The following is a 1,153,433-nucleotide window of genomic DNA, read 5'->3' as shown; positions in this document are numbered from 1 at the left end:
ACAATTAATACGATTCCTTGGTTGCAAGAGTCGTCTTTCCTCTCCGCAGGACGAACTTTAGCGGGCAGAGGGCTGGATGGCAGGAGTCTGAAGCTTTGCCAGGCTTGTGTGCCGCCCATGGCACTGGGGGTAATGATGTTTTTGGGAAGCATGCCGGGTGGACATAGATGGGGTCAACTGAGGTCTCCCGGGGGGGGCGTTTTACTTGGGATCAGTTTCTATGGGGATTGCAGACGATGGACTGTTATACAACACTTCATATGAATGTCAGGTGGCTTCTCTTAAGGAAACAGTTGATAAAGTTGTTCCTAAGCAGGCATAATGTAATAGACCATAATCTCCTACAGACACTTTCTCCATATTGTGACCTGTGATTAATGAGGCTGTGCTTCGATTGGCTGAGCCATAAAAACATTGTCGACATGCACCTTTAAGTCACCGATGTAATTAATGTAACCTTTTACTTTGCTCGATCCTGTCTGACTGGGCCATTAGTAATGATAGGTATTGTAGGTGTTTTTTTTTTTCTTTTGGACTTGTGTCCTCTGTAGTTTTTCTTTTTTTGTCCTCCTACAGGCCGAACCCTTTCTGTCATTGTCTCAGTAAGATAGAATTCAGGGATTGCTTTGTTTATACGTTCAGTGTTTGTTTTGGGGAATTTATGTTAGTTGCATTTCAAATGTTTGTCTCGGAGAATTTGTGTCAGTTACGTTTCAAATCTTTGTTTTTCTTTTAACCAGCCAACAAATATAATTTTCACCTAAAAAAAATGCTTTCTCAGTGTTTTCATTATATTCCATGTATCTGTATTCTGTCAGCGAGATTCACTCTGTTTACAATGGAAATAGTATCTAGATGGATCATAATTAAAATGGCGTGATAAAGACAGGATGGTTTGACAGATTTGTGTTATTCGCAGATGTATACGATTATTTTGTCAAACAGTGAATTTGATGTGTTTGTTAAAGATAACAACATGAAGTTCAATTTATATTAATTTGGTTCGAGAAGAGTTTCCCTGAAGCCAGTAACTCTTTTGATCCTGTCGGAGCAGCTAGCTAATTTCTCTGTATTTCTCCAATGCTTTTTGCCTGAGGCTGCTCCAGTAGGTGCCTCCGGGTCCTGAACCCGTACGACTCTGTGCAGTTCTGCACTGTAAGGTGAAGCCCAATGCTACCCAGTTCCTAGTGATTCTCCTTCATGCCAGGTAACTGATTCAGATGTAGGCCTCAGGGTGTGTGATAATTGACTAGAGACTTTAAGCTGTAGTACAGGTGTGGCTAGGGCTTACCTGCAGGGGGCAGTATTGGACAACAGTACTGAATATTACCTCTTAAACAAGTCACAGAAATCTTAGATGTGATAACATATGCAAAATGACATTAATATTCAACAATTAAAACACATTTTCAGAACATAAAGAGGAAAAACTTGCATGCTTTGCCCTGAAACATAATCTCTACAGGACCATTGGGAAGGTTAATATGTTCCATTTTCATTTTAATTTGGGAAATTGAATTCAATTTTTGTGACTATGGACTTAACGCTTTTAAGAAAGGTAATAGCTGCTCCCTTAGAGGATAATCCTGTATTCATTCAAAAATCAGTGTAATTCTGTTTTCTTCTTAAACAGACTCCTGTTTTTTTTTTTCTTTCATTGACTGGAGCCCTATAATTCTGCTGGGTCCAGAATTTGTAATCTCTCCACTTTAATCCTGAACGCAAAATACTTCGTTAAATGACATTCTGCAGTGTTGCAGACCCTGCTCTAAAAAGAAAATGCTGTGAACGTGGATGAAGATATTTAATTTACAACAGACATTTACATTTTAGAATGACAGATTCATAGGAATGTTAGCATAAGTTACCTTGGCAGGGTTCCCCAGTTGCGGTCCTGGAAGGCCAGTCTGCAACACAATTTTCAGATTTTTCTCTCAAACACTGGATTCAGCTCACCAGCTGACCAGGGCCAGATTTAGCAGGTGTGTTTGAGCAGGGAAATCTGTAGACTCTTGCAGATCAGCCCTCCAGGACCACAATTGAGGAGCCCTGCATTAAATTCTAATCAGAATTTTTGTAATCTTGTACTTAAAACTATGTAGCTATTTAAGCTGCATTCTATTCAATATTTTATAGATTTTGTAAAATATTTGAACTATCAATTTGGGATTACTGGTCTTCTAAAATAAGTGTGCTTGAGAATACAGATTTAAGATTGGAACATTTTTGTTAAACTGGTGTGATGTGTTAAGAGCTCAGTAACTTCAGGAATGATGGTAGTTCAGTGAAACATGCAGGTCTGTCTGAATGTATGTTATTACTGAACACCGCAATGGAGGTGAAAATACCCCAGCTCGTCCAGTAGGGGGCAGCAAAGAGCAAGTAATGCTCTTTCTCTGATTATCAAACCAGGATCTGCTCTAGATAATACACCACAGGACAAGGCGTCCTGTGTGACACGACAGCACCTTCTGTTTCTGCCCCCTGAACATCTCCTTTCATCTGCCTATTTCCCATCTTCTCCTTTTTCTGGTGCCCTATCCTGCTGCTTCTCCCCTGTCTCCCCCGGGCAAGCCCTCTCCCCACAGAAACGCAAACTGTTACCTGCCGCAGGAGAGCCTGTCCTTGTATGGAAACATCAAAGTCCATGAGTTGGCCGCTGAGATCTTGCAGTCTATATAAAATGCTGGTGCCCAATCCGGGCAGCCTTTGCAGGATAAAGACCTACACTTTTGACTTTTTGTTCTCCTGGTGACGGCAGTGCGACTCCAAACATTCGTTCTGTGTTTATTTTCTTCTTCTCCAAAGTGGAAAATCCCTGCTCGGACCCCTGGCAGCGGGTTCAGTTGGCAGAGTGTCTCATGGTCTGACGTCAGCAGTGTAACACCTAGTAAGCACACTGTGGTTTTATTAGGGGAACACTGGGGTTCAGGGAAAACACACAATATACTATAAAAGTGGACAGCATTTAAAAGAGCAATGAATAATACCTTCAGTGATTTATCTCGCATGTAAAGTTTTATAATTCTCTCAGCAGTCACGGAAAAGCGCGCCGATTGCTTTTAATATTTCATTTTCACTCTGGCTGTTTATGTCCCTTCAATAGCAACAGGGAAGAAAGGTTTTTGTTGCATTAAGTGGAAGGAAATTTACTGAGAGAGAACCAGATCATGAGTCACCCTCTGTTTTGTAAACTGTTCTGGTTAATGATACCTTAAGCTTGAAGTCTTTTGTTGCCTGAAATTTTTTTATTTGATTAGTTATTGTACTTTTACTGTGATGTAAAGGGGACAGGTGTTTAAGAGGCTGACCTTAAGGAAATTACACGCAGATATCTAAACAGACTAATCCAGGGTGAAGATGCATCATTGCTGATGACAATGTTCCGTCTGTGATTGAGCTATTCAATCCAGTTAAATAATGTATGAGGGTTAGGGTATGTATGGGACAAATGTCTGGCCTTCGGTAAACTTCCAAAAGGAGCTTCTGCAAGGATAGGTTGTCATTGGACTGTGGATTTTCCTGTTTATCACGTAAAACTGGTTTCAGATGGCCCCCCACTCAGGACACTGACTACTAACTCCAGATGTCGGCTGAGGATATTCATTCTTCCGAAATCTGCTCGGCACTTCGCTGTCCCCCCCAAGCACCGCCGAGGCGTCGCCGAGGGTCAGGTGACCTGTTGGAGCTCAGCGCTGCTTATGGTGTGATTGCGACAGCTTCCACATGCGGACGCAAGTCCTGCTGCCAATAGGAGTAGAATCAGGATCGTAGCAAAAGGCGGCGCATATTAGCAAATGCAAACCTGACAACCTGGGACAGGACTGTCATCAGCCACCCCTCCCCCACCACTTAAGGATATTTCCTAGCAGGTTTTGGACGTAAAGCCAGAGAGAAATGAAATGAAGTTTTATTTGTCATTTATACAAGTTTGAGGTTAGGATCGGGTTAGTCGTCACATTTCCCATCATGCTCTCCTGTGGGACACGTACACACAAAAGCAAAGCTTGGGGCCCGAGCAGACGATCAGCTGTTCATCTGGCACCCCTACAATATCCGATCATCCAGAGAATTTCTTTCCTGGGAGTGGAGGGCCCAACAGAGATGTGACTATTCTGCCGAGGACAGGATTTGAACTGAATTTGCCAAGCCACACATCATCCCCTACAGAAGTTTGTCTGAGGAGCTACGAGATCGTCTGGTCATCCATTGAACCGCTATTCCTACACATGCACACTACATACATGCATTTTTCTTTTTTTTTTCCCCCCTCCCGTCTGCCCGACCACAGAAGCCTTCTCAGCATGCTAGTCACACCCCGGTTATATAAACCCAGCGGCGTATCTGTGGCCTGACCCCTATTGACGCGGCTGAAATGAATAGTCCACACAGGCCTTGGCCAGCCTTTCACCGCATCAAAGGGCCTTGTTGTTCTTCTGTGGAGTGGGAGAGGGGGGCATTAGGGCAGCCCCCACAGCTGTTTTAATGCCGAGGGGGGAGAAAGCGAACGGACTCCAAGCGCAGCGCACATCTGCGGCCACGTTTAAGCTGGGGGGAGCCCATGGAGGGTACTGTCAGTGATTGGGGGCCACTTTTGTAAGTACGGCTGGAAGGGATTTGTCTCTTAAGGGAGGGTGTGGGGACTTTCTTTGAAGCTTGATTGGTAAAATCGTCAGAATTTGCTCCAGCATGTTACCCTTTCGCTCTGTAGTGTAAATTCTGAATTTCAGTTCAACTCCTGCAATATGTTCATTGTTAACCGGGGGTGAATTCCCAGTCGTGTCAGACTGGAGGGGGCCTTAACAGAATGCAGTGCCAGACCAGGACACGCATTCACACACACACACACCCACAGGAGGATTTATCTCTCGTTATCTGCAGGATAATGGTGCTTGACATCACATCCGGCATAAAGCAAGTCGACCCACGTATTCGGAGTAGAGCAGGGGGGAGGGGGGATTTCTGTCGATATCAGAACTGTCAAGGATAACACATTTAAAAGCAGCTTTTTTATCTCTAAATGACAAAATAAGCACTGTATGTTAATGTTTTTTCCACAAAATTCCAGAAACCATTGGTAAGTTTTATTAAAAGGGGAACACTAGGAAAATGCTAGGAAATGTTACGAGAAACCTAATGTTCTGTTCGAAAACATGTTCAGACTCAGAATTTCAGAATTTCAATTCACTATTATACAAGCAAAACACGTATGTACTGTACACATGATGTATTAATGTATAATGTATTACATTTGCTGTAGTTACTATTGCAATAATATATAATATAATATTTTATAACTTATTTTATAACTTAAGCAGTTAACATAACAATCAGTGCTAAGTAAAAAAAAAAATTTCAAGTTATTTTCTAATCTATTGGTTGCCTAGTTACTTTAGCCACCTCATTAAGTATAAATCAGTTGTAACTGCATTAGGGTTGTGTATTAACACATTTCTTTAACAAGTAAATTCTAGGCTATGGTACTAATGATGCTTATCCGTACTTTGAAACCACTCCATGTTACAAAACCTCTCCATGTTTCCTTCATTTTCAGTGACTTTTTGGCTTTATCCTTAATTTAAATAGCCCATTGCGTGCAAAACATAATTAGTATTTCTTGGAATATTTCTACGTTTACTTAGAGCTGCTTAAATAGAAGGTTACCTAAGTACCAAGGAGTTGAACCGAAGAGCATTGGCGTTGATGCCAAGATCTCTAAATTAAAGCACAATGAAATTAATCTACACAATGAAATCTCTACTAGGCGAAGGCTTACGAAGAAGTCGATGGAGCATTCACAACTGCAATAGTACAAATTAGACTAGGCATGATTGAATGGCATGAGTTTTATTACTTGAGAATTACGTTCTTGGTTTTTTGAGTGTCATTTGTTCCATAATTTGATTATGAGGACTATAGGTTCTTGTCTGATTGCTGTTCCTCGCCCAGAAGAGGTAATCAGGAAGTGGATGGAGGCCCTTGTTTTCAGTTGGCAGGGTTTACGTTTGTGCTGGCACTGCCCAGCCGCGCGCCAGTCAGGGTGCAGCCGAGATGCTCTGCTCTCCGATGGAAGTCCACGCTGCCTAATTGAGTCGCACTGTGCGGATGAGATTTACAGCGCATCATACAGTTTCTCCACCAGCTTCGAGCAGCTGTTTCGGATCACGCCCCCATTCTGGAAAAGCCCGTTCTGGAGTCAGAGTAGAGGGCAGAGCAGACGACACCCAGGGGGACGGTGTTCCCTCGTCTTCGCATTCGCGCTGTGAAATATGCCTGCCATTACTCTGGCAGACACCTTTCGAGCGGTGATGGTGCTGTAAACGGCAGTTCTTCAAGGCCCGGTCCTCCCTGTTTGGCTCACCTCATGAAATCAGGGGGGGGGTCACCAGAGGCCGTTTGTCATCCGTGAGTCTGGGGAGCGCGTAATTCATCCGTCTCTGCTGGCTCCGGTGACTGCTTATAAGAGCACAAAATGATTTTACACCCTTTTAATTACGCCTTATATCTCCAGAAGGGCATCCCGGCCAAGGCTGCGTTGTCATATTTCATACCTCATTTTAAGCTACACGCCTTCTCCATCATTATAGCTCGTTCTATAAAAATTGATGGCCATCTATTAATACTTAAGGTGTAACTAAGCCCTGCCACTGGCCTAACTTCATTTAAGTGGGATTATATGTAGTTTTAAGTGTCTGAGTGTACATATAATCACCATGGCCCTATATTGTAAAGTCTGCATGGATGATAGATGGACGGATGTATTGTTTCCCAGAGCTGATCGAGTAAAATAAGGGCTTGCTACTACATTCACACCAGGAGAGAAGGAGAAGGAACCAGATTTACATCTTCAGTGTGACATTTGATGGTTCCCACATGGTGCATAAGCCGAAATGTGAGGTTCGGGAGGCAGCCTCCAACCCCCCAGCCCCCCCACAAGGAGTGGATCTTATTCTCCAAGCCGGTGAAACACCACGAGTCGCCCTCAAGCACCGGCAGAGGGGCCGCGATGCTGAGACCCCGGCTTCTGCTGCCATAAATAACCCGTACTAAGTTAATTTTCCCATAAACACCCCGCACAGGGTGACTGGGTTCAGCCCCCACCACATAAATCACCACATGTGCCATCTACTAGGCCGTCACCCTCTGTGAGGTCATGTGACACGGGTCTCCATAAAGGGACTCGATTTGGATCGATAGATGGAAAGCGGGGCTGTTTTATTTATGGAGGCTGTGATTTTTATGATGTGACAATACTCAAGTTCAAAAGCTGAACGCAAATCAAAGAGGAATCATTCTAAGAAGCGGAGCAGATGTGACTAGTTATGTTTTAACACCACTTTCTGTTTTATTAATATATAAATAACCATTTGTAGCATTGCTGTCCGCAGTGAGGTTTTACATTTTAGTTCCAATAGTTCCAAGAGTGCATGCGGTGTTTTTTTAACTGTTAATTTTGTATTTCTATTTATTAATCTGTCGTCATCTTTAATGAAGTCCATGTGTGGGGCACACTGGAAAAAAGCCAAACGAGGACCTAGACGTAAGGATAATGCAGTGTGGGATCTCTCTCGCTGGCCGAAAGAAGTGAGGCCTAACATTTTGACTGGCATTTCTCGTTAAGATTTGTCTTTAACACCCGGATCTGATTTAACGAAACGTAAAGGCTCTGAGCAAGGCGCTTAATGTAAGTATCTTCCGGCATTTTGATAAGAAATGATCATGTCTAACTCCTGCATCTCTATAGCTGAGTATAAAGAATTAATAATATGGATTGTGCCTTATCTCATCCAGAAAGATATTTATGTTGTCTGTAGCCACCAACAGAAACTACAGGACAAGTATCTCTGAAGAAAGATTCTGTTATTGGGCTAAAAATGACAGGTCTAGTGTTTATCCTAAGTGAGTGCTGACTCTGTCGGGCAGTGTTTCCCAACCCAGTCCCCGGGGACCCACAGACAGTCCAGGTTTAAATGGGAACTTTCTGGCAGGGAGCTGGGAAGGAGCAAAAATGTGGACCGGCTGTAGGTCCCCGAAGACCGGATTGGAAAACGCTGCTCTACAGGGGTCTCTGACCCCTCCTTTACTTTTGTGGCGTGGAGTTTGGCGACTCCAATGGTTCTGATTGTCCGTGAAAGAGTTCCATGTCCGTAAAAGGGTTCCACCCCACTGAAGTTGCCTGATATCTCTAAACAACTTACCAGATGCATTCAGAAAAGTGTCCTACAGGCACACAGTTTTGAGAGTTAGACCATAGTTAATTTGTGATGCTGTCTTCACTCATTTCCAAGGTGTTAGTTCTCATTTTACCTGAAACTCACCTGTCATACTTACTAACAATGACTACTGCTTAATATTCTGCTTTCTTCTTGAAAATAGTGAGGGTTTGTCATTGAATTCGCAATACTGGGTACATTTGCACTATATGAAGTCATTTTATTGATGCATCATTCATTATATAAATCGTTTTATCCACAGCAACCTACATGGTTTACAGCGATACACTTTACCCATTTATAGAGCTGGAGTACACTGAAGCAGTTCTGGTTAGGTGCCTTGGTCTGGATCACATGTGTAGAGGAACCGCCTGCAACTCGACGCCAAGTCACGGGCCTCTCTCACCATGCAACTGGGGCCCATCGTCCTCGTAAACACTTGTGAAGTAGTGTGTTTCAATTATAAACGGCATATCAATCGCTGTAATATAGAAGTAGGGAGAATTACACATTGATGTCATTTGTTTGACAGGTGCTGAGGTCTTTCCTGGCTCACTGGTTTTGGCTCTTCACCAGAAGACCCCCCCGCTAATATGTGCTACATAATATAAAATCAAACGACAGGCGGCAATGAAGTGATGCTTCACAGTTTAAGCTGAGTATGACAAAGGGGGCAGAGCGAATACAAACAGAAGTGAAAGAAAAATTTGACTGAACCGTCCAAAGGTGGCAAAGTTTGGATAATTTCCCACGTAGATCTCGAAGGACGTACTCATAGGTGCGCCTGAAAGTAACTAGAGTGACTTTAAAGTGAACATCTCTCAGTGAGGACCTCCAATGGTTGCCCACTACAGAGTGGGGCAAAAGGGGCCTTGTCTCCAGCTTAAAGCTGATTGGCCCCCTCCCCTTTCACTCACCGATTCAAAACACTCACTGATTCAAAAAAGGCTAATGATAAGGTTGGCCTCTTTTATGCTCCCCACTTTAAAAATCCTAGAATTGCCCCTGTGCTGCTCCACTGTCCATTCACTCCCCCCCTCAAACTGTTTATGGGACGCCTGTTTCTCATCTGAGTGCCTTAGGAACGTCTGGGAACCGCTCTATCATCACGGAAATGTTCACAGCAGCCGGTGGTCCAACACAGAGGAGGTGTCCAGCCTTCCTCTTTGTGAAATCCCCAGTGTCATCCCCCCCCCCCCACCCCAGTCATGAAAGTCTGACTTTTATACTAAATCCCACATCCGGCTCCACTCTCAAACTGTACACAGTGCCTTTTGGGTTAACACTACCTTCATGTGACGACAAAGTAATGAAATGCAGAGCAGGAATGGTAAAAGAAAAAAAAATTAATCAATCTACATTCAACTAAAGTTCAATTAATGTGGCAACGATTTAACGAGAAACGAGAGTGTGCAATAGTGCAAATTCTTAAGTCGATGTTTCAAACGTGTCGTCTTTGGGCTGATGTTCGTTCGTCCCCCAGGGGGCAACTTCACGATGCATGACGACTCCTCACACCACGAGGCACCTGGTCCCAAAGCTAGGAAAATGCAGCAGAACCCAGCATTAAGAAGCTGCCTGTTCTCTAAGCCCCTGAAACATCGCTCTCTCTTTCCCAACGTTACACTCCCTGCGTGTCAAGTTTGGCGAAATTAAACCTCTGTTCTGTGGTTCTCTTATCATGTTTGGTGTCAAAATTGCATTTATAAAACTACTGAAGTGCCACAATGTTTATGAATTTAGAAGAGGAACAATATAACAAGCATTCCTCTCATATCCCAAGAACCCCATGACTCTTAAAGATTCCCCAAAGAGTGATGCCTGTTTCTCTAAAGTGAGTCTGTTTCTTCTCGCCTGTCATGCACATCCAGTCTGTTCTTTGTGCCAAATTAACAAGTCAAAATATTATATTACTCTGGCCTCAGTGGGCACTGGCCACAAACACGGAAAAAAAAAAAAGCAATCACAGTCAATCTGTTTGTGTCACAGACTCAGAGGATGTTGTTTTATGAAGTGCTACACATACTCTTTGGTTTGTGGGAGAAGATAATTACATTTCTGCACTGAGCTTTAATATCCAGTGGGTTCTTCTGGCTTGGCTGTTTTAAAGTGGTGAGACTTCAGTTCTTTCCTAATCAGCTTTTAATGACCCCCCAAGTGAACAACAGACCTCATTTAATCAACTAAATCCTTCGGTTATATAGTAAAGGCTAACAGACAGGCATATGCTTCTATGACACTTCCAAGTGCGGTGGGGAATTCCGTTCTCAAGTCGAGATGTGCAGCTATAATTGAACCATATATGGTTTAATCACCACAGTAAATTGACTATTGCGCTAATTAGCTGGCTGGTGAAATCTAACATATTGGCCACACATGATGGCTTACCTTCACTCTCCGCCCCATTCGATCCTTCCACTTCTGTGCAATCGAACCTTCGATAAGCAATAACCTACACAGCAACGACAAAACAGTGAACGTAACAGCATGAATACAGGCACACACTCCCTCCTTAAGGCAAACATCACTCACTACAGGGGCATCGTGAGACCTGTTGTAGGGGGGCTTAAACAAAATGTTTTTTAACCCCCTACCAAATAAATGTGTGTATTGGCTTAAGTCATGAATAGCTTTTTATACTACATATAAGTTTGCCATTGCCCCCCATTAACGACTCAGGCCCCTTATCCATTCATCTATAACTATACTCCTGACTCAATAGTAGGCCTACTTACATTTATTTACTTAGTAAAGACTTTAATCCAAAGCGACGTACAATTAAGACGTGACATCAATCTGTTGATCAAGGGATTTGAAACGTCTTACCCCCCCCCCAAAGCCGATGCCCGCCCCTGAAGCCTGCGGCCAGCCATACCTGGACTGCTCCTCGCTCTCGTAGCCCATGATCATGTACTCCTCGTTGAGGATGAGGGGGGGACACAGGCATCCTGAGTTGTAGTACAGCGTCACCGTGTCTCGGGGGATGTGGACGAGGGATGACTTCAGAATATCTCTGACCTCCACGATAGCGCTGACATCGTGATTCCGAGTTCGTATTTCCTTGACTCTTGCTCGAATTACTGGGTGAAAACAGAACACAATAAGTGAACTTGCAATAACGTAGCTTATGTGAAAATGATAAAAGATGTTTTTCTTCAGCTGAAGATCAAAGTTTTTTGGTCAAGCACTTAACTATCGCATACTAAATGCGTTACTTAAAATTGCACAGGATGCCTCCCGACCAGGAACTTGCACGTTTATTTTCTTTAACTACTGTTATTCTTACTGCCTATCTTTTCTTCGTTACTGGTCTTGAACGAAAAACTCACCATAATTATAATTGTTCTTCGTGTATGTCTTGTAAGTTAGTTTTACTCCCTTGCATTTGCATCGATCTACGGCAGACAGAGCAAAAGATTAGTAGGAATAAAAACAGAACAGTTCAATACTACCTGCAGATCGCCAACATTGTGGAGAACAAGCGTAAGATTTGTCAAGAAGTATCACTTTTTAGCACGGATGTGCGTTTTCACTCTTTATCTCAAACTGTCATCATAAAATTCACGTTTAAACCGAGATGCATCGTGTACATTTCTGTTGCAGCGGTTTATTTTTCTATATAACGTTAAAGGCAGCAAATTCAATATTACAATGTTTTCAGCTGCCATTCTGAAAATCCATTGGAGTTCCAACTGACTTTTACATATAGACCTTTCTGTATTTAAAATTTCTAAAAGGGCTGCGAGCAATCCCGTAAGTACATATCGCCTTCAAAAGTATTTCCACCTACGAATCTACTTAACCCACAAAAACTACCAGTGTTTTCGTATTCTACTAATTTTCCAAAAAATGTCTTGGTTTATTAGAAGAATTCATGAGCATGCATTCATATTGTTAAATAACACAAGGAAACACTGAAACAGGCGAGTCATAAAAGGTGATGCATTAAATATTTATTATCATTATTATTATTAGTAGTAGTTGTACTATTTTTGGCTGTGAATTACCGAACATAAAAACCAACAATAAAATAGTTACCAGGCCCTTCCACTTGCACTATCGCCTCCGGAGCGATGCAGACCCCGCGGTCATACACGGGCAGTTCGTCGCACGCCAGGCTCTCCGGCCATGTGTGGTTGTACTGTTTCAAGACCGGCTCACAGCCAGACTTGGCCCGCTCGCACACCGACTTGCACGGCTTTATGGGCTCCTGCTGGAACTCAGGAGTGCAGATGGGACCGTACATGGCGCAGAGATAAAACAGTAGAACCGGACTACACCTGGTCCCAAGCAGCCCCTCGAACTGCTCGATGGCCAGCATCGCGTTTGCCTGGGTGCTGTGGTGGAGGTGGTTGGGCATCTTGGTCATGTTCCAAGGCATCGACTTGCACATTGGGATCCGGACGAGCTCGCACGCCGCTGCCGCGGCTCGGGGTATCCCATCAAGGCACAAGAGAACCAGGAAACTAATATACATTTGATACGAGAACATCTTAAGCAACAAAAAAAGCTGAAAATTAACTTGTCGTCTCTGTTAAAGAAGTTTGCAGGAATAAGTGTGAACTGATCCCCAGAATGTCCGATAAAAAACTAGTCTTTTTTTTTAAACTTTCCAAAATTGTTTATCTAAACATAATTACACTTGCCTAATGCATCACTGGAAACGAGCTGCGTTTCACCCCTCAGATTCTGTAATCAAAAATCGCATTGAAGGCATCCGGTAAAGGCAAAGATCTGCTACTGCTGTCCTAAGCGCCTTACTCCTAAAGTCCATACCGCTTCATTATTCTGCATGTACGCGGGGGTAGCGCTGCTTCTTGCTCAATGAATTCACTTCTCCGGAGCGGCTCCTTTTCAGCTTGCAAATCTCTTCCACCAAGTCCGACCCTCCCCACCCCCCTCCTTCATCGCCCGTTTGCCTTAAAAGCTCATGTCGACTTCTGGGTGAAACTAGATTGCATCTTTCCCACTGCATTTGTATGTAACGTTTAATTGTAACAATCCACGTTGGATTTTTTTAAATACCGAGTTAAAGTGCAGCCTAATCATGTTCAAGTTTAATGCAAAATTCTGTTTAAACTAGAACCCCCAGGCTTTCAGAAATAAGGACAATGCCAGCACAGATAACAGCAGTCACATAAGCATCCAATTAGTCTCGACACAATGACCTTTAGGAGTGTGTAAACTCGGTAAAAGGCCAAGCACTCGAATTGTCACTGAGCAGAGATAAACACTGAGTTAAGTGACATCCGCAGGGTGTGTTTTGATAACTGTCGAGTGAGGGACAAAGGAAGCAGTGCTGATATTAAAGTAGGAGGTGAAATGACAAAGATCGAATGACCAAATTACTTTCTTGCTCAAGGGACAGTGAACTGTCCTGAGAATTCATTCCCGGGGTTCATAATGAATTTCCACATTAGCACCTGAGATGATAACGAGCATCTTGCAAGTATGTACTTCAGGAAAACTAAACGTATGAAGGACAAAATTGCTGGTTTTTACAACAGCACCTATTAACCAATTCCTCAAAGCTGAACTTTAAGCTGGAAATCTGTTGTTGAATATTAATAGTCATTATATTATTTAGGGGGAGGCATGGTGGTGCAGTGGTTAGCACTGTTGCCTCACACCTCTGAGACCCAGGTTCGAGTCTCCGCCTGGGTCACATGTGTGTGGAGTTTGCATGTTCTCCCCATGTCATCGTGGGGTTTCCTCCAGGTACTCCGGTTTCCCCCTATAGTCCAAAAACATGCTGAGGCTAATTGGACTTGCTAAATTGCCCGTAAGAATGCATGTGAGAGTGAATGGTGTGTGAGTGTGCCCTGCGATGGGCTGGCCCCCCATCCTGGGTTGTTCCCTGCCTCGTGCCCATTGCTTCCGGGATAGGCTCCAGACCCCCCGCGACCCAGTAGGATAAGCGGTTTGGAAAATGGATGGATATATTATTTAGGATCTGTATTGCATTGCAGGCCCTGTAAAACCATCAAAAAGAAAATAAAGAAGCCAACTACCTTTCTGTTTGATCATAGGACCTTGCAGGTTATGTCATTACAGGCAGGATCAATGCGGGGAAAAAACGACTGTGGGACCGGAATCGAGGGCTTGCAGTGTGTCGTATCCCAGACGGACACAGCAACAAACAAAAACACTCACATGAGACCTATCAAAAAAGATGTCTGCATGATTATAACCTAATGTTTATTTATGTTATGGAAGATACACTGTAATTTCCAAAATTTTAAAACATATAAAAAGTGGTTAAGGAGAACAGTTTATAAACATTCAATAAATATGCAAGAATGTTTATCATACCATACGGATGGATACATTGGCGTGTTGGGGCCCACGCAGCATCATGAAAGTTAGTTAAAAAATTATACTATGCTTTGTACAAACACCACCATCTGTTGCTTCTATTATGTAGTTACCAACAGCTCTGTTCAGTTTCAAACGAAATGGGAGATGTAGTGTCAATAATTTGGCAAACATTTCAAAAGAATAGTGTAAAAATGCAAGTCCACAGAAAAACAAAATAATGCACATTGTAAACCACACAGATGAAATCTAGAACAGCCATCTAAAAAGAACCACAGCGAATCGAAAGCATTTGTCAATAAACAAGCGTTTGTCAATAAACAAGCGTTTGTCAATAAATGAGTGTTCTGCATTATTGAAGATACTTAAAATATCACACCTTCTCATTATAAGTGTTTCTATTTAAATCTTTGACATCTGAAACATAAACTTCTCAAAAATTAAAAGTAATAGTATCACTAGTTTTCATAAACCAAGCTTGTGTGTTACTATGACAGTTATAAGGGGGGAATAAGGTCATTAAGACAATTTCATGGAGGAGAGGGGGAAAAAAAACAGGGGAAAAAATAGAGTTGATATCACAAAGTTTTTGTACTTTTCACTCCAGCAAGATTGTAGATCTTTCCAGTAAGACCCCCTCCCACCCCTCCTTTACGCCGACGAGCTGACACTCTGCTTGTACACTGCATGGTAGGCGTTCCTCAGCAGCACGTAGGGGAAGCAGGATTCCAGCAGGTCCATGGTGAGGAACGGCGATTCCTGCACGATCTGGGGACAGGAGGGACACGGCCGTCAGCGACAGCGATCTCCCCAACACGTAACCCGCCAGCACCCCAGGAGCAGCGACATGCGCGACTCACCCCACGGGTCAAGGCGTTTGCTCTAGCGTGCGCTTCACAAACTTGATGATTCAGTGTAACAGAATTTTAAGCCAGCACTGCGGTAACTTCCCTGTTACGCCACACCGCGTACGGAAAACTAAAATCTGGAAATTATTTGTGGAAAGAGTACCATGGCGACATCATTGCATAATCCACATACCACTTTACTCTTAAGTAAAGAAATGGAGGTAATTCAATGAAACCTGATCCCCAGTTATCAAGCAATGAGAACAACACTATCTCACTGCCAGTGGTATCTGCAGTTCCTCATTCATTTTATTTTTCTTTACTTAGCAAATGCTTTTATCCAAAGTGACAAACGCGTATGAAAGCATGGTCAGCTAATCCTTGGAGCAGTTGCGGTTAAGGCTCTTGCTCAATGGCCCAAAGGCGAAATCACTCTGCTGTCCGTGGGATTTGAACCAACCAACTGATGACTGGCAGAGTCCTAACCCACAGAAGCACACACTGCCCCTTAGTTCATAACCATGGTCTGCCAGTAAGTCTCTCCCACAGGTTTGTGCAGAGACTGGTAGGAATACAGAGTTCCACCTGCAGTTTCTCATTCTTCAAAATTTCAGTGTGTACTTTGGCCTCAGAACCGACAGTTATGATGTTGCGAGGTAATTTCCCTGGTTGAATTATAACAGTCAATTCAGAACACATTATAATAATAGGTTATTTTTCGCCAAGACACATTGCCTTTCTGGGTTACAGAAGTATCACATTTCGCTTTTGTATGAGAGGAAAAGTAAAATATCCCACAATGTTAGATCCTCCTTTGGAGTCCTGTTCTTGTTTTTTTTGCTCTGCGGCTCTTAATGCGAAAGCGCTCACCATGTCCAGGAGCAGGTAGACCGATTCCCGGTTCCGTGTCGTTATTTTATCCGTTTCCTGGCCGATCTTCAGCAGGCTGGAAGAGGCAAGCTGTGGCACACAAAGAGGGTTATGTCATGGCAGTTGTGAAATAAACGGTCATTTGGGGGGGGGGGGGGGGGGGGAAATCGCAAAAGCTGCTCTTTACTCTCTGTCTCTGTTAAAGGGCAAAAGATCCACCGGGAAGAAAAGCTTATAAGAATATGCTGTATTTACAAGCAAACTTATAAGGCAGGAACAACTTGCACTTGTTCAATTCCCATCAGAAACGACGTCGCACTTCAACACGCATGCAGTAATGTTTCAAAGTAGACTTTGTAAACAGGGGGAATTTCTGGCCACTGTTAAAATAATTGCACTGAAAATAGGATACACATGGCTCCATTGAAGCAGAAAAGATCTGTCGTCCAGGAAAACAAATTTCAGATACAAAGCATGAGTAACTAAGAGGACTTACAGAGAATTAAAGTTAATCAATCACAGTCAAGAAAATAAATAAAACAAAAAATTAAAAATCACATAAATAAATCATCCCCCCCCAGAACTGTAATAAATAAAAGACTTAATGAATACTAAAACTCTGGAGAATAAAAACATTATTATTTGAAAAATAAATAAAACCCAGCGATGACTGTTCTTCTGTGAATTGTATAAATGAACAACCGAGTAAGCTCGCGTCTAAGCGGAAAATGCACTTACGGCCAGGAATTCTTTCAGCCGGTCCTCAATGCTGCCCTTGTGGATGGTGAACAGGGCTGCAGCTATCTGGTTTATTGCTTTGGCCAGACAATGAATGTTGTTGCAATGTCCTTAAAGGAAGAACGTGGTTAGTGCATCCCGGATGGGCCGCACACGCAAAATCCCACCTGGATGCTTAACATAACTAACCACCACCCACTATATACACACAGTACATTGCATATATATTTATATTCTACGGTGTCCTGTCTCTAGAGCCTTAGCGCATTAACTTGAGCTGGCTACATGTTGTTTTGACAGGACGAAAGCAACTCTGGTTACCTTCAATGGCGGGACTGTACTGCGACATGACGTTGCTCGCCAGTGTTGGCAGGGAGACGGCCACAAAGACCATCAACAGGCAGGCGATCTTGTACTCTTCCTCAGGGCTGATGTTCTCTGCAAGGCAGGGGTGAGACGGGAGCGGAGGGACACTCAGACGATTGGTAGTGCCTGCCCAGCCGGCCAGTCAGGAGAGCCAAGGTAAACGGTGCTAATTAACTTCAATTCGCATTAACAGGATGACATTTGGGAACGATTCAAATAAGGCGAGCTTGGGTTACCGGGGGTTTAATAATAGTGCCTATTTTGATACTAAACACTGGGGGTTTATGTTGAGAGGTGGTGGGGGGGGAGGCATAACAAAAATGTCCACCTGTGCTAGAAAGTGGGCCGCAGAGCCCCAAAGGCTCCGCGAGCCTGACGGAGTGGTGGTGGAGCTGTAGCCTCGAACCCTCACCCCTCAGGGTCCTACATGCCGCGGACTCCCAGGGGACTTTGCTGCCATGTGTATATGCGTGTGTGGGGCCGTGGTTGCATTTTGGGTACAGACGGCAGACCTTCCGCCGGATAGGTACTACTACAAACCAGATCACCATTCTGATTTTTAGGACATTCTGCTACACTGTGGAGCTCCTTTCTCTCTCTCACACACAAACACACACACACAGGTTTGCAATTTTATCATTGTGGGGACTCTCTTTTCATTTCTTTGGGGAAAACTCTAATCTAAATATGACACCCATAATCCCTCCCCAGCTCCAACCATAATCACAAATAAGCAAACAAAGTATTTCAGCATTTTTAGTTTTTGATTGCATACACAGATCTTGTGGGGACCTGAAAAATGATCCCCACAACATCAAAATAGCAGGTTTTTATCACATTTTGAGGGACATTTGGCTCGCACACACACACACACACACACACACACACACACACACACACAAGGTGCAGAAACTGGAATTCCATTTGCATGTCCCCCTCATTCCCACAGGAAGTGAAGGCTGCAGCGATGGGGGCAGCGGAGAGCCAAGATGATCAACTAACACCCTTCCCCAGTTTAAACCAGCCCCCCCCACACCCCAGTCTTTCCACGTAACACCTGGGTCCACTAGTTTGGAATTTAACATGGAAAAAGCATGTGCAATTTCCAGCCTTGGCACCCAGACCCGGCAACTAATATTTGCATTTTATGCAATCTTGTACGGCAATTAGAAATAAGGTAGGGGGCGGGGGGCGGGGGGCAGGGGGCAGGGGGATTTCACAGAACAAGGTGTTCCCATTGAGCTGCAGCCCTTTCCATCATGCCGTGCCGGGATCTTCCCTGGGGGGCGTGCTGTGCAATGATGTCACACGTGTATCACACGTGACACATGCCGGTTGCGGTTGCCTCACCGGCCTTTTGTGAGGACAGCGCCACGACCAATGCTGGGTCGATCTCACAGGGCAGGCCCGCGGCAGAGGACAGCTCGTACACGTTCATCGCCACCTGGAGAAAGCCACGCAGAATCAGCCGATCAGTTATACAGGACGGCTCGACTCTTCCAAATGGATAATTAAATGCCAGCCAGAATGAGCGAATCAGGGCTGCCCGGCTGGTCTTACTTTCATATCAGTTTCTCTGGGAATGTGGTCCTTGAAATCCTCTACGGAGCTCACAAGGAAAGGAATGTGACAGGACAGCACCTGAGAGAGCGGAGGACCAAACACACCCTTAGAGGTACCTTCATCACAGCCTGCAGCATCCTACCCGCGACTAAAAAACAGATGAAAACACAGAGGGTATATTTACAGAAAATAGCATGAGGGTTAAAGGGGAAGTAAGCTCACATCTCTGAGTGCCTCCTGAGCCAGGGATCGGAATGACAGGATGACGCCGATGATGGTCATCCTCTTCAGCACGCTGTCGACTGCTAACGTACCAAAGGGGGAGGAAAAACGCATTGAGATTCACAGCAACTGGACCATGACCTTCAGGTTGTCCTCCAATGGGAAACAGGAAAACCTGAAAAAGCCTACAGGAACCACCTTTTGAAACCTAGGAATCTTTTGGAACGGGCTGCAGTAGAAAAACAAACGGCCCGTATTTGGTTAACATAATAAAAGGCTCTTGCCGGCTATGCTTTATTAAAAAGTGGATGTAAACAGGGGATATTTTAACAGCTCCTCCATGCAGATGCAGCCCAAACTGGGAAGGTCACCACGTGGGGCTCACAGGTGAGCTTCTTGAAGAGCGCTGCCATCTGGTCTGGTTTGTCAAAGCTGGTCCTCATCTGGGTCAGCACCTCCACGTTCTCGACTACCAGTTTCTGTGGGGGGAGAGACGGAGACTCATGAGCACCACGCCAGACCCAGAACATCTCCAAATACAGGACACCGGCTCCTCTATCCAGTCTGCATTGTGACTGGCCAGTGAGGACAGTTATGGCTCAAAAATGGCACCAGCCATTGGACAGAAACCCTTTCTCCTTGAATTCAAGCCTTGAACGCTGTACTCCTACAGTTAAATTTCAGCCTCCTGATGATCTTTCAACCAAATTCTCATTTTCAGTCACATATAATTTCACCCCCCTGCCTCACCAAATTGTTTTCAGATGAGATACTGCAAGTATGCAAGTGCCAAACTTTCCCTCCCTTAAACGCAGATGCACATTTGTGCTGATGACCCCCGCATTTTAATAGAGATCGTTGTCAAACAGAAATTCTCTCTTCCTGTTACTGATGCAGATCAACTTGTACAATTTACACCACGGAGAAAAACTATTCATTTTCTACCCTCTGTGTGTGTGACTCTGAGTGCCATTTTTCAGTCATTTTTCCTGTCATTTCTGATGCGTCATCAACAGCTCGTACCGCCTCACTGGCCAGATAATTTCATTAGTCGCTGCATTTCGGCTCAACTGTGAAAACTGCTGAAAAAGTACAACAATTAAAATCCTATCTTATAAACTGCAAGCGTCTCTCTAAAGCCTCATTTACGGGGCTTCCAAGTGGATCAGTGTGTGAAGAAAATGGACTTGGTGTTCTGGCACTAGTAACCCGACCCGGACTGGCTCTGGGGAACACCTTGTTAAAAAAAATTTTTTAAAAATGAACAAACACCATTTCAGTTCCAAAGAGGTTTCCATGACAAAGCTGCATTTCTGCCAACACCTTAAGACTTAAAGCTTCAGAGAAGAACAAGGAGAGTGCCAACATATGGGATATGGCTGCTTGTGGCGCCCCCTTCGGGCCTTGAGGTCCTCACTCAAAAGTGATTCTAGAATTTGCTACGGTGTGCATAAGAGAGGTCATTATTCATAGAGAAGGGCCAGTGTTAACATTGGCCAGCTATGTTTTGAATTGGTGCGTGATAGAGTGGGCACTCAAAGTGCCAATCAGTTAGTCAACATCTCACCTTGAGCTCAGCCACCTGGGAGGAGATGTGCCACATGAGACTCTCACTAAGGAACTTCATTCCGTATGGTCCCAGGAGCTCGGACAGTGAGCGCATCTCTGCGGAGGGATCGAAGGGGAGAGCTTCAGGTCGGCCGCGGGTGCCGGGAGACCACAGCCTCCGAACACTCGCACGGACTCAGCGTCCTCACCAGAGATGTCAGAATACTCTTCAGCATTGAATGTCAGCTCGTTCTCGGTGGGCAAGTTCACGAAGGCCTTCATTGCCGGGAAATAGGCGATGTGCCCATTGCTGACTTGGCGCAGCAGCGTTTCCAGGTACCTGTGGACAGAGGTATGTATTAGGCTTGGGTGCGGCCTTGCCGCCCGCTTCCCGGCACAGCGTGCCTGAGGCCACGCACCAGTTGGTGTAGAGGCTGGTGATGGTGGGCTCGCCATGGCTGTCCAGATGCTGCGTCTGCTGCAGCAGCACGTTGTTGAAGACCCTCGTGATGTCGATCTGCACGTAGTTCTCAATGGACTGCAGCACAGTCATGTAGGCGCGCACGCTGGTCAGCAGCTCCGAGGGCTTGGCAATCTCCTGTGTGGTCTGGTTGTACATCGTCATTCCAACGATGGACCTGTGAGGGGGTGGGGTGAAGAGAAAGTGGAATGGCTCTCTGCGCAAGACAGAAGGGTGATTCTAGAAATTTTAAGGTAGGTGGCATAAGAGGCGCCAACATTATTATTAGCCAATGACACTCGTTGAATCGTTGAGTGACAGGGGAGAGGGCCAATCAGATTTCTGCTGGGGTCAGTGCCCCTGTGGCACCGCCCCTGTACTATTCAGAGCTTCACAGACAGGGGGGCGCTGGTTACCTTCACGGCTGAAAGCATCACTCACGTTACTTTGAAGCGTACCTGCAACCATCTTCTTTGTACATCTATACAGCAAATCATACTACCTTTGCCTTCTTTGGTCAGTTCAGTACAGGAAGACACAGCAGAGTCAAAATGCCTTGCTGAGCCTTCCCACAAATCCACCCCCGATCCCCAGGGACAGGCTAGTGAGGGGCACGGGCCGTGAAGGCTGCCAACGGGGCCCACAACTGTGCGTAAGGGCAGCGGGCAGGATTCCCAGCCCGGGGGCAGGCCATGAAGGAGCTAAGGAGCCCACGTCCTTGTGCCTGGAGCCCCGCATAGGAAAATACCTCTCAGCACCAGGCCCGTCTACTCCACCGGACCACAGGCTGAAACTACGAACCAAGGTTATCGTGTGATTCAAACTGTCAGGAGCACAATTAAGTTTATAGAGCTTTAGCCATTTGACCGACAGCCCCGGTTATGCAAGCACAACATGGAAAGGAAAAAACAAAAGACTCCTTGTGAAGATCGCTAACAGACTCATATACAGACAGTAAACAGGCCGTATGGAAAAACAAATAAGCAACTAACTTTGGCTAAACTCTGCTAAATGTGCAATTATTTATTTATCTTTCCTATATTTTTATCAAAAAAATATGCAGAAATCTCAAATCAGTGCATAATAAACAGAAGCCGTCTCTTCAGGCTTTATTTCTCCCAGTGTGGGAACTCACTTGGTGAAGCGGATCTCCAGGTGTGAGGTCAGGTACTCGCGGGGGGTGAAGGTGTGCTCCCACACCACCATGTTGGGCACGTAGTTGATGGAGAAGCAGAGCTCCGACAGCGCCGTGTGCAGCTTGTCCAGGCTGTGGAGAGGCATTCAAAGCTCACTTCCTGTATGGTGGAAGCACGTTAGCCGCAGATGGCTCTGCCTGTGGGGTGCCGTCCCCTGGGGTGGGGTCGTATTGTCCCCGTGTGGTATTAGAACGGCCTGGGTGTGAGTGGATGTGGGCTGCACTGCTCAGGCCTGCTCCCCAGCTTGGCCCCACTGCGCTAACCTGAGTCGACCCCTTGGCGCTTACTTGGTGACCAGCAGCCTGTTTTTCCGCATGCTCTCCACGCCCGGCTTCTCCCTCTCCGGCTCGCCCTTCTTCCCAGTCTGCTTTTTCGACTTCTTGTTCACTGCCTGACTGATGGTTTTGGCACAATGTTTTGGCAGGAGCTGCGAAGTAGAAGAAAAGAAATATACATATGAAATACAATTAGAAACCTATAAAGCAGCCAGAACAAAAGTGACAGTCTGACCTAGGTATTTATTTAGGGAGTTTATTACCGAAGATGAACAATCACATACAGCCAACTCTCAACAACAGTCTCTCAAACTTCCTCTTTATATCCTAAAAAAGCCCTAATCCCAGTGAAGTTCTTATCCTAACCATTCCGCCAACCCCCCCGCCCCATGGCCCTCACCCCTCACCTGGTCACTCAGAGTGCACTGCTCTGTGCAGATGTCCGTGATGAGGTTGCGTGCCTGCTTGGCCATCTCATCCAGGAACATGTTACATAGGGATAGGCTGCGGTCGCCGATGTGGTGCCTCTGAGGGGAGACAGGGGGAGCCAGTGAGTCAGCAACCAAGGTGGGTGGGGAGGCACAGTGCTAAATACTGAACTCCCCTGATGTGGTGCAGCTGAGGGGAAAGAGAGGGACACAATGGGCCAGGATTTCACTAGGGGGTGGGGGGTGGAGCTATTAGCTGGAGATATGAGTCAGTGACCTAAAGACTGCTACGGTCACAATGCTAAACACTGCCCCACCCTCCCCTTTAATGCTTTAATGACAAGGGTTTTATCCATCCATCCATTTTCCAAACCGCTTATCCTACTAGGTCGCGGGGGGTCCGGAGCCTATCCCGGAAGCAATGGGCACGAGGCAGGGAACAACCCAGGACGGGGGGGGCAGCCCATCGCAGGGCACACTCACACACCATTCACTCACACATGCACTCCTACGGGCAATTTAGCAACTCCAATCAGCCTCAGCATGTCTTTGGACTGTGGGGGGAAACCGGAGTACCCTGGGGAAACCCCACGACAACACGGGGTGAACATGCAAACTCCGCACACATGTGACCCAGGCGGAGACTCAAACCCGGGTCCCAGAGGTGTGAGATAACAGTGCTAACCACTGCACCACCATCCCGCCCCGACAAGGGTTTTATTTCCACTGATATTCCTCTGTTCATAAGGATCATTTTCTGTGAAATCATCATACCTCTAGCTGTATTACTTTTTACACTGTTATCTGTACATATAAATACTACTATATGTAGTATTATATTATCCCTCTCTCATATATATCGGTATATATATAAAAAAAACTGACACACAATATTCCAAGGAGGACAAACAGAAAAATATGAATCCAATTTAAGTCACGATTTTAGTCATGACTGTGTTTCTATACAACTTCTGAAAAATATTAAAAAACATGATGGCTCAGAATAACCCCAATAAATATTTATTTATGCTGAGGACGCTGTGACACCACAGTAAGTGGGATGCAATGTCGGTGTCAGGAAACGCCCCAGCCTCCTCCGAACACCCGGCCGGGCTCCGCCGTAAAAGCACGGGGTCCTGCCGTTACTATAAGCCACTCTCGGAGAATCCTTTTTTTTTCTACTGGGGTTGGAAATATTTCTGGAAACTTCTAGTCCTTTTCCAACATAAATAAAGTTTGCAGCTGTCTAAAGCTGAATGCAGTGGACATAGGAAGAGGCAGATTTCGGGAACATGCTGAGAGAGGGAGTTTCATGTTTAAATAAGGGAAATCCAAGCCTTCTGCAGCTCTATAAATCTCTTTTATTCAACTAAGTGCTATCAGATAGGGTCTTTGTGAGAAGCTCTCCTTTGCCTGGCCCACAATGGAACAGTTCATTGTGCTACTTGTTCGCTCTGTTCATTACCCGTTTGGGAGCGTAAACACAGGCTGTTTACGAGACTAAATGGACGTTGGAGGTTTTTCCGGAACACACACTTAGTGATCGCGACGGGCTCGCTTCACGCCCGGGAACAGCAATCCGCTGTACAGAGGGATTTCACGTCCCTGCAGACCTAGTGTTTGGGTCAGTTCTGCGCTCTGTAAATCGAGCCGTTCAGCTTTTTCCTTTTTGCGTCTGGTTACGGGTTCTCTGCTGTACGCGGTCCCTTACGATTATCCCAGTCGCGCTCTGCTCTGTCACCCATCTTACCGTACCTGTGAGAAATGCGGGTAAAGGAGGAGGGGCCTTGCCCCCGCCATTCCCGATACAGCATGTCGGAATGCTGCAATTAAGTTTCCGAGTGCCTCAAATCACCCCACATGACACCACATCAAAACAGGGGCTTGTAAGACAAAGCTTGGTCCACCCCCATCGGAATGGCAAAACTACACACACACACCCTCAGTGATTTCACAGTGATTTTTTGGTGACATTCTCAATGAGTGAGTTCTGCCATTGGTCAGTGAAGCCATGTGATCACCATGCCCCGCCCCGTAGGGCCACCCCCTCACCTCCTCCGGACACAGCTCGTGGGTGCAGCTCATGAAGTGTGTGCACAGCAGGGGGAAGGAAATGGAGTAACGGGACTGGGAGGGCAGCTCCAGGCACTGCTGGAACATCTTCTCAAACGCTCGGCTGTAGAAGCTGCCCAGACAGAGAGGCAGAGAGGGCCGGTCAGTCACCAAGATCTGAGGCACCGTGAACCTCTGATATTGCAGCTATTTTCAAATAAAAATATCAATTTCCTACAGAAACAGAAACAGTTAACTTCAAAAGACTCAGGAGAAGCCAAACCATAACTTGATAATATCCAGAGAGCTGCAGAGCAGAGGGAACTTAAGGTAAAGACCTGACATGAAGGGCGCCCTGCCAGCCTTCGTGTGGGGCTTATGGGTTACCGGGATGACGGAGGGAGAGCCCCTACCAGAATATGGATAGGTCGGATGTCTCCACAAGCATTTCCACGAGGGAGTCCACCATCTTTGTGTGAAAAATGATAGTGTTCATCATCTTGCCCAGCTCCTTGTGATCGGCCAGTCCCAGCGAGGCCTTGGACACACTTGTGTAGGCCTACGGAGGGGAAGATGCGCTTTGTTAGGGCATCGGCTGCTCAAACAGGCGGCGGCCACTGGAGTTCCATGCTCTAGATGTGCATTCTTACGCGGCACCCCTGTCTTTTGTGGCTCCTGTTTTCACCGGAAAGGGGGGGGGGGGGGGGGTTACCAGAATAAATCAGACCAATTTGAAATCTGACCCCAGCGTAGGACAAGCCCTGGTTTCTTGCTTCACAAAATCATTAGCATCTAAAGGAGATTTCTGGGAAATGTTCACATTAATCTGATACCGCGGGTGCTAGAAACAGCCAAGCAAAACACAGGCTTCTGTGCTTCGGATGGAGACGGCAGGCAGGACCCCTTCTCTCCCGTTTCACTTTATGGAACGACATGGCGGGTGCCTGCTGCAACCTCACCCCGCCGTCTGGGACCATGACGGCCACGCGGATTATTGGTGTCGCTTGAGGTACCCGCTACATGCAGTAGATGACTAGCGGGGACAAATGACCTTCCTTAAACTTATTCTACAATCCACGTTTGGCATCATAGTCAGAAACAGTGAATTAGTAAGACAGCAAATTCTGATCCCTTCGCTGGGGTGGGGGGGGGGGGGGGGTATGGGGTGGGGGGGGGGCGCTGTCACAGAAACCGAGCAGGCTGGTAAAGGTCAGGCCTTAAACACTCCTCTGCAGACTAAAGCCTCAGTGATACTTGCCAACTTTCTACAGAATCTCTCTATTATGAGAAACCCGGTGTGGGAAAGCATAAAACAGGCGTTCATTATTCCTGTCAAGGCTGGGGCGTTTCGGGATAAGTCAATAGGCCTGACTGACTGGCACAGGTTACGGGTTAAGATAACATTAACCAGGGCTGCCACCCTGAGCTATGTGCTACACGGGTCTTTGCAGGCGTGGGCGTGCTGGACGGCGAGGTGCCAGCGGAGTGATCACCCCGCGTCCTTACAGAGCTAAACGTGGAGCGATGTCCAGGAGCACAAAGGCGGAGGAGGGTGGGGGTCGGCGGGGTGTCGCTCTCTTATCTGCCCGGCCCTGTTTTTACAGCCCTCTAGATGGCTGAGGGATGCGGGTGGAGGAAAAGGGGGGGGGGGTCCGCGGGCTTGGAAAGTCAGATTTGAGAAAACAGTTATTCAGCTTCTTGGAAACCTCCGAGAGTGAGAAGGCTCCCGGACGATCCCAGCTGGGCCCACGCAGGATCAAACAGAACACCAGGCCCAGCTCTGACAGCACGCATCGGGTCAGGGAGTCCTCTGGGCCCTGGCGACCACAGCAGGCACTGACAGGGGCCAAGGGCCATAAGTACCGAACCACGCTTGAAAATAATACCCCGTTCGACAGGCTGGGTTCTGATTCAGCTGGCCCGGGATGAAAAGCACATGCCATTCTGAAACAGCCAGAGCTTCAGAGAAGATTATTTATTGTCACTGATTTCAAAATAATTTCAGTGAGGGGAACCTATTCCACAGTCTATCCTCTCCAACAATAATTCATATTCCAAGTACAGGAAATTGCCCCCCAGCTCCACCCCCCCCAAGGCCTGGTTTGAAATGGTACATGCATGCAGAAAACAGGGCTCCGCTTCACTAGCATATATTCCACATAAGAGACAGGATGAGAATTCAATCCTGGAACTGTTGCTTAGCGACAACGTCAGGGAGACGAGGCTGGAACCCGCCACCCACGCAGCCTGGAGGCTCTGTGCTCCCCGCCTTACCTGCAGCCTGAACCAGTCCAGTCTCATGCCTCTGAAGTCAAACACATCCCCGTCTTCCACTGTGAGCCAGAGAGGGAGAGACCATCGCTCAGGGTGGGGGGCGACCGCTTACCCCGTAACCTCCCCCCAGATCTTCACAGACTAACATCAGCACCTTGTTATCCTACTTATATGTCATTGTATATTGCTTATACATTGTGTATACTGCTTGTATGCTGTACATATTGGATGCTATAGTATAATGCATGTAGACTGTATATATTATATGTATATTGTATATAATTGTTCACTGTTCTGTTACATGACATGTATTGTTCTTCATTGTTATGTGTTGTTTATGTCTGCAGGGGGGCATGCAAGCAAGCATTTCATTGTACTTCCACTTCTACAAATGACAATAAAAGCTTCTGAATACTTTCAGTCCCTGAATAGGGGAATTTCCCAGCTATCCTGGAATGACCCCAGGTCACATGAGAGTGCGTATATCAGTCTGCTGAGGGAGGGCTGATCACCTTGCTTGACGCTGAGGGATGTCATGGTGTTCACAAAGGAGGACATGATGATGGACTCATCCTCGGGGCACACAGAGAGGTTCTGAAACAAGAGCGGTGAGGGTGGAATAACGCACTTCTGTGGCAACATCCAGCCCGGGAAGAGACCGTCCTGCACAGTAAGCGGCAGCCTCGCCTGCTGCAACCCACGCAGCCAGGCACTGAGGAAACTCTTGGCTTCCCTCTAGTGGTGAAACTCCAGACTTGAATGTATCCAGAATAGTGAAACACCCCCTATAAACTCACTCCTGCCTTTAGGAAACCTCTAGTTTGAAATGGAATGTAAAAAAACACCGCGGGGGATGCGTGGGGAGAGGCGCGCAGTCCCAGGTTCACCTGCACGAGCTCGTTGAGCACCACTGCGTCAAAGCCAGACAGGTACTGCACGTAGTAGCGCTGCATGACAGGACCGTACTTCCGCACGTGGGCCCTCAGTTCCTCCATGTAGAAGATAAGCTCCGCGATGTGCCTGGGGGGACAGGAGGCTGCCAGTGCTGACCGGGACACTCATGCAACTGCATGCCCAGACATTCCCATTGGCTGTCAAGACGCCGTGTGAGTCCGACAGCACTCCCCCCCCCCCCCCCCGAAACCAAGGTCACTCTTACTTGTCGATAAAGTCGTCTGTGCTCTTCTTCTGGATGTTGTCGGCGTGCCGGAGCAGCCAGATGATCTCGTCCCGGGCGAAGGAGAGGGCCATGAACACAAACAGTGCCTGTGTGAAGAACGGACGGCTCAGCCAATGGGGGAAGGACGTCTCAGCCAATGGGGGGACAGAGGTTAGACAGAGGGGATTTCAGAGCTCATAGGTACTGGAATGGGTCGGTACCTTTGGGCCGAGCAGGCCTGGCTGGTCGGCGAGCACGGTGGCCAGCTCCTTGAGGGCGGAGCGGAGGAACTTGCGCCTTTCTCTGTGCAAAGAGCCCCTGTGGTGGGTGGAAGCAGAGTGTTAAACAGGGGAGCTTGCCAGAAAAGCAATACACTCTGAGGGAGGTGGTGTGTGTCCGCATGCATACTCACGCGTGTGACAGCGCTGCTTCCTTGCACTCCCGAATGTCATTTATACGTTTGTTATAGCTGAAGGGGAATAGAACATTTCAACATGTAACGAGCAGGTTTGGCTGCCTGGTGCATTTAAACATGCTGCATCACTGCTGTGCATCTGCATAAAAGAGAAATGCGTGCAGCAGAGTTTGCGTACCCTCGGATGTTGACAAACAGGTCCTCCGCCGCCTTGTGGATGTGGAAGACCTCGTCCCGGAAGAGGCAGAGGCAGGAGCTGCTCTGAAGGGAGAGCTTCCAGAGGCTCAGGGCGGCTGGGTCGCTGTTCAGGACACTGTGGCAGAGGATGAACCCGACTACAGAGGAGGGGGAGAGAGAGAAAGGAAGAGAGAGAGAGAGATGAGCAGTGCAGGGAAACAGGAAAGACAAATGATTGTTCTGGTTTCAAAGAAGATCAATCTGTCCCCCAGCTGGTGAAGGGTCTGGTTTTAAGTCTTCGACAGGAAAGGAACTCAACCTCCAATCAGAACTTACACACAATCCACTTCTCCATGGTGTCCAGGGACAGGTATTCACAGGGCATCTGAAACAAAGAGACAAAGGGGTTTACCGTGGCTGACTCAGGCCAGAGCATGGCTAAGGTGGCCCGGGGAGGGTGCGGGGCCTCACCGTGTCCGACTGGGCGGGGTTCAACATGGTGCTGGGGGCGCTGATCAAGCTGAGCAGCTGGGCGTTCCTCCACTGGTCGGCAGACAGGTTCCGCCGCGGGTACACCATCTGCAGGGAGATGAGGGCATCCGACAGGGACTGTGGAAGCAGGGGTGGGGGTCGCGTTAGAAGCCATCTCATCACAGGAACTCGCATCAAACAGCAGCAGGCTGGGGGGGGTCACCTTTCCGTGGGGGACAAACTCTTCTGTCATCTTCTTCAGAGGATTCTCATAGTCCACAATCATGTTTCCGAGTCTGGGATACTCCCGGTCGCTAATTAGGGCAATTAAGAATAATATAAATGGGTGAACATGAGGATGAGTTCAGCAGAGAAAAGATCAGCCACAAAAAAAGCCCTTCACTGACAGGTGATAATACATATCAAACATATAAACATGGAACAAGCAATGACCGGTGATCATAAATATTTAAAGTTTGTTTACGTGAACAAATCAACTTTCACAAATTTAAATTTTAACCTGGCGCCATGGGTCATCTCGTGCGCGTAGTTGTAGAGCCCGATAATGGCTTTGCGTTCCTCGATGCGCGACAGCAGTATCATCAGTGTAGTGTACGTCACCACGAGGTCAAGGTAGTTCTTTGTAAGGTCAAAGTTCACAGTCTGCAGAAGGTAAACACGAAGTGGGAAGTGTTGTCAGCCTTTGGCACACAGCATGCTGGGAAAGGCACCATCAGAAAGGCTGTGAAGGACTTACTATGTCAAAGAAGACTTGGCAGGCATCAATAGTGTTCAGCAGTTCGCAGACATGGTCCTGGAGGAAGCAGCGGAGATCAGGTCAGCATGATGATGCGGGGGGGGCGGGGGGGATTGAGGGTTACCGCATCCGACAGCAATGTCAGCAAAACTCAAGAACCTCACCCAGTTCCCTTGCACTAGCAGTCCATGATTTATTGGTTTTTATATATATACATATATGGTTTATTTTTATAATAAAATGTGCATCCATGTTTCTCTTCACAAAGAGAAGACCGAGTACTTGACACAGTTTATTTTGTTAAAGCACCTGAAAAATATAATTCAACTGAATTTTGGAGACTAAAAAGCTATGGGGGTATGGATAGAGAATATAGCAGTTTGAAAGATTTTGGTCAGGAAAACCTTACTATTAAAATGCATAAAATCTACCCTGCAGATTTCTAAAAAAAAAAGACTGAAATAAATGTTTACAAAGCATTAATAAAACAAAGCTCCTCTACTTACGAACGAGTTACGTTCCGATCGGCCGTTCGTAAATTGAAATGTTCGTAAGTCATTATTCAACATCATTTTAAGGGTATACGCAGGTACAAAGAACTAGGATGCTGGGAGTTCGCACACTACGCCGCTGCGCGGTGCATTGCTGCACCCACCACACTATGAAACACCTCGGGCGAACTCCCAGGCTGACAGGTGGTTGAGTCCCACCCTCGGGAAGTGCCCATCTGTCTGCCGCAGCCAAGTGTTACATGGCCGTTCCATCAGGCTTGGCCTGATCCAGCGGTTTGGGTCCTCAGCAATGAGGATCCTGCGAGCCGGATCACCTTCAGGGAACCGCCCCACATGGCCATAGTGCTGTAACTCACTCTCCCTCACAGTACAGGTAATGTGCCTCCTTCAGGACTCCCCGAGCAATCGCTTGTTCAACACAAAGTAAAACCAGCAGTACCCAAGGATTCTCTGAATGGACAGAGTACCAAAGGAATACAATCTTCATCTCAGCTCACTGGACAGCGTCCATGTCTCACAGCCAGACAGCAAGACAGGGAGCACCAGGACTCTAAAGACTTGTATTTCCATTCTCTTAAAAAGATAACAAGAGCACCACACACCCCTCTCCAGCGACCTCATGACCCCCCATGTACTCTCCCAGTCAGTCTACTGACTTCATAGGAAGAGTCACCAGAGACATGAATGTCACTGCCGAGGAAAGTGAATCCTTCAACGCGGTCAACACTCTCTCTGCAGACAGACACACTCCTGATGGCTGTGCCCAAGAAGTCATTAAAGGCCTGGATCTTGGTTTTTATCCAGGACACTCAGAAGCCCACACACTCAAACTCCTCGCTCGGTCTCTCGAGAGCCCTGATCAGAGCCTCCATTGATTCTGCGAAGATCACAGCACCAAAGTCAAGATCGATGAATCTTTCTCCACCAACAGATGCGTCACAGCCACTGGACCTCATGACTCTGCCCAATGCCTAATCCATGCAAACACTGAACAGAGTAGCAGCAAGCACACACCCCAGAAGTTGACTTTTTGAATTGTAATTCAATATACAGTACACTGTATAAGCAGTGGAGGAAGGATGTCTTACCTTAAACTCCATTACATCGACAAAAGTGAAGTAATACAAAGCGAGATTCTTAAGGATCTCTGACTTTTCTTTTTGTAGCTGAGCGAGCTGTTGCTGTGGAAAGAAAGTGGCAGCGGTTAGACAGGCGGAACATCAGGAGCTCACTGCCATGGCAACTCATGTCAAAGTCTTCAGCAAGGGTTCACGTTGCACTCTGTCCATAGGCTTTTCATTTTATGTCTTTCTAAACACTCCCAGACTGAATTAGTTGTTCCCAAATCCTGTTTACCCTGTGCAACTATCCTGATGCAGAGTAAAGTTAGGTTAGACCAGGCCACTTGGTCTGTACATATTGGGGTCTTCTCCCCAAGCCAAAATGGCTGACACCTCCCCATCTCTGACAGGCGCATGAGCCAGGTGACAATGCCCATTAGGGGGTCCGTGTGACCAATTTCCAGAGAAACCCATCAACATTCACATAGCATGGAGAGCCCGTTTTATACACTTTGCATTATTTGTAGACTCTTAAAAGCCATCTTCATAAAACGTGGCATTTATGCACCTCCGTGCCTGTGTTGACAGCTACTAAATTTAATCGGGTCAAGGGAGGGTCTCTCACGGATTTTCCCCACAATGACCATTACATACCGGGAAGGGTATCAAACATGGAGCTGGGCACATAAAATGGCAAAAGGCTGAAAATCCCTCACTGTCTGCACAGCCCCACTAAAGCAAAAGTGCTTCAGCCTCAAGTAAAAGACGTTTTACAAACCAAAACACCTAAAAGGAGGGAGGTACTTGATAAACCTGAGAACCCTGCTTCCACTTTTGACAGACACACTTTTGATAACACTTTGACAATTTCTTGCATAATTCTACAAACTACACCAGAACAAATGTGCACTGCTGAAAGTTAAGCTGATGAGAACCAGCCTTTTGGTTTGGAAATGTTTTGCAATGACAAATATAGATACCACAGGGCATTACCTTGACTTGCAACAGATGATTCAGCTGTGACAGACTGTTGCTCTCTGACAGCAAACGCTCAGACTATAGGCTATAATTTAGAGTCACCAATACACTTAAATTTCATGTGTTTCAAACCCACAACCCTGAAGTGATGAGTCATGAAGACGACATATTATGGTATATACCGCATAAATGTCAGTAATGTCATTTTTGAATTTTGTCAAAAAAAATTCTAAAAAGCTGTTATGCAAATACATCTAAAGACTTATTACATTCAAGTCAGTGCATATTTGCTCTGGAAGACAGTTAGTTGATATAGTATTGTTAGAAAAATCTCAATATCAAGCACAAAGCCAAAAAATTTATTTAAAATTGTTCTGCATTAAACATTCTGATAAAAAACCAAGCTGTAACAAAGCTCTTAAGTTAAATCAGAACACTTCAAAAAGTTAATAGGTCACTAATTAGAGGAATTTATTAGTATGATGGATATTTTGTTTTTAGAAATTTCATTTCCGTCTAGTGTTATTCAGCTTATAGTCAGGATGGCTTGAGCAGTTAATTTAAGAAATGGTTCTGATGTAACATTGTTAAGTTTCTAAAAATCTGCGTGATATTTAGCTATTGAAAATCAATTTTCATTCTATTCAAAGAAAAATAGCAAGATTGGAATTATTTAACAAAAAGAGGGTTACATTTAAAATCCCTCTAAACATTCTTTCAATTTTGTAAAAATCAAAATATTCAGCAGAGATGGTGGACAGAAATGTCTGATTAGCCAGAACCTTGATGTCTGAATTCCTTGTACATGCTATTTTTCACTGAAAGGTACTGCTGTACATAGCTGTGTTCCTTGAATTACGAGTAATGTTGAGATGAGATGCTCAATATGATGATGTAATGACCAAACATGTCACCAAGCAACACAGGACTGAGGGAATCTAAGAAGGACATCACAATCTAAACAGATCGCATCCAAAACTTCATGTCTATTTCACCAATTTTTAATTTTCATCAAAAAAGGGATGGCCTCTTTCATAATGATTATACATGATTTACATAAGTATTTCACGTGATTATGGAAGTACCAAACTGTGTTTTGTTCTGCTTTGTGATTCTTAGATTCCTCTGCATGGTCCTTGAAGATGAGTTACAAAACAGCTTATGTGAGAAAAATGAAAAAGATAACTACTACAGAAAGAAGGATTGGTACTTAAAGCAAACTGGCACTCTGGGGAGCCCAAACTTACCAAAAAGAATATTCCAGAAAAAGCCAAGATAAGCATGCAAAATAAAACAGATTGGGGGAAAAAAAAAACAAATACAAAAAGAAATAATAAAAAAAACAACAAAATAAGACAGTTAAACATGATACAGAACAAAGTCATTCCAAACGGCACCTCTACCACAAACACAAGGACCAAAAAGGGAACGTTAGGAAAAAAAAAAATTAAATTTTTAAGCATTTCAACAAAAACATTTCAAGAGATAAAGAATGCGACCAGAACTGCTGACAGACCAAAATACACTTGACAATTACAGCACAGTGGAATCATGAGGATGCATGACATTAAATTAAAAAGAATAATGACAACTGTAAATGGATGTTCCGTTTGTAAAATACTTTGGATCAAAACTCCCATCTGTTTCCTATTTGCAATCCCGTTGCACTGTCCCGCCGATAGAGGGCATATGGATTTTTACACGGACATTGCTTTTAGGTGCATAGTGTCATAAAAGGCAAGGTATTGTGACAGGTGGCTGCAGTCAGCAGGAATGTATTGGGGCCGCCCACGTACCAAAGGCCCGCCCACATTCCAAAGGTACACGCTTTAACCGTGGGGACCACACAATGTCTACATTCCTGTAACTGCTCCCTTTACTAAACAAAAATAAAATCTCCAGAATTCACTGGTCTATCAAAGAAACACTGAAGGCTAGAATGAAACTGCACCAGATCAAAAGACACTTAAAATGAAAGACGTATTAACATTTAGACATTTTGTTTTCATGTGTTTAAAGCGTTGTATTTACATAGATTTCATGCAGATTATTATTCTGCATCCCCAAGTACCCAAAATGCAGAACAAATTGCTTTGTGCCTGTTAGAAAAGATGAATTCAAATTCAAATAACTTTATTTGTCCCCGAGGGGCAATTATCTGTAATTATACGCATTTAGCTTTTTTGACCCTCCTGGCTTGCCGTGCTAGGCATATTGGAGGGAAATAAAAGGCCTGAAGGGCAGTAGCTATCTGATTGGCTGGTGTTCTCGTCGCTCTGCGGGGCAGAGGGCCTGACGCCCTGGGAGGAGGAGGGAGCAGGCGTGAACAGCATAGGGTGTGTTTGGCCCAGCAGAGTGTGCCAGGGCAGGCCACCATTAGTCACCGTGATCTGCGAGAGTCTCACAAGCACACACACTCTCCAAAAAAACAAGTCTCTGTCCACCTCACACTGGGGCTTTCACTGCTAGTCCAGAAGGTGCTAGTCTTACTACACATTCCATTTCAAGGCTCCGCAATAACAACAGTAAGCATTATTATGTATTATTCTTCATAGCACATGCTTATAAATGAATACATTTAGGCTGACTGCTAAAACAAGGACTGAGCTGAACAAAATCAACTGGCAATTAAATGATCATCTTTATATAACCCATACTCAGATTTATTATTATCCGCAACATTGTAAGAGATGTCACTTACGTTGTTGTTGCGCGTTTCCACGGCAGGGAATTTCCGGACGATAAACTTCACAGCCGACTCCAGGTTTTTGTCGATCAGGTAGGAGGGTTTAGCTTTGGGGTCCCCGCACGCCTGGGAGAGAAAGGCACAGACAGAACACAAACGGGCTAAAAATGCTACAGCCAACAAGGCATGGTGTGCAAAAGAAGCTGCATGATGGACAGTATATAGGCAGAGAGCAAAACACAGAGCTATCTGTTTGTTTTTGGTGAACAGGTGACGTGATGAGCAGACAGTGTGGGGAGTTTGTCACAGCTGAAAAATGCAATGAGAGTCAGGGAGAGTCAGAGAGAAAGTCAAGAGCCAGGGAGTCAAAGAGTCAAGGAGAGATAAAGTCAGGGAGTCAGTGAAAGAGTCGAGGAAAGAGACAGTCAGATAGACAGCTCCACAGGTGCTGCATGGGAAGTTTCCAGTTAGTGCCACTCAGCAAGGCATGAAAACACACTCACTCCTACAGGAAGAATAAGTGTATGGTTTTGGAAATTTTTTTAGTGTCTTTTAGGATGGATTTCTTTGGAGTGGTGGATGTCTGACAGAGGAGCCGGAAATAGTAAGCAGATATGCGTTTGAGGCACAGCATTGTGGTCAGGTGACTGACATGATGTGCATGCACTTACAATATTTAATCCTGAAAAACTCAAAGCAGAGAGATAAAGGAACAGGGATTAATAATACTAATACTACTACTACTAATACTAATACTAATACTACTACTATTACTACTACTACTAATAATAATAACAATAAAAGTTCAGAATAAAAACAAGAGGGTTTCAAGACCTACTGTGTTATTTTCATCATATTGCTGTGGGTGGAAAAATATTCTTAAAATTAAAAAATAAATAAATAAATAAACAAATCATGGAAAAAATTACAAATACACAGCCTTGATGCCCAGCTGGCCCAGTCCAATCCTTCACATTAATGAGGCCAGTGTGAAAATGAGTGCCATCACAGGCCCAACAGGCCTTACCCTGCCGAACAACCCGTCAAATCGTCAGGCAGGTTATACATTACTTCTTCACAATCCCCTGGGTCACCGTCATTTTCTTTCACGTGTTTTTGGCTAAGGAGGCACTAGAAATCTATCAGAACTTCATTGCTGCCGGCTTTTAAAACCCTGAATATTTCAAATAAATGACTTGGGGGTCTGAAAATCTCTGAATTTTATATTCTCCTCTGAACTCTCAACGAAAATGCTAAGAAACCAGCCTTAAAACGCAGAAAATTATCAATACTAAAAAAAGAGGAAATGTGCCAGTAAAACAATCAGATGTCACGTTATCTCATTTATTTAAACAAATATAACGCAAACTCAATCCTGAACGTTCAAGGGAAGCTCAGTATGGTTTTAACAACACAAACATACAGGGGAAACAAAGAAGCCAATACAAAAATAATAAACTCATAGCAAAAATAAACAAACAAGTCTCCATTTATTAAGAGATATGATGACAGTAAGGGAGCCGCCCCCACTATTTTATATTTTGACACTCTTTTTGGACGGCCCGATGTCTAATCTCTTGCGACAGTGTTGTGGATTACACACAGGGAGGCCATGGAGCATGATGCTGGTCAGAGAGCGGGCGGGCAGGCAGGGGTGGGGGGCAGGGAGAGGGAGGATTGAGGTTTAGGGAAGGTGAAAACTGTGCAAACCTTCCAAACTTGTCCTTGCTGGGGGAGGCATTGCAACAGAAAAAGAGAAAATTACACATGAACACAGGTTGCCAATGTCTATCATGCAGTACCAGTTTAAAGACAGTTAGCTTGGGAAACTAATGCTACAGCTGCTGTTCTTTTCTTGCATTTGAACAAATATATATTTTGTTCCACATTTCTCTGCAGATGGAAGCCATGTATCAGCTGTCATGTTGATTCATATTTATGCTGCCTTGTTCCACCAGCTAATGCACACGCACACACACACACACACACACACACACACACACACACACACACACACACACACACACACACACACACACACACAGACCTCAAGGGACAGGGTGAAATTTAGATATTTTTTTTGCATAAAAATCTACATTCAAGAGGGTCAAAGGGTGTACAATTAGTAAGGAAAACAGGATCAACAGCAACAACAAACAACTACAACGACAACGGCAGCATGCAAGTAAGGTGAAGGAACTCAATACAGTCATTTCAATCAAGGCTGGTGCATTTGTTTATAAACCTAAGAAGAGAAAGTTTTAAAAATAATTAACAAAAAAGAAAAACAGTCAGAAACATGCATACATCAATTCTACCTTAAACCTAAGGGATCGGAAATAAGACAAAGCTTTATGAAATCCACACTGCCAACAAATAATCGACCAACCAAACAAGCAAGTAAACGAAACATATGATACAGAATAGGCACAGAAGTTTTTATGTTCCAGATCAGGTCACCGCCACAAGACCCCCTGCGTTTTCTTGGACTTTATATTGAAAAACACGTTACAAGCATCAAGCTTTTAAAATGCCATTAAAGCATTTACGACTCACCTACAACAAACCCCAACCCGGCTCATAAATCAATTCTACACACGGTGGTCTTAGAGCTGACAACTGTATGAAATCACTTGGATTTAACGGCTTGTGTCAATACAAGAAATTTTTAGAACAATATCAGCTTAAGCACATCATACAACAAAGGACTACAACAGATTATACGATCTCCTCTACCCCTGGCTAAACTGTAGCAGTGGCATAGAAGGCAGCTAATTCCTAACAAACAATCATTTATCCTCAAGAAAGTCTACAATATATTTTACGTTCATTCTTCCAGATTGGGTGGGGTAACTAAAAAATGATAAGCTATTTGTGCTATACATGGAAAATTACGAATGACCTCGTAGGCTTATTTCCCCAAGTTGCAGCCTAAATCAAAATCCTGCGTGAACATGGCTGCTGGTTCTGAAACTCGTTAGTGCTATGACTGACCTTTACTGCTCCACGGTGCGACAGGAAGGCCACAGAACAGGAAGAAGATACTATACGGCTGATAGGGTCACTCTGACGGATGCCACCCTATCGGGGACAAGGCTGCTGGTCCCATTTCCTCTCAGACACACACTGGAGGAATGGATGGGCCTTCTGCTGGGCTTTAAGCAGAGCTCAGAGAAGCTGAACCACAAACCCTCTGGTCCCAAAGACTAGGAAGGACAGTGTAGAACTGACTGCCTTTAGTCCAGCTTTAAACGCTTCATCTTCCCATCTGAGCTTAAAATTTACTACAAGTGCGGATGAATCCAACCAGAACTGGGTTGCTCTGATCCTCCCTGACCAATTACCCCTTATCCTTACACACAAGATAAGAAAGAACATCCTGCATCTCTCCACTGAGCCTTCTCCAAAGACCTGACAGGAAGTTTCTGGGGTCTTTTTTTCCAGCTGAAAAAAAAAGAATCACCCTTTCCACAAATCAATTCATCCCTCACAAAGATTTTAAATAAAGGAATTAACTGCAGTAAGTGACAAAACTCAAATACTAGAAAAGATCACCCTCATACTATTCTGACATCAACACAAAAATAAAACTAGCCATTTGATTTCTCAAAATGTAACTCTGAAGAACAATGACATTAAAATTTAAATGTGATCAAACAATGCCATCTGTTTTGTACAGTTCTCTGCAAAGAACAAATATTCTGAAGTGCATCGAATGCTTTAATTATCCAAGAGTTGCTGCATAGTCAGATCCAAAGGTATCCAAAGACACTCTCATACACTGTCTGCACTGTTCTAAAATGAAATTTGGGTCCCTGTTACTTGGACACCAAATGATAAATATTTAAGACGAGGCTAAATACTTACCACACCACCAAATCTAATAAGATGATTTGCTTGCTTATATTCATTATTTTGACTATGAAGCTAATGTTTCAATTGCATTTCAACAAATATATATTTGCTCCACATTTCTCTGCAGATGAGTTTCACTATTTCAATTATTGTATCTTTTCAAGATTATTATAGTATATGTATAAATATCGGTTTAAAGTTTATCTAGTTCATTTATCCACACATCCATTAATATTATTTTCATTACAAATTTTTTTGCTTCATTATCGTCATTTTCTGAGTTAGCAACTTTTTTCCAGATGTCAGTTGTATTGCATTTCAGAGGCAGGCTATTTGCATAACCAATCGAAAAAGAAAGCATTTCAAGTCCCACCCCAAAGTCCCAAATTGTCAAAAAAATACCCCACTGGCACTTTTGGTACTGGAACTATTGGATTGGCTCTTTTAGTTGCCCTAACTGAATGGTCAACTGAGCATTTCCTTTCTGTTGTCAGAAGTTGATATGCTGGTCCTGGATTGATCATATGTTTTGCACAGTAATATTTTTTGCTTCCTTTTGCAGTTTATTGAGTGCAGTAAACATTTTAATTTGAGAGAAAAAAAATTGTTACAGAAAATGCAATACAGAACGTGATCTCAATTCTAAGCCAAAAAAAATTTGATTTACATTTTTTACTGAATTGTGCAGCCCTAAATGTAACTGTTACATGATTTCTTACTATTATTACTTAAGCATAACAATTCATAGATCTTGTTCATTTTATTTGTTCATAGCCCTTAATGCAGCTTAATAAACCCAGATTTTCAGAGTATCTATGTTGGTATTTGGGTCTGTGCCTGCCAGTTGCCTAGCAACAGAGTCTGCCAGTCACTGCAACACAAGTTTACACATTCCAGTTGATAGAACATCCATAAGATACTCACATTTTTAAAAATGGAACAGAACAGAGACATCATCGAATGAGCCACAAAGCATGCACAAGTGGGCCATCATGGATATGGTGTATGAAAACAAACAAGTATCATAATACTTGTAATATAATGGATAACACTGCTTATAAGTCTTCAATGTTTCCCTAAATGACAACAACCCCAGCCAGGATGACCACAAGAACAGGGCAGTGTGACCCCCTGCGCCCATGATCAAAATGGTGCCAGTTCAAATCCCCAGGCAAAAAAGGTTTCTCAGGTAAACCTTTGAGCAAGGACCTTAACCTCATAGGCTCCTGGGACTGGCTAACCATGCTTATCTAATCCTCATCTGTACGTTACTTTGGGCAAAGGCATCTGTATAAATAATCCTAAAACATTAAAAGTGAGGCCCAATGTTCCAGAGTGGGAATTAGAAAACACTATGAATGCATCCCTTCCCAGCAGCCTTAGGAAATATTTGTTTACCCAAGTACTGACAACAGCCAGCACTGCCATCTCAGTTCCGCAAATTCAAGGAACAAACTGATATTCATTTCAAACAGTCAATATCCAAAGGGACTTACATTTTTACAGTTAGGAATTTCACTAGATAAAATCAGAGAAACTTTTCTTCTCAAAAGGTACAAGAGCATGACTCATCGTTAGACTGACAGCCACCATGATTCAAATCCAAGTCCTTACATGATCACTAAACCATCCTCCTACCCATGTTATGACATCTGAGTAAAAATGCTTTTGGTTATAATATACAACCAGTGCCAAATAATATGATGGCACAATCACTGCAGTGTTTTTTTAAATCACAGTGGTACAGCGTAATACAGACAACCCAAAACCATTCAGCAGATTTAGACTAAACGAGAACAGAAAAAAAAAATGACAACAAAAGCACAAACAGAAAGTCTTTGTGACAAGGGTCCTTGGAGGCCAGATCTACTTGGTTAACAAATTTCTTTTGGAACTTGACACTTACTTTAGCAAATGGTGATTAAGGATTATCCCAACTACTGCTGCTCTGTGTCAAGCAACATGGCGGCTCAAAATACTTCACCACTGCACAACACTATTATTCACAATGCCAAAAGGAAAGGGTAAGTGCCAAATTCAATCACAAGCAGCTCTCTCACACTGTTCAGCTTCTTTATACACACAACTCTGCCAGGACATAAAAAGATTCCCAGGAAATATAACATCTTATTTTTATGCAAGGCATCCATTTCCTACTCCATCTGGCCTCTCGGCTTAACTCTACATTTCAGTACCCAAGAACATGGACAGCTCCAACTGAATTAATTACAAATAATAATAACAACAATAAAACAAGAAGTATTTTGTAAAACTTAGAAAACACTCTCAGTCTCATTTCTTTGCATAATGCCATTAATGCCTCAATTTTGTTCCTATGACTGTATTCGTGACATAGCATCTTTAAGAGAAGAAAATTCCCGATTTTTTTTTCTTTAATCTACTCTTGACATCTGCACATGAGAATGACAAAAACGGTTAATCACTGTCCGACTGAACTGCATACATAACCTATTTCCCCCACCAACTAAACAGTGTCAATTTATCCCAAACAATCATACCATCATATCAAATACAGTGCTAAATTACTCAGGTAACTTTTAAATCACCACGGCACCAATCATTAAGTTGTGCTATAGCTATTTCCTTATGCAGACCCCCTAAATATGTCCAAAGCAGATATAAAGACTCATGTCCCGAGTTAAGCGAATTAATATTATATTTATTTCACTGTAGTTACTTCATTTTTGCAGATAAACTTAAATGAATTTGGATAAATAATACGAACAGCTATGGCACCCAAAATAAAGACGACTGTTTCAGTTCCTATCACTGCAGCTGTTAATCTTCATCGACGAAGATCATTCTCATACGCGTAACTAATATGGCATTCATCGCGAATAAAGGTCAGTAAAAGAAGGAATCGTGCAACACATGTTAAGTATTGCATTGAAACACATCCCAAAAAGCGTGATGATTAGCTGGTGTCGCTGCCCGATGCATCAACATGCCTTCTAGGGCCTCGACTGCATTCCTGTCCATTCATATACGCCGCAGTCATGTTTCACTGCTATTGCTGCTAAACCCAAAGCAAACATACAGCAAAACATCGAATTTAAAACAGGCCTTTTGTTTTGGGAAAACGGTCTGCGCCGCACTCATACCTTACCTTCTTGATGTTATAGATGCGAGTCAGCATCCCGATTCCTCTATCATTTAAGATGGTCAGTTTCTCCGCCAGCTTCTGCTGGCTCGGCTGCAGCACACCCTTCGACATGCCGCCTTTCACGTTCGCGTCACGAAACGGTAGAATTACCCTTCGGTGTAGTGTTTATGGTGAAAATAAGGTAGCCCGGGCGTTTTTACTGTTAGAAATCACCCATATTACGGGTAAACAGGCGAGTGAAGAGCGGACCACCCTCCGGCCGTCTCCCTGTTTTCTATAGGTGTTGCCCTCATCCTCAGAACGAGGCTGTTTCCTGCGACACCCGCGCGTCACGTGGCTTGTCACGTGACGCGTGCTGCCGCCATTTCCGCCTTTGTGGTTCGCTTTGGTAATGAGTCATAATTTTGGGGCGTGAGGTGGCGTTGCTTTGTACTGAAACACTACGGCATGAGGACTATGGATTTATTTGAGAATTTATTGTTTCGTTTTCTGTAGCAATGCGGTGCTTTATGTTGCATGAGCTATGCTTTCAACATAACGTAAACCAGAGACTGTTCTACTGATTTAGCGTCGGATTATTTACCTACTGCGCATGTGCATATAGACGTTTCCGCGTTACACGGTTGTTAATTGCGTCACGTTCGGCCCAGCTGTCAGTGGCAGCTGGTCGGTGTACGGACGACAAAATATATTACTCGGCGTAACTAGTGTTGTTTGTCTGATCGCTTTTACAAAGACTTTACATCATTCAAATACAAGAAAATAAAATTTCTACACAGCAAACACGGTTTACCAGATAGTTTAGCTAGCTGTTTTTGCATTCCAAATGTCCTAATGCAGATGTTGTATTCCAAACCACTAGGTGGCAATATTTTCATTAGATAGCAATAAAAATATGATAGTTGATTTACCAATATTGTAATCCTTAATACTTAAGCAGTCTACTTTCAATAATTGGCTATTTGGATTTTTTGGGGCACCTCTCCTTTCTTTCGTTGTTAAACATCCATATATACGCGATGCAGTCTCTTGCAAATGAAATTAAAACATTTTCTAAGACCGCCCTGAGAAAACAGTGCACTCAGGTGACAACCTTAGGCGGAAAGAGACTAATCGAAACGCGGCAGGGTTCCAATTTGTGTGTCGTTGAAGATAGCGAGCAGCCAGAGGGAGCGTATGGTTACGTTGAAGATAATAGTTTGGATCTCCAAGTTGGAGTCATCAAGCCTTACCTGCTCCTTGGTGAGTTAGAAGAATGGATGAATAAATAAGATTAGATGTTTTGCAGTACTCAAGTAAAAATGAATAACCACATTTCAACAGCAGTTAGTCTTGTTCACAAGTTAACTAAGTTAACTATTATTATATAAAACAGAAGTTGAAAGAATGGTTGTTGATGTCATATAATTTATGCATGTCCTGTTTCTGTAGCTTCACAGGATGTTGCACATGATTTAGACACTTTGAAAGAATTGAAGGTGAGTTAAGTAAACTACATATTTCTGATACAGTAACTAGATTTAATATTTATATAATTAGTGTTTTTTTTCTTGAATTAATGATTTTCTTCCCATTTTAGGTTTCACACATTTTGAATGTCGGATATGGTGTTGAAAACATTTTCCCTGATCTGTTTGTATATAAAACATTAAATATATTGGACCTGCCAGAGACTGACATCACTTCATATTTCCACGAGACCTCACAGTTTATAGACCAAGTTAAAGCAGAGGTAAAGTGCACGCCTTGTCTGCCCATGTATTGGTTCCCCTTTCGGTTATGTACGTAGTTATATATTTATTTTGAATTACATCCCTGTAAAGAATCCCTTCCGCACTTTGAAACAATTGTGTTTCATCTTTGTCCATTGCACATATACCATATTTTAATTCATTCATTTTTTATTTATACATATTTCCTTGCTATTCTGTTTTTCGGGATGCTTTGTGTACTGTGCACTCTTTAATTAGCACTATGATAATTTGTTTGCACTATGTGTGCTGCCACTGCACTTTGTGTGTTTTACGTTACATGTATGTTTGTCTGTGCTCTGTGTACCTCGCAGCTGCATGCACAATATTTGTTAAATATATTTTTATCTTGTCTACTTAGGTTTAGAGTTTATATTTTTATAGTGTATTTTTGTATTTATGTATGTAAATTCTGTGGGCCTTTTGTTCTGTGTGCTCCGTAAAACTGGAGCCACGTCGTCTCGTCTCTCTGTGTACTTGTATATAGCGGAGATGACAATAAAGTTCACATTGACTTGACAAGAACTTCTCCCTGGGGCCATTGAAGTTCATAAAGATCTCGTCGTTTCCATTCCTATCCTGTCTGTTGGTCTGTTAAAAACAGCACAGAAACAGCACATCCTAAGGTCTGCGGTAAAGTCTGAATGAAGACATTTCACAATATATTGATATAAATAAATGACTTTGCCTGGCACTGGTGTCAGCAGCCCTGCTGCTTTACTGCATAGCTCCACGAAATGGAAATATGAACAATAGGACATTTATTGTGATTCGTAATCAAGTTTCATAAGCTTTTGTAAAATCAGCGCTGACAGTCTCATTCAAGGAATGATATTGATTTTCTGATTGTTTCACATGAGATGTAAATGTTATTTTCTCTAAATAAATTAGTAAAAAGTGGCTGTAATAAATAGGTGTGTGTGCCCTTCGGTTTTTTTTTATTTTAGCCTTTATAATCATTGCCTTGTGTTTTCCTGCCCGCAGGAAGGAGTGGTGCTCATCCACTGCAACGCAGGAGTGTCCCGCTCAGCTGCCATAGTAATCGGGTACCTGATGTCCAGAGAGGGACTGGCGTTCGATGCTGCTTTCGCCCTGGTGAAGGCAGCCAGGCCTGCCATTCGTCCGAACCTGGGTTTCTATGAGCAGCTGAAAGACTACAGGCCATGAGGGGGTGTGGCTGCTGGCTGTGCCACTGGAAATTGGAAAAAAAATGTAAAAAGAAGACATCATGAGTGCTGCTTTTTTCTATTGACACATTTTTAGATTTCAATGATGCACTGAATTTAAATTTATGTCTCAAAACATGTTTTCCTTTTATTCAATTTATAGATTGTATTCAGTTTATATAAAAGACAGGTGAATCAAAGATGATCTCCTTTATTGCAGGTATAGACTAGTTTAAAATGCTCGTTCCCAGTTAATAAACTGTTTTTTTTCTCTTCTTGTGAGGAGCTATGACAGAAAATTTGATGAATGAGGAGAAGCAAGATGGAAAGTGAGGCATTGGGGTTTCTGCTTCGATTTCTCTACTACAGCTAGTAGAATATATAAGCAGTCTTGCCAAACAGAAACTATGAAGATACTATAGTGTATATGTGTACATATTGACTGAATACAAACTTTTCTGCAGTCTTCATTAGAAATGGCAACATTTCTTAAAGGCATTGTCTTAAAGGCACACAGAATTAGCTAAATATAAAACTGTTTTGTATACTTTGTGCAACAGTTACGCTTTGAATGGAGTTCTTCCATGTTGGCACCTTTGCATAAACCCACTGTTTGCGCTGCCCTTATGGGTATTGACAAATTTATTAATGTTACAAAATTCTTTCAATAGAGAACTGGCATTACCTTCACACTGCTTATCGGATTGTTGGTGGCCACTCTGATCAACCTCCTTTAGCGGGATGAGGTGATCTAGGCAAGGTCTTGGTGGTGCTATATTTATTAATGATGAATTTGACAATGTTCCAGTCACACCTTACAGTCAAACACATGGAAGCTAATTAACCTCTTCTGTCCCCTGTTAAGCGGTGGGTCATACTTCTTAGGGGTTGTTGTTGAGATTAAAAAATATTTTTTAATTAAAATGTTTTGTCCATTTTTATTTTGTTTCCTTTTCACTTTGACATTAATATTGGTTGTGATTTGTACACAAAGGCTGGAATAATCTGTCACTGTCAAACTGTAAATCCAGCAAAGGTTACTAAATTTAAAATGGTTTATGCAGACATAATAGCACAATGGTACACATCAGTAGGACAATGCTCTCATTGTATTCCATCCATCCATCCATTTTCCAAACCGCTTATCCTACTGGGTCGCGGGTCTCATTGTATTTTAATATTTTTGTTGCATTGTATTTTATAGTGGCATTGTGAGTTTAGGCTGGCACGTGCCTACCCAATATTTTGTAAAAAATGTATTGTATAGATGAATTATTCAGTCAACCTATAACGTGCCTATGTTGACTGTGAATTACGCATTGTTAAACTTACAGTAAACTTGCAATCAGGGTAATCTGGCCAATGATTGAGTTTCCTCCGTCAGATAGCGTCTCTTAATCCCCATCCCTTTTCATTCTGATTTTCTACCGAAAACTCTACGCATCATTAACGAGTTGTCGCATCGCGACATTCACGCAGCTGAATTGTTTCTATCTGGCTGTCCCACAGACATCGCTACATTAGCCTAGAACTGTCATAATATTTCACACACATGTCTGCTTTGGTAGATACGTAATCAATGTGCTAGCACATACTGTGAAGCTTCGTTATGAATTTACGTTAATGTTAGCTAGCTAATGTTAGACAGCAAGTAGAACGCAGACCGACTCAGCTCATAGTTTTGCCTGTAGAAATGACAGTGTTCTTCAGTATTTGCTAGCTAGCCACAAACATCAACACAGCACAGCCTTTTTCATCTCCATGTCACGTTTTTTGAACACAACTAGCAAACTATTTCCCGACTGACATTAACTAGCTGGTCATCTCGCTAAATGTAGTGGTTGTAATTTGCTGGCCATATCTGAATATATTATAATTACATTCAATTTTAAGAAGTCTAACATCTGTGTATGCGTATTTTTATGTCTCGAGTGTGGTTTTGAAATTATGCCTACCCCAAATTTGGTTTGCACAATGCCCTTGGTTTTCTATAGGTCTACATTGCATTTTTACTGCTCCCATTAATATTTGTGTAATCAATACTGTTTTAATTTTTCCACTTCTTTTCAGTCAGTTAAAGTTCTCAATTTAATGTTGTTAAACTTTTTTTTAAGTGTTCACAGTAATGTAATCCTTACCTAACTGGTGCAGGAAAACTACCTCTAAAGCAGCACTGCAAATTAAGAATGTGTCTTCGTAGGGAATACGATAATCGTTGATACTTTAATATTTGTTAATAACACCCAAAGACCTAATTGAGGGGAAAAAAATCTTGGTCAAACAGGCAGTTTGTTGAACCTACCATGATGTCATGTTTTAACATTAATGTCCTACAGAGGGCGCCAAACTTTTGTTAGGTGCACACTGCACGTGCACTTAGAGTTTTCTCTATCCATCCATCCATCCATCCATCCATTTTCCAAAGAGCTTATCCTACTGGGTCGTGGGGGGTCCGGAGCCTATCCCGGAAGCAATGGGCACGAGGCCAGGATGGGGGGTCAGCCCATCGCAGGGCACACTCACACCCCATTCACTATGGCGTGCCTACGGGCAATTTAGCAACTCCAATTAGCCTCAGCATGTTTTTGGACTGTGGGGGGAAACCGGAGTACCCAGAGGAAACCCCACGACGACATGGGGAGAACATGCAAACTCCACACACATGTGACCCAGGCAGAGACTCAAACCCAGGTCCCAGAGGTGTGAGGCAACAGTGCTAACCACTGCACCACCATGCCGCCCCCCCAATGTGTAATATTTTATAAAACTTCCTGTGCATGTGAAAAGGAAAATTAATATCTAGAATGCGTATGACCTTCCTGGGTTTGCCAAGGAAAGCTAAAAATGCACAACTGTCCCGTGAATGAAATGCTAATCACAGCAGGCGCAGATCCCGATTCTGAAATAATAGTGTCGCCTTATCTATGGGAAGCATCGGAGTTGCAGACTTACTTGCAAGTTATTGGACGATGACAACAGTGTTTTGGGGCTGAAGGGAGAATTGCCGGCTCAGATGCAGATGCCAGTGTCATCGGACGGGTAGATACATCGTATTCATCCCATAATTTAAGAGAGATAGAAGACAAGGTTTTCACCTTGGTTGTTTTCTGTGTCTTCGCAAAAAGCTGCGACTCCCATGTGCGCTTGTGTCACCGTTTTCTGAATGGGTTCCCTCTCGTCCACACTCAGCAGAAGAAAAACAGCGACTGTTTCGGTCAAAGAAGTGGAGTCTGCGAATACGATTGAGCTGGACGCAAAGGAAAGTCAGGCTGCGGTCATTAATAGTGCGCTTTACGAGGTCAGCAGGGAGCTTCAAGGGGAACCTGTCATCAGCGGAGAAGGCAAGTGGTGAGACAATTCTCTGCAGCTTATCACTGCGATATTTGGTTTCGGTTATTTGGTTTAATGTTATCTGGGTAGGTACATAATAAACCACCGGCCGTCAATCATTCATTTTAACACTATCAGTGTTATTTTGTATATTCTACGAAGAAATAGCACATCAATGTGGCATGAATTAGGGCATATTGGATCAGCTTATGATCCATTTATAACGTCTTGAAACACTATTGCAACTTCATTTCCATTAAATGAATGAATATGCTCCTTGACATTACTGAACATGCCACATGTTATTTATTCGCAATCTTGTAATAGGTCATAAATGACGGTGCTTTGCCGATTTGTTTTAATTAGGATATAGTGCAGTTTTCCTTAAATGAAATTCTTTCCAGCCTTGACAGTTGTAACTTGCCATATCCCGAATAAAGTACGCCTTTTCTTGAAGGAGTCGAAAAGCTTCTGGGTTTGTTGAATAAGTTTAATTAATTAGCGCCAATAATGCCATTTATGTGACTCTGTGATTCGCATTAGGTGGCCTAGGGTACTTTCGTAATTATGGTAGCTCTGAATCATCAGATGAAAAGGTTAAATCGGTCATATAAAAAGACTGTGCAAAGAAGAACATTACATGCAAACCGCAACTCCAGTGTTAAAGAGCAGATCAATTAGGGTCCAAAGGGTCCTTTATTTCAGTTTATTATTGTACTGGGGATCGTCTGACTTTGGTTATATTATAAAATGTCCAAGTTTTGGAGTTTATCAACCGCGCGAATTTGATTTGGGTTGTGGAAGTTGTTATGTAACAGTTTTCTTGACAAAAGTTGTGAGGATGGTGCAAATACAGAAGTATAAGCCATAAATGAAACGTGACCAGATAGTTTTCCAGTTTGCAGTACTTCTCATACTGTTTGACTTTCTGTTGGTAAAATAACTGGTGTTCTTCTTCTTGTGGTGTTAGGATTTCCAGTGCATGATTAGTGAAGTGAAGTGGGTAATCCCTTAAGCATCAGTCCTCTGTTTTCTTGGGTACGTCCATCCCATGGGGTGGGATGTTATTAGTGAAAGCTAAAGCATTGTATTTATGGACAGACGGCTCTCCTTAACTGTGTTGCAATGACAAATTATATACTACGTACTGGTAATTAAGAATCAACTCTATTGCATTCCGAATGACAGCACGCTTCTACGGAGGTGCACGCAGGTGCAAATTTTCTGCTCCACATCACAATATGCACCGGAAAATTTATATTCTCATGCATTTTACTAAAGTCTGTGTCACGAGATGCGAGACGAAGGACTCCAAGGCAGGCGTTTGCGAACAAAATGGGGTTTATTGGACTGAACGGGAGCAGGGTAACAAGCGAGAATACGAGGGGTCAAAATGAGAAAGCGAATACGGCCATGGGCAGACAGGATGGGCGACGTCAAGGACCGGACTGAGGCTGACGAGACAAACGGGTACTTAAATACGTGGACTGGCGAGGGGTAACAATCAACAGGCGTGGCTCATGTGGGCCACGTTAGGGAGGAGACTGGATGGTCAGGCGGACATGACAGGCAGGACGTAACTGTTTGACTTATAGTAAGGCTGGCTATGTGAAGACATGAGCGTGGTATTTTTATAGAAGTCTTTGTCATGGCAACCTCTTTCGACATTATTTAAATATCATTATTGTGGTGCAATACTCATGATTTGCACAGCATGCATTATAATGATTAGGTCTTGATATTTTTCAAGCATGCTGAGCACACTGGTTGAAGTAGGCAGAACAAAGCCATGGAATTCATTACACATCCTCTCCTGGCAGTGGGCTGTGGGTTTTGCTTTGCAGAATGACCCTTAATCTATCCCCTTTTGCATTATTTGTTGTTCTGGTTTTGTTGCTGTTGCCAGTTTTTTTTTTTTTTTTGGATGGCTGCAGGGAAAGCAATTAAAGATTTGTGTTATAGCCAAATGAGCCATAATTAAGTGGAATCATTTTAGCCTCTTCATTTCACAATCAGTCTGAAGAGCTACTGGGCATTGAGCAAAGAGGACCTCCAATGAGGTCAATCTGAGCAGTATTTTTCCAGGGTAACCCCGTCAAATAAAAATATCTTCAGGATTTAAAAAAATCATAAATGTGTTTAAATGCTGTTGTGTGTGCACACATTCTTATGTAGGCCTAGATCTTATTGAGTAACCTTTGTAAATGATTGGCAGACCCCACCATAGAATAAACGTAAATCAGCTGTCTGTTTGCAAAGGCATATTTTTAAATAAATAATTCTTATTCAGGTTTACCTTGAAACTTTATCTTCTTGGCTTCTGTGTTGCAGTTGTTTCTCTTCAGTTTGGTAATTGCAACATTAATGCACTCTATAGTTTACAGACTGTCATTAAGCCTTTCACGAGCCTCGATGGCTTTTCATGGCTAGTTTCACGCTCCTATGAAATGCCTCTGCAAGCAGAGGACGATTTTTCTCATCGTGGCGCACAACGAGGCCTGTGGATGCTGCCCAAGTCACGGCAGAAAATCTCCGTAAAAACCCATAAAGATTGCAAACGAGCGTGCATAATCACAATGGCAAAAAGAACAGGCATATCCATAAATACGTTAAGAAGAGGTCTTTCCAGCAACAAACAAAATGAGCGTTATTTTCCTATAACATTGGCCAACCGTTACATAAAATAACGTAACATTTGCTTTTTCACGACTATCGATCTCATGACCATATCAGATAAACTGGATAGTCGGAAGTACAGTTTGCTGTAACACCTTATATAGATGTGGGACTTTGAATGTCTGTTTTTAGCAATCATACTGGATTGTTGAATGTCTTATCCCATGTTTATTTGAATCAGATAAATGTTTGGAAAGAATCAAGTCACATGTCTTCTGTGTTTGAAAAGGGATCCCTGCTGTAGATTATTTTGGGGATGTGGGAGGGAGCCGGTATTACCAAGCAATAAGCAGACAGCGGTAGAATGTTGTTAGGCTACTCTGAGAAAATGACACGGCTCAGGGTCACCTGACACCTCGCCCAGACGCTGTTTCTCCATTTCCCTATTTGAGCATGTTTTTGTCTAATGACGCAAGTTTCTGCTCTAATTTTGAAAGCGGTGTTGCAGTAGGCATGGTCTAAAGAGCCGTGTTCCATTACGTCCCGGGTAGTCCCTTTCCACTGTAGACAGGCATATCCAAAGGGCCAGGTGTAAAGTTACAATAATGGATGGTTCATTCTTACCTAGCTGGCTCTTTGAGAACATAGATTCGAAAGACAGCAGTTAACTGGTCCAGATCTGGTTATTTTAAGATGCTATGCTTTGTTACTGTAATGTGGGGTGGAGGTTTTTGAATGTTAATATTGACAAAGTTTATTTTAGCATACACATAAAATAGGTTATATTAATTAAAAAGGCACTTGAATTTTTATCTCTCTCACCTGGAAGAGAAGCACTTAATTTACTCCTTAAATAATAAGTAGTAAATATTTTAATTGATTAAACAACCCCGATTTGAAACATATCTGCAGATAAAACAAACTATTCATAAAAACACATTGAAGTTGGTGTTTACAGCTCGACCAGCAGAGGGCTCTCTTTCACCGTATAAATTGCATGCTTTTCGTTTATCTGGAATGAGCAATGCAAGAGGTACTCGGTGTGATCTCGCAGATTATTATCCACAGTTAACAAGCGTTACTAAACTAAATCATTATTTTAGACTCGTATCCTAGACATGCTCCTTTGTGTGTGTGTGTGTGTGTGTGTGTGTGTTTAAGAGAGGCCAAAGCGCCTATCCGTTGTGAGCGTAATGAAGGTGTCCACCTTCAACAACAGCCGGGGCCTAATGATTTAGCGGTAACCTGATATCGATGATGTTAATAGTGAGATGACGTAAGCCCTTCTGGCAGAATTAAGCTTTTGGCCTTAATTTGATGGTCTTATCATGTATGCATGTTAAAAAAAATGCGTTTTTGAAATTGTATGATCTTTCATATTGCTCAAACATGAATCAATGTATTTAGTAGTTTTAAAAATTATTAATAAAGCAATTTTATTAGTTATGTTACACAGAGACATCCCACCTCTCCCGAAAATTCCTGGAGTCTCCCGCTAATTGACAGGAGCTGCGTTTCCATTTACTTTTAATGGGAAGCATCAAAAGCCATCTCGAAAAGTCGCTAAGTGTCGCTAGATGACGGCATGCGCTAATTAGCATATCTGTGGTGTCATTGTGAGAACCCCCCACCCCCGGTCCAGATGCTATTCTGGGGTACATGGTTTTTTTTGTCAGCATTTTAAAATCTGTTTTGGCGCTCCAGATAAAAATAGTTCCACTGTATTACCGTAATAAAGCCCAGGGCCCCTCCCCCACACCTTCCTGAAATTAATACGCCTAAGATAGGATATATTTCTTTATATATTAAAAAAAGGCAAGCAAAGCAAATTTGTTTTTCTGCTTCTAGCAAAACAAGTTCATGTTTCTCTTTTTAATACATGTTGATCAGCTATGAATTCACTGTTGAGTGACATACAATTACCCCATTACTCACGACGAGTATTTCAATTTGTACCGTCACCACTTCAGAATGTAAATATCCATTCATCCATCCAGTAGAAATTTGCAGGGACCAGTAAATGTGACATCCATTAAAAATACATAATAGAGTCTGCACTTAAACCACACCTTGGTTACAAACACAGAAGCCTAATTATCATTGCAGATTTTGTAAAGAACGGTTGTTTGTTTGTTTGTTTAGTTTTCTGTTCTGTAATTTATGCAGCTATATTTGATCTCTAATAAACATGTACCTTTTTGAATCCCATAAATATCGATAGCGACCGACTCCTTGTCTCAGGTGAATCGTGAGAAGTTGAACCACCTGGAATGGAAGTAGTGTGTGAAATTAACATCTGGGCTGGTCTGCAATCGCACTGGGGTCATTTTACGATAAAATGATGAAACAGGCCGTAAGTCTTTTTTGTTCCTCCTGCTCACACTCCGTTTACGCACTGAGGGCAGAGCCGGCGTCCGTGTGCATGCGGGATTAAATTTGGAGACTGCGCTGGATTAAAATGAACGTGTGATGCCCTCACTGGCAATGAACCACATAAGTAGAGTGGAGGCAAGGACAGTCTGGGTCTCAGCCAAGTCGAATGTCATTAGGCCATTTATGAGTGGTCAAGTGAAGGAAATGAGGCTTAATTTAGGCCCCTGCTTAAACCTGACTGCTTTTGTTATTTATTTACAGCCATTGGTCCCCAGCTGAGGATCCTAGGATGGGCAAGGTGAGCCCAGGGCAGCATTATTTACGGAGTTCTTTCTCAACCTGATGACCCCTAGATGGTCTAGGTTTTTGCTCCCTCCCAGTTCCTGGCCAGACAGTCCAAAATCACTGATTTGCAGCATTCTCAGAGGCTGCTGACTTAACACCCCCCCCCCCCCACAGTACAGGGTGAAGCTGGTTAGTAAAGTTAGGGGAGGGGGGCGTGAAAGGTGAAGTTTGCCCAGGGCTCCACATGAGCTTCGATACCAGGCGATACCAAATGTTTTTGTTTTTTCAAATTTTAGCCATAAGATCAGTCGGCCAAAAAATGTTTCAAATGACTGAAGTCTTGCTCATGTTCAGGTTCAACGAGAAAAACAACACATTTCTCATTTACGGTTCCTTGTGCATTTAAACCTTATGGTGATTTCTGTTGATTATGGGGACTCAGGTTATAATGTAATATACTGCTGTTACAGTTTGCACGTTGCCCACTGATTTCCCTTACGCATGTAGTCAGTAAAAAAAGTTTCTTTTCACTGCAGAATTTCATTTCACTTCCACAAGTTATGAATAGTTTATGAAATCCACTATAGTTTCATAAACGATTGATGTTTCACTATTACATAATTTGGGGGTTCTGAAGAATGTTTAATGTCTTCTTTTCAGTTTACGATATTTAAAGTTCTGTTAATAAATTCAGTGCTGATTCAGAACTGGTGTCGTTTGTTCCGTTTGTCTTTTAGAAGATCCACCTGGGTAGCATGATAGCATGTGTCTAACACCAACATTAATACAGTGTCATCAAAAAGTGATTATTTAGCCTGCATGCTCACAAAATGAAGCATCTCCCTTTTTCTATGGTAGTGTTCCCCAATCTGGTCCCAGTAGGGAGCTGGGAGGGAGTAAAAACATGGACTGTCTGTGGGTCGTCAAGGACCGGACTTGGAAATACTGCTCTGTGGCATGCTGTAAGAACGTTGGGTGCCTCGATCGTGGTCAGCGACCCAGAACGTTTCTGTTTCCTCTGTGAGTGAAGACCAAGCTGCCCCCGGGGAAGTTGAATGGTACTCCACCTCTCTTGTCCCTTTTTGCTGTTGTAGGGAATAAAATAATTAATTTAGTGACAAATTGCTGAATAGTTCTAATTCTGGGGCTGGTGTTTAGCATGTGCTGTAAAGGAGTGTCATTGAACGATGGGGCCCATGATTGAACAAAGAATCAATTATCTTTTCAATTAGGCAGCTATTTCTGTGCAGGGGGAGGCAAGAAATCATTTCTTAATGTGGCTGATAATTAATTCAAGACTTACATTACCTTTGATACACTTTGCGAGTATGAAAGGCGAAAAAGGGATGAAACAATAATTATTTTGCAAGCCTAAGAAAGTCTGTAGATCATAGGTATCAAGCATACCTAATCTGTTTGTGTTTTTTAATAAGTGGGTCTGATGAATTGCTAGGAGGCAGCATTTTCAACCGGCATTTCAACAAATAATACTGCCTCTGCATTGCCTGTCTAAAAAGTGTTTATGATGATGAGGGCAGCACGGTGGCACAGTGGTTAGTACTGTTTCCTTACCCCTCGGGAGACCTGGGTTTCTAGTCATCGAGCGGTTTCCTCTGGGTTCCTTCCACAGTCCAAAAGCATGCTGACAAAGGGGGGTACAGAAATGGATGGATGGTTTTTGACGATAGTGTTCATTGTTTTGAGGTTCTACTGTTTGTTGTGGTTTTTCTCTAAAGCCTCCCTTCAGCATTGACATTATCTTCTTGCTACCAAAGCAAGGTTATAATATTTATTTGATGTGTAGCATTGATGAGAATCGCAGAGTTTCTGCACAAGAACCACAGAATTACAAACAGGGGTGGGGCATCATGAAATGTCCATGGTATGATAGCTATTAGTAGCAATAACAAATGCAGTAGAACCTTGGACCTCGAACGCCTCTTAACTCGAGCAACAAGGACATTGAATGGGTGTTTCAATTTTTTTTCCATTTGTGCATCACCTGAAATCATGGAACTCGACCATTCCTGCTAATACTGTACTTGTACGGGTTGAGACACGTTCAATTCTGACCTCGAAGAGGTCGGTTGAGAAAAATCTAGCCGCAACTCCACCGGAAATTCGGAACACGACAAAACAAAACAGACCTGCTAAAACTTGTATTGATAGAGAGGCGTCTCCCCGTCCAAACAATAACCCCTCCATCCCTCCTCCTCTCCACCTGCCACTTCCAGTCTGCCATCAGCTCATCTCAATACAGGTAAAATGCTCATAAAATCATTCATCTCATGTTCATTGCTTTTGTATGTGTGATTTTTCATGTGTCTTCATTTTATATTGATTGGTAATGTTTTCTATCATTAGTTAAGTAGGTAGATTAGTTTAATTAGGCAATCATTTGGTGGCCTGGAACAGATTAAATTCATTTACATTATTTCTTATGGGAAAATTCGACTTAGACCTTGATGAAATCGTGACTCGACTAGCCTTCTGGAATGAATTAAGTTAATATTCTAAGGTACCACACTGTCTTTATGGGTCTTTCCATACAGATATGGGAAAAAGAATTTATAATACTTCATTCTTGCAAGCTGGTTGGTAGCGTGTCAGTTTTTTGTTATTGTTGAATGGTTTTTCAAATTATAAATCACATAACTGCAACTTCTGAGTTCAAAGTAATACTTGGGTTCACACAGCATTGTGTTGTGCTCTATGTCACGGGAATGATTCCACTAAAGTAATTTTACAGCTTGCTTCCCGTCATTAATATTAATATACAGTGGGAGGATGTCCACACAGGTAACTCAGAATTTATTCGTTGGTTATGAGAGATTTCACCGACTTGACAAATTTTTTTCCAGACGGCCTTCTTCATTTTTTGAGGAAACAAAGTTGAGTGAATTCATTTCGCTGGAGGATATGCATCATTTGAGACGCAGCATCCAGTGTCTAGACAGACAACCACCAGCTATTATAGGACGGAGACTGCAGGATCTGTGTCAGTTAGTCATTGTCGAATGCTACATTCTCGTCAGACTTACAAACAAGTCGTAATAATACTATCTCATCAACAGTATGACTTAAAACTGTTATTTTGTCATTTAATACGTCCACATTTTTCATGTCATTCAAATTCTTGTGCGTCAAAGCAAAGGTAGAACAGCGACGAGATTATAGCCTTTAATAATTAATTGATGAGGATTACGATAAAGTTGCATGCATAACAGTGAGTTTTTCCTACTTCATTGACGCCCATGTTTACCAATGGCTAGCCTGCTAGTTTCCATCATTCCTCTTTCCAGTTCTATTTTGGCAATGACTTGCAATGCCGGGTATGACTACTCACTGTGGCTTGTGCTCTATTCAGTAAGGGATAATCTTCTCACCGTGGCAACAATTCAAGAAGAATATACTCTGATAAATGAGGCTGCTTTGTTCCATCCAATGCTATGGAGCGACATAGTAAAAATATTAAATATTGATGTTGAAAAGAAATGCTAATTGGCTAATTAAAAATTTCTGCATCAAGAGCGAGAAGGATGTCAGATGACAGTTACATCTGAATTTCCGTCAACGTCGAGGAAAAACGTCACACAAACAGGCCGTCCCTGATCGCATGATTGGTCATTATTCCAACTCTCTCTCGCAAAGCTCCAAGAGTCCAAATGCGTTTGGTTTTCAGAAGTTGTGTAGATTTTGGCTTTTTGATATGTGTTTGGGAAATGACAACACATTGCGAATAAGAAGCTTTTATCCTTTATCAGCATCCTGTGATAAAGGGTCATAAAGGGAATGCTCAGGCTAGCTTTAGCGTAGAGATGCTGTAGGGGAACTCTGGGGAGAGACAGGTAAATATCAGCCATTTCACCTGGGAGGTTAACAGTATCTCCAAGGACCTCATAAGCCAGGGAACATAATATTTGCAGGTTGAACTTAAATGAGGAGGAGATGGATTTGGTGAAAGGTCTGTGATTAAGTGCAGTTTAATTAACCACCTAGAGATTCTCACCAGAGGCTGAAAACAAGACAAGGACCATTAGAAAGTGTGCAGCTCCCAGTGTTAATAATTTCAATGCTGTTGTGGCCTGATTATGATTTTTTAAAGGCTTGTGTAAATAGTGTGTTTGTTCATCGCTGGGCTGCAAGGGGGGGCGTCATTCATAGAGTTCATGGAGGTTCTATCTTCATTAAGACCTTCCACGACCTTGAGTGTCCTTCTACTAAACTCCCCGGCCCTTGCAGGCAGAACACAAGCCAGAGATGTGCTTCTAGTCATCAGGAAGCTCTTCTTCAGACTTCAGGGTAGCCTTTTGGCTGTGAGGGAAATCTCAGATTGTTTCGGAGGAAAAGGTGTGGGGCATGCCAGAGAAATCTCAGTCAGTGGACAAAAAAGGAAAAATACAGTACAGGATTGCGGAAGACAAGCATCGGGAGCAGTCTCCATCTGGTGAGTGGAATGTGGATCACCTTGTTGACTTGAGCGTATGAGCCTCCATGTTTCCGTGGCAGCATGAGGACCAAACGGCTGAGTGGGGTGGGGGAGGGGGAATCATGCAGCATATGCTGTTCCCACTGAAGGTACTTCTGGGGGCAGTGGGGCCGTCCCGCAGTGTGTGTGTGTGTAGGAGAAGGAGCATTAGAGAGGGAAGAGTACCTCCCCCTCCCTCATCGGGTCCCGTTTAGCCGCGGTTGTCTGAAAGTGAACAAGTCGGCGGACAGGAGCTCTTGTGAGTCCTCCCTGCCTGTAGAGGGCATATGTGGGCTGCTTGTGAACACCATGGGCAGATCGAAGCCAAGGGACGCCATGGACCCCTTAGTACTTACATGGTCACCCCAGTTGCCATCTCTCATCAAAATATAAAAATGAAATCAAGAGCATTTAATTCTGTAAACCAGAGCTGCCCAACTCGTCGATTAGTCGACTGCAGCAAGTCGACTGGATTGCGAGATGATTGATGGATAACGATGGATAATGCTCACGATCGGTGAAAGATACCAAGGGGGACCTCTATTTGAGCCAGTACGACGTCCTGTACACAGATGTATGTTTCTGCCGTTGGACTCTCATTTGTACAGCTTTATTGTTATGTGAGGATGGCACACTTCAGAGTCAATCGTTATCTTTGAGTGTAGTAAAGTTCCATTAATTCAGCAACCTTTCCGCTCCATTTATATTTTGGGAGGACATGTGGCTTTGTGTTCAACATTTTGGTATATTGCATGATTTTTCGGTCGATCTCTTAAGAATATTGCCAAAGGTGCTCAGGAGGGTAATCCTCTCACCTTCTCTGTCCCATTAGATAACATTGCACAGTCAGGTGCTCTGTAAATAGTTGTATATAATGCAGCAACTGAGGATCTGCAGAAGCATATTGCTGTAGGACAGGGAAATGATATTGACTTCTTTAAAAGCCAAATAAAAGGTTTTTCTAGGATGTTTGTGAGGTATGTGAAAAGCAGTGCTGTACGGTTCTTTCCCTGATCGTAAGCCTGAAGACTTTAACCAGCTATAATGGTACATAGCAAGGTGTACAGGTGCAGAAAGTCTTCAAATGATGTCAGATGCTTAATAGTTGACTATTTCTTTGGTTTCTCTCCTCCATTGTCTTCAGAAGTTCCTCTTGCTTTCTTCCCTTTTTCATGCAACATGTTATATGAATGTAATAATGGATCCACGGTCTTTTTAAGTGCCTTGTGGCAAATCTCGTGAAAGGCACTATATAAAAATAAATTGGACTGAAAATGGATGGATGGATGGATGAGCTTTAGGTACCCAGTGGAGATCTTTCTGTACAGAGCTGCATGCAGCTTCCTGTTAATTGCCATAAGCACCCCGAGGACCTGTACGAGACACAAGACACCCTCTCGCACCCTCTCCTCCCCAGGAGCGCCCTGGGTGATGTATCGATCGCGGAGTCGGAAAGCGCCTCCTGCTCTCCTCTGGTTCATCTGGCCCTGGGTGTTGGGATTTACAGCGGCTGAGGCGAGGCACGACCGTAGCTAAGTTAATGGGCAGGCAGAGAGGCTGGCGTTCACAGGCAGCGTCTGGGTGTTACTATAACAACGTCCTTTCTGCGGTATGCGCATTAACATTTCTTTGCTTCATGTCAAACTGCGCTGTTTCATAGCACACCATCAGCCAGCACTCGTCAGAGCTTTTAATAGTGTTTATGCTCCATTTTCCCCGCTGTTTCCTTGACTTCACCTTGACATCACACGCTATTTACATACCGCGCGCTGGTGCCGTGTCACGATGCATGCGCCTTTTTATTGCTCACTGTAAGGACCACGTTAACTTTGCCTTAAGGTGCCCCTAATGACTCCTTCTGCATTCATTTCCTCACGTCTCCTGTCCATCAACGGGCCACGCGGCGGGTGACCGTCCTTTTATTTCTCCATAGCAACGGGAGGAATGTAGACGAGCGCGTTCTCGCAAAGCGTGCTTCGGCCGCGATCAAATCCAATTCCCCACCAATGACTCGCCTCGGCTCGCCCAGCCTTGCGCACCACGCATGTTCTGCTGCTCCACCATTCGATCAAAGACGATACACTTTTCCCCTCTGTTTATTAATCACTACTACTTTAAACCTCAGCACCTTTTGTCCTATTAGTATGCTATTGTGTATGGTATGGACATTGTACATTGCTTGTTTATTGTACATATATATAATATGTATACTATATATTGCTTCCATATTGTGTGTATATATATATATATATATATATATTGCATGTAATTGTTTACTATTGTTATTCACTATTGTCATTTTTATCATTGTATGTTATTTAAGTCTGACGGGAAGCAAGCAAGCATGTATTTCATTGGGTCTCAGAAGGTCTCAGTGTGGAATTCGTGTCCAGGCTGCTTTCCGGGCTGCTGACGTGGTGCTTGGCAGGCGTGATATTCTTCTTTATTGCGGCTTTATCACTTCGAGTGACCAACTGCATCCCTGCTTGGTGTTAGGGATTTGGGGGGGGGGGGAGGTATGCGCGAATGTCCGGGGTGTCATGAGGTAACAGATAAAGTCTTGCTGAGGTACATATGGGTATTTGAGAGCGAAATAAGGAGAGAGAGAGAGAGAGAGCGAGGGAGGGAGCAGTGTTTCCCCTAGGTTTACAGCGTTTGTGGGGGGGCACCGACAGGATTCATGGTGTTCATGTGTTTCTTTTAATGACAGCAGTCAATATAACAACTGAGCTAAACATCAGAACATTTCTTTTTATGACAATTACCCACAAAGTGTGCAGCTTTCACCACCCTGGGAGCGTTTAAAAACACAGATATTTTTGTCTGCTTTTCAGGTGCTTTACGCGACATATTTTCCGACGCGCGTCTCTGTTCACTGGTGGGATCGCGCTCTATTTAGTTTATTTAATAAAAGGACAATGTGTAGACCTGTTCTATAGGAAAAGTAACCTTAAATGACTTCTGTTGTGATCTGACGCTATATAGAAAATAAAATAAAATAAAATCATCTTGACCTTCAAGGGGGGGCGGGAGGTGCCGTTGGGGGGGCAGGGCGGGGCGCCCCCCTAATATGATGGTACGGGAAAAACTGGAGGGAGGGAGCTAACGGCCGGTACTAGTGAAGATTGCCATTTACGTTTCCTCATTATCAGTCTGTAGTGTGCAACTGTGAGTCACTGCTGTGTTCCTTATTGTGGGTGGACAGAGGTTAGTGTATATATGAGGTTATTTGGCTCCCACAGACATTTCCAGCTCTTTGGAGATTACCGCTCACATTAGCTGGGAGCAAAGCCATTACTTACAGCCCCAAATGTGCTACATGCAGCCGTCATCCAGATAACCACTGGATAGTCACACTGCCCGTGTCCACATGCACCGCATTTTATAAAGAGGCACGGTGTCAAAAACGAAAATAGCCTTGTGTCAGTATTTATGGGATGTTAAAAGGAGGCTAAACGTCTTTGATTCAAAATGTCAGAATGACAAATGGAAAAATCAAGCAGCTACTCGGTGTCCACTGTGTTCTCTGTGGTTTTTCTTTCGGAAATCGCCATGGGAACGAGTTGCAGTCCGCTTTGGCGAAGGGTCCGGTTGGCCAACGCGCGCGGCCCGACGCCGGTGCTTGTGGCTCTGTTTCAGCTCCCAGTCTTTATTTCCTGAGGGCGTGGGGCTCTCGGCAGCTGTCCATTTTGCCTTCAGACCTTGAGGGAGTGATTTCATCTCTCTGACCTCTGCCGGAATTCCATAGCCAGGCACAGGAGACGGGAAGTAGAATTATAATAGAGGCAAGCATCGGCACATCTGCTCCCACCTCCAGCCCCCCGCCCCATCCTCTCAGGGTGGGACTAAGCTCCAGATCGCCTGATCCACTCCTCCACTTTCCATTCCCAGTGTGGCAGAGGGGATTATACTTTTAACTAATGAAAGCTTGTTCGCCTTGTAATGGAGAGGGGGTGAATGACAGCCCACATTAGGGCTTGTACGCTCATGGCTATGTCATCCCCGTTACGACCGAATTGCTGTGATTGGCTGTGCCTGGCGACGCAGTCACAAGATCATGCTGCCGGTCTGTCCCTTCGCCCGCTTACGAAATCGCCCGGGCGACCTGCCGAACTGTATTCATCAGCATGCTTACTGAAGTATAAAATTGTGAATCTATGAGAAGACAGGAGAGGTCTTTGTGGTCGCAGGGGCAGCGGCGTGCGTGACTGATTCTCGTTTCCGTTTTTTAACCGTGGCATTGTGTTCAGTCCTTCAAAGGGAGGAAACCGATCGTATACTTTTAGACATATTTACTAACATTTATGTAAATCTAAACACAGTGTTAGAGCTGACTGGACACTTACAGTTTGTTGGTGATCTTGGTTCTGTAGGAAACAATGAGTAGCTGACTGAAGATTTTTTTATATATATATATATATATATATATATATATATATATATATATATATATATATTAGCTGCTGTAGCCCCTGTGGGCAGAGTGGTGGTTCTGAGGCAAGGGATCTGTGCCGCCAGTCCTTAGGTGGCTAGGGATCTATGGGGGTAACAAAGTGATTCTGCTCCATTGGATCCTTCAGCAAGGCCCTTAACCTGCAATTACCTTGTCCTGGGTATGACGTTAACCTGCATCCAGCCCTGCAAGCAGGTCCTCCAACTTTCAGGGAAAATTTGGGGGTTGGTGGCAGGATTGGCACTCCAGCCCCTGGAAAAAAAAACCTCACACTGGTCCATTCAAACTAGTGTGGTGCTGAGGTATCACTTGCCACACGGCTGCTCTCGGGTTCTCGTCCCTGAGGTGGTTAGTCATATGGTGGGTACAGCAATGCACTGTATCAGCATGCGCTCCTTACCTCATCCTCCTCCTCCTCCTCCTGTAGACCATTGTGCTATGTACAATGCAAAGGTTGTGGGTTTAAAACCCAGTGTGCACACATAAATTGTAACCTTTCCCTCTTCTGTCAGATGAATGAGTAAATGCGTATTATATTAAATCATGGATTGTCCAGTAGAGGATTGCCTGGAGTCTATCACAATAAGAACAGGAAATGATGCCCTTGGATTGCTTGTCATTGCAAGCAATACAAACATACACCTTAGACATCAATGGCAGGAAGACACCCTTTCACCTAACTAAATGTTCTTGACGTACCTAGAATGGGAGGTACCATGATCGTCAAGAACATGTGGTTAGGTGAAAGGGTGTCTTCCTGTCATTGGTGTCTCAGGTGCTTTCATGCTGACTGCTGTGAATCCCCCACATGCGGGAATCTCCACTGCATATTTTTTTCGACTGAGTTCGGGTCGCGGTCTTTCCTGGAGGCAGGGGTTCAAATTGTAATGCTACAGTGCCGCCCAGTGAGCCAATATGGCATCCATGCTATACACAAGCCTTGATAAGATGGTCGCATCAAACATAAACATCTTGACTGAACACAAAATGTAATTTGATGGCCCTGATAGGGTCAATACCTTACTACTGGTTTTTGTTACTCTTCCAAATCCGCTACCTCAGACTATCCATCCATCCATCCATCCATCCATCCATCCATCCATTCTCGGAAGGCACTTGTCCCATTCAAGGTCAAGAGGGGTCCAGAGCCTATGGGTACAAGGCAGGGAATAACCCATCAGAGGGAACTCTTACAGGCAATTTGGGAACTCCAATTAACCTCCTTATGTTTTTGGACCGTGGAAGGAAAGCAGAACACCCAGACGAAACCCCATAACAACATGGGGAGAGCATGCAAACTCCACACCCAGGGAACAGATTCAAACCCTTGTCTCAGAGGTGTGCGGCAACAGTGCTAACTGCCGCACTACTATGCGGTCTTATCTTATATTATAGATGCATGAGTCCCAGAGACATTATAGCTATGAGGAAGCTATTTAATTCCACATTTCAACATCATTGGCAGGAAATGACCAAAACTCCAGAATTATAGGCTGCTACAATAATGCATTCTAATTCTGTGAGCTTCATCAGACTGCCATATTTCAACTGAATTACAGGAAGGAGTCCAAAAAAGGAAGCCATTAATGGCAGTATTTTTAAACATCTGTTCCAGAAATTTATTAATTGCCTGCTGAGGTACATTTGTAAAACAAAAAAAAAAAAAAAACGAGATTTTTACATGTTCTGGGGATTTTTTTTTTTGATCTTGCGCCATGCAGAGCTGCATTCAGCATATGGGACGAGCCAAGCCAAAACTCTGATAGGTCTTAAAATGTAGCTTAAAAACAAGTGAATAGAAACAGAAGTAGCATATTGGCAGTTATTTTAACTTTTTCAGTGCTCATAGTCCCTAGTGCTTGGGAGGTGAGGGGGCCTAATGGGGTTTCTGTAGGTACTCTGGGTTCCTGTTACAGGCCAAATGTTGTGTTCAGAGAAATTAAAGAGCAAATTTCCAAAGCTCACTCAGTCCCACAGGATGTGTTTTGAGAAAAATTCTATGGATAAAAGTATTGCGACGCCTAGCCATTACAGCTACAAGAACTTGTATAAATCCACAGGCATCAATATGGAGCCCCCCCCCCCCCTTTACAGCTATAACAACTTTCCACAAGATTTTGGAGTGTGTCTGTGGGATTTTTTGCCCATTCAGAAGAGCATTTGTGAGGTCAGGCACTGGAGTTAGACGTGAAGGCCTGGCTTGCAACATCCGTTCTAGTTAATCCCATAGGTGTTTGATGGGGTTGAGGTCAGGGCTCTGGGTGGCCTAATCAAGTTCTTCCACACCAAACCTCTTCAACCATGTTATTATGGACTTTGCTTTGTGCACTGGTGCACAGTCATGTTGGAACAGAAAAGGGCTTTCCCCAAACTGTTCCCATAAAGTTGGAAGCATAGAATAGTCCGAAATATCATTAAGAATTCCCTTCACTGGAAGTAAGGAGCCTAGATCAACCCCTGAAAATGAACCCCATACCATTATCCTGCACAGTGCAGTCAGACAGGTAACTATCTCCTGGTATCTGCCAAACACAGACTCGTCCATCAGAGTGCCAGACAGAGAAGCGTGATTCGTCACTCCACAGAACATTTTTTCCACTGCTCCAGAGTCCAGTGGCAGTGTGCTTCACACCACTCCTTCTGATGCTTGGCATTGCACTTGGTGATGTGGTCTGCCATGTCATGGCTGAGTTTCTGTTGTTTCTAAATGCTTCCACTTTGCCATAACACCACTTACAGTTGGCCGTGGAACATCTAGCAGGGAAGAAATTTCACAAACGGACATATTGCAAAGGTGGCATCCTATGACAGCACCACGCTCGAATTCACTGAGCTATTCAGAATGACCCATTCATTCACAAATGTTTGTAAACCTGACTGCATGGCAAGATTGATTGTATACACGTGTGACAGTGAGTCTGAATGAAACACCTGAATTCAATGATTAAGAGGTGTGTCCCAATTCATTTATCCATATAGTGTATGATGGGGATGACTTGTTAGTCTCATCTTCCATTTTGGCAATTTGCTGTTCAGCAGATATCTCTAATTTTCCCAATGTGTCTGTGTGTGCCGTGTGATGGACTGGCCTCCCGTCACACGTGCCCTTAGCTTCCTGGGATAGACTTCAGGCTCCCTGTGCACCCTGGTAATCAGTTATCAAAGGTACATGGACTGATAGACAGACACAAATGAGATGCAATCACATGGTGTGCAGCGTAGGTTCGAGGTGACTCCACCCATCTCATGTGTGCAGGTGACCCCCCGTCATCATCATGCCCCTCCGCCGAGCAGCACGCCCCCTGGCTGTCGATGGTGAAAACACACCATGGCCAGATGAGCACGGGAGCAATACGAGACCGGAATCAGACGGGGAAAGAAAACATCAAGGACCCGAGGATCAGGTGAGGATGCCTGGTAGGTCTTCCTACTGTGATCCAATCTCAGCTTCCCCACAATAACCACAAACAGCTTACATCATTATTGTCCATGTTAGCCATCTTCCAGTATGTTTAAACACATTGTACATGTGTGTTTATAGAGCTGTTTATTAAGCGATCCCGCTTCAGTTGTACATTGCAATCAGTTCAGTCATCTCTAGCAAGTGCTTTGGTATTGCGTCTGCTGCTATCCATCCATCCATTTTCCAAACAGCTTATCCTACTGGGTCACGGGGGGTCCGGAGCCTATCCCGGAAGCAATGGGGGAAGGGAGGCAGGGAACAACCCAGGATGGGGGGCCAGCCCATCACAGGGCACACTCATACATCATTCACTATGGCGTGCCTACGGGCAATTTAGCAACTCCAATTAGCCTCAGCATGTTTTTGGACTGTGGGGGGGGAAACTGGAGTACCCGGAGGAAACCCCACGAGAACATGCAAACTCCACACACATGTGACCCAGGCAGAGACTCGAACCCAGGTCCCAGAGGTGTGAGGCGACAGTGCTAACCACTGCACCACCATGCCGCTCCTGTATCTGCTGCTAGCTAAACTTAAAACTTCTAGTCAATTTTCCTTTTGTACCCAAGAGTGCATTAGAGATAATGGGACCAGCGATTGTGACTGCAAATAACATTTGGCTAGTCGCTGTGACATAGCTGCGGACAGCTGGCTAGCTGGGTGCGAGCTGCCATCGCATTTTGAGTAATCTTGGACAAAGGCACGCCTTAAGCAAGTCCGCAATAAACACCATAAAACCGATAAAGTAGAAGCTCCGTCAAGCCACATGAAGCTCTTCTAAATGATTTCTATGCAGTGCTCAGCTACCGAACTCAGCCATTCAAGAAACCCTCTTGTCATATAATTATATACAATGCAGGCGTGTGGCCTGAGTAGTATCTATCATTAACCTCTGTTTAACGTGAGTTAGTCAATATGGAGCAGTGAGGTTGAGGGAGAGGATGTCCATGACTGAATTTTGGAGAAAGGGAACCTCTTTAAAGGCACTGCCTCATCACACATATACCTGTAACGGCGGCCATTTGTCAGCCGCAACGGATACATGCTTGGATCTATCGGCATCATTTGAAATGAAATTTGACAGGTAGCCATAGCAACATCCCACTCTACTCGACTGCTCGCTTGAGATGCAGAGGACAGTCCCTGTAATTTGCAGGGAAGCAGCAAACGGACAGCCAGCACATGACCACAGAAATGTTTCCAAAAGTCATGGCGGGTGGGGGGCCAAGGATGCTGTTGACATAAACGATTTGCAGCAGTTGATATTTGCAAGTCTGTGGATTTCTCAGGATTTTTCCTTCGCTTTTTTGAAAGGTGCAATTATTGAGTCAGACTGGGCCGATATATGCCTTTTCTCAGGTGGAAGATGAATCAGCATAGTTCCTTTCAAAACAAGGATGAAAAACTGCAGTACAGTTTGAAGGACCAAGTACTGGGCTCCTTTGTGCCCAAGTCAAAACATGACTGCATATCTTTGCTGTTTATGACATGCAGTTATAGGCGAAAACCCCTCCCATGTTTCACAAAGACGAACACGAACTTAGACACTGTGTTTTTATTTGAGCTTATATTTCCACATGTGAATATACGTCACTGTGATGGTCTAACATCCTCCCCAGGCTGTTCTCCAGCCTTGTGCCCTGTGCTACTTAGGATAGGCTCCAGGGCCCCCTGCAACCCGGACCAGGATAAGCAGATAGATGGATGAATAGATGGATGTCATTGCATACCCTGAAAAGTTTTACCTGGTTTCATTTTCAATCTGTTTAATGTGATCCTTCCTTCGCATAACAAGTTGAAGGAAAATACAAACTACTTCCAGTTTAAGTGGTGCTTCCCATGCAGCCCCCAGTTTGGTCACTCATGTACCATGTACCCATGCCTTGTTTATATCATTCCCTCCCGCCCCTTCATCCCCCATTAACACACTTTTTATTAGCGTTGGCCTCAATCCAATTAGCTGTAAAGTAAGGTGTAACTCGCATCACCTGCTGTGGGGATCCCGTCTCCGTCGGTTACGGTGCATGTCAACAGCACGGTCCCTCAGCTAATTAAGATGCTAATCGCACATTGCATGCTCTGCGTCTGTCAGTACAGAACCGCGATGAATCCCCATTGCGACCCTCCCCCCTTTCCTATGATTGGATAACTTGAAGAATAAATCACAGACACATAGGAAAGAAAAACACTATAACAGATTTCACTGTATTTAGCTAACAAAAATGGAAAGCATAAAATTTTCAACATGTATCTTCAGAAACGTTTTGATATTCCTGTGAATGTCTAGGAGTCTCCATTGACTGGCATCCACCTGAGGGGCATTTATCAGGTGTCTTATGACCCCCCCCCCCCAGCTACAGGGTAGCCTATGGCCTGGAGTGTGAAAAGCAGCTCAATCCATCCATCCATTTTCCAAACTGCTTATCCTACTGGGTCACGGGGGGTCTGGAGCCTATCCCGGAAGCAATGGGCACGAGGCAGGGAACAACCCAGGAAGGGGGGCCAGCCCATCACAGGGCACACCTATGGGCAATTTAGCAACTCCAATTAGCCTCAGCATATTTTTGGACTGTGGGGGGGAAACCGGAGTACCCGGAGGAAACCCCACGACGACATGGGGAGAACATGCAAACTCCGCACACATGTGACCCAGGTGGAGACTCGAACCCGGGTCCCAGAGGTGTGAGGCAACAGTGCTAACCACTGCACCACCATGCCGCCCCAGCAGCTCACTCAGTACTCCTAAAACAGCTAATTTTCTATTAGCACAAAACTGCGTAGCTATAGCTTGTTGAGGCCATCGTTGTTCTCGAAGCTGGCGTCTTTGCACGGCATTGTGTGAAAAGGGTGAACCTTCGCCGGAGTAATTCCGTCACAGCTGGGGGTGTGTCCTAGTGCCGCTCACACTACCGAGGTCAAAAGCAGGTCAGCGCTAACGAAGGCTGGGGAAAGAATATGTGAAACTGCCTGGCTTTTAGATTCATGATTTAAATCCTGTGAAAGTGACTAATGTCCTGTGGTATTGAAGTGGTCCCTAGTTAAAGCTTGCTTAGAAGCAAATGTCAATGACACCTTTTCATGGAAGGCCCACACAGATGCACAGTCAAACAACTTGGGGGGAGGGGAATCCTGTGATCTTTTCAAAGCTGCATTTGAAATGTGGGGATTATTTTGCTGCTAAAAACCTACAGGTTATCCTCCCCTAGATCTGCCCTTGGCAGGGCTTTCAATGATCTGTTTTGTGACAAACCTCTTTCGTCTAGAATGGACCCAGTGAGGTTTCGCCTGGAAAATCCATCTAGGTCCGGCTGTCACATGTGGTTATGTGGCCATTTACCTGGGGGCAGTCCCACTGGGGCACAATCAATAAGACTTAAAATGAAGGGAGTACCTTTTCTGTCTTGCACAGGATTTCCAATTTCCAGTCTGCCGAGCTCTTGATGGGGTCCCAAACCTATATGCAAACAGCTGAGGAGAACCAGATCGCTTGATTGTTTGTTTTCTGGTTTGTTCTGTCCAATCGAAAACAAAAACATGCCGTTTAACATTGCAGTCTCTAGCTTGGTCGTTCGACCTGCATTGTTTTTCTGTTTCATCTGTGCTCGGGCGGGGGGGGGGGGGGGGGGGACAGGTGGATGAATGTTTGCTACCATAGTTTTGACTGCGATTGTGGTCATGGAACTTCTTGCACTGCTTTTCCGTGTAGAATCAGACGCTTGCGTTGCGTGTCGGGCCTTAATGTCAGCTCCGTCGTCACGCGGGAATGTTTATGTGATTAAGGCAGAGGACTCGCAATGCCTGACCTTTCAGGGCCTTTAACAATCTTTAACATACGTCAAGGGCTGTTCGCTATCCTCCGTTTGGGTGCTCAAGTTGTACTGATCCATTCCGCCTTCAGTCCTGCCTGTCCTCCCGTGGGCAACAGGTTCATGCCATGTGGGGGGGGGGGGGGGGGGGGGGGGGGACTTCCCTCTCACCCAAGGGTGGAGTCGCCATGCTGCTACTTCCCATATCCATGTTCGGACATACAACCTCTCTGTCTCTCGTGTTCCTGCGGCAGCTGAAATTTGATTCCGAAGTTATTGCTTAGGACAAGGTCAGGTTTCAATATAAAGCTCTATATAATTTAAATAGGTCCAGCCTGATTTGGCTCGTTCTGTGATTGTTGCAAAGGCTCTTCCAAAGCTGTTCCTTAAATCTGCAGCTCAGAGTCAGGTTAATTGGCCAAGCGTCTTCACACACAGAGAGAATTTGTCTCTCCTTGCCACCAATGGCACTCATATGTACACAGGTAAGAGAAGAAAAAAATATGTATATCCATTTCTGTAATGTAAAAGAGACTCTTTGCTGTTGAGCAACCCAACACGGCAGCAGACTAATCTCAGAATGATTCGGCTGTGCTGGACTTCAGTTTTGCTCATCATACATCCATGAAGGCCATAGAGCAAGCAGTCATCCCTGCTAACTCAGCTTAAGGAAGCAGGACACTGGTTTTGGATTCCCAGTTTGTGAGGTGGCTGGAATGAAGGTGTTAATATTAATGTGACTTGGCTGGACGCATAAATGTTTTTTCTAATAATGTCAAACATGCTCTGCATTTGAAAAAGTCAAGAACGTAAATAAATATTGTTCAGCTTGTTCTTTAATTTTCTTTTAATCAGCACCGCCCTCTCAGTCGAATGCTAGTAGGCTGATGGCAGCAAGGAACTGGGATTGCATTCAGGAGCCTGAATACAAATGAAGAGTTTATTACTGCCGACCCTCCTGCCATCACGGAAGAGCAGAGGTGAAGGCCAAGAGAGCCCGATAAGGAGAACAAGGCCCTTCCATTTGCTGGCTGTAACGCTCAGGATGTTAACGGCCTTGTGTTGCACGCTCTGATTCAGTAGCCAATTAATTAAGATGAAATATTCAGCGTACGGAAGGCCGGAAAACAGCTGCGTTGTGTCTGTTGAGCATCTCCAGGGACGTGCAGTAGGAGATCAGCGCACTTTCGTTTTAACCTCTTTCATTCTGGATTTTTGTATCCGGTCTGTGTTGGAAGAACATTTTCTGTTCCTTTTGAAACCAAGGGAATGCTTTCAGGAGGATAAACCTCCTCAGGGTTTTCATCTCTTAAAGAATGGACTGTGAATTAGTGCGCTTTTCTGTTCAGAGGTGCATTCAAAGACCATAGTGAAAAGCAAAGGCTCTTGGAACACTTCAAGGCTGAAGTCAAAGTATCCTTTAAGCTTCCTTTGAATCATTACACTGCGCACAATTCGAAAGGGCTTGATTTTGAACAAATTAAATTATCTCTAATAATTACTGCAGACAGGTAATCAAAACCTGGCTCCTTCTGCAATGAAATGCAGTAGTCTGTGACATTTTAATTGATAGCCTTCAAATCCCTTTTGGTTCTGTTTCAGAACGTATTTTTTTTTAAGTTGAAAAAGACTCAGCCAGCCGAGATCTTTCATGAACACCTCTGGAAAATGGAGAATGAAGAACATCTACACCTTTTTGTGGCTGAGTTCTGTACCATTTACTATTTAAATTGAATCAAGCACACCAGAAATGTGACCTGATGCTATCTCACACAAAAAGAAAAGCATTTTGTCAATAACTAAAATATAGTCGTCTTGAGACAATATCTAAGACGAATGAGGGTTTTGGGAGGCAATAATCTTTCATAAAGGGCTATCACATTTAGCCTTGCAGGAAAATCACACCATTGAAATGGTAATGACACCCATCTTGTGTATGGGTTGAATGTGGGAGTCAGTGATTAACCATTCAGCTATTCTATCTGAACGTCTTTGTTGCAAAGCCAGGGTGGTGAGACATTGTGCAGCTGATTAAATTACTCCATTAAAGGATCATTTGATATTTCAATATATTTCACCATCAGGGATTTTGAAAAAAAAATAAATAAATAAAAAAATAAAAAAAATAAAACAAAGCATGTTTCGAATGGTGCATTATAGTGATTCCATTTATTATTACACATTTATAATTAAATATCTATTGTTGTTATTAATTTGTTATTGTAACCTTAACACCTGAACACAAACACTTATAATGTTTTGTTTGAAATACATTTGGCCTTTGGTTTAATCATCAGAGTCAGAGATCTGGAGTTCAGTTCAGTGTAAATTCTACAGCAACACAAGGGGATCGTGCCCGTTTTCTCAGTGATAGCAGGAGACGAGTGTTAACAATGTTTTTAAGGTGTAGTAATTCCCAGAGCATGTATATTATTGTTCTGCCTCCAAACATACATAAAATATGATTGTGTTTGCTAATTATGTATTTAATGATGAATGCTGAATAATTTATAATGAATACAGGTTTTTTGTACTTAGCATAAGAAAATAGTACTGGATTCATGTAGGTCATGGACCGACAGGTGGGAGACAGTATCTTAGTATAATGAGTCACGGTTTTCTCACTGGACTGGTGGATATAAGATTGCTTCAAAAAACCCAACAAGACGAAAAATGAAATTCATTCCATAAATGCCTCGCCTTTCAAGCAAAGTTCATAAATATTTTGCTTCTCATATTTGATGTCAGCGGGCATGACCTTACATTACTGGCGTACAAGAGTGATAAAAACGAGTGTTTAGAGGCACGAACGATGGGCCATGTCACCTTGGTCTGTGGTTGGTGTTTTCTTATTTTGCTCTGTAACTCTGTTTGCTTACATGCAACATCTGTGAGTCAGAGACTTCTCTGTGAACTCTGTGATGTCTAGGATGCAGTAAAGTTTGCCAATTCAGAATTCCACATCATTCTTCAGTATAGGTTCACCTCTTTCAGGACAAAAAAAAAATCTGTTTTCTTGTCATGCCAGTTGGCTCTGATGCTGGATAGCCTTTGAGAATAGCAGAATTGTAAAAATAAGAAAAACAAAGACTGTTTATAATTTTTGAGCCTCTTTCACATTGCACAGTTGCACAGACTAATACTGCTTTTTTTTACTTATCTTGTCCAGACACTGAGGCACTCGCAAACACATACAGTCTCACACTCACACACGCAGACTGGCACACACATGCTTGGCCAACAACTTCAAACACTCATGTAGTCTCACGCACAGTCACATTGGCCCCCAGTCACACTGATCTGTACACACTCTCTCACACACACTCTTTTCCCGATGCAACGCTCAAAAAGACAGACAATTCTCCTCATCTGGGAAAAAAAAACCTGCCGCAGATAAGTCTGACGCTCTGACTGCTTACAGCTATGCTGAGAACAGAAAGTGCACTGGGTTTTTACAGCCCGTGCTCACCATGAACGCAACAAAATTACATAATCTAACAATGCAATATTGTCAAGCGTTTAAGTTTAAGCGCCTGCAGTCGCGATCGCACCCGCTGCTCGTGGGACTCGGACAGAGGGCTGGCGTTTCTGGAGGCAGCACGCGGACGACGCTCGCGCCACATCCATTCGCGTGACAGGGAATGGCGCGTCGCCATGGCGACATCCCTTATCAATAACCGCTGTTGAAGAAAAGAAAACGATGACTTTATTTACAGACAAGGTCTAAATTCCGCATTTATCCCGACGGAACAGCACCACGGCGCTGCCCTATTCTCACGCATCTCAACAGTGCCTCCCCGAAGGGAAGTGGAAAGAATAGGACCCCCCGGCACTGTAAGGGGCTATAATTTGAAAACTTGATGGTATAATTTTACGTGTCTTTCAGCCATTGTTGTTGTCGCTGGTGCTGCTAATAACAGACTGCCGCTAAATAGGTTTGGCAAGTGCTCTCGAAAAAGGCATCATTCTGTGTATTAGTATCACATGAGCCTGAAATGCCACCGGAGCGCCATGTTTGAAGACGGTGAGGAGAGTCGGGGCTGGAAAACAAGCGGTTTACCGCGGTAATTCGATGGAGGAAATCTACTTCCTCACAGCGGCTCCTTAATTCCCTAATGATTAAGTCGCGGCCCTCTAACTAGTTGTAATTTGACAGAAGACAGGCCAACAGGAAAAATTAGAGTTTAGTTAGTTACAAATATTGTCTGGGGACACAGGGACATGATGGAGATGACAAAATTACTGTATTTCCTGCTTGCTGTGGCCCTGTGCGATTTCGCTGGGTCTGGTAAATGCATGTTTTAGCTGACAAATACATGCTTTGTTCTGAAGCCATTTGGTCTTTATGCAAGACATTTAAAGAAAAGAAGAGGTGCTTTCCTTTTTTTAGCAGTATTCTTAATGCTTGCTTACCCATCAACCCTCTTCCAACCACAGTCATGAAGTTTGTCTTATCTGTGCTGAATTTGGCAGACACCTGGGATTACGAATGATGGTCCTGTCTCCCAGCTGCACCATGAGCTATTGGGACTCCAGGTCTTCCCCACAAAGGTGTCACGGCACTGTCTGATGTGTGCCTAAGTTGTCCATGCATGTTCTATCCGTGACGCAGGCCTTAGGACTAGCATGCCCCCCCCCAGGTCGAAGTTAATGGGCATGCCTGCCAGACTTGACCACCTCTGAGCATGTGGGACCTGCGGGGATACAGCCTTCATAGTTTTACTTTCCGGTGTCACCTTTGGACCGGAGATGTTGAAATGCCTTTTCCCTTCTGATACCTCCTGCCTCCCCACACATTGGCTCTGGTGATTGTTCTGCAAACTGACTTCCCATGCCAGCCTTCAGCCACATTCCATGGACCGGAAGCACCTCTGACCGACGGTGAACTCTGAAAGTGCAGAGGAGTGCGCACGAGAGGGCTGCGTGGGTGTGTGATTGTGGGTGGGTTTTTTTTCTTTTCCTGTGGCCGACGGGTGCTCTGTGCCCACCTACATGGCGCTATAAAAACTACCTGCATATGTGGTCAGGGGCTGATCACGCAGACACAACTGGAGTGTTACAGATTTTTGTGCATACTGAGTACTCCTACTAGTGCAATGGAAAGCGAGTGAGCGAAAGAGAGAGAGAGCGAGAGTGAGAGAGAGAGACAGAGAGCGAGCGAGAGAGAGACAGCGAGAGATTTGACCACCTGACAGCAGAAAAGCAGCCAGCCCCTTTGTGAGCTGCCGTGCCTGCTGGAGAGCGTCTCTCCGCCGCGACACGCGGATGCACGCAGATCGCCGCAGCCGGGAGACACACGGAACGCCCCGACCCGTCACGATGCGCTGAGCACGCAGCCACGCAGCCCGATCGCGGATGCCGTCTTCTGATAGTCATCGTCACTGCGCCGTAGGACATTAACCATGGAATCTCTCGCCGGTGACACAGATGGTCTGGAGAGCGACTCGTTAAAGTACCCGAAAACTGAACAGACAGAGAAAATGTGGATGCGTCTGAGAGGAATGTGAGTACTCCTTCTACCTCCTGTTTGACCGGGATGTCCCGTAGCGTCCTGGTTCAAATGCTGAACCAGGTTCTGGTATCGAAATGTTGGGGAAAGGTGTACATTTAATGGACCGATGTTACCAGCGACAGGGCAAACTTACTGAAGTTGACTAAGGACAGAGAGTTTATTTCTAGTTTGGTTTGTATTTAGATGAATGACGACTGACATTTCAGTCTGTTGACTGATCGCATCCACAAGCTTGCTACATTCCAGCATGGGTCTCTCGGTCTGTGTGTTTACAGGATATTCCATACCTTAAGACCTGCACGAAGCATGGAGTTAGAAGGGCTGATCATACTTAGTGTCATACTCCAGTTGTACTTATAATTGTTTCAGTTTTCTGAATACAAAAAGCCTTGTCTGGACCTGGAAGGCACGACCCTCCAGTCAGCCCTGCAATCATGTTCTTCCTGGGTACACCCACACTCTTCATTTTTTTTTCTTCTTTCACAAGTGCCGGCCACCTGTTAGTTTACGGTGAAAGCATCCCACCAGTACCTCTCTGAGTCTGAGTCAGAGGAATCAAACGATGAAAGGAATTCCAGTTTGATCCAGCCCAGTGTTACAGAATGTGAATCTACTTCTCGGCTGGTACTGCCAACATGCGCTGTAAACATCACTGGGGGGGGGGGTTCATCATTGTACTTTTGTTGGTATGGTGACAGAAGCTCTAGCGTAATCATCTCCTCAGTAACAAAACAATAGCAGGGCTCTCACAGTGGGGATGAAGGTGTGTGTGTGTGTGTGTTTGCGTGTGTGTGTATTAGGCTTATATTACATTGTGGCGACCAAATGTTCCCCTCTATGTGATAAAAACCTGTTATTTTGATATTCTGGGGACTGTTTTTCAGGTCCCCACAAAGATGTGTGAATGCGATCAAAAAAGCAAAAACGCCAAAAGTCTCGTATTTCATTTGGTTAAGGTTAGGCTGGGTAGGGGTTAAGGTCGTCATGTTGGGATTAGAGTTTTCCCAATACAAATGAATGGAGAGTCTCCACAAAGATATAATTACAAACCTGTGTGTGTGCGTGCATGCGGGTGTGTGTCCCTGTGGGGGGTAAGAGATTCGGGATGATCAAATAGTGCTTTTGGGGATTGTTTCCCTGCTGCTGGAACGTAGAGTTTTGTCACTCCCCTGTTTTGTTGCTGCTCACGGAGTCTGCGCTATATATAAGCACAGGCTTATTCATTAACTAATTATATCTGGATATTGAACAATGACCCAGCTGACAATAGTCGCACACGCCCACAGAGCCAGCGGGGGGCAATCTGATGGCATGGCACATTTCACGACCAAGCGCACGGAATTCTGTCACTTTCCTGCGCATAAGTGCGCCACTCCTGCAACCATTCTTTGGGGGGGCGGCTGTGTTTTTGTTCATATTTCAAGGTTAAGTAGGGGGGTAGTCATTCCAAGCTATCCCCTCCCGAGCATCAACCCGGCCACCAAGTGAGGGGGTGCCAGGCGACCGTTGCCATGGAGCAGCACGGTAAGGAGAGGGCCCTGTTCATCATGCCAGCACAGTCCTGGCCTGTGCTATCACAGGAGCCTCTGGTCGACGATGAGTCAAGGACCAGGACAAGCCAAGAAGCAGATGTTCTGAGAATCTTTTTCTTCCACGCAGCGTTGAAGTAATATCAGCGAGATATTGTGTCTGGACTGGTGACAGCATTTCCCAGACACCCTCAGTCTCATGCTAAGTGTGGAACATCACTCGGAGTGCAGACTTCGTTTGTTTTTCTTACTACTCCATGGCTCAGGCTGACCTTTTTCTCATTCACCTCAAGGCTGTCCTCAACTCAAGATGCCGAAGAGATTTTCGCCAACGATTCCAGCGCTGGCAGATCCACCGTTTCCGAAGGAACTTTCAGCAATTTTCCCCAAGTGCAGATACAGACGCTTTGACTTGACAAAAAAAATTTTGGATGTGCGCCTATATTTTGTATACGGCACTCGGTCAGATGGTTTTCAGGGCCGGTGAGGTTCTGGACGTGATGTCGCTGCTTCCGCATTGGGCTGCAGGTGAAGCTAAAGCTGACAAAGCCAGGCCAGACAGAAGCCCTCACGGTAGGGCTCCAGCTGGCTCTCACCCATTTGCTTTGATTCTAGAAGGATCGGGACACCATCCACTGGTAATCACAGACCAGGAAGCTCAGGGCTTGATGTTCTTCTGCCTTTCCAACAGAATTTATTTAAAAATTTTAATGCGAGCTACCTACGGTCAGTGTAATGGGATCATGCTAATTAATTATTCATTGCTCTGACATGGTCTGAATGAGTGCGATCGTCATTTGTGTTGCCCCATCTGCTTTTTCGGGCATATGTCAGTCTTTCTCAGATTTTTACTGCTGCCTGTCATAGCACTAGCACTACTGTACCATGTTTTAGGTTTTTTTTTTTCTTTTTCAACAAAGCGATGTGACAAGCTGCTAATGACGTCCATCTAATGAAAACCCATTTTCTTTTTCAGGCAGAAGTACAAAAACGCTTCGCAAAGGTAAGCCACCGGTCTGTTAATTATGCTTGTCTAGATTTTATTGAGAGCAATGTAAAAAAATAATAAGAGCAGGGGATGATTAAGAAGATAAACCTAAGTCATCCAGTGGCTTTTCAATGGACAAATATCGACACCTGGTTATTGTCGACATAATCAGTCTAGCCATCTTGAATATCGGTCTGTTTTACATCATGTTTTGAAATACAAATGGACTGCGATACAAGTTATTCATGTAATTAATCTAGGCAGGATAACATCGAGTGTTTAGCTTTATAAATGGTAAAAACACAAACCACTGTCATCTGCTGATACTCTGATAATCACCTGCTGATTAGTGATTTCAGCTTTTTGGAAATATAACACTGCAGCTCCTGTGAAAAAGGCTGTGGGTCTTTTTTGAAATGATTTAATGTAAACAATTGTATTCAGAGCTCATTACTTAGTTTCGCTTTAATGTTAAAATGCTCACCAGCTTCCGCAAGTCTGTTGTTCATCTCCTTCGAGTGACTAAAACGTGACATCTTGGCTGAACTCGTGTTTTAATGATAGATGTTTGTGCGATTATGTTGCCTGTGTTGCCTGGGAGACTCACTTGAGTAAGGTTATTGCAAGTAAAGTGACAGCCTCACTCTCTCGGGATGTAGTCAGTCTAGGTAAATCAGTTCAGCACTTTCCGTCTCCCCTGGTACAGGTGTACCACCTGTTTTTTTCCGGAAGCTTCCTCTTTCCCCCCAGCAATATGGATGCCCAGCTGTTTTGTCAAATCAACCTGGTACAGAAGTCTGTGTAGGAGTGCAGTGAAGTGCTCCATGTACACCACAACCATCCGCACCCAACGATGCTGGCAATTTGCCCTGCAAGAGACCTGCATTTATGCAGTAAGAGTCAGAGGTGTTTTTGCAGTGACGCCCCCGGCATTAATGGGAGCCTCACCACTGTCAGTCATCCTGTTTCAAGAACCTTGTAGGGCTCGTAATGACACTCTGCATAAAACCTTCCTTCCCGCGTGAAGCTGCGTCTCTCGGCCTGGTCAGGGGGACCCTCTGATGATGCTGTGTCCGCTGTCTCAGGGTAATGTTCCTAACAGTCACGGGTTACTGAGTGGTGTTCCATGTGACCTTGCTTTGTGTCACACGAGGTGTACTGGGGGAGACCTCCTGTTACAGTAATTAGCAACCCCTCCTCGCCCCCAGCCCTGGTGTCTTCAGAACTAACAGGAAAAGATGTCTGGCCTTGAGTAATCGGTCAAACAGTTTTCACACATTGGAGCAGGGACTCGTGCATGTTGCGTGGGATGCACACCGAGGCAGAACGTTTATGATTATTCATATATATTACTCTGTGGTCGCATATTTTGCTGGGCTGGGTGATTTTTTTGCACATATCTGAATGTGACCATTCATTCAGCTCTTTTGATTCTTTTAACGATATTCGTTTTTCATCTAACCATGCATCTTTCCATAACTGCTTATCCAGAAATGGGTTACTCCCAAACTCAAGTCTAGGTATTACTTTTCCATCCATCCATCCATCCATCCATCCATCCATCCATCCATCCATCCATCCATCCATCCATCCATCCTTCTGTCTAGTGGGCTGGAATTCCATTCAGGGTGTTAATGGATCAGCTCCAGGCTCTCCGTCACCCTGTATTGAATTGACAAATGAATAAATATTCCTCACTTTTCCACATCAGAGTCAGAGGTCACGTGTATAGTTAAAGACTCAGCCTCAGCCTATATTTTCTGGCAGAAAAAAAATCTACCCATTCATCTTCAGACAGCCTGTCCTGGGTCCGGGTCTCAGTGAAGAAAAAATACACTACTGAAAATAGACAAGTAAAATACATGGTAATACAAATTTCTAATGGTCAAAGCCAGTATGGTCTAGGATAGACCATGATAATTCTGACCAATGGTGTGTTCTGCGGCATCATGTCACCAATGTGCATTTTTTAGGTCGGATCCACTAAAGGATCGACTGTCGGTCAGCAGCTTTGTAAACTAAATCCAGGCTTGAGTGACATATTCGTTGGCTGACGGCACTTGAAACCTATGGTGAAGCAGGATCTGTAACTGGACTAATGTGTTCCTGGGGCATGGAGGGTGGTGGATGGGCTGGTCAGCCCAGTCAGTGGCAGTCTGCTGTTAATGACAGCCTTCCTTTCATTATCACATTTTGAAGTCATGAAGCCAAATTTTGAGGTGTATCATTTGATGCTACACTAACGAAAGCTTTAAATTGAAGTCAGATGGGTGCTATTCTAATGAAGCCTGTTGTTCATTGGATGAGCTTCCGTGTGATGGCCCTAAGTTTATAGCAGATGGGGTGTAATTTTCAATTGAATTACATTCTTTGTTATGGTCATTATTAAAATCACATTATTTCTGATATTGGTAATATTTCGGAGGGGCTACTCATAATGCTTCGGGAAATGTAATAAGGATGTATCATTTCCACTAGGGGCCCCCATTTACCGCTCAACCGAACCCAGCACAGCAAAGTGCAGCTGCTCGTGACCATGCTGTCGACGCCGGAGATCAAAATACATGATTTCCCGCAAAACAAAATCAGCTTAATTGTTCATTTCCCAGCACAGATTTAGAAAACAGGTTTTTTTTTTTTTTTTTTTTTTTGCTTTCTAAGTTTGCTGTAGGAACGTCTCGTACAGAAAGTATAGAGCCATTTGTTTGGATTGCAGAGAAGTTTAAAACAAACTTATATTCCAGATACATATTACTTAACTGATGAGCTGCTGTCATCTCCTCTACTTTTCTCTCCATTCTTTTTAAAATTAAAATCATATTCTCCCATAACAGTTGTGCTATATTTTCTGTGAAAATATATTAGACATTACTTACATAATCTTTGGTAAATTCATGTATTTATTGGCTCTTTATATTGTCTATGTTTTACTCAATTACTAGTTACTAGTGGGTGGCATGCTGATCTCATACCATTAGGCTTGTGGGTTTGAATCTTGCCTCTTGTGTGGAGTTTGCATGCTCCCCCTGAGTCATGCAGGTTTTCTCTTAAGTACTCCAGTTCCCTCCCGTAGTCAAAAATTGATGCAGTTAAGTGAATTGGAGTTTCTAAATTGCCAGCAGTATGTGAGTGTGTGCCCTGCGCCGGCCCGTCTGCGCCTTGCAATGCTCTCTTACCTCACAGTGACTGTGAAGGGGATAAGTCATTTTAAAGAAGGGGGAGGGTTACTTGATGGTTGGTTGGTTGGTTGGTGGGTCAGTGGTGGTTAATACGTTTTGTACAACGTTGGAGTTCATCAAGTTGTAAATTTGAATGTACTGTTCAGTTTTGTGTATTTTTTTTATGTTGCCCGCCTTTGTTTCTCAGTTCTGCTGGGAAGATTCTTTTCTTCCAGACTATGATGAGGCTTCCTTTAGCTGAACTGTACCCCCAAGCCCCCTGTTGTAGCCGGCTCTCACCATGCCCCTTTACCCTACGCTCAGTACAGTCAGTGTTCTCGTAATCCCCTCGTAAAATGTCAGAATCGAGGGGAAATCACTCTCATAAGTGTGCTGAGCTGGCCAACGGAAAAAATGAACTGAATGAATGCCTTCCTGATCACTGTTTATGTGTCAGATGTCTCATGAACGTGGAGGATTTTTTAAAGGATACTGATGTTGATATCGTTCTTCATCTTTTTTTACAGCCTGAATAAGTTCTCTAAAGGAAGAATAATTCCTTATCAATTTATTGATCAGATCTTATTTAGCCAGAAAGAGCACATTCTGTGGGGGTGATGTGCTTTCGTGGGTTAGGGTGCTGTGCCTGTGATTGGAAGGTCACCGGTTCAAATCTCAGGATCAGGTAGAGTGGTTACACTATTGGATCCCTGAGTAAGGGCCTTAACCCCCAATTGTTCCAGGCATTATCTGAACTTGCTTTCGCATAAAAGTATGTTTTTTTTTTTTTTTTTTTTTTAATAAAAGCTGCTAAAAAATGATGCTCTTGGCTCAAATGGCCGACCATGCTTGAGGTTGCTGTCTACCAGTCGGGGACCGGGAGTTTCCCAAAAGTATAAAGCGGCTGGCTTTGCCCTGCCCCCCACACCCCAGCCAGGTGTCTGACAGCCAGGCTGATATCTTTCCTGGCTGCCATCTTAGCTACTTTTGCAGACCTGTCAGACACCTTGTGAGTTCCAATTCCCAGCAGTCAGAGAGGTGCCAGTTCTCCGATTGGCTGTAGCTCCTGTGCTTGGGGCCATGTGACCTGTAGGTCACTGGGGTGGAGAGCGCATTGTTGCAGGGCACGCCGGTCTCCCGCACGACCACAACAACTGGTGCTCCACTTATGCACATACCTTCCTGGTGGACGAAATGGACTTCGTCAGTCAACGTGTCTCTTACATCAGGGGCGTCCAGTGATGAGTAACAGGCGCCTGCAGACGTGTCGTCTGGGGCTTCTCGGGGTGGGGGGGTGGGGGGGGGGGGGGGTCACTGATGGAGCAGCTTTAAAGTGCCTTCAGGGTGAAGTGATGATTTGTGAATCAGACACCTTTTAAGGATTAAGCCAAATGTTACCTGTCTGTATTATATATTATGGGGTGTATAATATACTGTAGGTTAATTTTTAGGACTAGGAATAAAATATGGTGAAATTTTCCACATTAATTTTAACAAGGATATTACAGGACAGGTGAGTAAGGAGAGAATTCCGAGAAGAAGGAGAGATCTCTACTTGAGGAACTGAGCTTGGGAAGGAGTATAGTTTTCTGAGGTCTGTTGTTACAGTTAACACTTAAAAAAAAAGCAGGTTTCTGAGCCTATTGTGGGAGGGATTATCGCGTGTTGTTGATCATTGGCTGTTTGAACCCTGTTGTGATAGGTTGCCTCATCCTTCCTATTGGGTTAAAGCAGACAGTGATTGACAGTGCACAGTGATCTCGCCCACGATATATTTCAAGAAGCATTTGTCCCATTTGCAGTTAGAGCTACATAACATTAGATTACTTCAAGCAGGTAACTCTCTATGCTGCAACACGTTGAGAAATAAATGAAAACGGTCTATGAATAGCTTTTCTTGACTTTTTCTAGAACCATGTAGCATGTCACTCATGGTGCCGGGTCTTTGACGTTCCTGTGATTTAGACGCGAGTAAGCAGGGCTCATAGTCAGCAGCTAGTCTCTTTCAGCTGACTACTGACATTCTGCTTCAAATGGAGCTGTGTATAAATCAGCCCTTGTGTAGCTGCTGTGTTCACGTCCTTCACTGGCAGGTACCCTGTCCCTGACCCCTTTATACAGGCTTGCACCGTGGCCTGGCAGCTGGTTGAGATAAGGGCTTTTGTGTATGGGGAATTCATTCTAACCAGCGGTAATTTTTCTTGTATAGTCTTAAGCAATTAAGCACATTTTTTAAATGCAGCTGTAGAGAAATATAATTACCCTAACGTGCGGCGAACATTTGAATAATGGGTTGACTTGCAAAGAATCAAAGATTCTCATAACCATTTTTATGCCCGAACGACTGAGATGCAGACCCGTAAATATTTGGCGCGTTGTCCTCGTGCTGTTGTATAAGGTGAACTTGCATAAGTACATGGTGTCCCAATAGAGTCGATTTGGAAAAGGTTAGTTGGGTGGGGTAATTTATACACAGCTCCATTTGAAGCAGAATGTCAGTTTGAAGTCACGTGTAGACAGCGTGTTATGTGACTGTTAGAGAGTGAGGTCCAGTATGTGACTGTTAGAGAGTGAGGTCCAGTATGTGACAGTTAGAGAGTGAGGTCCAGTATGTGACTGTTAGAGAGTGAGGTCCAGTATGTGACTGTTAGAAAGTGAGGTCCAGTATGTGACTGTTAGAGAGTGAGGTCCAGAATTATGGCCCGTTTGTTTCCACAGAGCTTCATAGTAATGTTTTCGTTTGCCAGTTTCTTTCACCTGCTGCACTTTTCCTCACATGCAGATAAGCAGTTGTGGCTCCCGCCGTGAGGGTAGCCGATAAAATGTGGCAGCCAGCGGCAGAGCGGACGCCAGCTCCTAAGTGCTGTACCGCGGAGGCGACACGCAGGTGGAGCGCAGAGTGCCTGCCCTACTGGAGGGGGCTTCCAAAGACCCGGGGTACATGTACACAATTAGGACCTCATTTAGCTGTCTGACGCAAGTCTCGAATGTAATGTTAAAACAGTATTCTATTGTTTTTGACTCCTGCATGGAATCTTACTGTTGGCAGTGCTTCATTAGAGCAGTCCACGATGTTGACAGCTTTAGTGAAATGGATTGTATTTTCTGTGATGAACTGCAATTAATTATCTTTAAAGCCGTAATGGCCTTTGCTTGCCGGCACTCTTAAATGGTTCATTTCATTTCACTGCTTCACTATACGTTTTGTGATGGTAGGTGAGGCCCCTGTTTTTTTCATCAGATTAAGCTGCGAAACAAAATTCTTTGTTATCTTGGTGGAAAATTAAAGTGCCACAGTTCAATTAATAAGTTCCACTCTCCAAACTGTAATTTCCAGTCCATTAAATGAATTTGTAGAACAATGAAATGTATTTAAAAAAAAAACTTTCTGTTTAGATTTTTTTTTTATTATTATCCATAAAAACAATCCCAGAATGAGGCAACTGATAAACTTGCAGAGCTAGATTTCATATTTGGAAAAGTGGGAGCGTGGCTGGTCGGCTGCGATCGATTTATACCAGTCATTCATGGGTGCGATTGATCTTTATTTTAGCTGCTGCTGCCTCACCGGCCAGGTTATGGTAGGGCGTGAACTAGTGATTGGACAGGGACTCGGGGGGGGGGGGGGGGCATTAAATGCAAGCACAACATGATCTGTGCGCTTGGCTGCCATTCAGGGATGTGCTTCTCTTGTCATGCATTCGTTTCTCTGTCGCAGGCCGACATGTGAGCTCCTTACGCCATCGCACATGAGCATAAGGCTCACAGCGATTATACTGTACCGCTAGACGGAAAAACGCATCACGCGGGGGGGGGGGGGGGGGGACGCCGCCATCCCATCCGAGCACTCTGTCATTATGGACGGTCAAATGCGCCGTTGGTCGGGGAGTTTCTCGTTCCTGTTTTCTGTGACATCGGCGTGACACGGAGGAGCTAAATGTGGCCGTCACAGCGCTTCCTGCCGCCGCTGTCACCGAGAGGAAGAACAGCACCTTTGGATACGTCAGGAGGGATTTCGACATGAAACATAACATCTGCATTGGCCTGCACGGCTCGGCGACAGAGCCCACTTCGTGAGCACCGGATAGTGAACGTGTGGAAAGCTAATTGTGCCCCCCCACTTTGCCTCCCCGGGCCATGGGCCCACATGATACTGATTTGCCGTGTGACATGGCAAAGCGTGCAGTCACTCCAGCCAAAGGATTTCACTCTGACCATTTTTGGGCTGGACTTTTTCACATTAGTCCGTTCCTGGACACTTTTTTACCCAAGTTTTTGCCGCTATCGGTTACTGCAACACGTAAAGGTTTCTGTTGACAGAGTGATTTCATATCTATTTTGTCCTAACTGCTTATCCAGAAGAGTTCAGAGAGAATCTGGAGCGCATTCCAGGAAGCACATGATAAAAGGCAGGGGACACCCTAGGTGCAGAGTCAGCCCAGGCAGGGGATACCCTAGGTGCAGAGTCAGCCCAGGCAGGGGACACCCTGGGTGCAGAGTCAGCCCAGGCAGGGGACACCCTGGGTGCAGAGTCAGCCCAGGCAGGGGACACCCTGGGTGCAGAGTCAGCCCAGGCAGGGGACACCCTGGGTGCAGAGTCAGCCCAGGCAGGGGACACCCAGTCAGTCCATTTTTGCTATCTTCTAGCTTCCGACAAACATGCACCAGGTATTTGGTGTTCAGAATTGTTTGGTTTGTTCTTGCTTCTTTGGTTCAAACGTGCTGGGAGCTGGGAGGGAGGAATAATGTGGAGGGTTTCTGGGGATTTGGCTGAGAAACATCTGTCTAGCATATATTCTGTTTTTATAACTGTGTGTTAAATACTATATTGTACAAACAGGGATTTCATCGTTTCCTGTCCAACAGGGACAATTTTGCCTCTAGCTTCTGACCTTATGCTGTGCCTGGATCTCCTGGTACCCTGATGTAGGCCGGGACAGCGGGTCACTCAGCCCCCCCATAAGAGTGTGACTCACCAGAGCGGGTTTCGGCAGCTCCGCCTTATTGGATAAGGCACAGGTTTGTTAGGGAGCAAGTCGTTTGTAACAGCTAATCCCCCCGCCCAGTTTCCGACAAACACCGGTCCGTTTATGATCCTGGCTTCATTTCCTCCGCTTTGTCAGCACACAAGCACCCGACCACTGACATGGTGCTATTAGTGTGATTTGTCATGGAAACCGTTGTTTTGGTAAAAGTGCACGGCATAATAAACAAAGTGGAAAGGCACGGTGGGCCACACTTGCAGATGATCCCCACCCCGGGGTGAGGCACGGAGCAACAGCTCACTAAATCCATCTCCCCAAATCCGTTCATAACAAAGAAAGAGGGCTTGCAGGCTGAAGCTAAACCATCCCAGAGTTCCCATTTTTCCAAACTCCGTTGTTTGTTTATAAAACACGGAACCACAAAGGCAGAATTCAGAGGCGAAGTTTGCAGGTTGGAGTTGCCCTAAATGAGCAGTTTGTGTGTGAGTGCGATAACAGCAGCTAGGGGAGGGGTATGCTGGTGCTTTACAAAAAAACACTGGAAAAATACATGGTAAAACAATTATAATGGCATCCAAATATAACCCTGGATTCCATGCGACACAGCCAATACCAATACAGGACTGGCACGGGCCCACCGCCAAGCCCCAGTTGGGTATGACGGTGTCTGTGCTGAAGGCCCCTAGAGCACCGCTACACCGGCACGCTATCCTGCTCTCACCCCCCTCCCCCCGCCCTGATCGCAGACCCCATTTTTTGTGACTATCAGGGATCAAGGCTTTTTGCAGATTACACAATAGAACGAAATGTAGTAGCTGCCTCCTTAATGACATAAATAATTTACATGCATAGAATTTTCATACTTACATATTTACATAAATGACAATAAACTACAATGATAGTATAAAGATAATACTAAAAACTGAATATGGCATATACTTCATGTGTGTATTACATTGAATTGTCAGTAAATAACTAAGCCTGCAACACCTTGCCATATATATATAGGGTTTGGCACGGTCGATGTAAAGTGGTGTAGTATTAGTGCAAATTTCAGGAAGAAGAAGAAAATCTCTAAGAAAGAGTGATGGGCAGCAGTAACAGTAAGAGGACGGAGGGCAAATACTCACTCTATCCAGCCGGGTTGTGTTGGGTGGGCTGACCACGCCTCCCTCTACAGGTGAACAGCAGGTTCTGTGTTGTGGCTTTCTCCAAGATGGTGACAGCTTCTCCACTGCTAGATTAATTAGTTCATGACTGTTCCTTTGCTGTAAATGAAATTATGCTTTATACATGTTCATTTGAATGCTTATCTTCACATATCCCATCTTGCTGTCCTCTGAGACACACACACACGGTGAAGATTGGGGTTCGGGTTCGGGGTCAGTTGGTGTGCAGCCCCCTTAGAGCAGTCGGTGGGTTAAGGGTGGCATCAACCAGCTGGTCCTGTGACTTAAACCGGTGACCCTCTGCTCGCAGGCACAGAATCCTAATTCACTGAACCACATAGTTCCTCCTACCTATATATTATATTTCTCTGGTTAATCTGATCCCAAATAAGTCTGCCCAATATTACTCATGTTTCTATTGTGTCGTGGGAGTGATTGTGGTCATGAGAACAAACTGACCCTTGAACATCTAAATCCTATTTACTGTTAAATGCATGTATCGTCCTCCCACCAAGAATAACACCCAGCCTCCAGTCTGATCCTACTGAGACTGAGAGGCAGTCTCTTTGACGCCTGACAGTGTGTGTGTTGTTACTACTGCTCTCTCCCCGTTGTCTCCTTACACTTCTGTTTGACACCTCCAGTTTGCTAATTAGCTGATTAGTGAGCATTTAAAACGCAGCCCCTTCTTAGGTGTGAACCGACCCTAGCGGCTTTCAAAGCCAGCACAAAGTCTCCCCTGTTACAGAATCTCATGTTCGGAGCTTGCGTAAGTTAATAGGTTGCAGTCGCCAGTGCATACTTTCCATCCCTTGATATGGAGAGAACACAATTGGGCAAACTGTTTAGTTTTGGACCCAAACTGAGGAGATGCATAGGGAAGGTTTACTGGACCTGTATTGCTTTTGTAGGCCCTTTGCATCTGATCACTCGACGAGTACCTCTCCTCACAAACTTTCCCACCCAATGGATTGATTCCTTGCATCCATCCTCCTCTGAAAGGATGACACCCACCACAGCCGCTCGTCACGCACTTTGGGCACACCGTTCTCCGGGCCGTCAGTTTGAATAGCCCTGGTTGTGACTGAAAGATTTCCCATTCCTGTCCAGAGATGCCCAGCTGGTTGTCCTTCTAGTGAAGGTTTCTTCCACAACGTGCATCTAATACCAGGCTGCAGAAATAGGTAGAAGTATGTAACTGTGAGCTGCTTTGATTGCATTACCCCTCTAAGCAAGCCAGCGAAGCCCATCTGACATCTGCTTATGCTCACTTGTTTATGGCCGTTACAGTATAGAGCTTCAGCCTGCTTCTATAACCGTTCCCTGTGTCGGAAGTTATCGTCTTTAGATTGTGTGGAATTTAGCGTAATAAATGTACGACCTTGCAGAGGGAACAGTTCCTTGTGTATATGAGCTGAACTACGAGTGTGTTTTGCCATCTGCTCAGCCTCACATGGCGCTGTAACATTTTATATTAGTTTCATATAAGACACACGAGAGGGTGTGTTTTTAGGGCTCCACGCTCATTTCTTATGGGGCACAGGGAAGCCAGGGTTGGTGTCTGTCCTTTCTAACAGGTACTGGCCGGTCCAACACGAGGTACTGACGTGTGTATCTGCCCTCCGCCCCGGTGTGTCCCCCGAGGGCCCAACGAGGGCGGCAGGGGCCTTCCCAGCTCCGGGAGTAAATGGGAGCCAGATTGGAAAATAATTCCCACCTCCTAGCACGGGGCCAGCCCCGTGTGACCAGCCCAGATCATCATCTTTAACTTACTGAACAGGGGGGGGGGAAGGTGCCCCTGCTGGAAGCGGTTGGGGCCATCAGAGAAACTCACAGCGTCCTCCCTGAGCTGAGGTCGGAGATAAGAATGCTCCAGGGCACTCGGTATTCCCCATTCAGGGAGGGGGCCAGCGGGGGTGGGGCTCTCACGGCTTCAGTACGCGCGCGGGTTTGAGCTCGCTCTCAGCAGAGGGTCCCACACGGGGAGAGGGTGAGAACCCCCACCCCCCACCCCACTTGGCTGCCGTCGCACCCTTCTCTGATGTGGTTCCCGCGGCCTCCCTCACTGAGCGGTCAGAAAGGGAGGCTGGCGTCAGGCTCGCCGCACTCTCTGGCGTGAGAATCGGCCAGGGACAGGCAGCCCGGGGCCCAGCGGGCGGCAGTGCCGACTCTCAATGGACGACAGTGTCACTTTCAAGAGGAAATTTCTCCACAGACCCATCTTCAGGTACCGTGGAAGGCAGCGGGTGGGGAGCGTGGGCACTCCGACTCCTACCTGCTGATTCTTATTCTTTCCCTCCTACTCACTCTGTGGGAGTATGTATGCACATGTGTGCGCGAGCACGTGTGTTACCTAGAAGCATGAGGCACGGCGGTCTGACGTCGCGGCTGCATACATCGCTGTCGGCTTCAACTTTAATTAAAATGCACCTTTTCAAACCGTGACTGTAATTAGCCGGAATTCTCCCACGGCCGTCCTGCTGTGCTCGTTCTGACCCAGTGTACGCCTGGAAGGGGCCGCAGCGGCCCAGACTGCAGCAAACGCTCTCATTTGTTATGGCTCGGCGGCCGTTATACGCGGAACTTTGTGTTATGGTTCAGCGCCCGGCTGCATTATCTCGAGCAGGTTGTTAATAGCCCTCTCGCATGTAAAACAGTGCTCTTTTAACCGGGGCCAGCTGTGTAGCAGGTACGGCTGCATGCATATCCAGGGGCTGCTTGCATTAAACACTATCTGAGGTCTACACTTGTTGACAAACCGAGAGAGGTTTCTTTCTCCACAAAAACATTAGTTCCTGTTGCACTCCTTCGCTCTCTCTTTCTCTCTCTCCCAGTAACTACTGGGATTTGTGGCTCTTGTATCTGGCGTCCGGGTTGTGTTTCATGTGTGTTTTTCTGGAAAGTGGACTCCAGCGTCCAAGTATGTGTTTGTGTGTGTGCGTGTCTGTGTGTGTGTGTGTGTGTGTGTGTGTGTGGGGTGGGGGGGTTGCTTGATCTGTCCTGGAGGATTTGAAGGGTGTCCACACCCAGGCTGATGCTGATGGGAAGACTTGCATGGGAATAGCAGTTTCTGGCATAGCACCCAGGTCTATCTTCTGTTTATAGCTTCATGACATCCAGGGCTGCACTTAAATTCCCAGCGGACGCGCAGGATGACATCTGCAGTGGATCACAGCTTTGCGATAAACAAGCCCAGTGTTTAGTGTGGGACCTGGAACAGGCTCGGGGGGTTAGGCCAAGGCATCAGGGCACCCCTAGTTAGACTCTCCACAGCAGCCTGGGCTGTCTCTCAGCCTGTGATTACATTCAACATTCCAGAACATTGGTGATGTGGTTTTGCAAGGTTATTCACATCACAACAAGGCAGGGGGATATATACTGTTCGGCAAATTACCAGATGATACTTCATGAAGCAACCCTGAGCTCAATGCCTCCACGCAGTTGCATCTGAATGGCAGAAGCTCCAGCAGGCTTGTAGGAGAAGGTCCACCGGGTCGTTGGGAGGACCAGTGAGGGGACCTTTGTGTTCCTCTTTTAGTGAAAAACAAATAGAAGCAAGTCTGGATGGCTGCTATCATCGCTGATCCCAGTGCTGAAACTGACACGCAAGAAACACTCGCCTGACCCAGATGTGTAACACAGAGCAGCTGTGTGATTGTTTTACTTGGTCCTTCCATGCAGTCAGCTTTGAGCCGGCTGCCAGCATGTGCCGCGGTTACTCGTTTGCTGAGATGCTTGGCCATGTCCTGCGTATGTCTGTACCAGCAAGGCACTAACTGGGGCTTCTGCTAGAAATAAAGGAGTCCCTTACCGTGAAAAGGTTTTTGTGGTATTGGCTCTGGCTCTCATATAATACAATGGGCCATCTGCATGATATTAAGTCACAATTGAAAGATTTATAGAAGCCCCACAATGACATATTTTGTTTTATTATGTTAATGTTGTTTAAAATGTACGGAGCCCCTCTGGTAACATAGTCGAAAAAATATATATATTGCGTAGCCAAGAGACAATTAAGTGGTGACCACGTCTTTCTTAAAGCGTTTTTCTGGGATGTTGTACGTTGGTGTAATGCACTTGTCGATAACTTACTTGTTACCGCTGCCTTACTCGTAATGCACTTACATGATAAAGCCTTTAGGAAGTTAGCATGGGCCTTCTCACAATTATGTTATCAATTAAAATTTTTTTACAATTTCTTTATAATTTTATTATAAATTTAATAATTTTATAAAATTATACGTACTTTTATCCACTCTCGAAGTTGCCTATGTCTTTCTAGGCATTTGCAAATATCCTAGCCACGCGTTATTAATTCGTGGCCATGCGATATTTTTTTTTCTCCTGTGTCACCAGAGGGGCACCGTAAAAATGTACCTTGTTTTGAAAAAGTTCATAGTTTGAAAGTTTAGTTTAGATCTTAGAGCGATGCTCTGTTTAAGTTGTATAGTTGTCCAACTGAGATCTAACCCTTTAGAGCATATTGCTGGGGTCGGGCATCAGTGGTTATTGGAAGCATAAAGCTGGAGCCACAAGGGTGTTGGCATAAGTACTAGAATTGAGGAAATTTTCTGCAGAGGGACCATGCTGGTGACAAGCGTCTTAGATTTTCTCTGTCTTAGTGTCTGCCGAAGGGAACTGCATCTGTACGTGGCTGGCTGTTATAAAATGGGTGATAGAGGAAGAGGTGGTGTGCAGGTGGCATGCTGTAAACAGGAGGACATTTTGAGTTTTTATGCTTTATGATTAGGTTTAGTGTTACAGGGTGCAATCAGAAATAAAGGTCTTTCAAAACATAAAAATCTTTGCGAGAACAGAATTGTCATAAGAGAGACCCATAAGCTTTCAGATTTTATTTGCATGAGTCGAAGTGCGGCTCTCTCTCTCGTACGGCTGTTTGGCTTTGGGTCGTGTGGCTTAGGTTGCCGTGTCTTGGATTTTCGTTTAGTACAAATGGGCATGTGTGAAACGATGACTTGGTTGCAGCAGCACCGTCACACACCTCCGGCAGTTTCGGCACCTGTGCTTCGTGACCCCCGCATATGGTGCACCGTCACAGCACCCGCAGCGGCCCCCTCTCCCGCCCACGCCTCGCCCTCGAATGGGTTGTCTTCTCTGTGCCATTATGAAATAAGCCGCAGCTGTGAGGGGAAACATGGATCCGCTGGCTTGCGGCCGCCATCCCCGTAAAAAGGCGGCCCCAACAACGAAGCGTAAAGTCGCCGGGAGACAAACCCCGTGATGGCTTTGTTTACCTCAGACAGCCGCCCATCCGCTTTTCATTTCGTGATCATCGGCACTGCAGCCGTGCCTCTCAGTCTGACTTTCTGCCTGCCCCAAATGCCCAAATTTTAAAAGCAGGTTGGAGCACTTAAACTTACATTTTTCTGGGAAACCAGATGATGAAAACCTTAATTATATTTCTTGCTATATTCCACATTGTGTTTTGTTATTGTATTTAGACTGTCTGCCGTGCCAGAATGTTCAGGCTCATGAAAGAATGAGAATGAAAGAATGAGCATAGAGAGTTTAAAAGGCTAAAGAATGCCAGAAAGTTACTAGGGCTGTACTGTCTGAAGTATCCCATATTTTGTCTCGGGAGCAACTTTCTGAAATCTTGATATAGGTTAGAAAGAAAGGTAGAGACAGTATGTGGTCTGTATACAGAGATTTTTATCTAATGATTTCCATCCTTACTGACTGGACAATTTTCTGTAAGAAGGTTTCACTTTTTCACATGAAATTCTCTTGTCTTTTCTTTTTGTACTAACATAAAATTCACATTTGGTGTTGAGCATATTGTTTCATTCTTTCGTACGGGAGAAAATCTGGGAGCGACCCCTAGCCACCAACAATGGCTAAACGGAGACGTGTGTTTACGAGCTGTCTCGCTCCTAATCACACATTCCCACCAGGATTTCTCCCACACAGTCGTGAGACATCCCTTTAGGAAGCACCACAAGTCTGAGAACAGAATCAAGATGGACGCCAGCAGCACAGAAGTGAAGTGTATAAATATCGAGGGAATGAACGAAACAGACACTTCCTGAGGAAGCTTCTCATGAAGTACATGTTTAAGCTGTCGAGCTCCTTTCGCTCTGGTGTAATGGTGATGGTTCATTGTGTGTCTTAGACCCACCTGTGTCCTGGTTAACAGGTGTGCTGCAGAGGGGTTGTGGGATGGAGCCGGGAGGAGGGGCAATGCCGATTTAGGCGAATTAATCATGGTTCTTATCACTTTCATGCTCTCCCTCCAGCCCTACCCTGGTTAGACAGATGAAATGCACTACGTGCACAATGGCAACACCAAACTGACAGCGCTCCGAGGAGAAGCTCACAGTATGTCAACGTGGCCAAAGGGCACAGGCCGTCTCTAGGCGATTGTGAGGGGTTCACTGCTGATCTCTACCCCATAATGTCCTCACATGCTGTACAGTATCAACGAGGTGAAATGCACCATCTTTGAGCCTGGACAGCATTAGATCTGCATCAGTGATCTTCTCTAAAGTTCTGCGTGTGAGGTGGAACGAGCAGGTTTAGAACAAGTATGGAGCAAACCTTTATGGATAGTCGTTAATGGTTCGTGAGCTGAAGGCTATGAATTAGGGTGACATTGGGAAAATCTGCGACATGCAACATGAATGATGGGTAATGGAGTGGTGAATATGGGTGTAGAAGGAGGGAGGTGTGTGTTTTTTGAACCATAGTTCTTGCAGGCCTGTTCGTCCAAACCTGTGAGAAAATCTGTCACTCTGTCTGGTTGAGAGCTGGTGGCTGTCAGAGAGATGTACCTCCCCCCAAAGCCATGGAGCCTGGAATCTTCTAAACAGTCCGCTAAACTCTCATTTTGACCCAGGGGAGTGGAGAACCCCTGCAGCAGAGTCCCTGTCCTGGCAGGGGTGTTGATCCTGTTCAGGGCTGTTCTTGACCGTTGAGCATCTCAGGTCAAGAAGACTAGTCATGGGACTGGATAACCATCCTGTCAGTCCAGTTTAAGGACTTGCCTAGATGTTGAGTCGAATGGAGCTTGTAAACAGCGCCAGATTGATGATTCATTTAAAGAGCAAATCTCCCGCCTTAATGAGCTTTGCTAGGGCCGCGGTCCATCCCAGATTCCACTCGCCCTCTGAGTGAACTGCTGGAATCACATGCGGCAGTTTATTTGGAAAACCTGCATGGAGCGGTTAATTCCGGGTAGCCAACCTGTGTAATTACATGTTAATCATGTCCCCTACTCACCATATTGGGAGAATTATTTGCGAAAACTTCTTTGATCCGCATGTGTTCCGAACTTTTGTTTGACTGATTGGAGTTTTTTTTTCTTTTCCTGCTGCTTTCCAAAGAAGCAGCCGGCGGTTGTTTTCCATACTAAAAAAGGATGTGTCCGCGCGGTTTTCCAGATGAAGGGCATTCCATGCTTTCATCTGTGGGACGCTGCGAGCGGGTCAGCAGCGGCAGTCTTCCGGGTGCCCCCTTTGGGGTCAGTCTGTGGGGGGATGCCTGAAACCCTTGGCAGTTTCTCCGTTGGCCAGTATGCCTAGCTATGCACCACAGGGAATCAAGTAAGGTGCTTGACTGGTGCTCAGTCTGAAGATGGAAAAGGAACCAAGGACGCATGAGAAAAATACCCACTGTCTGTCTGGCTGCGTTGATGCTACATGGTTGTGCCTCAAACTGTATCTACTGTAGAGTTAGATATTAGGGGATGTTGGCTGGCCTTCTTATGTGTTTGAGGTCTTGGAGGCCCTATTCTCTTGGAGAGTCTTATTCTCTGCTATCTAGTCTGTGTGGCTCATTTCTCTGCCTTTGGTGCCTGATGTTGAAGAAATGTGCCCATTATTTCTGCCCATCTTCAATAACTGCTATTCCAGCAGAGGGTTGTGGTTAATCTGGAAGCACTGGGCAGGGGACACCCTGGAAGGGATGCCAGCCCATGGCAGGGCACACACTCACACACACGCACACGCCCTCAGATTAAGGGCGATTCAGAGATGCCAGCTGCTATTGCAACTGTGTGGTTTGGACTGAAGGAGGAAAACAGGGTAGCGGGAACGAACTTGCGTGACACAGGGAGAACACGCAGATTGTATCTTTCCTTTAATTGTACGGGAAAAGTGAAATTGGCATAAGGGTGACTGTTGCAAAGCAGCAGTGATACACTACATCTGACTGTATGTGCAGTCGGGGTCCTGCAGAGTGTACCGGGCAGTGTCTGGGAGCAGCTGATCTTGCTGCATTAACAAGCCCCCGCAAATGTTAAACACAAGCCCCCTCCCACCCACGCTGTACATATACAGAGGAGTGCGGAGCGGTTCCTTAAGCCAATGTGCCTTGCTTGGGAAGATGGCCCGCAAAACTACATTCACACCCTGAAATCAGGTGCGTTTTCAAAGGATTAACCTTAATACATACAGCAGTATTTCAATTAAAACGGTATGTTAAATATATAGTCAGTTTGTCAGTTCTTATAATCATTTTTGCTGCAGAGAATAAACAATGGAAAGCAGCTTTCAGGCACCACATTTTGTTCCCCTATGAAGGTCCAGAAAGTGCCCCCCTTTCTGGCTGAAAGGAAACACTGACATATTTCATCACAGTACTGAGGGTGTGGCATGGAGTCTTTGCACAGGATGGAGGGTTGCCACAGTCCAGGTTGTGAGTTGGCAATCACCCCTGAAACGTAGGGGGCGCTGTGGCCAAGGCCGAGAGAGATGAAGTGGGGCGAGAGGCAGCATGTGGGTGCAGTTTGGTCCAAGGAAGAGGCCGGATGCCAGTTCTCCCCTAGCCAGCTGGGTCCTTATCAGAACCGGGCCGCTCACTCTACCACTCTCCCTCCCCTGTGACTCCCATCTCAACAAGCAGCTGATAAAAGCCGGCTCTCACGGGTCGGCGCAGGTCACCGTTATAAAACGCGGGCGGCGCTTCTGACCTTCTATCCCGAACAATTATGGTGCTGATTCATTCTGCGGTGGATATAAAAAACCAAGGGCCCATTTTCATAACCGCTGCCCTTCATCTCTGAGGGGATGCACACCCGGTGCTCGTAACGCCCCCCCATATGCACTCCTGGCCCAGATGCTCGGACAGCAGGGGCCTCTCCTCTCTGCCCTCCCGCCAGACTCTTTGCTGTCTTAACGTGTTAAGGGTCATGTAGCGTCATGCACCACCTGGAGGAATGACATACCGCAGACCCCTGCCCACCCCCTCTTACCACCCGCCCCCCCCTTTCCGGTAGGGGGCCTCTCCAAGGCACTGCCATCTGTGCCCCTCTGACAGGCCACTGTCATCTTCATCATTGCCCTTTTTTTGATGCATTCTCCAAGGTGTCAGCATCTGTCCTCTCGCTAAGCCCATCCTTTCTCAGCGGACTGTGCCAGCATCTTGTCTCCGGCATCCCGTCTCCAGCCTCTCATTCGGTTGTGGCTGAAATCCATTCGCGTTAAAGCGGATGGGTCTGCTCTGGGCGTCTTTTTCCAGCTGAGTTTGGAAGGGAGGGGGACCCCTGGCAGAGTGGCATCAATCAGCTCGTGCTGATGCACCACATTCTCGGGCCTGTTACTTCTTCTCTTTTCTCTCAGGGAATTTGATGACTTGCTTTCTGCCTCCTTCCTTCATGGCAGATATTGAGCCCAACCACCAGCCCCCCACCCCGCTTCTTGCCGCCGACAGTTTGAGTTTAGGCGTAAGTGTTATCAGCGAGCAACACGTTACAGCACACGGTGTGACATGCTGTGGCATTTATATTTGGAAGTGCGTTGCTATGTTACCGGCCGTTACCACGAAGCCGTTTGGAGCGTTAGCTTGTAATCTCAAGCCGGTAGCACTCTCTGTGCTCTGGCGCCTCACGTCTGATCTTAATGCAACTTTCTCGAATGTTTAGAAAGTTGTTTTGGACCTTTGAAGGAACTCAGTTGGTTTACAATCGGCTGGTGTGCCACTGTGATTTGCCAGCTGTGACTGGGGGCCCTGACACGGAGGATGAGCTGCGTTTGTTCTGTAGAAAGAGGGAGGGAATAATGGTCGGGATTTCTGCTCGAGGTGCTCATAGAGTGCGACTTTGTGTCTGTCAAGTGCCCATGATTACTGATCACCAGCGGTGAGTGTCGTTTTTACCCCAGCCACCGTCACTAAGATCTCTCTGACAGCGTTTATTCACTGTGTAATAGGAGAGGATGGAGTGGGTGGTGTATGTGAATTGGACAGGGTGAACTCCATCTCCTGAGGTTTAAATCAGCCACCTGTTCAAGATGCTTACAAAGCTGCTATTCCCATGCTGTCTCCTGCCTCCTATTCCGCAAGCTAAATCTACTGTCTTTCATTTGTGGATTTCTCCCCTAAATAATTTTGAAATAGATACTGTGCCCTTAGTGTCTGCTGTTTCTAAATGTGATATCGTAATGATGATGGTTTTTTTGAGTGAGCGTGATGTATGATAGGATTAGGATGGATTCATTGTATTCCATGACCTGATTGTTGTGACCTAAATATCTCGCGAGTATTTGTTTTTGTATTTAATCTTCAGTCCCAGACGTTTGACCTAAATACTGTTGTATGTAGAATACACTCTTCCATTCAGAGTTGCAGGGAATTTTACAGAACTGCAGTGTTTTGCAGAAGTGTATGGCTGTTACAGTTGCTGATGCTATGATGTTGGGCTAGTTATTTTTCTATTTAAACTGCAATGTGCATAAACATTTTTTTTCCGCTTAGAAGGTAGGAATGTGGCAACCATCTTCATACCCACCACAGGGGGCAGGATCACCTCTTTGCTGTGTGTTCTTGCAGGTTGAGGTGTCTGGTGAAGCAGCTAGAGAGGGGTGAGGTCAACGTGGTGGACCTGAAGAAGAACATTGAGTATGCAGCCTCTGTTTTGGAAGCAGTGTACATCGATGAGACCAGGTGAGTCTTCATGAATCTGCACTTAACTAGATATCTGTTGTCCATAAAGGTGAGTTAGCATGATTGTACTTAACTGGACGTACAGCGATGAGACCAGGTGAGTCACCATGACTCAGCTAGATGTACATGGATGACACTAGGGGAGTCAGTGTAACTGTACTTAACTAGATAATCGTCTAGGGCTGTCACTATTGATTATACCAATAATTGAGTAATCTACCGATTTAATCTGACGATTCATCGAGTAATCGTTTATAATTTATGATATAATCAACATACAATGCAATCAATGTACACTCAGTCATCCATAAGGAAAATTTAGACACTCTAATTAACTTAAGTTGCATGTTTTTGGACAGTGAAAGGAAACAAGAGGATCTACGGAAAAAGCTCGTACACACGTGGTGAACATGCAGACACTACCGACACAACGTAGCGATGCGCGGCAGCGGTAGCACTACCCACTGTGCCGCCCTAACAGATTTTCACAATGTGCGATGTTAATATCGACGTGATATTTCATGCGCATGCAATTGTTATGTTACAAGGGTTGCAATACTCTGCTGCTTTCAAACCTTCAATAAGTAGCACTAAAACATTTTTACTTAGTCACAGGAAAGCAAACTTTTTCAACATCATCTAGTATACGTAAAAAAAAGGTCTAAAGTTTACTGCCGCTGCTTTTGCATGAGCTCTGCATGAGCTCTTCTAGTCCTTGCTGTTGGACTCACTTAGATATTGTGGCGCTTTTATGAGAAATTAAACAAAAATTAGTGAATAGGGGGAAAGCGAACAAGAACTGGTCACGAAATGACTTTTCTCTTCCGTTGTATGGAAATATTTTGTATTCCACAGAGATTTGATATTGAGCAGAAGCAAGTAATTTGTCGGCTCTGCTTTGTGCCTGCTGGCGTAACGCACGGCGCCATGCACCAACGTATCTGCCAGACTTTTTTGTTAGATAATAAATTCTGTTGGGGTATATAGTTCATTTTCAAAAACGTAAAATATTGCAATGTGTCGGTCAGCCCTAACATACAATGCGTTCACAAAAATAATTAATATTATATGGTTATGTACTGTATTATGCAAGATGATGGCTAAGCGACAGGGCTAGCCTTCATTTTAGCAGCGATTATTTTGATATACTGGAAGTGTATAAAGTAAATTAAGCAAAATAATTTAAGTCATAGTGATGACAAATGCAGGCCATGCTACTCCAGGAAGCTAGGTGGAACATATCTATGTTTAACCTCACATTACTGGTTGAGTCCCTCAAACCTGATGGTCTTCTTTTAACATGTATGTACATTGCAGTCCTGCTGTGGTGATGTTTAAGTTCTGCTTTGCGATACTGACGGATGACTGCATTTTCATTGACTTTTAATTTGAAGCGCTTCCACATAAATGATGCTTTTGCGCTTTATCTGGACTCCACCATAATGTCGAGTAATCAAGTAGGAAAACACTGAATCGATGCTTTTTAATAATGGAGTAATTGAGTTTATACTGAGTAATCGCTACAGCTCCATAATCGTCTATGAGATCAGAATGGCTCTGTACTTAACTGGATGTACATTAGTGAGATCAGGTCAGCCAGTGTAACTGTACTTAACTGGATGTACATCAATGAGACATTACATGGTACTCATCTGGATTCTCAGCATACATTGGTTAGGCCAGATGAGGTTGGCATGACTCAGTACTTATGTGGGTGCTCAAAAAGAAGAGAACAAAAGCCCAAAGATTTGACAGTTACATAAGCGTGAAGCATTACGACTAATGTACAGTATTTTTACACATACATGTCTTTACAGTGATGTGGCTTAAAGGCCTGCTTGGCCTCTGGAGCCACTGCACACGTTGCCTTTATTATTCATTTCCCAGATTATTTCATCATTGCATTCCAGGATGTCTGTGCACTTTGCCTCACAGAGCACACAAAATTGCAGCCCTCCTTTGCACGACTGCACCATAGGTACAGTGGTGGCAGGCAGAGGGTAGATTCCGGCGTTGAGTTTTACACTTCAGTGCCCAGCTGACATGATCAGTCAGGAAAATCCCAACAAGTGGCGGCCGCAGTCTGTTTCTCAGATAAGATTGCACTTTCTTCCTGCTGTCCAGAACTGATTGAGAAAAAAGCTAGCATTTGGGCATTTTTACAGTCTTCTTTTTTATTTAATGGCTTTTGATGTGATTTAATTGATTTAATGATTTGCATGTGGCACTATGTACTTTTTTTCTCACCTTGCAAATGAATTGCATTTAATTTAGCAAAGATAACGATAACGCTATTTCGTAAATGGAAAAGGAAAGGGCATTTAGATGATGCTAGTTCTGAGACAGAACAGCGATGATTTAGCACCGTGGATAATTACTCGAGCAGCTACTCCCGGGGACTCAGCAGCCTGATGGAAGGCGTTTTAATGACGCTGATGTTTGCCAGCGCCCCAGATGCCTGAGGGCACGGCACTGGCAGCCTCCTTTAGCACTGTGCTCCTCTGAGGCCGTACCAGCATGGTTTGCCTACCAGTTACACCGCTACCCTGTGCTGGGCTGGAAGTCATACTGTCAGTTCTGACTTGGACGCGCCACATGTATCTTCTTACGTCTGCAGCTGGAAAATGACTTGGGTTTACGTTTTCTTTTCAAACACATGTGACTTCTTGGCAGGACATCCTGTCGGCTTGCGGAAGTGACCAGTATCCGCTGCTTGTTTCAGAACATCAGTGCACAAAAAGGTTTTATATTTAGTGTTAATATATGTGTTTATTTGTGGTAGTAGTAGAGGAAGTTGTAATTGTGTGCTGAAATGTTCTAGAATTGATTTTGTTTACAAGTATTAAATGACTGGTGTTTGTCCAGCTCATAAAATTTGCAGAAGCGATTTTCTCTAACCTGAGGCATGTAAATATTTCTCATTACTGAATGCAGTGCAGCAGCAGCAGCTTTTATGAAGGTCTTGTCTTGCTTTATACTTGCTTCAGCACATGGGGAGGCCCAGGCCTTCAATTAGGATCTAAACTGGGCCATAATCCCGTGATTGGAGGGGAGTATTCAAAAGGGAGCCACTGGATTGTGTTTCAGAGCATGGAGGTACACCACCCATTTCCACGGGTGCAGTGACATTCAGAGGGAGTGTGAGCATTCAGCAGTGCGTTTGATATCCTGCAGGAGGCTCCTGGACTCAGAGGATGAGCTCAGTGACATCCAGGCCGACTCGGTGCCCCTGGAGGTACGCGATTGGCTGGCCTCCACCTTCACCAGAAAGATGGGCGTCGTCCGTCGGAGACCCGAGGAGAAGCCCCGGTTCCGCAGCATCGTCCACGCCGTGCAAGCAGGAATCTTTGTGGAGAGGTACCGTCATCCGTCAGCAGGGCATTTCATTGGATGGAGCGATGCACGGAATTAGTGCCATAACTCACCAGACGACAATCCTTTAATTTGTACTAATGAAAATATCCATTGATTAGATTTTCAGATATTTTTATCTTTCTGAACATAATTTACCTTGAATAATTATATATTTAATAAATAATCAATAATTTATAAATAGTATCCTGGGAGATGCACTTTTTTTTTGATATACGCCTTTTTGCAAACATGAGGCTGACTGTGCTGCTATTGTATTCCTCAAAGTCCTTTCCTTTCATTTAGTACTTATTAAGACAAAGGGAGCCAATAACCTGTTGTCATAGCAACTGCAGCAGCCAAGCATTGTCACCTGTTGCCTATAAGGATTGGAATCTGAATATATTTTGAATCAGAACAACATAAAATCCATGCAAGAACGCACACATTTCTGATTTTACAGTTGGCTACTTCATCTTATGATAGATAGTCACATCACAGTAATTATAATTGACATTTATTTTCCATAAAGAGCTCTGATTAAAGAATACAGTCATTTTAAGCTAATTTGTTCCCTAAAGCTATGGATGGCAGTGGATTTTGATATATGATTTTGCTCAACAAAATAAATAATTTAATCGAAGATTTCTGAAGCTGTCAGAAAACAAAGAAATCCATTTTTTTTGTTATACTAAATAAGAAATAAAAATGTGATAAACGTATTACAGTTGCTCCTCAACTTAAGATGGGATTGCGTTCCGATGAACTTATCATAAGTCGAATATGATATGATATGACACACTTGGGCATTTAGCAGAATAAAACATGATACGTTGTTAAACACTGTATCAGATGTTTATGCTCAGGATGGCTACAGAGATCGGAAATGGATGCTGCCGTCACCTGGCATCAGTAAAAAATATCGTACGGCATATCACTAGCCCGGGAACAGATTTCAAAATTCAAATTCTAATGACTGCTGAATGTGCATCACTGACGCACCATCGTAAAGTTGAAATATCATAAATCGAAACGTTGTCATTGTCAACCCATCTGTAAAAGGAACCGCAGAATTTCACCCGGCTGGGCGGGCAGGGAGCCCACATGTACTCTGCTGATGGACATGAACTCTCCTTGACAGATACTGGAAAGTGGTGGAAGGACTTGGCTGCACACGTAGCGTGTCACACCTTGCTGTGATGACGTTCTTAAAACCCGTGATACAGTCATTGCCATTCCTGGCTGAGTGCCTAAAGCAGCTCCCATCTCCTGTATTCTGAAAGCTTCTCTGCTTTGGAGCAAACTTTACCCTGCATAGCTGTACCAGTCCTCCCGGTGTTTTTGGGAGGATAAGCAAAGGCCCCCACTCTTTGTCAGTTTGCCTAAAGGATCTGATTGCGAACCTGGATGCTTGAGTTGACTCCCAGTCCTCCTGAGCACTCCCAGTCTCTCTCCAGTCCTCCCAGTCTCACCCGCAAATAGCAAAGCTAATATGGACCGTCCTGTTTATTGTTTTCTTCACATTTCTTAATCTCTAATTTCTAATGTGCACAGATCTTAACTGCACACTGAAGACGGTTGCAAACTGTATGTATATTTTACAGTAATATGATACTCATGCACTTGCCTAAAAATGTTTTTTTTTTATTATTATAACAACACCATAATATGATCCCTCAGTTTATATGATGTAAATTTGTCACGACATTTTAATCCAAGTGGTTTATGTCTCCAGGATGTACAGAAGGACATCTAACATGGCTGGCTTAACATATCCTCCTGCGGTGATTGCTGCTTTGAAGGTATTGTCATGGCTCAAGTCCTTCAAAAAAATAGTCAAATATGGGTAACCAGTAATCAGCGCTTGGTCGCCAATAGCATTTATATTAAAGATCTGAAGCCGTGGCATTAACTGACAATCAGGCTCTGTTTTGGTTCTCCGTGCTGCACTGATGTCTCAGTGAACAGAGATGGAATGTTTCACTGCAGGATGTAGACAAGTGGTCCTTTGATGTCTTCACCCTCCATGAAGCCAGCAGCGAACACGCTTTGAAGTTCCTGGTCTACGACCTCCTCACCAGATATGACCTGATCAACCGCTTCAGGGTCAGCCTCCTAACAGCGAGTTCCGATGACAAGGGGGGCGCTCTATATTAAGTAGTGCATTCCCTGTTTTCTTTACTGTAACCGTAAAAAATCAGACCGTTTACAGATGCTGTCAAGAGTTGATGGCTGTCCAATTTGCAGGGCTGCAGTTCGCCACTGTTATGACGTATTTTACAAGTGCATGATGTTGAGCACTATAATTTAGAGAACTATGCCCTAGGTCCACCTTTCAGAGTGAATTCCATAGACACTTGTCCCCTTACCCCTGTTTCACTGTAACCACCTCTCTTACTCCCCCTGCTGGCCATGCTGACAATAGCCTGGGCAGACTAATAGTGCCGTAGGTGCTCATGGGTTTCACAGTCCGTTGTCTCTGTGCTGCCTATGCAGATACCCGTTTCTGCCCTCGTCTCCTTCGTGGAGGCTCTGGAGGTGGGCTACAGCAAACACAGGAACCCTTACCACAACCTGACTCACGCTGCCGATGTCACCCAGACAGCGCACTACCTGATGCTTCACACCGGCCTCATGGTGAATCCACCAGGACCCTGCTTGGAGTCGGGCCTTGCTGCCTGCTTTTCTTTTCTTTACAGAATTTTCTAGAAATCCTGTATGAAAACATATGGATCCAGCTTATCTTAATTACAATGAAAACAAGGAGCGATGACATCAACATCATTAACATCAAGGTGTTATCTACTAGGAAATAGTAGTAATCATCTATAAAGGCTGTACCCTTCTAAAATGTCCATAAGTGGATACAAGTGAAAAATGGCGTGAAATTAAGTTTTATAAACTGAACCCAAGTGTCACGCACACAGTGAACTTCCTGCCTTTTCCTGTCATCTTCAGCACTGGCTCACCGAACTGGAAATATTAGCCATGGTTTTTGCAGCTGCTATCCATGACTTTGAACACACCGGAACCACAAATAACTTTCACATCCAGACCAGGTGAGTAGCAGCCTGTTGCCGTTTGACGTCAGCGTTCGTGTGTAAGCCTCGCACTTGGCTCTTCTAGCTTTTTCTAGGCACGTTAATCACAGGCACTGAAGTGACTTCGTCATGGCAGTAATTTACACGTTCTCTAATCTCGCCGACCTCCTAGCCCGCGTTGTCATCGTGGCCTCTCCTTTTTCTCTTGGTTATTGCATGTCTCTTATTTACCGTACGCAAGGCAAGGCCCAACACGCACACCTATACAATTAATCTGCACCTGTTTCGGAGACAATAGCGCACAGCGATCGTCTTTCAAACATTGCCTGTGTAGTTTTGCGTTTGACTGGGTGCAGGAGTATAATGTTAGAAAATTCAGCAGGGAAGTCAAAAGGATTGGCAGTTGCTGTGGGGAATACAAATAGCCAAATTAACACGCTCATTATTCCTCGGGCTGTGCTTCGGTATTAAACTGTACCACAGACACTTTGGCATCAGAGCCCAGCGTTATTTGAGATGGAAAATGACAGCTTTGCGTCCTGGTTTTTTTGTCTCTCTCCTCTGCTGGTCTTTTTTTTTAATCCCAACACCTTTTCCATCTGTTAAAGCAAATAGAAGAGCTTCCATTTGATAATTCAGTTGTAAACGAGCGGATGGCACTTTAAGCTCCAGGAAGAACCTGCCTGTTGGACCCTTGGGTTGGTAATTAACATGGGTTGTTTCAGTAATAACACCCCACTGCATATAATTAATAATAATCATAATAATAATCCTAATTAATAGGTAAACTGGGGCAGTTGTGGCTGCTGTGATGGATCTATATAAAGCCCTCTGAAGACATACAAAAGCTGGGAGCAGATCTCACAAGCGCCTCAAAGGCACATCAGAAAAATCAATCAGCGCCACTTACAGCTTCTGGATACCAATCCGTTGATGTCACTGTTTGCCGGTTCAGAGCTGTAACCGAGGTCCGGCTTGTTGCTCTCAGATCCGAGGTGGCCATTCTCTACAACGACCGCTCGGTGCTGGAGAACCACCACGTCAGCGCCGCCTACCGGCTCATGCAGGAGGACGAGATGAACATCTTGGTGAACCTGAGCAAAGATGACTGGAGGTAAGCGTGGACTTCAGCGGTCTTCCTCAGGGTCCTGCTAGTCTACGGCAGTGGATGCAGGGCCCTACAACAGCGATATTGCAGGTGACCCCCGAAAATACTGGGCTTTATATCAAACGTGCATCTGTGAATTGCGTTTAGGGAAATCTCTGTATGTGTTCTTCAGGGAGCTGCGGACCCTGGTCATCGAGATGGTCATGAGTACGGACATGTCCTGCCACTTCCAGCAGATCAAGACCATGAGGAGTTCCCTACAGCAGCCCGAGGGGTGAGTGGGTGACAAGTGACCCCCCATCTGCCTGTGCCCACCCCCTGGCACGGGTGCTGGTGACACTGCATTTGCGTGTGTGTGTGCGTGTGCCGGCTGATGTGCTGTTGTCTGTGGTTGACAGAGTAGACAAGGCTAAAGCGCTATCTCTGATGCTGCATGCAGCCGACATCAGCCACCCCGCCAAGGCCTGGGAACTGCACTTTCGCTGGACCCAAGCCCTGATGGAGGAGTTCTTCAGACAGGTACGTGCCCTTTTGTGGCCTGCCGGACCACGGGAATGTTACTGTAAACAGGAAGACATGCTGCTAAACTGTGAGAAACCGTGGACTGACTAAGCACTTGTAGACAGTGGTAAAAGACAGCAGGTCATTCTCTTGAAGTAGAGCATTGCACTAACGATGTAAAGGTTATGGGTTCAAATTCCATGGAGCAGACACAAAAAGCAACTCTTCTCTCTACTGTATGTCGCTTTGGATAAAAGCATCAGATAAGTAAATGTCACACAAGGGTCATGACAAAAGCTAGTCAGGAGATCAGGCAGCTAGCAATAGCCCACTTATGTCGCAGAAGGTTTTTTTCTGGTCTACCTTTCTGGGAAGTACTTTCATTTCAATTTAAACATAAATTTGCATAAATATGTAAAGTATAAAATTATGAGTGCGGGTAACTTTGGAAGCAGGCGTCTATTACGCAGCTAAAATCAGGTGTTTTTTCCCCTTCTTTGAATCTTAATAGGTTGAGTCACCAAACATTTCATGGTATCTGCCTGATCCTGTTTGTTGGTCTGCTTGCAGGGTGATAAGGAGGCAGAGCTGGGCTTGCCCTTCTCGCCTCTGTGTGATCGCAAGGCCACCATGATCGCACAGTCACAGATAGGTGAAGCTCTTTATTAACCATTGTCTCTGTTTCTATGGTGCCAAATTAGGATTTGGATCTTAGAGAGATGGGAAAACACCAGAGTGCCCTCTTGTGGTAGATTAAAGCCAGTGAGCGGTTTAATCCGAAAGACCTTCAGATAATAATGTCTAAGGATTCTGTCTTGCAGACTCTGTTTATGTAATATTTGTTTTGTGTTTATCATCGTTCGTGAATGCGTTTTATTTTTTTAGGGTTCATTGACTTCATTGTTGAACCAACCTTCTCTGTCCTGATCGACTCGACTGAGAAAATTATTACTCCTCTTATAGAGGAAGCTTTAAGAACAGCGGACTCTGGAGTCCAGAGGTCCAGGTTTGTTGCACCGAGGTCTTGCTGGGAAGGCTTCTAGAGTCCACCCACATGTACGGAACGGCTAGTCTTCTCACTTCACATCAACCTGAAATTACATGTAAAATGGTCACAGGTAACCAGGACACTTATTAACACGAAAACAAGTCGCTGTGTCACCAGAGGCAGGTACACGCCAGGAGTTCCCAGCATTCTCTGGGGTTGACTGGGCATGCGGCTTCACGCATCCTCTTCCCGGTTACAGCCTGAGCGGTGGGAGCATGGGGACAGTGGTGGAGTCCGTGCAGAGGCACAGCGACCGGGGCTCATCTGCTGATCAAGGAGCTTCCACAGACTACTCCCTGGCTGGCATCGACCTGAAGCATGTGCGCCACATGCTGGCCAGTGTCATCCAGCAAAACAAGGAGTGCTGGAAGGAGCTGGCTGTGCAAGGTGCCAGTATAGCAGTCCAGGTCCAGAATGTTCCTGGATGTATGATTTACCTGCTTCTTGTAAACATTACACTGTTCAGCAGTAAGAACACCCAGGCTGATGCCTGTGTTATGCTGCCTTGTGAGCAGAGCTGGCCAATAAGGAGAGGGAGATGTCCTCTGGCAGAAAAGGCCCAGCGGGGGACGAGAAGGTCGAGGCCACTGACGGGACAGATGCAGCGTCGTCACAGAACCGGCCGCAGGTGGACGGCGAGGCAGAGCCCAACGCAAACGAACTGAGCAATGCAAACTCCCAGAGCTCCCTGGAGCAGGAGCCGCCTTCACCGCCAGCAGAGGGCGATCTCGGGTCACCAGAGGCCGACTCGGACGCGCAGGCGCCCGACTCCGAGCAGCCGCCGTGGAACGGCGACGGAGGTTTGTGACGAGTGCGCGTGCGGAGGAGCGTTTGCTCGGCGCTGTACCACGGCCTGAGTGAGCAACGCATCTCATTGGGGTTAAACCTGGTTGTCATGGTGACCGACGGGTGACATCTCTCCGCAGGGGAGAACCCAGAGCCATGCCAGGAGGACCCGGACGGCCCCTGATGCCCACCGCCACATCTTTGCTTCCCAGATATAGTTTTTTCTGTTTTTGTACATTGGTTTTATTTTCAGTCTTTAATGTATTGTTATTTATTAAAGACGGGGTCCCTGCCCCCCCTCGCCACACTATATCTTGTTGCCTTTCTCCGCACATGCCAGGCAAACTCCAGATTACAGTGCAGCTCTGCAGAAGCACGACCAGGTTCTCCAGATGACTTTTCTTTTCAGTTCTCCAGTCGTTATTAGAGAACCACGGAAGGAAAGCAGGGAACTTAACGCATCCTTAATGTTCAGAAGCCCCTTTGTGTTCTTCATTTATAGGTTTATATAAAGATATTCTGTTTATATTTATATTCAGTTGAAAATGAGCTCACCTGCCTTTTAACTTGGAGCCCTACCTGTGGATTAGGCTAAATGTATTTTTTTTCTTTATGGACCCATACAGTTGCATAGGTTTCATCAGTTATCTTTATAACTGGATATAAATTCACCGAGCTTTGTGTGTGGAAATGTGCGACAGTTATGCTGTCAGAGTAATGTTAGTACTGTAGTGCTCATGACATGCATTAGCATACCGAGCTTATGTGCGATACGGGCTGTGTAATATCACATTGTTAGTCACAAAGGCTTGATGTTAATCAAATGCCGGCGTGTCCTGAGCATGAGCAGGTAGCTGTTAAGCTCGCGCCAGACAGCCCTTTACCATTTAGCGGGCAAGACACAAGATGACATTAGCAGCACCAGCCCTCGGAAAGGCCCAGAGAAGATGACATATTACGTCTGCTGCCTCGCAAGCAGACAGCAACCCCACCACGGCCCCGTAAGCAGCCTGTACACAGCCCTCCCGTGGTTCACGAGAAACTGAGCAGGGCTTCCAAACAGCCACCATTTGTCAGAGGACCGAATGCGGAGAAACACAGTGGCAGTCAAACTTCCAGCCACCAGTGACTAAACCAAGACAGAGTGTTAGTGAAACGTTTCTAAGTATGACTTTGTCATGAATATTTTTTGTCTGTTAAGTTGTATTTGCCAAATCTATAGGGAGAAGACAGATTTGCTGAGTCTTTTTGTTTACTCACCAGGGAAATCAGTGACAGTCTGGCACTCCTTCTCCCACAGATCTTCCTGGTCCTCCCACAGTGTTCCACCTGTTGCGGGGGGGGGGGCATAGTTGTTCTGTCATGCCCTCATTAGTGTTGGGTGAGAAGATACTCTCGACCTCCTTTGTTTCTGTTCAGACTTTGCTCCAGAAAGGTTTAAAAGTCTTTATTCATGAAGAAGGCCTGAGTGTAAGGCACATAGTCCAGCAGGGTGCCCCCCTCCCCCACCGCCCACTGGCTGCTGCAGCACTCTGATGCCCAGAGCAGAGTGTAGGACTGGCGGAGAGCGTGCGCTCACCCTCTCTCTCCCTCTGCACACCCACTAATGCTTGCTTTCTCCCCTGTGCACTCACAGCCTGTCCCCTGTGCACTCACAGCCTGTCCCCTGTGCACTCACAGCCTGTCCCCTGAGCACTCACAGCCTGTCCCCTGTGCACTCACAGCCTGTCCCCTGTGCACTCACAGCCTGTCCCCTGTGCACTCACAGCCTGTCCCCTGAGCTGACTCACTGACCTCCACAGAAGGCAGGGTCAGATGCTGAAGTGATGATGTGAAGACAGGGTCCAATGGCACACAATTTTGTTTCTGACTCTCCGGTAGTATCCAATAACTTAGATATAGTACTATCTACTTCCATTAAATATTGTTGCCCTTTTGGTATATATGGCCAGTAAGCAATACGGTCCACTTCCTATTGGCATATAGTACTATTAAAGAGTGCTATTCACTTCCCATTGATATCTAGTAAGAATAAACATTACTGTCCACTTCCCACGTGTCCACTGCCTGTAAACTGTACTATTCATTTCCCATTGGCATATAGTGCCATAAGAGTTCTCTCCACTTACCATTGGTATCTAGTAAGAATAAACATTACTGACCACTTCCCATGGATGTCCACTGTCTGTTAACAGTACTGTTCACTTTCTGTTAGTATCCAGGACCAGTACAGTACTGATCACTTCCTTTTGGGAACTATTGCCATTAAATAATACTTTCCCACTTCCCACTGGCATCTATTGCAATGTTATCTATCCCCTCTTATTATTTACTATTATGAACCAGTGTCATCTGCTATCTAGGCATCTCTGTTATGCCAGTATCCACTAGCATTAAAGGGAAACCTTGTTATATACCAGTCAGACACCGTTAACCTCGACTGCGCACACCATTTTCTGTATATTAATCGTGTATATAGAATTCACTGTCAGGATGTTATAAATAATCTGACAGCTTCTCCATCCCGGTAAGTGGAATATATTGAAATGTTCAATTCACTGAATTTTTTTAATGAATGTTTATTCACTTTGACACATTATACAGGTGGATTATATGCTTTAACAAGGCCAAACTTAGACAAACCATTGGAAATTATACAAGTATTCTTTATCTAAAAAGACCATTATGAAAATCACCATGCCATCTCCCATCAAAACAAACCATAGATAAAAATCTAATTTTATATAATAAATACCAACACGGCATATAGCGAGAAAACTATTGCTGAACTGTGGGTAAGAATGGAGGCGGCGATGGCGGCTTATGGTGTGAGATGCATGTTGGTGGGTGAAGGACAGCTGCAGGCCAGAGGAAAGCTCCTCAGGGTACTCTGGCTATCGAGAGATGGACGATGGACTGGACAGCGTTCCCTGCTGGAACGCCGATGCTGACGAATCTCCTATAAGACACCGTAAATACAATAACGAAGACGAACATCATACACAATAATGTCATACAAACCAGAAAAAGAGAAGAACGCAAAGCAATGCTATAAATAATCATCAGGGACTGCCTCTGCAGAATATCACCTGAAATCAGCCATTCAGGGAGTAATATTTACATCATATGCTTGCAATGGCTAGACAGGAAGGTCTGTGTTCAGAAGAAATGTCGAGGATTAAAACACTGAAGAAGTTACCGCCCTCAAGATACCATGGAGACATATTGTTCATGACATAAAGAGGTCTGGCTCGCAGACATCAGATCGCTGTTCTGTGCCGCTACACCTGCGGCCATAGTTCTCTCATACGGGTGTCAGGTGGCCAGGCTTGTTTTGTTGGCCACTTTTTCTCCCCTCTTGTGTTTAAACAGACACCTGGCAAGCACTTCAGTTCCCGTATCCTGAAGGAATTCATTCTAGGTTTATGTTAACTTGTCAAACTTAACGGAGGATCAGATCAACCTGACTCAAGAATCTCAAACTGCATATTTTTCTTCATCACTCTTTCTTTGAGCACAGCACACAGGTATACAGGGAATGCACTTCACATGAACAGCAATTTCAAGCTCATAATGAAAATTCACTGATGATCCCTACTTTATGGTGAAGAATAACAGTACATGGAACTTACCCCCTGTGGAGCTGCTTTCCATGCTCTCCTCCGCACTATGAAGTGAACTTGTGTAGCCCTCATTCCCATTGTTCTGCGGGCTGCTGTAATTGGTCCATTGGCCAATATTGGGGCAATACTGCTCCGTGATTGGACTCGAGGGTTCCATGCCTTCACTTGGCCCTGCCTCCACGTCTTCCTTCTTCTGAAGGTGCTGCTCCATGACCAGCTGCAGCTCTACACGTAGCCAAAAAAGGGCAGACATGTCACCGCGATGCAGGAGAGGCCTTCTACGACATCCAATAAAATGCACAAGCTGAAGCACTCGATTTAATTATCTAGCTTTTCTAAGGATTTAAGTACTTCCTCTACTTGAGTGTCTCCTAAGAGCATAAAAACGGGAGGAAAAAAAAGACGACACACAAGAACAGGCCATTCAGACAGTAGCGGAATATTTAAGATGTCTCAGTATCATTTTATTTAGTACAGATCTGAATGAGTTTGACTGCCCTTCTCCTCCCTGGCATTGGCAGTTTGTACAGTAACTATAGGGACAAGCATGAGAGATATTCTGTTCATGACCTGGCCTAATACTATAATGATATGGTTCCACCCCCTGATCTGTAAGTGAATGGCATTGTGGGAAATGACATAGAATGGAGTGGAGGCACTTTAGGTTAGCTAGACTGGAGCAGGATGCTGAGTGCCCTTGCTAGTGGTCATTAAGACTGCTTGTCTGTATGTCTGGATGGAGGAATACATCTCCACCACCGCCCCCCCACAGTCCTCCTTTCCACCAGTGAGGAAAGAGATCTGTAAATTTCATGTCTGTTCCACCCTCCATGAGTCAGCAATGAATTTCTGAAACACTCCCTAAATGCCCCCCTAACGTTTTCGAGATGCTGCTGATGCTTCTCTGCACTGTGTGCAGGCGTCAGGTTGGAGGCCTCTAAATACCCTCGCAGGTCTCTTGCTAAGTCAGTAATTAATTCCTCCAATTATATTCTGGTCTTGCGGCTCTTCGGGTGTCAGCTGACTGAAAAACTGGCTGGCTTTGTAAAACCACAAAGCTGCAATCATACCTAATGCACATGGCGAAAAAAAATGTGCAAATTAGTCTCTTTTTTTCCCCTGAGTGCCTGCATGCAATTCTCTCCAGCGTGTGAATGACTGTGTGTTTAAGCGTCTTCATTTATGTGTGGCTGCGCGAGTCTGTGCTGGTCACCGTCTGCGTGTGTGCGTGCTCCGCAGAGTCCACTCAGAACAGATGAGCGATCCGTGTGTCACGTGACTAATAGCCCCTCTCACACACAGAGCTCCTTGCCACAGCACAGCTGCAAACACCAATCATGCAGCTCCCCAAAGCCCAGGCCTCTATTTACCCTAATGGAGCCATTATACCTACAGCAGAAAAAAATGTCATCATCAGCGAGAGAACATCTCCCGCATTTACTTTCACTCTACAATCACTCAAGCCCTGCATAGTATTGCTGCCCATGGTCAGAATATTGCGAACGTCATTTCGTGTCACGTGACCTGATAATGACCAATAGCATCCACAGCACACCTTGTGCACTTAATATATCTTACTTCCACGCCTGCCTGGGTTATGCTCCGCTAACTCCACGATCTGCTGGATTTGGGCTTGAAACCAGATCGCACACACAGTCTCACTTCCTGTCCTCATCTCTTCTCATGGTCAGCCACCCACACACACGATGGGTCCACAGTTTGGCAACTTCTTCTCCCATCTATCCTAAAGGCATTTATATTTACAGCAACCATCAGGTTTAATCAGTCAAACTCGTGCGGTTGTGTGGGGGGTGGTGCATGGCTCGGTGGGGTAGGACGCTGTGCCTGTGATCAGCAGGCCGCCCATTCAAATCCCAGGTTCAGTAGAGTTACTTCACCATTGGACCTTGAACAAGGTCCTTAGCTTGCAATTCCTCTAGGGTCTGTCTGACCCCGGCTTTCTCACAAACATTCATAACTCTGGATCAAAGCATCTGCCAAACAAATGAAATGTAAATTCTTGTGTGAGTTGACACTTAAAATTCATGAAGTGTCATTCACACAGACATTAGACTGTTTCTCACTGTTATATTGGTTAAATGCTGATGCGACTCTCAGTGTGTGAAGCCAGCGCTGTTTCTCACTCCGTGTTTAGTTCATTCCTGTTTAAAATTAAATCGCAGATTTTTATAAACACATTTTCTTTTGCATTTATTTTCTTTCATGGCTGAGTGGTGGCAAAGTAAACAGGGAAACAGAAGAAACATGTGGAGGAGCTGGTTGGGGAGAGGGTGTGTAACAGTACCTCTCATGGTGGGCGGGGCGTAGCCCCTCAGATCCACCTGTGGAGGGGCTGGCTCTGCATCCGGGGCCTGGAACGCACAACATGGAAAGTGACGACATGAGGGCGATCCGGTTACCGTGGCGCTATTTCAGGCGCAGGATCCATCCAGGCAATCGATGATAACCGTATCAGACCTGGCCCCCATGCAAAACATCTCAAGGAAATGACGCGACCGGGACGTTTAAGTGGTGTCTGGAAAAATGGAAAGTGAGTGATTGGCTTTCATAGGCCGGATCTCTGACATAAAAAGGTGCACTTTTCTCAGTTTAGGATGGTTCACTTCAAAGGAAAGATGCACAATATCTTCTGCAAACCCGATTAGAGCCTGTGTCTCTCTAATGCATAGAGGTGTCCAAATCCCATCCGTCTCAGCGTAAAACCAATCATCCAAGGTCAAGCGTGTGACCCACCTCTCCTGGATTGCTCGTCGTCCGCTTGTCATCAGCTTCTGGAAGAAAGCAGATGTGAGGCAGAGGTCTATAGGCAGATTTATGCGTTACGATTCCTGCAGTTCAATGAGGATTCGCTCAAAGACATGCCACCAAAAATGACCACTGCAAGCTTTCTGGGGATCAGAGGTTAGGCTGATATCTTACAACAGCACTGGTCACAGCACACAGGAAAAAAAAAAAACACGTCTTTCAACATAAAATCCCTGTATACCCTATGGTCCAACAGCAGTGTCCATTTGGTATGTCTAGGCTCTGTGTCACTGTGCCCTACCTTACCCCAGTTTTTGGCGGATTCGCAAAGCTTAACCATTCCTCCTCATCAACACAGTATTATTTGCAATTGATGTCTCAGCAGGCAATTAATCATTTCCTCAAAAAAAAAAACAACAGACACAAACGAGATGTCAAAAAAAATTACTGAATGCCCCCCCTCACCCCCCCCAATCGATTACAGGCTCTCAGGGGAATTAAAGGTGGCAGCCCAAAGTCCCTCTAATCATAATCAGTCAACTGAAGCCAGCCCTCCGTCTGCAGAGAGATTGCAGGTGTGCAGACGCTCCTGGATAATTTAACGTATAATGGACCTTTCATATGCTGCCAACGGAGAGAAATCTGAAGAGGAGGCTCTGCTGTGGTGAAACGTTGCGTGGGCAGACTGCAAAAATGGCACCGAATTCGTCCCTTTATGTTAACTTCAGCAATGACAGACATAAAGTACCAAGAAGTAGAAGCAGGGCCCATGAAACACGAGCCGGCACTGAATCGTGTTTCTCCCCGTATGAAGCAATTAGGCCGTGATACTCATGCAGGTTTGCCCCCTTCATGACTACGGCAGTTAACCTTTTCATAGGAAAGGATCTACTATTTTATTGTACTGAATGAAATATTAATAGCATACATCTTTGCGGCCACATGGACACGTTCCTTTCTGGAGATCAGGAACCGTGTATGTGCACTTAGCAGTAAAATTCTTAATACTGTGAGGTATTCAAGAGATATAAAGTATATCTAAAGTACACTAGTACTAGAAGCACTTTGGCAAAGAATTATATGGAGTGAAAAGAATATATATTTACCTTTAGGGGTTAACTGAGTTTTGTAGAAGCAGATAATAAGGAGAGCGCAAAGTACTTCTTCACGTACTGCAAGGCTGACAGACCAGAAGGGGGCGTTGTTGCTTAATTGTGGAACAGCTGGCTATTAAGCATGGTGCAGATTTATATAGTGCATGTATAAGCAAGAGAGATAAGGCAGTATCTGAAAAATGCCTTTTAACTAAACACCAGACAGTGGAAACACCTTTGCAAAAGCAGTCCACTCACCATGATTAGACCCTCATGCAATATAACTAAAGGCTGGTAGTCAATAGTGTGAGTTACATCCACACAGGAGAGCAGAATCTAATCAGTTCAAATAGAGAACCTGGACGTTTTCCTGAGACATAAGGGACAGCCCAGCAGGGTCTGCATGCTGCTGAGCTGGCCTTCTCCTGGCTTCCTAATTACAGTCCAGATGATTTGTGTTTGAAGCAAATGGGCCAATATGGAGTTTTCGACGGAAGGAGTACCTAGCAGAAAAAGCCAACGCACCTCCAGGAACAGAGATAATGCTGTGATTTCTTTTTTTTTTAATTGGGGGGCATGAGAAGGGGCATAATTCATATAAAGGGGGCAAATTCATCATCATATTTTTTGAATCGGTGAGTGACAGGGGAGGAGCAACTTCGGGGGTCAATCCATTTTCAGCAGGATCCCCTGTGTCCTTCCCCCCTGTACATGCCCCAGACCAGGAGGACACTGATCCCGAACAAATCATACCCCAGACCCATGTGACTTCGTCTCAGCAGTAGGCTGCTGGCGGTCCTGCTAAAGTGTAGCAGTGTGAGCAGATGTGGGCCTCTGGGCACCGGCAGACACAAGGGGAGAGGCTGCTAGGCCGGTGCAGGTCACAGATGGAGAAAGTGCTTAATTAGCCCCGCCCACCCAGAGACACACCAGCATGATGTTACACTTAGGCAGAGGCATGGGTCTGGAAGTAAGCAGGCAGGCCAGGGTTCTGCTCAGCCAGGCCCGGGTTCCGCTCAGCCAGGCCCAGATTCTGCTCAGCCAGGCCCAGATTCTGCTCAGCCAGGCCCAGATTCTGCTCAGGGACTGTGTGTGTTTTTGTCCCGCACTTGTTACGTCCAGAGTTCGTGCAGGGTGACCTTATTTCGTTTCTATTCAATCCCAGACCATGAGCCAGTTTATCTCCCAGACCGTCGCTATCTGCCTCAGAGTCCATAAAAGCCTTTTCAACTTCAACTGAGCAACTCAGATCAATTAAGATACCACCCCCCCCCCCCACAGCCGTCAAAGACTGGCCTAAAACACTGTGTAATGAACAAAAAATATTGACAAATGAACTTTAAACTTCAAAACTTGAACATTTCAATTTTATCGGTAAACATATCATAAAAGCAATGAGGAGATTGAAAAACAAATGCCAATTAGCTCTCAGTATCAAATCTCTTCTGATGTTCATATGAAAGAAAGATGTCTGATCAGTGTATTGTGTGGATACTGTCATGTGTAACCTTATTCCCCCATGGGGTGTGTAGGTCCTCCCCCCCCCCCCCCCAACACACGCAGTCATGTAATCATATCTTTTTGGGGGCCGCTCATTCTTTTCTATGGGGAAAATGCTAATGCTAACTATGACAACCTTAACCCCCACCCACCCCTAACCATAACCATAAGGAACCAAACAAAATACAGGAGTTTTTGCATTTTTAGTTTTTTCATTGCAGTCACAGATTTATTTATAAAATAGAGTTTTTCCGTACGGGCTCAAGGAAACTGGTCCCTATAAGGTAAAATAACGGGTATTCATTAAGTTGTGGAGACATTTGGTCCCCACAAGGTGAAGTATACCTGGACCAGACACGCACACAGGTTATATCTTTGTGGGTACTGTCCATTATTTCCTATGGGGAAAACTCTAATCCCAGCATGACCCCCACCCAGCCCTAACCTTAACCATAAGTAACAAAACAAAGTTCAAGGCTTTTGCTGTTTTTAGTTTTTTGATTGCAGTCACAGATCTTTGTGGGGACTTGAAAAGTGATCCCCACAATAGAAAAATAAGTTTTTATTTCCCCACAATGTAATATAAACATAATACACACACACACACACACACACACAGTCTCATACTCTGCTCCCCCATCCTTAAAGCCTATGAGCACTGGAGGGGTCATTATGTGGCCCAGTTTCCAACCCTCCAAGGGGGTGTCACTAGTGGACTACTTCCCATTAGCATCACCAATCCCCCCCCCCCCCCCCCGGGAACCAGCTGTCTGAACATGCCCAAACGACCCAGATTCTGCCCCTCTCTTAAAGTGACAGTGGCGTCTCGATGGCCAGCAGCTACACCCGGCCGACCCCCACTGCTGGGTTTATGCATCGCCATGGCAGCTCCCCTTTTCACTGGGTTCTGAAGGTGTCTAAATCTCAGCTTTTCACAAATCCATCTGTTAACGAACAAAACGGAGCTAGCGAAGATGTGACTGCCGCACTGCATTATGGGTCATATACAGCAGCCCAGCTCCCGCAATGGAGATATACTCAATCCAAGTCACAACATTAACTCACACGCTGTCACAGCTTAATTGGGGTGCAATATTTACTTGCTTCCCCATCTTTGGGGGGTGACTTGTGACTCAGTGGGATAAGATGCTGTGCCCGTAATCGGAAGGTCTTGCTATTGGGCCACTGAGGAAGGCCCTTAATGCCCAGTAACTCTAGGGACTATCCATCTCTGCTTTCTCAAAAATATGTGTAACTTCAGATAGAAGTGCCTGCCAGATAAATGCAATTTTGATATATCAGGTTATAAACTGTGTCCAGCCCCCCCCATTCACAGTCCTGTATTTTGCCCTAAAAGTACTGTGGAAACCCTCCCCCTAACACTCACTGTCTGTATGTTGCCCTGTGGTCTTGTGGGGATGTTATTTCATACATATATCCGTATATGGATGCTACGACAATAAAGCTGTCTTGACTTAACTTGAAATCTGAACACGGATAAAAGGAAAGAAAAATCTGCTTGCATCTCAACTGAAAATTAAAATGTTTGTGTGGGTGAAAATGGCATATTTAACCCAGCGAAGGCCTCAGACACGCCCACACACAGACCCTGGCTGGCTGTCAGCGCGCCGGCAAAAGTTGTGGTAAATACTTCCAGTGTAAACAAACCAGCTTCCCGCAGCCCCTCCCCCTCCCTGGGTGGAGCTGACGACCCCCCGCGCCCCCCACCGCCATATGGCTCACCTGCTGCTGAAGGGTCGCTGTAAATGACCAGAGTGGCTGGTGTAGGTCTTCTCCTCCTGATCTGTTTGGGGGGGGGGGGAGAGAGAGGTAAACGTAGGCTGGGGAACGATGCATGCAGATCTCCAGACGACTTGCTTACGATGGATGCGGCTTGCGTGTCTAAGGCCAGGCTACGCGGGCATCCTTTTATATCTATTTCCGTACACTGAAATGAAACAGTAAGCAATCCGGACTACAGGACAATTTATGTTTTTAACTCGGATCAATGACCACTTAGGCCTCGGGAGTGGGTGCGCGCCAGAACGCATTACCTCATTTCCGAAGACGTGCCGTAATCAGCAGGGAGCGTGAGGCCAGCTCTCTGGCACAGAGCTAAATGTACGTGTACCACCAAGCCCAACGCTGACGGTACTGACAGGGAGACCAAAGAGTGTTCCGCACTGAAACCCAGAGCACCATCCAAGTGCTCTTCCACTAAAGACTCAGTCACGGACAGTCAGCCCTCAAACAGTTCTTACTTCAAATGCAATTTCATTTTTTTGTTAATTAGTCTTCAGCTAAGTTGTAGCGAAACTTGCAAACCCGACGTGCATTTCTACGCCAAGGGGAATGTCGTGAAAAAAGGTGACAGCAGAGGTGAGCAAACAGGGCTCAAACATGGGTAATTAGAGGCAAAACACCAAGTAGTAGCTAATAATATTTACCCAGGCTCTGCATCTGCTATGAATTCCTTGCGCTCAATTCCCCAGTGTGACATCTCACATAAAACGTGTCTCGCAAAAATAACCCCAGGAGAAAAGTGTTTTCTTAAACAGGAAAAAAAAAGAAAGATATTTGATCATGCTTTCGAAAGTGGAGAAAGTCTACAGGTCTCAACATCCTCATTAAGCCCCCATTTTTAAGAGGTGGCGGGGAGGGGGGGGTGCAATTAGGAGCCTTTTTACTTACATGTTCTGCAGCTTGTGGGTCTAGGTGGTTCTGTAGAGGCGGAACCGCAAACTGGATCTTCTTGGGACTGTTGGGTTCCATGGTCCGAGCAGGAAGACAGTGGGAGAGAGAAAGACAGGGAAAGAGAGAACGAGAGAGAGAGTGGATGAGAGAGAGGGAGAGAAGAAAGAGGACAGGGTGGGAGGGAGGGCGAGGGAGCTGTGTGGATGGTACAACAGCATGGAGAAATATAAGCGCAACATAGCCGGGGAATCGCCCTGCGAGACCTGAGGTCGACCCCCCTCATCTGCAGCCTGCCCCGACGTGCCTCAACATGGGGCCCAGCCCCACTGCAGCCCCCCCCCCCCCAACTCAACCCAGCCCAGACACCCTCGGAATGTTCCGCAAGCCGACCATGGGCTCCTGGTTCCCAGAGTGGCAATGAACCTCCGCTCCAGGTTTGATTAGCAGCCTGCTGGAAAAGTGCATCAGAAGCTCCCAGTGGGACCTACCGATACGCCTTGCATTATGGATGAGGCCGCCCTGGGAAAGCTTTCCGTGTTGTTTCTGTGTATGGCGGCTCTCTCGGATGCCTGCTTCCACTCAGCCCGTGGCCCAATTTGACCCCCCCACCCCCACCCCACCTGCTACCGCAGGCATGAACTTGCTGCAAGCGCCATAAAATAATAGCCGTGGATTCTTCCGGCACGATGCCTGTATCTTAGCGCACTGCTACGACACGAGCTGGAAACTATGAGCGATATCCGAGTTATCTATCCGGGTTTCTATTTTAGTGATTACGGGGATGAGCTGCATTGGGTCTTAAGGCTCTTTCTGACGTCAATTTACTACTGTAAGCCTCATTAAAAATAAAAATCATTACTGCGGGTTAATTTCCAGGGACAGGAGGGACTATTATTGGCAACGGTAATAAGAAAGGAATTTGTGGCTTGTCGTCCTTTACGAATTTAAGCAGGAAACGTCCAGATGTTTCCCTTTCGGCAACACAGGGGCCTGTTCCGCCCAAAGCAAGTGGCAGTTGCTGTCTTCTTATAAAAGCTCGTAACGTAATTACAGTCCATCGGGGGTGGGGTTAGGGGGATGAGCTGCTGAAGTGTCAGAGAAGACCATTTCCGCCAGCTTTCGTTGTCTTAAGCTAAGTGCATTTAGACAGAGTGCTGAGATGAAGCAGCTCTTACTCCAGGGAGGCCAGTGGGGGCCTGAGGTTCCTGCAGAAAGGCTCTGGTTCGCATGCTATATCATCGAGCCTGGCCACAGCCAATCCAATTTAATTGTCAGTTCAATCCCTTTTTGGGGCCCCTTACTCTAACACTCACACACTCAACAGGCTGATCAGGTGTGAGGCACCCCCTGGTGGCCATTGGGCCCTAAGCAGCCGCTTAGTTTGCTTCTGCCATAGGCTGACCTGCAGTTGTTACAACTCCAAATTAAACGGGAGGCCACCAAGTCGCACTGCACGGACTGCCCCTTCCCCACCTAACACTTCTTAAATTGTGAAAATCAGCACTCTGAAAGCTGACAAAGCCACCGGTAGAGTGTCTTTTAAAAAGATTAAAAGCATATACACCACCCCAGAAGGAATTATTCAGGTCTCATGGCAGGAGCCACTCTCTATGGCAGGGTTCTTCCAATTTGGACCTCGATTCCAAATTCAGGCCTTGTTTTCAGTTCTCCCAGGCAGTTGTTTAATAATTACTGATTCTGATTGGCCAGAGGCTTCACACCAGGCTCACAGGCGAAGGAAGGCTGGAAAACCAGCAGTGCTTGGACCTCGAGAACCGTGATTTGAATAATAGGGCTATATGGCATCATCCAGGTTTCCTGTCACCTGACCAAAGACAGGCAGGCTGATTGGCTTGATGTGGCCATATAAACAGGGAAGCAAATGCATATGTTAAGAGCCAACACTCATCTCACACCTCCAACGTCGGGGGCTCCTGCCTCCAGTGTGTGTGGAGTTTCCATGTTCTGTGTTGTTAGGCAAATAGCCGTCTCTAACATGGCCATCGTGCGTTCTTGTGTGCATGAGTACTTGTGTCTGTAGATGTCTGCCCTGTAATGGACCGACAACCTATTCAGGGAGTCCACCACCTTTTAAGCTTCCTAAGCTTCCTGGGAACCCTGAACAGGATCAGCAGTTGGGGGGGGGGGGGGGGGATGAAATACAAATATATAATCCTTCATAACTGCTTATGAAGTACATCACCGGGAACACATGTAAATACATACAAATATGTAAGCATGCAAAAGCTGCAGAACAGATAAGCGAATTCACACACGCAACACCCCTGAACTAAAAATAAATCTAAAAAATATACATAGCAATTCAATGAATTGGTATTACCTAATAATAAGTTAATGACAGATTAGAGTTGTCAACAAGTACTGCACAGGGTGAAATGGAACAATTTATACAATTTAAATTATAAAAAAAATAAAAATAAATAAACACTGAATTCTACCCTATATAAGCCACCAGACTCAGTTCACTTTCCTGGAATACACACTGGAATGAAAATTATGTGAACTGTGCAAAGTAATCAAAATACAGAACTAGACATATTTCAAACAAACATAGAAGATCCCGGAAAGAATCCTTTTTTTTTTTAATCTAACTAAAAGCAAACTCACTAAAAACGGCACAAGTAAAAGCCAACGCATGCAGAGCAGAAAGGGAACTGGCTTCTGACTCGCCCACAGACTCCTCTAAAAGAGTGTTGCCATGGTAATGAAGTGCTAGATTGAACAGCGTTAAAATAGGCTGTGGTGTGAAATCAGAGCATTATTTCCTGACTGTGACGGATCTGCGGGGTTCCGACCTTTTACGTGCGCATCTTCAAATCCCCCCTTCGACTCCCGCAAGGAGCGAAGGGTAAATGAAACACAAAAGTACTTCTATGTATTCAAAATAAATAAATCTTTATTAATGTTCTGCTTTAGACATCTTCCCTTGAACATCCCAAGAGGTAAAAGGTAAACAAACATTCTTGTGAACGTCACCCCCACTGACATTTCATTCATGAAGTCATTAGTACTGGAATTTGAAAGTAGAAAAATCAGTGGAAATGTGGTTTTCTTTTTGCATGCAGAGAGCAGGTGACCCTAACCCTCATATGATGGCATCCCCACAAACACAAAAACTCATACATACACATACAAAGCACGTGTTACGGAGAACTAACCCATTAGGCAAATACAGGTTGCCTGTTACCAGGAAGATGAGCTAGAGAAGATCCTCCCTCCTAACACAGATCAACAAGTGCAGTACCTCCATTATCTGACTGCCATCATATCTCAATCCCACGTACATTTATTATACAAACATTTTAGTGATATTACTGCTGCTGCACATACATGAGCTGAAAGACGTGTGATTTAACGTGGTTTTACGAAGTTTGCAGGCGGGCTGCAAGGACAGAACCCGGACAACAGCAGATGTTTTTGTGAGGTGAGAAAAGGTCAAAGCTCTTCAACCAACCTAAACCTCAACCCACAGCACTTGCTTTATTGCACATCTGCCTGAACACCTGTATTAGAAGAAGTGGCGTTAGCACTGGAACAGGGCAGTTATAAGTAGCTGAGCACACAGTAGCATTAGTGTCTCCTTGGAAACGTAGATGCAGCCACCCGAACTGCGTGGGTTGGCCAGACGCTCTCAGTGTTTCTCTACCAGTGTTCTGAGCGTTCCGCTCTTCTGGGGTATTTCTCATCTTCACCTGCAGGGGGGGGGAAGCACGGGAGTCTCCGTCAAACCCAGAAGCCGGGCAAACTGATCCGCGGTACATTTTTAGTGGCACCTCAACCACGCTGGAGGTATTCAACCACAGACCAAAGCACCAGGGGTGTATTACTGCGGTGGGGCCACTGGCTCCAGCTGAAAAGCTGATTGGCCCCCAGAGTGCCCGGGACACTCACCGATTCAAAGCATATCATTGGCTAATGACAAGGCCAGCCCTTCCGTATAAATTACAGCCCTTTTCATGATCTCCACAATAATAAATCCCAGGAAAAAAAAACCAGAAAAACACTCAGTTCTTTGGAAAGCTGAAAGGAGAAGAGGGCCTAGTGTTCTCAGGTGCTAATAAAGGATGGGATGTACAGAAAAGATGATGTAAACACCCCCACCCCACTCTGCCCTTTGCCTTTACAGACAGACACTGCAGCTCCTGCAAGGCAGAGATCCCAAAATGCATGACACCATGACAAGAAAGCATAGGAATGATTCTCTCATTCTCTCTCTCTCTCATTCTCTCTCTGACACGCAAACCATGCAAATTAAGATTGCTTACAATACTAGCTCCCTTGTTGCCAGGGGCTACCTCCTCGGCGAAACTGCAGACAGGAGTTCAGTCAGAATCTGCTGTCGGACTTCCTCTGCGATGCTTTCTCTGACCTGGGGCGAAGGGGATGCGAGCCAGCAAGTTCAGAATGGGCATGTTAAATTGTATCGCGTCTTAGGCCTTTGGGACATCCATCCAGCAAAAGATTTATGGCCAGAGAGAGTTACGTCCACTGCAGACGGGCCCAACACCTCCCCCCTCACCTGCTGCAGGAGCTGTTGCAGCTGCGGGCTGTTTGCAGATTCCGCTCCACCTCTTTCCCCAGCAGGGGCCGACGCCAGCCTGGGGTCGGATTGATCTGGCTGTTTGGCATCCAAGGAGGGGGTCACGTCTGGCCGGGGCGGAGGGGCGGGTGTGATGCAGACCGATGCCCGGTACACCCTCTCCCTGGGTGGGCCGGAAGACTCAAGAGACTGGAAACGGTGATCCCAGGCGGGGCCACCGGATGGGGCGGATTGGCACGGGCTGGTGGAGCGGCTAGAGGCGTCAGAGTGGCTGACACCGTGCCGGCCCCCGTAGCCGAGCTGCTCCCTTGTGACCTCGGACCCCTGCGGATACGGAGGACCTAATGTAAGCGGGAAGTACTGGACGGATTCCCGAAGTGGCCTGTGTTCCTTACACTCACCACTCCGGTCACGGTCAGGGAAGAGATGCTGGACAAGCTGTCCATTCTGTGACCCTGAAATGCAACGAAATGGAAATGAAAAGATAACTGAACGGACACGAGGCTTTATTTGCCATTCCTACAAATAGGAATACAGGTACATTGTTTCTTTTCGCATATCCCATCCTTCGGAAAATAAAACACACAATTGTTAGGGGTCTAAGCCCAGGGTCAGCCATTCATTCGCCGTCCTTGAAGAATTTCTGGAGAGGGGGGGTTAAGGGCCTTGCTCAAGGGGCCAACAGAATGCAACTATTCTGTCGCAGGCGGGCCTTGAGCTGGCGACCTTCCGATCACAGGCATTCAAGGCACAAGCACAAACACTGAATCAGCTCGATTTATCAGGCTTCAAGGTTTTTTCAAAAGCAATTCAAACATCTATACACCTCTAAATGCTGGAGATTGTTTGCATGTGCAGTTGCAGAAACTGACCATTGGGTGGCGGTAGAGGCCCATGATGTCAGAGCAACGCAGCTGCTCTTCCAGGGAGAGCAGACGATCCTCCAGCTGCAGCTCTAGCTCCTGCAGCTCCTGACGGACTGCGCTGCGCAGCTGCTGCAGCTGCATTTCCTCCTGCCTGAAAGCAAGGATAGAGTTGTCAGTCTGCAATGTGCGGCACAAATCTGAGGGAGACGTGACGAGAAAAACGCAAAACACTGAGGACATTCACCAGCAGCGTCTGCCACCACTCAAATCACGCATTTGCATGGGGTCCCTGGGTTACATCGCGGACTGTACAGGAGGAGGCGTGTCTGGTATTGCGGTGGTTGGATGTTGCCAGTTGTGTTTTTTCAGGTTGCGAGGGGGAAACCAGAACTGGGATCGACCAATCCAGTGGGATTCGGTTTGACAAGGTGGGCGGGGCTTCCCATATATGGCCGACTAAGCCATACGCTCAGAGGCGACAAGCTTCCCGCGCTGTCCTCCTTGCATCCTCCGCTGTCTTTCGAACCTGCATTCCCTGACCCAGTAAAATCCCACTGTGGTTACACACCTATCACGTTGAAGTCTCTTCTGTAATTTGTGAATGCTTTGTTGCTCCCAGTGGTTGTGGAGGAAAGTTTAGATGAGCGCGTACCTACACCCACCCGTAGGAAGCCTCTGTTAATCACGGCAGGTGAGAATGCGAGTGCCGACCCCTGTAGGCTGTAGGTTAGCTTACGGGTGCATAGAGGGAAGTAGTGCTGGTTTTGTTTCTCTCATTCCTTTAGCACCATCCAACCTCCCGTCTTTAGTGCTTGAAATCATGATCTTCACCGGGATAGTAGCTACGTCTCATTCCGTAATAAAACTCCCCATACGTGATCTCTGAGTCTCTCTGTGTGCTATCCGGGGGTCACGGCACAACTTACAGGAGAGCTTACCTCACTCATACTGCCTGTTCACCCCTGACCTAGACTAGATGGATACAACACCCTGGTCTGGGAGGCCTCTGTTGGCCACAAACAGTCACTGTCAAGTGACTTTTTGAGTCCCTGAAACACTAAAACCTACATTCTACCATTGGATTTGAACACACAACCTGTGTGTTGTTAGCACTATGATTTATTTCAGTGTTAGGCAGCACTAATCCTGGAATGGCGGTAGCAGGATGTCATTTTTGTCTGGTTTCTAATGAACCACACCTGATCTCAGGCTACCTGATAGTAACTGATCAGGTAGGACAGAAAACCAGCCGGATACGGCACTGCAGGATCAGGGTCACCTAACCCTGCTTCGCTTGTTGAGCTATAGGAGTTATGGTAGACAACAGAGCAAATTGGGTTAAATGCCTTACGCAAGGGCCCAACATAGAAATTATTCTGCTGCTCGAGGGTTTTGTTCCAGCGACCTTCTGATCACAGGCATAGCAGCCTAACTCGCTGAGCCACATACTTCCCCTAAACCCATCCTTGAGAACGGTCTGGACTTGTGACGTGGAATAAAATGCTCTGCGCAGTGCACATCAAGCTGAATGTCATAATCCTTTCAGGAAAAGGGGGACCGATAACAGAAAGAGCCAGACCTACCTCTCTTCCTCGCTCAGGTCCTGGTAGACAGAGCACTGCTGTCGCACCAGGGCGAGTTCAAGGTTCATCATCTGTGCACGGTAGGTATTGAGGCTCCTCCGGATTCCCTGCATTTCTTGGAGGGTGGCCTGCGGAGGGAGTGGGAATGGGGGGGCGGGAGGGAAATTCAGAGCTCCGGCCCCGATCAAGATGACCACGCTCCATTGCAAAGCTTCCCTAAGCAAATGAGGTGAAGGAACCCACCTCACAGAGCGGGGGGAGCGGACATCTGGGTGCCAGGGGCGGGAGAGGGCATGCTGCTGCGGGACAGCGGCGAGCACTGGGCAGAGAGAGCCGCAGAGATTAAACAGGCACAGCTACCAGCAGATGGGCTTACATAAGGACTCCAAACCCTCAGGGCTTTAAAACAGAGCATACAGAAACTGCAAGAGACCACAGCCTTCCTCGGGGTGGGGGGGGGCGCAGGACAATAATATGGCCTGGGTGGCATCATGTCAATGCTTCTTCATGTTCAAGTAGGTTATGAAGAACCATTTGCTTACAAAAAATTGTGGCCAGATGCAGTACGAGCAGAGGAATGCAAATCAGGGAGGAAAAAAACATTCAAATGACAAAACTATTTATGGATGGCTTCCTAGAGGAATAAGCATGTCAGATCTGCGTCTGTTGGCTTTTGAGGTCAGTTAATAAGGAAATCCAGGTGCAGGAACACCCGCGAATACTGCCACGCAGGGAAACTCCCAGTGCTGTAGTGTCGGGTTCATACCTGGTCCAGGTTCCGCACTGTACTCCTGATGTCATGCAGAACCCGTCGCAGCTGCATCTCGGTGCTGGAGGGGGTGTGGCTTGGCATGGGGGGTGCGGCCATGTGGCCACCGGGGAAGGGATGGCAGCAGTGGGCAGAGCCGGGTGGGTTGAAATGGTCATAATAAGGAACACTGTGAGGCGCGCTATAGGGGGCTCTGTGGTAATCATTGTGTAGGGTACTGTGGGACCTGTAGTGAGGGATGCCGCTGGGACCATGGAGGTCATCGCCTCTATAGAGGTTACTGCAGGAGATGCCACTGGGGGCAGTATAACAGCCATGAGACCAGCCATAGGGGCTGAAGGTTCGGTGGAGGTTGGGCACGCTGCAGGCGCTCCAGAGCTGGGAGTGATCAGCCAGGGGCCGCTGAGGCCAATCAGGCGGCATGCTGTGCAGGGAACAGGAGGAGGCCCTCAGGTGGGGGGACATTCGGGGCAGGTGGGATGGCATCCTGCCAAGGTGCTCGTCTGTCTGCTGAGGCCTGGCATTAGGAGAGGAGTTTACCATGGAGGCTGAGGATGTCGTCTCCCACTTCACATCCCCTCCATCCGTGACAGACACTGCCGCCTCCTCCTCCTCCTCCTCCTCAAACTCCTCCTCGGGTGTGTAGCGGTAAGAAAAGGTAGGAGGGTTAAACCGTTTCAAGCCCCCAGGTTGAATCTGGATTTTGATGGTGGAGACCACGCAAGCTGGGCTGAGCAGGGAGGTGGGCAAGGAGCGGGACCTCCTCAGGGGGAACCTCTGCTGGCCGACTAGTCTTCCCCCTGTCGTTAATGTGGCCTTGTACACGGAAGAGGCCTTCTGATGGGTATCTCCATCGGCCAAAGGCGGGGGACCATCCACCATGGAATCTGCAATCGAGGGGCCGTGTTCAGTTGCAGAGATGGGTCCAATAGAAGAACCAGGTTCAGCAGCAGGCACATGTTCAGTGTTAGGCACACCGACAGACTCAGTGGTAAGAATACCAATTGGGTCTTCTGCCAAGCCTCTCTCAACACCAGTAGGTACACCAGTTGGCTCAGCAATAGTCGTACTGATAATCTCTCTTGTAGGTCCATAGGTGGACTCAGCAGTAGTCCCAATCTCAGCAGTCGACGCACTGATTGGCTCAGCAGTAGGCCCAGTCTCAGCGGTGGACACACCAGTTGGCTCAGCGGGAGGCCCATTCTCAGCGGTAGGTTTAGATAGCACCGGGAAACCGCTGGGTACTTCCTCTCCACCTCCAGGCTCAATCCGCATTCCCATGTTACTAGAGTCCACACCAGTCACAACTGTCAACAGCTCTGAGCCCTGCAAGAACTTCTCAAAGACCGGGTGATCCAGAGGAATACTGGGCTCAAAAGAACTTGACTTAACAGTGTTCTCGCTGTCACAGCTGTCTGAGCTCTCCTGAACCTGCACAGAACCACAACAGATTACAGAAATGTGTTGAAACAAGATGTAATGTCACAACCCTCCGTGCCAAGCTGCCTACCTATGTCTCTAAATGACAAAGGCAGCATTTTCCTCAGTTCTCTGTAAACCTGGCAACCTTCCAGGCTTGAAATTTATAGCATGGTGTCAGTAGCTTGATTGAATGAGAACTGTATTAATTACAAGCCAAAATTTGAAACCACATGCAAAATATCATCTCTTTTAAAGGAGCTTCACCCACATATATCTATATTAAACAGTAAGAACAAACTACCCCTTGGCATTCAAACCAAAACCAAAACCTTACAAGCTACAAACCTGTACATTAAAACTACATTTAGAAGCAAAACTAGTGGAGCATTCAATGCGAGAACTGGGTTCAGTGGTGCAACTGGACTAAAAGGGAAGAAGATATGGGCTCGGCAGCAGAAAGTATCTCTGGGAAAGGTCCGGACTCTCAGAAGCCACATCCATGAGTGAAAATGAGCTTGTCGGCAGGTTTGTGATGGGTCCTACAGGACACCTCCTCACCCACAGGGGGCAGTATCGCTCACCTTTAGAAAGCTAATGCTGCCATCTGGGGAGGGGTCATCTGCGAAGCCGCTACTGTCTGATTGCTGGCTGGCCATCCTCAGCGGGTGCTCTGTTGGGGGTGGGGGGGGGGGGCAGTTGTTACATGAACTGTACAGAATGTAAAGGCTAACTCTTTAAAATGGCAATTATCCAAAAACACTGATGACTAGCACAACATTTCAGTGCTGACACATTGGTTTTACACAATCAGAGGGCGAGTCCGGTTCATTTATCATAGAATTTTGAATGTTCTTGATCTTAAATAGCAATAATGGACATTCAAAGCATCCCTAGTGTGTTGACATTGAAAGACCATTTTGTAACACCAGAAGTTCCTTAATTAATACACTAAATGCCATCTCTTGTCCGTTACACTCACCAAATCCAATCCGTCGTGTCCCAGAAGAGGGGTCTCCTTCAATACTTTGTACCTTAAATCAGAAGCAGAAAGGAAGCAACTGAACTGTTGCACAACACACAGAAGAGCTAATGACAGGGGAACAAACAGATCCCTCAGAGCAATTATTCAGCCTATTTTTAGATTTGTGTCTAAATATATACCAAAACCGTCTTTCCCAAAACATAAACATTTTGATGGAAAAAAGGAAAGACCAGCAGGTCCGGGATATTCTCCCACTGTGAGAGCATGGGAAACAGCTATTGTGTGAGGTCACGCAGTACTGTGTCAGTGAGTGTCAACTGATGTCATGCAAGGCCAAGATGGCCACTAGACTGCACTACGGTGGGGATGGTGGACACACTACCTCCTCCATCTCAAACGAGTCCTTTGGCTGTGTGAGGAGATGGGCGACGAGGGGGTTGACCCGCTGGCCAGAAGGTTCCTTGTCTGGGATGGTGGTCGCTGATGCTTTTCCTTCTTCTCTCCACAGGGTGCCCTCCCTGCTCAAACTTCCCTGTGGAGTGAAATGCGTCTCTTTGGACTCTAAGTTTCCGTTGGCAAGGTTGGCGTCACCCCGAACTGGACCCACGTTGGTCTCCTCGGCCACCGTGGCCAACCAAGGGGACTCTTTCTTCCTGAAAGCTTTTTGTTGCTTCAGCTCGTTCTTCTCCTCTGCCTCAGCATGAGACACGTCTCCCTTATCACCTTGTTCAGACGAGGTGAGGGCCAAGTCACCCAATCCCAGGTTCAGAAGGTTATGCTTGGTGAGGGTCTTCTTTATAATCTTGGCGACATTCCTGGCCTGGCTGCTCTTCTTCTCAGTAGAGACGTCAGCAGGCTCAGCCTCAATGGTGCCGATCATCTGCACCGGCTGGCCCGACACTTGGGAGTAGAGGGAGTTGAATGCGTTGGCCACAGTAGTTAGCACCTCAATCTGCCGAAAACGACCTGCGTCGGGAGGCAAAGAGGCAAGTCCTATTAACTTATGACCAGAAATAGTCAAGCTATCAGGAGAACTGGATGTTCCCGTTCTTTCTATACAACTTCTGGCTGGGTCCATTTTCCGGTGGAAGCCGATATCAGTAAGAGCAGCAAATTTAACCTCATGATCCAGGAGCCAACACAAACATATACACTGAAAAACAAGATATAATCTCAGCAACGTTGTCTTTCTGATCTATTTAAGACAACAAAGCTTCTGTCTATAATAAAAAACATTAAGGATGGGACAGAGAGAGAGACACTCAGTGCCGTTTTGGCCAAGCAGGCTTAGGAAACCTTGAGGACTAATGCCCAGAGTATTAATAACATGATGGCCCCAAAGTGTACACTAATGCACCAGACCTGCTTTCTAAGTCTGTTTACATAAGTGGTCCTGTATATAATCTTATGAAGCCATGCAGTTCTGCAAGATGTCCAATCATGCCACCCTGCTCAAATGGGGGTGGGCTACGGAGATGATCAGTTCCAGTTCTCGGGTGACAGTGGAGAAGCCTTAAAAAGCCCAGAGAAGTGAGGCTGAACAGACCCGCATACCTGAGGAAGTATGGTGGGGACTGGTTTGACAAACTGGAGAGATGTGCTGCCAGTGCCATCCCACCGTAAACACAGCCGTTCGGCCACATTCCTCCCGAAAACGTTCTACTCCACCCCCGCTCACCGACATGTGCCCGCTTGCCATCTCGATCTCGCCCAGCACAGCCGTAACGTTTTTCTCAAAAACCAAAGCAGAAGTCTGGCTGCAATCCAGGCCACCAGCCGAAGCCAACGTATGCTCAGAAACCAACTTGCAGCCTGCAACCCTTCTTGATTGCTCATCAGATGGGGGCAGGGGAACAAAAGGCCTCCTTGTGAGACTCCTTCCACTTACTCTGAAGTGAACCCACTTGTTTCACAACTACCCTTTAGCTAACCAATGCACGGTGGAAGGCCAGGGATGCAGACTATAAATTTCCCATAATGCAACAAAACAAGACAGCTACCAGACCAAAAGTGTATCTTCTCAGATACAACTTCCTTCCTCTGGGTGCAATATCAACTTTCACGCTGCCTCTTTCCAAAGTTTGCATGCAAACTGATACACTCTTGGGGCAAAGTGGGCGTACTTGTAAGGGCAGAGTTGGGATTCTCCAGCTCCATGCGCTGGAGCTGCGCGGCCAGGTAGACCTTGATGTCGATGCCCCGAGCCGAGGATGACCCATTGAAGAACCGGGACGGGATTTTAGTGGAGATGTCTGGCTCTTCAGTTCCAAATCCCAGGTTGTACAGGGTTTCTTCTGGGTCCTCTTCGCACAAGTCAAGCAACTCAGAGACACTAAAAAATATAATAAAATAGCGTGAGGGGAAATACAGGAAATGGGATGACAGTGAGGACAAGAGAATTAATATGTTGAGGAACCATTTTGGTATACTGTGGATGAGGTTTCATTCACCAGTAGGACTAAATCAACATTACCATAAGGCTTCCTAGATTTTCATGATAACTAGTGAGCTCTCTTTACGTGAAAAATCATGGAAATCAAGAAGATCCTAGCCTATCTGCGCAGGCGTATGACAAGTTCACCTGGATACAGTGGCACTGCTCCTCCCAGAGCCAGAGGAAGTGATGCTCAGACCCCGATGTAGGAAAGACCTCTTCTGTTCTTTGGCCGCATCAAAGTTACTGGAGAAAGCCAAGGGTTGTGAGGAAAGGTGAAGAATACAGAGGTGAGGTATGAAGGGTACTAGTAGGATTGCCAGGAGGTCAACTTACCTTGACAATTCACCTTTAGTTCCGCTATGCTGGAGAAGGTTTGCTGAGGAGAAGACGAGAAGGGTTAGATCACGAGGAAGGAATCCTGCTAAAAAGATCTGTTTGTATACACAACTTGAACCCCTGGCCCAGTCATATTCATGCAACGGACCATCAGTAAAGACCGGTTTTATCATCCCAAAGATCTGAACCCTGGATATCTCCAAGAATGCGAATTGCCTATGCAGAAGATGCTCCTAAAGGAAGGAACTTCCCTTGAAAATGGCACCAGCCCAACCAGTTATGGTGGCTTTCCATGTTCAACAGCCTATTTAGGAACAGCAGGTCCCACTGCTGAGGGGATTGAGAAGGCCTGTTGGAGCTTGCTGGAGGCTTAGCAAGGAGTAAGAAGGAAGGGCAAAGGGAACTTGCGGGGGGGGGGGGGGGGGGGGGGGGTTACTGGTCTGCATGATCTCACCTTTACAGCTGTACAGGGTGATGAAGAATCGCACCCTTATGCAAGGACATAACTTGCACAACGGCTTGAACATGCAAGGTGAACATGCAGGTCTCCACCCATTTAGGGGGAAACATCATCACTGCAAGGGTTATATTCAAAGACTCAAAGCAGAGAGAGCGATGCAGTCAAAATACTCCAAAATCAAAGAAGAAAAAAATTTCATGTCCCAAAAGAGACGGAACTAAATGCAAGAGCTGATAATGTGACACCAGCCCCCACCCAGCTGCCTCTGGCTAGGAGACGACGACGCGAGGCGGCACCAGCTAGAGGCTCTGCCAGGCCTGACACTCACCTTCGGCTCCCAGGGACAAGTCGTCTTCAAAGCTGCATCCGTTCTTCAGCGTTCCTACCACACAGAGACATTCAGCACTTTACATTAAACAGGTTACCTTTGTTTAAAATATACCAGTACAATATTCCAACGTTTGGACACATCAAGCCACCTACAAGAGAGAGTAATAGAGTGTTGTATCAGATGACCTGGCCACCTGATCTGGAGAAGTTTGACCAGAAAGTGAAGGAAAAGCTACCTAAGAGTGCTCTGCATATAAATGGGACCTCCTTCTGGATAGCTGGAAAATATCCCAGAAAGCCACCTCATCAAACTAGCGCAGAGGATAAATTAGAGTCAGCCAGCCCTGGGAGCAACTGGGGAGGGGGTTGGGGAGTCCCAACCCACAGATTTGCCGGTCCCCCAAATAAAATACCTTTCATATAAATTTTTCGTTCTGTGCATAATTCGATATACAATAGTGTTTATAATTATTCTAAACAAATATATCTAGTACCAATAAATCTTTCTATGGGTAGGTGTGTCCAAGCTTTTAATTGGTACCGTAAGCGCTGGAGAACTCAATTCAGAAAGCATCTCAAAAGTTCTTATAGGACAAACATGGAGACAAACACAGTAACATCGCTCCTAATCTGAACCTGTGTTCAAAAATACCCATGAACACATAAGCCAAGGGAGAAGCTTCTGATAAAATGTGGCTGATCAGCAAGGGCATAGGTTAAGTTTCAACATTGGTAGCAATCAATTCAGCCCTGAACCCCCCTGAAAACCCCTAAAAACGCACGGTACTCACACAATAATGGTACAGACATGTCGCTACTGGCCGTATCCCATTCTATGCTCTTGCTTGCCAAATACTTTCCAGTATCTGACAGCTCAGTGACTAGACTACAACCAAAAAGAACGAATGAAAAAGATAAACGTAACTGAGAACAATTCCTCACTCTGAAGAAGTAAAGGGACTTCAAATAAATGCTTTTATTGTGACTCAGTCACTCCTGCCAGCGAAAAGATAAGAAAATGAGATGGCAGCCCTTCCTAGGGAAGTGATCTGTCTGACCGCCAGTGCATCAGTTCCTAAAAATTGCAGTGGCATGCAGCTACGTGCTGTGCAGAAATTGCAAGGTACAACGGGGTGTGTTGCGCCAGAATTCGCGTGCAGGCAGAACTCCTACGCACACAAGCGCGGCCCCAAGTACAAGTCTGAGGTCATCATCCTAGCGGGAGTTCTAATGAAAGGGGAGCCGGGTCCCAGCAGTGCCCACACCCCCACGGGCGGCGTGATCAACTCTTGATAGCATTCAGTCATTCACATGTCGTCCTGTGTTTTTTTGTTTTTTTTCCTCCAAGGTTTAGTGGGGGAGGGGGGTATTTGGTGGCTGTGCTCACCCCTGGTTGGCAACCCTTGTTCATCCAGCGAAGCTCCCTGAGGTGTCCTATGGTGTGGAAGAGATGTCAGAATGTAAATTGTGTGAACCACTAGGCATGCGTTGTTACATCCTAAAACAAATACACACAACCCCGATCACTCTGTGTACCTTCGCCGCGTTCTGGCTACGCAATCAAACACATGCCTCTCCGTAGCCTTTTCTTGGGGGGTGACTCTCAGATAAAGAGCCACTTAGCCTTGTTCCTGACAGTAAAGTCACCTAAGAACTGGACAAACACCAGTAACTTACAGGAAATGTTCTGAGCCAAACAAAACATGCGTAACAAATTAAACAGACAAACAAAACAACCTTTGCTGAAGCTGCCACATTTTTTTTTTGGTTTTCTGTTCCTGCTTCTAAGAAAAGCACAAAGCTTCAGTTTAAGAAGGAAACAAACAGTCACTTCCAGGGTGCCAAAATCCGGGTTCCCGGCTTGGAAAGGGGGTAAAGGCAGGCCCCCTATGCTGAGGACAGAGACAATAGCAGCACTAATTGAAAAACACCGGCGGTCACTGCAAATAATGGCTGTGGAGGACTGGCGGAGTTCCAGCACCACAAAGCCCAGCAGCCGGACCCGCCTGGGAGTACTGGCCGTGTGGACCCTGAGGCCGCAAGGCGCCGACTCGCGGAGAGTGAGAATGGGCCCAGGGTGGGTCTGCGGACAGCCTCCCGAGTCCCCATTCAGACTTCCTGGGAATGCATCGGGAAATTTAAGGAGCTGTAGCAGAGGACACAGATCACACTCTGCATACCTGCATTCCTTCAGCCAGCTTGCTATCTTGCTCGGTACGCGTCCTACAAAAACGGAATTACACATTTCAGCAAAGTATCCGTGGAATGTGCATCTTTAAACATATGGCATTCTCCGAGCAAAAAGGACTATGCCGTTACAGAGCATATGAGCCCAGTCCAAAACAGTCATTAGCCAAATTATCCCATCATTCCACACTTACTTCCTCTGATACGTCACCCTAAATGAGACCCAAGCCCCAAGGAGAGTCCCATCCCACTAGAGCAGGATCCTCTGATGGTTCACGTTTGTGCTCCCTCCCAACTCCCAGGTAACTGGGGGAGCGCAAAAACGTGGACCGTCTGGAGGTCCCCAAAGACCAGTTTCAGAAACACTCCTCTAGAGTTCCCGACACCACCCCTCTCACCAGCAGAAAGCCAAGAAGGGTACCTGGGTCTTCAGCAATGGAGGGCTTCTCCTCCATAGGCTCTGCAAGAGGCTCCCGCTCCACGTTCCTGTCCTGACACTCAGGGGCCTGCCAGGACTCTCGGCTCTGCGCCCAGGCCCTCCTCTTGACGGTAGCGTCCCTCCAGGAGCATGCGTAGTCGTCCTGGCTACACTCTCTCTCCATGCCGACTGCTAGGATGAGCGAAATTCACCTGGGGGGGGGGGGGGGGGGGAGAGACTCAGTTTCACATGGCTGGTACCTGTCCAACACTTCCACTCAGCGACTGGTTTATATCACAAGTAACAGCAGTCATAACAGTGCTCGCTTAGGACGGGAACGAAAGGAAAGGTGTCTCGAATTAATGAATGACCTTAGATGACCCACAACCACAGTAAAAATAACTATCTTAAGCTGCAGAGAAGGCGAAGCCAAACTCTAAACAGAAGCAGGAACGCTTCAATCAATAGAGCCAACCACGGCCCCAGAGGCCCGACTCCAGACACACAATAACTGGATCACGTTACACCAACGCGTGGAGAGCAGTTCAACTCTAGCTTACATGTTAAGCGCTAAGAATTCACAAATTGCTGGCTAAAGCTGACAGCAGATGCAGGAATCCTCAGGAACGGACCCGAACAACGGGACAGAAATCCCGTTACGCAAAACGTTTGCTGAAAAATACAGCAGGCAGCTCTCGCCACTCCCGAAGGATTCCTCAAAACCAGCGGGAGCAGTTTTCCTGGGCAATGGAAGCCATACAGAAGAACTATGGCAAAGACTGACAGCATGATAAAAGTTTGAAAACAAGTAGAACAGGAAATGTCTGTTTAGGGCAAAGATTACTTGCTGTTGCAAAGTCATTTCCTGTTTTGTGTTAGAATTTCACAGGAAAAAAAAACTGGATATTCCATAAAGCGGGATGGATTTATCAGCACAAATGCCTGATCTCTGAAGTCCAGATGAATTAGTCTGAGCTGCTGGCTACTTAGAAAGTAGGAACTGTGCAGAGACGGCAAGGAAAAGGCAAAATATTCACAGAGAAGATGGTACCACAATTTTGTCTGGAAATAAACTGTAGAACATACAGCTCAGGCCTAAAGCATCAGCTCTGCACTTGAGACTTTCAGCTACACAATTAGAGCTGGACAATACTGAAAAGTGTCATTTTTTTTTTACTGCAATTAGCCTTAATGGTTTACAAATCCCCACGTGAAACGTTCTGCTACTTTAACTTTAAATAAACTTTCATTGCTCCTCTCTATTGTCTCCTGTCTTCTCCCAAGTGTTCTGCAGAAGATCAGGTTTTTTTTTAGTAGCGTAGCTTTATGAATCCCCATGGGGAAATTTTTTCGCTTTTGCCCATCTTGCCCTCCATATAAGCTTGGGGTTCACAGCAGGGGTAGGCCGATCCATATTTAAATAACATTTAATTAAGTAATTAAGTAAATATAGATGAAAAAATGGTTGCCAAAAAATCTTTAGACTAGCCCCACAATTTATCCCACCGGTAACAGTTTCATTTACACATTGTTGCGATATCAGCCGCTCATCCATTACAAGCTGCAGCAAGCACATAAAATGGCCCAAACTAGTGACTCCCAGATCATCCGTTGCTTTTTACATATTACTAACGTCGTCACGCACAACTGCGTGCGCTTTGTTTAGTGGAATCTTCCACTAAACGCTACTCCCACCTCTCAAAAGTTTGTTTTTTCAAAGACTGCAAATCACTGTGCTACTAGTTGCTGTTAAAAAGTATAAAATACTTCCAGTTCGTCACCCTCCTATCTGATGTTCTTACGCTCCTCGTACTGCGAAGGATTTGCACATGACGTCACAGTAGGTGGAAGTCACTGCGCTCACCCGCCGAGTAGCAAAAAACAGTAGCAGCCTTAGCGTTCAGCGAATGATATGTAACGATTCTGTCAAGGCTGGGCTCAAACTGGTGACCTTCCAATCACAGGCACAGAGGCGTAGCCCTCTCAGCTACACTCTAGCTATTTATTTTCTCAAGAAGCAAACTCAAGACAACTGTCGATGTAATTGTTTCCAAAACAATTGTAAGTCACAATAGGACAATGGCATGCAGGTTGTTAAACAAATACCCTGCCCACATGCAAAGACCTCACAGCAAGATTCCTAGAAAGTAAGTGTCTAGGAAGAAGGGGGTCATTCTATAAGATGCTGGAGGCCAAAAGACCTGCTCTCATTTTCCAAGCAGCACAAGCATAGAAATATCGGCCCCATCTGCTAGGCTTCTTATTCATCACAGCCTCAAGCCAAAGGGGAGAGCCACAACGGCGGTGCCGCGTGCTAACAGGAGAGCCACAACGGCGGTGCCGCGTGCTAACAGGAGAGCCACAACGGCGGTGCCGCGTGCTAACAGGAGAGCCACAACGGCGGTGCCGCGTGCTAACAGGAGAGCCACAACGGCGGTGCCGCGTGCTAACAGGAGAGCCACAACGGCGGTGCCGCGTGCTAACAGGAGAGCCAATAGTCTCCAGGCTTAAACGGCATGGGAAGGAGCTGGCGCGACAGAGGCCAAAGCTAACGTCTCTGCAGCCCACCGAACATTCAACATGCCAGACGGCTCACCTCGCCCAGAGGTGCCGGCATTGTTTGGCTTGGACGTCCATAAATTAACAGAGTTATGAGTGACCAGCATTTCAGACCCAAAGGACAAAAAAAAAAAAAAAAACTAAGTGAAGACGAACTGCTGCTGCCAATCCTCTTTGGTCAAACCGAGCGGACAAGGGGATGGCTCACAGCAGAGTGTGGAGGTGGTGCAGGGAAGGAACAGAAGGTAACGCACAGAAAGGGTGTGCTGATCAACGCTCACCTCCGTGATAAAGTCTGAACACATGCCGGAGTCACTGCTGGCGTGCGAGGCTTGCCCTCTAATGCAAATATGATTGCAAACAGGGGAGTGCCAGGACCTTCTGAAACAGCTTCCTGATTTTCCAATCAGACCAGTCTTCAGCCTTTCCAGAGCACCAATGGTTGGTATGGGGGCAAAAGGAGAATTCCCGCTTCACTAGGTTCTCAGTTTAAACATTATTATTTTTTTAAAAATCGGATGACCGTCATGCAACAGTAAGCTTTTGTCCACCCCCCCCCCCACGTCTGATCATGGCTTAATGCTTCCAGTACAATTCCTATGGTCTGCCTAATCCGATCCTTTGGGACCCACAGACAGTCCACATTTTTGCTCCCTCCCAGTTCCCATTAGGGAGCAAAAATGTTGACTTTCTGGCAGGGAGCTCAGAGGGACAAAAAACATGGACCGACTCTCAGTCTCCGAGCATTGGATTGGGAAACAAGTTTTATTTGGCATTACTAATGTCCAGTGTACGCAAAAATAAGTGAGGCAAATGAAATAATTAAGCTTGGACTGTGGGTATTACTCACACTTGCTAACCAGCCCTTTAAGAAAACTTGAAAGCACTTGCTGAGAAAATACAGTGCTTGACAGCTCCAAATGCTGCAACAAGATATTCATAAAAAACACATTTTAAATAGAAAGTCTATTTTTAAAGCCCTGGCCCTCGGCTCTTCCTGTGACCCCTTTTCTACACAGCCGAGGCCGCTCCAGTTCCCACATTTCCTGCCAAGTCTTACGGACCGAGTTCCATCCCAGCATCCAAACCATCCAGCTTAACCTGCTGACCCAAAACAAAGCTCCGGTCACAGCAAACAGAGCGTAATAAACAAGCAGGAACCATCTCAAAAACTCGCTGCTGGGGCGGAGAGCACATCCTTCTTCACACCCCCTAACAAAAGGGGACCGGATTTCCAGGGTGCTCCTGAGCTAGAACAAGACCCTACCAGGAACCAAGGCGGAACCGAGGAGACTGGAGTGATGACGTCTTTGCAGAGTTCCTGTGCTGTGGTGTGGCTTGCTCATCATCCACCTCTTCAGACCTTCTCTAAACTCTGAGCATGTTGAACCTCCAAAAACCTTGGAAGATAGAGACCTTCTTGCATGCATGATCTTTTTGGCCTCATAAGCATAACTTCAGGCTCTTATTAAATCATGTCAGCAAGTTGACTTTGGACAGCAAAAGGCCACCAATTCTATTAATCTATTTATTCATTCTTGTAAACTCATGCTAGCCTGACTGTACCACTGAATGTGATCATTATGAATATATCTACCATCACAATGAGGAAACCTTTTTGATCCACCTTTTAAGGCTCCTGTGCCAGGCAACACTACTTCTAAGACCTTCTCACCAGTGTTTAACACTAAGACAGGAAATGAAACTAAACTTTACTTAGTTTGGAATTAAGTGCTTCGCGAGCCAGACTCAAACCTACAGCCATCACCTAATAGCATTAGAGTGGTATGACACACTGCTTACAATAAAGGCACTTCTGACCACGCTTCTAGTCAACCAAAGCAAGAGGCCATTTCGTTTCCACTTTCAAAGTTTAACTGCAGTATGTGACTAAACTAATAAAGGAGTGACAGATCCAATCCCATATTCTCTCTGGGAGCCACTCGGCTCAAGAATCCCAGGCGGGCAGGAAGTCAATGTCTTACCCGTCTCGGACCTCGGACACCCTCGTGGAGGCACACGAATCCGTTCACGGTGTCAACAAGGAACACACTCTTACTCAGAAGCAGACGAATCACGCCTACAGAACTGGGCCAAGCTGACAGCCCCACAGACCACAGGCAGCAATTACCAGGAACGCGGTGGACGGACTGGGCCCAGCCATTCCCTATGTCACACGTTACCTTAAAGCCACTCCCACTTCTGCTTGACTGTACACCGAGGGCTGGGCTCTGGCTAAAGGCGTGCTTTGGTATCTCTGCATTTAGCTATACGGCTCCAGTTCTGATAACGCCGTACTTCGCTGCCTCGTTAAGGCACCGGCAGCTCCCATTTGAATATCTGCCTACCTCCTTTTGTATCCCAGCTCCACGGCACATTTTGTATTCTGTGCGGTGCGTTTATTAAAGCGGAGGGAGTCTGAGATCAAGGTGATGGGGGGGAGGGGGGGGGGTTTCCTGTGGTTCAAGGACAAGTCAGGTTTTTTTTTTTTTTTTTAAAGTCAAACAGGCAAAGTAAACTGAAGTGGTAGAATAAATAAGATAAGCAGAAACTGTGAAAATAATTTGCAGTACCGTGGACTTAAATCAGCAGCAACAACAACAAAACACCCAGAAATAGCAACATATGTAAATTAAGTATATATATACACACACACACGCACGCACTATATGTACACACAAACATATGTAGGTGTAATATCCATAACATTCTTGCTAAGTGAGTCACTCCAAAGAACATGTTTGGGCCACATCTCAGATCAATGACTTATTTTGAAGCAGATTTTGTGCCTCTTGTTCAAAACTGTGGGATTGTTCTACAACTAAGAGAAACCAACTGTCAATCCAAAAATAGATGGAAAAAAAACATAACATACACATATATAAATACACAGACACACACGGCCATTTTCTGCTATTCCTAAGTCGACATATAAAGGCACAAGACACAGTGTACCAGATTCCAGCTATCGTAAAAACGTTAAGAAATCATTAGCCTGGGTAAGGTCCACGTTACGCTGACTTGTGTCGGATCTGAATGCAGCAAGGCTACAGAGGAAATTCAGACTTAACATCAAAAGGCCACAGATTAACCCAATACGGCGGTGTATGTGTGACAAAGGAACAAGACTCAGTTCAGCGAGGAAGTACAGCTTTAAGTACTTCTTCATTCATTTCACTTAGCAGTGTTATGCCAAATGTTTGGTTTTATGATACGTTTCCATGTTAAATGTGACATATATATTAAAGCCTTGCAGTTCTGGGTATTTACTAAAGCGAAAGAAGGTGTCTTTGATGGTGAAACAACTGCCCCCTCCAGAGCAAAAAGACTATGATTATAGCTCCTTAACCGCTCGGAATTCAAACTGCAACATGAATCATAAAAGCTCACAAGAGAAGAACCTCAGTAACCTTCTGCGGGCCACACATCTCCAGCATGTTAAGGCAATGCACGTTATGCATGCTGAGCACGGGTCGTTAACAGAGTGACGACGCGATGGTGGTTTTTAGAGAGCGCTACATCGTGAAACAAGCTGTAAACCCTGCAATGGGTGTGAGGGCTGTGCATGTCCTGAGCTTAAAATCTGCATATGGAGATAGACGACGGGAAATAAGTTAAATTAGTTTCCCTTTGGTCCAAGTCACTTCAGTTGCACTTTTTTTGTTACGTAAAACTGCCACGGAAATCTGCAGAATAAGACTGAAAGACGAACTGTGTAGAATCCAAGAAAAGCTTTTGAGCACCCTAAAATCCAGGGATCTCTTTTCCCTGCTGACACTAACATGAATCATTCAACGACTTCTGCAGCTAATGGATTACCTGGCACACTGGACTGAATTTTTGCGGCCGCCAGTCAATCATATTATCCCACAGAAATGCATGGAAATGGCACTAGCCAACAAAACGGGTACGCGTGTAAGGGTTCATCTGTGATTATGACACTCTGCTTGCTACGTAAGCACGCCTCTTGCGCAATGCTGGACAAACAACTAGTCTCCACAGTTATGAGATGGGGATCCTGCGTGACCGCGTGAAAAGACACGGCAGACGTCATCGCGTGGTCCACAAAGGCGCGTGCGACTTCTCGCAAACTCCGTCATAGTTTTAGGACTTCGGGTGCAACCGCAAAAGCTTGTCAAGTCCAGGTGACTGAGTTTTCGCGAGTAATTCACAAGAAACAGAAAAAAAGTTTCACAATCCTTTTAGAAGCGCAGAAACATGGGAACAAAATTAGAATTCCGCCATTGATGTGCGCATTTCTGCCTAAACCATCCCATAAACACGTGAAGGAGATTTAAAGCTTATGTATTCTTCGCTTCTGTATCGGAGTCGTCTTACACCCGTCGCACCTGCTCTTCAGGAAGGTGTGAGCCAGTACAACTCAAATACCTGAAAAATGCCTAAAACCTTTACATTTTCTGCAGTGTCCCCATGCGCCATTATGCCACGGAAAATGCATAGGTCCCTTAACTTTCCTATATATAGTAGTGTTAGTACTATTTTAGGAATCTATTGCATGAATTACTTGCAAAGACAAGATCGGTCTTGAGGAATGCAATATTACCGGACAACAAACATTTTGTTACACATGCAGCCACGGACAATAAAAAGCAAAAAAATCAAACCACCTGGAAAAAAGACATGCCGCCAAGTTTTCAAAACTCACTTCTGGAATACATCAAACTAAAACAAGAAAATCACATTGGCTGAACCCTTCTACACCACCACAAACGGGTCATTTTCATCGGAGGTATAGAGAGTAATTAGTAATATGTATAGCAAATAATGGGGGAGTAACGATACTGAAGGAGAAAGGATGGAAAACTCGGAACACCTTGGGAAAATAATCAATTTCTATGTAGGTGGCTTCTGGATATGCTGTAACGTAAATTAAAAAAAGTGAAACAAAGTTATAATGACTTTTCTTTAAAGTTGAGAAAAAAACGTATTTAATCCCACCGAATCTCACTAACAAAACCTCAAACTTCAACTGCAGTATTCCCAGTCTCTGTGATTAATTTACTCACTAATGTCCCAAAAATTACAGAACCAGCCAAAGTTGAAATACTGTGTTAATTTGGCCTTTATGCACTTCGCCGCGGTTTCCCTTTCCTTAAAGCGGGGCTATTACGGATACCCCTCCAAGCAGGAGCATGTACTGATCTCCAGCTTCCTGGACGTTCCCTGTTTTTTATCGCTACCGGACTTCTTCGTATGACGCATTACTGCCTTCACTTTGAAAACTGTTTAATCTTAACTTTGTAACAGAAATGTAACGATACCGCAGACGCGAGAGAGCAGAGACTCACGCAACCGGGGCAAGAAATCACAACCGCTTGACTGCAAGCAATGACGTTAAGTGCTGTTAAACTGCACAGCTCTTCTTAAAAGCAATAGTATGTGACAACTTGCGAACAGCACCGTGTCCACGGCAGCGATGCCAGCTCTTACGCATCCGCACGACGCCAGGGTTTTTTTCCCCCTTTGACTTACGTGATTTTCACCATGCTAACGAACAGATCCGGGAGGCTTTTCGGAGACTTTTGCCGGGGCGACTCCACACCGTAGGCGACGTCAGGCCAACTTCTGAAAACAGCTGCGCTTCCGCTTCCGTGTGGGATACAAAAGTAACGCGAAAAAAGAGGGCGAGTCTCTGCGAAAAGTCTCAGAAAAGCGGGACCGTGCACTGGAACCGGGATAACACGTCATTATAGAAAAGAGCAGAGATACGGTTCGGCCACTATAATAGAGAAGATTTGATAGCAGACCTAGTAATATATTACTGTCTATAATAATACGTGCACATATAATAAACGTTATTTAATGTAACTAAAGACATTTATTCAGAAATGTACTCGACATTAGTTGCATTCAGATCTTTTTCACCCGGCAGATATAACTTATATGAGTGTTAACAGCATCATAGTTATGGATTACTTTTCAGCCATAATATATAGGTCTACATATATGCAAAAGCACTGTTTTATTAACTTCACTCTGCGCTAGTTTCTGTTTATATCCGCGATATCAGTAGGACTCTTTCGGTGAGTTTTTTTTCAGCAAAAGAAATCTTCACTCCACCCAGAAATGCGTCATGTTAAATGTAAACAGATATAATAATATCCGCAAAGGCAAAATACAATTAGCATCATTACATTTATTGGCATCTTAAAACTGTAATATTGTGAACAATTTTTGCAAACTAATCCACGCACAATGATTTCGAGTAATATGAAAATTAAAATGCATTTGGCAACAGAGTTGCATCATATTTGTAAATTTGCGGTACATTATACGTGTATCATAACTGATCCTTATGGAAATTCGGTTATAGTATATGCATGCTTGAAGCGGCCTACAGTGTAATGTTTCCGGACTGCCTGTCCTGTTTGAAGTGTGATGGGCAAAATGGCAACTGCGCTGTGGCTCCACGTGTTTGACACAGCATCTGTTCTTTTAGTTTATTAATAAAGGAATACCTATGTATTCCACGATGAATTTCCACGATGAGATCTGCTAGGTGTTTTACCACTGCATGGTTGATATTATATTAGGCATACCACGTGTGCTTGGTACACCCACACAATGCAAATTTACTTAATGCAAATTAGATTCAAGTATAACTTTGCTACCTATAGCTGTATCTACAGCTTTAACACGAATATTCCAGAGTAAAATTCCACCGTTCTTCGGTATGCTACGACTCCTTCTAACCACTGCAAAGCCAGGCCAGCACACCTCTCGTTCATTCTTACTCCCCCAATCCAAAAAGACACGGTTCCTTTCCTTGCCCAGTTTGTTCTTTGGAATTCACATTGTCCTCTTGACTGTAAATGTAATACACCACAGGCTAAAACAGCATGGCACATTATCGATTTAACATTTTTAAACCCTGCCGATGATTATATGATAGTGAAGTCGATTTATGTTCTTTGTGGTATTTTTACAATACCTTTAGATCGTGTCACCACGGTGAAATTTATATGTCCCGCGAAGACCGTGTTGTTAAAGTGAGGCCTGATTCGTTAATGTGGGTCCAGTTTTACCCAAATGACCTTATTGTTTAACTAAGGAAATTCTATTAAACATACTACCAGCAACAAAACTCTTGATGGTTTGTTATTAAATCCTCTCTTGGTATTGCCCCCTGAATAAAAATAAAATCAACATAGTTTTAACAAAATGGCACAAAGGAATTTGAATAAAAGCTGGTGTAATGTTAAGTATTTCCCACTAGAGGACAGCATACAATTTCCCAACGTGTGGAATTGATTAATGCTTTGCTAGTTTCTAGAAATCTTCCCGCTGTAAGCAAGCGCATCCAAATGTTTGCCTTAATTACCAATCAATTTAGTTTGATATCGGGAAAATTGTAGTACTGAATACTGACATTTTGTCTCTTATAATTTTGCCTGTCTTAAGTAGGATTCATTAAAGAATATGAGGAAACAACGAAATGGAAATACAATGTAAAAATAAGTTCGCTATCCCTTTTTTGTTAACTTGGTGGCGGTATATTGCTTGTTCATAAAAGTTGCGGTCCGTTTGCTGTCTTTCTCTACGTCTCAGTGGGATTTTAATTAAAATTCATAGTTCGCCATGAAAACAGATGGGGTGGTAGATTGTGTTACATGGAACATAATATTTATTTTGCCATTTTCCCCGAGGACAGTTAACATTATGATATATGGATGGATGCCATCTTTATGGAGAATATGAAATACAGAAATGTACGATGCTCTCGTCCTCCTATTGTTAACATGTTTACATAATGCTAAAATAATTTTATGTGCCCTACGCATTTAATTCTTAACGGACAAAATACCTTTTAAAAGGTTTTGTTTATAATTTGTTGGTATAGCCTGCAGTGTTATGATACGTATTTGAATTAGTAAGTAGAAACTTTTTTCTTTTCATATTAGTTAGAGTTGTAACTAAAGTAAACCTATAGTTGTTGTATTTTTAAAATAATATGTTATGGGATTTCCTGTTTTAAAAAAATCATATTATTATGAAAAGTAAAAATGATGAATTTTCAAATTTAAAAGATCTCGACCTAAATGTGTTATTCGCTGCGTTGCTGTATACTTTTAATGCAAAGATTCATCAGCCATGAAATCTGATGATAATGAAATATTATTTGAAGATATGATCAACTGAACAGAGCAAAGTTATATATAGTTGAAGCTGCCGTCAGAAATAGCCTAATCTACTGAGTTTTAAATTTTAAGTAATTTTAATGTTTGTTAGCTTAATATGAGTCAGGGAAAACTTTATTAATTATGACGAACAAGTGTATGTATTAAAATAGATCGAGCCGAACTATTGTATAAGGTGGATTTCTTTCTCCAGGTTATTAAAATATGCCAGTGTATTGTAGAATAGAAGATTTGCAAGCCTATGTACTTTTTTTATACTTCGTGTAATAATACAAGATTTCGATAGAAGAAATTCAAGCACATCCACGAGGTGGCGCTTTTATCCAGGAAAGAAAGCAAATTCATACAATTTTCCATCGACCTCTGAGAGAAACCTGCAAGTACATTTTCACTGACGTCTTAGCAATTTATTAAATAATAAAATATTCTACAGCAGTCTTTTTCAACTATAGCATTGCGAATTTTAGAACGTAGCTCATTTTGTATTAACTTACAGATGAATAAGCCCAATACCGTCTCTTGCACTAATTGCTTTAATTAAACTTTCAGTAGTCATAACCTACGCTATGGTTCATGTAACACACATGCATACTCATATATCAATATGTATCATATATAAGTATGCCCCGCGCGCGCGCTCTCTCTCCCTCTCTCTCTCTCTCTCTCTCTCTCTCTCTCTCTCTCTCTCACACACACACACACACACACACACACAAACCTGTACTTACTGTACTTATATCTTTATGGGGACCATCCATTTATCCATCCATGGGTATAATCCTAATCATAAATATGACACCCATAACCCCTACACAGCTGTAACCTTAACCATAAGTAACCAGACAAAATAGAAAACTTTTGGCATTTGTAGTTTTTTTTTATGGCAGTCACAGATATTTATAAAATTGAATTTCCCCATGTGGGGACCGAAAAAACGGTTCCCACAACGTCTGGTTTTTATCACATTGTGGGGACACTTGGTCCCCACAATGTAATGTACATCTGATCCCCCACCTACACACACACACATAAACCCACGCGCGCGCATACACACATATTCAGCAGTCCGTAAATTCAGCAGGTGGCTTTACCTGCGATTCAAAGCCGTTATTGCTAAATCTTTCTTTTAATATGAAAACCATATTCATTCCTCAACCACACTTGGGTCATGAGCCAAAATATTGTCTGTTCCTCTATACTGGTATGATTTATTAGGCGAAAACACCATACAACTAATCAGCAGAGTAACTAATTAATACAAATCTGCATTTTTGCATAAGCAATTAGTGCGATGGGAGAACAGTGAAATGGGAAGCTGAATTCGTTTAATCTAACTCCCTATTGAAGCGGAAAGGCATTGGGGTGATGCACCGGTCTCCTGTTTGGGGAAAATGACTTGATTAGGTGGAGGAAAATGAAAGGTCAGATCATCAATATTTAAATCGCATTGCCACTGCTGGGGGAAAAAAACATATTCAGTGCAAAACATGTACAGCACGAGCCAGAGTCTACATCTTTGCTGTAAGTCCTTTAAAATGTATTAGAATTAGTATTATACTTATATTACACTATGGAATAATTCATTTTCCTATTGAAGTTAAATCTCTGCACATCACTTTCATTTTTATAATCTTCATACCTTATTGAACATCTATCGTTCACCCTTCGTATTATTCACCCTCCTGGTTACTGATAATGAATCTTATCACTGAATAATTGCAGTGATTTTGAGCAATATAATAATTAATAGCAATTCAGTCATTTTAGTATTTGTTCATTTAAAACGTTACTGTTTTCAGTCCGTATCAAGTGCTTGTGGATATACTTTTTATAAGTAAGATGCATTCGTGAGAGACAAGATTTCCATTTTAACTTGATAACTTGGACAATTATTAAAATAAGGTACTGAAACTAATTAAGTTATTAGAATAATGGATAACGTGGCTCATTCGGCATCCTAGTAGCACTAGATTATTTTTTATTTGTTTTCATGAGTTATTTCATTGGATCTCCGTTAGTGTGCATTTACCGTTAAAGCCTGTGGATTTGTACGACACCAAAAGCTGGACTGATGTGAAACTCTTGAAGCACGAGAAATAATGTATAGTGATGTGAGATAATGAAAGGAAAGAAGCCAAAATAATACGCGTGTGTGTGTGTATATCGTCATCGGTATATGTTGTCATATGTGTATGTATGTATGTATTTTCCTCAAGATCCCTGCTGCTGTCGAGAGTAGCTGTCGGTGGTGCTGAACTGATCCCTTCTTTTCGATCACTTTAAACGCCACGGCGGCCGTGGATTGCGCGGTAACCATGAGCTGGCGCAAGGCAAACATTCCAAATCAGCGCTTTGCTGATGGAAGGGGGTTTGATCAACAAAACTTGTCGTTTTATGAGAAAGATTAACTGCCCTTCCCCAGAGCTAGGAGGCGCCGAATTTCTGTGACCACTTCACAGTTACCTGGTTTTCAACCTGCGGACATGCACCCTGCGCGTTTGACTCAGACCATTACCAGATGTTAAATATAGACTTATCAGAGCTGAGTAAACATGAGGAAGGCAACACTTTTCAAGCTTGAGCAAACGTATATAAAGACTCTTGCTATTTCTCGTAAAACACCAGGCATCAAAATTCTGTAGTGAATATGTTTAAAATATGTTATTGTCTACTTTATTTAACCAGAATTTCATCTCTGGAATGAAATATAAAGCTATATAATAAGGCAAGAAAATGCATAATTACAAATAAAAATAACAATTGTTTGGCAGGCATCATTTACTATAATTAAGATATTACAGCATTCCCAAGAGATATCGAACGGTCGGGTTTTGTGTTAGGGAGAAACGCAATACATTTATTAATCTGATCCCGTTAAGATATAACGTGGTTGATGAATTTTGGCCAGTTATACCGCCTTTGACAGAAGATGGATGCGACTATTGACATGTCTTTCAGCAGATTAAATAAAGGTAAAATTATGTTCATGATAAAATTTCATTATAAGCAAAGACAATCGCTGTGTTAGTAACCCACCGCCAGCACAACTGTTCCCCCGTTATGGGCCGAAATCAATTAAGTTTTTTTTTTCTTATTGTCTTGGGTTTTCCCATTTATCCTGCTGGCCGTTTAACGGTCACCCCGTCATTTTTCTTAGGGATTATATCAAACTGAATGTAAAACAGTGGATTCTGAACGCTGGACGAGGCCAGCGAGCCGTGAAACAGGCTTTTGTTTGTGCGCGTGCAGCTCGCGTGCCGACCCCCAGTCTCAAAAGAAGAGACTCATTACTGGGGGCTCAGTCCAGACTACACAACCACTGTCTTCAATCAATAGCACGCGCAATTAGAAAGATTACCAGAGATAAGCACTGGACTTTTTCAAATAAGCTTAAACCCACGCTTAGTGTCGTCTGACCCAGTAGCCTTGTGCAAGTTATTTTAGGATGCGGTCTAGGCCTATTTCGTAAATAGCATCAACGTTAAAATCCTACTTAAAGTCATCTTGATAATCATAATCGCCGTTATTTTGTTGGTGTTATTTTTATTGATTAAATTGTGTATGCATGCATGGTTATACTCGGGTAAATAAAATTAACTTGATTAAGTCCACTCTCTGTGTTTACTAGTTACTGTGTAATCTCATAGGTTTCATACTCAATCATACACAAGTTGTTAACAAATCTGGTAGTGTAAATTTGAGCCCGTACATGGAAACTGTACGCATGTAACGTGTAGCCAATGCACATAAACCCGCACGTGTGTTCAATGGGATGAGTCCTACAGTATGTTTTTGTTATAGAAGAAAATATGTGTGTGAAAGGGTTAACTCATCCTGCGGGTACAAACAGGTCCGCAGAGTCTCTAACTGGCGACAGATGGCCACTTTCTTTTGGCCACAAAGGGATGGAATAGAGAGCTCTGTTGAATACAAATGGAAGTTGTCACGTGACGCTTGGGGCCGTTTGCCTGACGTAGTTGACCATATGGCGCGTGCCGAAGAAAAAGGTGGAGCTTCCTGACAGTCGTTGGTGCGAGGATATTAACAGCGGCTAGAGGTATACATGCTCATCTCTCAGCATCAGCAGCACCGCTATATAACCTGCGCATCCGTACAGCAGCCTGTCATAACAGACTTCGCAGGACCTCTAACACACCTGGAAGGGCATGCAACTCACATAAAAAGACATTCTGCAGGAGAAAGGTATTTTTCAACTTAAAGGTCGACTTGCCTACAGTACTGCTATATTTGTTGTGTATTTAATAATTCCCACAAAAAACGGGAAGCAGAGTTCTGTGCCTTATTAATGAATTAATCATGATGCTCTTTTTAATTACTGCTAATGTATTTTATTTGAATATCATGTAATTAAAGTACAGGTAGATTACTGTGTACTAAACACAACGTGTCGTCCATAAGTGTGTAATAAATGATAACAGAATATGCTACCTGTTACAGTATCGGGGGAACCATTGAGAATTCAATTGTTGCACCAAATTGCTAAGGCACTGGTTATTGTTTTAAAGTAGTAATACTTCATAGGAATTTCAGGCATTATTATTATTATTATTATTATTATTATTATTATTATATTTGTTGTTGTTATTTCATGTTTACTGTATAAACGAAATTTCAGCTTAATTTCAAACAAGCGCAAACACAATCGCTTTTATTCTTGATTAACAAAATACGTAATATCCGAAACTTATATGTATATATGTATAAGTATATATCAATTAGAAACCGCGAAATCACAATTTTGCGGTTTTTAATGATTGTAGGTTTTATAAATTATGTTAACATGCACCTTCGCTTTACCATAAAGTTGGCTTTCTTTCAGTCATTCGGGTTTCATACGTTTGATAGATGTAGTACACAGAAGTTCTGCAGAGCTTGATCTGCTTATACCTTGATCACAGTTACATAACGGTAGGCTGTTGTAAAAGCTAAGTAGATAATAATCCATACACAGGATTATATTTGTTTGGTTCTTCAAAACAAAACTGGAATTCAGATTAATTATATTATTATTTTTCAATGTAAAAAAATAAGAAAAGCTTTGTGCTGACTAAATGTGCAGGCAGTATTACCTTCATGGTTAATTTTGCTATCTTTCTGACAGCGTGCGAGAATGACCAAGTCATACACAGAGGGGAGCATGATGCCGGAGTCCCAGAGTGCTTCAAACTGGACTGATGAATGTCTTAGTTCCCAAGATGAGCTCGATATGGAAAAGAAGAATGGGGACCACGAGGAGATAGACAAGGATGCTGATGTAGATGATGTAGATGGCCTCAACCGACTCGAAGATGATGACGACGAGGAGGAAGATGAGGAGGAAGATGGCGACGATCAGAAACCCAAGAGACGCGGGCCGAAGAAGAAGAAAATGACAAAAGCTCGCCTCCAGAGGTTTAAAATTAGACGCATGAAGGCGAACGCGCGGGAGAGGAACCGCATGCACGGGCTAAACGATGCGCTCGAGAGTTTGCGTAAAGTTGTTCCGTGTTACTCGAAAACTCAGAAGCTCTCAAAAATAGAGACATTAAGGCTGGCTAAAAATTATATATGGGCTCTTTCTGAGATTCTACGTTCGGGTAAAAGTCCAGATTTGATGTCCTTTGTGCAGGCCCTATGCAAAGGATTATCACAGCCAACCACTAATTTGGTAGCAGGTTGTCTCCAGCTGAACCCCAGAACTTTTCTTCCAGAGCAGAGTCAGGACATACCCCCTCATATGCAAACACCCAGTGCTTCCTTTGCTACTCATCCCTATTCTTATCAAACCCCTGGTCTTCCCAGCCCGCCATATGGTACAATGGACAGCTCCCACATTTTTCATGTCAAGCCGCATTCCTACGGGAGCGCACTGGAGCCGTTTTTCGAATCTGTACTAACAGACTGCACTAGTCCCTCATTCGACGGACCTCTGAGCCCCCCTTTAAGTGTGAACGGGAACTTTTCATTCAAGCACGAGCCGTCTGCAGAGTTCGAAAAGAACTACGCCTTCACCATGCATTACCCAGCGGCGGGTCTGGCGGGACCGCAGGCTCACCCGTCCCTTTACGCGAGCTCCGCACAGCGCTGCGAGATACCGATGGAAAACATCATGTCATATGACGGACATTCTCACCATGACAGAGTCATGAACGCGCAGCTGAATGCTATATTCCACGACTAACGAATACAGTGACACACTGTTAAAGACTGTCTGAAAGCATTTACGCATTTGAATTTCACTGATGCAAAAGTGCAAATATTACATGCTTAAACTTATGTACGTATTTATTATCGTTACTGCCTTTTGGTGAGGTTGGAATGAACACTCCTGTTCGCCTTATGTATTATACTCTATAGCGCTTCTATATGACGGTCACAATGGGAAATCAAAGTGGCCGTATTACGAATGTTATAATAATATCATCCATGTAACAAAATCACAAGCAATAATTTGGAAACTATGCAATTTTTAAACAGATAATGGGCCAATCGAGAAAATTAACAAAGATATATATTTTTTTCAACTACATTTTACTACTAGTCTATTCCATACTGAATTATTTTGCTGTGATTTTGTACAGAATTCTTAATTAACTTTTATAAGGTCAAGTTCCTATTTTATCCCATGCAACTCCATCAATGTTTTATAAAATAATAGAGGTGTGTCTTGTTTATACAAAACAGTAATGATGGTAGTAATAATGCTATGATTTAACCAGCGGGAAAGTGCTCAGTTATATGTTAAGTTGCCTTGGCACTTTTTTACTGTAAAATCAAGCAAGGTTGCAAAAGGTTGCACAAATCATCTAATTTTCTTTAAATTTCTGTTTTCCTTAAGAATCAAAAAATAATTATATGGTTGGACACTAAGACGCTTCCTAGAAGTTATAAAGGGCGTCATCTTTTCTGGGTGATTCCCTATGTACAGAAAAAAACGCTTGACTATCACTTGAAGTTTAGTTCCCCCATTTTTAGCTGTACAAATTAGACAGTGATCACAGCTATACCCCTCTCTATTCTGAAAAGAAATCCCTGGACTTGAATAAGAAACGTAATATAGCGCAATAGATATTGCATGTACAAATGCGGTTCAGAATAAGTGCTGTTTGAGGTGTAATGCCGGTTCAACTTAATAAAATTTGTATTGTATTTTTGTTTGTTAACTTGTACAATATGATGTAATGCCACATCGCATTGAGGCTTACAACGCATTTCTTATCTATTTAAATTGCAGATAGTGTTGAATATTTGGTCAAAAGTTACATTTCTCCTTCGATGTGATTTCTTAGTGTACGTAATTCCTATGGGATTATTGTTTTTATTTTGATAGCTCATAAAAGGCGCGAATTATTATTTGTAGAATAAAGTCCATAATTACATTTTTTCCACTTACGTGTGAATTTGTTATGGATATATTTTGAAGTTCACAATACATGAAATTATAATCTGAAAAAAACACACAAACGCCAGTGCGCACACTGGACAAAGTACATGATATATTAATTGTTACTTCATGTTCCAAAATCGTGTTCCCAATTGTTGATAAATATTGACAGGTGGTTCAGCATTCAGAACGAACACCGTAGTTTATTTATTCAACTTAAACAGACATTCATATATATTTCTTTGGTCTTTGTGCACAGTAAAACTATTTCTTATGTCACTAATAAACCTGCAAAAACGAACAAGCATGTTTGCTTGTGTTTGACTGTTTATTTGGCTATTTATTACTGAATTTGAGGTCAATAAAACTCAAGATAATTCAACCCATGGCCTACTAGTTGGAAGGAAAAAAATCAATATAAGTAAGCACTATGTAGTATATCCTGCTTATAAATTTAAAGGGAATGCATGCTTCTCTGTATTTGGTACTGACACAGTAGGGCTTAATGACGTCCTTGAACAAAATTCATGGGGATCGACTTGGCGACCCCTCGCTTGTTTCAACCTGTGCCTTTCAGGCACACTGGCTCTCAGCGCTGCTTACTTTCACCTACTGCCTTGATTGCATCCACCGTGTACGCTGAAGATAGATGCGAATTAAGTATCCTGAGAATATGCACTTGGCATCATTTGTTCCCCCCTCGGCAGTACTTTAAATCATATTTGCATATTCCGCTTTCCCTCACATAGTCCTAAAGCCACGATAATAGGGCATGCTTCCCATCAATAATTCAACTCTTAAAACAAGACTTTTGTATACTTATTTCATCCGTGTTATTTTCCCTTTTTATCTATATACTGCAAAATGAGCAACAATGAGACCGAAGAACGAATACCATTAGGAAGCGATTCTCCGAATGACGTAATAAATCAAGAAATAAAATGTACTTGTCAACCACTGACACCGATTTCAATAATACGGAAAGGGATTAACGTGACACATGAACTGTTTAAATAGGACAGTTGCGTATATGAGCTAAGGTAACCAGAGAGTGCATACGCCTCTAACGTAAATTTATGTTTATAAATAGCTCAAGGACAAAATAAACGGCTATTCTCAACGCCATGGATTGCTGTAGACAGTCGAGGGGCATCCGCATGCCACCATCTTTTATGCAAAGCGAGGGAGGCACAGATGTTACTTCTGCAGGGGAGATTTTAATTTATGAAAATTATCTTGTTTATGCATGAACACTCACTGCATAGCACAGTACTTCCATCAGATGGGAAAATACCATAGAGTCAACACCAATATCTGGAACATATTCTGCTGATTTATGCTCCTTAAAACACCCCAGAACACACATTTTTTCCGTCAAACGTATTTTGACCCTCGCATTATTTAATAACAATTTGCATTTTCGTACCACGAATCCATTAGTAACTATATCGTCCCGATCACAAAATACCAAACTTATCACTTATTCACCATATTCCCATATATGCTCCATACTTGCTCCATATATCAGTTTCGATTTTTAACATCCGTGAATGGCAATTTTCGTATTTACTTCGATGCACTCAATGCTCGGGTTTTGATACGAAACTTAGAATTTCAGGCGAAAAATATATTTATGTGACTGGAGTGAAGGACAGGTGTCCCGCTGTAAACTCCACTGCATAAAGTACAGTATGGTTACGCTCTAACGCCTCATTCAAGAGCTGTCCATGGTGCTAAAAGTATCATCACACCGTGTAAATATAGGCCTGTCAAGGCACAAATCCATGCAGCATCTATTGATACCGCAATAACAAACAACAAAACAAGGTTGATTACACTATGTATACAGTTGAGTCTAAAAATATCAACACTACTCACACTGCATTTAGGTCCCTTACTCACAGAATTACTTGAGCGCTTTCATAAGTTTATCCCATACGTACTAAGATATGAACGTAATCCCTAAAAAAAGCCAGACATTTAAACGGGAGTTTAAAATAGCGTTCAAATGAATAGCATATTTATCGGAAATTTGTTTCTCAGTTCTTTCTCTTTATTATTGACTAATTTTAGATAATTATAATCATATTTACGAGACAAATTATATTTTTCACTTTAATTTTTTAAGTAACTACATAGCATTCACCCATACTTCACCCATGCACAGCCAATATAGTTTAAACACTTCAGTATATTTACTTTTACTATTCGGTGTAACACGTTTATTATGGCGCTGCCGTTACCATTTTGTGGCACTTTGCTCTACACTTGCCGAAAACATTTAATCTTAGATATTCAATAACGGGTTATTAGGTGCGTGGTAAGCAGGCAGTTGCTATGCGCGTAACCGGAACGGTCGGACGTTTTCGCGGGGACGCGCGTTGCTGTAAGACGCTCAGGGTAGGCCGAAGAGGAAGTTCCGCAGCAGAACTATACGGGAGCGGGGAATGACGGGGACGCGCTGACCTGATAATTAATGCGACAACACTGATTGCCGGGAAGAAATTTGCTTGCTACAAATTTTTCTGAATCATGTTTGAGTCCCCTCGAAAATCTGCAAATCGACATGCGTGGTCGGAAAGTCAGGAGGAGTTACGAGAAACGCAACCGGTGTCTCCTTTGAGAACAGGCAGTCGTGGAAGGAAGAAAAAGAGAAAACAGCACAAGCAGCATCAACAACATCCACAACGCCAGCAACGATCGAATCGTTCCATGTCCATTCCTCGGCTGCGCACCGGGAAGCCCTCGGCGCCGATCTTGGGAAAAGGCGCTGCGTTTAACGCCGAAGACGCGATAGTAAAAGGGATATTTGAAATAGAAAAAAAGAGTTGCGACGTAGTGCTGACGGCGACGAGGGTAATATGGACTCCGATCGAGCCGGAGACCCCTACAGGTGGGTTGCGGAGTTTCCGTCGTTTCCATGACAACGTTCTAGCGTGCGTTGGACCTACTCCGATGGCGTAGCGGTGACACCGAAATAGCAGAGCGCCCCAATTTTTTTGACGTTGACACCGCAAGGTGCGGTCTAAATGTGTGAAATAAAAAACCCTGTCATTTAACATGCAATAAACTCTTTCAGCTCTAGCATTTTCTATGGATTGAAGGGAACGGTGAAGTAAATGCAGGTCACTAAACACATACAAACAACAGTGTGCATTCGTGTTGTGTTAAAAAAATAAGCACGGACTAAGAATATATAGCTGTATGATTCAGTTGTAATTAAAATAACAGAGTTATACTGTAAGCAATATAAATAATTGCATAATGAAGCTGAATATATACACACATAATATATGTATATACACAAACTGTCCCAAAATATTCCTCCAAGCCCAGTTCTCCCCCTGCCATCATGTTATGTAAGATAGTGATTGCTTTATTTAAATATTTGCACAAGAAGCTTACTTACACACTAACCTCATATTAAATGGATGTGCGTACGGTTCCCCAAGATTGCAATGGGTTCACTAAGGCTGAAAAATGATTGGGGATACTTATATATTATTGTGTTATGGAGGGCAGGTGTAGTTTTCTGCTTGCTCAGTGCTAGATTTTGGGAATGAAGTCAGCGAAGAGAGCAGGTTGTACTGATCGCATTGCCACTAGCGGCTTGACACCCAGCTGCTATGGCCTTTATTGCACAAATATTGTTACACCACATATTGCATTCTTTTTCTTTTTTTTCGGGTAGCGGGAATTTATAAAATGCTCATGTATGGGAACAATGTGCCACTTATTCAGTCAGCCCCTCCAAGTTGGGGACAATGGCCGTGGTGAGTGGGCTGAATCTGGGCCTTTGTGTGGGTTGACTGCGTTTTGAGGAGATTGTCAACTGATACAGGGCAATGAAATGGGAGTCAGTTGTCACTGCTTGCAAGTAGCCCCTGAGACAGCATGTGAAATGAGCCCCCTGGGAGGACTGGAGCTGGGCGGCAGACTGGGACAGATGCTCAGGTTGAGTGGGAGATCTCCGGGGGTCTTACAGGTAGCGCTTCATAAAATTATTTACTTTAATGTCACCATCACATGCTGATAAATTAACTGCATGTGATTGAACTATTTGCATATAAAAACAGAAGCAGGTTTCGCAAGGTAGACCTGCAAAATTCCATTATATTGTAATTTATAAGAACGTCACGCATTGAGAAACACAGGTGGAGAAAGGGGTACCTTCTTGTGTCAAGAATACGTATAATATTTAGGGGTTATTAATGAACCATTTCTGTGATTTACAGACTCAGTGTAGCTGATGTTGCAGCAGCAGTACTTCAATTTAGTGGCTGTCTTTTTCCATCACTTTCTGCTGAACCTTTGAAGCGGCTTCTTTCACTATTGCATGTTGATAGCATACATTGTTTTCTGAAGTCTTCCATTTGTTTTTGATATTGAAAGACTCGTTGAAGTAGTAAATAAATATTAAGAGGCATCAATAATAATTATAAGGAAAATCCGATATCTAGAACGGAATGAGGGCCTGTTTTGGTTTTCCTGGACCACTGGCCTCTCACCCCGTATCACCCCCCCCGGAAATAAAATAGTTGTTCATTCTGAGTAATAAGGGTTATTTATTTTTTTTTTTTTGGCAACTTAGTTTTTACACTGGTGGAAGGATGATCATTTTAAAGCTTCAACATCTCTGGCTATTTTAATTGGAGTCTGAGTGCCTTTTAAGCACTGGGGCACTTTCCAGATTCCGTAAATGGGTCTGGTTAGTCTTGCGGCATATTGTGCCGGAACACAAGCCCTTTTAACATATAACTTGATTTGTGGGAAAAAAAAGCGGCTTACGTGTGTGGTGTGAAACAGAACCCCAAAAGACAAGAAATGAACCATATTGCCAAAAGTCTTGTGTAACAGATGTGCTGAAAAGAGACACCAGCCAACTGTTGTGGCCACCTAAAGTACGGCATCTGTCAGACTTGTGGACAGTTAGCAGAATGTCCAGGCCAATGACACTCAGAAAGATGATCAGGGATCACCGTGTGCTATCACACACACCGGCAACGTTAATATGTGAAGGAAGAAAATCAGGCAATATCATAAGAGCTGACATCGATGAATTTTGCAGGCTCGTAAAGTCTCCAAAAATTAATCGAGCGTTTTATTTTTACAGCAATGCATGTGTTGTCACAAAATGCAGACAAGATTAAATTCTATGCATTTTTAAGTTTTAATTCGTATTTGGAACGTGGATTGAGTTATTTTGCTGTTATCCAGATGCAGGGTTTGCTATATGCCATCAATAAACCATCATCATTACAGTATGATAAACTGGGGCAAAACCTCACATAAAAATACATTGAGCGTTATGGTTTATGGCATATTCTCACAGTCGCGGAGGGTGACTGACTCGTGTCCGACAATCTGTAGCTGAAGTGCATCGCGTGCTTGTGGATGCTGGCATTTATTGTTCTGTGTTTTCTCGATTCCCCGTAGCAGAGGCGCTGCGTGCCCCGTACGCGGGTGTATTTTGCTTAAGCTTTATGGACAGTGTTTTTGTGGGAGAGTAAGCCAATGCCATTAACTCAGCACTCTCATTACAAAGAAAGCATCCATCTAGTGCCCCCGTGGTCTTTACCAAATGCTGTCACGAAACTGCCAAAACATGACAGGGAGGCGTGGATTCACCACGGCTCCCAGTTTGACGGCTCTAAGGCCCCTCTTCCGCTTGGGGAAGGCTTATCCTGGTCATGTCGTCTGTCCTTCGTGTTTAGTGAAAGCTACAGTGACCCTCGTGACTTGTACAGTTTGTGTTAAGTGGGCTGGTTAAATTATGACCTTGAAATAAAGAATCGGTTCTTTAGAGGCTATAGAAAATGTTGATTCAAGTGGAATTATATTTAATATCAATGTAATTATCTAATAAAATAATGTCAAGTAGCCCCATCCTTTGTTGTTCGCTGCCTTGCGCCTGTAGCCACCGGAATAAGCGACTCTGGATGGGATAAGTGGTTTCAGTAAATGGATGGATGGATCATGTCAAGTATCACTGCATTTACTATGAATAAAATATTAATATTTTATATATATATATTAAGAGTACAATTGTGTTTATATTTAAAAACCGGAATGAATGTGGTTGCATTGTTTTTTTTTCCTATCCCAAGGGACAATAGCAGTGTCATCTTTCTAAGCTAATTTGAGAAGATTAGGTGCAAGTAGTAAGTGTTAAAGCAAACTTTTGTGTGTGATGCCTGTATTGTAGGAGGCGTTGTGTTTTTGTGACCCGTGTCCCAAACCTGCAGCTAGCTCTGTGTGCGGGTAGAGGACCTGATTAAATTCGAATGCTTCTTCTGGCGTGTATGGAAGAGCCGGCAGATTAGTCATGCTTCCGCTTGGGCTTTCTGTCAGCTGCCGGTTGCTTCCTGTGCTCTTCAGCAGCCGATTTTAACTCGATCGCGAACGGATCAATCTTGGATCAAGAGCGCGGCGCAGACTTTCAGCAGCAGCCCTCTCTTGCTGAATGCCAGTCTGTGGTACTTTTCACAGATTAGTAAATGACTGGAGAAAAGTGGGATGTTTGGAATGGAAATTTCCCAAGGCGAAATCAAAATCATGCTCTTACAGCAGTGTACGAAGATTTAAAACGTATTATAACATCAACGATATCGCAAAATAAACCCATTATAGCAATATCACAAGAAGGGGAAATTTGGATCTTTTAACAGTTACAGATATTTAGCTTGTATTTCAAAGGCTCTGCAAACCCAGACAGTTTTGTCAATTCAGGTTGACTCACGCAAAGCTCATATAACAACTGGACACGCAGAATGAAAAAAACTGAGCCGATTATTGTTTAATCCGCCTGCAAATCTTTGCAGACTATAAATAGAGATTATCATGTATTTTGTTGAAAGAGCCCGTCAGCACTGTGCTACGTGTAACTGCGGTGGTTATATAAATCACTGGGATCTTTATGTAATAATTTTACAATGAATTGCATTTATAAAATGATCCTGTCACATGACGTTTGGCCTAAAGCTGCATGACTAAATTGTTTTTGAATTGTTCATGATCACAAATTCATACTAAGATTTCGCTTTTCCACGTATCAAGATTTTTTTTCTGTGCTTCCCTCTGGAAATTCATGCACATTTTCTTATATAAGTTAACCAGGCAGCAGTTTGTCCGTATGTTTTCAGGAAACGTATTTTATGATCGTGACCTTTCGCTGCTAACACGCATGTTCCTCTTGCTGTTTTATCCATGAATACGGTACACACGGGTCTAGCGGACCTAGTGCAAGCAACTTGACTGAATTTCATTTAGCCCATTCAGTCACTCAAAATGAAACGCTGGCTTTTAGGTGAACTGCTGATGTGCATTTGACAAGTGCGGCGTCTGTATCGATGAGTCTGATGGCCTTCATAAGGTATTTTAATGGAAGAACATCCTTCCTGCAGTTTTGAGGGGTTTGCCAGTTTAATGAGGCCACCTTTCTCCTCATCTACGCCACTGGTCAGACTCGGATTTCAGGAACTAATTGCACTGCGGATGTTATTTGATCTTGTTTTTCTTTTTTCTGCCCAGTGAGCACAGAAAGTGAAAAAAAAAATTCAGTCACCCTGTCTCCTGTAATCTGCTAAGGACTCAAACATGGATGTTATCTGTGAATCTCAGTCACAGGCTGCCACTGTTGTGAGCAATTTAATTTTCTCTTTTATTTATTTGGTGTAGTAAATATGTGTAGGCAGCTACATACTACCACATGTTGCCAAGATATGTGGCAAAATATGTTTAATGCATAATAAAACTGCTCAGATGAAATTAAACGTGTAATTAAATCTTAATATGCATCTCTCACCTGCACGTGATTATTTAACTTTTAAAAAATATTTTTATTTTATGGATTAGCACGTGATTTAGAGATGGGGCTCAAGGCAACAGATGCTATGCAGCGTGATGGCCGGCTATCTGTAGCGGTAGCTATTCCTGGGGAATCACTGGCTTTATTGCCATCAATAACCACTCATTATGTCGGAACACGTAACGTTGTCCCCGCAACACCTGAGACTGTGCGTTGAGACCCGCCAGGGCAGGTGCGCGCCCGTAATTAAAACACCCCAAGCGACAAATGCCGCTCATGGGGAGGAGGCAGTTCCACCTTTGGACGACGGGCTGCTCGGCCCCTCAAAGACGCTCTATGCGTTTAATTACCGTGGCGACAGCGGAGGCCCCGGATCAGGGATTTAAGTCGGAAAACCGTGCTTGCTTCACAGTTGCCCCGACAGTAAAAAGTTAATTAGCCCGGCAGCATGGTGTGACTGGACCTCGCTAGTGCTCCGACGCCCAATCTCCCCCCCCCACCAAATCATAAAGTTGGATAAACAATGTTAAATTCACGACTTAACGGAAAAGGACCGACGGCCGTCAAAGGCCACCACCTATCCGGTTTGCTTCCCGCGGCCTAGTAAACAGCAATATAAAAATGTAAATATTGGATTGCGGCGTGTCAGTCACATGGGCCTCGGCAGGCACAGGTGGAAAATATGGTCTTCGGCATCATACTGAGAACCACATGGCCACACACAACATGGGGCAAAGAGCAGTACACTCAGCTGGCAAAGGGCTTTTGTGCTTGGACAGTTTTCAATATACAGTATTAGTTTCATCTTCAAGAGCACTGTATGTGTCTACCACAGGCACAGATGGGATGAAACAAAGAGGACTTTAACCCTTACAAAAACCCTGCCTGCCTGCCTTCAATAAGGCAGATATTTGGTCAGCAAAAATGCCTGCATTCGCGATGGACGTGTAGCAGTTTGGGCTGAGCTACTGGAACTGTACATAGGGATTTTTTTTTGTTTAATCCTTACAAAGTTCAGAATGATTTGCTTGTTTTTGTTGAGGATCATGATTTCTTTGCCCGCCTCCGTATCGACTGCGGGGTCATGCTGTGTATTTTCGACTCCTCCCCCGATAGAGATGAGGTTTGAAATTGATGCGCTTTGTCCATTCATTAATTGCATGATGATATGAGGGCGCCCCCCACGTCTCCTGCAAGCCGGAGTGATGCTGGGAGGAAGCTTGTATCCATCTGGAAGCAATAAACTTTTCTAGAAGACTGCACAGTTTTATTTAATCTCGGGACTTCTCACTGTGCACCAAATGAGAGCTGTTCCCATCGTGTCATTTTAAATCAGCCTCATTTTTCGCCAGGGAACGACATCAGCCAGGCTGGGGAGGGAAGATGCTTGTGTCAAAGCAACCGCGCTCTCTCTTTTCGGCTGCAGATGCCAGGAGGTGATGGCGTTTAAGCCCTTTAAATAAATTCTGCATAAATAGGGCTTTTCTATTCCGAATGAACCATAAATCAACTGGGTGATTTGCGAAGTGCAGAACCTGGCTGTGGACGTTTGCTTACAGCGCACACTAAAGTATGCTACACCCACACTACGTTGGAAACCTGAAATTATGCATAAAAAATCTATAAGCATACTCTAAATTATATTGGGCCATTTCATCAACATCTGTTGCAATACGTAGGCCAAGATACAGCAGTGAACATGAATATGTCAAGTACAGTTTGGTAGGGCATAGAATGTGCTTTGAGTAACGATGAGCAGAGTAAGGGAGAAGTAAATGAAAAAGACAGGTGTGGTTAGACCCCGCATGTCGTCGGATGGGACAGTTGAGGCTGTTGTATCTGCGACAGCTTTGACCCGAGACATATGGACCAGCTTGCGTACAAATGGGACCAGTTTGCCCAGAGCCTCATACTGGGCGGTCTCTGGGATTGGGTTTCCACATCTCGCTCATCCAGAGAGCCCACGGCACCCTATGCACCAGAAAGCCAAGGAAAGCGAGGGGGGAGGGGGAGGACGTATCGGCGCTGACGTGGCTACAAGAGGCGAACCGAGCTGCCTGCACACCTGCCTGTTTTGCACGGCCAAAAAGGGCCCTCCGGCCTGGCCGGTACGAAAAGCGTTGCTTCCAAGCCCACCGCAATGCATATAATGGTGAAATAGCCGAGCGACCGGAAAGTCCACTCCATCTCCCTCACCGAAAGCTGCCGTCTTGCGAGCGTAAAGCGGCATCGTGATTGATATCCATGTGAGGCGCTAGCAGACGTGGGGATTTAGCAGAAGCACGCTAACGAACGGCTCCAGGAAACATTCGCTAGAAGCAGGGTCCCTGAAGCACATGAAAATGAATCAAATTATGCTTCAAATGAAATCAAATTAAACCTCTGTCTTCACAGGCTGCAGAAACTTACTGAAGGAGCGGATGCCAATAAACTGACGGATTCCGCTCTGCCTGCCAGAATTTATGCCTGATTAAAAGATTATGTAGCATAAATGGCAGTTGTGCCAGAGCTAATGATATTCTGGGAGGTGATACCTTCCATCTTTATGGAAACAAATATTTTTCAGAAGTTGGCACGCATCTTCACACTTAAATTTGTTGAATGTGATTGAAAGGGGCATGTTTTGGTAATGAGCATATTGGTACCACCATAATACATCCAAAAGGATTTTTCACGGGGGATGTTTTCCTCATTAAGTTTATATTTTATTGAATTTACTCCTTTACTTTGAATAGAACAATGGGGTAGGGGAGTGTAATATTGAATTGAGCTCCCCCCTGTAGCCATGTTACAAAGTACAGTAATTGGAGTTATTAAGGATCGCCATATGTCTCGCTATAGTAACCATTGTTTTAATGTACAGTCCCATTAAAAAGGTTCAAAAAATGCCTAAGGACCATAAGACACAAATCCAGCCCTTTGTCAAACAATAGCGGTTAATATTAAGTCCTCCACGAGAAAAAAACTGATTTAAAGTGTGAGGCTAAGTGGATGATTATCGATATTAAACCATCGATCAGGTAGGAGGGGATCTGTAGTGTGGAATCTGGAGAACATTCTGCATTCATTAGCTAGGGCAGAAGAAAGGCGAGAATTAGAAAGAATTGCAGAAAATAATTAACATTAAAACGGCAAGATAAACACTCGGTTATATGATTAGCATAATGTAAGGTATTAGTGGTAACACTCCTTCCATGATTGCTCAGTAGCGCAACGTAGTAAACAGGATAAGAGAAAACCTTTTGTGGCAAAACCTGGAAAATAAAAACAAGATTGCACCGAGATTATACTGTGGTGGAGCAATTAAATTTGAATTTGTATGCTGCAAATAGTTAATTAAATGCAATAATTGGATTAAACAAATTATAGACAAAGCACTACGAAGTGGCAACGATAGTGAATGCACCTGTTTGCATGATGAACAACAATAATAAGGATGATTCAGGAGGTGACTCTGTAGCACCAGTTCAGTGCTGGTTCATTACTGACTCTAATTCTGCTCAGCGTGGGGTGTGTCGAAATCAGATCTTACTCCCCTTTATTGGGGGGACGAGCTCATAAATTAGGTCCAAGTACTAAACACCATGCACGCAGTTCGGGGAGAGCAAAGCCAGCTCCTGTAATACCCCGAAATTCAGGAAAAGGGCGTGAAAGGCCCCGCGCCCTGACGGCAGCACGTCTGTAACTCTGGACATGTGCAGAAACTGCGAACACAATTAGCGTCAAGCAGATAAAACCTGCTCTAATCCTGTTTACGGTCCACGTCAGGCAGATGTGCCAAGATTGATTCAGACAGGATCCCGGCTTACTGTAGTGCCAGAGGGGAGGGGGAGCAACCCTAACCCCCCCTCCCCTCCAAGAGTGTTGTCCCCGCTCCCCCGTAGACTGTGCATGTCGGCGTGGGGCGGCTCACGCGCTCGTCCCTACCGACGGAAAAAGCTTCATCCGGGGAGATTACCTTTATTCCCTGTAATTAAATTGACTCTTTTTTTGTGTAGACCACGATAGGAAGGGACCACACCGTTAAATAAATAGCTTGATATCCAGGAGTACAGCTAAACCCAGAGCATGAACAGATGGTGTCGGGTATCTTGCTCAGTCATGTGAAAAGACAGTTAATGTTCTGAAACATAGCGATGTGGCCAGGATACGCCTAATGAAGGGTGGGGATATGGGGGGGGGTTATATGAGGGGAAAATTAGGGAGAGTGGAGAAGAGCACCCCTGATGGGAAGGTACTGCATACAGTGGAGTTTACGGAACATGATATCAGTAGAATGAATGGGTCCTAGAACTAGTGCCTGAGGCACACCTAGTGAATAGTGTGGGTCTGCAGGGAAACGTGGGCTCAAAGGGAGGATCCTGTATGAAGACATGCTTGGAAATGAGACACTGCAGGCAGGATGTTCCTAATTGAGCCGTGGCTGGGGCTGGCATGTGCTCCTTATGAACAGGGAGACATTTAAAGGAGATGGCATTTTCATCTGGAGTCTGCACCATAATCAACCCAATCCAGGGTCTCCCTGCAAACTGAGATCAGTCCAGCAAGCTACATGGTGACGGCCATCTAAGAAATCAGATTTTTAAAACAGATCGTATTTAACTTGTAGCTTTTTTCTTTGTACTTAATAGGCTCCGTGCAGTAACTTTGCTATCTTTAGCAAGCAGCCCCCTTAATACAGCCTCTTCTGTCCTCCTGACGGCAGAGTTATTTCTTGTCATGGGTAATTCCCAGTCCCCTGTCGTCTCCGGTTAAGACTGTGACTATTAATGCTTCCATTTTTTGAACTTAATGGTTAAAACTTTATTCCAAATGGTCATCTCAGGTAACTTACGCACAGCAGGTGGAAGGAACATATGAAAATAGAACGAGAGATATTTGGGGGCCATAGGCAAAATTGCTAGTGGGGGGTCTTGGGGAGTGGGGGCTCATAGTAAGTCTGCAAATCAGTCCCCCCACCCCAGGACTGGCTGTGCCTCTGATTGAGATACCTGTTGTATATCTGTTCAGCGCATGGATTAGGCCTCTCCCTGTCACTTTCGATTATGGTTGACAAAGTGTTCAGGACTTTTGCATTTTTTATTCCGCTGCCCTTACTGTGTCTTTGCTCTTTGGATGCCTTTATTCCTGCTGCGTGGCTCAGTGGGATGGGGCACTGTGCCAGTGAACGGAATGTTGCCAGTTCAAAACCCAGTCAGCGTGATTTGGGCCCCTGTGCAAGGCCCTTAACCCCCAGTTGCTCCAGGGACTGGCTGACCGTGGTTTTTAAAAAAAAAGTATGTTGCTGTGGGTAAAAGCAACTAATAGGTAGATTGCAATTCTTTTGGGGAAACATGTCTGCTAAATCAGTGAATTTACTGTAGGAAAGATGTGAGAGGATGTCAGGCAGCCGTGAGACGCCTGATTGACATAATGTACGATATGCACACAGAGTCTCTGAAAAGCAGAGTCTCTCATTGGCTGCCTTGTGTTTTTCGCAGGGGAGTCAGGCTCGTGGAGGCGGGAGGAGCATGTAGAGCTGCGGAATGTGTTTGCCGTGAAGGTCAAACGGCGCCGCTCGGTGGGCCAGCAGTGGGGAGGCACCCTGCTGGGCCTCACACTCTTCTGCTGCGTCAGGAAGGGGGCCAAGCTGAAGGAGCGGCCCATGCACCTGAACAACCTCAGCGCTGACCACTGCGAGCTCTGGTTCAGGCACCTGAAGGACCTTTTGAGTGGTAAGAACCTCACCAGAAGGTGGCGCCTATGGGGTGGGGTGGGGGGATACACCTCTTAGTGATGCATGAGCTCCATGTTACATGAAACGACAGGCCCTCCTAAAATGCAGAATATGTCTGGATTATGCCAAACAAATTACATACACAGTGATGAGCATGTAGGAAGAACAGGCAACTGGGGGAAATGGGACTGATTTGTATTGGACCAGGAACTGAGTAATCACCATCACTGAATACCATTTCTGTGTCAATCAGTATATAAACCGCTGTGTTAATCTGTATACCAGTCACTGTATTAATTAATCTACCAGTCACTGTATCAACCTGAACACCAGTCATTATACTAATCAGTGTATCAGTCACAATACTAATTACTGCACCAGTCACTGCACTATTCATTGCACTAGTCACTGCATTTCTCAGTGCACCAGTCACTAATCTGTCAGTCTCTGCATTAATCAGTGTACCCATTACTGCACTAATCAGTGCACCAGTCACTGTACTAATCAGTGCACTAGCTACTGCACTAATCAAAGTAAGTCACTGCATTGTGCAGTGTACCAGTCACTGTATTGTCTGCCAGTTTCTGCATTAATCAGAGTACTAGTCAGTGCTCTACTCAGTCTACTAGTCTCTGCCCCAGTCCCCCCCACTGCGTCTCTGCTTATTGACGTTCTGACTGTGAACCAAAGGGGCGTCTGTCAGTTTATAAAAGCAGCTGTGGGGGCAGGGAGGGTGGGCATTTTCCCCGGCAGTGCACTGGCAGAGTGTGCGACACTGGGGGCTGTGATGGGCAGCATACGGCCTGCTGTGTCCTCCGGGCCGGCCCAGCGTGGTGCCCCCATCGTGGGGCGGGGCCATCGGCCACAGGGGTGCGGCGGGAGCGCATCCAGGGAACAGGCTGCTCCCGGACGCCCCCCTGCCGTTTGTAATTATCTGTCCCCCTTGTGCCGTTGTGGATGCCAGGATGAGCGGGACATTGGGGGATGAGCGGGACTCAGGGCCGCGCCTGATTACCCAGCCGTTCTCCCAGAGTTCCCAGTTTTCAGGTTTTGGTGGGGGTGGGCAGGGCTCATTCATGTTGCTGTCGGAAACCACTGCCCGGGAAGACATTTTTAAAATTACAGAAGGTCTTACGCTGTCAGCAGATAGATGGAACATTCTCAATCATGGTAAAACAGGGTGAGCGCCTGACCGCATTAGCCAGGGCCTGTAATCTCCACTAATCCCTGTGTCAAGACATGGCGGCACTTCCTACAGACCCCGCCTCCCTCCGGGGTAATCTGGAAATAGCCGTAAAACCCGCCTGCGAGCGCGGCGTACCCGGTGACACGGCATGTGATGCTTAGCGTAGGAACGGAAAAAGGTGAGGGGGGTGGAATTAGGGATGGGACCCCCGCTGCAGGAACGAGCAGGCATAACCTGTTGGATGATGGGATATTTGCGATGATGTCTTCTTATAATCCTGGGCCCACTCAAGTAACAAAGGCACCTAATCCTCCAGATTGGACACACAGAGACTGCTGGTGATGTCACCCTCTGAGTTTGACACACTCGTCACCTGCACACTGGTATCAGGCACGATCCCCCACACACACACACACACACACATACACTAACACACACAAACCACCACCCCCATGTTTCAGTGTTGCTCTGCACTGAGGGCTCAGTGGGGTCAATCCATGGGACCCCGTATCTTCTCCCTAGCTGGGTTAAATTTTAGGAGATACCCTTCTTCACGCTGGTCTGCACAACTTCAGTGTCTGCATGGGTTCATTAGCATAATTAAGATAACCTGCCTTCAGGGCATATGAAGGACAAGTTGCAGAGTGATTTTATATAATATTGGGACAATGCATTTAATTTTTACTAAAACAATTAGATACTGACTAGTTATTCTATATTTAAGAGTTAGATCACTAGTCCTTATATTCACCTTGTCTGTTATTAATATTCTCTAATTTTATTTGCTATTTATTCAGTAGCGTTAAAGTTGTGGCTATTGACTACTAAAAATGGCTGCCAAGGGTAACTATTTACGAGTGCTCATTTTTCATGTTCCTTACGCATCGTTCTGTGCTTCTGTCGATGAAAAGCAGCCCCCTGAGTGTGCTCCCAAACTCCCCAGAAAAGAAGAAGAGATTATGAAAGTTCGGGAAGCAGATTGATGACGGCAGTTTACCTCCGCGTGTGCGCGATGGCGTGAACCCCCGTCTGCTCCCCGTTCGGCTGCCATCATAATTATCTGGCCATTTTCTTGAAACAATCAGGCGCCGATTAACAAAGACATGCTGCTATCTTGCACTACATTAGTTTCCCACATTAGGCGACCTGGGAAATGCGTAGCCGTCGCATGTCAGCGCGCATGAATGGCCACCGAAATTATACCTTGATCGGGCAGCAACAATGGTAAATAAAGGATGTGGTCCCCTTTGTTTGGGTGGGAGGATCACGTCTGTTGTTTTATGTGCTGTTAAGTCGGCGGGACCGGCTCTGAGTCCCGCGGAGGGGTGGCGGGGGGCTAGGGGGGGAGCGCCCTCACCTGTCCCAGCTTCCCGGTGGACCCTAACCCGCAATTCCCAGGGACCCCTCAAATGGGGGCTCACAATGGAGGGTGGACTGGGGCTGACACCCAGCACAAAAGGTACGCGGCCTGCGCAAAGAATGCCCCAGCTTCTCCTCTTTAAAAATGGATTCCAGTTGCGCCGGTGTTGAAAAATCGCCCTGACAGGGCATGAGATGGGCCCTGACACATGAGCCGCCGGCCACAGCCCGGCTCAGCGCGGGCCGGGCAGATTAAACTAGGCCAGGCCAGGCCGGACGGCAGCCCGAACGTGCGTGGATCACGGCCCATACAATAGTACCACCTGTACAATGCACGACTTTCTTCTGATAGCCTCACGTGGGCGCCGTGTTGCACCACCCCCTCCCCAGCAAGCCAGACCTAAACCCCCCTTTCAGAGATTACCAGGCCCGTTTCTGTAGGGCGGGTCGATCGGCAGCCCACGTCTTATTACCACGGTGAAATAATGTGCCTTGGTGCACTTGTCAAACCGCGTGGTCACACCTTGCGTCAATCCGGACCTCATTGTTGCCGTGGCAAAGGCCTGCGGAGCAGCGAAGAAAGGGGGCCGGGTGGGAGTCGCAGAGCTGACCTCACACAGCACACCGACCGTCCACTGGCCATTGTCTCTGGCCTGATTTCATATGTGCATCGGATTAAGGCTCCTCATAACGCAGAATTCAGGTTCCATAAATTACGTCTGAGTTGTTTAACTTGGCAAAAATAAGGCTTCACAATAGTTAGTACAGAAATATTTTAACTGTGTTTATACATATAAAGCATAGCATGTGTGTGTGTGCCTGACGTTTCTTTCCTGTACACGCCTCACACCATCTTATTTTATATACGTCATTACCCACAGGTCTGTAAATCATTAACCTCATTTAGCGGCAGGTACACACGCACATACTCCGAACTGGTGTGACAGAAATTACTTTTGTCGCTCGCGGGGCCGCCTGTGACCCCCTCTTGGCTGTCCCTGCGAAATGTTTCTCTGGCCAGCCCGATGGGGGGGCTCCCCCTCCCTGCCACCCCGTCCCCTGCTGTGAAGAGGCCTTCGAGAAACCAGAGACACAGTACAGATGTGTGTCGGCTAAGGAGACACACACACACATACATGCGCTCACACACACACACGCACACACACACACACACTGATGGCTCACTCGCCTAAATGCATCTGGTGGACAGAAGCCTCACTGTCTGAAAAGGTTAAGAAACTGAAATTTGTACCTTAACACCGTTGATTCTGTAAAGGACATTACTTTTCTACGTTAGTGCCTCTGTTTTGTGCCAGTGCAAAGTAAATAGAGCTCAAGACTGTTATTTGAGGGGGGGGGGGCAGCCGTCTGTTCCAGGACCTCCCTGTGGAGGGGGCGGCAGATGCGGCCCTGAGCGACAGAGATGGCGCGGCGGTATCACTTTCAGCGAGGGGTGAGCATCACATTCTGCGCGTACTCCCCAGGGGAGGCAATGGGCGGGGGTGGGAGCGTGGGGGGGTGTATATACGAGCCTCCTCCCCACTGCTACCCCACCCGCGAGCTGTGTGAAACCCCCTGGTTGGATATGCCCGTCTGTCAGGGCGTCGACGGGTAGCTTGTGACCCTGGAAGACGTTCTATGCCATCAGAAGGTCAAAGGTCACGATCAGAGGACCCCTGCAGGCGTCTAATCAGCAGGCACTTGTCACCCGGAGCCAAAGATTTCAATCTCAATCTTCGAAGGAAAATGTGTGATACATAAAAAATGCCAAAACTGGACAGTGAATCTTCAACCTTAAACTGCATCTCATTTGAATGAAACTGGGATTCGCTTCGCTTTACCGGCTAAATCCTTGTGTTAATTCTGACTGTTGTAGCAGAGACCGCAGATCTAAGCACAATAACTTTATTTAGCGGAACAAGATGGTATTTAGCGTCAACGGCTTTGCCTTGCTTGAAAAAAAAGCCGGTATGAATATTTAAAAACAGGGGCTTTTAATCTTAATATCATCCTCTGTGAATTAATTGGGAATGATACATGCTCACATAGTCCAAATAATTTATCTTGGAGGGTTCCAAGCTGATCCTACCTGGTGATCCCCCTGCTTGAAGGGACAAATCTGGAGAAGGCCTGGACACCCCTGCTGCTAATCCACGCTAATGCCAATTCCTGACACGCCGCCAAGCACCCCAGTTTGGCAAGGGATCTGAGGAAATGCCCGGGTGCGGGAGGACACGCGCCCAGGAGAGGCCCGCCGGAGGAGGGGGGAGGGGGCGGGACGGGGGGGGGTTCCAGCAGAGACCACGGGTCCATCCTCCCGCACGCCCGTAAATCCGTCCCCCGGCCCGACCGCGATGGATCCGGGCCCCCGGGGTTGGAGGGGGTTTTGGGGAAGGGGGGGGGGGGTCCTGACCTTTCCCACACTCGAGCCCCCCGGCCTGGGTCTCAGAGGGGGGGTACGCTCACTCCAGAGGAACCGAGCGGACTGGGGGACATTCATGGAAAAGGCGAGACATCTGTTCACGCGGATTAGCGTGGGCAGCGGCGTGCTTCTGACGGCCTGCATGCGCTTTGTCCGGGAAGCCGGCCGGGCCTGGAGCCGAGGACGGCTCCATCACTGTCGCTGCGATCCGAGGCCAGCTTGCCGGCATCATAGGAGTCAAGTAGGCTCCTCAAACACTGATAAACAGCAACTCGGGGTTACCCACAAGCAAAGGGCCTTTCCCTGCGATCCAGTCCGGAATCGAAGGCTGCTAGACGGATGGATAAGCTAGCATTTTCTTAGCGGGGGCTTGGGGGATGAGGATGCTTTTTATATTAATAACTTTTAAAGCACATTTTTATTATGGTTTCCCAATTACATTTCCCAACCGATCATTAGGTTACCAGCAATAGGACAACGTCGTCGGGGGGCGTCGGCCAATAATGGAGCGATTATTCCCGGGCGGTCAGGGTAATATGTGCCCGATAATGCAACCAGTGGCCCCCTGAGGCACGTCCTGCCCCCGCCCCCTCCTCGCCGGAGTATGTGCCGCAGGCCACATGAGTCCTTGCCGCAGTCTTATACTCTCCAGGGCCTCCTCCCCTCCCCCAAGGGCTGGCCACGCACAGATGTATTTACAGCGCTGCGCGGCATTAGGGCAAAGCAACTCTCCTCTGGGGGGTGAAACACGACCGCGGCAATGAGTCACCCCGAGACGGGCCGTCCTGGAAAGAGAAACACTAACCAAGGACAGCCTGCGGCCCGCATACCCCTCCCCATGTGGCCCGACCAGCCTTCCCCAAATTACACATATTAATCCTGGTGGCCGACACCCACGGATCGGCGACGTGAACCCTGGCTTTGGTGGGCCTCCTGTGGGCAGACGTGGCAGATGGCACCCACTCTGGATTCCGGGCCGCCAAACGTGGGGTTCGGCAAGACGTGGGCCAAGCGGGGTCAGGCGTTTCGATTCCGCAACGGGGAAAGGTGCGCTTATCTAAAGGCCGTGGGAAAAAACGGCAGCGATGGCAGCCTTCGTCGCCGGTCGGCGTGGACGCGGTGTCACCCCCCCCCCGTATAACCGACTCCCTCCAATGCAGTCGATGTAGCCTCCTTCCTGGTCCTTCACAGCAAAGAAAACCACATGTTCTATTTGGAGGCTGCGGGAAACCAGCCGACCGCAAACGATGTCCGAGGAAATCGGAGCCGCCCTACTCGGTGTCCCCTTTCAGGGCTGCGGCCGGGACCCTGTCGGGGGGCCTGCAGGAGCCGTCCTCCCGGGCCACTGCGGGATTATGTGCCATAGTAACGCCCGGCTTCCAGCCAGCACCCATGTTTATCATTGTAAATTTCCTCTCTGCCGCCTCACCGCCATGGCAACACACACCGTTCCGGAGTGAGTCCACTTCCTCCTATAATCGGCTAAGCGAAATAAGGCTGATTAGCAGACAATACGGATTTATTCCAGTTTAATTTATGCAAAAGTTTATTGTGGGGAATGGCATCCGACGTGGCTCTCTCAGTTGTCTGAGATCAGAGGCAACCTTCATTTAGGACTTTTCGCCTTGTAATGTTGGCCGCTATGAATATTCATGATCATTCACGGCTGGCAGCGGGTCACACTGAGGCGAGTGACGGGCCACTTGTGGAGGAAAAGCGCTGGTTCTTGGTCACTGTTTGATGGGCTTTAGACAAAGAGCTTGCCTGCTCCTTTTGTGTCCCCCTTGCTGTACAGGCCCACTGAGGCCCTGCCAAAGAATGGCGTCTTGTTTAGAAGCCACTGCGGGTGTTGGGTGTTTGTGTTGGCTGGGGGGGAGGGCGTCACTTAGTTAAATAGGCTTGCACACGACCGTGGGCTGGATAGTTCAGGGGCTCCACCCCCAGGTCATTTGCCCCCAGCATCGTGCGAACTTTGACCCCGTGCTCGTGGCCCCCAGTGGCCCTATCTAGGGCTGATGGCTTGCTTTTGGGGCCAAGGTTGTGATTTGGAAGTGGGACGATGGGGAGGATGCTGGCACACGGCGTGACGTCCCTTGATCCCAAACACCGGCGAGATTCGGGGCCCAAAATCAGAGCCGATTAGGGGCCGTGTGGCACTCAGTGCAGGGCCTTGGCAGCAGTTCAGCTCCCGTGAATGGGGTGCAGACTCGTGGCCCCTTGCACAGGGGAAATAGAGCCCCTCACTCTCACATCTGCAGCTATTTTACCGCTCATGAGACATTAACTTAATTACAAGCAGGATGAGGCATCATGGCAGCGGCTCAGGGGACCGCTCTGCTCCGAGTCCCAGCCAGGGGGAGCCACAGCGGGGTCCTAAACGTGACATTAATATCACATTTTAAATCTTTGTTTTTATTTCGACTCCCAGGTTTCCAGGACAGGCCCAAGTCCTTGCTGGTGTTTGTGAATCCCGCTAGCCATCGAAAAGAGGCCTACCAGACCTACCGAGATGAGGTGGCCCCCCTGTTCAAGCTAGCAGACATCAAGACTGATGTCACGGGTAAGTAGTGTGGGGTGTATTTTCCAGTGTTGGACATTTCTGGTCCTGAAACTAGAAATCCAGACCAAGATTTTGTTTCTACCAACCAATAAACCACAGAGGACTCACCTGGTTGATAGGAATGAAATCTTGGTCTGAATTTGTAGCTTCTGGACCAGAAATGCCCAACAGTGGTATTTTCTAGTCTATATGGTACCTTGTCCACCTCACTCCTTTTTCCAACGGGTACGTCACCAACGGTAACTCAGCACCAAGTAGCCCGGACTTCCAGCAGCTCAGCCTGATGAAAATCTGCTTCAGGCCCCTACAACTGACCACAGACAATGCAGAAGCCTTAGTTTGGGGAGAAGGCAAACTTCCGAAAGCTGGGAAGGTTCAAATCCCCCTCCCCCGCAAAGGGTGATATTATGGGTAGGAGGGTGGTGGTTCTTTTAGAGTTCTCTTCGCTGTGAAACCCAACCTGCGGGGAGGGGTAACACCCATCTGTCCCAACAGAGTGTGGAACCGCGCCCCCCCCCCCCCCCCCTCCACAGCGGACAGACCCTAAGTCTGGGAAGGAGATCCCACAATCTGGGCGCTAATGAACTCCGCTACCTGATTCCAGAAGGCATCTGAGCAGTAATCGAATCTGCCTTCTGATGATGTGCTCCAAGCCTCGCCGGATAAGTGGCTGAGGTGGATCCATTAAGAGGCACTTCGCCTAATAGAAATTAAAGATCTCATTTGGAGACCTGGCTTCACCAAATGGCATTAGGGCCACTGAGATGTTTTCCATTTGTTCTTCATTTAGCTCCTTTGAACTATGGGCTGATAGCAGCATAACATCAATGGATTATTATAACTAATCAATCACCGGAGATATAATTATAGCTCACAACAATTAACTACTTTAATTCATGGCTATTTGGCTGTTTAGGAAATTGTCCGCAGAGGAATTATGAGGATAATTTGGGCAAAATAAGCAGGTAAAGGTGCAGGTGCCTGTTATGCTAAGATTTTACTGCTGGTTGAGAATTCCAGAGGATATTGATAATTAATCAGACACACTTTTATCAGCGCTATTAATAATGGGCCAAAATCACCATCCCAAAACCTTAACTGAAAAAACAGTAACAACAGTATGAACATTATTTTGCAGTTATTATCTTAACCGTTTCCACACCTGAAACTACCACTTCAAAAGTGAAGTTAGTGTTTGGATGGTTATTTGCGGTCACTCCTGGTCATTGCGAAGGTCATTATCTACTAAACACTCCCCCTCCTGGTCGCAGTAATGTAGTGCATGCCATGAGGTCACCGGTTGTCATCATCAACTTCCTGGTTTAGGATTGGGGGGGTCGTCTGCTGCCGTGTTTCTGTAGAGTGTTTGCAGAGACTCTCTAGCTACATGCGTGATTATTGAAAATGCATGTGTTTTGATTAAATGTATCATAGTGTGTAGAATACTGAACAGGCATGATAACAGGAGTAAAGAGACCTGTTCCAGGAAGGAAGGGAGAAATTAAGGAGAACGCCAATAAACTTTTAATTAATAGATGAAGCTGCCTTTACTATGTTGACTGTCCCAAAACTAAACAAGATTAGAGCACCTTGGTGCAACCCTATTGGCTGAAAAATGAAGGCGCAATAAGGCAGTTCAGTTAGATATGAAGCCATTTAAAACCCAGCTGATCTTTCGTTTGTTTTGGTATATATGACAGATTGACACCACAAATTCAAATAATTGAGAGAAAAGGATGAAGAAATGATGATTTCGGACTTAAAGCACCGCGTCATGATTGGATTTTTTGGTGCAGCTCCTCGCGAAGTTTCAGCAATGCGTCATACCCGTCGGCTGCGGGGAATGGGAACGGCAGACAGGCAGGCGCATAAAATCCTGCGGGCCGCAGGAAATGATGCACATACTTCCACTGCAGGCGTCACGTCAGTCATGGCGAATCTTTGATGGTTGCGGGCAGCTGAAACCCCCCCCCCCCCCCCCCAAACCCCCACTCCGGCAGAGGTGCCTGAAAAAAATACGTGCCACGGTGTGCCCTGCCATCTGCGGCATGCCAGCCCCCTCATCCCACGCCCCTCTCCTACCCACACGCCCACCCTCCCCCATCCGTCCTCACTGGCATTCCCTCCACCCCGAAAGGCTGCCGTCGTGGAGATGCAGAGTGACAGATCCCAGCCCTCTGGAGGCTCTCCTGTGTGCCCACCCCCCCTTTCGCACACCTCCCTCCACGTCCTACCCCCCCCCCCCCCCTTCTTCCTCCACCTCCCGCCTTCAGTCACGTTGGGTCCCTTGTCTCAGTGCGAGACCCTGTTGACATTGTTTTGCATAAGTAGAGTCCAGCTTGAGGCCCAGGCTGTGAGTCTCCCCCCCCCACCCCCCATCCCCACTTAAAAATGCAAGCCGCACATCGGAGCGTGAGCCCAGCATTATGGCTACGCGCGCCGATGGGGCCATATGCCATTATAGCTATTTGCTAAGCGCTAGTTAAAGGCGCTAAAGGCTCTTGTTTCCAGCCTTTGCCTCATTGTGCTTTGACTTCTCTTTCTCTTTCTCCTCCGCCCCCCCAGTCACCAAGAGGAGAGGCCACGCCCTCGCCATCCTGCGGGAAGGCCAGCTGGATGCCTACGACGGGTACGTCCCGCACACGGCACATGCGGGTACCGGCGGCGGCCGCCACGGTGCCCCACGAAGGACGTGGTCGCCATGTCTCGGCATCAGGTCACTGCGTTGCCGGGCTTCTCTCTGTGCCATTCGTCGAGCAGAGGGGTAGCACTGCTTTTGCGGAGGCGCTGTAAAGAGGGAGGCGGGCCATTCCTGCCCCAGCACGGCCGCTTTCTCGCCCTAAGGTGGCATTTAGCAGTAATAAATAAAGCAGTGGTGAGATTTGAGAGTGAGCGATAATGCTTTGATTACGATACGGTGCCCCGTGGCCCCGCCCGGCCCCCGCTGACGGGTGCCTAGCCGGCGTGCCCGCGGCAGGTGGTCCTTTAATTACCTATTTTGGAAGCGGTGATGAAGTGCCTGCATGCGGCAGGCTGCTGGCACTGGGCCGTCACGCCGCCCTGCCGCATTCAAGTCACAGTCAGCTGCCCTTAAATATTTCCGGGCCCCGCATAGTGCCACGTCGTGCCGCGATGCAAAGACCGCGTCTAACTGCGAGCCCGGCCCCCTCCACCCCCCGGACACACACCTACTGAAGGAGGGGTCGGGCTGCCAGTGCAGGGCCTGGGAACACTGCTGTGGTCTTTGATTAAAAAAGTGGAGTGGCAGTTTGAGGACAGGCCCACGTGAAGGGCACCGAGGCAGCCGAGGTGAACACGTGAGGATGGGTGCTATGGGGGAGCCATTCAGGAAAGAATGTTCCGGAACTCAAACGGCAACACGAGTGGGGTCGTGCCACTGGACGTACTCCAGCACTCGGATTGGCGGTGACATCATTGACCGGGTCACGGTGGTTCATGTTGACCATACCAGCCACATTGGAGCGTTCAGGTAGCTGTGGCCTGACACGTTCCACATGACCGTCGGAGCTGCAGTCAGCATGAGCCCAAACACAATCACCTGCTATGAGTGAAAAGTGGATTTTTCAAGTAAAAAATGTCTGTGGGAGAATTAATGGAAAATGACCGGAACCTGAGGAATCACCATTTCCAGTTAAGCATAATCCTTTTTTTTCAAATCTAATAAATGGATAAGTGGCATTTTCCTAACTTCAGAATAATTAATATTGACAATAGCCTAAGATGCCAGTATGAAATATTTTTACATTTTTTCTGTAAGACTTTTTCTTATCTTTTTCCAAATATTATAATTTTATGTAAAATCCAAATAATTTTTGAAATATGTGTGAGGTGTAATACATTATTTAATGAAATGGAATTACTGTAATTAGTGTCTAGCTTTTAATATTCTAATTTAAACATTAATGAAATATCTGTAAAATTTGGAAGGAAAAAAAACATACAACATTTTTGACCTACTTTTAGGTATTAGTTTATTCATTTGTACAGAACTACTTTCAAAATATATTTCAAAGAAAATTATAGCTGGTATGTTTCAGCCAACCAAATACCTAGATTTGTGTCACGTGATAGCTTAAAGCCAACCAAATACCTAGATTTGTGTCACGTGATAGCTTAAAAGAGCAGCATTACAATCAAACCAGTACTAAAAACACAACATTGAAGTGGCATCTTATTAGCCGTGATTTAAAACCAAAGCTTCTGTATTTTGCAAAATTAATCTAGCAAAATTTAGTTTTAAAATGAATCCTCTGGTATCTCTCTTACATATTAGATTTTTTTTTTGACATGTTAAAAACACGTATGTGTATGTATATGTGTAAATCCTCTGTTGCCAGGTGGGGACTGAAACCGATTCCTGGCAGTCTGGCCCGAAGCAGAGCGACATGCCACGCAAACACACCCTAAGCCTCTGTAGGCAGTGCTGGTGTCGCGAAGGGCATTAGCCACCCTGCATGAATCCGAGGATCTGTAACATGTTCATTTTACTGTAAAATAAACCCACGGATCTGCTGAGGTCGTTTCATTGATGACAAAGCAGTTGGAAATGGAGGCTTGCTTTCACAACGAGGACATCATTATTTTTGATGTAATCTGTTATAATATTACCATTCAGTGCTCTCCTTAATCTGTCCCATAATTAGACATGCAACCTGTAAGACCAAATAAAAATTATTTTCACCATATAAGAAAACCACTTGAAGTCCCTGATATTCATAGAGTTTTTCCTTTAAATGTTCAACTTCACTTTATCGACGGAGGAGCAGAGTGAGAACATTAGCAGAAATTTCAAACTCTTTTACAGGATCAGACAGGCAGCCAGGTTTAGCTGACACCAGCTTCCTGAATTTGAGGCCGAAAGTGCCAATGTCACGTTTTTCATTAATAAATCGTAATTCTCAATAATTATCAATTGTCTCCTATAATGTCACTTTTCATGTAGACATCCACTTTCTCAGTTGCGGGGTGTTTGACACGGTCCGCCTCGTCAGGAAGGGCCCCGGCGCTATGCTAGCAATTATCCCACTCGCACATTAATGTTAATTATTCGCACTTCGAATTAAGGACTCTTATTTATTCATGATTTTTACAGCCTTTCCGCTTCCTGGTGATAGATGGGAAGTAGTGGGTGTTTTATGGCGCCAGCTCTGGTTAGTGGGATGTACTGCGCGTGTGTGAGGATGAAGGTTGGGCTCAGGGGGATAAGGGAAGCAGAGGGGGAGGGGTCACCAGATCAGCTGATACTGGAACCCGGAGCAGAGCCCACTGAGGTTATGGCCTAATCCCTTGCCCACCCCATTCTACACCCATGCCACACTGAGCTGTGATTGGACCTGCCCAGCTCGGCATGTCGGACGCATGCGGTGAATTCGATTTCCGTCGTGTTTAAATTTGCCGCAGGTTTGGATGCGGAAACCCAGCTGCCCCATATCACAGAAAACATTAAAATAAATGTATCCATTCAGCTGCTGATAATGGACCCAAATTACGCCACAATTAATACACGTGCATCTTGTATATTGACGCCATGAACTAATTGGTTTGAAATATTAATGAAATGTAAGAAGTGGCTTCCACAGAATTACATTAAGTGTCATCTGAAATGCATTAACCACATATTTTCATCTCAACAAAATTCCAAAATCCCGTAACAAATAGAAGCTGGGGAAGCAAAACTAATCTAACGGTGAAATAGGTTAGTTATTGTTAAACCCATTTATAAAATGGAATAATCAGCTTTTCTGCACAGTGCTAATTTACCCTTAATAAGCTTAAACCAGATTAGTAGCAACCGGTTTTTCTGCAGAGATCTGCCATTTTTTTCCCCATTAATGATGTATGTCTTTTAATGAAACTTTTCACATAATAATTTCTTGTTAACACATGGAACGCGTGGTATTTATATATACATAACGTTCTAACAGTGAGGTCTAACAGCATGGTCATATTTCGTATGCGTTTATAAATGGTGACTGGGGTTTATTATATCGGCAAGAATTTTAACAGTTTTTTTTTTTTTTTACTGGAGCAATCCAGGTTACCCGCTTGAAGGTACAACAGATGGGCCCCCGCTGGGATTTGACCTAGCAGACTTTGGGATTGTGAGACTGTGTCCTCAACTCTGCCTTAAATTTTCTTTTCATCATTATTTTTCTTAAACTGATGTAAACATGTCACCCCAATGGCTAAAATGTTAATATTCATATTTATTTCAGTCTTCGTGTGTTATCTCTATTATCTGTGTGTGACTGGCAGGATTGTGACTGCAAGGCGCATGTGAAAGTGAGCTAACCTGAGTCCTCATGCATGTGGTAGATAGCAACCTCCTGTGTGCCTCAGGGCCCATTGGCCTGTCCGTGTGCCCGTGCGTGTGAACGTGAGCGTGAACTAGCCACCGGGTGCGTGTGGCAGTGCGGGCGAGCTCCCGGCGGCAGCCCTGCCTTACGCATGCCCCGGCCTTTCCCGCAGCGTGGTGTGTGTCGGGGGGGACGGCTCAGTCACCGAGGTGGCCCACGCGCTGCTGCTCCGGGCCCAGATGGACGCTGGGAGGGACACAGACTCCATCTTCACGCCTGTCCGAGCAGCACTTCCTCTGGGCGTAATACCAGCAGGTGAGGAGGGATCGCTGCTGACTCACTCGCTCCTCTGCAGCTGTCCCTCAGCCTCCCTCCAGGCTGGCGGGCCACTCTAAGGCCCCTCACCCTGAGCACGAGGACGGCGGCGGGGGCGGCTCGCTCACTCGTCCGGGGCGAGAGGGGAAATCGGTGCGTCGGCGCAAAAGATCCCGCATTGCTGCGACGCGGCATTACCAGCGGCCGTCTCCCCTACGCGCGCGTGGGATGAGCACGAGCCACATCACGGCGCATGACGTCATACCTACCGAAAGCGACCACGTGGTTGCCCCAGCAACAATGATGGAGTGTATTATTATCAAATTCACTTAATTGCAGCCAGGCGGGAGTCAATTGTCAGTTTGCAAAAGGAACTAATTACTGACAAGCCGACCTCAAAGAAAAGCGCCATTCCACTTAATCTCACCCCTTCACGCAAATGCGGTTAACGTTCTGTTTGCGTGTGGTTATGCGGCTCCACTCGCCAGGGCAGATACCGGCCAGGCGCCTGTAAGCGCCGTGAGTTACCACCCCGGACGGCGAGCGGCAGGAGCGGGGCGAGGAGAAGGGGGTCAGGACACAGGAGTGACGGTGCTGTTTTGGGCCTCAGGCCTGACCTTCACTTGTCATTCCAGGGACCGAAAAATGGAGTGTGGCTGTTAGGGGCGGTGGACGCCTTCCAACTTCACACTCGCCGCAAATTGGCCGCTCCGAGGTCACCGTTTCTCTTCATTATCATGCGCTCCCCAGGGAGTGTTTGTAAACAGTTTCCTGTCACAAACAGGAAGGATAGGCGTGCACCCCGCCCGCTCCTCTAAGGGATAGATTCGGGATAGTGCGTTTGGGTCAGCCAATAGCTGGGTGCACTGCACTGCTTAGGGCGTTTTAGAGATTTTTTTGTCAGGGTGGGGTGTACCATGGTGTTTCCTGCATTTTACCTGCTTAACAGGGCTTAAAGATTAAAATTTACACAAAATTTAAATTGGTATCTGAAAAGCTGGCTATAATATATAGACACAATAAAAAATGATCTGTTAATGCTATGTTTAATGTTTAGCTTTCTTTTTCCTTTTATATTTGCTTGATCACAGATTTGTTATTTTAGTTATTTCTTAAAACAGTTTTTAATGCACACAAAATAAAACCAATTTAAAAATATAGAATTACATAAAAATAAATGTGATGAAAGCCACTTGGGATGAACACGCCAGATGAATTTGGCAACCCGTGGAGGAAATTATAAAGGGCTTTTTCTGGGCACAGACTGCTGTTAGGTATATAGAGCCACTAAATTCTTAATTAATTTGCCAGGTTTAACGCATTTCACAGGGACTGTTAATTTCTTTGATATTTCAGGCAAAGAACCAAAATGTTGGTGCAGTTTTCACGTAACTCAGATATGCTTGACTACCAAGTCATTGCCTCACATTTATCTGCCTAGATGTGGGAGACATTAACAGCCTCATGCATATTCATGCCGTCTGCTTAATTAAGTTAATTGTTCTGCAGAAGTGCTTGCACTTCCAAGGACGTTTTTCCCCCCTCTCATTTTCAGTTTTTTTTTTATCTGCCCACCCCCCCCCCCCGAAACACACACACACACACACACACACAGAAATGCACAAATTTCTGTATGTTAGCTAATCGTCATCAGTCATGCTTTACAGGGGTTGGTCCCTGGTTTCGGCACTGCTGGCATGGTGGGCGGGGGGCGGTGGGCATTCTTGTCGGGAATGCCAAACCAGGAGCAATGGCGGTAAACAATGGGTCCATGCATCCTCAGATGCAAGCATGGCAAAACCCTTCCATAAGGATCTGGTGCCTGCTGAACCCGGGGCTGTGTTAACACACACACACACAGGCAAAAAAATATACTTTGTTTGATGCCATTGTTCTCCCTTACTGGGGTAAAGGTGTAGTTCCACATTTTGGTATTAGATTTAGGTTTTACCACAATGCAGCCTTCTAAGCATATGTAATGCACTGTGAGAAAACATCATTTAATTATTAATTAACCAAAATCAATAAAAGCCTGCTTATCATAGTCATGTTTATGACAACTGGAGTATGTACAGGAAAAGGCCGAATTTGTATCGCATCGGGTAGAAAACTGTGCCCTTAAGATGGGTTACCCGCCTCCCCACCACCCAGCACCCGAGCCAACCGCACCCCCTCACCGGGGCGTCTGCCACTCGCTGACCCCTCGCCTTGGCCCACTGACCCCTTTTACTCATTTACAGACATTTGCTTTTTTAGACGCTGTTAATCTGAGTAAACAAATGGAGGAGATAACAGTGGGAGAGGGGAGGTTTCCTCGGCCGGCGAGAGCAGGACGCTCTCCGCTGTTTGTCTCCATTAGTACTCAGGACAAACACGCACACCTGTTCCCGCCTCGCCCAGCCAGGCTCCTGCAAGCCCCGTAATTGGCGCCAGACGATAATAAGTTAAACGGATGCCTTTTGAAACAAAGCCTGCCTCCATCCTGTGTTTACTCTCACTCTGCTTATTGAGTTTGCAGGTTTTTGCATTTTCTTGCGCATCTGAAGATTTTGGATTTTCCGGTTTCCCGACCTGGCGCGAGGAAGCGGTGATGTAGACCTCAGACGAATGGAGATGCTGATATTCCGGCGCATTATAGCAGATCGCGGCACACACCCCCCCCTCCCCCCCGGGCTCGCACTGTGTGATCTCTCTGCCACTGTCTTTCCAGGCTCCACCGACATCCTTGCCTGCTCCGTCCACGGAATAAGCCATCCAGTCACTGCTGCGATGCACATCATCATGGGTAAATCCCCCATCTCTCCTTCGTCGACTCCCAGCATAGCTGACTCTCCCCTACTGGAGCACCCACGTTACATATAGGAGCCTAAAGGAACTAAATGTTTAATGAAGCAAAAAAACACATAAACCGTATTAATATGTAAATTTGGTACCATTTACATTTGAATCCACTGAGTTAGGTTCAAGGGCAGTGACTGTCGCTGGTGATTCCCACACTGAGCATTCAGCTTGTGCTAGGTGCGGCCCGGTGCTCATTAGGACCCTGTTTGTATCATTGTAAAGTGCTTAGAGCTGAGGCCGTCTCACAACTGCTGGATGTGGTAACTAGTCCCTAGGAGCCAAAGGCACTCCCTGGGGAGCAGGGTTTAAAGGCTGAGAATGGGTTTCATCCCTCATAAAGATATAGGCAGTTTTTGTGGCTTTTCTTGTTTCCTAGTGTATTCCCTTTCTCGGGGGTAGGCTATATTTACAGAGTTGTATTTACAGTGTTACATTTGCAGTGTTATATTTACATTTTATGCACAATTACATTATGCATGTGGTCTGTGCCCTGGGTCTGGGTGCTCAGATGATGTGAATGGTAAGTGGTGACTGATCTGGTTTACACATTGTTTTGACTTTAAGGTGTCTCCTGGGTTCAGAGTGACAGACAGGCAGATTTGTCTGGTGCCAGGGGATAAACTGAAGTGATGAGACAGATATTGCTTTAGAACAAGGTGCCGGAATATCACTTGTACCACGCAAGCGTCCAATTGACCCTGGAAGTTTGTCTTGTGAACCTTCGCTTCTTGTTTTCTTTCGGCTTCACCTTCCTAGACATGGCTGGACTCCAGTCATTAGCCTCATATTGACGTTCTTTTTCAGGAGAGAGGTGCTCTTTATTAAATGCTATGTCTTAAGATTTTTTGCCATATGGTCTATATGCCATATGGTTTATAGCCTTTAAATAGGAATGAGTTTTATGGCTGGTGTTTGTCTAGACCAGTTAACCAGACTAATGACGGGTGGCTATATTGTCTTGCCTGTGTGGTTAGAATTGAAATCAGAGATTCTAGACCAGGGGTCTCCAACTCCGGTCCTGGAGAGCTACTATCCAGCAGGTTTCCTATCATACCTGGCTTCTAATGAGTCGCACCTGCTCTCACGCAAATACCCGGAACAGTTGTTGTGGACTGCAGTTAGAGACCCCTGTTCTAGACATTATGAGGAGATCTGTAGACCACTGGATTATGGGGAAATCTATGGATCGTACGGCTGTGAGGAAATCTGTGTGACCAGTCAGTTGTGAGGAGATATGTGAGACCATTCGGCTATGAAGAGATCTGTGAGACCATTCGGCTATGAGGAGATCTGTGAGACCATTCGGCTATGAGGAGATCTGTGAGTCCATTCCTCTATGAGGAGATCTGTGAGTCCATTCCTCTATGAGGAGATCTGTGAGACCATTCCGCTACAAGGAGATCTGTGAGACCATTCCACTATGAGGAGATCTGTGAGTCCATTCCACTATGAGGAGATCTGTGAGACCATTCCGCTACGAGGAGATCTGTGAAACCATTCGGCTATGAAGAGATCTGTGAGACCATTCGGCTATGAGGAGATCTGTGAGTCCATTCCTCTATGAGGAGATCTGTGAGACCATTCCGCTACGAGGAGATTTGTGAAACCATTCCTCTATGAGGAGATCTGTGAGTCCATTCCGCTACGAGGAGATGTGTGAGACCATTTTGCTTTGAAGAGATTTGCACAGCACAAACATCTACACGTCTGAGTGCACACACATCTAACAAAGTGACTAACTGAATAATAGGATAAGGGCAGGCACTTAAATACATATAGATGACAGGGCTAACGAGGGGCAGGTGTGAACGATAACCAAATCAACCAGTCAGGACAACACTGAGAGGTAACACTAGGAAAGATTAGGAACCAGGGGCGGAGCTAAGGGTGGGGCAGGCAGGGTCACAGCTCCTGGCCCTCCCCTGGATCATAGAGGCCCCTTCCATATACTAAATACACACAAAGTTATACTTATATAATTTCTCCCAAGCTCTTGACAGCTAAATTATACTACTTACCCTTTAACTGTGACTTGCGATTATATATATATCTGTCATTTTTGGTATACATTTTTATTATGGTGGGTGTATGGTGTAATTTCTTTTTTAAAAATCAGTTTTTCAAATCATAATAATGTTTTAAAGTCAAACTAAGCTGTTCCTTTTGTATTTAATGGTTTTTTATTTGAGGAATTTGCAAAAACCTGCAGCGCATGATGGGTAGGACCTGAAGGCTGCCTAACGTCCTCATCCATCTGACGACATACATCAAGACTAGGAAGGTTCATGTCTGGTTGCGTTTGTTGGTCCAGAAAGTAATTCAACATGTTTAAAAGTAAAAGTCGGGCACAAAAGAGGAAGGAAAAGAAAAATCAAAACTTTGAGCAAGTTCTGTTCTAATAGGCTATTATATGCCGCAGGCCTTCCTTTTGTTTGCAATTTCGCCATGTAGGCTACGTTCTTAGAAACTGCTTTTTGTTGGATATAGCCTGATTATATGCCGCATGCCTTCCGTTTGTTTGCAATTTTGCCATGTAGGCCACGTTCTTAAGAACTGATTTTTGTTGGATATAGCCAGATTATGTGCCGTAGGCCTTTTAATTTGTTTGTTTGCAATTTCGCCAGTTAGACTACCTTCTTTAAACTGCGTTTTGTTAGACTACATATTTCGGAATATCTTTTTGTAGTCTTTGTAAATATGTATATAGTTTAGCCTAACCCAGCCACTTAAGGGAGCAAGCCAGCTCAACTAGGTGCCGGTCCCAAGCCCGGATTAATGGGGAGGATTGGCATCAAGAAAGACTGTATCCTCACTCCATCACTGATGTCAAAATGTGGGAAATATGTGGCTGTGTAAATAAATGCATTAAAGCAGGTTAATGATTCTGTGCTGTCAAAATTGTATAAAAAGTTAGGCTGCGTGACATTTGAATGGGCTATACCCGGATGCATGGACGCATTATGAGAATGAGATAGACGCCGCGTGCACACTAGCACACTAATTAACCTATACCCTGTTCACTTAGACAATACACTGTCATTTCTGCAACAGAAATGGATGAGATGGGCAGGCAGCTGGAGGTGGAATTTTTGTCCTTGGTAAAACTCTGAGGGTCTCCACACTCGTAACAACGTTGTTTTCTAGGCAGAGCCACACAAATCTCCTCCTGTATGAAAAGGCGTAGAAAACGCAATTTAGCCAATAAAACTTTACAGTTCTTGTGAGGGACAGTCAAATTCTCTCGTTAAGTTTTTTCGTTCCTGCACCCACACTTTAAAACTCGTTTCAGCGCCACCACATATATGTATGCGTGTGTGCGTGTGTGTGTGCTTGTGTGCGCGCGGGGAGGGAGGGGAACGGAAGTGTTTTGCCCCGGGGCCTTGTGTGCAGTTGTTCCGGCACTGCCAGGAACATAGGTATGAGAACAGAATTAAACCAGGCATGGGCAGAGTTACGCAAAAACAAGGACACAACGCAAAGGCAGACATAAAAAATACAAAACACTATGGATAAAATAAAATCCAATAAATTAAACAAAAGGTGCGGCAGGCCTCAGGCCAGCCTCACACCCATGACTGGAAGGGTGTCAGCTTCTAAGCCACTCACTCAAGCCATAGAGATATGCAGTGGCTCAGGGAGCAGAGAAACACATTAGGGACTTAGGGCTACAAGTCAGAGGAGGGAACAGGATGGCCAGTGACATTTGGCCAAACGAGGACAAAATAGATGAGACAGAGCCAGACAGGCACCGACCCTGACCGTGAGACTATTTGGTTTCAGTTATGAGAAGTTATGAGGAGATCTGTGAGACCATTTGGTTATCAGGATATCTGTGAGACCATTCCGTTATGAGATTGGTGAGACCATTCATCTATGAGATCTGTGAGACAATTTGGTTATCAGTATATCTGTGAGACCATTCCACTATGAGGAGATTGGTGAGACCATTCATCTTTAAGATCTGTGAGACCATTTAATTATGAGGAGATCTGTGAGACCATTTGGTTATCAGGAGATCTGTGAGACAATTCAGTTATCAGGAGATTTGTGAGGCTATTTGGCCATGAAGTGATCTGTGAGACCTTTTGATTGTGAGATCTGTGAGACCATTCTGCTATAAGGAGATTTGTGAGACCAAATGGAAAGCTGGCTGTGAGCTCAGTGTGGTGCTCTATAGATTCTTTCTTTCCTCACAAAGGCATGTCCTAGGAACTACAATGAAACTATTAACATCCATCTAATGTTACAAACTCACTGTGTGTGAAACAGAGCAGCCACTTTTCTGCAGATATGAATAATGTATCCAAAACCAGTGTCCTTTGTCTAAACTAGCTCTCACATTCCTCAAAAAAAAAACAACACTTGTACACAAATCACCTAACAAAAAAGGGATTGCGCATCAATTCACGAGGGCCAATCTAGGAGTTGTTAATTAGTAATTGGAAAACTTAAGGCATGTGAAAAAGGCCAACTGGCGGGAGATTGAGGCCCCGATGAATAATTCATGAGTTGCAATAACCCAAATATGGGAGAGACAGAAGGAGGTTAGCAGTGCGCTGGGATAACAGACCTGTCTCAGCACAATGAGTGCCAATACTGCCACAATACTGTGTCACTCGCTGTGGACTGCTTCCCCGGTCTATTGAAAATAGTTCAGTAGATGTTTAATTAATGTCCAATAGCCCCAAACGGATCATATGGCGCGGTCCTCCCCTCTTCTTGGCGAGGCAGAGCATTTGGCAGATCATTACATGCTAAATCAATTGTCTACGTGGTGTTGATTGCGACAGCGTCGTTTTCTGAAGCCCGTCGTCGCTGCCGTTCGCTCCGAGGGCGGACCTCACGCTGATGCTCCATGGCAGGTCATCGGCAAGCCGTGGACGTGAGCAGCTTCAGCTCGCAGGGACGGCTCATCCGCTTCGGCTTCTCCTCCATGTTCGGCTTTGGGGGACGGACGATGGCCCTGGCCGAGAAGCACCGCTGGATGCCGCCCAGCCAGCGCCTGGAATTTGCTGTAATCAGAACACTGGCCAACCTTAAGTAAGCTTGGATGCATAAAACCCTCATAAGAGCAGACAGAACAGCTCTGCTGTGTCTGATACCTCAGGCTTCAGGCCTGTGAAAGCTACTCTCAAGGCTGGGCTGAGTTTCCATTCAGACATCCACAGGGAAAGGCCTCACCTCCATTCGTCCTCTCTGATGTGCCCATCTCCCGTTCCCTCCACCCGCTCATGCCTGGACTCCGTTTGCAGGCCGGAGGATTGCGAGTTGTCCTTCCTGTCTGTGAAGCAGGACCAAGAGACCACAAAGGAACAGAAAGGGTAGGTGACAAAGAGACGCCTTCCAGTTGGCACAATCCGGGGACTAGTCTCAGTCCAGGTTCAATGGTGATGCACAGAAATACAAACATCTCTGCCTGTTTAATTGGCCATTGGAAAGACACCAAAAGGAGTAAGATGAAAAGGGTGGCTCAAGGGTGGCTCAATACAACTATACAAATTCTTTTATATATTTGCAATATGTTTATATATTTATTTTAGTGAGGTCTAGCATTAACACACAAAGAAATTCAAATGTCTTTTGTGTGAGATGAATGTAGAAATCCTGGAATTTTCATCACTATAACAGACGAGTCTTTCTGACAAAAGAATCTTCTTAGCAGACGTGACTCTTCAAGGAACATAGGCGAGCAAGATGTCGGTGAGCACAGCCGGCTTTACGTAGATACTTATAAAAATACTTGTGGTCTAGTATTTGCTGCTTGCTGATGGTCTGTGTTACTGAACCCCCACTGGTGTTTGGCACAGAGGACGGTGAATCATGGGTGACCATACAGGGCCTCTTTCTCAACATCAGCATCATGGCCATTCCTTGTTTGTGCTCCATGGCCCCCCAAGGGCTGGCGCCCAACACCAGGTCAGTGGATTCTTAAACAGGTAAGACGTGGAGTCCAAAGCCTTCGGCACCAGGTCAGTGGGTTTCAAGTACACTAGGTCAATGGGTGTCTGGTCAGATGGGTTGATGCTTAATCTCCAGCACCAGGTCAGTATGGCCTACACCCGTGACGCCAGATTAGATCTCGTATTAGGCTGGCGCTCTACCCTTGACACACTGACCTGGCTGTTCTGGGCGATCAGAATGAGGAGTGAATCCAGGGGATGGAATCAGCGGCTGGAGCAGATCACCAAGGTCATGGCATGCGACTGAACCAATCAGCACATAATTACTCCGATTAAATTGAGCGGCAAGGCAGATTTAAGATTAGGGCATCTGTCCGTAGTTTCTCTGGGGTGACACCAGGAGCCGACCATTATCTTTAAATGTGCAGAGTAGACAGGCCATTAGGACATTGCTAGGGCATAAATCAGTCAGCAGAGCAGCTGACGGAAAAAACAGCATTCAGGTGAGGAGCACTGAGGTCTTACAGCAGCCCACTAAATAGCTTGGGCTGCAGTGTGACGTAGTGAGTCGTGTTAAAAAAACATTCCGTTTGTGCAGCTGAACATTAGCTACCATAATGCTATTTTAGTTTCCTGCCCTAGTTTCATCTGCACAATCTGGTCTAATTTCAGAGGTTCCTGTATAATGAATGTCCTTTCTGTCATTTCCAGAAGACAATCTTAATTATCAGTCGGCAAGGTTTACGTCTGTTTCGGAATTCTGGTGTCCTCGATGTTTGCGCCCTTGTAATGCTAATGACCCATTAAACGCCACGGGAGTCTGATACTGTACCTGTCTACCACCTGTCTCAGGCTGGACAATGGCAGCATGGCCGTGATTGCAGTGCGAAACGCTTCCAGGTCAGAGTTCATCAAGCATCTTAAGAGATATGGCAACTTAAATAATCAGGTGAGCCCCCCCCCCCCCCCGCCCCCCCCCCGTTCAGGTGGAGCAGCTCCTGACGGCCGGGGGCTTTTTCTCAGCAAAGGAAATCCTGCCAGCGCAAATGGAGTCCGCAACCTTCCCCGCTTAAATGGAATTAGCATACTGTCAAGTCAAATTAGTCACCGATTGTCAGATTTCAGTAAAACACTTTTCAGACTAATAGAGATTAGCCTGATTCAGGGGCAGCCTGTCTCCTCTGTCTCAGAATACATGTCAGCTCTGTTTGTTAACCTACATTCTACATGCACACATATATGCCTGTGTTTATAATAATATGTGTGTATACATACTCTCTGTGAGTGACATTCCCATTCACAAATGCTTAAAGTTTGGTTATAAAGTTCTTAAATACTCTTTTCATCATTTTTAAATGTTCACTTCATCTGAGTATGTCACGTCAGTTAAAATAAGTCTTAAAAACTTAAAATACATAAAAAGTCTTTAAATTAAACAATGGATCCAGGTAAATGTGGTAACCAGTGATGCTTGGTTTTTAATGACTCATCTGCACTAGCAGTTAATTGTATTTGGGTGGGCAGTCTGTGTGAAAGGTTATTAAGACGAGTGGTTTGTTGTCAGGAGTTGGCAGAGCCCCTGTGGCGTGGGTCCACTCTCAGTCATTTTTGTGAAGGGTAAAGCCTCGCTTAAGCTGGCTGCTTGTCAGCGCCCCCTTGTGGACCAAGAATAACTAACAGATGAGCACCAGGTCTCTGCTACAGTGAATCACGAAGGAAAAAATAGACCTGTGTCCATCTGGAGTAATATGGATGGCTACTGGAATGAAAACAGGAAGTAATGAACACGTGAGATTACTAAAAAAAAACTGTCTGAGAACGGAATTGCAGATCCTTTCACTGTAAGGTCTCATTATTCAGGCACCTCATCGTCAATCATTAGCCTAATTAAACTTCACACCTCCGTCTTCAAAGCAGCTCTAATTTTATGAATTTTTTTTTCATGATGATCAATTATATGGGGCTTATCAGCATCTGTATATGTGTCATCTCTGAGCCTGCGAGATGTCCTTCAGAGCTAAGCGGGCATCACTGCGCCAGCTGACTGACTGCCTTTTATGGATTCGACTTTGAGAATCTCTCCCCACCCCTCACCCCCCCCCCCGCCCTGCAACAGTTCGGCTTCCCCTTCGTGGAAACCCACACGGCCCATGCTGTGAGGCTCCGGCCTCGCTCGCGGGGCGACTGGGCCGAGGATGTCCCTGAGAAAGCGGCTGATTTCGACTCTAAGAACGTACCCATCATCTCCTCCGAAGTGTCCTACCCCTGGAACATCGATGGAGACCTGTTGGAGGTTCCTGGCGAGCTCCTCATCAGGTGCTCTTTTCCCCTCCAAAGGGCCCACTCAAGGTCCCTTCTGATAGATCCATTTGAACTGCCTGAAAAGCACCATGTGCTGCGATGTGACAGGTTCTCATGATTTGCTGCTATGTCCTTTGCTACATAAATGTTATATAGTATCACATACAAGGAATCTCTGCACTGACGACCTCATTGCTGCAACCTTCTGTTTATTTTACCATTATCATTTTAATGAATTGTATTTAGCAGTTGCTTTTATCCAAAGAAACATACAAGTTTGGGGAAGCCGAGACAGTCAGACACTGGAGTGTGTGTATGTTTGTGTGGGGGGCTGGGGTGGGGGGGTTTAAAGGCCTTGCACAAGGACCCAGCAGTGAATTTGACCTTGGGACTTGAACCAGCAACCTTCCACTCAGTAGCACAGCGTCCTAACCTACCAACCCACACACCACCTACTTAGTGCTTGTCTCTTCTTAAGCACTTAGCTTACTCTTTTCTTTGGTACACAACATACAGTAGAGGTAGGCAACCCTGATCCCGGAGTGCCGATACCCAGCAGGTTTTCCATCCTACCGGGTCTCAGAAGAACCAAATCTCAGGCAGATAATAACTCATCAGGTAGGAAAGAAAATCTGCTGGATTCCGGGATCCCAGAATCACGATTGCCTACGTTGAACTAGAGTTTTACTCATTTGCATAGCTTTTGCTAATTAACTTTTGCTAATCTGTTCGCGGACCCGTCTTGGCCCTGGATCCTCATACAACGCAGTGGTCGCACACCAGTCCGCTCAGCTGATGCGAGCTGTGCCTTTCCTCAGGGTGCATCCCCACCTCATCATGCTCTTCGGGGAGAACACAGAGGAGGTCGACGACTGCCCGGCTAAGTGTGGCTGCATCTAAACGTGACCCAGTTCCTCTTCAGGTTTTCACACTCAACACACTGTACTTTGGGTTGAAAAAAATCACAGGAAATGACACAATTCAGTGTAATTCACAAAAACATTCTCTTTATATAGATGATTTTTTTTTCTGTATGAAATCCAAATTACAGTCTGTTTTGTACATTCCAGTGTAGAATATTTAAATTAAACCAAAGCAATTATGATAACAAGAAAATGCAAGATGTTTTTTTTTACATATAGGTCAGACTTTAAATTTATATTTCATGCCTTTCTTAGAAAAAAAAACATTTTGGAATGTATTTTTTCTTGTACGCTTATTGTAAGTTATTACTTGCATATGTATACCTTTTCACTCCCTGAGTGGCAGTATATGGATTTATTTTTTAAAGCTTTTCTAATGTTTAGTGTCATTAGAACAAAGCTTTAAACATATTAGTTGTATGATACAGCAACGGAGTGTCTTGCATTCATCCAGCTGTTCTAATCAACTTTTGCAGTAAACACTAATTTTGTGATATTCTACGTAGAGGTTTTCACTTTGGGGCTCAGAAAATACAAAAAAAAAAAAACACACAAAATTTCATCTTCATAACAGTCCTAACAGAAACAGTCAGACCTTTGTGGGCTGCCGGCAGGACGAGGGTATCTGCAGAGTGGTGTGATACTGTTGAGTGTGACAAATTAAAGGAGCAACAGTGTAGGCGCTGCCCCCTGGTGGACTGGATGGCAGGCAGCCACACATAAGGCTACAAAGTCACCTTGATTAGCGAAAAAAACAAACAAAAAACACCATACAGTAGTGGCACACTTCGAATTTCAATGCACTGCTTCAAGCAAAAAGATTGCAGTCTAATCTGCCACTGTTTCTGTGTACATGAAAAAAAAATGTAGGTATCCTGAGTCAAATTGTCAGTAAACACTTCATTGACTGTGCAGATTGTTTTCCTGGAATTATATAAAAACACTTTTACATCAATAAATGAATACAAGGGAGATGAATGACCTGACCTTTACAGCACCATATTAACTGGGTTTTAGGGCATTTGAAATACTACATGATAAGAGCTACAAGTCAGAACAAAGTTATTGAACTGGTCCTTAAAAAGTATTGCACCTCTATATACATAGCTCCATCTATTCATCGCTCTTAGGCACTTCTCCAGTACAGGGTCACGGTGGTCCTGCAGCCTGTCCCAGCAGCATGTGGGATATCCTGGGTAAAATATCAGTCCGCTGCAGGCTGAACACTCATATGCATAACAATATATATGTATATGGTATTTCACAAATATTTACATGTGAATATGTAAAAACAGGGATGTACTCGCTTTTGCATTCAGAATCAAAAGCGTCGACGATGCATTTTCTGTGGCGAGAACGGCATGCCGTCATTGGTCAACGCGCCCCCCCCTCACCAGCAAGTGTGTTATCATCTTGCATGGTAATGTCTGACCACTCCAAGGTGTGGTAGGCCTAATGGCAAGGTAAAGTGCACTCCACGCATCCCCCCAGTATAGAAAACTTGACTTTCGACGGGGTGCGGTCCATTCCGCAGGACGGAGAGAGGAGGGTGGTCGATCTGGAGTCCGTGTCTTTGATCAGCGGGTACAGTGCAGGGCAAAGTTTGCACGAGGCTTTGGATGGTTTTCGTTTGCGATTCAGAAACATGCAGCTGTACCTGGATTCCCCTTCACTTTATTCTTTGACCACTTCCGTTTCCGTTTGCTGCTTTTGAGCCCGACATCTTCCCATTTAATAAACTTCTGAACTCTTCTGTACAAAGTCCCAGCTCTCCCTTTCAAATGCCTCTTGCTTCTCTTTGTACTCTCTCCTGAAGAATCCAGCCTGTAAATGAGAGATTATCAGGCTGCTGTTTCCATCTATCCTTTCATTCACCATACCTGCTTGTTCTATGCAGGGTCACTGGGGTCCGGAGTCTACCCTGGAAGCTAAGGGCACATGGCACGAAATGACCCAGGATGGGATGCCAACCGATTGCAGAGTTAACTGTTCGCTTAATTAAAAAAAAATCATTACAAAAACCCAAAATCAATCTTTTCTTTTTCTGAGTAAAAAGTATGAGTTAATCATCTACAGTTAAACTTAATCCCTGACTGCACTTATATGCATTCTTGCTGTGTTTGATCCACAAACTACTTTGTCAGTAGACCATGACAACTTCTTCAATAGCATTTTCAAGTGAGTTATTTGCAATGGGCAATCGTATATTTCACGAGTATCCTCCTGTGTTGGTCTGGCAAGAAAACCACTGGAGATGACTTTAAGTAGAGCTGCTATTATATTAGGCAGGTTACGGTAACCCACCTTCCACATGACGTATATGAGCACAGCCAAAATGAGGAGCCCAGCTGTCAGGCTTGAGGCAATGATGAACATGGACAGGTCCTCACGTGGTCTCTGGCTGTAATGGGCTTCCAACACAATCTAGATAGAGAGAGATTGTGTTTAGAAGATGCCTCTCTGGATCTTTTCAAATGAAATGTGTTTGCAGTTACCACTAATTGCAAGGCTGATTCTTCTTAGAGTGCCAAGTCCTCCTAGATACAGGCAGAGGCACCAGAGACCCAGCCCCAACAGTTGGGCAATGGACAGGTGTGTAGGATGACCCCATGTTGCAATAAGCCAGGCCACCTGGCCTTAATCCCGCCCGCTTGTTTGCTATGTAACGGGTCCCCTTTAAACCGGAGGATGCTGACTTGCCTTGGTGAAGGCAGTCTGAGTCAGGAACACTGCGTAGGGACTCTCAGGCCAGGCTACGGCAGTGCTCTCCAGCTGCATTATTCCATGTCTGCCCTGTTTAAAAAAAAAAGAAAGACATTTAAGCCATGTTTAAGCCATGTTTAAGCCATGTTTAAGCCATGTTTAAGCCATGTTTAAGGCATGTTTAAGGCATGTTATATGCTCAAGCAGCCTCGGAATGGGGCGGCCACCTCACCGGGGACACCTGGAGCACGTCGGGATTGAGCTCCACCTCCATCTGAATGGTCACGTCTTTCCCCACGTCGAGGTCTCCAAGCTCGCACACAACTTGGAGACACAGGTGGTCGGGTTTCATGCAGTACTGCGGCAGGAGAGAAATGATGCCATTCAGATCTCCCCAGTCCCAGGGAAACCAGCTCGCTAGCTTAACACGGCCGATCGCCTTCTGCTGGTACCATTTGTCGTTTCGTTATTTTCGAGAAGAAAAACACCAGCTCCTCCAGTACGTTCGGCTGGGGTACATCACAGGTGAGGGCACTTCCATTATCTGTGTCCCCAATGTAACACCATCCAACAGACGTCTAGGATAGACAAGGTGAAGACCCCATCATCATTATGAAAAGAATAAAAGTATTAAACTCACATATATGGCAAGTTTAGCGTGATGAATGTCAATGTTCATACCTGTAAATCCACAATATTGAGCAATCGGTAGTTATACGGCGCTAAATTTTTGGGTATATCAATCTGAACTCTGGCCCCTACAGCTTTGCTGGGACCAACGCTGATAACCTACAAACAGAGATGGGTATACCAAATCAGGGTTCCACTTTCGAAATGACAAAAACATGAGAATTCAGTACATCCATGATGAATGGCAATGCATTCACAATCAGACTGTTTTGCATGACTTTGATTAGACAAGCAGAGGGAAAGGATATCACACAATGGGTTACAACAATTCCATCCACCCATCTACATCACATACCCCTTAAAAAACAAGTAGAATTGTTACCTTGTATGTGTAGTTGAACTTCTTTGTAGAACAGTCGATTCTCTCTGGGCCACCAAACACAAAGCTTGGCTGGGAGACAATGCTACATGCAATGGAAAAGGGAAAGTGAAACTCTTGACTAGTAACTACACCAACACTACACTGCATCGCCCTTACATACACAATTTCTATTATTTTTTCACTGTTTTGCCATATCCGAACATATCATTTTTGGTTCTAACACTTCTTACGGGCTTAACTATGACAAACCATTAGCTTTTCTGCCAATGCTTTCTGCCAAGATTTGGTCTTTGTAGTTAGTACATTCAGAAGTTTTGTGAAGTTATTGGTTATACTATATTTCCAAGTATTGAGCATCTCTGGAGGAACTGTGCGATAAGATCTTTCACCATAGTTTCATAGGGATGTCAACTGCCCAAGCGATTATGGTTTTTGCCATTTGGCTCAAGACAAGCAATTTTTCATATACATAAATATTTTGCAGCATTGGCTGTAGAGTGTGCTATATCAAAAAACCAAATGCCGTGCTATGCGGAAGAACACCAACAAAGGGAAGGAATGGAAAAACTGAAGAGGATAGGAAAAGAGGAAACTCACCCATGGATGTTTAGGTCAACACCATATCTGAGCGGTAATGTCACGGTGGCAGTGTTATCATATAGAAGGTCTTCATTTTCAACGTTATCCCTGGCAAAGATGAACAACGGGTCAAATAAAACAAGCAACTCTGAACAATATTGACTGGAGAACTTGAGCAGAATTGACTCAAAATGTACTACAAAATAATGAAGGACAGAGATGTACGTCAGTATGACAGAATGAGCCAAGCTTTCTATTCATTTGCTGCTGTCCTTCACTGAAAATGACCTATATACAACATTCCCTACAAACCTCAAACAAATGGCCCATCATCAGATCTTTAAGAGAAATCACTTCCTCTATATTTCAGGGGAAAGGAAAGCTTTCAATCTACTTTGATTGCTATTTATCCATGCACTTAATTACAAACTTGAAAAAAGGCATTTATCTTAAAAAAATATGTGTTTATGGTCCTGGAGCAGCGTCCTACTAGAGGACACCTGGAAATCTTGTCTCTAATTACTTGGCTTGCTGTTCTGTTTACTAGCTCTTCTAACTGCAAACAGAACACAGGGCACTTATCTCCCCGTTCCTCGCTAACACGTGTCCATTTGCTTGCCGGTTTGTTTAAAAGGCAATTTAGGGGACTGAGTGGTAGCAAAAGGCCTCCCATTAACGCTGTCGCCTGTAGATTCTCTGCCGTATTACTGGGACAACCTCACACCTGACCGATTTGCCAGTAAAGGCTTTCATCTCTCGCTGGGGAGCTTACTCACCGAGTCGCAGTTACAGTGATGTTGAGGTCACCGGCACTGCTACTCTGGTTGACGTCCAGCAGAAAGCTGATGTTGAGCTAAGGGGAAAAAAGGTGCACAGCGGCTGTTGATTTTCTGCATTTTCTGCCACTTTGCCGGGATGTGTCACTATTTCCTCCTTTCGTCGCTAATATTAGACATTGCGCCAACGCAGAGCCGTCAAGATATGCCTGCCCAGGGTAGCCTTTCTGGTGTGAAATTTCAGAGGATGGAAACAATGCTGAGAAACACGTCAATCGAAAACAGGAAGGCTAACAAGCGGCGCGACAGAGGTGAGACCAAGGCACAATGTTCTTCGGGGGGCCTCCTGGTCGTCATTGTTTAAGTGCCGCGTACCTTAGCCAAGGAGTTCAGGAACGAGTTTCCCACGCTGCAGTCCACAGTGCCCTTGTCGTCCTCCAGGCTCTCACAGCTCACATGTTTCTCCTCCTAAAGATCACACGGGCATAACTGTTACCGAAGCCAACCTACCCAGTGACATGTTTTGGGCTTCAGGGCAGGGGTAATTCTAGGATTTTTTATTGTGAAGGCATAATAGGGACTATAATTCATACAGAGTGGTCAACCTTATCATTATCCAATGATATGTTTTGAATCTGTGAGTGACAGGGAAGTGGGCACTCCCGGGCCAATCAGTTTTTAGCTGAGGCTAGTTCTTCATGTGGCCCCGCCCCTGTTTCCGGACAGTTCCACTTTATATCAAGGAGCTGGCCACACATGAACCACATGTGAATTCAGCTGGGATGGTGCTGGGCCTTACCGCTTCCAGAACTTTGATGAAGTAAAGGTTGCTGGGTAACCTTAGGTGAAGCATTGGCAGAAAGGCATCGTCTCCTAGGTTGGCCAGTGTCGCATTTAGCATGATGGTCTTTCCAGTCCCCAGCGCGAAGTACGGCATGTTTTGGTGGGAGCTGCACAAGAATAATGGCGTGAAGCTTTCATTCAGACAACGACCTGACCAAAAAAATGAGAAAATCTCCCAAAGCTATAAAGATTGTCCATTGATGTCAAATTATTCTGGTTAAAACAGCTCTTAGGTCTGCAAAGACCTGTGTGGAAATAGCAGAGAATAACCCCGGTGAGGACAAGTAATGTCTGTGGTTCTCTGGCACGACATTAATCACCCGACACCTTCGGGAGGGCGGCTGGCAAAGAGATAAGCGGCAGAGCCTGCACCGTCAGCCTTTCGGGCTGCCTCCGTGCTCCCCAGTACGAGATAAGGCAGCGCAGAAATCAAGAAGCAACCGTGGACAAAGAAAACGTTCCTGGCAACCGGAGGCCCAGAGAATGCTCTTGTTGGACCCCCACGTGCTGTAATTCCTTAGTTCCTGAGGAAGAAAGCTTCCCTACATCTGTGTTCCTGACCCCGGGGCACCAGGTGCACATCTGGGCCCATGACCAGAGAACTACACTGCTGCTTTTCTCACGCTTGCAAAGCACAAACACACACACAGACACACACACACACACACACACACACAGACACACACACACACACAATTTTTCCTGGTAAGGAATTAGCTGAGCTGCTGAAAAATAACATTAAAAATAGCATGTAAACTATAAATAAAGTATCAACATTCTTATTAGCAGCCTTACCATAAGGTAGAATGCCAGAAAACCAGAATAACAATAATATTAAGGCCTACATATCATTGCATATTGAGTATGTTCCAGAGCAGGGGCTCACAACCAGAGCAGGTGGTCTGCAGAAACCTATAATCATCCGCCAAAAATTCTCAAGCCCCACCCCTCCATTCTTAAGCCATTCCACTTGTATGATCACACATTAGTGTTATGGGGGGGGGGGGTCACAAGCTCTGGTCTGTTTTAATTCGGGAGCGGTCCCTGGTTTTAAGATGAGTTGAAATTCCAGTTTTAGCAGGCACAACAAACTTCACAACTGGTATATTACCCAAGGTAAGGTGGGTACATTATTTGAAGATGGGAATGCATGGAAAAGGCAAAGCTCACAATAGGCCCAGAGGCTTAACGGCTTCTGACTATGTTACGATCCAAACACTGCTCAGGATGTCCCACCTTCCCAAAGAAGTTGATGTCCCACCTATGCGGACAGAACCTGAACGTGAACGGAGAACCAACACTCACTGAGGCAGCACCAGCCTGGCCGAAACCTGCAGGTTGGTCGAACAGTTGACCCAAGCGCAGTAACGGGCAAATTCAGTCTGTGGGCAGAAACAACACTGAACACCGATACCCAACCTATTGGGCGTTATATTGTTGAATTTAACAGTGAACCTTTACTTTCAATGGTCAGTCAAATTCTTTACTTTCAATGTGTAAACATGCTTACAGCAGCAATAATATAAGTTGTATTGGAGATCCACCTTGTTGCTTACTGTCAGGGCAGCGATTTGAGAAGGTCCAACAGAAATGCACTTTGTTGGTGATTCTATGAGCAGCGACATGAGAAGGTCCAACAGAAACGTACCTTGTTCCTGACTTGGTTGTGCTCCTTTCCCCGCTGCTGCAGTACCGGCTTCAGGTATGGAAGAGTCGTGACTCTTTCCCTAGGAACACTGTGCTTTCCCAACTCGTACTTCAACTCAAAATAGATGGGTGTGAAGATGTCCCTGACGTCTCTCTACGTAAAGGGAAATAAAGAAAAGATGAGTGTGGAAGGGGATTTGACCTATGTGTAAACTGAGATCCACAAACATATCCCCCACCCCGCCCCCCCCCAGCCCCACTGGATGTCCATTTTGGTACCAACGGCAGGCCCATTTCGGAGGTGCTCTTACAATTAATGGCACCCAGTTCTACAGACGGCTAAAAGAAGCCCGTTTCACGGCGTCGACTGGCTGCTGTGGCCGGGTCGATTCTCCCGGGCCTGACTTGGACAGCAGACCGCGCCATGACCCGTGCTCCGGAACAATGTTACAGTGTCCCACTAAGAGAGCTGGACCCCAGCCACCGTCCCAGCATCCTGGGGGCCACGCAACCACCCCCACACCACTACCCTCCGGTGGCTGCTGCCCGTGTCTGGACTCGGGTCGTGGTTTTAGCCGCTCAAAGTCAAAGCCAGGCAGCCTGCCCTTCACGTTCCTCGCAGAGGGAAAAGACGGCGGCGGTGACCCTGGGCCGAGCCCCACGACGGCTCGGAGCGGCGGATCACGTGATGCCACAGATGGCGTAGATAAACAATGGAGTCTGATGAGCCGTAGAGATTCCCAAGAAAGGTGACTGGGAATAACTTTTTGCTTTTTATTTACATTTCACGCAACAACAACAAAAGAAAACACAGCTGTATCAACATATACGTTACAGGTTCCACTGAAAATAAAAAGAGACCCAAGAACCAGCTTTAAGATGAAGACTTTTATTTTCTATTAACTTTTAGTTAATTTCAATATTATCTGCTCTTTTTAATTGACGTAGGGGACTGCATTTCTGTTCATTTATAATTTTATATTCTTATACTTGGATTTTAAATTGTTTTACTTCTGTTTGTAAAGCACTGTGGGTGATCTCAGCATGTGGAAACCTACATATATAACCTTGCCTTGCCTGTCGTTACGAAGGCTGGTACGCTACACTGCTTAATGCTCAGGGAGCCAGACCACATTGTACGTTGGGATGCTAAGAGCGCCGATCCTGTTGATCTCCTGACCTATTTAGTAACTTGATCTACTCTAAAAACATAAATACAGGAACTAGCTAAGACACCTAAGGGTTACATTCCCAGGACCCCTAAGTATCTCAGCTTGAAAGTATGCAGCAATGTTCCCCAAACCGGTCCTCGGGGTCCCAGAGATAGTCCATGTTTTCGCTCCCTGCCAGTTCCCTACCATACAGTCCACATTTTTGCTCCCTTTCAGCTCCCGAAGACCGGATTGGGAAACTCTGGTATGCAAGCTACGTATGGATCTTCTTATACATGCTGTGAGCCCCAATGCAAGAGCTCCCCAGCTGCAACAAATCATAGGCAATGCTCACCCATTTCCGCAGCCAAAGTTCTCACTCAGGCTCAGCGAAATCCAACTGCATTCAGCTTGCACTGCAATACCCTCACTTCCTTGATTCTTGAAAGTACTACTGTATCTTGTGTGACTATTATGACACTATTGTATTTGTATTTAGCCACTTTGTAGCATTTCTCACTATACATATGTTTTATGTGCACATGAAATGAAGCCACTACTCAATTTTGTGGTGACCATATGTGCTTAATGACATTAATTCCTTGACCAGGCTTGGAAAGAGGGAGGATGGATTTTTTTTTTTAAATATAGAGAAACCTGTCACATGTTTTATATGTAATCTGAAGCTGTGACGCCCGCTCCGTCCGCTCCTCGTGTGTGCCACGCCCCCTAATTACCCACGTGTGATTTCCTGATCGTGCCCAGTCGTGTCTTGTTTCCTGCTGCCTTGTTCCATGTATTTAAGTTCCTGTTTTGTACTAACCCGTGGTCTGTCATTGATGTTAGTCGGCGTGCCATGTTCCCGAGTCCTCGTCCTGCTAATAAATCCCCGTTTGCCCTGATTCTGCCTGCTCGCGTGCTTCCTGCCCGCTCGCCCCGTCCGTGCGCCTCACCCGCAGACGCCGAGCGTGACAGAATGACAGACCACAAAAAGAAGCAGAGAGGGAGGAAGAGGCTCCCACAAGAGCCGATCTATCTCGGCGCCTGCTCGCTCTCCAGGCTTTGGCTTCCGGCGGAGGACGAGAGGGAGGTACCCGCCCTACCTCCAGCCCGGAGGCTGACCACTCGCGACCCCGATCCCGCGTGGAAGTACTGGCTCTCTAGTGAGGACGAGGACGAGGAGCCCTTCCTCTACCCGGAGCCGGAAGCCTTTCTTCCGCCGTCCGTTTTCACGGACATCGCGCCGCCTCCCGCAACCGCCAGGCGCCAGCGAGGGAGACGGAGGAGACCGGCGACCGCCAGTACGGAGGACCTCCCTCCGTTGCTGCCTGCGCAGCCGCCTTCGTTGCCGCCGCTGCCTGCGCAGCCGCCTTCGTTGCCGCCGCTGCCTGCGCAGCCGCCTTCGTTGCCGCCGCTGCCTGCGCAGCCGCCTTCGTTGCCGCCGCTGCCGGCGGACCCCGCTCCCGTGCAGCCGCCATTGCCGGCGGACCCCGCTCCCGTGCAGCCGCCATTGCCGGCGGACCCCGCTCCCGTGCAGCCGCCTTTGCCGGCGGACCCCGCTCCCGTGCAGCCGCCATTGCCGGCGGACCCCGCTCCCGTGCAGCCGGCTGCGCAGCCGCCTTCGCTGCCTGCACAGCCCCCACTGCAGCACCCTGCAGCTCCCGGGCCGGCGCCCCCACTGCAGCACCCTGCAGCTCCCGGGCCGGCGCCCCCACTGCAGCACCCTGCAGCTCCAGGGCAGGCGCCCCCTGACCGTGCTGTTCCTGCAGAGGCGCCCCCTCTGCAGCCGCCTGCTGCAGCTCCCGGGCAGGCGCCCCCACTGCAGCCAGCTCCTGTTCCTGACCGCGCTCCTGTTCCTGCAGAGGCGCCCCCTCTGCAGCCGCCTGCTGCAGCTCCCGGGCAGGCGCCCCCACTGCAGCCACATGCTGCAGCTCCCGGGCAGGCGCCCCCTCTGCAGCCGCCTGCTGCAGCTCCCGGGCAGGCGCCCCCTCTGCAGCCGCCTGCTGCAGCTCCCGGGCAGGCGCTCCCACTGCAGCCAGCTCCTGTTCCTGACCGTGCTCCTGTTCCTGACCGTGCTCCTGTTCCTGACCGTGCTCCTGTTCCTGACTGCGCTCCTGTTCCTGCAGAGGCGCCCCCTCTGCAGCCGCCTGCTGCAGCTCCCGGGCAGGCGCCCCCTCTGCAGCCGCCTGCTGCAGCTCCCGGGCAGGCGCCCCCACTGCAGCCGCCTGCTGCAGCTCCCGGGCAGGCGCCCCCACTGCAGCCGCCTGCTGCAGCTCCCGGGCAGGCGCCCCCACTGCAGCCGCCTGCTGCAGCTCCCGGGCAGGCGCCCCCACTGCAGCCGCCTGCTGCAGCTCCCGGGCAGGTGCCCCCACTGCAGCCAGCTCCTGTTCCTGACCGCGCTCCTGTTCCTGCAGAGGCGCCCCCTCCGCCTGCTGCAGCTCCAGTGGCGCCCCCTCCGCCTGCTGCAGCTCCAGTGGCGCCCCCTCCGCCTGCTGCAGCTCCAGTGGCGCCCCCTCCGCCTGCTGCAGCTCCAGTGGCGCCCCCTCTCCCTGCTGCAGCTCCAAGTCCTGTCGCCCTAGTCCCTGAGGTGGTCCCAGAGGACTCCATCGTGGCTCCTCCCTCTTCAGAGGTGGAGGAGCTTGAATGGGACCCCTCGGGGACCGCACTAGTGACTCCTTCACCCTCACCCCGGTGACATCGACCCCGACCGGGGGTCGGTATGTCTGTGTCCCGCAGAGGGAGGGGACACAGACGTCGGACTGGGGTCCCTCCCGCCCTGCCCCCTGGCTCGCCCTCCCTCGCCTGCGCTCTGGCTCGGTTGGCGCCTGCGGGTCCTGGCCCTCCGGGTCGGCTGTCGCCTGCGGGTTCCCCTCCAGTACCTCGTCGCCCCGCCTCGCTCCCCCCTCCGGTGCCTGGTCGGCCGCCTGCGGGCTCCCCGACGGCGGCTCCTCGGTTGCCTGCGGGGCCCCTACCTCCGGCCCTCCACCGGACGTCGCCGCCTGCTGCGGCTCCCCCCTCCTCCGGGCCTTCGCCGTGGGCCCCTCCTGCTCCCTCGTCCCCTTCCCCGGTGCTCCCTCCTGCTCCCTCCCTGGCCCCTCCGCGGGTCCCTCGCCCTGCCTCCTCGGCCCCTCCGAGGTCCCCTCCGGCTCCGGCCTCCCGGCCGCCTGCGGCCCCTCCGGCTGCCTCCCGTCGCCCGCTGGGGCTCCCTCGGGCTCCCCTTCCTTCCTCCTCCTTCTCTCCCTTCTTTCCTGTCTCTGTCCCGCCTGTCTTTGTTCCTCCTCCTGCCTTTGTCCCGCCGTCCTCTGTTCCTGGTCCCTTTGTTCCGCCCCGCTCTGTTCCTGGTTTCCCGTCGTTCCCTCCCGTCACTCCCGCTCCTTTTGTTCCGCCTGTTCCCTCTGTTTCTCCCTTCCTGGTCTGTCTGTCGGCCTTTCCTGTCTTGTGTGGTGTCCTGTCCTGGCTCCTGCCTCTTTGTCTGTTTTGCCTGTCCGTCTTGTTCCCTGTTCCCCGTTGATTTTTTTGCTCTTGTCTTTCAGGTTCTGCCTCGTCCCGTCCGTCGCCCCCTTCCTGGGCGCGCCCGGTGTAGCGCGCCTTTGGGGGGGGGTTCTGTGACGCCCGCTCCGTCCGCTCCTCGTGTGTGCCACGCCCCCTAATTACCCACGTGCGATTTCCTGATCGTGCCCAGTCGTGTCTTGTTTCCTGCTGCCTTGTTCCATGTATTTAAGTTCCTGTTTTGTACTAACCCGTGGTCTGTCATTGATGTTAGTCGGCGTGCCATGTTCCCGAGTCCTCGTCCTCGTCCTGCTAATAAATCCCCGTTTGCCCTGATTCTGCCTGCTCGCGTGCTTCCTGCCCGCTCGCCCCGTCCGTGCGCCTCACCCGCAGAGGCCGAGCGTGACAGAAGCGTTTGCAGTTCAAATATTACATGACATGCTTATCTGCTTGAGTTTCCATTGGCTATAGAGAAAACCATGTAAAAGAATATATTAAAAGGCCAAACAGAAGGCACACTATAGTACTCCATAAATCACCCTGTCTAGGTGACCACAGAGATGAACCAACCTGTCACACCTGGGCTTTGCTTGCATCAGCCAGCAGGGGACAGAGCAGGCTGCTACTCGCTCATGACACTCGGCATGGAAAGCATCTCCACTATGATGACAACCTGTCCTCATTCAGAAGTACTACGTGGCAAGTCCAGCAGGGGGCCCAGTGGTCGAGGGCGAAGCTAACACCCACTAGCCAGTGAGCTGGCTTGCCACAGGTGTGTACAAGAGGTAAAAACAAATGAAAGTGAGAAAGAAGGACAGAAGGGGATGTAAAAGTGGAAGTGGAGAAGAAAGAGTGAAAGAACGAAAAGGAAGTAGTTTCAAAGTTGTGTGGTTCCCCATTCAATTTTCTGCTGTCCCATCAAACGTTTGTCCCCTAATTCGCTCCCCTTCTCTGCAAATTCTCCCCCCACATCTGCTGCGCAATTACATTCATTACTCTAATTACCCATTAATTATTCAAGTTCTAAAAATACATGAAATGCACAGGCCCCTGGTAGGAATTGCCTTTGACATATAATCACACTTGTTTATAGCTGTCGTCTCCATCACCGACTATTAATAACCACGATTCGCAGACGCGATCCATTAATTACCCTCTACAATGGGAGAGACAGATCAGATGGCCCTGATTATTACGAGCGGCTGGGGACAGTCCAGGGAGGTTACCACCAAACACCTGGAACAGTGACTCAGAAACACAAACCATCAATTACGATCTGGTCCAGATGATTCGCGCTTAGATGGAACGATCTCCCACCCAGAATCTCGTGCAGACTATTTTTCTCCTGGCCGACTTGCGAACAGGAGAGATCCTCCATCTGGATCTCTCCATCAGAAGACCGGCCAGCTCTCCAGGTAGCTCTGGAACCGGCATACTCACCCTCATGTAGGCCGTGTGGGTGACGCAGGACACATGGTTGAGCCGAGCGAGGACCTTCCCAGTGGTGGTATTGGAGGTTCCATTTTCCAGGAAGTAGAAGCGGTTGGGGAATCCTTCCCTGTGCTTGACATCCGCAGTCAAGTTATACAGCATTCCTGCCCAGAGAGCAACAGACAACATGACATCGCTCAGATTTAAGCAGAGGCACATTAACAATGTCTGAGGCTCCTAGGCTATTTGAGCAAGTTTGGGGCTATTCATTGACTGTCGAATAAAATGTTATTGAACAAGGAAGCCCCTGGTATTCAGCCCGGGTAAGCCTGTGCATTAAAACACCCCTGTCTTTCCGGTAACTTCCCACTCAATGCAGCCATAGTCTGCTGACAGGCTAATGCTGACAACATTCATGTAACAGCGAGTGTGTTTATGTAATCAAACAGGATTTCAGACACCCTCCGTGCTAAATGAACACTGCCAATGTTTCTGCGTACGCTCTACATCTTCATCTGCCAGTCTGTATCATAAACGCAATTAGATGCAAATAATTATTTGTCAACGCAACCCTGCATAGAAAAAAAGATGAATGGATGGATGGATGGATAATTATTTGCTGGCTGGAAGATCATGCAGGAAAAATTCACGGAACAAACACAGCAGATCATCAGTTTTCCACCGTCTCACAGGGTGGTGCAATTCAAAGGCTCAAAAACTAAACAATCACAGTCTCTCCACTGCCAGGGGGTGCATATCTATATTTTAAATGTATCTGATGCATTCAGAATACAAATCCTGAATGATGGAACCGCAAAAAAGCCTAAAATGAGCAAGAACATGCACATCAAATCTCTTTATTAGAGCTACAGTAACAGCACACAAAAAAAGCTACTAAAAAAGTCAGTAAAAATTCCTTTTTAGAGAAGGCAGAAGTAACGCAGGGCCATGCTGTTTAAAATGCCAGTTTTGCTACATCTGAATCATACTTTTTTTTCCTGTTATACTTTTTAACCTAATAGTTTTACAGGTTATACTGTACTGTAATAGGAAGCTTACGGCCTGGGTCCTACTTGCTTGTATGTCACATGAGTATCTGCTGAATAAGTAAATGTGAAAATAAAATGTAAATATAAATGAGTTCACACACGCATAATATGGGAAACAGAAACCACAAACGACCGCGCCCCAGACCCTGTAATGGGTTTCTTTCTCAAGTGAGGATCTTGTGGAGAGTTTCAAACCTGACATGGGCAAGCATTTAGCAGAAACGCGGCGGCCGCACGCCGGCGGCTACCGAGTGTGTCAGGGCGGGACCCACCTATGCTGCCAGGAATTTGTTTGCCCTGCACCCTGAAGCAGACTGTGATGTTGGAGCACACTGCTAGCTGGCCATGGTCGTGGCACAGCGGCACGCTGCGGTTGATGCTTGGGGGAAGCAACACCAAGGCCTCCACGATCACCACAGGTCGCGTCCTGCAGGGCAGAGTAGGTGTGGGGTTCGAGACAAGGCTGGAGGTCAGACATTACAAGTGCACTGAAAAACTAGCCGTAGCAACGTAATACATCTCAGTTCTGCTTTAAGGAGACCGTCAGCCAACCCCCCCCCCCCCCCACCGCACCATTTAATTGACTTATCACAGTCTGACCCCCTGCCACCTACACACACACAAAGTGAGAATAATACAATCCTCCCACTTTCTGACACAATGCTAATTCTAAATAACAAATTTGCCCATCAGGGGTGATCCTATGAATTGTTTTTAAGCTGGAAGCCATAAGAGGGGCTTCAAAACATACAGAGGGGCAAGCCCCATCGTTAGCCAATGATATGTTTCGAATCGGTGAATGATAGGAGAAGGGGCACTCTGGAGGCCAATCAGCTTTCAGATGGGATCAAAGGCCCTGTGGCCCCACCCCTGTTGTTCATTCTGGCCAACATCTGAACCTGGTTGGGAATCCTGAGAGGACAGGTACTACGAATAAATGATCTGCGACGAACAGTGAATTAATGAGCGGGATAGTGGCGTAACCCAGGGTAACTCACACCTGCCGGCCCAGTGCAAACGCTTACCTCAGCACCACAGCTGAGTCAGACAGGAAGGACCCCACGGCAACATCTGTGGTCGGGGGAAGAAAAGGATGTCACTCAGGGGTCTGCATAGACCCCAGAGCCCGGCCCCTATTTACAACTGCCTTTTTGTGAATATAAGGACTGGTGACTAATTGTCTCGCAGACATCGGCTTCTGCTCAACCCCCAGCAAGCCTAATTCCCACACGCTGCTCTTTCAAAAAGTCCTGATGGTGCCGAAACCATCATTTTAATCTGCTGTGATATTAACATTAAAATCTAATTAGGGGGCTTTATTTTATCTTATTTGGCCGCTTAAAGTACACATATCCCACAGCCAGAAAGCCATCATTACAGCAGCTTCTCCCCTGAAATCATTTTAAACTCCACTCAGCAACATTCTTGACACTTCAGGCATAAGTAATTTCAATGGCTGTGTTTCCTTTGCAAATGCTTATTCAAACAGCTTAAAGCGAAATCATTACAATTAAACAGTGACTGTGTTACTCGAGTAGATTACGCAGATCTATCACGCAAGAAAGCACTGCCACAATTTAATCTTGTAGATTAAAAAAAAATCAACCTGCCTGAATAAGACCCCCCCACCCCAATCCCTGCCCCACCAAGGATCAACTGCTCCCCACCCCACCACTACCACCATGAACCAATTAAATCTATCCGGACAGCCCCGGTGACGTTAGAAATACCTGGGTAGCCATTGTTGTCGATGTCAACGCCCCCGGAAACAGACTGGCCAAACATGCTGAAGTGAGCCCCCAGGACAGCTCCAGTAATTTTCTAGAAACATGAGCAACAACAGCAACAACATAAAACAAAACTCTTGCAACCAATAATACATCAAAGGTTTCACTTCTGCTTTCCAGCCTCCCAGTAACAAACAAGTAGTGCTTGTGAAAAATGTGACTCTTGGGTCATTCTGCACTTATAACGCATCTCAGGGCTCTATATGCAGAATCAATTCTGTGGCCGGACCACAGATATCGTGGAGATAATCGACTTGTTTTATTGACACATAAAGAGCCCAGATAAAGGGGAACTGCAGACAGACAAAGGGATCAGATGCTCATTGGGGACTTTGTCTTATTTTCTTCCATCAGGATGTTTCGCCGGTGGTCAAGACAACGGGACAATTGTCAGAGGATGGAGAGGAAGATGGTTGTGACTCAAGATGCCAGCCCCGCCCTCCTCAGGAGGTCCCAGTGTGCTGAGCACAAATACCAGCTGTGAACGCACTTGGGAGTACGCCTCGGAGATTCCACTCTTCCTGCCATTGTAGATATAAATAGCCCCACGCAGCTCATCCTCCTGCGGTGCTCCGATGGCCACGTCTGCAAAGCATTTATATATTTTTTTTAAAAATGTCCTCAGACTCCCCCTGCCCAGCGCAAACGCCTGTGCACCGGTCCGAAATGCTGACAGTCACACAAGGCACACCCGTAAAAAACCACCGATGACGCCCGTGTGACTGACACACATAGACGGGGCTCTTAGTTCCATGATATTTCATGCAGCAAGCGTGTGGGAACGTGTTGAAGCCCAATTAAAATAAACAGCAGAAGAAACTCCATCATAAGCGACTGGATTCATTTACCTGGGAAACCATCGTCATCGATGTCTCCTAAGTTGGTGATGGTTTCCCCAAAGCGAGAGGCATATGAGTCACTTCCTGTTAGCAGAAACTCTGCCTCCTTCATCTTCGCCTGGAAAAAATCCAAAGACAAACTCAAGGGAGACGTGGGACAGACTGCCCATATACGGCAGATATAAATGACGTGCTTCTATAACTGCACTTCCGGGAGGTAATGCTTCAGCTGCAGTCCTCATTTCACTAAGGACAGCAGACTATGAGAATGAACATGCAGTGATTCAGACAAACTCACTGTAACCAAAACCCCCTAAGATGTAAGATCCATGTTTACAGTATAGAATTATTTTACGTTATTCTGAATTGGACACAATAAACCTGGTACATAAGCAGACTTTTTGACCAGAAGCCAAAAAAACTGTAACAGAAACAGTAAATGTTACCCAGCACCTTAAATAAGACATTTGAAAGTGAGATATTTCACACATAAAACAGAACATGGTGCCCCGGAGGTATGGTACACATTTGACCTAGACGACATTAATATCAACGTTGTATATTATGCATATGCAATTGGCACATTACAAGGACCACAATAGTCAGCAGGGCGAAACGATCCATAAGTTGGGTTAAAACATTTTCACTCAGTCATAGGAAACAAAACTTAGCGAGCTTTAAAATTTGGTAATGATGGTTCCTTTTCATGCGCACTCCAAGCCAGTCGTAATCATTTTCGTCTTTGCTGTTGGACTCACTCATAGACGGGTGTGCCATGTTTATGAGGAATTCAACAAAATGAGTGAGAAGAAAAGTGAACGGGAATTGGTCATCAAAAGACATTAATCTTCCACTGTAGGGTAATTTGAAGATTTTGGATTCCATAGAGGTGTTACTGAACCTAAGAAAATGATCTGTAGGTACTGCTTTGTGTCTCATGGCCATTCGGGGCAACATCACCAACTTATATGACAGACTAATTTGGTAGATAATAAGTTCAATTTGGCTATAGTTTATTTTAGGTACATTTTCAACTCTTTTTTAAATTATTTATCGCAAGGTTGCAAATATTGCAATCTGAAGTTTTTCCAATATCATGCATTCCAACTATATACCACTAAAATTTATCTTGAAAAGCAAAAAAGAAATAAGAAATAAAGAACCGAAATTAAGTCAGTTATTGAAAGTCTTATCAGACCATTCCAGACCTGCCACTGAGTACTGCAGCATGGAGATCTGGCAATCAACAATAGTTTTTGCGGAGTAACGGCAATTCTCAGACTCAGGGGTTGGGTTTAGGTCAGGGGTGGGCAGTCTAATGCAGAATGTCCTGTTGGGTATGTGGGTTTTCACTGCAACTCCCTAATTAGATTAATAATTAGAGGACCGATTGGTTGAAGAGTACTCATACCTGAGCTTGAACAGTTGACCTAAAGGTTACCCCAGAAACCTGCATACACACCGGCGCTTTGTGGATAAGATTGCTCATCCCTGGTTTAGAGACATCATTGCTTTACCAGCAGGCATCTAACTGGGGTTTATAGCAATGGGCCTGCCTGAAGCCTACTCACGTCAACTGCATTGCTGACTCAGTAGATGTGCTACAACGAGCTGTCCGGAAAATTAGTCAAATGTCGAAGGTCACGACCATAAGAGGAAACAGGCGTCCAGCCAACTCGTTTCCTGAAATCAGGAATTTTGCCATATAAGGTACAATGCTGGAAAACCAGCAGTCGGGACAGATGTTTACTTACAGCGCCCTGGTTTATGTAGACGTACACCCTCCCTTCCTCCCTGATGGTGCTGAACATCGGCGCCCCCACCAGAAGGTCCGAGAGTCCATCTGAATTCAGGTCAACCGCACACACGCTGGCGCCAAAATAGGAGCCCAGCTGGGAAACAGGGGACACAGTGTCCTCTCACGGTTAACGAGAAACAAAGAAGGGCCATCACCCAGTCAGATGAGGACTTTGCAGTAACCATGGCCCTCACCTTATGGCCGGTCATCTCGAAGAGAATCTTCAGCAGGTTGGACTCCACCTGGAATATGTAAGCCTGAAATGGAGAGATTCACGCGAGCATCATATTTTGGAGCAGGTCGGCCAGTACGCCCAAAATACCAATTGGCACTGCCAGTTGCACACTATAGATATTTTTGATTATGGTTTAATGTTTATTGTTTAATGTCTAATGTGTCACAGAATTGAAGGCAACTATGCATTTTTGTTCTGAGGAATCACCCAAAACATAAACATCTGACCATTACTTCAAATAATGAATTGATGTTGAATTGATGTCAGATCAACTAATCTGTCAATGCCATTTCCTTAATGGTAAAAATAATAAAAATTAAGGTTACTAGCATCCCGTTTGGGATGTACCCCTGTTGTGTGTCTTGTTCAGCCTGTGTTGGGTGACTCTATCCAGGGTAAGTGGTTCGAAGATGGATGGATAGATGGATGGAAAACCAAATGCACAAATACTGAACAAACACACACCTTTCCATTCACAGAAAAAGCACCAGGATAGAACTGGAGCACTTCCAGACTGTGGCACTGCACCACCAAGGACCAGATTGATGACTTATTGCAACTAATCTTTCAATTAGCATTTTTAATGAGGTGGAATTAAGTGGCAAAATAGCGGATCGCATGGATCCTGAAATTAGAAGACAAGACGCCAAGATAAAGACTCCGGAGTCAAATATAAGGAGCCAAAAGAGCTGAAAAGAAAATGCCTTTGGCAAGCATTCTACTTCATAGGTGTTGCTAGGAAACATCTCCTCTAAGTCTGGATTTATCTCATGACACAAGGATTCATTTTCTACATGACTTTACATTGAAACTCATCCATCCACCTTACGTGGTGCCCAGCGACGGTTCAATACAAGAGCCACAAACCATACTGCCAAACACATTGTTGTTGTTGAAACACATCATCTCGGGAAGGATTATCTCAAAAGACACTTCACTATTTCTTATAGACATATTTGTGCTAAACAAATGCCATACTCACCTATTAAAGTTTTTACTTTACTTTGCTGTCTCTGATTACAGACAATGCATAAAACCAGTTAACCCAGAAACTCAGCACGGCCTCTGCCTTCCCTTCCTTTGGATGTCTAAGCAAGAATGATGGTAAGTTGGATGCGGAGTTAACGCTTACTTTACCGGTCTGCTCGTGCTGTGGAGCCCCGGCCGCGATCTCGATGGTACTGGGGTTAGTGAAGTGGCCAGCACCCACGGAGTAACCTGTTGGGGGGGGGGGGGGGGGGGGGGGGGGATGAAATGAGTGCCTCATTTGAGTCAGAAAAAAAAAAGAGTCCTCACATGCTTGCATATCGTCCTGCGATCTGCTTTGCACTTCCTGCAGAAAGTGTCGGAGCACTACACTTGTTACAACGTGGTGCTCTCGAAATGCAGTTTTGAACTGCAAGGGGCTGAAAATGGTCTGCGAGGGATCCCCTTGCAAAAACATTTTTTTTTTAATCTAGAAAGCGCAGCCTGCATGCAGGCCTTTAACTGCAGCGATCAGATAAAGAAGTGGCATGCAGGAACACGCACCTGATACACGACTTCCTGTATATACACGCTTGGCAGCGGCATGTGGCACTTCCCCAACACAAGATCACAAAACCCGCAAGGCTGAGCAGTGTTTCGGAACGGCCCTCTTTGCAATATGTGTTCAGTCAAGCTTGTTCTATACTCAGCATCACCCCTTATTTTTAACCCATCCAACAAAAATAAAAAGGCACACTGTAACGCTAAGGTAAGTGCCTAGGATATTTGGTCAAACCAACGGCAACTTCTTCAACAGTGGGGATCACAATGCACTTTACCTAAGTAGCTTCCATGGAGAACGACGCCATCATCATCCAAGTACGCTGACATGATCTGGCTTGACATGTTATAGACTAAAACGGAGCCGGTCCAGTAAAATGATCCCGGCGCTCCCATTACGATTAAGTCCTGTTGGGAACAAAGAAAATGTTAGCACTGCTCTTGCCGAGTAGTAAATATATAAGAGGTAAGGAGCATACAGTGATACAGTGTGTCCCTGCGTCCCCACACCCACCAAACGACAAACCACCTCAGGGATGAGAACCCGAGTGCAGCCCTGCGTCCCTCCACCCACCAGACGAAGAACCACCTCAGGGATGAGAACCCGAGTTCAGCCCTGCGTCCCCACACCCACCAGATGAAGAACCACCTCAGGGATGAGAACCCGAGTGCAGCCCAGTGTCCCCACACCCACCAGACGAAGAACCACCTCAGGGATGAGAACCCGAGTGCAGCCCTGCGTCCCTCCACCCACCAGACGAAGAACCACCTCAGGGATGAGAACCCGAGTGCAGCCCTACATCCCCACACCCACCAGACGAAGAACCACCTCAGGGATGAGAACCAGAGTGCAGCCCTGCGTCCCCACACCCACCAGACGAAGAACCACCTCAGGGATGAGAACCCAAGTGTAGCCCTACATCCCCACACCCACCACACGAAGAACCACCTCAGGGATGAGAACCCGAGTGCAGCCCTGTGGTTGGTGATACCTCAGCACCACACTAGTTTGAATAGAATGGAACAGCGTGAAGTTTTTCTGGTGGCTGGAGTGACAATCCTGCCACCAACCCCCAAATCTTCCCTGAAAGTTGGAGGACCTGCTTGCAGGGCTGGATGTAGGTTGACATCATACCCAGGATGAAGCAATTGCAGGTTAAGAGCTTTGCTCAAGGGCCCAATGGAGTTGAATCACTCCAGGCACTCACAGGATTTGAACCAGCAACCTTCCAGTTGCTGGTACAGATCCCTACCCTCCGCCATCATGCCTCGCCCGTAAAAGGAGACCAAAGGAGTAAGAACGAGCATATAAGAGAGGGAAACTGGTTAGGTACCTCAGTCATAAAATTTGATATTCCAACTTGACAGGATCCGTAATGTTTGCCGAATTCCCGTTGGTGGTCTAAAAAAAATATATATAAAATTAAAAAAAAACAGTGGGTGACAAATATTACAAAACAGACGAGAGGTCTTGTTAACTCCACAGTGGGACCTTTGTCCTCGCTCACACTAACATTATCAGCATATCGCTGATTTTGGCCTTGTTGATTTAATCATTAAAGTTCTGACCTTCACCTGACCTTTGTGAAAACTTTTTTTTTTTTATCTACGGAGGTTGAAAATAATCTTCCAGAACATGCACAATAATTAAGCATGCACTATAACTTTTTATAGAAATCGATAGTATAGTTTCATGTCATCCAAAGAATTCAGCAATTTGTCCCTTACAATAAAAGAATTAAAAGTGTTGAAGGAATTCATAATATGAGTATAAACTTTTCATTGTATGTAATAAAAACAGATAATACATATTTCTGTTTATATATCATAGTCAAGTATGCAAGTGTGGAGATATTAACCTCTCAAAATACAATAAATAATGTAATCCATCATACCATTGTAGCAGGGAATTAACTGAACATATTTCCCCAAATCAGCATCCAGTTTGTAGCAAACACCGTGTGGTAGCTTGTTGTGATTCTCTTTTTTGGTGTAGAAGACATTTTTCCAACGATGTCCACATGCCTTTATAAAAAAGAAAAGAATGGGACAAAATCTGGATGAATGAATGAATGAATGAATGACACATTATTGTAATCTTATTCATATTCAGGTGCTTGGATGATGAACCCTGAGTTGCCACGCTTCTACAAGACAAGAAATATACAGAAATATCGCACACATATTTCCTCCTAGCACTTTATCATTTATACAACTGAATAGTTTAGATCTTAGATCTGACCTCACTGCCTTTGAGGGGTTATGAGCGCGTTTCCTTAAGCGCAACACAACCATCACTTATGTAGCTTGAGTAAATCAGGTGATACACAGTACATGACCTTAAGAAAAATTAAATATCCTACAACACAAGGTTGCAGAGGAAATCCAACCTTGCGCTACAGGCAGTTTTCATAATAAATGGTATTTACAAAAATGCTGTTTTTGAACTAATCATGAAAAGCTCTTCTTGCTGGAGAGATATATCTGACGGTGTGTGAATCACCCAGCTGAACATACCAAAATGTTTCCACTGCTCTGCTGTCTCGACAAACTCACGCCAAGCCACTGGTTGTCATTTTCCGGAGAGCAAGTCTTCCCACAGTTACTGACATCTGCAACATTGTCCAAAATCCGACCATGTCATGCACGGGACCAGCACACGCACAATAAAGAGAATAAGCCCCAGACTTGGCCAAGCCCTCATCTGCTTCAGTAACCCCAGTGAATCCTCAGTGGTTCCTCTGAGGGATTGTTGGGAAGTGAGGGGAAAATCCTTCACACATTCCTTCACAAATTTCCTGGCTGGCTCTTGCCACTAGCTGCTGAATATTATACATTATTTCATTATTTAAATGAGGCACCCAAGACCCAAAACATACAATATGAAAGGTGGGAACGCCTTTGAACTTTTAATATATCTTAGCTGCTTATACTGAACGTTAATGCTGCATTCAAAATCCGGTGTCTTGCCACCAATCAATACACATTTGCGGCTTTTTCTTCCAACAACTACACGTAATTAACGAGCTAGGTCACGCATATTTCCAAAAATAATAATCTGAACTCAACATTCAAATATAACGGCGACACAGTTCAGCAAAACACATAAGGTTAAGTCAAGAAACGTGGGGCTATTTCATCAGTTTGAATCTTTTTAAAAAGTCCAGAATTGTTTTCACTGACATATAATTACGACTGCAATGCTAAATAATACATCATTCCATAAACCTGACCAGCTTATCTGACTTAATGGAGTCCTGTTGTACATGTGAGAGTACAGTCACGCTTATCATAATATGATATTCGATATGAGAAAAGTCAGTGACACCAACCTAGGTATATCTGTTCACAGGTCTTCTCTGGGATTTTGCATTTGTAAATAGCGCCAGGATTGCTGGCTTGCTGATGAAACTTGGACGCAGCAACAGGAGCTCCCGCTATCACCCTAGAACAAGCAAAATTAAAATGAAGATCATCTAAGAAGACATTATAGCATGGGACACAAAAGAGTTCATTAATCGCCCCTCTCGTGGTTTTACTTCCATGGCCAGGCAATTGAATACTAAATGTTACTGATGTAAATGTGCTTTTCTGAAGCTGTCTCTAAATAAGCGCTTTGTGCTTCTGCAGATGGCAAATTAGTATGCCCAACATTTCAAGGCAATCTTCAAACTAACCCATGTGATTCAGTCGTCTGCTACAAACCAACGTTAAAAACAACTGCAGCGCTATTATGGACACATGTAGGTAAGTTTCGTACAGAGAATTTTATACTTACCATTTTCCATTGGCATTCTCGTGAAGCAGCACGGAATATCCAAAAAATGATCCGTTTGGACCAGAGATGGATAAGTAATTTTCTACATCCAAATTGTATGCGTCGGTGTAGTTCGGTACACAGCATAGGTATATGAAGGTTACATTCAGCACATTGATGCGTCGCAAAAGTTTCCCCGCCGTGTTTCGCTTCATTTCTATGAAATTAAAAGAAAAAAAATAAGGACGTTTTGAAAAACAATGAAGTAGATGAATGTGAGGTGTCCAACCACACCGGAAAGGATTGAAATTACAAACTTTCTCCGCTTTCCGCGTAACTTCTGGCAAGTTTAGCTGCAGAGCGGCGTAACTCCTGTTGCGCCTGTGGATGCTGCCAAGTCCCCAACTGACTGACTTCGGAGACCCATCAGGGGGAGCCTCTGCCTCCAGCGCGGTGCCACCCCTGCGCACTGCTCATTCTTACAATGTAAATACAGAAATACGTTATTCATGCAGAGTTGCCAACTTTGGTCAGCTGGCTGGACTGAGATTGTCTGCTTACACATTTACATGCATGTAAGTTTTATTACCTTGTAAATAGCCTGTAGGGTTTTACAAACTACCCCAACGCTTTTGATACAACTAATTTTAGGTTTATAATGGAATAATATAATTTGCCATAAGATCATGAGAATGTCAAAGTCTGAGTGTCATGCCAGATGTGTAAGAGTTGGCAACGCAGTACACAGGCCCACGTTCCCTCTTACTCTGTCTCACATGCATACACAGACAAGTACTTATCTTTGTGGGGTCCGCCCATTCAATTCTATGGGAAAAACCCTAATCCGAACAATGACAACCTTAACCCCTACCCAGCCCTAACCTTAAGTAGCCAGGCGAAATACAAGTCAATTTAGTTTTTTTTGCAGGCGGAGACTCGAACCCGGGTCCCAGAGGTGTGAGGCAACAGTGCACCACCATGCTGCCCCCATATATATATATATATATATATATTTTTTTTTTTTTCTTTTATTCCTCTATTGATTAAAATAACACCAAATCAGAATCCAGTTTGTAGCAAACACAATGTAAATCCACAGTGCTCTACTAAACAAACATAACTTGGTTACTTGACTACGATATATAAACACAAATATGTATTTTCTGTTAGTTCTGTTCTTCTGTAGTATAATGATAGTAGCTTAAGGATAGTATGTTCTAAGTATATCATGCTCACTACGCTTGATTCATGAACACCATTAATCTTCACGAACAGCAACCGTGGGGTCATGAAGTGCCTTCGTGTAATAAACCGAAAGTTAATGGCGTCGGATTACCTGCCGAGTGAGCTGCGAGTTATTTAATGCTTGTTATGTTTGTGCTAATCATTTCCTTAAGTGTGTGGTATTTTCATAGAGTAAATAATCAGGCGTCTAGCAGGAGAAAGATGTGATTCTCACGCTCTGTTTTTCTTTTCAGAAAAAGTGAACATCTCTTGGACTGAGTACTACTAGTAGATATCTGATACCTGACACAAGAGGAAGACAACCCAGTCTTTGGCCAGATCAATAGTTCATTGAGGCTGCTTAAGATAATAACAATAATCAAACAAATATACAGTAACAGTCATTCATTTATGCTACCATCAGATGTGCATAGAATTCATGCTAAACAGAACCAAATACCCCTTGTTGTTACCATTGAAGTTTTAAAGTGCAGTGCTGATGTTTGTACTTTCCACTCTGGGATTATTCATACGCCGCACACGTGTTTCCCTTTTAGGGTGCTGCTCCTCGGATGTGTGGAGGGCATTCTGCGAGGCTAGAGTCATGGGCCAGATGTCACGCTGCGACTCTGAGACCCTGCAGCTTACATGTGCTGTTACAGTATCCTGGACAATTTGAGGAAGTGACCAAAAAAGGCTTGTTGAATATGTACTGGGTTCCTTCTTTAGTGAACATGAAAGAGAGGATAGTTCGAAGAACTGCTGCGATGGTCTGTAACAGGCAGTGGTGGCCTAATGGTTAGGGATGCGTGCTTGTAATTGAAAGATTGCTAGTTTGAATCCCCGATCACTGGAGGCACTGCTCCCTGGGTGCTGAATTAGCTGCCCCCTGCTCTGTCCCCTGGGTGTCACGTATGGGTTAAATCAGATGCTTTTTCTTGTGGTATGTCAACACTGATCACCTAATTCTAACGGAGCAGCACCCGGGGCTCACCCTGGGACGTGGGACGCGTCTGAGGGACCGCAGATAGTGTCTGCAAAACGAGCAGAAAATTAAATCCTGGTTTTTCAGCTCTGCATGATCCCCCCTGCATTTATTGCATAAGTGCATTCTTTCTTCACAAATGCGTAGGTAGAGGTGTCAGCATTTGGTACTGGTAAGTATTTACAGAACGCATGAAGATACATGCATTTGCAGGAAATATATTAGGAATAATATAAATATACTAGGAAATGGGCTGCAAAGGTCACATGATTCACCATAACTATTCAGACTGATGACTACAGATCGGCATAGACTGACATGGTGAAACAGATAAGAATATATATATATATATATATATATATATATATGGACTGCAAGGGACAAAACATACTTTGCGAGAGCTACATGTAATTTTAGTCACAGCTACACTTCAGTGACGGTTAAAAATAATACACACATGACACTGCAATTAATTATTCTCTGGTCACGATTTCTGCCACTAAAAACCACAGGAGAAAATGAGTGACTCCTCCAATGGCCTTATTTCCGTGAATGCAGAAGGCCAGACAAACCAGGCCTATTCAACAACTGCCTGCCCCTCCTCTTCCCTCCATCTGTGGCCTCAATATGCAGCCCCTACAGTGATGTTGGACATAATTAATGGTTAATGGAGAGAGTTAAAAAAAAAGAGAGAAGAGAAAGCCCTTTAAGTCCTGGATCGGGCTGCTGATTCATGGCTTTTTAATCGGATGACACTGGTTCCCATGAGCCTCCTCCCAAAGACCTTCCCTGTCATGATATCCCAAACACAGCACTTTCTCCTTGCCTTGACCTGCCATGGAGTTCACGGTTTTCCTGTGATCTCCAGGTCTTCTTCATCCTGTTCGGCCACTTTCATTGACTTATCACGGGTATTATTACATTTATCTCTCATTTGGATATTCTAATAACTGGGAATATGAGAGGCAGCTCCATAAATGCCAGTTACACTATAGTACAGCTGATCCTGTTTTTTAACAAGAGTGTTGTTTTTAGAACAAAAGAATAAAAGTGAAAATTGCTAAAATAATGAAAAAATAAGCTAGCGTTCAAGCATTGCATATACAATCCATAATTGTGGTTTCGAAATAACATTTCCCTTTTTGCCAGGAAAAGACTACCCTCTACGCCTCATTCAGAGAGTAAACATTAAGAGGATCTGGCATAAATGCAAAACAGAAGGAATATGTTCAAACCCCAGCCCTCTGCCAAAACCCACATAAAAAATCGGCACAATCGGAATTTCTCACAAGCAGGTTTAGGTCCAAGAGCCCGGAGCTTCAGTTAAAGTGGGACACCGACAGGCTCCGTGTTTCATCCCACTTTATTCCCAGCATTTTTTAAAGGCATCATAAAAATATACCCCCTCTGGTGTCAGAGCGGAGAGGGCGCCCTCCAGCAGGGGGACATAGAATGGCTTGGAAATGTCGTAAATTTGAAATTGGGGGTCCAGCTGGGGGTGGAGTGTAATCAGATAATCATGTTTCTGAGGATAATACGAGGCAATTAGATTAACCTCTTACCTCTGTGTGCTATCGGATGTGCCCCCCCCCCCCCCCCTGCCCCGGTGGGCTGCCCTTCCCCCTCCTACTGCCCAGCTGAAGTGTTAATCGCTTACATATTAGAGTGGGTAAATTACAGGCTATTCTCCGTATAGAGCTTCATTCACCCAAATAAGGGAGTCTCCCATGGTGACGTTAGATAAGCACCCCCCCACCCCCACCCGGCTTTCGATGGCCAGGTTCCCTCGTGCCCAGCCGCTGCCAATGCCAAATGAAGCAGCTCCGCGTCTCCAAGCTTCAAGAGCAGCAAAAGTGATCATTGATGAAACGGCCATTGCCTTAAAGAAATGTAAAAAATTTGGAAAGGCAGCCGTGCCGAATTCCGGACGTTTGATTCGAACCACATGTGGTGACGGCCAGAAGTTTATTTTAAGGAAGATGACCCCCACCACACACACACACACACACACACACACACCCCTGCATCATGGTTAATGACTCCTGGGGAAAAAAATGGGAAATAAAACATGGATGATTTTAAATATATAAAAGCTGGCAGAAGTATCTGGACTTGCTTTATATGGGCGGGCGTGCTCATGTGTGCCGGAGCCAGGTCCTCCCTCTCAGAGGACCCTGTTGTCAGTAGCTTCTGAATGCTAATTGCACCCAGGGCCTCATCCCAAGGCCAAACCCAGCTGTGGCTTGGCTGTGGTGACCCATCAGCTGCCCCATAGGGTGCCTGCTCTAAATCTTCCTGGGGTAGGAGGTGTCATTCCAGCCCGACTGGCAGGGGCGAGCTTACCGCACTCCTGTTTTGGAACAGACATCCCCATATACTTTGATAATGAGCTAAATCCCATCTGGGGCCCAGATCGATTATTATTATTTTATTATTTTTGGCGTGTAAAAGGATACAAAGAAGCAAATGTAATAAAACAGGTGAAGCACAAAGGATATAACTAGATCTATGCTATATTTTTGCCGGAGGTGAGAATCGCGTCATTGGAAGATCATCTTTTGACGAGAGGCAGGTAGCTACATCAAAACGCACAAAAATTCTCAGCCTAAGCAGCCCGACACCACCAACGGACACGGAAGGAGACGGAAAACAAGAGAAATGGTGGAATATAAAGCAAAGTTGAATGCAAGAGGTACGGTGAAGGTGAAGATTTGCTCCAGGCTTGTTTTCCTGGATTTGGCGCGTGGCAGAAGCGGCACCCCCCACGGCAGAGTCGCACCGGCGCCGATGACATTACGTTGATCTCATTTCCACACCCGGCGGAAGCTTGGCGCGGCTTCTGGCTGCATCGCTGACATCTTCATCGTGGGGGCCACAGCGTAGGGCCACACAGACATCCTCCCCTTGTTTGAGAGCAGGAGTCTGCTTGCCCTTTTTCCGGAAGGTTTCCGGGCCCCCATCAGGGATTCTGGCGACACAATGGCGGTGGGGGTGTGCATTAGCCAGAGGAGCTCAGCTGCAGTAAAGTTTGGCACCGATGGGCCACCATACACCTGCACCATCTTGTGCAATTTAATTGGCATTCAGCGCCTTGATAAATGGATTGGCTTGATGGGACAATATACTTGACATATGCAGGACTCTCCTGAGAAATAGGATTCATCTTTTGTACTTCACACGTCGACAAGCCGCAGATACCAATGCAGGCCCCTCCAACAGCTGTGTCCCCACTAGGGATGACCCTCCTCCCCCCATTCCCTCCCACCAATCAGATCGCTGCCAGATACGCAGCAATGCTCCATGACTCCACAGCCCAGGGAGGCATGGAGATCAGATTCAGCACCATGTTCTCGTCATAAGCCCTCATAAATCCACATTATTGCTGCATAATACTACTCCAGATAGTGTGCTGCTCTACATAACTTTATTTCTGTTCTTTGGACAAGCTTACAGAAGGATTTCTGAAAAGCACAAGTATTGTACAAGTTGCTTCAGTTGTGGACTAATATTTCATTCTGTTGTTCATTGTAAATTTTTTAATGAATAGTTTTATTAATCTGGTGCTCTTTATATGAAGACAAATGAGCAGGATAAACACCAAGACGGACCTTGATGCCACTGCTGCATTTTGAATAACAATAAGCACAGATCAGCACATTTGCATATTCAGCGAATGTGAATCCGGTCACATCTGTGAGCGTGAGGCATCGCGGCAGTTTCAGAGCCACATCTCAGGGTCACTGTGATAATCACAGTCCCTGATGTAGGATAAACCAGGCATTATAATAAATTATATAAACCCGTGCGTGCCTGTGTGTGTGTGTTTGCGTTCCAATTCATTACAAACAACCTAAACTGTGTAAATCTTTCACAAATGGGACCGATTAATGGGCCGGCATTTTCTCGTCACACCATCGTGTAAATTAAAGAGATTCCAGAGGTTTATAGTCACGGGAGACATTTGGTCAGTCTCAGCGTGAGGTCTTTGAACGTCTTTGGGGTTGAAAGGTGATGGCTGGCTTTTGGCCTGCGGGGCATTCCGGAACAGCCTTCGTGAGCGACGTGTGAATAGCTGAGTACCGGGGCAGCCTAGGAAGTGTCGACATGTGGCTACAGAGACAACACTCTGCGATGGCGCCCCGGCCACGGTGTCCTGGCGAGGGGTAAATGAACGTGGGGCCCCAGATATCTTCCATTTGAGAGGCTCATGTGTAAAAAACAAACAACCCAGACAGGAAAGAGGGAGGGGGAGAGAGAGAAAGGGGGAAGAAATCAGTGGGAGAAAAGTCAGAGGGAAACAGTGTGTGACAGGTTCTAATTACTGCGTCAAAACAACATATGGAAGCTTCACTGTCCATTTCATCCCTCAAAGTCCATCAAGTTGCATCCCTTCAGTTCGGCCGGCTTTCTGTGAGGCGTCTGGGGGTCTGTGCTCGTTACAGTGTGTGGTAGTGCTGTGGGGGGTGGCTGATGGAATTTTTTACTCCAGCGTCAGTTACATCTTGTTAATTCTTCAGCAGGATTTCCTCCCAAAGTAGTACATAGCAAGCAAGAACAACACACAAGGGTCCATATTTATTTGTTAGAACGGCTTGTATTTATATGAATGTATACAGCTGACATCCAGGTAAGATGAAATTAGTTGTACTCATATTATATAACAAAGCACCACACCGCACATTTGCACAAAATCAAACACTGTTTTGTATGTTATTTATATTGGATTTATTGTGTTGTGTTGTGGATGTTATACATTAATCTATTGTATTTGTATTTATGCGTAGCACCATAAGGGACCCAAGGGAAATGGTATATCAATCCTGTATGTACATGAGTAGCTTTCAGTACATGGGGGAGCGTTTTTCCATCCCACTGTGTACTTGTATACAGATGGGACGACAATAAGGTTCACTTGACTTGACCACAGTTTTAGGACTTTTATTTTGTTTTACAAGGGACATAAATTGATTTATTTGCAGAATTCTCAATAATGTTAACTGAACAAGGCACAAACCCCATCTTCATGACTTTAACCTCACGCTGCACCTCCCCTCATCCCCCCCCAAATCACCCCTTCTGGCCACAGAAGCATTGTCAGCTAATGAATCAGAAAAGACACCGGTTAACAGATGTCCTTATTAACACGTGCAGCATCTCCAGCCAGGCATAGGAATGCATTCCATAACGAGGGGCAGGAAAGAGGAAGTGAAACACCAACACGCATAGAGGAAGTGGGAAGGAGCGTAATAACGGAGAGGACCGAGCCCGGGCCACGCCCGGCTTCCGGAACCATCAAGCGGTAGCATCTGAGACAGTCGGAGTTCAGCGATTTGATGTGGGGGCACCGGGGGTCAAGGGAGGATAAGAGGAGGATCATGAGGGACAAAAGAGATGGCAAAGTCAAGTGTCCCAATCACTACGTGAAGTCAGGGAAGAGTAATGTTTTTCAACAGAGGAAATAGGCAAGTCTGCTGTTAAAAAATGTGGAAAAAACATTTGTACTAACTAGTATCTGTCAATGCCCATGTGGCGCCCTGAACAACTTCAGTACCCAGTTTCACTTAGTCTCGGACAGTGCTCTTCTCCATGGGTGACACCCTAGGCAGCCACTTGTGCCGCCAGTTGGGTTGACTGGCACTGGTACCAATAGCAAAGACTGAAAGCTGAACTGATTAGAGCACTTTGGCACATGGTAGTGATGCAAAGTTTATGGGGACGTGGGAAGCCTTTCAATGCGGGGGGGTTCCCAATGTTTTTCATGCAAAGGCCCCTTAAGAGACTGAGGACCCCCACATATGACACACATGGCACATGACCTGTTAGCAGTTTGGTGCATGTAATACGAGGCACTTCATACAAATCAAACAGACATTTTACCATGCTAACAAAAGTATAGACTGCTCACCACAAAAACTAATAAAGCAATAACTGAAAGTATTGAGACTCCATACCTCAGAAGACAGCAGAAGGCTTTCACGTCACTGTCTGGGTTTAAAGGGACATGCTTTGATATTATTTACAAATTTCAAAAATGTCCTGACCTGCTGTCCTGCCCTGAATTTCTTTGCAGAATAAAATCTCCTCAACGAACTTTGCATCTCCACAAAATCTGACATAGATAATTAGCTCTGCTGTGTTAGTTTACACCCGTGCTCTCGTGTAACTGCAACGCAAACCAAGAGCTGTTTCTTGCCTGTTACAGTAACTGGTCTGTTACATCCACAGCACGGGCAGAACTACTGTATAGGCACTGCAGCCAGTGCAGCCGCACTGGGATCCGCAGAAACGAGGGGCCCCACGAGGGACAATGGGCTCCTTTGCATGGAGGATCAGGAAGCTATTTGTCTATTAGCTTAAATTACAGAAGCACGTTACATTACATTATAAGCCGCCAGAAACCAAACGGTATAAATGCCCTTAACCTGCCTGACAAATCTGTCTTGCTCATAGTGTCCAAACCTCATTTTTCCTTTTTACGACAAGGATATAAAAGTTCCCATTGCATACCTTATGGATATTTCACCAAGACACAAGGTAATAACATTTAACCGCTAAGGGTCAGATGCTTTGTTGGTCGTCCCTCAAATGTCTGATTTCAGTTTTATATAAAACATTTAAAAACATTGCTATGCAAGGAGCACCCCCCCCCCCCCAAAAAAAAGAGAATTGTGCACTAGAAGCTTAGGCCAGTTGTCTGACAGTAAGGGCAGCTTCCTCACCAAGCAGGTCTCCCCCACTGTCTGTGTTATCTTTGCCAGGCCAATGCGATTCGACAGCAAAAGAAAACACCTCAAATGTCCTATAGGAAAGCAACGCTTGCTATCCAAAAGTGCTCTGTTGTATCGCAGTACTGCTTATTAATAGGCATATTTGACAAGCACTCTAACAAAACAACATGATGATACAAATACAAAGTGTAGCTGACAATCGTGTTAGTATTTATAGCAAATTTTTTTAAATAATAAAACCAAGATTTCCTTTCAGTTTTTCCCATTTTACCGCAGGTCCCCTGTCATATCGCTGCGGAACCCCGGGGGGCCGTAGACTCCAGGTTGGGAATCACTGATTTAAGGTAACGGAGAGTGAGTGTGACAGGATCCACACAGCGTCAACGATAAACAACAAAGGGGACTCCGATCTGTCCATTTGCTGTTAGAGGGCTCATATAGGGCTGGTGTTGGGACCTCAGCCTGGGTCATGGGGAGGCAAAACCAAGCTGAGAGCACCCAGTAATTTAATCTGTTATCTCAGAGTAGGTGAGCTGAATTATTGCAGAAATTCGGTCAACCATCGCTTCCCCCTGTCGCTGTCCTCACCCCGGATCTCTGACGGCAGCCGGTCCGATTCATGCAAACATTTTGTTTTTTGTTTAAATCCTGAAGAACAGCTTGAGTCTATTGATGTGTTTCTGTCACGGAATCCGTGTTATGAAATATTCCTTCTGCTCCATTTAAATGCCGCCGCAGAGGTTGCATCACTGGAAAAGATTCCCCCAATCAAACATCAGACTTGTTGTTAAGACAAATCGCTGTCCTTCACAGGGAATGCGCTGCTGGCCCCTATCTGAGACCAGCTCGGGTCTGAGCGAAGCCACCTGCCTACTGATGCCTGGAGTTGAGTAAAGCCAGAGCATAGCTGGCCCGCTTCCACCAGGCTATAGCAGGGTAGAGGTCCTGGATGACTGGTGCATAAATACCTCGAATGGATGAACTGGTCAAATGCATTAAGGTCTTATGGTCTCATAAAGGTTACTCCAATTACACACCACTTACACGCATTAAAAGCACATAACTCTTTTTAATATGGCTAATTCTGCTCCGATTTGTAGAAAGACTACTTTTGACTGCTCGTTCACAGAAGAAGGCCTGCATTGTGTGACTACCAGGGGTGGGGTGGATTTTTAACCAAAATCTCTGTTATTTCCTTGCTGAAAATCTTCATTCTTAATAAGCATGCACTGCCTATATAATGTAAAAAAAATCCCTTGTGTATAAAAATGTATGACTACATTTATAATACATTACAATGCATTCATAAATATAACACTGTGCATCCATAATTCATTATAAACATATTTATAAAAAGGCACAACACAGTATTGGCATGTTTATTATGCATTATGAATGCTTTATGAAGGTCTCATCTATAATACACTATAGATACCTTCATAATGCAGTACAAAGCATCCTAAATTCTTATACCGACTATTATAATGCATTATCAAGGTATCTATAGTGTGTTATAGACGACAGCTTCAAGTAAAGTGTTACCAAAAATTCTTGCTAAATCACACTGTTGTCCAACAGACTCTTGGCTGAGTCAGTCTGAAGCACAAAACTCTTTTTTTAAAGAGTTTTAGTATAATTTTCCATTGTCTAATATCTATCTGGCAGGCAGATGTTGTTAGATCATATTTTATCTGATGAACACCTAAAAATGTGCTGATGAAGAGCGTGCAGTTTCCTGCATAACCCTCCATGTCTTCCCATGAATACTTGCTCTTCCTGTGGGCGTATAAGATGAGCCCGGCTGAACAGAGCATCCACCCATGTTGCTACGTGTGGAAAAAAAATTGCATGATATATCTTTATTTAACGTTTCTTCTGCAGCCGGTCCCCTCAGCTTAAATGACTCATTGATATTCTGGGGATTTTACGAATACAGCAGGACCAGAAGGAGCAAAGTCCCTGTCTCCCAAGGACAGGGCAGCCGGACTCTCCGGGGACGATACTTCTGCGCTGATAAAACATTCACCTTACATTACATTTATCATATCTGGAAGGGGGGCTCGCCCTCGGCGGACTATCCGCTTGGAGAACGCCCAAAATATTTCCGCTGGAGTTTCACACAAGGCCCCTATAACAAAAGCACTGCGCGGTTTCACCCCACTGTTGGCTTCCTGATTCGAGATTAAAATACAAGCTGCTGTTCCTACAGTTTCTGAGCCATAAATCCTGCAGGCTTGAATAACGCCAGAACACGTAGAAAGGAAACATAGATAAATACAGAGCAGTTTTTTTTATGACACTTGCCATTATAGCATATGAGAAACCTTTAGAAGAAGACTCCTTTGTAGCTAGAAATGGCATAGAAATTAATATCACTGCGCTGTTAAAAAGCACTGACAATTCCCTTTGCGTTTATTTCTGTGCAGAAAATTTACACATGCAGTGTGGTGGATTTGATTCCTGCCTGGGCTTGGTGTGGGTGGAGTCTGAGCGGGTTTCCTTTGAGTACTTCGGTATCCTGTCCCGGCTGTTCCCTGCCTCCTGAGCTGTGTAAATCGCTGCGAGCTCACCCTGACCCTAGAGTGGGCATTAAGTTGTGCTGATACTAAGTGTATTTATATTAGCAGAAAAGCGGTACAACTAACTGGGAACTAAAACCACCATCTTTTAACCACCATTCAAACCAGCTTAGCGACTGACCCGGTAACAGCTAAGCTGCTTTATTCAGCCTTAATAGAAAAAAAAAATCTACATTCTAGTGTTGGAGTCTTGACACATTTCCGTTTTCACATGGCAGAGCCTTCAGAAGAAGTAAGAAAGTAGGATTTACACCACAACTGCCCAGCCCTGCTCCAGGAGATGTACCACCCCGCAGAGCTTAGGTACACCTTTAATTTAACATACCTGATACAGATAAGTACTGGAGCCAGCTATGTTGAAGCTAAAGTGGCTCTAATACTGAGGAGCTACTGAAGGGCCTGATTACCTGTATCAGGTGTGTTATATTCCGGCTGCACCTAAGCCATGCAGAGGGGTAGATATCCGGGAGCAGGGCTGGGCAGCCCTGATTTACGTTATCTACAGTGAAGAACATAATTTTGAAGTCACACAGATGATCACACAAGACGCAACGCATTTGAGTGTCCTCCTCTGGAATGTTACGCCCGGTAAAGCAGACATTAATACTCCAGACAGGCAGCACCTGAAGCACAGCTGTTAAGTACAATTCGCTAATGAACACAACAGCAAAGACCACACCCTCTCACACCTCCTGCTGATTAATTTCAGCCCAGTGCACAAGGAATCGACACCGCGATCTCGGCCCGACAAGTCTTCCATAATTTATTTCAGAGGAGCGCAGTTCAAAATCGCTAAAGCATTATTCATTCGAGTGTTCATTAATTATGCAAATTAGTTGCAATTAACTAATCTGTTCCTAAGACGCCATTTGCATGTTAATGAATTATATGTCGGAGACATTAGTTAATAGGCTAGATTTGTGCATTAAAAGCAGAATGTGTGGGTGCACAGCCGGAAACTGATGATAAGTGAAAATATGTGCTTGGAAGTTATGCTGAAATTATTTGCAAAATGGGCATTTCAAATGCAAACTGCTGTCACTACAACCAGCCTAAGTGCTACAGTATTTTCAGCCTAACCCAAACCCTCCCAGAATATATTTTCTCAATAGGACACCGTACTATTAATTTGTTTTTAATATTTATACAATAGACTCATTTGTTCAAGGCAGCACACAATTGAGAAAGTAGGGTCACATGGTCCCTGTAGCCATTGGGGTTAAGGGTTTTGCTCAAGGGTCTAAAACTCAGTCGCTTTGCTAACCACAGGATTTGAACCAATGACCTTTCTGATCACGAGGCCTAACCCACAACGCTGCACAATACCCTGATATACTAGCCATGTAGCAGAGAATCTCACTTGTGAAATCCGTGGCCTGATAAATATAGCAACATCATTTATCAATATCATTTATAATTTCTTACAATATCCGCCCATATAATCATTCACAATTTCCTTCAGTTACACACAGAAAAAAATGAATATAATATCCTTTAGGCAATTTTGAGTGCTGTTGTTCTTTAAGAAGCTTCTGCAGATATGCGTCATTATCGTTCAGCGTTTGTGACCAGAGATTGCAAAGGAAGGAGTCCATCCATCGCTCCATCCGTCATCCATAACCTCCTTTTCCGGGCTGGGTCACCGTGAGCCTGGAACCTGTCCCAGGAAGCACATGGACACAGTGCAGGGACGCTTCGGACAGCAGACCATTCCATCACAGCTAATTGAATGAATTACGTATTTTAATTACATCATCGTAGAAATAACAGGGCTTCCCTTGCGTAGACCGTTCTTCTATGACCACCATAACGGGATACTGCCAGGGTGCAACACATAAATAAAAGACAAATACAGAGACAAATCATCTTAACCGATAGGAGACCAATAAAGCATTGCAGGCATCAATTTCGAAACATGGCCCAAGGTGGCAGGAAAATCCTCCACTTATACACACTGTATATGAAAAATGGCGAAAGATGACAAGCGAACCTTTAATCGTTGGAGTCCCGCAGCACCGGGCACGCTGACGACAGCCATGCCTTATCAGTAAACTCCATCTCGCCGGAGGACGCGCGACAGACCCCCTACCCCTGCTAATCTTATCACACACAGGAAACAAAGGAGATAGCCGGCCAGTGTTTCGGAGACTGGCTCGGCTCCAGCCCCCCTGAAGGTGATGGGTGGCTGGTCTTCACTCTCCCCCCCCCAGTCTCTTCCTTACCGGCCACCCCCTGTGTCTCCAGCGTGAGCCGACAGCTACGAAACGGAGACCAGCTGCGACAGGGTGGGGAGGGGGCGGTTGGCCGTGTAAGGTTTCCAGGATGTGAGAGATTCCCGACAGGAAGCGGGGGGGAAGCGCAGGACACAGCTGGGACCTCTGCAGAAAGGCGGACTGGCGCGACCACACAGGGGCGGCTAAAAGATGGCCCCCGCAGGACAGGAAGGTGTTTGATAGCGGTCTGGCACCACGGTGCAAGGACAAGGCCTCTCCATCTCAATCTCCCGACGGACTCGACGTGAAGGAAGCGGCTCTGCTTCAGGAGCAGGAGTTCACGACTCTGACGGTCTGTGGACGGGCCGAGATACAAGGTGGTCGGCAGCATTAATTGTTATAATTAAGACACGAGGTGCGTTGATCGGGGACGGGCGCCACGAAAAGGAGTACCGTCCCCCTGACCTACAAACCGCTCCTGTGCCCGAGCATGGCGAGGAGGAAGGTGCCTAATTGTGCTCTCGGCTCCCCTCAAGAAGCGGCTGCAATTAGCATGCCTCACGCCGAAGCAGTGCCAGCGATTTGGACGCCATCCAAATTGGGAGCCGTTAATGAAAAAGCAGAGCTGGGGAAGGGCAGCCTGACACGGGGAAAAAAAAAAACAAAAAAAACGCGAACTTCTTTGGGGCAAATGCGTTTGTGGGGGCTGGCTCGGTTTAAACGTGCACGATCAATTCCATGTGGAGCCAGAAGTCAGTAGATGAGCCGTGGGGATGGGGGTTTGGGGCTAAACTAAACAGATTTTAAGCCAGAAGGGCTTTTCTGTTAAAGTTTAATGAAAGCACACACATGAAGGGTACGGACGCAGACGCAGCGGCGAGAGACGCCGCTCGCGAAAAACAAATTAAAAACCTTTGTGTCAGATTAATTCCTGTTTGCTCCGTCGACTGCGTTTTTGCATACGCAATGAATAATTTGATTATGTTTGTGTAAATCAGTACGCCGCTCAGGATTTTCGGCGCAGCTGAATCACCCCGAATCGTCTCTGGTTGCGTTTTTTTAAATACTCCATCGTCATTATTATCCTTTAGCTCAGCGCAAACAAATCTATAACCGGCTTGTAATAGATTAATGCCATAAATGGAATTAGGCCCAAATAGCCAGTAATTCTTGATAATTTTGTCTCCCCATCCAGCACAAAATAACACATTATGACATCATCTGCATTTTTGCTTCCCTTTGACAATGATCTCAACAGCTGAGAATTTTAATGATGAGAATTTAGCAGAATTATTGTCTTCGATGAGCACGGACCTGGGGACAGAAGCTGCTTAATTTTTCATTGAAGACAAAGTACCATGCATGTGTGTGGTGGGGGGGGAGGCTGGGGGGTGCCTAAACACTTGACACTTTCATCCAAACTTATTAAAAATGCCTCCCCTTTAAAGGTACTGACTGCCCCTTCAATGTATGTGTCAAAGTCTTTGAGCACTTGCTCCTCAAAAAGTCTGCAAAATTTGAAATGAATCTCATTCTCCCTCATAGAAAGCTGAGCTGATGGGTTAGAGGTTGGAAGCTCAGTGCACTCTTTGAACCTGGGGATGGGGGAGTGGGTGGGGGGAAGAAACCCCCCCCCCCCCAGAATCACACGCTATGAAATCTCACTGACAGAGCGGCTTGCTAATGAAATGCTGTAAACATAACCAACGGCCCCTCCAATTTCCGCACCTCCCAATTAACACTCCCCAGTATGTAGCCCCGCATTGCCAGTAAACCAAGGAGGAAAAACAGGAGTCCTGATCCCCCCCAATGGCAAATAATTGAGTAACTAAGAGAATCTGATTGCTCTACAGTGAGATATGCAGTAGGTGTGTGAAGTAATGCTTCACTCGATCACCGAAAATGCCTGCAAAGATAATTAAATTGCCTTCCAGTGGATGACTGTTCATTAAGACTTCACTCTTTCCTCCGTGAGAAGCTGCCCCTCATCAGAAACATGCGATGACATCTTGCAGTTGGGGGGAGGGGGCAGAAGGCAATCAGCTGCTATGAAGATCACACACACCTGACAGTAGAGTCCGCTACTCGTGAGGGCCTGAACCCAATGCAAGTTGGCACCGGGTCAGAGCGTCATGGCTGACCGACCTGGAAATGTCTCCGCAAGGAGAACCATGAGCGGTGCCCTCCTTAACCTCTCCTAGGTCCTTATGATGACAGGGACACCGGCTGTTCACAGCAGAGCTTCTCGACAGGACAGGCTGACTGAAGAGGAATGAGGACATTTATAGGGCAAGGTGGCCAATAGGGGATTCGGCTCGTGGGATTTGTCAGCCAGTGTCACATGACTATGTAATCAAGTTTCTCTGTGGCATACAGCTGAAAATGTATCCCCAGCCACAATAAAACAAAAACTATAAAAATATTCTCCCCATGCCAGCCTTTAAAGACTGACTGGGGGGTTTAATGCTCTTAATTTGTCTCTCTTTACATATGCACGAAACTTCAGGAAAATACATTTTTGTTCACTGACATATTTACCTTCATTGTGTCTTGAAAAACCAATTCCCACACTATATTTGGGGGACCCAGAGCATGTGACTAACTCATGAATGTGAGCTGTGGGCGTTTGCCAGGTTAGACCGTACACCCAATTTCACACACAGCTAAGAATGTGAGGCCTGAGATTATACCTTAAAGGTGGTTTTCACCACCTGACGAGAACCATCAGTTGATTCACACCTTCGTCTAAAAAAAAAAAAAACAACAATGTTAAAACAATTTATAGGCAAAGTGTTTATATCGCTTGATCCCAAAATAGTTGCTTTTAACTGTTAAAAAAATACACTGTAGAAAAAAACATATTTGCCTTTATGAAATAATCTAGCTTCAAAACTGAATACATGATTAGCTCATTTGCTGCACTGATAAATGCAGTTAAACAGAAGCTTATTTAGAGATATGATTAAATTATTTAAGGCAAATAAATTAATTTTAAAAACACACGCTAATTAAAAATCGCTGAATTAAATGCTGTCACAGTTGCAGTCTTTTCCATTCTGACGTCACTGTCATCTCGGTCTTTGGAGTCAGTCAAAGTACATATGTTAATACGTCACCTTCTTCTGTTGTCACCATAAAAACATACACAACCATCTACAGTGTCTCCCCCTCCCAAATCGATTGTAGATGCCAGTAGCTGGTACTGCAGAACTCTGTGCTGTTAGTGTATTCAGCTATTTATCACTTATTCTATAGTGGATTCTATATGAGTCTAACAGCCATTGTCTAAGGTCAGTCTGACCACCTACGACAGATGTTCACTCACTGCAATATCACCTTCTGTTAATTTTCCCTCTTTTCTTACCACTTCCTCCATTAAATCTGAATCTGCCTGTCAACAGCTCTCTCCACCACCCTGTTACGGTGTCAGACAGCGCAGAGACACGGCTGTGAACACAATTCTCGAACCCTGTCAGGATTTTAAGCTGCCTGAGCACGCGACACGGAGGGCTCGACAATTTCAAACGGAGATGTTTAGCAGATGAGGAAGTGGTTGAAGGATAGAGGCCAAACATCTCAACGTAGGGTTCAATCTCCCTGGTAGCTTCCTGTTTTGCAATGACAGAGCTACACCACTTACAAAATAAAGTAATTTTACAGGGAAATTCAAACTTTCGTAGAGTTTTTTCCAGTCTGATGCATGGCGTTTTGGGTAATAATCAGGTAGAAAAAAATGTGACCTGTTGAAAATCTGCACATTTTCGAGATGAACCTCAGATATTAGGTATTCCATCCATCCATCCACTTTCCAAACCGCTTATCCTACTGGGTCGCGGGGGGTCCGGAGCCTATCCCGGAAGCAATGGGCACGAGGCAGGGAACAAACCAGGATGGGGGGTCAGCCCATCGCAGATATTAGATATTATATTCTGGAATTGCATAAGCGATTCTATCTTAGTTACACTATAGAAACAAACTTCTCCCATGATTTAAACTGTGACAAAGATCGTTGCTGGGGTTCTGTTTTAGTGACAACCTGTTGGAAGCACATCCAACCACAGTGAGAGGTTCCCACTCCAGTAAGATCCTCCATTTCCCAGCCACTTTAACAGCACTGGTACGACAACATGACAACCCCACCAGTTGCTCAGTAGAGGACCAGAAAGGAGCAAGGTAAAATTTAGGCAGGGGGCAGCTTTTAAGATCCCCTGCAACTTCCGAGGTATAAGATCCAGTTGGTCTGCAATATATGCCGTCACAGTTTCTGAGTTATGATTCTGCAATTTTTTTGTGAGCATTTAGTCCCTTTGGACTGTGAGTAGGAGGTCTGTTAGATTCTTTGAGGCCTGATGTTATGATATGTGAGTTTTCAAAGCAATATTCCACCTTTGTAGCTACTCGTACTTATAATTGTGATCTAGTTGCTTCACAGATAAAATTCCATTTCTTATGGTGTTTCCATCTTTTTGTTCACCCTCTCTATGGAAATCATCAGTATTTTTCTGTTTCTAAAGTAAACACCCACCGGGAGCCTTCATGGTCATCGTCCACCAACCCTTAAAATTAAAACATATAAACATTTTTGGATAAACAATTGATTTATAATAAGGTACTATAGTTGTATAAACAGAATTCCCAAGACACAAATGTAGCTATTGTTTGCAAAATTCTCCTTAAATTCTCTAAAGAGTGGTACAAACGGGAGTCTCTGTTTTGCTTTCAGGTCATCATCTCCTTTCCTCAAGTTAAACGGAACAAAGAACTAGAACAGTAATGGGAGTGGCGGTTTCTGGAAGTTTCTGACAGGTCAATCTTCAGTCGTATTGAAACCCTGAGGTCAGCATATAAACTGTCCGAAACCTTTAGCAATTATCCATCCATCCATCCATCGCTATAGCACTTATCCAGTCCAGGATTGCGGAAAGCCTGGAGCCTATCCCAGGAAGCACATTGCACAAGAGGCCGGATTATCCCAATAAGGGATGTCAGTGCATTGCTGGGCACACACACACACACATTCACACACAATCACACATAGCAGAAATTAGGGGAACCCAGAGGAAACCCACCTAAACACACAGAGGACCCTCAGCCAGGGAGGTGTTAGACGACTGCCCGTTGAGACCCCGCTGTATGTGTAAGGCTCGGTGGGTTAAGCCTCTGTATATGTAATCAGGAGGGTGTGGGTTCGAGCCTTGGACTTGGAAAAATAGTCATCATTCCATTGGATATTTGAGCACGGCCCTTAATATCACCCCCCCCCCCCCAAATGCTTGAGGGGTGACAATTATGCTTGGACCCCAAGCTTTATTTGCAGCACTGTGTGTATGTGTGTGTGTGTGTGTGTGTAACAAAAGAGAACAAATGTGATATGCAAAAAGAAGTACTTGCGCAAATTACATATAAAGGATCATTTTATCTAGTGAAGTCACTTTATTGTCATTTTACACACATGAATCAAAACTGAAGATTAAACAGCTAAAACGAGAACAGCTGAGGATAAAACACTGGACAAGAAATACTGGGAGGGACAGATAAAAAAAATAAAAGACAAAGAAAACATGGCAACTGACGCAGTGCAAGTAATACAAGCAAACAGGGCTGCAGAACAATGCAGACAGACAGTAGACTGAGCAAATAAGTGAAACACCGTAGTGCAAATGTGCATTATGTCATCGTTTGTGAAGCAGGTCACACTCCTCTGTCAGTGGAGGACGTACATGCACTGCTTCTTGGCCTGGGAGGTGACGCTGCTGGTCCACGTGAGGTCATCTGATATATGTAGTCCAAGGAACTTGGCGCCTTTCACCATTTACACTGTGCAGCCATTGATGGTCAGCGGAGCGTGTGCTATATTGGACTTCCTGCAGTCTATGATGATGGCCATCTCCACATTCAAGGCCAGCTTGTTATCTGCACACCACACGGCTATTTATTTAGTCTTTGAGTTGACTGGCTCCTGGGCTTATTATATACTACTGTTTGAACTGCCCCACACGACCCCCAGACAGTCCCAAGTTGATGTGGCTCTTGACTGAGTCATTCTCCTAAGGATACAACCACTCTGAGTCCTTTGTTGCACCCTCCAGAGGCTAGACATTACAGCAGCCATTATCTAAGCCGGGACGAGTGTCGTAAAACAGACAAAACACCCGAAGGAAGAAAACAGAGTCAACTCTTCAAAAGTCAGGAGAATTATTATAACACCTCTACAGCAAGCTAAAATGCATTTTGAACGAGGTTTTTCCACAAGTATGCACACAATCAGACATACAAAGAGTTATTTCGACTGATTCAGTAGAACAGCAGAAGGGCAGTTGCTCTGATGGCTGGGGCCTGATTATGTGCATTTGTCGTGACACTCGAGCCTCCTGAGGCACCACCAGCGGAATGAAGACCGGCCTCCTGCTTATCCAGCAGCATGTTTACTCTGGCTCAGCTTTATTGTAACAAACATTTATGTCTTTCCTGAAACAGCCTTTGAAAAATACTAGAACGATACACAGGCAGTTGCTCATTTTTGACAGGGAATTTCAATCTGACGAGGTCACATATGTCAACATTAAATAAGTGCATTGTTCCTCAATAAATTCTAACTGTAGCAGGCTCAACCAAGCATAGTTTGCCAACACATGGTAAAAGTATAATCATTTAAAACAACCCTAACAGAAGTTCTAGGAAATTCACACAAAAGGCTTCACAGCACATGGTCTGCATTTGTCTCTTGTACCCTTGGAATTACCAAAACATACGTATCAGCATCAATAATACCAGTTAAACTATTGTTTGTGTGTGTTTGTAGGGGGGAGAGGGGGGAGACGAATGAGAGTCTGATCTCCACATTTTCATTGAAGGCTGAGCAAAGACGAATTAACTCTCCAGTTCCGTAACCCTTAGAAGGAGGGTCAAGCCAACCACAGCCCCCATGGAAATAAGCCAGCTGGCTCCAAGGATTGCTTATGTGATGAAATGAAAGAGTATCATGAGGTTGTAGATGGATCCCATAGGATGGATCAGTGGTGTGAAGTTCTCAGTAAAAAGAATGTTGTTGACATTAGACATCATCACGTGAATTCCCAACAACAGAGCCAAACTCATTGCTACAGACACTTTCTGAGTCTTACCACAAACCAATTACATCAATTAAATAATTAATGTATCAATATCAAATAATGTTCTAAGATGTGTTGGCCCCCTATCCTGGGTTGTTCCTGACCGTGTGCCCTCTACTTCTGGGACTGGCTCCTGATCTCAGCTACCCTGCATAGGACAAGCAGGTATATAAAATGGATGGATGGATGGATATTAAATAATAACATCAATCAGTTTATTTTATTCAACTATAATGTTAGTAAGGTGTCATGTTAATCAGTGCTGGTTGATCATATATGGGTTTAGATCCAAAATATCCAATACTAGAAAATCACTTTTACAAACCCCTTGGGTTTCTCATTGGTAGATGGTTATCAAGAGTCTTGTTATTTAGCCTGCAATATTTCATAATCAGATATTTCAATGAATAATCATTGCCTCCCTAGTAAATATTTAATTAAAGTTTATGAGTTTAAGAATGATTATAGTTATCATTCGCATATTGAGAATCTGTTCGCATATTTATTCATCAATTTACCCTCAGCAACAGTCAAGTAGCAGAGCATTAAAGACTAAATGAAATTTAATATTAGAGACGATAACAGCTGACGAAAAATAACGAAAAAGGTCCCAAATTCCCACAGCAACATTCAAAAAAAGGAAGGACGTTATATCTGCTGGCTGTAACGAGGCGCAAAATCTCAGCACGGTGGCTGTGGCTGAAGGAGATGACCCAGGTAGCTAAAAATGGGCAGGAGCTGTCAATATGAAACGGCTGTTTACTTCAAAGTGGGTAAGGTGATGCTGCCAGTTGACCTTGTTTACTGTTCGAAAGGAACCACTGTCAGTCTTGGTAGAGCTGTGAACTTTGACATTTTCATGCTAATGCTAATCAGACACAAGAAGGCAATCAGAATGGAACGGTCATAATGATTATGAAAAAATACGGCTAAACTAGGCCTAAAGTCGTTTATTTCCAGGAACACAAAACACCAAAATGTTACTTAAATTGTTATTATGCTAATATATGTCTTAAAGATTCACTATACTTTTTCTGTTTTATAAAATCTAAAGGGTTCTTCTTTACCACAAAGACCAGCGCAAGACCAAAGTACATACCTTCTTCTACAAGAAAACTGTAGTCTCATTAATATTCTTCCAGCACCTTCTCCCTTGAACTCACCTTGACTCTGAGACACAGAAACAACAAGTCCCGCCTCTACGTGTGGTATTATCTTTGATATTAATTATGCATGTCAACAGATCTACTTTGGGGTCTTTATTAAGTTCATGCATATGAACACATGTATGGGAGTAACAGGAACAGCTTTAACACAGTCTTCAGAGGCCAGAGAACAAACTGATTATCTAGACAAATGCCCCATCACCTGTGCATGATGCTAACATATTTTCTACAGCATCTATCCATCCTGCTGCCCTCAATCTTCAGCCTTTAGGCCTAGACTCAGACTCTGCTTGTGGGAAGGCTTTCAGCAGCCTCGGTTCCAACCACAGATGTTATCGTTTGAGGAAAGGCTTTCAAGTGTGTCAATCTGCAGTTTTTCTGTTCATCATGGAGCCCATCAGTAAGATGAGGGGAGGGGCTAGTGTTCCCTGATACAGAAAGGTCATGCAATAAGCCCTTTTATTCACCAGTCCTCAGCTATTAATGCCACAAAACAGCCTCCTGTTTTCTCTTCCAGACCTAACCACATACCTGGCCCATATGTCCTGTTTTTTAAACTCAGCGCCTATACTGTTTACCCTGCCTCCCCCCATGCCCCCCCCCCCCTCCAAAGAAGCTGTGTGTTCGGTTCCCCATGCATCCCCCGTGTCACATTGAGCTGCTTGCCACCCCCACCAAAGCATATTGGACACCAGCTAAACATCCAAAATGGGACAAAGGCACTTCAAAATAAATTAGCTATGTGTTGTCTCTCTTTACCTCATAAGTAACGGTAGCTAGCAGATGTAAAACAAATTGACATCACCCGGATTTCTTTGCATACTATTCATCCAGCCAAGCGTACTGCAAGAGTTTTAAAGCAAAGAGTTACTAGTATCCAATGGATAAGTAAACAGTTGAGATAACAATCTCAAGCATGTCTGGCTTATCTCTTGCCAAGGCTGCTATGCAAGTTCCAACGTCGTCTTGAATACAACGAGAGGAAACCTTTTGTTCTAGAATGTAGCGTGAGGAGAAACAATTATGCGGAAACCCAGTACACCAGGGTAAGGCAGACGTCTCCTTCTGTTTGGTTTGATTTTTGTTTTTGGTTTGTATTCATTTCCTTTAAAGAGTGAAGAAAGATGAAATGCAGGCTGAGGACAAGGTTCACCACATTGTTACCCAAGAGACACTGAAATCCAAGGGGATGTGGACACTAACTACTGGTCCGTATGCCTACATTTTATATCACTGTTCTGTGGTGTCTCTGAGGTCAGTGCTCTGCACAAATCTCACGTCAGACTGGCAGATGTTAGAGGAACGGGCAAGGCTGGCGGCATTGTCTCAATCCCAAGCGAACAGCAAAATGAACTTCTCCAAACAGCTGTTCCATCCAAAGTTGAAAAATTGTGAGGATGTCAGAGGTAGATGCAGGGCTACTGCCACCCCCACAGCAGAAACAGGAGGCTTCCTGTTTAATTATAGCGGGAAGTGGGGGCATCCTGTGTGAGTAAACTGAAAGCTTCTTATCAAGGCCTTAAGACATTATAGAGACTACTGCTACTTGATGTGAGTGGTGAGGCTGGCCTTGTAATGAGTTAGAAATCATTCTCTTGGTTGAGGGCCTGAATTTGTCACCAAATGATTGGTGGATTTTGTTTTGGGAAGGTCCAGGCTGATTTTATTTATTTTTTTTTTAAAAACCACTTCAGAAAAAAAAGTTGAATAGTATATTCGTTATGCTTATCTGACTGTTTTTCAATTAGCTCACAATTTTGCTACAATGTAACACAAGGTCACATAGATAAAAACCCTTTATATGCAAGGTATAACCTCTAATGCAGTGTTTCCCAACCCAGTCCTCGGGGAACCTTGGACAGTCCACATTTCCGCTTCCTTTCAACTCTTAGCCAATAAGGAACACCGAATACCTGGTACAGGTGCACTGGAAGCTGAGAGGAAGCAAAAACATGGACTGTCCAGGGTTCCCTGAGGACTGGGTTGGGAAACACTGCTCAGATGAGTGGCCCTCTGAATGACAGCAGCTAAAAATTCCACTGCATTTCACAGTGTGCCTGATCTCCCCAGCTGTGCCTCTCTCAGGAAGAAAAGTCTCAGCATCTGGATTCACCCTTTATTCTGGAGCAGTGTTTCTCAATCTGGTCCTCAGGAACCCATAATGTTTTTTCTCCCTCCCAGCTCCCAGTAGGGAGCAAAAATGTGGGCTGTCTGGCAGGGAGCTTGGAGGGAGCAAAAACATGGACCGACTGTGGGTCCCCGAGGACCGGATTGGGAAACACTGATCTGGAGGATGTTGGAGCCGGTGACCCTTGATCTTCTGCAGAAGAATACAGACCATGCTATCCCAGCACAGCAAAAACAGGAGCCACTCAAAGTTCTCCGCATGCCCGCCACTGGCAAATGCTTTGGTTACTGGCCCGTGTTCCTCAGGAAAGGAGACGCAGCTCAGTGTCCCCCCACAAAAGTTTGCTGGGATACAATAAGGGGCGCCACACTTTGGAACGCCCTCTACTCTCAGTTACTTGGGTTATGGGGTTAACCAGACCAGGATGTGAACAGCAGACAGCCTGAAGACATACTCAGGAGTACTGCGCTACACAAAAACATTCAGCACACCTTAGTACATTCAGAAAAGGGCTGAAATGACAAGCGTCTCAGGATATGTGAACAATTTTGTATAGACTGTTAGCTTCGTGTTCTCAGAAAATGCTATGCTTAAACATATGCAAAGAATTTAAAGATGACCCTTCAAACAAGCCCACATACTAAATAAGGTTCCTTGTTTGTCCATCCACCCATTTTCCAAACCGCTTACCCTTCTGGGTCGCGGGGGGTCTGGAACCTATCCCAGAAGCAATGGGCACGAGGCAGGGAACAACCCAGGATGGGGGGCCAGCCCATCGCAGGGCACACACTCACACCATTTCACTCTCACACATGCATACCTATGCAACTCCAGTCATGCAAACTCAGCATGTTTTTGGACTGCGGGGGGAAACCAGAGTACCCGCAGGAAACCCCACGATGACATGGGGAAAACATGTAAACTCCACACACATGTGACCCAGGTGGAGACTCGAACCCGGGTCCCAGAGGTGAGAGGCAACAGTGCCAACCACTGCACCACCATGGCGCCCCTCCTTACTTAGAATTTCTCCTATTCAGTGATCTTTCAAGACCATGGAAAGAGACAATGGGCCACAAACTTGTGAGGACTGTTACGAAAACCACAGCAGGAAGTTGTAGTGCTATTTCGAACATGTGACACTGCCAAACACAGGGGAATAAACCTTAACTGTGAGAAACCCCAGTGAGAAGCACCTATGTCTGCCCTACCAAGATCTTTATCAGACTAGCTATAAGCAGAAGTCGATGGCACCAGTAGGCCAGAAGCAAACAAAATCAATCCAAAGCCATTTGTAACAGGACACTCTCAGTCCCATAAATGACAGCACCGTTATTACAGGGCAAAAGTGCCCATGAACACAGCAAACATCTTACATCACTGGCCTTGGTTCTAGTACCAGCTTTTATCAATTAATCTTTAACAAACTGTGACTCCTGTTTCCACTGCTTTGCACCTTTCCTTACCCTGAAAGAGGGAAGTTTGATGTGCATTTACATCATACATAAAGTACATTTCCCTCCATTGACCCTAAAAGTCAAACACGAGAAAGATTCATATTGTTGTCAAATACTGTACTTCAGTAACCTACCAATTTAAATATAAAGGTGTTGTAATGGGAAGTGTGAAATATGACCAGTATGAACACGTGTTACTGGTGATATCAGCAGCCATTTCAAAGAACATCCTGATAAATCATGTCATCAAAAATGGCTTAAAATTGTGGCCTGAGGGTCCAAAGTCAAATTAGGTGTATAAAAAAAACCTCAAAAAAAGATTAGATGGTCTTCATTGCAGATAGGGATTTTAAGCTATATCCGAAACACTATTTCAGCTTAATAAAATTGTATTCGGTATAGCGCATTTTCACAACATTGCATTGTCTCAAAGGACTTTACATTATTCCTGCCACTACCATGCAAAAATCAGAAATCAGCTAAAACTATTTTCATGTTCTGCACCACATCCATTGGCACTGGTGATGTAAAGATGCAGGGGCACACGTCTGTGATGAGTATACGCTGTGGTGTGTTTTATTAGAAGCAGGCATTCCCCTAAACGAGTCAATAAAAGTTAACAGATGGTGACCCCTCTGCCCCCCCCGATCCTCTCTAACTCCAGCCCCGTCCTTGGGTTGGATCCTGCCATTTCCAGCATTCCCAGCCCATCTCGGAGAGGCAGCCTAACAACATGACCCTACCAAAGGATACTGGGTCACGGTCATGCTCGCTGCACACAGTGGGGGGGGGGGGGGGGGGGGGGGGGGGGGGGGGGGTCCGAGGCCCAGATCCTCAATCACTTCCCGGTTTGACACACACACAAGGACATAAACATCCTGACGCAATATCTCCCCTCGTAATCACGCCCGGTTCTTTTGCTGTAATAGCTGCAATGCTGTTTCTGCTGCCACACCACAGAAAGGTCACCTTCAGAGTTGCCCATAAGATGCCCCCTTGACCTTTGGCTTCCACAAAGAAGCAAAATGCTAAGAGCCTTGGTTAGCCTCTGCACCCTAAGCACATCCTTCTGCTCTGGCAGTGCCTTCGTAAGTGTTTTTCTTGCAGTGTCAGACTTCCAATCTCACCATGCCGCTCCCCGGACACCCACGCTGTGCTCACGCCCTCATTGACAGTAAGAAGGGAAAGACTGCTGGCAGCTCAATAGAGGAACCATGATGGTTTAGGTCATCATATAGATACAGCACAGTGCAGTATAAAATCAATTTATTTAGTTGACGCTGTCATCCAAAGCAAATGACAGTCCAGGACTACAATTAATGTGTGCTTCTTGGGATCTGAACCCATAACCTTTGCATTGCTAGCACAATGCTCTACTTGATCCCCAGACAGAACCAAGCCCATACTGCAGTTCATTTGGACAGTAAATGTAACAACTTTTGCATTTAAAAAGGATTGCAAATTCTGGATTTTTAAGTTATGCAGTATAATTACATCCTTAAAATACATTTTAAACTCAGTAGAATTAATGAATCTTATCTCATTCAACCTACATTTCATTCTGCAATGATTTATATAGGTTAAGTAACTTGCTAGTGCACTGCAATATGGCTTCACATAAGAATTAAACTGACCTCATTAAAGTCGCCGGTCAGTATCTTTGACAGCAGGCCTCCCATCAATCCCCCAGCAATAGACTGCCAACATGCGGGACTACATGCGGGGACTACATGCGGGACTACATGCGGGACTACATCTGTATGTCGCAGTGCTGGTTGAGGCCCATGTTGAGGCAAACTTCCCTGTCAGTGCCCCCATCCCCCAATCTGAGACAAAGTGAAATCCGCTTGCTAGTCGGTGCCCCCTCAGAAGATGGCACCCTAGGCAGCTGACTATATCGCCTCATAGGTTGACCGGCATCTGCATAACATCTTCTTCATTCATAAAAGGACCAATTATGATGTCTAACTGCGCATTTCTTGTTATAGGTATGTTTTAGTGCCGGTGCAAAGCGAGGTCAGCCAGTGCCTTGGTAAGGGTGGTTTCCAGATCCTCCTGAAGGCACAGCCTGGATGAGGAACTGTGATCTAGCATTAGAGGCTCCGCCCAAAGCTGCATAACAGAGGACAGCGGAAGCAGCTTCTCTATGCGTGAAAAAGGGACCAAGACGCTGCCAGGCTGCCCCAGCACCGGCACCAGCACCAGCACCGGCACCGGCACCGGCACCAGCACCGGCACCGGCACCGGCACCGGCACCGGCACCGGCACCAGCACCAGCACCAGCACCAGCACAGCTCTCTTCCTCAGCTGTAGCTTCACTTTGTTTTGATGACAATCACATCCACGCATTGTTCATGGTGCACAGAGCCAGTTCCAGGCACAATTTTGCAGTGAGTCCCCTGTTTCACAATGCGGAGAATTGAGCAAGGGAAGTACAGGATGTTAGGGTTAGGATGCAGTGCTGTGCCTGTGATCAGAAGGTCATCGGTTCAAATCCCAGAGTCAGCAGAGTGATGTCACCGTTGAATCCTTGCGCAAGGCCCTTATCCTCAGAATATACCAGAGACTGGCTGACCCAGCTTTCTCTATAAATGGTCTTCGCTTTGGATAAATAAAATCTGTGGGACCGCTGTCTGAATTCCAGATCTTTCCAGGAAAGCAAATGGGTGCACTGACCGATCAGGGACATGGTTTACAGCTTGTGCTTTGCGCTTATAGATTTTTTCAGTAGCTGCTTCCCACGTCTGTCCTTTGACTGTTAGCTGAGGTGATGCCCCTGCTTGCTTGGCGCCAGCTGAGACGGGGAGAGGAGGGCAGCCCTGAATGAGAGTCGCATTAGGCCCCACCCCCGGCCGTGTGCAGCCTCCCCACCAACAGCTGGAGGCCGTAATCCCCCCCATCCCCCCGGCCACACATGAACTCCCATCATGGTCATCTGCTGGCTGAACAAAAGCCTGATGTTACTCATCAGAAAGGGGGGGGGGGGGGTGGAAGAGGGCAGTGAGACAGCCTGACCGAATAAAAACATCCCCCCCCCAGCTAATTTCTTTCTCTGATATCACATCTAGAGTGCAATGGACATCCTCCGTCCGTCAGTGCAGAAATGGTGCTCAATCAGCTTCTTGGACTCCCATTGCGCCCCCCCCCCCCCCCCCCCCCCCGCCTGGACTCCAGACATATATGATCAAAAGGCCATAGCCAGCGAGGTATGGTTCCAGCCCATGTTTGGGGACAGCCCCAGCCTTTCTGTGGGGGTCAGGGGACTGACCCGTGGTGAAGGACAGCTGGATTCCCTTGAGGTGAACAGGCACATAGACATCGCGCGCAGATCTCCAGCCATTACTGCCGTGAAAAGGAGCTCTTAACTAGCTGTGAAGAGACTTAGAGAGATTTAAGGGCACAAGACCAGAGGCCGCTGTTTATGCTGTAAATGATCTTAAAAGCAGTCACGCCGCATGCACTGAGAGCATCTGGTCTGAGATTTCCAGCAGTATTTCATGCTAATTTGACTTGCAGTCTAATAGTGGCAGAATACCATTGCCATTTACAGCAAAAGTGGAGTATTCTTTTTTTTACCGTAACCGTGGCAGTTCCCAAATGTTTGTGCATATTAGAATCCAACCAATGACAAAATAAGGTCTGAAATTCATCTCCAAAAAATGTCAAAATGTTAAAAAAAAATCTATGCCAAAAAAGGAGAGTCAAGCAGTTACATTTTCACAATCTTGCGCCTTTTCTGGTCCACTCCGGATCGCTATGTTTCACAACAACAACAAAAAATAGAAATTAACGGATCAAGGCGTAACCAAGAGACATTTGTCCGAATGACTTACGTGACTTCCTCGAGATCATTCTTTACATCTACATTTCCTGTTACTGTCCTTTGAACTCATCACTGTTACTCGAATCAGATGAATGGCAGGAACAACTGTATATTTTCAGAGGCAAGAGAGAAAATATTCTGAGCACTACTGTGTCCCTCTGTGTACAGCATCTTCAACATGTAATGGCAGTCACAGTTTCTAAGAAAGCAATATCATGTGTACGAAGTACAATGAAACTCTAACCTGAAATTCTGACTTGCCTACTTTCATAAGCAACACAATCCCAGTTTTTATAAATCTTGTTATAAAATTTGCAGAGAGTGGGGTTTACGTTTTGCTAGAATATTTGTATTGTTATAGGAAACTAAACTTAGCAAGCTGTGCAATTTTAATGACGACTGCTTTTAGGATTATCTGGTATACAACCGGGGGCAGCATGGTGGTGCAGTGGTTAGCACTGTTGCCTCACACTTCTGGGACGTGGGTTTGAGTCTTTGCCTGGGTTATATGTCGGTGGAGTTTGCACTTTTTCATGTCATCGTGGGTTTTCTCTGGGTTCCCCCCACACAGTTGTGCATATGTGAGTGATTGGTGTGTGACTGTGCCCAGTAATGGGCTGGCCCCCCATTCTGGGTTGTTCCCTGCCTTGTGCCCATAGCTTCCAGGATAGGCTCTGGACCCCCCATGACCCAGAAGGATAAGCGGTTTGGAAAATGGATGGATGGATTGTATACGACATATTTATCATTAGTTTAAAGTTTACCGCTGCTACTGTTGCATGAGCTTTGCATACGCTCTTCAAGCCATTCCTAATCATGTTCATCCTTGCTGTTTAAATCCCTCATAAACAGACGTGTTTGTGGGAAACTGATTTATTTTAAACTATTTTTTTCTTTATAATATATGGAGTGGTGGCTCTAAGGTTATTAATATAGACCAGCAACTAGAAGGCTACTGGTTCAAATTCCATGAATGCCCAGAGTGATTCTTGCCTTCAGCAAGACCCTTAGCCTCTAACTGCTTCATCCTGGGTATGATGTTAATGTACATCCAGCCCTATAAGGAGGTCCTCTAACTTACTGGGGAAAACTTGGGGGTTGGTGGCAGGATTGGCACTCCAGCCATCGGAAAAAAAAGTCACACTGGTCCATTTGGACTTGTGTGGTGCTGAGGCATCACCCGCCACGTGGCTGCACTCAGGTTCTCGGCCCTGAGGTGGTTTGTCATGTGGTGGGTGTGCCAAAGCTCTGTAATCAGTGCATAGTCCTCACCTCTTTCTTTATAACTACTGCAATACTTATTGCAGAAATAGATATCTTCCAGTGTCATGCAGCCTAATTACAAAATACTAACTACTACGAGATATCTAACAACATCCAATGCAATATGCAACATAGGGAAGTAAAGTGACATGTGGCAGAGCAAAGTACGATGTGGAGCAGCGGTTGGAATGTAGAGAGTGCTGCACCAGTATTAAAAAATTAGCAGCTTGATCGCTGTGGATGCAGTGAGTGTACATCATTTCATATCACAATCTCATACAAAACCAGTGGGACCAAAAAGGAGTTTTCTCGCACTGCCCCCTTGTGGACCTCCAAATAGACGTAAACTGCGTGTGTAAGTACAGTAACAAGTACAGTGCTTGTGTTGCGTATACGTCGCATTCCATGCGTGTTATGTACGCGTCGCCTCACATACGAGTCGCCTCCTGTGAAGTATATCGTGGCCCTAAGTGTCAGTTTTCAAACCATTCAACGCGTCACTCAAAGATTTCAATAGCTTTGAGTTTTGGACCAATGTCCAGCTGAACGGTGAATTTTGGCAGAAGGTCTCCCTTTTGCTTTCTGTTATCTCACGCCATACTCCGGTGCCGATACTTTGCATAGTTCCTATGGTAAGGAGATATTTGAAGTTTTTAGGCCAAAAACCGCAGTATGAAAGAAGAAAGAAGACTTGAATTTCCTTTATCTTTCCCTTGACTGGTCGGCATTCCATCCCCCCCCCCCCCCCCATGATAATGAATTCCTGTAGGTCCATGATAAAGATAAGCCCAGCAGTAGCATAATCTACCAGTGGAGGAGTCCTCAGCTGGACTGGTTCTCCTAACCTTTACCCCCATGGAGATCAGGCTCATATTCATGGCAGGGGGCAGGAAGACCTTGACATAGAGGATACCTGGAGAAAAAAACCAACAGTGTGGCATTTAACAAGGCTGGGGAACGGGGTTTGTGTGGAAGACGGTTTTGGAATCAAAAGTGTTAAACACAGAGTCAGTTCATTTTCAAACAGGCGTAAGATCTGACCTTAAACTTCAGCCGGTAGCATTAAAAAAAACCAAATCTTGAGAAATGGTGAAACAACATTTAATTTTCCTGACCGTTGTCCCTGCTTAGTACCAGTGGGACAAAAATAAAACAATGCAAGTTTACCTACTCAGCAAGCACAATATCGCATAAAAGAATAACAACTAATGTGTGATCCCCGTGAGACGCTGAAATAAAGACAACATTAATCAAAGCTCAGATGCATAAGCTGTCTCCCCATCGATAGCTACCTAGCTTAGCCACCTGTTTGGGAGCTCTGGTGTAACGTGTCAGCGTTGTTCAGGTTGAAGGTGCAGAGTATCCCACTTTATTAAACTGTTAACGTGCGACTGGACATGAGGTAGATGAGTCAGCTAAAACAGGCCGGATTTCAAACAGCCCCACAGATATAAAGAGGCCTAATTCAAAACAGTTGCTTGTGAGCCGGTACTGAAGTGCAATTCATCAATGGTGTGTGGGTGGAAAGCAGCAGTGCCGGGTGGAGTGGGGTAGTGGTGGTGGTGTCGGGGGGGGGGGGGGGGGGGGGGGGGGGGGGGGGGGTGCCTTTCTAGGGATTGGGGAGCCTTAGTGCTAATTGGTCCTGCTGAAAAGGCAGCTGGAGTATCACCACTGTGACAAGGCACTTGGTCGTCATTAAGTGCTGAACCAGGGCACACAGGTACATCTGCCTCCTTTGGTTCCCACGTACCATAAACGCACCGGAGGAGACAGTCGGTATATTTATTCCACCCCTTTATGCCCCTCCTGCTGTTTCACACTGTCCTGTATTTTGCACTTTAAATACTGTGAAAACCCTCCCCCCTTGTCACTTGCTATTTGTATGTTGCACTCTGGTCCTGTGGGAATGTTATTTCATGCCACTGTACACCTGTTTATTATGGCTGCCACGACAATACAACCATCTTGAATTGACTTGACTTGACTTGACAGGAGACTTCTCCTTGTGTATACAGCTCTGAAAAAAAATTAAGAGACCACAGCACAATTTTTGTTTCACTCATTTCTCGATATATGGGCGCTCATATATTTTTTTCTTGCAAACTGCAGCCTTTTTCTTCTCTGTTTCTCATTCATGAAGGGCTTCTTCCTTGCTTTATGTGACTTCAGTCCTGCTTCTAGGAGTCTGATAAGAACTGTCCAAGCAGTGTACATGACACCTGCACTGAACGTTTCCCATTTCTTTTGAAGGTCACTTGATGTCATTCAATGATTCATGAGAAACTGTCAGATAAGTTGACGGCCAACTCTGACAGTAGGAAGTCGCTTCTGCTCTCTACCCGGCTGGTTTTCGGTCATTCCCAGTGTCTTCCGTTTTACCTTGTTCTTGTGTACTGCGGCCTTACAAATTCTGAGCCTGGAAGCGACCTGCCTTGTAGCCTCCTGCCAACAGAAGCAGGATTAAACCAGGAACTAAAAATGCAAATAAAAAAATAATATAGTGTTCTCTTAATATTTTCCACAGCTGTATTTACTGAGTATTAAAAGAGACTCGTTAAATCTTTTGCAGAGCATATCAGGCTAAAAATGATAGAAAAAAACAGTTTGTAACAGATTGTTCGCTGTCAACAAAGACAGAAAATACTGTTTGTAACAGTTTATAAACTGACAACCAAGACAGGAAAAGGTGGTAACACAGGCATCGCTACTGTCCTCAGTATATGATATGAGCTCCATGCACAGGTATATTAGCAGTGCATCTTAATCTCATACTCTTTACCTATGACAGCCTGGGCTATCCTGGCCCACTCTTCCTGTAGTGCCTGTTTCAACATCTGTCTGTTAGTGGGACGTGGTTCCCCAGAGGCTATGTGTCGGCCTAGAACATCCTATAGCTGTTCAGTAGGATTCAGGTCCGGTGAGTGTGGTACTCAAGGCACTGCTCACTGCTGTTCTGCTATGGTTGTTCTTGTGTTGCTCCCTGCCTTCAGCCTGTCAGTTTCCTGGTTTGTTTTTTCTTGTGTTCTTTTAATTTAAATAAAGTTCCATTTTTGTGTGCCACAACATGGGCCATCCAACCATCACCCTGTTCATCCATCCATCCATCCATCCATCCATTTTCCAAACCGCTTATCCTATTGGGTCGCGGGGGGTCCGGAGCCTATCCCGGAAGCAATGGGCATGAGGCAGGGAACAACCCAGGATGGGGGGCCAGCCCATCGCAGGGCACACTCACACACCATTCACTCTCACACATGCACACCTATGGGCAATTTAGCAGGTCCAATTAGCCTCAGCATGTTTTTGAACTGTGGGGGGGGAAACCGGAGTACCTGGAGGAAACCCCACGACGACATGGGGAGAACATGCAAACTCTGCACACATGTGACCCAGGCGGAGACTCGAACTCGGGTCCCAGAGGTGTGAGGCAACAGTGCTAACCAATGCACCACCATGCCGCCCCCACCCTGTTCATAACACAGTATATTTATGCTTAAGCCTTAATTTGAGCTACATGGATGCTGTATATAATCACACACCCTTGTGTTGTTTCACACTAAACAATCTGCAACAAACAAACAACGGCCCCCAACATCTAATTAGATGTAACTTATATTCGTAATGATTCCCTTCTGATTAAAAGCAGATATTAATCTTTATAATTAAAAAAAATATTATTGTTTTTTAAATTTGTATATTGCTCTTATGAATACTCAGTTGCTAATTCCGAGTCAGTTGCTAATTCTGACAGAAACAGATTACGGGCCTCATCTTAAAAGCCAGAATTCTTGAGCGGTTTTCGGTCAGGTTTCCTCGGCTCTGCTACCTCGTGAAACATAAACTACACCACAGGTGCAAATGAACAGAGAAAAGGGTATGAAAATGACATTCCAAACCGTTTGTGGATATGAATCATTAGATACCTCACACCTATTACATTAACATGTAAAGTTCTGAAAAACATGGCCTTCTTCGCACTTTCATGATTGGTTATAATATTCATCACCGTGAGGTGTTAGTTAAAATATTCTTACAGAACTCAGCTAAGTAACACCAGCTAAAAATAGCTGATCTGATGGACTACAGTCATTTGGAATTTTATGAAGGTAATTAAAATACATTTATTCGGCTATATGCTGAGATACAGTCATTTCATTGGATATTTTATTATTGGCAGCGGTCTGCTGCTCACAGTCGAAGAAACAGGCCCACAAAAAAGTGGAGCTAACACAGCACAAGTTACATCGTGTACAATATAAAGTAACACTTCCTGTACCTGGCAATGATGGAACCAAGGCACTTCCAAGAATGTCACTCTTGAAAAACGCTGGATGATAACATCCATCCATCCATTTTCCAAACCGCTTATCCTACTGGGTCGCGGAGGGTCCGGAGCCTATCCCGGAAGCAATGGGCACAAGGCAGGGAACAACCCAGGATGGGGGGCCAGCCCATCACAGGGCACACTCACACACCATTCACTCACACACCTATGGGCAACTTAAGAGGTCCAATTAGCCTCAGCATGTTTTTGGACTGTGGGGGGAAACCGGAGTACCTGGAGGAAACCCCACGACGACATGGGGAGAACATGCAAACTCCGCACACATGTGACCCAGTCGGAGACTCAAACCCGGGTCCCAGAGGCGTGAGGCAACAGTGCTAACCACTTATTGTACTGTTCTTTTAAGTGGGATATTTTACCGAACAAAAGACATTTCACGGTAAACAATAGCAGACCAAGTGTAAAGACTACTAAAGCATGCGACTCCATAGGCATGCGCAGGAACTGACATTTGTACTGCGCAACGCCTTTCTTTGTTATTTCATTTTTTCAGTTGGTTTAGTGTAAATTTTTAATAGAACAGTGTATTACTTATTGCATTATTATGAATTTTTAATGTTTATACTGACATTTACAATTGTGCCAGTTACTTGAGCGCGCAGGTTATTTGAAAGGTGAATACAAGAGCTTTCACTGTACATTTTTCCACTGAATTTCACATGTAATATGAAAGTGAATAGGAAACAAATTATGAGAACCCAGTGGCGACAGGATCGGACACAGCAGGGACAGGAGGGCCCTGGCCTTGTTTAACGACGGGGGAAATTGGGGAAGTTTTCCCAGACCCAGGCAGAAAGGACGTTCCGACACACCAAATCCCAAGCCAAGGAGGTGTGGGAGTGGCACTGGAGACAGGGCCTAGTCACCGATCTCGGAGAGGAAGTGTGAGCCTTGTTCTGAGAGATGCTCACTGCGGCTGGACCTCTCAAAGATGTGTTCTCCACATGCAGGGCGGCTACTGGCAGATAACCACACTGGTGCTACTCTCCCGAGTACAACCAGTGCTAAAAATGGCTTCAACAGCTCAGTTCCTTTCAATGTTATTAACAAAACTTATGTCAGCCCACTAGTTCCAATCACCTGGTTATTTATGACAGCTCCATCCATCCATTTTCTGTACCTAGTTGCTCTACTTAGGGGCACAGGGGGGTCTAAAGCCTACACCAGAAGCAATGGGTGCAAGGCAGGGGACAATCACAGTGCCAAGCCATTATAGGGCAAACTCACACACCAATGGGCAATTTAGTAACTACAACTCATCTTAGCATGTTTTTGGATAGGGGGGAGGAGGTTAACTATAGTACCCAGAAGAAACCCCACACTGACAGAGAGAGAACATGCAAACTCTACACACAGAGCCAGGGTGGAGACCAGAACCCAAAACCCAAGGCTGTGTGTGTGGCAACAGAGCTAAGCACTAGACCACTGTACGACCCAGCCGACCGCTCATGCTACCAAATTACAGTTAAGAGCTCAACCTATCTTCTACAGCAGAGCAGAATGAAGACACAACGACACTGTAGAACAGCCTAATACAGATAAGCTATTAACCATAGATGATAAGAAGAAGAAAACCGTTGAGAGTACGCTGAATTTCCCAGCTTCTGCTCCTTATCTTAGAGTGCATTTATCAGAAACGTATCCCCACGCTAAAACATGACATTTTCAAGACACAGTGGTACTGATCAAGCTCCAACAGATAATCAAAGTTACCGCCTACACATGTTACACGGAAGAAAACTGCATATTTTAGTTCCTATCATACCGTCACTCATGGGGTTCCTATTTAGATTCGTGGAAAGAAAAGAGCAACATTTGTACTGCGCTCATTTTTGTTGCACTGTAGTACACCCGGTGTTAAGCATCCAGAACCACTTCTTCTGGGCTTCGCTGGATATGCCGTCTTCCCCACAAAACCTTCAAATGTTTAATTCAATTTAAATGTCAATATGTCTTAGGACATTGCCTTGGGGAACTCAAAAGCTGTCACATGGCTGTCGTGCTTGACTACACAGTAAAACACAGATATGACTTCCTCATTATCTCTGTATGAATAAACAATGTAATCCAGCCTGGATTCCACGCTGACTTTTTGCCCTAGAACACAAATAAATGCATTGAAGGCATATGCAGTGCAGACAGGGCTTTGGGAAGTGGCTTCCCTTATGCCTCATCATACATTCGCACATGCAAGGATTTCCTTGTTTCTGCTGCTCAGAACAGATGTCACCCATTATACAAGCAAACATATCCAGCATTCCAAGTGTCCCCTCGTGTGCCGTCTTGTTTTTTCTCTCATCGTACCATAATGACCTGTAGAGAAGGGAGTTTATTTATGAAACAGTGACACATCCAATAATTTCCTGTGATGAACAGGAAAATATCGGCGTTTGACATTCCTGTACATTGAAAACATTAGGATCCCTCGTATTTCCAACAGTCAGATTTTTTTCCAAAGTCTCCATTGCTGTTTGTTTTGTACCTTTTAGTTTACATAATTTGGAAAGCACATTTCGTTTATCTGTCTGACTGAACCCACCCATCTGAAGGGGGAAAGGATTTAAAGGCTTAGTTTGTGTCGGCCTGAACAAAGCTGAAAAACCTGCAGAATGACTAAACTATGAGAGAAAATATCCGGACTATTGTTCTCTCAGCACAGTTATTCGGTTCTGCTTGTTCAGACTGCCCTTGTGTGGGGGAGGGGTGCAGCATGCAGGATTTCTGGGAGCCTACGATGTCACCACTGTGGTGCAGCTGGCCCATGTGACCCCTGACTCCTGGGACTTCCTGTTGTGTTCAGCTTTGGCCACAGGAGGCAGAGCGCTGAAGAGCGACACGAGCCCCCCTAAGCCACAGACTGAATGCCAATCTGCAGAAAGGCTGGCAGCCTCATACCAAACCCACAAAACTATCCTTCAAAGAATCTGTTTCCATATCACCCTGTTTTTCAAATTTAATTTCCTGTACATCATCCAATTTCGCTTATGCTACTTTTAATTTTAATGACCATGTACAATCAAAATGGTGCATAAAGGCAAAAGATTTTTAACAGAGAAATGTTAAAAGCATCTTTCTATATTGTAACAGAAATATTTTATGAAGCAGATAATACAAGCACATCTATACAGATTAAGTCAATAAAATGATTTAAAATTCATTTCAAAGATTTAAAAATTAGCTGTTGAATTAGCTTTGGATGCAAGACCTAGGCAAGTCCTGTTTTTGTGCAGCTGATGAGGAGCAGTATTTACCGAGGCTGTTGTCACAGGGGTGAGTTTTCAGTTCTGTTCTAATCACTGAGGCTGAATCGTTGCAGCGTTTAGCAGCTCTCCATATCATCTGACAACCACTATTCCTCCTTGCCAATGTGCTTGGTTCACATATGCTGACATCATTTTTGGGACTGTTCCCCTTTGACACGTTAAATGATTTCACAATTGCTGTGTTAGATGCACCTGTAATTCACATGCCAACATTTTTTGCCCTTTTTGTTACTCCATTACACAGCACTATATACACACAGTATATAAACACACACAAACACATATAGTCTATAAATCAAACTTCCAAGTGGTTGGACAGTTTTTCCTAGCTTCTGTCAATAATACTGGGCTTATATGTTGACTACAAGGACTTACTGTACCTGCTCCATTTTGTATACAAGGCATATATAGGTGTGGAAGATGCTATCCTATACCTGCTTCTCAGAGCCTAATCACACCTGGGCAAATCAAGCAGCATCGCAAAGACTCCCTTGAGTCTTCAGTGCATTTGACACCTCCCCCCAGCCTTTCCTGCCGGACAAAAGCTCAAAGTGATGCAGGTAGAGGATGCCATGGTTGTCATGATCACACCAACCAGCCACAGACAGCTGCAACTGCATACATGATGTGGCAACGTCAGGGTCCCCCATGGGGCAGTACTCTTACCATTCATGTGTACTCTGCACCACAGAATTCAAACAGTACTCTGGATCATGCCGTCTTCAAAATATCTCTGATCACTCCACGATTGTGGTATGTAAGAGTGAAGGAAGAGAAGAGGAGTACAGAAGTCTAGAGTTTAGTTAGGTGACATGAGAAGAATCGCCTGTGGCTGTTAGAAAAATAAGGTAGCTTGTGGTGGACTTTAAACAGAACAAGAAGCCACTGACTGCTGTCATCATCCAAGAGGAGGATGTGGAAATTATACGATGCTATAAGTAACTTGGCATCTATATCAATGAGAAGCTATCCTGCCACAATACAGAGAGAGTCTGCAAGGAGGTGCAGAGCAGGCAGATTTTCTTGAAGAGACTTTGGTGTGTGCGGCAAACTGCTAAATATGTTTCACCATTCTGTCAAATGTTTTTTTGCTGCTGTTTAATGGGGTGGGGGGGGGGGCATGGCCTAGCAGGGTTGGGAACAAGTCATTCCTTGGTGAATCCAAGTCAAGTCTTGAGTCATTTGCCCTCAAGTCCAAGTCGAGTCCAAGTCTTTCAATCATTTTTGTTGTCAAGCTACAAATCACCAAATCTTTGACATGAGTCCAAGACGATTTATGAGTCATGTAACTTAAGTCTCTACCTGTGTCCATTTTTTTACCTTTAGTTATTAAAATTTGCTGCAGCAAAAACCCGCCACGGTACATTGTAGGATACATTCTTTATAGGCAGAGATAGGTTGAAAAGAGTGTGTCCATTCACGGTTGTCCTCACACAGTTTCTACAACTGTGTATATGCAGGGAGTAATTCATCTTTTCGACAAACTAACTCAGAAGACTTTGCATTCCGCTGATTAAAGATGCAGGCAGCGGAGACTTAATATATACTGAAATTATAAAGCTAATGTTATGGTATCCAGAGGGGGGCTATAGGCTCAAGTCTTCTCGAGTCATAGGGTCTAAGTTAGGTCCAAGTCTCAAGCCATTTGCCCCAAGTCCACGCTGAGTCCAAGTATTTCTGTCTGTTTTGCAGGGTCGAGTAAAAAGTCATCAAATTTGTGACTTGAGTCCATGTTGAGTCATGAGTCAGTGACTCGAATCTCCACCTCTGGGGTCTAGTTAGCTGAACCAAGTTCTGAGGAAAGCTAAGCTCTGTCTTATGACACAGAGCACTAGTACAGTATAAGAACATTTCCAGCCACAAGCTCATCTCCCCAAGATGGACATCTGAGAGCTTCACAAGCTTCTTTGCACCTATTTGCTATTTGTTTGCATGATGGTTCTAATCTTCCTGTGCCTAGATCCACCCTGCATGGAGGACATGAGGAGACTGTCTTTTGGCGCCTTTCCACTTTCACCAGGAACCGCGCTGTATCCGACCCCTTCTGCGAAATGACTGTATTCCATTGCAAAGTATGCAAGCCGTAGCCGACTTGTACCCCTACTGACACAGGTCAGCTAAGCAGGGCCCAAAGCCTGACCAAACCAAGCTGGTTGCGTCACCACCATCTGATTGGTTGAAAGCACAGAGATACCAGCCATCTGTGTTGATATGCATGGATTATCTGAAGGACAATATGGCAAATTCTGTATATTATTAATTATTTAAACCCATCAACGCCTTTACCAAGCCAACACTGAATGACAGTAGAAAAACGCCATCTTTATGGCTCCACCTACACCATATTTTGCATCATCCATGTTTCTACCTAACTTATACTATACACTTTCGGGTTATTTACATGTTATTAATTTATTTCTTTAAGGATGTGGGGGCATTTCTTTGCCTGGACAAAGCTACTTGACAACGAAAATCCCCCGCTGAGGAATCAATAAAGCTTTAACTTATTTATTTGATAGATATAAACTCTAGGTAATACAGCTGTCCAAATTATTTACCCTCCCCCCACACAAGACGCCTACTCTTCACCCACCATCTACTCTTCACCCAAAGTGACCACCATCTTCTGGCCTGAGCCTTCTCTGCCATCGGACACTGGAGATGGCTCCAGCCCAGATTTGTCTGCCTTTCATGCTTTTCATAATCTTTCATGTCTTCCTTTGGTTCACAGATACACAGTAGGGGGTGTATGTGTCTCTCTGCCTGTGATCAGAAGGTTGCAGGTTTGACTCCGGGTCTTAGCAGAGTAGCCATATCTCCCTTGAGCAAAGTCCTCAACCAGCTGCCCCCCCCCCAAAAAAAAATAAACAACACTAGGACACCAGTGTATGTGTACATGCTTTAAAGTAGGGCAAGATGCGATATGGAAAAACTAGACTTGTGCAAAAGGCAAATAAAGCTGAATTTCACACAGAATTTCCATATTTAACAAGCCCTGTTTCATAGTTAACAAGGTCTTTGACAAGAGTGATTTTCTTTTTAACATCTTAGCATACAACAGAAAATGACTAAATTAGGGCATATGGGGTAGGGAGGAGGCACATTTAAATTGCTAAAGATCAGAGTGTCTCTGTACCTTCAGTAGCCCCCCCACCCAAAAAAAAACACACGGTGCCATGGTTTGCACCTCATGTTGCCTTGACTGTTTCTGTTCAGGGACTCTGGCACTTCTACAGAAAACGCTGGAAAGCGACGCTTGGCTTTCTTATCACTTTATTTTCACGGGGAGGTGTCGAGGTTCCCGCCGCTACTTTGACATGGCTTTGCCATTAGCTCCGAGTCGGCACCGGGTGAAATCCAGCTGGAGGTGGTAATTAATGTACTGGTGCAGTTATTTATACTGTAATGTGGGGAGACGTGTTATTCGTCATTTATTGCACCCGGTTTGCCATTATGACAGACAGGAGCAGCACGACGCATTTCCATAAAAGGATTCCAATGGAAGACTCAATGCTTTTGTTAATTACTGGAAGGAACGTGTTACGAATGTGATTAATTCAGCTTTCTGCCTCCCCACTCCCAAGGGGTTAGCATTGAGTAGTGAGCTCAATATTGCATGCCTGTTTCTTAATTACTAGGCAAAGTTAATAGAATTATGTGCCTGCCTTAGATTGTCCTTTGTCCATCTGAGATAAAACAGTGAAAAAGCAGATGCAGGAGTGGTTTCACCAGCTGAAACATGGCCTCTGTTGATTGTCACTCCAAATTATCAGCTGTTTCTTGACATATGTGGGAGTTTCAGGGCAATTTTCATGTCAAGGTGAATGATTGCATGGTGACGGTCCACCTGATACGGACAGGCATAGCTACGTGTTTGATATTTTCCAGATGTTTGTTTATTTGGGCACAACCAACAAAAGTGGAGTTCTAAAATATTTTTGATTTGATACCTCTAGCACGATAGCTGCATGTGCACGCATGTCTATTTTAACCTAGTGCAGAGGTCTTGACAAGCAGACCTTTTACAGGTTTGTTCAGTTTTGTTAGTGTTATTCTCGTGCTTTTGTTTTGCAAAATCTTGTGTGCAGGTGTGTAGGGTGTGTAGGGTGTGGTACCCCCTCACACCGATGATACATCTGACCCAACCACATGGCCACAGTTCACACATCACAAGGCTGACATATTTCAGACAATGACTCAATTAAGAAGAGAAAACCCGATTCGAACAATTTCAGGAACCAGACTCACAAGATTATTGACACAGAGCAGTTGTAGAGTGTCAATCGACGCACAACAGCATTGGATATACATAGTCTTCAAAGACGCATCCCACCCTAGGTACTGCTTATTCTAAGTTTCAGCATCAGGCAATCAATCAGTACATTTACATGCACACTAAGAAAATCGAATTATTGTCTTAGTCTGACTGAAACCGGATTTTTGAAGTATATGTAAACATGCTAGTCCGACTGCAATCGTACTAAAGCGAATTTCTAATAGTTGGAATAAGACACCCAGATAATGTGAATGGGAGTTGATTTACTCCTGCATTTATATGTTCAGTTGGACTCAAACTGGCCTGGACACTCAGTGCATGATCCGCAGTTTCCCCCCCGGTTGTGACCCGGAAGTCACAGAAGAAGCCGGTACACAGAACAAGCTTGGAGCATAGCAGAGGATGTACAGCACAAACGACATGTACAGCGCTGTAAAGCTGTCCAATTCACCGCTCAACTAAAGGTCGCTTTTCCACCGCACCAGGTACCATACTTCTGGTACTTCAAGAAGGTACCAAAAGTATGGTACTTAAAGGTGCTGGTTTTCCACTAGTGTTATAGCTGGTGCCGAACATTTTCATTTTTTCATAGTTAACAAAACTTAGTAAGCATTGCAATTTTAACAATTGTTTCTTTTTAAGATTATCTTGTCTATGTTAACAGAAGCGGTTTAAAGTTTACTGCGACTGCTATTGCATGAGATCTGCATACACTTTCAGATGATTTTCATGCTTGCAGTTTTCGTACGCTTTTATACAGGTATGGTTAAAAACTCTCCACGTCACTACAATCGTATTTTGAGTGTAATTAATTTGCTAATCTCTGTGTATGACTACCAAGACATTATTATATTTGTTATAGCTGTCAGTAAAAGATACTTTGACCTTTAGACTTTTATTTTTTTATAGATGTGTACATTTAGTGCCCTTGTCTATGCATATTGTATATGCTGTGCTGCTGACTGGAGTGTGGCTGAATGACATTAAGGCACTCAATTTTTATCTTAGGGTGTATTCACACCTTTAGTCCAGTTTGAACAAACTCTGGTTTCGTTTCTCTCTTGGTGCAATGCATTTACGTAGGTGTGAACACAGTAATTGCACTCGGGCACACACCAAAATAACCACCTCAAGACCCTTGAGAGGAAGTGGCCAACCTTGGAGTGATTCGTATATGGTGGGAATGTGATCCAAACTCAATCTGACCAAGTTAGCATGTTGTACATGCTCAAGATTAGCTCCCTTTTCCTGCTCAGTTGTCAGCTGTTGCTCCACGTTAACCTGCATAGAAATATGCAATCGTGCATTTTGTTTTGCATGGATTTTTCCTAAAAAGAAAACACCTGACGTTAACAAACTCAGCAACAGATCTGGACCAGAGTAAACGAACTATAGGTTTGAAAATGCCCTAAGTTGTAGACAACTTTTAAAAGTGATATCTAAAGGTTTCTACAGAGGGCAGCGGAGACTGGGAAACTGAAATCTTTAAGCTCAAGAGCTGCACAACATTTCCGGACATATAAAGTCTTCAAGAAGGTGCTGGCTAGCTTCTTAAAAAAATGCTTGAGTGGAGAACAGTGCAGTCTTCGTGAAACTACAATCTCAGAGTGCTGCCTCGAGTCATTGCCAGAGCAAAGTGGGAATGAGTGGTCTTGTGATGAAATATACATTGACTATGAAAGTCATATGGAGAGAATCAGGGGTACATTAACCCCTTCATAGGAGAAAGGCTGGTCCTTAGTCTCTTTCATTTCCCCACCTTGGGTTAAAGCATGCCATTTATCAGACAAAAATACAGAGAAGCTGACAGAGCAAGGGCAGCCTTATCAACAAAATGTTCGATTTATAACAAAAAAGTAGGCCTTTATGTCATGAAGCAGGAAGAGCTGTTTCTTCCAGTACCCACAGTCATTCCTGTGTTCAGTTCTTATTTCACCGTAATTGCGGTGACATCATTTTGGTTACTCAGCTCCATGCATGCATAGCTTATGCACTAACTCTGCACTGCCCTTGTGCTATAAGAGTAGATAAACGCCTTATAGGAGAGACGGAGGCGCTGCAAGACCCAAAGCCCTTCCTCTTTAGATGCAGCCCAAGAGCTCAGTTCAGCTATTTCCTGTCAAACACTGGTCAGGGACACCAGCTCTAGTATGCGACGGCACAAGAGGCACAAACACTTTTTTCTTCTGAATATCGAGTGCTGCTTCTTAATAGACACAGAGCCTCCTTTTAATTGCCGTCTGACTCAATTTCCTCAGCGAGGTCAGACCATTTTAATGCTATTTAAGAGACTTGGTCCTCTGTCCTTTTTTTAAAAAAAAAAAAAAAAACATTTTGCTCACTATTTATAACTCATGGGTCAATGTAGTTGCAGCAGATCCTTCACTTTCATTATGTTCATTTATTACCACACCATGTCATATTAGGTTTTACACTGTAATCCTATAATCCATGGCAACGATTCGCACGTCTTTCAGTGGTATGTCATTAATTATAAATTCGATGTTTCACCTCAGACCACATGATTCAACTAATTATGAGCCTGAAACGTAGATTTAGGTTGACAGTAGAGTAGAACAAACCAATGAAGTAGAGTTGGGGCGGGGTCTTAAAGTTAGGGAGCCAATAAACTGCCACCTTTCACACCTGAATTGAATTCAAAGACCCAGATATTTCAGAAAAGAACTTTGCAATATGACACAAACCAATACGAGTTGATGATGGCAGCAACAGCATTTGGTTTATAGCATTTAGTTCTCATTTTTTCTTAGTAGGTGGGTTTTTTTGAGCAGTGACACAGGAATGACCCTCTAACCCAGTTGTTCCACCCTTTTGGCCAGGAGACCTATCCTGGCTTCAGTCAAAGCGGGGGTTTGTGAGAGAGCGGGATTGGCGAGTCAGAAGCGTCTGCTGGTTGTCAAAGTGCAGTCATAGGGCAGAGTTTGTTTTTTTCCTCATATATACACAAACTGTCCTCTTTGGCACTTAAATGTGGATGATTCGGAGTTACTAAACTCAGAGGCTGTCGAAACAGTTTACGTTCTTCAAATATCCAGTGCAAATAAAGCACTTAATGACCCGGCCGACAGATCAGTCACATCACTGGCGGGCCCCTGAGGGTGGCCCTTAACCCCGACTCCTCCAGGAACGCTGAATGTTGGCTGACCCCCCCCCCCCCTCGACTGCAGGGTTTTCGTCACTGGTATGTCTACAAAATAAATAAATGGGCTGCAATATTTCAGCCCCAGATGCATTTACAGAGCTATTTCCACACACTTGTCCCATTTCCAGGTGGGGGGGGCGGGGTGCACTTTCATCGGCAGCTTGTTGGATGGCAGTGGCAGGACAAGGTCAGTCCTGGCGTTGGTCAGGATCTGTGGAGACATGCACTGGACGAGAGATGAAAAAGGCCACTTGTATTATTGCTGCAGACTAATTTCTGAGTTTTATTCTTCCTAAATGCCAATTCCTGTCATTAGAGAGGATTTGAGTGAAAACATGACAGACTGGTGACTGGATCTGAGAACACGATTTTAGGCCAATTTAAAAGGACCCTTGCTTATTTGGGTTGAACGGTGAAGCTGAGAATCATACCAATTCTGGGTTTGGGGGCCTTGATTTGTACCATGGACTTTGTGCGTTTGTATCTTCTCCTCCATTTGACGGATTTTCATCCAGCAGTCCAATAACATGCAGTTGTTGAGTATCTAAATCGCCCCTAATGCATATGAATATCTGGCAACCCGTACAGGCTGCCCTTCTTTCTGCCTCTGCGTACTGGACGATTGATCATAGACACAATCATTTCCAGCACTCTCTGCACTACAGAATTCAGTTTCATGCTGCTAGATAATGTTGCTTGCGGGTTGGGTTTGCGTCACGCTATTAACATGAGGGAAACCCCACAGGGTTCACTTAAAGGCCGCTTCCTAAAAGGTTTAATCAGTTAAACCCATCTGTGCTCTAAGGACAGACAGAGCTGACTCACTAAGTAAGGCTGGGTCCCGATCAGGAAGAGATACGAGGCGGTCGTCTTTCTTTTCCCCAAGCCCAAACGATCGCGACGTTTGCTTTGAAGTGACGGAGACCAAGTTAGCACAAGCGCTTAAGCAGTGGAGGCTTAGCGAGGAAGCGGAGACCAAGAGGCTGGCGGGACGCCCAGCACAAGGAGGCTGCCGCATGTTTAAAACAGGACCGTTTACAGTTTTATCTTTCAAGTGATGCGTGGATAGCAGAAGCAATCTTTTTCCCATTTGCTGGAATGTGGGAGCGGCTGCTCCTACACTCACACTCACACACACAGCACATATATTTCTATCATTGTGGGGACTCTCCATTCGTTTCTAGGGCATAACCCTAACCCTAACTATGATGACCCTAACACCCACGCAGCCCTAACCTTAACCATAAGTAACCAAACAAAATATAAGACTTTTGGCTATTTTGATAGCATTCAGTTTTTTATAAAATTGAGATTTATATTGTGGGGACCGGAAAAATGCAACAAGATTTACCATATTGTGGGGAGAATTGGTGACCACATTGTGGTAAATACAGCCACACGTACGCGCACACACACACACACACACACACACACACACACTCCTTGCTCGCTCCCGCTTGCACTGGATGCATTGTTCACTGCAGGAGGGAAGCGGAAATGCTTCTCTGTGCCGCTGTGGTCTCCCACGGGCAAGAACCAGGGACCAGGCCCCGGCCTGGAAAGATGCATGGGGGGGGTATGTGAGATTTCCAATTGGCGTCTCACATGAACACACTAGCATGCATGGGTGCATGCATGCCAAAATATAAGGGTATTGATGAAAACTTTGTGAGAGTATAGGGGGGAGGAAAATGGTATAACCCACCCCTGCCCCGCCTTCCCAGGAGTGGAATAGTCTCAATTTTAGTTTCCCAGCCCTAACAAAGACACATTAATAAAAATTTCCCCAGTATTTTTCATTTAATATTGCTTTTTAATTATCCTCCTTTCTAAGCTTCACTTCAAGCCCTTTCATTGCAGAAAATAAATACGCTATAATTACACATGACTTGGCTGCTGTAGATCTACTACAGAATGACTGACCTCTTTTGTGTAGATGAATTTTCAGTGATTGGACAAGTGGAGACTGAATCCTGGGATATGACCACTGTGACTTATAAAGAACGCTTTGTTTTTAAAAAAAAAAAAAAACCCTCAAACGTTAGCACCATTCATTGAATGGTCAAAGCAAAATACGCATTTAAAATTCAAAGTATAATTAGGCCTGAGCATCAAAATGCCAGTTCTTTTCCTGGTCAGATTTCTTTTTAGATTTCAAAAAAGTCAATATATAACAACCCGCCAAACATGCGGTGATTGTTATCAAGGATTAAACATTGACCCAAGAGACAACAGGAACCATATTTTGTGTTTTGGTGGCAGATACACTCTCTAGAAAATTCCATGCAGCGTGCCATGCGCTTGGTGACGCCAAGGTTTCATCAAAAGACCATTTATGGATGGACCTCCTGCATGACGTATTTATGCAGGCTGGTCTGAATCTCCTTCACACCATTGGACAACACAGACCAATCCACACCAGGGGGCGGGGCTTCAGCAACGACCCACCAGGTTTCTCCACGGTGCCGGCTGCCAGCCATAGGCTCTCCGCTCACCGGCATGGCCACTGCAGAGAGCGACAGTGTGAGGACTGGGTGGAGCCACGGGGACTCATGAATATGCATGAGGATGTATCAGCCGTCACCTGCCTCTTGGCAGGAGAGGATTTGCTGCAGACAGCTGAGGTCCAGCACAGAATCAGAAAGAGCCAATAGACCGGCATTAATGGCATCGATAATCCTAGCAACAATAGGTGTCAGTGTCTGGCCGCACACGGGCCGTACGAACCCTTCGCCTCGGATAAACAGCCTTTCCTGCGCGGACAAACATCTCCCTCCCACGGCTTCCTGGTCACACAATGTATGCCAGTGTTTTTAATTCCACAAGCAGATCCCTTTAATTACACCTACTCTCCCTTTAACGACCAAATTTGGATACGAGAGCAAATCATTTGAAGCCATTTCTTCAAACAAACTGATTTTCCGATATGATGGTTTTATCTTGCTTCATTGTCATCTGGCTTTCTTTCATTCTTTCTTTGTCTTGCCTTTTCCGCCCCGATTCATGCGTTATTCTCTACAAATGATGCAATAATGTGTTACAACACACCCATAAAACGTGCCTTGGGGTAACTTTTGTGAAAAGCACTACATAAATATATATTGGATCGAAAAATTAACAGTTTGATTTGAAGTGTTAACTTGGAGGCATAATGAGGGTTTGAATAAACCGGCGGTTTAGAGGAAACACCAGTTCGTGCTGCAGAGGTTTATAAACTGGGCACAGTTGAAACAGGAAGAGACCGAATGGAGTAAAGGGACTATTTTGTTCATTCAAACCAGAACCGGCGCCTCTGTAAAACAAACCAGAAGATAATCCACCATGAGCTTTCAGAGGGGGACATCCTGAGGTCACTGAGGTTACCAGGAGGACCAGGAAATCTCCTACTTACAGCGATAGATGAGGAAGGGAGGAATGTCTGACCCAGAGCCAGACACTCCCCGTCTCCTCACCTCCCAGGGTTGTGGAGACGACTCGCCTCCTTCCTCGTTTGGGAGCGCAATTTGACGGTAAGATAATTAGGGGAGTCAGTCTGTCTGCCTGTTTGTTTGATGTGCAGATGAACCCTCTTAAGCTTCTTTTTCTTTTTTAAACAAAAGACTCTTTGTTCAACGCTCCCCAAGTCCACCAGCAACTAATTCAAACCATATACTCCCGCCCCCCCCAAATAAAAGCAATCGGAGTCACAGTGGGGCCGCTCTTCCCAACACGCCCAATGTTACAGTGCCGAGAGTCATTGCTTGGTTAACCGGCGCCGCTTGCTTACATAGATCACACACAGACACGTGAGCGGGGGCCTTCAAAGGACCCCGTTTAGTACAAACTTTTGTCCTCCCCTGAGCGATCACAGAGATTATCAGCAATAATCAGGCCCGGGCAGCCGGTCCGGCACGAGACCCGTGCCACGCTCGCAATAAGACCAAAACGCGCTCCAAAACGCAGCCCCTGTGTTTCTAGGGAGGGGCACACACCCGGGGCACAAATGTCATTAACGGCCTCGTGCTGCCAACGCCGGCCGCGACATAATTAGAGGCGATGCTGCAGTCGAGCAGAATCACCGCTGGCTGCAACCTCTGCCAAGAGCGGCGGAAATCCAGTCGGACGAGCGCAAATCCAATGTCTCCCCCCCCCAACCCCCACCACCTCAGCATGCGGCCCTTCTGTTGGGGAGGCTGCAGCGTGAATGGGGAGAGGGGCGGGCCTCGGGCCGGGCCATCCAGATGGCGCAGGGACGCGGCCGCGGGCGAGCCTGGTGGACAGGCTCCACGGCAAGGCGGCCGAAAAGCGCGGTAAAACGAGCAGGCGTGTGCCGGAGGAACGCGGGCGGCCCAGACAAGAGGCTCCCGACCAACTCACACTTAGGAGATGCCCGCCAAGTGCGGGAACAGGGAGCCTTTCCGGAATGAGTCATCGCTCCACATTTGTATGTGCATCAACAAAACATGCGACCAGCAGTACCTCTCGGGGGACACATGTCATGTCCAGCATCTCCCATTTCATAGGTGATTTAATGGAAACGGGGCACATAGGCGAGCGCCGAACCTCCTCCTGGCCTGAGGCCTAACAAAAAATCGTACTTGTTTTGAAAAGCTTGGCTCAGGGTGTAAACAGTCTACCCAAGATCCTCGTTTGCATGCTGACAGGGCAGATCTACACAAAGCATTGCATCTCGCTTAAGGTAAGTGCTCAAAATTAGTCGCCAAGCCCTATAATGAAGTGCTGGCCCCCCAGGAGCAATGCACACACCCCCCCCCCCACATACACTATATAAGTGAGAGACTTAAGAACGATAATCCAAGCAGCTGCCGTGCAGTGCAGAAGAATTTCATGTCAGTGCCCAACCGCTAACCTGCCATCACAATAAGATCCCAGAGGAAGAGCTTATTGGGTCATGAGCAGCCGTGCAGAGACAAAGCTGGACCCGTTTTTTTTTTTTTTTTTTTTTTTAAACTCAGTGCCTCCGACAAGAATACGACTGCAGCGCCATCTATTGTTCAAAAAAGCATACTGCTATCAGATATAAAAGGGAGGAAAAATTTACAACTTGCTTTGAAGCTGCAATAGGACAGGAAACATAAAATGGCACAAAAGAACAAGAAACTATTTATGAATAAACTTTGTATATTTTAAACTGGATAAAACGCAATTTATTTTATATCCAGTTCAATGACAAAAAAAAAAAAACAGAAAACAAGCATTGCCCTTAGAGAGTTAGAGCTGAATGCTGAATGGCGCACGGCAGACGGAGAGGTGCCGTTATTGAGAATCAAAGGCAGCAGGCGCCATCGTGGGGCCTCCCCCCGCTATTCAGGCTTGTGCCGCTCAAGGGCCATCACCGCGCCTGCCGAGGACAATCCACGGCTCACTTCATCTGAATGAAGCCATTGAGGCCTCCACTTAGAGCGACGGTGGCACCACGGGGAGCCGGGCGGCTCAGGCCTGCAGCGTGACACTGAGGAACACTTAAACCCGCCCCAGGGTCTTTGCCAAGAGACGACCGCTTAATTACAAGCCGTCATTCCCAAATAATAAAAAAAAAAAAAACAGCATCTCACACAACATAAAAAAAAATTCAATCAAACGTAAAAGGTCAGTGCGGCTATTATTTAAAAAATAAAAAGCTTTCGAACTCTCCATCAATGGGTCCCACGCATGCACAACCTCCGAGCTCCGGGCAAACACTGGGCCTTTGAACCAGAAGGATGCGAAAAACAGGGCAAGTGCATTAGCGCGAGGGAGCATTTCAAGGACCGCGAGACACGGACACGTTCCGACAAAACCGTCCCCAACGACGGCAGGAGGGAGAAGCGGGAAAAGGTTGAGGCGAGAATTGCGACCGACGCTGGAAAATGGCTGGGAAAACAGGTCCTTCGTTTTGGGCGCGTAACTCTCAGCTGCCTTCCAACAAGATGGGAATGTGCGCTGGAATGTAATTTTTCACTCTAACAGATCGTTCAGTAGTTCCCCTGTCAACATTAATCACAGGCTATATTATGAGCTCTCGGTAGGGGAACTTGCTGCGCGAGAGCAGAGGCTCGAGTCCAGGGGAGCGGCCTGCTTTTCGCTTGGCTCCCGCCCCATCGTACGGAGGAGCGAGTGCCCATTACTCATAGGCTTCTGTGGGCTTTTCTGACACGTGGGTCTCCTCATGCCTGCCTACGCGTCCCACCACCAGCTACAGAAGAGGTCTGACGCCAGCACTCCCAAATCCCAGGCTCTGCGTGGGACGCCCAACCCATCTCGACCTCACCACGGTGCAGAAAATTCTACGAGCTAAGCACTCTCTGCACCCAAGAACCCACACATCACACCTGAATTATCAAATGCGGCTGATACCCCCGAAAAAAAACTGCAGTCCTCGGGTTCTGAAAAGCAGCTGCAACCAACAATCGATCGTTTCGGACAATTATTGCCCACAGGAAATGAAATGATCACTTTCAATTCCAAATAAGTTGGGGGTAGAATCCTCAACGACTGTTGAATTCTAGTTTTTCTGGCATTAAAGTCCATCAATTGTAAACTAGGTAAACAAAGCTGCTGAATGAAGGCCCCAAAACTTGTACCAGACACAGCAAAGGCTCTTTTTATTCCACTCATGGTTCTGGACTGTGCATAAACAGGTTGTCACCCTTCACCAGCAGGCTGGAATAACTTTAGAGCCGTAATTTAAGTGACCAGGGGACACACCAAAAACGCAAGTTGACGATTCCCAAAAATACACTACACACACTGTTACCGTGGCAATAAAACGATAGGACATCATCTCGCATCTGATTGGCTCCCCTTCCAACAAAGACGTCAAGCTGTTAGTGCCAGGCTGACATTCCTTCCTGAATGTGTAGCACTAGAGTGGCATCTATGGATAACAGGGGAAACAGCAGCTTCTTCAAAGAGAAGGAAATTTAAAAAAAAAAAAAAAAAAAACACAAATGAAAGAATTAGAGAGAGAGATGATGATCAGAGATAGATGATTGCTTAGTACCGCTTTTTCAGTCTGGAAAAGACACTAGATTGGGGCTCTACTTTAATTTGAGGCACATTAGTAAGGTCAGGATCAATTAAAAAAAAAAAAAAAAACTAATCAAGAATTCAATAGGGTCGTTATTTGCCATTTGCCCCTCTGCAAGTACATTATAACCAAGAGTCGCATTAGTCCAACAGCAAGCGGTAATAAAAGGATAAAAGTAATCAATGGCAGAAACCCCAGAGAGGACGCTGCAGATGGCCCTTCAAGCTGGATGTCTGGTCTGAATCTAGATGGCAATTACTCTGGTGTACAGCCTGCTGTATCACGGAGTACTTTAAGTAAGGTACTACAAGAAAGTCAATTACCAGTGCGATTAAACACCTCAGCTAATCCAGCCCGTATGTAAATACACCACTTTGCTAATCTCTCCCCCACACCAACGACACCATGTGACACAAACGTAATCCAACATATGGCCGCAACTCACTCACAAAAAAAAAACAAAGACTCTGTTCATATGTATGTAAAAAGTAATGAAATCCACTACTCAAGGGATATGTAGCACAGAAGCAATGTTAATAAAAGGATTCCATTACACCATTTGACAGAACCAAACCCGGAGAGCATTTGTGATTATTAATGGTGCTAAAAGCTCCCTCGAGGAGCAAGGCCTGGAAAGTCACATGGAGAGCCCCAGTAACAGAGAGCGAAGGCTCTCAGTCTCGCAGTGGGCTACGTCTGAAAAGCAGGCCGCCTCAAGGCTCGGCGGAATCCTTCACGGGGAGCTGCATGCCCGCGAGACCTCTCTCCGCGTCGACGGCATCTCCGTCTGCAACGCTGGCCTCACGAGCAGCTCCGGAGCGTGGCAGGTGAAGGACACCTGTCCTAATAAAAGGCAGTCACTGCATGTTTTGGTGCGCGTGGAATGAGAGGATTAGAACAGCTTGAAGATGCGAGCAAGCAAGGAAGAGCTGCCATCACTTTTGGAGGAAAAAAACCCCGGAAGTTTGAGTCTTGGAGGTTTTTATCTCAGAACTCCTCAGTACAGCAAACTTGTATATAGATAAAATATATATGTGCGTGTGTGTGTGTATATATATAAAAATGACTCGAGACGATATAGTTCCACACACGGCTCAGCGGAAGCTAAATGTTTTGAGGCAGCACATGAGTACAGAGACAGGTAGAACAGAAACTAAACTGCAGATGTCTGGATCTGAAACACAAAACCTTCGAGACCGTAAATAACCACTGATGTTTAAAAACTGAAAGCGGATCATTATTTTTCTAGGTCATTAAGCATAGACTTTGAGGCAATACAAGTATTTAGCAAGATGACTGACTGCAAGACACACCCTAGACTGTGTCATCTGGTCATTTAAGCACATTAACTATCCCTCTACAACGAATCATTAAAAGTTTACCTGCTACAGCTTTTCAAAGGGGAAGAAGAGATGATGTGCTATGATAATATGCTGATATGTTAATGCAACATTTGTTCCGGTCACGGTGTTCCTCATTTCGGCGCTGGGTGCATGTCCTGCCACCAGGTGGCAGCATGAATTCTCCAAACAAAAGGTCCCATTTCATTCAAATTTCAATCCGTCTGAAGAATTCTAATGCAATGTAAGAAATCAGACAGAGGTGACGATGACATTTGACAGTGAGCATGCGGACAGGCTTGGAGAAAAGACACATGACTCAGACTCATCTGTTGGGTTAATTTTGGGGGGCAGGGGCACCATCATTTCAGGCCATCTGAAAATGAAAGTTACTAAAACACAGCGCATGCCCCCCCCCCCCCACCTGATCCTGGTCTCAGGACGCGACCTGTTGAGTCGACACAGCACACGTGTCACCTTGGGGAACAAGTTTATTGTGTTTGGTGATGTTACAGTGACGGTTCACCTTCGCTGAACTACAAAAGGTTCGATGAAATCTCTTCGTTACAAACTGACAAAGGTAAAACAGAGTTCACAATAGCATGTACCACACAACTGGAAATGGATCTGGGTTTCATATAAATGACATAATTCCTAATCATCTACAGCTAGTTTTTTTTTTTTTGTGTTTTTTTTTTATTTTCTCCTTAACTTCATACAGATAATGGATTAGGCTAAAATGCACCATAATATTTGGTTGACTTTAGGAACAGTTTCCCTTATTACATCACAAAATACATTTTTATATCCCAAAAGAAGCAAGACTTGCAAGTAGGCATTTAAACATAACTAAATCTACAGCTACAAAATTCTACTCGAGTAGCATTTACCTGCGAGGCGCTCCCGTCTCAGTCTTCATGAGGTAAAAGCACAGAGCAGAACCAGTATAACATGTACACAGAAGTCCGTATTGTAAAGGCTATAAAGATTTGCTGCACGCGGTGAAGTCGCCTCCAGGCTCTTCACGCGAGGGGCCGGCTGTTGGCGGGGCCCCTGGGGGCCTATGTGGCGTATCGTTTGGTCCACTGCCGAGCTATCCTGTCATGCTCCGCTCTGTTGGTCAGGTACTGTGTGGCTATGCTACCCACCAGGGGGTCCGCTGGAGAAGGCGGGGACAATAATGAAACGTGAGTGTGAGAGGGGGGGGAAGGGGGGGTCCTCAGAGCATCATATTCAAGACCTCTAGTCCAGTGTTTCTCCGGGACCGTCCCACCCCCCAGATCTGTCCACGTTTTTGCTCTCTCTACCAATTCCCTGGGAGCTGGGGGGGAGCAGAAATGCGGACCCACTGGGGGTTCCCGAGGACTGGTCTGAGGAACACGGCTCTAATCAACCCCTCACTTCAATTCAATAACAACCCAAGGAACCCAGCTGTATTTGGTACTTTACTGTCAGCCGTTACTTCAAGACAGACATTAAAGATATGGATACTCGATAGGCAGACTCCGGTCCACATCCGGAAAGAAATACTGCACCAGGAACAAAAATGTTTTCTGCAGCCTCATTCTGAACAGCACCCCCCCCCCCCCCACCCACCACCACCACCAACACCACCACCACCAAATTTCATTGGGGGCGGTGGCTGACAGAATTTGGTCATCCAGGGAAAAATAATTGGGAAGCCGTGCATTAATAGGATGCTGACGGAGTCACGCATGTTTTCATACATTTCGGAGCTAAAACATTCAGCTGCACCATGAACCCCCATATCTAAGCTTCGTTTGGCCGTTCACTCCAGGTAACACTGGCCTCTTTTGGCAAAAGCAAAGCAGTGTCCGACAGCCCTAGTCCAAAAACAATCACGACTGCATCTAAGTATGCACGCATACATTTAAATCTGCATTGGAAAACATCCTGCTTTCCCCACAGACCGAGTCGCGCCGACCTTAACGCCCGCATTGGGCTTCCCAAATTAATAGCGAGCATGAATACAGAAATTCTGCAAAGGTAAATACAAGAGGAGCGTAAGCCAGAGGACATGTGAGAGCCAGCCATTAGGCAGACAAGCATTTCCTGTTATTTACTTGGGAAGGCCCATTAGCTTGGTTAAAGCACTGCTGCTGCTCTTCCTCCCTCTCGTCCCCAATAAACTCTGCCAGTTATTGGCTGCTATCTGTTACCACTCAAGGTGATTGATAGGTGTTAGACCCTACCCACTTACCAGGATTGCAGTCTGTCAGGAGGGAACAGATGGACAGCAGGACCTTGGAGATGGTGAGGGCGGGGCTCCAATTGTCCTTCAGGATGTCCAGGCAGATGACGCCCTGACTGTTGATGTTGCAGTGATAGATCCTGGTGCGGAACGTGACCTGCGGGCGAAATGTGTCACTGGGGATCGACTCGCCAGCCTGAGAAACCCAGCGGAAAGGCTACGTCCGCTAACCACTCCGCAACACAAATACACCCCCGCTCAGACACACCGATACAAAGGGCACTTTTCTTCACAAGCTTACAAATTTGTACCTGTCCAAATCGCTTGTTTATGTTCAAACATGTAAAGTATTTATAAATGATTCCTTTAGCCTTGAAACAACAACAACAGAGCTGGCAGTAAAAATGGGGACTTGGAGACATTGGAGTCGGTAATAACTCGCCAGTTTATCATTGCACAGAAGAGTCAATAACAGGCTAAGGTGGCTAAGTCAACACGCCCCGCTATCTTCTCTCCAGGCCGGCGCGGCCATTGTGCAGCCCCGAGGAAACAATTAGCATAGCGAACAAAACACGAGCTGCCAACAGCTTTGCGCCACGGGGGACAACAACAGCAGGGTCAGAGGTCACCGAGGTCAGGGAGAAGATAGCGCACGGGGACAGACACCAACGCTGTGAGCACGCAGGCCATTGTGTCCCTGAGGCCGGACAGCAAACAGCCCGGCTCTGATGGTCATGTGACGAGGCGGGCGTGGGGAGGCGCGTACAATAGTTTAATTATGCTGAAAGCATGAGCATGCAGAGCTGGGGCTGCATGGGTGGGGTCAGAACCCATCTGGCTCAGCTCAAGCTCCGCCCCCCACCCTGCTTTCAGGTCCAGGCATAACGGGAGGGGGCACCCCGTCCCAACCCCCACAGCTCCGGGCCTCCAGACCACAGAAGCGGCCGTCCTGCCAATCCATAACAGCATGGCACATCATAAAATGCAGCCTTGTCACTTTGTATGGAAGATTCTTGGTGTTAACCGTCCTGCTCCCACCGCACCTGCCGCTAAACGAGTAGGAGACCCCAAATAATATCTTCTGGATTAGTCCAATGGTGACATTCAATAATAATAATAATAATAATAATAATAAAAAAACAAACAAAAACAGAGGCCAGCTTTTTCTTCATCAACTGAATAAATATATACTTTAAAGATGACAGCGGCGGGTGGCATGGTGACGGGAGGGGACCAGTGGGGAGCAGAGGGGTGGGGGCGTGCGTCTGTCCAGATGGAACAGGCCGCTGAGATTCTAATTAAGCGGGAACAACGCACCCGGCACTTCCCCTTATTGTCAGAGCCGTAAACACGCCCGGCATCGTTAACGGTCCCGGCTGCACATTCCGCTAATTGCTTTCCTCTGCCGTTCGATCGGTTAAGCTGTCCACGCAAGGGGGCTGGTTAGGGCCGAGCACCGCAGTGCGGTCTGTGGCATCCACCAGGGGTGCCAGTGAGTCTCATGCCTCTTCACTGGATTAAAGGGCTCATCTTTGACATGACACCACAGAATTGTTCAGTTAATTCTGTCGATTTCTGTCATGTTTTCCCTCATCCCGGCCGCTAGCACAGGGGACGCACCAAGTGTGTCGCTTTGGGGATGGGGCGGGGGGGGGGGGGGGGGGTCATACCTTTGGTGGTTTGAAGGGGTAGTCTGAAGAGAAGGTGATGTCCAGGAAGAAGACGCCGCCCTCGTACACAGAGCCGGGGGGGCCCAGGATAGTGGACCTCCATTCATAAATGTTGTCTCCTTTGGGCCCAGCACTGCAGACACAGAAGCAGAAATGCCACAAGAGCTTGTCACATGACCGCAGCCTACGGCATATATATTGGGGTGGGTACACAGAGGCACTAACACCTAGCTGAAAGCCGATTGGTGGCCGGAGTGCCCCCTCAGATAACTCATATCACTGGCTAATGATAAGATTGGCCCCTCTTATGCCCCCACCACCACCACCACAAACTATCCTAGAAATTGTCCCTGGCTGTGGCCCAGGGTGCCACTCCTCCACCCTGCAGATGGCTGGGATCCCCATCCAGCAAACCTGCCCAGGGATCTCGCCAATTTCCCAGCAATAAAGCTATCATCAGCCGGCAAAGGGGAGTTTGGCCCAGCTGCTGCCTTGCCTGTACTTGGGGAAGGACAAACATCAACAGAGTCACGATCTCGGAAAGCCACGGCCGGGGTAAGCTTTAGCTGGAGGAATGCCGAAACAACGCGGAACGGGAAAGGCCTGGTGGGTAAACGACTGAAACTCTAGCTCACTCCCAGTAAACGCAACTTCTCAGACTACGTAAAGGTCATTTGCTCGCTCAGGACCTCCCCACCCCCATCTTTCCTGAATGACTCCGATGTTGCCGAGGCGACCGCAGATTGCATTTTTCCGCCACCCGGCAGCCATGACAGACAGGGAGGCTGGCGATCCCACACGCCGCCGCGAGCTGGCGTCTGTCCGCCACGTCCAGATCATGGTAATCATGAGATTAAGACTCTGCCTCTGCGGCTCATCAGACACCAGAGGGGGCCCCCCCCTTCCGAAGCCAGCATCCACAGAAGATCTTCCTCCTGCAGACTCTAAGGCAGCCTTTTTAAATATGTGCATAAGAAAATCTCTGTCTTCCTTTCTAACGACAATTTGCTCATAGCTTCATTATGGGAAGGATAACAAAAATAAAAGGCCACAAATGGGCGATAAAACTTGCAGAACTGCGGAATAATGGCTTTTGAAAGATCGCTCCTAGCTAACTGCAGAGCAGTGGCGGCTATTCTGCACGTGGCAAAAACTTTTATATGCCGTGAAATGCAGTCGCTTCCCCAGCACAGTATCCCCGCATCAGGGGCATCCTTTTCGTTGAACCGCCGCCAGCAGCGTGACTAAACAGAGATTCACAAGTTTGTATATCCCGCCTTATCGTGCCGCTCAGCTCTCGTTCAAAGACCGGTAGCTATATTCCGATAAACATTTTCTGCAATAAATCATGTGTGGGAGACAAAAGAAAAAGTACTTCAAGCTCCAGGTAAACGGGAGACGACTTCCCACCTACACGCGTCGCACCAAAATGCCAGCATGGACACTCAGGCCCAGCCGCCTCTCGTCCCACAGAGCTTAATAAAGAACACAAAATGGTGCATTTTAGAGACACGGAATGCTAACTCGAGGTACACCCCAGTTTTATAATATATCCAAGCTGGAGACCTGGGGGTTTTGGGGACCGGGCAGGACTGTCTTTAAATCGCTGTTTTAAAAAGCTGAAGAGATGGAGACTGTTATAAATCTCTCAGCGCTGACTCTGGGGCTGGACACAGGCTACCGGGGCAGGATGCACAGCTCAGCGTTTCTTTTGGAATAGGTATACAGAGCTTGCCGGGCATCTTGTCAAAAGGAAGGGAGCTCCCACCGGCCTCACTGACTGGGGGTCGGGGGGGGGGGTTCTCAACTCAAACCCTCCCAGTTCTGCAACTCCCACACATCCCCATGCACACTCAGCCAATCGGTGGCCCTCCAAGACCACATGGAGCAACACTGCCTACCCAAAACGTGCCCCCACCACCAACAAAAACACCCCTTTCTTCCAACAAATGAGGCAACCAAGTCAAGGAAACAAAATGGCTTCCCATAAACACCATCAAAACGCCGCCCACTTCCACATGCAATTACATCATTCCTTCTGACGAGCATACTGACTGGGTCTTTTTAAGATGCATATTTTTCTGCTATCCCTGTAAAACTTTTCACCGAAATGGACATAAGTAGAAACCAAATTCTGTCACATGGTGCTTTTTCCCAGCCTGGCACAAAAATGTAACACCAAAAGAGGTTATTTCATTTGCTGTAGTATCACAAATGAATTAATGAGCTTTCTTGCATTGCAATATATCTCACAAAGCAGCGCGACATACTAACAAACAGCAGCTGAAATCCCAGAACCCCGGGCCAGTAGGAGTGGGCTGAGCCATAGGATCACTGGTGTTTACAGTGAGTGTGCACATCGCGCACACGGCTGTGAGGTTTAAGTCACTGCTGTGCGTGTTGGGAATGCGCGTGCGTGTATGCGTCAGCGAGAGAGACCGACATCGCTGCTATCAATACGTTGCCAGAGCAGCTGACGGCTTCCGCCGTTCAGCCGCATCAAATTTCGCATACAAACACACCTCAATTCAGGAAAATTCTGCCTCACAGCCGACCAATTCTTCCGTTAAAATGGAGATAAACGCACACCCGCAGTCCCTCACAAGCTCTCAAGGCAAAGGACATAAAACATTCCCAGCGCTGCCTCATCAAATGCGAGTCGGACAAATTATGCTCGTCAGAATGATCATTTTCCAACCGACACAAACAGTACCATAATAGCTATTTCTTATATACAGTGCTCCTTTGAACAACAACAATGTCCGTTAATTACCCAGAAAAGTTTTTAAATTCTCCTCCATCTCTCTTCTTGGTTTTCTTCCTCTGCTGGATGGCATCCAGACATTTGCGCTTAATCAAACAAAATAAAATTAGATCACAGTAGTGCAGCGGTCCACACTGGGAGCGTCTGCTTCTGGGAGCCATTTCTCCAGGAACAAAATTAAAAGGCTTGGGGGGCAACTGGGAACATACCAGAGGAAGGCATAGCTTTAATTCATTAACTTGCTTATTTACTCATGCTAATCTCACCTTCCTTAGATGCTACATTTTTGCTCCCTCTCTGCACACCTAAACCGAACAATCGCGAACACCTAATACCAGGTAGAAATGTGTTGGGAAAAATTTGGACTGTCTGAGGATCCATGAGAACTGGGCAAAGGCCCTCAAGGAAAATGTTAAGGAAGTATCATTTACACGCTTGTCCTGTTATTCCAGTTCGCAGCAGAAACAGGAACGCGTGCTGCTGAAATTCCTCTCTGGCTCCTGCACGTGAAGGGATGGGCTACCTGCCACGTTATTAGCCAACACCTGGCCAGCTGTCCTCCGCTTCCGCCAGAGCTTGGGGGGGGGGGGGGGGGAGGGGGGGGGTAGTTAGCACTAAACTGTGCTCTGAAATTACACACAAAAACAGTTTTAGCCTCCAGAACCCTGACCGGGCCAAGATGTTACTTGGTCTTCGACACCCAGAAATCATGTCTGGCGTCACTGGTCGACCAAAACGAAGTGAGAGCGTATAAGTGAACGTTTAGGTGGACTCGTCAGGACCGGAGAAACTCACTGCTGTACACAAAAGGAGACTTCCAAGGATGGGGGCCGTTACAGCTGCACTTCAATAAAAACCATTACCATTCCCCAGAAAACAAGCCATGGGAGACTCTTAAAGGAATGGAGGACCAGAATAAATAATAAAATAAATAACCTGGAATAAATCAGACTGAAAAGTAAGCGCTACGCAGCATTTGCACTATATTCTTCAGTGGAATATGAAGGACGTAACACTTTTGAGTGCTGTGAAATTCCTAGTATTAAAGACTGTTCAGAATCATATTTTCATAAAGTGGGCAGAATTATGCCCTGCGAGGGGGGGGGGGGGGGGTTGACCTTGGACCCCCAGAGGTTTTTTTTTCTTCCATCTTTGGGGGTTCTTTGTTTCCTCTCTTCCTTCCCCTGTTTTTTGTATTACTCTCTCTTAACAATGTTGTAATGTATCACAACACACCCACGTAAAGCACCTTGGGGTGACTTGGGGTGAAAGGCGCTATATAAAATATTGAAATGAATTGAAGTTGAATTGAATAAAAAATGTTTTTTGCATTCACTTGAAAATGTTAGTTTTATTTTTTCACATAAAAATGGAACCATGATGGGTTGGTCCCCCGTTCTTGGGTTGTTCCTTGTGCCTGTGGATGAGCAGTTACAGAAAATATATAGATGGATGGATGGAACCTCAATCTGCAATGCACAGCACACTGTGGACCTCACTGAAGTAACAGTGCAGGCTGGAGATCCTTCAGTCTCCCAGCCCCCTAAGCTGTAAATTAAAGACAAGGTAGAAACCATCATTACTGCATGCCCTGATAAATTAGTAAAAGCACAGATGTTTAAAACCCCCCTTTAACTGGATTCAGTCTTACTCAGCCCAAAAAAATCTATTATTCGTTATCTATGAATGCATTATCTATTATACATGACATTAGCGCGCGCTCTGAATTTACCGAATAAATCTTTGATTCGGGGAAAAGACGCGCTCCAGAATCCCCAAAGGCGAACGCCGATATGGCTCCACTATCGATTTCCCGTCCTTTTTCATAAAACAGCTTCAATCACCAATTCATGCTTAAGCATGTCCCCCGACAGCATAAACTACGGATCGATGTATCAAAGTTTGCGTGGTCTGCTTTGTTAAAGATAATTAGTTATCAGATAATATACCGCCAGGCGCTGGGATATCCTACCGGTGCTTCGCGATCCGCGGTCCCCTTATTCCAGAGGAGAAGCCGGGCCGCTGCTCCCGCCAGCCGCGTCTTTTACGAGCCCTTTCACATCCCCTTGTAAACGTTATTACATCCCACCCGAGAAATAATGGCAGTGCAACGACACATCGCATGAATTAACACTTAATTCCACCCCCAGCGCCAGCCCTCTTAACTGCTTGTGTTTTAAAAACCCATCAAGGTATTTTCCAGCTACAAACCAGCAAATCCTAAAAACTATGCAAATTTTACTCTGAATATTATTCCCGTCTTCGATGCCTGCACGTAAGCTTTAATTATTCATGCGTTACTAATGTGTGGGCGTATAAGAGACACAGTCAAACACGCTAAAATGCACGGGGAAATTCAAAACGGCTCTGCTATACATTTGTGCATTATGCAAATGTCCGAGTTGCTGGGTTTGTGTGCCCAGTTTGTTTTCCACGGATTAGATTCAACAGATTTGAATAAGAGGCATTACATTAAGAGTTAAATAAACACCCCACACGGCATCCTTTGGAGCAGACCCAAAAACCTGAAACAGCGGACCTGATGTTACCCTAAGGTGCTGGTGTAGATTCAGTCTGTACCTTGGCTTAGCACACCTCTGTGTGCGGACAGAGGGGCATTTCTATACGTAGAGACGCCGCGATCAATGGGAATTATTCATGCAAAGCAAGCATTTTCAGGCCTGTTCAACAGGGGCCTGAAAAACAGTTTAAAAACCTCCCAGCCCCGTCTGCCAGGCCAGTTTTGTAGAGGCGCGCCTGCCTCCGTGAGCGCCTTCGACCCGTCCCGGCGCCCGCCTCCGTGAGCGCCTTTGACCCTCCCCGGCGCCCGCCTCCGTGAGCGCCTTTGACCCTCCCCGGCGCCCGCCTCCGTGAGCGCCTTTGACCCACCCCGGCGCCCGCCTCCGTGAGCGCCTTTGACCCTCCCCGGCGCCCGCCTCCGTGAGCGCCTTTGACCCGCCCCGGCGCCCGCCTCCGTGAGCGCCTTTGACCCTCCCCGGCGCCCGCCTCCGTGAGCGCCTTTGACCCGCCCCGGCGCCCGCCTCCGTGAGCGCCTTTGACCCTCCCCGGCGCCCGCCTCCGTGAGCGCCTTTGACCCTCCCCGGCGCCCGCCTCCGTGAGCGCCTTTGACCCTCCCCGGCGCCCGCCTCCGTGAGCGCCTTTGACCCGCCCCGGCGCCCGCCTCCGTGAGCGCCTTTGACCCTCCCCGGCGCCCGCCTCCGTGAGCGCCTTTGCCCCCCCCCGGCGCCCGCCTCCGTGAGCGCCTTTGCCCCCCCCCGGCGCCCGCCTCCGTGAGCGTCTTTGACCCGCCCCGGCGCCCGCCTCCGTGAGCGTCTTTGACCCGCCCCGGCGCCCGCCTCCGTGAGCGCCTTTGACCCTCCCCGGCGCCCGCCTCCGTGAGCGCCTTTGACCCTCCCCGGCGCCCGCCTCCGTGAGCGTCTTTGACCCACCCCGGCGCCCGCCTCCGTGAGCGTCTTTGACCCATCCCGGCTCCCGCCTCCGTGAGCGCGTTTGACCCGCCCCGGCGCCCGCCTCCGTGAGCGTCTTTGACCCACCCCGGCGCCCGCCTCCGTGAGCGCGTTTGACCCGCCCCGGCGCCCGCCTCCGTGAGCGCCTCTGACCCACCCCGGCGCCCGCCTCCGTGAGCGCCTTTGACCCGCCCCCGGCGCCCGCTTCCGTGAGCGCCTCTGACCCACCCCGGCGCCCGCCTCCGTGAGCGCCTTTGACCCACCCCAGCGCCTGCCTCCGTGAGCGCCTTTGACCCTCCCCGGCGCCCGCCTCCGTGAGCGCCTTTGACCCTCCCCGGCGCCCGCCTCCGTGAGCGCCTTTGACCCTCCCCGGCGCCCGCCTCCGTGAGCGCCTTTGACCCTCCCCGGCGCCCGCCTCCGTGAGCGCCTTTGACCCATCCCGGCGCCCGCCTCCGTGAGCGCCTTTAACCCATCCCCGTCACTTAACTCTTGGGTGCATGCCGCTCTCATACAAATCAATCATTAAAGCAAGTGCATTGAAAGGCTGTGTATCATAAGGATCCGGCCCAGTAGTTACAGCGCTGAGCGGCTCAGAGGAGACCGGCCACAGAAGTCCTCTACATACATCACACTTGTAAATCAAACGGATTTTGTTTATTCCGATATACATAACATTTCAGCGCAGCGATCCTCCAGCCGAAACTGGGGGGCGCGACTAAAGCCAAGTATAATAATAATGTTCTCTGTTACCAAACAAATGGGAAATGACAGACTTCAAATGAGGCATTTCCTAAGAGGTGCCGCAGAATCCCTTTCAATGACTCGCAGTGGTTTGAAGCATCCACTGGTATGGAAAGAATTCCTTGTGGGTTCCAGTTCAGCTCTTTATCATCACTCTCACAGGAGTCATGGATCAGTATTGCTGAGATATTATCAAAGGGAAGAAATCAGTCTTTACATTGACTTTATAGATACGAGCGTGGTTTATATATCACGACACCCGGAAAGTGAAGAACATGCAGAAAACAGTAACGGGAGCATGGAACCTAAAGCACCCCCCTACCTACCTAACTGAGCCCGCACGCACGCACACACATACACACACACACACACACCAAAAAATACATATTATACCAAATCAAGCCATTTCATTAGCATTTGAAAATCGAAACAGCGGTAGTGAGGCTCTGGGGGTGAAGGGCAGAAAAACCGTGAAGATATTCACTAACCGTAAACAATGCAGTATGAGCTCACCCCCGTAACGGGGGGGTGGACCAGACCACCACAGAGGAGCCGTGTCATCTACTGGCCTGAGCCACAGGGCAGCACTTCTGGTGTCACTGGCCTACCAGCCCCCAGGGAGGGGGGAAATAAAGCAAGAAAACATTTGACACAAAAGCACAGAGTAATATTCCCCCGTACTCCCCTTCCCCCCAATAAAAGGGTTACACCACTTCAGTCAACTGGCAAGAAACCAGCCTATGAATCAGACCTCATGGGTATCAAAAGTCCACTCCGCAGTGGGTCCGAAATCAGGGTCTGAGGTAGCGTGCTGCCCTCCCCGTGCTGATTTATACTGCAAAGCTTACAGTAAGACGCAGCGTGAAGCAAAAGAAAAAAAAAAAAAAAAAAAACCTTTTCACTCTGCCCTCAATGGGTAAGGCCTCAGCACTCTGTATAAACCCCACCTGTGGTTTGTGGTACGTGCAGGCCAGGCCGAGGGAAAAAGGTGGCAGAGGAAGCGTTTGTGTGCTACATCGCGACATCAGGCTTCACCACAACCACTCAGAATACTGTTTTGCACCACTAACGGAATCATCATCTCAATATGATGCCAGGAAAACCACACTGACCTTCATGTTTAATAAATATAGCTTTTTAAACGGTAAGAGCAGGCATGGCACCCGGCCAGCGACCCCCGTGATGGGGTCAGGTGCAGCCATCCCGCTGGTCTGACCGCGGCCCGCTCGCATCACAAGCGTTCGCCGGATCGTTAGCTAGTGACGTGCTTACGACGTCGGGTCAGGCTACGATCACGTCAACACCCCCCCCCCCCCAACCACATAGCCAGGAAACAAGCTAATGCCCAATGCCATGGAGTTCCAGCGATAACAGCTCCTCACTTTTTTGTAACACTAATAAAGTAATAAAATACAAAATAAAAACATTAAGAGAGTCAGATCTGTGATGCTGCAGTCTGATATGCAAATAAAAACAAAAAAACAAGCCCACTCTCGACCCACCCACGAAGCTGCACTCTGCCCTTTCACATTACACCCGGAAAATCCCACCACGGGTTGACCTGCCATGGCTACACCGCATGCACCTTCACCACAATCTGTCTCTTGCAGCCATCGCTGGGACGACGGGTTTTAAAAAAAAAAAAAAAAAAAAAAAAAAAAAAAAAAAAGGGGGGGGGGGGGGGGGGGGGGTAGGGTCTATAAATACCCCGCGGGCGTTTGAACCAGGTGCCCCTGCTCATCAGTGGGGCTAAAAGGTCCCCTATATATTAACACACCGGTGTGTTGAGGGCAGTTATAGTGTGTCTGTACCGCAAAACCAGCTTCGACGTCAATATTGGATAAATAGTCATACTGCGTAATGGACACGCACACACAGACACACAGGATGAACCACATGTGCTTTCAGTTAGGTTATTCCCCTCAGTGAATTAACTACTTAGTGAGGAATCAAGCCCCGCCCCCAGCCACCCACTCAGCTACAACGTGAACCCTGGGCAGTTCTAGGGACATGTGTGACACAGTAAAGCTCTGAGAGTACACCTCAGCCTGGCGGAGATGTGAGGATTCACGGCAAGCACTTCAGCTACAACGAAATCCTGAAGGCGTCAAGTTAGGCAGGTGAATTTACATAATGAAAAGCAAAACAATCGCTGGTTAAATCAAATCAGGCACGATTCGCTCCGCTTTGACTGCTGGCTGCCGTGACGCAAGGACCTTCGCAGTGGTTTTCGCTGTGAGGTTGCGGTTTTTGAAACTGATCGAGGCAAGCAAACCGGTGAGGCCTTACAGTCAAAACGGCACAAAAGAAAAAGATTTAAAAAATCACACCATACAGTCAAAATGAAGCCCTTCCCCAGATATGATCCGGCAGTTACACCCTTCATAAAGCTACCAATTGGTTCCACAGCATTTTGGCTGAATGTGACCCTTTCAGTTCCGGTGAACAACCGTCCCCCCCCCCCCCCCACCAACTCTCCAATGGCCACTACCCCCACGGAGGACAGACTCCAATGTCACATTCATGGCTTTTCCAGGGGGGCTGTCCAGAGAGGGGCCAGCAAACGTGACTCAGTCACCCACAGACCCTCCGAGAACAGCCCATAGGAAAACAAATAAGAACCTCACACATGCAGGGGGGCAGGACACAAAACCAGAACTGCGTGGGGCACCTACAGCTGGTTCTTCCACAAGAAATAAGGAAAGAAGCCGGATATCTCTAACAGATATATTTTTTTTAACTTTAATATGAAACATAAATCACAACACGAAAGTCTTTTACAAGGCCCTGGAAGGGAAAAGGAATGGCTTTGTTACTTCGAAGTAGCTAAATATGAGATGACACACTCCAGCATAACAAACTGGGTGCTGGAAAAGAAAGAGGGGAGGGGGGCATGTTTCCATAGAGTAGGCCCCAGGAGAGCCTGAGGAATCCGCAGATAACATCGCAGGTGAGAAGTGAATCACTGTCTAATTATTGCCATCACGTTCGACGGGCTGCTTTGCCGAGACTTGTTGCTATGGGATCTGTCAAGACATTTATCCCGGGACTGTGATGTGGTAGACATCCGTAAAAGAGGCCTTTCACAGGCCCCGCCATCTGAATGGAAAAGAAAGTTTCCCCAAGCCAGCGCTCGGCAGTCTGGGGCGGACAGGAAACAGACGGATCGGAGGGAGCGGCTCCAATGACGGGAGAAGATCACTGCACGTTTTTAAACGCTTTTCCATGGACACATTTAGTCAATATTCAATTCTCATAGCAAGGTGAGGTTTTGTCTCCTAGGCTAGGTGTGCATCCTGTGAAAAATTCACAAACCGTTAAAATTTGTCAAACAGTGGGGGGGGGGAGTGTCAGTCGGAGGTGCCACATTTCATTTCAAGTTTAACGTTTCCTTTTCAGATGCGACCAGAATCTACAATGGTCAGGGGTCATGCAACATTGATCATTTTGGGAAATTAACCAATGCCACTGGCCCAGGGCTTCAGAAACCCTGCTCTGGGCTGAGACACACTATGGATCCCTGGTCACCTCTGCTGTCAAAATCCCCATTTAAAAACCCTACAGCAACCAGAAACCAGCAGCCAAATGAACAGAGAATACGACAACCCCAGCCCACGTGATGGGGACCATCAACAGCTGAAATTAAAGGCAGGCCTTTAACGCAGGAGAATTGAATTATGCCTAATTCAAGGAGGCCTGAATTTCAGGCGACTTTCGCTCTTTACATCCTGCTGGTTGGGGCCTCCTAAACAGTGCAATGGAGAGAGCCCTATACTCCGGAAGTACGGCCCGTCGGAAGGGTAATGGTCATCCTGATACATCAGTCAGAAAGGAAAGGGAGAAAAAAAAGGAATCCCGAAATGTAGACTGATATTTTGAGCATGCTGATTTGTTGGATATGTGTTTGACTGACCGCCCATGTGACAGGAAGTGATGCTGAGATAAGAGGACAGGTACCTGGGGGGACTTTCTAGGAACCAGACGGTCTCCATCCTGTGACAGTGTTTGAGACCCTTCCTGTCGTCACATTTGTATATTGAGGCGTATAATAGAAGTTTTTTCAATACTGCCAGCCACAATAGGCCAACGAACTGTGATAGGAAGTGTGGTCCCTGTAGAAAGCTAGCAGGGCCTTGCTCCTTTGTCTAATTCAAGGTTTTACCGTGGTAAACTGGTACTCAACTGGGTACCCACTTGCCAAAATCTCAAAGCAGGGGTGGGAACATCAGCATCCATTGAGAGCAGCACATAAAAGGTAGGAGATTTTATAAAGTGTTGTTTAAAAAGATGGCATCCAAACCAATTCAGTGGAAACCACAGAAGTACCTGCAGTTATTGCGGGAGTGCCAGAGCTTACAAGTGAACTGGTTCAAGTCTTGACTTAAAGACCCAAAGGGGGATGAAAGGAAAACAGTTCAAAAGAAAATGGCTCCATTGCACAACCAGGCCCAATTCATCGCGAAATGAGGAAACATTTACAGGCACACAGGCTGATTAGGCTGGGCCATTATCAGAGCAAAATGAGCAAACTGGAGCGTTTCGGTAATGAAATTTCATGACAAACAAGGCAGAACGAGACGGATGCCGTCAGCGATAGCCCTGCAGCCCCCAAAACCACAAGCGCAGCTCCATCACACTGGATCAGCCAGCTGATCCGCATGTGGCACATACCGACATTTACAGTCAGTCCTCCAGCTGCCATTTGTGTCCAAACAGACGCACGATGTCACAGGAGCATGGCGGGAACAGCAGGAACGCCAGCAGCTGCAGTAGGCCCAATCGGTCAGCACCCCTCACATCCCACCGACACGCCTCATCTGAGACAGTAGCTCCCAAAACTTGTCGGGGGAAATGCTGGAGTCCCTGCCATCCCGCGGCGCAGTGTAATACTCGCTACGAATCAGCACCAGCTGTTATCATCCAAGTGTCCTACGGATATTGGGGCCTGAATTTCAATGCTCCACCATGCCCGTGGACCATAACTCTGGCAGTTTCTTCACGCCGGCTTACATAGCGCCAGAATTTCCCATGCGAGTGCGTCAGCGTGCAGTCTCCCTTCGATCAGCTAGTGCTCGGCAAGATTCCCTGGCATTCAGCACAGTGCAGCACTGCGTGTGTTAGACGGTAAGGACGGAAGCTCGACCCACAAACTTGACAAGGACCGCTGGAGAAAAAAAAAGGCATGCTTCTGAAAGAGTACCTCCCTCAGGAAAAAAAAAACAACTAATCCTTAAGAATGAACTACAAATACATAATAAAAACACATAACGTGGACATAAATGACTGATAAGACGACTGAGGCACACAAGTCACTCAAGAAAGCCCAACTGTCAATGAGGTATGAGCTGCCTGCCTCACGACCATCGTGAGGTTCACCAGAAGGTGTCAGCGTTGGCGTTAATTGGGCGCTCAAAAGCCCCCCCTCCCCCCATGACACGGCGCGTAAAACAAAGCGACAGGCAGAGCCTGCTGGGGGAGCCGGGTCGGCTCAAATCGAGGGCACGCTGGCGACAATCTGCCGACGAGACTGGTAGGATGCTTAAAGGAACAACAAGCCAGCCAGCCCATTCAGGTCCCACTAAACCTACGGCAGCCATGACTCCTGTCTCAGGTGGCTGATGGAGGGAGCCGCACAAGCCGTCTAAATAAAGGCCCATCGAAACACAGCAAAAAATCACCAACGCACATCCTTGGAAGGCAGATACCACTGCATACTACTGGACACACACATCGGGCTCAGATTTGGGATGCATTATACGAGCTGAATTATATGCCCTTCTGTTATTATTATTATTTATTATTATTGACTGAAATACGTGCTGCAATTTCAAGTGGGAACTCCTGATTCCTGCATGACAGAATACCACAAAAATGAGACTGGAAAAAACATCCATATACCTACATTTATGTTTAACATCCAATAACGAGTAGCATTAACTAGCAGTTTTCCAACCCAGAATTTTCTTTCCCGTTTAGACGCCATACCGGGAGGGCAGCCTTCCTAGCGGCTGTAAGGCTCAGGGAGGCCGGCACCTGCCCAACGCATGACAGAATAAAACCTTGTTCAGATTTCCCCACCGGTCCTCGGCCCCAGAGCCCAGAGGCAGAAGCAAAGTCACGGGGGCCACTGCCACACGCTGGGGAACGGGAACCGTCACTATTAAATAACATCCCTCCCCCACTGCTGCACTCGCACACAGACACACACAAACATGCACACATACACAGATAAATGCCAGCCAAGGCCCACGTCACACTCAGACCGGAGAAGGAGACCGCTGGGACGCAAGGTCGCGGCCCGGTCCGGTCCGACTACAGAGCCTCACAGGCATCTCACGCGGGTCCCATTACAGAACGACTGGAAAATAAACAGTACTCATCTAGTAGGGGAGTCATACCCGACAGGGAGGGGGTGTGACAGAGAGGGAGAGAACGGGGGGGGGAGAGAAAGAACGAGAGAGAGAGATGGGAAGAGAGGGAGGGGCGAAGAGAGAAACAGGGAGAGAGAGAAAGGGAGAGAAAGAGTAAGAGAGAGAAAAAGAGACTTAACCTCCTCTCCCTCCGGTGGGGGTGGGGGGATCACTAAGAAAAGCCAAATAGTGGAGTGCTTGTGTTCTGTTCCCACACCCTTCAGAAATAAACGGACAGCAGGGCCTCCCCTCCCCCGCCGGCTGCAGGAGCCAGACGCAGGGGCCTGGCACGGATTTCCGGAGACTTCCTGGAAGGTCAAACTTTAATCTGCAACACGATCCTGCACACCTGGGACGGGCCGGCCTTAATTAACGAGCAAATTAATGAATCAGAGAGACGGCCAGGCCTCCCTCACAGTGGCTGCGGGAAAACACGGCATGTTAATCACCCACCCCAGCCACGCGCACCCCCCCTCCCCCAACACTGTCGCATGCGGGACCCCCTGACATCAATAACGGGGACGAGCCAGGGACACTTCAATAAGTTAACAAAGCGCATCATATAATCTCTACCTGACTGGCGATCGATAACTTCCTGGCAGTACTAGTCTGGGAAAGCCGCTCGGCGTGCCAGGGGCCCCCCTAGATGGCTGAAGTACAGACATGCCTAGATAGAGACACGTCCGTGTGACAAACAGATGAGAGCTAAAGGCTACAGGTGTCAAGAGCAGAGCCTTGTGGTAAAAGATGTCACTGCCCTGTATAATATATATACACAAATACACATACACACACACACACACTCCTCACAGAAGAAGCCGGCTCCTGGCTGAATCCCACAGAGCAGGGCAGATCTCTTGGGAAAGGGGGGGAGGTAATACCCTCCCACCTCGACACATGAACATCGCGATCCCTCCGGCGCCAAAACACTAAATTGCTGATCATGGTCACAAAGACGCCTGACTCACCATTGTACCAGGTCACAGAAATAACCTGACCAAGCAATGAAGACTGCAGGCTTTTCGGGTCTCCCACAGGCCGGTTCTCTAGGCCAGCGTTTCCTAATCCAGTCCTCGGGGACCCACAGACAGTCCATGTTTTTGCTCCCTCCCAGGTGCTGTGGAATGTCTGGCAGGGAGCAAAAACCTTGGGGCCCAGCAGACGGTCCACGACGGGACTGTGAAACACTGCTCTACGGATACGACTGGGGACCACCCCCACCCCCACCCCCACACACACCTCTTCCTGCATGACGGCAGCGCTGCTTTAACGGCCCGCAATAAGCCAGGCGTAAAACTGCTGCACTTCTGTATGTAGGCCAGCGATTTACTGCGAAAACAATCCGACAGGAAGACATAAAAGCTAATTCACTCACATTCTTATTTACGGCAGGAAATCGCCATTGTTACTATGCACAGCAAAAAAATATTATGCATAATAATATAATAATGCATACATATATAAATGGATTACTGCATGCTCCACTTCAGACAAGATAACATATTTGTCAATGTATTTCACTTAAATCCAGTAATTTATGCTTTGTATTTAGTGCTTAATATACATTTGCTTTTTCCCCCCTTTTTTTTTTAATTCATTCACATCTGAAATCATTTCGAGGTAATTTGCCAAACGGCACGAACATCGGGGTCCTCCTCGTGTGCCGAGAGGATGCTCTCACAATCCAGGAGATGCTCTGCTAATATTTGCTGTTAACGGCCACATTTCCTGCGGGTGGGAAAATGTTCGGCCATCAGGAGGTTCCTCAAGACCTGGAAGAGCAGGCAGGCTCCCAGGAAGGGAGCAGCCGGCTTATTAATAGACGCGCGGGTTCTAGTGACGGGGTTCCGTTAGCTACTTTTATTAATATGGTCCTAAGAGCAGACATCTGCAGAAGAAATTAAAATGCAGGCAATAAAAATAACCCTGGTCGAGCGAAATCAACACGGCAGGCATTCTGAGCTGACGTGCGGGAATCAGGCTGCACTGAGGCGCTGCATGTGTCCCGGATTAGATGGGAAGATTTTCCCAGTCCTGCGTGGGAATTCAGTACATGCTTCAGTTCCAGGGCTCTTCCCCTCACCGTCCCCTGGGCCTAAACGCTTTCAGACCACTCTGATGAGAGTGCTAATATCTGTTCAAAAACCTTGTATTATTTATCTATAAAGCCTGGGGCGATTCTAGAATTTTTTTTTTTAAGGTGTAAAGCATAAGAGGGGACCTAATGCATACAGAGGGGTCAACCTTTTTGAGTGACAGGGGAGAGGGCATTCTCAGGGCCAATCAGCTTTCAGCTGGGGTGTGTGCCCCTGTGGCCCACTATATAAAGCCCCACAGCACAAAGACCAAGCACCTCCCCCTATGCCCCAACTAAATAATCAAACACAAAAAAAATTTCACCCTCCACTCGGAGCCTGGGGTTTAAATCTGGCCCTTGGGGAGAGGGGGGTGCATGCAGGGTTCACCACGAGGCACATCGGCAAGGTAGGCATGGAGACACCCGCAAGGCAAAACTCGAAAAGGTGCAAGAATGGGCGGCGCTAATGCCAGCCAAGCACACACTACACAGAGCCACAGCAAACCAGACCAGGGGTATCGTGCCGATACGACCGGCCCAATCAACCTGTGAATGCCTCTGGGTAAATAATGGAGCGCTCCTTTAATTATGCAATCCTGGGGCGCGCAGGCACACACACACACACACACACACACACACACACACAAAAAGAACGCAGCCGTAAAATTACACAAACCACAAGCCAGAAAAGGCACCCAGAGTGCCTAAACCGCGAGTTACCATGCTCATGACAGACATTCTGTTCACCCGGCTCTGCAATTCAGAGAACTCATGCTGCGACTCGCAGCAAATGAGGACGCCAGCCTGCATTACAGGTCCCAGTAGGATTTCGGCCCCACCTCCGAAACCCGGACGTCGCACCCCAGAATGGGACCGGGTCCCACGCAGCTCCTGGATACCCGTCATACTCGCCTCATCCAGCCCTTTCTCATCTCTGGCTACCCCGTGAGGCGCTACACAGACGACAAGGGGCCCGGCTATTTCAGGCCACGGACGGCAATGCCGTCGTCTGGAGCAACACGTGACGAGCGATGGTTTCCAGTGGCAACCACAGCTTAGCTAACCTCTAAAGGGATAAAACCCAAAACACCAGGCAGAGTGACACCCGATGTTTGGTCAGCGGCTCCTCCCTAAATTGTAACCTGCGGCGGTAAACGGAGCCAAAGAAAATCTCGCTTCAGAAACCGTGACGACCAGGCGGTGGCATGCATTACTCTGACAGGCAGCCTGGAGTCGTCAGCCGACACGTGAGATGCAGATTCTTGTTTCATTTTCTCTCCAAAAAAACAAAAAAGAAACAAGCAAAAAAAAAATAAAATCTGCTAGAGCATGTGTTCAAGCAGAATTAAGAAAATCAGACATTACAGCTCAGAAAAACGATACAAAGAAACTAAAGGAACTGGGACACAATATGGGTTCGTGCAGGGCCTGAGGGGGTGGGTGGGGGGAAGGGGGAGGTGGTCGCACAGAGCTGTAATCGCAGACACAGCGGCCCCCCTGTTTGAAGATGTCAAGGGTTAATGAGCACGGAGTTACAGTCAAACGCCTGGAGAAAGGAGAGCAATTACACAACGAGGAGCGTATCTGACGAGCGCCGTGGTCCGGCATCGGACGCCCGCACAGCCGCTGTCAGGCCGTCGCCGAGTGTGCGCCTCGCATTTGTGGATTTCACAGGTTTAAAAGGCACTGGGGGCCTGACTTGGCTGTCGAAACAGGAGCCCCCTTTGCCTAGGAGACAGGCCCGACCCGAGCCCGGTGGGCACAGCGGGTTTGTTTAACAGGAAATAATTAATGTGAACTGCAGGACGGAGCGACTAAGAATGCAGGCCTTGCAGGCCTGCCAGCCGTGGGTCAGGAAAACCAAACAGAAACCACATGTGCTGGGCCTCACTGATAAATCTCAACTTTAGAAAAAGGGCAAAAAAAACATTTCAGGCTAGATGCACTGAAAACCAAATGCTATAAGTGTGTTCCTGCACAAACAAATAAATTACAAAAGTTACAGGCTACAGATTATTATAGGAAAATAAACTTAAAAAAAAAATTAAAAATCCAACAGCAGTACGTTCATAGGCCTTGCTGCACTTGGCTTACAAATGACATAGTCAAGTACGCCGAAAAAAAATTACCAAATTAGCAAACGTATAAATCTTTCGCATCTGCATCACCAGCGACACGCTAATTAAGACACGTGGGCAGATATCTGGCCACAGTACATCCATCCATCCATCCATTTTCCAAACCGCTTATCCTATTGGGTCGCGGGGGGTCCGGAGCCTATCCCGGAATCAATGGGCACGAGGCAGGGAACAACCCAGGATGGGGGGCCAGCCCATCGCAGGGCACACTCACACACCATTCACTCACACATGCACACCTATGGGCAATTCAGCAACTCCAATTAGCCTCAGCATGTTTTTGGACTGTGGGGGGAAACCGGAGTACCCGGAGGAAACCCCACGACGACACGGGGAGAACATGCAAACTCCGCACACATGTGACCCAGGCGGAGACTCGAACCCGGGTCCCAGAGGTGTGAGGCGACAGTGCTAACCACTGCACCACCATGCCGCCCCCGGCCACAGTACAGTTCTCCTAAATTAATCATGCTGTGAAAAGTAGCTTGGAAGTCCAGCCGAGGTCCGGTGAGATGACACTTTCAGCATTCTGACATACTGCAGCAAACCATCCAATATTTAAAGAAAAATCCCCCCCCCCATTTATGTGCCAAGACCTCCCAAATCCCTCTAGCAAAAATCAAATTAACTAGCAATGACAATGACTTTCATTTTATTAAAATATAGAGACCTCACAAAATAAGGGATTACTACAAATGTCGCTGCTTCTATCATGCACGGATTTTAAATTTGAAGGTATTCTGTCACAATGGATATTCAATGAGAGCTTCAAGTTGGCAATTAAATGCAGATATTAAATTAAAAAACTAACAGCTCTCACAATCATCTTTTACGGAGCCAGACCGTGCAAGATCAAACCGTAAACATGCCTATTACAATAACTTTTAAAAATGTATTTAGCAAAGACACACAAAGTGACATTTTCAGTAAGCAAGATCAGACACTCCTCAAAGCAGTTGGGAGTTAGAGGCGCGTCTCAGGGGCCCAATAGTGACATCATTCTGCTAAGTCTGGGATTTGAACTGGCAACCATCTGATCACAGATTCACCATCCCAACCCACTGAGCCACACACCATCCCCAATAGGTTACTACTAGACCAGCAGAAGTAGTACCAACAGTAAGTAAAAGCCAAAAAGAAAATAACTCCCCAAAAAGATCACTCAAATCTATTGAATTTCTTTTTAAATATAATAAATATACATATACAGAGCTGAGACTTAACACTTGGCTCAGAGGCAGCCAGTGCTGTAAAGCATCTGTTGCACCGTTCAGAAACAACTCGCCGCCTAAAGCGCGGCAAACACAAATTATCCAAACACCAACAGTCAGCAGCACCCGGGATCTCCAGAGCCTAATGCTGACGAGCGCTTCCCCACACCGCCTCGCGCAAAACATAAACTGCGCTTTAGAAGTGCAAGAACACCCTTCTGCAAGAGCAGGTGCATCAGCCGTGGATAAAGATCTTGCAGTCAAATCAGGCTAGTGGTGAGTGTAAGCAGAGGAAAGGGGGGGGGGGGGAGGGGGAGGGCTCTTCCATACCTGCAGTTGGGTGGAGGATCCAGAGTAATTTCAGCTAGCTCCTTCTGAATTCTGCCAAGGGAAAGGGGAGGAAAAAAAAACTGGAGTGAGAATTTCAAGCGGCGAGGAAATACACTGCCCTCTACCACCACAGTGATAAATGCAGGGCTGCCTCTCCCCCCTCACTTCAGCTAACATGGCTGCTGCCTCTTTGTTCTCAGAGGCATAACCCGAATCCCAGAACAGGAAAACTTTGCAGCCCTCATTTCTCCCCTCCTCCTCGCTCGACCGAGCTGCCGTCCGGCACGGCGCACAGCCGGCTGCCCTGAGCACCCACCCTGGCCCTCTTCTCAGGGTTCCAGTCACTTCTACCACAGGAGATTTTCTTTTAAAGCTTATATGCAAATGAGGCACAGGCGGGGGGGGGGTAGCCCAGGCATATTTGACAAGAGCTTTAAACTGGAGCTCTAGAGGTCTTCCTAGAGCATCGTCTGAGCTGCACAGGCTTGTTTCTCACCACTTTTTTCGACTGAAGATTTTAGGGCAGATCTGCCGATTGTGTATTTTAAACCTGCCATATATCAGACGCGTTGTGCGCCAATGAATTACTTTTTAAAACACGGACCTTCCCTCTAATCCAGCCAAAAATGCTCTTCTTGTCCCCAATTTCTCTTTCAGGTTTGCAAAACCTAAGACAGCCACTAAATTCCCAAAGATTCTGGATTTTTTTTTTGTTACTGAACCCATTGTAGATTTAGCTATAAAAATGTGTGACTGCTAAAATCTGTTAGGTTCTAATAACAACTTAAGACACAGTTCTGTGTTTGAATCTGTAATTAAAAGGTCTTACAGGAGTTCATTTCCTCAACAACAGATTTTGCACTGTGTGGACATACTGACACTTACCAATCATAAATTCATCCATACTCATGGAATCACCTATTGCCATGTCTAATGTAGTCTTAAATATATGCAACAGGAACATGAAGAAACAATTGCTTAATATGTAACAAAAAAAGTATATAATAATAATAACAAAACACTAACAATTATTTTTGGACATATACATATGACACAACGACCTTCAGCAGTAAACTAGTAGCAAATGAATACAAGGCTCCAGTTAAAGTGATACACATATACACACTAAAGAAAAAAATCATGTGTTGATCTCAACATCTCACATTGATGGCATGGTGTTTTCAGTTTACGCGTTCAGTCTCTCTCCCTGAACCGAACAACCCGCGCTCACGTGAGAAGCGTTTACCTTTTAGCACTTGTGGACAGTTTAGCAGTGGTTTTGCTGGACAGCTTCGTGTTCTTTTTCTGTTGCTGAGTGGCGGAGGGCGGCTTTCGCTCTTCGTGCTCCTCGGGTTCGGGTGCCGGCGGGTCCCGCTGATCTGCGTCCGAACTGCCGCTGCTGGTGCTCGGACTTTCGTCGTCCGATCGTTGCCTGTCGCTCGACATGATCCTCCTTGAAGAACAAATAGCAGAACGTTTTGGGGTGTCACCGCATTGCACTTATACTAGAACAACTTCTTAAATCTCCGCGCACGGATGATCGCCGAAAGACTTAACTGCAATATCGGGCAAACAGCTGTTTTGTTGCAACTATTTAATACAGACAGCCTAGATGTGCTTGTTTGATGCCAAAGCTGTCCGCCACCGGCAGATCCGACGAACGGGGGTCTTTAGACAGTCATTGATGAAACTTAATTATGCATTAATGCGAGCGGGAGTTGCATGTGTGTGTTTGCTGGATTGAATGCGAATCGAAACTCCGAGGATCTACAGCAGGACAAAAGGAAGGATCAGAGCCACCCGACACCCGCCGAGGTAAAGGTAAGGCACCAGGCACCCCCGATGTATCCGTATTTTTGCCCAAACTGTTGTCATTCAGAAGGACGCGCGATGCACATGCTCGCCTCGGATTTTAATCCAACACTTGACCAGCAGTCCGCAAGCGTCAACAAGCTGCCCGGCGATCAATAAATAATTCAAGCCTTATATTATCGTCTGGCTTAAAAAAAATCAACACTCGGTATACCTTCTGCAAATATTTGGCCGGAGACAGAAGCTCTGTGCGAATTTGCATCGCTGACATGAAGTGCCTTGCAGAAAAACAGCTAGCTAGCCTGCTAATTCTCTCCCCAATCATGCTGTTGTTAGCTGACCAGATATAGTATGAGTTTTTTTAAGCGCCAGCTAAGCTATGAAAAGCTCGGCGTTATCAGAATACGGCGTAGAGGAAATAAAAGAAATAAATAAATAACCACGAGGCTATTTACATGGCCAGCAGTGCACAGATATTGGTGAGATCCGAGAGCTGCAAGGAAAGCATAATTTGCACCTTCTCTCACAGTGAGGAGGAGGAGGAGGGGGGTGTATCTTAAAACCATTTATATTTCGCTCACTTTAAAGAAGAGGACGAGGCACCACCGACGGACGAGGGGACGTGCGCGCGACCGGAGCGGAGTTTTTAAGGGAAAAAGCGCGAGCCGAGGCGCCGCTTTAAAGCCTTTTGTAGGTTTGTTATGGTGGGAGGCACTCCAGTATCAGCATGGTGTACGAACTGATGCGTGAAGTCAGTTTCCAGCTCCCCCCTTCTTTAGCGACAGCCGCTAAAAAAACGGCGAGAACGAACGACGTTTTACCCCCCGCCCCAGCCCGGGCTCTCCCCGTTCCCGAAAGCTTCGCTTTTACCTTCAACGCGGTCCCGCGCGGATCCTGGGGCGGTCGGGAGTGTTTAAAAACCCGTCGGAAATGAAGCTTGGAGGACGACAGGCTCCGGCCGAGCTGTGAACATTGGAGAATCGGAAGGAGGAAAAAAAAGAAAAAAAGAGAGAGAGAAAGAGCCACAGTTACGAGCTGCCGCCGGCAGGTGGCGCTGAGTGGCGAACGAGTCTCGGGACATAGAGCCGCGAGGCATGGGAGTGGCTTTTCCAGCTCCCTCCCTCCTTGGGGCAGTGCAATGGGCAAGGCGACGAGCTGCCGTCGTGCACTAGAAAGAGTTTGTCGAGAGACATTCTGAGTGCTCGGGACCTCTCCAAATGGTATGCTGATCGGTGGCTTTCAAAGCCAGAGGAGCGACAGAAGTCTGCGGAGTGGAGGAAAAAAAAGTTTTGCTTGAACAGCTGAAGAGAAGTGCATCGGATGACTTGCTTCTGGGCGCACATGGGCAAAGCAAACGCTTGAATGTGATCGATCATTGAAATAATGGGAGCTTTAAAAGCGCATCAAATACCAATTTGTTTCGCGTGTCACATTTTTTTTGTTGGAGATATGGGAGTTGGACAGTGTTGCAATACAAGAACCAAACTAACTAAAGGATGCGAAAAGAAGATAAATGTTTCTCACCAATTTTAAGCTTATGTAAAAGATTTTTAAACTCCGCTCTGGGGTTTTGCCGATTGGGCTCCTGAAAAAAATCGAGGCACCTTTTCGTTTTAAGGGTCGGATGTGTGCAGTAAATGTGGCATCAAATATAATTTTACGGACGAAATTAATGGGATCATCTAATGTGAGATAGTCTCTGGCTTTTCGGATATGCCAGACATCAAATGCAATGTCAGGAGCCTCCAGTACTGGACGAAACATTCTGCCATCAAGTACATTATTTAAAACTGTTGTCTGCAAAATCATTGCAAATAGGATAAACGAGTTTGGTCTCGACCTTAATATCGATTCTAAGAGTTTTTAAATAATAGTTATCCTTGTAAGAATAAGCAATTAATGATTTTCATTTATTAAATTAGCCATTAAAAACAACCAGTGTCCGTTTTTTAAATGGTTCTTGGACTACCCGTATTTGTTCTGCTGATCTGTTATATAATAGTCCAGCTCCTTTATGAAATTATGCTGGAATGGACCTTTTCCCTTGCATTCTTGAGCTGTCAGGATAATTTTATTTTACTGTGTGTGTGTTTGTGTGCGTGTAAATTTGCTTTACAATCCTACAAATGTCAAGTGTCCTCTTAAAATGTCAAGTATTAAATATTCCTATAGGTCTCGCACTATCAAGCAATAACCTCCTTCATTTCATTACGCATTCCTTCCCTGTAGCTTGGTAGCAAATGATAATAGCCACACTGCCCCTCCCCAAAGGCCATTAAGGGTATATTAAATGCTTTTATTTCATACAATAACAGTAATGTAGAAGTTAGGCTCTGGGCACACATTGTCTACTGTACTAGTATCCCCTACTTGATTTTTATTTTTTTCTTGGTGTGGGAATCTGACAGCTTATCTTACGTTTGCTTTTATTTATGTAGTAAGTTGCCTATGTCGAAAGCAACATGCAAGTGAGGAAAGCTTGGGGAGAGCCAGCGTCCTGGGAGCAGATGGGGTTCGGGGCCTTGCTCAAGGGCTGCACTTTGATGTGATTACTCTGCTGGTCACAGGATTGAAACCTGCGATCATCCAGACATGGCTAGAGATTTTTAACCCGCGGAGCCACTCAGCGCACCTGGAAAAGGCCTTAGCAGTTACGGTTTGTTGTCTCCTACTCTGGAAACTTGAGCATCATCCACTTCGGAGAGCTGGGGGCTCTTGCCTGAATCGGGAAGCCTGGAGTGCCTGAAGGAACCCCTGGTGCAGAGCCTTAATCACTAGACGCTTCCATGAGGACGCAACTGAAGACCTTTACCCCCACCCCCCATCTGAGTTTGAGACCCAGTCAACTGAGAATCCCTGATCCTCTTTTATATTGTAGGCAGGGTGCTTTGTTTTATGTACCGCAATTAAGAGGATGGGGATGTGTCTTGCACTTAAAGTGCATGCTTAGCGAGGTTTGCTCCAACACGTCAGTGAGCAGAGTATCATTAACTCTGACAAGCAAAGCTGACCTTCAGCGCCAAGGCCTGGACTAAACAGGGCGTTTATAATTCCTGGCATGGCGTGGGGATATCGCTGCGGTTATTCAATAGGCTGCATTGGGGAGGTCAGATTGGAGATACTGTAGTGCTGGAAAATCGCCTCCTGAAGAACACCGTCCTTGAACACGGAGATGGGCGCCTGAATACACTTTGCTCCAGTTCACAGCTTTCATCTGGCATCAGTGCTGAAATTGCCGCCCCCCGCCCCTCCTCCCCACCAGCGAACTGCAGAGAGTCTTGTGCAGTGCAGGAGATCGAATGCAATTTGTGACTTGGGACGAAGAGAGGAGGGTATAGTGCGGAGCGCTTTCTCACCTCACGGAGGGAAGGTTGAAACATGCCCAGGGCCCCTCTCACTTTGCCCAGGGCCCCTCTCACTTTGCCCAGGGCCCCTCTCACTTTGCCCAGGGGTGACCCTCACCGTATCCTACTGAAAGACGCACCACGCTTTCCATTTAACTGACAAAGTTTCGGATTGGGCTTGCAGTGCCATGAAGTGTGCTAGCTTTCGCACTGGTCCATAAAACGGAGCAAATCTGTTCTGCGTTAACGGGGCGAATTCCTTTTACTGGCAGGTTGGGTCGGAACGACACAGATGCAGGGAATTTGAAAGATGTTAATGTTAATGTGCCTCTGCTACTTTTTAAAATAAATGCATAAGCCTAGGGTGTGTTGATAGTGGAGATGGTGGGAATCATGGATTGTAAGTGGGTTACACTAAACCCAAATATACTGAGTAAAAAAAAAACATTGTACTCACTCCTTTGATTAGATTATAAATTTGTAGGAGGGCATCCTTTAAAGATGTGTTTAATCTACAGAAATAAGGTTGATTTCCCACTGTTTCCCGCTGAACACATGCTGGAGTTGACAGTGTCCCTACCTTGAAATTGTTTGCCAGCTCAGTGAAGATAACAGGTGATGAGATTAGGAGCGTGACCACTGCTAGCATAACTTCCCCCATCCCAGTTTTGCTGTAATTTGCTCGACTGCCTTGTTGATTTTACCCCAACCTTTGTTTACCCATAGTGTTACAAGGAATGGGAACTTTTATAAATTCTTCTGCTCACTTCTCTGTGACGGACAATTTGAATGCTTTCATAGCAACATTCTAGCAGTTCCTGTTAATTTGTTTACGTACAGGACACGCAAACTTAACATGACAACCAAAACTTAACATTTGCATACGTATACATCAGGGTGTTTATTAAGGAAACGGGTCCAACAGCAAGGTTGTCCTGGGATTTCGAGCTGCGGGTCCAATTCCTTCACTACAATCCCAACCTGCATGCTCGACTCCCTTTGTTTACAAGTGGATCTGGCCATTTAAATGGCTGCCACTGACTTCAGCCTCTTGAACCGTGTGTGCGAAGGGTCCTGGCAGATAAGCGTAACGTCACAGACTCTGCCGTGGAGCAGCGTCAGTCGCCTCTTGGCAAATCGGATTTGTTTGCTGGCTGCTCCAGTGCTTGTCTGAGGCTGTACATTCCGGCTGGTGGGGGGTGGGGGGTACCAGTTCAGGTGTGATGACACCAGAATGACAGGGAAATGTGCATTTCCCATCAGGTGTCATAAGAATGATGTATATGATCTCCATTCGCCCCATGGTGTGAGAGGGACTCCAAGGAGATAGATGAAGTGCTTCAGCAGACAGGCAGCGACTAGAGGAGGCATCTTACCTTAGCTAAACTTCAGGGTTTCAAGAGGAGAAGCGAATCAACAAGTTATCTCATCCAAGGTGTTTTTTTACTGATTGTTTGCCTCTTCAGAGAGGCCGTGGGTTTGGCAAGGACAATTTTCCTGCCTAGTTACACTTTCATAGGGTGTCAGAAAATAAACAAACACCTGAACCCAAACACTGTTTAGACAGTCGCATCCATTCTGAATTGGAGCAATTATCTGTTAATGCGGCTGACATTTAGATTTAAACACAAGAATATTTCTCTGTAACTAAGAAGGCTTGCGAGGAACATCAGGAGGAATTTTGAGCCCCATTTAAACCTTGAGTTTGGACTTTTAATGCAATTCCCGATATCGATTAAAAAAATAGCAAATTAAATTCAGCGGCTTTAACTTGTACCTCTAGTCATACATAGGGTTCACAGCTGTAGGGGTGATTGTGTTTAATTACACCAGCTGTTAAAATAGAGAGCACATTAATGTCTGATGAATTAAATGTGTGACTTAGGAGCAAAATGCAGTGCAGCTAAGTGCAGTTAAATGAAGTCGTTAGGAATCATTACCCTAGATGACACAACGATGCACCGTAGGAGGAATGACTGCTCTCTGTGTCAAGGCCGTCTTGTGGACATCGCCTGCAGGGTGATGAGACATCATCAGTTAAATATACCACACGTTAGTCACGGGCAAATAGTCATCTGCGTGGCTGGTCATGTGACACGAGTGGTGGCACGTGATCATGTGATGCGAGCGTGTTAGATGGTTTTATTGATTTGTTTTTCTTCTTCATGATGGCAAAGGGAAACTTTTCAGATTACTTACGATATCGACCCCCATTTCAACCCCACATGATGTCTGTCAGAAAAGTCCTGGGCCTCATCGTGTAGCCAGACAAAAGAAAACCACAACAGACAAAGAGCTTCCTGTCCCATCTCAGCGGACATGAGCGGGGATCGGGGGAGCGCCCGAGTCTTGCTGTTCATCCACGTCTCCCTAACATCTCGGAGAAACAATTCGCATATTGTCTTTGAAAAGCGTGAGCAGGAGCGAATACAAATGTTGAAATTGCCAGTGCCGGGGATGGTGACGTGATCAAATATTAATGAACTCGCTAATTAGCCCATTGGCGTATAGCAGCGGAAAGGGTCATTAATATTTCATGATACAGCTGGAGATAGAGCTCCTTCCCCCCACAGAGCTTTACAGATACTTTATAAACCCGCCCTCTGCCTTGTCACATATCGAATGTGTTCATTATTGTACCTGTTAGCTGTTTTGCTTGTCATTTAGGCTTTAACATCCAAGATGTCAAACTGTAGCTGGCCTTAAAATTAAATATAGTCTGTCTGTCTATCTAACTATCTAAAATACTACAGCTCCCGCGTCTTACGTGGTTTTTGTATCACATAATGGTTTCCTGGCTATAGAAATGCAATGCTGGGTTGTGAATCTCAGTGGTGGAACAGAAGCCTATAATTGCAGGATCTATTGCACCTTGCCGTTCTGCCCACACCTGCACCTGACAGGTCAGGAATTAGAGCTGCCTCAGGGTGCGGTGCATGCTGGGAGGCGCATGGCCTGCTTTTCCTTGTGCCCACACGCAATCTGGAGCAACGCTTACCTCACACACGACTCTTCTCCTGGGGAACGTTTCAAGCTGCTGAGTAGCGTGATTATCGCCGGTCCTCCAGGGTGGGGGGACCTTTCGGAAGGTGTCCCTGGAGCTCCAGCTGTGTCACAGCCGACACGATTTATCTGAAGTTCCTGTTCGGTGATTTCATCTTAATTATTTGTGAAGTGAGGCATTGTGTGTGGCTCACGGGCGTGATAAATACAAATGCATTTTAAAGGCATGCATTTTAATCGGTTAGCTGAAATTTACCACTATTGTTTTACATTTAACAAAATATCAGGTTCCGGCCACCACTGATAGAGACTTATGCACTGTTATGGATGCTTGTAATGTATTTTAATATGCAAAGTATAACTTTGGGATGCCTTTAATGAAACGTTGCATTGAATAAAATTGTCAGTCCAGAGCAAATATTTTCCTTTGAACTCTGTGAAGGTGGAATACAGTCAAACCCATAATTAATGTCTTGTTTCCCTGATGTTCTCTTAGGCAGCCCTTTGAATGGCTTGCCCTCGTGAATGGTGATTACTGATTACTTATTTCAATTAGCATTCCTGGAGAACTGCCAAAAAAAATGAATGAAAAGGAAAAGCCTTCTTTGACTGGCAGTATGCCTCTTAAAAATGAGCCTACTGTGTTTCTCGTGAGATGTGAGCGAAGTCTGTGGGCATAGCTTTCCCGCATCCGTTTTCACGCTTCCCTCTTTGTCTTGACTGTGGCCCTATAGAACAATACGCACTCCTAGTGTGTGGGATGGCCATTTGGATTGATCTGGCTCCTCTGTGACATCCTGCAGATGTGGACGAGTGCATTTTTGCAGCAGCTAGCCAGAGACACGGCTCGGGAGTCCACGAGGGAGCAAGGGCAATTCTGTTTTTTTTTTTTTAAAGGTGGAGGGCAGGAGAGGGGCTGTGATTCGTACAGAGGGAACGGACCGGATGTACCTGTTGGAGGTCTTGGATACCTATGGCTGGTGGAGCGTTGAGTGCGGTGAAGCATTACTGCCCAATTCAGAAGAACAAGCAGGGATGTTCTGGACACTCTGGGCGGAGCTGAGATGCTCAGCACGTCATACGATTACGCACTTGAGTGGCATCGAGCGGCCACACAGCCAGAGCGTCGGCAGTGGATGGTGAACAGGAAGGCCATCTTCCAGACCGCTGCTCTTCTCACCCATCGCTGCTCCTGCCATTATCATTCCCTGAGCTACCGGTGAGATGAGACGAGCCCCAGATCGAAGACAGCCGCCCCTCCTGAGGCTCTTTCCCTCTGGCTCCTTCCCTCTCTTTGCCTAGATCGTCAATGTAGAACATCTTGTTCCCGCTGACAGACTCGTGGCGTGGAGTGAACGGTGCTTTTCGCGGCCGCTTGTGTCCGTTTAACCATCAGCCAGCAATCCGACGGCAGAAGAACTCTGTGAGACAAGGCTGCCAGATAGCCAGACAGGCGGGATTGCGTCAGGAACAGCGCCTAGAAGAGAGTGTCCTCATAAATCCCGCGGGTAACCCGGTGCTCGGCTCTGAGAGCGAGGTCGGAGAAACTCCTCTCGTATAGATGCTGATGTATGACTATGGTTCTCTGTAACGGAGGACGAGAGATGCCATGGCGTGAGAGCATGGCAACGCAGCCTATCACCCAGCAGGCCTGCGGGTAGAAGGAGAAGCAGCCCTGGGGGCACCAGGAGAGGAAACGGGTGGTTTTAACCGAAGGAGAGCACATATATCACACGGATGTCAAATGCTTGTCACTGGGTTCAGTGATAGATGGCAGGAATAGCAAGTATCCTGGACGCAAGGTTGTCGTAACTATGAGAGAATGGTGTCCTGAGATCTGTAGCGACAACAATCTATGTGTCATCGTTACCATGTGGGGGTGGGGAGGGGAACTTTGTGTAAGAGTCCATGCAGAGACCCTTTGTGTTTGTCCACCCTGATTGCTCCAGTCTGGCCTGCTGCTGCACAGCAAATATCTTCATTGCCGATGAGTATGGAAGCCTATGTGGGGAAAAAAAGACTTCACAAGAATCGATTCATGATTCCCGCTTTATTCCTGTTGACAATGCAACGCTTTTGTGTTCTAAAATAATTATTTTGCATGTAATTACCTTCGCAATCAGTTTGGGAAGCCCTATGCTGTTTCACCATGATGTTTGTGTACATGAGAGAGGGAGGGAGAGAAAAAAAACAGCTGTAGAGAGGGAGGTGAAAGAGGGGCTTTGTTGTCTTTGGAGTGTCAAGGGATATTACTTCCAGTTTCTGATACCGGAGCCTGCGGCACTGAAAGGGATTATGGGATACACAATAGGAGTGGATTGTATGTATCATCTCTGCTTCCTGTTTTGATCCTTTTTTTTGTCCCTCCTTTGTGTTTTAGGTCTGTCCTGCGCAACTTATCATATCTAACGCAACACGAATAACAGTCGCGTGCGCCGCCAAAGGATGTCTTTCCGGAAAAGTCAGTTAAACAAGGCAAACAGTCATCTTAAGGAAGTCGCCTCTCTATGTTACCCGTCTTTCACTCCTTTCTGTTGCATTCCAGATGCGCGCATTTAAAGGAGACGGACATGAAAAGAGCGATTTCCTTTAGCCGGTATTACAGAGCTCAGCCGCTGGCACCTGACACGTCTCGTTCAGCTGTTGTTGTCCACAAGAGGATGAGACGACTTGATGATATAACGCACGTTTGGTGGTACTTGCTGGGTATGATTTTTCCAAACATTTTCCTGCTGAATTAGCACTTCTGTCCCGTGAATTATTCAGAACACGTTTTGCTTACAGCTTCTAACACAGGCTGATCAGCAGTGGCTGATCTTTAATAGAACCTGAGCCCCCCCCCCCCCCCCCCCCCAACAACCAATGGATGTTGATCTCCTTCTTTTCCCATTTCTTGTATACTGAGGTCTCTTTCGTCTTGTCGGCGTTATGCAGCATGCTGAGTACTCTGCCAGTGCCACACGGTTATCTGGGAGACCACTAAAGCAGTAAATTTAACAATCCCACCAAAAAGAAACAAGCTTGTGTATCTGTTGAACCCTCAGGGAACTCGGCAAGACCAGCACGGCCGGATGCTCTCTGTCGATTTTGCATACAAGCAGTCTTGTCAGCTGGACTTTTTAACCTCGGAGATGTGTACCTGGCTGGTGCTCTTAAATCCCCCCCCCCACTCAGCTGACCTCCAGCAGCTATAACCAGAGAGGGACCTCGAGGAGGCTGAGCTGCTTGTAGCTGTTTGAGGACATCCGATAGTGGGCCTGAGTGCGAAGTTTCACAGGGTGCACTGTGCCTTTGTGTCCACTGTCATCAATGGGAGTGTGTAACCTGAGCAATGCCACTTGACTCTCTGTGGCATTTTAAAGTAGAACAACTGCACTTTCAGTTTGATTCATGGCGCAAAAAAAAGCGAACTAATGCCCACGTGTCTGTAAACCACTGCCACTCTTTATCTGACTTTGGATCACTTCTGCTGAGACAGAATTTCTTCTTTACATCCCATTACACCCCTGTTAGCCACATGGGGTACACCAGCTGGAATTATTCAATTAATCCAAACTTGCATGTTCTGGAAGGTTGCTGGTTCAAATCCCGTGAATGCCCAAAATCTTCAGCAAGGCTCTTAACTTGCAATCGCTTCGTCCTGGGTATCACGTTATTCTGCATCCGGCCCTGTAAGTAGGTCCTCCAACTTAAAGGTTTGGGGACTGGTGACAGGATTGACACTCCAGCCACCAGAAAAAAACTCGCACGGCTCCATTCGGGTTAGTGTGGTGTTGAGGCATCACCTGCCACATGGCTGCACTCAGGTTCTCAACCCTTAGGTTGGTGGGTGCAGCAGCAGACTGTAATCAGTGCATGCTCCGTACCTCTGTCTCTTTGATCCCATACAGTTCTGGGGAACAGTGTGTGGCTTAGCAGGTTAGATCCCTGTGCCTATAATTGGAAGGTCACTGGTTTGAATCGCATGCTCGGCAGAGTACCTACATCCCCGTTGGGTCTATGTGCAAAGTCCTTAACCCCACTGAAAAATGCTTCTGAGGCACCAGATAAACCATTAACCCTGTGCTCGGAATCCAGGTTTCAGTCTCACCTGTATGTATGTGTGGATGTCTTGGAAAGGAGAGTGAGATGGGATTTGTGAGGACTAACACATTCCAATGATCTTGTTCTTGTACAAATGGCAAATAAAACTTCATCTCAACTCATGTTCCCAACAGATGTCAGTGAAGGAGTAGGTTGAGACAAAATCAAATACGACTATGAGTCAAATTGGTCAAATCTAATGGACATTTATTTCTACACATTTTACACTTGAGCAAATGTAAATGCACATTAGTACATACTAGGCCGGCATAAGCGTGAAAGAAATTAAAGATCTGAAAGATGACTAGGCCTGCTACTTCATGTGGTGAATTATATGTTGTTGCTTTCCTCTGCCCCACATCTGTGCCAGATTTCATTTTTAGCTGTTTGTATTTCAAGTTTCAAAATCTATCTAAGTTTATTTAGGGCTCCCATTTGTCAGCCTTAAGGATGTGTGTCACCTTAGGGCCTTATAAATAGTTGATCGAACCGCTCCCTGCAGCCTTGCTCAGGAATTACATAAGGAGACAGAGGTTATATTCAGTCCCCAAAGGCTTAGAGCATATACTCTACGCAAGGTTACCATCTCGCCACAAAACTCTGATTAATATACGCGACGGGACTCATTAAAAAAATCGATGGCTTGAAGTTGTCAAAATCTGTGCCGTAAGTACGAATCAATATTCATATTATATGTTCGGCATGTACACAGATTTGTGCAAAAGTCAAATTACTACAGAAGGGTGCGATCCATTGACGCATAAACGCATCTGATACCTTATGTCATCTGGTCGATGTGTACGGCAAAGCCGATGTTTGTAAAATGGCTATTCTAGCTGCGGTTAAAAACAATGATTGTTGTTTATGTAGATGTTTTTTTCTTCTTCTTCAGGGAAGGTGAGCGTTTTGCCAGTTCTGTGTTATTTATTCTTTTGTGCCGTGTGGAAAATGATTGAAGGAAATTCAACCTTTACAACGGAATCTGTTCTGGTTCATGGAATGTATGATGTTTATCAATGAAGCAGACCTCTCCCTGGGTGAGTAAGCGAAGAAGCATGTGTTCAGGGTGCTTGTCGCCGGCGAGCAGCGATCAGCCTTCCATTGAGCGCTCCGTCACATCTCTCCTTTGGGGATTAAGTAAGATGGCTCAAGTTACCGCCTCCTTGTTTGAACAAACGTTGGCAGGCGACACGCCACGCAAACTCTTTCGAGTCAAGAGGTCCAAGGTTAATTTGATCATTATTCGAGAAGCTGAGATACGGATCTGAAATATGCTATATTTCTGTTTAACTTTGTCAGTGATGTTTGATGCTTTTGTGTTGAATGGAGAATCACGCTCAATTTATTTTGAAATGTGGCCTCTAAGTCAAAATCCAGCACAGGTCGGAATAGTTAGAAATCGCTGTATTTGAGACTTTTTTTTATCCTCAGATTGCACTTTAAATGAACTTTTATTCTGTCATTTAAAGCCCTGCATGGCAATATCTATGGTGTCATGGATATTGCCTTAAAATCACCGTGAAGGAAATTCTTTTGCAGTGGGATTTTTTTCTACAATACAATTTTAAATCGTATTCAAGAAAATGTGACTAAAGGAGGCTTTTTCGGTGTTTGAATGCTTCTTCATTCGGGTGGGGCCGTGGTTAACGTGGTTGCTTCGCACCTCTGGGACCAGGGTTCGAGTCTCTGCTCTGGCTGTGTGTGTGTGTGTGTGTGTGTGTGTGTGTGTGTGTGTGTGTGGAGTTTGCTTGTTCTCCCCATGTCATCATGGGGTTTCCTCCAGGTGCTCTAATTTCTCCCCACAGTCCAAAAGCATGCAGAGGTTAATTAGAGTTACCAAATTACCAATAGGTATGCATGCGTGTCTGATTGGTGTGTGAGTGTGCCCTATGATGGGTTGGCTCCCCAGCCTGGGATATTCCCTACCTTGTGCCTGTAGTTTCTGGGATAGACTCTGGACCCCCGTATAGGAGAAGTGGGAGTGGTGAATGGATGACACAAAAAAATACATTTTTAAATATGTACCCGTAAGATAATGTTATCATGGTACGACTATTATTAAGTATACTTATAATTTGTGATGTAATATTACACCAGAATTGCCACAGTGGGTGGTGCTGTTCAGGGTTGGGTCCATTCTGGAATACATTCATCAATTCCAGTGCAAATCAGGAAATTGAACTGGAGTTGGAATTTAAGTCCCCCAGAAATTTGCATTCAGTTCCAGTTCTGTTCCCCATAGTTTTTTTTTTATGATCCTTACTCCAGTTCCATTTCCTGTTTTGGACTGGAATTGATGAATGCATTCCGGTATGGCCTTTGCATCCTGCCTCTAAGGCTGGGGGTTCCATTTCTGCCTCCTTGATTTCTGGAGTTTGTTTGTTGCCTCCGTTTCACACTAGTTGCCTTCTATAGTTCAACAATGTTCATTCAGCCTAACTGGCAATTGAGCATAGTATGTGAATTTATAGCTTCCCTCCCAGGGTGCACCCCTACCCTGTGCTGCCTGGGATAGGCTCCAGGCTCCCCCTCCATTACCCAGACCAGTATCAGACGTTAGTCCATCAGCCCTAGGATTTAAACCCATGACATAACGAGCACAGACAACTCCCTTAACTGCACCCATGTCCAGCTGTATGGCAGTGACTCACAGGTAAACCTTCTCGATGCAGGCAGTCAGCTGTGGCCCTTCAAAGACATGGCCCTTTATTCCCTGACATAGTTCACTTCATATTGCTCAGTGTTTTCCTTGATGTGAAATTCCACTGGCCACTGCAACTGCAGGAAATAAAATCCTTTATTGGTCGGACGTCTTTGTCTCTGTTTGGCCGCGACTTTTCCCTTTTTTCTTGCAGTGTTCATCAAAAGGCCCCTCATCTGGTTTCCCTGCGCAACATCTAAATTTATCCTTTATTGGCTGTTTGATATTAAATACCGCAGTCTGGTCCTACTTTGAGCTCGTTAGCTAGGTGCTATTTTCTTTAGCTGGCGTGTTGATTTATGGTAGGTTTTGGTTAGTCATAAATAACCCATTTTCGTTTTTTGTTTTTTTTTTACACAAATTAGATTCCACACTGCATGATTGTTTTTTGGGTTAGCAGAATGATGAAATTGGGCTTCATCTTCACTCAGGCTTGATAAAACATTTCCAGGGACCATTCTGTGGATGCTGTACAGACACTTTTGCTGCTAAACTTTGCGCCTGCCATTCATCCTCCAGGTTTCTTAGTTCTTATACAGTTTTAAGAGGTTGCAGTAGAAATATCTTTGCATACATCCAATTTTCCATTGATAAACAGTTTTTTTTCTGCTATATCAGTCTTGCAAGCTCTCCATGGAATTCCACAGCATTTCCTTCCTTCCATCCATCCATCCATCCATTTGGTGTAATTGCTTATCCTGTTTAGGGTCACAGGGGTCCGGAGTCTATCCCAGAGGCTACGGGCGCAAGGCAGCGAACAACCCAGGATGGGGTGCCAACCCATCGCAGTGCACACTCACACACCATGCACTCACACACACTCACACACACATCTATGGGCAATTTCGTAACTCCAGTTAACCTCAGCATGTCTTTGGACTGTGGGGGGAAACTGGAATACCCGAAGGAAATGCTGGAATTCTACAGCATTTCACGTGAGCATTTAATTTTGTAATGGTAACTTTAGTTATATTGCCTGTACTACAGAAAATATGATCATATTAATATAAGCATAAAACCAAAAATCCCCTCTTTTTCTGTGCATATTTAACTTAGTGTGTACAGCATAATGAAAGTAACGTATTACAACCTCATTTCCAAAAACGTTGAGTTACTATGTAAAATGTAAATGAAAACAGATTGCAATAACAACGTTTGGGGACTGAGGAGACCTGTTGCTGGAGTTCTGAAAGTGAAATGTTGTCCCATTCTTGCCTGATATAGGATTTTAACTGCTGAACAGCTTGTGGTCTCCTTAGTCGTATTTTTCGTTTCATGATGTACGTTTTCAATGGGTGGCAGGTCTGGACTACAGGCAGGCCAGTCTTGCACCCGGACTCTTCTATTATGGAGCCATGCTGCTGTAATTTGTGCAGAAGGTGGTTTGGCATTGTCTGGCTGAAATATTCACGGCCTTCTCTGAAAAAGACACTGTCCGGATGTATATCAGCATATATTGCTCCAAAACCTGTATACAGTATATCATTCAGCATCATGGATGCTGGCTTTTGAACTGTCCTTTGATAACAAGCTGAATGGTCCTTTTCCTCTTTAGCCCAGAGAACACGCATCCAAGATTTCCAAAAAGATTTCTAAATTTTGATTCGTCAGACCACAGGACCCCATCCATCCATCCATCCATCCATCCATCCATCATCTTCTGCTTAATCTGAGGTCGGGTCGTGGGGGCAGCAGTCTCAGCAGGGAGGCCCAGACTTCCCTCTCCCCCGCCACTTCATCCAGCTCCTCTAGGGGGATCCCGAGGTGTTCCCAGGCCAGCCGAGAGACATAGTCCCTCCAGCATGTCCTGGGTCTTCCCCGGGGCCTCCTCCCAGTGGGACATGCCCGGAACACCTCACCAGGGAGGCGTCCAGGAGGCATCCTAATCAGATGCCCGAGCCACCTCATGTGGCTCCTCTCAACAGGACAATTTTCTATTTTGGCTCAGCCCAACTTAAATGAGCTACGGCCCAGAGTATTCAGCAGCGTTTCTCAATCATGTGTAGATATGGTTTCATCCTGCATTTGTGGATGTGGCAAACTGTATTCACAGACAACGGTTTTCAGAAGTGTTCCTGAGCCCATGTAGTGATTTCCACTATGCAATCATGTCTGTTTTAATGCGGTGCCACTTGAGAACCTGAAGATCATGACTATCCAATATTTGATCTTCAGCCTTGTTCCTTGTGTACAGAGATTTCTCCAGATTCTCAGAGATTTCTTCTGGATAACTTTTAATGATATGATATGATATGATATGATATGATATAATATGATATGATATGATAGTGAAATTTCCAAATTCTTTGGGGAAAAAATTTTTGGACCATTGAGGAACATTATTCTTCAATGGTTGCACTATTTGCCCACAGTCTTTCACAGAATCTTCATTGCACAAAGACTCTGCCTCTCTGGGGGGGGGACTCTTTTTAGTGACCTGTTGCTAATTAACCTAGTTAGTTGTGAGATATTCAACCAGGTGTTCTGTTTTAGCATTTTCCGGTCTTTTGTTGGCAATGGGTGGATGGATGATTTGTAAATTATTGCATTCTTTTTTTATTTACATTCTACACAGCATCCCAACTTTTTGTACTTGACTGAGGTTTGATTCTGTCAGAGCTTCTCCAGTGGAGATATACGTGTAACATGGCTTGGGGACCTAGAGGTGAGAAGCAATTTATTTCCATGTCTTTTCGTCTTGGGGAAAACTGAGGACAGAGCAGGGCTGGGCCAAATGGGACAAAAATGTAAACATAAAGCACAGGATCTGATTTGATACAAACACAAGTAAACAGATTCACCACTGATATCTTTTGGGGCTGAGTGTGGAGATTATGGGTCTTGGGATTGTTGTCAACACTCTGGTGTCAGGTTACTGGGGCCAAATAAATCAGAAAACTCCAGCGTTCACAAATAGCAGCGAAAGAGGTCTAGGCTGAACGAATACGAACAAAGAGAATGTGTGATTCTTGAGGTTCTTCTTTTGATTCACCACCAAGGAAACAGTTATTTTCTACCCCCATCGGGTATTCTGAGAACAAACCAAAAGTTGTAGCGTGCAGAATCCACCACAAGCTGGATGTGTTGATTCAAGGTTTTTTGAGTGAAACGCTGTAATATTGTGCTTTAGAGTAAACATTTACTGCTGGCTTTAATGTGAAAAAGACACAATGCTGAGGAAAGACGACAAACTGATCGCTGTTTTCAACTTCCATTCCCCACACGGCTTACTGGGGCCTTTGCAAATGCACTGTGTTGAAAAATGCATTCAGTTTAAAATTGGCATCAGCGGCCGCTGTTTTCAGATTGCAGGCCAGGGTGAGCCCCCCCCCCGGCAGAGCTTTCACTCTGCCTGCCTGCCGTCTCCCCCACCCCCATCTGAATGAGATGGATGTCCTTTGGTGTCACACGCCGCTGACTGTAAACGGACCTGCAGGACAGTGTTGTGTGTACGCCAGGCTTGAGCCAAGCCCAAGATCAAAACAGCCCAGTCTGACATGCGGGGAAACCTCAGTGGCTACATGAACCTATTTGACGTTTTGAATAATGTTTTTTTCATACAATTTTCAGTCGCTGGTCGTTTGTGGAGGGCGTGTTTGTTTGATATTCAGAATCTTATCTTTAGTAAATTAATTGAGTAATTATCACCAAATGAGTGCAACTAATTAGTTAATAAATCACTCTTAATCCTATTTGTTGTGGGTAATTGGGAATATTGGGGTACTCCATTAAATGCGGTGTTGTTGTTGTAGAATTTTGGTCCTTATAAAAAGACCAAATTGAAATGTTCTTTCTGTTTTCTGCCTTGTGATAGGAGTTATACACTCCTCTCTCTGAATTTTCATAATTAATTTGAAGTCAAGGGGAAAAAAGGCGGGTAAGACCTAATTATCTAATTTCTTTAGATATATCCTAATTACCCACAAATATGAATGAAAACAGCCTACAGGCTTGTTTTGGCTCTGCAGTACTGCAGTAGCTTTGAGAGGACTCTATTTACTCGCTATTTGATCTGTCTCCTTCTGTCCTCTCTCTGGGGCACTGTAAAAATGATGTAAGACCGCCGCTCCGAATTCCATCTACTGGATGAAAATGTATGGGTTCTGTAGTAAATACTACATCTTCCCAACATTTCAACGTCTTTTGTTCACGAGTGAAAAGACTTCGACGGGCCCGTATGACAGCACAGTATACATTATTAGATTGTGCCGAACGGTTCCTGCAGCTTGTCTTGGCGTGAAACACCCAGACATCCTACCTCTCCCAGAAGTTCCGGGAGTCTCTCGCAAACTGACAGCATCTCCCTGACACCCGCGAATGATGGACAACTTCCCGGAAATTGTCGTTCCGCTATTCAGCAAGAAGTTTTACCACCACAAACCCAGCCAGCAGACACGGAGTGGGACTAATTTTCAGCCTGGAGTTTTATCCCCCAAGATCAGCCTATTCTGTCTTCGTTTTGGGGAAACTTTGATAAATTATGCCACACTTCAAGTCACTATTATCCCGATAAATTTACCGACATTTCAAGAAGAAAACAAATAATAAATATCTTATTGAACAGTTCAAGCTATCTGACTTATTCGGCCCCGTTCAGGCTCTTTGTAACATCCATCATTTGAGAAACTTCCAGTGATTAGCAATAGCGAGGGATTAGCTGAGGCACCTCTGCAACCACACACTGCTTGACTCCGCTGACTCATGTCAAGTGATCAAACTGATTGTGCCACGTATTTACGATTTTCTCTATGTAGAGCAAATGTGGTCTTTTGCACATGAGAAAAGTCGCTGGTTAACATTCAAATTATTTTGTTATTTTGTTGACAAAAGCTAAATTCTGAATTCTCCTGAGTCTCCTGATTGGCCAGTCAGGGCCTGCCAGCTAGCAATAGGCTTGGTAAGTATCTAATCGTACCATCATGCCATCAAGACATTATACCGTGCCATACCGTATTTTGGCAGCATTTCAAAAGGCACTGATATTCCAGCATATTCTGGGAAAATTTGCCCCCAGGGGGGTATTTTATTGAAAATAACGTGGTGCCCGCCCAAGCCTAGCCAGCACCCCCCCCCCCCCCACACACACACACACACACACACACACACCCTGATTATCCCTCTGATGTCAGCATGCCTAAGATAGGATGTCTGTACAAGTACCCCGTGAAATTCTGAGCAATGTTTGCAGACAGTGAAATTCAATAGTAAAACAGACTGAAGAGGCATTGTTTATTATTCTGAATTAATTTCTTTATGCGGTTAAGACTCTCGGTAAACATTGTGAGCGTTTCTCCTAGCACTAGTAGTAACTTTGCTAATACAGATTAGTCTTGTGCTAAATAGCTTGCTTCCAGTTCTTGCGCCTCGTCGTCCAACTTTGACAGTGTGCACGTGATTAACCTTGATAATGTGACACATAATTAGCCTCAGCAATGTGGCTCTTGCACTCATTAGTTGCCTGGGACTGCCTTTAATCTTGTAGCTCCATTCTTTTTTTTGGAAAGATGCTGCTTTTGTTGCTATTAATGATCTGGTTCGGTCAGTATATTCTGGTTTTTAATGGTAATGGGGTCTAGCGCTTTTGTTCGGTGATGTCTTAATTGTTCATTTTAAGTAATAAAATGTTGAAGGATGAAGCCTCTCTTCCATTTATTTCCAATTACCCAAAAATGAGGGATATAAGCTATAAACTTGCAGGAGTGTAATTTTCCAATCGTATTAGTTTCGGAGGTTTGAAGGGACCTAATTTCATTCAGCCTGAATGCTGGAACCAAACCAAGATCTAGAGGACTCAGGTGTTTTGTGAGGGAGAGCCAGCAGTGAGTCCCAGGCACTGTCTGAGCGTCAGCGTGGAGGCTAACTGGGCCTGGGTCCGATGTGGTGAGACTCTGGCCTGTCAAGAGGTGGATTAGCAGGCGAGCTTCCCCAGCGTAGCTCTGGGGAGGAGACAGGAGGCTCCGCAGCCAAGATGGCCGCCCCTGCATTGTTCTCACTGGAACCAGCGCCCGTAAGGGGATTTCCCCTCATTGGCAAGTCAAGTGTCCCCACATTCCATCTGCTGCGGATGGGGCCACTAGGCACAGAGGAACCCCCCCCCCCCCCCACTTATACACACACACACACAAAAATAGAAGCAGAGCAAGGAAACCAGCCACGCGGCTCATTACACTCTATGACGGCATGGAAGATGTGCGATCAACCCTGGCTGGGGGGGGGGGGTAAGCAGGCTGAGAGGTCAAGGGCAGATCCGTGCCCCGACGGCACATCGGGAGATGTAATCACGTGCGGCATGATTGAATGGTGGGTTGCACGCAGACCAGCTGTGGCTACCCCCCCCCGCGCAACATCAGAATGAGGGTGGGGACTCACTGTCAGGCCCAGCGGCGGGTCCATCTTTTAACCGAGGAGTTCATCCATAGGAATGAAGGCGGCAGATCACTAGGCTCCTTTAAATAGCCTTCTGAGGGTAGGAGACCCCGAGATGGATGGAAGAGTTCAGATCATGATCTTTCCCATAATGCCAGGGCCACACCCCTTTCTTTAGTGGTGCGTGTTGTGTGTCATTTTCAGGGTCACGTGGTTACCCATTACGTAGCTAGTTGCTCTGTTTATTCTCCATTAAATTCTTCCGTTAAGCACTAGTTTAAACACCCTTCATGGCTACATGAACATGCAGCTTTGCTATCCTTCATGATGATCGGGATTAAGATTCTAGAACGGCTGAACTGCGAGTCCCCGATGCCACATGCAGATGCTGTGAGGCATATGGTCCCCCCCCTCCCGTCCCGAACACCTTCATTTGCATGTGTGGTGTTTCACATGCCGGCTTTTGCTGAATCCCCTCCACAGCTAAGGAGGCCGCAGCACTCGATTTCCGTTCCCCACCTGGCATGCATGGCACGCGAGCGGAAGTACTGGTATAAAATGGGGAGAAAAACAGATCAATTATCTCTTTAAGTTTCCATAAGGAAACTGCAGTCCCCCAGTGGGTCAGTGGACCCAATGCTCTCAATTACTCTTTGCCTTCTGGAATGTCATGTACGAAAGTATATATTTCAAATTAATCCAGATTTACTCAGGTTTAAAATAACTGGTACCGCCACTGTGCTTGAATGGAAATGACTCGGTGGAAAAGACGAGGAACAGGTTCAGCTGCATGCATAGGAGATGGAAGAGGCAGTATTGTTGAATTATTGTGTATTTGTTGACATGTCTGCTGGATTAGGGTTCCCTGCTGCTGGGCAGCTTTTGGTGGGGGTGGCAAAGCATAGAGAGAAAGCCTTACTCATCTGCTGTGAACACCTGAGCTCTCGGTTATCCGTCTGCTGTGGCCTGCGATTCGTATTCAGGAGCAGTGGATCCACTGGGGAGAGGTACACTCATGAATCACTGATGAAATGTGCTAGGCTGGGGGTTGGGGGGAAACTCCTTGTTCATTTTTTATCTCTCTGCCCATTACCTTTGGAGTGGACAGCTGTATGTGGTGGTCTTTATACTCTAGCAAAATATCGCAGGTCTGCTCTTACTTGGCCTTGAGAGATGGACAGATAGATAGGCAGACAGACAGACGGATACTTTATTAATCCTGAAAGAAAGTACTGGCTTACAGGAGCACAATACAGACATTTAAACAGTAAAAGACAATTGGACAGTAATAGACAGTAAAAATAAATAATAGACAACAGTACACAGTAACAGTGCACAGAATGTCAGGGGAAGTATTGCATGGAATTCCGTGGTAACAGCACAGGAGTGAATAGTATTGGAAAGTGTGTTATACATTGAACAATTCAATGTTCTGTCAGTGTTCCTACTGTAAGTGGATCTGGTTCACTCCTAAGTTGGTTATCGTCCCCTGCTATTGGGTGACTTATTGTGGAGTGTAATGACTGACGGTATGAAGATGCACCTGTGAACGATTCTTGTGAAAGTGCTCCTTTATCCCCACAGCAGCCCGGTGTCCGTCCGTACGTCAGTCAGCCGAACCGCAGCCCCCACTTCGCAGAAAGGTCACTCCTTAATCCTACAAGGAGCTGTCATGCCCCGGCTGCCGGCAAGGAACAGAAGAGCGTAGCACGTTCTTTCTTGTTTTCACTGCACCGCGGTCGGCCTTGAGATTCCTGCGGGAGAGAAGAGATTTAAAAATTTCTTTCTTGTTATGAGAGAAACAAAGCCCAAGTTTTGAAGCTGCTGTACAGTAAGTGAGAAGTGTGATATTGTGTGGGCACTCTCTGTGCCACCGCGCCGCACGGAGAGCTGGCAGCTCTGCTCCACAGTCCATCACGCATGAGCACGCCGCATTCGCGCCCAGGCAACCAACCTGTACACCGCCGCAAAATCATCTTACTGCAAATTGTTCAGTTTACGGACCTATCTCTTTGTTTGAATATTAGTATTGTTCCGAATGTGCTATTTAAGATTTAGGCACGAGCTTACCTGTTTAAACTTGGAGAAATTTGATTGGATAAAAACGAGTCAGGCAAGATGCAGGAAGTAAGTTGATATGAGTTTAGTGAGTTGATATGATTAGAATCCCTTCTGCCTCCGTTCATTGCTGATTATTTGGATGATTCTCCATCCACTTATAGGTGAATCCACAACTCACATGTATACAATATGTAGACTCTCATCAGGTTTCTGCACAGTCTCTCTGAGTTACTCTAACATAATAATTAATATAGTAATATGCCGGAGTGTTTAGTACGGCAAAAATGTCTTAGGCTGTCAAAGAAAATGTGTAGGGCTATTTATCTAGGTAAGTGTGTATTTGCTCAGAAAAAAAAACATTAGATGTGTAAAGCACCTCCGCCATGTTACATTTCACCACCAACTCACTTAATTAATTAATTAAATTAGTGAGCTATGCATTAGCCAGTCAAGGTGGAGTAGATGTCGGGTCAAAAAATATATCCATGTATTGGACAGTTGCTGCAAATACTGGGGTGATTTTAGCAGACGTTTTGGAATGACTAAGCTGACAATCTTTGACATGCATAATAGCACAATATCATAGCTTTACAGCAACATGAAGATCATTTAAACGTCATTTTCTTTGACTGCAAGTACAGTACTGTAGCTCAGTGGAGTAGCAATGCCACAAAGGTCGTGGGTTTAAACCGCATGGCTGGCAGAGCAATCAAATCACTGTTGGGTCTATGAGCATAGCCCTTAACCCCAGCTGTGGGGGTTGTACACTGCCTTTCCCTGCACTCTAACCCTAAAACTCTCGGCTATATATACATGTCTGTGTCTGTCTTGGAGAGCAAGATGAGGCATGTAAAGACTGAAGAATTTCTATGTACCTCTACTCAGACATATCCCAATGGCAAATAAATTTAAATCTTTCTTTTAACTTCAGCGGTTACAGATAACCCGTTGTTGATTGATGAGGTCATGCAGGAGACTCTCAAATCAAATGCCACCCAAGTTTCAGAAGAACTATCCAATTATTGGCAAAGATTAATTAATTCTGCAACACCAACTCTAATGAAATTATGTTTGAAAGGCTATTTTAAAGTGACAGTTACATGTAAATTACATGCGCGTCCTCTGTGATGGAGGTATTTGCGGCGCCAGCCGGCCTGATTTGTACTGCGGTTTTGGCGTCAGTGTCATATGTATTCAATCTGATTAAATATGAACACCCCTTCTGTTTCAGTTCATCCCAGCTTATGTCAAGTAAAGAAACTTCATCGGTATGTATTATGAAATAATAGAAAATCTTAGCATGTATGAGGCAGCAGGCAACATCATGTAGCATCATGCAGCATCCAGCATAAGCCAGATGCCTTAACGCACAATAATGCCTGCCCCCCCCCCCCCCCCCCCCCCATGGCTCGCCATGCATGTTTAATGTCAGCAGATCTGGTTTGCTTGGGCTCCTGGGCCACAGATGTTCTGCTGGAGGTCCTTAAACTCCAGGAATGCATGGTGTGTGTGCCGGGCCTGGGTGCTTTTCTGTGTGACGCTCACCTGGAGAAGCACGGTCAAGCTACCCTCAGCTCTAACCTCCACCTTCAGCTAAAAGACACACAACCCGTGTGTGTTTTGAAAGATGGGTGTCACATGCCACCGCTCACCCCAAATATTTGCCCTCACATCTATCAAAAAGGGTATAAATGCAAGGATGACCTTGTTAAAATTCCCCTATATCGTCAAATATCACAGTACGGAAACCAGAAACTCCCAACAATATTTTATATATGTAAAGCTCTTAATTCAAGCTAGGGGATATTGATGAATTAACAGCTCAAACCAATAGCTCTGGGTGTTTTTCAAAACATCCACTTAAAGGTGCTGTTTCATGATATCTCATCTTTAGAACGTGACTATTGGCAACACTTTCACGCTACATATATCTTAAGAAGATCGACAACAGGATAAAAAAAAAAACCCTCTTCACAAGAGTGTAATACAGAATGTAGGTGTTATCAGGAGAATTTACTCATCTTGAACAAATTCCTGCCTAAAGCCAAAAATGTACATCAATTTATTCAAGCACTTTTCTCCGGAGCTGAAACAACAGACTGAGGCATTAGAAAATCCAGCTTGCCTGAGGAACAATTATAAAGAGCCTGCAGGTGTTAAGAGTTACTGTAGCAGCACCCTCCTCTCGATTTAGCGTAGCCAGTCTTCCACAACTCAGGGTCTGGAGGCACATTATGCTTGCCTTGACTCTAAGCTGCTCCATTTGTAAGGTCAATCAAATTGTTATGGCCAATTCTTGAGTCTGGGCGACAGCTATTGTCAATTTTAAAGAGCTTTTGGCAAGGGGTGTAATACTTGTTTAGGTCTGCTGGGTGCAGCTGAATCGAATCTTTATTTTGTGCCGCATGTAAAAGGCATTATGCTGCAAACAGCTTAAAATGTGGCCCTCGTGTTTCAGTGATTTATAACCAGACAGCCGCCTTTGACTGCAGGTGCCATTTCCGTCCGTTCACGGAAGGATACATCATCCTGGGTCGTTTCAATAATTCAGGTACAGTGTTTCCAAATCTGTTCAGTTATGTGTCGGGGCACACCATTTTCAGGTAATAAAATAGCCATTTTTCCCCCCAGAGGGCTGGGTTTTAGAGTGTTTTTCCATCCAGGATGGGACTAATTCTCCATCCTGCCAGAAGAGCAGATGTACACAGTGGTTTGCTGAAGAAGCCCAACACTGAACTGACAGGCATCATCTTCTGATGCGCCTGGGCGTGGGATGGGGGGCGCGGGGGGGGTGGGTAAGGGACTTGTGCTGCATAAGGGATGGATGTAGCTTTGTCTGATTTATGGAAGGACAGAGTTAAAAGACAGAGCTGTGTGAGTGATTTGGCAGCTGTTCAATTATGAATCCACACATTCATGTTGGGATCTGAGATCCATTTTAACTGGTCGGGTTTTGTTCTTTTCAGAACAGGAATACAAGAAGCAATATTCCCCACTGCATAATTAGAGACTGGGGCAATGGGGGGGACTGTGTTTTAATAGGAAACGCAGATGGGCACGGAATGTCTGATTGCATAACTCCGGGCTCTATTATTCGGGTCTGGAACTACACATTTCAGGAGATCCAGCTCGCAGTGGGTCGGAGCTTGTTTGATGTGCCACTGACTTAAGAAGCGTGGGTGGAGGCATGGCGTCGCGGGGCACGTGACGGGGGCGCCGGATTCCAAATGCCAGCCAAACTATTGACGTGACAGGGGTCGGCGAAGCTCGTACGGCTCCGGGTACGATGTCCCCAGCACGTGTCAATGAGAGAAAGGGACCATTCCATAGACTGCATGAAATATTTATTGATTAGAGGGTGTGAGAGTCTAAAAGCAGTAAACATGGCAAAAAATAAATAAATTGCTGAACCTGGCTTCTATTCCTAAGAAAACTGGCTCAGAGTTGTGAGGCTCCAGGTCTGAAATGTGGCTCCTCAAGATTAGTTTACCAGCCCTAACCTTAGATTAGTTTACCTGGCTTTATAAAGTAGCTTTACGATTTATTAAACTAAATTGACTTGCAAAGAATCCCTGCTGCATCCATTTTTGTGACTGAAGTACAGATAATATAACATCATTAAAAAAAAAACAGTGTAGGCAGGTCCAAGCCTTATTGGTGAGCCTGCAATTTGACATTAATAAGGAAAAGAAAGAGAAAAAACAATAGCATTATCAAACAGCATAATGTTAATTAATGCACCTAAATGCCAGTTTATATTGCTAATCCACTAGCAAACACTCGATTAAAATGTTTTATGCCAAATACCTTCATGTGAAAGATCAGTTGTATAACTAAATTTATGTAACATCCCAACCACAAATAATATCAATAATGCAGTAATATCCCACGCAGCAGTTGTCAGCCTTGATAAATACTTAAAGGTGTAAATTTGCATGACGCTGGCCTGCGTATTGCAGCAGCGCAGCCAAAGCATCCGCATCGTTGTGTATATTAAGGTGATCTACATATGTGTGACCAGTCTGTTCTACTGCACTGCGTGTGCATCTCAGCAACCCCGAAGTCAGGCTGCTAATCTGCACGCATTTACACCTGCTGTCGACAAAGCGGCTCAGACAGAGGAGGGACAGTTTATCAGCAGAGGTTTGTTCATACAGGCTCTTTAGTTCACCGCTGATGGGCCCATCTGCAGACTGGGGGCTGCTTCTATCTACTTGACACGACACCCCCAACCTGATCCAGGGTTGCTAAATTTCGTCAGCTGACTAGAGAGAGATTTCCAGGTCGAGACGAGTCTGCACATGCATTTACATGCATAAATGCATATGTAAGAGTTTTATTCGTTTGTAAATAGTCTGTAGGTTTTGAAAAAGACCACGATGCTTTTGATGTAGCTAATTTTAGGTTTATAAGAAAAACAGATTTGCCATAAGATTTCTTGCAGGAGCACGAGAATTGGCAACCCTGCCTGATCCTACATCAGCAGCACCCAGCTCCAGCCACCTTACCTGGTTTTACAGATGCCAGTCGGTCGGTGGGCGGGGGGGCGGGCAGAGATGACACTATAAATTGCTGAGATGGGGTGGCGAAGGTAAAAGTTGTGAACCAAGGCCTGGGGCGGGGGCGGGGGGAGATAGTAAAATTAATCTGATTTCTAAACAGTGTTAAGGGCTGCTGTGTATGTGGGTTTACAATGCAACTCCCTAATTAGATTACTAATTATAGGACTGATTGGCTGAAGAGTCCTAACACCTGGGTTTGAGCAGCTGACCTAAAGGTTATCCCAAAAACCTGCACACACACCGGCCCTTTGTGGATAAGATTGCCCACCCGCTCTCCCAGAGTAAATACTGTAGACTTTCGTATTTAATTTATTAAGTTGCTAATGTATTAAGTTATTAAGAGTGTACTGCCGTTTCCTGTGACGTACCAGTATCTGCTAGTCGCATGCACTCAACCGCTGTTCTAACGCCTGCAGGGTTCCCACCCCACCCCCCTGGAATATAATAGTCTCTCCTTATCTGCAGAAATTCAACTTCCAGCCAATGGAATCAGTGCTCCATGCGACAAACTCTATTTGTATGGTGACAAGCAGAACCGAAATTCACCTAATATAGGTTTATACTTGAGAGCAGGAGAGAAGCACAACACTGTAGTAATCAGCATGGAGCTTAGATCTACACCCAGTACAACATTTGGAGCACGAAATTAGGGCAAGGCTAGGACGACCCTCTTCAGCGTTGGGTGTTAATGACTCGAAGATGTGCAGCACAATCCTTCCAGCATTCTGCAAAAAATTAGTACAAGGCTCTCAGTGACACAGTTAAGTATTAAAGCGTGGTCAACAAATCATCTGTTACTATCCGCAATATATATGTTACTTAGCCTGTGGTAGGCCTCATTCCAGATTTTTGCAGGGATTAAATTCCTTCAGATAAAAATATTGGCTGAAATGGTCTGTTCCTATCCATGTGAACATATGGCTCCAGGCAGTGACACATTTAGAGAACACCTATTTTTCTGTATTTGGTATATATTTGTACACAGTTAATGCAGCTTAGGAAAAGACCAGTGCTACAGGTGCCTCTCTGGAGAGTTAGCGTTGGAAAACCAGGATGGACAAGCTGTATTCGCCCCTATTGCTAATGCATGTATTCAACTAATGTAAAAGGTGCCTGAGGATCTATGTCCCTGCATCTCCCACTGTATGTAACTGCAGTGTAAAGATTTTGTGGCCAAGGTGGAATCTTTGTGTTGCTGGCATGCAGTTTCACACTGACACTCTAGGGGGCACTCTCCGGAATTTGTCCAATTAATTTGCAGTCCTATTCCGGTGATCAGCATTCTGTCCCACAACCAGAAGCATGGTTGTTTATTGCTTTCGCTGAGGCGGGAAGAAAACAGCTTGGAAACTGCACAAACAACCATTACGGGAGGGGTTGGAACTATTGCATTTACCTTCATGCGGGAGCTCGTTAACCTCTGAGGATAAATAATCTGCTAATTTTCTTCGTCCCTTTCAGTTAGCTCATCATTGGTCCATTTTCACTGCAATTAGGGAAAACGTGATAAAGTGCATTTAATCGCGCCGTTACACCCCGCGACATCCAAGGGATATTAAAACTCCTTCCACCTCGCTAACGTGGGCGTCATGCACACTTTGCTCCATGAGCTGGCAGTTCTTGCCGCAGCAGTTTTCCGGGACGCTTCCTTTTATCTCACGCCCCCGGACCTAATTTTGAACTTTACCTTCCCCCTGACCCTGCTTAAGGTGGACGACTGTGCGGGCACAGCAGAAGCGGCACCTTCTCGTGACTGCCAACGCGCTCCGGCTAAATCTTGCCCTCTCCGGCAGCCGGGGGCTGGGTCGTAATTAAACAGGCTGATTTGCATGGCCACCTGCGGCCTGCCCGGGTACCATATCTGACAGACGACAGCTGCCTTTTATATTAAAGGTGGTCAACATTTTAGCTACACTGATGTGGGCATAATTAGGTCTCTTTTCATCCTGGTGTTAAACTGCTGGTGCAGAGACATTCAGGGCATTTTATTTTTGTATTACACGCATTCCCACTTAGCATTAGCCGCTAATTTTGTTGTTTTAGAAGAGGATATCATTATAATTAATCTCTCTGTTTAATGTAAGGGCTGAATGGCACACTTAAAGATTAGTAACTCTTTCACAAAGGCTTTCCTTTTACGTATATACAGTCTTACCCATGATTTACATTTCAGTGTTTAACTTTCCTCTGCCTTCCTCAAATCCCACTGCTCTCTATTGCTCCAGGGATCGGCTCAGTCAAAATCATTCAAGGGGAAAAACGGGGATTGCGAGCCTGAGAGGTAGAAACAGCGTTCGGTCTGTTCTCGTGTTCTCATGTTACAGTTCAGGGGAAATAATCCAATGCCTTATTGTCCAAATGTATTAAAAGGACACAGAGCAGGGAGTCTTGGATAGAGAGTGCAAGAGCGGAACACAGAGCACAAGTGTGCCGTGCCGTCAAACCATGCGTTTGTGTGGGGCTCCCAAAGTTTGGGGCCCCCTGTTGGCCGCAAATAGTCACTACACTAGGGACCCCAGAAACAACAAACCTGCCCCTGGTTGCTGCCATTGTTTTAACCAGGGACGGATTACGGACCGGGCCAGCGGGGCTGCTGCCCAGGGGCCCTTGGGGTGCAGGGGGCCCGTGGGGCCCCTAGCCCAAAACAATTTGCAACGCTTATCAACAATGTATTTCCGTTTGTCTATTTTAGAGGGCCTACATTCTTTAATCCTCTGCCTACAAGGGCACCTGACCCTATAGGGAGGGCGTTTGGCTGCCAAGGGCCCTTGAATTGTGGTGGTTGTGGTGGTGGTGCTGGTGGTGGGGTGGGGTGGGCCCTCGCGAACATTTTGCCCAGGGGCCCACACAACCCATAATCCGTCCCTGGTTTTAACCCGCTCTCTGTGGCTGATATCTGTACAGAAGGAATCCCCATTCATCTGTGCATATTCTAGCTGCTTCTCCTGCAAGGAATATGATAACCTGTATTTAGAAATTCACACATGACAGATAAAGGGAGGGGATGCATGACGGTGCGATTCCACGGGTGCCATTATTCTTCCACATCTCCTGGGGGGTAATTATGTTCCCTGGCCAAATTGTCATATTTAACAGCTGCGCCGAGGAGAGTAACGTCTGTGAGCACGTTGTCACCCCTTATTAGGGTGGAAGCCTGTCCCTCACGGTGAGGCGCACAAAAGCCAGTACAGCGATCTCTCAGTGGCAGCCCAGATCAATGTAGGGGGGGGGGGCCATCAGCGACATAAATCAGTGTATTTGTTGGCAACTATGGGCAATGGTGTGTATTTATGGTGGATTGGATTGTCTTACGCGCCTCCGAAAATAAACTAGGGAATTTCGACCGGACCGGTGATCAATTCCATCTCATCCTGTTGCGGCTGATTGATTGATGCGGGAGGGGGGGCTATTTTTTGCCCATAGCCTATCTGGTTGTTATTTCTGGTTGCGCGTTTTGGTTTTAGCTCCTGCTTCATGTCGCACTTTCTTTGAAGTGATGCTGCCGTGGAGCTACACGCGAAATGGTTTGGGGATAAACAAAGGAGTGAATCTCGCGGGAAAAACTGGCGCCACAGTTTGCAGTGATTTATTGTTTGTTTCATCATTTGAACGCATCTTTCTGCCTGTTTCATTATAAGTGGATTAAGCGGGCCGTTCTGTTACGAGTCATTAACACTATCATTCAAAACTAATAAAACGATGTCCAGATTACCCTAATGCCTTCTAAATTGAATTTACTGTCATGAAATAAAGCACTGCCACATCTGTTCAGCGTTAGAAGCAAATACATGAAAGTTGTAAAAATCTGTCATATTAATTACAGTGCTCCGCTGTTAGGATGATTTATGAACAGGGCTGCGAAAATAAGAAAGTGCCGTTCGGTGGCTCTCGTGTTCATGCGTAATAAGGTCTTCATTGGGGCAGCTGGGATGGCGCCATTGGGGATTTTCCTCCTCTGCTTTGATGGATATCAGTTCAGGTACCGGCCGGCTCCTGACGTTGTGGTTTTCAGAAATGTATTATATCCCAGTAACACTTAGTTAAAACGGAATTGCTGCCTGTGCATTTCCCGGCCTTATGCCCTGTGTTTCCTGAGATCCAGCCTCACCCCCCCCCCCCCCCCCCCCACCAGAGGGGCACCGGATAAGTGGCTATGGAAGATAGCTGGAAGAACGGGCAGATTATCCAGCGAAAGTTATTGGTGGGTAAGACCGCAGTCTGCTTTGGCTAAGCCACATAATGATGATCACAGTCTAAGCAAACTGCATCAGATCACTTAGTGATTTATTCTGATATTTGTCATGCACATCCGTGACTCTGTGTGCAGAACTACAGACTGCATTATTTTGTCAATAACCATTTTAGTCCAGAAACCAAGCAGAGACAGAGTAGTGAAGAACTACTACCTATTTTTACAAATACCTATTTATTTATCTTTTTTGTGCAATTATTGCCAGCAAATTTGTATATTTTCTTCACAGTTTTGTACTTATTTTCATGCTCGCACACTTACTTAATACCATCTGGATGCATTTAGTTATTTATTTTTATATAGATATAGTTGTGTGTAGCATCGTGTATTGTTTATTCCCATCTTTTGTGTAGCTGTGTACTGTACAGTCTGTAACTACAAACAATTTCCTCTGGGATAATGTAAATACTCTGATTCTTATTCTGAATTGGATCGCATTTACAACTGTAATGCGATTCCAATCTCAAGTCCCTCTTACAAGGTGATTTTGGTATCACTGTCAACTTCATTTTAGCTTAAAGAAAGCAAGAAAACATATCATTTTTAAAGGTGCCACACTATATTTTTAGTTAGTGTTTTGCAAGATTGAGCTCTCAGCAGAAGTTGCAGCTCATTAGCTGTCAGCTGACTGTCGGAAACGCAGTGCTGTTCCTAAATAGCTGCAGTCTGATTTGGACCCGGCGGACTCATGTTTCATCGCTGTCGGGGTTGGGGGTGAGCTGGGCCCAATTGTGCTCCTGTGTTCCCTCAGGTTAGTCAAAGAAGTCGAGATAGAGATACCAGGAGTCCATTAAGTTCTTGTCTGACCTTTTGTTGGCTTGAGTGAGGGTGCAGGTTTTCGAGCTGAAGGTCGTGAGCTCAGCTCTCCATCTGTGGTGAAGGGGGGACAGGAGAGGTGGGGGCAAGGGCATAACTTTGGATTGAGGATTGTAGGGGGTGGAGGTCTACACCCATTTAGGGTTGTATTGGCTGGTTTTGACACCCCCACCCCCACCCCTAAATTACACCCATAGGTGGGGGCAAAGTCGTGAGCATGGCTGTCCTGGTCACATGGTGCTCAGAGATCGGAGAGGTGTCACTGACCCACTAGGCATGGCAAACTTTTCCTGGTCAAATGTGGCCTAATATGAGCAGACAGTAATTGCGGTGCTTGATGGGATTAAGCTAATTTGTTTAACTGACCGCAGCGTGAGAAAGGGCTGCACTGCCTGCACTTTCGCAGCCCACTACTGAGAGCCCATCAGGGGACGCCAGCGGCCGACCTGCATGCCAGGCCGACAGAAGAGCTTCCATTCCTTCAGGTGTGCCTCTCCTGTTTATGCACAATGCCTGGTGGTATGTGGCTCTTCGGATGTTGCCTGTAATCGGAGGGTTGCTAGTTTGAGCCTCAGCCTCCCCTGGATACTCGTGTCTCTGCTGGGCCCTTGAGCAAGACCCTTAATTAACCCCCGAAATGTTTTAGCAGTGAAAGATAAATGGCCTGCCCCAGTATACAGACTCACATGGCGTACCTAAAAATTTTGGGGCCCCTGAATCTACTAGGGTATCAAGGACCTAACGCAGACCCCAAGATTTGCTCATGGGACATGTGAGCAAAAAGCATTGTAATGCACCCACACCAGTGCAAATGGCGCACAAAGCATCCTTTCATTCGAACTGAAACTGTAATCACTCTTAAGTCCCTTAATATTTTATTTCTTCTCCTTCAGGCTCATTAGAACTCACCGGAGCGGCCTGTTCTGAAAGCAAACAGCAGCGATGGAGTTAATTGCCATGGACCTGATCTGGCAGATAAGATTATTCCCATGGGGTTATATGGGGTGGGGGGACAGTGATACACTTTTGCCGTAAAACTTCACCCGGATGACAACACAAATGACACCACGTCCCGTTTAATGAAAGCTTACCTCTGCCTGACGGGCTAGTGCGATTACACAATTAGGAGAAAGTAGGGCAGGTGGTAGGTGGCAAGCTCCACGTACACCACAAAACGAGCGTCTGGAGGAAGGGGGCCAGGCAGCGCGCTCGTCCCCGGCGCACCACGTTTTTCCATGCCGCCGTATACCTGTTTAATCTATTTATACTGCACCTCGGGAGTGGGCCACGAATGCAAGCTGTTCATCGACAGTATCAATCCAATTACCGGCGCAATTGTCACTTTGCTTAACCCCCAATTGATTCCACTGTATCATAGATGACCTTCTCATCACTATTATTTTAATTATCTTAGGGTTAGGCCTGTCCGCTTATCACCCATACTCACACAGATAACCGTTTAGCAGCACTATTGCTAAATATAGATCAGGTGCATTGATAGTGATGTAACACGTCCGATCGGGGCTTGGAATCTTATAGAAATATAGGGGATGAATACGGTTTTGCAGAGATTTCTCTTTAGCACCTCTTAATCTCGACGCGCAGTGACACTAAAAGGTAGCTATAATTAGCCGTTCTCGACAGCTCGCGGTGCCTTCCCTGCGATGTACAGCATGCCTCTTGCGATCGATGCTTGTGTGCGCATATCTCCGTGCGGGAGGGCACGCGTGCATATCTTGACGACGTCGCCAACTGACGCGAGGCAGAAAGAATAACTGGCGCTAATTTGCTTGGGTAATTTGCAGACCGGTTTAAAAATAGCCGAACGACCTTTGTCCGCTGCGGCAGGTTCCATCCGCAGCGGCAGCCTTGCTGTGTAATGTTTCCCTCTCACTCACCGAAGGGCTACCGACGGCATCAAAGTGGCCATAGCGGGCAAGATACAGACATTAATCTCAGCCTCCGGATGGTCTGCAGAACGCCGAGCCTCAGCGCTGTTTAGTTACCAAGCTTAACAAGAGTGGAAATTTCCATTCACAGCATGTTGAGATACAAATCAGAAATAGGATTATTGGCCAAGTATGTTCACACACACAGGAAATATGTCCCTGATTGTCAGTGGCTCTCATACATAATGCAGGTACAGACACAGTTACTGGTTATTGTTGTCTGTTGTTTATTGTAACTGTCAACTAATGTCTAAATGACATTTTACTGTCTAAATGTGTATATTGTGGTACTGTAAACATGCAATTTCCTTCACTGGTGGCAATAGGTCTGAATGAAAGTGATTAAGAGGTGTGTCCCAATACTTTTGTCCGTATAGTCAGTCTATCTGTCTGTCCGTCTATCTATCTGTTTATCTATCTATCTATCTGTCCGTCTGTCCGTCCAGTTAAGAGAAGAGAATTGTCACATACACTCTGGTTCATATATACAACACACATGTGTGGCTGCTACATGTAGAAAAAGTGCAAGAGAGCAGTGCAAGGAATCTTTGCATAAGTCTATTGACAATGTAATAAGTACAATGAGTTATTTACATCTATGCGGCATTGCGTGGTAATGGGGGGTAACTGAGGCAATAGGATCAGGCTCTTCAAGACAGTGATAGGAAGAAAGCTTGTGGGAAGAAACTGTTCTTGTTCCCCTTTGTTCCTGAGTCAATGATTTTTTGAGGAAAAACATTTGTATTCAATATACAGTGTTTATGTACCGGTGAAGTGCAAGTGAAGCCGTGTATAAGTGCTAGCATTCTGTGATCTTTCGGCTGGAGTGGAATCACCTTCTTTCAGATAGCATTTGCTTAAAGAAGGGGCACTCAGCCATCACTTATTTATGCCAATTTCTCAAATCCCAGATTCCCAGTCTCTGCTCGGTCTCTGTGACCAGAGCGGCCTGTGTGCTCGATTTGATACCGTTTCTGTACTTAGCAGGTAGCATTCCACAGAGCTTGTGCTTTATTGATTCTGACTCCATTCACACCGCCAGATCTTCACAGTATAAGTAGGACGGGGGAGGACGCGGGGGGAAGGGGGTCTCCCTGCCGAGGCCAAGAGGAGCACCTGTGTCTCAGCTGAGCTTTCAGTGACCCATTACTTTTTGCAGGTTATCCTGGGATTATCCTTAAATATTAGGCTAATCAGTTAGCAACTACAGATGGCGTCATGCTATGTACGCTGGTCTGATGCTATTGAATTGTAGCTGCCGACATGGCTACAGCTCACACAAAAGATATAACCATAAATTCATCTGCTTCTAATATTAGTGGTCAGGAACGCGATGTACTTTTTCAGCTTGTTCTGATTCACAAAAGTCAGTCGAAATCTCCCCCAACACAAATCCCAGTGTGTTTCCCCTTTCCGGAGGCTAGTAAAAAGCTTAGGTCAACTTTATGTATGCAGATAATCTTTTGAATCATTTGTATGAAAGAAACCTGCATGGATGACATAGACTCCACCTCTCCCCGAGTACCCTGTGTAATTACAGCTGCTATCTGTTGTTGAGATAAATCTGTGCCCTTTATCCACGGTGCATACAAATTAGACCCCATCAGTTGCTTCTTCATTTTCACTTGAAAAGTCTTAATTTCCCCAAGACTGCAGAGCGAGGAGATCCTCCCGTATGGCACCGCAGCCCATCCGCCCGACATCCTCGGTTTAAGGATGCAGATTTGATTACACAACACGTCTAATGGATGTCACCTGAATTATCACCTTGCTCTCATGGTGGAGCACCTGGGCTTTTGGTTGGAGGCTGCGCTCCGTCTACGTGACAAAGATCACGGTGTCTTGGGTTCTGGAACGGCAGAGAAAGGCACGTAATTAAGGGAAGAGGCTCGAGATCTAGACGTGCGTTATAATCACCTGCAAAGTAGGCTACCCGCCCGAGGGCGATTTATCTAGTACCAGCCGCTCCCCGGAGCTTCCGGGCCACTCTGTAGAAATCCTGCAGGTTTGATACGCTGTATTATTATAATTTATTCCCTCCATCGCTCTGCGGCCCAAACCTGTTTCCCGGCGAGGAAGGACACTCAGCAGGGTGCTGGATGTTTGATTATGCTTAAAAAGGGCTAATCTTTTTTTCAGTAGAGCTCTTTCAGTGGTGCTGGAATCTCTCTTATAGCGGAAAGGTGAAAGCCATCGCTCACACACATATGCACACACATGCACACACACACACTCACACACACGTGCAGGGGTGTGCGCCTCCATTTCCTGTCGCCTCCTCAGTGTGGCACTGCGGCCTGGAGGCGTGAGTCTGGCGAGGGCTGTTGAGTAACGGCCACATGGCGTGTGGTAGGGGAGGAAATGAGCTCGGCAGCTGATGCCCAACGCTGCGCTGGAATCAAGGCCGTTGCCGGCAAGGGTTACAAATGCAACGGAACAAAAAAAATCCCATTTTCCCAGCCAGGCAGAGCGCAGCTATTTCCCAAGGCCCGTCGCTGCTCTCAATGCCCACTCAAATCGATTTCTCAGGAAGTTCCCATTCGATTCCTGTTGGTGTGACCTTTGCGGCTTCCCTCCCTCCCTCTGCTTGGCCCGAATGAAGGAGGAGCCCCATCCTTGGTGGAGGTGAAGCCCGCATGCTGGGGTAACCCGAGCTCTGCGGGTCCGGGGACCAGCACTTTATTTGGCAAAGGCACCCTTAGCATATGATGGCATCCCCCCCACCCCCTGCTCACCTACAATATATCAGTCAGAACCACTTGAAGCAACATGAGCCTGCTGTCATCACCACCTGTAAAAATCTACCTTTATCCTTCAGGAAGTTCAGATTGTCCTTCCTGTCACTGAGTGCAAACAGGAAAGATGGCAATAGCAAAGAGAATATAGAAAAGTGCCCACCGATATAAAAAGTGTATTTAGATATGTAATTCTTAAATACTAATTGAAATACATTTTGGATGGTATGTGAGTCAGTAGGTTATGGGTCCACATCCATGTCCAGATGGTTGTATGTTTGAATCCCATGGTTGGTAGAGTAATCATAGCACCATTGGGCTCTTGACCAAGGCCCTCAACTCCACCTGCTCCAGGGATGATGGGTGATCCTAACCCCAAGATTTCTTCACTTGTACATCACTTTGAACAAAAGTGTCAGGTATGTAAATAATGGTAGATGTTGCGGGAGACCAGGAGTAGAATAATTATCTACTGTGCTAAATCAGTTGAGAAGTAAATAGTAAAATAAAAATCACACGCAAGGCACTTGTACCATATTGTGTGCCGTAATTATTTTCTTTTATATTTTCTTCCCACATTTTGGATCATCACAGATCAATAGGAAGTGTTCAAAGGTTTATAGGGCATTAATTAAAGATTCGCCAGATTAGGTCCACAGTGTTGGGTGAAACATTATTGTTTTCTAAGCAAACATTTGACTGATTGTATATTTGTGTATTTAAAGTGATACAAAATCTACTGATAAATTCACCAACTAAAAAGGAGTCTTGTATACAGTCTTGTATTTGAAGAATGGTAATTCCTCTAATCCTATGTATTAGATTTATGTACTGTATTGAGTTCATTGTTATGTTCTTGTATATTGTAACATCATTACTCAGTGATGAATATTGGAGCCAGATTTTTGCTAGCAGATTGTACTTAATGGTGGTTTAAAATGTTTGCTTCAGTGTCACAAAAGATTAGAGTATCGAGATTAATACTACAGTTCTGAAACATAAAGATTAATTTAATTTTCAGGTCACCAACCATCCACTTCCACACAGTTCAGAGTGACAGTGAGCCTGAAACTATCCCAGGAAGCTCGGGGAACGAGACGGGGAATATCCTGGATAGGGTGCCAATCCATCCCAGATGCACACACACCATCATCGGTTTTAAGACACTAATTCACCTACCAAAACGAATCCAGAATATCCAGATTCACAAATCCACACTTGAAGCCACCAGGTCATCAATCGAACCATCAAACTGCATGTGACGTATTGAAATTTAGAAGTCAAATTAAAATATCAGGGGAATTTCATCGGATTGAGTAAATGCAACTCTACGTTGTTGCCAGTAGGTGGCAGTACTGTACTTGGAATGCCGTTCATTAACGATGTTGTCATACAGAAAAGGGCATATCAAAGGCATAACAACAGCATGGAAATTATCCCAGTGCTTACAGTTTTAGTTTAGTGATCATTCCTATATATATGATTGAATTTATATATATATGACTGTCCAGGCGATCTGAGGATGTCCCAGGCATCATATAAGAAAGGGAACGCAGGAAGAAACACACAGGACACAGGAATGTCATGCGAACTCCATACACAGAGAGAGAGAGGGGGGGGGGGTTAATGTATGGGATTTGAATTCGTAATTTGAATACATTTCCATCCATCTACCAATTCTATACCCCCTTGTCCCATGCAGAGTAGAGGTGATCCGAAGCCTGTCCCAGAGGCTACGGATGCAAGGCGGGGGATAACCCATCACAAAAATACATAATCTCGCCTGTTTTTTTCCCCTTCGGAAGACCAGTGTATTTGCTCTGACAGTTGCACATTTTGCGTACCTTTTTCATTGGTTCTGCAGTTCAAATATATTTCCTGCAGTTTTGTTTTGGCAACTGTCAAACATATTTACTCTGGGGTTGATTGACGAGAATAATAAGATGTGGGAGTTGTAACCGCGCAAAACATACAGATGCACCAACTTCCTTACATGAATTTATTCGTTGCATGAATTTATTTGGCAGAGAGGTCAATAAACATGATAACCGCGCTAAACGAAGGACAGATGGTATCAACACGGGCATATAATCCGTAAATCAGAACACTGGTGCGTAGCAAGATGGGGGGGGGGGGGGAAACTTATACAGTTATAAATTTATAATATAATTACAGTCTAGGGTATCAGGATTTTTTGAATGAATTACTAAACGTTATACTCACGTTTCCTTTTTCTTAATTTTTTCCCCAGTCTTTCTTTCATCCTACAGACAGAATTTGTGTTTCTGTTTTGTATTTATTAAAGTTTAGATTATGAGTAGGTTTAATTCTTTGATTTTTTTATATCCGTTTTTGGATGCCTTTAAGGACTGAAATAGGTTTTGATGGGGAAAAAACATAGTCAGGTGTTTTAAAGATAGCAACAGTGAGTCAGTTGTTACTCTGTGATATGTATTGTCACCGCTATGCCCCGAGGATGCCACTTGAGGCAAAAGATTCCTTGTTTCGCACGACGTCGTGACTCTGCGCAGTCGTCCGCAGTTTTTCAGCTCCTCCACTATGTCCTTCAAATGGAGGAGATTTGCTTTTTAGAGTTACACACAGCCTCCAGGGGATACGACTCATTCTATTAGATAATGTGAGCCGGGGAAATTAAAGAATAAATAAATCGTGCCGGGCGACTGCATTAAATGCGTATATGTAATGGCCGGTTGTGCGACCCTCCTGTGAACTGCTAATGAGCCGCGATAGTCTTCCTGCGTGTGGGCAGGAGGAGCATCCTAGGAGATGGCGTGCTGGAGGGCTGAGCCAGCCCCGAAAAGGTGCCAAGGAATAAGGAAGGGAGATCCTCTGCCTAGAGAAGCTGAGTTCTAATCACCGATTCTCTGTGTTGTGGTGGTCCCAGAATAGAAAGGACATTTAATAGATCTACCTGGGAGGGGCGAATAACCTACAATAAATATATGGCTATAATGTTTTCCATTTAAGACTTAATGAGACATGTAATTTAAAGGGTTCCTTGGTAGGAGCAAATAAACAGGGTTACATCCGCCTGTGGTGTGATGCTACGTTTCTGCCTGTATATTTGAAAATTGTTATGGAGTCTAGTACTGTAAAAAAAAAAAAAAAAAAACATGCCGCGTTTTGTTGCTAAAAAAGCCAGCTGCTGAGGGGAATGTCCTTGAAATGACCCAAATTCAGAGCAGCTGCAGCAAATTATTTAATATGTGATTTGAAAACTAGTTTAATTTTAAATAGCAAAAATCGGGAAAAGCCACACAGGCAATTTATATTTATATGTGACTCAAATATGTCTCCTCTGTCATGCATATATCCCCTTCATTCGTTTTTTAGCTATTTGGAGAGCTCTATAACCAGTTTGAAGCTGATGGGCCCTTATTCATAGATGCTATGTGAAGTGAAAGTGGGCCAGAGAGAGAGAGCTAGCCGACGGCCAGGGGGCTGATTGAATTAAAGTTCGCTCTTTGCATAAGTCCGCATCAATTCTATGTTATGCTCGTGTCATCGGGCAGATTATGGTGTCAAACTTACCTACGTGTGGGTATATATTTATATACATATATAGATATATGGGAGAGGGTCTTTGAGGAAAAAAAGAACAAGATCAATCCCAAAATAACTCATTTATGGACCTAAAGAATGGAAAGTTTTGAAGGATGGGCTAACGGGATGGCGGCTGAGTAGCTATGATTTAAGGTGATCCAGATGTTATTAGTAGCCTTGTGTCATTTCATCGGTACTTACCAAAATGTTTTTTAATCACGTCATGCTCTAGTATTATGTTATTTCTACATCGGTACCATAATATGCAAATTGGTGAATTCTACATTGATTTTAAAATTTATTCATGTGGATGAATAAATTCCTTAGGGTGCAGCGGTTAGCACTGTTGCCTCATACCTCTGGGACCAAAGTTTGAGTCTCTGCCAGGGTTGCATGTGTGTGGAGTTTACATGTTCTCCCCATGCCAACGTGGGGTTTCCTCTAGGTGCTCCAGTTTCCCCCACAGTCCAAAAACATACTGAGGCCAGTTAGTTACCAAATTGCACACGTGTGAGTGTACCCTGCAATGGGTTGGCACCCCATCCTGGGTTGTTCCCTGCCTTGTACCCTGCAATGGGTCGGCACCCCATCCTGGGTTGTTCCCTGCCTTGTACCCTGCAATGGGTCGGCACCCCATCCTGGGTTGTTCCCTGCCTTGTACCCTGCAATGGGTCGGCACCCCATCCTGGGTTGTTCCCTGCCTTGTACCCTGCAATGGGTCGGCACCCCATCCTGGGTTGTTCCCTGCCTTGTACCCTGCAATGGGTCGGCACCCCATCCTGGGTTGTTCCCTGCCTTGTACCCTGCAATGGGTCGGCACCCCATCCTGGGTTGTTCCCTGCCTTGTACCCTGTAATTGGTTGGCACAGCATCCTGGGTTGTTCCCTGCTTTGCACCCATAGCCTCTGAATAGGCTGTGCACCCCTGCATCCCTGAAAGGGACAAGCAGTTTCAGGAAATGGACAGATACATTCTTTAGAATGTTTGGATAGGCTGGGTGTACCGTGGTACCAGAATCAAGCAGAATACTTTATCTAACATTTGTTCCAAAGAATGGTCAGAAGTAGACTTCTTGTAGATACCTGTAATAGTTATTTTTTATATCCAGCACATGAGTAGGCCAACATATCACTGGTGCTTTACTGTTGTCTTGCAGGTTCTCCTAGACTTTGCTGCTCAAATGCAACTTTAATGATGTAATCAGTTCCTTTTTGGCAGAGTTCCCCAACAGAAGTGGTTTTGTTCATCATTACTGGCAATCATTGTAGGCCCTGCACCAAGATTTTCATAACATTTCCCAGATTTAGCAGTACTGTTATTCAGCCCAATAGTTACTGGGCATAAATGTCTTTGGAGGTAATCATATGACCTGACAGAAAACTGCTTGCCTCCATGAGAGCTGTTAATTACCATTTAACAGGAAAAGCACAAAATAATTTTTAAGACAGGCAGGATTGGTTCCCGGCGGGCTGATGGGTATGTGTGCTGCCAGAAATGACTGTGCGTTCCAATCCCCTCCCAGCCCCCTATAGCTCAGCACAGGTTATCATGGAATACCCCCCACTGTCTCTTTGGCAATATTCATCATGGGGGACACCTCCACCGCCCTTTACTCAGCAAAATTTACTGTAGTACTGAGGGACTATGGGCGACCTCAAAATATAGAGCTTAATTTTGATACCAGTCTAGCCCTGAAAGCAGGTATTTAAGTCAGAAAGGCTATTGAACAAGTATTAAGACTTTTGTTTGCAATTTTCAACAGCCTAAGATTACAGCTTACAAATACAACTGAAAAGTGACTCCATCTTGGATACTTTCCAATATTATCAGAATAATGATCCGACCATGTATGTGAATTAATTCCACTGCAGGAATTCCCATACTGCATGTGGATTTAAATTAACAAGTTAGTAAGTCAGTATTGGTATCATGGAGTGCATTGACCCTCTTTCCCCCCTGCCTCCCCAGTTGACAGTTTTTACCAACAACCCCCCTTGCCACCCCTGTTTGATGTGGATTCCCTGTGTAGTGTCGAGTGCATGAGAATTTCTTAAAAAACGCATTACAGAAATGATTTTTTGTTTTTATTGGTATAAAGACAGCAATTTGCCATTTAAGTTGCAAACATATCTGCATAATATGTATACAGGCCAGGGTTCCCCAGCTCACCATCACATTTTGCAGATTTCCTTGTTCAAACACATTTTATTCTGCTAATTATTCAGCAGGGAAATCTGCAAATTGTGTTGAGTTGAAAGGTGAAGTTGAAACAGACACAAACTAAAGTAATAAAAACATCACTTTCGACATGACGTTATACGTTGACATTAAAATACTGACATGTTGACACCTAGCGGTCATATTTCGGATTTCCATTTGAAAGTGTTTCCTTGCCCTGTGATTGATGTGTTATATTTTTGGCAAGCTCCGTTAATGGCGTCATACTGCAGCACCAGACACAGACGCAAATACTTTAGTTTTATTGTTCATTATACTTTTATTTATGATGTAGCATCCATAAACCAAAGCTTTAATAAACACAATAAACAGTATTATAATTATTTCTCGCTTATTTTTTATGTTTGTTACTTAGACAAAATTTCTAAAGCAAATTTCTGTCACTGTAGTCGTCACCTAATATATGCATTTTTGTATTGTGTAATGTCTAATCGTGTGTACGTTGTTTCATGTGAATGCCAGTTTTGCCTATAGGCAAAATATACTTTATGCTTTGTCTTATTACGGCGTTCTCTTGATAAGTTTGAACTAATTCCAAAACAGGCGTTTCGTATATTAGGGGTCCTACGGGTATCCGTAGATTTTGTTAGGGAACAGGAAACATGGCGGCCGAATCGAACGAGGTTGGAATCGACACGGGGTTGAATCTCACTTCCAAAGAGGAGGTATATTATATTTTATTTACCCCGAATTTTGAAACGATATATTTGTTTCAGATAATCATTTTAGCACGTCATCTGTAACATCGTTTACGTGTTACAAATATGTTTGCGCGTATCGATGGCCAACGGCCTTACTGGTACAAAGAGTTCGCTTTACTATTCTTAGCATCTTTCACATGGCCTTCGTGTCGCCGCGTAAATATATTAATTGCAACAAATTATCTGAGTATTACTGGAATATTTACAGATTTAAAAATATATTCGAAATCCTCCGCTACCGGCGAGTTAACAAACTTAATTACACTAAATATCAAGTATTTCAGTACGTGGACGTCGTCGAGTTTTTATAACCCCGTGTTTTTGAGTTTTTAAATTTCTACCTGGACATTTATCGTAGACGGGTTTCTCGTATAATTTCCTAAAACGTGAAGAGCAAACGAATGATACGGCATCTACATTTCCGTTTAATTTAATGTGTGTATTAAGGTTTTCTCCTGTTTACGGATTGTCAGCTGCGTATCGCGCACAAATGACGGAATTAAGGCCTTTTCAACAAGTGTCACATCTTGGCATCAGAATAACAGGACACTGGATGCATTAGTTATAACACATATTAACTCAGCAACTTTAACAGTTTCAATGTGTGGTTCATTCCTCCTTTATTTAAAATTTCGGGTAAGGATGTGTTGGGTAATTAGGTTAATGTATCTATCATTCACTGTTCTAAAGCGTTACAAAACGAAAGGACTGTCGCGGAGTGATGACGCCATAAAAATTCTTGCAATGGATTTGCGCTTTTGAATCATTTTTAATTGGAAATGTTTCTGTGTTTTGCCAGCTTTTTGATTAATGAGGATGCATTTGTGAATAATAGTATATTGAAAAAAGGAACTAATTAAATAATCGCGTTAAAATGACTGAAAAATGCCTTTACTTTGCTTTAAAACCAGGGAGGGGTTAGTGTGTGTTTGAGTGTGGGTGTGGGTTTGAGGCAGATATTGGTTACAGATTATCTCTCGGGACCAAAAAAAAAAAAAAAAACATTGTCAATTTCCAGTGGCTTTGAGGCTTGGAAGTGCTCAGTCCACAGCCTGGGTAGCTTTAAATCTGGGATCAGGAGTCCTTTAGAGCCTGCTCCCCAGGGGTATCTAATTTCTGCAAAGGACAGCATACCACTGACTTCCATGCTGAGCCTCATCCATCTCCACTTGGTAGAAATGTGATCTAGTGGGCCTCATGCTTCTAACACACGCAAGAAATGTGTGTTCGCTTTGGGCCAGATTAGCTGATGCAATGAATCCTGGTTTGATTCATATATGACTTAAGGTAAAAGTGAAAGAAGCGCTGTTTTCTAAAACCATGGTACCTTAGTCATGATCTGTGTAATGATCATACATCCATTCACCTTCCAGCGCCTTATTCTAGCAAGGCTCTCAGGTTAATGCTGCAGTTTTTTAAATTATTATTTTCTTGGTGCGTTTTTTCTTGATGTCATTGTATCGCTGCGGAGCAGTTTCTTTTAAATGTAACTATTTCATGATTCATGTTTCTAGGATAAATCATCCAGCATGAAAATACTTTAAGTGAGCACAGTGATCTGCCACTTGGTATGCCACGGCTCATTGACTAGGGCCGGTGTCCCTAGTTATTCTTTCTTGATGACCAAATTCCATCAGTAACAAATCCAAGGTCCATTGGAGGGAGGGTGGGGTTCTCTGAGGATAAAGTTTGCTGATTGGAGGGGTCCCCTGATGATCATGTGTTACGGATTCAATTATACTTCGGTCTACATGTGGACAAGTCTACTGCTTGGTGATCACTGGACATGGGGACCATTTAAGGGCTCTCACCTCTACCATAGCAGGGTGTGGGGTCAGGTCCCTCGAGGGACCCTGTTCTCATGCCCTGTCTTAGGAACCCAAATTGCTCTATCCAGACATACAGATGCATAAATGTTTACAGACCGAAAGCAGAAAGCAGCGGGAGAAGTATGTTACCTGAATAATAAATGTGTGCAGTGAGCTGGCGATGGGGTGTTTTAATTCTCCCCTGTGTCTCCCCCCCCCACCCCACAGTCGCCTGGTTCTGACGCCAGCGTCCGGAACCTGCCCCGGAGGAGTCGCAGCAGAAGCAGCTCTGAGGAGAGACAGGGTGATGGTGGCGCGGGCAAGCAGAGCGGTGAGTTGGCCCCTGCAGCTGGTCCCCCAGGCTGGGCTCTCATCCCCTGGCGATGAATTCCGGGTTCCATGCTGCTCCTTTCATTCTCCTTTGTACCATAGTCCCTCTCCATTCCTTCCCATCCCTGCCGTGCTGCCTAAATCATAATGAAGTCTGAAATCACTTAAGGGAATTGCCTTACTGCAGCTTGTATATATGTATATTTTAAAGTGTGTGTGTGTGTGTGTGTGTGTGTGTGTGTGTGTGTGTGTGTGTGTGTGTGTGTGTGTGTATATATATTATCTCAGTTCCTTATTGGCTCTCCTGAGGACCCTTATACTTGACCTCTTTGAAACGCTCTGCAGCCAGATATGAATTTAAACTTTAAGATTGTAATGAAGAGCGCTATTATTTATTTTACTAGTTTTCCATTTTTGAAAACGGCCCAAGTTTAATTTGTTAAATTGTCTGACGTGCAGGTTGGCTGCCGTAGTTCTGACCGAGAAATCTGATTGGACAAGAGGTGCACTATGAGTGTGGTTGTCAGAGTACAACCGCATTCGGACATCTCATATCAACTGTATCACTCCGCTTTACAGGTGTATCTAAAAACCCTTACATATGCCTCATTTCCACTAACATGGAGCTGGTGCTGGGCTGCTTCTTGCTCGGTGTGTTTTGAGAACCTGCTCGCATTTCCACTGGTTTCAGAAATGGACTTAGGCAGATGTGAGGGTAAACTAAATGTTCATACACATTCAATTTTTTTGGATTTATTTTGTTTTCAATTTTAAGTTTTTATAAGCTGGCTAACCGGGAAAAAAAGTTCAGCGTATGACTCGTGCTCTGTCTCTACTGCCTGTATCCAGTTTTGTCTCCTTAAAGGTTCCCCGTCTGTGTGTGAGTGAGTTTATTCATTATTCTCACTCATGTTACCTCTGTCCTTTTAAGGTTTGCACAATAAAAGTGTCTGCTAATAACTGAACTTTGCTTTCTGCTTCATGGTCTCTTTGCCACTCAGGCGCCGCAATATTTTTTTAGACCTGCAGCATGGTCTTGATTTACAATGCAAAGTTATTGTGCTAACAAGCTGCCTAGTTGTTTCACTGCTGGCACCGGCGATATTGGAGAAACTACCCCAGTTATAGATAGACTGAATTGTCCAGGTGTGCGAATGTTACTAGAACTATTTTTTTTTGCAGAGACCCATAAATGTTTAAATAAAATCTTATTGCCGTTACCTTATAAATGGTATTCAGTGAACTGTTGTATAAAAGCAATAACATACTCAGTCATGTGGTTATACTCCAGTATATAGCTGTGATTATCTTCGGTGTGATTTCCCTTTACACAGTTTATCAATAGTTACTAACGCACAGACATATTGGTAGACTCGGTAGCCTCTTCACAATCACTGAAAGGTCGCTGGGGTGAGGATTGGGAATAGGAAGTTGGGGTGGGGGGCGTGTTTTAGATCTGGGATGCTGGGTCATTGGGTCCAGAGAGACAGAATCTGGACTGTCTAGGTCCTTCTAGATCCGTCCCATTTAATATTTTGGCAGACGTCTTCACATGCTTTGGCTTGATATGACAAATATAAATTAGAATTTATATAAATTTTGTTTGATACAGTGTTTTATTTTAATTGGCTCTTTTGAAGAACTGTTTATCTACAAAGATTGCAATGGTTCTCCAGTCTAGCAAGCTTCCTCTGCATACTAAACCGGCCTCTTCAGTGACTTTAGCCAGGTTGAGCGACATACTCGCTCACATCAGCTGAGCATCTGCAGAGCATTAACCGCTTTGCATTTTTATTCTCAGGCCACTTAATGCGACAGAATTCTGCTGCAGGGGTGGTTCTGAAGTTGCATGCTGACATGCAGTCAACTGGATGTGATTGAGGAGGGAATCTGGGGTAGGAAACACACTGTCACTGACTAAGGCACGATCACACATTTCTTTAAAAATCATAAACTTAATTCATGGCAAATTATTTCTTATGTATTTCTTTTGGCATTACACTCATCTTAATTTTAATATATATTGTAGATTTGTAGATAACACAGTTTTATGTTAAGTTCCGACGTCAAGGTATAGACATTACAAAATGTGGTTTGGAACACTTGCAGAAACATTATGAAAGTACATAGTAAGCGATGGTGCCAGTTTGTTTTGATCCCAGATATCTGATCACCAAAGTCTTGGCTACATGAAGATGAGTAAATGGTGTAGTTGCAGCATTCAGTTGGATAAATAAATAAGAAACTCATGTCACTATTTTTGGTCTCCTTTCACTGAATATGTAGCAACTTTTATGTGTATGCATGAGCCATTCACACCTGGCCACACACCCCCCCCCCCCCCCCCCCCCCATTTTATGGCGGTGATGGGGATGTGTGTGGATCGCGTTTCACCGTTGCACTGTTCATCAAATTACTATGCGAATGCGATTTGAATATGCAGAAATGCGGCTATTTAGAATGTGAATGTGTGTATATAAACTGAAATAGACAAGAACAATACGCTGCATCGCCAATGATGCACTCGACCCCAGAGGGTTAAATAACAGAGGAGTCACTGGGAGTGGGAACCCATCACACAATTAGTTACATCGCCGGTGTGGCAGCGTTTTAGCTTTCCGGTAATCACAAACAAAAAGCAGAGACGAGAAACTGCCTGCAAACATTGTAAAAGACTGATAACATGCACAAATAGCATAATGAACATGCTTCAGCGTGTCCACCAGCACCACAGTGAGCTCAATTCACCACCTCCAGAGCGAAGATTATTAAATGGGCAAGCCACGCTAAAAAGCTGCACATGCAAGCCTTAGTTTATTTAGTAATGCTTTATATTAAGTGCACCTTCATAATGCATTCATAGGACATTCCTAAGGAGCATGCAGGTATACTTTAACATCTTTAATATATATTAATAACAAACATTACGTGATTATGCAGTTATGTTTATACACTGTACATTGTTATTAATGTTTATTACAGCTGTTAAGGGATGTTGGGATGTAAAGGTATATGTGCATGATGTTTATGAATGATTTCTAAATTCTTAATGAATACATTATGAAGGTGTACTGAATGTTTTATGAATGCAATATAAAAGCATTATGAAGGTGCGTTACTGTTTATTTGAAGATTTTTTTTATTTACTTTGATTTGGAATTTTTTTAAACAGTATTTTATTGATGTATTGATGAGTTATTTTATTTATGTTTTGCACAGTTTAGAGAGAGAAAGGAATATTTTTGAAAAAATTTTTCTGTAGCTCATTCTGTTAAAAAATCGTGAGAAAATCGTATCGTGACCTCAGAATCGAGAATTGTATCGAATTGTGACTTGAGTGTATCGTTACATCCCTAGTTAAGATGCTACCTGTGACCAGAAGGTCACCGGTTCAATTCCTGTGGTCAGCAGAGTGATTTTTATTGTTGTGTTCTTGAGTAAGACTCTTAACCCCCAGTTACTCCAAGTACTGACTGGCCCTGCATTCTCAAAATCTATGTTAGATTGTACTGCACCTGAAGCCCTCAGATTCCAACCCGTTCCACCGTTCCGACTGGATGTCTGTCTTGTATCAAAGGGACACTCTGTGGAGCTTTATAGTCCCATCACACTCAGGTGATTCAACCTCCAAAATTGCAGCGTAAGCTTGGTCAGATCCTTCGCTAGAGAGACCTCCTTGTCTTTCCTCCTGCTTGACTAATGTAACGTAACCACTGCCCTTCACTGCTTCCTCGTGGGTCAGCTGGTAAACTTGTCATCGCTGTGGGGGAACTCACTGTCCCGTAGCTCGCTTGGAGATTTTGCTGTGCTCCCTCGCCCTTCCCGCCACTGCTACTCTCATACAGATCTACTTTTAAAAGCCAGGAGTTTTTTTTTTTTTATTCCTGTCTTCCCTTTTCTTTTTCTGTGCTGGTTGTGTCATCGAGGCATAGGACTGGAATAATGTGACCTAAATAAAATGAACTGGGCGGAAGTAAACCTCGGCCTTTCATCTTTGTTACGTAACACTTATTCTGACAAGGAGATGCAGCAGCTTTGGTGACTTGCCGTTATAAAGAGGGTGTGTAAAATTTATCAGGATGAATGGCTTTCTTTATTCCACCTGAGGTGGAGATCATGTTTGTATCTGTAATTAAGACTAATTTACTACTATTTGATGTAACTTCAAGCATTTGAGGTGTCTCTCATTTTTTCTGAGCTATTTATATACCTGCTTGTCTATAGAGGGTCGTGGGGGGCCGACCCTCTGGGGGGAGTCTCCCCTGGAAGCTACGGTAGGGAATAACCCTGGATGGGCCAGCAACCCATCATGTGGCACCAAGGGTTGTACAAGGGGGAATAACCTCCAGAAACCTTCCATTCCATGAGACGTTAAGCTGGGGAAATTTGGAAACGTTCCATGGGAATTAATGGGAATATATGGGAAGTAACGGAAATTACACACTGCCCATTCACACACGTTTGTACCTACGGACAGTTTGGTAACTTCACTTAACCTTAGCATGTTTTTGGATGATGGGGGAGGGGATGGGAGGGGATACCGGAGTACTCAGAGGAAACCACACCATGACTAGAAACTCTGGTCTCCAGAGGCGTGAGGTAACCATACCAGGCACTGTGCCGCTTCACTGAATGTAAAACTATAAATAATTGATTGTTGTTATGGCTCATACACAGTATTCCCAGAAAGTCATGATCCACATAATCTATCATGTCTTAAGGTAATCTGGTTATGCAATAGGCCATTGCAGTGTTGTCCATTAATAAGTTATCCTATCATTCATAAAATCATTCTTATTTAGTCTGAAACTTTATTACCATCAGAACACTGTTCTAAGAGAATTTTTTAAAATTCTTTCTTTGCCGTCATGTCTCTGTAATTTGCTTGTGTTATGTGCATGTGTGTCATATCATTTGCTTGATATATCGCGCAAAATTCCATTCCTCTTATTCGAGCTTTGAAGAACCAGGTCAACGTTAAACAGCTTAGGGATAACATCCACTGTACGGTCACTCATCTTAGAACAGCTGCTGCAGTTTGGAGTCCATTTAGTGCTTAAAGTGTTTTCTCACAGCCGTCGCTTTAGGAGTCCTGCCCATTCTCAGCGTGGTGGGAAACATTGCACTGGCCCCACTGAAGGCCTAACTGCCTGTTCTTTTTCAGCGGGATTCCTGAATTAGCTGCGTAGGGGTGCCTCTGCAAAAACGTGTGCTTATTCTTTTCTGCTCCGGCCTTAACGTTTTTGTCGTGAATGTCTGAGCCAAGGCATAATGGCGTGAAACCAGCCTTCCTGGCCCCCTGTGCAATTTTGTGTGGGAAGTTGGGCATAAACGCTTCACATATTTCGTGCTTAATGTCCCTGCAAAGATTTCTTAAATCGTCTGTTTATTGGGACTGGCAGGGATTTGTATTTATGCCACATTGTCTGTTTTCCATGCAAAGCTGGTATTGCAAGTCGCTACCGGCAGTAGGTGGCCGGTGCTGCTGCAGCACAAAGATGGAGGTTTTGGGCCAGATCGCGGTGACCGTGACACCTTCTTGCACTTCTTGGTCCTGCAGGCGATGTGTGCCCTTGTAGTATTTCACATTCTCCCTCTAGGTCGAACAAATAATCAGTTTCCCTCATGTCTGTTGAGTACAAAAATCCTTCGGGGCACGACTGAAGACTGTGAAGGATGCTAGCAGGGGGTAGCTTTCTTGTGGCTTTACTCCTGCCGGTGACATTTATGTGGCAGTGCCCTTGCTGAGCACAGGCCTCTCGGTAGAGGAAAGCTGGGACGGAAAATGCTACTGCTGCTTATATTGGCTGGTGCTTTCTTTGTGGAACAAGGCCAACGAAACCATGAGTACCGGCTCTTCTTGGGGGGGTGTCTTTCAAACCAAGCTCCCACGGGGCGCTGTGAGCAGCCTCCTGACCCGGCGGAAGCCCTCAGCTTTGTGAGTGGCACTGAGTCGGGCCGAGCCTCCAGATGGTGACCCTCCGTAGACCGCAGTAGGCTCTCATTATTATTTCAGAGAGCCTTGCTACTGAGGATGGAGCCAACGGGGCTTTGTTTAGCATTGACCAAACCTGCCGTCACTCTGAATGTCAGCAAGGGTGGTGGTTTTTTCATCGGAGTTACCCCAACGTCTTTCCGTTCCCAGGCCTGTGTTATGATGTAGGCTGGGCATTTGTGTCGGGGCATGTATTGTGCGGCTTCCTTCAATGGAGTGGAGAATTTGGCGGAGTGGATCAGTTCAACTACGCAAATGAACACGATTCGTTTCTGAGTGCGGTCAATGGCGGCTCCCGGTGGGATTTGTCGTCTGAAAGACACCCTGAGCCGTTAACTGATGTGTTCTGCTGCTCAGGAGAGGAATCGGATGGGCAGAAAAGCCCGGGTGAAGCAAGACCGGACGATGAGGCCGACGCGGGGAGCAGCGGGGGGTCATCCGGGGACTCAGACGACAGCAGCAGCGAGGACAGTGACGCGGGTGGTCCTCGCAGGATGAAGAGCAGAGTGGCCCATATTCGGGTGAGTTTGCTCACCACGCTTTGATTGGCGACTTCCCTCTGATGGAGGTCGTATTGGCATTTGGGTCCATTTTAAAGATCTCCTGTTGGGTGTAGATATTGCTCAGTGGAGTTGCATCTCTTTGTGTTTGGGATGAATGACTCCGTCAGTCGACTTGTGAGTGCTGTCTTCTTATTGACTGCGTTCACATAGCGCCCTGGATCACGCTGACTTGTTTGTGTTCATTTCAGCGGAGCACCGATGATGGCAGCAAGAATAAACACAGGAGTTCGTCCCCAGAGGACAGGTGAGCTTGAATGCCTCCCCACAAACATGCGAGGATGTCCAAGATTCTGATTGTGTTGTTTTTAATGACAGCAAATTCCTAGAAACCTGTAACGTGTTCAAACACCTGTGCCGTCCTGGTGATCACGACTGTGCTGCGTCGTCTCAGGGATGATTCACGACGGTCTCGCTCGAGATCCCGATCCCGAACTCGCCGCAGCCAGGAAAGGGAACGATCCGAGGATCGGGAACGGCGATACCATAGGGGGCGCTATGCACTTGGAAGAAATAGTGACAGGTGAGATGAGCACAATATGAAGGAGACAAGCTTCTTTATCTGCTCGCTGATCCTGGTTACTGATGTAAGCTGCATGTCAGAATTTCAGATTTTTAAAAAGATATATATTTTCACAGTTTCCCTGTTTCAGTAAATAGTGAATCTTTTCTTTGAATTGCAAGTAGAACTTTACCTTTTCCAGTCTTACTGACCACTGTCATCTAATCAAATTGTAATGAAATGCTGACACTTTGGGAATGGATGAGGATGATGTATTTTGTTTAACTCCAACGTTCCTCACGTCGTGCAGAGAGCAGTATCCCAGCAGAGACCGTGACCGTGACCGGTATCGAGAGCGCGACCGGGAGCGCCGCTCCAGCAGGGAGCGGGACCGACGGGAACGATCCAGCCGTGATCGGGATGCTGAGCCCCGGAGGAGGGGCAGGTCTCTGTCCCCGGGCCAGGGTGAAGACCGCCCCGCAGAGGAACCCGCGGTGAAGAAGAAAAAGGAAGAGCTGGATCCTATTCTGACCCGGACGGGTGGGGCATACATTCCCCCCGCCCGTCTCCGCATGATGCAGGCCCAGATCACGGATAAGGCCAGGTGGGGGTGTCTTTCTACTACTGAAACACAGGGGTAGATCGGTAGCCCATCTGTTCAACCCCTGCTTAGAAAGACTTTAAATCATCCCCTGTGACTCTGACTAAATGAAGTAGTCTGAAAATGGATAGATGGGTGATTGCTTATGCAGTGCTTAACAAAAATAGCTAGGAGACATAAAGATGAAGCGCAATTACATGAAAATTGACGTCGCCCTTGAGTCAAGGTGTGTAACCTGAATCGCTCCAATAATACATCTCGCTGAGCGAATTGCTGAAATTTACTTTGAGTTGGACGGAGGCAGTGGCGAACGCTAAACCAATCCCAGTGGTAATGAGGGTCGTAGTAATAAATATGATGGCAAATGGCCTCTCTGAAGCACAGACACTATATCAGCTCGGTAGATTTAACCTGCGCTTACTTGGAAAAATGTCAAATTCAATGTAGGATTTTTTTTTTTTTTGGTGTCTATCCCAGAGTAAGATCTGTATTTGTAATATAAGAAGTGGGAGGAGCAGACATTCAGCAAAATACGAGCAGGCCGAACTCTGCAGGGAATATTGTGACTAATTGCCAGTCACTCCTATTATCATAACCAGAACATAGGTGATTGGCTTCTAGTATCTGCTGCTTTTGCCGTTGGCACACCAGCCCGCAGGGTCTGCAACACCGTTTACTGTCACCTTCTCCCCCAGTTGCCTCCGCCGGGGCCCCCCAGGGGCGGCACGTCGCGCGCCGTAATTGATGCCGGTAATTAGGTGGCGAATGCTCCTCGGAGATCCCGTGGAAGGGCAGCCAAGGGGATGAGATGGAGGGGTCTCCCAGCCACTCTCCCAGAGGCAACGGGGAGCCCAGTCCGCGCACACGCCTGCTGCGCCATCAGCAGAATTTAATCCCACCGTCGGATGGCTTGGGGTGGGGGTGGGGCCTGGCGCCTTTGTCCTTTCAGTGGGTTGGCTGCAAATCATGCCCTTTAAAAACGCTCCTACACTGAGCACCTATTAAAATATAGTGCGGATGTGAAGGAGGAAATTGAAGATTGTTGTTTTATTAACTGAGCATGCAAAAGTTTTTATGACAGCGGGTTTCAGAGGCGACGTCGACCTCATTATGGGTGGCTGTATTGATTTCTGAGGGAAGAAAATGCACTTTTCCCCTCTGAAAAATATCGCCCTCACTCCTTCTGCATTGTAATTAATTGGCCAGGCTGGTAATTAAAAGTCACATCTGGGGAATGTAACCCTCCCCCAAGACTTGGTGTAATATTCCTGTCTGTTTTATAGCCTCGCATACCAAAGAATGAGCTGGGAGGCGCTGAAGAAGTCCATCAATGGTCTCATCAACAAAGTCAACGTGTCCAATATCGGCAACATCATTCACGAGCTGCTGCAGGAGAACATTGTGAGGGGCAGGTAGGTGATCATAGACGGTCTCTTTGGCCATCGTGGTCTTCTTGCTGTCTGCGATGACACTGACCCTTTGTGTCCTGCAGGGGGCTTCTGGCCCGGTCCGTCTTGCAGGCTCAGGGTGCCTCTCCCATCTTCACACATGTGTATGCTGCTCTGGTGGCCATTATCAACTCCAAGTTCCCTCAGATCGGCGAGCTCATCCTGAAAAGGCTAATCCTTAACTTCCGAAAGGGCTATAGGAGAAACGACAAAGTACGTCTATGCGACCCGCACCCCGCTATGACCCCCCCCCCAGGTTCAGCTTGTAATGCTTACTTGTCTCCTCCTCTTCACAGCAACAATGTCTGACGGCATCCAAGTTTGTAGGTCATCTCATCAACCAGAATGTGGTAAGCCTTTTCTGTGCACGCTTAACTCGGTGTCCTGACGGCATGTATGTGTTATGAAACATGTGCGTCCCACGGGGACTGGCTGAAAGTTGCCGAATCATGCTATGACTGCATTCGCGGAGAGTGTTGATGGGAAGGTGGATTCTTTGTACAGGCCCACGAGGTTCTCTGTCTGGAGATGCTGACTCTGCTTCTGGAACGGCCCACGGACGACAGCGTGGAGGTGGCCATCAGCTTCCTGAAGGAGTGTGGCCTCAAGCTGACTGAGGTCTCCCCCAGGGGCATCAATGGTACGTGCCGAGTGCTGGGTTGCCACACCCTACAGCTACCCCCACCCCCACCGGACTAACGATGGCTTCCCCTCTCCCCACCTGCAGCAATTTTCGAACGCCTGCGTAACGTCCTGCACGAGTCGGAGATCGACAAGCGTGTCCAGTACATGATCGAGGTGATGTTCGCCATACGCAAGGACGGCTTCAAGGACCACCCCATCGTCTCGGATGGGCTCGACCTGGTGGAGGAGGAGGACCAGTTCACACACATGCTGCCCTTGGAGGATGAGTACAACCAGGAGGACGTACTGAGTAAGAATCTGGGCCTCAGCGGCCCTGGGGGGGGGGGGGCAATCAAAGTGATGTTGTTAGTGTGATGAATCTGAACATAACAGCGTCATATATTTCACTGTTGAATAAGCTGGTTTGTTTGTAATTCACATCTTAAGAGTTATCAGATTTCGGTTAATATCCATCCATCCGTCTTCTAACTGCACATCCTGAGAGGGATTACATAGGTGTGTGTGTGGGGGCGGGGAGGCTGTGGCTCACCCTGGATGAATGCCAGGCTGTCAAAGTAGTTAATATTGCTGTGTGTGATAATCGCCGCTGAGATAAATTACGGGACTGTAACCGGGGAAAAAAATAGTGCGACATAAAGAAAAACAAATTTACCGGGTGAATATATTAATGATGACATCCAGCCCGTGGTGTTTGCTTGTTCAGGGGAAAAAGCTTCCTGACTCCAGAGATAAATGGTTGTAATTGAAAATCTATATGGGAAAGCCTCGCGAGTGAAAGCAAAGCCATTATTGCATTAAGTTCTCTATGAATACTACCATCCTAATACATGCTGAATGCTTCTTTTATGGGCAATTGCCTCTGATTATGTCTCATTATGTCACGTTTAATTGCTGTGAAATATGTAATTGCTGTCGAACGTTGAGCGACAATGCCCCCATTTTGCAGATGTTTTCAAGATGGATCCCGACTTCCTTGCCAATGAAGAGAAGTACAAAACGATTAAAAAGGGTGAGGTGGTTGATCCATGTTGCTGTTTACGCTTATTTTTTATCTGGTACTTTACTGTCTTTTAATGTTGGTATTATTAGTGATTGTGCTAGGGGTCTGTTTCTTGAGGGGCAGAGTTTTGGCATGTTTGCCCGGCGCTGTTGGCTTAATGCGCTGAAGTAACTTTACAAGTAGCTGCTAAAAATCAATTTAAAAAAAATGCAAGTATCTATACAGAATATTCTCTTTAATTGCATGCCACTGGTTCATACCCAGAAGCAGATCGATCTGCAGAGTGTTTCTCTGTGAGCTGTTTGCCCCCCACAGCATGACGGGTTGACGCCGGTCCTCTTTTTGGGCCACCAGTCCGGCCTAACTCAAGACAATGTCCGTTCCTTCGACAGAGATTCTCGATGAGGGGAGCAGCGAGTCTGGGGACGACGCAGAAGGCAGTGATGATGATGAGGAAGAGGAGGAGGGGGAGGAAGAGGAGGAGGAAGGCGAAGATGGTATGGGTTGTGCTGTGTCAAATGCAGTATTGAACGTTGTCCCACACAACTGTGTTTCAACCGTATGGACAGTACCTGATTTCCTTTGGGTTCGGTTTGGGATCAGTTCGTTTTTTTATGGTGGAATCATGAAGTGCACTGTCGTCTCTCTTTGTTTTCTTTACAGTTTGACACCTTAAACATCTTTAGATTTAATACGCAACCCCTAGGGCTCGTAAAGTCAGTCATTACTGATACCCCGATTTCGTGCCTCATTTAGTAGAAATTAGCTCATGGATATCCGTCTGTTAGTTTGCGTATACCTACCGCCGCAGGCAACATAGCTGAATAATTTGACAGTTGTGCTGAAGTCAGAAAATAGACAATAGGCTTCACTGTGCATCTTGGGTGCCGCCTCTTAGGAGAGAGAGCACCAGGGGACACAGTTGGTGTTCCTCATACACACGTCCAGCAGAGATCATAAATCTGAATCCTGGCCCTCGGTGTCACAGGCTTGCACAGGATTTGCTTGGACCACAAATTTGGACATTTTTTACCTGCCGGTGCTCGAATTGTCCCGGTTTCAGCGAGCGTGGCTGTCAGGTGCTCTCCTGTTCCTGCACGTCCCGCTCATGCGTCGGAAGCCTCCCTGGTTTCCGAGGTCACGAGGTGTCCGCTCTCTTCCGGCTGCTGCGCGGTGAAGCTCTTTTCATCATGTGTGGCTGCCTTTCGTCTCGGCTCTGCCAGGTTGTCCAGGGAGCGGTTTCTGCTCTCCCCTCACGGGCAGGTCGGCGGTATAAAAATAAAACATCAAGGAAGAAGAAAGAAGTTGACCTGTAGTGGAGGAAAATGTGCTGCGTCTGAGCAGCAGCTTGGGTTCTGCCTCAGCGTTGCATATTGACTTCTTGCTCTTCTCAGACAAAGAGAAAGTCACCATCTTCGACAAGACTGAAGTCAACCTGGTGGCCTTTCGACGCACCATCTATCTTGCCATCCAGTCAAGGTCGGTATTTGTGGGCTTCGTGTTTTTGGTTTTGCCTTCGGGGAGATGGGAATGTATTTTTAAACAGTAACTCTAGAATTGGAGCATCTTGAATTTAAGACAAGTTGATGTGAGCCTCCGGGAAGGCTTGGATAAAAGCGGCCAATAAAACCCGCTGAAGGCTCTTAGGGGCCCGGATGGCCGAACTTGGGCACCTTCTGGAAGACGGTCAATCAAATCCACTGATTAATTGGTTTCTGGTCTCAAAACCCCAGTCAAATCAAGGGGAAAATCACACGTTACTTGGGGAGACTTGGGTGTGTTTGTAGCATTTTAGCGTGAGAGGCTAGGACGCCGCAGAAACTGTAGTCTTTTCTTTAGATGGACACGACACTTTTGAGGAGTACCGCTTCCCTCACAGGTGATCCCACGGGGTATTAGGAGAGCAGTCCTCTGTGTCGTGGTTGTGTCTGTGGCTATAGATGTTAAGAGGAAGGAGGTGAGATGTAGATGCGTGTGGGTGTGTCATACCATTTGCAGGGACAGGTCACCCTGTCCCCCATACCGTGGCCTGAAAAGCAGCATGAATGCATGCGGTTGGGTTCGCGTACCTCGTGATGGAGGCTGACTGGAGTGTGCGAACATGGCCACTGGGCTCCCAGAAGGTCACGCTGTGCCTTTCCTATAACTGTGGTGAGGAGTTCACCTTGGCTCCATCCAATTTTTCCCAGAATAAGGTTCCTGGAGAGTAGAGTAAAGTTGGGGTTGGGGTTTGTACCCCATTAGCTCTGTTTCTGTGGCACCTAGAGCCCCGAGGCCCAGGCGGGTTACTCTTTGGAGAGTCGCAGTACTGCTTGTATCTTCTTGGATTCAAGTAGGAAGTTGGTACTGACCTTGAGTAACTGCACTAATTCTGTCGGTTTGCTCGTTATGCCGTGATAGGGTCTGGTTCTTTACCACGCTGAATATTGATGCCAGTTTGAAGAACAGTGGTAATATATCTACAGGAGTCCATAAATATGCCAAAATGTGCCATTTCTGGAGTAGGTTTTGTGTAACGCTGACAGCAGAGAGCCGGATGACAATTCTCCTACCGGCTGCCTGATTTGTTGTTAAAATGTAAAGCAGCGAGGGCCCAGAATGACAGCGCACAGCATAACTGCCGTTAATTGAATGCATAAGAAGGCCTGAGGGAAGTTCCTGGAATGGTGTCGCACACACACACACACACACACACACACACACACACACGCGCGCGGTGTAAGACACACACATACTGGCATTCCTCTGCTGCGAGCTGCCGCCCAGGGAACATGTGGAGAAGCAGCTGGTGCAGAAGCAGATAGGAGTGGAAGCCTGACAAGTGACCCAGCAGGAGGCGATAGCGCTGCGCCGTCCCCGGCGGACTCGCAAGGCCGCCTCCCTGCTTATGGAGGGTACGCCCCTACTCCCACCCCCCCAGCCTAATGAAATTAACTGAACTTTTTTGTCGTTCGGTGCTTCTTGCAGAATCAGGCAAGCGTTGGAAAGTCATAAAGCTGGTGGGCTTGACGGTGCCAGTACTTATCCCTGCGGCAACATGGCTGTAGTTTTAAGGACGTGAAGGGGTCAGCTAAAGATCATGAGTTTGATTTCCAAAAGTAGTCATGCAAGAGCAGGTTATATGCCCTTATTTGCAAAACTGAAATAATCCCTGTAGCTACTAGACATAATTATTAATAGCGTGATCTAAGGCAGATTGATTGAGAGTAATCAGTTTATTCTTGAATTTGTTAGGACTCCTGCTCTTGTTAAATGTTTAAGGTGCTTCGAAAAAGGAGAAGGTTTCATTTTTGGTTGGTCCCTGTGCCAGCGTGCAGCCATTCTGGTGGATGCTTTAGAGTTTCACGCACCTGGAGACTAGCTGCGTATGTATTGGGTTTCTCTGCACTGGGCCACATGAAATATGACTGGGGTTTGGAGACCAGAAACCAGTTAGTCAGCAGTTTTGAGGATGTCAATGGATCTAATACAGTGCAATTCAGGAGATAAGGGTAGCCATCCGCTGTCTTTATTTTTATACATAGTGATTATTATATGACAATTCTGCTGGGATCTGGTGGGTATTAAGCTTTCCTGTGGTTAAGGATGACTTTCTAAAGGAAACCCTGCTTTGTTTGAAGCTGTTGAAGCACTGGTGAGGTTATTTGCTTGTTTTTTCTTCTCAAAACTGCAATGATGTGATAAGAGAGCTGTGTTCAGGCATCTCTGCATCCAAGATTTGTGTGTGCTTTTTTGTTGTGTATATGTGTAAAGTACGACTTGAGGGGCGTGATCTGCACTGTGTTCATTTTTATCCAAAGATTTCCCCCTTGGAAAAACAAGCTGATCTTTAAGTGTTTTTGCGATTATACAGCTATTAATGCATGAGAGGTGCTGGGTTATTTACACAGTGTTCTAAATTATCTAATTATTTGAAATATTAAAAATTTACTTAGTTCTTAATTTGGAAGTACTCTGTTGGTTTTAAGATGGTGTGAATCTGTGTAATGACCGCTAAGATTTAAACTAATCTTAATTTCTGATCGATTGTCTCCTGACTTGCAGTAAGCATTCAGCTGTCTTAAATAATGCTGTTCCTTTCTTTTGTCAACAGCTTGGACTTTGAAGAGTGTGCTCACAAGCTGATAAAGATGGACTTCCCTGAAAGTCAAACGGTGGGTTTGCTTCTAGAAAAGCCGTTGCCTGTTTTATATATAGCCTTTACTTAATTGCGGCTTAGAGCAGCCTATTCAGACCGATGTCTCTAAATGTCTCACTTTGTTCTGTCTTAAACGTGTGTGTCTTGAGTCGGCCTTTGCTCGTGTGTGTGAATGACATCCTTGGCAGTGCAGCCAACCTGCCAGCATAAACAGTCGTAACGAATGTCCCAACTGATGCTCCTAAGGAAAACGAGAGGCTGATGTCAAGGTCTTCGGAAGCCAATCTCCTAGCAGATCATGTACTTGCTGTGGTCTGCCCTACGTTGGCATATGGTCACATTGTGAGGATCACTATGATTAGCCATAAGTAAATTATGCTAAAATGTTTTTACTGTGGTCTACCTTATCCGCCATATTTGGTCTTTTCTTCTTGGGGGTATGAGCTAGGCCTGTACGATGTGTCATGGTAATACTGACATTGCATGTTATGCACATGTACTTGTCATATCGCAAGGACCACGATGATTGACCATCAATAAGTTATGATAAGACGTTTTTACTCTGTCAAGGGAAACAAAACCGATCATGTTTTGCAATTTTAGCAGTTCTTGTATGAGATTATGTAGAATGTGTTCTGTGTGCTTTTTAAAGATGCTTTATGAATGTTGTGATATTTATCGCAAAAAATCCAAACATAGCAACAAGATATTTTTTCCAGTAACCTTCAGCCCTAGTCTGAGTTCATGGTTAACCTGTCGGCCCGCCATTGCGTCATGTGACTGTACGGCGCCACGGGTACGCAGGGTTAGGCCTCCTGCCAGAGTGAAGTGGTAGTTTCCGGTAACCAGGGCTGTCTGTAACCTAGCACTAGTGCTGGCTGTCGTCGGAGGCTCACCAGATGTGATTGAACACAAGCCCTCTAGCACAAGGTCGCATGGAGGGAGTATAATGTGTCGTCTTTAATAGCTATCCCTCTATTCACCTGGTCCGTTCTTCTGCGCAATAAGGCGACAAAACCGGGCCGAGCTTTTAAAAGGTTTTAGATGTCTTTCCACATTCAGCCCTGTTCATGCATACACTGGATCTTATTTCACCTTAACCGTAGGCGCAGTTAATCCCACCCGGTGCTTCATCTTTCATCCATCTGCTTTTGCGGAAGCCAGCTCGGCTGCTTGGTCTTTGATTGTCTTTGCAGTGTCATTTCTGCCATTGACTGCACTCTCCTGCAGGGGGCACTGTCAAATGACCGCCTGTACCCCCCCCCCCCCCGGAAACAAAAATACCCAAAAATCTGATGTAGAGATGTTGTGTGACCACGGATAATGTGTCTCTTGCTTCCTGTAGTGTGCCAAAGCTTGACAACTTTTACTGTCACTACCCCCCAACCCCGATGACATCCTGGTAATGCCACTGCTCCCCACCCCATGAAACTGTTGGACCCGACTGTGTACTTCGTGATGCAGTTCGTCCTGTTTGCGATGGCTGCACTGTAACGCCAATCGATATTCCAGCCTTCTGCATATACCTCTGTCCCAGGCTTTCCCCAAATGGCCGATTTGCATTAATATTTCAGAACATTCCAATAGGAGAGCGAAACACTCAGCTTCTTAGCCCCCGGGCTCATAATGAGCAAGTATGGGGGAGATTCGGCCTCAGCCAGTGGGAGTTCGAGGTGAAATATTGCACAGGCTAATGCTACAAATGCTAAAATGCTCCCGGGCTGCGCTGCGGGTGAGGGCCTATCCTCGCTTGGTAGTAGGGGTGCGAGAGGCTATTGCTCTTGTCAGCCACAGCGGTGTGTGAATGATTTCACCCCACAGCTTTGAATCCCCACTCAGGGCACATCTGTTGCTCCTTACTACCTGTCAGTTCCCATCAATCTGATGAATAGAACGTGCGGTGCTCTTTTCCATGCAGCTTGCCACACCGATTGTGGAAAGTGCATTTCTTTGAAGTGGTACAACTGACACTGAAATAGAATTTTTTTTTTTTTTTTTTTTTTTGAACAAAAACAAAAGATGTTCAATAATACAAAAAACGGTGATCTTGTTTTTGAAAAGCAGATGAAGAAAAGCTGGGTTTTTGGGTAAGTTGTACAGTTTTGCATGAGAGGAGTCCATCAGATCAGCTCTGTTAGTTCAGTCTTGTGTGACGGTCATTGCTTACAGGTAGTTCATGTGTTAAGAGTCCCTGTGCAGTCATCTGGCCTGCCTGTTTTGAGAAGAACCTCACGTCCCCCTGTGAAAGAGGAGTCTCCAGAGTTTCCCCTCTGTCGCCCAGGTCCTTAGTCTCCACCTTGGGTCTGGATCACATTTGTAGGAACGGCCTGCAAAATGCCGGTGCCATCGGCACTTGCTGTCTTGTTGTCCCCCTGCTAGTGCCGGTATCAATTCCTAGCACCCGTGTTGCATTTAGCGCCTGACTCACACCCTGGCCGCACGTCTGGCTCTCAGCGACTCTCCAAACTCACAGAGGTGATTGTGCCGAACTTGGAGTAGATTGAGTTTACGAAGGAGTAATTGGCCTCCTCCCGTCTGCTCAGCCTTGCTGGAGGGTAATGGGATCGCATTATGCTTTGCGATCCGTTTTACAGGGCAGATGGTATGCCCTCTGTAAAACCCGCTCGGGCTGTGAGTTTGACATTACGCGATTCATATAGTCCGGTGGGGTTGATGCTGCTTTTTTCCTGGTGGCTATCAGGACAGAGCTTCCTTCCATGTCCCTCAGATAGGCGTGTGATTGCATCCTACTGTGGGGCCCAGGATGCGAGTTCTACCGGTATGGGTTCGCTGAGTGCCCCGACAGCGTGCCCTGGCAGAAATCCGAATGGAGCGCTCGTGCTGGAAGGGGAATTACAGCACCGGAAAGGCCGCCATTATACGGGTTTAAGGCCCAGTGCTCTGTTGTTCCAGCTGCAGTTGGGGAGCACAGATGGTGCAGTCAGCTGACCGGCGGTGTGTGTCACGAGGGCGGAGTGGTTTGCTCAGAAATTCACAGTGCTCACGAGGAGCTCCTCAGTTATTTCAGCCACTGATGAGGACTTTTGTGATGCCTCACGGCTGTTATAAGATGAAGCTCCTGTGTAACTGATGTTCTGGTGAAACAATACTCCCCCCCCCCCCCACTTCCCCCGATCCCGTTGCTCGTTTGTCAGTATCGGGGGTCTGTTTGCCGGGCTTTAAATTTCATCTCAAGAAGCTTGACAGCTGAACCCATGAGGGACGAAGTCTTCCTGGGGGTTGGTGACCTAAATTATATACGTACCTCCAGTCCTGTTTGCCCGCACTGTAAACTGGGGGGGGGGCTATGATTCACTGGAGCACTCCTGGCATGTAAATGCCTGACTATTGCCTCATTAACGGTGGGGGGAAGGATCCCCAGGAAGCGCCGTTAATGTGTTTAGTGTGTTTTAATTAAAACGTCCTTTTCTCTGCAGTCACTACGGGCAGTAATTGCCTCTAAGATAGTGGCCCTGTCTCATGGTCTCTTCCAGCGGGAGCCTGGAGAGCTCTGTTATCCCGACAGATGTTCCTTGAAGCTGATTTGCGAGTTTAAACGTTCCCATGTCTACAGAAAGTGGCCCACCTCCTCCGGAGTGTGAGCAAACTCCCAGGAGAGTAGGTAGCGCTGGTTTTTGGGGGCCCACTACAGTGCTGTTCGTGCTTATTGCAGGGGGGCTGATCATGGCCATTTGTCCTTGACTTGACACAGGAACATGTTACAAAGGCTTTGTGAGCCTTCCTCCTTGTGGTCAGTGGTGGCTTGATGGTTAGGGAAGCGCACTTGTAATTGAAAGATTGCAGGTTCGAATCCCCGGCCAGCAAGGCACCACTGAGGTACCTGGAGCAAGGTGGTATCCCCAAACACTGCACCCCGGGCGCTGCCCCCTGCTATGTCACATAGTCACATATGGGTTAAATTTTGCTGTTGCGCACTGTGTGCTGTGGTGTATTAGCAATGACCACTGATCTCTAAATTCTAATTCTGTACCCTGCAGCTACTTATACAGCATGGATGAAGGCGGGGAGGACTGATTTACAACCACTCAGTCCTCCAGGCTTTAACCTGAATTTATTCCTTATAATTATGAAGATATACCTTGATTGTCACAAATGCATCAACTTCACTTGCTCCTTTTCAGGCTAATGCATGGTATGTAACTGGGAGCGATTTATTGAGAATGAAAATTTAAAATAATGTGCTAATGCTTAAGGGAGAAAGAGCAAGACTGCTGTGTCAGGCCTTTAGCGTCTGACGGGAAAATCTTGCCGACTGTGGCTATACGTGGCCTCTCTGTGTTTAATGGAAGCGGACTCACGGTCCTTATTCATCCTGCAGAAGGAGTTATGCAACATGATCCTGGACTGCTGCGCCCAGCAGAGGACCTATGAGAAGTTCTTTGGGCTCCTGGCCGGGGTAAGTCTGGCTGAGTACCCCTGTGCAGAGAGCACGAAGGCAACGTTTCCTAATCCGGTCCTCAGGGACCCACACAGTCCACTTTTTTGCTCCTTGTCAGCTCCCAGTAGAGCTGTTAGGGAGCAAAAATGTGGACTGTCCCGCAGGGAGCTCGGAGGGAGCAAAAACGTGGACCGGCTGTGGGTCCCCGAGGACCGGATTGGGAAACACTGCACTAAGGAACAGGGAAAGATAAATGACTGCACTCGAAGGCCATGCTTCCTCTAATTCTGAATCCCTCCAACACAATTTTCAGCGTTTCTGCCTGCTGAAGAAGGAGTATATGGAGAGCTTCGAAGCCATATTCCAGGAGCAGTATGAGACAATTCATCGCCTTGAAACCAATAAGCTTCGAAACGTGGCCCGGATGTTTGCACACCTTCTATACACAGACTCCGTCCCCTGGAGTGTAAGTGCTGCTAACCATGTTTAGTCAAATAATCTTCTTACCAGCTATTATCTTTTCAGTATAAAATGCACCATCTGATAGTTTAATAACATTATTCCTGTCCTGACATGCTCTGAGTGTTATGGGAGTTAAAAATATCGAAATGTAATGGATCTTTTCTAACATGGTTCATTACTGCAATATTCTGAAATAAGTAGAGGAGCAGAAGTTATTGAGGAGCATGTTTACACGTCTGCTTTCTGCTTTGAAGGTGCTCGAGTGCATAAAAATCAGTGAAGACACCACAACTTCCTCAAGCCGAATCTTTGTCAAGATTTTGTTCCAGGAGCTCTGTGCCTACATGGGTCTTCCCAGACTCAACGAACGCCTCAAAGACATGTAAGTTTGCCAAGATTAAACGCTAAAGTATGGCCAGCGTTTTTGTCTTGCGTTTACCACTTATGGCAGCGTTAGAAGTTGGTCTGAGTGGATTTTGGTTTTGCAGGACGTTGCAACCATTCTTCGAAGGCCTGTTCCCTCGAGACAATCCCAGGAACACAAGATTTGCCATCAATTTCTTCACCTCCATCGGCCTGGGTGGTCTTACGTAAGTGTTACACAACCGTTTTTGCTTCGTCTACTCTTGGTGACTCATTGCTTCCTGGAGAAACCTCAAAACGACCTCCTCATGGCCTCCTGCAGGGACGAGCTCCGCGAGCACCTGAAGAACGCCCCCAAAATGATCATGACCCAGGCTCAGGAGGTGGAGTCGTCCGACTCGGACTCGTCCTCTTCCTCCTCGAACTCCTCCTCTTCGGGCAGCAGCAGCGACAGCAGCGACGACTCTAGCGACTCCTCGTCAGAGTCCTCGTCGGACAGCAGCAGCAGTTCAGGTGCCTTTGCTTAATGGCAAGAGTAAAACCCCTTTGCCCTGCAGGGGCACAATCATTATTTATCAGTTCCTTCCCAGCCAAACTCCCATTTTCCCCATACACCAAAGCATACAGAAGGATGCACATTTTCACTGCAAGGGATTTATAAGTTACTTGACCTTGTTTGGCACTACACACTCCCAATATTCTTCGGAATTTCATGCTACCTGTTTGTTTTCACAGATTTTTTTGGACTGTGTTGGGGTTTTTCTGCTGACACTTGTATTAGAAATTCCTAGCTCAGACCTTATCTGTTGACCTGTTTCAACCATCTAAACAATTATTTCAGCCTTCCTTCGCTGAGCAAGGCTATCATCAATCTGGATTTATGTTCCGCTTGCTGGGTTCTGCGCTTGGACTCGCACCTTGCGCATGACCTTGTTTTTTCGGACTGGCTTCCTCCTCGAACACAGTTTTTCTCCATAGCATTTATCACACATGCTTTGAGATTCCTGCTCTTTTAGAAGCTCACATTGAGAGCTCGCCAGTACGTGGTACCTCACAGGTAGCGTGCCGCCTTTCTTCGCAAGTATTCTGTTCTCTGCTCAAACCCATTATTTCCCCCAAAGGAATATCCTCGCTGTCATGTAAATTCCGGATTATGCACTCACGGTCGTCTGTGGCCAAATGTTGCATTATTTCCCAGGGTTAACTTGCCTGCACAGATAGGCTTTGGTTTCTGATGATGAACAAATGGCCACATTTCGAAATGAAGTACATTAGAAAGATTAAAAACCTGACCTTTAGGCACTGGCGTAAGCCGGTGCCTGACCCCCACCTCAGCGTTGTCCCTCCCAGTTCCGGGGTAGCTGGTTTTTCCTGCCTGACAGAGGGGCACTTCTGCATGTTTGATGGGAGAGCAGGAGATGGATGACTTGATTGTCTCAGCCAGTGTGCTTGTCAGAGTAGTGTAGCTTTTCTTTAAAAAGATTTTAAAAAATTTACTACAAAACAGATCAGATTAGATTAGATATCGACTTTGTCCTTGTCTGAGTATTTGTACTTCATGCAAAAAAATGTAGTTTGATGATTTGTGCCTCACACTTATATCATTTTGGGGGGTGGCTCAGCTTAGGATGTTGTACTAGTGACCAGAAGGTTGCTGGTTCAGATCCCCGGGTTGGCAGAGTGATTTCAGCATTGGACCAATGAGCAAGGCCCTTAACCCCCAAAGTATGTGATTTAAAAGAAACCCCCCAGGGTTGCAGGTTTGAATTCCTCCCCCCGATATGTAGAGCTGGCATGTTCCTCTTGTTACATTGGTTTCCTCCCTTCATCCAAAATCATGCAGGGAGGTGAATTAGTGCCCATAGTGCATGAGGGTGTGTGGGTGTATGCCTTCCAATGGGCCCGGCTCCCATCCAGGTTTTCCCTCTTCCTTGTACCCAGAGCTTCCTGGAATAAGCTGCCATTTCCCTGTCTTACTTAGATGTTTGGAAAATGGATGGATGGATGATTTATGGTATATAACTGTCTCCATATCATGCTGGTTCAACAAGAACAACAGGAGATACTTTTGAAGTGCTCAGTCTGACAGGGCAGTAGTGTCTTTGCTATAATTTGTCCAGTAGCATTGAACTCAAAATGCCTTATAAGTTTTGAGCCAGCAGTGAGTTGGATATGCGTGAACGTCATGCGGCTCTTATTTTGATAATGAAAATTATTGAACATTTTCACGGGTGGGGAGGTTGGTTCATTACTGCAATATTCAGTTGCAACCTGCCAACACCCTGCATCCCACACCGGGTCTGAGCCGCAATAAAAAGATGTGCAGCGTCAGTCATTTTTTTTTTATGATTCCTGATAAACCTGCTTTTCACGCTGTGATAGGTGTGCAGGGATTCTGGGCCTGAAATTCAGTGTTGATTTTTGTCCAGATTCAGATGCAAGGCGCAAGAAGAAGGTCCAGAAGAAGAAGGACAAGCACCACAGGCACCCTCCGCTGGAGGAGAGGCCCATCGAGCGGCACCAGAACCGCCCTCGAGACGGATGCAGCGAGGATCAGCACCGTGGCTCTCGCCACCATGGGCGTGACCGGGACGAGGCCCCACCACTGCACCAGCGGGAGCGGAGTGACCTCTCTCGCCGGCCGGACCTGGGCGACGAGGACAAGCGGCGAGAGAGGGACGCCGTGAGAGACGGCTCCCGGGCTGAGCGGCGTGCAGAGACACGCCGGAGCCGGGAGAAGGAGCCAGAGAGTCGATCCGGCAGGCAACGGTCAAAGTCTCGAGACAGGAGCCGGAAGGAGACCGACTCCAGGGACTCGTACAGGAACGGACTGGAGAGGTCGGGCAAGGAAAACCGGCATTCTGACAGACAGCGCGAGTCCAGGAGAAATGATGACCACAGCAGGGACTCCTCTCCCAGGAGGCGAAGATAGATAGTTTAAATTAAATTCCGAGGTGAGGAAAACAAGTAATCACTGTCTGGCATTTTGTAAACAGTCTCTATATCGCCAACTGCTGGGCTAGTGCATCCTGGTATTATTTGATACAAAAGGCCTTTTCTTTTTTAAAAAAAAAAATAAAAAAAAACTTCGCACATCACCTCAAGCCAATTTTTGGTTAAGTCTCACGAAATTTGAAAAGGAAACGTTTATTTTGTGTGTAAAAGGGTAATTTGTGTTTTGTACTAGGAGGGTTCTGACTGGCATACCTATAACGTGACACACATCTTGTTATGAATTGTGGGAAGGGAAAAAGGTTGTTTTTTTTAATACCTATGATGATTCCAGTTTTGTGAAATTACTCCTCAGCTTTCCCAGAATGTATGTTGTTCTGTTTGGACACCCTGAAACGCTGCTACGTTACAGTATGGCTTCCGCTGTTTGTTTGCCAATTCACAAATTATATTTGTTTAACAACGGTGGGGAACTGACACTCTGATCATGCAGTTGGAGACCTTACACGAAAGTCTTGAGGATAAAGTGATTTGTGCTCAGAAAAAAAACAAAAATGGGTCCAGTGTTGAAAATTATGTTTTAAAATTCTTCATTAGCCCCAGCTAATGCCCAGTTTCTATTCAGTGTTTTTCACGGTTACAGATGGTGAAGCTTTCAGCCAGGTGATGGGGTAGGACTGCAATTGGAATTGAATTACTTAGCTTGATGTCTCTGAAAAAGCAGCGTTATTGATTTTTAATGCTTCTCAGCTTTACATGGTTACTTTTGTACAAGTATTTCAGGTACTTGATTTTATGTAACTAAATTTATCACAGAAAAAGGGGTTTAAATATAAAAGCTGTTCAACAGGCTGTTCTTCCAGTTGGGTCATAATTTGTTGGTGTTAAATGAACGAGGGGGATACAGTTGGAGTACTGTACTAGACAGATTACCCTTCAATCACCTGATTCTCACTGGCTTTTTTCTTCTTTTTCATCTCACAACTGGTTAAATTGTAATGTCTTGCTGTAAAATATTATATTGCTTTTTTTTTTGCTCTAGCATCTGTCTCAAGACATCGTGAGAGATCATAGTTTTATATTAACCTGGGTTCATTCAGTGAATTTCTTTGTTACATGTTCACTATTATGTGTGTCATTCTTTCAAGCTTCAAATAAAGATAATGTGTCTTTCAATTGAGTTTCTTTTCATTGCCGACTTAACAGTTGCTTCTTAAGCCAGTGATTTTGACCCATTTTATTTTACAGTCTCTTGTCCTACATGGCATACACTTCAGACTTTACCCCTGTGTGAAAAAAAAGTGAATCAGTTTTACTTTTGATCGGTGTCAGACATTCTGGGACAATGGATCACCGTCTCTATAATTAAGAATGAATTACGGGGGAAAGCAATGTCCACCTGTCGGATTAATGTCTGTCGAGCTCCCAGTCAAACCATGCCGCTTTATTCGTAGCTAATGCAAAAGTCTCATTGCTTTGATATGCTTTGTATCTTTTCCAGAGGAAGTGCTTGGTGTGGTATGCCATGAATTGTGGTTTGACAGTCCTACTTTCAGTTGCCCTGGCTAAAGATACAAGCCTTGTAAATGAGTTTAAAAATAAACCAGCGAGATTACTTAAAACCTCTCCCCAGAGCTGTAATCCTTAGTGGAAGTTGTGTTCCGAAGCTGCCCCTTCCATATCCAGTACTGCATGAATTATAGACTTTGTATTGCTCTGCCAGCCCGTCCCCATTCAGACACCGTGGTGAGAATTGCGCAGATGTTACAGCGGCTCAGTCTGGATGTGTAATTTTCTGTTAGCAGCAGCTAGTCTTGTGAGACCCTGTTATCCGCTTGGCTCTTGTCTGCTGCCAGTCCTGTGTCTTTATTGCGTGTCAGCCTTCGGAGGAAAGCGGTCGGGGCTTTTATGAAGATGCAGACGCTCGGCCTCCAAATCCCAGGATGCCGTGAGTGCATCGGATATCGATCAGATATTCCACCTGGTTAGTGGTTTTAATTTGGGGCTGATATATAAAAACCACCATCTTTCTGTTCCCAAGAGTCACATGAGTAAGCTGGCAGATCTGAGTCACAGAGCAGTCTGTTTATGTATCTCGCGCCACAGGCCGTGCTCTGAGAGAGGATGAGTACTTCACAGTACTGTAGAAGAAAGACGATGTGAGGATTTAGTGGAAATCATAGCTGATTCTAAGGGAGGGTGACTGTTAACATGAGCAGGCAGCAGAGAGTCGAGGTTTGAGTCTTCGTGGCCCTGAGAAATATCACTGCAACACTCGTTTTGAGTGATTTGTCTGAATGTTGCGTCTTGCCCACATCTCTCGGTTCCCAGTGGAAATTTCCCAACAAGCCACAAAAATGAATGTAGTCTCTTTCAAGCTTGTGTTCTTGAAATATTTCAGTGGCACCTTCTCTTCTTATAACCGGTACATGACTTTCTAATGTTGGATGGCATAAAATATATATTTTTCTTACTATTATTATTAATGTTTTAGTGTTAGCACTTCAGCTTCAAGTACATTCCAATAATATACAGTTTGGCTGGTGTCAGTATTAATGCTAATGATATTTCCAAATCAATACAGTATGTTCTAGCTAAAAGACATGGGTGTGTGAGGTAAGTGGTACAGGAAACCAGACGAAAGGCCTAAGGAGCTTGAGTTACAGTTGATTGTTTAAGGGAAATCGCCACCCTTCAGATAATGAGGTGAAGGCCTGTTATTTTAGTGTTTCAGAAACAGAATTTGAAAAATTGCACGAGGCTATCCTTTTCACGGAAGGGAGTGGCAGAGGGGAATCTCGGTTCAGGAATGCTGTACTTTGTCACAGAAAGATCACTTTGTTCTTGTTTGTGGTATGGACATTGTCTGACACACTTGGCCGGACTAAATAAATTTGGCTGGTTTCCTGCTGCGTGCAAGGAGGAAGAAATTGATTCCTGTACCTGTTGCGATATCCTGTTCTCTGTGAAACGTTGAACCAGCTACGTGGATCATGCTGAGTGCATCAAGGACAGAGTGTAAAAGGATAGCTGTCTCAGATAGCTGCTTACCCCCACCCATGGATCTGTAGCTCAGGAGCAGCGCGGATGAAGTGTAGAATGATATTTATTGCTGACTGTAGAGGGACACGTGCTGTGTGCTGGGGGCAACAGACATAACAACAGGGCTCCGTGACTTTGCACCCATAATTATGCTTAAGTTACCAGGCAAAGCACCCCGCCACTGTCCAAATTTAGGAACACTTTCTGCTGGAGAGTGTTCCCTGCATTCACACCCAGCTAAAAAATTGACCCAGATAATGACACTATCTGTCTTAAATATCATTAGCGACATTTTAATTGCACCCTGTACTGCCAGAATCATATTAGCGGTTTTATGTCATATGTATCTTTCTCTCCCGAGAAGAGGTGTCAGTTTTTACAAATTAAAGTACTTTTTTTTGTCAACTATACAACGACTTCCTTTGTTTACCTTGTTAAGGCGACAAACTTAAGTCTGTGTAATTCTAGTACTTTCGTATCCTTTAAGTCGGCTTAAATGTAAAACACGAGGAAACGAATGAGTATAATCAGTATATAGTGTGTTACCACATGGAATTTACTAAAGGGTGGAGTGTGGGTGGCGTTTCACAGCCCTGTATTTAAGCTCTAAAATGAGCTTTAACTGGATTTCCATTACTGCAACATACAATTAGGGGTCCAGACATACTGTAAAAAAGAGACCGGTAAAAATATACATTGCCGCGGCCTGCCGTGAGCACCAGTTCCGATAATATTCATAAAGTGCAGGGGAAAACAATTTCCCTTTTCAAAATTAAATACTTATTGATAAAATGCTGGTCATAAATAATAAATGTAGCTGGCATAAAATGTATTTCAATACGTCATTTGTAAGTAAGACCTTTTCAATAATGACACAAATAAATGCCAAACTAACATAAATCCCTCCTCATGTTCCATACTGTAGATGACCATCTGCTATAAATATCGCATGTCCTTTGGACCTTAATCTGTGCTTCTCCAACCAATGTTTCTGTGTCACCTTGCTTGCTTGGCATCGCAACATAGGACACATGCAATTTAGTAGGAGGAAAGCAAGCGGGAAGATTAAGCACGCTTCAAATCTATGAAAAACTACAACGGAGATTTGTATGGCAACTGCTTTTTCACGGCAATAGAGATAATCCAATCCGAAGTGGCACTGGAGACTGATGCACAATCGGTCCAAATCAAACATCAATTATTCTACGGGGAACCTGCGACTGGGGGCGACGCGCCAGTGTCGCGCGTATAAGGAAAGTAGGACGCGCTTTTGCGCTCAGGTAGCATCGCCCTTTAAGGGCCCGGGATGAGCATGCGTGGAGGAGCGCAGGGCTTAACCAGGACGCAGCACATCATTGTCAAACGTTGCAATAAGGTCTGGCTGCGCGCAGTCCGACTTGCAGCCGGCGAGAGGGGAGCGTGCACAACTTCTTTAGCAATAAACGACGACACAATCGCGGAAGGTAAGGAACGCATCCTGAATGGCGCCTGTGACATTATAACAAATAACGACGGTAAGTCCGTGTTTCGCAACTTGCACGGCTCTGCCAGGGGACTTTTAGGATTGAGATGTTGGAGAGCGGCGCCAAAAACAAACGCCGCACATCATCAGATAAGCTCTGTGCGGTTGATATACAGCAGATTCCCAGGCAAAGTCCACAGTGGACGTACCCCATACTTATTGTCTGTGAATTACAAAGGTGCATGTTTATTAAGGCGACCGTTAGTTTAAAAATGTACTTGTCAACTATCAGCAACCTACATTAGAGATTACTTCAGCGATATAGTACAGTATAATTTGGGATGCTGTATGTATTTCGAGGTATAACCGTTATGTATTTATAAATTGTAAGTAATTTAAAAGTATGATTTTCAGAGTAACATCAAGCCAAAGCGATTTCTTTAAACGCACTTGTTACTTGAAATGTTTTACACAAATGTACTCATCTTCAAGTAAGAATGACATTTCTAAGTTTAACGTTATATTTATATTATTTCATTTAAATTTTTCTGATTTCGGGATTTTTTTGTCTTTTTGAAAACATTAAAGTAAGACGTATAAACTGCGTCTTATTTGGTCTCTCAAGCTCTAGCAAGCTGAAGTGGGAATCCAGACGCACAGTTTGTAATCCTCTTCCGTCCTGTATCAGTCGTTCTACTCTATATATAGATAAATAGAGACAAAGTGACCTGCTGCGGAAAAGACGCGTCTTTATATCGCGGATGCACGAGATTCGTGTTGTCGGTTCGCATAGTTATTTCAGCAATGATCACTGTGTACTTTAAGAGGTACTTCGATATTATGCTTTGATTCTTTAGATAAGACCTTGAAAACGCACAACAGTTCGCCTAAGATTGCACCGTGAATATGTTGACCCATTTAATAGAGCACGGTGAAGTAGTGTTTTGCTCTCCTATCTCATAATAAGAGCGATGTAAAAAAAAAGATAATCCGATATAGACATATTGTAGTACAGATGGCAAATGTCACTTGCTGTTTCAGCGATCTGTCTCAAAACGTTTGTGTCAGATGATATGTAGCCTTGCATGACCTTGTACGATACATACAATGCAATTCCAACGTGTATTGCTGATTTTTACATTTCTGGAATAATATTGTATATGTGGTTTTCAACAAAGAATGGGATATACAGTGGTAATAAAATGACATTACCAATTTCGGCGTGTGTGGGGGTCGTTTTGTTTAAGAAAGAATGGTGAGAAACCTTTAAGTTACTGTTTTTGTCTTTGCGGTGTCAAAGCTTATATATCTGTCTGCCCTAATTGTTCAGCTCACTCAGATGACAGTGACATACCTTCCTCCCTGCCGCAGGTGGCAATAGATTGTACCTTTCAAGTAACTTTTGTCCACACTGTTGGAAAGTGTGCCTGTGTTTAATGATCTTAACTGGACGCCTAAAATTGACTGTTAATTGTATTTGTCCAGAACGCCTTACCTCCTTTCCGTTCTGCCTGACTATGCCTGTGTTCTCTATAAGGGATCTGTTACCTTTTTATGTAGTGCTTTGCGAAAGACCTCTCCTGTAGTGTTTGGTTTAGGAACAGTATGCATTTTTCAAAACCATGACAGCTCAGACTGAATGTTTCAATGGGTAAAGTGGGTTACAGTAGATATTACGAAAGGGAATATATATATATTATGTTCATACATATTCATACTCATGAATGCCATATTTTTCGGTATGTACTTCAATTATAGATGTATGTCTTTGGTTACATCTTTACACACTTGACTTATTGGCTTGATGCAGTTTTCCCAAATTCTACTTGCCAGATTTATTCAGTATGTCAAGTTTCCTGGGACTAGCTTATGCATTTCCAAGTATTTCCAGATTATCAATGGGATTCAAGCCAGGAATTTGATTCTGTCACTCTAAGGCATGCGCATTCTCATTATTCTGTCATTATAGCTTTGCCCTTCTACTTTGGAATGGACATTCCCCTGAAAGCATTTGGACTTCAGACTTTCTGGAAAGGCGACTTACTGCCCCAGCTTTAAGGCTTCGGCAGAGTGAACATTTTCCCTAGAATCTGCCTTTGCTTTTTTTCATTCCATTCTTTCATTCATTTGCAGCATGCTTCGCGGTCATTGTGAAGCACCCTTGTCTTCTAGCATGATGCTGCTGCCATTTCTCCTGACTACGTTGGTCCTATATCTAATATTTCAATTTTAATTTTTGGCCCATCTGACCACCACGCATCTTGCCAGATCGCTCAGATGTTTTGTCGCAAAGTCCACGTGGGTGCCGAAATGGCTGATTCTTAGTGATTGCTTCCTGCTTCTTGCTGCTGTGATGCTGCAGTGATGTGGTTATTTTCCAGTTTTACCTTCGGTGTTGAACTCTGGAGTTATTTCTCTTGTGCTGCACAGCCAATCCTTACCAGTGTCCTTCTTGCCTTTCAATCAGATTGGTTGGGTAGCTTGATCTCAGCAGCAACTGTTGGTACTGGTAGGATTCATGTTCCACTTTTAGTGAATAAATTGTGCCCAGCGGGATATGATAGACTTTGTACAACCTTTTTCTGATCTGTGCTTTTTTATTGACTTTATCCTTGGTTATTCTGTAGACTTTTCTCTACGGTCTTCTTAGTCACTACCAGACCAAGAAATCCCACAAGGGACAGAGGTGTGTGTGTGTCTGTGTGTTCTGAAATTATAGAAATGTTTTTTTTTTATTGGAAACAGGCTGGCCACTCATAGATTATTATTATTGTATTCCCCTGGACAGAGAATACATATGGTTTAGGGATTGGTCCGCTGCCTCTGCCATGAACTGATAGGTCTTTTTCAAACTTTGCAGACACATTGTGACACAAAGTGAATATCTGGAACTTATCATATTTTGAGACAAATCGCACCAAAACTGCATAATCCGCACAATGATAGCAAATAGTAGTGCAGCCTCATACACTTTATTTTGTTAGCCTGATAACTCGAAAACTATCTTTTGGATCTTATTGCTTCACAAGTACATTTATATGAATGAAGATCAGCACTGTATTTCATTTGGAGACAAATTGCATTAAAATTGAAGCCGTAGCCCTAGGTGGCAGCAGAGACAGGAAATTATGGCTGCAGAACGCAGTAACACTAAAAGTGTTTGATGAATCTTTTTCAAACTTCCCTGGAACATGTATAGGCAATGATCTGGGACCTCTTTCATTTTGAGACGAATCACATCAAAACTGAAGTAATACTGCTTAGTGATGGCAAAGGGAGGAGCCCCAACTGGGGAGAGTGTGTAGGGGGCCTAGGGATTGTAGAGGTTGGGGGGTGTGGGGGGAGGAGGGATTAGATGTGGGGGTGGTGATGGGAGCAAACGGGGAATACATTATTGTCATTCTCACAGCATCGAGTTTTGTCAAAGGGACTGAATCATTATGGTAATTTATGGAATAAGTTTTAACGCAGCAACCTGATCATTCTATTTGTTGTAAAAAAAAAAAAAAAAAAAAAACCTTACAATTAATTTTTTATGTTACCAACTTTTCTCTTGTTAAAACTGAAAATGACCTGCCTTTCAGGGGGATTCCAGAATCCACCCAGTGACAATCCACAACAAATCCATTCCTATTTGTTTTATGGCCTTCAGCGGCACTCCATGTGCAGAACCAATATAATTCCATGTTACTAAACGACACTGTTTTTTTCCCACAGTGCATTTTATGGCAGCCTCTTCCAGTGGCTTTCAGGCTGTTTTTTTGTTGTTGTTAACATTGAGGCTGCGCTGGGCTGCTGTGTCTGCTGACAGACGGAGGCTTCAGCAATGTGTGGCAAACTGAATCGCAGAGTGCCTGGCTTCCAGCCAGGGTTCCTGAAAACTTTAAATAAGGCGCTATGGTGTCATGGTGGCTGATTTATTAGGCGTACCATGAACAAAGATCCCTTTTATGAGTCTGTGTGAAAGCGTCTTCATGTTAGATTGAGAAGTAAACATGACGAGATCTGCTGTTCTCTGACATTTCTTTGGTGACAGGTAGGTCTAGAGCATCGTGTTCCTGTTTTTTAAAGCATATTTATTCCTGAATTTCTCAGTGGTCTTGATACACAAATATATTTCTGTGCACTGGCACTGCTGAGATTTTTGCAAATCTAACGCGCTTCACTTTCGCCTGTAAACAGCATTTTGCATGGTGAGTTAATTGTATTGTCCTTTGTGACATTCTCAGCAGAGCTACGGATCGAAAAATAAAGGTTTAATTTGTGAAAGAATGGAGATCAAAGGGGGGCAGCTGTTGGTACCAGTCAGCTGGCACACGGGCAGGGTAGGGAATCTACACACATGGGCCTGTGCACTGCTTTTGGTACATACTGTGCCATCCACATTTTGCCAACGGGTCGATCTCGCTGCCGTGTCTCAGCGCTTATCGCTCCTTTCGTTACTCCACCTGCAGGCTTCCATGGGGCAGGAAAACTCTGCTGCCCGAGGAATCCAAGGTGGGGAGGGGGGGGGGGGGGCACGGGCACTGGTTGGACCAGAGCTATCCTAACACTGCCACAGCCTCGCTCCAGGCAAGTCGCCCCTCCAACGTTGCCGCGACAACAACAGCTACAGAAATAACAAAAGAAAGTTTGTTTTACTGTGTGATACAGTTGTGGTATAGGGGGGGGGGGGCGGTGCGGCTTGTTCTTGCAGCTGGTGTGACATTTGGGTTTTGTGGAATAATAAGCATAGATTGCACATCTGAAAATGTAAAACATAACAGGCCGGAAAGAAGGGGCGGGAAAACTCAATACAACGAACGTAAAATAAATATTTTATGATGTGGTTTTTTTCAGCTGGGGGGAGCAGGTCTGCTCAGGTCTCCACATGTTCCCCGACACTGTGTGTGTGCACCGTGTCATGTGGCTGAATGGGGGGGGGGGGGATTCTAAAGTCCAGAATTATTTTTTATTCTGGCCCATGCGCTGTTTCATAACTGAACTGAAACGTGTTTTCTTGGTGATTTTACCTTTTTATTTTACCCTTTGCCATATGGGTGCAATTTTTTTCTCCTTAAAGGGTTAAACCACATTCATAACGTGATGCCAGGATTCTTACTCAGGTCTGGCGTCCTGCTTCATAATTATATTCATGTTTGGATCCGTATGGAAGAAACCAGATGTGTCTGTTCCAGTCTCATGTAAGTCGCCATATAACCTGTTTATTTCAGACATGGCACAAATCACAACCAAGTCATCTCATGTTTAATGTTTTCCCTAAAATTGTAGTGTTTCATTTTCTGTGCACATAATAATAATAATAATAAATAATGCTAATTGTCATCATCATAATTAGTTAAGACATATTTTGCCAGGAACCAACATCCTGTCACATATAGATACATAATTCAGATTCATAATGGTATCATAGAATGGGTGCAAAGATTGACTCTTTTCTTGAGTCTGGATGTCAGAGTATGTTGTGTTTCTTTCTGTGCATTTGCTCACAATGGGCTATTGGTTTTCACTACGGTCATAGCTGTGAACATATCACATATCCCTTTGTGTCGTGCAGTTAATGCTGAAGCTATTAATTCAATTGTCTAACCACGCTGTTGTCTTTCATGGGCAATTTTCTAGATAATCTTCATAGTAATAGGGGTAACACCACATGTGTGATGCTCTAGGGCCTTATGATGTGCTTTCCCAACGCTCGCCAGTATTGCAGGGAGTCGATCTTTGGTTTTCTTCACGGAGGAGTATTTAATAGATTTCCTCGTCTTAAAATCAGTGAGCAAATTGTTTTTAAAAAAAACTGAAGCAAGACTTTTGCTCTTTAAGGGCTCATTGGTTCCCTGAAGCTTTGCTTCTACATTTAAATTAACCTTTAAATGAAACGTCAACCATTAGCGGAGAGAGACACCATATGCATAGAAGTTTGCAGTATGTCTGTGTGGTCTCCCCGACGATGACGTGTGGTCTCCCCGACGATGACGTGTGGTCTCCCCGACGATGACGCTGGCTTGTTTTCATCATGGGTTGGAAGGACCACAATAAAAACAAGGAGCCGCCAACGCTGCAATGAATTTGTCGGTTGTGGTACTACACCTCAACATTGTTTAATGCAATCCCACATAATAATAATAATAATAATATTAATAAAACAGCACTCTTCTAATACTCTGAGAGTGTGTTTCTGTAATAGGGAATCCAGGGCACATTTCAGATTGGGAAGGTTTGTGCCTACCCACTTAAATGGTCAGTCATGTTGATGGATTAGTAATAAAGAAAATTCTGTGGCAGCAGACCGTTATATTATATGCAATTCACGCAATGGCCAGAGAAAAATTTAAATGGGTCTTTAATATTAAAATAAGCTTTGTGACAATCCCCTTTTCCCATTGTTATAAATTGTCGCTCAACTTCATTGCTCATTGCAGTTCTAGGTGCAAGTTATTCTGGAATATTTCGCAGTTTCCAGGCATAAACATAGTTCTGTCCTCCACTAGAGCTGTCTGCTCAGGTGAGCTAATTAAACTCATTCTGTCAGCGGTGATTTATGGACCTCGAGTTGTTGCTTGAAAGTGATCTATGAGTTGATGTGGGGAAAAGATCGTGTTCACTGCACCTGTATTGTAATTTTTTGCAGGGAGCTGGTTTATTTTCACTTGATCTGATGAGGAAATAAAATCAACATGGCCAATACTCTCATATCAGCATAATTTATGTGCAGGTGTGTATATGCTAGTTTTATACCCTGAGTAATTGCTATCAGTTGCCGGCTGTTTCTGAAATCCTAGTGAAGGTTTGAACGCGCTTATTGGGTTGCTAGCAGGCTCACCAATGGAGGTTTGGACTTAGAAGAACCCTGGTAACCTCCAGCGATTAGATTTACAGTAGCTCGTACATGCTTTTTGCATTTTACCAAATGTCGTAGCTTTCGAATGCTAGCTCACAATGAGCATGTCCATTTTCGTCTAAATGCATGTATCGCCTCGTGCAATTTGCATTTTGATTCTTGAATGTTCTCGGGAGTTGCCAACCAGGGCAAGGTGGGAAACGGGACAGAAATTAATTGCCCCCATGTCTACCCTGTCTCTGCGGAGTTAACAGATGATAGCCGTAGCTATGAAACTAGGATATCGGGAAGGTCAGCTGGTTCCAATAATTAGCCCAAGGACAAGGCAGGAAGGTGGAGAGGATTATGGGTAATGCATCATCCACTGGTTTCTGTTCCTGACGGGACTGGGCCTATTCCTTGGGGAGGGACACAGCAAAGGGAAGCCTGCACCCCTGCTGGAAGATGTTCAGCCTGAAATCCACGTGCTCTTTGAATATTTCATCCCTTCTTCGTTTGGCCGTCGCTCTCCCCTGTGACTTTCACAGCCCAGCGCAGATTGGAATGGAGTGGAGAGAAGGGCCTGACTCTCGTTACCCTGTGAGTTTTCTCAGGCCTCCGTGCTGCGTAGTTCATTCCAGGTCGTTCCCAGCAGCGGGCCCCGTGATTCATCCTTCAGGGCAGCATTAGACACTCTTTGTGCATTTGTTATTTATTTATTTATTGCCGCTTTAATCGAAATGCAAATGCTCGCCCTCCGGGTGACGTGGGATGAGCGCCAGCTGAAACGGTAGCCTGGGCCGTTTCCACATGCCCCCGGATTCAGTTTCACATTCCCGCCTGATTGACGCGGGTTGTGCTGTTTGAACGTGACCATCCGATACGCACTGCAATGTCAACGTGCCAAGGTCGCTGCAAAGTAGAGACGCATGTGTGAGTCTGAGGAACATGGAGGGGGGGGTTATTTTCAAGAGATGCTCTATCAATTTTCCTGCTGCAACAAAAAAGCCTTTATGTAACACAAATTAACGCTGTCTCAAGAAGACCTGGACATGTGGAATGGCAACACCCCAAGATTCCTTTTCTTTGGTTCATTAGAGCAAGGCCAAGTTAAGTGACTGTCACACAACTGCACCAGCTTAAGGTGATTCATGGCAAATGCTGGCAGGAGATACAGTGTAGTGTGGACAAGCTGCCTCAGTAACTGAAGAAATAAATGCAGATTACTGCCACTATTTCAGCTGGTGTTGCGCTGTGATGCCCAACTTTGAGAGCTAAGCAGCTGCTCCTTCTGGCCTAGAAAGAGGCCTTGCTTAAGACCTCACTTGGGGCCCAAACGTGCTGGCTCGGCTGAGAAAGCCAGTCCCAGGAGAAGTGGCAGCTGGTTGGAGAAGGCGGAGCGCTGTATGGGACGTATCCAAAAGCTGTTCCCTCAGTTGGAATATATAAAAATTACAGTATAAGTCTTCAAATTGTTGATCAGATAAGAGGGGAAACAATGGCGAAGGAGACCGGATTCAGACAGACTTTCAAGATCATGTTGCATCAGTCTTGAGATCATATTTCATCAGTGGCAGGAGAGTTATGGCATTCCCAAACTTGTCTTTTTAAGATTCTCTTGAATAAATGAAATCAACTCTTTTTTTTTTCTCAGAGCAGACAGGAGCTCCGCTAATGGTGAATAATTTCTCAGACTGGAATAAATGTCGAGAGACTGGTTGCTCCCCACGTGACATTGTCTTAAAGGGAACCTGAGGCTTATAGCATCTGAAGTGATGACTTCCGTTTATAAGTTCCTTTGGTTACCTGATGTGCTCCCCTCTGCTGAGAGAGTAATTAAACACTTTTCGTCAGTGACCTGTTCCCTCAGCATTTAAGTGGAAAATGCAAGACAGAATCAGCCCCATAAGGGGGCTATTGCACTGCTGGAGATACTCAAAGCAGCACATGATTTCTGAACGCTTTTCTGCTTGACGAGGGAGTACTTGTGCCAGAAATTTCAGATATAGAGATGATGCAGCATTTAGACTCACTGATCGTTCTTAAGCAGTTTTAGAAGCGTATTTAACTCATTCGTGTTCTCCGCAGACATGTGACTTGAACACAGAAACATCATCTGATCCTTGGGTACTTGTTCAGGACAGCATCCATCCATCCATCCATTTTCCAAACCGCTTATCCTATTGGGTCGCGGGGGGTCCGGAGCCTATCCCGGAAGCAATGGGCACGAGGCTGGGAACAACCCAGGATGGGGGGCCAGCCCATCGCAGGGCACACTCACACACCATTCACTCTCAGATGCATTCCTACGGGCAATTTAGCAAGTCCAATTAGCCTCAACATGTTTTTTTTTGGACTGTGGGGGGAAACCGGAGTACCCGGAGGAAACCCCACGACGACATGGGGAGAACATACAAACTCCACACACATGTGACCCAGGCGGAGATTCGAACCCGGGTCCCAGAGGTGTGAGGCAACAGTGCTAACCACTGCACCACCATGCCGTCAGGACAGCATGCTTACTCTTATGGAGTCTCATACAGACGGAGTAATTCCTCTAGTTTGTAGGACAGCCAAGCAAGTACCCATTCTCAAAAGTCAGTCCTGAGAGGCAGCCCGAGATTCAGCTCTGCGGCGAAGTCCTCCTGCGGGTGGAATTACACAGAAACGTGCAAATTACCGACTTGCCCTGCCAGCATCAAACACAAATGAAACTGTTTGTTTTAAGACCGAACCCTGGAACGAGAAGATTTGTAACCACATAGTGAAACAAATCATTTAGCTGGAAATGCACCGGCATGTTTAAGGTCTGTTTAGTGAAGTGATTCACGGTGATCTGTTTTAATTCTTTGTTTAAATGAAAACAAACAGATTTTCGGCAGTGTTAGAAATCTGGAAGTTGTTTTGAATTTTCTATAAATAAACTGAAATGGAAAACACTGGATACCCTGTTTTACAGTTCACATTATCTAAGATTGTTAGTCATTTGCTAGCTAAGTTTAACTGGTTTGTTGACAGTTAAGCTGTTACTAGTTAGTATTAGTCCTGTAGAGTTATGCTTTTAATTAATAAGCATATGTAGGTAGCTAATGTTCAATGTTAATGAACTACTTAACCATATTGTTTAGCTGGGTTGTCACACTTGGGCGGTCATGTGTCTAGTTCTGCTCTAATTAATTACCCACAGTGATGTGTTGGTATTTGGGGGGGGGGGGGGGGGGGGGGTTATGTTTCTTGAGTAACTGCGAATGGCGGAAAAACTTTAAAAACTGTGAAATGGCAGCGAAACAGCTGAACATTTTTTTAAAACTGTGAAATGGCTTGATGAAAATATGAAATGCTACACTGTGATGTAAGAATCCTATTTAGGTTTCCCACGGAAATGGGATTTATGACCCATGAATTGATGATGATGATGATTTCTTTACAGAACAGAAGACAAATGACAGAGATTCACTGACATACACCACACTGCACAGCGTAATGATTATTGACGTGCAGGGAGATCATCACGACTTCTAGTGCCAGTAAATTTGACCCTGCCCTTGGATTCACTATTCGCCAATATTTTTTTTTTTAACTACCTAATGTTGAAAGCAGAAAGAACTGTGTATGCACAGCTCAACCTAATATCCGTCTTATTACATTTTATTGATGTTGTGTGTATGTTTTGTTTGTATCGCATACTTGAAATTCCATTTTAAGAGAACTTGTAGTCTTGTTTGGTGTGCATTTGGTAATTACTAATGCTGTTTCCTTCCTGCATCATGGGATAATGATTTACAATAAAATTCCCACTCTACTTATTATTTACCATTATTTCAGAATATTGGATTTTCATGGACCTGCAATAGTTTTTGCAACGTGGTGTTTTGCGATTCCGTGTCCCTAGGATATTACCCTTGGAACATGCCCCACACCCTGTGCATATTCTGATACCAGTATCTGTAAAATAGGATTGCCCGCAGTTAAGGCTACATTCAGCCATGAAATCTTGCACCTTGCAAACCATGCACTATTGCCATTTTTATCTGGGCATAACAGAACGGAGCCATCAGGAAAATGTCATTAGAAGGCTGCCGGATGAGGTGAAACTGAGTTAAGTGTCTGCTAATCTCTTAAATGTAATTTTAGTTAAAAAATGCAGGCCAGGAAATAACAGCTGCCAGGCGCTGTTGGGGTGATGGATACATGGTTTGTAGGGACATTACTTTGCTTTCTGTACTTATGCTCATGCAACTGCGATGTGGGATAGAAAACACTCCACTGGATCTCAACACCACACAGGAAACTGGGCAAAGCGTACAGCTGCAGTACCACATGTTGCCAGAGAGCTATGAGGGCCCCCTAACAAGTGAGTAGCTTTTATTGTGGGTCTGAACACATGGTATGAATGGATGACTTCTGGCTAAAGAACACTGTACTTAAATGTTTTTCATCTGTTTTTTTTTGTTTGTTTATGGGAAGTTACTCTCCAACAATATATTACTTGACCACCACAGGGAATACGTTTCAGTTTCCCTTTTCCACATTATTCAATTTGTTTTTTTTTTCTGTAAACTCTACTGCACCTCACATTGATATAAAACGTGTTAAGTACAAGTTAATGGAATTCCTTGGCGTTTTACAAGTAGATGTTCCTGTAATGCCACCATTTCCTTTAGAACCTGGACAAAAAATTGTGGTTCTTTTTTTCTCAAAACAGACAGTACCATTTGGAGAAACTGCACAGAGGATTTTAAAAATAAGTGCCGTTGTTTGATTATTTAAGCATCTTCCCTCAAAGAAAAGGGAATTGTCAGTGTAACTGGCTCACCAATCTTGCACATTTCTCATTTCTTGGATGGGCATTCAGGTCTGAAAAATAATTTCATACTGAAGTTGCTGCATTTTCCCATGTGACCCAACCTGACATCTTTCCTCAGGCCTAATAAGAGAATTCTCCCTGAGTTTCTTTATGTTAGCTGCAGTTTGGATGACAGTGCTTTTCACTGTAAAGTGCAGTGTTTGTAAGGTATATGAAAATGCCTATATCTACACTGAATTACAATGCACAGATCCAGTCCACAATTTTGTTTCTACCAACCAGATGAGCAAAATGAATCATAGTCACAGAGTACTCAACTGGTTGGTAGAAACAAAATCTTGGTCTGGATTTGTAGCTTCTACACCTGAAATACTCAACACAGGAAATAGTTATTATAGTTTCTGTATAATCTTACATCTGCTGTTATGTAAACATTGTCAGATATGTTGTTCTGCAGCTTGGTTTCACGCTGCAGGCTTGATGCACATTTGGAACATGGTGCTTAAAGATGATCCGTTCAGTGAGGATGCGAGTCATTTAGATTTAGAATAATCAGATTGCATGGAGGTAGACGTTACAGCACAAAGCACTTCAGAAGTGGGTTAATGTCCCGGCTTTGTCAGCGCCAGCCGTGAAATGATTGGTCCATGACGGATTACTAACGGGAGGATAATTATGAGGTTGCATCCCAGTCCTGAATGCCTAACAGCTGCACGGGGGATTCTTTGATGCACTGTCATGATATTGAAAATGATTTTTCAGCGGGAATGCTTTATTCTAATCTTTCGCCAGATAAAGATAATAAATCGCTGTAGACTTTGTAATCTGTCCAGTCCTTTTGTACACAAATATCTGTTTGCCTCATGTGTCAGTGAGCGACTGACCTGCAGTTATTTGAAATTATTATTCATATCATGAAAAAAATCATACATCGTATTTTTTCATGTTCTCCATGCTGGCCTAACCAAAGGATGTGTATCCATTAGTGACTCCTACAGACTAAACCAGGTAGGTGATAATCGATTTAGTAAGGTTTTTCTTTTTCCTAGATATCCACCATTCATCCTGTTTCACACTGAATGTGTAATGTCTCAGGTATACCGTACATGGTTCCGGAAGGCAGCGCCCAGACTTAAAGCTTATGTTAGGACAGCCAAATGAATCCCCATCACCTTTTCTTAGACTCCTGATTTCATCTGTACCCGAGTCCAGGCTGAAAAGGTTGGCTAGTGTCCTCTTTTTGGTACTTTTTAATGATATGTGATGAATATCTTTCGAAAAACGGACACTTGGGCTCATTTGGTAGGAACTAAATTAAGTGATTCTCCCTCACTGACTAGTCTTCTGCTTTCCATAGGCCATAAGGTAGAGCAGCTTATGTGTCCCCTTCTTAACCCTGACAAGAAATGAAAGATTTGTAACATTAGAGCATTATAACATGAATCATAATCTCTCTCTCTCTCTCGCTCTCTCTCTCTCTCTGATTTCTATATATAGATCAGTGTTTGGGCTGTGTACTCCTGAGGTTGGCTGTCTCCTCCCACTAATCATGCATTCATTCATTATAGTTTCATTAATCTGTAATGATATAATGCCTTGCTCAGGTCTGCCCTGAGCAGGTGGTAGTGTGGCTGGTATACTGACCTCTGCCTTTGTTCACCAGATGGCTGTGTTTCAAAGTCATCTCCTTTGTCCCAAAGAAGGGGTGTTAAGTCCTGGAGCAAACTGTCAGTCATGAGTCCCCTCCTGCATAGACCTGCAGCCTGTGATATAACCCTTTCTTCGCCCATTCATCTCTAGCAGCATCCATTAGCCTGTCGATCTACCTGCTCAGAATCTGATTCAGCAGCTTCCTCCTTCTGTCCTGCTCAAATCCAGTTTGACACTTTTTGTATGCCGTGACTTTCACAAACGCTCATCCCCTGATATATGATTACACAGTGGGCCAAACAAAGTGTCAGCTCAAGGGCAGATGTACAGTGGGAGGGTGACGCAGAGTGGAATTGCCTCGTAAGCAAAAGAAAAGAAGAGGTGGGATGCCTTTCTGTCATTCTCAGTGAAAGCAGCGAACAGCCTTCTTGGAAATACACCCCATGTCTTTGAGCTTGTTTTGTGTCTTGTTCATTCTTGAACTTGAAAGCTAATATGCGGACTATTGTTTGTTTCTCACGGCTGTGGAAATCTGGCCGACCGCAACGGCTGGATGAGATATTCTCAGTTTCGGGTGAAAATGCTTCTGCAAGCCTGGATTGGCCTGCTGGTTGATGTCTCTGTGAGACTCTCGTAGGCATCCTTTGGCATCCTGATGAAATATTTCCCAAGAATTGCTTATTATGTATATTCTGTGTTTTTAAGGGGAGTTGAAGAAAAATGTTGGTCTTGTTCTAGATTACCTTGGGCACACAAAGCTGTAACTTGGTGATTATAATGCTGACTAAGAGAGGGTTGATGTTTTGGTTAAATTTATGGTGCATTTCAAAAGCTGTCTGTTGCACTTTGTCGAGCAGCTGTCATGAGGGCTTAAGTAGGTTGGGTAGTTCTAAAGCTTTGAGGGTAAATTACTGTGTAGACATTTGTTTCTTTTCACTTGACTTACCGTACATAACCCTTCCTTAACCTCTGCTCTCCTGAGTCTGCTTCTGTTCTCCTGCTGCTTTGGTTGCAGTGAACCTTATTTCCCCCCCCCGAGTTTTTCGCTCTAGCGTGTTCTCACTTTGATATTTCTTTTATATGGGTCTGAACATTAAAACAAGCACAAGCGTCTTGCAGTCTGGTTGGTCAATGTAAATAAATAAATTTGTATGCTTCAGAAGAATGAGAAAGTTCCTTGCATCCTGTTCATGCCAGTGTATACAGGACCATGCTTTCTGAAGTGTTCTCCGTGGATGTCAGGGCGGTTCTGCTATTTGTCCGGTTGTACACCAAGCCGCTCAGCTTCCTGCGCCGGTCTGGTAATATCAACCAGAAATCTTGTTTTGGTTTCCATGTACAAGCCAAGCTAAGCATAGGAACTTTTGACAGAATTGCATGTTGTTCCCTGGACTGCCCCTGTCAACAATTAAAAAGGAATAAAAAGATTTTCCAGGGCTGTTTTTTCCAGAATTGTGGAAAGGACCCAAAAATGGGAAATACCAACATCTACACGGTAAAAATAAACAGAAAAAGTATTTGATGATGGCAACATGTTCAACATTAATGACACATGAAGTTACATACACTGACCACCTTATTACATACAGCTATCTAGTACTGGGAACGACCTACTTGTTCCAGAACTGCTTGAAAGGTAAATGAGTTGGGCATTCAAAGAAGCCTTTAGGTTTGCTGGGCTGCTGTTTTTGCACTCTGGCTGTTAGCTTTAATGAGTCTGATGAGTTTAATGAGTTCATCTGCCAATCTCCTTTGACCTGTCTCATTAAAGTGTTTTTGCCCATGGAATTACCATTGATTGGATGTTTTTTTGTTAATTGTACCCTTCTCTCTAAACTCTAGACAGTGTAGTACATGAAAAATCCCAGGAAGGTGGCTGTTTCTAAGTGCTAAATCCACCATGTATGGCCATGTCTGAAAGTACTCAGATCCGGTATGCTAGTCATCCGAATGCCTAGTAGAAGAGTACGTGATCCTCTTGACCCTGGTCTGCCTGCTGTATGTATTCAGTTGCAGCCAGAAGATTCACTGTTTGGAGAAGCAGACTGTTTGCTTTTAGCCGGCCAGTGTACCTAATAAACTGGCCACTGTGTTTATATTCAAATCTATTATTTGTACTCCTGGAAATCCCCAAATGTGCATGTTTGCTTTATTTCCCCATGCCCTGTTTGTTTTTGCAAGGCCTGGACCTACATTGCAGGCAGTGTGCTTCACTAAGACCCTCTACGGGTGTGTCTGATGTCCCATTGAAGGGTCCATCTGGTACCAGCCGTGAGTCATTGCAGGTCGGCACCGCTCCGTGGTCAGACTCTCCACGGTGAGACGTTCTGTCATGGCCCCCCCGGCCAGGACTTCTCTGCTGTCCAGTTGGAAAACACAGTCGTGATTCACTTATGACATCATTAGTCACACCTCGTGTAGCTCTTTGGAATGCCTTACTCCTGCTTGTAGTTTAAACCTCGATAGAGAAAAAAAAGGCCCATTCATTATCTTGTTTTTTGGTGCCCAGTGGGAACATGTAAGTGTTGGTGGAAGTGAGACGATTAATTTAATTCCACTGATGATAACGAAGTTATATGTATCGGCAGTAAAAGCTTAAGTGGTTGTTTAGTTCTGAGCTCACAAAAAAAAAAGAGTTAAACGTGCCTGTAAGCTGGAATTTTAAAGCATCTTTTTTTATCACTGAATAGTAATTGCTTTCCAAAATAAATAAATAACTTGCAGCAAAAAACAAAAGAAAACTTATAACTTCAGGGCAGGCTATTAAGAACAATAGGGGTCTGTTGTAATTAGTTTTTTTTTTCCATTATGATTTCCAACAAACTTAATGTATCATGGGCGATTAAAAGCTTAACGAATCAAATGCACTCAAAATGTTTGCTCAAGCTTTGCGCATTTTCGTCTTGCCGGACAGTCGTCGTGAAACACGAGATCGATGTCGCCGCAAAGGGTTAAGTGAAAAATATTGCAGAATAATTCTTGGCTCGATGCGCTGCGGAAACATCACAGGCTATTAATAGGTACAAAACATCGGCATACCTTTGGCAGGCCGACTTGCCACCTTACACAGACACAGACATCTGCCAGTGGCTCACAGGATGACATTCGCAGGGCTCACTTGACACAGATGTGCGTCGAAGGCAGAGAGCATTATATATGGCGAAGATATTAATAAACAGCCTTCTGTCTTGGCTGTGCTGACAATCCTTGTGCTGCGAAAGCCGAAAATAAATTCACTGCTAATTTCCCCTTCCTGGGGTAGATTTAAGTATGGATTTGGCATTGGGGCCTTATAGGTGTGGCCTGTGGAATCTGCTACTAGAGTCATTTACGTAAGGACCCCGCATGAGGCACATCTTGTTTAAATTCCTTGTCCACCCCCCCCCCGTGACTTTCCCATCTGGACAATTGTAGCAGGGTAGTAAGTAATCTCTCCTCTTTTCAAATATCGGTGGCTCATCTCTCCCCCCATGGTCGGGCTGTGTGGCAGTCGTCTAGCATGTGGTCTGTATTGTAATCTGCTGTCGGATGGTTAAGCGGGAGACGGTTCAGCACTCTGCGGTCTGCCTCTACCTGTCAGTCTCCGTCGCCTGACCTCCCGCATGCCATCGGGGTTTGTCACATCCATGTTTGTCTCCCTGACACTCTCAGATCCCACAGCCTGATTTCTCAGCTTGCTTAAATAAAGCATAACCATATACCATATATGTTTTTCCTTGTCCTCCTACGCGTGAAACTTAGATAGATAAATAGAAAGTGCTGCAGCCACAGCTTTAACCCTGTGTGAGCTGGCTCATACTGTCAGAGGGCATGAATTTACTGCTGATATCCAGGGAGACATAAAAGGGGCGATAATTCATACAGAGGGGCATTGCAATATTAGCCAATGAAATGTTTTGAATTGGTGAGTGACAGGGGAGGGGGAACTCCGGGGGGCAATAAGCTTTTTCCGTTCCCTGTAAATGCCCCTGCTAATATCAGTACTGGCAATGTTGGGTGCTCTTAACACCCTTAGGATCAATGCAAAGGATGTGTTGCTAAAATGTATGAGTGGTTATAGATAGCCTGTGCCCCCTCTGCTGTGACGTGAAGCCTGCCACTGAAGCTTGCTTTTTGCACATCAGCAACTCCTTGGGGCTGCACTCTACCTAAGTGAGAGCTCTATCCGAGGTAGGAACTTGCGAATTGGTCCAATTTGCAGCAGTGCGAATGGGACACCGTTGCCCTAGTTCCATCTCAGTTGCACGCAGAAGCTGTGCGTGCGAATCGCACCATGAACGGGGAGCCTGTCACGACCTCAAAGTGTCATACGTCTCTCGCACTGTTGGGGCTCAAACCATGAATGCGAAAATTCTCTCGTCACATTATGCCGCTAATTGATATAATCAGAGCCTGAATGTATCAGTGTACAGGAGTGATCCCTGACCTGCTCAGAGCATTTGTGGTCAAATCAGTAACGAGAGGAGGAAGGAAGAATTCTTAATGTTAATGGTCATTATGCAGAATGAGAGGAAGAACTCTTAATGTCAGTGGCCATTGTTCAGTATGAACAGTGAAATGATAAGAGGCTTCCGTGCAACTCAAGCTAATTGCAGGCAAATCACGCTGTATTCTCAGCAATCAGTTCTAACCACCTGGATAGTCACATTATGGTTATCACCTAAAGCAGCAAAAATATATATGTTTGGACCTTTCAGATGCATTAAATTAACAATCACTATGTATAATGTCCAGGAGCTCCTTTGGTTCATCGTTATTCTTTTGTCTGAATTATCTTGCATTTTTATTGCTCTGCGGAACCTCGTAAGAGGTGTTATAGATTGTGCTGGACTTCTCGCTTTGAGCAGTTACCCTGTTAACGAGAGTAGAAGCTCAGTTTCAGGTTCGCAGTTGGCAAAGAAAGCTTGAGAAATAGCAGAGCCTAATAGTTTTTGTAGGATTTATATATGCTGGAAAGTGCATATGCTGGAAAGCATGCTTTGTAATATATTTACTGTGTCATAAAACTGAATTCTACTGCCTCTTTTTTTCTCTGCACTATTTCAGCAGTTAACAGCATGGGAGGCAGAAATAATTCTGGGATGTGAAAGAGAGAATGCAATCTGTGCTTTGAGTTTTTTTTTGGCTTCATGGGGCAACAGTGAACTCCGTACAACGTCCCAGGTGTGCCTTTTGAGTGTTAGCATTGTAATCTCATGCTGTCTCTCCATTCATATCATCGCACGGCCTGAAGTTCTCACAGTAGGCAGAATGTGTGTCAAGTTGTATCTGGTCCGTTTAATTAACGCTCGCTCCCTATTATTCAGCATGCCAAGCTCCTGGGAAGGTGACTGCCCACAGAACGGCAAGAATTGGCCCAAAAGTGGCCAATTCGTTGGGTATTGCTGCGACCTAGTTGCTGACAGACGGGATTGTAGAGAGTCTTTTTTTAATCCCTGGAAAACAGAAAAAAAAAAAAATATATATATATATATATGTTTTGAGGCGATTTACCCAAGAGATATGGGTTGTAGTTGTCAGATGTGGCAACATTTTTGTCTCTTAATAGAATCGTGGAGGGTAATGACAGACAGGCTTGCCGACCCTATCTGGAGCATCACTTGGGAGTCGGCGGAGTCGTGCTGATGAGGCCCAGTGGAGTGTGAGAGGGCTTTCAGCAGCAGTCCCTGCTTGATGAGAGCATACGTGGGACTCACACTGGGATCTCTCTTGGCTACCGGTGCGTTCCATTATTACGTGAGAGAAGGGGAACATAGCGTATCTCGGAAGTGCCAGAGGATCATTCTTCATACGGCGCGCTCCGCATTTTGTATCTTTTTTGTAAAGGGGGCAGTCTAGGAATAGATTTTTAGAAGCAAAATATTTTGAGAAATGGTCAGGAGTCATTATTTTATCATGTTTTATTGTGGAAAAAAAAATGAAGCAGAACCTCTGGGGGCACTTTGTAAAGTTTCGTGAGTCTGTCGGCTGGGATTACAGCGTGTGGCTGCCCACAGAGATTACCGAGTTTGTCTTTGAGTGATTACACCGCAGATGGGAACATGAGCCCACGAAACTTGCTTGCTTGACCTCTGCATATAGTGTAATATTTAGCAATTTTCTTTGCGTGGTTATGGAGTGGGAGATAGGAGAGTCTCCAAGGTGCTGAATGCACAACGCAGTTCACCTTTTTGTGTTTGAAAGGCAGAACTTCACCAGGTTTTTTACTTTTGAAGCCACGGATAATGAAACGAGCTACATAGGACTTTGTTTACTTTGGATTATTTAAGGGTTTGGGGTTTTCACAACAGTGGAGGATTGGGATGTTTATGGATTATTACACAACATTTTTTTATGGATTCCTTAATTTTTTTAGTGGACCCACTTGGCAATACCTCTGGGTTTTCATGTTTCTTATAGTTTCAATAACATATACTACATGTAGTCTAAATGTTTTTCCCGTGTGTTTCACAATCACAATAGTAGGGAAATTATACGTTGTAAGGCACATGCACACACATGCACACACATGCACGCACACAGTCACACACTGACAGTGATTTCAACAGTTCACCTGATCAGCCTGTTTTTGGACCTGTGGGTGGAATCTGAAATACTGAGAAGAAACCTACACAAACACCTCAAGACGTGCGAGATCAAGCTGTAGCTGGAGTCAAACCGGCCCCGCCGGCAATGTGGGATGACAGCATGGCAGAAATGCCCTTAACGTAACTGCATCATTCACTGCGTACGCGTCCGAACATTTCTTGTATTCGAGGAGCACCAAATTTTCCATTGAACCCCGTAGCTTGTCATGGCTAGCCAAACTCACACAACAGGCGAGACCAATCAGAATACAGGAGGAAATAAAAGCCTCAGTACAGACTGTGCCACAAAGTGGATTGTGTAATACCCATGGGTACACAGCATGTGAATTTAGCTTGTCAGGAGAGCAACAGATGGGCACAGGAGGTCTACGGGCAGCCCTTTCGCTCGCCTCAGTGAGTTTCCCTTGGAAATGCTCACGCTGCAGGTAGAGATTGACAGATTGCGAGCTTCCTGGAGCTCCGCTGAGGCGCCACGCTCCGACACCTGCTCACTCTCCCAAGGACCGACCACGCTCCCTCGTTCAGAGCCCGCGGAACGCTTCTGCTCTTATCGGGGGAAGGAAGGGGTTGAGGGAGAGCGTTATGCGGCAATATCAGAATGCTTTTCCGAGCCCCGCATGCAGACAGACGAGAAATCCGCTTAGTGAGTGGCGGCATTAAAAGCGAGTGCCGGCGTAGGCTTTAACCTGCGACGAAACTGCAGGCTGGACACGCATTTAAGTCGGTCCGGGCTTCTAATCTGACGTTCTGGTTTTTATTTAAGGTATGAAGAGACCCCTGAGCCCCACCCACCTGCTGGAGAATGGCCGGCTGTGCCTGCCGTTTGGCGCATGCTTGGACCTGGAGGAGGCCGGCGACGGAGCTGCAGCCGGAGCCACTGAACTGCGGCTGACCCAGGAGAAGAAGAAGCTGCTCTTCTCCCTGTGCGAGGTCTGCAACATCCAGCTGAACTCGGCCGCCCAGGCCCAGGTCCACTACAACGGGAAATCCCACCTGAAGAGGGTCAAGCAGCTCAACAACGGCGAGCTGCCCCCAGCGGGCACCCCCGCCAACCCCATCACCTCCTCCAGCAGCTCAGGTAGGTAGCATGATGGCGGGAGAAGCTCGAAAGCTCCTCAAAGGTCTCTCTTTTCAACTCCATTTCCATTTCAGCTCCATTTTTCTTCTATATTATTGTAATGCTTGGCAAACTTTACTCAGAAGTTTAATTCAATCCTCCCTTATAGTGTTATTCATTGTGATGTGACAGGTAATGTATTCTGACTCCTGCACTCACATCCTGTGATCCCTTAAATGTTCCTCCTATAAATTAACAGAGCAGGTAACTCGTAACGCCGCGTGACTCTGCATTTTTAGCAACGATGGTCATTTTTCACTTCCTTCTGTATAAAGTTTATGCTATAAATTGGCATTTATGCAATAAAAAGTGAAGATGCAGCATAGTGTGGAGCTTACTGAGTGAGTGGCTCCGCATTAAATCAGACTGCATTGGTGGACTGTATGTTCTCGTGGACGTTTAGTCATTTGTGCTGGAACTCCTGTATTGAGCGGATGATCTGTTGAGCAGACAGAAATCGGCACTGTTAGGCCATGGAATTGTGGCCATGGAGGAAGAAGCCAAAGTGGACTGAATGGGCACTCGTTGCAGTCATTGTTTCATGCACCATCCTATAGGCCGAATCTTTTGTGATCTCTGATGCTGTCGCTGTGGCATGTGAGAGAATGGGAATTTGTTCATGAATAGGATGACGGTGGCAGATCTGTAGTGCAAAGGAGAATTGTTGTGTCATGCCTTTGTTCTTATTTTGATAAATGCTGGAAATATCGTAAGACGAAAATGCATTTTAGTGCAGTACGCCTAACCTAGAAATATCATAGCCTAGCCTAGCATGCCTGTGAAATCATCGTAATCCGGGGAGCATCTGTGTTGTTTTGTGACACATGGATGTCAATGCTCAGTTGAAATGCAGCATAGTTTTGCCTCCTTCAGATAGAGCATCACTGTGACCTAAGGCCTAGAGGTCAATGGGGCCTTTGGGGGTGACGGTGAAGATGTGAAGCCATTGGGGGCAGGGGGCGGTTCTGCTTCATTGTTAGCCGATAGGCGGATCCAAGTGTTTTGTTTTTTTTCAGTATTGTGTTTGACAGCCATGCCAATGAAGAGCTTTAGCCCATCAGCAGAATGGGAGGTGTGTAAACTCAAATGCAAACATGAACCGTAGGTTTTCTTTATAAATAAATGCAATAGCACAGAGCTGATTTATAATGTCCAGACTTTGTCAGGTATTTTTCTGAAGCAGAACTCTGCGTTTATTTCGGTGCCAGTCTGTGTGAGTGGAGTGCCTGGTGTGTTTACTCTCTTCCCATTATTCGGAGCAGTCTGGACGGGACGTATCTGTTTACTGCGAACAGCGACTGCGTGCGGAGGTAAGTGAGAAGCCTCAGAATATCTGAGTTCTCCCAACATCTCCTTGGCCATGAGTGGAATCAGATTCCTGCCCCACGCCTCGACATCGCGGCGTCCCGCTTGGTATTTCCTTTCAGCTTCTAATCTTTCATTCTCCTAAAGGCAAGGCCGTGTTGTGATTACTTAATGCAGATGTGTCACTCGTTAGTGTTCGGCTCCCTAAATGTTAATTGCGTGCTGGTGCTCGCTGTGGTGTGATCCTGGGGGTGCGTGAATCGTTCGGCTGGTCCTGTGGGAGCACATCAGGCACTAGGTGGCAGTCTTGGCTTTGCGGACGCGAAGCTCCGTCAGTTTTCTTATCGCCGTGAGGAGCTGGCTGAGTTAATCGCGGGTGACCATGATGAACTGCTGTAGCCATGACAAGTGACGAATGCTAACTACAGTTACTGATATTTGCAAAGCACTGTGAAGTGAAAGAGGCTATAGGGTAAAACCCTCATATTAATTATTCCAGTGTTTCTGAAGGGTTTGTTTCAAGAATCTCATCCTGCCTCTGGTCTGTTGCTGTCTGGCAAGTCATTCTAGGAATTGAACAGAATTATACGAGACAATTGGCCAGTAAATGCAGGACAATCCCAGCCTTAGCGTGTTTATTTGCATCACATTGCAAATTAGCCTTAATTAATTGCCAGGGGTTTAAATGACATTTGATATTTGCTTCGGATTTTATTGTAATTGATCCTCCGTCTATATGTTTCTCGCCCCATGTGCTTGCGTCGCCTGTTGTCCCGAGTGCATCATGCGTGATTGATCGCCCTCGCGTTCCTGACCTCTGTGACTGACTCCAGCACACCCAGGTACTGATCTGTAACGGCGTCTCAGCTGGGTCTGTTTATTTTATATAGAACAACTCGTGTATTACGGCAGGAATTATTCAAATGAAGAGATGCAATTTTCCAGACGGGCGCTATGACACTGCAGCCATTTAGGATGCCGGTACGGCCCATCAGCAAGAGCACAGGAAGGACTGACGTGGCATGGGCTTTGCGCAAAGGGCCATCGGAGTAATCTTCGATGCACAGGGGATGATACGTGCCCCTCCCCCCACCCCTTTCTCTCGCCACGCTCCCGGACGGGGCATGGACCTCATCTCGGGAGTCGTTAATGAAAGTGACACCCCGCTATGCTCCATAGCCCGGGCTGTGTGGTTCGCCACCGACAGCCTGGGAGTCTTTGGCGTAGGCAGGTACGCGGTGGTCCTGCCGATGCCTTGCTGTGGGGGGCGCTCTATGAAACATTTGCCTTGCAAATATATTCCTGACTTTTTGTCAGATCGTCAGGTGTCGCGTGTCTGTGGTACTAGAAAGTGGGGCTGCGATTTCTAAGCAAGTACATCAGCGCTGGTTCCGTTTGTTCAGCAGTGAAGTGCTGCTTCTGTTTTCCGGCTCATGTTCGTTACGTTACGAAGGTTGTCGCAGATGCCTTCTGCAGTCCAACACGTGCACGCTGTAGACAAGCAGTTCATGCCTGATGCTCGCCGTGGACGGGGGGGCAGATCGACAGAATTTGCTCCCGTGATGCTCCGTGGCTTGGCAGAGGGTTTGGGCTCCTCATTAAGCGGCTGCGACACAGTGGGGGCTGCTCTTTGCTTTCTGTTTGGCGTTCGGCCTTGGCTGCTCTCACTGGCCCCGGAGCTGTGGACTGTGCGCTCTATGGCAGCCTTACCCGGCTCCGCCTCTCCACCGCCCCCACAACCAGGAAGTTCATCCGCCCGTTGCCCTGCCATAGCCTAAAGAGAGCGATAGCGAGAGCCCGGGAAAAATCAAGCTCTGGATACGGCTATTTCAGGATAGAGTGTACCTGGCCAGGATGGCGCTTTTCACAGTCTCCATCTTTATGCGGACGGGAAGCCTTTCAGACACCCGTAAAGTGAGCACGCCATTCAATTTACGGCTCTGGAGCGAAGGCCTTTGCGTCTTATTTTTTCATTACGTTTGGTGATGGGAAGGATGTAATGGGAATTGAGTGCGGCATAGCAGCCTGTCCAAAGGCATTTCTTTATGTGACATAAATATGCCGCCTTCTGGTTTCCTTTATTGTCATTCATGTTGTCAGCAGTAAAGGCTTCAAACTCCCGGAATTACCATGAAAAATGCAATGCTGGCAGCCTATGACTGGCCTCTGATGGCGGGAAATCGCGAGACGGTGCTTGTGGGTTGGAGAGCGTTTAATGAGATTAAACGCTTTATCAAACGAAGGTCTAACCTTAATTCGCGTCACAGCCATAGGCCTGAAAAACAAGAAACAAACACTTTACAGGCATGTAATATTCTGGGATGAAGAAACTTATCTCTTGAGCATTGATTTCAAGTGCAGTTGTGCATATAGGAACCAGTAAGCCAGATCAAATTGAATTCTTCAGGTCATGCTCAGTATTACAGCTTTTTACACTTGAGATAGCTTGTCATGTGTGAAGAATATTAAAGGGGAAATATTTAAACTTCACTGTTGTTCTTTCAGCAAGCCTATAATGAAAGAAAAGTGTCTCATGACTCTTGAGAAGTAAAGATAGAATGGACAAATGTTGGCTGTACCTTTAGAGATGGTGACTCAATCTAACCTGGATATCCTCCTCTGACATGAGCTGCACAGCGGGAAACCACAGAGGATAAATATTCAGTTTCACTGCGTAAAGGCATTGTCTGGCACTTGGTGGCGGTATAAATTGCCCAGGGAAATAACGTTTGTCATATAACTGGCACAGATCCCCCGGGTGCCCGTTTACCGAGAAGCGCGACTCTGCGCTGTCGCTACTCACTTCATTTGTCACCCCTAATGCCTGGCCTCGTCCATCCGCTGCCCCGTGTCTTCAGCGTCTCCCCGTGAACGTCGGTGCCATCGTGTAGACAGTGCACCCCAGAGCAAGAAGTTGTCAGACCTCAGAAATACTGCGTGCCATTTCACTTGATTATCTTACTGCTAAAAGCTAGGAGAGGCTACATGTTTCCCATGTAGTAGGACTGGGTCAGTATGTGGCTTAACCGCTTCTGTGCCTGTGTTTGGAAGCTTGCTAGCCCCCTTAGTTGGCGAGTGATTTTACAGTTGGGCCTTTGAGTGAGACTCTTAACCCCCTATTGCTCCAGGGACTGACAGACCCTGCTCTTAAAAATTCTGGGTAAAACCATTTGCTAAATATATTAAAATGTGTCACCTCCAGTCACACGACAGTACATGTGTGTGAATCTCTCTCAAACCCAAACATTGGAAACCTACAGAGCCTTCCCTGAAAGGGGCCCCTCGTGGTTCGCACCCACGACTTGTGCGTGACGGGATCTGTCATCGGCAAATGGCGAGAACATGCCCCGCGTGCGCGGGCGAGCAAGCGAGCTCTCCCTCCCCGTAAAGGCGGCCGTCCGCCAGACGTGCGGCTCATTTGTCACGTTGGGAGCGGCGAGTCGAACTGGCTGCCTTTTTTTTCTTTCTTTCTTTTTTTCCCTCTTTTTTTCCCCTCCCCTTTCACATGCGCTCCCGTGGCTGCCTGCCTCTTCTCAGAGTGCCGCCGGTTCTGTGTGAGCTGCAGTGAACAGGGGGCTTCCCGCCCAGATGCGAGCAGCGACCGCTGGAGTTGCTCCGATCTTAAAGAGAGTCATCACAAGGAGGATTACGCTCGGGCAACGACGCACGCTGCCTCTGCCCTTCATACGGCACGCATTCTTGGGCACTCTCTCTACCCCCTCTCTCTCCCGCTCCTCAAAGGACACTAAATCTGACTGGCGTCGCGTGAGTAGAAGCTGGATAGTAAAATGTGGACCAGCTTTCTCAGCAGAGGTGAGAAAAACCGTACTTGACTCATTTCCACTGTGCAGTTTTTCGATCCTCCTGTGTACGGTCCCTGCATGCGGGACAGAGGAGTAATGACACGCTTGATGCACCTGAGGCTCCTAAAATGAATGTCTCTTCTCCTCAGTCAAAGGATTACCTGCAACCGACTTTGATTCTCAGTGTCCGTCTGGCTGAAGCATTTACTACCTGTGCCTGTTCCACTATAAAGATTATTCAGTTTCAGATAGCTGTGTGTCTTCCCAGTCTCTCCTTGCATGTTAAACATTATTATAGTTTTATTTGGGGGAAAAAAATGTTTCATTGAATTTAAATTGAAATATTTACAAACAAGTACAAGTTAAGGTAAAGGTCTCCCTAGCTTAATAAAAGTGTGATGCATGATTTGTGCTGGTGATACATTTTGATACCTCTTTTGCTGCAAGACAAAGCTTTTCTTGCAGCAAGCATGTATATTCTACACTAAGGCTTGTACTCCGGGCGAGCTAACCTGATTTCATTTTCAGCTCTATGTCCAGATTGTGGTGTGGTAAACAGACCAAATTCCCAGTCGGTGCAGCCTTTAGGAAGATCTCGGATCTTTTGGGGGGGGATGTTCTCTCACTGAGCAGGGAGACACACTGGAGGTTTTAGGAGGGTAAACCCTACATGCACCCCCAGCGCTGTAGCGCAATGTTTCACCGTCGCTAATGTGCACTTGCAGACCCATGAGTTGGACCCGAGGGGTGCTGTTCGGTACAGGAAGTGGAGTTAGGGAGGGAGGTATTTTTAGAGGTGGCCGATTTTAGTGAGGGGTGCGGACTTTTGTTTTCCCTTCCCGGCACTGAATTGGGAAGCATCGCAGGCAGATGTCTTACCAGCGCCAAGCAGAAAAAAAATATGCTGCTATTTGTTTTTCCGTGAGTGCCTTCCGAAAAACCAAGAAAAGGACACTGTTTTTAATTGATGCGTTGGTTTCCTCCAGGTGTGGCTGGTCATGGGTTCAGATCCTATACAGTTTGGGGTTTATAGAATTGAGGGTCCGGATGTTCTGAACTCGGCATCTTGTGATACTTGCTTGCTTTGGCTCCATACATAAACAGCATGTCAGAGAAGCTACCGGATCAGAAATATACCATTCCTGGTCATTGCTACTTCCCTGGCCTTATTTTTCTCCACAGAGCTTCTGTTCACAGTCTGTATTTTATTATTTTGCTTATTTCAGTCGTCACCCTGTGAATTTCTGCCAAGAACAAAATCTTTCAGGTTGCTTTTATTCATATTAATGATGTATTGGGGGTTCAAGGTGTCCCTTTGAGATTAAACCTCCAATCGCAGCTTAGAGTGATGGCACTCTGTTACTGCACTGATTCTTTAATATAAGTCAGAAACACTTTTAATTTACTGTCCTTACATAACACTCTGTAAGGGCATTTTCATGGTGTTTTTTCATCTGTGTCTGTACATAGCAGTTCGACATTTCAGGTCATCTAGACTCGCCTTGAAATAAGAACCATCCTTTCGAGCACTACTTTCACCTGGGGCTTGTGTTAATTTTCCTTTTAGAGGTGTCTTTTTCTCTGTTGCTTTCACCAGTGGATGTTCTTGGGGGGCTTTTAGACTACCGGGAATGCAGGAAATGTGGTCTGCGAACATCAACTCTTAGCATCATCTGAAATAGCTTCATAAATGACTGTACATGATGTTTCTCCCCCCCCCCTTATCTTCATGCACGTTGCATAGTCGGATTTCCATTCGCTGTCACAGCTGGATTGCTGGCTTCATTTTCAGGTTCATGGAAAGCCCGTTCACACTGACCTTTCACAGCCAACAATGGACTGCGTTACTCAACAGAATCTAAATGGGTGTATTATGTTATTCAGATGGGATGATGGCGGTCCTTTCAAGGAATTCAATTATAGGTTGAATTGATCCAAATTTAATTTGTACACAGCGATGTGGTAGAATAAGTAGAAATCCCACACAAACAGATGGAGTGCAGATCTACAAAAATAACGCTGTACTGCTGGAGTACAATGAGGTCACAAGACTCTGGTGTATAACTCTTATTATACAAGTGATATCATAGATTGTGTTATTTATGCCTTTCAGATAAAACAGCACAAAAGTAATGTTCAATTTACATAATATATTTGGTTTGTTTTTATGGTAACTGTTGATTAATAAATTCCATCCATCCATCCATTTTTCAAACCGCTTATCCTATTGGGTCCCGGGAGCCTATCCCAGAAGCAATGGGCACGAGGCAGGGAACAACCCAGCATGGGGGGCCAGCCCATCGCAGGGCACTGATTAATAAATTAATTTTCCAAAATGAATTCTGTAATATACTGTCAGTTATCAGCAATAATGATATACAGTGATCCCCCACCTATCGCAGAAGTTATGTTCCAGACCCATCAGTGATAGGTGAAAATCTGCAATGTGGAACGGCAATATAAATAGACAATTTTTCAAATAATTTAAGCCTTAAAATACCCCTTCCACATGTTTTAAAAGCGATAGGAAAAATCTGCGATATAGCGGGGGCGCGATAGCTGAACCGCAATATAGCGGGGGATCACTTCATATATAAAGCTTATTTAACCTCAATTATCTTCTCAGCTTGAATAAAAGCCGTCGTGTGGAGCCCTGAGATTGTGATACCTAGATATGTTGGCTGGATGTTTTTGTGTCTTTGATTTGATAATAATAATAATAATAAAAAAACGCAAATCACAGATGGAACCTTGCAGAGAAGAATCCACTGGTTGTAGAGCAGCAATAGGCTCCAAAAAAGCATGAAATTAATAGGAGTATGATGTGTCAGAGTTAGTGAGGCTTCTGTTCAGCTTCTGATCTCCTTCTTCAAAAGACAGAAAAGTCAATTGCACCCTGTATTTGAAGCCGAGAACAATTCAAGTAACGTTGGCTGTTTGCTTCTTTAAAGGGAATGTTCAGATTTTCTTTTTTAACTTTATTCTTCATAAAAAGCATTAGTCTGCGATCCTTGATCTGATTATGGGCTTTAGCACTTTCAGAGCTGAGAGCTGATTGTGAAGACTTATAGCTCAGTCGAAGTCATAGGTGTGATCTAACATTCCTGTTACTCATCCTCAGGAGCAGCGATTCTGCATATCAGTTCATGCAAATTATGACTGTCGTTCCTTCATGTCCAAATGTATAAAAAGCCCTTATGCTATAACACTTCAGCTGTAAAACCTTTGATTTTTAATTTAATAGGCCATGAACCTATTACTGTCTTAAGACGGTTTTATTTATTGCAATTTCTATTTCTGTGTAAGAATTAATTACGCTGTTTGGGAGTTTACAGTCTCTGGCTGCTGTCTTCTCTAGAAGATAGATGTAGGTCCAGTTTTGGTATCACAGTGTATCATTACTCCGTCTGTGTAGCCAACATTGTTATTTACTGTTATGAGTGTGTGAACTCTGTGACATCAATTTGCTCTGAAAGGCATGGCACAATGTGGCAGATGATAGATATAATAAAAGTTGATCATCAATGACTTCTGTTAACTAACATTTTGTTTTTTTCAATTTTTTCCCCAGTGGAGAATAATATCGGTAGAGTATCTACAGACTGTAATAAGACCTCTTTGTAAGAAGCAAGAATTTTTGATTGGCTGTTTGAATGTTGACGGGTTTGTTGGGGTGACTTTGTGGATTTTCTTCACTTTTCATGAAGATGCATTTAAGATGATAAAAATATTTATCAGTGCTCACTGATTTTTGTATTCCTATCCCTAAGGTTCAGACATCATCTTTACTCTTTACACTGCACATAATTTTTTTGTATAATTGTAGAAAGCTGATTATGGAGGTTTAAAATCCTTATTGGTTCAGTGTTAAAAATATATTCAATGATGCATGAACGGAGACACTTAAAGTGGTTTAAAAACCTTGGATGTTATCACAGAACATATAAGGAAATATCGCATTGATGAACTGAAGCAGAGTCTGTATAGATATTGTTTAGTATTACAGCATACTTCTAATGAATCATCACATGAATAAGCAAGCCTACTAAAGGTTTTTGATTTTACTGTTGCACCTACACTCTTAGCTTTGGGAATGGTCTTCAATGCGCTCTGTCTGGCAAAATATGTTTTCCGAGAGAAGCAGTTCTTTTGTTGTATGCGACCGTAATTTGCCTATTATGTGCTTTCGCTGATTTGCAACGTGACTGTTTGCACGGACGGCGGGCCAAGCTGTTACTTCCAGCCTGCACTTTGCGTGACGTTCCATCTGCCTCAGCTGAGTGCGCAGCATGAGCAAAGCGGAAACAGCCCCAATCAAGAGTTAGATTCTCTCAGAAAATATTATAACATGGATTGAATTACTTTCGCATTATTTCTAACAGAGACTGGAATGATTGGTTCCCCACTTCAGAAGACAACCATTAAAAGTCACTCACCCTGCAAATAAGGTTTAAAAATCAGGGATATGCATGTTATTGTCATAAGTGGGCAAATCACGAAATAGACTTTATGTTGGAATTGTATTAATTCATTCCATCACCATTTATTGTGACACCTAGTCTTGGTAGGATTTAATTGAATGTACAACTGTTTTAGATTGTCAGTCTTAAGCTCTTTGCAATCAGATTTGTTGATTATGGATTGTAGAAGACGTGTTACCATTTTGGCTCTTATCCATCATTCAGCTTTGTATTTAATGCTCTTATGCAAGAAAGGTTGCAGCTCATTTAGCACCCTTGGCCAAAGGTAGTCCAGATATGTTTACGTCACTGGCAGCAAGGAATGCATAAGACCCTAAGCCAAAGAGGATAGGAAGTCCAACCCTCCAAAGCTATTGTGAAGCTGTCATCACTCATTTTTATCTGCCCCGTGGGTGTTACATCAAGTTATTGTGTGAACCAAGCATATTTAGTGTAGTTAGAGCAAGTGTAATCATGTGGGTTTTGTCAACAAAAACATTGAGTCAGGGAACTATTATCATAGTGTTCACCCAGCTTGGTTATTTTTTGTGAGGTATGGTGACCAGCATGTAAATTATCTGCTTCTAATATAAATCGATTTAACGTGGTTCTTATTTGGTCCATTCGTAACATGTTCCGCTCAAATATGAATGGGTGTATTTTGGGAAATTCAAAAATGGGGCTGTAGTTTGTAGATTTTAGAAGAACAATGGATTGTCATGGTGAGTCAGACATGTTTATAGACATGAAAGGGAATTCAGGTAATATTGTTCTGTGTGTCTTCTGTGTGATTGCTATAGAAACCTACGCATATTGGCTTGCCTTGACTGTTGTTATCTGGAATCTGTTTTCTCAAACTATGTAATGCATCATGATCTCATGGCAGGTTATCCCTTCTGGGCATTGAAGTGTTTGGCTTTGCTGTCATTGCTAAACATAAAGTCAAGCTGATGTTTATCCTCTGAGGGTGAGACCACATGGAACAAATGAGAGTTTAAGAACAAGAGAACAGGGGCAAATCGGGTCTGACTGTATTCTATCAAAATATAAACCATCCCTAAGTGCCATAGGCTGTTGGGCTGTTTTTCTTCAGTTCACAATCACTCAACCTGGCTAATTTTACCCCAAACACTGTATAAAATGGAATTTACATTTGTCAACCTTGGGGTGGCACATGACTCAGTGGGTTAGGATGCTGTGGTTGTGATCAGGAGATCGCCGGTTGAGATCCCTTTGTCAGCATAGAAGTTTCACCTTTGATCCCGGGAGCAAACTCCAAATTGCACCAGGGACTGTCTGACCCTGCTTTCTCCAAACAAACAAACAAACAAGCAACCAAACAAACAGACAGACAGACGGACAAATACGTAGAAATTGTAGATTTGTTTGGATAAATAAAATAGCTAAATAAATATACACCTCTGATGCCCCATAATGTTTGATAATGATCTTGGGTCTGTTAACACTTTTAGCAGTTGAGAAGGAGCAGACCATGGTTTATAAAGACCAGCGACCCCGAATGAGATAAGTGGAAGATAGAAGGATGGATGGTTGGTTGGTTGAAGAACTGTGAAGCCTGTTGTGCCATTGCATCCACTCCGGTGTGGCTGTTTGGTCTGAGGGGAGGGGGAGCCAAATTTTAGATTTGGTTTCTGTGCTACTCTGTGGGATGTGGCTCCTGAGTGTCATTTTGGCACCGGGGTAAATTATGGTGCCGAAGCAGATCAAACGGGGCCCCTTGGTGCCGCCTGCCGCCCGGCACAGTCTGTCTTATACTTCTGTCTGAGGCTTCAAAGGTAATTGCATCCAAGGTGTCCCGAGCTTTTCTTGGATTTTGTTGGCAACATCCTTTTTACGCTGACATTTCAAGAAAAAATGTCACATGTTTTATTTAGGCGGAGTTGAGCACATGACATGGTGAAAAAAATATTTTTAATTATGAGATTGCAAATTGTCTGATGTGTGATATCACTTTTTTTTAATTATGGCTGTGCAACATTTGCGCAGAAACTTCTCATTTAGTAATAAATGATATGATATATTTTATCAGCTCTTCTAGGGAATTTTGGTTAATTTAATGTACTATGCTGCTAAAACTCACAGCACAAAATTTGCAAACATATTACACTTAACAGCCCTGGAAAACGAGGAACCCCTCATGTGCTGGTAAGCAAAGTAATGTGTTCCCGGTCTTGTATCTATAGCTTGGTTATTGCTCCCTGAAGGGGGCTGTTTGCTGATTGAATTGCAAACCCATCCAATGCTGACATTTTGCTGGGGGCGCAATAAGGGTTAGATGGAAAATGATTTGAGGGAAATGAAAATGATTACAGTGGTGTTGTGGAGAAATGGCGATCACACGGGGGAACGCTAGCAGTTTTTCCTGTGAGATCAGAAGTCCCGCCGTGTTCCACAGCTCAGCTGTCGAGGCAGGGTCTACATGGGGTCTTCGCCTGATAGGGATCGGGCCCACAGACGGAGTGGGGGCCCCCGGACCCACTGCTGGTCGGTGCTCGCAGCTGCTCTCTTCAGGCAGACTGATAACACATTAAGCCCCTGATTATAGACGGTGAAGCTCTTCCATTAGCTCTTAAGCATGCTTACTTTTTCAGCTATAATGAGCTACTCTGACAACCACAGTGTAAAGCTTTCTTAAAATATTTTACCATTTCCCAAAATTTGCAGGTAATTGTCTGTGGTGCACTGCCACCTGATTAATGGGTTTATTTACACACTATAGCTCAATGTAATCTATTGCAAAAATTATTTGCAAGTCACCCCAAGGTGCTTGACGTGGGTGTGTGGTAATACATTACTGCATCATATATACAGAATAATCCATAAAACAGGGAAAAGGGAAGAGTTGTTTATTTTTAGTATCTATCTTGGGAATAGAGAAATAGAGTAAGTTAAGTCTTTTAGACGCTGAAGGTGAACACTTGTGTTGCATACAACAATTTCACCTTACAAGCTAGCATGAAGCATTGGTCAGTAGGTTAAAGTCTTGGTATTGAGTGTATTGAGTGTGTCATTGTTAAAAAGCATTAACCTCACTCACACACAATGTATAATATCCTGTCACACACTGTGTGGCTGCTTTTATATACTGAACATGACTGTGAATAGTTGACTTTAATCTTGTCTACTGTCACCCGCCCACGCTGTCCCAATGACTAGCATCATCGTTGTGTTGGGCCAGTGTGTTACTCAAGGGGTTTGGACACTGTGTCTGTGTGTAGAAGGTTTAAATAAAGCTTATAACACCCAGTTTCTCCAGGGACCGTCTGACCCCCGCTTCCCCAAAAAAAGCGTCTATGGATAAAAGCGTCTGTCAAATAAGCAGAATGTAAAATGTAGTCATAGGCCAGTTATGTATATGGTGTTTTTGAGCATCAAATTATTCTGAGGTCGGAGAACAGTCGTAATCCTGGGTTCCAATTCTCCGCCTCTCTCAGGCGAGGAGATGGGATGACCCTGCCTCAACTCGACCCACCCACCAAATCTTTTCCTCCTTCTTCAGGGCCGCATGGCAGCCCAAACTATAAAACGTATTGTGTTACAGGGCGGCGTGTAAAGGGAGCCATTGCAGTACTGCGGCAGGATTAAGCAGTTGTGGCTCCCTTGATGCCATCGGCCATCCCAGTCAGCAGGAAGCAAAAGTTCAAATGCTGATGAAAAATACCAAGCCTTCCCCGGGTAATCCGACCGGATGACTACAGTACTTACAATTACAGCTTCTGACCATTGATGGGCGCTCGTTGTAAGACCATTGCGCTGAAGTCTGAAGCCTGAGAGACAGGAGGAACTGCAAGGGATGGAAAGCGGGAGAATTTAGATTGACTGTGATTGAGATTGGACAGATAGTTCCACTCCTCGGTGTGTTTGATCTGATAATGTCTGGAAGAAACCTGTCAGAGGCAACTGTGAGCAATTCCCAGGCTTTAATCTCCCACTGAGGTATGGAGAGTCCTTGCCGTGGAATGTAAATGTATTTAATATCCCATATTAGGCTCTGTTTTGTGGAAGCGAATGGATTCATTATCACCTGGCTGTCGCTTAATGCACTTTGGCAGTGGACACGAGAAGCTTTGATGTAGCTCTCTGTAATTGGCTCCAACTGCAATGGGCAAATAGTGTTTTTTTTTTATTACAAATTCAAATTTTAAGTTTCATTCTGGAAAAAAATACAGAAGACGAATAGGACAGAAATATCCTTGAGAACTAGGAGAAGTTTAGTTGAACAAATTGAACTTTGTTTAAATTAAAAATGCAGTAGGATGGGTGCTGAACCGGTGATGAAATCTTGTATCAGGCCTTGTCTATTTTACTTTTACTAAACAATTGAGAGATATTTTGTCTTTTTTTTTTTTTTTAAATGAGACGAACTGCATAACTTTTTTTATGTCTTTAGGCTCTTGCTCAGACAGGGGTGCTGTAGGGCATTCGTTTTTCCTTTTTAAACAGTTTAACTGCATACAGAAAGCATTCCATCAGTTCAGAACCGTTTTGTCCAGCTTTTGCATGCCGACCTTATTTAAATGTATAAACACATTGATTTACTGTGCCATTTTAGATTGAACTTGTGAAATCTCTGTATATAAATACAGCCGGGTAGCATAGCAGATGGCAGTTTGCCCAGCTGGCAGAAAGCGGTTGATACTATCACCGCTGTAGTGTTTGAGCTGCATTTTTGTGCAGTTCTCAGTCACACTAAAAAACACATTTTCTTTTTTTCCCTGCATGCCAGCTTGCAGTAAATGCTAAACTTGGTAACTGATTAAAAAAAGCAATATGGTAATGAAAGGATTTCATTTTCACACTCTAATAATAACAGCTATGGTGTTTCCGTATAATGGGGGTGATCTCCCAGCTGTACATTAAACGCCAAGGTACATCTAACCTTTCTCGCAGTACACAAGCACCTCACTCCCTGAACCTTTAAAATAATCACTGTACTAATTATCAGTGCATGAGATACTACTAAATGACAGTATCACTGCCCCAAACTTCAGCAGAAGTCTAAGACTGTGTGTTTTCTTTCTTAAAAAGCTTAAAGCTTCAAATGAGCATAGAAACATAGTAATATTCTGAATTGTGGAAATTAATATTCACACAAGAAATCAAAGCATTGCATTGCTATTTCTCTGTAAATGGTTCTTTTTTTAGCATGAATTTCAATTGCATATGTCTGTTTCAAGAAAGAAATGCTAAATAATTGTAACATTTTATTGCCCATGTTACAGCCATGTTTGTTATGTTAATGACTATGTTGTACATGACACTGTACATGAACTAAAGAATGATCCGAACCTGCTTTACTTCTAAAATAATGAAAATGTGTGCCTTATCCTTCTTAAAAACCAAACATTCTTGTTGTGTTGGATAATTGTTTATGGTTTTCTTAATGCACATATTTATGAGTACTTCAAAAGTACAGGTATACCCTTCTCAGTAGACTGTATAAAGCCAGAGCTGCAGGCTGTATCACCACTGTTACTACTGAGGTACTCTTGCTGTCTAAATGCAGAACTGCAGGCTGCATCACCACTGTTACTACTGAGGTACTCTTCCTGACTAAATGCAGAGCTGCAGGCTGCATCACCACTGTTACTACTGAGGTACTCTTCCTGACTAAATGCAGAGCTGCAGGCTGCTTCACCAGAATTACTACTGAGGTATTCTACCTGTATAAAGGTAGAGCTGCAGGCTGCATCACCCATATTAATTCTGAGATACTCCACCTGTATAAAGGCAGAGCTGTAGACTATTACCACTATTACTGCTGAGGTACTCAACCTAGATAATGGCGGAGCTGTAGGCTGCATCACCACTATTACTACTATGCTATTCAACCTATATAACAGCAGAGCTGCAGACTATATCACAGGTATTACTTCTGAGGCTCTATACCTGTGTAAAGGCAGGGCTGCCGACTCCATTACCACTACTACTCCCAAGGTGCTTTGTCAATGCATTTTTCATGCATTGTTCCTTGTACTGTTATGCTACTGTCTGTTTACGCTTCCGACATTATAAGCATAGTACAATGGCTAACAGGCTGAATCTCGCTATGCACATTAATAAATGTAGAACTCCGTTTCTCATATTAATGCCATTGAATATGATGCTACGTTTATTTGTGATTATGTGTTACATGGAGTCCTAAACTGTATTTTTGCTTTGGATAGTCAAACTCTCTGCGTCTTGTAAGGACATCAAGCCACGTATTGATGTTTAAATGGATGCCGTTCCTTCCTCCAGCTTAATCCTGTAGATTCATATTGCTCTTGCTGCATATTTTAAACCTATTGATCCCTCTGACGGGTAACCACATCTGAAAGATGAAATTGATACGACAGTGTGGACCAAACAGGGGCCCCGTTTAATCTCAGTGGCATCCGCAACACCTGGCACGTCGACAGCTAACGCTTCGCGGTAAGCCGGGGAGGGGACAACTGCACGGCGGCCTGGCGGAGCCGCTGTCCACGGCGGCTCTTTAAGAACGAGGGATAAATAAAGCTGTTCGCGACTGGCCAACGAGGGGCGAAGGATTTGTCTGAGTCTTCTGATGTTCACACACAGTTCATTAATCAAGTACAGCTAAGCAAAGGCTAATGTACCACAGAGGAGCAACTTTGGCGCTGTCAGATAGGAAATAGAGAGCTGCTACACAGTGAATAAAATCGGGCGCGTGAGCATATATGAAATGTTGCCAGTTTTACTATCAGCAGTAGACTCATCGGAAAAAAGGTAAGCCGATATGTGTGGCGCTGCAAAGAAACGCAGAGGAGAAGAATCTTTTTAAGGGCGCTTTATTGTAAGTGGAAAGAATTTTGACTATGTGCAATATATTTATAGCTATTCCTTAGCTTTGCATCTTGTCGTAAATAGGGAAAGGTTATAGTGATATTAGTTAGGCAATAGTCGCTGTCTGTTCCGTCCCGTGACTGGGCTCCAGTTCGGTAAGTGGAGAAGGAACAAATCCCCTCCCTCCCCACCTGGCTGAAACATGGTACATGAACTGGCCTCCAGGGGGCATAAATCATGTCAACAGATCAGACGGCAGTGGGGGAGGGGGGCGTACAGCCCATATGATCGTTTCAGGTATTTGGGCACGGATTGATGCACATCCCATTGGAAATGGCGATAGGTTCCACTGCGGTGAAGCTTACTGTGAATTGGATTTCTTTGTATAGTTTTTTAGGGACTGGGACTGGGCAGCCTGCTCTGTGTTGAAAGAAATGTCACCACCAAGGTCTCCCTGGCAGAATATGGCGAAACTTGACGCCAAACACTTTGACAACTGAAAAATAGCTGTGCTTGGATGTTAGATATTAACAGGACAGCCATTGCGAAAAATAATACTGTCACTTCAGTGCAGCAGGAATAGCAGGCCAGGATGTGGTATACAAAGCTTCTGTTCTGACAGTATATTTCATTTGTGTTCGTGTGTTCCTCAGCAGAGTTATGTAACAGGCATCCAAATTAAATGCCTCCTCTACTCAACATAGGGTTAAATCTCCCTGCACATGCCCTTGAAAATTGATCTGCCTTTTATCTCCCATATTCAGTCGCATCCGTTGACATTCATTCTGTTTCCAGGACCAACATTTGGATTCTACTGTTATCGTTATAGCATGGTTATAGCAAGCCGTTCTTTGGATACCTACAACAGAGTACTTGTCTTAATCCATGGAGTATGCAATTCTTTGGAGGCCTAGAATTTGCTGGTCACATGCCAAGAGTAAATCATCAAGTAACATGCCTTTTAACCTTCTATTTCAATGTCCCAAGGGATACTCAACAGCCTGGGGAGGTTTGGCATAGAAAAGGCATAAAACAGATGCATCTATGAGCATCCTACCCACTTTTGGTTATTTTTTGCATTCATGTAAGCACTGCGCCGCTGGACTGTTTGATTAAGAAACGGACTGAGGCTCGACCAGTAGTGTGACATGGTAGCCTCAAACCTCCTGGATTGAGGGTTTGAATCCACTTTGTGTGTGTTGGGTTTGCATGTTCTGTCCAAATATGCTCTCCAGTTAGTGTCACTCAGTTGTCTCAGTAGTTATACTCAGTTGAGTATAAAGAGTCACAGTCGCAGAGTACTCAACTGGCTGATTGAAACAAAATCTTAGCTTGAATTTGGACTTTCTGAACCTGAAATCTCCACCTTTGGTGCTCATGCCCTGCAGTGGACTGGCATCCTGTCCCAGGGGTGCCCCTGACTTATGTCTTATGCTGCCTGGGATAGGTTTCCAGCTCTTACATACAGTGGTATGATGTTACAGATGTACCTTCTTTTCAAAGAATATATGTAAAGGAAAATTTGTCATCAGTGTTCCTGCATGTTGTACTCTGGCCTGTCTTGCTGACCTGGATTAAGTTGGATTTTCAGATCATCGATTCCCCGGCCAGCAGCGCTGTCATCGCTGACAGATCAAGGGAGGTCAGAGATTTGTGCTTCCTGATCCTAAGTCCAGGTGTGACGCTGGTGGAAAGCGATCAGCTTGGATTTTTAATTTGGACTCCTTTCAGTTTGGTTTCTGCATTATGCATCAGAAAGCAGACGGAGAGGCTATTTTTAGAGTCAATTTGGAGTCATTTACGTTTTCTGGGGGGTTTCTCCACAACCCCCTCTCTTCCCTTCACACATGACAAATAAAAAGAACCTCTGCCTTTATACAGGTGGAATATCTCTGCTTCCTCTGTCAGCATGACTCTCTTAGAGAGCATCATCGGGGAGTCAGCAGGGAGTTGCTCAGTCCTAATCTCTGGACCTTACACTGTCCTTACTTTGCTTTTGTATGCACAAAACCATTGTTGTGGGATTTTATTTGATTAACTATTTTGTGATGTGGCATGTTAGTCATTGATTTCTTAAAATGTTGCAGTAATCATTCACTCTATGTCACGAAATACAAAATAATCTGTGTACTATATCACATGTTTACGTTTATTTTTTAGTAGGACGGTTGTCTTAAGACGTTTTTAGGTTGTATTTGTTGATATATCACAATATGAGAAATATTCCTTGACAATATTTCACTTGACCAGATTATTTTGTAGTTGCTCATTCTCGAGTGATATCATATGAATTTATCCTGGGTTGAATTTTGAGTAAACATATCAAATTTTACTGCATTGCATGCTGTTCAAATAACAACACAATAACCTTGTTAAATTCACGTGGTTATCATTGACTGAGCCCCATTGGTCACAGGATAGATCTGCTTTGATCCTGGAGTCTTTGACTGGCCTTATGCTGACCTCAGCAGTACCAGCAAGATCTCCACAGTGTAAGCTTTGCTAGGAGAAATACTGTAATTGTAGGTTTAATTTGGTGTAGTTGATCTTCTGCGACGCAGAGAGTGAGAGATGCTTATTCTGAGGTATGCGCATGAAATCAAAGGATGTAATGAGGAATCAAAACTCTGCTCTGTTTTGGTGATGTTAACAACACAAGAAATTCAGGGAACATTCATCTGCATTTTTTTTTTTTTGGAAAAAAATTATACTTCAGCAACGAATCACCACCAGCACTGTGCTAAATTTAAACATTAATTACATGCCTCCGCTCCAGTCACTGCATAGTTTCATCATTAAAGTTTAATAGCATACTCCTCAACACACTTATTTAAGCTAGTTATGGGTTTTATTGAGGGAGAATTTGCATAATCAGGTTTTATAATGTCTCTGTTTATTTTATCTAACATTAAAGCATACAGTGTTCTTACACTTTTACAACATAACTTGTCTTTGAGAGAATCTCTTTGTTGTCTTTTGTTCTTAGCTCATGACTAAAATCATCTTCACACTAGTTTGTATGTAGTCACACCATGTAGACCGTATGGCAAGGAATGTAAGCACTCATATTAGTGCTTCACATAAAATGTAGACTAATTAGTAGTCTACTTATGAGTAAAATAAGGTTGGTGTGTATTTTGTCGATATCTTTTTCTGGTTTCTTTGGTGCACTTTCTCCTGCAGTGGTGTATGACCCACCTTGACACAGAACACTTGTGTGATGTTGACTTTTTGTGTGATATGCTAAGTATCTGGAAATAAATCTGCCTGACAAATGTGATAAGGCACAAAATTATTATGGTTTGGTTGAATGTTGTTTGTTACGGTAGTGATTATGATGACAGATGTAACTTTCACTTTGTTTGACTTTGAGTCTAATGTGAAAGCTGGAATTGCTCTCAATAGTTTGGTATGATAGGAGAAGGTGCCTTTTTTGAGGACAACACCGTCCCCGCAACATAACATGAGGCATTTTCAAGGTTTGTGTCAGCTATCACAGAAGCATTTACGAACATTTGTGATGCAACTTTTAAAAAGCTTCCTAGATCAGATCATCTCTGAATATTTTGCAATGCCTGCAGGGTACACAATGCCGAAAATAAAATCTTATTAAGTTTAATAAGCCAGTGTATTGGAGGGAAGTCACAAATTCTGTAAACAAAAAATCAAAACAGGAACAAAATGTCTGTCTTCACAGAATTATTAATGGCATGTTACTCCAGGCTAGTGGCATAATATCAGCAAATATTTGTCCATCTTAGACAACCCAGAGCTAGGAGTTTAGAGGGCAGAATTCTGTATAAGGGGTCATTATTTTCGGTAGAAGGTATAGTCTTACTGTTGTTTGTTGATGTTGTGGGAGGCATGCAAAGGAACTTCTTGCTGTTTTTTATTTCCTTGGAAACTACAGAGCCAAAACAAGACGAGCTACTGGTAAAATCAGTTTACGAGACTGACTTGCAGAAAAAACACAACTCATTCTCAGAATACGAACGCTTACAGAGGGAAACATAAGAAGCGTAACATAAAGCCACTTCTTTGTCTGAAACACTAGGACAAACTTAACACATTAAATTCAATAACCATGGCTACAAATGGATTTTTATATATTTTTAGTTACTCTATACAGAAGGATTTCGAAGTCTTGTTTGTATGCTGGTTCTCCATTTTTTTTTTGTGATTTCTGCATATAATGAGCAATTATGCTTAATTGATTCACTTTGAGCAATTTACCAGCATCACGTTCAACTGGCACCAGAAATTCTTGTTGCGTTAAACAGCATTTGCTTCTAATACTATTAACTTTCTTCCTGCTGTGAACCATAGATCAAGTGATGGGACGTTTTTATGTTGTTGTTTTTCGTGTTTTGAAGAGCAAATGCTCCAGCACATTTCACAAGTGAATTCGTTTAATTATTTCACAGATTATTTTCTATTTTTTTCTTTCATATTCCCCTTTTTTCCCCAGTTAATGACTATCAAAGCCAGAGTTCTTGTTAGTTCTTCATGGTTAAAGATCAACTTAGTAACATGCTGTTACTGACAACGAACAACCCAGCTGTGCTCCAAAAATACTGCATAAATAGCTACCCTTTAAGGTACAATCATAAAAATATTATTTGTTCCCTCTGTATATACACACCTTGATAAAAAAAAAAACACCTCTTAACTATGACCAGGAAGGGCGTTTTGTGTCAGTACTGGTGACTGTAAACTTATTCCTCGGAGCTGAGGTTGTTTGAAGGACATGGATTTTGATTTTTATCAGCTTTGACTGTGTCCAGAGAGACAATTTCACACAGAAGTCAGAGAGAGGCACATTGAATCTGAGGCTAATGTCATAGTCGCTGCTTAGGCAGCCGCAGATTGCAGGCGTGATGAAAGAGATTATATTGTGTCTTTCTCAGCTGAGTTTTGCCACCTTGCGGGGTCGGCATCCCGCCGTGTTTACTCTGCGTTCCAGTTCAGCTCCACTTAAAATCAGTCGCATGCCGCTGCTTTTTTGCTCGCCTTGCTGGCCTGATTGGTGGTGGCCGTCTGCCCTCATTGTCCTTGCAGCTGAGAACTCAGGTGTTCCGGCAGCTAGGGGCTGATTGCCTCACTATGTCTTCCCTCCCGGAAGGGCTGTACCCCCCCATTGTGGAGAAACGATTCACTCCCAATCTGTCTATCTCATACACACACAGACACACACACAAACACCCCTAATTCAGTTACCGTCGGGATGTACAGTCTTGATGGCTACAGAATATGGCATTAGGTAAACTTAAGGGTGCTTTATTACTGGGTAAACATGGGCGTGCTGACCTAGATGTACACCCTGCTCTTAGTTTCTCGCTCCCATCCATGCTGCGTACAGGTGGACTGACTCACACCAGTAGAGTTTAGTCTCTGAGTCACTCGTTTACCCAGTAGGAGAGGTAATGACCCTCCCCCGTCAGCTCCCTCCCACATAAGGTTTTCATGCCGCCCCTTTCGTAGGATATGGATACCTCTTTTACAATCGTCATAGTATTTTTTTTACCCGGAATTTTCCTGTTTTAATTGTGTTGCCATCAGTTTATTTCCAAGCTTGTGAAGGGCTTTCTAACAGAATTTAAAAGTGTAACTTGTTTGAGAAACATGCCGTAAAGTTATGCTGTTAAAAGTACATTTTATTCCTAGGCTCACAGCAGCGTATGCAGGGTGATGTGGGGCAGCCACATTGGGACAGGCATTATGTATCAAGCTGAACACAATTTAATTGAATTTGGAATATGAATCAAATCCTCGCATTCCTATTTTTAGAGATGCTGCATGAGCTCTCCTGTGTTTATGGTCAGAAATAACAAATTGTTTTCAGACTGCTGGATTTTCTCTGCTGTGCATTCAAAGACACAAGCTAAACTGCCAACAGTTTAACAAAAATGCTGGTTTCCGATCAAATAATCATGTGTCGGACAGATGTTCCCTGGCAGGGTTTGATGATGTCGCCCTGCTGGATTCTCCTCTCCTCATCATACCCTCAGCATGGGAGATGTAGTAGGCAGTGTGGGCAGTGATGACCTGAGAGGAAGGGCTTTCTCTCTCTAGTCCAAGACCTTTTTCTGAATAGTTATGTGCATAATATAAAAACCTTATGACAGGCAAACTGACTTGGCCACGTATGATGACGGATGTGTCACACTGCCTTTGCTGGAACTGAATCCTTGTTTTGTTGCCCACTTATGCTAATTAAATGTTCCCATGTTGTCAAGGGACTTTTAGGGTGAAGTGGTGCACATTCCTATTTAAATACTATTATCCTTCAAGGTATCACATCTGCGCTTAAATAAAATTTAGTTGTTTATTATATTTTCCCAGAACGGTGGTGGTTGGTAACCATGTAACTGACCACTCATGCCTAACTGGTTTACAGAATACAGCATGTACCCATTTGCCCAATGAAATAACTAACTAAATTTATGGACTCTATCTCGTAATATTTATTTTGACTTTTTATATAGCTGAAGTATATCAGGTTCTGTATAACGTAGTAATATTAACCTTTACACTACAATCAGTTAAGGATTTACGGTTGTATTCAAACTTGTTTTACTTGCAAGTACTTGCAGGTTTTACTGAGAAAATATTGAACGTTATTTAATTTAATTGTGGGGGGGTGCACATACTCTATGACGACATCAACATTTCACCCTTGGTGTCACATGATAATCACAAAACATTTTAAGTCAAAAACATCTGTTCTACAAAATTGTTTTGTATGTTGAGACTGCCTTTACAGTTGGTTGTATTCTTCAGACATTTTTCTATAATAATAATAATAATAACAAATGTTGTAAGTGAAATTGTCAGTGGAAACCTTTGCACTGAATGCGTCCCTCAGACTCCAGATGACTCAAGTCCCAGTACATTTATTGCAACCTGTGCAGACACACACCCTGTGCAGACACACACCCTGTGCAGACACACACCCTGTGCAGACACACAACCTATGCAGACACACACCCTGTGTAGACACACAACCTATGCAGACACACACCCTGTGCAGAAACACAACCTGTGCAGACACACACCCTATGCAGACACACACCCTGTGTAGACACACAACCTGTGCAGACACACACCCTGTGTAGACACGCACCCTGTGTAGTATCTTCATGCAGAGGTCTGATACCTGACAGGGCCTCTCACTTAACTTCGTGCTAGATTCAGGCATTAAATAAGGTTTCAAATACACGGTGAGCTCAAAGGAAAGTCACTGATGAAATGAATGCCGCATGGATGATAAACTGGTATCCTAGGGGCACCGGGTGCGGTTAATCCGAAGCATCTGCAGCCTTTTTGCCATCGGAAATTGTCCCCCTGTCTGTCAACAGAGAAATTTCTTGGAATTAAATGAGTTCTCCTGCAGTTTAATTTTACAAATACCTCTTAAGGCATGGACTTACACTGCTCTATTTTCAACCGTGTGCTTCTACTTAGCTAGTTACCCTAGGAGCCAGAGAAAATATGATGTCATAGTCATGATTTTCTTATTTTGCTGCGGTTTTAGAAGCATAACATCATAGAAACGCCGGACACGACGCTGGCACCGTACCGTGTTTCGGCAAAGTTCCGCAAATAAAACCCAAACGAGTCACCTTTCAGCTTTTCGACTTTCTGCATTCCAGTTCTCTGTTTTTACTGCTCAACATAGCTGTTTTGAGCTTTGTCCTGGGGGGGGGAGTTCCTGTCTTTTCCCTCACTATGTAGCAGGTTCCAGCGCCCCACATTTATGGCTTCCAGCCTCTTGCTACCATAGAAGAGTCTGTCGCTCACCTGAGCCCCAGCACAGGAACAAGCTGCTTTGGTTACATTAAAGCCAGGAGCAGCGGTGGCCAGCAGGTATCCTGCCTTCTTTGCTCCACTGAGCATGAACACTCACCTCACACGCTGTTACCAAGGAGGGGGGTTACGCTGACTAATTGGTTCTATTTGACACGCAGATCTTCTTTATCTCACTGTATTGTTGTGTGGGGAGGGAAATAATACAGTGTCACTCTGCTCACGCCAGCCAATCACGTTGTCCGGTCAGGAGACCTGACGTGACTGACCTGCCATCAGGTTGCGTTTGCAGCATGTCTCCACCCAAAATTATATTAAATCACACAGCTTTATTCCGCGCCACTTGATTTCCTGAATACCCAAAGAAAATTGTATCATGTGACTCTTTCACCGGTGGTTGTAAATTTTGCATCTTCAATTGCTGGGTTTCTCACACATTCATGGTGCCATGAAAATGTAACGATGAAAGTACTTATTGGGAACTTTATGTTGTGATCCACGCCCTGTGAATTGCAATCTGACTTTCTAAAGGAACATAAAAAGGTTTTTCTGGATGGAATCCTACCACACTCATAAAAAGAAAAAGTATTTAAATTACTACATTTCGGGGGCGAATGGGGTCTTTTCCTCAGCCAGTAAATCAAAACATCTCATGTGTATTATCAAATCAGAAAGTGTGATCAAGTTTTTAAACCTGTAATTAGGATTAAAGTAAGGCCAGACTGACTACTAATAACTGCTTCCCAAATTGCATTTCAAAAGGGCATTGTACGTTGTCTATTAGTGTAGAATGAATACGTCAACCCTCTTTCAGCCTCAGTCATTCTTGTCTCTGAATCTGAATCTGAACACTGAATCTGATTCTTGTCACAACTGAAATCCCCTCTCAGAAGAAGCCCAAAAGGACACCTCACCCTCTTAGTGCGCTGTCCCTTTAATATCACCGTCACCCATTGTCAGCGTACTCCAAGGTATGAATCAATAATATTATGTTACATGTAACTGTAATTGTTGATTATTGGACTTGACTCTTCACAGAACTCTCAGCATCAGCACAGTAGCACTGAGTCTATAATCTAATAAGGAAAATTTTTGTGAGTAATAACGAGTGATTCAGAAAAGTTATCAGCAAAGAGCAAGAAGTCGGGTTTCCTATAAGCGCAAAGAACACTTTTAATTTCTCGGCGACCTTTTCGTAGATTCTCATCGAGTGGAGTCTGCAGAATGTTTCGGACTATTAGGCGGAACGGTCTTATAAAGACTTGATTGGGTATGCTGCAGCAGAGGTCCCGCTAACCTTTGATAAAAGAAAAAAAATTCCTGCCGTGCTCTTTTTGATTCGCTGTCGTCTAGCCCATTCTGAGTGGAGAGGTCGTAATGGTCGTGAGGAAACGTAAGTCGAAAGTCAACCTCGCCACGGGACCCTGAAGACCTTCGCCGTGCATAGAAAATGTCACAGCCCCCTGTAATAGCTGGGCGGTGGAGAGGGTTAATATATGAAACTGAGTAAAATACCACTGCAGCTGGTGTCAGTGCAGGTGAGGCACTGGGTTGGTAGCCTGTTAGAAATTCCAGGATAAAGACAGCTGTTGTGCTCAAAAATTTAAACACAGTAGACACCCAGCTGTACTGGGGGGATAGTGAAGTGCGAAATTAGACATTCATATCCCTCTGGCAACCGAGGGGATAAAAAAGCATATCTACTGCTCTTTTTCTCATTGTGCTCAGTCTCTTTGAAAAGGCTATTGCAAAAACTGGGAGAGTCCCAGAGGCGGGGCTGAGGTGCACAATCCAGTGAGATGATAGACACTGTGTGGCGGAGAGGATGTGGTTGGCACTGCATGGATGGGGGAGGCGTGGGGACAGGTAAAGCTGGCCCAGTTTTCATGCTGACTTTCCAGCAGTTTTGGGCTGCCTGGAGGCTGCAGGAGCTCCTGGAGCTGCAAGATGTTTCGGTCGCAAAGGAAGTCTCTGATAAGAGTCACGGCAGAGTTGTGAAAGTGCTTGAGTGTGGTCAGTGTGAAGGGGCTGAACTTCACACAGGATGTTGATCAAACAGGACAAACAGGAGCGACGTGCAGCGGACAGCGCAGCCCTGGCTGTTCCATGTCTGGTTTTTCACCCTACAGTTCTCTTGAACCATACACTGCCTATAATATCTTTGCATTTCTTTTTCAGTAAAAGACAGCAGACTGTTTCTGTCATAAGCTCTGTAGACATATTCTGAAATGGCGTTTCTCATTAAGGGATTTATTTCAAAAGATGTGAAACATGTTATAAAACATGAACCAGGATGTACAATATTTTCTTCACATTGCTTGCAACTACATTATTGTGTATTTTTGCCAGGAGGAGTAATGCCAGTTTATCTCATGAAAACTTTTAGCGTTACTCACAAACCGTGTCCAAGGAGAGGAATTACCATAATTAACGATAATTACCATAATTAACTTCCGGTTGTTCTGTACCTCTTGACGTAATGTCCTTTCATCTGATTCATAATCCATAATCAAGTCTTCACACTTGTAAGTGTGAATACCTACAAGAAAGGGTAAAAACTTTAAGTAGAGGACAGACTCTACTGCTTGCTAATGAGGTATTTTGCTTCACAGTACCCTGTGGGTGGTCACCATAGAGAGGACAGCAGCCCTTAATGAATACGTGTAATGTACCTGTACGACCCACTCCGGGAGGGATGGCAAGCAGAACCATGTGGTACCGGAATAGGAGCAGGGAATAGGGGCTTTATTTCAGTGCAGGAGTGAAGATGTGTTTCACAAAACAGTGTAAAGGAACAAGAAGCGAAGACAGCAGTTTCGGTGTCAACGAAGGGGACATGAAGTAAGCCAAAAAAACTGGGTCTTAGAAAGGACTCTAGCCGAGTTTGAACTCGCCTATCAGGATCTGGGCATGTGTTTTCGGAACCTGGTCGTGTATGATCAGTGATAAGCCACACGTGATGTGAAATGGATTTAATCTTCACCTGAGTTAACCCCCCACCACGGTTTGACAGTATCCAAACCAGAAGTTTCTAGAAATTTTGCCCTGCTTTCAAGTGTCTTTGCTGTCTATGGTTAAACAATTTTAACAATGTAAATGTTTGCTGCAAGGCACTCTTTGTCTTCCTCTCTCTCTCTTTCTATGTATAAAACTCCTTTCCTTCTGCCGTAATATTTCTGTACTATCGAGCTGTACTCAGCATTGTTACCCAGGTAACAAGCATTGCTCTTAATTGGTTTTTCTCCCTGAATTGATGAGGTATTTTAGGAGACATGTGGGTTGAGAAGCAAAAGGTCAACATCTACATCTACATCTCTATCGTTGACTTGTTCTGTTGAATAAAAAAGACCGCTGTGACAATTATTCCCCATTGTTGAACTTGACCTCTTTGGCAATGTGAATCACTACAGCCCCCAATTCGCATAAGCCTTTGTGTTTTCTTAGAAGGGGGTCGATAAAGGTAATCTAGGCAATTTAATTTGAATTTCCCCTCACATACACACACATACACACATATGTGGACTGATCATTCATTAAAGAAATCACTTGAAGGTACACAAGGACTAAAACAAGTGCGCACACACAAATAACCCTCCTTACATGCAAACGTGCCCACACAGGAACCACAGGAGGGTTATGCTCTTTCATCTTAGTTTGCTGAACAATCATAGGCCGTTGTGGAGCCTGGGCCCATACTGTCATCAGAGTTAATGGCTGGCCTTGACCACCATTAAGAAAACCAAGACACAATCCTGATCACAGAGGCAGCCGCGGGGAAGACGAGTTCACAGTGCCCCCTAATAGTCTTCAAGCATTGTTCCCCACACTCTCCACAATTACTTGAAGTACAACACAGAAGAGATGAAAAAGTGGAATGAGGTCAGAAAAAGCCACATTCCCTCCTTTGATTTAGCAGCCTTGAGCGAATCCGGCAGAACTCAGTCTTCCCATTTCAAAAAGCTTTCTTGTTTGTGGTAATCATTTACGCACGCATAGTCATTTATGCACATACATAGTGTATTCAATATATACACAACTGTACATAGTACCTATTGGATACTATTACATGTATGTATGATACCAATAAGTAAAAAGAAGCGTATTAGTAGGGGGGACTAATTTTCGGTACAAATTCTTTCATTGTTCTTGTTTAGTGCAGCTAAATGCCTTTGAATAATTTTATGTTGTATCACGTACTTATAAAATCTGTGTGTATGTGTGTGTGTGTAAATATATATGAAAATACTGTTAAAGTTGTAATGAGAATAGCCTTGTGTAAGTGGTAATAAGTTAATGTTTTTCACTTTTCATTACAAAATAGTTTTTTTTCCCCTTCATTTCATTTTTTTAAATGGCAGTACTTCCTTCGTGATTACTTGCTGTCACTTTAAATGAAATGTACTTCGATGTACAATTTACAAGTTAGTTATTGCCTAATTAAATAAAAACACTGATCGCCCCTTAATTGCCTCTGGGTTGTGTTTTGAAAAGCCTGATGTTCACAAACAGGGCCATGTAACTAACTGAATGTTAGGTACTTGCCTGCGTTTTTCACTGTTTTTCACAGGTGGTTCACTGCTGAGACCATGGCTCATCTGCGTCGACTTGCAGATTCATTTCTGCTTGTATGTAAACAATGTTCTGTATTCCCCGGCTTTTTGTAGAAATCTGCGTGTGATGCCTCCGAATCTTTAATTCAAATTTTTAATTTCGCATCACTGATTTAGTTCACGTGAAATTAATCACTGCAACTCCTGCGCTCTCAGCAGAAATGCTGTAATTTTCCTTGCTTCCATTATGGATCAGGATCTTTGCCTGATTTTCCCTCTGTGCTGTGGTGCATTTTTCAGCTTTGCCGGAGCCAGGATAACAGCAGCGGAGCTGTGATGTTGAACCGCTCAGGCTGTGACAGTGACGATCACTAGGGACGTTGATAGGATCTTAAGACATCAGGAGCTTAGCCCAAAGACCTAATCTGTCCGAGGGTCATCATTTCGAATTCTCTCTCTGTGATCGCAGCACTATGAAGGTTTTTGGAAACGCTGCCCTGGTCTAGAACCTTTGTGGTGTATGGAATTCTCAGACTGAGAGCAGGGTTGTTAAAACAAAAAAGGCAACAAATAAAAATTCACTCAGGGTTCTTTCAGATTCATTCGGGACTTCAGCACCCAATGCCCCAGGCTCCTGATGCATTTGATGATCACTGCCCAATCAGTGCAAGACTTGAGAGGCTGACTTTCACCGTGACAGAGAGGAGAATCTCAAATCTCCTGGGCACAATATTCAGCGGGAGTGTTGCGATGGTCTGTGCGTGTGCTTTATGCATCTGGCATTTTTCTGCATCCTGAGCCTTCAAGGAATTAAACAGGTGGCCCGTTCCTCCAGAAAGCGTTAAATCATTTGGATTGCTGCCGCTCCACATGCATGCATTTACAAAAAAAAAAGAGGGTAAAAGGGGTCTTGCGTGTCGTCTGTATTTCCTGGTTGAACATCTGGTCGTTGTTTTCCTCCAGCTGGTTGGCGGCTCTTGTGGTTGAGATCGTGTGGTCTGGCGTGCATCACTGCATGCGTCTTGATTAACTAGTGCATAGTTCCTTAGTGCCTGCTATCAATCCATCCATCCATCCAGCCATCCATCCACTGTAACCACTTATCCTGATCAGGGATGCGGGGGTGGGGTCTGGAGCCTATAGGCAGCAGCAAAGGCTGGCATACGTCCTGAAACAGGAATGTCAGCCCATTGCAGGGCACAAGCACACACTCTCACACCTGTGTTTGGTGAAAATGCAAAAGTTGGGTCCAGTGTGCAACTGCTGCTGACACCCACAGCAATGCAGGATGGCTCCTGGACGCTGACGTAGATTTTTCTCCGGCTAGTTGTGTCCGAGTGTCAGAAACGTAATATAGGTGTTGTGAGCCTGTGCCTGAATCCTCACAGCCGGGAGAAACGGCCTCGGTCACAACACCCTACCGGACAAAGTGATCCGCATGTCATGTTCACATCCCCATACCGATGAGCTCCTCTGCCAGAAACCTGCCCGCACTGGGCTGTGCCCCTCATCCTAAGTGGGCTGCTTAAGAACGCTGAGAAGAAATCTTCCTCTCTGCGTTAAATGCGCCTGTGTCACTTCTCCCTTCTGCTCTCTCTTGCTGTCTTTGCAGGAAGTTCATGCCATAGCAACACGCTTCCTGCGCTGGTGCGGACACCTCCTCTGATGATGCAGTCCACGCTCGATATAAAACCGTTCATGTCCTTCTCAGTGGATACGAGTTCTCCCGCCGGGCTCTTCCCCAATTTCAACACGGTAAGCTTGCCGTAAGTCATAGCGTAAGCAGCACTAGTGCTTGCCTTTACGGCACCTCCCATCTTGCGCTTGCCGTCAGTGTTTGGCGGTCCGAGTGTGACTTTCAAAGCCCAGATTGTTGCGATGCACAACGACGTTTCAACAGTAGCGGTGTGCAATTGTGTCGTCAACAGGAAATGGAGAACAATACTGCCCTTGCTTCAGGAAGACTACAACGGTATGGTGCTGCAGGCAGAGTTCAGCTCCTAGCTATTAATTTGCAATTAGCAGAGAGTCAATTTAAAAAGTCTGTGCATGTGTGACAGAGATGCTGCTTGCATACTGAGCGAAATGGAGCCCTTGGGCATCGATTCACTGCCCGCACCCATTCCAAAAGCAATGTCCACTTTGACCAGAGAGGAGTAAAAATTGATTTTTGCCTTTCTTTCCCCAAAATGCAGGTGTCATGATATCAGCAGGTAGCGGAGAGATCTGATGAACTTAAACATTCAGAGTAATTGAGGGGCTGGTTTTATTTAACTGTGTGTTGGCTGTACTGCTAGCCTCTCCACAGCCCTCCTAAGGCCTAATGTGACAGTGGAAGTGGAAGTCTCGCCTAAAGACATGGCAGCCTGTCAAAATCAGTCTCTCTCAAATAAGTGTGTTTAGCTCAGCTTCTGTTGTCTCAAGGAACAAAGGAACTGCAGTACTGCTATTGCTGGAAATTAACTGCTGCTCAAAGCTGTAATCACAGTATTGAAAGAGAACTCAATTATATGTAATCTCAGTATAATGATGCCACCAGCTGAAGTATTTCCTACAAATGAAAAAGGTTATCGTTCTTTTAATTTGGTTGCAGTAAGTAATGTGTGTAATTTGCTGACATTCCTGTGGCCCCTTATTTTGAGATTTTATCTTTTTTTCTAAGAAATAAGGATTGACTGTTTTTGATTAAGAAAGTTAGCTATTCATATGCTGACCATGCCACCCTTCATGATGATTGTGCTTCTTCTCCATGGTAACAAGGGCAGCTGTGGATCGAGGCCAGAAAATATCTGGCATCATTAATGTGAATTCATCCCGGGCTTCACAAACCTGACCAATTGCTAACATACCATTATAGCAAAATATCTTTTACTTGTTTCAGAGTTTTAAAGAATCCTTTGATCAAAGAAACTTTTTATTTGAAGTAATACACAGGCCCATACATGACTTATAGCTGTTGTTTGTCAGTGCTAAAAATATCAAAATCAGCAGATCATGTCATCAACTCCTGCTGTCAAAAGTGGTTCACATCTTATACTAAACATAATTTTAAGAAGTGGCGCCCTGATCACTGCCTTGTATTTTTCCTGCTAAGGGGAGACACTTATTTTAAGCAGTCATGTTTTTTTGTGTTTTAGCACATAATCCGTTCTGTGGGCTTTCATTAGCACTGGGGGGATAGATGGAGTGTTGAATCCATCATTACACTCGGATATGTAAACAGACAATGCATTAAACGGTGGACCCTCTCCTCATGTGAAATTCAAGCCAGCTGGTTAAAATATCACTGCTAATCCTTTTAAAGGCAATGAATTGGGTTGCTTTAAAAGCTTTTAAAGATTTATTAGATTATTGAAAGACATCTATCTGGCTTTGATCTTCTGAGACGCAGTTAAAAATATGGAATGGATAAAATTTTCAGGCTGATTCATTGAGTGGGCCGTGGCATAGTTAAAAATCATTGGCACGGTATGGTGTCATTCAGTTCTCTGTGGTTATTCTGCTCTGTACAGTATTGGACACACACACGCACAATGCTGCCCACAGCCCATTAAAATTCCTGCAGACACAAGGAATTGGTTGCGCTTGTTTGAGAACAAATCAGAGTTATCGAAACAGAGGTACTAATTCAGATTCAAAGATAACAGTGTTCTTCGTTGCAAAATCAATGGAGCGACATCCTCGTCTGCATGCATTAGAGCTGTAACGGCATTCTGCGTGGGCATGGTCACAAGAACATGTGTAGGGCATGTGGCTAAGGGTTACACCATTCGGATTTACGGTGCTGTTATCCTGGCTTATGTTCTCAAAACAGAAACCTGGTTTTGCTTGCTTCTAATGGATCCTACTTTAATGGGCTCTTAGATTGGATCCATCTGTGTTCCCAGTTTATCTTTCTTATCTGTTTAAGTTTATTTAATTAATAATAACAACCTGGACACATCTTTGTTTCTGTATGGCATAGTTTTGTCGGTTCTTTTCAAACCTTGACCTAATCGAGAAGAATTCCAGTGCACTTGTGCTTTTGTACCTGTACAAATGGCAAATTAAGTTTCATTTCAACTAACTTGAGATGGGCTGCGTGAGCCATTGCCATGGGTTGTCAGCAGACCTTGAATCCAGCCTCGCTTTTCAGAATGCGTTCCCTTCGAATGCCTGTCATAAGGCAAGTGCGGGACCCTGCCAAAGGACCCAGTGCACCGCAATTCAACTGTTTATTTGTTTCTTTTAGTTTATTTTAACCTGCTCATGTTCTTCTGCTGGCGTTTTGATAGAACTGCGGTCCTAGTTGGCACACTGGGTGGACAGGAAGGTAATATATAAACAGGACTTGATTTCCAATCACTTTTTACATTACACTGAGTCTATAAGGAGAGAGGGATGACATACGGGATCGGAATTGGTTGCTTGGTAATAAGGTGCCTGAAGTCTGTCCTTGTTGTGCTGCTGCTTGTTGCTGAAATGTAATTAACCATGCCTGAGTGATAGCTAAAAGCTAACCTTTAAATGGAATTTCTCCAGCATTCAGGTGATGAATAGCATGGACAGCGGGAAAAAACAGCAGTAAAATACATTTTTTTAACGCAGTCTATATATGGATAGTGTTTAGAAAGGTCAGGAAAAAAGCAAACAGCCAATTAAATGTACGCTAAAGAACATCCAGCAGCTGGTGCCTTTCAGGGCTTCATGCGCTTTCTTTACCTTTCATGTGAGGGTATTTTTATGTAAAAGGATATCGCTGTCCCTGAAATTATATAACGGGGTGCTTTAATTAAAGATTACCAAACGGCTCCTTGCAGAACACCGTGTGTTGTCATGTGGGCAGGCCTGCAGAGGCTCCGCTCTTTGTTTTCATAAATGAGACATGATCTCAAGTGCCTGCCCCTTGGAGCCCACTACGATTATTGGACACCCTTGGGTATCTGCGTGCCGAAACCGTGTACTGCATTAGTGCACACAAAAGGCCATCTGTCAGGTTGAGTTAGTCTTCAGAGCTGTCATACTACTCAAAGGAGCCTTTTTGGGGCAGTCAGGGCGAGTTCGGGAAATACACGCAGTCGGTGGCGCATCAGTGGTTATCCCGAGATTAAAAGTAGCCGTATTACTTAAGGGGAAGCAGAGTGGTGCCCTCTGACTCTTCTGTAATTCACCTTGCCTGTGAGTAATAACATATAAATTCTTAATGGACTGGCTTCTTGATTCTCACCGTGAGCAAAGTGACACCCCAGCGCACTGCCGTTAACAGACGCTCTTCGCACGTTCGGTAGTAATCAGGAGTCAGGGTCTCCGAAGATCAGCTGACAGGCCGGCAGGTGTGTGCGCGTGAGAGGCGAGAGAGAGAGAGAGAGCGAAAAGCAGCAAGAGAGAGAGTAAGAGAGAGAGAGAGAAAGCAAAACAGAAGGAGTAATAGAATGCATGCATTCGCTGTTTAGCAGTGCTGCTGGGTACTTACCGCAGTACGCTCACACCACAGTCCTGAGAGCGGACACTGCTTATCTTCCATACGGTCCACCTCTTGAACTGATATGGAGATCCTACACATGTTCCAGGTACTCGGCTATGATTTTCCAGCCGTCATTCGAACTCCTTTCTTGCTCTTGCCAGTTGATATGTGTCTTTCTGCATCTTTTACATTCAACTTGCTTGCTACATATTTGTCATCGATTTCTGTCAGTCTCTGAGTCGCTACGTAATCAAGCGGCGGTCAGCTGAGCCGCAGTTGCCTGTGGTCGTGTAAGTTTCCTCTGCTCTCACCCGTAATTGCTAAGACGTTCTGCTGCCAAAGTCATATGCGAGACCCCAGGTGCCTAGAAGAAAGCATGAGGTTTGTCTCAGAATGTGATAGATCTACCTACTTGGCGCTGGATTCATTGCGACCTCATCGGCTCTTCATCCAGCACGCCTCCTTATCCTTCACCTTGACACCTCATCCTGAGGGCATGTTTGGAAATAGCTACCGGCATCTTAAAGGGCGTGAAAAACAAAGAGCTCACAGCATCTCTGCTGTATGCTAAAGCAGGAGAAACCCATTCATTATATCCGCACCTGTCTTTGTTTTCATCCATCTGCAGTGTTTATTCTGTGTACCGTGGTTTTGTCCCAAACACAATTATAGTTCCTTTTCTGAAACCCCCAAACTCAGCCAGTATGTATTAGTTTTTCTCTGTGCGGGACTCCAGGATCTCCTCTTCCATGATCACAGGGATGGGCTGGGATACCATTAACCGCCGCTTCTCCTATGTGCTTGTCCTCCAGATGGACCCTGTGCAGAAAGCTGTGATCAACCACACGTTCGGGGTCTCCATCCCTCCAAAGAAAAAGCAAGTTATTTCCTGCAGCATCTGCCAGCTGCGGTTTAATTCAGATGTGAGTATTGGGTGTCTTCTCCTGCGAAACATCTGCCTGTCTGGAGGAATGCGTCGCTGCACGTCAGCGCAAAGTGTACATGTCTCCCTGTATATGTAGGGTTAGGATGACATGGAAAGTGATAAGGCCCATGTCCACAAACATTCAGCCGTGCCACTCGGTCTTATATGCTTTTGCGATATGTGATGGACAGACAGAAATTAGACATGCCTCGTTAGTCTCTTGACAATATTAAGCACATGTTATAATCAAGGTAAGTACCACTAGCTCCTTTTAAGCATCCGGAATGAAATTTCATTTTTTTTTGTGGTTTCTTTGTAGTTATTTTGAAACACTTCATTTGACCACCGAATATGTTAATTTGTATTATGTGTGGCTGGCATTTTAATTGCGTAGTTGATTAATTTCAAGTTTTCCTGCTTAATTAATATTAATGTCCCAACCATTCTCATACAGCTCTCATAGATTAATCTTTAAACTGAAAACGCTGTGGAAGCAACAAGGAGAATATTCACTCAACATCATCTGCCAGGGGACCCATAGGAGAAGCTCTGTCTTTTATTGTTTTTGGGAGATCGGGAATGTGGCACAACTTCCTAATCCACAATGGGCTGAGCCACATGCTTTTTTTACTGCCTTTTTTGCATGACTGAAAGCGAATTCCCGCAACTCTGCCGTCTCCTAGAAGCTGGTTTAAAAGTCGAGAAGTTTTAGAGGTTGAAATCAAGGGCCAGAGAGACAAAGATTAAGGGCATTCGTCTGCCTGTCACTGTTCTGTCTTTGTCTGGAAGTAGGTGCGTAAGTGGGTACGTCTCATTACATAAATCCATGGACGGCGTGTGGAGGGCATATAGGACAGTGTGTATGGCGTCCCTAGGCACAGAACCAGCCTTGAATTTGTTATTCAGCCTTGAAAGAGATCCACTTTATTTTTACTAGGTCTTACATATCAAGATATGTAGGTTTTTTCCCCCCTTATTACTAATCTCCTTCTGCTTTCTCAAATGCCCAAAGCTGGATTTGGTGGCAGATTTTGTGGGTCTTGTTGTCTGGCAGTTTGACACAGGTGTATTCCTTAAATACAACTGCAGTCCGCACAAGCTGGCAGCCAGGAAATTAGCTGTCATGGAGTAAAGAGTGAGCGCCGGCGTAGGTTTAATGCGGTGTCCTCTGCACAGGCGGGCCTTGTAGGGACGGTGTGCTGCATTCGTTCCCCTCTCGCTCACAGCATTGATGAAACCATTACATTTAAAACCGATGCCAATCTGCTGCAGGAACTGGCCTGTTGTGGCTGGAGCTGTCCTATCGAGCTAAGTCTTCCAGTGTGTGAGGGTGGAGGTGGCAGGTATAGCGTGTGTTAGGGCGCTGTGTCTCCAATAGGAAGGTTATGGGTTCAAATGCCGTGGTCAGCAGCGTGATCTTACCATTGCACCCTCAACTCTAATTGCTCCAGACCCTACTTTCCCAGTTGTACATAATTTTGGATAAAAGCATATACTAATCAAATTAATGTACTTGTTTCATAATCCAGTCATCCTTCCAACTGCAGCAGTCTCAACGCTGTGTGCAGCTGGCGGCTTGAAATGCACTCTATATATGCACTTTATATAATCTTTGTCATTATATGAGGGACCTTAGTAATCTTAAACACAATGCCTCAGTAAAACAAGCATCCGGCATTTTTAATTCATTGTCATATTTGCGAAATGGGTTTTTCTTTCTTTTCATTCCCCTTGGAAAATTTATCACACGCTGATGATATATTACTTGTGGAAATGCACTACACAAAAAACCTCATTGATTTAAATGCGTAATTTATTTAAATGCTGAGCACTGAAAAGTTTAAGCACATTTTATATTCTTTCATTTTGAAATGGTAAGAGATATATTTCAGCAGGTCATGAAGCAAAAGAGAGCGGATCTCATTTTCTAGCCTAATGTGCAGTGCTTTTAGACTGTATGATTCTCTTGGAGCAAAGATGTCTATCTTTTCTCCATAATAATCCAGTCTGTTGTTTAACTCAAAGTCAATGATTTTCACTCTTGTTCTGCTCTGTGACCTACCTGTCTGTCTGAGATCCTTCTCATCCATAACCCCTACTGCCCGCCCTTGGCCTTGGTACGTTGTGTTTAAATGGAGATGAAATGCCTAATTGAGTGCCGGAATGAGTCATTGTGCTTGACTTAAGGAGACTCCATTCATGCCTTCTCAGGAAGGGTGAATGTTATTTTTGCAGACTCCAAAGTCTGATTTGGAATAAAACACCAGACATCCAGTTTCCTGTATAATACCTAGTACTTTCTCACCTAATCCACTAAACTCCACAGACCATTAATTCATATAGTAGATCAATTTATTAAACACAGTGTGTTTCCTGTGAGAAAAGCCTTGAAATATGCTGCTTTAGATCTCGTACCTGCTGGGCTGTGTTCCCTTTGAGTGGCATTGTACACCTTCTCAGTGACAGCAGCCTTTGTTGTTGGCATTGTCAAACTGCTGGCATCTTTCCTTTGTGTCTGAGAATAACAAAGCAATTTAATCCCGTTCGTCTTTGTAGAAGGAATTTCCAGTTGGTCACGGGGGGATAAGCAGGTGTCTGGAACCCCTGTCTATTCTTTTCAGTATTTCATTCGAATTTGCTTTGTTTCAAAGTGAAGAACAAATGCCATCAGCACTTTTGTTCTAGTACAGGTGTTCCTGTAAGGAAGGACATGTAACAAATATACTCTGAAGCGCGGCTGTTATCGCAAGACGATACTACCGGAGGTTTCATTACTGACTTGTCCCGCCCCCACCATTCCCTGTTTGACTACAGTCCATTCTTAATGTAATTACGCCAAAACAAACAGACATTTTTAGTCTAGTACTTCTTGTTCTTTAGGCTTACGATAGTGCCATTGTTTGCATAGTGAGATCCTCCCTGGAGTGGTGCAGGAAACATTTACTTAGGTGGGGTGTGCCCACTCTCACCGGAAGTGCTTCTCGTGGCACATGCAAGGCTGATCTGCCTCCCCCAGGTATCTACCAGGGGGGTCTAAACAATGGGAGATGTGCATAGGAACCGCAGCATTTGAGGTTTGCACACAGGTACAATACTGCCACTTTAGCGTGTGCTCTAACGGCTCAGTTCACATTTCTGCATTTCAGCCCACATAATAACAATATAACTTTAGCCACTCCTTTGCTTTTATTCTCAGTGTCTCCCTTATTTATTTGAAAGTTAAAGAATAAGTGATTGAAAATGTAACACATTTAAATGCATGCGCCACTGGAACCTATTTATTTATGCGCCACCCAGTGGTGGAGTGCTAACGCCAGTAGGGCACAGGCTGAAGGAGTACCAGTTCCATATTCTGCTGGGGTTTGCACTACAGGGTCTTTGTTCAAATATTTGTTGACCTTCACAGGACGGCCAACTGTGTGTAAATTTATATTCTGATTTTACTGCGCGCTTGTTAAAATGGTTGGATTGGCGCTAAGTTACAACAAACATTCCAGTCTGATTAGCAGTGACTCATTTCGAGGTTGTGTGCCTCAAATCCTTGCAGAATTGTATTGCTTACACCCAAGAAGTGTTCTTCATATTCACCGTGTAACACACATGCCCATATTTCTAGCAGATTGAAACTTTTTAAGTGTAATAATTATACTGTCAGTCAAACAGGCATGTACCAGACATGCGCCCAAAGTCATTTATCATTTTGACATAGTGTTACTATTTATCATTACGATCTTCACTCTAACAGGAAAATACACTGCAGAGTGCAGGTTTCAAAACTGTGCCTAAGCCTAGCACTTATTTTCAGTATGATTCTGTAAATAAGGAAGCTGATGTTGAACATTCTTGTAGGTATGCAGTAGTCTAGGTTAAATAAATCTTTATTTGCACTTAATAAAATACAGATAACCTTGGTGGGATTCTCACTGATCTGACCTGGTTCATATATGGGACACACCAAGTGTGGTCCTCGAAAAATAGTAGGTTTGGAATTAAATGAAAAGGCCTCAGAGAAGAAGGCAAAATGCTCTTGTTTTAACTGTGGCACATAACTTTAAATATCCTTTTCCTTGAGGGATGTTTCAGCTGAAACATAAATTATTTGTATAGCTTGTGAAGTGTTTGTGTTTGTGTGTACATGGTTGTTTCCCAGAATGCACATAGAGCAAGTTTGCATATGCAGAACCGCAGTATTATAGCCCAGGGGAGTGTGACTTGCCTGACAGGGGTGAACAGATGACACCAAAGTGTCATCTCCACCCCAGCACCTCGGTGTTATGGCTACATTTAGCCGTCCCAGGGACCTGCCAAGTTTACGGTGACACTAAACCACACCAGAGCCCCCAGCCCCGCCGGTAACGTTAATTCCAGGGAGTTATTGAGATCATGGGGGCTCTGATAAAGTGACATTGAAAATCGGTCATTTTCCTCTGACACACTTTATGCCTTTTTGGAGGCGTGATCCACTTTGGGCGGAGAAACAAACAAGGAAGTGAAATATATGGGTCAAAAACTCACCAGCAGCATCCAGCCACCGTGCACTTTGATATCACATGGTCTTCCGGTAGTTGATCTCTCTGAAATAAGAGGTTGCGGAAGGCATGGCTACTGTCCAAAAGCTACAAGCCCTAAATTATGTTTGTGAAATTAAGACTAGATGGCAGATACGAGGGCCCATATTCGATCTGCTTCCTTCATTAAAGTTTCATTATCCTCTTGCCTGCAAGATGTAGTTAACACACAGGATCCTCTGTAGCTTTGCCGAGGGGTTCATACTGTGTCCCTAAAAGAATTTTTCAGGACTTCAGTCGCTTACAGTAAAGGATATTGTCTAGTGATATTGTCTAGCATTTTAGTGTGCGGCATTTGCGATACTATCATTGCTAAGTCATTACGAGATTGAAAGGTAACAAGATATGTCTGTTTGTGTGTGTGTGTGTGGGGGGGGGGGGTGAACAGTGATGTCATTGTTCAGTGTTAACGTTTCCAATTAATTATAATGAGGTATGATTAATTCAGAAGTGAGAGTTTCATTCCAGGGTGCAACGTTCAGTTTCTAGTAGAACGTATCTGTGGAAGATAAAGCTCTGAGACTAAAGGCCACACCTGAACTACAGAATGATGTTGAGGTCTGATTTTCAGGGTCCTACCATGTCTGGATGAAGATGTAAGAACATTTCAGCACTGTGAGGTAACATTATGTAGGAGGCCAGCATTTTCCTTGATTTTTAAATACAATGGCTACATGAATCTGGCATTCATGGTGTATCTGCATGGTTGAAGCCACTGCCGAAAGAGGAATGAATCTGAAGAACTGAATTTTAATAAAAACTAGAATAATGTTTCACAGTCAGCAGAAAAGGTGATCAGATGATCCATCAGTGTGTATATCCATATTACTGTGTACATTCGAATTCATGGATTAAGAAATATAATTTTTTTTTTGTAAATAACATATGCATGTTTAGCTTTGGTAGCTTTGGTAAAAAAATCAAATGGCCTGGCCATTAATTCCTTATATTAAGTCTGCTGTGAGCCCATCATTGGTAGAAACAGACTTGCAGAAATAATGCTGACACTAATATCCATCCAAATATGCAGATAAATAATTGGCATCTACAGGCTTCTAGCTTCAGTCCTGTAAAACTAAACCAATTTAAACTTGATTTTGAACATTATTCTCTGGAGCAATGATAACGAACGCGGCAACAGTAGAAGGCAGGAAGTAGAACCTACGTCATAAAATTAAATGCAATTGCACGGCTTGGAATTCATTGCATCATAGTGCTTTTTGAAAATTATCCAAAAGTTCCAGAATCATGGCTCAGGGAACAAAACAACATCTAACTGTGTGCAACATTTTGATTGAAATGGGTTTGAAAGGCAGCTTTCTTTCAGTGATGAAACTACGGGAATCAAACACTGAAAAGAAAAACTGATAGAAAGGCTTATAGTTTTGGCAGTTGACATTTGTGTTGTATAATTGCTGATTCATCCATGTGATCGGGAAAAAAAAAAAATAAAACGTCTACGCATCTCATCGCCAGTCTGCCAAAGTCATACGCCACTCTGGAAAAGATGCACACATGCCAGTGATTTTAGATTTTAATGCTGAAAAATGCCTGCACTGGTGTTCATGTAGGCTTGAATATAGGACTGTGGTTTCTGTAATGGAATTCACTAAGAATGATCTGTTCAAGTTAGCCCATGTGTAATAGCTGCAGATATTTTTACTTTTGATGGCTATTGCAAATAATGTAAGCAATACTGTGGGACAATAAAAGCTGTGCTGAAATTGTATGCAAGTCTTTCGGTTTGCAAATACTGACAGTCAAAGGTAACATTTTTACGTAATATGCCAAGCTGTAGGAAATAGAGCCTGAAATGTTTTGACTGCCGAACTAAGAATTTCTGTAATTTATCAAATGTAACACATCACCTTCCATGGCTTGATGCAATGAGCACTTGAAAATGAGATGTTGTTTTTTTTTCCTATCACTCTCACGTGGTTTGATGTTTGTTGTCAGTTCTGTCCTGCTGTCTTTGAAACGATAGCTGTTTTGCACACTGCAGGTTACACAAAAAACCATGCAGTAATAGGCACAGATCTTCCCATGCCGCCAGCAAGCAGGCGTTACAGTGAGCTTGGGAGAGAAGCTGTCGTAGAAATGCTGGTCACGTTGAATTCTCCTTACCGGTGCACGGTCACAGACCTGAAAATGAACTCCGAGCCATAAGACTAGTTACTCAGACACTTCAGAACTTCCTCACAATCATCCATGACAAAATATAATGAGCTACTTAAAACAGAAATAGTCAGTTTTGGATATGAGTGCGGACCTGCACAGCCACACAGCCGTCTGTGACTGATAAAAACAGGAAAAACTCACAGCTGGTTTTTGATTTTAGTCGACTCTAGCCTCCTCGTCTGAATGAGTGTGCCCAGTTTGGTTGTGGTCACATGAGTGACAGCGAATGATGGTGACAGTTGTTGGCTTGGTAGCGGCAGAGAAACCGCAGTCCTAGCTTTGTGCTCTCTGTGATGTGCACTGTGGCTGTGTACCGCCAGTGTGTTCACGGTCCACTTCACTTCAGCAAGCGGGCAGTGGACAGTCTCTGCAGTGTCCCTGTCTCCTCGTCCTCTGCTTCTGATAAACAGTAATGCATAACATAAAAAGACCTACATGCACTGTTCTTTCCTTACACCTTACCATTACATTACTTGCATGCTTGAGTTACTATTGTTTTGTTTTTATTTAAAAAGATATATTAACTGTGGAAGTTAATATGTTTCTTTCAATAGAGGCACCTACTGTATGTCGACAGTTTATAAAAGGCAATTGGCTGTCTGATGACGAACATTAGCCTTTATACACTGTCCTTTAGCAGATTACACACCAACAGATGAACACACCCTTAACAACTTCACCGTTTTACATATTATTTACTTAATTTTATTTCTAGTCCAATGCTTTTTTTATATGTAAGTCTTTATTTTGCTTTTCTATAAGGTGCCATATTTCCCAGATTAACTCCTAAACACTGAATTGTGGTATGCAATAGTTGTGATTTGATTTATTATGCACACAAGAGACCTCAATTTAATAAACCAGTAGGACTTCTTACATGCTGAAATTCATTTGGGCAATGAGGAATATTTTTGAATTCATTATAGCATTAGCAATTTCTATTCCCGTGGACACCTAACCATGATTACTTTCAAACAGTATCAGTATTCTCATTTCATTTCCTGTTACAGTGATATCATAACAAACATTCTGTACTTACTATAAAATTGCTTCTGGTCTTCTTCTTTTGGTTTAAAACGTTTAAGCGTGTACTCAGTAGTAACCACTCTAAACACTGCTGCCTCATAATAAATGCTCTATTTTTTTTTTCACATGCAGTTTTATTAAAATGTAAATATTATAACAATATGGACACACGTTTCACATGTTAATATTCCCAAAATTCAAATAGTTTTCCCTGTAGCTGACAGAACATTGCAGAACTTTAGAGCAGACAACTGAATCACGCTCGTCAATCATGTGCAAATATTTGAAGTTCCCCCTCCCATTCCCTTTGAAAACGGTGCCTACTATTAAAAGCTGTGTCTTTTCCTTGAGTGTTTGGGCCACGAGGAGATTCCCTGCTAGAAATGAGCCTGATCGCATAGTTCATTTGTTCTCCTTTGTAGAGCCAGGCCGAGGCACACTACAAAGGCAGCAAACATGCCAAGAAGCTCAAAGCACAGGAGTCTACGAAAAATAAGCAGAAAAATGCTTCTTCCAGGGACAAGGCAAAGACAATCACCAGCTCCGCGGCAGGCACTGCCAACAACCCTGACCAACCAGGTTAATAGCTCCTTTTGTTCTCGTCCACCGTGTCTCCTGTGAGTGATGTGCATGCTCTGAGCTGCTTCTTTATTTATTTTTTCGTTAGTGTCATTGATCTTTGTCACTGGCTTGCGTGCGTGTGTATGTGTGTGCACATCCATGGGCTGCTGCATGCACACACACTCTGTTTTCCTTTGTTACTCCCCTGCTCCTGAATAATGCCTCGGTCCCGCTAGGGGGGATTACTTATTCAAAGGCTCCTGTGAGATGAGAGCATCTTGCTCATTTGGATTTAATGCTCAGGGGTGTTTGAAACCACATCACCATCCTCTTATAGCTCATTCTCGTGAGATGAGGTAAGTGTGCATTGTTCAAGCCCCCTTTCACGGCGCGGCCCGCCTTTCCTCGAGCGTAGGTGAGGGGTTTGGCCTGACATATCTGTAATCAGATCACTCTCGGTGGAATTAAATCCCTTTTGTGTCACCGGCCTGGGTGGTCATTTCAGATTTCAGTCCTACTTGATGTGTGTTAAGGGTTTCTGAAACCCATGACTGTGAGGCATGATGGACGCTCGTGTGTAAGTGGAGAGAGGTACGAGTCGAGCGATAGGGAAGGTCATAGCGACAGTGCTATTCATCTTGGCCACATCTGTATCAGAGCCTCAGCACTTCAAAAAGAATCATTTTCTCTTAAGGTCAGACAGCACGGGATAGTCTCTATGCTGCGTGAACTGTTTCAGCTCCCAGCAACACCATTATTATATAAATATGTATATTGTGAAGTTCTTAATTTTCCCTTACATGATATTTTTCTCTCTGTTTGTCTTTCTATATTACTGAACTAATAATGTTCTTCCCTTACGCATTTCATTTGTGTGTATAATTTTGAGGTCCCAGCTCTGGCGCTTCACTTAAGTAACGCAAAAATTCTTGACCTTCCCCTGCAGAAGGTCAAGAAAAATGTTGAAAATGGTACATACACGCCGTATGTGCATGCTCTTCAAAGCTGAACCCTCTGCCATAGGAGGCACGGGGTCCAGATCCCCCACAGAGTGGTTAACTGATTTCACAACTCTTATCATGCACAAGAAAGTTCCTCAGATGACAGTTCAGCACAACCAAGGGCCTCATTAATATTTGATATCCCCTCGTAGATCACAGAGGATTAATGTCATGGTGATGCACGCCATGCCGCCAGGTGCCCGCTGTGCTCTTCCTGGGTTTATTTAGGCCCAAATGGACGCTTCTAGCACAACATCTGTAATTTTTAGCAAAAAAAAATAAATCCTAGTAGGAGAGGATGAAGTAGAATTTAATTTGTGGTGAGAAACTTGAAAAAGTGAAACTGCTGAAAATTAAATTAAACTTCTCTGCTTTATATAATGGTGCTTTTACTTCTTAAACAGCACTCTCCATTATTCACAAATCCAGCAAGCTCTGTGAATTTACACTGACTGTCCTTCCCAAAACTAGCAACCATGGTATAAGCTCGGATTAATGGATTTGTTTTCGACAGAGTAAGACTGGCCAATGAAAACCAGTTCTTTCTTTTTTTCTGTTCTCAATTTGGTGAACGTTATTGTAGGAAGACGCATGCAAGCGTCAAGAGTCTGAAGCATAAAATTGAAAATATGCAGCTCTGCGGGCACCGTCAGCACCTACAGTGTAAACACAGTCGCTCACGGGAGGCGAGTCAGCTCTCCTGTACTCTCCGTGTCACGCAGCTATCCGGTGGGGTGCCATCAGTAAAAGAACGGGAAATGATTAATTCAGAAGTCAAATGCGGATGAAAAAAAAAAGGAAAAGAAAGGACTGTCTACTGATGCTTATCAGTGCTTAGCGCGCGTTACGCCGGAGAAGCCGATTTTGGCTGGCTATCCACATAGAGTGTGTCATGAACTGCGGATGACATTGCTGAAATCAGCAGTGTTCCCTCTCAGAGGGACGTTGCGATGGTTTGTACAGCGTGCAGATGCAGAGTCACAAGGTGACAGGGTCAGAGTGGGGAAAGGGGGACAGTCGTGCGGTGGAACCACTCTCAGGGACAGAGGGGGTCGGGGAGGAGGTTACGCAAATGGCGTTTAATGAAAAAATGCGTCAGAAGATTTTTGTGCGTATGAGTGTTGCCCGTAATCTACGAAAATACAATTACTGTACTAATTGTCAGCTTGTATCCCCCCTCCCCCAGAAAATAACGAGGCGACCCCCACTGTGCCTAAAGCCGCCACTCTTCCTAAACCTTTTGCCCCCGCTGCTGGCGCGGTCCCGGTGCTCAGCCTCTGCAAGCCTGCGCCGGAGCCTGTGGCTGCCCTCCCCCCTGTCGAGACGCCGGCGCAGACGCCTGCAGCCACCGATGAGTCTGAGGAGGAAAAGGCCAAGAAGCTTCTTTACTGTTCGCTATGCAAAGTGGCCGTCAACTCGCTCTCCCAGCTGGAGGCTCACAACTCAGGTGCTTTTGTCATTCCCCGCGGGGCTTCCCTGTCATTTCTGCAGGGGGCCACTGAAGTCTCTCAACACCGTTTTCACTCAGACTTTTGGATAAAATATCAAATGTAGGTGATACACTTTATAGTGTAACATTTTTACAAATGTAATATATATATAAGTGTAATATCGTCGGCCAATGAAAACCATGTATGTACACAACTTAACGATTGTCCCTTTTATTGTGAATATAGGTAGAACAACCTCATTCTCCTCTGTCCACTGATAATGTTTGACATCTACAGTAACTTACCAATGAAAAGATATTTTATGAAGTAATATAACTAGTATTTATGCTGGTAGTAGTTAACATTTGTTTTCATGATGGTCCTTTGGACAGATTACTAATTTTAACAGCTTAATGCTGTTAGGTAGGTAGCTGGTTAAATAACATCATTGTTAATTGTTAATATAAAACAAGATTTGTTTCTATCGTTAGCACTGACATATTTGGCTATCTGTGGTGTAAGGGTGTCTCATTGCATTGTTTTAGGTTAAGTCTGCACAGTAGCTGATATATCAAGTTGTGAGTGTGTGTGTGTGTGTGTCTCCCATTGCACTGGAATCCCACGGTGCACCCAAGGCTTGTGCCGTGTGCCGTCTGGGATAGGGTCCAGGACCCTGGCCGGGATAAGGGGCTAGGAAATGGATAGATACTTATGAATTAATAAAATAAGGGTAGTAAAAACAACAGTACTAAATTATTTACTCTATATTATTTGCATATACTGTAGTATTAATGGCCATAGCAACCTCAATTTGAAGTACTTAAAAAAAGTGTCTTTGTATATGTGTGCTTTTAACTGGGGATGGCTTTAATGTGTTTCAATGACTCGCAGTGCCATTGCGACAGTGGCTGCACTCCTAATTAAATGTAGGCATCTGCGGATACTTTGTTTTCGTCCCGGAAGGTTCGAAGCACAAGACCATGCTTGAAGCCAGAAACGGAGCCGGCCCCATTAAGGCTTATCCCAGACCGGGCTCCAAGCTGAAGGTCCAGGCTGCTGTGACGAAGGGGTCTGGGCTTCAAAACAAAACGTTCCACTGCGAGATCTGCGATGTCCACGTCAACTCGGAGATTCAGCTTAAGCAGGTGACGCCCGCTACGCTAACGCCGTAGCACATGCCAACCCACAGCACTTGCTTGCTATGTCAGTGGGTTATAACATTATTATGGGTCATAAATGCTTCTCGGAATGAGTGATGGTCTGCTGTCTTTGCAGCACATTTCTAGCAGAAGACACAAAGACAGGGTGGCTGGGAAACCCATAAAGCCCAAGTACAGCCCCTATAACAAGCAGCAACGTAGCACCAACACCTTGGCAGTAAGAATTCTTTTGCTTCACTTCCATGTCTCTCTGCGCCAATATGCCTTAGATTAATGCTCGAACCATCTAATATTTATTTCCTTAGTGGCTTTTTTATATGTGAGGTTGGAGGCTTAAATGAAGTCTTCCTATGAATTTTAACATCATCTGGTCCGACTATTGGATGATTAATCTTTATATAACAGCCTGACTAAATCTAGCTGAACCTATTTCTTGTGACAGTAACCCAGTGGTTTTACATTTCTAGTGAAGAGTGCGTCACATTAAAGAAATGCTATTCTTTTGAAAGTTCAAATGGGTTGATGTCTTTTTAAGGCTCTCAGACAAAAATAAAGTCTCAGTGGCAGCTTTCGAATGTAAACAGTTTTTTCTATTCACGGTTCTTTTGAATATTTACTCATAAACCTGCCCTTCTACCCTCAGGCCAAACTCGCATTCCAAAAAGACCTGGTGAAGCCACTGTCGCCAGCTTTCATTTCGGCCCCGTTCTCCGCCACGACGGTGCCCTCCATCTCCCTGCACCCGCGACCCAACACCTCCCTCTTCCAGGCGGCTGCTCTTCCAGCCTCCTTCCTCCGAGCCGCCCCTGGACCCATTCGACCAGCGGCGGGTTCCATCCTATTTGCTCCTTATTAATCCCTTCACCCACACTAGAGTGGAGGCCGAACCTCCTCAGGCTGAGCGACCATTCCAGAAGGGCCTCTTCAGTGCCGTACGTCATGCAGTGGAGGTCCCAGCTGCACCCAGAGCAACATGGATTCTTCCATGACTTGACAGGACTGGGAGTGCTTCAGACGACAGTGTGTTGATTTAGCTTATTTTCCCTCAACGGTGTTGTCCAAGCGACTGAACCAAATTGGATCGACCGAGGGCTTGTACATGTGATACATTAGGAATGAAGAACATCAAACTGCTTCCTGAATGACTTGAAGTTCCACCGTCTTCCGATTCAATGACAAGTGACAGCTTCACCTACCCATGTAATGTGGTTTGCCACCATCTCATAGGACAGTGTGCAAAATTCAATCACATCATGATGTTGTCAGGGATTGTATAATGCTGTTTGGGCCTAAGTGCTGTTGTGTATTGTTGTAGTTAATGAGCTATATTTCGTTTTATTTATTGCCTACTGATTCTATGTTTTTCTCTGCACAAACACCTCAGAAGAGAACAACTCCCAGATAGCCATAATAAATCATGTCTCAGTAAAAGTATTTTCAGCATATGCTTTTGAAGGAGGTTACAGTTCAAATTCTCAGTGGGTTGGACTGGTAACTGCAGTTAAAGTTAAAGAAAAAAGGTAACATATGGCAATTATCCATTATCTTACCTGCCTGTTTTTTGGCAGGGAATTCATTGGCCTTTCATTACTTTGCAATAGTGTAACAATAGCACGTTACCTTGCAGCCCCACAGCGCAATAATGTACAGATCATTAGATATTTATATTCATTTTAGTGTGTTTAATGTTTACTGTGCAAGTTAAAAGAATTGTATTGTATGGGGGCAGAGATAAAGTGCTTAGATACAGTGATTTGTATTTTTAGAACCTTAAAAACATCCATACTAAGAATTACAAAGAGTCATTCATTTAAATGTAGGATAACTGTTTAGTGTTTAATATGTATGTACAACACAAAAAGACATCTACCTGTAAATGTACCTTTTCAATAAAACCGTAGATTTAAATTGTTTGTTCTCATATTATAAATTGATTTTGTATTATAGAATTCCAAATATATAAGTACAATTCCCACTTTGAAAAGAGTTTATATGAAGCTGATCTCAGTTCAGAAATTAACAGAGCTATATAAAGGTCTACAGCTGACTTGTATTTAGTAGCAAAGCATGCTAATGTAAGAAGAGTAAATTCATATTTTTTTCTGTATGATATGTACAGTATTTATTTTTGGAAAATTTTCTATTTTGCAAAGAGTACCAATACTGTCTTCATTAAACTAGTTTAGAGATAAGTAATTGGAAGGATTGTTTTCTAATAAATGGTTTCATTTATGTCCTTTTTTAAAACCCAATGTTACAATAATTCATTTGTATTGGAAGCATGTACCACTTCAGTCAACTTAAAAAAAAATCTGTATTTCATGAACTTAAACGATGTTCAATTAACATTTAGCCAACAGCACTTTTTGCAGAGGAAAAAAAATGCAAAGGACACTACTCAAGAAAAACGATGTTTACATGCATCAACAAAAGTGATTCATTCACAGTACCTCAATATCGTAATTCCTGCTTTACGGAATTTCTCTGGACATGTTATCTTAGGGGCAGACATGAAAGAGATTTTCCTCAGCTACTAAGGACTTAGAGCAAGTGCTTGTGTCAAATGCTGTAATAAAAGTCACCTATTGACACCTTTGGTAGCATGATCAAAGACAGTATCTTTTGTTGAATTAAACTACCAAAAAAAAAAAAAAAAAATGCCATATCATTGTGGTTCATGGTTCTTTTTCCACAACTAGCCATTCTTTATCATCCAAAATCTGTGTTAACTACATAATTATTATAAGTAAAATGAAGTTTCTCGACATGTCCTTCAATTTCATTTCATAGAAAAATACACAGCTATTGAAGAAGGGTTAGATTTAATGTACCAGTAAATTGTTTTTGATGTTATTCACCTCACCTATCTATGTGTTTGATTTGGTGACATTTCTGTCCCTTCATAAAGGGCAAACGATCTTTACTGTTTATGATTTTGTCTTGTGGCTTATAGCTTAAGCATTTTCTCATTAAATGTTTTAACATCAACGTCTTCTGTTGTCAGAGTTTGGACAGATTCAGGGTTAGACACGTAATATTAAATAAAAAGAAAGATCCTCTGCCCCCCTTGTTGTTCTTGGCGAAAAAATAAGTACTTAATTATGCATTTGTGGTATATCTACATAAACATGTATGAAGCAACAGGAACAGGAGAGGACTGACATAATTGGAAAGCCTGTTCTACACACACTGGAAGAATTGTTTATGTGGAAACTATGTCACTGGCGAAGTATTACAGGTACCCATCAGGGATCCGCCTGGGAGTTCTGTTGGCGTTGTGTGCATCACTGTTGTGGCGGAGCAGGTGACTGTGTTTCGATGTGACGTATAAGAAAGTTCCCCACCACTGTCGTATAAGCTGAATTTGGTAAGGCTGGGGGGTCTTGGGGGGGCGGTGGTGTGGTGGAACCTGGGTTCAAATCTCTGTTGTGTGGAGTTTGCATGTTCTCCCTGTGTTATCATGGGGTTTCCTCTAGGTGCTCTGTCCCCCCCCCCCCCCCCCCCCAGTCCAAAAACAAGCTGTAGCTGACTGGAGTTTCCAAATTGCCCATAGATATGCTTGCGTGAGTGAGTAGTGTGCAAACGTGCCCTGTGATGTGTTGGTGCCCCATCCTGGGTTTTTTTCCCTGCCTTTCACCCATAGCCTCCAGGATAGGCTCTGCCACCCTGAATAGCACATGAGGCTTCAGAAAATGGCTGGATGGATGGCTGGTCCTGCCTGAAATCCCTTAACAGCTGAAATAACGGCTGGTGCTCCCGTTACCGCGCATGCTATTTCAGTGCAGCCATCACAGTAGTCAAGTAGGCGAAGAAACAGAATACAGTAACACATGTCACCCGTCCCATAGAGGCAGCTGAACCCAATCCCGTGTATTTACAATCAGAAGAGGTGTGCTTGCTAAATAAATTCATTTGTTTCGCACCTGTCTGACTGTCTTTTACAAAGACCTATATGATAGAGGGAAGTGAATGTATGTTTAAAAGAGAGTAATCAGTGGATGTTGATTACTAACTGCTTTTTCCATTTATTGGTGCCGTCGCACGAGAGCAGAAAGCACCGCAAAGAAACTGGCGTGTCCTTCTTGAGAAAAATGCTGGAAATCGTACAAGGCACAGGATACCAATTAAAGTAAGCATGCGCACAAATATAAGGACTGGGCAATTCCTCACGATAAACTTTGTGAATTTGCTTTGTTTATTCCAACAGCCCAGCATCCATATACGCTTCTAAAACAATTTGTGAGCCAAAAGAAAACAAGTCAGCATGTCGATGTAGGCATCACAAGCGAAATATGTTTTATGGCTAAACATTATTGTGAATGAAAAATGACGGTATTTACATAAAATGAATATTTAATATGATGTTGTATATTGCAAACTGCACTTCAGATGAATGTTGGTGCCGTCTCGCGGGTTCATTGCGTAAAGGAACAGCCAGAGAGAAAACATTTGTTTAGTTTCTTTTAGTTTGTTCAGCTGCCAGAACATATACACTTTTATACATGAGTCGGTGACTCAGTTCTAGACCTTAAATAGGGACTGCCTGTGACATTTGGATCCTGGGTGAGCTTTTGTGCTCAGCTCCTCGCTGAGGCCAGGCTGGATCACGAATTATATATAGCTCCTGCAGCATTATGCTTCTGAAATATTATCTCACTGCCAGAAATACGAGCATAAGAGAGCTGTAAATCCAAATTATAGACAGGATTAACTGATCTGCCCTATTAATGCCTATGTGAATATTGCTAATGGTTGTTCTGAAGTCACTGAATAGAGCGTTCTAAGAAAAATAGTGGTTTTAATTTCCTGTTACACTATAACAATGTTTATGGGAATACTGTCCCATGCCATCCATAATTTTGTGGGTTGAAAATCTAATAGGAGTACTACCTCACAATTTTGTTGCTCTGTCTCAGTCAAATCTATCCAACAACAGTTAATCTTAGCTCATTGGCCGGCACATACAGATGAATAAGTATCACTTTTAAAAATCACCTTTCACTAAGCCAGTGATACTCCTGTCAGCTCAAGCCCGGACTGAACAACTTGCTCACTTATTCATTGTTTTTTTAACACTCTTCTGAAGCTCTCATGCTATTATTCCTGGTGTTTGGAACCGGCATTTGGTTGTCTGAAAGTTTCTGCTGCAAGGATGTATTTGTAAACAAACTGTAGCTACTTAAGATAATGAGATGTCAAACCTCAAAAGAAAAGCTCTTATCAGACTTTGTGAAGATTTACAGATTAGATTGCTAAAATTATGTTTATATTCAAAACGAGTATCATGAGGCATCTGCATTTTTTCTCCTGGCAGTCTACTTAATAAAAATGTATGTATATGTATACACTCATCAACATCTCATTTTCTCCAGATTTTCTTCAGTTATATCATATTTAAATTTCTTGGTGCATCTTGGTTTTATATTGGCTAGTATTTTTTTTTCTTCATCTATGACTATCTCTGCAGCATTGCCGTGCCCTCAGACAGGCTCAGCACATTTGACTCACTGAGTTCTTGGTAAAATGTCTGGAAGTTGATCACACCAGATTATTTGATTTTAACTTGCCATTTCCAATAAATGTCAGCGCAAGGCCAAGCAATACATGTCTTTTGCAGGTTCCAGTTGTTTTTCACTGAAGTTATTAACCATCAGCAATCCTTAGTGTTCACTTTGCTTATGAGTATTTTAAAATATGCAGTACATGAATCTAGGGTTGAGCTCCTATAATTAATGAATAGCTTAAGCCTCCACACTTGCTGTCCTATCACTGGCAAATTCGACCACAGCAGTTATTAATAACGTTAGTTACTGGCTGGACATAAGCCCTACAGCAGCCTTGCTTGTCTTCACACCTCCCTTCTGCTGCTGTCCATTTGCACTATTATAATGGGTGATGGAAAGGCATCCTGCCCAGGGTGAATGCCAGCCTTGTGCCATCTTCTGGAAGATGCATGGGAAAGACAGAATGTGAAAGTAATCAATCGATTTCACAGTTAATCCAGAAGGTGTATTAAAAATCAGGTTATAGCCTCTTTGCTTCTGTGCTACTGGTGTCATTCTATGACTAAATGTGTAGGCTTTATGTCACCACAACCACCTACAAAAAAAAACGACTGATGCACTGCAAAGGCTGAATCACTGTCCTGCATTTTAACACTCACAGTCAAAATAATCACATGACTCAGCCATGATGTCCGAAATGTAATAAACGGTGTTAGACTCTGAAGCCAGTGTTAAAATCGTCAGGAATGCATAATATCAAATTAATGTGAGGTGTGTAAATCAATAGAAAATATTGTTTATGTATAGGTTCAATGCTTGGCACATACACATCTACACTATAAATCATATTTAAAGGACACATTCTGTCCAGTGTACACATGTTTAAAGAGCTTCTCTCAAATAGAGATTGATAATACTGGTAAACCAACAGACGAGCACAATGCAAGAACAGGTCCTAAATGCACCGCAGCTAAATAGGTGTTTAGTGTTTTGTATGTTGCACGAGCAGACCCATGGGGAAGAGATCTGAAAAGCTGTCCTGCTTAGCTACAGCCAGACACTCGCGTTGTTTAATGCGAAGCTTGTGATAGTCACTCAGCTTTCGGTTGCAAAGCTGTTTTAGGGGTGACAGCCAATAATTGCATATCTGCAGAATGACTGCACAACACCGACAGAATGATGGGCTCAATCAGAATGAAACTTATCTCTACATCCGCTCATTACGGAAATGAGCCTCTGCAGACATGTTCTATAAATGGGTCCAGTGTTGTCTATGTCTATGGTCTACATGTGGTCTTGTTCTAATCTAATGCTGTCTTCTGCCATAATGGTAATTTCATTTCGTGGTGATATATATGGTGATATATATGTCATGTTCATTTGAATAGCTTAAGCCTTGAGGCATTTGAAATTGATACACTGGTATTATTTCTTCTTGTATATTTTAAATAAGACCTAAAAATTAGAGCAAACATCCTTGTGATCACAAGGTAATTTGTTTGTAAAACATACTTATTTATCAGTTATTCATGAATACCTGTTCGTGGTCATGCCTGCCAAAATCACACACTATATCAAGGATAGAATCCATCTACACCCATTTGGCCAGTGTGTGTGTGTGTGTGTGTGTGTGTGTGTGTGTGTGTGTGTGTGTGGCGGGGGGGGGGGGGGGCGCATGGAGGGGAGCAGGAAACACCCCACGGAGAGGACATGCAAACTACGTAAAGACATGCTGACCACTGCGGGTCCGTGTCACCGCTTCTGGGCTGTTAACCTGTCATCGAGATTCTTAAGGAATCATTTACAAACTAGACAAACAGAGACATCTAGTGGTGAATCGCGCGTTTTACATGTGCATATTCCCCCCCCCCCCCCAAAAAAAAAAAAAAAAAACACAAAAAATAAGCGTCCATTTCCATACATAACAAACCGTTTTTCGTTTATAATGTCTAATTAATCACGATTAATCGCTGTCAAATACGAGACAATGCAGAATCAGTCCATCATCTATTGACATTTAAAGGTAACAAATGTTCTTGTTAAAAATATATTGCTCTTGAATGTCATTATGTCAGCTATTATGTAGTTAGTTGTAACTCAAATAGGAGGAATTCTCTTATTTCAAATTTCCCTTAGATCATTACTTCAAGAATACTAATTGCTGGATAAGAGAAATCATTATATAAAAAACAGTATGAAAACTTGCTGGAAATGTAAATTCCTTTTTACTTGCATCTGACATCAGACTTAATTGAGTCAGATTTTCTATGGACTTAAAATATGCAGTATGATATAGTTCCACCACAACTTACCTCATCTTCCCACTGCTTTTCCTGTTGAGGGTGGCGATAGGATTTAATTATTTTTTATGTTAAACAAAAACCCACACAACATCGGTAGAACGTGTAAACTCCACACCCACACGCACGCACACACACACACACAGGTTTCTAATTATGTCTTTGTGGGGACTCTTTATTCAATCTATGGGCAAAACCCTAATCCCAACAATGAGGACCTTAACCCCTACCCAGCCCTACTCTTAACCATAAGTAACCAAACAAAATATGAGACTTTTGGCATTTTTTGTTTTTAACTGCATTCACAGATCTTCATGGATAGCTGAAAAATAGTTCCCACAACGTCAAAATATCAGGTTTTTAATTACATTTTGGGGAACATTTGGTCCCCACAATGTAATGTACTATAAGCATAATCAACACACACACACACACACACATTTGTATTCATATCCTTATAGGGACTCTTAATGAAGTAGATGTGTTCTTCCCTTCATATAATTCATATAATATGTTCAGTTTTCATTTGAGAGGTCAGCCATCCATCGCTCAACCATTTCTCTGATACAGGGGGTCAGTCTTAGGCAGCAAAGGGCATAAAGCACAGTAACACCCTGGATAAGATGCCAGTTCATTGCACCAGTTCAGTTAACTGCATGTTTATTTTAATTGCAGGAAAAAACCAACACAAAACAGTAGTAATATGTATACTTCACATACAGACAGGGCGTGAAATTCAAACCTCCAACCCTGGAGGTGTGGGGTGACCCATTTGCCTCATTAGTATGTCACTTTGGACAAAAGTGAGTGCTAAGTAATAATCCTTTGTTGGCCATTGCGCGCGTACAAGTACAGCCGTGGCCAAAAATTTTGAGAATCACACAAACATTAATCTTCACAAGGTCTGTTGCCTCAGTTTTTATGATGCCAATTTGCAAATCGTACTCCAGAATGTTATAAAGAGTGATCAGATGAATTGCAAATTCCCTCTTTGCCGTGAAAATGACTTAATCCCCAAAAACCCATTTCCACTGCATTTCAGTCCTGCCACAATAGGACCTGCTGACATCATTTCAGTGATTCTCTCGTTAACACAGGTGAGAGAGTTAACGAGGGCAAGGCTGGAGATTCATTCTGTCATGCTGATAGAGTTAGAATAGCAGACTAGATGCTTTAAAAGGTGGATTGTGCCTGAAATCATTGTTCTTTCTTTGTTAACCATGGCTACCTACAAGAAAACATGTGCAGTCACCATTGCTTTGCAAAAAAACAAAAAGGGCTTCACAGGCAATGATATTGTTGTTAGTAAAATTGCACCTAAATCAACCATTTATTGGATCATCAAGAACGAGGAGAAAGGTTCGATTGTTGTGAAGAAGGTTTCAGGGTAACCAAGAAAGCCCAAGAAGCACCAAGACCGTCTGCAAAAGGAACAGGGACTGGGGTAAAGTCATTTTCTCTGATGAATCCTCTTTATGATTGTTTGTGGCATCCGGAAAAAAGATTGTCTGAAGAAGAAAAGATTAGCGCTACCATCAGTCCTGTGTCATGCCAACAGTAAAGCATCCTGAGACCATTCATGTGTGGGGTTGCTTCTCAGCCAAGGGAGTAGGCTCACTCACAACTTTTCCTAAGAACACAGCCATGAATAAAGAATAATACCAAAACATCCCCCGTGAGCAACTTCTCCCAACCATCCAAGAACATTTTGGTGATGAACAATGCCTTTTTTCAGCATGATGGAGCATCGTTCATAAGGCAAAAGTGATGACTAAGTGGCTCGGGGAACAAAACGTGGACATTTTGGGTCCATGGCCAGGAAACTCTCCCGACCTTAATCCCATTGAGAACTTGTGGTCAATCCTCAAGAGGTGGGTGGACAAACAAAAACCCACACATTCTGACAAACTCCAAGCAACGATTATGCAAGAATGGGCTGCCATCAGTCAAGATTCGGCCCAGAAACTGATGTCAGGGCGAACTGCAGAGATCTTGGAAAAAGGACAAGCAAATATTGACTCTTTGCATAAACTTAATATAATTGTCAATAAAAGACTGTGACACTTATGTAATGCTTGGAATTATACTTCAGTTTACCATAGAAACCACTGACAAAAAGATCTACAAACATTGAAACAGCAAACTTTGTGAAAACCAATACTTGTGCCATTCTCAAAACTTTTGGCCATGACTGTACAGGTACCTAAAAATGAATCTCTTCGCCTACCCCATCTTGCTCTTCATAGTTCTGGGGGACAGAGCACATGGTCAGCTATCATGCCTGGAATTGGCGGTTAAGGGCCTTGCTCAAGGGCCCATGATCACGTCACTGTTCAGCCCAGGACAAGGCCCAAACTGGCAACCTTCTTATCATGGGCACAGAGACTTAGCCAGCCGAGTCACTCGCATAAATAAATGAGCATAATGTAATGGTACCATGGTATCCACTGTGCCACCTTCATCTTAGAAGCCAGAGTAGGAAAGAAACATCATTCCAGTTTAATTCTCCAGGCAGGGGTCTAGTGTGCCAAAGCAGATGTTTTGAAAATGCTCTTCTAAGCCTGACTTTGCAATTAGAAAGTTTTCCCCCCTAAATAGCTTGAATGTGTGAAATACAACATTGTTTTATATTTTTGCAGACTCTTCTTTTTTATGATAAAACACCAGGCCTGGATACTTAAAAGTGTAAGTGAAACTGGGTCAAATTCTTTCGGCTTCAAACAGTGAAAAAAAAGTTGTCTTTTAGGTTTTTAGTTTAACTGTTACTTTAATTGTGAATACGCGACTTCATCTTAATTAAAATATTTTGCTTTATAGTGAGGCACACCCGAGATTAACCATTACTAGATAATATTCTGACCGTTGATGTTCATTACAATGATTACAATGATTGCCGCCTAACCAGTAACAGCACATTGTCAAAGTGTTCAGAGCCATCGGAGCTTCCAGCCTTCCCAGCAGCCGCTTGCATTAGTGACTGCTATTCTGCCAGTATTGTCCTTATGGGGAGTGGCTTCGGTCGTGTAGGTCCAACCCACTAAGAAGCAAAACATATGTGATCGTAAAACCTATATGATTATGCGAAATTCCCCGTGCGTTCAACCAAGATGAATGGATATATCATAATATTTGACGGAAATGAGGGCGATCATAAGTGACCTCACGGCAGTCCCTCGAATAGAGTGATCGGTGAAACTGGGACGCAGAAAAGCTGAATGTCACGCCAAGCTGCCATTCACAGAACCATCGCAAGCAGTGAAGTTACCCATAAGAGACGCCAGTACGGATTTTTTTAAGGTAGGTGTGGAAGTGGATCTCATATATCCCGGATCGGACGCTGTTAGACCGGTAGACGGTGGAAACGCAACATCCATTTTCAGGAATATGGGTCACGGTGTCTGCAGTCTGTAACAGTGGGGAAGCGGGCGGTCTCCCATTGGCAGTGTGTTGGTGCTGTGGGGAGAAAAGCTCGTGTTACCGGTCGCCGTAAAATACCATTTCGTAACAAACACCGGTAAGCAGTAAGCAATGCTTCGTTAATGCTTTGTTGCGCTTCGGAGTATTTAGCAAGTTTCTTTTCTTTTCAAAAAGAGCCCGTATTGCTGAGATTCCGCTTAAGAGTAGGCCCGGGAGGAGGGTCTTTCCTTGGGCTTTTGTTTCGTGGCGGCTGCGCCCTAAGCATGGATTCAACTTCGCGTATTTTAGCAAAAAAAAAAAAAATGCTGTATTACAGTATGAAAAGCCCAGTGTTTTGGTGATGGCGGAGAGAGAATTTGTGTAACATATTTAGGTGGTGCTGTGTTAGAGCGTAGATGTGGGAAACCTGAGATTATGAAGCATGTCTCCCTGATGTATGTCCTAGCTAGCTCGCTACATTCGGGCAGCGTATGTTTTTGGGTAGCAACTGTACTGTTTTACAAGAAAGAAACGGTAAGAAGTCCAAATGGGTCATTTAAAAACCAAATATGCCAACGCGACATTAATGTGAAGAACAAGTGGCCTCGGAGAGAGATTTTTCCAGTCTCCGAAGTATTTTGCATATTTTCAAGGTGGTTTTCAGTAGGAGGGTAAGGACGTGCGTTGGTTTAATATTGTGTGGCACCTGATAAAATAAATTACATTGCAGTTTTAAGAAGCAGTTGCGGGAGGCATTGGTCATGTTTATTGTTGGTTGATTGTTTCAGCATTAACTAGTTTGACTAGTTTAGTGCATTGCCTGTAATGTCAAGCAGGATACTTGAGCTCCTTTTTTCCGGTGGTGATCAATTTCTGTAAACACAGATCAAGATTAGCTCTGAAACGAAACAAATTTAACTTATTTTTGTCCTCAAATATAAACCAGCTATAAACCATTTCAGGACCTCAAAGAAACATAAAGTAAGTGTATGTTCATTTTTATGCTTAAAGCATTACAGTGGTCTGATTTTAATGAGTTTTTTTCCACGAGGTTATGGAGTAAGCTGTGCTTTGGTTTTGCCTAGTGAGCTGTCTGAGGACACTTTATTGCAGAAAGGGTATGCTGTAACTCAGAGGGGCTCTGTAATATGCCACTGGAATGTATAGCTAGGCTAATTCAAGCTTGCCGCATTGTAATCTCCTAATGGTCTTCTTTTTGCCTGCTCTGTGTTTGCCAGCCAGTGTTAAGAGATCTGCTTGGACCTAGCTTTTTCGAATCTTTGCTAAATGTACACTTTCTGAAGGGTGTTTGGGCTGCAGTGCAGAGGCTTGTGAGCCCAATCTTCAGACTGATGGCGTCGTTCAGATGGATGATGCTATTCCTATCTTAGATTTAGCCAAGCTATTGATTAATTGGTGACTGTTGGGTTTTCTTCCGTCATTTCCATTTCTCCTTAAGTCTCAGTTTGCTACCTTGCCGACTCTGGATATCGGGAATAATGTTACTTCTTGATAGCTGTTACATGGTAGCCAGAGTTGTTGCCCTTTCTTTTTGGTTAGTATCCGGGCTACGTGATGACAAAGGCAGTCAGACTTTTGTTAACTTAAACCAAGTGATGCATTTTTACTTGCCTCTCCTCTTCAGAACATGGGACGTGAAGAAAAAGCCTGAAGGTGTATTAGCTATCAGACATTTGTGTACAGGTAGGTGACAGTTCTGTAAGACATGAACCCACAACTGTTGGATTATATGAAAGATAATTTATTGTCTTGTGATTTACAGTATATTGCTATTTCTTGTAAGCAGATTTTCATTTCTGAGTTCGAACTGTTAGGCTGAAACAGTATTATTTAGGTAACTCTGCATATGCTGTACTTGTATTTAGAGTTGTGAGAGAAAGAGCTCATGTTTATTAAACAGTGGAACGTTCTTTTTGTCAATAAACAGCCAGGCTTTCTGTAGCTGCTGGTTAGTCCTGCACAGCTGGTATTGTATTCCTCGTTTCAAGGATATTTTTGGGTTGTCTTGTTTTAATGGCCTGCTTCAAATCACACAACAGTATTTTAGTATGATTGAGATCAGGACTCTGTCTTGACCATTTTATATATAGGCTTTTCTTTCAGTTTGAGACACTGTTGATCTACTTGTGTGTTTTGGATCATTGTCATGTTGCACGACGCAACTTACTTAAAGTTTTAGGTCATAGACAGATGCCCTGATGTTTTGCTGTAAAATGTCATTGTACTAGTTTCATGATACAGCTTAATTTGAGTTTCATGAAGATGGAAAGCTGTCTTGGTCATGGAAGCAAAGCAGAATTATACTCCCTAAACCAAGGGTCACCAACCTTTTTGAAATTGAGAGCTACTTCACGGGTACCGAGCCATACGAAGGGCTACCAGTTTGAAACGCCCTCCTAAACTTACCTAAACTCCATGTGTAATAAACATGTTTTAAATGCTTTTTAATAGATATTGTCATTTTCAAATCTATATAAATGCAAAGAAGAATAGCAACAGGGTAAAATTCAATATTATTTGCTCATTGGTGAGTTGTGTTATTTTTAGAACAGGTCCACGGGCAACTCAGGTGGTCCTTGGGGGCATCCTGGTGTCCGCGGGCACCATGTTGGTGACCCCTGCCCTAAACTATACTTCACAGTTTATATGTGCTTTCGGTGTATGGTGTCTTCTCCAAGCATAACTCTGTGTGCATTTATCAAGAAGTTCAACTTGTTCCATTAGTACTGTGGAAAGTTCAGGTAGTCTTCAGAAATCGTATTTTTTTGGATGAACACTTCTCTCGTTCAGGATACCTACTTGTAGAGAGAGAAGCAGTGGTGCTGAATTTCTTCCATCTCTGAATTATCGGCCTGACAACGGACTGAAGGAGGCCCGGGTCTTTAGAAATCCCTTTGTTACCTTTTCCAGGATTATGAGCTTCATCCACTCTTCTTCGTCGGAAATAAGTTTTGATTGGCCTTTATTGTACTTATCAGCTTTACATAAGATAAATAAAAATTATTAATGAAGGTCAGGCCCATGTATTACGATACCTGACCCCAGTGGTCCCCTACTCAAGTGTCAAGCCAAGTTGCCTTTGTCACATCATCCATATACAGTGAACCCAGTACCATGATGCAACACATTGACGGGGATGGTTTTTACAATACAGAGACGGTGGACACAAGGGTTTATATGCACAATGCAGTGTATATGTATGTAAGCAAGAAGTAACATGGCAGCAGTGTGATGGGGTCGGTTCAGCATAACGACTGAAGCTGACCTGCTTTTTTCATCAATGATTTGATTGTGCAAAGACTTGTAAACATTTGACAGTATTAAATATTCTCTGTGTTACTTATTAATTGACTGTCTTTTTAAGCAGACATTCAAACAGAATTCCACGTAATTAAAAGGGTTCACAGCCTTTTTATCACAACTGTGAGTACTGCTGCATGGACAATATTGGAGCATCTTATAGCAGTATTTTCAGGAACATATGTGCTTGTCATTCTGTATGCATTGCCATTTGTGAACTGTTTGTTTAAACTCGTTTTTGTGTTTTTTTTTTTTCTTCTTCATTGTATCACTATTCCGATTACTATCACTTTGGAAGGTGACACTTTTTAAAAGTAAAAATATCGCCCGACAGAAATATTGTTCATATATGATTTTTAAATTGTTTTTACTCTGTTTTTTCTAGGTTGGAATTTGAAACTTAAAATTGACCAGTATGGAAGCTGCAGCTATTCTTCCTATCCTGAAGAAAAGACTGGCATTTTTGTCAGGTAACAGGCGTATCTTCTTGTATTTTGCTGTTTTAAATGTCTGCATCCGCTAATCAGTGGATTGTATTAGCGGTATTGCCTTATTTACGTCATCCTTCAAGTCTTCTTTCGAGAGTATTCTTTTTGAAAAAGATTCACATTAAAGAGGATGGGATCTATTGGTAAGGAGTAGTAGCTGAGAGATAATTAATGTGTACATCTGTGCTCATAATTTAAGTCAAACAACCAAGGTATCTGTTTAATGATCATTTCCTATAAACATTCCCCTTTATTAAGAAAAAGTATAATAAAAAAACTGAGGCTTGTGAGGTTTGTGGTTTTCTAATGAGCTTGTAGGGTCCTTATATAGTAAAAATATGGGAAATTCAATAACAGTGGTGACTTGCTGAAGTTCTGATGTGCAAGATGCAGATACTTAATTTTTCTTATATTTATGGATATTTTAATTATGTTTGGAATACTACAGTGTATGAGAGCTTATCTTAAGTTGTGGAGGCCATTTTTGACCGCAGTACATAATTGATAATTAGGCTTTTTAATCCTCAAAACCACTAAAAACCTGCCAGGTGAGAATAATGACATGTCCATGCATCAGCTTCTTAATATTTCTGATAATTTAACTCTGGAATGAAATTATAATGAGCTTGAGTGAAATATATTAATGCTCAACTCTATGAGACATTGTATATTGCATATTGACATTGTAATTGGTAAAACTTAGCTGCAGCTAGCCATTTCTTTTAATTATGTTAATTTTATTACATTTGGCTTTTGACTGAAGTATTACGATCTGGTGGCATGGCTTGGTTTTAAAAAAAAAGTGTGAAAAAGTGTCAAACTCTTATGCGATTTTAGTCAGGTTAGTTAACATTTTGGCTTTTTAAAGTAGAAAATGATTTGCTTGGCACTTGGAGTGGTTTTTGGGTGGTACTCCATTGCAGAAAGAATTGTCAGTGTAATTTTCATGTTAAAATTAATTGCATACTTAAAAGACAAGTATGTTATTTTATTTAAATGCACTGTTTTGGCACTGTCTTGATGATCCTGCCTCTGCATATCTGTTGAAGGTCACTTGCTTCCTCTCTCCTTAGTAACATTGGTTGTTTAATCTGTGCGTTGATTTTGATAAGCTGTATGTTTTCAGTGATGGCTTCAAATCAAAGCTGTCACTATATATATCTGTTGATTGGTTAATGATTTTTTGGGATGCTAATCATTTATTCCATGTTTAAGTGACCAATATATTGCATTTCCACATATGGGATGTTAAGGTTTAGTTTTATTTTCTTGTGTACAGAATATTGTTTTATGTTTTATGGCCTGAAGTTGCACAGCATTTAAATTACTATGCTATTGGCAAAAGACAGGATGGCAGGATGGAGTGTCTGAATTATTCATTTTCATTAGTCCTGAAAAGAACTGATGACAACAGAAATCATTATTTTTGTTAAAATTGGACCTCAGTGCCGACTTAGTCAGGTTAGTTAACGTTTGGGCTTTTTTTTGGGATATTTCATAGTTATGCACAAACATTTATTGTTGAGTACAACAAACAAGTGACTCAGAAATATAAAAACATGGTTTCATTTAATATTTTTATTTTTTATTGTAGAGATGGTAAACAGTGAGCCATAAAAGTGCTCTTTTCTCATAAAAGCCGATTTGCATTAACAAATGCAGTGCAGGAACTTATTATTTGAAACCTAGTTGGGTTATTTTGGGATTGATAGCTGTTAACATTCAGGCATAGCCCTCATCGCCAATTACTAATGGATGATGTAATAATGCTTCAAACTAAGCCTTCCCAAGCCTCTTGCAGATCTGAGAAAACACTCATTGCTGTGCTGTTTGCTGAGCCCTGATTCTCTGTTTGAGATCATACTCTTGACTTTGCACTTTGAACAAGTTGACCTAGATCTGCCAATGCCCTGTATGGATTTTTTTTTTCCTATTGTATTCCGAAGCTTCAACATTGATGCCTGTTTTGTCATTTCTCTCCATGTTCCTTGATGCAACTGTTGGCACCACGCTGGGTCTCAGGAGGCAAGGACAGACGCAGTGGCCTGATCCTGACCATCCCGCTGTGCTCGGAGCAAACCAGCATGGAGGAGCTGAGCTCTACGCTTGACTACCTGCTTAGCATCCCGAGGTGACTGACGGAAAATGTGACTGAGATCACACAGCCCACTCCAAACCCCTTGGTGTCTTCACACCTAAATATATATGCGGGCATCACACTGGTTCGCTAGCTAGCATTGTGAGCTCCCACCACTGGTATTCAGCGATTGATTCCTGCCCTGGCTGCAGGTGTGTTTGTAGTCCTCAATGTTTTCCCTGTGATTGTGTGTGTTTCCACTGGGTTGTCCCAGTTTCCTCCAGTATCCAAAAAATGGTGAGGTTGATTGTTACCTGCCTGTGTATTACTCTTAATTTGTAATGGTTGTGTGTTCTGTGATGGACTGACTTCCAAAGGCAGCGTATCCTCAGCCTGGTGATTCCTGGGATAGGCTCCAGACTCACCCTGACCCTATAAGGGATAAGTGATTCTATACGTAACATACCTAAGCTTTCGTTACGCAGTGTGTTTCCAGCATCTCCCTAAGCCTCTATGGATTTAATGAGCTTATGTCAAATTAAAGTGATATTCTTTACACTTCTGATTTACTGGTGGAGTCGGTGATCGCCAGTACATGGTACGGTCACGTACGGCTCAGATCCTGGTGGCAGTGGATAAGCGCCGTTAGTGATAATAGTGAATGCTAGTGGTGGATATGAGTAGGCGATGTCCTTCATGGAAGCCCTTATCCCCTGCTGCCATCAGACACCAGCAGTGAGTTCTTCGCCCTTGTCTGAACACAGTACTCATCCTGCACCTCATAATATTATCTGCTCAGCTTTAGAGGTCACGCTCCAAGGCTGTTAGAATGGACCCAGTTTGCTCCCTCTGACATTTAGTAAATTGGTTCCTTTGTGGGGTTGGGGGGCTTTCGGCTAGCTAATGAGCCTAGCATAGCATCACACCCCCCAGGTGTCATCAAAATGGCAACAAATCCCTAGGCTTTTGCTTTTGGGACGGACTCATTGAGAAAAGATAAATGTGTGGCACTGGGAACATTATCTCGTTTCTCTCAGCACGCTTGTATAGTATGACAAAACTCACGATCTCTGCCGTCAGCTCACGAGCATATAAATATGAGCAACAAATCCTTTTTTACTGGAATCAAGCAGTTCTAATTTCTGACTTTGCTGTTGTCCTCTTGCCCCTCCCCCACCTCTAGTGAGAAATGCAAAGCGAGAGGATTCACTGTCATTGTGGATGGAAGGAAGTCGCAGTGGAACATCGTGAAGACTGTTGTCCTGATGTTGCAGGTAGGAACAAAGGAATGCATTAATTCGCGTCATCTTTCTCCCTTGTGCATCTGCTCGCGTTCTAATTGGCAGGATGCGTTTCATTGTGCCCCCAGTGGAGTTTTCCCCTGTGGCCAGTTATATACATGCTGGCTTCATTTTTATCTGGTGCTGTGGTTGCACTAATTAATCATCACAGTTATGAATATTCACTGTGATAACTGGACGCAGCACAGTATATATTAAAAAAAATTAAGGAAAAATACAATGGCATGTATATGTACCAAGGGGACAATGAATCTGGGCTGTAGGACACAAGTAGCATACTTAATATTTACTCTAGGTTGCTTTGAATTTGAATGGAAGATTAGAGACTGTCCCATTTGCAAATTATGTTAAATAATCTTAAATCCTATATGTGTGACTTATTTAGGAAGACCTGCACAATGAGGAGATCAATGTGGATAATCCTTTTAAAAAAATCATTTTCTGCTATAGTAATATTTTGGTATTTTATGACTTAAAATGGGTCATTTTACAATACATTTTTCTTTTTTAACAAGACAAATGGAAACAAGTATCCCAGAGATCAAGTGGCATTTATTGCCATATGATCCATCTGGAAATGCACAATAATCAAATATGGTTATCTTCACTCTTGTGACTGATAAAATACATTCCTACTGTTTTATGATGTATTAATATTTCCTTTTATATATTGTGTCTTGTGACCAAAAGCCTGAAGTACAATCAGTGACCTCTCCTTTAGGCCCATTAACACAGTTAGACCTTTCAGTAAGCTGACTGTTATGCCCTGTCCTCATTTTGGCAGCAAAGATTGCTTGGCAGATATTTTTGCCTTTTATTTGTTGGGCGCCAAAGTACTAAAAAGGGGTAAAGTGCTTATATAAAAAATTGTGTTTGAAATGCTGGTCTCCTGAGTCATCGGGGAATATGTTTCTCCTATCTGGCCTTTACTTTTGATTCTGCATCATAAGTCATTCTGTGAACTCCGAAGAGTGCTGGTGGTATGTACACATCACAGCACAGCCTTAAAAAAACACAAATATTTGCAAGGAAGAAGATGCACATACATCTACAAAAAAAGCCTCATAGTGTACATGGAAATCACATAATATATCTATGGAAATATGTATTTGCATTGAGCAGAAATGTCTATGCGATTACTTTTCTCTGTATTGTGGGGGATTTAGCATTCGCTTCTATTTGTTGTTATGGTTTATTGAAAATGTGATGTTTGTTATTGTATACTGGTGTTTCATAGTTTGTGCACCTTTTGCATTATATTTGTTTGATTGTGTTTGTCTCTAGAATGTCATACCAGCAGAGGTGTCCTTGGTGTGTGTTGTGAAGCCTGATGAATTCTGGGACAAGAAGGTCACCCATTTCTGTTTCTGGAAAGAGAAGGACAGGCTTGGATTTGAGGCATGTATTCAGATTTTACATGCTAATTTTTATCATCATTCTGTCCCATTTCATATTTCCTTCTCTTTAAGACTTTTTGACATCCTATTTAAAAATGCGGGGGAAACCAATACGTCAACCTGTTATAATTGAATTTGAGCTGCTCTCCATGATGGAAAGGGGTGTGAGTGATTTTATTTTATTCTTTTCCTGATGTATTTCTGGTTTGCCTAAATACAAGACAATGATAAATGGTCATGGCTCAAAGGTCCCCCGGTGTGGCTTGCACCCCTAAGCTCTTTCCCCGGTGAGCAGTCAGTGATATTGCGGTTTAGTTAATGACTTTGGGCAGCATGGCCCTCTATTTTAATTTTCAGATTGCAATTGCTGAGCAGTCAGTGCTGACATCTTGACCTTGGCACTCGGTGTCGTGCGGGCCAAGACCGATGTGTTAGAATCCTAAACAAAGAGCTTAATGCGCCCTGTTTTGGTTTTAAGTTCGTGGTGGGCGGTCAGGCTATGTCTGCACAGACCCTACAGCAGAGGAGCCCGTAGCCACTCAGTGAATAAACAATGCACCGTGAGTCATGCTCCGAGCTGAGAGCTATTGTTACAATGGTATGGCACTGAGTGGTGGCCCTTTGGGATCTTTCCATTCACTCTCTAAAGTGGAAGCTGGTTGGGGCTGTTGTCTGAGATAGAGGCAGATGGCAGGAAAAATAATGGCATTTTCATAATTTATGGTAGATGGGGGGGGAAATATACCTTTGTCCATGTCGTTCTCATTATGAAGATCTTTTGGACGTGCGTAGTTCTAAAAACAATGATACAGATGGTCTTATTTAGCCTTTCCACAGATATTTTTTTTTCTAAGGCAGCTCAACATTATTAGCTTTTTTAATTCCTTAGCCCCAAGTATGCTGACTTGTTAATGAGTCACCTTTGTGATTTATTTACTTAAACAGACATGAACTTATGCTTCTTCCTCCAAAAAAATGTGAGCATTACCTTGGATAAGTCAGCTTTGAATGGGCTGTGTGGCCTACATTGGAGCTGGCTCTTTAATAGCTTATACATTATGTAATAACGAAGCGGCAGATAAGCGTATCCCCTCATCTCCTATGTAGCGTATCCTAGATACTCACTGAGGTCCCATTGAGATCTGTAACTGGAACCTGGCCTTTTTAGGCACATGTGTCTGGGCAAAAGACCTATCGATGTTAAATATGCATATGGACTGATCCATTTCCTTTGCCCAGTCTTCCATGATGTCTCCTGGATTTTAGGCCCATTGCTTGAGTTTCTGTCATTTATTCCTTCTATGTCGCCAGGTAAATTTCAACTACCACCCTGATATGTAGGTTAAACAGAAAGGAACAAAACATTGCTATTGTGTTAATCTTGGAGATTTCTTTTTTTCTGCAGTCTGGGATCTCATCTCCTTTCACATTTCTCTTTCTTTGGCTGTTAATTATAAGGTCTAAATTGGTCTGAATTTAATTAATCTTGATGAGAAATCCTCAGAGATTGAAGAAAAATGTGGTATGCTAGGGTGTATCTCTCACACACACACACAGACAGACACACATTCTCTCTTTGTTGGACAGTGGGTTGTAAATTTTTATACACTGGTTGGTAATGTCTCAGAACTTGCTGGGGGATTTGAAAATTGGTGGCCCAAAGCCAATATGGGATAATTATTGAAGTGTGTGGATTTGTAACAAAATGAGCATTCTGTTCTGAAGGTGAAGTCCCCCACATGCCCAGCATGACTAGCTATTTTTAGGGACTGAATTGTTCAGTTAATTCCATAACCATGCTGCTGTCTTTCCGTTGGGCACTTTGTAGTTCCCAGGAAGCATTGCTGTTGTGATAAACTATCTACATTAGTAGAAATCTTCACATTTTTTTTGTTGGTGTGGAATCCTTTGAAGCCATTTTTAAACTGTCATTCTATTGATTTTTGGATTACTGTACTCCCAAAAGCTGCAACAATGTTTCAAGGTACAGATTTAAATAACACTTTTCTCAATTCAGCAGTAATTTCATATAAAGCGATACTAGTATGGAATCGATCATTCTGTTTTTCTTTTACATTTTCTTTGTGTTTAAGGTTTTCCTTTAGTTCTGTATTTTGCTTTCAAAAAGTAGTACTTTTAGATAGTATTGATATTGAAACACATTTGACTGCACATTTAACTAATGTTAGCATTCATAGAAGTTGAGCAGACATCTCTAGCATCACTCATTACCTATATTGTTCCAGAGTTTAATTTTTTTGTTGTTGTTTTTTTTTGGTGACATGTGCGCGGCATGTTGAGTACAATGCAATGCCTGGGCATGCTAATTACGAGTATTTGCCTCCCCCTCCTTCGGATCTCTCTGTGATTTGTACCAGACTTATTTTGCTACAGACCAGTCACACTGTTTCTAGTGTGTTGATTCAGCTGTGCACATCTGCAAGGGCAGCTGTTGACTGGCGTGGCCGTGTCACACCGGGACCGATCGAGTTAGAGCTGGGCGACAGGAAAGCAGTGACTCAGAGCAGTGGGCCACAGAGACTTGGGTAGATCACCATGCCAGCAGCTGCTGTTGTCAGGCCCTAATCATGAGGAATGTGTGAACAGTCAACAAAAGGGCTCATGCCTTTGCCTAGTGTGAACAACCTTTTCTGGGACACAGCTCACCAGAGGTGGTTGCACCAATACTTTGCATGGCTGATGGTTCTCTGCAGTTGACGTTTTATCAATTTTGAATAAATTGGGTATTGTTGCCTTCTTTGAGGCAGCCGTTTACCAGACTCAGCTTCCCAGAAGATTCTGCTGCATTAGCAATCGATAACAAGGCCGTCAGCATATTGTCTTGCACTCAAAACCCAAAAGGCAATTTGGTCTCGTCGCTCTGCTAAATGCGCTTTCGTTTTATTCTGTCAGTATCACTCAGTCTTCATTGTGAAGTCACAGTTAAAGCCACACTGGGGTTTTAATAACATCTTGCGCCTCTCTTTCTTGCAGGTTATTCTTGTGTCTGCCAATAAACTTACACGGTACATTGAGCCTTGTCAGCTGACGGATGAGTTTGGGGGCAGTCTTGTGTACGATCACATGGACTGGCTAAACAAAAGGCTGGTAAGCTTTTGCCACCGTATGGCACAAAGAGCTTTCTCGCACTGAAGCCACTGCAAGCACATACATCGGCCCAACTCTTTAGACCACAGCTGTCATCTTTCAAACTCTTGCAGCCACAGGAACCTTGCTGGCTGTATTGGCGACTTTATTTTTTTGTAGGTCCGGCATTAAAGAGATTTATCCTCATCTTAGGTCTTTGAGAAGTTCACCAAGGAGTCCACATCCCTGCTGGATGAACTTGCGGTCATCAACGAGACTGAGGCAGGGAACCATCCAGACAAAGAAAGGTGCATAGTGTGATAGTATGGGCAGCGGACCTGTGAGGAATTTTTATATTGGGAATGATATTTTAAGAAAACAATTGAAGAAATATTATGAAAATACCTTGAGTCATTGATTTAAGTCCTTCTATTAAAGGGAATCACCCACAGGCATTAACTTTTCCTGTATTGAGAAATGTTTTCATGAATTGTATTAGTCTCATATGTAGATTTTCATTTCATATTTATCTGCTTGACTGAATGTGTTGTTGATACTGTAATGGCAGGAATTTTTAAACAAGCTTCTTTGTTTTCTCACCAGACCCACAGACTGTAGCTTTCTCCCGTCCTTTGACCCAGAAACTGTACTCCAGACTGGTGAGTTTTATCTTCAGTTTTTTGTGGCTCTCATGTATTTTGAGTCAAAGCATATACCAGAAATCCACCTTTTCCTTGTAATGTTTGTGTGCACACACAAGCACTGTTTCGGGCAATTTAATTTCAATGCTACGGTTACACAAATAGAATTGGCTCTGTGGTTGTGGATGGTGGTTGGATGTTCCAGAATAACGTGTCATCAGCTTAGTCCTCCTACCCACAAGCCTTAAGTAAACACACCGTTTTCAGCTTTATTTGTGGGGTAGCCCTAGCCTTCAGTTTTGAAATATTTCAACAGAACTAGTGACAGGAGGCAGAGCTGGGGCAATAATGAGAACGTTGTTTGTAGAAATGGCCTATGTGTCTCCCTTGCAATGCTTCCCACAGATGAAAACAGCGTGTCAGCCACAAATTCCAAATGCCTTGCATAATGAGGCGGTAACAGAGTTTTTCTCACAGTTATACTTGTCCTTTCATCACCGAAAAAGACGAAAAGGCAAATTCGAATAAGGGCCAACTTATTTTTATGAAAAATGATACTTTGATATAAATAAAGGAGGTATAATGTGGGTTAGACATTTTTGGCGCCAGAGATATTGATGTATTGGAATGTATCCTTGTGTGAATAAAGCAGAGAACAAATCGTTCCCCGGGAACTTTATGTTGCTCATAGTCCTGTTGGAAGCTTGGCGATACCAAGTCGAATTAGCTAAAATGACTCATCTCCCCCTCCCTGGTGGTTTTCCTGGTTCTTAGGCTTGTGATCTGTCTTATAGCCAAGATTTCTTCATTTTTTTCTGTGGCTAAAGCTGGATCCCGAGTGACTGACTGTATCAGATTCATAAATGCATTATTCATTATAAATAAAAGTGCGTGACTAGATGTAGCCATGACCAGAGTAAGCATGGTACTGCTGCTTTGAGACTCCTTTGATTGGTTACTGCTCACTCTAGGCCATGAGCTGCTGTCAGAGCTACAGCAGCGCCGCTTCAACGGTTCTGAGGGCGGGACAGCCTGGTCGCCCATGGATGACGAGCTGCTGGCTCAGCCCCAGGTCATGAAACTGCTGGATTCACTGAGGGAGCAGTACACCAAGTACCAGGAGGTGTGTCGTCAGCGCAGCAAGCGCACACAGCTGGAAGAGATCCAGACCAAGGTCATGCAGGTATATGTGACTCTGTAATCGGAAGGTTGGTGGTTCAAATCCCACGGCTGTCAAAGTGATGCTGCTCTTAGGCCCTTGAACAGGGACCATAATCTCTGTTGCTGATTCTGCTCTCTGATCCTTGCTTTTGGATTGTTCTGGCCAAAAATGTCTGCTAAAACGAATAAATATAAAAGTAAAAATGAATGTATGTAGCCCTGACTGCAAGCGGTTGGAGACATATCGAGGGAATCCTATTGAATTGAGACGCCTGAGACGCAATTCAAAAAAGCTGAAAAGCTGAGATGTTTTTCCTTTGAATCCATACATGGTTACTCTTCAGGGAGAAGTGAACCAAGAAATGTCTTTCACAACTAGGGGTGAATTTGCTTCTCCCTCTTGCACCTCTCTCATTCACTTTGTGTTTTATAATGTTTGCCAGTACCCCAAGCTCACTCTCCAACTATTAATCTGTACTTTATATTTTATATTTTGACGGAGTTTTGGCTAACACCAAATGACCTTGGCAGTTTTTTTTTTTTTTTTTCTTGTCATCTTTTTGTGATTAAAAAAATCAAATTATAGTTCTGGGAGTTGTAAAGGTCTGTTTGTGCTATGATAAAACTGTAGTAGTTCTTGTTGCATTCTGGTGTTAAAAGAATCTTTAGATTATGCCTGGTCCCACTGATGCCATGTCAAACCCAGAAAAACAACCTGCGTTGTGCTACTGAAAGTTGTTAATGGCAGAAGAAGGACCAGTTCTGTAGTGAATGTTGTTGCTGTTGCTATGTATCATTCATCACAAGGACAAAATCTAAAAATCAGAATCAAATGTTTGTTACTATGGTAATACAATCTGTGTCTTATAATACTACTGCTGATCTTTCTGTTTTATGATCTATCCCGCCTCCCCCATATGTGCTGCTTATGTGTTTTGAAATGCATATTTTTTGCTCATGTTTGAATGAGTCAGATGTTAATGAAACGAGTTCCCCTTCTTGGCCCTGTGGAAGTTTTCTAGTGTTGGAACTGGTGCAGTAATTAAAGGCACGTTAACGAACGCACCCCTTTGGTGCACAGGTTGTGAATTGGCTGGAGGGCCCTGGCACAGAGCAGCTCCGCGCACAGTGGGGGATCGGCGACTCCACCAGAGCCTCCCAGGCACTGCAGCAAAAGCACGAGGAGATCGAAAGTCAGCACAGTGTAAGCACCTGCCCATCTGCTCCCTCTATAGGCCACGCCCCCTTCCCCGTTCCCCCCGCTGTTCTTAATGAAAGGGAAACTGAGAAGCCCCATTGTCCGTGAGCCGACACCTGATTTGCACATTTTTATGGATTGTCCCAAATCACTTTTTAAAGAAATGTACTTTGAACTGACTATGTTTAATAATTGACCTTTTCAAGTACAGATGACTTGGAAAGCAGGAGGCGTTCAGCTTTATCCAAGGAGTACATTAATCACGCTTGTTAAGGGCAGTCACTTTTGACAGCAGAGAATACTTTAATTAGATCAGTGGAATATTATTAATGTAGTTATTCAGATTGAACACATTTATGCAATTGTCTTTGACCTTTCAAGATCGGGTGTGAATTTGTTTTCCCTTTGCCTCATTAGTCGCTGTAATAATGTATGACCTTCATTAGATTAGCAGAGGTAACATTTCTGCATAGGTGACCACAATTATATGGTCTTTAGATAAAACTGAAACGTTCATTCCTCTTTAACAAACAGTTTGGCGAAATGTGATGTAATACAGTGATAAATGTGAGCATTGTGTCAATGTTTTATTGTTGTGGTGGTGGTGGTCGATTGTTGTGAACAGCTCTGTTAATGCATGACGCTGCCGCCTGGTCATTCCGAATGTCGACGTAATACAGGAGTGGTTTGCTGTCTACGTGGAGCTGAACCAACAGATCGCAGCGCTGCTCAACGCAGGGGATGAGGAGGACCTGGTGGAGCTGAAGGGACTGCAGCAGCAGTTGAGCGACGTCTGCTACAGACAGGCTAGCCAGCTGGAGTTTAGACAGAACGTGCTGCAGTCTGCCCATGATTTCCACAGCACTGCTCAGGATGTACGTCCCACGTTTAATGCCTAATTGTACAGTTGCTAGCCAAGTGTGCTCATAGCTCTGTCAATGGTGATAGCGCTGTTTGCCTCCTGTCAGTTGTCTCAGCAGCTGGACGGGTTGTTGGGGATGCTCTGTGCAGACGTGGCCCCCGCCGATGGAGCTGCTGTGCAGCAGACGTTGAAGCACCTGGAGGAAAAACTAAAAAGCGTTGGTAAGTTGTTTTTATTTTTTTAAATATTGTTTTAGTCCGGCTAAAGGCACCCTTCGTAAAAACTTGGTAGTGCTGAATGAAAGGGACCGTCTTGCAATAAAGCTAAACGGCTGTTTAATGTGATTTCATTTCTGTTTGGATTTCAGAGGGTGCTCTGCAAGTCTTGAGAGAAAAGGGTCAAATCCTTCTTGAGCAGATCTCTAATCAGACATCATGGTCATACGGGAAGGATATCACAGTCAAAAACAAGGAAAGCATAGATCACATACAAAGCGTCATGGAGGACATGCAGCTGCGGAAACAAAGGTTAGTCTGTCATCGTTTTTTATGAATTAAGGGTTCAGGTACGATAAGCCATGCATTATATGTTTTTAAACTCACAGCTGCGGAGACAATGAACCATCTGATGCACAATGGAATGTGTTTAAAAATGTTAATGCTCCTCAAGCCAAGCATTTAATCTGCATGACTGCACGTTTGGCTTATTCGTTTGTACCAAAAGACATTATTTTTCATGCTTATGAGCTGAAAGCACTTTTATCAGTAGAGCTACCATATTGGCCCGAACATAAGACCACCCCCCACTTTTACAGCAACTATTTCTGGAGAAGTTTTTATAATCTTATTTGACGACAACATATAAGTATTGTGGCGAGTGATTGAGTTATTTTAGTAAGGGAGGTAACGGCTCTTTTAAAATGAGTTACCCTCTATTAACAGCCACTTTAGGTTTTATACGAGGAGCAGTAGAGACCGAGAAACCAACAATTTACATGACACTTGTGGTTGCACACGAAACACGCACATTACATATGCATTGTCAAGTCATATACAGATAACATAAACACACAAATAGGCACATTAACTTATACTATTTAAAGGTATGCATGGTGCCAGTAACTGCATAATTAGTCCTGCAGACCAACCATGAGGCGTCACACTGCGTCAGGCAATCGTCGCATATGACATCGATTATGTTTGAAGTATGTGGCCATCGTTAGCCAGTAGCCAAATAATTTACAACATCTACTGTTGTATGTGCATAATGACATTTAAATTCTAGTCCTTGAATATAAGAGAAGACTGGTTTTTTCTTAGATGTTTTGGAAAAAGTTACCATCCTGTATTCGGGCTAATACGGTATTATCTTCTGCCAATGATGTAAAGTTTTCCCTTATTTTAAATTGTAGTCTGTATCTCGAATTTTAAGTAATGTTAGCTATAATAGAAGATTATGATAGCACCTTTTTTTACTATTGTGATTCAGCTGGCTGGTACTACATGTGAAGTTATAGGAAATTGACACCTGTATGTATTTGAGAGTTAAACAGTGCTGTGGTATAAAAAAAAATATAGCTGTACTTTTATAAGATTTAAAAAAAAAATCTGCTTTGTATCAAGATGTGAGGACATGGTGGACGTAAGGAGACTGAAGATGCTCCAGATGGTTCAGCTCTTTAAGTGTGAAGAAGATGCTGCACAGGTTTGACAGCATCACCTGCAAATATAACAGTTTAAAGTTTCTTGGTGCCACACTGTATGTTCGAAAAGATGTTGCATATATATGTTTGTTTTATTTTTTTTCTGCAATCAGGCAGTTGAATGGCTGGGAGAGCTTCTAGATGCTCTCCTGAAAACTCATATCAGACTAGGAGACGATGCACAGGAAACCAAAATATTATTGGAGAAACACAAAAAATTTGTGGATGTTGCACAGGTATGGAATTTTAATGCTTTGTGTATTATGCCAGGTTATTACCACCACTACAGTTTTGTAAGGGTGTGTGTGTGCATGTGCGTGCGTGCGTGCTATGGTTGCGTGTATATTACACTGTGGGGACCAAATATCCAATATGATAACTTATTTTGACTTTGTGGGGATATGATTGCTGGTATTTTTTAAATTAATGTTTTTCCCTGTAGAAAGTCCCCACAAAGACATAAATACAAGTGTGTGTGTGTGTGTGTGTGTACAAGTAGTCTTAACTTTTTTTTTTTTGTCCCAGAGTACATATGACTATGGGAGGCAACTCCTGCAGGCCACTGTGGTCCTATGCCAGTCTTTGCGTTGCACCACACGCTCATCAGGTGACACTCTGCCACGCCTCAATCGCATCTGGAAACAGTTTTCTGTCACATCTGAGGAAAGGGTGCAGCGGTTGGAGATGGCCAACTCCTTCCACATTGCAGCTGAGAAGGTACACTCCTAGTAGTGCTGGTAAATGCATCTGGTAAACAGAGGGAAACAATTAGGTGGCATCTTCTGACTTGCCAATTTCACTCTGCCTCAGCTGGGGGGGGCACCAGCAGTGATGCATGCTTAGAGTGCCACATGGCCTTCAACCAGCACTGGTTAGAGGGCAGGTTGGGGGTCAGGAAATCCGTCCTCACATCACTTTTAACCTGCATTACAAAATTCCTCGAAAGTACTGGGATGCAGTCTTTGTATTGTTGTGTGAACAGACCTTGTATTTAAATGCTGGTTCCTTTTTGTTTCCATTACAAACTTAGATCCTGACAGATTGCGTGGAACAGCCTGAGATTGGTATGGATTTGGAGACATATGAGGAGGTGGAAGCAGTGGGGAAAGCTCTTCTGGACAGACTGACTATACCTGTGGTTTTCCCTGATGGGTAAGAGCTGAGAGACATTCATGCAGGCTAGTCCTTCCCAAGGTGTACTCAAATCAAAGCTTGCCTGCAGACTGTTTGATTTAGATGTGCTCATAATAAAATGATTTGGCGTCACTTACCCCCCTCCCTTCTGTCACCCTCACTAGCAGAAGGTAAACTGTGTTCTCTTGCCACTTATTGGGTGTCCACAGGAGCGAGCAGTACTTCGGAAGCCCCAGTGACATGGCCTCCTCTGCAGAGCACATCCGGGACAAGATAAAGCTGGTGGAGGAAAGGAGGCTTCAGCAGCAGGAGGCAGGGCAACATCTTGATGAGGCTCTTGAGACGGCCTCCCTTGGCAGCTAATGGGGCCTCTGCAGCAGGGGACCTGACTGTTGCAAGTTGGAAAGAGAGAGAGCCCGGTCATTCTAAGGGTATCACCGCATTCCTTCCATCTCTGTTCTGGTCTGTCTTGCCAAGCCATATTAACCTTCTCATGTGGAATTAAGGATTGTGGGCTCTTCCGCGCTTGCATACAGAGCAGTAAGGAAAAGTACTGTTTGCACTGATCTCTTCCTCCCAAAGCTTTACCTGGCCTGTTACTTGTCCTTTGCTGACAGGTGACACAAGCTTCCATGGTGCTACTAAACCTGTAGAATGTATAGAAAGCACCCTCTGTATTTGGTATTCCCCGGTGCTTTAGATTTCTAGGCCTTAGGCAGATTTCCTGTTTGTAGACAGTAAGCATTGTATTTTATAAGTTTTAATTTTTTTTTTTTAAATATATATATCTTTGACGGTTGCTGCAATTTTTGTAGTGTGCCACAGTTCGCAGACCCTGCCTCCTAAAAGCCTTTGATACTGGCATAAACTTACTGTTTTAAGTAAATATGGATTGTATATTATGCAAATACAAGCAGAGTTAACCAGCTTTTAAAGATGTGCAGATTGCTGTTATTCTTGTGTACATCCATGTACAAAATTAAAGGAAAGCTTTGCTAGAAAATGTGGATTAGAACTGTAAAAGCTTTTTAAATTAAAATTATGGGAATTATATTCAGTCTATTCATAATTGTCATTTTAAAGTATACTCCCTTTGCATCTTAAAGCATGCTATTAAAAATTAAATTCTATATTTATTTCCGGTTGTTTTTATTTGTAAATTGATGTGATTTTTAAAAATGTAGTGCCACATACATTTTAAGTTTCCAAAGTTAATTGTGAATTTTATGAAAAACTGGCCCAATACAAATAAATACGCAAACATCTGAACAAACATTTTGAAATTGTTCTTATTTAATATTGTGTAACATTTCGAGTAAAATTTTAACAATGTATGGAGATGTTTAGTAAAGCCAATATGTTGTGATAAATGGAATTTGTCCAAAACTATTTTTTAAAACTGCTGTCTCTTTCTGATAAATGGTTTATTTGCCATTTGTACAAGTACAGGTACATAAAACACTGCTAACAAGTTCCAGAAGGGCTGTACAATTTATTGTGCCTAAGTCACCAACCTACTATATACATAACATACACAAGTGTATAATACAAAATGGTCATGCTGTGTCTCCAGGGGCAAGCCAGGCAAAAATAAACAAAATCCCCAAACACACTACACTTGCCTACCAGGAAGAAAGACAAGAAAACTACAACTACCCTACCTCCCAGGCTACACCAAAAACAACTAAGAAGGTTTACAAACAAAATGGTGCTTACCCCCTTCCAGCAGTGAACAAAAATACAACATTTAGAGTTGTACACTAAACAATCACAGCGGAGAAACGCCATCATAATCATCTCTCCTGCGGGCATACCTTTCTGACCTTTATAATCTCCCAGGACTTTCCACATAAGACCTCTAGGTGTCATAGCACCCCTTGCAGGACAGGAGAACAGAGAGAGGAGGAGACCACAGGCAAGCCTGTAACACCATAGCTTGGGGGTCACATCACAGGGCAAACCAACATGCGGTGCCCTCGAAGATGGGAGTTAAGGATAAAAATGCAAAGGGGAAGTCCATTTACGCAGCTGTTGTGGTCAAGATCATAGGTGGCCTTGTGCCATCAGTGCAGGGTATGAGGCTGGGGTACACTTCAATGGGACATTAGACAATTCCAATATTGTCAGTTTAGAGATCCCAGTATTTTTCGACACTACCACTAGCTTGCCATGTTTGGCTAATCAATACCTCATTGAGTTATGTAACTAATCTAATTAATTTAGCTGATGATAAAATGTAATGAATACATGGAATGGTTGAGGTGCCCTTGAGGAGTTTTTGGAACCAAAGCGGTATTAATCTAGCCAGCCCACAATATCGCAGTAACTTTTTAGAGAAGAAAAGAAATGTTTAGTTTTTGTAGTGTTTCCTGTTAATCTGCACGTACCATAATGTTAAATTGTATATTTTTTTCTGAGCATGTATACACTTACAAAAAGTTAAATAGCTTTAAACATTTTCTTTGACTGCCTAAGACCTTATTAGACAACATTAGAGAAATAAGGTTTTGCCTTTTTTAATCGTTAATTTTTTTCTTAATACATTTCGATTGGTATCCACAAGACAGTCTGTGTTTGGAGATATATTTTGCTTTACGCAATTTCCAAAGAATTGACTCTTCAATTGTCTCTTTTTCGCTCAACCACATGGGGGCAGCGCTACGAAACATTGAGCAGCCTATATCTTTGTGCTTCGAGTGCTTTCTAAAGGCCTTCTGTAATGTAAGTTTTAAAATTAAGAAGACGTAGTTTGTATTTGTATATACACATTAGTCAGAGTTTTTATACGTGTTTTTTACATTTATGTTTTTCACCAGAAATTAAATTTAAACAGTGTAAGGCCGAAAACTGTAATTTTTTTAGTACCTTTCCGAATAGCCACACGCAAACGAGCAGTGCACACACCATAGACAACTACGAGGCACCTAAATAACTTAAACCCACGCAAACTCCTCACTAATTACATATATATTTATTACATATCATGTTACTTAAACCGATTGCATGGATATCTAATTTAAAATGATCTATAGTCCTTAAACACATTTTACATATCATGTTACTCTTAATGTTTCATGCTCTGACTCTTTCGCACGTCAGTACCTCATTACACCAGTGGGGGACGAAAGAAGGCACATGTCGGTTGTGAACGGCAGTATTCAGTAATGAACCGAGCGGTCACATTCACTTCCTCGAATTGTTTGAAAGAGCGCATCGTTCATGAAATATGTTATTACAACACATATGTTCCCCCCGGATTATGACCACCATAGTTTTCTATTAAAGACAATTAAACAGCAAACAGGACAGAGGTTTTAGTTCAGCTTCTTTCTTCAAATAATCCTTAATTAGTATATGTCCATATCCTGGTAGCCAACTAACCACTGTAAACAGTTTTTTTCCCTCAATCGGTAAGTGTGGTGTCATTGTTACACCGTATTCTGCGACCGCCGTGATGTTTTACTCCAGTGTCGCTGCTTCACGTGTTTCACGTGCACGAGTCCTCTGCGCATTTTACGTACTGTAATCATTTTAACTTTTTCATGGAATCAGCGTTTTTTGCTTTCTGTTCCTTCCTCTTATTTGTATTTCTTAGTGTCATCTCGGGAGCTGTAATTGGGAATAGCTCTTCTGTATTTTATTTAAAAATACAATTTCGCAAATTATACAGGTGCCTGTAAAAGTGGGTATTTCTGAGCTGTAAGACATGTATCCGATGTTGCGATTGTTCACGTTTGTTCGCTTTTATTTTATTTTTCATATATATTTTTTTCTAAGTGGGCAAAACAAACAAAGAATATAGCCATGTATGTAAATGTAGATTTCAAATAAATAAATGTTTTTAAATGACTTTCTGATAAACAGTTGTTTAGCCAATTTTGCGATATACGAAACTGTGTACTGTGAACTACATATATACCTCGTATATATAATTTGAAGATAAAAGAAGTGTGAAAAGACATTTTGAATGATGTATTGTTGCTTTTCTGCAAGTCACACTGAGGTCACAAAATCTCACATCAGATGTCAGAAAAAGTCACCCCTGACCTGTACATCCCAGTAATGTATTCTTTCCAGGATTATAATTTCTATTTATGATAAATTACCTGAAGAATTTTAAACTGCTGTGTCACGGTGTTTTCCTGGATTTTTATGGGGTCATGCCATCTGACGGCAGCTTTCAGAAAGTGTGACACCTCTGCCATGACTGTACTACAGAAATGGTCTGTCTTTTCTTGATAACTAAAACTTTTTATCATGGTCTTGGCTTGGTTTTAAGGCTTGAACATTTTTTTAATATTTGTGTGCTTTTAAAATGCTTGTAAAAATAATTTGAAATGTACTACTCATTCCCTGCTCCATCAACATTGCTTGTAAATAAAGTGTGCATTCAATATACGCAAGCATTCCCATGTACTATAGTTTATAATAACTAAAAACGTAATGAAGCAAAAATTATTGCTCAGCATTTCTGACATTTGCTTTATAGCAGAGGACTCACAATTTGGGGTTGCTGCCGTCACATGATCCCATAAAAATAAAAAAAGAATATAATTATGTAAAAATTTATTTCTAGGGTGTACCAATGAGCATCAGCAGAGAGTTCACACTTTCTGATAACTTTTTGATTGTCAGATGAGTGACTGAGCTTATTTGTTCCTTCTCGACCGATAAGACAGTGAGTGTCTTGTCCCATTGTGAACCTCAGGCACTGCCAAATAAAATTATTTTGTTATTCAAAGCTGAACGTGAGATTTTGCTGGGGCACAGCACAGAAATACTGAGGCACATCTAGCGACACCTTTAGTCCCCCATTTCCACAGTTTAAAAACTCCCCCTAAACCCCAAGTGAAAACGGTCACACGCAAGCAATCGGTCACTGAAGCACCAAACTGGAAACGACTGAACAACACATAAGTTCGTTGTCACGTATATCACTTTATTTTGTTGTAAATACACAATGACTGAAAATACATACCAGCAACATTATTAATTTAATGCAAACGCAGAAATTTCACTGGAAACGCACCCTCGACCGTTCAAAGCGTTGCCAAAACTCGCTAGGTGCCTCGCTATGTTTGTACATGTAAGTAAAAGTTTTATCACACTGTAAATAGTCTGCAGAGTTTGCAAACCACCCCAACGCCAATTTTAGGTTTATAATGAAGTAATATAGATTTGCCATAAGATTACTCGCGTGAGCGTGACATGCCGAAAGCGTGACTCTCGCGCCAGATGCGTGAGACTTGGCAACCCCGCATTGGAGGAGCGGATGACCTGTAGCCGCGGCCCTGTGGAAGATCCGCCCATGGGTTTGTTTTAGGATGAATGACTTTAGTAACAATTTTTAAATAAAATAAAAGACGCTATTCTTAGTGGTTGGCGCTGGAGGGGGTGCACCCCCGCGACGCCGACCCTGCATTACAATTAGTTTAATTTCAACTAAGATTTTGTCAGTTATTTCTCTCCGTTTCTTTTGATTTAACGTAAATTAAAAGTCTAATGTAATATTTACATTTTAAAGTTACAAATTAACTTAGCAAATTGGCAGTATTTGGTATATACGTAAATACTAGTGGGCGGGAAAGTTGGCGACGCGCGCCACGACTAGACGACAGCGAGCATGAAATTGTGGCGCTGACTGCTTTATGTGCCTTAATTATAATTTTAAATTATTTTCGTCTAGGTAATGTTTTCGTTAACTTTCAACACATGTTTGAAATGCGTTTCGCTTTTCGGCGGTCCAATGGTATGTTTTCCCGTCTGGGCAGTCTTTAAAAATTACACGTTAATTATATGAAATACATTCGTTATGATTATTTGTGGTTCATTAGGTATAATGTTGACTCCGTGAACGAATCAGTGCCATGACTAATATCTTTATGATTAATTAAAAAACTGAACTAGAAAGAATTAATTGCGTTTGTAGGCTGTACGCCATTCTGCCTTTATTATTACTAGTTCTGTTAATATTGAAGCCAAAATATAAAACTTTGGCTGGTAACAGGAGAAGAAGTAGACGTGTGGAGAAGTTTTATGTCAGTTTTCAAGTGACTTAACATAATTTGTTACTATTGGTTGTCTGTGACACTGTAGACCTACAAGGATATTGGAGGCAACTGGAGAATATAGTTGCCTTTCCTAAAAAATGTATTACTTGGCTTTACTTGGTAGTAAAAGAAACCGTTCATCAGCTGGCAGAAAGCACCCTGGAAAGTGATACAAAAGAGGCCTGGAATTCGAATTCTTAAACCTTTGCTTAACCCAGCTAAGGAGATGCTGGGCTGTGCCTGGGAAAGCAGCAGCCAACATTCAAATGAGAAGTTGAGTGAAACCTGATTAAACAAGGGACGTGAAAACCCAGGCAGTGGTGTTCTGTATTGTAGGGGAAATGCAGGCTTTAGAGTGGTAAGGATATGTTTGAGCTATCAAAATGACTGCAGTGCCAACTGGGGAATTGCATACAGCTGTGGAAATGCAAGGATATTTGAATCTGGTCTTAAAAATACAAAAATAAGATATGTTTATAGGGTAGTTGGTATTTTTTTAAAAGTAGCCATGGAAATTTTATAGGCCTTTTCTAAATGACCATTACTGTGAAAATGAATTTTTTTTCTTTGACAACCCATGCAAAAAGGAAAGAACAAAGCACTTGTGAAGTTATTAATACAAATAATTGGCTCACAGAGACACTTACCTTCATTGGTTTAGTAGCAGTACTACTGTTTCAGTAATGTTACAGTAAATGTTACAGTAAATGTGAAGGAATAAACACAAAGCACAGATATTGGTATGTGACGTCTCGGCAAAAAATGTGAAATAACAGTGTTTCCTTTTAGGGATTTTTTTAGAGCAGCTCACAAAGTCAATGAGATGGCAGTTTTAGAAGAGCATGCAAAAAGTAAGCTATCACTTTTAGGAATGCTTTTAGGTGCTTGAATTTTTAGTAGTATCTGTTTTGAGGCATGTAACAGCCCAAAAGGGATTTGGCTTTGAGGTTGCAGTGATTTTGTCCTATTTATCTATTAATTATTTTTTGAATATTTGTAGCTCTCTAATTTAAGCACAAATAAAACTGGGTAGATAAGCATAGTTTATGAAGCACTGAAGTAATACAATTATTTATCACAGTATATGGGTGTGTCCACTCATATGTTTATAGTTATCACAATGGATTTTAAATTTCTTTTGTTCACACACATATGCTTTATTTTGTGTTAATAAAAAGAATGCTATTTTGAAATATTAATCATTTATTGTGGAAAACCCTGCCTTTAATAAGTTAGATTTTTATGATGTTGCAGAATAATACCTTTGTTGGCTTGTTTCTTCTAGTTTTCATGCCTGTTCAATCAAAGAAGGGAAATGTGAAGAAAATAAGATATTATTCTCATTAAGTGGAACAAAATAAAAGCTTCGCTTGCCTTTAAAGTGCAAAAGAGTCATACTGTTTATGTATCTTTTGGAGTTCAGGAACAACAAGGATGAGAAGAAACATCCATGAACACAAGAATCCCCTTTCAAGGGTAAGTTAATGTGTCTAATGCATCCAAATTAGTGTAAATTGATTTCTTCTCAAACCAGTGTTAAGGTCTTGTCAGATGACTGGTCGATGCAGAAGAATTGTAATCTCAAGAGTAAGCTAGTGACAGGGCTTATTGGCTTTGCTTTTGTAGGTCTTCCTTGCTTAAAAAAAGTTTAATTACTTCTTTAGAGATCGTCTAGTCCTGCGTGAGAATTTTTGTTCTCTCAGCTCTATAGCAACTTGGGTTTTTGTGGCTTTGGCCTCCTTGTTTAAATGAACCAATATGTACACTGCTGTCAGTTATTTAAGTACTGTAATTTGTTAAACGTGTACTACAGTGATACCCAATGTATTATTATTGTGTCCCAATCAACACATATATGACTCCCATCTAACAACTTTTGTTCTTCATTGAATTAATATCTTTCAAGAAAGTAATAAATCATTGTATATTTCTAAACTGTTGCTAATATAATGTTAGTTCTTCTTGTGGAGTTTCACCCAAAATGAAAGGACTCATAATAGGTGTATAAGGGTGGAGAACTAAATGGAAATTCTACCAGTCCTGCATCACATGTGTTATATTTGTGTTGTATAACCTATTATGGTTGGGGAGGGGGCAGGGGGGAAGATAGTATCCATCCATCCATCCATCCATCTTCTGTAACTGATTACCCTATTCAGGGTATGTGGATATTGTAAATGATTGTTTAAATTATGACAATGTGTCTGTTATTTGCATTTTTAGCGGCAGGTAAAATAGAGAAAGTTCCCCCTGTCCTGTCTGTAATTGACTATTCCCACTTTGAGACTTAAAAGCTACCCAGCTTTCTTTTCGCATTAAAGTCTAGTGGTAGGCTAGTGGTTGTTTCACTGCCAAGTGAACTGACGTAAAGTAGTAGAAGAAGAAAATGGTGCAAAAATACAAGAGTAACTTATCTCTAGTGTCTTTGATACTATCTCACTAGAGTCATTGATTCATTTTTAACAGATATGAAGAGAACACAATTTACCGAGCATATGCAAAAATTCAAGATTAACTTTAGCAAAAGAGGGAACAGATAAACTTCTAGAATTTCACCTATCCGTCTGGCTCTGTGATTCCCCTCTTCCCCCAATTGGCAAATATTACAAACTGTACTCCCATGCCCACTGAGATTGATTTTATCACTGGCGCTCTGTGCTTTGACCAGTTTGTTGTTGATGTTTCATCATTTTTAATTCCCTCTCATTTCTTTTTCAGCCTCTAAAACTAGCTCAAATGGCCAATTTAGGGGGACCCTACCCATGTCAGCCTAGGCCCCCCCAGTAAGTTAGTCCACTCCAATTTAAACTTCACCCTTGGGTTTCACCTCTCTCCATGTCTTGTGCTTTCATTGACTGTAGCTCGTTGCAACACTCATCGCTAGTCGTAACACTTTTCACACTACAGGGTTTGGAGTTGCCGACGGGTCCAAATATTTAGCCTGCTAGATATCCAATGCTAAGTTCACACTACACAACTTTCCCAGTCGTCCGATTACTATACCTTTCACACTACACAATTTCTCGTCTTGTAATCAGGAATTTTGAAGTTGACTGCACCCCCCAAGACGTCAACATCTCATCCTTTCTCTCCGCAGTCCTCCATCTCCTCAGATTAAAAACTCCCTTCTAAACTTCAACAGGTGAAAAAAGTCACACGCAAGCAATCAGTCCACTGCACCACCTAACACACAACAATTGACACATGACAACAGGGGGTCACACATTCCAAGATCTTTCATCAGGAGGAGTTGTTGATCAGTCTGTCTCTAAACTACATTTTGTCAGGAAATCACACTTGTGAATAACACAGGGAAATAACAATTATAGTGTCAACGTGGTACAAACTGGTGGTACAAACACTGCAGCCAAATGACACCACACATGATTATAATATCCTTGAACAGTTTTTAAATAAATTGACCATTTTACACCTTTTTAAAATTCTCTCTTGGGTTTCCCCTCATCTCCTGTCTTGCTTGCTGTAGCTTGTTGCTGCACCCATTGCCAGTTGCAACACTGTTCAAGCTGCAGGATTTGGAGTTGCTGACAAGTCTAGATATTTAGTATGCTAGATATTTGAGATGCATCTGTGATACATTGGCAACTCTGTTGGATCGTGTCTTTAAACAGCTCACATATAGCGATTGAGCACCAATTTGCCAGTGCCGATCGAACACCGATTTGCCTTGTTGGCGATCTCCAAAAATTGTCGGTGAGCAGAAGATTTGGGCTAAAATTATGTAACAGGTGTCTACAACGGATTGGTGAATCTGTCCAATCGCTTATTTGAACTCATAGTAACGAAATTTCGATTTGCCTCCGACTTGAGGTTTTTGTTGCTGATCACCAAAAACTTTTTGCAGGCTGAAAATGGGGGCTAAAAGAAATGTCTTAATTTGTTTCATTGTGCATTCCAAACTGAAAATGCTATAACTGTAAGGCACACAACGAATATGTGTACTGTTACATCCCTTGTGTTTTCTTTAAATGTAAACCTGAAATGATCTTTAGCAAAATCTGTTTAACAAATGTAACACATATCGAATGGGCAAACATATATCAATTTAATATCGATTTGGGTGGTCATTGCTGATAACCACCACTATAACTTATATATGCTACTGCAATATTATGGCTTGCTATATTAAGTTATTAACACTATTATTAAAATGATTTTTTAAAATTCAGTTTTCTGACATCTTAACAAAAAATTCTGACAAAATTCTGTGGGAACTAACAATGGTCAATAAAAACATGCTTCAATATAATACATGTAGTGTGAATATTTTTTTTCTCAGCAGTCAGATAATGAGGCTCCTATTTAAGTAGAAATACAATTTTAAGGTAAGAGTGCAAAATGTAAGACTTTTGGAGGATGGCATATGTAACAGTGAAGTTTTCACATAGCTGAGTAATGCACATGCATAACTTAAAATACAAGCCGAAATAATTAAGCTAAAAGGTTTAAAAAAATAGCACTGTTGCCTCACACCTCTGGGACCCGGGTTTGAGTCTCTGACTGGGTCACATGTGTGCGGGGTTTGCATGTTCTCCCCATGTCGTCGTGGGGTTTCCTCCGGGTACTCCGGTTTCCCCCCACAGTCCAAAAACATGCTGAGGCTAATTGGAGTTGCTAAATTGCCCATAGGTGTGCATGGGAGAGTGAATGCTGTGTGAGTGTGCCCTGCGATGGGCTGGCCCCCCCATCCTCAGTTGTTCCCTGCCTTGTCCCCATTGCTTCCGGGATAGGCTCCGGACCCCCCGCCACCCAGTAGGATAAGCGGTTTGGAAAATGGATGGATGGATGGATGGATGGATAGTTTGAAGCAATATTCTTGTTTTTCAATATCATAAATTTAAGGCTGAAAACGGTTATGAATGCAAAATAGGTACCTATGTTAATTAAAATTTATATATAACCCATGACTGGTGTCTTACAACTAATGTGCAGAATATTGGAATTAAAGAAAGAACCCTTTATTTGTGAAGTTTTCAGTTTTCATTACATTTTCTCCTAAGGAAACCACTAATTAGCTCAGTGTATATTTTTCATCTGCAGAAATTGATGCTTAATGTTTTGTAACTCTTGGAATAATAGCCAAGAGGCCTCCTGCAAATGAATGAATAACTTTGGTATCATCTTCTTGCGGAAACCTCTTTTGGTATTTTAATAAAATTACTTTGGGAAAATAGCTCTGACTCATCACTTTTAGTAAAATAGTTGAATATTACATTGAAAGCTACTTACCCTGAATGTGGTCCATGTTAGTGATGTCTTATTAAATAGTTATGGAACTGTCACCATATGTGAACACCATGTATCTAAGAAGTAAAAGGGGGATAAATATGGAAATTTATGAAAAAGACTTGCTTTTCAAAATATTTAGTTATAACATTTCCTTTTGACCCAGTAATCCCAACAGCAAAGGCAGTTTCTACCTAACAATGCTTACCCTCTGTGACGGTGGTGTTTTAATCTCCGTTAAATTCACATATATGGTGAAAGTACAAAACAATATATGAAACTATCAAATGTTTTTAGTTGGGGGGAAGGAAATCAAAAGCACATTCAACTTGCTACACGTTAGACTCTAAAACACGAAATGCAAACTCATAAAGACAGGCTAGTTGGTCTAATGTCATGCGCATGAATCAATATCAAGTGTCAGATGGACAATTTATAATGTGGCGTGGCTATTGGGAACTGGCAGCCAGGACTAATCTCTTGGATGCTTGTTAGAAAAGATTATATTACCCTTAGTTCACCTCTCATAATTGTCAGAGTCACCTTAGTTTTTTGCCTCCTAGGCTGCTTGGTGCAGTTGACATGTCTCTAAAAATCAAGTGTTTTTTCTTATAGCATGTTTTCATATTTTCTGCACTTTGGTGTAGAAAAGTTCCTTTCAAACACTCTTGATAATATGAATTTGTTCTAGGAGTCCCATGATTCCCTTTGCTGCTCCTTGCAGGGTCAGTTTGAGGTTTTGATTGTCGTGTGTCTTATGGTCTGTTTTGGATATCTACACTGATCTGAGTACCGTGAAAATATAAAATTGCATCATGTAGCTAGTTATAGTCTGAGATCAGATGATTTTCTGGACCATGTTAAGTGGGTGAGATTGAAGTGTCTGAAATGAGATATATATTAAAGCATTGCCAGTTTCTTATATCATTGAGTTGGAGCTATGCACATAGTAAGTGCAATAATTATGTTGATTAGAAAAAACGGAAAAATAACACATCTTTTTTTACTGATTTAATAAATTCTGAATTGTCACGTTATTCTTTTTTTTTTTTTTTTAAAGAACATTGCTAATAATAGTATGACCTGTATATTATGTAGTCAGTCAATGAATGGTACAGTACAACATTGAAAACTGGGAATATAGACACCACCCCTACCTTTTTTCCATCTGGAAAGCCAGGTGCTACCAGAGCCAGTGACACAGTGTTTTGTGTCTGTAGCTTGCCAGTACAATTGCATCAGTAGTAGTAAAGACATGATTCATTTGTCATCTTTACAAGGTCCCTGCCTCACTGAAGGTCAATTTCATACAGCAGTCACTATGCTATCTCTACAGGCATCTGAGTGTGTATTACCTGCTTTATATGCCGTGCATGGTAGTTAGCTTTTTTGTGTGTAGTCCTAATCTTCAGTCTAAGTTTGTATGACTTTTAAATGCATGAAACAGCAAATTAGCTTGTCATGGATGTCTTAATCACCAAAATAAATGGTTTGAGTTACTTATAAAATAACTGGAAGCTTGATGAGTAATAAGAAAGAGAAACATGATTAATGTATTTATTTTTAAACGAATGATTAAAGTTAATCACATTGAATGGCATCACATCTAAGGTGTCCCCTGATTCACGCCCTGTACTTCCAGCCTCATCACTGTCCTGTACTAGATAAGCTGTCAGGGAAGACACATGGAAGTTGTATCCTGAGGGATGAGGTCAGGAAGTAAAAATTCCTTATTTATGATACCTGCATATAGCTTTTATTTAGTCTCATTAGGGTTCTTTGCAAACTGTGCCCCCTGGACTGTTACAGCATTGTTTCCCTTTTGAATTATTTTTAGCATGGATGTCCCCGTTTAAATTTAGGTCCCTGGCGATGTTCAATCTTGTCAGCCAGTCTGTATCTGCAGTGCTTCCCTACCATCTGTGATGTGTCAGTCTAGTGCAGTGAAGAGATTCCAAGCATATTATTGAGACTCCGGCAACACAGAATAATTTCAGCATTGTTAAAAACACAAGACAGAGGGTGTCTTGCATTCTAGCAAAACTGTACATATTTGACCAAGAATTATAATACATATTTTTGCTTTTTATTTTGAATTCAAAATGTTTTATACTGCCAGATAAGAAGTGGCTGTGCTTGGTTTCCAGTAGCACATGTCAAGAATTATCATCCTTTGTGAGAAGGGGAAAAGCATATTCTGCTTAATTTACAATTTTATAAAGTAGTGGGAATATTGTTTGTGCTATAACAACAGTTTTTATTTGTGTTTAATAACTATTACTCCACTTTTTAAGTTGTATTAATCCCATATATAATGAAATATATAATGCTTCAACTGTAGAGTTAATCTTTTCTCAGCTAGTATATTGCATTGTTTGTTCATTAGGTTGCATTCTCATGTTCCAGTTTGGGAATCAAGGGCTTGGACATGTGGTGGGACATTAAGACACCTGCTGGAAGCTTGTCAATGTCAATGGGGCCTGAAAACTGCTTTTCTTTCACACCATTGATATTTGTGTTCTGCAGCTTGATAAATGGCCTAATGTGTTTTAATGATCCAATAGAAGCAAAAGTTGATCAAAGTGTGTAAGGCTGTGAGACCCATAGGCCTGAAACAACCTTTCGTTGCCCTGGGAACTGTTATCGATTGCACAAGATAAGACAGAGATAGAGATAGGAAGCCATTATTTCAGTGAATCTTATCTCCAGGTTGAGACTTAAAACTACAGTCAAATTTGCGTGTACTTAAAAATCATTCGCAAATACAAGCCATTTGCCCAGTTCTCTTTATCTCTTTATCTCTACAGTATGTTAAAAAATAAATAACCGATACAATGTAAGTAATGATCCTAAGACAGTGTGTCTTCTGCCAGGTGGTTCTATGGTAGTGGAACCAATACACACACTCCACTGCACAACATTTCCATGCCTTGAATATCTTTGGATTTTAGTTCGTTTGAGTCTTGCCACTGCAATTTATTGCGTCTGGATTCCAGAGTTAAACAAGCTTTACTGTGGAGTTCAGTAAACCCTAAACCATAGAAGGGAAATTGTAATTACTTCTAGGATGATTTGCTGCTGGATGTTTTTTTCTTTTTGGCCATGCGGTTTAGGTGCATTTGTTTAGCTGTTTTTCCTTTATTTATTGTGAACTGGCATCCCATTCAAGGTGTATCCCATGTTTTCTGGGGACAGTTGTAGACTGCAACTGTGCACTGGGTATGTGCTTCTGGGATGGTGGATGGATGTAATATAAAACGAATGTATAATGAAAGAATTACATATTTATTGTTATGTGGATTAGTTAATTTGGCATTAAAACTATGGTTTCTCTTTTTGGAAGATGGGCCACTTCAGCTCATACAAAGCTCTGGGTAAGCAGTTTACATTCGCTGAATAATGCATCCTACCTGATGTGTATATAGTACTGTGAAATGAATTTAGCTTTTTATGAATACTGAATTTGTTTATGAATAAATGAATATTCTCATTTAAATAACATTTACTATGTTTAAATGTCCTACCTTGTGTTTTTTTCCATCTGAATCTTAACTAGTACTTTTATAATGCTTCAGTGATTGTGTATTAATTATTTATCATTTTAATATATCTCTTCAGTAAAATATGTTGCTTCCCTAATGTCACAATATGTTTTTGTCCTGATATTTGCGGTAACTGTACATCACTCCCTGCTGACATAGTAATGTTCAAACAGCCTCTAATGAATATGCATGAGTAAACATACTGATACTGATAAGGAGCAGTTGGTGCTGCTTATCAGGTTCAGTTAATGTCATAGAATGAGAGGGCTCCCTCGTTCTCTCTCTATGGACCTGTGAGCCAAAATTCGCTCTAATTTATACTTTACCTATTTTGCTTATGTCTGTTTAATTCATTGTAAACATTTGAAGTTGACACTTCAAACTTTCTCTTCATTGCTGGAGAAGGCAGTATGGCCATTGCAATATGCAGAGATGTTAAAGTTTTGAAATAAGAGCCACTGACTAATGCTTGGCTAATTTATTAATGAGAGGAGACCGTACCATTTCCTAGTTTACCGACACGACATAGGTGGCAAATCACCCCACCCCCTCCACTTCCTTGCTCATCTGTGTTATTGACAGGTCAGAGGGCGTTAGCAGCAGCTGTCTCTGTAATTGCCCTGCAAGCACAACATGAGGCATTGGGATGTTACTAAAGCCCCAGGATGAAGCCATGGGAGGTCAGCTTTTATATTTGCTGCGTGAAACTCATAGTAACTCGGATCCCACCTTGTACGCTGGTTTTCCTCTCTGCAGCAATCAGAAATTCCCCTTGTTCCCTTCCCGAGGTACAGAGTGGAAGCTTGCTATCAGCTGTTCCAAAATGGGAATTGGTGACACATGAGTCACCAGCTCAATGGCTCTTAGGTGGGCATAGCAAAACTCACTAACCAGAAATGGCTCAGCTGTATAAATCTGTATAACTCTAACCTTATCATGCTCCATCTACTAAAACCATTCCTTGATAGAGTGCCGTTCATCCTGTATTCTTTTGCCCTCTTTCTTATGTACTGTGATGTAATGCAGACCTGAATGTAAAAAATGCACTCATGCCATATTATAGAAAACTTTAAAATTACTATTGCTCCTATTAAAGTATTTATTTAAGTTTTGTCAGTGGAATATCACTACCTGTAACTGTTTATGTCAGTGCTACTCTTTCCTGTTCTAAATTTTGGTTTGATTCAATCAAACCAATTGATAAAATATTTTTGTCAGTGTTTAGTCAAAACGTCCACAAAAGAAAACATTGAAGGGACACAAAAAGAACAAAACTGCCATTAGTCTCTGGCCTCATTTCTGTAATAAGCTAAATCAGATGATGTTATGATGTCTTGAAATGTTCCTTCTTCTCCCCCTGCAGTTACTTTTTTACTTTTTACTAAATCCAAATACTTGGATTTAATATGGTATTGATACCCTTCCTTTCTATACTATGTCGATTTAGTAATGTAATTTAAGTGATGCATACTTGAGCCTCCTTTCCTATTTACTCTGAATGCACATGCTGTGTCAGCTAAGCATTAGAATGAAAAGGATGCATGGTTTTGACTGTGATGGGTTGGTGCCACATACTGTATAATGGTTCTGTTATTTAAGAGAGAGCTACTGTCCAGGATTTTCACACACTGCAGTGTCCAGAGTGTGCAGAGAATGGTGCAAAATCTGCAGTAAGTGTCAGTTCTTTTGAACATATATGTAGCAAAAACACCATTAATAACGTTTAATAAAATTCACCCTGGTTACCAGGGCCAACTCTATCTTTTAAGGCACCCTAAAGCAAAGCTTATTTGGGAGGCCCCCCTACTAAGAAAATTGACAATCATTTCACTTCCTCCACAAGGCAAGTAATTTGGGGGCCCTAGTTGACTGCTTATTCTGCCTATAGCTAGAGCTGGTCTTGCCAGTTACACACACAAAGTCAACCACAGGCTTATAACAAAGTCATCTGCGCCAAGACAAATATATGAGCAGAACCATTTTTGGAAGGTCTCAGCCTCACTTTATCCCAGTCAAACCTGTTTGGAAAACAATCGTGTATACCAAACTGAAAATGATGTAACCAAATGGCACACAATAAATATGTGCACCATTACAATGGATCAGTTGGCAGCAGGTTCAATTAGGATTTATATAGAGTAGAGCAAAATATATCAATGTATATTTTAATATTAATGTTTAGTTGTTTTCCTACATCTTATGCTTTTAGGTCTTTTGTGAGAAGTTTGATATATGATATATGATTCATAATGATTTGTGATGATTTTAGGCCTCGTTCATAGCAGAAGCCAGCAGGGTCTGCTTCCACCTGGGCTACTGCTGTACCATCATACAGTTAATGTTGGTCTCATGGAAGAATGTTTTGCATCCTTTATAAAGTCACTACTTTTTGCTTTGGTGGTTTTTCCCTCATTACGATTATAATTATTTTTCTGGATCAATATGTTGTTTTACTAGGAGTTTTATCTTTCTCATAGTTAGTTTCCCCATCACTATATGAACTTCCATTATCTCTTAAAAGTACGTAAAATACATAAAACATATGCATACTTATAAACATTAATATTGATCCAGATTAATGTCAGGTCAGTTTTTTTAGGCGGCATTGAAATCACTTAATAGAAGCAGGTATTTGTGAAAGGAAAGATTGTTTTGTGAGGAAGATGTCCATTATATGGACAATTAATTTTCAAATGCTGATGACAGTGATGCAAATCTATCATTTGATGAGTTAAAGGATTTTCATTTGCTAACTTTGAATAAACCTCTACAGCTCTTTAGGTGTGTCAGTAGAATAAAATAGTTCTTCCAAGATGTAAGGTGAAGGTTTATTGTCAGGGGAAACTGCTTTTACAAACAATTTGTATATTTGTTTTGATATAAAAGTGCTGGTTTTCTTTTCATAAGTGAAATGGTTCTCCATGTCAGACTCTGGCTTCAGGACATATAAGAGGCATGAGTGACAGGTGTGTGGTTGAATAAAATGGCGGACCAATCCCATGATACCTCAACCCCAGAAAATGACCAATGGGAAGAGAGGATGTAGTGATGATGCTCCATGGTCTAGGGGTATATATGGTAAAACAACAGTGTTAACACTTCTGAGCAGGTGGAGCATTCCCAGCCTTGCCTCGGGTGTAGGGATTGCTAAGCAAAAGCAAAACTACATGGCTGCAATCCTGTGTAGTTTTGTTTTTAGGTAATTTTGAGGCTCAACTGTTCTCACATTGGATTTTCTGAAAACATTTCTGGATAGAGGTTTTGTCTGAAGATAAAAACCTTCCGGGGCCAGTCCCATAGTTTTTTGGCACCCTTGTGAATACAGGTAAGTAACTTTTGCTCCATAAAATTGAGCCAGTGAAATTCTACTTCGATGTGGGACGATCGAGCATATCTTATGAATGACAAATTTGATACGTAAAATCTGAGAAGTACTGTGTAAATAAAATTTTCATATGAATCTTGCATACGGTTAAGGGGAAAATGTTTTGAATGGAGTTAAGCAAAGGACAAAGGGGGAAAGTAAGTTAAATACTTTTAAACAGCAGACATTAACATTGATTGTCATGGATTTAAGTTAATGTATAGAAGAGTGATTTGGGAGTTGCCAAGAATAGCCCCTGATAGCATTCGGTTGGTGTCCCAGCTGGGCTGTGATGTCTTTTTAAGGGAATCGGCAGCAGGCATATCAGTTGCACCACCAGCTATGTGCCACATGGTGACTGTCAATCAAGCATCAGGCAGATTATTTTTGGAGTTAGCCATTTCTGTCACATAGCTTCAGGCCTCTCACATAGCACTTTAATTGAAATACTGAAATGTATAACTTATCTTTCATTTAAATTTGCAAAGTGTTAATAGAAATAACTTTTGCCTCATGCATTGAGATTATAATTTGCCACTTGAATAAAATTAAATGAGAAAGTTTTTGGCTTATGTTGAAAAGGCAAGGTATAATATTTTTTTTAATTTAAAATATGGCCATTCATTTCTTAATAAGAAATTTGTGGCATAAAATGATGTCATGTTTGTACTGACATTTCACACACTAATTGTATGTTTGTATAGGAAAATGTGAAATGCCATTTTGACTGATGTTCTCTGCTTTTTCCAGAACTGACTAGGGTTATTATACTCAATAGTAAATTAATTGATTTTTTTAAATATTTACTTTGTACTGTTAGTAGATTATGATATTTTTTTCCTTAAAATGAGAATGTATGTAACATGTATCAGAAATAGAATGTAAGTTTATGTATCAATATGAATGAACTATTGTTAAATGTGAAGTAATATTTTGGTCTTATGGTCTTCTTCAAGCTAGTGACATGAAAATGTTGAGAATGTACTTATTTCTGAAAATAGTTTCCTCAAGTCCAATTAAACCTTTGCTGTTTTGACTGATTTATTTGGCATATCTATAGTTTTGCACTGTGGGTCTAAATGTCATTAAAGTCCAGTAATTATAACAAATCTTTTTCCATCCACTTGAAATACTTGTCTATTTTCATAGAATAGAGGTTAATGGCTTTCTTTAATTATTTATAGCTGTTTTTTGTGTTGTAACACATTAATATTAAATATGCTGTACAGTATTGCTCTGTTTTGTAATGCTGAATTTCACAGAACTTTTGGTGGCTGAGTATAGATGATAAATGATTCACAATTATAGTTGCTGAGTCGTAGTCTGGTCAGTTTCACTTACTGTTTATTGTGGATTTGAATCTTAATAGTTTTTGGGGGGGTTTGGAGACCTATCATGTAAAAATTTGAGGTAATTAGTACTGAATTTATCATTTTTTGAAGTTGATTTGTATGAGGTTTGTAATGGTTTACTAATAGTTTTAGACATGAGGTGTCACACTTTAATTTTGGTATTTGTCATTGGTTAAAATAAAAATTTTGTACTTGGTTTATACTTGTTGATACTTGTATACATGTTTTTCCTTGACATTAGACTCCATGGTCCCAGTGTCAGGCTAGAGAAGACCAGGTGTTTGGGTGCTAGAGAAGTCATTTTTTTCTTTTTTCTTTTTTTATCTTGACCTATAAATAGCTTTTCTGCTAGTAGATTTTGCCCAGTGATTAGCCAATTCAGAAACAAAGATTGGTTTCTTGAAAATTATTTAACTGAATAGAATGTCAGAATCTGACTAAGATTTTGTATTTTATCCTTTTTCCCCCTGTAGGGTGCCAGTCACCATGTCAACACAAGCACCAACATTTATACAGCCCTTGCAAAGCGTTGTGGCACTTGAGGGTAGTGCTGCAACGTTTGAGGCTCTAATCAGTGGTAAGTGAGCATTTACAGTGTCAAATCTTTGACTATTCATATAAAAGTAACAGATACTAGGGCTATTCATATTTACCTAAATATGCAAAGTACATATATAAAACAAAAAACAATGTTTTTTGAATGTACTATGTGTGAAAAACACGAGCATGATTTTGAAAATATTATTTAATATTAACAGGTGTTCCGGTTCCTGAGGTGAGCTGGTTTCGTGATGGCCAGGTGCTTTCTGCTGCTACTCTGCCCGGCGCACAGATCTCGTTCAGCGATGGCCGCGCTGTTCTGATGATCCCCGCCGTGACAGCGGCACACAGTGGAAGGTTTTCTGTACGAGCCACCAATGGTGCCGGACAAGCCACTAGCACCGCAGAACTACTTGTTACAGGTGAATGAGTGGAATGTTCTATATATTGAATCAACATGCTGTCCTATATCAGTAAATATTATCGAAAAGTTTGAAATGAAGAGTAGTTAATGTTCATTCAGTGATTCAATAGCTTGAGAACAATTAAGAACCGTGGTTGCAAATAGAAGTAGATTAGTTTTAGTATGGTAATTGAAATAGTGCAACATGATCTTAACTTGAAGAACCTTAATTTCATCTTGATTTCTGTAAGATTAATCATATCTAGACATAAAAAATTGTTCCACTAGAAAGAACGACCTTCTATTTGATTGTGTAGACCTTAGAATACTCCATGTAATGAAATGTAATAGATAGCCAACTAGTAAGAATAGCCAAATCAGGCCAAAGTGTTATATACAACTTATGATACATATAATACAAGAATGTGGTATTTAGAAAAAGTATTGATTTACCTCTTTTGTTTTTACAGTGGAAACTGCACCTCCAAACTTCACTCAAAGATTACAGAGTATGACTGTGAGACAAGGAAGCCGAGTAAGATTGGATGTACGCGTTACAGGAATCCCTACACCTGTGGTGAAGTTCTACAGGGAGGGAGCTGAGATTCAGAGCTCTGCTGACTTTCAAATTGTTCAAGAAGGAGACCGTTACAGTTTGTTAATTGCTGAGGCCTTTCCTGAAGATTCTGGAACATACTCCGTCAATGCTACCAATAGTAGTGGGCGTGCTACTTCTACTGCTGAACTGCTGGTTCAAGGTAATATTATTTATTTATGTTTTTATATAACATTTTAATATGAACTCCTAATTCATGTACTTTACTTTTCTCAGTCTATTACATATACTTATTACTCTAATTTATTCAGAATATTTCTGAGATTATTGTATTGTATTGTATACATTATTATGCTTTGTTGTACATTTTCAATATCCAGGTGAAGAGGAAGCAATTCCTGCCAAAAAGTCAAAGACTGTCATTTCGACTGCTCAAATTTCTCAGACTCGACAGACACGAGTAGAGAAGGTAAGCTTTGAAAACTAAAGATTGTCAAACACTGATAAAGAAATTCAGACCCAATACAGTAAAGAATTTTTTTACAGAGAGCTGAAGCTCGTTATCAGGCTTCAACGACCGCTATGATGGAAGTACATGTTGATGAAGGTGCCGTTGCTCAGCAGCTGCTACACAAGGCTCCCCCATCTGTGCCCCCAAAGCCAACTTCCAAGTCCCCAACATCCTCGCTAGTGTCAAAAGTTGCAGGCGCACGTCAACAGTCACCTTCTCCTGTGAGGCATGTCAAAGCACCTACCCCAACTCCTGTTAGGTAAGTCTGGAGTTAGTATTGTCCAGTATCTGAAGTGAACTACTGTTTATCAGCTACTTTTTCTTATTGAAATCTTACTTAGCATACCAGGTAATTTACTTATCTAATTTTTATGCATACATTTCCCTTTAATCTTTCCCAAGTAATCATACTTGATTATCTGTTTCTTTGCATCTGCTTGTTTTCGCAGGTCAGTGTCTCCCTCTACAAGGCTGTCAGTCTCCCCTATCAGACCAGTCAAATCTCCATTGATGACCCGCAAGCAGATTACGGCAGGCTCTGATGTCCTCCCTCCCTGGAAGCAGGGAGATTATGTAGCTGAATCCAGCTATACTAGCATGATTGCCAGTGCCTCACGTGTCCAGACCTCTACCACTCAAGTGCAAATGGAGCAACGGTGGGAAGGCTATGGGGTACAGCAGCAAGTAACTGGGATTGTGGTGAAAGAGGTAAGGAAACCTAGGTGGCCTATTGACATGTCTGGATGTTTGGTTCAAAACATTGAATGAAATGCAGGCTAGTGGTATATCATGACACACCTAATACCTTTTTTTTATGATATCTTTGTTTTTAATCTGTATTTTTATCCAATTACGTATAGACAAAGTTTGAAGCAACTGAAATCAATAAACTCAAGATCATAAAAGATGGAACCAAAGTTAAAAGCACTTTGGGAGAGGCTTCAACCTCTCACACAGAAATAATACTCCAGCTTTTTCTTCACCTACATGTTCTAGACCAACCTGTGACATAATGTGCTGTGCTTCATATCTTTTGGTTTCAAAACCATTTCATATCCTTGAATACATACCATTGAAAATAATCAATACATTTGAAATCCAATAATCAGTATATTTTCTATATTTTTTAGAGTTTATTTTGATACACTTATTCCTACTAGTTCTATCTGGATATATGGTAGGTTAATAAGGTTCTTCAATATATTTTGCGTTACTTAGTGAAATACACCATCTGCTGGTAGGAGAGTTTTAACTGGTCCAACTAGTGCAGAGATATGTAGCATAATATCATGAGCTAAAGTCTTCCAACAGAGGGCACACGGTCTTATTTCCTAACTGTCTGAAATTTTACTTCAATTACATAATCAAAAATGCTTCTTTTTGTTTGGAACCCACTAGTTTAATTCAAATTCAAATGCTACTTTGTTACTATTAACTTGTGTTCTTTCTGAGTTACCATTGTTCTTGTTTTCAGGTAATCATTTCTTTAGGACATTCATATTGCTGATTTAAAATGCTTTCATTGAACTGATTGCAATTTCTTGTTTTTGAGCATGGTGAAATAGACCCTGCTAAAATAATAGCTGTGGCAACCTTGAGGGCTGCTGGTGACCAGGCTAGAGAGAGAGAAACCGTTAGCACTGTGAGAAAGCACACAGTTACAGAAACCTTCACTGCTGTTCAAATACAGACAAATCAAGAGCTGGCAGCTGAAATTGACATACATTATAATATTTGCCTCAGTTTCATCTCTGATCACAGTATCCTGATAGTCATTGACTGAAATATAGATTTCAGTTACCACATTAGTATTTATTTATTACCTTGGCATCATCACTGTGGAACTTTATGTGCATAAATCAAAACTACAGTTAACTCTTGATAAATATGTATGACAGTGGGGTCAATCTGAAGGAGGGGAGACCAACAGGAAATGCAAAGTTTGCTTTTTACATTTTTCTTTTTATTTTAACACTTTCAAGATTCCTTTAAGCCAAGATGGATATATCATAAATACTACTTTTAAAATTCAATTTCTGTCTCACATTATTGTTGCATTAAACAGATTAGCATTCTTTTGCAGTTGAAAAACAATAAATGTGAACACAGCAAATGCATTTCAGGAGAAAGTATTATGATGTTGAGATCAACAGACCAGCAGTCAGGTTTAGTTTGGCATAGTGATAACGATTTATTAGTTAACCCCTCATCTGATAATTGTAGTGTAATTGTATTGTGGTGTACAATGTTTAACCGGTGGATAAGGATAATTACTTACAATCTGTTAACACTGCAGGACTTACTCAGTAAAATACTTTAATTAGAATATTACATTTTATGTTTCTGCACTCTCCATTATGGGTAATGTGTGCTCTGGAATACAAATGTTGTCCTTAGGCTGAAGGTGGAAAAAAGGCAGAGGCAGTGGCCACAGTCCTTGCTGCAGTTGACCTAGCACGCATTCGAAAGCCTGCACAGGCAGAGGAGGGCCACGCAGAAGAGGAGATCTTAGAGCCTGACTTAAAACGGCAGGCTCTGGACACTCAAGCTTCCAAAACGATCACCATGACCATGAAAACCGAAGCGCTACAAATTCCCAGTTCCTCTCAAATTGCTTCCGATGAACATAGGGTTCAGGTTTCACAGGTTAGATATCTTTTTGAAAAACATTGTCTCAACACAGGAATAAGTTTTTGGTTGTCATCCCTCAACCTGTAATCTGTTGGTCACTGTAGATCCAAAGAAGTACAGAAACTACAACAACTCATGTGGACACCTCGCTTGCACCATCTCCAATACCGCATTTCACTGTTTCTAAAGTTACTGTTCCTAAACCTGACCATAGCTGTGAGGTAAGCATGAGGACTATCAGGCAAGCAGCAAAGCCTATTTTAATATCAGAAATACTAAGACAACCATATCAGTTTCTTGCATAGCCCATCCATCCATGTTCCAGCCACTTATTCTAGACAAGGCCACTGGAGATTTGTATAGTTTTAATTAGAATCCATAATCTCAAAACTTCAGAAACCCAAAATTTAATCGATTATCTTCAGAAAAGAAACTCTCTTTTATGTAGTACCAGCAGTCATGTTAAATTGCTTCCTATGCTTCAAAGTGAAAGTGACCAATAGACCCATGTGCTCATCTTATATTTCCACAATTTAGCAGGTGCCATATTGTGACCATTTTTGGGCAATGGAAAAGACCCTTAAGTATAGGTTTCTGCTTGCCTGACAAAAACTTCTTTGTCAGCTAGATGCTCAGTTAACCATTTGCAGTTCCACTGGATTTATTTAACATCATGCTAAGAAGTTGTTACTGTAGTTATCCATGTAAACTTTATTGTATTTACTTATTCATAACTCATTGGTTATATTACTCATACTAACAATCCAATCATCTTCACTTGGTTAAACCTTTTTGAATCCTCTCTAACCTGAATTTTTTTGCTTCTACGAGTTTGAGTTTATTTTGATTTCAGCTGTAATTATCCTTCTTGGTCAGGTATCGATAGCAGGTTCTGCTATTGCTTCACTGCAGAAAGAGCTATCTTCTACTTCTGCTGCTCAAAAGATCATCAGACCTGTCAAGCCTCCTTCTCATAAGATTGTGGAGATGAAAGCAAAGCAAGTGCCAACCCCAACAACTTTTAAAGATACCAGTGAAAGATTTCAAATGCATCTTGGCACTCTCTCACAGACAGAGATAGGCACTTCTTTTACAGGGGGCATGGAGCAGATATATGAACAGTGGGAGAAAAAGGTTTGTGGTGCAGGCTGCTGAATCTAATAATTCACTTTAACATTTTGTGTTTTCTTGTGTTCCTTGGCCTCAGTAACTGCTCCTTCCTCACAGTTCTCCACTCGTTCTTTCCCCTTCTCATGGACCCCAACTGCTTGCAAACAATCCCCCACATCCTGCTTTTACTGTAAATTGTGCTGCCAAATCTGCTTTCATTTCAGGAATTCTTACCCATTCTCCTTCCTTTGTCCTCCATCAGTGTTTCTCTATATCAGTACTTTAAAATTGTATTATTGATTACATATATTGTGTAGAGTTGATAAAAAATTATATATATATTTTACAGGCTGTTGAGGCTGCAGCAGTCCCCACACCAGCAGAAGAGGCTGTGGTTCCTCCTACTCTTGTTGTTGTAAGTATTTTGATACTCTAAATGTCAGCATTTCTTTTTTTATATTAATGAATAAACCAGCAAAATGTATCTCTTTGCCATTCTCAGGGTTTGAAAAATGTAACTGTCACTGAAGGAGAATCTGTGACTTTGGAGTGCCAGATATCAGGTCATCCAACCCCGACAATTATGTGGTTTAGAGAAGACTACAGGCTTGAGAGCTCCATTGATTTCCAAATCACTTATGAGAAAGGATATACCCGTTTGGTTATCCGTGAAGCTTTTGCAGAGGACAGTGGTCGTTTTACTTGCACAGCTACCAATCAGGCTGGAACTGTCAGCACCTCCTGCTACCTACTTGTGAAAGGTAAAAAGTAAACAACTAATCCCATCTTTGTATTTTCATGTAGGTTCATAATTGTTGATGTCACATGTGGTTTTTCTTCCCAGTTTCAGAAGAAATTGAAAGTAGAGAAGAGATAACTGCTATCTCTGCACATATAGAAAGGGCAGAGGAGAAGCAGTACGTAAATTTGCTGTAGAATTCCAGTAATTTGTGTATGAATTTAAGTAAACCAAAATTATAACTAAGGAACATAATAAAATGTAAGTTATGAATTCTTTCCTATAGAATAACCATTGAAGCGAAAGAAGAAATAGAAGTAGCTGGTGCAGAGGCCATGGCACCATTCTTTGTGAAGAAGCCATCAATCCAGAAACTAGTCGAAGGCGGGAGTGTCATCTTTGAGTGTCAGATTGGTGGTAGTCCCAAGCCTCATATTTATTGGAAGAAGGCTGGAGTTCCCCTTACTACTGGATATAGGTATTAAACTGTCAATATTGCCAAAGGTTTAACAATATTAGGTTAGATTAAGCATCTTTTTAACCTATTTGATTCTCACGCCTTAGATACAGAGTGGCCTACAATAAGGATAGTGGAGAATGCAAACTGGAGATCTCCATGACGTTCGCTGATGATGCAGGAGAATACACTATCTTTGCCAGAAATCAACTAGGAGAAGTTTCAGCTTCAGCCAGTTTACTTGAGGAAGGTAAATTATACAAAATGCACCACTTTTTCAGCTTTCTTGTGCAGCTATTTTTTTAAAACCAAAATCATTGTAAACTTAAAGTGTTCTATTGTCCACATAAAAATCACAATATTTTTCAGAGGAATATGAAACCTACATGAAGATGCAGGAAATTACTTTCAAAACTGAAGTGACCACAATGGTGCAAGAACCCAAAATAGCAGATGTCCCTCCTCTAGTTATTAGTGAATATGAGAAGAGGATGGCTCAACAGACCCAAATGATGAAGACTTTTATAACAGAACAGGTGCTGAGTGTTTGTGTGTGATATTGAATATTTTATTATGTTATTATTGAATCAATAGTTAAGAAGCAGTTCTTGAAAATTAATCTATTCCATTTGTAGGAATTCCAGATCACTGCTTTGGAGGAGAGAATAATCCAAGAGATTGAATTTCGCATCATGAGAATTACCTACCAGGAATTAGTGACTGAAGATGGGGAAAAGATGATTATGACTGTGGCTGAACATGAAGCTGTGGAGCCAGGTTTCAGCACGGCAGTGAAAAGCTACAGGATTTTGGAAGGAATGGGGGTCACTTTTCACTGCAAAGTAGGAGGAAATCCACTTCCTAAGGTAACCTGGAATCCTGCCATCTTTCAGCATTTGCTAAACTGTAGTACCCAAATACAGAATGATATTATGATATCATGTTTGTTAATACCCATTTTGTCATGTTTGCTGTAAAATTCCATTCAATTCTGTATTTCCCTTTATTTTCATCTTGAAAGATTGCTTGGTACAAAGACGGCAAACGCATCAAGCATGGTGGACGTTATCAGATGGAGGTTCTGCAGGATGGGAGAGCTAGTCTCCGGATTCCTGTTCTGTTGGCAGAAGATGAAGGTGTCTATACTGCCTTTGCAAGTAACATGAAGGGAAATGCTGTCAGTTCAGGCAAATTATACGTGGAGCCTACAACCACAGCTGGAGCTCAGCCATATTATCCTCAACCAGATGCAATCAGGAGAATAAGGTCAGTTCTAGCTGTATTTCACTAATGTTATTTGCTTTGGAAAGAGTTGGGTTGACTATGGTATGATTGGTCTTAACCACTGATTTCAACTTAGTTAATATTTTTTAGTATGTGGAGTTCCATTTGGGTGCCAAGGTTATATATTTCCATTTTGCTTCTTGTTTGACCTAACTGTATTTTATTGTTGAATTTTCTGATTGGATTTTTGCTTATATAGATATTTATCGATAAATGTGATTTTGTGTTCTCTTAGTTCTACTTCCCCTCGTTCTTTGAGCCGGTCTCCTGGACGTTCTCCTGGTCGCTCTCCCGCACGAAGACTAGATGAGACAGATGAGAGTCAGTTAGAAAGACTGTACAAGCCTGTGTTTGTTGTGAAACCATCCTCTTTCAAATGTTTGGAAGGGCAAACAGCCAGATTTGACCTGAAGGTTGTTGGCAGACCCATGCCTGAGACTTTCTGGTTCCATAATGGTGAGGGACAATCGTAATATGTATAAACCCACACAGTACATGTGTACACATCTGTAAAATAAACTTTGTATATGTAAACATTTTGCATCTGAAAATGTATGTGTGTATTTACAAATGAGTGAATTTAATGTTCATTTTTGCATTTAACTTTATAGGCCAACAAGTAGTCAGTGACTACACCCATAAGATAGTGGTAAAGGAAGACGGAACTCAGTCACTGATTGTTGTCCCAGCTATGCCTCATGACTCTGGAGAGTGGACTGTTGTAGCTCAGAACAGAGCTGGAAAAACATCTGTGTCCATGACTCTGACTGTTGATGGTATGATATGACTTTAAATTATTCTTCAGTGGATTATGTTAAATCCATACATATTTTGGAGCAACAAAATAGAATAGTTTTTTGTCCATTTCCTCTATTGCTGATATGTTGCATTGGATTTCACAGCTAAGGAAAACTTGGTGAGACCTCAGTTTACTGAGAAGCTGAAGAACATTAGTGTTAAAGAAGGAACTTTGGTTGAGTTAGCTGTCAGAGCTATTGGAAATCCTCTTCCTGACATTGTGTGGTTGAAGAACAGTGACATCATTTCCCCACAAAAGCATCCTCATATCAGGTACGTACCAGTGCTTTATTGGACAGTATATCCTGTTTTTCATAGATTTTGTTATACATTCAATTCTGTGTTTTATTGATATTTTGTGTGTGTAAAGCAACTCAATAACCGCACGTATGTTTATTTTATTTTTTTTAATCTCAATTACAGAATTGAAGGCGCTAAGGGGGAAGCTCAGTTTAAGATTTCTTCAGCTACTGGTACTGACAGTGCCTGGTACACAGCTACAGCTATCAACAAGGCTGGAAGAGATACCACTCGTTGCAGAGTCAATGTAGAGGTAGAATTTGCTGAACCAGAGCCAGAGAGGAAGCTCATCATCCCAAAAGGAACATATAAGGCAAAGGAGATTGCAGCTCCAGAGTTGGAGCCCCTGCATCTTCGCTATGGTCAAGAACAGTGGGAAGAAGGTGACCTGTATGATAAGGAGAAACAGCAGAAACCACATTTCAAGAAGAAACTCACATCTGTCAGGCTAAAGCGTTTTGGTCCAGTACATTTTGAATGCAGGCTTACACCTATTGGTGACCCCACAATGGTGGTTGAATGGTTACATGATGGCAAACCCTTGGAGGCTGCAAATAGGCTGCGTATGATTAATGAATTTGGCTATTGTAGTCTTGATTATGAAGTTGCTTACTCACGAGATAGTGGTGTTGTCACCTGCAGGGCAACAAATAAGTTTGGAGTTGACCAGACTTCTGCTACCCTAATTGTGAAGGATGAGAAAGGCCTTGTGGAAGAAACTCAGTTGCCTGAGGGTAGGAAGGGAATGCAAAGGATTGAGGAGATGGAACGCATGGCACATGAAGGTGCCCTTGCAGGAGTGACAGCAGAAGAAGTATTTGAGAAAACTAAGCCTGAGATTGTACTGCTTCCCGAGCCTGTACGGGTCCTAGAAGGTGAAACTGCCAAATTCCGCTGCCGAGTGACTGGTTACCCCACACCTAAGGTCAACTGGTACCTAAATGGACAGCTTATCCGAAAGAGTAAGAGGTTCAGGCTTCGTTATGATGGTATTTATTACCTTGAAATTACTGATACTAAATTTTACGATGCTGGAGAGGTAAAAGTTATAGCAGAGAACCCGGAAGGTGTGATTGAACATTGTGTGAAATTTGAAATCCAGCAGAGAGAGGACTTTAGGTCCATCCTGCGGCGTGCTCCTGAGCTAAAGGCCCCCGAATCTGGCACTTCGCCAGATCGTGGTAGAGTGTCTTTTGAAGTTCAAAAGGTAGACAAACCTGCTGACACAACCCAGCCAAAAGAGATAGTTAAACTGAGAAAGGCTGAACGAGTTGTTCATGAGATATCTTCAGAAGAGTCAGAGGAACTGAGAAGTAAATTTAAACGCCGAACGGAAGAGGGTTACTATGAAGCAATAACTGCTGTAGAGCTCAAGTCTCGAAGGAAAGATGAGTCCTATGAGGACATGCTGAAGAAGAAGAAAGATGAACTTTTACACTGGACCAAAGAAATTACTGAGGAGGAGAAGAAGAAGGAAGAGGAAAGAGGCAAAGTGACTGTTCCAACAATTAAACCAGAGAGAATAGAACTTTCACCCAGCATGGAAGCTCCTAAGATCTTGGAACGCATTCAAAGTCAGACTGTTTCCCAAGCTGATGAAGTTCATTTCCGTGTCAGAGTGGTAGGCAAACCTGACCCAGAATGCCAGTGGTTCAAAAATGGCATTCTTCTAGAGAAGTCAGACCGTATTTACTGGTACTGGCCTGAAGATAACGTGTGTGAACTGGTTATCAGGGATGTCACTGCTGAAGACTCTGCTAGCATAATGGTAAAAGCCTTCAACATTGCTGGAGAAACTTCAAGTCACGCTTTTCTTCTGGTTCAAGGTGAAGTTTTGAATAAGTTGCAATTTGTTTTTTAATGTTTGTACAGATTGCTATTCCCAGAATTAATAGTAAACATTTGCACATTGTTACCAGTTTTAATTTTTTTTTTCCATTTTTTGTTTCAGCTAAGCAAGTTGTTTCCTTTACCCAAAATCTTGAAGATGCCAATGCTAAAGAGAAGGACACCATGGTGACATTTGAGTGTGAAACCAGTGAGCCGTTTGTGAAAGTTAAATGGTTAAAGAATAATATGGAAATTTTCTCTGGTGACAAGTACAGAATGCACTCAGATAGAAAGGTCCACTTCCTTTCTGTACTGATGATCGAAATGAAGGACATTGCAGACTACAGTTGCTGTGTTGTTGAAGATGAACATATCAGAACCACTGCTAAACTCAATGTTGAGGGTCAGTAATCTGTTTTTTTTTATTGTTAGTATATCACTAAATGTATTATTAATATGATAATTATATATTGTTTAGAATAGTGTATTGTTTTTGTTGAATTGCAGGTTGTTCATTAACAATTCTTGTCATTGAAGCTGGAAAATTACATCTCTTAGAAAGAACATTTATTAGAACAGAAAAATAGCATTGTTTTATATGTAGCTCACCACTATTGTAACCATGTTAATGATACCATTTTAATTAGCCAACCATACCATAAAACTATATTAATACAGGTATACACAAATAGTTTATAATAAATTCTGAACTATGTGACCTGATTTAAGTAATGGTGTATGCTAAGTCATAACAGCAATAATTCGTTTATTTGTGCTCAGGTGCCCCACTGGAAATTGTGAAAAATCTAGAGAATATAGAAGTTCCCGAGACTTATTCTGGAGAGTTTGAATGTGAAGTGTCTCGTGAAGATGCTGAGGGTACTTGGTACTTTGAGGATAAAGAGATCACCCCAAGCAACAAATATGCAATCTCTTCTCGCCGTGGACGTCACTCTCTCTCTGTCAGAGATATCAAAAAGGAGGACCAGGGGAAATACAGCTTTGTTGTGGGTGAACTGAAAACTACTGCTTCCTTGAAGATGATATGTGAGTTTTTTTAAATTTCAGTTGATGGAATTTCATTTGCTTGCTGTGCCTTCTGGAGAATGTCATGCAAAGCAATAATATTTTTTATTTGTTTTGCTCATATAGTGTGCGCTGAATTTTTTTTTACATTATTTTTTTGTTTAGTACGGCCTGTGACACTGATGCAAGGTCTGTCAGATGTTACCATCTGTGAAGGTGACATTGCCCAACTGGAACTTAGGTTCTCTCAGGAAAATGTTGAGGGAACTTGGATGAGGAGTGGTCAAGCAATCACAGCCACTGACCGTATTCACATTGTGATTGACAAGCTTGTTCATAAGCTTCTCATTGAAGATGCCCAACGGGGTGATGCTGGGTTGTACTCCTTTGTTGTTCCTGCCCAGAATATCACTACGACTGGAAAACTTACTGTTCAATGTAAGCTTTCAGATTTATTTGATTTATGTTTTGTTTAGGTTTAATGTGTTTTCTGTTTATTTGCAATTAGAATAATGCCAGATTTTAATACTGTTATTTTCTACTACAGCTATTGGTATTGTGATCCCACTGAAGGATGTGACCTCAGTTGAGGGCACTAAAGCTGTTCTTGAGGCTAAAATCTCTGCTGCTGATATTAGTTCCGTGAAGTGGTACCAGAATGATAAACAGTTATCGGCTAGTGAGAGAGTTCAGTTTGTCACCAAAGGATCTAAGCAGCGGCTGGTCTTCAGCCGAACCTTCGCTTCTGATGAAGGACACTATAAGCTTGTTGTTGGCAAAGCTGAATCCAGCTGCAAACTGACAGTTGAAAGTAAGTATTTCTAATCTTGACCTAATATGATTATAAAATATGTCATTCTGTTAACATCAGTGATTGGATTATACTTGACTTTTGACATTCCCTTTTTAAGAAATTGACATCATAAGGCCAATGGAAGACCGGGACTGCACGGAAACTCAGAATGTTACTTTTGAGGTGGAATTGTCACATGCTGGCATTGATCCTGTCTGGGCCTTCAAAAACCAGACTCTCAAATCTGGTCCCCAGTACAAAATGGAGGCCAAGGGCAAGCTCTACACTTTGACTGTCATGAACACCATGAAGGATGAGGAGGGACAGTACACATTTGCCGCTGGTGAAAAGACTTCCGCTGCCACCCTTACTGTTTCAGGTATCTTTTTTTTTGTAATAACGTTTCAATGTTTTAGATGGACATGATAGAATTTTGTCCATTTTTACCTATATGATCTTGATTTTTTTCCGTTTTTCAGTCTGAACAGATCATTTTGCTGTTTTCGTTTTGATATTCATTTATACATGTACGTTAGTCCTATAGCTTTGAAACAAATCTGAAGTCCTCATGCAGTACTTCCTGTTGAATGTGGTACACAGTGTTGTTAGTTATGTTAACCTCATTTAGTAATCCAGATGTATAAGTAGAATTTACTGTTTTATGGCAAAAGCAAAATAAATAGTTTAATAGGATTACATTTAGAAATTAGCATGAAAAGTAGAAATAGAACTGAACAAGTTTTGTGTATGTAGTTGAGTTCTATATTGAATTCAATTTATATGTATATAGCTCCTTTCACACCAGAGAAATATATCATTTAAGCTGATATTAATATCTGCAGTCGCTGTCTGGCTAATAAAAGCAGTTTTTTCATTTTGGAAGGTAGTAGGACTGCTAGTTAGTTAGCAATCACCAGTTTTCTAGGTGGGGTCACATACCAGGGCTAATAAAACAATATAACATTAGTAAAACTTCTAGTTTGAACCACACTATTTTATACAAGATTTTTTAGCATGAGACTGGAAAGCTGTATTTTGAGGAGGCATAATATTACAGACTTTGTTTCACAAAAAGCATCAGCAAATTAACGTGTATAAATTCCAAGCCAACCAACCTCACATCCTACGCTAAAACAAGATGGCACTACACTTGCCTGAAAAATGTAACTTGGACTACTTATTTTTAATCCAGTTTCACCAACAGTGTTATACCTATAAGGATTTTTAGTGTGGGTATGCATTGTGTAAATTATGCCAATTACATCTTGTGTTTCATGTCCCCTTTCACATTTATTTATTTAGTCATCAGCCACTTGCTATGTTTTCAGTTTAATAATATTAAGACCTTATATTATAGGTGGTGCCATTAAAAGACCACTCCAGGATGTGACTGTAGCCGAGTCCCAAACTGCTGAACTGGAGTGTGAGGTGGCCAATCCCAGTGCTGAAGGAAAGTGGCTCAAAGATGGCAATCCTGTAGACTTCAGTGACAATATCAGGAGTGAGGAACGTGGAACCATCAGAAGGCTTGTCATTACCATCTCTAGACCTCAGGACATTGGGGAATATACCTACCAGGTGGCCAGCTCCAAGACTACAGGCAACTTAAGAGTTGAAGGTGACCTAATTTATTTTCAGATGTTATTAAATATTTTGAATATATTCTCCATTTCCTAAAATAAAGATCATTTAATTTAATTCTCTGACTGTATTTTAACATTATATTCACAAGCTGTTAAAATTAAGAAGACACTGAAGAACCAGACTGTAACTGAAACTCAGGAAGCAGTTTTCAGTCTTGAACTTACCCATGAGAATGTGAAGGGTTCTCAATGGATCAAGAATGGTGTGGAGATTACCCCCAGTGATAAATATGAGATCCAAGTAGATGGCATGGTGCACACACTCAAGATCAATAACTGCACAGCACAAGATGAATCTGTTTATGCATTCAAGCTTGGAAAGCTGTCAGCAAATGCCAGATTAAATGTGGAAAGTAAGTATATATATAAATATATGTATATAGTTTGAATACATATACGTTTTGATGTTCCTTAGAATTACTGAGTGCATGTGTATAATATGCTATGTATTTGTACTGAGACATATTTGTCTGTTTTTAGCGATTAAGATTGTGAAGAAACCCAAGGATGTGACATCTCTTCGGAATGCTACAGCTTCCTTTGAGCTAAGTTTGTCCCATGACAACATCCCAGTGAAATGGATGTTCAACAATGCTGAGCTTAAGCCAAGTGAAAACTGCAAGATTCTCTCTGAGAGGAAGGCTCACAAGCTGATCATTCAAAATGTAGACACACACGACGCTGGAGAATACACTGCTATAGTCGGACATTTACAATGCAGTGCATCATTATTTGTGGAATGTAAGATCATATTTGCAGTACTTTATGCCCATTTTACTTCATATCATGTGGTCTTTAATTATGAAATGTGTATATAATATTTTGATTTATTACATGCAAATTTTTTTATCATATTTTCAGCTTTACAAATTACAAAAATGATGAAGAACATTGAGGTACCTGAAACCCAGGTGGCCACATTTGAATGTGAAGTCTCACATTTCAATGTACCATCTACTTGGTTGAAAAATGGAGTTGAGATTGAAATGACTGAGAAGTTCAGGATTGTAGTCCAGGGGAAGCTCCACCAGCTCAAAATAATGAACACCAGTAGAGATGATTCTGCAGAATATACCTTCATCTGTGGAAATGACAGGGTTTCTGCCACTTTGACTGTCAATCGTAAGACTTTTTATGTTTTTAACATCTTTTAATCTGAATTTAAAACATATATTAATTAATGCTAAATGTGACATTTTCTCTTTCATCAGCTATTTTAATCACATCAATGCTGAAAGACCTTAATGCTCAGGAGAAAGACACAATCACTTTTGAAGTGACTGTAAACTATGAAGGAATATCTTACAAATGGCTAAAGAATGGTGTAGAAATTCGTTCTACAGAAAGATGTCAGATTCGTTCTAAACAGCTTACTCACTCTCTGACCATCCGAAATGTACACTTTGGAGATGGTGGAGAATATCAGTTTGTTGCTGGATCTGCAGCGACATCAGCTAATTTATATGTTGATGGTAAGTGTACTGTTCTTCAAATGCTTCATATCTTTCACAGCATCATTTTGTGATTTGCTGGATGGTGAATAATGTTTTTATATTTCAGCTCGCGTTATTCAATTTACGAAACACATAAAAGACATTAAAGTAACTGAGAAGAAGAAGGCTATATTTGAATGCGAAGTCTCTGAACCTAACATACCAGTGATGTGGATGAAAGACGGGCAAGAACTGGAAATATCTGAGAGGTAGATTACTTTCATAATTAAACATCTGTATTTTTTAATGGAATTTATTATATGAACATAATCACTTCTATAAACATGATAACATATTCAGTTTTTCAGTTTTCTTGACGAATTCCATAATAACATAAACTATGTTTATAAATATGGTTATGGAGGAAAATTAATATATGGTGGTTGTCATTATACAAGTATGAACTAGGGTTGTAACGGTACAGTTTTCCTACAGTTCGTTATGCATCATGGTTTTTCAACCACAGTAACGGTACGGATTTGTTATCTTCATTTATACGAAGAAAATAAAAACATATCACCCATTAATTAAACATCTAACTCTATATTTACACTCTCCTTTCAGAAAAGTGGCAGTATGACTAACTAGGCCTACTTTATGTCTCTACTGTATGAAATCAAGGAGAGAAAAATAATTTAAGTTAAGGGTGCTTCATAGCTTTGATAATCTATCGGTTCTTTGTTTTTACTTAAGAATATACGTGAAGCTAAGCATATCGCTGTTAAAAAGCAACCACAAGCAATTGCAGCACAGTAAGTGTAGATTGATAGATAATCAATATTACAAACTTCACAACTCAAGAGCGGCCGAATGTTTTTGATGCAGCAGACCCACATAAAGGGGGCAAAAAGGTATTGTGGTGAGTGGTCGACTCATTTTAATAAAGATGACAGCTCTCTTAAAATCATTCTCTTTATTAATAGCCATTGTTGGTTTAATACTACAAGTGGCACATACAAGAACACCAACAGTTTATATGAAACTCATGGTTACATGCCATCGAAACACACACCATCCACGACAAACATTACACAGATATTTACAATTAACATAAGTACAGGAATATACAAATTCATTTACACCATTTAAAGATAAGTAAGATGTGGTTCAAAGCATACCGGCTGCGGACTAACCCCACAGCATTACAATATGTCAGCCTATTGTCAACAGTGGGTTGTCCAACGTTGTATTGCTGAAACAACTTCGATAATATTTGAAGTATGTGGCTACCATTAGCCAGGCAGCAGATAATTTACACCATCTGCCCTTGTTTATAATGTTTAATAATGATGTTTAAATTCTGGTTCCTGAAAATAAGATGGGCCAAGATTCTCTTAGATGATTTTTTTTGTCTTATATCCGCGCCAGAACGTATAGGAAAATGTCAGGCGGTTCACACGGCACACCAAACAGTTTGATACTGTATACCGTTACACCCCTATTGTAGACAACGGATAGATGGATAGATGCATATTATGGTACAACATACTTCTACAAATTTACCTGCATTTTGCTGTTACAAATGCATTAGACTAATAGATTTGGCTACCTAATCGTTTGTGAAACGGAGTAATGTACAATTGGCTCGGTGCAACTAGATATTTCTGGCAGTTGTGTAACTTGTGGAAATTTTGATCCTTTTGTTTATTGTTGCAATTTGTTTTTCCAGATTCAAGGTTTCCACTGAGAAGTACTTGCATCGTCTTATGATCCAGACCGTCCGTTTATCTGATGCTGGAGAATACTGTGTTGTTGCTGGTTCTAGCACCTCCAAAGCTCATCTTACTGTAGAGGGTCGTGATGTTCGGATCACTGAACCCATGGAGAAAGAAATTACCGTAAATATGTTAAACCTTATACCTTAATTAAGCCAGTAATGAAATATTTGTAGTGTTAATTACATGTACAAATGTTCTTCATTTAATTTTATATTTTTAGGTGGTTGAGAAGCATAGGGCAACCTTAGAGTTTGAAGTCAACGAGGATGACGTTGATGGACGCTGGCTCAGAAATGGAGAGGAGATCAAGTTTTCACCGGAGGACAGGTTTCACTATGTTGCAATTAGGAAAGTTCATCGTTTGACCATTACGGAAACATATCGCAGTGATGCTGGGGAATACACATTTATTGCTGGAAGAAACAGAAGTGTGGTTACGCTTCACATCAGTAGTAAGTAGCATTCTATCAGTTTTCTTGAGTAAAGGATTTAAAAGCAAATTTTGTCATGTGTAAAATATTCATACAAAACTAATTAAGTATATAACGTATATAACTTTTAGTGATATGGTGGGCATTTAACCTAATGTTGCTGGAATATCAAGTTTTCTAAAAATAATTCAATATGGTATAATATATAAGAACACAAAAACAATATGGAAATTTGATAATTAATAGTCTTTCTACCAAGGCTTTGGTAAATTCAGTTTTTTAATTTGGTCCAGAGATTGGCATTTGGGTGTTGATTATTATGGTATAACCACAGAGGTAGATGCTAAGTCGAAATTATGAAATACGAACTATGAAATGTTATACAGTGGAAACTGCTTATAGTAATCATTTCTGTATGAGTGAAATTAATCACTATAAGGGGATGATCATTGTTTTTTTTTTTTGCTATGCCTCAGGCAGATTCCCGTCTAATTGACATTTGTGTATTTAGTACATGAATATATAGTATTAAAATGGACAGCGTTGCTATTTACTTAATCTTATTGATGATTTTATACAGTACAGCTGTTCCAAACACTTTTCAAATTACAGTACTGTACAAATGAAATCACTCAAGTGTGTATAATTCAAATATGCAATAATACAATATAGTACTCTATATAATATTCAGTTCAATTCAGTTTTATTTATACAGCACATTTTCACAATGTTACATTGTCTCAAAGCGCTTATTGTAGTTTCGCTGCTGCATCTTGGTGGCTTGTTTATGGCGATTTATTGTAAGCTTTGATGAGTCTATATTTGTAATTGAGATATAATTACTTTTCTTTTTCCCCATCATGTTTTCTATGTACGCCGCATGAGCCTCAAGTAGCTAGCCAGAAACAGACGTTACCTCAATGCAAAATACGGCAACCAAAGTAAAGTAAAAGAACAAAGAATTACTGCAGTTTAAATTTTTTCTCATATGTTGTCATGTTTAAAAAGACCCAAAAATAAAAGCAGACTACTTGATTACTATAACCAAATTATTTAAATAGTATTTGTACAGGAATGATTCTGTCCCAAGCTTTTTTTTTGTCCCTATATACAGTTGATCACTATAACTATGTTCACTATAAGCAGTCTCCACTGTAATTGCACGATATGAAATTGAAATTATGAGATATTAAGTCATAATTCTGAGATACTAAGTTGAAATTCTGAGATAACCTAGACTAATGACATTGCTTCATTTACACAGCTCACACCTCATATTTGATATTCAGTTTTATGGCTGTAATGTCTATTTAACAAAAGCAGCCATGTACAGACAGCCAAGAACACCGTTCATTCTTACAGTTTGAGTTCTGTGTACTGGACATTAAAAGTCAGTGGTTAAAAACTACCTGGCTTGCTTTTGTTAAAATTATATTACAGCTGGAAAACTGCATATGGAATACGAGGTGCATGCTGTGTATATGAAGCAGGAGTGTAGGTTACATATTAACATTGGGGGTTAGGGGTATTGGGGGGTAATTATGACTTAGTATCATTAGTCATCATTATCTCATAATGATGACTTAGTGTGCGTGGGTGTATATTAGGGATGTAACGATACACTCAACTCACGATTCAATACGATTCACGATTCTGAGCTCACGATACGATTTTCTCGCAGTTTTTTAGCAAAATGAGCTGCAGACAAATTTAATCAAAAATATTGCTATTTATTAATCTTTCTAATCTGTGCAAAACGTGTCCTCTTCTTAACAGTGCAACTGAAATTGAATAAAATACTGTTATAAAAAATCCCAAATCAAAATAAGTAAATAAAAAAAATCTTCAAATAAATAAACTAAAGCTTGCATGTGCAGCTTTTTAGCATGGTTTGCCCTTTTAGTAATCTTCGCTCAGCTCACTGTTTGTGATTACTGGAAAGCTAAAATGCTGCCACACCGATGATATAAGATCGGGCGGTGCATCCATCCATCCATTTTCTGAAACTGCTTAATCCTATCTTGGGAATCAAATTCGCTTGCCATCTCACATTCGGTCAAAACCAAAAACTGACGTCCAACGTCGACGTGAATACGCAGTGACATCTGATTTTGAACTGACTTCGTGAAATCAAATGTAATATTACACCAGTTTTTTTCGATTAAAGTACTGTGAAGTACTCCTAAAGTAGCGATTCATTTTCCACATCAGACGGTTTAAATCGTCATACATGTACATCAATTTTTAATCGAATCACAATTCATCGTTACAGACGTGGACAAATTAGTTGGTACCCTTCCACAAAAAAAAAAACACCACTATCTCTGAAATAACTTCAAAAAAGTTTGACAAAAGTTTGACAAAAGTTTAATGGTTTATTCCATATTTAACACAAATCAGACTTTGCTTTTGATTATTGATTCAGTTGAATATTTTATATAATTACAGTAAACAATGAAAATGGCACGGATAAAATAAGATGGTACCCTTAATTATATATTTTGTGGCGCCACCTTTTGCAGCAATCGCTGCCAACAAATAGTCTCTGTACTTCACAATGAGACGTCTGCATTTGCCAGCAGGTAGTTTGGCCCACTGTTCCTTAGCAAACTGCTTAAGCTGTCTCAGGTTTGAAGGGTGGCGTCTCGACACTGGTATTTTCAGATCGTTTCCATAGATATTCAATAGGATTAAGATCTGAGGTCATGGAGGGCCATTTAGAAATAGTCCAATTTTTTTTTCCTCAGTCATTCTTGAGTGCTTTTAGCTGTATGTTTTGTGTCATTATCTTGTTGGAGGACCCATGACCTGTGCATGAGCCTCAGCTTTCTGACGCTGAGCAGTATGTTTTGCTCTAGAATGCCTTGGTAGTCTTGAGACTTCATTGTGCCCTGCACATGCTAGAGGTTCCCCATGTCATATGTAGTAAAGCAGCCCCAAAACAAAAACGAGCCCCCTCCATTTTTCACAGTAGGTACAGTATGGTGTTTTTTTCTTTTAAAGCTTGATTTTTCCTTCTGTAAACATAGAGCTGATGTGTCGTCTCTTCGGTTCAAAGGACATTGGCCAGAAGCTTTGGGGGTTGTCAACATGCATTTAAATGAATTCCTCTCTGGCATTTTTATGTTTTCTGTCAATAGTGGAGCCCTTCTATGTCTTCTTCCATATAGTCCATTATTGTTCAAAATGCGACGGATATTGCAATCAGAAACTGACACCTTGGCCTTTACAATTCCTCTTCTGTCCATGTCCTGGGAGGTTGGCTACAGTCCCATAACCCATCCATCCATCCATCCATTCTCCAAACCGCTTATCCTATTGGGTCGCGGGGGGTCCGGAGCCTATAGTCCCATAACCTAAACCTTTTTAATAATATTGGCAGCTGTGGTCATAGGAACATGAAGCTGCTTGGAGATGGTCTTATAGACTTTACCTTTAACATGGTTATTTATAATCTTTCTGAGCTCCTCAGATAGCTCTCAGTATGTACCTGAATTATGTACACAAGTGTTAAGGGATTTGCTTCCAGTGAGCAGTCTGACCAGGTTTTATGTTCGTATAGGGGCTACATTTTTAAGAGCACACGGGAACATGCAATAAATTCAAATAGAAGTAATGTTCTTCTGAAAAAATGAACTGTGACTAGTTTATTCAGTTATTATTTTTCTATTATTATCCTTCTTATTTTTAGCCGTGGTATATGTGGAATAAACTACTTAGAGGTATACGGTTATACAGAAATAATCAACTTCATGTTGTTTAGCGTATTACATCAAGTTGTCGTCGATTATTTTTGTATAACTGCACATCTTGACGGTACTGTAGTTTATCCCTTAATATGATTCATTCATATTAAATATTCAATATTTAACATTATAGTAAAGTTTTGGTTGTCCTTATATGTGACTCTTTGACTATTTGTCTGTCCTTCTGGGCAGAAACAATATTCCATTAATATATGAATATTTTCTCTTTGATTCAGTTCCTGAGCCTCCACAGATTATTCAGCATATGGAGCCTCTGTCTGTTGAAGCCGGAAAGCCTGCCCGTTTCTCCGTGGTGGTGACAGGCAACCCTCAGCCACAGGTGTTTTGGTACAAGAACTCTCAGGTACTGTCTTCTGGATTCAAGTGCAAATTCTTGCAAGAAGGCAATGAATACACATTCCTCCTCATTGAGGCCTTCCCAGAGGATGCAGCTGTTTACAATTGTGAGGCCAAAAATGAGTGTGGAGAGGCGACCAGCACTGCTACTCTAAATGTTGAAGGTAGGAGTTTCCATTGCTTGGATGAATTAAAAAAAATACCTTGGATATTTGTGCCAAATAATATGATTTTGTGTTTGTATCTATGCAATTAGTAATAAAATCTAACTCTTCTTTTAGTCCCTGAAGTGATTTCCCCTGATACCGGAGCTCCACTGTCCCCCCCTGTTATCATTTCTCCAATTTACAACACCACTGCCAATGAAGGAGAGTCTGCTCACTTTCAGTGTCGTGTCACTGGAGAAGGTACTTCACTTGTTTCAGTTTACTAGCTTTTCAGAACAGGAATTATAATTATTGGCTACTGTAGCTACTGTGTGTAGTCTAGCATGTAAAGCTCTTTGATTTCTCTTTAGAATTACAGATTACCTGGTACTGCAAAGACAAGGAGATCTCACAATCTGACATCTTCAGAATGTCTCAGTTTGATGATAAGTGTCAGTTGGAGATTACTCGAGTTTTCCTTGAGGATAAGGGAGAGTACAGTTGTGTGGCGAGAAACCCAGCTGGAATGGTATCGTGCTCTGCAGTCTTGTCTGTTGATGGTGAGTTTTTAATTGCTTAAAAGCATGACAAACTCTGTACTGCTCTTGCTGCAGTTTTGATTAGCAAATGGGTTCAAAATTTGTTTTGTGATGCACTTGTCTTGCTTATGATTGCATAATAGCATGTATTGTATGATTCTTTCGAGATTCCATTCAATTTTTTTGAATTTTGAGCAAGCATATCTGAAAACACATGAAAACAAATTCTGAAAATGTATTTATGATACTGCAATGAATCAAAACGTTATTTAAACAGTGACATACTTCCTTCCAGGGCAAAACAAAACTGAGGAGAGTACAGCAAAGTCTGAGTGGCATGCATCAACTTGTGTAAAAATGGAGCCTTTTGTTCAAAAACCCACATTCATTCAGCCTATAGTAAACTGCGTAATACATCATGGGGAAGTTGCCAGATTCCATGCTTGTGTATGTGGAATACCAGCACCACATATCAGCTGGTTCCACAATCAGCAGCTAATAAAACCAACTAAAAATGTTGTCTTTCATTTTGATGAAATGACAAATATTGCCACACTAATTATAGTTGATGCCTTTCTTGAGCATGCTGGGCAATATATTTGCAAAGCAAACAATCATGCTGGAGAGACAGTTTGCAGTGCTACCCTTTATATAACCAATGAAGGTAAAGTTTGTGTTTTTTTCTAAAATAATTTGCATGTATATTAATCTTCTCTTAATTTAATCTTTTGTTTTTGGTACCTTTTATTTTGTTGCCTGTTTTTTTCTAATATTACTAATCTCCTTCCTTGTAAATTTTGTTGATTTTGTAGTTTGTTTATTTAAATCATGTGACTTTGAAGTGTTTCACTTGTACATCTTAATACTTCAGCGGTTATAGTAGGGGCTTGTGTTAATTGCTGACACTGACACTGAAAGCACAGACATGTTGAAAATAATTTCAGTCGGGGAATCCCTTCAGAGCACCCTCACAGTGCCGCAATTTTCATCTCTATAAATGTCCCATTTTGTTGTTTTTGTTTTCACTATTTCTATACTTTTTTTTAGGGATGTATTGAATATATATATATATATTTTAATCATTTACATCAGGATTTTCAATTCTCAGCTTGATAGGTCTTTACAGAGGAATAAACCTTGACTGTAAATAGACTGGGGCCTTCTGAAAAATCAGAAGAGTGTGATACGGTACCATTATTTAAATAGGATTCACCTTCTACTGAATGTCTTTGGAACCCCTGATACATTTAACTCTGCATTTTTATAACATCCCATTTTATAATTCTAACTTGAATATTATTTAAAAGAGGACTTGATTCTGTGTGTTATATTTTTGTTGCAAAGAAAGAATTTTCAAATGGAAAAGCAAGCATCAGATTATTTTTATGTTGTAAGCAAATCATGGAATTTGAATATTTAATTTAAGAACATTGCCTGATTCTTTTTAGTGACAAAAGTGAAAGAAGAGATTGAAGTCAAAATTGAAGAGGAAATCAAAGGTAGGCTTAATCCTCGTTATTTTTACTTGATTAAATGGGCAGAGCTAGTATTTATATGTGTGACAAATTACTCATTTTGTCTTTATTATTGGCATACAGCATGCATGCAATTGTAAAGTGTTGAGTGTACCTTTCTTTTTTAAAAATCTTTGGCCTTGTTCAACATGTATCTGTGTACAGAAAACAACTAATAAGAATTCCATTCAAATATCTTGAAAAAGTGCGATCTGTTGATTTGCATCTGTATATTCTATTACCTGGGGTATTACTTTGAAGAAAAAATGTCGCTGTATCTTTTAAAGTTTCCAGGCTACTGGAAATTATCTTTAAAAGATCCACAAACAGCCGCATCTTTTATTATTTTTTTTTTTTTTGCATTTAAAATTTATTTTCCCTGCAAATATTTCTTAGACTGGCTTGCAGATAGTGGTATGTGATTAATGTTGTTTGCTTTTTTAAATAACATGATAAACTATATTAGTTCGAATAAACGCCTTCTCATACATTTCTACAGTTCATTCATTTATATACATTTTATTCTTCATTGGCAAGAGATGTCTTTCAAATGTCTGAACAACTAACTCCCATTCAAAGGATTAGAAAGGGCGTTTATTCATCTTTCTGCAAGTCAGGTAAGGAATATTTTAGCATATTCTGAATCACAGGAAAATTTTGTGTTCTAAACGCATCAGTTTATTTTGGGAAGATTAATGCTCTCTAAGAAACGTACTCTTTGAAGACATGTCCACGGTTTGAAGAAGGAACAAAAACATCAAGCAATTTTCGTGTCAGAATCTTAAAAAAAGAATCAAGTCTTGCGTTTATTCGAACAAATATGGTGAGTGACACTGTTTTTTCATGGCTTTGAAACTTGTTGCATGTGTTTAATATTTTTATTAATTTTCCATTTTAAATACATGTTTTCATTTTCTTTTTTTCTGAATGAACAATATATTGAGTCATTTTTCTTTTTATTTTACAGAATTATTTTTAAATGAAGGGGTGGTTGAAAACATGAATACAAGAAGACATCCACAAGGAACCTTATCAGGCACAGATGACTCCTTATTCCACAGTCTTAATTCTCCTGATTATTGCTTGAGTCAAACATCATCTGTAAATTTACCTACTGAAAATATTAGGCCATCTTTCACTAAAAAGATTAAATTCCAGTCTGTTTTAGAAGGGGATCCCGCTATATTTAGCTGTGAATTAGTAGCTTGGCCATCCCCAACGGTTCTGTGGTTTCACAATAATAGAACAATTCAGAAAGAGTTTCGCCGTAGGGTACATAATGAAAGCAATATGCATGTTCATACTTCCAGTTTAGTTATTGACAGCATTAAAGAAAAAGATTCTGGCAGTTATAGAGTAATGGCTATTAACACAGAGGGATCTGCAGAGTCAACAGCCTCACTTCTTGTATCATTAAGGGAAGAGCAAGATGCCAATTTTTTAAGTTTCTTGAGACGGTCAGCAAGTACTAATGAAAGCACTGAATCATTGGTTGAGCAAAGGAGAGAGATGAAGTTCAGGGTTGACCTTAGGTGTGTTGGCTCTCCTTTTGATAAAAAGTCAAAGAATTTCAGAGGGCGAACTCAATCTAGGAATACATTAATGCGTACTGTGTATTTCAGAACATCATCTTCCTCTAGAACTCTAGACAAAGCAACACTTGAAACTGCATCTGAGCGAGCACGTTCTCCTGCTCCTATGTTTGAAAAATATGACAGATTTAATGACCGATTCAGTGACATATACTGTGACAGATTTACTGGTCGTGACAGATTCAGTGATAGATTCAGTGATAGGTTCAGCGACAGATTCAGTGACCGGTTTAGTGACACAGAAAGTCTCCATGGAGAGGTAAAAGCCAAGCTTAGTATACTGCAAAAAGCTGTGAAAAGAAAAAAGCGTCTCTCCATCTCCACAATGTCATCATCAGAATTTGACTTAGAATCTGTTGCAAGTGAGTCCAGCTATGCAGAATATGTTGAACGCTTAAAAGTTAAGGGAGGCTTATTGTCTGAAACTCAACAAATTATCAGACCGGGTGATTATGGTGAACATAGCCTTACAAGGACTTCAGCTGAAATCAAACAGAGTGGAGAGATGGAAACACCACGGGTGAGACATACATTTGAACCACAGTCCAGATCTCGAGTCATACAAATGATGAAGGGAGAACTTTTAACTGAGGATATCAAAGTGAAGGATGATGGACAAACATCTGACCTGCAAGAAGTACACCAAGGAGCTGTCAAAAGCAATGAACAAGAAATGAAGGTGGAACATGAATTCCTAGCAGATGATGATCAGGTAGTTTCTCATGAAAATGTGCATATTAAAACTGAAGAACATTTTCATCTGGAGCGTGATAACGAATTAGCTTTGTCTGAGTTTAAGAAACCCAAACTGCCTATTACAACTGTAATGGGTAATGCTGGGGAATTAGAAAGACAGAATGAGGAAATTGTAGTTAAGGAAATCCAAGGATCTAAGTCAATAAAAGAAGGGTTTATGGATGAAGAAGAGAATATCAAAAGTAGGGGACCGTTAGAGTATAAAGCCATTTCAGAGGAAAACATTTATGAGAGAAACTTTAAAAGTGAAATGTCAGGAAGAGGAGATAAATATTTAACTTTACATAAACGGAAATGGCAGCAGGGCATGCAGTTTGAACAAGAAGCTGTAGGTTTGGAGCCTGAATGGACAGAAGAGAAAGATTCACTATATTTGAAATCTGATGGGCACATTTCAAAGAAGGCAACAGATAAAGAATCAGGTGCAGAAATCTGTGAGCCCTCAATTAGAAGATCCTCAAGGTCCAAGACAACAAAAGTTGTGAAAGATATGCCATCAAGACAGGGTGTTTATGAACATCATTTGTCACGAGAGAACCTTTGTGAAAGGGAAATTGAAAGCACACACTTCGTTAGTGAAGAAGAAGCTCTTACTCAACGAATTATGAAATGGCAACAAGATGTTATGATTGAACAGGAAGAAGCTGTTGAACTTGACTCTGATTGGGTTGCTGCAGAATATACACCTCAGCTGACTGAAAATAAAGAGTCCAAAAACAGCATGAAACCTATAAAGCCACATCAAGAATTATTTGAACCAGTTGAAAAAGTAAAAGAAAAGGTAATTTTTGAGCATTTTCCTGAGGACCATGAAGTAGAATTTTCTCAACAGATGACTGGTAATGAAACCATGTTGTGTGAAAATGCAAAAACAGAGAATGTGTTTTTTGTAAGTGAAGATGAGGCTCAATCTCAACGAATGATGAAGTGGCAACAAGACCTTCTGGCAGAACAGGAAGAAGCTGCTGAAATTGAATCTGATTGGATTGTAACAGAACAGTTCCAGTGTAAAACTAAGAAAACAGAGGATTTTGCTGATGAGGAAAAATGGCAAAAATCACCTTTTGTTTGTTCAGAAGTAAAAGAAAGCATCCTATCAAGAGATGCCAAATATGCCTTTTCAGTATCTCAAGAAAGTATTAATAAAAGTAAGAATGAATGTTTATTGCAAGGAGATCAAACTATCACAGACCACACTGGAGAGTGGAATCATAGTAAATTAATTTATAAAGGCGCTTCTCCATTGGAGTGTGATTTAACTGATGATAAGGGCATTACAAGTATAAAGGGAGGAGATGCTGAAATGTCTCATGAACAAGTTAATCTGTCATCTAAAAAGTATGCCCCAGTGTTTGTAAAGCAATTGATTACTTTGGAAGTGAAGAAAGGTGAAATGAGTGAATTTGTATGTCACTTCAAGGGACACCCACAGCTTAATGTAACTTGGTACAAAGATAATTGTCCTCTTCTACGAGATTCAGATTATGATATACACACCAAAGCAACTGAGTCAAAGCTAACGATTTACTATCCTACTATATACCATCAGGGCATTTTTTCATGTGTTGTAGCTAATAAGTATGGAAAAGCAATAAGCTCGGCTGCGCTCATAATAATTGATAGTGAGCAGTCCAAAAAAGATCCAAAATATTCAAAGGAAATTAAAGTAACATCCGAGATGGATAAAGATAGTCTTGAAAGAATGATTGAAGAGGAACTTGAAACATACACAGAATCAAAGTTGGAGAAGTCCATGTTGCAGGTTCCACAAACTGTTTTTCATAGATCAGGCACCTTAGACTCATCTCTTCATTCTTCCCCTGTAGAGATTAGGATTACTGCACCAACACCACTACCAGAATTTAATGAGGATGTCAGGGAATCATTTGTACCCATTGAAAAATGCCCAGGTAACTCAACCAGTGATAGGGTTTTACAAAGCACAAAACACAAATTTACATTTTCTTTTGATGTTTCTGCAGAAGCCCCTCAGGTAATCAGAGAACTAGAGAATATTAGCTGCCCAGAGGGTCAGACGGCCATGCTAGAGTGCATTCTAACGGGAGATCCATGCCCTACAATAACATGGTTTCATGATGATGTATGTTTAAACACTGCTCTCACAAAATACAGATTTGAATCTCAAGACAAATTATACAGACTATACATTAATGACTTCTCATACTTAGATGTAGGGACATATAAATTGGTTGCCAAGAATAAGTTGGGACAGATTGAAAGCATATCTGATGTGTCATTTGACACTTCTGTGGAAAGTACCATTTCACCAATCAACTCACCAGAACTGAGTTCTCAGTGTAATATTTATGACTTATCTCCTGAAGTACATGAAACAACAAAAGGAACCACAAAACTAACTGAAGATAAACAATTAAGAGATTGGCCCCCTGAATCACCTGAAAGTAATTTAATCTCAATTAAGGATATGACTCCATTGCAGAAAACAAATGAGACGCATAAGGGTTATACTGATGAAGAGGCAGCAGTTCAAGCACAAACAGCAAAGGTTCTTTCCAGAACTATTCCTGCCATAACTGGTTGTGGATTGCAGTTTTCAGGTGCAACTGTTAGAGTCTCAGAAATAAAGCAGGCATTTGAGTCATCTGCTTTGCCAGAATTAGGTGTTTCATCTCCAAGAAGTGAATTGTTTGATTCATATTTCCCCAAGGAGAATATTCCCAACGTCATAATTAATCCTGAACAGGCTGACTTAGGATTGTTGCAAAATGTGAAAAAACCTTATGAAAACATTGTGCAACAAGAAAAGGACACAAGCGATATTGTGGAGACTCCTACTGATGGCTTTCATTTTGTTTCGCTGTCATGTGTGAAAGAGGTTCAGCACTCACCCAAGCTTGTTAGACCCGAGGCATTAGTACCTATCTCACTTAAAAATACACAAGAAAGGGAGGATAATGTAATTATGAAATGTGCAGCAGAAGAAAAAATTGGGAAAGGTATTGAGGGAGCATTTGTAAAATTTACTAGTTTTGATCATCCTGAGACAGCTCTAGGCAAGATCTCTGAGCAGTCTTCAGAACTGATTGTCAAGTCAGCATCACCTGAAGTTATAGTAAAACCAAAGCAAAGCTTATCATTTGCAAGCCAAGTGGCACAAGGATATGAGCAAGAATCTGATCCTACAGGTGAATACCCTGTTTCCTTTATTGGTAATGATAAACTGAAAGATATAAAACCTGAACCCACAGACAGATCTGTGCTAGATATTGAAGGACAGGAAGGACAAAAACATGCAGACTTTGAGATAAAGAGTAAAGTTTTGATATCAGGGGTATCAAGTCCAGCTTCTGAAATAGCTGATAGAAATCAAACGTTTTTGTTAACCGATTATCTTGTATCAGAAGGTCCGCAACAGAAACCAGTTTCTAAAGCAGTAGCAGTGGCAAGAAAGAGATTAGACCCTTCTGGTGCTAGTATCCACTCGCTTGAAGTAGAAGAGGTTACCTTCAGTGCTGTATATGACTATTATAATCCACCATCTGAAAGCGGGAGACCATTGTCTCCAGAATCTGAAATGTCTTTTGAAATAGGCAGTACGTTCAGTGATGAAATGGCAGATATTGAACAATACTATACTCCAGTGTCCTCAACAGAGAATGCTCAATTTCCAAAATCGCCTGAATCTTTCCAGACTCCATCTGATACTTCATGGGGTTTTATTACTCCTCAGGAATATCCAGTTTCTCCAGTTGACCTTAAAAATACTGACTCTGGTGAAAAGAATCTTTCACCAGCTAAATTTCTAAGATCCCCTGAGGATGAAGGCATTGAAACAACTCCTCTTACCTTTAGTTTGGATGAAGGTAGTATTATTCCTGAGGGACAAAGTTCACTTGGTCTGGGAACTCTTCAGGAAAAAGTCCAGGGAATTCCTCCAGCATTCCTGAAACCACTTACTAAAAAAAGGGTTTTTGAAGGCGAGGTGTTAATATTTCTTGCTGAGGTTTTTGGGTTGCCTTCTCCAAATGTGAAGTGGTTTCGAAATAAAACCCAACTAGTTGCAGATGAAAGGATTAAAATAAAGAGAGATGGTGACAATATAACTTTAGAAGTTAAAAATGTAACTAAAGCTGATCAAGGAGAGTACATCTGTGAGGCTATTAATTATGTGGGTGAAGCAAAAAGTGTTGCTCTTGTAATGGTTGTATCTCAAGAAGCCAAGTTCATGCCAGCTCCTCCTACTGTTACTCATCAACATGTCATGCAATTTGATGTTGAGGATAATGACTCATCAAGGTCCCCTTCTCCTCAGGAGATCTTACTAGAGGTTGAGCTGGATGAGAATGAAGTAAAAGAATTTGAAAAACAGGTTAAAATTGTAACTATCCCTGAATACACAGCTGATAATAAAGGTATGATTATCTCCTTAGATGTACTACCAAGTATGTATGAGGAGAACACTGTAGATTTTATTTCACAGGAAAATGATGATTTAAAAATAGCTTTTGAAGTTACAGAAATGCCTCCTCGCTTTATAAATCCTATTTGTGATGTGGAGACCCCTGAAAATTGCAATATAATGTTTGAGTGTTCTTTGATGGGAATTCCTTCACCAACAGTGTCATGGTTTAAAGGAGACTGGAAAATCCCTCTTGATAGCAAGAAATATGTTTCTTTTTCTGAAGGCGACAACCATTTTCTCAAGATACTGAAAGTAAACAATCGTGATAGTGGGATATATGCTTGCAGAGCTATAAATGTTGTAGGTGAAACAATTTGTAGAGCCACACTGCTTGTGTTAAGTCCACAAATGTTTACAGGAAAGGCAAGAGGAAGAGAATTGACTGCAGTGTCCCTTGGAAGTGCTAAATTGCAGCCACAAAAATTTGATTTAGTTGTTGGAAATGCATTAGTGGAAGGTGAGCAAGCCTCAGAAATAGAGCTTGAATTTGAGTTTGATCAAGATCCTGATGAATCACAGAAAGCTGTCAGACTTATTGCAATGGCTAACAATGGGATAAGCGAGCAAGGAGAGAAATATGTCAGCATTAACTTAGATGTTTTTGCAGAGCCAGGTAAAGATGATCAGGTAGAATTCAAGGCTAAAACATCAGACTCTTGCAGTTTTCAGTTTCAAATTACTGAAAGTCCCCCAAAGTGTCTAATTCCTTTGGAAAATGTGACTGCAGCTTTGGGAACTCCAGTGTTGCTTCAGTGTTTAGTTAATGGAAAACCACAACCCACAGCAGAGTGGTATAAAGATGGTACACCAATTAAAACAAGCAGGTACATAATACAAGAGAAAGCACCAGGGCACTTTAATTTGATTATAACAAATGTTAACCAAAGTGATGCTGGTGAATTTAAATGCGTTATTCGTAATAAAGCAGGATTTACTGAAACAACTTCTGTATTGAAAATATTTTGATCTTTATAAAATATAAATTTGTTGTATGGAGAATTAAGATTGTGGTACAGAGATTGTGCACACGATTTGGTATATCAACTGCACAAGAAGAAATAGCAGTAGCAGTGAGCCCCTTTCTTCAGTTACTGTAATAGAAAAAGATACGTTGTAACTTCTTTTAACATTTTTCTGTGAACTGAGTAAATTTAGCATACATTAGATATATTAGGGATTCTTTATTTCATGATAAATACTATAGTGACGGAAGAGCAGACTTGTAGATAATGGTGTGAAACTATGGAACTGGACATTTTTAAAAGGGTTTTCATAGACAATGTTTATCCGTATGATTTCTGAAAGTATTAAATATGGCTGGTTGTCTAATATGAGCGTTTATAATTTATGCTTTGTTCTTTGATGAAAATTATTTTGGTATTAAGTATGGCAATATATAATTTCAGACCCCATTGAATACTCATTGTATTCTGCAGTTCTACTTGTAATGGCTATTATGGAGGGAAATTTAACCAAAATTGTATAACAAACTTAAAATTTACTTCAACACTTACCCATTCTGTTTATTTGGAACTACCAGACATTTACCTGCTTTAATTTAACGTCAAAACTTGCTATATAGTTGTAGAATTTTATAAATAAACTTAAAAATTACTCTAATTGAGAATAATGTAAATATCTGATTGTGAATTTGAAATACCGTTTAATTATTACATAAGTAAAATATCTTTGCTTCAGAACGTATTGAGATATGCAAAGAGTGTTTGGTTTTCCTAAGTAATAGAGGCTAGATAGCACATGTATTTTGAAACGTAGAATATTTAAATTAAACCTAGGAAAATACATTGTTTGTACATAAGATTTACAGTGAACATTTTTTGAGTCTGTGATGTTAATATGGATCCCTGAATCAATAAAGGAATGGAAAAATGTCCCTGTCTCTTTCATATTTGATGTATGTTAGATAAATATACCAGTTGCAGTATGGGGCAGGCAGGGTGGTCTGCTTTCCATAGATAGAATAATGAAGACTCCTGCAACAATGACGTAATCCAGAGCAAGGAATTTAGGGGATGTGTCAGTTGTGCATAAGTATCTTGTCATCTTCTTAAAATTTTATGGAGAATATTCCTCATAAAGTCATCCATCCAGTATTATCTTTTTAATGCATGGGTATTTTGAGTAAAATTTTATCTTTATTATTTTTACACAGAATTTTCTAGCTTGACTGTGACTACTGAAGAAGACGGGCAAGAAACCTACAGCACTTCCCATCAGTTAGACAAAACAAAAACACTTGAACTCAAGCCAGAGTCCAAACGATATTCTTACACGTTAGAAAAGAAAAACGAAAGGCCATTTTTTGTGACCCAAATGTCACCTGCAAATGTTAATGTTGGTGAGATGGTCAAGTTCACAGTACAAGTTTCAGGCTTTCCAAAGCCAAAAGTTGAATGGTTTCACAATGGGCTAATGATCACGTCTTCATCGGTTTACAAGCTTTTTGAAGAGAAAGATGAGTATACTTTAATAATCACCCAAGTAAAGGCAGAATATGCAGGCCAGTACTCTTGTACCGCCACCAACAAATTTGGTCAGTCAACATGTACAACGTTTTTGTATGTGAAAGATAAAGAAAAGACTGAAGTTGGACATCGTGTAGAGAAATCTTTTAAAGTAATGGGACGTCCACCTTGGTTCAACATGGCAATAGAGAATGTAAAATGCACTGAGGGAGGCCAAACATATTTTTATTATAAAGTAACTGGCAACCCACGTCCAGAGGTGACATGGTTTAAGGGTAGTTATCAAATTCTTGCCAGTGACCATTGCATAATGCTGAACAACCCAGACGGTTCTGGCTTCTTGAACTTAAAGGATCTACAGGTGGAAGATAGTGGCTTGTATACATGCCAGGCATCAAATCCCTCTGGGTATACCTCTTGCAGTGCAGAACTTGTTGTTACCAAGATTATAACCCACGATGAGGAACACATGCTTTTTCAGAAGAGAGACAAGGTCACCCCCAAAGTTGAAGTGCTGCAATCTCACAAAGAAGAAAAGAGATTAATTGTGGCTTCTAAACCTGTTCCATCTATAATGGCTCCTGTGAGGCAGCTTCATATGGCCTCTGTCACCTCTGAAGTGCAGGAGAATCAAGGTTTCACAGAACAGCAGTCAGATCGCATTCAAAGTCCTGAGGTCATAGAATTAAAAATGGCTCAAGAACAACATTCAAAAATAATGTCAGCAGTTACTGATGAAATTACCACCTTAAGTAGTGTAAGGGCAGAGCTGTTAGGTGACAGAAGAGGAGAACAGATACAGGCAGCTCCTGAGCCAAAACAAGTTGTTAGCAGTCATCAAGTGGAAACCAGGTTACCCATTGTGGATGAAAAATCTGAAATCATTTCAAAGCCAGGGTTTGAACAAAGCTACCGAGTCAAAGAAGGTGTAAAAATATTATATTCTGCTTTAGCCACAGAGAAGCAGGAATTGTCTGAAGCACACTCTACAGAATGGTCCACTTTTGAAACTTCCATTCCGTCTTCGGTTGTAAAAGAAATGTTCAAGCCAGTTCTAGCATCTGTCTCTGAAACTAAGCATTTGTTATCAAAAGAGGACAAATTTGACATGCATAGATTGACAGAAACAAAAGCAGTGCCTTGTAAAGATGCCATTCTTAAGTCAAGTTTGGTATCTGAAGAGAAGCAGATTATCCAGGCCGAGCAAATGAAACAATTACCAGATTTAGAAAAAACACTTACTGTGCAGTCTCAAAAAGAAGAAAGAGAAATCATGCATTTACAAGTTATAAGAGACCAGAGTACATTACCCTCTGATGGCAGAATTATTTGCGAGAAACCAATAGCTGAACAAACAGATATTACAAAACAGCCTATCCTGTTGCATACAGTTACTACTAATGAACAGAATTCAGTTACTTGTGATCTGTCATCACAGTTTTCTTCAAAGGAAATTCAATATTCCATTCAGCCTACAAAAGAATCACTTACTCCTTTTCATCTTCAGTCTGTTCACCCAGAGTGTGCTTTTGCTAAAGAGGAAATACTTACAGTTGAAAAGCCTGAGGAACAAATTGCATTACAGAGACAGGAGAGAGTCCGTAGACAAGCAGTAAGCATTGAAGAGAAAAGGAAGCTAACAGCAGACTATTCTACAAACATAGATGGGTCAGTAACTGGGGTTTGCTCTGTACTTAAAATGGAACCAAAGCCTCAAAATATTCTCCAGGTGATTTCAAAGCCAGTGGAACTGCCTAAGGAGACCCCATTCACCACAGTTGTGAAACAGCAGCGTGCATTAGTTCAAAAAGAGGATCAGTGGGCCTTAATGCACCTAATGACCATAGAAGACAGTCAATCTTTAGAGGAGGGACACACAAATACTTTGAATGTAGTAGAGAAATTTAGCTGTGAAGCAAACGTTGAGCCTTGCATTCCTTTTGAACCAGTTAACATAGAGGAGAAAGCAATCTCAACTGAACGTAGCGTTGCTTTAGAAGCGGCCGAACAAGATTTTGCTGTCAAAATTCAGGAAGGACAGTCAGTTAGAAAATCTGTAATAATGGCAGAAACACAAGAAATAATTGGAGAAGTATCTCAGGAAATAAATAAATCAGAGACAAACAGAGCTTGTAGTACAAAACAGTCTAAGGAAGTGCTTACCGTACATGAGACCCAGGAAAGTACAGCATTACCAAAAGAGCTTACCTTTATTATTCCTACTTCAAAATCATTCAACTTGAACATAAAGCATCAGCTAAAACATGCATTGCAGTCTGCAGTAGCATGTGAAAAGCCATTGCTGTTAGCTGAAGTTGTGAATAGTTTGGAAGTTGTAGAGGTAAAGGAAGTTAAAATGCTCAACGCACCCAAATATGCAATGTTCACATACCTTATCACAACAAGCAGCACACCTTTGGAAATTACTGTTGCATTTGATGGTGATTATCCCCAGGCTGCTGATCTAAGAAATGAGCTTCAATCAACTTTATACTCTATGATCTATCATGATAAATCAACCCTGACCTCTGAAGAACCTGGAATAAAGGAGATAGATAAGCCACTAAGACTGAGGGTCAGCAGCACATCTTCCAAAGAAATGCTGTCTTCTTTGATAGATACTGTTGGATTTTCTGAAATGGTTGACAAATTTTCAGCAGCTAAACTCCAATCTGCTGCACTGAAGGTTGAATCTCATGCTTCTTTTCAAACTGTCAAAGCTGAAGATCTTACTGTGCTTCATAAATCACATGACATCACATCAAAGAGCGAGATGAGAGCTGAATCAAAAGTTGAATGTAAGAAATCTATAGAGATCACAAGGCAGAAAACTGAAGCTTTAACTACAAGAGGCCACCACAAAGATGTTGGGACAGCACGTCATTCCATTGATGTTTCATTGCCAAAAATACCAGTAGATCAATCGAATGTTGTACAAGAATATAGTGCAGAGTTTTTCAAAGACACTGTTGTAGCTGAAGTCCCAGAAAGAATTACAAAAGACGTTCCAGTTATAGAAACATTTCTAGAGGACATTGAAGTAGAGGAGCATAGTATGGTCAGTTTCACTGTGATTGTAACATCTGTTACAAATGTTAACTGGTATTTCAATGGACAGTTGGTTAAACCTGGCAAAGAGTTCAAGTGTTATAAGGACAATGACAATTACACACTAGTAATTGACAAGGTTATCAAGGAGAAGCACCAAGGAGAATATGTCTGTGAAGCTGTGAACAAGGCTGGCAAGAGCTCGACATCATCAAAACTCACAGTATTCTTAAGAGGTTGGATATCAGGGATATAAGCCTGACAATTTTTTTTTATAAAACTAATTATTTCCGGCATTAAATATTAAATACCATTTTATTACTAACTTACATTTCTTGACTCTCCATTTAAAAAATCCAAACTTTGGTTCATTTTTCAAATACTCTTTTTTTATGCTGAAATGGTTTTTCACATGTATAGTAAGTGTGTACAGTGTTGACCTTTCCTCAGTTTTAATCACTAATGATCAATAAGATTTACTCCAGTATCATCCCCATATCTGTGAAAAATAAACATCAGAAATTAATTTTCCACCATTCACTTTATTTTTTTTTCTTGAAAAATCACCGCTTTAAATGCTTCATCTTCCATCTCTTGCATTGTTTTGCATGTTTTTTGGACATCACTTTACCCCATGGATTTCACTGAAAAACTCTGACTGCCTTGATGCTCTCTTCCTTTTAACCTTTCCACCATTTCTTTTCAGTCACTCCCTGGATTACTAGTGTTTGCCATCCTATCATCACTGATCCAGCTGATCACCTCTCCATTAAATGCAATTTAACAGAATCATTGACAATTGTGCTAATTTTGTTTCTTTTTTCTTTTTTCCCTAATCACCACAAATCAGTACCACCTGTTTTTAGGCACAAAATCCAACCTCTGGAGATCAGCGTCGGCAGTCGTGCCAGATTTGAATGTGAGATTGAAGAGGCACCCAATGTAAAATTCAAGTGGTACAAGTCTGGCAGTGAGATGAGAGAGAGTGACAAGTGCAGGATCATCAGCCATCACCTGTCCTCCTCCATGGAGCTTTTGAGTCCAACTAAAGCCGACAGTGGTGAATACACCTGCAAAGCTACAAACAAATATGGCAGTGATAGCTGTTCAGCTTCTCTGAGTGTAGCTGGTAAGTGGAATGAATGGTGTTTTATTTGTTTCCGTGATTGTTATTGAATATGTGTGGTTATTATTATTTACAGGAATATGAATTTGTCTGGCAACCTTTAACAGTGTAGTCATGTAATCTTAACATGTTATGCCCTTGTATTGTATGTAGCCGGTATATTTAACATATATTTTTTTGTAATTTTTGTAGAAGTTTTCCCACCAGTCTTTATTACTAAGCCAGATCCAGTGACTTCATATGTGGGAAAACAAGCAAGAATTCAGTGTGTAGTTACTGGTTCATCTCCAATGAATATTGTTTGGCAAAAAGACAATGTTGCTATCTCTTCGGGAGGAAACTACCAAATTTCTGCTGAGAAGAACCGACACACTCTTGAAATAGTGAAACTTGCTCTCTCTGATCAAGGGACTTACCAATGTAAAGCCTCAAATGTTGTTGGAACTGACATGTGTTGCACAGAACTAAGGGTAATTGACAAGCCTCATTTTGTAAAGACCTTTACATCAACATCAGTAGCTCTGGGGAAGCCATTGCGACTTGAATGTCAGGTAGATGAAGATACTGGAGTGGTCATCACCTGGACTAGGGATGGCAAGAAGCTGCATCACTCCATGGATCTTAAAATTACTTTTGAGGACAAAGTCGCCACTCTTGAAATTTCTAATACGAAGCTTAAAGACAGTGGGAAATACAGCTGTACAGCTGCAAATGATGCGGGCAGTGATAGCTGCTCTTCCACAGTAAGCGTTCAAGGTAAGGCTGAAAGTTAATTTTCTGTGTTTGTGCAGTATTTGTGAAGCAGCAGATCTGCACAACCGGAGAATAACTCTTAAATCTTTGGTGTGTGAAACGTTAGGTATAGTGGTATAGTAATAGAAAATAAATAAATACGGATACTTCTTATGCTGCCTTTTACCATCTTTTATATATATTGATCTGACTGTTTGTCTCTTTTATCACTATTTTTATTTTTGGACACTGGGTCATGATTTCTCAACTGAAAATGACTGCGTATGGCATTATGACCATTTTCTAATACTTCTTGTTAGAATCCCCAACCTTTCTTAAGAGACTGGAACCCAAAATCCTCTGGAAACATGGCATAACGGGGCGAATGCAATGCACTGTTAAAGGCTCGCCAGAGCTACATGTAACATGGTTCATGAATGACAAAGAAATCAGCCCCGGAGAGAAACACAAGATGAGCTTCAAGGATGGCCAAGCAGTCCTAGAGATCTTAGATCTTATTGTGACAGATAGTGGAAATTATACATGTGAAGTGTTAAATGATGCTGGCTGTGAAAGCTGCAGCGCTGTTTTAACTGTAAAAGGTGTGTAGCAATGCTACTCTTAATTCTCATTTTGATTTAAAAGAATCTTTAAATCAAATGTGGATGCAATTGAGTTGTCTTTTTTGTTTCTCAGAACCTCCTTCCTTCAAAAAAGAATTGCAGATGGTAGAAGTAGTTAAGGGATCTACAGCTATATTTGAATGTGAAGTAACTGGCACAGCTCCATTTGAGGTGACCTGGTGCAAAAATAAGAAACCAATTTCTTCTGACAAAAAGCATAACATAATCTCTAATGATTCTAAAGTGATTTTGGAGATTTATTCATTTGAAAGTGCAGATATTGGGGATTATCAGTGCTTTGTATCAAATGATGTTGGTAAAATTTCCTGCAAATCAAGTGGTAAATTAAAAGGTTAGTAAGATTCAGCTATCAAAGATTTTCATGTATGAATATGTGTTTGCATTCTCTATATGCATATTAAGAATTGCTGTTCTTTTATGTCTAGAACCCCCATCATTCTCCAAGAAGATAGAAAATACTTCTGCTATTTTGGGAAATTCTGTTAGACTTCAGGGAACTCTTAAAGGTTCATCTCCAATCACAGTCAAATGGATGAGAGATTCTGAAATTTTAACTGATGATGATCCTAATGTCGTAATTACATTTGAGAATAATGTTGCAGTTCTGGCTATCAAGACTGTAAACATCAACCATAGTGGCAAATACATTTGCCAAGCAGAAAACGATGCTGGCAAACAGCAGTGTGAAGCTACTGTGTCTGTTCAAGGTTTGTTGATATTTTAAAACTTGCAGCGCATTTTATCCACAGTCTTATTATGTCAGGTCTAAAGCTACTTAATTCCATTTTAGAACCAGCAAGAATTGTGGAAAAAACAGAATCCATTAGTGTGACTGCAGGAGAACCAGTAAGTTTAGAGTGTACTCTGTCTGGAAGCCCAGAACTCAAAGTGAAGTGGTTCCGAGACGGAAAGGAGGTGACAGCCAGTCGGAAGTATAAGATGACTTTTAAGGATAACGTGGCCATTTTGAAAATTCTTACGGCAGAAAAAGGAGACAGTTGTGAATACACCTTGGAAGTGGCAAATCGTGTTGGAAAAGACCAGTGCACATGTTCTGTCACTGTCCTGGGTTGGTTCTGGATTTCCTTTGCTTGTTAATATTTCCTTGAATTATTTGGTCATAGATTTGTGGTGATGAGAAGGTACTTAATTTTCTTCTTGTTGAACAGATCGAATTATTCCACCTTCCTTCATAAAAAATCTTAAAAAAACTGATGGGAATGTTGGCACCAATGTCCACATGGAATGCAAGGTTTCTGGATCGCAACCCATCACTATTTCATGGTACAAAGATGAGATTGAAATCAAAGCCAGTGCAAAGTATGAAATGAGTGTCAAGGAAAACACTGCTACTTTGGAAATCTTTGAATTACAACAGACTGACGCTGGATTATATACTTGTCGTGCAACAAATACAGCTGGAAGCAAAGAAAACAGTGGAGCTTTATTTGTTAAAGGTTTGAAAAACCCTCATGCCCTCTTTTTTAGTGTTTAATAATTTTTACAAATCAAAAATAATAAAAAAAACTTTTAAAAGTATTTAAACTACTGTAAATAATAATATTCGATATATTTTTTCTCTTCCAATAAAATTCAGAGCCTCCTGTCTTTATAACAAAACCTGATTCCGAGGAGGTAATTCCAGGATCCACTGTGGTCTTACGCAGTGCTTTTACTGGTACATCCCCTTTTACCATTAAGTGGTTTAAAGGGGAGAAAGAAATGTTTACCGGAGGCTCATGTTTTATCAAGAAAGAGTCAACTTCAAGTTTCATTGAACTCCATTCAGTGAAACCCACTGATTCAGATAATTACACTTGCCTGGTGGTCAATGACGCCGGGAAAGTGACTTGCACCGCCGTCTTATTTGTGAAAGGTGCTTTCTTTCTTTTACCTGGTTTCTGCCTTTGTTGCTCATATTTCTGTCTATGTTGCTCTTGTGTTTTATTTCATATGTTTGTTGTTTATTGCAAAATGTTTTGGCTTTTTATAACTATAATTTTTTATTATTTTTTTAGAACCACCAAAGTTTGTAATGACACCTGAGAGTGCTAAACTGGTAACATGTGGAAGTGCAGTGATCCTCGAATGCAGAGTAATCGGTAGCCCTACCATCAGTATCAAGTGGTTCAAGAATGAGGTTGAAATTAGTTCTGATGACAAATATCAAATGGCCTTCAGTAACTCAGTAGCTACTCTGCAGATTGCTAACTGCTCTATTGATGATAGTGGGGATTACGTTTGTGAAGCATCAAGTGAAGCTGGTAGTGACCGATGCAACAGTGTAATTACAATCAAAGGTCTGTAAAAAATCCCTGAGGATCATTTGAGTAGTTTTTACACTTCACTGATATTCAAAGGAATCATTATGAATATTTTGTCTTTTTTGCTTTAGAACCACCTGCTTTTGTGAAGGCTATTGAATCAAAGGAAATTGTAAAAGGATCTGATGTCATATTGGAAGGAATAATTTCAGGGTCATCTCCATTTGAGTTTGTGTGGTATAGAGAGAGTAAAATTGTGAGAAATGACAAAACACATAAGATCAGCTTACATGATGATACTGTTAGTCTGCATATTTTAAAATGTGAAGTTGGAGATGCTGGAATATATCAGTGCATTGTTACGAATGAAGTAGGGAGGACTTCCTGTGATTGTCAAGTGAGTCTGAAAGGTTAGTATATAACGTTTAGATTTTACATCTTTGGGAAATATTGTTCCTTTCGATCATATTGGACATATATCTATATCATGGTTTTATTTTTCTTGTACTAGAACCTCCATCTTTTATCCAGAAGATAGAGAACGTGAGTTCAGTTGTAGGCCATGAAATCACTATGCAGTGTGTTGTGAAAGGATCTTTACCAATCACTGTTTCGTGGATAAAAGATGATCGTGAGGTGAAAGAAGATGAAAATGTAAAAATTTCGTTTGAGGATCAAACTGGAAAGCTGCATATTACAAATATGCAGCTAAAACATGATGGAAAATACATATGTCTGGCAAAGAATGAAGCTGGAAGTCAGAAATGTTCTGCCTCATTGGTTGTTAAAGGTTTGTTGCGAGTATTATTTACTTAATTATTTTGAGCTTGTATGAGTATAAATTGCCTTTGTGTTGGTTCTTAAAATATTGCATTTTGCCCCTAGAACCAGCTAATATTATCGAAAAGGCCAAATCAGTCAGTGTTACAGCTGGGGATCCAGCCACACTGGAGTGCAGCTTTTCAGGAACTAAAACCCTTAAAGGCCGGTGGTTAAAGGATGGGAGGGAGTTGAAATCAGGGCAAAAATACAAGGTTCACAGCACAGACAAACACTCTACTTTAAAGATTCTCTCTGCTGACAAGAGTGATGGTGGAGAATACATCTTTGAGATCTCCAATGATGTTGGTAGCAGCACTTGTGAAGCTGTGATTACAGTTTTGGGTCAGTTTATTGGAAAATTGGTACAGTTTCTTATATATATTACAAAGCCATAGCTAAGAGATATTTCCTAAAAGCATCTTCCTTTATTTTGTGCAGATCACATAATCAAACCATCTTTTACAAGAAAGCTGAAAGCAGTAGACAGCATTAAGGGGTCATTCGCCCATCTGGAATGCCTTGTTTCTGGTTCCCTTCCAATAACTGTGTCCTGGTACAAAGATAATAGAGAAATTGAGACTGATGACAAGCACAAATGCACATTCTTTGAAAACACAGCATTTCTGGAGATCAGCCGTCTTGATAGTTCTGATACTGGCAGTTACACCTGCATTGCCAAAAACCAAGCTGGAAGTGACCAGAGCTCTGGTGCATTGCTTGTCAAAGGTGTGTAGCAAAGTATTTAATGTATTTGCAGTAATCCTTATGATAACACATTTTGTTCACAGCATGTATGCTGAATGATTATTTGTTAAATAATCTGTTTTGGTTTTGCTCACTATTAGAACCTCCAAGTATTGTCAAAAAGCCTGAGTCAATGGATGTCTTGCCTGGAACAAGAGTGCAGTTCAGTGTATTTTTTAGTGGCACTACCCCACTGACCATCAAGTGGTTTAAAGACAATAAGGAAATTTTATCCAGCTCACATTGTTCTGTTCAGAAGGATAATTGCTCAAGTTTACTGGAACTCTTTTTTGCAAAGACATCAGACTCTGGAGAATACTTTTGTGAAATCAGTAATGATATTGGCTCTGAAGTTTGTAAAGCATCACTCTTCGTAAAAGGTTCATTTTTACTTTATCATATTGTCATTTGTATATTTTAAATGCCTTGTACACTTATTGAAATACTTGTGTGTTGCTTTCAGAGCCTCCAAAATTTATCCGAAAGCCTGAGAGCACCGCTGTGATTAAACTAGGAGAAACTAAGAAATTTGACTGCCAAGTAGTTGGCACTCCTGAAATATATATCACCTGGTTTAGAGATGGAAATGAGATTAGTCCCAGTGAGAAGTTTCAGATGTCCTTCGATAACTCCTTAGCTATCCTGGAGATGTTCAATGCAGATATAAAAGACAGTGGAGTGTATTTCTGTGAGGCACGTAATGAAGCTGGCAGTGAGAGTTGCAGTATGGAGTTGAAAGTGAAAGGTCAGTACATATAGTTTAGATTTCTGCAGTAGTTAGAACATATTTACTGTTAACATGCAGTATACTGTATCTAGTACCCTTTTACATTGTCAATAATATACTTATCATTTATAATATCAATAATGGTTTTAATTATTATTATAATTTTATTACAGAGCCCCCGGCTTTCATAAAGGAATTAACACCTCTTGAATTTGTAATTGGCTATGATGTGTCTCTTACATGCCAAGTGACAGGCACACCTCCATTTGAGGTGACTTGGAAAAAGGATGCTAAAGAAATAATTTCTAACAAAAGACATATAGTTTCACAGAATAATGGTTTTGTGATCTTGGAAATATTCAAATGTGAAGCATTAGATGTTGGTGAATATCAGTGCACTGTGGCAAATGAAGTTGGAAGATGTTCCTGCGCCACTGTGCTGACTATGAAAGGTTAGTAATGGTATTATAGAAAAATAATGGGTTCTTTGTCATTGTTAAGAATATTTAACTTTGTTTTTTCATTACGAAATGTCAGAGCCACCATCATTTGTGGAGAAGATTGAAAATATTGCCATTGTCCTGGGAAAAATAGCTGAATTTCACTGTGTTGTCGTGGGATCACCTCCACTGACCGTCCAGTGGCAAAAAGATGAGGACTGGATTATAGAGGATGCTAATATTGAAAGGAAGTTTGAGGGCAATGTAGCCTCTCTAAGAATTGCAGTCTCAGAGACTAGTTATGGTGGAAGGTACACCTGTCAGGTATCAAATGAAGCGGGACAAGAGAAGAGTTTTGCAACTCTAGTAGTGCAAGGTTTGTGTTTTTATTTTCTTTGAAGAGTTTTAAGCATCTTTAGAAGTCTTCAAATTCTTTACCTTTTATTTTACTGTGTTTTAGAACCACCGCAGATTACAGAAAAGCCAGAGACAGTAAATGTGACGGCTGGCGATCCAGTCAGTTTGGACTGTAAAGTATCTGGCACACCTGAACTGAAAGTCAAGTGGCTGAAAGACAACAAAGAGATTACATCCAGCAGATATCAAAAGCTCAGCTTTGTGAATAATGTCAGTTGTCTTAAGATACAATCGGCACGGATTGAAGATGGAGGCGATTATACATTTGAAGTGACCAATGATTTTGGAGTTTCTAGTTGCAAAGTTACTTTGGTTGTACTAGGTTGGTGCACATTTTTATAGATGGGGATGATTATGTAGTTGAAGTTGAAAAGTCTTATTGTTGTTTTTGTTTTTTTTTTAATCAGAACAACTTATTGCTCCATCATTCCTGAAGCCCTTAAGGGAAATGCAAGAAGTTTTGGGATCTTATGTGAAAATTCTTTGCCGATTTTCTGGTTCACTTCCAATATCTGTGGAATGGCAAAAAGATGGTATTATCATTACTGGTAAAACAAGATACAAGCTTGCTCAAGAAGAAAACACTGTTTCTCTGGAGATAGATCAGCTAGAGAAGGCTGATGGTGGAGAATATATTTGTAAATTAACAAACAAAGCAGGATTCTGTGAATGCCAGGGTTTGCTGATGGTGAAAGGTCAGAGAAAAATAATAATCATCAAAATTCTTCTTTTTCGTTTGAAATTCTGTGGTCACCATCTTAGTATGCTGTTTTCCTTTTCCAATGAATTTTAGAGCCACCAAGCTTCATGTTGAAACCAGAGTCCCAAGCTGTGCTTCCTAACTCTTCTGTGCGTTTTAAAAGTACTCTGAAAGGAACGCCTCCATTTATAGTAAAGTGGTTCAAAGAAGAAACCGAATTGATAACTGGACCTTCATGTTTTACTGGACTGGAAGGCTTGTCCTGCTTCTTGGATCTTTTTGCTGTTCAAGTCTCTCAAAGTGGAATTTATGTTTGTCAAGTTAGCAATGATGCTGGTACAGAAAGATGTACGGTCGAACTAACAGTGAAAGGTTGGGCTCTTCTCTTTTTTCGCTCAGGCATCTTCATATAAACATTACCAATTCTTTTCCATATGTGTCTTTTTGGTTGACTGCTTATTTGGCTCTTTTTTAGCAGCACTAAACATTTCATCAGAAAGCAGTCACATGCATTTCTTCTCATATATTGACTCTTATTATCAGACTCTTGTTGCAGTTCATATTTTTCACAATATTTATCTTTCTAAAATCAATGTTTTGGCTTTGCAGAACCTCCCAAATTTGTGCTGAAACTTCCACCAACAAAGATTGTGAAGCAAGATGAACCAGTGATTCTTGAATGCAAAGTAACTGGCTCTCCCTTACTTCGCATATTCTGGTACAAGAATGAAAATATTATTGCTGCAGGTGGAAACTGCAACATGTCATTTGTAGACTCATTGGCAGTTCTTGAGATTCCCACCACAAAACTTGAGGACAGTGGAGTCTACACATGTGAGGTTCAGAATGATGCTGGGAGTATCAGTTGTAGCACTACACTCACCATTAAAGGTATATAAATCTAATTATCTATGTAAATAATTATCCCTTAGGCGTGGTCCACATGTACATGGGTATTTTAAAAAACTGTGTTTTTCTCCTCTGTTATTAACAAAAAATCTCCCTCCACATAAAAGCACATGCCCAAAACAAAAGGGGGAGATATAACTTTGGCCAACATGGCTTTACCGTTAAGTCAGACGCCTTATTACCAATTCTGCTAGGCTAAAAACAGCTAATGTAAACGGTGAACAATCTGACGTCAAGTAAAGTAGACAAGGGCACACAATCTGATGCTACAAGCCAAAAACTTTGTTTCCCTGTCTACATGTTGACACTGAAAATGGAGTTTCTGAAACTCTTCACTCTGGACTGGGTTTTACAAAAACTCCATTTTCAGTTACAGACCAAGTACCGTTTGCATGTGGACAAAAGGCCAAAATGCATCGAATGTGTTTTAAAATACCCGTGTACGTGTGGACAAGGCCTTAGAAAGAATTTAATATTATTTTTATGAGATGTACAATAATTAGCATTTATCGCTTTGGAAAATATTAATGGATACAAATCATTGAAATATAATTATTTTTCATAATATAGTTGCCATGAAATATGATACAATTCCATCAAATTTCAATTTTATATATAACAACCAAGTATGTTTGTTATTATTATATAATGTTTATTAGTGTATATTAAAGCCATACTTACATGCTGTTTATGCATGCTCTTTGAATGCATCATGAAGGAGCAATTAATATAAAGTGCTGCCTTTTTTTCTAAATAACTCTATGTATTCTTGTTTTTATTTACTCTGTAACTTGTGCTGACTTTTGTTCAGTGTCTAGTGCTTATTTAATAATATAATCTTTTTTTTTTTAGAACCACCATCTTTCCTCAAAGAACCCCAGCCTGTGGATGGTGTGAAGGGCAGGAATGTCAGTCTAGAATGTGAACTTCTTGGCACAGCACCCTTTGAGATAACATGGTATAAAGACAAAAAAACCCTTAAGGACAGTAGAAAGTACAAGTTTGTAAATGAGGGTTGCTCTATTACTCTTCATATTCTGAATCTGGATGCTTTTGATGTTGGTGAATATCAGTGTAAAGCATCAAACAATGTCGGGAGTGCAACATGTACTGGCACAGTTAAGCTTAGAGGTTAGTAATCCTGGATGTTAAACAAAAGGTGTCCATTTTCAGTTTAACATGCTTTTTTTCATTGTCAGGTGTCTAATATTTATTTTCTCTTTTATGTAGAACCACCTGTGTTTGTGAAGAAATTGTCTAATCTCTCAGTCATTTGTGGTGAAGAAGCAATGTTTGCTGCATCTGTCAAAGGTTCCCAACCAATGACTATCTCTTGGGTGCGAGATAAAGATAATGTTTTGAGAGATGGTGAAAACCACAAGATTTCCTTTGAGGACAACCAGATTACTTTGAGAATCTTTAAGACTGATGTTTTGTCTTCTGGCAAATACATTTGCCAGGTTAAAAATGATGCTGGATCAGTGGAGTCAATCGCAAAATTGACTGTTCTAGGTTGGTAAATGCTTAGGGCAGTTGTGATAATGTTTTGAGATTGGGTTTTGATATGTTCCTAATATAAACATGCTTTTTCCCTCTTTACAGAACCAGCTTCAATTCTGGATAAACTAGAGTCATTCAGTGTCACAGCGTGTGACACAGCTATATTGCAATTTACAGTAGCTGGAACACCAGAGCTGAAACCAAAATGGTTTAGGGATGGTGCAGAGTTATCCTCTGGACAAAAATACAAAATTACCTTTTCAAAAATGATTTCCACTCTGAAGATTCTGTCAGCAGAAACTAAAGATACTGGAGAATATACATTTGAAGTTTCAAATGAAGTTGGTAGTGATACTTGCAAAACATATCTTACTGTCCTAGGTCAGTCAACATTCTTCACATATTGTCCTGTTCTTCATTATTGCATTTACTGTAGTGTTCCTTTGACCTCATCTTTACTTAAAATCTTTTTTAACAGATAAAATTTTACCACCCACATTTATACGAAAATTGAATGATACTCGAATGATACTTGGTAAACCTGGTCAGGTGGACTGTAAAGTCTCAGGATCACAACCTTTAACCATTTCTTGGTTTCATGATGGAAAAGAGATAATAAGTGGACCAAACCATGAAGTTACATTCTCTGACAGCACCTGCCTGCTAAACCTACCCAGTCTTAAGCTGTCAGATTCTGGGATGTATTTGTGTAGAGCTGTAAATTCAGCTGGGACCAGTGAGACCAGTGCCTCTTTATTTGTCAGAGGTCAGTAAAAATTTAATTGTAATGTTTTTTGCAGTATTCTACATTTATGCAACATATTTCATCTGTTGGAATTTTACAGAAGAGAGAAAATTTTCTACATTATGAAAATGCTTTCTCTTTTTTTAGAACCTCCCTCATTTATTGAAAAACCACAAAATGTGGAAGTGCTACCTGGCACAAACGTTATTTTTTCAGCCACTGTAAAAGGAAGTGCACCACTAAAACTGAAATGGTTCAGAGGTAGTGCTGAAATTGTATCTGGTAAAGGTTGTGCAATTGCCTTACGGGGTGAAACAGCCACTCTTGAACTGTTTCAAATAGCCAAATCCCATGCTGGAGATTACACATGTCAGGTCAGCAATGATGCTGGCATGGATGATTGCTCTGTTAACCTTTTTGTAAAAGGTTGGTAAACATTATTCTTTTTTCAAATGAAGTTTGTAATGTCTCATTTTGTCTTCGGAAGGTTCAACATTTCCATTCACAATGATCTAATTACTTCTCTTCTTGTTTAATTTAGAACCTGCATATTTTGTGAAGAAACTAAAGGATCTTGCAGTTGAAATAGGAAAAATGTTGTTGCTTGAGTGTGCATATGCTGGAAGCCCGGAAATACAAGTAAAATGGTTTAAGGATGATAACGAGATCTTTTCCTCTTATAAATATAACATTACAACCACAGAGAGCTCCTGCATATTGGAGTGTCTCAACACTGACAAAGATGACAGTGGGAAATATTCCTGTCAAGTTTTTAATGAAGTGGGAAGTGATTCATGTCATGCCCAAGTCTCTATATTAGGTTGGTTCCTTTTTCTTTGATTAAAATAACTACTTTTCTGAAACAATTGAATTTCTGTTAACATCAGTTGTGCATTTTTGCTTCAGAACCCCCTTACTTTATTGAAAAGTTGGAACCAATGGATGTGACTGCAGGAGATACAGTTTGTTTGAAATGTCATATTGGAGGCACACCTGAAATAAAGGTTTCCTGGTTTAAGGCAGATGGAAAACTGCGATCCTCTGCTGCTTGTAAAATAGAGTTTACTAGAGGCATTGCCTCTTTGAAATTAAGTAAAGCTGCCAAAACTGATGCTGATGAATATACATGTAAAGCAGAAAATAGCATTGGATCAGCATCCTCAAGTTGTCGTTTATCAGTACAAGGTGAAACTTCCATAATAAAATCTTTATTTCCTTTTACAATGTATTTTTTACAAATCATGACCAATATAAACTCTGTTTGTTCAATTTTAATTCTATTTCAGATGTTAAAACACCACCTTCTTTTCCCAAGAAAATAATGAGTCTGCAGCAGACTGAAGGCCAGCCTGCTAAATTTGAGTGCCGTATTGCAGGGTCTTCTCCTTTGGAGGTTTCTTGGCTTAAAGATGGTGAACCTTTGAAGGAAAATGATGAATACTCAATGTCTTTTGATGATAATACTGCTGTTCTAACAATATCCAGAGGTGAAATGAAACATTCTGGTGAATATACCTGTGTTGCTACCAATAGTGTTGGAACAGCATCTTGTAGAGCAAAGCTCACACTGCAAGGTTTGTTTAAATTTGAAATGGAACTCTTCAGTAGTCAGATCTCTTCTTTGATGCATATTTACACATGGTTGCTCTTCCAATTAACTTTTAGAGCCAAGATATCCTCCAGTCTTTGATAAAAAGCTGCAGCCTGTGGAAGTTTCTGTGGGAGACAGTGTGGACCTTGAATGTCACATGACGGGATCCTTACCAATTAAAGTGACTTGGTCAAAGGATAATAAAGATATTCGTGCAGCAGGAAATTATAAAATTTCGTGCGTGGATAACACACCACATCTGACAATTTTGAAGGCGGATAAAGCAGATTCTGGCCAGTATTATTGTCATGCTAGCAATGATATTGGGAAGGACACTTGTAGCACTCAAGTTTCTGTAAAAGGTATTTTATACTGGTGCACTCTTTCTGACACGTCATGTGGTTGGATAGCTCTTATTTTTTTAAATTTCATTGTAGTAATGCATTTTCATTTGCCTTTGATGCGTTTCTTCTCAACTTTCCTTGATTTTCTTTTTTTATGTTTTATGCGTGCAATCAGACTTACTTATTTCCTTTCCAGAGCGCAAAACTCCACCGTCATTCACAAAAAAGCCTTCTGAAAGTATCGAGGACTCTGAGGGGAACCTTGTGAAGCTGGAAGGACGTGTGTCTGGATCCCAGCCCATAAGCATTAGCTGGTACAAGGACGGCAGTGAAATCTACAGCTCTGACAGTTATGAAATTTCCTTCAAGAATAACATAGCTCTGCTGAGTGTTAAGAGAGCTCAGCTCTCTGACCGTGGCACTTATACTTGCCAAGCCTCCAATGAAGCTGGCACAGCCTCCTATCAGGTGTCTCTTGCTATAACAGGTAGGGTTGTTTTGTTTTGTACTATGTAATGGAATTCCACTGATTGGTTTTATTTAATTTTGCAATTTTTCCTTATTTCTTACTCAATTCTTTGGTCAATTGTTCTCACCCTCTTTTATCTCCTAATGTTTTTCTTAGAGTGATTTTCTTAGAAATGTATATTAAGGAGTTACCACTCTTCTCTCCCAATATAGAACGTAAGATGTCCCCTGTGTTTGATCAGCCCCTCAAACCATTATCAGTTAATGAGGGTGAGAAGCTGCATCTGAGCTGTCATGTTCGGGGATCGCTACCAATGAATATCCAATGGATGAAGGACAGGAAAGAGATAACATCTTCTGCTAAGACTAGGATTACTTTTGTTGATGGCACAGCTACATTGGAAATAAGCTCTGCATCTAAACCAGATGCTGGTGATTATCTGTGCAAGGCCACCAATGATGCTGGAAGTGAATTCTGCAAGTCCAAAGTGACTGTAAAAGGTACCATATATAATCAGTTCTAAACATTATTTGTAATTTAAATTTTTTCAGAATTTACTTTAAAGTCAATTTCGTTGTATTTGTACAATGATAATAAAGATTCTGATTAAAGAAGGGTGAGAAATAGTAACACTTCCCCTTTTTTATTTAGTATTAATTATAAAACAAATCTCACACATTATATAAATATGGGTACGTAACTCCACATTGACATAACTGCTATCTCTCCTTACTGGGCATTTGGGCAAAGCTATTTTAGAGATGAAACGTAGCTATTTTTTTACGGATGTTACAGTTTTTCTTGTTTTTTGCAAAGAGACGCTTTTCCTCTTCATGATTCTCATCATAAGGAATCAAAAGTTTATGCTTTAAAAATCATCAGTGATATAAAAGGGGAATTATATTTCTTTTGCACTGATATGATGGAAACATACTGTTGTCTTTTCAACAACTGCCAGAGTAATTTGTCATCTCAAAGCAGTAATTCTTTTTCATACTTTCAAGTCAAAAACTTTGTTTCAAAAATGATTTCTTTCTCCTTTCCCTCTCATTTTCCTTCCTGTGGAGGAACTGTTAAAATAAGAAACGTAACCAAGGAAATTAATATTGACATTTTACAGTTTATTGATAGACATACTGATACCTGTATTACTAAACATTTTGCATGTTTACTTGTTTCAAAGCTAGGGAAATGCTGTAAATTCTTTGCTATTTATATTGTGCCACTTATATTCTTAAAGAAATCCAAAAAGACCATCTCGTTTCCATAAATGTAAGCCTTCTTCAAACACAGTAATTTTTTCTGTTTCTCTCCATTAATGTTTTAAAATTGGAATAAGGCTGGAAAGAATTTAAAGAAATATTTTTAGCTATACATGATGGCCCATTGTTCTTCATTATGGATGCTCACTATGGTTATTCAGGATACTGACATCTTCTAATATCCACTTAGCCCAAAAGTTATAAATTATCAATGCAAATGCATTTTGATTAACTAGACTAATGACAAATTTCCCTCAATGGAGCTATGGCATTAGGAGATTTTTAAAAACATATCCACTAGGTTTTTCAGTGCACTGACAGGGTATGAAGAAACCTTTACATACATTCCATCAATGTTTTTGATTTAATCTTATGCAACAAATGGTGAAGTAGGGGCAAGTAGATCTTACAAGGAAAGTCCAACTGCTCTCTACAGCAGGAAACACCATTGCAGGCTTCACTGTGTGCTCTCCAGGTTGGGTTGGGTGCGGGAAGAGCTATTCTGATGTGTATGTCCTTTGTTTAAATGTATCTGCATTTTGATCCTCTGTACTTTATTTTTTTCATTCTAGTCTCTTTATTTGTCTTTTGCATACACATTAAAATTCAACAAAAAATGATGTTTTTATTTAGATAAAGCAGGAGCACCAGCAGCTGTAGAAGCAGCCCCAGCAGCTGCAAAGCCTGTTAAGAAATTGGACAACTTATTCTTCATTGATGAACCCAAGAGTCTTACTGCTTCTGAAAGTAAGGAACTTCTGTGTTTCTAATAAAGATAAACCTACAATTAGCTCTACAATATGGGAATCCAGATTGAGGGTACAATGAAGCTCTCTCTTATTCTCTTTCTTATCATGTCATTATATCCAGAGGGCACAGCAACGTTCTTTGCCAAAGTTGGTGGTGATCCAATTCCTAATGTGAAATGGATGAAAGGTAAGTGGAGGCAGATCACGCATGGTGGTCGCATCACTGTTGAACAAAAAGGACAGGATGCCAAGCTGGAAATCCAAGCATTGACCAAATCAGACTCTGGGCAGTACAGATGTGTTGCATCCAACAAGCATGGAGAAATTGAATGTAGCACAGATTTGAAAGTTGAAGAAAAGAAAGAGACCACACTGCTTGAAGGAGACTTGAGAGCTAAACTGAAGAAGTAAGTGTGCTATAATGATAATTTGTTGCTTTTTCAAAAATCAGGCTATTTCTCCTTTAGAAAAGTTTAGCAAGTTTAAACTGTCGCTCCAGAAATGCACTTGACTAACTCTCCTTTTTAATAGAACTCCATCGAAGCAGAAGAGTCCAAAGGAAACCCAAGAGATTGATATTGTTGAGCTACTGAGAAACGTAGATCCAAAAGAATATGAGAAATATGCCCGCATGTATGGAATTACAGACTTCCGTGGTCTCCTTCAGGCTATTGAGTTTCTAAAGAAGGAGAAAGAACATGAAACTGGAAGAGCGGTGAGAGAATTTTACTGAGTACTGTACTGTATTATTTTGTATTTCCTACTTCCTACAAAATATTGATACAAAGGTACATGAGAGTAAATTTAATTTTAAAATGCTTTTATAAAATATTAACCAGAATTTAAGAGACCTCTTCAAATGGGAATTCTATGAATATTTTTTGGATTCAGGAAGCTGAACTAGAAAGAAGGAAATCAGACGAGGATTTGGAAAAACTGGTGTCGGAGTTGCAAACCAGAATGGAACAGACAGAGGTAAGACAGGCGAAAGTTTTAAAATATATTTCATACAATGTCAGAAAAAAGTGCCAATTTGTACCTTCGAGGGTACAATTACTTGTCTTTGTGGATGTGCCCTAAAGGGCATGTTAACAATACCCAAGCTATAGGCAAATGTAGCTTTTAAGGTACAGAAACAGACTCTGAGGAACATTTTTGTACCATTACATTAATCTTGTTTGTACCTTGGAGAACAAAACTGTACCAGGGCTGTACTCTTTTTTTCTGACCGTGTACAAACAAATTTATTGTGATTAAAGAAATTTATTAATATATATTTGCATGGGGGCGGCATGGTGGTGCAGTGGTTAGCACTGTTGCCTCACACCTCTGGAACCCGGGTTCGAGTCTCCGTCTGGGTCACATGTGTGCGGAGTTTGCATGTTCTCCCCATGTCGTCGTGGGGTTTCCTCTGGGTTTCCCCCCACTGTCCAAAAACATGCTGAGGCTAACTGGAGTTGTTAAATTGCCCGTAGGTGTGCATGTGTGAGTGAATGCTGTGTGAGTGTGCCCTGTGATGGGCTGGCCTCCCATTCTCGGTTGTTCCCTGCCTCGTGCCCATAGCTTCCGGGATAGGCTCCGGACCCCCCGCGACCCAGTAGGATAAGCGGTTTGGAAAATGGATGGATGGATGGATGGGATATTTGCATGGAAGTAATTAGTTGCACACTTTTTTAGGAAATTCTTTAAGCTGCAAAGCTTTTGTGGAAACTGTTGTGGAAGTTTTTATAGTTTTACTATAAATAAATCCTAATGATGTTTGTTATAAACCATCCATTTTCCATCCATCCATCCATTTTCCAAACCGCAAACTCCACACACATGTGATCCAGGCGGAGACTCGAACCTGGGTTCCAGAGGTGTGAGGCAACAGTGCTAACCACTGCACCACCATGCCTCCACCATCCAATTTATTTATTAAAATAAATTTTTATTTTTGTGTGCTGTGTAGTTCTTTATGAAAGGTCATATAAGGTTATGTTTTTTTTGCAGCCTATCACGGTGTTGAAGGACATCACAGACCAAACCACAGTCATAAACAAGGAGGCAGTGTTTGAGTGTGAAATCAAGATCAACTTCCCTGAGATCCGTCTGTCTTGGTATAAAGGAACTCAGAAGCTTGACACCAATGAAAAATATGAAATCAGCATTGTAGGTGACCGTCACTTATTGAAAATCAAGAACTGTCAGTCTACTGATGAGGGAAATTACCGCATTGTGTGTGGCCCACACATTTCCAGTGCCAAATTAGCCGTTGTGGGTAAGTGTCCTCTGTCACTTCTACTTTTTGTAGAATCCATTAATTTATGTATTCCATGAATTTATAACATTTATATAGAACATTAGTTAGATTTCCCTACTCTCTTTTTCCCCAAAGCAGGTGAAGTTGAGGAACACCTGAAACCTGTAACTGGTAAGGAAATACATTTATATTCCAAATATTGAAAAGTGGAGGCTTAGAAATGCTTGCATTACTCCAGAACAGATTGAAAAATTCTAAAGCTGGCAAGATCCAGAGGCAGACACATTATATTTGAAGATTAAAAAATTTGAAGGCATCCTTTGCCTGATATTATTACCATCATTGCAGATGTTTAGGTGAAAGGTTTGTATTCCATAGGCTTTGTATGTCACATAAAGGTGAGCATACTAATACTGTGTTTTAAGGAGTACACTAACCTCTTTTATATGTTATTTCTTTTTTTGCTCTTCTATTCTGCAATTTTTCTTTTTTAATACTCTACATAAATGTATGTGGATCTTTTTTTTTTGAATGCTCTTCTGATCTGTCTTCTCATTTGCTGATGATCAGATTTTTTTACTGGTCAAAATGGCAGTTCGGTTTCTTTTTTCAATTGCATTCTATACATTTTTCATTCTTTTTATATCAAATGAAGTGAATAGATGAAAAATAAGATTTTGGTATAGTCAACAAGGTATCATCCTAATAAAACCCGATTATCTGTTTTAGCTACCAAAATCCATTTCACCAAGCGTATCCAGAACATTGTGGTGAACGAACATCAGTCCGCCACCTTTGAATGTGAAGTCTCCTTTGACAAAGCTATTGTTACGTGGTACAAAGGCACATGGGAACTCAAAGAGAGTCCAAAGTACAGCTTTCGAAGTGAAGGTCGCCGTTACTTTATGACCATCCGCAGCGTTACTTCAGAAGATGAAGGTGTGTTCGGTTAAGTCAGATAGCTATTCGGAATTCCAATAAATATTCTCGATAAACAGTATTCCGATAAACTCAGTCTTCTTCATTGGTAATCTTTTAGGCGTGTATTCTGTGATTGTGAGGTTGGAGCCAAAAGGTGAAGCTAAAAGCACTGCTGAACTTTACCTGTCCAGCAAAGGTCTGTACCAATGTGAGCTGGGCAGTGTTCTGTGTCGTTATATACTGTTACTGGTTCAGATGCTGTGACATAACATTTTACCTCCCTCTTTCACAGACATTGAGGTAGAAAGGGTTTCCTATGGTGAGTATTCTTAGTTCAGATAGGAAACCTCTAAAAGTTAAGATTACATAGTGTTTGAATAAATTCTCTAAAATTACATGTAGACCTTGGGTTTACTCCTTTAGTTAATATAAATTTAACTTCTCTCAGATATCCATGATTCAACTATACAAGTTCCTGAGGTGTCATCTACAGTCACCTCTAAAGGTAAGAATTGGAAATGTAGTTAATGAATTGGCAATAACTCAATGTGAATAAGAAACATAATCTCTACGCTTAGATTTACATTATAATGATTTTATTGATAATATGCAGAAAAACTCACGAGGATGTCTTTTCTATTAAAGTTGAGGCTTCTTTTGATTATTATGAAGAGAAGACAGAAGTTAGAGGTAAACTGATTGAAAAAAACACCCTATAAATAATATTCATTATTAATGGCAGTAATCCATAACAACAATCATCAGTCCAACTATTTATCCATTCATTCATTCATCCATCCATCTTCTAACCACTTATTCTGATCATAATTGTGAGGGGGCATGGAGCCTGTTCCAGATAGTAAAGGACAGAAGACTGTGGTACACCCAACACAAGAACCATCACGTGGCACATACATACACACAATCATACACTGTGAGCAATTTTGAAATGTCAGCCAGCTTAATTGCATGTCTTTGGACAATCTTTTTTTTTGTTCATCTAAGTATCATCTTGGATTTTTAAAACTACTTCTACTAAAATGCTTGCGGTGGTCAACCTAATAATCATCTATTTTTTGAATAACATTTTTTGAATAAAGTTTTTACAAGGACATCAAACAGTTTCAGCTAACTGCTATTTGAGCTCTTTTACATACCTAAAAAAAATGTTCGCTCACCAATATTCCCAAGTCTCTATTTTTGGCTTTTGGTTTTTGATTTGAATGTATTTATCTTGAATTGTTACTTTGCGTTAGAGTTTGAAAGCTGGACAGTTAAAGAAGAAAGAGTAATTCAGGAATTCTCTGCAATTCAAGGTATAATAAAAATGTGTCATCTAAATCAGCTTGTCCTTGTGGTCATATTAACAGTGTCTATTTTTGTCAAAAGTCGTCATTCCCTCATTTATATTGTTACGTTTCATGGTTTATTGTCTTATTGTGTTCTTGTGTGTGTTTTGTCCATTATGTGTAATCCATCATGAAATGTAATTTATTTGGTATGTGTTACATTTTACTTTACATTCCTCAGGTTTTGTTTTCTTTCTCCCTTGTTTGTGAGCTAATTGTTCTGAACAGCATTTTGTATGAATATTTGTCCATAATTCAATGAAAACTGTTATTGTTTTATCAGCACCAAGAATACCTATTGAGGAAACAGTTCCAAGGGCTGAAGTAGGAGAGAGAAAAGAAGCGCCAATCAAAGGTATTGTAGAATAACTGCTTCTGTCAGTCATGGATAATAGCTACATATTTATTCCAAGTTGCTGTCAGCAGCCTCTCATTTAACAGATATTTAACATCTTTGCAAATCTGATATTCTCTTTTTTTCTTTTGTTGAATAAATTTATTGTTTATTGTAAAACTCTGTCTTCTGCTTTGAAATCTGTGCTGCTTTTTCTTTGTGGGTTGTTTTACATGCCAAGAGGCTGATAAAACACTTAATTTAAACAGGCTTGTGCATGGATGCTTACCTTAACATAAGCTTTGTTGCAACTTGTCTAATTAAGCAAATGTTGTTGAAGTTCCTGAGGTTCCAAAGAAACCAGAGCTTGAAACCGCCGTTCCGTCTGTGCCTGAGGTACCCTCAAAAGGTATTTGCATAAATTTCTCTGTCTTATGTCTTTTCACTGTAATGTGATTTTTCTTTAATTATTTTGTTATTTTGTTTGAGATTCTTATTGTGATGCTTCTTTTCAAATGATGTGTCAGTACATGTATAGTTTTTGATTTTAATTTTGTCTAATAAGCCGAAACTTATGTGGAATTATATTTTTAAGTACCTGTAACCAGGGTGCCTGTTCAAGAAGAAATCACTGCAGTAGTTGTTCCTGAACAAAGAGACCGCCTTGAGCCAAAAGGTACATTCATAAATGTTATTTGTTTTTGTCTTATTTTAAATGCCTGTTTTCTGTGATTCTAATGTTCCTGTGTTTATATTCTGTTTGAAATCTTTTTTGTTATTTGTATTGTATTTGCATGTATGTTTTCTTATTGAAGTTCTGATTGAATTTCCACCCTTTCTACTGTCTCTGTCCTGTATATTTTCTAAATATTTAGTGTTCTATGTTACTTCTGTATGATTGCAGTAGTTTGTGAACATTGTAATCAGAAATATCTTTTTATGTATATATTTTACAAACAAAAGAATATGAAGAGGTCAAGAAGCCTGTTCCCCAGGGTGCTGCTATTCCTTCCATTCCTGAAAAAGATCAGGTTACTCCTAAAAAAGGTACATGCTTTTTAATAGTGCTTCTATATTACATATGCTATATTACCTTTGTTGATATGTCTTGTGTTCTCCATATGTTTTATATGGGTCTGTTCTCTGTTTTGGATTCTTGTTTCTTTTGTGTCAGTGATTTTATTTTTTATATTCTCTTCATTCTTTTTGTAATTTAGATTGCTCTTTTGTGACCTATTTATGTCCAAAAAAATGTCAGTGGTGGTCAGTGTTGTATCAGCTTTGTTGTGTTATACAAAATTCAGTCTTCAACTAGTTATGACTGTTGATGTTCTCATGGCTTAAGCTCTTGTCGCAAGGACTTTGCCTTGCTTTGAACTAATAAATGCATATTCTGTTGTCTGAAGATGTACCTGAACCTACATCATATGTGAGTCTTGAACCAAAACCACCTGTAACACCAGAAACTAAAGCCAGACCTCCAGCTCAGGTTGAACCTGAACCAAAGCCTGCACCAGCAGCTCAGGTTGTGCCTGAACCTAAACCTAAACTACCAGTTCAGGTTGAACCAGAACCAAAGCCTGCACCAGCAAAGAAACCTGAGGCCCCCCCTTCCACAGGTATTCACTCGTCTTTTGTATGTACTAAATGTTACATATTTTGTGTGGTAATGTCAGAGGTATTTTATGATACGTTGGTTTGTCTTTGTCTGGCTTCTGAAATATGAGAACCTTCTGTATGGTAGTGTGTCTATTTACTTAAAATTTGATGCCAAAACAACATAAATATTCTCTAAAGTTCCTGATGAAACAAAGAAACCAGAGCAGAAGAAACTGGAGCAACTTAAAGCGGAAGAAGTTGCAAAACCACAGGCAGTTCCATTTGTTCCATTGGTTGCTGCTCCCCAGAAAGGTATTAATTAGGCATTCTCAATAGGATGACTAAATGAAGCTTTGGGCCGGTATTGCTTTACCTGTTGTTACTAACCTTTTTGCTGTTACTAACTTCTTGGAAATTATTTAACACCAAGAATTTAGCTAATACGTAACTATTAGTATCCAATTTCAAAAGCAACAACATCTGCTATGAATATTCCTTAAGTTAAATAAAAACGACATGGCTCCCGTCAGAGGTGCAAAACTTTCAACCCATTTTGCCTACAAACAAGACCCATTGTATCTTCAGTACATTTTGTTTCTTTTCATATCTTTGATACAGAAACTCTTTCCATGTCACATCAGATTTTTTGTCTTTGTGTAGTATTTTTTTTGTTTTGATGTTTAATATTTGTGTTTTGCTTAGGTCGAAGACCGATCTTATTGCTCATATATTTTTGTCTCTTTATATTCATATAATATCTTATTGTGACATACCGCAATAGATACATTTTTAGTGAATGTTTCCAAATCTTTAGGCCATCTGGTGAGTTGTCAAGAGCTGGTCTGGTGCTTACTTAATGCTGAAAGAAAATTATATTGTTAATAAGCATGTTGTGTATTTGCTATTATATTTAAATCATATCTGGATTATAAATGTGTAACATTTCTTGATGATTTTTTCACTGCATTTTTTACTTAACACATGTTGCAGCTTTGTTCTCACTTGCTTTAACATATTTAACGTACAAAATATACTGTAAATTATACAACATGTATTTTATTGCGACTGAAATTGTTCCTTAACCCTTAATTACATTGTGTTGCTGTTGTCCAACGTCCTCTGTAACAGTGTAAAATTTGATGCCTATCCTGTGTGTGTATGTGTGAACTTTCTGTCAGCTCTGTTAGATCTTCTATTGAATCTTTGGTCAATTGCCTGTATTTAAATGTTCTTTAAAGTGCCAGAAACTCCAAAGAAACCAGAAGCAGTTCCTGAAATAATTTCTAAAAAAGAGGAAATTGTTCCGAAGGACGTGCCTCCTCAAAAGACCGAGGTCACTCCAGGAAAAGGTACATAAATTCAATCATTAACAAAGTTTCATTTCATTGAAATCCTTTTGCATGTTTGTTGTTCTTGTATGTAATTGTATTCCAGAAAAGCAATGTGTGAAAATATACTTATATTCAGCTGTTCATGGCACTCGATAGAGTGCTGCTTGCAGTTTTGTAGTCCACTCTGTTGTCTCTGTATGTGTTCAGACATCCGCAAATCTTGGTACAAATCTTTTTTAAAGTTCCAATGGAAGCAAAGAAACCAGAAACACCAAAAGCAGAGACAGCTAAAAAACCGGGTGCTAAGCTTTCTGCACAAAAGGAGGCCATTCCTCAGAAAGGTACAGATTAATCATTAGAATACAAATAAGTTATAACATATGACCTGGAGATTAGTATTGGTTTTTTGCAATCTTGAATTTTATCTTGAATTCTTCTTGTGTTTTACACCCTCTTGTTCATTGTGATGTCTCTGTTGCTAAATGTCATACTAATATCTATAGTGTCTATAGTGTAAAAACTGTGTAAGACATTTAAGATAGATTCATTTAAGGCCTTTGATTCCATTGTTGGTTGCATAGGTGTTCAGTGAGTGCTGACGTTCCATAAATCCAGAAGAAGCACTATTAATCAATTAAAATCAGGCCATCAAGAAGCAATGTATGCATTTAATGTAAAGATGCAACAAAAATATATCTGTTATGCTCGGGTAAACATGTTATAGAATTTCTTAAACATATATTTAATATCTCAGAATGTTTTTTTTTGTAAATATAAGGCCAATTTACACTTGAAAAATCAAAATAGCTAAGCGGGCTACTTATACCCAAAAATATTATACTTGATATGGATGGAAAGTAGATAAAACTGAAGCTAATGCTGAAAATTGAGTTTCATTTTCTGAAACATGCACTGTTTATGGCAGTAGATGTCTTAGGATTCATTAGGACTGGCCTTTATTCCCGCGCAGATCCTTCAGCCTTGGGAATGCAGACATAACATACATAATACTGAGCCATTGCATAATGTTTGCTATACCTTAAAATACACGTTAAGTATATTAAAGCATACAATAATGTTTTGTCTCATGATGTAAATGTAAATCTTTAAAGTGCCTGAAGTAAAGCAGAAAGAAGTCCTTGAGGAGAAGTTACCAGTTGTTGTACCTACAAAGGAGGCTGAGGTCACTTTAACTACAGGTAGGCTTAAGACCATACGGACATTTCAGGAACATCTAATCTAATCTTATTTTGTATTTGACAGAGTGCTGCTTGTATTTGGTTTGTAGTCCAATCTGTTGTCTCTCTGTGTGTTCGAATATCCGCAAATCTTGGTACAAATCTTTTTTAAAGTTCCAATGGAAGCAAAGAAACCAGAATCACCAAAAGCAGAGACAGCTAAAAAACCGGGCATAAAGCCTTCAGCATCAAAGGAGGCCATTCCACAGAAAGGTACAGATTAATCATTATAATACAGATAACATGACCTGGAGATTAGTATTGGTTTAATACTGGTCTTAATTTTTATCTTGAATTCTTAAATTCTTCTTGTCTTGTGATTTGTACCCACTTGTCCTATGTGATGTTCTCTGTTGTTCAATGTCATGCTAAAAGTGTACGTATAGTGTAAAAAATGTGTGATATTTAATATGGTTTTATTTAAGATCTTTGATTCCATTACCAGTAGCACAAGTGTTCTGGGAGTGTTAGCTTTCCACAAATCCAGAAGAAGCACTGACAATCAGTTAAAACTGGACAATCAAAGAGGAATGTGCATATTTAATGTAACAGTTAAAATGTAATGCAGATTTATCTGTTATGCTCAGATAAACATTTATTTATGGACACATACTTAGTATCTCAGCATTTATTATTCTGTAATTTCCATTTTAATTGGAAAATTGAAAAGAGCTAAGATATATATATATATATATATATATCAATGCTGAGCCATGCTAGTCTATGTTTGCTTTACCTTGCTTTACCTTAGATTAAACTACACAACTTTGTCTCATAATGTAAATGTAAATCTTTAAAGTGCCTGAAGTAAAGCAGAAAGAAGTCCTTGAGGAGAAGTTACCAGTTGTTGTACCTACAAAGGAGGCTGAGGTCACTTTAACTGCAGGTAGGCTTAAGACCATACAGACATTTCAGGAACATCTAACTTTGTTTTCTCCTGTTTTATTTCTTTGTTGAATTTATTGTTCATGTATTCTGTATGTCTGTGGTTGATTTTTGTCTTTCAAGTTTTTGTTTAACATTATTCAGCATCCTCACACATATTAAAATATCTTAGGAAATATGACAAATCAAGGAAATTGAAACTATGACTATCTAAAGCAACTTATAACATAGTAAATGTTATACCAGAACATAACCACAAGTTTCATGCATAAAATATTCATTTTATTTCAGTTTTGAAAATATAATAATAATAATAATTTTTATCAAAGACAAAATGAATAATTTATACACAAAATGCATCTATTATATAGAGGATTTTATCCAATTTCTTAAAACTAAAATGTCTGGTTATTTTATGTTAATGTCAAAAGAAAGTATTAGTATTTTTTGCAAGACATAGTTCTTTCTTTAAGCTAAAAATCAAATATTGTTTAAAGAATCTGCAGCTCCAAAAATACCTGGCAAAGTTTTCCCCACTACTTCAAAGACAAAAATAGATGTAGAACCATGAAAAGAAGGACCCTCAGCCACAAAAGATACCATAAAACACCAACAGGCTTGCATTTAATGCCTGTCTGTCTAATCCCTAACTGTATACTTATGGAATATAAAGCTGAATATCCTTATCCTTAAATGTAGAATGTGCTTTGTGTGTTGTGTGCTTTTCAAATTATATGTGTTCCATGTTGATTCTTAAAGTGATGGCACTTCCCAAGAAACCTGAGGTGGCTCCATCTCCTCTGATTCAAAAGTGGGAGGAGATCTCATACGAAATTGAGGAGACCTCTCACACAGAAGAAATGTATCTTCATGAAAGGGTGTATGAGAGCGCCCAGCAATTCTTTGAGGAAAAAGAGATACTTATTGTAGAAGATGTATCACCTGCTCCAAGAGAAGAAATTAGTTTGAAGACAGAAGAAATCCCTAGGCAGAAAGAAACCCTACAAGAAACTGAAGAAACTGTTCCAAAGAAACTGATCCCTTCCAAGAAGGAAGAGTTTACAGCAAAACAAGAAAGAGTCCCAAAAACTGAGGCTGTTCCCGACAAAGGTATTGAAGCATATTTATCTGAAGTTATTAAAAATAACAATAATACACACAAAGATCTTATGCGGCTGATATTCAGTGTTATACTCTTATATAAATTTTCTTGTTCAGTAAAAAGTTCTGTAATATCTTAATCTTAGTAATAACAACTCTGAAGAACTCTTAAACAGACATGTTTCTAATATCTGTGGCCTTACATCATATTTTTGTCAAACTCTATTAAGCATGTTTATTTTACTTCATGTTATTGCTTACTAATTCATCCACTCACTATTCATTTCTACTTATAATATCAATTGCATTATATGTGGAAGTGACAAAGGGTTTTTAAAACTGACTCTACTCTTATTAGTCAAGTTCTCATGAAATAACAAAACAGTTGTTTTGTTCACCTCAACATTTGCAGTTTTTTATGGTTGAGTTTCTTGCAATGAAACACTTGTTATATCTCAGATGTATATTGCATTTTTGAAGTGTCAATAGTTCCTAAGAAGGATAGACAAGCTGGGATTCACAAAACAGAAGCGGCTTTGGTTGTCATGGAGGAAATTTTTCCTGGAAATGCAAGTTCTTCCAAAATGGGGTACAACGCTATTTCAATGGAAGACACATCTTTGAATGGTATTGATCAGGGGAAAGTGTCCCCACAAAAGCATGATACATGCTACCAGTACACTGAAGTGTGTACAACAGATGTATTTCCTAAGGAGATTAATATGCCATCAGCACCAAAATCAGGCCAGGATAGCATCACTGAAATTCAGATGTCAGCTTCTAAAATCAAAGTAACTCCAGTCAACAAACAAGAAGGTTCTTTTCAAGTAGGAACCATTCAAGAAACAACACTGAAAAATGAAATTCCTTCAAAGCAAGTGGAATCTGTTATTGAAACAAAAATTCCTTTAATGGAATTTCAAAATACTAAAAAAGAAGTTATCTTTATTGGACCTCAAGCTAATATTGATATAAGTAAAGACAATATTACGGAAGCTCCTGAAATATCTCTAAGGAAAATAATTCTTTCTAAAAGGGAAGGAACTAAAGAAAAGCAAGAAATGTTATTTCTGACACCAGAGATTACACCTTTGAGAGGTATTTTGCTTTTTTAAAAAATTTGTACATCATACTTCATTTCACGTTTTCTATGAAATCATCACTTCTATTTTAAAATGTTGTTTTTCTTCTTTTTAATTATCTAAAAATCTATCTATATTCTAATTGATGGCAAATAATGTTTTTTTGTTCCGATCCTGCGATATAAATACAAAAATATGCACTTATATCAAAATATTGACTTAATTCTGTCAAAATGACTGTCAGTCAAAAATCTTTCTTCTTTAAAACGGTATTCTGTGTTTGATGCTAAAATTCTTAAATTTGGTAATTGTTGTTTGTCTTTTTCATGTTCAATGTTTGTTCGTTTCAGCTCTATACATTTTGTGTATATATATATATATATATATATATATATATATATATATAGCTTGATAGCTGTGTTTGTCCATGTAATCAGTCGTAATTTGTTGTGATTTCCCCTAAAACTTTTTAGCAGTACTTCATTGTTGTCTTTGTTATTTCTGAAATATATGTTGTATTTTTAAGTGCTGGAAATTCCCCAGGGCACTAAAACAAGTGCTATGATTCAAAAAAAGGAGGAAATCCCACCCTTAATGGAAGGTACTTCTGCCAAAGGACCTACTTCTCTTCAGAGTATGCGGCTAAATAAAGATGAAGAATTTGTCAATGTAAAGGTTTTCTCAGATTCAAGACAGGACAAGAAAGTATCCCCACAAAACGATGACTTATGTCTTCAGAAAAATGAGACCTCAGTGTTTCCTCAGACAGCCATAAAATCCTTGTTGACAGCACAGAAAGAGGGAGGGGAGCATCCAAGAACTGAAGAAGTAATGTACCTCAAGAAAGACATTAGCATTCCATGTGATGGTAAAATGGATATAAAGAAAATGAAAGAAATAATTCCAGGAGTGGCCTTCAAGACAATGTCTTCCGAACAGAAGGAGGGTGTGGAAATTGAAGAAAGGCTTTTTCAGCCATCAGATGTTCCTTTGACAGGTATTATGCACATTCCATTTGAAGTGCTCCACATGAAACTTCATCCCATCATCCCACATTATTATTCATTAAAATGGATGTTATCTCTTTATAAATACTCATCTCATTGCATTTTTAAGCTATATTATCATGCTTATTTTTTTGGACCAACACCATATCTTGCCTTCAGAATCTCTTCATCTTTCGATGCCAGTGGATGTTTCTGTTAAACAGTGTTGCTTGTCCTTTTCTTTCTCCATCCTCAAATCTCAATTAGTATTCCCAAGTGGAACTCAACCAAAAAGTGCATCTTTTCCTGATGTATCCTCTGCGTCAGTGAAAAAAGTTTCTCCTGCAAAAGGTACACTGGAAAGCTGTTTTTTTTGTATCCATCCATTTGGCAATGATAATATAAATTATTATTAATATAGTGTCAATTTAGACTAAAAATGTTAGTTTTATTGTCCGCTCCCATTACACCAATTCTTTTTTTTTTTGGAGGGGGGGGGGGATCTCTATATGTATATTTGTATATAATACAATAATATATGTGTTATATCTGAAATATATGTAATTTTATTCAAGTGACAGAAGTTTTCAAGAAAGGCAAGGTGGCTAATCAAAAATAGGAGGCAGACAGTGATAGAGCTTCTGGACAAAAGGAGGTTTTCAATAGTTCAGTTTTGCCATGTGATTACTTTAGCAGTAAAGGTAATGAAATATGTTTGAATAAGTTACATACAAATAAAGCGTCATCACTGAAATCTGACACGTCCGTCTGGGAAAATGAGATTGCTAGTATGGATATTTTCTCTCAGAAAGTTAAAAGTCAAAAACAAAAATCAGCTAAGGTGCAAATGGTGTAGAGAGTATTTTTAAAACAGGAATTACTCCATTACACGTTTTTATAGAAAGAATTTCATCTACACAATTTCACAATGATTCATTTCAAGAATACATATTACCTAATATAGAAAAAAATTAATTGTGAAAGAACACAGATATGAAATGAAAGAAATCCTTCCGCCGCCTTCTAAACAAGGAAACGATATACATAACTCAGGGACACCAATATTTGAATGTGATGAAGCTACAGCGAAGAAAGATAAGGATAATTTTAATGATATTGGACATAAAAAAGATGCTTTATCAAGTGAAGAAATGCAAAAATCTTTTATTGATACACTTTCACCTCAGGAATTTGTAGCACATTCACAAGAAAATGAATTCATGGCTAAGAACAAGAAAAATGTTCAGTTAGAAACTAAAATTAGTGTGAACATGGAAGACAGTACAAGAGAACAAGATAAACTTCTAAAATATTCTGAAATACAAAAACCGGACAGAACAAAATCTGAAGTTGAAGAATCTAAAGTGGAGAGGCAAGAGTTATCTGGTAAAGAAGATGTGCTTAAATTGATCACACTTAAAAAAGATGATTTACCAAATGAAGAAAATCATAATAGAAGAAAATTATAAATAGAATTTCACCTAGGGAATTGGGAACTCATTCTATGGAAGAGGAACTAGTCACTGAAAAAGAGAAAAGCATTCAAGTAGAAGCTGAATTTAATATTGAGACAGGTTACACCCAAGCAGTACAAGACATCTTTTTAGAGGCCAATGAAATCCACATTAGTTTTGAGGGAATACAAAATATATATATAAAAAAAACAGATAGGTCAACATCTGAGGATGGTGAATCTATAGTGAGTATACCAAATATCTCTGTTAACCAAGATACTTTTAAAGAGATTGCACTTAAAAAAACACACTTTATCTGGCTCAGGAACTAGATATTAATTTCTTTCCTAAAAAGAAAACACTCAGTGGGAAGTTACTCTTAAGGTGCCAAAGGGAGTCAAACACAAAATGGATGAAAGTGTTCTGGAAGCTACTGAAATACTCCATTCTTGGAAACAAGAAGAGAATGTACAACAGCAAGATAAAGCAGTACTGGAACTCAGAGAAGCAATTTCTGTGGAAAAGCAACAGATATCCGTTAAAGGAGACGCCCCTAAAGAAAGTGCCATTAAAAATGGCATTTCACCGAAGAAAAAAATGATCGAACCTGTTTTTAGAAGCACAGCACTTCAAGAGGAAGAACCCATTCAAGACACTGAGCAGTTTTTCCAAAGGTAAACCTCATTTCCTTGAGATGAAACTTTGGAAGGTATTATGGAAGACTCTTTCATTATTTAATAATCCATTTCATTATCTTTTTTGTGTAATTTTGTTTGTCCTCTGACATTAGCAGGACATATATATTAATTTTACATCCTTTATGAACAATGCATCATCTCTTTTTTTTTCTTCCTCATTTATTCTCCTTCATTCTAAATGCTCTTTTTTCGCTTTCTTCCACAAACAATGAAATACCTTCTGAAAGGCACTGGATGACAAATGACGGCTGCTCCTGAAATGGTTATTGTGTCAAAAGTTGCGCCTCCAAAAGGTGTAAGACGGGAGTGACAACCTTGCAATGTGGAATAAAAAAAATCTTTAAAAACCACTTTGCTCGGTGTCTGTGTCAGATGTCTCTCTTTCAGCATGCACCTGAGTGTGTTTTGTATTTTTCTTTTCTTTTTTTGTGTTTTGTAATTTTCTTTTGACATGCTCCACATGTTACTTAAGAACAACTGTAGCTCTGTAACATTACATAATTATTTGGGTGTTTGACTGCTAGACTACACTTACAAGCAAACAAGTCGTTGTTGCATGCTGTGAACAACCTTCAGAACCATAAAAGACATTTATTAAAGAAAGAAAACAGGAAAGTACACTTTTGGCTCATTAGCATTAGTTGGCTTAAAATGATCTTTTCAGAGCTGAAAAAAAACAATAAAAACTCAAACAATTTTCAGCTTTTTCAGCTTTGTCGGTTTGTATCGTACAGTACGTCTCAGTAAATGAAAATTTGGAAAGTCCAGAAATAATTTGGAAAATATTTTTTTTGCTGTTTTTTTTTTAAGACATATCATTGAAAAAAGAGGGCATTCCTGACATGATGTACCAGCAAAAAGATGACATATCTTTAGAGGAAACGGAATTGTATGTTTCTTGTGAGGAAGTTCAGTTTGGACCCACCATGCCCCTAAAAGAAGAAAAAGAATTTCCATTGGAAAAACAAAGTGTTGCTGAAGTGGACACCTTAAAAGAAGCCATTCTTAATGCAAAAACTGTTTCAAAAGAAGCTCCCAAAAAGGAATTTGAAATTATTCCTAAGGAAGATGTATCCACTAAGAATGATATTTCTTGCGTGAAACAAGAACTTGATTTGACTGAATCAGAAACTAAAAATGTGTTAAAGGAAGAAATGATACACGGAATGGAAAAAGACCTTCCAAACTATGGTGAAATAACAAAAGAAATGATTTCTAAAAAGGAATTACCAAAGCATAAAACAATAAGACAAAACACCGATGTCTCACCTAAGAAAGGTATATTGACAGGAGTGTGATGAATTGAAAGAGGTCATCCTGCATTAATTTTATGCTTATCTATTTGCCAGTTTATAGTTTAAACCTTGTACCTTCCGTATAACCAACGTGTTTTATGGTTTACATGTACTATTTTGTGTAATGAAGAATGAATGCTCATGGTCCTGCTTCTCTTTTCAACTAACGGGCTAATTATTTGCATGTCACTGATAGTCTTTTTTAAATATCTTCTGCTGATTTTTAATTCTAAATATCAAATGGTATATTTGAAAGGGTATGAACCAGAAATGAAGACTAGTCCTCGTGCTGTTCCTGTTGCAGTTGCAGAAGTTTTTCCACCAAAAGGTACCGAAAGAATGTGGGGAATCAATAAAAAAAAACTCTTAATAGTCTTTGGATCTGTCTTGTTATACCGTTGTATGTCTGTTCTGTGTAATATTGTTCTGTTTGTATGACTTAATGTTTGTGCCAGTTGTGTGTCTTTGTGAATTGTATAATATTTTTACTACTTCTGCTGGTGTTCTCATCACAACTATATGATGATCTTTGTTCTGCTTAATTACATGAATCTTAATATGGCAGAAGCCCCCAAGAAGACTGAAACAATAACATCCCCAAAGGGCAGAGAAGTGTCACACATGGAGAAGATTTGTCCCACAGAAACTACTTTTGTCTTAACGGATGTACATGACAAAGAAAAGATCTTATTGCTTAAAGATGTTTTATGTAGTGCAAGAGAAGAGTGTATAATGGAGGTGGATATCTCTGAAAAGAAAACATCTTTGCAAAAATATGATCTTTCTTTCCAAGAAGATGAAAAAGTTTCTTCTAAAGAAATTCCCGAGGTGGAAGAAATGGTTCCAGAAGCTAAACATGCTGCCATTAAGAAAGGCGTGAAACCAAAATCGAAGGAGGTACCAGCTCAAAAGGAAGCTACTAAAAAGGTTATCAACAAAGAAATGCCCCCCCATGCTTTGGAAATGGCTCCCAAACAAGTAATATCTGACAAAGAAGAAATTCTTCCCAGTGAAATGATCTTTCAGAAACAACGTATACAAAAAATTAAGAAAACTGATGAAATTAGTCAAGATAAAATATTGATTTCTGATAAAGAAGCAATGGTGCCAGGCCAGAAAACTCTTAGTGCAATGACTGAACCTTCATCTTTAAGAGGTATTTCTACAGAATGTACTATTTTTCATGTGACAGACCAAAGTGTCTGCATTTCTGTGTGTTTGCCCGTACCTGGTTTATGTGTGTACTCGGTATCTTCTTGTCAATTCTCTTTATGCATGTCCAAATGTTCATTTCTGATCCTTTGCTAAATATCTTAAACTGTTCCTCCCAAAAGTGTCAGAACCAGAGAAGAAGATTGTTCCTGAAATAACACCTGTGTCGGTTGCTCCTCCAAAAGGTACAAAAATTACACCAGAGATATATTAAACCTAGGTCTTGTCTGTTTTTAGTTTACTGCATGTTTTTTGGGTCACCTCAGACTGATTGTCTTTTTTCCTAGTGTTTTTTGTTGTCTTTAGCCTAGTTTGATACAATAGACTGTAAATAACATAAATTCTTAATCTTGATTCCATTCTAAGTACCAACAACTGAGAAGAAAGCTGTGTCTGATGTTGCAAAACCTGTCCCTGATCATCTTGCAGAGAAAATTTCTCCACCCAAAGGTATTTTGTCTAATTGTTTGTTTTTTATGTTTGAAGTGTCTTGTGTTGTCAATTTTTATTTGGTCTTGTAAAAGCATTCATCTGTGTCTTGTTGATTAGTCCCCATGTTTGATCTTTTTCTTTATATATTTGATATGGTCTTAGTCTTATATTTAAAATAAGTGAAAGTGCATGATAATAATTCATAAACATCTTCTTGAAGTGCCAGAAGAAGTTAAAAAGGTTCCAGAAAAAACAAAATCTACACCCCAAGAAGTCGAGAAACACTTAAAGGCTGTTCCAGGTATTATAATTACATTAAATAGCACTTATCCATTTCTTCTGGGTTGATGTTTTTCAACATAAATGTGGTAAATCTGTGATCTTCTTGAAGTACCAGAAGAAGTGAAAAAGGTTCCAGAAATTCCAAAACCTACAACACAGCAAGTTGAGAAACAATTAAAGGCAGTTCCAGGTACTTTAATTAAATAAACAGCATTCTGCCATTCCTTCTTGGTTGATGTTGAATAGAAATGTAGTAAATGTACAATCTTCTTGAAGTGCAAGAAGAAGTGAAAAAGGTTCCAGAAAAACGAAAACCTACAATCCAACAAGTCGAAAAAGAATTAAAAGAAGTTCCAGGTACTTTAATTATTGAAATAACATTCTTCCATTCTTTCTTTGCTGATATTTGTGAATATAATTTAGCCTCGTCAGAGGCATCATTTTTGTTTAATGTTTCTTGCTCCCTCTTATTATCAAATCCGCATCTATGCCAATTATCTCTTGTTTAAATCATTCTGTATTTGAAGTTCTAAAGCCAGTGCCAAAAGCTGAAGAAATAATGCCTGTCATCAAGAAAGATACAGAAAAGGTTGCACCCGTAAAAGGTATTTATATCTCAAAGAAGCTTTTATTTTAAATGTCAAAATAGTAGAATTTTTCTCAAGGTTCCTAAGCAAAGCTTATGCTTTATTTAAGTTCCATCAAAGTCGGATGAGCCAAAACCGGTTCCTAAAAAAATGGAAGTGGTTCCCACAGTATCACCAGTTAGAGGTACATCTTTGGGGTGCTGTTTCTTTATATATATATATATATATATATATATATATATATATATATATATATATATATATATATATATATATATATATGTGTGTGTGTGTGTTTGTGTGTGTATGTGTGTAGTTTCCATATCTGCTTCAAAAATGTTTCTTATCTGTTTAGTAAAACATAAAAACGTAAACTCTGAAATTATCTTCTCCTCTGTATTATGGATTAAATATTGGATCACTTTTTCATAAATTTATCACCGTAAGATTATACACCCATCTTCCATAACCTCAGTACTTATGGAACTTTTTCTGTCAGTATAATATTGTTCTTTGTTGCTTAATCAGTTACCTAGATGTGTAGCCTATGCAACTTAAATGTCAATGTATCTTCTTGAATGTGTCAGAACCAGAGAAGATGACTGTACCAGAACTCACCCCTGTTTCAGTTAAAGACATTGCACCTCAAGAAGGTACAACCTTACAATCTTCATAGTAATTTCTCTTAAATTGCTCCTCTTTATTGGTTGTTGTGTGTTTTATATGTTTATTTTGTGGTCGTTAGCTTTACATGTGTTTCAGTAATACATGTTTGTTGTGAAATATGTTTGTTCGTGTCGATTTGTTTCCGTTTTTGATTACTTGAGTTCTTAAAACCCATTTCCTTCTTCATATGAGGTAGGTACATCTATCTATCTATCTATCTATCTATCTATCTATCTATCTATCTATCTATCTATCTATCTATCTATCTATCTATCTATCTATCTATCTATCTATCTATCTATCTATCTATCTATCTATCTATCTATCTATCTATCTATCTATCTATCTATCTATCTAGTCCAACATTACCTATTTTCCCATTCAGTCACACAAACAGGATGCCTATTTCTCATTACTGTCTTATTATTTCGATGTTGTTTCTTTGTATAAGAAAACCATTTTTATTTTTTGGACTAGATGATGAAAAGGGACCTGTTACAGCACCTGGAGCATACCAACAAGGTATGTTAAAAGCTATTTTTCTCTAGATTGCTTACACCTTACACATATTACAGTTTTTCTCTATTGTTTCAACACATTTCATAAAACATACTTTACATTCTCACAACTTTAAGAGCATTACTCAAAACAATTGATGTGTGTAGCACAACACTATGGTTACACTGCAGAACACGTTAGCTCACCCAAAACAATGAACTCATGTCTCAAAAGCAAATGATTCCACAAAAGAATTAGTTAATGCCACTACAATGAAAAGTACATTTAGCATCATTTTAACCATGAAAGTCAAAATGCTTAGATATATTGTCAGTGCAAGTATGCTCTTGAGCTCAACAATTCTGAATGAACGTTGGTTCCCACTTTCTCACTGTCACTGACTGATCATTATTTTTTAGCAAACTGATTGTTATTCTTGCCAAAGCCACCAGCTTCAACATTGCATTACAGCATGTAAAGCTCTCTCATGCACATGTAGCTTCTTCAGATCTCAAGACACTGTACAATAGCAAGCAAAATCACACAGCACTGTGCAGTATAATACCGAAACGGTAATATGACAATACGACAACAAGAAAATGGCAACAAATTCATGACCTGTGGAAACCAAAAACACACAATGCAATGCCACTGCAATGTATGCAATATATTCTTGAATCACTTTGAAAGGTTCTGCTGTGCACACGTGGCATGGAGTAGGAATTACACTAGTTGCATTATAAATGTTGCCATTCGAGAAATGTGTCTAAGCAATCGAGAAAAAACTGTAATATTGTCTTATTTAGTGAAGATTATGGTAATTTATTTGTGTTCCAGTTTTGTCCTGAAGTTTGTTTGTTTACTGTCAACTGTACAATTGCTTTGGACAAAAACATCTGCTAAACAAAGTAAATGTGTCGTGTATTGTTGTCCTTTGTGTATGCTTAATGTTGATGCGAATGTGGCAAAAGTCTGCGACCATTCTGAGAGAGTATGATAGGTGATTTTTTTGTTTGTTATGTCATGTGACTTATGTTTAAATGTGAATCTTTTATTATGTCAGACGCACAAAGTGAATCACCACCATCTCTTAAATCAAAAGGTAAAATTTATATAGAGGAGGAAAAAACTGAAATACTGTCCTTGAAGAAGATAACCAGGATTTCAAAGGGCAAGGAAGAGGAACAAGATGTTGTGACACTTAGAAAAGTGCCCCTGGCTACAGCTGATGAAATCCCTAAGACCTCAACTTTGGCAGAGAAAGAAGCTGCAAAGGAAGTTACATTTACAAAAACTTTCGACATTTCCAAATCTCCCAAAATTGCTGCAAAAATCCCCAGTAGAGAAGCAAAGGAGGTTATTGAAGAAGTACAGATTGAGGAGCTTAAGGAAGCTACCACCATAGATGTCACAATGGTATCAAAGGTATATTTGGCTAAAATTCCTACTGATGAAAAGGAAAAAGGAGAGGTAGGTTTGAAGAAAGCTGTCAAAGTTGCTGAAGGGGAAACACCAAAAGAACCTAGTTTAACTATGAAGAAAGTATCACGACTTCCAACAAAGGATACAGATAAAGAGACTGTGGCCTTAAAACCATTTGAAAAACATGCTAAACCTGAAATAGAGAAGGAGAAAGTCAAAGAAGATGAGCCCTTGGCTTTCAAGAAAACTGAGAAACCACCAAAGGATGATGTAGTCAAAGAACCTATTGCTCCTAAAAAGGCTGAAGCAGTGTTAGTCAAAGAGAAGGAAGTAGATAAGAAGAGGGAACCCTTAGCTATTAAGAAACCACAAAAGGATGAAGCAGTTAAAGAACCAGATGCTGCTCAGAGAGAAAAGGCTGTCAAAGTCGCAAAAGAGGAAACACCAGAAGAACCCAGTTCAACTATGAAGAAAATAACAAGACTTCCAAAGACAGATACAGATAAAGAGAATGTGACCTTGAAACCATTTGAGAAACCTGCTAAACCTGAAAGGAAGAAGGAGAAAGACAAAGAAGATGAGCCCTTGGCATTCAAGAAAACTGAGAAAACACCAAAAGATGATGTAGTCAAGGAACCTATTGTTCCTAAAAAGGCTGAAGCAGTGTTAGTCAAAGACAAGAAAATAGAAATGGACAGGGAACCCTCAGCTGTTAAAAGACCACAAAAAGATGAAGCTGTTAAGGAACCTGTTGCTGCTCCTAAAAAAACTGAAGCAGTGTTAGTCACAAAAAGGGAAAAAGAGGAGAAAGGGGAACCCTTAGCCATCAAAAAACCACAAAAAGAGGATGCAATTAAAGAACCTGTTACAGCACCTAAAAAGGTTGATGCAGTGTTAGAGAAAGAGAGAGAAAAAGAGGGGAGGGAACCTTTAGCCCTCAAGAAACCACTAAAGGATGAAGCTGTTAAAGAACCTGTTGCTGCTCATAAAAAGGCAGAAGCAGTGCTAGTCAAAGAGATGGAAAAAGCGGAGGAAAGGGAACCTTTATTTCTCAAGAGACCACAAAAAGAAGCAATTAAAGAACCTGTTACTGCACCTATAAGGACTGAAGCAGTGTTAGATAAAGAGAGGGAAAACGACGAAGAAAGGGAACCTGTAGCTCTCAAGAGACCAGAAAAGGATGAAATGCTTAAAGAACCATTTGTTGCTCCCAAAAAGACAAAAGAAAAAAATCTACCAGATGAAAAAGAAACGGGAAATGTTGCCCTGGAACCTATTTGTAAAATTCCATTAGAAGAAAAACCAGCTGAAGTTGGTAGACCATCAATTAAAGTGAAAAGACTTCCAACAGATGAACAGAAAAAGGAAGAAATACAGCTGAAGCCATTTTCAAAAGCACCTACACCTGACGTACCAACACAAAAAATTCCTTCAGAATCAGAGGACAAGGAGGCTATAACATTTAAAAAACCAGATAAAGTGGTTAAGGATAAGCTGGTAAAAGAAGTCAGTGCACAAGTAAAGAAAACTGAAGTAATTCCAACACACGACAAAGAACTTGAGAAGATTACGAAGAAAGAAACACCTCCTGCACAAAAAGAGAAACCACTGCCTACAAAGGCTGTTGCTTTGAAGACTGACAAGGTGAGTCCAAAGGATGATGAAAAGACAGTCCCAATGAAGAAGACTGCTCACTTACTCAAGGGACCTGAGGAAGCAAACAAAGAAATATTACTGAAACATGTGGAGGTGTCAAAACCAGGGCTGGAACTGAGAAAGAGTCCTTCACCGAAGGTTGAAAAGCCAGCAACAGTTGAATTGACTCCTGCAGAGAGGAGGTCCAGTGGAGATACCTCTAAAATATTACCAAAAAAAGTGTCTCCTAGGGACTCCATTGATTCAGTTACTCTAAAAGCAATACCAAAGAAAACATCACCACCGGAAGAAAAGATTACTGACAACACTACACTTAAAACTGGCATAGGAAAGATACCACAAAGGAAAGAAGTGTCTCCGGAATCAGTGCAGCTCAGGAAGATTCCTACCAAAAAGGAAGAGGACGTATCTAATGATGAGTCGGAAAAACAGTTGGAGGATGAGGAGGAAAGTTTAGGATGGGAACTTACTCCTCGTGAGAGTTATGGTTCTTCAGAAGATTGGGAGGTAACCTCCCAAGCCTCCGAAGAGGGTGCGTTTGAGACTCCGGGAATGAAGGGTGACAGACGAGGTGAGAGGGTGACTGCTGATCCTCATCACTGACTCCTTCATACCCGTTTTGAAAAAAAATCATCATTTCTTACCATAAATAATTTTATTTCTGTCCATTTCATTATTGTTTTCAAACTTTGTTCGTCTGTCCTCATCATTGTTGCTTGTCATTGTGTTTTGTTTATTTAACAGAGTTAGTATTTTAATCTTACAGTCTAACAGCAATTAAGGTTTTATAACGAGTTCATTGCAGTGATTTGTTATCATTTGTATGCCATATTATATTGTTGCATGATGTTTTTTCTTCCATATTTTGTTACATACTTGTCTCCTCATGGACATCACCATCTTCATATATGTCCAGCAATTTTTGACAAGGATTTAGAAATGTGTTATTTGTTATGGTGGTAAAATTCATTCTAACCTAATACAGATGGGAAACCGAAAGAAGAACCAGGAAAAGGTAGAGGCTTAAAAGGTAAGGCACATAGACTGTGGCGGGTGAGGTGGCTTCAGTGTTTTTGATTTCATCTTACCACATTGGTGTATTTTTAAAGACAAATTGCAGTTCAGTTAAGTAACACTTTAACTGCATATTTATAACGTTGACTCCACATTGCTAAATAAATGGTAATGTAAGCAATTAAAGTGAGTCCTCGGTGAGATTAAATTCACAATAATATGTCCTTATTATAGCAAAACAAACACCATCTCCTGGGGATGCTGATAAGAGAAAAGGTTTAAAACCTGGAACCGGAGGTGAAAAGCCACCGGGTGATGCACCATTTGGATTCCAGCTTAAGGCTGTCCCTTTGAAGTTTGTCAAAGAGCTGAAGGACATTGTGCTACAAGAAGCTGAATCAATTGGCTCCTCCGCTGTATTTGAGTGTCAGGTGTCTCCCTCTACTGCTATTACTTCATGGATGAAGGATGGAAGCAACTTAAGGGAAAGCCCTAAATACAAGTTCACTTCAGATGGCAAGGATCGTAAGCTTGCCATTATTGATGTCCAGTTGTCAGACACTGGTGAATATACTTGTGTTGCTAAGCTGGGAAACAAAGAAAAGACTTCCACAGCCAAGCTCATCGTTGAAGGTATTTAATTTACATTTATCGCAGGTACCTGAAATAGGAATCAAATGTGAAATATACTGTGTAGATGAATCAAGTCCCATTTTTTATCAAGTTTCTGGTTTCCGGCATAATGTTAACGATATGAATATGAACATGTACCTATGTTTATATTTTAACATTTTTAAATATGAGAACTTAACATAAATAGTACTTCTCATAGTATTGCTTTTGATATTTTTTAGTTTTAAAAATAAACCAGTCAGTCATCTACCTATCCTAAATATTTCACTCAATAAATGTGTAATTTTTATTTTTGTTTTACTTCACTGGTTATGATTGTTATGATTAAAGGAGGATAGGAACAACCTTTTTAGCAAAGTTAAAATTGGTATTGTATAGGTCATGACAGTATATAATTTTTGCTTTTTCCATAGAACTCCCTGTCAAATTTACGAAAAACTTAGAAGAGATGTCAGTTCTCAAAGGACAGCCAATGTACTTGACCTGTGAGCTGAGCAAAGAGAGGGATGTAGTCTGGAAGAAAAATGGTATACCTCTTGAACAAATCCCTGGAAAACTGGCAATTAATATCATTGGACTACAGCATGCGATAACCATCCAGAATGCAACAGATGATGATGCTGGTATTTACACATGTGAATGTGAAAACATCAAGACTGAAGCAGATGTTAAAGTCATTGGTATGTACCTATAATCCACTTTATACGTAATGTGTATGCAAAGGTTATTGTTGACGTAGTCCTTCCTTAATCAATTGCTTGTTTGCTTCATAGAAATTGTAAGAGATTGGTTGGTAAAACCACTGAGGGATCAACATGTAAAACCCAAGGCCACTGCCACCTTCAAAGGTGAGCTATTTAAGGATACTCCAAACTGGAAGTGGTTCAAAGGAGATGATGAGATACCCAAGGAGCCCAGTGATAAGACTGAAGTTACAAAGGATGGAAAAAACCTCTTTCTGGTCATTAAGAATGCAGCTCCTGATGATGTTGGGGAGTATGCTGTGGAGGTTGAAGGGCAGAGATATGCAGCTAAGCTAACTCTAGGAGGTACTGTATAATTTGTCATTTTTAAAATGGATTTCTTGATTCTAGTGAACTGTTATGTTATTTTTCTAATTATGCCCTTTTGTTATGTAGAGAGAGAAGCTGAAATATTGAAGCCTATCTCCAGTGTGGAAGTCTATGAAAAAGAAAGTGCTACCTTTGAAACAGAAATTTCTGAGGAAGATGTAACTGGAGAATGGAAACTTAGGGGCCAGGTTTTGACAAGATCTCCTGTACGAATTTTGCAAGTTCTTACTCTTTCCCCAGAGAGAGTGTCTGTGTACATGTACACGTACATATGTTTATATTTTAACATTATGAAATATGAGAACTTAACAGAAATAGTTCTTCTCATAATATTGCTTTTAATATTTTTTTGTTTTAAAAATAAACCAGTCAGTCATCTACCTATTCTAAATATTTCAGTCAATACAAATAAATTTTGTATTTTTGTTTTGCTTCACTGGTTAATGATTTTTATGATTAAAACTTTTTTACATTTCTTCTTTTTGTTAGAATTGTGATATTAAAGTGGAAGGCAAGAAGCGTTTTCTTTCTTTGAAAAATCTCCAAGTTGACCAGTCTGGTGAAGTGTCTTACCAAGCTTTAAATGCCTCCACTGCTGCAATGCTAACAGTAAAAGGTAAGCATAATATTTTAGGTATTGAAAGAGATGAATGTGGATGGTGGATAACCATAATCTGTGTCTTTCAGAAATCGAATTGGACTTTACTGTTCCACTGAAGGATGTTTCTGTACCAGAAAAGAAACAGGCCCAGTTTGAATGTAATATCACAAGGGACATTCCCAAGGTCATATGGATGAGGGGATCTGATATTATCACTCCTGGAAAAAAATATGATATCATTGATGATGGGAAAAAGCACATACTTGTCATCAATGAATGTGAATTTGATGATGAGGGTGAATACACTATTGAAGTCCAGGGCAAAAGATCAACAGCCAAGCTAACAGTAGAAGGTAGGTTGAGATTCTGGTTTGTAAAACTGTAGTTTTCAAGTTCATTGTGTAACAAAAGTAATTTGTTGCTGACACACTGGCATAGTTCAGCAGTTTCAGTAGTATTTGAAGTTTTCCAGTGGCTGTTTCTGATGGAATTTGTCTATAAACAAATTTGTTTCCACTAAAAGGGATTCTACAATTGTGTATTAGGGACATTCTAGGCAAAAATAAATTAAGTAAATAAACAAACAAACAAATATTACTGAGCTGGGTGAGGAGGCTAATATTCCGATATTGATTATTTGTAAAAATTTATTCATGATATTCTGATACTTGTATCGAGTACATTACATCTCTTACCTATGAAATAATATATTACAGGTATAAGGCTGAGGGTTACTACACCTCTGAAGGACCAAACAGTGAAGGAAGGCAAAACAGCTCGGTTTGAGCTTGATCTCAGTCATGAGGATGTGCCAGTTACATGGTACAAAAATGAAATCAAACTGCACATGAGCAGAACTGTGCTTACTCATATTGATGGAAAGAAGCACATATTAGAAATCAAAGAGGCCACTCTAGATGACACCAGCCAAATCAAAGCAGAGGCTAAAGGAGTATCCACAACAGCTAATCTTTTGGTTATAGGTAATTTTTGTACTGATATGTTTCTGTGTTTTGTCTCTGAATATCACAGTACTCATTGTCAGACTCCATCATTATAAATACAGTATGTATTTGAAAATGAATGTCAGTTTATTCACCATTCTCTCTGCAATACACAGAAAGCAACATATTGTAAAGGTATTCTTTGTATTTTCAAAATCTGGCCATTGATCTTTTTTCTCCTATTCCATTTGGTAAACTTTTCCATTGCAGAGGCCGATCCATACTTCATAGTTAAATTGCAAGATTACACTGCAGTTGAAAAGGATGATGTCACATTAGATTGCGAACTGAGTAAAGAAGTGCCTGTAAAATGGTACCATAACGAGACTGAAGTGAAAGCCTCTAAGATGGTTTCTATTAAAGCTGATGGCAAACGGAGAATCCTATCAATCAAAAGAGTAGAACATAAGGATAAAGGAAATTATGTATGTGACTGTGGAACAGATAAAACAATGGCAGAAATTAACATAGAAGGTAAGTATTAAAGAGTTAATTCCATTTGTACCTAAAATTAACAGCCATGTTAATTTAATCTTGATGCCTTAATTTTTCACTTGCAGCTCGTGACATTAAAGTCCTTCGTCCCTTGTATGGTGTGGAGCTCTTTGAAGGAGAGACAGCTCGTTTTGAAGTGGAAATTTCTGAGGATGATATTCATAGCCAGTGGAAATTGAAGGGAGAAACCCTGACCCAGTCTCCTGTATGTACAATACTTTCAGTAGCCTGCTATCAAATTTAAAAATTCCATGTGTAGATTCACAGAAAGAAAAGGAATTTATGTGATTGAATGTATTATTTTTTTCTACAAATATATCAGTGTATTTTCTTGGGTATGACTTACAGGATGTTGAAATTATTGAAGATGGTGCCAAACACATCTTGACATTGTACAACTGCAAAATCCCCCAGTCAGGCGAAGTGTCATTCCAGGCCGCTAATGCCAAGTGTGCAGCTAATCTGAAAGTAAAAGGTACTGCTCTATGGCTACTTAATTGGTTTATTAGTATAATTTAAATATTAAAAAACTGTAATATATAGGTTTACAAATAATTTTGATTTTAATTTAACCTTTTTGTATACATTACAGAACTTCCACTTACCTTCATCACTCCTCTGAGTGATGTTCAAGTGTTAGAGAAGGACGAAGCAAGGTTTGAGTGTGAAGTGTCCAGGGATGCTAAAAGCTTCCGTTGGCTAAAAGGATCCCAGGAGGTGAAAACTGATGAAAAGTTTGAAATTCTCCAAGAGGAAAAGAGGCACATTCTTTTGGTAAAATCTGCAGCCTATGAGGATGAAGCCAAATACATGTTTGAAGCAGAAGATAAGAGAACCACTGCAAAATTAATCATTCAAGGTATGAAAAGTATCTTTCTTTGGAAAGTTATCAAATCAGTGCATTATATTAGAGTCAAGCATGAATGGTACCTTTCAAAATATAGAATATTACGAGTGTTCTCCATTTATTTTTTTTATTGTATTCTTTTAACATATATCTTATGTACATAAGGTACTCAGACATCTTGTTTAACTTCAATTCTTAGGAATTCGGCTTGAGTTCGTCAAGCCCATTAAGGATGTCACGGTGAAAGAACGTGAGACTGCAGAGTTCAGTGTCGAGCTGTCTCATGAGAAGGTGCCAGTCACTTGGTACAAGAATGATGTGCGCCTGCACCCAAGTAAAGTGGTCCATATGTCAGAACATGGAAAAATTCATACCCTGGCCTTTAAGGAAGTTTGCATTGATGACACTTCCCTAATTAAAGCAGAAGCACTAGGAAAATGTTCAGAGGCTATGCTCACTGTCCTTGGTAAGTGTATAATGTGTAAAGAGTTGTTCTAAATATAATGTTTATATTTGCATAGTGGCTGCTTATACATCAGTTGTTTGGAGACCTGTGTGAGTAGGAAGTGTACCTGTACACAGAGTTTTTATCTTCTATTCTCTCTTAGCTAATGATTAGTATTCAAATCCATCCATCCATTTTCCAAACCGCTTATCCTACTGGGTCGCGGGGGGTCCGGAGCCTATCCTGGAAGCTATGGGCACGAAGCAGGGAACAACCCAGGATGGGGGGCCAGCCCCTCACAGGGCACACTCACGCACCATTCACTCACGCATGCACACCTACGGGCAATTTAGTAACTCCAATTAGCCTCAGCATGTTTTTGGACTGTGGGGGGAAACCGGAGTACCCGGAGGAAACCCCACGACGACATGGGGAGAACATGCAAACTCCACACACATGTAACCTGGGTCCCAGAGGTGTGAGGCAACAGTGCTAACCACTGTACCACGTATTCAAATCGCTATATAAAAACTTTCTTCGTTCTTCACAGAGGGAGAGCCGTACTTTATCACCAAACTGCAGGACTATACTGCAGTGGAGAAGGATGAAGTGGTGCTAATGTGTGAAGTGAGCAAGCCGGCTGCTACAGTGAAATGGTTCAAGGATGGCAAGGAAGTCACTCCATCCAAAAATGTGCTAATGAAATCTGATGGCAAGAAGCGTGTACTCATTGTGAGGAAGGCAGAGAAGGGCAACATAGGCGAATATACTTGTGACTGTGGTTCTGACAAGACTTCTGCTAGACTAAATATTGAAGGTTTGTAGTGTTCTTTTCGCATGTCTTAAAATAGAAAATATGCAATATGCATTGTTGAAACACAATAACTTCAATTAATGTTTTTACTGTTCTATAGAGCGTGACATCAAGATCGTCCGTCCCTTGTACAGCGTGGAGGTTACAGAAACTGAATCTGCACGCTTTGAAACAGAAATTTCTGAGGAGGATGTTCATGGTCATTGGAAACTTAAGGGAGAGGCCCTTCATCAGTCTCCCGTAAGGAGCTAGATGTTGTCACTCAGAGTTTCCTTTCCTTTGAATTAACATATATACACGTAAAATGTCCATACACAGGACATGAGAAGTTATAGATGATGTCAGTGATTCATTCCGCTCTTTAAAGAGTCCTCAGTTTTGATTCTAACTATAGTCTTTTTCTGGATCCCTCTCCAAGGACTGTGAGATTAAGGAAGAAGGCACCAAACATGTCCTTATACTGTACAATGTGCTCATGAACCAGGCTGGTGGTGTGGACTTCCAAGCTGCTAATGCTAAATCCAGTGCTCAGCTCAGAGTTAAGGGTAAGAATGATTCATTTTACTTACCATAATGTTAATTACCATAAACATTGTAATGAATTGTAATGAAACTGCTTTCTGGTCATAAAATATGTTTAAGTGTGTGTTGGTATGGTATGTGGTTTGATATCTTTGTGTTCTTGTAGTGTATACTTAATTATACATTTTCATTACATTGACATAATATAAATTCAAATTAATTTCTGATGCAGTTTACTTGGTTGCAAATGTGTATGAAGCGAAGTATTAACATGCAGCAATGAAAGTGTGTAACAGAATACATAAATGTAGACTAAATTTAGCTACCCAATTAAACAAGAAAGCGTAATACTAAAATTACCTTTTTGAAGATTATTTGCATATTAATGTGACCTTCTTTATAAAGCACTCCACTCACACATAGCAGAGATGTAACTTGAATTGACAAACCCAAACATGTAAAGCAACAGTGACAACCACTGAGCCCCCTAAAACCAATTAGATATGGTTGAGTTTCAGAGAGAAAGTGTAGTGAAAGTGTGCACTTCATTTTGGGAATTCGGGAACTAACGGTAGCCTCTTCTCATTGTGAAGCTCGGATGATTAGCCTGCTCCGACCACTCAAGGATGTTACAGTTACTGCTGGGGAGACTGCTACTTTTGACTGTGAACTGTCCTATGAAGGAATTGAAGTTGAATGGTTCCTTGGCAACACAAAATTGGAGTCAAGTGAAAGAGTAAGTTATTATTCGTAAGTTGAAAAATTGGATCATAATGTGGTCAATCAGCTGTATTGCATTAATTTAAATATAACCTAACACAATGGATTTATGGATATCTTTATCAGAACATTTAAAAGTTTTAAAATTAAAAAGAACACAATGAAAAATAATAAGTAATATTTTGCTATTATGTATTATATGTGTATATGTTCTCAGGTTTTGTTTGGTTCAAGTTGCTTTGTCATCTTTATGTAATAACCTGTTAATGTCTTTTTGATATTTTCATCAAGGTATAAAGGTTGCTTGACAGGGCACAAATAATATAATATTATGCTCTTACTTATGTATTAATTAACCACAAATTAAGTCTTAGTTACTTACTGATCCTGTGTTAATTCATAATTGATTAATCATGGTGCATGTTTTATTTCAAGCAGTTATTACAGTATATGTGTAACTGCATCAGTTAAGTCTGTAAACCATTGTGAAATTCTGAAGGAACTACGAAAGTAACAAGTCATGAATAATATAAGTTAAATATTGATCTCATATTTGTTCATCATTAATGAATCATGATGTATCTTTCATTCAAAACAGTTGTTTGTTACTATATCTTTTAGTTCTATAAACCTTAAATGCTGAAAGAAGTACTGAAGGAAGTACTGAAGGAACAAGTAATGTATAACACAAGTGACATACTGAGCTCATGTTTGTTCATTATTAATGAATCTCAGGTACCAACATTTTTGTTCATGATTTGTTCTTCAGTAGTAACTGAGTTATTGCTAAGTATTTGTGCCCTGTCAAGTGAAGTGTTACCAGTATGAAGATGGCAATGATCACTATAGAGATTGGTTTGAATTTTTAGCAAACTGGCAATAATTTTGAAAGATAAAAGAGTACCTGTTGTCTTTCAAACTACGAAAACAACATAATTCTCTATATACTGTAGCATAAAGTCATTATTCAGTTATTCTAATATCAAAAAGGATGATGCAAAAAGATAGGATTTGAGCACAATTGGATATTTCGGTAACATTATTTGAGGCAAGACAATGTAGCAGCACACACTTATTTAATGCATTAATTAATCATTAACTAAGATTAGTTAATCAATTATGATGGTTCATGTATTCCATGCAGGAGCTAAATTAGTTAGATTTAACTAATTGGTTAACTTAACTCGTATAGTTGCTGAATGGAATACACGAACCATCATGATTCATTAATGATGAAGAAGCATGGGGTCAGTATATAACAAACACTTAATTGCTAGTTAATTAATGCATTAAGTAAGCATGTACTAAATTATAGATATTATTTATGTCCCCTAAAGTAGATACCTTGAGAAGGGTACTAAGTAAGTAATTGTCAGAATTCTTCAAGAAAACTTGTACTGTTGTTTTGGTTTACCTAGGTTGTCACACGAGCTGAAGGAAGAGTTCACACAATGACTCTTAGAGATGTAAAGCTGACAGAGGCTGGAGATGTGAAATTGACAGCGAAGGACTTTGTCATCCAGGCTAAACTTACTGTAAATGGTATGGTTCTTGTCCTCTGGTCATATCTTGATATTTTGCTTCTAATTAATAATTTTCCTATAAGAAATCTTGACAAGTTTTGATTAAGTTATTTCCATGGATAAAAGTACAAAATGCTACTATTCTTTGCAAATTGAAATCATATTGTTGTACCTAATTGTATCATCACCACTAGCTGCTTATAATCCATATAAAACATTTTATATACTATTTTATAATTTATTAAATACCAGACACATATATCTTTAAAAGAACTCACTCCTGATTCTTCTGACTTCCTCAAAACAGTTCAGCATAGAAGAGCAACTAATTTTTCTGTTACAGAACCACCAGTTGAATTTACCAAACCTCTGGAAGACCAAACTGTAGAGGAAGAGGCCACTGCCATTATGGAGTGTGAAGTCTCCAGGGAAAAAGCAGAGGTCAGATGGTTCAGAGAAGGACAAGAAATCCACAAAACAAAGAAGTATGACATTGTAACTGATGGGCGAAAGAGAAAGCTCATCATTCAGGGCTGCACACTTGATGATTCTAAGACTTACACCTGTGATGCAAAAGATTTCAAAACATCTGCCTTCCTTAATGTTGAACGTGAGTATTATAGTTACCTAAATACAGATAAAAGAACTAATGCTGCTTTATTGCAAATGATATTAACAAAATATGTCTGTCATGGCAGCTCCACATGTTGAGTTCACTAAGCCACTCCATGATGTTGAGGTGAAAGAGAAGGAAGCAGCCAGGTTTGAATGTGAAGTTTCTCGGGAAAATGCAAAGGTATGCTAAATACTGTAAAGGAGCATGCATAACATGACAAATATTCCATCTGATGTGGGTTTTTCTTTATTCTGTGTGAATTTAGTGTGTCACCACAACATTTAGTTTTTTTCAAATGTGATGTTTTCTTTAATTTTTTCACAAACAGGTGCGATGGTTTAAAGATGGCAGTGAAATAAGAAAAGGCAAGAAGTATGAGATCATTGCCAAGGGTGTCCAGCACATTCTTATTGTCAACAAAGCAGTCTTTGATGATGAGGCTGAATATGAATGTGATGCTAAGACCTCTAAAACTTCTGGAATGCTTACTGTCATTGGTGAGTTTTAATTAATTATACACCTGCACTTCTCATGTCTTCTAAATGGAGTTATATAAAATTTTCCTGTATGAAAAAAAGTCTTATGAAACCAAATGTCTGGTTGTTGATAGTAAAAAATTTTCCGTGTTTAGATTTCAGATGTAGCAATTGACTGCACACTTGCTTCTAACAGATCTTCTCAGACTTGATAATTTTTGGTTATTAACTTTGACAGTGTCTAATCATAAACTACAGTTTGTGTGATAATTTTTTAAAGTTTTTAAGCAGATTCTCAATTTGAGAAGAACATTATCTATCTCATGTAACTTTTCTTGGGTAAGTCTGAAACATAAAAGAATATGACTATTAGCTTCCCTGTCCAAAACTACAATTAGGAAAAAGGGCACATCAATGAAAATACTAGGGATTTATTTAAGAAAGCCACATCGATGTCTTCATGCACAGCATTGGGCTCCGTCAATGACCTTCTGGGTGCTACACCAAGAAACTTGCATTTTTCTTACATGCATTTTTCTCCAGAAGAATGGGTTATTGTAATGGTCTCCTGACTGGACTTCCCAAAAAGTACATCAAACGACTTCAACTCATTCAAAATGCTGCTGCTAGAATCCTAACTAGCATTGCTCCAGTTCTCAGATCCTTACACTGGCTCCCTGTCTCCTAACTAACACCAAGAAGAGAGAGAGTGCATTGCTCCAGTTCTCAGATACATATACTGACTCCCTGTCTCCTAACTAACACCAAGAAGAGAGAGGGCACATTGCTCCAGTTCTCAGATCCATACACTAACTCCATGTCTCCTAACTAACACCAAGAAGAGAGAGAGCGCATTGCTCCAGTTCTCAGATCTCTACACTCTCTCACTGTCTCTTACAGAGTTGATTTTAAAGTATTACTTATGGTCTACAAATCACTGAATTGCTCAGCACCAAATTATATCACTGATTGTTCATATACAGTATTTGAAGAATATAAGCCTGGTAGGTCTCTTAGATCAGTAGTGACAGGTCAGCTAGTGGTGGCCAAACCAAAGCAGGGTGAGATGGTATTTAGTCTTTATGCTGCCAGACGTTGGATCCTCTTTCCAGTGAACATTAAAAATGCCCCAAATGTTACTACTTTTAAGTCCTTGCTGAAAACAGTTTTATTCTCTAACGCCTTCTTGTAATTTACGCGACCAGCACTTTTTCCCTTTTAATTTGTGTTTTTTAATGATTTTTTAAATGTTCTTTTAATTAATTTTTTTTTATTTTCCCATTTTATGTCTATAATTATTTTATGCATTTTATATCTTGTTTTTTTTCTGTAAAGCACTCTGAACAAACTTTGTATATGAGAATGTGCTATATAAATACACTTCACTATATTATTTCACACAAGAATTTAAACTATATGTATTTTTTTTTATTTTTATGATATTTTTTTTCCCCCCAGAGGAAGAAGCTGTGTTTACAAAGAATCTGTCTAATGTAGAGGGCACTGAAACTGACAGCATTAAGATGGTTTGCGAGGTTTCAAAGCCCAATGCAGAAGTCACATGGTACAAAGGTGAACAGGAGCTCCCTGAGGGAGGCAGATATGAACAGATCGTAGACGGCAGAAAGAGGATACTTATTATTCGAGACCTGCGTATGGACGACACCGGAGAGTATAACTGCCGCCTACCTAGCTCACGAACCTCAGCAACACTGAGGATTAATGGTAAGATCCACACAGTAAAGGATGAAATTCTACAATGATTGCCTGTATTCACATGAAATAGATTCACCCACGTAACACCTGGCTGTGGCAGGTAGATGGCCATTTCTGGAGGGTGGACTTTTTCTAAAGCTCATTGCATTCTATAACCCGTTGCATTACATTTTTTCCTGTATTTTTAGAGTATATTTAAGAGTTTATAGTATTATTTAAGAATTAGTATTATAAGAACATAAGAGTGAGATCTGTTTTTACAGAACTGGCTGCAGAGTTTATTTCCAGGCCTAAGAGCCAAGAAGTGGTTGAAGGTGAAAAGGCGGAGTTTGTCTGTTCAGTTTCCAAAGACACATACGAGGTTAAATGGCTTAAGGGTGACAAGGAGCTTGAGGCTGGAGAAAAATATGACATTGTTTGTGATGGGAAGAGAAGGGCACTTATCATTAAGGACTGCCTGCTACAGGATGAGGGACCATACGTTGCTCTTATTGGCACTACAAGGGCTACTGCAGACCTGTTTGTCACTGGTAAGTGCTTTTTTAAGTGTAATTTCTTTGTATTTCCTTTATAATTCCTTCATGAATATTACATTAATAAATAAATAAATCTTCAAAGACCTTATCCTGGCCAAGGTCACAGTGGAGTTGTGTAATCTTAAAAATCTTAAGTAAAACGTGTCCTGTACAGTGCATGATCAATTTTCTTGTCTTTATTTTTGCAGAAAAACTTAGGATTATAATACCTATCAAAGATACTGAAGCAAAGGAAGGTCAAGAAATAGTTTTCAACTGTGAGGCCAATACAGAGACTGCGAAAGCAAAGTGGCTGAAAAACAGTGAAACAATTTTTGAAAGTGGAAAATTTGCCATGTCTCAGAAGGACAATGTGTTTTCTCTGAGAATCAGAGATGCTCAGAAATCCGATGAAGCTAATTATACAATAACATTAACAAATCAGCGTGGTGAACATGCTCAGAGTTCTGCCCAACTCACTGTACAAGGTTGTTATTATTATTATTATTATTATTATCATCATCATCATCTTGCTTGAGACTGGAATTAATTAATCTGTTACTCTAAATTGCAGAGGAGGATCTAAGGATCATTGAGCCCCTTGAGGACTGTGAGACTCAAGAAAAGAGGACAGTTACCTTCTCTTGCAAAGTGAATAAATCAAATGTAACAGTACAATGGATGAAGGCAGGTCAAGGGATCACCTTCAACAAACGCATCTTGTACAAAGTGGATAAACAGAAACACTCTTTGATTATTAAGGAGTGTAGCTTGGCTGATGAAGCTGAATACTCCGTTATTGCTGGTGCTGACAAGTCCACAGCTGAGCTGATTATTAGTGAGGCACCGACTGACTTCCTAACACAGCTCATGGACCAGACTATCACTGAGTTTGAGGATGCTGAATTCTCCTGTGAGCTTTCCAAGGAGAAAGCTGAAGTCAAATGGTACAGGAATGGCCGTGAGATCAGAGAGGGACCCAGGTAAGCCATTAGAAATGTTCTAGGTAAAATAGCGCTGCTAGTGTTTTCTGTGGCGAGGTTATATTTTATGCATATGATCAATAAATGCTTGGTAAATAAATATTTATTATATAAATACTTGGTTTTTTAAGATACTGCTTTGAGAAAGAAGGCAAGACCTGCAGACTGCTTGTCAGGGAGTGTAGACCGGATGACGAGTGTGAATATGCCTGTGGTGTTGATGATAGACGTTCAAGAGCCAGGCTTTTTGTTGAAGGTAAGCCTTTTGCTTTTTGAGTCACATTATTTGTGAAATTTTACAGTTTCTATACAGTATAATTTATGCTTGTTTTTTGCAGAGACTCCTGTTGAAATAATAAGACCACCGATGGATAGCTTTGAGCCCCCTGGTTCAGATGTTATATTTGAAGCTGAGCTCAACAAGGACAGAGTAGAAGTGAAATGGTTAAGAAACAACATGACAATTGTTCAGGGCGACAAGTATCAGATGATGAGTGAAGGCAAGGTTCACAGACTTCAAGTCTGTGAGACCAGACCTCGTGATCAGGGTGAATATAGAATCATTGCAAAGGATAAGGATGCCAAAGCCAAGCTGGAACTAGCAGGTATGCTGAAATTACCATGCTGCTCTCTTTCAACTGTTTAAATGTTTTTTGGTTGATTGGTTCATTTGTGTCTTGTATAGCTGTTCCAAAATTCAAGACTACAGATCAAAGCCTTGTGACTGATGCTGGAAAGCCCTTCACTATGTCCGTTCCCTATGATGCCTATCCTGACGTTGAAGCTGAGTGGTTTTACGAAGATGTCAGTCTTCCCAGCAAAAACATTGACACTTCTACTGACAGAACAGAATACAGGCTGAAGGACCCCAAAAAGTCTGACCAAGGCAGATACAAGATTGTTATTCAGAACAAACATGGAAAGGCAGAGGCTTTCATTAATTTGGAGGTTATTGGTAAGATTCAGCAGTTTTGTCCCCATCCTACCCAAAAAGTATATTACCAATTTGCTAGTGAATACGTAATGATATTACTTGCAAAATACAGTTTATAATATAAAAATGTGCTGAAGGTTTTGGGAACAGAAATGTAACTGAATTACCTGCTTCTAGATGTCCCTGGACCTGTAAAAAATCTTAGCGTTGTGGACACTGCTGATGGTGAGGTTAGCCTTGTCTGGGATGAACCAGAAAGTGATGGTGGGAGCAAGATCATTGCCTACGTAGTAGAGAGACGTGATATTAAACGCAAAACCTGGACTATGGCAACTGACAGTGCAGAGGGACCAGAGTTCTGTGTGACAGGATTGCACAAGGACTCCATGTACCTTTTCCGTGTCTGTGCACGCAATAGAGTGGGAAGTGGACCAAATGTAGAAACGGAGGACCCTGTTCAAGCTAAGAACAAGTTTGGTAAGCATTGCATTTGTGTGTGTGTGTGTGTGTGTGTGTATATATATATATATATATATATATATATATATATATATATATATATATATATATATATATATATATATATATATATATATATATATAAACTGAAATAAACACAATATTTGCTTTTTTTTTGTATTTTTGTAATTCAGATGTTCCTGAGGCACCACAGAATGTTGTGGTTGGAAACGTGAATAAGTTTGGTGCCACTCTCTCCTGGGAGCCTCCTTTGTATGATGGAGGGTCAGAAATTACAGCATATATTATTGAACTTCGTGATAGAACATCTGTTAGATGGGAAGCAGCTTTGGTGACCAAGCCAGAAGACTTGACAGCTGTCCTCAATGATGTTGTGGAGAATAAGGAATATATCTTCCGTGTAAGAGCTGAAAACAAAGCTGGAATTGGAAAGCCAAGCTTTGCTACTGACCCAGTGAAGATCATGGATCCCATTGGTTAGTAAAACTGACAGGTGTAGTATAACTTCTGTGATTGGAGATCAGTATTTATACTGTAGTAATTTTACCTTCTGTATTTGCATTCAGAGAGACCAAGTCCCCCACTGAACTTCATTTATGCTGACCAGACAAGGGATTCCATTCAACTGACATGGGAGACACCTTTAAGTAATGGAGGCAGCACAATCACTGGCTATATTATTGAAAAGTGTGAGGATGGGACAGACAAGTGGCTCAGATGCAATGCCAGGCTTTGCCAGGACCTTAGTTACAAGGTATTTATATTATGTATTATGTATTTATCATTTAGCAGTGTGAAGAATTGAGAAATTATTCTGATTAATACCTGTATACAAGTAAATATGGCATTCATAATGTCATAAATATAATTCTTTCTTTTCATTCATTTCATTTTTTTTTGTTTAGCTGACTGGCCTGAAACATGGACAGAAGTACCATTACAGAGTGTCAGCTGAAAATGCAGCAGGTGTTTCTGACCCAGCTGACCAGATTGGACCTCTCGTGGCCGATGATCCACATGGTACGTAAAAAGCAGTTTTGCTTGGAAGAATGGAAACTACATTTTTGCATATTAAAGCAGTTTAATTGTTTAATTTCATTAACTGGTTAATGTGGATTTTCTTTTCTTCTGGTAGTTGCCCCTACTATGGATCTAAGTGCTTTTAAGGATGGTTTAGAGGTAATCGTCCCTCATCCTCTCAGTATCCGTATCCCAATTACTGGATACCCCTTGCCCACTCCCCACTGGAGTGTGGGAGACAAGGAGTTGGCTGCAGGAGACAGAGTGTCCATGGTCACCAAAAGCACATTTACGGAACTCATCATCACTCCCAGTGTCCGCCCAGATAAGGGCATCTACACTATACATCTTGAAAATGATGCGGCCACTATCTCTGGAGAGATTGACGTGAATGTCATTGGTATGTTAATTCGCAGTCTTAGAACAATAAACTCTTATGTCTTAAGGGCTTAAGAAGAATTTATCATTCTCATTTTTCTTGACTTTTTTAGCATCCCCAAGTGCACCCAGAGACTTCAAAGTTGCTGAAGTGACCAGGCGTCATGTACATTTGATGTGGGAGGCACCAGAGCATGATGGAGGAAGTCCACTAACTGGCTACCAGGTTGAAAAACGTGAAGCATCACGCAAAACATGGGTGAAGGTATGGATGTACAATTTAAAACTTTTGCTTGTAAATAATTTATGGATTACATACATAATAATACACTATAGCAACATTTTATGATCCTGCCAGTTAACCTATTATATTACAATTTCAGATTATCAGTGGTATACAGGATCAGGAATACACCATTACTGATGTTATTGAAGGCAAAGAGTATCTGTTTAGAGTTACTGCCTGTAATAAGTGTGGTCCAGGAGAGCCTGCATACATCGAGGAACCAGTTAATGTCTCCTCCCCAGCTAGTAAGTGGCTGAAATCAGCAAAAACCTAAATTAATCTAATTTAATAAATTGCCTTATATTTGACCACATTCAAATAAATAAAATGCTGTAAAATTTGAGGAACTGTGACATTATAAACTTTAATTTCAGCTGTTCCTGACCCACCTGAGAACCTGAAATGGAGAGATAAGTCTGCAAATGGAATCTTCTTATCTTGGGAGCCTCCTAAATATGATGGTGGCTCTGTAATTAAAGGCTACATTGTTGATAAGTGCCAGCGTGGCACTGACAAGTGGGAACCATGTGGTGATCCCATACCTGAGCTAAAGTAAGTAGAAATAATCTGTAACTGTATGTTTCTTTCAGATTTAGTAGGTAGTGTGATGCAATGAAGAGGCTAATCATTATTTCTTCACAGATTCCAAGTTACTGGCCTCACTGAAGGACAATGGTATGCTTACCGTGTCAGAGCTCTGAACAGACTCGGTGCTAGTCAACCGTGCAGGGCAACAGATGAAATCTTGGCTGTTGATCCAAAAGGTATATTGATTATGACATACAAAATTATATCTTTGTTGTTTTTACAGGAAGCTAATTGTGTTTTCGTTCCATTTCGCAGAGCCCCCCGAGATCATGCTAGATGTAAAGCTGCTTGCTGGCTTGACGGCCAAGGCTGGAACTAAGATTGAGCTACCTGCTGGTGTGCTTGGCAAACCAGAACCCAAAGTCACCTGGACCAAGGCTGATGTTGTTCTGAAGCCAGATGATAGAGTTTCAATTGACACTAAACCTGGCCATTCCACAGTGTCTGTTGCCAAAACTACAAGAGACGACACAGCTACCTACATTATCGAGGCAGTTAATAGCAGTGGTCGTGCTACCGCAACTGTTGATGTTAACATACTTGGTACAGTATTGTTTTCTGATTTTTTTGTGACTTTTTTAAAATTTTCTTTTAAAAAATGATCATAATGTTATGTTTTTAAATGTACCCTACAGATAAACCAGGCCCTCCAGCTGCTTTTGATATCTCTGACATCACCAATGAATCCTGTTTCCTCGCCTGGAATCCTCCTCGAGATGATGGTGGCTCAAAAGTTACTAATTATATAGTTGAGAGACGAGCCACAGACAGTCAGGTCTGGCACAAACTCTCCTCTACAATTAAGCAGACCACATTCAAAGCCTGCAATCTGGTGGCCCTTAAAGAATATGTCTTCAGGGTTTTTGCTGAGAACCAATATGGAATTGGTCCCCCTGCGGAACATGTTCCCGTTGTTGCCAAGTACTCTTTTGGTACCTAATTTCCATTATAATAGCATTTATTTGTTATATTTTAAGCTTTTGTTTTCTTTTCTATTTTGTGTTTTACAATTTTTATTTGTTTTTTGTAGACCCACCTGGTGCTCCAACAAAACTCCAGCCCTCTGATGTTGCCAAGGATGCCTTAACGCTTACATGGAATGAACCTGATGAAGATGGTGGCAGCCCTATTACTGGATACTGGATTGAGAGATTAGATCCAGACAATGACAAGTGGATAAGGTGTAACAAGCTGCCAATTAGAGATACCACATTTAGGTATGAATTTATAAACTGGGTCAAGTAGAATTTTTATGATTACATTCCTTTTCTTCTTCTTCTTCTTCTTTGTTGTTAATAATAATATGTTCATTTGCAGAGCAAAAGGGCTGCCAACAAAGAAGAAGTCCAAGTTCCGTGTTGTGGCTGAAAATCTTGCTGGACTTGGAAAACCAAGCCAGGAAACTGATCCAGTTTTGGTTAAAGATCCAATTGGTAATTCATTAATATTAATTTCAACCAGTGTTAACCTATATTAGATTCACCCATGTTTCTGCAAAAATGGTTATGAAATTTATTGAACTTAATTATGTCCCATTTCAGATCCTCCATGGCCACCTGGAAAACCTACAGTTAAAGATGTTGCTAAAACCTCAGCTTTCCTGCAATGGACTAAGCCTGAGCATGATGGTGGAGCTAAGATAGAATCTTACACCATTGAACTGCTTAAGAGTGGAACTGTTGACTGGGTCCGTGTGGCTGAGGGTGTGACCATGCTTGAGCAGTTCCTTAAGGGTCTGATGGAGAAGCAAGAGTACTCCTTCAGGGTCAGAGCTGTTAATATCGCTGGTGAAAGTGAACCCAGTGATCCCAGTGATCCAGTGCTCTGCAAGGAGAGACTGAGTAAGCCATTTAGCTGCATTATTGTGGAAACCACTGTTGTAACTCCAATAGAAACTAAAACTTAAATAAATAGGAACTTTTATATAAAGGTTTGTAAAACCTGAAGCTTTACAGGTCTTGATTACAAGATGAATGAAACCATGTAAATAAGTATTCATTCATCCATCTTCTAACCTCTTACACTGGTCTGGGTTGTGGGGTGTAAACAATTATGATTTTTTTATGAATTATGTCAAATTTTTCTCTTTACATGGTAGATCCTCCTTCACCTCCACGCTGGCTGAATGTGGTTAATGTTTGCAAGAACTGTGCTGACCTTAAGTGGACAGCACCAGAGCGAGACGGTGGCTCACCCATAACAAACTACATTGTGGAGAAGAGAGACGTGAGGCGCAAGGGCTGGCAGGCAGTTGACACCACTGTAAAAGAAACTAAATACAGTGTAACTCCACTGAATGAAGGCTCGCTGTATGTTTTCCGTGTGGCAGCAGAGAATGCTGTTGGCCAGAGTGATTTCTGTGAACTTGAGGACTCTGTCCTAGCCAAGGATACTTTCAGTAAGATTTTTTTTACTTTGCTTTTCATTGCAAATGCTATTTTGTAGTACAATGGAGTTATTCAAGACTTATTTCTACTTATTTGCTCTAGCTGCTCCTGGACCACCTTATGCTTTAACTGTTATGGAAGTCACAAAGACACATGTTGATCTGAAATGGGAAGCTCCAAAGAATGATGGTGGAAGACCAATTACAAGGTACATTAACTGATATTCACAGATTTATATTAATTTTGAGGGCACAATAAGACGATGTCCAGAAAAATGTTTTTAATTTCTTTTTTTTTTGTCCTGGTAGATATGTCATAGAAAAGAAGGAAAAGCTTGGAACTCGTTGGGTGAGTTCAGGGAAGACATCAGGACCCGATTGCCAATACAGAGTCACAGATGTCATTGAAGGAACTGATGTTCAGTTCCAAGTCTGTGCTGAAAATGAAGCTGGAGTTGGGCACCCAAGTGAACCAACAGATATCATTACAGTTGAAGATCCAACTGGTATGTTGGTACTGGAAATACTGAGTAAGAATCTATCGACATTGTTGTCGTGTTTGACATATTACCATGATATTTTTTCAAAATACCTAGGTCCACCGTCTCCTCCCCTGGAACTGCACGTCACTGATGCCAACAGAAACTACATCTCTATTGCTTGGAAACCACCAGAGAAGAATGGTGGCAGTCCCATTTTGGGCTATCATATTGAGCAGTGTGAAGCAGGAACGGAGAAGTGGATGAGAGTCAATTCACGTCCTGTCAAAGAGCTAAAATATAAAGCAGAAGAAAGTATCATTCCAGAAAAAGAATATATCTTGAGAGTGCGTGCAGTTAATTCTGTTGGAGTCAGTGAACCTTCAGACATATCGGAGAATGTCTTTGCTAAGGATTCTGACTGTACGTATCCTTCAAAAAATTTTATACAGCACAAAATTTTATTACCATTGAACAACACTGTGATATTTTTCTTTTCTTTTTTGGTCTTCAATAGGTAACCCTACTTTGGAGATCCAAACTCAGAATGTTGTAGTGGTGGAAGGAGAAAAACTGACACTCCCCATCCCATACAGAGCTGTACCACAACCTAAGGTTTCGTGGCACAAAGATGGAAAGGAGTTAAAGGCTGATGAAAGACGTATCTTTACTTCTGAATACACTGCTGCTCACTTAGAAATTACAGAATGTTTGCATGCTGATGCTGGTGTGTACACTATTACCCTAGAGAACAAACTTGGTTCAACTACAGGAACAATCATCGTTAAAGTTATTGGTAAGATCTGATATAAAAACTTAATGAAAAAATATGCTAATTATTATCCATTTGCATTCTGTTCAATTTATTTTTCATTTTTTTCACAGGTCTTCCTGGACCATGCAAGGATATTGTTGCCAGTGATGTCACAAAGAATTCCTGCAAAGTCTCATGGGAGCCTCCCGACAGTGATGGCGGCAGTCCTATTCTACACTATGTTCTGCAGCGAAGAGAGGCTGGCAGGCGCACATATGTTGCTGTTATGTCAGGAGAGAACAAGTTGAGCTGGCCTGTTAAAGATCTTATTCCTAATGGAGAGTACTACTTCCGTGTTAAAGCTGTTAACAAGATTGGTGGTGGGGAATTTATTGAGATCCGCAACCCTGTGATTGCAGAGGATCAAAAGCGTAAGTTTTATATGAATCCATAATTAATTTTTCTAAGTTTTAATGTGTCATATACAGTATGTTTATTCTTGACTTGACCCTTTATCTTTCAGAACGGCCGGATCCACCTGTTGATGTTGAAACCCACAATCCTAGTTCTGAGTCTATAACTCTTACATGGAAGCCTCCAATGTATGATGGTGGCTGTAAAATCATGGGCTACATTCTAGAGAAGACAATAAAGGGGTCTGAGAAGTTTGAGAGATGCAATGACTTCCTTGTGCCTGTATTGTCCTACACTGTTAAGAACCTGAAAGAGGGCAAGGAATACCAGTTCCGTGTTCGGGCTGAAAATGCCGCTGGTGTTAGTGATCCTTCTCGCAACACTCCACTGGTCAAGGCTGCTGAATCTACTGGTAAGTAGCCACATGTCCAATATATAACTTTTCAGTAAACGTATCTGAGAAGGTAAATACTTGACATAATATAATCATTTCTAAACACTATGACTGTTTTCAGAACGACCTAAGGTCTTCCTGAGTGGAAGCTTACAGTCTGGTCTAACAGTCAAGAAAGGTGGGCAAATAACATTGGATGCCTACATATCTGGATCTCCATACCCAACTATATCATGGTACTGGAATAATGGATATATTGAACCAGTGGCAATGAAAAAACGGCCTGAGAAAGCAAAAAAGAAAAAAGATACTGATGTCTCTGCTGAACCAGAGGAACCTTCTTACCCTTCCCTGCCTGAACGCCTTTCAATCGACATGAGCAGGAAGGGCGAGTCCTCTGCAGTTGTACATGATTGTGTCAGAAGTGACCATGGGAAGTATATGATCAAGGTAGAGAATGATCATGGAGTTGCTTCTGCATCCTGTGAAGTTAATGTGCTTGGTAAGTGAAGTATTATCTATCTATCTATCTATCTATCTATCTATCTATCTATCTATCTATCTATCTATCTATCTATCTATCTATCTATCTATCTATCTATCTATCTATCTATCTATCTATCTATCTATCTATCTATCTATCTATGTCTGTCCATCTGTCCGTCCGTCCAATTGTATCCTTTCTTTTGTTGGGCTCTGTATTCAGGGCATGTACAATTTTTTTAAAATCCGTGGCAAATGCTTCATGATGTGGAATACTATTTTTATATTGGAATATAACCATTGAAGATCACAATTAAGTCACTCTCTTGGATGCTATTGAATTTTCTTGTCCTAATAATAATTTATTTAATGTATTTTTATTCTTTTGCATTTGTAGATGTACCTGGACCTCCAGTTAACTTTGTTTTTGAGGAAATCAGGAACACATCAGTCCTCTGCAAGTGGGATCCACCTGTAGATGATGGTGGTAGTGAAATCCTGAACTATATCTTAGAGAAAAAAGATAACTCCAAAGCTGAAATTGGATGGGTTACTGTGACTTCAACTCTAAGAGTCTGTAAATACCAAGTGACCAAACTGATTGAAGGAAAGCAGTATATCTTCCGGGTCACAGCTGAAAACAAGTTTGGGCCTGGAGCACCATGTGTGACAGCTCCTCTGGTTGCTAAAAATCCATTTGGTGAGACATTTTAAGCATCCATCCATCCATACATAAATTTTCTACACCCACTTATAGTACTAAAATATTTCAAATAATTATAGATTGAAATGTCATCTAGTTTATATAATTGTCTATTACAGATCCACCTGAAGCCCCTGACAAGCCTGAAATTGAAGACATCACTGCCAACAGCATGCTTGTTACCTGGAAAGAGCCAAAAGACAACGGTAGCCCTATTGTGGGTTACTGGGTCGAGAAACGTGAAATTAACAGCAAACACTGGGCTAGAGTTAACCGAAATCTGATCAACACACTTGAACTGAACGCTGAAGGTCTGATTGAAGGCATGACATATATCTTCAGAGTCTGTGCCGAGAATGCAGCTGGACCTGGGAAGTTTAGCATTCCATCTGATCCCAAAACTGCACAAGAACCTATATGTAAGTTAAAACATACTGTATCTGTTAAAGGACTGTTTTATATTAAAATATGATTTTAATATAGGATATGTAAATATTATTGTAACAACATAGGCCTACTACTACTACTACTTTTACTACTGCTACTAATAATTATAGTAATAATGTAACAACGTGATCATTTTTTTTTTTTTTTTTAAGTGCCACCTGGTCCACCAATTCCAAGGATAGCTGATACTTCTTGCTGTTCCATTGAAGTGGCTTGGGATCCTCCCAAGTACAATGGTGGTGGAGACATCCTTGGGTACCATGTTGACAAGGTCCTAGCAGGATCAAATGATTGGTCGCGTAACACGGAGAGACCATGTAAAAGCCAAGAATTTTCAGTATATGGAGTTAGAGAGGGTGCAAAATACATTGTTCGTGTCATAGCTGTCAATGCTGCAGGTGAAGGCCCCCCTGGCATGACTGAACCTGCTATAGTGAAAGATCCACAAGGTAATTAGTGTTACATTCATAAATAGCATAGATCACATGCTTTTCCAAAACAAAGAAGTTTAATTTATCGTTTACTTTTACAGAACCTCCAGTTGTCGAGCTTGACTTGTCTTTGAAGAATAATGTCCTCATTAGAGCTGGGACAACATTGAGGCTGCCTGCACATATAACTGGCAGACCTCCACCATATGTGAAATGGACAAAGGATGATGGTACACCTAATAAAGACCGTGTTTCAATTGAAAGTGAAGGCAAGGAAAGTGTACTTATAATCAATAATATCACGAGGAAGGATGAAGGCAAGTACCAGGTTATTGCCGCAAACAGCAGTGGAACCAAATCAGCATGGACCAGAGTGGAAGTCTATGGTAATGAAAACCTCCTGGTGTTAATAACATGTCTAAATTTTGTTGTTTACTTTATAATGCTATTTTAAATAACACGCCTTATGAATTTCATCAGATGTTCCTGGCCCTGTGCTTGAATTGAAGCCTGTTGTTATTACAAGAAAATTGGTGATACTAAATTGGTCCGATCCTGAGGATGATGGTGGAAGCGATCTCACTGGATTCGTTACGGAAAGACTGGATAAAAAATCGCAAACATGGAGACAGCCCATAGACACTTTTGCATCTAAATGTGAAATCGGGGGTATCCTTGCAGGAGAAGAATACACATTCCGTGTAATGGCAAAGAACAAACACGGCTGTGGCCCTCCTGTGGAACTAGAGCCTATTCTTGCAGTTGATCCAAAAGGTAATTTGGAGCCATTAGTACTTTAATTGAAGATTGTTGGAGGGAAATATATTTGTGTAATTACTGATTTCTTTATGAATATTAGGTCCACCAACTTCTCCAGAGCGATTCATGTACATTGAAAGGACCAAGTCATCCATTACTCTGAATTGGAAGCCACCCCGTAATGATGGAGGCTGTCCAATTCTTGGCTACTATATTGAAAAGAAAAGGCATGATGAGCCTGCATTTACACCAGCAAATAAAGAACCCTGCAAGGATCTCACTTTTACAGTAGAAAACCTCTTTGAGTTCCACCCATATGAATTTCGCGTGAAGGCATTTAATGAAATTGGTGAAAGTGACCCTTCACTACCATTGACTGCAGTAATTCAAGATGATGAAGGTTTGTCTATTTTGTGGAGTGATGCATGTACAGTAATATTTATGTAAAAATTTGAACAGGTAAATAAAAATGTATTTTTTAAATTATAGTTCCACCAGTTGTGACATTGCTAAAGCGCTTCGTAGCAGATGAAATCATTGTGAAGAGGGGAGAGCTCATAGAAATTCCAGCTGAGGTGACCGGTCTCCCATTACCAAAGATTGAATGGTCAAAGGATGAAGTTGTTATTCCAAAACCAACTAAAACACTTTTAATGGAATCTGAGACAGTTAACAGAATGAAAGCAAATGCCAAGCTTCGCATCCTCGAAACTGTAAGACAAGATAAAGGCTACTACACAATAACAGCTACAAATGCTCTTGGATCTGCTCATCACACAGTCAGAGTTGATGTACTAGGTAGGTTTCATTCATGAAAATAGCTGATTGATTATTATGCAACTGGGACGTTATTGATAGTTATATTATGTTTATGTTCTTCAATCCCACAGACCGCCCAACACCACCTCGCAATGTTGTGATTTCTAACATCAAAGCCGAATCTTGCTATCTTAACTGGGATGCACCAGAAGATGATGGAGGCACTGAGATTACGAACTATATTGTTGAAAGGAAAGATAAAAGCAAAGAGACACCAGAGTGGGAAGCAGTGAATAATTGTGTAATCGACAGGAAAATTGGGGTTAGTATAAACATAGAAAAATTAAATATTATAGATGTTTATTATAGGTTATATTAACAAGTTATATAATGTATTTTAATATCCCACTCATTTTTAATGTGTTAAAGGTGTGGGATCTGGAAACTGATGGCACCTATCAGTTCAGGGTCAAAGCTCAGAGCAAGTATGGTATCAGTGATGCTTGTGAATCAGAAGAAGTTGTCACTAAGGATCCTTTCAGACTCCCTGGTCCACCAGAGAAACCTCAAGTTGCCCAGCACACAAAATCCTCCATGCTGGTTACTTGGGAACCTCCCTTAGATAATGGAGGATCCACTATTACAGGCTACTGGCTTGAAAAGAAAGAGAAACGAGGAGCATACTGGGCTCGAGTAAATAGAGCCCCTATCTCAAAACGTGGTTTGAAAGGCTGGGAATTCAGTGTTCCTCGTCTTATTGAGGGTGTTGAGTATCAGTTCCGTGTAATGGCCTGCAATGCTGGTGGAACTGGACCACCAAGTGAACCATCTGACCCAGCATTAGCTGTTGATCCACTGTGTAAGTGAAATTTACAATCTCATACAGTTCTGTACTATAGCTTTACTAAGAATGCCTATGTATATTCAGTTGTGTTTTTTATGTGAGTGGAGTTTGGTATTTCTGTCTTTCTTGCATAATTAATGAAGTGTGCTTAATATATAAATACGTATTCTGAATTACCACATAGGTGGAAATGTTAAAATATTATTAAATACCAATTATTGCTCTAGACCTTATTATTAAGTTAAACTGAAGAATCATTATTATTATTTGTCTTAATTAGGTACTATATTTGTTTTCAGAATGATATGCTATACCCTTCTGGCTAGAGTGCTAAAAATTATTTACTTAATATATTCCTATGGAAAAATCACACTATTTTGTTGTACATTTGATCTTAACATTTCTTAATTTTGTTCTGTTTCCCAGATCCTCCTGATATGCCTTCAACCCCTGAGGTTGCAGATAAAACCAAGAATAGTGTCACTCTTACCTGGACACCCCCAGAAAAAGATGGTGGCAGTCCTATCAAAGGCTATATCATTGAAAAACAGGATGAGGGTACATCAGAATGGACACGAGTAAATGGGCCAGATGCATTGCATCCAACCACTGAATTCACTGTGCCAAATCTGCCTGAGCTGAAGAGGTACAGATTCAGAATCATTGCTGTCAATGACATTGGTGAATCTGAGCCTAGCCCCAGAACCACAGAAGTTCTGATCAAGGAGCTTCAAGGTAATAACCATGAAATTGTAAAAATGTATCCACATGTACTGGTCACAAGGATACTGATAATGTTTTTTTATTTCCAGAGGAGCCAACTATCTTTGTTGATGTCAATGCGCTTGAATTAATGTCCTGTCGGGCTGGCTCCATTATCAAAATTCCTGCAACATTCAACGGGCGTCCTACTCCAAAGGTTTCATGGGAGTTTGAAGGGGGTGCAAAGACAGAAACGAAAGATCGGCTTCATGTTCTTCCTGTGGATTCAGAGGTACAACCTTTTAGGCCCAGTAACTTTAAATGCCATTAAAATGAAAAGCATGTAAATGTCATGAAAATATCTTAACTGCTACAATAGGAGCAAGTGTCCCAAAAAATTTAAGAACTTATACCCAGTTCCTTTTATCCTTGATGAAGTGGACGTTTTTAACAATGCTCTGTACATTCTGCTTCAAAGACCTCTATAACTCTAGTGTGTGTTGTTGTCAAGTGTGCAAAATTTGTTTATAAATGCACCCATTGGTTGGAAAATGATTTTAATTACTGTTGTATTTTATTGCTATTGTATTTACATAAGACTAATGACTTTTTCCAGGTTCAATCCAGTGAGACATCTTCAACCATTACAATATATGACTGCAAAAGAAATCATTCAGGCAGATACACCATTACAGCCAAAAACAAAGCTGGACAGAAACTTGTTAATGTCAGAGTGAATGTGCTTGGTATGTACTTTTTTTTTCATTAAAATTAAATTTCATAACATTAACCAACATTTATAACAGTATTGTGTAATACTTTTAGATGTACCGGGAGCACCAAAAGAACTCAAAATCACAGACATCACAAGAAGCACATGTAGGATTACATGGAAACTTCCTGATAATGATGGTGGTGAGCGAATCAAGAGTTATTTCATTGAAAAGAAAGCTGTTGGAACCAGTGCTTGGACTAAAGTCAACCCAGCTTGTGCAAGTCAGGCCTTTGTCATCCCTGACCTTCTTGAGGGACAGGAATACCTGTTCCGTGTCAGAGCAGAAAATCGCATTGGCATGGGACCACATACTGAGACCACAGAACCTGTAAAGGCCAGAGATCCAATTTGTAAGTGTTTTTTTTCCATAATTAGAAATGTAACAGCGTAATTTTTGAAATTTAAAAATTTCTTACTGTGTTCTAAATCCTCAGATCCTCCTGATCCTCCCACAAAGCTTAAGATTGACTTTGTGACTAAGAACACTGTAACACTTACATGGGCGCCACCCAAGAATAATGGTGGTGCTCCAGTGAAACACTACATAATTGAGCGTCTCAGCTGGGACACCAGTGGAACAGAAAAGGAGACTTGGAAACAATGCAATAAGCGTGACGTTGAAGAGACCATGTTCCAGGTTGAAGACCTCAATGAAGGCGGAGAGTATGAGTTCCGAGTCAAGGCTGTTAATGAGGCTGGTGCAGGCAGACCTTCTGCTACTGTTGGACCACTTGTTGTGAAAGACCAGACATGTATGTAAAGAATAATATTACTTATTGTCAATAATTGTGTGTTTTATAGTTTTGTTTGAAATCTAATTTCATTATGGATATGACAACGGGTGTGACTTTTTTTTTTAGGTGCTCCTACAATTGAACTCAAAGAGATGTTGGAAGGGGAAGAGGGATCTGATATCTATGTTGTTGCTAAGATTAAGGGTTGTCCATTCCCTACACTGACCTGGCAGAAAGCTCCAATTGATAAAGTAGAAGACAAGACAGATGTTCATTATGATCAGCATGTCAATAAGCTTGTGTCTGATGATCGTTGCACATTGCTGATAAAACAATGCAAAAGAGATGATACTGCTCTATACACAATTGCAGCCTGCAACACTGCGGGCAAGGCTTCCAAGGATATAAAGCTCAATATCTTAGGTACGGGCTTGTATTTTATACATATAATACTTCGATTTACACAAAATAGATTAAATATACTGAAGAATTGCTTAAATTTCATTTTTCAGGGCGGCCTGGGCCTCCTATTGGACCCATTAAGTTTGAGGAAGTATTTGCCGAAAGGATTACTTTATCCTGGAATCCCCCAAAGGATGATGGTGGATCAAAAATTACTAACTATGTTATTGAGAAACGTGAAGACAACCGGAAGTCCTGGGTACATGTTTCCAGTGATCCCAAAGAATGCCTGTACACAGTTCAGAGACTAACAGAAGGCCATGAATATGAATTCCGTATCATGGCTCAGAATAAATATGGAGTTGGGCCACCTCTAAACAGTGAACCTGAGAAAGCCAGAAATCTTTTCAGTAAGTATCATTTTTTTTTAATGCTGTACATGCTGTTTTGAGACACTTCAACTAAACAGTGATACTATTTTTTCCTCAAAAGCTGTTCCTGGTCAATGCGAGAAGCCAACTGTTACAGAGGTGACAGCTGACTCTATGATAGTCAATTGGGAAGAGCCAGAATATGATGGCGGGTCTATGGTCACTGGATATTGGTTGGAACGCAAAGAAACAACGTCTAAACGTTGGACCAGAGTGAACCGTGACCCAATCAGAATCATGCCCCTTGGTGTTTCACACACTGTAACTGGTCTAATTGAAGGATCTGTTTACCAGTTCAGAGTGATTGCTATTAATGCTGCAGGATGTGGACTTCCAAGTGTGCCATCTGATCCAGTCTGTGCCCGAGACCCCATTGGTATGTTCGCAGTCAGTAATTTGTTGATAAGGTTGTTGTTGTAAATGTTAATATTTTAAGTGTAACCTAAAGTACATTATATGCGTTTTTCTTAGCACCACCTGGACCTCCTACTCCAAAAGTAACTGACTGGACAAAATCAACAGTTGATGTGGAATGGATTCCACCACTCAATGATGGTGGATCAAAGATTACTGGATACTTTGTTGAGTACAAAGAGGAGGGCAAAGAAGAATGGGAAAAGGTATGAAACAGCAGCAGAAAACGTTTAAACTGTGATACTTATGTGATTCTTACATGACTTGAATGGGCCGTGTTTGGCTAAGCTGGTTAAGCGTCTGTGCCTGTGTTCAGAAGGTGGTCATTTCCAATCCCATGCTCTGCAGAGTAACGACATCTGTGTTGGCCCCTAAAGCATGTCACGTTATATGTGAAAAGAAGCGTTCCAATGTACGTATACTTGTACAAATGGCAAATAAAGCATCATATCATTTCATATGCATTATTTTTTTCTTCTAGGCTAAGGATAAGGAAATAAGAGGCACTAAATTTGTGGTGTCTGGACTGAAAGAGCTTGGGCTTTACCGATTTAGGGTTAGAGCAGTGAATGCTGCAGGTGTTGGTGAGCCTGGTGATGTTTCAGAAGTGATTGAAGTCAAGGACAGGACAAGTAAGTCCCAAGAACAGGAAAACTTAATTGTATTTTTTCTTAATAGAGATGACATCTCTTTAACTGTTCTTATATCCATACTCAGTTGCCCCCGAGGTAGACCTGGATGCCACAGTGAAGGAGAGGATTGTTGTTCATGCTGGTGGTGTCATACGCATCACAGCATATGTGTCAGGCAAACCAGCTCCACAGATCACCTGGAACAGGGATGATAGTGGTTTACCAGAGGGAGCTGTTGTTGAAACTACAGCTATTAGTTCAGCTTTGGTAATTAAAAACTGTATGCGGAAGCACCAGGGAATTTATACCTTAAGCGCTAAGAATGAAGGAGGCGAAAGACGGAAGGCTGTTATTGTAGAAGTGCTAGGTAAGTAGTTAAATGGTACATAGCATCTGAATTTCTGCAGGTGAAATGAAATAACAGTTCTCTAAACTGGCTTTTACCTAATTTCACAGATGTTCCTGGCCCAGTTGGTGCACCATTCACAGGTGAAAATCTTACAAATGACTCCTGCAAGTTAACATGGTTCTCACCTGAAGATGATGGTGGGTCAGCTATCACCAATTACATCATTGAGAAACGTGAAGCTGATCGCAGAGGCTGGACTGCTGTGTCTTACACTGTAACAAGACATAATGCTGTTGTGCAAGGTCTTCATGATGGAAAGGCCTATTTCTTCAGAATTGCTGCTGAAAATATTATTGGATTGGGTCCATTCATTGAGACAACTAAAGAAGTACTGATAAGGGATCCTATTTGTAAGTAATTAAATTCTTAATAATATAATTATTTTTTATTATCAATGTTTGCACATGTTATATATTTATATGCCTAAACATATTACTATATATTTTCTTATAATTTCTGTAATAATAAATTGCATTTTGATCCATCTAAAACAGCTGTACCTGAGCGACCAGAAGATCTGGAAGTCACAGCCATCAAGAAGGATTCAATCAGTGTGGCTTGGAGACCACCTAAATATGATGGAGGCTCTGAGGTTACAATGTATGTACTTGAGGCCCGTGAGATGGGAAAAGATCAATTCACTCGTCTTACAACTGACAAGCTGATGGATAGAAAATACACCTATGAGGGCCTCAAAGACGGTACCAGCTATGAATTCCGGGTCAGTGCCGTGAATGAAATCGGGCAAGGCAAGCCTTCATTCTGTACTAAACCAGTAACTTGCAAGGATGCGCTTGGTAAGTAATCTCTGTATTACTCATTCATTCATTCATTATATTGCTTAATATTGTAAAATTAGTTGGCAATAATTTAACATAAAAATGTTTACTTTTATTATTAGAACCTCCAAAAGTTGATCTGGATTTCTGCGATAAGCTTATTGTTCGGGTCGGTGAGACTTGTACCCTCCAAGGTCGCTATACAGGAAAGCCATCTCCAACCATTGAATGGTCCAAAAATGAAGAAGAACTAAAAGAAGATGACCATATCCAGTTCAAAAATACTACTACAAGACTGTGCCTGAGTATAACCAATGCTAAGCGTGAACATAGTGGCAAATTCTCTGTAATAGTGAAAAATAGCAGTGGTTCCTGCAAAGGATTTTGCAACGTGATTGTTGTTGGTAAGATATCATTTTTGGAGTCATCATCTTAATTGTTTATAATGAATACTAAATATTGTTTTGTGTTACAATAACCCATGCATTAAATTGCACTTGATGTTGTTTTACTTAGACCGTCCACAGCCACCAGTGGGTCCAGTTCTTTTTGATGAAGTTTACAGGAATCATATGGTCATTTCCTGGAACCCCCCTCTGGATGATGGTGGATCTGCTGTTTCTAACTACATTGTTGAGAAGAGAGACACAAATAGGGATCTCTGGATGCCTGTGACATCATCATGTACAAGGACAACTTGTACTGTTCCAAAACTAATCGAGGGAAGAGACTACATCATACGAATTTGTGCCCAGAATATATATGGCATTAGTGATCCACTTATTTCTAAGGATATGAAAGCCAAAGATATATTCAGTGAGTAGCAGTAAAAAAGGTATTTGATGTTGTAAGTATAGTTGTAAAATTATGCTTCCTATATAAAATGTAACCCTATTGCTTTCAGGAGTTCCTGAGGCTCCAAAGCAACCTGTTGTGAAGGAAGTATACAAAGATTCTGCACTTGTGGCCTGGGAACAACCTCGTGATGGTGGAAAGCCTATCACTAACTATATTTTGGAGAAGAAGGAAACTATGACAAGCAGATGGACACGTGCAGTAAAAGAACGTATATACCCAGAACCTGAATTCTGGGTACCAGATCTTCTTCAGGGATGTGAATATGAGTTCCGTGTGATGGCAGAGAATGAAGTTGGTGTGAGTGACCCTAGTCCTCCGTCCAAACCTGTTTTTGCCAAAGACCCAGTTGGTAAGTTATTTAACAGTACGATTACTATGTTGAAACATCCCTCAAAAGATGACATTTAAGTCTAATAATTGTCATTTTTTGTGTTATAGTGGTACCTGGCCCTCCAGAGGAACTAGAAGCGGCCGATAAAACTAAGGATTCCGTAACATTGACCTGGCAGCGTCCTCGGTTTGACGGCAGGGGAAAAATATTTGGATATCTTGTAGAGTACCAGAAGGCTGGTCAGGAGGACTGGATAAAGGTTAATCAGACTCCTGATTCATGCCAAGAGACAAAGTTTAAGATTGTTGGTCTTTCAGATGGTGAGCTGTACAGATTCAGGGTCATGGCAGTGAATGCAGCTGGTGTTTCTGAACCGGCTGACATCCCTGAACCAGTGAGAGCACAGGACAGACTTGGTAATTTCAGATTTATTTACAATAATTGAAACTGTACTCTGCAATACTTTGACTAGACAAAAAAGCCTATTAACCGCCTGTGACATTACTGTGTATGATGCTTCTTTTTGTAAATGATGCCATCAGTTCTCTCTCTCTCTCTCCCTCCATATCTTTAATGTGCTTTATTTTGGTCATTAACAGAGCCACCTGATCTCTTGATTGATGTTGGTATGCCTCGTGAAATTCGTGCCTTGGCTGGAACTCATGTCACCATTCGTGTTGGAATAAAGGGAATACCATTCCCCAAAGTCACATGGAAAAAGAATGAAGCCGATGTGCCTACAAGAGCTGATATTAAAGTAACTGGTGTTGGAAGTAAACTGGAAATGCGCTATTGCCTGCGTTCTGACTCTGCTGATTACACAATAACTGTGGAAAATCCAGCTGGGTCAAAAACAGCCACATGCAAAGTTCTTGTATTAGGTATGGATGTCATATAATCGGCATCATCCTGCTGTGATTATGTATAGTGCTTACTTTCTTGGTTTGCATGTATTTTCTTGTAATTAATAGCGTATTTTTGACACCCTTTAGATAAACCTGATCCTCCTCAGAATCTGAAAGTGTCTGAGGTTAGAAGTGATTCAGCATATCTTTCCTGGAAGGACCCAGAAGATAACGGAGGAGCTCGTATTTCCAACTTTGTAGTTGAGAAGAAAGACATTGCATCTGCACAGTGGGTGCCTGTGTGCTCTTCATCTAAAAAACGCAGTATTACAATTAAACATTTAATGGAGGGCACTCAATATATGTTCCGTGTTGCTGCTGAAAATCAGTTTGGCAGAAGTGAATATGTTCAAACTACAAAACCCATTAAAGCTATGGATCCTCTATGTAAGTATTAAATTCATTTCTTTTATGCATCTCATTATACATTTTTTTACATTTTACAATTTATTTTATGCTTTATGTTAAAAAGTTTTCCTTTTTTTTAGTCCCTCCTGGTCCTCCAAAGAATTTGCATCATGTGGATGTTGATAAAACTGAAGTTTGGCTTCAGTGGAACTGGCCAGATCGCACAGGTGGTAGTGATATTACTGGTTTCTTAGTTGAGTACCAAGAGGAGGGAGAAAAAGACTGGATTACTTTCAAAACTGTTAGCATTCCTGAATGCCATGTTACTGGACTTGAGGAGGGAAAAACCTACAGATTCCGAGTGAAATCAGAGAATGCAGTAGGTTTGAGCCGCCCTGACACCACAGTACCAGTCCTTTGTCAAGAGAAACTTGGTAAGATGTACTTTTTTCTTTGTACGGAATTATGTCACATATTTTAAACTGCAGATAATGACTTACTTGTGAAATCTAATACAAATTCTATCATTTTCTTTAGTGCCACCTATCGTTGAGGTTGACGTGAAGTTAATTGAAGGTATAATTGTAAAAGCTGGAAGCACAATCAGACTGCCTGCAATAATGAGAGGAATGCCAATCCCCACTGCTAAGTGGGTCATCGATGGCACTGAAATCAAAACTGAACGCAATGTGAAAGTTGACACTGATCACTACTCAACTATACTAACCATTAATGAGTGCACAAGAAATGACACAGGAGTTTATCTTCTTACAGTGTCAAATGCTGCTGGAAGCAAAACTGTTGCTTTGCATGTAACAGTACTTGATGTCCCAGCTCCACCCATTGGCCCAGTCAAAATACTTGAAGTTACTCCAGAGCACATGGTCATTGAGTGGCGCCCCCCAAAAGATGATGGTGGAAGTCCAGTTATGAATTACATTGTTGAAAAAAGAGAATCTAACAAAGAGACATGGGGAGGAGTCAGTTCTGGCAGCACCAGTACAAAAGTTAAAATCCCACGTTTACAGAAGGGCTGTGAATACGTTATGCGCATTCGTGCAGAAAACAAGATCGGCATTGGTGCACCACTTGAAAGTGCACCAACTGTTGCCCAACATAGCTTTGAGCCTCCTGGTCATCCAGGAAAACCAAACACATCGGATGTCACAGAGAATGCTGTAACTGTGAGCTGGACCATGCCACTATTTGATGGCGGTAGTCCAATTAGTGGGTATATAATTGAACGTAGGCACAAGGCAGGAAAATGGATTCGTGTGAACAAGACTCCAACTCAAGATCTCAGATATAGAGTACTTGGACTTTTTGAAGGGAACAGTTATGAATTTAGAGTTTTTGCTGAAAACATAGCTGGCTTCAGTGGACCTTCTCCAGTGTCAGACCCTGTTAAGCCATCTCGTCCAATCACAGTACCTGGTCCTCCAGTAAACCCTAAACTGAAGGATTGGAGCAAATCCTATGCTGACTTAGTTTGGACTAAGCCTACAAGAGATGGAGGTAGCCCAGTCTTAGGATATATTGTTGAATGTCAAACGTCAGGTAGCACTGAATGGACCCGAATAAATATGGATGATCTTATTAAGCAGTGTGCATTTAGAGTACCAGGACTAACTGAAGGCACTGAGTATAGATTCCGAGTTAGAGCGTCAAATATGATTGGTGATGGAGAACCCAGAGAACTCCCTGAATCAGTTGTGGCTCAGGATATTCTTCTTCCACCAGAGATTGATGTTACTTCCCATGACCGAGTAACTGTAAGGGTTGGACACAATATTAATCTTATGGCTTATGTTAAGGCAAGACCTGATCCACAGATTGCCTGGACCCATGATGAGAAGGTTTTAGAAAAAGACAAACGCACAGCAATAAATATCAACTTCCCTCTTGTTCATGTTTTCATCAAAGAAGCAACAAGAGCAGATCATGGAAGTTATATCATAAAAGCAACAAATGATAGTGGTGAAGCACAAGCTACTATAAAAGTGAATGTACTTGACAGGCCTGGACATTGTCGTGATCTGAAGCCTACATATGTAACCAAAGATTCTTGTATGATATCTTGGGAGAACCCAGTGGACAATGGAGGCACTGAGATTACGAATTATATTGTTGAATGTCGTGAACCTAGCCAAAGAGCTTGGACAATGATTTCGTCTGATTGCACTAATCGTCTAGTTAAAGCAAAACTAATGGAACATCATGAATATTTCTTCCGAGTTTGTGCAGAAAATAAATGTGGTCCTGGTCCCACAACTGAGACAAAAACACCAATACTTGCAATTGATCCAATTGAAAAACCAGGTGAACCAGAAAACTTCCATATTACGGACATAGGAAAAAATTTTGTCTTCCTAAAATGGAGAAAACCAGATTATGATGGTGGGAGTCCAAATCTTGGCTACCATCTGGAAAGGAAATCAAAGGATTCTGAGGAATGGGAAAGATTGCATAAGGGTATTATAAAAGAAACATATTTCATGGTTGACAAATGTATTGAAAACCAGATATATCTGTTCAGAGTACAAACTGTAAATGAAGGAGGAGAAAGCAATTGGGTGAAGACAAGTGAAGTTCTTGTTAAAGAAGAAATACAAAAACCAGTACTTGATGTCAAGTTAGCTGGAGTACTTGTTGTAAAGGCTGGTGAGTCAATAAGAATTGAAGCTGGTCTCAGGGGAAAACCACAGCCAGAGGTTAAATGGGTTAAAGACAAAGATACAGGGGATTTCAGCAAAAATCCAAGACTTCATGTTGAAACTGGGGCAGATTACTCCAAGTTCCTCTTAACTAAATCCAAACGCAAAGACTCTGGAAAATATGTAATTACTGCCACAAATTCTGCTGGAAACTTTACTGCATATGCTACTGTAAATGTCCTTGACATACCTGGACCTGTTAGAGATCTAAAAGTATCTGGAATATCAGTAGACAGATGCAGAGTGGTATGGGATCCCCCTGAAGATGATGGTGGCAGTGAGGTTCAAAGTTACATTTTAGAGAAATGTGAGACAAGGAGAATGGTGTGGTCCACTTACTCAGCATCAGTCATAACTAACTATGCCAATGTGACTCGTCTGGTGGAAGGAAATGAATACATCTTCAGAGTACGAGCAGAAAACAAGATGGGAACAGGTCCTGCAGCAGAGACCAAACCCATTATTACCAGAACACAATTCAACAGACCTGGTCCACCAGAGCCACCAGAGGTCACTAAAATTGGAAAAGAGGAAATGACAGTTGTATGGGCTCCTCCTGAAAATGATGGTGGGAAGTCCATTACTGGATACATACTTGAAAGAAAGGAAAAACGAGCTGTCCGCTGGGTTCCAGTAACCAAGAGTCCAATCCCAGAAAGACGTATGAAAGTAACAAACTTGATTCCTAACCATGAATATCAATTCCGTGTCAAGGCTGAAAATGAAGTTGGACTGGGAGATCCTAGCAAACCTTCAAGACCCATTGTAGCTAAGGATCCAATTGGTATGTATATATACTCTGTTATATATATTTTATATGATTACCATTCTAAGAATTTTGCTTTAATGAATGTAATTTCATTTTCAGAGCCTCCTGGTCCTCCTGGCGGTTTGAAGGTGGTTGACAGCACAAAGACCTCAGTCACACTTGGGTGGACAAAGCCAGTTTATGATGGCGGCGCTCCCATAATTGGATATTTTGTTGAAATGAGACTGAAGGGAGAAAGTGAAAATCCAGAAGAAGGCTGGAAGAAGTGCAATGTTGACACACAGCTGGTTCTGACTGAATTTACAATCCCGAATCTGGATGAAAAACAGGAGTATGAATTCCGTGTCTGTGCACAAAACCAGGTTGGCATAGGCCGTCCTGCAACTCTTAAGGATGCTGTGTTTCCTAAAGAGATACTTGGTGAGACATTCACTACTTGAGTTGTAGTCATAATATGGATTTTGTTATATTTATGAATTCTATACAATGTATATGTAATGTATGTATCAAATGCTATTTAACCTTGTTAATGTTTTAATGCATAAATTCTTTTATTATATGTTATTGTTTATGGAAGAGAACATAATAAACGCATCACTATAAGGAGGTTGTGTATTAGAAGAAAGAAAGAAATGATGGTCATGTGAAGGTGTGGGGAAAAAACAGTTTTGAGAATCTTTTTGCTTGTGAAATTAATTATTTTTAAGTTATTGGACAGGACATTTGCTAAAACTTCTAGGCCACCAATTTACCTGGTCATGCTTTATCAATGGACAGAAACCTGTTAAAATTTACATATATACATTTTAATACTCATGCATTAACATATATAGTGTGTTTAAAATAACACCCTGACACTGTGTGAGGAATTATGAACATCTTTAATATTTTGTTGTTTCTTATTTAACAGAGGCACCAGAGATTGATTTGGATGCTAGCCTTAGAAAGGGTCTAACTGTTAGAGCAGGTTGCCCAATCAGACTTTGCGCCACAATTAGAGGAAGACCTTCACCCAGAGTTACCTGGAAAAGAACGGGTGTTGATAATGTTGTGCGAAAAGGTCATGTGGATCAAATTGATACTATGACCTTCCTCGTCATCCCTGAAAGTACACGTGAGGACTCTGGAAAATATTCCTTGACACTTTCCAGCCCTGCTGGGGAGAAAGCAGTCTTTGTGCATGTCAAAGTACTGGGTATGTATTTTTCATTATTAACAGTGTCTTGAAAAGTTATTTTTTTGTCATCTCAACTTAGTTAAAGATAGTTAGAAATGATACTTCTGGAGAAGGTAAATCTAAAATGTAGCGACAGAACCTACAAAGCTTTCTATACAAACTTCAAACCTTACAATGTGTGAGGTTTGTTGTGCTCTGTAAACTACAGTTAACAGTTGATAATCTACTCAAATTTCTCCCTAATAATACAAAACTGTAATTTTCCAAATTTCTTTTTATGTGGGTGTCTGGAGTTTTCACAAAATTTTGAACTTGTGAAAGTAATGTCACACAATGTGGTATTACATTTTAAGTTAAATGATTTTGTTCAAATCTAAATTATGTTAACAGATACACCTGGACCTGTTGGAGGACTTGAAGCTTCTAATGTGACAAAGACATCTTGTCAGCTTTCTTGGTCCCCACCAGAGAATGATGGTGGCAGTCCAATCATAAACTACATTGTAGATAAACGTGAAGTCGACAGAAAGACCTGGGTTAACTTGACCAGTGATTTAAAGAAGACAAGTTTCAAAGTCAGCAGTCTTGCCCCTGGCATTGAATACTATTTCAGAGTTACCGCAGTTAACAAATATGGTATTGGTGAGCCCAAGGATTCTCCAAAATCTTACTTAGCAAAAGATCCCATCAGTAAGTATTGATATATCCAATAGATGTGTCTGCTTGTGTGTTTGGTGGTTTTAATTTTGATTCCCACTCTATATGGACTTTACTTGTTCTCCCTGTTTTGCATAGGCTTCCTAGAGTATTTCCCTCCCACAGTCCAAAAATAGCTTGTGATTGTCTGTGCCCTGTGATGGAATGCTATCTCATACTGAGTGTCCCCCACATTGTGTTCTGTGCTTTCTAATATAGGCTGTGGGCTCAGTGCAACACTGTACTAGAGAAGCAGTTATGGGAAATGAGTGCATAAATGGTCTCTGAGTCTCACTGTATTTTATTTGCTTTCCAGGTGAGCCTGATCCACCTAAAAAGGTTGACATTCTGGAGATCACAAAGAACAGTGCTGTGCTGGGATGGGTAAAACCCCTGAGAGATGGAGGAGCTAAAATCAATGGGTATGTTGTGGATTACCAGGAGGATGGTCAGCCAGAAGACAAATGGACACCATACTCTGTTGTCAAAGATCTAAGCATTGTTGTTGTTGGGCTAAAGGAAGGAAAGAAGTACAAATTTAGAGTTGCAGCTAGGAATCCAGTGGGTTGCAGTTTGCCAAGGGAAGCTGAAGGAATGTATGAGATAAAGGAGCAATTGTGTAAGTAAATGCCTTTTAAAAATATTTGGCAGATCTTCATTTTAGAAATAGAATTGAAGAGTAATGTATTTTTAAAATTTATTCTATATTTAGTGGCACCAAAGATCCTTATGCCTGATGTGGTGACTGCCAAAGCTGGATCAAAACTGAAGGTGGAAGCTGTCTTGTCTGGAAAGCCAACACCGTCTTGTAAATGGAAGCAAGGAAATGAGGATCTTGTTACATCTAAGCGGATATTTGTAGAAAAATATCCGAACAGTTGTGTACTTATTATTAAAGATGCCTCAAGAAAGGACAGTGGCTACTACAGTCTTTCTGCTGAAAACAGCACTGGAAAGGTCAACCAGATACTAAGAGTTATTATAATGGGTGAGTGGAATAATAAAAACATCAATAAAAATAAATGGAAATCACAGTACTGGTGGTAACGACACTTTGTCTGTTTCAGATATTCCTGGTCCCCCAGAGCCACCTTTTGAGATTACTGAGATTGACATAGATGACTGTACTCTTTCTTGGCATACACCAAGAGAGGATGGTGGAAGCAACATCACTAACTATGTGGTTGAGAAATGTGATGTGAGCAGTGGAGACTGGGTCACTGCAGTTACCTCCTGCACCAGTACTTCCTGCAAAGTAGGAAAACTTACAACTGGAAAAGAGTACTGCTTCCGTGTTCGTGCGGAAAACCGCTTTGGCATCTCAGAACCTATTGTGTCTCAGAAGATGATTGCTCAGTATACTTTCGGTGAGATATCAAGCCTTCTTGCAACAATCTCCTTTGCAATGGAAATTTTTCTAAAAAAACATATTTCAAAATGTACTTACCTATATGAAACAATGAGATTTTATGGCTAAAGAAATATTCAGGCCTCTAGCTAGTATTATACATAGATAAACTTATTTGGAAACATACATTATCGTACAAAACATGCTTATATCAACTAAAATATGTCTATTTTCAGATGTACCTAGTGAACCAAGGAATTGTCATGTCAAGAAAGTCCACAAAGACAACATGTTGGTAGCTTGGGAAAGACCAGCAAGTGATGGTGGCAGCCCAATTATTGGTTACTGTATTGAACGTAAAGAGAGAAACAGCCTTCTTTGGGTTAAGGCTAATGAAACAGTTGTTCGTAGTACTGAATACTCATGTTCCGGACTAATAGAAGGATTAGAATATACCTTCAGGGTGTCTGCTCTTAACCTTGCTGGACAAGGCAAACCAAGCAAACAAACAGACTTCATCACAGCAAGAACACCAGTTGGTATGTTATGTTTGCATTACTCATTTTTTACTTTAGTAAGCAGTTGTGTAGTCAATGGAAAATGTAATGTATTTCCGCCTCTACTGTTCTACAACTGTAGATCCACCAGGAAAGCCAGAAGCTATTGATGTTACCAAAAATTCTGTGTCTTTGGTATGGAGTCAGCCAAAGCATGATGGTGGTAGCCGGATTGTTGGATATTATGTTGAAGCTTTGAAGCTTCCTGGCGAGAAATGGGTACGCTGCAATGCAAGCAGCCGAGATGTACCCAGAGAAGAATATATTGCAACAGGACTGGAGGAAGGGTCCCAGTACCAGTTCAGAATAATTGCCAAGACTGCGATAAACCTCAGTTTACCATCTGAACTTTCTGATCCAATTGCTGTGATTGCAGAAAATGGTAAGATTTTCATCTTATAAAAGACATTTAATTTGTTAGTAAAAATGGCATTTAGGGTTGAAACTGTAATGATTAAAATGTATTTGATGAGAGATGTTCAAATTTCTTCTACTGTTATTTCAGTTCCACCAAGAGTAGAAATCGGACTTCATATGAAGAGCCTCATAATAGTAAAAGCTGGAGCCAATGTTTGCTTAGAGGCAGAAGTTTTTGGAAAACCAATGCCAAAGGTTACATGGAAGAAGGATGGTCAGCTGTTGAAACTTGCTGAAGGGATGAAGTTTTCCCAGAAGAGACATCTTTTCCTCCTCGAATTATTCTCAGTAACTAGAAAGGAGTCTGGGGAGTACACTATTGTGGCAGATAATGCAAGTGGCTCAAAATCTGGCAACATTAAGCTAAAGGTTCTGGGTGAGTTTCTTTATACAGTGTGATTTTAAAAAATGTTTATTTTTTATGTAAAATTTTGGTTAACTGTCACATGTTGTTAACAGATTTTTTCAAATATATGGTTCCTCTTTCTAGACAAACCCGGCCCACCAGCATCTGTCAAGATTGTGAATGTGTATGCAGATCGTGTCAAGCTGAAATGGGTTCCACCAATTTCAGATGGAGGATCAGAAATCACAAACTATATTATTGACAAACGTGAAACAAGCAGACCAAACTGGGCTCAGGTCACAGCTAATATAAGTGGCCAGCTCACTGACTGCTCTGTAGAGAAACTGATTGAAGGTCATGAATATCAATTCCGAATCAGTGCTGAGAACAAATATGGAATTGGTGACCCCATTATGACTGATCCTGTTTTTGCCAAGAATCCCTATGGTAATAACTGCCTTATGTTAATTTTTAATTATACTTTTATTAAGTAGCATTTTCAGACTATACTATACATATTCTTAATTGCAGATGTTCCTGGACCTTGTGATCCACCTATTATTACCAATATCACAAAGGACCATATGACGGTTAGTTGGAAAGCACCTGCAGATGATGGGAAATCCACCATTCTTGGGTATATGGTTGAGAAGCGTGAATCCCAAGATGTCAACTGGGCTAAAGTCAACAGAAAGCCAGTGATAGATAGAACCATTAAAGCTGGCAATCTTACTGAGGGGGCTGAATATGAATTCAGAGTTATTGCCTTTAATAAAGCTGGTTTAGGCAAACCCAGTGAACCATCTAAGGCTGCCTATGCACTTGATCCTTTGTGTAAGTATGAAGTTCTAGGTAGCATACAAATTTATAGCTATAGTCAGTCCACTAGATGTCTTATAATTCATGCGTGCTGTTTCACAGATCCCCCTGGACCACCAGCTTTCCCAAAAGTCATTGACACAACTCACAGCTCAGTTACTCTGTCATGGACAAAGCCTGCCTATGACGGTGGTTGTGAAATTTTGGGTTACCTAGTTGAGAATAAGAGGGCAGATGCTGAGGACTGGATGAAGTGCAATATTCCTAAGAACCTCAAGGAGACTAAATTCCTCCTTACTGGACTTATTGATAATACAGAATACGAGTTCCGTGTGACTGCTGTGAACAAGATTGGGTACAGTGAACCAAGCGATATTCCAGGAAAACATTTTGCAAAGGACATATTAAGTATGTTTATTCATTCACTACTTTCCTAACTATCTAATTTTATTTAAATTTATTTATTCATGTACTGTTATTGGTCTACCCGTTAAAATATCTTATTGTTATGCTTATTTTTAGTTGCACCAGAAGCAGAACTTGATGCAGATCTTAGGAAGGCTTTGGTGCTCCGTGCTGGAGTCACAATGAGACTCTATGTACCACTGAGGGGCAGGCCTGCTCCTAAGGTAACCTGGGCTAAAATAAATGCCAACCTTAAAGAGAGACAAGGAATAATGATCAAAACATCAGAGTGGGACACACTGTTATATATTGAGGATGTGAACAGATATGATGCAGGAAAATATACCTTAACATTGGAAAACAGCAGTGGAACCAAGACGTACACGATTGTCGTTAGAGTTCTTGGTAAGTTTTAAGTTTTTCCATCTATATTAATTAGCTACATTATAAACATGACTACATGTGATATTCCTTAGCAATATTTTTTTAAATTTTATATAGATTAATTAATTTTATTAATTTTATGTAGATTCTCCTGGACCACCACTCAACCTTACTGTGAAAGAAACTTCAAAGGACCATGCATCAATTTCATGGGACCCCCCTCAAATTGATGGTGGAAGTGCAGTGAAAAGTTACATTGTTGAAAAGCGGGATGCAGAGAGAAAAGCATGGTCCACGGTAGCCACTGATTGTCCTAAAACATCTTTCAGGATTCCTAATTTGGAGGCAGGGAAAGCCTATTGTTTCAGAGTTTTGGCTGAAAATGAATATGGCATTGGTGAGCCATGCGAAAGTTCAGGTGCTGTTAGAGCCTCTGGTGAGTGGAATTATATTGTATTATATGACATTTTATATTTATGATCACTCAAATCTGTGTATATCTGGGTGATTCCACCGAATCGGTGCATGTTATAAATCTTGAAAACTAAATTTTCATCTTTTTCAACACTGAATCTGATAACACACATAATTAACTATTTAAAACGTGCATTTTCAAGGTTTTTAAGTGGAATTTGGTTGATTTTTTTCTCAATCCTGTTATCATAACCTTACCAAAACCGCCTTCAATTTTTAAGAAATTATTGGTTACATATACATATATATATATATTTTCTCTTTATATGAGTAACAGGACTGATTGTGACAGGAGTGACTTTTTTAATTTAGAATAAAATTAGCAAATTCATGATCCATAGCCACATCATCAAAGCTAATAGTATGATAACACTGAGCATGTTCAAGTAACTTACCAATTTTTAATTTTTTTTATGAATAAATAAAATCTAAGAAAATATTTGGGTAACGGTACTGAATGTTGAGATGAACCACCTCAGACATACTTCAAATATCATCAAAAAAAGAACGTGAGAGAACTTACTTTTGGTTTTCCTATGGTCTTAAGAGAACTGAGATGATGTAATTTTCAGCTGAACACAGCACTTAAGGAATATGGCAAAGTTTTTTAAGAGTGGAAATGTATTATGGACTGAGTGAAAACCTGGTGACACAACTAACGTGTATTTTAGCTAACATGCTATTAATTTACTATTAGGAAAATGTATTTAAAGCATACATGAGACATACTGTCACGCAACAATACAAAAAAAATAATATTTTTGAAGGTTTTTGATCATATTTCATGGTGAAGTGTAGCATTAGTGAGTATGGACAAGTAACAAACTTTGTTTTTCTTTCACACATGTCTATACATATAATGTCCTGAGGACAGAAATAGCACCAGTTCAGCAGAATGGCCTGTGTGTGTGTCTGTGTGTGTGTATTCTATTAGCTCAGTTCTATTCCAAAATGAAAATTGAGCCAATGCAGTAAAACAATGCAGTTACAGAATCATATAAGACTCAAAATGTAAACTATTCTTTTATGCAATTTTCCCAGAAAAACCTGGTCCAGTGACAGAATTGAAGGCTTTACTAATCTCCAAAGATTCATGTACCTTTGGCTGGAAGAAGCCAATTACAGATGGTGGGAGTCACATCACTGCCTATGTGCTTGAAATCATGGAAGGTGAAGATAAGTGGAAAGTGCTAGTGAAATCTAAAAACATGCAGTACAGTGCTAAAGATCTTGAAGAAGGAAAGAGGTATTCCTATAGAGTGAAAGCAGTGAATGAAGCTGGAGAAAGTGCACCAGTGGAATTTACAGTTGTGGCTAAAGACGAAATTGGTAAGCAGATAAGAGTATCTACTCAAGTACTGATCATCATTAAAATATTAGTCCAGTCTTTATTATGAAATGATTTAGACTACTTTTTGTTGATAAATATAGACTGTCTTTGTTGGTACTTAATAGTCATTGGTAATTGGTTAAATCACTAACAAATTTTTCAATTTTATATATTGTTATAGTTCCTCCAGACTGTGACTTAAGAGGTTTGCCAGATATGTGCTATGTCGCAAAGGAGGGAAGCACTGTTCGTCTAAATATTCCCATCATTGGTAAACCTATACCTATTGTCATATGGAAGAAAGGTGAAAATTTAACTTTAACTGACAGCGGCAGAGTCTCTTTTGAGTCAACAGCAGCAAGCACAACTCTACTGATCCATGACTGCCAGCGAAATGATGCAGATAAATATGCCATCACTCTAAAGAACAGTGCTGGAACAAAGGAATCTGTAGTAAACATCAAGGTGGTTGGAAAACCTGGAATACCCACTGGCCCAATCACGTTTGATGAAGTCACAGCAGATGCAATCACGTTGGAATGGGGTCCTCCTGTGGATGACGGTGGAGCTGAAATATCTAATTACATTTTGGAGAAGAGACACTCAACTGCTAACAAATGGGTTACTTGTGCTTCAGCTATACAGAAAACCACTATGAGAGTCACACGGCTGCATGATGGAACAGAATATATCTTTAGAGTTTGTGCAGAAAACAAATATGGAGTTGGTGAATGGCTGAAATCTGATCCTATTGTTGCTAAACATCCATTTGGTAAGTGTAATTTTTTTTTCTTGAACAATTTTTTACTGCATCAAAGAACAGATTTTAAATTACTATAATTTTTGTCTCTAGATGTACCTGATGCACCACTTCCACCAGAAATTACAATAATGCGGCAAGAGTCCGCAATCCTGGTATGGTCTGATCCAAGAAACACAGGAGGCTCTCCTATAACTGGTAATTACATTTCAATTCAATTAATGACTTCAATTTTTGATTTCCAAGTTTAGAAATGTATACTTACGAAAAACATTGGCATATGTTAATCCCATATCCACAGGATATCATGTTGAATTCAAGGACAGGAATAGTTTGATGTGGAAGAGAGCCAGCAAAACAGCTCTGAGAATGAAAGAATGTAGAGTGACTGGCTTAACTGAAGGTCTCGAATATGAATTTAGAGTCATGGCTATAAACATGGCAGGTATTGGAAAACCCAGCAGACCTACGGAGCCTCAGGTTGCACTGGATCCAATAGGTAATTAGCTATATAATTTCTTTTCCGATGTGATTTTATTGTGTTTGAAAATAAAACTTTTTTATGTCTTCTGCCCTTTTTTCTTTTAGATCCACCTGGAAAACCAGATGTGATTAGCATAACAAGAAGTTCAGTTACACTTATGTGGACTGCACCAAAATATGATGGTGGTCACAAACTAACAGGATATATTGTTGAAAAATGTGACGTTCCTGGAAAGGTCTGGATGAAAGCTAACCATGTAAATATTCAGACTTGTGCGTTCACAGTGACAGACTTACAGGAGGGCAGCAAATGTGAATTCAGAATAAGAGCAAAAAATGCAGCAGGAGCAATTAGTCCTCCATCAGAGCAAACCGACATTCTTGTGTGCAAGGATGAATATGGTAAGATGTTCATTATGAAAAAAATATTTTTAAACACAAATATATTTTTGTGTCTTTGAAAATAATATTTCACCATAACTTTTACAGAGCCACCGACTATTACTATTGATCCAGATGTGAAGGACGGTCTCACTGTTAAAGCCGGTGAAACTATTGTAATAAATGCAACAAGCATCCTTGGAAAACCTCCACCAACCTCTGTATGGTCTAAAGGGGGAAGAGAGCTTAAGCCATCAGATGTTTGTCAGATTACAAGCACACCAACGTCATCTACTCTATCAATTAGGTATGCAAGTAGAAAGAACACTGGGGAATATACTATTACTGCAAGTAATCCATTTGGAATCAAAGAAGAACACGTGAAAGTAAAAGTTCTGGATATTCCTGGACCTCCTGGTCCCATTGAAGCCAGTTCCGTGTCTGCTGAAAAAGTCACTTTAACATGGTTGCCGCCAGATGAAGACGGAGGATCTGCAATTAAATCCTACACTCTAGAGAAAAGAGAAACCAGTCGACTACTTTGGACTATGTTAGCTGAAAATGTTATGGATTGCCGCTTTGTTGCAAGCAAATTAATCCAAGGCAATGAATATATCTTCCGTGTGTCGGCTGTGAATCAATATGGCATTGGAGATGCAACTCAATCAGGTCCTGTGAAAATGGTGGATAGTTTTGGTAAGTTTGGCTAAATGGACTATGTATTTCGTCTGCATATCACATGTGTATTGAGAAATTTCTAAATATTTACCTTTTACAAATTTTAGGTCCACCAGGACCACCTTCAAAACCAGAAATTGACAATGTAAGCAAAAGCACTGTGACTATTTCCTGGAAGAGACCAATTAATGATGGCGGAAGTGATATCCTGGGCTACCGTGTTGAAAGAAAAGAAAGAAGAGGTTTGAGATGGGTTAGAGCATCGAAAAAATCTATCTCTGATCTCCGTCACAAAGTACAAGGCCTCAGTGAAGGAGTTGAATATGAATTCAGGGTGACAGCAGAAAACAAGGCTGGCTTTGGAGAACCAAGTGACCCATCTCAGCATGTGATGACCAAGGATATAGCATGTAAGTAAATGTTCTTAAGAGATTCAGTTTACTAAAATGTAGAACATTTTTTTGTAGAACACTTTGACTCAGTGTAACTGTTAACTCCTTGTTAAATTGATCTTTCAGATCCACCAGGACCTCCATCCAATCCAAGAATTGCTGATACAACTAAAACAACTGCGACATTCAAGTGGGGAAAACCACATTATGATGGTGGATTAGATATTATTGGCTATATTGTTGAGCACAAAAAAGAAGGAGACGATGATTGGATTAAAGATACAACAGGCACTGCGCTGAGAATTACTGAATTTGTTGTTGCAAACTTAAAGCCTGGTGTAAAATATAATTTCAGAGTGAGTGCAATTAATGATGAAGGTATTGGAGAGCCAGCCCAAGTGGAAGAACTTGTTGAGATTGTAGACCGTGAAGAAATTCCAGATTTTGAACTTGATGCAGAACTGAGGAGAACTCTAGTTGTTAGGGCAGGAGGCTCCATACGCATTTTTGTGCCTATCAAAGGTCGTCCAACACCTGAGGTCACCTGGAAGAAAGAAGACATACTGCTTAGGGGCCGCGCGCACATTGATACCACAGAGTCATACACTCTTTTAGTTATTCCAGATTGTACAAGAAACGATGCTGGAAAATACATCTTGACTTTAGAAAATGTTGCTGGGACAAAGACTGGATTTGTGAATGTAAGAATTTTGGATTCTCCAGGACCACCTATCAACTTGAAGCCAAGAGAAATTACCAAAGACAGCATTACTCTTCAGTGGGAAATCCCCATTATTGATGGTGGCTCAAAGATTACTAACTACATTATTGAGAAACGGGATGCCACTCGAAAAGCATTTTCAACTATCATCACAAACTGGCAGAAGTGTTCATTTAAAGTTCCAAGTCTGACAGAGAGCTCTGAATATTATTTCAGAGTAGCAGCTGAAAATGCATATGGTATTGGGGAACCAGCTGAAACTTCTGAACCAATCAGAGCGTCTCAAGCGCCCACAGCTCCTGAGAACCTTAATGTCACAGAAATTGGTAAGGATTATGCCACTCTTACATGGACAAAACCAAAACATGATGGTGGCAGTAGAATTACAGGATATGTATTAGAAGCTCAAAAGAAAGGTGCAGAGCAGTGGTCTCATCTGACAACAGTGAAAGCTCTTGACTACACAGCACCGCATTTAAGTGAAAATGAAGAATATGTGTTTCGCATTATGGCTGTTAATGGCTGTGGAAGAAGTGATCCTCGTGAATGCAGACCTGTAGTTATTAAGGAACAAACAACAGTGCCTGCATTTGACCTACGTGGAGTATACCAGAAATTAGTCATTGCCAAAGCAGGTGACAATATAAAAGTGGAAATTCCTGTTTTGGGTCGTCCAAAACCAACAGTATCTTGGAAGAAAGAGGATCAAGATCTTAAACAGACGCAAAGAATAAATACTGAAAATACTACTACTTCAACTATTTTGAATATAAGTGAGTGTAAAAGGAAGGATGGTGGACAGTACTCAATGACAGGAAAGAACATTCTTGGGACAATGACAGAAACCATCACAGTTCAAGTTCATGATATTCCTGGACCTCCTAAAGGGCCAATTAAGTTTGATGAAATTTCATGTGACTATATAACATTCTCATGGGATTCACCAGAGAATGATGGAGGAGTGCCCATTAACAATTATATTGTTGAAATGAGGGAAACCACAGGCACATCATGGGTTGAACTTGCAGCAACGGTAATTCGTACTACATTTAAAGCTGCTCGTCTTACCACAGGAGTTGAGTATCAGTTCCGTGTTAAAGCACAAAATCGATATGGTACTGGACCCTGTATCCTATCTGATCCTGTGATTGCTGCATATCCATTTACAGTGCCTGGCTCACCAGGTATTCCACAAGTTATTGCTTTCACTAAAGACACCATAACTATTACATGGAATGAGCCAAATTCTGATGGTGGTAGTCCTATTTTAGGATATCACATTGAAAGGAAAGAAAAGAACAGTATATTGTGGCAAAAAGTCAGCAAAGCCTTGGTAGTAGGAAATATTTTCAGATCTACAGGACTCACTGATGGAATAGCTTATGAATTCCGTGTTGCTGCTGAAAACATAGCTGGTGTGGGTAAACCAAGTAAGCCTTCAGAAGAAACATTTGCTCTTGATCCTGTGGATCCACCTGGTCAACCAATAGCAATCAACATAACTAGACATGAAGTGACAGTTCAATGGACGAAGCCTGAAGGTGATGGTGGATTCCCTATAACCGGATACACAGTTGAAAAGAAAGACTTACCAAATGGACGCTGGCTTAAGGCAAACTTCAGTAATATTCTTGAGAGAGTATATACTGTAAGTGGACTGAAGGAAGACACATCATATCAATTCCGCATTCTTGCTCGCAATTCAGCTGGTGCTGTAAGTAAGCCATCTAAACCATCAGAAACAATTACTTGCAGAGATGACATTGAGGAGCCAAAACTTTTAGTTGATGCTAAGTTCAGTAATGTCATAGTGATAAAAGCAGGGGAGGTCTTTCAATTAGAAGCTGAAGCTATTGGCCGACCCTTACCATCTATGGTTTGGACAAAAGAAGGAAAGGAACTTGAGGACACAGCAAAAATTGAAATCAAAACAACTGACTTCAGCACAACTTTGATCAATAAAGACTCCTTAAGAAGAGATGGAGGTGCATTCATGTTGACTGCTAGCAACCCTGGAGGATTTGCTAAACATGTTTTTAATGTTAAAGTTCTTGACAGGCCAGGCCCACCTGATGGTCCTCTTGCTGTTACAGATGTCACTGCTGAGAAATGTATTCTGTCATGGTTGCCACCTTCACATGACGGTGGTGCGAAGATTGAACATTACATAATTGAAAAACGTGAAACAAGCAGACTTGCATGGACAAATGTAGCATCAGATTTACAAGTTAACAGATTTAAAGTGACTAAGCTGCTTAAAGGAAATGAGTATATCTTTAGAGTTATGGCTGTTAATAAGTATGGAGTTGGTGAACCCCTTGAATCTGAACCAGTTATGGCAACTAACCCTTATGTGCCCTCTGATCCTCCACAAACTCCAGAAGTAACAACTATCACTAAAGATTCAATGGTCGTTTGCTGGGGGCATCCCGAAAACAATGGTGGAAGCAATATTTCCAATTACATTATTGAAAGGAGAGACAAAACTGGTCTCCGTTGGGTTAAATGCAACAAAAGAACAGTAACTGATCTAAGGTACAAAGTATCTGGACTGACACCAGGACATGAGTATGAATTTAGAATTATTGCTGAGAACGCTGCAGGTTTAAGTGTACCAAGTGCCTGTAGTCCATTTTACAAAGCTTGTGACACCATCTTCCAGCCTGGCCCCCCTGGAAATCCAAGAGTGCTAGACACAACTAAGTCATCAATTACTCTCGCATGGAATAAGCCAGTATATGATGGTGGATCAGACATTACGGGATATATTGTTGAAACTTGCCTTCCAGAGGAAGATGAATGGACAATTGTTACTCCTAAAGAAGGACTAACATTGACATCATTTACAATTACCAACTTAAAAGAAAATCAAGAATACAGAATCAATATTTCAGCCATTAACTGTGAGGGAGTTGGAGAGCCAGCATCTGTTCCTGGATCACCAAAGGCAGAAGACAGGGAGATTCCACCAGAAATTGAGCTTGATGCAGAACTTCGGAAAGTTGTCAACATCAGAGCTTGTGGCACACTAAGACTCTTTGTGCCTATAAGAGGAAGACCTGCTCCTGAAGTGAAATGGTCAAGAGAACATGGAGAACCACTTGAGAGAGCAACTATTGAGAGTACATCATCATTTACATCTGTATTAATTGAAAATGTAAGCAGATATGACAGTGGAAAGTATGTTTTGACAGTGGAAAATGGCTCAGGGAGCAAGACAGCCTTTGTTAATGTGAGAGTACTGGATACCCCTGGAGCACCACAAAACCTCATGATCAAAGAAGTCACCAAAGAATCAGTGTCACTGATCTGGGACCCTCCTTTAATAGATGGAGGCTCTAGGATAAGAAATTACATCATAGAAAAACGTGAATCAACAAGAAAAGCGTACTCAACTGTTAGTACTAGCTGCCACAAAACAAGTTGGAAAATTGACCAGTTGGAGGAAGGAAGAAACTATTTCTTTAGAGTTTTAGCTGAAAATGAATATGGAATTGGTCTTCCAACTGAGACTACTGAGTCAGTCAAAGTTTCTGAAAAGCCCCTTCCACCAGGAAAAGTCACTCTTCAAGATGTCTCAAGCAGTAGTGTGACACTGTCATGGGAGAAACCAGACCATGATGGAGGCAGTAGAATCACAGGGTATATTGTAGAAATGCAACGCAAAGGCAGTGAAAAATGGACTGAGTGCTTGACTGTAAAAGTCAATGAAGCAGTTGTTGCAGGTCTTACACAAGGTGAAGAATACTTGTTCCGTGTATCTGCAATGAACGAGAAAGGAATAAGCGATCCTCGCCAACTTAGTGTTCCTGTTATTGCTAAAGATCTTGTCATTGTTCCAGCATTCAAACTTTTATTCTCCACATTCAGTGTTCTGGCTGGAGATGATTTGAAGGTAGATGTTCCTTATGTTGCTCGTCCCAAAGCAGCTGTCTCCTGGCAAAAAGATGGTGTCACTTTGAAAGAAACTACCAGAGTTAATGCTGAGATCACAGAAGGACATTTGTATCTTGTAATTAAAGAGGCCTGCAGAGATGATGTTGGCCAATACACCATCAAACTTTCAAATACTGCTGGAGAAGCAACAGGTGAAATTAAAATTGTTGTTCTTGATAAGCCAGGCCCACCAACAGGACCGATCAAAATAGATGAAGTCACTGCTGACAGTGTGACTTTGTTATGGGAGCCTCCAGAATATGATGGTGGTTGTTCAATCAACAATTATATTGTAGAAAAGAGAGATACCTCCACTACAAATTGGCAGATTGTGTCAGCAACTGTAGCTAGAACAACAATTAAAGCTGCAAGGTTAAAAACGGGTACTGAATACCAATTCAGAATTGCAGCTGAAAACAGATATGGAAAGAGTTCTGTTCTTGTTTCAGAGTCCGTTGTTGCACAATATCCATTTAACCTTCCTGGCCCTCCAGGAGCACCTTCTGTGCAATCCTCTACTAAGGAAAGCATGGTAGTGGTATGGAATAAACCTTCGGATGATGGTGGAAGTAAGATAATTGGATATCACCTTGAAAGTAAGGAAAGGAACAGTATTCTTTGGGTTAAACAAAACAAGACGCTCATTCAAGACACAAGATTTAAAGTCACTGGTCTTGAAGAGGGTATTGAATATGAATTTAGAGTTTATGCTGAAAATATTGTGGGAATTGGTAAGGTTAGCAAGCAGTCAGAAATACATGTTGCAAGAGATCCATGTGAATGTCCAGGCACTCCTGAAGCGGTTATTGTCACAAGAAATTCCGTTACTCTCAGATGGACAAAGCCAGAATTTCATGGTGGAAGCAAAATCACTGGATATCTTGTTGAGAAAAAAGAGTTGCCTGGTGGCCGTTGGATGAAGGCCAGTTTTACAAATATAATTGATACTGAATTTGTTGTGACAGGCTTAGTTGAGGAACAAAGGTATGAGTTCCGAGTCATTGCAAGAAATGCTGCAGGTGTTTTCAGTAATCCTTCAGAAAGTACTGGTGCAATCACTGCAAAGGATGAAGTTGATCCACCTCGCATTAATATAGATTCAAAATATACTCAAGCAATTGTTGTAAATGCTGGGGAGAACTTCAAGATTGATGCAGATATTTTTGGAAAACCTATACCTACAGTCCATTGGATGAAAGGAAATGAAGAACTAGTAAACACAGCTCGCCTTGAGATAAAAAATACAGACTTCACTACTACATTGAGTGTGAAAGAAGCAATTCGGGTTGACGGAGGCCAGTACACTTTAGTACTGAAAAATGTTGGAGGAGAAAAATCAGTTAATGTTAATGTCAAAGTCTTAGATAGACCTGGGCCACCTGAAGGCCCAATTTCCATTTATGGTGTGGCAAGTGAGAAATGCTTCATTTCTTGGAAACCACCACAGCAAGATGGTGGCAGTGATGTGACTCATTATATTGTTGAAAGGAGAGAAACCAGCAGATTAGTTTGGACTGTTGTTGAATCTAAAGTACAGACTCTTAATCTTAAAATTACAAAACTTTTGGAGGGAAATGAGTATATCTTCCGTGTCATTCCAGTAAACAAATATGGAATTGGTGAACCACTTGAATCAGAACCAGTGATTGCAAAAAATCCATTTGTAACTCCTGATGCACCAACAGCAGTAGAAGTTTCTAATATCACAAAAGATTCAATGGTTGTAACCTGGGAAAGACCTGCTAAGGATGGAGGAAATCCAATTGCAGGATATATAGTTGAAAAACGTGACAAAGAAGGCGTTAGATGGACAAGATGCAATAAGCGCACAGTAAGCGAACTGCGTTTTAGGGTTACTGGACTACTTGAAAGTCGAAGCTATGAATTTAGAGTTTCAGCTGAGAATGCTGCTGGAGTTGGAGCACCAAGCTCCTCATCTGTTTATTATAAGGCCCTAGACCCTATTTTCAAACCAGGTCCTCCAAATAATGCTAAAGTGGCTGATGTTTCACGGACATCAGTTTTCCTTTCCTGGGGGAAACCAATTTATGATGGTGGTTGTGAGATTCAAGGATACATTGTTGAGGCATGTGAGGTACCCTTTGAAGAATGGACAATCTGTACTCCTCCATCAGGAGTCACACAAACACACTTTGAAATTAAAAAACTGCAAGAAAAACATGAATATAAATTCAGAGTTTATGCTATAAACAAAGCAGGTGTTGGTGAACATGCAGATATCTCAGGAACAATTGTTGTAGAGGAAAAGATTGAAGCACCTGATCTTGATCTTGATTCAGAATTAAGAAAAATGATCACCGTTAGAGCAGGAGGATCATTAAGATTATTCATTCCAATTAGAGGACGACCTGTCCCTGAAGTCAGGTGGGAAAAAGCTGATGGTGAGATCAAGGATACAGCTCAAATTGATACAACTAGTAGTTATACATCCCTCGTGATTGAAAATGTTGACAGGTTTGACAGTGGAAAGTATACAGTAACTGCAGAAAATGCTAGTGGAGTTAAGTCTGTCTTTATCAGTGTCAGAGTACTTGACACACCAAGTGAACCCATCAATTTCAGAGTGAAAGAGATCACAAAAAGTTCTGTAACTCTTACATGGGAACCTCCTTTATTGGATGGTGGAGCTAAAATTAAAAATTTTATTGTAGAGAAACGTGAAAGCACAAGAAAGGCCTATTCAACTGTGATCACAGACTGCCATAAAATGTCATGGAAAATTGAATCACTTCAAGAAGGCTGCAATTATTTCTTTAGAGTTCTTGCTGAAAATGAACATGGAATTGGACTTCCTGCAGAAACACCCGAATCTCTGAAAGTTTCTGAAGTCCCCCAGCCTCCGGGTAAAATCACAGTTGTTGATGTAACACGCAGTAGTGTTTCTCTTTCCTGGGAAAAACCTGAGCATGATGGAGGCAGCAGAATTCTTTACTATGTTGTGGAAATGCAAGCTAAGGATGCTGAGAAATGGTCTGTATGTGCTCAAGTTAAAAGCTTGGACACTGTAGTAAGCAATTTAGCCCAGGGAGAGGAATATGTGTTTAGAGTTATTGCGGTCAATGACAAAGGAATGAGTGATCCTAGACTACTTGCTGTTCCAGTACAAGCAAAAGACCTTGTTATTGCTCCAGATGTCAGGTCCCCATCCAGCAGTTACAGTGTACAGGTTGGCTATGATCTCAAAGTTGAAATCCCTATTGCTGGACGTCCCAAACCAAATATTATTTGGACAAAGGATGGCTCACCTCTTAAACAGACTACAAGAGTTAATGTCATTGACACTCTACACCACACAAACCTAAGTATAAAAGAAGCAACAAGAGATGATGATGGCATATACACGATCACAGTTTCCAATGTTCTTGGACAAAAGGAAACTACTTTTGAAATCATTACACTTGACAAACCTGGCCCACCAACTGGACCCATTAGACTTGAAGACATCAGTGCTGAAAGTATCACACTGTCTTGGGAACCACCAAAGTATACTGGCGGCTGCCAGGTTTCAAACTACATTGTGCAAAAGCGGGACACAACCACTACAAACTGGGTAGTTGTGTCTGCTACAGTTGCAAGAACTACTCTTAAAGTAACCAATTTGAAAACTGGAGCAGAATATCAGTTCAGAATATTTGCAGAAAACCGATATGGAAAAAGTTATGCTATAGACTCTGATCCTGTTCTTGCGCAGTACCCATACAAAGAACCAGGTCCTCCGGGAACACCTTTTGTGTCATCAGTCTCAAAGGATCACATGGCTGTGGAGTGGCACAAGCCAATTTCTGATGGCGGTAGTAGTATAATTGGGTACCATTTGGAAAGAAAAGAGAAAAACAGTATCCTTTGGACAAAGATTAACAAAACACTTATTCAGGATACTCGCTTTAAAACAAGTCCTTTGGAAGAGGGTATTGAATATGAGTTCAGAGTCTATGCTGAAAATATTGTTGGAATTGGTAGTTGTAGCAAATTGTCTGAGGGCTGCATTGCACGTGATCCATGTGATCCACCAGGCAACCCAGATGCTGTCTTTGTCAATAGACATTCAGTCAAACTGAAGTGGACAGAGCCAGAATATGATGGAGGCAGTATGATAACTGGTTACATTGTGGAGAAACGAGACCTGCCAGAAGGACGGTGGATGAAAGCCAGTTTTGCAAACATTATTGAAACAGAGTTTACTATTACTGGTTTAACTGAAGACTGCAAATATGACTTTAGAGTTATTGCAAAGAATGCAGCTGGAACCATTAGCAAACCATCAAAGAATACTGGATCAATCATTGCAAAGGATGAAGTTGAATCTCCAACATTTGAAACAGACCCAGAATTCAACCAGGTTATTGTTGTGAATGCAGGAGATACATTTAAACTCCATGCTGATGTACATGGAAAGCCAATCCCAACAGCTCAGTGGTTCAAGGGTGATCAAGAAATGGAAAATACTGCAAGAGCTGAGATCAAGAACACTGACCTTAAAGCAATGATCATTGTTAAAGATGCGATAAGAATTGATGGTGGCCAGTATACCTTGCAGTTAATTAATGTTGCTGGCAGCAAGACAGTACCATTCTATGTCAAAGTATTGGACAGACCTGGACCATCTGAAGGGCCACTTAGTGTTACTGGAGTAACTTCTGAAAAATGCACTCTCGCATGGCTCCCTCCTTGTCATGATGGAGGTAGTAATATTTCTCATTATGTTATTGAGAAGAGAGAAACAAGTCGTCTTGCTTGGACCGTAGTTGCTAGTGACTGCGGAGCTACCATGTTTAAAGTAACTAAGCTTTTAAAAGGGAATGAATATATTTTCCGTGTAATGGCAGTCAACAAGTATGGTGTTGGTGAACCACTAGAATCAGCACCAGTGATAATGAAAAATCCATTTGTCCCTCCTGGGCCGCCACAAGAACTCGAAGTAACTAATATCACAAGGGATTCAATGACTGTGTGCTGGACCAGACCAACAAGCGATGGGGGAAATGAAATTGTTGGGTACATTGTAGAGAAAAGAGACAGAACTGGAGTCAGATGGACAAAATGCAACAAGCGCAGAGTTACAGATCTACGTTTCAGAGTAACGGGCCTGACAGAAGATCATGAATATGAATTTAGATTATCTGCTGAAAATGCAGCAGGAGTTGGTCAACCAAGTCCGCCAACTGTATACTATAAAGCCTGTGATCCAATGTTTAAACCTGGCCCACCAACTAATGCACATCTGGTTCACACCACTAAAAATTCAATTTCAATAGCATGGAACAAACCAATTTATGACGGGGGGAGTGAGATTCAGGGATACGTTGTGGAGATCTGTAAAGCTGAAGAGGAAGAATGGATTGCATGCACACCACCAACTGGCCTGTCCATCAGTACATTTGAAATAACCAAACTTATAGAACATCAAGAATATAAAATTCAAATATGTGCCATCAACAGGATAGGTGTTGGTGAACCAGCAGCTATTCCTGGCATTGTAAAACCTGAAGATAAAATGGAGGCACCAGAAATTGAACTTGACTCTGAACTACGAAAAGGTGTTGTGGTGCGTGCTGGAGGTTCCCTGAGAATCAATATACCTTTCAAAGGTAATCCAATCCCAGAGGTGAGCTGGTCTAAAGATGAAGGAGAGATATCTGAAAAGGCACAAATTGAAAAGGGTTTTGACTTTACTCAGTTATCAATTGACGTATGTGATAGAAATGACGCTGGAAAGTATATATTGAATTTGGAAAACAACAGTGGATCAAAGTCTGCATTTGTGTCTGTTAAAGTACTGGATACACCAGGAGCACCTGTAAATGTTTCAGTGAAGGATATTACAAGGAACGGTGTAACTCTTGCATGGGAACCACCACTCATTGATGGAGGTGCAAAGATTAAGAATTATGTCATTGATAAACGTGAATCAAACAGAATTGGATACTCCAATGTTACTGCTAAGTGCACTAAGACAAGCTTCCGGGTAGGAGATCTCAAAGAAGGAGCAATTTATTACTTTAGAGTTATGGCTGAGAATGAATTTGGTGTTGGTCTGCCTGCTGAAACCCAGGATGCAGTGAAAGCAGCAGAGATCCCACTGCCGGTAGGAAAAGTCACATTAATAGATGTGACTAAAACTAGTGTATCTTTAGCATGGGAGAAACCAGAATACGATGGTGGCAGTAGGATTATAGGCTACTTTATTGAAATGCAGCCAAAAGGAACAGAGGAATGGGTCGTTGCAACCATAACAAAGGCATGTGAAGGCACTGTTACAGGGTTAAGTTCTGGTCAGGAATATTTCTTCCGTATCATAGCCTACAATGATAAAGGAAAGAGTGATCCAAGGCCATTAGCTGCTCCTGTTATTGCCAAAGACATAACTATTGAACCCGGTTTTAAACTAACATTCAATACTTATAGTGTTCAGTCTGGCAATGATCTTAAAATAGAAATTCCAGTGTTTGGACGTCCAACACCAAAGATCGTATGGAAAAAAGACGGACATTCACTCAAGGAGACAACTAGGGTTAATATTTCAAGTACAATGAATTCAACAATTCTTCATATTAAAGAAGCTAATAGAGATGACTCTGGCAAGTACACAGTGATTGCCACGAACAGTGCTGGTGCAACAACAGACGAGCTTGGAATTATTGTTCTTGATAAGCCTGGTCCACCAACTGGACCTATGAAAATTGATGAAGTAAGTGCTAATTTTGTAACCATTTCATGGGAACCGCCAGTTTACATGGGAGGCTGTCAAATAAACAATTACATTGTTGAAAAACGAGACACAACTACAACAAATTGGCAGATTGTGTCAGCAACTGTTGCAAGGACAACTATCAAAATTTGTAAGCTGAAAACAGGTTCAGAATATCAATTTAGAGTTTTTGCTGAAAATAGATATGGAAAGAGCACTTCATTGGATTCACCACCAGTTCTTGTAAAGTACCCTTTCAAGGAACCTGGTCCACCTGGTACCCCATTTGTTTCCTCAGCAACAAAAGATCACATGGTTATTGAATGGAAAGCTCCAATGAACAATGGAGGCAGTGCTATTATTGGTTACCATATTGAACGTAAAGAAAGAAACAGCATTTTGTGGAATAAGTTAAACAAGCTTCTCATTACAGACACTCGATTTAAGACAAATGATCTTGAAGAAGGCATTGAATATGAATACAGAGTATATGCAGAAAACATTGTTGGCACTAGTGCTCCAAGCAAGGTCTCAGAATGTGCTGTTGCCCGTGACCCTTGTGATTCACCTGGCACTCCTGAAGCTATAGTTATCACTAGAAGCCATGTAACCCTTCAGTGGACAATCCCACAATATGATGGTGGTAGTAAAATCACAGGTTATATTGTGGAGAAGAAAAAATTACCTGAAGGTCGCTGGATGAAAGCCAGCTTCACCAACATTATTGACACTGAATTCACATGCACAGGATTAACAGAGGAAGAAAGATATGAGTTTAGGGTAATTGCAAGAAATGCCTCAGGCATTTTAAGTGAACCGTCTGAATCCACTGGACCAATTACTGCTAAAGATGAAATTGAAGCTCCAACAGCTTCAATGGATTCAAAGTTTAAGGATGTTATTGTCGTTAATGCTGGGGAAACCTTTACCATTGATGCTGACATCTTTGGAAAACCTCTTCCGGATATCACATGGTTAAAGGATGGAATAGAAATTGATAAGACAACTCCAAGAATGGAAGTTAAAACCACCATCCAGCGAACAGTACTTACAGTAAAGGACTGCATTAGAGTTGATGGAGGACATTATGTGCTTCATCTCAGCAATGTTGGTGGAACAAAATCAATACCAGTAAATGTGAAGGTTCTTGATAGACCTGGTCCTCCAGATGGCCCACTAAAAGTCACTGGTGTAAGAGCTGAGAAATGCTATTTATCTTGGGGTCATCCTTCACATGATGGTGGTGCTAGTATTTCTCATTATATTATTGAGAAGAGAGAAACTAGTAGGCTGTCTTGGACTGTAGTTGAACCTAAAATCCAAGCTGTTAGTTATAAAGTGACCAAACTTCTGCCAGGAAATGAGTATATTTTCAGAATTATGGCAGTTAACAAATATGGAGTGGGAGAACCCCTTGAATCTGAGCCTGTGGTGGCACGCAATCCATTCAAGCCACCAAGTGCACCCTCCATACCTGAAGCAAGTGCTATAACAAGAGATTCTATGGTTATCACATGGGAGCGGCCAGAAGATAATGGTGGTTCAGAAATTGATAGCTATATTCTTGAAAAACGTGACAAAGAAGGCATCCGATGGACAAAATGCAATAAAAAGAGACTGACTGACTTACGATTTAGAGTTACTGGACTTACAGAAGACCACTACTATGAATTCCGTGTTTCAGCTGAAAATGCTGCTGGCGTAGGACAGCCCAGTAAGGCATCAGAACTTTACAAAGCTTGTGATGCAACATATCCACCTGGTCCACCAAACAATCCTAAAGTAACTGACCACTCAAGCACCACAGTAACCCTTACCTGGAGCAAACCAATCTATGATGGTGGTGCATCCATAATGGGATATATTGTTGAGATGAAAGAAGTTTCTGAGGATGAGTGGACCACATGCACACCACCAACTGGTATACAAACAACACACTATACTGCAAAACACCTGAAGGAAAATGCTGAATACACCTTCAGGGTCTTGGCTGTCAATGTTGAAGGAGTTGGAGAACATGCTGATGTCCCAGGCTCTGTGATTGCAGCTGAAAAACTTGAGGCTCCAGAGATTGAATTAGATGCTGACCTCAGGAAAATAGTCACAGTACGAGCAAGTGGAACACTTCGTTTGTTTGTTACTATCAAGGGAAGACCTGAACCTGAAGTCAAGTGGGAAAAAGCTGATAGTCCATTAGCTGAACGAGCACAAATTGAAGTAACCAGCTCCTATACTATGCTTGTAATTGACAATGTCAACAGATATGATGGTGGAAAATATGTTTTAACTCTGGAAAATAACAGTGGCACAAAATCAGCATTTGTAAATGTTAGAGTACTAGACTCCCCAAGTGAGCCTCTTAACTTTGATATTAAAGATGTCAAGAGAAACTCAGTAACTCTTTCTTGGGAGCCTCCTCTCATTGATGGTGGAGCCAAGATAACAAATTATATTGTAGAGAAACGTGAATCTTCAAGAATGGCCTACACTACTGTTACAAATAACTGTGTCAGGAATTCATTTAGAGTCGATGACTTACGAGAGGGAGGTATTTACTATTTCCGTGTATTAGCTGTCAATGAACATGGTGTTGGTTTGCCAGCAGAAACTAAAGATGCTGTTAAAGTGTCTGAAGCACCTTTGTCACCAGGTAAAGTCACACTTCTGGATGTGACTCGAAAAAGTGTTAGTCTTTCATGGGAAAAACCAGATCATGATGGTGGCAGCAAAATTACTTGTTACATTATCGAGATGCAAACTAAAGGCAGTGAAAAATGGACTGTGTGTGCGACGGTTAAGGCTCTAGAAGCAACTATTGATGGCCTGACTTCAGGTGAAGAATATTTGTTTAGAATTATTGCTGTAAATGATAAGGGAAAGAGTGATCCAAAGCAACTTGGAGCACCTGTGATTGCAAAGGACATTCAAATCGAACCTATTATCAATCTCTTATTCAACACTTACAGTGTGAAAGCTGGAGATGATCTCAAAATAGATGTTCCATTTAGAGGCAGACCTCTACCAGAGGTGTCATGGAAGAAAGACGGCCATCTATTAAAGCAAACAACTAGGGTAAATGTTCAAACATCTAAGACCTCAAGTAAAATTGTTATTAAAGATGCTACCAGAGAGGATTCTGGGATGTATGAAATCACATTAAGTAATGCTATTGGAACCAAATCTGCTGAAATTAGTGTCATTGTCCTTGACAAACCTGGTCCACCAGGGTCAATTAAAATTGATGAAGTTAGTGCTGATAATGTATCATTGTCTTGGGATCCACCAGAATATGATGGTGGTTGCCAAATAAACAATTATGTGGTAGAGAAGAGAGATACTACCACCACTGTATGGCAAATTGTGTCAGCGACAGTTGCCAGGACTTCAATCAAAGTTTCCCACTTGACCCAGGGTTCTGAGTATCAGTTCCGTATTTGTGCAGAGAACCGATATGGAAAAAGCCACTTTGTTGACTCATCATCAGTTATTGCTCAGTATCCCTTTATAGCACCTGGCCCACCTTCTGCTGTTCAAGTTACTGATGCTACTAAAACCCACATGGTTGTTGAATGGAATAGACCAGCCAGTGATGGTGGTAGTTCAATACTTGGATACCACTTAGAATGTAAAGAGCCCAGTAGCATTCTCTGGACAAAGATAAACCGAGGCCTTATTACTGATACACAATTCAAAGTGACCAGCATTGAAGAGGGCTTATCATATGAATTCCGCATCTATGCTGAAAACATTGCTGGAATTGGGAAGTGCAGCAAAGCCTCTGAAGCTGTGGCTGCAAGAGATCCATGTGATCCTCCAGGTCAGCCTACGGTGACAAATATCACTAGAACAACTGTTTCACTGTCTTGGACAAAACCTGAGTATAATGGTGGAGCTATGGTTACTGGTTACATTATTGAACGAAAAGAACTTCCAGATGGACGGTGGCTGAAGTGCAATTTCACCAATGTCCAGGATACATTCTTTGATATTACAGGCCTTACAGAGGATCAGCGATATGATTTCCGTGTCATTGCTAGGAATGCAACTGGATTGTTCAGTAAGCCGTCTGAGAACACAGGCCCTGTCACTGTAAAGGATGATGTTGAGGCACCAACCATCATGATGGATGACAAATTTAGACAATTAGTAGTTGTGAAAGCTGGAGAAGTCCTACAGATCAATGCAGATATAGCTGGTCGTCCTCATCCAGTCATTTCATGGACAAAGGATGGTAAAGAAATAGAGGCTAAAGCTAGGGTTGAGATCTCATCCACAAACTTCAACACTAACATAACTGTCACAGATTGCATCAGAAGAGATTCTGGACAGTATGTGTTAACTTTACAGAATGTTGCTGGTACAAGATCATTAGCAGTAAACTGCAAGGTGCTTGATCGACCAGGACCATCATCAGGGCCTCTGGAAGTTACAGGCCTTACAGCTGAAAAATGTACACTGAGTTGGGGACCACCTCAAGAAAATGGTGGTGCAGAAATTTCCCACTATATTGTGGAAAAGCGTGAAACAAGTCGCCTTACTTGGACAGTGGTACATGGAGAGATGAAAGCTACAACATGCAAAGTTACTAAGCTTCTCAAAGGTAATGAGTACATATTCAGAGTTCTGGGTGTAAATAAATTTGGAGTTGGTGAACCCCTTGAAAGTGATCCTGCTAAGGCTATAGATCCATTCACTGTCCCATCAGCACCCACAAACGTTGAAGTCACTAGTGTAACAGCTGGGGCAATGACAATTTGCTGGGAAAGACCTGCTTCTGATGGAGGTAATGAAATTTGTGGTTATGTTATTGAAAAGCGTGAGAAGACAGGTCTGCGTTGGGTTCGTGTAAATAAAAGGCCAGTGTATGACCTACGAGTTAAGGCTTCCAATCTGCGGGAAGGATGTGAATATGAGTACCGTGTTTACGCAGAAAATGCTGCTGGTTTAAGTCTTCCAAGTAACCCATGTCCATTAACTAAAGCAGAAGACCCACAGTTTTTACCATCCCCACCAGCTAAACCTAAAATAATTGATTCAACAAAGAGCTCCATCACTATTACATGGAACAAGCCACTATTTGACGGTGGAGCACCAATAACTGGATACAGTGTTGAGTACAGGAAAACTGAAGATGAAGACTGGGTTGTGGCTGTCCAAAATACAAGAAACTTTGAATTTACTGTTGTGAGCCTTACATCTGGAGCAGAGTATGTGTTTGCTGTGAAATCAATCAACAAGATTGGTCTGAGTGAACCAAGCCCAGCGTCTGATCCTCAAGTGGCAAAGGACAAAGAAGAGGAACCAGTTTTTGACATTAGTAATGAGATGCGAAAGACACTAATTGTTAAGGATGGTAGCTCATTTACTTTGACTGTGCCATTCAAGGGAAAACCAGTACCTAATGTGACATGGAATAAAGCAGATGTAGATCTCAGAGCACGAGCTTCTATTGATACAAGTGATACTTGCACATCTATAACAGTAGAGCAAGCAACAAGAAATGACTCTGGAAAGTACACTGTGTCACTACAAAATGTTGCTGGGACATCCACTTTGACACTAGTTGTCAAGGTCCTTGACTCTCCAGGACCAGTTGCTCAAATTGTGATCAAAGATGTCACAAAGAACTCTGCAACACTGACATGGGATGCACCAGAAAATGAAGGTGGTGCACCTGTGAAAAAGTACCACGTTGAACTAAGAGAAGCGAGTAAAATGGGATGGACAAAAATCACTGATAAGTGCCACCGCTTGACTTATAAAGTTACAGATTTGCAGGAGGGAGGGGTATACTACTTCAGAGTCGCTGGTGAAAATGAATTTGGAGCTGGTGTTCCATTTGAGACCAAAGATGGAACAAAGATTACAGGTAAGCCTCATAATATTAAAAAGCACTGAAATGTAAGTAAATATTTAATATGTTTTATAAAATAATATATAACATTTCCCTCTTTTATTTCAGAAAAACCAAGTCCACCTTCAAAACTTGGAGTTACTGATGTTACAAAGGACAGTGTCTCATTAGCATGGTGTAAACCAGAGCATGATGGAGGAAGCAGAATCACCAGTTATCTGATTGACGCTCTTGAAAAGGGTCAAGAGAAATGGGTAAAGTGTGGCGTGGTCAAATCCACCCACTATACTGTCTGTGGTCTGAGGGAAAATGCTGAATATTTCTTCAGAGTCCGTGCTGAAAACCATGCTGGTCTCAGTGAAGCCAAAGAAATGATCTTACCAGTACTTGTAAAAGATCAGCTTGGTAAGTTATTGGCAAAATTTGGACACTGATTCTTTATAAGTGTGATATTGAGATAAATATTGATCTTTTTATTTTTGTTGATTCTCTTTTGTAGAATCTCCAGAAATGAATATGAAAGATTTCCCTCACAATGCTGTATATGTTAAAGCGGGATCGAACCTGAAATTTGAGATTCCTCTTACTGGTAAACCTCTGCCAAAGATTTCTATATCAAAAGACAATGTTGTTCTGAAATCAACAATGAGATTTAATTCAGAAGTAACTCCTGAAGGTCTCATTATTTGCCTTCGAGAGAGTATTGCTCATGATGCTGGAAGGTATGACATCACTGCCTCCAACACAAGTGGAACTACCAAGTCTTTTGTTAATATTGTGGTATTGGACAGACCAAGTCCTCCAATTGGTCCAGTGGATATTAGTGATGTTACCGAAAGCAGTGTAAGTTTGAAATGGCTTCCTCCTCTATATGATGGTGGGAGCCCAGTGACTAACTATATTGTATACAAACGTGAGACGACAACTGCCAACTGGACAGAAGTATCATCGGCAGTAGCACGGGGTACTATTAAGATCATGAAGCTGACAACAGGTGAAGAGTTTCAGTTCAGAATCAAGGCAGAAAATCGCTTTGGCATCAGTGATCACCTGGACTCTCCAGCTGTCAGAGTGGAACTGCCGTACAGTAAGTTATCTGCTTCTCTTAATATTAATTTTATATTTCTGTGTTTTTACAATTTTACAGAAAGTATTGGTATTTTTTTCTTCTTCCATATTAGCAATCCCTGGATCCCCATCAACACCATGGGTGACTTCTGTAACAAGAGAGAGCATCACTGTCAATTGGAAAGAGCCTGTCTCAGATGGCGGAAGCCGTGTATTTGGATATCACTTACAGATGAAAGACAAAAACAGCATCTTGTGGCAGAAAGTTAACACAACTGTCATCCGTGCTACACATTTCAAAGTCACAAACATCAACGCTGGCCTGATCTATGAGTTCAAGGTGGCAGCAGAAAATGCAGCTGGCATTGGAGAATCCAGCAAAACTTCAGACGCAGTACTTGCGATTGATGCCTGTGGTAAATATTTTGTTAATAGTTTAAAATTAATTTGATGTTTTGTTGTTTTGAGTTGATTTCTAATGAAATATTTTTGTTTTCCAGAACCTCCTATCAATGTGCGTATTTCTGACATTACAAAGAATTCAATCACCCTTGTCTGGGAAAGGCCTCCCTATGATGGTGGCAGTAAAATCACTGGATACATTATTGAGAGCAAAGAATCACCGAAAGGAAGATGGTCAAAGGCAAATCTAATGAATGTTGCAGACACAAAATTCACTGTGTCTGGTTTGACACAGGATCAGTCCTATGAATTCAGAGTCTTTGCAAAGAATGCAGTTGGTTCTGTAAGCAATCCATCACTAATTGCTGGACCAGTCACATGTGTTGATACATACGGTAAGTGTTATTTATATTCTACATTAATAATTATTAGTTTTTTATTTCTGTTTCTATGAAAAAGTTGTCTTTTTTTGTATTTCAGGTGCCCCTGAGATTGACATACCTCCAGAATATTTGGATGTTGTGAAATACAAGGCAGGAGCAGATGTTCATCTTAAGTTTGGAATTATTGCAAAGCCTCGACCAACAATTGAGTGGTATAAAGATGGAAAGGAACTTAAACCAAGTGCTCAGCTATCAATTGTGAGCAGTATGGATGACTCTAGCATTTTTATCAAGGATGCAAGTCGTGTAAACAGTGGCACTTATGAAATGAAAATCAAGAACTCTTTGGGATCCACATCTGCAACTGTCAGGCTACAGATTTTAGGTGTGCATTTCATATTTCAATGAATTTTTTTTTTTACTGTTAGCCTTTGCTGGATAAGCAGTTTATGACGAATACTTTGAGCAATACAAAAATTGAAAATATGCATTTTTCTCACAATACTGTATTTTTGCAGACAAACCAGGACCTCCAGCTGGAACTATACAATTCAAGACTGTTACAGCAGAGAAGATTACCATAATGTGGGATCCCCCGACAGATGAGGGTGGAGCAATGGTCACCCACTACATTGTAGAAAAACGAGAAACAAGCAGGATTCTGTGGTCTATTGTATCTGAAAAACTGGAAGAATGTATTGTGTCTGTTCAAAACCTGATTAAAGGAAATGAATACATGTTCCGTATCAGAGGTGTTAACAAATACGGAGTTGGAGATCCTTTGGAGTCTGAGCCAGTTATTGCAAGGAATTCATTTGGTAAGAAAGGCAACATTACAGCTGATTTTAAACATGTATTAGAAACACTTTAACTTTTATTTTGAATTTTTCATTTCAGTTCCTCCTGGAAAGCCCACCATGCCTACAGTCTCAATGATTACTAGGTCAACAATGACAGTGGTTTGGGAGAGACCACATGATGATGGTGGTAGTGATATTGATGGTTATTTCCTGGAAAAGCGTGAGAAGAAGAGTCTAAGTTGGTTTAAGGTCATCAAAAATCCCATTCGTGACACAAGACAGAAAGTTACAAATCTTACAGAAGGGAATGAATATCACTACCGTGTCTGCGCAATCAATAAAGCGGGAGCAGGCCCATATTCAAATGTGTCTGATTTTTATAAAGCATCTGATCCAGTTGGTAAATATTGTCATTTTTAATTGCACCTAATAATGCTTATTACTTCTTCAAATTGTGTCACCTTTGATTTCACTCATCATTTTCTCATTGCAGACCCACCAAGTGAACCCACTAAACTTAAAGTGGTTGACTCAACCAAAACATCTATTACCCTTGGATGGGTGAAACCTGTGTATGATGGTGGCAGTGAGATTACAAGCTATATTGTTGAGCAAAGAATGGCTGATGAGCAAGACTGGGTTGTTATTAGCTCCAGGGGTGAAGTGAGAACCACAGAGTATGTTGTGCCTCACCTTAAACCTGGAATCAACTACTTTTTCCGTGTCTCTGCTGTTAACTGTGTCGGATGTGGAAAGCCAATTGAGATGGCCCAGCCTGTTCAAGCTAAGGATATTCTTGGTTTGTATTTTTCTTAACAATATATTTGTTTATTATTATCAATTATTATTATTATTATTATTATTAGTAGTAGTAGTAGTAGTAGTAGTAGTAGTAGTAGCAGATGGATTATAGTATTATTTAACATTATTATTTTAATTTTTACAGAGGAAGCTGACTTTGATATTGATGCTTCAATGACAACCCAATATATGGTCAAGGCAGGAAAGGACCTTGAAGTCAGAATTCCACTGAAAGGAAGACCTGTGCCAAATGTCACCTGGAGAAGGGCAGAGAGGAACATTAGCAGTGATCCCAAGTACAATATTCACAATACAGAATCGTCAACTGTTCTTATAATTCCAAAAGTGTCTCGTGATGACTCTGGCAAATATCATCTTGAGATTGAAAATGGTGTGGGGGAGCCCAAAACAATAACAGTGTCTGTTAAAGTACTTGACACTCCATCTTCTTGCCAGAGACTAGTAGTGAAGAATGTATCTCGTGGGAAAGCAACTTTAAGCTGGGAGCCACCTCTGATTGATGGTGGATCTGCAATCACCAATTATATAATTGAAAAGCGGGATTCTACAAAGAAATCTTATTCTAGTGTGACAACTGAGTGCTCAAACACGACATATAAAATTGAAGGCCTCTCTGAGGAAATTTGCTATTTCTTCCGCGTTTCCGCTGAGAATGAAAATGGAATTGGTGATCCTTGTGAAACAGTAGATCCTGTGAGGGCTACGGAGACACCTGGTCCAGTCAAAAACCTTGTGATAAAGGACACCACAAAAACATCAGTAATACTACAGTGGACAAAACCTGATCATGATGGTGGCAGCCATGTCTCAGATTATGTCATTTCAAACAAAGCAAGGGATGAAAAAGAGTGGACAATAGCGGGCACTTCTAAACGCTGTCAATATGAGGTCACAAACCTGAAAGAGCTTACAGTCATGGATTTCCGAGTCTACTCTAAGAACGAGAAAGGCCAAAGTGACTATTCTCAAGTTGGACCTGTCACAGTGCAAGAAATAATTATACCACCAGAAGCAGACCTTATTGATTACCCCGGGAATGAAGTTAGTGTACGCATTGGACAAACTGTTAACATTGAACTACCATACAAGGGTAAACCAAAACCAGTTACACAATGGTTGAAAGATGATATTCCATTGAAGGAGAGTGAGCAGGTGCGTTTGAGGTTAACAGAAAATAAAGCTGCCCTCACTATTAGAAATGTAAGAAAGGATAATGCAGGGAAGTATACACTTACCCTTGATAACAAAATCAGCAAAAATTCATTCAATATTCAAGTTATTACCCTTGGACCACCTTCTTCCCCTATTGGCCCCATCAAATTTGATGAAATTAAAGCACAGAGCATTATCATCTCCTGGAATGAACCAAATGATGATGGAGGTGGAGAAATAACATGCTATAGTGTGGAGAAACGGGAAACTTCTCAGGCTGCTTGGAAGATGGTTTGCTCAAGTGTAGTTAGGACAACATTTAAGATACCTAACTTGATTAAAGGAACAGAATACCAATTCAGAGTACGTGCAGAAAATAAATATGGAATGAGTGAGGCCCTGACTTCAGAAGCCGTGGTTGCTCAACACCAGTACAAACCACCGGGACCACCAGGAAGACCAGTTGTTTACAATGTCACTAGTGATGGCATGACTATTCAATGGGAAGCACCTGGTTATGATGGTGGTTCACCAATTACTGGATACCACGTGGAGAAGAAGGACAGGAACAGCCTTCTCTGGACCAAAGTTAATTCTACAGCAATATCTGGCAGAGAGTATAGAATTATTGGGCTTATTGAAGGTTTAGAATATCAATTTAAAGTGTTTGCACAAAATAATGCTGGCATGAGTCCTGCTAGTGAAACTAGCAAGCACACCCTGGCAATATCTCCAGTTGGTAAGCATAAATTTGGTTTATTTTTAACTTTTTTTTTTACTTATGTTTAATTGGTTGATGCTTAGTTGTAGAGTTACTAGGGTTAATAATAGTATCTTTCCAATTTAGACCCACCAGGGACTCCTAATTGCATTGATGTGACAAGAGAATCCGTTACACTGAAATGGGATATACCCAAACATGATGGAGGCAGCAGAATTGTGGCATACACTGTTGAGCGGCGCCAGGGACGGGGACGTTGGTTAAGATGTAACTTTGTTGATATCAGTGAATGCCAGTTCACAGTAACAGGACTTGCTGCAGGTGATCGGTATGAATTCAGAGTGATTGCAAGAAATGCAGTTGGCACAGTTAGCCCGCCCTCCCAGTCATCTGGTTATATTATGACCAGAGATGAAAGTGGTAAGCATATACTGTTTTAAAGATTTTATTGTTTTTTACATACTCTCATTAACATAATGCATTCCAGTTTAATTATTAATGTTTATTATTATTTTTTTATCTTAGTTTCTCCAGACATTGAGTTTGGTGCAGAGAAGTGTATTACAGTAAAAGCAGGTGAAAATATTACAATCAATGTAAATATCACTGGAAGTCCTGTACCTCAAGTCACATGGTTTAAGGATGGAAAAGAAATTGACAAGAAGATGATGATTGATGTCACAACAGCCATTGGATCGAGCAAGGTCTTCATCAGAGATTCTGACCGCAATCACCGTGGTGTATACACTGTGGAGGCCAAAAATAGTGCTGGAACTAAGAAAGAGGATATTCTTGTCAGAGTTCAAGGTCTATATTTCTTTCAGATTGTTTTGCATTATTTTTCGTTATCTTAGGATGATTATTTATCTTGTAAATATATTATTTCTTTGTCTAATTCAGATACACCTGGACCACCTGTTGGACCAATCAGGTTCACAAATATTTCAGCAGAGAAAGCAACAATCTGGTGGAACCCACCTGAAAATGATGGCTGTGCTGCCATTACTCAATATAGGATTGAAAAGCGTGAGACATCTCGGATTTCCTGGGCCCTTGTAACAGACCAGTGTGAAGCCTGCTCATTCAATGCCACCAAGCTAATCAAGGGCAATGAGTACCAATTCCGAGTTTCTGCAGTCAATAAGTTTGGAGTTGGTAAACCGATGGACTCTGATGCCATAATAGCGGAGATGCAATTTAGTAAGTTTAAATTTAAATATAATTTCAAAAAATTATATCTTCATGAATTTGGTTTCTGAAACATATTTGTTGTTTCACAGCTGTACCAGATGCTCCTGGCACACCTGATGCAACCCATATCACAGGAAATAGTATTACTCTTTCATGGACCAGACCAAGATCAGATGGAGGAAATGAAATTAAACAATACATTCTGGAAAGACGTGAAAAGAAGAGCATGCGCTGGGTGAGGGTGTCATCAAAGAGACCCATCGCTGAACTTAGATACAGAGTAACAAATCTTACTGAAGGTAATGAATATGAATTCCATGTAATGGCAGAAAATAGTGCTGGAATAGGACCACCAAGTAGTACATCAAGACTTTTCAAATGCAAAGAACCAACAAGTCCACCAAGTGCTCCAACTGTTGTGAAGGTTACAGATTCGACAAAGACATCTGTCAGTTTGGAATGGACAAAACCTGTGTTTGATGGTGGTATGGAGATCATTGGGTACATCATTGAGATGTGTAAGGCTAGTCTAGAAGAATGGCACAGAGTTAATACCTCAACTTGCATTAATACCCATTATACTGTTACTGATTTGGAAGCTGGAGAAGAATATAAATTCCGAGTCTGTGCCGTTAATGGAGCTGGAAAAGGAGAAACCTCTGAAATTCCTAATGCAGTTCAAACAACAGACAGACTTACATCACCAGAAATCGACATTGATGCCAGCTTCAAACAGACCCATATTGTGAAGAATGGAGGAACAGTCACTCTTCATATACCCTTTAAAGGAAAACCTCCTCCTCTTGCCACATGGACAAAAGTAGATGGAGAGATTGGGGTGATGGTTGACATTAATACCACAGAAACATGGAGTACTTTGACTATTGAGAACTGTACCAGATATGATGCTGGAAAGTACACATTATCACTTGAAAATAATAGTGGCCGCAAATCTATTACTTTTACAGTGAAGGTGCTAGATACACCTGGACCACCAGGACCTCTCACATTCAAGGATGTCACAAGAGGAGCTTTGACACTGATGTGGGATGCCCCACTCAATGATGGTGGAGCTCGAATTCAGCATTATGTCATTGAGAAACGTGAAGCTAGTCGTCTTAGCTGGCAGGAAGTTAGTATTAAATGCTCTCGACAAATATTGAGAGTTACCAATCTTGCAATAGGTGTACCATACCTTTTTAGAGTTATGGCAGAAAATCAGTTTGGACTGGGTGAAGCTTATGAAATGTCAGAGGCTATCATTGCCACTGAAGAACCTGCTTCACCTAAACGACTGGATATTATTGATACATCTAATTCTACTGCTACCTTGGCCTGGCTAAAACCTGAACATGATGGTGGGAGTCGCATCACAGGCTATATCATTGAGACAAAAGCTAAGGGCTCTGATCATTGGGTTTTTGGAGGTCAAACTAAATCTCTACACATGGTTATTGAGGGTCTAGTTGAGAACACAGAATATGACTTCCGTGTAAGAGCAAAGAATGATGCAGGCCTCAGTGATCCAAGAGATGCTTTTGCCTCTGTAATAATTAAAGAGCCTCGCATTGAGCCAACTGCAGATCTTAGTGGAATCACCAATCAACTTATCACATGCAAAACTGGAAGTACATTCACTATAGATGTTCCCATTAGTGGAAGACCAGCTCCTAAGGTAACTTGGAAACTTGAAGAAATTAAACTAAAGGAAACCGACAGGATCTTAATTAAGACCACAAAAGAGAGAACATCTTTGACAGTCAAGGACTCCATGAGAGGCGATAGTGGAAAATATTACCTTATTCTTGAAAATATCGCAGGATCCAAAACCTTCACTGTTACCGTTAATGTTGTTGGAAGACCAGGACCACCAGTAGGGCCTGTTGAAGTGTCATCCATATCTTCTGAGTCCTGTGTGTTGACATGGGTTGAACCTGAAGATGATGGTGGAACGGATGTCACCAACTACATTGTGGAAAAGCGTGAGTCTGCGTCTACTACATGGCAGCTTGTGAACTCCAGTGTGAAACGAACTACAGTTAAAGTTACTCATCTTACCAAATACATGGAGTACACATTCCGTGTCTGTGCTGAGAACAGATTTGGTGTGAGCAAATCAATCGAATCTCAAGCTATTGTTGCTGAGCATCCATTTGGTGAGTTTTGAATTTGTTTTGAAATAATTAATGTTTTCAGTTTAGATAAAGTCAAATGACGTGAACATTGATTACTATGGCCCGCTTCTAATTACAGTTCCACCTAGTCCACCATCACGACCAGATGTATTGTCAGTTACTGCAAATGCTATGACTATTTGCTGGGAAGAGCCATATCACGATGGTGGCAGCCAAGTGACTGGGTACTGGATTGAGAAAAAAGAGCGTAATACCATTCTATGGGTGAGGGAGAACAAGATTCCATGCATTGAGCGCCGCTTCAAAGTGTCCTCTCTCATTGAAGGGCTTGAGTATCAATTCAGAGTATATGCAATGAATATTGCTGGATTGAGCAAAGCTAGTGAAGCATCAAGACCAATGCTGGCTTTGAATCCTGTCGGTAAGTTGAAATTCTATTTTGGTGCTGATTTTTAAAATAGCTTTTACTGAAGAACATACTTAATATTGCTAATTCTTTTATCCTTAGATCCCCCCCGTAGACCAGAAGTGACTGATGTGACAAAATCCACGGTATCACTCAAATGGTGTGAACCATTGAATGATGGTGGCAGCAGGATTGTAGGGTACATTGTGGAGCGCAAGCTTTACGGTGATGAGGGAGAGAGTCGTTGGCTGAAATGCAATTACACAACTATCACAGAGACCTACTTCACAGTACCATCCCTGGGAGAGGGAGAAGTCTATGAGTTCCGTGTTATTGCCAAGAATGGAGCTGGAGTGCATAGTATGCCCTCAGAATCAACAGGACCAATCACATGCAAGGATGATTACAGTAAGATTGTTTTCCTTAATTATATAAATTTATCTCTTTAATATCATTTCAATTTTTAATTTTGCTCTCTCTTTCCATCTTTTAGCACCCCCTAGGGCTGAACTTGACAGCAAGCTTATTGGGGAGACTGTGACAATCAGAGCTGGTGCAGACCTTGTTCTTGATGCTGCAGTTGGTGGCAAACCTGAACCGAAAGTTTTTTGGGCTAAGGGAGATAAAGAACTGGAGCATGGTGAAAAGTATTCATTGCAGTACACCAGTACTCGTGCTATGGCTATCATCAAGTCCTGTGACAGAAATGACTCTGGAAAATACATTCTAACAGTCCAAAATGCCAGTGGAATCAAGACTACTGCTGTTCTTGTGAAAGTGCTTGGTCAGTATATATGAAATAATGGTATTTATAGTGTTCATATTGCAAATTTGCTTAATTAATATCTATTTGATTTTATTTCTTTTTCTCCAGATACTCCTGGGCCTTGTGACGATAAGATATTAATCAGTAGAGTAACAGAGGAAAAGTGCACTGTTTCTTGGAAAATGCCCCCCGAAGATGGTGGGGCCCAAGTGACCCATTATATTGTTGAGCGTCGTGAAACTAGTAGACTTAACTGGGTTTTAATGGAGGCTGAGTGCAAGACCCTTTCTTGTGTTGCTACTAGACTGATTAAAAATAATGAGTACATCTTCCGTGTCAGAGGTGTAAATAAGTATGGACCTGGTGTGCCACTTGAATCTGAACCCATTATTGCCAGGAATGCATACAGTAAGTAAAATGTCCATTATCAGAAGATGTTATTATTTCTCACATTGCTTGTAGATTGTAAAACATATTTTATTTATTCATTCACTTTTACAGCAATTCCTTCACCTCCTGGCGCACCACAAATCATTGCTGTAGGGAAGGAGCATGCCATTATTGAATGGCTTAAGCCTGAGAGTGATGGCGGCAGTGAAATTAAAAATTATCTTGTGGACAAACGTGAAAAGAAGAGTGTCAGGTGGACAAGAGTTAACAAAGAGTACACTATATATGACACAAGACTTAAGATTACTGGTCTTCTGGAAGGCAGTGATTATCAATTCCGTGTCACGGCTGTGAATGCTGCTGGTAACAGTCAACCAAGTGAAGCTTCTGACTATGCCTTCTGCAGGGAGCCAACATGTAAGACCATTTTTAAAAACTGTCATTACATTTGAACCATTTCTTTATTTAAATGTACATCATTTAGATTTTCTTTGTTTTTCATCTTATTGTTGACAAATTCTGTGTTGTCTGCTGTTCCAGATACCCCTGCTCCTCCAACAGTTCCTCACGTAACGGATACCACCAAACATAGCATTAGTTTAGTATGGACAAGACCAATGTATGATGGTGGTGCTGATGTAACTGGATATATTGTTGAAGTGCTTGAGGAAGGAACAGAGCAGTGGTATAGGGCTCAACAAGAGCTCTTGAAGACCACGGAGTACACTGCAGCTGGCCTTACAAGCAACAAGAAGTATAGATTTAGAGTTGCTGCAGTTAATGTGAATGGAACTGGTGAATTCAGTGAACCATCCACTGAAATTGAGCCTCTTGAAAGAACTGGTACGTTAAATGATTATTCCAGCCATGGGTGTAGATAGAGAGGAATGGGTAGGAGGGCTTAATCTTTACATGGGGGGGTTTCAATGGCAAACTTATATAGTAATATAAAAACTATTCATGACTTAAGCCAATAAATGCAAATTTACTTGGTTCGTTAAAAACATTTTAGCTAATTTCAGCCTAACAACACCCCTGATTCCAACTAAAGATATATGAAATATTGTACAATATGAAATGATACTGGGAACCATTTTAATTGTATTTTGTTGGTCTGCTATACATTTTTCTAGAAATACCTGACCTTGAACTTGCTGATGACTTGAAGAAGACTGTCTGTGTAAGAGCTGGTGGATCACTTCGCCTGTTTGTTGCTGTGACTGGAAGACCTATACCAATAATTACTTGGAGAAAGCCTGGTGTAGATCTTCAGAGTAGAGGATTTATTGATATAACTGACAGCTATACAACTTTGATAATTGAAAAAGTAAATCGCTATGATGCTGGCAAATACATTATTGAGGCAGAGAACCCATGGGGCAAGAAATCAGCTACTGTTCTTGTGAAGATCTATGGTAAGAATTTACATTCAAGAATTAGTTGTCTGTTACAGAGTAATACTGTATTTTCCGAAAATTAATTGTTGTTCTAAAAAATGTTTTTGTTTCAGATACCCCTGGTCCACCAGGTTCTGTTAAGGTTAAAGATTATACAAAAGAATCTGTTGTTATTACTTGGGACGTCCCAAGTATTGATGGAGGAGCACATGTCAACAACTACATAATTGAGAAACGTGAAGCATCAATGAAGTCTTATCAAACAGTTACATCCAAATGTAATAAGACATTATTCAGAATCACTGGACTGACTGAAGGAACGCTGTACTTTTTCAGAGTCTTGCCAGAAAATATCTATGGTGTTGGTGAGCCTTGTGAAATCAGTGATGCTGTGCTAGTATGTGAGGTTCCAATGGTTCCTCAGAAATTGGAAGTAATGGATGTAACAAAGTCTACCGTTACGCTGGTATGGGACAAACCACTTCATGATGGTGGCAGTAAACTTACTGGCTACATTATTGAAACTTGCAAGTTTGGAACAGACAGATGGATGACTGTCGCTACACTGAAAACAACTGTGTTGGAGCATACCATAAGCTCTCTAAATGAGTCAGAACAGTACCTCTTTAGAATCAGAGCCACTAACAGCCGGGGAATCAGTGAGCCTAGAGAAATTGTATCACCTGTAACTATTCAAGAACAAAAAGGTAATAAAATTATTCAATATAATTTAAATTATTGGTCTTTAAATCATTGTACTTAGTCCCTAAATTTTTATTTATTTTCCAGTTGTACCCAAGATTGATGTGGCAGGAATTCCACAGAAGATTGTCAATGTACCAGCTGGTAAACCAATTGAGCTTCAAATTCCCATATATGGCAGACCTTCACCAGTTTGCTCATGGTTCTTTGGTGGTGCCAAGATAAAGGAACTTGACCGTGTAAAGATTGAAACCACTGCAAAATACACCAAACTAACAGTACGTGAAACCACAATTGATGACACAGGTGACTACACACTTGAGGTCAAAAATGTTGCAGGAATTGCCACTGAGATCATTAAAGTTGTCATTTTGGGTAAGTATCATATTTCACTGGAATTTATTAAAAATGATCTGTGAAAATTTAAGTTAATGTTACTCAACTTTTTGAAACAGACAAACCTGGCATACCAGTTGGACCTTTAAGAATCGAGGAGGTTGATGCCACATCTGTCACTGTCAGCTGGGAACCACCAGAAAAAGATGGAGGTGCTAATATCAGCGGCTACGTGGTTGAACAGCGTGATGCTCATCGTCCAGGATGGCTTCCTGTGTCTGAATCTGTTACCAGACCCACTTTCAAGTTCACTAGACTGACTGAAAGTACTGAATATGTGTTCCGTGTGGCTGCAACAAATCGCTTCGGTATTGGATCATTTTTGCAGTCAGATGTTGTGGAGTGTAAAAGTGCCAAAAGTAAGTAATTTTGCCATTGACTTGGAACAATGTTTTTAACGTAAAACAGAAAACATTTGAAAAACAATTTATTCTGTATCCCTTTTACAGCTATACCAGGACCACCAGGTAGACCTGAGGTATTTGATGTGTCTCGTGATGGAATGACTATTACCTGGCTTCCACCAGAGACAGATGGTGGGTCCCAGGTATCTGGTTATATCATTGAACGCAAAGAGGTTAGATCTGACCGATGGCTGCGCATTAATAAGAACCCAGTAACAATGACAAGATATAGATCCATGGGCCTTATTGAAGGCCTTGAATATGAGCACAGAGTTACAGCCATCAACTCCAGAGGCTCTGGAAAGCCAAGTCCTACCTCCAAATCAGCTGTGGCAATGGATCCGATTGGTATGTTTTTTTTTTTTCTTTTCAAATTATCTTGAATTAATGTCATTTAATTTGATAAATGGATTAAATTGTTGTTTTCATGCACCTAAACAGATCCACCTGGCATACCATTGAATCCAAGAGTTACAGATTCCACTAGAACATCTGTCTCTCTGGCTTGGAATCCCCCAGAAGAAGAAGGTGGTTCTAGTATTACAGGATACCTGATTGAAATGCAGAAGATTGATCAGATTGAATGGACCAAATGCAACACTACACCTACTAAGATTTGTGAATACACCTTGACGCATATGCCCCAGGGAGCTGAATATAGATTCCGTGTTATGGCATGTAATGCTGGTGGACCTGGAGAACCAGCAGAAATACCTGGAGTTGTTAAAGTTACAGAGATGCTTGGTGAGACACATACATATGTGTTTAATGTATGTTTTTTCTTTATTAATAGTGTGTGTCATGTTAAAAATGAGTGTTTTTGTTTTTACTTCAGAATATCCTGATTATGAGCTGGATGTCAAGTACCAAGAAGGTTTGGTTGTCAGACAGGGAGGAGTCATAAGACTGTCTGTTCCCATTAAGGGCAAGCCAATTCCAATATGCAAGTGGACAAAGGAAGGCCGTGATATTTCTCACAGGGCTATGATAGCCACCAGTGAAGAGCTCACTGAGCTTGTCATTAAGGAAGCTCATAGGGATGATACTGGCACCTACGACCTTTTCCTGGAAAATAAATGTGGCAGGAAGGCAGTATATATAAAAGTAAAAGTTATTGGACGACCAGATCCACCTGAAGGTCCACTTGAGTTTGATGATATCCAGACTCGCTCAGTAAGAGTGAGCTGGAGAGCACCTTCTGATGATGGTGGCTCTGATATTCTTGGTTACATTATTCAGAGGCGAGAGGTTCCCAAGGCAGCATGGTACACTGTAGATTCAAGAGTACTTGACACATCTTTAGTTGTCAAAGGACTAAAAGAAAATATTGAGTATCACTTCAGGGTGGCAGCTGAAAACCAGTTTGGCATTAGTAGATCTCTGAAATCAGATGAGTCTGTCACACCAAAGACACCTCTCTGTGAGTATATTTTCAAATTTTATCATTTACATTTTGATTGATGATTTATGTGCTTAATTAATTTGTTTAAAAAAAATTTCTACTACAACAGCTCCACCAGAACCTCCAAGCAACCCACCAGAAATTATGGATGTCACAAAGACTACCGTTGCCTTATCTTGGTCTAGGCCTAAGGATGATGGCGGTTCTCGTATTACTGGATATTATATTGACAGAAAAGAAGTGTCCACTGAGAAATGGGTACGTCACAACAAGACTCATATTACAACTACAATGTACACTCTTACTGGACTCATCCCGAATGCAGAATATCAGTTCCGTGTCATTGCCCAAAATGACATTGGTCAGAGTGAACCAGGACCATCATCTGAATTTGTCATATGCAAGGATCCATTTGGTGAGTAAATTCTTGCATAACAATAAACAATTTACGATATTAGGTGTTATGTATGTGGAACTGACCATGTAATGTGTGTTTGTTTTAATAAAAAAGACAAACCAAGCCAGCCTGGAGAAATTGACATCATTTCCATCACTAAGGACAGTATCACCATTCACTGGCAACGCCCAGAATGTGATGGTGGAAAAGAAATCCTGGGGTACTGGATTGAGTACAGGCAATCTGGTGAAAGTGCCTGGAAGAAATGCAACAAAGAACGCTCAAAGGACAGGCAGTTCACTATGGGTGGTCTCATGGAAGCCACCGAGTATGAGTTCCGAATACTTGCTGAAAATGAAAGTGGAATTAGCAGGCCTCGCAGAACAGCAATGGGAATCAAAACTAAATTGAGTGGTATGCAATTCGTTGTATTATATTGTATTACTTTTATGGATTACAAAAAGAACCATTAAATATATGACAGCTGTACCTGTCTTACTTACCTTTTCTTATGCTTTTTATCAGTTGGGGAGGCACCAAGTCTTAAAGAAGAAATGGAAGATGTTATAACAAAACTTGGACAATCAGGCACACTGAAATGCCAGATCCTTGGTAGACCTCTTCCTGAGATCAAATGGTACAGATTTGGAAAAGAACTCATACAAAGTCGTAAATACAAGATGAGCTCTGATGGACGAAACCATTCACTCAGCATTCTAACTGATGAGCAGGAAGATGAGGGTCTCTACACCTGCAGAGCTATTAATGATGCCGGGGAAATAGAAACCAGTGGCAAGCTCTTTTTGCAGGCTGCCCCTCAGTTCCACCCTGGCTTCCCATTGAAAGAGAAATACTATGCAGGATGTGGTACGAGTTTGCGGTTACATGTTGTGTACATTGGACGTCCTGTGCCGCAGATCATGTGGTTCTATGGCAAGAAACCACTGAAGGCTTCTGAGAATGTCATAATTGAAAACACTGAGAATTATACCCACTTAGTTGTAAGAAATGTGCAGCGGAAAACCAATGCTGGAAAATATAAGGTCCAGATGAGCAACATCTTTGGTACAGTTGATACTGTACTTCGTGTTGAAATTCAAGGTAACACTTCCAAGAAATTAAGAATATAATTGAATATAAGTGTCATCGGTTTAAAATAAATAAAACAATGCATAACTTATGTCCATAATATTTCTTTAAACAAATGTATTCTCCTTATTTTTGCAGATAAACCAGCTGTGCCTGAAGGACCAGTTGTTGTTGATGCGCTGCTGAAGAACTCTGTGATCATTAGCTGGAAACCACCAGCAGATGATGGTGGTGCTATGATTACAAACTACATTGTGGAAAAACGTGAAGCAAAGGAGGGTGAAAAATTTCACCTTGTTTCATCTTCAATCTCAGGAACATCTTGCCGAATTCCAAATCTTATTGAAAGTGCTGGGTATTATTTCCGTGTTTCTGCGCAAAATCAGTATGGGATAAGTGATCCTCTTGAGATTCCATCTGTGGTCATCATTAAGAGTCCATTTGGTAGGTAGCTCAGTCTATTTGGTAGGAACTTTCACATGTATTCCTGTATGTCCATCAATAACCTGGTAAAATGTGTTTTCTACAGAAAAGCCTGGAATTCCCCAACAACCAGTTGTGACAAGAATCACAAAAGACTCCTGTGTTGTATCTTGGAAACCACCTACAAGTGATGGAGGTGCCAAGATCAAGAGTTACTACCTTGAAAAACGTGAGAAGAAACAAAACAAATGGATTGCTGTAACAACAGATGAAATTCTTGAAACTGTCTATACAGTCAAAGGCCTAATAGAAGGTTTTGAATATGAATTTCGTGTCAAATGTGAAAATATTGGAGGGGAAAGTGAATGGAGTGAAGTATCTACACCTATCATTCCAAAATCAGACACACCCATGTCTCCTCCTGGCTTTAAAGAAGAACTAAGAGACATGAGTGTCAAGTATAAAAGTAATGCAACATTTGTATGCAAGGTTACTGGACATCCAAAGCCTGTTGTTAAGTGGTACAAACGTGGAAAAGAAATACTACCAGATGGAAAGAAAATTAAAATACAAGAATTCAAAGGTGGCTACTACCAACTGGTAATCTCTGCTGCTGATGAAGAAGATGCCACTGTCTATCAGATTAGAGCTACAAATCAAGGAGGATCTATTTCAACTACTGTCACACTGGAGGTTGAAGGTGAGTTAGGGTTTATTAGATATATATTTTTAACATTTCTAGAAATTTTACTTTTACATATTATGCTGTAAGTTTTATAATTCCAGTATCAAAATTTTTATTCCCACAGTCATTACACTAACAATTACTTCTTTTTTGTATTAAGTTCCTGCCAAGATTCACCTGCCAAAACATCTTCAAGGCATGGGTGCTGTTCATGCCCTTCGGGGAGATGTGGTTACCATCAAGATTCCATTCAGTGGCAAACCCGAACCTGTCATAACATGGCAGAAAGGACAGGAGGTCATTGATAACACAAAATACCATCAAGTGATTATTACAAGATCATTTACATCACTTGTTTTCCCCAATGGAGTCCAAAGAAAAGATGCTGGTTATTATATTATTTCTGCGAAAAACAGGTTTGGTGCTGATCAACAGACTGTTGAACTTGATGTTGCAGATGTACCTGATCCACCAAAGGGAATAACTGTAAGTAACATATCCAGGGATTCTGTCACTCTAACATGGTCTGCCCCAGCCAGTGATGGTGGAAGCCAAATTACCAGCTATATTCTAGAAAAGTGTCCCAGCACCGGAGATCGTTGGATACGTGTTGCGCAAACCCAAGAAACTCATTACACAGTCATTAATGTGTTTGGCAAGACAGCATACCAGTTCCGTGTGATTGCCGAAAATCAATTTGGGCAGAGCAAGCCATCTGAGCCAACTGCTCCTGTGGTAACTAAGGAGGATAAGTCAATAATTCGAAACTATGATGAAGAAGTTGATGAAACCAGAGAAATCAAAAAGGAAGAGGCACAAATTTCAAGTATAAAAGCTCTTTCTACTATGTATACGATTGCTGAGGAACTTGGTCGTGGACAATTTGGAATTGCTCATCGTTGCGTTGAAATCAGTTCCAAAATGACATATATGGCTAAATTTGTCAAAGCAAAAGGCACAGATCAAGAACTTGTGAGAAAAGAAATTGAAGCACTCAATGTCGCTCGACACAAAAATTTCTTGTATCTTCATGAGTCTTTTGAGAGTCTTCAAGAATTAGTCATCATATATGAGTTTATTTCTGGTGTGGACATATTTGAACGTCTTGGAACACCTAACTTTGATCTCACTGAACGAGAAATTGTCATTTATATCAGGCAAGTTTGTGAAGCTCTTCAGTTCTTGCATAGTCAGAACTATGCACATTTTGACATTAAACCTGATAACATAATATACACAACACGAAAAAGTAGCAACATAAAAATTATTGAGATGGGCCAGGCCAGACTCCTGATACCTGGAGAGAACATCAGAATTCAGTTTACTTCCCCTGAGTATTATGCCCCTGAAGTTCACCAGCATGACATGGTTAGCACTATAACTGACATGTGGTCAGTTGGTGTTTTAGCCTATGTGCTTCTCAGTGGACTTAATCCATTTGCATCTGAAACTACTCAGAAAACAATTGAGAAAATCTGTAATGTTGAGTATACTTTTGAAGAAGAAGCTTTTAAGGAGACCAGTATTGAAGCAATGGACTTTGTGGATCGACTTCTAATTAAAGAATGCAAACATCGCATGACTGCAGCTGAAGCCTTGGAACATCCATGGTTGAAAATGAAAACAGAGCAACTCAGCATTAAAATAATAAAGACTTTGAGACACCGAAGGTACTACCAGACTTTGGTGAAGAAAGATTCAAACTTTGTTGTTTCTGCAGCTCGAATTGCTCAAGGTGGTGCTATCAGAAGTCAGCGAGGTGTTTCCATTGGAAAAGTAAAGATAGCACAACCTGAACAAGGTCTGAGAGCTGGTCAAATCATACATGGTGTTGCTGAAGAAGGGGGACATGTTAAATTTACCTGCCATATTCAGAATTATACCAGCAGCACAGAAGTAACCTGGTACTTTGGAACTAAACAACTAGAGGCAAGTCACAAGTATGAAATCAGCTATGCAAAAGGAGTTGCTACCATTTATGTCAAAGACATAATTAGCACAGATGATGGCACCTACAGGTGTAAAGTTGTGAATGAGTTCGGCGAAGACAATGCCTATGCAGAGCTCTTTGTAGAAGATGTGAGATCATGCCGAGAGTACTTCATTGGGCGTACTATGAAAAAAGTGAAACGCAGAATTGACACAACTCGACTCATCCAGAGACCACCTGAATTTACCTTACCTCTGTACAACCGTACTGCTTACATTGGTGAGGATGTGCGTTTTGGAGTAACTATAACAGTGCATCCAGAGCCCCAGGTTACATGGTTGAAATCTGGACAAAAGATCATACCAGGAGAAGATGACAGGAAGTACACCTTTACAAGTGACAAGGGTCTCTATCAACTTGTGATTCACAATCTTAAGCCTGAGGACGATGCTGAATATACTGTTGTGGCCCAAAACAGATTTGGTGATGACAGTTGCAAGGCACGTCTAACTGTTATACCTCACCCAGTTACCACAGATACAATGAAACCACTGTTCAAACGCTTGCTAGCAAATGTTGAGTGCATTGAAGGCCAGAGCATTCACTTTGAACTCAGAGTGTCTGGAACCCCAACACCTACCTTGAAATGGGAGAAAGATAATTTACCATTAGCTATGGGTACAAAGATAGAAGTTGTACGAGAAGACTTAGAATGTTATGTTCTGCATATCAGAGAAACTCTTCCTGAAGATTCTGGTACCTATAGAGTCACTGCTACAAATTCAGCTGGATCTGTAAGTTGTCAAGCTACACTGAAAGTAGAACGTCTGACTTATACCAAGAGAGAGTATAAGAATGAGGAAGAGAAAGAAAAATATGTTCAGAGACAAATTGGCAAAACTTTGAAACTTGCTCAGTTCCTGTCAAGTACTGAAGCAACTGCACTAAACCCTGTGGCACAAGAGGCACTGAAAGAAGCAGCGAGTCTGTATAAACCAGCAGTTAGCACCAAGAATGTGCAAGGTGAATTTGAAATTGAAGAAGAAAAGAAAATGAAACTGGAAGAAATAAGAGTCCGTATGCCATATGAAATTCCAGAATGCCGTGTTCATGCTCCAACTGCCCTTGACGAAGATATGCGAATCAAACACTTTGTACCTCTCTCTGATATGAAATGGTACAAAAAACTCCGTGACCAGTATGAAATCCCAGAGCGAATGGAGAAATATGTTCATAAGCGACAAAAACGCATTCGTCTCTCCCGGTGGGAGCAATTTTATGTCGTTCCACTTCCAAGAATGACTGATCAATACAAGCCCAGATGGCGTATTCCAATAATTTCACAAGATGACTTGGAAACAGTAAGGCCATCTAGGTATCGTACACCATCACCTGAATCTGAAGCTTCTTACAGACTTAGAAGAAGATCCCTTGGTGACCTCTCTGATGAAGAGCTTCTCCTCCCTGTTGAGGATTACCTTTCAAGGAAGAGAACTGAAGAAGAAACACTTCAACTTGAGGATGAACTGGAGCTTGGCTTCTCTGCATCACCACCTAGTCGTAGTCCTCTACGTTTTGAATTATCTGCACTGCGGCATCCTTCGCCTAGAAAAATGATATATGAAAGGGAAGAAAAAGAAGAGGATCAACAATACCTTCAGTACAAACAGAAGAGAATTGAGAGAGAAGCACGTGTTTCTTCAGTAACAAAGGATACATTGAAAGAAACTGAAAAAATTCGTACTACACCTCCATCCATTTCACAGGTCCTCAGAAGGAGGAGGTCTTTGTCTCCTACATACATTGAACTCATGCGCCCTGTATCTGAACTTATAAGACCACCACGAGCTCGCCCTTCAGCTGAAACAGAGGGTGAAGTTTTAGAAAGGAGATCACCTACTCCTGAAAGAACTCGTCCTCGCTCCCCAAGTCCAGTTTCCACTGAAAGATCATCACGATCATCCTCCAGATTTGAGAGATCTGCAAGATTTGATATCATGTCTAGATATGAAGCAAGAAAGGCAGCTCTGAAATCTGAAAGAAAGTATGAAGTAGTGACTCAGCAACCATTCAGCCTTGACCATGCCCCACGAATAACTGTGAGAATGCGCTCTCATCGGGTACCATATGGACAAAATACCAAATTTACTTTGAATGTTCAGGCTAAGCCAGAAGCTGAAATCAGATGGTTGCACAATGGAGAGCAGATTCAAGAGAGCAGCAAATACCATTTTACCAACATGGGTGGAGTTTTGTCTCTCCAGGTGTGTGACTGCCAAGCAGATGACAGTGGCACCTATCGTGTTGTTTGCACAAACTATAAGGGAGAGGCCTCAGATTATGGCACTTTAGATGTTTCAGGTGGAGAATATTCTACATATTCTTCCCGTCGCAAAGATGAAGAACCTCCAACACCTTTTGTTCCTGAAATTACCAAGACTGATTATTATCATATATCTTCTATCAAGGCAGTTTCCTCTTCTGAAACTCATATGGCAGTGAAAGAAATGACAGCAAAACTGACTGAAACACATGAGACTGTTGAATATGAAAAATCTGAAAAGAAAGTCAAAACAGTGGAAGCCACAAAAGTGGAAGAAGTAAGTCTTCACAAGAAAGTGAAGGATACTGTACCAGCCAGAATACTTACAAAACCACAGTCTTTGACAGTAGCAGAAGGAGAAACTGCTAGGTTTGCATGTGATATTGATGGGCAACCAACACCTACTGTTACCTGGATGCGTGAAGGACGAACAATTGTCTCATCTTATCGTCAGCATATTATTACAACACAGTACAAGTCTACTTTTGAGATTTCTTCAGTTGAGTTATCTGATGAAGGCAGTTACACAGTGGTTGTACAGAACGCTGATGGTAAACAGGAGGCACAATTCAGCCTAACAATTCGCAGGGCAGCACCAAAAGAAAAGACAGTAGCTCCATTACCAAAGGTGAAATCACCAGAGCCTACGGTGAAATCTCCAGAACCCACACGTGCCAAATCCCCAGAACGTCAGATTAAGTCACCAGAACCAATAAAACCACCTTCCAAAGTAAAGTCACCAGAACCCAGAGTGAAATTGGCAGAATCAGTGGGTGTTAAATCCCCAGAACCTTCTATTAAGACACCTGAACCAATAAAATCACCACCGACAGTAAAGTCACCAGAGCCTAGAGTGAAATCTCCATTATTCATACCTCCTAAGTCTCCAGAACCTCGTATCAAGTCACCTGAACCAATTAAATCTCCCAAGAGGGTTATATCACCTGAACCTCAGAGAGTTAAATCCCCACAAGCTCTCAAGTCTTTTCAAAAGGTGAAACCACCAAAGATTCTACATCAACTTAAAGTAGAAGCTGCTGAGGACAAAGTAAAGATGGTTTGTGTAGCTGAAAGCAGCATAAGTGAAGCTATATGGTACAAGGATGGGAAAAGACTGACACAAGGTACTCACTATGATTTCCATACTTCCACTGATGGCACATGCACGCTCAGCATCCATAACATTACTGAAAGGGATCAAGGAGAATATGCATGTGAAGTCATTGCTGAAGGAGAGGTCTCCAGAACATCATTTTCATTTGTTGGTCAAGTTTTTCAAACTATTTACTCAAAAGTCACAACTTTTATAGAAGCACAGCATAAACATGAAATGGGCATCTCAGCGACAAAGGCAACTCAGAAAGAGGCGGTCTTAACTTCTCATACAAAAACGGAGGTGACAGAACAAGTTGTGAAAAAGGAAATTTTTTATGAAGAAGTTCAGGCTTACTCAGAAGTAAAAGCGTCTCTCACTAAGTTGTCTTTGTCTGAGGGTCAGTCTGTTACTCTGAAAGCAAATATTCCTGAAGCATCAAATGTGAGATGGATACTAAATGGAAAAGAACTGGCTAATTCAGCAGATTATAGATATGGTTTCTCTGGAAATGACCATACTTTGACCATCAAGATGATCAGCCAGCACGAGGAAGGAATCATCACATGTGAAGCTACAACTGAACATGGGATTGTTAAGTGTCAGTTTGATACAACTGTCACATCAAAACGTTCAAACGCTCCATCATTCTTAGTACAGCCAAAGTCCCAGAATGTCAATGAAGGGCAGAACGTGATTTTTACATGTGAAATCACAGGAGATCCTAGCCCTGAAATTGAGTGGCTAAAGAACAATGTTCTGGTAAGAAATTATTATTATTGCTATTTCCTTATAGTTCTCAATACAAGAACTACAAATATTAACAAATACAAAACTGCTATTTGTCTTACAGGTATCTTTATCATCTCACCTGAAACTGAGCCGTTCTAAAAATGTATACACATTAGAGATCACAGAAGCTTTAATTACAGACAGTGGGATGTACACAGTAAAAGCAACAAATATGTATGGACAGTGTTCTACTACTGCATCTCTAAATGTCCTTGGTAAGATTTTATGTTCCTATTTTTTTATGTATACAATGACTAGAAGTTTTATTCTCTTAGACTTGGAACTTCTATTGTCATTAGGATTGGACTGGGAATTAATAATGCAAGCATAACTTCCTAACAAGAGTCAATGTTTAGTTCACACTTACAGTATAATATACTGAATACTTTTTAAAATACTTTTAATATAATATTTACAAATACTTATATAAGGTGCAATACATATATTTTATTTTTGACTAGACAGTAGTCATGTCTGCTTGTTACTGATTATCTTACTTTTCATATTTATTAATTGCAAATTTTTTGTGTATTAATGTATTTTTATTGCTTATAGTACATATTAATTTTACTAATGTTTATAAATACATTGCTACATTGGCATTAACATGGGTTGCTCCCCGCCGCGTGCCCATTGCTTCCGGGATAGGCTCTGAACCCCCCACGACCCAGTAGGATAAGTGGTTTGGAAAATGGATGGATGGATGGATGGATGGTAATGCATGTCCCATGCTGTTATAAATAAGCAGTGAAGTACATTTTCAGAACATGTACATCAATGATCTAGCATATGGTTGTGCCAGATTCATCATCATACATTGAATAATAAGGAACACAGCTGCTATTATGTATGTTATGATTACAATTACCAATGCTATTTGACAGTGTATATATAAAGTGCTTGGAGCATGGAAATTCAGGTATTATGTTTTACATATGTTGTAAAACATACCGTTTTTTCTAGAGTTCCCCCTTATTTTTCAGTTGTGCATGACAAGAGTGCATGCTTTGGAATAAAAGTATAAGGTATGACATGATTATATGTATAGTATAAAAGTCTATACTCAGTGGCCACTTTATTTGGTAAACCTAGTTAGTACTGGGTAAAACCCACTTTGCCTCCAAAATCTTTCACACCAATCACAGTAACCTTTAGATACTGTAATATGTGAAAATTCCAGCAGGATAGCTGTTTCTGAGTTGCTGGAACTACCATGGTAAAATTTGCTTAGCTTCTTCTAATGCTTAGTCAAAGGGTACCTGAGTGTCTTTTACCTTTCCGAATATTTTATATAGCGGCACATACGATTTATTGTTTGATGGAACAGGCGAATTGCATTAACATGCAGGTATATCTAATAAATTAGCCACTGAATGTATTGTAAAATAACACTTATCGAGTTACATTTTTTTTGTGTTTATATTCTGAAGGAAACATTGAGGGGAACATTTTCAGATGGATTTATTCTCCATCTAAAACTGGTCTCTTTTGTTCCTTTAATATGCTATATTCTCACAGCTCTGGTTGAAGAACCCACAAAAAAGATAGTCATGGAGAAAAGTGCTACAGCTTCCAGTGTGCACGAAAGTTTCTCTGCCAAGGCAATCCATATGGCTGCCTCTATGCAGGAGGCCTCCTTCAGGAGCTCCAGCATGGCTGAAGCTAAATTTGAAAGCATGTCTGCAACTAGCATGTCCTCCTTGACATCTGAATCAATGATAGCAATGAGCTCCAGCAGTATGATGAAAATGTCAAGTCATTCACATATAGAGGGATCCTCTAAAAGAGCCATTACACAGAGGCTTCAAGGTGAGAGTGGGAAACGTTTCAGTATTACAGGGATTTCACTTATTTTGTTTTGACATCAAAATGGTCTACAGTACTGGGCACTGTTAAATGGAAGTCTTTTTTCACAATAGGATCACCACCAAAAATTGAAGCTCTTCCTGAAGACATCAGCATCGAGAGAGGAAAGGTACTTACTGTAGCTTGTGCTTTCTCTGGAGATCCTGTGCCTGATATTGAATGGACTCGTTTGGGACGGACTCTGCCCTTTACAGAGGAAAGTGACAGGTTCCACATTGAGACCACTGAGGATCTCACCACCCTCATCATCACTAGTGTGAAAGAAAATGATGCTGGAGCTTACACCCTTAAACTATCCAATGAGCTTGGATCTGACAGTGCAACAGTAAACATTAGGATTCGCTCACTGTAAAAAAAAAAATGATATTAAGTGAGAAAATTACTCTTTACTTGATAAAGGCATTGCTAACTGTTCTTGTAAATAGGATTTTTTTTCCTTTTTTTTTTTTTTTTTTTTTTTTTTACCAAACTTGACATTAATTTATGCCACACTAGACTAAAGTCTACAGTTGTTATAAAATTTGCCATATTGGATTATTATCACTAGGATTTTTAAACCATTTTTCTGTGACATGTATATAATGTAAATAGCCGAATTTACCGGTTATGGAATATGTATGAAATGTTATTTATGACATTAACTGAAACAAATAGAACTAAATGTTTATCAGGAGAAAGTTTCGAATGAAACGAATACCCTGAAAAACCTGAAACTAAACTATGTGCCTCAACAATAAGTTGATGTCTTAAGATTGCCTCAACAGGTGGAGAGGCTCCCTGTTGAAGTTTTTGCTAGATTTGAGAGACAATGTCATGCACTGTATAATCATACGTGCAATAGCATTACCATGCTCATATGAATTGTTACATGTGCATAAGACCCTGAGTGCTGTTTGCATTTTACCCTCATGTAAGCTGCACAACTGGGTCTTGTGTTCATACTGACTGTGTCATACCACCATTTCTTATGACATGCTCAAAGTGCGAGCGGCCTGCACTTTCTGAGCTATTTTTAATGTGTTCTCTTTCTGGCAAAGGACTCCTTGAATAGACTTTTGAAAATAACATCACCTGGCCATTATCTGTAAAAGTAGTTCAAGGGCTTCTTTGCAGAAGGAGATCCAGCTCTAGGAGGTTTGCTTGGGTGCATTGTGTGTGTCTGTGTGTATGCTTGTGTTTCTGTGTGTCTGTGTGTTAGCTTTAGAATTTCACCTCGTCGGTAATCAGGGCATTCACCAAGGAAGTGTGCCGCAGCAACATCACCTGCTGTACCAAATGAAAATGAATGCATTACATGTTAGCCCTGCACTTTGATTTTATTGAATTTCATTATGTAGCAATACCTATATATGCAACCTCCATGAGACGTATTAACTGTTGATTTAATAAAGCATGATTTCAGCACCTCAGAACATGTTTGTATTTTTGTCTATTAAATATTATTCTGATTGATATTTTGTGGGTCCCCCTTGTACTGCCAAAACAGCTCTGATCTGTGGAGGCTTGGACTCCACAAGACCTCTGAAGGTGTCCTGTGATATGTGGCAACAAGACATTAGCAGCAGATGTAACAGAACTCCCACACAGAATATTCACCTGGTGCTCTTTTTCAATTTTCCTTCAACAGAATAGTAAAACAATTCAGCAGTGCAGTTGGCAACTCCCAGTTATATAATTATAGCTCCTCCTCCAAAGACAATTGCACCAAGATTAAAATCAGTCAACACTTTCATTGCATATTTCAATGAAGACATGATACCATACCTATTGACAACATGTGATGTGACCTTTCAATATCCCGCAAAAATGAAAGCAGCAGTAATCTCCCAGCCCCTCCAGTATGGCTTTTTGTCCAACAAACCACAGCCCCATTCCATGGCAATTTCCAGGTACATCCCCTGCTTCCTCCTCCATATAGCGAATTGGAGACTTCCTCCTTTCTGTTTGGCCATCCAATACAACACACAGCATGGAGATAAATCTTGTACTGCACTTAACAAAACAACAAATGAATGTTCAAAATGCAGTCAGTTATACAAAGTTAAACAATTATACAAGTTATACAATTATTCATGCTACACCAAAAGTAGCCTCCACCCTGCTAGCAATGATGCAAATTAAAATACAATGGACAACACACATGGGCACTGCACCCTCGTACTAGAGTGCATAGGGTATCTCTATGACAACAGATCATTTAAGTCCTGTAAATAGCAAGATGGGGCCTCCATAGATCAGACTTCTTTGTCTAGTCCATCCCATACCATCATCCCTCCTCCATCCATCTTTAGAGTTGGCACAATGCAGTCAGGCAGGTAACGTTCTCCTGGCATCCACCAAACTCAGACTTGTCCATCAGACTACCAGACAGAGAAGTGTGATTTGTCACTCCACAGAACATGTTTCCAGTGCTCCAGTCCAGTGGTGGCATGCTTTACACCACTCCCATCTGATGCTTGGCATTGCGCTTGTTGATGTGAGGCTGCAATACAGCCGCTCGGCCATGGAAACCCATTCTATGAGGCTCCCCATGCACAATTTGTGCTGGGGTTAATGTCAGAAGAAGCTTGGAGCTCTGCAGTCAACAAAGCGTTGCCAACTCTTACGCACTATGCACCTGAGCACTCTGCCACCCTGCCCAGTTACTTTACATGGTCTGCCACTTCGTGGCTGAGTTTGTGTTGTTCCTAAATGCTTCCACTTTGCAATAACACTACATACATTTGACTGTGAAATATCTAACAGGGAAGGAGCTCACTTGATTAACTTTAAAATGGACTAATTAAATGAGCTCTTCATGATCAGAATGACAAAATCTTTCACAAATGTTTATAAACCTGACTGCAAGGCTAGGTGCTTGATTTTATACACCTGTGTCAATGGGTCTGAATTAGGACTCGGACTTGTTGTATAAACAGTGTTTATATTACCTATTTAACAGATCATGAACCACTTAACAGCTTATCAGGTAAGTATTTAAGGTAAGTAATTATACCAATTTAGATGGTAGACATAGCACTTTATTGATTGATTGATGAAACCCTTTATTGCTGTTGCAATACACCATGTCACTAGTCACAAGTACCAGCAAAAAACTGGAAACTGGCCATCAACCCGACCATGCATATACACAAACATCACATTATAGGGGGTAGACAGGTCAGGAAGACAGGGGCAAACAGAGAGAAGAAAAAGAAACAGAATAACATGAGGAGAGAGGAGGAGAATAAAAAAACAGCCCCCCAGACTGTACTCCAGTAGGGAGGACATTGTAGGAACCGAAAAAACACCTCAGCAACATAAGCACATGGTCACTACACCTTACAACATAAAAAGGCGACTAGCAACAGGAGAGGGAAATGGGGAGGTGGAGGTAGTCCAGCATAGACAGACAGCCATCCGGTCCTGCAGCCATGGAGGCGCAGGACACAGACCCATGATATATCTATGATGTATTGGATTGTTGGCAATGCTTCGAGATGTTTATCTCATCGGCTCAGTGATAAATGACACTGGAGATACACAATCATAGTTCTAGTTCATAGTGCGTGGTCCATCATAGTTCATAGTGCGTGGTCCATGGCTTCCTGAGAGCTGCACACATTGACTTCACTTGTTCATTGTTCCCAGATATTATTAAAAAAATAGTTCTTATTATTCTTAGTTTTATTTTTGCAGGTAAATGTGCCGCTGTCCCTGATACACAAATCCCATATCCAGTAGATGCCTATCCATGACACACTGCTCATTCACAGATTTCTTTTGTCTTTTATTTGCCCATATAAATTTTGACAGGCCAGATAAGATTCTGATTTCTGGCATTCATCCTTATAATTATCATGAGCCTGCACCATATCCTTATGCAATACTATGATTGTTTTGCTTTCAAGTTCAGAACATAGTAACTCATTTTTATATATTATTCCCTGCACCGTTTCTTTTATGTAAGATTAAACATCAGTATTCAGTGTGCATTATATAAAACGAAACAGTCTTTCTTCAGTGCCCATCTGTGATGCTCTGCTGATCATGGGATTCAAACTGCTGAACTTCTGATTACAAGCACAGGGCCACATACTGCCCCTCAATACTGGGTAAGGTAAGGATTACGTACTCATACAGAACGTTGCCGCACTCATCACGCAACAGTCCATCTCAAGAATGTGAACCGAAGTGCAGTGGGTGATACCTCAGCACCACACTAGTTTAAATGGAACAGTATGAAGTTTTTTTCCAGTGGCTGAAGTGCCAGTGGCTTAATGGCCAGTGGTGGCTTAATGGTTAGGGAAGTGCACTTGTAATTGAAAGATTGCAGGTTCAAATCCCCAACCGGCAAGGCACCACTGAAGTACCCTGAGCAAGGTCCCGCCCCCAAGCACTGCTCCCCAGGTGCTGAATTAGCTGCCCCCTGCTATGTCACATTGTCACATATGGGTTAAATGCAAAGAACATATTTCGCTGTTGTGTGTCAACAATGATAATTAATCACTAAATTTACTAACTTAAAAGTCAATCCTGCCACCAACCCCTAAATCTTACATGAAATTTGGAGGACCTGCTTGCAGGGCTGGTTGTTGGTTAATGTCATACCCAAGATGAAGCAATTGTAGTTTAAAGGCCTTGCTCAAGAGGCCAACAGAGTAAAATCACTGTTGGCATTCACAGGATTCAAACCAGCTGGCTTCAATTCCTAGCCTCAGAGCCACTACTCTGCCATACAGTGGGTAAGACAATCCTTTACTCTCAGAACAGCCTGTGCTTTATAGCACAGACGCCACAAGATTTGGGAACATTCCTTAGAAATTCTGGTCTATGCCGACATGATTGCTGCAGATTGTGAGCTGCAGATTTATGATGTGAATTTCCTCTTCCACCACATCCTGAAGGTGCTATATTGGATTCAGTGCTGGTGACTGGTGAGATCATTGAAGTACTTGAAGTACATTGACTATTGTTATGTTAATGGATGACGTGCTTTGTGATTTGGCACATTATCCAGCTGGGAGTAGCCATTTAGAAGATAAATTGTGGGTGAATTGTGGCCGTAAAGAATTTGTTCAGCAATAATTATCAGAGAGGCTGTGGCATTTAAACAATGCTCAGCTGACATTGTCCATCATTACATTACCAACTCCAGCCTGAAATGCTGACAGAAGGTCGGTTGGGTCCATGGATTTTGTTTATTTTCAAAATCTTATCCTAAAATGTAGATCCATTAGATCAGGGGACATTTTTCCAGTCTTCACTCCAGTTGTAGTGACCCTGTTCCTAGTTTAGCCTCAGTTTCCTGTTAACTAACAGGACTCATGGACAAGAAGTTGCCTCTTATCAACAGATAGCTTTCTACTCATCTCTGGCAGAGAACAATGGACTATGATTTGGAGGTGTTGATTCTTGATATATCCACTGCACAGTCAACAGGGAATTATTTGAATCTGCACTGAAATTCACAGTCAAGTGAAGCCAAGATGTTGTCATCACCTGCAAATCACCTTTAGCACTCCAAACGATATACAGGGAGTCCTCGGGTTACAACACGGTTCCGTTCCTACGACAGTGACGTAACCCCAACTTTGCTGTAAGTCGAAACACACCCTTCTTCTGCTCTCTTTACAATGTCTAATTTCACTTCCATTGTGATGGCTTTCCTCTTCACAAATGGAACACTTGCGTTTTGAACAGTCCAAAATGGCATAGGTAAGTGATCTGAGGCACGACAACTCCCTCACTCATATGCAGCATTACTGCGTATTCCCCCTTGCACAACCAAACTAGTTCACCCATGTAGTCCGGAAGTACGACACTAATAGCGTAAGCCGAAACACTAACTTCTCAATTTTTAAAAAGTTTTTATGGGACAGAGCATCGTAAACTTTAAACGTCATATGTCAAGAGGTTGTAACCAGAAGACTCCCTGTTCACATAAAAATAGAAATATAAAAAACGAATGAAAAGCCAACAACCTTTTATGTTTTATTAAATTGCAAAAACGCACAGTGCTTAATAATTCTCCAGTTATGCTTTCTTGTGAAACCCATTGTTTAATTAGTGAAACAGCAAAAATGCCTATCAGTAAATTGGCTGTTTCAATGTGTGATTAATAAATTAATATCATAGACAAGTTTTGGGTATTCCTCATTCTCTTTTTAAAATTATTAAAACAGTAAATATCAAGTGTAAGTTAGTAAACAAAACTGGAACCATTAAATCAATTGGACTTTTGATGTTTAATACAGGTGAAATGGTTGGAGTGTGTCAATATTCACCAGTCAGGGAAGCCTCTCAACTCACCTACAATCACTACTAAGTTACTTCTATAAACTGAATGCTATTTTGAATCCATATTCAGGCTCTCCATAGACTGATAGAGTGGAAATGGCTGCATTTGGTTGTTTGTTTCACTCATTGTCTGCATGTGTATAATATTCAGTGTTTGCCTTATAATAAATATTTCCTCTGTCCAGTAGATGGTGATAATGGTCTGAGTCTGTAGAATGTGCTTACTTCAGGATCACAATTGACATACCCTACATAGTATTTATGTTAATAATCTTTGTTTCATTGTTTAACTGAGAGCTACAATTTCATTTTCTATTTTCCTATTGCAATATAAGACATGCAGTTAGTCTATTCAGCATCTCCAAATTCTCTATAATGTATGATTGTGTGTGTGTACCCTCTGAGAGGACAGCATGGTGTACCCCCGCCTTGTGCCCTTTGCTGTTTGGGATACACTCCAGACCTTCCTCTTACTGCATCCAAGTAAAGTGTTTGGAAGATGGATGGAGAACTTATGTCAATTATAGATTCTAGCAATGAACACACCTTGTTGAAATCTGTCCCTAAGCATCATTTAGCATCAATTGAATGCTGGGCATTATTATTACCCTTGATAATCTGGTCACAGCATCCACTGTCCAACCAGTTACCAAATTGTTGAGAATATGGTACCTATCACATTTCAGTACATAATCAACAATATATTCCAGTGCAAAAATTGTCATTGATAATTTCTTCATCTTGATAATTGTCTAGTTTTACCGTTGATTAAAATTTTTCTTTCTACCTTAAGGTCTTAAAATCTTTATCCACAGTATATATGCATATTATCACATTACATGCATATTATCAGAGGTAGAGAAGATGGCAGATAACTGACAGTGAATTTGTTTATTTTTGGATGCTAACATAGACGATCTAACATAAAATCCACTAAAATGACAATATAAAGCTCAGTATATCTGTAAAGTGGTAAATGGTAAAGTGATGTTAAGTGTAACCAACACTAATTTTATAAGCAATATTTTCCTTCACAGATACTTTATTTCAATTACAAATCATACAAACTAACAACAGAAAGTTTATACAAACTTTATATTATATTAAAATTTTTTTAGAAATATAAATAAGAAACACTTATTACTAGCCATTTGAAGTCACTGAAGTAATTATTCATCAGTTTCTTAATAACATTGTAGAGGTGTATCTGATGATTGTAAGACACTGCTGTTTGTAATTTAAGCTGAAATTCAAACGTAATGTGTCATAGTGTAATTTTAAACAGCTAGTGTGTGTTAAAGAGTTTGATATAAGTAAAACTACAATGACAATGTTACCGCTGAACTATAGTCATATATCAAGCGACTAAGTGACTAAGGCATCCCAAGCCAGATGCCGTTGACACTTCATAAATAGAAGGCTGAAGGGGAACAATAGCTGGAGCTAAAAATACAGCTGATTCTTTGTGCAACCTTCCAAAGAATTTAACATCTATGACAGAGTGGGGAAGAGAGAATATAGGGGCTACAGAAGCTAAACTGCCTCTTAATGTACTTTTAATACAAAGTAAATGCTTTTCACCAAAAAGTACTTTTCTTTTTTAACTGAAATGTGCATTTAATAGTATTTTATAGTTCTACATAATTTTAATCTTTGCTTTTTTCCCCATAACGCTGTACTGGAAAAGCAACTGGAAGACTGATGGATGGATGAATACTTCTTTGTCCTGCCGCAGGTTAACATTTATATTTTTTTGGTTTTACTTTATAATGCTTTAAGAGACGTTGTAAGTATGTCTGGTAAGAATATGATTTCCTTGATGTATGATGTCGCAATGTCCAGTATTAAAAGTAATATTCAAAGTATCCAGTCAGATTGTGGCTGAAACTAACTGAATTCCCTGATAACTAATGCTATTAGTTAAACTGTTAAAGTGTGACTTTAATTTAATGTTAAAATAGTTAAAAGGGACAATGATGAAATGATCTTAACTTTGCATTTACATTTGATTAATTTAGTGAACGGCATTGTCCATCCATGCCATCTTGTCTCGAGAAGTTGCATGACCTTGCAAAATGGAATGTGTCCCGCAACCAGCAATGTATTGTGCCAAAACAGTGACACTATTTACATAAGCTGCATAGTGCGTTACTTGTAAAGCGAGTCAGGTGTTTTTCACAGTTCCACCACATGGCTCAGCTAACTATTAAGTAATGTGACAAGAAACTCTTAAATACCTGTTACTAGAATCAGTGTAAAGGTAAAACTGAATATCGGGTGTCAGGTTTAAGATGGCTATTCTGTCCCAACATCCCCTTGGGGAGGCGACCAATGGAGAAGTCCAGTACAGTGATGATGCTGCTTTGTTACCGAGTATATAAGGTTTGGAACTGTGTTAACATTTCTGAGCAATTGGAGCATCCCCAGCCTTGCCTCAGGTGTAGGGATTGCAAGGGGAAAAGCAAAACTACACAGATATAACTGTGTGGTTTTGTTTTTTGGGTCATTTTGAGGCTAACCCATTCTCACATTGGATTTTTTGAAAAACGTTTCTGGATAAGGAGCTTGTGCCGGAAGATATAAAACTTCTGGGCTCAGTCCCATCATTTCTAGGCTCCGTTGTGACAACAAGTAAGTAACTTTTGCTCCATAAAACTTGGGTGACAAATACTGCAGTTCTCCATTGTGTCTCCATTGTATTTGTGTGTATTTGAATTTATTTTCTAAAATCAGTAAAAAAAAAAACAATCACTGTGACTGGCACAATATAATATCAAATGGGGAAGCTACCTGATGAAACCTTCAGATTAACTGATGAAACATTCTAAACAGATTTTAACATGCTTTGATACAACAATTACTGAACGCAGGTTCTTTTTATCCGTGAAGGTTAGTATACACATAACACAGTACAGACGTATCCAAGTTATTTAAGGACACCAATAATAGCTTCTGATAGCATTAGTTTGATGCATCGACTGGGATGTGATGACTTTTTAAGGGAATCAGTCATGCAGCTATCAGCTGGACCTCTAGCTATGTGCCACATGCTGATTGTCAGTCAGGCTTGGACCACATTATTTTTAGAAACAGACATGCCCCCTCCCAAATAACTCCCATCCCTCAGACAAAGAACATTTTTTACACATGAACAATAGTTTCCATTGGATGTCATTATTCTCTTCAGCACTGGTAGTTTTGCATATATAGCTCTTCATATAGAATATATGAGTCAGTATCAATCACAGTATGAGACCATTTCTTGGTTCTGTTTTTAGTTAAGATCATGGATTGTAGAATTAATTGGTATGGTTCTATTATTCACAGTGATAATGATTTAGCTATTTTTGTGACCGTTAAAAATTACCTTGTGCAATAATATTAAGAATAAACTGGTTAAATTTATTTGATTTTCAATTTGCATTATGTGAAATAATTTAATGTATACATTATTTCTTAATTTCATACCAAACTCATACAGATTTTGATAGTGGTTTCCAGAATTTGATGCAGATGCTATTTGTGGGTTTGATTCAATTCAACAGTTGACATTGTTGTTAACTAGACGCCACCTGCATCTTTTTCTAGAACGGCTGCATGAGAAACCAGTTGTTGAACTCTTTAACAAAATATTATCCAGCATTTATGGCCTCATATGCCAGCATATCAACAAGAAATGCTTTACTCCTGTTTCTTTTTAGCCTCATTGGGGAAACATGGTCACATTTAATAGTTAAACTGCGTTTTAGCTTTTACTGTATGTAGAATAATTACTTGTGCATGAGGAATAATTAATTTATGATTTTATTATGATATTAATGTTATTTTCACATCTTCTTTTTCCCTACATAGAGAACTGTTTGGGTTGACATAGACCAGCAGGTCATTTAAACGAATGACACACGGGTTAAATTTAACTGATGCTACTTGCCAGGAAGGGATTTAGTCCAAATGTTTGCCCTTTTGATGATAATGTCACGTCTGCATTTAGCAGGAGGGAAAATTCATAATGAAAAATATGATTAATGTTAATTGCACATATTTCATATGGGAATTATACATAAAGCTTGGCATTTTAATAAGGTTAAAACTATAACAATTTTTTTTAATTATCAATGCTCATAACCTGCCCCCTGTTGCTGCTTAAATTTAGGTAGGATTAGTATTTTGTATGATAAACCAGTATTTGTATGATATCCCCCGTATTTAGTAAAGTTTTAGATTTCTTGTGTTCAACATAGAAAACTATGGCAAGCTGTTTTTAACGTTATGTAAGTAGGCAGGACAATAGTAGATATCTGCATTGTAATTCTTGCTAGTACAAACTGGCATTTTACATATCTCTAATTCAATTCTTACCAGTACAAATGAGCATTTCAGACATCTGTAATTCAATTCTTACTAGTAGAAATGATGTCACTTTTCCCATTCATTCGTATTGCGGTTTCCATTTGAGAGGACAATTCCATTTTAGATATCTCAAATTCTCATTTGTACTGATAAGAATTTAATTAGAGATACCTGATATTCCAGTTTGTACAAGTAAGAAATGCAATGCGGATATCTAAAATACTGTCTCACTGTCAGGGTCAGCACCTGACTATCCGAGTCTTTCATGTCTCCTCCACATTTGGCCAACAGGTGTCGCTGGACATCCTGTCCTCCCTGTTGTCAGTCTTTAGTGTTTCTTCTGCTTCTCAAATGGCTGCATAGCTCAATGAGCTGAGCATGTGGCACTCTCTAATCTCCTCAGTCCTGTGGTCAAATCCTGCCTTCTCTATATTTGTATTTTGTTCCCTAGCATTTCATTCATCAGTTTTTCTAGTTCCCGTGATTTTGTGGTTTGTTTTCAGTTTGGATTTTTTTGCTTTGCCTTGGTTCTGATTTACCCGCTTTTGTTATTGTCTCTGTGTTCAGATTCCGTTTCCTTGTTTCTTTGGTGGTTCTTAGTTTCCCTGTTTGTTTCTGAGTTTTTTTGAGTTAATTAGTTGCTTCACCTGTTGCCCGTTTTGCCAGCCCTTGTTAATTGTTCCCACCTGTCCTGTGTTATTCTTGGAATCCCTCTGTACTTAAATTCCTGCCGCAGTTCTGTTCCCTGGTGGGTCATCGTTATAGGTCATGTTGAATGCTGTGTTATTTGCACTTTGCCTGCCCACCTGCTCCTTGTTGCCCTGATCCATTTGTAGTTAGTCTTTGTTATATTTTAGTTTTGACCCCTTGTGGTCCGTTTTTGTTTTGCAAGTGTTTCCCCGTGTTTTCAGGTCTGTTAATAAACCCCGTTTGTCCTGTGAGCCACAAGGGTGTTATACACCTTCCTTCCTGCTTGAACCATGCCTCATGCCCATGCCAGAACCTCCCGAGTCCATGACACCCACCAACTTATTTAAGGCTAAAACGGACACTTACATTTGTTAAAGATATCTTAAAGAGAAATTCAACTAGGAGGGTCTAAGCTATAGACATCAAGTGGTTTTTTCCTAGTAAAAATAGTGTTTTTGGTATCTAATTTTTATGACTAATAAAAAATTACAATTATAAATACAAACATAATTAACTAAAAAAAGTAGTGCATCTGGGTAGTGTAAATAACGTTATTATATCAACTGTGAAAACTACAGGTAGGACGAGTCAACAGACTGAAATACTTTACTACATGGTACTATTCACAGATCTTCTCTGTATTGACTCTATTAAAACATCATAAAAACAGGCAACCCCACATTCACAAATTAGTGTGTGTTTGTGAAAATACATACATACCTCGCTTATTCAATTACTAAATACAATATAATGCGCAATTAACTTCAAATCTGGCTGGGATTTGAAAGTCCGCGATCTTTCAAAATAAAAGTCCCAAATGGAATAACGTTGAATTTCTTAACAAACGGTTATTACTGACAAACAACACTTTGCAGCGTTGCCAAGGTCCGGCAAAACTTTCCAGTCCATCATCAGCTTAAATGGGAGCTGAAGCCAGCCCAATATTTGAAATCCCAGTATACTGTATCTCAAAGAAATAAACTAGATTGCATGCTGATCACATTGAAATGTTCGACATTTTAAAACCACTGTTAAACACAACGACGTTGCCAATGTTGGTCAGCTGGACAGAGATTTTCAATTCGAGAAATGTCTGCACACACACATATACACAGACATTTACATGTCTGTAACTGTTTAATTATCTTGTAAATATTCTATAGGGACTGCAAACTACCCCAACGTTTCTGATGTCACTATTTTCAGGTTTATAATGGAATGATATAGATTTGCCGTAAGTGCTTGCGAGTGTCATGCCAGATGCGTGAGAGTTAGCAGCCCTGCTTGCCGTGTTCGTCTCTCTGACTTTCGGTGTCTAGCGATTCAGCATTACTCACGATTAGGAGCGAGTTGCATCCATAAGAAATCATTTATTTTTCTCCTTACAGTGGAACATGAAAGCAGCCAAAAAAACCCCACTCCGCTACCTCCTAATATTCAGAGGTGGACATTTCAGGTCCGGAAAGTAAAAATCCAGACCAGGATTTTGTTTCAACCAACCAGTTGCGCATGAAGATTCACTGTCACAGAGTACGCAGCTGGTTGGTTGAAACAAAAACATGGTCTGGATTTTTACTTTCCGGACCTGAAATTTCCACCTCTGCTAATATTTACCTGCAGTTGTATTTTCAAAATAGCGTTCCATTCCAATATGAAATATAATTACACAAAATCACAAGCACATGCAGGGCCCATTAACACTGGTGAAACTGAAAATAATAATAATATAAGCCAATATCATTTTTCTATGCCAGTGGAACATCTTAATGCTCTAAAGCCACAAAAATAAGTAGCTTGATCCATTTCAACTTGCAGTCGAAGTACACAAGTAAACTTATACACAGCATGCACTTATACACGGCATTTGTGAAACTTGTAGATAATTTGTGAAATTAATCCGGTGGAAGATATGGCATCCTAATGCTAATTTAGCAGAATTATTAGAGCAGCATAAAGTTTGGAGGTATCGTTGAAGTTCGTTTTCAAAAATAATAAAAATAGGTGTTCTATTAATAATACTTACGTTTATGTAGGTAAGCCAGACCAAGGCTAGGACGTTTTGTTAGGTAGGATGATTAAACCAATAGCATATATATTTACTAGACCTAGCTGCTATCACGTGACTGAAAGTGCAACTATTTAAGAAGTAGAAGGAATCGTTAGTACCATGCAGCTTTTGGGTGCAGAAACAGTTGTGGATCCTGGTCCAGTGATATAACCTTCCACATGTTTGTGTGTTTACTGATAATTGTATATTTTTGTATTGACAGTCGTGTGATATTTCCTAGTAAACATACATTTTGCAGTCTTTGGAATTGCGCTGGGTGGTATACTGTTCATCCGATTTACCAATTACGGTGTAGTATGATTTTTTAATATACGTCATACCGTAGTACTGCTGAAAGATAGCTGTGTGTCTAATGTAACAATATTTTTAAACAATGAAATAGGTAACCATGACGCAACTGATGAGCATGTCATATGTGACAGCTTTCGTATTCTTAATTGTTTGTATTTGGGAAATTGCAGTGATATGCAAACATTTTTTGAAGAGGTAATGGATTAGCCACAATATGGCAATTTGGACTGCTAAACGCCTTGTTTTAAAAACATGAATTACAGTACTTCTATTATCATAGAAGTGCCATAATATAATACATGTGTAAAAGAATAAGGAGATAAATGCATTTAATTGTTTTTTTTTAGAGATGCACTGATTGTATCGACAAAATGATCGGTATCAGCTGGTAGAGCAACAATCAGCCGTCTGCCCCTTGTTAAGCATGAGCCGATATTTACCGCCGAAAGTTCCCTTTAAAATGGTGGCCCATACTGCTTTGCACACCCGCGTAAATGTAAGCTATGTGGATTTACTTTGTTAGTGAAAACTATGCTAGAAATGAATTTTTTATAAACATTACTCTGCTAAAATTTCACGAGGAGGACAAACATTTCAACACAACAAATTTGATTGCAAAACTTAAGGCGAGACAGTATTAAGAGTTTCTAAAAAACAAATCCGTTCCAATAAAGACTGCAGTGTCGCCTAATAATGCCAGTCCTTCCGTAATGCAAGCATTGATAGCAAATGAATTATTTGTTATTTTCTGTCAATTATGTCGGAGTTTTGAGTAAAACAGTACCTCAAGTTATATAATGTATTGACTACTCATCAATTAATCATTTAGCATCATTCATTTATATTACGTACATGTACATTTCTTGTCAGCATTTATTACCAAACATCCACGATGATGGTGAGCCTTTGGGTTTAAAAACAAAGTGGGGGGAAGGTTAGACTGTTAGATAGATAAACCCAGTTTTCCTTATAAGGGGCTACTCCACAAAAAAGTTAAGGCAACCAGATAACTTTAAAAGTTTCTGCGAAATATGTTGTAAGGAAACCCGATTACTGCATGGCCATATATAAAAGTCCATGGTTCACTGGACCTCGTCCGTTATAGACAATATTCCGTTATAAGCGAGTCCACCATGACGGGACTTTACTGTATGAAGCAAAAAAAATAGGAATGATAAAATCAGCTAAAAAGGAAGGTTTTGAGTCCTTTTTTAACTTTCAGTAGATTGGGCTGCTCTGAGAGTGTCAGGAAGGGCATTCCCCAGGCCAGGCGCAGCAGCACGGGAGGCCTGACCGCCCATCATGCTGAGTTTATTTCTGGAGGGATGGAGGCGATTTAATCGTGAAGAATAGAGGGGTCGTGTTGTGGTTCGAGTTGTTATCAGTTCTTTTAAGTAAAGAGGAGCATTTCCATAAATGCACTGGTGGGTGAGGAAAGAATAATAAAAAATAAAGTTCAAACTTGGCAAGCATAGAAATAAAAAGAAATTAAATAGTAACAGACTCAGAGGGAGAAGCGGCGAACATGCGACGGCAGCATCCTCTCCACTTCACATGCACACGTGAGACTACTAATTCCACTAACTAAAAATTCATACATTACTGATAACAGATTTATGATTACTGATTTATTCTTTTTTATGGAACTCCATTACTCCATATAACAGTTTGATAAAATCAAAAAATACATTTGAGCAGTATTTGTTTATTTCGCTGTTTCTGTGGCATCCCCCCCCCCCCCCCCCCACAAACGAGTCAGTCAGTTCCCACTTGTACTGCATTCAAAAATGAATGGGACCAGTGGGAATACTCCCGACCACCAGAATTCTCTCCTGAAGAAAATTCTTAGCTAACCCAAACCCTAAAGCTCGCAGTTGCATTTACTTGTCCCTTAATTAAGCGAAAAGGTTTTTCTTAAAATAAGTGTTGTAATATTGTACTCATAAGTCTTGTCTTTTCCCACAGCGGGCCGAACGCAATGTCTACTCAGGCACCAACATTCATACAACCTCTTCAAAGCGTTGTGGCACTTGAGGGTAGTGCTGCAACGTTTGAGGCTCAAATTGGTGGTAAGGAGGCATCCGCATTAACAAAGAAATTTAAATGAATAAAATCGAGAAATTAGAACATATGTATTTAGATTAATGTAGGTTTAATATTTTATATAAATTTAGAAAATGTTTTGTATAAGTGCTATCACTTGTCATTACAATTGACCTGTCATGATAAATGGTATATTAACAGGTGTTCCGGTTCCTGAGGTGAGCTGGTTTCGTGATGGCCAGGTGCTTTCTGCTGCTACTCTGCCCGGCGCGCAGATCTCGTTCAGCGATGGCCGCGCTGTTCTGATGATCCCCGCTGTGACAGCGGCACACAGTGGAAGGTTTTCTGTACGAGCCACCAATGGTGCCGGACAAGCCACTAGCACCGCAGAACTACTTGCTACAGGTGAATGAGTGGAAGATTCTATATATTGAATCAATACGTTGTCCTATATCAGTAAATATTATCGAAAAGTTTGAAATGAAGAGTAGTTAATGTTCATTCAGTGATTCAATAGCTTGAGAACAATTAAGAACCGTGGTTGCAAATAGAAGTAGATTAGTATTAGTATGGTAATATGAAACAGTGCAACGTGATCTTAGCTTGAAGAACCTTAATTTCACCTTGATTTCTGTAAGATTAATCATATCTAGACATAAAAAATTGCTCCACTAGAAAGAACGACCTTCTATTTGATTGTGTAGACCTTAGAATACTCCATGTAATGAAATGTAATAGATAGCCAACTAGTAAGAATAGTCAAATCAGGCCAAAGTGTTATATACAACTTATGATACATATAATACAAGAATGTGGTATTTAGAAAAAGTATTGACTTACCTCTATTGTTTTTACAGTGGAAACTGCACCTCCAAACTTCACTCAAAGATTACAGAGTATGACTGTGAGACAAGGAAGCCGAGTAAGATTGGATGTACGCGTTACAGGAATCCCTACACCTGTGGTGAAGTTCTACAGGGAGGGAGCTGAGATTCAGAGCTCTGCTGACTTTCAAATTGTTCAAGAAGGAGACCGTTACAGTTTGTTAATTGCTGAGGCCTTTCCTGAAGATTCTGGAACATACTCCGTCAATGCTACTAATAGTAGTGGGCGTGCTACTTCTACTGCTGAACTGCTGGTTCAAGGTAATATTTATATTTCTATATGACATGCTAGCATGTTATTTTAGTACCAGTCTTAGTGTGTGCACTGTGTTTTTTTTTTGGCCTGTTATAAATACATAATTCTCTAATTTATTCTAATAATTTACAACGCATTTTACAATGTCCTTCCAATATCTTGTCATCTAGGTGAAGAGGAGGATATTCCCGTGAAGAAGTCAAAGACTGTCACTTCATCTGCTCATATTTCTCAGACTCGTCAGACACGAGTAGAGAAGGTAAGCTTTGAAAACTAAAGATTGAATTCAGACACTGATAAAGAGATACATTACTAATCAGGACTGTTCTTTCACAGAGAGCGAAAGCTTATTATCAGGCTACAGCCACCACTATGATGGAAATGCTTGTGGATGAAGGTGCTGTTGCTCAGCAACTGCTACACAAGGCTCCTCCATCTGTCGCCCCAAAGCCAAGTTCAAAGTCCCCAACATCCTCGCTAGTGTCAAAAGTTGCAGGCGCACGTCAACAGTCACCTTCTCCTGTGAGGCATATTAAAGGACCTACTCCACCTCCTGTCAGGTGAGTCTGGAACAAGTATTGAGCAATATCTTAAAAAAAAAAAAAAAAAAAAAAAAAAACATATGTAGTATTTGTAACGTAATATGGAACAACAGACAATTCGTGTTTTTGTATATTTGTGTACACACGTAGATATAGCCACTTGAATTTTCCCGTTTCCATGATGGGACCTTGGCTGGTCCTTGACTGGTCCATGACAGGTCCCTGCTGGGTCCTGGGTGGGACCTTGACTGTAATGAGATCCCCCACGATGATGAACAAGGGGGCCGGCATGATCCGCCCCTTAATTGTTTGTGTGTAAGGTACTTGCAGTGATTTATCCATCCACCAGGGAGAGCAGTGATTATGAAAGCTGAAGTGACTTACCTGAAATCAGGTATTGTAAATCCACTGCAAAAAATAAAAATCTAAGCAAGTATAATTTTCTTATATTTAGACAAAATTCCAATTTCATTAATAAACTGACTGCACTGCAATAAATGGCCTGTGAAATTTAAGAAATTTTGCCAAGTGACTGATTCAATAAATGACTTTTGGCAATTTGCAGTTTTGTTCCCAAAATGATTTTTAATATTTCAGCAATTCAGAAAAACTGTAAAATACTTCCTTATCTAAAAATCATTTATTCCAAAGTGCTACAAATGCTTTTATTCAGCACAAACTCCAAGCACCAATAATCTGAGATAATTTAAAATGTGATTATTCATTTTTTTTGTTAAAATCTACTTTAAACATACACTTTTCAAAAACCTATTTTCAGTGGTACTGACAAATTGTAAAAAAATCACATTATAAACCTTTCTAGGCAAGACTTTTGAGCTCTGAAGCTTATATACATAGGGGCTGGCTACACAAACATGAAGGGCATTTTTTCAGGCATTCAAAGAATTGTATGAGGTTTGCTTACGAAAGTGTTACAACTTTGAAGTGACTTTGGAGTCACCACACCTTGCATACTGTCAATGGCCCATCAGTCTGGAATGTCTGTCACTGCTCCTCACACCAATCAGTTTGGAAAGGCAGTGTGAATTTGAGTTTTTTTCAATTGCTAAGACAGATACTGCAATACTGAAGTTGCTTTCTCAAAACCCTTCATACAGTCACCACAACATTAGCTTAGGTGGGCTAAACTGTTAATCATTTCGCTCTGCTTTCATACAAAATGCAATCAATGACTAAACGCTTCAAAAGTCATGGATTCCTGTCTCATTCACATTAAATTTTCAGAGGCCATTTTGCACATAAGTTCATACAGTCAGAACTGAAATGTGTCATTTTACTAAATTACTGTCAAGATCCTTTCTAAAATAGATTGTAAAAACCACATAATATAAACAAATGATGTCAATTGACACAAGATCAAACAATGAATGCTGGATGCCAAGATATTTCTCCAGAGCAATGCCAAGGATGGATCATGTATGTGAAGAGACAATACACTGGATACTACCTTGTCTTAGCAATTGAAAAAAACTGTAAGAAAAGACACAATACTAACCTTTTTACAGTTTATAACATGCAACAGATTAAATGTTGATGTATAGAATGTGCAATCACATTAAATTACAGGAAAATACAAAACAATAAATGAATATTAGAACAATAAATTAGTTAGCTATTAGTTGCTGAGCTATTAAGTTCTCAAACGAGCTTGATGGGCCGAATGGCTTCCTCTTGTTTGTAAATTCCTTATGTTATTATGTAAATTGTCACTCCTGATCAGCATGCCAAGCTTCAAAACAGTTCCTGTCTGGTTGAAGGAAGAGATAGAAAGCACATGCTTTGCCTTTCAGAGGTGTTTTTGTATGTACTGTATAATATCATAGCGCTGCATTAGTATGTACCGGCAAGATCGCTAGCCAAGTACCTAGTCCTGTTTGTCTCTGGTGCTGTAAAAACTTTGGCTGTGTCTTCAGTTTACCTTAACTCCAACAAGTTATTCAGCTAAGCAAGAAATCCTGCTTTGTGAAGTACCTCCGATCTCAACCCTATTGAAAATTTGTGGGTCATGCTTAAAAGCCAGGTCTATGCAAGGAACCCAACTAGTTTAAATGAACTACAAATTCTGCAAAGAAGAGTGGTCAAATATTCAGCCAGAATTATGCCAGAGGCTTGCTAATGGCTACCAAAATATTCTGGTTCATACCTGTTGTATATGTGTATGTAAACTCGTGACCACAACTAAAATCTGTTTTTGTAAAGAAAGCGCCATCTCATGGTAACACCCTGCAAGTGAATAAATGGGCGGGTTTAGACGAGAATTTAGGCACACCCCCAGAAGGAGGGGGGTTGTTCCCTCTGGCTGGCTTTTGGCAGACAGCCGGCTTGGAGGGGAAAATTGAGATGGCTTCATCTGTATACACACACACACACACACACACACACACACACACAATAGCCCAGTTTCTAGCACCATCCCCCATGCACACACTATGGTATTCAGTTGGGTATTGGCATTAATAGGCTATATTATGTTAGCATATAGCAGATGCTCTAATACAGCTCTAATAAAATGAGCATTCTTTTCCAAGCATAGTAAGTTCAATTCAAATTAAATGACAGGGGAGGTGTCTATTTTCTTTCTGTTTTTGTTTTGTTCACAACTCACCAGACTACACTTTTTCACAGCAACTACCGACTGTAAATTAAAATGAAACGCAAGCAAAAAATCAAGGTATTCTAACTTATGCATCCTCTTCTCCCAAGTCACCTGGGAAATTAATCTTTTATACATTTAATGTAAGTAATGTTACTTAACATTTATAATATTGCACACATTTTAAATTCCAGGTTAAACAAAAACAGATGAGAAAAAACAGAGCAAGCATTTAGCTAGGTGGGGGCAATGACTTATCTGTCTCTTTGCTCTTATATCTCATTTGCACACGCACACTGTAACCCACTTAAATGTCGCTATTTCACTGTTATGGTGTCGTGTGGAAATGTGAGCAAAATTGTAAAGTCTATCTGTTAATCTATCCCCTGGTGACCTAGTAACATAAGTAGTAACTTTCTGGCACTGCTCCAGTGTGAATGGGAAACTGTAACAGATTATAGTGTCCGAGAAGGGGGCGGGGACAGGATTTCTCCCCCCTTATTCAGTACATTGATATCAGTTGGGAGTACATGGCACCCATTACTTCACTGTTATGGAATACCGCATGACAATGAAAATGTATCTGTCCTGTGTCGTTTTGACCTGATACAGTTTTTATGTGAAAGCCGTCACACACCAGGAGAGACTCACTTCCCACAACAAGCCTATTAAGTTGGCCTTAGTCGCATAGACACTTAGGCTCTGTCTAGTGCAGTTAGTTTGTTTCTCATTTCTTCCAAAATTTCCAAATGAAACATTTAACATACTTCAAATTATTTGTTTGCACTATGTGTGCTGTCTTTGTACCTTGCCTGTTTGGCAGCATACAGTATGTTTGTTTGTCTGTGATGCATTCATCAGAATTTTCCCCTGGGAAATTAAGATTAATAATTTAAATCTGAATCTTATTTAAATTTGAAGTTTAGATTTAGCAAGGTTGGCAGTATTTAAGCCTGGCCATGTCTAGTCTAATTGAATACAATTATGAATTAAATTTGGTTAATTTGTTTTTTGAGAATATATTTACTTTTTCCACATTGGGCCAGTTGTTCTTGGATGACTGTTTTGTTTACTTAGGTTGTCTTTGTCTTGTATTTTTGCTTGAAGATCTGAAACAACTATGTGTGACATATATGCAAAAACAGAAGAAATCAGGAAAATTATTATTTTTTCCCTTGCACTGTATGCAGTAAATTTAAAAAATATACAAATTTTACATCTACGGTACTTTTCTTTAGTAAACATACCTTTGAAAGAAGTTACAATTTATAGGAAAGTTTGCTTGTTTTTACAGGTCAGTGTCTCCCTCTACAAGGCTGTCAGTCTCCCCTATCAGACCAGTCAAATCTCCATTGATGACCCGCAAGCAGATTACGGCAGGCTCTGATGTCCTCCCTCCCTGGAAGCAGGGAGATTATGTAGCTGAATCCAGCTATACTAGCATGATTGCCAGTGCCTCACGTGTCCAGACCTCTACCACTCAAGTGCAAATGGAGCAACGGTGGGAAGGCTATGGGGTACAGCAGCAAGTAACTGGGATTGTAGCGAAAGAGGTAAGGAAACCTAGGTGGCCTATTGACATGTCTGCATGTTTGGATGAATGAAATGCGAACTATTGGATTTTATTATCAAGAAGAATCTTCTTGTTGGCTGTTCACACAACTTCTAGGAATTACGTAAGTTATTTAAGGATGGACCAATCCACATTTTTTCAGTTCCAATCCGATTCCGATACACAACTGCCGAAATGAATACAGATTCCGATACAAGAGCTCTTTTTACTTTATCCATCCATCATTTTCCAAACCGCTTACCCTACTGGGTCGCGGGGGGTCTGGAGCCTATCCCGGAAGCAATGGGCACGAGGCAGGGAACAACCCAGCATGGGGGGCCAGCCCATCCTCTTTTTACTTTAGTATTTCAATTTTACACAGCCGTGGTAAAAAGAATAAGAGACCACTCTATATTTTTAAACAAATCTCCATTTTTAAATTCTGGTTTAACCGTGTTTCTGCTGCCAAAAGGCTACACTGAGCAGCGGGATTCTTCCAGGTTCAAAATGTATTTATTCTTTGCATTGAAGTCTTTATTGGTTTTCTCTGGAAGGTCTGGAACATAACATATATCAGCAAAAATACACCCTTATACCCATACCTGTGCAACAGACATGGCTCTCAAATTAAAATATTAAGTGTACATTATTGGGAGTGGGGATGAGGGAACCTACACAGCACAAACTGTGTTGTTTTCATATGAGTTCAAAATATAACCCATAGTGAAGTTACATCAGTTTCATTTTAATCTTCATTCTATCTAATAAGCATACACTCCTAAGCCGATATTTTCACCATGGCCCCCATCCATTCTTTTACATCTGGGGCTCTAGTTGTTTTCCAGTGCCTCAAAATTATTCGGGATGCAGTGACTAAACCAGTAATAATAACTGAAAATAAATTCTTCGATATATTTGGCATCTGAGATCTGTCCCCCAGAAAACACAGCCCTGGGGACAGAGAAAAATCTGATCCATACCAGCTACTCAGTATCTTTAAAATTTCAACCCAGAAATGCCTGATCAGAGGGAAATCCCATCTACAATGCAAAAAAGTTACGGTCTCCATTCGGCACTTCCAGCACCTGTTATCATTCAACAGCTTTATTCTCTACAGTCGTAATGGTGTATGATAGTACCTATGCAGTATTTTATACTTGCTTCCATCACGAATTTGCCACAACCTGCCAAAACGTTCAGCCCTTTCCCTTGTTCTATATCTATGCCTAAATCTCTCTGCCAGAGCACTGATATATTGGGAGAGGCCTTACTTATAAAATTACTAGTACACTTATAAAAAAGGGAAGTTGTACAGCATTCCTGCTGTTCATCCGAGTATCTAGACAAATCATAATTAACCTCTTTACAGACAGAATTTAGGCAGCTCCTCATCTCTAAATATCTCCAAAAGTTCCCTACTGCTCTTACTACCAAATTATTCAACAAACTTTCCATAAGGCACGGGCACTCCATCATTGTTCACGTCCCTCATAGTACGTATGTCACAGGAATGCCACCCCCTCCAAAACGCTGCTGTTTTCCCGATACAAATTGCAGGATTACGCCATGACGAAGAGTATTTTTGTATTCGGTGTAATAGTTTGTGCATTCTGTGAATTTTGACCAATACTTAACTAGAATTGCCAAGTATTGGATTGGCCGAATTCCCAGAGCCCTGGGAAAGAGCATCGAGGCTTCTAGAAGCAGTCCCATAATGCAGGAAGTAGATACATACCCAAAAACTGAGAAATTGTGCTGCTGTGGTCTCTTAATTTTTCTCACAGCTATATATACACACACACAGACACATACCGCACATGCATACATATACATATATAAAAATATAAATTCATAGATTTTTTATATATATATAATATTATATTATATTAAATTAGTAAATACAAATAATGAAAAATATATGCCAAAATTTTTTTCATTTGCCTACTAGAATCATACATAATGTACTGTTCCAAATTGTTTGTACATCTTGTTTCAAGCATTTTTGAGGCATTTGCAGTTCAACTTGAATATCCATCCATCCATTTTCCAAACCGCTTATCCTACTGGGTCCGGAGCCTATCCTGGAAGCAATGGGCACGAAGCAGGGAACAACCCAGGATGGGGGGCCAGCCCATAGCAGCGCACACTCACACACCATTCACTTACACATGCACACCTACAGGCAATTTAGCAAGTCCAATCAGCCTCAGCATGTTTTTGGACTGTGGGGGGAAACCAGAGTACCTAGAGGAAACCCCACCACGAAATGGGGAGAACATGCAAACTCCGCACACATGTAACCCAGGCAGAGACTCGAACCTGGGTCCCAGAGGTGTGAGGCAACAGTGCTAACCACTGCACCACCATGCTGCCTCAATTTGAATATTTTCCAGAAATATCCAAGAATATTCCAAGATATTCAAATTGAATACACAAGTGGCGAATGCTTAAAATGCTCAACAATGTATCTCCCATTGGCTCCAGCTTTACTTTCACTTTGTTGCAATAGGAGCCCCTCGTGTATCACAAGCTGTACGAGTGCGCGGAACAGCCCAAGCTATCGACTCTCAAATCATCCATTGCTTTTTTTCATATTACTTGCATTGTCTCACATAATTGTATATGCTTTGTTTAGTAGGATCTTCCACTAAATGCTACTTCCACCTCTCAAAACTTAGTTTTTATGGAAAGACTGCAAATCGTTGTGCTACTGGTTATTGTTTAAAGCGTAAAATACTTCTGGATCGTCACCCTCTTTTCTGCTCTTATAGCTTGAATGCTGCAAAAACACATTTAAAATAGGAAAGAGTTTTATGAGATTCTTAATCAATTTCAAGACCTAAACCCGCCAAACCTGCCAAGAGGGACCCTGCCCCGGTCTCAGTAGCTCCCCCAATTTTTTTCTTTCTTATAGTAGCTCTCACTTTAAAAAAAAATGGAAGACCATTGACCTAGATGACTGAATTTTAGCTTTCATTTTCCTATAAAATATTCAGTTTGGAAAACATTGGTTTCAGTCTGGAAAACTGTTCAGCATTGTGTTGTACAATGTTTAACGAGTGTAAGTAGAATTACTTATCAACCTGCTAACACTGCAGCTCTCGCCCAAGATAATTTTATTAGAATATATAATTTTATATTTTCCACACGTCTCAACTGCCATGTGTAACGTGTGCTCTGGAATACAAATGTTCTCCTTAGGCTGAAGGTGGCAAAAAGGCAGAGGCAGTGGCCACAGTCCTTGCTGCAGTTGACCTAGCACGCATTCGAAAGCCTGCACAGGCAGAGGAGGGCCACGCAGAAGAGGAGATCTTAGAGCCTGACTTAAAACGGCAGGCTCTGGACACTCAAGCTTCCAAAACGATCACCATGACCATGAAAACCGAAGCGCTACAAATTCCCAGTTCCTCTCAAATTGCTTCCGATGAACATAGGGTTCAGGTTTCACAGGTTAGATATCTTTTTGAAAAACATTGTCTCAACACAGGAATAAGTTTTTGGTTGTCATCCCTCAACCTGTAATCTGTTGGTCACTGTAGATCCAAAGAAGTACAGAAACTACAACAACTCATGTGGACACCTCGCTTGCACCATCTCCAATACCGCATTTCACTGTTTCTAAAGTTGCTGTTCCTAAACCTGACCATAGCTATGAGGTAAGCATGACGACTATCAGGCAAGCAGTGAAATATTACATGTTAGAAACTCAGATTGATTATCAGAAATTCAAATCTAAAGATAATGGGAAAAAATCCTTTCAAAATCCATTCATCTATCCCTTTTCCAGTTGCACATCATGAACAGGGTCATGGGATTCTTTTGCGAATTGTTAAACTATTTTTTTTACCTTTATGGTAAGTTTAGTAGCCATATAAAACACATGACAAATCCTTTATTCAAAAGGTCATAAACCAAAGATTTTATGCATGTACCATATTTCACTATTAGCAGCCATGTGAACTTGCTTATAAAATAATCAAAGAATAATTGACAAGTATATGAGGCTTGTATATCCGCAACTAATCGAGTGCCATATTGTAGGTACAGGTTCTCAATGAAGCCTCAGGTCTGTTTATTTGGTTGATTGTAAAGTTCAGATTCCTTGGTTTAGTGACAGTTTGTTTTGATTTTATTTATTCTTCTTGATTAGGTTTCGATAGCAGGTTCTGCTATTGCTTCACTGCAGAAAGAGCTATCTTCTACTTCTGCTGCTCAAAAGATCATCAGACCTGTCAAGCCTCCATCTCATAAGATTGTGGAGATGAAAGCAAAGCAAGAGCCAACCCCAACACCTTTTAAAGATACCAGTGAAAGATTTCAAATGCATCTTGGCACTCTCTCACAGACAGAGATAGGCACTTCTTTTACAGGGGGCATGGAGCAGATATATGAACAGTGGGAGAAACAGGTTTGTGGTACAGGTTGTAATCCCCTTTTTGTGAACTCCATGACTGTAAATACCCCCCCCCCCCAATCCTGTTTTTACCTTAATTTTGCTGCACCAGTGTGTGCTTCTCAGGAATTTCTTACCCATTCACCTTTCTTTCTCTTCCATCAATGTTTTTGTGTCAGCCTTAGACACAGTGATTGCTTATACTGTGCATTGTTGACAATAGTATACATCTTTTGTAGGCTGTTGAGGCTTCAACAATTACCATACCTGCACAGGAGGCCATGACTCCTCCTACCCTTGTCGTTGTAAGTATTTTTTATACTATAAATGTCAGCAAAACATAAAAGTCTTTTTTTATATTAATGAACAAACCAGCAAAGTGTATCTCTTTGCCATTCTCAGGGTTTGAAAAATGTAACTGTCACTGAAGGAGAATCTGTGACTTTGGAGTGCCAGATATCAGGTCATCCAACCCCAACAATTATGTGGTTTAGAGAAGACTACAGGCTTGAGAGCTCTGTTGATTTCCAAATCACTTATGAGAATGGATACGCTCGTTTGGTTATCCGTGAAGCTTTTGCAGAGGACAGTGGTCGTTTTACTTGCACAGCTACCAATCAGACTGGGACCATCAGCACCTCCTGCTACCTACTTGTGAAGGGTAAAATGAAGACAAGTATTTTTTTCTTGTTGATGTTGTAACCTAGGTTTATGGTTATTCATGTTGTGTGTGGTTTTCTTTCTCAGTATCAGAAGAAATTGATAGCAAGGATACTTTCCCTGCTGCTCATGTTTCTGTAAATGGAAAGGAGAAACCGTGAGTGACATGTATTTAATAAGACTGTTCTGAGATGCAGCATGGTTGCGGAGTAGTGTTAACAATAAATATAATGCATTGTTACTATAATTATTTGCTCTTAGCTGGCCAGTTGAAGGAAAAGAAGAAATTTTAGAGCTGAGTACCACTGCAGAGGCTGTGGCACCATTCTTTGTAAAGAAACCAATCGTGCAGAAGTTATTGGAAGGTGGGAGTGTCATCTTTGAGTGTCAGATTGGTGGTAGTCCCAAGCCTCATATTTATTGGAAGAAGGCTGGAGTTCCCCTTACTACTGGATATAGGTAATATTCGTATCAGCAGCACTTTAGCAATATTAAATGTATATAATTAATTTATACCTAACAATATTTACATTTACCTTCCTTCAGATACAAAGTGGTCTACAACAAGGAAAGTGGAGAGTGCAAGCTTGAGATCTCCATGGCATTCGCCGACGATGCAGGAGAATACACCATCTTTGCCAGGAATCAGTTAGGAGAGGCTTCAGCATCTACTACATTGCTCGAGGAAGGTCAGTATTACTAAGATATACTACAACATATCCATGCAGTAAGCTCAGATTATAAAAGTATTAAAGTTATTAGCTCTTTTAAGCCAGTTATATTGGGCAACTGTTCATAGTTCTGCAAAATATGTTTCTTAAATTTTGTTGTTGTCCACATAAACACTTTGCATGATCTATTTTCTAGTGGAATATGAAGCCTACATGAAGATGCAGGAAATTGCATTCAAAACCGAAATGACCACAATGGTGCAAGAACCCAAAGTGGCAGATGTCCCTCCAGTGATTATTAGTGAACATGAAAAAGGAGAGATTCTTATGCAGAAGAGGATGGCCCAACAGATGCAAACAATGAAGGCTTTTATAACAGAGCAGGTGCTGAAATAAAAAGTTGCAATTACTGGATATTGATAAGAATATAAGAACATAAGAAAATTACAAATGAGAGGATACCATTTGGCTTGTTTGGGGAGAACTTAACTAATAGCTCAGAGTTAAAATCTCATCTAGCTCTGATTTAAAGGCACCCATGGTTTTAGTTTGCACTATACTATCAGGGAGACTATTCCATACTCTAACTACACGCTGTGTAAAGAAGTGCTTTCCTAAATCCATTTTATAGGAATAAATTAAAAAACAATTGTACTGTTGTAAAACCATTGCACATGTCGTTACAGGAACTCCAAATCTCTGCTTATGAGGAAAGAGTTATTCTTGAGATTGAGTTTTACATTGTTAGAATTAGTTACCAGGAGTTGGTGAATGAAGATGGGGAAGACATTATTATGAATATATCTGAACATGAAGCTGTAGCACCAACCTTCTACACCCCAGTGAAGAGCTACAGGGTTTTGGAGGGAATGGGGGCTACTTTCCACTGCAGAGTAGGAGGAAATCCACTTCCTAAGGTAATTTAAAAATGGACAACTACGTTTGGGTCACTTGTGACTTAACCTTCCTAAAATGCCAAATAAAGAATGAATTAGAAGAGAAGATTAATTCCTTATTTGCTGTCAAGTTGCATTCACCGATGTAAGCTAGTTCATTTCTTTTTCCATCTTAAAGATTGCCTGGTACAAAGATGGCATGCGCATCAAGCATGGTGGCCGATATCAGTTGGAGGTTCTGCAGGATGGGAGAGCTAGTCTCCGAATTCCTGTTCTATTGACAGAAGATGAAGGTGTCTATACTGCCCTTGCGAGTAACATAAAAGGAAATTCTGTCAGTTCAGGCAAATTATACGTAGAGCTTGCAACCACAGCTGGAGCTCAGCCATATTATCCTCAACCAGATGCAATCAGCAGAATCAGGTCAGTTCTATCTCTGTTTTACTGATATTTTATTTAAAAACGGTTGGGTTATTCATACCTTTCAAACCAATTTATTTATATGTATTTCACATTAGTCTTCCTGTTATTGTCCAACTTAATATTTATTTTGCTGTTAAGTACTTGTGAGGATATTTCAATTTATTTACTTTGCCAATGATTTATTGATCACTCTCATTGTGCGTTATCTTAGTTCTACTTCCCCTCGTTCTTTGAGCCGATCTCCTGGACGTTTTTCTGGCCGCTCTCCCACACGAAGACTAGATGAGACAGACGAGAGCCTGTTGGAAAGACTGTACAGGCCTGTGTTTCTTGTGAAGCCCTACTCTTTGAAGTGTTCCGAAGGAGAGACAGCCAGATTTGATGTGAAAGTTGTTGGCAGACCCATGCCTGAGACTTTCTGGTTCCATAATGGTGAGCGACCGTTTAACAGAATTGTCAAACATATATTTATGTAATCAACAGGTAGACCTGAGGCTTCATTGAGAACTTGCGCTAGTTAATATATATTTGTTTATTGTTTTAGGGCAACAAATAATCAATGACTACAACCATAAGATAGCGGTAAAGGAAGATGGAACTCAGTCGTTAATTATTGTCCCAGCTATGCCTCATGACTCTGGAGAGTGGACTGTTGTAGCTCAGAACAGAGCTGGAAAAACATCTGTGTCCATGACTCTGACTGTTGATGGTATGATATGTCTTCTGTTAATTTTTTTATATTAATTATGTAGGGTCCTGGGTGTATAATTTTAAAATTGAAGACAAATTTAGTTGTCATTTCTTTCTCTCTCTCCCCCTCTCTCTCTGTGCTATTTTGCATTGGCTTTTACAGCAAAGGAAAACTTGGTGAAACCTAAATTTATTGAGAAGTTAAAAAACATTAGTGTTAAGGAAGGAACTTTGGTTGAGTTAGCTGTCAGAGCTATTGGAAATCCTCTTCCAGACATTGTCTGGTTGAAAAACAGTGACATTATTTCCCCACAAAAGCATCCTCATATCAGGTAAGTGGCAATGATTTTTGGACAATATTTTCCATACTTCACAGATTATGTTACTGTGGGCCACATTTTTCATGCACTTTTATGGTATGGTGTTTGAACCTTCCTCTTTCCATGTTGTGTGGGTTTCCTCTGCGCTTTCTTACCATAGTCCAAACACATGCACTTAGAGCGTTGTTTCCCCATCCGGTCCTTGGATACCCACAGCTGGTCCATGTTTTTTCTCCCTCCGAGCTCCCTGCCAGACAGTCCACATTTTTGCTCCCTCCCCAGGAGCTGGAAGGGATCAAAAACATAGACTACTATGGGTTTCCAAGGACTGGATTGGGAAGCACTGACTTAGAGGAATTGGTTTTCTAATAGTATGTGACTATGCCCTTTGATGGTTTTGTATGCCAGGTATACTCAGCTATGTTTGATATTCTGTGTGGCATAGGTTCACTGACCAAAATGATTAGTTAGAAGATGGATTTAATCTATATTTAGTGTAGATAAAGCCAATAGTCACTAATATTTTGTGTTACTTAATTTCAATGTTAATTACAGGATTGAGGGCACTAAGAGAGAAGCTCATTTGAAGATTTCTTCAGCTACTGGTACTGACAGTGCCTGGTACACAGCTACAGCTATCAACAAGGCTGGAAGAGATACCACTCGTTGCAGAGTCAATGTAGAGTTAGAATTTCCTGAACCAGAGCCAGAGAGGAAGCTCATCATCCCAAAAGGAACATATAAGGCAAAGGAGATTGCAGCTCCAGAGTTGGAGCCCCTGCATCTTCGCTATGGTCAAGAACAGTGGGAAGAAGGTGACCTGTATGATAAGGAGAAACAGCAGAAACCACATTTCAAGAAGAAAGTCACATCTGTCAGGCTAAAGCGTTTTGGTCCAGTGCATTTCGAATGCAGGTTGACACCTATTGGTGACCCCACAATGGTGGTTGAATGGTTGCATGATGGCAAACCCCTGGAGGCTGCAAATAGGCTGCGTATGATTAATGAATTTGGCTATTGTAGTCTTGATTATGAAGTTGCTTACTCACGAGATAGTGGTGTTGTCACCTGCAGGGCAACAAATAAGTTTGGAGTTGACCAGACTTCTGCTACCCTAATTGTGAAGGATGAGAAAGGCCTTGTGGAAGAAACTCAGTTGCCTGAGGGTAGGAAGGGAATACAAAGAATTGAGGAGATGGAACGCATGGCACATGAAGGTGCCCTTGCAGGAGTGACAGCAGAAGAAGTATTTGAGAAAACTAAACCTGAGATTGTGCTGCTTCCTCAGCCTGTACGGGTCCTAGAAGGTGACACAGCCAGATTCCGCTGCCGAGTGACTGGTTACCCCACACCTAAGGTCAACTGGTACCTAAATGGACAGCTTATCCGAAAGAGTAAGAGGTTCAGGCTTCGTTATGATGGTATTTATTACCTTGAAATTACTGATTGTAAATCTTATGATTCTGGAGAGGTAAAAGTTATAGCAGAAAACCCAGAAAGTGTGACTGAACATTGTGTGAAATTTGAAATCCAGCAGAGAGAGGACTTTAGGTCCATCCTGCGGCGTGCTCCTGAGATAAAGGCTCCCGAATCTGGCATTTCGCCAGATCGTGGTAGAGTGTCTTTTGAAGTTCAAAAAGTAGACAAACCTGCTGACACAACCCAGCCGAAAGAGATAGTTAAACTGAAAAAGGCTGAACGAGTTGTTCATGAGATATCTTCAGAAGAGTCAGAGGAACTGAGAAGTAAATTTAAACGCCGAACGGAAGAGGGTTACTATGAAGCAATAACTGCTGTAGAGCTCAAGTCTCGAAGGAAAGATGAGTCCTATGAGGACATGCTAAGGAAGAAGAAAGAGGAACTTCTACACTGGATCAAAGAAGTTACTGAGGAGGAGAAGAAGATGGAAGAGGAAAGAGGCAAAGTGACTGTTCCAACAATTAAACCAGAGAGAATAGAACTTTCACCCAGCATGGAAGCTCCTAAGATCTTGGAACGAATCCAGAGCCAGTCTGTTTTCCCAACTGATGAAGTTCATTTCCGTGTCAGAGTGGTAGGCAAACCTGACCCAGAATGCCAGTGGTTCAAAAATGGCATTCTTCTAGAGAAGTCAGACCGTATTTACTGGTACTGGCCTGAAGATAATTTATGTGAATTAGTAATCAGAGACATCTCAATTGAAGATTCTGCTAGCATTATGGTCAAAGCTGTCAATGTTGCTGGAGAAGCTTCAAGTCACGCATTTCTGTTGGTTCAAGGTGATTTATTAATTATTTGCAATAGTACTAATAGGTTAAGTTATTTTGTTTGTACAATTTAATACATATGCTATTTTTTCCTGTAATATTTCATTTGTTTCAGTCAAGCAAATAGTTTCCTTTACTCAAGAACTTGACGATGCCAATGCTAAAGAGAAGGACACCATGGTGACATTTGAGTGTGAAACCAGTGAACCTTTTGTAAAAGTTAAATGGTTGAAGAACAATGTTGAGATTTTTTCTGGAGACAAATACAGAATGCACTCAGACAGAAAGGTCCACTTCCTCTCTGTAATGATAATCGAAATGAAGGACATCGCAGACTACAGTTGTTGTCTCGTGGATGATGACCATATCAGAACTACTGCCAGACTTACTGTGGAGGGTAAGTCATCATTATTCTCTCAAGATACACATGAAATGAAATGGTCCTTACCCTGAATAAGTTAACAATTATATTGTAAATGATCTTCCTTTTCTGCTCAGGCGCCCCATTGGTAATACTTGCAGAATTGGAGAATATAGAAGTTCCTGAGACCTACTCTGGAGAGTTTGAGTGTGAAGTGTCTCGTGAAGATGCTGAGGGTACTTGGTACTTTGAGGATAAAGAGATCACCCCAAGCAACAAATATATAATCTCTTTCCGCCGTGGGCGTCACTCTCTTTTTGTCAAAGATGTCAGAAAGGAGGACCAGGGGAAATACAGCTTTCTTGTTGGTGACCTAAAGACAACTGCTTCCTTGAAGATGAAATGTTAGTGTTTATACGGTTATGCATCTAAAATATGATATACGTAGGAGTGCTTGTGCGATCAGGGACTAGTAGAAAATATACTGAATGCATTATACTATTCAGAATGTCAACCAACGTTGGGCATGCAATAGAAATTTCTTTTTTTTTTCCCCGATGTAGTACGCTCAGTGACTCTGGTGCAAGGTCTTGCAGACCTGACCATTTGTGAAGGTGACATAGCCCAAATGGAGGTTAAGTTCTCTCAGGAAAACGTTGAAGGCAAATGGATGAGGAATGGTCAAGCCATCTTGGCCACTGACCGCATACATATGGTGACTGACAAACTCACCCACAGGCTTCTTATTGAAGATGCCCAGGGGAGCGATGCTGGGATCTTCTCCTTTTTTGTTCCAGCTCATTACTTAACAACTTCTGGAAAGTTGACAGTTCAGAGTAAGTGTGGGTGTGTGGTAATGTGTGTGTTTCAGAAATACATTCAGTTGTTTTACCTCTTTGATTTTAAGCATTTGATTTTTTATGTATGTAAACATTTAAACAATTTTTTTTTCCCTTTAGCCATTAGTATTTTGACCCCTCTAAAAGATGTAACCTCGGTTGAGTCCACTAAAGCTGTGCTTGAAGCTAAAATATCATCTGCTGATATCAGTTCAGTGAAGTGGTACCACAATGACAAACTGATGATGCCTAGTGAGAGGGTTCAGTTTGTAGCCAAGGGGTACAAACAACGTTTGGTCTTCGACAGAACCTTTGCCTCTGATGAAGGATGCTACAAGCTTGTTGTTGGAAAAGCTGAGTCCAGTTGCAATATGACGATTGAACGTAAGCATTTTTACAAGTCATGTAGTATACAACATAAAATCTGTTAGTGACATCTCTGGTGAATGTGAATTTTGCACTTGCCATTTTTAAGGGATTCACATTGTAAAGCATATGGAAGACCAAATATGCCCAGAAACCCAGAACGTTACTTTTGAGGTGGAGTTATCTCACCCTGGTATTGATCCAGTATGGAGCTTCAAAAATCAGCCTCTCAGACCTGATGCCAAATACAAGATGGAGGCTAAGGGCAAGCGTTACATTCTGACTGTCATAAACACCATGAAAGATGAGGAGGGGCAGTACACATTTGCCACTGGTGAAACGACTTCTAGCGCAAAACTTAGGGTGTCAGGTATGTCTATCTTTTGTAACCAACATGTAATCATAGATATACCTGAAAGCACTGATGAATGACTCTAGGCACAGTAAATCTTAGACATTTTAGTAAGATGGTAGGTCACTTTCGCTAATAATATTTCAATAATATTTTAAGTATTGGCCTAATAATTTATATTTGTTCATTCTTAGACATTCTTAGTATCTTTGTGCTTTAATATTTGCAAGATTTGTTCCGGGCTGTTTAGGGAAGAGAACATAGGCGTAGGTGGTATAAATGGGAGGGAAGGTTTAGCAAAAATGGTGGTGTGAAATGGAAACAAAAGACAGCCATTATGTCATCAACATGAGGAGAAACACAAGAAAAGAGAAGAATGGAGCATGGAATGTTCTTCAAATGGGTATGGGGGACTGACCAAAAAAGAATTTAAGCTTATTAATGATTAGTTATAGGGCACAGCTGAAATGGATGAATGTTCTTGTCACCTGACTTTAGCTCCTTGTTATCAAACATTGCCTGATATCCATACTTAATTCAAATTAAATAATCATAAAAAAAACCTTTTCAGGTGGTGCAATTAAACGGCCTCTCCAAGATGTCACTGTAGCAGAGTCACAGACTGCTGAGATGGAGTGTGAGGTAGCGAACCCCAGCATTGAGGGGAAATGGTTAAAGGATGGCAAACTTTTACAGTTCAGCAACAACATCAAAAGCAAAGATTTTGGGGCTATTAGGAAGATTATCATCGTTATCAGTAGGCCTCAAGACATTGGGGAATACACTTACCAGGTGGCAAACTCCAAGACAACAGCAAACTTGAAAGTTGAAGGTAACATCATTTATTTTTAGATCAGTTTTATTAAATATTATTTTAATGGATTCTTTTCTACTCCATTATCATTAAATTAAAGATTATGTAAGTGCTCTGACTGTAATTAATATTGTATTCAAAAGCTGTGAAAATTAAGAAGACATTAAAAAACCAGACTGTCATTGAGACCCAAGATGCAGTTTTCAGTCTTGAACTTACACTAGAGCATGTGAAGGGTGCTCAGTGGATCAAGAATGGCGTGGAGATTACCCCCAGTGATAAATTTGAGATCCAAGTAGATGGCATGGTTCACACACTCAAGATCAAGAACTGCATAGCACAAGATGAATCTGTTTATGCGTTCAAGCTTGGAAAGCTGTCAGCAAATGCCAGATTAAATGTGGAAAGTAAGTTGAATATATATACATTATGAGGATCCTTTGAATCATTGTATGCAATATGTGTATTTGTATCATATGTTGCATATCCATCCATCCATACATCCATTTTCCAAGCCGCTTATCCTACTGGGTCGCGGGGGGTCCAGAGCCTATCCCGGAAGCAATGGGCACGAGGCAGGGAACAACCCAGGATGGGGGGCCAGCCCATCACAGGGCACACTCACACACCATTCACACACACATGCACTCCTATGGGCAATTTAGCAACTCCAATTAGCATGTTTTTGGACTGTGGGAGGAATCCGGAGTACCTGGAAGAAACCCCACGACAATGTAGGGAGAACATACAAACTCCACACACATGTGACCCAGGCGGAGACTCGAACCCGAGTCGCAGAGGTGTGAGGCAACAGTGCTAACCACTGTACCACCATATTGCATGTTTTTATTGAAATATTTTTATTCTGTGTTTACAGCAATAAAGATTATGAAGAAACCAAAAGATATGACCTCTGTTCACAATGCTACAGCTTCCTTTGAGCTAAGTCTGTCCCATGACAACATCCCAGTAAAATGGATGTTGAACAATGCTGAGCTTAAGCCAAGTGAAAACTGCAAGATTCTCTCTGAGAGGAAGGCTCACAAGCTGATCATTCAAAATGTGGACACACACGACGCTGGAGAATACACTGCTATAGTCGGACATTTACAATGCAGTGCATCATTATTTGTAGAATGTAAGATCTCTTTCAGAATACTTTGCTTTTTTTTCTCTATCATATGAAGTCTATGTATGAAATGTACAAATACTACCGTTTATATTTATTAAAGTTAAATGTTTTTGTTGTTAATTATATTTCTAGCTTTACAAATTACAAAAACAATGAAGAATGTTGAGGTACCTGAAACCCAAGTGGCCACCTTTGAATGTGAAGTCTCACACTTCAATGTACCATCTACTTGGTTGAAAAATGGAGTTGAGATTGAGATGACTGAGAAGTTCAGGATTGTCGTCCAGGGGAAGCTCCACCAGCTCAAAATAATGAACACCAGTAGAGATGATTCTGCAGAATATACCTTCATCTGTGGAAATGACAGGGTTTCTGCCACTTTGACTGTCAATCGTAAGACTTTTTATGCTTCTGCTCTTTTACTTCATTCAAAACTTCTTTATTAAGGGTGCAAATTGTTAGTGAAACATGCCAAGCTTGCATCTGGTATGACACTCATGCTTTCTTATGGAAAACCTATATTATTCTATTATAAACGTCAATTTAGCTAATCCAAAAGTTTTGGGGTAGTTTGCGAACCCTACAGACTATTTAAAAGCCAGCAAAACTGTGTTACATACATGTAAATGCCTTTTCTTATGTAAGCAGACTTGTTTCGAATTGAAAATCTTTCTCCAGCCAGCTGACCTAAGTTGGCAGCCCTGGGCACACATACTGTGAAAATTGGCAGATTCTTCAGTGGGATTAATTTAATAATGAATTATAAACATGTTGGAAGCTGGTACTTTGAGACCTCTTGTACAGTCGACTAAATCCCTCCTGCACTACAGAAACTGCCTGATCATTCAGTGCAGTCATCTCAATTATTTTAGTCCTCATATCTTTAGCTTGGATACTGCTGACTTTGAATATTGATGAAGTTTAAAAATAACCCACCGGTATTGGCCAAGATTGATACGTTGGACCGATATTTTGATTTTTAATGAATATTGGCTGAAACAATATGTTATCGAACATGTTATGTATCTCTAAGGTAGCTAGGTAGTTAACTACCTCAGGGTCTTGACCAATGCTAGCTTGCAAAAAGTACTACTTTTTGTGCTATAAAACAGAGGCACTTCCCAAAAGCGCCATAGCAGAAAGATCATCTGGTAGACTTTCTTTATGGATATTAATGAACTTTCATGTGTGTGTTTCACTGCTACATACTGCTACTTAGTGATATTTAGTGCGTCCACCTGCAGCATGTAAACGCAACAGCATGTAACCTGGAACTCTACGTATGGTTATTTTACACCCAAGCGTTGATTCTCACGCTACGGATAGATGCCACCTCATCATCACAATGCATCTTTACACCTCTATTATGTACTAATTAATGCTCACTGAACTTTTTCTGTTTCATCAGCTATTTTGATCACATCAATGCTGAAAGACCTTAATGCTCAGGAGAAAGACACAATCACTTTCGAAGTGAATTTGAACTATGAGGGAATTTCTTACAAATGGCTGAAGAATGATGTAGAGATTCGTTCTACAGAAAGATGCCAGATTCGTTCAAAACAGCTTACTCACTCTCTGACCATCCGGAATGTACACTTTGGAGATGGTGGAGAATATAAATTTGTTGCTGGATCTGCATCAACATCAGCTAATTTATATGTTGACGGTAAGTGCACTTCTGATGCTTCGTAATATCTCTGGAGTAATTTGTAAGTTATTTTCTAAATGTTACATACTATGTTTTGTTTCAGCTCGTGTGATTCAGTTTACAAAGTTCATCAAAGATATTAAAATAACTGAAAAGAAGAAAGCTGTATTTGAATGTGAAGTCTCAGAACCTAATGTGCAAGTAATTTGGATGAAAGATGGACTGGAACTGGACAAATCTGAACGGTATGTTGACTTGTTTTTGAGTCTTTGTAATTAGTTTATGTCAGTATATAGATTTAAAATGTGCTGTCAATTACGAGATTGATACCTGCCATGTGATCTTTGTATTATAAATGGTGCACAGTGGTGCACCATTTATATATTATATTTATATATATAAATATATAATGGGAGTTGGTTTTTTATCCTTCAAATAAACAAACAAAACAAAACAATGGCCCTGCCATTGAGGCAACGTTTGAGGTAGTTGTATCAATTTTTTCTTCTTCAGTACATCGTTTACTATATAATATATTCCACCACTTTATTCTCTACACGGTTAATGTCCTTCTTATCACCACTGCAATGTAGTACATGTATACAGTGTTAATTGAATTCATATCATTGGTACTTCTAGAGATGGAATGGTGACTCAATGGGTAGAACTGTTGTGTCGCAACTCTAGGCTTATCAGGCTTCGAGCCCCCCTCCGATGATGTGATCTAGATGGTTGAATTAGTTTCTCCAGATAGATCATAGAGTTCATTTAGGTGTGTCTTTAAGCAGTGGGAAGAAAACCATGCAAACATGAATGGAATGGGCAAACTCCATATACATGGAGCTTGGGTTGAGAATTGATGCTAAAATTGTGAGGCTTCAGTGATAACAAATGAACCACCATGTGTCCCAGCACTTGAAAAATTTGGTTGTATTATTGATTGCAAACCGCATTACTCCATAAATACGTGAATTAATAAACATATATTTATAATCATGCTTGCACATATTTACACTAATGTGAAAAGTCTACAGCCATGTTGCCTTCAGTGCCCCACCGCATACTGTAATCCGTTGGATTCGTGCTGTGTTCATGCCCAGTCGCATGGTGGCTATGGCTCACCAGTCCCAACTCTTTGCTTGATGGTGCTCTCTGTTCTAAAACAGTAAACCATGAGCACCATCTACTGGGGTCAGACAATACAGCAAATGGTTCATAAAACGTCATTTTGGCCATCACTGCTCTTGACTCTCAGAAACCGACAAGTTTCCAGGCTCAGCACATTCGGTTGAAGCTATATGATATAATTTATTAATGATTTGTCATTATTTCGTATTAAAAATGCATATAACTGCATTAATGGTCACTGGATCACTGTTTTTATTTAATTCTTTTTCTTTGGTGAAAGTTACTGAGTTTTGGAATCCCATTCCCATTTCTTGTTTTTTTAGTATTGTTACTGTTCATTTGTATATATCCTAATGTTAAATTGTGTTTTTTTTCCTGAGGAAATATAGGCATACTACCCAGGAAAATGACTTAAACATTTTCTTTGCTTAAGTCTTTTGCACAGCACTGTATATAGTTGTGAAAAATCTTTTACGTGTATTTAGAATACTTGGTCTGCTTCAGAATGTGTTATACATTTTTTTATTTAAAAAATTTTGTTAATTCTTAAATTTTTGCCCCCAGATACAAGGTTTCCAGTGAGAAATATGTGCATCGACTGATAATTCAAAATGTTTGTTTATCTGATGCTGGAGAGTATTGTGTAGTTGCTGGTTCAAGCACTTGCAAAGCTCAACTCACCGTGGAGGGTCGTGATGTCCGGATCACAGAGACAATGGAGAAGGAAATTACTGTAAATATTTATTTGGCATATTTAACACATTATAACATTACAACACATCAAAATTGTAATTTTTCCTTGCTGAAAAATTTCTTGAATATTTTTAGGTTGTTGAGAAACACAAAGCTGCATTTGAGTTTGAAGTGAACGAGGATGATGTTGAAGGATGCTGGCTGAGGAATGGGGTCGAGATCAAGTTTTCTGTTGAAGACAGGTTCAACTATGTTGTTATTAGAAAAGTCCATCGTTTGACCATCTCAGAGACCTGTCACAGTGATGCTGGAGAGTATACATTTATTGCTGGCAGAAACAGAAGTGTGGTTACACTCAATGTCAACAGTGAGTAGTACAGTTTAATCAATGACAGTTTCTTACAGTTTTAAAATGAAAATGTACAAAACAAACATATTTTGCTTTTTTCTCCTCATACTCTGTCATATTCTGTTTTCCATTCAGTTCCCGAACCTCCTCAAATAATTCAGCATATGCAGCCTCTGTGTGTTGAGGCTGGGAAGCCGGCTTGCTTCTCTGTGGTGGTGACAGGAATTCCTCGTCCAAAGATCTTTTGGTACAAGAACTCCCAGGTTCTGTCTCCTGGGTTCAAGTGCAAATTTTTGCAAGATGGTAATGAGTACAAACTCCTCCTCATTGAGGCCTTCCCAGAGGATGCTGCTGTCTACAGGTTTGAGGCCAAAAATGAGTGTGGAGAGGCTACCAGCACGGCTGATCTTATCGTTGAGGGTAAGAGTTGCTGCTACACATATTAATAATTTAAAATGATCATTAAAGTGACCAGAATAAGTTCATATATGTATGCTAATATTTACATTTACATAGTTTTAACACTTTTGCCCAAAATGATGTACAAGTGTGGTGTATTACTTTCATCATAAAACATACAAGCAGTGTAGAAAATAGGTTAACATCTATGAAGAGTGTTTAAGTGGTTTGGGTGGCGTTACAGTAATACGGTTGGGTGGGGTTACGGTAATACGATATACTGCATTTCTCTAAAATAGGCTACCAACCCCACACTGGACAAAATTTACCACTGGAGTTTGTCACTTTAATTAGAGGTTCTCTGTACTGTGTAAAGTTTTTATTGCAATTGCGACTTAAAAATAACACTTTTGCACTTTTCTTTAAACCCTGTGTTTCGGCCCAAGTAATAGATTAATTGATTATAAAAATAATCCTTTTTTTGCAGCACTATTATAAACATACGTGCAGTGATTGGTAATATTGTGATCAGAAAATGTATTTATTGAGTCTGATGATAAATATATCTTTTTAGTCCCTGAAGTGATTTCCCCTGATACTGGATCTCCATTGCCGCCCCCTGTTATCATTTCTCCAATTTGCAACACCTCTGTCAGTGTAGGAGAATCTGCTCAGTTTCAGTGCCGTGTCTCTGGTGAAGGTACTACATTTTTTTACTTAGTGTTTATAAGAAATTGCGATGCCACTTTACAATAAGGCTACCCACATAAAGGGTTCATGAATGCTTTATAATCTGGTTATTAATTAGGTTGTAACACTTTGTAAACTATTAATAGACAATTTATAGCACAATTTTCTTTTTATCAATGAGTTACTACCATTTACAAATGGCAAAAGGGAGCCTTATTGTAAACTGATACCGGAATTACCTATATTAGTTACTACTGCTAAATAACAGGTTAATTGTTTAAGTATTGGAACAGTGTCTTAATTGTCTTTGCTACCTTAGATTTACAGATCATCTGGTACCACAAAGACAGGGAGATCTCACAATCTGACATCTTCAGAATGTCTCAGTTTGATGATAAGTGTCAGTTGGAGATTACTCGAGTTTTCCTTGAGGATAAGGGAGAGTACAGTTGTGTGGCGAGAAACCCAGCTGGAATGGTATCGTGCTCTGCAGTCTTGTCTGTTGATGGTGAGTTTTTAATCATTTAGTTCGAAGCACGATGCTGTATGTTTGGTTTTATTTGCATTGGTTTTTGTGAATCATTTGAATCTTGCAATTAAATTGTATTACTCTGACATTAGGTTTTTTTTTTCTAAATAAAAAAGGCTTTTACATTTTAATATGATAATTCATTCTCATCGTAATCCCACCTGGGAATACTTTTTTATGCCTGCAAGTTTTTTTTAAAATTTCATCATGTTTCATGAAACCTCATGTCACTCACTGCCATAATCAACAGATGGTGAATGTAGGATTTCTTCATTAAACTTCCCTTTCGTATTACTGAAATCAAAGATGAGAAAAACTACACATATTAAAATCCAGTTGCTGGGAATTCATAATGGAAAGGATTTTTTTTGTAAACATGGAAGGCAAGACTTTCACTCACCCTTCAATATGAAAGAAACCAGGAAGCCCTCACACAAAATACGTGGGGAAACTTGTCTAACAAATTATAATATGCAAAAGTTTTAATTATTAATAGAAGGAAATCTGCTAAGAGCAGGGACTGTTGTGCAGAAATGAAAAGTGTTCCCAGAAGCCATTTGTTGATTTATGGAAGGAAGTATTTTAACGAGTCGACAGGTGAAGCATTTTAGGTTACATCTGCTGTTACGGCACTGCTGAGGTGAAGGAGCAACATCCTATAAAGTGGATTTTAACGTTAGACAGGATCACAGACATTTTAAATGTAGAACTCATACCATGGATATTATTTCTGTGTAACACAATAAACATGACACGTCTTTCCCTCATATTTATGTTCATTATGTATAACACAAAGAATATTTTTTTATTAATATATAACACATTTTCAGTTTTCACCAAGTCCCCAGGCTAGGTTGACCGAAATGTAAAATATATGAATCTAGACAGGTTGCTGTCAATCGTTTTGTCAAGACAGCAGAAAAACTATCCAATTCTTCGGCGAAACATCAAGTAAATGCTCCGTGCTGCATTGCAACATATGTGTGTTTTTTTTTAGCAGTCCTGAATATGGGAGAGGAGATAGAACCAAAGGCCACACAAGAAGCCACAGGTAAAATTCATTCGCACTGCATTTTTTATGCACCTAATTTCTTGTAACTGATGGTCCTTTCTGACTTCAGATAGCTCTCAGTTTCTAGGTGACGGAGAATTAGCGTGTACTGTGAAAACAATGATGCAGAGTACTATATATTTCAGAGGTTTCATATTGTAACAATGCAAATGACAGTATTTTAAGATAAAACAGGATGCATTTACTGTGACTGATCTGCCTAAAGTCCATGAATGTTGACCTGTCTAGCTGCTTATCTTGTGCTGTAGCAGGCTACTTTCTCTGCAAAACCAGTGTTCGATGTTGGCTGCCTGCATGTGCAGCTGACATTTTTACTGTCTTTTAATGTGATAAGAAAATGATGGATAAATCAGTAAATCAATAGTAGTTAAAAAAATTCAAACAACTCATGATAATTGGTTGAAGAATACCCTTAAAAGCAGACAACCTTCACTGCACTGTATCTATAGTTGTAATAGATGTAATTATTGAAAAAAAATGTATAATAAGCCACACAGTCTTGATCTGAGTGCAATATATATTTCTAAATTAATTTATTCTTCTGTACAAGTTATTTGTATGATTTATTGTGATCACAATATATACTATTATAAATATGAATTGTGATGTCCTTTGAATGTTGTGTGAAATTCGATTGCATTTAGATATGTATCCTGATGATGTTGTTTTATGATTCTGTAATGAGTGAATTACTCACAAAATAAGTTAATGTCATTTTGGAAAGCGCTTCATTTCAGCACTTATGTGTCTGAATGGATATTTTTAGTAAAACTTAAACATATTATTTTCATTCAGCTTTCTCTAGCTTGACCTTCACAAATGAAGAAAAACAAGAATCCTACAGCAGCAGCCTACATTTAACTGAAAAAACCGAAACACTTGAACTCAAACCAGAGTCCAGATTTGATCCTGTAGAATTAGGAAATAAAAAAGAAAAGCCTGTTTTTGTTACCAGATTTATGCCAACAAATGTTACTGTTGGAGATACGGCTAAGTTTACTGTCACAGTGTCTGCTTTTCCAAAACCTACGGTTCAATGGTTTCACAATGGGCAAATGATCACATCTTCTTCAGTCTATGAATTTGTTCAAGAGAAAGATGAGTACACTTTAATTATCTCTCAGGTAAAGGTGGAACATAAAGGGCAGTACTCTTGTACAGCAATTAACAGTTATGGCCACTCAACTTGTAGTACGTTCCTGCATGTACACATTGAGGAGAGGAGGAAAATACTCCAAAAACCACCTCCTCGTTTTATTTTACCCATTGTAAGTCTTCAGTGCATTGAAGGAGGTGAAGCTCAATTTCAGTATAATGTGACTGGGGAACCACTTATAGAAGTTAAATGGTTTAAAGGCAACTGTCAAATTCAACCTAGTAGTCATTATACAATTCAGAAAAACCCAGATGGTTTTGGATACTTACATCTGCATGGCATTCAGATGGAGGACAGTGGCCTTTATACATGCCAAGCATCTAATCCTTTTGGGGATGCCTCCTGCAGTGCAGAACTGATTGTTAGCCACACAACCCAAACTTACAATGAAGAACACAGCATTTTTCAGACGCAGAAAGGTTACAAAGTATCGATGACCGAAGAAGCCACTGAATCCCGTCTGTATACAGTGAACCTACCAGGGGAAGCCAGAGCCTGCCTGCAATCAGGAGATAAGATGCTTTACACAATTGGTACAGAAGATAAACAGACAGTAATCAGCGAACAGGTAGACGCCTTGCATGAGATGAATGCATCTGCTGCTAATCTTCAAAGAGAGCAGATCACCCGACAAGCTGCCCTGCTTCAGTCACACAAATTGGAAGAGAGAGTGTTTGTGGCTCCCACTCAGCCTCCTTCCTCGACAGTGGCTCCTGTGAGGCAGCTCAACATGCCCACTTTCACCTCTGCAGTGCAGGAGAGCCAAGGATTTATAGAACAACACTATGATCACATTCAAAGCCCTGTCATCATAGAACTAAAGATGGCTCAGGAACAACACACAAATATCATGTCTGCAGTTACTGAAAAAATTACCCCTTTAAATAGCATAGAAGCAGAGCTTATGGGTAATAAAAGAAGAGAACAGATACAGGCAGCTCCTGAGCAAAAACAAGTTGTTAGCAGTCATCAAGTGGAAACCAGGTTACCAATTGTAGATGAGCAATCGGAACTTATTTCAAAGCCAGAGTTTCAACAAAGCTACCGAGTCAAAGAAGGTGTGAAAATACTATATTCTGCTTTGGCGACAGAAAAGCAGAAACTGTCTGAAGCACATTATACAGAGTGGTCTATCTCTGAGGCTTCTACGCAATCCTCGACTGGAAAAGAAATATTCAAGCCAGTTCTAGCATCTGTCTCTGAAACTAAGCATTTGTTATCAAAAGAGGACAAATTTGACATGCATAGACTGACAGAAACAAAAGCAGTGCCTTGTAAAGATGCCATTCTTAAGTCAAGTTTGGTATCTGAAGAGAAGCAGATTCTCCAGGCCGAGCAAATGAAACAGTTACCAGATTTAGAAAAAACACTTACTGTGCAGTCTCAAAAAGAAGAAAGAGAAATCATGCATTTACAAGTTATAAGAGACCAGAGTACATTACCCTCTGATGGCAGAATTATTTGTGAGAAACCAATAGCTGAACAAACAGATATTACAAAACAGCCTATCCTGTTGCATACAGTTACTACTAATGAACAGAATTCAGTTACTTGTGATCTGTCATCACAGTTTTCTTCAAAGGAAATTCAATATTCCATTCAGCCTACAAAAGAATCACTTACTCCTTTTCATCTTCAGTCTGTTCACCCAGAGTGTGCTTTTGCTAAAGAGGAAATACTTACAGTTGAAAAGCCTGAGGAACAAATTGCATTACAGAGACAGGAGAGAGTCCGTGGACAAGCAGTAAGCATTGAAGAGAAAAGGAAGCTAACAGCAGACTATTCTACAAACATAGATGGGTCAGTAACTGGGGTTTGCTCTGTACTTAAAATGGAACCAAAGCCTCAAAATATTCTCCAGGTGATTTCAAAGCCAGTGGAACTGCCTAAGGAGACCCCATTCACCACAGTTGTGAAACAGCAGCGTGCATTAGTTCAGAAAGAGGATCAGTGGGCCTTAATGCACCTAATGACCATAGAAGACAGTCAATCTTTAGAGGAGGGACACACAAATACTTTGAATGTAGTAGAGAAATTTAGCTGTGAAGCAAACGTTGAGCCTTGCATTCCTTTTGAACCAGTTAACATAGAGGAGAAAGCAATCTCAACTGAACGTAGCGTTGCTTTGGAAGCGGCCGAACAAGATTTTGCTGTCAAAATTCAGGAAGGACAGTCAGTTAGAAAATCTGTAATAATGGCAGAAACACAAGAAATAATTGGAGAAGTATCTCAGGAAATAAATAAATCAGAGACAAACAAAGCTTGTAGTACAAAACAGTCTAAGGAAGTGCTTACCGTACATGAGACCCAGGAAAGTACAGCATTACCAAAAGAGCTTACCTTTATTATTCCTACTTCAAAATCATTCAACTTGAACATAAAGCATCAGCTAAAACATGCATTGCAGTCTGCAGTAGCATGTGAAAAGCCATTGCTGTTAGCTGAAGTTGTGAATAGTTTGGAAGTTGTAGAGGTAAAGGAAGTTAAAATGCTCAACGCACCCAAATATGCAATGTTCACATACCTTATCACAACAAGCAGCACACCTTTGGAAATTACTGTTGCATTTGATGGTGATTATCCCCAGACTGCTGATCTAAGAAATGAGCTTCAATCAACTTTATACTCTATGATCTATCATGATAAATCAACCCTGACCTCTGAAGAACCTGAAATAAAGGAGATAGATAAGCCACTAAGACTGAGGGTCAGCAGCATGTCTTCCAAAGAAATGCTGTCTTCTTTGGTAGAAACTGTTAGATTTTCTGAAATGGTTGGGGACATTTCAGCAGCCAAACCCCAGTCTGCTGCACTGAAGACTCAGTCTCATGCCTCTTTTCAAACTGTCAAAGCTCATCAATCCACTGATGTATCACTGGCACAAATACCAGTAGACCAATCAATAGAAAAATATGGAGGGGAGTTTTTGAAACACGCTGTTGTAGCAGAAAGCCCCATAAGAATTACAAAAGACGTTCCAGTTATAGAAACATTTCTAGAGAACATTGAAGTAGAGGAGCATAGTATGGTCAGTTTCACTGTGATTGTAACATCTGTTACAAATGTTAACTGGTATTGCAATGGACAATTGGTTGAATCTGGTAAAGAGTTCAAGTGTTATAAGGACAATGATAATTACACACTAGTAATTGACAAGGTTATCAAGGAGAAGCATCAAGGAGAATATGTCTGTGAAGCTGTGAACAAGGCTGGCAAGAGCTCGACATCATCAAAACTCACAGTATTCTTAAGAGGTTGGATATCAGGGATAAGCCTGACAATTTTTACATTTTTTTCAGTGCAGCATTAAATATTAAAATCCATGTTATTACTAATGACAAAGTTTCTTAAATTTCCATAATTTTAAGATTCAGTCTTGGGGTCCCTTTTCAAGCATCCTTTTTCATGCTGAATTGGTTTTTCTGCATCACATGTATATTGTGTATGCATAATGTTTACTTTGCCTACATGTTAATAACTAATGGTGAATAAGATTTACTGCAGTATCACTGCCATATCTATGTGAAAATAAACTTCAAAATTTAATTTTTAGCCACTCACATTTTTTCCTTGAAAAATCATCACTTTAAACCTTTCATACTGCGTATTGTGCATTGTGTACTGTGCACCGCCACAAACATTGCATGTTTTTGGACATCACATTTTCCCATGGCTTTCACTGAATTGATGCTTTCTTCCATTTAACCTTTCCACCGTTTCTTTTCAGTCACTCCCTGGATTACTAGTGTTTGCCATCCTGTCATCATCGTTCCAGCCGATCATTAAAATGAATGTAACCGAATTATTGCCAGCTGTGCTAATTTGTTTTTCCTTCCCCCTTTCTGCCCAATCGCCCGTCTTCTGCAACACAGTATCACCTGTTTTTCGGCACAAAATCCAACCTCTGGAGATCAGCGTCGGCAGTCGTGCCAGATTTGAATGTGAGATTGAAGAGGCACCCAATGTAAAATTCAAGTGGTACAAGTCTGGCAGTGAGATGAGAGAGAGTGACAAGTGCAGGATCATCAGCCATCACCTGTCCTCCTCCATGGAGCTTTTGAGTCCAACTAAAGCCGACAGTGGTGAATACACCTGCAAAGCTACAAACAAATATGGCAGTGATAGCTGTTCAGCTTCTCTGAGTGTAGCTGGTAAGTGGAATGAATGGTGTTTTATTTGTTTCCGTGATTGTTATTGAATATGAGTGGTTATTATTATTTACAGGAATATGAATTTGTCTGGCAACCTTTAACAGTGTAGTCATGTAGTCTTAACATGTTATGCCCTTGTGTTGTATGTAGCCGGTATATTTAATATATATTTTTTTGTAATTTTTGTAGAAGTTTTCCCACCAGTCTTTATTACTAAGCCAGATCCAGTGACTTCATATGTGGGAAAACAAGCAAGAATCCAGTGTGTAGTTACTGGTTCATCTCCAATGAATATTGTTTGGCAAAAAGACAATGTTGCTATCTCTTCGGGAGGAAACTACCAAATTTCTGCTGAGAAGAACCGACACACTCTTGAAATAGTGAAACTTGCTCTCTCTGATCAAGGGACTTACCAATGTAAAGCCTCAAATGTTGTTGGAACTGACATGTGTTGCACAGAACTAAGGGTAATAGACAAGCCTCATTTTGTAAAGACCTTTACATCAACATCAGTAGCTCTGGGGAAGCCATTGCGACTTGAATGTCAGGTAGATGAAGATACTGGAGTGGTCATCACCTGGACTAGGGATGGCAAGAAGCTGCATCACTCCATGGATCTTAAAATTACTTTTGAGGACAAAGTCGCCACTCTTGAAATTTCTAATACGAAGCTTAAAGACAGTGGGAAATACAGCTGTACAGCTGCAAATGATGCTGGCAGTGATAGCTGCTCTTCCACAGTAAGCGTTCAAGGTAAGACTGAAAGTTAATTTTCTGTGTTTGTGCAGAATTTGTGAAGCAGCAGGTCTGCACAACCGGAGAATAACTCTTAAATCTTTGATGTGTGAAACATTAGAAATAGTGGTATAGTAATAGAAAATAAATATATATGGATGCTTTTTTGGCTGCCTTTAATCATCTTTGAAACATGATGATGAGTCTTTTGGTCTCATCTTTTTTGGAATATCTTTATTTCTTGACACTGGATCATGATTTCTCAACTGAAAATGACTGCGTATGGCATTATGACCATTTTCTAATACTTCTTGTTAGAATCCCCAACCTTTCTTAAGAGACTGGAACCCAAAATCCTCTGGAAACAGGGCATAACGGGGCGAATGCAATGCACTGTTAAAGGCTCGCCAGAGCTACATGTAACATGGTTCATGAATGACAAAGAAATCAGCCCCGGAGAGAAACACAAGATGAGCTTCAAGGATGGCCAAGCAGTCCTAGAGATCTTAGATCTTATTGTGACAGATAGTGGAAATTATACATGTGAAGTGTTAAATGATGCTGGCTGTGAAAGCTGCAGCGCTGTTTTAACTGTAAAAGGTGTGTAGCAATGCTACTCTTAATTCTCATTTTGATTTAAAAGAATCTTTAAATCAAATGTGGATGCAATTGAGTTGTCTTTTTTGTTTCTCAGAACCTCCTTCCTTCAAAAAAGAATTGCAGATGGTAGAAGTAGTTAAGGGAACTACAGCTGTATTTGAATGTGAAGTAACTGGCACAGCTCCATTTGAGGTGACCTGGTGCAAAAATAAGAAACCGATTTCTTCTGACAAAAAGCATAACATAATCTCTAATGATTCTAAAGTGATTTTGGAGATTTATTCATTTGAAAGTGCAGATATTGGGGATTATCAGTGCTTTGTATCAAATGATGTTGGTAAAATCTCCTGCAAATCAAGTGGTAAATTAAAAGGTTAGTAAGATTCAGCTATCAAAGATTTTCATGTATGAATATGTGTTTGCATTCTCTATATGCATATTAAGAATTGCTATTCTTTTATGTCTAGAACCCCCATCATTCTCCAAGAAGATAGAAAATACTTCAGCTATTTTGGGAAATTCTGTTAGACTTCAGGGAACTCTTAAAGGTTCATCTCCAATCACAGTCAAATGGATGAGAGATTCTGAAATTTTAACTGATGATGATCCTAATGTCATAATTACATTTGAGAATAATGTTGCAGTTCTGGCTATCAAAACTGTAAACATCAACCATAGTGGCAAATACATTTGCCAAGCAGAAAACGATGCTGGCAAACAGCAGTGTGAAGCTACTGTGTCTGTTCAAGGTTTGTTGATATTTTAAAACTTGCAGCGCATTTTATCCACAGTCTTATTATGTCAGGTCTAAAGCTACTTAATTCCATTTTAGAACCAGCAAGAATTGTGGAAAAAACAGAATCCATTAGTGTGACTGCAGGGGAACCAGTAAGTTTAGAGTGTACTCTGTCTGGAAGCCCAGAACTCAAAGTGAAGTGGTTCCGAGACGGAAAGGAGGTGACAGCCAGTCGGAAGTATAAGATGACTTTTAAGGATTACGTGGCCATTTTGAAAATTCTTACGGCAGAAAAAGGAGACAGTTGTGAATACACCTTGGAAGTGGCAAATCGTGTTGGAAAAGACCAGTGCACATGTTCTGTCACTGTCCTGGGTTGGTTCTGGATTTCCTTTGCTTGTTAATATTTCCTTGAATTATTTGGTCATAGATTTGTGGTGATGAGAAGGTACTTAATTTTCTTCTTGTTGAACAGATCGAATTATTCCACCTTCCTTCATAAAAAATCTTAAAAAAACTGATGGGAATGTTGGCACCAATGTCCACATGGAATGCAAGGTTTCTGGATCGCAACCCATCACTATTTCATGGTACAAAGATGAGATTGAAATCAAAGCCAGTGCAAAGTATGAAATGAGTGTCAAGGAAAACACTGCTACTTTGGAAATCTTTGAATTACAACAGACTGATGCTGGATTATATACTTGTCGTGCAACAAATACAGCTGGAAGCAAAGAAAACAGTGGAGCTTTATTTGTTAAAGGTTTGAAAAACCCTCATGCCCTCTTTTTTAGCGTTTAATAATTTTTACAAATCAAAAATAATATATATTTTTTTTAAGTATTTAAAAGTATGGAAGTATTTATAGTACTCTATATAATAATAATATTCAATATATTTTTTTCTCTTCCAATAAAAACAGAGCCTCCTGTCTTTATAACGAAACCTGATTCCGAGGAGGTAATTCCAGGATCCACTGTGGTCTTACACAGTGCTTTTACTGGTACATCCCCTTTCACCATTAAGTGGTTTAAAGGGGAGAAAGAAATGTTTACCGGAGGCTCATGTTTTATCAAGAAAGAGTCAACTTCAAGTTTCATTGAACTCCATTCAGTGAAACCCACTGATTCAGATAATTACACTTGCCTGGTGGTCAATGACGCCGGGAAAGTGACTTGCACCGCCGTCTTATTTGTGAAAGGTGCTTTCTTTCTTTTACCTGGTTTCTGCCTTTGTTGCTCGTATTTCTGTCTATGTTGCTCTTGCGTTTTATTTCATATGTTTGTTGTTTATTGCAAAATGTTTTGGCTTTTTATAACTATAATTTTTTATTATTTTTTTAGAACCACCAAAGTTTGTAATGACACCTGAGAGTGCTAAACTGGTAACATGTGGAAGTGCAGTGCTCCTCGAATGCAAAGTAATCGGTAGCCCTACCATCAGTATCAAGTGGTTCAAGAATGAGGTTGAAATTAGTTCTGATGACAAATATCAAATGGCCTTCAGTAACTCAGTAGCTACTCTGCAGATTGCTAACTGCTCTATTGATGATAGTGGGGATTACGTTTGTGAAGCATCAAGTGAAGCTGGTAGTGACCGATGCAACAGTGTAATTACAATCAAAGGTCTGTAAAAAATCCCTGAGGATCATTTTAGTAGTTTTTACACTTCACTGATATTCAAAGGAATCATTATGAATATTTTGTCTTTTTTGCTTTAGAACCACCTGCTTTTGTGAAGGCTATTGAATCAAAGGAAATTGTAAAAGGATCTGATGTCATATTGGAAGGAATAATTTCAGGGTCATCTCCATTTGAGTTTGTGTGGTATAGAGAGAGTAAAATTGTGAGAAATGACAAAACACATAAGATCAGCTTACATGATGATACTGTTAGTCTGCATATTTTAAAATGTGAAGTTGGAGATGCTGGAATATATCAGTGCATTGTTACGAATGAAGTAGGGAGGACTTCCTGTGATTGTCAAGTGAGTCTGAAAGGTTAGTATATGATGTTTAGATTTTACATCTTTGGGAAATATGTTTCTTTTGATCATATTGGACATATATCTATATCATGGTTTTATTTTTCTTGTACTAGAACCTCCATCTTTTATTCAGAAGATAGAGAACGTGAGTTCAGTTGTAGGCCATGAAATGACTATGCAGTGTGTTGTGAAAGGATCTTTACCAATCACTGTTTCGTGGATAAAAGATGATCGTGAGGTGAAAGAGGATGAAAATGTAAAAATTTCGTTTGAGGATCAAACTGGAAAGCTGCATATTACAAATATGCAGCTAAAACATGATGGAAAATACATATGTCTGGCAAAGAATGAAGCTGGAAGTCAGAAATGTTCTGCCTCATTGGTTGTTAAAGGTTTGTTGCGAGTATTATTTACTTAATTATTTTGAGCTTGTATGAGTATAAATTGCCTTTGTGTTGGTTCTTAAAATATTGCATTTTGCCTCTAGAACCAGCTAATATTATCGAAAAGGCCAAGTCAGTCAGTGTTACAGCTGGGGATCCAGCCACACTGGAGTGCAGCTTTTCAGGAACTAAAACCCTTAAAGGCCGGTGGTTAAAGGATGGGAGGGAGTTGAAATCAGGGCAAAAATACAAGGTTCACAACACAGACAAACACTCTACTTTAAAGATTCTCTCTGCTGACAAGAGTGATGGTGGAGAATACATCTTTGAGATCTCCAATGATGTTGGTAGCAGCACTTGTGAAGCTGTGATTACAGTTTTGGGTCAGTTTATTGGAAAATTTGTACAGTTTCTTATATATATATATATATATATATATATATTACAAAGCCATAGCTAAGAGATATTTCCTAAAAGCATCTTCCTTTATTTTGTGCAGATCACATAATCAAACCATCTTTTACAAGAAAGCTGAAAGCAGTAGACAGCATTAAGGGGTCATTCGCCCATCTGGAATGCCTTGTTTCTGGTTCCCTTCCAATAACTGTGTCCTGGTACAAAGATAATAGAGAAATTGAGACTGATGACAAGCACAAATGCACATTCTTTGAAAACACAGCATTTTTGGAGATCAGCCGTCTTGATAGTTCTGATACTGGCAGTTACACCTGCATTGCCAAAAACCAAGCTGGGAGTGACCAGTGCTCTGGTGCATTGCTTGTCAAAGGTGTGTAGCAAAGTATTTAATGTATTTGCAGTAATAACAGATGATAACAGATTTTGTTCACAGCATGTATGCTGAATGATTATTTGTTAAATATTCTGTTTTGGTTTTGCTCACTATTAGAACCTCCAAGTATTATCAAAAAGCCTGAGTCAATGGATGTCTTGCCTGGAACAAGAGTGCAGTTCAGTGTATTTTTTAGTGGCACTACCCCATTGACCATCAAGTGGTTTAAAGACAATAAGGAAATTTTATCCAGCTCACATTGTTCTGTTCAGAAGGATAATTGCTCAAGTTTACTGGAACTCTTTTTTGCAAAGACATCAGACTCCGGAGAATACATTTGTGAAATCAGTAATGATATTGGCTCTGAAGTTTGTAAAGCATCACTCTTCGTAAAAGGTTCATTTTTACTTTATCATATTGTCATTTGTATATTTTAAATGCCTTGTACACTTATTGAAATACTTGTGTGTTGCTTTCAGAGCCTCCAAAATTTATCCGAAAGCCTGAGAGCACCGCTGTGATTAAACTAGGAGAAACTAAAAAATTTGACTGCCAAGTAGTTGGCACTCCTGAAATATATATCACCTGGTTTAGAGATGGAAATGAGATTAGTCCCAGTGAGAAGTTTCAGATGTCCTTCGATAACTCCTTAGCTATCCTGGAGATGTTCAATGCAGATATAAAAGACAGTGGAGTGTATTTCTGTGAGGCACGTAATGAAGCTGGCAGTGAGAGTTGCAGTATGGAGTTGAAAGTGAAAGGTCAGTACATATAGTTTAGATTTCTGCAGTAGTTAGAACATATTTACTGTTAACATGCAGTATACTGTATCTAGTACCCTTTTACATTATCAATAATATACTTATCATTTATAATATCAATAATGGTTTTAATTATTATTATAATTTTATTACAGAGCCCCCAGCTTTCATAAAGGAATTAACACCTCTTGAATTTGTAATTGGCTATGATGTGTCTCTTACATGCCAAGTAACAGGCACACCTCCATTTGAGGTGACTTGGAAAAAGGATGCTAAAGAAATCATTTCTAACAAAAGACATATAGTTTCACAGAATAATGATTTTGTGATCTTGGAAATATTCAAATGTGAAGCATTAGATGTTGGTGAATATCAGTGCACTGTGGCAAATGAAGTTGGAAGATGTTCCTGCGCCACTGTGCTGACTATGAAAGGTTAGTAATGGTATCATAGAAAATAATGGGTTCTTTGTCATTGTTAAAAATATTTAACTTTGTTTTTTCATTACGAAATGTCAGAGCCACCATCATTTGTGGAGAAGATTGAAAATATTGCCATTGTCCTGGGAAAAATAGCTGAATTTCACTGTGTTGTCGTGGGATCACCTCCACTGACCGTCCAGTGGCAAAAAGATGAGGAATGGATTATAGAGGATGCTAATATTGAAAGGAAGTTTGAGGGCAATGTAGCCTCTCTAAGAATTGCAGTCTCAGAGACTAGTTATGGTGGAAGGTACACCTGTCAGGTATCAAATGAAGCGGGACAAGAGAAGAGTTTCGCAACTCTAGTAGTGCAAGGTTTGTGTTTTTATTTTCTTTGAAGAGTTTTAAGCATCTTTAGAAGTCTTCAAATTCTTTACCTTTTATTTTACTGTGTTTTAGAACCACCGCAGATTACAGAAAAGCCAGAGACAGTAAATGTGACGGCTGGCGATCCAGTCAGTTTGGACTGTAAAGTATCTGGCACACCTGAACTGAAAGTCAAGTGGCTGAAAGACAACAAAGAGATTACATCCAGCAGATATCAAAAGCTCAGCTTTGTGAATAATGTCAGTTGTCTTAAGATACAATCGGCACGGATTGAAGATGGAGGCGATTATACATTTGAAGTGACCAATGATTTTGGAGTTTCTAGTTGCAAAGTTACTTTGGTTGTATTAGGTTGGTGCACATTTTTATAGATGGGGATGATTATGTAGTTGAAGTTGAAAAGTCTTATTGTTGTTTTTGTTTTTTTTTAATCAGAACAACTTATTGCTCCATCATTCCTGAAGCCCTTAAGGGAAATGCAAGAGGTTTTGGGATCTTATGTGAAAATTCTTTGCCGATTTTCTGGTTCACTTCCAATATCTGTGGAATGGCAAAAAGATGGTATTATCATTACTGGTAAAACAAGATACAAGCTTGCTCAAGAAGAAAACACTGTTTCTCTGGAGATAGATCAGCTAGAGAAGGCTGATGGTGGAGAATATATTTGTAAATTAACAAACAAAGCAGGCTTCTGTGAATGCCAGGGTTTGCTGATGGTGAAAGGTCAGAGAAAAATAATAATCATCAAAATTCTTCTTTTTCGTTTGAAATTCTGTGGTCACCATCTTAGTATGCTGTTTTCCTTTTCCAATGAATTTTAGAGCCACCAAGCTTCATGTTGAAACCAGAGTCCCAAGCTGTGCTTCCTAACTCTTCTGTGCGTTTTAAAAGTACTCTGAAAGGAACGCCTCCATTTATAGTAAAGTGGTTCAAAGAAGAAACCGAATTGATAACTGGACCTTCATGTTTTACTGGACTGGAAGGCTTGTCCTGCTTCTTGGATCTTTTTGCTGTTCAAGTCTTTCAAAGTGGAATTTATGTTTGTCAAGTTAGCAATGATGCTGGTACAGAAAGATGTACGGTCGAACTAACAGTGAAAGGTTGGGCTCTTCTCTTTTTTCGCTCAGGCATCTTCATATAAACATTACCAATTCTTTTCCATATGTGTCTTTTTGGTTGACTGCTTATTTGGCTCTTTTTTAGCAGCACTAAACATTTCATCAGAAAGCAGTCACATGCATTTCTTCTCATATATTGACTCTTATTATCAGACTCTTGTTGCAGTTCATATTTTTCACAATATTTATCTTTCTAAAATCAATGTTTTGGCTTTGCAGAACCTCCCAAATTTGTGCTGAAACTTCCACCAACAAAGATTGTGAAGCAAGATGAACCAGTGATTCTTGAATGCAAAGTAACTGGCTCTCCCTTACTTCGCATATTCTGGTACAAGAATGAAAATATTATTGCTGCAGGTGGAAACTGCAACATGTCATTTGTAGACTCATTGGCAGTTCTTGAGATTCCCACCACAAAACTTGAGGACAGTGGAGTCTACACATGTGAGGTTCAGAATGATGCTGGGAGTATCAGTTGTAGCACTACACTCACCATTAAAGGTATATAAATCTAATTATCTATGTAATCTAGATTATCCCTTAGGCGTGGTCCACATGTACATGGGTATTTAAAAAAACTGTGTTTTTCTCCTCTGTTATTAACAAAAAATCTCCCTCCACATAAAAGCACATGCCCAAAACAAAAGGGGGAGACATAACTTTGGCCAACATGGCTTTACCGTTAAGTCAGATGCCTTATTACCAATTCTCCTAGGCTAAAAACAGCTAATGTAAACAGCGAACGGTGAACAATCTAACGTCAAGTAAAGTGGACAAGGGCACACAATCTGACGCTACAAGCCAAAAACTCTGTTTTCCCTGTCTACATGTTGACACTGAAAATGGAGTTTCTGAAACTCTTCACTCTGGACTGGGTTTTACAAAAACTCCTTTTTCAGTTACAGACCAAGTACCGTTTGCATGTGGACAAAAGGCCAAAATGCATCGAACGTGTTTTAAAATACCCGTGTACGTGTGGACAAGGCCTTAGAAAGAATTTTATATTATTTTATGAGATGCACAATAATTAGCATTTATCGCTTTGAAAAATATTAATGGATACAAATCATTGAAATATACTTATTTTTCATAATATAGTTGATACAATTCCATCAAATTTCAATTTTATATATAACAACCAAGTATGTTTGTTATTATTATAATATAATGTTTATTAGTGTATATTAAAGCCATACTTACATGCTGTTTATGCATGCTCTTTGAATGCATTATGAAGGAGCAATTAATATAAAGTGCTGTCTTTTTTTCTAAATAACTTTATGTATTCTTGTTTTTATTTACTCTGTAACTTATGCTAACTTTTGTTCAGTGTCTAGTGCTTATTTAATAATATAATCTTTTTTGTTTTAGAACCACCATCTTTCCTCAAAGAACCCCAGCCTGTGGATGGTGTGAAGGGCAGAAATGTCAGTCTAGAATGTGAACTTCTTGGCACAGCACCCTTTGAGATAACATGGTATAAAGACAAAAAAACCCTTAAGGACAGTAGAAAGTACAAGTTTGTAAATGAGGGTTGCTCTGTTACTCTTCATATTCTGAATCTGGATGCTTTTGATGTTGGTGAATATCAGTGTAAAGCATCAAACAATGTTGGGAGTGCAACATGTACTGGCATAGTTAAGCTTAGAGGTTAGTAATCCTGTATGTTAAACAAAAGGTGTCCATTTTCAGTTTAACATGCTTTTTTTCATAGTCAGGTGTCTAATATTTATTTTTCTCTTTTATGTAGAACCACCCGTGTTTGTGAAGAAATTGTCTAATCTCTCAGTCATTTGTGGTGAAGAAGCAATGTTTGCTGCATCTGTCAAAGGTTCCCAACCAATGACTATCTCTTGGGTGCGAGATAAAGATAATGTTTTGAGAGATGGTGAAAACCACAAGATTTCCTTTGAGGACAACCAGATTACTTTGAGAATCTTTAAGACTGATGTTTTGTCTTCTGGCAAATACATTTGCCAGGTTAAAAATGATGCTGGATCAGTGGAGTCAATCGCAAAATTGACTGTTCTAGGTTGGTAAATGCTTAGGGCAGTTGTGATAATCTTTTGAGATTGGGTTTTGATATGTTCCTAATATAAACGTGCTCTTCCCTCTTTACAGAACCGGCTTCAATTCTGGATAAACTAGAGTCATTCAGTGTCACAGCGTGTGACACAGCTATATTGCAATTTACAGTAGCTGGAACACCAGAGCTGAAACCAAAATGGTTTAGGGATGGTGCAGAGTTATCCTCTGGACAAAAATACAAAATTACCTTTTCAAAAATGATTTCCACTCTGAAGATTCTGTCAACAGAAAATCAAGATACTGGAGAATATACATTTGAAGTTTCAAATGAAGTTGGTAGTGATACTTGCAAAACATATCTTACTGTTCTAGGTCAGTCAACATTCTTCACATATTGTCTTGCTCTTCATTATTGCATTTACTGTAGTATTCGTTTGACCTCATCTTTACTTAAAATCTTTTTTAACAGATAAAATATTTCCGCCCACATTTTTACGAAAATTGAATGATACTCGAATGATACTTGGTAAACCTGGTCAGATGGACTGTAAAGTCTCAGGATCACAACCTTTAACCATTTCTTGGTTTCATGATGGAAAAGAGATAATAAGTGGACCAAACCATGAAGTTACATTCTCTGACAGCACCTGCCTGCTAAACCTACCCAATCTTACGCTGTCAGATTCTGGGATGTATTTGTGTAGAGCTGTAAATTCAGCTGGGACCAGTGAGACCAGTGCCTCTTTATTTGTCAGAGGTCAGTAAAAATTTAATTGTAATGTTTTTTGCAGTATTCTACATTTATGCAACATATTTCATCTGTTGAAATTTCACAGAAGAGATAAAATTTTCTACATTATGAAAATGCTTTCTCTTTTTTTAGAACCTCCCTCATTTATTGAAAAACCACAAAATATGGAAGTTCTACCTGGCACAAACGTTATTTTTTCAGCCACTGTAAAAGGAAGTGCACCACTAAAACTGAAATGGTTCAGAGGTGCAGAAATTGTATCTGGTAAAGGTTGTGCAATTGCCTTACGGGGTGAAACAGCCACTCTTGAACTGTTTCAAATAGCCAAATCCCATGCTGGAGATTACACATGTCAGGTCAGCAATGATGCTGGCATGGATGATTGCTCTGTTAACCTTTTTGTAAAAGGTTGGTAAACATCATTCTTTTTTCAAGTGAAGTTTGTAATGTCTCATTTTGTCTTCGGAAGGTTCAACATTTCCATTCACAATGATCTAATTACTTCTCTTCTTGTTTAATTTAGAACCTGCATATTTTGTGAAGAAACTAAAGGATCTTGCAGTTGAAATAGGAAAAATGTTGTTGCTTGAGTGTGCATATGCTGGAAGCCCGGAAATACAAGTAAAATGGTTTAAGGATGATAACGAGATCTTTTCCTCTTATAAATATAACATCACAACCACAGAAAGCTCCTGCATATTGGAGTGTCTCAACACTGACAAAGATGACAGTGGGAAATATTCCTGTCAAGTATTTAATGAAGTGGGAAGTGATTCATGTCATGCCCAAGTCTCTATATTAGGTTGGTTCCTTTTTCTTTTTTTATTAAAATAACTACTTTTCTGAAACAATTGAATTTATGTTAACATCAGTTGTGCATTTTTGCTTCAGAACCCCCTTACTTTATTGAAAAGTTGGAATCAATGGATGTGACTGCAGGAGATACAGTTTGTTTGAAATGTCATATTGGAGGCACACCTGAAATAAAGGTTTCCTGGTTTAAGGCAGATGGAAAACTGCGATCCTCTGCTGCTTGTAAAATAGAGTTTACTAGAGGCATTGCCTCTTTGAAATTAAGTAAAGCTGCCAAAACTGATGCTGATGAATATACATGTAAAGCAGAAAATAGCATTGGATCAGCATCCTCAAGTTGTCGTTTATCAGTACAAGGTGAAACTTCCATAATAAAATCTTTATTTCCTTTTAACAGTTTTACAATGTATTTTTACAAATCATGACCAATATAAATTCTGTTTGTTCAATTTTAATTCTATTTCAGATGTTAAAACACCACCTTCTTTTCCCAAGAAAATAATGAGTCTGCAGCAGACTGAAGGCCAGCCTGCTAAATTTGAGTGCCGTATTGCAGGGTCTTCTCCTTTGGAGGTTTCTTGGCTTAAAGATGGCGAACCTTTGAAGGAAAATGATGAATACTCAATGTCTTTTGATGATAATACTGCTGTTCTAACAATATCCAGAGGTGAAATGAAACATTCTGGTGAATATACCTGTGTTGCTACCAATAGTGTTGGAACAGCATCTTGTAGAGCAAAGCTCACACTGCAAGGTTTGTTTAAATTTGAAATGGAACTCTTCAGTAGTCAGATCTCTTCTTTGATGCATATTTACACATGGTTGCTCTTCCAATTAACTTTTAGAGCCAAGATATCCTCCAGTCTTTGATAAAAAGCTGCAGCCTGTGGAAGTTTCTGTGGGAGACAGTGTGGACCTTGAATGTCACATGACGGGATCTTTACCGATTAAAGTGACTTGGTCAAAGGATAATAAAGATATTCGTTCAGCGGGAAATTATAAAATTTCGTGCGTGGATAATACACCACATCTGACAATTTTGAAGGCAGATAAAGCAGTTTCTGGACAGTACTACTGTCATGCTAGTAATGATATTGGGAAGGATACTTGTAGCACTCAAGTTTCTGTAAAAGGTACATTTCAATAATGACATGTTTTTTGATAGAAAGAAAGTCCTTCTAAAAGTACATTTCAGCTCTTCAATATTATTTTATCATCTTGTTCTTGAATTTTTTTGTTGGTTTTCTTCTTGATTTTCGTATTTGATGTGTTTACAATCAGACTAAATTGTTCTCATTCCAGAATGCAAAATTCCACCATCATTCAAAAGGACACCTTCAGAAAGTATCGAGGACTCTGAGGGGAACCTTGTGAAGTTGGAAGGGCGTGTTTCTGGGTCCCTGCCCATAATCATTAACTGGTACAAGGACGGCAGTGAAATCTACAGCTCTGACAGTTATGAAATTTCCTTCAAGAATAACATAGCTCTGCTGAGTGTTAAGAGAGCTCAGCTCTCTGACCGTGGCACTTATACTTGCCAAGCCTCCAATGAAGCTGGCACAGCCTCCTATCAGGTGTCTCTTGCTATAACAGGTAGGGTTGTTTTGTTTTGTACTATATAATGGAATTCCACTGATTGGTTTTATTTAATTTTGCAATTTTTCCTTATTTCTTACTCAATTCTTTGGTCAATTGTTCTCACCCTCTTTTATCTCCTAATGTTTTTCTTAGAGTGATTTTCCTAGAAATGTATATTAAGGAGTTACCACTCTTCTCTCCCAATATAGAACGTAAGATGTCCCCTGTGTTTGATCAGACCCTCAAACCATTATCAGTTAATGAGGGTGAGAAGCTGCATCTGAGCTGTCATGTTCGGGGATCGCTACCAATGAATATCCAATGGATGAAGGACAGGAAAGAGATAACATCTTCTGCTAAGACTAGGATTACTTTTGTCGATGGCACAGCTACATTGGAAATAAGCTCTGCATCTAAACCAGATGCTGGTGATTATCTGTGCAAGGCCACCAATGATGCTGGAAGTGAATTCTGCAAGTCCAGAGTGGCAGTACAAGGTACTATGTTTCAAAAATTGTAAAAATATTTTAATTTATCCAGTACATGTTTATGGGTGGGCATGGTACTTATTGCATGCACTGTTGTAAATTAATAACAATTGTTTTTTCCCCCTTTTTAAAAATAAAAAATAAAAACTGGAAGTGGCTCCAGCAGCTGTCGATGGAGTCCCATCAGCTGTGGAACAAGTCAAGAAAATTGACAACTTGTTCTTCATTGATGAACCAAAAAGCCTTAGCGTTACTGAAAGTAGGGAACTTGTATTTTGGTATTTGAACTCATACAGTAGTGTTCTGGTAGTCTGAAAGAAATGTTGCTTATAATTACATAAGTAAGTAATATTCTGAACTCAAGTATACTTTCACTGCTTTATTTCTAGAGGACACCGCAACATTCTTTGCCAAGGTTGGTGGTGATCCAATTCCTACCATTAAATGGATGAAAGGCAAGTGGCGGCAGATCAGTCATGGTGGTCGCATCACTGTTGAACAAAAAGGACAGGATGCCAAGCTGGAAATCCAAGCATTGACCAAATCAGACTCTGGGCAGTACAGATGTGTTGCATCCAACAAGCATGGAGAAATTGAATGTAGCACAGAATTGAAAGTTGAAGAAAAGAAAGAGGCTGCGCTGCTTGAAGGAGACTTGAGAGCTAAACTGAAGAAGTAAGTGTGCTATAATGATAATTTGTTTATTTACAAATCAGACTGTTCCTGTCAGGGTCAGTGCCCATCTGTCCCTACCCTTCATGTCTCTTTCCTGCTTGGCCGGCAGGTGTTGCTGGCCATCTTTTTACCTCCTGTCTATGTACCAGACCCTTGTGTGTTTCCCCTACTCCCAAGACCGTCATATAGCTCAAAGTGCTGAGAGTGTAGTACAGAGGCTGTGACCCTGCAGTTGTGAGTTTGAGGATAGTCTCACCTGTTTTGTTTGTTTATTGGCTTTCTGTTTTTCCTAGTGTTTATTAGCCCTTTGGTTTATCCTTATTTTGATACCGATTATACCTGTATTTTAATTTGTCTTATTTATGGTTCTCTGCCCCTTCCTTGGTTATGTTCTGTTTTACTTGTTTCTGGATTTTTCTCCCACCGTCGTATTTCCCTGCATTTCCTTAGTTTCAGGTCTTCTAAGTTCGTTAGTTCTGCGTTAATTAGTGTTAGTTTCTTCACATATATCTTGCTGCCCTGTGCCCTCGTTGATTGGTTATTTTTGATTCACACCTGCCTTTTGTTGGTCCTCGTTATCATTGTATTTAAGTGCCTGCCTTTGTTCGTTTCCGTAGATGGTCATTGTTAGATGTTACTCTGTGTTGCTGTGTGTTTGAGATTCTGCCTGTTTTTATAACCCTATTACCTGTGTTACCCTGTTTCCTTGTTTGGTTACTTCATGATTCTTGTGGTTAGTTTTTGTTGGCTTTTTGACGCCCCTTTTTTGGTCAGTGGATCATCACCTTTTTCCTACCTGTACCATGCCATGCCATAACAGTTCCACTTTTAAAAAAATATATATCACACCAGAACTGCACTATTGCCTCTTTCCTTTTTAACAGAACCCCATCCAAGCAAAAGAGTCCGAAGGAGGAGCAAGACATTGACATTGTTGAGCTACTGAGAAATGTGAATCCAAAAGAATATGAGAAATATGCCCGCATGTATGGAATTACGGACTTCCGTGGTCTCCTTCAGGCTATTGAATATCTGAAAAAGGAGAAGGAATATGAAACTGGAAAACTGGTAATTCATTCAAAATATTTGCAAATTTAGGGAAAATTAAGGCTTTTCATTGAGAATTATGGAAGCCTATTTCTGCCAATGTGATGAAAAAAGTATCCCATAAGTCATTATAATGAGAAACTTTCTTGAAATAATGACTTTGTATCTCAACATAACTAGAGCTGTCCGCATTCAACTTTACATTGAAAGTGGATGAAAATGCAGTCGTGTGGGCAGAAACAGTTGGTGACTCAAATAAGAAATAGTCCGTAGGCTAGAGCGTCCAACTTCACATTGCATTGTGCTTGACCTTTGAGGAATGCAGCCTACAAAGGCCACACATTCGTAGACCGCGTCCTTCAAAGGAGGCAGTCCTTGAATTAGGACATAGCCAAAGGGTGGGTAAAGTGCATATTGAGCGCACTGCACTTAGCCTATTTGAAGGACAGGACACTTTTAGATACTTGTGCTAAGCGCTAGAACACGACCGCCAAGTGTGGTACTGTGCAAGTGTGTACTTAATGGGGGAAATGGGAGGAAGCCAATATTTTCACAGAGCAGAATACGAATGTCTTGCTGTAATTGGGGAATATTCCACAAAGCAGGAATTCCCAATTTTTTAGATAACTTAAACCAAATGTAAAAATAGGAAGAGAGGTACTTCATTACGACAATCCTATCGGACAGTCCTTAAGGGGTTATGTTATCTGGCTAATTATGAAATCCTGCTTTGTCGAATACCCCCCAGTTCTTGTTTGCTTTTCTCCGCTTCACTCTTGTTGTCCCCAATAGTTCCTTTTCGAAAAAAAAGTACCTAGTCTTAAATAGGGTTCCCGAACAGCTTCCGGTAAACTACATTTGGGCCAAGTTCCTGTGGTGTGAATACGACAAAAGTCCCTGGTTCCGGGAAAAAAGTTCTGGCAGTGTGAAAGCGCCTTTATACTAGATAATGTTGAAAAGGAACCAACTTTGAAATTGCAAAGCTTTCTATGTTTGGTTTTCTGTGACTGAGTAAAAACGTTTCAGTGCATTTTATTTGATGGTTTGAACTCAGCAGACTATTGTGATCCTTGTGATGTGAATTGCATGTGCGCTGCATGTGCGTGAATTGCCATGTCGCTATTAAAATTCATATAATGCAGCACAGTGGCACTGGGTAGCACTCCGGCTGCACACCACCATGATACGTCTGTGGAGTTTGCATGTTTATGGGTGCATGCTTTTTAGGCGGATCCTAAGGTTTCCTTCCACTGTTCAAAAACATGCAGCTTAAGTGGCACCTTGGAACGCAAAGTGAATTTATTCCTGTGAGTTGAGATTTGGTCCAGGTCCAAGTTGAATTTCCCCACAAGAAATAATGTATATGAACTTAATCTGTTCCAGACCCCCAAATGATAGGTTTAATTAGGCAATCTACCTATTTCATTAATGATAGAAAACATTACCAATCAATATAAAATGAAGACACATGAAAAATCACACATACAAAAGCAATGAACATGAAATGAATGATTTTATGAGCACTTAACCTGTATTGAGGTGAGCTGATGGCAAACTGGAAGTGGCAGGTGGAGAGGAGGAGGGATGGAGGGGTTAGTGTTTGGACGGGGAGACGCCTCTCTATCAATACAAGTTTTTGCAGGTCTGTTTTGTTTTGTCATGTTCCGAATGTTCGGTCGAGTTGCAGCTAGATTTTTCTCAACAGACCTGTTTAAGGTCTGAATAGGTAGGGTTGAATGTGACTCGATCCATACAAATTTTAGCAAAAAGAGTTGAGTTCCAAGATTTTGGTCGAATAAAAATTTGACAGACCCATTCGATGTCAAGTTGGTCAAGTTATATATTGAAGAGTTATATACATGTATACAGACGCATAAGAAATGAAAAGACCACGGCAAAATTTATGGGTGTGCGTCTGTGAATAATATTTAAATTTACTGCAGCCTTGTTCTTCCCTGTTTCTCCTTCCTTGCATTATGGGACTTCAGTCCTGCTACTAGGAGCCTGATAAAAACTGTGCTAACAGTCCACTTCACACCTTAACTAAATGTTTCTATTGCCTTTGAAGGTCACTTAATGTAATCCTACAATTCATAAGAGACTGTCGGATAAATTCACGGCCATCTCCGGCAGTAGAATTCTGCCCTCTGCCTGGCTAGTTTCTGGTGATTCCCAGTGTCTCCTGCTTCACTTTGTTCTTGTGTATTTGAGGAATAGAATTTAAATGTCATTATACACATGTAACAGTATAGATGGAATAAAGTATCTGCCTCCAGGTTAAAGGTGACTGCAAACCTGAAATGTAGGTGACAGAATAGACATCATTTTAGTAATATGATGTCATATGAGTGGTGATCCCAACACTCTCCATGACTGGCTGACATTATATTGTGCTGCAGGGTTGGTAAGCAGAACTAATGCTGCCTTCCATTTGAACTCATAACTCAGAAATTCCAAGTTCCTACTTGGAAATTTCAACTGGAACACCCCCAGAAGTCAGATTTCCAACTCATAAGATGCCTGCACCATTTATCAACAGAAGATAAGCTGTAGTTTTACACTGTTACAATTACATTTTATCTGCGGCTCATTAAATTAGTCAAACACACAGTATTGTCCAACAGCTATCTGTGAACATGTTGCTGTTGTGTTTTTATGCACAATATACCGTGTGATGTGTTGTTATCAACTGAAATTGCTAATAACTGCTAACAATTAAACCGTTTAAGGGACCCGTTTCAGAAAGCTTAGCTAAATAATTTAATGTAGTGTGGCCTAAATGGAAGTGAATAAAGATAAAATGCATTTAAACTGGTGCAAACTAAATCTGACAAGTTACCCAGCTAAGCAAGTAATCTTGCTTTTTGAACCAGGTCCCTGGTATTGCTAAAGGACTTTCCGACTTACTGTATTGGAACTGTTACTGTTAACTCATGTGACGTCTTGCCCAGCAACGAGCTTTGACCTCTCAGGTAATTGGAACGCAGCATAATTATGCGTTGCACTATGCGTATCTTTAAGTAGTGTAAATTAATATGTATATTCATCTATTTATGTGAATTGTAAATATTGTAACCATGTAAGCATGTAGCCGTGTAAGGATATTGTAAGCATGTAGCCGTGTAAGCATATTGTAAGCATGTAGCCGTGTAAGCATATTGTAAGCATGTAGCCGTGTAAGCATATTGTAAGCATGTAGCTGTGAGTGTCTTGTTAATTGTTGGCATCCCAGTCTGTGCTGCTGCTACTATTAAGCCGATAATAGCTATTAATATGGAGAGTAACTTTCATTTTAAATGATGATCTCCTTCATTAAAATAACAAAACTCATCACAATACGTTTTTTCCCTGTTTTTATGTAGGTCTGCTACATTAACAACATTCTGTGCTCTCTATGATTGTCGATTTTATAATATTGAGTACCCCATGCCCTAAATAATACTGTACGTTTGTTTATTGGAATGTTTGCTGTTTAAATGCACCTATTGTAATGCAATTGCCTGTGGCTGCTTTTTAACATTGATATAGTTATCTTATTATATATTCTATGAAAAAAAGCTATTAGTAGTGTGGAAGAAGGGTGCTGGGGTATGGGGAATTATGGGATTACTGTTTTGTCTTAGACCTTAGGCAAGAAGATGCTGTTGCGTTATCTTAAGTCATTATTTTGAGATAGTAAGTTATTTCAAGACAATTTCTTATTTCAAGATATGGAGTCATGATTTCAAGAACGTTTCATTATAATGACTTGTCGGATATTTGATCACATTGGCAGAAGTGGGCTTCCATAAAGAATAATAAAGTCAATCAACAATAATACAATAATAATACACAGAACAATAATACATTTACATTTGCTCTAGAATTTTTTTGCGATGCCTATTATTTTCTAACGTAGGAATTTGAACGTGGAGAAAGGGAATCATTCGAGGACTTCGCCAAGTTGGTATCTGATTTGCAAAGGAGAATGGAACACACTGAGGTATGAACACGTATAGGGTTAGGGTTAATTTTTCGCTAATTTGTCTACCAATAAGTTATTTTATTTTTGATCTATATTTTCAGCTAGAAAACAAAATCACTTAAAATTTGGTGGCCACAAAACACCAATTTCTGCAGAAATGTACACTGTATCGTAATAAATATAGTGCTGTACAGTAAATGAAAACCTTCTGCCCAGGAAAAAAATAAAAAGCAAGAAAAGAAAATACAATTTATTATAAGACCTTTGAAGAGGATGGAAAAAAATATAGAAAACTTCACAAAATAAAGCTTGAAAAGTTTCATACAGAAATGAACAAATCTAGGTGTGACACCTACACAAAAATATGTCAGTAATTGAAGCACAATGTGCCTCTTTCATATGATACTTCCACCAAGTATTTGCACAGGGATACATTCAAACAAATATTTTAGTTTTAACCTCCAGTATCTCATGTCTTACAAAATCTAAAGTGCAGTATAAAATGTCCTTATTTTTTGTTGATTTATAGACTTTTTTACCTACACTGTGAAGAAACATGCTCACATTATGTTCTATCTTGTTTTTTTCCCAGCCAATTACTTTGTTGATGGATATTGCAGATCAAACAACATTCACAAATAAGGATGCAATGTTTGAGTGTGAGATCAAAATCAATTACCCTGAGATAAGTTTGTCTTGGTATAAAGGAACGCAGAAGCTTGACAGCAATGAAAAATATGAAATCAGTGCTATTGGTGACTGTCATCAACTGAAAATCAAGAACTGTCAGTTTGGAGACCAAGGAAATTATCGTATTGTGTGTGGCCCACACATCTCCAGTGCCAAATTAACAGTTATGGGTAGGTTCTGTTATTTTGTTGAACTTATTAAGGTACATTTTCATATTTGAGTAGTGCTAATAGCATAATTCACATTTCCTTACATTCTCTTTGACCCAAGATGACAGAGTGGTGGAGCATCCAAAACCTGGTAAGTAATGATATTTTTATGCTTTTTTTTACGGGTTACAAATAAATATTGCTTCCAAAGAATATGCACATCTGCTTGTGTGAATCAGATTTACTGGGTCCCTTTTAAAATCCAGTCAATAGTACTATTTGTCAAGGTTCAGTAATGAAACCTTTTGAATTTTATTGTTCACAATTGCTTTAGTTTTGAGCTGTTCATCTGGTACTACAGACTGCTCTCATGTAGCTCAACAGAGTATTGTGTAAACAATGCAATGGCCAGGGGTTCAAATCCAATAAGGAACAGATAAATTGTACCTTTAGTGAGGTATCTTGTGTCTATGGTGGTTTGGTGTGACGTATTCCATTATTTGTGTAAATTATGTTTACTCTAAGCAAACAAACGTAAAAAACACACACAAGGAAATTTTGAATATTGGACACATGGCTCCACCTGATGTGCTCCCAACTTTTATGTTGATATTCATGGAACTTTTAAGTTTATTATCCATGAGTGCCCATTCTGCTATTGAGGTAACATAATGGACGAGGAACAGAGGGAAAAGACCTGGTGTCCTTGCTTGCCACAGAAGACTTGAACTACCATCACCAACTACCCAGAATATTTGCTTCTAATGTGTGATCACATTATATGTGTATCAACAATATTGATGAACTACAGCGATTCTTCCACAGCAAAAAGGACTTTGCACTCTTTTGTTTTTTGTTTCACGGAAACGAGTCTACACACTGCCTACACACTGCCTACACACTGTCTTCAAATACTTGGACTCTATACTCAGTGAATAAAACAATTGTGTATTATATCGGTATATATAGGAATTTACTCTTATCAATACTTTTTCTATCTTATTCTATTAATTTTATCTCTACTTTTTCTATTTTTCTTAATTTATGTTCTGATTTTACTGCGAATGCACATACCAATACTGCAAAAACTAATTCATAATACATTAAGGTGTATCTGGCCAATAGAGTGAATTCTAATTCGGATTTTATGCAATTACAAACTTTGTGGTTCAGAAATGTATGCATATGATAATGAAAATCTGATATGTGTTTTATGTGTTTTTTCGTGTATGTGTGTGTAGCTGACCAGATACATTTCACGAAGCGTATCCAGAACATTGTGGTGAATGAGCGTCATTCTGCCACCTTTGAATGTGAAGTCTCCTTTGACAATGCAGTTGTTACGTGGTACAAAGATACATGGGAACTCAAAGAAAGTCCAAAGTATAGCTTTCGAACTGAAGGTCGTCGGCACTTTATGGTCATCTGCAATGTTAATTCAGAAGATGAAGGTGTGTATAATCCATTTTTAGAAAAGTATTTTATTTATCAAGCTCTAAGACCTGCGATTAAAGTTTATAACACTTTTCTAAATCTTTCAGGCGTGTATTCAGTGATCGCACGCTTGGAACCAAAGGGTGAAGCTAAAAGCACAGCTGAACTTTACTTGTCCAGCAAAGGTCTGTGTCACTAAAGAGGGGGTTAGAAATCCCACTATTCATCAGGTTTGCTTTTGGCCTGCCAAAGTTAAAGATTAATTCCCTTGATTAACATGTTAATTGATGGCAAACTTTAAAAAAAGAATGAGCTGACATAGAATATGACTAATTAATTCTTCATTTTCTAAAATTGATAAAGACCTAAGATTTATTTATCTAAAACTTAACACTATTGCAATACCTAACAGTTTTTAATTCAAAAAAAGATTTGCAAGCAAATGTTCTTCAAAGTTATCGTTGCCTTAATCATGAATCTTGGAACACATTCAATATTACAGTTAGCCCTTGTATATGAAATACTTTTATACTCCCACTATACTATACTCTTTTTCTGGTTCACGCTGTGATATTATATTTTATCCACTTTTTTTAGAATTTGATATAGGAATGATTCCTTGTGGTGAGTATTATTTATTCTATAAGAATTTCAAGTTCACTGCAAACGTTACCTTACAAACTTTTTAATCACCTTTTTATTCTGTAGATGTCCTTGATCCATCAATACAAGTGCCTGATATGCAATCAGATATCTCCCCTGGTGGTAAGAACTGGAGTTTAAATGTACAATTTTAATATTTTAATCTGATGATATCTGTATTTGTGGACAAAGGAGCCAAAACAACATCTACAATAGAATATATATATATATTCTTATTTCCAAATAGAAACAAAAGATGAGACTGTGTCCTACCATTATAAAGAGAAAATCGAAATGCAAGGTAAAGATAATACATTTATCGTCAATTGTAATATTCAGTTCTTCTTATTTTTCATTATTTTTTCGCAAGGACATATTAAAGCAATGTGGGCAGTTACTGTACGTATGAAGTTTTAAAGATAAATTTTGAAAACAAAATCTCAAGCAATATGTATTTTTCATTAATTTCATTATTGTATGCATTTCACATCATCCAGATGTTTTTCTTAGTTTGACATTTTAAACAAAGCTGTGTTTTACTATATACTTTTCCTTGACATTTACATTTACAATCGCTATCATTCTTATATTAGAATTTGAAAGCTGGGCTGTTTATGAAGAAAGAATTATTGAGGAAACAGCAAAAGGTATAGAAAAGTTATTAAATGCAAATATACATACATGAAATACATTAATACACACATTCCCTGTTCTGTGATCTTATTAACATCTTGTGCTTCATTAATGTTTCACTAGTATTCATTTTGTCAAATGAGGCAGTCATGATTTCACTTCTCCATTACCTTCCACAACATAACACTTATGACGTTCTGCACACTTATTCCTCTTCCTTAATCCCCCTCCCACCCTTTTTAAAAGCAGCATCAAAGATAGCCATTACGGAAACAGTTCCAACGGTTGCAATAGAAATGATTGAGGAAGTGCCAAGGAGAGGTATTTATCTACTGTGGCTAATCATGGCTTATATCTATAACCACATATAAGCAACATTTAGTATAATAAATGCAAGACAAAGCAAATATTTATGACAGTTTGTTTAAATAGCCTTTTTAAATTTTGACATTTATTATCAATAGTAACGTTCTGTTCTTATGCAAAGATGCTTAAATTATGCTGTGGTTTTGTAAATTTATAAGTACATGCTTTGGAAGTGGAGTCTGAACCTGAGATAACTGTCCCAGTTATGCTAACTTAATTCCTTTGGAAGCGATATGCAAAGCCCCACTCATGACATAGAGATAAAGATAAAAGTTATATATATTGTGACCACATTTTACTAATTCGTTCCCATGATATATTAAATCATGGGCATGTTTTACTAATCCATTTCCATATTTTACTTAAATTGTGGCCACGTCTTATTGATTAGTTCCCTCATTTTAATGACATTGTGGCCACGTTTTACTAATTCATTCCCTAATTTTTCTTAAATCGTTGTGACCTTTTATTAATTAGTTGTATAATATATAAAAATGTGGGCACGTTTTAGTGCATATACAGCTTATAATGACTTTCATTTAGGCCGCTAGACATCTACACCTGCTGGTATGGACAGATAATTGAGTTTAAGGTTGGAATAGATTTGCCACTCTATCCGTATTTTCTGGGATTATCCTGCCTTGAATCAATATGGGATGCGAATTGTCCGATTTGACATCCCCCGTGAGCGAAGTCCTGTCCTTCTCCTGATTGGATGTGGCAACCTTAGGTTGGAATGAATTAGAAACACAAAATCTTGCATTGCAGGGAATTGTTATTGGTGAGAGGCAGTTATGTAGAATATCGAGAGCGAGGGCACTTTACCGAACTAATTTCTTCTTTTCTTTTTGTTAAATCGTGGGCATGTTTTAGCAACTCGTTTTCTCGTTTTAGTTAAATTGTGGGCACGTTTTACCAATTGGTTCCCGCAATATTTTAAAATGTGGCCATGATATATATAATTTTTATCAATTATGAGTCATGTTATGAGAGAGGCTCCATAGGAATATCACTGTTTTTTTATTTTACTTTATATAATTTCATTTTTTGTGTGTATGGCAGCTCTCATGTCTCTTCTCTTGAATGCATAAACTGGAATGAATGTTGGCCATTTGGGCCAAACTTATAGTGTTTTAACTTTCTGCACCAGTGAATCTTGATTGTCATCTCTGCTGTCGTTTATTTGCTGAACATTATTTAATGTTCAAACATTTATTTTAAAAGAACATGAAGAACTCAAGAAATTTATTCTTTGCCCTACACCAGCTCCTACTACTCATCCTAAAGGTTAGATTTTGTTAATTGTGTCTCTTCCTTTTCCATAGCTACATCTATGTTACTTAACTTTTCATCTTTCTGATTCTTTTTCAATGTAATACTTGTAATGTTGGGGGCGACATGGTGGTGCAGTGGTTAGCACTGTTGCCTCACACCTCTGCGACCCAGGTTTGAGTCTCCGCCTGGGTCACATGCGTGTGGAGTTTGCATGTTCTCCCCATGTCGTCGTGGGGTTTCCTCCGGGTACTCCGGTTTCCCCCCACAGTCCAAAAACATGCTGAGGCTAATTGGAGTTGCTAAATTGCCCGTAGTTGTGCATGCGTGAGTGAATGGTGTGTGAGTGTGCCCTGCGATGGGCTGGCCCCCCCATCCTCGGTTGTTCCCTGCCTCATGCCCTTTGCTTCTGGGATAGGCTCCGGACCCCCTGCGACCCAGTAGGATAAGCTGTTTGGAAAATGGATGGACGGACTTTCAATGTTTTAGACATGTTAAAATGAAGTAGTATATAACCTGTAATGTTTTGTGAATTTTGTTTTTTTTTTTTTGTTGTTTTTTTGATGAAGATGAGCTCACACCTGCAGTCTCCGAGGAAAAACCTGCTATGACACCTGAAGGTCAAGCAAAAACTGTAGCTCCAGCTAAAACTGAACCAAAACCTGCACCAGCAACACAGACTGAACTTGAACCAAAGCCTCCATCAGCAAAACAGGCTGTACCTGCACCAGAGTCTACTCCAGCACCGCAGGCTGTACCTGCACCAGAGTCTACACCAGCACCACAGGCTGTACCTGCACCAGAATCTACTCCAGCACCACAGGCTGTACCTGCACCAGAGTCTACTCCAGCACCGCAGGCTGTACCTGCACCAAAGTCTACACCAGCACCACAGGCTGTACCTGCACCAGAGTCTACACCAGCACCGCAGGCTGTACCTGCACCAGAGTCTACACCAGCACCGCAGGCTGTACCTGCACCAGAGTCTACACCAGCACCGCAGGCTGTACCTGCACCAGAGTCTACAACAGCACCACAGGCTGTACCTGCACCAGAGTCTACACCAGCACCGCAGGCTGTACCTGCACCAAAGTCTACACCAGCACCACAGGCTGTACCTGCACCAAAGTCTACACCAGCACCACAGGCTGTACCTGCACCAAAGTCTACACCAGCACCGCAGGCTGTACCTGCACCTGAGTCAGCACCAGCACCGCAGGCTGTACCTGCACCAAAGTCTACTCCAGCACCGCAGGCTGTACCTGCACCAAAGTCTACACCAGCACCACAGGCTGTACCTGCACCTGAGTCAGCACCAGCACCGCAGGCTGTACCTGCACCAAAGTCTACACTAGCAACACATGCATCCGTGGCAATCCCTTCCACAGGTATTCATTAGTTTTTTGCATATACTATTCTATGTGATAATGTCAGAGGTATTTTATGTAATATGCTGGTTTGTCTTCATCTTGCTCTTTAAGAATAAGCAAACCTTCTACTTGATCGTGTATCTGTCTGTGTTAACTTAATATTTAATGTCAAAATATACATATTCTCTGAAGTTATCGATGAAACAAAGACGCTTGAGCAGAAGAAACCAGAGCAACTTAAAGTGGAACAAGTTGCAAAACAACAGCCAGTTCCTTCTCTTCCCATTGATGCTGCCCCTCAGAAAGGTATAAATTAGATATTTTCAAAACGGTGATAAATCAGGCTTTGGCCCAGTATTACTTTACTTGTTTTACTAACATTTGTGCTCTTACTAACTGCTTGGATATTCTTTAACATCGGCAATTTTTGATAACACTCTTTGATTAAAAAAAAAAAACAAGCAAAAAAAAAACTCAGAAGATCCATTTTATCTTCAACTTTAGTCTCTTTTTATCTTAATATATCTATGATATTTGGTCACTTTCCATGTCATGTCCATGTCCATTTAGTTTATTATTCCACACTGCTTTGATATTTATGCCTCTTGGGTTACCTAATGTATTGTACTTTCATTTTCGCTTGTGTATACTAAACCTTTGACTTAGTTTGATTAGCGGCAGCTGAAATTGTTCAATAACTCTTAAATTTCATGCAGTGTAACATCTTGTGATGCACTTTCTGTACGTGAAATGTTGACGAATTATCTGCTAATTCATCAGTCTCTCCGATCAAATGCCTGTATTTAAATGTTCTTTAAAATGCCAGAATCTCCTGCAACCCTGGAAGCGACTGAAATATCACCTGAAATTATTTCTAAAAAAGAGGAACTTGGTCCAAAGGACATACCTCCTCAAAAGTCAGAAAGCTCTCCAGGAAAAGGTACAAAAGGAAAACTGCTAATTATTCAAGTTACAAGTTTTGCATTTAAGCTATCTGGATTGTTTGCTAAACAAACCTAATTTTAAAATAATAATTTTTGGCTTGTTTGCTGTTATTATACATAATTGTTTTCAGGAAAGCAACATGTCAAAATGTGCTGATTCAAACGTTTTGTTGTAGTCGTGCTTTAGCTCCTCAGAGTGCTGCTTTCATGTAATTAATCCAATTTGTTTTCTATGCATTCAAACATCTTTAAAACTTAATACAAATCTTCTTTAAAGTTCCAATGGAAGCAAAGAAACCAGAAACACCAAAATCAAAGGCAGTTAGAAAACCAGTCGTAACGCCTTCAGCACAAAATGAGGCCATTCCACAGAAAGGTAACAGTTAGAATATGAGTTGGATGATTTTTCTTAATTTTTTTCTTTATTGGTGGGTTATTCTTGTTCTGCATTTGTCCCATGTATCCTGTTTCTCCTGCTAAAGGTGTATCTGTCTAAATGTGTGTGATAAGACTGTATTAATCTTTCAAACTTTACTACTAATAGCAGCAGCTGAACAGTGCATTATGGTATCATAATGTAAATGCATATGTTTTAAGTGCCTGAAGTAAAACAGAAAGAAGTCCTTGAGGAGAAGTTACCAGTTGTTGTACCTACAAAGGAGGCTGAGGTCACTTTAACTGCAGGTAGGCTTAAGACCATACAGACATTTCAGGAACATCTAACTTTGTTTTCTCCTGTTTTATTTCTGTTAAACACTATTCACACTGCAAATTATTTAAGGAAATTGTTTTTTTTTCATGGAAACAAACTTTCCAACTATACATAGCATAATAGTAAAAGACACATTTATGTATATATATCCATAATGCACAACGTGGCCACATTCAGATAAGTTTAATGTATTTTTTTTTCATTTTAAAAAAGAATAACAACAGTACCAAGCAAATTATAATGATGATAGTAACCACAACAGGAACATAATTTAATTATTTTAATGCTTAAGAACTTATTTTACAATGTATATCTTAGATAGAAGACATCATAATTTTTTTCCAAAGTAAAATATTTTGTTATTTAGTTTACTTGAAAATGCATCCTTATTAGTATTTTTGGAAACACAGATTTCTTTATTTGGGCTAAAGATCTGAACCTGCAGCTACAAAAGCACTCACAATGTTTGCCTTCAATATCTGTCCATGTCAATTCCATAAATATAAACTTCTTTTTGAGGTATAAAGGTGAACATGTTATTCTTAAATGTGTGCTGTATATAGCATGCTTTCTCTCTCACATGTGGGTCATGTTACATTTCCATGTTGCTTCTTAAAGTGGTGGAGGTTTCCAAAAAGCTTGAGGTGGCTCCATCTTCTCTGATTCAAAAGTGGGAGGAGATCTCATACGAAATTGAGGAGACCTCTCACACAGAAGAAATGTATCTTCATGAAAGGGTGTATGAGAGCGCCCAGCAATTCTTTGAGGAAAAAGAGATACTTATTGTAGAAGATGTATCACCTGCTCCAAGAGAAGAAATTAGTTTGAAGACAGAAGAAATCCCTAGGCAGAAAGAAACCCTACAAGAAACTGAAGAAACTGTTCCAAAGAAACTGATCCCTTCCAAGAAGGAAGAGTTTACAGCAAAACAAGAAAGAGTCCCAAAAACTGAGGCTGTTCCCGACAAAGGTATTGAAGCAATTTTATCTGAAGTTATTAAAAATAACAATAATACACACAAAGATCTTATGCGGCTGATATTCAGTGTTATACTCTTATATAAATTTTCTTGTTCAGTAAAAAGTTCTGTAATATCTTAATCTTACTAATATGAATAACCTCTTAAACAGAGGTGTAGAAAGGCTTGATTACATTTTTAATATTTGTTGCTTTACATCATCTCTTTCTCAATCTCTATTAAGCCATGTTTATTTTGCGTCATGTTGTTATTTACTAATTCATCCACTTGCTATTCAATTCTACCTATACCTGTTGCATTATACATCGAAGTGTAAACAAAAGTAGGTCAATTTCTTTAATGTCTTGTTAAAAACAATAGGTTTTTAAAACTCACTCTGGTCCTATATGTTAAGCTACTGTGTGAAGTTCTCATGAAACAACAAAAACAAGTGTTTTGTCCTCCTTAATGTTTGCATTTTTTTTTTGTGGTTGACTTTCTTGCAATGACCGTTTGTTATATCTCAGATATATATTGTATTTTTAAGTGACAGTGGTTCCCAAGAAGGAAAAACAAATTGGGGTTCAAAAATTGGAAGCAACTTTGATTGTCTTGGAGGAAACTTTCCCTGGAGACAGTTTTTCAAAAAAAAAAAGTATTTTCCCTATTTCAAGCAAAGACACATTTTTTAATGCAATTTCTCAGGGGAAAGTGTCCCCACAAAAGCATGATAGATACTTCCATGACAGTGAGGTGTGTTTGATAGATGTATTTCCTAAGGCAGAGATTAACAGGTGGCTGACACCTAAAACAGAGCGTAGTGGATTCCCTGAATTTCAAACGACAGCATCTAAAATCTTAGGAACTTCAGTTAGCAAACAAGTTGAAGCCATTGAGGAAATAACATTTAAAAATGAAATTCCATCACATCAAGTGGAATCTCTTGTTGAAGCCAAAATTCCTTTAATGTTGTTTGAAATACCTTCTAAGAACGGAGTAATTTATTTCACACCTGAAGCTGAAACTAATATAAATAAAGAAAACATATGTAAATTGGAAGAACCCTGCATGGAAACTCATGAAATACCTCTGGGGAAAATATTTTCTTCTGAAAAGAAAGGAACTAAACAAGGAACTAAGGAAAAGCAAGAACTTTTATTTACAAAACTAAAAATTACACCTTCAAGAGGTATATATATATATGTATATATTTTAATCTATGATTCTTCATTAGGTTATATATTATCATCAAAAAGTCTTCTGGGAAATTCATTGGTGTCAGATTTAGTTTTCTTCCTCTTTTACAATATACACATCAAATAGTTCACGTGTCAGTGAAAAATCTTCTTCAAACGATTTCCTGGGTTAGTCTACAATAAGCTGCAATTCTTAAATTTCATCCTTGTGGCATCTTTTTTCCTCTCTAACCTTTGTTTGTTTTAACTGTATATATTTTGTATTTGGTGTGTAGCTTTGTTTGTCAATGTCAACGTCTTAATGTGCTGTGATGTCCCCTAAAACATTGTGCAACCAGTATTTCATTGTTCATTTTGTTAAATCTGAAATATATGTTGTATTTTAAGTGCTGGAAGTTCCCTGGGACCCCGACAAATGTGCGATAATTCAGAAACAGGAGGAAATCCCATCTTTAATGGAAGGCACCTCTCCCAAAGGAAGTCTTTCTCTTCAGAGTAGGCAGCTACCTAATGGTGAAGAATTTGTCAATGTAAGGATGTTTTCAGTTTCAAGACAGGAGATTGATATATATCGGAAGAACGTATTCCCACAAAAAACTGACACCTTTCTTCAAGAAAATGAGACATCAGATTCTCACACAGCTGTAGAATCCTTGCTGACAGTGCAAAATTATAAAACTGAAGAAAGTCCGTCTTTGAAAATTGTAGTTCCTTCTAAGGAAGAAGTAATGTACCTCAAGAAAGACATTAGCATTCCATGTGATGGTAAAATGGATATAAAGAAAATGAAAGAAATAATTCCAGGAGTGGCCTTCAAGACAATGTCTTCCGAACAGAAGGAGGGTGTGGAAATTGAAGAAAGGCTTTTTCAGCCATCAGATGTTCCTTTGACAGGTATTATGTACATTCCATTTGAAGTGCAATGAAACTTCATTCCATCATCTCACATTATTATTCATTAAAATGGATGTTATCTCTTTATAAATACTCATCTCATTGCATTTTAAGCTATATTATCATGCTTATTTTTTTGGACCAACACCATATCTTGCCTTCAGAATCTCTTCATCTTTCGATGCCAGTGGATGTTTCTGTTAAACAGTGTTGCTTGTCCTTTTCTTTCTCCATCCTCAAATCTCAATTAGTATTCCCAAGTGGAACTCAACCAAAAATTGGTTCCCAAAGTATCTTCTGTGTCAAGTAAAATGGTACACTAGAAAGCTACTTTATAATTAACGTGTCCGTCCATTTGACATGAGTATTTTTTGTCGGTTGTGCCTTACGCATTATATCTCTTTTATCCAAATGTTTTTTGTGTAAAGACTAAAAATGTTAGTTTTAACATCAGTTTGTAGAATACTGATGCTCTTTTTTGGAGGGGGGGGGGGGTTAGGGTGACTTTTTCCTGACAGTAGTACCCTTTGTTAATTCTGAAATATGTTATTTTTTACGTGCCAGTTATCAAGAAAGGAAAGGCAGTGGTATCTTCTCCTAATCAAAGTAAGGAAGCAGGCACTCAGAAAGCTCCCCCTTCACAAACCTTACGCCTTGAAAAGGTCTTCAGGAGTTCAGATTTGCCATGTGATGACTTTAGCAATAAAGTTTTTTTCTTGATTTCAGAAGATGAAATGTCTTTCAAGAATATATGTTCAGATAAAATATTACTAAAATCTGATGTGTTCCTTTGGGAAAATGATATTGATAGTATGGGTCTGTTCTCTCCGTCACGTAAAACAGTGCAATTGAAGGCTGAAGAAAAAACATCCAAGTCGCAAGATGGTTCTGTTGCAGGACCAGCTGTTAAAGGAGGTTCTTTAAAAAAGAAATTTCATCAAGGAATATCGAATTTGTTTTTTGTGATAGAATTTTGTCTGCCCGATTTGACAATGATTCCATTCAAGAAGACAGATTACCCAAGAATGAAAAAAATACCTTTAGAAAAGAAGACCGATTTGAATGGACAGAAACCATCTTCTAAGCATGACATGGATGTAGAAAAGCTAAATAAGCTGACATCTGAAGCTGAAACAGCTATAGTGAAGACACAAGATATAGTTGTAAAAGATGTTATTAAATCGGTTACACTTAAAAAAGATGGTTTACCTAATGAAGAAATGGTAAAAGTTTTTGTCTACATTCAGTCCAAAGCTGAAATTAATATGGGGATAGGAGATGCAGAGAGGATACAAGACACCCTTCAAGAAGCTAATGAAATCCAACTTAGTTCTGAAGGAGATGAGAATTTGCAAAAATCAGATACAACATCATCTAAAGCCGAAGAAAGTCTTGTGAAGAAGAGAGAGTTATTTGTTAAAGGAGGTACTTTCAGAGAGACTCCTCATGAAAAGGACACTTTATCGGAAAAAGATGTTAAAAAGGCTGCTAATTTAGAGGGAATTCTGGCTCAGGAATTGAAAATTAATTCCAAAGCAGAAGAAATGTCTATTAAGGAAGAAAACACTACTCTTAATGTGCGTAGTGGAGTCACACATAAAATGGATGGAATCAATCAAGGAACCACTATTGTATCTTGTTGTAAACAGAAGGATAGACTAACATTTGAAGAAAAAGAAGCAATTTCTATGCCTAAGCAACAGATATCTGTTGAAGGAGATGCCGGTATAGCAAGTGGTATTAAAAAAGGAATTTCACCAAAGGGAAAAATGATTGCCCTTGTCTTTAGAAGCAATGCACTTCAAAGGAAAACCTCACTTTCTCCTGATGAAATTTTGGAAGGTATTAAGGAAGGCTCTTATACATTATTCACCAAGTCATTTCATTATGTATTTTATTAACACATCCATTATACAATTTTGTCTTGTGACATTTGCATGACTTATTGATTACATCTTTTATGAACATGCATCTTCTCTCTTTTTTCTTCCTTGTTGATTCTTCTTTGTGCCAAATATTGGTATTTTTTTATCCATTCTAAATTTAAATTAATTAATTGGCTTCTGAATGGGACTGGGCCAAAAAAGATGGTGGTTTCTGAAATGTTCACTGAATCCGAGGTTGCTCCTCCAAAAGATTTAAGACGAGAGTGTGCTAAAAACATCCTTGCAATGTAAAAAAAATCTTTTTCTTCATCTACATGCTTTTTAAAATGCACATCATCTGTTTTTCATATACTTAAGAACAACTTACAATAACATTTTATAATTAATAGGTCATTTTAGAGCCAAACTGCACTTACAAACCAAGTTACCATTGTGTTTAGGAGGAACCTTCAAATGTGCAAGATATTTGGCTCTTTGACTCAACATTATATTCACAGAACTGGAAAAAACAGTATGAACTCAAACAGTTTATTAACTTTTTCTCTGCTACAAAAGTTTTACTGGATGAAGTCAGGCATAAATTGGAAGGAGACAAGTAGACTTTCAAAACTATGTTTAAATAATATGAGTAATTTCAATAGAAAGTGGTCATAAAGGATTAGTCAAAATATTGAAAAATGAACCATGGGAAGGTGTAACGACAGGAAAATTATATAATTTGTAATTTAAATCTTCCTTTTACCATCCATATAACCAACATGTGTTTTCATGATTTACCTGAACTGTGAATGAAGAATGAAGAATAATCTGTCTTTTTTCAGTTTTTTTATAACGCTCTTCTTATTATTGATTCTTAATATCAAATGCTATATTTGAAAGGGCGAGAACCAGAGAAGAAGACTCCTCGTGCTGTTCCTGTTTCAGTTACAGAAGTTGTTCCTCTAAAAGGTACACTAAAAGGTAATGTATTTGAGGAAATAATTCTCTTATTGAAATCTTGTTATTGAAAACTTATTCTTTCAGTCTGTCTGGTTATATCATTGTATCTTTTTTCAGTGTTACATTTTTCTATGTTGTCCACCTACATGCATGTTGTAGTTGTGTGAAATGCAATTATGCTTTGACTTATTCTCTTTTCTTATCATTATATGGTGGTCTTTCTTCTGCTTAATTACATGCTATATCTTAAAATGACAGAAACTACTATGAAGACTGAAACAATAATATCTGCAATGGGCAAAGAGGTCACACATGTGGAGAAGATTTGTCCCACAGAAACTACTTTTGTCCTAGCAGAAGTACATGACAAAGAAAAGATCTTATTGCTTAAAGACATTTTACCTGGTTTAAGAGAAGAGTCTACAATAGAAGTGGATGTCCCTGAAAAGAAAACATCTTTGATAAAATATGATCTTTCTTTGCAAGAAGAAGCTACCTCAGATGAAAAGGTTCCTTCTAAAGAAATTCTTGAGACAAAAATTCCCAAGGTGGAAGAAATGGTTCCAGAAGCTAAACATGCTGCCATTAAGAAAGGGGAGAAACCAAAATCAAAGGAGGTACCAGCTCAAAAGGAAGCTACTAAAAAGGTTATCAACAAAGAAATGCCCCCCCATGCTTTGGAAATGGCTCCCAAACAAGTAATATCTGACAAAGAAGAAATTCTTCCCAGTGAAATGATCTTTCAGAAACAACGTATACAAAAAATGAAGGAAACTGATGAAATTAGTCAAGATAAAATATTGATTTCTGATAAAGAGGCAATGGTGCCAGGCCAGAAAACTCTTAGTGCAATGACTGAACCTTCATCTTTAAGAGGTATTTCTAAAAAATGTACTTTGAAAGTGATCATTTAGTCATTAAGTATTGAATTTCTTTTATGTGAGACCATAATCGCTGGATATCTCTTTGTCAGTTCCTACTTGAGCCCTTTGCTAAATGTCTTACAATGTTCTTCTCAAAAGTACCAGAACAAGAAAAGAAGATTGTTCCTGAAATAGCCCCTGAATCAGCTGGTCCTCCAAAAGGTACAGAAATAACACTAGATCTATTTTAAAACTAATATGCTTTATGAAGTATAAGAAGAAGTAGTTTACTGCATGCTTTTTACTTAATCGTGAGTTTATGTCTTTTGTCTTTACCCTGGTTTGATACAATGGTGTGTAAATAATTTATCGAATCATAATCTTTATTCTTATTGAAGTTATTGAATCATAATCTTATTCCAGTGCCAACAGCTGAGAAGAAAGCTGTGTCTTATGTACCAAAACCTGTCCCTGATCATCTTGCAGAGAAAGTTTCTCCACCCAAAGGTATTTTCTGTAATTGGTTGTTTTTATGTTTGAAGTGTCCTGTGTCGTCATACTTCATTTGCTCTTATATAAACGTTCATATATGTCTTGTTGATTGTTCCCTGTGTTTGATCTTTTTTCTTCATGTTTTAATAATCATCTTATATCTCATATTGAGAATAAATTAAAGTGGACATACGTAATAATGGTTAATCATGTTCTTGAAGTGCCAGAAGAAGTGAAAAAGGTTCCAGAAAAAACAGAACCTGCAGCACAAATCAAGAAACAATTAAAGGCAGTTCCAGGTAATTTAATTAAATAAAGCACATTCTGCCATTCCTTCTTGGTTGATGTTTGTGAGTAGAAATGTTGTAAATGTACAATCTTCTTGAAGTGCCAGAAGAAGTTAAAAAGGTTCCAGAAAAACCAAGACCTACAATCCAACAAGTGGAGAAAGAATTAAAGGAAGCTCCAGGTATTTTAATTATTTGCAACAGCATTCTTCCATTCTTTCTTGACTGATGTGTGTAAGTATAAATATACAATTTAGCCTCGTTAGAGGTGTCATGTTTGTTTAAGGTTTCTTGCTTCCTCTTAAGTTAGCATCCATGCCAGTTACTACTTGTTGAAACTTTTAAACATTTTTAAAGATTCAAGTAACCAAAATCCATTCTATCTTTGAAGTTCTAAAGCCAGTGCCAAAAGCTGAAGAAATAATGCCTGTCATCAAGACAGAAACAGAAAAGGTTATATCTGTAAAAGGTATTTTATTTACTCTTTTTTAAATTTGTTTACATATTACAGATTTTTTGTTTTACATATATTGCATACTGGTGCAGTGGTTAGCATTGTTGCCTCACACCTCTGGGACCCAGGTTCGAGTCTCCGCCTGGGTCACATGTGTGTGGAGTTTGCATGTTCTCCCCATGTCGCCGTGGGGTTTCCTCCGGGTACTCTGGTTTCCCCCCCACAGTCCAAAGACATGCTGAGGCTATTTGGACTTGCTAAAATTGCCCGTAGGAGTGCATGTGAGAGTGAATGGTGTGTGAGTGTGCCCTGTGATGGACTGGCCCCCCATCCAGGGTTGTTCCATGCCTCGTGCCCATTGCTTCTGGGATAGGCCCCGTACCCCCCACAACCCAGTATGGTAAGAGGTTTGGAAAATGGATGGATATTTGCATAAGTTAAATATTTTATGACTATTCTATGCAAGCTTATGCTTTCTTTTAGTTCCTTCAGTTTCAAAGATAGAGTTGGATGTTCGAAGACCAGTTTCTAAAAAAGTGGTTCCCTCCGTACATTTCCCTCAGTAAATGTAGACGAATACATTTGACGTACAAATATCACGTTTGTGATACACACATATAGATACATCCTTCTTCCATAGACAATGTAACTCTTTTCTGTGAGTATAAAATATTTTCTTCATTGTCGCTTAATCAGTGTCATCTAGATGTATTGTCCACATGTATACATTGTCAATGTGTCTTCTTGAATGTGTCAGAACCAGACAAGATCACTATACCTGAAGTCACTCCTGTCTCAGTCAAAGATATTGCACCTCCCGAAGGTACATTAAATTCCGCTAAATTTTTCCTGTTAAATACCTTTTCTTTATTGTTTGTTGTTATTTCTATGTGGTTATGTTTTGTGGTTGTTGTGTTTCAGCCCTATATGTTTGTATCAAAATACATCCATGTTTTTGTCATGTTCTGTTTCATTGCATGACCTCTTAAAACCATTTTCTTTGACTGTGTTTGTCTGTCTGCCTTCCTGTTATTCTGTCTGTATTCCTGTCTGTCTGTGCATGAGCCTTTCTAGCTAGCATTTTCACTTTTTTTGTAATCAAATTAGAAATTTAGACCATTACCCATTCTTCCAAGTATGCCTCACAAACAGGATACCCAGTATAATAACTAGGATATATAATTTTTTTGATGGTGGCATTTTTTTTTTTAAGAAATGCATTTTTATTTTTGGCATAGATGATACCAAGGGACCTGTTACAGCACCAGGAGCACATAAAAAAGGTATAGTAAATGCTTCGCTTGTCTAAGCTGTTTAAAACATAAATGACTATAGTATCAATTTTGAACAATATTATTGAATGCTGTTTTGAGTTTCAAGTCTGTCTTTATGCAATGAGTTTGTTTATTGTCTATGGTTGTCCTTGGTGTATGTTTTGTGTTGGTGAAATGTCTGATGATATTCTGAGAACGTGTGAGAGGTGGTGTTTTGTAAGTTATGTCATGTGGTTTATGTTTAAATGTGAATCCTTTGTTATCCCAGACCTACAAATTGAATGACCGTCATTTCTTAAATTAAAAGGTAAAATTTATGTTGAGGAAGAAAAAATGGAACTTCTGTCCTTGAAGAAGATAACCAGGATATCAAAGGGTAAGGAAGAGGAAAAAGAAGTTGTCACACTTAGAAAAGTCCCCCAAGCTCCACCTGATGAAATTCGAAGTACCTCAAGGTGTACCGAAAAAGGCACGGCCTATTCTGAAACTCCAAGGGAAATAACATTTACAAAGAGTTTTGAAGTTAAAGAGGAAACTTCCAAAACTGAAGAAACATCCAAAACTATTGGAAAAATCCACAGTAGAGAAGAAAGGGAGTTTATTGAAGTGGTTCAGATTAAGGAGCTTAGGGAAACTACCACAACAGATGGTATTGTGGAATCAAAGTTACATTTAAATAACGTTCCCACTGATGTAAAAGAACAAGAAGGGTTAGGGCTGAAAAAATCTGTCAAAGTTGTAAAAGAGGAAACACCAGAAGAACCTATGTTAACTATGAAGAAAATATCAAGACTTCCAAAGACAGATACAGATAAAGAGACTGTGACTTTGAAACCATTTGAGAAACCTGCTAAACCTGAAATTGAGAAGGAGAAAGACAAAGAATATGAGCCCTTGGTTTTCAATAGAACTGAGAGACTGCCAAAGGATGATGTAGTCAAGGAGCCTATTTCTTCTAAAAAGGATGAAACTGAGTTAGTCAAAGAGGGGGGAAGGGGGGAGGAAAGGGAACCGTTAGCCCTCAGGAGACCACAAAAGGATGAAGCAGATAAAGAATCTGTTGCTGCTCATAAAAAAGCTGAAGCAGTGTTAGTCAAGGAGAGAGAAAAAGCTTTCAAAGTTATGAAAAAGGAAGCACCAGAAGAACCTAGTTCAACTATGAAGAAAGTAACAAGACTTCCAAAGACGGATATAGATAAAGAGACCGTGACCTTGAAACCATTTGAGAAACCTGCTAAACCTGAAATGGAGAAGGAGAAAGACAAAGAAGACGAGCCCTTGGTTTTCAAGAAAATTGAGAAACCACCAAAGGATGATGTAGTCAAGGAACCTATTGTTCCTAAAAAGACTGAAGCAGTGTTCGTCATAGAGAAGGAAGTAGATAAGGACAGGGAACCCTTAGCTGTTAAGAAACCACAAAAGGATGAAGCAGTTAAAGAACCAGATGCTGCTCAGAGAGAAAAGGCTGTCAAAGATGCAAAAGGGGAAACACCAGAAGAACCCAGTTCAACTATGAAGAAAATAACAAGACTTCCAAAGACGGATATAGATAAAGAGAATGTGACCTTGAAACCATTTGAGAAACCTGCTAAACCTGAAAGGAAGAAGGAGAAAGACAAAGAAGATGAGCCCTTGGCATTCAAGAAAACTGAGAAACCACCAAAGGATGATGTAGTCAAGGAACCTATTGTTCCTAAAAAGACTGAAGCAGTGTTCGTCAAAGAGAAGGAAGTAGATAAGGACAGGGAACCCTTAGCTGTTAAGAAACCACAAAAGGATGAAGCAGTTAAAGAATCAGATGCTGCTCAGAGAGAAAAGGCTGTCAAAGTCGCAAAAGAGGAAACACAAGAAGAACCCAGTTCAACTATGAAGAAAATAACAAGACTTCCAAAGACGGATACAGATAAAGAGACTGTGACCTTAAAACCATTTGACAAACCTTCTAAACCTGAAATAGAGAAGGAGAAAGTCAAAGAAGATGAGCCCTTGGCATTCAAGAAAATTGAGAAAACACCAAAGGATGATGTAGTCAAGGAACCTATTGCTCCTAAAAAGGCTGAAGCAGTGTTAGTCAAAGAGAAGGAAGTAGATAAGAAGAGGGAACCCTTAGCTATTAATAAACCACAAAAGGATGAAGCAGTTAAAGAACCAGATGCTGCTCGGAGAGAAAAGGCTGTCAAAGTTGCAAAAGAGGAAACACCAGAAGAACCCAGTTCAACTATGAAGAAAATAACAAGACTTCCAAAGACAGATACAGATAAAGAGAATGTGACCTTAAAACCATTTGACAAACCTTCTAAACCTGAAAGGAAGAAGGAGAAAGACAAAGAAGATGAGCCCTTGGCTTTCAAGAAAACTGAGAAAACACCAAAGGATGATGTAGTCAAGGAACCTATTGCTCCTAAAAAGACTGAAGCAGTGTTAGTCAAAGAGAAGGAAGTAGATAAGAAGAGGGAACCCTTAGCTGTTACGAAACCACAAAAGGATGAAGCAGTTAAAGAACCAGATGCTGCTCAGAGAGAAAAGGCTGTCAAAGTTGCAAAAGAGGAAACACCAGAAGAACCCAGTTCAACTATGAAGAAAATAACAAGACTTCCAAAGACAGATACAGATAAAGAGAATGTGACCTTGAAACCATTTGAGAAACCTGCTAAACCTGAAAGGAAGAAGGAGAAAGACAAAGAAGATGAGCCCTTGGCATTCAAGAAAATTGAGAAAACACCAAAGGATGATGTAGTCAAGGAACCTATTGCTCCTAAGATGGCTGAAACAGTGTTAGTCAAAGAGAATAAAACAGAAGAGGACAGGGAACCCTCAGCCCTCAAGAGGTCAGAAGAGGATGAGGCAATTAAAGAACATGTTGTTGCTCCTAAAAAGACTGAAACAGTGGTAGTCAATGTGAGGCAACAATCAGTAGAAGTTGCCAAAGAGAAAACACCTGAAAAAGCTAGTTTAAGACGTCCAACAAAGGATACAGATAAAGAAGCCTTTCAATTCAAGGGAACTGAGACACCACCAAAGGATGAAGCAGTTAAAGAACCTGGTGCTGCTCCTAGAAAGACTGAAAAATTTCTGGAAGACGAAAAAGAACAAGAAGAACTTACCCTGGAACCACCTGAAAAACCACCTGAACTTGATAAACTATCAACCAAATTGAAAACACCTTCAATAGATGAACAAGAAAGGGAAAAAGTAGAGCTGAAGCCATTTTCAGAAGCACCTAAAGCTGAAGTACTGAAGGCTGTTCCACTGAAAGCAGATAAAATTAGTGCAAATGATGTTGAAAAGACACTTCCTTTAAAGATGACCACACACTTACCAAAGGAACCTGAGGAAGGAGAACAAAAAATGTCATTCAAACCTGTGGAGGTATCAAAAGTAGGCTTGGAACTGAGAAAGAGTCCTTCACTGAAAGTTGAAAAACCAGTAACAGTTGAACTGACACCTGTAGATCGAATGTCCAGTGTAGATACCCATAAAACATTACCCAAAAAAGTGTCTCCTAAGGACTCCATTGACTCAGTTACTCTAAAAACAATACCAAAGAAAACATCACCACCGGAAGAAAAGACTCCTGAAGATAATCAGCTAAAATTTGGGAAAGGAATGACGCTACAACGGAAAGAACTGTCTCCTCAATTTGTGCAGCTCAGGAAAGTTGCTACCCAAGAAGAGGTGGAAGTTTCCAAAGAAGAGCCTGACAAGCAAGTGGAAGATGAGGGGAACATTTTAGGATCAGAACTCACTCCTTATGAGAGTTATAGTTCTTATGGTTCAGAAGATTGGGAAGTAACTTCCCAAGTGTCTGAAGAGGGTGCGCTTGAGACTCCAGGAATGAAGGGTGACAGACGAGGTGAGAGGATGACCGTGGATCCTCTTTGCTGACACCTTTACACCCTGCATCGAAGACAATAACAATTATCATTTTCTTATCATGAATGATTTCCATTTGTTTTCTTTCATTTTTTATTTTCAAATAAATGTTTGTCTGTCTTCATTGTTGTTCTGTCTATATAACAAAGTTAACATTACCATCTTATCTAACAACAATTAAGGTTTTATAAAAGGTCATTTCAATGATATTTTGTCATTTCTTTGAGTCATTATTGCATGATATTTTTTCCTTATTTTATTTTTATATAATTGTCTTCCTATGTGCACATTACCATCTTCATGTTAAACCTACCATCTTTTGACAAATGTCAAATAGCATTTGACAAATGACATTTGATTTGGAAATGTATTATTTGTTCCAGTAGTAATAATTATTCTAACCTAATACAGATGGAAAACCAAAAGAAGAACCAGGAAAAGGTAGAGGCCTATTAGGTAAGGCAAGGAGAACCCTTTATGTACCTGATTCCAATATACGGCATTTTCCCACTGCCAACAAGAACCGAGCCATACTGAGACCTGACGGTTTTCCATTGTAAATGATCAGTGCAGTACCTGAGCCATACCCGCGCTGACATGGCACTGCTTACTAGCAGGGCAGAAAGCATGACCCAGCCGAGCTGATTGCATCATCATCATCTGATTGGTCAAAATGCAGGGAGATACCGGTGTTCTCTTTTGATATGCATGGATTATCTGAAGAAAAAAATGGCATATTTTTTAATTCTATAATCATCATTAGTAATTATGTTGATGCATTCCCAATAACTCAGTTCTTCAAAATTTCCAGCCACCTACTTAAAGAAGTACTATAGCACAGCTGAACAGAATGGATTGGTAATGCATATTTATATGTACACCGTGTCAACAGTAAATAAACCTCTCTCAAACCTGACAACGTCTTTACCGAACTATTTGCAGTCAAAAACAAAATCCAGCGGGAACCGCGTTGTAACTAGTCTCTCTTCACGGAATGTCTTGGGTATGGCTCAGTTCCTGCATGCCAGTGGAAAACCGCCAATAATCTGTGATTTATTTATTTTTTTAATAAAACACCAGTTGTTTTGCATGGGTTTTACATTTTCTCTCCACTATAACATATTTAAATGAATGCCAGTGGTATTATTGAGTAAATGAAGTTAATAGTGTTTTGTGCTTAATTGGTAGCAAGACAAACACCATCCCCTGGAGATGCTGATAAAAGGAAAGGCATGAAAACTGGCGCCGGGGGTGACAAACCACCAGGAGATGCACCATTTGGATTCCAACTTAAGGCTGTCCCTTTGAAGTTTGTAAATGGGTTGAAAGACATAGTTCTACAAGAAGCTGAGTCGATTGGCTCCTCCGCTGTATTTGAGTGTCAGGTGTCTCCCTCTACTGCTATTACATCATGGATGAAGGATGGAAGCAACTTAAGAGAAAGCCCTAAACACAAGTTCACTTCAGATGGCAAGGATCGTAAGCTTGCCATTATTGATGTCCAGTTGTCAGACACTGGTGAATATACTTGTGTTGCTAAGCTGGGAAACAAAGAGAAGACTTCCACAGCCAAGCTCATCGTTGAAGGTATTTAAATAACCTTAATGTCGGTTATAAAAAAATGAGAGATTGTTTTTCCTACTCCTCTTTGTTGATGATTCTACCTGTTTTGGCTCTTTAGGCTGCAGACTTTATTAAGTAACATAACTCACTCAAGGAAAACTGATTATTATCTGACTTCACTATCTCTGATCTTTTGAATGATGGGTTAAAATATCCCCTGGAATGATACTTTCATAGTTGTTTGAATTTAGGGCTTGATAAATAAAATTTTCTAAGCAACTTTACTGTTGAAACAAATATGTTTAAAGAGAAATATTTATTTCATAAATATGTATTGACAGTGACTGTGGCTGGCTTTTTTTTTTATAGAACTCCCTGTCAAATTTACAAAGAATTTGGAAGAGGAGATGTCAGTTCTCAAAGGACAGTCACTGTATTTAACCTGTGAATTGAACAAGGAAAGGAATGTTGTCTGGAAAAGAAATGGTATACCTCTTCAACCAATTCCAGGAAAATTAGCGATTAATGTCATAGGACTGCAACATGCTATTACAATCCAGAACACAGATAATGATGACGCTGGTATGTACTCATGTGAGTATGAAAATCTCAAGACTCAAGGAGATATTAAAATTATTGGTAAGTATCACCAAAACAGAATGATTTCCTTTTTCATCCTCTCTGAAAACATTTAAATTATCACTTAGTATATACATTATGTTATGTGCTCATTTAATTGCAAAACCATTTTACGTTGCAGAAATAATCAGAGATTGGCTGATGAAACCTTTGCGAGACCAGCATGTAAAACCTAAGGCCACTGCGACCTTCAAATGTGAGCTATTCAAAGACACACCTAACTGGAAGTGGTTCAAAGACGATGACGAGATTCCAAAAGAGCCAACCGATAAAACCGAAGTGAATAAGGATGGAAGGAATATCTCTCTCATGATTAAGAATGCAGCTCCTGATGATGTGGGAGAATATACTATAGAGGTTGAAGGCCGCAGATACCCAGCTAAACTAACTCTTGGAGGTATAGAGATGTTTACTGTGAGCCTTTTGTCTGGACATACAGTACATACTTGTGGAATGTGTATTGAACAGAATAACATTTTTATTTCCACACAACTGAAGCCTGCAAAAAAAATTAGGAAAATAATGATTTATTTAGAAATTGAATTCATTCATTCATGCATGTTTATAGCTCACAAAATTCTGTTTCCACATTGTTCAGAGCGTGAAGCTGAGATCCTAAAACCTATCTCCAGTGTTGAGGTCTATGAGAAGGAAAATGCTACCTTTGAAACTGAAATTTCTGAAGAAGATGTTGCAGGAGAGTGGAAGCTTAAAGGGCAAATTTTGACACGATCGCCTGTAAGAATAAGACTCAGAATTAAAATGAATTATCTGGCTATCACATATATGTGTGTGTGCATGTGTGTGTATGAATACAAATGGACATGCACAACTCATATATAATTTGTTTGTGTTCTTTAGACATGCGATATCAAAATGGAAGGACAGAAAAGGGTTATTACTTTAAAAAATCTTGAAGTTGATCAGTCTGGTGAAGTCTCGTTCCAAGCACTGAATGCCATCACAACTGCAGGACTCACAGTGAAAGGTAAAATACAGGATTTTGTAGTCTTTCACATACAAATGGCCTTGCAGTTTAACTGACATGAATAAATGTGGTCTTTTTCCAGAGATTGAGCTGGACTTCCTTGTACCTCTGAAGGATGTTTCTGTACCAGAAAAGAAACAGGCCCTGTTTGAGTGTACTATCACAAGAGATATTGCCAAGGTCATGTGGATGAGAGAATCTGACATCATAACATCAGGAATAAAGTATGACATTATTGATGATGGAAAGAAGCACATACTGGTCATCAATGAATGTGAATTTGATGATGAGGGTGAATACACTATTGAAGTCTTGGACAAAAAGTCAACAGCCAAGCTAACAGTGGAAGGTCAGTTGAAAGTTTTGTGGTTCATCATGTACTTTGTTCAGATAAACATGTAGATGTATTGTTAAACATCTTACTCCATGTTACAATCCCAGCTCTAGGTCTAGGATTAACATTGTTATTATTTTGGGTTAGGACCAAAAATACCACAAACACCAAAACGTAAGATAAAAATAGAAAGATATGCCTTTATTAACGCGTGTGGCAAGGAAAGTGACACATGCCAAGGGCAAAAACAATATCTAAATGGTGGGAGGCTATAGGTGGCATCAAAGGAAAGAAATAAGCAAAAGGGTCTAAATAACCTACCTATCCATTTAATCCCCAGGAGAACTACTATGTCCTAACCAAAAATACATAGGTTACGCCTGCCGCTAAACTGGTGTGACATTCAGTATTTCTACGTGTGGTTAATGTACTTGCGTGCACATTCTAAACTGAGCCCCACCACCTTAGGAGTCAGGTATCGGTATCTTAGTTACCACCACAAGCAATTCGTCGTTTCGGATAAAAGCCCTCGCACTTAAGCCATCACGGTGCAAGCGTGCACCAATGTCAAGCACAAAGGCATCTATAAATCATACAAACGAGAAAGCATCTGCAGGAGTCAAAAAGGGGAATCAAAACGAGGATCGAGCAAGAACGCCAGACGCCCCTGCTCTGTTCGTTCCGGTCACAACGAAGTCTTTGTCCCAGACGTCATCAATCTAGACCAACGGAATGACCTGTAACCCAAAGAGCAAACCAAAACCACACACACATACCAGATAAACTATGGCACGTAACACTCTATATCACTACTATGGGTTGGCGTCCCAACCTGGGTTGTTGCCTGTCTTGCGCCTGTAACCTCCAGGATAGGCTCCTTAGCCCCCTGTGACCCCTGAATAGGATGGATGAATGGATGGATATGTGGATAGATGAAATATCAGTTTCGTTTATCAATTACAGTTTTGCATATAATGTTGCAAACAAATGACAGAATTTTTGTCACCCCGAATGCCATAAACTACAATAATTACAATAATTTATTGTAATGAAAGTTACAATAATTAACAAAAAAATGAGTAACAAAACTTCAAATTTTTGTTTGACATTAATAACAAAAACAATAATTCATATACAAAAACAATAATAATTCAATTCAACATATTAATAATAATTAATTATTAATTAATAATTTAATTTCTGACAAAAGTAACGTAACGATGTATATCAATATTGAGATTGTTTCAGCTTTGTGGTCATGTAATTAATCATGTGAAACTGATGTAAGCAGGAGGAATTTAGAAGGTTTACCTTGCTAAGAATTTAGCAAGTAGTGAACCTGGTTGTCACACGTTCACTACTGTATGTGCTGATAAACCACAATACAACAATGGTGAAGCCATCGCTATATCGGCCATGTAGTCTGATTAATCGGTCGATTCCAACTGCCATAAAATGCTAAAAATACCGTATTTCTTTTTTCTGGCTCATCAATCGGTCGACCTCTAATATAACTTTTGCAGCTGTAGATATGTTTCCCTGTTTCCATAGAGATAAGCAGCATTTTTATAACTTTTATGTTATAGGTGTGAGGCTCAAGTTCATTACACCCATAAAGGACCAAACAGTGACAGAGGGCAAAACAGCTCGGTTTGAGCTTGAGCTCAGTCATGAGGATGTGCCAGTTACATGGTACAAAAATGAAATCAAATTGCATCCGAGCAGAACTGTGCTTACTCATGTTGATGGAAAGAAGCACATATTAGAAATCAAAGAGGTCACTCTAGATGACACCTGCCAAATCAAAGCAGAGGCTAAAGGAGTATCCACAACAGCTAATCTTTTGGTTATAGGTAAACCTGATTTATTTTTCTGCTGAGAACTTCATATAGAAACATTTTTAGAAATGCTTTGTTAATTTATGTGCAGTGGTACATCGTAAAAATATGCATACGATACATTCCATTTGTTTTCAAAAGCTTGGATTTTTTAAATAGTTTTTTTGTTCATCTATAACCTGTGTATTTCCTGTTACAGAGGCTGATCCATACTTCACAGTTAAATTACAAGATTATACTGCAGTTGAGAAAGATGATGTAACCTTATATTGTGAATTGAGTAAAGATGTACCTGTGAAATGGTACCACGACGATACTGAAATCATTGCCTCTAAAGTGGTCACAATACAGGCTGACGGAATAAAGAGAATCCTGTCAATCAAAAGAGTGGAAAACAAAGATGAGGGAACTTATATGTGTGATTGTGGGACTGATAAGACCATGGCAAATATTAGTGTTGAAGGTGCGCTCACAGAAGGCTTGGTTTTTTTGCCGCTTATAATCTTTTTTTTTTTTTTTAACTAACAAGTTCATAATATATATTTTTCTTTAATAGCTCGTGAAGTTAAGATAGTCCGTCCTTTGTATGGTGCGGAGCTGTTTGATGGAGAGACGGCTCATTTCGAGGTGGAAATCTCTGAAGATGATGTTCCTGCCCAATGGACACTAAATGGCGAAATCCTGGAGCCATGCCCTGTATGGATCGTAAAATCCCCCGGTGTTCTTTGCAGTTTAATTCTATATTTCACTAATAAGATAATAGTGATAATAGTCTTGATATTTTACAAAAATTGATTTTTTTTATCCCTTTCTTTTACTTGTTTTTGTTATGATTTACAGGACATTGAAATTATTCAGGATGGGCCCAAGCATATTTTGACACTGTACAATTGCAAGGTTCCCCAGTCAGGAGAAGTAACATTCCAGGCTGCAAATGCCAAATGCACAGCTAGTCTGAAAGTGAAAGGTACTGGCCTCTGTAATTCATGTGCCTTTTGGTAGTATCAGTAATCAGAACTACTGCTACATACTGATTGAAGTAATCGGAGGAGTGATCTGAGATTCTGTTTTGTGAATTACAGATTTACCACTCACCTTCATCACCCCACTCAGTGATGTACAAATATTTGAGAAGGATGAGGCAATGTTTGACTGTGAAGTGTCTCGGGAAATCAAGAGCTTTCGGTGGCTGAAAGGATCCGTGGAGATTACATCTGATGAGAAGATAGAGATTATTCAGGAAGGAAGAAGGCACATTTGTCTAATTAAATGTGCTGGATATGAGGATGAGGCCAAATACACATTTGAAGCAGAAGACAAGAGAACCACAGGAAAACTGACTATCAAAGGTATATAAAAAAAAAGTTTTATCTCTTCCTCTTATTATTATTATTATTCATCTGTTCTTGTCATTTTGGTACTATTTCTTTAAAAGCTGACCGGCAGGTGTACTTAATTTTCCACTGATATTTCAGGAATTCGACTTGAGTTCGTCAAGCCCATTAAGGATGTCACGGTGAAAGAACGTGAGATTGCAGAGTTCAGTGTCGAGCTGTCTCATGAGAAGGTGCCAGTCACTTGGTACAAGAATGATGTGCGCCTGCGCCCAAGTAAAATGGTCTATATGATAGAAGATGTCACAGTTCACACCCTCATCTTTAGAGAGGTTTCCCTTGATGATACATCTGTGATTAAGTTGGAGGCAATGGGAAAGAGTTCAGAGGCTATGCTTACTGTCCTTGGTAAGAATGTAGAACATATAAAAGCACAAGTCATTCTATTGTAACTTATTCTGAAAATCAAAATGTATTTCTGTGCATTTAGAATTCTCTTATATTACTATCTTAGGTTACCTGTGCCTCATTCAGGATTCAAAGTAAATTAAACTTAGAATATCTCTTCCTTCTTCACAGAGGGAGAGCCGTACTTCATCACCAAGCTGCAGGACTATACAGCAGTGGAGAAGGATGAAGTGGTGCTAATGTGTGAAGTGAGCAAGCCGGCTGCTACAGTGAAATGGTTCAAGGATGGCAAGGAAGTCACTCCGTCCAAAAATGTGCTAATGAAATCTGATGGCAGTAAGCGTGTGCTGATTATTAGGAAAGCACAGAAGGATGACATTGGGGAGTATATGTGTGACTGTGGCTCTGAAAAGACGGCTGCGCAACTTGACATAGAAGGTGCGTTTTCAGCATTTTCCGGTGGTATTCTATGCATTTTGAAAGTTCTGTGTTTCAGTAGACTGAACCCCAGGTCATATTTTCTATTCTTTTGTAGAACGTGAAATTATGGTCATACGTCCCTTGTCCAGCATAGAGGTGACTGAAATGGAATCTGCACGCTTTGAGATCGAAATCTCTGAGGAGGATGTCCATGGCTCCTGGAAGCTCAGAGGAGAGACTCTTCACCAGTCTGCTGTAATATATATAGATAGTGAATTATTCTCTTAATTGTTGTAATAAATTGCATGCTGTATGTGACAAGGAGACAGGAAAGTGTAAGATGTAAAATCAGTCAATTCATTCTCATTTTAACTGTGTAGTTTCTTCATCCCTTCTAAGGATTGTGAAATGAAGGCAGTGAGCACCAGGCATATTCTGATCCTCTACAATGTGCTCAGGAACCAGGCTGGTACAGTAGACTTTCAAGCTGCCAATGCTAAATCCAGTGCTCACCTCAAAGTAAAAGGTGAGTAACATGCACTAAAACACAAAAAAACAGCCATATACAGAAAAATCCGGAAAATTAGCTATATGCAAGTATTTATCAGCGTGAGACAATTCAGCCAACAGCAATTAATATTTAAAAATTCTATGAAAGAAGAATGGAAACTAGCTGCATCTATAAATTCAGCGGTAGATGAATGCATTGTTACCACTCAATTTTCTATTACCAGAATTATTATTATTATTATTATTATTCGGATTTAAGGATGACTAACAATGGCTTTTTCTCACCAAAAAGCTCGGGTGATTGGGCTTTTACGACCACTCAAAGATGTCACAGTGACTGCTGGAGAAACTGCTGCTTTTGACTGTGAACTGTCCTATGACGGAATTGAAGTTGAATGGTTCCTTAAAAACATTAAGCTGGAGTCAAGTGAGAGAGTATGTTAAATCATTGCCATTATTTCTATATTGTTATTGTTGTTATTATTGTTGTCGTTATGTTCTTGTTTATGAAATAATCCGGTTATGTTATGTTATGTTAGTGGTGCATAATGAAAGAGATGCATATATTTCCCCCTTTTCTGTAGCTCCATTTTGGGAAAGTTAATTAATTAAAGGATTTTTACAAACATTCTGATTGCTTCAATACAAGCAATCCAGTTAGTATCAATGTGCTATTAAATGAATATGCCTAATTTACCGCAATAAAAAAGTCAACTTTTTTCAATTTAACACATTTTGTTGAAGTTTGCCTTCATTTATTAATATAATGAATGAATAATTTTTTTTTGTTTCTAGATTTGATCACTTTCATTTTGATCTTTACAGGTTGTCATTCGTATGGAAGGGCGAGTTCACACCCTGATGCTCAGAGACACAGCACTGACAGATGCTGGAGTGGTAGAAATAAGGGCTAAAGACTTTGTCACTCAGGCTCAACTCATTGTGAACGGTATTGACATTTTCCATAATTTCGCTAGTATGTCAGCTTCTTTGCATATACATGAAAAATTAAGATGATAAGCAATATTATGAATGGTCTGATATTTTTAGTTGTGATCAAATATACAAACAGTTTGATTGGCATATAACTAACCAGCCCTAATTAGAAAATGTAATCCCAGATGCCATATGAGTATCCTTTTTTGGCCAAATTTACATTTGACGTTATAGTACATTTATCATCAATCATTATTTATTAATAGCAGATTTCAAATGTACATTTTTTTCTGTTACAGAACCACCAGTTGAATTTACCAAACCTCTGGAAGACCAAACTGTAGAGGAAGAGGCCACTGCCATTATGGAGTGTGAAGTCTCCAGGGAAAAAGCAGAGGTCAGATGGTTCAGAGAAGGACAAGAAATCCACAAAACAAAGAAGTATGACATTGTAACTGATGGGCGAAAGAGAAAGCTCATCATTCAGGGCTGCACACTCGATGATTCTAAGACTTACACCTGTGATGCAAAAGATTTCAAAACATCTGCCTTCCTTAATGTTGAACGTGAGTATTATAGTTACCTAAATACAGATAAAAGAACTAATGCTGATTTATTGCAAATGATATTAACAAAATATGTCTGTCATGGCAGCTCCACATGTTGAGTTCACTAAGCCACTCCATGACGTTGAGGTGAAAGAGAAGGAAGCAGCCAGGTTTGAATGTGAAGTTTCTCGGGAAAATGCAAAGGTATGCTAAATACTGTAAAGGAGCATGCATAACATGGCATATATTCCATCTGATGTGGGTTTTTCTTTATTCTGTGTGAATTTAGTGTGTCACCACAACATTTAGTTTTTTTCAAATGTGATGTTTTCTTTCATTTTTTCAAAAACAGGTGCGATGGTTTAAAGATGGCAGTGAAATAAGAAAAGGCAAGAAGTATGAGATCATTGCCAAGGGTGTCCAGCACATTCTTATTGTCAACAAAGCAGTTTTTGATGATGAGGCTGAATATGAATGTGATGCTAAGACCTCTAAAACTTCTGGAATGCTTACTGTCATTGGTGAGTTTAAATTAATTATACATCTGCACTTCTCATGTCTTCTAAATGGAATTATATAAAATTTTCCTGTATGAAAAAAAGTCTTATGAAACTAAATATCTGGTTATTGATAGTAAAAATGAATTTTTCGTGTTTAGATTTCAGATGTAGCAATTGACTGCACACTTGATTCTAACAGATTTTCTCTAACTTGATGTTTTTTGGTTGTTAACTTTGACAGTGTCTAATCATAAACTACAGTTTGTGTGATAATTTTTAAAAGAAAACTTTTAAGCAGATTCTCAATTTGAGAAATACATTGTCTATCTCATGTAATTTTTCTTGGGTAAGTCTGAAACATAAAAGAATATGACTATTAGTTTCCCTGTCCAAAACTACAATTAGGAAAAAGGGCACATCAATGAAAATGTTAGGGATTTATTTAAGAAAGCCACATCGATGTCTTCATGCACAGCATTGGGCTCCGTCAATGACCTTCTGGGTGCTACACCAAGAGACTTATGCATGCATTTTTCTCCAGGACATCGGGTTATGGTAATGGTCTCCTGACTGGACTTCCCAAAAAGTACATCAAACAACTTCAACTCATTCATAATGCTGCTGCTAGAATCCTAACTAGCATTGCTCCAGTTCTCAGATCCTTACACTGACTCCCTGTCTCCTAAGTAACACCAACACTCTCTCACTGTCTCTTACAGAGTTGATTTTAAAGTAATACTTATGGTCTACAAATCACTGAATTGCTTAGCACCAAATTATATCACTGATTGTTGATATACAGTATTTGAAGAATATGAGCCTGGTAGGTTTCTTAGATCAGTAGTGATGGGTCAGCTAGTGGTGGCCAAACCAAAGCAGGGTGAGATGATATTTAGTCTTTATGCTGCCAGACGTTGGATCCTCTTTCCAGTGAACATTAAAAATGTCCCAAATGTTGCTACTTTTAAGTCCTTGCTGAAAACAGTTTTATTCTCTAATGCCTTCTTGTAATTTATGCGACCAACAATTTTTCCCTTTTAATTTGTGTTTTTTTAATGATTTTTTAAATGTTCTTTTAATGTAAATTTTTTTATTTTCCCATTTTATGTCTTTTATTATTTTATGCATTTTATATCTCTTTTTCTGTAAAGCACTCTGAGCGAACTTCAGAATATATGAGCATGTGCTATATAAATACACTTCACTATATTATTTCACACAAGAATTTACACTATATGTATTTTTTTTAATTTGTATGATATTTTTTTTTTCCCCAGAGGAAGAAGCTGTGTTTACAAAGAATCTGTCTAATGTAGAGGGCACTGAAACTGACAGCATTAAGATGGTCTGCGAGGTTTCAAAGCCCAACGCAGAAGTCACATGGTACAAAGGTGAACAGGAGCTCCCTGAGGGAGGCAGATATGAACAGATCGTAGACGGCAGAAAGAGGATACTTATTATTCGAGACCTGCGTATGGACGACACCGGAGAGTATAACTGCCGCCTACCTAGCTCACGAACCTCAGCAACACTGAGGATTAATGGTAAGATCCACACTGTAAAGGATGAAATTCTACAATGATTGCTTGCTTTCATATGAACCATGAGAATATAATCACAATGAATACAGATGTCATTGTTATGAAGCTAATACTTGTATATATACAAGTAAAATAAAATTTGCCGTGTAATATTCAGAAAGTATTATTTTTTTCTTTCAGAACTGGCTGCTGACTTTATTTCAAGACCACAAAGCCAAGAAGTTGTTGAAGGTGAAAAGGCGGAGTTTGTCTGTTCAGTTTCCAAAGACACATACGAGGTTAAATGGCTTAAGGGTAACAAGGAGCTTGAGGCTGGAGAAAAATATGACATTGTTTGTGATGGGAAGAGAAGGGCACTTATCATTAAGGACTGCCTGCTACAGGATGAGGGACCATACGTTGCCCTTATTGGCACTACAAGGGCTACTGCAGACCTGTTTGTCACTGGTCAGTACTTTTTATTAAGAAAATTATTTTGCTGGTTTTATACACGTATGAATGTATAAATATGCTGTAATATACTATGAAGATTTACATGTTTTTATTGAAAATAAACTGTGCTATACGGCGTTAATCATTTTTCGTCTCGAGTTTTAAATTTATTGTGTTTTTACAGAGAAGCTCAGGATTATAACACCTATAAAAGATACTGAAACAGATGAAGGCCAGGAAATAGTTTTTAATTGTGAGGCAAATACTGAAAGTGCCAAAGCAAAGTGGCTGAAAAACAACGAAACAATTTTTGACAGTGGAAAATTTGCCATGTCTCAGAAGGACAATGTGTTTTCTCTGAGAATCAGAGATGCTCAGAAATCCGATGAAGCTAATTATACAATAACATTAACAAATCAGCGTGGTGAACATGCTCAGAGTTCTGCCCAACTCACTGTACAAGGTTGTTATTATTATTATTATTATTATTATTATTATTATTATTATCATCTTGTTTGAAACTTTGGAATGAATTAATCTGTTAATATTAATTGCAGAGGAGGATCTAAGGATCATTGAGCCCCTTGAGGACTGTGAGACTCAAGAAAAGAGGACAGTTACCTTCTCTTGCAAAGTGAATAAACCAAATGTAACAGTACAATGGATGAAGGCAGGTGAAGAGATCACCTTCAACAAACGCATCTCGTACAGAGTGGATAAAGATAAGCACACGTTAACTATCAAGGAGTGTAGCTTGGCTGATGAAGCTGAATACTCCGTTATTGCTGGTTCTGACAAGTCCACAGCTGAGCTGATTATTAGCGAGGCACCGACTGACTTCCTAACAAAACTCATAGACCAGACTGTCACTGAGTTTGAAGATGCTGAATTCTCCTGTATGCTCACCAAAGAAAAAGGAGAGGTCAAGTGGTACAAGAATGGCCGTGAGATCAAAGAAGGACACAAGTAAGTCTTCACTTCCTGGGAAGCAGTTTTATTGGAAGCAGTTTAGCCAAAAATTGTAATGCCTATCTTTTTATATCTTTCAAGATATTTCTTTGAGAAAGAAGGCGAGATGTGCAAGCTACATATCAAAGAATGTAGACCTGATGACGAGTGTGAATATGCTTGTGGTGTTAATGAAAAGCGTATAAGGGCTAGACTTTTTGTTGAAGGTAAGTGTATTATAAATTTTTTTTTCATTTGTCTGTCTGTGACTTATTTTTCTTGTATGTTTAACTATTGCTTTTTTCCCCAGAGATCCCAGTGGAGATAATCACACCCCCTAAAGATATATTTGAAGCTCCTGGTTCAGATGTTATTTTTGAGGTTGAGCTCAACAAAGACAGATTTGAAGTAAAATGGCTGAGGAACAATATGGTCATTGTCCAGGGTGACAAATACCAAATGATAAGTGAGGGCAGGATTCACAGGCTGCAGGTCTGTGAGATAAGACCGCGTGATCAGGGTGACTATAGAGTCATTGCAAAGGACAAGGACGCCAGAGCCAAACTGGAATTGGCAGGTATGCTGCAGAAAAACAACCATCTGGGTCTTGATCTTTCAAGTAAAATGTCACAGTAAATGTAATTCATGTCTTTGTTTTTATTGCAGCCGTGCCAAAGGTGAAGATCACAGATCAGAACCTTGTGATTGATGCTGGAAAGCCTTTCACCATGATAATCCCCTATGATGCTTATCCCCGTGCTGAAGCAGAGTGGTTTTACAATGGGATTTATCTACCTGAAGAGAATGTTGACACGTATACTGAAAGAACAGAATACAAGTTAAATGAACCAAAGAAGTCTGACCAGGGCAGATACAAAATTATTATTCAGAACAAACATGGAAAGGCAGAGGCTTTCATTAATCTGGAGGTTATTGGTAAGATTCACCAGTATTGTCCCTATACTTCACAAAAAGCAGATGACCAGTTTAATTAGCTAATATGTAATGATATTATTTGTAAAAATTGTTTTCAAAAGTTTAGTTATGTTTTTTCTAGCTACTATATAGAAAAAATTGATAGTAGATAAAATGTCATAAAAATGACAATCATGATCTGTGATTCAATTAACTGTAACTGTGAGTCAAACATTCATAAAAGTATTCAGAACAATTTAATAAAGCCTTTTTGGAGCGGGAATGTTACATATAACCTGAATAACCTGTTTCCAGATGTTCCTGGACCTGTACAAAATCTTGATGTTGTGGACACTGCTGATGGTGAGGTTAGCCTTGCCTGGGATGAGCCAGAATCTGATGGTGGGAGCAAGATCATTGCCTACGTAGTAGAGAGACGTGATATTAAACGCAAAACCTGGACTATGGTCACTGACCGTGCAGAGGACCAAGAGTATTGTGTGACGGGACTGAACAAGGACTCCATGTACCTTTTCCGTGTCTGTGCACGCAATAGAATAGGAAATGGACCAAATGTGGAAACTGAGGACCCTGTGCAAGCTAAGAACAAGTTTGGTAAATATTGCGGACACACACACAGACACACACACACAGTCATGTAATCATTTCTTTTTGGGCATCGCTCATTCATTTCTATGGAAAAAATGCTAACACTAACTATGACAACCTTAGCTCCTACTCATCCCTAACCTTAACCATCCATCCATCCATCCATCCATCCATTTTCCAAACCGCTTATCCTACTGAGTTGCGGGGGGTCCGGAACCTATCCCGGAAGCAATGGGCACGAGGCAGGGAACAACCCAGGATGGGGGGCCAGCCCATCGCAGGGCACACTCACACACCATTCACTCACACATGCACACCTATGGGCAATTTAGCAAGACCAATTAGCCTCAGCATGTTTTTGGACTGTGGGGGGAAACCGGAGTACCTGGAGAAAACCTAACCTTAACCATAAGTAACCAATCCAAATACAAGACTTTTGGCATTTTAACTTTTTTGATTGTATTTTATAAAAGTGAGGTTATCCAAATGGGGACCTCAAAAGATACCCCCAAAAGTAGTGAAATGTCAGGTTATGCTACACTTTTGGGGACAATTTTGTCCTCAAATGTGATCTATTCAACCCCCCCCCCCACACACACACACAATCACACATTTTTTCTTTCATTCTATATCAATGAGTTATAATAAAGTGAAATATATTTTCTATTTGATTTCTATTTTTGTAATTCAGATGTTCCTGAGGCACCGCAGAATGTCAGTGTTAGAAACGTGAATAAGTTTGGTGCCACTCTCTCCTGGGAGCCTCCTTTGTATGATGGAGGGTCAGAAATTACAGCATATATTATTGAACTTCGTGATAGAACATCTGTTAGATGGGAAGCAGCTTTGGTAACCAAGCCAGAAGACTTGACAGCTGTCGTCAATGATGTTGTGGAGAATAAGGAATATATCTTCCGTGTAAGAGCTGAAAACAAAGCTGGAATTGGAAAGCCAAGCTTTGCTACTGACCCAGTGAAGATCATGGATCCCATTGGTTAGTAAAACTGACAGGTGTAGTATAACTTCTGTGATTGGAGATCAGTATTTATACTGTAGTAATTTTACCTTCTGTATTTGCATTCAGAGAGACCAAGTCCCCCACTGAACTTCATTTATGCTGACCAGACAAGGGATTCCATTCAACTGACATGGGAGACACCTTTAAGTAATGGAGGCAGCACAATCACTGGCTATATTATTGAAAAGTGCGAGGATGGGACAGACAAGTGGCTCAGATGCAATGCCAGGCTTTGCCAGGACCTTAGTTACAGGGTATTTATATTATGTATTTATCAATTAGCAGTGTGAAGAATTGAGAAATTATTCTGATTAATACCTGTATACAAATAAATATGGCATTCATAATATCATTTATCATAAATATAATTCTTTCTTTTCATTCATTTCTTTTTTTTTTGTTTAGCTGACTGGCCTGAAACATGGACAGAAGTACCATTACAGAGTGTCAGCTGAAAATGCAGCAGGTGTTTCTGACCCAGCTGACAAGATTGGACCTCTCATGGCCGATGACCCACATGGTACGTAAATAGCAGTTTTGCTTGGAAGAATGGAAACTACATTTTTGCATATTAAAGCAGTTTAATTGTTTAATTTCATTAACTGGTTAATGTGGATTTTCTTTTCTTCTGGTAGTTGCCCCTACTATGGATCTAAGTGCTTTTAAGGATGGTTTAGAGGTAATCGTCCCTCATCCTCTCAGTATCCGTATCCCAATTACTGGATACCCCTTGCCCACTCCCCACTGGAGTGTGGGAGACAAGGAGTTGGCTGCAGGAGACAGAGTGTCCATGGTCACCAAAAGCACATTTACGGAACTCATCATCACTCCCAGTGTCCGCCCAGATAAGGGCATCTACACTATACATCTTGAAAATGATGCGGCCACTATCTCTGGAGAGATTGACGTGAATGTCATTGGTATGTTAATTCGCAGTCTTAGAACAATAAACTCTTATGTCTTAAGGGCTTAAGAAGAATTTATCATTTTTCTTGACTTTTTTAGCATCTCCAAGTGCACCCAGAGACTTCAAAGTTGCAGAAGTGACCAGGCGTCATGTACATTTGATGTGGGAGGCACCAGAGTATGATGGGGGAAGTCCAATAACTGGCTACCAGGTTGAAAAACGTGAAGCATCACGCAAAACATGGGTGAAGGTATGGATGTACAGTTTGAAATGTCTCTGTGCTAACTTGTTTATGCAGTGTTCACATAATACTATACTCAAGGGAATTTTATTATCCTGCTAATCAACCTTTTGTGTTTCTATTATAATTTTAGGTTATCACTGGTATACAGGACCAGGAATACACTATTACTGATGTTACTGAAGGCAAAGATTATCTGTTCAGAGTTACTGCCTGTAATAAGTGTGGTCCAGGAGAGCCTGCATACATCGAGGAACCAGTTAATGTCTCCTCCCCAGCTAGTGAGTGGCTGAAATCAGCAAAAACCTAAATTAATCTAATTTAATAAATTGCCTTATATTTGACCACATTCAAATAAATGCTCTAGAATTTGTGGAACTGTGACATTATAAACTTTAATTCCAGCTGTTCCTGACCCACCTGAGAACCTGAAATGGAGAGATAAGTCTGCAAATGGAATCTTCTTATCTTGGGAGCCTCCTAAATATGATGGAGGCTCGGCAATTAAAGGCTACATTGTTGATAAGTGCCAACGTGGCACTGATAAGTGGGAACCATGTGGTGATCCCATACCTGAGCTAAAGTAAGTAGAAATAATCTGTAACTGTATGTTTCTTTCAGATTTAGTAGGTAGTGTGATGCAATGAAGAGGCTAATCATTATTTCTTCACAGATTCCAAGTTACTGGTCTCACTGAAGGACAATGGTATGCTTACCGTGTCAGAGCTCTGAACAGACTCGGCGCTAGTCAACCTTGCAGGGCAACAGATGAAATTTTGGCTGTTGATCCAAAAGGTATATTGATTATGACATACAAAATTATATCTTTGTTGTTTTTACAGGAAGCTAATTGTGTTTTCGTTCCATTCCGCAGAGCCCCCAGAGATCATGCTAGATGTAAAGCTGCTTGCTGGCTTGACGGCCAAGGCTGGAACTAAGATTGAGCTACCTGCTGGTGTGCTTGGCAAACCAGAACCCAAAGTCACCTGGACCAAGGCTGATGTTGTTCTGAAGCCAGATGATAGAGTTTCAATTGACACTAAACCTGGCCATTCCACAGTGTCTATTGCCAAAACTACAAGAGACGACACAGCTACCTACATTATCGAGGCAGTTAATAGCAGTGGCCGTGCTACCGCAACTGTTGATGTTAATATTCTTGGTACAGTATTGTTTACTGAGATTTCGAGTGGTATGTTATTTCGTTTTTATGTAAATGAAATAATTCTTATACTGTTGTTTTATTGAATGGACAGATAAGCCAGACCCCCCAGCTGCATTTGAAATCTCTGACATCACCAATGAATCCTGCTTCCTTGCCTGGAATCCTCCTCGAGATGATGGTGGCTCAAGAGTTACCAACTATATTGTGGAGAGACGGGCTGCAGACAGTGAGACATGGCACAGACTGTCTTCCACAGTGAAACAGACCACATTCAAAGCCTGCAATCTTATGGCTCAGAAGGAGTATATCTTCAGAGTGTTTGCTGAAAACCAGTACGGTATTGGTCTCCCTGCGGAACACATTCCCGTTGTTGCTAAATACTCCTTTGGTATGTATTTACATTCATTTTTGCTTTTTGGGAAGCATATTGTCCCCATTTTCTTACTGTTTAGCAACTGAATACATCTTGGTTTTGCAGACCCACCCGGTGCCCCAAGTAAATTGGTCCCCTCTGATATTGCTAAGGACTCTTTGACCCTGACATGGTATGAACCTGATGAAGATGGTGGCAGTCCTATCACTGGATATTGGATTGAAAGGTATGATCCAGAAAATGACAAGTGGATAAAGTGCAACAAGATGCCAATTCAGGATACCTCTTACAGGTTAGGATCTAAAATATTTATATATAAATAAAAAGCATATTACATTTTCTGTGCAATGGATGCGAAAACCATTGTTTATGCACAATTGTTCAGGGTTAAAGGACTACCGACAAAGAAGAAATACATTTTTCGGGTCTTAGCTGAAAATCTTGCAGGACTCGGAAAACCAAGCAAAGAGACCGACCAGATTTTGGTCAAGAATCCAATTGGTAAGTTAGAAATGTTTAGACTATTAAGTGGACTATTAGACACAAAGTAATGGTACTGTTGTGAATAAAACTTGTTTGTAATACAAAAAATAGCGTCATATTGTTTTAGTCATTTTGATTGCTTCAACAAGTTCCAGAGGACTGCAGTATAGTTTCTACTGAAGTTGTACTCTCATTTTAGCTGTTTCCTTTATCTACTTTATCTATTTCATTCCAGCCCAGTAACGTTTTGTTGTTTTGACTATGTGACTATGTGAAAAGAATAAACGGAAAACGATTCCAATGTCAGATTGTGTTCTTTCTTATTCTAGATGTTCCATGGGCTCCTGGTAAACCTGTTATCAAGGATGTGGCTAAGACTTCAGCCCTACTGCAGTGGCCCAAACCTGAGCACGACGGTGGGGCCAAGATAGATTCCTATATAATTGAGGTACTTAAAAGTGGAACTGAAGACTGGGTGCGTGTGGCCGAAGATGTCCCCATGACTGAGCACTTTTTGAAGGGTCTGATGGAGAAGGAGGAGTATTCATTTAGAGTTAGAGCTGTGAACTCTGCAGGAGAGAGTGAACCTAGTGAACCCAGTGACACTGTGACCTGCAAGGAGAGACTTTGTAAGTGACTTACCAGTTTTTCAACAAGCACATGGATTTAAATTCTAGAATATGAAAAATATTGACAAATGTTTCTTTGCTCGACAGATCCGCCTTCACCTCCCCGCTGGCTTCAGGTAGTTAATATCACTAAGACAGACGCTGAGTTGAAATGGACAGTTCCGGAGAAGGATGGTGGATCTCCCATTACAAATTATATTGTCGAGAAGCGAGATGTGAGACGGAAGGCCTGGCAGACAGTAGATACCACTGTGAAGGAGACCAAGCACACCGTTACTCCACTAAATGAAGGGTCTCTTTATGTTTTCCGTGTCGCAGCTGAGAATGCGATTGGGCAGAGTGAATACTGTGAACTGGAAGACTCCGTTCTTGCCAAGGATACTTTCAGTGAGTTTGTTTTCTTAAAATTATTTTTGTCAGTATATTGTTTCTGTAAGTAGTTATTAATCGGCACTATACATCGTGCATTCATTCTTCTTCTTCCGTGTAGCTACCCCAGGGCCCCCTTATGCATTAACTGTGGTGGATGTGACTAAAAGACATGTTGACTTGAAGTGGGAAGCTCCAAAGAACGACGGCGGTCGACCGATTACGAAGTACGTTAGGGATGTTTTTTACACAGATACCCAGCCTGTTTTCTTTTTTAAGGAAATATCTTCAGATTTTGTCTTCCTTTCATTCTGGTAGATATGTCATTGAGAAAAAGGAAAAGCTCGGAACTCGTTGGGTAAAGGCTGGAAAGACCCAAGGGCCAGACTGCGCATACCAGGTGACAGATGTTGATGAAGGAAGCGAAGTGCAGTTCCAGGTTCGGGCTGAGAATGAAGCTGGTGTTGGACCACCAAGCGAACCTACGGATGTACTTAGAATTGAAGATCCAATAAGTATGCTGTATTTTTTTAAATCTTCTCTGTATAGTGTAGAATTAAATAGCACAAGTCGGCGTATGATATTTAATATGATATAATAATATTCCTCAGGTCCACCATCGCCCCCACTGGACTTGAATATTACTGATGCTAGCAGACACCATATATCTATAAGCTGGAAGCCACCAGAAAAAAATGGTGGCAGCCCCATCCTTGGTTATCACATTGAGCTGTGTGAAGCGGGCACTGAGAAGTGGATGAGAGTCAGTTCACGGCCAGTGAAAGAGCTAAAATTCAAAGTCATTGAAGGAATAATACCAGAAAAACAGTATGTGATGAGAGTCCGTGCGATAAATGCTATTGGAATCAGTGACCCCTCTGACGTCTCTGAGAGTATCTTTGCCAAGGATCCTGAGTGTAAGCATCTTTATGAATTTTTAAAGCATAGATACTTCTGTTAAATACTCTTAATTAAAAACGTTTGTAAGCAAGTGAGTAAATAAAGGCAAACAAATAAGTAGAAAAATGTATTACATATATATAAATATATTAAATATTCTTAATTTACAAAAAAAAATTTGTTCTTGTTATTGAAGGTGCTCCTACCCTAGATTTAATCACTGAAGACATTATTGCAGTGGAGGGGGATAAGTTACAACTGCCAGTTCCATACAGTGCTGTACCGTTACCCATAGTATCATGGAAAAAAGATGGCACAGACCTCAAAGCTGATGACAGAGTTGCCCTGCACTGTGAACGGTCTGCTGCTCACTTGGATATTTCCAAATGTGTCCGTGCTGATGCTGGAGTGTATTCTATCACTCTGGAAAACAAGCTTGGAACGATAAGTGGAACATTAAACGTTAAAGTCATTGGTATGATTCATAGTATGGTTTCATGTTTTGTATTGATTTTTTCATCGCAAACAATTCCATGCTGCAAATTTTTCGTACTGTAATATGTTGTAAATGGTATAACCATTTTAATCATGTTAAGTTATTCTTGTATTTACTTATTTTGCTCATATTTCGTAATGATTCTTGTAAAAGTTGTCTACAAAATGTGTCCATATAAATTCTTGGTTTTATAATTAGAATTTATGTAAATAATGCATTAGTAAGATCATAGTCTTCAATATAAGGAATGGGTATAATTTACGGTTAATCCTTTAACATTATCTCATTAATCCAACATATTAAAAAGTATTTCTGGATTTGCTACTGCTTTAAAAATAAAACATAATTAGGTTGTTGCTATTACAATTCTTTATTTTATATTTTTATTAATGACTTCTTTGTAACTGATAGGCATTCCTGGCCCTTGTAAAGATATTGCTGCTAGTGAAGTTACTAGTAATTCCTGCAAAGTCACATGGGAGCCCCCAGAGGATGATGGCGGCAGTTCTGTTCTACACTATGTTCTTGAACGGAGGGAAGCTTCCAGGAAAACATACAGGCCTGTCATGTCAGGAGAAAATCTGAGCTGCGTTGTTAAAGATTTGCTTGTTAACGCAGAATATTACTTCCGTGTCCGGGCCGTAAACAAGGTTGGCGGTGGAGAGTATATCGAAAGCCGTAATCCGGTAATTATAGAGGATCAGAAAGGTAAGCATTAAAAATGACTAGTGCATACCACATGTCTTTTGTAAGATGCTGCAGTTTTCTTTTGCTGTTTTTTATAGATTAAAAAAATATTTACAAAAAATAGTTTAAGTGCAAAATGACTTTTATCTTCTGCATTTTTAGATCGTCCAGATCCACCTACCAAAGTAGAGGCCCATACTGTTACTGCCCATTCTGTAACCCTCACTTGGAAACCACCGATATCTGATGGTGGTAGCCCCATTAAAGGTTATATTCTGGAGAAAATCACAAAAGATGGTACTCGATTTGAAAGATGCAATGAAATCCTGGTGCCTGGGTTTTCGTACACTTTGGAAGGCTTGAAAGAGGGAGAAGAATACCAGTTTCGTGTTCGTGCTGAGAATGCTGTTGGAATTAGTGATCCTTCTTCTACTACACCGCTAGTGAAAGCTGCAGACCCTGTTGGTATGTAAAACCAAAAATCATAATAATTCACACACACACGCATATATATATATATATATATATATATATATATATATATATATATATATAGAGAGAGAGAGAGAGAGAGACATTTTTTTTGTTTTTGATTGCGTGACACCTGGCCCTCACAATGTCGGAATAATGGTTTTTATTACATTGTGCGGGGCATTTGGTCCCCACAATGTAATATGAACATAATACACACACACACACACACATTGAAGAACCAAAACATCATAACCACTCCCATGTAATACTGTATGTGAATGTGAATAATACTAACTCATAAAAACAGTGCGAGTCAAGCTCTGGGATATATTAGAGGGTTAGCTAATACTAGGTACTCAATAGTCAGTATGGGGAAGCATAAAAATCTAGGTGACTTTGACAAGGGCCAAATCATAGATAACATTTTTACAATACAGTCAACATTATTCGTTTCACATGTGGGTGGTTATAATATTTTTGGCGTTTCGATGAATATGAATCTATATGTGTGCCTTTTTTTCTCTTTAGAACTCCCCAAGGTTTCTCTCATTGGAAGCCTCACCTTCAGAAAAGGTGAAGAGATTGCTATAGATGCCTGTATCTCTGGGTCTCCATACCCAACTGTGACTTGGTTAAGAAACGATGAAGTCATTAAGCTAGAGACAATAAAGAGACCAGTGAAACCAGCTATGAAAAAGAAGAGTAAGGCTGCTCATTCTGAGCCTGAGGAGCCGTACCATCCACCCCTTAATGAACGGGTTTCTTTTGATCCCAGCAAAAAGGGTGTGGCCATTGTGATGATCCGTGACTGTGTTAGAAGTGACCATGGAGTGTACATGGCTAAGGTCGAGAATGTTCATGGTAGTGCAACAGCAACGTGTGACGTTAATGTCCTTGGTAAGAGGGATTTAATACATTTTTATTTACTTAAATCATTATAACTTCCTTAATTTTGCCTGCACATTTGGTTGCTATAATTTATGCCTGTGACTTTTAGATGTACCAGGACCTCCAGTTAATTTTACTTTTGAAGAAATCAGGAACACTTCTCTCATTTGTAAGTGGGACCCACCTAAAGATGATGGTGGTAGTGAAGTTCTGAACTATATTTTGGAGAAAAAAGACAACACCAAAGACGATGGTGGATGGATTACTGTGACTTCAGCTTGCAAGGAATGTAAATATCCTGTAACGAAATTGATTGAAAGCAAGGAGTACATCTTCCGGGTTTCAGCAGAAAACAAGTTTGGTCCTGGACCTGCATGTTACTCATCACCAGTTATAGCTAAGAATCAATTTGGTAAGATATTTCCGATATGTTTAATAACATTTGTGCTAGATAGTTTTATGTTTTATAATTAAAAATGACCTATGATTTTCAGAACCCCCTGATGCACCCAATATGCCACGAGTGGGAGATGTTACTGAAAACAGCATGTTTGTAAGCTGGAATGAGCCAAAAGACAACGGCAGTCCTGTTTTGGGGTACTGGATCGAGAAGCGAGAAATCAACAGCAAATATTGGACCAGAGTAAATCACGCCCTACTTAATTCATTGAACGTCAGGGTTACTGGTCTGCTCGATGGTATGACCTACATCTTTAGAGTTTGTGCTGAAAACTTAGCTGGACCTGGAAACTTCAGCGTTCCATCTGAACCAAAAGTCGCACAAGATCCTATTTGTAAGTTTTTTTAAGATTTAAATTCATTTTAATAGCATGTGAATCAAAACACTTCAGATCATCTAATCAGAAACACGAAAAAATATTCTCATTTTTCTTAGTGCCACCTGGACCACCTGTTCCAAGGATTGTTGATACTACCTCATCTTCCATTGAACTGACTTGGAAGCCTCCTTTGTACAATGGTGGTGGAGACATTCTTGGGTATCATGTTGAGAAAGTCCTTGCAGGAGAAAAAAACTGGTCCCGCTGTACTGAGAGACTATGCAAAGACTGCAAGTTTACCATTTCTGGACTGACAGAGGGAGCTGATTATATTGTCCGCGTGTTTGCGGTGAATCATGCGGGTGAAGGAGCACCTGGCATGACTCAGCCTGTTATGGTGAAGGAACCACAAGGTAATCAAACTTTTTAGAATACAAAAAATTACAGTTAAGGAAATAAGAATTGCAGGTGGTTAATGTGCTTTTGTTCTCACTGTGACAGAGACTCCATTCGTCGAACTTGACATATCTGTAAAAAATGGTGTTACTATTCGAGCTGGGGAAACTCTGAAGTTACCTGCCCATGTAAGTGGTAGACCTCAACCAGAAGTGAAGTGGACAAAGGATGAAAGTGATCCTGTTGAAGAACATGTTATGATCGAAACTATTGGAAAAAACAGTACTTTAAGTATAAAGAATGCTTTGAGGTCTGACCATGGCATGTACCAGATTACTGGCTCAAACAGCAGTGGAAGCAAATCTGCATTTACTAGAGTTGAAGTCTTGGGTAAGTAGAAAAAAAGAATTAATTTCCAAGAATTATGTTTTTTTTTTCTTTTTTTTTTAATTTTTGCATGTTGTATTGCTTCTGTAAAAGATTTTTTTTCTTTTACATCTCATAGATGTTCCTGGTCCTGTCATTGACTTGAAGACCAATGTAGTCACAAAAAAAGTGATAGCACTAAGCTGGTCAGAACCTGCAGATAATGGTGGAAGTGATATCATTAGCTACATTGTTGAAAGGAGGGATGCAAAGATGCACACATGGAGACAGCCAATTGAGACAGCGATGTGTAAATGTGATATTAGAGGGTTGCTTGATGGAGGGGAATATATGTTCCGTGTTGTAGCGAAAAACAAGTTTGGTTGTGGTGAACCAGTTGATCTGGGCCCTATTCTTGCAATAGATCCAAAAGGTAAGTAAGATTTGACATACTGTATAATGATAAATTGAAGAAACAATTTAATTGTGAAAATACATAAAATGTGTTCATTAAAAATTCAAGGTACCCCAACTGCACCAGAGAGATTTCGTTGTACGGAAAGAACCAAATCCTCAATAACTCTGTCTTGGAAACCACCTCAAAGTGATGGTGGCAGTCCAATTCGAGGATATTATGTAGAAAAGAAGAGAAAAGATGGAAATGAGTTTGAGATTGCCAATCGTCAGATATGTAAGGATCTATTTTTAACACTGGAGAACCTCTCCGAACGTCATATGTATGACTTCCGTGTCAAAGCAGTAAATGATATTGGAGATGGAGAGCCTTCACTTACATTAAGTGCTGTTATTCAAGATGATGAAGGTATTTCTTATTACATTGTACAAATTAATATCAATTGGATATACACATTATTTCCTGTCTGAAAATTACTCACACTTTTTTTTTTTATTGAAGTTAAGCCAACTGTGACACTGTTGAAGTTCTTCAAGAGTGGTACAATCACTGTTAAGAAAGGAGAAGCCATTGAAATTCCTGCAGAAGTGATAGGAATCCCAATGCCCAAGATTGAATGGTCAAGGGATGGAAATGTTATTGAGGAACAAGCAGAACATTTTTTGATTAATACTGAGGTGCTGAGTTATTCAAAAGCACACACAACGCTTAGCATTCCTGAAACTGACCGGAAAGATAGTGGCCTTTACACACTGGCTGCTTCAAATCACCTTGGATCTGCATATCAGAACATCAAGGTAGAGATACTTGGTAAGTGTTACATCTTTAATTCTTCTGTTTATATATTGAACCTATGAAAGATATTATTATTTTTTTTAAATATCCCATGTTTACATTTTAGACCGTCCAATGCCGCCACAGAACATTGTAGTCTCTGATATCACAAATCAAGGATGTTATCTTACTTGGGATGCTCCAGAAGATAATGGAGGTAGTGAACTCACAAATTATATTATTGAGAAAAGGGATGCCAGCAAGAAGAAATCAGATTGGGAGGAGATAACTGATAGTGTGATTGAAAGGCGATATAAGGTAAGCATAATACTAATAATATTTTTTGAGAATTATGCAGAATTATTATGAATTAGAAATATAATAAACATCTTCCCTTTCAAGGTATCAAAACTTGAAACCGATAGGACTTACCAGTTCAGGATCAAAGCAGAGAATAAATATGGAGTTAGTGATGGATGTGAATCAGAGAAAGTCATTGTCAAAGATCTGTATGGCCTTCCTGGTCCACCACAAAACCCAAAGATCGCTGGATGCACTAGGACTTCCATGTTGGTCACATGGGAACCACCTAAGGATAATGGCGGATCCACAATCACGGGTTACTGGCTTGAGAAGAGAGAAAAAGGAGCTGTTTACTGGAATCGTGTGAATCGGGCCCCAATCACAAAACCAGCAATAAAAGGCCTAGAATTGAATGTACACCACCTAAATGAGGGTACTGAATACCAGTTCCGTGTGATGGCATGCAATGCTGCTGGTGTTGGACCTCCAAGTGAACCAACTGAGAGTGCATTTGCAGCTGACCCCAAGTGTATGTAAATTTTTCTGTTTCATTCCCTGTCATGTGTTTTTATTTAACTGGCAGCCCTTCCAGGGTATACCCCATGCGTATGCTACGTATGCTATGGATGCATGGATGGATGGATACATATTTTTTAAAAGATTATACATTTAATTTTTTTTTTTATGCGAGTGTTTTAAAAATACCTTATAATTTTTATTTTCCAGATCCTCCTGGAATGCCATCAAGCCCAGAAGTTGCACACAAAACCGATGATAGTGTCACACTTACTTGGAATCCACCAGATAAGGATGGCGGAAGCCCCATTAAAGGCTACATTATTGAAGTTCAAGATGAAGATTCATTACAATGGAGAAGAGTCAATGAATCAGACAAACCACATCCTAATAATAAATTTACTGTACCTGACCTTCAAAAAATGAAGAAATACAAATTTAGAATTATTGCAGTCAATTCTGAAGGAGAGTCTGAACCAAGCCCTGGAACTGCTAACATTCTTGTTAAAGAGATATTGGGTAATTCTCATAATATGTTCATATTTTTCAAGAAAATATATATTTGAGGTAATTGAACTGATATTTGAATTTCACTTACAGAGGAACCAAGAATCACTTTGGATATCAATGCCAAGGAGTTACTCTCCTGTCGGACTGGTTCCACAATAAAAATCCCTGCAATTATCACAGGATGTCCTACTCCAAATGTTACATGGCAGTATGATGGCAAAGCAACATCTGAAAAGAAGGAGGATCTTCATTTTCTTCCAGTGGAGTCACAGGTGCTGGGCCATCAAAACTTGAATTTAACTTTCAAAAACACTAATCAGTATTTCTAATGCAATTTGCATATTTTCTTTTAGATTCGATCAACTGACACAACATCAACCATCACAATTCCTGACAGTACATTATGCCATTCTGGAATTTATATCATATCAGCTAAAAATAAAGCTGGACAGAAGGCTGTGAAAGTCAGAGTCAATGTACTCGGTAAGCGATACAAAACAAAAAAGAAATTAAGTGCCAGTAGTAGTAGTAATTGTTGTTGTAGTAATAAGAATAATAATAATCATAATAATAACATGCATAAGTTGTGCAAATATTTATGTATATACACATATATTTTTTAGATTTACCAGGACCTCCAAAGGATCTCAAAGTTTCCGATATCACAAGAGGCAGCTGTAGACTTACATGGAAACCTCCTGATAACGAGGGGGGTGAGAGAGTCAAGAGTTACTATATTGAGAAGAAAACTGTTGAAGGAAAGGCTTGGACAAAGGTTAATCCTGCATGTGGCAGCCAGTTATTTATTGTGTGTGACCTTATTGAGGGGCAAGAGTATCTATTTCGTGTGAGGGCAGAAAATAGCCTTGGCTTGGGACCACACACTGAAAGTATTCAGCGGACAAAGGCCAGGGATCCCATACGTAAGTTAATAAACACAGCTGAAGTAAAACGGAATAATTGTAACTAGCAACATTTTAAGCTGGAATGAATTTTAATATCACTTCATCATTCTTCTTCAGACCCTCCAGATCCTCCCATGAAGGTCAAAATTAATCAAGTTACCAAGGACACTGTGACCCTTACATGGAAGCCACCCATTAATGACGGTGGAGCTCCTGTGACACATTACATTGTTGAGCGTCTTTGCTGGGACACCGATATAACACAAAAGGAGTCCTGGAGGCAATGCAATCGACGTGATGTTGAAGAGACGACTTTCAAGATTGAGGATCTTAATGAAGGCGGAGAATATGAATTTCGTGTCAAAGCTGTGAATGAGGCTGGAGCAAGCAGGCCGTCCTCAACTGCTGGGCCAGTCACTCTCAAAGACCAGAAATGTATGTCAATAAGAGGAATATTTCTAATATATTAAACAAGAAAGCATTTTAACTTAACCATTGTATAATTTTATATTAAATGTTTTCTTTAAGGTGCACCTAGTATTGAACTTGACACATTCATGGAAGTCGAACAAGGAACTGACATCAAAATTGTTGCTAAAATCAAGGGTTGCCCATTCCCCACCCTAACATGGCAAAGGGCTCCACCCTACAAAAAGGATGAGAAGACCGATGTAGAGTATGACGAGCACATCAATAAGCTTGTGTCTGATAACACCTGCACACTTCTGATTAAGCAAGGAAAAAGAGCAGACACTGGTATTTACACAATCACAGCTAGCAACAGTGTGGGTAAAGTCTCAAAGGAAATGAGGCTCAATGTATTAGGTAATTTGTCTTTGTTTCGTTTTATTCCTCGTGTTCATATATAAAACCTGAATAATAAGACTTTGGATAATGTTTGAATTACTTGATTTACTCGTTCAGGATGCCCAGGACCACCTTGCCCACCCATCAAGTTTGAAGAAGTCTCCTCAGGGAAGATTACACTGTCTTGGCTTCCTCCTAAAGATGATGGAGGGTCAAAGATTACTAATTATGTCATAGAGAAACGTGTGGCTAACAGGAAGACATGGATACATGTAACCAATGAAGCCAAAGAGCGGGTTTACACAGTGGAGAATCTGATCGAAGGCCATGAATACGTGTTCCGTATCATGGCTCAAAACAAATATGGTATTGGTGATCCTCTTGACAGTGAACCAGAGAAAGCCAGGAATCTTTGCAGTGAGTATATTGAAGTATATTGTGTGTATGTCACTTTGACTTTTTTCTGAGTAATGTGGTTTATATGTATTTTCTCTCTAAAGCTGTTCCTGGTCAGTGTGAAAAACCAACCATTTCAAGTGTAACGCATAACTCCATGACAGTTAACTGGGAAGAGCCGGAACATGATGGTGGAACACCAGTGATTGGTTATTGGCTAGAACGAAAAGAGACAACATCCAAACGCTGGAACAGAGTAACCCGTGACCCAATCAAAGTTATGCCTTTCGGTGTGTCACATAATGTAATTGGTCTCATTGAAGGATCTCAGTACCAGTTCCGTGTCACTGCCATTAATGCAGTAGGATGTGGTCCTCCAAGCTTGCCATCAGATCCTGTTACTGCCACAGACCCAGCAGGTATGTTATATGCTGTTTATGGTAAATAATTTTTCTGCAATGAATGTTTTGAAATTCTGGCATTATGAATAAAATATACAACTCTTTGCATGTGTTTTTTCAGCTCCACCAGATCCTCCTATACCTAAAGTTACTGACTGGACAAAATCAACCGTTGATCTGGAATGGGTTCCACCATTAAAAGATGGTGGCTCAAAGATTATTGGCTACATTGTTGAATACAAAGAGGAAGGTCAAGAAGAATGGGGCAAAGTATGTTTCAAATTATTATTCTCTTGTTAACTTTGTATGTTAAGTACATATATGTGAGTATATACATGAACTATTCAATCAATCAATCTATCTATCTATCTATCTATCTATCTATCTATCTATCATACCTTCTAGGCTAAAGATAAAGAAGTAAGAGGAACCCGACTTGTGGTTGATGGACTAAAAGAACTGGGACATTACAGATTTAGAGTAAGAGCCATAAATGCTGCAGGTGTTAGTCAACCGGGTGAAGTGCCAGAGGTGATTGAACTGAAAGACAGAATAAGTAAGTTGTTGAACGATGCATTGAAAGAGGTAATGATTATGTCCACATCTGGGGGGACTTTTAAAAATATTATCTCTTGGTTTCTCAGTTGCTCCTGAGGTGAACCTGGATGCTACAATGAAAGAGAGGCTGGTTGTTCACGCTGGTGGTGTGATTCGTATCCTGGCCTTTGTTTCTGGAAAGCCGGCACCACAGATTACGTGGAATACAGATGACGGTGCATTACCAGAGGAAGCTGAGATTGAGACGACTGCAATCAGTTCGTCTTTAGTAATCAAGAAATGCACACGGAAACACAAAGGCATTTATACACTCACTGCTAAGAACGACGGAGGTGAAAAAAAGAAGAGCATTGTGGTGGATGTGTTGGGTACGTATTTTGTTAATTATTATTCTGTACAAATTCAGGGGGCTGGGGGGCTGGATATTCTCCCATACAGCACAGGGCACTGAACAAGATGCCAGTTCAGCATAGGGTGTAGACGAGGAAACATTTTGGGCTGTTTATTGATGCTTGTTACCCTGCACAGAAGATACCCATGGAGTCACTTCATGGGGACAGTTCCACACACACACACACACACACACACACAAAGGGGGCAGAATTCAAATCGCCAGCTCTGGAGATATTAGGCAACAAAATTACCTATTGAGTCACAATGCTACCCAATGGTTTAGTGCTATATCAATCCATTTGAAAAATTAGGTGTCTTAAACCTTCTTTTGTATCTATGCCTTAGATATTCCTGGTCCAGTTGGTGTGCCAATCACTGCAGAGAATCTCACTAGTGACTCATGCAAGTTAAACTGGTTCTATCCTGAAGATGATGGTGGTTCAGCTGTTACTAATTTCATAATACAAAAACGTGAAGCTGAACGTAAGGCTTGGACCCCAGTGTCTTGCACTATCACTAGACATGCTGCTGTTGTTCGTGGTCTTGTTGATGGAAAGGCTTATTTCTTCAGAATCGCAGCTGAAAATATGATTGGAATAGGTCCATTTACTGAAACCACTTCAGAAATAACCATCAAGGACCGTTTTAGTGAGTACTTTTCTATACAATGTTTTATCATGCACTAATCCATACTTACATGTAACTTAATTTTTCTTTTGTGTAAATGAGGCTGGTTACGCTGCTGGTCTATTTTACATATTAGATTTATGATCTGATTGTAACTACTCTTATAAACTAGGTGTACCGGACCGCCCTGAAGATCTGGAGGTCACAGCAGTCACAAAGGACTCTATTACTTTGACTTGGAAACCACCTAAGAATGATGGGGGGTCTGAAATTACCCTGTATGTAGTAGAAGCCCGGCCAATTGGCAAGGAAAAGTTTGTCCGACTCACAAAAGAGAAGCTGCTTGGGAGGAAATTCACCTATGATGGTCTTAAGGCGGGTGACACTTATGAATTCCGCATTAGTGCAGTAAATGAAATTGGTCAAGGAAAACCTTCCTTTAGCACCAAACCAATTACTTGCAAGGATGAGCTAGGTAAGGGAAACATCAAGTTCTTATGAGGTACCACATATGAATGTTAACCTTAAAAGTATTTTTTGATTTTGTGTCATCTATTTACTTTCATTTTCAGAACCACCAACAATTGAGCTTGATTTCCGTGACAAGGTCATTATACGTGTTGGCGAATCTTTTGCACTACAAGGTCGCTACACTGGAAAGCCAGCACCTTCTATTACATGGTTCAAGGATGATAAAGAATTGCAAGCTGATGACTATATCAAACTGAAGAACACTCTAACCACAATGTGCTTAGGCATAATGAAGGCTAAGCGTGAACATAGTGGCAGATATTGTGTGCTTGTAGAGAATTGTACAGGTTCACGCAAGGGCATTTGCAATGTAACTGTTGTTGGTGCGTATTTCCCTTTCCTGGTCATGATATTATTTTTTTCTAGACTCCCTTGTAATCATCTCTCTATTCAATATATAATGTTACAGTTTCTATTATTTATTTAACGCTTAATGATTTCAATTTTTAGATCGTCCACTGCCACCAGAGGGACCAGTATTGTTCAAAGAAGTTCACAGAGATTTCATGGTTATTTCCTGGAAGCCCCCTCTTGATGACGGTGGTTCTGAGATTTCTAACTATATTATTGAGAAGAGAGACACAAAGAGGGATCTCTGGGCGACTGTGACATCTGCCTCCACAAAGACAACATGCAAAGTGCTCAAGTTAACCGAAGGAAGGGAGTATATCATGAGAATCTGTGCTGAGAATATGTATGGAATCAGCGATCCACTGGAATCTGAAGAGATGCGAGCCAAAGATCTCTTCAGTAAGTATCATTTAATGAATTCGAACGGCATGGTTATTTTGCAAACATATGTGCGCAGATGTCCTTAAAACAAATTATTTTATGGCGGCTTATAAACTTATCTTCACAGGAGTGCCTGAGGCACCTGAACAACCTGTTGTTAAAGAGGTGTACAAAGACACAGCTCTTGTTAACTGGAGTAGACCTCGCGATGGTGGCAAACCAATTACTAACTACATTTTAGAGAAAAAGGAGACAACATCAAAGAGATGGTCACGTGCTACAAAAGAACCCATATACCCAGACACACAGTTCAGAGTTCAAGATCTTACTGAGGGCTGTGAATATGAATTCCGTGTCATGGCAGAAAATGAAATAGGTGTTGGAGATCCTAGTCCACCATCAAATCCTGTTGTAGCTAAAGATCCAATTGGTAAGTCTCAGTTGTGCCCTTTCATATAATCTTTCAATCTTTAAATTCATTGTGAGGTACAGTATTTGTATACATACACACAAACACACATTTTTGTTTTATTATTCCCAGTACCACCAAGCCCACCTGTGCTCCCAGAAGCTGTAGACAAGACTAAAGAAACCGTGAGTTTAACCTGGCAGCCACCTCGTCATGACGGAAAAGGAAAAATTCTTGGCTATCTAGTAGAACATCAGAAGGTTGGTGAGGAAGAATGGAAAAAAGCAAATGAGACTCCAGAATCATGCCCAGAAACCAAGTTTATAGTAGAGAACCTTGAACATGGAGAAATGTACAGGTTCAGGATTATGGCAGTAAACGCTGCCGGGAAATCTGATCCTGCATATGTTAAGGATCCTGTGAAAGTACACGACAGACTTGGTAATTGGGATTTTATATTAAGCAATAGAAAAATAAATATTTTCTTCACATACTGTATTTTATCATACTTTTTTCAGCTTTAATATAATCATTTATGAATTTTCTTTTCAACAGAGCCCCCAGAGCTTCTACTTGACGCGAACATGGTTCGTGAGCATCTTGCCATGGTAGGGACTGATATCATTCTCAGTGCAGGAATTAAGGGTGTGCCATTCCCCAAAGTCACATGGAAGAAGAATAATGCAGAGGTTCCACCTAGAGCTAACGTGGAGGTTACCGGTATAGGAAGTAAACTACAAATCCATAACTGTCTTCGCTCTGATTGTGGTGATTACACAATTTCTGTGGAAAATCCTGCAGGTTCTAAGGCAGCTACATGCACAGTTCTTGTTTTAGGTAAGAATTTCCGGTAATACTTCACTTGAAGCTGTCATCTATAATGCATTATACAGCCGTGGAAAAAAATAGGAGACCACTCTGTATTTTAAAATAAATTTGCATTCTTAAATCCCAGTTTAATTCCGGTTCTGCTGGAAGAATGCTATGCTGAGCACCAGGGTGCTTCAAGGTTAAAAAATTCTAAGACAGCAGTAGACGAGAATAAGGTGAAGCAGAAGACACTGAGACCAACCAAAAGCCAGACAGGTGAAGGGCAGAAACAACTTTCTAATGCCAGAGATGACTTTTAGCTTATCCGACAGGTTCTCATGAATCACAGGATGGCATCAAATGACCTTTAAAAGGAATAGGAAACATTAAGTGTAGGTGGGAGGTGCACTGCTAGGACACTGTGTAACAGGCTCCTAGAAGCAGTACTGAAGACCCATAAAGGAAGGAAGAAGCCCTTCATTAATGAGAAACAGAGAAGTACTGGGCTGCAGTTTGCAAAAAAAAAACACATTTTTCACAGATGCACACCCATAAATTTAGAAATGTGAGAAAAAAATCGTCCTGTGGTCCCTTAATTTTTTCCACGGCTGTATATTTGTTTGTATAATAATATCCGTAAAGCATCACAGCTATGCCGATTAATATTATGCTGGCTTAAGGCATAGTATTAATTATAATACTTAAACTCCAATGAAGCTCTCATCTATAATACACTATATACACTCACTGACAAAGAAATTAGGTGGTGGAAGTGGTGGAAATATAATTAATCTGCACATGGTGAAATGTAGTGTGACTGTATCGCAATAATTGTAATATTAGATTGAACGGACAAAAGAGTTGGCAGTATGGGCACACTGCTGGTCCCAGGTCATTAGGGTGTGGCACCCCCCGAGCCTGGATACATCCAGCAATACGATGCCGAAGGGAGTCGTACAGCCATTATATCCTCTTCTATGGCAAGTCGGCCCACAGCTGTTGTAACTGGCCCTCGAGATCCTGCAGATTGGTGCTGATTCTGAGTTGAAGTCTGAGCTGATACTACACATGTTCGATTGGGGAAAGATTGGGGGATCGGGCGTCACTGAGTATATATCTTCATATTTATGGGGCCCCGTTTGTAAAGGTAGCAAACATTTTTGTACTTTGCACTAAATGTTGAAAAAGTGGTAAGTACAAAAATGTTTGCTACCTTTACAAATGGCGCCCCATACATATTGCATTATAATGCTCGGTATAAGAATTAAAGGTCTTTTGTACTGCATTATGAAGTTATCAATAGTGGATTATAGATGAGTGCTTCATAAAGCATTCATAATGCATAATGAATATGTCTATGATGTATTATGACTTTTAAATATTTATAGCCATTTTTATGTGTTATGAATGCATTATAATGTGCTATGAATGTGTTCATGGATTGTTATAGATAGACATTAATAGAGAGTGTTTCCAAATTTCCTTGACATTCATAATAAACTTACAGTGTGTATGAATGAACTTCTAATTAGTTCGAATTGTCCTTTTTGAAACACAGACAAGCCTAGTCCACCTCGGAATCTGTCCGTTTCTGAGATTACAAGAGAATCAGCTTACCTTTCTTGGAATGAGCCAGAGGATGATGGAGGTGCTGTTATTTCCAACTACGTGATAGAAAAAAGAGATGTGGCTTCAGATGATTGGGTACCTGTTTGTTCTTCGTGCAAGAAGCCTAGCTTAAAGGCTTTGTACTTGATGGAAGGAAACCAATATATGTTTCGTGTTGCTGCTGAAAATCAATTTGGCAGAAGTGAATACATTTCAACTACCAAACCCATAAAGGCCAGTGATCCCCTCTGTGAGTATTTGTGTAATTTGTTATACTTTTTTAAATATAAAATATAAATTTTTATCCATTTCCATAAAGAGCAATATTTTCCTTTCTATATTTAAGACCCACCTGGTCCACCAAAGAATTTGCATCATGTGGATGCAGATAAAACTGAAGTCTGGCTTCAGTGGAATTTGCCAGATCGCACAGGAGGTAGTGATATTACTGGATACCTAGTAGAATACCAGGAAGAAGAGGAAAAAGACTGGATTACTTTTAAAACTGTCAAAAAGACCGAATGTCACGTGACTGGACTTGAAGAGGGAAAGACCTATAGATTCCGTGTGAAAGCAGAGAATGCTATTGGTCTGAGTCGTCCTGATACAACAATACCTATTCTGTGCCAGGAGAAACTCGGTAAGTCATGTTTTTGTTATCAAATGGAACAAAAAAATTCTCTGGAAAATACAGTATTTCAGGTTTGAGAAAGTATTTCCCTTAATTTTTTATTATTTTTTTTTATTTAGTGGCCCCAACAATAGAAGTCGATGTGAAACTAATTGAAGGAATTGTTGTGAAAGCTGGAAGTACAATCAAGCTTCCTGCAATCATGAAAGGGATTCCTGTTCCAAATCCTAAATGGGTTACTGATGGCAAGGAAATCAAAAGTGAAGGCAATGTGCTGATTGAAACAGATCACTATTCAACTACTGTCACCATTAAGGACTGTAAACGGCAAGACACTGGAGAGTATCTTCTCACAGTTTCCAACCCAGCTGGAAGCAAGACAGTTGCTTTGCACGTGACAGTTATTGATGTCCCAGGTGCACCTACTGGCCCAGTTAACATGCTTGAGGTTACTCCCGATTTCATGGTCATCAACTGGCGTCCTCCCAAGGATGATGGTGGAACCCCTTTGATGAATTATATTGTTGAGAAGAAGGATACTAAGAAGCCATGGGAGCCTTGGGCAGTAGTAAACTCTGGAAGCATCAATACAAAAGCTAAGGTTCCCTATTTGGAGAAAGGCCGTGAATATGTGATACGTATTCGTGCAGAGAACAAAGTTGGAATAGGTGCTGCCCTTGAAAGTTCACCTACTATTGCCAAGCGTATGTTTGACCCACCTAGTGCACCAGGCCAACCAGTTGCTCAAGATATCACAGAAACTGCTGTGACTATTCAGTGGGAAGCCCCTTTATCCGATGGTGGCAGTCCAATCATTGGTTACATTATCGAACGTAGAGAAATGACAGGTAAATGGATTCGTCTGAACAAAACTCCTGTCTTAGATACCAGATACAGAGCATCTGGACTTTTTGAGGGCAATACCTATGAGTTTAGAGTATTTGCAGAAAATATCGCTGGCATAAGTGAACCTTCCCCAGTGTCAGATCCAATTAAAACTACACGTCCTATCACTTGCCCCGGTCCCCCAGTTAATGTCAAACTTAAGGACTGGGGCAAATCTTATGCAGACTTAGTCTGGACTAAGCCTTCAAGAGATGGGGGCAGTCCTATATTAGGTTATATTGTTGAATGCCAGAAATCAGGCAGTGCACAGTGGGATAGAATTAATAAGGACGAACTTATAAAGCCGTGTGCATATAGAGTGCCAGGATTGATTGAAGGCATGGAATACAAGATTCGTGTAAGAGCCTGTAATAAGATTGGAGAAGGAGAACCAAAAGAACTTAGTGAAACAGTTATTGCCAAAGACATCCTTATTCCTCCAGAGGTAATTGTTGACGCTGCTTGCCGTGATCTACTGACAGTCAGAGCAGGGCAGAACATTAACTTAGTTGCTCGTGTTAAAGGAAGACCTGATCCAGAAATTACCTGGACTAAGGATGCAAAAGTCTTAGTCCGAGATAAGCGGACTGAGATGAACAACAATTACCCCCTTGTGGATATGATCATAAAAGAAGCAACTAGAGAAGATTATGGGAAATATGTAATTCTAGCGAAAAACATTAGTGGTCAAGCACAAGCTAGTATTGTAGTTAATGTTCTTGATAAACCTGGGCAATGTCAAAATCTGAAGATAAGTTATGTAACTAAGGATTCGTGTATGGTATCATGGGAGAATCCAGAAGACAATGGAGGCACAGAAATTACAAATTACATTATTCAGTGTCGACAACCAAATCAAAGGGGTTGGACAGTAGTGTCCTCGGATTGCACAAAGCGTCTTGTTAAAGCACCGCTCATGGAAAACTGTGAGTATTTTTTCCGTGTCAGTGCAGAAAATAAATGTGGTCAAGGGCCACCAATTGAAACTAAAGTGGCAATTCTGGCTGTTGATCCAATTGAAAAGCCTGGTGAGCCTGAAAACTTTCATACTGCTGAAATTGGTAAGACATTTGTTTTCCTTAAATGGAAAAAACCAGAGTACACTGGTGGCAGCCACAATCTCGTTTACCATGTTGAAAGGAAGCTAAAAGGAGCTGAAGAATGGGAAAGACTACACAAAGGTGCAATCAAAGAAACATTCTTTATGGTGGATAGGTGCATTGAAAACCAAATATATCAATTCAGAGTACAAACTAAGAATGAAGGAGGAGTGAGTAATTGGGTAACGACTGCTGAAACACCTGTTAAAGAAGAACTGCTTGAACCAGAACTTGTCATTAAATTAGATGGTGTCCTCACCGTTAAAGCTGGAAATTCTATTAAAATTGAAGCAAGCCTTAAAGGAAAGCCCCAACCTGTGGTTAAATGGCTCAAGGAAAGTGATACTGGTGATATTAATAAAAGCCCAAGATGCCATATTGAAACTGGTTCAGATTTTTCAAAGTTACTGATAACATCATCTAGGCGTACTGACAGTGGAAAATATGTAGGCACTGCCACAAACTGTTCAGGAAGCTGTTCTGCTCACGTTATTGTGAATGTGCTTGATAAACCTGGTCCTGTCCGAGACCTGAAGATATCTGATATTTCAGCGGACCGATGTAAATTAATATGGGATCCTCCAGAGGATGATGGAGGTTGTGAGATTCAGAACTACATTCTGGAAAAATGTGAGACGAGGAGAATGGTATGGTCAGTTCACTCTGCAGCTGTGATAAGTAATTCAGCTAATGTGACTCGTCTTGTGGAAGGACAGGAATATATCTTCAGAATACGAGCAGAGAACAAGATGGGAACAGGTCCTGCAGTGGAGAGCCAGGCAATCATTGCCAGAACACAGTTCAATAGACCTTGTCCACCAGATCCACCTGAAGTCACCAAAATTGGAAAGGAAGAAATGACGGTTTTATGGCGTCCTCCAGAAAAAGATGGTGGAAAGCCTGTCAGCGGTTATATTCTTGAAAAAAAGGAACTACATTCCATTAAGTGGGTTCCAGTTACAAAAGATCCTATCCCACAGACATGTATGAATGTTACCAACTTGATCCCTAACCATGAATATCAGTTTCGTGTCAAAGCGCAAAATGAAGTTGGATTGGGAGATCCTAGTAAACCCTCAATATCAGTAACTGCTAGAGATCCAGTTGGTAAGTTTAACTTTCTTGCCATATGATCACATGCAGACATTTTTTGTCTTTCTTCCTTTTAAACTTAAATTTCAACTTAAATTGTCAAAACACGCTTTACCACATCTTTCATGTAAAAAAAAACTTGACCTAAGAAACGGTGTTCATTTTGCAAGTAGGTATTCATACAGAAAAATTGCTTTGATGATGGTTTACTTGCTCATATAGAAACAATTGCATATTTCATCATTTGTATGATGGTTGGCATTTTTTCATTATACATTTTTTGTATTTAATTACTTAGAATTTTTGTTCCTATAAATGAAAAAAATTTCTGTCGGTTTCTTTTGTACTTTCCTAGTTTATATATGAATGACTGTACATCAACATATATTTTTTTAAACATTGCAGGACCTCCTGGACCTCCTGAGGATTTGAAGGTTGCTGACAGCACACAGACATCTATCACACTCCGCTGGCAAAGGCCAGTTTGTGATGGCGGTGCTCCAATCATTGGATATGTAGTTGAGTTTAGAATTAAGGGTGCAAGTAAAAACGTGGATGAAGGCTGGAAAAGATGTAATGTTGCTGCTCGACTGGCAGCGACAGACTTTACTGTCACTAGTCTGGATGAAAAACTGGAGTATGAATTCCGTGTATATTCACAGAACCAGGTTGGCATGAGTCAACCAGCAAATCTCAAAGATGCTGTATCGCCCAAAGAGATCCTAGGTAATCACTGACCTACTATATATCAATTTTGTATATTTTACTGAATGACACAGTAGTTAGCATAGTCGCCTCCCACATTTGGACACCAGTGTTTGAATCAATGCCTCGGCTCTACATCTGTGCATGTTGTCCGCATGTCATCATGGGCTTTACTCCAGGTCCTCCAGTTTCCTGCCACAGTCCAAAAACATGCTAAGGTGAACTGGAGTTGCTAGATTGTCCATAGTCGTTACTGGTGTATGTACGTGCCCTGTGATGGGTCGGCGCCCAGTCCTGGGTTATTTACTGCCTTGCACCCATACTGCAGCTTCTGGGATGAGCACTATAGCAAACGCCAGCATAAAAATGGTTGAATGGTTGGCTGGATCTATTCAGAATTTATAAAGTTAAATTTCTTCATTTTCTTCTTTCTTTTTTTTGTTTTTACAGAGGCACCTGATATTGAATTGGATGCTAATCTGAGAAAGGGTCTTACTGTTCGTGCTGGATGCCCCATAAGATTGTGTGCCACAGTTAGAGGAAGACCAGCACCAAAGGTGACATGGAGGAGAATGGGTATTGACAATGTTGTAAGAAAAGGTCAGGTGGATTTAATAGATACTATGGCATTCCTCGTCATCCCTGAGAGCACACGGGACGATTCGGGAAAATATTCTCTTACTCTAACCAGCTCTGCGGGAGAGAAAGCTGTTTTTGTGAATGTTCAAGTCCTGGGTAAGGATGCCTTCCAATGAAATTATAGTTGCAGATTGATAATACAACACAATGCGAAAATGAAACTCAAAGAAGACTGATTATATTTTCTTTTAAATTAATAGATACCCCTGGACCTGTACAAGTTCTGGAAGCCAATGATATCACAATGGTATCCTGCAGTCTCTCTTGGTCTCCCCCTGAAAATGACGGTGGAAGTGAAATTACTCACTACATAGTAGAAAAACGTGAAATTGACAGAAAGACCTGGGCAACAGTCAACAATGATGTGAAAAAGACAAACCTGAAAATAACAAATCTCATGTCAGGAACAGAATATTATTTCAGAGTGACAGCAGTTAATGAATATGGAGCAGGAGTGCCAAAGATTTCTCCAAAATCCTATCTAGCATCAAATCCCATAAGTAAGTGTATTGATGCTGATTAAAAATGCTGCGCACCAGTGTTGGGGGTAATGAGTTACAAAGTAATGTTTTACCTTAATTATACTAATTTGCTCCATAACGAAATAAAGCAAAGCATTGCAGTTCAATTTTCAGCAGTCACATTTCAGTTAGTGGATTATTAAAATGCCCTTTCCTGCATATTTTCAATAATGCCTTCCCTAAAACAATGAAAATAAAGTAATTAAAGGTCCTTGTATTTTTATGTTGTAAACTGGGAAACTCGTAGTTTTAGAGAATAACTACCGACACTCGTGGGCACTGGTTATGATAAAATTGAAAAGAAATTCATTTTGAATGCACTCTTATTTGTATGGGTTTGACATTGCAGGTAAACCAGACCCACCAATAAAGATTGATGTATTGGAAATCACAAAGAATAGCACGACTCTGGCATGGGTGAAACCACTGAGAGATGGGGGAGCGAAAATTGATGGGTATGTAGTTGATTACATGTTGGTGATTCCACCTCAAGAAATCAAAGATGGACAACTTGTGGTCCAAGAGCAAAATAAACCCGAGGAACAATGGACGCCATATTCTATTGTGAAAGACCTGAGTATTGCTGTTGTTGGACTGAAAGAAAACATGAAATACAAATTCAGAGTGTCAGCAAGAAATATAATGGGTTGCAGTCTACCCACAGAAACCAAAGGAGAAGTTGAGATCAAGGAGCAGATGTGTAAGTTAACATTATTTCACACCTTCATTACATGATTTTTATGTTTTTTCAGTTAAAACATAGCATATACAAACTCTAATCTCTCTTTCTGGTTTTATTTATATATTTATTTAGTGCCACCAAAAATTATTATGATTGATACTGTGACGGCAAAGGCAGGAGAAAAACTCAGGGTGGAAGCTCTTGTTTCTGGAAAACCAACACCGGTCTGTAAATGGAACAGACATGAAGAGGAGGTCATCCCATCTAGTCGTCTAACTGTGCACAAATCTCAGAACAGTTGTGTGCTCATCATCAAAGATGTATCAAGACTGGACAGTGGTCAGTACAGTCTTTCAGCTGAGAACAGTATTGGACAAGTGGAGCAGAGTTTGAAAGTGATCATCAAGGGTAAGTTTCACAAGCAAAATTAATTCCTGTGAATGATTGATTCCTGCAAAAAATGTTTTGAAAGAAATATACACAAAAATAATTGATAAATGTCTTTCAGATATCCCTGGTCCCCCAGAACCACCATTTCTAATCAGTGATATCAATGCTGATACTTGCACACTATCTTGGCAATCACCACTTGAGGATGGTGGTAGTACTATCACTAACTATGTAGTGGAAAAATGTGACATGAGCAGAAATGATTGGGTCATTGCTGTATCATCATGCACTAAGACTACGTGCACAGTAGGGAAGCTTATTCCTGGAAAGGAGTATATATTTCGTGTTCGAGCTGAGAACCGTTTTGGTCTTGGAGAGCCCATTGTTTCGGAGCAGATGATCGCCAAATTCCCCTTTGGTGAGATCCTTTGAAATTAATGTCTATATTGTACATTTTTCGCAATGAAACCTAGTCCTAAATTTCTGCTCTTTTTCAGATTTACCGAGTGAACCTTTGAATTGCCATATCATAAAAGTCAATAAAGACTGCATGTTTGTCGCCTGGGAGAAACCAGCCAATGATGGTGGCAGTCCGATAACTGGATACTACATTGAACGTAAAGAACGGAATAGTCTTCTCTGGGTAAAGGCTAATGACACAGTTGTTCGAACAACTGAATATCCTTGCAGCGGACTTATTGAAGGTTTGGAATATACCTTCAGGGTATCAGCCATTAATCGTGCTGGACAAGGAAAACCAAGCAAAAATACTGAATTTGCCACAGCAAGAACACCAGTTGGTAAGGTTTTCTTATGCTCATTTATCTTGCTTTTCTCATGTAGTAATAATTGCATAAAGTAATACTTGTTCCTTCTTTCCCTCGGTCATTCTCTTACAGATCCACCAAGCAAGCCTGAAGTGCTTGATGTGACTAAGAATTCAGTTACCCTGTTATGGAACAGACCAAAACATGATGGTGGCAGTAAGATCATTGGATATTACATTGAAGCTCTAAAGATTCCTGAAGACAAATGGGTGCGCTACAACATAATCAGCCAAAATTTACCCAAAGAAGAATACACTGTAACAGGACTGGAGGAAGGCAGAAAATACCAGTTCAGAATACTTGCAAAAACTGCAGTGAACATCAGTAGACCATCTGAAATGTCTGATCCAGTTCTAATATCTTCTGAAAGTGGTAAGTCTATTCATGAAAAAGTATGAGCTCAATATGGAATATTTATTGGGAAATTTATATTCAGATAAGAAAATGTTTTTTTTTTCTTTCGTTTGTCTTTTCAGTGCCACCAACTATAGAAATTGGACTTCAAATGAAGGCACTGCAACCGGTTAAAGCTGGGAAAGATGTGTGTCTTGAAGCTCAAGTATTTGGAAAGCCAATGCCAAAAATTACCTGGAAGAGGAATGGAGAGATACTGAAACCTTCTGAAGTCTTGAAGATGTCACAGAAAAGAAATCTGTTCTTCCTAGAGCTATTGTCAGTAACAAGAAATGAGACCGGAGAGTACACTATTTTAGCAGAAAATGCAAGTGGCTCTAAATCAGGTGAAATGAAACTCACAGTATTAGGTAAGTAAAATGTATAGAAAGGAGTATGTGTGAACATTATACATTTGATAAATATATTTCACGTTCCATGCTTATTTCTTTAGATGTACCTGGCCCACCAGTTTCTGTCAAGTTTGGAGATGTGTATGCGGATCACATCAAGCTGAGCTGGGAGCCACCCATTACAGATGGTGGCTCCGCAATTACCAACTACATTGTTGATAAGCGGGAAACATGCAGAGCAAACTGGGCTCAAGTCACATCCAAAATCAGTGCTCAGCAGACTGACTATTCTGTCGAAAAACTGATTGAGGGTCGTGAGTACCAGTTCCGCATTCATGCTGAGAACAAGTACGGTGTGGGTGATCCTATCCTGACAAACCCTATTGTTGCAAAGAACCCATTTGGTAAATTTTTTATGTATTTCTTATTTGTCACAAAAGAAAATTACAGACCTTGTCTCATTAGTTCAAAGACTCACTCAACTTTTTTTTTATTATAGATGTCCCTGGTGCTTGTGATCCTCCGATTATTACTAACATAACGAAGGACCATATGACTATAAGTTGGAAAGAACCTACAAGTGATGGTGGGTCCACTATTCTTGGTTACATGGTTGAAAAGCAGGAAACCAAAGATGTAAAGTGGGATAAAGTCAACAGGAAACCAATAACAGAGAGATCTGTTGAAGCTACTGGTCTTTCCGAAGGAAACGAATATAAATTCAGAGTTATTGCTCTTAATAAAGCTGGCCTTGGCAAACCAAGTGATCCATCCAAAGCCGCTATTGCTCAGGATCCTTTATGTAAGTAAATAAAAGTGTCTGTACCTTTGGAAATGTGAACAAATGCTATAAAATCCAAAATCATTTCCATGCTTACATGTGCTGTTCCACAGATCCTCCTGGACCACCAATCTCACCAAAGGTTGTTGACACAACTAATTGCACTGTCAGTTTATGCTGGACAGAGCCAGCTAATAATGGTGGATGTGAAATATTAGGCTACCTCGTAGAAAGCAAGAGAGCCGATGCTTCCGACTGGACACGGTGCAATGTACCAAGGAACCTTCAAGAGACAAATTACATTGTTACTGGACTTATTGAGAATACTGAATACATGTTTCGTGTCACAGCTGTGAACAAGGTTGGATTTGGTGAACCAAGTGAAGTTCCAGGCAAACATACTGCCAAGGACATTTTAGGTATTTATGCTCATATTTTAGTGTGTCTGTCCAAATATTTGGATCTGTGACATTTATTTCTGTAGTTACAAATTAACTGAATTCAGTTTACTGAAGTGTAGCCCAATTATCAGTGATTAAGAATATTCATCCAATTGTCTTCCACCACTTATTATTTCAGTTCCTCCCGAAGCAGAACTTGATGAAGAGTTAAAGAAAACTGTAGAGTTGCGTGCTGGAACCCCAATGAGGTTATACATTCTACTACGGGGTCGTCCTGTTCCCAAGGCGACATGGGCCAAGATGAATACCAATATTAAAGACAGACCAGGAATTGTGATCAAGACGACAAAATTTGATACTCTTGTTTATATTGAGAAAGTGAACAGATATGATGCAGGAAAATATATTCTGAATCTGGAAAACAGCAGTGGAGTGAAAATGTACACAATTACTGTCAAGGTTTTTGGTAAGTTACTGAATATATTTTTGTTTAAAATTTTGAAGAAGAAGAAAACAATAATTGTAAATAATTTTATCTGTGATACAGATACCCCTGGACCACCACTTAATCTAATGGTAAAGGAAACATCGAAGAATAGTGCTTCACTTCTTTGGGATGCTCCGTTAATCGATGGAGGAAGCCCAGTAAAGAATTACATAATTGAAAAACGTGATGCCGAGCGAAAGTCTTGGTCTACAGTTGCATGTGACTGCACTAAAACATCTTTCCTGATTCAAGACTTGGAACCAGGAAGATCTTATTTTTTCAGAGTATTAGCTGAAAATGAATATGGAGTTGGGGAGCCATGTGAAATTACAGATGCTGTAAGAGCTTCAGGTGTGTGAATAGTATACATTTATTTAGAATATTATTTTAAAAGGTTGGTGTGTATTAATAGTATTTTGTTAATAGGATAATATATATGTTTTTTAGAACAACCAGGACCAGTTTTGGACTTCAAGGCTTTACTGGTAACAAAAGATTCATGTACACTTGCTTGGAAGAAACCGATTAGTGATGGAGGAAGTCGTATAATAGCATATGTGCTGGAAGTGAAAAATGGAAAAGATAATTGGAAGAACCTCATGAAGTCAAAGAATATGCAATACAGTGCCAAAGACCTTATAGAAGGAAAGGAGTATACTTATAGAGTGAGAGCAGTAAATGATGCTGGAGATGGTGTTGCAGAGGAACTTAATGTTCTGGCTAAAGACCATACAGGTAAGATTATTTTGAGAATTGTAAAAAAAAAATAAGGCTTGTGAAAATGACATTTATGTTTCTACTTGGTCCTTTTTGTTTTTTAGTTCCACCTGGATGTGACTTAAGAGATTTGCCAAATTTATGTTATACTGCTAAAGAGGGAAGTACTGTTTGCCTGAAAATACCCATAAGTGGCAAACCTGCTCCTACTGTAACATGGAAAAAAGGTGACGATGTTACTTTAACTGATAGTGGCCGAGTATCTGTTGAATCCACAGCTGTCCACACAACCTTGCTGATCCATGACTGCCAAAGAGGTGATGCCTCAAAATACACAATAACTCTAAGAAATAGTGCTGGCACCAAAGAATCTGCCATATTTCTGAAAGTGGTTGGAAAACCAGGAATACCCACAGGACCAATCAAGTTTGATGAAATCACAGCTGAAGGAATCTCCTTAAAATGGGGTTCGCCAAAGGATGACGGAGGATCAGAAATAACCAATTACATTCTCGAAAAGCGGGATTCAGTAACCAATATGTGGGTTACCTGTTCTTCTGCTGTGCAGACAAACAGTTTAAGAGTAACTGGTCTTCATGAAGGAACTAAATACACATTCAGAGTTTCTGCAGAAAACAAGTATGGAATTGGAGAAAGCCTCAAGTCTGATTCAGTTGTGGCCAAGCATCCATTCAGTAAGTATTTGTTATTTTAGCATGTTAACTCGTTGCTGCAGAATGAGGCTGAAAATGTATCGTGTTTTCACTAGATGTACCGGATGCACCACCACCACCCCAAATCATGAGTGTGCACCATGATTCAGCACAATTGGAATGGTCTGATCCAAGGAAGACTGGAGGTTCCCCTGTTACAGGTAGCTGAACGCTAAGTATTATTTTTTTAAATCTTTCCCGGGATGTCATGTTTCTCATTGTGACATAATACATATTTACATGCTGCCAGGATATCATGTGGAATATAAGGAAAGAAATAGCTTGCTGTGGAAGAGAGCCAACAGTACTCCAGTGAAAATGAAGGAATATAAAGTAACAGAATTAACAGAAGGCCTTGAGTATCAATTCAGGATCATGGCTATAAATATGGCGGGTGTTGGAAAGCCAAGTCTGCCATCAGAGCCAGTGGTTGCCTTAGATCAGATTGGTAAGTTAAGTCCTGCAGTCTAACATATTTTTTCTCCTCAAGGTTTTTTTGTTCAATTTTATTATTATTTTCTTCTTTATTTTGCTTTAGATCCTCCTGGCAAACCAGATGTGGTCAGCATTACACACAGTAGTGTAACACTTCAATGGACTGAACCCAAGTATGATGGTGGACACAAGCTGACAGGCTACATTATTGAAAAACGTGATTTGCCCTCAAAAGTCTGGATGAAGGCCAACAGTACTAATGTTTTGGATTGTGCATTTACCGTAACTGGCCTCCAAGAGGGATGCAAGTTTGAATTTAGAGTAAGAGCTAAGAATGCAGCTGGGGCCATAAGTGCTCCATCAGAGCAGACTGATACAATTGTCTGCAAAGATGAATACGGTAAGGAATGGTTTGTACATATGTAATAGACAATGTTTTATGGAAAAAAAAAATAAAAGATTATAAATGTGCATTATTGTGCCATAATAACAACTTGTAATGTTTTTGACAGAGGCACCAAACATAATTATTGATCCAACGGTGAAAGAGGGACTTACGCTTAGAGCTGGTGATGCAATCGTAATAACTGCAACAAGCATAACCGGAAAACCTCCTCCGACATCCCTGTGGTCTAAAGCAGGGAGAGACCTCAAACCGTCGGACTTATGCCAAATTGAATCTACCCCAACGTCTTCGACGTTATCAAAAAAGTGTGCCACCCGAAAAGATTCTGGAGAATACACTATCTCAGCCAGCAATCCATTTGGTGTTCGAGAGGAAAATGTTAAAGTGACAGTTCTGGATGTTCCAGGTCCACCTGGGCCCCTTATAGCCAGCAATGTTTCTGCTGAGAAGGTTACATTAACATGGTCACCACCTCTTGATGATGGGGGGTCTGCAATTAAATCATACACTCTAGAAAAAAGGGAAACAAGTCGCCTTCTGTGGACCATTTTGGCTGAAAATGTAACAGATTGTCATTTAGTTACCAGCAAACTAATCCAAGGCAATGAGTACATCTTCCGAGTTTCAGCACTAAACCATTATGGCGTTGGAGAATCAACACAGTCCGAGCCAGTGAAAATGGAGGACAGCTTTGGTATGTTGAGAGTCTTTAAAATAGAATAATAATATTGAAATTGTTTTTTATTTCCCCACAAGAGATTGATAATAATGCAATAAATAAAAAATAATGCTGTTAAAATGCTATAGTTCACCTACAGCTAGTGCATTTTAGTCATCCAAAACATGATGGTGGAAGTATAATTACTAATAGAAGACTTTAAGACTGGTAAATTAAGTCCAGTGCCTGTAGTGAATAGTAATTTATACTGTTGTCAAAAATTAATAGCAAAAAGATTTTAAATATCTGAAACTTACATGTGTCACGCCTGGCTCGTCTGATCTTCGTGTGTGTCACGCCCCCGGATTATCCACGTGTGCTTCCCCCGATCATGCCCAGCTGTTTCCTGTTATTTTTGGCTTGTCTTTTGTATTTAGTCCGTGTCTGAGTCCGTCTTCCCCAGTCTTGTCATTGATGTTAGTATGCCTGTTCTGCCCTGTCTCTTCCGTTCCCTAATAAACCTCAAACGCAAAACCTGACAGAACAACATGAATTCAAAGTAAGGAAAATATTTACTTTGGTTAAGTCAGATTGACTTGATATGTAGGTAATCGCTTTGATGTTTTTGTAATTACATACAGTAGCTATCTCATGTCACTAATGGAGCACCTTTTAATGTTATTAAATTTCAATTACAGGTCCGCCTGGTCCTCCATCCAAACCAGACATTAGAAATGTCGATAAAAACTCAGTTACCATTTCTTGGAAGAGACCAGTTGAAGATGGAGGCAGTAACATTTTCGGGTATAATGTTGAAAGAAAAGAAAGAAATGGGATGCGATGGATTCGAGCATCAAAGAAATTGGTATCTGATTTAACTTTTGAAGTTGTTGGGCTCACAGAAGGAAATGAATATGAATTCAGAGTGATTGCAGAAAATAAAGCTGGTTTTGGAGAACCCAGTGAGCCTTCACAACCTGTGATGACTAAGAGTCTAGCATGTGAGTAGCTTCTTTATTACTTGCCATCTTCCATTTGCATATACAAAATATTTATCAATAACACTAGAACCACTAGCGTTTTTTTCGCTTCATTTAACTGCCAGCAAACATTCTATTTCAGCATATAAAACCTTTTGTTTTTGCTAATGCGCCATCGCATTAGCATAACCATTCACTCATCAAGAAAACAATGGGATGTCATCAATATTCACAGCCGCAGAGTTGCTGTCACCCCAAAAAAGCTCTAAAACCCATAATACGGTTGGGTTTTATGTCATATGTTTTTGTGCTCATTAATTTCAGTATGGATTCAATAGATTAATCTTGTGTAATAGTCTTAATCCCACACTGGTAATAAAATAAAAGCCTCACTTTAACATAAATACCAAATGGCTTCAATACCTTAATTGGTATTACAACTGGGTATGGGTGGTCTAATTATTTTGAAAAGTAACACAGGTAATGTTTTCTTATATTCATTTTATATTTCTCAGAGCAACAATGCAAACGGAATTGCAGACCTCTCAACAAAAAACATTCTTTTTGCAATTCATTTAAAATGAAAATGTACATTTTAAAGCCGTTTCACCTGGATTGGTTTGTATAAAAAAAATAACATTACTTAACAGTTGTTAAAAAGTGAAAACTTAGACGAACATGGAATCACCAATAAACAACATATATTTATCCAGCATTTTATAAAATGCAGACTGTGTTTCAAAACTTTTCAGCTTTACAATTTCACAGCTGTACAGCCAATCTGTTAGGCTTTTCGTTAGATTTGTTGCTATTTTGAACACTAGTGGCATGTTAGTGCAAACAAAAGGGCTTCATACATTGAAATATGTCTTGTTTGGTGGTTAAAGGACTTTTACATTCGTTGAGGTATTCTCATGTTAACAGTGGTTAAATAATGATAAATATAGTGCTATATTTATATATTATAGCACTTTAATATATTAATATATACTACTTTTAACCAGTAAACATTTATGTATTGTACTTTTCAGATGTACCTGGGCCTCCATCCAACCCAAGAATTACTGATATAACTAAATCTACAGCTACCTTCAACTGGGGACGGCCAAAATATGATGGTGGACTTGACATCACTGGATATATAGTTGAGCACAAAAGAGAAGAAGAGAATAGCTGGATTAAAGACACAACAGGCAGTTCGCTAAGAATTTCTGAATTTGTTATTTCAAACCTGCAACAAGGAGAAAAGTACAATTTTAGGGTGAGTGCAATGAATGAGATGGGTATTGGAGAACCAGCTCAAATTGAGGAATCTGTTGAAATTGTGGAACGTCAAGAAACTCCTGACTTTGAGCTTGATGCAGAACTGAGGCGGACTCTTGTTGTCAGAGCTGGAGGATCCATACGGATTTTTGTTCCAATCAAAGGGCGCCCAACACCTGAGGTGACTTGGTTGAAAGAAGACATATCCCTTAAGGGTCATGCAAATATTGATACCACTGAATCATATACTCTGCTGGTTATATCCCATTGTACAAAACATGACACTGGAAAATATAACTTAACCCTAGAGAGTGTTGCTGGGAAAAAGTCTGGATATGTAAATGTCAGAGTTTTGGATTCACCAGGTCCTCCCATCAACCTGAGACCTCGGGAGATTACTAATGAAGGTATCACTCTCCAGTGGGAAATGCCTCTCATTGATGGTGGTTCAAAGATAATCAATTATATAATTGAAAAGCGGGAAGCTACACGAAAGGCATATGCAGCTGTAATAACTAACTGTCAGAAATGTTCAGTTAGAGTTCCAAATTTGGCTGAAGGATCGGAATATTTCTTCAGAGTACGTGCTGAAAATGAATTTGGAATTGGGGAGCCTGCTGAAACTTCTGATGCAATTCGGGTGTCTCAAGCGCCTACAGCTCCTGAAAAGGTTAACATTGTAGCCATTACTAGGAATTCTGCAGGTCTGATTTGGACAAAACCGAAACATGATGGTGGAAGTAGAATTACTGGATATGTAATAGAAGCTCAAAAGAAAGGCTCAGAGAATTGGTCTCATGTCACAACAGCGAAGACTCTAGACTATACAGTGAAGAATTTAAATGAAAATGAGGAGTATATATTTCAAGTAATGGCTGTGAACAACTCAGGTAGAAGTGACCCTCGTCAAAGTAGTCCTGTTATTATCAAGGAACAAACAAAAGGACCACAGTTTGATCTACGTGGAATATGTCAAAAACTTGTTATTGCCAAGGCAGGAGATGATATAAAAATTGAGATACCTGTTCTGGGATGTCCACAGCCCACAATTTCCTGGATGAAGGAGGACAAGGCCCTTAATCAAACACAGAGAGTATACATTGAAAATACTCCTATGTCAACTCTCCTTTGTATTACAGAATGTACTAGGAATGACAGTGGACAGTATGCTGTGACAGGAAAAAATATACTTGGCACACTGACAGAAATAATCACTGTTAAAGTACATGACATCCCTGGGCCTCCAAAGGGGCCAATTCATTTTGACAGAATTTCCAATGAAAGTATTACAATATCTTGGGATTCCCCTGAAAATGATGGGGGAGTACCAATTAACAATTATGTTGTTGAATTTCGAGACACAACAAGTACATCATGGTTGGTGTTATCAACAACAATAATCCGTACAGTTTTTAAAGCTGAACGTCTTACCCCTAGAGCTGAGTATCAATTCCGTGTTAAAGCTAAAAACAGATATGGTGTTGGCCCTCCAATAACCTCTGAATCAGTTGTTGCTGCATACCCATTTAAGGTTCCAGGGCCTCCTGGCACTCCACAAGTAATAGGCTTCACTAAAAATACCATGACAATTAGTTGGAATGAACCTGTGAATGATGGTGGAAGTGAAGTAATTGGATACCATATCGAAAGGAAAGAGAGGAATAGTATCTTGTGGCAAAAAGTAAGCAGTGTCCTAATAGTTGGAAACATTTTCAAATCAATAGGGCTAGAAGCTGGAATTGCCTATGAGTTTCGTGTTGCAGCTGAAAATATAGCTGGTGTGGGAAAGCCAAGCAAACCATCAGAGCCGGCTCTTGCCCTTGATCCCGTGGATCCTCCGGGAAAGCCAGTTGCCATTAACATCTCTAAGAATTTTGTGAATATTAAGTGGACAAAGCCTAATTATGATGGTGGATTCAAAATAACTGGCTATACAGTGGAAAAGAAAGACTTACCAAATGGACGCTGGATCAAAGTTAATTATAGTAACATACTGGAGACTACGTTTACTGTTAGTGGGCTGACAGAAGGTGCCTCCTATGAATTCCGCGTTCTTGCCCGAAATTCAGCTGGTGCTGTAAGTAGCCCATCTGAACCATCAGATCCAATTGTCTGTAAAGATGATGTTGAGGAACCAAAGATTAGGGTTGATGCTAGGTATAAAGATGTTTTACTTGTAAAAGCTGGGGAAGTGTTCAAACTTGAGGCTGATATTACAGGTCTCCCATTACCATCTATGATTTGGACTATGGATGGAAAGGAAATAGAAAAAACAACAAAACTAGATATAAAAATGGCTGATTTTTCAACAATATTGATTAACAAAGATTCTACAAGAAGAGATGGAGGCGCATTTACATTAACTGCTAGCAATACTGGTGGATTTGCTAAACATGTCTTTAATGTGAAAGTGCTTGACAGGCCAGGTCCACCAGATGGTCCATTACTTGTTACTTGCGTTACAGCTGAGAACTGTGTGTTGTCTTGGTCGCCACCATCAGATGATGGTGGAGCAAATATTGAATATTACATAATTGAGAAGCGTGAAACCAGCAGGCTTGCCTGGACAAATGTGGCTTCAGACTTACAAGTAAAACAGTTTAAAGTAACAAAGCTATTAAAGGGAAATGAGTATATCTTCAGAGTGATGGCAGTTAATAAGTATGGGATTGGTGAGCCCTTAGAATCTGAGCAAATTATTGCAGAAAATCCATATATGCCTTCCGATCCTCCTCAAAATCCCGAAGTAAGAAATATCACTAAGGACTCAATGGGTATTTATTGGGAAGAGCCAGTGAACAATGGTGGAACTGAAATTTCTAATTACATTATTGAAAGGCGAGATAAGACAATTCTGCACTGGATTAGATGTAACAAGAAGGTTATTACTGATTTAAAATACAAAGTATCAGGACTGACACCAGGGCATGAATATGAATTTAGGATTACTGCAGAAAATGCTGCAGGTTTAAGTTTGCCAAGTGCATCAACTCCATTTTACAAGGCTAGTGACCCTCTTTACAAGCCGGGTCCTCCTGGAAATCCAAGGGTTTTAGATACAACTAACTCATCAATTACTGTCGCATGGAACAAACCAGTTTATGATGGTGGATCTGACATTACAGGATACATTGTTGAGACTTGCCTTCCTCAGGATGATGAATGGACAAATGTTACCCCCAAAGATGATATAGTGACCACATCATTTACAATCACTAACTTAAAAGGAAATCAAGAATATAAAATAAATATTTTTGCCGTTAACTGTGAAGGAATTGGAGAGCAAGCCTCTGTCCCTGGATTACCAAAAACAGAAGAGAGACAGATTCCACCTGATTTCGAACTTGATGCAGAGCTTCGCAAAGTTGTTACCATCAGAGCCTGTGGCACATTGAGATTGTTTGTACCTATAAAAGGAAGACCTGCTCCTGAAGTGAAATGGTCAAGAGAAAATGGAGAGTCAATTGAAAGAGCTACAATTGAAAGTACATCATCGTTCACTTGGCTATTAATTGAAAATGTAAATAGATTTGATAGTGGAAAGTATGTTTTGTCAGTAGAAAATAGTTCGGGGCTAAAGACAGCTTTTGTAAATGTAAGGGTACTGGATACTCCTGGAGCACCACAAAATATCAAGATCGATGAAATAACCAAAGAATCAGTTTCACTCAGTTGGGACCCTCCTATTCTTGATGGTGGTAGTACGATTAAGAACTACATTGTAGAGAAACGTGAATCAACAAGAAAAGCATATGCAACTGTGAATGCTAACTGCCACCAAACAAGATCGACTATTAACAATTTACTTGAAGGATGCAATTATTATTTTAGGGTGTTGGCTGAAAATGAATATGGAGTTGGGCTTCCCATTGAAACTAGAGAATCAGTCAAAGTGTCTGAAAAACCACTTCCTCCAGGTAAAATCACATTGCAAGATGTGACAAAGAATAGTGTTACACTGTCATGGGAAAAGCCAGATCATGATGGAGGAAGCAGAATAATTGCATATGTTGTGGAGCTGCAGAGCAAAGGCAGTGATACCTGGAACCAATGCATGATTGTAAAAGTCACAGAAGCCATTATTACTGGATTAACACAAGGTGAAGAATATATATTTCGAGTATCAGCAAGAAATGAAAAAGGAACAAGCGATCCACGCCAAATTGGTGTACCAGTTATTGTTAAAGATCTTGTAATTACTCCAGCAGTAAAACTGTTGTTCTCCACGTTTAGTGTGCTGGCAGGAGAAGACTTAAAGACAGAGATATCATACGTTTCCCGACCTAAAGCAGCTATGTCTTGGTACAAAGATGGTGTTCCTGTCAAGCAAACCTCAAGAGTTAATTTTGAAATGGCTGACACCCATTTGTATTTAAATATCAAGGAAGTCTGCAGAGATGATGTTGGTCGGTATACTGTCAAACTTTCAAACACTGTGGGTGAAACAACTGCAGAAATTTGTGTTGTTGTTCTCGACAAACCTGGGCCACCAGCTGGTCCAGTAAATGTTGCTGAAGTTACAGCTAATAGTATTACATTGTCTTGGAAACCCCCAGAATATGATGGTGGCTGTACTATTAAGAACTACATTGTAGAAAAGAGAGATGCTTCCACTACAGACTGGCAGGTTGTGGCAACAAATTTACCAAGAACCACAATTAAGGCAGGACGACTGAAAACTGGATCTGAATATCAGTTCAGGATTGCTGCTGAAAACCGATATGGGAAGAGTCCAGTTCTAATGTCAGATACTGTAGTTGCCAACTATCCCTTTAAAATTCCAGGACCCCCCGGAACGCCATATGTCCATGCTGCCACAAAAGATAATATGGATGTAATTTGGAATGAACCTGTAATTGATGGAGGAAGCCAAATATTAGGATACCACATTGAACGCAAAGAAAGAAACAGTATTCTCTGGATAAAGCTAAATAAGACACTTATTCAAGACACGCAGTTCAAAAGCATAGGTCTTGAAGAGGGAATTGAATATGAATACAGAGTTTATGCGGAAAATATTGTGGGAATTGGTAAAGTAAGCAAACTGTCTGAATGTTATGTAGCAAGAGATCCTTGTGATCCTCCAGGAACCCCCGAAGTTGTTACTGTCACAAAAAAATCAGTCTTTCTTAGATGGGCAAAGCCAGAATATGATGGTGGAAGCAAAGTTGCTGGCTATATTGTGGAAAAGAAAGAATTGCCTGAAGGACGCTGGGCAAGAACCAACTTTACTAATGTTACTGAGACTGAGTATGTAGCAACTGGCTTAACAGAGAATCAGCAGTATGAGTTCCGTATCATTGCAAGAAATGCAGCAGGTATCTTCAGTAGTCCCTCACTCAGCACTGGTCCTATAACTGCAAAGGATGAAGTTGAACCACCTAAAATTAGCATAGATCCACGATATACCCAGACTATTATAATAAATTCTGGGGAGAACTTCAAAATTGATGTGGATATTTTTGGAAAACCAATGCCAACAATTAGCTGGATGAAGGGAAAACAAATTCTTTCAAATACTAAACACTGTAAAATAAAAAATACTCAATACAGTACTTGTCTCAGTGTAAAGGAAGCCACATCAAATGATTCAGGCCAGTATAGATTGCTTTTGAAAAATATTGGAGGAGAGAAGTCAGTTCTGGTCACTATCAAAGTGTTAGATAGACCAAGTCCACCCGAGGGTCCTATTTCTGTCAGCAATTTGACAAAAGAGCAATGTTTAATTAGCTGGAAACCTCCAAAGGAAGATGGTGGCGATGAAATATCTCACTACATCATTGAAAAAAGAGAAACCAGTAGATTGGTTTGGACTGTTGTTGAACCTGAAACAAAGGAACTTAATTTGAAAATAACCAAACTTCTGGAAGGAAATGAGTACATCTTTCGTGTTTCAGCAGCAAACAAATATGGAGTTAGTGAGCCATTAGAATCTGAAGCTATTATTGCAAAAAATCAGTTTGTGAGTCCTGATGCTCCTAAGTGTGTGGAAGTTATCAGTATCACAAAAGATTCAATGGTGGTAATTTGGGAAGCACCTGACAATGATGGTGGTAGTTCTATTACAGGATATGTTATTGAAAAGCACGACAAAGAAGGGATAAGATGGACTAAATGCAATAAGCACACAGGAACTGAACTATCCTTTAAAGTTACAGGGCTTTTTGAAGGCCATAGTTATGAATTTAGAGTCTCAGCTGAGAATGATGCTGGAGTTGGAAAACCAAGCTCACCATCTGTTTACTACATGGCTATCGATCCTGTATTCAGACCAGGTCCCCCAAATAGTCCCAAAGTGACTAACATTTCACGGACATCTGTTTTCCTTTCCTGGGAGAAGCCGATTTATGATGGTGGCTGTGATATTCAGGGATATATCATTGAAGCATGTGAAGCAACATCTGAAGAATGGAAAATGTGTACTCTTCCCACAGGCATAAAACAAACACAATACGAAGTCGAAAAACTTAAAGAAAACCAAAGTTATACATTCAGAGTGTTTGCTATTAATAAGGTTGGTGTTGGAGAGCATACAGATTTCCCTGGCATAATCCTTGTTGAAGAAAAGACACAAGAACCAGATCTTGGTCTTGAAATGGAACTCAGGAAAACCATCAATATTAAAGCTGGAGATTCCTTGAGAGTGTTCATACCTATCAGAGGTCGACCAGCTCCTGAAATCAGATGGGAAAAAGTCGATGGCAAAATTAAAGATACAGCTCAGATAGAGATGACAAGTAGTTTTACCTCCCTTGTCATTGATAATGTTAACAGACTGGATAGTGGGAAGTACACTGTTACAGCTGAAAATATTTGTGGTGTCAAGACTGCTATAATCAGTGTCAAAGTACTTGACACACCAAGTGCACCTTTAAACCTTAAAGTAAATGAAATTACTAAGGAGTCTGTAACACTTATGTGGGAACCTCCAGCATTGGATGGTGGTGCAAAAATAAAAAACTATATTATTGAGAAACGCGAAAGCACAAGAAAGGCTTATGCAGCTGTTGTCACCAATTGCCACAGAACTACCTGGAAGATTGAACCACTTCAAGAGGGGTGCAATTATTATTTTAGAGTGCATGCTGAGAATGAATATGGTGTTGGATTACCTGCAGAAACTGTTGATTCTGTAAAAGTATCAGAGGTACCTCAAGCGCCTAAGAAATTTACTGTTGTTGATGTCACATGCAAAAGTGTTTCTCTTGCATGGGAAAAGCCTGATCATGATGGTGGCAGCAAAATTGTACAGTATCTTGTGGAAATGCAAGTCAAAGGCAATGAAAAATGGTCTGGGTGTGCAACTGTGAAAACATTGGACACTGTTGTCACTAATTTAATTCAGGGAGAGGAGTATATGTTCAGAGTTATTGCTATCAATGAAAAAGGAAAAAGTGACCCAACATCTCTTGCTGTCCCAGTGCAGGCTAAGGACCTTGTTATTGATCCAGATGTAAGGCCTGCATATAGCAATTATAGTGTACTAACTGGAAAAGACCTCAAAGTAGAAATACCTATTTCTGGACGTCCAAAACCAAAAATTATTTGGACTAAGGGTGGGTTAGCTCTTAAAGAAACAACAAGAGTTAATGTTATCAATACTGCACACCACACAACTCTTAACATAAAAGAAATAACAAAGGATGATGGTGGGATATATGGAATTACTGCTTCTAATGTTGTTGGGCAGAAAGATGCAACTATACTAATTATTACTCTGGATAAGCCAGACCCACCAGCTGGGCCTGTTAGATTTGATGAGATCAGTTCACAAAGTGTTACAATTTCCTGGGATCCACCAAAGTACTTTGGTGGCTGCCATATTTCAAACTACATCGTGAAAAAACGGGACATAACCACTACTGATTGGGAGAATGTGTCAACGACTGTACCAAGAACCACCTTGAAAGTTACCAGATTAAAGACTGGGGCGGAATATCAGTTTAGAATCATTGCTGAAAATCGGTATGGTAAAAGTCACGCATTGGACTCTGCTTCTGTGACTGTCCAGTATCCTTTCAAAGTACCTGGTCCACCTGGGACTCCATTTGTCTCCTCATTATCAAGGAATCACATGATTGTGGAGTGGCATGAACCAATTACGGATGGAGGTACTAGTATTATAGGCTACCATCTTGAAAGAAAAGAGAGAAATAGCATTTTGTGGACAAAAATTAGTAAGACACTAATTCAAGACACTTATTTTAAAACTAGTCCTCTAGACGAAGGTGTTGTGTATGAGTTCAGAGTTTTTGCTGAGAATGTTGTAGGCATTGGCAGATGCAGTAAAATTTCTGAGGGATATGTAGCATGTGACCCGTGTGACCCTCCTGGAACCCCAGAGGCTATTATTGTGAATAAGAACTCAATCACAATTCAGTGGGCAAAACCAGAGTATGATGGAGGCAGCATAATTACTGGCTACATAGTGGAGAAGCGCGATTTACCAGATGGACGCTGGATGAAGGCTAACTTTACAAATGTAACTGAAACTCAATTTACAGTATCTGGACTAACTGAAGACTCCAAGTATGATTTCAGAGTAATTGCAAAGAATGCTGCTGGTACTATTAGTAAACCATCTTATAACACTGGACCTATCACTGCAAGGGATGAAGTTGAGCCTCCAAGACTTTCACTTGATCCAGAATACAGTCAAGCTGTTGTTGTCAGTGCAGGCGGTACATTTAAGCTTGATGCTGATGTCTATGGAAAGCCCACACCAATGGTCCAGTGGTTCAAGGGTGACAAGGGGATTGAAAATACGCTGAGATGTGAGATCAAAAAAACGGACCTTAGAACAATACTTACTGTTAAAGATGCTATCAAAACAGATAGTGGTCACTATTATTTGCAGGTCACTAATGTAGCTGGCACTAAAATTTTTAAATTTTTTGTAAAAGTATTAGACAGCCCTGGACCTTGTGGAGGGATGCTAAATGTATCTGCTGTGACTTCTGAAACATGTACATTGTCATGGCTTCCTCCAGAACATGATGGAAACAGCAATATTTCTCACTACATCATTGAAAGGAGGGAGACAAGCCGCCTTGCATGGACTGTAGTTGCTAGTAAATGTGATGTCACATCATTTAAAGTAAGCAATCTTCTGGAAGGAAATGAATATATATTTCGTGTTATAGCTGTAAATAGCTATGGTGTTGGTGAACCGCTAGAATCATCACCTGTGATAATCAAGAATCCATTTTTACTTCCTGGATCACCACAAGTTGTAGAAGTAACTAATATAGCAAAAGATTCTATGACTGTTTCCTGGAGTAGCCCAGAATCTGATGGTGGAAGTGAAATTACTGGATACATCATAGAGAAGAAAGATAAGACTGGAATCAGGTGGACAAAATGTAATCGACAAACTATCACAGATTTATCATTCAGAGTGACAGGATTGACCGAAGATCATGAGTATGAGTTTAGAATTTCTGCTGAAAACATGGCAGGACTTGGAGAACCAAGTTTACCAACATCGTACTACAAAGCCTGCAATCCAAAATTCAAGCCTGGTCCACCAACCCATGTCCATTTGACTGACACTACAAAGAACTCAGTTTCATTAGCATGGGGGAAACCAATTTATGATGGTGGATGTGTTATTCAGGGATACATTGTGGAGATCTGCAAAGCTGATGAAGAGGAATGGATAATGTGCACACCAGCAACTGGCCTTCCCTATAATAAACTTGAAATCACAAAGCTTACAGAAAATATAGAATACAAAATTCAGGTTTGTGCTATTAACAAACTAGGTGTTGGTGAACCAGCTGCTATTCCTGGAACTGTTAAAGTGCAGGACAAAATAGAGCCCCCAGGACTTACAATTGACTCTGAACTGAGGAAAGGAATTATAGTGCGTGCAGGAGAGTCAATAAGAATAAATATACCATTCAGAGGAAGACCCACTCCCAAGATTAACTGGACAAAGGATGAAAAAGAATTGACAGATAAGGTCCACATTGAGAAGCGGCTTGATTATACCCAACTCTCAATTGATAAATGTGACAGAAATGACACTGGAAAATACACTTTGAGACTGGAAAATAGCAGTGGCATTATATCAGAACTTTTGTCTGTGAAAGTACTGGATACACCTGGGGCACCAATGAATTTGGCTGTGAAAGATATAAAGAAAGATTCTGTCATTCTCGAATGGGAACCACCGCTTATTGATGGAGGAGCTAAAATAAAACATTTTATTGTTGAAAAGCGTGAATCAACAAGGAGAGTATATGTCAATGTCACTGCAAAGTGTGACAAGACGTTTTATAAAGTAGATAACCTCACTGAAGGAGCCATGTATTACTTTAGAGTTATGGCTGAAAATGAAAATGGAATTAGCCATCCAGTTGAAACAAAAAATCCAGTTAAAGTGTCTGAGGTCCCGCTTTCAGTAGGAAAAGTCATTTTGACAAATGTAACTAAAGTTTCTGCTTCTTTAGCATGGGAAAAACCTGAACATGATGGAGGTAGCAGGATCATAGGCTATCTAATTGAAATGCAGCCAAAAGGATCAGACAAATGGAGTGTAGCAGCATCAACTAAAACATGTGAAGGTACTGCTGAAGGATTAGTATCTGGTCAGGAATACTTCTTTCGTGTTTTAGCATACAATGAGAAAGGAAAGAGCATTCCTATGCTATTAGCTGCTCCAGTTATCGCCAAGGATTTGAGTACTGAACCCATGTTAAAATTAATGTTCAATACCTACAGCATCCGGTCTGGAGATGATCTTGCAATAGAATTACATATTATTGGATGCCCCAAACCTAAAATTCTTTGGAAGAAAGATGGACAATCACTAAAACAGACATCAAGAGTAAGTTTCTTAAACACACCTAATACTACAACCCTTAAAATAAAGGAGGCTAACAAAGATGATTTGGGCAAGTACACAGTTACAGCAACCAATGATGCTGGTGTTGCAACAGAAGAAATTGGGCTCATTATACTTGACAAGCCTGGTCCACCGACAGGACCCATTAAAATCAATGATGTTAGTAATAATTCTGTTACAATATCATGGGAACCTCCAGTGTACACAGGTGGTTGTCAAATAAAAAATTACATTGTTGAAAAACGGGACACAACTACCACAGCCTGGCAAGTTGTGTCAGCAACTGTATCAAGAGCAACTATGAAAATTACTAAACTTGCAACAGGTTCAGAATTCCAGTTTAGAGTTTCTGCAGAAAACAGATATGGAAAGGGTTCTTCATTGGACTCAAAAGCAATTGTTGTACAGTATCCTTACAAGCCCCCAGGACCACCTGGTACTCCCTTTGTCACATCAGTGACAAAGGATGACATGGTTGTTCAATGGAATGAACCAGTTAATGATGGTGGGAGTAGAGTTACTGGCTATCACCTTGAATGTAAAGAAAGAAACAGCATTCTCTGGACTAAATTGAACAAAATATTAATTGTTGATACAATCTTCAAAGTAAACAATCTTGAAAAAGGCTGTGGATATGAATACAGAGTTTTTGCTGAAAATATTGTTGGTATTGGTAGATCAAGTAAGGTTTCTGAATGCTTTGTGGCCCTTGATCCATGTGATCCGCCTGGAACACCCGAGCCAATATTCATCTCAAAAAATCAAGTGACACTTCAATGGACAAAGCCACAATATGATGGTGGCAGCAAAGTGACTGGTTACGTTGTAGAAAAGAAAGATTTACCTGAAGGTCGCTGGATGAAGGCCAGCTTTACAAATATCATTGAGACTGAGTTCACTATAACAGGATTAACAGAAAATGAAAAATTTGAATTTAGAATAATTGCAAAAAATGCAGCTGGTAATTTCAGTGAGCCCTCTGACAGCAGTGGACCGATTACTGTTACAGATGAAATCGAATCCCCGAGAGCATCAATGGATCCAAAATACAAGGATGTCATTTTTGTTAATGCTGGGGAAACTCTTGTTATTGAGGCTGACATCTATGGAAAACCAGCACCTGAAGTTTTATGGAAAAAAGATGGAAATAAAATAGATAAGAGTACTCGAAGAAATGACATAAAGCATGCAATCAAAAACACATCACTCACAGTTAAGGACTGTATTAGAGAGGACAGTGGTAATTATACCCTCACTCTAAGTAATGCTGGTGGAATAAAAACAATACCTATCACAGTTAAGATTCTTGATAGACCTGGACCACCAGAAGGTGTTCTCAAGGTGACTGATGTAACTGCAGATTCATGTCTACTGTCATGGAATGATCCTTTACAAGATGGTGGTGCAAGTGTTATTCATTACATTATTGAGAAAAGGGAAACTAGTAGGTTGTCATGGACTATAGTTGAATCAGATATTCAAGCATTTAGTTATAAAGTGACTAATCTTTTGGCTGGTAATGAATATGTCTTTCGAATTAAGGCAGTTAACAAATATGGAGTAGGTGAGCCACTTGAGTCTGAACCAGTAACAGCCTGCAATCCCTTCAAACCACCCAGTGCACCATCCATACCTGAAATAACTGCTATAACAAAGGATTCTATGGTTATTAAATGGAATCAACCGGAGAATAATGGTGGATCAGAAATTTACGGATACCATCTTGAGAAACGAGACAAAGATGGTGTTAGATGGACAAAATGTAATAGAAGTAAACTCAGTGACTTACATTTCAAAGTAAATGGACTCACTGAAGGACATTTTTATGAGTTTAGAGTCTCTGCTGAAAATGAGGCTGGTGTGGGACAGTTAAGTGAACCATCAATGTTCTATAGGGCATGTAATGCTGCATGTGCACCTGGTCCACCAACGCATCCAAAAGTGACTGACCACACAAGTACAACTGTATCCCTAGCTTGGAGCAAACCTGATGATGATGGTGGTGCATACATTAAGGGATACCTCGTTGAAATGAAGGAGGTTACACGGGGAGAATGGACGATCTGTACACCTTCAACTGGCATACAAGCAACAAAGTTTACTGTAGATAAACTAAAAGAAAACCATGAATACAACTTCCGTATCTGTGCATTTAATGCTGAAGGAGTTGGAGAACATGCTGATATCCATAGCTGTGTTGCTGCTGTTGAAAAGCATGAAGCCCCAGAGATTGAACTTGATGCAGACCTAAGAAAAGTAGTTTCTATACATGCAAGTGGAACACTTCGCCTTTTTGTCACAATTAGAGGAAGACCTGAACCTAAAATCAAATGGGAAAGAGCAGAAGGATTGTTGACTGAACGAGCACAAATTGAAACCACAAGTTCATACACTATGCTTGTAATTGACAATGTAAACAGATTTGACAGTGGCAGATACATCTTAAGTCTTGAAAATGAAAGTGGCACAAAGTCAGCCTTTGTCAATGTCAGAGTACTCGACTCCCCAAGTGAACCTCTTAAATTTGAAATTAAAGATATAATGAGAAATTCAGTAACTATCTCTTGGGAGCCTCCTCTTAGTGATGGAGGAGCTAAGATAACTAATTATATTGTAGAGAAACGTGAATCTTCAAGAATGGCCTACACTACTGTTACAAGTAACTGCACTAGGAATTCATTCAGAGTTGATGAGTTGCAAGAGGGATGTCTTTACTACTTCCGTGTTTTAGCTGTCAATGAACATGGTGTTGGTTTGGCTGCAGAAACTAAAGACCCAGTTAAGATTGCTGAAGTACCTATGCCACCTAGTAAAGTTTCACTGCTTGATGTAACGCGCAACAGTGTAATTCTCTCTTGGAAGAAACCTGATCATGATGGTGGTAGCAAAATTTTATGCTACAATGTAGAAATGCAAACTAAGGGTAGTGAAAAATGGACTGTAAGCACTACTGTTAAGGTGTTGGAAGCAACAATAACTGGTCTCGTGTCAGGTGAAGAGTATTCTTTCCGGGTCATTGCTTTGAATGAGAAGGGAAAGAGCAATCCCAAAGAATTAGGTGTTCCTGTGATTGCAAAGGACATTGAAAATGAACCTACTATTGATTTGATCTTCAACACATACAGTGTGAAAGCTGGAAAGGATCTCGCAATTGAAATTCCATTCAACGGCAGGCCTAAACCCATTGTTTCATGGAAAAAGGATGGTCTTCCTCTAAAGCAGACAACTTCACTAACAATTCTCACTTCTGTAACATCTGCAAAACTTTTATTCAAGGAAGCTACCAGAGAGCATGTTGGAAAATATGACCTCACTATAGCTAATGCCGCTGGCACTAAGACAGCTGAAATTGCTGTCTTTGTCCTTGATAAGCCTGGCCCACCAGCTGCAATTAGAATAGATGATGTGAGTGCTGAAAGTATATCATTATCTTGGGACCCACCTGCGTATGATGGTGGATGTCACATCAGTAACTACATTGTAGAAAAGAGAGATACTAACACAAATGTATGGCAAATTGTGTCATCAACAGTTGCAAGAACATCTATCAAAATATCTCAATTAATTAATGGTTCTGAATACCAGTTCCGTGTTTATGCTGTGAACCGTTATGGAAGGAGCCATTCCATAGATTCTTCAAGTATTACTGCAGAGTATCTATTTAAGCAGCCTGGACCCCCTTCTACACCACAGGTTGCCCAAGCAAGTAAAACTTTTATGCTGGTCAAATGGAATGAACCAGTGAATGATGGTGGTAGTGAAGTCCTTGGATATCACATAGAAGTCAAAGAAAGAAGTAGCATTCTCTGGACAAAGTTAAACAGAAGTCTCATTAGGGATACAGAATTTAGAGTTACTGGCATAGAAGAGGGTTCGTTTTATGAATATCGTGTTTATGCTGAAAATATTGCTGGCATTGGCAAATGCAGTAAAATCTCAGAACCTGTGGCTGCAAGAGATCCATGTGATCCTCCAGGCCAACCTACAGTTACAAATATAACTAGAACATCGGTTTCACTGTCTTGGACAAAACCAGAATATGATGGTGGGGCAAAAGTTACGGGTTACATAATTGAACGCAAGGAAGAGGAACGATGGCTGAGGTGCAATTTCACTAATATCCAGGAAACATACTTTGTTGTTACAGGCCTTACCGAAAACCAGAAATATGATTTTCGGGTTATTGCTAAAAATGCTGCTGGATTATTCAGTGAGCCATCAAATTGCACAGGTCCTGTAACGATTAAAGATGATGTAGAGCCACCACGGATTATGATAGATGCCAAGTTTAAAGAAGTAGTTGCTGTGAAAGCTGGTGAGAACTTGAAAATTACTGCAGATTTTTCTGGGCGCCCTCTCCCAGTTATTTCTTGGGCGAAAGATGGGAAAGAGATTGAGGTTAGAGCTAGAGTTAATATTGTTTCAACAGACGCTTGTACATCAGTTATTATTAAAGACTGCATCAGAAGTGACTCAGGACAGTATGTGTTGACATTACAGAATGTGGCAGGAATTAAATCATTCCCTGTGAACTGCAAGGTGCTTGACAGGCCTGGACCATCAGCAGGGCCATTAGAGGTAACTGATGTAACTGCCGAAAAATGTATGCTGGCCTGGGGGCCACCTCAAGAAAAAGGTGGTTCAGAAATTTCCCACTTCATTGTTCAAAAACGAGAAACAAGCCACCTTGCTTGGACTTTGGTACATGGAGACCTGAAAGCAACTACATGTAGAGTTACTAACCTACAAGAAGGAAATGAATATATCTTTAGAGTTTTAGGTGTGAACAAGTTTGGAATTGGTGAAGCTTTAGAGAGTGATCCGATAAAACCTACAGATCCATTTACTGCCCCATCTCCGCCCACACATGTTAAGATTACAGATGTAAGCAGTGAGGCAATGACAATCTGCTGGGAAAAACCAGTCACAGATGGAGGCAGTGCAGTTTGTAACTATGTTATTGAAAAACGTGAGAAGTCAGGTCTGCATTGGGTTCGTGTGAACAGAGAATGTGTTTGTGACCTCACTTTCCAAGCAACCAAACTACATAAAGGATGCCAGTATGAGTTCCGTGTTTATGCAGAAAATGCTGCTGGTTTAAGTCTCCCAAGTGACCCAAGTCCATTAACTAAGGCAGAGGACCCACAATGTGTGCCATCCCCACCTTCTAAGCCAAAAGTTATTGATTCAACAAAGAATTCTATCACGATAATATGGAACAAGCCACTGAAGGATGGGGGAAGCCCTGTCACTGGATACAATGTGGAATATAAGAAAACAGGAGAAGAAGACTGGATAGTGGCTGCTGAAAATACGAAAAACACTGAATATACTGTTGCTGGACTTACATCTGGAGCAGAATATGTGTTTGTTGTCAAATCTGCAAACAAGATCGGTGTAAGTGACCCTAGCTCACACTCCGTTCCTCAAGTTGCAAAGGAAAGAGTAGAAGAGCCAACTTTTCAAGTTGATAAAGAAATGCAAAGGACATTGCTTGTGAAGCATAGTACTTCATTTACTCTGAAAGTACAATTCAAAGGAAAACCAGTTCCGAGCGTAATGTGGCAAAAAGAAGATGTCAATCTGAAAGAGAGTGCGACCATCTATACAAATGATAATTCTACATCAATCACAGTAGAAAAAGCAACAAGAAATGATTCTGGAAAGTACACTGTAACACTGGAGAACAGTATTGGCACTGCTGCATTGACTCTGGATGTAAAAGTTCTCGATTCCCCTGGGCCTCCTTCAAAACTTGTCATTAAAGAGGTGACTAAAGACTCTGTAATACTGACATGGGATGCTCCAGACAATGATGGAGGTGACCCTGTTAAAAACTACCATGTAGAGAAACATGAAGCAAGCAAAAAGGCATGGGTTAGTGTCACGAACAACTGCCACCATCTAACCTATGAAGTGACAAACCTGCAAGAAGGAGCCTTTTACTACTTCAGAGTCACTGGAGAGAATGAGTTTGGAGTTGGTGTGCCATGTGAGACAAAGGATGGAATTAAAGTTACAGGTAACGTATACATATGTTGTTGTTATTTTCATATCCAGTGTTTGATTTTGGTAATTTATTTTAAATGAGGTTTTGTCACTTTCATTTTTTAAAGAAAAACCCAGCACACCCACAAAGTTTGGAGTCACTGAAGTAACAAAGGATAGTGTTTCACTGGCTTGGAATAAACCAGAGCATGACGGAGGTAGCAGGATAAGCAGTTATGTAATTGATGCTCTTGAAAAAGGACAGAAAAAGTGGGTGAAGTGTGCTGTGGTCAAGACAACCCACTATGTTGTTCAAGGTTTAAGGGAAAATGCTGAATATTTCTTCAGAGTCTGTGCTGAAAATTATGCTGGCCTAAGTGAGCCAAAAGAGTTGATTACACCTGTGATTGTTAAAGATAAACTTGGTGAGTTTTTTCAGTTTACATTTAAGTCAGTTATACAAATGTATTCATTTTACGTCATTATTTTGTTATGATTATGTCTTAAAGATAAGGTATCAATAACCTTTTTATGGTGCTTTTTCTTGTATTTATAGAATCCCCTGAGTTCGACCTAAAGAACTTCCCTCATAATACTGTTTATGTCAGAGCTGGATCAAATCTCACATTTGAAATCCCTCTTACTGGAAAGCCTCTACCAAAGGTTACTATTTCAAAAGATAATGTTGCAATGAAAGTAACAAAGAGATTTAACTTTGAAGTAACTTTTGAAAGTTTAATAGTTAATCTTAAAGAAAGTATTGCAAATGATGCTGGAAGGTACGACATCATTGCATCCAACAAGGGGGGAATTACTAAGACTTTTGTGAATATTTTGGTCCTGGATAGACCTGGTCCTCCAGTTGGACCTGTTGAAATCATTGATGTCTCTGAAGACAGTGTGAGTCTCCAGTGGCTTTCCCCAGTCTATAATGGTGGTAGCCCAGTTACCAACTACGTAATATTGAAACGTGAAACAAGTACTTCTGCTTGGACAGAGGTATCATCTACAGCTGCAAGAAGTGCAATAAATATAACTAAGCTGACCAAAGGGGAGGAGTATCAGTTCAGAATCAAGGCAGAAAATCGCTTTGGCATCAGTGATCATATTGACTCCAAAGCTGTGACAGTCAAACTTCCATACAGTAAGTAAATTATTATTACTATTATAATAATAATTATTCTTATATATTTTTTATTTTGGTAATGTGCTATAAACCTAAGGTATGCTAAATGATAATGTATTGTTTTTCTGATTCGTTTCAATTTTAGAGATTCCTGGGCCTCCTTCAACTCCATGGGTAACAATGGTGTCAAGGGAGAGTCTCACTGTCTGCTGGCATGAACCTGTCTCGGATGGAGGGAACCCTGTTTTTGGATACCATTTACATATGAAAGAGAGAAGCAGCACCGTGTGGCAGAAGGTTAACAAAACACCCATCCATGCCACACAGTTCAGAGTGACAAGCATTTGTCCTGGCTTGATCTACGAGTTCAAGGTTGCAGCAGAAAATGCTGCCGGCATTGGCAAAATCAGCAAGACCTCAGATGAAGTCCTTGCAATTGATGCTTGTGGTATATAATCTATTTTACCTGTGTTCATTTAGTAATTATTTCTTTCATCTGCTGTTGCTGCATTTACATTCTATTCTATTTTTACATGACATTCGTTCTGAATTTCAGAGCCTCCAGCTAATGTGCGCATCTCTGACATAACAAAGAGCTCCATCACTCTTGTCTGGCAGAAGCCTCCATATGATGGTGGAAGCAAAATTACAGGATACATTGTTGAGAGGAGAGATGCTCCAAAAGGCAGATGGACAAAGGCTAACTTCACTAATGTCACTGAGACTAATTTTACAATATCAGGCTTGTCTACTGATGAGCTCTATGAATTCAGAGTCTTTGCAAAGAATTCACTGGGTTCCATAAGCAATCCATCTCTTACTGCAGGACCAGTCAAATGTGTTGATGCACATGGTATGTACCTATTTTAATCCCTTTGTTTATATATATATATATATATATATATATATATATATATATATATATATATATATGTCACGGGAGCGCTCGGGGATCGCGGGCAGAGCGGCGATCGTTCGAGGCGAACGGGCAAGAAGGATGCAGGCAGGCGGAAGTCGGGGATTAACGAGGGTTTAATATACAAACTGGGAGCAGGAGACATGTAACGCCAACTAACATCAATGACAGACAAAGCAAACAGGGGAGACCAGGACTTAAATACACCAGACTGAATGACAGCAAACGGAAACAGCTGGGTACAATTCGGGAAACACACGTGGGTAATCAGGGGGCGTGGCACACACGAGGAGCGGACGAGCCGGGCATGACATATATATATATATATATATATTATGAATAATAATTATTACAGTGTTCTTGTTATGGTTCTTATGTATTCAGGGGCTCCTGAGATTGACCTACCGCCAGAATATTTGGATGTCATCAAATACATGGCTGGAAACATTGTCAAGATTCAAGTTGGAATTATTTCTAAGCCATTACCAGTAATTGAGTGGTATAAGGACGGAAAAGAATTGGTATCAAGTTCTCAGCTCTCAATTGAAACCACAACAGATGCATCTGGAATTGTCATCAAGGATGCCAATCGTCTAGACAGTGGAACCTATGAAATAAAAATAAAAAATGTTGCAGGCTCTACATCAGCTTCAGTCAGAGTACAGATTCTTGGTTTGTATTTGTTTTGTATTTCATTTCATCTCATTTAAAAAATAATAGTATGTATAGTATATTTACTTTATGTAAAAGTATAATTTATAGTAATACTATATTAATGTGATTTATATTTTTTGAAAACATTTGCAAACATGTTTTTATGTTTGTGTATCACCTGATCATTTCTAGAACTTTAAACTTATTATTATTGTTATTTGTCTTTACATTAGATAAACCTGGACCTCCTGGCAGAACCATTCAGTTCAAGACAATCACAGCTGATAAGATCACCTTCACATGGGATCCTCCAGTAGACGAAGGTGGTGCCATAGTTACCCACTATGTTGTTGAAAAACGTGAAACAAGCAGAGTTGCATGGTCAGTAATATCTGAGGAGTTGGAGGAATGCTATATATCAGTTGAAAAACTCATCAGAAACAATGAGTACATCTTTCGTGTCCGAGGTGTCAATAAGTATGGAATTGGTGACCCTCTAGAATCTGAGCCAGTTATTGCTAAAGATGCCTTCGGTAAGTAAAAATAAAGTAAAAAACAAAACAGAATTAGTTCTGTTACCTGACACAACTAACAACACAAGATTATTCTTCTCTTTTTATTTTTTAGTTGCACCGGGACAACCCGCTATGCCATATGCAGCTAGCATTACCAGGTCATCAATGACAGTTGTCTGGGAGAAACCAAGCGTGGATGGTGGCATTGAAATAATTGGATATTTCTTGGAAAAACGAGACAAAAAGTGTTTACGTTGGCAAAAAGTGTTCAAAGACCCTATATGTGCCATGACACAAAAAGTACAGGATCTTACAGAAGGCAAGGAATATCAATATCGTGTCTGTGCACTGAATCAGGCTGGAGAAGGACCATACTCTGATGTATCTGATTTTTACAGAGCTGCTGATCCAATTGGTAAGGATTATGTTGTCCGATAATCCGTGTTAACTTTTGTTTTTAATGTTTTTGTTTAACGTGATATGATAAACAATATTTTATTTTTATAGATCCACCAGATGAACCAACCAAAATTAAAGTCCTTGACTCAACGAAAACATCAATCATACTCGGCTGGGGAAAGCCACAATATAATGGCGGTAGTGAGATCACTAGTTATGTTATTGAAAAGAGATTGGCTGAGGAAAATGAATGGGTCATAATTAGCTCCAAGGGTGAAGTTAGAACAACAGAGTATGTGGTGTCACACTTGAAACCTGGAATTGACTACTTCTTCCGTGTAGCTGCTGTTAACTGTGCTGGACGTGGAAAACCACTTGAGATGACTGAGCCAGTGCAAGCTAAAGATATTCTTGGTATGATTTGCAAAATGTTATTTTGCTATTTTTTTGGTTGTAAAAAAGGGTGAAAATAACCAATACTTTTATTATTTTGAACAGCGGAAGCTGAGGTAGACGTTGATGTTACTATGAGAACTCAATATACAGTGAAAGCTGGGACTGATGTGGAAATCATGGTTCCACTCAAAGGCAGGCCTGCCCCAAGCATCACCTGGAAAATAGGAGACAAGGACATAAGCTGTGATCCAAGATATGACATCCACAACAGTGAATCTTCAACTGTACTTTTCATTCAACAAGTTACTCGCAATGACACAAACAAATATCGTCTTGAATTTGAAAATGGTGTTGGAACGCCGAAGACGGTAACAATATCTGTTAAAGTACTTGCCACTCCATCAGCTTGCCAGAAACTGACAGTAAAAAAGGTCACTCGTGGGAAAGTCACACTCAGTTGGGAGCAACCCCTTCTTCATGGTGGTGCACCAGTTGCTAATTACATAATAGAGAAGAGAGACTCTACAAAGCGGTCATATTCAAGCGTAACTACAAAGTGTCCCAGTACAACATATGATATTGAAGATCTCTCTGAGAAATCACTATATTTCTTCCGTGTGTCAGCAGAGAATGAACATGGAGTAGGTGATCTTTGTGAAACAACAGAACCTGTTAGGGCCACTGAAACACCTGGACCAGTTAAAGATATATTAATGAAAGACTCCACTAAAGCATCAGTAGTTTTACAGTGGAGTAAGCCTGATCATGACGGTGGCAGCATCATATCTGACTATGTAATTGAAAAGAGATTAAAGGATGAAGAAGAATGGACATTTGCTGGTACCAGCAAAATATGTGAATATGAGGTCAAAAATCTTAAAGAATTAGCAGTGATGGAGTTCAGAGTATGCTCCAAGAATGAGAAAGGGCAAAGTGACTTCACTGAATTTGGACCTATCACTGTTAAGGAGTTTATTATTCCACCTGAGGTAGACCTATCAGGTTGCCCAAAAGGAGAAATCCATGTGCGCATTGGACATAATGTACATATTGAGTTACCATACAAAGGTAAACCAAGACCAGGCATGGAGTGGCTAAAGGACAACTTACCCCTGAAAGAAAGTCAACAGGTTCGCTTCAGAAGAACAGCTGACAAAATTACTCTTATGATAAAAAATTTAACAAAGCATAATGCTGGAAAGTATACTCTAGTTCTCGACAACAAAGTGTGTAGGAAGCTCTTCCACATAAAAGTCATTACTCTTGGACCACCTTCAAAGCCTACTGGCCCAGTTCGATTGGATGAAATTAGAGCAGAGAGCATAATAATATCTTGGGATGAACCAAATGATGACGGGGGTGGAGAAATCACTTCCTACACAGTGGAGAAATGTGATATTTCCCAAACTGATTGGAAGATGGCTTGTTCAAATGTAACTGGAACAACATTTAAGATACCCAACTTGATTGCAGGAGTGGCATATCAATTCAGAGTTTGTGCAGAAAATAGATATGGTGTGAGTGAGCCCCTCTTTTCGCAAAATGTGATTGCTAAACACCAGTACAGACCACCAGGTGCCCCAGGAAAGCCAGTTGTTTACAATGTTACAAATGATGGCATGAACATTCGGTGGGATGCACCAGTTTTTGATGGTGGCTCCCCAATAATGGGCTTCCATATTGAAAAGAAAGAGAAGAACAGTATTATGTGGCAGAAAGTAAACCTAACAATAATAAAAGAACAAGATTACAGAATTATTGGCCTCATTGAAGGACTTGAGTATCAATTCAGGGTCTCTGCACAGAATGACTGTGGCATCAGTCGGGTCAGTGAAGCCAGCAAACTCACTATGGCTGCATCTCCAGTCGGTAAGCTGACAGGTTTTCATTCCCTGTTTTTAGTTGTCATAATTTTCCTTTTCTTTCAAGCATTTAATATTCATACCCTTGAAATAATTTGAATTATTATCATTGATCATGCATTATTCCCAACTTCCATACATTTAGATCCACCAGGAACTCCTGACTACAGCGATGTAACAAGTGAATCTGTCACACTGAAGTGGGATGCTCCTAAGCATGATGGAGGCAACAAAATTGTTGCTTATAGTGTTGAGAAACGGCAAGACAAAGATCGTTGGCTGAAATGCAGCTTCATAGATGTTGCTGAGTGCCAGTTTACAGTGACTGGCCTTACATGTGGAGAACGCTATGAGTTTAGAGTGTTTGCCAGAAATGCAATTGGAACAACCAGTCCACCTTCCCAGTCTTCTGGCTATATTGTAGTTAGAGATGAAAGCGGTATGCAAAACATTTTTTGTAAAATATTTTGATATACTTTTATATATTTAACTATTCTGCAAGATGTATAAATAATGGTGATGTCCTATTTTCAGTTGCTCCCAACATTGATATTGGAAAGGAGTATTTTGAGGGTCTCACAGTCAAAGCAGGAGATAATATCAGACTTAAGGTTAATGTCACTGGGCGCCCTGCACCTCATGTCAAGTGGTTTAAGGATGGAAAAGAAATTGGCAGGAGAATGATGATTGAAATCACAACAAGCAATGGGTCAAGCATGCTTTTCATCCGAGATGCTGACCGTAACCATTGTGGAGTGTATAGCGTAGAGGCCAAGAATGCCTCGGGAAGTAAAAAAGAGGATATTCACGTACAAGTCTTAGGTATGTATGTGTGTCAATCAATTCCAACAGCAAGGTATTTGATTTACAAGCTGCAAATATGTAAAAGATATATTGTATATTTTTATATTAATTTCTAATTAATGCAGTTTAGCTATGGGAATAATGTAGAAAAATGTGAATGGATAGTTAGATTTGTGTGTGTGTGTGTGTGTGTGTGTGTGTGTATTTTTTTGTTGTTGGTGGTTTTGGTTAGTTATATTGCATTTGTATAACACCACCTTAAAATGATTTATTTTGTAAATTATTTTTATGTTTAATGTAGATTCACCTGGAGAACCAGCAGGAACTATTGTTTTTACAAATATCTCAGAGGAAAGCGTAACACTCTCATGGAATCCCCCTAAAAATGATGGTTGTTCTGCTATCACTAATTACATTATTGAGAAACGTGAGACGTCAAAGGTTTCTTGGACTCTTGTTGCAGACCATTGTGAAAACTGCTCATATACAGTCTCTAAGTTGATCAAGGGCAATGAATATCAATTTCGGGTTTCTGCAGTCAACAAGTTTGGTGCTAGCAGATCATTGGAATCAGATCCCATCACTATACAAATGCAATTTGGTAAGCTCAAATTAAATATGGAATACAAATTTTAAACCATGTCAAAATCCAGTTAAACCATATTACCTTAATGCTAAATATTTGTTTTCCTACAGCTGTTCCAGAAGCTCCAGGAACCCCTGATCCTACCAGTATCACTGGAGATAGCATAATGCTCGCTTGGACAATACCAAAATATGATGGTGGAAATGAAATAAAGTACTACATTCTTGAAATGCGTGAGAAAAAGAAAATGCATTGGATGAAGGTTTTATCAAAAATACCTATCACTGAGCCATTACACAAAGTAACAAATCTCACTGAAGGCAGTGAATATCAATTCCGTGTATCAGCTGTCAATGATGCTGGGATCGGACCACCTTGCAACACATCAGAATTTATAAGATGTAGTAAGCCAATAAGCACTCCTAGTGCTCCAACTGTCATGAATGTAACTGATTCCTCAAAGACCTCTGTCAGCCTAGAATGGACCAAACCTCTGTTTGATGGTGGTATGGAGATCAGTGGTTATATTATTGAGATGTGTAAAGTAAGCACTGGTGACTGGCGTAAAATAAATGCTGAAAATTGCACCAATACTAAATACACTGCAACTGATTTGGAGCCTGGCGAAGAATATAATTTCCGCGTCTGTGCAGTAAATGGAGCTGGAAGGGGAGAAACTCGTGAAATACTTCAACCAACAAAAGCCCTGGACAGACTTGCATCACCAGAAATAGACATTGATGCCAGCTTCAAACAGACACATATTGTGAAGAAGGGCACCACCATCCGTCTTCATGTAGGATTTAAAGGAAATCCTGCCCCTGTGTCTACATGGAAAAAAGAGGTTGGGGAGTTTAGTGTAATGGCAGATATTAATACTACAGAAAATTGTAGCACCTTAACAATTGACAACTGTAACAAATATGATTCTGGAAAGTACTCTCTTTCTCTTGAAAACAGTAGTGGAAGCAAATCAATTACATTTACAGTGAAGGTGCTGGATACACCTGGACCCCCAGGACCAATTACTTTGAAAGATGTTACAAGAGGAGCTCTGACACTTATGTGGGATGCCCCAATTAATGATGGTGGATCCCGCGTTCTTCATTACATTGTAGAAAAGCGAGAAGCTAGTCGTCGTACCTGGCAACAAGTCAGTAGTAAATGTGTTCCACAACATTTGAGGGTTAGTGATCTCTTAGAAGGTGTGCCGTACTTTTTCAAGGTGCTTGCTGAAAATCAGCATGGATCAGGTGAAGCATATGAAATGCCAGATCCAGTTATTGCCACTGCAGAACCAGCTCCACCTAAACGACTGGAAATTACTGATACAACAGATTCTTCTGCAACTTTGACTTGGTTGAAACCTGAACATGATGGTGGAAGTCGCATTACAGGCTATATCGTTGAAACCAAAATAAAGGGCTCTGACAAATGGGCTATTGGTGGTCACACTAAATCCTTAACCATGGTAGTTGATGGTCTTACGGAAAATGCAGAATATGAATTTCGTGTGAAGGCTAAGAATGATGCAGGCATCAGTGACACACGAGAAGCATTTAGCTCTGTGATTATAAAAGAACCCCGCATTGCACCAACTGCTGATCTTAGTAGCATCACAAATCAGCTCATCACATGTAAGACTGGAGGAACTTTCACCATTGATGTTCCCATTAGTGGTAGACCGACTCCTAGTGTAATTTGGAAACTTGAGGAGATGAGACTGAAAAAAACAGACAGAGTCTCAATAAAGACAGTGAAAAACAGGACCACCTTATCAGTGAAAGACTGTATGAGAGGAGATGGAGGAAAATACTACCTTACCCTCGAAAACATTGCAGGAACTAAGACATTTACTATCACAGTAAATGTCATTGGACGACCTAGTGCACCATGTAGACCAATTGAAGTTTCATCAATCACATCAGAATCCTGTGTACTGTCATGGGAAGAACCTGAAGATAATGGTGGAAGTGATATCACTAACTATATTGTTGAAAAGCGTGAATCTGGCTCAACTGCTTGGCAGCTTGTGAACTCCAGCGTAAAGTATAGAACAATTAAAATCACACATCTTATTAAATACATGGAGTACACGTTCCGTGTCTCTGCTGAAAACAGATTTGGTGTCAGCAAACCTACTGAAACCGAAACTATTGTAGCTGAAAATCCATTTGGTGAGTACGATTTACTTTGATAATGGCTGATGGTTTTTAGTAAGTAAATCGTATAAACTAAATACTGATTGTTAATGCAATGTTAATTGCAGTTCCTCCAAGTGCACCAACACGACCAGAAGTACTCTCTGTTACTGCAAACAGTATAAGCATTCGCTGGGAAGAACCATATCATGATGGTGGCAGTAAGGTTACTGGATACTGGATTGAGAGGAAAGAACGCAACACCATCCTTTGGGTGAGAGACAACAAGGTCCCATGTTTTGAATGCTGCTACAAAGTAAATGATCTTGTTGAAGGTCTTGAATACCAATTCAGAGTATATGCAATGAATGCTTCTGGTCTGAGTAAAGCTAGTGAAGCATCAAGAAGGATGGTGGCTCAGAATCCAGTGGGTAAGTACAAAATTTCTTTGACAAAATATTACCACATGAAATGTCTTGCAAAATAAATTGAATATTTATTCTCTACCTATTGCATATTTAGACCCCCCAGGAAAACCAGAAGCGACTGACCTGACAAAATCAACTGTGTCGATCAAATGGTCTGTGCCACTGAATGATGGTGGCAGAGAAATAGTAGGTTATATTGTGGAACGCAAGCCATACAGTGCTACTGGAGATGGCCGCTGGCTCAAGTGTAACTACACAAACATTACAGACACCAGTTTTACTATAACAGCACTAAGTGAAGGAGAAGTGTATGAGTTTCGAGTTATTGCCAAGAATGCAGATGGAGTCTACAGTTTGCCTTCAGAATCAACGGGGCCAGTGACATGCAAGGCTGAATATCGTAAGATATTCAATTTTATTTTCTATTCATTAATTTAAAATGTCTGTTTAAATAGGAAAGTAACAATGCTTTGTGTTGCTATATATAGAGCCTCCTGTGGCAGAGCTTGACAGTAAACTTCTCAAAGACACTGTCACTATCAGAGCTGGGTCAGACCTTGTTCTTGATGCAGCCATTGGTGGTAAACCTGAACCTAAAGTCTTCTGGGCAAAGGGAGACAAAGATCTGGAGCTTTGTGAAAAGTATACCCTGCAGTATACAAAGAGCCGTGCCATGGCTATCATCAAGTTCTGTGATAGAAATGATTCTGGAAAATACATTCTGACTGTAAAGAATGCCAGTGGAGTCAAGACAGCTGCTGTCAATGTTAAAGTGCTTGGTAAGTATATGCCGACTTAAAACTTTATGTTAAACATGATTTATGAAATGCATTGCATTAATTGTGACACTCACTTGTCAGACACTCCTGGGCCTTGCAAGAAGATTACAATTACAGGAGTGACTGAGCGAAAATGCACAGTTTCCTGGGAAATACCCCTGGAGGATGGTGGAGACCCAATCTCCCACTATATTGTTGAACGACGTGATACCAATAGACTTAACTGGGTAATAGTGGAAGCTGAGTGCAAGACTCTTTCTTGTATTATTACAAATATGATCAAGAACCTTGAATACGTCTTTCGTGTCCGAGGTGTGAACAAGTATGGCCCAGGTGTTCCACTGCAATCTGAATCAATTGTTGCCCGGAACTTGTTCAGTAAGTACAGTTTCTATTCATTTTTTCTCACAGATAAGTTTGGGTGACTTATCATGCTATTTTCTTACAACAGCAATCCCTTTACCTCCTGGAGTACCTGAAATCACTGACGTTGGAAAAGATTTTGCCATTATTCAGTGGTCAAAACCTGAATCTGATGGAGGCAGTGAAATCAGTAACTATCTTGTGGAAAAACGTGAACGAAAAAGTGTGAGGTGGATCAAAGTTAAAGATTTCACAATCACAGACACAAGTTTTAAGATTTATGGTCTTCTAGAGGGCAACATTTACCAGTTCCGTGTTACAGCTGTAAATGCAGCTGGTGAAAGTGAACCCAGTGCAGTTTCACTCTATGCTTCTTGTAGGGAACCAACATGTAAGTGGAAAATTGTTGAATATTGAAAAACATTCTGTTGGCAATAAGCTTTTAAGTCAAACATTCCTAATTATTTTTTTAATCATTATTACAGATACTCCAGCTCCCCCATCTATTCCACGTGTGGTAGATACCACTATAGACAGTATAAGTCTTGTTTGGACAAGACCAGTGCAGGATGGAGGTGCTGATATTCTTGGATACATTTTAGAGGTTCGAGAAGATGGAAGGGAGCAGTGGAGCAAAGTTGATGAAAAACTGATGAGAATCTCAGAATACACTGCAACTGGCCTCGCTTATAACATGAAGTATAGCTTTAGAGTAGCTGCAGTTAATATTAATGGTGTCGGTGAGTTCAGTGATGCTTGTACAGCCAGTGAACCTTTGGAAAGAACTGGTGAGTAAGAAGTCTTTTTTTCTGACAGACTGACATACTTGCTTCATAAATATACTTGCTTCAGTATTTTGTAGATAAAACCAGTTTTGCATAAAATCTGGCATAGCGCACTTCAGTAAATTATCCATTCATTCATCCATTCATTAACTGGAAATGGATGGATGGATGGCTTGATTGATGGATTTCATTTTTGCAAATGTTATGTTAAATATCCAAAGTTTTCATGCATTTTTAGTTAGCTAAAAGCACTTAAAATTGAAAAGGGGAATTTACTGCTATTAGGTGGGATTGCTAGATATATTTAATTAAAATAGTTAATATTACATTAAAGTTATTTGATTTTGAATGCCCAATTACCATTCTCTCAGAAATACCAGATCTTGAGATTGATGATGAATTGAAGAAGACCATCTGTTTGAGAGCTGGTGGTTCCCTTCGCCTTTTTGTAACTGTAACTGGAAGGCCTATCCCTGAAGTCAAATGGAGTAAATCTGGTGTAGATCTCCAGAGCCGAGGATTCATTGAAGTAACCGACACTCATACAACTCTGACAATTAATAAAGTAAATCGATATGATGCTGGCCAATACACCGTCGAGGCTGAGAATCCATCAGGCAAGAAAACAGCAACCATCCTTGTGAAGATTTACGGTATGCATTAAAAACATTAGCGCTTTCCGCCATGTTATTATTTGTTTATTTATGTATATTTTTTGGATGAAGGTGAATCCTAAAAATTATTTTCTTTCATCTAGATACACCGGGACCACCAGGTCCACTTAATATTAAGGATATAACAGACAGTTCTGCTGTCATTACATGGGAAGCCCCAAGTGTTGATGGTGGTGCTCCAGTAAATAATTATATTGTTGAGAGACGAGAAGCATCAATGAGAGCCTACAAGACAGTAACATCTAAGTGCCATAAGACATCATATAAAGTCACTGGACTGTCAGAAGGAATGTTTTATTATTTCAGAGTCTTGCCAGAAAATATTTATGGCATTGGTGAGCCACGTGAAACCAGTGATGTTGTTCTGGCATGTGAGGTGCCAATGGTTCCACAAAAACTTGAAGTTATGGATGTAACAAAATCCACTGTAACACTCGCATGGGACAAACCACTTCATGATGGGGGCAGCAGGCTTACTGGATATGTCATTGAGGCTTGCAGGTTTGGAACGGAGAAATGGATGAAGGTGGCTACTTTAAAAACAACTGATTTTCAGCATACTGTTGTATCACTTAATGAGAATGATCAGTACCTCTTCAGGGTAAGGGCCATAAACTGCAGAGGCATTAGTGAACCAAGAGAGACTGTGACAGCAGTAACTGTCCAGGAACAAAAAGGTACCTTTTTTATCTTTTAGAATTGATTATATGTTATATGTTTATGTACTGATGTCTCATCTAATCTTCTAAAATCTGTTTTGCAGTTTTACCTAAGATTGATCTCTCTGGAATTCCTCAGAAGATTGTCAATGTACTATCTGGAAAATCAGTCGAGCTACATATACCGATTGCTGGGAGTCCTGCTCCAGTTTGTTCATGGTACTTTGGCGATGTAAAGATGAGGGTACGTGACCGGGTCAAAATTGCGACCACAAAAACTTACTCGGAACTGACAGTTCGTGACGCCACAGTTGACGACACAGGCGATTACACCCTTGAAGCGAAGAATGCTGTAGGCACTGTTGCAGAGATCATCAAAGTCATCATTCTTGGTAAGATTCTGATATAACCACAGTCATCACATTTTCAAAAAAAGGTATTTGTAACTAAGTCTTTAAATATTCAAGATGAACAATTTTCCCTAAACCAGCCAAACCTGATGAACCAAGAGGCCCCATTAGCATTGTTGAATGTGATACTACATCGATTACTATAAGCTGGGATCCACCTGAGAGGGATGGAGGTGCCCCAGTTTGTGGCTATGTTGTTGAGCAAAGGGATGCTCATCGCCCAGGATGGTTGCCTGTGTCTGAATCTGTCAGCAGAACTACGTTTAAGTTTAACAGATTAACGGAGGGCAATGAATATGCGTTCCGAGTTGCTGCAACTAATCGCTTTGGAACAGGATCTTTCTTACAATCTGATATTGTGATCTGCAAGAGCAATAAAAGTAAGTTTTTTGAAAGGTTACCAATGTTCAAATTATTTAAGTCTTACCGTGAAAAAAAAAATCTAATTGTACCCATTGCTCCTTTTTATATAGCAATACCTGGGCCACCAGGAAGACCTGAAGTATTTGATGTTTCTCGGGATGGCATGACAATTGCGTGGCACCCACCCGAGGAAGATGGTGGATTTGAAATATCTGGATATATTGTTGAGCGTAAGGAAATTAGGTCTGACAGATGGATACGTGCCAACAAGAATCCAGTGACAAAGACAAGATACAGATCCAGTGGCCTAATTGAAAGCCTTGAATATGAGCACCGAGTTACTGCTATAAATTCTAAAGGCACTGGAAAACCAAGTCTTGTTTCTAAATCAGCAGTTGCATCTGATCCTATTGGTATGTCATCTCGTGACCTTAACTGAATGTTGTCACATATATAAGAATATAGTTTTTTTTCCCTCAAAATTGGTTGTAAAAAATATGTCATGTTGTTTTTTGTTTTTTTTATGTCACAGACCCACCAGACTCACCACAGAATCCAAGAGTCACAGATACTACCACAACATCTGTTTCTCTGGCCTGGAGTCCTCCAGACAATGAGGGTGGTTCCAAAGTTGCCGGCTACTTAATAGAAATGCAGAGGGTCGGAACGTTTCAATGGATAAAATGTAACACGACGCCCTCATTAATCTGTGAATACACACTGACACAAATGCCCCAGGGAGCTGAATTCAAGTTCCGTGTTTCGGCATGCAATGCTGGCGGATCTGGGGAGCCTGCTGAAATCCCAGGAACAGTCAAAATTACAGAAATGCTTGGTAAGTCAGCACACAGCAAAAAAAATGACGTATTATTCAGTAATAAATGCAACATTTTATGTAATCACTGTACCCTTCTTTTCTAGAATCCCCTGATCATGACCTGGAGGCTAAGTACAAGGATGGATTTGTTGTCAGACGAGGTGGAGTCATTAGGTTATCTATTCCCATCAGGGGCAAACCAATACCAACATGCATGTGGACAAAAGAAGGATATGATATTTCTCATAGGGCAATGATTGCTACCAGTGAAGATCTTACTGAGCTTGTAATTAAGGAAGCCCAAAGAAATGACACTGGAGTATATAACCTTGTATTGCAAAACAAATGCGGCAAAAAATTTGTTAGTATCAACGTGAAAGTGATAGGGCCACCAAATCCACCAGAAGGTCCTCTTCAAATTAATGACATTCAGGCTTGCTCTGTCAGACTGACTTGGAAAGCTCCTATAGATGATGGAGGTTCTGATATACATAGCTACATTGTCGAAAGACGAGAGATCCCTAATTTGGCTTGGTACACTGTGGACTCAAAGGTTGTAGATACATCTCTGGTTGTCAAGGGATTGCAAGAGAATGTTGAGTATCACTTCAAGGTGACAGCGGTGAATAAGTTTGGCATTAGTAAATCTCTTAAATCAGAAGAGTCTGTCACACCAAAGACACCTCTCTGTAAGTAAATATTATTTGTACTTACTGTATGTGCTTAAATAACATTTTGTATTTATGTTATATATTAGTTTGTATAATTATTATTTTTTATTTTTTGCCTCAGGTCCACCGGAACCTCCAAGTAACCCTCCAGAAGTTCTGGATGTTACAGACAATTCAGTCTCTCTATTGTGGGGCAGGCCTAAAAATGATGGTGGCTCCTGTGTTACTGCCTATTATGTTGAACGCAGGGAGAGATTCAGTGAAAATTGGGTGCGTCATGACACACAGGTCACAACTAACACATACAAACTCACTGGACTCATTGCTGAGAAGGAATATCAATTCCGTGTGATTGCCAAAAATGATATTGGTGAGAGCTTGCCAGGACCCATATCAGAAGTGGTTTTATGCAAAGATCCCTTTGGTAAGTGAAGAATGAATGAACTCTATCAATATATAGTAAACATGCATGATACAAAATTTAAGTTAACGTTCCTACAATTAATAATTAAATTTTGAGAATATTCACATTGTATGTCATATTGTTATGGTCTCTTGCTTTTCTTTCAAGACAAACCAGGTCAGCCAGGAGAGATTGATACTGTAAATGTGACCAAAGACTGCATTTCTATTCGCTGGGAGCCCCCAAGATATGATGGGGGAAAACAGATCCTTGGCTACTGGGTTGAATACAGAAAATCTGGAGAAAGTACTTGGAAGAAGTGCAACAAAGAAAGATTGAAAGACACAGTGTTCACCGTGACGTGTCTTTTAGAGGCTACGGAATATGAGTTTAGAGTATTTGCTGAAAATGAAGCTGGAATCAGCAGGCCACGCAGAACTACCGTTGGCATAAAAACCAAATTGAGTGGTATGAATTTACAACTTCGACTGTCACGTCCATGAAATTTTAACAGTAACAATTATGTTACTGTTGTAGTTACAGCTTCATTGATATACCAATAAAGCTTAGATATATCATCTATTGCATGACCCTAAAGGTTTCCTCCATTACATAGAGAGGACTGACCATTTGATTCTGCAAGATAATCATAGCTGCTAAGTTTGGAGCTATTTTATCCCTCTCACTTCTCACTCAGAAGCAATACTTTACAACATGCTCTGACTGTACAGAAAGCATACAAATACACCATATGAGCAAAAGTATCTGGGCAGATGAGTTGCTTAATTAGGCCGCACTCATTGCTGACACAAGGTGTATATTTAAGTTCACAGTGACTTCACTTGCAGAATTGGGTAATTCCGGTCCAGAGAGTAAAAAACTGGACCGGGATTTTGTTTCAACCAACTAGTTGAACACTCTGTGACTGTGACTCTTCATCCTCAACCGGTTGGATCAAACACATTCCCGGTCTGGACTTTTACTCTCTGGACTTGAATTACCCAACTCTGTCCTCTTGACACCATTACAGGACTATTGACAGCAAGTTAGTTTGCCACATTTCTGACCTGCTAGAACTGTCCTGGTCAACTTGGTTAATCATTAAAAAATTGGAAACTACCTCTAAACTTCCCAAATTATGTCCTTGAAAAATAATGTGTATAAATGTTTTGTTTTTTCCTTTACTTTTTGTAAATTATACATGTTGGTTAAATATTCAGCAGTTTATATTAAGTATGTGTAATGCATATTTCTACATACAATGTGCATTACAATATACATTTAGCTACATACAATATCTAACCTCTTTTCTAGATTATTTCATGGAAAGTTTATACATCATTAATGATTATTTGCAACATGCTTATTCTGTATGAAAAAAAAAAAAAACTTGCTATCTACCTGACGCATTAGATGCTCAGGAAAAAGATTTCATGAGAGGCATTTTAACTGAAGTGTACAATTATTTCACTAGTAACAAACTTTTTAACGTAACACTGGGTATCATTTTAGTGATTGTGTAGTAGTATGACATTACTTTGTAAGTATTATCATATTCTGTTATTAGTTTGACATATATTCAGGGTAGGGTCTAATTTCATATATCTCATGTGTACTTTTCACAGTCGTACATAAACCAGATATTATGAAAGAAATGGAAGATGCAACGACTAAGCTTGGACAGCCAGGCACACTGAAATGTCAGATCACTGGAAGACCTCTTCCTGTTATCAGGTGGTATAGACATGGAAAAGAATTACTTCAGGGAAAAAAATATGAGATGAACTCCGATGGTCGCAACCACTCACTGACGATAACATCAGATCAACAAGATGATGAAGGAGTTTATACATGCAAAGCTATCAATGAAGCAGGAGAAACTGAAACCAGTGGGAGTCTCATTTTGGAGGCTGCTCCTATGTTTTCTCCTGAATATCCTTTGAAAGAAATTTATCACACGGTGTGTGATGCAAGCCTCCGTCTACATGTTATGTACATTGGTCGCCCCGAGCCAAAGATCACGTGGCTTCACAACAACGTACCTCTGCAGCCAACTGAGAATGTCATCATTGAAAACACAAAACATTATACCCATCTTATCATTAAGAATGCACAGCGCGAGACAAGCGCAGGGAAGTACAAAGTCCGGCTGAGCAACACATTTGGCACAGTTGAAAAACTGCTTCATGTGGAAATCCAAGGTATGAGTTTATTATAAATACCTCTGTAGTCTCAATAGGAATATAACTCTGGGAAAAATTAAGAGACCGTTCCATATGTTTACACACACACACACACACATATACATATTTATTATATGTAATATAAATGAAGTTTAAATCTGCATTTTTAAATCCTGGTTTAATCCTGGTTCTGCTGGAAGAAGGCTACACAACAGGTTGCTTTCAGGCTCGACATTTCTAGCAAAGCAGTACACAAGAACAACTTCAAACCTGCGACACTGAGAACAACCAAAAGCCAGAGGGCACAAGCGACCTTCTAATGGCAGAGATGACCATCAATGTATCTGGCAGTGCCTCAAGTATTGGAGGATGACATCATGATGATGTCCCTTCAAAAAGAATGGGAAACATTCTCAAAGAAGTGGTGTGAAGTGCACTGCTAGGACAAGTTCATAACAGGTTCCTAGCAGCAGGAATCAAGTCCCATAAAGCAAGGCAGAAGCCATTGAAAAAGCCTTGAAAAATGCTTTAAATGCTTTCTAGAAATGCGGTCAATTTTTCCCAGAGCTTTTTGTCTTTACATGTTGGTCCGTGTGTGTGTGTGTAAATATACAGCACAGTTAGGTTAATTGCCCATGGGCTCCTCACAACTTGTACTGGATAGCAAGTTGGACGATAGATATGTATGCATATTTGTATTATTTATATATATTTATTGATTTCATCAGATAAACCAGGTACACCTGAAGGACCAATCATTATTGAAGCCCTGCTAAAGAACTCTGTGATCATTAGCTGGAAACCACCTGCAGATGATGGTGGGGCAATGATTACAAACTACATTGTAGAGAAGTGTGAAGATACCTCTAGTGAAGAGTGGAATCTTGTGTCATCATCAGTCTCTGGAACATCTTGTCGAATTCCATATCTCAATGAAGGTGCCGGATATTACTTTCGTGTTTCTGCTCAAAACCAATATGGAGTGAGTAATCCATTACAGATTCCTTCTGTGGTCATTATTAAAAGTCATTTAGGTAAGTACCTATCATACCACATGGTTATGGGAACTGAGATGTATCTATTACAGTATAAACCCGAGGATAACTGTTTTTGAGGATATTTTTTTTATCATTTGGTTTAACAGAGAAGCCTGGAAATCCCCAAAATCTGGTTGTTAGTGGAGTGACAAAGGATTCTTGTATTGTGTCTTGGACACCACCGCTGAATGATGGAGGTTCTAAAATAAAAAATTATTGCCTGGAAAAATGTGAAAAAGAGAATGAATGGATAGCAGTAACTACAGATGAAATCCATCAAACAGTATACACTGTAAATGGGCTTGTGGAAAACTCGGAATACAAATTCCGTGTTAAATGTGACAGTCTATGGGGAGAAAGTGAATATAGCGAAGTGTCTGCCCTTGTTGTTCCAAAATCAGATGTAGCTATTCACACACCTGCCTTTAAGGAAGAATTAAGAAACATGAGTGTTAAATACAAGAGCAATGCCACTTTTGTTTGCAAGATCAGTGGACAGCCTAAGCCTGTTGTCAAATGGTACAAGCGTGGCAAAGAAATTCAGCCTGATGGACAGAAAATCAAAGTCCAGGAACGCAAAGGTGGTTATTATCAGCTTGTCATATCTGCTGCTGATGAGGAGGATTCCACTGTCTATCAAGTCAGAGCCACAAACCAAGGAGGCTCAATTTCTGCAAATGTTTCACTTGATGTTGAAAGTAAGTAATTCACAAATACATATAGTTTTCTTCCAACATTTTTTTAGTGCTGCAGTAATTGATAAATTTATCTTTCTTTTCTCCATAGTTCCTGCAAAGATTCACTTGCCCAAGCATATACAAAACAAAGAATCTATTCCTGCCCTTCGTGGTGAAGTCATTAGTATCAAGATTCCATTCAGTGGCAAACCTGACCCAGTAATAACATGGCAAAAGGGACAAGACCTCATTGATAGCAATGGGCACTATCAAGTTATCGTAACGCGATCTTTTACTTCACTCATATTCCCCAATGGAGTTGACAGGAAAGATGCCGGTTTCTATGTTGTTTGTGCAAAGAATAGATTTGGCATTGATCAACAGACAGTGGAACTTTATGTTGCAGATGTACCTGATCCACCAAGAGGTCTTAAAGTCAGTGATGTGTCTAGGGATTCTGTCACTCTGAATTGGTGTGCCCCCGCTAATGATGGAGGAAGTAAAGTCACTAACTATATAGTGGAAAAATGCGCCACCACAGCTGAGAGATGGATTCGCGTAGCACAAGCTCGTGACTCTCATTATACAGTTGTTAACCTGTTTGGAAAAACAAGTTACCAATTCCGCGTCATTTCAGAAAATAAATTTGGCCAAAGTGAGCCATCTGAACCAACTGATCCAGTTGTAACAAAAGAGGATAAGTCAAGAGCACTGAGCTATGATGAGGAAGTTGACGACACAGGAGAAGTCATAAAGCGTAAAGCACTACATTCAGAAACTGAAGTTCTGCATAATAAGTATATGATTGCAGAGGAACTAGGACGTGGGCACTTCAGTATTGTTCACCGATGTGTTGAAACCAGTACACAGAAGACATTCATGGCTAAATTTGTCAAAGTAAAAGGTGCAGATCAAGCATTGGTGAAGAAGGAAATTGCTACACTTAATGTAGCTCAACACAAGAATTTCCTGTGTCTTCATGAGTCCTTTGACAGTCCAGAAGAATTAGTCATGATATATGACTTTACCTCAGGAATGGATATATTTGAACGTATTGGGACAGCCAACTTTGAACTTTCAGAACGAGAAATAGTAACGTATGTCAGGCAGTTATGTGAAGCTCTTGAGTTTCTACACAGCAAGAGCTATGGGCACTTTGACATTAAACCTGAAAACATTGTCTACACCAAAAGTAGTAGCTCTAACATCAAGATAATTGAGATGGGACAGGCTCAATACCTTACACCAGGGGAAACCATAAGGATCCAGTTTACTGCCCCAGAATACTGTGCACCTGAAATCCACCGAAATGAAATGGTTAGCACTGTTACCGATATGTGGTCAGTTGGTGTTCTAGTTTACATACTTCTTAGTGGACTTAATCCATTCATAGCAGATACTTATCAGCAAACAATTGAAAATATTTCAAATGCTGAATACATTTTTGATGAAGAGACTCTTAAGATATCCAGTCTTGAAGCATTAGATTTTGTGGACCGTCTTCTGACTAAGGAGTGTAAACATCGGATGACTGCTTCTGAAGCTTTGGAACATCCCTGGCTTCGAAAAAATATAGAAGAATATAATTCTAAAGCTATAAAGACAACAAGACACAAAAGATATTACCAGACCTTAGTGAAAAAGGAATGGAATGTTGTTATTTCAGCAGCTCGTGTTGCTAGAGGCGGTGCCCTAAGAAGTCAAAGAGGGGTCACAGTGAGCAAAGTTAAAGTTGCACCATATGAACATGGCCCACGAGCTGGTCAGATTAAGCATTCTGTTTCTGAAGAAGGCGGGCATGCAAAATTTGTCTGTCACATTGAGAACTATGACAGTAGCACAGAAGTGACTTGGTACTGTGGAGTTAGACAAATTGAGGAAAGTGAGAAATATAAAATTAGTTATGATGAAGGAGTAGCTATCTTATCTATCGAAAATATTAGCAGAGCAGATGATGGGACATATAGGTGCAAAGTTATTAATGAATATGGTGAGGACAGTGCCTATGCAGATCTATTTGTCAAAAGTGCAAGATCTTATTCTGATTTCTTTTTTGCACGTACAGTAAAGAAAGCAAAACGTAGGGTAGATACAGAAAGACTGCTTCAGAGACCCCCTGAATTTACTTTACCGTTATACAATCGTGCCGCTTACGTTGGTGAGGATGTGCGCTTTGCAGTAACAATAACAGTGCATCCGGAGCCTCGGGTTACATGGTTAAAATCTGGGCAAAAGATTTTACCAGGAGATAATGACAGAAAATATACATTTATAAATGACAAAGGTCTGTATCAGCTCATAATTCACAATGTACAAACAGAGGATGATGGTGAATACACAGTTTTAGCCCGCAACAAATTTGGAGATGACAGTTGCAAGGCACGTCTTACTGTATCACCTCGCCCAGCACCATCAGATAATACACTGCGGCCAATGTTCAAGCGCTTGCTAGCAAATGCAGAGTGCAAAGAGGGTCAAAGTATCCGCTTTGAAATGAGAGTGTCAGGGTCACCTTCACTGAAGTGGGAGAAAGATGGAATGCCATTAGCATTTGGGCCACAAGTCGAGGTTATTCATGAAGGGCTTGATTATTATGTTCTACATGTCAGAGATACACTTCCTGAAGATTCTGGTACCTATAGAGTCATTGCTACAAACTCCGCTGGATCTGCAAGTTGTCAAGCCACATTAAAGGTGCATCGTCTCACTCATGTCAAGAAAGAATATGATACTGAAGAACATAAAAAGACATGTGCTGAGGAGAAAAAAATTGAGAAGAAGGTGAGACTGTTGCAAATTCTTTCTGGCAGTGAAGTTATTCCACTTACTTCAGTGGCACAAGAGGCTTTAAGAGAAGCATTAATTATGTATAAACCAGAAATATCAACTAAGAAAGAAAGGATTGAAGCTGTTGATAAAAAGGAAAAAGAAGAAAGAAAGATGAGAGCAGAGGAAAAGAGACTTCATATGCCATATGAAATTCCACAACCTCGTGTCCATGCTCCAACAGCCCTGGAAGAAGATCTGCAAATCAAACATTTTGAGCCTTATTCAGACATGAAATGGTATAAGAAAATCCGAGATCAGTATGAAATGCCTGAAAGAATGGAAAAATCTGTTCAGAAGAGGCTTAAACGCATTAGTTTATCTAAGTGGGAGCAGAACTATGTTGTGCCACTTCCAAGAATCAAGGATCAGTACAAGCCTAAATGGCGCATTCCTAAGTTTTCACAAGATGACTTGGAAACTGTAAGACCAGGAAGATACCGTGCATCATCTCCGGAATCAGAAGTTAACTATAGGCAAAGAAGAAGGTCCCTCTGTAATCTCACAGATGAAGAGTGTCTTCTGCCTATTCAAGACTATTTATCAATGAAAAAAACTGAAGAAGAAAGGCTTCGCTTTGAAGAGGAGCTCCAACTTGGCTTCTCAGGTTCTTCTTTCAGTTCTGTGGACTTTGAATTGTCTTCATTGCATCAATTCCCATCAAAGAAAATGACATCTGAGGAGAAGGAAGTAGAAGATGTTGAAACGTATGATTCATATCATATTCCCTCTAAGTATGAGGCTGGACCAAGCTATATTGATCTGCGCCAACGCCATGATAAGGTGACATATAGACCTCCAAGACAAAACCAAAGAGTGCTTGAAGACAAAGAAGATCAAGAACTTCTTCGTCCAATAGCTTCAATGCAGAGACATTGTGCTTACAACAGTGAGATGAAGCGCATGCAGTTTGACGAGAAAATTCGATTGTCAAGAAAAGAAAAAAGTAAAGTTCATGTTTCACCATTAATTGAAGAAAAAATGGAAAAAACTGAATATACATCTGCTTTGTTACCTCCCCTCTTTACACAACTAAGTAGCAGGTCTTTATTGCCTTCACATAGTGAATTAATGCATCCCTTATCTCGAAATGTAACATCTGGCAGTACACTTCAAGCTAGAGAGGAAGAGAGTGAAACAACAGAAAGGATATCACAGATTTCTGAGAGGACACGCGCCAGTAGTCCGATTTTAAGTGAATTACTATTACCTGAGAAACATACAACAACTGACATAATGGCCACATATGCAGCAAAAAAGGCTGCTCTGAAATCTGAAAGAAAATATGAAGTTGTGACTCAGCAACCTTTCAGCCTTGACCATGCACCACGCATAACTGTCAGAATGCATTCGCATCGTGTGCCTTGTGGCCAGAAAACCAAATTCACTCTAAATGTGCAAGCCAAACCGGAATCTGAAATTAAATGGTATCACAATGGAAAGCAGATTCAAGAGAGCAGCAAATTCCGTTTTATAAACATAAGTGGAGTTCTGTCTCTTGAGATATTTGACTGCCAACAAGAGGACAGTGGCACCTATCGTGTTGTTTGCACAAACTACAAGGGAGAGGCCTCAGATTATGGCACTTTAGATGTTTCTGTAGGTGAATATTCTGCATATTCATCCCATTACAAAGATGAAGAATCTCTCCCAGCTGTCGTTCCTGAAATTACCAAGAGTGATTTTTACCATTTGTCCTCTGTTAAACCAGTTTCGGCATCTGAAACTCATATGGTGTTGAAGGAAACGAAATTAGAGCTGAGTGAAATGCATCCAGTAAGTTCATGTGAAGAATATGCTTCACCTGAAAAGAAAACTACAGCACTAGAGAAAATAACTCCACAAGAGAAAGTGAAAACAATTCTGCCAGCAAGAATACTTAAAAAACCTCAATCATTAACAGTACAAGAGGGACAGTTTGTTGAATTTATTTGCGATGTAGATGGCGATCCATCACCAAGTGTTACCTGGATGCGTGCCAGTCAAGCAATTGTCTCATCTAACCGTTACCACATCATCACATCACAGTACAAGTCAACTTTTGAAATAACGAAAGTACAGTTATCTGATGAAGACAACTACACAGTGGTTGTAGAGAATTCGGATGGGCATGAAGAGGTGGAATTTACACTAACAATTTGTAAGTCAACTGAAGAAGAGAAAATTGCAGTTTCTCCATGCAAGTCACCAGTGTCACCCAGCACCAAAGAGCATGTAGAGTCATCTGCGGACACAAAAACAAGGACTAAATCTTCAGAATCTGAGGTGAAACCTTTAGACATTTCAGATGCTTCATCCCCAGGTTCTTATATCAAGTCACCTGAATTAAAAACAACTACTGAACCATCTTTATCTCCAGTGAAGGTTCAGTTCCCACCAGAAGAAGAATCTCAAGAAGTGCAAAAGCCTCCAAAGATTGTAAATCAGCTTAATGCAAAGGCTTCTGAGGACAAAATAATTATGTATTGTGTTGTTGAAGGTGCTACAGACACAGTAATATGGTACAAAGATGGAATTAAACTGACACAGGATAGGCACTACTATTTCCATACTTCTATGGATGGCCTTTGCAGTCTGAATATCAATGATATTACTGAGAGCGACCAAGGAGAATATACTTGTGAAATTATTTCTGAAGGGGGGGTATCTAGAACATCATTTTCATTTGTTGGCCAAGTGTTTCAAAATATATTGAAAAAAATCTCAACATTTCTGGAGGAAAATAAATGTTTAGTTGAAAAGGAAACAGACATCTCCTTAACAGAGCCAACTTCAGGAAGTCTCACAACCAATACAGAATCACAAATAGAAACTAAGAAAGAGGCTCTTTCAGAGTCTTATATACTGAAGAAGGTGACAGAGCAAATAAAACCAGAGATTTTTCATGAAGCTCAACCTCACACAGAAATTAAAGTAACTCATAGCCAAGTAACAGCGTTTGAAGGTCAGTCGCTTATTCTGAAAACAGAAATCCCTGGAGTATTTTGTGTAAAATGGTTCCTTAATGGAAACGAGCTGGTTAATTCCGAAGATTATAGATATGGGATGTATGAGAATGATCAAACTTTGACCATCAAGAATATCAGTCATCATGAACAGGGAACCATCACATGTGAAGCTAAAACTGAAAGTGGAATTGTAAAATGTCACTTTCATACAACCCTTTCTGCAAAACCTGAAGGACCACCTTCATTTTGTATTCTGCCAAAGTCTCAGAATGTCAAAGAAGGACAAAATGTGATTTTCACATGTGAATTATATGAAGGTTCCCCTGTAGAAATTGAATGGCTTAAGGACAATGTTGAGGTACGTAGCAAACTTTACTGAAAATGCATTTTTGGGGTGAAAAACTTAAAAAAATAACTCATAATGGTTCTTTTTCAGGTATTGCATACATCCAACGTAAAAGAGAGTCATTCTAAAAATATATATACACTAGAAATTAAAGAAGCATCTACTGGAGACAGTGGGAAATATACAATAAAAGCAAAGAATATTCATGGACAATGTTCGGCTACTGCATCGTTAAATGTACTTGGTAAGGTTTTTGCTGATGAATTCATTGACTGTGCTCATAATGACTGAACTCATAGGGTTTGTATAGGGGATAAAATGCCTAAATACAATGTTATGGAAAAGTATTGAGCAGAGTTAGCATGAAATTACTGGCAGTACTTTATTGTAATGGAGACTTAGGATAGGATAACAATTGCAAATGATGGGAGAAAGTTAAAAGAAAAGATGTAGCTGAACTGAGAAAGCAAAGGATGAATAACATTATGTTTCTTAATTAGAACAAATATTCAATAAATGAATTAGTATCAAAATAATAAAGAAATACTATCAGTCCATAATCTGCCATCCGACTGTCTTCCAACTGCTTATCCTGATCAAGATCACAGAAAAACATTATGCTGTACTGTTTATTTTATCCTTGACTAACACAGAACAGACTGAGTGAGTTGGATTTGCATCTACATGTTTTTAGACATGCTACATCATAACAAGAAGATATTCGCAAGTAGACTGACCATCCATTTAAAGTCATTCTTTTGGTTTCACCTGTTTTTTATGTACTTTTACAGTGCTGCCTGAAGAGCCTAATAGAAGTGTACTTTTAGAGAAAGATGAACTGGCTGCTAGTATGCTTGAACGTTTCTCCGCGAAGGAAGTCCACATGGCTGCCTCCATGCAGGAGACCTCCTTCAGAAGCAGTAGCTTAACCGAAATGAAATTTGCAAGTGCGTCTGCATACAGCACACAGTCTTTGACCGCAGAAATAGCATTGAGCTCTTGCAGTATAATGGAAATGTCAAGCCATTTACAATTAGAGGGGTCCTCTAAAGGAACCATTACCCAAGGTAAAATTTATTTTTTACTTTCAGCAACCTATAACCTTCCTACAATACCAGTCTTCTCAAATAAATTTTAAGACTAACTTTCTTTTATCATTGCAACAGGTTTTCCACCAAAAATCAAAACACTTCCTGAAGAGATCTGCATTGAGAAGGGAAAGACTCTTACTGTAGCCTGTGTTTTCTCTGGAGAACCCCTGCCTGAGACTGAGTGGACACGTTCAGGGATTACATTACCCTCTACAGAGGAAAGTGACAGGTTCAGTATTGAGACCACTGAGGATCTCACCACCCTCATCATCACTAGTGTGAAAGAAAGTGATGCTGGAGCCTACACCCTTAAACTATCCAATGAGCTTGGATCTGACAGTGCAACAGTAAATGTCATTATCTGCTAATACACACACACACACACACATGTGAACGTGCACATGTAGGGTATACCTATCCTTATGGGTCCCGCTCATTCACTTCTATGGGAAAAACGCTAACTATGACAACCTTACCCCCCACCCTGCCCTAACCATAACCATAACCAGTAACCAAGCAAAATAACAAGGGTTTTTGCATTTAAAATTTTTTCATAGCAGTCACTGATTTTTATAAAATAGAGTTTTCCCTTATGGGGACCAGGAAACCGGTTCCCATAAGGGAAAAAAATCGGATATTTATCACGTTATGGGGACATTGTGTCCCCATAAGGATAGGTATACCCACTCGCACACAGACACACACACACACACACACACACAGACATAATCATTCAAATATGGGAGTATCCTTAAAATTGACTTAAGCTGTAGTTATTATAAAATGTGCCACACTGAAGAACTGCCAGAATTTTGTGCATCATTTGCAATATGTACATAATGTATATAGCCGGATTTGTCAGTTATGAGAAATGTAAGCAGTGTCAATTAACTGAAACTAATGAAACCAAATGTTGACCAGGAGTTTTGTGTATATGTGTGTGTTTTATATATCTTATATACACACGCATATACATGAAATGCATATCCTGGAAAGCGACAGAACTTTCAATACTAAATAATGTGCCTCAACAATAAGTTGAAGTTATAATTTTGCCTCAACAGGTACAGAGGCTTCCTGTTGACGTTTTTTGCTCAGCTCCTTGACACAATGTTATACATTGTATGACTGCAATATTAGTATGGTTTCTAAGATGAATATAATGTTACATGTGCATAAGACCCTGAGTGCTGTTTGCATTTTACCCTCATGTAAGCTGCACAACTGGGCCTTGTGTTCATACTGACTGTGTCATACCACCATTTCTTATGACATGCTCAAAGTGCGAGCGGCCTGCACTTTGGGAGTTATAGAATATGATTAATATAATTTCGGTCAATGGTCTGTTTCAGTTAATTTACTAAGAACAACATCTGGCCATAAGACTCGTGGAATTAGTGTTTCCTCTTAAAGGACTGTTGGTTAGTTTTATGTGCATGTGTTCTTGTATGTTAGTATTAGTGTTTTAAGTAGCGAAGGCATTAATTAAAGAATTGTGCCACAGCAATGTCATCTGCTGTGTTAAACTCTGAAATTTCAATGATGTCTGTGCTTTGGTTTTATCAAACAGAATGATTAGAAATAGCAGTAATTACCAATGTTTTAGGTTTTAACAATTGTAACTTCAATAAAGCATGATTTCAGCACCTCTGTTATGTTGAGAATGTTGTTCCCTATTTCGAATTTGATTTGAAAGTGTAATGAAGTAATTCATGGTTAACACACTTAACCCATATTAGATCAGATTAAATATTATTTTGCGGCTGTCCGTGGTATACTCATTGTTTAGCCAAATGATTTATTATCAGAATATAACCACTGTGATTATAATGGTGAGACTCACAATTGTTCATTCAATTTTGCAATAACAATAACAGCAATGTCATATTGAACCAGTCTTCTAGCACTGTTTGCCCCACTTCATTCAATTTCTCTTATTGGTGTAGAGTATCTGGAGCTTATTGGCCATATTTTATTTTATAAATTTAACCTAGCACTTTGATCTCACACATTCAGTGCACTTTTCCTCAGTTAAATGTGTTTAAACAGCAACAGAACTCCGTATCGTATGTTATTGCGTGATAGGCAGCAGCACTCTATACTATTTTTTTCCCCTCTTCACTAAAAACAATATTAAGAGGATTAGCTGCAAGTCTGTGCTGGAACAGGTATCTGAGGGTCAGCACTGACTGAAAGGAAGCTGGCAGCAGATACAAAATTTGCAGATGTCGGCCTCATATGAACAGAAGAAGTGGGACAGCACTGGAATGCTTGGTCTTACCATTTTAGAAACCTACTGAGTTCAACCAAAAACAAACAACTTATATGGTCTTTTAGAATTAGTATGGATTATTACAAATAAAGAAATATACTACTGAACTGTTCATGATACTCTTTATTGTCAAACTACACGCATTTCGATTAATAATCTGTCTTCCAGGACAATAGAAGTCTGCTGAAAAAAAGTTAATTCCATAAAAATAGCTTTGATTTTCTTTACCTATGAAATGAATGACACACTGATACACGCATTTCAGATAAGAGTGACTTGCCTCCCTTTTCTCTTGGTGTCTACACAGTCACTTTTTGAATATTGACTTAAAATATCTACTCCTAGAAATGCCTTCAGGAAATCTCAGATGGTAAAACTGTGTGAAGAAAATATATTGTTCTGTTCCAAGTAAGTGTCAAAAACATATTGACCTCATGTCAGAAATTCAAGGTTCATTCATTATGTAATGAAAAAGCCTTATTTCTAAGTTTAGCATATAATAAAGTATAACTCTTTATCACAGAATAACTTGGGCAACATCTCAGACCTTACAGTATAAAATTATGCACCTCATATGGACATTTATGTTCATGGACTTATTCTTTAAAGTGACGATCGTGATTATGTCAATATGCAAATAGCTTGTTTATCTTCACTGTGTCAATGTATTGGCACCATACTTTGATGAAATATAGCCAGCCAATTGCCTTTAATGTTACATGTAAATGTTTTTCTTTTTATTCCATTGGTTGTGATTGAAAAAGGAAACCATGAGAAAAACAAAAAAGCAAAGTGATTTGCTAATCATCGGGCTGTTTTCCATTTCACAAATCCTAACCCCACAACAGACCCACCAACAGCCCATAAAGTACCTCGTCTGAGCACTGCATAGTGCCTGCGTTGATGAACAAGGACACAAGGGGAGGCAAGCAGCTGCGCTAACACTAAGTTTTAAATGGGCTGCATTCTTAGACTCAGATAGGGATTATTTGCAACTTAGTGTTTTATAAAACTTGAACGCAATGGTGGTGATATTGCTGCTCATAAATATTTTCTAATGCTGTACTTCCGCTTCATACCTTTTTTTCTAAAAAAGAGAACTGTATCACACTGCGAAAAATTTTAAATGGTAAATTTCTGTGCAATTTACCCTTATTATTTTATTCATGTTTCTCGGAGAAGAAAAAATAGGCAAATGAGTTCTATTCAAGAAGTCTGAGCATGACTACAGCATACCTGAGGCACACAGCAGGACCTGACATGAATTTATTTTGCTTCTGCCAACAAACTTAACCTCATTTCTTCCATATATTAGACACAAACTTGTAGCTATTGTACCATGCAAGTATTTATTTGTTACTTTAATTACTGTTATGAAGCACAAGGGGGGAAATCAAGTTAAATCATTACATCAGAACGATCCTTCTAGGATGTTTTTAAGTTGCATAATAAGTATTCAGATTTTTTCCACACTGTAAATTAACATATTATTATTTCTAATCCTGAAACTGCTTCTCCTATAAATATAGGAAGCATTATTCTATGCTTCAACAATATCCATGCATTATTGTGACATTTTTTTGTCCAATGTGGTTTTATATTGTCATGAACTGGAAATTGGGAGTATTTAAAAAATTAAAATAAAGGACTTACAAGGCACAGGGAATGTAATATTGCAAAACAAAAAACAAATGTCTTTACAATACAGCAAATGATATTTCCATGGCCATTCAGTAACTGATCAAATTAGAGTAATCAACGGAAACTTATACGTTATAATAGTTTTCCTTACTCTTCATTATCCATTATCATAAGAGTCCTCATCGCTTATGGTTTCCTTGTGATACATCAGGAATGTCTAGCAGCTAGTCCATACTTGATCATTAATGGCTGGTGTCCAGGCAGCATGTTCTTTCAAAGTCTCTTTCTGTACTATGGGTGGTACAGTTCATGTTCAGTATTTATCACCATCCTGAAACCGCCTGAAAGTTTCATGTTTCTTTCAACAGATGCATTTTTTTTGTTTTGTCTACATTGCTGCATGCAAGCATTTTAAGCAATACGATTTATGGTCACCACAACTATGGAGTATAAGTTCAAGGAACACTTTCGTAAATACTAAATGCCTTTCCACCAGCACAGTGAACCATATGAATCAGATCTGTGTTTTCTGTCCTTTTTCTGTTGAATTTTTATTCAGCAGGACTCTTGTGGGTGGTAGAAAAGCATAGAATTGGCACTAAATTATTCTGGTGTTTGCTCCTAATGTTTCTGCACTCCCTGTGGCCGCTCTCTCTGATGATCAAATTTTTTGGCCTGCTGACAGGACAGCTTAACATAGTCTGCCATTTCCCTCCCTTAAGCACAAACACAACTGATCCTTGCAGTTCTGGCTGCAGTCACAGTTGACTTGGCTGAGGGCCGCAGCGTTTTTATGGGCAGGGCTGCACAAGAACAGCTGCCTTCCTTTTCTGCTGCGTCTCCAAAGATTCGCTTTGTTTTGTAAAGTAAATCACCTGCTTCTTGTAGTACCTTGACAACATGGCAAACTGCTGTTTCCTCTTATAGGCTGCAAATTTTTTGCTTTAAATGGTGCCAGATTATGATAGTTCAGTTACTACTATAGATATAAACCTCAGCTATTTCCTTTAAATGTGAAGTAAATCAGTTACGAAATGGTGACCTAATGTTAGTAAGTGTGTAGACAAGAGCAGTGGTGTAATTTATGACTTACCAAGTTATTTGGTAGTTTTCTTTAGGAAAGAAACTGGGAAAATGAACTAAATGTATTTTTAAGCAACAGAAGAGTAGTTTAAGACCTTGCCTAAATAATTCTATAAAACAATAGTGACCACTTTATTTTTAAATTGTGTTCACCCTGTTTTTGAAGTGGTTTTCTTCTGCAGTCCTAAAACACATGGTCACATTTGGTGTTGCTAAATTGGCCAAAGTGGATGACTGTTAACTTTCTGTCCAGAGTGCCCCTGTCATATGACCCAAGCTTTGTATGCTCAAGGCTCATTGTAATCTTGTCCAGGGAAAGTAATTATGATCATGAAAAATTTCATTGGGTGGATAGATATTTGGCCTTAAAATTTCTCTCAAGGTGACATTCATGTATTATTCATACATGCCCAATAGCTGATGGATCAAAGACAGAAAATGAGGTAAGATTTGGATATAAACCAAATATGTGTGTGCGTGTGTATATTATATATTCTGCCTTCAGGTTTGATTATGGTGCACATTCGTCAATGCATTGCTTCCATGTGCTAATGCAACATCGCAGCATTTTTTTCATTAATTTCTCTCTCTCTCTCTATATATATATATATATGTATATATATGGCAGATGATAGATAGATAGATAGATAGATAGATAGATAGATAGATAGATAGATAGATAGATAGATAGATTATAAGTATTCTACTATTTCACCAAAAATGGCTCACATACAAATATTTCCAGTCCTTGTTAGTTCCAGTGTTCTTGTGGTCATACTTTGCAAACTACTTAAGTTGAAGCAACGCAATACTATTTTTAAGCTTTAGACTTGTCTGTTGTAGTCATTGTTTTCCTCTATCATGAAACTGAAGCATGCACTGAGAGTTACAGATGTGTGCGAGTGGATTGTTGTTATTAAAGCACTCGCACAAAAGGAGGAGGAAAACACTGCTGCCAGCATTCTTGCGTAAAGCTGCAACTCACAAAAAAGGATGGGCTGGGTCTCATTGCTTCTTCTAGGGACAGGATTACACACTGACTTCATGGTGCAGTGAACAACTCCTCTCCCTCCTTTCTCCCCCTCTTTGGACAGAGGAGAAGCTCATGTCTTACAGACATGAAGAGCTTTGTGCATGACAGGGCTTATCTATTTATCGCTGTTTCTATATTTCAAGTTATACTTGTAACATGCCAGGATCCAATTAGTGGTAAGCGACTTGTTTTGTGTGGTTTCTCCTATATTATGTACAGCGTGCATGTATTTAATATATATCATGTTTTCCTACAGGTAATATGGAAATTTAATATGATTTAATCTATTTGGCAGTAAAGACATTTGTTTTCAACAGTTTCGTAGTTCAGGCTGCCCGTTAATGGTTGAAAGCTTTTGTTTTCAGCTGTGATTATTGGGTTTGCAAGTCAGATCATAGCACACAGCAAACATGGTTTGGCCATGCTTCTCTTGTGGAAGGGTTTTGCACAGATTAGACAATTTATCATTTATACTTCAGATTCCATCACTGGAATGTTCTACAATGCATGTGGCATGATGCACAACTATAACAGGATTGCACTGTTAAAACTAAGTGGGGAAATACCTCAGTATAGCCGAGTGTACATTTGCATATATATCTGTCAGTGACTACAGGTTTTAAAACGTCAGCGTGACATTGTTTTATTGCTTGCAGGTTGAATAGATTTTCTGGTCATGATCTGTATGAACTCCAGTTATCCTCAACCTAAAGAATCATTGACATCTGCAGAGTCTGTTTCAAAACTATCCTTTGTTGAAGCACAGCTTGCTTTTTATGAATGGCAGATGTGTGGGGAGAGAATGAATGCACCGATAGGTCTTTGGCATAGAAGCTGAGAACTCACTCCTTCAGCACATGAGCATTGTGTATGCCCAATTTGGCCACCGGGAAAGTATGGAAAGAAAGGAGACCATGACCTGAGGAAGATGGTGCCATACGCGTGGCATGTCTATACCTTAAGCAATGTCTTATTTATCATTATTATTTTGGCGTGGTCATGTGAGTTATTATGCAGACTTTTAAATTAACGGCAAATTATAATTCAGAGCATAGATACATGTACGGTGGATGTAGGAAATGCACACACCCCTGCTAAAATGCCAGGTATTTGTGTGAAAATTAGATTACGGTAAATCATTTCAAAACTTTTCCCACAGTCAATGTATAACATGCACAATTCAATTGAAAAACAAACAAATCTGTTAGGGGGAAATATAAATTTAAAACATACAATGAGCTGGTTTCATAAAGTAATGGTTTGTAGAAGCGCCTTTTGATTTAATTACAGAATTCAGTGTTTTTGGGTAGGAATCTCTCTGCATGACACATATTGGCCATATTTGGCCACCCTTACTTGCAAACGAGCTCAAAGTCTGTCAGATTGTGGGGGCATCTCTCGTGTACGGCCCCCTTCAGGTCACCCCACAGACTTTCATTTGGGTTTAGGTCTGAGCTCTGGCTGGTCCATTCCAAAACTTTCATTGTCTTCTGGTGAAGCCATTCTTTTGTTGATTTGTCTGTATGCTTGGGCTCATTGTTGTGCTGAACGGTGAAATTCCTCATCGTCTCCAGCTTTCTATCACCCACCTGAAGGTTTTGGGTCAGAATTGACTGGCATTTGGACATATTCATAATTGCCTTGACTAAAGCCCCAGTTCCAGCTGAATAAAAACGCCCCAAAGCATGATGCTGCCCCCACCGTGCTTCACCGTGGGGATGGTGCTCTTTTGGGGATACGCAGTGCTGTTTTTGCACCAAAAACACCTTTCGGAATTGTGACCAAAAAGTTCTGCCTTGGTTTTATCAAACCATAACACATTTTCCTACATGCTTTTGGGAGACTTTATGTTTTTTTGTGCTAAGTTTAGCCAGGCCTGAATGTTTTTCTTTGTAAGAAAAGGCTTCAGTCTTGCGACCCTACCCCATAGTCAAGATTTATAGAGAATATGGGAAATTGTCGTCACACGAGGTACACAACCAGTACTTGCCAGAAATTCCAGCAGCTCCTCCAGTGTTGCTGTAGGCCTCTTGGCAGCCTCCCTGACCAGTTTTCATCTTGTCTTTTCATCAGTTTCGGCGGGACGTCCAGTTCTCGGTCACATCACTGCTGTCCCATATTTTCTCCACTTCTTGACGACTGTCTTCATGGTGTTCCATGGTATATCTAATACTCCCTTCTCCTGACTGATACCTTTCAACAATGAGATCCCTTTTGTTGCTTTGTAAGCTCTCTGAGAACCATGACTTTTGCTGTAGGATGCAACTGAGTGAATGTCAGGAAAATCTTACTAGCTGAACTTTATTTGGAGTGAATCAGAGTCACTTTAATTGAAGGCAGGTTTGTACCCAGAAAGACTGAATGATGAAATTAAATCAAAAGGTACTTCAACAAAGTATTAGTTTAAGGGTGTGACCACTTATGCAACCAGCTTATTGAACATTCTCTATTTTCCCCCTTAACAGATCTGTTTATGTTCAATTTAATTGTAGAGGCAGCATGTACAGGCTGAGTAGTGGTTCTGAGGCTAAGGATCTATGCCAGCAATTGGAGGGTTGTTGGTTCAAATCTTGTGAATGCCATGCCTACTCTGTTGGGCCCTTGAGCAAAGCCCTTAATTTGCAATTGCTTTGTCCTGTGTTAATCTACATCCAGCCCTGTAAGGTCTTCCAATTTACTGGAAATTCTGGGGGTTGGTGGCAGGATTGGTACTCCAGCCACTGGAAAAAAAAACTGACATTTGTCCATTTGGACTAGTGTGGTGCTGAGGCATCACCCACCACATGGCTGCACTCAGGTTCTCATCCCTGATGGGGTGGGTGTGGGAACATGTTGTAATCAGTGTGTACCCCCCTTATCTACCTACACTGATGCAACCAGCTTATTGTACATGTTTTATTTTCATGTTTTTCCACTTAACAGATTTGTTTGATTTCAATTGAATTGTACAGGTTATAGGTCACATTAAAGGTGGGAAAAGTTTAAAAATGATTTATCATGGTCTCACTTTTTTACATCACAAAACACTGCCATTTTAAGATGGGTGTGTACAGTTTTTATATCCACTGTAGGCCTGTCCGTTTCCACTCTGTATGGCTTATCGAAGCACTATTTGCAAAGACCCATCCTTGTAATAAAAAGATTTTGTAAGGCACATTTTAACTACAAACTGGAATCTTGAGACGTTAGTGGTTTACAGGGATGAGATCCTGTTTTGAAGCTGAAGCACAGCATATTTACCCCAAGTGATGTACCCATTTAATATACGCAAACAGATGGTTACATGGTGGTACACAGGGGAGCATGCTTGCTTGACACCTCAGGGGTTGTTCCTGTTACGTATCTCATCCCGGCTGTACCTACCAAGCCTCCCTGAAGTCATGTACTGGATAAGCAGTTTAAGTCATTTTTTGCACTAATGATTAAGAACAAATTGCATTATGTCATGCATTACGCAGTCAGAAGTGAAAGCAGTGCGATAAGGTGCTTTGAATAGCCACGTGCAAAATATCACTCATGAAAGTATCCTCAGAGTTTGGGTTTGCTCATACTTATTGTACCCTATTCATGTGCTCTATTACTGCTTCACAGTAAACCAATAATTCTGCTTGAGGTGCACCCTCATAGCTTGGTTTCACACCAGATATTGTGCTTGAAATGAGCATGGATTAGATTACAACAGACGAAAGAAAAAAAAAAAAAAACATAATTGTCCACAGCTCTACCTAGTTATTTCAGTACATAGCACTTTAGGTCTAGGAAGAATTAAGGGTTTTTGAATTTTCCTGTAAAAATTTCAGTCAAAATTATGCAGAAGGAAAAGGCAGAAAAACACAGGGATATAAATCAATTCTCTGTTCATATAAGGCTTGTCCCAGAGCACAGTACCTCTGCTGCTTATCGTTGTTCAAGGTCACCCTGAGAATGTACAGCGAGTGAGGGGTAAATGACTATGGTTAAATAGTGCTGAAAGTAAATAACTGCAAGCAGCAGTTTGCTCTAAGTTGAAAACTGGAATACCATATTTTTTTCCAGTGTTGAAGAAAAGATTGCTACAATAAATTTCAGTGAAGCTATAAAGGCTCTTGGAAAATCCAGTTGATTTTATAAAGGAAGGAGCAATAAAATAGAACCATAATTTATTCGTTTTTACTGGACAACAGAAAGCCCAGCAATTTAATTAATTTAGTATCTCAACTAACATTTCTGCAGGAGGAAAAAAAAACGTTCTTCTAACCTTTGGATTATAGGGGAACAGAGCTTGAGCTTGATTCTTATAAGAAGGTGCCTCATATAATGAAAAATGCATTTGTCTACATGCTCGCAAACATTTCAAGATTATATGCATAATTTATGGAGTACAAAAAAAAAACTATACTTAGACAATTCACAGACAACTAAAATCAAGTTCAAAACCAATATATAAAAATAAAATAAGAAAATTGCAAAAAATCAATGTAAGGCTGCCTCTTTACTTCATCCAATTCCATCAAGCATAGAACACAAGACTGGGCAGGACGTCTCTCCACACCCAGGCATATATACTAAGGAGTTGGTTAAAGGTTTAACATACTGTATCTCTGTGTGCGGTTTTAGCTCGCCTAATCATTCAGTCAGTCTGGATGATAGCCTGGATTGATAAAACTGCATTTCTTGATGACACAAGCATTTTGGCAGCATTTCCGTGCTGAACGTTTCACATAAAGCTGTTTGGTGGGAACTACATTTAAAAGTAAATTATGGCAGATCAGTTCCAGATGTGTAAATAGTTTCTTTGGCAGAGTTTGCAAAACACACAAAAATTGGTTAAAATGGTCCTGGGAGGAACTAGCGTGGTTGAAGTAAGGGGCAGCATGTCAATGTTTCAGCTACAAAACATGAATTAGGTGGATCAGTGTTGTTTGTATCCTGAGGGAGGGTTTTACGCTTGAAAAACGACTCTTCAGGAACATCTTCATTCATTGGTACAGAAGATAATACATTAGCCCCTTGCTTACAGATCCATCAAAATCTACATTATAAAACTTAGAGAAGATTTAATTTCAGGAACAAGGAATGGGAGGTGATGCTAATATGAAAATAACACCTATTCATGCCAATTCACAGGACTGTCAGCATATGCAGCCTGAGTCAGCACTGCACTGGAGTGAGTTACTTTTTTCTGGCTGAGGTGTAGCATCTGTTTTCATCTGTTTTCAGTTACCTCACAGTACCAGCTCAGCTGCCTAGAAATACATGCACAAAAATCTCAATATCACTTAAATTTTTCACCAAAGAAACATATAGTTGACTGATTTTTCCTAAATCTAAGGAAACTTTTCTAGCAGTAATGATTTTACATAGCAGTATTTGGCCTAAAAGAAATTTGTTTAAATTGAATTTATAAAGTGCAATTTCTCCAGATCTCTAAATTAACTTACCTAGCAATGTGCAAGCCATTTATGACAAAGTAGCTGATTTGTAAGTTCTTAAACGTCAGTCCTCTGTGATGATCGCCGGTCGGCAAACAAGTATGAAACAGGGAAGAATGTGGCTGGCAGGCGGGGATGCATGGTTTATTAAAGGAAAACAGGGTAGAGGGCGACGAACTAACATTAATGAGAGATCTGGGCAACAGAGGAAGACATGGACTGATATACACAGGACTAGCCGAAATAACAGGACACAGGTGATCACAATCGGGAATTCACATGAGGTAAATGAGGGGGCGTGGCACACATGAGGATCCACCAATTGAAACAAATATTTTCTATATGCTTTAGTAAAACACACAAGTATCCACATTACCCAAATTAAGCATATGTACGCGTTAGATATATTTACAAAATAAATAAAAAAAAGATCTTACAGTTCACCACCCCAATATAATAACAATTCAATCTTTAAAACCAACATGGGAATTAAGTGAGATGTTCTTTGTCTGTTTCTCCTACTTCCAGGACTTTTAATGAAGATTCAGTTAAATTTCATGTTTGAATACTATGACATATTCAAGACAACCCCCCTCAAGGTTGCCTTTCCTTCACAAAAAATTCCATAGTCATATATGCCCTAGTTAGACTAACGTTTCATTTATTGAGTGTAGCATGTGATGTCCATATTTATATATCCTTCTTCAAATGCAAGTTATTGCTGTCTATAATGTGACCGATAAAATCTCAAGGTTTGCAACGATTAAAACAAAAAATGACACAAAGGTTTTTCAGGCAAACTGCAAATAATTAAAATTAAAGTGTAAGGTACCTTTTGATTAAGTAAAGTCCTTTCTGGTAAAAATGATATACATATGGTGCTAATCTGTCAGCATATGGACACTGTTTTCATAAATGATTGTCATCTATTAAAACATAGAACACAAAGTAATATTCAGAATGTGGGCCAGGATATTCTATTACCAACAGCTGTCCTGAACAATTTTCAGACCTAGATCTTAATAAAACACATTCATGTTTGTCTGTTACCACAAATGAAATCTTATGCTTGAATCAAAAGTTAACGTTCCTTGTCAATCCTTTACATTTAGAGATATTCGAATGAGACTAGCATATCAGAAATATCTATGTCATTGTCATGGTAATTATCATTGACCCCTCTTCATGAAATGTATTTTGAAACGGTTCTCTTTAGATTGCGTCAACATGGACAAACAGGAAGACTCTCAGCTAAAACCAGTGACTAAAGAGTGAACTGAAAAAAATCAAACCTACAGAACCAAACCTAAATGCAGAAAGTTAGTCCAAGAGCCTAGGCCAAGACCAAAAATTACAGACCAAAACCCAAGACGGAGTAAGATATGGTAATCAGAGGAAGATGGATTGACTGCAAGTGTAAATGGTTCCTGAGTGAAACCATTTGGAGATGAGCGTGGCTGCTGACTTCTGATAGATAGATTCTGAACCGGATGTAACATATGGTCCCAATACACTCTCATTATTATTATTATTATTATTATTATTATTATTATTACTATTATTATTATTATTATTATTATTATTTGTTTAATTAAAATAATCACACTACAGATTTTGCTGCATCGCTTCAAAAACAGAAGCAAAACAATCAGTATATCAGTTAAAATTTACGATGAGCTGGCTGCATTCCAGGAATAGTACAGTGAACAATGAAAGGAAAGGTACCAATTCTTTGAAGGTTTTATGAGAAATAAGGACATTCCAGCTGAATTAGCAAATGTGGCTCTTAGACATATATAGACAATATGTATCGGAGATGTAAGATATAATGTTCAAAGCAACACTATAAAGTTGTAACCCACAGAGAATATACAATAAATATTTATGGTAGAAACTTTTGCACTTTTTGGTCTGAATGCTGTTCAGACACTTTTATATCACTTTAATATTAGTTTAAATATTAGAACTTGTGGCCATAGGTGGAAATTAGCAGGAGAACATTTTAAACTGAATTTGAGAAAACACTTCTTTACACAGCGTGTAGTTAGAGTATGGAATAGTCTTCCTGCTATCGTAGGGCAAGCTAAAACCCTGGGTTCCTTTAAAATTTTCCTTTAAGTTTTACAGGAAAGATGCATGTATTGCGCAGGATGTAGCATGGTAAATTTGCACAGCCCTTTGTATGTCTGACATGACATGAAGATCATAACAGAGATCTTTTATTCTTAAAATAATTTTCGGGTCTTCAAAAGAAAACTTAATGCAGATATTTTCTGTATTTCAGCTAAACATGCTTTGCAACATTCAAGATTTTTATTTAGTCTGGCAGTTCAAACTCTGCTACTGAGATAATTTAACATCTGCCAAAAGTTGCATTTTTTAAATGTATTTGTAAGAAAGGGGAAAATAAGAACACAATTGTAACCATTAATCAAAAAAGAGGGTCCTGTCACTACTCATGCTGACAACGCATTGTCTTTTTTGCCCTTCACATACTGTACTGGAAGGCTGAAGAGCTTCAATTCTTTTCTGGATGCTACTACCATTTCCATACACCACAGTCTGTTACTATTTTTAGTGATATACATCAATGACTCGTTTTTCTTTGGGACTCCACACACAGTAAACTATAACAGGGCTTGGCTTATCCATCATCCATCCATGCATGTATGGATCCATCGAACTAGTTTTCCAGGTCAGGGTTACGGGGAGCTTGGAGCACGTTGCCCGGCATCACAGGGTGCCAGGCTGGGCCACACCTTGCATGAGATACCTGTCAATTGTTCTGCTCATTTAATTTTTAACATTTGCAATTTTAAATACTCTCCTAGTAAACAATGGTTTAAAGAACTGAATACTTGTGTTGTTAAAGCCAAGAAAGCCCTAATTAAATGTCTTCAAATTTGTGGTTCGTTAATGGATTTCTCAGAAGTAGTTTTGTCTGCCACACCCTTAATTTCACTGTGCAGTTTTCCTGACCTTCAGCATGCCTGTAAATACGGATTCTTCAGCTGTGAAGTTTCTCACAGTTTCTGTACAGTACAGGTATGTGTGTGTGTGCGTGTGTATATGTGTGTATATATATATATATATAAATATATATATATATATATATATATATATATATATATATATATATTTACTGCACCTGTATATGTTGGATAGATCTGACAGAAACCAGGGCAGTATGTTTATAATTACTGGCCTGAATAATTTTTCTTTTTTTGATGAAGAGTTCATTTACTACTTTGTGTCTCTGCCACTGGAATGTAAAATGTTATTATTAAGTTATAAAAGATTAAAAACTTAGAATACATTTGCATATAAAACCTGTCAAAAGGCCTCGTACATTTGCGGGAAACTGGATTTGTACATAATTTTTTACGTATGTTTTACACAAATTCTGCGAATATAAATATATAAAACATATAAAACATAAGGACTACCAAAGGACTTTTGTAAAACGCAGAACATTGCCTCATGTATTCCATAAAAAGTCACAGTTTGGCTTGATAGTGGCATTTGGTCCCATACAAGGCCTATGGGACTGAGATCTGCCAAGTGGACGACTTATAATTTTATGTGAAAGTGAAAAACAAAATTGGCAGGCTACCTGGTGCTGTAAAAAGCAAGCATACATGGAAGAACACAAACAGTAATATTCCTCAGGTGATTAAGAATGTGCTGCATCCATGTTCCTTATCACAATTATGTGTCGATGGTAGGCTATTTGAACAATCGATCAGCTAAGCGTGACACTCACACTTTCAGACTCTCATGCTCACGCAAGAAATCTTGCGGCAAATTTATATTATTCCATTATAAACCTAAAATTAGCTACACAAAACGTGTTGGGGAAGTTTGCAAATATTACATTTGCTGCTACCTCATTCCACACCAGCTTCACCTCAAATGGCTTAAGTGGAACAGTGTTGCTCCCGTAAATGATGTGCTCACACATTTTCATCTCTTGCACGAGTACGTCCACTTCCCTGGATGAGAAGTAATCTGGCTTGTCAGGTAAACACTCCGTTAAAATTGCAATCTGCTTTAGCTCTTGCGCCAAGGCCTTCTAAAGGGTGAGGTGACTTGCCATTCTGATTAGTTTATTGCATATTACATCGAGAACACACCTCTGGATAATTATGAGAGTTAAGACAACCTTTTTGCTCCTTGTGCTGGTGCGAAGCCTGTTTTTTCAGGTGTCAAAATTGCAAGAGTCGGACACTCCCATAAATGTTAATTGCGCCTTACACTTTATGCTGTGCATTAAATCATCAAATTGGAACCCAGGGGGACCAGATCTCATCCCATATCCTACTGGTGCCAGGCAGGGAACAACCCAGCGGAGATGAATAGTTAAGGTCCAGGAAGTAAATCTTGAGATCAAGATTTTGTTTCAACTAAGCACTCCATGACTGTGAATCTCTATAATCAACTGGTTGGTACTGATTGATTATAGAGATTCACAGTCAGGTAGTGCTTGGTTGAAACAAAATCTAGATCTGTAGTTCTTGGACCTAAACGATCCACCTCTGCAACCCAGGTGAGGGTACCAATCCATGTCAGGGTACAATCACACCTACAGACAATTTGGTAACACCAATTCATCTTTGCATGTTTTTGTACTATGGAGGAGTATCTGGTAGAAACCCTATCATGACATGGGAAAAGAGGCAAACTCCACATACATGGTGCCATGGAGGAAAGTCAAACTCTGAGCCTAGAGGCGTTAGTACTACACAACAGTACTAACCACTGCATCACCACGCCTCCTCGTGTTATGTTAAACATTAAAGATAATAAATGTTTGTACCATATTTCCAGACTGGGAAACACCCTGGACAGAATACTAGTCCACTGCAAAGTGTACCCACACACCTTAGAGCTGCAAGTTTACCTAATTGTACCTGCATTTGAAAAGACAATATTTTTAGAATATCAACTTGAATGACCACATAATTTCACATATCTCAGCCAGATTTGATTCCCATAGCAACAAATATACCACAGAATGTATTACATTAAATAAATAAATAGATGTTCTGATATTCTAAGGTGATAAAAAGGCTTTTTACTGAATAAAATTTTATGACATCATTTGAAATGGGTTCTCTACTTCAGTAATGGGGGGTAATGCTCAGGAGTATGGGTGCCACCTTGTGTTTGTAAGAGAAATCTGTGAGGTCTATAAAACCAAACCAGTTCCATAAAGCTTCATAAACATGTATACTAGAATGCTTTATTTTGCAAATAATCATGGTACATGATTGATTATCATGATTATCATGAAGCGTCATGATAAAATTATTAGAGGAAGTGTAACTGTTTGTACTTCTGGATGTGTTGTTTAGTTCCACCTCCTTACATGTATATTTGCACATTAACTAAGAACCTGCAAATAATGTTTACCTGCTAGTAACTGCTCACTTCTAACTGGGCTGCTGGTAACGTGACCAGTTGTGCACATGCTGTTTGCTGGCAGGATATGACCAAAGTTGTATGGAGGATGGACATACCCACGTTAATACGGACATATGGAAACCAGAGCCCTGCCGGATCTGCGTATGTGACAATGGGGCCATCCTCTGTGATGACATTTTCTGTGAGGACGTCATCAACTGTGATAAAACGATCATCCCTGAGGGGGAGTGCTGTCCTGTATGTCAGGTGGACAACAACAGACTAGGTAAAAGTGAAATATTACAATAATAGTGGGTCAGTACGGGCCTGCATTCCAATGTAACAAATTCTACACCTTGCGGAGAAACAGGGGCTATAATCCAGCAATAGGAAGCTGCCCCTAATGTTCTGTAAACTCACTGAATAACTGTAACTGTAAATGCTGATAAATAATAAGTTTATCTATGTTATTTTTTTTTTAGATGGCATAATGTATAAGGTAAGGTGTAATCTTCATGTACAAATACATATTCTTTTACAGTTATTACAGATGCTCATCAAATGTGTACTTTCATGCATATTGTCATGGTATATCTTGGTTCTTAGGGTCAGAAAGGCGAGCCTGGAGATATTCCAGTTGTAAGTGCATACTCAGAACTTTTATGATATCGAAATTCTGAAGTTAACGTTTTTCCAAACACATAAATACAATACAAAAAAAAACATATGTCTGCTTTGTTTAGGTTACAGGTATTAGAGGTCGACCAGGACAAATGGTATGTATTTTTTTAATTATGTATAATTTTGCTTCCTGTTACTATAATCTTTCTTAAAAAAAATTTTAAACGTTATTTGAAGCTTTATGTGAATAGTGTATCAATCTGTTTCAGTGCCGCGGTCAAATTAATGCTTTCAGGAGACTCCAGGGTAACATAGACAATATGCACCTGGATAAATTGCTGAGATATCAAAGCCATTGTACACCAAAGCAGCTGTATTATCCAAAGACAAAATGTCCTGATTTACAATGTTATTGAAATGACATAAATCTGTCCTACTGCTGTTTCTATGCAATAACAAATCAGTCACTGTAACATGTGCTATTTAGCAACCAGCTAACCCTCTTTTTTATAATTAACAATATAACCAGGGGCCTCCAGGACCCCAAGGATTTAGGGGGGACCGTGGAAATCCAGGAAAACCAGTATGTGCCTTAATTTTTAAATCATTTTCTATTCATTTATATAAACAATATTCTTTATTTGTGTGCATTGTTACATCATTGTGGTCAAGTAATGCAACACACAGATGAGTCATGAGCCCGAACTCAGAGTGTATCCGAACGCACCCCAAATGATTCATTTATCTCAGATGTTTTCACAGCCATGGTCTGAGTATTATAATCCCATAAATGACAACAGTCCTAGAGCAGGGCTGTGTTTCCCAAAACCTACATAGTGCTGCGATCTTTGTTACTTCAAAGAGGCAGAGAATTCAATATCATGACACCTCATTATGTACAGACATTTTGGTCACCTGGACATAGCTGGGCTGGGGCAGGCAGACCCTTGGACAGATCAGGTCTCTGGGCTAAGTCACTGATGTCATAAAGATCCTAGCAATGCCCCTGACAGCATACATCATGCATCTGTATGGTAAACATATTACAAATAAGTTTTTTTTTTTTTTAAATGTTTGTACCTTAAATGTGTTGAAGAAATAGAACTAGTCTTTTTTGAACTCACTTAGGTTTTGCTTATGTCATTGTTACTTTTCAGTAGTGGTAGCTGGGCAAATAATTACCTTGCCACCAGAGATCAAGGTCGGTGTACAGTACATTAAACTGGATAAGTGGCTATGAGAAGGATGGATGCTTTGTTTAGCTAAACCACAGTATTTTGCTCCAATCAGCTGATTGTTTTAGTTTTTGTCCTAGAATCTGGTGATCAGTGGTCATTGTTGACACACCACAGCAAACAACAACTTAATGTGTCCTCTGCATTTAACCCATATATGACAATGTGACATAGCAGGGGGCAGCTAATTCAGCCTCCGGTGAGCAGTGCCTGGGGGGTGGTACCTTGCTCAGGGTACCTCAGTGGTGCCTTGCTGGGCGGGGATTCAAACCAGCAATCTTTCAATTACATGTGCGCTTCTCTAACCATTAAGCCACCACTGCCCACAATCCTAGTTAGGCATTATCTTTGATTGTATAGAGAGAAGAAAAACTCTTATTATAAGTTGTGCTCTTTTATCTAGTGATTTATCTTAACAGCTATTGGCAGAATGACATGGCAGAGTGACAGATTCATCACTTGTTTTAGGGCCCAAGAGGTCCACCAGGGTATGACGGAGAGCCAGGCGTCCCGGGACAACCAGGAGAACCCGGCCCTTCTGGACACCCAGCACACCCCGGAGTGAGCACCACCATAGGGCATGCCTTCATCAGCCCCCACATTGACAGAGTTTCAAACTGCAGTATAAATTCTGTCCGTATGAAGTTAAACAATGGATGTCCATACACATTGTGATTAAATTCTTTCTTGGGTTTTCAGGGACAGTTACTTTCTTTAATGGAGGGAGGTTTTGATGAGAAAACAAGACTTGCAGGAAATTTTGGTATGGTGCCTGGAGGAAGGGTAAGAAGAAAGAACCACAGTCATGAAGGAAGAGCAATTATGTAAGAGATAGCACATTAACTGACACAGTATCTTGGTAACATACGTTTTCTTCAAATTATGGAATTTTTCGATTCAGTAAATGTTTTTTGGGTTCTACTTTCATTACTTGATGTAATAACATTACAGTAACATTTTTTTTCTGCATTTTAGGGTGAGACAGGAGCCAGAGGTCCTCCTGGGCCAACAGGTCAACCAGTAAGCATTTCTTTTTTTGGATTAAAGCAATGACTAGATTTAAGCTACCAATGAAGTAATCTTTTGAACCATGGCCACCCTTCATTCTCCTTGTGTTTATCTGTTTTAGGGCCCCCCAGGAATTCAGGGGGCTCCTGGTGAGGTTGGTGATCCTGGACCAATGGTGAGATATAATTTTAATTTAACTTAATTATGCTCAAGACCAAATATGAATATGCAACATACACCTTGTACTGTCTATTCAATCAATGAACATGTATGTATTTATATACCTGTTTGCTTGTATTCTTTTACCTTTACTCTTTTTTTGTAGGGTTCTTTTGGTCAAAGAGGATTAGAGGGTCCTTCAGGAAAACCAGGGCAAGATGTGAGCAAAGCACTCTGAAACTGATCTGCTTTTAGTCAGAGGCTCTAGAAAACTGAACAATTTAATACAAGGCAGGAAAGGGGCAGGATTGTAGAACACCTCTTTTAATTTCAATTTACTTTACATAATTATTTAGTTTTTATAAAAAAAATGAAGTGCAAAAATATGAATTTTGTATTTTTGAAAGTCAAGCACTTGAATGCAATGAATGACATTATTTACGTAATAATTTTCCCAACTAGGGAGATCCTGGAAAACCTGGAAATGCAGGAGAAGTGGGATTTCCAGGATCGCCGGTACTTTTGACTAACTGCCTACATCGTCTTATGTGTTCAAAACTACCAGCAATTTAAGTAAACTTTAATGATGCATCCATTTTACAATTAACATGCAACATATAAAGGAAATGTTTTGTATTTCAGGGAGCAAGAGGGTTTCCAGGGACACCTGGTCCTCCAGGTCTAAAAGGCCACAGAGTGAGTTTAAAGGACATGATGCCATTGACAAACATATATATATATTTATAACTATTACCTATATATATATGTTTTCTTGAACATCCAGCTATCCCTATTTTACCTGCTTAGGCAGTCCTCAGGTTACAAATGAGATCCATTCCCTAAGTCTACCTTTACCTCCAATTTTTAGGTAATAATTTAGTACATCCGTATATACTAACAATAATTATATAGTAGTAATAAAAGTAACTATGCTGCATATGGTACTGTACTCCACCTTTTGCCAACAAACTGTTGAAGCCGCACGATGTTTTCAGAGTCTCACTGAAGTAGTGTGGGCATCCGTTGCTACAAACCATTGTATTTAACCCAAAATTTTAAAATAATAGATTTTATGGTGGTGTGTTTGTAAGGAGGAGCCCATTTGTAAGTTGGACGTTCTTAACCTGGGGATGGCTTGTATAGGTAGGGGGGCAGGCACTTATCGCAGACACAATCAAACACACACACCAAACACACACACGAACAAGCAATTCAGAGATACCAACTGACCTAACTATACGTCTGTGTGTTGTAAAATTCATTCGTCATTGTTTGTGACTCATACAACTTAGATACAATGAAATCCATACGATGGAGACATTATTTTATTTATGAGAATGAATGTCACTTTTTTAATAGGGTCATCAAGGTCCCATAGGTCCTAAAGGTGAAATGGGCCCTGTAGGATCTAAGGTAAGTTCTTCAGTTCTATGCTGATATGAACAGCCTCATGTTTTACACTGCCTTAAGCTCCATTTTAAGCACCATTTTAATAACATTTTCAGCTAATTGGGGGCATTCATGCTATACTTATATTCCCTTAGGGAGGATTAGGTCCCACTGGTCCACTGGGGGTACCTGGTGGTCAAGTAAGTAGGCGGTAATAAAAATGGTTACAATTAAGTAAATTGTGAAACATTCACAGTAAAAATACTGGCTAACAACATACCAACATTTTTGTGCATCATAGGGACCAAGAGGAATGCCTGGAGAGAGAGGCCGAATAGGTCCGGGAGGAACCCCGGTAATGATTTCTGTAGCAACAAATATATCCATGTCCCAGAATGAATTAAATTATTGCAATGTATATTTTATTTTTGCAGTCAATTGGCACATTCCATAATTAGCTAATTCAAGTCAGACTGTATCTCGAAACATAATACTTGAAAAGGAATCTCTTAGGCACTTACATATATGTTACAGGGAAGGAAGGGCCCACCTGGTAATGTTGGCAAATCAGGCGCTTTGGTAAGAAAAACCTTAAAATCTATATGTACGATGTGAACATATTAAATAATGACAAATGCATACATTGCTGATTGTGTCTGTAATTTAAGGGTCCTTTGGGTATGAGTGGTCCACCAGGATTTCCAGGACCCCCGGGCAAAAAGGTGGGATTTTTTTTTTTTGTGTATATGTTTATATATACACAAACACACACACACACACACACACACACACACACACACACACACACACACACACGTTTGTAATTATATCTTTTTGGGGACTTTCCATTCATTTCCATGGGAAACTTTAATCCCAACACGATGACCTAAATCCCTACCCAGCCCTCACCTTAACCATAAGTAACTAAACAAAATATGAGACTTCTGGCATTTTTACTTTTTCGATTGCATTCACGGGTCTTGAAGGGGACCTGGAAAATGGTCCCCATAATGTCAGAATAACAGGTTTTATTACACTGTGGGGGACATTTGGTCCTCACAATGTAACAACAATGTAATACACACACACACACACACACACACACACATACATATTTATAAACTACATCATTTAGACAACTTAGTTTATTTTTTTCGCAACTAATTTGTTAAAAAAACTTTTTTAGATCATCGTGTCACTGATACCAAGTTACAAAGTTGTCAGTTGTGTGGCAAATCTTATGAATTTGGCAATGACTATTATATGTGTGTCCTGATGCTTCAGGGAGAAGCTGGTCCCACTGGGGTTCGAGGACCTGAGGGGCCTCAGGGCCAGAGGGGTGAAAGAGGACATCAGGGCAGAGCTGGTCCAATTGGCATTCCAGTGTGTAACTAGAATACATGATATAATTAATATAATCAAAATATTTATACATTTTTAATATCACAATTTATATACAGTAGCACTAAATAGACATAATATTTTCAGGGCCCGCTTGGGATAGACGGGGGTCCAGGAACTAAAGGTCCTGCTGTAAGTGATGTGTGGAAATTTTCATTTTATTAAGGAATTGCTATTGAAATCAAAATGTAATCAAGCATGACTTGTGTCTTTTACAATGAAGGGAACCATAGGCCCTCAGGGTCAAGGAGGTCTTATTGGGTCACTTGGCCCACCAGGACCACAGGGAAGCACTGGACAGCCTGGGATAAAAGGCCAGCTGGTAATTAACATAATTATTAGCATGCTCATTAGCATATTTAGTTAAAGTAAGAAGAACACAAGAGATCGTATGTTTCTGTCATGAAAGTCGAAGTACATGATTTAATACACGTATGCTTATTTTGTTTAGGGTGCTGTCGGTTCCCCTGGTTTCAAAGGAGAAGCTGGACCTAAAGGAGAACCTGTATGAGCTGCTTTAATGACTTTTTTTCATAGATATTTTGGTGAGGTGTTTTTAAAAAAAAATTATGTATGCATTCCTTTTACTTCCTCCACGTGAAAGGTCTTTTATACAAATAATCAAAATTATGATGATAGTAATACAATTATTGATAAAAAATATTGCCTTCCTTTTCTTAGCATTTTTTTATTTTCTTCAGTCAGTATTTTGAAAATTATGTTGCACTATAGGGCCCACCTGGTGCTCAAGGAGCAATTGGACCTCAAGGTGAAGAAGGGAAACGTGGACCACGTGGAGATACTGGAACACTGGGCCCACCAGGTCCAGTCGGTGAAAGAGTACGTCAGTGACTGCATACTAATTAAGAACCATCACATTTCTATTGAAAATGTAATTCATATGAATATTCATAGAGGGCATGTAGAATAACATTCATTATCTCCTATTAATCCAAAATATATTTCTGACAATGTATTTGTGTCTCAGGGTGCTCCAGGGAACAGAGGATTTCCTGGCGCAGATGGATTACCAGGTCCTAAAGTATGTAAGATTACGTATGTAGATTATAAAAAGTTTCCATATATGCAAATATCACTAACTTATCCTCCATGGTTTTTTTGAAAGGGTGCACAAGGTGATCGTGGAGTCTCAGGCACATCTGGTCCAAAAGGTGCCGCAGGAGATCCTGGACGCACAGGAGAACCAGGTCTTCCTGGTGCAAGGGTAAATGTCTGTTCCTTTTAAGTGCTGTTTTGAATTGTAAAATGAAGTTGACCTTATAGTTTGTTACCCATTTTTTTAAAGGGCCTTACAGGAACTCCTGGAATCCAGGGTGCAGAGGGAAAGCCAGGTCCAGTGGTATGTTTGGTGACATGTCCAACTTCCAGTTGCCTGACTTAATTTAAGAAAAAAATAGCAATGACAAAAGTATCCAATTTCTTTAGGGTGGGATTGGGGAAGATGGGCGACCAGGATCGGCAGGACCCATTGGAACCAGAGGCCCACCAGGGTCAATGGGTTTACCAGGACCAAGGGGTTTCAATGCAAGAACTCTTTCTACATGTTAGAATTTGTTGTTGTTCTTTAGAGAAGAACGTTATTTCTTGGAGGACATCTAATTTAAGAGGAATGAGAGTCATTACCTTCAGGAAATATTGTGTCCAGTTACATTTACGCTACATTGTGTTTACATACTAATTATGGTCACACAATTTTCAACAGGGAGACCAGGGAAAACAAGGTGAACAGGGTTTACCGGGACCTCCGGGGCAAAGGGTCAGTATGCGTATTTATCACTGTCAGTGACTATTATTGCCCATGCTAAGATGGTCTATTTAGTTAAATGTTGTTCCATTGTAGGGACTCCCAGGAAAAGATGGAGAAGTAGGGCCTGCAGGGTCAGCTGGTCCTCCGGTATGCCTGAAATTTATTTCGTTTATTTAAAACAAAAAAAATTTGAATTTAAGAAAATAAAAAATATATTGAAATCCAAATAAATTTAAGCTACTGTATGGAGAAAACAAGTAAACACAAATTATAATTTTTATATAAAATGTGAAAGTGGTAGTATAATCATGAAATTCATTATATTCAACAAAATTTTCAACAACTTTAAAAATGTCATAGTTCATGATTGTATAATAAATGTAGCTGATATGTACACATTTCCTGTATATTTGTCATACATATTCCAAAAATACAATTTGTTGTAAATATGGTGCATTTCCAAAGGGTCCTGCTGGTGAACGAGGGGAACAGGGGACTCCTGGTATCAATGGTTTCCAGGTATCTTCAGACATTTTGTTTTTAGTAGGGTTGCACAATATCACATAACAATATGCGAAATGTTGGGTGGTAACATTGCGATATTTATTAAATAAAAAAGGAGTTAAATTGCACGAAATAAGCTATAGCCAAATAGAAACATTTTTTGTAGAAAAAAGGCCGTCAGTTAACAATTACATTTTGTTTAGCTGAAATTATTAAAATATTATTTAAATTTCTTTTAAAGGGTTTACCTGGACCTCCTGGTCCACCTGGAGAGTCAGGAAAACCAGGTGATCAGGTAATTAAAGGCTACACTTTTCTTTTCAAGTATAATGCTGTTCAGTCATCAACAAGTCTAATATTATTTGTAATTGTTATTTTAATAATTTTATCATTTATAGGGTATTCCTGGTGATGGAGGGGCTACTGGTCAAATTGGTCCTAGGGTATGTTTTGTTTTGTAATAGCGGAAAGTCTGTTTTGGTAGTAGAGTGCCTTTTCATTGATGATAGGTGCCATTCATAAAGTTTTGTCTTTAGGGAGAGCGTGGTACTCCAGGAGAGAGGGGCGAGCTTGGAGCTCATGGTCTTTCAGGAGCCAAAGGTATCCTAGGTGGACCAGGACCAGATGGACCGAAGGTAGCATCACTATAATAAAGTGTCATCACCAAACATTAAATTATAGGTTTTCTGATTTCAAGCATTGTATATACAGTGCTGACAGAGAAAGATGCTTTTACACATTTAGTCTTTATTGTTGTCCCACAGGGTAGCCCTGGCCCAGCTGGATCTCTCGGAGACCCAGGACCCCCTGGTCTCCAGGGAATGCCAGGTGATAGAGGTGGCTCCGGTCCCCCAGGTCCTAAAGGGGATAGGGTAAATTTTCATTTCTGCTTTCTGGATGGCCTGTGTATTTTCCTTTTTTTACTCCTAATGTTTTATGTTTTAAATTGTTTAAGGGTGCTGTTGGTGAGAAAGGATCTGAGGGTATCACAGGCAACGATGGTGCAAGAGTAAGCCAAAGTAATTTACAGGATATAGACAGATGCAGCTGATTATATTATTATTGACTTTATGTATTTTTGTATCATGTTAGGGGCTTCCTGGTCCACTTGGGCTGTCCGGACCACCTGGTCCCAGTGGTGGGAAGGTAAAACTTTCATTATGAATTTAATTAAAGTAATTAGTCAGCAGTCACTAAAACAGTATTTATGTTTGCTGTGATTTCATTGAAGGGAGAACCTGGGCCTCGTGGTGCGAATGGACCTCATGGATCAAGATCAGTTCCTGTAAGTCATATAATCCAATGCAAAGGTCACCTGACCCTGCAGTTAGGAATGTGGCAAAAAGTCATAGACTATAAATAAATGATTCCATATTTCTTTTACATTTCCATCTATCCATCCGTCCATCTATTCACATTTCAATCTTATGCAAATTCCTTTAATTCTAGGGATCACGTGGAGAACCCGGTCCTACAGGTCCTGTTGGATTCGTTGGGCCTCCTGTAAGTCGGTGTATCAGTACTAAATCCTTACTAAGTAATGAAACATATTTTAAACCAATAACAGTTATTGGTTTAACAGTCATCAAGACACCAACATATTATGATAGTCGGGACCGATGCTCTGTTGCATTTTGTTCCCCCCTCAGGGTCCAGATGGGCAACCTGGGGTCAAGGGTGACACAGGAGAACCTGGCCAGAAGGGTGATGCTGGGTCTCCAGGTCCCCAAGGGTTGACTGGATCCCCAGGACCTCCTGTTAGTAGCTCGATCAACCCATCCATCAATCAGTTTTTCATAGCTACAGTTGGTATGGTTCTGGAAGACACTGAAGAATACCTGAAACTGGAAACCAAACCATGACACACATTTATATGCACACATACCAGAAACAACTTAGGGCACTTCACCACCGCACCAGGTGCCATACTTTTGTATGGTACTTTTGGTACACACCTTTTTCCAGTGACTTCCAGTCGAGTACCAAAAGTTCCAGTACCCGGCGCCAAAACAACTGGGGTACTATTTTTTTTACTTTGCGGTAGGACTTGAAATGCTTTGCTGTCGATTGGTTATTCAAATACTCTGCCTCTGAAACACAATACAACGACCATTTTGAAAAAAAAGTAACGAACTCAGAAAGCAACGATAAACTAAAAAATGTAAAATAAAAAGTATAAAAGTAATAGTAATGGATACAAGGATGAATGAAGAAACAATTTGCAATTTGGTCGGAAACACAGATACAACAAGATCAGGACGGCATGACAAGAAATAAAATATTTTGTATAATATAGCTACAGTACTAAAAAAATATATTTCTCACAAACCCGTTTAAGAATGCTTTAAACAGCAAGGATGAAAACGATTATGATTTTCTCTGAAAACATGAAACGCTCATGCAAAAGCAGTGGAGGTTTAAACTGATTTTTACTGGTGGCAATTCACATCAAAAGTGAATTCAGTTAATCACAATAATAGGCTGTGATTAATCATAAAGTAGTATTTGCTTGTATTTTTTGGATGATAAAACAAATACACGTGTGGTCTTAGAACAAAGAAATGCATGGCAAACTGGTAAGAGGAATAACATGATTTTTTGATATAACATCTTGGTTTTAATAGCTTAAACCATTCAGTTGCATGGTTCCAAATGTGTAAGTCGCTAAGGAAATTAGCAACTATGCTTTTGGGAAACGTGTCCCTGCTCTGCTTTTGGTTTTTAATTTTGCGTTGCAACTCCATTCCTTCTGTTTCTGAATGAACAGAGAACATGTACGTTGCATCACTCATGTGAATTATACAAGTATTTTTAGTGCAAAAGTTAATATTTTATGTGAAATATCTAATTTTCAGCAAATACAATCCATGCTATTTTAAGCTATTCTACAAGTATTTTGAGAAACACAAAAAGTTAAATAAAACGATTGCGTTGTAGTGTTATACTTGCAAAAGAGTCTCATAAAGGAACAACCCAGTTACCAACAGTTTGCATATTTTTTTCTTTTTAGCGATCAAAATTATAAAACAAGTGACATTTTCCAATTTACAAAGTTTCTGCTTACCTGAATTGACAGTTAGCCATGAACTGAAGAGATGTATTTTTATCGTGAAAACCCTTTCATATCGCAAAATAAAAGGTTGAAGCTCCTTAGTTAGTGTAAACAGAACCCAGACGTCTGCTCTTGTTTATGTGAGTCAAATTGGGCAATTTCACTTGTTTTCCTGAACCAGTGACAACTGTTGGATTATCATGTCATTATATAAGAATAGTGCTACTTGCAAATGGGTGAGGGATCTGTGCTGCTTCGTTACCTGCCACTTGAGTCACTGACTGTTCTATTTTCCTTACTAAGCTCTAAAAATATATTTTGTTTCTACCTCTCTCTCTCTCTCTATACATACATACACACACACACATATATATATATACACACTATAACATGCATACAGATTTGAATGTATGAAAAACCCTGATCTAGTCCAGCTGACTAGTGATGTGAGAATTGCATGTGCATATCATGCAATGCTGGCATTAGTTTCACAGCCCTATAATATACAATAGCCATTCATATTCAATAGCCATTGTGATGCTATTCGGCAGCAGCATCGGATTTTATGCCACTGGACAACCAACATCTTAAAGTACCGTACTTTTGGTACCCTCTAGAAGTACCAAAACTATGGTACCTGGTGTGGGGGAAGTGCACCTTTAGAGATAGCAGTTCACCTTAACTGCCCGTTTTCGGGTTGCAGGGGGAATAAAAAGGGCTATTTGGAGGAACCCCATACAAATGATGGGAGCACATGCAAGCACACACAGAATCAAACCTACAGTATGACCCTATGCTACCCACTGAGTCACCATACTTCTAATAGTTTTGAAAATTTAAACTATTAAAATGACATGCTAAGTATGACTTATTCTCTTTGTATTTTTTCCATAGGGACCAGTTGGTGTTGCTGGACTGAAGGGTGGTAGAGGAACACAAGGAGCCCCAGTAAGAATAGTGTAATTTATTTACCTTTGCATCTCATCTTGCCCTGAAATTATATATACTGTATTTATTTTCTGGCTCTTTTAGGGTCCAACTGGTTTTCCTGGATCTCCTGGAAGAGTTGGTCCAGCTGGAGGAGTTGTACGTTTTTGGTTACAAAAAAATGATACGTAATTGCTATGTTTGTTTTTTTTTTTTTTTAAATTATGGTTAAGGGCTTAATTTAATTAATGAAGCCTTATGTAGCAACATTTTAAGAACATTATGTGCCTTCATATCAATATCATACTAGGGTCCTGTGGGACAGCCAGGACCTCTTGGTCCTCCAGGGAAGCCAGGCCCAGCGGGACTTCGTGGTGACCATGGACCCCCAGGACGTCAAGGAGAACATGGCCCACCTGGGCCAGCAGGAAGCCCAGGTGATAAAGGAGATGGAGGGGAAGATGGACCTATAGTAAGCATCGAATCATAATTCACAGGTAAGCTGTTGATTGTTGCACGATAAAGAAATGTTTCAATAATACTCCATTTAATAATGTTTTATCAGGGACCTGATGGCCCACCAGGTCCAGCTGGAACCACAGGGCAGAGAGGAACCGTGGGTCTTCCCGGACAGAGGGGAGAACGAGGAATGGCAGGGCTTCCAGGTCCAGCAGTATGTATCATCTACTCTCTACATAATTTTTAATCATAATAAAACCAAGCAAACATGAAAATATACCAGTCACCTTTGGGTGTTCCTATATTAATTTCCTATTTAGAAATAGCATTTATAAGCATAGTTTTCGTCTTACCGTTTGCCGTTTTTTTGTTTGTTTGTTTTTAGGGGCCTCCTGGAAAACAAGGAGCTCCTGGACTTCATGGAGATAAAGGTCTCCCTGGGCCAGTTGGTTTGCCAGGTGCAAGTGGACCTCGGGGAGACCCTGGTGCAGAAGTAAAATTTCATTTCTTCATTTGAGAGATTTTGCCAACAAACCCAAGAGACCATATGTTCTTTTTACATATTGCTAACCAATATGCGTTCTAATAAAGCAATCCCATTCCTTCTCGATTTTAATACCTTCTTGTTCCCGTACATCATATAGGGTCTTGTTGGGGCTGACGGCCCTCCAGGCAAAGAGGGCATAATAGGCGCCCATGTAAGTATGTTTTGTTAGATGTGCAGTATTGTGTCACTCCTATAGAAGTGTGAAGTATTTTAATTTATGCATTAAGTGCCAAACTGTGGGTTGATATTTAAACACAGGGAGATAGTGGGAATCCAGGTCCTGAGGGAGTTGCTGGTGCTCAGGGGGCACCTGGCTCTCCTGGTCCAGTTGGTGTTCCTGGTGAATCTGGGAAAAGAGGCGCGACGGTAAGCATTAAGTGCAGGTATCACAAATGGTGTGCACATATTGTGCTTACCATTACTATGCGCATACAGTTACATTAGACGAACAGTTATATCATTAGTCCAAGCCAATGTCACATCATGAACTCATCTTCAAACGGCTTATCCGGGTGGGAGTCGTGCTGACAACATAGCACGCAGGTCAGAATAGACCTCTTTTTCCATGGCTACAGACTCTAGTTTGTTCTGGGGGATTATCAGACATGCCCAGGCCAGCTGGTGTGGTATCTACCCAAAATAACACCACTGGGAGCTGAACAGGTGGCATCCATATAAGATATCCATAGACAAGCATCCCACCCCCACCCCTGAATAAAGCATTACATTCTTTCTGTGACTGTGGCCTGGCCTTGCAGTGCATCCTGGAGGTCCTACTGTACATCAATGTTTCTAAACCAAGTCATTGGAGACCCCCATACACCATTTTTTTGCTCCCTGGCATAGGTGTACTGGGAGCTGGATGAAAACGAAAATGTGAACGATCTATTCTGGACACCCTTCCAGCCATAGCTGTGCCTTGATTCCCTATCCATGAAAATCACACTCTTTCCAGAAGCAGCCACAACACTTGCCAGATTCATAGGGACCAAAGAGCACATGACAGTGGCCTTATATTCACAAAGCACCTCCTACATTACATGTCAGGGCACGCAGTCATAAGCCTTTTCCACATTAACATAGGACATGTAGACTCTGTTTGTGTACCAGATTATGCATGTCACATGCTGAGTTGTATTATGTCCTGCATGCATTTCTTACTCCTGATGTCTCTTGACAGGGCTCCAGAGGACCTATGGGGCCTCCTGGTACAGCAGGAAAGCGAGGATTAATAGTAAGATTTTGACCTCTGTAAGATGCCAGAGGATGTGCAGTAGATGTTCCAGGGTAGGACAGGTGACAAACACACTTATTTAGTTCATTGCTGCCTTTGTTCATAAATTTTTTTCACACTAAAGTAAACATACTGTAGTGTAGCACTTCTGCAAACAGATGTCAGTGTCTGTTTGTGGGTGCCGTCGCCAGGACTGCTGTCCTTTCTTCTTGATCCTCCCCCACATAGTTTGTAAAATCTACTTCAGCCTGTAAATAAAGTCCCAACCCTTTACTCCCATGTCTCACAGCCTCACTGAACTGGAATTATAACATGTTATATTCTACTCACTATGACCATGTAGTTTATGAAGAGGTTATGTATGCATACGAACAATGTCCAGGTTATAAACAAGATCCTTTCCATAAGTCTGTCTTTAAGTCAAATTTGTAGGTAAGTCGGAAAAACAATAATACAGTACATAATATTAATAATAAACAAACATTAATAATAAAAGTAACTACATATGGTACTGTACTGTACCTCAAGCCAACAAACACTGAAGTGGCCCAGTGTTTTCACTATCGTCACAAAGTGCGTGCGTCACTGTTATGAACCATTGTCTTTAACACAATTTTTTAAAAATATACTGTAATAGGCTTTATGGCTGTCTGTTTGGAAGTATAAGTTAGTTTGTAAGTCAGACATACTGCCTGTATATCTTTGCTACTTTCAGACATAAAATTTTGACAAAAAGTAGTTTAATTTAACTTAGCTAATGGTCGTTGTATTTATAATGTGTAATGACAGGGACCTCAAGGACCAAGAGGTGAAAAGGGTGATATTGGTGATCATGGAGAAAGGGGACAGAAAGGCCACAGAGGCTTCACTGGATTACAGGGTTTACCTGGACCACCGGTAAGTAAAACTCCATTAATAATTTTGAATATCTGGAAAGATTTCATGAGTATAGAGATGCTATCTAAAATATGTCATCATCATACTTTTTGTTTTTAGGGTAGAACTGGGGATCAAGGACTTACAGGGATCATTGGACCTCATGGACTAAGAGTAATTCTTAACATTAACAATCATTGTATACCACTGGCAATATAATATAAGTTGAATTTCAGCTTTTCAAATTAATTTTAACGTTTACATTTTTAGGGACCTCCTGGGCCAGTTGGGCCTCCAGGGAAAGAGGGAAACAATGGGCATCGAGGGCCACTGGGACCACCAGGATCACGTGGACTCGCCGGGGAAATTGGTCCTGAAGTAAGTCAAAACAAATATTAAAGTCAAGAAATGTCACTAATAGAGATGACTGGAAAGATTAGCAATCATCATATCAGCTGTTTTGTTTGATTAGGAATTGTAATTTAAAATTATGAAATTCTCTGGAAACACAAAATATATAAATGTGATATGACAGCCTTCATTGGCATCCTGGCCACCCAACATCCTGTCTCGCAGGTTTTCCCTCCTCGGACCGCTCTCGGGAGGTACTCACAAGCACTGAGTGTGAGCACCCCAAACGTATTGCCATTTATGAGATGCTCTGACCCAGTTGGCTAGACATAATTTTTTTGCTCTTACCAACGTCACCCTCAGTTCTTTATCCCTGCCCATTTCTTCTGCATTCAACATGGTGATTATGAATACCAAATGTTGGCCTATCATCTAATATATCCCAGACCTTGAAATTTTGCTAGATAATCAACATTATTCACTTCACCAGGGGTTGGCCATGATGTTTTGGGTCATCGGTATAAATTTTGATTATGTGGATTGCAGCCTTATCAGTTGTTTTTGTTTTATTGGTAGGGACCTCCTGGAGATCCTGGCCCTCCTGGTCCTCCAGGTGCCCCTGGACGTCCCACTGCAGCAATGGATGATATATTTGGAGACCAGAATGAGTACAATATTGCCACCCCACCTCCTGAATTCAGCAAAGATGAGGCACTTCCAATCTACAACTCATCTGACCTTCTGCATCCAGACCCTGGAGTTCATGCTACGTTGAAAGCACTTAGTAGCCAAATAGAAAACATGCGCAGTCCTGATGGCAGCAAAACGCATCCTGCAAGAACTTGTGAGGACTTAAAACAGTGCTACCCACTAAAGAAGAGCGGTGAGTTTGTGTCAATACAAATGGATGGAACTTGTAACTGGATATCTGCTTGTCAAGTATATTTCCTTGAATCTGTATACCTGTTACAGGTGAATACTGGGTAGATCCCAACCAAGGGAGTGTAGAGGATGCTATTATGGTATATTGTAATATGGAGACAGGTGAGACTTGCATCTCGGCAAATCCATCAAGCACACCACGCAAAACATGGTGGAGCTCATCAGATGCTGCAGGAGGAAAACGTATTTGGTTTGGATCTACTATCAATCGGGGCTCACAGGTAAGGTTTACAGTATAGTGAAGTTTTATAGTGAAAATGTAATTCATTAGAAGCCAGTTTCATAATTGTGCTACTGATGATGAATTCATATCTTCTTATTAGCTGGAATAATATCACACAATATCAAGTATTCTACATTATTTCTGGATTTCCAGAAGAATGGGATCAGTTTAATCAATTTACCTGCAATGTTTAACATATTATCTTAATAAAATAACACACACACACATACGCAACAGCAGAAAAAATTGAGACCACAGCACACAACACAATTTTTTGTTCAGTCATTTCTAAAGCATCTGTGCATCTATGAATAGATGAATAGATTATATATATATATATATATATATATATATATATATATATATATATATATATATATATATATATATATATATAGCAAACTGCAGATGGGCTCTTTATTTCTCATTAATGAAGGACTTTTTCCTTGCTTTATGGAACTTTAGTCCTGCTTCTAGGATCCTGATACAAACTGTCCTAGCAGTGCACTTCACACCTGCACTTAATGCTTCTCATTTCTTTCGAAGGTCACTTGATGTACGATTTATGAGAAACTGTCTGATAACTGTCATCTGGCATTATAATGTCGTTCCAGTCCCTTTCCTGGCTGGTTTCTGGGCGTTTCCAGTGTCCCCTGCTTCACCTTGTTCTTGTGTACTGCTGTCTTAGAAAGTCTGAGCCTGGAAGCAGCCTGCCTCGCAGTGTAGTCTTCTGCCTGCAGAACCATGATTAAATGAGGATTTAAAAATACAGATTTGTTATATATATATATATATATATATATTTTATATATATCAGCATAATTGTGTAAATGCAATGTATAACTGTTTAACCCATATTAATTGACAGTTTACCTATGGAAACAAAGATCAGGCACCAAACTCTGTCACTGTCCAAATGACGTTTATTCGCCTACTATCCAAAGAGGCATCTCAGACAATCACCTACCACTGCAAGAACAGTGTGGCATACAAAGATGAGAAGACAGGAAATTTGAAAAAAGCCATCATCCTAAAGTCAGCAAATGACATAGAATTAAAGGCAGAGGGGAACATTCGGTTCCAGTACACTGTAACAGAGGATAGCTGCACAGTAAGTAAAAATAAAAGAATATGAATCATTTACTAACAGAAAATTTAATGTTATTGGGTCAAGCAAATATGTACTTGTGAAATCCCCTTCACTTTACAGGCAGCAGCTGGTTTCTGGGGAAAGACTGTGTTTGAGTACAGAACGCAGCAAACTGCAAGGCTTCCCGTTGTGGATATAGCCCTAGTGGATGTTGGTGGCCCAGATCAAGAATTTGGTATTGACGTTGGACCTGTTTGCTTTTTGTAAATAAAATAATAAATATTTTGGACAACATGAACATGGGTGTTTTGTAATGAAACCTGATACCTTTTAACTACTGCCGAGAACTTCACCGTATTCACAGTACTGTGGACTGTTCCACACCCCATGATCGACAAGGAAAATATTTATTTCGGTGAATAACAAAAGCGAGCAATTTGCTGAATTTTAGCACAGGTTGAACCAGAAAACAATCATGCTAGAGGGTTGCATTGTAGAACTATTGTGAATGTTAGGGTCCTAGAAAAAAATGTATTCTTTTTTTCTAATAAAATTTAAATATGAGCAGTTGATGTAATGTGTGTGAAATGTTTATTATTATTAATTAAGCAAAAAAGGGGAAAAATCAGGGGTCATGGCTCTGGGGGCTAGAACATGGTTGAAAGGTTCAAGTCTCCCGGATTGATAATATCTTTCTAAGCAAGGCCCTTAACCCTGAAAACTGCTCCAAGGCCACCGTAGGACCTCATGTTTCACTATCAACTGTGGAGTAAAATGAAATATGTGGAAACTACTTGTAAAAATTGCTAATAATCAATAACCATTATTATTGAAAAAAATGCAAAAAAAAAACACATAAAAATCAGATTGAGTAACAATAGAATACGCCTATAAATAATATAGGTGGCTCCATCTGCTGTAGCACTAAAGCTATTACACCAACTTCTTTAGTTTGAACTAAATCAATGTTATCTAGAATGTAAGAATGTAGAATGTTCTCACAACATACATGGTATAGGGTTCTCAGAAGAGAAAACAACATACTCAAAGTTAGAAATACTTTTTACCCTACAGATACCCATTGAGACCAGGAGCATTTTTTACACGTGTGCTTGACTCAATAAAAATCACCTTCAAACGTTATACCCAATTGTTACATGTGTTTCCACATGTCGATTTTTTTATGACCAAATAACCTTTTTGATACACTCGTACACCTCAATCGTATACACAGTTTCAGATCTACAGCGCTTGCTTGTGGGCCTAATGCTTACTTTTGAAAATGCTCTGGTGGTCTAGGTAGGTTTTTCTTTGTTTATTTATTACACAATTCTTTTTCATAGATGGATGGGAATAAGGAAAAATCATTTCTGCATGATAGAAAAGAAAAACAGTTTTGGTGGGAAAGGGAGAAAGAACCTTGCAGCATGGTCAGACAGGCTTGGCGTTCCATGTACTGCACCTATGCAAACCCAGGCCATTCTCACAAAAGAACTTAATATAGGCGGAATTTATTGTCTTTTTATTTTATAATTACAATTGCAAAGGCTACAATACAAGGTTACATAAAGGACAAACCCATAGAGTTTTCTGGGTTAAAATATGAATATAAATTTATCAGAAATAAGCATTAAGATATTATGGTAATGCAGAAAAAAAAATAGAAAAAAACCACGGTTGGTTATTATTTCAACCACATTGCAGCCACTTATCTGGGGCCTGTTTCATGAAGTTGGATTTCATGCTTAGCCAGATAACTTGTTGGATTTAAGGTACTCTGGGCTAAATGTAAGCAAACAAAGATAAAGTCCATTTAAACTGATGATCCTTAAATCTGACAAGTTATCCCTCTAAACAAGAAATTCTGTTTCGTGAAACAGGCCCCTGGTATAGTGTATAATGTTGTGTGTGGTTCATTATTATTATTAGTAGTATTATTATATATATAATGATATTATTATTCTTCTTATTATTATTCTCTTCCATCCATCTTCCAGCCTTTAATCCTGCTCAGGGTCACAGATCATTTCCCAGGCTGCACAGGACACAAAGCAGGGATACACTCTGGATGGGATGCCAGTCCCTCACAGGTCGCAGATTGGGGTACACCCTGGAGGGGATGCCGGTCCCTCACAGGTCGCAGATTGGGGTACACCCTGGAGGGGATGCCGGTCCCTCACAGGTCACAGACTGGGGTACACCCTGGAGGGGATGCCGGTCCCTCACAGGTCGCAGATTGGGGTACACCATGGAGGGGATGCCGGTCCCTCACAGGTCACAGACTGGGGTACACCCTGGACTGGATGCCGGTCCCTCACAGGTCGCAGATTGGGGTACACCATGGAGGGGATGCCAGTCCCTCACAGGTCGCAGATTGGGGTACACCCTGGAGGGGATGCCAGTCCCTCACAGGTCGCAGATTGGGGTACACCATGGAGGGAATGCCGGTCCCTCACAGGTCGCAGATTGGGGTACACTCTGGAGGGGATGCCGGTCCCTCACAGGTTGCTCACACCAATGGTTATGTACACACACAATAACATGCCATGGGCATGTTTTTGGACTGCGGGAGGAAAATGGTACCCACACGACAGGATGACAGCATGCAAACATTGCACACACACAGCAGGTACACATCCAAAGCTGGCATTGTGAGGCAAGAATATTCATACTGAGCTACATGTCAGTCTGACACACATATAAGTTGGACACAAAAATTCTCCACGAATCCATAATGGCTTCTAAATTATGATTTCATTCTATTTATTATAAAAATAGTGCTTTCCTCTATGTGCAGTTTGTGTCTAAACCAAAAGCTAAGACATATATCTCAGAATGATTAATCATCTTGTTAGCCGAAAAACTATCTGTGGACCTTATCTATACAAATGTCTTAAGTTGTACAAGACAAAAATTTCTTGGCATCAGCAGCAGCTGTCCAGAGGATCAAAAGAAAAGACAGTTCCTTCTAATGTCAGTCCCATTTTGAACCCCTCCTGAAAAACAAAAGGGAAAAAAAGTTATCAGCACAATCCTGTAAAGTACATCCAAAAAGACAATTAAAATAAAAGCCAAAGATCAGAATTATGCTATGCAGAGCCATACTACTGCCCTCAATTATAATATAATAAGTATTTTAAAAATTTGCAATTTTCTTTTACTGCTGTTATGAAAATAACTGTATTGACATATGGTGACATACATTCAGTGACCAGTTTATTTGGAACACTTATACAGAACTGGGTAGATCCTTGGATGTTGGACTGAGCTGTTATTTTTGCACTTGTAGCCTGTCTGCATTAGCGAGTCCGGCTATTCTCTGCTGATCTCTCTAATAACAGCAACAGAAATGCCACTGACTGGAACTTTTGTATCATTCTCTTTTGTGTTATCCTCTGTAACCTTTAGACACAGTCATATGTGAAACTCTCATGAGAGTTGCTGTTTTTGTTATTTTGGAACCACCACTTCTGGCACCAACAATCATACATTAAGAATGACTTGTATCTAATGGCTTGGCTGTTCTGAGAGGCACAGCAACCGGACATTTTGGTCCTGTCTACAGTGTCCACATTCAGTTGCAGACACTTGGTTCACCATTTTGGAGAGAGGGGCTGTTTAAGAAGCAGGTGTACCCATTGCAGTGGTGTATCTAATACGAGTGTATGAGAAAGGTTTTTTGGTCATTAAAAAAAATAAATAAAAGAAATAACACGTGGAAAAACGTTTTCAAGAGCAAGTCACATAGAATGCCAGAATAGTAGATGTTACTCCCTCTCTGAGGATTAATAGCAAACAAAATATAGTAAGGAAATCAAAATGTAACACATATGAAAACAAAACCTAACAAAAATTAGGATATTTACAATCAAATTCTTTGAATATTTTCCTGGTTGATACAAGAGTGCAATTCTAATAATAATATAAAATTCATATAACCCGCCAAATGTCAAGTTAGGAATCAAAAAAGAATACTTTGCTAACCTTACTCTACCTATAAATGTGAGAAAATATTTATATTTACAATACAGATCAAAACTAAATGTATTTCTGTCTATTAATTCTATTAAGCAAAACGGACTGGCCTGCATAGAAGCCAATGCTTCCCAATATCTTCACAGGTAAAATAATTAGCATTTAACAAAATGCATTTTTAAAACATAGTATCATAAATAAGTGTGTGCCTTTCTAGATTTCTAAATAAAGAAAGAAAATAGGGATATTGATACGTGTTTGAATAGTACTGTGATGTTTCTCAGAATTGGGATATATTTCAGGTGTATAGATCGAAGAAAATTTTGCTAATGCTGTCACAAAACCTGGCAATTCTCAGAGTGTCCACCAGAGGGATGCAGTTGAAATACCTTCATACTTGTTTAGAAAATTCATTTTCTGGAAAACTAGTGATCATAACTGCTGACCTGCCACTTTATGCTGTTTTCTGCCCCTCACATTTAATTACTAAAATTCCATTTAGTAGAAATACATATTTTAAATTATAAACTAAAGCTATTATGTTCCATCCATGTCCTATAACTGTTTACCCAACATAAGGTTTCGGTGAGCCTGGAGCATTTCCCAGAAATGATGTTACTGTCCAGCACAAAGCAAGCACTAACACAATCACAGCACAAGGAGATCGTTTCACCGAAATGCCTGGATTAAACATGTACAGAGACATGCAGGGAACATGCAGACATTACATACTCAGACCTGAAGGTCAGAATTGAACAATACTAAGCATTCAACCCATATTATTATTATTCCCCCAAATGCATACCAGTAAATATCAAATTTAACTAAGAGCCAGGTATAAAGTAAATAAACTGTACAAAAAGTTTACTACCTGCACAAAAGCAAACCTTGTCACCCAACCGCAAGACATTTAATATTTTACAACCTATTCAAGTACGCCAAGGACAAAAAATTAAGTTTGATTATTTTTAATTGAAAATGAAAAGCATGCAAGTTTTTACAAATAAGATATCACACAGAAATAAAGGAGGAAGGAAAAAAAAAACTAGTTGAAATGCAGCTTGCCTTACATCCCAATTCACATGCATGTTATGCTGTCATGCGGATGGAAATAAGCAAGAAAATATATTCATGCATATACGTGTGACAGTGCCAGCAGACTGTACCATTTTTACAGGAAACAAATGCATACCAACCATCTCTGACGCTGCCAATAAAGAGCAAATTAGAAAAAAAGTTTAAGTATCTATCTATTACTTCATTAACAATTACAAGCATACAGAAAAAGAGCACATGCAGTTAAAAAGTCCACATTCATTTCACACGACTTAACAGATTACCAAGTTCAGTAAATACCGCAAATATTTAACATAAGTTTTGTGTAAGTGTCCAAAATCTGATGGCTGGAGTTATTAAATGTTCCTCATTTTCAGCTGTTTGAATGATTTAAGCACATTTCTTCTGCCTCAGCAGTGTTTGAAATCCATTCTTCGATCCAGCTGTATACAATCTCTATATATTATTCACAAACATGCAGTCACCTGCATTTCGTCCAACTTGGACTGGATGTCAGGAGAAAATTCTGCTGCTCCACACATAAAGGGGTCAAAGGGTTCAGCACCAAAAAGATCTCTCCCTGAACAACACAGAAATGTTTGAGTCCAACTAAACATTTAAAAAGGTTACTGATCAATATCAACAGTCATCAAATACACTGAATTTCTAAATATTGGAGGTTAGAAAATAATATATATTGATTTAGTTCAGTATCCTAAAAATACGCACTGGTTTCAGCTGGCCTCATAAAAGAAGATGTGGGAGATTGACTATTTCTTGCTGGTGAGAGTACCATCGGAGACACGGGAGAAAATGGCACCATGTCAAACATGTCAGTACAAGGGGCTTTCATTGAGATGCTTCCGGCCTGCAATAACAAAGGTTTAAAAGACATGCATGGAATGAAAATTTGGTAATAACAAAACATTGGCATTTCATTTTTCTTATATCATATATTTAACTTAAAAAAATCATTTGGCACACTCGTGTTTCTGAAACCCACCACCATAAAATATTGGGGCTGTCCACTCAAACGGTACACTATATATCTTAAGACAGTTGCTGTTTTCGGAAAGATGATATACTGTAGGTGACTGCAGACACTGGACTGAGAATCAGAAACACTGAATCCTTTGAACAGCAGGTACTGTAACTATGTTCGCCTGAAATGTGCACCATCGTGTGCACCATCGTTTGTTGCAACCCAGTTTATCCTGTTTATATTTTCTTTGGCATATAATCCATAAAAAATGGTTGTTTTTTGTGGCTAGCTAAAGTCAAAACTACTACTCATTTAGCGACTACCTCGATTAGCAACCATTGACAAATATAATGGTAATACAAAATGCTGTATGCCTGACAACGCACGCAACGTTGTTAGAAATATTCACTTCATGAAAGATAAAAGACTGAGTATGGAAGGCTGAAGTAAAGCGTTAAGCACAGTCATAATGATGCCAAAGCTACCGTAATTTTTTTTTTTGTGGGAAAACATTTCTGGGCTTTTAATTAGTATTAATTACTTACAACTTGGGACACTAAAAAACATGTTAGATTTACTTCATATTACAACATGCACAAATATAAATAAAATAAATAAAATACTGATGACCTGAATTTGCCCAGGTGCTCTGCAACCTCAGGATTATCTTAATCTAATAAAACTAAACTAACCTTAACCACAAGTGTGATCACTTGATCATGATTAGACTAAAATAGTCATGTGACACACACAATTGTAAGACAATAAAATAGGTGTAATGTCAAAAATGTATAAAATATGCAACTTCAAACAAAATAAATTCGTGAAAAATTAGTTTTGTAACATTAGTCACTCAATCTAAAGCTCAAAAGGCTGCAAATGTGGCAGCAGGTTGGGGTTGGGGGGAGGATATCGAGGTTCCATCTTCCAGAACCAGTGACATGTGAACGTTTGTATCGTGGATTCAGTCTTAGTTGCAGAGCCATTACACCACTACTACAAAGAGGAGTGGTTACACATGAAAAGATAAATAAAAAGCAAGCCTGGAAACTGGAAAATGCACGGGGGATTTACACGAGGCCGAGGGACACTGTGCCCATTCGGTGACTTTGGTAATGTAGCTTTAGCCGGAGGAGGAGTTAGTAGCCCCGCAGACAGACAAGAGTCAGGTGAACTCATAGGAGTGAGCGTGACAGAGGAGATTTCTAAACAAGAGATCGACTTCAAACTATGACACCAGAAGAGAGATGAAGGCCTTTGCAGAATATATGCTTCATTAGTAGAGTTTGAGAGCAGGAGCTGTGAAAAGACGGCAGGAGAAAGCATTACGTATCAATAAAGCATTTTTTAGAGAGACAGTTTAATTACACAGTATAGAGGTATCTCAAAGACGCAGAATTGCTTTCACTGACAGAAAGTAGTGTGTGAATAAGAAAGAAAATCCCAAACTCACTGGTGTTTCATGAGCTACCCTCAGTTGCTCTTTGGCACCTTGCAGCTGCGTTTTCAATTCAGAGTTTTCAGTTTCTAATTCTTGTATCTAAAATAAATGGTAATTGTTTGAGATTATTAAAGAAGCATTATTTTTCACGGGCCGCATACTACTTTCTATTTACGTAGGGCTAAAATATCAACATGCGCTGTTTCTAGCATATCACACTGATGAAGAATTTTAAAAAATCTTACTCTTTTTTGCAAACTTCCAATTTGCTTTCGTGTCTCCACATCTTTCCCCCCAGATTCCAAGAACTTTTTATATGCCAAGTCAAAGGCTTGGCCAATAGTCAGAGTTATCTCTTCTGCCTAAAAGGGTTACACAAAGCTTCACATTAAAACGTCAAAAAAAGCCACACGTAATTACATAGTGGTCTTAAATGCAGATATTTCACTTACACATTTTTCACTGTCAAAAACATAACACAAGTGCTTGTTAGACTCCGAATCTTTACAGATAAATGTGAATATCCTTTTGTCTGTTTTATCATCAGCACAGAAAGACATCCTGTGCAACTGGCAATTGTACTGCACATCCTGTAAGATGAAAAAGAAAATGTCAGACAAGGAACAAAATAATTTCCTTTATTTTGTTCTACAATTGAACAGGAGTACAAGTGCATTACTCAAATGACCATTACCCATCAAAAAGGAAACATGAAATCCAAAGGTGCCTAATGAAATTACATTTGCTTTTATGATACTTTAGTATAAGAAAAGTCCATGGTTGCTTTTCAGTATAGAAAATAATTAACTGCAAGTCACTTTGCAAAATACCTATTTCCCCCTCAGCCAGCACGCTAGACACCATTTCAAGAAAAAATTATAATAATTTGCTGCTTGTACTTTGAGGAACTACTCTGTTATAGAACTGTCCCCCGACTAGACTATGTGGCACAGGTCTCCCCTGCACAGCCACTTTATAATTAAGCTTCACACTGGCAAGATATGCATGTAATCACCACCATATTAAAAGATGTCTAAAATAAGCTAGAAACTTACTTTTGTTTTAGGGTCTAAAATTTTCACGCCATAGATTGAAATCTGTAATTCAATTTTTGGAATCTTCTGGCCCTCAGATTTTTTGATATGCCTTTGAAACTGCAAAGATAAAAATGTGAAAAGCATTAAATATAACGAGGAGTAAGTCAATCAATAAATCGAAGTTATTTATAAAACACATTTAAAACAACTTCCAAAGTGCTGTACAAACAGGATGTACAAACAGTGCTGTAGGAACAAGTCACTAGATACTCTACAACGTATAGAATAAATATACAGTTAGCATTAATACCGATAAAATACCACAGGACACAAATCAATAAGATAAAATAAAAAAATATATAATAGTAATAAATAAGATAAGAAACCAACTTAACAAAATCAAAAGAAATGAAATGCACATGAAAGCAGATGAGTTTTAAGCAGGGTATAGAACAAATAATGTGCCAATTTATCTAGGTAACTCCACATTCAAGCCAAACCATAACTTTATATAAACATAACTTTATATTATTTTAAACAAATAAAGCAACAATAAGTACAAACAAAATGGTTAGATGATGATGATGATGATGATGATGATGATGATGATGATGATGATGATGATCAATAGAGATGGTTTTGGAGGAGTTTGTTTTTTACCAAGCGCATTATGAAAAGCATACGGGTTTCAAACTGAAATCATTTGTTTGCTCTGGATCATTGTCAAACCAATTCTGCAAGGTTCCAACGTTATATATTTTCTAGATATCCAAAGTAGGAATTTGCACTTTTGTAACTGCTATGGAATATACATCAAAGGTACTTGGTATCACAACTATAAGATAGGATAATGCAGCAATGTCAACATATTGAGAAAATGCGTTTTTGTTTGTTCGTTAATTCATTCATTCATTCAATCTACAGTCATGTCAAAAAGTAAATGCACACTCTTTCAGTCCTATGGTTTCACGTATCATGACATAATAATAATTTTAAAAAATCATCTGGTCCTTGCCAGGTTCTAAAATTATTTAAATTTAACCTCATGTGTAAAACAACACGCAACAAATATTTTATTAATCCTGAAGGAAATTTAGGTATGATTCAATAGCTTGTACAACCACCTTTAACATCAATAACTTAGTCATACAGAAAATGATTACTTCAACAGTCTCTCACATTGTTGTGGAGGAATTCTGTTGTAGATTTGCTGGTGTGCTTGGAATCATTGTCCTGTTGCATGACCCAATTTCAGCCAAGCTTGAGCTGTTGGACAGATGGCGTCAATTTTGACTCTACAATACTTTGGCATACAGAGTTGTTCATGGTTGACTCAATGACTGCATGGTGCCCAAGTCCTGTGGCTGCAAAGCAAACCCAAATCATCACCCCTCCACCACCGTGCTTGACAGTAGGTATGTGTTGGAAGTGTTTGTGCTGATATGCTATGCTTGGTTTTCACCAAACGTGGAGCTGTGCATTATGACCAAGAACTGGTCTAAAGCACGTTGCTGCAAAAGTCTTGTAGTTTGATCAGTTGCAACTTTGCAAACTTATGCCATGCTGCCATGTTCTTTTTATAGCGAAGAGGCTTTCTTCTGGCAACCCTTCCAAACGAGTCATAATTGCTCAGTCTTTCTCTAATTGTACAGTCCCAAACTTTAACATTTAGCATTCTAACTGAGACCTGCAGTCTGAGATGTAGCTCTTGGGTTTGTTGCAGTTTCTCTGAGCATTGCACGGTCTGACCTTGGAGTGAGTTTTCTGGAACATTCTGGCAAGACTGGCAGTTCTCTGGAATTTTTTCCACTTGTGCATAATCTTTCTCACTGCAGAATGAAGGACTTTAAATTGTTTCGTAAATTGCCTTATAACACTTCCTAGACTGATGGGCCACAGTAATTGCTTCTCCAAGATCAATGCTGGAGTCCTTCTTCCTTTACACTGTCATAACGCACACACCTTAGCGCTCCAGACCAGCAAACTGCCAAAACGTCTGCTTTTATAGAGGTGGTCATACTTGCTGATGATCAATTAAGTGCATTTGATTAGCCGCACCTGTTTATGCCTATTTCCTATGGAAGCAGCAATGCATTTTGGTTTAGTTTTTGAATGACACGGTGTAATATGTCATGTGGTGTTGTTCATCTGAGGTTGTATTGACCTAATTTTAAGATCTGTCAAGAACCAGATTTTTTTTATTATTATTATAATGTCCTGATATGTAAAACCTTTGAATTGAAAGAGTGTGATTTCTTTTTCACATGGCTGGAGGTGTGAACTCATTCAGGACAGACAGAAAAGCATAGCAAGAGGCTACCTCATGAAACTAGTGCCCTCCCCCCCCCCCCCCCCCCAAAAAAAATGATTTTTTTGGTTCATACTTTTCTGGTCAGTGCACAATTCAATATATGCTAATTTATAATTGTGATGTCTTTACAGTTATTCTAAAATGTGTAAAATCAGACAGACGATAAGCCCGCATCAGTCAAGTGTGGAGTTCATCCCACCATAGGAAGAGCTTTAATGCTAAACACAACCCAGTTCTTACCTTAGAGTTGAACTCCACACTTGAATTCCACAGGCATGTAAAATAGACCAGAATGTGGGAAATGTGGGAAAAACACAGAGAGAAAGAGTTAACAGGAAGACGAGACTCAGAAATATGTAGGAAATGAAGAGTAAGAAGCACAGTGACTAATGAGTATTCAACTGTTTTAATATACCTTAATGACATAGGAACTCTTCCCTTTTGTAAATCAGTATGAATCACTAAATTTCAGGAATGGTTTAATGGCTCCCTGTGATGTTAATTTATTAGACTGACGCCAAACAGCATTAAAATATCAACGCATCAATCCATAATAGATAAGCACAATTAAAGTACCCTATAAAATCGATGGATTTGGAACTATAGCATGACTAAGTTTGGATGATCGCTGGTCTAGCCTCAGTTAACTGGAGGCTAACTGACTTCTTTGAGCTGATGGAGTCCTTCTTCCTTTACACTTACAGTGTTACGGAATGTTTGCTGGGTGGATTGAGAGAAAGTGATTTGTAAAATGGGAAAATTTAAGACGAAAGTATCTCCATAGGTTCAGTTTTAATTAACAGTGTTTATCTGGAGGCTATTATTCAGTTGGTCACAATTTCTCAAGATAAACTCTGGTCTACCTACTGAGTGTTAAGTTAGTGTTAAATTCAAAACATCTCTTTTAAGACAAAGCAACTTTTACAAAAAAGCAAAACTAAAATTTTAAATGAAACAGTATCACAAATGAGGGCATGATCACCATTCAAACTTCTGGGTAAAACAACAAACAAATGAAATTATAAATAATCACTAATAAGTTCAAATTTTCTTCAAGGTGCCTTGTGTAACCCATTTACTAAACATTTTTTTAAAATTGTGATTAAGTTTGTGTTGAATTTATCATGTTGCATTTCATGTTATTGTAAAGGAAAATGTTATAATTTATGTATTTTGTGGCCAAATTGTAAATTGAAGGTGGGGTCATGGGGTCATGGAAGGCGCGGGAAAAGTGAGAGAGAAGATGGAGAAAAGCAACAACAGTTAAAGTGTCGGGGATCAATTATTATAAAAATACGTAGCACACATTTTATTTTTGCCACTATTACAGTAATGAGTCGTCGATTAGATGACAAGCGGAACTGTATAGTGGATAAAGTAATTACATAAAGGTTGTACTTCAATAGTCCCCTTAATTTAAATTATCCTGCTCGTGGGTAGCGGCTGTGTTTCTTGACCAAGGGACAAAGCTGAAAGTTCGCTGCCTCAGCGAACAGTTTAGTCAGGTCTGTAAGGAAGACGCACAACAGTGGGCGCCGATGAGTATTACACCGTGATTTTCATTGAGCCGAAACTTCCTCACAGTCTGCGAGAGATACAGTTTCTTAACATTTTCAAGCTTCAGTTGAAGACATTTATTCCACGAATGCTACAATGTAACTACTACTACGTAACATTCTTGTTGTTCCGTTGTTACTGTTGCTGCTGTGTCTGCATTGTTTTCAGTATCATTGTTTGCATTGTAAAGCGTCCTTGAGTGCGAGAAAGGCGCCATATAAATAAAACTTATTATTATGATGTTTAACATTCTCTTCATTCTTAATTTAATTCAAGTTACATATACTACATGTGTAAATATACTGAATATGTATATGCAGATGACATCCCATTTGGGTTGTACCCCTTTTTTGCACTCCCAAGTGCCACTGTACAGGTCAAGGGCTTATACAATGACAGGCAATAAATCGTTTTACTGATGCAAATATAATTCAAGACAGCAACAAATCAAAGGTCAGTAAAAGGTGAGGAATTAAAAGGATATTTTACTTTCAGATAGCCCTAATTATAATATACAGCAGTCCTCCCGTATCCGTGGGTGATACTTTCCAAGACCTACCGCGGTATTTTCATGGTAACTGATCACCACTCTGTACCAAAAAAGCCTGAGTTAATGCCAGTCAAGTCTAACTCAAGAGTCAACAGAGCAATGAAAAAAATAGCGCCTATCAAGGCATGACGGAGCAATGAAAAATCATGCTTTTTCATACCCCTTAAAGGATGAAGGAACAATGAAAACATGCTGCTACATATATTTTTCAGACTTTGGTAAACTGCGGATGACTGAAATTGCAGTTACTGATACCGCAGATACGGCGGACTACTATACGCATGGGGAAAAATAATTCATTAGATTGTTACAATTGAATAAGTAGCATGGGATGAAGAGAACCACTATTAAAAACTAAGTGCATATAGTTTACAACAAAAGAATGTGATTAATACATCAACAGTATATACCATAGGCATGTGAATGTAAACTTGAAGCCAGTGTTCTTCAAACTGGGCCCTGATGACAAACTGATTATGGTATTTTTTGGTCCAGCTGAGCTCTTAATTATGCCTAACCAAATTTAATGCATCACACAACTGAAATCACTTTAAAAAATGTCAGTACAATGGCTTCCTCCAAGTTAATCCAATCGAAATTCAACATATGCAAGTGAAATTATCATTATTTGTTAATAAAGCTTTGTAATTCTATTTAGTTATCAGTTATTTGGTTGAATACTCAAGGGTAATGAATGCGCAATCGTTGATTAATTTTAATAATGAACACTGCTTTACTCACTTGAAGGGGCAAAGCAAATATTTAGACACAATGAACAATTTTTCATAATTACAGTTACTAATCACAAGAACTTAATGTGACAAACTATAGGATTCATTCAACTCACCTGGAAATCGGCATACAGAATGGTTCACAAGGACCATGATTGAGAAACATGCCTGTGTAACTATTATTGAAAGCATCACCACATACCTTAAGCTTTCGGACTGCATCTTTTACAACTTCTGTGCCTTTAGGTTGATCAACTTCTGTGCTTCCGAGGAACTAGCATAAAATGAAGAGATTCATAATTAAAGCAGGGCTCTCGGGTTTCATTAAAAGGTTGGAGTGTTGGGGACACAGTCGATGCCTGACATTTGAGACCCCTGCCTTACACATTCATCAGATCTTGCTCTTCCACCACCGTCTGATGTAAGTGTGTGTGTGCGCGTGTGTGTATACACGCAATAACGTGCTTACAGTGGGATCACATGTGACTTATTTTGGAATTTACTTGGAAACAACAAATGCCATTTTCTGATTGGCTATTGACTTTGTATAACTCGGGATGGCTATGACCTCCACTCCGTATGCCTGGGCATTGTCCATTAATTCTACATAATGGGACACCTTAGTGGGCATTATCCCTTACTTTGCAGTCTGAGATACACAAGGTGTAGTGTGTGAACTGGTCCAGATGAGTGTGTCTCACGGAGAATTGGGTTTCTGAATTGTGAGATTAATTTATTTACGTCACAATATATAGGCGAATTTCCTTGAAAGACTTGATTCACTTCTGGGTGTATTACATAAATTCAAGAGGATGGACTATTTGGGCAGTCAATATTAGACATTACAGAGAAAACGTAATGAATTATTTCAATTCAAGCAAACAAATTAAGAGTAAGAGCTAATATAATAATACGTTTCCATTTTTTTTAACATGTGAAAATTTCCCTTGCTATCTATTAGATGGCATAAATAAACATTATGCAACATCAAGAGCATATAAGCAAGAAGAAATATTAACGAACATGACAGCTAGCTTTCAATTAAATGAGCAAGCTGTTCCGGCCAGCATGAGTGCACACAGTGCTGATGCTGTGCCCAAAGGCATGTTCCACGCTGCTCTGCTTGAACACTGTGCAGCTGCTGGAAGTGCAGCCATGACAAACAGGCAGCGGAAATTGGCCTGCTGCTTGTCACCCATAACTGGACACTGTCACCTTTGGCCTTCTTTCCACTTTTCACTCTTGCAGTCCTCTCCTTAACTCATTAATTCAGTCTTCTGAGTAGATGAATTTAAAACACACTGAGCCACATTATGAGTTACCTGTCCTTCACAGCACATAAAAATTTACAAAGACAAATTCAACTAAATACTTTCTTTTGTAGGAAGAACTTAGAGTACCTGACCAAAATTCATATAAACATTAGAATATACAGAAGCCATAATGCTGCCTACTGAATCACTGAGCATTGTTGAATCATTAAAAAAAAAACAGCAACAATTAAAGTACTGAATCAGCAATTCCAGTACTCCTACAGCAACAATAAGGGGAAAGAGAATACACTAAATCACTGCTTCTGAAATATTCGAAGCATAATATCTAAATGTTTCATTTAAACAATTTGTAGATCCAACAAAGAGTAAAACCATTACTTAGAAATCACTGAGAGGCCATTCGGTACGTACCTTAGCATTATATGCTATATAATGCTTCACAAGGGCTTCTGGTGTGTGCATCCATGACTTATCTGAAATTTGGAAAAAAAAACATATAAATTATTTTTGAAAGCTGCCTGTTGTAATAATACTGTAGTATGTAGGGTTAGGCGGTCCGTGGTCTATCCTGGAAACTATGGGTGCAAAGCAGGGAATAACTCAGAATGGATCACCAACCCATCGCAGGACACAGACATTATTTACACCTATTGACTGATTCATAGCTCCAGACTACCTTAGCATGTTTTTATACATATGAACCAGAGAAAACCCCAAGATGACACTACACAACATGCAGACTCGACACACGTAGAGCAAGGGCAGAGACTCAAACCCTGGTCCTCAGAGGTATGAGGAAACCATGCTAGCCACTCTGCCACCCCATATTCTTTGCAAATTATACTAAATTAAAATGAATCTATTTCCTCACAAACATCAAGCACATAAAATAAAAATTATCATGATGTAGTTCTAGAATCTCTGATAAACTAATTTTGGCTTTCAGTGAAAAGACGAGTCAGATTCTATATTCAATGAGATTTCACTGACATTGTGCTGATTCCACAGGCATAGTTGAATATTCAGTAAAAGTAAGGCACTAAAAAATTCTAAATATACAACCCTCTGTCTCCTATTTTGAAGTACAAGTCACAAAAAGATTAGTTGTTTTTCCTTACTGGAATGAATGTTTAATGGTTTATACTTCAAGCAATCTTCAAGCAGCTAAGGAAAGAGAACTTCTTGGAAGTGTCTAGATTACCATTCCAGTAAAGTTTCTGTTCAGAAAATGAAGAGGATATCACCAATTACGTGGTGTTTGGAACGCTAATGGCCTTGATATGAAATATGCCAAATACTTAAAGTCAAACTATCTCAGTGTTATTCTATCAGGGCTAATATATCCCCTTTCTTCCATGGAGCAATACATTCCGTTGATGGACTGGGTGCAGGAGGTACAGTCGGAGGTAGACAGGCTGCATTTTTCCTCTGTCAGCACAAAAGCCTGATTAATAGGGGTAAGTCCACCATGCATAAAGCTAGGAAAGAACACCGCGTTACTTTCTGCAGCTAGGAAGGTCAACAACTGAGTAAAACAGTTAGGTTAGAAAAATCTAGAAACGTGTATATGGGCATTTAAATATGACAGGATGTTATATAATGGGTGGAGGGTTATCTAGCACTCCTATTGTCTGCTATATAAATTACTGCCCATTGCTCGAATACACAGTTACGATGAATTGGAATTTTATGTCAGCTAGAAAAATCACACAAAGGTAGCATGACAAGTGTACTATTTTGGTCCCACAAAGATAATCCGCTTGTATTCTATTTTCAGTTATTGCTACTCAAGATCCCACAAAAACATTATGAATCCTATGCTTTGCACTTTCAAACATTGCTGGATTATACAGACACATGGTACAGACAGAAGTTCATATTTTGATTGCACAATGAAAAAAAAAATACATTTTTATATTTAGCAGATCAAGGTACATTTGAGAAAACAGGGTCAGCGAGTCCCTGGCGCCATTGGAGTTAAGGGCTTTGCTGAAGGGCCCAATAGCGAAAATCACTCTGCAGACCACAGGATCTGAACCAGTGACCATCCAATCACAGACACAGAGTTTGAACCTTGAACCCACTGTGCCCCACGCTGTTCTAAATGTAAGCTTTTGTTGTTTGTTTTAACTAAAAAAAAAAAAATCAATGTAAAAGTAAAATTAAAAGTTTTTTTTTCTATATAGTCGTCCCTCGTTTATCGCGGTTAATCAGTTCCAGAGTCTACCGCAATAAGTAAATTTCCGCGAAGCAGGAGTCTATTTATAAATCGAATATTTTCGTGGTTAGAGCATAGCAAACCTGTTTACCAGTTTTTTAACATTATTAGATGTGAAATAACACCCTTTAATCACCATTACTGTTATGATTGCTAGACATGGAAGCAGGAACGGGGAGACAAGGAATCAGGATCGAAGGGTTTATTTGGAATCACTCCAAATGCAGGACACAGGAACATGTAACATCAAAACCTCAATGACAAACCTGAGGTTACAGACTCTGATGTGACTTAAATACGCTGGACGAATCAAACTGACAGAAAACAGCTGGTCACAATCGAGGTTGCACACGTGGTTAATAAGGGGGCGTGGCACACAAGAGGATCGTACAGGCAGGTCATGACTCGTATCACCCAATATATTACACAAAATAAGACATATTAGACGTTACAAATATCATATTAGTATTGTACATTTAATTACAAAGAGCAAAGATGCTTCCAATGCGTAGCGATGTATCATTTTCACTGTCTCGATCAACTTTTTAATGAATGCACAAAAAACCGTGATAGGGTGAAGCCACGAAAATCGAAGCACAAAGTGGTGAGGGACCACTATAATCCTTAATTTATAGCTTAAAAACTAAAAAAAAATATGGTTTAAAAAACAAATATAAAAATTCTTATGCTTTCAATCTGCATAAGGCTGGCACCACATATGAAAGCTCTAGAAACTCCATCCATCCATCCTCTATACTATAACAACAAGGACTCCATAGCACATAAACAGTTAAATATTCAATGTAATGCACAGTAATGCCTGCTGGATTCGATAAAGTCTCCCAATGCAACCAAGGACCAGAATGCATAGACCAGAGGCAGTGTTAAACTAGCTATGAATAAAACATCAGCTCAAGACATCATCTTCTTACTGACAGTCTTTTAGATATAAGGTCTTTAGGAGTTTAAGAAAAGGCATGGGAATTCATTTGTAGCTTTAACATGTGCATTATGAAAAGCATAGGGATTTCAAATTGAAATCATTTGTTTGCTTTTTGCCACTGCAAAAGCAATTCTGCAAGGTTCCAAAGTTAAATACTTTCTAGATATCCAAAGTAGGAAATATGCACTTCTGTAACTTATGGAAGATACTTACGATACCATGTACTTTATGTATGATCTCAAGGATAATGTAGCAATGTCAACTATATCAAGAATATGTTGCTTGTTGCTGCGTTTATTCATTCATTCATTCAAGTTGATTATCTCTGTCTTGCTCTCACTATTTATTCGTTCATTCTTTTTCTATCTATATGTATGCAATCATTGTGTTAGTAACCACATGCAAAGTTAACATAGCTTTCAAAATTATTTACAAATATATACCATAAATTGCAGTCATACATTTTGTTGTTATTGAATTGGCATTTTACTGTTTTTGTGTTATATGGTGCTGTGTGACTTTTTTGTTTGGTATTGTACCGTGTCTTGATATCTGTTACATGTGCATGTGAGTACATTCTCTTGCCAGTGAACTTTGCATACTGTAATGTAGAACCTTGCAGTGTTGAAACTGGGGTCTTTGACATGAATGAGTATCAGTGTGCTAAAGAAAAATGATCAGTCAGTGACAAGGAGAGAGTGGGAACTGACAATCTTTCACAATTTTGGATCTCAGGAGCATACCTACATTGACATTTTGACAATATTTCAAACATTTTGACTCTTATAGTTGCAGTTTTTCTCAGTGTTCTCATTTCATGAACATTATGTCATGTAGAACATTTCATTCTCAAGACATGCATATAGCACAACACTATGGTTTAGTTGCAAAAGCCTGTAACTTAATCAATTAGCTCAAGTCTCCAAAGCAAATAATTCCACCAATGAATTAGTCAGTGCCACCAAATGAAAAATACAATCAGCATCGTTTTAACCAAAAGAGACAAAATGCTTTAAAATGTGAGTATGTCAGTGTAGGTATGCCACTGAGCTCCAAAATTCTGAATGATAGTCGGTTCCCACTTTGTTATTGTCACTGACTGATCATGTTTCATTAGCAAAATTATATCTATTCCTGTCAGAACCATCAATTTCAGCATTGCAAGGCTCTGCATTACAGTATGTAAAGAGAAAGCATGCACATGCAACTTCTTCAGATCTCAAGATATAGTACAATAAACAAAAAAGTCACACAGCACAAAAACAGCAAAATGACAACAAAATCATTGAGTGCCACTTGAGATTTTGTACGCTATGAAAATCTATGACACTGGTCTATCACACTATACCTGTCTTTGATGCCTTTCATGTTATTGTTGCTTGTTACAGAGTCCCCGTTGGGAATAAGGTAAAGAACAATCCGTCCCTCATCATTTTCATTTGTAACTGCCACGATTCCTCAATCTGATCGCCGCTTCAATACAGTGCAATATTGTCCATGAAATATAGCTTATTGTATTTTCACTGTTGCATCTCGTTGGCTAGTTTTTGGCAGTTTATCATAAGCTTCGATGAGTCTGTACTTGTCATTGAGAGGAAATTCTTTTTCTCGTCCTGTTTTCTGGACCCAGCATTAGCCTCAGGTAGCTATCCAGAAGCAGATCGGTTACTGCAAAAATAGGCTTTTCAAAATAAAAGTAAAAAATAAAAAATAAAAATTTGCGTAATTGAAACTTTTTCCATATGTTCTCATGTATAAAAAGACCCAAAATGAACACTGTAAGCAGACTACTTGATTACTATATGCAAATTATTTAAACAGTATTTGTACAGGATCCTGTCCCAAGCTTTATGATCTATATAAGTAGTTGATCACTACAACCATGATCACTATAAGCTGGTTCCACTGTATGTTTTTTAATCATGTTTACGGTACGGTACGGTTACGGATAACGGTCTGAATGTTTTTAATCATTCTGAAAGCTTGGTTTACTGTTTTGCATGTGGTGGCTAACACAATGATGACATGCATATATACATTTGGGTGTAAAATTATTACAATGGGAAACTACATTTTGACCAACAAAAAACTACAGCAACTGAAAATTGTGCCAAATGGCAACTGCAAGAAACCATTTGAATATATGTGCTATATGGATTAACTGTTTTAAGAAATACTCTTATAGTCATGAGAATGTTACATACGTTTCATGAAATGTGCCAAAGCAAATCGAGAAAAACTGTACAGACACATTTGTGCAGCACCATAATGGACAATATGACCGAACTATAATAAGTATTCATCCTATCAGACATCAGCATATACAACTACACACACACACAGACACACACACATACACATTTTCAGAGTGAGATGATGGTTAATGTCATTTGAGGAATAACTAACACAGAACTCACAGTACCTAAACTGAGAGGAGAAAGTCTGACCTTTCCCTTAGTTCCACTTCAGGTGTGTCATGGTAGCAAGGAAAAACTCATAGTACACAGAAGTTCAGCTTAGAAATGAAGATGGATGTGCTGACCTTTCTTCCTGTTAAAAGCTCTGTTCATGCTGGTGAGAACTGCGCCTCTGCTGAGAGTCGCTGTGACCTGCCGCAGTTCCACCTGAAGGAGGAAGTGACTTGTCAAAACACAGATAATCAGAACCAAAAGCATATTCATTTCCCACACGGGCCTCTGAGGGAATTCTCCAGACACACACACAAACACACACACACACACGCACAGAAAACCCAACACTTAATATATACGAAAATAGCAAACCGGTAGAAGGGCATTCATTTGGACCTTTAAATCCATGCAAAATAAACTGAAGCAGAGGCATAGCTACAGTGGAATGGATAAGGGGGCTGAGTCTTTATTGGGGGGGGGGGGGATGTAAGCCAATAAAAACACAATTATTGGGGGGCTTAAAAAACCATTATTTAGGCTAACAGTAACTGCGGGATGAAGAATAAGCAGAAACTGTAAAGATAAATATAAAATCCAATCATATTACAAGTTGCTTATACATGAGAAAATCCTGGGAAGGAAGCTTCTGCCAGGGATCATAGGGTGTCCTGAACAGGAGTCCAGTCCAACCCAGGGTATACATGCACCATGGGCAATGCTGAGATGCCAGTTTGCATAAGTGTATGTCTGGAACCTGTGCAAGGACAGCTACATTACTTGGGGAGTATATACAGCACAAACTTCATATACCGAGTAGTGGAAGAATGTATGAGAAAACAGTCTTACTCAATGAGTCAGTGTCTCATATATATATATATATATATATATATGACATGGATACGAAAAGTTGTGAAGAATAAACCTCTCTCTAATGAGCTCCTCTTCGATGCTTTACAATCACTTACAAGGAATACTGGTGCAGTAGGCGTAATATGCCACACAAGCATGTGGGAGCGAAGGCTCTCTTTTTGCTTCAAATCTGCCAAGCAAGAGATCATTTAAATACTGTTAAGTGTGTTACTTTTAACAGTGCAATTTTAAAATCATTTTATGAGGTCATTCAGTCCAAATGAAAGATAAAGTGCTTCGATGTTGCCTTGTTCGGTGGTAATAGGTCTATAAATCACTGATAACTCCTTCAAAGAAAGCTACCCTTGGAGAGCTGAACAAACAAAAATTGTTATACAAAAGAAATATAGGCATGGTTCAGCTCATTGACAGTGTCCCAAACCTTGCTTTTTTATTCTTTCTAGGTATCGATCAGGTTATTTTCTTGTTTGAATATGATTAATATTCAAGAACGGGCAGAGTACAGCAACTTGCTCTTTTAGCATATAAATAAAATATAGTCAGGAGCACCTTGCTTCATTAGGAAGGTGTTGCAAATTGGAAGACGTACAAAAACAGTGGCACAGTAATACAAAAGATCTTTTTATCACATTATGTATGAAGATGAGTTCTCAACTTGGGTATTAAAAAAGGCCAATTATGTAAAAATATTAAAGACTGCAGCACTGTCATAAGAAATAAGCATATAAAATTATATGAAATGAATTAGTTTTTTAAAAAAGGGCAACACTGGCATAAGTATATTTTGACATCAGTTTTAAAAAATCGGGTAAAAAGAAGCACTGTGCTGATGAGTACAGAAACAGCTAAGGGTACACGTCCTTGAAAAATGTAACAATTCTTTCCATGATGCAACAATGTGTCCTGTTTGCAAGAGAATTGTATTATATGAGCATCATTAATACACAGTATTAAATTTGTTTAATGGTTTGTGGTTGACTAATACTAATAAAATATCGGGCACAAACACAAGGTTACAGGAGAGAACAACAGCTTTGTGATTTGGATCTGAAAATGAAATGTCAACAGACTGCCACAACTTCTTCATTATAATAAACCTAGAGAAAAACATAGCTGCCATGGTAACATATTGGAGCCCCAAGACTTTTTAACATATTTTTACAGCAGGGTGTGATGGAAAAAACATCAGAGCAGCATGAAATAGGAAAAGAAAGTATGCAAGTCATTTTAAGCCTAGAAGAATGGAATAGAGCATAATGCCTTACAATATAGATTATTTTCCACCAACACACATTCCTTTAACAAGAAAATCTAAAAGACTCAGAGACCTGTGATTCTAGCCACTACTCAGACTAACACCAGCTGTGTTTGCGCTCATACTTTATTGCTTCCTGCTGCAGTTTGAAAATCTATAAGCATGTCTTTAGATAATGGCGACGTGAAGACTAACTTCAGTAAAATACTGAAAAGTTGTATAAGAGTTGCTGCATACTAAATTACTAAAGATATTTGTGTAAGACCAAAAATCAAATATAATGTTGAACTGCTAGACTACATAAACTGAAAATAAAGGAATACGTCAAAGAAATTCAAACCAAATTTCCAAATCTCACATAAGATCTCAGCATGTTCAAAGAACCCTTTACAAAACAAAGTAATAACATTTAAGAATCAGCTTCCTCCCTAAGGCAGCGCTAATCTAATAATGTAAACCATATGCAAATTAAAAAAACTGCTTTCATAAACCCATGTAGTCCATTTGTCAGACACACATATTTGACGGAACCACAAAAACTATTTATAAGTTTATAATGTTACATTCCTCCCCAGGATTAGCGGGAAGGCCAAACTGCACTTTTGGCATATTTCTCTTACACATTCCTATTCACAACTCCACCCAAAAATAAAAAAGCCTCCAAAAACACAGTACTTTAAATGTAGAGTACAGAGCTGCCGTGTTTCTCAAAATGGCCATTTTATTTTTAAGGTACCTCCATAAGAAAACAAAACGAGAGCAAGCAAAAGAACAAGAATCACTGGCACACTTGTTTTGAAACGGAGTCGGAAATCGAGAGTGTAAGCTGTTTCTAATAGTGATCCACTGCAATCAAGATGGTAAGACACAGTATTTACAGAACACTGAACACTAACCTAAGAATTCTACACCCACCCACATTTCAAACTAGCTTCAGCTAGTTTCATGCAAGCTTTCTTTGTATTTTCCTAACATTGCCCTGTGATAATATGTTCCGTATATGGTTTAATGGTATATCTTACCATTAAAAAGCTGTCATCTGTAGTTATGACAGCACAAGCTTAATATTTCAATTGCAGTAGAACAAAATTTATGCCAAAGACAAAGCTTCATCTGAACAGAAACCACTCAAGGGAAGCTAAGGCCCTTTAGGTAGTATGTTGTCAAATATAGATTCATTCATTAGATATTCTTGTAATCATATACATCTTTGCAACTATTCGATTTGGTCATGGTCTTGCCACACACTCGGATGAGACGTGAATGTTTGCTTGGTCTTATGGGACTCAAACTCTTGTTATTTGAAAAACTTTCCCCAAGTCCATCCGTGCTCATAGTGTATATCCACAGCCAGTATGCAGGTGTACCCTCCCCCACTCAATTTTCATATACGACCTTCCACATTCTTCAACAATGTGCAAGCCCCCACTCAGTAAACTCACATCCTCATAATATCTGCCAAGTCAGCAATTATCCGTTTCACTTACATAAACCATAAAGGGTTTCTGTGCTCGACATCCAATAGGAAGAAGCACAGTGTGGCTCACATATATAGCAAATCATCGATTACCAAGGTGGTTCGTTTGATACTTCAGTAATCGGTTGTGTTTAACCTTCTTTATCCATAATGTTTTGTTGTTTTTGTTTTATTCGTTTTCTTTATTCCATGTAAATGAGATTTCGTGAAAGCGCTATATAAATAAAATGTATTATTATCTGGGGCGGCAGCCAATTTCTACTGATACCTGGAAAGAAGACATAATGCTAAGAAATGGTTTTCTAGAGGCTATGACTGGCCAAGTGTCCAGGCAAAATTGGCTTTACATAGTAATCTAGAAATAATTATTCAGTTCTAGTTGGTGGTCATTTTAAATAAATTATTATATTTTGTTTAGGTCGTCAATTATTAGATACCACCCAAGCTTCATCTCAGCTAAGCAGACTATCATGGTCCTTGTGTTATATGTGCATAATGTGATTCAGATATTAACATCACACATTATGCAGACCTAGGACAGACATGACGTCCCATTGGGCTTACGTCTAGATCAGTGTTCACCAAATGGTCGATCTTTAAGACGCCTAACTCTGGTAATCCTGAAAGCACCTGAAGATTATACTTCTGTATATGCTGGGGTTGTAAGATATTTTCTTGAAAATACAAATTCCCCATTAGGCAGAACTACAAGCCTGTGTGACTTGAGTTACAAACAATAAAACCGCAACAAAATGGCCACCTCAATTACAAAATTAACATGATAATGTTTAGTATCACAGAGAGAATAAAACAAAATCTCCCCCCCCCCCACTTTCTGTTTATGTAATTCCTGTGATTTCTTGGAAACATTCAGCATTATGTCATGGATTGACTCCATATGCATTTATGAGAAGAGTGGAATAAAAATAGAATATGAACAAATAAAATAAAAAATACTTTTGAATAAAAACAAACTATTATGAGAGATATTGCAACTGAATTGAGCATCACTGTACATAAATATACAGATTAGTGTAGTAACTACAATGGTCCCCACTGCAATAACAAAAGAAGCACATCTCACCTGTGATGATCCAGTGATACAGTATCCTTAACAGACAATCCCGAGAACTCAATTCAAACTATGTTCTTAACTTTAAATTTATACATCAGTGACACAAACATTGGTCTGCATGGAGGGAATGGTTAAGCTCAACTTAATTTTCAGTCACCAATTAAAGTCTCATCAAAATAAAATTGATTTATTGACCTGCACATACGGAGGGGCATTTACTTCCTTTGAATATATTAACATACATTTCATATTTTCTCTTACTGATGTTTACTAACCGCTACAAAATTGTCAGAACAGTCACATCTTTCTAAACCTAATCTGGTACCTGATGTTCTGTAGCATGTTTTAAAGATTTTGTATATAGTAAATAGAAACTAGTAATATTACCCAACCCTGTACTGACAACATCAGGCCATTAATCCACTTAACAGAAGCATATTTGCACAATTTTGTCAAGCTTAAAAATGCTATGGTGTAGCACTATTATGCTGTACATGGACCGACTCCAGATGCTTTTAAGAGGATTATTGATCAACAAGCTGCTCTGAGAAGGAACTTAACGAGGCATAAATGAGAAAGCTATTAATAAAGTCAAATGTGACTGTCGATTAGTCATATTCTGTGGCCAAAAACAGGAATGAGCATTAAAAAGCAAAATAGACAGATCTGACGAAAATTAAAAAGCTCATTGCAAATCACACCATAACACTGAAAGGTTCCTATTTTGAAAATAAGTTTTTATTGATATAGTACAACATTGGATAGGATACACAGTCGTATGTTGAGTTATATCTGATCAAGTCATGTCACGTTTGTCTGAGGTCCACAGTAAATAATTATACACTGATTGAGAGCCTAGTGTAATGTATTACAGTATAATGGCCAGCAACAACATTGAGATATTTCCAAACTGACTTGCGTCGGTGGTCCCGGTCCCAAATGCAAGTCAAAGCAAGGATGTATGTGATTTTCTGGAATTTAAATGATGATAAAAATGAAGAATCAATAAAGGCAGATCCTCCCTGTGTTTCACTATAGTATTTGATATGTAGTTTTTCCAAGAACAACCAATGACTTCTCTTTATCTGATAAAATAAGTCTTATGGAGAACTTTTCAAGAGTCTTTTCTTGCATCATGTCCAAATATAAAATATGTCTTACCCATTTGTTAAAATGCTGCCAAGTAGAATGGCATACTCATCAAGAAAAGCAAGTATTCAGATCGTTGGGTATAATGTTCCATATCTGCAGTCCTAGTTAACATTGTAAATCTGTGACCCTGATGGATAACATCCATCCATTTCAAGAGTAACTGAACCCAAAAGAATAAAGGCATGCTCGTTATATAATTTTCACTACTTTCAATACATCTGAACTGGAGATTTTATACTTGGATGTTACAAATGAAAGTCAAACATTACATTTCAAAGGCAACCTTGAAGCACATAAGAAAAATCTGAACCAAAAAATATGCATCCCTTCAGACCGATTTTGACTTTTGAAGTCTTGTTAATTTTTTGCATCAAGCAAAGAAAAATACATGCTTTGTTTATGAAAAAATAGAACCAAAAACCTTTGCATGTATTGTAAAAGTATTAAACATTGATACCATCATTAATTTTCTTAAAACAATGTAAACTCTAAAAGTCTTTCTTTGTATTTTGTAAAAATAATCTGGCATTTGTTTGTTATACAACATTACATATGATGATCAAGTGAATGCAGATGACTCAAACCTAACAGATAAATTGAAAATAAATAACCACTGTGAGGCAAGTATGACAACCTGGTACGCCATAGTAAACAAAAATTCCACATGATGAAGGTAATCTTTGTTTTTTTGTTACTATCACAAATATATTATGAATAGATTGTGGGAAGAGTGTGTAATATACACTCTTACAGGCATTTAGGCTGGAATTATGTAAATATTCATTCTCAGTTACAATATTTTCAGTGAAGAACACACAGTGAAACAAATACATACATTCAAATCTATGTTATTATATTCTAATTAATACTACCAATACTACCAAGTACATTTGCATCTTTTTCTTGCAAAACCATAATAAAATCATTGTTATATATTAGCCTGTTTGTTCATCCTCAAGTATAGAATTAGCAGTACCAGTTTCTTTCAGCCATCTTTGAAATTGATGTTAATAACTTGATAAAACACAAGAATGATGCAAAAGACAGACAAAATGTAGAAAATGGCAGGGAAAAAAAAATCAAAAGTTTGGGAGCAATTCAATTTCAGATTGAAACTCAAGAAAACAATTATTTAGGCTATATCATGATACTCACGATATTCAAACTGATGATGATATGAATGTTCATAATCACAATATAATATTTTATCCATATATTACCAAGCCTTTTTTTCCATATTCAGATCTGTTTTATTCTATTCTATTTAACACTACCAAGACAAAGCTCTAGTACATTTGCATCTCTTATCTTGCAACACGATAATAAAGCGATTCTTATACATTAGCCTGCTTGTTCCCAGGTAATTCAATTTACCATTTTCACAAAATAATTACATACCGCCTCTTTTCAATCTGAAGAACAAACGCAATGTGTTTGATAACACTTCATTGCTCTCTATAGGTGAATGTGAGCATGACGAAAAAGACTGCAGATGCAAATTTCTGAGGTGTTAATTCTAGTAAATTCATAATTTATCTTTCAGTAAACATGAAAGCAAAATAGTTCCGCAAAAGCAAAAAAGGCCATTACTGACACTGTATGCATTCTTTTAATTATCAAAATGTAATGTTTTATCAATAAGATTTATGAATCATATAAATAACTGAAAATGCACTTTTTTCTTATATTTATTTGTACATTAATAATAACATTATAACTATTGATTTCTCATGTAAATATAATCTACTCTGCATTGTCAGGCAGAACAAGTTACATGTCACTCTCTCTAAAGATAAGCTGAAGCAAAGCCAAGAACAATGTTCCAAAAAATACAATTTCCTATTTTTCCCAACAGAGCCAAAATATTGATAAATAATAAAAACCAGTGAACAATGAAATCATATGATCATATGCATGTTTTATGCCAGCAAGCCTCTCTCATTTAGGCTACTGTAAATCTTACAACAAGGCTAATATAGGAACAAACCACAATACATTTCCTTATGCTTGGCTTTTTTCCTTTCAGTTCCCTGACAATTACTTACTTGTAGAGTTTTGGTTGTGCTATAAATGGGGAAGCCATCTGATTGAATAATAAAAGTAGAGTAAAATAAAAATACACGTAAATTGACTGCACATAATGATTTAGAATTACATTGATATGATATTGCCACATTTCTGAAGTTGATACAACACAGTACTTTATCCACCCATAAACAGATGATAAAGAACACCACCACAAGCATTGACAATGTCATTGATAGTAGACAAACCATTCAGAAATTTACTAGCCTCCTTGTAGCACACAGAGCTAGTCCATTGAGACTACAGTAATGCAGCCTGCAGAGCAGGGATGGGGGACACCACTGATTATCTTTTCGAATCGATCCAAGACTGGAGTCACCGATACTGATTTTCAGTCCCAGTCCAACCCTAACACTAAGGGAGCTTATCCACCGCACAAAGTATGGTACTTTCTCTTTTCCATTGACTTCCGGTCGAGTACCAGTACCGAAAGTGCCAAACCAGCCCGGGGGACTTCTTTGGTACTTTGGGGTGGGATTTGCAAACATATTTGCTTTAGATTGGTGATGCAGATAGCCTGCCGCTGAAACACAAAATACAACCGCCATCTTTTGAAACACACAGTGATCAGCGAAAAACTAAATAAAAAGCAGTAGAAACAAAAATATTAAAAAAGTAAAATGGAAGGATGGACAAACGAGGAAACAGGCTTCAATCGCCATACAAAAAAATCTCTGTCGTAATACCAAACCGCTTGGAAGAAATGGGGCACACACAAAACACAGAAGAATGCCGCTTGAAAATCAAAAAACTTAAGCAGGACTACGGGAAAGTGAAGGATCAAAATAATAGGACTGGCACAGACAGGAAAACCAACACATACCAGTAGCAGTTTTTACGCCAGTGGAAAACTGACAAAAGAAGTTCCATACTTTTGGTACTTTATGGAAGTACATATATTTCAATCTTTCATAAATATTAGGGGTACATCGATACAGAAAGTAGTCTTGAGTTCAATACAGTGCTCATGTACTTGTACTCATCCTCATGATAACCCGGTGTTACCTATAACAACAGATACCAAGCGATGATGTATCATGGAGATCACTAATAAGCAAAATAAATGGGACTGCATGATGTCTATGATGCAGAAGTACTTCAAAATGAATGAGAAAGCATAGTGGACTGAAAACTATGCTCTTCTAAAATATCAAGAGGAGGTATGAAACAAGATCATACAATACAAGTAATCTAATTAAGCACCTAAAAACTAAACATTAGGAAGAGTATGACAAATGTGAGGGCAGTGCAGTAGTGCAATGGATAGCACCGTGGCTCCGCGTGTGTGGAGTTTGCATGATGTTGTGGGGTCCCCTCCAGGTATTCTGGTTCTCACCCCACCTACCAGTCTAACATGCTAAGGTGAGTTGGAATTACTAAACTGCCCATCAGTGTGTGATGGTTTGGCACCCCATCCTGAATTATTCCCAGCCCTGTGTTCATCGCCTCCAGGCTAGGCTCCGAACCCCATGACCATGCATAGGACAAACAGGCACAGAAGATAGATGGGTGACAAAACTGCCACCAGCAGCACTTTCCAACAACCCACCATGCAGTGTACACTAGTATGGAGGGAGAAGAATGTCAAAAGGTAACCTTCATGCAGTGAAAATAACAGAAGCTCTTACCCAGTATTTGCTCTTGACATTCAAGCATAATGGTGGAACACATAGAGTTTAATACTTTTTGACGTGGTAAGCGATGTAAAAGTTTATGAACCACTGCTGCCTCGTTTATAGTTTCTCATATGTTCACCTTTTCTTTCTTTAGCTTAAAAAAATTAAGTGTGGGGGGACGGATTTCAATATTATCATATACCCGGATAATTTTAAATTCAGATATCACAACATCAAGGTCTAATTGGTATCAGCATCGACGAATACCAAAAAGTGAGCATCGGTACTCATACTCGGTCTGAAGAAAACATATACATATTACAGATTGCATTGATACGTAACATACGATATATTTAAGACAACCCATGTTCCTTTTTCACATGCATGACAATAGATACACTTTTGTTAGCCATTGATACTAAGTGCTAAAATTATAAAGGTACTATTAATCACAGAAGGATAGATTGTCCTCAGTCCTATATCATGGCTTAAACAAAGAAGCCATCTGTCCCAGACTGCAATATGACATGTGGCACTGAAGCAATCACAATTCCTTTTCGTTTTGTCAACTTCATAAGTTAACCATCTAATTTCCCACTACACACTTTCAGTCATCCAATTTACCTAGACAAAAATTCAGATAACTCTGGTTTCCCCCCACAGTCCAAAGACATGCTGAGACTAATTGGAGTTGCTAAATTGCCCCTAGGAGTGCATGTGTGAGTTACTGGTGTGTGAGTGTGCCCTGCGATGGGCTGGCCCCCCATTCTGGGTTGTTCCCTGCCTCGTGCCCATTGCTTCCGGGATAGGCTCCGGACCCTCCGCGACCCAGTAGGATAAGCGGTTTGGAAAATGGATGGATGGATGGAAAAATTCAGATAGCAACTGTGCACATGTAAAATCAAAAAAATAAATAAATAAACAAAGCAGAAAGCTAATATATATATGTATAGGCACATTTTAATCTTGTTGTGAAGTGATAACTAAGTATTAGCACAGGTAATAAATTAATACAGATTATATATTTATGATATATATTTATGTTACTCAATGAGTTTACTAGGCTTTGTTTGCTATGCTGATGAACATCCCTTACATTTTAAACAACACAGCTATATGGAGAATTATTTAGTGCAACATGTTGATGTGATCAAAATATGTATTGCAAAAAGTAGAACATGCATAAACAGCTAAAGACAACACAATCCGAATATTAAATACGGAAGAAATGTTATATTCTTTTTATACAATACTGTTATATAATACAGGTCAGTACTGCAAGGACAGTCTTCCATCCCTACAGCGAAGATCTGCCCTTGATTCTCAGGACAGCAAAATTGTTTCCAAGAAAACAAAAAAACATTTCTTCAGGTACTCTAAGCCCAGAGATCAGATCTTTATACACTGTTCAGCACACTTTACTATGCAAAACAAATAAATGAATGAATGAATTAACACAATAACCATCACAAAGTAGTGTTGTCATGATACCAAAATTATGACCTCAATACCGATACCACTTTAAGTGTCACAATACCAGTGCAAGAATACCAATGCAGAAAAACATATCATTCATGGAAAGTTATGCACTTATGTGATGGATACTACAGACTACTTTCTACAGACATTTATCTCAAATACATTTAAATTGTTAGTCTTTTCATTTTAATATATCAAGCCTCACTCCACCCCACCACATACCCTAGTATCGCCAAGAATGGCATTAGGATCGCTCTGATTTTTTTCAGTTACAGGGAGAACAATAATACGCTCTTAAATCCATATCCACCTATGATTGTTCTGCACTTCCTCCTTATCATTATTAAATTATTAATAATGTACCTGAGAGGGGCAGAGCATTGCGTGTAAGGAGAGTATGCGGGCTACGGGGGAGAGGGAGCTCAGTATGGTCGTGATTCGCTAATCCATATATGGATTTCGAGAGGGTGCTGCTCAGACAAATGAAAGAAAAAAACGAACACGAGAGCAACAGTCTAAAACGTATTTCTGCCGCGATCAAACTCCTCACCATTACTCTCCCCTGTAAAAAATAAAAAACAGATAACGTGAGAGAAGCGCCTGTAAAAGTTTCTTCTGGTTTCTTCTATTCATCTGCTCTATAAACATACGCCTATAAAAACCACACAGCGCGTTATGCTTGATTATGTAACTGCGTAATACACAGTGTAACATAAGACTAGCATCTGTTCCTACAGGTTATGTTGTTAATCTATTTGCTGTAAGATCCTTTGCATAAACCACTGACTTAAAGCTAGAGAGGTCATGTTTAATTAGCTGACATTTTTGTAGCCTCGTGTCTTTTATGCAGAGCAGTCAGAGTTAGATAAATCAAAGCTGCTTGTTCACTGGAAATATATGCATGCCCTCTCTCTCTCTTTCTCTCTTTCTCTCATGCATCAAACTATATATAGCATGATGCATGCAACTCTGACATAGGGTATAACTGAGTTTCAGCAGTGGTTCGGACATGAGCCTATAGTTCTCACTCCATGGTTAGTGTTTTCCGACGTGTGTAAAAGCATAATTAGTACCAGTACTAGAGAAATGTAATACCTACCGGAAAGCTTTCAAGAATGTGGTACCGTTGTACCTTTTCACTACTGGAATCCCGTGTAACACACAGAATACGCAGTGGCTTGCAAAAGTATTCAGACTATGGGGTGTAAATCATTTTCCTCAGGGTGATTCAACTTGATTGTGATTATTTAGGCAATGAGTATTTTTAATTTCTACTATGAATCAAGTCAAATGATTCGGAACGTATCTCATTGGTAAGTAGAGGAGCGTCTGTAAACGGTATTTTTGAGTAGTGTTGCAAAGTTACCAAATGTTGCTATGAAAAGCTTAGTATTATTAATCTTTAGACAAAATTATTCTAATAAGACACACAATTCTCTGAATGACCTCAGTTTATGTGCTAGAAATTTTCTAATTCAAAGTTAAATGACAATCAATAATGAAGGCCAAGGATCTTTCATAGTAAACCAGGTAAACAGTAATGGAAAGTGGAGAGAAAATAACTTGCGCTCTTAAGTAATCATGGATTTAGCCTATTTACAAACTGTGTGTGTTTAAACAATGTGCATTTCAAACTATGCATAATTCATATTAAAACTGTACACACATTTCTATAATTTAAAAGACAAAGTAGGCAGTACAACACATAGATACATTTGGAAATATGATTATGATTAAGATGCTGATGATGATGAAGTCCAATATGCCTTTTGACACTATAAACCCAAAAACTAGAAATCTTCCAGCCCTTAGGGTAAATTTAGTTTTCTTTTTCCCTAATAAAAGCCAGACCAGGAGAATATGTATTCATGTAAGCTAAATATGATCTATGGGGATTACTAAAATAGAAGTTAATTTCAGCAAATTAATTCAATGAGAGAGTACAAGGCAGGAATACCAAATATCCCAAAATGCCTGACATTACCATCAGTGTAATAACACTGTAATAACCAAAGCAAGTGCACAACCTCCAACCAAAGCAGTTGCCTTCCACTGGCACTGCAAGGGAACAACATAATATACCATATTTAAAACATGTATTATGAACTTTGTAAGGATTATAAGCGGAATGGGTTATTCAATGAGCTGACTTCACTGCCAAGAGCCACGGCAAAGCACATTACCCACAAATGCCTCAATGACAGTTCCATTGTGGAAGCAACACAAGACAGATATCCAGGAGGATCCATAACTTCAATAACATGCCAATGATAATAAAGAAAAGGCAACAGATCATAGTAATAAACCAACAGAGCATTAACAAGAGGCTGCAGCTCCAATACACACAATGAAAGGAGTTTCAATTAAACATTAAAATAACGTAATTGTTAATGCACTTTCAGCAAAACATTAGCTTTGTTTTCATTTCAAAATAAATCTCTCCCATTTCAAGGAAATATAAGTATTCGGGACACATTCTGTAACATATTCTTTCATACATCCATCCATCTTCCTGTGCTGGATGTGGTTGCAGAGGGACTGAAGTTTGCCCCAGATAGTACAAGACAGTGGTACACCGTGGGATGCCAGTTCACAGGCCACAAACCTTCAATATGCTGGCCATTCAGAGACAATAATTAGCCTAAGTCCATGTGTTTGCCAGAAACCTACATAATATATGAAGAACATGCATGCAGAGCAAAGGTGGGATTCAAACCCCGACCCTGGAGACAAGAGACAACAATGCTACCCATCATGCCACTGGGACGCCCCAGACACCAATGGGTTATATTTAAAATCTGCTATAGTCATTTTAATTAGTTACTTGCAGTAAAAAAATGTCAGTTCTGAATGTAAATTTTGATAACTCCCATGCAAACTGGGCTGTGCCACCGGGCTAAGGACCAAGGCAGACTTAGGACATAGTTGGAGGATAATATCTCACAGCTGACTTGGGAGAGCTTGGGTTTCCCCAGAAGAACCTTGGCCTTGGAGACAGAGGTCGGAACTCACCCCCACCAGTAGACATTTTCCATTCGAAAATCTGTAGTGTAACTCTATAAGAGAAGCTAAACCTGGATTGCCATTTAATGATGCAGCATAAGCATTGCCAACACAATAACAAATATGCTTCAGCATATATTTATATATTTCACAGAAATATATTTCCATTATCATCTGCCTTACAGAAACAGTTCAAATGCATGTATAGTAGTCATCAATTAATTTTCTGACATGATAATAAAATTTCTAAAAAAAAAAAAAAAAAAAAAAGAGTATTTTTGCTTTGGAACTGAACACTTAATGATGTAGAAGGAACCGTCAACCTTAGTCATCCCCAGGTTGCGCACCGTAAGACTGAGTCAATAAAAAAACCATTTTGCAATCTGTACAGTGAAAAATGATTCAAGAACAAAAGAATGTTGAAATCATTTCCAATCTTTAGTATATTATTTTTATGCCAGACCTGCCATTCTTTAAAAAGGTCAAATCTCAAAGGCCAATATCCACTGTGGCCCAGCAGAAATAATTATGCTTATCTCTTAATATTCAAATGAGGCACTGTGAAATAGTCCCATAGTTCTGCAAGTTAAGCAGAAGGAAAACAATGAATACCACAAGTGAATTAAATAAGTCAGTTTTTTTTCTTTTGATTTCTAGGGGAAGTGACCAGCAGCAATCCTTGTAGTTTCATCAATGATTAAAGAAAATGATTCATTGAATCATTGACCCCCCCTCTGTAAGGATATATACAAATCCCAAACCCTTTATAAATGCCTAATAAACATCCTTATATTCATGAATTCAGCTCCAGCTCCACATTAGTTAAGGCAAGTAGCTGACCCATTTTGGTGACAGCTCCCATGGTTTGAGGAAATGTTAATGGAAGGAACTGTCTGAATAGGACCTTGCATTAAAATGACTTCCCTCCATCACCATCACCACATTTATGGTGGGTTAAAAGCACCATGTCCTCTAAGGGAAGATTTTACTTTGCAAAAAGTGCAAACCTTGATTTTATCAGTTAATTATAAACTAGCTTTGTAAATAGTCACTCTAATATTAGCTTTAACCAAGGGATTCCAAATAATGCCTATCTCCTATACTATGCAAGTCTTTAGAGTCCTGGTGCTCCTTGTCTTGCTGTCTGGCTGTGAGACATGGATACTGTCCAGTGAGCTGAGATGAAGATTGTATTCCTTTGGTACTCTGTCTCTTCAGAGAATCCTCAGGTATTGCTGGTTTGACTTTGTGTTCAACAAGCGATTGCTCGGGGAGTCCTGAAGGAGGCACATTACCTGTACTGTGAGGGAGAGTGAGTTACAGCACTATGGCCATGTGGGGCGGTTCCCTGAGGGTGATCCGGCTTGCAGGATCCTCATTGCTGAGGATCCAAGCCACTGGACCAGGCCAAGGGAACGGCCATGTAACACTTGGCTGCGGCAGACAGATGGGCACTTCCCGAGGGTGGGACTGGATTGCGTGTCGGCCTTGGGGGGGGGGGGGGGGGGCATCAACCGGAATTCCGAACTGTTTTCAGAATAAAATATACATTCCCTATCAACATGGATGTCATGATGCTAATAAAGTTATAAAGTTGCATTTTTTTTTCAATATACATTAAATAAGTATATGAATAGTTCTCTCATAAAAACACTTAACATAACTAATAATCCTAATCAGCCAGCCTGTTAGTATATTCAATAAACATAACAATACCACAACTGCCAAAACTGAAAACAACGGTACAACAATGACTTTTCTTGTCAGTACTCAAAAGCTTCCCTGGATTTCCCTTAAACTATAATGAGAAGGGCTTCACTTTCTGCAGTTTCAACCAGACAGAGAGAATTTGCCTAAGAACATCTCAGGGGCCCAGCTTACTGGGTCCTACGGATCTTCCAACTCCTGTATACGGTTCGAGGTCCTCTCCTGTCTGCTGAGCAGGAGGTTTGTGATCCCAGATGAGCCCCTAAATTTCTGTGGAAGTTGAAAATACCCGAGCTCCCAAAAGCCACTGAGAGTAAAAAAGTAAAAACTACTCAGCGTGTCTTCAGTTTTTTTTTTCTATTTCTTATAATCAATCAAAAGGAGAGCATATCCCAATCCAGAGAACAGCGTCTCTCCAAACAAGAACTACACAACTCTTCTTACAAAAGTCTTCATTTCATTGGTTAGTCCACAATTAATTTGATACACCCCTAACCTACCCTCTGCTGACATACACAGTTCTAATTGGCTCCCCTCCCTTAGGTGTCAGCTAAGCATCCACCCAACGCCATCCCATGAGCCCTTGATTACTGCATAGCAATGATTCTCTTATTTTCTGCTAATCAACTGGTTACCCTTCACATGGTGCAAACACTGGTCTTGTAGTCAAAACCTTCTTGCCTCCCATGTCCTCCAACCTTAGTCAGAGGATAGTCATTCCAGCAACCATCGCCACCCACTGTGCTTAAGCAGTTATCGCCACATGCTCTGAGTCACAGTACCCAACAAAACAAAGACACCACCTTCCTACCTTCACTAAAATTACATTTCCAGGAAAAAATGACGCAAACAGCAAGTGTCGGGAAAAAATGCAATCTGGTCTACTAACATAAAAAAATACTCCTGAAATCACTAAATTATTGATACTAACCACTAAAGGTTTTTCTAAGACTGCAAAACTAAAACTATCCCTTGATACAATAGATTAAAAAAAATAATCATTTTCTTCCACAGTGACAAGCGTATTTCATTTTTATCGTTATAGCCAATTGTTTTGAGTTTAGAATCTATATTTCACAATGTCACATTTAAACTTTCAGGAGGGAATGAAAACCAGTTGACACAGTTTGGCCTGGTATGGATTCTAACTTGCACAGTCAGGAGTTTTTTTTTCCCCCAGCAAAAAGGTTTTAAAACTTTCTCCACAGATTTTTAATGTAACAACAGCAAGAAAGTCACATACAGACCCTTTCCAAAAAAATTAGAATATCATGGAAAAGTTTATTTATTTCCATAATTCCATTCAAAACTTTAAACTTTCATAGATTATAGATTCAGGGTCCACAACTTAAACGATTTCAAGTACTTAGTTGTTTATTTGTACATAATTTGGGTTTCCACCTCATAAAACCCACGAAAACAGGAATTCAAAAAAATTAGAATACTGTGAAGACATCAGCCCAAATTCTACAGGGCATGAAAGTTTTAAACTGAGTGTCACACGCAACTCATCTACTAACCTCAAAGCACCTGCACACGTTTCCCCAGGTGTCATTAAATCGCTTCACTTTGGTTCAATTGTTTCAGTTAGGTTCAATATGGGGAAGACTGCAGACTTGACAACTGGCCAGAAGATCATTGATACCCTCCATAGGATGGGTAAGCCACAAAAGTTCATAGCTAAGGAGGCTGGCTGTTCACAGAGTCCTGTGTCCAAGCATATCAATGGAAAGTCTCGTGGAAGGGCAAAATGTGGCAGGAAAAGATGCACCAGGAGAAGAGATGACCATGGGCAGGAGTCACAGTTTCAAAAACCACCACATTCAGATGCATCCGGGAGATGGGCTACAACTGTCGGGTTCCTTGGGTCAAACCACTTCTGAGCCTGAGCCAACGTCGGACGTGTCTCAACTGGGCCAAGGAGAAGAAGGACTGAACTGCTGGCCAGTGGTCCAAGAGTCTCTTTTCCGATGAAAGTAAAGTGTCCAAGGGTTTGGAGGAAGACGGGTGAGGAACAGAACCCAAGCTGCCTGAGGTCCAGTGTGAAATATTCACAATCAGTCATGATTTGGGGTGCAATGTGCGGTGCAGGTGTTGGTAAACTCTGCTTTCTAAATATCTAAGGTCACCGGAACAGTCTACCAGAATGTCTTAGAGGACTCCATGATTCCTTCTGCTGAGGATCTGTATGGAGATGCAGATTTCATCTTCCAGCAGGACCTGGCCCCTGCCCATACTGCCAGAAGCACCAAAACCTGGTTTGATGGCCATGCCATCACAGTGTTTGACTGGCCAGCCAACTCGCCGGACCTAAACCCCATTGAGAATTTATGGGGTATTATCAAGAAGAAAATGAGGTCCACCAGACCTAAAAACAAAGAAGAGCTGACAGCAAGTATCAAGGAAATCTGGGCTTCCATAACTTCCAGGCAATGCCACAGGCTGACTGCCTCGGTGCGACGGCACATTGAGGCAGTGATTAAGGCAAAGGGATTCCCCTAAAAGTGTTTAAGATTGACATATCATTTTGAAAGTACCATATTTTGACTGATTTGATGTGATCCTAATTTCTTTCTTTTTTTCTGCAAAAACTGCAAAGAAAATGGCGATGTTTTCACAGTATTCTAATTTTTTGAATTCCTGTTTTCGTGGGTTTTATGAGCTGGATGCCCAAATTATGTAAACATAAACAACTAAGTACTTGAAATCATTTAAGTTGTGGACCCTGAATCTATAATCTATGAAAGTTTAACGTTTTGAATGGAATTATGGAAATAAATCAACTTTTCCATGATATTCTAATTTTTTGAAAGGGTCTGTATAATACATATAATGAATTGTTTACAATAGATATGGTTCTTAATATATGTTTCAATATGTAACATATGTTCTTTTGAACTACTGAAAGAGCTGCACAAACCTTACTGTCCAATACCAACATAACACATATGTCCATTATACAAGAGCAGAACGGATTATCAATGACTAATAAATCATAAACAGTAATACAGATCAACTTTCAAGTAATAAAAATAACAAATGAATTGGCGCCGCCTAAATTCTGCTAATAATAAAATCTGTCTGCCATGACATACTTCCTCATTTCCTTTTGTTTGAAAAGTCAAAGTTTGCTTTGCTTTGTCCCAGTACAATGCAGACTTAAATTACACTGGTCGCCTTGGCAAGGAACTAAGCAAGACAAGAAATCTGCCAACTCGTTCACTGGGCAACAGATTTTAATAAAACCTTGGTGGGGGTTCTTCTCATCCAGCTCACCAGTTCAGCAATAAAGTATTCAAGTGTAGTGTAATCAAGATTACACCTCTTCCCCAGACCAAAAATAGATACTTGGCTGAACAAGGTCTGTCAGCGATTTCCTATGAAACGGCTTGTCCACGAGAGATTTCAGGTCAAGGTCGCACCTTCCCTGGGTGATGTTACAAGGCAGAGCACTTGCTTTTAAAGGTAAAACTAAATGGCCTTTATTTGACCAATAGGAGTAACCTGCAGTTCCTAAGACTGTTGTGGGGGGGGGGGGGCATCATTTGTGGTCAGTCTGACCAGGACTGACAGTTTTCCCTAGGGAGCAGGGAATGTGCTTAAAATTCATCAACAATAATTGCTTATAAACAAACAACTACTGAATTTATTTGGCAATACTGTTAACTAGTCACTGGCCCACAAAAAAATGAATAAAACTTAATCCTGGCTGACCCCGTGCTTTCTTCATAAGAGTGGCTTTTGGGGGGGCTTTTTTGGAAGCTGAAACCCTCCAGCAGTGCATATTGCAGTTTCCAGTTATGTTAGCACAAAGCATCATTTAAAGGAGGCCAAACTGTCACTGTGCTATCATCAATATAACCATCATTGATTTTATCAACACGCAATGTACACTTTATACTGTTGCCAGGTGGATCTATACACTGATCTTCCAAAACTAAAAATACACTTTCATCACACTAATTCTCTTAATAGTACATTTAATAGTGTAATTTAAGCCAGTACTTCTTTAATAAATGAAATTGTTCATTAAAGTTTTATTTACCAGCTAAAATGACATTCTTTGCTTTATTTTTTACAAATGAATACAAAAACACATTCAAGACTTCAAAAATTGAAATAATGTATATATAAATGCATGCTTATTAACTGAGAAACTGAAATGTCACAGCTTCCTTTCAGCAAAACATATAGGTTAAGTGCCCATTTGTTTTCCTCTCCAACTCACCTGAGATAGGTGACCTTAAAAAAGCAAGAAAACATGATATGAACAAATTAATTCTGACAGGAGGTTATTTATAAGTTAGAGTACATCTGGGAATGCAGTGATGAAGATCAGATTGACAGTGGGGAGAAGGGAGGACTTTCTGACAGCGATAACATTATCAGTCGCTAAGGCGGATGGCTGCACTTGACAAATGCATAGACAGCCCACAGAGACAACAGGAGGTGGGAAGCCATGCAGAAACATACCAGAGCACTGCTCGACTCACCTATCAAAAAAAAAAACAGTAAAAATGACAGCGCTAAACCCAAAAGATGTGCACACTCGTCACTGCCAATATCAGTACTGCTTTTGCTTGTGAATATAAATCCTAATCTTTATTCATTAAAAAAATCCATGCTACATATCACAATGCAAATATGATCATCAATAAATAAACTCCATCCCTCCCCCCCCCATTAGTAAACATGCTTAATTTTTTATTTAGTAACTGCAACAGAAGGACAGCTATTTTGTTTTGACACACATTATCCATCATCACTGTCTTCTTACAACACAGTCTCACTCAAAAATCAGTTAGTAGGTATTCAAGTCTGCGCGCTACATTCATCAAACATGCAGAAAACAAGTTTAAACAAATGACGAGATTTTCTTAATACTTTACAAGAGATACACAGCACTTATTTTTGTTACCAGTTTGATGTCTATGTTCAGCCTCCATCAATTAATGTGATGGAGGAGCACTGTTGATATTTCAGTGAAATTACTGCTTATAACTGGCTCTGCACACATCATAAAGCAATGGCATTTTGTGAAAATATACATACACAATTCCAGGGATCTGAAAATTAAAGCTTGATAGTACAATATAATGTGTTTATATATTTAAGTGTAAGTTCAAAGCTTTATTTTAATCTTCAGCCTAAAAAAACAAATCAAGGCAAAATAAAAAAATACTTAAAAGCACAACAGATCTTTACAAAGCCAGATATGTATGTAGTTATTTCTAATCACACTTTCGGAATGAAACATGTATGTGGTACATTTATTTATTATTGCTTTATTATATAAATTACATAAAAACTATGTTATTAGTTTTAAAGGAAAAAAAACCCTTTGTCGACATGAAGTGCTATTTTAGCTCAAGCAAAAATGGAGTAATTATCATTACTGTAAGGAGAAATCTATAAAGGAGACCGCAGTATTACTAAGATAAAAGGGGCACAGATCACTTCCCAGGCAGTGATGCAACAGTGTGTTGCCCTTTTTGTACGCGAGAGCATTCAGCGAAAACAAGCTGAATTCGCATAGGGCAAGGGCATACCAAAGAAATCCAAATATTAGTTCAGAGAGAAGTACTGCGCTATAAAACAGTCAAGTTCATCAGCTATATTTAAGGTATTGAGCACTGTTTTGACAACAAAAATCAGGTCCCGCAAGCAAAATTAACCTCAGTGATTATTACGAGGCTTTCGTAGTAAAGTAAGTCAATCAGAAAATCGTCATTATATTAATACTGGACAATGAAGCACGATACAAATTCATATGCTGATCTTAAAACATTATAGGACATGTTGATAGCTGAAGTGGGGCATTACGTTTGTTTAAATTACACCTCAGTTTTGTTTATTAATAATGCATCCTGACCAGTACACATGTTTGCAATTGGTATGAATGCCGCAGGGATTGCTGGAATGTTTACAACCGGTCAATCGTAGTCAAATGGTAATGTTTAGCACTGGTAAACACGAATGTTTGTTCTTATGGTGCACAACTCAACGGAATGAAATGTGAGCGTTTTTTACTTATTTACTTTGAACAAAGCATTAATGGAACAGGGGTAGCACTGCAAGATAGTCGAACTTAAGCTTATACTCGCGATTATGCTTTCAAATTAACTTATGAGTTTTGAAGAAGGACAGTTTCTCCTTTGATTACCAATCGCAGCAAAGTTTCCTGCAACCCAAATAACACAACTAGCTTAGTATATTATGTGAAAGACGGTAGGGAAACAAAACGGAAACCAACGAAAAAAAAGCCCTGTTTACCTTTTTTCCTTACAAACCATCAACTTACTCACAAAGAAGCTGCGGGAAAAATATGACTAACCAGAGTTTATTCTTGTTACTGATGTTTTCAGTTACGTGTACTGTCCCGAAAGAGGCAAGCATGTCTGTTTTTGATTATTTTGAAAGCAAAAATGTAAAAACCAAGCACTTACAGTTTCGTGCCTGATCGCCTGCTCGCAGATCCTCGGACGCTCGCTCGTTCCCTACCTCGCGCTCTAGCTCGCGAAGACTCGCATCTTCCCTCATCTCAGTAAAGCCACTGGAATGGGAAAGTTTAATGACGTCAGCCGCCAAGCAGAGACAGCGTTATTCCAATATACCCCGACAGCCTGATGCCAATTTAAAGGGATAAGACAGAAAAAATGCAACAGAGGGAAATCTGCCCCGTTATATGTGTATAACACACACAGTTACAGACAAACTACTGCATGCAAAAACACAAAAATACATTTGCTGTGTAGGCGAAAAATCATATTTTCCCGTTTGTAAGCATTTGGAAGATAAACCGAAATAAATAACCGAGATAAAACAAATTGTTTTGTAATATATTTAAAACCAATAAATATACAATATATATATATATATATATATATATATATATATATATATATATATATATATATATATATATATATAGTTATATAGGGTAAACTATAATTATTTCTAACGCGTAATAATATTAACATTTGTTTGTTTCTGTTTGTCAGTCTGTCTGCCTGTCTGTCTTTGAGAGGTATTATGCTGAGATGTATTTTGTAACGTTACTGGACAACAAACATTTTCCCCGGGACACCAGTAAAGTTATGTTTTGTCTTGCATTTGTAATCACTTATTACCTGGTGATAATCCAGAAATGTAGGTAGGATCTAGTCAAAAAAAAAAAAACCTTCATTCACTAAAAAATTATGCAAACTGCATTCAGTGCTCTTCGAGGCTTGACTAGCTGGAAATTGCCAGAATTTACATTTTAAAGGCGTTCCCAGAAATAAAAATACCATGGAACTCAAGAAGTTTTCTAAAGTTCCCTGTGTGTGGGAGGGTGGCTGAGGGCTGGATTTTCTGCAGAATTTGTTCTGGAAAAATTGAGATTGAGTAACAGCATGAAAACTTTTCCACCCTAAATGCATTATTCTGAGCACACAATACAAATATAAATTTAAAAAGACTTTAATTTGAAGTAATTTAAATAATTTGCTACCAATGCACAACCAAAACTCTTTTTTTTTAAATCATATCTTAAGACTCATTTATATCCTAAATAAATGCTCAGTTGCTGATTTCATATCCTCAGCCCACTTACTCTCAGTTAAATTGGTTGTGTATATGATTTGACTCATACTACTGTAGGTATCAATGAGACAAAAGTATTTCCTTTAGACTGTGCATAAGTTCTTTATTTTGTCTCGACATGTTCTAAGTACTACTATTCCTTCCTTTGGAGGGGGAACTATACTGGAGGAACTAAAAAACATCCAAGACACAGAAAGTTATTGCTCACAGAATTTTCCAGTCCATCTCAGCAGTTTTACATGAGAAGCCTTTTAAATTTAATGGACTCTCTCTAATGAAGATGCCAGTTCTTGGCTACAAAAAAAAACAAACAATGCATTCCTAAAAAAATACTCAGGACAGCCAATATATGATCGTAATTTGGAATATTAGTAGTTTTTATTTGCCTTCCAGAAGAAACAACATAGAGGTAAGTGCCTTTGTTTTATATATATATATATATATATATATATATATATTTTTTTTTTTTTTTTCCCCCCCAAGTCCAAGTTGAGTCCAAATCTTTCCTTCACTTTTGCCAAGTTGAGTTACAAGTACGTAACTCGAGTTCCCTCATCTGCCAAACAGCTGTATTTCTACATCTTTGAAAGTGAAATGTAAGGATTAGCTTCCCAGCTGTTAGCAGGAGTGTAAGAATCTCTTGGGATGAATATACCTTTAAATCAATATCGATAGATATGTCAATTTGGGATGCAACCTCAATTTAAAACATACTGCAAAAATAACTGCTAATCCAGTCACCGTGAGCCTGGAGCCCATCCCAGCAAACACAAGGCAGGGGATGCCCTGGATGAGATGCCAGTTCATCACAGGGTGCAAACTGACATCCTCTGGGCAATTTAGTCAATTTGTCTAACTACACATTTTTGAACTCCTAGAGGAAACTGAAGAAACAGGAGGGAAGTCTGTGCGAAAACAGGGTGAAAACATGCAAGCTCCCCACACACAGAGCGAAGGAGAACCACGAGGGAAGCCTGTGCAGAAACAGGGCGAGAACATGCAAATTCCACACACAAAGAGCGTAGGAGAACCATGAGGGAAGCCTCTGCAGAAACAGGGCGAGAACATGCAAATTCCACACACAAAGAGCGTAGGAGAATCACGAGGGAAGCCTGTGCAGAAAAAGGACGTGGAGAGAACATGCAAATTCCACACACAAAGAGCGAAGGAGAACCACGAGGGAGGCCTGGGCAGAAACAGGGCGAGAACATGCAAATTCCACACGCAAAGAGCGAAGGAGAACCACGAGGGAAGCCTGTGCAGAAACAGGGCGAGAACATGCAAATTCCACACACAGAAAGTCAAGGTCAAGAATCATGCAACAAAGCCTGAAGGCATTAATGCCATGCTCTGCGTTCCTGCCCCCTTGTTCTTACCCTTGTGTGGATTCTTAAGAGTCTCACCTGTTATTAATTTGTCATACCTCTCATTTAAGTCCTCGTGTGCCTCACTCCAGTTGCCCCTTGTCTGCTCCCTCGTTAATGATGTATAAAGTGCCCCCCAGTTTTGAGGTCCCCAGTCCAGTAATTGATGCTGCTACCTTCTTGTGCTCCTGATAGGGTCAACTGCTGTCTCATCTTGCCCACTCCTTCTCTCCCCATTTTGAACCCCTGTGGTCCTTTTGAGTTCGCCATTTGTGTTGAAAATTTTCAATAAACTTCCTTTTGAGTGTCCTGACGCCTGTCTTCGCCTCTGTCCTTGCCTATGATGTGACAATTAAATGATATTAAAATGCTTTTTTAAAATGTTCAGTTTATGTATTTCTGTTAAAATTTTTCAGGGACCTCTATGTCTCACACAAGATGAGGAACCTTTATTCATTATTTTTCCATTTGGTTAAATATAATTGATTTTCCTATTTTTTTAATTTTTATGCATATTACTCAGAAAACAATATCCTTCATGCTTGCTGAAGAAGTATATAGTCTTCAAGGACCATTACTGTTGCAAAAAATAGGAATTAAAATTAAATAATCATTTATATGAGTGTGTGTATGTGTTTGCGTGTGTATAAATGTACACACGCAAACACACACACACATACACACATTCCATTCTAAATCCATAAGCATCAACATGAAGTTGGTCTGCCAATATATAACAGCTGCCACTCTTCTGGGAAGGCATTCCACAAGAGTATGGAGTGTCTCTGTGGAAATTTTTGTCCATTCATCCAGAAGAGCATTTGTGAGGTCAGACACTGATGCTGGACATGAAGGCCTGGCTCGCAATCTCTGTTGTAGTTCGTCCCAAAAGTGTTTGATGGGGTTGAGGTCAGGGCTATGTGCAGGGTAGTCAAGTTCTTCCACACCAAACCTCTCCAACCATATTGTTATGCACCTTTGTGTACTGGGGCACAGTCATGCTAGAACAAACCTTTCCAACAAAGTTCGAAGCATGGTATTGTTCAAAATGTCTTAGTATGCTGAAGCATTAGGAGGTCCCTTCACTGGACCCAAGGGGCCTAGCCCAACCCCTGTAAAACCACCCCATACCATTATCCCTCCTAAACCAAACTTTACAATTGGCACAAAGCAGTCAGGTAGGTATCATTCTCCTGACATCTGCCAAAGCTAGACTCGTGCATTAGAGATGTGTGATTTGTCACTTGTGCTCCAGAGTCCAGTGGCAGCATGCTTCACTCCTTCTGACACTTGGCATTGCGCTTGGCTTGCCCATTCCATGAAGCTTGCGGTGCACAGATTTTGTGCTGGCGTTAATGCCAGAGGAAGTTCAGAACTCTGCAGTTACTGAGTCTACAGAGTGTTGGCATCTTACTCACTATAAGCCTCAGCACACGGTAATCCCACTCTGTGACTTTTCATGGTCTTTATGGCTGAGTTTCTGTTTTCCCTAAATGCTTCCACTTTGCAATAACACCAATTACAGTAGGCCGTGGAACATCTAGCAGGGAAGAAATTTCACTAACTCTACACACAATTGTCACGGGACGAGGTGAGCGATCGCGAGCAGAGCAGCGATCGTGCGGGAAAGGAGCAGGCAGGCAAGCGGGATACGGGAAAACGGGGTTTTAATCGGGGAAACTGGAGCAGGTCGGGAAACAGACATTGACAACATCAATGACGGACACTGGACTCGGGTAAGACACGGACTGATATACACAGGACTGAGCCAATGAACTAGATACAGCTGGGTACAATCGGGAGAAAACACGTGGGTAGGCAGGGGGCGTGGCACACAGGAGGAGCCGACGAGCAGGGCATGACAGAACCCCCCCCCAAAGGCGCGCTTCACCGGGCGCGCCAGGGAGGAGGCGACAGACGGGACACGGGAACCGGGACAAAAAAAAAAAAAACAGAACCATCAACGAGAGACAGGAAACAGGACCGAGGCACAAAACACAGCCAGGGACAAGACAAAGGACAAAACCTGACAGAGGGTCGGGAAAGCAGAGAGACAGACCAGGAAGGGAGACACAGCGGGAACAGGAGGAACAAAGGGGCCAGGAGTGCAAGGCGGGTACACCGGGGCACAAGGAACAGAGACGGGCGGAACGAAAGGGCGAGCAGAAAACGAAGGGGCAGAGACAGGCGGGACAAAGGCAGGGGCGTAGGGAGACAAGGAGGGGGAACAAAGGGGAGCCCGAGGGAGCCCAAGCGGGTGACGGGAGGCAGCCAGAGGGGCCGCAGGCGGCCGGGAGGCCGGAGCCGGATGGGACCTCGGAGGGGCCGAGGAGGCAGGGCGAGGGACCCGCGGAGGGGCCAGGGAGGGAGCAGGAGGGAGCACCGGGGAAGGGGACGAGGGAGCAGGAGGGGCCCACGGCGAAGGCCCGGAGGAGGGGGGAGCTGCAGCAGGCGGCGACGTCTGGGGGAGGGCCGGAGGTAGGGGCCCCGCAGGCAACCGAGGAGCCGCCGTCGGGGAGCCCGCAGGCGACCGACCAGGCTCTGGAGAGGGGAGCGAGGCAGGGCGACGAAGCCTCGGAGGGGGACCCACAGGCGACGCCCGACCCGGAGGGCCAGGACCCGCAGGCGCCAGCCGAGCCAGAGCGCAGGCGAGGGAGGGCGAGCCAGGGGGCAGGGCGGGCGGGACCCCAGCCCTGCGTCTGTGTCCCCTTCCCCTGCGGGACACAGACAGGCCGACCCTAGTTCGGGGTCGATGTCGCCGGGGCGAGGGACAAGGGGTTACGAGTTCTGTCCCCGAGGGGTCCCATTCCAGCTCCTCCACCTCCGAAGAGGGAGGAGCCAAGATGGAGTTGTCCGGGACCACCTCGGGGACTAGGACAGGGACTGGAGCTGCTGCAGGCGGAGGGGGCGCCTCTGGAGCTGCTGCAGGCGGAGGGGGCGCCTCTGGAGCTGCTGCAGGCGGAGGGGGCGCCTCTGGAGCTGCTGCAGGCGGAGGGGGCGCCTCTGGAGCTGCTGCAGGCGGAGGGGGCGCCTCTGGAGCTGCTGCAGGCGGAGGGGGCGCCTCTGGAGCTGCTGCAGGCGGAGGGGGCGCCGGGACAGGAACACGGTCAGGCGGCGGGGGGCGCCGGGACAGGAACACGGTCAGGCTGCCGGGGCATCAGCCCGGAAACTGCAGGACGCTGCAGTGGGGACCTCGGCCCAGGTGCTGCAAGCCGCTGCCGTGGGGGCGCCCGCCCGGGAACTGCAGGACGCTGCAGAGGGGGCACCGGCACGGGCGTTGCAAGCCGCTGTCGTGGGGGCGCTCGCCCTGGAACTGCAAGACACTGCAGTGGGGGCGCCGGCCCAGGCGCTGCAAGCCGCCGTCGTGGGGACGCTCGCCCTGGAACTGCAGGTGACTGCAGTGGGAGCGCCTCGGAAGCGGCTGTAGCAGGCGGGGACAGAAGCGTCTCAGAAGCGGCTGCGGCGAGATCAGGAACTGGGGCGAGATCAGGAACTGGGGCGAGATCAGGAACTGGGGCGAGATCAGGAACTGGGGCGAGATCAGGAACTGCAGGGGACTGCAGCGGGGGCACCTCAGGAGCGGCTGCAGCAGGGCGGTCAGGGACAGGAGCGCAGTCAGGGACAGGAGCGCAGTCAGGGACAGGAGCTGCAGGCGGCTGCAGAGGGGGCGCCTGCCCGGGAGCTGCAGCAGGCGGCTGCAGAGGGGGCGCCTGCCCGGGAGCTGCAGCAGGCGGCTGCAGAGGGGGCGCCTGCCCGGGAGCTGCAGCAGGCGGCTGCAGAGGGGGCGCCTGCCCGGGAGCTGCAGCAGGCGGCTGCAGAGGGGGCGCCTGCCCGGGAGCTGCAGCAGGCGGCTGCAGTGGGGGCGCCTGCCCGGGAGCTGCAGCAGGCGGCTGCAGTGGGGGCGCCTTTGCAGGAACTGGAGCGCGGTCAGGAACTGGAGCGCGGTCAGGAACTGGAGCGCGGTCAGGAACTGGAGCGCGGTCAGGAACAGGAGCTGGCTGCAGTGGGGGCGCCTGCCCGGGAGCTGCAGCAGGCGGCTGCAGAGGGGGCGCCTGCCCGGGAGCTGCAGCAAGCGGCTGCAGAGGGGGCGCCTCTGCAGGAACTGGAGCGCGGTCAGGAACAGGAGGTGGCTGCAGTGGGGGCGCCGGCCCGGGAGCTGCAGGTTGCTGCAGTGGGGGCGCCTGCCCGGGAGCTGCAGGTTGCTGCAGTGGGGGCGCCTGCCCGGGAGCTGCAGGTTGCTGCAGTGGGGGCGCCTGCCCGGGAGCTGCAGGTTGCTGCAGTGGGGGCGCCTGCCCGGGAGCTGCAGGTTGCTGCAGTGGGGGCGCCTGCCCGGGAGCTGCAGCAGGCTGCGCAGGCGGCGGCTGCGCAGGCGGCGGCTGCGCAGGCGGCGGCTGCGCAGGCGGCGGCTGCGCAGGCAGCGGCAATGGCGGCTGCACGGGAGCGGGGTCCGCCGGCAATGGCGGCTGCACGGGAGCGGGGTCCGCCGGCAATGGCGGCTGCACGGGAGCGGGGTCCGCCGGCAATGGCGGCTGCACGGGAGCGGGGTCCGCGGGCGGCAGGAGCGGAGGGAGCTCCTCGGGTCCGGCCGTTGCAGCGAGCAGCGGAGGGAGGTCCTCTGTACCGGCGATCGCCGGTTTCTTTCTCCCTCGCTGGCGCCTAGCGGTGGCGGGAGGCGGCGCGACGTCCGTAAAAACGGACGGCGGAAGAAAGGCCTCCGGCTCCGGGTAAGGGTAGAGGAAGGGCTCCTCGTCCTCGTCCTCACTGGAGAACCAGTACTTCCACACGGGATCGGGGTCGCGTGTGGTCAGCCTCCGGGCTGGAGGTAGGGCGGGTACTTCCCTCTCGTCCCCTGTCGGGAGCCAAAGCCTGGAGAGCGAGCAGGCGCCGAGACGGATCGTCTCCTGCGGGACTCTCCTCCTCCCTCTCCGCTTCTTTTTGTGGTCCGTCATTCTGTCACGGGACGAGGTGAGCGATCGCGAGCAGAGCAGCGATCGTGCGGGAAAGGAGCAGGCAGGCAAGCGGGATACGGGAAGACGGGGTTTTAATCGGGGAAACTGGAGCAGGTCGGGAAACAGACATTGACAACATCAATGACGGACACTGGACTCGGGTAAGACACGGACTGATATACACAGGACTGAGCCAATGAACTAGATACAGCTGGGTACAATCGGGAGAAAACACGTGGGTAGGCAGGGGGCGTGGCACACAGGAGGAGCCGACGAGCAGGGCATGACAACAATGTTCCAATACTCAATTATATATATATATATAGTAGACTGTGAATGTTCATTAACAGGATTGCCAGCATATTCTATGAAGCCACTTAAGATAATTCATAATGCAGCAGCATATCTAGTATTCAATCAACTAAAATGAATTCATGTTACACCTCTCCTTGCCTCCTTCACATTAGTATCCTGTGGGTCCTTGCATCAAGTTCATGTCATCAGTGCTTGTCACTGTTGGACCAGTACCTACCTACATCGAGACATGTTTCCTCAAAGGAGAGGTGAAATGAGCTACCCAGATTTATTTGGTCTGCAGAGTCCCTCACAAACTACGTGAAACATTTTTATATCCATTTCTTTTGGGAATACCATACCTGGCTTCATCAAATCACTGACCCTTCCTGGCTCACTGTGGTGGTTGACTGTTATGTGGAAATGGTATCACTTCTCACTACTGGATGCTCTCTTCTTTTATTTTCCACGTAGACTTAGTTCCTATTAGGTTCTCTTGCTCTACTGATTTGAATGTTTTGCCTGGCTCTTGTTCCAGTGTTAACTTACACTTGTCACGGTGCACTTGTACCTAAACTGACTCCTTGACAGTTATATATTTGTGATAAATCAACTGCCGCACGTATATGTCATTTTGGATAGAAGTGCCTGCTAAATAAATTAGATGTACTGAACATGTAAATAAATATGAATGTTGAAAATATATAACCATTATTCTGTTAGACATAATTGCATGCAATCCTTATTCCCTTCCTGTTTTTGTATAAGAGACCTATTGCAAATCAAAGGTAAGAAAAAAGTAAAATGCTAAAATTAATTTTGTGATGTTGAGAGCATGTCCCAAAAGAGTTACACAACTTCAGTCCAAATGTCCTCTTTTTGAGGAATTCACTGCAGGCAAGTTGACTTTCGGGGATAAACAAAGAGCAAAGTGCAGGTACAACAAAAAAGGATAAAGCAGTTGTACATTTGATACATTGAGTAAAAACAAAACTGAAAACTAAGAGTAAAATTTTGGAGGGGGAACTATTACAAATACTGCAATTGGGACTTAAGTGAACTGTATTCTGCACTCATTTTAATCTTCCTAAGTTTAATGGGACTAGTCACAGAAGATAAAGACACTTGGATGGCCTTAGGTAATGCCAGAAGCCCAAACCGAAAATCCTTTGGAAAGGTTAATACTGTACGATTAGGGTATATATATATTTTTAAGGTAATTTCAAATATGACAATATAAAATATCAGACTCCGAAGTCAACTTACCAGTGCATATGCAATAATAATAATAATAGTAATAATAATAATTGTCACGATCGCCGGTTATTAAAGCGGTGATCACTCGGGCAGGCGGGCAAGGAACAGGCAAGCAGGCGAAAATAGGGGAAACCGGGTTGTTCCCTGCCTCTTGCCCATTGCTTCCGGGATAGGCTCTGGACCCCCGCGACCCAGTAGGATAAGTGGTTTGGGAAATGGATGGATGGATGGATAATAATAATAATAATAATAAGGTTAGAAAAGTCCAAGCTCAGCCTCTAATGTGGTGCCAGCAGGACGACATTAATCTACTACATCTTACCAATATACATCTTGTATGAGGGAGAGATCATTCATTGGAAAGCCTGGTTATCACAGCACAGGACTAGGCGCTCAACACCAGCAACCACCAGCTGAATATATTGAAGCAACAAGTCAACAGCTAGTGCAGAATGTGCAGTAAAGTAGAGGAGACCATCAGCTATGTTGTGTATGTTGTGGCTGGCTGCATAATGCTGGTACCCAATGAATGAATGAAGCAGCGCAAGAAGATACCAGGCTATCTCCATTGCTGAATCAGCAGTGGACTAGGAGAACAATTGCCTCAGAAATGGTACGAACATGTACCTGATTCTGTTGTCAACACTGATGACACAACTCTCATGTGGGACATGGGACTTAGTGGTCCACTCCAAAAAGGAGAAACAATGCCAAATGATTGACGTAGCAATCTCAGATAAGAACAACAACACCATGCTCAGAGAAGCCGAAAAGCTGGGCAAATGCAAAGATGTGGAGACCGAGATCGGTAGGATGTGGGGCGCCAAGACTGGAGTTATGCTGCCAGTGGTCAGAGTTCTTTGCACTAACAAGAAAGGATTCACCGAGAATTTTCAAGAGCTGCCTGGTCCCCACAGAGCCCAAATAGCACGGAAGATTGCGCAGATGGGAACTGCCCACATCCTCTACAACGTACTGGGCTGCTTACCTAAGTATTTATTACTATTTAGTCAGGACATGAAAAGCCAAGAAGATGAGGGAAAGTAGTAGCAATAATAATAATAATAATAATAATAGGTCTTAATTTGCTACCATTCTTTATTTATTTAGGCAAGGTATGTTTTTATTTGTATCATAAAATCAGTTCTTTCTTATATGAGTTTCTGTTTTTCTTTCAATATGTATCTCACTACAATGGCTAAAAGTCATGGTAAGGTCGCAGGGTAACGGGGGTTTGCTTAGAGAAGCGTCTCTTTATAATTTCATGCATGTCTGCACAAAGTAATTAACGGCAGGGAGAAACACACTTTAAAATGATCATTTATGGTTGCGTGGTACAGCACAGTAAGCATTTTTTTCCCTGAAAGGTACATTGTCTTTTTGTTCACATGACTAAAACAGAATTGAAGTGGTGACAAATGCACGTAGAATTATGAGCCTTATAGGTATGGTTGAAGCATTAAAAAAAATAACTGCTGTCGAAAATAGTCATTGAAGATACCTTGCACTGGAAATATGTGTTTATGTGCATGTGCGATATATCCTGTACCTGCCATGCAAAGACTTAGCTCTGCCCTAATTCGCAACAGTTTTATTACTTAAACTGATTTTTATGTTCTGAAAAGACAAAAGCCACTGTATGAGTGCTTTTAAGATATACATCTATCTTCTTGAAGGTACAGGATATATAATATAGAGAAAGATTAAAATCAAATTCAGAGATAAGGGAAGATGGCTTCACGGATCACAGTGAGCCACCAAATGTCACACACAGCATTTTATTGAACTGCACATGAGCCATGGCGGAAATGAAAATTATTCTTAGCTCAATGTACCTTACAAGACTGAGAAATATCTGCACTTTCATAAGACAAAATGATGCCGTGCACCAGTTAAACATCCCTCTTTTACTCTTCCCCGGTCATTTTTTGTATGCAAAGTAACATGTTTTGTGCGTGCAATATCTTATAAAAATGAAACAGATAATCTACCAAAGATACTTGTGTTTAGATTATTTGGCAGCAATGTTCCAATTGCTTAAGCCTAACACTAACCCTAAGAGTAAACCATGTGAAATTGCACTATGACATATGAGTGGCAATGTGGGCTGATTCTTTTAATTAAAAAAAGAAGTAATGTTTGGTAACACTTTAATTGAAGTTGCGGAAATAATGTGGCATTGTGATATTTTTTATGTATGAATTAACCACAAATTAAGTATTAGTTACTGATCTCATGCCTGTTCAACATTAATGAATCGTGACATCTTTTATCTTAAGCATTTAGTGTATTTGTTACTGTATCTGTTAATTCGGTAATCCTTTATGAACTACTGAAGGAACAAGTAAAGTGTTACAGTATTGTTCAGTTTATCGCTACTGCAAAATTGTCTTCCTCACTGCCAGACCTCAAGGACATTGGAAAGGGTGTGAGAAGCTGTATGTATAGATTGATATTTTAAAGGTGCATTAACTCTTGGCATGAAAAAAAATGTCCCATTAAAGTCTCATAAACATCTAAAGTTAACTGCATAGGCTAAGGGTCTTGAATAATAGTGCAATGAACTCTAACATTCAGCCCTACAGTATGCCTACAGCACTCTGTCATATATACATTATATACAGGTTATACATATATACAGGTTATAATTACACCTCATAATCATAGTTGTTCAGATTGTCTCAATGCATTGAATAATGAATAATTATGTTGTATGTAGCTCACAAACGCAGGTTGCATTAACAAGAACAAATATCCCAGTATAATTTCCATCCACATCCTGTTGCAGGACCCAATTGCTTCCTTCTGAGAATTTCCACAACTGTACACTTCAGCTACCCCACCCCCCCCCCCCCAAATTGCTGCATCATTGGTTTTTTGACAAAGCCAACTGCAGGAGGGAAAGCTGCCAGTGAGATCCCAGGGGGGTTGGTCTGAGAAATAAATGGGAAGTTCACTTGGCCTGGTTTGTAATGACACTTCCAGGATGTGCTATAAGCTGAAAGCCCCAGAACTGAAGGCTGTTCTGTGCTTGACAAAGACCAGCACTTGCAAAAACTTAAACAAAAACTATCCCTTTTATCACAGGCATCGCATAAATAAACCTCGACTTCCTTCACCTTTATGTCCTCACAAGACATAGTATTTAATCAGATCAAGTGACTGCAACTTTTCAGCTGTGTTTAATTTTTTGCAAGCTTACTTGAATAAGTATTTTTTTCAGCATACTAGATTAAGCTACGTTTTATGCATGCATATTGATTTTATTCTACTTATTAAGTCATTTCTCTAACATAGCATTTACATATGCATTTCATATTAATTATGGTATTGAATACTTAAATGTGATGCGAATGCTGTGAATATCTGTAAATTAGTGTTTTTGTAAATAATAACATTCACCTGTAAGAGAACATGTTATTTAACCTAGATAAAAGGCTTAGTATTTAATCCCAGTGCAGGCATTTTTTTCCCCAGAAAACAGTTTGCCTTTTTTGTATACTAATGACTAATAGTTGTGCCCAGTGTCTGTGGGTGTGCAGTATATTTCTAATCAGCTAAATGGTGCAACCTCTCAGCAGGGACATCAGTCTTCCCGGTCACCCGGCCAGAGCCAGGAATGTGTTGCTAAGGAAAGCCCCAGGGCCCCTGATAGTGGTGGAACACTTCCCAGTAATGAGATTACAAACCCATAAAAATTCAACTTGTAATCATTTGACGAAACCATATTTCAGAAATAATTCTTTTCAAGATTACTGCATTGCACAGTATTTTGTTTTCATTGGTAACGATAAAAATGAACAAATATTCCTCCTGTGCATTTGACATTTGAAAGGGTGAATCCAATTCATGCAAAACTGTGGAAAGTTTCATATCCATCTTCATCGAGACAACTACTCCAGATATGGAAACAAAATCATGAACGTTTTTCCACCGGATGAAGATTTTATGGTAAAATTGTTCTTATTTATGATTTATCTCTCAGCCAAGATGAGGTCCATACAACTATGTACATTCATATGCATCCAGATCCAAACAAAGAAATAATAAATGCTAATTTAGGACGAAGCACTTGAGACTGAGAAGGAAGAAGTCCAAGGCAAGGTTGGTTTATTTTCTCCCAGTGTAGTGAGCCATTATCAAATAATTAAGCAAAAACAAAATAGAAACGGATAAGTGAAAAATAATACTTTCGAACACTTAATCCTCTAACAAAATCCTTATGCAAAAAACAACACAAACAAAAATGCATAACTGTGCAGTCCAGGCTAAAACTGACTCTACAAATCCCAACACATCCACGGACCATGGAAACAAGGAGCAGCCAGAACTATATAGGGGCTGCTCCACCCTTGGGGTACTATTGCCTATTCCTAAAAATAAATATTTATTAAAGAATATTTATCTTATATATCTTAAATATCTTATGAATTTTAAAACAAATACACCACTCTTTACAGTCATTATCAAAAACAACTTTAAAAGAGTACTGGTTCCCAAGATATACTAGTGCATAAAATAGCTACTGTTTTATTACCTTAAAGATGGTAGTGGCCCCCACACCCTACCAACCAGGATGTCAACCCCCATACCTCCTGTTTGGGGAACCCTGCAGTTCCTGGTGAACAACCAGGGTTAACTTAAAGACATGCATCAGGAACCTCTATTGCCCTAAATGACTACAGACATTAATCATTAACATTTTTAAATACTGTAAATGAAAAAGTTTTAAAACTGGAAATGTTCTTTTTACCAAATATGCATTAACTGTTATTCCCTCAAGAATAAGAAAGCTCCTAACACAAAGCCCTAAAAATGAGGAGTTAAATGTAGGGATTATGTCTCCTATATTTTGAAGATTTGCATTATATCTACACTTTAGACTGGTTTCTGTTTTTATTATTGTATCAGGTGAAGCATGAAATGGAAAACAGTGTTTGAAATTAGGTAAAAGAAGAGTGTTTAAATGGGATCCTTCGGATTTCAAACCTGTAATGCATAGCACCCCCTACTGCAAGTGATACAGCTTTTGTAAGATTAGTTTGAAGTTCAATTTTGTAAAGTGCAATTTTAGATTTTACACATGACCGGATAGGACTTCAGCTCTGGCCACCAGCAAAATTATAGTACATAAGTATATTAGAATAAGAGTGTAGTGAGTAATCTCTCAGAGTAATTTATTACAATGAAAATTAACAGCAAAGTATTAATCCGGCATCCATATAGTTATGATATTTTGCGAATGACCATGTGCTCCATGTATAGGAAATCAATTATACAGTAAGTGTGGACAAAATAATGGAACCTTAATATCAAATACCTGATATGGAGAATTTCTATCCCGTACGTACAGAATGGATTCACTTCTTCTTGGTGATCTGGAGATTGGAGAGGCCATGGGTGACAGTCAACTTCATCCCGGTCTTAATGAAACCTCACTTGGGTTTGTTAAACAGTTTGTATGGAGTAACAGCATGCCACCATAGGCTACACCTGGGTCTGTAAAACTGCCACATATTCTTTGGCCAATATACAACCACGGAGGGCAATCATTGGATTTAATGACTCCTGCATGATGACTGACCATGCAATTACAGGTCCCTTATTATGATTAACAGTTGGCAACAGACATTGCAGATTGGAGGTGTCACTTCATCCAGCAACAGAAAAAAGGGTGAAAGATGATTCATTACATTTTTCATATTACATGTAAGCTAGATTACTATTTTTTTCCATCAGGAGTCCAGGTTTTGTTGGTACCCTGTACCCTATTGGTACCTTGGTATTATATGAGAGCAGTTTTTAAAGCTGGAAAATCACCCATCCATCTATTCAATTTCCAACCACTTACCCTAGACAGGGCTAATTCATGATCCTTTTCATATTCATTGCAGACAATGAATTTTTGGAAATTTCAGAGGCACGTTCAAGACATGTTCGGCATTATGCAAGCTAGCATTGCGTAATTGCTCTTGTGAGTGTTTTCTCTGTTCTTCTTTAAGTTAACCTGGGAATGGGGTAATGTACCACCCTGTAAGTGAGCACTCTGTCCCTGTGATTGGAAGGTCACCGGTTTAAATCCCCTGGCTGATAAAGTGATGTCACTGCTGGACCCCCAAGCAAGTCCCTTAACACAAAACGCTGACCCTGAAATCTGATCCTCACTTATAATTTGCTTTGGATAAAAGCACATACTAAATAAATGAAAATGAGAGTGGCTTATGACACCCTAAATCACAGAATTTTTAAATTACATTCAACTCAATAAAGTTACAAATTTTATCCATGGCATTATTTATTTGCATCTAAAGGTTAACTTGCATTTATGCATGTGATTTTCAATATAACATAACAATGACACCACCACCAATAACCTCAACAATAATATAATATTACAGGTGATATTTTAAAGTGTAATAATAACTGCATAATGTATAAAATGCTAGTTCTGTCAATGTGCTGGACATGCCTTGGCTTGGACTGCTTATATATCACTAAATGTCTCTGTGCCTACCGAAAAAAAGATTTATATTCTGCTTGGGTATAATAAATCCAATGGTCTGTAGCAGGTATGGGAAATCAATACCATGCAAGTTATCATTTGACAGTGATACACCGAAAGGTTCTCACATTTACATAAAAACTGCAGTTTCTGTTTCACTTACTTTCATGCAATGTTGCCTCACACCTCTGGTGTTGGGGGTTCGACTCCAACCCCCAATCTGTGTGTGTGTGGAGGTGTTCTGTGAAGTTAGCTCTTATTCTCCTCATGAACCGTGGGATTTCTCTGGGTACTTTTTTTACTCTGGGTTTACTCCATGAGTCTAAAGATTTGCCGTATTTTGCCTAAAGTACGTGCGCATGAGCAGAAATGAACAGGAATCCTGACCAAGGTGCTCCCCTGCTTCGTGCCTTAATGACTGAATGCCCCCTACCGAACACTATACTGGACAGGTAGTTGGCAGATGGATGCATGGAACTTTAGCACATCCTTATTATTTACTGGAGGAACCCTATTTTGATATGAATGCATGAAAACTACATTTATATAGTGCTTTTTCAAACACATAAAGCACTTTACAGAACCGATGGGGAGCCACTTCAACCATCACCACCTCTGTAGCACCCATCTGGATGATGCAACAGCAGCAATTCTGTGCCAGTACACTCACCCACACAGTAGCTAAGGTGGTGTAGGGGCAGGAGAGAATTCACCGATTAGATATAGGGGATGATTAAGAGGCCAGATTTTGATAGGGCCAGAGCAAGCAATTTTGGCCTGGGTATCAGGGTGCCACCTCTACTCTTTCAAAAGATTCACAGGGATCATTTATGCCCTCAAAGAATCAGGACGTTGGTTTTGCATCTTACCTAAAGAACAGCACCATTTTTACAGGATGGGGTCCCCATCACTGCACTGGGACACAGGGAATCACACAGACCGCAGGATGGGTTGACCTGTTGGCCACAGCAACGCCTCTTCCAGTAGCAAGCCAGCTTTCCTAAGTGGTCTCTCATCCAAATACTGGAGGCCCAAACCCACTTTGGATCTGGTAGATTACCGAGCCTGAACTGCAGGTGGTATGGCTGCTGGTATATACACCTATAACACTCACTAACTTCTCTGACTGTTAGGGTGGTCAAAAATAAGACTCTCCTATGCTCATCATACACTGCCTGGCCAAAAAAAATGTCACCATTTGAATTTAAATCAGCAAGTACTTAAGAGCCAATGACTGAATCATTATTACAACTCATCAATGTTATGCAGGAATAAAGTGAAGTCAGCTGTTGAATGCACTGTATGGCCAGGTTATTCCATTGTCGTAGAAATTTCAGACCCAACCGGTAGTCTGGGTTGTGATGTTGCTTTAATTCTGAGCTCAGGGAGCAACCACTGTTCTAGTGAACGGTAGCGTGGAAATACTCCCTGAACTCCCTGATCCTTTTTATGGTAGACAAACAACTTGTGTCCCTCCCAGAACCGGATCAAACCGGTCCGGGGGGACGGGCATTTTATATGCATTTTATATAGCCTGCAACTTATGGGTCTGGTAACCCGCAAGCAGCCCCCACTCGACTGTAACCTTTTGTGGTTTTCCTGTTCTGTCTGACAAGTACGCTTCAAACTAGCCTGCATTTCTGCTCAATCTAATGAGCACAAAGTTAAAGCACATATTGCTACACAAAGGTTAACTCTTAATTCTCCTAAGCTTACATTCTTGAGTGTTAGCTGCCTAACACCCAGGCACTCTTGCATCAATTGTTTAAAGATACGTTCTAAAAGCTAATAACAAAACATCCCTCTGGTCAATATTTTTCTCTCACCATCAATATCAATATATTTTTTTCTTTGCTAATGGCATGGGCATAATCCAGGATGATAATGCCAGGATTCATCGGGCTCAATTTGTCAAAGAGTGGTTCAGGGAACATGAGGAAATATGTTCACCCATGAATTGGTCACCACAGAGTCTTGACCTTAACCCCACTGAAAGTCTTTGAGATATGGTGAAGAACACTTTCCAGAGTGGTCTAGCTCACCTATCATCAATACAAGATCTTGGCGAGAAATGAATACAAACCTGGATGAAGAAAAATATTGAGATGTTTCATAAGCCTGTGGAAACAATACATTGACGAACGTGCACCACAATCAAAGCAACAACATATTAATGTGTTTAACTTTTTTTTTTTAAGCCAGGCAGTGTATTATAGTATATTTTGCAAGCTCCAGGACATAAAGAACACAAGCTTACTTGCATGGGGTTTCTTTAAACTGAAAGTAGAACATCCTGTAACTGCCTGCACTAGTAATTACATTAGCAACTGTCCACAGTAAATTCTTAGTATGAAACAGCAGGTGTTAATGCTTCTGGGAAATTGGATAAGTAGATGGTAATATAAATGAACAGAAGCTCGACTGCAAGAACAACAGCAATGCTTTTAATAGATAATTATTTTAAAAGTACTCAACCTTAATAACATGTACTATATATGTAAACAAAAAAATAATCAATGAATTTATAAATATATCCCCTCTGAGGACTGTGAACTGCATGCCATAATGATCCACAGACCTATGTCCTATGTCTTGTGTTAGGACTTCTATTGGAAAACAAATTATTTGGGAGAAATCCATCTATTTTCCAAACCACTTATCCTACTGGGTCGCGGGGAGTCCAGGGCCTATCCCGGAAGCAATGGGCACTGTTGCCTCACACCTCTGGGACCCGGGTTCGAGTCTCCGCCTGGGTCACATGTGTTTGGAGTTTGCATGTTCTCCCCATGTCGTCATGGGGTTTCCTCTGGGTACTCCGGTTTCCCCCCCACAGTCCAAAAACATGCTGAGGCTAATTGGAGTTGCTAAATTGCCAGTAGGTGTGCATGCGTGAGTGAATGGTGTGTGAGAGTGCCCTGCGACGGGCTGGCCCCCCATCCTGCGTTGTTCCTTGCCTCGTGCCCATTGCTTCCGGGATAGGCTCCGGACCCCCCGCGACCCAGTAGGATTAGCGGTTTGGAAAATGGATGGATGGATGGATTAGATGGCAAACTGCATTTCGTTGTCTGAGTGCAGTCACACCAAAAGTTGAATTGAACCGAATCGAATCGAATTGAATCTAATCTAATGTAATGTTACTGGAGGCAAATGCTGATAACTCAAATCTATCCATTGCACTGTAGCTGTCTAGCAAACAGTAGATGTCACTGCAGAGCAAGAGAGACAGAGAGGAACCCATCAACCTAACCCAGGAGATTAAACGCACAGAGGAGCTACATTTTGCCACAAGGGGGTGAAATCTGGATCCGTGCAACAAGATGCACTATGTTGGCCAAAGTGCCCGCGTAGTTCTTCATTATTATTTTTTTACCTTGGCGCTTAAGACTGAAGGCTTTGAATGCATTTGCCCAGACACTGTGCACCATGAGGAAGAAACATACAGCATAACAACAAGGCTAAACCGGAGATGCATTGGGTCAGATTATAAGTGTTTACGAGGAATTGTCTCATTTTACTGTGTTTACACAAACTTTCTCTTGTCTAAATCCCGTAAAAGTATCCCACCAAGGATAACAAATAAATCACGTTCTAGCAAAAAATGATGGCATAATACATCATAAGAGCATAGTTTTCCATCAGCATGACTGGATGCTGTACTGGATGTAGTTGGAAGATGGACTGATGGATGGACAAATTCTTTTTTTCTATGAAAATAACATTTTGTAATATTGCTGAATCAATTACCAGCATTGGTTTTTACTTCTTTCATCCTGTTTTTCTAAATCTTCCCAGTACCAGTTAAACAATCATTGTAAAATGAACAGTCTGTAAGGCAATTATGTTCATTACATCTTCCTTCAAAATGGATAAAAAGGAAAAGCCTCAAGTATACATTGATCAAAGAATCGGCCAGAGTTCTCCCTTAGGCTGGTAAATGAAGAATAAAATGCAAGCAGCTGTTCACTTTGATTTAAAAGAATCTGTGTGATTGCAATACCCAGCAGACTCACTACTAAATAAACCACAGCACTGGAAAAAATGATGCAATGGAAATGTGTGAGACCTTATTTTCTTAAAAGAACAAAGAGGTATAAATCACAAAGTCTTACTATCATACCATCAATATACCTTCTATAGACAAAAGTATTGGGATACACCTCTTAATCACTTAATTCAGATATTAATAATTCTATTCAGGCAGCTGCACACAAGCTTCACACCACCAAGCACAATGTGAAGCATCAGAGGGGTATAAAGCACACCGTCACTGGGCTCTGGAGCCATGGAAACATGTTCTGTGGAGTGACAAATCATGCATCTCTGTCTGGCAGTCTGATGGATGAGTCTGGGTTTGGCCAGAGTGAATGATACCTACCTGACTGCATTGTGTCAGCTGTAAAGTTTGGTTTTGGAGGGATAATGGTATGGGGTTGTTTTTCAGGGGTTGGTCTGGGCCCCTTGGTTCCAGTGAAGAGAACTCTTAATACTTCAGCGTACCGAGACATTTTGGACAGTTCTATGCTTCCAGCTTTGTGGGAACAGTTTGGGGAAGGAAGGCCCTTTCCTGTTCCAGCATGACTGTGCCCCAGTGCACAAAGCAAGGTCCATAAACTTGACTGGCCCACACAGAGAGCTGACCTGTAGATGTAATGGCCAGGTGTCTCAATACTTTTGTCCATATAGGGTATATGTGACCTATACATTCTACTATATGACCTAAACTCTATATTAATAAATGTTCCACAGTACAATACACTTTCATAGCGTATTTTGTGTCCAAACTATATCAGGTGAGACAAAATATGTTTTATTGTATGTCACGATGTCAATGACAATATGAATGGCAGATGTGAATGAAAAAGACAGAAATCTGGTAACCAGTGCACAGATGTACATCAAGAAGCAGAAAATCATATTACAGAGCCTGTCAGTTTGATCACGTATTATGAATAATGACATAATAGTCTTCTAGTGATCTTCTAGGGTGGAATAATTAGATTCTTTAGAGAAGTATTTATTGTTTACATGAGCAGAATCAGGAGGTGGCATGGTGGTGCAGTGGTTAGCACTGTTGCCTCACACCTCTGGGACCCAGGTTCGAGTCTCCACCTGGGTTACATGTGTGTGGAGTTTGCATGTTCTCCCCATGTCGTCGTGGGGTTTCCTCCGGGTACTCCGGTTTCCCCCCACAGTCCAAAAACATGCTGAGGCTAATTGGACTTGCTAAATTGCCCTTAGGAGTGCTTGTGTGAGTGAACGGTGTGTGAGTGGTGTGTGTGACGAGGGGGGAAATAATGGGTAGTGTGTGAGTTCACGATCAAATACTCAGGTCAAGTTCAGGAGCCTTTCACATGTCTGTCGGATGTTTCTAATGCTGGCTAAAAACAGCTGTGAATTTGATCCCACTCTCCTGTTATTTCCGTAGCACCGGTGGTCAGTGGGAGTCCCAGTGAACACCTCTGGGATCACAGGCATCCTATAGGATTAGAAATGGAATCAGGAGAAGACTCCGACGTAACTGGAGTTCCTGAGAGCAACTTGAAATAGATATGCTTGTGTTCCTCAAGCGATGCTGCCAGCAGAGTCCTTTGAGTGTTTTATGGTGTTTACTTGCATTAATGGAGTGTGTGCAGGTCTCTGCGTGTGATCCCCAGCACAACATTGACCCAAATAAATTTTAATGTTCCCATTGAACTGCAATGGGCTTGCCCCCCACCCTGGGTTGTTCCCTGCCTTGTGCCCATTGCTTCCGGGATAGGCTCCGGACCCCCCGCGACCCAGTAGGATAAGCGGTTTGGAAGATGGATGGATGGATAAGCAGAATCATGTGACAGAGTCACAGCACAGAACACTCTTCATTTATTTGTTAGAGTAGCAGTGTGCGTCTCTTCTTATGAGTGGTTGCAGTTATTTAGTTCCTTCATTAAGCATCGCCATGTAAAACGGTTTTGAGATTTCCCAACGTAATCACAACACTGAAAATGAACAATGCCAATGAGAAAACGCATAATACCATGAAAATACAGGGGGAAATTACAATAAACACTAAGGAAGAGAAATTCAGCATTTTCAACTCCATCCATCCATCCATTTTCCAAACCGCTTATCCTACTGGGTCGCGGGGGGTCCGGAGCCTATCCCGGAAGCAATGGGCACGAGGCAGGGAAAAACCCAGGATAGGGGGCCAGCCCATCGTAGGACAAGCATTTTCAACTCGGATAACAAAAATTCCTTTAAAATAAATGTCTATTATTCAATTTAATACCTCCTGTAAGGACCTGTCATATAAATTGTAGAGGTTGAGATAATTACTAAGTCTAATGCCAAATCACATTTCACCTCTTCTACAGGTTGTCCAATAGGATAATAAAATAATATATAATAAAAATCTAATGGATGTAATTATCACCATTCACAGTAATTATTTTGACAGTTTCCATGACTTTTGTATGTGTTCAGTGTCAACTCCGCAAAACATGCCTATTTAAAATGCACCTTCTTTGAATTCATACTGTTATACTGTATTCAACCGTAGCTCAGCAAATCTGCCAATCTTTTGTAATAAGCATATTCATCTCTTATTTCTTTCTTTCTCCCGTCCTCAGTCCCATGGTTCTGTGCACTGACCAAGAGCAAGTCTCATAATCAGGAATATAAAACAGAGCTTCACTGACTGCACCTTGAAAAATGCCAGCAAATGAGCAGGTGCTGAAAACAAGATTCAACAGATACAACTCAGTAAGCGATACATTTGGTAACAGGAAACTGCAGTGGGAAATGTGAAAGGGAGCGTGGCACAGTTTACATCTCTTTGCAAAAGTACTCCCATATATTTAGAAATAATTACCCATTTTCCGTTTCCTTTGAAGTGAACTTAAAGGTATTTTTTTTAAGAAAAAAGCTTGTTTTTTTCAGAAGCAGGTTAAATGATGTTTCACCACGTTTAAGTTTGAATAGATTCAAATACATTCTTCCATCTGAGAGGTATAACTAATTATTATGGATTTTTGTTGTAAATGTGACCTTGCATCATATCATATCATATCATATCATATCCATCCATCTTCCAGTTGTTCCAGTTTTTAATAAAGAGGACCAGAGGATGTGTCCCAACTACAGGGGGAATCATACTCCTCAGCCTCCCTGGTAGGGTCTATCCTGGGGTCCCGGAGAGGAGATTCCATCTGTTAGTCGAACCTTGGATCCAGGAGAAACAATGCAGATTCCATCCTGGCTGCAGAACACTAGACACTGGATTCATCACCACAAGGATAATACAGAGTTCCTGGGAGTTTGCCCAACCAGTCTATGTGTGTTTTGTGGACTTGGAAAAGACATATGATTGTGTCTCAGGGGGTCCTGTGGGTGGTGTTTCAGATGTATGTGCTACGGGGTCAGTTGTTGAGGGCCATCAGGTCCCTATACAAACGGAGTGAGAGCTTGGTTTACATTGCCAGTAGTAAGTCAGACTTGGTCCCATTGGGCGTTGGACTTCGTCAGGGCTGCCTATTGTCACCGATTCTGTTCATATTTTTATGGACAGAATTTCTAGACAGAGCCAACGGGTCGTGGGGGTCCAGTACGGGGGCCTCAGGATTGCATCTTTGCTTTTTGCGGATGACATGATCCTGTTGGCATTATCTGACGGTGACCTGCAGCATGCACTGTGGCGGTTTGCAGCTGAGTGTGAGGCGGCCAGCATGCACTGCGGCGGTTTGCAGCTGAGTGTGAGGTGGCCTGCATGCACTGTGGTGGTTTGCAGCTGAGTGTGAGGCGGCCAGCATGCACTGTGGCGGTTTGCAGCTGAGTGTGAGGTGGCCAGCATGCACTGCGGCGGTTTGCAGCTGAGTGTGAGGCGGCCAGCATGCACTGCGGCGGTTTGCAGCTGAGTGTGAGGCGGCCAGCATGCACTGCGGCGGTTTGCAGCTGAGTGTGAGGCGGCCAGCATGCACTGCGGTGGTTTGCAGCTGAGTGTGAGGCGGCCAGCATGCACTGCGGCGGTTTGCAGCTGAGTGTGAGGCGGCCAGCATGCAGATCAGCACGTCCAAGTCCGAGGCCATGGTTCTTGACCGGAAAAGCGTGGATTGCCCTCTCCTGGTGGGGGATGAGTTGCTGCCCCAAGTGGAGGAGTTTAAGTATTTCTGGGTCTTGTTCACGAGTGATGAAAGAAGGGAGTGGGAGATAAACAGGCAGATCGGTTGCAGCTTCGGCAGCAATGCAGACGCTGTACCGTTCTGTCGTGGTGAAGAGAGAGCTGAGTTGAAAAGCAAAGCCTTCGATTTACCAGTTGGTCTATGCTCCTATCCTCACCCATAGTCATGAGCTCTGTGTAGTAACCAAAATAATGAGACAGAAGCAACAGAAGTTAGTTTCTTCTGTAGGGTGTCTGGGCACAGCCTTAGAGACGGGGTGCGGAGTTTGGACATTCGGGAGGGGCTCAAAGTAGAGCCGCTGCTCCTCTGCATCGAAAAGAGCAAGTTGAGGTAGTTTGGGCATCTATCTAGGATTCCTGGATGGCTTCCTGAGGAGGTGTTTCGGGCATGTCCAACCGGGAGGAGACCCAGGACACGCTGGTGAGATTATATCTCTTGGCTGACCTGGGAATGCCTTGGTATTCCCCTGGAGGAGCTGGAGGAGGTGGTTGGCAAGAGGGAGGTCTGGGCATCCCAGCTTAAACTGATGCCCATGCAACCTGATCCTGGATAGGTGGCAGAGAATGGAATGGAATGGGAAGGATGGACATTTTCAGACAAACTGCAGATATTCCTTTGTGTTATAGTTCTCTTGCCATCCACTCACCTTATCTTGAATGTTACTGAATTGGATTAAGACTTATTTTGGCAGTATACTGCTGTGAAAATCTCTCAAGGTAAAAAACATGAAATTTAACCTAAGACTTACAAACAATTGAATTTGTGTAGATGCCATTTGTCAGTGTAGCGACTCTACTGTGCAGCCTGGAGCGTGTGGTAACATCAAGCCAAATGAAAAATTACCTGTTGGGTGGCCTCTGCCTGATGCGAGCAGCTGCTGTGCCCCATTTTAATGCGGCATATGGCACATCTCATTTTACTGCACTGACCGCTCCGCATCCCTTACCAGATTTCCACCCAAAATGAACATCCCTCTACTATTTTTGGCTTGCAGAAATGAATTAATTAATATTAATTTTTTTCCTAATATCCAGTTATGTTACTGCATTTCCAGTATCCACAGTGGTAAAATATTAGCTATAAAATTTTATATGTGTAGGGTCTCTATGGTACATAATATGTAACTGATCATTATACTGAGCTGTATTTTGATTGGCCTCGGAGTAAACATTCATTAAACTGATTGGTCACTTCATGCATTTTTCCTTGTCTGTAAAAACGAGGAGTGTACCTTGCAGTCTTGTTACCTTCTTATGAGCAGAGATATTTGGAGCATTTTTATCAGAAAGTGGTAGGGTGAAATCACACAGGAGAAGGATGCAATCATTAACAAGGCAATAATCAAGAGAGATGGACCACTGGTGCAAGGACGATCTGCCAGTCAAAGGATATACTGGGGAAATTGCTTTTTCCGAACTTGGTGCTAGTTTTCCCCGTGAAATCATTCAGCATAGTTTTGATTGCGATGATCAATGAGCTACAGTTCATTATATTTACAGTTGGGAGCGCCATAAACGTACGTTATCATTAAATTCTCTAATGTGGTTGAAATGTGCCTTTTACACATGTGCTTGCTTGCATGTTTTATCAAAAATAAAAATTTTCAAGGTAATGTCATGTGTGGCCGCCTTCACTCCATAAAATGCTGTGGTAAATTCTACTAAGACCTCAGATATAAAAATGCATCAATACACACAGGTGTGCAACATACAGTAATACAACTGTATGTGTGTCGTTTTCATAGCTGGATAATTCAAAAACAAATTCATATAATTCTGCTAAAATATTATTGCAGAGTGGCATGTAACATGAAATGCTAAGCAAAACAGCTGTTGGGAAGTTTCCTTCCCTGCATGCAAAAGGGAGAGCAGTTCAATTTAGTCTCATTAGAGGAAAACACACAGATCAGGTGCTAAAATCAATCAATGATTAGAAAAGGGTCCTAAGTGGGGCATCTTTTCTGTAACCCATCAATAAAGAAAATTATCAATGTAATCATTTAAATGACACCTTGTTACCATCAGCTGCCAGCTTGTGTCAGTATATATAAACTGTCAGTTTTGACTTTTCAGCCCATCTATCATTGATATTTGAAAATATTGCAGTTTGTTTTAAAAAGCTGTTCAAAAAAACTTATACTAGTCTAGGTCAGGAAGATGCCCATGTACACTTAGTTTTTATTATTACTAAGGTCTTTAAATTAAATGCTGTAAGGAGCATAAATGAGACCTTTTAAAGCAGAATGTGGACTGCTTATGTGATTATTTTAAATTACAGGCAAACAAATAGGAAAAAGTAACTGATGGGAAAGAAGTGTAACTTTAGTTGCCCTTAAAATGCTCATCTTTTTAAAATAATAAGGACTGGTCTATGACTGTGTGGGTTTCAGCTGTTTGTCTCTGCCCTTAGGTGGGTGTCGAGCAGCAAGGCATTATCTTTTAGAAAAGGAATCATACTGGTATCTTTCTCCTTTACATTATAACCATTTTATGTTTATTTTGTTCACCCTAGCTGTCCTTAAGACCATCACAGGAAATAGGGAGGGATATTTCATGACCAGGATTCTGAATTAGTCATACTTGTGAGATTACAGTATTTGTATGGCCTGTAGTTCAGGGATCAGTGGTTTAAATTTGCACCCTTATTGACATTGTGTATCGGTTTAACTGATACGCTAGGGGATGTCATTATCTCGTGAGATGTTTTCCATTAAGGATTCACTGGGTACATGTGCTAAAGGACCATTAATAATTCTGTTTTCACCAGGGTTTTTTTTAGACAGCAGCATATGGTCTTATTTCCTCACCTCAATAAGCCCAACTGAACTTACAGCATACCCCGACCGTTACAGTGACAAACACACTCATCTGGGGAATTCTAAGTTGGCTTAATGAGGAAACATAATACTGAAGGTGAACAACTAAGAACATCTGAGATGACATAGAAAACAGTCGCAGCCTACAGCTTGCGAAATTATTTGAAATGAACTGAAAAACTAGATTATAGACAATTGAGTGACTGAAGACAATTAAGATTCTGCTTATCTGGTGTCCTTTAACATTACTTTTTAAACTGTTGTTATAGTAACGCTTATTAAGTAAAGAGTATAATGCAACAAAATGTAGTTTAAGAGAAGGATAAAATTTAGTTAAGGGAAGTCAACAAAGCTGTCAACTGCCTATTCATCTGAAAAATGAACTCCTAAGGTCAGTGCTGCCCAGAGACTTTTATAGGAGCAGGTGCTCAAAGCCCTTGACACATACATTAAAGCAGGGGAGCCCAACTCCAGTCCTGGGGGGCCGGAGTCCTGCACATTTTTGGGTTTTCCCTCATTTAACACACCAGATTCAACTCCTTGTGCTAATTACCACACAGCTCCTGAGCTGAATCATTTGCGGTGGAACAGGGAATGAGCTAAGTTATACAGGGCTCCGACCCCCCAGGAATGGAGTTTGACACCCCTGGCTTAAAGGGACACTCAGTGCCTTTAAAGGGGAGGCACTTTACATAGTTTGGGCAAAGGGGGCACAGGCCTGCTTATGGTTGCAGTGATGATAATAGGAAGTTGTATTCTTTGACAAATTCGGTGTAATTCTTTTCATAGTTGACAGATTTTGGTGAATTTAGCACATTTCCCCCCTGCAGGTAATAGAAAATGGTTACACGTGTAGATAAAATCGTTCTAGCACTACTTATGGTGAAAAAATACCCTTAGCTATCAATTCCTGGCACTCCACTACCTCATTTTACACTCGCTAAAAGGATTTCTCTTGCTCTGAGATTGCATCTAATAAGTACTGTCTCCATGGGTGTCTTGCAAAACTGCAGCCCTCAGATTCCAAGGCAATCATTCTGCTTTCACTTTGCAGTTTAATAACGTTTAAAAGGATTAATTTGCAAGCTATATTTCTACAGCACTCAGTAATACATGGTGACAAAAATTGTCATCCATGGTTTTAATTACTGTGTGAATAATTCATAAGAAAGTTTTCTAGTTCAAGTTTATAGTAATAGAATAGTTGTTACTATATTCATCTGTCATATCCTTTATGTTGTGCGCAAGACTAAGAGAGAACAGTATTGTGTGAGTATGACATTAAAAAAATTGAATTTGACTGTGCATGTAAGTAAGGGCGCATGTAAGTAAGGGAGTTTGTCTAAGAGTGTCTTTGGACTGTGGGGGGAAACCGGAGTACCCGGAGGAAACCCCACGACGACATGGGGAGAACATGCAAACTCCACACACGTAACATTTTGTTTTAAAATGTCATATTTTTTTTTTGCCTGATTCATTCAGTTGTGTTCTTGCCATTTTGCTATTACTTACAATTGTAGTCACTGGCTCCCAAATGAATAGTAAACACAAATGTTTAGTGTTTTATGTTATTGCAAAGGTGTTACTAATTTAAAAGGACCCAATGAGACTGCTTTACAATCTTTTTTTTTTTTTTTACTGAAAACAGCTCTTTTACAACTATGATTTCGGTTTCAATTTATTACTTGAAATTAATGTTTTACTTAACAGCACTGGTTGTTTCTTATGTAATATATATATATATATATATATATATATATATATATATATATATATATAGTAAATAATTGAATAAAGTAATGACTTTTGTTATAAAATCAATAAAGCAGCATTATTTTTTACCTAATTAAACAAGCAAACATCCTAATACCTTCTGTAAGCACTGTATAGCTCTCAGAGGAGAACAAGTTAAAGCACAAGGTCAGCCAGCATACAGTGGCCCTGCATCCATGTGAGGTAATTTATATTCAATTTATTTCCATAACCATTGATGTACCCAATGGTTCTCAGTCTAATCAGTGAGTTGAAATAATACAGTTTTATTTTGGGTGTTCGTTAATTCTAATTGAATCTCCTTCCTTGCTTTGCTTGGAAGTGTTTTTTTATCATTGCTAATTCCCATTTCAACATACAAGGCTTCCACTGCTCAGTATACTTTATAACATTTAAACTATCAGACACGTACAACTGCCTTTAGGTATGAGCAGATTGCTGTCATTTATTATAACTTAATGTGCAAGTCATTTCATAATTTCCAGCTGAACTAATGAATTCCATAATCTATTCAGGAACAGGCCACACATAAAATAGTAGCCTGAGTACATTTCTACCATGTTTGAATTAGGATGCAGGTTTACACCATATGCTGGTATTATTAATGGTTCTAACATATTTGCCTTACTTTGGGGGGAACGATGTACAAGAAGGGATCAGAATTGTTGAGAACAGTGATAGATGACCACTCAGCTTAAACACTTTAATAAACCATGTCCATAAATAAATGATGCACCTCTGAGTGTAAAAGTAGCAGGCTATTATGTGATTTCTGTTCATGATTTGCTGGAATCATTCCAAATGGAGTACAGCGTGTCTTATAAATCTCGACAAATAAACTTAGTATGGCCAGCCAAAACAAAACATTGTCTAGCTGTTTAAAATTGATACTGACTCATTTTGAAATGTGCCGTCGAGTGACCATTTTTGAATATTTTAACTGACGCATTCAACATTGTGTTAATCTAGATAGCTAAAAGCACAGGGGAATCAAAATGAAGGCCTGTTTATATGTTATGATTCATTCATTTTCTTGTAAATCTAATGTATTCTTTGATTCCTCTCCTGATCCGCAGTTAAACATTGCAGATTTCTGACTATTACAGAAGATGAGAAACCTAGAGTGAGAGACCCCAAAACATCCTCACACCAATATATGTGGGTGTCTGTGTCTGTCATAGAGAGCAATATGGTATATAAATACTGCCCCATTTCTCCATGGGAGTGAACAAAGTACCACTATTCCACAATGTTCATTTAGTAAAAGCTGTAAAAAGCTGTTCAAGGGTACTATCTGAAGGTTATTATAAATAGAATATGGAAATAATTTAGAAACAAATTTTATTTCACACTATCTTACCACAGGTACTTGGTCCTTTTCACGTCAAGTAAAAAGAAATTGCACAATTTTATTATAACATGCTGCCATCTTGTGGAAGTGACATACAGCCCCGACATGGGTACCTCATCATAGGTGAAAATAGTTTGCTGGATTTCTGTTCCTTTTTTATTAGTTTCTGTTTCTTTAAGAATAGATACAGGTGAATTCTGTCTTGAACACTATTAACACTTGTAATTTGTACATGTTATTTTTTTTTTATCTTGGTGCTTAAGAAGGCCCCTTATAGTGCAATCTCGAGCATAATTTTTTTCTAATAGATTTTCACAAGACTATTTGGTGCTAATCAGTAAAGATTTGTTGATACATGTGATTGTTTTCAGATAAATTTCTTCCGTATTACTGTCTCAAAGTACAATGGTTGCAAAATACAGTAGCATTAGAACTGGATTGAAGATGAATGTTATTTCAGATAGGCAGCAGGTTTGGTGCAAAAGTAAGTTTTTATATGGAAATAAAGACTAATACATTTAATGTAAAACTGGATGGTGGATGCTAGATATGGGATTCTATTCTTGTTTTTTTACTTATTCTAGGTTTTATAATATCACAAATATGATGTATTTTAGCATGGTTTTATGATAGAGATTGTAAATTGTGTCAATTATTTGTATTTACTTAAAAGCACAGACTAGATAACATGGTTAATAACAGATTTAATGACATACAATATAACATTATTTCAATTCTCATACCGATGTTCGTTATATAAATGGTAGGTTCATGCACTGAGATATACGGTGGTCAGTCATAACAATAAAACCACTGACAAGTGAACTGAATATAGCACTGATTGTCTCATTTCAAAGACACCTATCTTAGATGCCATTATATATTAGGCAAGTGAACAGTGAGTTCTTGAAGTTAATGTGTTGAAAATGGGAAAAATGGACAAATGTATGGATCTGAGAGACTTTGACAAGGACCAGATTATGGCGGCTAGTCAAATGGGTCAGTACATCTCCAAAACAGCAGGTATTGCGTGTTGTTCCCGTTATGCAGTGGTCAGTACGTACCAAAAGTGGTCCAAGGAAAGCCAACCACTGAACTGGAGACGCGGTCATGGGCACCCAAGGCTCATTGATGCGTGTGGAGAATAGAGGTCAGTCTATCTGGTCCAATCCCACAGGAGGACAACTGTAATACAAATCGCTGAGTTATGCTGCGTATGACAGAGAGGTGTCAGAACTCGCAGTGCATCTCGGTTTGTGGCATATGGGGCTGCGTGGCCACAGACCATTCAGTGTGTCTATGTTGTCCCCTGTCCACCCCTGAAAGTGCCTACAATGGGCATGTGAGCATCAGGACTTGACCATGGAGCAACGGATGAAGGTGGGCTGATCTGACGAGTGATGGGTTCTGCTACATCATGTGGACGGCTGGGTGCGAGACCATCGTTTAAGAGGGGAAGAGGTGACACCAGGATGCCCTACGGGAAAAAAAAGGCAAACTGACAGAGGACGTGTGATATTCTGGGCAATGTTCTGCTGGGAAACCTTGGGTCCTGGCATTCATGTGGATGTTACTTTGACACATACAAACAAGTCTGATGCATGGAGGCCTCACAACTTAAAAGACTTAAAGAATCTACTGCTAACATCTTTACAGTATACCAGACACCAGAGGACACTTGCAGAATTTTTTGGGGCTCATGCCTCATCAGATCACAGCTGTTTTGGTAGCAGGAGGGGGAACCTACACAATACTAGGCAGGTGGTTTTAATGTTATGGCTGCTCAGTGTTAGTACAAACCATCGCTCACGGTCTGTAATAACAAACCTTTCACATTAGTAAAGGACCGCTAGAAACACTTTTATTTTATCGTCACCTAACCAGTTGAAAGATACAAAACACAAGAGGGCAGTAGCGTTATTACGCGGAGTACTTGAATTTTCAGCTTCGATTTAAAAAATGTGTCAGGATTAGTTTATTGCACGACAACAGAGAGGTTAATAATAATAATAAAAATAAAACAATTATATTTGGTTATATGCATATTGTCAACATCTAATAGGGCGAATAACACAAGACTTTCAAATTATTTTAAATGCCACGTTGTGGGAAAAAAACTGTATTGTTGAAAGATAACCAAATTCAAATATTTGAAGATACAGTGTGTGTTGAAATGTTAAATTTAAAGTACAATTAAATTTAAAATGCTTATGTTATTCTTTCCTTACCCGTAACCTAAGTTTATTAACGATTAAATTAACCCCGATATTAGCCGAAGATTGAAATGAAATCCACGGGACCGCGTGGGTTGAAATGACATTTTCCGTCAGTCCTTCTTTAAATGTTCAGAGAGGAAATGGTGCTGGGATATGCGCATTTTTTAGCCCGAGGCGGGGTAAATCGTGATGTAACAGGAAGCCACTGTAGTGGATCATTTACAACCTGACAGCCGCTCCACCTCTGCTCACATTTCGCTGTGTGCTGGATTTGTACTATCAGCTATCTAAGTAAGCATTGTGGAAAAGAAGGATCAGACTGCATTTCGTGTAAGCACTGGATTTTGTTCTAGTCCATGTATACTGTATACTCGTACAGTACAATCGGACTTCCAATTATCAGGTAACGAACCTTTAATATTTTAATAAATGCATGCATTTCCTGTTAAGATTAGATAATCATAAGGCAAGTACCGAAAAATTGCTGCTTGTTCGGCTATGCATCAATTTCTTACCATCCATGTTTGAAATGAAAGCTCACGATCACGTTTAAGTGGCATGATTCAGTATAGTGTTTTATGATTCTGAAGTGTTATTGCTACTTGTACTGATAAGATGTTTTGTCATTCCGTGCAATCAAGCTACAAATGGAATGGTATGAGATATATATAAAAAACGTAAACTTAAATTCGAAGTCATACATCTTAATTTGCATTCTCAGTTGGTATTAATGCAGCATAAATCAAAAACGCACAATGCTTTTTTTTAAAAAAATTTTTTTAAAAAGGAATAATCGGCGAGTGATCCGGAGGTTTGTGATCCAGATATTTTGTCCGGTTTGGTTTGGCGGACCGTCTTGTCTAAACGAAATCGTATTAAATTGCTCTTAATTGTTTCCTTGACGGTCCCTAATAGGAAGAAAGGGTGAGATAGTAAAGGCGAATCCTAAAATTGATAACCGGGTTGTGCAAAGTTGAATGGCGAATTGCTGGTTACTAGTCGCCTTTTAGTTTCCTAGTCCCTGAGATAACCTAGTTTTGAATGCCAAACTGATGAAGTGAACATGACTTATTCAGGGTGTAAAGTCACGCACGGGCCAACTTAAGGCAAAGCAGCGCTGAAAAGGCACATAATTCGCATCTAAATCGTTCGTCTCTTTTTTTTAAATTTCAAAATATATTTTTTTTCTTTCAGAGAAACAACGTTTATTGATTCATCAATATTAGCGTTAGTATTATGTTGGTTTTGCTCTTCTAGCTCTGACAGTCTATTTGCTTTTTGTTGTGTATTCTGTGAGTGCGTATTATTAGGTACACATAGCCTACATACACACACACACGTGCGTATTATTAGGCACACACACACATATACACACACAAATAAAATATGTATAAAACAAAGGAAGATCATCACTGTGTTTTGATGTACCATTTGGCCATTCACCATGATGTACCATTCACTCCCTCTAAGGGGCATATTCCTTTTTTTTAGTGATCAGTGTGGTGGAATACTTTCTTTGTATTTTTCATCTCATTACATCTAAATTGTGGCAACTGAGGTGTGTTATTCGCATGTAGGTGGGCGTACATTGTGTAGTCTGCTGATATGAGAGAGTCTTAAAATGGTCTGTGAAACAAACGACTTCACTGTCATGGCAGCACTGCCTCCAGTGCTACTGCAGTTACCATGGCACAGAATTTGATTCGACAGCACTGCCCTGACTAGATAACAAGAAAGCTGAAAATCACCCTGTAGGTTTTCAATGTTTTATCATTTCTGTCTCAGATTTGTTGTACCAGGCAATTTCAATGGGCTTTGCACAATTATCTACTATTAATTAATGTTTTTTACTTACATTAATCTGAGAGGTTCTCTTCTCTGAGTCATAAAAGCCTGCATTTTGAATATATTAGGTAGATGTAAACAGCACAACTGCTAGTGCTAATGACTTCCTTATTTCAGAACTGAATACCACTGCAACTGTTGACATACTCTTACTAAAAAGAGTTCTACCCCAAACCCTTGGTGATTCAGTCCATCTTATCTGTTTTTTTTATGTTACAGACTTTTAAAAGTGAAAATCCGGCAGCAAAATTAAAGACAGAAATGGCATTAGGATAAATTATAAGAATATAACACCCATTCCAGTTTCCAAAACAAACATCTTCAGTTTGTTGTATTTTGAACATACACTGTTGTCTTCAAAGAAGCAAGCTACAAATGCCAAACAACCTCTGCTTGCTTTTTCTCCTTAATTAAATGCTGACTACCTGTACACAGAGCCACATGGATAAACAAGGTTAAAGTGTACACAGTGTTATTCTGTCCTCAGGTGTATCATGTTTTGTTTTTACATCAGGTCATAGTCCTGGTATATTTGAAGCGATAGGTAGGTGATCTTCAGCATACTGCTGTTTCAGTCCCAAAAAGAAGATGTTTGCCCCAGTAAATTTTTTATAAAAATGCTATTAAATCCTTCTCTCAAAACCCAAACAGAATCTTCTACCCACTCATTTTTCTCTCAATTGATTTACGTTAGGACAAAGATTTTGGAGTTTAAATTGAGAGAACAAGCATAAGATTTTCAAGGCCATTCCTTATTTATTTTTTTGGAGATTGAAGACAGATTAGTAAAAAAAAATAGGACAAATCATATTGTGAACGAGGGGGGAAATAATGGGTAGTGTGTGAGTTCACGAATGCATGATCAAATACTCAGGTCAAGTTCAGGAGCCTTTCACATGTCTGTCGGATGTTTCTAATGCTGGCTAAAAACAGCTGTGAATTTGATCCCACTCTCCTGTTATTTCCGTAGCACCGGTGGTCAGTGGGAGTCCCAGTGAACACCTCTGGGATCACAGGCATCCTATAGGATTAGAAATGGAATCAGGAGAAGACTCCGACGTAACTGGAGTTCCTGAGAGCAACTTGAAATAGATATGCTTGTGTTCCTCAAGCGATGCTGCCAGCAGAGTCCTTTGAGTGTTTTATGGTGTTTACTTGCATTAATGGAGTGTGTGCAGGTCTCTGCGTGTGATCCCCAGCACAACATTGACCCAAATAAATGTTAATGCTCCCATTGAACTGCGATGGGCTTGCCCCCCATCCTGGGTTGTTCCCTGCCTTGTGCCCATTGCTTCCGGGATAGGCTCCGGACCCCCCCGCGACCCAGTAGGATAAGCGGTTTGGAAAATGGATGGATGGATGTTCCCACTGAACTAAAAAAAATAAGGAAATTGAATTGTCTGGGGCATATAAGGCTTCAAGTACCTCTTGTGAAAAGGGTTACACACCATGTTGAGGATTTTTAAAATGAATGCATTTATTTTTCACGTGTGCCCAGATTACATAATGTAACCTAGAAGGGGGAAGTTAATGTACTGTAACTGGCTCCACCCAGAGGTTTAACATGTGGCCTGAAAATACCCTGGCACATGACACATGAGAAATGCCGGAAATGACAGCTGTGATCTCCTGTGCAGCTCTCAGAACCTAAACACTGAGCTATTTGAGGTCAACTTTACAGTCAGTCTGGAGAATGACAGAACACACTAGATGCTCTGCCCCGTTCGTTCTCCTTAAATGGTGTGGATGGAGGCTTAAAAAAAGTGCTTAATCGTTTTTTTGCTTTAAAAGATTTCTAAATACATTTCCAATACAATAGCCCTCAATTTTCCATTCTTACAAATAATTGCCTTTGGGCTGCATCATTACACTTCTTTCGACAAGAATCTTCCAATGGCTTATAACTGAGGCATTTTTCGGAATATAAAATTGTAGACCTGCACCGGATTTCCCTTTCATGTTCAAGGCTACAGCAGAAAAAAGGAGCATTTAACCTTTTAAAACATTAGCACGCGAATTTTAATGTAGCAGTTCCACATTTTTTCAAGAATGATTGGACACACTTAAATGTTCTATGTATAAAAATGGAATGTGCATAAAATTCAGATGTTAGATAACAGCATTTAAAAAACAGTTATTGCTTAAAACTGGCATATTTTCCAGATTAACTGGGGATTGTGTGGATTTAATATTTTTTGATGAGTAATAAAAGGAAATGATGGAATTTTGTCCAGTTTTAATGAATTCTATAATATCACAGGTATTGCTTTCTCCATTTGCCTAGGGTTGGCGATTGCTCCTGATGCTTTGTAGGCCCTTTGGATAGAGTAGAGCTCCAGAACATTCCTTAATGGATTAAACAAACCCAAAAGTTGATAGTAAAGAGAAGAAGTAAACCAGAACAACGGAAAATACTTAATGTAAGGTATATTCTCAGTAGTGTCCGCAACAGTTTTGTACCACCGACCCAGATCATGGTATAAATTAGAACCGTCTACAAAATGATCCACACTGTTATATTTGAATGCGTGAATGCCGGTGTTCTGTCGAGTTGAGCTACTTTGTCGAATTAGGCTACCGTAGTGCTAATCGATAGTCGTAACCCTAACCCTTACCCCCCCCCCCAAAAAAAACCATAAAACCCTTACCCTAACCCCCAAACGGTGGAGCTGCACATGCGCAGAAAGGCTCAACAGCACGTCTAGATAGGCAGCTCAACTCGTCGGAACAGCGGCTTTACCGCGGCGAATTCATTCGTTACGTAAGGCTGACATGGAAATCCCGATTCCTGCCATTTCAGAATGGCTTTCAGAGTGTAGCTAGCAAACAGGTATATTTTTTTTTCGTAAATGTTAATGGAAGTACCATTGAACAAATAGTCCGGCCCTATTGTTCCGAAATGTTGCCGTTTCCCGTCTCCCCCAGGGGGGTCTGCTATGAGACTGTCTGGGTCAGGGTGACTAATCATGAACTTTGCATATTTGCGCTGAATCTGTTGCCTCTGACGTCGGAAAAGCGTAATTCCAATTTTTGTTTCAAAAGCCTGAAAGCGCCTGGTTACTTTCCAAGCCGGTGAATGCGAACAGGCGATCGGGTGTAGATCCTAACTACATTATTGTGATAAATGGAAAACAGGAAACGCGAGTTTTATTATACGCGTGAAGTAGGATCTCAAGGGAGTGTTACAGTGCTGGGTACAACTTAAAAGAAAAATAGACATGTACGTCACTGGGGTGCTTTCACATTTGACAAAGGCGCATTTTTAATTGTTGCAAAGAATTTTTGCCATGTCTTTCTAATATATATATATATATATATATATATATATATATATATATATATATATATATATATAGAAAAAATGTCCTCATATTGGTTGTATAATTTAATATAAGCTTATGTAATGAAAAGTAAGCCACGTCTTCTTTACTAACGACATGAATAGAAAAGGTTTGAAGAAAGGAGCTTGCATTACTGTTCGCACACATGGGACCCTGACAAGGTTACTGCAAATCCATAGTCAGGTGGCGCGTGGCAGCTGACAAACTGCGTACGCTGTTGTCTATTTCAGTCCGTTACTGGTGTCACACATCTTGTTTTCCTCATTCGCTACAGTGTATAAATTCTTTTGTTGCATTGATTTTTTTAAAGATATCACAATTATAGATTTTTAGGATTTCAACGCCTTTGCAGGAATATTCTGAAGCGCATATAGATTACACATTACGTGTAATAACATAAAGAAACTATACCCTGAATGCATATATTCCAGTAATTTTACGCGTGTTCATTTAAGTTATAAAGCATCAAAGTAACTCCTGCTGAAAGGAAACCGTTTTATAGGCCTATAGATCTGCAGTTTGTGGCACTGCAGTAAGCTATGACAAATCCTGTGTCTTCCCTGTTTTCCAATAAATGTTTTTAAATATTATGAACAGCGTGTTTTTGTTTACGCAAGTACAGATCCCTTATCTTTGTGCTACTACGTTATTTTTGAAGATTGTTTACATTCGTCTCTGCGTTTTTTTTTCAACACGCAATTGAGTGATGAGTTAAATTGCTTCCAGTCTCTTTATAAAATGAGATTTAATGTAATAGCCTTCCAGAAATGGGGAAATGTTTCTTTATATCTAAAAAGGAACTGGAAAGGGAAAGAGTGCTAGCATCCTGGTGTGCATTAGGATGTTGACAATACAAAGTTCAGATACAATGGGCTTAATGAAAGTGTGTACTAAATGTTTGTAAGTAAGCACAGCTGCCTGTCTCCATGAAGATAATACCGTTCTTGTGCAAAGACAGCTACTTGCAATCTCCTCCTAATTATAGATCTTAATTTAATCAATCATTTGCTGCTCCCAACCCCCATTCATAAAAAAGAAATAGATCTGGCCGTAAGGCAAATAGGTAGTGCTGTGACAGCTGTGATTATATGAGGGTTCATTGCACCTTCCTACACTCTCTAAATGCTGCCTAAGTCACACAACATCATGTGCTGGAGAAACATATTTTTACAGCTAACAGTTATTTTAAAGCATCAGCATGTTTTTAAAGGGTTCAGTATTGAGCTGAGACGTCTGGTTAATGTCTTTATTATGTTTGCCTTGGTTATCTCATTAGGAGAGAATCCATAACAGTTTTTCTTTTTTTTAATTGTACTAGAGTGTTAATATCCATTATTACTCTCCAAGTGTTGTTTAAGTGTGAGTTGTTTTCCAACGGATCCTTTAAGAAGACATACACAGACATCACAAATATACATTCTGCATGGAAGTTCCATGTTACCCATATTTAAAACCGTAAAAGAGTTCCATGTTTGACAACATTTTGCATTTATTTAGTTTTGGAGTTATTTATTGTTGCAGATGTGTACATTGAGTGTAATATTGTTTCAGCTTATAGATCAACAGAGAATAGTGGCCCGTTGACATGAATGGACATTGGATAACCTTTCCCCTGATGTTCTGTACTGTTTTCAAGGTAAACATCACTTTCTATTTTTAACCTGATATAAATGCTGATGGGTTTATCTTAATCACAAGATTTATTGGACGTCAGATATTGAAAATTCATTTGAAGCCATGAACTTTAAAAAGGTTACCAATTTACGTTTGATGTCAGTCGTTGTGGTCTTGTTAATAGTATAAACGTTAATATTGTTTTACTCAAAAAAAAAACCCTATGCCACTTGCATACAAATACAAGCTGCTTCTATTTTTCTTTCTACTAAATAGGTCTTTGTAGCGGCTAGTCCAGAGGAGAACCAAACGGAACCGGCAGATAATATGTTCCATGACCCAGGAGTCACCAGGAACAAGATTGTTACGGCTCAGTTTGAGTGCTATCAGAAAATCATGAAGGATACTAATCACAACAGAAAAGGTAATTTGTGTGTGCGTGCGTGCGTGTGTGTGCGTGCGCGTGTGTGTGCGTGCGTGTGTGCGTGTGTGTGTGTGTGCATGCGTGTGTGCGTGCGTGTGTGTGTGTGTGTGTGCGTGCGTGCTTGCGTGCGTGTGTGTGTGTGCGTGCGTGTGTGCGTGCGTGCGTGTGTGTGTGTGTGTGCGTGCGTGTGTGCATGTGTGCGTGCGTGAGAGAGAGAGAAACATCTGAACATTGAGTGCATCAGAAGATGTACCGTTAAATACACAAGAAAATGCCATGGTGTCATCTTATATGCATATTTACAGAATGATTATTGTAAATTAAAAACAAAATATTCTTATGTGGAGACAGGTAAATGTCATACCAATCATTTACTATGTAATTGTAGGCTCAGGTATAATGAGCTAACAGAAGTTAAGCAGTATGACAGCGTAACCACAGATCTTATTACATGGTTATGCTTAAGGAGAATAGCCTGTTGTTTTGTCACTCAATTTTCTTATTTATGACTAATAAAATGACCTATAGAATGTACAAAAATTCTCTTTCAAGACATTTCTCTGCTACTGTTGCCCTTAGCTTTTTGAAACAGCGTGGCCATGCTTTGATATTCATAGTAAAAGAACGCTTTCTCCCATTTTTCATGAATGCTTCAAGTAAAAAAAAAAAATATATCAGTCTTGATTGTTTAATGTTCAGTGGGATTTAAAAAAAAATTTACTGGACGACTGCTAGTCGTAACAGTATCAAGAAAGTTTTATTGCCTATAAAATCTAGTATTACTGTGAATTTTTTCCACAGTAAATATAAAATGAGTAACAATATTTGACACTTTCTTTTGAAAATGCAGTAGTGATTTATAAATTATGAAGAAGAATTAAATGTTTTTAATTGGTTAAAATACTGTACGTGATGATGAAGGCAAAATTTACTGCAAAGGACTACAGTACTGTTAAACGTAATTATACAATAATCATGGAAGTTGTGTTTGACAAATAAAGTATTTGGTCATACTGCTGCTAACATTGGCTTCATGTGTGTAGTGGAACATCGCCATTTATACACATGACTCAACATTTCTTACTCCATTGGTGCATTTTGGCAGTTACAACTAGGGAGTTATACATAAATCAGCTAGGATAGCTTTTATTTCCATATGTTTCAACAGATCACAACTATTAATGGAACTAATCAACAGTTACATTTATGCCCTTGGTGGGTCTTGCTCCCGCACGCCATTGATCACATATACGACATTTTAGTTTATACTTTCACAGTATCTATCTAGCCCTCCGTATTTCCATAACCACATATCTATTACAGAGCAATGGTGTCTGGAGCCCATCCAAGAAACATAGGGCACAAGGCAGGGGACACCCTAGACTGGTTGCCAGTGCATTGCAAGGCACAGTGATGCATACACTAAGGACAATTTTAGAGACATCAGTTAACCTAACAGGTGTCTCTAAATTACACACATGTACGCACACTTACACACAGGTTAGGTATCCATATCTTTGTGGGGACTCATCGTTCATTTATATGGGCATAATCCTAATCCCAGCTATGACAACCTGAACCCCTACCCAGCCCTAACCTTAACCAATAGTAGTCTAACAGAATAAGACAGTTTTTTGATTGCATTCACAGATTTTACCCTCGTTGAGACTGAAAGAAATTCCCCACAAAGTCAAAATAACAGGTTTTTTATCACAGTGTTGGGACATTTGGTCCCCACAATGAAATGCATACATAATCCCCTCCCGTCCCCTAACACACACACGCAGACCCATGCACACACACACACACACACACACTAACCACTGTTGTGCTTTAAACAAAACATATAAGATCAAGATAAGAGTGAGAATAGCAATAGCAAAGGTATAAATCTCAATACATTGCAAGTTCTGCATTTGCAGATTTTTACAGTTATATTCTCATAACATGTTACTGTGAAATACAAGATTAAGACTGACAGCACTGCTGGGGCAAAGAGACTGAAATGTCACTAAAGCCATCATGACCACATGACAAAACAGAAATGATGATTTTCATATATACAATGTCAGTAAATAATTTCAATGCATGGAACACAGACAGATTGTTGTGTGTGTGTATGCCCTGTGATGGCTTGGTGCCCCACATAGGTTGTTTCTTGCCTTGCACTTCCAGTATAGACTCTGGACCCCTTACGCTGAATAGGGTAAGCGGTTACAGAAAATGGATAGATGTATGGGTGGATGAAGGGCATGCCAGTGTGTCAGCAAGGATGAACTCAAAGGGAGAAGAGAGGGAATAAAAAATGTGTAATGAAGCCTTAACGAGAGTGAGTGTAAACAGATTGATTGATGAATTAACTACAGATGTGAGTGGTTTTTGCTTGAAATCATCTTGAGGTTGGTGTTGCTTTGGTGGACGATGATGCTTCCAAAGAGTAACATTACAGAATGTGGACCAGATGTGGCCAAAAGAAGTAGAGAGAGCAGTTTTTTTTTTCTTTTGTTTTCCTTTTATTATCCTTTTTTTTCCTCACCCAAGCTCAGCCAAATGGCTTTACCCACCCAATGTGCGATGACTTCCTACAGATCCTGCCTGCAGCCGGACGTGGGATGGCTGGCTGTGCTGGGAAGACACGCGGGCCGGAATCACTGCCGAGCAGCACTGCCCCGACTACTTCCACGACTTTGATCCCTCAGGTAAGTGTGTATGTCTAGTTTAGCACGTTCCCCAATAAATGGCTAATTGCTAAGTTTTTTTTTTGTGTTTTGTGATCATTGCTTGTCCTCAAAACTTTTAATTAAAAACTTTCCCAAGGGTTGTCTTTAAGCTAGCTTGAATGTTTAAAAATTTTAAAGAAAGTTCTTTTGCAGATGGGTTTGACAAAAGTAAAAGTAATTCAAGATGGATTGTGTCTTTCATTTCACATCCAACCATTTTCCAAACTGCTTATCCTACTGGGTCGTGGGGGGTCGGCAATCTTTCATTTCAAAGAACTTTTTGAATGTACTTGTTATTATTTTGGTCTGCCACCAAACTGTCAACTGCCCATTGCTCAGATGGTACTGACCACTGCTGGTACTGGAACTGAAATTATCATCCATCCATTTTTCTTCCAAGTGCTTTTTGAATGCAGTGTTGCATGAACTTACCATTATATTTTCATTTATGTTGTCCGTTTCACTTAATGCGAAGAAAGCTGGTGATATCATGAAAGGTTCATGTTGTGATATTTTGTATCTAGAAATGACATATTGACACATGACAATTTTTCTGATTCCTGTGTGTTTTGTGAACAGAAAAAGCAACAAAGATTTGTAATGTCAATGGACATTGGTTTTTGCATCCTGAGAGTAACAGGACATGGACCAACTACACTCGCTGTATTGAGCATACAGATGAAAGAAGAATGGTAGGTTAAAAAAGAACCTTGCAGTGAAATTTAATTAGTAGAATAATTTGAGCGAAGCTCTTTGATACTTTTTAACACTATAACTAATAAAATATGCCTGTTTGCTGTAGTCGAGTTCAACTTTATTTTCTGCTTGCATTTTTCTCTCCTGTAGACGGCAATGAATTTGTTATACTTAGCTCTGATCGGTCATGGGTTGTCACTGACATCACTCTTCATTTCGCTGGCCATATTTTTTCATTTCAAGTAAGTGAAAAATATATTTCAAGATGAACTGATCTTTTTGCAATATGGTGTTTGATTTAAATTTTTCTGTTTGATGTTTGAATTGTTACAATATTAGCTCTAATGTTATCCGTTTTGTTTTTCTCTTTCCTGTCAGGAGCTTAAGTTGCCAGAGGATAACGCTGCACAAGAACCTTTTTTTCTCCTTTGTTTTGAACTCTGTTATTACAATAATTTCTTTGACAGTCGTGGCCAACAATCAGGAGCTGGTACAGCAGAACCCTGTAAGACTCAGTGTTTATTTGGTGGGATTTAATAATGTTTGTTACGTTGGGAATAACAAGACACTGTCTAGCAAAATAAAATTTCTAAACCAAGCTGTGTAAACATGCAATATATTTAGATTTGACACTGGAATGACATCCGTTTGTTTTTGTTTGTTTATTTAGACTAGCTGCAAAGTGTCACAATTCATCCATCTATATCTTTTTGGCTGCAACTACTTCTGGATGCTCTGTGAGGGAATTTACCTGCACACTCTTATCGTAGTTGCAGTTTTTGCCGAGAAACAGCACTTAATGTGGTACTATCTTCTTGGGTGGGGTAAGTTCGTTTTTTTTTTTTCTCTTGTCTTTTCTCTTCTCCTGTTCTCTTTTTTTCCCTCTTGTCCCAGTCATTTTTCCATGTGATAATCTCCTAATGAGCATGACTCATACTTATTTTCAGGATTTCCACTGATTCCAGCCACCATACATGCGGTAGCCCGGAGTTATTACTACAATGACAAGTATGTCTGTCTTTTTCCTCATTTTGTAGCTATTAAATGTGTTTATCATGGAGTCTTGTGTTTTTTCAAACAAATATGAGTATTATGGTTTTATTGTAAGAAACATATAGTTTATTTGTGTATAACAGCCATTCCAACATATTTTGCCCAATGTGTTTAACTTAGAATAAAACAATGATGTCGTTAACCGACATACATTGCGGTAAAGGTTAGAATAGCAGAAATAAACAGTGAATGAAAGCCGCAGGGTGACGGTGAAGAGGGGACTAAAGAACTGCATAGCTTGATATGAAACATGAGCGAAGCAGCTGCCTTGCGTTACTTCTGTCTATTCTTACAGCAATTCAGTTTCATTTATATAGTGTTAACAACAGTCATTGTCACAAAGCACTTTACAACAGAGAAGTCTTCAAAAATTCATCACAGACTCAAACTCCCTTTTCAGTAGGAGCCGAGTCCTGATATGAATCATATTAGAATGAATCAGTGAACAATCAATGATTTTCTTTTTTATTTGCAGCTGTTGGATCAGTTCTAATACTTCTTTGCTGTATATCATCCATGGCCCCATCTGTGCTGCTCTAGTGGTAAGCCTCTCATGACAGTCTCCTACAGTACCAATATCAGGTCCTCACCTTCTCAGTTTCTGCACTGTTGTATGTGTTTGACTCGTGAGGATGATAAACAGATATCTCGAGTTCACCTGGAGTGGAACTCAATCAAACTTTCTGACATGCAGCCAAATCACATCCCAAAAGAGCCTTTTTTTTAAAAATCATGCATTGTTTTAAAGGCTGCTCTAATGTTTTGAACTCGCTTCAGAGAGTTTGTGCTATAAGCCATGCGCTTGCAGTGTGCGATTACTTGGGTGGGTCTGCATGTTGATTTAATCTGGGCCTTTGTCAAATGTCTTCTTGAGATGAAAACATTTTGTATGAGAGTTTAAATTACATTTTCTTGAAACTTGCATGCAGCCATTTTCCCACAAAATAATCAGAGTAATTTTTATATGGATTTTCTTCGATCTTGCATTCCATAACTGATGAAGCCCTTTTTTGAACTTTGACTTCCCTGCTACAGGTCAACCTGTTTTTCCTGCTGAATATTGTGCGTGTCTTGATCACCAAGTTGAAGGTGACGCACCAAGCAGAGTCCAGCTTATACATGAAAGCAGTCCGAGCCACTCTGATTCTGGTTCCCCTTCTGGGGATCCAGTATATCCTACTGCCTTACAAACCAGATGGTCGGGTTGCATCAGAAGTCTATGAATATGTTATGCATATCTTAATGCACTATCAGGTGAGAGTAGCTGCATTTTTTCTTTTGTACACATTCAACAATCTTTACTAATACATGCTACTTGAACAGTGCTAGAGCTTGTTATGTAAAATGGAATTAAGGGTTTTACACTGTCGGAAAAAAAAGGGTACAGCTCTGGTACAATTTTGTTCCCCAAGGTACCTTAGGGTATTTTTTTACCCCCAGTGGTATAAATGTGTTCCTCAGAGTTAATTTCTGTAACTTAAATTAGACTTTAAAAAGGTACAATTACTTACAGGTAGGGTACATTTTGCAGGCCTTTGAGGATACAGACCCTCAAAGGTACAAACTGGTATTTTTTTTCCTTCTGGCAGTGTATGACAGCAAACAAAAATGTGGAGAATTAAAAAATTCAGATGTAGAATATTTCCCCTTAAAACCTGTATATTTAAACATGGATTTATGTTTATTTTGCTTCAGAAAGTATGACCTTTGTCCAAGGTTCATGCATCATAGTACTGCTGGCCATTTCACACGTTTTCTATTTCAAGGTTTGTGTCTGAATGCAGGCAACAGCGAGACAGTGTTGAGTGGTGAAATCCTAGATGTGCTTTTCGATTTCTTTTTCAGGGTCTGAGCTGCATCAGCGCTGTTAGCTACGCTGACAGCATGATGTAGAATAGTGTTACAAATTAAATGAACCGGAAACATTCCAATGCTCCCAATAATGAAGATTATTAAGTCAAGAAGTATGTTTGCTGTTAGCAAGTACTGACGCACTTATATTTTATCTTAGGGGTTGCTGGTGGCCACAATTTTCTGCTTTTTCAATGGAGAGGTAAGGTTTGAATGCTTATGCTTTGATTCTCTCTGCTGAACAACCATAAATGCATAGCATTCTAATCCAGGGTTCAGTTTTACTGCCAGTTAGAAAAATGAAGTATCGTCTTGTAAAATGACTCACCCCCACCCTCCCCTTTTTAGGTGCAGGGGGTTTTGAGAAGATACTGGATTCAGTATCGCATACAGTTTGGCAGTGGTTTTACCCACTCGGACACGCTGAGGTCAGCGTCTTACACGGCCTCGTCCATCACAGAAGTCCAGGGCTGTTACAGCATTGATGGCCACACAGAACACTTCAATGGCAAAGGCTGTAATGATAGTGAGACCATCTTAAAATCAGACAGTCTGCTCACCTGAATCTAGGCTGTATCATCAAGTCACTACTGGAGCCTCGACTGATAAAATGTGTATTTCTAAGCCATTGCACACAAGGTCAATCTCCCTCCTCTATTACTGTGTGAGTACTTTTGAGTGCCAAAATACACCAAAGCTATTATTTTAGTGTAATTACCCAACTTCCTGTGCTACTCACTATAAAGAAAAACTGGCACCTAATTTTAAATGGGACAATCATTTGTATTGTATTTATAGATGATGTTTTTGGAATCTGCATCTACCAGGTTTAATCATCCTTCTTATCAGTCTTAATGTACTGAATTAAATTCTGACGAAACATTCTATCAGTAAAAGGCATCCGTTAGTGGCTTACATCATATTTGATTGAACTGCCAAAAATTCTGCCAGCACAGAAAGCTTTGCACACATCCACTGGCTTCTCAGTTATTTCCTTATGTAGCTCAACGGCAACAACAAAGAAGATAACTATGGACACAGTGTAACTGTGAACTGAGAAGGGTAGGAAGCAGAAAAGAGAAATGTTAACTGTTAGTGCATTTTAAAACTGCTGAAAATCATTGTTACCTGTCAAGGTACCTCTGTATTTTATATGAAAGGTTGCTACCTTAGTATACATTACTGTCACATTTCATTTTGAAACCATTGTAGAAAGTGTATCATTTCTGTGTTTAATTTCAGGTAAAATTTGGCACCATATTTGTAGTCTGCCTGTATGTAGTTTGTTTGACCTGTGACGTAGATTGTCTAAAATAGTCACATTGAGATGTTTCAAAAGCTTCATGGTGATTTTGTGTGTGGTGCTTATGTGCCATACTGTGATATGGTATTTTTAAATTATTTGTGAGAGTACAGATGCTCCTCAACTTACGACTGGGTTACGTTCCGATGAACCCATTGTAAGATGAAAATATCGTAAGCCGAATATGAATATGATATGATAAGTAAATGACTGTACAATATGTTGTTAACATATGAGATGTATGTACGTATGCTCTCAATGGTTATAGAGACTGGAAACGTGGCTGTAAAGAAGTTGCCATCGCCCGGCATGAGTAGAAATTATTGTATGGCATATCGCTACCCCGGGAAAAGATCAAAACTCAGTTTGGTCTGATGACTACTGAGTGTGGATCACTATCGCACCACCGTAAAGTCAAAATGCCACAAGTCGATCCATCGTAAAGCGAGAAGCATCTGTAATGTACTCTCTTCAAAAAAATATGTTCTTTGGGGCTATAGATCTACAGCAGGCATAAGCATTGAAACGATTAATGCATGCAAACCCTGTGTGTGAGATTTATTGTATCTCTAAACCTTAGGAAATGTTGATCTAATGTCTGTCTATCCAACTTGGAGAAGGGTGAGCAACATTTCCGTGTTCTGATGAAACATTTCTTAATGGGTTAAACATCATTATAAATTAAATGTCATGCATCAATGAATTCAGGTAAATGATTATGGTAATGCTTTGTCAATGTCATATACACATCAGATTATCAATAGAAACTACCATACAAACACATTCTATCCCTGGTTTTATCGTTCAGCCTTAGCCAAAGTATTTGGCACACAAATAGTTTGGCATGCTAATCAGATGTGTATTGACTTAACAGAAAAATGGTGCATGACTGAATATTTTGTTTATGGCTGCAAATGGTTGTAAATAAGTAATGAAGAAGTGACCCTTCTTACATTCCCTCAGGGGTTAGGTGTTTTTCCTGACCGAAAACTAGTTTTTGTTTTTTTTTCACATATATTTATCTACTTTAGGCATCATAGAATATGTTTGTGGGCACTCAAATCATTACATGCGTAAAAGCTGAGGATAAAATTTACAAGCTATTGTAAACAGTTTTTTTTTTTAATTCAGGATTTAGTTTGAAGGTTATGTCTGTCATATGTTCATATATTTATATTTGATGCTGTGTGGATAACAGATATAGGTATATTTAATCAGCAGTATTTTTATGAATTGTATTAGATGAAAGTGCTTAGGAAGTAAGCAACATTTGTATTTTCACTGTAATAACAAAGACCTGTCATCAGAGGTGACGAGAAGTTTTTTTTTAATGTCTTTTACTTGTACTGTATTGCTCTCAATTGAAAATGGACTCTTGAGCACTATTTGCTGTATGATTTTTTTTTACTACTTTGCGTGTTCTCATACTCATGACAATCTTCTATCACAATGAAGTTGTTGCGATGATGTATTGTATATTATCACGCAATTAAAAATAACTATCACCTAACGGCTGTATCATGCTTCATTGTAATGCTCTCTGTAACAATCAGTGTTAACTCTTTTGTCCATGTGTTTCAGCTTTATTTAAAAATTGCTATTCACTGATACTGTGCAAAAAAATGTTTGCATGCCAGCTTAAAAGGCAACACAAATCCGTCTTTATTCCGTGGCCACTGTTGCAAGTGTGAGCCTTCCAGGATTTTACAAATGTACTACTTTCCATCAGCTTACTCAGAATGACACAGGCACAGTTCAACTCAAGGCCATTGTCTCATCGTGGTACCAAGAACAGCTATGAAATCATCAGAAATAAGGATGGTGACATCCGACTGACAATTTGCAGTAACATGATTACAACTCTGTGACGTGAATTCACTCATAAGCCTTCCCATCACATAGAAGGATGTAAAAAATGGCCAGGCCTTATATAAAATAAAATCAGTAGTGTTACTGCAATACTTGGACAGGTTGGAATCCTGTCTCATGTTTCCCGTCTCCTGGTTCCCATTTGCTTATCCTCTTCCCCGAATCCCTGCTTTCCATGTTCAGCATTCTTCCACATTTGAATCCTCAACCTGCTCTATTTCTACCAGTACAACTGGTTCAGTCAGTTGCTCCAAGTCGGCTGCCTGTGTATGATCAGATTCACCGCAGTTCCTTAACATATGTCCTAAAGCCAAAAGAGAATTTTTAAAAGGATACTTTAGGCTACATTTAGGTTGAATGTATTTTTAATCTGTTCTACAAATTGTCACGCCCGGCTCGTCCGATCCTCGTGTGTGCCACACCCCCTGATTATCCACGTGTGCTTCCCCCGATCGTGCCCAGCTGTGCCCTGTTATTTTCGGCTTGTCTTGTGTATTTAGTTCGCGTCTGAGTCCGTCTTCCCCAGACTTGTCATTAATGTTAGTGACATCAGTCCGAGTTTGTCGCTGTCTGCCCTGTCTCTCCCGTTCCCTAATAAACCCCGAATTCCCTGCCTGCCTCATCTTTCCCCGCTTCCTGCTCGCCCGTCCAACCCCGCAACCTGACACAAATCAATTGCATTATTTTTATTTAGCAGCCACTTTAATTCGAAGTAACAGACGTTTTGAGAAACAGGGTCCCTGGGGGTCAAGGGCCTTCCTCAGGGGTCCGAGAGGGAAATCACTTCACCAATGCTGGGATCTGAACTGGTGACCTTTTGCATCACAGACACAGCATCCCTAAGTGAATGAGTCATTGCCCCCGATATAATCCCAAGCCAATGAACCATCCATCCATCCATTTTCCAAAACGCTTATCCTACTGGGTCGTGGGGGGTCCGGAGCCTATCCCGGAAGCAATGGGCACGAGGCAGGGAACAACCCAGGATTGGGGGCCAGCCCATCGCAGGGCACACTCACACACCAATCACTCTCACATGCACACCCATGGGCAATTTAGCAACTCCAATTAGCCTCAGCATGTTTTTGGACTGTTGGGGGAACCTAGGGAACCCGGAGGAATCCTCACGACGACTTGGGGAGAACATGCAAACTCCACACACATGTGACCCAGGCGGAGACTCGAACCCAGGTCCCAGAGGTGTGAGGCAACAGTGCTAACCACTGCACCACCATGCCGCCCCGCCAATGAACTAAGTAATGATAAATTTACAATAATAATTTTACATATTCATATTCAAACACATGTTCGAAGAGCCTTTCTTTCTGCCTTGTACCCCATACTGCCCCAAAAACGCTGCCCCAGCAGCTGGAAGATGGATAACCTTCTTTAAACCATTATGACTTAATTACAATTGGTTGTGAAGACTATTTTATACATATATTCTTGTTTTAAGCAAAAACACATTAAAGTTCTCTAATTCCCTTCTTATGATACTGGAAACCCATGTTGCTTAACTTTCTCTCCTTAGAAAAATTCCTCTGGCTCTAAGTGTGAGGAATGTGTATCTTCTGCCCTGCTTTCTGCCAAGTGCTTCCATTTCTCTCTTGAGGTCCAAAAACCTGCATTTCAGTGATTCTTTATCTCCAAATTGCCCATACTAGACTCTACAACACAAATTCTGGTCATCGACACTGTTTACACAACAATTTTCTGGTGCCTCTGACCTTTATACGCCTTCAAAATTGCATCTGACAAGCTAACACACGTGTTCAAGTAGAAAAGAATTTCTATCAGGAGGATTGTCATAAATTTAAATTGCTTCACAGAGAAACAACCAGAAGATTATTTTTCCAGAATTATTTCCTCAAATCAAATTTTAAATGCTGACTCAGTACAAAGCTAAAAATAGACGGGTCTGAACTGGATTACCTATTTTAACATAACAAAAAGATATAATAGTAATGCTCCTTTTTAATAGCCATTAATGCACAATATACATAGCTTGGTTTGTAAAATGTGGAAAAAGGCATTTAAAATGTTATAATGTCTTTGTGAATACATAAACTGTGATTGGCACGCATCTAAATTATCATTGATATATACATCCATTTTCTGTAACTGTGTATCCTGTGGAGGGTTTGGAGCCTATGGGCGCAAGGCAAGGAACAATCCATGATGGGGCATCACCCCATTGCAGGGTACACTCACGCACAATTTGGTGATGCCCATTAGCCTCAGCCTGTTTTTGGACTGTGTTGGGGGGGGGGGGGGGGGGGGGGATACACAGAAGGAACCTTACAATGACACAGGGAGAGTATGCAAACTCCACATACATGGAACTCTGGCAGAGACTTGAGCCCATGTCCTAGAGGTGTGAGGTGACAGTGCTAACCATTGCGCCACCGTGTTGCCTCTCATTGATACATGTCTTCCATCCATCCATTTTCCAAACCGCTTATCCTACTGGGTCACGGGGGGTCCGGAGCCTATCCCGGAAGCAATGGGCACGAGGCAGGGAACAACCCAGGATGGGGGGCCAGCCCATCGCAGGGCACACTCACACACCATTCTGATACATGTCTTCAATATAAAAAAAGAATATTTTTGTCCGAGAAAAGAAAATAAGAATATACTAACCATTTGAAATGATTATTGTACTTACATGTAAACACTGGCATTACCACTTATCTGGGCAGAAGCTGTGCTTGCAGGCGAGTGCTGTGGCTGCTTGTGCCTCTGAGGTCCCGTTAAACAAAATAACACAAACGTTTGCAATGACTGGATAGGATGTAAACACTTATAATTGGGCACTTCCACTATTTTCCCCATTTTCAATAACTTCAATACCACCTTGAATCGCCCTGTAAAACACTGGCTATGGTACATTGATTTTCTTTTTGAAGAACCGAATGCCAGTTATTTATTTCCTTCCTGCTGTTTGACGGCTTTCATTTTGGTTTCAAGAAAAACAACTTTCAAGGATGACTAGTTTTACTTCATATTATCATATCATTTGCATTGATTATGGCCCAGTACATTCCATGTGTTTTCATGTTCAGGGTTAGGCCACGATATAAAAATGAAAAGGCTCTCAGATTCTAGTTTCAAACACCTAACTTGGACTAAACTGCACATGTGTGTGCGTACACTCCTGACAGGTGCAAAAATATCTTGTATGTGACTATGTTCCATGTGCAATAATACATGAAATGTGAAATACTACCCATGATATGTAATACTAGGTGTAAATACTACCCATGATATGTAATACTAGGTGTAAATACTACCCATGAAGTGCAATAATGCCTGTTTTCGTGCAAATTGTGGTTCTATGTACATAAACATTACTTATTTTCTTACCCAACTATTCTTATTTAGTTATTTAACTATTCTGCAGAGTACATTCTATCTTTGTACAGCATATTTTCATTTTATTTTAAAATGTATTAGTATTATTATTTAGGGTCTGTTTACTATTGACCATTCCAGGTCATCCACAGGAAATTTCATTATACTGGAACTATGATGATAATGGCATTCTGTTCTATTCTATTATGGATTTATTATGATGAACAAGTCAGTTGACTTAATTGTTACAAAACGTGGATGGAAATATATTCCAAGTTGTAGCCAGCGTGGATGTTTGAATTGTTTTGTGGGTAGGTATGTGCTGAGAGAACGGCTTTGTAAGCAAGAAACTCACAGTGGGAGTGGCAGATGGAGATAGCGGCAAAGAGGTCAGCACTTTAAACACTCTGTCAGTGTCTTTACACTTGATTCATTTTAGCAGATGCTTTTATGCAAAGTGACATACAGTGGAGAACATAGGAACAGCCAGTCCCTGGAGCTGCTGAGGGTTAAGGATCTTGCTCAAGAACCCTTCAGTGAAACCACTTCTCCGACCATGGGATGTGGACCCTTCCGATCATGGGCACCCACTAACATAACCCTAACCCTAACCCTAAACCACTAGCCTAACCCTCTAACCTAACCCACTAACCTAAGGCACACAATTCCTTCTTCAACTATTGTAATCTTTGCCTTAAACATAACGATAATGGTGGTAACTGGGTTGTGGGAAGAGGTTTTCATAGCACTTACAGTTTATTAAGCATTGGAGGATTTATTGCTGGGCTGTCTCAGCAGTTCCTCATGTGGGTCATTCTGGCAAGACCAATAGGAGAATTATTACTTCCATGAGTCCTGCTCCAATTTCATATGCTTACATACTGGATATGGTTGCAGGGGCCTGGAGCCTATCCCAGACAGCATAGGACACAAGGCAGGAGTGTACCCTGGATAGCATGCCAGTCCATCAGCGGGCACATACACATAATGTAGAGACCTGATTGACCTGATTTGTTATTTTGGCAACACCATTTAAATGTGCACTGTGTTCATTTTAGGCTTCGGGCTTGGGACATAGGATATTTTATTCCAAATCTATTTTAAAAAATCATTTTAGCTTTATATCTCAAAAATAAAAAATAAAAATAAAGAGCACAATCTTTATGATTTATGAGCAAACAGGTACAATGTTGCATTTTCCCCCCTTGTTACTCATAGTTTGCCATGCAACTAATGCTAAATATAGCACATACAAAATGTAATTATATAAACATCTCTCCAAGGTTTATATAACTAGGGAACTTATATTGATTGTTGAAGGTGTTCATGTATGAGTAATATTCATCTGCCTACAGACTTTTGAGCATAATGCATATTTACATCAGCAGGAACTGTAGAGAATCCTTAGATATTTAGCTTAACCATTTATTACTTAAATTACTATAAAATTGCTATAAAAACATTTGAAACATTGTATAAGAAAGCTGTAAAGATGAGATAATGCTTTTAATAAGTTCCGTTGAAAAGAGTGATGTAAGTTATAAGGGAATAGAAAAGGGAATGAATGTCTTATCCACATTGGTGCACTTAAGGGAATCTGCCGAGAGACCTGTTTCACGGGACAAATAAGGGTTCTCTATATAAAAATATGTATTCTCTATATAAAATGATCTCTCCAATTCTAGGGGTTATAAAACCCAAATAGCAGGGATGTTAATATGATTTCTGTAGTCTATGCACTAGAAAAACACTGTGTCTTTAATATCAACAAATGTGTAAGATACCAAAAGTTTTGTAGTTATCATATTATAAATAATACAAGGGATTTAAATGCATGGGGGAGGTGAGTGGCTCAGCAGGTTAAGTCTCTGTGCCTCTGATCAAAAGACCTGGAGTTAAAGCCCTGCCCTCTGCAGAACAGTCACATGTCCATGGGCCCCTGAGCAAGGCCCTTAACCCCCCAGCTCCAGGGGTGCTGCATGTTAGCTGACCCTGTGCTGTGACCCCTGAGCTATGAAGCGCAAGATGGGTTTGGGAAAGAGAAGCATTCCAATGTACTTGCACTTGAGCAAATGGCAAATAAAACATGTTTGTTTGTTAAATCTCCCCCATTTCAGGCATTAAATTGTTACTGTAAGACTAACCATCCAATACAAAACCGGTTTTAAAAAGTACATTCAACTGTATTCAGATGTGGGCATCCTCAGTGAGAATTTTAACCCAGAAACATTTAGATTTTTAGACAGTAAACTATGGTTGCATTCATCAGAAGAGCATGAATTTCAGGAAGACTAAACTATTGGTTAAAAACTGGACACACAAAAAAAATGCTTGTTTGCTTAGAAAATATGTTTTTTTTTTTCCTGTGGAATTGGAAGAAGAAATGTTCAGAATGGGTTAATCAGGGTCATGACACTTACTGCTGGGCCAGAGAGTAACACAGGAAGGGAAATCGCCAACGTGGGTGCTTTCCTATCTAATCAACCCTGTCTATGATAGGAGAGGAAATGAGGGGCACACAGTGTCTACAGTTAGCAAAAACAATCTAAGAATGTGCTGATAGTTGTATGTAGCTTTTGGACTGATGCCAGCCAATGGACCCTCCATATTTTTGTGAGGACAGTTAGAGTCGTTCACAACACATTACAGGGCACGTCTGAAGTGCAAACAGTCTTTGTTTTGTTTTTTTTTTTCCCCACAAAGAACAAACACAGATAATCCTTATCTCCTTCAAACACCTCATTTTCTAAATCTTAACTTAAATGGGATAAGGTCCAGCCCCCACCCTACCCCCACCCCAAATCCCGTATTAGATAAGGGGTTAGAAGATGGATTGATTGATGGATAAAATATTTAAGAAATAGACTTGAGAAACATTCTCCACTATAGGACTGACAAATCGATACCAAAGATAAAAATATTCTATAGACCAAGTTCTTACAAGATTGTTCTGACATCGTAATCCTTCTTACAACCTTTTAGAGGAAATATATTATCCAGCTCATAATATAATTTGAAATAATTTGCAAAGAAAAAAAATGGAAGCAAATACCATTATATTAACTACAGCAAATGCATTAATCTTGGAGTCTTCATTTCCTTTGGTCAGAAAATGTTTTAGTTCATGATTTTTAAGAATACAAACACAACATACAATCGCGTACACTTTCAGTATTCATTGTACTTCTGTTTGTGTGTGCATTCACGGTGCGCATATTTATTCCTGCTTGTAACAGAACAAAAGACAGAATATATTGATTTTTTTTGTTCCAGAAATAGTTCTTGACAACCTTCCCTTGAATTTACTAAACAAGTTTTACAATGTAGCTTATAAGAAAATACTGAATTATTGTACTTTTTATCGTTTGGTTTTGTATGGCATGTATCAATGATAATCATACGTATTAGAGCACATGCTCATGGACTGAGATACACAACACTAATCGCATGATTAATGCAGAACGGAGTAAAGGAAGCCAACTTCATCTATCGTGTTTGATTGTGGGGTTCGATTGTTGCCTCACAACTCTGGGACCAAAGGGTTCCATGTGTGTGGAGTTTGCATAGTATCTTCATGTTGTCATGGGGTCTCCTGTGCTACTCTGGCTTCCCATCCCAGGTTCTTTTCATCCCTGATGCCCATAGGCTCTGGACCCCCACAACTCTGAATAGGACAAGTGGTTTAAAAAAATGGATGGATGTTTGATTGTGAGGGAGCAGTGAATTTGCCAAAACTTGATAATGTCTTTACATTTAACAGAACACAGATAGCTTCGGTTAAGTATCAAAATTAGTCACACAAATTAAGTTCCTCCATGTTAGGTATAGACACTTGGAAATAAGCACTTTGCCATCCTGGGTTTTCCTTAAAAAAAATCTGCAGAACCGCAAATTATAAAATGTGAGCATAGATGTAAACCATGGTCAGGAGATATAAACTGAATAAATTCCAGTAAATTCAGACGTTCATCAAGAAATAAACTACTTGAAATACATGATAGTACACTCACATCGCTAAAATATAAAGGGTTTGAGGCAGGAAAGAATATTTTGTTACTTCGTACCACATTAGCGTCTGTTGTAAACCAGTTCTTGTGTTTCATAACAATATTCCAGAATATTTTCATAGCAAATTGAGTTAGGGTGTGCAGGTCATTAATAAGGGGTGCAATTTGAACCTCTGCTTGAAAATAAGCCTGAATCACTGCAAACAATGACTAATCGGACCTGTGAATCCACTCGACAACTTGGAGAATACCAACAAAGAGGATATTTCACTGTGTTTAACAGATCGAACTCTCATTGTCCACCCCATAAATACACACTGCAATTTTTTTTATTCCAGAAAATAGTTCCAATGATTTTGTTTCACTCCCCCTCCTCCATGGTGTATTTTTGGAGTGGGGTTTGAACAGAAGTGCACTGAATCATTGATGTAAAAAAATGAAATATATTTGTAGAGCTAAACTAATTCTTTCATTTTAAACTGTACTTTAGGTATTGATTATGCTGCAATGAAACTGGGACTATATAATATTCGTCTAATAGAAATGGGTTCATTAAACACAAAATCAATTAAAACATAATTTGGAGAAAAAAAGCTATGCATTCTAAAACATAATCATAAACATTTGGTCATTTGAAGGTCATGTTAATATTTGCATTGTTCATATTAATGCAGTAGAACTGTTAAGCAATTTCTCTAAGCACCATGGGATTGCTAACATGGATTTCTAAGCAGCCACAATTGATTGAACGTTGAAAGTGTCACGCCTGGCCCCAGCCGCCCTGCAAAGATTTCCGGCTGCAGGCATGGGCGTCCTTCACAACTGCGCCCACTGGCAGATGGTTTCACTAAGGAATAATTCTCCTCTACAAGAGATCAATCCTGTGCTTACCTACAAGGGGCGGCTAAACAAACTGAGGTGATAAGAATGATAATATGTGGATAATACATTATACATTATCACAATAGGGGGCGGCATGGTGGTGCAGTGGTTAGCACTATTGCCTCACACCTCTGGGACCCGGGTTCGAGTCTCCGCCTGGGTCACACATGTGTGGAGTTTGCATGTTCTCCCCATGTGGTCGTGAGGTACTCCGGTTTCCCCCCACAGTCCAAAAACATGCTGAGGCTAATTGGAGTTACTAAATTGCCCGTAGGAGTGCATGTGCGAGTGAATGGTGTGTGAGTGTGCCCTGCGATGGGCTGGCCCCCCATCCTGGGTTGTTCCCTGCCTCGTACCCATTGCTTCCGGGACCCAGTAGGATAAGCAGTTTGGAAAATGGATGGATTATCACAATAGCGATTTTTTAGTGAAGTAGAGAGAAAATATGTTTTCAAATGACAAAACAATTTTAGCAATGGATTTCAAAGCTACTTGTTTCAGGGTTTAATCTTAAAAATAGAGGAGGTGCTACCTGCTGTACCCCTATGGACTGACCGCCTCTGTGCTCAGCCTACTCAGCCTAGTAAAACAATCCTGGCATGGCTTTCAGATTGTATTTCCCCTACTTATTGGGACTGGCTCTGTCTCTTCTGGTTCAGCTTAGTGCCCTGGATTCTGTTTGCTGCCCTCATGACCCTGTTTCATTTTACATTCTTGTCCTTCCCAACAGCCTCACCTGTGTACTTTGCAGGCAGTGGCCCCATTCCTGTTAGCACCAAATACTCAGGCCAGCCTATTAAAGAGGAAAAGTCTGACAGGCAGGTGTGTGTGTGTGTGTGTGTGTGTGTGTGGATTAGGTTTAAAATGTCACCCACAATGTAATATAAACCAGTTATTTTGACATTGTGAGGACCCACAAAGATCTGTGAATGCAATCAAAAACGTGAAAATGCCAGAAGTATTTTATTTTGTTTGGTTACTTAGGTTAGGGCTGGGTAGGGATTAAGGTTGTCATGTTGGGATTAGAGTTAGAGTCCCCACAAAGATACAACTACAAAACTCTGTGTGTGTGTGTGTGTGTGTGTGTGTGTGTGTGCGCGCACGCAGCCCGAGGTGTGTCCATTTCCTGTTTTGACCTTGGTTTTTTTTGTTATTGTCGTTAAGTGTTTTTGGAATCTGCCCCGTGACCAGCACAGAAACAACACAGTCACTAAATATGTGAAAACAAAGGAATAACTTGGTTGGGAAAATGGGATAACTAGCTGGAGTGTCCTGTGAAGGGAACTAGGTCAGGAAGTGTGGTGTGTCGTCTTTATCACTGATATGCAGGCCAACTGTTTTCTGTCCCGATAAGTGATAAAAAGGGCATTAAATGTTATGATAAAAGGATGTGTTTAACCTTGGCGGAAACAATATCCCGGTGTGTTCAGAGTGTGGTCAAGAATAAGCGCCATTTGACTTGTTATAGAGCTGATCCCTACCAGGGATTCAGTGTTATATCAGGTGCTCTTCTGGGAGAATCACAGTATCCCCACCAGTAAATATTTGCGGGAGTGGGTGGGACAGTCGACTGGAGTGTGTGAGGAAATCATTCGTTCCAGTAAAGTTCATCCAAGATAGAGTGTCTCTCTTTTTTTTTTCCTTTCCTAAATCACACAACTCATGGCTAAAGCTGGGTTTGGGAAGTAGGGGGGTCAGGCGGTAAGATCCGCTTTGGCACCGTGCAGAGACCTTTTAAGGGGCAGGTGCTCAAAGGCTTAAAAGGGGCCACTCTGTTCTGGCAAAACAGCAGCGTGAAACCCCTCCGCTCCCCCCCCCCCACACACACACACACACACAAACACGCACACGCACACACTCCACACACCTGGTCTGCTTTTAATGACTATAAGCAAAATACCAAAGAAATCAAAATGCCAGGGAAACTATCCTAAAAACAAGACTGTTAGATGCTCATTCCAAGGAAACATATAGAAGTAGAATGCCTTCTTCCTATGCAAATCAGTTCTTCTCCACTGTAGAGAATAGCTGGCGCCATAATGTTAGAAGAACAGAAGCATCTATTAGAGAAACAGCAACATCATGAGGAGCCCTGAGCCACTGCGTCGGTAAGTGCTGCTATCCAGAATTCGTCCTTGAATCATATACCTTCATCTACAGAAAATGCACTTTTGCCCACTGCAGGCCCCCCACATATACTTACCTATAAAATTCGCTGATAATCTCAAACACTGAATTTGAGTGCACCTGTAGGATGGAGGGGGGGGCAAGATATATAACATACAGTACACTAAACAGACTGTCAAATGAGCAAACTTAGCATATTTTTTTCATTGTTAAATGGCTGGTGAGATGCAGGCAGGGTATTCAGGTTTTACTGTATCTGGTTTGATATGCAGAGATGAGAATTGTTAGTGTTTCCACTAACACACTGCACACGAGCCGGGCTCTGCATATGAGCCAGGCCAGACTCATTAGCCTGGCTTGTAGCCCTGGCCTTCAAGTTGTTTTTTTTCTGTTTGACGCAGCAGCATTTTATGCTGTAGGTCGGACCCCAACAACGAGCGCCCAGGGGCCTCCACCCCCATAGATGGGTCTTAGCAAGTGAGCATTCCGTCTCTGGAGGGAGCTACATGAGAAGTACCTCAGTCAATTAAAAAGCCTGCTGTCATGTAGAGGTTAGCTCATTATGTAAGGTCTAGCAAAGCAATGTCCATTACATGTATTTAAATTGCCACTCAGTTTCCTTTAAAATATTTCTTTTTGAGAAAAATGTCATCTGTCCACATTTCCTGGAATTTTATGCTGTTTTTGCTCTAATATGTTCTGTCGTCAGTCTGGAAAAATGATGTTAGGCTAAGGATGTACGAATGACAGATTGCCCAGTTTCCTGCCTGCTAGCAGGACCCCTGCAAAGCATCATGGATGGCATGTAGGATGGACTAGAAAGGAACCTTGACGCTTGAAATCCAGTGAAGGTTTTATTTCCAAAGTCAAACAGACAGCCTCATTTTCCTTTTGCTGAAAAAGCCTATTACATGCATTGAGATTCTACTGTAACTAACATTCATTCTTTTGTTGTCTAGAATGACGTTCTAGAATTACTCATCAAATTTCAGACAACAGCATGAGACACCCAGTTTATTGCATTGGTAGGTTTGGTGTGAATAACTCATAGCTTTGAATACCGATGGTCCTGATAAACAGTTATGTATTACAAAATGGGCTGAAAAAAAAACTTTCACAAAATAGAAATTCAAAGCAGTGAATGTATCCTATTAGCTTCTCAGTATTCGTAATGAGGACATACAGACATCTAAACTTCACACTGACAAAAGGGTCCCTAATTTTATCAGGGGTTTCTTCACCATTAAAGCAGCCGCTTAGGTTTAGCAAGCAGAAGCTGCGACTTCATGTGGAATGTAAAAAAATAACAAACCAAAGGGCACAGGACAGCGACCCTACAGCTACAGGCAGTCTTGTTTGTGATGGTGTTTTTTTATGCACAAACAGAACTGGTGAGTAAAGACTGAGAATGGAGTCCTCAAGGAGTTTAAAGGACAGGAAGGATAAGGTGCAGCTCGCAAAAAGAGACTTTTATTGCACCGTGGGGTGTGATGAAGGAGCCCTTTGCCAGGTGATTAGCGTCATTGTGAGGTCATACCAAGGTTACTTGTACAACAAGAACAAGCAGCTTACACAATATAACTCCTGGGGACGAATGTGAAATGAAACAGATATAACAAAGATCTGGGGAGCAAGAAATAACATTTCCCTCTTTAGCAATGTGCAGGAAGGCCAGAGTAGGTGCATTAGTGGGTATTATTTGTTCCCTCAGAGAGGGAAACCGAAGGAGAAGTACAATGTCAGGACAATGACTGCAAAATAAAATGAATTAAAAAAATGTCGCCCCTTTCTAAGGACTTTCAGTTGATATTTCTGCTTTCTGTAGATGTGTTGCTGCTTTTTCAATCAGCATATCCAGACTCTTGCATGTGGGTGAATTTCATTTTGTTTTGGGAATTTCATTTTATTAAATTAATGGCACACCAAGCCCTACCTTGCAAAGGACAACTCACTAATTCTTTTGGACGATACGCAGTGTATCGCAGAATAGAATACCTTAGTGTTTTCAGATCGTCATAACATTTAATCCAGTAGCCTCATACTTAGTGGGAATTTGAAGATGGCTGTCATTTTGGCTGCAAAATATAGATCACATAAGCGCTAGTGATCTAGCAACATACTGCAATATGATGACATTGCATGGATGGATCCATCCATCCATCCATTTTCTGAAATTGCTTACTCTATTCAAGACGTAATCCCTGATCCTACAGGTGCAAGGTAGCAGTGCTAATCAGAGCAGCACCACACCACCCTGAGAATGAAGTAGTGCTGATCAATTAATTTGAAGTTAATTTGAACTGAATATTTCATTAGCTTTATACACACTATTTACTGTTGTTATATGTTGCAATATTTCTCATTTGCAGGTCTGACTCCAGGATACAAAGGCTTTACAGGTAACCAGATTTTTCCTTGGTGAATGTTGTGCAAACACAATCCACATCCAAAAAACCAAATCCATTTAACAAAATCTTCCACTGGCTTATGTTCTTTAAAGCTTCTGACAGCTATGAGAATCTTGTGTGGACACTTAGTTTCCTGAATCTTCTCCAGTTACTCAGGAAGATCTTTTTGGCTGAACTCATGCTTACAAGCCACAGATGTTTACAAATGGCTTACAGCCCAATTGGCACTCACAATATACATGGATAACTGATCGTCTAATAGGCTAAGTATGGTTCTGTTTCTGTCTTCAAGAACCCAAAAGTGTTTTTTTCAAAGTTAGGGCATGACATAAAATAACTGCACAATTACAATCCATTCACTTTATAATTCCATCAGTTAGCAGTTAGCAATTCTTCATAATTGATTGTATAGGGTTACAGTAAGCCTGGAGTTTACCAGAAGAAGCATAGGGTCAGGGGTGCTGTAAAGGGGGGGTAAACGATGACGATTCTCGGGGCCCAAGACTGAGAGGGGGCCCAGAGAAGCCCCCAATAAACTGTGTTGGAGGCCCTGTCAAGATTCTTTTCATGGGGCCCAAAATCCTTAGCAGCACCCCTGCATAGGGTACACATGCACTCACGAGCTACAGAGACTAAGGGCCCTAATTAGTATCCAGCACAAAGTGGTGCCAGGCACAACGCAAGTGTCATTACGAGCATGGGCCTGATGCAGGTCCCATTTGTTAGCAAATGTACTTACGGCCTTCGGAGCGCCTGTGGGCGTGTCAGTATTATAATGAGGTGGATCAGGTGCATTGTTTGTGCTATTTTGAAGCAGCGGAAAACGAATGTGCTTGACAACAACAAATTCCTGGTCTAAGGTCAATGGCACAGTATTCCACTGTTATTTATGCGTGCATACACTGCGTGTTACACACACTGACACACAGCAGCACATAAACATGCAAAAGATTAAAGACCCTATTGTAATGATGTAAAGCACATGGCACAAGTTCTGTTTGCTGGTTTAACGGTGGAAAAATAGTCACTGCAGCAGGTGTGAGGTCCAAAACTGTCAAGTCTCATAATTAGTTGTGTGATTTTTGGGGCATAACATTTTATAAACCAATCAGAGTGTCATCTCCCATTCCCTTTAAGAGCTAGGTATGTTTGCACCTTCCTATGTTTGCAGATTCCTGTTATAAAGAAACAGCAGGATTCTACCAAAGTAGAGGTCTGCATTCTTGCGGGACCCGCAGGAATGGAGTGCAGCTCTGGACACATTTACATTTTTGAATGCTGGCATAGGCAGGAAGTGACCAATATGTTTGTGGGAGAGGGATAAGAATTATACGTAAGTATTGTTGATGGGGTGGCATGGTGGTGCAGTGGTTAGCATCGTTGCCTGACACCTCTGGGACCTGGGTTCGAGTCCCTGCCTGGGTTACACGTGTGCAGAGTTTGCATGTTCTCTCTACGTCGTCGTGGGGTTTCCTCCGGGTACTCTGGTTTCCCCCCACAGTCCAAAGACATGCTGAGGCTAATTGGAGTTACTAAATTGCCCAAATACACACACTCAAAACACAAGGTTGCAAGATGCCAAACGGTAAGGTGCACACACAGTGGGAGAGTTATACAGGCTAAGAACATGTGAGGATCGTATAGGGTATACAAAAGACACGGGCAAAAACATGCACAATAATAGGGAAACGCAACCATTAACATTACATTACAAGGGTTACTTACAATTATGGATAGGAGCTATTTACAACTGCGCATAGGGTGTGCTGGGGCATGCACCCTGCTGGTGCTACAGTAAGTTGCATTAAAATTTTTACCGAATAAAAGAAAAACCGGCTACTATGCCTAATTTGGAATTTACACAACCAGTTACCCTGTGACTTTCAGAAGGATTTCAGCATTTTGAAAGTCCCTCATCACCCTTGAGACCACCCGGCCAATGATTGCAGAGGCAGCATGAAAATCTTTAATGCCAAAGGTACCTGCTTAAGAAAAAGTGAACACAGAACTATACATGTATGACTACCTAATGTAAAGCTAATAAAGAGGAAAGCAGATATTTGGTATTCCTTGGTATTGTAAACACCCCTCTGCAGGGCTTAGGTGCAGCACAAATTTAACACACCAGATGTAGATTATCAGGGCCTTCAGTAGAGTCTCAGTATTAGAGCCACTTTAGCTTCAACATAGCTGGCTCCAGTACTTATCTGTATCAGGTATGTTAAATTAAGGCTGTACCTAAGCTCTTCGGGGTGGTACATCTCCTGGAGCAGGGCTGGTGATCATTGTTTTAAATCGTTAAAATATAGCCCTAATCCATCCAAAGCACATGACTTTGGACCATGGAAGGGAATACTTAGATATACAGAAACAATACACAAATGGCAACATAAACAAAGCTAGTTATAAGGCAACTAATCAGGCGTGTAAGCCGGGGAAAATGCATTGCTATTTATAGAATATACAAAATTAATTTCCGTTTTTTTCTCAAAAACTGTACATGCTAGAAAGAAACTGAAGTCAGATTTGAATTCAGCAGCAAAAACTCCTTTAGGAACATTTAAGACAATTTGTTGCTCAGTGTAAGATGCCCTATGATAATTGTGATTGATTTCATTGAGTTTAATTTTGTAAACATTTAGCTTACAGGTTTTTGTGAATACTGTACGCTTTATTTCTAAAGCGTATAAGTCTAAAACTGGTGATTATTTAGTCTAATCATTCAATTTCTTTTTTTTTTTGTTTCAAACATAGAAGCAAAATAATGTTATTATAATATGTACAGCACCTCCAAATAGAAAAGAGTCAGCAAGTGACCCCATGCATTTTTTTCCATAAATCTGAATGTTCTAAATGCAAGTTTACAAAGAACTTCAAATCCCCAAGAAGGATTACAGTATAATACCTGAAATCTGGTCTAAAAAACAAAACACAGAATCCACTGTGGATTAATTTCGGTTAGTTGAACACTTTCCCACTGGAACCCATTTGACACCAAAGCAACATCAATAATTGTAACGGACTATAACCTTACGCCTCCAGCATTGTTGTTTTCCTTCCTACCCTGGCGTTGTGTGTGTTGAGTTTACCTGTTCTTCCTTCTTTTGTGTGAGTTTCCTCTGGGTAGTCTGGTTTCCTCAAGTAGCCCAAAAGCTGGTTTAAATGCAGTGTCTCTAAGTTATCTGTGTGAATGTGTGTGCCTTGTGATTGGCCGACGTCCACTGCCCTAGCCCTTTACAAGAGCCATTGTGATAAAAGGTGCGAAGAATATTCTCCTCACATTCCCATTCCCAGGAACACCCAGGGAATTGTTGTTTTGAGTAGTTAGCAGATCAGCTGCTGATCGTGGCCATTTTTGGGGTCATTGGCTGATTCCTCTATGTGTCTATGCTGTTCTAGTGAATTACAGTACATGGTTAGATATCAGTTGATGTTTCAAATGTCAAAAACTGTAGAGAAACCTAGTCCCCATAGAATTACAATCAATGGTTAGGCATGAGTTTGTCCACATTGCAGAAGAAAAGTTTTAGCATTTTTCAGATGGGTGATTTTCACTTCCTCAGCTATGTCCCATTCTAGTTATTTCACTAAGAACATGTTTGTTCATAATCAATCAACTTCAGGCCCCTAAGAATATTATTGTGCAAAATTTCGAGTATGCAAAATTTTCTTCTGTAACCTTGTATTTCACAATTTCCTATCTTTTGTAGGCACAGGTACTGCATAGCGTATAATCTGAATTATTCATAAGTGTACAAATAATACTATTATTGTGGTTAAGGACAGGGGTTACAACCACTTGAAGTAGTCAGTGCAGATCACATGAGAGATGCATGTTAAACCCTGAGCTGTTTCAGTAAAATATGCAAATTGCATAACATGATTATCTCAAAAGCATCAGCTAATACCAAAATGTGTGTAAATAACTGTTTTATCTGTTGCTTGTAATTCAAATCATTATCATTCGTCTTTTCAGGCTTGCAGATATCACTGGATATGATATTTGTACTTCAAAATTTACAATCACAACAAGTTGCAGCATGCTGCTGATCACATGAATTAATTGTTGGTATAGCATATGAATTACATTTATATATATTTTGCTCCACAACACCGGCAGAGCTTCAGGGTGATACATCTTTTTTTTTTTTTAATGAAGTTGTGCCTCCCTGAATTAATTTAATTGCGATTAATTGGAGGTTGCTACACATACTGTACGTACATACACAATAAACCATAGTCTTTCTAATGGGGAAAATACAGGAATTGTATCTGGTTAACACTGGTATTGTTTTATGAAATATTACAGAACGACAGATGGAAAAATTACAAATATCTACTTATTAAAATAGTTCAAGTAATGGGATCACTGTTTTTAAATACAGTAAAACCTTGGATTGCGAGCATAATCCGTTCCGGAAACGTGCTCGTAATCCAAAGCACTCGTATATCAAAGCGAATTTTCCCAATAGAAATAATGGAGACTCAGATGACTCGTTCCACAGCCCAATATAAGTAATATGAAGTAAAAATACATAAAACAAATTAACCTGCACTTTACCTTTGAAAAGAATCGCGGATGGTGTGAGGGAGATGTGAAAAGGAGGGTTATTTTGTAGGACGACTTTCAATATAACTAACGGAATCACTGCTATTTGTTGGATCACTGGAATCTTTTTCTTTTTGTGCGACTTTAACAAGGAACCTATCCAATGACAGCCGCTTTTGCTTCCTTGTCGATTTCGCAGAAATGTGGACATTGCATTGTCGTTAAACAGATTCATCGCTAGCACTGCTACGCCCTTATTCAGGTGGTGCTTTTCTACTAAATTTTGACTATACGAATGAGGCAAGCCGACTGAGACCGCTTCGTAGACGATTACCCACAATCCCGCAGCGAGAGAGAAAGAAGAGCCATCGGCTCAGTTGTGATCACGTGACGCACGGCAGGTAAAGCGTATACATAATAGTCGTATTGGAAGACCTGCTCGTTTATGAAGTTAAAATGTATTTAAAAATTCTGCTCGCCTTGCAAAACACTCACAAACCAAGTTACTTGCAATCCGAGGTTTGACTGTATTGTGTTTTAAATTGATTCTTAAGCATGTAATTAAGCTACTATACCTATACCTTCTACCAGGATATATTTAAATTTTCCTCTTAGCCAATTTAGAAAAAAAGCATTATACAAGATGAGCTCAAGAGACCCATCAGCCACCACCAGAGAGTTCATTTCACGTGTTGTTACCATGGAGACACATTTCTGAACAATTTATACCCACTGCAACTATGTAATAAAAGAATTAACATGTAACTGGAGCTGAATCCTTACCATGCTTTTAAGATGTGCCCATGATAATAGTTTTTCATTTGTTTTTCTTGCTTATTTGTTTTGAAGGTAAAGGTAAATTTTATTATACAGACGGATGGTTAGATCATTTACGTTTAAAGTAAATAAATGGAGGACAGCTCAATATTTCAGTATGTGCAGCTCCACATTAGATTTGCCTTTAAGATGCAGACTTGCAGTGTTTGAGTAATACAATAGACACAATAACATGTGTTTATTCCTAAAATGTACTTTCATACTTTCGGATGAATAGATTGTCATAGGTTTGGTGCGCGAAAGTTGTTTTTTTTTTTTTCCTTTTTGCTTGTGCTACAAAATATATATTTCATTTGCCTCATTGTTTTAAATTGCTATGACAGGTATACTGGAGCCTGTATAAGCCTTAAGGAGCATGTATGGAATAATAGGCCTCTTCTGTCAACAGCAATTTCCAGCCACCAACAAGCTCACTGTAGCCTCCGGGAAGACAAAAATGAGAGTTGGCTGGGAAAGTACGCCAGAGATATGCATTTATTTATGAATATATTCCTAACATAAGCAAAGGGTTCGATAACCCAGAAGAGGGATCTGGCAACTCTAATTCACCTTAGCATGTTTTTGGACTGTAGTGGAAACTGGAGAGCACCCCATGACAAGATGGTTAGAACATGCAAACACCACACGAATGCCAGGGGCTAATATCACAAAGTTGGTTCAATGAAGTCAGGATTCGAAGATAAGTTCCAGTTTGACTAAACCAAACAAATGCAATTTTAGATTACCGTTCATGATACTGACTATGAGCAATCTATGTCAAGCCAGATTTTCTTACTTGAATCAAGATTACTTCCAGAACATGTACAGATTAGCCAGTCATTAAAGCATGAATCGCAGCAGGCCTACATACTGCAAAACAGTGGAACAGAGAATTATTACGATAAAATATGAAGAATTCTAAAGTATAATAATGGTAAAGAGCAACACCATAGCTGCTGCCAAAGCAATAAAAACATGATGTGGCAGATTGCTGTCAGCAAAAATGCATACATACAGTTTGATTGTCGTTAAGATAATTGTCTTAATTTCTAAACATGTGCTTTGTGGTATTCTTAATTATTTTTTTATTCATATTCATCGTCCTACTTTTATTATTCAGTGTTAAATAAAATTGTCACCCTTCAAAACCAATTCAATATTCCTTCATACATCACACCCGCATACATGCACACAAACACAGCATGGGGATGTGGCTGAGGAAGACAACAAAGATGCTGACATAGTTTAGGAGAGAGACATCCATGTTCATTTATAATTAGACTATTTTTAACACAGGGGTGGCATGGGGGTGAAGTGGTTAGCACTGTTGCTTCACACCTCTGGGACCTGTATGCAAGTGTCTGCCCGGGTTCCATCTGTGTGGAGTTTGCATGTTCTCCCCAAGTCGTCGTGAGGATTCCTCCGGGTTCCCTAGGTTCCCCCAATAGTCCAAAAACATGCTGAGGCTAATTGGAGTTGCTAAATTGCCCATGGGTGTGCATGTGAGAGTGAATGGTGTGTGAGTGTGCCCTGCGATGGGCTGGCTCCCCATCCTGGGTTGTTCCCTGCCTCGTGCCCATTGCTTCCGGGATAGGCTCCGGACCCCCCGCGACCCAGTAGGATAAGCGGTTTGGAAAATGGATGGATGGATGGATGGATTATTTAGCATACATCCTAGCACACAGCAAAGGAAATGCAAAAATGAGAGGTGTGCATCTCTGCCTGCGAACATTAAAAGGTGTATGATTAAAAACTGCCAGGTTTGCTTGTTGAAAGACATTATAGCTGGAAGACTTAATATGAAACATCCTGAACCAGGGTAGTAATATAGAAAAGCCAGAGATACCACTACTTACTCTCACAGTTGTCCAACTAAACAAGGAAACTGACTTTGCGACCCAGACCACAGAGCCTGATCTCCAGATGGGTGAGGTAACCATGCTAGCCACAGCACCACCATGGCACTCTATAGAGGAGCAATGAAATGAATACTTTCCATTAAATTCCTCAAAAACAAGTTCATGTGAATTAATGCCTAATTATATGTTACATATGAAAAAATACATACAAAGAAGCATAGCACGTAGTTCAACCTTAATAATGAATTAAAGTAATTTTAACAATACTTGTTAGGTCTGATTTTGTCAATTACTGGTTTCCATTGGTGCCAGCTGCGACTAATTGGCTTCTGTAGAAAAAGGCTACAAGTTAAAGTATACCAACTGCTAAAGCTGTGTTGTGCCAGGGAGTGTGGTTACTAAGTCAACATTGATCTTGTTGAATTGTCTTTGGCCTGCGTGTCTTTTCCTTTGTTGCCAGGTCAATGGCTCTTGGTGGTGCTTTAAAGTAAGTGTGACATTATAATAATTAGATGATGTTACTTAAAACTGTGGCCTGTGTGCAGTGCCACTAGCTTTTGTTTACCTTGTTTTTCAGGGCACTCCACTTGATTTTACTAGTTTTGTGCTGTGTTTTTGCACAAAAAGGTTAGTACACATGAGGGGAAATGGGCATGTAGTTTCTGTTGTATGTAAATTTTTATTTACTTGTGGTGGTCTGATCTGTGCGAAATTTCAGATGGTGGCTTTGCTGTTTCTCCAAGAGACTGCCCCCATGCTGGCCTTGTTCCTGGCAGCTTGAGCCCCTCCCAGAGTCAAGCTAGCTTAGGGAGCTTTAAGCCTGGTCCAGCCCAGCTGTCCCCAAATGTCTATGGTTCTGCTTTACGTGGGCTTTCCCCTGAAAGCTCTGCTTCAGTTAAACTTGCTTCTAGTAACTCTTGGATGGCAAATTTGCCAGGTTCTAGCAACTATAACCCTGTTACTCCTAAGCCTGCTGCAAATGGATGTATTACTGGAAGTTCTGGTTATCCCCAGACATGCTCTGATACTATGCAGAGCATTGGTTCCCAGGGTGGGATTGGATCTGCTGAAAAACTGGGTACTCTGCCTGGTTATGTGTCTAATCCCATACAGAATGTGGGCTCCTTGAGTGGTGGTTCCAATGCCATGGGCCCTCAAGCAGTTTCTGGTTCTGCTCCAAGCCCAGGAACCCAGACTTACTATGGTTCTGTATCTACTCAAAGCCAAGATGCATTAAGTTATGGCTCTCAGTGGACTGCTCCTTCTCCAAAAGGAATTGGTTCCCAAATGAGCTCTAGTTCTACTTTGCCAATTGATGGTCCTACTCAATGGCTGGGCTTCCAGGGTGGTTCTAAACATCGTCTAGGTACAGGCTCCCAGCCTAGCTACAGTTCTGGTTTGGACCTTGGTGTTTCTCAGGGATTGTATGGTTACTCTCAGCTCAGTGCTACATCTGACCAGGTGGCTAATTATGTATCCGGCCTAAAAAAAGGGTCACTCCCAACTTCTACCCAGTGGGTGGGATCTGAGACCTTAGGCGTTCAGAGTTCTCATAGCTTTCCTGGTTCTGGATATTTGCTTGGTGGAGCCTCTAGTGCAACACCTGGCCCTGCCTTAGGAATAGGATATCGGCTTGGTAGTGCATCTGTACCTGTCAAAGGCATAGGGTACCAGCTTGGTGTCGCTTCTGGACCAGCCCAGGGGGCAGGGTACCAGCTTGGTGTTCCTTCTGGACCAACAAAAGGGGCAGGGTATCCGCTTGGTGGCGTCTTTAGGGCTACACCTGGGCCTGGCCAGGGAGTAGGGTATCCGCTTGGTGGCGTCATTAAGGTTACACCTGGGCCTGGCCAGGGAGTAGGGTATCCGCTTGGTGGTGTCTTTAGGGCTACACCTGGGCCTGGCCAGGGAATAGGAACTCGGCTTGGTGCCTCTGGACCTGGCAAAGGAGGGTATCCGCTTGGTGGCGTCTTTAGGGCTACACCTGGGCCTGGCCAGGGAGTAGGAAGTCAGCTTGGTGGTGTCTATAGGGTTACACCAGGGCCTGTCCAGGGAGTAGGAAGTCAGCTTGGTGGTGTCTATATGGTTACACCTGGGCCTGGCCAGGAAGTAGGAACTCCACTTGGTGGTGTCTTTAGGGCTACACCTGGGCCTGTCCAGGGAGTAGAGTATCCGCTTGCTGGTGTCTTTAGGGCTACACCTGGGCCTGTCCAGGGAGTAGGAACTCAGCTTGGTGCCTCTGGACCTGGCAAAGGAGGGTATCTGCTTGTCGCTTCTGGACCAACAAAAGGGGTAGGGTACCAGCTTGGTGTTCCTTCTGGACCAGCCCAGGGAGTAGGGTACCCGCTTGGTGTCGCTTCTGGACCAGCCCAGGGAGCAGGGTATCCGCTTGTCGCTGCTTCTGGACCAACAAAAGGGGTAGGGTACCAGCTTGGTGGTGCTTCTGGACCAGCCCAGGGAGTAGGGTACCCGCTTGGTGTCGCTTCTGGACCAGCCCAGGGAGCAGGGTATCCGCTTGTCGCTGCTTCTGGACCAACAAAAGGGGTAGGGTACCAGCTCGGTGGTGCTTCTGGACCAGCCCAGGGAGTAGGGTACCAGCTTGGTGTTCCTTCTGGGCCTGGCCAGGGAGTAGGGTACCCGCTTGGTGTCGCTTCTGGACCAGCCCAGGGAGCAGGGTACCCGCTTGGTGTCGCTTCTGGACCAGCCCAGGGAGCAGGGTACCCGCTTGGTGTCGCTTCTGGACCAGCCCAGGGAGCAGGGTACCCGCTTGGTGTCGCTTCTGGACCAGCCCAGGGAGCAGGGTACCCGCTTGGTGCTGCTTCTGGACCAACAAAAGGGGTAGGGTACCCGCTTGGTGCTGCTTCTGGACCAACAAAAGGGGTAGGGTACCCGCTTGGTGTCGCTTCTGGACCAGCCCAGGGAGCAGGGTACCCGCTTGGTGTCGCTTCTGGACCAGCCCAGGGAGCAGGGTATCCGCTTGTCGCTGCTTCTGGACCAACAAAAGGGGTAGGGTACCAGCTCGGTGGTGCTTCTGGACCAGCCCAGGGAGTAGGGTACCAGCTTGGTGTTCCTTCTGGACCAGCCCAGGGAGTAGGGTACCCACTTGGTGGTATTAAGGTTACACCTGGGCCTGGCCAGGGAGTAGGGTACCAGCTTGGTGTCGCTTTTGGACCAGCCCAGGGAGCAGGGTACCCGCTTGGTGTTCCTTCTGGACCAGCCCAGGGAGCAGGGTACCCGCTTGGTGTTCCTTCTGGACCAGCTCAGGGGGCAGGGTATCCGCTTGGTGGCATCATTAAGGTTACACCTGGGCCTGGCCAGGGAGTAGGGTATCCGCTTGGTGGTGTCTTTAGGGCTACACCTGGGCCTGGCCAGGGAGTAGGAACTCGGCTTGGTGCCTCTGGACCTGGCAAAGGAGGGTATCCGCTTGGTGGTGTCTTTAGGGCTACACCTGGGCCTGGCCAGGGAGTAGGAAGTCAGCTTGGTGGTGTCTATAGGGTTACACCAGGGCCTGTCCAGGGAGTAGGAACTCAGCTTGGTGGTGTCTATATGGTTACACCTGGGCCTGGCCAGGAAGTAGGAACTCCGCTTGGTGGTGTCTTTAGGGCTACACCTGGGCCTGTCCAGGGAGTAGAGTATCCGCTTGCTGGTGTCTTTAGGGCTACACCTGGGCCTGTCCAGGGAGTAGGAACTCAGCTTGGTGCCTCTGGACCTGGCAAAGGAGGGTATCCGCTTGTCACTTCTGGACCAACAAAAGGGGTAGGGTACCAGCTTGGTGTTCCTTCTGGACCAGCTCAGGGAGTAGGGTATCTGCTTGGTGCTGCTTCTGGACCAACAAAAGGGGTAGGGTACCCGCTTGGTGTCGCTTCTGGACCAGCCCAGGGGGTAGGGTATCTGCTTGGTGCTGCTTCTGGACCAACAAAAGGGGTAGGGTACCAGTTTGGTGCCGCTTCTGGACCTGCCCAGGGAGTAGGGTACCCGCTTGGTGGCATCATTAGGGTTACACCTGGGCCTGTCCAGGGAGTAGGAACTCAGCTTGGTGGTGTGTCTAGCATTACCCCACTAACAAGGTCCCATAACTTTGCTTTTGCTCAGGATAGTAAGCTTGGTTATCCCTATGTTCAAAGTGTGCCTGCTGGACAAGGCATCCATCCTCAGGCTAGTTTAGTTCAGACCCGGAAATTCCATTATGACACGGCTCACAGCCTAGATGTTCAGCCTGGTTATGGCCCTAGCTTAACCTGCTCCACTGGTTCCCCACAAGTGGGTTCACAGGGTACATCTAGTTCAGATCAAAGTGTAGGCTCACAAGTTGGTACACGTCTACATCAGTTGCTAGGATTCCCACTTGGCACTATATCCTTTAAAAGTGCAGATGCCTTAAGTCGTCAGTTCAAGAAATCCACGTGAAACCTTATTCCAGGTAAGTCAGTCAACAGTTGTCAAAGTTAATGAAATCAACTTGCACATCTAATAAACATCTTGCCTCCTAGGGAATTGCTGAAACCACACTGGTAAGTTGTAAATGGACATCAGTTCAGTGTACATGGCTCACTGCTTATTCAACATTCAATTTCTGCTTTTCAGGTTCTCCTGTCATGAATTTGGTCCTGCCCTGGAAAAGCTGTCCTGACCTGTACCTCTTCAGAAATCTAAATGCACTTCAACAGTTCTATAGCCTACTTGCCTTTTGTGCTTAATTGATGGGTATCAAACTGTTATTGGTCAATTAAAATGACGCTGAATTCAAACTACAGTGTTGCTGATCAATGAAGGGCAAGTGCCCCCCAACACTACACCCCCCCACAATGCTCTTTAACCACTGATTTCAACTTGATGGCTGAATCCCCAGTCAAACTACTTGCATATCTGCATTAAGACCCGGAGTTGCCAATCCCTAAAGTGCTGGCCATGTAGGTGCTTAAAAGCATTACTTTTAGCATTGCAGTTAGTGTCTTTGTCAAAAGCAGGATGTTACCTGAATTACCCAACTACAGTCATGGAGGTTAATTGCATTTGTCTTGGAGATGGACAGATTGCTTCCTTTCATATACATCAAAGTGCAGTGACTGGCAGGGAAGTTTCACACCAAGTCTCTATGTAGAGTTCAATTCTTTTATTGGCTATTTTCCTTGGTCTTAAATCAATTTAAAATATACCACAGTATACCCAAGTGGTGTTTTGAGGGCTCCCTACAATATGCGTTTATAAGTTTACTATTAACTAGGTCCTGACCAAGGTTTAAACTAAAACAAGATCTTGCTGGATGTTGGTCCACATACAGTGAAATGCATCAAACTGTGATGGGTTAGAACCCAGTAGGATAAGCAGTTTGGAAAATGGATGGATGGGTTAGAACTACTTTCATGTACATGACTCATTTCAAAGGAAGTACCTATAGGAAACTACAACATGCAAAAAACTTAACCATCTGTGTGCCAGCCAGAATTCCCCAGCCCGAGTACTGAGTCACTGGTATCTGCACAGCATGTACCTGGCTGCATGTTGTAAAGGATACGTCCTGTAATTGGGAGGACTTAATTTACTGATGAGATTAGGTGTGAGAACATAAGTCTTTGCATGACTGAACCATGGCAGTCAGTGGGTACTATTTTGGTCATAAGTAAAGGGTTGCAATATTTTACAGCTCCCAAAATGATTTTTGTCATAGCACCAGTGAGATGGTTCCACGTAATGGAGCCATTTGCATTCCCCATGTAGATATCCTCTGTATTGATACTTGCTGTATTCTCTATAGTCACGCGTGTTTGCCTGTCTCATATGTGAACCTCGTCTGATCCATGTGTGTCTAGCCGGTGTATAAATTACCCACTGCATGTGTGCCTTACAGTCCAGCATCGGACCTCCCTGTTTACCCATTATGGTTGATTTGCTGCTTGTGTGCCTCTGTTGTTCTTTTTAAGGGCTATATAGTCTAACAGTGTTTTCCTCTATAAAAACTCATTTTTTGCCACTGTTGTGATGCCTCGGTCCGTCTGTTATTACAATATATTAAAAACTGCCAAGGAATAGAGGTGTAACAGTATCAATCAATCATCAATCATTTACATAGCGCTGTACAATAAAAGTGGCCAAGGTGCTTCACAATTAAAACTAAAATATAAAAATAGGTGAAATAAAAACTGGGTGAAATAATATGGTATCAGAAATACACTACAACAAATAAGAAACACAATACATAAAACACAATAGAATGTCGAAAGACACAGCATGAGTACATGAAACAGTAAAATGTCAGGCCCAAATAATATTAAAAGCTTTCCGAAATAAGTCTTGAGTTTCGATTTAAAATGGTTATAGTCAGGAGTGTGGGCACGCTTAGCAGTATTCATTAAAGAACATGCAGCAGCGTTCTGTACAAGTTGGAGACGATTTAAAAGAGATTAAGAAACGCCACAATAAAGAGCATTGCAATAAAGTCTTTTTAGAGGGGATAACATCTGAAGGACAGTTTGTAGGCTTCTTTTGAGTGACTACTTCAGAGAGTGTTGTGAGGGTGATTGGTATAAACTGATCAAGGATAGTGTTGTGGGGTGGGATAGAAGCTCCATGAGATCCATGGGTTAATGATGATACAGAAGCTATTTTATCAATGAAGAATTGGAGGAAGTCCTCACAGATGGAGGTTAAGGCTTTAGTCAAAACAGAAATGCCTGGAGCAACTACAGACTTACAGTAATAGTAGAAAATAGCACTCGGGGAGAATGACTATTAGTAGAAATAATATTAGACAGATATCGGCATTTAGCTTCCTTCACTGGCAAGGCTGCCCCTTAGTATTTCCAGGGACACCTGGAGCTTGTCTTTCTTCCATCTTCGTTCTGCCTGTCTGCAGCGTTACCTGATGGAGCGAGTGATGTCGTTTTGCCAAGGATCTGGCCATGGCTTGGAAGTTTTGATTTGAATAGGGGCAATAGAATACAAAATTTCAGTACAAGTAGTATAGAAGGTAGACAGCATATCATCCGGCTTAAGGGAGTTAACCAAACCTTGCTGACTGCAGAGTTGTGAGTCCACAACAGCAGCTATAAACTGATTCACTGTTAAGGTGGTAATTGTGCGACGTTGAAAAGATGGAATCGAAGGTCTACTAACTGGTGACAGGGCTGGAAATTCAAAAATGATAGGGAAGTGATCTGAGATGGCAGTCTCAGATATTTCCCTAAGAGAAATGGAAAGACCATGAGAAATAATGAGGTCTAATGTTTGTCGAAGATAGAGTGTCGGCTTATCCACTGACTGAGTGAGATCAAAGTCTGAAAGTACAGATCTGAATTCAGTGGTGAGGGGCAACAAACATGAATACTGAAATCTCCACAGATGAAGATATTATCAAACTTGGGAGTACAATCCGCTAAAAACTCAGAAAACTCTAAAATAAAATCCCTATTGTATTTTGGTGGGCGATAAACAATAGCGCACAACAGAGGACAAGTAATCTCTACCGCAAATCACTGAAGCTGAAATGACGAATATATGTTGGTGGGTAGAGGACGACATTGAAGTTGTCTTTGTAGATAGATGCAAGACCACCACCTCTCCTAGACATGAGGGGAACTGAAGAATGAGCAGTTAGGAGACAGAAGTTCTGTGAAAGCGCTATTATCACCTGGTTTAAGTCAGGCTTCAGTTATCAAGAGGAAATCCATGACGATGAGAGGAAAAGAAGTCCTTCAGGATAAATGTCTTATTTGTAAGTGAGCTGGTCTTCCATAGAGCCATACATATTGGGTTCCGATCAGTCTGCAGGGTGACGCAACGAACCAGGAGCAGATTTTCCGAGATACAGCCTCGCCTGGAGATCAAAGCGGGCCGACAATGAGGAAGCGGAGACTCGGCGCTTGGATCAACTGGTTGGAGCCACTGGTAACAGCACCCAGCACGTATGAAATAGCTGCTCCCTTCACATAAAATTCTAGGTGATGGGGAATAAAGAGCAGCATGAGAGGACGAAGAGAGGAAAATTCTCAATCTTACGTGGACTCGACCTCTCTTACCGCATCCTTTCCCACGGCCGTTGCGGGGCAATACACAGGGAGGAGGCTGCAGGTAAGCCGGACGGCGGCCAAAAAAGGTGCCACAGTCCTCGATTGTCCGTGAAAATCACCGATCGACAGGTTCTCAGTGCTGTGGCGAATATTCAGGAGAAGTACGGCAAGCGATCATACATTAGTAGGAATGATACTTTCCATGGTGAGAATAGCAGAAACAACACAGCACATAAATAAAACAGAAGAGGCAGACGGCGAAAGCCAGGTAACGGCGCCATCTTGTCTATGGTCCAGATGTCAGTGGAACCAAAGGGGAAAACTAAGTCAAAGTGGTTTGTGGAGCTGAAGAGGCCAATTTGGTTTTCACTGAATTCACTGAATACACGAAATTCAGAGTTCAGTATAAACCTCAGGTTGCCAGTTAACCTATTTAGTTGTGAGATACACAACCAGGACTTTTGTTATAGCATTAGACACACTTTCCAATCTTTTGTTGCCCCTGTCCCAGCTTTTATGCCCAGATTCAGTATATATCTGTAATAAAACAGTAAAATTTCTGTTTCAACATTTTATATGTTATCTCTGTTCTATTTTCAATTAAATATGGGTTTATATGATTTGTAAACCATTGTGTTCTGTTTCTGTTTATATTTTACACAGTATCCCAATTTAGTTGAAAACTGGTTTGTAGATTGTTACCCTCTAGACTTATCTTTCTGTTTGATGTAACAGGTGACGATATAAAATATTGCATTTCTCACAACCCCCACCCTGTGAGCATGCCAACGGCTGAGTACCAACATCTATCCCCTGCCTTTGAAACCTTAGGCTGCCTCAAGGTATTGTCAGTGTATCATACCTAATACTAAGCATGTCTTCCTTTGTCTCCTGTCAAGCCCTGACCCATCTGACCCATCATGTTCCCATCCTATCTCAATTCTCTGACTCTCTCAGCATGCCTGCCTCCTGTCCTGTACCCCCGTGTTGGACTGCTGGCTATTGACCCTCTTACTCCGTGACCCTGACCACAAACCTGCCTGGTGTTTGCAATTCTGATTGCTTTCATGCAAATAAACTGTGCTGTCTGCCCCCAGGTCTCCTCGGAGCTCTACTTCAATCACAGCATTGTTACATGTTTAAGAAATTTATAGCACATTTTCATTCCCAGTCCCAGCATAACTGGCACTCCAGCCACCGGAAAACACCTCACACTGGTCCATTTGGACTTGTGTGGTGCTGAGGCATCACCCGCCACGTGGCTGCACTCAGGTTCTCATCCCCGAGGTGGTTTGTCATGTGGTGGGTGTGGCAAAGCGCTGTAATCAGTGCATGCTCCCTACCTCCACCTCTCTATCATTGTGCCTGTGGCATCGTTCAAGGACAGTGAATTCCGCCTCTTCATATAACGGTGGCCGCAGTTGATCTGTGTGACCTTTGAACTCGAGTTCAAAGAACACCCGAGTTTAGAAATTAAGCTGTGGTGGAAACCAGTTTTAAGGTGCAAAACCATCACCTACTAGGTCGTAGTATGAAACAGATAGTTACTCGCACTGAATTATTTACCATATTACGGTATATGTGTATTATTAACACAAAATCCATATTTTTAAATATCATGGTTACCATCTATAGCGGTACATCATTTCACCCTTAGTAGACAACAGAACAATTTGGGAAAAAAAGTAAAAACAATGCATCCTATGGCACTTTTTAATGTTCACACTTACTAGTATCACTACTCCTACCACTACTGAAGCAGCTGCATTATCTCTAAAAAAAAAAAAAACCTCTTTGCCCTTGAAGCACCAATTTTCATAAATTCTTATTAGTATTTTTCACTCATTAGAATAACATTTGCATATTGTCTTCTGAAATGCATGCAGCATGAATGTTCTCTCATCCAGAAAAGATACTAAGCATTATTAGTTTGAAGCCAGTGCCACACTATTGTCATGGGTCTTCATAGATGCAATTATAAAACTGAGCTTTATAAATAACGTGTCTTACAATAGACCTGAAAAATGATACAGAGAAAACGAGTGGCTTTGATTTTGATCTTGATAAGCCGTTTTTGAACGTCAGTATTTTCTCTCTAGGTTCTAATAGTTTTTATTGTCCTCTTTTCTTTAAACATTCATAGTGATTAAATTCCCCCTGCTTAACAAGAGGAGCGGCTATTAAAAACAGGTGTTTCTATAACCTCTTTCAGTATTTCAATGTAAGTAGACAGAGAGTGAGTTCTCCTTCCCTCAGGATAGACAGTTTTATTACAGAGGGACTACAAAGCATCAATGATTAAACAAATAAAAATTTCAGTTCCCTTCTCAAAATCCCTGACATAGAGAATGAAATACAATAAATTAGAGAAAATTAAAAGACAGACTAAACCTTCTTACCTCCCTTAGATAACCAGACTGTCCTGAGTTCTTTGAGTCTCTAAAAGACATTTTAAAACCACTATTCTTAATGGTATCAATATTAGAAAAAGATAAATTTTGAAGACAAAAATTTTGTTTCTTAGAAAACAAATCCTTGGTAAGACCCCACCTAGAATATTGTGTGCAGGTTTGGTCACCATACCTTAAAAAGGACATTGCTGCCTTGGGAAAGGTTCAACGTAGGGCTGCGAGAATGATTCCTGGTCTTAGAGGAATGTCTTAGGAGGAGAGGTTAGCTGAGCTGAATCTGTTCAGCCTCGCGCAAAGGAGATTAAGGGGGAACATGATCCAGGTATATAAGATTCTAACAGGTCGGGATGCTGTTCAGCTAAATGGCTACTTCAATATTAGTTTAAATACTAGAACTCGTGGCCATAGGTGAAAATTAGCAGGAGAACATTTTAAACTGAATTTGAGAAAACACTTCTTTACACAGCGTGTAGTTAGAGTATGGAATAGTCTTTCTGTTAGTGTAGCACAAGCTAAAACCCTGGGTTCCTTTAAATCAGAGCTAGATAAGATTTTAACAACTCAGAGCTATTAATTAACTTCTCCCCAAACGATCTTAATGGGTCGAATCCAATACCCCTGCGTACTTAATCTGTAACTGTGTCAGTAGTGGGGTACATCCTGTACTGTATGTGTGCCCCATTAAGCGGAGATACGCCAGTGATTAACTGAATTCTTTAACTGCATCTAAGACAGATATCACCATACCCAAGATATTGTCCAAAGGCTTATCGTTTCTGTCTAGGTCCCAGCAAAGAAAATGACATGGAAGCAAAATGGTTATAAGAGGAAATGTTGATTGATTCCTAATGGCAAATTAAACAACTGCCTTCACCATTACACTTACTGAAGAGAAACACTGCCCTTGGAGATCATTTCCACTTGCCATTCTCACAAATTGCCTCAAGTGCTGTGGAGCCTTTGTCTTTCCTGCTAAATGATGCTTTGTTAAGACTTTTGTGATTTGGAGAAATGCAATGGAAGGATCATTTTATAATAATGTTAAATTGTACACATATTGTGACTGTAAATGCACATGAATTGCTAATTAAATTCCAACCCCCCATAAATTCTATGCAACATTTATTAGAATTATGTATTAGAATGGTGTCACCATATCTTTCAATCCTATTTCACACTGGAAGAGTCTTATTAGAGAGGAAGACATATGGAGTAAGAAAGGGGGGGAGAGAGGAAGAGGCTGCCAGACTGAGTCGTAAATGTCGTTTGTTACTCCATTGTAATGTTTTCCAAAAAAAAAAAAAAACAGCAAGAAAACATAAAGAAGTTTAACAATGAGATGCTTAGAATTTGAATTTCTTTTCAGCAATACACAAGAACCTACTATTGGATTTACGTTTGCATACACTCTAAACGGTTTGTAACTTAAAAAAATCAATCAATACACTTACATTTACAGGATTTGGCTTGGCATCACATCATCAAGTGGCATCACACTTGTGCAGTGATGAGTAGTGAATTCATTTTATTTCATTTTGTAACAAATGAATATTTCACTATTTTGTAACCAATTAATATTTCAATATTTCAGCTCATCTCTGAGTAAATATAAATAAAACCAGGAAAATATATTAGTGTAGATTAGTATGGATAATTTTTTCACAGTGATTTAGAGAATCTCCTGTCACCTACTGTACATAGTCTTCCAGCATTCCATTGATTTTTTTTGTGTACTATACTCCCTGAAATATAAATGACCTCATTACAAGCCCCAGACATCTCCTTAATATATAGAATTTTAAACAGCAGTATAGCAGGGGAATGAATGACAAATTAATTAAGTTAACATTTATCTAACATTGTAATCCAAAACATCATAAAGAAATGGTTGCAATCTATATCTACTTTATGGCATTTGAATCTAACCCTTGTATTATTAGGACAGTGCTCTACGTATTGAGCTAGAGAATCATACAAAGTCAGGGTAGTGATTGTACACTCATTAAGTGATTAAACTGTAATACTGTTTGCGGGTCAATTCCACCTTAATGGTACTGGACTGGATGACAGCTGGAAAGTCAAATACAGGTATGGCTATTACTGTGCCTCTGATTGAGTTGAGAAATAATTTAGGGTGTTGTCTTGCTAGTAATCTTAGGTGAGACTAACGTCATACAGCAAACTCTTCACACTGCAAAGTATAGTATCAGGGGAGATACCAGTTTGAGTGTGACTGTATGTGTGGGTTCCCTGCAATGGGCTGACATCCTGTCTAGGGTGTTCCCATGTCTAGTGCCCTGTGCTCCATGGGAAAGGCTCTGGCTCCCATCCCCCACAAGCCTGTGCTGATAAGTAGTTGAAAGATGGATGGATGATGGGGGGGTAGACATTGTTGGAAGGGAGCCCAATATACATGCCTAGAAAGTCAGGGGTGACCGTGGCAAGAGAGGGGAAAGATCGAGTTTGTGTTCGAGGTCAGGACACTTGCATGGCCTTCGTTAGGTAAAAACAGTGTATCATAGCAACCATGTCACCTTCATGGGTAACTGGGATTGGAGCACGTTGTAAATGGGTGATATATGATGTGCAAACCCCCCCCCCCCCCAACCTACGTCAAAGCTACATACAAAGAGGTATGCTAATGAAAATGATCTCTGTGCTGATGAAATGAAGTACCCTGGCTCTGTAATGGATATCTCTGCACTCAAACAGTTGTTCTGCATTCTTTTTCTAGAAAAACATATAAAAGTAATAGTTAAAGAAATATCAAAGCCTGTTGTAAGTTTGCACATACAGAACATGTTTGTGTACCGATCCACAAACCTTCTTTGAACTGAATCCATCAGCATTTTCTCTGAGCTGCGTTTCTATAAATGTAGTGTGGTCAAGTCCTCCTAAATTGTTTGGTCTACAGATGTTCCATGAATGCCTACTGAGGCATACTTCAGAATGACTTTTTTAATGCTCATTAAAAGAATGAAGGACCACTATAACACTGAAGATTAAAATGAGAGCATGATTTATCAAACAAGCCATGGAGTAAAAGAACACAATGTGTGCAATACATATTTTGAGAAACATGCCGGTATTTGCTTTTCTCTACATTATGAATTAATACCTCTTTATGATTACTTTGTCAACCAGTCAGTGATAATGTCTGTGCCAGTAACTTCCCAAATTTCCCTGCCCAAGACATTGTCCAGTGGCTTATCACATCAGGCTTATATGGATCTCTGCAAAGAAACTGACATAATGCTAGAGAAGGTTCCCACAAAGCCTTGTTTTGTTACATTGTTGGTACATTATCCATTGTATTTTCTATAAAAACAAGTTTTTAATATTCTCCAATTCCTGCCTTGGCATGATAATAACAGCCTGACCCGTTCATGCACATGTCATACATCCACATGCAACCTGCTGTGACCAAGTTCCAATGGAGAACAAAGAATAGAGCGGGCTTAGCCTTTCACATATGTTCTACATTACCTCGGTCTGGTTTTCATTCATTGTCTTATACATAGAGATGAAAGGATTCCGTTTAGAGTATGGTGTTTTAGTCAGAATATTCACTTCATCCGTTAAATGGCTATAAACTTGCTCTCCGAGTGATATCATCTTTATTATGGCAGAACATTTTAGCATCAAAATGCTTACAATATGGACGTGCTCGTTACACACTTGGAGAGCAAAGCCGTGCCTGAAGGCAAGACGGAATAGTCTGGGTAAAAGAAGCTGTTTTTGCAGCTCAGTCAGCACTGAATCACAGAGTAGGTTCCATGCAGATGTGTTTTCCTGTTTGTTTAAATGATCACTTCAATCGTTTTTCAAGGATCTTGAATAATGCACAAACAACAGTCAGTACTGGTCAACCCATTAGGCGACATAGGTGGTCACCCAGAGCGCTATCTTCTGAGGGGGAACCTACTGAGCCAGTCGAGTTCACGTTGTCACAGACAGGGGGCGCCACATGGGACTCGGCTGGTTCTGACAATAATTGGCGGTTCACACTAATAAAATACTCCTCTAACAATGCCAAAAGACACAATTATGAAGTAAAAAAACCAAAGATGTCAGTTTTTTCCTAGGAAACGTTTCTCTTTCGAAAAACACCAGCCTTAGTTCTACAGTACACATCCCACCTATCGGTAACCTCAGCGCAAGGGAATATAGTCTAATAAAGTTATATCTTCAGTTTTATTTTTCCCTGGAAAAATGCTTACCCACTACAACATTGCAGGGGGTTTAAGCCTTAAGCAGAAAAATAATGAATTCCCCATTTGCAGCTGTATTACCGATACGCAGACACTCTTTCAACACTAGCATCCTCTAGTGGTTATTCTGTCTTTGCATCAAATAGCAAACTGCGCAAATCACATTATTTAGCTGTGAAAGTTACATATTTAAAAGACCAATTTGTGCTACATGTTACATACTCTTAGAACACTAAAATGATGTGCAGGATAATGACAATAAAATCTAAATCTTACCTAGAAATCCCTAAATTTCTTCAATATTCAGTATCAGTGTACTGGTGAACTTGATAATAAAATTACAACAGCAACGCAGTTGAAACATAAAACCAGTTAAGTAGAATTGCTTGCATTGCAAAGAAACTTTATTTATAGTAACGCATAGAACATCACAAAAAAGGCAGACAATTTACTTTTAAGTATAAAACACGAAACAAAGAAGACACATAACATAATGTCCATCTAATGGACTTTTGTATTAGACTAAAAACACAAGTTAACAATGGACATGCAGCCATGCACCCAAAGAGACATCAGTTATAACAGTTTTCACATTTGTAGAGAACTAAATATGTCATGTGCTTCAGATTTATGTATCATATGTTAAAATTAGCTATGTAATTATGGGGATACTCCCCCTTAAAAGTTTTGCCCCCCCAAGCAAAAAAAATAAGTAAAGAGTGATAAAAAATTGTTTCAATAACCAGCAAGTAATTAATACCACATTACTTTAAAAGGTTCATAAAAACTCTTTGATATTGAGGGGGAAAAGGGCGGTATTGATTACAACTTGACAATTATCTGCAAATCAGCATTAATAAGACATTTGTTTATTTTTATGATTTAGCTAATTATTTTAAATCTACATTGACTGAGATTTTTTTCTGCATATATTATGTATTAGTTAACAGTGACATTACTGCATTTTTTGTCCCAGTCCAGTTTAATTTAATACTTTGATTTAGATATGTATTGCCAGACCAGGATAAGCAATTTGGCAAAAATGTAATAAGGAATATTTATCACTATTATACAGAATATTACATTTTGCCATGTTTTAACACCTGGAATGATTAGGCTCAAACTATTGCCATTCATTTAAAAGGAAAAAAATGTAAAACACCTCAATGCTTTTACATGAAACAGTACTAAGTGCATACGAATTCCTGTTTTACTTACATAAAAATGACATGTATTTTCAGGCTTTTCCAAAATTCGATGACAGTGAAGGCATTTGATGGGGCTGCAATTTCTGTAACATTTATAACAAATAATGACAATCAAAAGTGCTGTTTAGAGACATTGGGTTGGTGACCAGTTAAACCAGTATGGTTGCACTGAAACGCAGAACCACCAACAGATCATCAATTTGGGTTCAATAAAACAAACGCAGACTGACACAAAACGTACTCCATAAAAATGTCTGTCCAAATGAAATTATGTCTGACTATTGTAAATTAACGACTTGTTAATTTAGATATACTGCAGAGAAACATATTTGATACAAACATGGGAAACTTAAAAGCCATTTTTAAACAGTCTGTGCTCATATCAGCTTTAACTGTAAACATTAAACCAAAGATGTACACATTAGTCATCACAACAATGCTAAAACTGCTAAAATTAAATGCATGTCTGACTATTCAGTCTTTTAGAAACATGTGCTGTAAAATTAGCAATGAGAAAATATGTCGCCTTCATATGTACATTTCCATTTTTTTTAACTAGTATACCTATGATTCGTATTCCTCATTTCAAATACTTTGTTCAGAAACAACAAATACATTTCCCATTTCAGACCAGTGTGCCTTTTTATACACTGAATTTACAGGGCATAAACAACTCTTCATACTGAAATGGTAACATATAGTGAGATTCGTGAAAGATGTGTGGTTTTTTGTTAGGTTTGTGTTTCAAACACAATCATCAAACTTAGGATTCTACTTGTACTATTGTGTGTAATTTTCATTCTTCACTATGAATACTCTGTCACTGTGACCTTGTTCACAATATATAGAATATCTATACAATGTCACCAGCTTCAATAGATGAGAAGTAGAATATAAATTATATGCTGTGTATTGTACATTACAGCCACAAAGATTTAAAAATCAATCCCTTGAGCCCTTCCAACGTTATGCAATGAAAAATGTCTTGTTACTGCGTGGCAAAACTTTAAGATGAAACTACAAACACTGCAGCACTTCATTATTTTCTTTGTGTCCAGCCCCCCTGTTTCACACTGTCCCATATTCTGCAGTATAAGTACTGTGGAAATCCTCCCCTTGTCTCTCACTGTCTGTATGTGGCCCTGGGGTCCTGTGGGAACGTTATTTCGTCCCACTGTGTACATGGATGGCATGATAATAAAGTTCACTTTATCATTTACGTTACTGTTATTTAGCGACATGCTCTTTCCAACCATTATACAATGACAGTTAGAGGAAAATTGTCAAAGCTGCACACAAACACTCCACTTTTGTAACAGAGGACCTGGGTTCCTGTAAAGTCTATACTTCTTTCAGTTCTACTCCTTAAGCATATACAATTTGTTCATTGGTTCATAGAATCATATCATCTACCATGCATAGATGTCTTGCTATAGCTTTCAAACAACATTTTCTCAACCATGTCAGTATTTCTCTCAACACTGTTCATAGAAATTTGAGTGGGGAAGAAGAGATGAGTGTGAACAACCAAGTTTTGAGCAAGTTCGGAAAATCAGAAGAGCACATTTACTTTATTTGTGCTTTATTCCCAAAGGTTGTGTGAATTGTTTTCCTTCCACCTCCCACCCCACAACAAAAAAAACCAAGCTCACACCATACTGAAAGTTGTCTTCTGCTTTCTCTCCTCCCCAGTGGTCTCCTTAACCCACCACCACTCTCATCCTCCAATTAACTCTCTGTTTCTTCTTCAGTGTAATATGGCTCTGTGTCACCCTACCTGGATGAAGTGTGAAGCGAGAATCATAACACTACAGACCTTATGCACTATGTACAATTTGCACAGTAAAGCTAATGTTCAAGGTGACCAAAAAACACTTTATTAGCCAGGCTGGTCAGTGAATTTTTGCAACAAGGTCAAACTGTTGTCTATCGATCATCTTTGCCAAAGTAAATTTCCAGTTACCAGAAACATTATTATACACTCTGTTTGTCACCCATTTAAAAACAGATTAAATTAAATGGCATTAGTTTAGTTTCATCAGTGGCTTCTCTTCTCGAAGGTGCCATGTAGCTTTTTGTTTGTCTACTTTGCTGCGGTCTCTGACCTTCCTTAGGCGACGTGGCGGAGGGGATGAGCGGGACTCGCTGTCCTCCTGGGTGCTGGAAGTGTCCGCACCATCTCTCTCCTCTGGGATGTTAGGAATGCTCCCACTTCCACTGTCCAGGATATTCCTCAAGGTGACATCCTCGGGGGTGCAGGCTGCGGTGTTCCCGCTCTCGCTGCTGCTCAAATCCAGGTCCTCCGCATACAGGGCCTTACTGTGGGGCATGCTCTTCACAAAGGTCTTCTCCCTCTCGAGTCTCTTGCTTGAATGGTGTTCATTCATGTCCACCCCGGAGTCCAAGCTGGTGTCATTGCTGTCAGTTGGCCTGTGCCTCTTCTGCAGGTCAATAATAGAGTGGCGCACCTGGGCAGCAGGCTTGCCCTCCAGTGAGACGAACCAGGCCCTAGGATGCTGAGAGGGTTTGCCTTTTGAAAGCTTAAGCAAGGTCTGCTCTGAAATGCCCTGAATCTCGCTACACAAAGGGCCCATCTGCACAGCTTCGTTCAGGGTACCCGGGACAGACACAGACTCCAAAAGGTTGTTGTATCGCCCCCATGCTCCTGGGTTGGAAGCAGAACTCTGGGGACCCTCCAGGACCTGCTGCTCCTCATTAGCCTGGTGTTGAAGATGGGAGAGCATAGAGATCTTGGGCAGAGTCTGGGTAAAGCTGTCTTTACTCGTTGGCTCAGTCTCGTTAGCCATTTGGCTTTTCCGGGGAAGGGTGGCTGACTTGCAGCCAGCTAGCTGTTCAGAGGACTGAAAGAGCTCAGGTGCCTGAAGAATGGCCACTGGCTGGTTGTAAATATGAACCAGTCTATCAGTAAAAAACACATTCTCATTCAGGCCGAGTTGCACGACCTTCTTTTCTGCCATTTCCTTCGGCCGTACTGCCTCACGGCTGTTGATGTAAATAGGAGATTGGTGGGACCTGATGAACTCAGGACCTTTGTTTCCTACTTTGGTAGACTGGAGCCCCACATCCTCCACATAAATATTGAATTTGCCCAGTGGCCGAGAAGGACCATACTCTTCTCTTCGGCCACCACTAGTGGACGCCACTGAGTAGGATCTGTCATCATGGTGGGTAGAATCTTTGAAGGATATTTCCCTGCTCCCATTGTTGTTAGTAGACGTGGTCTGGTCTTTCTTCAAAGCCACCATTTTGGTGACATTTACTCTTTTATTTTCTGGTTCACACGCACACACCCTGCAGATGAGATTGAGCATCGTTTAATCTATGTGGAACTAGATTTTGTATTTTATACATATGAGATAAGGACACTAAACAAAAATGTCAAATTGTGAAGATTATAAATGAGATTTTGTCTCAAAATGCACATTTACTCCTGATTCAAGAATCATGCTAATAAACAAAAGTTGCAAAACAATGTCTTACCTACAATAACATAACAGCACAGTTACAAATCCAAAAACAATAATTAGAGTTCCTCCCAGGATTGCCATGAGAAGGTACGTATGGTATGAGATGAAGTCCAGAGAAGTTGCATGTCCCATGTAACCTAGATTTGCACAAACAGAAATCTGGTTACCGGTCTGGAATTCTGGGCTTTTGCATGACAGCAAATGAATAAACAGATAGATAAACAAACAAACAAACAAATTAAAACATCACACACTTAACACAACAGCCTTGTACAGACAAACAAAATGCAGCCTAAAGCTTTGCAATAACATCCTACCCCTGGATGTAGGTAAGGGTGCAGCAATCCAGTATCCTAGATGAGGTGCGATATATGTCCAAACCAGACCATCCTCCTCCATTTTCACCATTCCAAGACCCTGATTCACCCAGGCACCTGAAAAGGAAATATTTTACAGACTATGCACATGCCTGGAGATTTCATTACATAAAGACATGAAAATATGTTAGGGCTGCATAAAGCCCATCCCAGGGCACAAGGCTAAGGTCTACCCTGGACAGGATGTCATAGCAGGGAACACACAGACAGACACACTATGGCTAATTAAGAGAGGACAATTAGCCTAACTGCATGTCTTTGGACAGCAGGAGGAAAGTGGACAGTCCAGAGAAAACCTGTGTGACACGATAAAAACACGAACCCCCAACCCCCCCCCACCCCCACCCCCCAACCCGGGAAGCATGAGGCGGTAATGCTACCCACTAAGATGTGCCTATTATAAAATTCAAAATTAGCTAAATATATTAATTTTTTTACCCTGAAAAATTCAAGACAAATACCACGCTTGAAACACCGTACCAAACGAACACGGAGCAAAACAGACTTATTCTTTGCACACATTTTGGATACTAATGCCCATTTATCTGTATCACTAATTACTATATTTAATAACAATGCTAATGCATGAGTCACCCCAAAAAGATCTTGTAATGAACCCACCAATCTTCATATCAAATGTCCAGGCTGGTATAGCATCTGAAGCACGCAGACCAGAATTTTCTGCCAGGGGCAATGTGATCTGGATTGGCCCGGTTACATGGACCTCCTTTCCATAAGATAGGAGCTGGACACTCACTGCTGCCACTGGACTGAGCTCAATGTTCCGGAAACCTGCGTGATCAACAGTACATCATGGTGTGAAGCACTACAGCTGAACAAGTATCTGCGAAGCACCAGAGATATTTTAAGTCAATCAGTTTGGCGTCAGAGATGGATTTGTAGTCAGTATCGCTTTCAATACATATCCACGGGCAGTCCACTCTCCGTTATCACCCAGCTACACCTGTGCTCACCGGACTTGTTGATAAGAACGCCCACAATGTATAAGAAACAATCCTTCTCGGAAGGAAGCTGAGGTACTGTCAAGTAGGCAGTGATGGAGGAGACGTTTCTGCTCTCCGACAGCTTCAGCAGGTTCTTGGGAAACTGCACACTTGGTTGAGTCAGTGCGTCTAAAATATACACAGATACACATCTTACTGTACAAGGGAAACAAAGTAACAGGTTTTATTTTTATATATTAACACTGTATGTAACGGAAGGCGTAGTATTGTTCATCCTATACAAAAAGCCTCTGCTGCCTAAAAAACCGGAATGAATTTGTCACGATATGACTTCACATACCAGATATCTGTCCAGTTATCATAACAGAATCCTCAAAAAGCCAAATGTTTCCTTGGTTTTGAGGGAACATTGAAAGTGTCACAGAGGAGAAAACTGTAAAGGAAAAAATATAATTAACAGGATCATAGAAAATAATTTAACTACATTTACATTTATTTTTCTCTCATAAATAATAGTAAGTCCCTTTTAAGGAATATGAACATTTATAATTTATTGGGGAACATGCATATGTAAAGAATATATAGTACGTATCCATAGATGTTTGTATTCATATCTTTGGCCATTCATTTGTATGGGCAAAACCCTGATCCCAGTTATGACAACCTTAACCCCCACCCGGCCTTAACCTTAGCTATAAGTAACCAAACAAAATACAAGGGGTTTTAGTTGATTGCAGTCACAGATTTTTATAAACCCGACCAAAAAATGCTCCCCAGAATGTAACATATACATAACTCACACACAAACACACACTCACATATACATATATTCTGGGTCTATATACAGTTTACACACATACACTCTGTATGTGTGTGTGAGGGTGTGCGTGTGTGTGTATGTGTGTGTGTGTATATATATATATATATATATATATATGACATACAATATCAGGGATGGTAATTTTATACCTCAGCGTAAAAGTGCATGATGGCACAGCACTGATTTTAAAAGTGTACAGCAGAGACAATTTGGAATGACCTCAGGATGCATCATTTTTAGCATCTTTGCATCGGTAATATATTAATATATTATTATTAATAGAAGGCCTATGCCTTTATTATTCAGAAATGCAACGGATAATTAATGACCAGTCATTTTATATTTAGATTGATTCCCCCTCTGTAAACTGTTTCTGCATTTGTACCAACTGACTTGGAAAGCATCATATTCTTTTGTATTACATCTTATTGCATTTAGTCAAATTGTGTTAAATCAAACTGTGTCAAATCGCACTGCATGGCAATAGGGGTGAATCACATTAGTTGTTGCTTTATATGTATCTGCAATGTACTGGATCACTGGCAACGCATCAAAGTGTGGATGTGTGTATACACACACACACACACACACACACACACACACACACAAATTGTATTTGTTTATAGTGGCAACTGCATGCAGTTCTTGGTGCCACTAGGGGGCAGCCTTGTGTCAGAGTATTGCCAATGTGTCCAAGACTAAACAAGGGAGGTGCCTCTGAATTACACCATGGCCTGTCGAGACAGACACTTCTATCCCTGCAGAGCAAAGCACAGCTAGACAAAGGCCAAACTGAATGTGGGCTAATGCTAACTGCAGGCTCCTCCCACGCAAACATGACATATACTGCAGGCATTACTCTGAATAAAACCACCCAGTTGTCACAAGATGGCAAAATAGTCCCTTTGCATTTCAAATAATATTTCTCTTATTTAGTCTTCAATTTAGAAGGTAATGAAAGAAAATGTATATTACATACGATTAAATATGAAATCCTTTACTAAAGGCTATTCTTGTTAATTATTTCACAGCAGTGGTTGAATTTCCTTCCCTTGCTTTTATCATGCTCACTTGCAAGGCAAAGCACAAATTCAGATATCAAGCAGTTTTATGGACGTTTAAAAAAATACGATATATCAACATCGCCCAGACATTACATACTGCAGTTTCATGCCGTATGTATTGCTATGCAAAGCAGCTATGTGGATGCAGGGATGGGTGTAGATGCACTCACTTGGCATTTTGCTGGTTTTCCAAGGCAGTGGCGTGAGGGTGTACGCGTCCATGCTGGCTACGATGGTAAGTGTCAGGCCCATTTGATAGGGCACTTTAAGCAGGACGGCCCCATTCTCTGCTGTGAGGGCAAAGTTGGTCCGTGTGTAATTCACAAACACTTCCACAGAAACCTTGCTCAGGAACTGTTGGCTGTTGCCATCCCTCACTTGTACCTTTAAGGTAAAGGTGGAATCTGCCAAATAACAGAAGGAAGTGAGAATGTAACGATTGCTGAATTGTTGCAACTGTGATCCTAGACTGTATAATAGCCTCATTGCAAAGCTTAGATAAGTATTTCTTTAAAATATGTACATCATAAGAATTATACTAGCTAGCATGGCTTTATTTCCTACAGCATTCTAATCGATGGAAAATATAATGACAGGCCGTTGTAGTAGTCAGTTCCGTACTGACAAAAAGACAAACTTTGTCTGCAGCAGATGTGAAATACTTGTTTAAAAGTCCTGCTTTTAGACCAGAATTCTGCAGTCTTAACATGAGTGACTCCCAGAGACTGAAATAACAAATACCTAATCTCTGGTCAACTGGTAAAAATATAACCTCATACTTCACTGAACAACATCAACTGCCAGACCATCTGCCGCATTTTTTTACATTGCATTAGTTTAGCACAAAATGACACATTTTCTACAATCTATTCAGCACATTCCAAAGATAAAACCGTCAGCATTCGATTTTGCTCTAATGCCTAATGGTAGCGTTGTCTGCTAATAGTGCACTTTAGTTATCTTGTACCTGTCTAAGTATCCTGTCTTGGAAGAAACCCATATATATAAGGAAAGAAGCAGACAGAAAGCCCTTATGTTACGAAATCTCCTCCAAAGCACTGATGCGCTTCTATCAGTTTCCATTATTATTCAGCTGTATATTATATGGTGTGAGGAAGCATCACTTAGCACCACCAGCCATTCGTGATGCACTGCATGGGAACAGAGGCCTACTCAAAAGGAAGATTACCAGTACGTTTTGAAGGCAATGTACCTTCTCCACACACCTCAGGAATGTGCATTCATTCAGAGACAATTAATGCTGAAAATAGCCAAGGGCTTATCCTGGATTCCAGAGTAATATGAGCCAGAAGAAGCATGTGAAGGATACAAGACATGCATAAACTGATAAAGCAAAAAATGCTTCATTGAACTGGGAGTAATATATATATACAGTATATAAAATTCTGAATAAAATATGGTTTCAACATCTGAGCTGTAAATAGAATAAACCATTGTAGCAAAAACAAAGAAGAGAAACACAGAATACGTAAGAATATGACAGGTCTGTATTTATCAATTAATTAAATTTCTCTGACCAGAGGAAACTGGAGGGTTCTAGAACATTTCCCGACACAACAGTATTATAGGTAACACGCAAATACTTCCCCAATATAACCAGCTGGAAGATAGATGGATGGACAGAAGATGGACTGATGGATTTCAGATGTTTCAAACCCTATAAATGTATCAGAACCCTATATTGACAATTGACTGCATTGATTATGCTTCTATTATAATATTCAGACACCATCAGGCATATCACGCTGATTTTTGGGCAATTCACTTCAACCACTATAATAGCACTACAATATAATGGCATTTTAGACGACTGGGTCAGGAATTACCTAGCCCAGTTTACGGAAGAGTTGTGTTAACATGACTTCAGTTGTTGCATAAAATACCATACAGAATGGAGGTCAACAAAGAATATAGTTGCCAGATTACTGGTAAGTTTGACAGTCTGCTTTATTTATGAAAATTTGCACTTTCTAAAAAAGACATTTTTGTACGACATAATCCGATGCAAAGCTCCTTAAGTGTGTCATCAATTGCTGCTGAGTCAGCTGAACTGCAAGGCCGGATTAATTGAACTGCTGGCTTAGCACTTTATCAGGTTTCTGTTATCATTAGTGAAGAGATCATATTCTAATAATATATGCATCTCTGTTCTGGTAATACAGACCCTTGCCTTCCTTAGGCGCAATTAATTGTTTTATTATCTGCTACAATGTACCACAATGAAATGCAATGCTCCTCATACTTCAGGAGGTGACATAATATTTATGAGTCTAGTTTATGACCTCGGTCTACTTATTTTTGTGGGAGTCTCATTCTACACTTACGCAAAGCGCCAAGCTTTTGCTCTATACAGTCATAGAAAGTTCATTATTCATTCCCTATTGTGGTGTTACTGAAGATAAAGAAGACTCTTATTCATATACAAAGGGAATCATTTGTAATCCTGGGCATATTTCACTCTAGCCACCTCTGCTAGCTGAGCGTTTGAAGCAGATACCCCAGGGAGCACATGTAAATTGTAACCTTTCCCTCTCCTGTAAGTTGCTTTGAATTTAAGTAGGAGATAAATTAATAAATGTACTTATTTATCTTTTTCCAAGAGACTCTGATGCACACCTGATGACAAAATGTACCATTTCACTGGGAAATGCATTCATCCATAATGTTAAACTGTATAGCCAGAATGCAGCGCGAAAATCTTATTTTTGGATGCTAATATCTATAAAATTATGCAATGTGGGACAAAAATACAGGGAACTGCTCCAGAAGCTCATTGGTTTCCAGAGCAAACCCCATGTGTCCTATTCCTCTGGTATCCGTACAAAACCACTATCAATGACTACAATGGCAAGTGAAGGTTCCTCCAGCTATACCGTCCAGGCTCAGTGAGTAATAAAGTAAACTAATCAGATCTTGAATGAAATAAAATTTGGCCATGTAGCCCTTCAACAACAGAAAGATATCAGAACATCCATATCTGAGAAAAATATGTAAAAAGCAATCAGAAAGGGGGAATGACTCCTTCATGCTTACAGATTATATTTCACTTTAAAGACAGCAGCTATTCTGAAACTGTGCACTGGCAGGCAACAAAAACCGTGAAATCTCAGCACCAAACTTACTCCAACCAGCACAGGCATCTGAAAATTTCAGCTTTGGCAGCTACAGACAAATCAAGAAAGTAGGTAACAATATCCTGCCTAAGGACAGACAAAATGTATTCGTGTTGGATAAAGGCTGACAAAATTACAAGTTAATGTCACAGATTAGAACAATAATTAAATATACAGCACATTTAAGAGCTCCGAGGGACTTTCATGCTTGACATTCAATGAAAAAGGTGAAAATCCGCATATTAAGTAGGAGGATTATGGGAGAAAGAAGCCTAACAATGATGAAAACAACCCCAGTGGTTGTACTTGGGAAAAAACAGATCCTTCTATACTTGTGTAACCATCTGTGTTGCATTCAATGATCTAGAAAGCAGAAACAGAAACTTCCCCTGAATACTAAATAAATTATAACCACTGCCGCGAACAGTAATACGATACCAATTCCATAACCAAAACTACAATAAACAAATAGGGAGATTTTGACTGGTAAGAGGATGTTTTGATATCTGTGGATTGTGGGATCAATTTAATAACATTCACAGAATTACAGAAGCAAATTCCATATGCTTCAGATGAAATGTATCCTTTTGTACAATGTAAGATGATTGCTTATATCTTGATTTTAATTTAACATCCTTAAACTGTGGTTAATGATTACTGACATGCACAGTAGATTTTAGGCCATTTCTGTCACAGAAATGGCTCATCCTTCAAGTCAAACCAGTGACACGTTACATGACACACAGCTCATAAAATATCTGGGGTGTAAATGCTCCGGAGAGGAATCAGCAGCTGAAGACGCTGGTACTTGTCATCGCTCTTAGACTCTTATGATAATAATTATGAGAATACCGTTAACCTCTAATTGCATTTACCCTGCAAAGAAATACTGAATAAATAAGAAAGTATGACTTCCTGATATGAATTAGGGATAAATGCACTTAGCATTAATCACTAAATATAGCCTATTCCACCAGCACAATGTCGGGGCAAAAGCCCAGAACCGAAACTCAGAGGACAAAGTAATTTACCAATATTGCTGATCAGTCTTGACATTTGAAACCAATCAATGGTCCTGGCTGTAAATCAAGCAGGCGTACACTATGATTGTAATTATTTGTTTATGTAGTTATAAGTTATGTACTTCTCTCCCCTTTAGAATAAAATATTAAAAACCTCCCCGTACATATTTAACCAACTCAATAGAGACCTACAGCAGCACTGAATTCACCAAGCCTTTAAAGCACTTAATCAGAATTGACTACTCACTGAAAATATGGTTATAACTAGCTGTGTCAGACGGCCGTTACTCAACCGAAACGAGCCCTTTTTGTTTGCTGCTATTGACTTGGGCTCGTAGAATAGTATCATACATTTACTTCATTTAGGAGCTAATTTTGTCCAAAGTGACATACAAGCAAATAACAAATGACAGAAATAGAGCTGAGAAGTTTACTGTAGGTGGTTCTAGACGCTGTTTAGGGAGGCTTTCTTCAGGGGTTGATCCCCCCTAAGGGTCAAATCCTAGAATCGCTCCTAGAGTCAAGTACGCATAAGTGTAGCTAGGCTGAGCTTTGAATGATCATCCAAACATAACTGTAAGCAGTACTGGAGCAAGAGCTACACAACACCTACCAAAGCAAGAACCCAATAAGACAACTATTCCAATGAGCAAAGTATAGAAATTCTAAAGTGACTTTTTAAGACTGCTGTACACTATACTCTGGAATAGATGCCCAAATTTCTCTAGTGAACAGGTGGTTTGAAAGACTGGCACAGGTGGGGGTTGGCTTGACAGGTGTCAGCAAGCTTCTGTTGGTGATTAATTTAAGCCAAAAAATGTCTCTGTAGGTTTCCGTAGCAACAGTAACAACACCTTTTATTAAAACCATTGGGACCACAGGCTAAATTATGCTGATACAAAACAAGAGTTTTTATATCTCACAGGTATTTATAGTGTTGTCGCGCAACCAAAATAGAAATCCACATAATTTATGACATCACTCTGAGTATAACTGTAACACGATAGCTTCCTAGGCAAGCACGAGCAAACTGCGGCGGAGCAATCTGGAAAGGAAGAAACCGTGGAAATGTGTGACAGGTGATCAATAATCAACATCTCTCAGTCACTTGTGGGATTATGTCACTACAGAATTGAGCACTTAAAACGGCCTTGAATGCCACAGACGGATTATGTCCAAGGTCCCACCCTATTGTAGAAAGAAGGTTTTCTCGTGCTCCCTTTGTCAGTGACAGCTTAATAACATTGGAGACAATACAGAAAGCTTAATGCAGAAGTGTTCATGTTGTGTAAAATAATTTCTTTATTATTATTTTTCTCATTACTGTGAGAGAAAAATAACCCATTTCTGCAAGGCAGGAAACACTCTGAAATAATCATTTAAGAGGAATGTAGCAACGAGATAAAAGCATCAACACTTCTCCGAAGTAGACCACATTCCAGCTCCGTGAGTTTCTCAAGCGCATTGTCTCTCGTGACATACGGATACAGAGTGTTACGTGAAATTTGTCAAACCACCAACAAGCACTAGAACACTATGAATTTCTGGGGCTATATACACACAGACTCTATATCTGACACACTTCAGATAATCTGGGTTAGAAGCAGTTAGAAAAACTTGGAGGTTAGTATTTCCTACATTTATTTTTATACACACATTACATACACACAATTTTTATGCAGCTTTCCACACACTTTTCAGAGCAGCTGATTTTGGTGAACAGGGTGTTTCTTTCCTTGCCCTAGAGCTACTTAATGTTAGGTTTTTTTTTAGTCAAATGACTTATTTTCAGTCACAAGCATCCGATGAGGTCACAATGTACTCCATACTGAATGCAGCTGCACCTGACCGTTGTTAGACTAACTTGCCCATATTTAGGTGTAACTACTTGCGAGTTGGAAAGCACTCTGGCCTTGATAGGTGCTAAATTTCACAATGACTGAAACAGAATTACCTTTACAGGGCATGAAGGAGTATCATTTCCGCTGATTGGGAGTTACACATTATCAATAAAAGTCACCCAAAAATCAGTCTAATTTGTCAAAGTATAAAACACTAACCCAGACAAACACACCAAGACCCTACATTTATTTTTTTAATTTTGTCAGAAAAAGTATAACACTTAACATAAAACAAAGCTGGACAACATAAAAGCATTTTCATTACATATGTAGTAATATAATTGATTCCAGCCATAATGTTTAGGTAATGTCACTTTCACATACAATTTAAAATTTAAAAATTAAAGTAAATTTTATTACTACTGGTATTTACTTTTTAACATTTGCCCAGATAAAATCCTAAGTTTTCAACTATATGAAAATATAAGTAAATAAAAAAAATTTTACATCACTAACATGCTGCTCAAATGCAAGGCCTATACGAAGTGGTATTGGGATAAATATATACAGAAAATTAATCGAGTCATCCAAAATGTCCCACAAAGTTTCACACAGTGATAAACAGCTGGTAGTTAGCTGTACATGACACAGACCGATGTAATTCTTGTTTACAGATACAGCGATGTATAATGAAAAGCTATGAGGATGTCAGGTCAGTTTTAAATAGGATGGAGGGGACGCATCAAATACACCGGGACACCTGCCAGTGTTGACATCACAATATAAAACACAAAACGGATCTTTCTTTATATTTAAGATGACACTATATAATACCATATGGAAACGGAAATTATCGTAGCAATACTATGTTGCATTGATCGACGACACAGTTTGCCTAATTAAATCCGCAGTAGACACAAGACTACAATCTATATTCCTTTATCCATGTTAATTGCGCCAATAATATAATTTAAAATATTTTTTTTCCATTGTAGTAATAATTATCTTTCTATTTTCTGGGATTGTAGTCGCCTTGGAATGTAAACAATAATTTTATGATGTTCAAGCCAAGACGAGGTCTAATTTTGCATCATATCTATCTATCTATCTATTATTATTATTATTATTATTATTACCCCGCCTCCAAAATGCTTTCGTTTAAAGGCACCTAATCCAGCAGCAGGTTACCTGATGCGGCCGGCGGAGCCCTCTGAACCTCATGCTGGAGCGGCTTCAGCCGTCGCTGGGCGGCGGAGCCCCCCCGTCCGATGATGCCGGCCTCGGCCCGGAGAGCAGCGACCCGGCCGCCCTCTACCTTCTTCATCAGCCCATCCTCAGAGAAAATCACCAGCGCTGACAGTAGCAGGTAAGCGGGGAGCAGAGACATGGCGAAGGATAGCAGACAAACCGCGACATAACTGCAGAAGTAAAACGGCGCTGGAAGAACCCAGTTGCACCCCGTCCTCCTCATGGGTACGCCATGGCTGCAGAGTGATGCTACAGCACGATCCCGTGTGTGCGCGACGTACAACGATGTAAAGGGCACAATTTAGTATTAAAAACACGAACACCTCCAAGCATAGTCGAATAAATAAATAAATAGAAAGGCGTGACGCAGAATCCATCTCACTTCTGCCACCTGGCGGTCAATACGCACTAAATCAGGAGGCAAAAGCCATGAAAAAAACATCATCTACTCCATATACATCACATCAACATGAAATTTACATTTTTCACTGTTTGCCCTTATTTAATATAAAAATCAACTTGTGTTTCCCGTGTTCTACAAATACTAATACGTAGCTATCAATTAGCATTGAAAATTCACCATTTTAATCTTACATATGTAGTATATATTATATATTATAGCATATGTAAATATACCTGATTTAACACTAATTAAATCAAAGTTTTAAGGACGTTTTTGGGAGCATAACTTCAAGGCAATGGTTATATATAATACAGTGACGCGGTAAGGAATTTACATTACAAAACATCCTGGAATATTTATGCGGTAGTCTGATTAATAAAATTGGGCAAAATCAACTTAAAGTACTGGGAACCCATTTAGTTCTATTTGTATTCTCTTAATGTAAAATAAATATTTAATTTAACATTACAAACGTAAACCGAAGGTAGAAAGCATTAATGATTAGCGCTGGATACATACCAAATCAAGACAAATAGACTGCCATCTCGTGGATTCAAAGCTGAACAACTCGTAGCTTAGTTGTTGTTTTAATCTTTATGAAATGTTTTAATTAGTAAGCAAATTTATCATATGTTTAATTCCAAGAGAAATGTGAAATTTCTAGGTGACACAGACAAGACAAAAAAAAAGATATTCTCGTACTCAAAGTTTTTATAAATAGTGTATTACACACACATAATATTTTTATTGTATAACTAACTAGCTATGGAGATGTCATAGTTCTTTAATAGGAAACGTTTACTTGAATCCATCCATTCATACATCGAGTTTACTTGACCGGAGAGCACGCGGCGGGTGGGGTGCTGGGTTAGCAGGCGATCCGTAGCCACGCCCTTAGTATAGACCAGGCTTATGTTTTTATGTCTTTGTACTTAATTTAAATGTTTAATAATAATAAATAAAATAGAAGACCGTGTCCTTGGTGGGTGGCGTTGGGGGGTACAATAGATGAATATGGGGGCATCGCCCAAGAATGCCCCGCGAATGCCTCCATGACACCGATCCTGGACTCCTATGTCGCAGATGCGAGGGCAACGATTGACTTGGGAAATGAAGGGTATTCGGTGTGTGCCAACAATTAGTAACCACTAGGTGGAAGCATTACATTTTTTTTTACTATCTTCTGTTGTTTGCTATCTTTTATTTCAGAGTAAGAACGCTCGGATATGAAGGTGTTAACAATAAATATACAGATTATGTTAAATTAATTTAATGGCAGTTTATGGAGTAATGGCGTTCACATAATGTGTTACTGGAACTGCAGACTACTGCAGACTGAAATACTGTTAATATTAAATTACGTATGAAACTGTGATTACCCAGTGTGATTGTTTGTTAGGATAAATCTTTATCAGAATCCCAGTATATCGGTAGATGTTTATATTTCATATTTGATCAACACAAACAAGATGAGATTAAAATCCCAGTATTTAATGGCTGAAATGTTATTTCAGAATTTGGTTTATGTGGCTGTAATGACAGTGAAACATGGCATTTTGTCTTAGAGGTGAATCACCTAATTAGAGTCAGACAGGGAAAAGCTTAATAGTATAATATAGAATGCAACCTTTGTCACATGGGCTTGCTGATACTGTATAATGAGAACATTGTTGGAAAGGCATTCATCTGAGGACGGCTCCAGCATCTCACAGAAGACAAAAGTGTCTTTTTGAAACATCATCTGTAGATAATTGTTTACAGAAATAAAAATCCATCCGGAAATGATCCACATAAAAGAGAATTTCTCTCATTCTATTTTGTTTCCAAAGAACATGCAATTTTGTCTGCAAAACAGAAAATTGCTAAAACCTTCAATGTCGCCCCTTCGTGTTGGATCATCTCATTTGACGTGTGACAAGAAAGATGTATAATGCAGAACAGAAGCACGGCTATGATATATTCACCCTGGACTCTACTCTATGATGCTCTATGATGCTAAGATGCTGCTTTCGTTCTACAAAAAGTATGACATCAATTCCAGATAAAAATATGCACAGAATTAAAAACATCAACCATCCTGATAGGATCTGAATCACCAGTGTCTGGTAATTGCACACTTGTATGGAAAACGATGTGACGTCATTGGACGACGAAGCAGCGGACTCTTTGGCAGCTACGCAGAGCTGCAGTGGAAGCATAAGACTGGACCATAGAGTACGGCGTCATTTCAGTATCCGGTCTTGATTACAGTGTGTGGCTCTGGAGGATGGATACGACATGTCCCTTTGCTGATCCATCCGCTGCTGTTATATGGTGTGAATGGTGCATTTGTGGATTATCACAGTGGTTATGGATGGATCATGGGGCAGGGCACATGGATCAATACCTCATGAATTAGGCCCGGGAATAGCTCATTTTTTCACGTAAATGCTTTTTTATAATGGGTCTATTTCACAAGCCTATCCCCTATCCCTCAGCCATTCCATTCTATGCATTTTTGTCTAGCTGTTTTTTTTTCCAGACTGAGTGCACACCAGGGGTGTCGTTACGCCTATTTTAGGGGGGGGGGGGAAGGGGGGGATTTGGCCCTCCTAAAATGTTTTTAGCCGATCACAAATAAATGTGTATTTTTGTACCTTAAATCCTGAATAGCTTTTTATATTATATATATGTTTGCCATTAGCCCCCACCCCCAGTAAAGACTCAGCCTCATTCATCCACCCATTCATCTCTAACTACACCCCTGGCCCACACCACGATATTTTTAAAATACACATAGACATCTTCATTTGATTTGATCGCACATACAGAAAAATACACACAAACCAGCAAATGAATACTGATTTAGGGCTTATATCAGATTTACATTGCTGAAAACATGCAAACATGTCTCATAATTTAATGCTTACTTAAAATGAGACCTTATAGTTGACATGTTTTCATCTGAATGTCTTCAGCACATTTTTTTCTTCAGCTTCCTTAGTTACACCAGGGCACATAGATATTATTATCAATACCTTATTGATTAAGTCCTGTTTGGACTTAATCAATGAAAAAAGCCATTCAGTCTTGGAAAAAATGCAATATCTGCTCCATATTTTATGTCATCCTGTTTGTCATGGTGAAACTCCTAGTGGAATTGTGTATTTGATTTCCTCTTTCTCTGTATTCAGTATAGCCATGCCATGTGTGAAATGTATGAACTGCACAGTAAGTTGCTAAGCAGTTGCTATTCACTTCAACTAACTAGGTTCTTGAGTGACACGTCTTCCATTGTCGCCACCTGCATGACAGCAGTGCAGATGTGATGTGACAGAAGTCCCTGTCAGTATCAGACCCCCTAGAAGAAGATCCATTTCACATGTAGAAGGCCCAGGGGGAGGTTCTAGAACTCATATTTATTCTGATACCTACAAAAGACATACTTTCCTGGCTTCCCAATGCACAGAGATCCATAGAAGACATCTGAAGTAGTCAAGAAAGCAGATAAATATATCTGCCATGGGACTAAGACATTGCACCACAGTCGATAGTCCATTTCGCGATCTGTCAGTAATGAATTATGTAGGTTGGTTGAGTGCATTCAGACTATTGCCATATTTGCAATTCATCAGTAGAATACAGAGCACTGAATCATATGACAGACCTGCCATTGAGTTTCAATCTATTGTGTCAATTTTGTCATTGGTGCTATGTATCCATTAGTTTCTATGGTGAAAAGAACATGCGAATGTGAGACTTGTTTGTTTTGAAACACACCAGAAAGCAAGATGGGTGATACTGAGTGAAGATTCAGGAATTATGGTCTAGGTGTGTTTTTTTTTCCCCAGGATTAGAGAACAGCAAACATTACACAATGCCTGGGAATGCAATATCCATAAATGTATTTGTAAATATTTGGGTTATATGCAATAAAGAGAAAGAGTTAAGTAATGTCATCTTAGCTTATGTTATTTAATATTTATTTACTTGTCTGACAAGAGAATGAATTCAGTATTTCTTCCCTACTTGTTATTCTATCCCATACAATTGATTATGTCTGTGAAAATGCAAATTCGTATTGACATACTATACTGCCATCTAGGATTTGTCCTCTTGAATCCATCTATTTCTGGGTCCAAGGAAAAATGGTCCCATCCACGCTTACATGCACACATTTCTGAGCTACGTATCATCTGATGTTCAGGTGAAACATAAGATGAAAACGGAGGGTTCATTCAAGTCACATCGCTTCTGCAGAAAGTACTTTGTGGAGTGGCTGCCTTTGGTGATAAATTCAAAGATTCAAAGAGGCACTGAAGCTGCAAAATGCTTCTCAGAAGGATCAGGAGACTTAAAGAGGCGTCCTTGTCATATTGAAAACATTTCTGTCTCTGTAATTATGGCATTTATTTACTAAAATGATTCATTTATTGTGACTTGAATTTGTTGGAAAATGCGGAAAGAGGTTTCATATGGAAAATAAAGTGCTTGCCTTTGAATTTAGCTAAATTGGCAGCATGGTAGGGATCGTTGTGGTTTCACATGCTCACAAACTGGATTTAAGTTGTCATTTCACTGTGGTTCTGTGGCGTTCCTCTGGCAGCTCAAAGACACACTGTTAGGTTTGGTTGGTTTGTGTTATATGGGCAAATGATTTTCCAATGCATATCAAATTGAAAGATTCATTTGCATCTGCACAATGATTTTTAAGTTTATTGTATAAATATGCTTCATTTTGTAATGCATGAAAAATAATATATTTGTGTGCATGTTTGTCATTTAGGTTTCATTAATCAAATACCGAATCAGAGCAAGATTTTATGAGACTATCGTAGAATTGAGACATAATTTACAGTTCATCTTTGTGCATATACTTGAATAAAAATTGCATACACTAGTTCTTCATCTGTTTGTTTGCCATGATCGATCCTTTAGCAGAATGATGTGAGACTCTTGCTTGATGCATCCTTCTTTCTTACAAGTGAAGTCATTGAGACGCAATGACAAATAGTCCACTAAACATGTAACCCTTCACTTACAAGAACAATGCATAGCCTTTCCTTCCTAATGTTTATCTGTCTTTCTGCAAATAAGACTGACATTAAGTTGACACCTATTTCCCTTTATCACCATGATACTAAAGGACAAGTTCAATAAATTCTGCTGGGTTGATCGTATGATTGGACACTATCTCATCAGAAGCACAACAGCATGATGTCCTGGCAAAGAATCTTAAGCCTTATTTCAACAAACAACATGTAATGATCTATAATCTCTCAGTCTTATTTGAGGAAATCATTACCTTATAGGTTGCATCATCTGCTGCTGTGAATTAATTGCAGGTGAACTTTCTAGATTGTCAAACCTCAATTAATTTCTACTGATTTAGGTCTTCTCTTCTTTTGAAATATTATGTTCTACCCATTTATTTTCCACTTCACTCCACTACCAGAAGATTAAAATAGTCTCCACTTATAATTGGTTTAGATTAAGTCTAACTCACTGCTGTGTCAGCAAACATATCTGGTTTTGCCTAAGATTTTACAGAGAAAACGATGTATATTTACAGCCCAGATGTATTGGTAAAGCTAATATAGAATTGTGTATTGTTCATCATGCCTGATTCAGTTGGGATGATAAAGGCTGCCTTCTTGCACTGTATATAAACCATCAAGTACTTAATTATAGGATATCAACAATTAGTATTTTTTTCTTCAAGGAATTGTATGTTATACTTCAATTGTTAATGACCACATTAATATCCATGGTTTTTCTATTTCTGGGACATTTATTTGAGTTCAGGTTTGCAGCCTATCAGTAGTATTTATACACTGCTTGCCCAAAAAAAAAGTTGCACACATTAACATTTCGTTGGACGGCCTTTAACTTTGATTGTGGTGCACGTTCATCAATGCATTGTTTCCACAGGCTTATGCAACATCTCAGCATTTTCTTCATCCAGACTTGCATTCATTTCTCGCCGAGATCTTGAATTGATGATAGGTGAGTCGGACCACTCCGTAAAATCAGCTTCAGCACATCTCAAAGACTTTCTGTGGGGTTAAAGTCAAGACTCTGTGGTGGCCAATTCTGTGAAAATGATTCCTCATGCTCTCTGACCCCCCTCTTTGACAATTTGAGCCCGATGAATCTTGGCATTATCATCCTGAGATATGTCCGTGCAAAAAGAAGATATCCATTGGTGGGATAACCTGGACGTTCAGTATATTCAGGTGCTCAGCTGAATTTGCTTTGTTGCTGAGCTGCAATAATGATCCAATAATTGCATCTTAATTACTTGCTAATTTAAATTCAAACAGTGCTTTTTTTGTCCAGGCAGTGTATATCACATGACACAGAATTTGTGACATAAGTACAATATTTATACATATAAGAATAAAAACAAATTCAACTAAGATCTTCAATATGATACCACAGGGGTTGCCCGATGCCCCAAGTCACATGACACTTTTTCAAGTGGAAGTTCGCTGCAGTGATTATGGAAGAAACCCGCATCTTAACAGAGAGAACCAGGAGCCTGGGTCCGAGAAGCAATCACTGCTGGAAAGTCAAACTTAGTAATCATGATCTAAAGTTACAGTATGCCTGGATCATTGTTCATAAGGTAGGAGACTCCTGACAGTTTACAGTGGGAGTGGAATAGAATCTGTTTAGTTTATATTCCAGTTCCTGCAAAAATTAATGGTGGTGGGCATGGGGTACAGCATTGTACAGTTAGCCTTCCATTCGTCGTTGCTAAATCTAGGGCCGACGTCTTGTTCAATGTTCAATCCTTAATGCTGGCAGGGTGTTTACCATCATATTATATAGGAATTGTATTTTTCAATGGTGTATATAACGTAGCTCAGATCAAGTTATGGCTGATGAGGATTTTTCTCACTACATTTAAACTTACTACGTCTTCCCAGGCGGAAAGATTTTGTTCGTACACCAAGTGAACATCATCACAGGTAGCGCTGCGCTTTGGTGAAGCGGCGTGTGAGCTTCTCTCGTGCCTCATTAGCTGTGACTCTCTGTCAGCCCACGACAGAAACCAGTCTCAGCTCAGCAGGTCTTATTTCTGTTAACACCGGCTGAGGCCTTAGCCCCTTTATAACTTTTTTTTTTCTACCCTTGTGAACATATACTTTTAAAAAAGTGAAAGTATGGGCTGCGACGTTTAAGCCTCCCACACAAGGGAGAGTCAGTGACCTTGGGAATAGCAGTGAGGTCTGACCCAGTCGGCATGCTGCCACCGCGACCCGCACCACGAGAAACAGCGTGAATGTGACGATCGTGATGGATGTCAGAGAAGACTCAAAAGCATAATGGAGAAAATGGCGGAATCTGTGTCTCAGCCATAAGTTGGACTACTGTAACCGAGTCGGAACTCTGCGTCACTCTCCAGTCCAATTTAAAAGCCGTGCCCTGCTCTCCTTCTGTCCAGCTGGTATTTCATCAACACCCTGGTGCTCTGATTCGCTGGTAATTCTGTAGGTGTCCTGCGCCGTCCTCAATGTGGCTAATAGCTTCAAAATCAATGCACATAAAAATAAAATAATGAAAATGGTGTGAATCCACTTAGCGGCTAAATGAGGTTGCGTGTTTGCATATAAATCCCTGGCTTTGTGGTAGATGAAGGTGACATGGATGGCAAATGTATGCGAAGATACAATCATGAACAACTTAAGACCAATTCAGGCTGAATCGTCCGCTGGAGTTTGCAGCCATGATTCATTCGGTCTGCAAACTTTGATGCATTAACTATACTGGGAAAACTTGATTTCTGCATAGTAAAAAAAAAAGCATGTAATTGCCTTAAAATTCCTTGTTTTCCTTTGAAGTATATGAAGGACTCCCTCTGTAATCCAGATCTATCGTTATTTGATTTCTATTTAAAAATACACAAACAACAACCCAGAAAAGAAAAGCTCTAGGATCAGAAAAAGGCAATTGTCAGGCAATTGTTGTTTATTCTGTTGTTCAATACATAATTCCAGTGACATAAAAACCTGTTATTTTGACGTTGTGGGGACCATCTTTTCAGTTGGCACAAGAGGAAGCTCAATTTTATAAAAATCTGTGACTGCAATCAAAAAATTGAAAATGTATTGTCTTGTATTTTGTTTGGTTACTTATGGGAGGGGTTAGGGCTGGGTAGGGGTTAAGGTCGTCATTGTTATAGGGTTAGGGTTTTATCCGTAGAAATATATGGAGAGTCCCTATAAAGATATGAATACAAACGTGTGTGTGTGTGTGTGAATGAGTGGTCTCCAAAAAGATGTGATTACATGACTGTGTGTGTGCGTGTGTTTGTGCGTGTGTGTGTGTTTGTGCGTGTGTGTGTGTGTTTCCTTTGTTTGAGGACAGAGGTTGAAGTCTATAAATAACCCAAGAGCCTGTGGGCTTGAAGTACGTGCTTCGTGCCTGGGACAGTGGTATCCAGAGGACAGTTAATACATCTGAATGTCACACTCCGCTCGTAGTGCATTAGAGTAAATAGAGCAAAGTTGAAAAAAGCAAGGAAAGAAAAATACAACAGTGTTTGCTTTTCCAATCTACTCTGTCATTTTAAAAATAATTTTATAATGTAAAAAAAATTAAAAGAAACAGAAACAAATTGACAGTATATAAAATACTTTCAGAAATTGAATAATAAATTGTGTATTAGTAAATGTCATGTGACACTAATGCTCTGTCTCACTAACTATGCTTAATAAAATAACGCAACACGTGTTTACAGACGACTAAAATAACACTGTTAAAACCCGGGCGCAGCGCAATTTTGAAGGAAGCACTAGGCTGGTTTACTGTTCATTTAAAGTATTTATTTAATAACACCCATAATCCACAAGCTACCATGGCACCAGAGAAAGACACACAGGCTCATCGTGGAGGAGAAAAAACACGAAGTCAGAACATCGCAACACATGTCGTCTCTTTAGCATTGAAAAAATTATGGATTTGTTATGACTTTATAGATACCACAAGTAAATATGCACCCTTTTCCTGATGTGAGGTAGAAGTAAAATGTGCTTCTTACTTGTCTTCATTTTTCTGATCATTAGGTTTCCTGACTCTCAAAGATTTTGGGAAAAATGCAAATTGGGATTTACGTCTGATGCTGATGGGGCCCAGACAAAGAACAACCAGCTTACTTTCCAACAAAGTGATGGTTCTGGCACCAGCGAAGATCAATGTTCCCAAAGGGACAGGGCCGACTGCCCACGGTGCAAGAAATGTATCGCAGAACTCAGTGTGCAACCTGCTTACCTTCAAAATCTTTTCATTAATATGCTCGAGTATTTAAAATGTATGTGAAATACATTTACTAGGCTCTCATAAAAAAGAGCTGCCCGTCTTCTGTATTATGAACTACAATATTCTGAAGAGTATGGAAATGTAGTGATTTTGCAATAAATGCTTTAAAGAAGGCAAAAGACAAAAAAACCTATTCATCATCCATTAGCATTAATGAAACCACAATTTGCTCTGTATCCGAATATGAGTTGTCCTCATTGTTTTGCTTTGGAATTCAGAAAGCCGAATATTAATATTGTATTAAAGAAACTAGCTAATTTTTTGAGCAGGTTGTAATACTTAAGTTGGACTCTGATTAAACAAAGCCGACACAGACTCATTGAAAAAGCTTTAAGGATCATTAATTGAAACAGCTCCTTTGTGGTTGGGAAAAATGCAAGCATTAAAGTAGCTTAAAGGAAGATAACCTCAAATTCAATTAAAACACATACCTTCTCCCTGGAAACCTGCTACTACAATCCATTTATTATTGATCTGGAAACTTGTTAGTAATACAACCTACAGTATTTGTCGCTCTGGAAACTTAATGGGGTTGATACTAAACGAATGAAACAAAGCTGGTAAAACCTGATAATGAAGCAAAATATAATTGTAAACGTACTACTCAATGCTATAAAACAATTGTCTGCATCGTCGCTTCTTTTTGAACAATTAATAAATAAGCAAGTGAAGAATAGCTACCATTTTATGTATAAGATTTATTAGATAAAACAGGGAAACATAATTTGATACAAATCTGTGGAGATGCTCATTAGAAGAGCAAAATCCTGCTGCTGACAATAAGAAAAATATCACAAATTAAGTAACATACAATGTGTCAGCAAGAATCAATAGCTGTGTACTAAGGAAACATTGTTTTGGTAACTGTGGTTTTGCCAGAGCTCAAAAATCGTTCAGTAGAATATTTATTTTTTTGTTACATGTGTTTTAACATTCTCTCCATGGCTACCACAAGCGGAAATGTGTCACAATTTACACCAGACTTCAACCTCATTACCAGTTTTCCATAATTACAACCTCAGAGAGTGGATCAACCAAGATGTGCACCAACTCACAGTTCAACAGATAAAACTCACAGTGACTTGAGGTAATGAAAGAAAAATCCTGGATAATGTATCAAGCAGTTCTACTGGTAAAAGTGATGGTTCCTGAGGTAATTATACTGTAAATGTATGCAAATGCATGATGCGGACAAGGCAATGTTTCCACCATTAATCAATGTCCGCATTTAATATTCTGGTTCTTTTTCGGCAAAATCCACCGTTTTTTGTTTGAGAACCTTGAGTCATCCCATTTATAGTTTTTTAAATGCACAGTCACAAGCTCCCTGCATAATTGCTTAATCTAACCACTTATCAAGTACAAGGTGAAAAGGGATGGGAATGGATTCTAACCCATTTTTCTTAACAGAAATTGTAGATATTACACAAGGAGTAACTAGAGAGAATCAATTCCTATATCTGTACAGTACCAAGAGCCAAATTACATTGGATGTGAGTTTCAATAACGGGATTTTAATATTTTGTATCTTTGTATGATGTTTTATATTTTAGCATGTTTATTTAATCTGATCTGTCTACATTCGAATCAGAGTTTATGTGAAGCCAGTGCCTCTGATTTACAATGTAGTAATAAAATACAGATTTAAATTATGTTTATCACTTTTTTGCAAATATGAGAATTGTGCCATTGAAAATTTTAACAAAAGTAGTCTGGTTGTGTGTTATATATTCATTCAGGGTCATGGGGGTCTCCTGGATGCTACAGGCATAAGGGAAGCCAGGATGGGGCATCAATATATCACCTATGGCCAGTTTGGTAACTCCAGTTCACCTTAGCATGTTTTTATCCTGTTTGGGGAATCTGGAGGAAACCACACCACAGCACTGGGAGAACATGCACACTCCACACATAGAGAAAGGGTGATGATTCAAACCCTGGTTTCTAGAGGTGTTAAACAACAGTGCTAACCACTGCACCAACCTGCCCCCCATGTCTCTGTACTAGTACTTCCACAGAAATTCCTTTTAGGTAAAAGCTATCACGACATCCTCAGACATCTGTGACCGTAACAAAAGGGGCAAAAAGTGTTTCATACTATCCCGATTAAATCAGAAATTCAAAATAGGAGGCAGGTATGGAGATAATGGTTTGCCTTGGATAACTAGGTTAAATTCCTTAAATTAATTTACAGTAATTACAGCATTACTAGAGCTTCCAGATGTAGCATCAACCAAATACTGCTGTCAAAGACAAAGCTAATGAGCTCCTTTCGGTGCAAAGTGGCACTTTGGATTAGCCTGGCAGTACACAGAGGTACTGCGCCAATGCCTTCAAGAGCAGCCAGAGCGCACAGCACAGCCTACTGCTGCCACACTGGGGATGTGATGGCTTTGCCTCTGCAGTTGCAGGAGTAAAGAAAAATGATACCACACAGGCTGTGAATACTTCACACCATAGCTTATGTCAGTGTTTCACAACCCAGTCCTCGGGGGAACCCCGGACAGTCCGTTTTTGCTTCCTCTCAGCTCCCAGCGCACCTGTACCAGGTATTCGGTGTTCCTGATTGGCTGGGAGCTGGGAGGGAACAAAACCATAGACTGTCTGGGGTTCCCCAAGTACTGGGTTGCGCAACACTGGCTTATGTTGCCATGGCCAAGAGTCTCTCCCGTCATGGAATGGTTTAATGTTTAAAGTAAAGTACATATCTGAGTCAACAAAATACTGTCATTTCCATTTTGATCCCCAAATCACTCCCCCCCAAATGTGCAATGGAGTGGACATTTCGCTGTGTCACCTGTGGATAACTTTGTTGCTGAAGAAAAATGAGACATCGTGGAACTGAAGTACATTAGGAAAGATGCCTGTTCTATTATTTAGTTTATGTAATATGTATGGTTCATATATCAGTGATATACAGTGTATATATTATATCATTGAACCTGGTAGCTGTGCTTTGATGACTAAGCACTTTCTTCAGTATTTAGCTACTACAATATCTGCTAGCAGGGCGGCATGGTGGTGCTGTGGTTAGCACTGCTGCCTCACACCTCTGGGACCCGGGTTCGAGTCTTCGCCTGGGTCACATGTGTGTGGAGTTTGCATGTTCTCCCCATGTTGTTGTGGGGTTTCCTCCGGGTACTCCGGTTTCCCCCCACAGTCCAAAAACATGCTGAGGCTAATTGGCGTCGCTGAATTGCCCATAGGTGTGCATGTGTGAGTGTGCCCTGCAATGGGCTGGCCCCCCATCCTGGGTTGTTCCCTGCCTCGTGCCCATTGCTTCCGGGATAGGCTCCGGACCCCCCGCGACCCAATAGGATAAGCGGTTTGGAAAATGGATGGATGGATGGAATATCTGCTAGCCACTTATCTCAGCTAATTAATATATCAGTTCACTTAAAGTCAATGTCAGGATCGCTGGTTAAGGCTCGGTAAGCGCACGGGCAGGTAAGCGGGCAAGGATGCAGGCCAGGAGCCAAAAGTCGGGGTAAACGGGGATTTAATAAGGAGACGGGGACCAGGAAACATCAACTCACAATACCTAACATCAATGATGCATGAAAAACCGGGGCAAGACTGGGACGACAACAGACAAGATTGGGCAAAAATAATCAGACACAGCTGGGCAAGATCAGGGAAGCACACGAGGATAATCAGGGGGCGTGGCACACGCGAGGATAATCAGGGGGCATGGCACACGTGAGGATAATCAGGGGCGTGGCACACAGGAGGATAATCCGGGGGCGTGGTACACAGGAGGATAATCAGGGGGCGTGGCACACAGGAGGATAATCGGGGGCGTGGCACACACGAGGATAATCAGGGGGCGTGGCACACAGGAGGATAATCAGGGGGCGTGGCACACAGGAGGATAATCGGGGGCGTGGCACACGCGAGGATAATCAGGGGGCGTGGCACACGCGAGGATAATCCGGGGGCGTGGTATACATGAGGATCGGACGAGCCGGGCATGACAGTCAACAGACAGAATTTGTCATTATGCTGTACATTGGGTATCTACAGTACAAATTACCTGCTGTCACAGTTCAGGTTCTCTGGAAATGTCAGGGAAAAGAAGATTAAAGAACACACTTTTCCTGCATCTGAAAAAAAGGCACTTAGTTCAAGGACTGGTTAGTGACCTATTGTGAGCATTCTGATGGAGCAAAGGTTTTTTGAGTAGCAGCGAGGATTTCTGAAATGCAGTCGATTGACATTTACCACCATGGCAACATTATAATTCAAAAAAATTAAAAATAAATTAAAAATCTAATCAAATGCCCTGAATGTACAAATGATTGAACAGGAATTGAATGGTACAACTGGTGAATATTCAGTAAACTTCTAAATATAAAAAGTGGATCTACAGTTTTTATACTAGGCCTAAATAATGACTAATGATTGTAATTAATGAGCTACATTGTAAAAGACAGCCAAAACCTCTGCCAGTTGACAATAGCAAACAAAAATCTGACCAGTCTACCAATATACCAACATAGCATTTTTGTTTCACTCCTGCTCTATCATATGCTAATAGGGCATCATAGCAAATAAATTAACAGAATGGATTGATGGATGCACAACAGAAATGCCACAAGCATCATTTCAACCTTTTAATTGTCAATCGATTATTTTGTATCTCAGCTGTTTTAGATTACAAGTTTTCTCAAAACAGGAGAATGCGAGAGAGAGAGAAAGAAAAAAAAAACATTTTATATTTTAAAATATTTTCATTCAATACAGATTTTGTTATATATGTTGGTACGGTACCTTAGGCCCACTAATCGATGTCTGACACATATTCAAAATGTTTTTTTAGAATAAACACAATGAAAAGTTTTTCTTTTTTTCCAAGGTTTACTGTTGTTTGGTAGGCCATTCAGGAGTAGTGAATAAAGTAGACGACAAACAAATGAACAAATAAATGGAGAGAATCCAAAAGCCTCCAGGAAAAGCATCACAATGGAGAGAAGGGGAAAAAAAACACTAGCAATGGAAATCAAGAGAAAGAAGCAGGAGACGAAATCACAAGAGGCTCTCGCCAGCGCTCCTAATCAGTGAGTGGAAACAAAAAATCAACATGTACTATATATATCTTTGATCTTAGGCTATGGGTAGAAAAGAAGTAAAAGAAACGTTTTTATAAGGTTGTTTAGGATATAGTACAGCCCACATCAAACACTGCAGAGTAAAACAATGTTATACATAATTACACGACAATGAATACTTATATTGGACAAATTATGTATGACATAGTAGAACGATTAAGCCCTTTAAACTGAATGAAAACAGATGTGTACAATTACCATAACTTTGTTTCTAAACATTTAAGATTCCAAATATCATTTGTTAACTTGATAGTCAATATTACATTGAAATAGCAATCTATTGACACACATTAGTACATCGTAACTATGTATCTTCCAACAGAGATAGTACTATAATCACAATTATGGAACAGATTACTAAAATTAAACATGGCACCCCATTAACTGTAGTATATAATCATTTGTGATAACTGGAACCAGATGTAATAAAGAGATACAGCTTAATACTGTTTCCAGTTAAGACTGTGTACAGTGCAGCCATGTAATGGCATCAAAAGGCAGGCACTTGGGAATTATCAAAGTTAGCATGCTCCCCTCTCCCACCACACAGCAATATTTCTATGAATACTGAGAAAATGGGCCTGTAGTAGCTATATTGCAAAAAATCAGCAAATTACTGTTATGTTACTCATTTGTAATCTAAAATAAAATCATACATTACATCACATGATTCATCATTCATCCCTCATTCAGTTATGAACACTGCTACGAACTGATTTTACCCTAAAAGGTGCCCCAATATTCAATGTTACCCACTAACCATGAAAACCAAAAGAGCTGATAGGGGTCCCTGAGTTCTCATGGTGTCACAACTCAAAAACCAGCATTTTCCCAGCATTACAGCACCATGATAGATTATGCTGTAGTTGCTTTCCATAGCTGTGCAAACGCAACTTAAATAGTACAACAACTACAGAAGCACAAACATTAGTTGAAGATGGACATTTCAAAACGTTCCCAGCAAACCCGTAGCAGCAGAGTTTGGCAGGGAAGTACCACTTGAAATACAATCCATGTTCGAAAGCCAGGATGTGCTGACATCCAAGTGTCACAGAATCACTTGATCTTTTGCTGCAAACACATGCTTTTACAAACAAACAATCTCACACATTCAGGTACACTAGAGTACAGTACTGACAGTGTCAAAGTCTTTTCTGATCTGCGTGGTGCTGGGCAAAGATTTCAGGTATTCCAGATGCCTCCTGGCATCCTCCTGGTTATGTCGTACGTAATATATGATGTAAGCTATTACCATGGCGAACCAGCCAAACATAGTGATGAACATGGCGACATCAGTCGTCTTGTGGTGGAAATTGCAGAAGTTGATGCCTGAGTCCAGCACCTGAATGATGGGCCGGCCAGCATACTCCTCTTGTACGGCGGTGTGGCAGCTGACCTCATTAATCGTTTCGGGATCCAGACGGAGCTCGCGCAGCACCTCCTGCAGAGTGCACTCGCAATGCCAGGGGTTGTTGGACAGGCGGATCTTGGCGCGTATTTGTGAGAAGGCTTCCTTGGGCACGGTGTGGATGCGGTTGTTGGACAGGTCTAATGTCCGGAGGCCCTCGGAGATACCCTGAAAGGCCCCGGCGTCCACAGCCTCAATGGCGTTGCGGGACAGGTCCAATTCCTGCAGCCAGTGCAGGTCTTTGAAGGCCTGCCGGGGGATTTTGGTGATGCGATTTGAGCCTAGGAGCAGGGTGACAGTGTCCTCTGGAAGATCAGAGGGGATGCTGTCCAGGTTGCGTGACACACACTGCACAGAAGTCAGGCCGTTCTTCTCGGTGCAATGGCAGCTCTTAGGACAGGCTGACACCAGGGTAGCCAAGAGCACCATTATTAGATTTGATCCACTGATTAGGGAAGAGGCAGATCTAACAAGGAGCCTTGTGGGCATAGCAGTTCCCATGGGTCTCAGAATCACCACAGCCAGCTTCTGTACCCCCTGTGATTCTGGAGTAGCAACACAGAGTGGGATTAAAGAAAAGTCATTCCGGACAGAACACTCAACATCGTATGTTCTCGTTGCATTTTCCTGTTTTTCTGCATTTCCACTCAGCTATGCAAGCGTAAGTGGTGTACAGGGTCTGGTCACAAATCCACAGCAATCTCAGCAAGTAGCATCACGGTACGCCATTCCACCACGATCGGGCTGTCCAATCGTCAGCAAGATAATGACCTGAATGCACCCCAACAGAACTACCTGGTACAGAAGGAAAGTGACGGAAAACCCAAACTCTTGAGACCTCAGTCCCCTAGAACTTGGCACAAGAGAACAATCAACGCAAAACAACTCACAAGCGTCCTGTTTGTCTGTGAATTGCTGAAAGACCCAGGAAGACTGGTACTGTATATGTATACATATACGGCCCATATCACCCAATGATTTTATATAATTTTTTTATTGTTAAAATAAGGATAGGTATACCCATACCTCATATAATAAGTTTTTTTTCCCTGTATACTTCAAAGGAAAGCATGAATGGAGGTGATTATATCCCCCTCTTGTGGACTGCACTGACCACATTTCTAACCCACTGTTTGCTCCTAACAGCCGCCTCCCCCATACATCTCAATGTGTCATTTCATGGCTGATTAACTTAAGAGGCAAGAATCACACGTCCTACTTTGGTATTCTTTGAACATCACATTTACCTTCTTATTGTCTACGCTGGGCACTGGGCAGTAGTGATATATTTAAATATTTTTAATGGGAAGCAATAATATACTTTCAAATATAAGTACTGCTGTTTTCTGTATATTTTAACAGGAAAAGAGGTTATAATCACTGACACCAATAGTAAATAACCCTTAGGAATGTAGACAACGTGGCTAGTACCGCCATCGCAAAAATGTTTCAGTGTTAAAATGCTTGTATCTATATTTAAGATGCGCGCAGTGCACGTATTCAATGTAACAAGGAAATTAAAAATGCTTGAATGCTACAGGTGGAAAAAAATTCTAGAGAAGTGAAAAGTGAACCTGGCAACACAGTACATCGTCGCAATTAAACCTTCAACCGATATAAGCTTCATAAGGAATTTTCGTTTTCAGTTATTTATATAAAACATAATTTCTAATGAACACGTTCTGATGTACAACTTATAGAAAATTACATAATAAATCAACGAAAGAGTGTTTGTACTTACACGACTCTGCTAACACTCGCTGAGTGATGATTTGAGATTGCTGAAAGACACATCTTTAAAGGTTATCGCAGTGTTGAAACGAAAGGCTAAACATACATTTAATTTCACTCCCGACAGCAAGTTCATAGATATTTCGCGATGACTTGCGCTTAACTGATTCAGCAAGAACACCGCTATTAACTTAACCGCACTGCAAGTCTCCCTTTGAAATTATAAACCCGTATCGTGCTTTTTTTGTTATCCATTCAATAACGAAAATCAATGAAACTAGAAAAGACTACTTACTAAGCAAAATATTACTACGTAGAATAGAACGTTAGAATAACTTTTGAGAGCAGAAAAACATACCGTGATGAAGTGCGCATGGAATCAGCTGGTTTTTCTCGCTTCTTCACTTGTTGCTGCTACACGACTCTTTCATTGTCTACTTGAGCCTTGGAGTGAATTCGCCATCCAATCATTGCGGGCTCTTCTCTGATTGGGCTGCAGGACCATCCTTCATCTACCTGGCTCTGCTTTATGGAAGTGCCCCACATTTTACAGATGTTATGATGATGATGATGATGATGACGATGATGATGATGATGATGAGGATTATTATTATTATTATTATTAGGGGCATTAGAGCTCATTCACTTTTTGCCTATGTGGTCCTAAAATGTGTGTTAGACTAATTTTTAATATTTTATATTGATTATTTGCTAATTGCTACTTCCACTGCAGAGGAGCTCTTCGATTTTTTGATTATTTAATTTGTGTTTCACAAAGGCTTATGCCACAAAAGATCTTGTTGTACTGTCATTGTCCTGGAATGTGTAAAATGTGTATTAAATAAACACATTAAAATATCTTTGCTTGAATATCTTTGACCCCAGTAGGTAATGCATTTATCTTCCAATCATTTTTCCTGCTCACGACAGGGGACATTTAAAAAAAAAAAAATTGTTATTTACTATTATTGTTTTTTTATTCACCTTTTGACCTCATAGCTCCGCATTTTTCTGAAACCAGAAAACCACCTCATATCTGGGTTATGAATAAGAGTCTCAAATTAAACTAATGCCATTCAATTATTTGTTTAAGGCGTGCAGAAATAATATCTGTGTATTCCATTCCAACGACTAATTATACCACCCTTACATCCATTTTCTGCACCTACTTATCCGTTACTTACAAAAATTTTAATGCAGATGTTGCTTCAGATCTTATATATTTGTGTTTCGGTGACCAGACATACATGAATTATATATAGTTTTGAGTGAATTAAAATCAGTTCTGATGATAAAAGCTAGCTGAAGATGTAGATCCTGTATGATTGGATTATAAGATGTGGAACCAACAATGACCATAAAGCATCTGAATCTGAATCTGATACATACTTCTCCCGACAGTCCAGTGCACGAAACATAATGCAACAATTCGCATGCTTTAGGGTGTATTTTTCATGGTTTTCAGGATCATCTTGCAGTAAAACAACTTTATTAATTTTCTATTTGATCTATCGGAAATATCATGGAAGACATTGTTGAATTTAGATTTAAAGAAATGTATATATTTTTTGTCTATATCTGTCTGTAAAGATATTTGCTACTATTTCACATTACAGATATCAACCTCCCTTTGTGTATGTCTCCAATGATGTGGCAGATAGCAATGAAGAGTTGACAAGCAACGGAGATTTTGTATGGGGAAATGTTGTCCTCCTTATGTAGAGTTTGCAGGTTGAATTCAAAGACAAAACTTCCGAGACAAGCAAAAGATGGAAGATTTATAGCAGGAGGTGAAGGAATTAGTAGGACTCCTGCAAAGACTCCAAAGGTTGGATACAGCTCAATAACCTGTAGTCGCCCAAAAGTGTCCTTCTAGGAAATATTGTATCTCCTTGTGGAGTCTTGGCATGTCATCTTCAGACATCATTGGACATAACCATGCACCTCAACCCATGGTTTACTCTATTAATGTAACCTTAGTCTTTGAAATGCATATACAGTACTGTGCAAAACTCTAAGGCAGTTAGTGAAAATTATGATGAAATGATATTCATGTTGATCCAAAACTATAATATTATGTCTATCAAAGTGTGTTAGCTTAGCCATTACAAACCATTTTCTAAAGTCACCGCAGTATTTGCAGAAAACATTCCATACACCCACGTATTTGTTGACCACTAGCACACTATGTTTAGCTAATCAATACCTCATCAGGTTATTTAACTAACTGAATTAATTAATTGAACTGGTGGTGAATTTTAATAAATACAGGGAATGGCTGGGGTGCCCATAAGGTGTGGTGAGGAATTGGAGTTCTAGCAATCCTACCAGAGACCAGTAACTGTTCATTTGTGTATGTTCTAATGTTAAATTGTGTTGTTTTTTGAGAAAAAATGTACACTTGCTACTCAGATAAATAGCTTTAAACATTTTCGGTGGCTTTCAAAGACTTCGTACAGCACTGTGTTTACATAGGATGCTAATATATACTACATCATAAATTTTTATGAATATGATTTTTTCTCTGTTAAAGTTTCAGCATGATTTGAAAGAGGTGAGATTATGGGTTATTCTGCCCCACAGGTAAATGGAATCATTAATCAGTGGCTCTGTGTTCTTGCTATGTAAGTGTTGAGTGAGATGTGATTGGGTGCTTTAACACCAATCATACTGAAAAGAGCAATACTGCCTTGGCTTGAGCTTGTGAAAGGAGCTTCAGGACTGAGCTGTGCTCTGCAGGTTGTGACTTCATTAGCGGCATTTATTGATTGTCATAGGAGCTACAGTAGGAGCTTATCGTGGGATCCATGGTGGTGCACTGGCTAACATTGTCGCTTCCCTCTTCCAGGGTATAGGTTTGGAAGCCTAACCCTTGCTTATCGTGTGTGTGTCTTGTGTAGGTCCAAGTACAGTGGTTCCCTCCTACGATCTAATGATATCCACTGAGATGAACTGATGCTTTGAAATTAGCCATAACGTGACATTGTGTGAATGGCAGCTTACCTTGTTCACTGTTTTGCCGGAGATAGACTCCAGGCCACTGTGTACCATATAAGCAGGTGAAAGATGGATGAATACGAACTGACCTGCCTCATGGTCTCCTCCCACTGCGGTCGATAGTATGGTACCACATCAATGTCAAAACTAGGGGGCGCTAAAACACATGGTGAAAAATATAAGCCTGTAAATTTTTACATTTTAGGTAATAAATATCCCACTCGCACGCACAATTGTGAAATTTTTGCACTCGAGATTTAACATGAGGGTGGTTTTGACAGTTTTGAGGTGGGTTCCTGGCCTTTTCTGTCGCCGAATGCTATTGGTTAATGGCTTCTGGTTTTGTGAAAGCCAAAGTGTATCCAGTGTTGTAGTAGCCAGATTAAAGCATAGTTTTAAAGAGCCATTATTATTTTTATATCATCAAGGTATATGTTATCCTTAAAATACAACATACTGTATGGCATGAATTACCAACTGAAAATTGAATTTCATCTGCATTGTTATAAATGCAACTATTTTTTAAGTGGTTGAAAGAATTTATTATTATGAAAAGAAGAATGCTAATAACTATAATTAATACACTGAGCAAAATTTAATTAATTAATGGTCCTTCAACATGGAGCTGTGTAATTTGCCCCTCATGGACAAATAGTTATTTTGAATTTGAATTTGAATTGTAGGGTAGAAGTAGAGTGCAATGGCCAAGGAGATTATGGCAAACGTGCTGTTTTTATAAAAACCGCACCTCCCTTTTAAACGAAGAGCAAAGCATTCAGCTTGTGTCTGTGTCCACAGGTATGGCATTGCCCACCTGATGCCACAATATTTTCTACAAGCTACGAATACAAAAATGAATGGAAATATAAAATATGCATAACTCATTCAGGCAGCTTTCAAAACTGTTTCAGGTTGTTTACTGCAAAGCAACAAAAAAGAATCCATGCATACAGTTATTATCCAGCTACAAACTGTGACTAATTGCTTATTATGGTCCTTCGTTATCGTTTTAGTACATCAGGATTTAATTAATTCCCCTTTTTCTAAGTCTTTAATAAACAAATTGCATGTGTCAACTCACTCAACTGGCAGTGCTAAATTATGCTTCTGTAACTGATTTACTGACTGTACTAATCCATCTCATCTGTGATGGGTGAATCCTGATTAGAAAATCCTTTTGCCCGGACAGATACAACAAAATTACTTTAACTGTCACTCCTGGCATAAATAAAGATTGGAACATTATAAAAGCGTCTTCCTCCAGTTGCTGAGTGATATTGTACCTAGTGCTCTTTTCAACTGTTTTTTGGAAGATAATGCAAGGAATCTTCATTAGCTAGCACTGCCAGAGCTATCAAAGTCCACATTTTCTGCTAATATATATAATTAAAGACTGTACAAATAAAGCACCCCATTATAAATCTGAAGCAACAACATACTGTGACCATTTTAAACTGCTGAAATGCATGTTTCAGTTGTAAATAAGATTTTATGTTTCTTAGCTGCTGGACAGAACAGTGGTGATGAGATAAATGTTGTGAAATGTAATTTGATTTCTTGCTATAACCAATAGTTATAATTAACCAAATAATTTCATTTTTCGACCAAGAAAAAGCACTATATTTTTCATTGTGGAGTTTCCTCCGGGTACTTTGGTTTCCCCCCCAGAGTCCAAAAAGTTGAACTGGATTTGCCAAATTATCCATAGGTGTGAATGTGTGTGCAAATGTTGTCATTGCCCTGCAGTGGTTGACACTGCATCCTGGGCTAATCCCTGCTTCTGGGATAGGCTCCAGACTCCCACGACATGACAGGACACCTGGGTATGGAAAATGGATGGACTTTGGGAGAACTATTGACACCGACCTTTATAATACAGTAGAATGAAACGTATTTTGTTTATGTAGAAGATGGCATGTCTTGTTTCGGTGTACCTTTCCCTCGTCCTCCCACTCTGTTTTCCTACATTGAAAAAAAATTCAGTGTTTGCTTTGCTTTTACCAGTAGTCTTCAAATAAGTGCCTCCCCGTTTTTTCGCCTTGGACGCGATCCTTCTCAAGCCCCCCCCCACCATAATGGAAGGTATTGTGTTCTAAAGTCCATTTTAATGAAAACAAACCTTACAGTCTACTTGCCACATGCGTGATGTGATCTGGACTACATAGCCTGAAGAACATCTCATATAACGTCCGGTTATGAGTTTCATTTGTGATATCTGGCTGCATTGTAGAAGATGCACAAACTTCTTTTGATTCAGGTAAAAAGAGGAAGGTTGCGTATGATCTTTTATTAAAATAATGCTACGCTTAGTCACTTGTTAACGACCTGTAAGAAAACGCTGAATTTGCTCAGGACCTGGGGTACAGTAGACTGGTTTGTTGATACTGACCCTCTAGTAGTACAGACTGCATAGAATTGGAGACACAAGACCTTCTTTTATGAAAAACATAATAGTATAATAGTCACAAAATGAGCCTCTTTAAGGGAAAAAAAAACTATTTATTTGTCTTGTTACAAAACATTTCAGAGGTAACCTAATCTCAGTACTCTTAATCTAATATAGATCTGCAAGCAGCAAATCATTCAAATTAAAATACAAACTATACTCTTCATTACACTGTCAAAACTGCAGAATTTACATAAGCACAGACCAAAATGTTTTTTTTTTTTTTTTTTTTTTTTTTGCTGCTCTAGTACAGGTTAAAATAAGCAAAAATGTAACACATATATTTAAAAGAATTAGATTTCAATGGTTGGATTGGATGAATCGTCTCCCAAATACTGAAAAGATCATTTTTAACACAATGACACATAATTTAACCATAGTTGTTGGTGTGCAGTTCTCAACCTCAGCATTTGAGCAGTAATATTATGAAATATCAAACAAAGAAATCTGATTAAAGGGGAAAAAACCAAGCTGTTTACTAGAATTAAATCCATGTGTCATCTGTACTGTATATTCTGCCCTATTAAAAGTCCACTTTATTGTCTTAAAAACCCAGCTGTGAGTTTGAATTTAGTGCCTTGTCTTATTGTCCCATCAAGATTCTAAAAAAAATATTTCTGATATTATCCTGGAATTAACAATTACCTGCTTGGCCCCAGGTTAATCACACGGTCAGAAAAAATGTGCCATGTTTTTGTAATTCAAAAAGCTGGCTGTGAGAGTGAACAATACAAACACAAGAACTGTATAACCATAATTAAAATAGCAAAATTAATTAGCATCAATTGTAGTTTGTTTGGGGATGGAAACATCAGAACAAAAATATAATTTTTGTAACACAAACTATTTCTGTTGTATATTTTCAGACCAAATTCAAGTGTGTTACATATAGAGTGCATTAAGATTGTCTGGTTTTACAGTGAACTAATATTGTATACATTGCATATATTGCATTTATTACACATTCTGTGGAAGTTTAATCTAAATTAAATGTTACTTAATTACAATCCAACAAAATCAGATAAAAAACACATTTCAAAACAGTGCAAATATTTTGTGGCCATTTCAAGAACACAAAAAAATTAAAGGACAAATTTCAAAGAAAAATACACTCATATCTATCATTTAATGTATATTACTAGCAAACTCTGCTTTGAATTATCAAGGCTACAGAAAGTCACACAAATCCAGATTTACACAGCCTTTGCATTTACCTCAAAGTAAATTTTTGGATCTGACTACATGCTGCTGTGGCATTGTATTCTGTTTGTATCATTAAAGCTACTTAAAATAATATACAAATTACTTAAGATTTGTTGTTGGACAGGTATTATTTTTCACAATATAAAGAGGCAAAGAGGCCAATAAATAAGTTACTTTAAAATTGACAATTGCCATAACTATTTGTCTTGAAAGAATTACATTCAAATTTAGTTTAGCACTAAAACCCTTAAATTCAGTTGATGCTAATACGCTTAGCTTGATGTATTTATAATTTTTGAATGGTGTGAAAAATACAAAGGTCAGAAGAAATAAATGGCACCATGTAAGTTTTACCATTGTAACATATACTGCTCTTCACAGCTTGACAAACCGAAAAAAAAAAACAAAAAAAAACTGACATCAATTATTTCATCAATATGGAAAATTCATATGACAAAAAATAATGCCAGAATGGATAAAGAATGTTATTTGTGATATCGCACTCTACAGGTAAGTTTTAAGTCTTCTGAAGATTTGCAACTGAGCACTCATTCATGAGACAGTAGTACTTATTTCTAATGCTGTCCACAAAAAATTAGGGGAAGTAAGTGGTTTTAAATAACTATCAGTATCATTTCATATAATAACCGATGGTAAACCAGTGGTACATTCCCTGAATCTGTGTGCAATATTCTAAACCTTATATTTAAATTCAAGCCCAACATCAAATAGCCACAAGCTATTAATAGGAGCATAGCTGAAGTCAGGTAAACTAACATTGCTTTATTTCAATTACATAAACATCCCAACAATTTAACCACGCTGGGACTTGCGTTAAATCTACCAACATCTAAAAAACATATCCATAGATAGTAAAATGCACATGATGATCATGAAACAAAACCAAGACACAATCATGCTACGTTGTCACGTTGGGTTTTGGATGGAACCCCTCAACATTCCATTGCTCTGAAAGGATCAATTCTAATACTGAAGGCGTAGTGCTCATTTCTAACATGTCACATTGAGTTTGAGGAGTTATGGATTGTAGTACAGTTGTCAATTTGCAACAATGATCAGTATATTGAATTTATAATGTGTGCATGAATGCAGAAAATAATGATTTTCAAGCCTTTGTGTGACGTGAAGAGCGGAACACCAAGGCAAGAATAACAGATATTTCAGAAATGTTTATATTTTTCAGAGTAAGGGAAAGAAAATAAAAATCACGTGATGTGCAGAAAGTATATAGCACATGGCCCGAATAAGAGTACAAATGGGTTGATCTGAGCATTAAAATACTGGTATACATTTTAAGAGGATAAAAGAATATTTTTCAATAATGGTGAAATGATTTTAGTAAAATTCTTCGAAACACCTAAATGCACATAAATGAATCGTTTATTTGATTACATCATAAGTTATCAAATATTAAATATTCTTCTCTTATGGTTCAAATACTGCAACTATACTGTTCACACAATTGCTAGTATGCTAGAATGTTCACATACCTCAGACATTGTTTAAAATAAACAAAAATCATTTTTATCATTTTGTATGCTGGCCCTACTAAAAGGAAACCTGTACCCTATCCATCTTTCTAAACTACCCTGTGTGAAATGCACTGGCATGAAGTTCCTGGATGAATCAGGTATGGTCTATGCTTTACAACTATGAACAACAATTAAACATTACTTTATAAAACATCAGATTCACAATCATGCAGTTCTATCCTTGTCCACTGACTTAAAAGGGCTTTGACGTGCCTGTAGGGCACAAAATACAGAACAATAAATAAATAAATAATAATAAAAAATATATATACACAGTACTGTGCAAAAGCCTTAGGCAGCCAAAAAATATATGTTTAAATAACTAATAAACTATGCTGTTACGCCTATCAAAGTGTGTCAGCTTAGCCATTTCAAAACCTCAGCTAAAATAACCCTATTATTTCCAGCAACCATGCAATACACCCGTGTATTTTTTTACCTGACCACTTCATATATCTATTCAATATCTTGTTCACTTTTTTAACTAATTAAGTTAATTAATTAAGCGAGCTGGTGGTGAAATTTAATAAACACATAGAATGGTTCGGGTCCCACTGAGGAGAAATTTGGGAACTGAAGTGGTGTTCATCTAGCCATCCAAGTAGATATCAGTAACTTTTAGGAGAGCAGAAGACATTTTTACTAGTTTCTATTGTGTTACTCGTAATTTTCATATGTTCTTATGTTAAATAATATTTTCTTGTTCTAAGACAATGTGCACTTACTAGCCAGATAAATAGCGTTTAACATTTCTTTTGAGTGCCTAAGATTTTTGCACAGTATATATATATATAAACCAAAAAATGAATCACAGTGAACTTCATGTTATGAAGGTGACATGTACTGTACTAGGGTGCCAAAACAGTACAGTGTCCTTTTAAGACAACAGGGGAGCAGGTCTGGAGCAACAAATCAATATAGGATAATGCAGGAACAGTATGGTCAGTGGGAAATTAGAATGGTGTATATAAATATCTATACATTTTTAAAAATAAGTTCATCACTTAAAATGCAGGACAGTCAGAATGGTAGAAAGAAAACTAGGTGCAATGCCATTAGCTCAAGAGGGTCATGTGATGCAGTGAAGGATGATTGGTAGAAATTAGAGTGTGCCCATTCCAGTGATCTCAGATGTCAGCCTAGAGCAGTTTGGAGAAGAGGGTCAGGGTAAGTGGATAAAGAAGAGATATAGAAAACAATCATGAGAGCATTTGAGACGTATATAAACAACAGTGAAATCTGTAATGTACAACCATCGTAATTTCTTGTCCAAGAACTACATTTTAGGTATGCATTCAGGCCTACAGTGTTTGAGCCTAAAATAAACAATGTTAGAGTGGAAAATTAAAAATCCCCAAACCCCTGGCCAAATCGATACAAAGTTTACATTATATTTGAATTAGAAATTAAGTAAACAATATTCCTTTATAAATTCTCAATAGGATCTTCCCATTGCCCATTTCCATTTTGTTTTTTATCAGGACCTGAAAAATGACATCACATCACTCCAGATCCTCAGCGAACAGCATTGCTTGGTAGCAGTCACATGTACATTTTTTTTTCACATTACTTTTTTGTTGGTTTTCCTGGCATGAAAACTGCAGTCCTGCTGAAGAATACAAGCAAACCTAAGAGAGAATAACACAGCTGAATCCTACATATCTGGCATGCTGGAGAACTGTACCCAAAGACTATAAGAACAAAAACAAACTACACCATTTTTTGTCTTTATCAGCAGTCGCCTCCTCATACATGGCGAGGAACTGCTGGAGGTTGACAATCAGGTAGTAACTCGGGCCTAGTTGAATCTAAGGGGTCCACAGCAGTTTAACAGGGGGATGGTGGCTGTAAGCATCGGGTATTGGGGTTGTTTTAGGGCTTCAGGATGTAGACATGGATGAGGGGTCATTCCACATGGCTGCCACGTCTCTGAACCTGCCAGTGGAACCATGGGAAAGCAACATCCATTAGTTTTTTTTCCCTCTTCCCTTGAGTCACTGTTTTCAAGCTTTCACCTTGAATATACAATCATTTAAAGATGTTTTCTCATACACTTCGGCAAAATTAAAAACATGTGCAGACCGACTGATTTGATTATTTCTTAGCTGTTCCGCCTCATGGTTATATTGGCCATTTGGTACGGTCAGTAGAGTGGTGCTTATAGAACGGCTGCAGATTTGTTCGCGTTTATCTCATGCAGAAGATAGGAGTTAAACTGAAGAGCTTCAGTAAATACACTGCTATCTGAAATTAAATGAGGATTTAGACAAAAGCCCACGCAAAAGCCAATAAAAAGGGGTATTAGAGAGCTTGAGCTGCTGTTGCTCTGAAGTACAGTAGTGGCACCTCTGAGTGAAAGGAGAGACACAACTACACATCATGGGAGATTAAGATTGGGAGAGTAAAATTAATTGGAATGAATCAATTTTGTGCAATGCAGGTGAGTAGCCAAATAGCTTTTTCCTCCCCCTTATCCTTGAATTGCATTCTGGTCATTTCCTATGTCAAAGTTGGGGATTTTGTACACAAAAAATACATTTAGTTACATAAGGATCCCATAATGATACATCAGCATTTTTTAAAAGCATCATTGTAGTTTTTATGAATTGTTGTTTACTTTAATTTCTTTATTGTTACTACATCATCTGAAGTATGGACAGGCCATTTATATCAATAGTCAATACAGAAACCAATAGTCAATACAGAAACCAAAGACATGAAAGCTGAATTTCAGATCCAGAATCACTTCAATTGGTTAAGAATGCTGTCCCCAGTCATCAATAGCTCTCATACATACAGCAGAGACATACAGAGTCAAGACAAGACAATGGTGAAAGAATGCAGTGCAAGGAATGTTTCTGTATAAACTGCTACTGGCAAACAGCATTACCTTGCGTTGATGAGGTATTGGGCAAGGCTGATGTTGGCGGGGGTTCCTGTGATGGTGATCTGGCGCTCGGATGACCCTTCCATGGCATTAGCTATTTTGATCTGTGCTCCAGACATCTGCCGGATCTCGTTGATTTTGGTTCCCTGGCGCCCAATTATGCAGCCTATTAGCTGGGAAGAAATGGCACAAGTTCTTGAAGTAAAGCTCAACCTGAAAGCCCAACCCAGACTAACTTTAACACTAAGAGGTGGAACTTAGGTATAACTAAGGAAATGCATGCTGTGCTTATACACATACAAACATTCATTATTAATAAAATCACAGTATGCATTTACAAAATAAAATAGTACATTTCCTTTTTTACAAATTGCATAACACACACCACATTCACAGGTCCATAGTAAACACTTCTGTTTAGACTCCACGGTACAGTATGTGTGATTTCTGGAGAGCAGAAACACAATACAATGTCATTCTATAATTTTAGAACCATGAGGAAAAGTCTCATTTTACATTTTTGACAGAATGCATTTTTTGTTGTCAAAATAATGATAGTTACTATGAAAATAATATTCCATCCATCAACTTCTTCAACAGTGGGTCATGGGGTGCCCACAGCCCGTCCCATAAAGGTGGGATGCCATCTCAGGAAATATATTCATTTACACAATCGCACGCTATGCTCGACATACCGATTCATCTAGCCTCACGTTTGTGGACTCCTGCGGGTCACGGCTACACATGGAGGCACCAGCGCAAATACGAGCAGGACATGCAAATTCCTCACACATGCAGCTGGTGGGCGGGGGACAAACCCACAACCCTGTAGGTGTACACTTACAGTGCTACCCAAGGCTACCACACCACGCTAAATAAGATATTTATTCACACAATATTAAAAAAAAAAACACAAGACAAACAGAACTATTGACATTTTAGAATGTGTATAAAGTTGCTTGTTATTTACTATTACATGGACTTGGTTTATCTGTAGTAAATTCAGTACTGGTCACAAAATGGTGTCCCATGTACTCACATCATTGGGAATGGTGAGCTCATGAGTACTGGCCGGGGGACTGGCATCCAAACCTGGGTCAGAGAGCAGGGTGGAGAGAGAGAGCAGCATAAATAGCATTTAACACCGAACCGGGACATCGTAGTTGTAGTCATGTGACACACCACCCAAGCCCCTCTGGTTCGTTCACAAAGAGGCCTTTGCAAGTCACACGCTGCTGTGGAGAACAGAACGTCAGCATTTATAAATCTTTTTTTTTCATGGAAAAATCCATACATTCACATTTAAAAGGAAACGTATTTCAGAGTTTTATATACTTTATTGCAATATAAAATGAACACGTATTGCTTTAATTTTAGTCATGCGTCTTTCACTGTTAAGAATTTTGAACTTATAAGTGCATCCCAGTATTTGTAGTATTTGTTAATCTGCAGTTAGATGTTACCACAGTTGGCCAATAACGTAATATTGCGTCGTTTTTGTCACATGGCTCACCCAAAGTTCTATTCATGATGCCTTGGGGGGGGGGGGGGGGGGTATTTTGAAAGGATTCTTAAAATGTATCATCCTGATGCATGACTGTTGATTTTGTATATAAATAAAATGGTTTGAACCAGAGTATATCACACAAAATGCAAATTAGATGTTTGCTCTCAGGGAGAGGCAGTGCATGGCGGCTGCTCTAGTCCAGTATATAATACGGTTCCCTGCAAGAGAAGGTATTCTGTCAAAAGCCTGGCAGTGAGTTGCAGAGTTTCAGTGTCCAGTCAAACCATAAACTGTCCTGCGCTTCCAGTCACTGCACTGATGAAGAACGACATGGAACAAAATTCATAAAAAAATAAAAACAAGACAAAGGAAAAGGAAATGTTATGTCGGCATGGAGAGCAACCACTAGGGGGCATGGTGTGAAAGTGCACCACGAAGTGGAAGAGAGAGAAAGAGAAAGAAAGAGTTTCTAGAGGTACGAAGAGAAGGAAATCTGAAAAGGGCTTGTGGGTACGTACCAGGGAAAGCGGGGGTGGTCTGTCCGAGGGGAGTAAAAGGGGTTTGCTGCATAGCCAACTGGTGGAGCTTGGTCAACTGCTGAAGGGGATGGGAGGGACAGTACAACTAAGAGGTTATTGTTAATACACAGGTGAAAGCAAGAAATCGAGAACTGAACTAGAATAAAGAAAGAACAAGGAGGAGCCATGACACATTGTGGTGGAAAAGGAGAAAAGGAGAGAGAAAGAGAGAGAGGGAACTTGTGCCGGACTCGGCCTGACATTATCTCCGTATCTGTGGTGTGCCGCGATTTTCCCCATTGCTGAACTGGAAATGGCTTCAGAGCCGCAATGTTTAAATAGGTTACCCTTGTATAGGTATAGGTTACCCTTTTATAGGTATAGGTTACCCTTGTATAGGTATAGGATACCCTTGTATAGGTATAGGTTATCCTTTTATAGGTATAGGTTACCCTTCTATAGGTATAGGTTACCCTTGTATAGGTATAGGTTACTCTTGTATATTTTGGGCTGTTTTCTGACTCTGTATATTGCGTACATGCTAATAACAATAGTCTCTTGTGATTATGTTGGATATATTGCTCAAATACAGCACATTGTGGCATTAAGTGCACGCTTTTGATATTTTATTGAACATATGCCTCCTCTTCCTCTTATGTTTGTCGCCTATTTGTATAGTAGTTTCTACCTACACTCCTCTAGTAAAATATTGTAAATTAGTGAATTCCTTTAACCATCTCAGCCTCATCAGCCAGCAATAAGGGTGTTACCGAAACAGTGCTTCAGTCTTTGGGAAGCGGTTATGATGAGGAAGAGTTAACACAAGTCTCATTTGAGTGATATAAAGTCGTCCATTGTTACCACCAGATATAAATGATTGCATTCCCCAAATAAAAGAGAATTACACAAATCTATTACATTTAAATTACTTTAAATTGCTGATTATAAGGCTTTGTATTTGTATTGAGGAGGCCAAACATGGTCATGTTGCATAATTATTTGTACACAAATATGCATATTTTCCCACATCAAAATAATAATTTAAAATTATTTCATATTCTACAATCTGCGTCTTAAAGTACTCAACCAGCTTGAAATACTATTTTTTTCATTGGCCTTTGATGTTTATGTAACCAACCCGGTCCTTGCGGACCCCCAGACATTCCAGATTTTTGCTCTCTCCCAGCTCCTTGCCTGACATTCCAGATTTTTGCTCTCTCCCAGCTCCTTGCCTGACATTCCAGATTTTTGCTCTCTCCCAGCTCCTTGCCTGACATTCCACATTTTTGCTCTCTCCCAGCTCCTTGCCTGACATTCCAGATTTTTGCTCTCTCCCAGCTCCCTGCCTGACATTCCACATTTTTGCTCTCTCCCAGCTCCTTGCCTGACAGTCCACATTTTTGCTCTGTCCCAGCTCCTTGCCTGACATTCCACATTTTTGCTCTCTCCCAGCTCCTTGCCTGACATTCCACATTTTTGCTCTCTCCCAGCTCCTTGCCTGACATTCCACATTTTTGCTCTCTCCCAGCTCCTTGCCTGACAGTCCACAATTTTGCTCCATGTCAGCTCGCAGTAAAACATGGTCTGTCTGAGAGTCCCTGAGAACTGGGTTGGGAAACACTGATGTAAGACATAACTTCTTTGCGAAATATGTATTTCACAACCTGTACTGTATATAGTATCACCATTTGTATCAGAAATCTATCCATTCATCTTCAAACTGCTAATTTCAGTGCAAGCTTGAGCGGACATATTGGACCTGTGGTGTTAATATTGCTATTACTAGTTAATATTAATATGAGCAGAGTTACTGGTACAGTACGGGCATGCGAGCGCTGAACACAGAAAACAGGGCAAACAGCACCTGGTCACTCACATCGGGGTGCGGAATGGCATATTGTCCCTGTAATGTGTAGGCCTGTGGAAAGGAAAGATAAAAGGCACTTTAAAATTATGATCAGTGTTAGTTCAATTCACTCCACAGTTTATAATTAATATATTCCAATTTGAACATCTTAAACGGATTAAACACACATCATGTTAAATCTTTGCAATTTGACGCAATGTCAGATGATTTAACTGGAATGCTAAATACCAAAAATGTATGAAAAGCCTGAGGTTGGCCGGGCAAACATATAACATATAACAAATTTTAACATTTTGGGGAAAATTTTGCTAACATTTTGGCTAATCATGCCGATAAACATACTAACAAAATATCCTTTTAATATACCTGCTCATACAGTATATATTATTTTTCATGTAATAATTCAATGTTAAATGTCTTCTAATAAAATTTAAATTAACTAATTAATGCTAATTAATCAATTTAACGTTAATATGTTACTAGCAAGGCTATAGTCACCATTTATGGTAGTGAAGATACAACCAATATAACACGTATCAACATCTGTCCTGGGTACTAAAAGCATATGCTATTGTTTCCCGTAGAAGCTCTGCTCTCCCTACATGAGCACCTCCCCAGCTAGCTGGTCCCAGCGGCATGCAAGTGAGACGGTGAGAAAACCTGAGGGGACTAACAGGCAGTGGCTGGTGCTGCAGTAAAAGGCTGAGGTTGGCTGCAGACGCCGCCAGTGGCTCGGCTCTTACCTGGCCACCTGAAAAAATGACGGGGGTGGAGGCGGGCTTGGGGCGGTAGGGGATGGTGGCACCTTTTGGTGGGGACTAGGAGAGGGGAAGAGGGAGAGGGAGAGGCAGAGAGAGAAGTTAGAAGGGAAAGAGAGAGAAAGAGTCAGTGAGAGAAAGAGAGAGAAGGGTAGGACAGGTGAAAGCGGGAAAGTGATATAAAAATTTCTGAGATATGTTAACTGTTCTTGTTTGATGGAAACATGGTGAAACGGTGAGAAGCACATTACAGAAACACCTTTCCACATGACATTGATGTAGATTATCAGCATCCAAACAATTCACTTTTACAAATAAGAAAAAGGCATGTTGCATATTTATTTCTCAGCAGTCAATCAGCAAATGAATTACTATAAAAGACTAGGCAGAAAGTGAAAAATATTTTCTCTCAAAGGGACATATAACTATTACAACATTGTTGCGCAAACTCCAGTTAATAAAATACTGTAGAGTCAATAATACTCCATAGATTATTAATGCAAGTACACATTAAAAAAAAAAAAACATCCTGTGAACCTGAGGCACCCCGTCGGACCGAGGCGGTTCCCTAACGGATTGGCCAACACCGTTCAGCCTGCAAGGATTTTTTTATTTCATGAACTCCATAACAGGCTATGCTTTGCCTGAATTCATGCAGAATGAGTGGTGCAAACCCCGCATGCTTCATGCTGTACACTACCTCCAGCATGACCACACATATCTGTTTGACACATTGGATGATGGCATCTGGGGTCCCCGAGATTGTCACGGCACGTTCTGTGGAATTCGGAAGCATGTCCCCCGCCACCTGCACTTGGGCACCTGTGGACTGGAGAGAAACACAGTGCAAATGAACAGAGAATAATCCCTCTGATCTCTCCCTCCCAGCTCATGGAGCAAAAATGTGGACTGTCTGCCAGGGAGCTGGGAAGGAGCAAAAACATGAGTGGGTCCCACTGTGGGTCCCCGAGGACCAGATTGGGAAACACTGATCTAAGGGATTAATAAGATCTCTCTCTCTAAAATACCAACAGGCCATATTTCCTAATAGCAAAACACTTAAATTAGTAAAGTATTTTACGTACTTACAACATTATGAAAACCATTTAATCATTTGCATGTTTTTTTTTTTTTTGCAAATTTAATTTAGAAATCTAAGAAAGTTATATTTTTAAAATCATATTTTAAAGTTCATTTATTTATCTATCCATCTTCGAATCATTTTAATCTAGTACAGGGTCAACAATAAGTCCTTAGTTTTTATATACAAGTATAGTGATATGTAGGGCAGCTGTTATAGATTTTGAACCCAATGAAAGCATTTCATATGGGGTCCCCAACCCAGACCAATCCAATTGCGGTCCAGATTTTTTAGGACCCTTGTCACTCAGGCCTTCTCCACATGTACATCGGTATTTTTTTTAAAACAGTTTTTCTCTGAGTTTTGGCCTTTTGTCCACACATACAGTAAACAACACTTTAGGTCACTGAAAATGGAGCTTTTGCAAAACTCTGTACAGGGTGAAGATTTTCAGACACTGTTGTCAGCTTTAATGTGTAGACATTAAACAGAGTTTTTGGCTTGTAACATCAGAGTATGCGGCATTATCCACTTTGCTTGACGTCAGAGTGTGTGCTATTATCCACGTTGCTTGACGTCAGAGTGTGCGGCATTATCCACTTTGGTTGACGTCAGAGTGTGCGGCATTATCCACTTTGCTTGACGTCAGAGTGTGTGCTGTTATCCACTTTGCTTGACGTCAGAGTGTGCAGCGTTATACACTTTGCCTGATGTCAGAGTGTGCGGCGTTATACACTTTGCCTGATGTCAGAGTGTGCGGCATTATACACTTTGCCTGATGTCAGAGTGTGCAGCATTATACACTTTGCCTGATGTCGGAGTGTGCGGCGTTATACACTTTGCTTGACATCAGAGTGTGCGGCATTATACACTTTGCCTGATGTCAGAGTGTGCGGCATTATACACTTTGCCTGATGTCGGAGTGTGCGGCGTTATACACTTTGCTTGACGTCAGAGTGTGCGGCGTTATACACTTTGCTTGACGTCAGAGTGTGTGGCGTTATACACTTTGCCTGATGTTGGAGTGTGCGGCGTTATACACTTTGCCTGATGTCGGAGTGTGCGGCATTATCCACTTTGCTTGACGTCAGAGTGTGTGGCGTTATACACTTTGCCTGATGTCGGAGTGTGCGGCGTTATACACTTTGCCTGATGTCGGAGTGTGCGGCATTATCCACTTTGCTTGACGTCAGAGTGTGTGGCGTTATACACTTTGCCTGATGTCGGAGTGTGCGGCGTTATACACTTTGCCTGATGTCGGAGTGTGCGGCATTATCCACTTTGCTTGACGTCAGAGTGTGCGGCATTATCCACTTTGGTTGACGTCAGAGTGTGTGGCGTTATACACTTTGCCTGATGTCAGAGTGTGCGGCGTTATACACTTTGCCTGATGTCGGAGTGTGCGGCATTATCCACTTTGCTTGACGTCAGAGTGTGCGGCATTATCCACTTTGGTTGACGTCAGAGTGTGTGCTATTATCCACGTTGCTTGATGTCAGAGTGTGCGGCTTTATCCACTTTGCTTGACGTCAGAGTGTGTGCTGTTATCCACTTTGCTTGACGTCAGAGTGTGCGGCGTTATCCACTTTGCTTGACGTCAGAGTGTGCGGCTTTATACACTTTGCCTGATGTCAGAGTGTGCGGCGTTATACACTTTGCCTGATGTCAGAGTGTGCGGCATTATACACTTTGCCTGATGTCGGAGTGTGCGGCGTTATCCACTTTGCTTGACGTCAGAGTGTGCGGCGTTATACACTTTGCTTGACGTCAGAGTGTGTGCCGTTATACACTTTGCTTGACGTCAGAGTGTGTGACGTTATTATTAATCTTTGGGGAGGAAAGCCACTACTTTTAAAAATACCCATGTATGTGTGGGCGGGGCCTCAGAGTCATCCTTCCCTCCCCCGTCACAGTACCCCTGGTGGTGTGGCTATAAACTAATGTTAATTTTGCATATTCCTGATTAGCAAAGTAATGGTTCATTATTCATTAATTGCTTACCTCCCTCATCTCTTTGATCTTGGAGCCTCCTTTGCCAATGAGAGAGCCGCACTGGCTGGCTGGTACCACCAGCCGCAGCGTGACGGGCGGTTTGCTGGTGGCTGGACTGTTGCTCATGGAATTTATAATGTCCTGGAAGACCATGGAAGCATAGCACATCCTGTTTTCTTGTCTCATTCCTTTGGCAGATTACGTACAATTTTAGCAATTTTGAAAATAAAGCATGAAGTGTGTCATTAGAATCGGAGAACACTGATTTGATAAGGGAAGGTAAATGGTACCTCTTCGAACTTGTAGGCAATCATGGCGAAAGCCTTGAAGATAGCATCTGTTGGGCCTGTGATGGTGACTATCCTCTCTGGACAGTTTCCCTCTGAAATATTGATTCGTGCACCACTCTATGGAAAATATATGAACCGATAAACATTGAAAAAGGCCAGCATATACAAATCTTTCACATTAAAATATGAAATATAACTGTAAACATACCTCCTCACGCATTTTCTTTACTGTTTCCCCTTTCTGAGAAAAAGAAACAAATTCAAAATTCTTAAATGTAACACTGAAGAAACCCCCCCTTCTAAGGAAAATTAACTTTACAAAATTTCATACATATATAAAACTTACATTCATTTTTAAATGATACAGCCCAGTGGTGGCAGACAGATTGGTGTATTAAACATTTAATAATAACCATGTTGATTTAGCTGTCTAGGATACAACCTTAACTAGGAATAAAAAATAATAAATATAAATATAAATTTATGCAGTGTATGCTCAGTAGGTAAAACATACAAACTACTAACCTTGCCAATGATGCTTCCCACTTCCTATAATGAATAAAAGAAAAACAATTAACTTTTTCCATAACTATGAACCCTTTCCTCTGCTTTTGTTTTATGCAACATGTTGCCTAAGATATTTGAAAGTAAATCCAACCCAGGCTCCAAGATAAGACAATTCAGAGATGATGAACAAGAACACAGAGAGATATTCAGTCTGTTTTGGCACAATCTGAATATGACAGAAGATTACGAGCATGGGTTCTGACATGACTCTGAGAACAAAGGAACATTGTCCTTGAATCTTCCTAAACCAACGAACACTTAGTCAGAAAGTGATGCACGGACAGACGCTGAACGGCATCTGAGTCAGTGCAGGCAGCCTTTGGGATCCCATCCCCGTTATATACCCCCTCCCCAAACACAACTCACTGCCGATGCCTACTTTGCCATGCATGAGGAGTCGGATGGTGAGGGTGACATTCAACCCTCCTTCTGACTGGATTTTGGTAGGGTCCATACTGGGAGTGGAGGTGAGGCAGGATTTAAGTCACGTGACAAGAATCCTCCAAAGGCTAGAAGAGTGTGATGGTAATGCAGCCAACCAGTCACCTGTGAGGATGACAGAAAATGACACATGATACATTTACAGTACAGTCATTACGAGACAAATATCAATTTAGTGACACTTGTTAAAATCTCCATACAATCATTAATGCATCGTTCTCCTTTGTTCTCCCACAAAAAAAGATCAAAGTGGAAAGGATGTGATTCTCTTTTGTATTGTGATCATTGCTAGTTCCAATTTATTATTGAGTAATAATTTTATGCCTGGTTGCAACACAAGAGGGAGCACTCTTCAAACATTCAGTTAACATTCTGAGCAGTGAAAACAGCTGAATAATATTAACCATCAAAGATACTACATCAAAACAAGCCATTGCCATTTTTCTCTTTTAAGTTTCTGTGTGCAAAAATTCTGCGTTTGACATTTATTTTATTGTTTATTGATTATTTTACTTTTTTTTTGCAATGTCAGCCAAAGCAGTCATTTTAAAAAGGTTTCTTTCACAGAAAATGAAGACGCCTTGTTAACTGTGTGAGAAAATGATGTACAGCCACAAAGGAAAAAAACGAGCTCAGCACCTTCAGTATGCCGTGATAGTATTTCAAACAGTATTTCATCCAGTATTTCATTTTCTGTACTACTGCAAATACTTTCTAGCTGAATTTGACTTTGCAATTTTGGTGCCTAACATTGAACCACAAAAGAGGCAGTAATTCTGAAACCTCAGAAATAATAGGCAGGGCAGTTTTATCCAAGGGTGTATTTTTCCCTCCTCAGCACTAGTTCTACATGCATACTTACGAAACCATCCTTTCAATGTATTAGACAAGCGATTTTATAATGAGGTACAAAACAAATGCAATTCTGCTGCCTAACATTCAACCGGAAAAGGGGCAGTAATTTTGAACCTCAGAAACAATTGGCAGGGCAGTTTTTGCCAACAGTGGTTGGCACTGTTGCCTCATGCCTCTAGGATCAGGGCCAAGGTCTCTGCCTCAGCACTAGCATATCTGTGTGGAGTTTGGATGTTCTCCCCATGTCATCATTGGGTTTTCCGGTGCCCTCCCCTCCCCCAAGTCAAAACCATTTGGAATTGCTAAATTGTGTTTAGGTGTGAATGATGTGTGTGCCCTGCAATGGGTTGGCACCCCATCCTTGGGTATTCCCTGCCTTAGGTCCGAAGCTCCTGGGGTATGTTCTGGACCCCAGAACTCTGCATAGGACAAACAGGTGAAGTAAATGGATAGATGGATTTTTGCCAGGCATTTTAATAACAAAGGAGGAGGAAAAGATGTTTGTGGGCTGCGGAGCTCTTTATAATCCACTGGACTATGATCAAAACTTACAGAACCGGAGACTGAAAGACTGAGAAGTGAAGCAAAGCCTGTTTATTCACAGGGCAAAAAAAGAATGACTGTTCAGATAATAACTGGGAATGAAAATTGGGCCGAGGTGATTCAGGGTGCAAGATGTGAAGAGACAAGGCAGAAGGACAGAGAGGCCTAGGAGGAAAAGGCAATGAGTAGCAATGGGTAGGAAAGAAAACGGTAGAGAAGACAGGAGGAGAGAATGAAACGATGGTGGGAGGATTTGTGGTTCGGGGGCTGTGCCTGAGAAATAATATCTGTAACCAGCTGTCCTCTAATTTACCAACAGAGTCCAGACTGGAGGAAAGCTGTAATCCTGCATTAACTCCATCCCAAGGATCTAGTGGACGACACAAATAAATTTCCCTGGACCATAGCGATGTACCCAGCAGGAGATGCAGAGGTCCTGATCATCTGTGAGACCTGACTAATGGTCCTTCTCAGAATCCTAGAGTGTTGAAACAAACACAGTGCTGGAAGAGCTGTATTTCAAGCAGTGAATATGAACCTGGAACCTAATTTCCCTCCTGAACAATTAGTGACAACAAGTAAGGACTTCATTAAAAAAAAAAAGCTCACAGAACAATGAGCAGTGCATCAGTGGGTGACGTAGTGGGGGGGGGGTCATCCAAACACACTGGGTGGTAGCATGTTTGAACACAAATCACCTGAAAAGGAATGTTACTTTCACATGTTGAAAATACCACATACCACGTCAGTCATTACAGCTGACTATCATTGCGCTGAATTATTTATATAATGAATCTGAATGAACTGTTCCCAGGATATTTGTATTGACGTACATGTTGGTTTGATGTTAATTTGGCTGAAAAATGTCGAGTACTTATTAGAAGCAGTATTCCTCCTGACATCTGATGTAGAAAGTGGGTCAAGCCATCCGATAAAGAGCTTCTGGCCCCTTCCTCTATGGAAGCTATTGAATTAATCACGCTTTACGCTTGGGCAGGCAGCACATGCAAAATGGTATTTTCTCTCACTCTTTTTCTTTCCCTTTGCTTTGTGTTCCGTACAGAAATAGCTAAGAGCATGCACACAAAGCATTCTATTTTTCTTACACTGTCATTTTATGTCGTAATGCTTCTCTCGTGAAAGTCCACTTACAGTAACTGATGATTCAAGAAAAAAAAAACTGAATTAGGAAATAATTACCTTTGGAAATATGTATATTTAATTTTGAAGTGTTTCATTTCACTTAATCATGGTTACAGTTGTGAGCAAAAGCTTCAGAGGTCCACTGGAATTATCCGTAAGTCTGTACGATTCCCAGCTTAATGTGCTTCACCTACTCTTCTGATGTCCTCTGAATTTTTTTTAGATTGGGCCATATTACACAGAATTTCAGTTCTAAAGTACAATAAATCTAAATTATGTGTATTCTTTATATTGAAGGCAAGGTTTAACCCACACCTGAATTGACTGGAGCACTCCTACAGTATTACCCTCTTTTCATCAATGACCTTGATTGTTTGGACCACATATTCAATTAAAATATGGCAGCATGAAATGCTTATTTGTTAAATAAGATCACATTCATGCCATTTATTCAAAAATTGAGCTGACTGGTTCACCGACTTTTTCTCACGTCTATGAGTAATTCCATACTTCCGATAAAAGACCCAGAATGATTAACTTTCACGGTCTGCGACATGTCTGATACATACTGTAGCTGCGTTGTGAATATAGGTGCATTTTAACTGATAACTACATGCATATGAGCTGCTCTGAGCATGTGGCACATTTTGATGTTCCTCACTTATGCACGATGCCCCAGCACTGTGTGGCAATGTGCTTCATCCCCCTGACTCTTTACCTACACTTTCCTGCTCTTCCCCCCAGCCCCAACACCAGGAACTGGGTCACTGTTGCTGTTAGACATCAATGCAGGTTTTCAGTGATTCCAGGGTTCCTAAAAAACTCAGTACGACTTTACAATAACGCTACCCTTATAACAGGTTTATGAATGGTTAAAATTACATTGTAACACTTTGTAAATCATTAGTAGACAACTGCAAAAAGTTATAACGGTTTTCTTTTTATTAATGAGTTAAAACCATTTATAAAGTAGCAAAAAGGAGCCTTATCGTAAAGCGGAACTTTCATTCTATTGCTATACCTTTTAGAGGCTTCTTTCACAGTTCATGCCATGATTGGATAGGGAAAAATACACAATTTGATGTATCACACAAACAAAGTTTATGTTCTGAGATACCCTCAAGATTTCTAACATATTTGTTTGCATACAATTTAACAGATAAGTATTAAGAGATGCTGGGGCATTTATTTCAGCCAGACTAAACACAGGGCATTACTGATTACAAGTAAAGCAGTCCAGAGCAAATAGCACGTTTAAAATTTTCTTTTTGTAGACTGCTGATTATTTTTATCAGACAATGATGAGATTGACCTGAAATCTGGCTAGAACAAATGAAAATTGACCCAGCAAGTGGAAATATAAATGCCTCAAATCGCTATAATTCACTCCAGAGAAATAAATGTTATGAACATTTAAAAACTTTTAAAATGTGCATTTTTACATGTCAAAAATGTTAGTAGTCTGGCCTAAATAAAGCACCACAAATCATTAATCAATAAAGCTATTAATTAATTTTCACTTTCAGTTTGTTGTCCTTGAAGAGAGATAATGTTTCTCAGTGAATACAAGCCACATGGGTACTTGTGTCAAAATCATTTAGAGACGCTTGATAAACTCAAAAACTATGGAATGTCCATTAAGCAAGTGAATGCAGTCTGTTCTTAGAAAAAAATAACAATTTTGATTTATTCCAACATCATGTGGTCAATACTTTTCACTATGTTTCTGTATTGCTGCAAATTTGTGTTGTGTACAGAAACTATTTTTGGGAGTCGTCAACAACAATCTGCATATTTAATTCCATGATTAGTTTAGCATCCATGTTGTACTGACAAATGCAAATACTCAACCACACCACATTTAAAAATGGCCTGTTTCACATCGTCAGCTTGACAAGCCCTTGTAAGGATGTGCCTGGAATATAAGGTTTCCCTGGTTTTAGCACTAGGAAATGTGGCAGAGAGAGGAGGCTAGGAACTACTGTGATTTATCATATTAAGCAGATCACTACTCTTGTCAGTGGATCAAGAGGCCATGCAAAATACGCAGGGACAGTATTTATTAGCAAAAAATGGCTCATGCTAAATATCTAGGCAAATTACAGCCAGCAGGCGTATGCTTGTCCATTCCATCTCTCCACACATGCACTAAACCTGATACGCTCAATGCAGGAATAAAAAAATAGACTTTGGTTCAATAGGACTGTGCCACATTAATTAACTTTTTTATTAACACTTGAGAGGAACATGGTAACAAAATTAAAGGCAAGAAAAAATTCTTCTACAAGGCCCAGAGATAATCACTTCCTCTCAAGCAGGATCTAGGGAGGGACAATTTTAGGCTAAGTAATATAGACCACACAGTTCAATTCTATTAACTAATGATTCAAATAGACACGTTCATTCAGTTAAAGAGCAAACGTCATTTGAAGAAGCATATGACTAGAGGTTTTGCTGAGATTTTAGTCGTATTTTATTTTTCACTACGGCTTCAGTGGGCTCAGTTTAAATTTAAATTCTACACAACATTGCACAAAGCTGAACACAATTAGACAAATAAACAAAACAATAAGGACTCAATAAAAAACATAAAAACAGGCGAAAAAGCTATCAGTTCAATAAATGCACAAACAATTGAGGCCAAAGACTGTGTTCAGCATAGATAGATAAAGACAATTGAAAAAATGATAATTTGAAACACCAGACATGCTACAGGACCACACAGCTCACAGGGTGCCTGCAAGCTTAGCAGCTCTTGCAGCCCATGATTAAAGCATCACGGCCTGACCTTGCCCGGCCACACTGCTAAGTCCTCCCCCCCGGACATGTGTCCAGTCGGTATGAGGACAACAGAAGTACTCATGGGACCATTTTTGACCTTCCTTTGCAGTAAGTATCAACCCAAATCATGCTACTTATCCTTAGCTGAAGCTGCAAAAATGTAACTAATCTGCTCTGCCATTCTAAAGTTAAAATAAACATCAATCCATCCATCCATGTTCTAAACACTTAGTCAGAGTTGCAGGAGAAACTGGGGACTTAAAATAGTTAAATACCTGTAGATAATTCACCTGAGGGATCATGTCATGTCACTGTATTAGAAGATTTCTTTAAATAGTGGATCCCTTAATAAAGCACATTTTATAGTTCATTATGCCAAAATGTACATTGATTTCTTTTGCCCTTCGAAAAGCAGGGAGACCCAAATTTAGAAGCGGATAAAAATTGCTATATAATCTGACGCAATCCCCTGTCATCTGGCTCTATCCTAATCCTCCCAGACAAGAGACATGTTATTACTACATTTTAATATCAACCATCCATGAAGAGCAAAAGTGAAGCAAACCCTGCTTATGAGCATTATGCTTATGAGTGCACAGCCATGTTATCCACCAAGGGGGAAATTGAAGACATCTCTAGTCTCCATGCATGTAGCTCATATATTACTGGGTACATGTCTTTTGTAAATTCTGTTACATTTACAGTTCTGTGAGAACTGTAAACACCTCGGGGAGATGGAAAACGGTGAGTGTCGAATTTTAGAGATTTAGTTTTTATTTTTCTTGAAGATAAATGAGGATCATCAAAGGCAATAATCCAGAGAAGACATCATTACATTATATGAGCGCTGTCAGCTGTTCTTATTTAGAAACAAAATGCATAGAGGATAATTAAGAAAAAGAATATTTCTAACGTATTTCCATACAGTGTAAGAGCTGATAATAATAAAGCAACAATAAAAGCAATAATAAAGCAACAATGAGCTGATAATAATAAAGTAAAAACGTCCTGCGGTACCGTTAAAGGCGGATGCCATTGATTCAGATATTTACAGATGTGGTACTAAACAAGTGAATCAATGTAACAGGAGTACTAATCATCATGAGTATTTTTTTATAGTACCATAATAGAATTGCATGCTTTGTTTAGAAACAATTGGCTGAACATTTTAGAAGCCGTGATATTAGGAATGTTTCCAGAAATGGATTTTGTAGCATTCCATTAATGCGAGCTGTAGTTTGTCAAGCTGTACAGTTTATGAAAAGGAAATACATGTAGATATATAATATAAATACAGTGGTAAGCAAGACACATACAGGCCATGTTTCTTTGGCACCTGAAATTGTTTCATAAATTATGGAGATTAAGGAAATTGCTTGTTTGTTTGAATTTTTTGCCATTTCCGATTAACATACATGAGATAAGCCCCCCTTCACCACCAGAACCTAAAACCTCAAACCCCACAATTCTCTCAAAGGCAAAAAAAATCCATGCTTTAACAATATGTATATGTATAATCAAGCTACCAATGTGAATTCTTAAAGTTCCAGCATGAATAGAACATATAATATCATACATATCATATAGTATGTATCTACTGCCTGGATAAGCTCTAAAACAGAAATTTAAATATCAAGAATAATTAGTAGAAAATGAGAACTTAAAATCATGGGTGTAATAATTTTAAAGAGCTCTAGAATTCTCTTTCTTAAGCACTATTCAATTAGAACGCTGAGTCATAGGCAGAAGATCAGCTAGAAGCATTGGATTAATGGGTCTGCTGCTAAATGGACCATTCCTCCATTTGTCTCATCATTTTTATGTTCACGCTGTTGCAGTCATGCACTTGTTTATGCTTCTGGCTATAACTAGATTAACAAAAGTTTTAGGGAAGTATCACCTGTCTGCTCCCAATGAATAAGTCAAATACGTGTTGGTGGGGCTTGGGCATGCTGCCAACAGAGCGAGGAGACCTCTTCTGATCAAATTCTTATAAATGCGTTCACAAATGAAACTGCTGTGATGGATATACGCATTTCCTAATTATTTCTGCAAAGTTAAGCACTATGGATCGTATAAAGGTGGGTAGTATGCACTTTTCCCCATAATTCAAGGTCAGTGTCCACTTGTACACCAGAATGGACCGAAGCGTCTGCTAAATAACATAAATGTATCCAGGTCATAGAGCTATCGGGTAGATCTGGCTTTGTGGCCTTAGGGCCACAGAGTGTGTGTGGGACCCCAGACCCCCTTTGGATGTGAACAGCTCCCCAGGACCCTTTGGTTATGGTGAGCTCATCTGCAGAACACCCTGCCTACATGCCATGACAGCAGGCTCTAAAACTGTCAGCCCCAATCAGTTATCCTCGCCGAGATCTCAGCCTAAATTACAGTCAAGCTCGGCCTGCCACGCACACCTCAGATTCGGCCGGCGGTGCAAGGGTAAAGCCAGCCCCGGTGGAATCAAGTTGAGGAATCACCTGTACCAGGAAGCAGCGAGGAAGGGAAAGGAGAGCAACGCAGCCACCAAGTCAAGATGTCAAGGAAATGTCACTGGGAAATAGGACAGACATCAAGACACCCACTGCCTGTACATGACTCTTCCTTAGCATTAAATGGGCGTGTTATTTGTGATACATTATCACAAATGTCTAGCTAGGCATAGCTGCAACAAAGGAACAGCAAAACCAGGCACAGGGCACCTTCCCAACATGTATGCAACATGTTTGTCATGTTACATGTGTAGAAATGTATAGTGATTCTCCTTTATGGCCATTTCAGCAGTTATTCCATTTGTGCTCTATTAAGTAGTCATTGCTCTGTAAATTATATACTGCAAGTGTTGCACCAAGCTACAAAAATGTCTGATATGATCGACAGTTTCTCCTACTGTATCTTGAAATGCATAAATGCATGCATTACACCAAATAATGTATTCAGAAGATTTTTTTATTTTAATTATTAAGTATTGTTCTATATAGTTGTATAGCAACATTTGTTTAAAATACCTAATTAATAATGAAATGTGACATTATATAGATAATTTGTCAAATAAGGTAAGAAAGTTGTATGCATTAACAATGGCAAATGTAACTGTATTTTAAAATTATGCTACAGCATTTGTCAGATGATTTTTAATTTTCTAAATGCCTATTGAGATTAATATCAGAAGAAAAATGATACATTAATATGTTATTCTGCCTGTTGTAAAACCACAAAATACACTTATATAATCCAACATTTAAAATGCAGTGTGGTCTTATTAAATACATAGATTCATAAAACATCGCAGAAATTCTATTGTATTCTATAGAGAGACTGCAATGAACACAACATTCATGTCCTTGTATATATATTCATACAAACATACATACGTACGTACATACATGTTGTACCAATTCAACATATTATATTAAGCAATGAAAATATTTTCAACTTATTTTCATTATCTCCATTTAAGAAAAATTGTCACTATTTGTCATATTGAGACCATCTATTCCCTATTGTTCCACACACAAATGGTCAAGCTTTAAAGCTGTAGATTTTTTCTTATAATTTTTTAAAACAATTTTTGATATATATTTCAAATTTACATAATTTACATAACTTAATTCAGAAATCAGCAATGGGGTTTTTCAGGTTACACAACATTTACTCTTCAATAAAACCTCGTACACTTATACCAATAAGTAGTATACAAATAATCGACGGTCTTTCTACAATGAACCCTTTAGGGTTACTTATATTTCATATAAAAATAAACAAATTTATCCACCACTATAAAAAAAGTCCTTCAAGAGAAAACAGATCTGATTGATTTAAAACAGCTTTACCTTTGCGCGCCTTCAAAACAGATGGCCACCACTTTCGGCGTTTGCAAAAGATTAAAAAAGCTCAGAAGGAAATAATTTTTGCCTTTGCCTATCGCTCGGTCCAGGGACAATGCCGGAACCCCATTGGCCCTGGACACGGTCATGTGTTCAAGGCATCATGACACATGATGTCCTGTGGAACAAAAAGGGGAAAATTCCCCTAAATCCAAATTTTTTTTTACAGTAGGCTGTCTACAAAACGTTACTTTGGTCATTTAGACATTTGGTCATGTTATTGAGGGTGCGTGCACTTTCAGTACGCTAATCGACTATCCCTTAGGGGCATATGAGCGACACAGGAATGGTGACTGTCATGTCCAGACTTCCGTGAACAAATGCATCTGTGCAGACATGATCGGGGATTATTGTACATACCCAGCGCAAATCTAACTAGCTGTACTCTACAGGCTCTCATCTGCAGTCCCTTCGTTATGGATATCGTACCCAGATGTTTCATGGTGTTACACAGAGACCCCATATCCTAAGCCATTCCATTTTTCCCCAATGCAAAATTGGGTCAGATTGAGGTGTTGTATGTGGGGGAGTGGGGACTCTGTTTTGGGTGAGATTGGGTGGTCTGGGGTGTGGGTTGTTATTGTAAAGGGGTATGTGCTTTTCTTTTAACGTTTGTAATTATCAGTCCCCGTTTTAATCATATAACAGCTGCTCTAATAACCTTATGAGGATTATCAACCCCAAGAGCAAATTAAGTACAGTGTCAGATGGTCACTTGCACTGGGAATTGAATAAAAGGTAACGTAGCAGAATTCTTGCGTAGTTGAGCAGTACATACAGGCCGTTTTTCCTGACTACTCCAAACGAGCTAGAAATGTGAATTCTGAGCATTTTGAAGACACATATTACTTTAAAATGATATCATATTACCGAAAACACAATAGTAAAAGTATATGATAACATTTTCTATGAATGCCATGAATATAAGAATCTATGAATACATTCAAAACACATTATAATAGATTCATTAAGCATTATACATTTATGACTATAAATATTTATAAAACTGCATAACACATTAAACCCATGTATATTATGTGATATGAATGCATTATGAAGGTCTCATCGACACTGCATTACAGATGCTCTTATAATGCATTACAAAAGTATCCTTAATTCTTATACTGACCATTATAAAGCATTAACAAGATATTATAGATGAGACCTTCATTGGAGCCTATGAAGTATTATAATCAACACTATAATGCCTTATGACTGACAACAGAAGATGCTGTAATGCTTTATTAATTCTTATACTGACCATTATAATGCATTACAAAAGTATTTGAAGGTATCGGAATGCATTACAGATGACAGTAAAGTGTTACCAAATATTTCTCTTTAGGTTTTATAGTACATTGGCCTTCCAACAGGATGTGCATCCCTAAATTCAGAATGATAAACATCATTCCTCAGTATAAACTGCCTGTAGGAAAATATTGCAAATAGAGCATTATATCTACAGCACATTAAATCATAAAAGTGATGCCTAAACATGTGAAGTGAATACAAAAATACCTTATCTATTTTACATTTAAACTAGGATTTTAGAACACTTTCATAGATAATGGTTGTTCCTCAGAGATGAACAGAATCTATGGAATCTATCAGTAAAAAATTATCCAGCCTCACACACATGATACTGCCCACACACACTGCAACTTCACAAGGGCCTCTGAAGTGCAAATACAGCACAGTTTCAAACAAAATAAAGTAAAACAAATTCTGCTGTACAAACTTAAAATCAAAACACCTAAAGTCAAACCAGAGCAAGACCATTAAAACCCTGACTATAAGACTGCTGACATTTCATGTATTTTCTGCAAAAAGCCATCAAACAGCCAGTTTACATGAATCCAGATAACGAGAAATAACATGGATCCTTTGCTGTCTGACTGTGAGAAACCACATGAGAGAGCCCTACCAGTCAGCAGGACAGTTCCTGAAGTGTAGGGTGGACCAAAGGAAGCTGGAATTCGAAGGACACACTGGGCTACAAAGCGGGGAGCCCAATTCTATAAGCAAACTGACCGATTGCCCCCAGCAAGGTGACCAGGCTTTAGCTTGTGGGGGTGGGGTGGAGGCGTGTATACGCACAAGCGAGACATTACTGCCTGGCTTTCACATCATCATGATAACTTAAATTGGTGTAGAAGGGCGTGAAGGAGAGAATGAGGGAATGAAAGCTGAATGAACACTGGGTGGGACTCCTTTGACTGAAGAGTTTGTCATTGGAGAATCACAACATCAGTACGATAAAAACTAGCGGGGACAGAGGTATTATTTTGACACTGCTGCTTTCTTGATCATTTTAACTTAGTCAGTCAATCTTAGCCTTACACTGAGCAGAAAAGAACAACCTGAGGCATCATTAAATTCTCTCAACCAATCAGATAACAGGGGTGTTCATCATTTGGTAAAATATCATGGAATCATAGACAACTTATCAAAGTAGAGAATGGTTGTTTGGTTGTTGCAATCCATGTCGAATTTTCAGGGCATATGTAGAAGGTTCCACTACTCTCACAAGAGATTCTTGAAGAACTTAATGTTTCAATTTGATAGATAGATTGTACTGGCTGAGAAGTAGTGTTCTATGTCTGTGTGAAGTTTGGGGGAGGGGTGTAGTGGTTGTTTAGTGTGTCAGAATTCTCAGGGCAGTTGTGCTTTTATTTTGAAGGTCTACTTCTCTTCTTGTCAGAGGTTAAGTGGCCAACTTTGGTCTTGGTGGCAACCGGAATTTGTTTCCTCTCTGTCTTAATAAACTTCCTGCTGTTCTTGTACAAAGAAACCTTCTCCTGGTCCTTTCTCCTTCACCACAAGATAAATAGACAGAAAGACAGACAGTCAGATAGATATTAATAGACAGTGCAATTGAATAGATAGAAAAATAAATTAAATATGATTTAACATATGTAGTCTGCTTCAAATGCTGACCAAGTATGCTTTATAACTGGTGTGTGGTCAGACAAATCTGGAGGAAGCACATCTGGAGAAAAGATTTTCAACAGCATTTCTTAGCACACTGTTGTGGAATGAGTGGGTAGTTAACGGTACTCCGAGTCAGTGAGTAGCTAAAGGTTCTCCAAAACTCCTTCATGGAACCGTGTAGAACTTCTCATTTCCTTTTTCAGGAGGCAGAACCATAATTGAACTACATATGGTTTTGAAGAATTCTTTACAATGATGAGCACTCCCTCATAGGAAGTCTAGCGGTATCCTGGGGTCAGAGTGAGTCAGGCTTGGACTAAACTAAATGAAGAATGGATGCAGCAATAAAAAAAAACAGCCTCTGAGTATTGTGGGATTTTTCAAGCACAAATGTATCCTTTGGTGGTTGTCAAAAGTTGCTGTCTACTAAGTACTTGGTGTTTGTAGCTTTTGGGGAGGAAGACATATTCTTTGGGAAGAAAGGGCCTCTTAAAGTTTCCCCTGCCCTTAGAATACTAATGGAAAATTTTCCTTTGCTAATGGAAAATTCTGTCCGACCCACTTTTGGGTCACAGTCAATGCTTTCAATAACGGGTCTCCCTTCCAGCAGAAACCAATAATTAATGGCACTAGTTTGAAAGTGGCCTTTTAATGTAGGTCTGCCCCCTCTCCAGTGTCCAACATGCTTTGGCTGCGTGGACTAGAATGAAATATGCAGGGAACAAAATGTCAAATTATAGCACTACAGTACCTGACAGAAAGTGGTAATATAATATCTGCCTGCCGCTGAACAGTGTGATTAGATAAAACTGGTGTCCTTTTTCCCCAATCCTATTTTTTTTATTCTGTTTCTTGGATTTTCACTCTGTTTTGCTCCATCCCATTTATGCTTACAGCCATTTTTTACTTCCTTCCATCTTGAAATGGCAAGTCATCTGTAGACAACTGAAATAACCGGAATAGCCTTGTTGACACATTTTACTAAGTAAAGTGCCGCTGCATAATTTTCAACAACCGGAAAACATACGATAAGTATATAGCACATTCATTTCTCATTTTCTGTCCTTATTTGGATATTAATTTCTCAGTGATGCTAATATCATTTCTAGAACTTTAGATATTATTTTAGGAGTATCCAGTTATTTAGTAAGAGTTACTATAAGCAACAAGGGGATTACGATATTTTAGACACACAATAGTTATGCATAAGAACATCCCCCTCAGATAAAGGTCCGTCTGTAAAGGCCATTGTTATTTCTATTGTGACAGTGAATAAAACTGAAAAGGTATTTTTTAAGTAAAAAATGCTTTTGTGCCTTAAAATTTCATGTCATACTTCAGCTTAGATTGAATTATGGATCATTCATCTGAAACCAAAATCCTCTCTGATCTTTTATACTTGGTTATTCGGGTTTTTTATTTTTATTTTCTTGGTCGCTGTCAGGGTTGGTGCCCATCCGTCGCTGCCCAAAGTGTTTTGTCCCTTTTGGGCAGCAGGCTTGTTGGTCACCCTGCTTCCCCCCTATGCCTTGTGGCTGTAGTCTCTAGCGTTTCCGTACTCCCTGGGCCGCACGTAGCTCAATAGGGTGAGCATATGGCTCACAGAGCAAAAGCCCCTGGTTGTGAGTTGGGGGGCCGCCCAGATACTTGTTCCTTCAGTAGTTCACAAAGCTTTACAGAATCAGCAGATATAGAAATGAATAGAGCGACTGCTTGAAATGAAACGTGTCATTATTCATTAATGAAGGATGAACATGAGATCAATAAGTAACTAAGACATAGTTTGTAGTTAGTTAATACATAAGTAATAGCATAATGCTACATTATTTGTGCGCCCTTAAGCAGTGTTACAAAATATCTTAAAGCTAGTTGTCAACAGTCCTTAATGCCTAAATAATGTCTGTTTTTGGGTAAAATAAACAATGCAATTTTTTACAAATATGCTAATAAATATACTTCACTGTGCTGTGGCACTAGTGAGCCCAAAATGTTAATAATGAAGAGTGATGTACCAACCAAGAATTACATACTAAATTTGAATATGTTTAAATCACATGTAATTTGTCATGTTACAAAAATTAAGAGAATAATAATAAAACAAGGTACTAATTCAAAATGAGACCATTTGTAAGAAAAAAATTACCTGATTTTTTCATTAAGCCGACAAACTTGGCGTTAATTAATACATCAGTAGCTCTCACAGAACTGATGCCAGAATGTTAATTTGGGCTAATTGAGTAGGAGTTCAGAAGGTGAAAGGTTGTTTAATATTCTGCCTGTGGTTGGTGTCTGGCTCATATGCTCTCCAGAACTGTATTCACTGCTTGGGTTGTAGCTGCAGCCATAACCTGCATCGGGTTTCATTAATCCCATTCAAAGCGTAGCTGACGAAGGTACGGCATTATTAAACCGGATGATGCACTAAAGCTTAACATGTTAACATGACTCTGTTTGGTTTACGGACCGTCTGGCGCTTTGTTCGTTAACTGTGTCTATTTGAGTGCAGAACACAGTACTGATAGATGGGGTTTACGAATATGGGTTTGTTATTGGGAATCAGGTGTATGTAGCAAATGTGTATGTGTGTGTAGGTGTGTATACAGTATGCGTGTTTCTACATGCGCATATTTATTACAGGCCAAAGAAACATCCAGCTGCATGACCGAGACACAGCCAGACCGAATCATCTTCAGAGCAGATCATTAGCCACAAAGGAAAACCTCACAACCAAACAGCATCCTGCATCAAGCAGCCAAATATCCCATGATGAATAAGCACCTCCCTCTGCCCTGTACGTAGTACTATGTCCTGGTAATCTCAAGCCCCCTGGGACCCTAATGGCATTAATTATGTCAGTGGGCAAATTATGTATTCTAATTTTTGAGCATAATTTAGAAAATTATCCTCACGGCATTATCTCAAGTGAAAAACCAAATGTTACTGATAAGCCTTGGGTGCAAAACAGTGCACAGATTTGGATACATTATTTTATTTTTTTGTGAATAATAAAACCACTCAAAAAGGAGAACTTATTTGATGTCAATTAACCCCTTTATGACAAATAATATTGCCGCTTCATTACAACAATGTCTGTGTGGGTTTGTTTGTGTGCTTACAGCAGGATGGACTATTCAAAAGGGCCCTTGTGTATGCAGGCTATTGGGATAACCTTTAGGTCAGCTGTTCAAACCCAGGTGTGAGGACTTTTCAGCCAATCAGTTCTCTAATTTAATTAGAGAGTTGCAGTGAAAACCTGCATACACTGCGGCCCTTTCTGGATAAGAGGGTGTCCGTGTGATGCAGTGATTTATGTTTAATAATTCCCAGACTGCCAACATAAAATGTAAAGAGGTCCTAAGAGAATACTGAAGCTAGTTGTCCATCATCACTTTGCTTCAACGGACTCAACAGGGACTCTATGGCAGGTACCACACAAGGACATCGATAGGTGCAGTCTCCCATGGATGATTATCCTGACAGAGATGGACTCAGTTCCTCTTATCTCAATGTAGTCCTGCATTCCAATGCAGGATAAAGAGACCTAAGGACACAGACTGAAAGCCTGGCCTCAGCAATGACACAAAAGCCACTATTGACTCTTTAAGTATACATCTTTTCATGAGTCTGTTGTAAAGTCACAGCACTGACAGAACACAGTAGCTTAAGATATTATTCTTGTAATAAGAATAATGAATTGTACTGTAGCAGCTGGTTCAGGAACATAACAGAACACATACTGTATACTGAATACAATATTTTGCATATAAGGCCGAGCAATTAAGGATAAAGTCCTGAGATTCACAGGTATTTTTGTGTCAAGAGCCCTGCCATACACTCTTAAGCCACATATTCAACCTCAAGTTCTTTTGTAAAATATTTAATTGAATAAACATATTTAAAAAATGTTAAGCTGTTTTACAAACATATCAGCTAAGCAAGTTAATTTGATCTGTGCAATTATCCTGATAAAGACATTTTTCTTCACATCGTTACTATCACCATGCATCTCTTAATTCTTCATGTGATGTAATGCTGGAACATGCCTGCTAGGCTTATCGTCATAAAGACAGCACGGTTGATGGCAATGCAAAATAGAATAATAACCATTTTAACACTGTATCATTCTTACTTTCTTTCATACTGTGGACACAATAGCCAGCTAAATCTCCCCAGTGATACATCCATGATGTGTGCAGTTGTCAAATTTGTAGAACTGTGTGAAGTATTATAGACAAAAAGTTCTGTGAAGAAACAAGCAGTGACTGTTTTCTGATTCAGCTCTGAACTAGACATATCAAATATCTGGAATCATAAATGTACATAATGATTCCATCCATCCATCCATCCATCCATCCATCAATCACTTATTCAATCTCAGAATCTTTTGTAAAATATCCCAGGAAGCAAATGCACACCGACACCACCTAAGAGCTATTTACAGAGAACAGCTCACCTCGAGCTGTAGGAAGACAGAGTACCTAGAGGATCCTCACACAGTCATGCAAACTCCACACATGGACCATTAATTCTTCACATATATAGTGAAAGTGAGCTACCATTGCATCAGGATAAGGCTGCATGTCTAATTCAAACTTCAGCGTCCTCTCCTTTTGAAAAAGCAAGCAGGATGCATCATTTCAGCAGAACCTTGAGCTAACAAGGATGTTACAGGGGATCGTGTGAGAGCCTCTGGAGGACCTGAAAGGGAGCACATGGTGTAGACTTACCGAAATGGCAGAGGGTCGCCAAGCTCAGGACATAAATGGAAGCGGAGTCCGAGGGGGACGGGCGCAGCTGCGTCACCATACAAATCGGCTCATCAGCCTTTGGATTTCTCTCCAGGTTGATAACCGGCCCATTCTGCAACAAGAGCAACGAGAAAAGAGCACGTTACCACGTATGATGGAGGTTTTCAGGCAACCATGCATGGTATTTGTCACACCATGTTCAAGTGCGTCGGGCCAACATGGCTTGCAGAATAGGAACGAGTGCATAAGCCACATGTGTACTGATCTACTTATCATAGATTTTACTGAGCTACTAGATTTGCGGAAACACAATGACATAAACGTGTCTTCTTTTTTTTCAAGCCACTGAAAACTCCAACTGAAAAAAATACTAACAGATTTTGTTCTTTTATAATTTTTAGGTGTATTATTCCATCGTGTGATTTAAAAAAATATATATTATTTCAGCTAATGCAAATTTTGAAGAGAAGACATAAACATATTTATTTCTGACCAAAGAGGGATCCCACAAGTCCTTTGGGTTTTCTCTTCCAGGTCATGTGACCCAGCACTGTAACACTCCCAAAAAGGTGTGGAAAGGTCTGTTTATCCAGTGTGGTTCCACCTGAAAACAAAGACAATATGGTTTGAGCAGCTGCCTTCTGGCCTACTGACCACTATGGCCTGCATTCTGTCTCATTTAAAAGAATAATGCAATATTACACGGACGTCAGAGTGCATACCTGAAATATATGATTCCTGTGACCGATTACAGATGTTTTGAAATACCAAAGCCCTTGTCTTCTGGTTTGACAAAGAAATCTGAAAAATAGGATTGTATCATATTACAAGAAACATGGAAAGAAGAAACATGGTACCACTGAAAAGAGAATATTTACCCGGATATTTCTCCAGAGTCTTAATGCAAAAGAGTAACAAATTTACACTGTAAGAAATGAGCCTGTGCATTGTGCTTGTTATTGTAGGATACTGATTATATCCTAAGTCCTTACATTTCCTTCAGCAGGGATTTGTTGTTTTCAATGTAGACACTTCTATGAAGGATTTCCTTAAGACATAAAATAATTATAAACGTTAGTATTTGTTATTTATTGCATTACTATAAAATACATTATTATTCTGCATTAATAATGGTCAACAGCCTACCATGTGCTTAGTCTCACATAAAATGGCTCAACACATTTCAGTAGTTTCTACATGATAACAGCTCCCTCTATTGGTCCAGACCTCTTACTCCATCGCCTGCAGAAGCACTGCCTTTGCACTGATCATCTAACCTTGATGTAACTCTAGGACTGTCCCTTTTGGAACTGCTGATCCCTCCTTTGTCCTTCTAGACCAGTTCTACAGGGAGAAGCTGGTGCACTTTACGATGAAATGAGCTGTTGTTTAGGCAAGTGACACTGTGACTGGAAACCCATGTGGGTGCTGTGTGACGACGGAAGGCACAGTCTAACCCCAAAATTACTTAAGGCAGTTCTTCTTAATGGCCTAAGAAAAAATGACAAACATAGGAGCCGGTGTCCTTCTGCCTAAACATAGCACTAGAGTCAATCACTTCTTCTAGATGGCAGAGATCAGATCTCTCATACCGCAGAGGTCCAGTTGAGAAAGTCTCAGGGGTAAAGTCCTATTACAATACGGCATTAAATTCAGCATAGACTCAACAGATGAATCAGACTATATTAATGTTTAATGATTTCACTAAGCTAACAACTCTCTCTCTCTGTCACACACACACACACACACACACACACACACACACACACACACACACACACACACACACACACACACACACACACACACACACACACACACATATTTCATATATTGATATCTTTATGGGGACTTTTCATTCATTTCTATGGCCATATCCCTGACCCCACCAATGACAACCTGAGCCCCTACCTTAACCATAAGTATCCAAACAAAATGCTTGACTTGACATTTTCACTTTTTTTTTATTTCAGTCACAGATTTTTATAAAATTGATTTTCCCCTTATCAAAATAACAGGTTTTTATCATATTGTGGGGCCATTAGATCCCCACAACGTAATACACCCACCCACCCACCCACACACACAGTTTCTCTTACCCCCTCCTTGCATTTCTTCACCTTCACAGATCATTTTCTGACCCCAGCTGAAGAACTGGCCTGCTAAAGCAGAGAAATACATCTGTCAGATTAAGCCCGGCTGTGGAGATGAAGCCGGGGCTGTAATGGTGTTCTGACAGATCCACAGAGCTGTCGCTCAGCCCAGTAGGGTGAGGCACAGACCAAGCGCCACTCTTTGACAAGCCACATATTTGTACTTACAGTCATGACGGGTCTTATAAGTGCACAAATTAAGATTAAATGAATAGTAACAATTTGGTCTAATTACTAATTTGCTGTCCACTTTTCACATTCATTATACAATATTTGACAGACCCCATATGAAATATTTAAGGAAACAAAGTAATTTGCATTGTGAGTATTGATGATGGATTAAAAATGCTGCAAAGAAAGCGGACCAGTGTTTTCAGTTTGCCAACAGCATTACAATTATAAAAACTTTTTTATCCATTAAATGTCTGAAGGAGGTGGGCTGCTATATCTCTAGGAAAACTAAATAATGAAGGAGTAAAACAAAAGCTTCAATTTATTATTTAATTTAATTTATTCCAATGACTTTAAATGGTTTTATTTGGAATATAACTGCTTCTTCACTAAATGAATCAGCATAGGCTTCTAGATAATTTTCACCAAAGCACATATTTTGTACAACAATACATTCATTATATGCAGAGATTTTAATCCTTTTTTGATTAAATAATGATTTTGCTCACTATAATAGCTACATTTAAACCATGGTCTAGGGGTCTTTTGAGTTTTGTAAAACAATAATATTCGACGGGATTATCGATACTATTTTCATGTTACAACATTGTATGCCCTTTCATTTATTTTAGGCTCATTTTAAGTGAATTGTACATTCAGACTCCTGGACCAATCATAGTATCAATAATAAACAGGACTCTCTAGCTGGTCAGTTCTGAAATGTGATGAGTTTTGAGCATGTACTCCTGGTTTTTACAAAAATTATACATAATGCAGCTGCAGCTTCAGCAACCTGGAAATCAGCGCAGAAACAAATGGATCACAACAGAACAATTCCTTGAGTAAAAGTCCATACATACACTTTCTCTACACAGGAAATTCTTATTCTGTAGGCAAGTAAAATGCGACTAATTTATGGTATTATAAATTTCTAATCTTGTCTGCAATGTTATACATTTTTGTACTTTAGAAATATAAATTGTGCTTTATTATGCATGAACTTATCATTGCACACCCATTCGTTGGTTACTGATAAATTGTGGAATAAATGAATTCTGGAAAGACATTAACCGTCAGCTGAACCTAAACTCTTAGCAGGGAAATATTTTATTTTAAACATATTTCTATATATAAACTCGATGCACGGCGGCATATTAAAAAGTGAGGTTTTTGTTCATTATTGTATAGCAGATACCAGGATAACAACATATTGTTTTACGTTTACTTTATGAATTTCGTTTTAGCAAATTTAGTTAATTCATCGTACTGCTGCGAGAGTGGTGTAGCACAGCTATGTCATACACTTTTCATGTCACCTGACCATTGCAGTGCTGCACTGCAGCGCAGCAGCAACATCACATTCACTACTTCCTAATCTCAGCTTCCCACGTGCCACAACAAGCCTGGCGATATTTCTGCATGAGCAAGCAGACAGTCTGCCAGCTCATCACTCTACCCCCCACCCCCCGCCACCCCACCCCCGCCCTGTGCTTACTTGCACCACCTGGAGCAGCAGCAATGCTCTTTCAAGAAGAAGCTCCCAATCAAGACTGTAACACTCCACAGAGGATGGGAGGGCTTTTAGAGCTGGGGAGTGGGCTTAACTGTTGAAACTGTTGAATTGCCCAGCAAATATTTTCAGAGTCCATGCAACCTGAGCATTAAATACAGTGCACATGATTCAGCACTTAACATATCAGGTGTGTAAATTCAGCAGCCCAGACAGCCCTGAAAGACCATGCATATAAAACTATTATGTCCCAAAATGGGGACTTTAGTAATTCCATATTAAATGCCCCAGGAGAAACACAATTAGCAAGTCCTATTACACTTTTCAAGCAGTGAAGGGATAAAAAAATATAAGACCATTGTTGGTGTAGTACTGACAGGAAACTCCTAGTCAACTTGCACACAAAGATGGAGGATGGAAGGAAGCTAGGATGGAGGCTATAGGATGGAGGGTTATAGACTGAGTCTAGTATTTTTGGCATGAACGGGTTTTTCCTAATTTAAACCCTTTTCTACATTTTAAATGGTATAATTAAAGAAATTGTATTCATTGGGAAGAACATTCTTTTTTTTTTCAATACCAATTACCTAATAAGAATATTATTGCATAAAAAATGTTACAAATGAATAGTGACCATTCAGCCTATTTTGCTCATCAGGAAGTGTGTGGGTGACATCGGGAACTGTGAGAGTGTTCATAAATCTGTATTACTGCTGAGCAGCAATCAGAGCGGGTGTTCTGGATTTTGCTTAATGTTCCATACTTCTCCACCCCCATCCTTCGCTCATTGCTCAAGACTTAAAAATTTACTTCTAACTTAACATGGAACAGCAATCTTTTAAGACCATTATTCTTGCCGCGATTCAAATAGATATAATGAAGCCTGACAGACCAAGATGAGACACAATATACTAGATGAGGTCATAGTGTGTGTACATTGTGCTATTGTGAGATTACAGCAGAACATTTTTGTGCTTAAATTCTCTCTCTGTCTCTTTCTAATACACACACATACACACAATATATATATATATTATATATATATATATTGAGAGAGAGAGAGAGAGAGAGAGAGAGAAAGGTATCTAGAAAATAGTAGCAATGGGATACATAGGTCAATTATAGATATAAGTTGTTGCTTTTTACTGCTTCTGCATTGGGTATCTCTGTACATACCTTCTCAAATTGAGCTACTATTTTCCTGTCCACTCCCCCCCCCCCCCCCCCCCCCCACACACTTGAAGTTTACGTTTCTATTTCCCAACTGACTTACTTCACCCTTTGTTGAATGTCATCTAATAAATTTCTACCCATTTCATCATTTTATCAATGTCTATTTGTGCATCTTCTGCTGCACCTTCTGGGTGCGTGACTTCCCCTAACTTTTAGCAACTTTGTTAAATAAGTGTGAGCCGTTTGTTAAATAAGTCTGTGTCGTTTACATGGATTAGAGGCCCTTGAATAGGCCTATGTGTACTGAAGCACATAAAACTACCTCAAATTCTTGTGCAAGTGTGCTTTTGTCTGTATATATTGCTGTGAACTGATATCGCTACAGTTATGATTAACTCAAATGCACAAATGCGCGATTTAAACTGACGTGTATTAGCTTTTGAAATAAATGTCGGAAATGAGATATGCATAAAGCATCTAGCACTGTTCCTAACATGCTGACTCAAAGACGGAAAGCTCCTCTCGTCCTTATTAAGTGATGACATTAAAAGACTTTGATCGTTGAGAATCTTCAAAGTCTTAATCCCACAAAAGACCTTTTAGGAATTTCAAAGGCGCATCCAGGATATGAATATCAGTCTCCTTCTCCTGCGATACCTACTGTAGCTGCTTAGGCCTCTGAACAATGGAGAAGGTGGTGTGATTTCCATAAAACCTTCAGGAGGAAATCCAACACTGGGAGATGAGATGTTTCGGTTCTCCCTCTGGGAAATGTATCGTGTATAAAAATAGAGATTAATATAAATAATATTATATATTTAATTTATGCAAAGTAAATGAAATGTATATTTAATCATTTATATAAAAGTACATGTTTAGTATAGTATATATACCATATATTATAAATATAAAGCATATATTTTATTTATATAAAGCGTGTATATATGTATATGTGTGTGTATACCTGTATATATATATGTTTTAAATCAGAAACAATTTCATTGCAGATTTTTAGATTTTCATGGTCTAAATGCCTTGATTTCATAAAGCAAATTGTGACACATCGTTCCACAATTGCTTTACAGAATTTATAAATATCCTATTATAGCAGACACAGTTCTCATTAACATCATCTGGAGGAACCTGGCATTCTCATCGCTAACAATCTTGTATGCCTTGAAATTTCAAATTTATTTTTCATAATCTTATAAACATTTATTGACATTACATAGTATCGGTTTATTTCATTTAATTGGATTAGTGGGTATTATTGGCAGAGTAAACACAAAATACACAATCCAGAAACACAGGTTAATATTAAACTGCACAAAACAGTCTAATAGAATAACCTTTCTTGAAGATGGTTCTCCAACAGTGATCATCTGTAAATTTACATCTACTACAATGTCTCAATAAGTGCCCTGCAATGGGCTGGACCCCCATCCTGGGTTGTTCCCTGCTTCATGCCCAGTGCTTCCGGGATAGGCTCTGGACCCCCCGCGACCCAGTAGAATAAGCGGTTTGGAAAATGGATGGATGGATGGATGTCTCAATCACGGGTTTACTTTTTAACTTATCATAATCCTGGAATAATATCATAGTCACAGAGTACTCAACTGGTTGGTTGAAACAAAATCTTGGTCTGGATTTGTACTTTCCAGACCTGGAATCTCCACCAATGCACAGTATAAGTAATCCATAGAAAACACATCTGCATATTTTAATAAAGGAGGAAAACAAAGCTACCCAAACACATGGAGGATTTGAACCCATATTCCTGGAGATACAAAACAAGAATGTTGTGCACTGGGCCACTGTTTCTCCCTTTGGGAAGAGCCAAGAGGGACAGTTCATGTAGAGAATGATTATATAGCAAAATAAATGTAATGCAAATAATAGGATTATAACAGGGGCTTGCAATTTGTTTTTTGTGGCGACAGAAATAAATAATAGATACATTCTTCTGTACTGATGATTTTGAAATATATATAATACACGTCTTAAATAGATTATTTATTGCCATTGCCCTACAGTCAGTGCACAGGCTTAGGAAATTCTAATACACAAATTGTTAGAAGCAAGCATTTTCATCTAGAGCAGTCACATCTAAGAGCTTCTGTACCAGATGATGAAACTGCTCAGACAGACAGCTGTGCTGAAAGTTCAAATCGGTGATGGAAACACCTGCAAAGTGAAACTGAAAAAGGAGCATGGACTCTTCGAGAAAACAAACCCCATGTCTCCTTGTCACGTGGCCCCCATGGTGGGGCAATCTGTTTACGAATGAGGGAGCAGAGCAATAGAATGTACTGCACTGCCAAAACAGCCAAATTTAAGCCAATAAGAAGATGAAGAAGAAAAGATATAATCCAGCTCCTACCACAAGTAATACAACTATTATAATAATATAATGGAGCTTGCAGACCTTCAGACTTTCACCTCATAAACTTGTCATTGTGGGTCTAAGACGTGCGTTTAACATGGGTGAATGTGTCCTACAATTGCTGACGGATTCACATGTATTACGTCACAATACAACACGCTCCTTCACTGCAGGGAGGCAAACGCACACATTCGTAGTTTAGCCCGGCCAGAGCATATGCAGTGACGACACTTCATGGATTAAGTCTAAATAAAGCTTCCGCTGACTATGAGTCACACTGCCACAGATCTGAGAGCGGAGAAACAACAGGTGTCCTGTCTTAGCCCTGTCTCTGAGCTACCGGTGTAATTTGGCACTTTCGCTTTGTGAATGAAAATGCTTGTCTGCATTTGTTTGTGTTGAAGTTGTTCTTGCACGACAGCCATGGCCCTCCCATAGAGGCTTGAATAATCAATGTTCACGTTGCTCATTCAGCCAAAATGCTTACCACATACAACATAGTCTGGTATGCCTGTCAATGACAAATTCTCATATCCAGTGATCATACGAAATATTGTCCATAAGAGACGCATAATACAGTCTACTGTACTTACGCAATATCAGCAAAGACGATGCATGCCTTTGCCTGAGGCCTACAAAGGTTACACCTTGGTCATGTAAACAAACGAGTACATCTTTAAAATAGTAACCAACTACCCTGGCAGCTCTCCATCTCTAGTAACAATCACTACTGCTAAAAGGCTTTTAACTAGAACTAAAATTATCTCGTGGAGGTCATATGACAGGAACGCCCCCCCAGCATATTGTCAAACATAACTACACAGTTAGAGATGGAAGCCATGACAAGGGCCTCGTGTTAAAGACAGTGTTACTAAACCCTCACACACTCCACTGCACTGTGCCCTAGATCTCAATCGTCGCTCCATCACAGCCCATTGGCGGGTTAAATTACAGCCCCCCACGGTGAGGACTTTCCAAGACAAAGACTTGCAGATTTCGCTGGCCGTAATTCTTTCCAACCCCGTCTTGAAAACGGTGCGGCATTCAATTTCAGCCTGCTGGACTGCTTTACGTTCTCCTTATGAATTATGACATAGGAAGGAGGCTTTTTACTCGCACATGCTTTACAGTGGGCACCTGCTTTCCAATCAGGCCAAGACAAAATATACTGAGCAATCTCCAAGTCAATAGCTGGCCCTGCAGTGCATGAGATGTAAAGAGGGAAAAGTGAGTTACTGACTGCAAGAGTAAAAGCCCTCTGAAATGGGGGGGGGGGGGCAGGTCATTGGGATGGGTGTTATGTGTCCAACAAACAGGACAGAAAAAGACTACAGCACATGCAAGGACTGAAACTAAAAAATAATCCCTCTGAGTAAGTGGTTGGTAAGAGGAAATGGAGCTGGAAGTTAAAAAAAAAAAAAAAAAAGTAATAGCTTTTCCTTAAGACTTCATGTACTAATACGGCACTGATGAATATCTAAAGCTGCTGAAAAAAGAAGCAACCATATTAATCTGAAGCATTTTTGCAGATTTAAGTCTCTCTGTTCGACATTTCCAATTTATCAACTCTATTTTTGCACATATGCACTTAAGAACCTGTCCACAATATATTATATGCTCAATTTGTATGATACATCCATTTCTGTGAGTGTTTTTTTCTTTGTTACTGATACGCAGTATCCCTGCTTTTTCAGGAGTTTGTTAGTTTGTGTTTCCTATTAATAAACGATACAGACAAGCACCTTGCTGGAGAGCCACAGGGGGAACCTTCAGGATAAGCTCTCCGAACAGCCAATTATAGTAATCAAATGGGAAGATTGTGGAACGGCATCCAAATATTACAACTTTTTAGGGAATTATAACAAAATATCTTTTCTTTGCAAATCACATTTTCAATGATGTTCATTTGAAAAAGGCCAGAAAAGGCTTGCGGTGTGAGCCTGGAGCCCACCCCAGGAAGAAGGGGACACCCAGGAAAAGATGCCAGCCTTTTCCTAACATTTATGTCACTATTGTCCGTGGCCTTATAAACATATGCGCTTATCAGAAGTATTTATGATCTTTGTCTCTCTGAGATTAATTAATTGTTGCATGTTGTCTGTCTTGGAATTGGATTAACTTTAGGGTGTCTGTAATATATTTTATTTATCAGTCCAATCAGTTTCTGTACCTGATATTCCTATTTAGGGTCACAGGGGTCCAGAGTCTATCCCAAATGCTACAGGTACAGTGCAGGGAATATCCTAGGATGGGGCACCAATCAATTACAGGGCACACACACACATTCATACCTACAGACAATCTGGCTGCTCCAATTCACTTTAGCACTGTTGTCAATGAGGGATGGGTGAATTGAAGAACCTGAAGTAAACCCCATGATAACACGGGGAGATCATGTGGTCCCAGGGGTGTGAGGCAACAGTGCTAACCACTGTGCCACCATGATGCCCCAGCATACTTAATCTAATTGCGGACTAAGATGCCATCCTGGGTGTTCCTTACCTTGTGTCCTGTGCCTCCTGAGATAGGCTGCAGGTCCACTGTGAACCTGCCCCGGATAAACCTCTATGAAAAATGGATGGATGGATGGATGGATGAATGGATGCATTCCATTCATTATTATGTGCATTTTGATTGACTAATTATGCGCCAGCCTATTGTTATTTTATATCATCCATTGTTGCTTATTTATAAATAAATAGTGGCTGTTTCCTATTCCTAGAGGATTTAATATGACATGATAAACAAACAAATGAACAGATAGATAGATAGATAGATAGATAGATAGATAGATAGATAGATAGATAGATAGATAGATAGATAGATAGATAGATAGATAGATAGATAGATAGATAGCAAGTTTACTTTCTGAAATAGAGGCAATACAGTTGGTTCTTAGCTTGTTGACTCTCATTACCTGCAGATGTGCTCTGGAGAAAATCTCTGTTTATTATTTCACTGAAAGGGGCCATATGCACAATGGACAAAAAGCTAATTAGGCTGCTGTATTTAATGTACATAAATTGCGCATTATAAACATTCATTTAAATCCACAATGAGAAACAATCACTGAGCCTCTGGAAAAACAGACAATAGCTGCCAAAGAGATGCTAATTAGCACCTTCTGGATAGGAAAGGTGTGAGTGTGCCCTGCGATGGGCTGGCCCCCCGTCCTGGGTTGTTCCCTGCCTCGTGCCCATTGCTTCCGGGATAGGCTCCGAACCCCCTGTGACCCAGTAGGATAAGCGGTTTGGAAAATGGATGGATAGGAAAGACAGAACCCGTGTACTTGCTAATAATGCATATAACTCTGATGTATACTCAGTGTATTTTAATCAAAATAGTCATTTTCTTTAGATTACTTCTTTGGAATGCAATCAGAATATCTCCAATGGAAAATGAGTACTAAAGAAGACACCTGTTATATACCTGAGGTAGATCCATAACTGTCAGAAAATGCTTAACTGAAGCATGCAGTATGAATATTACAGACTCACAATGAATTACAATGACATTGTCAAAAATTATAGTACTCAATAAATTCTGTACTTCAATGTTCATACTGTGCATCTGCACAGTACGTCCAGTATATACCATAAAAATAGTACAAGTTGAATCCATTCAGTCATGCCATATTCACATTCCCGTCTCGTGCCATATTGGCTTGTTTACTGAGATCTTGTGATTGCAGATCTTAAAAGCTATGTCTCAGTATTGTCTTAACAGCTGTGAGGGTCTACAAATGTCAGAAGGAAACAATAGCTCAAAATTCTGGATTCACACACTTATATTCATCAAAAGAGATGCCTACATTGTTTCCACCTCACCAAAGTCCCTTTGCCAACAATTAACTTCTTGATGTCCAGCTGTACAGATACCTGCTTAGCTGATAGTAAGAAGGTTTAAGGTTTCAGTCACGCGCTGTTTGAAATACCTAAAGAGGACAATCTTGAGTTAATCTGGTAGTTGTCCTTTTTTTGTTCTCGATGTCATCATCACTTTTGAAGTGTTGTGTTTTTTAAAACTTAGCATTTACACCTTAAACAGAAACATAAAGAACACACCCATAAGAAGTCTGGAGCTAACAGAAAAGTATATTGTACTCACATAAACCGTCACTATCATTTTACAACTCCCTGCAATTCATAACAAATTAACCTTGCACCAATATAAAAGACCTTCCATGTTTCACTGTAGGCTTATGATACAAAGTTGGACTGCATACTGTACAAACATTAAAAACAAAGGATACACTGAGCGAGTATTTGGGAAAGAAAAAAGGTGACTTTGTCTCAGCATTATCTACCATTTTTTCCAGCAAGCCTCCCTCTGAGAGGTTCTGCTAGAGGGAGGACTTGAAAGAGAGAGAGGGGACGAGGAGGAATGGGAAAGCGTTTTGTAACAAGAAAGAAGATACAGAAGAGCCTGGCTTTCCTGCAGTGATGTAGCCTGATATAGGAAGGAAAGTCTTACCTGTCAAGCTGACTGGGCAGGCAGGACAAATGAGGAGAGTGAAAAGAACTGGAGGCTGAAGGTGCACAGAGGTCCAGGTCAGTCCAGTTGGAGATGGGTGGTCCAAAAGGGAAGAAGGTAGGAGTAATAGGGAACAGGGAGAGAGGGAAGCCAGAAGGGGAGGATGAGGCGCTGCTTGCGTCTCTCTCTCTCTTACTATCGTTCTCGCTCTCTCACTCACTCACACACGCACACGCACACACACACAGGGTGTTTTACAGGCAGAAACCAATACCTGCAGTCATTCAGTGGCAGAGAAAGAGTCCTCACTCATGCTGTAGCACAAGGAGGAAAGGGCAAAATCTCCTCCCACTGTCCCTCAGAAGCCAATGGTAAGCAGCAAAACTGTGCCACTGGCGACGAATCAGAGGCCAGGCTTGCGATGCCATGCCCCAGCCAATAAGTGTAATAGCTCATATCCAATCGGAATAATTACTCAGGAAGCAGCGCAGCGCTTCCCACTGAAGGAGGGACACACCAGTGCACTTAGCCAGTAAGTGTGATTTAAGGCTGCAGTCAACATTAGAGTAATTAGATTCTGAAGCACTTAACCCAACACAATAACCCTGTGAGCTTGACTGAAAACCTAAAATGGGAATCCAAAAAGGGACTTTTATTCTAGCCTACTAGTGAAGTCAATGTATTTCAAATATTTTAAAATTATATAACATAATAGAGCAGTGATAATATAGTGTAATAGAGGAATGGTCTGATGAATTGAAACCATAACCACTTGATAAAACTGTTTTAAATTTTTTTTTATCCATCCATCCATCCATCTATTTATTTTTAGATTAATAATCCTGTTGAGCTACAGCTTGGTAAATGATTAATGGTACATTTTTAAAATTAGAAAATTATGTCCCAACATGCTTTATTAAGGTCATTAGCTGTAAAACAATGGAACAAGTGTTACCTACAATGAATTCTCAGTAACTATTTGCAGAAATTTCTATAAACTTGCCTGATTATTATAAGCTGCATGTTGCCTTTGTGTATTGGGCTTCCGATTTATTTACTCTCCTTTGATTCTGGAGACACAAGTAGTTCTATACTGCAGAAAGACCAGAGTGTTTCAACCAGGATTATTTAAAGCTTCCCAAATATAGAAATTCATCACCTTTTTACTAAATACTGTCCTCAGCTGATTTTACACAGCAGCTCACAATCAATCATTATGTCAATACGGGAGTGTATTAAGAGGCCAGCCAACAGTGTAAACTACTGCCAAAGAATTCAGCCATCAGCTTCTATGGGACAGGACAGTGCAGTGCACCCAGCAAAATCCAAAAACAAAGATGACTACTGCATTGCTCACGGGTTTTTTTTAAAAAAAGCATTTGACTGTGATGAAATAAGAAACAAGAACAAGAAAGTCTTGCAACATTAACAAAAAGCAACCTGCTGTTACACATAAACATCATCTAAGCTAAAAGAGACTGGCAAATAAGAAATGCAGAAACATTGAGGAGAGGCTGTCAGGTTGGATAGGAACTGATCTGGAGAACAGCTGAAGTGCGAAAAGCAGATACTTTGCAAGGTGACCATTTCCATCCTGGAAGAGGTAGGTCTGATGAAGACTCGTAAAAGGAACTCACTTATAACGGCAGTAAATGTAGTTCATGTGGGTATATGAAAAATTAATAAAGTACTTATATTTTTAAGGACAGCAGGCACGTGATGTACCATTAGAGTTTACTCCATTTCATCTCTGTGCTGAATTCCATTTATCATCCCAATTATGCAATTAATCTAATTAAGCCAAAGGACAGAATCAAATCCATAACTACAGCGCCACCGCTCACTTCAGAAGCACTGATAGCGATGCAGCAGAATGGGTAAAGACTCACAGGGAGAATCTCTGGCTCTCTGGTGGGCTGATAGTTAGGGCCCCTCTCATCAAATATTACAACAGAAGATTACTTATACTATTGGTAGGCTTCGCGATGCAAAACGTAAGTAATGTATAATAGAGTCCAAATTAACCAGAACTATGCAAACAAGTAAAATGTCATACTATGCTGCTGAAAATCACAGACCATTTACGCAACACTTACCTTTTACTAAATATATCCTTAAACGTGATGCCCAGGTTAATATTAGTAAGTTATCGAAGTTGATACCGTAATACTTAAAAGTCTATATTCACAGTGATAAAAAGTAGGTGAAAATATATTTTACGGAGTCAGAAAGATGCAAATCATAAGTGCTTAATATAGAAATATTTGTCAGAAATGCGGTGTAAATACACACATGCACACATTCGTTCATTTTCTACACTGCTACACAGAGTCGCGTGGCAGGCACGTGCAAACTGGGGGGGGGGGGGGGTGAGGGTGCCTGAGCAACTGCCCATTTTGCCCGACCGACTTAAAGTGTTCCCCCCCATTAAATTCTTAAGTACCCATTTTCGATCAACGACATGCACGCTTAATTTACTGAGGTGATTCTCCCCCGGTCGGTACAATTTACCCGTGGGTCCGGAGCTTATCCCGGAAGCAATGTGCGCAAGGCAGGAATAACCCATCTTAGGGGTCTTTAAAATATCTGAAAATCTATTTTATAAACATTTCTGACCAGGATAAGCGGTTAGAAGGTGGATGTATGTATGTATGGGTGAATGGATATTTCTCCCTATGGTAGGTCAGTGTGTCCTTCACGCTAGACGGAGCTGTACTCCAGCAGATAGCGCGCGCGTTTGCCCCGCGTGCTTAGCGCTTCTGAGCGGTGCACCATGGGCTTTGTAGTTTTCGGAAGCGCGTACTTAAGTATGACAGCTCGAAAACAATCTTCTCAGGACCTTTCCGGGGCTACATGACAAACTACTCAGCTACTGAAAAAAAAGCAACGAAGTAATAAGGTAACAATCAATTGCAGATATAACTGGGACAGAGAAATCCGTAATGGCATCGTCACTTTCAGTAGTCCAGAATATAGCTTCAGGTTTTTCAGCGTGACCAGCGGTGTGTACATGCAGATAAGTAACTTATTCTTGCTACTAAGAATTATTATTCATATCGTTCATAGATTTAAATGAATAAAATCTGTTTAGCCATGGTCATGATTACCGGACTGTATCGCATCATTGAATTCAGCAGCTCGAATTATTTAATGGTCGTATTTTACTATCGGTCTGATTATACCTGCGAATCGTAATAAAAGGCTATATGTGTACATTGGGTAGTGTTTGCTTAATTCCTCAATTGGGCATGACAACACAATATCGATTATGCAACTGATTTTTTTTTAAATTATTATTTCGCTCCTGTTCCTTGAAACATTTTTTATATAAATTACCTAACCACATAAAAATAACTTGATTAGACTGAAGTATCTTTTTCGTTTCTGTGTCTGATACCCAACTATAACAGCACATTAAGGACCACAAGGACCTAGTACAAGGAAAATGTAAGAATGCTAGGGAATGGCCATTTCAATCTTTTTTTTCTTTAATGTCACACATATTTCCCAAATTATAGGTCCAACTTTTTAGATTAACTTAAAATGAGTGTATGGCAAGCTCATTTGTACAGCAGTGCTAAAACAACTGATCTGTTGTGCCTCCTTGTGTTTCTGGATTTAATCCTGAAATGAAGTTCCCACAGCAGACACTGGCTTCGGTGCCACGGAGCAGTTCAAGGGGACATGGTTGACACGGGGGTAGGAGGGGGGGACACAGAGGAGAATCACCGAGAGCCCAGAGATCACGACCGAGATCACGACCCAGAGAATGGCCCCACAGCGGCACCGGCCAAGGCGTCCCACAGGCAGATGTGGTCTGTCGTCTTCCTCTGCCTCTATGGCTTCATCGTCCAGCTGAAACCTGGAGAGCCTTTCATCACGCCTCTGCTGCTCAGCCCGGAGAAGAACTTCACAAGACAGCAGGTCAGCCACTCTTTACAAAGGTGGTAATGGAGGGCATGCCGGTCTTCAGGAGAGGATCACGAAAGCACTGTGATATTAAAAGAAGTTTCAATATTGAAAATGTATATTTAGCCATAAATTTGACATTCCTGGAAGTTCACACACTTAATCTCCACTCTCTACACAGTTTTACTGTCATGATGAACAGGATTGTAACTCGGTGTGAGCTCCTGCACATGGAGTCATGCTGTCGGCACACACATTGCCGTATCTCCTTTGTGTGGATCAGTTCATTAAAATCATCTAGGAAAGATATATGTGGAGCCATCTGCAAAGACTGTCAAACCAATGTCTTAGCAGCATAGCTATGTTGCCATTAAATGAGCACTGTGCACTGTTTAAAGCAAGTCCTTTACTTCTGAGATTGAATTCATCTGACAAAGCCAGCCTTGCTGCACTTTAAAGTCCCTTCTCTGTCAACACATACTAGTGTCTGTTTCATGCCAGTTCACTTCTTATTAATTTGACTGAAATTCTGTGTGTGAATACAGATCTGGACAGTGCTGTGTATTACTGTGATAATCAAGAATGTAGATGATAACATTTTATTTAGCACACTCCTTTAGCACAAAGTGACGTGTAACTGAAAAGGTAGGGGTCAGGCAGTTTGTGCAGCATTTGGGGAGGTTAAGGGCCTTGCTCTAGGGCCCAATGGTGACATCACTGTGCTGAACAAAGAATTTGAACTGGTGACATTCCAATCAAGGGCGAAGCGTCCTGACCTTCTGAGCCACATAGCACCCCCCTGTGTAGATACTCCTTGAATCAGTGAGATCTGCTTGTCTGAGCTGTTACCATCTACTGCAGCAAATGCCGAAGGTCATTTCCACGCAACTCTCGCTGTTCCACTTAACTGGTTTACTGTGCCTCAGATGCTAGGAAGAGTGGACTTTAAACCCAAGCGTTCTGATTAATGAGTAGTAGCTTCGTGTTTTCATTCTGTCTGTTCGGTGGAATATTGGTTCAGTCGGGAGTGCATCAAAAGAATTTAAGCCCCGTGAAAGCATGACAATTTTCTAGAGCCCCTGTCACTCAGGGGCCCTCAGAATCATCCTATCTTCCCCCCCTTTATCGGGCCCCTGGGTTCAGTATGAGTGCTAAGCGAATGCCCCAGTAAAGCAGATTGCCATTCATTACAGGCAAACCTTCCACTTGTTTTATAACAAGTTTTAAAGCTGGAAAAAGCCAGTACAGTAATGAGGGAATGTTTTGTGAAATGTCAATTTAATAAACTCCTGCTGCTTTCTGAGCAGCTGACTGCTGTGAGGGATTTAATGGGCTGCCTGCTTTGACTGTGTTGTTCCTGCTGGAGGGATTGAAATCTGTTGAATGGGACTGAAGTTAAAATTCGCTACAGTTGAGTTTCTGTCGGTCTTCTCTTATTCCCATGAAGAACGTTGGCCACAAACGGGTCTCTGACCTGAGAATCTCTGTGTTTTATACTTTAATTAGAGAGCGGTGATAGAGAGCGGTGTAACTGATGAAATTTGGGAACTTGATTGTATATGTTTTGCCTTAGCTATACCTTGGTTTGCCACTTAGTTATGAATGATAAAATTTAGTTTTTTTCCCAGTTATCTTGGTTTACGTTAAGTAAAGACTGGTTGGGAGTTTCATGCAATCCCTGGACAACTTCAGATTGAACAGGAATTATCTGAAATCACTCGGTGAGGGTCAGTTGTTTAGATTTGCCAGTCCTCTTATTTATGCTGCTTGACTAATTGGGCTAGAAGGGAGGGGTAGGACCCAAAGGAACTTGGTCTGCATTGTCATTACAGAGGAGACCAAGACACAAGAGGAGATTTTGCAGAGCCCATTTTAATAAACTTGATCATGTTAAGGGTGACGCAGTGTGTACATCAACGGTGTTTTACAGTGTATCTCCAAGTGACACAGTTCCTGAGCTTCTTTTTAAACCTCTTGCTGTCTTTGTCATCTTCTGTGGATGTGCGCTCTTCCCCTTCTCAGCCATTTCTTTTTCCGATTGTGTCCTTCAGCTTTTCCAGCCCAGCAATAATTCTTCTACCACACAGTACAGTTCTTTAACCACAGGAACAATTCATGCTTCACTCCCGTGTACGATCCTCGTCCTTCGCATGTTTCATTTTTTTTCTAACATCCAAACTACCTAATCTCAGTTCTTTCCAAGTCTGGGAACCTTTCTCCTTGCCCTTGCAGAAACCCTTTCCCCACTGTCTTGCTTTATCTGTTACTACAGAATGTATTAGAAGAATTTGAAAAAATGTTGTTATGGCAAACACCCCATTAACTTATAAGTAGACTTATTTATGTTGGCTTTTATATTTGTGGCCCTAACATTCATTCTCAAGTAATTCAATATTGTCACTCATTAAAGCTTTGAGTCTCAGGTTTGCGTTTCATGAACGTCTGAAGGACTTTGACGTGTGTTCTCCTTTTCTTCCCTGCCACACAGGTGACTAATGAGATCAGTCCAGTTTTGTCCTACTCCTACATGGCGGTGCTGGTTCCCGTCTTCCTGCTGACGGACTTCTTGTGCTACAAGCCCCTGCTGGTGCTGCAGAGCCTCAGCCATGTTGCTATCTGGCTGCTGCTTCTTCTCGGCACCACGCTGCTGCAGATGCAGTTCATGGAGTTCTTTTACGGCATCACCATGGCAACGCGTGTGGCCTACTCCTCCTACATCTTCTCTCTGGTGGCTCCGGCGCTCTATCAGCGCGTGGCCAGCTACTCGCGCTCCTCTGTGCTGATGGGTGTCTTCATCAGTTCGGTGCTGGGCCAGCTGTGCCTGTCGTTGGGTGGCGTCTCTTATGCCATGCTCAGCACTATCTCGCTGGGCTTTGTCAGCCTGGGTTTCTTGCTTTCTCTCTGCCTGCCGTGGCCAGAACGCAGTCTGTTCTTCAACCGGGCCCGGAGGCAGGACGAGAGGGCTGAAGCCACCCAATGTGAGCTCGTCAAGATGGACCCCAATGGGTTTCCTTCCCCAACCGTCACCCCCTCCTGGAGGAGCTCCCTGTTTTTCCAGATGGTGAAGGAGCTTAGGAATGTGGTGCAGATACCTAACCTCCGCCTCTGGAGCCTGTGGTGGGTGTTTAACTCTGCTGGATACTACCTGGTCCTTTTTTATGTGCACATCCTGTGGAACAAAGTATACCCCTCCACTGAGAACAAGCACGTCTACAACGGGGCAGTGGAGGCAGCCTCTACTTTGCTTGGTAAGAATTCTTTTTTTCTTAAGTAACTATGTAAGGGTTGCTTTAGCTAAGGCATCACCATATTTTTGGCAAGCTTGGTGGCACAGTAATTAGTACTTTTAGTTTGCATCTTCTCCCCGTGTCATTGTGGGGTTTTGCCCAGGTTCTCTGGTTTCCATGAACTGGATTTGTCGAATTGTCTGTAAGTGTGAATGATGTGTGTGCCTTGTAATGGTTTGGTGTGCCATCCTGGGTTATTCCCTGCCTTGTGTATCCCTGTATCGGACAAGTGTTTATAGAAAATGGATGAATCACCAAATTCTTATGATCTTTTTTAGATGTCTGCAATATTAATTTTACAGCAAATATCTTGAGATATTATAAGCCTTGTTGAAAGTTGGGGACCTATGTTAATTCAGAATGCATGGTGATGCCTGTGATGTTAACATAATGGGTCACATTGTTAGTTGCAATTACAGAGTCAGTATTTTGGTTCTACCCAGGCGCCATCACTTCCTTTGGTGCTGGCTTTGTGAAGATCCAGTGGAACCTGTGGTCAGAGCTCGTGATCGGTGTCATCACTGCCCTACAGGCTGGCTTGCTGCTTCTCATGGGTACCACTGACAGCATTTGGGTCTGCTATGTGTCCTACACCCTCTTCAAGGGACTCTATCAGTTCCTGGTGCCTATTGCCACGTGAGTCTCACTTGGCAATACTACTACTACTACTAATAATAATCATTTTAATCTATCTGTCTGTCTGTCTGTCTGTTCGTCCATATGCTTTAAATCCATAATAAGCAAATACATTTAGTAAAATGTCAATAATTAAGACAAAAATAAAAACAAATAGGAATACAATATATAATATAAAGATTAAACTGAATAAAAAGCTAAAAAGATATAAAATCGTAACTTAATAAGTGTCATTAAAAGCACTTTTTTTCACAATGATTTTTCCCCCCTCAGTTTCCAGATAGCCTCATCTCTCACCAAAGAACTGTGTGCCTTGGTGTTTGGTGTGAACACCTTCCTCGGGACCATTCTGAAGACCATCATCACCATCATTATAGTAGACAAGAGAGGACTGGGACTGTCTGTGCATTCCCAGGTGAGCCCCTTCCCTCCTCACCTCATTCTAGCCAAGCATCGCTAAACATTCTCCTACTCAGATGTGCTAATTAAAATCACTGACAAGTTTAATGGAATCACAGCACCTAATTAATAGCTGGTGCCAAAATAATTAATAAGCCTTGCATGTATCATTAACATAAATCGACTGTTAGAAGCAGTTCTAGTTGTTAGCAGTTTTACGTTAAATCAGAGGATTTCGTTTTTTCTTGCAGTTTTCAGTTTACTTTTTCTACTTCGCTGTGCTGACCGTCATCTATCTGGGCTCTGCGGCTACCGTCTTGATCAGACATTGCCGTGTGCGAAGGGGGAACGCGACCTCCACGGAGAAGCCAGCCAAAGAACTTTGCCCTTTAGGGACAAGCGTTAGTGAGCCAGATCAGCACCCGGTCAATGGGGTCAGTGTCAAACGATGAGAATTAGTCTGTGTACATATGAAGTTTAAATTTACCTTTTTATAAGATTACTTTTTTTATTATACTAATATTTAAAAGCACTTTTCAAATTCTGCTGTGTGAATGATCAGTACACATAATAGTGCATGAATCCTCAAATATAATACTATCGCATTATATTTGTAATATTTCATCCTTGTACTGTTTCGTAACATATTAGATATGTTAAAATGTAAAAGTGTGACAGTATGTTCTTGGTTTTGTTCTTTTAAATTTAAACCAATGTAGATTGTACCTATTTGAACACAACCCCCCCCCCCCCCCCCCCCCCCCCCCAAAAAAAAAAAAAAATTACAGGGACATGAACTGGAGTCTCATTCCTCATAGTGTGTGATTGTGTGTCCCACGACGGACTGGTACACTATTGTAGGGGGTATGCCCCGCCGTGTGCTCCAGACTCACTGTGACTGTGATTATAGGAGATAGAAAATGTTGTGCACCAATATCTAGCAATAATACTAGATAAAGGGTAAATTGCTGTAAAATCCCATTATACGCTGGCATCATGTCCAGGGTGTACCCCTGCCTTGTGCCCTGTAATGCCTGGAATATGCTCTAAGCTCCCCTGTAGTCCTGACCAGGATAAGCATTTGGAATAGATGGATAAATAGATGGTGAAAAATCTCAGTGGATTTAAACATTTTAGTGGGAAAAACCGCAGTATTACTGTTCGAACTTGTTTAGAGTTGTGTAATATTTGAACCACAGTATTGTGAATTGTACTTTGCTCAATTCAGTTTGCTAAGCTTATGTACACAGGTGCCCTCTGGTGGGAGCTGATGCTCATTTCACCGTCTGTGTGACTAGTTTAGAGACCCCCATACGCTGATAAAATCGTATAATGATTACTGATCTACGGAATTTATTCGATAGCTAGACACTGTAATGGTCAAAGTCTAAACACAGATTATTTTGTAATGTTTTTAAATACATTATACAGCATTTCGACAGCAGTGTCTGAAATGTTAGTTAGCGAGTAATTAGCTATTCACCGTTATCATTCACAACTGTATTCCTCTAGTCCACAATGGTTTAATCATTTTAACTTCAATTCCTTTTGTATTGAATATCATGCAATGTTATATATTTTTTTTTTTTTTTTTTTTTATTCCCCCCCCACACACATAAAAGGCAAATGCTAGTTAATACACACATAAGTATACTGGCATGTTTTTCAGCAGTGTTTCACTGTTCATATACCTGTCATTTTCTCAGCTGCTAAAACTGTGTCCATTTGTTACCCATTTCATAATAAGATGAATAATTATCAAGTGATCCCTGACAATATGAATGAATAGATGTGCAGTGAATCATCTGTAAGTAAGAACATTTGTACAAACTACTGCTGATTTTATATAAAATGCATGCTGTTGATGAGGGTCTGGTGTCACTAGTTTCATTTTATAGGAAAAATTTATTTTGTCTTGGATTGTGTAATCAATTTTACACATTTCTAAATACTGTGAATTTTGAAGAAATTTTAGTAGCTTGGAGTGTAATGTAGGGGTTAGTTCAGTCTGCGGTTTCTGAAGATGTTTTCAGTACCTGCCACATAGCAGTTTTTAAATGATGATGTCCTGAAGTTTGATTTCAGTATAACTTGCTGCTCGTCAGACTGAACTGGCCTCAAATTATCACAGAGCCTGTTTATCTACTGTGTTTATATCTGTGTCATGAAAACTTTGGCATAGTTTACTGGCGTTTTCTAAAACATCACTGAGCAAGCAGGAGCCTTTTTCTGCTTTTTATTTTTTGTGTTATAACTGTATTGATACCTACTATACTTTGTATTACTGTGATCAAATGTAATCTGGTCTTTCGAGACTTGAAATAGAATTTTGATCTTTGATTTATAATCTTTTGTAAGAAGACTAAAGTGCATCAAAAACCCAAGAAATAAAGGAAGCTTAGATCATATGTGTTTTAGCAGTTTTGTTTAAAAAAAGAAACTACGGAAAGTTATAAAAGAAAATTTTAATTTATTCAGTGCCTAGGAGAAATACAGCACATATTGGTTACAAAACACACTGGGATCCACAGTTTCTGTACTGGTTCAGCCTGGATACATCAGTAGCACTGAAGGAATCTGTCCCAGACGTGCACTTTTTAAGGGGCGACCACAGGAACGTCTCTGGCCCTTCAAACACATTCATTTGGAGGATTCCTTAAAATATAGCACCAAGTTCTTGTGTTTTTATACCAAGAAAGAGGGGAAAATGTTATTAATATACATTTAACAGTTCTGAATTTCATGTACCATTTGTCTGCAACAAAAATGTTGCATTAGCAGAAAATATGCAGGTGCCTGAAGGAAACTGCAGGTCACGTGACTTGTAAATGCATATCGCAAATGTGGTACGTGGTAGGAGTATACATCCATAATGAAATCATACTGATGATCACATTTTTGATATCTGCGATGCTGTCCATAATTATAAGAACTTAGCCTGTAAGCATAGTTTCTCAGAATCTTGTTTTTAAGGACCAGGCTAGCACAATAGCCTAGGATGCGTGATTTTAATTTTCCAAAACTATCCTTTAACCAGTGTACATTATTCTGAGAAAGAAAAAGATTCTGAGAAAAAAAGTGCCTATATTTGTATGGATTTTCATGTCAAATTCAAAATAAATACCCATTTTCTTTTTTGAATTCTAAAATCGTCTTTGAAGGTTGCTGCTTCACAATGTCCATGAATCCTCAGATGAAAACGCCATAAAAAAATGTTACACAAACTGGTTAAATATAACTCTTACAAGACATTTTAAAGTAACACAAAAAAAAATGCAAACATTTAATATACAAAACTTGTATGGTTACAATTAAAAATGGTGCCAAGGTTAGCGTTTAGATTCTGTGGTTCAACCCCTAAGAAAATGTGCCAAAAATAGCCCCCAAAAAGGTACAAAACCCCCTTTGTTTTAGATCCAACTCTTTGGCATTACAGAGGGGACCGTGGGAGAAAACAGGATCCTCAAACCCTATTCAAACAGCTTATGCGTGTGCATCATTTTGTTTTACAAATTTATTGTAAACTGAAGGTGTGTTAAGTGGGGGGTTCGCGATTATTTGGAGGAGTGCCTTAGGCTTCCTCTCACAAGGAAGGAGCCAGCATTATTTTTTGGAGTGTGTGACATAGCTGTTCTCAATGCACAGCACGATGTAGGAGTGAGAGCAGCTGCTTGGCGTCTGCTGCAGAAGCCGCCCAGCCCACAGAGAAGATGCCAGGCCGGTCACCCCCTGATCCGCTGTCCGCCAAGTTTCACAGTAGTTGTCTGTCTGACGGTGGCCCCTGGGACTCGAGCCATGCCATATCATCTTCTCAGGCCTTTGAGCAGATAGTGGTATTATTCATTATTATCTTAATTTCATAACTTTGACAAATTAACAATGAATACAAGGTCATTCCATCCATTTTCCAAACCTCTTATCCTACTGGGTCGCGGGGGGTCCGGAGCCTATCCCGGAAGCAACAGGCACAAGGCAGGAAACAACCCAGGATGGGGGGCCAGCCCATCGCAGGGCACACTCACACACCATTCACTCACATATGCACTCCTACGGGCAAATTAGCAAGTCCAATTAGCCTCAGCATGTCTTTGGACTGTGGGGGGAAACCGGAGTACCCGGAGGAAACCCCACGATGCCATGGGGAGAACATGCAAACTCCACACACGTGACCCAGGCGGAGACTCGAACCTGGGACCCAGAGGTGTGAGGCAACAGTGCTAACCACTGCACCACCATGCCGGCCCCCAAGGTCATTCCATTCCCATTAAAATAATATTAAGTTTACTGACCCCAGTAAAGGGGACTATACTGGTTTGATAACCACCACACAAAAGAAACTCACCAGGCACTATCTCTGAGGATATCTCTACCATCAAAAGAGTAGATTGGTACATTCTCCTTCATCTTGCCCTCTGAGTCACTGAAGAGAGCCTCCCAGCTGTTGAACAGCACTTGGTCCTAAAGTCCAGAAAGCAGTATACAAGCGGTCAGTACTCTGATACTAGATAAGTGTTCATTGAACATCAGTCGTGGATATCCAATGAAAATTCATGCAAATGAAATGTTTTGAACTGCTTGTTGATTTTCCTGATCAGCATTGGCAAGTACATAAGAACAGGATCTTAGCATCACCTTGAGGTTCAAGATGGGCATGCTGTCTCTGTCTGATTTGCGGACGATGCTGTAGAGGTCCTGTAACTTGGAGGACAGGAAGGCCCGGAAAGTGCCTGTCAGACCCACGGCACGGGCCTGCTGGAAGCACTGGAAGTCTGCCCCTCGGATGCCCCGCACGTTCCCGGATTGTGGCATGTTAAGGGCAATCAAATGCAGCTGACCGAAACAGAAGAGAGAGGCCCCAATTAGCGACATCCTGTCAATTATGCACAAAAGGGAATCACTTAGCAGGCTAAAATAAATAGGTATCATGGTTAAAGTACTTACCCCAGGTCCAACTGTATGTGCATGGCTGGGAGGTTGTGGTTTTGGAGGACTGGGTCTTTGAGAGGGAATGCTGGAGTATCTACTGTCGGGCTGGACGGGACTATACCCATTGTCTGGCAGTGGGGGGTATCTAGGCTCAGTATTGGAGGGGTATACAGGGTATGGTTGTGATGGATATCTTGTGTCAGGTTGGGAGGGGTATCTGATAGGGTAATCGGTGTTCCGGTTATCTTGTTGCGATTGTTGTGGAGTCTTGGGGATCTCAATAGGCTGCTGAACTTCTGCAACTTCGTTGTCCTTTAGATGTGAAAAATGGAAACAGGGAAGAGAAAACATCAAACGTAATTTTGTTTTTTAAGTGGACCAAACACATTGCATTAAATTGTGCATTGTCATTCTTCAAATAAATGACTGTTACAATGTATAAGAATGAATGTGCTTACCAAGTCTCTTGCGTAAGGCCTGTAATCTCCAAGCTGGAAAAAAAGACATGAATGATAATCAAATATGTAATTTAAGGTCTTACTAAATACAGCACATTTGTATACATTAATAGAAACCATATTTTTTTAATGGAATATACCATGACTTGTCGGAATCCTTCTCGGACTCGAATATAGAGATCTCCGTTCTCCATGACAAAGATCAGCGTCCCCTCAGCTTGTCGCCGTGCGGTGGAAATCATGGTTTCATATGACCTCAGTACTGTTACCTGTGATTCCACCAAAGAAAATTAACATAGCGAACATTCTAATATTGAAGAGAGTGCACATAAATGGCAGAACAATTACAAAAGCATAAAAAAGCACCCAAATGCTGTTTTCATTTACAACCAGATGTATCATTCAGATGCATGAGATAATGGTTCTTCTTCAAAAGCAGGGACCACTAAGTGTTGTGCACAACATCTTAACTCTTCAGGTTAACGTGATACTTACCACAGAAGACAAACCTGGAGGTCCAGGTTGCCCAGGAGGACCTGGGGGTCCTGGCACGCTTATGGCTGAAACACACAGTAATCATATGTTCACATTTCCACAAACTTATCAGCGTAAACAACAGTGAAATAAAAACCAATTTTATTCTGTTATTTACTAAAGGAGCTAAGTGGTTTTGTGGCATCAGAAGTTTATCTGTACTTATATTGCCCAATATGCAATGCAAATGGTTTTGTGAATAAAACATACTGTGTGTAGGCCTGTAGGCTCCTGGCAGTGAGGGTGACCCTGGAGGCCCAGGAGGACCTGGTGGACCGGGTGGGCCTGGGTTCCCAGCATGACCCTCGTAAACCATCCCTGGGGCTCCTGGTGGGCCCTGGGGACCAGGAGGACCTCTGATAGAGTCTCCCTTTGGTCCCTGTGAATAAAACCAACAAACAATGAAGACAAAGGAACAGGCTTTGCTCAAATGAATAGAGTTGTGTTGTACTCAACACAACTTACGGGTAATCCTGGATTTCCAGGAGGTCCAGGAAGCCCCAATCCTCCACCATAGCGAGCATCATAGTACCCCCCGCCCGGCTCTCCTTTCTCCCCTTTCAGGCCAGATTCTCCTTGTTCGCCCTTCAGCTCGTTCTGCATACAAACACATCTCAATGGTTAATTGCCATTTGCTGAAGGACACACAGGAAACTGTGCCTTGCCAAATCGTACCTTCAACGTGTAAAAGTCCAAATTTGAGGAAAGTCCTACAATGAAAAGGATGGCATAATTACTATAAAACTGAAATAATATAAACCACAAATGCAGTACGTCAGACAATGCTCGAAACTGATAAGGGATTAAGTGTGAATACAGTGAAAGTCACAAATGATAGTAGTGATAATAATTTACTACCTAGCTTTGGCTATGGAATTCAAGAGTGATACATCAGAAAATGCTAAATTAATAATAATATTATAATAGGTACTTTATTAGTTCCCATGGGGAAATTCTGATTACACCTCTCCCAGCTTACTCTCTGCAGGTGAGAGCAAGCTGGACATGAAGGGCAGCCACCTACTGTGGCACCCAGGGTGTTGGGGGTTAAGGGCTTTGCTCAAGGACCTGCAGACGTGCCAATGCTAGACACGCTGCCGCCGAATTACCTGGAGCACCTGGGGAACCACGATCCCCCTTCTCTCCTTTCATAGCTGCTGAGAAGAACACCACTGATTAGCCAACTAGAGACACACTACACTCCAATCAAACAGTTTCAATAATTTGTTCAGAACTAAAATAGGAAATTATATATAACTAAACTAAACACGCTACAACAGAATGAACATTAGTCTGTAGCATCCAGGCTGTTTTTCACTTAATTGTTATACATGAGGCCACAGGCATTTGGTTCTCATTAACATTGTCTTCACAGATTAAAGCATTATTCACTGAATTTTTACTTATATTGTCTATAAGGGCCGTGAGTTTGATTACCCAGCAGAAATGTAAGAATACCCTTATTTTTGTATCACCGGATGCAATCTGGCTTCATTAGGGTTCTGCTTACCTGGATAAAATCTGGAGCCATCATCATATCTCTAAAATAAGATGAAAACAATGCCACATTTAGAAATCAATATGGTTACACGTTGCAGAACATTTTAGTGAAGAATAGGTTTTTCAACACCTGGTGATATTTGTACTTACGCTAAACCTGTCCAGTGATACTGAGGGTCCTGGAGGTCCTGGTGGCCCAGGAGGGCCTGGAGGACCCTAAAGCGTAACAGACACATTTATCCAACCTGAATGATCCCATGCTAATAAAATTAATTGATCTTATTACATATAATCAGTCATGAAGTGAGTATGGAGTTTTAGCCTTACGGGATATCCATATCCTGCCCCTGATTCTGGTTCCCCTTTTTCACCTTTATACCCATTCAAGCCAGGGCGTCCCTAAATTCAGTGGGTAAAGTTAGTTTAAACCCTCAGCAGGTAATTCCAACAACACAGATCCTGCATATGGCATAGAGAGATACATACAGGCCTTCCTGGCATTCCGATTTCACCCTTCATTCCAGTAGGACCATACTGGCCCTGGAAAAAAAAGTCATTTAGATACCTTACTGTATTAACATCAACATAATAAGCTGTAATAAGCCCTCTAGGTCAACTCAGTGTCTACTACTCACAGGTGGTCCGACTAGCCCAGGCGATCCTCTATCACCCTGCAGTGGGAGGGACCACATTGACCATAACTGACATTACAAACATCAAATCAGACAGCAGCAGTGACTCCTCGTGAGCTTACCTTCTGTCCTCTGAGGCCAGACAAAGACAGAGAACTTCCATCAGGTCCAATGACCACGCCAGGTTCCCCTTTCTCTCCCTTGACAAAAATACATAAAGCAGGAAATTTAAGACAGATTTAAATTTAAATTTAAATAAAATCATTATCATAGTACTATACATTTATGTATGTAGCATAGTCTCCACACCTTAACTGCGTAGCCTGGGAGACCCGGGTCTCCCTTTTCACCCTTTGGTCCATGAGGACCCTGTAGAAAGACAATAAGCAGTACTAATAGTGAACAATGGAAAACGAGTGAAATTGTAGCAGCTGTTTCGTATGCATTACGGTTATTTTATTCTCATGTTTTAGATTGGCTACATCGTTTTAATGACATACTCACAGGTAATCCTGCTTGGCCAGGAAGACCAATTGCACTCTAGGTAGGTGGGTTAGTAGGTAGATACGTAGGTGGGTGGGTGGGTGGGTGGATGGACCGACGGACAGACAGAGAGAGACACAAAGACAGACAGAGTGCATGATTCAAAACAGGGCGCCCTTTACGATAAAATGATACAGATCTAGAGGTAAGTGAGATGATAAGGTCTAACCTGAGATCCCTGAGTTCCAGTGATTTCATCATACTGTAATGAGGACAAACAAAATCATTTGCCTCATAGGAGTAATTGTCAATGATCAATGGAAATTAGTTGTGTACCACCTTACATTGGCTGAAGACCGGTAGATGATCTGTCCTGGGGGGCCGGGGGGTCCTGGAGGCCCAGTAATTCCTACTCCATCTCGACCAGACTCCCCCTAGAGAGAGACACAACAGTACAGGTCTAATATCTGTTATTAGTGTCTGGAAAGGGTTTGGGGTATGTGTGCGGAGTCTCAACCTACCCTATCGCCCTTTTCTCCTCTGTCACCTTTTGGACCCTGAAAGATGTATGGAGAAAAAGAATTAACACAGTCCAAGCATCAAATTTTTACAGTGCTAGAAAAGTATAAAAAGAACCCCATCTTTTGGTGCTGCCTCTTCTCAAGCTGAGAGGCCAACGGGGCAAAAGGAATTTGCCGACTTTGTTCCTCTCTGTTCATATGACAAGGGCAGAACTTTAGGCAACCAAAAACAATTATGTACCGACACCTATTGACTAACAATTAAATATCTGACTGAAACTGTATGCACGATGTTCGTTCCTGCTGAGGCAGGGCCAAATCATCCCACATCATCGCGACTTGGATAAAGACAGTGATGGAAATGAAAAAATGCAATTATTATTGACTGATACAGGACTAATTGGCATCACACCCAGGGTGACAATGCACTGTTTTTCATGGTGTTTCATGGTGCAGCCTACATGCTCATCGCAACCCAGCACAGTAAAAAGATCATGGGTGATGGATGGATGGAAGGATGGTTGGATGGATGGATGGATGATACTGGGCTATTAATATATAATTATATCTATTCCAAGAAGCAGAGAAACCCTCTGCACAAGTGAAATACATACGGACTCTCAATAAGTCATCTATCAATCAAACATAGACGTGAAAACACACCTGTGGTCCTGGGAAGCCGTCCAATCCTGGTCTGCCATCCAGTCCCTGGGAACCTTCGCTCCCCTGCTCCCCAGGTGGTCCTGGAAGCCCTGGCATTCCCTAGGAAGCCACATAAATAATTATACACAAACACTAATAGGAATATTGTCTTTAATCATAACTGCTGGAAGCAGTCACAGTAAGCACATTACACCCAGAGCTCATAATTACTGTAATTATAACCACTACAGCAATATTAGGCATGTTCTTACTGATAGGCCTGGAACTCCAGGAGGTCCCTAAGAAAAATAAGAGACAGAAAATGGGAAACCATCATGAGGGAAGCGAATGCGCAGCAACAGCCGAGAAGGTGCCAGAAACGCACCTGCTGTCCTTTAGGTCCTCTCACTCCAGGAGCTCCACTAAAAAATCCCACACCTGAAGCTTCCAAGTCCCCGTCGTCCTTCAGAAAAAGACTACTGGTCAGGAACCTACGATGCTTAGACCCAGTTATTGCAGCAGAGAGGGGAGGTTTATCAAAGCACACGGTATAATTACACTCATGTTAGCAGTGACTGCTGATTAGGGAACTACATGGGAATACTCACAAAGCCAACACCGAAACCAGGTCCTGGGGGTCCTGGTGGCCCTGGGGGTCCAACAGGTCCCATTGGTCCAGGCAGTCCAGCAAGTCCAGTTTCTCCAGGCTTCCCTGGGACCCCAGATATACCCTGAGAACCCTATAAAGGAAAAAGGAAGGCAGGTCAGAGTCACCTCTCTGACCCATAAGTGAGCAAGCAAAAATCCATAACTAATGCAAAATGACATGGGATTTGGTCCATTTGCGCTGGGTTTCCCCTTAAAATACATCCATCCATCCATCCATTTTCCAAACCGCTTATCCTACTGGGTCGCGGGGGGTCCGGAGCCTATCCCGGAAGCAATGGGCACGAGGCAGGGAACAACCCAGGATGGGGGGCCAGCCCATCGCAGGGCACACTCACACACCATTCACTCACGCATGCACACCTACGGGCAATTTAGCAACTCCAATTAGCCTCAGCATGTTTTTGGACTGTGGGGGGAAACCGGAGTACCCGGAGGAAACCCCACGACAGCATGGGGAGAACATGCAAACTCCGCACACCTGTGATTCAGGTGGAGACTCGAACCCGGGTCTCAGAGGTGTGAGGCAACAGTACTAACCACTGCACCACCATGCCGCCCCCCTTAAAATACATCACATATTTTATAGTATCTTCAAAATACCTCAATAGTACATATAATTTCCACTAAAGTGTCTATAAACACATTACCTGTGCCATCATTGGACTGACAATCCAAAGAGGAGATTGTGGAATGGAGAAAGGATGCAGTGTGTCGCCACAGTGAGGCATATTTACTATTAACCAGCATGGTTTCGGGGGGGGGGGGGGGGGGGTGATACATTACAACCCCCCCCGTTTTGAAACCGAAGACAGTGTTGCTGTTTGACAAATTTAACTCTGCATGCCAAGGCAGTCACATGTAGGCAGGAAAATACATAATCTGGGACATTTGTTATGCTAAGGAAAAGCCAAACTTTCAGACAGTGTTAGCTTTGCATATCATCACCATCTGAAACTCAAAATACAACACCATGCAGGACCTGGTACCTGCAAGCCAGCCACTCCCGAGGGGGATGAGGATGCATAGAAAGACAGCAGGTCTAAGAGATATGTGGGTATGGAGGGGTAGGAGCCTTGCTAAGAGGAGGAAGCACATCTCAGACTCCTGAACCCACGATGATTCCGTATATAAACAACTCAAATCAGTCACAAATCAGTCAGGACTGGATGGTTATTCAAACAAGGTGACATTTTTTTTCAGGGGTTTGGCAGCTTGAGTTGGAGAAAAAAAAAATAATCCATATTTCTTAATAGGAAAAACTTAACAGAATGATTAAAAAAACAGCAAAAAGTGATCATGAAAATTGAGAAATATGGAATTTAATCATACCTTTTCTCCCACTGGTCCAGGAAGACCCAGTTCACCTGCATCACCCTGCGGAAGAGAAGAGTTTAGACTTATAATATAATGCTGTGTAATAATCTGTTAGCTGGACAATAAGGAATTTCAGAAAAATTAATGAAGTTCAGAGCCACAGTAGAACATAACTATTGATAAACCACTACAGCCCATCACCTTCTCTCCTTGTAATCCTGGAGCTCCTGGAAGCCCGTCTTTACCAGCTGGACCAGGGGGGCCCTAAAACCATCAAGGGTTAAGCTTATGGATCAGACAAGACATGAAGACCTGAATGCCAAAAAGTACCATCAACTCCAGACGAAGAATTCTCATGTGTATAGACTACAATCACTCTAATAGCTACCAGTAGGCCAGGAGCTCCATCTTTTCCTGGTGGTCCAATAGGTGGATCAATTCTAGTTGACTCAACAGGGACAGCTGGCCCCGGGGGGCCCGGAGGTCCAGGGGGACCAGGAAGACCTGGCAGACCCTACCATAAAAACAGAAACATAAAAATGATGAGTGAATAATAATAATAATAGTAATAATAATAATAATAATAGTGAGGGTTTGTCATAATAATTTGGGGTTGTCAGTGATTGATCAGGTTTTCCGATGAAATGGATTTAGAAAAATACATTTCATTCTGGTCACTATTGGCCAAGTGGCCTTTGCTAAAGAAACTTACCCGAAAACTCTCTAAATCAGGGAATCCTGATCCCTCCATGTCGACAAATGTCTAGAAATAAGAAAGAGGCAGAGTTAACATACTGACCTCCAATACATGTACGGACGCTCCTCTACTTACGAATGAGATACGTTCCTAATGGCCATTCGTAACTTGAAATGTTCGTAAGTCGTTATTCAACAACATTTTAAGGGTATACGCAAGTACAAAGAGATAGGATGCTGGGAGTACGCACGCTACGCTGCTGCGCGGCGGGAGTAGCGGTCAGAAGTCATACTAGGTGGAATTGACGCGCAGGAAAAACAATTGATGTTATGGACAGGAAATGGAAGCCCAACGAATACAATTTGGACTTAGAGTCCTCTTCGTTCGTACGTCTGAAAGTTTGTAAGTTGAAAGTTCGTAAGTAGAGGAGTGTCTGTATATATAAACAGACAAAGACAGATTACATTGGCCCCACAATGTAATATACACACCTGACCCACACACACACACACACACACACCTTACTCAACAGTTATTGTTGGCCAATAAATTCTTTGCACCAGCGACTCCTAAAATAACCTCTACTTCTACTACCGTACCAGCAAAGCAATGGTAAAGAGGGAAAATATGAACTCACAGGTCTATCAGAACGAGATGGTCCAGGAGGTCCAGGGGGCCCCGGAGATCCCCTGGGGCCAGGCTGCCCCTCGCCCCGGTCACCCTAAAATGCAGCAGCCAACCAAACAAACATTTGTGATCACATAAATAAATCAATGGCATATGCACAACTCAGTGTCAACCAAAACAAGTCAAGTCATCAAGTTGCTTAAAGGGACTGAGATCTTCATACCTTCTCTCCCTTAACTCCAGGGTCGCCTGGGCTTCCTGGGAAGCCTGGTGGTCCAGAAGAACCCTGTTGATGGAAACACGAAGATAAGTAACCAGTCTGTGTAAACCTAAGAACAATTCCAGCAACTTGTACTATCTATACATCGCTGAGCAGGCTTATCACAAACATGTCTTTGTCTCCGAATCCTACACATACTGTACGTTAGTCTACCATAAAACAATTACGGACAGAACTTACTTGAATACCGTCTTCACCAGGGTCACCCTGTGAAAAAGAGAAAAGCGGAAGATTTCAATTCGTATTTTAGCCCAGACATTTTTAAATATACTTGCATCATGTACAGTACCAGTGAAAATTTTGGACATGCCTACCCATAGGAAGGTTTATTCTTACTATTCTCTAGATTTCAGAATCATTATCATTATCATTATCCTTAAGACATCGTGGAGGTACTAAACGAAAAAAAAAATCATTGGTTGTGGGGGTGAAGTTGAGACTCAAAAGGTTCCAGGTCAAATCCCCGGACTGGCAGAGTGCCTCCAGTTAGACTTTGGCCCTACTGTCTCCTTTCATGACACTGTTTCGTGAGGTGGCCTCCTGGGACGCATCTCCTGCTGTCCTGAAGGTGGTCCCACATATGCTGAGCTCTCATTGGCCACTTTTCCTTCCCTCCCTGGTCAAACTGCTCCAAAACTGATTATATTGTGTTAAGGTAAAGTGGTCTGGTCATGTGATGCGACACTCTATCAGTCTGTTTTGTAGATGGCTTTGTGTGTCCAAACCTGTGACTGGTATTGCACATTGTAGGTGTAAAGATAAATTATTTAAGTTTGACCATGTGGAGTCAAACCAATAAATGTACAATATAGCTTAAGGCTTATTTTAAGCTATTGTATTCTACTGTAGGCTAATGCACCTAGAACCATGGTTTAAACATGAATCTCAGGTTTGTTTTTGAGTGCTGCAGACGACCCTCTACTGGTAAATTACAAAGGTAGAAAGAACATAACTCACTGGCTCTCCGTCGGCTCCTGGAGGTCCTGCTGGGCCAGTAGACCCTGGAGGGCCAGGTGGTCCTCTGGGTCCTGGGATCTGGTGCACCACGGTTCCATCCCCACGGTGCACGAGCTCCGCAGCAGGACCAGGTGGCCCAGCAGGTCCAGGGGGGCCAGGGGGTCCTTGGTCACCTTTTGCCCCAGGATAGCCAAATCCAGCACTTCCCTAAATAAGCAGAATTGTGACGGTGTGCCAAGCAGTACAGGTAAACTGAAACTGAATTTCACTGCACGTAATCATTAACATACAGTTCAGTTATTTCAGGGGCCTGTATCGCAAAGCAAGATTTCTTCACACCTGTATATTTAACTCAGATTACCTTAAAATCTTACTAACTCAAAAATCCATGATGCAGGGCCCAGGTGTCATGTTGTTTGTGCTAAAGTTTAAACCCAAAATTTCAAACAAGTCCCCACAAGTCTATATGAAAAAAATGTTAATAGAACTTAAAGGCATCAGCCTATTCTGATGGTCGAATACATCATTCACTTTATATTTAAATGGTTTCCAATTCTGCATCCAACTCATCTGTCAACCAGCTGGCAAAGCGCAGCTGAGAGCTACTCTTCTCATATACAGACACTCCACAACTGACACAAATAAACCATTCTTCAACCCCTTATGTACGACAATATTTCCGCAGTTTGCATTCCACCTCCTCCTGTACCGTTCAACTCAGCGTAGCCTAACCTAGCCTGGGCATTGTGTTGCGAACACATAAAAAAATTTCATTATTGGTATTAAAAAATGCTACAATTAATATAATTCTCTAGGAAACGTCAGGCATACTAAATACTATAATAAGCCATATGTCTGCCCAATGAAATTAGTTCTTTATAAGAATTAATTTGTATAAAGCACTACACTAATTAGAATAGATGCATTCACAGCGCAAGAAAACTAAGCGCAAGGAAAACGAAGGAAAAAGGAAAACAACTGCCTGCCTTGTCTGGTGCCAATTTTCATTTAATGTACTTCGGATGCTTTGATTAAGCATCATCCTTAAAAACGCGCACGGTGGGGATTTTATATATATGCTTAGATATACGCAAGTCAACTTTACGTGATTAAACATTTGATCGTAGTTATGCATTGCTTAACATCCTTCCACGAAACGTCTGGCCGCATATATATCCAAGGTCCCATAAGGTTAAAACACAGATGCAAAATCCTGATCTCCTAATGGAAGGCAGCAGACATAAGTGATTATAATGCACCACATGTAGCTAGTGTAAACAAAGCAATTACCCATAATACTTCACAGCAATAATTAATGTCTGTTATGCACTTATGTATTTACTGTATACTGTACTTTTTATCATTATTTTATGTTCTTTCTCCCTTTTGGGGTGCTAATGCAGTGTATATGTATTACTTATGAGTTTTATTATAGTGCAGTACACAGCCGTAAAGTACTGTATTAGTTAGTGTAAAGTATCCTATCGATTTAGGCAGTACATACAGTATACAGTATAGATCCATGCATACTACTGCATACAGGGTTGTATACAGTGTATACGATGTTCATATAACATCCAATTCTCCCAACGCCCTATCAGACAGAAGGTAACCCAGACGTTAAGCTACACACTCTTGTATGTAATTAATTTAATTGGACTCCACTATTAAAAAGAGGTTGATTTAGCATTATGCTGTAATGCTATCATCCATGAACGAACATACCTTTATTCCTTTCTCCCCTGGGTCACCCTAAAAAAATACAGGATAAACATTTGTCACATATTTACAATTGATCTGTCATGAAAATATGAGCAGAAATCTTGTCCAAAATTTTAAAAGCATGTGAATATCAAAGGCCTAGATATATGAATGCATTCTTTTTAATCAAAACTTTTTCCTGACTGCCAAATCCAAACTGCCAAACTAGTTTTTGTAAGTCATATGTTTGAAAAACATCTGCACTAACAACTTCTGAGCTACAGCTTGCAGTTTTAAATATACATTTCATTTTTTGCTTTGTTTGGACTACTTGGCACTACAAATACCCTAGAAATGAGGCCATACTGGTCAGGGATCATCACGGCACAAGACAGAAACCCATCTCTGCCTCGGGCATGTGCAAATTGTGGGTAACGAAAATTAAATTAGCAAAAAATAAATAAATCAGACATACCTTATCTCCGCGACTCACACTTCGTGTCCCAGCATCCGACCCCGAGTCTCCCTTGGGCCCTGCAGGACCCCTGTCTCCCTTAATTCCCGCCTCTCCTTTGTCCCCCTTCGCTCCTTTAGGGCCACCTGGTCCTGCATCAGGGAGTGACTGAGGTTATCACTGAACTCTTAAAGTTATAACACAACAGCATTTAGTTGGTATCCCAAACTTTGTTACACTTTACACGTGAGTATGCTCAACAAGTGTACTGAAAATGGTTATAGTGCGGCAGGCAGGCTCCCCAGGAAGCCTTATGATGATGACAGGTCCTCTTGGAACTCACCTTGTGGTCCTGTTAGCCCAGGTCTGGACTCCACCAAATGGCTGTGAGACTCATGGGCTAGAGTGAAGGGAAAATAGACATTTTCATCACCTAAAAGTAGAGGTTTTAGCTTTAGCTTGTTTTTTTTTCTTTTGATGAAACCTATTTGATATACTTTGTGTTCTGAAAATGCAAATGAGCACATTATCCAAGTATGATTCATTGATAACTAGCATGTTTGTTTTCGTGTTCCACAGCTTACCTCTGTGCAGGCAGTAACGCTCAGATCACCAAGATTCCATCAAGGACTCAATTGAAACATTTTTAAGGTTAAGTTTGTTTTTAAGTTTTTATAAAACATTCCTAAAATTTCATTTTCAATGTATTGGTTAAATTTTTTTTGTATTACAAAAAAGCATAAAATATGGACTTTTTCTCCATATTGATTATTTCCACCAGAGGGCACTGTGTCACAGGAACGGATCAGTATTTCCATCACCCATCCATCCATCTTCTAAACACTTATCATGGTCAGGGTCTTTGGGCAACTGTGCCACCCATTGAGCCAGAATGCCCCCTGGGGCCCTTCATTTTGATTTTTTTAAAAATAATGATAAAGTTATTTGCTTGATTAGTATCCAGTGAAAACGTACAAAAAAATCCTTAGTCATAGCGCGATCATATGTCTTAATTAACCACAATTAACATAAACAGATAATAGTGTTCAAATTCAGATTTCAGACAGCCAGACTAAGCTTCAGTAGCAGGTCTGTCAGTCACTAACCTGTCCCTCTGTGCCCAGTTTCTGCTGCATGGAGTGTCTCTGTCAGTTTAATAGAGTCTGTGGTCACTGGAGGCTGTGGAATGGGGGCCAGGGGTGGTGGCACTACCTACAGAGGGGCAAAGAAAAGACCCATGGTCAGAGATGAACTCCTCTGGGGGCCATAGGCCAACATCAGCACCGGGGCTCAAGCCTAAATAATCTGGGAGCTACTGGCTGGAAGCTCGTCTTCCAAGAAGGCCACTGGAGCTATTTTCTGGGCTGATGTAATGTCAGCAATGTGACGGAATAATCACATTTTATTACCGTTCCATTTTTCCTGATGGGGGGAGGGGGGTTGATGTTTTGCAGTGGCGGTAAGCTATAGCCAAGGACAGCCTATGTGCTAATCCGCCCCCACTATTAGTTCTAACTTGCAGTCTACAGCCTTAAAATTCAGCAATTCAGACTTGAAGAACACCAGCAGAAAGATCTGCCCTATCAAAACTCTGACATGGTGGCATGCGCCTCCTTGCTGATTCTGTCCTTCAGAAACATGGAAACCACAACAAACAAAATGGCAGGTGTTGAGCTCTACACCAGCATAGCTCAGGGTTCACTGAAGTGGGGACCTGGATGGAAATTCCTGGTGCTCAGAGGTCACCTGCTGATTGTACTTGGAAAAAAAAAGAGCTGAAGATTCAGATAGATGGGACTTTCATGCACAGCCAGGTCCCAGTAAGCCAATGCACTTCCCATTGATTATTTAACTGGTCCCATTGCAAAATACTGGTGAAATAGTTGGGTAAGCCTGTGTACGGAGAGTCATTTCTCAGATTTCTGCCTCCTGGCTCTCATATCCTTAATTACTTTTATATAGTGCACATGTGTCGACAGCATTTACACCATTAGGTGCCAACAAGCACAAGAACCTGGAATTCACTATCTCTGGGCCTCAGACGTTTACAAACAGAAAGAAGCAAAGATTGGTTATGTGAGACCTGCAAAAAAAAAACCCATAACAGCAGCTGACTTTTGTATAATTTGACAACGATGTAATCAGATGAAAAATTGTAGACACTGTAATGGTGGAGAAAATTAATGTCATTCAGTTGAATAATTTGTTTTTCAATGGACCAAAACAATGTCAAATCCATATAAATTTTCACTTTTTTTCCAAAGAGATGGACACTTTATCCTGTATGAGTAATAAATGTTGATAACGTGAGTAAAACATTTCCTGGCTCTTGTGCTGACAAGGGTTTAGTAAACACAAGTGAAGTGTTTGGAATCCCCAAAGATGTGCGACTGCTGCAGAACAGGGCTTCAAAGTGGGCTCTGTAACCTTCAGCAGATCCATCAGGTCACCGCACCGCATGAGAGAAATTCACAGGCAGCCCTATCCTAAGTCTTGAAGTATACAAGGAACACGCAGAGAGAGCCACACACACACACAATCACGGCAGCAGTGTCAATCCACAGTGGATTGGTAATTAATGCTTCCAACAGACTTAAACGTATAATGTCTGCGGTGTTTGGATCCAAGCATGCTACTTTGATATTCCCTTTCATTACAGGTTTCAGTAGTTACAAGAAAGTGAAAAGTTTTGTCCTGTGATGTTTAATGCTTCTTGTGAACCTATGAAAAATAAATGTTACAGTATTACAGTATATAATTTACTGTATGCAATATGCCTTATATACTTCTAACAAATTATGCATGTGCTTTCTGTTCCATGTTGAATATTTTACTTTATAATTGCCTCAAGTGGCCAGCTGGACTTCTAATTCAATTTTACCCCTTTGTGTTGTGCCACAAAATCCCACTGCGTCCACCTAGCGAGCGAACTCTCCACAGTAAGTCTGCTCATTTGCACACTCACTATGTTTTGATACCTGCAAAGCTACCTACTATAGCTGGTTGATATATGTGTCCAGCACTGAATAGCATATTTAATAGCTAATTTTCCACCCAACACCAGCTTTGTTATGATATTACACACCATTTACAACCTGCTCAGCAGAGAAGGATCCTTCGTTATTATCAGCCATGGGTTCCGTTTCTATGGAACTGTCATGGGGGTGGGGGGCAGAGGAGGGGCTTTGTGCGTCACCAGCTGCCTGCTGGGAATTTTCCTGACCCCACTTGCTTGCTAGGCACGGCATACCTTAATGCTAATCGAGAAAACGGATAAACATAATAAAGTGAAGGAGCCCCCAAAGCCAAGTTTATTCAAAAGATTGTTCCAGGGGAGCTCTGCGTGGCTGGGGCGAGGGGAGCCGACACTGAATCTGATGATTTTTCCAGCCAGACAGCGAAGGATCAGAACAGGAACAGAACTTCTGATCGGAATGGGCTTCAGTGACCCAGCCAGTACACAATCTCACAGCTACTCATACAAGTAAAATTAGAGACTAGACTGAAACGCGGGTTTCCAAAACTCACTCACTCCATTTTTTGTTGTTTTTGAGATGAGACCGCCAATGACGTAAAGTCAGCCTTCCTCATCGTACCTTACAGTATCAGGAACCAAACAAATCCAAGGAAGAGCTTTCGTTACATTTGTGTAACTCGCTCAGTCCACAGGAATGGAATTTACTTACAAACTTTTCCCACAACAGTACCTCGGGGACCGAGTGAATTTTGGAAATTTGCTCTTCAATTAAAAATATAAGGAATATAAAAATTCCTTAAAAAGATCCATAAATGTTGCTTTAAAGTAAAAAAAATAAAAATAAACAAACAAAAAAGAAAAAGAACGACAGAAGCATACCTTGGCAGTCATCTCCTCATCATATCCACTGCCATAGTCACCGGATGCCTGTAAAAGATGGGTTTTTTTCAGAATCTTCATTTACATTTAGAGCAGCGTTACTCGCTGACAGTAAATCATGTAAAATGGGAACTGAGAAGCTATATGTAACTGAGACTGAGAAGCTTTTGTCTGGTATTTTAGGCAGACTTCTGACTTTCAACTGCCTTCATAACCCATGACAGATTTGTGCAGCCTCCACATATTGTTAAAAATGACCAAATATGTGATATATCATACAATAACATGAAAAAAGTATTAACTGTAGTATTTCTCACACCATCTATTTCGATCCACGAAAAGAAACAACAGGAATCACAGTTTATTATTTCTTATCTGTAATTCCCATTCATTTAGCTAAACACTAACTGATCCTGATAAAGTTGCATGTCACTCACATCAATATGCAAGGACACAGAATTAAAACATTAACCACATATTCTGGTGAACCCATCATGTTTTCGATATATAAGACCTTTTATATGACAGGATGGCAGTTTGTCATGGTGTACTGGCCCTTCATCTTCTTCCTCTTCAGGACCTGATTTGCATAAAGTAGGTAGCTTACCCCTTCTTGGGGTGGGTGTCACCAACAACAGGCTTTCAAATACATATTCCATGTCTGCTAAGGAAACTCCTTATTACTGAGTGAAAAAAAAAGAAACCCAAAGAGACATTTGGAGTTTATGACAAGGGGACGTGCGCACAGTGGCTGGTCCCCTTCAGTACGTACGGCATCAGAATCGTCTTCCTCCTCCTCGCAGTGCCTCTCGGCGGCCTGAGGGTTTCCCACCACCTTCAGCTCACTAATAACTCCCTGAGACACACACATAACACAACGCAACACAACATCAGCCGGTTACACATCTGGTGATTATGATACGTCACGAATGCATTCACCTTTTAGCTTAACAGGAAATTAAATTCCTTAAAAGCCGCCTGTGAAAAATCTATGGATGTGAAGCATCTCCAGTGCTCAGAAAGTCAGAAAAAAATGCAGCACTAGACCCATAGCTTCCACACATGTCTTCCTTCATTTATGTTCTGGACTGGGTGCTGCATAATTATCTCAGAGGGTCAAAGAAAGCCTGTCAAACCGAGTTAATAATCCGGGAGGAGGCTGAACATGGCTGAGCGGCCATTAAACTTACAGGATAGGTCATCATTGGCTAATTGCTCCCTGAGAATTAGCTTTCCTGTCCCAGAGAAGGGAACAGGTTTGCTTTCACTTGTGCTGTGTGTTTTGACTTGACGCAGGCCAATTTAAGCAATTAAATCATGGCTGATTTAGCCAGACAGCCTCTTTCCTGTTTTACTACCAAAAAAAAAACAGTATTTTTCTTCAGGCATTTTGACTTGATTGTCTCCTGAGTTTATCATTCTTTTTGGGGAAAAAAAAAAAACATTTCCACCACACTTTACTATGACCGCCAAAATAACGGGAGAACCGCATACCAGGAATTTGTCCGGATCTGCCAGCCCAGCCCGGCCCACGAAGACACCTGCCCCAGCTTCCAGGTCCATGTCGTCAGGAGAACGCTCAAAGCGTACCGCGTCAAGCTCCGTGTCACAGTTCATGTAGAGGGTGATCTGATCTTCAGACACGGCGATGGCGAACCGACTCCAGGTGTCGAATAGCGAGGGCACGCTGAAGCTGGCCGCCATGTAGGAGGTCTGGGAGCCAGGCTCCGTGTGATAGAAGATGACATTTTGTCTTCCGTTATTCACCTCTGACAGCTTGACGCCAACATACATGATTTGCTGGCTGGCATCGGTGATGGAGAAAATGACACCGGCCTTGGAGGACGTAGGTTTCAGGTTGAAGAGGATGGAGAAGTGGCGGAAGAAGGGGGTGGGAAAATGGCCTCGGGCTATCTGGCCAATGTTGGTGTCCGGGCCAAAGACATAGCCAGGGGTATTATCGGGAGTGTCGATTTGGGTGAGATCAGAAGGGTTGGGGTCTCCAATCAGCTGCTGTAAGGATATGATGGTATCGTCTGGAGGAAGAGAAGCAAGGACATTAGGACTTGGCAAACTACATTGTCTACTATGGTGGCTGTGTGATGATGGGTTAGAAAGCAGATTCTATTACTCAGCCTACATCGTGTGGAGGTTAGGATTAAAGTGGAGCACAAAATGGAGGACAAAAAAAGGAAAGAAAACTGTGCTATAAATTAAACAAAATTGCCAAGTCGCTAACATACGCTAAGTAAAACTGTTGCTAAGTTGTTAACAAACGCTAAGTCTGTTTTCGTTATTCATGTAACAGCTACAGAAAAGAAACCTCTCCGTTTTCAGGCCAACAAAGCAGACGCCATGCTGTCTGAACTCTGACGGGAATTCAGGTTTACAAAAGATTTACTGTCCACTCAAGGCGATTCCTTTCGCTGTAAAGGGCTAAACTTGAAAAATGAGGCCCAAACGAAACGGGGAATTCCTCACCACCCGGCAGACAGAGAGTTATGAAAGGGAAGTGTGTTTGTCGTTATTTTTCAGATCTCCGCTTGCTTGGGCGTCATTTCTCATGTTATTAGCACAGACATTTTCTCACTAGACTCGACAAAGGATATAATTAAAAAACAAATAAAAAGTTGAAGGGTGTCCTATTGATGATCTCTCTGAAACACCGATGTAAAATATAACCACATGATTAATTTCTGGAGATAAACCTCAACCTGCCTGATGGACTGTGCCGTGGCTAATCTCAGCTAGTGAAGGCCGGGCTAGAGGAATGACAACATTAAATTATTTGCATTAAAAGCTTTTAGCGTATTTATTTTCTCATAACAGCATAGACAGCAAACACACACTGTCGAGTCTTCCTTCCGAAACACCTGCTTGGGCTTATTAGAGACTCACTGTATCCAAAGCCATCATCTTAGTGTCAGTTACCTGAACTTGCCTAGGAGGCAAGTACTTTAAAGAAAACTACAGAGCTTGCAGAGAAACACAGAAACATGCATTTCACCAAAAAAAAACACTGATCCTTCTGTGTCCTTAGTCGTCTCAGACGACAGTTTTCCTGCTGCTTAGATATTACAATGAATTTTTTTAAATGATAATTATTCCTGAATAAAAAACTGTCTATTTCAAAATCTCTTTCATATGACTTCCCCTTTAGGCATGAATTTGGCTGTCTGGGAATTATAATGAACACTGTCACTGGCTTTTGAAGCAGACCTCAGTGTGCATCCATGTGACATGTATGTACTCGCTCCCTTCACATTCAAAGTCAAAGATATCTAAGCATGGTGATGATGTTCAGGTGGAAGCACTAAAACAAGGGGAATGCTCCACCGATCTGTGGTCTTTTCACTGCCTACTGCAGCAGAAAAGTGCTTATGAAATGAAGATTCGTTTGCATCCAGTAATATTCACACCTCAACAGAACACATCTGTAAAACAAACCCCGCAACCAGACATCTGCTTTCCAAGACACGCCGAGTCATGTTATAGCTCACATACATCACATCTGAACCATCACCACTTCGGACATGATTACTACAAAGCTGACAAACCCAAGCAGGCCTCGGACATTTCTTATTGCATGTCAGCCTATGGATTAACCCCCCCCCCCCCAGCAAACTGTTGCTTTCTTCACAGCATGTAATAAATCATTATTGCCCCCAACCCAAAATGTCTGTTTTGGTAACGTGGGAGTAGAGAAGCCCTGAGGCAACGCAGGCCTGTTTTTGGTGTAAGACCAGCAGTACAGCATGCGCACTACATCATTTTAGAGCTATACAAGCCCTGTGCATTTTCCCAAAAGATATTTATCATGCCTATATTTTCACCACATCACTCATATTTTCACCAAATCCCTCACAGCTGCAGGAAAAGATGCCCAAAAATCTGAAATGTGCAAAACGTTTTGCATTGTTTAAACTGACAAGAATTTCCTCCTCTTAGTCGAAATGTGCAAGAAATCAACACAGCCAGACAACTTTGTATTAGAGAAGAAAGTCGGTTAGTTTAATCAGTAGCCTGAAGGTAAAAGTGAGCCTTGAACCTGGAATGTGCATCCTGGTACGAAAGTCTGTAATTAACACTTGTTAACCCCTGGTGGCAAGTGAACCAGCAAATGGAGCAGAACAGCCATATCTGAGCAGGCCAGTTCATGGTACTGGTCAATCCTTTCATTTCATGACCATGAGCACAAAAAGCCCTCTGACCCTTGGTGCCGCTGGAAGAGTAAAGACTGGAGCAAAAAGCTGGAGACGGAGCAAAACGAAATACTGAATTCATGAGAAATTCTGGGTTTTTGTATACGTTGTCTAATCAGATCACAAGCCCTTTTAAATAAAAAGTTTGAAAGTAAAAAATAGCAGTGGAAAATTTACAGGCGGAAACTGTCTCTCAAAACAGCACTGGGCCACAGTTGTCCATGGGAAAGCAAGAATTAGAAGAATCGTCATAGCAAACTAAATTCGCTATAGTTGCAATTACTCTCCAAGCAAAACATCAGAATAGGACCCATGATAATTGCCATTAGTATATTCTTGTACTGTGACAAACTGTTTACTCAAGTGGCTTTTACTACTAGGGCAAGTTAGCTGACTCTAATTTCATTATAATGTCACAAAGTATGTACAAAGTTCTGTCCATATAGGTATTCATGTACTGTGTATTATATATATATATATATATATATATATATATATATATATATATATATATATATATATATATATATATATATATATATAATACACAGTACATGAATACCTATATGGACAGAACTTTGTACATACTTTGTGACATTATAATGAAATTAGAGTCAGCTAACTTTGCAGCTATATATATATATATATATATATATATATATATATATATATATATATATATATATATATATATATATATAACCACCCGTCCTGGGTTGTTCCCTGCCTCGTGCCCATTGTTTCCGGGATCGACTCTGTACCCCCCGTGACCCAGTAGGATAAGCGAGTTGGAAAATGGATGGATGGATGGATGGATACACACACACACACACACGTAGGGTATACCTATCCTTATGGGTCATTCACTCATTCACTTCTATGACAAAAATGCTAACGCTAACTATGACAACCTTAACCCCCACCCTGCCCTAACCATAACCATAAGTGACCAAGCAAAATACAAGAGTTTTTGCATTTTTAGTTTTTTCATAGCAGTCACTGATTTTTATAAAATAGAGTTTTATAAAACCAGGAAACCGGTCCCCATAAGGGAAAAAAACGGATATTTATCACGTTATGGGGACATTGTGTCCCCATAAGGATAGGTATACCCGCTCACACACACACGCACACACACACACACACACACAGACATACACAGAGTGTGTAATATAATGGCTAGACAGACAGACAGATAGATAGATAGATAGATAGATAGATAGATAGATAGATAGATAGATAGATAGATAGATAGATAGATAGATAGATAGATAGACAAAAGTACTGGGACACCTGGTCAAGAAACCTACAGGAACTTATATGGCATCCGATTCTAAATCCATATGCATCACTATGGAGCTGGTCTCCCCTTTGCAGCTAAACTAGCTGCCACTCTTCTGGGAAAGCTTTCTACAAGAATGTGGAGTGTGTCTGTGGGAACGTTTGCCCATTCATCCACAAGAGTATTGGTGAGGTCAAGCACTGATGTTGGACATGAAGGCCTGGCTCGCAATTTCCATTCTAGTTCATCCCAAAGGCATTCAGTGGGGTTGAGGTCAGGGATCTGTGTGGGCCAGTTCTTCCACACCAAATGGACTCAACCATGTCTATATGGACCTTGCTTTGTGCATTGGGGCACAGTCATGCCTGAACAGAAAAGGGCCTTCCCCAAACTGTTCCCACAAAGCTGGAAGCATAGAACTGTCCAAAATGTCTAGGTATGCTGAAGCATTAACAGTTCGCTTCACTGGAACCAAGGGACCTAGACCAACCCCTGAAAAACAACCCCATACCATTATCCCTCCTTCACCAGACTTTACATTTGGCACAATGCAATCAGGTAGGCAACGTTCTCCTGGCATTTGCCAAACCCAGACTCATCCATCAGACTGCCAGACAGAGAAGCGTGATTCCTCATTCCACAGAACACGTTTCCACTGCTCAAGAGTTCAGTGGCAGCATGCTTCACACCACTACATCTAACACTTGGCATTGCGCTTGGGTTTGTCCATGTAGTGCAGACAGACAGACAGGCAGACAGACAGACAGATAGATAGTCAATCCCATTCTCTGTTAACCATATGCTATTGCTCATATCTATTACTTGATTGCTTACACAATGTAATTGTAGCGGTGGATTTTTGGCAGAGGTACATTGTTCTTTGCAGATTTTTCCCTTAATTGGAACCCTGTTTAAATTTGCCTGCAGAGGACAACCAGGCGCAGTGAGCCAAGCATAAAGGCATCCAGTGCTTAAATACCCATGTATCACTATTCAACACAAAAAAGGACTGATTTGTGACTGACATGGAACAGATGGCAAAACCAAAATTTATCTCACTCTTAGAACAGCCATCAGGAGGAGTCAGGTTTCACTCTAACAATCCACCTAACTTATGGATACGAACGTGTGTAGGACAGTGTCTAGGACCAATGCGTGACCAATGTGCCACGGCAGCCCAATCAACATGTACATTTACAGCTGGGGGTGTAGCTGGGAATTCTGGGGGGAGGCACCTTGGGCCCCTGGGTGGGGAGGGTGTTCACCCACTATAGAAATTGCCAAGCTCCGGAGGGGTGGCAGGCGGGGTGGGGGGGGGGGGGGGGATGTTCCACTGTGGTAGAAATACGAAGATCCTCCAGTAGAACTTGCTGAGTGGATATACAATGTTTCCTGAGCGTATATATGATTATTTTCCGTATTCAGCGTCTCCAATGAAGTTCAGGGCTCTCTGAATCTGCCTGGGTAACCGTGCCCCCTCCCAGGCCCCTGTATATAGCTCACATATGTAAAAACTTACTCACTTTTTCTGTTGACGCTTTGCTCTACTACCTGTTACTTTACTGCAAAATGCACACTATTTATGCATATCTCTAACTATTGTTTAATGTTTTGTCTCTTAATACTTGTGGTCCCGTTTCACAGTCCTGGAGCTAAGCACCCAAGAAGTACACTGCAAATTGCTAAGTATAACTGTGCATATTACAAATAAAACAATAAAACTTCAACTGATTGATTGATTGATTGACTGATTGATCAACTGATTGATTCTTTTCACCCTCAAAATGCACTCCCACTAATAGAAAAGATTGTTTCTTACGCGCAGCCTTGTGAGGTCCATGATTAACAGCTGATCTACTGAAATAGGAGCCAGTCATCCAATAAGACATATATCACAACATGCCTCTGTTAACAAAAGATGCTCGGCCATGTTGCTTAGTGCCAGTGAGAAACTGCCTTGTTCTCACGGAAATCAGACAAAAGGGCCTCTCACCCAGCGTTCTTTCCTCAGGGCACGACTGCCGTGCTCTGACAGCCACTCGTCCCACCCGCCGCAGTCACGGAAAACCACCGAGATCCTGCATGGAACCCATTGTTCATGGCGGCCTGCTTGCGAGGGCTGAATTCCAGCAGAAAATTAACAGAGGCAACGATGGACTCCCCCATGAGGTTCATGCACGACACAGATGCACCAGAGATAAGGAGGCTTTCAGAATGAGAGAAATGGCTCTTGCCCACACACAGAGAAACTCTTGGGGGATCCTGACACACACAATATGTTTCATTACTAATCCTGGGAGGAGCAGGCGGAAGAAAACACAGTAAAAATTTGCAGTAAAATGCACTGTGAACGGCACGATTTGCTTCATATAAGCTGCTTGATTTGCATGAAGAACAACAGGATATTGCTTGGTGGGATAACCACACGAAGTTGAAATATGTCCAGATGTGGCTTTAGAGACAGTTACGCCCTTCAGATGTTCAGCTATGGCTGACTGTTCAACAGCTTGTTCTATAAAGAACATGACCACAGGCGTGAAGGTGACTGTGAGGATCCACAAAGGTGCTTCTGCTCTCATCTGCACATCATCAGCCCCACTGTGCTATCTGAGATTTCGAGTCCACTACACAATGTCAGAGCTGAAGCCTGCCGGAGTGATAGAAGGTCTTAAAAATAGACTATCTGGATTTAATCCATGCAGATGTGGCACTCTAGCAGTCAGAAGCTAGATACAATGACCAGTCCAAGAACAACAGTAACCAGAAGCATTACATAAAATAAACATTTTTAAAATAGAATCATTAAAAATGGTTCTATTTTACCGCATGACACTATCCATGAAGCCCTGTGATCTTACATCTCATATTTATCAACATCTACCAAATCTCTGAGATTGCCGCATGGTACTGCCGCATACTGAGAGAGCCGCATGGTGTCTCTGACATGACAAGGATAACACTTATCACTCTCAACCCCAGGAGGCAAGAGACAGATCAACTGGAATATAATTAATATAATTACATAAAAATGTCAGACAACCCCTCATACAAAGTGCATTTTCGACCGTGGAGAATACAGTACATTCTAAAGGAACTTCTGTGCCCTGAAGGTAAACACTTACAATAAGATGCATAATACAATGAAAGAACCAATTGTGGAAACCAAAAATATTTTTAAATAAACACTGCACACTTTGTACAGTATGTTTTGTAAGATTCTACTTATCTAGGATGTTTGGGGGGGGGGGGGGTGCTGAAGCCTCCCAGACAGAGTAGAGCATGAGACTCCAGTTCATTGCAGGGCACACAGGACACGCACACTGGACACGCACACAGGACACGCACACAGGACACGCACACAGGACACGCACACTGGACACGTACGCTGGACACGCACACTGGACACGTACGCTGGACACGCACACTGGACACGTACGCTGGACACGCACGCTGGACACGCACACTGGACACGCACACTGGACACGTACGCTGGACACGCACGCTGGACACGCACAGTGGACACGCACACTGGACACGCACGCTGGACACGCACAGTGGACACGCACACTGGACATGCACACTGAACATGTACACACAACTGTTTTTTTCTTCTGCAAACCACTGCATGTATGTCCTAGTTTTCCTGAATCAATGCTTTACCCCATAAATCTACCCTATATTTTACAAGATTTCCAAATTATATACTATCTCCTCACGCTATGCTCTACTCCACTAACGAATAAATTTTACAGCTACCCTTATAATCTTCCTGAGAGACATAGCCAATGAAAACATATAAGTAAAATATAGTATTCCACAGAAATATATGGTGTTTAAAATCAAAAGCTATGTATACCGAGTTATACTATAAATTGCAATATCAAAAGCTTGTTACTGGTAAAACTACAGTGTTCTTTTACTTACCGACTTGGTGTAAGACTCCCTGTTAACGCCCAAAAGCTAAATCACAGTCGGTTTATGATGTGATGACACAAACACTTCAGAAGATGCATGACATGCTTTAGACACAGTGAAGAAGAAATGGCCATTAATAGCACATGCAGATTGTAGGACACTGGGATCCAACCTGTAAAACAGTGCTAAACATGCTTGCTCCAAATTCATGCCTCTGTTTGGAGCCACTGGTGTAAGCATGGTGAGAGGTTCTCAATTCTGGCTGTGGAATTCCCAGTCCGCACAGCTACAGAAGCTTAATTTCCATTCAAGCCAATGCAAATCAGACTGACCTGACGATGGATTTTAGTAGCGAAATGTGCCCTTATTAATTATATGGATGGACACACAGACAGACAGGTGGTGCGGGTTCAAAATGTATACCAAAAGGCATACATCTTAACCTGCATTTACCTTTCCAGCTACTAACTGATAGGCACTGATTGCCATCGTCCTCCTCGTCGGGAAGAGAGTGACAGGCCACGGGGAAGTGGCCGTCATCAAGGAACCTCCAGCAGCTGTCCAGCAGGACCTCGCAGAAGCTGCGACAGGGCAGGGCAGGACGTGGGCCCTCTGACCCACACCTGGGCACCAGCAGCAGACAGAAAAACCACTCCAAGCTACAGTGGCAGCGTGACTTCAGGAGCCATTCCCAATGAAAATAAAACTCACGGACATCCGCCATGCTGCTATGATTGAAGAAATTGGGCACCACGAAGCTCTGAACACCCACTAAAGTGCAAAACTGCAAGTCCCAATCAACGGGCACACAACGAGGGGACTCCAGAATGGAAGAATTGCTATTCACATATTGCTTGCTATTATTAGCATTTAGCACATTACCCATTGAGGCATTCTCATAGGGCTGTCCCACCACTGCTACATTAGTATCATTATCACTATAAATAATGTTAAAACTACTTTTGCTACTATTTGTACTATAGGACGACTCATCGGGGTTAAATATGAGATGCTGGCTTTCGAGATGATTACCCATTTGATTAGTGCCTTTTGCCTCAGATGAATTGCTTTGATTGTCCATAGTAATCAGGGAGAGATTCTTCTTTGTCATTCTCGAAGGTCCCATCTCTGTCTCTGCATCTACACTATCATTAAGGCTAGTAAGCTCCATGATTCTTTTATAGATAACAGTGTCCCCATGCCTGTCCCCTGCATAAGATCCAGATCCTGACCCACCTTCCTCCCCTACTGACGTTCCATTATCTGCACTCTGCAAAGCTGATGTGATATTACCCATCTCGTCTCCCTTAATGATCCCTGGCTCGACAGCGGAAGCAGTGAAGTTGGTGTTTGTCAGGTTTCCAGGTGCTGTTGGAGAAGCAGGTGCTGTAATGTTCGGCTCAGACGATTCCTCATCTGGGTTTTGGTTCCACGTCTGCATGGACTCGCGAATTCCGCTGGCCACATTTACGATCTCTTCTCCCACTCCAGCAATACTCTGCTCGTCTTTGATTCCAGTGGAGTTATCAAATCCTTGCTGGTTTGCAGATGGGGCCTCCGTTGTGGACGCACTCCAAGACCAGAGCCATGCATCTATGCATCCCACACTGATTGCAAGCAAGACATAAAGACACAACTGGAGGCCGATCTTAGACATGATGCTCACCAGTAGCTCATTTATGGCCTAAGAGCAAATTCAGACATCCCTTCTGTCCCAGCACACTCTCTCTTCTCAGGTTCAATGCACACACACAACATGCAGCCTTCCAGCCAGACAGGAAAAGTTGAAAAAAAGGGTGCCCCACTCAAAGAGATGGGGGTGGAGGGCACACTACAGCCTGATTCTAACTGGTTCCTCCAGAGTTTTCTCCTCCCTCTCCCAGGATCAGCCCCTCCCCAGCATGTACGAGAGATCTGAAAAGTGCCTCCTAGGATCACCATGTTCATAAATAAATCCTGCTCAACTTCAGACCATTTTCACTGTTATGTTACTTGAGGTTAATAACTCTACAAGTCGTACAATATATTTCTACAATCACTTGCATTAGGTTTATTTTACTATTTTGGACTACAATCAATGAAGACCAGTAGAAAAAGTATGAGAAAGGTGTAAATGTAGAATGAAAGGTGCATGTGTACTGACTACGCTGAATGATTTTGGCTTTGGTGCAATTTGTGTAAACGTAAGACAAAATGTCAATCAGGAACAATAACAGCATAGTAATTCTTACATGGACAATACATGATTTTTTATTATCCTTAGAGAGAATATTTCACAAATGAATGACTTTTACTGCACCGGTTTTAGTTGGCAGCCTTCCTTTCCCTGTTTGGTTTCTTTGGACTGTAAACGTAATATAAATAAATGTAGCTCACTTTCTTGCTCACTTGGGTACAGCTCAATAGGACTATGAGGGATAACTCTGAAAATTCCACAATGCTGCAAACTCAGCAGGCTATGATGACGCAATGCTTTCGCTAATAAAATCAGGCTACGGATTAAATCTACCATGTCCGCAGAAAGGATCCACGTGCATTCGCCCTTTGGTGGGAGCCAAATTCGCTAACATGCGCTACAAGGGGGAATGCCTGCTTTATTCCAGCTAGGACACCCTTCTGAACAGCATGGCAACTCCACTCCCTGGAATGCCATTTAGCACTCATGCTGAGTCTGCTCTTAAAACCTGACAATGCATCTGGCAGGGGTGGCACTTGTGATTAGCATCACTGCCGTTATCGTAATACACGATCTGCTTGCACTCATTGAAAGCTAACTGACGTGCACAAAAGAAGCGGCAAATATCATTTGGATTCTTTAATTATAAATTTTGTAGACAGTATTTTTAAATGATATCTTTTATGTCTCTAAAAAGATTACCTTTACTGTACTGGTAAAGCATGTGGCTGATAGTATGGCATTTACAAGCAACCTCAAAAGGGTTTTTTAACAAAATGAAGCAATAAAAATAGGATACTTTTGAGGGCAGATGCATACAACCTGTTCCTTAGCACAAATGGCTTATAGCGAAGAAGTCAGATGATTTACAAGACAAAGGAAAAAAGCTAATGAGCTCTGACTAGTGGTAATGCTATAAAGAACAGATTTCTAAATAATCTTAATTATTGTTAGAAAAGATCCAGGGCATCCTACCAATTTTCGGACCCTTTTAGAATTGTTTCCTCATGGTCTTAGAAGAAAGGAACACGGCATATTTGTCATAATTCAAGGTAAGCGATACCGACTGCGTCATCTTGGTTTCCAAGGTCTTCGAGGTATTTATGGATACTGTTTAGTGCTTTCGTGTTTGCCAACATTTAAACGTTTTAATCTGTTTTGCCCATCTGTGTACCATGGCGTAAACGTATGAGTGAATTGGTTTATGCATGTTTATAGCTATAATGCATAGTAATAAAAAAAAAATAATAAAAAAAAATACACAAGTCTGACCTAAAGATAATCATACTATCAGCCTGTTTCAAACAACAGTTCCTGATTAAAAACGACATGCTTAATTATAATCTAGTGGATGACCACTTGACAAAGGAAGTCTAGGTTAGTGACTTTCTTTTCCCTGACTGGCAAAAGACTACAACTGTACTAGAGCACCACACACTCAAAAGAGTTACTGTCAGAGGCCATGTGTACTCTTGTCCATTAGCATCTTAAATGTTACAAAATCAATATTGTTATTCGTTCCATTATTTTTATTAGTTATTTCTTATTTATGTATTTATTGATTGTTTCATTGGTTTTTATTACTTGTAGTATTAGTTAATGTTGTATTATGTATGAGCTGTGCCTAAAAGGAGTTACTGATACTCTGTAACAGATAATGCTGAATTGAAGTTTGTTTGAATTGTGAATCTTTATACCAACGGTGCAATTAATGGGTTAAAAAGTATTCGTTAATATTATTTTTTCAAATTTGGAATGTTTTTTTTAACTCATTTAACCCCTTGCATACACTGTTTCCGGTATGTTTTCCTATTTCCTGATTTAACTGCCACTGGCGAGCTTCTCATCTTACTCCACCGTCATACAAATTACTTGCATTCTCCACATTTACATTGTTCTTACTCTTGGTCTCCTTTCATTGGAACTCAGCCATTTAAACATCCACAAGCCATAAATCAAATCGCATTTTCTATGGGCCTGCAGGCAGGATTTGCCGTTAGCAGTCAGAAACATCCTGCTCTTGGGCTGGATGTCCTTAGGAGCATCTCAAAGATCCTGCAAAAGAAACAGAGATACGAGTCCAGTGCCAGCCCTAAATTAATCAGGAATTACAACCAGCAAAGCCTCTGTGATTTCAACGGAAGGTGGACAAAGGATTTGAGGATGCAAATTGAATGACCTTATCAAATCAAAAGTTCCTGCCCTATTTAGGCTCCATATTTTGGTACAAAGTTGTGATATTACTGGAAGGAAACCAGATGTGAACAGGCTAGCAATCTTTATGTTGGCCAGCAGACTCCAAAGCTGTCCTCAATCACAGGAAGCCAATTTATTCATAGTCTACGGAGACAGTCTCTCTCTCTCTCTCTCTCTCTCTCTCTCTCTCTCTCACACACACACACACACACACACAAACACACACACTTTATCGAAATCCTGTGGCAGGACCAGATGAGAAAATGGCTGCATACTGGGTTCACCAGGTACATATATTCCATCCTTTTCCACCATGTGTTAAATGTTCACCACAATCGGCATAAATAATGAATAAAAAGCAACATGTTTTTTTCTCCGTAAAGTTAATTTGTTGATACTCAAGAACTCAGAGTCTGTGTGGTAGCCAGATTGGTATACAAATAACAAAAGAGAGTAAAAAGGGTGTAAAATCTAGCCATTTAGGAGAGAAGCCCCTGATATAATAATTCTGCATATAAACTCCAATAACCATTTATAAAATTCGCCTTTGCAGCCGCACTGTACATTAACATGTTTAAAGGCTTGTTGCATTGACACGTCAAACTAACAATAAAATAGATTAAAAGCAGATGTGTGTGGTTCTCCCAGCATGTGATCCCTGCTGATCTAAACTACAGAATGATTACCTTTTTTTTTATGATTTCTGCTTTATGCATCTGCAACTAAAAGGGTTCATTTCCTTAGCAATGCATCTTAAATTATAGCGCTACATCCTGTACACATTAACAATCTACGCACTCATTCGGAGTTTGCTTATTTCCACATGCTTTTTCGCACACAAGTGAAAAAACATTACCAGTGCACCGATGTGTAAATTTTGGCCAGTACCGACACTGATATATTCCTGTCTAATGTCGCCAATTCTGATACCCAGAGGTGTCACTGAGGTGCCGAAACCAAACCAGCCCCCGATGATTTGTTTGGCTCAGAACATTTGACAACCATGTTCCCAGTCTGAGAAGCGATATATTGTGAATTTCTAAAAATAACATGATAAATTCATATAGATGCACTTTAATTTTATAGTTTAGCAGAATCGAATGATTACTTATCTCAAAATCTGCCGTGTTTAATTCTGCCACTATTCGTAATAGAAAGAAGTACTGGAGATTTGCACTTGATCTTGTTTATTTTTCTTTAACTTAACATGTACAGTATTCCTTAATGCAGCTCATTTCAGTATAATGGTAATGAAGCGTTATTCCTTGCAGCTTAAGTGGTCATAAACCCTCATACCACCATGTAACGATTTGTCCAGTACTTTCATATAGGTCTACATTTCATACAAACGTTATTGTCCTATATTCCTTTATGGTGCTGAGCCCCCTAAGAGTCAAATCCCAGAAACACCCATGCATTGCAGTTAGGGAGCCAAGTTTATAAACTTTCCAGGTGTGATCCAGATTTCAGGCCCAAATACCAAATTTTCATACATAGGATAGCAAAGAAGCTCTTCAGGATAACTGTCCTCTGTCAGCTCCATGTGTATATGTGTGTGTGTGTGTGTGTGAGTGGGTATACCTATCCTTATGGAGACACAATGTCCCCATAATGTGATAAATATCCATTTTTTCCCTTATGGGGACCAGTCTCCTGGTCAGTGGCAGTGACTGCTATGAAAAAACTAAAAATGCAAAAACTCTTGTATTTTGCTTGGTTACTTATGGTTATGGTTATGGCAGGGTGGGGGTTAAGGTTGTCATAGTTACCGTTAGCATTTTTCCCATAGAAGTGAATGAGCGTGCCCCATAAGGATAGGTATACCCTACATGTGAGTGTGTGTGTGTGTGTGTGTGTGTGTGTGTGTGTGTGTGTGTGTGTGTGTGTGTGTGTGTGTGCGTGCGTGTACATATACATATATACAGCTATATTGATACCGCCTGGGTTTATTTAAACTAGCAAATTCCATTAGTGCAATAATTAATATTGAAAGCAAATACTTGGAGTGATATATGTTCACATGCAGAGGTAAAATATTTCAGGTCCACAAAGTAAAAATTCAGACCAAGACATTCGTTTAACCAACCAGTTCTGTATGAAGAAACATAGTTATAGAGTACTTAACTACTTGGTTGAAACAAAATCTTGGTCTGGATTTTTACTTTCTGGATTTCCACCTCTGGATTAAGTGCAGTAGGTTCTGTGGATTCGAGCGGCAGCATGGGAGGAGAGTAGCAGGACTGGCACGGGGGGCTGGAAGCTCCATTGCTCACATGACGTCTATGTTCCAGCAGCTTGTTACAGAAAATGCAATATGCCCCCAAAGTACGATCTCCAGCTCCGAGCAGCTGCTTGAGGGTCTTCCCGCTCTCCCCACTTGCTTCTGTCTGAATCACCATCTCTCTCACCTATTCCCTGGGGACAGCTCTGCAGACTGGTGAGCCATGTAACAGCTGGGGAAGGAGGCCAGCTGCAGCCCTTCCGTGCCACAGAAGTGGGCGTCTCTCCTTCGCAGACACACCATTTCCCATCTTACACTCCAGCACTCAAAAAAATGAAACGGGCCAAAGCAACTTTGAACTGAGGAAGCACTCGGAAGCCAGCAGACAGCTGTTGGGAACAGTTAGGCCGTTTTACCATGGCAATGATGAAGCATAATTTCTGAGATTCAAAACAAGTTTTAGAAAAAATACTTAGCCAGAGTTACCATTCAAGTCAGTTTAAAAATTACATTGCAGGAGGACAAACTGCATGTTGTGGGTTTTTCCACCTTAACATCAGGACAACAGCCAGACCTTCATCTTACACTAAACGGCCATAGCCACCAAAAAACCATGGGGGGACGTGTTCCTTCCAATATATACTATAATTATGGCCTTAGCCATATAATCATAACATGTTTGTAATTAGTGTATATTAAAGCTGTAAAGGTATGTTAGGATGTTTAGGTATACTTACTGTACATGCTTCTTATGAATGTTCTATGAATGCATCACAATGGTTCTCTGAATGGCCAACGAATGCATCATAGTGGCGTTATGAACATGCAGTAAATGAAAAGTGTTATGAGGTAAACTTCCAAGTCTGAGCCCATCAAATACTCTTTCTTTTATTATTTATTACACATAAAATTCAGTTAAGCCATAATATATTTTAATTGTCATACTATATTTGGATTTTGCCCATAAATCAATGTTTCTGTATAAAACAGGTTGGAATGTTCATTCCAATCTAATGATGCATAAAATGTATAATTGCTGGACCACAAAATTTTCCCTATCCATAACAAATCTGTGGAACGCTGCACCTATTTATGTGTTACCACAGCATACGGAGGTTGTACAACACTGAAAATATCTCATATTTTATCGTTGCAGCTGTTCCATGTGTTTGGATATATTTAATTGATATAAACACATGCGTGCTGGCATGTCTCGAGTAGGCTATTAAACAAAATGCGGAGCTCACTGGTGAAACAACAGAAGATAAATTGAAAAGTAAGCACATCCTTCATTCTCCTGGAATGCACGTGTGCAGGCGTCCAGTGTTGTCACAGATGGTGCAGGGTCCACAACCTCTGGCCAACACAAAACATGGCCGATGTTGGGAAAAAAAAAAAACTAACCATAAGTTGGACACAGAGAGCACCGCACACACACACATCTGGGGAGGCAAGCGCTCACAGCGCCACAGGACTTGACTGTTGCTCAACCAGAAGAAACACTGGAGAAAATGCACAGCTGCTCCAGCTGACCTGGCATGTAACCACATTAGAAACCGGCCACCATGCAAAAAAGGTCCTGCATAAGTTAGGAAGACTTGTTCTTCACCCAGAGGTCGGGTTGCAGGCACGGTATTCCGCAGCTGAACAGGCATAGAAGCACTTATTCCAACTTGCCCATAGCAGCCCTGCTGATGACAACAAGGTATGCCAGCATATCACTGACATGAGACCTTTCAGCTTTCCTGCACTGTTCTGTTCTTCAAAAGACCTCACATTCAATGTGGAGACAGCACCGTGGCTTTGAGATGTTAACTGCTCTACATGGGTGGGTGACTGGGGGGAGGGGGGGGGGCTTTGATGGTTGGGGGCTACTCTGACCCCACTATTCCCACAGTCTCCTTATAAAAGGGAGGCCAAAAGCACAATGATCGATCAGCCCGGGACACAGGCTGTTTAAGGGGTGGTCCAGGTGATGCATGTCTGAGATAGCTATGATGGCATCCCATAATCTTGCTCTGATTGTAGGCCGCTGACAGATTTAGCCCTCTTTCCTGTAGTGTTGAAAAACTCAGAGTGCCAGGTTTGGGGGATTTAACTACAGACCTACCTGACTTTCCTCTAAACAGATGACTTAAGAACCACTCAAAAGAAGGATGCATTGGCCAACATCTAAAACCCTCTTGCATTCCTGAGACAAACCCAACAATGGGAAGCAAAGGGAGGATCGTAAAGCCAGCATTCTTAATTTTTGGATTAGCGCATGACCCAAATTCAAAATAATAAAAAAAAAAAAACTTGCTTCCTATCATCCGGAGCTGGACACATTGTCAGATGGTGAGGTAAAGGGGCAAGAGATTTAAAGCCTCAATGGCATAAACCCAAACAGCTGCCCTTTGGGCCGATGCCACTGCTCTCACAAATGCTGGAGGATGATTGTGGGCGAGTAGAAAGAGAGACATTCCGTTTAACCCGGGCTGTTAAATAAAACCACATAATGGATTTTTTTTATGTAAGTGTAATCCTGAATCTTTAGACGGAATCAACACGAACAGACGTCACTGAGCAGTACCCTTTATAGTATGAAGCAGAAGAAGCCTGCACGTCCCTTGCAGGCGCTCTGGAAAATGCGCAGCAACTTTTTCATCCTGTAGGGGGCAGTACTCAATCACATGTTACAGGCACTACAGATTTTATTTTCATCTTCATTACGAAATGCTTGTCTGAACTGGTGTCTGCTCCCCGTTCCCTCACAGAGCCACTGAGTGGGACTGAGTCCTAAAAGCAAGAAGAGAAAGACGTTTTGCATTCCTGACCGCTGCACGCCGCGGGAAAGCGGCACATCTACAGCATGGACCCTATTCCTGTCTTTCAGACACCAAATAAGCCCTCTCTTCTAAGATACCACCCTATACACAAATCACCCTAAATCCACTGGCCCCGTGGGCTCTGGGTGTCCTGTACAGGCAGGCAGAAGCAGTAACAAGCTATAGCAGTGAAAATCCGACAGTATTAAATCTTCATACTTTGTTGTTTTTTTTTTATTTCCATTAACATACCAAAGTCGCATACATTATAAGCCCAAAGCATTTAAACATCTTTTAGGATTTCTTTTAATGGTAATTCCACATGTAATAGCACCTTAACATCTGAAATACACCACAATATTTGGGTGTGAGACACACGACAAACTCCATTTTACTGTATGTTTGGCAGTTATACCAATTTTATCACTTTTTAGGACTATACAATGTGCATATAAATTGCGACTTTAAATACACTGAAATTATAATTGTTTATTATTATGTGAGCAAAAGTAAAATGGTATGAGCCAGATGCTCCCTCTTCAGGTCCAAGAGGTGAAAACACCCTTGTGCTTCAGCCATGTTTTGGAAACACGTACTCAGTAGAATTTTAGAATTAGTGGTCATTGTTAATATACCACAGTGCACGACAACGAAACGTGTCCTCTGCATTTAACCCATATGTGACATCATGACATAGCAGGGGGCAGCTAATTCAGCGCCTGGGGAGCAGTGCTTGGGGGCGGTACCTTGCTCAGGGTACCTGTGGTGCTTTGCTGGTCGGGGATTCGAACCTGCAATCTTTCAATTATGAGTGCGCTTCCTTAACCATTACCCACCACTGCCCACTACAGTACAGTACAGGGTCATGGTGAGAATGGAGCTTACGTCAGGAAGCGGAGGAGTTCATCACTGGGCACACACATGCAATCACACACATTAAGGGTGATTTAAGACACCAAAGTCATGCAGACTCATTTCGCATTCTGCCATAGTACCAAGAATGAATGAGTATCTAAGGGCTGTAAAAGTGGGTAGGAGAGTCTCTCTCGTTATCTGTGAAAAGCCCAATCAAGGAATGTTGTTCAGAATGGAATGTTGATACTTTAATCTGAGCAACACTACTTCACTCTGCATAGATTTCTAATACATACCAGAATAGACAAGTCTACTATGCTCCAGTTACTGGAAGAAGAGAGATGCCAGCAGACATTGCTGTTAGTTGAGTGAAAGCTAAGTGCTTGAAAAAAAGTCTTTTACCCATGATTCACTGAGGCAGAGTGAAGATAACTATTGAATAAAGTTCCACACCATTGGCAGGGGACGGCATTGATCACCATCCCTCGGTGAGTTTAACAAACAAAGATGGCTTCATTCTGATGAACACCCTCTGCCAATGCTGCTCGGAGCATCAGCAAAACTTCCTGTGTTGAAATATCAGTTTGACAGTTTTATGATCCACACACTAAGGGGAGGAAAAAGTGAATAAAATTATTTGCATTTTGGGGAAAAACTTATCATCACTGTCATAATTTTCAGAGCGCTATCCCAGGTGTGCCAAGCAGGTCAGACCTGACCTCTCTTTCCACGGCCACAAACTCATCGTAAGGGATCACTAGATGTTTACAAGTCAGCTGGGAGGAATGATCACTTCAGCGTGTCCTGATTCTGCCCCCCAGTGGGACTTGCCCGGTACAGCTCTCTTAGGAACCCAGCACTCGGCACCTTTCAGCTGACTCCTCTCGATCTTTACTCTAAAGTCCCCTCTTCCCTGAAAGGAGACACCTACAGTGTAGATGCCAAAAAAAGATGCGATAAAAAGGAGAACCAAATCTGTATCTGTATATGAATATTCATAAATACATCTAAAATTATGACAGACAGCTAAAATTATGAACGACAAATCTTGTTTTGGAAAGTAAACTTGTGACATTATCTATGAGTCAATTATGTAATAATTGCAATAAGCAGCACTCCAGACAATTTCTCCCATTGAGAAGAGGAGTACTGTTCCACTGTAAAGAGAAAAGTGTACTTCATCCCAACAAAGGGGCACCTGTCCAAACAACGGCCTGTACTCTAGGTGTTAAAAAGGTATGTCATGTGAGACGCAGAAACACAGACAATGCTGTACAGACGGAGCCAGCAATTATGGACTCAGATGATGAAGTGGCAGGCTGGATACCAGGTGGTCACACAAAAGGGCAGGGGGACCAGACAACAGTTGACCGACCCTTGACCTACGTGCCATAAATGCCACACGCGGTTTCTTTTCCATAAATAATAATATACAAAAAGGAATGTAATCTTTCATTTCATTGGCTCCCCAGCAAATACGATTTTTAAAATGGCATCTTGCACAGAAGGTACAAACTAACATTACAAATTTGTATAAGAAAATAATAAAGCCAAGAATAAAATCCTACCGTTTAAAATAACGATTAAAAACAAATATTAAAAACCTGGCACACAAATCCAGGCCTATCTCCCAAACCTTCATTAGAAGATGAATTCGTCGTTAAATATTAAATTAAGATTGTCATCTGTGGTCAAAGAATATCAGATCTTTAAAAAGGAGAAGTGTTCCTTCTTTTAACGCACCTCCAGTAGGGGGAGACAAGGAAACACTTAAAATAATCTTTTCAGCCCATGAATGGGTGAAATCTTTGCGCTGTAGTCGATACAGGTTAATAAAAATTGTACATTGAGCTGCAAAGTGAAAGGCTATCAGAATCAAACAGGTCGGGCCAAGGTTGTGAGCCGGCTGTGAGTCGTCTTTCATATACATAAAATGCCCCAGCGGTTATGGGAGCGTTAATCATTCACCTGCAACTATATATTCGCAGGATTGTACACTTGGGTGTATCAAAGACCAGCTATTTCAAAAGGCCAAGCACAGGGCTTAGGATACAATGGGTTTAAACTGAGTATGCAAATAAAATCTCAGACTTACTGAGGCTTTACTTTAGTGCACAAACAAAGCAAAGTGAATGAAATAATTCCAGCCTTTAAAATTCACACTTATTCAAATTGGACGAGTAATATGTGAAAGACGACTCTGTAAGCTCATCCCAAATTGTTTGCTGATGCTGACTATAACACGCTAAGGCAGAACTGGTACTAGTACCAGACACTTGACCCCAATCTACCTGGCTGAGACCAACTATGGGAACAACACCTGAGGGACCAGGCCAAAGCCAGGGTCTCCTGCATAACCGAAACGCTGCCTTCTGGGTCCTCTTCAGTGCCGAAACACAAGTGGCACGTCCAGCAGACACGCATAACGCCGAAACCTACACCTCCCACAAAGCACCATCCCGCGTGGAGGAGGCCAGCGATCTGCCCATTGAAGGATAGTCTTCTCTTTGGTTTTCAAACTGAAAAGAAAAAAGGTAACGGGGGGAGGCTTTCAAACAATAGCTGACTGTTCTGAAATGCAGGAGTCTTTGAAAAGCCCCCCCCCCCCCCGGGAAAAACGCGCCAAAGCTTTGGATCGTGAAGAGAAACCGCAGGACAGGTCTGCACCGAAGCCAAGAGCTGGCTGGACAGGGTAAAGGCCATCGCCCTACCACACAAGCACTGCTTAGTATCCTTGACTAAAGGCAGTGACCGAGACAAACTTGCTTCAATGACCCCTCAAGATTTAAACGCAGTACAGCACAAAAGGGTACAACTGGCCACAAAAAAAATGGAGCAACATAATACATTTTAGACACACTAAATTCATGAAATGCTCAAGTCTTTTAACAGTTACTCTGTGGTCTGAGCACTGTAATAGTGAGTAATGCACGAGCACCTAGAGAATCCTAGAGAGTGGAAATTACCGGCACGTGATCAGCTTTGCATATACCGTTGCGTCTGAGATAGAGCTTAAGTCATAGAGTGTGGATGCATCGAGTGTTAATAACCTTGAGCGTGCTGTAAGGACAAACCTCACCTTGAAACCTCTACCCCTACTAGCTTATCTATTTTTCTAACATCACACTCTGAGTTAACAAAGTTTGCCAAGTGATGCTGTTAGCCAAAGCTCTCACACTGACATTCAATGACAAATATTTGCCTTAAAACAATATGCTATCCTCTCTCAAGATTGACTTTTGGCAACTGTCAAAATAATGGACTTTGGCAGCGGGAGAAAATATGTCCTCTCCGCTATTTTCCGGCCATGCGGGGAGTCTGAGGAGGATGGCGTCCGGTGCTTAGTGCGGGGGCTGCTGATTGCCTCTGGCAAACTTTTAGTTGGGGGGGAACAAAGACAGACCAAAGGCTGCCCGTGAGAATAATGAAAAGGGAAGAAAACAGAGTTACAGCATAGCTCCATGCTTACAAAGTTTTTGTCCAACCTTACAAAATAGCTGTCCTCCAAGTACCATCCCCACAAAAAGTGGTCACCTTTCAGGCATCATTGACACTATACCAAGTTCACATAAATGTCTCCTTTCCATGCTCTCTACTTCTGCCCTCTCTTTTGCTGCGGCCTTCGCTTTATTTCCACACTTAGTATAATACCTTGCTCCTCTCAGAGGTCGCGCCGCAGGAATTCCGTACAACGACGGCAGCGGATTAGATTGAGCCAGAGCGAAGTGCCTTTTGTTGCCTTCCCTCCGTGCCTATCGCCGGAGATTTACACATGTGGGCGAGTCAAAAGCGCCGCGGAGAACTCGTACAGAGCTTCCAGGTTGATGGAGCCACCCACTTCGTCAAGAGAACATCACTAACGGAAGCTCGGAAAACATAGGGGCTTCCCACATGCACCAGAGGACCTGGAGGAAACACCCACATGAGTGTACAGGGATACATGTATATATTTAGATACGTAAGAACCCCGAGTTCACACAGTCATTGAGGTAAGACATAACATCGCTGACTTTGTACATTGTGTGCAGTGCTGCCCAGTATCTTCCCCCCACTTGAGATCCCGATGTAGGCATCTGCCAAGACCCTCTCAAGTAGTTTTACGGCAGCCTGTATAATTACAAGCTGATCTTTGATCTTGTCATTTTCAGACAAGAAGCCCCTGTATGCTTATGCCCCCCCCCCCCCCATGTGTTTTAACTGTCTAACAAAATCCAGCTCATTGACATCTGAGACTTTGTTGGGACAGCAGTTGCTTTGTTAAGACATATCACCAATATTACACTCCTGATTAATTTTAATTTCATTTCTCCTGCACACATTTTTTCTTACAATTAGGTCTCCCTATGACTCATTTAATAGCTCGTGTCATGTATTGAACTGCCTTGTTCCTTCAGGCAACATTTTTCTTGGAACCCAAAGGCAAAAAAAATAACACTGAAATCAACCTGCCATATGTCCTTTAGACTGAAAACCCTTCATGTAATATAGCTTGTAGCATCAAAAAAAATATATATGATCAGGTGATCCATAATCTAAACTGCTTTTCTTTTGCTCATAGGTTAGGGGGACCTGTGCCAAAGATAATAAAGATTGAAGCCTGAAGCTTGAGACGTGTCCTCACAAATCAGGCCTCGGCATCAACGCCTCACATTTTCCTCCCGAATCAGAAGGTAAAATGGAATCTATGGGTGTGAGTGTAAATGGACTCCGAAAGCCAGAAGCTTCAGGAGCCCTGTGTGTTCGAGACCACCCATATAAATATTTATGCCTCATCTGGGACTGTTTACATTGCATCCTGTGTGGCTTATTTGGCTGGCAAAAAGAAATCGGCGAGGCTTAAGTTCAGTAAACTTACAGTCGCCCCGGCATCAAGATCACACTCTTGCTCAACACCCATTTTCCCTGGGCTAAATACAATGAACCTAGATCATGGCTAAGATTTCTCTGCCAGTGCGCAAACCTACAAGACATGTTTCAACAGCGCAAAGCATCAGGTCATCGTAGCTGCTACATGGAAAATTTCTGACTCTTCAATCTAAAATTAAAAAGAAGCAGTTCTCATAATATCTCCATAAACACATGCATTCACCCCAGGAAGATCGTTTTCAACAAGGTGTGTGTGTGGGGGGGGGGGGGCATTTAAATATAGCATATCCAACATGTGATAAAACATGCACTTTAAATTAAAAGCAATGACTAAACTCTATAAAGATATGAGAAACTGACTGTGCGTGCCCTCAGCTGACCCTGGAGTTCAGTTGTCTCTGACCCCATGTGTTATTCCCAGGGAAAATATCATAAGTCATGCTAAACTGGTAAAAACAAGCCCCACTGTGCCACAAAGCTTCTCCCATAACATTCCCTAAATCCCTTTTGTTTAGCAATCTAGTAAGAGTTTACATTTCTTTGCTTTCCCAAGCCATAGGAAACAAAACTTCAGAACCCAAAAAAATCAGATATTCCACTGGTAACATGCACTTGATTTTTGTAACCCCCCTCCCCAGAACACTCCTATGGTGCTTGATTATGAATCAGTGCTTAGGGAATAGGCGAAAACGAACAAGCACTGAGAGGTTCTTCAAACACCCAGGACTTTATGACTCATGCAGACGAGGCAGCCAGCTGCAGGCACTGCCATTCGAATCAAGGAGAAAGTCACAGGCAGTACTGGGGAAATCCAGTGTCACTTGATTACCATTCCGTAACCCAGCTAACAGGGAACGTTCCCGGAATATTAGCTAACATTATGTGATGGTCTACACCAAGCTGGCAGAGGACGTTCTTACTGTAACGTTAATGGAATGTTAGCTTCCATGTTTTACGTTTTAACAAAGGTTTTGTTAATGTCAGCATGATAACATTATTACTCGCACATCCTTTTATCGTATTTAATGTTGAAAAATTTTGGTGTATCATAAAATATTATTTTATACAACTTCTATATGTGTGTACTGCAAATGCACCATCCAGCGTAGAACCAACAACCTTCAAGGCATAAAGCGACAGTGTGGTCAGCTGCTCTACCAAGGCCTTCGTTCGTTTTTTATTTTATTAGTCTTAGTTGTGGTAGCAGTTGTTGTGGTGGCATTATGTTCTGGGGAACCTGGGCACTTTGAACATTTCCACACCTTAATCGTAATGTTTGGTAAATGTTCCTTGGACGAAGAAATGTTAATGGGGAAGAACCCATATAGCTAGCACTGCAGAATGAGAGGTGTACCAAATGTATAGATAGGGAGCAAACCTTTTGACCCTTGTCCTCTCCTCTCCATCCTTCCTCCCCTCTGCCCTCACCTCTCACCATTAGACCCCCTGAAGGGGACATTCCAACTTAATTATTCTGCTGGAACAAAGGACATTCCCAAAAAGATTCCAGCCATGTAAACCCAGCCTGCATGAGAATAAAACTGCTCATGACCTAACAAAAGATAAAGGCTTTGGGCCTAATTGGCCCATTTCATGTCTGGATATGACAGCCAGACAGAGCCAGAAGCAATTCACAATTCCAGCTAATGAATTCGCAGTCGAAGAGCCTGATGTCAACAACCTATCACATCACCCATCCAATTTCTGATTCCGCTTGTCCTATTCAAGGTCCTATTCTTACTACCATCGTCATAAATGTCATCATCATCATCATCATCATCATCATCATCATCATCATCATCATCAGGATCATTAATAAACCTGAACATGTAATGAAGATTATTATTCTTTAAGTGACTTATTTAGTAAATAAATCTATGCAACAGCCAGTTGCCCAAAGTGAATAATTAACTATCTCCATAAGTTCAATAATTGGTTACATACTTTTCACCATTAATGTTTGTAACCAAACACCATTCATCTGTCTCTCACATACATGTACTGTGTTCCGATCCTCCAAGCAGAACCACTTCATCGGAACCAGACATGTCCATTCTCAAGCATGAACTGTTCATTTATGAATATGACACATCTAAATAGAGTTTAGGTCTGGACTTTAACGAAGCCCGGACACATTTCTGATCTGTGCACTGCACCTAAAACAAGCACGCACTATTCTGTTCGGATTAAATTCATAGTGAGAAATGAATGAAAATGTTTATCAGCAGGTGGATTGCATTTCCAGGTAAAGTAAGCAGTAAATTACATGAAAACATGGGCGTTCTGCCAGAAGATAATAAAAAAGTGTTTGAAAAAGGTGGGAAGCAGAGGGCCTGGGAAACTGTTTCACTGACGGCTCTAGATTAACAGCAGGTGCATAGATTCCAGTCCCTTTAAATTTGCTGTGATGGCATGTTGTGATTTGTGGTTCAGTTAACATATGTAACAATTCTGTTAAAAAGATCTGAAGATAACAGGATGAAAAAGTACCATCCAACACCATAACTTTTATAGTAAAGTATCCTGAGGCGTTTATATATTATAAAAGGTTATACTTTTGGTTTGCTGGCAAGGGTGTAGATTTGGGCACAGACCAATCCTGTGGAAATACTAAGTGTGTTTAGGCTGGTGGGGGGCTGATTTGGTCCACACTGTTGCTCAAACCAAACTTATTCTCTTGTTTCCTGGGGAGTAAAAGGAAACTCAATTACGTGTAACTATAGTATAACAAAAAAGCAATAACTAACTTATTAAGCTCTCTTAATTAGCACAATGCAAATGAATTTCATCATTCAAACTGTCCAGGTATTGATTTTATAAGAACTAGCAGTCTTATATTTCACAGCAGAAGAAGAGTTATTAAGTAAATGTTTGCTGCAAAATTTGTTGCAATTGAAGTGAAATTCCATTCCTGTTTATTGAGTAATTTAACATAATTTGCAGTCATCCAGTATATTTATTGGATGCATATGAGATAAGCATCTGATCTCAAAAATTGCAAATGCAACCCGTTGAATAAATTTTGACCGAAAACAAATCTGAAGTTAATGGTTCCCATTTCCTACTTCGTTTAAACCCAGGTCAGACTCATGATCAAACAAAAAAACACACGAGGACTTAGGCTCGGCAACAGCCCCTTCATTTCCCAAGTTCTTTCTCTTGGTTCTGAATTGCAAATATCTGCCTGCTTATCTGAACCCAATCACTACCTGAATTTAATCCACTCCTGCTCCCTTCTCCTCATGTCAGAGGTGTGCAGTTTATTGCACTTAATTCATGTTCACTAACTTTTACATCACTGGCTGCCCCAAGGATATTTAGGGCTCTAAACTCTATAATATAAGAGCAGGAGACATCACCAAAACAGATGTCAGAGCAAAAAGTCTGAGAAGGGTCAAGTGAATGCTTTTGTTTCTCATCCGAAGATTATTTTAAGTAAAAGGTTTAAAGAACGATGACACAGTTGTTATGGCAGCAAAGGACGGATGCCCAATCTCTCGGTTAAAACCTCACTTTAGCACTTTTAAACTCGATAACCCAGAGAGCTGCTATCCTTACAGCCCCTCGGTCTCAAACTGAGGTGAGAGTGTCGCTTATTGTCTCCAATATGCATTCCTAGGAGAAACGGTTCTCTTCCTAGGAGACCCTGCTGGATCCATAGAGATGGCAGTGGCCTTTCAAAATGACCTCCGCTTAAATTTCAGCCGGCGTTCTCACAACCATTTAAAACCAGTGGAGGGAAGCAGAGGTAGCAGAAGAATAAAGGAGCCACCTCAACACAAGTCAGGCGTGGGGGTAAAAGTAGCCTCCAGGGCAGTGCTTTCGGAGTGAGATTTAGGCTGGCGCTGGGAAAGGGGACTGATCAGCTCGCTTTCTCCCCCATTGACAATAGACGATTCATTAAAAGATAAATAACACAGCACGAAACTAGAAAAACAAAAAGCCAATTTGTGATGGGGGATTTCAAAGAAGATTGCAAACATGGGGCAAAATAACATAAATATACACTGGCGTATTCTCAGAATTTTCTAGTTTGCGATTGAAGTGGTCAGATGTCTGGGTGAGGCGAGGGGGCAAGTTAGGTTGATTTTAAGTACCCCTAAAAATCCAGAACCTACTGTAACTGGATTGATCTGGGTTGGGGTCCCAATATGATATGCTTTCATAATGCCCAAAACCTCTGGCAGTGCCTCTACAGATATCTAACATAACTGCGTGTGACGGTAAAGAGAGGGAAATCGGAAAAAAAAAACCTAAAAAAGGAAATATTCCAATAAAACATTATCATGCGCTGTGGCTTTTATGAATGAGCTGCAGCTTAAACTCATTAAGGCAAAATAATCATGAAGCCTCTTCTGCAATGAAGAACCAGAGGAGAAAAAGAAAATGACATAAAATTACATTCAGGCAATGCCCCCACAGACCCCATTCCTATTGATTATCAGCATATAGACAGACAGACAGACAGAGAGAGACAGAGAGAGAGAGCAAGAGAGAGAGAGACAGAGAGCGAGAGAGAAACAGAGACAGAGAGTGAGAGAGACAGAGAGACAGAGACAGAGAGACAGAGACAGAGAGCAAGAGAGAAACAGAGAGACAGAGAGCGAGAGAAAGAAAAACAGAGAGACAGAGCGAGAGAGAGACAGAGCGAGAGAGAGACAGAGAGCGAGAGAGAAACAGAGAGACAGAGAGCGAGAGAAAGAGAGACAGAGAGCGAGAGAGCGAGAGAAAGAGAAACAGAGACAGAACGAGAGAGAGAGAGACAGAGAGATAGACAGAGACAGAGAGCGAGAGAGAGAGAGACAGAGAGACAGAGAGAGAGAGACAGAGAGCGAGAGAGAGAGACAGAGAGAGAGAGAGAGACAGAGAGACAGAGACAGAGAGGTTCCATTCTTAAACATCTGCTCCTACTGAAGCAGATATATTCTAAAAAAAAGCCCATGAAGTTTCCCAGAATTCAAGAAACTGGGTGTATGTGAATATCTGCCTCTGAAATATACTCACAATACCCATAGATGGACACAAGCCCTATGTGTTCTGATTAGGAAGAACAAGCTTCTCTGCCATTCTGCATAACATACACCTTGACATAGACTCTGTGGTTCTGAGGACTGACTTTCGATACACACTGCCTTGATGGGATTAGGAGGCAGAAAATTATTGCACGAATTGAAAAACTTATCGGAACGAAACAGAAGACACGAGAGTTGAGAAACCTTAAACCTCCGTAAGCCTAAATACACTTTGAAACACCGCTTGCCGGTAACTTCAAAAGCACAGGCTAGCTGTCAGTCAGAGCCATAACCTTTAGCCTGGTAACTTGCAGCGTGCTGTCGGCGAGAGTGATCCGCAGATATAACTGTGCGTCTGCAGGAATTGCAACGAATCGAGAGGCACGGCGGAGGGCTGGAAGGGCCCGGGCCTGCTGTTCGACGTCTTCGGCTCGGTGATCACGAAAATGGGCTCAATAAGTTACCTGAAGGAGGTTCCAGCTTAGACATTTTGCACAGGTCAGTCGCACTGAGCAACAATTTGTAACTGGAGCAGGAAGGCGGGCAGCCAGAAAGCACAGAAGGAATGTAGCCAAATACCTGAGAGCATGGTCGGGACAAGGTGCACCTGATGAATCTATGAAGCGCTAACTCAGAGGGTCCTTTGCCTCCCCCACCCCAGTGTGTCAACACTCAACCCAACCATACCTCAGGCACCTGACAGGTCTCTGCAGACTTTATTAAGGAAAAAAAGTTCCTTGTCTGTGTACTTTTCACCCCATTGTGGTCTGCTGGATGGAGTATTGAACGTCTCCAGGACAGCTGCCAACAACTGTGCTCCCCCAGAGGGCCACACCCTTTGTGATTCAAGCAAAGTGAGCTGAGGCAGCCTCAGGCACAGGTCCGGGCGGTGTTTACAGAGGAGTTATGAGGGAGAAAATGCTAGAAAGTTACACTTAGCTTCCCTGGGGCTATGCATTCTAATTTGGTCTTCACTGAAAGGGTTACAGTCCTAAGCTTTTGTAAGATCTTTTCTGAATTTACTTTGAATCAGATGCCAATATTTGGTTGGTACTTTAGAACACAATGAGAAAAAACACACAAGCGGTACCGCGGAATTCTTATTTCTATTCTTGTTCAGCAAGATAATAAACATTACGAAAATGGGATATGACAGCTTATCAAAAGTAATTGTTTCGAAAACAGATGGAATTTTAGCTGTAACACAAATTCATAACCAGAAAACAAGGTTCATACGTCCAAAAACTCTTTACATAATGTGTTAATAATATTACCCTGCTTCAACTGACGACCATTAGTTAATAAAATGTCACAACATATCAAAAACACAGGCTTTTGTCATTTTTGAAAAACATAATGGAAAGTGTGATGAAAGTCGTTATGTCCAGACCTTAAGGGGTATATGAGTTATTACGAGTAAGTTTCCCTAAATACCATCATTAATTGATTTAAGGTGCCATGAGGTAAAATCCACATCTCTATAATCTCTTTAAATAATGCAGTATCGAACATCTGCAAAGAAAATTGGCTTAATACTTTGATGAAGAAGCCTCTGATTGTAAAACAAAAACAAGAGCCAGCATGTCTCTCTCTAAGGCTGGGTAACTTTGATTCTTCATTCCTGACAGCAATGCAGATGTAAACATAAGGAAGATTATGATGAATCGTCTGAGCATTTTATTCATTGGGTGTCTATAAGGCCTGTGTCCATCTCCTTGAGAAGTCTGTGTTCACCGAAAGGGCAAGCAAGGAGTGGGCTGCCAATTCTTAGTGCCATGATGAAGAAAAGTCTTCAGTAGTAATACTCAGTACTCAGTACTGCTGAATGAGTCTCATTCTGTATAACACAGCATGAGTATAAAACTGAACAGCACTACATCAAAGGACGTCTGCATTTTCACTGGCCATCTAGGGCACTTGAACCAATTCAGCCCACGGCCACACTCTTCTAAAAGATACTTGTGCTTCCACGAAAAGGAATTTCAAGCAGCAAGTTGTGCTCATGTTGCACTGGGAATTCACTGAGATCTCTGCTTGTTCAGATCACTAAAGTGTTCCCCGCAGCCAGCAGCTATTAAATACTATTTTAAAGAAACATGATATCTTTTCTTCTTACTACAACTGATCAGTCCTGCTTAGAAATGAGACAATGTCATAAACTGTCCAGTTATGAAACTTCAGTGTGATACAAATTTGTATGCCCTGGACCCTAAATAAAACTTAAAATGAACACTCCAAAACGCAATAATACTACTTCTTAAGTAAAACCACAGACAGAACAAAGGCTGTTTTATGCCAGAATGTTAGGATCTAGACTTTTTCTCGGGACCCCAAGCAGAGTTAAAACACTGTATGCTTGTGACTATGAGACTAAGAAAAAAACTACATTTATTTTCAAATAAAAGGAGCTGAGCTGATCTCCTATGCAGATAGCAGTGGGAACAAACCAAGCCATTGTCATTTTCAGAGAAGCATACTAATTACACCCATAATCCCTGGCACCTGACAAGGTGAGCCCAACTCACAATGGGGCTTCAGAATTCCATTGGCAAGGATTGGAAGAGGCTTTAGAGTGAAACCATAATTCATAACAGTGATGAATGTCAATGGTAATGAGGAGGAACAGCCTCGAGAAAATGTGTATCGAAGAGATTTTAATTCCTTCACTTTATTTTATGACAAATACTAATCATTCTACTATAAATAAAGTATTATGGTTGACTAAGTAATGTCTAAGAAGCAATGTCTGAGATTTTCAAGCGATGACACAAGTGTCAAATCAACGAGGAGCCATCTTGTTTTAAGGGTAACAAAAGGTTACAAGGTTACCAAATACAAGCTGTTCCAAGTTTTTGCTCATAGTAGGAAAACCAGCCATCATAAGGATCTAAATAAATGTTTCACTTTAGAGAAATATGGAATAGCAAGTCCAGCAATTACCAAATATTCTCTGTTGTTCTACTTAACCGTTTAGCTGCTCACATTTTAAAACAAAACGCACTTACAGAAGGATTTAGCTACAAGTTATGATTGTTAGGTGATATTAACTGAAGAAATATTGAGATTATACACACAGGTTGTATTTAATGTCTGCACTGTGTGGAATTGCAAGATCTTTGATTGTCCTTCTAATTAGGGTTTAACTCAGCATCAGTGGTTTGATAAAGAAAAGAGTGATATGTTTGTGCTGAGTTAGCTAACCAGGTAAGCAGGAGAACATTCACACACAATGCGGTTTTGATCTCTGCAGTTTACTTTAAATATTTTTTTCAACATGCAATGCAAGATTTCAAGAGGAAGAGAAATGTCAGTGGCAGTCCTAATTACACACCTTGGCTTGAGATGACTTTAATATTATCGGTCACTCTACGCAAACAAGTAAAAATGCACTATGCATGCTTGTCTCTGCAAGCCCAAAATTTATGAAGAAAATTTTCAACGCTGGTAAATCCATACAACAGATCAGAGGTAAATTGCTTTAACATACTGCCCCTTTTGGCTGCAGAGCAAATAAGATATTCCATCAGGGAGCTGAAAAAGAATGAAAAAAGTGCATTTGCGTCATAACACAGATCTGCATTCCCGCTACAGCATTTATAATCAGGGGACATCTCAATGGACATTTTTCAACCTGATACTGAACCGTGACTGAACTCTAGGTGAATTTATTAAAGCTAAATTAACTGAGAACAAAATATATTATGCAACTTGTTTTGGTCCACACCCACCAGATTTACAGTGATAAATCAGTTTGCCCCGTATTTGTTACTGAGGAAGAGGAATCCACCAGAAAAGTGAGCTAAAGCAGTAGCACTTACACTTAGAAAGAACTGTACAAATAAAATATGTCAACTGTGAACCAGCAGGCTAGAATAGTTTTCCAAAAACTATTCCAAAAAGTCCAAAAAAATTGTTCTTCAATGCCACTTAATTCCTTAAGCCACTTTAGTACATGAATAATAATATACAGAACACAAGCTTTTCCATGCAGACTCCTACACAGCATGTCACAATGAGCTGCTCTGGGCAGTGCCAACCTGCTATTGCAAAGCAATGAGGGCAGCGTCAATCAATTAAGTAATGATTATCCCCACCTGCGGGAGGCTTTTAACGGGCCAGTCGTTCTATTCCCCAACAGCTGACTCTTGAGCAGATCTCTGCTAAGAATAAGCTGTTTAGGTCAAGCTGTGCCTCCATGGTGGTAGTGGTATTTAACAGTCCTTGTGTTAAGAAAACCTTCTAGATCTTTCTTTTGTAGGTTTCCTCCATACCAATCCATCTTATTCGATTTGAGAGTCATTGCCAGCAGAAGAATGAGGACATTTTACTATGAACGGTGTCCGGCTAGGCCGAGCTACCTCAAAAATTGGAGACCTTGAATTAAAAACTTTTAATCTTGCTTTGTCAGACTCCGTGCCTGTGGGAATGTGAAGATCACTGGCTGAAATCACATGGCTAGCAGAGTGATGTCACCATTGGGCCCTTTGGCAAGGCCCTTAACCCCAATTGCTCCAGGAATCAGCTGACTCTGCTTGTCAATTGTACGTGGCATTGGATAAAGGTGTCCATTGAATAAATGCAAGGAACTACACAAATTACTGTTGAATTTGTTTGGCTTTGAATAAATAACTGGTATTTTTAAGCATCACGTGTGACAAAGGAGTTCATTCCCAGTTTAACTTTCTTGACAAATAGAAAAGCTGCAAAGACAACCCATGGTGTGACTGCATTCATTTTCAAATTTACAAGCAATAAGAAAGCTGCCCAATTGACTTTGGAACTGGGAATAATTTTAAGAGGACAAGGGCCATTAAACCCAAATATAAAAGGCCATAAAACCTGATGTTCAAAGCTGGCATCAAATTCCAGGGAATAGTGAATGTCACAGCCTATTATTCAGTGATAATCCCTGTTGCCTAGTTACTGACTGTCAATGAAATCAAATACTTAAGGATTAGTAACTAGACTATAACCTTTTTTTCCGATTTTGAAGAAACAGTAATAGGAGAAGCATTTAGCACCTTACGTACTCTTAGAGCCATCGGGAGATCATGGTGCTCATTTACTCACGTGCACAAGCGTGTGCTCACACACATGCACGCGCACGTGCACACACACACACACACACACACACACACGCATGCATACACACACACGCACGCAAGCACGCACACAACTACAGATGACATTTTAATCTTGTGTAACACGGAAAGAAATGATAGCAGGGGTGACGTTTTGGCCCAGAGCTATATCAGAACCATCTTATTCACTCCCAAACCACGGGGCCAAACAAAGAGGCTTTTCGTCAGAAGACAATGTGAGCTCCTCAATTAGCAAGCCAGAGGCTGAAAAGAGTCCCAGTTCTTTTGTTGTCCAGCAAGCAGCCTCTTTTTACAGTCACTGCTGTAACCATTTGGTCTCCTTTATTCTGAAACTATAGCCCTAACCTGGCAAAGGATTTCAGACTATGTATAGGCCCATTGATAATCTTATTGGCTTTACTGTGTGCACATATTTCCATTTCAATGGCATAGGCATGAAATTCCTCAAATTACATGAACAGTGAAGCACTTTGGGGGGGAAAACTCATGGCTACAGATAAATCATTGGGAATCAGTGACAAACCACAAGATGCAGAAATCGTGATGAATCATACCAGGACAAAACACCCAATATGCGGCTGACATTTTAATCAGTTATTTTCTGATCCAGTCAGAATGGTGACTCGGAGTCTATTTGAAATGATGACTGAGATACAATGGCTGTCAGCAAACCCTTTGCATCCCTGAAGAAATCTCAGAGATCCAATTGCAATGCAACCACACAGCATGAATCACTGAGGAATTTTATGTTTAGTACATTAGTGAACTGGGGGAAAATGGCCACCATGAATCCAATGTCACTGCCTGAAATGCAGGTCATTCCCCCACATCCTGGAAAGCGAGGAGCCGAGGTGTGGTGGAAAGTCTGGTGAGAGAGCAGAGCCCAGTAGAAGAGGAGGCACTAACCTAAAACTTTAATCAATGTAGATGGATCGATTCAGAAGAGATTTGTTTCCTTTTAATTCAATAAGCAAAAGATTCACATCCTTTTAACAATTAGTAATCCAGAAAAAAACGTACAGTGGCATTTTCTGCACTATACAACTTGTTTTCGATCCTTTTTCAGCTTAACTCTGAGTTACTTCTCTACAAACTAATGCAGTTTGAAGCAATGGGAACATCCGTCACTGGTCTACAATGGCGAGACATGTCCAGATTGAAGACCCCCCCCCCAATTATGCATGGTCAATGCCATTCCTCAGCTAAAGAATAGCCCTACAAATCCTTCATTGCTTTCTAAATGTTTTAACGACCTACGCCTGGCTGAGGTCCCTCTGTCCTCTCGCATGTCTCAATGCACGGCACTCTGCCATCTGGCTGACATCACAGGGATGGACAGAGGACTTCCCTCATTGTCCCCCCTCCAAGTTCAGGAAAAAAAAGATATTTGAACAGTGCCCCAGATCAGCGTTTTTTTGCAGCTCAGGGCAGAAAAGGATTTGGCCTCAAATGACCTCCCCTGCAAACAACATCAGTGATTATTTTCCTCATTATCAAGAACACAAGATACACTGCATTTTTATGAGAAACATTTGTTAAGGTTCTTTGTACTGAATGGCCATCACTGTTCTCTTATACAAGCTACACTTAGTTCCTACACTCCAAAGCTACATTGTACAATACATCTGTGCCGTGTAACAAAAATGAGGCACAGCAAGTTTGTCCCATCTGCTTGCCCTATTTTCTTGTAGTTCGCTGTTGAATGGATAATGGAGAACCCAGTGTAAAGTAAGAGCCGAAATTCACTCAACATTCCTACGTTGACACACAAGAACCACAGAGTGCCCCCAATCCTATTTTTGCTCTTTCAGATCCTTGCACAACCCCTATGTCCAGACTCTTCCACAGACCCCTGCGGTACGCTAGTTTTAACGTTAAATATGCTACACCCTGTGCAGAAACATTTTTCATGCCTTTGTGGAATTATATTTTCAGAACTGGTAAAAATCAACAAAGTATTGACACATTGGTGTTGACAAGGCCAGTAAACAGGAACAATTTAGTCATCCTTTGAAAGGTTTTGGCATTTCCTAAACACCCATCAGGAAATGAGGAAGTAATGCAGACTTCACCCAAAAACCGCATTCTGAAACACGATGACAGTCTTCCGCCATACAGTGACAATAAAGATATTCTATGAAAGAATAAACCTCCACAAACGTGCAAAATTTTGTTTAGTCTCTTCAAAAAGTAGTTCAATTAAGTTTTATTTGTATAGTGCATTTTCACAACATTACATTGTTTCAAAGTGACTTACATTATCCCTACCCAAAGCCCCCAGAGAGAAAGTCAGAGGCGACAGTGGTAAGGAAAAATTCCCTAGTAGTGAAAAACTTTGAACAATATCGGAATATCGTATATCACAAGGACAGGACAAAAAGTTTACCCACTTTCTATTGTACATCCACATTTTCACATTTATTTTCACTGTTTCTAGGTTGAGGACTGGACTACATATCTTTTGAATTTCGATTCTGAAATGTAACCCTATAATGAGATTACAATCTTATACATCTTACAGTAATGGTTGTATACCTTCTTGTTTTATTCACGGAATTATTGAACAATTCCAAACGTGCCATTTTTCCTACATTCACTTAAGCCGCAGTTACACTCAAACATTCTACATTTGTAATGTATACAGGCTTCAATTTATTAATGAGCACATGCATCACTGTCCATAAAGAAGCAGCCTTTAAAATAGTTAATGTAGATAAGCGTGTTACACTGACATGATTACAAAACAAACAAAAAAAAGCATCAAAAATTATAAACTAGTTCATAAACTGCTCTCCGTAACTCTCAAGCACCAGACCCAATAGGCGCCATAGGAGAGCATAACCTATGACCTTTTTCACACCCTGAACATCAGCATCTAATGTTCAATGTCTAACTAGGCTCTATAGGCTAAGGACCTCCCTTTGAGATTAATAAAGGGCTCTAGATGAATGCATTCAAAGAGCTGAGTTTCTTCCTGCTTGGAAGAGGCCTCCATTTTCCATCCTGTCCCTAAAGACAATTCTGCCACGGCCTTATCAGACTTTTATCCCAAGCAACACACAAAGGGCGATGACATGTAGTATCTATCCTTTTGGGCAGACGGGGAGAGAGACCTCCCCTGTAGCTCCGTTTGTCCTAAGACAGGCAGAGTGCAAGTCAGCCATATTCACAGATCAGTTGGCAAGGGAATATTTACATTTGTATAATGCTGCCTGTCAACTGAGATGCGGAGAAACTTGGAGAAAAAACAATCCCGATAATAACAATAGCAGAAACAACAAAATCGCTAATAATAACAATGATAATACTAAAGTAAAATCTACTGTGATAACCCTTCAGTTCAATATGCAGATGTTACTGATGTTACTGTTGGAATGGAGGTAAATTATATTTTGTTACAGCAATATTTTTAAGAAAAAACTGGGTCAGGAGCCCAAACATACAGATGATACTTGTACGGTGGTGATGGATGTTAGTGGAAGCAAAGTCCTCACAGAACTTGCATAACATAACGGTAGAAGTTGAATATGCTGACAGGTGTAGTGCGAACATACCCAGGACCCCCTCCTCAAGATCTCAAGATCATACACATATGTGGTACACTAGTTGCTTGCAAATTGAATTGTAAATAAATTTAATTATAATAACTAAAGTAACACTACAGACGTGTCATTCATTATGAGATAATTAAGCTTCAATGCCTCAGATTTACGGAGTACTAAACTGTACAAAGGGTGATTTTAGCACTAATTATGGCTATTGGTTGTGCGTTTAACAATGGGAACGACCAAATAATGGTCCGAGTAATAATTACGGCTTTCCTGTGGAATCAAGTAACAACAACTCTGTGTTTTAACAGCAGGTCAACGTGAGAGCTAACATCAGAGGATAACCACAGACAGCACATAACAAACAACAGCTGTCAGCACAACTTGCAAGAATACTTTGCATGGTCCCTTAAAAGGGAAGAAAACAGACAACACTAAAGAGAGAACAAAGGGAAGAATACATTAGCTGATATGTAGCTACTTAACCTAAAATACTACAATAGACTTCAAAAGGTAAAGCCCTCCTTGTCCTTTTCAGTGATAGTCTTCTTGTAAAAGCATATTACTTCTACATTAAGTGGCTCTTTTCTAAGTGCATTCAGTCCCCAGGTTAAAAAAATACAACTTATAGACAACTCATAATTGTATCATAAAGCACATTAAATTAAAAAAACTGACTTAAATACAATGGTTCATAATAATAAACACACGCACTACTTTGTTGGCTTCAGGTACAGAACAGTGCTGGATGTAGCTACTTCAATTAATTATTACTGTATTACTATTGTTATTATGTACAGTATTATTACAATGTGTTAGTGTATTTGAAAGTGTTTTATATGCATAGAAAGATAAAATATATACTATATACAGACGCTCCTCTACTTACGAACGAGTTACGTTCTGAGCGGCCGTTCGTAATTTGGAATGTTCGTAAGTCGTTATTCAACATCATTTTAAGGGTACAGTATACGCAAGTACAAAGAACTAGGGTGCTGGGAGTACGCACGCTACGCTGCTGCAGTAGAAGTCGTACTAGGCGGAATTGGAGCGCAGAAAGAAAAAAATTATATTGCAGGAAGGAAACGGGAGCCCAAGGAACACAATTTGGACTTACAGTCCTGTTCGTTCGTATGTTTGAAAGTTCGTAAATTGAAAGTTTGTAAGCAGAGGAGCGTCTGTACTTAGACAAACATTTGACATTTGACCTTTTCCAACTTACCTATAATTTCGACTTAAAGACAAACTTAGGGACCAGATCTCGTTCACAACCCGTGGACTGCCTGTACTGATCTGACATTTTCATTTATAGAATGATGCACATTGACTGTGTGGGACTTCAGTGGGAGTCTTTGGTACAAAGAGATCACTATGCCATGATAAGCCAACTCAGCCCTAAATCCAGAGATGCACACTACGTGTTGACAGCATGTACATAAATTGTGCATAAATTGGATTGCTTTGATGCGGGACTGTGGTCCAAAGAAGAGTGAATTGAGGGCACTACCATCCAGTTCCCAGCTGTTGCCCTAAAGAAATCGATAGGCTTCGAAAGAGCTTTTGGGCTAAATATATAGTATGAGTGTGACCTTTGGACCTCCAGCTATCCCCGCATGCATGAGACTCACGAAAGGGCATGAACGGCTGGCCTGCCATTCACCTTTTTTGAATAACTGCTACTGGTATTTATGGCTGTGAGAGTCTACTATAATAGAGTCTGAAGAGGCCAATGAGTGTTAATCTTTTAGCGATATCCTTAGCAATAGTCTCAGCTAGTCTGGTTGTAAATTTAACTGGTGGCAAATTAAAGCAGCTGGGAATTACTGCTGTGAGAGAGACTCCTCAGTCTGGAGAAGCCTTCCCCAGTTAACAGCGGCTAACTGTCCACACCTGCTACAACCGAGACTAACATGATCACAAACCATATACCCTATATAAACTTGGCATGAGGAAATTGCTTCTGCAAAAACCTGCTTTTGGATCCTGATAATTGTCTCCCCATAACTGAATGTTTATATGAAGCATAGACCTATGGAATCATTTGAAACAAATGACCACACACGGAAAATGCCATATAGATTGTTTTAAATTGTTCTGTAGCATATTTTTCTTTAGAAATGTTCTTTGATTCATTATACAGTTACACAAAGTGTAAAGTTACTTTAACTGACTGCTGGGCCCCATTCATCTCCACTGCTCATACCCGGTGCTGTGTGTAATTTAAGAGATGGGACTCACATTTCATGCAGGAGTTGCACATATCCATTAACTATCTGTCTCCTACTCTCAGATTTTCCATAAAAAATGATTTGCTTTTTGTGGTCTACAGTTTTACCAGTATAAATAAGTCATAAAGATCTGCAGTAACCACATCCAAACATTTGAGCCGTTATTATAAAATAGACAGACAGATACTTTATTATCCTCAAAGGAAATTTCTGCTTTACAGAAGCACAACACACACAACTACACAGTAAGATCGAAAAAGACAAGAAAAAAATGCGGTTATCACATACAACTAAAACGTTTCCAACAATGGAAATAAGCAAACAAGTACATTTTAAGCATTTTCTGCGATGCTGAGAAGTTACATTAAAGCTACATTAAAAATGAAAGAAAAGTTATTGTTAAGACTCAGCAATCCAATGACAATTCCAGTGTTCATTTATGCAGAACCACCTGGAAGTGCTTTATACACTGTTTTGTAACAACAGGTAGCAAAAGCTGCAAAAACATGTTCCAGGCAGGAAGGAGTCCAGATGTATTTCATTAAAAATAAAACTAGGATATGACAACGGAGTTGTTCATGCAATAATAAATCTGTATATCAAGCCTACACTATAGCAGCTCACTCTATGCACTCTCAAGAAAAGCTGACATTCTATCAGAAGGGAATCCATCCATCCAATATACATTACTGGCAATATGACGAAAAACAAGATACAGTTCGATATTTTTTCGGCACATACAGTAAGCTTTTTGTGCCATTCTTTCCTTCGCTCGTATATAAGGACCCCTTGATGTGTTCTATCCTTACATTCCCCAGCTGCTTCATTGATAAGATGGTCAACAGTTTCCACAGGAACTGTGTGCGGACAAGAAGTGGACATAAACATTGTAACGCATCAGAGTGTCACCCTCTAGTCTAAAAACACATGCTGCTTTCTCGCGAGCCCCTGAGAGAATGGCTCACTAAGACCGCCGGCTTTGTAAACAAGGAGAGGAAAGGGCAAGAACACGAGGCTGACAAGTGAGGGAAAAGATAAAGAGCGAAGCATTTGTTTCCATAGAAACACAATAGCTCTTGAATGACAGAACATCCGAACAGCGGCAGTGTCAATAATAACAAGAAACAAGAAAAATAACAAGGAAAAACATTTTGAAAAGTGAAACCCACTGGATTCATGTACATCCCAAAATGTTTGCATATCGTTCTGAACTGCTTAATCCCAGAAAACAGGGTTATGTCTTAGCAGTTCATGTTGAGGACACAGCACTTCCCCATGCCCTGTCATTCACAAAAGGGGTTATGCCACAATCCCACGATCTGCCTCAGCATTCCTCACATGCTAATGGACCCCCTCCTGGGCTCCGACAAAATCCTAACAAATCCTGGAGAAAAATACCATTTAGAGAATTTGTTTTTTTGAGTGGAAAATCCAAGGATTATTGAACCCAACTGGGTCACTGGGGAGCCTGTACTGTACATAGCATACTTGCGAAGGTGATCGTTCACTGCTCCCGCACCAGAATTTCATAAGCATTGAGAAACACTGACTCTGCTATGAAGTAGCAAAAAAAAAGCATTAGAAATGTTAAATAGGCTCTGAACCCCCCCCCCCCCCCCCCCCCCGCGACCCTGAATAGAACAAGTGGTTTTGGAAAATGGGTTGATGGAAGTTTATCAAATTATAATGGCTCGTAATTTGTGGTTTATGATTTGGTATTCATGGCCTCCCAAAACAAGTCAGAGCATTTAAAATCATTTATACAGCTCCACTCTGACAAGGTCGAGTTAGAGCAAGTCGCTTTCTTAGACCCTAGGACATGCATTTATTTTTTTCCCATTTCTGTAAAAGTATAGTTCATACAATTTACAATACAAGAAAAAGGGCTACTAATGAGAAATGTGACTGTTTTTTAGAACTAGTGGAAAACAATCCAAGGTCATAACCTATAGTTTTTCAATCACTTGGTAATGTGATTATAAATCTAAAAGTGAAAAATGATGCAGCTCAGAAGAATTATTCAAAACCAACCTATTTTGAAGATGGACCTGGTATATTAACTTTGATAATGAGGTTCTGCTGTTATTATCCAATATTTCCTTTCAGTTTATTACAACAGCTACCATTTTCCATCAATCAACCAGCAATTGACATCCTTATTCATTGAGCATTTCAAAAGCATATCACAGTCTATGAACTTTCCCTGTTCACAAACACCTGCCTTCCCTTGGTTGCGAACTGCTATCTACCATGACTTGAATGAAACGCTTTATTTTTCATATTTAACGCAACATCTAAGTATCCATTTAGAGCACTTAATATCTGTCCTCAAACATTGCAGTCAAGTTTGAATATAAAGATTTAAGTACTTTAAGTGTTTTACATGAAACAATTACTCCTGTCTCCACAAAAGTTCTAAGTCTTATTAAGCAGAAATGTGGACATACATATAGATCTGTGGAAATGCTTTATAACTTGATACACTTTAATTATGTCAGGAAAATATAATCAATGTGTGATTGTAAAGTATACAGGTATACCATTCCTCTGCCCTTAATCCTATTGCTATGGCAAAGTATCAGTTATTATTATTATTAAAATATGCATTGTTTATATACACTGCAAAAATCAACATGGGCAACTCATAAATCAAGGTATTATGCAATAAATGATTTTTAATAAACGCTCATCAAGATCTAAGCACTGCCAAATCTGCAATAGGTCTTGCTCTTAAGTGGTGGTGAGGACCAGTCTTTGTCTGGCTAATATCAAAGCTGCCACACTGATCTCCATCAATCAAATATTTATGGAGGTCTTCTCAGTTTCTCGCTTGCCTTCCATCTGACAGCTGAATAACTAACCCACCGAATATTTATCAAACTGGACAATGAGACATTGCAGTATTTGTAATTAAATATCTAGGTACCAAATAATATTAGGTAGTCAATGTATTTGCACATTTCACATTCATTACTTATACACATCAGACAAACAGAAAAAATATATATAGTTAAGCCTTTTTATTCAATATTCTCAGAATTTCTGGTTGACCTGCAACATCCAAAAAGCGAACTACAGTATGTGTGACTACATCTGGGTCTACATCGGACGTCTAAAACAATGCAGGCAGACAGACAGACAGACAGACAGCAGAAACCAACAAGAATTAAACATCCCTGGATTTCATCCATTCTCTTGCCAGAGTGCTGTCTTTGTCTCAATCACCAAACTGAAAACACTCTATAGAAAATTTAATCTGCCCTAATCCTCCTACTTAGAAAGTAAGAAAGCCCGACTGTGAACAGTGTGCAGAGCCACAGCTCTGTCACAGCCAAATGTCTTTGACTTGTGCGCCTTCCCGCTGGTCAGGTGCTCAAAGAAATAACCCAGGCCCATATTATCGCTAAACAATGCATTTTAAAGAATCGCCCAAAACTGGCACCAGTAGCACACATCACTTTAATCACAGTTAATACCATTAACTCATATTAACATATTTGAATTTAGCATAAGCGCATCTTCCAGTTTTAATATCCTACTACACGCAATATCTATAATTTCCACAACCTGACGGTTCTCTACTGCATGTGTACTTATAACAAAGTGGCCTGTTACCCCTCAAAAATAATGTTCTGTATTTAACAAGAAACACAATCTTCTTGGTCAAATATCATGTAGTATCCACTAGACGTGGGCATTACGGTCTAACATGTACTTTTTTTTAATAATTAGAGATGGACGAAAAACGTCACCGAAGTACCAGAAAACTACTTTGCACTACAGTGTAAACGTAAAAAAAGCAATTTGCTTATACGGTGACATTTTATTTTGAAAATATTACAGCTACAACTAAATTAGTAAAAAATGTCTTTTTGCCTTAAGATATATTAACAAACAGTTTTTTCTTTGTTCCAAAAATGCCATAAATAATGAAATCATTATTATAGACTAAGTGAAAATGATCTAATCACTTCGGTTATGTGGAGTTTTGTAGTTGCTTTCAGCAACGCTACGCAGTCTTCAAAGTCGCGCGTTATTTGCGGCAGTATCTCATTCAAAGACCATTGCATATAAAAGTGCTTCAAGATCTATTACACTGAATTGTTAAATGTTATCCGGATGCATGGAGGTGTCATTTTTCCTAACAGATAAGATTATCATCCTATGCACTAAACTAATCAACCCTGTACAACATTTTAACAAGCCGACTGATTCGGTTAAATGAATCTCAAAAAAAAATAAAAATAAACCCACTTACCCATCCGTTGCGATTTTCCTGGGATGACGATAAAAATGATGAGGCATATTAAGGGCTCCAACAACAAGTAACACCTGTAAGTAAAGTATACATAAATATCTAAATGCTTCTCTAAGAAGAACTTCCATTGTCTGGCTGAGCAGAGGTAGATGCATATTTACCTTTTGTGCATCTCAGATTCCTTTTTGATCACTTACAAGACTACATGAGATATATCGGTAGAGATGAACTAAAGGGGCCCCGTCCGTTTCCCACTTTTGCTGCGAGTCAAAGCCCTGAGACCAGCTGATGAGCCTGGGCAGCCCGACTCCTAACTAGAGAGAGGAAAAGTGCCGGGCAAGGTCGCAGAAAAGCAAACCTTCAGGGTCCTAATGCGTCTCCATAGGGAGGGATCGCGATCTCAGACTGACAGGGTAAAGAGCGGCAGCCAGCGGGACGAGCGTCGCCGTTCGATCATTAACTGTTTGCGGTCGCTTTCTCACACCGTTTATTTATTCGGGTTGTATTAGTTACGAACATGACAAATGCTGCACGCCAATGTTCGTCTGTGAACAATGTTCCCAAAGAAAACCTTAACGTTTTAAAGGATAAATAAAATGTAAAACAAAGAAACTGAAATTGAACATTTCTTTGTCGTATTACAAGCTTGGGTTAATGGTTACTTGTAAATGGATAGATAAAATGTCTGCATCTTTTCGTCATTGCTGAACAAATACTACACAGAAAAAGCATATCACATTTTAACTTATTTAAAGAGCGGTATTGTCCATCCCTCCGTGTTTCAGCTCTGAATATGTGCATTAAACCAGGTTATAGAAGCTAAAATAAACTGAAAGACAGTTCAAATAATGAACTGCTGGGTTATTTATGCACTTTATTCTGAAACAAACACCACAAATGGCACATCAGAGTGAATTCCTCTTTGCCTACTTTCTCAGTGTTTACTGACTATAGTTGGCTCATTTTGAATAGGTCTTTCTGACACAGCCCTGAATAATAATTATTAACCTAAATGGGCAGGTTCAGTGAATAAATATTATGCCTATATTTAAAAGATTTATTACACTGTGAAACGCATTCCTTTGCCAAACGCAGGGTCACAGAGGCCTGACAGAGGGCTGCGTAGGGCACACGGCAGTGTGCACCCTGGACTGGATGCTACCCTGCAAGGAGCCCACACACACTGTGGGAGATTTACAGATGCTGACTGGAAACTGGAGTAGCTGGAAGAAACCAGCACTGCGATGGGAGCAAAACTGATGTCCATACACATGGAGCAGAGGTGTGCTTTAGATTTCCAACTATGGAGATGTTGGTATTGAGCACCAAGCCACCTGCTTTCCATTGTGTACATATACTAATAAGTATCAAGATATACTTAACTAGCTAAAATTAGAAGAAAGAAATTTAGTTTAAATGATAACTAGCTATGAGACGTAAAACAGCTTGCAAAACGATTTTACCTAGTAGTATTATAACCTTGCCCAGGTTTTATTATATTTTTAACTTTAATCTTCTTAAAACCTAAATTTAAAATAAAAGCAAGTGAAATAGCTTAATTCCTACTAAAAATGCAGATGCAGGACTGGGTAGGAACATGTGAATGCTCAGGTGCTTGAACTGAAGCAGAGCAAATTCCTCTCAGCCCTCAGTATCCACAGACGATAGAGCTCCTGTTTAGACACGTCTATAGACAA

At 41.2% G+C, this 1,153,433-nt stretch overlaps 25 protein-coding genes across 69 annotated transcripts in view; 14 read left to right on the top strand and 11 right to left on the bottom strand.

Annotated features, from left to right (window-relative positions):
- dnajc10 (DnaJ (Hsp40) homolog, subfamily C, member 10) overlaps positions 1–889 on the top strand; it is a 9,737-nt gene extending 8,848 nt beyond the window's left edge. For all 3 annotated transcript variants that reach the window (XM_048979214.1, XM_048979215.1, XM_048979213.1), the window contains exon 23: positions 50–889. In XM_048979214.1, coding sequence (XP_048835171.1) covers positions 50–61 — 12 coding nt within the window. In that variant the 3' untranslated portion in view covers positions 62–889. The remainder of the gene's footprint in view (positions 1–49) is intronic.
- Positions 890–8,408: 7,519 nt separating this feature from the next.
- frzb (frizzled related protein) lies at positions 8,409–13,071 on the bottom strand. The gene is made up of 5 exons (XM_048978106.1): positions 12,252–13,071; positions 11,543–11,608; positions 11,089–11,293; positions 10,602–10,665; positions 8,409–9,753 (listed from the first exon to the last, which is right to left on the bottom strand). The coding sequence occupies exons 1-5, from the start codon at positions 12,703–12,705 to the stop codon at positions 9,706–9,708; spliced, it is 837 nt and encodes a 278-aa protein (XP_048834063.1). The 5' UTR covers positions 12,706–13,071; the 3' UTR covers positions 8,409–9,705.
- A 1,323-nt stretch (positions 13,072–14,394) lies between these two features.
- On the bottom strand, positions 14,395–42,699 carry nckap1 (NCK-associated protein 1). 4 transcript variants are annotated; one of them, XM_048978101.1, is made up of 32 exons: positions 42,567–42,699; positions 37,295–37,312; positions 35,600–35,710; positions 31,948–32,040; positions 30,348–30,404; positions 30,111–30,253; positions 29,814–29,904; positions 29,591–29,728; positions 29,456–29,504; positions 29,121–29,277; positions 28,940–28,996; positions 28,749–28,845; positions 28,528–28,634; positions 28,256–28,388; positions 27,881–27,962; positions 27,369–27,427; positions 25,508–25,653; positions 25,095–25,227; positions 23,022–23,141; positions 22,627–22,766; positions 22,279–22,410; positions 21,103–21,321; positions 20,893–21,023; positions 20,703–20,800; positions 19,521–19,614; positions 19,136–19,218; positions 18,911–18,991; positions 18,701–18,794; positions 17,306–17,422; positions 16,985–17,094; positions 16,247–16,336; positions 14,395–15,296 (listed from the first exon to the last, which is right to left on the bottom strand). In XM_048978101.1, the coding sequence occupies exons 1-32, from the start codon at positions 42,672–42,674 to the stop codon at positions 15,180–15,182; spliced, it is 3,405 nt and encodes a 1,134-aa protein (XP_048834058.1). In that variant the 5' UTR covers positions 42,675–42,699; the 3' UTR covers positions 14,395–15,179. The 4 variants fall into 4 exon arrangements, with proteins under 4 accessions (XP_048834058.1, XP_048834059.1, XP_048834061.1 ...); XM_048978102.1 differs by having other exon boundaries at positions 31,948–32,034; XM_048978104.1 differs by lacking the exon at positions 37,295–37,312.
- A 233-nt stretch (positions 42,700–42,932) lies between these two features.
- On the top strand, positions 42,933–46,404 carry dusp19a (dual specificity phosphatase 19a). The gene is made up of 4 exons (XM_048979403.1): positions 42,933–43,805; positions 43,995–44,041; positions 44,143–44,295; positions 45,299–46,404. The coding sequence occupies exons 1-4, from the start codon at positions 43,583–43,585 to the stop codon at positions 45,479–45,481; spliced, it is 606 nt and encodes a 201-aa protein (XP_048835360.1). The 5' UTR covers positions 42,933–43,582; the 3' UTR covers positions 45,482–46,404.
- A 28,584-nt stretch (positions 46,405–74,988) lies between these two features.
- pde1a (phosphodiesterase 1A, calmodulin-dependent) lies at positions 74,989–108,659 on the top strand. Of its 3 annotated transcripts, XM_048979538.1 has the most exons (16): positions 74,989–75,777; positions 78,292–78,318; positions 98,401–98,514; positions 101,689–101,871; positions 103,601–103,667; positions 103,855–103,971; positions 104,362–104,502; positions 104,824–104,924; positions 105,895–106,020; positions 106,187–106,288; positions 106,413–106,533; positions 107,086–107,167; positions 107,401–107,521; positions 107,763–107,950; positions 108,079–108,363; positions 108,490–108,659. In XM_048979538.1, exons 1-16 carry the CDS (start codon positions 75,677–75,679, stop codon positions 108,531–108,533), a joined length of 1,920 nt encoding a protein of 639 aa, XP_048835495.1. In that variant the 5' UTR covers positions 74,989–75,676; the 3' UTR covers positions 108,534–108,659. The 3 variants fall into 3 exon arrangements, with proteins under 3 accessions (XP_048835495.1, XP_048835496.1, XP_048835494.1); XM_048979539.1 differs by lacking the exons at positions 74,989–75,777; positions 78,292–78,318 and adding an exon at positions 89,505–89,842; XM_048979537.1 differs by lacking the exons at positions 74,989–75,777; positions 78,292–78,318 and adding an exon at positions 96,920–97,711.
- A 2,272-nt stretch (positions 108,660–110,931) lies between these two features.
- On the bottom strand, positions 110,932–120,186 carry ppp1r1c (protein phosphatase 1, regulatory (inhibitor) subunit 1C). Of its 2 annotated transcripts, none has more exons than XM_048979573.1 (6): positions 120,024–120,186; positions 119,076–119,136; positions 114,727–114,764; positions 114,278–114,344; positions 111,982–112,197; positions 110,932–111,308 (listed from the first exon to the last, which is right to left on the bottom strand). In XM_048979573.1, exons 1-6 carry the CDS (start codon positions 120,102–120,104, stop codon positions 111,244–111,246), a joined length of 528 nt encoding a protein of 175 aa, XP_048835530.1. In that variant the 5' UTR covers positions 120,105–120,186; the 3' UTR covers positions 110,932–111,243. The 2 variants fall into 2 exon arrangements, with proteins under 2 accessions (XP_048835530.1, XP_048835532.1); XM_048979575.1 differs by having other exon boundaries at positions 114,727–114,761.
- Positions 120,187–122,925: 2,739 nt separating this feature from the next.
- itprid2 (ITPR interacting domain containing 2) lies at positions 122,926–144,626 on the bottom strand. The gene is given in 20 exon segments (XM_048979576.1): positions 122,926–123,739; positions 124,313–124,416; positions 124,567–124,911; positions 124,989–125,042; positions 125,460–125,604; positions 127,037–127,164; positions 127,280–127,284; positions 127,286–127,355; positions 127,803–129,236; positions 129,809–129,897; positions 130,207–130,258; positions 130,592–131,175; positions 132,333–132,541; positions 132,791–132,889; positions 132,980–133,022; positions 133,771–133,824; positions 135,160–135,206; positions 135,953–135,995; positions 136,381–136,589; positions 144,430–144,626. Coding segments are annotated over 18 exon segments (3,660 nt in total). The 5' UTR covers positions 136,562–136,589; positions 144,430–144,626; the 3' UTR covers positions 122,926–123,739; positions 124,313–124,338.
- Positions 144,627–151,116: 6,490 nt separating this feature from the next.
- On the top strand, positions 151,117–154,474 carry neurod1 (neuronal differentiation 1). The gene is made up of 2 exons (XM_048979568.1): positions 151,117–151,298; positions 152,218–154,474. Exon 2 carries the CDS (start codon positions 152,227–152,229, stop codon positions 153,274–153,276), a length of 1,050 nt encoding a protein of 349 aa, XP_048835525.1. The 5' UTR covers positions 151,117–151,298; positions 152,218–152,226; the 3' UTR covers positions 153,277–154,474.
- A 2,231-nt stretch (positions 154,475–156,705) lies between these two features.
- On the top strand, positions 156,706–194,627 carry cerkl (ceramide kinase-like). Its single transcript, XM_048979540.1, has 13 exons — positions 156,706–157,372; positions 167,767–168,000; positions 175,398–175,529; positions 178,095–178,158; positions 182,019–182,161; positions 184,872–184,946; positions 189,865–190,042; positions 190,255–190,323; positions 190,665–190,702; positions 190,810–190,918; positions 191,755–191,851; positions 193,019–193,218; positions 194,022–194,627. Exons 1-13 carry the CDS (start codon positions 157,012–157,014, stop codon positions 194,101–194,103), a joined length of 1,782 nt encoding a protein of 593 aa, XP_048835497.1. The 5' UTR covers positions 156,706–157,011; the 3' UTR covers positions 194,104–194,627.
- itga4 (integrin alpha 4) lies at positions 194,184–219,501 on the bottom strand. 2 transcript variants are annotated; one of them, XM_048979527.1, is made up of 30 exons: positions 219,339–219,501; positions 219,067–219,227; positions 218,771–218,966; positions 218,325–218,437; positions 217,510–217,604; positions 216,888–217,017; positions 216,327–216,394; positions 215,271–215,400; positions 214,598–214,683; positions 213,425–213,487; positions 213,187–213,324; positions 211,442–211,550; positions 211,084–211,178; positions 210,537–210,627; positions 209,832–209,877; positions 209,079–209,233; positions 207,767–207,921; positions 201,688–201,840; positions 201,345–201,421; positions 199,996–200,146; positions 199,572–199,664; positions 199,197–199,273; positions 198,439–198,528; positions 197,842–197,923; positions 197,511–197,618; positions 197,282–197,407; positions 197,062–197,187; positions 196,827–196,919; positions 196,431–196,550; positions 194,184–195,950 (listed from the first exon to the last, which is right to left on the bottom strand). In XM_048979527.1, exons 3-30 carry the CDS (start codon positions 218,962–218,964, stop codon positions 195,858–195,860), a joined length of 3,057 nt encoding a protein of 1,018 aa, XP_048835484.1. In that variant the 5' UTR covers positions 218,965–218,966; positions 219,067–219,227; positions 219,339–219,501; the 3' UTR covers positions 194,184–195,857. The 2 variants fall into 2 exon arrangements, with proteins under 2 accessions (XP_048835484.1, XP_048835482.1); XM_048979525.1 differs by having other exon boundaries at positions 218,771–219,227.
- Positions 219,502–273,296: 53,795 nt separating this feature from the next.
- On the bottom strand, positions 273,297–298,755 carry ube2e3 (ubiquitin-conjugating enzyme E2E 3 (UBC4/5 homolog, yeast)). Of its 2 annotated transcripts, none has more exons than XM_048979571.1 (6): positions 298,526–298,755; positions 297,090–297,296; positions 295,844–295,894; positions 276,706–276,838; positions 275,045–275,192; positions 273,297–273,982 (listed from the first exon to the last, which is right to left on the bottom strand). In XM_048979571.1, exons 2-6 carry the CDS (start codon positions 297,287–297,289, stop codon positions 273,885–273,887), a joined length of 630 nt encoding a protein of 209 aa, XP_048835528.1. In that variant the 5' UTR covers positions 297,290–297,296; positions 298,526–298,755; the 3' UTR covers positions 273,297–273,884. The 2 variants fall into 2 exon arrangements, with proteins under 2 accessions (XP_048835528.1, XP_048835529.1); XM_048979572.1 differs by lacking the exon at positions 298,526–298,755 and adding an exon at positions 297,401–297,610.
- A 41,109-nt stretch (positions 298,756–339,864) lies between these two features.
- cwc22 (CWC22 spliceosome associated protein homolog) lies at positions 339,865–366,409 on the top strand. The gene is made up of 21 exons (XM_048979528.1): positions 339,865–339,994; positions 342,067–342,169; positions 348,521–348,684; positions 348,915–348,970; positions 349,118–349,246; positions 349,536–349,829; positions 351,110–351,238; positions 351,319–351,487; positions 351,571–351,624; positions 351,779–351,914; positions 352,002–352,208; positions 352,866–352,928; positions 353,312–353,416; positions 354,314–354,398; positions 357,013–357,073; positions 361,397–361,474; positions 361,770–361,922; positions 362,173–362,300; positions 362,407–362,508; positions 362,604–362,794; positions 364,711–366,409. The coding sequence occupies exons 1-21, from the start codon at positions 339,932–339,934 to the stop codon at positions 365,211–365,213; spliced, it is 2,973 nt and encodes a 990-aa protein (XP_048835485.1). The 5' UTR covers positions 339,865–339,931; the 3' UTR covers positions 365,214–366,409.
- Positions 366,410–369,584: 3,175 nt separating this feature from the next.
- On the top strand, positions 369,585–440,801 carry znf385b (zinc finger protein 385B). 6 transcript variants are annotated; one of them, XM_048979542.1, is made up of 9 exons: positions 369,585–369,738; positions 390,365–390,679; positions 421,062–421,204; positions 425,705–425,815; positions 434,012–434,168; positions 436,338–436,598; positions 437,545–437,726; positions 437,857–437,958; positions 438,385–440,801. In XM_048979542.1, the coding sequence occupies exons 1-9, from the start codon at positions 369,588–369,590 to the stop codon at positions 438,595–438,597; spliced, it is 1,635 nt and encodes a 544-aa protein (XP_048835499.1). In that variant the 5' UTR covers positions 369,585–369,587; the 3' UTR covers positions 438,598–440,801. The 6 variants fall into 6 exon arrangements, with proteins under 6 accessions (XP_048835499.1, XP_048835498.1, XP_048835501.1 ...); XM_048979541.1 differs by having other exon boundaries at positions 369,608–369,789; XM_048979544.1 differs by lacking the exon at positions 369,585–369,738 and adding an exon at positions 389,752–389,994.
- Positions 440,802–448,542: 7,741 nt separating this feature from the next.
- sestd1 (SEC14 and spectrin domains 1) lies at positions 448,543–468,583 on the top strand. Of its 6 annotated transcripts, XM_048979533.1 has the most exons (20): positions 448,866–449,059; positions 449,888–449,922; positions 450,587–450,645; positions 452,648–452,732; positions 454,773–454,881; positions 456,011–456,101; positions 457,413–457,526; positions 460,520–460,633; positions 460,826–460,920; positions 461,216–461,271; positions 462,225–462,436; positions 463,496–463,618; positions 464,293–464,487; positions 464,581–464,695; positions 464,842–465,001; positions 466,097–466,178; positions 466,290–466,412; positions 466,702–466,893; positions 467,207–467,328; positions 467,520–468,583. In XM_048979533.1, exons 4-20 carry the CDS (start codon positions 452,678–452,680, stop codon positions 467,671–467,673), a joined length of 2,112 nt encoding a protein of 703 aa, XP_048835490.1. In that variant the 5' UTR covers positions 448,866–449,059; positions 449,888–449,922; positions 450,587–450,645; positions 452,648–452,677; the 3' UTR covers positions 467,674–468,583. The 6 variants fall into 6 exon arrangements, with proteins under 6 accessions (XP_048835489.1, XP_048835487.1, XP_048835490.1 ...); XM_048979532.1 differs by lacking the exons at positions 448,866–449,059; positions 449,888–449,922 and adding an exon at positions 448,543–448,842; XM_048979531.1 differs by lacking the exon at positions 449,888–449,922.
- Positions 468,584–474,186: 5,603 nt separating this feature from the next.
- Positions 474,187–655,364, top strand: LOC125710145 (titin-like). Its single transcript, XM_048979485.1, has 246 exons — positions 474,187–474,211; positions 474,779–474,836; positions 487,339–487,442; positions 487,624–487,827; positions 488,279–488,566; positions 488,745–488,833; positions 488,911–489,134; positions 489,325–489,583; positions 491,273–491,521; positions 491,611–491,727; positions 492,383–492,640; positions 492,966–493,031; positions 493,119–493,377; positions 493,461–493,533; positions 493,642–493,833; positions 493,920–494,062; positions 494,182–494,348; positions 494,448–494,678; positions 494,834–495,078; positions 495,332–495,552; positions 495,708–495,872; positions 495,999–496,167; positions 496,318–498,020; positions 498,146–498,427; positions 498,805–499,071; positions 499,216–499,488; positions 499,598–499,861; positions 499,962–500,222; positions 501,201–501,461; positions 501,576–501,839; positions 501,967–502,227; positions 502,348–502,608; positions 502,698–502,958; positions 503,047–503,188; positions 504,649–504,817; positions 504,918–505,149; positions 509,111–509,395; positions 509,513–509,638; positions 509,749–509,937; positions 511,365–511,415; positions 524,607–524,885; positions 525,075–525,638; positions 525,935–526,216; positions 526,311–526,589; positions 526,684–526,965; positions 527,049–527,327; positions 527,428–527,715; positions 527,856–528,134; positions 528,277–528,558; positions 528,654–528,932; positions 529,034–529,312; positions 529,408–529,686; positions 529,783–530,070; positions 530,190–530,468; positions 530,552–530,833; positions 530,989–531,267; positions 531,353–531,631; positions 531,716–531,994; positions 532,080–532,367; positions 532,466–532,744; positions 532,982–533,263; positions 534,134–534,412; positions 534,512–534,793; positions 534,884–535,162; positions 535,260–535,547; positions 535,674–535,952; positions 536,068–536,346; positions 536,433–536,711; positions 536,813–537,100; positions 537,192–537,479; positions 537,658–537,948; positions 538,143–538,430; positions 539,826–539,939; positions 540,063–540,348; positions 540,473–540,656; positions 540,833–540,916; positions 541,934–542,201; positions 542,319–542,354; positions 542,913–543,122; positions 543,223–543,300; positions 543,397–543,423; positions 543,553–543,609; positions 543,750–543,794; positions 544,361–544,420; positions 544,737–544,808; positions 545,128–545,196; positions 545,383–545,463; positions 545,751–545,834; positions 546,194–546,406; positions 546,585–546,698; positions 547,625–547,735; positions 547,960–548,058; positions 548,830–548,916; positions 549,070–549,168; positions 549,755–549,841; positions 550,600–550,950; positions 555,972–556,439; positions 556,713–556,784; positions 557,022–557,612; positions 557,791–557,853; positions 558,035–558,118; positions 558,321–558,401; positions 558,492–558,572; positions 558,659–558,739; positions 558,910–558,987; positions 559,079–559,153; positions 559,557–559,622; positions 560,113–560,157; positions 561,197–563,782; positions 564,197–564,241; positions 564,460–564,858; positions 565,272–565,538; positions 565,632–565,907; positions 565,998–566,137; positions 566,421–566,547; positions 566,619–566,885; positions 567,249–567,515; positions 567,747–568,010; positions 568,097–568,236; positions 568,380–568,506; positions 568,624–568,890; positions 569,078–569,344; positions 569,874–570,140; positions 570,238–570,377; positions 570,556–570,682; positions 571,253–571,395; positions 572,798–572,921; positions 573,246–573,512; positions 573,601–573,698; positions 573,847–574,015; positions 575,453–575,719; positions 575,974–576,240; positions 576,435–576,713; positions 576,800–577,208; positions 577,340–577,464; positions 577,547–577,813; positions 577,894–578,163; positions 578,320–578,619; positions 578,796–579,098; positions 579,189–579,376; positions 579,528–579,642; positions 579,758–580,042; positions 580,134–580,285; positions 580,404–580,551; positions 580,681–580,858; positions 580,949–581,070; positions 581,150–581,437; positions 581,530–581,826; positions 581,925–582,111; positions 582,212–582,327; positions 582,436–582,735; positions 582,993–583,292; positions 583,384–583,489; positions 583,590–583,786; positions 583,877–584,182; positions 584,277–584,555; positions 584,645–584,944; positions 585,037–585,339; positions 585,443–585,823; positions 586,202–586,504; positions 586,627–586,926; positions 587,107–587,403; positions 587,487–587,771; positions 587,866–588,159; positions 588,245–588,544; positions 588,634–588,942; positions 589,035–589,225; positions 589,333–589,762; positions 590,174–590,482; positions 590,560–590,741; positions 591,066–591,195; positions 591,275–591,574; positions 591,659–591,976; positions 592,085–592,381; positions 592,471–592,770; positions 592,853–593,167; positions 593,263–593,411; positions 593,687–593,837; positions 593,923–594,204; positions 594,294–594,596; positions 594,741–595,043; positions 595,148–595,429; positions 595,542–595,841; positions 595,930–596,232; positions 596,322–596,630; positions 596,814–597,095; positions 597,207–597,506; positions 597,608–597,901; positions 598,005–600,965; positions 601,050–601,370; positions 601,861–602,145; positions 602,518–602,817; positions 603,140–603,442; positions 603,536–603,811; positions 603,891–604,190; positions 604,408–604,710; positions 604,811–605,110; positions 605,234–605,521; positions 605,636–605,938; positions 606,023–606,325; positions 606,413–606,718; positions 606,833–607,120; positions 607,245–607,535; positions 608,615–608,902; positions 609,085–609,675; positions 609,757–609,861; positions 609,965–610,162; positions 610,252–610,548; positions 610,636–611,223; positions 611,313–611,615; positions 611,724–628,832; positions 628,926–629,222; positions 629,317–629,904; positions 629,999–630,301; positions 630,386–630,682; positions 630,768–631,055; positions 631,189–631,488; positions 631,568–631,870; positions 631,964–632,269; positions 632,417–634,183; positions 634,292–634,585; positions 634,691–634,972; positions 635,066–635,365; positions 635,446–637,512; positions 637,610–637,912; positions 638,000–638,305; positions 638,391–638,681; positions 638,772–639,071; positions 639,165–639,470; positions 639,594–639,896; positions 640,187–640,468; positions 640,564–641,157; positions 641,240–641,527; positions 641,608–641,907; positions 641,998–642,300; positions 642,394–642,696; positions 642,788–643,372; positions 643,464–643,769; positions 643,866–644,165; positions 644,277–644,852; positions 644,979–645,284; positions 645,370–645,963; positions 646,109–652,056; positions 652,148–652,301; positions 653,605–653,895; positions 654,006–655,364. The coding sequence occupies exons 2-246, from the start codon at positions 474,811–474,813 to the stop codon at positions 654,302–654,304; spliced, it is 92,472 nt and encodes a 30,823-aa protein (XP_048835442.1). The 5' UTR covers positions 474,187–474,211; positions 474,779–474,810; the 3' UTR covers positions 654,305–655,364.
- Positions 655,365–661,624: 6,260 nt separating this feature from the next.
- Positions 661,625–838,555, top strand: ttn.2 (titin, tandem duplicate 2). Its single transcript, XM_048979907.1, has 234 exons — positions 661,625–661,966; positions 669,596–669,699; positions 669,875–670,078; positions 670,531–670,818; positions 670,984–671,072; positions 671,150–671,373; positions 675,264–675,522; positions 678,723–678,971; positions 679,061–679,177; positions 679,672–679,929; positions 680,154–680,219; positions 680,317–680,575; positions 680,662–680,731; positions 680,836–681,033; positions 681,121–681,263; positions 681,442–681,629; positions 681,932–682,162; positions 682,320–682,564; positions 682,776–682,996; positions 683,109–683,273; positions 683,418–683,586; positions 684,130–685,832; positions 685,936–686,217; positions 686,319–686,585; positions 686,745–687,017; positions 687,141–687,404; positions 687,496–687,756; positions 688,310–688,570; positions 688,696–688,959; positions 689,430–689,690; positions 689,817–690,077; positions 691,093–691,353; positions 691,439–691,580; positions 693,028–693,196; positions 693,292–693,523; positions 693,641–693,925; positions 694,479–694,604; positions 694,914–695,102; positions 696,121–696,174; positions 696,991–700,605; positions 701,224–701,502; positions 701,692–702,255; positions 702,556–702,837; positions 702,932–703,210; positions 703,305–703,586; positions 703,670–703,948; positions 704,049–704,336; positions 704,496–704,774; positions 704,917–705,198; positions 705,294–705,572; positions 705,673–705,951; positions 706,047–706,325; positions 706,442–706,729; positions 706,850–707,128; positions 707,212–707,493; positions 707,847–707,927; positions 708,861–709,025; positions 709,124–709,402; positions 709,640–709,921; positions 710,792–711,070; positions 711,171–711,452; positions 711,542–711,820; positions 711,918–712,205; positions 712,332–712,607; positions 712,723–712,968; positions 713,091–713,369; positions 713,479–713,766; positions 713,858–714,145; positions 714,315–714,605; positions 714,800–715,087; positions 715,233–715,337; positions 715,468–715,753; positions 716,638–716,821; positions 720,699–720,782; positions 721,357–721,624; positions 721,725–721,754; positions 722,845–723,054; positions 723,145–723,222; positions 723,635–723,661; positions 723,746–723,802; positions 723,927–723,980; positions 724,273–724,326; positions 725,903–725,965; positions 726,520–727,338; positions 727,513–727,626; positions 728,147–728,260; positions 728,542–728,640; positions 728,862–728,948; positions 729,595–729,945; positions 731,518–731,625; positions 735,872–735,934; positions 736,426–736,503; positions 736,593–736,673; positions 736,883–736,960; positions 737,703–737,768; positions 738,184–738,228; positions 738,527–742,072; positions 742,504–742,548; positions 743,281–743,679; positions 744,025–744,294; positions 744,416–744,691; positions 744,893–745,032; positions 745,156–745,282; positions 745,365–745,631; positions 747,203–747,469; positions 747,654–747,917; positions 748,011–748,150; positions 748,295–748,421; positions 748,537–748,803; positions 748,930–749,196; positions 749,368–749,634; positions 749,732–749,871; positions 750,016–750,142; positions 750,419–750,561; positions 750,952–751,075; positions 751,362–751,628; positions 751,717–751,814; positions 751,963–752,131; positions 753,388–753,654; positions 753,832–754,098; positions 754,268–754,546; positions 754,641–755,049; positions 755,134–755,258; positions 755,342–755,608; positions 755,698–755,967; positions 756,262–756,561; positions 757,247–757,549; positions 757,640–757,827; positions 757,979–758,093; positions 758,209–758,493; positions 758,579–758,730; positions 758,855–759,002; positions 759,127–759,304; positions 759,395–759,516; positions 759,596–759,883; positions 759,978–760,274; positions 760,365–760,551; positions 760,645–760,760; positions 761,072–761,371; positions 761,459–761,758; positions 761,862–761,967; positions 762,059–762,255; positions 762,352–762,657; positions 762,837–763,115; positions 763,548–763,844; positions 763,986–764,288; positions 764,826–765,194; positions 765,295–765,597; positions 765,680–765,979; positions 766,081–766,377; positions 766,466–766,750; positions 766,866–767,159; positions 767,250–767,549; positions 767,643–767,951; positions 768,043–768,233; positions 768,318–768,747; positions 768,945–769,253; positions 769,335–769,516; positions 769,598–769,727; positions 769,868–770,167; positions 770,267–770,584; positions 770,678–770,974; positions 771,074–771,373; positions 771,457–771,771; positions 771,875–772,023; positions 772,159–772,309; positions 772,398–772,679; positions 773,050–773,352; positions 773,504–773,806; positions 773,904–774,185; positions 774,313–774,612; positions 774,722–775,024; positions 775,136–775,444; positions 775,559–775,840; positions 777,372–777,671; positions 777,768–778,061; positions 778,172–781,144; positions 781,535–781,855; positions 782,285–782,569; positions 782,674–782,973; positions 783,344–783,694; positions 783,809–784,084; positions 784,185–784,484; positions 784,564–784,866; positions 784,966–785,265; positions 785,370–785,657; positions 785,741–786,043; positions 786,139–786,441; positions 786,534–786,839; positions 787,000–787,287; positions 787,369–787,659; positions 787,756–788,043; positions 788,130–788,720; positions 788,795–788,899; positions 788,989–789,186; positions 789,277–789,573; positions 789,686–790,273; positions 790,936–791,238; positions 792,249–809,351; positions 809,446–809,742; positions 809,874–810,461; positions 810,589–810,891; positions 811,000–811,296; positions 811,744–812,031; positions 812,247–812,546; positions 812,641–812,943; positions 813,036–813,341; positions 813,426–815,192; positions 815,331–815,624; positions 815,720–816,007; positions 816,291–816,590; positions 816,686–818,752; positions 818,845–819,147; positions 819,239–819,544; positions 819,633–819,923; positions 820,005–820,301; positions 820,375–820,677; positions 820,772–821,074; positions 821,443–821,724; positions 821,829–822,422; positions 822,509–822,796; positions 822,895–823,194; positions 823,288–823,590; positions 823,710–824,012; positions 824,099–824,683; positions 824,787–825,089; positions 825,237–825,536; positions 826,694–827,269; positions 827,980–828,285; positions 828,396–828,986; positions 829,075–835,097; positions 835,176–835,329; positions 835,877–836,152; positions 836,252–838,555. Exons 1-234 carry the CDS (start codon positions 661,941–661,943, stop codon positions 836,542–836,544), a joined length of 95,151 nt encoding a protein of 31,716 aa, XP_048835864.1. The 5' UTR covers positions 661,625–661,940; the 3' UTR covers positions 836,545–838,555.
- A 3,612-nt stretch (positions 838,556–842,167) lies between these two features.
- On the top strand, positions 842,168–871,377 carry LOC125710149 (collagen alpha-2(V) chain-like). 2 transcript variants are annotated; one of them, XM_048979512.1, is made up of 54 exons: positions 842,168–842,381; positions 853,102–853,305; positions 853,502–853,518; positions 853,626–853,658; positions 853,763–853,795; positions 854,170–854,223; positions 855,344–855,436; positions 855,575–855,658; positions 855,851–855,895; positions 856,005–856,058; positions 856,209–856,262; positions 856,505–856,558; positions 856,685–856,738; positions 857,402–857,455; positions 857,587–857,631; positions 857,733–857,786; positions 857,966–858,010; positions 858,100–858,153; positions 858,716–858,814; positions 858,920–858,964; positions 859,056–859,154; positions 859,284–859,337; positions 859,565–859,672; positions 859,821–859,874; positions 859,959–860,057; positions 860,139–860,192; positions 860,279–860,377; positions 860,556–860,609; positions 860,694–860,747; positions 861,066–861,119; positions 861,346–861,399; positions 861,503–861,547; positions 861,641–861,739; positions 861,869–861,976; positions 862,060–862,113; positions 862,197–862,250; positions 862,336–862,389; positions 862,554–862,607; positions 862,754–862,861; positions 865,051–865,104; positions 865,189–865,242; positions 865,394–865,555; positions 865,649–865,756; positions 865,928–866,035; positions 866,187–866,240; positions 866,348–866,455; positions 867,270–867,323; positions 868,113–868,220; positions 868,320–868,373; positions 868,470–868,577; positions 869,127–869,433; positions 869,523–869,713; positions 870,584–870,830; positions 870,930–871,377. In XM_048979512.1, exons 1-54 carry the CDS (start codon positions 842,291–842,293, stop codon positions 871,070–871,072), a joined length of 4,485 nt encoding a protein of 1,494 aa, XP_048835469.1. In that variant the 5' UTR covers positions 842,168–842,290; the 3' UTR covers positions 871,073–871,377. The 2 variants fall into 2 exon arrangements, with proteins under 2 accessions (XP_048835469.1, XP_048835468.1); XM_048979511.1 differs by having other exon boundaries at positions 842,169–842,381; positions 870,584–870,826; positions 870,926–871,377.
- Positions 871,378–872,306: 929 nt separating this feature from the next.
- On the bottom strand, positions 872,307–913,673 carry LOC125710161 (PTB domain-containing engulfment adapter protein 1-like). 11 transcript variants are annotated; one of them, XM_048979554.1, is made up of 13 exons: positions 913,457–913,606; positions 891,423–891,504; positions 886,131–886,192; positions 884,648–884,719; positions 879,315–879,413; positions 878,712–878,849; positions 878,505–878,621; positions 878,272–878,358; positions 877,893–878,117; positions 876,566–876,704; positions 876,322–876,416; positions 875,973–875,987; positions 872,307–873,801 (listed from the first exon to the last, which is right to left on the bottom strand). In XM_048979554.1, the coding sequence occupies exons 2-13, from the start codon at positions 891,448–891,450 to the stop codon at positions 873,730–873,732; spliced, it is 1,149 nt and encodes a 382-aa protein (XP_048835511.1). In that variant the 5' UTR covers positions 891,451–891,504; positions 913,457–913,606; the 3' UTR covers positions 872,307–873,729. The 11 variants fall into 11 exon arrangements, with proteins under 11 accessions (XP_048835511.1, XP_048835514.1, XP_048835510.1 ...); XM_048979557.1 differs by having other exon boundaries at positions 875,977–875,987; XM_048979553.1 differs by lacking the exon at positions 891,423–891,504 and having other exon boundaries at positions 913,457–913,673.
- Positions 913,674–945,493: 31,820 nt separating this feature from the next.
- Positions 945,494–961,625, top strand: LOC125710160 (calcitonin gene-related peptide type 1 receptor-like). Its single transcript, XM_048979550.1, has 13 exons — positions 945,494–945,671; positions 952,006–952,090; positions 952,345–952,492; positions 955,081–955,191; positions 955,792–955,904; positions 956,059–956,150; positions 956,287–956,413; positions 956,579–956,732; positions 956,856–956,916; positions 957,437–957,503; positions 957,997–958,215; positions 958,973–959,014; positions 959,161–961,625. Exons 2-13 carry the CDS (start codon positions 952,040–952,042, stop codon positions 959,374–959,376), a joined length of 1,401 nt encoding a protein of 466 aa, XP_048835507.1. The 5' UTR covers positions 945,494–945,671; positions 952,006–952,039; the 3' UTR covers positions 959,377–961,625.
- Positions 961,626–982,350: 20,725 nt separating this feature from the next.
- Positions 982,351–986,728, top strand: LOC125710151 (fibroin heavy chain-like). Of its 6 annotated transcripts, none has more exons than XM_048979524.1 (6): positions 982,361–982,470; positions 982,561–982,610; positions 982,702–983,826; positions 984,598–986,400; positions 986,471–986,491; positions 986,565–986,728. In XM_048979524.1, exons 1-4 carry the CDS (start codon positions 982,448–982,450, stop codon positions 986,385–986,387), a joined length of 2,988 nt encoding a protein of 995 aa, XP_048835481.1. In that variant the 5' UTR covers positions 982,361–982,447; the 3' UTR covers positions 986,388–986,400; positions 986,471–986,491; positions 986,565–986,728. The 6 variants fall into 6 exon arrangements, with proteins under 6 accessions (XP_048835476.1, XP_048835481.1, XP_048835477.1 ...); XM_048979520.1 differs by having other exon boundaries at positions 982,702–983,874; positions 984,181–986,400; XM_048979523.1 differs by having other exon boundaries at positions 982,702–985,338; positions 985,984–986,400.
- Positions 986,729–996,994: 10,266 nt separating this feature from the next.
- Positions 996,995–1,012,382, bottom strand: LOC125710154 (protein FAM171B). The gene is made up of 8 exons (XM_048979529.1): positions 1,011,716–1,012,382; positions 1,004,701–1,004,934; positions 1,002,987–1,003,079; positions 1,002,656–1,002,814; positions 1,002,303–1,002,473; positions 1,001,622–1,001,738; positions 1,001,318–1,001,441; positions 996,995–1,001,128 (listed from the first exon to the last, which is right to left on the bottom strand). The coding sequence occupies exons 1-8, from the start codon at positions 1,011,996–1,011,998 to the stop codon at positions 999,841–999,843; spliced, it is 2,469 nt and encodes an 822-aa protein (XP_048835486.1). The 5' UTR covers positions 1,011,999–1,012,382; the 3' UTR covers positions 996,995–999,840.
- Positions 1,012,383–1,027,709: 15,327 nt separating this feature from the next.
- On the bottom strand, positions 1,027,710–1,030,143 carry lrrc3 (leucine rich repeat containing 3). Its single transcript, XM_048979570.1, has 3 exons — positions 1,030,087–1,030,143; positions 1,029,739–1,029,778; positions 1,027,710–1,028,542 (listed from the first exon to the last, which is right to left on the bottom strand). Exon 3 carries the CDS (start codon positions 1,028,496–1,028,498, stop codon positions 1,027,710–1,027,712), a length of 789 nt encoding a protein of 262 aa, XP_048835527.1. The 5' UTR covers positions 1,028,499–1,028,542; positions 1,029,739–1,029,778; positions 1,030,087–1,030,143.
- Positions 1,030,144–1,035,203: 5,060 nt separating this feature from the next.
- On the bottom strand, positions 1,035,204–1,081,292 carry pcbp3 (poly(rC) binding protein 3). 4 transcript variants are annotated; one of them, XM_048979563.1, is made up of 18 exons: positions 1,080,683–1,081,292; positions 1,068,823–1,068,885; positions 1,067,716–1,067,771; positions 1,067,446–1,067,524; positions 1,067,217–1,067,327; positions 1,066,703–1,066,835; positions 1,049,774–1,049,940; positions 1,049,353–1,049,376; positions 1,049,036–1,049,068; positions 1,048,828–1,048,944; positions 1,048,547–1,048,678; positions 1,046,165–1,046,293; positions 1,045,381–1,045,524; positions 1,044,716–1,044,757; positions 1,042,840–1,042,918; positions 1,041,854–1,041,906; positions 1,040,818–1,040,987; positions 1,035,204–1,039,862 (listed from the first exon to the last, which is right to left on the bottom strand). In XM_048979563.1, exons 7-18 carry the CDS (start codon positions 1,049,846–1,049,848, stop codon positions 1,039,808–1,039,810), a joined length of 1,053 nt encoding a protein of 350 aa, XP_048835520.1. In that variant the 5' UTR covers positions 1,049,849–1,049,940; positions 1,066,703–1,066,835; positions 1,067,217–1,067,327; positions 1,067,446–1,067,524; positions 1,067,716–1,067,771; positions 1,068,823–1,068,885; positions 1,080,683–1,081,292; the 3' UTR covers positions 1,035,204–1,039,807. The 4 variants fall into 4 exon arrangements, with proteins under 4 accessions (XP_048835520.1, XP_048835521.1, XP_048835523.1 ...); XM_048979564.1 differs by lacking the exon at positions 1,080,683–1,081,292 and adding an exon at positions 1,078,587–1,080,663 and having other exon boundaries at positions 1,042,840–1,042,915; XM_048979566.1 differs by lacking the exon at positions 1,080,683–1,081,292 and adding an exon at positions 1,078,587–1,080,663 and having other exon boundaries at positions 1,045,450–1,045,524.
- A 68-nt stretch (positions 1,081,293–1,081,360) lies between these two features.
- Positions 1,081,361–1,089,225, top strand: LOC125710159 (reduced folate transporter-like). 2 transcript variants are annotated; one of them, XM_048979548.1, is made up of 6 exons: positions 1,081,361–1,081,485; positions 1,082,222–1,082,510; positions 1,084,984–1,085,743; positions 1,086,226–1,086,418; positions 1,086,692–1,086,833; positions 1,087,069–1,089,225. In XM_048979548.1, exons 2-6 carry the CDS (start codon positions 1,082,271–1,082,273, stop codon positions 1,087,267–1,087,269), a joined length of 1,536 nt encoding a protein of 511 aa, XP_048835505.1. In that variant the 5' UTR covers positions 1,081,361–1,081,485; positions 1,082,222–1,082,270; the 3' UTR covers positions 1,087,270–1,089,225. The 2 variants fall into 2 exon arrangements, with proteins under 2 accessions (XP_048835505.1, XP_048835506.1); XM_048979549.1 differs by having other exon boundaries at positions 1,081,368–1,081,485; positions 1,082,231–1,082,510.
- Positions 1,089,226–1,089,267: 42 nt separating this feature from the next.
- LOC125710150 (collagen alpha-1(XVIII) chain-like) lies at positions 1,089,268–1,152,136 on the bottom strand. Of its 5 annotated transcripts, XM_048979518.1 has the most exons (43): positions 1,151,898–1,152,136; positions 1,151,737–1,151,810; positions 1,108,563–1,109,104; positions 1,107,841–1,107,924; positions 1,107,069–1,107,116; positions 1,104,319–1,104,424; positions 1,103,556–1,103,612; positions 1,103,234–1,103,364; positions 1,102,783–1,102,809; positions 1,101,058–1,101,264; positions 1,100,281–1,100,307; positions 1,100,044–1,100,106; positions 1,099,831–1,099,914; positions 1,099,209–1,099,259; positions 1,098,885–1,099,010; positions 1,098,698–1,098,760; positions 1,098,512–1,098,556; positions 1,097,122–1,097,253; positions 1,096,899–1,096,976; positions 1,096,786–1,096,812; positions 1,096,535–1,096,633; positions 1,095,872–1,095,907; positions 1,095,695–1,095,784; positions 1,095,580–1,095,612; positions 1,095,372–1,095,407; positions 1,095,177–1,095,236; positions 1,094,990–1,095,067; positions 1,094,871–1,094,906; positions 1,094,722–1,094,775; positions 1,094,563–1,094,634; positions 1,094,386–1,094,451; positions 1,094,246–1,094,276; positions 1,093,845–1,093,892; positions 1,093,411–1,093,445; positions 1,093,201–1,093,332; positions 1,092,946–1,093,114; positions 1,092,697–1,092,761; positions 1,092,342–1,092,470; positions 1,092,202–1,092,234; positions 1,091,759–1,092,055; positions 1,091,450–1,091,647; positions 1,091,160–1,091,275; positions 1,089,268–1,090,634 (listed from the first exon to the last, which is right to left on the bottom strand). In XM_048979518.1, the coding sequence occupies exons 1-43, from the start codon at positions 1,151,906–1,151,908 to the stop codon at positions 1,090,421–1,090,423; spliced, it is 4,110 nt and encodes a 1,369-aa protein (XP_048835475.1). In that variant the 5' UTR covers positions 1,151,909–1,152,136; the 3' UTR covers positions 1,089,268–1,090,420. The 5 variants fall into 5 exon arrangements, with proteins under 5 accessions (XP_048835475.1, XP_048835471.1, XP_048835472.1 ...); XM_048979514.1 differs by lacking the exons at positions 1,151,737–1,151,810; positions 1,151,898–1,152,136 and adding an exon at positions 1,117,704–1,118,246; XM_048979515.1 differs by lacking the exons at positions 1,151,737–1,151,810; positions 1,151,898–1,152,136 and adding an exon at positions 1,117,761–1,118,246.
- Positions 1,152,137–1,153,433: the final 1,297 nt, after the last annotated feature.

The sequence above is a fragment of the Brienomyrus brachyistius genome, chromosome 16, assembly GCF_023856365.1.
Source record: "Brienomyrus brachyistius isolate T26 chromosome 16, BBRACH_0.4, whole genome shotgun sequence".
NCBI lineage: Eukaryota > Metazoa > Chordata > Actinopteri > Osteoglossiformes > Mormyridae > Brienomyrus > Brienomyrus brachyistius.
This window is presented reverse-complemented; position numbering and strand designations above follow the sequence as displayed.

Bases quoted from the DNA above. Each gene is read 5' to 3' on its own strand.
- frzb (XM_048978106.1), bottom strand. From the start codon at position 12,705: ATGTTCTCGTATCAAATGTATATTAGTTTCCTGGTTCTCTTGTGCCTT. The intron at 11,609-12,251 runs GTAACTATTTTA...TGTCTGCCGTAG, and splicing joins AGTGCAAGTGGAAGGGCCTG to ATCGATGCAAATGCAAGGGA. The intron at 11,294-11,542 runs GTGAGTTTTTCG...GTTTTCACCCAG, and splicing joins GAAGAACAATTATAATTATG to TAATTCGAGCAAGAGTCAAG.
- LOC125710159 (XM_048979548.1), top strand. From the start codon at position 1,082,271: ATGGTTGACACGGGGGTAGGAGGGGGGGACACAGAGGAGAATCACCGA. The intron at 1,085,744-1,086,225 runs GTAAGAATTCTT...GGTTCTACCCAG, and splicing joins GGCAGCCTCTACTTTGCTTG to GCGCCATCACTTCCTTTGGT. The intron at 1,086,419-1,086,691 runs GTGAGTCTCACT...TTCCCCCCTCAG, and splicing joins TTCCTGGTGCCTATTGCCAC to TTTCCAGATAGCCTCATCTC.
- nckap1 (XM_048978101.1), bottom strand. From the start codon at position 42,674: ATGTCGAAGGGTGTGCTGCAGCCGAGCCAGCAGAAGCTGGCGGAGAAA. The intron at 29,278-29,455 runs GTAAGTTCTGAT...CCTCCTCTGTAG, and splicing joins CATGGAGAAGTGGATTGTGT to TCGGGTTCATCCTCTGCCAC. The intron at 16,337-16,984 runs GTAAGTGCATTT...TGTGTGCCACAG, and splicing joins GGCTGAAAGAATTCCTGGCC to CTTGCCTCTTCCAGCCTGCT.
- pcbp3 (XM_048979563.1), bottom strand. From the start codon at position 1,049,848: ATGGACCCTACCAAAATCCAGTCAGAAGGAGGGTTGAATGTCACCCTC. The intron at 1,048,945-1,049,035 runs GTATGTTTACAG...TATTTTCCATAG, and splicing joins TAAAGAAAATGCGTGAGGAG to AGTGGTGCACGAATCAATAT. The intron at 1,040,988-1,041,853 runs GTGAGTACATGG...ATTTCTTCCCAG, and splicing joins AGCTCACCATTCCCAATGAT to CTAATAGGCTGCATAATTGG.
- itga4 (XM_048979525.1), bottom strand. From the start codon at position 218,964: ATGAAGCGAAACACGGCGGGGAAACTTTTGCGACGCATCAATGTGCTG. The intron at 213,325-213,424 runs GTGAGGGCCATG...CCTGTTTCCCAG, and splicing joins TCGAGATGACCGGCCATAAG to CTGGGCTCCTATTTTGGCGC. The intron at 200,147-201,344 runs GTGAGTGTTGGT...ATTCTTGTGCAG, and splicing joins GCCAGGCTGGTGCTGCCTCA to CTCCCACCAAAACATGCCGT.
- pde1a (XM_048979537.1), top strand. From the start codon at position 97,473: ATGCAACTTTCTCGAATGTTTAGAAAGTTGTTTTGGACCTTTGAAGGA. The intron at 103,668-103,854 runs GTATTGTCATGG...GTTTCACTGCAG, and splicing joins CGGTGATTGCTGCTTTGAAG to GATGTAGACAAGTGGTCCTT. The intron at 106,534-107,085 runs GTACGTGCCCTT...GTCTGCTTGCAG, and splicing joins TGGAGGAGTTCTTCAGACAG to GGTGATAAGGAGGCAGAGCT.
- znf385b (XM_048979542.1), top strand. From the start codon at position 369,588: ATGCGTGGAGGAGCGCAGGGCTTAACCAGGACGCAGCACATCATTGTC. The intron at 436,599-437,544 runs GTGCTTTTGTCA...TCGTCCCGGAAG, and splicing joins GCTGGAGGCTCACAACTCAG to GTTCGAAGCACAAGACCATG. The intron at 437,727-437,856 runs GTGACGCCCGCT...CTGTCTTTGCAG, and splicing joins CGGAGATTCAGCTTAAGCAG to CACATTTCTAGCAGAAGACA.
- ppp1r1c (XM_048979573.1), bottom strand. From the start codon at position 120,104: ATGGAACCCAACAGTCCCAAGAAGATCCAGTTTGCGGTTCCGCCTCTA. The intron at 112,198-114,277 runs GTACTGTTACAC...GGCTACGTGTAG, and splicing joins CGCCCCGCCCACCATGAGAG to AGCTGCAGCTGGTCATGGAG. The intron at 111,309-111,981 runs GTAAGTTCCATG...GGTGTCTTATAG, and splicing joins GGAAAGCAGCTCCACAGGGG to GAGATTCGTCAGCATCGGCG.
- neurod1 (XM_048979568.1), top strand. From the start codon at position 152,227: ATGACCAAGTCATACACAGAGGGGAGCATGATGCCGGAGTCCCAGAGT.
- LOC125710154 (XM_048979529.1), bottom strand. From the start codon at position 1,011,998: ATGAGGAGGACGGGGTGCAACTGGGTTCTTCCAGCGCCGTTTTACTTC. The intron at 1,004,935-1,011,715 runs GTAACCTGCTGC...GTTATTTGGCAG, and splicing joins GGCTCCGCCGGCCGCATCAG to ATTCCACCTTTACCTTAAAG. The intron at 1,002,474-1,002,655 runs GTGAGCACAGGT...TTGATCACGCAG, and splicing joins CGTTCTTATCAACAAGTCCG to GTTTCCGGAACATTGAGCTC.
- dusp19a (XM_048979403.1), top strand. From the start codon at position 43,583: ATGCAGTCTCTTGCAAATGAAATTAAAACATTTTCTAAGACCGCCCTG. The intron at 43,806-43,994 runs GTGAGTTAGAAG...CTGTTTCTGTAG, and splicing joins CAAGCCTTACCTGCTCCTTG to CTTCACAGGATGTTGCACAT. The intron at 44,042-44,142 runs GTGAGTTAAGTA...TTCCCATTTTAG, and splicing joins ACACTTTGAAAGAATTGAAG to GTTTCACACATTTTGAATGT.
- LOC125710149 (XM_048979512.1), top strand. From the start codon at position 842,291: ATGAAGAGCTTTGTGCATGACAGGGCTTATCTATTTATCGCTGTTTCT. The intron at 853,659-853,762 runs GTAAGTGCATAC...TGCTTTGTTTAG, and splicing joins AGCCTGGAGATATTCCAGTT to GTTACAGGTATTAGAGGTCG. The intron at 862,390-862,553 runs GTAAGTCATATA...CTTTAATTCTAG, and splicing joins ATGGATCAAGATCAGTTCCT to GGATCACGTGGAGAACCCGG.
- cerkl (XM_048979540.1), top strand. From the start codon at position 157,012: ATGTTTGAGTCCCCTCGAAAATCTGCAAATCGACATGCGTGGTCGGAA. The intron at 178,159-182,018 runs GTACGTCCCGCA...CCTTTCCCGCAG, and splicing joins CAGCTGGATGCCTACGACGG to CGTGGTGTGTGTCGGGGGGG. The intron at 182,162-184,871 runs GTGAGGAGGGAT...CTGTCTTTCCAG, and splicing joins TCTGGGCGTAATACCAGCAG to GCTCCACCGACATCCTTGCC.
- sestd1 (XM_048979530.1), top strand. From the start codon at position 452,678: ATGGAAGCTGCAGCTATTCTTCCTATCCTGAAGAAAAGACTGGCATTT. The intron at 466,179-466,289 runs GTTTGACAGCAT...TTCTGCAATCAG, and splicing joins GTGAAGAAGATGCTGCACAG to GCAGTTGAATGGCTGGGAGA. The intron at 467,329-467,519 runs GTAAGAGCTGAG...GGGTGTCCACAG, and splicing joins CCTGTGGTTTTCCCTGATGG to GAGCGAGCAGTACTTCGGAA.
- LOC125710151 (XM_048979519.1), top strand. From the start codon at position 982,448: ATGGCTCTTGGTGGTGCTTTAAA. The intron at 982,471-982,560 runs GTAAGTGTGACA...CTTGTTTTTCAG, and splicing joins GCTCTTGGTGGTGCTTTAAA to GGCACTCCACTTGATTTTAC. The intron at 982,611-982,701 runs GTTAGTACACAT...GCGAAATTTCAG, and splicing joins CTGTGTTTTTGCACAAAAAG to ATGGTGGCTTTGCTGTTTCT.
- ttn.2 (XM_048979907.1), top strand. From the start codon at position 661,941: ATGAATACTTCTTTGTCCTGCCGCAG. The intron at 761,968-762,058 runs GTACGTTAGGGA...TCATTCTGGTAG, and splicing joins GGCGGTCGACCGATTACGAA to ATATGTCATTGAGAAAAAGG. The intron at 784,485-784,563 runs GTGAGATCCTTT...GCTCTTTTTCAG, and splicing joins GATCGCCAAATTCCCCTTTG to ATTTACCGAGTGAACCTTTG.
- LOC125710145 (XM_048979485.1), top strand. From the start codon at position 474,811: ATGAACACAAGAATCCCCTTTCAAGG. The intron at 605,939-606,022 runs GTAATAACTGCC...TCTTAATTGCAG, and splicing joins TTTTGCCAAGAATCCCTATG to ATGTTCCTGGACCTTGTGAT. The intron at 610,549-610,635 runs GTAAGATGTTCA...TAACTTTTACAG, and splicing joins TGTGTGCAAGGATGAATATG to AGCCACCGACTATTACTATT.
- LOC125710161 (XM_048979553.1), bottom strand. From the start codon at position 913,550: ATGAGGGAAGATGCGAGTCTTCGCGAGCTAGAGCGCGAGGTAGGGAAC. The intron at 886,193-913,456 runs GTAAGTGCTTGG...TCCAAATTTCAG, and splicing joins AGGCGATCAGGCACGAAACT to ATAAGTCATGGATGCACACA. The intron at 878,118-878,271 runs GTGAGTTTGGGA...GTCTTTTCACAG, and splicing joins GGGTAGCTCATGAAACACCA to CTCCTGCTCTCAAACTCTAC.
- cwc22 (XM_048979528.1), top strand. From the start codon at position 339,932: ATGGCGGCCGAATCGAACGAGGTTGGAATCGACACGGGGTTGAATCTC. The intron at 339,995-342,066 runs GTATATTATATT...CCCACCCCACAG, and splicing joins ATCTCACTTCCAAAGAGGAG to TCGCCTGGTTCTGACGCCAG. The intron at 361,923-362,172 runs GTAAGTGCTGCT...TCTGCTTTGAAG, and splicing joins CAGACTCCGTCCCCTGGAGT to GTGCTCGAGTGCATAAAAAT.
- lrrc3 (XM_048979570.1), bottom strand. From the start codon at position 1,028,498: ATGGGAACTGCTATGCCCACAAGGCTCCTTGTTAGATCTGCCTCTTCC.
- ube2e3 (XM_048979571.1), bottom strand. From the start codon at position 297,289: ATGTCGAGCGACAGGCAACGATCGGACGACGAAAGTCCGAGCACCAGC. The intron at 275,193-276,705 runs GTATGACCCCCC...TTTCGCCCGCAG, and splicing joins ACCCCTTCAAACCACCAAAG to GTCACGTTCCGCACCAGGAT. The intron at 273,983-275,044 runs GTAAGTGGGTAG...CGCCTTCTCCAG, and splicing joins CCTGACAGACTGCAATCCTG to CGGACCCCCTGGTGGGTAGC.
- LOC125710150 (XM_048979513.1), bottom strand. From the start codon at position 1,117,353: ATGGGTAATGTGCTAAATGCTAATAATAGCAAGCAATATGTGAATAGC. The intron at 1,095,613-1,095,694 runs GTAAGGTGGTAC...TCCTCATTACAG, and splicing joins TCTACCGGTCTTCAGCCAAT to TATGATGAAATCACTGGAAC. The intron at 1,094,776-1,094,870 runs GTGAGTAGTAGA...TTTTTTTTCCAG, and splicing joins CTGGGCTAGTCGGACCACCT to GGCCAGTATGGTCCTACTGG.
- LOC125710160 (XM_048979550.1), top strand. From the start codon at position 952,040: ATGAATGGACATTGGATAACCTTTCCCCTGATGTTCTGTACTGTTTTC. The intron at 952,493-955,080 runs GTAATTTGTGTG...GACTTCCTACAG, and splicing joins TACTAATCACAACAGAAAAG to ATCCTGCCTGCAGCCGGACG. The intron at 956,917-957,436 runs GTATGTCTGTCT...TTTTATTTGCAG, and splicing joins AGTTATTACTACAATGACAA to CTGTTGGATCAGTTCTAATA.